The sequence below is a fragment of the Rhipicephalus microplus genome, chromosome 1 (genome assembly GCF_043290135.1).
Source record: "Rhipicephalus microplus isolate Deutch F79 chromosome 1, USDA_Rmic, whole genome shotgun sequence".
NCBI lineage: Eukaryota > Metazoa > Arthropoda > Arachnida > Ixodida > Ixodidae > Rhipicephalus > Rhipicephalus microplus.
Window position 1 is genome coordinate 29,101,261 of NC_134700.1, and position 1,022,224 is coordinate 30,123,484.

Here is a 1,022,224-nt window from a genome sequence, read left to right on the forward strand (position 1 = left end):
CCTTTTGTAACAGACATGAACAACCACGTGACAATAGAAGCGTGACCTAGGTGAAAGGGAGATGCATAGCAAAAAAAAATAATTCAACGTTTATTCTCAATAGCGTTAGTTTGATTTGTTACGAAAAAAATTGTGCAATATTTTAATAAAGCTTTGGTATGTAGTTGAACACCCATTTTTTTTTTCGTTTGGTTTCAGAAACAACGGACACATGGAGGCAGCCTGGTGACAAGGGCCAACGGATTGGGGGGCGTATCCAGGCAGTATGCTATCAGGGGTGCGATACTGGATGGCTTTCGCTTCTCGGGCAGCCGAGTTTGCTCCGAGGTCGCTTGCAGTGGCTGTGGCATGAAGACAGTGCGGAACGCGTGATGGCAGCATTCACAAAAAAATTGCCAGCATATCCACGGTGTGAATGATGGAGAGTGGGGCGAAGCATTCGTCTGTCGATTCGTTCTTGTTTCCGTCCACACATGCGTACGTTTTTGTGACCATCCATGCGTCCATCCGCCCATCCGTGCGTGCGTCTGTTTGTGCGTCCGTCCCTGCGTCCGTTCATGCGTTCATCCATGCATATGTCTGTGTGTCCGTTTGTCCATCTATCCAACACTTCAAGTACCACCACCTCGCATCTATTTATCATATATTCCTCATATAGAAGCACCACCATCCAGCGGACATTCCAAGGACTAAACGAGAGGTAGCACACGCACACTTTCTTACGGCTTGCGCTTCGGGTCTTCTTCCCACCTTTACCCACCTCGAATTCATGTAATATACTAGTTCACTGTATTCATGGCACTGCAGCCCAACGCTCGCTAAACCTTTCTAAAACCAAGGAGGTTACACCCAGCGAGTATAACATAGCAACCTTTTCCAGTCAGATAGTGCTCAATGTACATGCAAATTGCTGCTAATGGGAAAGGAGAGACAGGAGAATTCGGCTTTTACTTTCTTACGGCTTGCGCTTCGTATCTACTTCCCACCTTTAACCACCTCGAGTTTTTTCATGGTATATACTAGTTCACTGTATTCATGACACTGCGGCTTAACGCTCGCTAAAGCTTTCCAAAACTAAGGAGGTTACACCTAGCGAATATAATGTAGCAACCCTTTCTTGTCAGATAGTGCTCAATGTACATGCCAATGGCTGCTAATAGGGATCGCAGCGTGCGCGTTAATGAAAAGCCGAATGCTCCTGTCTCTCATTCCCCATTAGCAGCCATTGGCATGTACATTGAGCACCATTTTTTATTGTTCAACAACGCACAGAAGAAATCTCTCACCGGCACCACCTTGGAGGTCAAAATGGTATACTTGTTACATGCTACAACGACTACGAGGGATGAATGGGTGCGGCTACAAAGAGCTTCGCCTCTAAAATGGGTACACGGACGCGCGCTGCGTTGAAAACGCATGTTGGACATTTGCGGCGGTTATCAAAGAAACAGCGCGTGCGGGCAAGTCAGCGCCGCCACTCACTAAACATTTCAACAGTGCAGCGACGTCAGCGTGATTGCCGTGCTGTATTTTAGATGCGGAGCATCTTATACTCGCGCCTTGTAGTGCGCCGTCCGCACCGCTTCTCGAACATTCGACAGCTGACGCGCGCGCATGCGCCGTCGCGCCGTCGCCCACTCTTCCACCATCTGTGCATCCCTTCTTCCTCTACACACCGCGCGCGCTTCACTCCTCCACCATCTGTGCACCCTTCCTCCTCTACACACCGCGTTCGACATCTACAATTCTCCTGATTCTCCAGTGGACGCGCATGTGGCGTCGCGCTTCGAGAACATTCAACAGCTGACAGTGCATGCGCCGTCGTGCTGTATATATACTCAATGTCGGCGCTCGCTCGCTCAGTTGCCGCTCGTCGGTTGGTTTGTACGGTGCGTCGACGTCCAAGGTCGCGGTGAAATGAATTCCAACGAATCCACAAACACAATGATCGACGTCCCTTCGACCAGCGCCGCCCTTTCGCATACGTGTGTACGTGTTCACTCATTTAACACCCCCTCCTACAACCACGTTAACCAATTTAGCCATCGACCCAAGTAAGTCGCAATTTAACACCCCATTTCACAACCACGTTAACCAATTTAGCCATCGACCCAAGTAAGTCGCACTTTAACACCCCGTTAACCAATTATATGGTCCGCATCCTCCTCAGTGTTCCCCCGAGGGAAGCTGCGGGCAATTTTTTGCCAACTCAACACGCGCCTCCCACAGGCGTGTTTGTGGGCATATGTCCTCTTTCGCACAGGTTCGTTCGTTACACCTGCAGCATAGAAATTTACACTCTCGAAAGCCATAGAAAAGCACACTTAAATAAAGAGCGGACACTCCCGTAGGGCCCTGCGGCCCAGCTCATGCGCTGCATTCAGCGCCACTTGTGATTGGTCAGACCCGATAATGTCTTGAGCATCAAAGAAAAAACTTCCTTCTTTCTGACGCTGAAATTTTAACCCGAACTCTCATGAACTGTAAGCCAGTGTCTTTACCACTACGCTACTCACTCTTTTTTTTTATTACCAGTTTCGCACAAGGTACACACATCAATATAAGTCACTGTAAACAGTAACATACAAACAGAAGTGATGACAAAAAAGCCGCGAAACTATTAGTGATTACATTGCTAAAATTCCTTCAGGTTCACCAGGGGTTCAATCCTGGAGAGCCATTCAGGAAAAAAATCTTGTTGTTTGAATATATCAATGTACTGAGAAATGCTTTCACGGAAAAGCACGTGCGCCGGACGCCTGACAGTGTCACAGAAGTAACCGGCCATTCTTTCCAGCCATGAACAATGGAGGCCAAGCAGCATTATAACATCAAAAGGCAGTCCCTCCTCTTTTTCTACTTTAAAAACCTGATACCCAGTGAATGTAAGGAAAGTTACTTTTTTAGAGTTCTCTGTAAAACACCCCAGAAGTAAACCCCTTCCCAACAATGCAAAAAATTGTGATCTATTGTCTAAAGCTTTCGGCAGATCAAACAGTTCGAACCCCATGGCATATAAACTCCTCTATCTTCTGAAAAGGTCTTAACCGGTAGCGTTCCGGAGTGTAATTTAAAGAAGCTTTTTGCACTAGGCTGAATTTGCATTTTCTTTACACGCTTAAGAACATCATTGCCTTCTCCCCTGCTATTCATTAACCTATACATAGGAACTGGAAAAATCATGTCGCATATGTCTTTATGCAATTTCTTTCACCCGACCGAAAAACAGGTATTCATTGAAAAACCAAACTGACAAGAACCGGACGCTGTCCGCAACTTTCTTAAGGAAACCTCGCGTAGCTCCAGGCATGCTTGCGGTGTTAACCACAGTTAGGCAGCACCCGACAAAGGCGTGACTGGCATACCGTTCTTTAGAAGGGGTGTTGCGCATCTCGAAAGAAAATAAAACAATTAACTAGTGGTCGCACGAACAGATGCGACAGGCTTAGTCCCCCCTGTTTTACTCTTCGGAACAGATTCGTCCTACATTTTTCCCAAGTAGACCCCCCATATAAACACAGCAAATATCCTATGCAGCTTTTGCACATGCACCCGTGAGCAACACAAAACCTGAATCACATACTATAATTTGCTCACTAAATTTATGTTGCATACAGTGGCTCTGGCAAACATTGAGAAACAGTTGCCGTTCCGCTGCGCTGTCCCTTCGCGCGTTTCTTTTATTTGTCAGTCCAGTAGTCATTAGTGTCTTTGTAGTGCTGGAAAAGCACGCCTAGATATTTTACTGTAGTATTAAACCAGTGAACGTTAGCATAGGTATCTGGGGTTGATGTCCAGTCTCCGTACCACAACCCTAGACACTTTCCCCAATCAACCCGACTTCCTGTAATTTCTCCAAAAATTTTAACAACGGCAACTGTCTCTTGTACCCTTTTTTTGATGGTGCAACACACTGCTACATCATCAGCGTATGCCAAAACATTTACCTCGGCGTCAAGCAGTCTGAAACCACGGATGGTCTCGTTTTCTCTCATGGCCAAGCACAAGCTCTCTATATACACTGCAAACAAGAGTGGACTTGCCAGACATCCCTGTCGTACAGAACGTTCCAGCCTAATGGGAGACCCCGGGATCTTGTTAATAATTAGTTCTGTAGTTCTTATATGCTAAAGTTATGCCCGCTGTATTCACCGATCCGACATTGACATTTCAAGTATTGAGAATAGCACATCTTGCGGGACGCAGTCAAAAGCTTTTTCTAAATCATGCTGCAGGATCGCAACACGAGAATTAAAAGCATCGCAACTCTCAAGGACACATCGCATTGTGTGTGTGTTCATCAATATTGAGCGCCCATTGATGCCGCACGTTGGTGCTCCACAGCTATTCTGGTGATTACGGACTGCAATCTACCAGCCAATACCTTCATGAGTATTTTGTAGTCAGTGTTGGTTAGCGAAATGGGCCTATATGAGGAAACTAGTTTTTATTTTGCTTTGTCATCTGTCTTAGGTATTAGAATAGTGTGCGTCTTAGCAAATGAAGGTGGTAATGCTTTGATTTCGTAGGCTTTCCTTGAAGACAGCTTGTAACACTGGTGAAACTTCTGTTTTAAAAGATTTATACCACATCGCACCGAGACCGTCAGGCCCCGGTGACTTCTCAGCGGCGAGATTATCTATTGCATATTGATTTTCAGAAACGGTTATAGGCCTCTCTAACGCTTCTTTCGTTTCGAGGCATAATTGCGGCATCCCGCTGAATAAAGTGTCCGTGAACTTTGTAACATCTACTAATGCGGCTGCGAAGAGACCTTTGTAATACCGAAAGAAAGCTTCAGCGATAGTGCTTTTAGTATTCAGCAAAATTTCATTTTCCTCTATTTCATCGATGTGATTACGACGCGTGCGTGATTTCTCGCTTTGTAGGAGTCCCCCCCATAGCCCGCGCCTCTGCTCTCGCTCGAATAAGGGCTCCTCGGTGGCGTTCCTGCTCTACTAGCTCAATTTGTCGTTTCACCATTCGAATATCTTCCTTATATGCACCGGGCTCCTTGCTTTCTAATTCTATCAATTTCATAAGCGTTGTTCTGAGTTCATTTTCTTTCATTTTTTCTTGATTTTTAAAGCACTAGATCTCGATATGGTTTTCATTTTAACGCTTTGCTTCAAAAGCTCCCATTCCTCGCCAACATTACAGGCTCCGATCACTTTAATGTTCTTGATTCTCTCTATCACAAAATTATTAAAAATGTCATCCCGAAGTAGTTTAGCGTTAAACTTCCATAAATCCCCATTAAATTTGTTTTCTTTTTGTTTAAGTCCCATGTTACATAGTACAAAACAATGGTAAGAGAAAGAGACAGGTAAGACTGTGTAACTATTGCTTTTAGCTAACGTCTCCCCTGCCATGTATATCCTATCAAGACGTGCGTGACTGGTTCCCTGAAAATGCGTAAAACGAACTTCACAACCTGCTTCGAGGCACTCCGCAACATCATCCAGGTCAAATTCAATCAGCAAGTAATAGAGCACTTCAACACTTCTGTCTTGCACATGGCGGTTAATATTTTTATCCTTCGCGCTCAATACACAATTGAAATCCCCCAATAAAACAAGCTGGTTTGGTGTCCATAAATGTTGCTTAATTAACGAAACGAAAGTTTCTCGGTCTGCCTCGATGTTCGGCGCATAGACACAAATGACGCGCCATTCAATTTCGCGAGTACTAAAATCAAAAGTCACTATTCTACCTGAGTCACAAGAAAAGTGACTTTCAACAATCAATCCCGGAATCTTTTTAACAAAAAGCACACAACCGGCCGAAGTTCCATTTGTGTGACAACCTATGGCATAATATTTAGACGTAAACCGCAGCATCATGCTCCGGGTCTCCTCCTCACCTTCCGTTTTGGTCTCCTGCACGGCTAGCACGTCAATATCTTGGTCAATTAGCAAGCGATACACTTGAGCTTGCTTTTTCTTGGAGGCCAAACCTCGGACATTTAAGGTTGCAAAGCTCAGTGCCCAGTGATTACCAATCGTTACTCACTAAAAAGAGTGGGTAGGCCTGGAGCATGGTGCTTACCGTGTAAGTCTAGTTCCCTGCTAGACGTCTCCGGGGCCATCCGGTGGTCCGGCATCAGTTCGCTGCTGGTGCCTTGAAGTGCCAACTGGTCGATCCACAGGTAGATTTGACCTCGCTCTTAGGCCCGAGCACCGCCCCAGTGTCGCCTTCGCTGGTGGACCCTCAACTTCGCTCTCGTGAGCAGTGCCTTCAGATTGCTCCAGCGAACGCTTAACCGCCGAGATCGTGTTGATCCCGCGGGTCATTCCGTGCGCTGGCATGTCGCGTCTTGTTGCCGCTTTCGTCGACATGTCCACCATTTGGCTTTGTGCGTCTTCAGTGGAATTCTCTTGGCTGGTGTCCGCCTTAGCCGTTTCTTTCTTTTCGGGTTCCGACGCTGTATCGTAATCTTCAGGCAAAACCGGCCCGCGTTCAACCAGAGAACTAGCCGCGTCTCCTGCCCCCTTAGCCACGTCTTCAGCCTCAGCGGCGTCCATTGTCTGCTCTTCGATCACATCGCACGTTGCAGTCCTCGTAACTGCTGCGTATGACCAGGCGCACTGAGCGTCTCGATGTCCAAATCGCCGACAAATTGAACACCGTGGCACCCTGCAGTCTCGCTGTACATGACCAATTTCTTTGCACCACAAGCATTGCATGGGCCTGCCAGGCGCCACAACTAGGGCCGATTCCCCTGCAACGCGCACTTGGTGCGGAAGGTCGACGCTTTGTCGCCGACGCCACCGACTCTCGAGCGCACTCGATTCACTTCGACAAGATTCACTTCGACAACATTGCCGAAGGCCGTGAACGCCGTCCGCACATCCTCATGGGTGACTCCGTAAAGCAGCCAATGAAGCCGGAGTTTTATCTGCCGGTCCTGGGGATCGACGATGAGACACCGGTGTCCCTTCAACTGAAGTTCCTTGAAGGCCAGCAGTTTCTTCGTTGGGTCTTCTCCGTTCATTGTAACCGTGCAGACGTGAATAATCTGGTACGCTCCGAGTGCTATGAGGTCCGTTAGCACTCCAGTGGGGCCAACGCGTCTCTTAAATCTTCAACCCTGTAGGGTTTCGCTCGAACGTCTCCATGCAAAAACACAGTATGTAAGGTAACGCGTCTTGTTGGCAGATGAGGCAGAATCACTTGGTACTCTTCAGTTGACCTGTTACCGGGGCCCTCAAGGGCCGCTGAAGCCGCTCCGACGGAGCCCTGCATCTTGCGTCCGTTCACTACCGTGGCCGAAAGCAGGCTATGCTACTCACTTATGCGTCCGCATAGGGAATACATGTACAGTACTTCTAAACCACATGAATGTGCCTCTTTGTGCAAAACAAATGCAGAAAGACAACACTTTCTAGTCATCCCTTATTGTTTTCTGTTGTGGGGCATTAAATGTCCTCAGCGGAACATGATGTAGAGCAGATATCAAAAATTCCCCCAAATAATAAAATTTCTTCTTTGCAAAAAATTGATGCCAAACTTGGGTATTCGTTGTCCTCCTTAGGGGGCTATTACACGTCTTAACAAAAGAGTATAAGCGAGGACGGGTGCGCCATCTAGCGGTTGGTCAGACCTTTTCTTGCTGGGTCGTGAGAAGGCTCCAGTGGCCACTCTTTATATAGTATGTTTCCCTATGCTAAAGCGGCAAGGCTGCACACGCAGCACTCTAGTGCTGCTCGTTTCGCTTTTATCAAGTATTGCGGATAAATGTAAAGACAGGTGCTCACCAGGGGCGCTCGCATCTTGTCGGCAGTGCAGTGTGATTGAATATTGTCACGAGGTTGTGATACACGCAGCACTTGAGAGGAAGCACGCAGGAGTCAGGGCGGTGTCAGGCGAACTGTTTATTGGGCGAACTTGTGCCCAGCAAAACAGGGCCAAACACAACTCACAGCAACAGCGGCGTGAACAGTCGTCGCTGCGTTGCGCTTAACAGAAAGTGATAGCGGCTTTCTTCGTAAACCAAAAGAACCGCACGTGTCACAGGGCCAAACACAACTCACAGCAACAGCGGCGTGAACAGTCGTCGGCCGAAGGAAAAAAAAGAAGACCCCCAGTGGCGCACTGCGCCGGCTTTTTATACACGCGTCGTAACGCGTTCAAGAGTGGCATACAAGATAAACGCGGCCTGCGTTGCGCACACGTTAGTCTTTTATACACGCGTCATAACGCGTTCCAGAGTGGCATACAAGATAAACGCGGCCTGCGTTGCGCTTAACAGAAAGTGATAGCGGCTTTTTTCGTAAACCAAAAGAACCGCACGTGTCACTACCCCCTTTGAAAAAGCATCGTCCCGATGCTAAAGACAGAACATAAGAGAGAGTACATGCAATAAATTACATTAACAATGCGTCACAGCTAATCAGCGCGCGTAATAAGGTTTAAGTCGCACCACGTAGTACGACTTCGGGTCGTGCACGGCGTCGTTGGGATGACGTTAAGCCATCGGGCACGACCTCATAGTCCAGTTCACCACGACGTCGGACTACCTTGTAGGGTCCAAAGTAGCGTCGCAGGAGCTTCTCAGACAATCCCCGTCGTCGTATCGGCGTCCAGACCCAGACAAGGTCGCCGGGTTGGTATTCGGTGTGGTGTCGTCGAAGGTTGTAGTGGCGCCTGTCGACCGTCTGTTGGCTCTTGATATGCAGGCGGGCTAGCTGTCGAGCTTCTTCAGCGTGATCCAGGTAGCTGGCGACGTCGAGGTCTTCTTCGTCGGTGCCGACCAGTAACATGGCGTCAAGCGTCGTTGTTGGGCTCCGTCCGTAGACGAGCTTGTATGGAGCAAACTGCGTCGTTTCCTGCACGGCCGTGTTGTACGCGAAGGTTACATACGGGAGTATGGCGTCCCACGTCTTGTGCTCGACGTCCACGTACATGGCCAGCATGTCGGCGATGGTCTTATTTAGACGCTCGGTGAGGCCATTCGTCTGTGGGTGGTACGCGGTGGTTCGGCGGTGGCTTGTCTGACTGTACCTCAAGATCGCTTGCGTTAGGTCAGCCGTAAAGGCCGTACCTCTGTCGGTGATGAGGACCTCGGGGGCTCCGTGGCGGAGGACGATGTTCTCAATGAAGAACTTGGCGACCTCGGCGGCAGTGCCCTTGGGCAAGGCCCTTGTTTCGGCATAGCGGGTGAGGTAGTCAGTCGCTACGACAATCCATTTGTTGCCAGAAGTTGACGTCGGGAACGGCCCCAGTAAGTCCATGCCGATTTGTTGGAATTGCCGTTGAGGTGGTTCGACGGGTTGCAGAAGTCCGGCTGGCCTAGTGGTCAGCGTCTTGCGTCGCTGACAGTCTCTGCATGTTTTTACGTAGTGGGCGACGTCGGCAGTGAGGCGAGGCCAATAGTACTTCTCTTGTATTCGTGACAGTGTGCGGGAAACACCAAGATGTCCGGCTGTCGGGTCGTCGTGTAATGCTTCCAGAAACTCTGGACGTAACGCTGAAGGTACCACGAGGAGGTGGTCGGCGCGGAGCGGCGAGAAGTTCTTCTTCAGGAGGACGTTGTTTCGCAGAAAAAACGAAGCCAGTCCTCGGCGGAATACTTTCGGCACGTCGGCGGTCTTGCCTTGCAGGTAGTCCATGAGGATCTTGAGCTCTGGGTCAGCTCGTTGGCGTTCCGCGAAGTCGTCGGTACTTATGGGTCCCAGGAAAGAGTCGTCGTCCTGGTCATCCTGGGGCGGCGGATCGACAGGGGCGCGAGACAAGCAGTCGGCGTCGGAGTGCTTTCGTCCGCTTTTGTAGACGACGGTGATGTCAAATTCTTGTAGTCTGAGACTCCACCGTGCGAGGCGCCCTGATGGATCCTTCAAGTTAGCTAGCCAACACAAGGCGTGGTGGTCACTCACGACTTTGAAAGGCCTGCCGTACAGGTAGGGGCGGAACTTTGATGTAGCCCAGATGATGGCAAGGCATTCCTTTTCTGTCGTGGAATAATTGGCTTCTGCCTTCGAAAGTGACCGGCTAGCGTAACTGATGACCCTTTCAAGTCCGTCGGTCCTCTGCACGATCACGGCGCCGAGCCCTGTGCTGCTTGCGTCCGTGTGAATTTCAGTGTCAGCTTCTTCGTCGAAGTGCGCCAGTATTGGCGGCGTTTGCAGGCGTCGCTTTAATTCTTGAAATGCCTCGACTTGCGGCGTTTCCCATTTGAAGTCGACGTCGGCCTTCGTGAGGTACGTCAGTGGCTCGGCGATGCGCGAAAAGTTCTTCACGAAGCGCCTGTAATAAGCGCAGAGGCCAAGAAATCGGCGTACTGCTTTCTTGTCGGTGGGTGCAGGAGAGTCGGCGATCGCAGCTGTTTTCTGTGGATCAGGGAGCACTCCCGACTTGCTGATAACGTGGCCAAGGAACAATAGTTCCTCGTAGGCGAAGCGGCACTTTTCTAGCTTCAGGGTAAGTCCCGAGGCTTTGATTACCCGAAGAACAGCTTCAAGGCGCCGGAGGTGCTCGTCGAAGTTGGAAGAAAATACGACTACGTCGTCCAAGTAGACGAGGCAAGTCTGCCACTTCAAGCCTGCGAGTACTGTGTCCATAACCCGTTGGAACGTCCCAGGCGCCGAGCAAAGACCAAAGGGCACGACCTTAAACTCGAATAGGCCGTCTGGTGTTATGAAGGCAGTCTTCTCTCGGTCTCTCTCGTCTACTTCGATTTGCCAGTAGCCGGTTTTGAGATCCATCGACGAAAAATACTTGGCGTTGTAGAGTCTGTCCAGAGCATCGTCTATCCGTGGGAGGGGATACACGTCTTTCTTCGTGATCTTGTTCAGGCGACGATAATCGACGCAAAAACGTAGGGTTCCGTCCTTCTTCACCAACACCACGGGTGATGCCCACGGACTCGTAGACGGCTGAATGATGTCGTCACGCAGCATTTCGTCGACTTGTTGCTTGATGGCCTCGCGTTCCCGTGCAGAAACTCGGTAGGGGCTCTGACGGAGCGGACGGGCATATTCGTCGGTTATGACGCGATGTTTCGCGAGAGGGGTCTGACGAAGCCTCGACGACGACGAGAAGCAGTCCTTGTATTGGTGGAGTAAGGCTTTGAGCTCCTTTTGTTGCTGCCTGGAAAGGCTTTGATTGACGTCGAAGGCGGGCGCGGACACTGCTGTCGACGTTGCGGCTCCCTGAAAATCGGTGAGGGCGAAGGCATTGCTCGCTTCCACAAATTCGCTTAGATGTGCTACCGTCGTGCCCCTATTCAAGTGCCTATATTCGTTGCTGAAGTTCGTCACCATTACCTTGGCTTCGCCGTTATGAAGCTTGGCTATGCCTCTTGCGACGCACATCTGACGGTTTAGGAGCAGGTGCTGGTCGCCTTCGATGATACCTTGTAAGTTGGTAGACGCTTTGGTGCCGACGGAAATGATGACGCTCGACAGTGGCGGGATGGTTACCTGCTCTTCTGTCACATTCAAGGCATTGTGAGCGACGTTGTAGTCTGACGCCGTTGCATTATCCGTGGACAGCGTGATTGACCTGGATCTTAGGTCGATGACTGCGCCTTGCTGGTCCAGGAAATCCATGCCTAAAATGATGTCTCGCGAGCATTGCTGCAGGACCACAAAATTCACAGAATACGTCTGGCTGTGAATTGTGACTCTTGCCGTGCAGGTTCCAGTCGGTGTTATAAGGTGGCCCCCTGCTGTTCGGATATCCGGTCCTTCCCATGCAGTCTTTACCTTCTTGAGCTTAGCGGCGAAGAGACCACTGATGATAGAGTAGTCGGCGCCGGTATCGACTAGGGCGGTGATGCTGTGGCCGTCGATGATCACGTCGAGGTCGGTGGTTCGTCGTCTGGCGTTCCGGTTAGGTCGGGGCGTCGGATCACGGCTGCGTCGGCTTGGTCCGGTGCTGCTATGTCGCGTCGGCGGCGAGGCTTTGTCGTAAAGACTCTTCTCAGGCGGCGTACTGCGACTACGTCGGGAAAGTTCGTGCGTCGTGGTCGTCGTCATCGGCAGCGGCGGCGGAGGAGGATCTTCGGCATTGCGTCGTGCAGCAACCGCACCTCCATCGGTTGCTGCCTTTAGTTTCCCGAGTAGGGGCTTGGGGATCGGCCCCGGTTAGGGCCGGTGTACTGGCGGCGATCCGGGGAGACGTAGCGGCCAGGCGAAGGTGAACGGGATGGTCGTCGTTGTTGCCACTGCGATCCGGCGATGTAGTCGGCGATGTCGCGAGGTCGCTCACCTGGGCGCGGACGCGGCGCGTTCACGTCGAAGCCACGCAGTCCCATCTCACGGTACTGGCAGTAGCGGTAGGTGTGCCCGGCTTCGCCGCAGTGGTAGCATAGTGGGTGGTGGTTCGGGGTGCACCAAACGTCAGTTTTCCTCGGCGAGCGCTGGATTACTGGCGAGCGGGAAGGCGTCGGAGGTGGTGGCGGTGGCTGGCGACGAAACTGCGGAGACGTTGGGTCCTGGTGGTGGCGAGGAGCGGCGACAGGTCGTCGTGCAGTAGCGGCGTAGGTCATCGCCTCCGGTTGGGGCTGTGGCCGTTCAGGAACGCTCAGTGAGCGCTGTAGTTCCTCGCGGACTACGTCTTCGAGAGAGGCGACTTGGGGCTGAGACGATGGCAACATGCGGCGCAGTTGCCATCGACCGGGTCGGCGTCGTCCTCTTGGCGGCTTGGGCTTGGCTCACGGCTGAACGGGGGCGTACGGTACATGGACCGAGAAGCACCTCCACCAGATGTCACGAGGTTGTGATACACGCAGCACTTGAGAGGAAGCACGCAGGAGTCAGGGCGGTGTCAGGCGAACTGTTTATTGGGCGAACTTGTGCCCAGCAAAACAGGGCCAAACACAACTCACAGCAACAGCGGCGTGAACAGTCGTCGCTGCGTTGCGCTTAACAGAAAGTGATAGCGGCTTTCTTCGTAAACCAAAAGAACCGCACGTGTCAATATGTAGTGAGCACGTTGATATAAAATGCAAGACATAGGGATTGATTGATTGATTTATGGGGTTTATTGTCCCAAAACCACCATATGATTATAAGATATGCCGTAGTGGAGGGCTCCAGAAAATTCAACCACCTCGGGTTTTTTTAACATGCACCCAAAGGAAGAAGCCGACCAGTGCGGGCGTTAGAACATCGGCTTCCGCTATCTTCAATGATTGTGTGCGGTTTGCCGCCTACAATCACCGTGATTTGCACACCAACGTACGCACCAAGTTACGAGAATTCCGTGGACACCGTATTTATTTCGGTGGGTGGACTCTTTCTCTACTTTTGGCCTTCTGAAGTGCTTACGCCGCCGCTGCCTCGCTACCCCTAGCGGGCTAAGCCTTGCTCCGGTGAGCCAAGGTGGGTAGGCTTGGGCCTATCCCGCAAGTTTACCCCGTTCATCATGGAAATCGTCGAAGGCGAAGCAATATCGCCTGAAGAAGCGAATGGCCCAGGCTGGATTACGGCGTACAACCGTAAGCCAAGCAAGAGCAAAGCTAACCAATCCCAAGACACAAGACCAACAAGTACGCGAGGGAGACGTAGGGACGGCGGCCGCACCGCCGAACCGAGAAGCGCGTACCAACGCCTCGTCGCTACCTCAAGACTCCCTCAACTTCCGAGGGACACATATCGCATAATCGTAAGGCCCCGAGATGGCCTCAACGTGGCTAAAATCACGCCGGTGCAGTTTGAGCAAGCCCTGGCGATGGCCGCCGCCCTGGCTCCTCAAGACCTCATGGAAGACTCTATATGCCCAAATGTCACCCAGAACATTTTTGTAGTGTGTACCCCAATCGAACGAAACGCACGAGCTTATACCATGGTACAGCAACTACGTCTGCGAGACACTCTGTACCGAGTTGCTGTATATTCGGCTCCACCCGACAACACGTGCAAAGGCGTCATCCGAGGCATTGACATTGACCTCACCGATACCCAGCTCCGAGAACTGATCGTCACAAAGCGCAACCCGAGTGCCCTGGAGGTGAAACGCATCAAGAACACCACAGCCGTCACCATCCTGTTCCAAGGAATGCAAGTTCCCAATTATGTATACTGCGGGGCGAGCATAGTTCGATGCACGCTTTTCCGCAGACACACGGAAGTTTGTTACAACTGCGGCAGCCTCGGCCATCGTGCAGACGTTTGCCCTAATCCTAACACAACGTGGTGCCGAAAGTGCGGACTCAAAACCCCACCCGAAAACCACCAATGTAAGCCCCACTGCACCCTCTGCGGTGGACCACACCCCACTGCCGATAAGGACTGTAAACGTAAATTTCAAGTTCCGTACATCGTACGCCAACGACGACGCCGACGCCGTCGACGCGGTCGTAGCCGCTCCCGAGGATCGAGTGGAGCCAGCTCCCGCGATTCCAGCGCCACCTCGAGCACCTATGCGACATCCAGGCGAAGCCGCTCCCTCACACCGACAGCGAGACGTCGCAGTGCCCAGCGCAGCCACTCCCGCTCCAGGAGACACTCCCCATCTCGCCAGGCTGAGCTGACATGGGCGGACCGAGTCCAAGGGAAGAAACCACCGCTACGGAGCACGCCGCCAGTCACAAAGGTAACGCGGCCCTCATTGCCAGAGCATGAAAGCGAGGTAGTTACAACTCTACGAGAAGAACTAGCAGGTCTTCGGGCAACCATACAACAGCTCACCACACAACTAAATGAGGCGAGGCACCAAATACAAACTCTCACAGCTCCTAAAGATCCCCCCTCATCCACTGTAGATGTTAGCAAACCTAAACGCAGAGCCCCACCACTCCGCGAAGCGGACACGAATGACAGCGACTCACCAGAAGACACTCTAAACGAAATCTTACGTCTCACGCGAGAAAACCACGATAACATCGACACGCTGTCACGCCGGGTGGAAGCACTAGAGCAAAAAGCCACCATAAAAGCTAAAACCAAAGCCAGAACAGTAGTTTCTGTGGATCCTACGGCAAATCTGCCTGGGCCACCAAATTCAATGTAATCATCATGGCTTCCACAACCCAAAACACGTTAGAAATTTGGCAGTGGAATTGCGCTAGCTTCGCGACCCGTAAAACCCCACTGCTGCAGTACATTAAAGCGCAACCCAAGAAGCCTCATGTAATATTACTGCAGGAGACCCTTTGTGATACTCTCACATTATCGGGTTACCACCCCATCTCACAACGAGGGGATACCAAGAGAGGTATAGCCACGCTGATTAGCAAGAAATTTGCTCACATAGTACATGAGGTATTACCCACCCGCAGCCGCCTGGAAGCGATACTCGTCGAACTCGTACCAAACCGTTTTTTAAAACAAAGCGTTTTTATCCTTAACGTTTACAGCTCCCCGTCAGACTACAGACAGTCCTTCCACGCGCTCTTAACTAAAGCCACAACGCTCGCGCGAAACTCTCCGCTTGTTATAGCAGGCGACTTCAATGCCCCCCACCCGTCATGGGGTTACCCCCAGGCAACGGCTAAAGGCACTAACCTCACGCGAGCAATTGACGACTTGTCCCTCACACTCATCACAGATCACCGATTCCCTACGAGACTTGGAACATCGGTACAACGCGACACTACGCCGGACTTGGTATTTACCCGTAACGTCACAGGCCACACCTGGACCAATACGCAGGAAAATCTGGGCAGCGATCACTTCATCATACGAACCGAACTACCCAACGCATCAGCCCCACCCCGTACATTCACGCTGACGGACTGGGATGCCTTCCGCACCCTCCGCAAAAACAACACAAAGGAATACAACACATTCATCGAACTACTCACCTCACTTCAGGAAGACATAGCCAAAACAACGAAAACAATACAAACAGAACTCGAGGTCCCGAGAATGGACCCACACCTCGCACATTTGCTCGAGGCAAAAGCGTCAATACTCGCGCGCTGGAAAACACAACGACTAAACAGACGCTTACGAAAACGTCTATCAATACTGAACCAAGACATTGCCAAATATTGCACGGAGCTCACACGACTCCAATGGCATGAACTCTGCTCGGCGGTCGACGGCCGCATGCGAACTGGGGGTAAATGGAACCTCCTAAAATACATGCTGGACGACTGCGAAACAAAAAACAACCAGAGTCATGCCATAGACCGGCTCCTACACTCGCACAAAAAGATGGGAGGAACAAACTCATCCTTTCTTGAAGAAATCTCCAAACGTCACCTCCCCTTAAACACAGCACAACCCACCGACTACCCAGAAATAGAATGCGAAACGATACCCGAACTCGACGAACCCTTCACGGAGTCAGAAATTCGGGAGGCATTACACAACCTCAACAGCAGATCAGCCCCCGGTCCTGACAAGATAACCAACCGCCTGTTGCGAAATTTAGACGACCAAGCCATCACACTACTCACAAAAGACATTAATTACATGTGGGAAACTGGCCAGGTACCTGAACAATGGCGCACGGCCACGGTAATCCTTCTCTCAAAGCCAGGTAAACCACTCAACTTCGACAATCTACGCCCGATTTCCCTAACCTCATGCATAGGAAAAGCAGCTGAACATGTCATCCTAAATCGTGTATCGCGCTACATAGAGGATCACGAACTCTTTCCGTTCAACATGGTCGGGTTCCGTCCGCACCTTTCAACACAAGACGTCATGCTATTACTAAAGAAACAGATCTTCGACTCAAAAACGAGAGATGTTCGTGGCATTCTCGCCCTAGACCTCACTAAAGCATTCGACAGCGTCTCACACCGCTTTATACTGGAATCCATTGCCAGCCTTGGTCTCGGTAAAAGATTCCAGGCGTACATTCGTTCTTTTCTGCAAAATCGAACAGCTCAGCTGCATTTATCGCAACTTACATCCGATACTTACACATTAGGTTCCAACGGGACACCACAAGGGGCAGTCATTTCTCCACTCCTTTTTAACATAGTAATGAAGGGACTATCTGACAAACTCCGCGACATCCCAAACATAAACCATGCTATATACGCAGATGACATCACCATCTGGTGCCCAGGAGGCTCATTGGCGGAGTTGGAGCAAGCCCTTCAAACTGCTCTCGATACCACAGAAGCCTACTTAAAAAACACTGGACTTCGTTTGTCGCCCACAAAATCAGAGTTGCTACTGTACCGGCAATCTCGCCAAGGCGTTCGTAACTTAACACCCTTAGGTGATCTACCCATAGCGCTACACGCCAAAGATGGGCAGCGAATACCCCGAGTGGACTCCATACGCATTCTCGGCCTCCTCGTCGAGGCCACTGGCTGTCATGCAAGAACAATTAAACATATCACAGCAAAAACAGAGAACATGCTCCGACTCATTCAGCGAGTCTCGGGTCGTAGACGAGGCCTTGGAGAGGCCAACCTTCTGCGCATATACCACGCGTTCCTAATGAGTCACATCAATTACGTCGCCTCTGCCCACAACTGGACGAAGGTAGAAAAGACGAAACTAAACACACTCATGCGCAAAAGCATTAAACAAGTCCTTGGTTTGCCTCAAAACACGAGCACTTCCCGTCTCGACCAACTAGGCATGCACAACGGCATCGATGAAGTGATCGAGGCCCAGACCACGGCCCAAGTGATCCGCCTCTCCTCCTCCAAGGCAGGCCGCCGACTTCTAAGCGAGGCCGGCATGTCCCCACACCCCTGCCTTGAACGCGCAGTAACCCTCCCCAGAGTTGTCCGAGCTACTTACATGGTAACCCCATTTCCGCGAAATGTCCACCCACAACACAACGAAGGCAGACGGCTGGCCCGCGCTCGCGCGATCCTAAACCGTACCGCCGCGAATCGCAACTCTACCGCATTCGTCGACGCAGCGCAATACGGTAACTCCTCCTCTTTCGCACTCGCGGTAGTAGATGGCGACGGAGCCCTACGCTCAGCCGCCTCGGTTAGGCTATCAACAAGCGCCATAGCCGAACAAGTTGCTATAGCTTTAGCGATGACCGACCCCTCACTCACTAATGTCTTCACAGACTCTCGCGCCGCCATTCGGGCTTACGAAACCGGCAACATCGCTCCAGAAGCAGCCCGCATTTTACAAACACGGAAATATACGGGCTCGCACTACCTCTCTTGGTTCCCTGCCCACATGGGCAAAGACGTTCACCCACAACAACCCAACCTCAACGAAATGGCTCATGATCGAGCACGAGAACTGACCCGCCGTGACGATCAATCAGCCACCGAAGAGCTGGGCCCAGACGTGCAGTTTAATGACCCACTACTCACCTTCCATGAAATTACCTCCCACTACCGACACAACAGAAGCCGATACCCTTTACCCCATTCAAAACTAGAACGCGCGCAAGAAGTAGCCTTTAGAATGTTACAAACGAGATCGTACCCATCACGGGGCCGACTCAGCCATTATAACTCAGACATAAATTCACAGTGCCCAGATTGCACAGAAGTGTACTGTTCACTCGCGCACATGCTCTGGCAATGTCCCGCGTTACCTCAGGGACCTCTCACCAGTGAGTCCGACTGGGAGGAGGCACTCAGGAGCCCCAATCTCCGAAACCAACTTAAGGCAGTCCAGAGGGCCCAAGAACTGGCGGAACGCCACCACGTTCCCGCCCCGACTCGGGCGTCGCCTACGGTAGCGGCTGCTAGGATGTCCCACGTGGGCACCCTGGTGGCTTAAACTCCTCAGGACCATATATTAAAGTTCTTGACTGACTGACTGCACCCAAATCTGAGCGCATGGGCCTACAAAATTTCCGCCACCATCGGAAATGCAGCTGCCAAAGTCGGGATTTGGAGCCGCGACTGGCGGGTCAGCAGCCGAGTACTTTAGCCACTAGACCACCGACAAGACATAGAGAGGTTTAGAATAACGTTCGCAAGTGTTGCGGGCGTCGCTTTAGTTGCAGGTGCAATATGAGATTTAGAATAGCATTTGCTCCTCCGAAGGAAGGAGGAGGAGAAGGTAAGTTTCTTTACAGAAAGGCAGAGAGGTCGGCCTGAGCAATAGCTTGCTCTAGCCTGCTACTCTACTTTGGGGGAATAGAAAGGGGAAAAGAAACATTAATGAATGACGATGGTGAGATAGAGAGGTGAGTATGTAGTGTTCTTTTTAGCTGAGGCACATTTTATAGCCGCGCGCATAGTCCAGTTGTTTCCAAAAAGGTTAAAACTGCTCTTGTGACCGCAGTTGCACTGTTGGTGTCTGGCGAAGGGCCCAACATGGTCTTATCAGTTAATAACCTACTGCGATATAGTTCAGTAGAAGAAATCAGCGTATGTCGTTCACGTATGTATGCTGGGCAGACACAAAATATGTGCTTAAGTGTTTCTGGCACATCACAGTGTTCACAATTAGGACTGGTGTCCCTGCGTCCGATGATATGTGCGTAACATCTGGTGTACGCTACACCAAGACGAATGCGGTGGATCATACTTGTGAGTTGCCGTTTCAATTTAGGGGGCATGCGGAACCTCATTTCCGGGTCCCATTTGTGAAGTCGCTGGTGTCGCCGTTCAGGTTTGTTCCAGTGCTGAAGTGTGTAGCTGCGCATCACTCAGCGAAGCAGGGCGTTCGTGTCAGCTCGTGAAAACGCAATGCGTACTTCAGGGGCACTGCTTAAGGCATTTTTAGCTTCAGCGTCTGCCTCTTCGCTTCCCATCACACCGCAATGAGCAGAAATCCGCTGGAAAGTTATAAGATGACCATTTGTTGAAGCAACCTGAATAAGTTCTGTGATTTCTATTGCCAGGCTGTAATATGGACCTTGCTTCATGATGAAAAAAATGGTTTGCAAAGCGGGTTTGGCATCACAGAAAATCGTGCAGGCTCGAGGTCGCTCTCCGGATATAAATCTTATAGCCTCCCGGATAGCGACAAGCTCTGCAGCAGTTGATGTGGTTTTATGGTCCACTCCGAATCGTCGAGCGATATCCATGTCTGGGATGACAAAGGCTGTGGCGGAGGTGTTTAGCGTGGTGGATCTGTCGGTGTACACGTGCAGAGAATCACTGTACGTTGTATAAATGTGATATAGGGTCAGTTGTCTGAGGCCAACAGAAGAAATGAGCGACTTTTTCGTAATTCCAGGTATTGTAAAAGAAACAGGTGGTTTAGACAGGACCCATGGAGACACTGCAGGGGAATTTGACGGAGAAAACCTTGGTGGTATAATATTTTCATGCCGCGATGTTACTCTTGAGAAACTGCAATCTGGGTGAGTGGCGGGTAGTACTGACAGCGGGTGCTGTCTGTGTCTGCTCAGCAATCGGAGGTAAACTCTAAGTGGCTCGCAGAGCATGTATACACTGATGGGACACGCCCGAGCCTCTGCGATTGTCCCATTTGTTGAAGTACAGCGCGGTAGACCAAAGCATCTTCGTAAGCATTGAGCTTGAACACACTCTAGCGTCTTCACACAACTAGGTCTCATATTGGAAAGCACCTGCATGCTGTATCGAATGTATCTCACAAATAGAGCATTGTACAATTGAAGTAGTGATGATTCTGATGGGCCCCATCTTGCTCCTGCTACGTGGCGAACAACGAGAGCAAAGCTCTTCAGTTTAGATTTAAGCACTGCGACATGCCTCGTCCATGACAGATCTCTGTGTAGGACAACCCCAAGGAACTTGTGGTGCTTTACAGAAGGTATCGCTGTACCATTAATAAATATCGGGTATTGCGACATATGCTTGCGCGTGAACTCAAGCACTGCGCATTTGTCGATTGAGAGAGTGAGCCCCTGACGTCGTAGATATTTGTATATGATCGTCACTGCGCGCTGTAGTCGAGCTCGCAATTGCGGACGAGTAGTTCCGGTTGCCCATATGCATATCTTATCAGCGTATGCAATGATCTTCACCGTGCTGAAACGTTCTGCTGCTAGACCGATCATTGTGACATTCAATAGGATCGGGCTGAGAATTCCCCCTTGGGGAACACCACGATGAACCTTATATCAATCGGTGTCTCCGTTATTTGTCGTCATGTAAATGGTGCGGTCCCAAAGGTAGCTAAAAAGCCAAGCGTACAGTCGTCCACCGATGTCGAAACCTTCCAGTGCGTCAAGGATCGCATAATGCAGCACATTATCGTAGGCACCCTTAATGTCTAAGAAGACCGCCGCCACTAGTCTGCGTCAGCTTCTTTCCTCTTCAACGCCGGTGATCAAGTCGACCCCACCATCAATGGCAGATCGGCCTCTTCTGAAGCCGTTCATAAATGCAGGAAAGGAGTTGTTGCTCTCTAGAAGCCACTCTACTCTTGACAGTACCATTCTTTCCATCACTTTTCTGACGTAGCTGGCTAAGGCAATTGGTCTGTAGGAGGAAAGTGCATAAGGACACTTCCCCGGCTTAAACAATGAAATATTGCGACTGCATTTCCAATTAGCTGGGACTTCTCCTGACTCCCATGAGGTGTCATAATGAGATAACAGGATACGTCGTGCTTCTGTATGAAGATGGCTGATTCCAGCATACGTCATTCTGTCAGGTACTGGTGCCGATGATCGGCGGGAGGCAGAAATCGCAGCTTCCAGCTCATGCATTGTAAAATGTATCTCAAGGCGCTCGTCAGACGATGGAGGCGCAATGGTAGTAAGAGGCTCATTAGTGGCAAGACCATCAGTGGTGTCCACAATGAGGCTACAGTAGTCACTGGTCATCTCTACTTCTGTCCGTCCCTGATGCAGAGCAACAGCTTGAAATGGTTGCCGGTGTTGGGGAGTTGTCTGCAAACTTCGAACCACCCGCCAGATCTTAGAGGTTGCCTGGGGTGCAGAGATCCACAGAAATTTCTCCAACGTTGCCTGTCAATCTTGTCAAGATGCCGAAGAACATATCGTTGAGCTTGACGACAGGCGGAAAGGTCTGAAGGCGACTTCGTTCGTCTGTATCGGCGTTCGGCACGGTGACGGATTGCACGAAGGGCCTCGTATAGGGAGTTGACTGCTGATCTCTGCATCGGTAGGTTAACCTGTTTGGTTGTGTTACGCAGTGAAGAAGCAATGATGTTTTCTACCTCGGATGGATCAGTCGTGTGCTCTCAGCCGGACTTCACAGATGCCTTGAACAGCGTCCAGTCGGTTTGACGGATGTAGCGTGTGTGCGTGCGGCGAAACCACCTGCACTGAACATAGTAAAATAGAGGTGTTGTATGTCGAAAAAGGTGACGCAGCTTGGCAAAAATTTGCTTTATCAGGCAGGTCTGGCTAATGGCGAGCGGCGTGCGCGAGCTAGTACTACTACCACCGATCATCATCGTCTTCTTTCTTACCAGCAGAGCGTCCGTTATTCAGATTTATTACAATTACTCCCCGCAAAATAAGGAGCCATCCTGGCGACCTATGGACAAGTAAACATGAGAGGGTCGTAGCAGGGCTTAAGTCTCGAGACGTGGAAAATTTTCTGACCACGACGACGTTGGTCAGAAGATGGTTCCAGTGGCTCAATGAGGTAATTTACTGGTAACGTTTTTTGTAGCACACGATATGGGCCGTGATACTTGGGGAACAACTTCGTAGAAAGGCCAGGTGTAGCGGAAGGGACATGCAGCCAGACAAGTTAACCTGGATCGTAGGAAATAGTGTTATTTGATGCGTCATGGTGGTGCTTTTGGCGTCCTTGGTTTTGAGTTGTGAATGATCTTGCCAGTTGGCGACATTCTTCAGCGTATGTAGCGGCTTGAGACAAAATCGTGCACTCTGAGGAGTCAGGTTTGTACGAAAGAATGGTTTGCATAGCGCAAAAAGGTTTGCGTCGTAAAAGAGGAAAAAAAGGAGAGAACCCGGTAGTGCTTTGAATGGCGGTATTATAGACGAACGTGATAAACGTGAGCACTCGGTCCCAACTGGAGTGGTCTGATGAGATATACATAGAGAGCATGTCACCAAAGGTGCGGTTGAAGCGCTCTGTCATTCCATTGGTCTGGGAATGATAGGCAGTGATAAACACTTTCGAGGGACTGTGGTGGTCGATATCAAGGCACGGATTCATCAACGTGAGTTCAGCACGAGCGCAGTGGACGAGGGCCTGATGGGTAGAAAGGAAATCCCATCCTAGTATGACGTCGTAAGATGAACGTGGGAGAACAACAAAGTTGACGGCGTACCAAACATCTTGAATAAAAACGCGTGCTGTGCACTTAGCTGTCGGCGCGATGAAATGGGAGGTGGCTGTACGCAGAGCAAGATTCGTAAGTGGCGTTGTAACTTTTCTCAAATCGCGACATAGTTTTTCAGTAATTACAGAAACGACGGCACCTTTGTCGACAAGTGCACGTACAGCAACACCTTCTACTAGCACATCAATTTCGTGGGTCGGACAAAGAGGAGGTCTTAGAAAGTTCGATGACGACGCAGTTCTTGCCTCCGGAACTGCGGCTGTCAGTTTTCCTCTCAAGTGGGGCTCGTGCGCCGAAGCATCGGGGAGACAGATCGGCGACGGGGTGGTAATGACCGGCGAGAATCGACAGGGCGTCGTGGGAACAATGAGTCGGTGATAGGAGAAGATGGTCACTGGGGATTCTGGGCAGCCTGGTCATTTGCAGAATTCCCATGGTCTGGAGGCTGGAAGTTGCGACGGCGACAGTAGCGTGCTATATGTCCCACGAAACCACATGCGAAACAGATGGGTCGATTATCCAAGGCGCCCCATTGGTTAACGACAGAAGGTGCAGGGGGCGAAACGGGATGGGGTGCCGTTTATGTAGGCAGCGTCGTAGGGTAGGAGGACCTCGTGCCCCGGTATGCGCCAGAGACAGGTGAGGCTGGGGGTCTAGCAACGACGGTACCGTAGGTCAGTGGCGTAGGGACAGATGGCGATGGAGGCAGTGCCTGCGTGACCTGTGTCTCAATGACCTGGCATAGACGTGGGTCTAACGAGGTCACTGGCGTGGATGCTTCGGCCACAAGAGAAAGCTGACGCACAACTTCTTCACGATTGAATTGTTTGATGTGGGGCAGTAAGATGGTGTGATCAGCAGCGACGTCGTGCACGAGGGCGGAAACTTCAGCCGTATCTTCAGCGGCCCTGCGCGTCGAGACACGCTGCTTACGCATCTCGTCGTACTCCTGACAGAGCTGGACAACATCGGTGATGGTCTGTGGATCCCTAGCGACGAGCATCTGGAAGGTATCGTCGTCAACTCCTTTGATGATGTGCTTGATTTGGTCGCGTTCTGTTAGAGATTCATCGACGCGCTTGCAAAGAGACCAGATATCTTCAATATAACTTGTAAAGGTCTCATCCCGGCGCTGGACTTGACTACGGAGACGCTGTTCCGCGCGAAGCCGGCGCACGGCGGGACGACCGAAGACCGCGGCGATGGTGGTCTTGAAGGCGTACCAGTTGGTGATTTCGCCTTCGTGGTTCTTGGACCAGAGGCTGGCCGCATCAGCGAGGTAAAAGCGCACGTTTGTGATCTGGTCGCAGGCGTTCCACTTGTTGGAAGCGCTTACGATTTCGTACTCGACGAGCCAGTCCTCGACGTCTTGTTCGTCGTTGCCGCGAAAAATTGGTGGGTCGCGTTGCCGAGGCACGCCAGTACAGTAGACTATCGTTGGTAAGGCAGCTTTAGAAGGGCCAGGAGCAGTCATGATGAACGGTGAGGGTAGCGTCCGATTGCGAAGTTCCAGGTTGATGAGAACCCCGGCTCCTCCACCACTTAAAATACAGGTGTTGTACGTCGAGAAAGGTGACGCAGCTTGGCAAAATGTGCTTTATCAGGCAGGTCTGGCTACTGGCGAGCGGCGCGCGCGAGCTACTACTACTACTACCGATCATCATCGTCTTCTTCATTACCAGCAAAGCGTCCGTTATTCAGATTCATTACAATAGGTTGGAAGGTGGTCACTGCCGCGGGTGTCCAAATCTGTGCACCAACATGCGAAAGACAGAAGGCTTCTGGAAACAAAACAGAGGTCGAGGCAGCTGCTGTAGGACGTGCCACAAACAAATGTAGGTGATCCGTCGTTGAGTACACTTAGTTCATAGTTGCATATAAAATTGGCCAAATCCCTTCCGCGATAATTCGTTGTAGTGCTACCCCAGAGAGGACGATGTGCATTAAAATCGCCGATCACAATGTGTGGCCTTTGTGCTGCTTCAAGAATGGTCCCCAGGTGGAAGCAGTCCATTTGTGTGCTTAGGTGTATGTATCCTCTTATTACTGAGAATGTCCGCTTTTTATGTGTTATAGTCAGGCTCATGTAATCATCGCTGGCATGCGACGCGACTTAATGTCTCAAGAACGTCAAATCACGGCGTATACAAACGAGAACTTTCTCGTACGTTGATCACTGCGGGTCCAAATCTGGATATATGTAGATATACGAAAAGTTGAAACCATACTCGGTTCACATATAACAATAACAGGAAATTGATATTTAAAAACCCATTGTCTGAAGTCTGACGGACGGCCACGTAGGCCACGAGCATTCCTTTCCATAACAAGCGACTGGCGCATGCGTTCTTCGAACATCAATGCCATGTTTACTTACTGAAGAACCAGTAGAAGAGGCTCCAAAACTTCAAGTAGCTGCACAGCCGCCTTAGCAGCGGAAGTGTTTAGGCTGCTGAGAATCTTACGCATTGAACCCATCAAATTTTTAAGCATAGCCTTGACATCTGCATTGTCCATCTTCTTGTTTTCTTCATTGGGGGTAGGGGCACTATGTAACGATGGCGCTATCGTAGCTCTTGACGGTAGTGAAGGCCACTGAATCTCCGACGTGGGGAGAGCCAATGACTGGTTACATTGTACTTGCGTGGACTGTAGTGGCATTTGAGCATCTGTATCCTCCTTTCTGGCTGACAAAAGTAGGCTAGGAGGTGGTGAGGGCACGGTTTCGTGTGTCGAATTCGATAAGCTATGAGCACTGCTGCTTTGTTTGCGTCGGTGTCGCGAAAGATATTTACGGCGCCGTACAACCCTTGCAGCTTCTGTGTGAGTGGAGTGGTCTCGAACCATCTTTTTCAGGATACTAATTTCATTCCTCATTTTGGGACATTCCTTTGATGTTGCATCGTGGGCGCCGGAGTAGTTTGGGCATTTGGCCACAGCATTGCAGTTATCCCCATCATGAAGGCCACCGCAATGCTTGCAGGTTACTGCACCTTTGCAAACTGCACTAACGTGCCCAAGTTTCATGCATTCATGACATTGCAGAGGTTTTGGTACGTAAGGACGTACCGAGTGCCTCACGTACCCAACTTTTACATGTGTGGGTAACGTCTTCAACTGAAACACTACTTTAATACATCGCGTGCGTCCAAAACGGTGGAAACCAAGCATGGGAGCCGACGATGACAGCAGTTTCTCGAGACTCGAGTCTGTTATCTCCTCATCCACATCGTATATAACTCCTGTTGTCGTTCATTCGTCGTACGCGCAGAATGCGCGAACTGGAATGTTTCCTAATCGGGCAATCGCTTTCAGCGTGTCCAAGAAGGCCTTCGTAGTGACCTCCACGGACAGTATGTTTTTTCGAGTATTTATGCGTATTTCTACGACTTTCCCTGTAGCAATGAGCTCAAAGTACTCTGACAGGCTCTGCCTATTTAGAGAGTTCAAGATTTATTTAGAGAGTTCCCCTTAAGAAAAGTCTAGGGTCTTTCGCCCCGACCGCAAACCAAATTTATGGAAGCTACACCCCGCACATCGTGGGACTCTCGGCCCGCGATCGCCGCACGCTATATCAGATTTTCTGCAATTGGGTTGTGAACTTGAACGACGGCTCGAGCTACGATGCATGCGCAGTGGCAGTGACCGCATCACAACTGCTCTCGGTGCGCTATACCTCCTTTATAGCAGTCGCATGGATGAATGGAAAAACTTTATTTCGTCAAAAAGCAATGGCAGACGATTCCGTGTTAGATGGCCACCAACCCAAGGTTTGCGGTGATCTGTTTGCCTAACTCCATGACCCTTACTTGACGACTAAGTCTGAGCTGGTCAACATGGCCTCCTAGTGCTCAAGAGAGGGATCACGCATAATGCCCACCGGGGGCGGCACTATGCTACATTCCCAAAGTATGTGAATATATGTTGCCACAGCCTGGCACCACTTGCATTGTGACTTTATCACCTCCGGGTATATTTTGTTCAACACGTAAGGGTTGAGAGAAGATAGCGTCTGCAGTTTTCTCCAGACACATTCCTGCGCCTTTGTCAACCGCTTGTGTGGAGGCAGATAAAACCTCCGCTCTAGTTTATAATGATTTGTTATGTCGTGAAAGGACACCAGCCCATCTCTAGCGGACCTCCCCGGATCGGGCGGCTCACATACACGGCTGATAAAACCTCGAGCCTTCCGGTGAGCCGCCTTGGTCGCAGGGTTCCCAGAGTGTGCTGGTACCCAGAAAATTTCTATTTCTCGAATTTCTCGTCCCGTGGTCCTGTACGGAAATCGTGCGGTGGTCGCCGATACTCCGCTCCTCGCCAGATTTCAAGTGGCTGTCTTTCAATCACTGAGAATCAAGTCCGACTGTAAACTCGTTATAGCTAGCGCTGATGCCGCTTCCTCTGCAGTTTCTGAGGAGTGGGTTTTGACCAATCCAGAGGCGACTAAGCGTCCCCGCCTGTTCACAACCACAATCACAAAAGCGTTTTTGTCCTTATATTCCGCAACATCTGTATAGACTGCCGCTATGTACGTGCCGTACTCAACGTGTAAAGCTCTGGCTTTTACCTGCCTGCGCTGCTTATGGTGAGCCGGAAGCATATTTTTGGGCAACAATTTTATGTTTAGGGCCTTATGTAACTCTCACCGCACTTGAATTTTATTGCTCCAGTGGGAGCCTCAGCTCCAATGCCAATCTTTTCCAATATGATCCTGCTCGCTTTGGTTGTCGAAAGCCTAGCGTGCTGCATCACCAGACGCGCCTCCGATAATTCGTCCAGGGTGTTGTGCAATAGCAGTCGCATAGTGACATAACTTTGCTTCTGCGTGTGTGTTTGCATAGTCTGCGCGAAAAAGCTGGTAGATCAACCGTGCGCTCGCTGGCCTTATGGTGTAAGCACAGCTCTTCGGAAAGAGCAAAGGCGGTGGGTGGACTCGATATTCACCGATGGCGTCGGTCAATCAAACTGATGGATGTGTGAACTCGGATACAAACTCGTTGATTCGGAGAAGGCCTGAGTTCAACTCTTGACTGTGATGGCGCTGGTGTGACTGTTAAGTGTTTGATGAGGTGAACGCTACACGGCCACAGAGAGAGAGAGAGCATTCCTGCGCACATGCGACGCACTTTTAGGGGTGAAACTTCTTATAGCGGCACCCGTTCGTCCCTTGTAGTCGTTGTAGTAGTTGTAGTGTGTAACCAGTATTAAATTTTGACCTCCAAGGTCGTGCCGGTGAGAGATTTCTTCTGTGCGTTGTTGAACAATAAAAGATAGTGCTCAATGTACATGCTGATGGCTGCTAAGGGGGAATGAGAGACAGGAGAATTCGGCTTTTAGTTAACGCGCACGCTGCGAATTTTTTATTGTTCAACAACGCAGAGAAGAAAATAAAGGGTTGCTACGTTATACTCGCTGGGCGTAACCTTCTTGGTTTTAGAAAGGTTTAGCGAGTGTTGGGCAGCAGCGCCATGAATACAGTGAACTAGTATTCACCATGAACTCTAGGTGGTTGAAGGCGGGAAGTATACACGAAGCGTAAGCCGTAAGAAAGTGTGCGTGTGCCTCCTCTCGTTCAGTCCTTGGAATGTCCGCTGGATGGCGGTGCTTCTGTATGAGGAATATATGATGAAAAGATGCGAGACGGTGGTACTTAAAGTGTTGAATAGGTGGACGAACGGACACACCGACAGATGCATGGAGAGACGCATGGATGGCTGCATGGTCGGATGGAAGCATGGACGAACGCAGGGACGGACGCACAGATGGACGTGCGGACGCACGAACAGACGCACGCACGAACGGGCGGATGGACGCACGGGCGCCTACACAGACGCACGCACGTACGGATGGAAGCAAGAACGAATGGATGGACGGATGCTTTGCCCCACTCTTCATCATTCACTCGGTGGATATGCTGCCATTTTTTTTATTCCTCTTTGTCGGTGCATGCGCTTCTGGAACGCCGACTGCGTGTCGCAGCGTTCATGTGCGACGAGGACCACGTGTCACTGGAACGCCCGTGCGCATTCCTTTCAGTGCACTTGGGAATGTTTCCGCGCTCTTGTAGGACGCAGACCGCGTTTTCACCGACGAGCACCACTTGAGAGAGCTCAGCTGATGGGCGCCTCTTGTACTTCCTCTCGCTCGTGGGCAGACACAAAATATGTGCTTAAGTGTTTCTGGCACATCACAGTGTTCACAATTAGGACTGGTGTCCCTGCGTCCGATGATATGTGCGTAACATCTGGTGTACGCTACACCAAGACGAATGCGGTGGATCATACTTGTGAGTTGCCGTTTCAATTTAGGGGGCATGCGGAACCTCATTTCCGGGTCCCATTTGTGAAGTCGCTTGTGTCGCCGTTCAGGTTTGTTCCAGTGCTGAAGTGTGTAGCTGCGCATCACTCAGCGAAGCAGGGCGTTCGTGTCAGCTCGTGAAAACGCAATGCGTACTTCAGGGGCACTGCTTAAGGCATTTTTAGCTTCAGCGTCTGCCTCTTCGCTTCCCATCACACCGCAATGAGCAGAAATCCGCTGGAAAGTTATAAGATGACCATTTGTTGAAGCAACCTGAATAAGTTCTGTGATTTCTATTGCCAGGCTGTAATATGGACCTTGCTTCATGATGAAAAAAATGGTTTGCAAAGCGGGTTTGGCATCACAGAAAATCGTGCAGGCTCGAGGTCGCTCTCCGGATATAAATCTTATAGCCTCCCGGATAGCGACAAGCTCTGCAGCAGTTGATGTGGTTTTATGGTCCACTCCGAATCGTCGAGCGATATCCATGTCTGGGATGACAAAGGCTGTGGCGGAGGTGTTTAGCGTGGTGGATCTGTCGGTGTACACGTGCAGAGAATCACTGTACGTTGTATAAATGTGATATAGGGTCAGTTGTCTGAGGCCAACAGAAGAAATGAGCGACTTTTTCGTAATTCCAGGTATTGTAAAAGAAACAGGTGGTTTAGACAGGACCCATGGAGGCACTGCAGGGGAATTTGACGGAGAAAACCTTGGTGGTATAATATTTTCATGCCGCGATGTTACTCTTGAGAAACTGCAATCTGGGTTAGTTCAACTCTTGACTGTGATGGCGCTGGTGTGACTGTTAAGTGTTTGATGAGGTGAACGCTACACGGCCACAGAGAGAGAGAGAGCATTCCTGCGCACATGCGACGCACTTTTAGGGGTGAAACTTCTTATAGCGGCACCCGTTCGTCCCTTGTAGTCGTTGTAGTAGTTGTAGTGTGTAACCAGTATTAAATTTTGACCTCCAAGGTCGTGCCGGTGAGAGATTTCTTCTGTGCGTTGTTGAACAATAAAAGATAGTGCTCAATGTACATGCTGATGGCTGCTAAGGGGGAATGAGAGACAGGAGAATTCGGCTTTTAGTTAACGCGCACGCTGCGAATTTTTTATTGTTCAACAACGCAGAGAAGAAAATAAAGGGTTGCTACGTTATACTCGCTGGGCGTAACCTTCTTGGTTTTAGAAAGGTTTAGCGAGTGTTGGGCAGCAGCGCCATGAATACAGTGAACTAGTATTCACCATGAACTCTAGGTGGTTGAAGGCGGGAAGTATACACGAAGCGTAAGCCGTAAGAAAGTGTGCGTGTGCCTCCTCTCGTTCAGTCCTTGGAATGTCCGCTGGATGGCGGTGCTTCTGTATGAGGAATATATGATGAAAAGATGCGAGACGGTGGTACTTAAAGTGTTGAATAGGTGGACGAACGGACACACCGACAGATGCATGGAGAGACGCATGGATGGCTGCATGGTCGGATGGAAGCATGGACGAACGCAGGGACGGACGCACAGATGGACGTGCGGACGCACGAACAGACGCACGCACGAACGGGCGGATGGACGCACGGGCGCCTACACAGACGCACGCACGTACGGATGGAAGCAAGAACGAATGGATGGACGGATGCTTTGCCCCACTCTTCATCATTCACTCGGTGGATATGCTGCCATTTTTTTTATTCCTCTTTGTCGGTGCATGCGCTTCTGGAACGCCGACTGCGTGTCGCAGCGTTCATGTGCGACGAGGACCACGTGTCACTGGAACGCCCGTGCGCATTCCTTTCAGTGCACTTGGGAATGTTTCCGCGCTCTTGTAGGACGCAGACCGCGTTTTCACCGACGAGCACCACTTGAGAGAGCTCAGCTGATGGGCGCCTCTTGTACTTCCTCTCGCTCGTGGGCGCCTTTTGCTCGTTTATAAGGGGGTGTTGCCAGAGCTCGTGAAAGGCTCGTGTTTCACGAAAGTCAGTCAATCTTGCATATTGCCCCTGAGCTTGTGCTCAGCTAGGCGGGTTAATTGGTTAGGCGCACTACCAGGTCAACAAGGCATCGCTCATATTTCCGTGGGGGTTTCGTGCTTACCTTCAAAAGTTTACTTACTGTTTATGTGCATTTCATAGCTCAACGACGTCACAGAATGTGTAGATAGCTGCTCCTATGACTAGCTGCCGACTGCTTTCGCTGTCGAACGGCCGACGTGCCCTCGCCTTTGGTGAGTGTGAGCACGACAGCAAAAGCAAAAAGACGCTTTGCTCGACGGCTGCCAAAGCTATACTTTCAAAACTGCTGTCTTGCTGGAGTTGTTTTCAACGATGGGGAAACGTGAGTTTTCAAAATATTCTGCTATTGGTGAAGTTTCTTGTGCATATTGCAAGTACGTCATTTGGCTATTAAAACAACTTTTTTCGTCAATCTTTGTTATTGTTGTTTCTTTTCTTTCTCGCATGCAATTAGCGAGAAACAAATAGAGCGCAACAAAGTCGCGTAATAATAAAGGCATGTAACAGGTCAGCCATAAGGAAAAATTTTTATTTCGCGCCATGTAGGGCAAATTGGCGACGTCGCTACCGCTTTCAGTTGTGACGTCATATTTTTATTTTTTTTTGCTGTTAGTTGTCCCCTCCTCACGTAGATGGCAACGGTGGCCATGTGTCGCCGACTACTGTATCCAAGAGCTTCTAAGGAAGTTACTCTACCAGCTTACATGTGCCTTAGACTGAGTGTGATTGCTCTACTGCATTCTTGCAAGGGATACGTCACGATTGGCAGTGGGTTCAAAAGTTTATTGCTCGTACTTCGTCTTCATATAGAAATGCATGTTTAGTAGCCGTCTGTTAGAGCGCAGTGCGTATAAAAAAACAGAACGAATAAGAACGTGTTCTGTGCTCTTATAGCTAACTCTTGAATAGCAGGAATGCTAGGTGTTGGAAAGAGATCAACTTAATTCGAAAATCTAAAGCGCTTTCATTGAGACGTCATGGGCAGTTACATAGCGTGCTCAAACAGCCCTCCATAATTCCTTATACACAATCTACATCGAGTAACAGCACATTTTCTGTCGCGTTTTGTAGCATTCGTGGAGTAATAGAGCGGCACACGTCTGCTAATTTAGACTCCAGTCTTGCGGGCGTTGCCGTCTCTTTGGTGTAGACGTGGTCTTTAATGTATCCCCATAGAAAGAAATCTACCGGAGTCAAATCTGGGGATCTTGCAGGCCACTCTGCACGTCCAAGATGACCGATTCATTTCTCGGGAAATTTTCGATCAAGCAACGTCCGAGTCTGTGCGCAGCTGTGCGGAGGAGCTTCGTCTTGCTGGAGCCAAATATTCCAGAGCTGTGCAAGAGGGAGGTTGCAAGTGAAGTCACTCAATTGGCCAATTAGTATTTCACTGATGAAGTGTTCTGCGGTGAGTTTTCCATTTAAAAAGACTGGGCCAATCGTTTTGCCTTCGTAAATGCCCGTAACGTTGTGGTTCTTTGTTTCGCACAACGCGCAGGTTCGATTTGGGAGGTTCGAGGAGCCACCTTAGGACACTTCCCGAAGGACGAGTCCGTTTAACGCAAACACCTAATGGCAACATCTTCAGACCACTTAACCCGAAATATAACGAGTCCCACTTCTCGGATACAGTCTTAAAGAAACACAGAAACTGCACACTACAAAAACCGCACACTAGTTCCTGAACAAAAAGTCCCAATCACGCAGTTTCTGTACACAGAGTGCGTCGCAGAACGTCAAAGGAGCAGCCTCTCACCTACGTTTTTGCGCAGGAGCTTGGGCGTGAAGCACGGGGTCGATGCAGTTGTCTTTGTAGATGGCATTGGCGTTGTGCAGTGACACGGACCACAGAAGAAGCAGCCTTCCTAGGCTGCCGGTGGACGCTGCGCCAGCTGACGCTGCATTTTATGAAGTGGCCTCGAGGTAGAGTCCCGGCCGGACAGCTTCGCCTGAGCTCGAGCCTGAAGATCGACAGCTCAGACCTGTCCACGGGCACGGTAACGTCAGCGCAGCCAAGTAGTCCTGGAGCCCCTCAGGTCACCGGACGTTGGAGGCAGCAGCCTTGGCTCGGGTCTGAAACCCGACCGCCCTAATGCGTTGTTGTTGTTGTTGTTGTTGTTGTTGTTGTTGTTGTTGTTGTTGTTGTTGTTGTTGTTGTTGTTGTTGTTGTTGTTGTTCACCCATTGATAGTGGCGCTTACCCAATGTGGGGGATTGGCCAAGAATCGAGTGGTTTTAAAAATTACTGTTCAGATTTGGAATAATGGAGGTATAACAGAAAGATTACCGATAGCCTACGAAAGTGTGGTGCTTAATGTAATGCATACAATTAATTACATATAAGAATTCATCCTTAAACCAGAGCGATAATCTAATTTTATGCGTAAATAATGAAGAGGACATGTTAGAGTAATGGAACTGGTTAATTAGTCAACCTATTAGTTTCATGAATATAGTCCCGGATGGCCGCGCATAATTTCGCAATAGAGAAACCAGAAATGGAAGTTCCAAAACACAAAATGACAGGCACAGATAAGTCTATACCAATACCACTTAAGGTATTTCTAAACAGGTTTTTCTTAATATGTTCAACCGCCTCCAGGTCAAAAAGTAATGATGTATTGTTTTTAGTTCATCACAGAACGCGCACAGTGGCGAAGGTGCCTGAGCAGACCTGTGTTTATAGAAATTCAGATTTGGTACCTAGCAACGGAGCCTTGTGATAGCTACTTCTTGTTTACGAGTGGGGCGAAAGTCTCTTCACCAGGGATATAATAAATTGTGATATTCTGTAGATTTTGTTAGTGCTGAACCTCTAAAGACTTCAATAAGCGTACGTCTGCGGAATCGAGCAGCAGTCACATAAGCGGATGATGGACAGTGCGGTAAAATCGGTTCGCTGATTGACGAGTTAGATAAGGAATCGGCTATTTCATTCGGCTATTTCAGTCACATAAGCGGATGATGAACAGTGTGGTAAAATCGGTTCGCTGATTGACGAATTAGCTAAGGAATCGGCTATTTCATTTAAAAATAAACCTTTATGTCCAAGCACCCAAACTAATCGCACCTTTCTCAAATGTGCAGGTACTAGTGCACGGAACGCCTTTTTAACTTGATTATCAGCACCAACAGAAAGTGCCGCACAGATAGATAGGGAATCTGTTATTATGACAGATGATGCACTTGCTGTATCTAACTTGCGTAAGGCGAGCACTACTGCCAAAAATTCAGCCACGAAAATGGGTATGAAATCGGGTAGTCGAAGGGAATAACTTGGAATTTAAAATCGGGCTGAAAATACCAACCCCTGACTTTTCGTCATATTGCGATGCGCCTGTAGCAATAATAACGTTCGTTGTAACACTGTGGAGGCGATCTTCTAGTAAACCATCCAAAATATTATGGGGAAATAATTTGGCTACATTAGGAAAAATGTCATCAAATTGAATTTATACCGGGGCTGAATTATCACGACTCGGCATGATGTCGCATATATGTACGTTTAGAGGCTCCAGTAAATTTTGCACATATATAATTTTTGGGGTGTGAAATCGCGGCCATCTATCACCAAAAAATGATTCCGGGGTGGAAATAAAGGCTGTTTCTGAATGTCATAATGGTGACTCATAGTTTCTTAAGAAAGTCTGAACAGAGAGAAGTTGGATTCTACAAGAAAGCGGAGGGACCCTCGATTCAAGATACATGGCTCGTATTCCTTGCTTGCTTGATCCTTTCTTTTGTGGCTCTCACCCTCTAAGGAGGACTGGCCAAGAAGCCGGTGGTTAATGCAAGTCGATACCTTTAGGTTTTCCAGGCTAGGGAAATAGGATTACTTTGTTTTGACTGTGAAATAATTTTGGCACAATATAAAAAAAAAGGGGGGGGGAGAAGAGAAATAATAAAGTTTGTTAAATATCTGAGGTGAAATCGTTCTATGAAATTCTTCAGAAGGTTAAATCACTGCAGTGTAACAGCTAAATAATAAATGGTAGAGTGGCTAGTAAAAATCGAGAGCTGATCAATGGCCCAGCAAGGCAATCTTCTTCTGCTACATAGGAATTCGCATTGGGCCCCGCAGATGTTCCTGTCGCTGTGACCTAATGAAGCGGCCCCAAAGGACAAAATTCCGAGTAGTAAGTGATACTCCTAGTTTTTTAAATAAAATTCTGACGCAATTCTTTCTTTGATTTTCAAAACGGTACAAGGCAACGTGGTACAAGACAACGTAATTTCGGTGTAGAGATTTTCCATCTCTGCGTGGGATGCCATTTATTATTCCATGCGAAGTGCAGGTGCGAGAAATATAGATGCGGTCGCATAATTTTTGATGAGTCTTCAAGAAGGGAAAGTTTTCTGATCCTCGCTGCTGTTACATATCCTGTAAGAAGCATGAATGCGCAATCGGAAGATCAAGGGATGTTCGTGCGAGTGTGTCAGCCATCTATTTATAATATACTTATATTTATAAATATACTATACAGTATTTATAAGTATACTACGATGGCCTGGCACCTATATCATTCGCACTGACGAATGTTTGCCGGGATTAAAATTAAAAGTTTCAAGTACTGCTGATTCCGACGACGATGATAAAAATGAACACACGGAATGCGAGTCAGTCCCTATCACAGTTGTCGAATGAGTCGCAGGAAGTTTACGAAAGCTAGTTTAACGACCATTCATTCCGCTTCAAATATTGGTGTATAATCTGGGAGGTGTAATGAAAATGACCAGAATAATGAGAGAGAAAAAGACCCGCACCTGCTTTCTCACCACTCATAGATGCATCCGTTGCAATTACTATATTAGTACCTAATCGAGACAGGTTTTCTTCCAATAAGCCAATCAAATATTTAGAGGGTAAGTGTTTAACATTCATTGGGAAGATATTGTGAAATTCTATTTGCACTCGGCTGATTGGTTTGTAAGATGGTGTGATCTCGAATATATTTGCTTTTAAAGCATCTGGAAGTGTTTGAACAAGTAGCAATTAGGATTTATATACACGGGACTAATGCTCATTGAAAAAGATACCGGGCTCGTCAAAAAATACACACTGTCGTCTTCTTAAAGTGGATTCAGAAAATTTTAAATAGGTTTCAACTGTTAAAATACGGAATCTTCAAGCAAGAGTGGGTGTCCGAGTTTCTTGATAAAAAACATTGTTAGCAGTGAATTTTGGCACACCTCAACAACTTCGAAGAGCTCTCCACTCTAAAAGAATCAAGTGGTTTATTTTGTATGCTGGTCCACCAGAGAATATTACACATCCGAATTCAAGAATTGGACGAACGTACATGCAATAAATCATGATCAGCGTATCTCTGCGAAGACCGGAACGGAGGTGGCCAGGCCTATCTTTCATCCCAGCAGTGCGTGTAGCCTTAATTTTAATATGTTCAACGTGATAACGCCAGTTCAGTTTTTGATCGTACAGTACACCCACATATTTAATACAGTTACCCTGGGGAATCATTTCTTGATGGTACTGAAGAGAAATAGTAACTGGTACGTCCAATGGAAAAACTATTATATCACTTTTAGTTATGTTCAGATTCATATGAATTTTCTGAAACCAGGTTTTCAATGTTGCCAAATAAAACTGTAAATTCCAATGCAGTAAAGGAATATCATAGCCAGATGCAAAAAACGCAATATTATCTGCATATACATATACTTGTACCACGGCCGCTGGATGAAAAAGCGCACGGTTTGGCCTGCTGCGTGTAGCGGCTTTCTATGGGAGAGCGCGTGTCAGCTGTAGGGTCAGTTGCGGTCGCTGCAGCGCGACGAGGGGGGACAGGAGGGACGGGAAAACGAGTGGCGGCGGCTCCTTTGGGGCTGCAGCCGCAGCAAATTAGCTGGTGTTTGTCACAACAGTGACCACTCAGTTGTTCTAGTCAGTGTTTTAGGGGCGAAGCTCCTTATAGCGGCACCTGTTCGTCCCTCGTAGCCGTAGTAGTAGTGTGTAACTAGTATTACATTTTGACCTCCAAGGTGGTTCCAGTGAGAGGTTTCTTCTGTGCGTTGTTGAACAATAAAAGACAGTGCTCAATGTACATGCCCATGGCTGCTAAGGGGAAAATATAGACAGGAGAATTCGGTTTTCAGTTAATGCGCACGCTGCCAATTTTTTAATGTTGAACAACGCACAGAAGACAAAGTTGCTACTTTATACTCGCTGGGCGTAATCTTCTAGGTTTTAGAAAGCTTTACTGAGCGTTGGGCCACAGTGCCATGAATACAGGGAACTATATATACCATGAACTCGAGGTGTTTAAAGGTGGGAAGTAGACGCGAAGCGCAAGCCATAAGAAAGTGTGCGGGTGCCTCTTCTCGTTCAGTCCTTTGAATGTCCGCTGGTTGGCGGTCCTTCTATATGAAGAATATATGATGAAAAGATGCGAGATGGTGGTACTTGGAGTGTTGAACAGGTGGACAAACGGACACACAGACAGATGCATGGACGGACGCACGGATGGCTGCACGGACGGATGAACGCATGGACGGATGCAGGAGCGGATGCAATGACGAAATCAGGGACAGACGCACAGATGAACGTGCGGACGCATGAACAGACGCACGCACAGACGGGCGGATGGACGCACTGGTGGCCACACAGACGCACGCATGGATGGGCGGTAGCAACAACAAATGGACGGACGGATGCTTCGCCCCACTATCCATCATTCACTCCGTGGATATGCTGCCATTTATTTAATCTCATTTATCACGGCGATGACATATTGAATATTTAGTAGACTACGATGCACTATTTATTTAAAAATCCAATTGACTTTTTCTGTGCGTGCCGAGCACCTGACGTTTTTTTTAAACGAGCTTCTTGCGCTGAGGCTGACAGAAAAATGCAGAGTTCATCTAGGTGAATGATATGGCACTGAATGCGTGACAGCGCCATTGTTCCTTTATGAAGGTGTCCTAAACAAACATACTTTCATTATTGTGGCGTTTATTCAGCACAATCGTGTTTTTTCAGCCGAAATGCCTGACAAATAATTTTTGGACACTTTACAATAGACTTTCACCGTTTTGATATTCTGAAAGCGTGTCAAAGAAACATAATTTAAATATTTTCATGTTATCTGGAACACAGTAGTTAGCAGTGTTATCTGGTACACATTAGTATATATATATATATATATATATATATATATATATATATATATATATATATATATATATATATATATATATATATATATTTAGAGAGAGAGAGAAAAAAAACACAACATAGCGCTTGCCTTAATTTTATTACCAACGGTTTCGACCGGTGGACCGGTCTTCGTCAGGGTTTGCGGTTTGCGAACATGCCACATCGACATGGTGGTGCAAGAAGGAAACGGGAGAGAGCGGCAAATTCGTGGTGTTTTACAGTGGTGACATATGCTGTGCCGAACAGTTTTTTCTTCGTCTCATGCGCTGGAGCAAACCAAAATAACAAAAAAAAACAAAATAAAAGAAAAAGAACGAAAAAGAAAAAAAAGAAACAGGGGGTAGGAGGAGTAAGGAAGAGAAGGATAAAGCGGCTTCCGCGACTCGTCTTTGAAAGTCATGAAGGGACATTGTGGGTGAGCTTAGATGGCGGGCAATTACCTGTAGCAAGACGAGGGACTCCAGCAGGCCGAGTGCCTGATTCGGCCCCTTCTGTGGTCAGTTAGATAAAGGGAAGGAGAACCACGTCTTTCGTTTTCACCGAAACCACGGTGTAAGAATAGTTTAGGTGAGAGAACGCCCCCGCTCTTCGCTTCGCGACAACGCTCTGCTTCTCAGCTCCCTCAACAGATGGCGCTAGCAACTAATGCCCTTTCGGCGCAGATAAGCAGGCACAGCTCGGAGCCACTTTAGCTGAGGATCGGTATGTAAGAAGCAGTTTTGCTTGGCTATGGCACCGAACGTGGCTTTTATAAAGCAGATCATTCAATTAAATATGTTCTTGGACCTTTCTGCCTTATAACATCATATGATTGAATTCATCAAGCATGCAGCATTCAGGTTTATGTAGCCGGTCCAAGCAGCGCGTCTTTGGCAATGTTCCAATCGTCTGACCGATATTAATAATTGCGGAGGTGGCCAGAGGTTTCTGCAACACCAAATATCACGTCAAAGAACGTTCGCAATATTTACGCTTCCCCTGTTCACGGTTGTAGGCAGTCAAGAGTACGTGAAGTTACATTCAGATTTGATTTTCCGCCTCTCACGAGGGTTTTATTATGCGATAACATGAGCGTTGGCGATAAGCGCGAGAGAAATTTAATGAGTTAAAGGAATAGACATAAAACGCTGACTACATCTTGGCCAAAAAGCGGCTTATGAATTGTCACATCCCATTCAACATTTTCTTGTTCTGTGTAACATGCATGTCTTCGACAATCAAAATTCGACGCTTTCCCATGTGTATACATTTTAATATTCTTTATGACTCCTATACTTCACGACACGGATGCACATATTTGTGTGGGTGGCAATTCTGAATTTCATTTATTTGGAATGGAGCAGTAGTGCATTTATAAATGAAACACTTTACATACACACAAAAAAGGTTACATCACAGCACACCCTTATCACAGTATACATAAGCATTATTGCACACATAACATATTACACATACACATCTCTCTTCTCCTGAAGTAAAGAATTATACAAGTTTCGACAACTTACGCATGTCTTGGTTCTTTTTTACATGCTTATTCTTTAGCTGTCTGCAATACTGCCGCATGCGTAGGCACACATAATAGTGCAACAGCTTGGCAAGAACATCTTCTTTATGAGCAGCACATGGAAACGTGAAGGTGAAATTTTCAAGCACTGCATCTGTCGTGCGATCATATACATATCTCTCACCAGCGTGTTTTGCGAAGTGCTCCTCAGCCTCTTTGAAAAGAAGGAACAGATGCACATTCGGATGTGTGAGCCCCCCTCTCGTTTTGCAATTTACCAAGTCGGCTTCTGGTAGCTTTGAAATACCTTTCTGCCCAACCAAAGCATCCTTACAAATTGTACAGGAAGTTTGAGTGGCAAGCTTTCGTGACACAAATCCAGTGACATAATATACAATGCAGTCTACGACGGCAGCATCTGAATAATCATGCTCAAACACCTCATCGCATTCCCACGTTTCCTCACTGATGAGGCCATCTAGTTTTTCCTTCAGTTCATGCATTTTATCAGTGTGCTGGAAAGGTGCAGATTGGAACACTTCTCTGAAATCACTCAGGGTCAGAAAAGCAGACTGGTTTTTTTCAGAAACTACACAGTTACCAAACTGTGGTGGCTTAAGCAAAGAATACAAGGAAAGCATACAGTACAGTTGCAAAAATGTCGGAAATGTTGGATGCTCATTTTGGCCCCCTGCTTGTCTTATGATACCAAAAAAGCATTCCAACGGATCCTGGTTCATTTTGGCTATCAGGACATACTTGAACTCGCACTCTTTCAAAAGAAATGCTGACAATTCCTGAACAGACTTAAGTGTAACACGCAGGCCTTCATCAGTAGACAGCGTTAAAAAAAGATCTTTGTGAATTTCACCCCTCACAACTTCCTGCTCCCAGCTATCAAGCCACTTAGATGCTGACTGTAGAACATGAAAGTCCTTGCTTTCAAGGGTGAGGCCTTCTGCAGCAAAGCGACGATTGAGGGCATCAAAAAGATCATTCATTAGGAGCGTAAACTCTACAGTTGCTTCTACATTCTCAAGCCGTGGTGCGCCTCTCCGTACATAGAAGAAAATGCCCTTAGCAACTGAGTTGCTAAAAATTTGCGTGGCCAGCTTCACTCGCATTTTCAGCATATGTGATGGATTGACATGACAGAAACTCAATTTTGGGCACACCCTAAGCTCTGCTGCATTTTTGGTGTCAGCAACAAAAAGTGCATCATAGCACGACCACTTAATAATTTTCCCCTTTATTTTTAAAATTTTCTTGTCATAAAGACGATTTCTAATACACTTGAACAAGTGTGGGGTATCTGCCACGGCATACACTTTTCTGGATGGATATAGTGGATGCTCGAAAGCATTCACGACATGTCCTAGAGCACCACTTACGCCAAGCTGCTTCCACATAGCCCTATTAGTAGATGCACCGTCACAGACCACACCGTCAACATAAACTCCTGCCTGCTCTAAATGCACAATGCACTGAAGCAACAGCTGGGCAAGGAGTGTACCCTTAGTTGCTCCTTTTGATGCGAATACTGCCACCGGTTGTAAATAGCTGTCAGCAAAAGAAGCAAAAGCAAACACTAGACCATGGTCGGCCAGCTCATTGCTTTGTCCACCTTGGTCTCCATAGTCAACAAGTCCAGCATATGTCATGTTCTTCGAGTTTACAGTCATTTTTTTTCTGACTTGTATCTCATCTAGAATGAGCATGCTTATATATCTTCTAATGGTGGATGTGCATGACATTGGCAATATGTTATTGCTTCGTAAAAATGCGTAAGTATAGGGGCTCCTGTTGTTCAGCAAGAGGCATAGCAGCAGCCAGTCATCTGTATAGCGCCTACTATTTTTTGTAGTGCACTTAGCTGCAGATATACATTCTTGCACAAGAAGAAGCTGCATTGGTGGGATATCGAGAGATTGGAGCTTCTTTGTGATATCCTCCTCTTGCAATTTAATTATTTCAGCTCTACTCTCCTTCAATTCTTTAGTGATTAGATGGTTGCGCTTCAGCAGCCGTGCTTGGGCCTTCTGCAAAACAGACCTTGCATGACGCAAAGAATCAACTTTGTGTTTCTTGGTAGGTGAGACAGACAGCCTGATGCGCTTCAGTGGTTGCCTCTGTTTCACTCGAGCAGCTTGCCGCTCTGCATGGATTCTGAGGGTATCAAACAGACTGCTGCATGCACGACATATACTTCCCTCCGGTAACAACATTTGGCACCTTTTATGCCTCCATTTGCTTTGGCAGTCAACGAAAGCAGACTCAGGCTCCACAGAAGGAGAGTCCTTCAAACTGGGTCCCCCACCACAGACACGTACACTGTCAACAGTTTTCAAGAGATGTTCAACTTGTGATGTCAATTCAGCGACATTATTTACACCCACTGCACTACAATCAACCGGCTTGCCAAATATATACACTTGCACAGCCATGTCACTATTTACATGCACAGTTTTTCTGTTAAAAAGCACACATGCCCCATCACTTGCGCGCAGCAGAGAGGCGTCGTGGAACACGAGGTTACGATACCCTTCCAAGTCAATGCGATGTACACCCCACGATGGCGTCGGAAGGCACAAAGTTGACGCTGCGCAGAACACTTCATCAAAAGCTGAAGTGCCGGGGTCACTTGCCGCGACGACATCGCTGTTTTTGTTGACTTCATCTGAATTTTGGGCTGTTGCTGCTTGTTACTGGGTTTGAAACCCGATGCTGGTACCGCTGCTGGTCCCGCCTGTGCACGTAGAGCAAACTGTACGGCAAGCATGCCGCCTTGACTGTTTTCGAGGAGTCTTCATCTTCTTTGACAAATAACTTGGCGCTCCTTCAAAAATAGTTGGCAGGGCGTCCTTTGAAAGTCCTGCTCTTCTGTTGCCAGACATCAGAACGTGGTCATTCAGTTTTGCAGACCACGTTTTCAAAATAAAATGTGGAGCGAAATGTTTTTCGCACACACGGTCTGTCCGTTGAAGCACGCGGTCTTTGCGAGGGATCGCCCGCCTCCATGCTTCAAGCCGGGCTTGGTCGTGCGGTGGCGTAAAAAGTGAAAAATTTTCTTTACACGACTTATAGCCGGTATTGCAGTAAGGTACAAAGCACTTACCCATCGCGAAGCACACTAAATCACGCGACCACGTTCACAAACACAAGTCACATTTTCGACGTGAAGCAGCGTTGAGTGACGGGACAGCAAGGGGCGCGCGGCGGGGGAGCAAGCAAGAGGTAGGTGGCTAGTTTGGCGCGCCCTCTCTGGAGGAGCTTCCTAACCAGAACAGCATGTGCCTCTCCTCGCGAAGCCGCCGCTATGCGCCGTTATCTCACCTAAACTACTCTTACACCGTGACCGAAACTATACTGACACCTTCCATATGTGGGGGAGGGAGGGGGCAGATTTCGGGGCAAAGATGGTTGAAGCTTTCACCATCTTTTTTTTTCACCATATTTTTTTGTTCTTTTTCATTTGCTATATATATTTATATATATGTACATACGACTGGGTGATGTGACAACCATGTTTTATTATGTTTACACATCGCAAAACCTCTGTCACTGCAGGGCAGTCGAGTGCACGTGACGTGCCTTCGTTTGAGCGAGCACAGGTGCCTATTTGTCGACGATACACAGTATAACAAATAAACAGTAATGGATGACAGAACCGCATGACAAAGACTGCCAGAAGACAAGCGCATTGGACTGCTATCGTGATTCGCCAGTGCCCGTGGAGAGGCTAACATGAAAACACCGAACGAATGGTTTTATTGTTGATAGACACAGGAGCCAACAGTTGGGCGCACAAGCTGGAACAATTGTCAAGTCGTTTGATTATGCAGAAGTGTAAAGAAATAACAAACAAATAAAAATCGTAGGATCAGCTGTAAATTGAGAATAAATAAAATATTTTTGCACATCTTGTTCCGATTATGTGTTCAGTGTTGAATTAGTTGCCTTATCATAAGAACGTCGGGGCGGAAAGAGACAAAAACACTCAAAAGCGCACAAACTCAAGGAGTCGTGTTGACATTTTGCAGCATTTCATCGCTCTTTTTGTCTCACAGTTTTCAAATTATTCACTTCAAAACTGCTCGCTCAATGGCCAGTATTTAAATTACAGTCACTGAAACTTCAAAGAGGCTCGAGTCCAATGTTGTGAGATCGCGCACATGCAAAGTATATTTCGTGGCTGTTGTATCTTTTACTGTATTGTATGAATACTAAGACGTGTTTGGAGGAAGTGAGAACTCTATCTTAGTTTGTGTTAAGTGAATGAATAGTGGCAACTGCAGTTGCTGAGCTTAAATATTCTAAATGAAGTTATCAAATTTGAAGCAACTTTTCTGAAGCGGCATACTCACAGGTACTATAATTAATTTAGATGGATTATAAAAGTGTAGGTCTTTCAGATCTATTAGTTGTGATCTTGTAGAATCCGAGTAAAATGCGCTCACAATTCTTATTTTTGAGAAAACTGATCGGTGTGCAAGGTACGTTCCATCTCGCGTAAGACAATACCAAAAATTTGCAAGGACTGCACTTATCTAAAAGCATGTTCGGTAAGTACCTGGTGCGCACACGCCAGACGGATATTAAAAGAAGATTTCGTGGGTGACACAAAGATACAAGTGCTCAATAGTAACAACTGCAAGCGCGCCGCGCATGAGATTCTATGGGTGCTCGCGAAAACTGCCACCCGCTTCCTCCTACTGGTGGCGCCGCAGCGGTGGTTCGGGAACTAGACCTGTCACGCCGGTTTCGGAGCACGTGGCGGGCCGTACCCACGCGCTCTTTCATTCAGCGGCCGTGCTCGTACCTTATCACTTAGTGGTATTGAACTTAACAAAATGTTAAAGGGCACTGGCGATAGAACAGAGCCTTGAAGAACACCTCTCGTTCGGCTATACTTCTGTGTGAAAACACCCCGTTGGGAGCAATAGAATTATCTTTTGAAAATTCTTGAATCCAACTTATGTCCGGCGGAAACCTTAGCTCTTTTAGGGCATTAATAAGAATAGGATGTTCAACACTATCATATGCCTTGGCTTAATCAAGGTTACTAGGGCCACATATTGTCGTCTGTGGCAAGCAAGCTTTATAGGAGCCTCTAAATCAACGTACGCCCACCATTTGGAGTAACCTAGTCTAAATCCAATCTGGCACGCACTGAGTATTGCATTATCTGTTATGAACTTCATTATCTTAATGTAAAGTATTCTTTCTATTACCTTAACTACATGCGATGTTAAAGCGATTGGCCTAATGTTATCTATCTGCATTCTTAGTCTCTCCAGCTACCACTGCGACTTCTGTTCTTCACTGTCTCGCGCGTGCCTCGAATAAAGCTGCATCTGCGTCGAATTGGCGCTTCAGCCGTTTTTTATTATTGATTAACATCCGTGCCATCTTCTTTCTTGCCGACTTTGAACTTGGTTCATGGCACACACTTCAAGTTCCACTCGCCCCGTTTCAACTTCCACGTGCTCCAACCACTTTCGATTCCGCACACTCCATCACAATGCCACACCAAACACTGAAAGACCACTGCACTTTGTATTGAGACTGCAACAGTCAGTTAGGATTTGTAGCACTCCATTGATGATTGATTTGTGGGGTTTAACGTCCCAAAACCACCATATGATTATGAGAGACGCCGTAGTGGAGGGCTTCGGAAATTTCGACCACCTGGGGTTCTTTTTGTAGCGCTCCAGTAATGACCATTGCGAACATTGACTTGGGCACTGTGTGAGAAGCGAGCTTCATCGGACCAGATTATGTTCTTCAGTAAGCCGAAATTACCTTCTTCCTGTATGAGTATCCAGATGCAGAAGTCAAGATGGCTTTAAAATCTTTCTCTTCCATCTGTTGATGCAGGTAAACATGGTATGGGTGAAGTCCTCCGCTCTTGAGTACGCGCCAAACACTACTGCTCGAAACGCTGGTCTCAGCACTGACGTCGTGCACGCTTGCGTGGAGACGGCCCCGTTGAGGTGGTCTAGTGGCAAAGGTACTCGGTTGCTGACCCACAGGACGCCGGATTGAATCCTGGCTTTGGTGGCTGCATTTCAGATGGAAGCGAAAATGTTGTAGGCCCTTGTGCTCAGATTTGTGGGCACGTTGAAAAACCCCGGGAAATCAAAATTTCCGGAGCCCTCCACTACGGCCTCTCTCATAATTATATGGTGGTGTTGGGACGTAAACCCCACTTATCAAATGAAAGCAATTGCATGGGGGTGAGCTGTCATGCAAGCAAGAATGACTGTTTTTAAGACTCAGTCACACCTTTTGTGCGCTGATGCTGCTTTTCGAACGTGACTGTCTCCTTGAGCGTTTCGTAATTTCGCACCAATGTTGAACCTGAATTCTTGGGTGCCATCTGCGACATAATCTTGCCACCACTCTCCTGTTTCCGTTCGCTCAGCTGAAGGCGAGAACTACTTTCGCACCACTTTCGCACGTTCTTCATTACTGAAACGCATCGTTCCAGACTGACTTTCTCTTGTCGAAGCGTGTACAAAAAAAAACAAAAAAAAAACTGCGCACCACATATTCCCATCGTGCTTGTTCTATTCTTCCTTTATGAAAATTTTACTCCCTCCCCGACCATCATGTCTATCGTTGGCTCGAAAAGAAAAGAAAAGAAAAAAACTGTGCTGCGCTGAATGCTGCCTCCGGTCTTGTATCGCAATGCACGTAACAGCCGCTTTTTCATCAAAGTTTATTTTCTTCATTTCTTTCTTTCGCCCCCCCCCCCTTTTTCCACTGCTACCATATAACCATCACTCTAATGTCCTTCGTAGTCACCGAAAGCCTGTTCAGTTGACCTTCGTGCGTGAGAAGCCTTCGCTAAATCGTTTAACTTACACTTGAGGCCACTCAACGCGCCGCACCGTGCGTTAGGTGGTGATCGCGTGATATTTTTTTAATAATTTCGAGCATTTTAAACAAACCCTGCAAAAAATTAGCCAACGTTGTTCTCTTACCGTAATTTGAAAATTTTGTTATTTCTGAATAAGAGCTACAAGTCTTGTATTGAAATTTTTTTCCAGCGTCAGTACTTAAAAAGTTCATAAAGCAATATTTGCTAATTAGCGTGCTTGGCAGACCAAAAAAAATATTCTTACTCGTAGCACTAATTTTTAATGTTTTATTTCTTCGTGCTTTTTAGCTTACACACCCTGTATATGCGCCAAGCTATTCATGTGGAAGCCTGCAGCGCAGCTCCGAGCACATGTCATCTTTGCGTAAAGTGTGGCACTCGTATGGGTATCTTTTTTTTTCTCGTGGTAGCACACTGACTCATCGTATGATTCTTGCCCGTTGCGATTGGCGATATTGACTGCATCAACAACGCTGCACTTTGAACAGTGAAATCAACAATGTTTCGCGTGATACCCACGCGTAGCTACCATTATCGTATAACATTATCGATGCAGATATCGTTGAACTTATAATTTGCATCAGTTAACTACAGTGAAAGTAAGCACTAGCATGCATCTTTACAGAGTGTTTGGAGAAATGTATAGAATATTTTCTTTAAAAATCACAGAAAGGAGGTGTGCGCGTCCTACTTGCAGCTGATTGATTGAAATGTCGGGGCTAACGTCCCAGGAACACGATATGATTATGAGAGACACCATAGTGGAGGGCTCTGGAAAGTTCGACCACCTGAGGTTCTTTAACGTGCACCCAAATCTGAGCACACGGGCCTACAGCATTTCCGCCTCCATCGGAAATGCAGCCTTACGCAGCCGGGATTCGATCCCGTGACTTGCGGGTCAGCAGCCGAGTACCTTAGCCACTAGACCACCACGGCAAGGCGTGCTACTTGCAGTCTTTTCTTTCCTGCGGCAAAAGGCATACAGATTCGTAGAAATAATAAATACGGCAGTAATTATAGAAAAATAACACAATTAACTTTTTAACCAGCGGTGATGGCAGGTCGAATCAAATGGGTGATTTCAAGCCCTCACTACGAATCGTCCATAGCCATCTTGATTTGTCGAAAAGCGGCCACTGGTAACTGTCCCGGAGAGGCGTAATGAGCCTAATTTAGCTGCAGAAACAGAAACGCCAAACAGCGCACCTATCATTCACTTCGACAACGCCCTCAGTGATGAGACTGTTCCCCTCACCGCTATCAAGCGTCAATTTAGACACTTCGCTTCGTAGCCGCTTATCGACGCTAACCCACCATGCGCTAGCCTAATCTTCTTCCACAATGCGAGAGAAACAGCATCGTCATTGAGGATGTTGTCGAAGCGAATGGTAGAGGCGTTCATAACTAAAAAAAATTGTTGAAGCGCACTGAAGACGGACGGACAGAAGAGGCTGACAAGGACAGCACTGTGTGGCAAGAACTTGTCAGCCTCTTCTGTCCGTCCGTCTTCAGAGCGCTTCAGCGAAATTTTTCAATTATGAACGTAATCCAACTAGCCCAACTGGCTACCTTGCTGCGGTAGATGCGTTTTTCGGTGCATTGGTTTCGGTTTCACCAGCTCAATTAGCCAGATTGCATCGCTCCACTGTGATTACCAGTGGCCGCTTTTCCGAAATTTCCAAGTGGTTATGGACTATGTATTCGTAGGCAGGGCTTGAATTCGCCCCCTTGACTCGACCGGCTATTACCACTGGTTAAAAAGGTATTTGTGGTAATTTTTATAACTACAACCGTAAATATAGTTTGTACTAATCCGAACATGCCTTCTGCCACAGGAAGGCAATGCTGCTAGTAGCACGCAGATGCCCCCTTTACGTAATTTCTAAGGAATAGTGAACACACTTCTTGAAACACCTTATATATGTGCCAATCTATGCTTTCGACGCGGGTGAACGTGGCTGGTTGGGACTCATTTTCTTGTGCCGCATCATCGGCGCTGACATCATCTTCGGTCGTCACTCTTACAGTTGCGACCAGCTCGAAAATGTACAGATGTACACTGCCGTCCTTTATGAAAGGTAAGACGCGAATGCGTGGCCTGCGCTCTGCAGTGGCTGCCTACAGCACCATGAACCGACAGCAAAACAAAACACTTTCACTTTCAGCGTCATCTGTTGCAAAAAAAAAAAATAACGAGTAATAACCGGTAGACAAGCGCTGCTAGATTGCACTCCATCTCAGCTCACGCCTGTAGTGCGTAGTCTACTGCCAAGATATTAAACGTTGTGCCCGACCACAAAACAAGCTGCAGTAATCCTATATCGCCCACCGCGTGAGGGAACGTAATATAGCAGCGCTTGTCAATCGGCCATGATTTATTATCTTACTTGGCCACAGATGAGGCCAAAAGCGAACGTGCTTGTCGGTTGATGGGGCTGTAGGCAGCCGCCGCAGAGCGCAGGCCACGCGTTCGCGTGTTCCCTTTCATGAAGAGTGACAGTCTACCTAGAACTTATTACGATTCCACAATTCGCCATACTAACAGCATCAACCCAATTTCAACAGATAAACCCGGCATCGCCTGCCGCCAATCGCAGTCAGCAGTCCTCACCGTCCCGCCCGCCATGTCATGGAGCTTCGACCAATCACAGCGGCGGGGAGACTCGCGATGCCGGCCATGGCAATTGTTGCTTGTTTTCAGCAAAATGAAGCTGTTTTCGTTGGTTTATGCAGATTTTTGACTTGAGTTTTGTGTTAGCCGCAGTAAATTACGTATTATGACGCCAAAACCTCGTTTTTTAAAGTGCTTCACTGTTCCTTTCAGTCAATATATAGGGCTGATTTTGTGCCCCCCCCCCCCTCTTAGAGCTAGGAGGGCGCCCGCCCCCTAGTCTATGTATAGAGAAGGTTTTTTGCCCCCCCCCCCCCCTTTCAGGCAATAAGGAGAGAGCGCCCCCTTTGCCCCCATCGTGCGAACACCTATACATGTATGCTCTGTGCTTCTGTGCAATAAATAAAAAAATATCTATATAGTGCGCATGGCATTGCAACTCATTTCAGAAACGCATTGTATGAGTACAATGGTAGATCTGCATAAAGACACGTGTGCCTGTGTGGATGCGTACTTAAGCATAGAACTTGACATTGATTTAGAATAGGTCGATGCATAAAGCCAATAGAAAATTATGTCCTGGAAATGCACTCTTGTATTCGCCTGCGCGAGCGAGATAAAAATGATAAAGTAAGGTTTATCTACAGCATGAAAAAATGTAAAAATTCTGCCAAAGTGCATTTTTATTGCGTTTAGTCCACAGTATATTTTTTTCTTTTATTTGTCACTGTGTGAACTCCGATGCTACAGAAGACGGCCATGCACTGCATTCTTACCTACACATAACTAGAAAGCAGTTTTTCATGCAGGGTGCATAATGTTTGTTGCACTTTTTGTGAACTTTTTGAACATTGCCTCTTGTGTATTTATTTTCAGTATCCGGAAATAAATTTATTGCACAGAAAAAACAGCCCGTTCCCACTACTGTAGCAGTAACTAGTCATCTGAGCAGCTGAATATGATGGTGCCTGGAAAAGTGACGAGTTGTGGTTTGGCAACAATCACACTACATTAATCTAACTCCAAATACATTACTTTGTTGAATGTTGTGATTTTCGAATATCCAAAGCTTATAGTGTTACGTATACTGAGTTTTAAATATATTTTCAGAAAATTTGTGACCATGCCTTTTCGCCATGTGTACAGCGCGCACATAGTACAAACAGTACCACACTTTCTTACTCCATCTACACCCATTGGTCTTGCGAAACTTCTGAGCCATTTGGCTAACTACCGCAAATGTTTTAGAAAGAAGCTGTGCGGATTTATTGCATTGAAAACAGTGAATTTCTAGTACACACTTGAGAGAAAAATATTCGTTATGCGGAAGATTTTTGAATTCATAGAGTTCCGCCAGTCTTGTTTTTCATACTCGTAGTTTTTCGTATAAATAAAGGCAGACAGGTTGGCTTCACTTTTTTTTTTTGACGTTATGTTCGGTTGAGCCTTAGGGAACAGCTGACAGTTTGCACAACTGTGGTGTGTGTTGTGCGTGTTTATGTGTGTTATGTGCCTGCCGCGCCCCACTTTGTCATTTTTGGTCCAATATACCTACACGAACAGTGATATCATGTAGCTAATTCTAGACCACGACACCTGATTTGCCCAACTACTGGTATAACAAGTGCAGTTGAGACACCAATATCTTCCTTCTTTCCTGCGAACCTCAATAGGCAATGAAAAATGTTCACATATGCTTCTTTCTTAGAAGTGTGGAGGCTCGGGGGATGCATTTTTGATGAAATGAAGCTCAATGAGAGGTATACCAAAAGAAGAGACCCACATGACGATGCACTTTGTCCTGTGGTACTGTTCATAGCGCTTTAACTCATTGGGTACGCTTCTCCTTTCAACTGCCATATTTTAAGGAGCTAGACAAGGAGAGACAAGACGGAGTTAGACAAGGAGAGCAGAAAGGTGGGTGTTAAAATTAATCTGCAGAAAACGAAAGTAATGTACAATGACCTCGAAAAAGAGCAGAGCTTCGGGATAGGTAAAAGTGCACTTCAACTTGTAAAAGACTATGTCTACTTAGGACAGGTAATAACCGCGGAGCCGAACCATGAGATTGAAGTAACTAGAAGAATAAGAAAGGGGTGGAGCACATTTGGCAAGCACTCTCAAAATATGACAAGTAGATTGCCAGTATCACTCTAGAGGAAGGTATATAACAGCTGTATCTTGCCGGTACTTAGCTACGGAGCAGAAACCTGGAGACACACAAAGAGGGTTCAAGTTAAATTGAGGACGTCCCAGCGAGCATTGGAAAGAAAAATGGTAGGTGTAACCCTAACAGACAAAAAGAGAGCAGAGTGGATTCGAGAACAAACGGGGGTTAAGGATATCATAGCTGCAATCAAGAAGAGGAAATGGACATGGGCCAAGCATGTAGCGCGTAGAGAGGATAACCGCTGGTCATTAAGGGTAACTGTTATGAATATTTGTTTGTTTGTTATGAATACTTTTGTATGTATTTCAGAGAAGTCATTCTATTATTTGCTGTCATGGGCCACATGCGTGTTTCTTTTTGTATTGTCGCTTTCCGCTGCCTGTAACTTTTGTAGCATAGATTTTTTTCTGGGTGAAGGGGCCAGTCAAGCTGTGAAATGCAGCTTTTTTTCCCTTCGCACCAAACCACGTATACAGTGTATTTTCGTGTACTTGTCACGTGGTTGAATAAACTCAAACTGAAACTCAACTATCTGGATTCCCAGAGAAGGCAAGTGGGTTAGGGAGAGACAGAAGGTTAGGTGGGCAGATGAGATTGAGAAGTTTGCGGGTGTAAATTGGCAGCAGCAAGCACAGGACCTGGTTAACTGGCGGAACATGGAAAAGACCTTTGCCCTGCAGTGGACGCAGTCAGGCTGATGATGATGATGATGATAATAACGATGATGATGATGATTTTAAAGAGCGTTTTAATGTCTTCGACCACACTCGCATGTGTGCGCCTTTTCCGACCACTCAAAGCAAGGTTTATTCATAAACGCTCATTAAAGTAAGATGTAACATTTTCTTACACCCTTCATTTTTGAGCTGTTTCTAGCATACTGTGTTTAGGTTGTTTCTAGGCACTCTATAGGAGTTTTTCACATGAGACAAAAATACGCTCTGAGTGTGCAAATTTTTACTGTGTTCAACATTAAAGGGACTGACAATTGCCCAGAACATAAAATGAGATGACTGCACGCATGGAAAGATTATCCCTCAGAGTGAATCCAACCAACCCTATTTTTCTCGTGAGAAGTGGAGTTATATTCATTTCTTCATTAAAAATGGCGAAAATAGACTGTGGCACACCCTGGTGGCAGAAACTCGAATTATCCGAGCAACTCTGTCACGTGATAATAAATTAGTGTAAGAGGTACACAATTTTCCAGATAGCATTGAAGTATTGTCAGTTTCTTTTTAGTAAAAGATATTAGTCCATAAAAATGTACCTAAAGACGTGCGTTAGCAGTGCACATTATTGTGGCACTGCCTTCGCATGACGTAATGTTCCGTGCTCGTCATTGCATCTTGACCAACTTTTTCCTGTGCTCATGAAACCATGCACGCACTTTCTAGTGGCCAAAAATTTTGAGTGACGTGTTTTTTTTTACCCTCACAATGTCTTAAAAATAACGCATAGTGACGTTTTCTGTGACTTGACATGGCTCGAGGGTCGAGAGTGTAATGATGACGGGACAAACCATTTATGAGAGAGGCGCATCGAACTTGGGCGAAGGCGCACAAAACGCGGTCCAAATACAGGGAAGCTATAGTTGTAAAACTCAGAACAAACGTGATTGAATGGAATTGAATTTTATTAATATAAAAATGGTTTACAGTACACAACAGTGTAAAAAATGCATATGAATGCCTAGCCGAAGGTTATTTGGGATTCACTGAAAAAAGTAATCTAGAAAATGGCACGTCATTTGTCCACACACAAAAAAATTAGATCACAAGCGCAAATATCTTACTGAAGTCACAGAACGGGGAAAAGTGATAATGACGCAATGTATTTACAGGGCTTGGCGAATGATTGCCGATACAGGCAGAAAATGATAGGCGGAAAAATAATAAAAAACAAAGTTGTATAAGGCATCGTTTGAAAAGATCATACCAACTGCAAAGCAGAAAATGAACATGTATGAAAGTAATAATGACATTGGGATTCTATAAAAACAAATCATCACATACATGTCTGGAGAGCATAACAATACCGAGCAAAGACAAAAAGAAGATATATATATATATATATATATATATATATATATATATATATATATATATATATATATATATATATATATATATATATATATATATATATATATATATATATGGTGCGGTGAAATTCAATGGATCCGGTGGAAAATGTGGTAGAAAAAGAGGTCGATAAACGTCCGAAAAATACTAGTTTTACTAACGTTTCGGCAGGTGGGCCTGCCTTCGTCGGAGTGAATGGTTACACATGGCACACAGGGCACATATATAAGCCGCTTCTGTGCGTATCACACGGCTAAGTCATTATCAGTAGTTTAAGAAACAAGATTATATATCACCAAAGGTACGTGGCTATAGTGCATATACAGCTGGAAACGCGTATCATTATACAATAGTGAATTGGCACGTATTAGGTACCCTACAACAAGTGTGGAATGCAGCAGGTCTGCAAAAAATATATATATATATATTCACCTGGAATCTGGAATATATATAGCACCTCTGGAATCCGACCATACAGCTATAGAAGATGACAGTGCCTTTCTTGGGACTCTGAGTGGGGCGGACCTCCTCAGTATGCTAAGAGTGGACCCCGCGGTAAGGCCCATCATCGAGCATTTAGAAGGCAGCACCGCGTCTGTTCCTCGTCCACTTTCCCGTACGTTGCCGTCATTTTGCTTACGATATGGCATATTATACAAACAAAACACCGGTGTCGGCAGCAGATCTTATCTTGTCGTTCCTCAAGACCTTCGAGATGACATCGTATTAGCCTGTCACGATGAGCCGACATTCCGCCATCTGGGATACTCTCAGACGATTGACCGGGAACGACAGCTACATTTATGGCCAAAACTCGCAGCTTGTGTCAGACGCTATGTGAAAGGATGCTGAAAAATTCAGCGTCACAAGTCACCACCTTTAAAGCCTGCAGGCCTCCTTCCACCCATTGATCCACCGCGTACGCCATTTGCCCAAGTTGGGATAGACCTCCTTGAACCGTTTCCTTTGTCTCACTCAGGAAACAAGTGAATCATCGTCGCAACTGATTACTTGACGCATTACGCTGAAACAAAGCCACTGCCACGCAGTACAGCACCTGAAGTCGCCCAGTTTTTCATGCACCACTTAGTGCTTCGTCACGGCGCTCCGACACTCATCATCACTGACCGAGGGACAGCGTTTACAGCAATACTGTTGGACGACATATTCAAGCTCAGTTACACGAACCACCGTAAGACAACTGCATACCACCCCAAGAGTAACTGCTTGACAAAAGGCTAAACAAAACGCTGGCGGAGATGATTTCTATGTACGTGGGTATGCAGCATAAAACGTGGAACGAGATCCTGCCGTACGTAACATTTGCGTACAACACCGCAACCCATGAAACGACAAGGATCGCACCCTTCCGCCTCGTTTACGGTTGATACGTGCAAACCTTGCTAGACGCCATGATTCCTCGTGACATCGACCAGCAAGAGCTGCTAACCTGATGTCGAGGATTACATTCAGCGTGCAGAGGAAGCACGTCGACTAGCTCGCTTACACATAAGATCGCAGCAATGTGAAGACGCCCGAAGGTACAATATCCTCCATCGGCACGTCACCTATGAACCTGGCGACCGAGTGTGGGTTTGGACTCCTGTTATACGGTGAGGTCTGAGCGAGAAACTCCTGAGCAAGTACTTTGGACCCTACAAAGTATTACGGCGGCTGAACGAGGTCAACTACGAAGTTATTCCAGACGGAGCCTCGGCAATGACCCACCGCCACTTACCATGAACAGAGATTGTGCATGTCGTCCGCCTGAAACCTTATTTTACGTGGTAATACTAGCCCTATTGTGCCTGGGCAGCAAAACTTTTCTTTTTTTACGTTTTCCGTAGGGTTTCGAACGAACTTTGAACTGTGTTAATGTTTTTTTTTCTTATGACCAACCATAGACATCATTTTGAACCTGCGTATGCCCTGTGCACTATAAGTATCGTTTCTTTCTTTCTTTTTTTCCCTTATGGGTCCTGCTGTCCCCATGTGCATGAGCATCGAGTCGATGCTCTGATGGGAGAGGGAATATTGCCACCTAGAGTTGTAAACCGGCAAGCCCTAGTGAGCCGAAAAGGGCAAGGAGAAAGAAGAAGTGTGTGTTAGCACTTCGTTTAAAGATACACGCTCGTATCTTTCTGCCCCGCTGTTACTGTCTTGTCTGTACGGCTCTTGGTGCGTGACAATATAAAATAAGAAAAATAATGGCCCAAGAACTGAACCTTGCGGTACTGCTATAGTTGTTTCAAGAAACTCTGGTTGGTTATCGGCAAGTTGTACCGTTTGTTTACAGTTTTCCAGAAAACTTTCGAAGAACTCAAGGCGAATTCCTGAAATGGCACAGATAGCATCCTAGTTTTTTAATTATTATGCTGTGGTTTATTTATTTACTTATTTATTAGTAGCTTAAACGCCCCGCGAGGGTTATTACATGAGGGGTGGGTATAAATATTACATGATGGTTTCTATAGATGCCTTGAAAGATGTATGGCTGGAGTGGTGCACCACGTCGGCAGGAAGACGATTGCAGTCCTTTGCAGTCTGAACGAAAAATGAAATCATGTGGGCGGTAATGTGGGCTGCCGGGAGATAAATTGCTTTAGAGTAGTCATGATGGGAGGAAGAACGATGCAAGGGTTTGAAATCAGCCTGTTGACGTAAAAGGTGATAGAACTTATAAAAAAAGACATCACCTGGCACTTTCGCGGCGCTGCTTAAGAGTTTGAAGATGAAGACATGATTTGATTTCAGTGACACTGGTATGATAAAAATAGACCGAAAGAATAAACATAGCCGCACGATGTTTATGGATTCCAGCGCGAATAAGAAGTTGATTGATTCATTGATATGTAGGGTTTAACGTCCAAAAAACACCATAAGATTATGAGAGACGCCAAAGTGGTGGGCTTCAGAAATTTCGACCACCCGGAGTTTTTTAACGTGCTACCAAATTATGAGCACAAAGGCCTACTACTTTTCCGCCTCCATTGGAAATGCAGCAGCCGCAGCCGGGATTTGATCCCGCAACCTACGGGTCAGTAGCCGAGTATCTTAGCCACTAGACCACCACGGCATGGCGAATAAGAAGTTAGTTTTATGTGGGTCTGAAACTGAGCAAGCGTATTCAAGTTTTGGCTGAACAAGTGTTAGGTATGCTAGTGGTTTTACAAGGGGAGGGACAAGGCGCAGGTTGCGACGCAAATAGCCAAGTGTGCGCTTAGCCGAGTTTGTGATGTTAGAGAAATGAACGGACCAAGTAAGGTAACACCATAGGTTAACACAAGGTATATATATGATGAAACTGTGCTTATTATAGAGCCATCTATTGTGTATTTGGTAAAAATGAATGATGGACGACTATGAAAGATTAGAAGGGATGTTTTGCTTGCGTTTAGAGTGATTTGATTGATATGTGGGGTTTAACGTCCCAAAACCACCACTTGATTATGAGAGACGCCGTAGTGGAGGGCTCTGGAAATTTCGACCACCTGGGGTTCTTTAACGTGCACCCAAATCTGAGCACACGGGCCTACAACATTTCCGCCTCCATCGGAAATGCAGCCGCCGCAGCCGGGATTTCAACCCGCGACCTGCGGGTCAGCAGCCGAATTGCTTGCGTTTAGACATATTAGCCATTTGTTACACCAGAATTCTATGAAAGGAAGGTCAGACTGCAGGGTGAGGATGTCAGCGTTGTTTGGTATATGCCGAAAAGATACGCAGTCACCAGCAAACGAACAATTTTGAGAAATACAACTGTTAAGTAAGTCGTTAATGTATATTAGAAAAAGAAATGATCTTAGAACAGTGCCTTGTGGCACGCCAGAGACAGCAGCAGATAAGGGAGAGGAGTTTTGGTTAGCGTATACGGTCTCTTTATGGTTAGACAACAAGTCACAGAGCCAATGGTAAACAGGAAGGCTGAGATTTATTTGGAAAAGTTTTAGAAAGAGCCGTTTATGAGGAACCTTGTCAAATGACTTCTGAAAGTTTAAGAAGAGGGAACCAACAAGCATGTTTTGATCGAGGTGAGATGATATGTCTTGAATGAAAAGAGTGAGTTGAGTATTGCAGGACATGTCCTTTTGAAAACCATGCTGGTTAGGAATTAAGAGATGACAAGATGCTAAAAAAATTTACCTCGTGGAAATAAATACATGCTCCGAAAGTTTAGAACAGACATTAGTGAGGGAAATGGGATAATAGTTAATACATAAAGATGATGAGCTTTTTTTCAGTTTTTTTATCTGAGGGACAACTTCTGATGACATATATTGCTGAAAGATACAATATTCATATCTTACTGGTGACGTGTTTAGTATTCTTTAGCAGTTTGGAGTTGATCCCGTCAATGCCAACTGAAGACTTGAACTTGAGCGTGTCAATTAGTTTAGCAATATCATTTGCTTAGACCGTGATATCTGGCATTAGTGGGTGATTGTCGTGTGTTAGGTTCGTCACGTCGCAAGGCGTGTGACGCGAGGAGGATAGAAACAGTGAGGAAAACAAAAGTGAGTTATATTGGACGATAAAAAAAACTATTGCACATACAGTACTATAAGTCGTACACGCACGCAGTTCACACACAAAAGAAAAGAGTAAACAGTCTCACAGTCTGTGCCGTAGCCCGGTGCCTTGAAGTGGGACCCGTTGCGTGCTCGGATGCTGTCGTCGCTTGGGTTCCAGGTCAGCATACCACTGTAGGTGCATCACCAGGTCTATGCGTAGCCGCACTCTGTCAGTGACGTCGGCTCGGTGGACATGGTCAGCAGCTCCGGTCTTTCGAGGGTGCTCGCCGTACCGGAGATGTCCGCAGGACCACTCACCCAGAACTCGAGCCTGGCCACGCTGACACGCCGTGCCCCGGGGACGTCAACAGCTCGAGGACAGGAACCCGGCCTTTCGAACCTCGCGCGTAGTTGCGGGTTTGCCCTAGGCTCCCTTGCGTCGTCTTGCCGGCGTCCGAACAGCTTCGTTCTCCGCGAGCATCTCTTCTTCTTTTTTCGGTGGGCGCGCTGCAATGCCCCTTCATTCTTCTCATCTTCCAGGTGATGTGGCGCTGTCGTCTGCTATGCTCGCATTTTTTAAAGCTACTACATCACAGTGATCTAGGTAGAGACATTCATTGAACGTGAGTGCAGGGCTCAGAAGGGAGACGCTGAAAAAAAGGCAGTATTGAGTTCATGCGCTATGTTGTTGTTGGCTATATGTTCGTTATGGTAATTCACTAATGCTAATGCTTTATGTGGCTTCGAATTAACCTGTTTCCAAAACTCTTTTGGGTGATTGCGTAGCATGGTAGACTGTGTTTCTGAGTAAAAGAAAGCGTTTAGTGCTTGTGGGCTACGAATTAAACTCCTTCTACGTTGCATGGTATTTTTCCCAAGCAGATGCACAATTGGAGCGTTTGGCTAAGCGAAATAACCTCTTCATTTTGGTGGTTAGGTGCTTAGTGTGCTGTTGAACGATGGGGATGAAGGGAATTCTGTTTTAATAATGGTTGGGATGAATATTTCAGCGAGTTCAATTTGCTTGTTTTTAAAAAGCGTCCAATTTATTTCTCCGGCTCGCTTCAAAAACTCAGTGGCTGTAGAAATCAGTCAACGCGGCATCGATGCTGTCGTAATTGTCTCTGTCATATAACGTTATTTTATTTTTAACATTTTCGCTCATGGGTAGGTGACAAGAAAGTTCAGCAAGTAATACAGAATAATCGATCAGTCCTGGAAATAGTGTCACGGGAGATATTCGAACATGGTGCATTCGAATATCGTCTGTGCACACGTGTTGGATTCGATACAAGTTGTGTTAGTCTGAAAGTAAGGCACGTGTTAAGAAATGCACTATCAGGGATGTTCTTGGCTAGTGTCATGGCAGGTTCGGACCAAGTTATATCGAGGAAGCTGAAGTCACCAAAAAGAAGCAAAGGTGCCTGACAGAGGGATGGTATTGTTCGCAAAGCTTCGTGGAAATAAACCGAGAAAGTGGTATCTGCATCAGGTGGGTGATAGCATACATCGTTAACGTTTTGGGGGTATAGATTAGTAAATAACACAAACTAAATTTCGAGTGGTGAAGTGATGTTATTATCTTGCAGGGCAGGCTTTGATAGAAACCTATGAGAACGCCACCACCTCGTTTACTATCACGGTCACACTTAAAGATGTTGAAATGTGGAACGATTGAACTGAGCTCTGTTTTCGACGGTCGAATTGAGCCACACTCTAAGCCAAAAATGGCCAAAATGGGAGCAACGGCTGTTTTTACTCCTTCAGACCGACTGTTACTCTCCGAAAATACCAAGCGGAACAAGATGGCCGACTTGTTCGAGAATGGGGGAGCAACTGTATTCATCTTAAGTTTGTAAGGGAGCAACGGAAGGAGGAACCGCTGTAAATGCTCTCGTCACGCAACGGTTACTCCCCGGCAGGACACCGCACACAAATATGCATGCCACCCACATTGATATTCATTGGCCAGATTATTGTTTGTTCTGTGTGCCAAACTTCACCAAACCAAAACAGTGACTTATTTTAGCATCCGTAGATAATAAGATAGCAGCGCTGGCTGAACACAGAAGGCCTGAGGATACAGTACGGCAAATACCTAACACACGCAGCAGCAGAATGGAGAGTTGGCACGTCAACACGGACCGAACGGCGAAACACGTGCAAAACAACGATAAAAAAAGCCTAGACACGCCGTTCGTCCGCGAAGTAAGGGCGTCAAAGTCGATCAAGCACCGAAACACGTACATAAGGAGCCCCCCCCCCCCCCTTCCCCGCCCAGATATATCGGAGAAGAAAAAAAAAAAGCGGACCCAGACGCGCTTCTCATCAGCCATACACTTAGTAGCACGCTTCACCGTGTAGTTTGAGGGCAGAATGACGAATCTGCGCCAACTGCGCCCGCACGACAAGTGTGGCGCTAGTGTAGCAAACGATGTTTTTTTTTTTTTTTTGTCGAGCCTGGTGGCATACTTGTCACCACCCCGTTATAAAGGGGACGCTCATAGCATCCATCCATCCATGTAAGTTACAAAGTAATATTTATTCAGTGTTTATGTTGACTAGCACTAAATAAAAATTACACTCAACTTTTTATATTTATTTATGAGTGTTAGTGTACCTCAGTTTTTTTTTTTATAATTGTATTAGGAGAACACACTGAAATTATTGCGCTGACGCCTGTGCTGCCACTGCTCGACGTTTTTTTTTTTTTTCGGCGCAACTAGGTTCGCGTTCGCACTATACTTACTCATTTTCATATGGTCTGTGGTTGGCGAGCACATGGACGTGCGAGCTTCTGAGCTATGTTTTGATCGTGTGTGTGTGTCGCAGATTTGCGTTTCTACTTATTCATGATGAAGGTTAGTGTATATTTATCTTTATGGAGCGCGAAGTAGTTGTGGATTTTGCTGCTGGGTGGAACAAACACATCGTAAACACGTCTTCAGCTATCTGCAAGCCTGTTCGCTCGTCGGACAAAGGACTGAGCATGCATCAGCGTGCAGGTGAGTGGCATTTCCAGCAACATTTAATGCTCTTACAATACATTGTTGAGTGGTTGCGCTATTGAAAGAGAAATGATTTGCTCTTATTCACCGTATCCATTGCTAGCCGTATCGGACTAAATTACCTCTATTACCGCCTGCATACCCTCTTGCTTCCCCTGTCACCACTGCAGTGCCAGTGTACTTTTGCAGTTAAAAGTTCATTTCCGCAACACTACCTCGCTTGAAAAAACATTGGGGCGGGGTTGTAGCTGCATTCATACTGGCACTTTTCTACCATTGGCTTTATGTAATGTTAACGGCTGAGTGTTGGGGCCTTGGGCCGCATTTTTTAGAGATGTAAAGTGTATGTAAATCAGTAAGTGAACAAATCATTGTCGCATCACTTCACTTGCATAGCCAGGCGGTTGCGCACAGAATTTTTTAGGCCGGGCGTAGGGAGCCCAAATTGACGACCATATTCGCTTGCCCGGCCTATTCAGATAAGCAACCCCCCCCCCCCCCTCCCCGCACGCCTAGAAAAAAAAATCTGCCCACATCACTGCGTCACTTGCTTCACCTCTGCGCTGAACGTACTATTTTATAAGCGCACCATCAAGCGAGCAGTTTACATATTGACAGAACAATTAGAGGAGGAATGACCCAAATCTTTCAGATTTCTTTAGTGATGCAAAACCTTAGCAAAACTGAATATTGTAAAAGACAATCATAAATGCTGTATGTTCTCGTTAGCGCTGTCATTATTCTGCATCATGAAATCTTTATGCGCTGTGAAAACTTGGCATGCCGTTGAAGTCACATATCTACGTTAATACCAATCGACGAAAATTTCGACAACCTCAATAACGCCGTTTGGGATTTGCCGCATGCACATAATTAGGCTGATTCCTACTTGGCTGTTCTTAACCTGACTTCACTGCTACCAAATGAAACAATATTTGATGCATGTCTTTTACTTTTTTTTTCAGGGATATGACACAAATTTGGTTATACTGCAGATAAAGATGCTCCCAACGATGCTAAAATACAGAAAGCAAGTGAATTTTGGTAAGTGCATACTTTTTGTACTACGTATATGAAAGCATCGCTTTTTAGGGGCAAACTGTGCATGTGTTGGCCAGAGAATAGTTCATTATGCCACATGGTTACACTGGCACTGACAATTCGACATGGCTCCGCTGGCCCGTGTGTGTGCTCACACTGTTACCGTTAAAATAAAATGTTTATGTTTTCATTGCAGGGATTGCTGTTTGTACTAAAAAGCCAACTGCCAAGATTTGTTTACGCTGGTACTCCTAAAAGTATGCTTTCCCTATTTACATGGATTTTGGCTTGCACAAAGCATAACACTTGGGCCTAGATTCACAAAGCTGTCCATGCGCAGGCCTTCATAACAGCGTTTCTGGACTTGCCTTTACCCTGTTTTCGGTAGATGTTTCGTGGGTTTAAAAGTGCCACAGCATGTTGACCTCCCCCACTCTGAAATTCGCGTTCAAAGTTCCGCAAGAGTGGGCTTAACTTTCTTGTGCACCTCTTTGCTAGTCCAAGATACTGAAGTGTTATGCTCTTACTAGAGGTGGCAGTGTTTCTAATGTTTGTATTTCCATCACATTGACCAAGTATGCGATCTTGGCTTCACTGGTAGCACATCCTCAACAAATGTCTTTGTGGCACATGTAGAAGGCAGTACAAAATAAATAGGCAGACATTCACACCGGGAGCTAACTTCTAATAATGCTTTTTTTTGGAAACCATGGTGTGCTTATTACAATTTGTCGAACAAGCAGTAACCTGTTTGGCTGTGAACCAACAAGACGTTGAACTAATAAAAGCTTCACATCTTGTTGCTCTCAAATATATATGTATTGGCAAGCTATCTGTGACGCTGTCAAACAAAGAATCAGAATATCTGTGCATGCCTTAAGATATATTGCTTCGTTTACATATCTCGTGGCTGTGACTCGTCAACCGAGTGAACAAATGCACCCTAGTTTTCTAAATTTAAAGCATTTTTTGAAGGTAGCACGGTCTACATTTATTTGTCTATAGTTTTGTACAGCCGTTTGCGTCAGGTACAAAAAAATATACTGAAGATTATCATGTAGCCTCTGCAAATGGTTGCTTTCAAGCAGGCTTTGCATGCTTGGCTTGTGCCTACAGGTATTGCACAATTCAAGACGCAGCAGCGTATGATAGAACAGTAGAATCGAGAGCAACTATGTGCACGAGCTAAATAAGTATTTTAACATGAGCGGACAGTACGTGTTATTTGCCACACACATGACCTCATTTAGAATGCCCATTGGTGAATGGGCTCATAGAAATGTCACTCAGCTGTGTATAGGAAACAAGTTAACTGAACCTAAGGGTATCTTTAACTGCTACAAATATGCCTTGTTGAGGTGCTGCACATTTTCTTCCAGAATATTGCTGTCTGAGACATCATGTGAAGAGCGTCTACCACATCAGCATTTATATGGCTTGCCAAGTAACGTTTGGCCGAACCTTCCTTTTTTTTCACATTTCGTTTTGCAGTAGACATCCTAGAATGTAAGGGCTGCTGCAGTGTGTGTCACTCATTGTTATGAATTAATTGATTCTGGCATGTTTAACCTCACACTTCTGTTTTTTTTTTCTTGCAGCAATGAGATGCTTCACATATGCCTGCGGTGACGTTCTGCTGCGCTAGCCTTATGGAAACACCAGCTGCGAAACTTGAGTTCTTCAGAATTGGAGAAGTTGCCCTTCTCTCACCAATGATGACACAGACTGCCCTATGCTAGAAATTCAAGATTGTTTTTCCACGGATGACGCAGAAAACCTTTGATGTATTATGGTGTTTGTTTAGTGCTGGCTGTGGTGTGGCGAAGTCTACTTTTACGTGTGGTCACACGTCGCCTCATAAAAAGAACAATAAAGCATTTATTTTCCTTTCAATATTGTCAACTTTTTGTGTTAGAAGCACCCAAGCAGTGCTCTTCCAACGAGCTCTCGCCATGTGTTAAGCGTGTGACAAGCATACTCGAGATAAATACTCATTTCCCCAAGGAGTAACTGGAAGCATGTGCAGTTGGTTTTCAGAGAGTAACTGCAAACACGTGGGAGGAACGGTAAAGAGTAACTGTTGCTCTTGGAAGAGCAACTGGTGGGAGTAATGGTTGGTCGGCAGGGAGCAACTGGTGGGAGTAACTGTTGGTCTGCAGGGAGGAACTGGAGGGAGTAACTGTTCATCCCCCGAAGGAGGAACTGAAAGGAGAGCAACGGTTCCTCCCTCTGCAGTTACTCCTTTTAGGAGAGTAATGGGAGTGGCAATGCAATTGCTCCCTGAAAGGAGCAACCCCTATACCCCTGTTGCTCCGTTTTGGCTTAGAGTGCACGTTTAATAAGTACAACAAGTTTGTATTCGGTGCTCGCGAGCAGATTATGAAGCTCGTCACGCTTCAACAATACGCTTTTTATGTTAGTGTAAAGAAAGAATAAAAAGAGAAGGTTCGATTTCGGTGATGCGATAACAGGTAGCTATGAAGTAGATATAAAGCTTTGTGTTTTGTTATCATATTTTAAAGTCTTCTTGTCAATGATGAGCTCGTCGTAGCGTAGTTGAAACGGCTTTTGCTGGGACTTTCCGAACCTGAATAACTGTTTGCGTGCTAGACGAGCGTTAGGTGAGTAATCCTCTAAAACACTTAGGTTTGAGCCTTTTAGTTGCATAGTATTTGAAAAAATCTGCTGCTTCATCTTAAAATGAGACAGCTTAATGATAACTGGTCTGTTTTTTTTAAAGCATGGTACCTGCCGATTCTGTGAGCCTGCTCAATATCCATGGAACTTATTTTGATGTTCACCTTGGTAGTGCAGACCTCAATGACTTTATCTTCCGATGGCTGCCATGTTTCACGCTCGCAGTCAGCAATCCCAAAAATACAAGATTCAAGCGGCAAGCCCTATCTTAAGATTTATTTAGTCTAGATGACAGGTTGGCTATGGCTTTTGTAATTATATCTACAACGGAAGACACGCCATCGATGTGGCTTTTTATGGCAGTCACAGAGAAAACATCGTCTTCACTTTTGGTCAGGTGCTTTTTATGTCATCAAATGTTTTACCATTTTGGTAGAGTTTGGTTCAAAGAGATTTCATTTTGTCTAAAAGAGACGCCTGACTTGACTTCATCTCCTCCAACACTGCCATGATATCACTGGAAGCTCGTGGGGAATGGGAGTGGGTATTGGGGTCGGGATGAGTTACCACATCTCCGGAAAGTGCGAGAACTTGCAGAATAACACAGGTACGATCATGAGCAATATCAAGATAGCAGCATGGGCTAGGCAGCACTAACAATGCGGCATAACTAGTATGACGTGCGTGGATAGAGTAATGACTCGTTACTTGTAAAGCGAAACGAGTCGAGGGTCAATGAACCGCATTGTCGAGGTGCCGCCAAGCCCACTGAAAAAAGCAAGGGGGTGATAAGCTTTATGCGCCAGTGATGATGTCACTGTGGATGTGGTGCCTGGTACAGGATATTTAGGTAGCGACGGCCAGGATAAATTTCCGGTAGGGAGTGACACACTGCAGCAGCCATCGGCCCTCGTTTTCGCTTACACCCTGGGGTGTTGTGGCAATGCTGGATATCGACGGGTTCCTGGGCTAGCGTACTAGAAGGGGGGCACGCCTTCACGTCGCGTGAAAACAAGCAGCCGGCCACTGGAGTTGAATAGAAGGAATCTTTGGCTAGCAGCTTCATTTCTAGGTAAGCAATACAGTAATTCAGGGTAGGTAGGAGCTTTCTGTAGGCCAACACGCCTCACGGTGGGTACGCCCATAGCAACTCCCGTGGTACCCAAAGACCCTTTGGACGGAATCGCGAGATCACAGAGCAAAAGCACCAGTAAAGCGAAAATTCATCGTGCGTCAATGAACCGCATTGTCGAGGTGCCGCCAAGGCCACTGTGTCTAGGCTTTTTTTTTTATCTCAAGAAATATACCTAAAACTGTACTACTGCTGTCTAAGTGAAAATTGATATGTTCGTAAAGTGACAGAACAGCTTTGTTGGTTGACTTACCCTTTTTGAGCCCATGTTGACAGGTTGTCAGAATACTTTCATGTTCTAGGAAAGGCATGATTTGTTTAACAATTAGTTTTTCAAACACAATAATTATGGTACTTAAAATGGAAATGATACGTGGATTTTCTGGTATGTTTTTGTCACCGGCCTTGTATATCGGGATAATCTTTCAACGTCAAGGTAAGAGAAGTAAAAATAATAAATTAGAGACTTTTCTAAAGGCACGCAAAGAACATAAATGCCCTTTATTAGCGCTAAAGAAGGTATATTGTCGCATATCACTGAGAATTTTACTGGCATACCACTAGCTACAGCTACAATTTCAGTAGCCGGCATATCAGTAAACTTAAATGTGTTAGGGTTACGAGGAGGGTATTTAATGCATTCTTCAATGGCCACCGTAGCAGCCAGTATAGAACTGAAGGTCCAGAAGTAGGTATTAAACATCATAGCTAGGATACCCAATTATATTTCGATAACTTCAAGTCTGGCATGGTCATATAGCTTGCATAGGGTTTAAAAAACAAATGTATATTGTGTCATGTTGTTCGTGAATACCGAAATTTTTCGTGATCAGGTTTGTGTAATAATATTTTCTTTTTTTTTTTGAATCAGCACTGTTACTTTATTACGGGCCACCCTAGATTGCTGTAAGTAATGTCATTGTTCATGTGAGTTTCTACCTTTAAATGCCGAATTTTTTTTATTGTTTTAAAATGGGCCGATTGATCCACGGACAAATTTGTGTCTTATAATACGTTATGTCCTTGGTAGTTTTTGACTGCATTAAATCCTTCTTAAGGTTATACTTTGCTTGAAGTAGGAAGTATTCACGTCTGGAGAAGATAATTCCACAGACAGCAAAGATTCTGGTGAGTAAATGCATTCAGTGCTTCGTAGGCATACACGAAGGAATGAAAACAAAAATACGACCCTGGGCATTGTCACGTGATTTAGTGTGGTGAACCTGTGTTACTGGGAATCATCTATTCGTAGGGGAGTGATCACTTATAGTTGCGTCATAATTAGGCAGCGCACCAAGATTTTTCAGTGTTGCGCAAAGTGTTATCGGCACAAGACGACAATTTTGCTGTGACACGTGTTAATGCAGATATAACGTTGTGAAATCCGTGTGATCATATGTTGTGATACTCTGAACGGCAGCTCTTTAGCGTATCTATGTTGAAGTCATCGCCTATAACTGCTTTTTGCTTGAGCAACTTTACGTTTTGCCGTAACCTTTCAAAATGTGATATGAATTGTAATAATGTTTCACTGGGGGCGTGATAAACCATTATGATTACTTCATCTTTGCATCAAGGAAGACTGATCTCAAGCTGAAATGAATACGACTTTGAGTAATCAGCAAGGACACTGTGCGGTACACTATTATTTACAAATAAGGTTACGCCACCACCTGTGTGGAGGGGTGTGACGCGCAGTAAAAAAAATGTAATCAGGTATGCTGTATGTTTCACTGCTTTAGCCAAGTTCTGGAAACTGCTAACTAATCAAAATCAAAAGCGTGCAATAAAAGTAAAGTAAAGAAATGATCCTTGTTTTTCTGCATGCTACGTATATAGAAATGAATGAGGCTATGGCAAGAATGTACTTCTGCAAAACGGCTTGCACATTTTACCTCGACATTTCAGACACAACTTTTTGGTTAAGATTGTTAGATTAGATTCAGATCGTTTTCACAGCGGATATAAACGATATTGGAGTTTCCAGTTTTTCCCACCGAGCCATGTTTGGTTAACCTCCTGCCTTTTATTCCTCTCCATTTCTCTTTCATTCTATACTTATCTATTGAAAACCAGACAAAGTTCGAGTTTTTACGCTTCTACGATATTGCGTTTACCAATAAAACCTTTTTCTCCACACACAGATGTTCATTTAAATATACAGTTCCGTTGCCTTCGTAACCGAAGGCGGCTGGGGTAATTTTCTCTTTCACCGCTTGAAGAATTTAGCTGCGGGTTGAGTGCGACCGACAGTTAACAACCACATCTGGTTTTGTTTTGTCTTTTGAGGGCACTCGATGAACCACATCAAATTCTTCTGAAGGTATTGGTACTGCAAACTTTTCAGCAAATGATATGGTGCTACTAGTCAAGTCTTCATCTAGACCCTTATTTCAAGATTCTGCTGTAGTGCTTCAGGTCTCATATTTCACAGCGGGCTGCATTTACGCCCTCACGCAGTGCACCGTTATTCTTCTTTAAGGCTGCCTTGCCTCTTTGCCTACATCGAGGTGAAGCTTCGCTTCTGTATCGCTTTTGACTGGGTTTTGCTTGCACGAGAGATTATACCACGTTAACCGGAATGACTGGTAGTGCGGCATGCAATGTTTGTGGCACCGATGAAAATATCAAACACCTGCTTTGCCACTGTCCTTCATTTGCCTCAGGGAGACAAGTACTTGCCAATGCATTGTGGTGACAGCATGATCGGCCTCTATCTATGCAGGTGCTATTGAAGCACCGTTCCCATCCCTCGACAGCCCACAAGCCAGTGAAAGCCCTCTTGTGTTTCTTGAGGACGACGGGTTTGTGTGAACTCCTGTGACTTGCGGTGGAGTTATACACACAGCTGTGAAGTTCTTCTCAATCTCTCCCTTTTCGTTTCCTTGCTTCCCTCTTTCTCACATTTCTATTCCTCTTCCCTAATCCCCCAGTGTAGGGTAGCCAACCGGATGTGCATCTTTCTGGTTAACCTCCCTTCCTTCCCATTTTTGTTCCTTCCTTCTTTTCTTGCAGCGTCTCAGGTGTTTTCTTTAGATCCTCAAAATGGCTATTCATGAACTAAATTTTTGGAGTCCTTGAATTACAGATTTCAACTATTGTTATGCGTGTCAACGTTAGCTGAAAGTTCGGCAATGAGTTTAGCTATGTATTATATAGTCGTCGGCATCTTGTCACCCATATTTCATCTGTTCACAAGTAAACTTAGGGTTAGTACAACTGTAGTAAAGACAGTTCAGGAGCTAAATAAAATTGAGAAGACTTAGAGACTAAGACATGTGTTCTGCACGCGTACCTACGTAGCATAAAATAGGCGATTATTCCATCCCCGTGTTTCAGCTGCCTGGACTACTCTTCAATGAGTGATGGTGAGCCCAAGCTGCCGTCTTTTATAGCTTGAAGACCATGGCGTCAGTTGCCCCCACACATGCGGAGTATTGGCAATTCCAGGGAAGACAAAGGGGTGGTGATAACTCAGCAGCTATCCCAGCGATGAAAGGGCCACGTGCCTGGTATACTAACGGTCGATTGATGCAAGATTTCCACTGCATAGGATAAAACAGGCGCGGATTCCAGCTCCAAGTTTGAGCTGCCTGGACTGCTCTGCAATGACAAGCATAGTTACAGAAACTCAGGCGAAAGCAGAACAATGACAGCATGCACGAGTCACGGTAAGGGCTAACGGCATTGCTGTGAATTCTCAGCGTTGCTGGACAAAAGGGCACGTCGGTTTTAAGAACCTTTCAAATAAAAAAAAATACTGCTTTTTAAATGCCTACATGCTTTTTGAAGGAACTATAGACTGCAGCTGCGAACACTGTAGAAATTAAACTTTCGGTCGCGCCAGGAAAAACAGGGTCGCAAAAAATCACTTGCCAGTCCTTATAATTGTTGTGGTTGAACGCACAAAAACTACAATATACTGAAAGACGCCGTATAGTCGAGGGCTACAAAAAAAATCGACCACTGGCACTTTTTTACCGTGCACCTCAGGCCTCTAGCGTTTTCGGCTTGATCAAAACTGTATTTGACTCCGCCGTGGGGCGCATTCGTTTCTGACGCGAAATTGTGAAGAGCAGACGGTTTCCTCCAGCGTGTGCTTTTTTTTGAGAGCACGAAATATATAATCTTCCTAAAAGTAAACATACAACCGATTTCGAACCAGAATATAGATAATATTATATGGTTTTATCGTCCCAAAACCACAAGGCGATGTCGTAGTGGATGCTCTGAAAATTTTGACCACCTGCTGTTTGTCCACTGACATCACACAGGGCACGAGCAATCGACACGCGACCGCTGTGGCCAGCATCGCACTGGCTACCTTTGATTTCATTGATATGTGAGGTTCAACGTCCCAAAACCTCCATATGATTACGAGAGACGCCTTAGTGAAGCACTTCGGAAGTTTCGACAACCTGGGGTTCTTTACCATGCACCCAAATCTGAGCACATGGGCCTAGAACATTTCTGCCTCCATCGGAAATGCAGCCACCACAGCCGGGATTCAATCCCACAACCTGCGGGTCAGCAGCCGAGAACCTGAATGGAATAGCCTTGAATGGAATAGCCTTGAAAGTCATGTTGTCGAGCAAACTGATATTAACAAATTTTTCTGTCTTGTTGATCACTTGATACGTGTTCTGGTTCTCGGTGTATATTGCACTCGCCGGACAATAATGTGTACTCTTCTTTTTTCAGTGTGTGTCGTTGCAATGCGTGTATGGGTTTCTTCTTTTCTTTTTGTGCCCTTCGCAAGATTTTATTCACGCGCCACTGTGAATTGGCCATCAGTTCAATCTGGTTGTTTTTTTTTGCTTATGTTATGCGTTAGTTTTGTCTGTTTATTGTGAAATGTAGCACACGTTTCTTTCCACCCTGCTACGACCCCTTAACTGGGGTCAGCAGTATTGTAAATAAAATAAAAAATAAACCTTAGCCACTAGACCACCGCGGCGGGGTGCACTGGCTACCTTTGTGTCAGCTGCTATATTGGAGGAAGCCTCCGGTAATGACGATAACGTTATTTTTCGCTACTGTCCTCAAGTTGCACCATTGGCCTTTGTTAGGTGTCAGACCCGGTCAAATTATTTGGAACTTCGGATACTTTGAATTCGAAAGTCGAATTGAATCATTTCATTAGGTATTATTAGATTCGAATTCCAAACTCAAATAATTGCACATTCCTACATTTTTTTTTAAATCTTATGAACTGCCAATAAACCTAACTTATGCTTAGGCCACCGTGCAATGTACTTAATTAGCATTTTCTATTTACGAAATCAAAATGAAAAATTCATTTTTGAAGTTGCAAGCATGCTTTGACTGCCCTGTCTTGGCATCAACGGCTGTGACACCGCCACTTATTGATGATTTTGTTCAAATAGAAGAGGCAGTAGGAAAAAGCCAAATAGGCAGTAACATTTTCCTGTCGCTACTGGACTAAAAAAAGTTGCCAAATAGGCGCAAAGAAGCCACACCCATGCAAAGTTAATTCTTCACTGCTTAGGGTCTGGTTCTCTTTTGCCATGCGCTAAAGTAATGTTAGCGCTGCTATTTGAGTGAATTTTTTTATTGGATGCATCGTCCTGCTTAACATATCTGTGTTTGAATACTAACTACAGGAAAGGCATAGATAGGTGTTAGGCTTATTACTTTTTTTGTTAGCTTTTGAAGTATAGTGGCGGCAAGGTTTTCTATAGAAGACCAGTTAACTGACTTAGTTGGTTCATGTTGCTTCAAATACCAACACAAAAATGACTCAAGAGAAAGAAGGCGGATGTACAAGGCGCTGGGATGCATTTCAATGTGCCCCAAGGATATTTCAGGGTGATCCAGTAAGGACCGACAAAAAAAAAAAAACTTGCATATTCCTAAATATCTTGACGGGTGAGCCCCGCCGCCAGAGCCCGCTCCAACTGAGGAGCTGAAATAAGACAAGTATAAAACTTGTGAGCGCTGACTTCGCACACATTTCTCGCAGAGCTAAGGAGGAGGGTGGCTGACCCGAAAAGGTCGTGCCACTTACGGCGCAAAGATGCACGTGCTTTTCCCGCCCAAGACGGGAGTGGCCGTTCCGGGCGCTCTCGTCCGAGACGAATGCTTCAGCAGTGGCAGATGTGCCAGGTGCCGAGGCTCGCGAAGGATCCATGGCGCTCAACGCCACTCAACTGGCGGCCAACCTCACGGCGCAACTTTTGGCCCAATCCGGTGAGCTGTCTCTCTTCTGCCGCTACAGTGCATGCATGCTTATTGTAGAACCTTCGATGAAGTACAAGAACTGAGCGAGTGTGTGAATTGTGATTGAAGTTTGCAGACACACACACACACAAAAAAAAGAGAAACGCAAAGGGAGAAACCACGAAACAAGGGCCAACTGGCAAATGAAGGTTGATTCTCCGAATTCTACGCACACATGTAAAGAAAAAGAGAAATCACGTGGTTAAGAGAGCAGATTGGTGGTCGGATTGTCAATCTCACACGTGTGCTGAAATGACATATCGGTGAACTAGCAAAAACTAGAGATTGAGTATCTAACCACCAAACTGTAATCGTAACCACGTATCTTCGCCTTTTCGATTTGTATTCTGACAACAATTCTTCAGTCGTTTGTTGGACCTTGTCAAGTGGTTTTTCCCTACCGTGTTCCTGTCTTTTCTGCAGTTGCAAGTCGCAATAAAAATGCTTATGCTTATAGCCGCGTGTAGAGCGAGGGCATTTAAAAGTGTATCGGTCGTGACCATGAGGCCACTTAAGTAGTATTACTCATTTTGTGTCTGCTCTCACGTGCACGACGTTGTAAAGAGCCCGGCATTTGTCATGTGTGCTGAAATGAAGCACGGCTATCCTTTTAGGCTCACTTGTGTTCGCCCTTTTGAAAAATGAACTCTTCGAGCTTGACACGCTGATCGAGCTTTGTCAGAGCTGGATTTTTCTCCCATATTAGGGGCGAAGCTTCTTAAAGCGGCACCCGTTCGTCCCTCGTAGTCGTAGTCGTAGTGTGCAACCAGTGTTACATTTGGACCTGTAAGGTGGTGCCGGTGGGAGATTTCTCCTGTGCTTAGTGTAACAATAAAAAGTTCGTGGCGTGCGCGTTAACTAAAAGCCGAATGCTCCTGTCTCTCATTCCCCATTAGCGGCCATTGGCATGTACATTGAGCACTATCTGACAAGAAAGGGTTGCTACGTTATACTCGCTGGGTGTAACCTCCTTAGTTTCAGAAAGGTTTAGTGAGCGTTGAGCCACAGTGCCATGAATACAATGAACTAGTATATACCATGAACTCGAGGTGGTTAAAGGTGGGAAGTAGATACGAAGCGCAAGCTGTAAGAAAGTAAAAGCCGAATTCTCCTGTCTCTCATTTTCCATTAGGAGCCATTGGCATGTACATTGAACACTATCTGACAGAAAAAGGTTGCTACGTTATACTCGCTGGGCGTAACCTCCTTGGTTTGAAAAAAGTTTAGCGAGCGTTGGGCCACAGTGCCATGAATACAGTGAACTAGCATATGCCATGAATTCGAGGTGGGTAAAGGTGGGAAGTAGACCCGAAGCGCAAGCCGTAAGAAAGTGGGCGTGAGCCACCTCTCGTTTAGTCCTTGGAATGTCCGCTGGATGGCGGTGCTTCTATATTTATTTATTTATTCAAAATATTTACAGACCCAACAGGGCATTGTGTAAGGGGAGCATAAAAGAATTGCATACACGAATACGTACAATTTCCGAACAAACAATCACATGAACTACTTGTCAGTTTTTATACAAGTCCTAACAGGAATAAAAATGAGAAAAAATAATAATACTTCTAATAGGAATAGAACGGCAATGGACATCAGATGAGTATACGCGTGAGATAATGATATAAAACAAGTTTAAAAAAGCAAGCACAAATTGTGAAAAGACTTTCCATTATTCAAAATAAAACATCACCGAATAAAGCACAACAGAACTGAATTGCGTGTTAGTATTCAAACCATCAAACAAAATAAGAATAAGTAAGAGTAAAGAAAACGAGATACTAGTAGTGAATAAACGCGTAGGTGCAGATTTCAATATGAATTAAACGAGCAGTTAATCTTGCAAATGGGTGAGTAGAAGATGCCGGAATTTTTCCCGATTGGTTTCAGCTACGATTTCATCTGGAAGGCTGTTCCACATGCGGATGACACGGGGTAGTGCAGATGATTTAAAAATGTATGTTTCACCGTATATGCGCCCGAATGAACGATGATTATTTAGTCTCTTTGATGTGAATGCAGATGCTTGCAATGTCATGTATAATGGCCTTGTCTCATGTAAAAATTTATCAAATAATGAAAGGAGGTTTTTATCACGCCGGCTGCTCAAAAGGGAAAGTGATAATTCTTTTTTGAATTTGTGTTATGCTTGCACTATGACCGTAGTTTTGTGAGATGAATTTAGCGGCTCTATTCTGGATCGATTCCAGCATGTTAGTTAAATAGCTGTAATGTGGGGACGAAACTGCAGAAGCGAATTCTAGCTGAGGGCGAACAAATGTTATGTAAGCTAGAGCACGTATATTTGTGGGCGTCTTACGAGGATTGCGGCGTATATAGCCTAATGATCGTGAGCCGTTACTGCAGATGTTGGTGATGTGGGTAGTCCAAGAAAGGTTAGATGTGAAGGTTACACCTAAATATTTGAAAGAGTCAACACTAGATACGGGATTGCCATTAATAAAGTAAGAAATCTCAGAGTTAGAATGCTTGCGAGAGAAGGACATTACTTTACATTTACTTGAATTAAGGGGCATTAGCCAACTATTACACCAATTGCTGATGAGGTCTAGGTCATTTTGGATTGTTATGTGATCACAAGTACTAGTTATTACTCGGTAAATTATACAGTCGTCAGCGAAAAGGCGCACTTGTGAGGATAAATTACTTAGTAAGAGATTAATATAAATAGGAAAAAGCAGTGGACCGAGAGCACTCCCTTGCGGCACACCAGAACCAACGTATGAAAGTGAGGATGAAAAGTCATTAACAATAGTGAATTGCTGCCGGTTAGTAAGGAAGTTCCGTATCCATGACAGAGTTGATGAATGTATACACAAATAAGATAATTTAGAGATTAAGCGGCAGTGAGCAACACGATCGAAAGCTTAGGAAAAAATCAGAAAAAGACTGTCTATTTGCTAGTTTAGCTCTGAGTGATGATGTAGGCCAGTCGTGAATTCGAAAAGCTGTGTTTCGCATAATAGGGCCTTTCTAAATCCATGATGGTTTGGGAAAAAAAGTCATTCTGCTCAAATTGATTGTAAATATGAGAGGCGATTATATGCTCTAGCATCTTACAGCAGATGAATGTCAGAGAAATGGGTCTGTAGTTTTGAGGTGAGTTTTTATTGCCGCTTTTAAGCACGGGGATGACCTTTGCAATTTTCCACTCATGTGGAAGCTGTCCTGTTGATAGTGATTGCTGAAAGATGTGACATAATATTTACTCGAGGGTAACGCTGTACTTTTTAGTATCTTAGTGTTAATCTCGTCAACGCCCACTGACGTGGACAGTTTAAGATTAGTTATTATAGATGCGATTCCGTCAACAGTGACTTCAATGGGCTGCAAAAAGGGATAGTCAAGATCGGCTACATCGGGGACGTTTGTATGATCTTCAGTGGTGTAAACTGATGCAAAAAAGTATTGAAAGCGTTAGGACAGTCTTGATCTGGAATGGGAATGTGGTCGTCATTTTGCAACGCTATTTTGTTATCGTGACGTTCTGGGCACATGTGCACTTGTTTCCAAAACTTTTTAGCGTTAGTGGTGAGCAGTGGTGAGCAGAATATATGATGAAAATATGCGAGATGGTGGTACTTTGAGTGCTGAATAGATGGACGAACGGACACACAGACAGATGCATGGATGGACGCATGAACGGACGCAGGGGCGAATGCATGGACGAACGCAGGGACGGATGTATGAACAGACGCAAGCACGGATGGGCGGATGGGCGCATGGACGGCCACACAGACGGACGCACGGACGGACGGAAGCAAGAACGAATGGACGGACAAATGCTTCGCCCTATTCTTCATTATTCACTCCGTGGATATGCTGCCATTTTTTTTATCCATGTTAACACTGATAAATATATTAATTTTATGGCTTAACGACCTAAAGCTATGACAAGAAGGTGAAAGATGCCAGAGTGGAGCGCTTCAGAAGCATTGACCATATGAGGCTATAAACGTGCGCCCAAAAATAACTCAAGGACCTCAAACGTTGTTGACTCTGACAATTGCGGCATCTCCGAACAGGATTCAATCCCGTGACCTTCGGACCAGCAGTCGAGAACTATAACCGCAACACCACCGTGCCGGGTCACGGCTTATTGATATTGACACAATATGACTTCAAATTACGCGCGCTAGCCGATACTTGTGCCCTTTAGATGGTTTTGTGATGCACGAGCCTGCGGGACCCAGCTGCACGCGAACCGTGTTGGAAAAAACGAAAAACGTAGAAGAGGAGGCAGAAGTGAATCCTCGAGACAATCTAGCTGTGTTAATATTCTCGGGTACAAGTTCGCCCTGCCTACGTTTGCTTATTAAAAGAGTTCATTGAAGAGTGCGTTACAAATCTGGTGGAGGTGCTGGGTATGATGCCAAGCCCTTCTCGAGTGACGGAGCACAGTCCAGAACCACACCGATTTCGACCCAACGGGCTGACGCCTGTTCATCAGCGCTGCAGTCGACGCCTACGTGGCGAGGGTCCTGAATTTTCACCTTTATCGACTTCCCTTGGAACATCAACGACTGTGAACGGGTACGCAACCGACATGACAGCTCAGGTCACTCCAGCCAACATAGTAGTAAACCAGCCAATGCTACCAAAGCCTTTCCACGGCGAAAGCTACGAGGACGCAGAGGACTGGCTTGAACACTTTGAACGCGTCGCAAAGGCTAATGGATATGGGGAAGAGCGCAAACTTGGAAGTATTTACTTCGCACTGGAAGATAGCGCAAGAACGTGGTATAAAAACCACAAAGCTACCTTCCAGTCGTGGAATGATTTTCGACGGGAGCAGCTTGCTGCTTTCTCGAACACAGACCGCAAAGAGTGAGCTGAAGCTGCGCTCCGGACAAGAACTCCGCGAAGTAACGAAACTGTCGCCATGTATCTGGAAGACATGTCTTGCCTATTCCGCCGAGCAGATTCAAATATGAGCGAAGACAGGAAGCTGCGCCATCTGATGCGAGGCGTGAAGCAAGAACTCTTTGCCGGACTAATTCGAAGCCCGCCGATCACCATCGCCGAGTTTCGTTCCGAGGCGACTACAATGGAAAGGACGCTACAACAGCGAGCAAGGTTATACAACCGGGATGCGATCGTTACTTCCTTGGACATGTTGCCACCAGTCTTCGGTAACGACATGGAAGCACTACGCGAGCTGGTGCGGTCTGTTGTGCGAGAAGAGCTGCAGAAGCAGCGTCTTGACCAGAACACTCCAATGCTTTCGTCTCTGGCCGATGTGATCCATGAGGAGGTCAGGCAGGTGGTACGCGAACCTTCGAGCAACGCACAGCGAGGGCCGCCACTACAACAGAAGACGAGAATGACGTATGGTGATGTGCTACTACGAGGACCTCCAGGACGTGCAGACGTCGCGGCGGCTACACCTATGCAGTACCCGATGCCACCGAGCACCCTGCAGCCGACGCCAGAGAGGGGACTAAGGAAGATCAATGTCTGGCGCACTCCCGACAGGATACCGCTGCGTTACCACTGTGGGGAGCCTGGTCATCTCTACCGAACGTGCCACAACCGCCAAGCAGGACTACGTGGTTTTCCTGTTAATGCACCTCGACCACAAAATTGTGAATGTCCCTTCAAAATTGAAGAATACCTGTCAGGTCGACAAGCCTCAAGTGGCTTCCAACGACGCCAACCTCGTGCAACGACAACGGGGAGGTATAGATCGCCTAGCCCTCGACCTTCAGCAAGCTCCCCAAGGTCTCGTTCCCCAAGCCCGCGTCGGGAAAAGTAGAGTCAGCGACCTGTGGAGACAAGGCCGCTGTCGATGCTATTGCAGAAAAACCTCCATTGCTGACTCTAAACGACGACCTATTCAGAAACCGGTGCTTCGACAGTGACGTTGCTTCCGATTTACGTGTGTTCGTTGACGGCTACAAAGTCATCGGACTGGTAGATACCGGCGCAGATTATTCAGTGATGAGTAGCGGACTTTCTAAAATACTGAAGAAAGTGCTGACTCCTTGGAAGGGACCACAGGTTCGCACAGCAGGAGGGCACCTCATCGACCCTACTGGAATATGCAAGGCAAGAATCGGAATACGGGGTTTCACGTACGTCGCCAGTTTTATTGTGCTGCCGGAATTCTCAAGAGACTTGATTATCGGCATGGATTTTTTAGGAGCTAATGGCACTGTAATTAACTTGCGAGAATCTTCCGTCTCATTCTCGACTAGGCACGCGATTGCTACCTTTGAAACGGAAGAAAACGTATATGACCTTTGTATTGCAGATGATGGTGTCATGGTGCCGCCAAAATCGAGCATATCTGTCGCAGTAACCAACAAAGCATTCAGTGAATTCGAAGGATTTGCGGACAACAACACTAACTACTTGACTACTCCAAAAAGGGATCTGCATGGCACGAGGCCTAGTTAAGTTACGTGACGGATGTACAAATGTTCTACTCACAAACTTTGGAAATGAGGTGCAGCAGGTTGCAAAAGGAACCGTCATCGCCAGTCTCAATGATTTCGTCCAGGTTACGAAGCTGCGCACTTTCGAAACCAATGAGTCTGATTTCGAAGACGTGGAGTCTGCCCTTGCAGCCACAGACATCGAACCATGCCTACTACCAAGCGAAAAAGAGCAAATAGAGGGTCTTTTAAGGGAATTCGCGGAATGTTTCTCGTTCGACGCACTCCTATCGCCAAACATCGCATTATTGTCGACGAGTCCGTCAGGCCAATACACCAGCATCCCTACCGAGCGTTACCAAGAGAAAGAGAAGCTATTGGTAATCAGGTTAAACAAATGCTCAATGACGATGTAATCCAGCCTTCATCAAGTCCATGGGCGTCACCTGTTGTTCTTGTGAAGAAAAAAGACCAAACCTTACGTTTCTGCGTTGATTGTCGGAAGCTGAATGCCGTCACCAAACGGGATGTTTATCCTCGGCCAAAAATTGATGGCACTCTCGATAGGCTGCAAAATGCCAGGTATTTTTCCTCATTGGATCTTAAAAGTGGGTATTTCCAGATAGAAGGTGATGAAAGAGATCGGGAAAAGACAGCGTTTGTGACACCGGACGGTTTATACGAGTTCAAGGTACTCCCTTTTAGCCTTTGTTCAGCACCCACCACATTCCAACGAATGATGGACACAGTGCTTTGTGGTCTCAAATGGCAGTCATGCCTGGTTTATCTCGACGATGTTGTAGTCTTCTCTGCTACCTTCGAGCAACATTTGGAAAGGCTCCGGGCCGTGCTCACTGCGATCAAATCAGCGGACTTGACAATAAAACCGCAGAATTGTCATTTCGGCTTCCATTACTCCTTTTTCTCGGCCACGTCATCAGTGCAGAAGGCGTCCACCCAGACCCTGCAAAAACTGAGGCCTCAGAAAGATTTCCGAAGCCAACAGACAAAAAGGCTGTTAAACGATTTTTAGGTCTCTGTGCCTATTATCGACGGTTCGTTAAAAATGTTTCACGAATTGCTGAACCACTGACTCGGCTGAGAAAAGAGGAAATGCCTTTCGTACGGCTTGCCGAACAAGAGGATGCCTTCAATGAACTACGAAAGTGCCTTCAAAGCCATCCTGTTATGGCGCATTTTGACGAGGAAGCGGAAACCGATATCCACACGGATGCAAGCAATTTAGGTCTTGGGGCCGTGCTCATCCAATGGCAAAACGGACAAGAACGAGTCATTGCGTATGCCAGTCGCATCGTTTCGAAAGCGGAGGTGAACTACTCAGCGACCGCGAAAGAATGCCTTGCCGTGGTATGGGCTATCAGCAAGTTTCGACCATATTTATATGGTAGGCCTTGTCGAGCTATAAGCGACCATCATTCGCTATGCTGGCTGGCTAATCTCAAGGACCCATGTGGATGGCTTGCACGATGGAGCTTGCGATTACAGGAGTATGATATCACGCTTGTGTACAAGTCAGGTCGCAAGCACAGTGATGCGGACTGCTTGTCACGTGCTCCAATCGAACCTGCTGCTTCTGCTTCCACCGAGAATGGTGAAGATTTTATATTCTTGGAAGCTCTGACAACATCAGGGATGGCACATCAGCAGCGACCCGACCCTGAGATACTCCTCTTGATCAAGTACATACAAGGACAGTCTGTCGATGTTCCACGACCTTTTGTCCGCGGCTTGTCAGCGTTCGTTCTACGAAACAACATCCTGTATAAAAGTAACTTTGACAACAATACAGGGACATTCCTTCTTGTCGTCCCTTCACATCTGCGACCAGAGATTTCGGAGGCTTGCCACGACGATCCATCAGCTGGACACTTAGGAGCAAGCCGAATATTAGCACGCATCCGCAGTAAATACTACTGGCCGAAGTTGCTTAGCTCTGTACGACACTATGTCAAAACCTGCCAGGACTGCCAAAGACGTAAAACGCCACCGCTAAAACCAGCAGGTCTCCTTCAACCGATAGAACCACCAGAAGCCCCATTCACACAAGTGGGAATGGACTTACTGGGCCCATTTTCTACGTCGTCACCGGGAAAACGGTGGATAATAGTTGCGACCGACTATTTAACCAGATATGCCGAGACAGCGACTCTTGTTAGAGGATCAGCCGTTGAAGTAGCCGAATTCTTCGTCTTCAACATCGTACTGCGGCACGGAACTCCAAAAGCGTTGATAACGGACCGAGGGACTGCATTTACGGCCGACCTATCCCTCTCACGAAAATCACGGCATATCATCCTTAAGCAAATGATATTACGGAACGACTGAACAGAACGCTGGCTGATATGCTGTCATTGTACGTTGATATAAAACACCGTACTTGGGATAAAATATTACCCTATGCAACATTCGCCTATAACACTGCAATGCAAGAGACAACACGGATGACGCCATTCCAACTTGTTTTTGGCCGGACGGTAACGACACCTTTAGATGCAATGTTACCTATTGGCGAGGCGTCCGAGAATTACTATGACGTTCGCGACTACATACAAAGTGCAGAAGAAGCCAGACAGCTGGCACAATATCGCATTCTCCAACCGCAAAAAACCGACACGCATCGATACAATGTGCGAAGAAGAGACGTCCAGTACGCACCAGGAGAGAGAGTATGGGTGTGGATTCCAGTACGAATACGTGGCCTGTCAGAAAAACTGCTTCGCCGCTATGTCGGTCCGTACAGAGTGCTCCGCCGCGTCGGCTCCCTCAACTACGAAGTTATGCCAGAGGGACAGGATATTTCATCCTGACGGCGGCATCGCACGGAAACTGTGCATGTCGTCAGGATGAAACCGTATCACCACAGGCAATGAAACGCCAAAGATACAACGTTCTTTGACGTTAACGACATCCCCGACGAGGGTTTGTGAATGACTGCCATGCAACCAGTTCGACACAAGCATCGGGACGATGCACTCTGGAAAGGGGGGCAATGACACAATGTGACTTCAAATTACGCGCGCTAGCCGATACTCGTGCCCTTTAGATCTTTTTGCGACGCATGAGCCTGCGGTATCCAGCTGTGCGTGAACCGTGTTGGAAAAAAAGAAGAACGTAGAAGAGGAGGCAGAAGTAAATCTTCGAGACAATCTCGCTGTGTTATTATTCTCGGGCACAAGTTTGCCCTGCCTACGTAAGCCTATTAAAAGAGTTCATTGAAGAGTGCGTTACAATATTGCATATAGTCTAGGTGTTCAGTGAAAATGGGAAAAGCTTCATACGTAGAGAGAAGGAGAGAGAGATCGAGATATACCTAAATACCGAAAATTTCAACATCGGGCCATAGCAGCGATCCACTGAGTGTTTAATTTTCATGATTGAATGCTTGCTCTCTGGAATTCTATCAAATTATATATTCCTATACTTTATGTATCACATCCCCAATCTGTTGTTAGGCACATAATACGAATAAATTTGACTGATTCGAGTTGTTCGCATACTTCTTTATTCCGCTTCCAGCAGTGCGCCCTCTGAAGGCGTCGCGCCAGACGAGAAAGCTAATACCAGGCATGATTACGTGACAAGGATATGCGCTGGCTTACCCACAAAGAGAAGAACATTTACACACATGAGATAATATTTATAGCTTTGAAGATGTTCTAAAACGAATTTTATTTGACAAAACAAAGCGGCAGATTCCAGGGGCCGGGTTGAGTCGAGTGGCAATAAAAGGCTCAACAGGCACGCCGTGTGCAGTAAAGTGCACTGGCTCATGGTTCGGCAATCGAGTTAGCGCAGATGTCGTGCGTATAGCCCAATGAAACTAGTGACTTTTCTTTGCGGAGTCACATATGTGCACACTTATGTAATCTTTACTGCATCGCTATAAAGTCGAATAGCCAACGATGCAACCGCCATTCACTTTGTTCTCATATGACGCTTGTACATGGCGTTTTCCTGAACAGCCTGAAGCTCTCTCGTGGGTCTGCGGTAAAATACCATGGCGAATAGCTAGGTTTGGCTGGAGTCGTGCTTTCGTTTCCATTTCACATACCACCTCTACCACCAACGACAACGGGCTGCTTTACGCTTCCGCTTTTCAGTCTGGAGTCTATTCGGATGTGGTTATTTGGGTATGTCGCACATGTTACTGGGGAGTTAATGAACATTTATTTGGTCCAGCAAAGCAGGATAAAAGGCGCAGCTGGGTAGTCTCCCGACGAGACCGATAGGTCTAGCTAAAAGGATTTCATGACGTACGCGACACAGAAGTCAGCCTACTCTCTTGAAGATATTTTAATCACGCTTTTCGTACACTGGGGTCCTTCTGTGCCAATTTTAATGCATACAAAATAAATGATCACGACAGCGACAGATAGATAGATAGATAGAGAGATAGATAGATAGATAGATAGATAGAAACGGCTGTTTCTTTTGTTTACTATGAAATGATTCACCTTTAAAATCTATTCAGTACTACATTAAAAGAGCCCTGAAACTGTCTTGGCGATTTTATACAAACACATTTGGCTGGTATACCTAATCTCGAGGGTTATTTAGAGACTGATTTGAACTTTCTGCATAAACCACGTAGTTAATTGCGACGCTTTCAAGCTGCAAATCGCTGCAGGTCGGTGCAGATCGTCGCGACTAGGCCAAACGCATTTTCAACCGTCCATTCAAGGAGCAACATGCTGTGGCCACCTGGCGAAGCCAGAGTTTGTCAGCAGCCCTGTCACCGTGCCTGGTGATTTGATTGGCTGTCATGGGCTGTAGAATGCGCGGAAGTAAGACTGACTGGTATAGGTGGCAGCCCCTGCCGGAACAGATATGAGCCACTCTGTTATCTTAGTCCTTGTTGCCATACGGCGTGCGTGCTGCCGGGCGCACTATGTGATGGCCTCCGTGGCTTTGCGCAACCTTTCAATGTGCCATCTCGGAGGTCTAGACTGAAAAAAGTTCAAATCGTTCAGCGCGCTCATGACAGCTCTGTGATCGCCAGCGATGCCAGCATGTCTCAAGAAAGAAGGAGGCCAGGCAGAGGTGAGAAGGAGGATATATTATATTTGTCCATAGCTTCCTTGATACATCGTGTGTCACTAAATTTGTGGTTCGACTGGTTTCTTGATGCCCTAGCCTAAAACCCGGCAAAAAAAAACTGTTTCGGGGTCCCTTTCATATGTCGTTAAAACTTGAAGCGCATTATGTACAGAAATAATACAGAAATAACCCTCGAGGTTAGGTATTCAGAAAAGATTAAAATATTGTTGCGAGTGACTGTGTTTATATACAGATGAGGTGAAAAGGCGTTGTGAAATAGCAGCGTACTTCTGAGACAGGCCAAGAACGCTTCCACCCAACCACACAGTCCAGGCGCCGCTCCACTACTCTTCTTCTTCTTCCGCGCCCCGTAGGCTCGCGCATCTTCGTTTCAACATGTTTTACTGGACGTGGAGTCTTAGCTCTGCTACAAAAAATTAAGGTGAATGCGGCACCTGGTCCTGATGCTATTCCTAATTATGTTTTAAAAAACTGTGCCGCCTCACTTGTACCATTTCTAGTCTTGCTCTTAGAAAAATCAATGGCGCTTGGCTGTTTACCTGACGACTGGAAAAGTGCCAACGTTGCCCCTATCTTCAAAGCTGGAGACAAAACGTGAACAAAAAATTACAGACCGATCTCGCTAACTTGTGTAATATGTAAATTGATGGAACACATTACCTCTACCAATTTAATCTCCCATCTTCAAGATAATAACTTTTTCTGCACTACGCAACACGGTTTCAGAAAAGGGTTGTCCTCCGATACTCAACTAATTGAATTTAGTCATGATATAGCTGCCTCGATTGACAATGGATGCCAAGTGGACTGTGTATTTTTAGATTTTCAAAAAGCCTTTGATTCTGTATCACACAATTTATTATTACTTAAACTGTCTGCTCTAAATATCCCTCCCTCTTTGTTGAAGTGGCTTGAAGCGTATCTTGTTGGTAGAAAACAGCGGGTTGTTCTCGAGGAAGTGAATTCATCTGAAGTCGATGTCTTATCAGGGGTCCCCCAGGGATCTGTTCTGGGACCCCTTCTTTTTTGATATTTATAAATGATATAACCCAACAAGTATCCAGCCGCATGCGCATGTATGCAGATGACTGCTGCATATATCGTGACGTCACGTCTGCTCAAGATTCTGCTCAACTACAAAGTGATCTAAATGCTGTGTTATCATGGTGCACCACATGGAACATGACACTTAACTTTTCAAAATGTAATACCGTTCGCTTCACAAACAAAAAGAACATTCTAAATACGAATTACTTTCTTGGTGACAATCGTTTGGAAGTTGTGTCTAAATATAAGTACCTAGGCGTTTTCTTTACGAGCAACCTATCCTGGAACGACCACATTGAATACGTCGGTGCTAAAGCGAGCCGTGTATTGAACTTCCTGAAGCGCAACTTTAAACAGGCCCCACCTAAACTAAAGGAAACGCTCTATCTTTCTAACGTACGCTCAATTTTAGAGTACGGTTGTGTGGCTTGGGATCTAGACACTAAAATATGTACTAATGCGCTAGAAAGGGTTCAGAAACGAGCAGCGCGTTTTGTGTCTGGTAACTATGATTTCACCAACCGCTCTTCGTGCATTCGTAAACATTTGGGTTGGCCTCTCATGCAGGACAGGCGCAAATTCTTAAGATTAAATCTATTTCATAATATTTATATTGGTAGCACTGGTTTAAATAAAGACGTGTACATTAAAGATCCTAGTTATGTATCCTCTCGCCTAGATCACTCCCGCAAAGTTCGCGAATACCGATGTCGCATAAATACTTACAAAAACTCCTTCTTCCCGAAAACCACACACGAATGGAACAACCTACCAGAATATATTGTATCCACCCCGCCACCCTCATTTCAAAATGCTCTGTCACAATTTTTGTTGAAATGAAAGATGCCAATTTCCGTCTGCATTTCTGTTTGTGTTTTACTTTTCCTTGATTGCCTCGTGTTCCCGAGAATGTGTACACACTGTATAAGCTGAGCATGCTTACCTGTTTTGTTATCGGTATTCATACCCTGTATCAATTTCAAGTTTTATGTCTCCTCCCCCCTACTGTAATGCCCAAATGGGCGCTGTAGGTACTCAAATAAATAAAATAAATAAATAAATAAATAAATAGAAAAAGCTCCAAAGTTGGCTATACGATGAACACAAAGAAGCACCACGTTTTGTGGTAGTCTCAAATCCCAGCCTCGTTAATCTAAAGCAAGTACACACGCAAGTTCAAGCAAACAGGGAAAGCATAGCTAATTTCAATAAACTTTTAGACGAGTGGATCATGACAAAAATAAAAGAATTGGTCGGAAAGGAACTGAAAACTTATTACCAGTATGTTAACAAAGCTGTGGGAGGCTTGTAGGGAGCACTAAAGAAAAGTCTCTCTCCCACCACCGTTAGTGAAAAATCATCTAAAGTGGGCAGCGCCAACGCGGACACGACCGTGCTGCATGGGAAAAATATGGAGGCTACAGAACCATTAGACAGAGAGAGAGAGAACACAACTTTATGGTCATCAGACTTAAGGAGGTAGGTGATCCACCAGGCTGAACCTTGTGGTCACCTCCTCTGCCCTTTGTACAGCCTGGAGCTGAACATCCAAGCTGGTGGAGGTCAGAACTGCCTCCCACCCTTCTGGCGAGAGATTGGCTAGAAGATCGAGTGAGAGGATATCTTCCCTGCAGGCCCAGAGAATGTGAATAAGTGTGGCTATTGAGCCACAATGCGAGTAACGTGGATCGATCGTGTGGAGGTATAAACATGCATAAATCTATGGGTACACAAGTGAATGTGTTTTCAAGCGTCGCCAGATAACCTCCTGGCGCTTAGTTAGCTTTTTTGTGTGGTAGTGGTTTTGAGTGTCTCGAAAGGCGATAATACTCTGTGATGTCATGGTAGGATGTCAAGGCTTCACCAGGGTTTCCCGAATCAGAGGCGGGTACCACCGCTCGACTGATGAATCTTCGAGTATATAGGTGAGCCACCTCGTTTCCTGGGTTCCGCGTGTGAGTCAGTACTCATACCAGCTCAATGGAGTATAGTGCGTCTTCCTCATCATCTGTAAGTAGTCTGTACAAGAACAAACGCAGAGTTGAGGGGGCCACAATGCCACGTGCAAAGCTGGATATAGCAGCCTTTGATTCGCTGAGTATAGTGGTGAATCTGGCTGCTGCTGCTAGCGCTATGGCCACTTGTTCGTCTTCTGTCGTGTTAAGCACACCGACAAAAGCAGCTGTTTTAACTTGAGGTGAATTGACGTTGTTGGCGGGGAGATTAATTACGCTTATTGGATATGCTTTGGCAAACTCGCGCTATTGGGCATCGTCATCGTCAACATACGCAACAGTTGGGTTGGGCGCGTAAGTTTTCTGCAAGAATTTGGCTCTCGTTTTTCTTTCTACCGTCATGATGGTCGGCCAACATGTTCTTTGGCAGTCGTTTTATGAGGAATTTCTTTCTTATGTTGGAGGAGATGACAGCCGGATGGTTACCCGTAGGAGATACTACGTGTCCAATTTTAGCAAAGATCCAACGCCCCGCCCTGCTTCCCTGTAATCGGTGGATTGGCACCGGGAGATGCGCTTCAAGAAGTTCTTCTAAGGTGTTACGCAGCAGAAGACAGAAGACGTGCTCTGTCGAGATGTTTCGGGGGAGCACCAATGCCATCTTGGACGCTTTGCGTATGAGCCAATTTAGTTGGGCTCGCTCGGATTGAAGGAGGTGCCAATAAGGAAGGGCTTAAGTGAAGCGTGACAATACGAAGGCTTGAATTATCTGTAGAAGTTCCTTCTCCTTCATGCCTTGATTGCGCGCGCTCACACGAGATATAAGATGGGCCGTCTAGTTCCCCATTAGGGTGAGATGATCTAGTGCAACGTTGTTGTGGTGGTTTGTACAATGATTCAGAGTGCTCTCATGTGGGCCACCTGCGGTATTGACGTGACATACACGTTAATACTAGGAAGTGGAGTCTTATTTTGCGGCGGTCTGGAGGTCATAGTAATAGTAGCTCCGATTCGCTTTGGGAACACTCCAAACCCGCATCTGACACGTGCTGAACGACTACGTTGGTTGCCCTTTGAAGAATCTCCTCAATTTGAATATCGGATACCATTGTCGTTTAGAGCGTGATGTCTTCTGCATGTTATGTGCATGGAGGCTGGTTATCGTGTCAAGTTTATGTCATCGGCATAGAGGGTATGTCGCAGGCCGGGTATCGTGTCAAGTTTTGGAGGTAGTGACTTCATAGCGATGTTGAAAAGGAAAGGGGACAAAAGAGCTCCTTGCGAAGTTCCGCGATCACCGAGAGTGATGAGCTTAAAGCGAACGTCACTCGCTTAGAGTTCAGCCATTCAATTAGATTAGAAAGAGTGGATGCAGTTAAATATGCGTTCTCCGGGTCTTAGTTCAGACAGACTACCTAAAATTGTACAATGCTTCACGTTGTCAAAAGCATTGTGAAGGTCCAGACCCAGCAATTCCTTGGTACTGGTGCCACTCCCAGGTCGTAGGAGATCGTGGTAGAACTGGATGAGTGCATCCTGAATGGATAGATTGGCCCGGAAGCCCAGCATCGTCAGGAGAAGTAGACAGCGCCCTTCCACAAAATTTTGGAAGTGACAGAGGACAACACGCTCCATTAGTTTGCCCAGGCAGGAGGCCAACGATAGTGAACGAAGATTCTCCTGGTCGAGTTTCTTGCCCGGTTTTGGTATAAACGCGACCTTTCCGTGTTTCCATTCTGGTGGCAAATGGCCGAACCTCCAGAACTTATTCATATATTCAGTTATGGCCCCTTCCGACTTTGGATCGAGGTTGCGCAGCGCCTTATTTGTAATTGATTGATTGATATGTGGGGTTTAACGTCCCAAAACCACTATACGATTATGAGTGACGCCGTAGTGGAGGGCTCCGGAAATTTCGACCACCTGGGGTTCTTTAACGTGCACCCAAATCTGAGCACACGGGCCTACACCATTTCCGCCTCCACCGGAAATGCAGCCGCCGCAGCCGGGATTCGAACCCGCCTTATTTGTAATCCCGTCAAGACCATGTGTGCTAGAGAAACCTTAATTTTCGAAATATTGGCGTCCAACTGTTCATTGGCGGTTCCAGTGTATTCGGGTAACTGCTGTGTGCTGCTTTTGTTTTTGAGATGTGTTGATGTAGCGGGGAATGAGCTCCTCCAGTAGCTCTTCGTTGGTGTCCGGGTATTGATAGACAATTCCCGCAAGCTGTTTGTGTGCCACCAACTTAGAGCTACCAGGGTCCAGCAGGTGTCGCAGAAAATGCCAGGTTTTCTCACAGCCTATCTGACCATTGAGGCTGCCACAAAGTTGGCCCCACTGTTGGTGTGTTAGCACAGTGGTCTGGACTTCTAATTCACGTTCGTGCTTCGAGATGCGGCGGCGGAGCCTAGTGTTGTGACGTTGGCGCCGCCACCTACCCATGAGGCTTTCATGCGCCTCACACATATGCAGAAGGCGTGAATCTGTTGATGGCTGTTCTGGAGTTATGTCTGTTTGGTACGTTGTAGCGCCCACATCTCGACTCAAAGATTGTATCCACTTGTTCAAGTCTAATACAGATTACAGTTGGCAGAATTTATTTCGATCTGTAATACGAGCTTTGGTTAGTTTTTTTTTTCATTGCTGGTGGTCATCACGATGGTTACCACTAGAATGAAATGGTCATTTCTTACTGTGTGACCTGTGTTTTGCCATTGAGCACCCTCTGTGTTTTCGCGTAGGGAGAGGTTTCGTGTAGTATCTTTACATACGCTGTTTCTGACTCACGTCGATTGCTCCGGGTCATTGAGAATACTAAAACCTAGGTCGTGTATGACGCCCCATAATCGGCGACCCTTGGCGTTGAATTTCGGGTATCCCCATTTGTGGACGTTTTGCGTTAAAATTGCCTAGTACTAGAAGCTTTGCATCCTTTGCCAGATTCTTTGCTTTCCGAAAAATGTAAGAGAGATCCACAGCTTTATCTCTTGGAAGGCTGTATATATTTAAATTGAGGAGTGGCTTGCCTCCTCTTTTTGTGGTACTAATTCCACCAGTGTGATAAATACTCGTACCCTAAAATTCATGTCGAATGAATGTGGGATTCTTGTGTGCTAAGATGGCAGTGTGGCACTGCGCGCTTGCGGACATTTCTAGTTTATGATTATATGATGCGTATCCGGGCAGTTGAGCGGCAGTGTTCGTTCTTTGCAAAACTATGTCTGCTGAACATTCCCCTTTTGGTAGATGGTTTTGAGTATGCTGGATAGGTTGCTGCAGATTGCCCTTTTTGTTGCGGAAGCCCCTGCAGTGCCACAGACAAACGGTGAACGTGTGGAGATCCGCCATGACTACGTAGTTATTGGCGTGGTGGCCGGGGTTCGCCGGCTATTGGATGGTGTGCGATAGATGGCCAACTGCACACTGAAGTAGGCCAGTACAGCTTCGGTCAAGCTCTTTAGCATGACGAACGAGCTAATTGTTCCCAGGATGGTTTGGTGGGTCGCAATAGAGCGTGTTTCATGTTCAGCTTTTAAATCGGATTTCATCGTAGACATGACTGCCGTGACTGCCATCGTTACTGTTGTAGTGATGTCCACGTTCGCGTGGAGTGAAGGTGTGGCTGCGTTGCGTTTATTGGCGTTTTGGGGTTGGGCAACTGGCGCTAACGCTGTGTTTTTCGGCGGCAAGGGGTTTGTATGTGCTTCGTGTGTTTTGGATGATGTGGGTGTAATTGGTTCATACTAAGTGATCTGCCAATTTAGGCTTTTAGAGACTTGATGTAGCTAGCCAATTTAGGTATCTGGGACTGCTGGGCCAAAACTTGAGCCTTGAAGGCAGAATTATTCTTTGCCAACTCCCTTACCTGTGGATCGGGAATCAGTAGTGATGCCGGGGAGCCCCACTGCCAGGCCACCGACTTGAACGCTTCTCTGAGGGCTCGACTGGATGAACGAGACACCGATGGGCTGTGCCTGGCTGATTTGGACCTTCAGTGAGATGAGGGCTTGCTGTCTCGTCGTTGGGCTGAGCGTGACTTTGGGCACCGGGTTTGTAATCGGGACCTGCTGTCACGTCATTTAGCTGAACTACTGGGCGCCGGGTGACGAATGGGGACCTGCTCTCTCGGCGCTGCTGCTGGCTGTTCCCAAGTGATGGGAAAGATGCAGAATGGTCTCGAAGGGATGGTGAGTGGCTGCTGGAGGGTCCACTGTGGCATGGGTTGCGATGGGTGTTCCACGTAGGTTCTTGCGCTTCTTGCTTCAACTGCGGAGTGGGTGGTGCCTTATTGATAAAGCAATACTTACAGTTTGAGCTGGCGGTGTTCTGCGCACCTATGAAGACGATGCAGCATTGAGCGCATGTGGGTAATTCGCCCTGTCTTGGTGGAGGGTGTCCCTCTAAGGAATGGTGGCACCGCTGCTTAAGTGGCATCGCGCAAACATCCGTACGGTGATCGACCTTGCGGCTGTTAAAACACAATTCCACCTGTTGTAGAACGAGTAGAGCCAGATGTTGGTTCTGTGGTAGAAATCACAATACCCACAGCCTATAAGTGGCGTGCCGGGCAATCCAAAATAGCTGCGGAGGGATGATCAAACCGTGAACTCGCATAGTAAGAGATAGGACGCACAGACGTAGTTTCCACGCTGTTTTCACCGCATGATCTTTTGATCGTCAAATGATTGTATATTGGACCGAAATACTTTCGCGAATTATAGGAGCTGCTGAATGTTCGCTACCTCATTTCTTACCGCAGTGTGAAGGGTGGTGGTGTCAGCTGATCGTCCGTCTATCAACGATGCTTTGCGCAATCCTGGGTGCGCTACAGAAAACTGCGCGAAATAAAATTCACGTATGAACTGAGCGGCACTTCGAGATAAGTTGCTCCGAGCCTGTCTGGCGAATTCGCTACAGTAGCAGGTATCTAGCGAGTAGCGTGCCGTCGTGGCTGCACTAAACCGAATGTTTACCGTAGCGGTGGTTTGCAAACATATAACACCCTCCTAATTACTTGTGGTGGGAGCATCATGCAGCTGCTTCTTCAACAGAACACAAAAATTGAACTTCCCATTAAGTAGCGCTTGTGTCACAGCCATGATCAGACTCCAACAGTGCGCAATTCACTGCACTCGGATGTTGCAGGTTTCATCAGCGCGATCGAAACAAAGATATCGAAACGAATACACGCGTGCGATTTTCGCAACGTCAAATTTGTGAAATTTCGTCAAACAACAACGTCGTTCGGACGGCACCGGTGAAGTGCAGGAGAAGTCAGCGGGTAAAAAGAAGACGAAGACGTTTCAACGCAGACGTGGTTTCTTTCGCTCCGTTAGAAATTGCTCGACACCAACAAAAATCTCGACCGTATCCAGATAGGAAGCCTCTCGGATGCGTATGGGGACCTGAGGACTTTGGTGAGGACATTCTTTTACCCTGTTCTGCTGATCCTGCGTGACTAGTCGACTTTGAATCTGCAAGGCTGTCGTTTAGGCCTACTGTGGCCCAGTGGCCACACTCGCCTGAAGAAGAAGACGTGCTGGCGGCAGATGTGGGTGTTTTATCTAAGCCATCAACTGGACTATTGCGCATGACCACTTCCATGCCAACTGTGCAGCAGCAACATGCAGCTGACAGTTCAACGATTCAAGGTGCAATGACCAAGGACTGTGCCCATCGTGAGGAGAGTACGAACCAACAGGAGGCCGTGTTAGTGGACAGTGGGGACCCCATGAACGTGCAGTCTTCTGGCGGTCCCGTGATTCCAGGAAAGCGAGATCCTCCTGTCATAGTGCATCAACAAGATACCATCGCGTCGGAGCAACCACCTAGAAAAGTAAGGGCCATGCCTGATAATGCCTCCACGCTCTCCGCTTCTCAGTCTTACCCAACGCCAGCCCCTTCCCAATCTTATCGAGTTCACATAGACCCCTCTTAATGCTTCGACATAACTTTAGTGCCCACCAAACATGTTCAAAGGGTCATTGACCATGCCCTTGAAACAAAGGGATACAAAGGGTTCGCAGCGTACAGATCGACGAACACAATTACTGTGCACTTGGCATCTCTCAACGATGTGCAGAAACTATGCTCTTTAACATCTATACCGCTGTCAGAAGATCGAGAGCTGCCTGTGCAGTGCTACTTTTCATCGGGCCCTAACATACAAAAGTGTGTTGTCTATTGAATTGAACGTGAAGACTCTCCTGGGATAATATGTCGCAAATTGTACTCCCCGAGGCACAAGGTTCTTGCGGCCAGATTCATGGGCAAAAGTCGTACTTGCTTAGTAACCATGCAAGGCCCCCAATGTATTCCTGACCAATTTTACTACTATGGGTGTTTGTTGCGCCCCAAACCCTACCTTCCTCGGACAATTTTCTGTTACCGTTGCTTTCAACGGTGACACAGTCGGGCATTTCGCCCGCAGCGTACTATTGACCCAGAAAGGCTCTCACCTGAGGGCCGACCACGATATCGATGTGGCCTATGACAAGCACATCGAGTATGACATGACAAGGATAAACTGTCCGAATAAACAAAGGGCCACAGCGAGAATACGAAAGGCTACGCCAAAACACAATATAGTAAGAACGAACAATTGCTCCGCAGTCCTTACTAAAGAGCCGGAGGCACTCACAGCAGAAGACACCCTGCGCTTCGAGATACAACTCTACTCTTCAGTGGTTAAACAAGGCAGACAGACCCGGACAATGAAACCAAAGTTAGCTGAACCACTGCTTGAATCGAATGATGGCCATGATGATATTGACGCTCGGATAGAAGCATTAGCCAAAGAAATTGAGAGGCTACGCAAACATAAGGAATTGGTCATTCTGAAGCGCCAGAAAACAGGACCTACACGCAATGAATCGCTGAGAGCGCACTTCCCAGTTACGCCTGCAGCCCACAGGACACTACCACCAACCAGTTTGGACAGCAGTTTTGGATCAGCTTGTTCAACTGACGACACTCATACAGGATTGCTTGCATCATGGCTAACTCTCTGCAGCAGCTGCTACGTGACGGAATTCTTCAATGGAAATGTCGACGCTTATGCTCCAAGTTGGGGGAAATTAAAACCAAGCTTGAATACAACAAGCTACATGTATGGGCACTACTTAATTAAGATCATAATAGGCTGTGCTCTTTTCATAATTTTAATGGGTATTATATCCCGTCCTTTAAAGATAGGCGTGCTAAGATTAAGGAGTCAACTCCGGGAAAAGCCGCAGTGTATGTGTCATCGCGTATTTCTCATACAATGATTACTATGGCACCATGGTTCAGTGAGAATCAAGTAGTTGTCACTGTTCTGACACAACCATTGAGGACTCCTGCCATACTAGTGTCTTTTTATGCCAGACCACAGCGTACACGTCTTAACTTTTGATGAATAGTGCATCTGCGTTCTATGAATCCGGGGATTCCCATCCTCCTAAGTGGAGATTTCAATGCACCACATACAGATTGGGGATACAAGCCCAACTCCCAACGAGGATGCCAGGTTAAAAACGTCATGACTGATGCCGCATTTACTCTGGTGAACCATTACGCCATGTCTACCGGCTCTGTACGTACAATATCAAAAACGTACGCTCCAGATTTCACTTGGTGGTTGGGTTCTGGGACGCCGCAATGTCGAGTGGAGCCGGACAGCTGGAGTAGTGATCATATGCCAATAATTATTGGTTTACAAAGATGCATAGTAAAATTCGACGACGTGTAGAGATCACGCATTGGAATAAATTTCGGGAATCGTCGATTGATAAAGTTCCCACAGAGCCAACAGAAATTCTTCCCGCTTTGCAAGAGCTGTTCAGCAGTAACAAAGTCGTGACCACCGTTGACTAAGAACAACCGTAACCGGACCTCACTCTTTTGAGACTATGGGCAAAGTGACGTCAGGCGGAGCTGTATGCGTCGAGAAATTCAGGTGCACCAGGTAGCCGTGCACATGCCAATCATAGAGCAGCAAAGGCGCGTCGGCACGAAAAGCAGCTTTTCGACAGCGGTGGCATGAGTGGTGTGAAAAACTTGGATCTGCCTTGAGAAACAGAGCCCTTTGGCGTACGTTCAGGTCGATGGAACGCGGTTACAAGCAACCTGACCTTGCAGCGAGCGTTAGGTTATTGATGAAAAGTACGCCACCAATATTTTCAGAACAGGCTGCAAGAGCGTTTTCCTCAAAGTATGACAGCGCATATTTTATAACCTGCCCCGAAATCGACGAGCTTGAGCCAAGTGCCAGATCCGATATATCCCGTCCGTTTGGCATGGCTGAAGTAATAGCGGTGATTGAAACTTCTCACCAAGGAACAACACCTGGTTCAGACGGTATTACATACGAGGTTTTCAAGAGCATGGAAGATGAAGCTCTGGATGCAATTCTGTAGGCTATTATTAAAGTATTGGAAACTGGGGATATCCCATCTTATTGGAAACGCTCAGTTCTCCCAATTCCAAAACCCGGAAAGTCTCCAAATAGACTGCGATCTTTGAGCCTCATTTCATTGACTGTTACTGTCTGCAAGCTTGCTGTAAAGATGCTGGCCACACGTGCTTCCTGGCGGTTTGAACGACAGAAGAAGTAACATCCGGCTCAAATCGGGTTCCGTTCTCATTTGGGAACTGAAGATGGTCTTTCTATCTTGTCGGATGACATTTTACAAGTTTCTCCTCACAGCCACGCAGTATGCAAGGTAATAGCAACGGACGTAACAAAAGCTTACGACAACATAAATCATGACGTAATTTTATCCAACATTATCGAGCTCAGATTTCCACTGCGGGTAGTAAAATTTATTTACTCTTTTCTTCACAACCGCACAATTGCGATAAGAGTAGATGGATTGCCAGAAGGTTGCTTCATGTGCAACAGAGGTGTCCCGCAAGGATCCATTTTTTTCCTCTTCTGTTCAACATTGCTCTAATACCTCTAGCATGGCAACTACACCGAATTCCAGACGTGAGATTTCTGATACACGCTGATAATGTGACTTTATGGTCTGTACATAAAGATGCCTCATGACAAGCGCAACAGCTTCAGAAAGCCCTTGATGTTCTTCAGAGCTACACTCGGAACGCAAGGTTAGACATGTCCACCCAAAAATCATGCTATGTTCAGGTAACTAACAAAGCAGGACGCTGAAAATCGAGCAGTGCCCCTTTACATAAGACTAGGTGCATTGACCGTTCCTGAGGCTTAGGAGGTCCGCATATTAGGTCTTGATATTCACCAGTCCGACAGTGGAGTGCACTGGCTTTGAAAAGTCAGACAGAGTTCCACAAAAACACTTCATCTGATTCGCCGCATCGCATCGAAAGCAGCTGGAGCTCGTACACATGTAGCGCGACAGCTCGTCCGCACAGTTCTGCAGCCAAGAATTTTATACCAGGCGCAATTTTAATGGTTAACTTTGGGCCAGTTGGCACAGTTGGAGAGTATTGAACGTGATGCTATGTGCACAATAACAGAGTTACCTCGCATCACTCCCATACTAACTTACAGGAGCATGCCCAGCTTAACACAATTGCAGTGCTGGTTACGCAAAAAGGAAAAGGTCGTGAAATCAAAAAGCAACTTGTACCGGTTGTTGCAGCGTTGCATGCTCACTTTCAACGTGGCTCTCGCATTGACAATCAGCCCGAGTCTATGCCTTCCTGATAATTCACAAATATCACGTCTAATAAAACAACAATGTTACGGCACTCCGATACATCATCTACAATTGGCGAACGCTCCATCATCAAGGCCCCATGCGCCAATGCCTGCAAACTATATACAGATGCTGCTATCCTACAAGACGGCGGAAAAACATAATTCCCGAGTACTACGCATACTTTTGTCAGAGGCCACCAGCGTAATCTACGGAAGCTACTCCTCTTGTGATGAAGCTTCAAGCTGTCCACAACGCAATGCAGGATGCTACCTTTAAGCTGCCCACAATGAGGCAGATTGACGTATACACTGATTCTTTAGGAGCTATTAAAGGAGCTCAAGAAAGTACACAAGGCGATGGAGATCTTCGAGGCGATTCATAGGCTGAACGATAATACGGCTACTTGCGTAAAAGTACATGGGATTCAAGGTCATGCTGCGAACCCACACAACATTGCTGCTAACCAGCAGGTGCACTGCCCTGCAGACATAGACCTTCCAGCCATTCCCCTTCCACCTCAGCCCCTAAACTTACTCCATAACGTAAAAATGTTCTCCGGCAGGCTACACATGCTCTCATTCCACCGTGTGTCTGCTCTCTCCCCTCACCTCACTAGGGCGGAGGAAGTTGTGCTTAGGACGCTTCGGGCAGGGATGGCCCTCACACCGGCGGTTGTATCGTCATGGAACTGGGCACATTTACGAGTTGGTGATAAGTGTCCGTATTGTCCCACTCCTGCGATGCAAGCAGATACATACCACCTTTTATGGATATGTAAAGGGCTGCAGTCAGAACGCTCCCGGCACCTCGCTCAAGCCGGCCTTTGCTACAGCGATACAGCCAGTTACAACCGCTGGATACATGGGAACATATTCCACGAGGCACTACATCACTTCATACACAACAATGCCCTAACAGCACACATTTAACACAAAAATATTATGTTTTAAAGGAAAGTCTTTGTCAGACAAAAAAAGAAGTTAGCGTGGAACGTAATCGTGACTGCGTATTTCATCGACATGACCATTTAACTCGCTACCACAGCGGCCACTGTGGGAGCTCAGTGTTTAGAGCATCGAACGCGTAATTTGAAGGTCGTAGGTTCAATTCCTGCTCACAGCTGGTTATTTTTTCATCCACTTTTTTTCTCATTTACAGTCCATTGGTTTTAATAACTTCCCCTACTAATTCCTTGGCATTACTGTCTGTTAGATCTCAATAATATTGTGTCAAAACACGGAAAAACGAGCCCTTAGGTATACACTTCTTTTCCTTATATATATATATATATATATATATATATATATATATATATATATATATATATAGCTTAGTAAGCGCTAGTATCATGGTTTCATGCACAATCTGCATACATTTCTCAATTGAATTCAGGAAGGCATCATTTTTTTGGGGGGGGGGGAGTGGTGATGGCAGAGAGCTGCATGCGACACCTGTATCACGATTTTGTTTGCTCAAAGAATTGGCCACAATGGCACTGCACTCATTTATTTGCATGAGTAAATTTGAAGGGAATCATCATCATCATCATCAGCCTGACTACGTCCACTGCAGGACAAAGGCCTCTCCCATGTTCCGCCAGTTAACCCGGTCCTGTTCTTGCTGCTGCCAATTTATACCCGCAAACTTCTTAATGTCATCTGCCCCCCTAACCCGCTTCCCTTTTCTTGGAATCCAGTTAGTTACCCTTAAGGACCAGCGGTTATCCTGTCTACGCGCTACATGCCCGGCCCATGTTCATTTCCTCTTCTTTATTTCAACTATGATATCCTTAACCCCCGCTTGTCCCCTAATCCACTCTGCTCTCTTCTTGTCTCTTAAGGTTACTTCTACCATTTTTCTTTCCAATTGCTCACTGCGTCGCCCTCAATTTAAGCTGAACCCTCTTTGTAAGCCTCCAGGTTTCTGCTCCGTAGCTAAGTACCGGCAAGATACAGCTCTTATATACCTTCCTCTTGAGGGATAGCGGCAATCTACCTGTCATAATTTGAGTGTGCTTGCCGAATGTGCTCCACCCCATTCTTATTCTTCTAGTTCCTTCAATCTCGTGGTTCGGCTCTGCGGTTATTACCTGCCCTAAGTAGACATAGTCTTTTACAACTTCAAGTGCACTATTACCTATCTCGAAGCGCTGCTCCTTTCCGAGGTTGTTGTACATTACTTTCGTTTTCTGCAGATTAATTTTAAGACCCACCTTTCTGCTCTCCTTGTCTAACTACGTAATCATGAGTTGCGATTCGTCCCCTGAGCTACTCAGCAATGCAATGTCATCGGCGAAGCGCAGGTTACTAAGATATTCTCCATTAACTCTTATCCCTAACTGTTCGCATCTAGGCTTCTGAAAACTTCCTGTAAGCACGCGGTAAATAGCATTGGGGAGACTGTGTCCCCCTGCCTTACACCCTTATTTATTGGTATTCTGTTGCTTTCTTTATGAAGCACTATGGTAGCAGTTGATCCCCTGTAGATTTCTTCTAGAATGTTTATATATACTTCATCTACGCCCTGATTCCGCAGTGTCTTCATGATGGCGGATATTTCTACTGATTCAAACGCCTTCCCGTAATCTATGAAGCCTAAGTATAGTAGTTGGTTATACTCTGATAATTCCTCTATTACCTGAATAATAGTATGGATGTGGTCAATTGTTGAGTAGCCTGTTTGAAATCCTGCTTGTTCCTTTGGTTGATTGAATTCTAATGTTTTCTTTACTCTGTTAGCAATTACCTTTGTAAATAGCTTGTATACTACAGAGAGCAAGCTGATCGGCCTGTAATTCTTCAAGTCCTTGTCATCTCCTTTCATATGTATTAAGATGATGTTCGCGTTCTTCCAAGACTCTGGTACTCTTCCCGTCAGGAGACACCTCGTAAACAGGGCGGCTAGTTTTTCTAACACAATCTGTCCTCCATATTTCAGCAGATCTGATGTTACCTGGTCCTCACCAGCAGCTTTGGCTCTTTGCATACTCTCCAAAGCTTTTCTGACTTTTTCTATCATTACTGGTGCGGTGTCATCTGGGTAACTGCTAGTTCTTATAGTATTAAGGTCGTGGTTGTCTCGGCTACTGTACAGATCTCTGTAAAACTCCTCCGCTATTTTAACTATCCTATCCAAATTGGTAGTTATTTTGCGTTCTTTGTCCCTTAGTGCATACATCCGACTTTTGCCTATCCCGAATTTCCTCTTCACTTCTTTGACGCTTCCTTCGTTTTTCAGAGCGTGTTGAATTCTCTCCATGTTATACCTTCTTACATCGCATACCTTGCGTCCATTATTCAACTGCGAAAGCTCTGCCAGTTCTATTTTGTCTGCTGTACTTGACACTTTCATGATTTGACGCTTCTTAATTAGGTTCTTCGTTTACTGGGAAAACTTGCCAGTTTCCTGTCTAACTACCCTGCCTCCAACTTCCACTGCACACTCCGTAATGATACTCGTCAGATTATCATTCATTGTATCTACGCTGAGGTTGGTTTCGTCACTAAGAGCCGAGTACCTGTTCTGCGGCGACACTCTGAATTCCTGTACTTTCCCTCTTAGTGCTAGCTCATTGATTGGCTTCTTGCGTATCAGTTTCGGTCGTTCCTTCTTCAAGTCTAGGTGAATTCGAGACCGTACCATTCAATGGCCACTGCATCGTACCTTGCCAAGCGCTTCCACATCCTGCACGATATTTTGGTGTGCAGTCATTATAAAGTCTATTTTGTTCTTATTTTCGCCATTAGGGCTCCTTCATGTGCACTTGTGGTTTTCTCGTTTTCGGTAGAAGGTATTCAAAATCCGTAAATTATTGCGTTCTGCGAATTCTACTAGTAGCTCTCCTCTGGCGTTTCTAGTACCGATGCCATAATCTCCTACTGCCTGGTCTCCAGTTTGCTTCTTCCCTACCTTTGCATTAAAGTCGCCCATCACTATAGTATACTGTGTTTTTACCTTACTCATTGCCGATTCCACGTCTTCATAGAAGCTTTCAACTGAAGCGTCATCATAGCTGGATGTAGGCGCGTAAGCCTGTACGACCTTCATCTTGTATATTTTATTCAGTTTAGTTAGGATACCTACCACCTTTTCATTAATGCTATAGTATTCCTCTATGTTGCCAGCTATGTTTCTGTGAATTAGGAACCCCTATCTCAGTTCTCTTCTGTCAGCCAAGCCCCTATAGCAAAGGACGTGCCCGTTCTGTAGCACCGTATAAGTCTCATCTGTCCTCCTAACTTTACTGAGCCCTATTATATCCCATTTAACACCTTCTAGCTCCTCGAATAGTACAGCTAGACTTCCCTCACTAGATAATGTTCTAGCGTTAAGCGTTGCCAAGTTCAGGTTCCAATGGCGGCCTGTTCAGATCCAGAGATTCTTAGCACCCTCCGCTGCGTTGCAGATCTGACCACCGCCGTGGTCGGTTGCTTCGCAGCTGCTGGGGACTGAGGACCATGAGTTATTTGACGTATGCATGTGGGAGGTAGTGGCCAGATACTGCACCAGGGTGGCCAATCCTTCTCTGGTGAGGAAGTGCATTCCCGGCGGTGGTTGCCGCTGAGGCCGAACCTAGGCCTCTTAATGCAGTTGCATTAACACGCGGATTTTTTTTAATCCGGTTTGGAACTGCGCGGCACCGGGATTTGAACCACGGACCTCTTGCATGCGAGGCGGATGCTATAACCACTACGCCATTGCCGCACATAACATCGTGGCACGTAACCGTTTATAATTGGCGGTGACGACTACATGGCACGGGGACATGACAAGACGGCAAGCCAAGACCCTACGGTGCTTCGCCCCCAAAAGCTCAAGCCATAAACTAAGACCTGCTTAGTCCGTTGCGAGCAGCGGAATGTCGTCATCCCGCCTGATTGAAGAGACGCGTTGAGGAGGAGGAGGTAAGTTTATTTACAGAAAGGCAGAGAGGTCGGAAGAGACGCGTTGTACGCGCTTTACGCACTTCCAGTGTGCGCCAAAGGAAAGCCTATAAAGTGCTGCTACGAAACGATGCAGTTCAAATCAAGACTGCATACCAACCACAACACGTGCAAACGTAGAAGACAGCGAGAGAGAGAGTAAATGTGGGCGGAATACAATAAGCGGCGAAATCCCACTCTGAAAGTTTACGCATGCAGGTCGATTCGCCATTTGCGCTTCTCATCTCATCACCGTAAAAAAAAAACTTGCTGAACAATGCTAGCTGCTTTGTTCGTCAAGCGGGGAAAAACGCTGGAAGTAGGGAAAATGGGGAGAGGGGTGGGAAAGGAAACAAAAACAATTGAGACAACACGCGCACTCTTCTCCACAAAACGACATCGAACGCTGCCTTCTCCTGTTCTTCGCTTCGCGAATTTCTCGCAAGACGCGGCGCCAGTATTTTCTTCTTCCAGCTCTTCACTCGTATACCCCCTACAGTCCAGTTTTAAGCAATGCTGCGTAGGGATCAGCGTACAAACCAACAGATATGTTTATCTGACAATTGAAGTTATGAAAGACTCATACAAAAGCAGTAGAGAAAACAATGTCGTGTAAATGATACTATGATATTCGAAAGATATCGCTTACTACGATATATAAATATCAAACTGTTCACACTTCCACACCGCCAGTGGTTCGAGAACAGCCGATGCAATTACCGCGATCCGAAAGCATTTAACCACTAATAAACCCTTTCTTTACCGCAATTATGTGAGCAAAATGGGAACCATGTGAAACAAACACTGCATTAGACCAAGTGAAACATGTGTCTAACATGATAAAGAAGCACGAATGTGTAACCAATAATTGCGAATGGCTGCAGTGCAGGGTCGGGTTCAACCTACTGCTGAACACTGGGACCACACGGTTCAGCTTTCGTTGGTGCTTGGGCAGCAATTTTTTCTCGCTCCTGCTGCTTTCTGAAGCTCATACAGATTTGCACTGTAACGTTGAAGAAAATGGGGCGGTGCAATTGTTCAAATATATTGTGGGAATGATGGGAAGTACACAGTTGGAATTGAATTGCGTAAGTTAGTGAACCGCCTACAGGTGTTCTCAATTTCAATGTGGTTCTGCGCGCAGCAGCTTCACTTGGCCTACAGTATTCACAGGCGTGCGTATATTTAGGTGTTGGGGAGTGGTGCAAAGAATGTTATCTTCTTGAAAGTGACGAGAGCATGTTAGCGTTCCTGGTTTAGGCAACGTTGCATATTTGCGGTTGGTATTTGATACTTTTGGCAGAGTGTCGTTCGTGTACCGATCCCCAATATTATATAATCAGAAATTTACGAAGGGGACTGCATAGATTTCACTTTGTTGTCTGCATAACTACGTCTTCCCTAGGCGCCCTAAACATCGCTGCAAAACAACGACCAAGCTACGTGAACTCCCTTCAATTATCAGCTGAACCTCCCTGCGCTTAAAAGATCTGTTCTGCTGTGTACTGAACGGTATTTACAGCTGTTGTATACGAACTACTGCTTTCTTGATCTTTCTGCGCATGAGCACACGTGCTTGCCGTTGGTATAAAAAGATGTTATTTATTTACTGTTTTATATAATCCTTTATATTCCACAAATTGACGATGCATATTTCGAGCTCAAAACGCATGTTTGTTTTCACCATTTAAAATAATTTCTGCATTATTTGCTTGCGCCTAATCCCGATAAGAATTCTTTGCAGCGTATAATGAGCCAGTTCGGTTGAATTTGTCCCGGTTTTGGGTCAATATCTAGGTCACGCAGAGTTTCTGCAATCAGATGTATAATTGGAAGAATGAAGCGAGTCTTTATTGAGAATAAGTTCGTGGCACTTTGTTTAATATTGGTGAACGAGTGCCGCAAACGCCGAGAGCGAAATCCACCCGACGCACTACAAAGCTTCAACATTACATCAACCCCAGTGTATTGCGTCTAGGCTGTTGGTACATAGGTTGGAATCTGTGAACCCAGCGTTCATAAAACACATACACAAGAAGACAATTAAGAGAACCACACACGCTAAGTCTTGTGGTCGGCATGTGTTTTTCGGAGGCTGGGTTCTTCGATTCCAAGCCACGGTGGTCGAAGCGCTGATAAATTAGGCTCGCGTGTCCTACGTATACATTTCAAAAAAATTAATTTGAGCGCAAACACACGACACATTCACGCACGCACACAACCAGCCTTCAAACACGCGCAACGCTGTGTGTGTGTGTGTGTGTGTGTGTGTGTGTGTGTGTGTGTGTGTGTGTGTGTGTGTGTGCGTGCGTGAATGTGTCATGTGTTTGCGCTGAAATTAATTTTTCGCAATGATCTACCAACTAGCTCAACAAGTTCTACTTGCGCGACACTCGAGCCAGATTCCACTCTAGGCTTTGTGGTATGGTTTTTTACGCTGAACTTGTGGCCTTCTCAATCGGCATCAGCAGTGCGCTCACCAATCACCGACGACACTGTGATGTGGAAACACTCGCTGGCTTTGGTCGTTTTGAAAAGCGGGGATGACCGGTGTGGGCAGAGCCTTCAGAATTTTATGGCGTTGTGCGACTTTATCATGCGGGGTTGGCGCATTCACCACTACGTCTTGGCAAAAAAAAAGAAAAAAAGACGATGAATAGTGACGCGGCGGCGACAACAGCGTGCCCGCTCTGAAAACTTTGGCGGCGGCGGCGGCGGCGCACAGCTCCACTAGGAACGCGTCACTGCGTATTTCCCACACGGCGTCACTCACCGCGTTTGTCTGAGAATGCGGAGAATATTTCGCTCCGATACCAGGCAAGAAAGAAATCGCTTGCAGTGGGATGCCATCTATCAACGAACGTGAAAAATACGCGGCGCAGCGAAGGCAAAGGTCAGGAAGAGCAAATTTTGAGCCTGCGCTACTTTCCGCTTGCAATGAATGTTATGGTATTCATGCACAAAATCACTGGCGAGTGTCATACGCACGTAAAACAAGCTGAGTTTCAACTGCAAAGGTTAGACAATAACAACTAACTATCCAACGTGGCTGCAGAAAATCTCACGAAGCTGATATGTGTACTCTGCTAGCTATAAATGAAAGCGCGAGTGGCCACGTATTTTCGTGACAACTTCGCCTATCGGATTTGTCGTGTCATGGACGGTCCGGTATATTTCCTGATGCACGCAGCATACAAACTGGTTTGTGTTCGTTTCTTGCTAACGCGTTAACACTGAGGCCAGCACCGCCAAACAAGGGAGCGTTGGGAGCGTCTGCCCACTGATAATTCATGAGAGTACGCTCCTGAATTCCGCTACGCGGCGCGACAGTCTGTGAACATTGCGGATATCCACTTGGAAAGTTCTGCGCCATTAGTGCAACCACGACGTGCCTAGTTTGGCCCATGCATCTTCTTCCACTCACGATAGGAATGTTGGGGTTGCTGGCTTGTAGGTCTACCAGTATCTCTTCATCTGAGAAGTCATACTATGCATAGAACATAATGCCTCGTACGGCGTCGCCTGGAGAGAGGGGGGGGGGCGTAGACACGGTGCTCGATAGTAGCAGCGCTAATGGTAATCGACATCACTCGAAGGCAGGCCTGGGCGTGATGGGAGTCGGTGATACTCAAGGTAAAGGTATTATTGGTGGGGTGCATGCGAAGACGATCCCGATTTGCCGGTAGCTCAACTGGCAGTGAAGCTGCCTTGAGCAGGGTGTCGTGCAATTGCCACAGTGACACTTTCGTCAAGTCGATGTGTGTTCTTGGTCGTCCTACTAAATGAATGAGTTTTGCGGCAACTGGGGGAGCGGTGCTCGCCGACGTAACCGAGGCGGACGTGGTTTGACCTGGGTTTGGTGTTCCCGCACAGCAGCGCGGGCATTCTCCGACGCACTCTGTGGAAGAACTGGTTTCCCTTGGTTTTAAGTTCCTGTCCACATAGTTCCTGGGCACGATAGTCGGGCGATGGCCATGAATCGTCCGACCACTCCGCTTCAGAGATGGTATGCCCTTCTACGACGCACTCCATACCGGTTGATGGCCGGGGCACGACGATGCGAGTAGCGTAAGATGCGGCCCCAGACTTAGGCGAGGAGCCGGACGCGCGCTAAGTCAGCTAGGCTCAGGGCGGCTAGCGGCATTGGCCAGGTCAATAGATGCTTCTAGGAGAACCTTCATAAATCCAGTGTAGAGAGTGGTATCCACGCGTTCTCAATAACTTCATGCACCCACTCATACATAAATTATTGGTCAGTAAGCACCCATCGCAGCGAAGATGCCGAAAGACTCGGGAGACAATGTACAGTGCGTCCTACCTCTTCGAGCGTCTAACGCGAACCTCCAGATTCATTAGAGATTTGAATGTGGCACTGTCGCACTTTTCCCAAGCTCGTCGCAGCACTCCAAAATTACATGAACCCAGTACTATTTTAGCCAGACGTAATATGCCTGCAGGAGGTTGGGCTCAAGATGGTCAAACTGCAGGGATCGTATTGCTTACGAGATCAGAACTATAACATCTCCGCGTCGCTTCTCGGGTTGGTGAATGTACTGAAGCAAAAGTGTAACATAAATTTTCACTGTCTCCCAGTAAAGGAAAAAAATGAGTAGCTTGCGGAGCAGCGCATGGATCTACTTAAAATTCCGATCATCACAGACACAATGCTAACGTGCCCTCGCAAGTGGAGCCCACCTTGAATTCACCGTAGTATCATCGCGCGTCTGCAGAATCTCGTTCCCCTACGCCACCAAGTGATTGCTACGAGAGTGGGCAAGAGTCAACAGCGTCGTACCGAACACTTCACACAGGCTGGAATGCGCAAAATGCGCAAGCGCGTGGGTGCCCATTGCCAGGGAAAGAGATCAACTTCTGATTTTGAGCGACTTTACCGCAACCTTGGGTTATTCAAGAGATTCCCACAAGATAACGTTTCACGAACACGGTGTCTCCGAACTGGCGTTGAGCTTCATTACTCTACCCACCACACTTACGAGGCTGGTTAACAGCGTAAGTCGAGAAACGTTCTCAGATCTCCCATTCCCACGTAATAATAACGACGCTAATTGAACTAACCTGAAACAGAAGCTCGCAAGTGACCACCATATAATCAACACGTCCCTCTCAACTCCAAAAATATTACATGTTGGAGATTTTGTGATTACTGACTGGGAAAGGTACCGAAGAGAAAAGCTTCCCTTGGCTCTGTGCCCGAGCCGATGAGGAATTGCCAGAATACATAAATTCAGTACACAACCAAACATTTAAACGCATTTAAGAACAACAGAGACTCCAGCAGTGGACAGGCTCCTGCTGCATCTTTGGGAAAGCAGGCGCCGTTAAAAGGCGGAAACCTGCGACTCAACAAGAACCTTCTCCGTATAATCGCTACTTTAGGAGAGGAGGCAATTCAATACGCAAATAAAATTGCATTTTAGAGATAGATCTGGTTCTGAAGCTCACTAAAGGACACTCTGAGCACTACGAAAACTTGGGCTATCCCAAGAACATCCTCAATCGGAAAAAATTTAAATCGGCGACGAGCAGAACACTACAAAGAATCATGAATGAGTTCCCGTGTACAAAGGAGGAATTACTACATGCACTAAAGGACAGATATACGCTAGAAAATACTGAAAGTTGCAGTATCAGATGAACTATGTGAGTGGAAAAAAACGAGCAACTCGACGCCCCGATCTCCAAGGAAGATGTCTCTGCGGCCGCACAGGCAGCCAGGAGAAATACTGCCCCAGGTGCAGACCAAATCACAAATCCAATGTTAAGGAACCTCAGCGATACCGTCATAGAGGCACTGACAAACCATTTGAATGACAACTAATGTCTGAAAGAGAAGACACCCTTTGAATGGAAAGAAGGCGAAATTTTCATGATACCGAGACCACGCAAGAAGCCATCCCTGCAGGCACTCAGACCCATATATTTTACGTCATGTATGGGGAAGCGATGGAAATGAAAATGTTAGGCATAACCTTAAGTGACAAGAAGAGAGCAAAGCAGATCAGGGAACAAACCGGGGTTAAGGATAGTATAGTTTATATCAAGGAGAATAAATGGACATGGGTCAGGCCTGTAGCGCGTTGGCAGGATAACCGCTGGTCCTTAAGGGTAACTGATTGGGTTCCTGAAGAAGGCAAGCAGGCTAGGGGGAGACAAGAAGTTAGGTAGGGAGATGAAATTAGGAAGTTTGTGGGTGTAAACTGGCAGCAGTAAGCACATGAGCGAGTTGACTGGCGGAACCTAAGAGAGGCCTTTGTCCTGCAGTGAACGTAGTCAAGTTATGGTGATGATAATGATGGAAAAGCTTTTTGAATGAGTTATTCAAAATCGGCTCCAGAACTCCGTAGAGGACAACCGCCTTTTCCAATCATTATGCTTGGTTTCCGCACTGGCCTCTCCAATAAAGACGCTTTCCTTCTATTGCGAGAGGAAATTCTGAGCTTTATACTCACGCGAGGAAAACTTCTAATACCTTGATCTAAAAGAATCACTCGACAATATCTCGCATAAGATCATCCTATCAGAATTATAGAACAACTGATATGGGGTAACCACCTAGAAGTACATAAAAGTTTTCCTCAGATCGAGGCGGGCTTCAATAAGCGTGATGCTTGTCGAGTTGAATGCTTTTGAGGTGTCAAACAAAGGTACCGCTTGAAGAGCCATGATCTCTTCCCTGCTCTTTTTTATCGTCATGATATGATCACGCGAGCCCTGTATGGTGCATTTGCGTCAAGATGTATACATCGTATATAGGCGGATGGTATAACCTTATGGGCAACGCGTGACTATTTGGTGAGCACTGAAAAGACGCTTCAAGAAGCTGCAACATCGGTGGAAAATTTGGCTGAGCCAGTGGGCTCAGCTGTGGGCAAGACTATAAGGGTACACGGAAAAATATTTAAAAGTAATGGAAACATCGACATATGCATTGAAGGCGTCAAAGTGTATGAGGTAACCGTCGCTCGAATTTGGGTTTACTGAATTCGAAGCAATGGGAGCGTGGGCCCCACAATAAACATGTTAAAATCATCTATAAAACAAAATGCGCGAATGAGCCAGAAAATAACACCCTACTAGAAAGAAAAGAAGGAAGGAGACAAAATTAAGGTTGCACGTCACACGGAAGGACAACGTGGACTGACATCAAAATTACACTTTATCTGTAATTTTTATTGAAAAAATAATCATATTATAGCATTATACTGTAAACGATATGAGATGGCAAACAAAAAATAACGCGCCACACTTTTATTTATTTAGGGTATGCCCTTATGAACAATGCCATCACAAAAAGGAAAGAGAAAAACACAGAAAATCGAAAATAACCAAAAAAGCGCCAACGAAAATAAATCCAGCGAGAAGTTAAAGAGGACATTCAGAATTATTCCTGAAAAAATCTGTACAAGTTACTACTCACTCAAATGCTAGTATAGAAAAAAATAGTTCACAAAGCATTAGTCAACAACCGGAGTGCGAAATTCGGTGTTATGAAAAATATCGACACTTGGTGCAAGTAGTAAAGATGGTGGCCAGTTAAAAACAAAAAAAAGGAAAAAAAAGAAAGGGAGAAAATATTTCATAGACATATTGTGTGCTTTAAATTTCTTAGTATTCATGATGGTGCAACACTTGCAGGAAGGTGATTCTACTCATCAGTCATGGGTGGTTGAAATGCGTAAAGAAAAAAAGGAGAATCTTCGAGATGGAAAGACAACTTTGTGTTGGTGATCAGTGAGAGGTGACATGTAATGTCGTGCTGAAAGGAATTCGTGCCGCAAAAGAAGATGATGATATATCTTATGAAATAGAGGGGCATGTGTTAACGTAGTGAGGCGAAAGATGGTAATTCTAGATGGCTCTTTCTTAAGCTTATGCTTGTAGTCTCTTTATAGTTACATACAATAAATTGTGCAGAGTTTTTTAAATCTTTTTCCATTAATTAAACTGTTCTGACTGGGGTCCCAAACTGAGGCTGCATATTAGAGTTTAGGTCGAATAAGAGCTTTGTAGACAATATTTTTGAAGGATTGTGGTGAACGTAAAAAATGTCCTCGTAGATAACCCAGTCATATGTTAGTTTCGCTAATTAGGTATGCAATGTGCGTGTTCCAGTAAAGGTGGCATGAAATGTGCACATCAAGGTCTTTATAAAATAAAACTCTATCGAGAGGGGTTGTAGCGATATTATCGGCTTGTGAAGCATTACTGCGCCTGGTAATTTGCATTGCTTTGCATTTTGTTATGTTTAGTTCCATCGGCCATGTGTTATGCTACACTCTTATAGCGTTAAAGAGACCCTGAAACGGTTTTTCAGGTTTTTTACATATTTTTACATACGTCTTTGGCCAATAGATCAAGCTCCAAGGGTTATTTTGAGAGCGATATGAGCTCTCTGCGCATACCGTAATTTATTACGACGCTTTAAAACTGCGGATCGCTGCACATTGCCGCATGTCGCTCTAACGCATTTACAGAGCCATATGCGCTGGCTACTTGACATCAACGAGGCCGCTGATCTGATTGGCTTTCATCGACTGCAGAATGGGAGATCAGCTGTTAAGGTGGTGGCACCTGTCGGAGCAGATATGATCAAATCCGCGATCTTTGTCTATCTTGCCAGATGCCATGCGTGCTGCTGGGTGCACTGTATGAATTCAGAGACTGTGCACAACTTGTCGGCGTGCGATATTGGAGGTCTAGACGGGTGAAAGCTATATTAGTCGAGCGCACTCATAATAGCTTTGCAATCGCTAGCGTTGCCGGCGTGCCTCATGAGTTGTGGAGGCCAGACAGATGTGAGAAGGAGGGTATGATGTTGCTACACGTAGGCTGCCACAGTTGGTATTGTCAATGCGCGTGTACGCCTGACGAAGAAGATGAAGGTCGCTTGCTGCTCGAGCTCGGAGCTTAACGGCATGATGGAGCCCTCATCGATCCCCTTGGGCGTCACCGTCGTCCTGGGTAAAAAGAGGGACAACACATGGCGTTTCTGCATCGATTACCAGCATTTAAATCGAATTATAAAAAGGATGTGTATCATTTGCCCCGTATTAATGACGCTCTCGACTGTCTTTATTACGCACGCTACTTTTCAACTATTGACCTTCGTTCTGGTTATTCGCAGATTGCTTCGTATGAGAAAGACCAAGAAAATGGCGCTTTCGTCACTCCTAATGGCCTGTCCCAATCCAAGGTTATGATGCCTTTCGGTCTATGCGACGCCCCAGCCACGTTCGAACGTACGATAGACTCTCTGCTACATGGGTGCAAATGGTCACCATGCCTTTGTTACCTAGACAACGTCCTCGTATTTTCACCTACATTCGAGACTCGCCTTGAGCGTCTGTCGGCCATTCTTGACGTTCGCCGCAATGCTGGCCTCTAGTTGAACTCCTCGAAGTGTCACTACAGCCGCCGACAGATAACAGTGTTGAGCCACCTTGTCGATGCTTTTGGTGTGCAGCCAGACCCTGAAAAAGTTCATGCCATGATGAGTTTTCCAGTACCCCGATCCGCCGAAGATGTCCGGAGTTTTGTAGGACTCCATTGCTACTTCACACGGCTCGTGAAAGACTTATCAGCAACCGCCCAACCACTCGGCGATTGTCTGAAGAAAGCGTCCCATTTTCGGTGGGGGGTCCATTCAAGCTGCCGCCTTCTCTTGCCTCATTACACTGTTGACAGTGCTCCCAATCATGGCCTACTTTGACCAATCTGCCCAAACTGAGGTCCGAACGGATGCCAGTGGTCACTGTATCGGAGCCACTTTTGCCCAACGCCGACAGCTACACGGCCGCGCTATCGCCGATGCTAGCCACCTCCTGCAGAGCGCTTGCAGAGCGCATTACACCTGCAGAGCGCAAATATTCGATCACGAAGCGAGAATGCCTTGCTCTTGTCTGGGCGGTCTCGATTGATTGATTTCTGGGGTTTAACGTCCAAAAATCACCATTTGATTATGAGAGACGCCGTAGTGGAGGGCTTCGGAAATTTTGACCACCTGGGGTTCTTTAACGTGCACCCAAATCTGAGCACACGGGCCTCCAACATTTCCGCCTCCATCGGAAATGCAGCCGCCGCAGCCGGGAATCGAGCCCGCGACCTGCGGGTCAGCAGCCGAGTACCTTAGCCAGTAGACCAACGCGGCGGGGTTCTGGACGGTCTCAATGTTCCCTCTATACTTATATGGCACTGACTTCTGCGTCATCACCGACCACCACGCGCTCTGCTCGCTTTCATCCTAGAGAGATTCCACAGGTCGACTTGGTCGCTGGGCTCTGTGCCTGCAAGAATACATCTTCGCTGTGACATACAAGTCTGGACGCCTGCATCAGGACGCAGATCACCTTTCTCGCTTTCCAGTTGGTGGATCGGTCGCCGTATCTTACAACGACCCTTGTGAGTGCTCCATTTCCCAACTGACCCACTTAAACGACAAGCAACGCCGTGATGCAGCTTTACGGGCTATCATCGAGCGCCTCAACTCCTCCCTATCGAACCGATTCCATCGCTCATTTGTACTCCAAAATGATACATTATACCGGCATATCTTCCATCCAGACGGCCCATCTCTTCTACTTCCTATAACCGAACACCTCTGCTCGGCTGTATTCCACGAACTTCACGATGTTCCTGCTTTCTGCCACCTCGGCGTGTCCCACACATTTGACCAGATTCGCTATCGCTTCAGTCAGTCCCAGAGTGCGTGAGCTTCTTGGAATAGGTTTTCGAGCTGTAAAAAGTACGTTTCAGAGTTGTAAGGTAACAGCGGACGTGGATCCAAGGAGTGAACGCCACAGGGGTTCGTCGGTAGAGGCGGCTTGTAAGCGGTGACAGTTTCCCTGAAATAATGCTCTCGGAGTTAGTACCGGAGAGGCAAACCACCACAGCCAAATTTGGAACGGCCAAGCGAGCGACATGGTCCAGGCCATGGGGCTAACCCGACCGAGGAGCAGAAGCGCGAGATTAAGTTACGGTCCGTCGGCGATAATGGCCAACGCAGGTGGTGCGCCCGAAAGAGAGCATCCCGAGAATTTCTTTTCTATATTTCAGAGAACAAGGGAGAAAGGGAGCGTGTACATTGTTTTCTTCATGATTGTTTTCTAACTGCGCGCGAATCCGCGGTTGGAAGATGGAACAGAGAGTTCGTTGGGCGCGGCTCGAGCAGACGGTCGCGCAATAAACGCTGCTTACAACCAGACTCTGGCTCTTCCATCACGTTGCCAGCGTGCACTTAGATCACGAAGGGGCTCTCAATACCAACATCCCAACATCGAACTTAGCTGGCGCAGTCCACAGGATTGACAGAGCCCACAGCGAGGAAGACGCCGGAGCCTTGGTGAAGATGAGCTGCTACATCATCACCGCAACTCGGTCGACATTGAAGGCGTTGGTGCGCCATCTAAAGATGCGCGAAAAGTGGCTGGCTTCTGAGACCGTTGGAAGAAGTCTAAGCACTCTCGGAGTGAGTATGCAGAAGCCTGAGGCCATAGCGCGGTCGTACAAAACGATTCATGGAGGATGGAGAGGCAGAGGCAGGTGCCGATTTTCAGGTGCAAGAGGCTGGTTCCGATTGCCACGGGATCAGCGCTTTGGTAAGGGAGGCCTTGCCAGGACGACAACAGCGCCAAGGGAAACGTTGCTTGCCGTGGGCAGTTATCCGACTACGTGAAGCACAGAAGACATCGGAACATTGCTGCGGTGTGATGGCTGTGTCATGCATTTTTAGTATGTTATTTTATTTCAACACCACATTGACCTTCAGCGCCATCGGATGTGTGGATAGTCACAGAAACAATGATCTCAGAGCACGTCGAGACCAGCAGTGCCAGGACCAGCTGGCAGAGAGCATCACTTCGTATGGTGAGAAACGTTTTGTGTTCTCTTGTGATGGTTGTGTTGTGAATGCATTTACGTTCCAGCACTCTCTGGGGGTATAGAAATTTGTACGACACGGACATGCTGCTGTCGCCCCAGATAAATCGAGTAGCACAGTCATTAAAACTCTGAATTGAGGCTCTCAAGCTTGAGCCGGAAATCAAGAAATCTAAATATTCACGTATATCACATCATGCTGCGCCGTCCTGAAGAGAGACGACAAGGATAGGAGAGTACGCAAAAGAATTAGGAGCCGTTCTTGCCCCCATGCCTGTGAACTATACCATGTGTTCAGCATGTTTTAAGAATGTCGACACCTCTTTGAGTGCCCTGAGAATTCCCGAGGAAATGCAGGGCGCTCTAATACTGCCTGTCTGCGGTGGTGCGATAAGGACGTCTGTGATTGGCCAGTCGGTTAGTGGCACACTCTCTTATAAAGAACTTAACGACAAGGTGCATAATGAGCTAAAGATGAGCTCAGCTGAATACTGCAGGTGGTTCTTAGACATAAAGATGCAATGGAGTCGTGGGGTCATTTCGCTGCAAGATTGTAAATGATGTTAGGTTATCATCTAAGCAGCCAAAGAGTAAGTTCATGTGATCAGTTGCAGGCTCTGCTTATTGCGGACAAACTAAAGCAACTCATGCCGCCATAAATTAGTTTGTTGGACACTCAGGATGAAGGCAAAGGCTGGCTGAAAGCGAAAGATGTGGCCGAGCTGCTTGGAAACTTTGAGGAGAGCACGTTGCAGAGAGTGACAAGCTATACCGATGCTATAGCACAAAACAAGTGCGGCATATCAATTTCACGGGCGGCTTATCCCTTGAACTTATGCTGTGCTACGTTTGCGGGGAGCCGGGACATTTTCACAGGGACTGTAGTTCGCACCATGGCCTGGACCCTGGAAACAAGTTTTTCGCATAGCCGCCAAGAAGGTAGACACAGGTGAGAACACATTCAAGACGAGTTGTTCAGTTGGGCTCAAGGGAAACAGCACACACTTGAAAGACACGCGAGTGCGAGTGTTTGTTAGGAAAAGTCTCTGCACGGCTCGTATCGACTCCGGGGTGGGCATTACCCTAATGAAGACAGGTAAAGTGCCAAGTGCAATTCTGGGACAGAGCAGTAGTAACTTAAAGCTCACGGGCGCATTTGGCCAAGCTGTTGCTGCAGATATGTGCGTTCCTCTCGGCCTGCCGTATCCTCTGGAATATGCTACACAGTGTGTAAAAACGCTCTGTGTGATGACACTGGAATTGGCAACAAACGCAGACCTGCTACTGACTCCTGACGCTTAAGAGTGTCTCTGCCTGGCTGCATATTGTCACGTTACTCTCGACAAACTTGATAAAATGAGCTCGTTTAGTCGACTACCCAAGCAGCGGCTCAGAGAGATCGTCTTTCTTTTCTTTCACTCTTCGATCTCACCCAAGCAAACCATGTGGCAATAGCCCCCCCCCCCCTTTTGAAAGCATCGACTCGATGCTCGTAAATAAAAAAAAATGAAGGCATACACACGCAGATATAGAGAACGAAAAGAGGGAGAGTGCCACTACTCGCAGCACAAATGAGGAAGTTTCGCCAACGCTTGCGCCAAGCGCAAAAAGAAAAGGCATAAAAACACAGAAGAACACAAACAGCAGTAGCAACGCAAAGTCACGGCATGTCGTAGCACGTGAAACTACAAGGGCTACTGTGTAAAGTAGGGCTGCAGCCGAACGACATGCATGGTTTCGGGCCGAAGTTGTCGACGAGAAGACGCTGCGCCATCCGGAAATACCTCGTTGGTAACATCTGTGACTCGTCTAAGAACCTTGTACGGTCAAAAATAACGGCTTAGGAGTTTTTCGGATAAGCCTGGTCGCCGGACAGGGATCCACACCCACACTCGGTCCCCAGAGTGGTAGGTGACATTTCGATGGCGGAGGTTGTAACGTCGTGTGTCTGCATCTTGTTGGTGACTAGTGTTTATGTGAGCTAGCTGACGAGCTTCTTCGGCGTATTGAGTGTATTGCTCAGCATCTTGAGCAAGTTCATTGCTTTGGTCGCACGGAAGCATAGCATTGAGCATGGTTCACACGTTGCATCCGCAAACAAGTCGGAAAGGCGGAAATGGCGTTGTTTCTTGCGTTGCCATATTGTAAGCAAACGTGATGTATGAAAGAGTCTCGTCCCAGGTTTTGTGTTGTACGTCCACGTACATTGACAGAATCTCCGCTATGGTCTTGTTAAGCCTCTCTGTCAGTCCATTGGATTGCGGATGATAAGCCGTTGTTTTTCGATGACTTGTGGAGCTCAGTTTAAAAATGTCCTGCATCATTCGTGCTGTAAACGACGTCCCTCTGTCCGTAATCACGCATGACGGGGTACCATGCCGTAGGACGATTTGGTGAACGAAGAACTTCGCGACTTCAGAGGCCGTGCCACGGGATAACGCTTTTGTTTCAGCATAACGCGTAAGAAAATCTGTCGCAACTATAGTCTATTTGTTCCCAGAGGATGACAAAGGGAAGGGCCCGAGAAGGTCCTTTCCCACGAAGTCAAACGGTGTCCGTGGTGGTGCGATCGGCTGGAGCAGGCCGGCCGGTTTCACAGGCGGAGTCTTGCGGCACTGGCACTCACGGCAGCCTTTCACATATCAATGTACACTAGTTGCTAGTCGCGGCCAGTAATACTCTTGGCGTGCTCGGGCGAGAGTTTGCGAATAGCCCAAATGTCCTGACGTGGGCTCGTCGTGGCACGCAAGGAGGATCTCATCACGCATGTCGGTAGGAACAACAAGTAGAAAGGCTTTGTCGCTACCACGAGCATTTTTCTTGTAAAGAATGCCTCTTCTTAGACAAAAAAAGGACAGTGCGCGAGCAATGTGTTGAGGGACCTGAGAGTGGCGGCCATCCAGGGAATCAATGACTGGGCGTAATTCGTCGTCTGCCCACTGCTTTGACATAAATTCGGAGTCACTAACTGCTCCGAGGAAGGCATCTTCATCTTCGGAGCTCCTGACAGCGTTCCCCACAGGTGCTCGAGAAAGCGCGTCGGTGTCTTCGTGTTTGCGCCCTGACCTGTACACAATCGTAATATCGAACTCTTGCAAACGCAAACTCCACCGTGCGAGACGGCCGGATGAATCTCTGAGATTCGCCAGCAAGCAGAGCGAGTGGTGGTCAGTCACCACTTTGAAGGGACGACCGTAGAGGTAAGGCCGATATTTGGTCGTCGTCCACACGACTGCAAGGCATTCTTTTTCTGACGTAGAATAGTTGGTCTCGGCTCGAGAAAGAGTACGACTGGCGTAAGCTATCACATGCTCAACGCCGCCGTGTCGTTGTACAAGTACAGCGCCAAGTCCGACGTTGCTGGCATCTGTTTGAATTTCTGTAGCAGCGTCCTCATCAAAACTGGCAAGAACAGGGGCTGTTTGCATTCTCTGTCGTAACTCTGTGAACGCTGTATCTTGTTCTGCGCCCCAAGTAAAGGGTACGTCATCTCGGGTGAGTCGCGTAAGAGGTTCAGCCATCTTCGAGAAGTTGGCGATAAATCGGTGATAATACGCGCACAAGCCGCGGAAACGACGTACTGCTCTTTTATCTGATGGAATAGGGAAAACGGCGACAGCAGCAGTTTCGTCTGGATCAGGTCGCACTCCATCCGCACTACTGACATGTCCCAGAAGTTTCAGCTCTTCATAGCCGAAATGGCATTTTTGGGGTTTCAGCATGAGTTCAGCTGTGCGAATGGCTTCCAGAACCTTTCTCAGACGCTTCAGATGTTCTTCAAAGCTCTCGAAAAAGATGACCACATCATCGAGGTAGACAAGGCAGCTTTGCTTCTTCAATCTAGAAAGAACTGTGTCCATCATCCTCTGAAAAGTGGCTGGTGCAGAACAGAGGCCGAAGGGAAGAACTCGGAATTAGTAAAGTCCGTCTGGAGTCACAAACGCGGTTTTTTCTCGGTCTCGTTCATCCACTTCGATTTGCCAATAGCCACTCTTTAGATCGATGGACGAAAAATACTTCGCACGTCGTAACCTGTCAAGGGAGTCGCCGTCCCGTGGAAGCGGCTAGACGTCCTTTTTTTTGTGACGCTATTAAGCTTCCTGTAGTCAATACAGAATCGCAGCGTTCCGTCTTTTTTCTTTACTAGAACGACTGGCGAGGACCAAGCGCTGCTGGATGGCTGAATAATCCCGTCATCGAGCATCTCTTTTACTTGTGTCTGAATAGCCTCACGTTCTTTGGCAGAAACGCGATAAGGCTGATGCCGGATGGGGCGGACGTCATCGTCGATAATAATCCGATGCTTCGTGAGGTGTGTTTGACGGACTTTGGAAGAGGCGAAAGAAGCTCGAAACTCCCTTAAAAGGTCATGAAGTGCAGCCTTTCTCTCGTCTGACAGAGTCAAATTCATGTCGATGCAGTCTAGAAATTCCTCATCCTCATGCGTTTCCTCGGACGCGAAGCACTCCGTGACGTCGGCAACAGGGTCTCCATTAGCTAGGGTGGTTCCGCGGAAAATATGCCGGTGCTCGTAATTGAAGTTCGTTGCTAGTATCGTTGACTGTCCGTCACGGACGCGCAGAATACTTCGGGCGGCGCATACACCTTGGAGCAGCAGAAGTGATAAGTTGCTTTCAGCCACCAGGTCGCCGTCTTGGAAGTCTTCACAAGTGACTTCGATGGGAACAGTTGCTCGAGGTGGCAGCGTCACACTGTCGTCAGCAACACGCAGTGCAGGTCTACGGCAATTATCAGCGTCTCGATCTGTTGCGCCTTGAGTCGAGAAGGTCACGATGCGCTCACGGAGATTTATGATGGCACCGTATTCCCGAAGGGAGTCCATGCCGATAATCAGCTGACGCGAACAGTCGCGAAGAACGAGGCAGCTGAGCACAAACGTTGATGCATGAATTTTCATTCTTATGGTACAGCGACCCAGCGGTGTTACAACGTGTCCTCCAGCTGTTCGAATTCGCGTTCCATTCCACGGCATGATCACTTTCCTGAGATCTTTCGCTAGCTTCACGCCGATGATCGAATAGTCTGCACCAGTGTCTGCCAATGCACTGACCTGAAGACCAGCACAGGTATGTCGAGTGACACGTGGTCACTAGGTTCAGATGTGGATGTCGGCGTTTTTTCGGCACTGCAATTATTCTCTGACGAAATGCCTTAGGCGTTGCGTGCAAGCGTCGATGGGAGGTCTTCCGCACTTTGAGTCCCAGCGACCTTGTTCCCGAAGGCCGCTGCCTTCAGTTTTCCCGATGAGGGCTCGGGGAGCGTTCCCGTGCCGTCACCCCGAAATGTGGCCCAGTGGCTGCGGGTCTCCTCGGAGATGGTGACCGCGATTGCCGTCGCGTAAAGGGTGCACGCTGTTGCGCGAGATACTCTTCGATATCCGTTGGCCTTTGACCAATTCAGGGATGAGGAAAATTGACGGAAAATCCGCGCAGTCCAAGTTGCCGGTATGGGCATTCGCGGTAAATGTGACCAGCCTCACCGCAATGATAGCAGAGGGGTCGTCTGTCTGGCGTACGCCAGAGGTCAGACTTGCGCGTCGATGCACGGCCACTATTGATGTCCAAATCAGGGTGCGCTGACTTAATTGCGACTGACGGCATCATTATCTGGATCGGGAGGTATGGCATTGTCTGGATCGGGACGTGCAGCACTGGCTGGATCGGGACTCCTTGACCCGAAAGAGGAGTGGCAGATCGCAAGGCTTCCGCGTACGTACGACGGCGACGGTCAGTAGACACAGGAGCCGTTTCCGGATAACCCGACGTGGGCGGAAAACGATGGGCGTGCAGCACCTGCTGGACCTCGTCACGGATGACACTGGTGATAGAACCAATATCAATTTGACTTGTCCCGTACATCTTTTTCATTTCTTCCCGGACGACAGATCGAATGATCTCCCGAATCCATTCGAGCTCTTGCTCCCAGGAGTGGCGAAAATTTCGGGAGTTGAGGCAGCATTCACGTGACGATCAAACAGAGCAGACCGTTGATGCAGTACTCGCTGCATTGTTGCCGCTTCAGTAAGGAACTCAGCAACACTTTTGGGGGGACTACGCATCAAACCAGCAAAAAATTTTTCCTTCACACCACGCATGAGGTGGCGCAACTTTTTTTTCTTGTGCTATTGCAGGATCCGCTCGCTTGAAAAGCCGTGTCATGTCCTCGACGTACATCGAGATGGTCTCGTTGGGCATCTGGATGCGGGATTGTAGTGCACGCTCCGTCCGTTAGCGGCGGTCGGGACTCCTGTAGGTCTCCAGGAGGTGACGCTGGAACTCATGCCAAGATGTCAGAGTATCATCCCTGTTCAAAAACCACGTCTTGGCACCGTCTTGTAGGCAAGCGTACACGTTCCGGAGCTTTGCGGCATCATCCCAGTAATTGATCGCTGCGACACGTTCGAACTCACTCAGCCAGTCGTCAACATCTTCATGCTGCTCTCCGTGAAAGGGGCTAGGCATGAGCGGGTTCTGGACGGTGCAGTAGATCGGCGTGGAAGGTGTCGGAGCTTGCATGGGATCTTGTGTCGAAGTCATAATCGCTGCGTCAGTGGTTGGCGTTTCAGGCAGTAGGCCTCGTTGGCGGCGGCTTACTCTATGAACAGGAGTGTCCACGGGTGCAGGGCTTGTGTTCCGGCTGCTGGACGGGGTCTTGGGCATCGGGTGGATCGTGAGACGTTGTACCGAGCACCTCCACCAGTCTTGTCACGTTACTCTCGACAAACTTGATAAAATGGGCCCGTTTAGTCGACTACCCAAGCAGCGGCTCAGAGAGATCGTCTTTGTCTTCTTTCACTCTTCGATCTCACCCAAGCAAACCATGTGGCAATATGAGTCAGGAGTTGATCTCGGAGGCGGTGAGTGTGCATTGGTGGAGGTTCCGTAGGAGAGAGAGGGAGTTATCGTGAGCAGAAATTCGGTAGAGCCTGCAGCCCATTCTAGTGCCGGTAACCCTCCGCATCTTGAGTATAGTGAGGAATCCAACGAGGGTGTTAAAGGTAGCACGCGTGGTGAAGTCAGGGTAGGGCGAGATGAGGAAATAAAAAATTATGACAGAGAGAGCGGGGAGAGTGACGAGGTTGAACCAGCACTAGAGGATCGAGAAGAAATCATTAGCGTAAATAACGCAGGTGCTGCAGCAAACCTCCTGCAGGGGAGTCACATGGAAGAGGACTTGCAGCCTACACCATCTACCAAAGGCTCAATTGCGAAAGAGCAAATGGACGATGAATCGGTGGCGAATGCATGGCTTCAGCTGAAGAACGGGCTGCCTGGTTTGGCCCCAAGACTAAAATGCTTCATAACGGGGAGTCACTGGTTGACAAAACACACTTGCAATATCTGATGCCCAAGTCACTTGTGGTTTTCGTTTTTTCACTGCTCGTATTTTTTGCACTTTTGAGTTCTCTTATGACGCCTTCTCAACCAGCAATGGTCGAATTGGCATGTGACAGCGGGTGTGGTGCGCATTCTTAAAAGTAAAAAGGCAAGGAAGCGCTTCAGCCCGTTCTGTTATTCGTCACTGACTTCCGATCTGAAGTGTCAGTTTGGTACATGTACTGGCTGTTGGGTAAACTCCCGTAAACTGATGGCAGAGCGGGTGCACATACCACGTCCCAAGCGCCTGCGAAAACCGTCAGACATTGTTTATCCTGATTGTATTTGAACTCATTGACGTGAGCTAGCTGGGAGAGGACAAAGTCTCGCTAGTTCAGGTGGTTATTCAGTAGGAAGTATTATTTGTTTTTCTTGAACAAACTGTGCGTGATGTTCCGACTGTTTTGAAATGCAGTGCATATATGTAATGAGCAGTGTAATGAAGTAACTACATTGAGTGCGATGCTCGCAATATGTGGCTCATGTATGCCTGGTGGTGTTGTTGAATTAAATGCATTTGTTTGTATGTGTTTTTGCTTTGATTTCCAAGATGACTCGGCAAAATCTGCTTGGACTGTTTTATTTTCAGTTTTTTTCTTGTGAACCTTGTTATGTGCGTACGTTACCGCAGATGAACCAATAACAGGAACGTGTTGGCGAGAAATAGTAATTTTGAGTAAGAGCATGATAAACTGTGGCTAAACATGTGCTGTGGACGCGTTGATGATGGTTCAAACTGCATATATAAGAGATGTTGAGCTACAAAGTGTCACTCTCAATGAGGGTGCTCAAAGAACCAAAGAGAGCTCAAGACGTCTCTCACATGCTTGGACGATTCCGTGACGTGTGATGCGTTCTGTTTCAGTGAAATTTTTGGTTGTGTGTGCACGGGTCGCGATGCTGGGACCTTGCCGGCAAGTGTTAACGAACAACTGCTTGCAGTTGTGGAATTCACTGTGCGTTTTCTTTATCCTTGTTTGCTTTTGCGTGTTTTGCTGTATGTACTAGTACTCTTTTTTTGTCGAAAAAAAATTCTTTTTGTGTTACATAGACAACGGGTGTCCAGTAACACTATTGAGGTGAGAAGAGTCAGTCTCAGAGTGCGTGAGTCTTTTAGAATACGTTTTCAAGCTATAAAAAATACGTTTTCGAGCTTTGAGGTCGCAGCGTACGCGGATCTAAGGAGCCGAAGCCAAAGGGGGTCGTCGGTAGAGGCGGCTTGAAGGTGCTGACACTTTCTCTGAAATATTGTTTTGAGAGTTTGTACCGGTGAAGTGAACTACCGGAGCCGATTTCGGCACAGCCAAGCGAGCGACATGGTCCGGGCCATGCGACTGTCCCGACTAAGGAGCAGAAGCGTGAGATCAAGTTATGGTCCGTTGGCGACAATGGCCAACGCGGGTGGTGCGCCCAAAAGAGAGCATCCCGAGAATTCCTTTTCTCCTTTCTGAGAGCAAGAAAGAATGGGAGTGTGTACACTGTTTTTGTTTATGATTGTTTTCTAACTTCGGGCGATTACGCGGTTGGAAGATGGAACAGACAGTTCGTTGGGCGCGACCCAAGCGGACGGTCGTGCAATAAGCGCTGCCTTCAACCAGACTCTGGCTCTTCCTTCGCGTTGACAGCGTGCACTTGGATCACCAAGGGCTGTCGAAACCAAACAAAATCACACCATTGAACTTGACTGCATCTATTGGCCCGGTCTGGCACGCTCCGTCAGGAGATACGTCGCGGAATGTGAGGAATGTCAGCACCGCGAAACACCGTCGACGCTTTCAGCTGAGCACCTTCAAATACTCGACATTGCTTGTGAACATTTCGATCGCGTTGACTTGAACTTACTCGGCCCATTTCACCTGTCTTCTGCTGGCATTAGGTAGATAGCTGTGGAAACTGACTACGCAACACGCTACGCCATCATACGGTCCTTCCAACACGTTGCGCCACAGACGTCGCTTATTTACTTCTACGCCACGTGACCTTGCAAAATGATGCTCCACGCCAGCTTTTCATGAACCGAGGCCAGACATTTCTATCGAGAGTCATAGCGGAAATGCTAGGCTGATGTGCAACGCGCAACAAGCTGACTACGTCGTACTATCCGCAAACAAATGGCCTCCTGAACCGTCTGTTCCGAACCCTAACTGACATGATTTCAAAGTATGTTTCTTCAGACCACTCAGACTAGGGCTTCGCTCTACTATACTTGACATTAGCGTACAATTTTTTGCGTCTTGACAGATCTGGTTACTCCCCCTTTTTCCCGTTTTTCGGCCGAGAACACACATTGCCTCTCCGTTGCCATTTTGTTGCCAGCAGCTCCGACCATACATTATGTCCTGGACGCCATCAGCCGGGCTGCCCACGCGCGCAAAGCCACTCGTGCTCGCCTTCTGACCTCCCCTCAAAAAACCAACGGCGTTGGTATGATCAACGACATCACGATGTGCACTTTTCGCCCGGTTTGTTGATTTTGCTGTGGTCTCCCACCAGGCACATTGTCCTGTCTGACAAACTCTCTCGGTACACGGGGCCATATAGAGAGCTTCCCGTCACTTAGGAAATCTCTCCCGCAGCCTCGTCATCTTCATCCACCTCTCTGGCCAGCGACATCGTACTGTAGCGGCCGGAAATGTCGGCTGCCGGAGGCAGCGAGAAAGGAGACGTGAAGCAGGTTTGGAGTTGCAGGGCAATACTGTTTATTTCCACTCCGTGCGAGTGACGAGAGCTCCCCTCGACGAGGGAGAGAATGAGGCACCCCCGCGTTCTTCTACAAGAAAGAGGAAAAGGGGGCCACCGAGCGAGCAGGCGTAGCATGCCGCCGGTCTAATCCCCGGAGCCGGCCCCGACAACACGTTGTTCCCCGAACACGGAGGAGGAGGAGCTGGCGCCGCGAGTAGGCGCGCTGTCGACGGCCGGCTGCAGACGGGATAGAAAAGAATGCGGTGGTGCTTAGCAGCTTCCGCTACAAAGGCTCCCCCCCCTAGATTACGGAGCTTTTAAAGAAGGACAGCAGTTACGGGCTGAATAGTGAAAGGTCACAGTCCAATGGTTAGCACTGAAATCGTACGTGAGAGGCTGCTTGAATGGAAACTTCAATATGAGCAGGCTTGGCGCGGTCAACGGCGACGACTTCTCGTTTCCCCCGCACGTCGATTGCGATGGTTTTGTTAGTACGTCCCAAAACTTTGAATGGGCCATCGTACGGCGGAGTAAGGGGCGGCTTCGTTGCGTCGTGTCGCACGAACACATGGGTAGCAGAGTCCATGTCAGGAAAAGTGAAAACTTTCCTGTTGCGGGCGATGCGAGGTGCTGTTGGCCTGAGTTGCGCGAGCCATGCGCGCAGCTTCTCGATGTGATCGGAGGCTGTTGGGGCGGAAGGTGTCTGGTCGGAGAAGAATTCTCCCGGGAGGCGCACTGTTGAGCCGTAGACCATTTCCGCTGCGCTGAAGCCGAGGTCTTCCTTCACCGTTGAGCGTAGGCCAAGAAGAACGAGCGGGAGCTTCTGCACCCAGTGCTGGCGGTCGAGTTTCGCTGCCAGTGCGGCTTTGAGTTGCCGGTGGAAGCGCTCAACCATTCCGTCGCTGGCGGGGTGGTAGGCGGTTGTATGCTGCAGCTTCGTGCCGAGGAGCGTTGAAAGTGCGGAAAAGAGGTTGCTCTAAAATTGCCGTCCCCGGTCAGTTGTTATGCGGGCGGGGCAGCCAAAGCGGGACACCCATGTTTGAATGAAGGCCTGCGCGACGGTCTCAGCTGATATGTCCGCAATTGGTATAGCTTCGGGCCACCGGCTGTACCTGTCGATGCATGTGAGCAGGTACCTAAATCCTTGGCAGGGCGGTAGTGGTCCCACGAGGTCAAGGTGAACGTGGTCAAACCGCGACTCAGGAGTCCGAAATTCCTGTAGTGCAGCCCGATTGTGGCGAGTCACTTTCACTTGCTGACACGTTTCACATGTCCGAGCCCATCGTCGCACGTCCGCGTTGACTCCGGGCCAAACGAAGCGTTGCGTTATCAGCCGCTGGGTGGCACGGACACCTGGGTGGCTGATGGAGTGGAAAGTGTTGAATACCACTCGGCGAAAGTTCAGTGGGACAAAAGGTCGTGGTGCTGCCTGGGAGGTATCGCAGGTTATCGTGCTCTGGACGTAGGGAAGTGCAACCTCCGAGAGCACGAGTGAAGATCCCCCTCCCTTCAGTCTTGTCAACTCGGGGTCGTCCCGCTGAGCTCCGGCCATAGCTTCGAAGTCCAGGACTTCTGTGCTGGAAGCATTGACGCGAGACAAGGCGTCAGCTGCTTCGTTTTCGACCCCGGGAACGTGGCGGATGTCTGTAGAAAACTCGGAGATGAATGAGAGCTGACGGATCTCTCGTTCTGAGTAGGAGGAACTGTTGTTTTTGAATACGTAGGTGAGGGGCTTGTGGTCTGTCAAGATGTAGAACTCACGGCCTTCGAGGAAGTAGCGGAAATGCTTAATGGAACAATATATTGCGAGCATCTCCCTTCCAAAAGTGCTGTACCGTGCTTCTGCAGGCTTCAGACGTTTCGAAAAGAAGCCCAGTGGCTTCCACTGGGCGCCCTCCTGTTGCTGCAGCACTGCTCCGACCGATGTGGAGGAAGCGTCCACCATGAGGCGTGTAGGAGCTTCAGGCCGTGGATGAATGAGAAGGGTAGCCGCGGCTAGCTCGTCCTTAGCTTTCTGGAAAGCGTTCTGGTGTTCGTCAGACCAACAAAATTCTGGTGCCTTTTGGTCGTCTCGGCGCAGCAGGTCGGTCAATGGCTGGAGCACTCGAGCACAAGACGGAATGAAGCGCCGGTGGAAGTTTAAGAGCCCGAGGAACTCCCTCAGCTTGCGAAAAGACGTTGGAGCTGGAAACTTCTTGACGGATTCCACCCTCGATTCCAATGGCATAATGCCTTCAGCAGTGATGTGGTGGCCGAGGAAGTTGAGCGCCTCTACTCCAAACACGCACTTTTGAGGTTTCAACACCAGACCGTGCTCATCCAAACGCTGAAAGAGCTGGCGGAGGTGCTCTTCGTGCTCCGCAGGCGTTCTGCTGGCCACCAAAATGTCATCCAGGTAGACAAAGATGAAAGGAAGACCCCGGGTGACCTCATCCATGAACCTTTGAAAGGTCTGCGCGGCATTTTTCAAGCCGTAGGGCATGCGGACAAACTCAAACAGGCTGAACGGAGTTGTTATGGCTGTTTTTGGTATGTCCTGCGGTTCGACGGGGATTTGGTGGTATGCCGCTACAAGGTCGATCTTGCTGTATATTTTCGTACCTGCCAGCCGCGCGCTGAAATCGTGAATGTGTGGCAGAGGATACTGGTCCGGCGTTGTCGATGCGTTCAAGGCTCTGTAATCACCACACGGGCGCCAATCGTCGTCCTTGGGCACCATGTGTAGCGGCGATGAATGGTTGCTAGACGAAGGGCGAACAATTCCCAGCTGCAGCATATGCTCGAACTCCCTGCGTGCAGCTTGAAGCCTTTTGCTGGACAGCCGTCGTGGCCGGGCGGTGACTGGCGGCCCGGTGGTGACGATGTGGTGAGTCACGTTATGTTTCACCGGCTGTTCCGTGTTGCGGGGCTTGGTGAGCGAGGGGAATTCGGCCAGGACGTGGTGGTAGGCTGATACTGGCTGGAAGGCGCAGATGCCAGATGAGCAGATGTTTGACTCCAAACCACGTACTTTGAGGGATGTGTTGTTATCCTTGAGGCAACGGTCACGTACGCTCACATCCAGGTTGAAGTGGCTGAGAAAATCTGCTCCGAGTATGGCGAAATTAACATCCGCCACCACGAAGACCCAGCGAAACAGGCGCCTGAGTCCGACGTCTATTGTCAGCGAGCGGAAGCCGTACGTAGCGATGGCAGTGTTGTTCACTGCCTGCAGCGACGATGTGTTCTTGCTACGTCGGCGATCCTCGGGGGTTGCCGGGACAATAGAGATTTCGGCTCCCGTGTCGACTAGCAGGCGCGAGTTGCTTACGCGGTCGACTACGAAAAATAGGCGGCTGGGTGGAGGGCCGATGTCGTAAGCCGCCGTTAACGACTGGCCGGAGCGTTTCCCGGAAACGAGCAAGGTTGAGTGCAGCGGCTAGCACCCGTGCCGAAACGACGGTGGTACCAGCAAACTCCGTCCTGTGTATCTCGTGCATGGCTTCTCTGGGAAGAGCTTGGGTGTCTTGAAGGAGATCGGTTGCGTCGTTGCTCGTCCTGTTGGGGAGCGCCAGATAGCACAAGTTTCTGCATGGTCTCGGTAAGGTGTTGCAGTTTCTCCTCAAGGCGCGACAGTCGATCTGGTTGCTCATGTGTTCTTGCAGCAGCTATGGGCGCAAAGGTTGGAGTTGAGTATTCCGTGATGCGATCGGCAAGTTGCGCTAGTCGATCAAGGGACGTCTCATTTGAACCCGCGAGAACCACGCGCACCGACTGGGGGAGCCGTTGCAGGAAAAGTTCACGAAGAAGTGGGAGCTGGCCGTCCTGACGCGCGTGCACACCGAGTAGTTGCCGCATACGGTGCAGCAGTTGGGAAGGTCGTTGGTCGCCCAGCTCTTCGCGACACAAGAGCTGCTGCAGTCTGCTTTCTTCAGGCGCCTCGAGGCGGTCCAGCACCGTCTTTTTGAGGGTGTCATATTGCCGCATGAATTCGCGTGGTTTTCGTGTGGAAGAGGACGAAGAGGTTGGGATTGAGCCGCTTTTTAATGCCGCATGAATTCGCGTGGTTTTCGTGTGGAAGAGGACGAAGAGGTTGGGTTGGAGCAGTTTTTCTTTTTGTCCTAGCTTGACGAGCAGTTCTGCGGAAGGTTTCCTTGAGTGAGACAAGATTGGTGACAAGATTGGTGGAGGTGCTGGGTACGACAACTGACGACGCACCCCATGCACAAGAGCCCATCCAGGAGCCGGAACACAAGCCCTGTGCCCGTGGACACGCCAGTTCACAGAACAAGCCGCCGCCAACGAGGCCTACCACCAGAGACACCGGCACAGCTTATCCATAGAGCGACTATGACTTCGCCTCAAGGCGTCATGGAAACTCCTACGTCGTCGGCACCAATTTATTGCACTGTCCAGAACCCGCTGATGCCTAGTCCCTTTCACGGAGAGCTGTTTGAGGATGTGGACGACTGGCTGAGCGAGTTCGAACACGTCGCAGCGATCAACTACTGGGACGAAGCCGCCAAACTCCGCAACGTCTACGCGTGTTTGAAAGACGGCGCCCGAACGTGGTTCATGAACAGAAGTGATGTCTTGACATCCTGGCGCGAGTTCCAGCATCGCCTCTTGGAGACCTACCGGAGCCCCGACCGCCGCGATCGTGCTGAACGTGCATTGCATTCACGCATCCAGATGCCTAATGAGACCGTCACCATGTACGTGGAGGACATGACGCAGCTTTTCAGGCGAGCGGATCCGGCAATGCCAGAAGAAAAAAAGCTACGCTATCTGATGCGAGGCGTGAAGGAGCAGCTTTTTGCTGGTCTAGTGCGGAGTCCTCCGAAGAGTGTAGCAGAATTCCTGACCGAAGCCACTACGATGGAGAGGGTACTTCATCAGCGGTCAGCCCTACTCAACCGGCAAGTGAATTCTGCATCACCTACTGAATTTTCCGCCAGCTTCGGGAGCAACAGCATTGAGTGGATTCGCGAAATCGTCCGCTCCGTCGTCCGCGAGGAAATCGCGAAACTACACGGGGCGAGACAGCCGGAGGTAAGCAGCATCACCAATATTATTCGGGACGAGGTCCAGCAGGTGCTTCACAGCCGTCGCCCTCAACCAACGGTTACAAATCTAGAACCACCTCCTGCGTCCACTGATGTTGGGAACCGCACATATGCCGAAGCTCTGCGCACTTCCATGCCGGTCTCAAGCCCTGCAGTCCCAATCCAGACGATGCCGCCAGTTTCAATTCAATCTGCGCATGCTGGTTTGGACATCGACGGTCGCCGTGCCCCTCCGCGGAAGTCCGATATTTGGCGTACGTCGGATAGAAGACCCCTCTGCTTCCATTGCGGTGAAGCCGGTCACATCTACCGGGAATGTCCATACCGACAACTTGGACTGCGCGGTTTCTCTATTCATTCGCCTCGTCCCCTAGTTGGTCAGAGGCCAAGAGAAATTGAGGACTACCTCGCGCAGCAACGTCTGCCTTTCCCACGGCGTCAATCGCGGTCTCCATCTCCACGACGACCCGCAGCTATTGGACCACGTCTCAGTACGATGGCACGGGGACGTTCCCCAAGCCCTCGTCGGGAAAACTGAAGGCAGCGACCTTCGGGGGCGAGGTCGCTGGGACTAAAAGTGCGGAAGACCTCCTATCGACGCTTCCACAAAACGCTGCAGACATTGAATTGACGTCTGAGTGCAGTGCGAGAGAAATGCCGGATTGTGCGTCTGAACCCAGTGGCCGAGTCTCACTCGACATTCCCGTGCTGATAGACGGTCTTCAGGTCAGCGCATTGGTGGACACAGGTGCAGATTATTCTATTATGAGCGGAAAATTGGCAACCAGTCTTAAGAAAGTGATGACACCTTGGAATGGGACGCGTATTCGCACTGCTGGAGGCCACGTTATTACTCCATTGGGTCGCTGTACCGCAAGAGTGGAAATACGCGAGTCAACGTTTGTGGTAACCTGCCTCGTACTACGCGACTGTTCTCGTCAGCTCATCCTTGGAATGGACTTCCTTCGAGAGAATGGCGCGATCATAAATCTCCGCGAGCGAATGGTGACTTTCTCGACGCAACTTGCAACCGATCGAGGCGCTGATAGCTGTCGTAGACCTGCGCTGCGTGTTGCCGACGAAAGCGTGACGTTGCCTCCCCGAGCGACTGCTTTCGTAGAAGTCACCTGTGAAGACCTCCAAGACGGTGACGTGGTCGCCGAGAGCAACGTATCCCTTTTACTGCTTCAAGGTGTGTGTGCAGTGCGAAGCATTCTGCGTGTGCGTGACGGACGGTCGCAGATACTCGTCACAAATTTTAACTTCGAGCACCGACATCTTTTCCGCGGCACCACCGTGGCCTTCGGAGACCGTGTAGCGGATGTCACCGAGTGCTTCGCATCCGAGGAAACGGTTGATGGAGATAAGTTTCTGGACCACATCGACGTCAGTTCGAAGCTTTCGGACGAGAAGAAGGCCGCACTGCATACCCTGCTGAAGGAATTTAAATCTTGCTTCGCCTCTTCATCTAGAGTCGGTCAAACACCCCTCATAAAGCACCGAATTATTACCGACGATGATGTTCGCCCAATCCGCCAGCAACCTTACCGTGTTTCGGCTAAAGAACGCGAGACTATACAGACGCAGGTAAAGGAGATGCTTGACGACGGGGTGATACAACCGTCGAGCAGCCCGTGGTCCTCGCCAGTCGTTCTAGTAAAGAAGAAAGACGGAACGCTGCGATTCTGTGTTGACTACAGGAAACTCAATAGCGTCACCAAAAAAGACGTCTACCCGCTTCCACGGGTTGATGATTCTCTCGACAGGCTACGACACGCGAAGTATTTTTCATCGATAGATTTGAAGAGCGGCTATTGGCAGATAGAGGTCGATGAGCGAGACAGAGAGAAGACAGCGTTTGTAACTCCCGATGGGCTTTATGAATTCAGAGTTCTTCCTTTCGGCCTCTGTTCGGCTCCCGCAACATTCCAGCGAATGATGGATACCGTCCTCGCTGGCTTGAAGTGGCAAAGCTGCCTTGTATACCTTGATGATGTGGTCATCTTTGCCGAGAGTTTCAAAGAACATCTGAAGCGTCTAAGAATGGTTCTGGAAGCTATTCGTTCGGCCGAACTCACGCTAAAACCCCAGAAGTGCCATTTCGGCTACGATGAGCTGAAATTTCTGGGACATGTTGTGAGTGCGGATGGAGTGCGGCCTGACTCAGAAAAAACTGCAGCAGTCGCCACCTTTCCTGTGCCGTCAGACAAAAAAGCGGTACGGCGTTTTCTCGGCTTGTGTGCTTATTATCGCCGATTCATTACCAACTTCTCGACGATAGCCGAACCGCTCACGCGACTCACCCGAGATGATGTACCGTTTGCCTGGACTACAGAGCAAGAAGCAGCTTTCACAGAGTTACGGCAGCGAATGCAAGAGGCACCTGTTCTTGCGCATTTTGATGAGGACGCTGATACCGAAGTTCACACGGATGCAAGCAACGTCGGACTTGGCGCTGTCCTTGTACAACGGCACAACGGCGTAGAACATGTCATAGCTTACGCCAGTCGTACTCTCTCTCGAGCCGAGGCCAACTACTCCACTTCAGAGAAGGAATGCCTCGCAGTCGTGTGGGCAACGGCAAAGTTTCGACCTTACCTCTACGGCCGTCCCTTCAAGGTGGTGACCGATCACCATTCGCTGTGTTGGCTGGCCAATCTCCGTGACCCGTCTGGTCGTCTCGCTCGGTGGAGTTTGCGCTTGCAAGAGTTTGACATCATGATTGTGTATAGGTCTGGGCGCAAGCACGAAGATGCCGACGCACTTTCTCGAGCACCCGTGGGACATCCTGATATGGACTCGGAATATGCTGATGGTTTTCTCGGAGCCCTCAGTGATTCTGACTTTATGTCTAGACAGAGAGCCGATCAGGAATTGCGCCCTATTATTGATTCCTTAGAAGGCCGAAATTCTCACACTCCTCGGCGCATCGCTCGCGAATTGTCATCCTTTTGTCTAAGGAGGGGCATTCTTTACAAGAAAAATGCTCGAGGTAGCAACAAAGCCTTCCTCCTCGTTGTACCAGCCGACATGCGGGATGACATCCTCCTCGCGTGCCATGACGAGCCCACGTCGGGACACTTGGGCTACTCGCGGACTCTCGCCAGAGTGCGCCAGCAGTACTATTGGCCACGACTTTCGACCAGTGTACACCGCTACGTGCAAGGCTGCCGCGAGTGCCAGCGTCGCAAGACGCCACCCGTGAAACCTGCGGGCCTTCTCCACCCTATTACACCACCACGGACACCTTTCGACCTCGTGGGAATGGACCTTCTAGGACCCTTCCCTTTGTCGGCCACTGGTAACAAATGGATTATAGTGGCAACCGATTACTTGACCCGGTATGCTGAGACAAAGGCATTACCCCGCGGCACGGCGTCTGAAGTGGCGAAGTTCTTCGTGCAGCACATCGTCCTCCGGCACGGCGCGCCGTCATGTGTGATTACGGATAGAGGAACATCATTTACGGCACAAATGCTAGAGGACATTTTCAGACTGAGCTGCACGAGTCACCGAAAAACAACGGCTTACCACCCACAAAGTAATGGACTGACGGAAAGGCTCAACAAGACCATAGCGGACATGCTGTCAATGTACGTGGACGTGCAGCACAAAACCTGGGACGATATCCTCCCATACGTCACGTTCGCATACAATACGGCAATGCAGGAAACAACCCGATTTTCACCTTTCCACCTTGTTTATGGACGCAACGTACAAACGATGCTTGACGCTATGCTGCCGTACGATAATAGCGATGCTCTTTCTCCAGAAGCCGAGCAATACACGCAGTACGCCGAAGAGGCTCGTCAACTGGCTCGCGTGAACATCGGTCACCAACAAGACGCAGATGCACGACGTTACAACCTTCGCCGTCGAAACGTCGCATACCACCCGGGTGAACGAGTGTGGGTGTGGACTCCTGTCCGACGACCAGGCTTGTCTGAAAAGCTTCTGAGCCGTTATTTCGGACCATACAAGGTTATCCGACGTGTGAGTGACCTTACATACGAAGTACTTCCGGACGGCACAGTGTCGTCACGTCGACAACATCGGCCCGAAACTGTGCATGTCGTACGACTCAAGCCGTACTACACACAATAGTCTCTGTGCTTGCGAGTTACTTCGCAAACGTGACAGTGATCTCATGTGGTGTTTTTTTTTTCTTGACTCTTCCACTGGTGCTGTTGTGTTCGCGCATGGTCCAAGTGCTTGTGCGCCCTCTTTGTTTTCCCTGGCACTCACTTTGTCATTCTCTGCGTCAACGCGTGTTCTAATTATGGGTTTTTTTTTCTTCTTCTTTTTATTTAGAAGCATCGAGTCGATGCTTTTTAAAAGGGGGGACTAATGCCGCATGAATTCGCGTGGTTTTCGTGTGGAAGAGGACGAAGAGGTTGGGATTGAGCCGCTTTTTAATGCCGCATGAATTCGCGTGGTTTTCGTGTGGAAGAGGACGAAGAGGTTGGGTTGGAGCAGTTTTTCTTTTTGTCCTAGCTTGACGAGCAGTTCTGCGGAAGGTTTCCTTGAGTGAGACAAGATTGGTGACAATATTCTTCTTGCGCGGGGGGTGAAACCAAAATGTCGTCGATAGCGTCGGCGATTTCGGGGGGCAGGGCTGCGACGACGTGAAGGTATTTTGTCGACTGCGAGGTGATGTGCCGGAGTTGAAAACGGGCCTCCACTTGGCTGAACCAAACTCTTGGATTTTTCGGCCAAAAATTTGGTAGCTTCAGTTCTGTGGCGATGACCGCAGGCGTGGAGGCAGCAGCGTTGTCGTCGGAACTCATCGCGGCGTGTTCGTTGAAGCGTTCGGGTCACCAATTTTGTAGCGGCCGGAAATGTCGGCTGCCGGAGGCAGCGAGAAAGGAGACGTGAAGCAGGTTTGGAGTTGCAGGGCAATACTGTTTATTTCCACTCCGTGCGAGTGACGAGAGCTCCCCTCGACGAGGGAGAGAATGAGGCACCCCCGCGTTCTTCTACAAGAAAGAGGAAAAGGGGGCCACCGAGCGAGCAGGCGTAGCATGCCGCCGGTCTAATCCCCGGAGCCGGCCCCGACAACACGTTGTTCCCCGAACACGGAGGAGGAGGAGCTGGCGCCGCGAGTAGGCGCGCTGTCGACGGCCGGCTGCAGACGGGATAGAAAAGAATGCGGTGGTGCTTAGCAGCTTCCGCTACAGTACACGTCACACGCATGAAGCCGTACCACTCGGCCAATGACGTTGACGTCTAGATGCGCTGAGATGGCGTCTTTGCCGACGGGGTTTCTGCTACATGTATGCAGCCGCAATGCAAATCGTCAATGCGCGTTTGCATCTGACGATTAGAATGAATGTCGCTTGCTGGTCAAGCTCGGAGCCAGACTGGCCAACGCTACAACCGCTCTTGCAAATATATTTTGTAAATGTATTTGCAATAAATCGACTCGTCACTCACGTAACAATATAATTGTCGTAATAGACTCTTACTGAAATTCAGCGCCACCTATCGAATGAAATTGAAAACACACTTTGTCCGCTATGTCTCGTTCCCCCAAGGGGCGCTCATTGGCGTACCATCCAAACTCGGTACACGTGCTGCAGGAACCCAAGTGGTGTCCGCGTGCACTGCAGAGAACGCTCATCGGCGTCACTTGGACACAGAAACCGCCAGCTCACACGAATGAACAAGATATGGTGGAAGAACCATGTAGCAAGACAGAATATTCTGGAGTTTATTGTCTGTAGGTACACGGCGTGTCAGTATGTTTGTGGTGTGAATGGCTTAATGATGCCCTAGTCTGAATGATTTTTGCATGCCATTCCTTTCTCCTATCCCATCTCAAGTGGAAAAACATTATTACACTCATAATATTTCTCAGCTAATATGATCGGCAGCTAGCCTACTTGATTTACATTTAGAATGAGATACTCTATGGCTTCGTGAGGTCACAACAAACAGGTACTTTTATGGCTACAGAAAATTTTGGGTGCCCACGAACCAATGGCAAACAACATGCACTATCGGAAATTGTTTATTCTCACAATTTTTTACGTGATCGTGCATAAGTGGTCATCACGTGATGGATAATTTCGCATCATTTGTTGCCTCGCATAACAAGCTGGTGCTGTGTGTATAAGAAAGACTGTGTACACCATTCATATACAGCTAAATACGATTGCGAAAGGAAGCCACGAGGCATAGTTTAACGTTATAATCCCCCACAATTTGTTCTTTTTCAGGAAAACTTTGTTTGCACCTTTTGTATGGGCGTATTTAGGCAGCTGCCTGGGGGTCCCTGCAAATACAATGAGTGTGAACAATGTACTAGGTCTCTAACCGCACAAATTATACATTTTTAAATAAAGGGGCTGAAAAGTTGATAATAACGTAATAATAGCACTATAACACTAGCAATTATATTATTAATTGCACGCTCCAAAAGCAGTTTTCAGATTATTAGCAAACAAGGCGAATTTAATACACGCAAGCTGAATATATGCAAGAAAGTGTGATACTTATGAAATATTATAGCAGCAACAATTTGTTGAAAAATCTTGGTTCATCACGCCTTCATGAGAATCGGCATGCAACACGAAAGTAAAACGCGTCTTTACAGGGGTAATAAATGTTTATTGTGCATTGATAAAAGACGGTTTGCTAAATGTATGTTTTGGTGTTTAGCCCCTATAGCGCTGTTCATCCTAGATGTATCCTCGTTGAAGCTTGGTACATCTCCATCCCGATCACTAATATCCATGATAAACTTATTAAGCAAACTATTGTGGTATTTGCAGATGTTAACCTAAGCATAATCAGATACAGAGGCGTAATAGCAAGATGAGCGTCGATTGACGTGGAAATTGGGTTAAGGACGCCATTGAAATTCATGATACCTAGGAAAGCACGTCGTGTAAACTCTGTGTATGCCAATTTAGTACAAGTAGATGAAGTTCTCTCTCTCTCTCTCTCTCTCTCTCTCTCTCTCTATATATATATATATATATATATATATATATATATATATATATATATATATATATATATATATATCACGGCTGACGAGATGCCTTCGTCCCCCACTCACGAAAAAGTTGGTACGCTGGTGCCCCCAGATAGGCGACAAGGGAGATTTTTCTGGCGCCTCAGGTTTCTTTAACACTGAATACACACAAAGTATTATGCCATTCCGTTCTTTCCTGAACTCTTGCGATTATGAAGTGTTGCTTGGGCTTCTGTAAAAGTCTTCCATCATAACAATATGCGTTTTTTGAATAAGCGTCTTCTTAATCTGAAGCGAGCACGAGCCCTTCTTCTGTTACGTCCGGAACAGCTGCGTCCGTTTTGTTGAACAGGGTACGTCTTTCACCTGTTAAATAAGAGTAATTATTACATGAGCTTCGCTTCTTTCTAAATCCATCTCTTGGACAACCAATTTCACTTATTTTCAAGAAAACACAGCGAAAATATTGTCAGAAGGCTGATTGATTATGCATGAATACGAGTATAACAGCACGTGCAAAGACGAGAAGAAAAGAGTTGTTGGAGAGCAAGATGCGGTTATTTTTCATTTCCAACAATAACTTACTTGAGTACGGTGCATGATTGTGCAAAAACGCCAAGAATGCGAACGAGAAGTTGAACCAGAAAAACAGCTTTCGCGCACAAGCACTGTACTGTGTCCTTGTTTTCCACGTGTATATCTATTAACATTGCTGACAGAGTCGATGCACCTTTATTGACTAAAGTTGTAGTCACTGATTAGCTTCTGTTGTCTCTTGACAGCCCTTCCACTTAGCTGCGCAGCTGCCTGTTTAACTACAAAATTGCTTATGTGCTGTGGTTCTCAGCTTCAGGAAATATGAAAGCTGATATAACAGCAAATAACAATATACCGCATTGAAGTGGTGAACCTATGGTAGCAGTGAAAATGTTTCAGTCCTCATTCTTGCTCCAGATGGTACAAGTTGTTTTTATTCAGAAAGTCAGAATACATAAACTAAAATGTGTATCTGTAGGAGAAGTTTCAAAGCATCACAGATGCAGTATGTGCCATATTGTGGTCAAGGTGACACATTTTTAAAGAACCGCAATTTAACAAAATATGACAACATGGATGAGTATACATAACAATAAAGCTCCCAATGAAGATGTCGCTAATTAGACAGAGGAAGACACGAATCTCTTTTTTATTGATACTTACCAGCAGAAACAGCAGTACATTTACCAGGCTTATAAATGAAGAGTTGTTCTTAGCGGCCAAGCAGTACGTTTTTTTATCCGCCTTAGATACGTTGTGCTGGAGCTCCCTGTGCATGGCATATTCGGCTCTGCTGACATCTACTAAGAACGAGTAGTTGATCTGTAACAAAAAATGATGCACAGAATTTATTAGGTGATGAGAAATGTTACGCGCGTTTAAAAACTTTGAAAAAAGTCTATAGTATATATGGTGACTGTGGTGCCAACAGTAACATAATCTTGCCAAAGTAAACAGAATCATATCAAAATATTCAGTGCACATTTTATGAAGTGCTTGAATAGACTGACAAAACCTATGCAACCTAATAGGCATTTAATTTAAGCGTGCCCCAGTTCTTGTAAGCAGCAATTATTTGTGTATATTTCATAAAGTTTTTCTTGCACAATTACAATAATCAGTGTGTGTTTGTGTACCTTCTATAAGGTTTGACGAGTGGTACTCACTCCATGGCATGCAGAAACTAGATCAGATATACTCACTCATGATTTCATTTCATTTCATTTATTTATACTGTTAGCCCAGAAGTGGGCCGTTACAGGGTGGAAGTACAAACAATTATTTGCAAAAAAGAAGTACCGTACAGGTCTCGAGATAATTTCTCGGTACTATTGTGACCAGCAACTCGAAGTTATACATAACATACATAAATGGAACACACATGCGATGCAATACATACGCGCAGAACAGCACATGACGCATTTGAGGCGGCACTTTTGCACCGCGCTGAAGATTTGAAAGACAACTACTGCAGGATCATGCAACCAACAAAAAGTACACACACACGCAAAAAAAACATATGTCACTGTTATTCGGAAAATAAACGTTTTAGATTCTGTTCAAATGATGTAAGCGAGGAACAACCAATTATAGACTCTGGCAGCATATTCCAATCTTCAATAGCACGTGGAAAGTAACTGAACTTAAAGCAATCGTTACGTGGGACTAGGGGTGGTATATACATATTATGGCGATGTCTGGAGTGTTCTTGTGTGTTGACCTGGAAGTAATCTGAATAGTTTAGTTTAAATTGATTATGAATTAACTGGAAGAGGAATTTCAGACGCTCAATCCTCGTCCTAAGTTCAGGACTATCCAGTCCAGCTTTTTTACAGAGTTCAGTAGGAGAATGATGTCGGCTATATTTATTAAAAATAAATCTCGCACCAAGTCGCTGTATTTTTGTTATTTTATTGCAGTTTGTCTTTGTGTAAGGGTCCCAGACAATTTTAGAATATTCGATAATGGGTCTGACAAGAGTTTTGTAAGCAAGACACTTTATATCAGATGGGGCGGTATAAAGGTTACGTCTAAGGCTATACAATGCCTTGGTAGCCCTGGAGCATACATTATCAATATGAGTGTTCCACCGGAGGTCGGGCGTGAACCATAACCCAAGATATTTATAGTTTTGTACACGCTTGAGGAAAGCATTGCCAATCTGGTAGTTGTAATCTAGAGGTGCTTTCTTTCTAGTTATAGTCATAAAGACTGTTTTTTCTGTGTTCAAACTCATTTGCCATTCTTCGCACCAATCCTTTATTCTTTGAAGATTGTTGTTTAGATTAACTTGGTCATGTTCAGTCTCGATTCTACTATAAACAACACAGTCATCGGCAAACAACCTTATCGGGACCGTAACGCGGTTTGGTAGGTCATTTATATATAACAAAAATAAAAGGGGACCCAGCACGCTCCCCTGGGGAACTCCAGAATTCACTGCAACTGCTCTAGACTGTTTATTTTCTATTTGAACAAACTGCTGACGGCAGCTGAGATAGGATGAAAACCATTTTGTCAAGTGACTATTTTGAAACGTTTTGTCAATTTTAAACAGGAGCTTTGAGTGCGACACTTTATCAAATGCCTTTGCGAAATCCAAATATACCACATCAGTTTGACCACGCAAATTGATTGTTTTTGAAAGATCATGAACAAATCCGATTAACTGAGTTGTTGTAGATAAGCCTCGGCGGAAGCCATGCTGCTTCGAAGATAATAGATTGTGCGTATCAAGATAGGACATCAAGTGTTTGTTAATAATGTGCTCGAGTATCTTTGAACATGTACTGATAAGGGAAATAGGACGGTAGTTGCGCTCGTCTCGAGAGGAGCCACTTTTGTGAACAGGGGTAATTTTAGCCTGCTTCCACACTAGTGGGAAAGAGCCACTGCGCAGGGACGACTGAAATATTTTTGTAAGGAAGCGAGCCGCCCATTCAGCGTATCTGTACAGAAATTCGTTTGGTATACCATCAGGGCCGGGGGTTTTTCTTGTATTTATATTAAGTAAAAGATTTAGGACACCCTCTTCGCTAATTACCACATCATCGATCGGCCGCTGCAATGGTGACGTAGAAAACTCGGGCAAAATGCCATTATCATGAGTAAACACAGAAGCAAAAAAAGAATTGAAATCATCAACACGTTGTTGAGTAATTTCAGGTGGCCTCGGAGAGCTTGCTGGGGGAGTTACAAAGCGCCAAAACCTTGAGGGGGCTTCCTTCAAGTATTTCGTCAATGTCACATTGAAAAACCGATCCTTGGACTGCTTGATCAGACGTTTCAGTTCTTGTCTCATTGAAGAAATGCAAGCTGTTCCTTCAGGGGTACAATTTTTTGCACAAGATTTCTGTTTCCGTTTTAGTTTTCTTTTTGTGTGAATGATTTCTCTGGTGATCCAGGGATTGGTTTTACAAATGCGTTTTCTAATCCTAGGTACATAGCTGTCTATGCACTTCCCTACAACAGTTGAAAAGAAATGCCATAGCCTATCAGTGCTGCAGTCAGTGTTTATCCGCCTTAGATACGTTGTGCTGGATGATTGCTGACAATTGAGAAATTAGAGTACAATGATACGTTTTGCTGATGATAGCTTATTCACAATAGACTGTAGAATGCGTATTCAGAATAAATGCATAACAGCCAAAATAGCATGGCTTACCAACGTTGTGTACTTAATGACCAACGACAACTCTCAAAATTGCCAACATATGCAATGACAACTTTCTCTATATCCAAAAAAATCCTGAAATCGCTGAAGCTGAAATTACATCTGAACATTTTTTTTTCAAAAATTCAGTTCACTAAACTAGACCCCACAATGCCGAGGAATCTTCTTGCGTCCAAGACGTGTGCAAATAAGGAAATTACGCTCGTGGTTGAATTTATAAGGTATATGATCCCATTACTTTCTCTCACTTGGCATTAGCCGTCATATCTATTTTAGCTTTTAAATATAACCACACGCAAAAGTTTGCAATATCGAAATAATTGATAAAGCACTGGCGTCACCCTAAATCGTATGGCGCGTTAGGGAGATGCGCCGTCAGCGACAGGCACTCGCGCCAGAAGCGAAGAAGAAATTGCTGTGCACCACGCGCCGGCATACACAGCCGGCGGCTGGACAACTGTCATTTGGATTGAGCCATGACGTTTAAGTAAACTTCATGTTTTCCCCGAAATCAGTGCATCGCTCAATAAAATATGAGGAATTTCCAATCGGGGCTGAAACATAGCACCGAAGAGCATTTCGAATATATCTTCTTTTCATTTGTTGCTTGAGAAAACTACAACATGTGTGATCTCGTACTGGGAGAAGCTAGGGCTACACAGGCGCTATTTACAGAGCGCCCACTTTTTGAAACATCCGCTATTTTCGCCGTCGTAAACAACACCGTCAAATATCATATGGCACTGACGGAAGAAGGGCAAATACAGGTACTGCTGATGTTTATTCACCTTCTATTTCAACTTGAATAAGAAGCTCATCGCTGCACGGCTACAACATGCCAACAACTTGCGAGCAAGACGCGAAGACGGCGACAGTCACACATGCGGTGGAAGGTGGAAGCGAGTATACTTGCATAAAGTTACAGGAATCACAGCAATAGTGATGACTTCTGTAAGCACTTAACATTTAGCATTAAGTAAGCACTTAACAGCCACTGTTGTCTGCGGGCTTTCTGAATTACAAAAAAAAAGACGCGTACCATCGAGGAAGAAAACTGTGGACAGGACAGGAAGGGTGTCCTCATTTTCTTCATCGATTATACACGTCTTTTTTTTTCGTATTCTAGTAAGCACATACCAATAGCCGAACAGAAAGTTTTATTGAGATAGCAATTATATGGACACTCTCGGCTGAATTTCGCCGCCTGCATATATATATATATATATATATATATATATATATATATATATATATATATATATATATATATATATATATATATATATATATATATATATATATATATATATATATATATATATATATGAAGATGCAAGCAAGAAAAGAAACACAGAAACAGAGTACGGTGTGGAGACTCAAACTTGGGCCCTCTGCATCGTGAGGGCGAGGCGTTAACCACTCAGCCCTCAAGGAGAGCGTCCTTCAAAGTACAAACATCAAGCTATATCTATCACTTGCTGCTGCTGATGGATATCTCGGTGGAAATATTGTGTTTTCAGCATTACCAGCAAGAAGCGCAATGAGCGCTCATCACCAAATCACGTCGCGACATCCTCTACGCTACTTTGCCCCCTTAGAGGAGGGAAACGACGCTCCCTCACGTGCCCTTAACTCACGGTTGGGAAAATCGCACGTTTTGGCGGGCTTCGGGTTTTACCTGGAACGATTTTGTTGTAGTTACCAGGCGCGTAAAGAGAGAGAGAGAGAGAGAATTTATTAGAAGGCAGAGAGGTCGGCCTGAGCTAGTTCGCTCTAGCCTGCTACTCTACACACGGGATAAGGGAAAGGGGGAGGAAAGAGGGATGAAAGGTGATGATGGGGACAAAAAGAGGTGGTGCGTATGTACAGTAGCCACTTAGCATAGTACGCTACAGTCTAGTTTCTAGTCCTGCGCTTTTAATAAAGTCTAGAACAGCCTTTGTAGCAGTTTTTGACACTATTTGGTCGTTCACTGCTGACAATATGTGGCTTTCACTTAATGGTGTTCGTCCAATGCTTGCCAACGTTGCAGTTAGCATTTTTCTTTGTGCCACGTATAATGCACAGTCACAAAATATGTGAGCTATCGTTTCGCGCACTTGGCAGCGTTCACAATTCGGGCTGTCCGCACGGCCGATTAGGTGAGTGTAGTGGCGAGCGAAGGCGACAACCAGGCGAGTTCGGTGCAGTATATTAGCATGTATTCGGCTAATTTTATCTGGAAGACGAAAAGTCATACCGGGGTCTGTTTCCCGCAGACGCTTGTTCCGGTGATCTGGTAGGGACAAGTAAGTGGCAGCGCATTCGTGCATGAGTGATCTCAACAATGTGTTGACGTCACTTCGCGAGTACGGTACTTTGACGTACATAGGAGCGTTGTATATTGCCGCTCTTGCTTCGCTATCGGCTGTTTCGTGTCCAACCAGGCCGCAGTGTCCAGGAATTCATTGGAGTGTAATCAAGTGACTGATCCTGTGTGCTAAGTCAAATGCTTGGACTATTCCTAACGCTAACTCGTAAAATTGGCCTATTCTTGAGCAAGAATGAATAGCTTGAAGCGCTGATTTTGAATCAGACAGAACCGTCCACTTACGCGGTGCTTGGTCGTTCACAAATTTTATGGCTTCTTGTATAGCAACAGGTTCTGCAGCTGTCGAGGATGACCTATGATCTAATTTGTACTGTCGGGAAATACTGAGTTGAGGGATCACGAAGGCTGCAGCTGAGGCGGATGAAGTTACGGATCCATCGGTGTAAATGTGCACAGAGTCGCTGTGTCGGTCATCTAAATGTGCCAAGGTGAGTTGCTTGAGGGCAATATAAGAAATACGCGACTTATACGAAATTCCACGTGTGTGAGGGCACACCAGTGGTTTAGTCAATGTCCATTGAGGCACTGCAGGGATTACGGCAGGTGCAAAGCCTGAAGGGATCATGTGCCTATGCGTATCGAGGCATCGCGAATAGGTACAGCCTGGTCGGTCCACTTGTCGCGAAGACAACGGGTGCTGTGCATGTCGGGTCAGCAGACGAAGGTGCTCTCGAAGAGGCTGACAGGACGTGTAAACCTGTACAGGGTAGGTGCGGGACTCCTCTATAGTGCCAGAGGCGGACGTGCACCGTGGCAGGCTAAGGCATATTCTCAGTGCTCGTTCCTGAAGGCTCTCTAAAGCACGAAGGCACGTTGCCCGCATGCTGGAAAGCACAGGTGAGCTGTACCTTATATAGCCCACAAACAATGTCTTGTATAACTGCAGAAGACTTTTCTCCGAAGGGCCCCATCTCAGTCCTACTATAACACGAATAATATACACAAAACTGATTAGTTTGTTTCGCAGCACAGTCACGTGCTTTCACCAGAACAGGTTGCGATCAATGACAACCCCTAAATAGCGGGGGTGCTTTACCACGGGAATCACTAATCCGTGAGCGAAGATTGGGTCCCGCGACATTGATTTCTTCGTAAATGCCAATGCAGCACATTTTGCTAATGAAAGTTCCAGGCCCTGACGACGTAAGTACTTAGATGTTATTGATGTGCCTTGTTGTAGCCTTGCTCGCAGTTGTGGTCGTGCTGCTCCAGATGCCCATATGCATGTGTCGTCTGCATACGCACTGATTCTGACAACGTCGGGAAGCTCAGCTTCAAGGCCATTGAGTGCTATGTTAAAAAGCATGGGGCTCAGGACGGCGCCTTGCGGAACTCCACGGCTTACGAGGTGCCTGGCCCTGTCACCGTCGGATGTCGAGATAAAAATAGTACGTCCTCTGAGATAGCTCCCTATCCATGCGTGTAGTCGGCCACCTATGCCGATGTCTTCAAAAGCGTCAAGAATGGCCTCATGGCAGACGCTATCGTACGCGTTCTTTATATCTAAGAAAATGGCCCCTACCAATCTCCGACGTTGTCTTTCCTTTTTAACAGAAGAAACTAGATCTACAACACCGTCTATGGATAATCGACCTCTACGGAAGCCATTTATAAAATCTGGTGAGCCGACATTATTCTCCAGCAGCTATTCCAATCTTGCCAGTACCATGCGTTTCATCATCTTACCGATGCAACTGGCTAGGGCAATGGGTCTATAAGAAGACAGCTCGTGTGAACACTTGCCTGGTTTCAGTAAGGCCACTATGCGGCTGCACTTCCAACTCTATGGGACTGTCGCTGTTTCCCACGTAGAGTTGTAGAACGGCAACAGAGCCTGCCTTGCTTTCTGGCTGACGTGATATAGAGCCGAATAAGTAATTCCGTCAGACCCTGGTGCGGACGACCGTCGGGACGCGGAAATCGCAGCGTCTATTCGTGCATTGTGAATGGTAAGTCGAGGCGATCGTCGCTGGACGGCGGTAAGGGTAAACACGAAAGTGATATTGATGAGGAGGACATACCTACGAGTAAGTGGCAGTAATCTTCTGCAACCTCTACTTCAGGTCAACCTTGCTTTACAGCCAAAGATCGGAATGGGAACAACTGTTGAGTGGGCGTCTGAAGGCTTCGGACAGTTTGCCATATTCGAGACAGGGGTTTTCTGGGATCAAGAGAGCTACGAAATACCCTCCACCGTTGCCTATCGAGCTTATCGAGGTGTCACAATACATGTCGTTGTGCTTAGCGTGCTGTAGATAGGTAAGATGGTGATTTCGTCCTCCTCTATTTTCTTTCTGCCCGGCGACGGATTGCACGAAAGTATTCATATAGTGCGTCAAGTTGTGATCTTGGTAGCGACACATTCACAAGTTTTGTATGTGTTGTTAAGGCTGATGCAATTAGGCTTTCTATTTCAGATATAGATTGAATGTTCCCACACTGAGCATTTACAGAAGCTTAGAATCCTGGCCAGTCTACGCTTTTCACAGACAGGGAGTCAAACGACGGAATACATTTAGCTGTATATAGGTATGGAGATGGTCACTTTTATGTGTTTCAACGTCTACGAACCCACAGGTGATAGGCAAGAGACTTCTGCTCACAAAACATACGTCTAGATAGCTGCTGTACGATGCGCCACGGAGGCAAGTAGGTGAGCCATCGTTAATAGACATCAGGCCCTGATTGAGCACAAAATCGGCAATGTCCCTACCGCGGGTGTTCATTGAGGCAGAACCCCACATGGGATGATGTGCATTAAAATCCCCAACTAATACATGTGGTCCAGGGCAAGCTTAGAGCACAGACAAGAGATGAGAACAGTTCATGTGGCTTCTAGGAGGAATGTATCCACCAATGATTGATATTGATCGTCGCTTGTGCTTTATAGATAGGCAAATATAGTCATTAGAAGCATGAGGAGCCACGGCATGTCTCACGTACGTTAAATCTTGACGTACGCATATAATTACTTTCCTCGCATTTCGATCATCACGTGACCACAAAGTGACGTATCTGAAAATACGAAACGATGACATCATATTCGGCTCACATATTACAACCAACGAAAATTTGGGTTGAAACATCCGTTGTCGAAAGTCAGACAATCGGCTTCGCAAACCTCGTGCGTTCCACTGCATTATAACAGAGGTGCGCACACGTTCATCGAAGAAATTCGCCATATTGTTTATGGAAGTGTCAGCAGTAGCGGTTCCAGCACATTGAGGACCTGCACTGCTGTTTTCGCTCTTGGTGTGCGCCCTCTTTGAAGATGCAGCCCATGATGTGGTCGTTTTTATTGCTCGGGTCGGTAGCGAAGGCCACTCAGTATCTGAAGCATCGGCGTGCAACGCGGGCGTTGGTCCACTTTCTGCATCCCTGGGACGTGGTGCGTACAACATGGGTGTAGCGGCCTGGTAATGCGCACAAGTATGTTCATCTGTTGCTGATGGCGATGCATCACTCCTGTGTCCACTATGCTTTCGCTGCTGCCTACGTTTTGGACGGCGTCTGTGTCGGCGGATGGACGTGACAGCCTCTCTGTGTGTCGAGTTGTCTCTGACCATCTTCCGCAGGACGCGAATTTCTTCTTTGATCTTCGGGCACTCCTTCGACGTTGCTTCATGTGCACCAGAGCAGTTTGGGCATTTCAATGGAACAGCAGTATCGCAGTTTTCCACCTTATGAGACCCGCCGCACCGCTGGCAAGTTGTCTCACTTTTGCCCACTGCGCTTTTGTGTCCCAACTTGCAGCACTTGTGACACTGCAAGGGCCGTGGCACGTAAGGGCGCACGGGATGTCTCACGTATCCAACTTTCACGCTAGGGGGCAGAGTCTAAGAATCAAATACTAGTTTGATGCAGCGAGACTGCCTGAAGCGGCGTATGGTCACGATTCTGACTCTCGACGTCACAAGATTCTGCAGGTCAGCGTCTGTGATGTCAGCGTCGACGTCATTTATCACGCCAGTCGTTGTTCCTTTCCCGTGAGCTAGAAATGCACGAACTGAAATACTTCCGAGCTGCGTGATGGCCTTCAGTCTGTCAAGAATGGTTTTGTTTGTCACATCAACTTACAATATGCTTTTCCTGCTATTTATGCGAATTTCATTCACTTGAGCAGGCGCTACTCGCTAGAAATAATTAGTCAATGACTGCCTGTTTAGTGAGTTCAGGTTTTCTGATGTAGACATAAATATTTACGAGATAGTGAAACGTCGCTTGCCTTTGTCTAGCGCCGGTTGTGGCTCCGCCATTGATGACGTCCTGCGAAGCTTCCTTTTCTACCGGCGGGTATGGAATGTCCTGAAGTCAGCTTCCGATTCCTTCTCTTCCACTGATGAGCTCTCGGTAGAATCATGATAAGGAGCAGATGCGCCAACGTGGTCACCCACATTCGTTCCATCCTTATGCAAACGGCTAGGGCCCGCTGTCTTGTTGGATGGATGGTCCCCCATCCCGGGGGGTGACGTCTTCCGTTCCGCTTGCTCAGAGAAAGTCGGTAATTCTGACAGTTTAAGAGAAAACGATAGTTGTTCAACGCAGAATTATGCCCGAATGCACTTCTTCTTCCTCGCCTTCTCCCCCGGGCGCGTAAAGGTCACTGCAATCATTGTAGTCTCCATTTGTGAAAAGCGCGCGCGTTTCAAGCACAGCAAATTAGCAACTGAGACCATTATTCGCTTGCATCCGTACCTGGGAGCACGATTGATGTGTCATTTGCACGTGAGAAACGCGGGGCACATTTCGACCTTCATCCATACTGCGCGTGACTTTCCGATTGGTTGCTATTGCGTTCATTGCTCGCCTTTGCGGCAAAGCCGCCACTTTCGTTATTATTAAGTTTGTGGGTTCTTGAGAATTGCCTGTCTAGATGCTTTGGTGAACTACTTTTCTTTAACGCAATAGCGACTGTGCACAAGACAAACCGTGCGGCGTGCGGTAAAAAGGGCGAAATTTAAACGCCACACTGTGTATGTGCTGGCAAAGTCCTGGTCGTTTGGGTTGGTTGGTTGGTTGCGAAACATTATTGTGGTCCTGCAAAGCACGCACGAGCATGCGGTGGGCGACCCCAACGTAGGAACCGTTAGGCCAAGCCTATGAAAAGAAAAAAAAAAGATATTCCTTAGGAACAACCAGCGTGAAGTTAATTAGCGACCGCGAAAAATAGTCGTTCGTAGCTATTCAGTAACTGTTTGTCCAGCTTCGCGACAAAGTTCTTTAGCAAAGAATCGGACACATATCTGATCTACCGCTTCGCCTTTTTACTGCCTATACTACGTTTTCGCGCGCCATAAATTTCCGTCAAATGGTGTATAATGTACAAAAGTAAGTATGTTTCTTGACTAGGCAAACTTCGATTTGGCCAGCAACCATGATATTAGTCAAAAAAGCACTTCCTGTTCATGCTAAATATGACGTGAATTTTCCCAATCGTTCATCCAATTATGATTATTGAGAAGGGCCAACAGTTATGAGAAATGCACAGTTAAAAACAGATTCGTCGCTTTCGCTGCCATGTTGCCCACATTTTGCTTGTAGGCCATGCCCTTTTCTATAGCGCTGTACGGGCATTGGCCATTGATAACTGACGCCGTTGGAAATCCACGCTGTTTCCAATCGTCGGCCATCGGCCACTGCTGGTAGGATTGGGAATCGACTTATGCGGGTATGAGGAAGGAAGCTGAGCGTGTTTTAATTTTTGTTATTGAGTGACACGTTAAGACTGACGCTAAATAAATGTGAAAATTCTTGTGCACGCAGACATATGCTGAACAGTTGCACATGCTTTATACAATTAATTGTTCGTACTTGTGCAACGATGCCAACAGAAACACGACTTAGAAATACGAGAACCGGTAAGTTGATATGTAACGCTTGTGCTCGCGAAGATGGTAGCCCTGGACACTGCTACTTTATTTACCTTAAGTGGACAGCACTTCACCACACTCTTGGCTAGAATATATGCCTGTAAGCAGGAAACAAAGTCAAATTGTGGCCGTTTCTATGCGGCTCCGTAGCCGTGTGCTAGAGAAACAGGCCCGATTCAAATAAGCCTTCAGAATAGCCGGGACAAGAATTAGCCGGGAGTTTAGGTCAAATTTTTCCTGGCAAGATACGGCCCGCGGTTTGCCGTGATACTTCTGTGGCGGCCCCACCCGGACGTGGTGGCGAAAAAAAAGGATTATTTTATGCGTTCGAGAGTGGTTTTTCGCCAATAATGCGGTAAATATTCTGACTACAGGGGATTAGAAGAGCATTATTATCACAATCATTTTCATCTGCGAGATTAACATTCAAACCACTCTAAGCCCTGGAATCAAACTCGTGACCGCATGCACGTGAAGCAGATATCTTACCCATGCACCGTAACGCCACCGCATGAACGGGAGTTTTTTTTTTTGTGGATGTATATATCTATCAAGTGGCTTTTTGCAAACCGTCAACAAAACTTTGAACTGTTTTTGAGCCATATGCACTTGTTTGCGCATGCATTTGATCAGCGAATAGTTTGTAGGGCTCCATAAACTCGAGACAACCACAGGAAGTGCGTTCGGCTCCGACTTCGGTTCACGGTGCGCCGTTCCGCCAGAACGACTAACGCGTGTTTGTGCGTCGTTTTAGTGCTTACCCGTGAGCCGCGGGTGTTTCGCTCACCGATATTCACGGACGGGGCTGTGTTTGGCTGTCAAAATCTACGTATGTTTCTCGCACATGCGTGTGCTTGAGCGATTTCGCTGATTTGTGTCGGGACTAGGCATGTGTCAGTGACAGCAGCCTATTCTCAGCTGTTTGAAGACAATTCGCTTTCGCGCGTAAACGTGTCATGGGTATATTAGTGTGCCTACTTCAGCATTTGCATTTCGTACGCGTGAACTGCCACGAGCTGCACGCTGGGGTAGCAGCGCCTATTTAGCATGTCGACGATTAATTATTTCCACATTAAGAATTTATACGCGTTATTTCGTGATATAGAGCGGTATTTGCTCATTTTCAGTCTTTAACTGATCCTATTTATGAAAAGTGGCTACTCGTACTTTTATTCAGCATCACCCCGCTGTTCAAGTGAATGCCAAAACGTGCGCCAAGGTCAAGTATAACGTACACAAATCAGCGACAGACAAGTAGGCCTCCCTCAAAATAAAAAAAAAATGCTTCTGCACATCTCTTTCGTGAACGTCCGCGTGCAGTTGGTGTCAAGAAATGGTCCTGAACGAACCTCAAAATCTAATTTGTTACTGCCTGCAGTTGCTCTTTAGAAAATGGGGATTTTTATAGCTGGTCTATTATCTCCGCAGCAGTACATTGGTGGTCTTGGTCGTGGTTCACTGATAGAAATCTGTGCTGGAATATGAGAACTGTACTCAATATTCAGAAGAGTGAGCAAATGTCGGTGGCATACGCTCTCTTCCTGACTTTTGCACCTGACTTCTGGCTTCTGTACTTGATGTTCAACTTCATCATCAAATTACGCAACCACTAATAAAACATCAACCAATAGATTTTGAATTTTGGTCTTTCTCTGTCACACTGCCATCTGTTTGTTTCTTTTTCGCTATGCTTTCCTAAAATCATGAACTTGTTTTGTAGAACACGAGTGGCAACATACATATGACAGTGTTTCTGTAAGCTGTCGCGCACGCACTAGTACTCTTTTATTTTGTGCATGACACAATGTCATACCTCAACAACTCATGAACGGAAAGTTGTTCATACTCTTTTGTTGAAATCAAAAGAGTACCTTTGGGACTGCACGTCCCGATGTTTGCCCAAATGCAGAAGATGTATGATATTGTCACGGGGATTACAAGCACGCGTAAAAAAGAAATGAGTGTATTACCAATACTTACAAGTAGGTGAGAACACCAGGGCTGCCAGCCTTTCGCGCGCTCAGTCCGCTTCTTCCTCTTCGAATAGTCTACGACGGTGGGGCCATGCCCACTGCCTCGTAACGTCAACCCCGGCGGACGAAGCGCCGTCACGGCACCAATAAGTCAATCAGGACTGGCAGTTTAGTACCGTTTTATTCGTGACATATGAACAACATCAGTAGGCGACGTGGCATAAGACGAGTGTGGTTGAACAGGAGTGATGAGGTAGTCAACGTCGGTGACCTTGCGGAGAACATTGTAGGGCCTTGTGTATCGTGGGAGGAGCTTCTCGCACAAGCCTTCACGTCGATGCGGTGTCCAAAGTAGGACGAGAGAGTCCGCAGGGTAGTTAACATTACGGTGCCAGTCATCGTAGCGGACTTTTTTTGAGGCCTGAGAAGCAGTGAGCCTAGTGTGTGCGATTTAGCGAGAGACGCGGGCTCGAGAAGCAACGTCCTGAGCATACACCGTTGGTTTGGTGGTACCACAAGGAAGGAGTGTGTCGAATGGCAACGCAGGGTGGCGGCCGTACCGAAGAAAGAACGGAGAATAGCTGGCGGTGTCATGCCTTCACGAATTGTATGCAAACGTAACGTAGGGAGCGTTGTGTCCCGGTCACGGTGGTCAGAAGAGATGTACATGAACAGCATGTCTGTAAGAGTTCGGTTGAGGCGCTCCGTGAGACCGTTGGTCTGCGAATGGTAGGCAGTAGTAAGATGATGTTCGGTAGAGCAGCTACGTAGCATTTCGCCGATAACTTTTGCGAAAAAGCAGCGCCCACGATCTGTCACAAGCTGGCGCGGAGCCCCATGCTGCAGAATGACGTCATTTTGTAGAAAGTCTGTGACGTCTGTAGCGCAGCTACTTGGCAAGGCACGAGTTATAGCGTATCTGGCCACATAGTTGCGACAGCGATCTATTTGTTGCCTGACACGGACATCGGGAAATGACTGAGCAAGTAGAGAACGACGCGGAAGAATGGTTCCGGGGGAATGTCGATAGGTTGGAGCAGGCCAGCCGTACGGAGAGCAGGACGTTTGCGACGCTCGCAGCGCTCGCAAGCAGCGACATAGCGGCGCAAAAATTTATACAGGCCTGGCTAAAAGGAAATTCCAGGTGCGTGAAAACCCCAGGTGTCCTGCCCTCGAAACGTCATGCCGATGTTGAAGACTGGTCGCCCGTAGGTGTCGGGGAATAACTAGCGACAATTCCGGGCCATCAGGCTTCATGTTGCGGCGGTACAGAAGTTTATTGCGGAGGACATATTGACGGAGTGAAAAGTTGGATTGCCCTGAAAATACTCGCTCAATGACCGTCTTGAGGGTTGCGTCCCACGCTGCTCCGCACCGATGTCGCGCAAATCAGATATGGGGAGCACACAAGAATCGTTCTCATGGACAGCGAGGCTAGCAGGGTCCACCGAATAGCGCGAGAGAGAATCGGCGTCTTGGTGCAACCGGCCAGACATAAATTACGTCGAAGCTATACTCATGAAGACGTAGAGCCCAGCTACCTAGACGACCAGTTGGGTCCTTGAGCGACGACAACCAACACAGAGTGTGGTGGTCCGTGTGGGGGTGCTGACACCCCCCCTATAAAGTTGTCTGCGCTGCGTGGCGCACGTGTCTCGCCCCAAGGCTTTATTTCGGTGGTTACCACCGCCGGGCGATAGATGGCGTTGTGTTCGCTTTGAGTACCACTGTTGGTAGAGTAGTAGCGCCGGTGGTGGCCCCTGGCGGAAGGCAGGCCTTGGTTGTGCGCGAGCGTTGAGCGAGCCTTTTCTGCGCGTGGCGGCTGCCGCGAACGGTTGCCTGTGGCGTGGGTCCCCGGTGCTCGGCACCGCGTGCTTCGCGCTGGGGTCCCACGTGGAAGGTCAGGCGTTGGCGACGCCGCCTTGGGTATGTGTTAGTGTGTCGGGTGTGTTAGTGTGTGTTTATCATGTTATTGTGTGTTTAGTGTGTCACTGCGTTATGTTGTTTGTATGGTAGCGTGTTAATTGAAATCGATGTAACATTCGGCGGATGATATCGTCGTCTAAATTAGATAATAAATTCATGTATGTTGTGTGCATTCTACCGACCACGTCAACTGCGCGCGTTCGCCTCGCAGAGACCCCACACTGGCTGCCCAACGTGGAGCTCTTGGAGTATCGGACGACAGTTTTTGCCGTTCAATACAGGGATTTTGTTAGAGTGGGCGTAGAGTAGGCTTAGGGAGACTTTGCTAGCGTCGGCGGTGTGCTCTCTTGAGAAGCGAGGATATTGGTTTTGGGATGTGTTTTGAACTTGTCGGCACTCGAGTTTTTATTTTTTTTGCTCGCAAGTGGGTGTTTTTGTTAGTTTTCAAAAACGTGTTTGGATTAGGACGAGAGCCATGCGGTCTGCATCCTGGGGTGAGCAAGGCCTAAAGCACGTGGTTTGTAGGCCAGGCCCGAAGCGAGTGAGTACGGAAGCCTCGTGGGTGGTCCGATTTTCTGCGAATAGCTTCTTCTGTTTTTTTGGGCTCAGGGAGCCGGGCGTCGTTGCTGACTTGTATTGCGGCTCGACGCCGAGGCGTCGTGACACCGCCCGGGGCGGTGGACGCCGATCGCTCGGTAAGCTGCTGTGTGCGGCGAGCGAAAGGGCCACCTCACAGAGTGGACGTCTCCTCGTGGCTGCCTCTGCTGCGCCTAGGCTGGGTGCTGGGTGGATGCCAGTTGTGGCCGAGCGACTCATTAGGCCTAAGGCTCTGCGCAGCCGCCTGTCGCACGTGACACAACTAGGTGGATCGTGGCGTTGAGGTGTTGCGCTCTGCTTCCCTCACTTTTTTTTTCTTGTGAGCACGAGATAGGAAAAGTGATTTTTGTTTTATTTTGATGGGCGTCCCGGCCGCCACAGATGTATTAGCTAGCTGTACTGACCAACGTACCACGTGGATGAAAAGCTCGAAGCTCCCTTCCCGAGGACCTGCTCAATTGTTTTCTTTCAAGTTTTTTCTTGTTGTTGTTATTTATGTATTCGGTGGGAGGGATGTCGTCCACGGCCGGCAGTCCTGCTCATCGTCAGCGTCGCTGGCCCGCAATGCGGTCGTGAGGTCGGGCGATGGAGATGCCTGGGACCTGCGCAACTGCCTGCAGTCCGGCGCCCTCGCGAGTGCTGGTCGCAACTAGAAGACGTGTCGGCGCTAGCGACGGATCATCGCGCCGACGGCCACGTTGCTGTTGCGGGGCCGGTACTGAGGTGAAGTCTAGCCGGACAGTGCAGCAGTGTCGACCAGCGGTGGTGTCGTGGTGCAACGACATTATGGTCGTGCGATATCATTTTTTTTGTTAAAGCTTGTGTAGCTAATTTTTTATTTCGGTATATGGTTTGATTTAAGGTTGGGGGAATGTGGGGGTGCTGCCATCTCCCCTGTAAAGTTTTCTGTGCCGCGTGGTGCACGTGTCTTGCCCCAAGGCTTTATTTCGGTGGTGACCACCGCTGGGCGATAGATGGCGTTGTGTTTGCTTTGAGTACCACTGTTGCTAGAGTAGTAACGTCGGTGGTGGCCCCTGGCGGAAGGAAGGCCTTGGTTGTGGCCGAGCGTGGAGCGAGCCTGTTCTGCGCGTGGCGGCTGCCGCGTACGGTTGTCTGCGGCATGGGTCCCCGGTGCTCGGCACCGTGGGCTTCGCGCCGGGGTCCCAGGTGGAAGGTCAGGCGTTGGCGTCGCCGTCTTGGGTATGTGTTAGTGTGTCGGGTGTGTTAGTGTGTGTTTATCATGTTATTGTGTGTTTATTGTGTCACTGCGTTATGTTGTTTGTATGGTAGTGTGTTAATCGAAATTGATGTAACATTCGGCGGACAATATCGTCGTCTAAATTAGTTAATAAATGCATGTATGTTGTGTGCATTCTACCGACCGCGTCAACTTCACGCGTTCGCCTCGCGGAGACCCCACATCCGTAATAACTGAAAACTCCCGGCCATGCAAGTAGGGGCAAAATTTCGCTACAGCCCAGACCAGCGCAAGAAACTCGCGCCCAGTTATCGGATAGTTCTACTCAGATGTGGAGAGAAGGCGGCTGGCATACGCTACAACACACGCTTGGCCTCCCTGGTGCTGAGCGAGCATGGCGCTGACGCCGTGAGCACTGGCGTCTGTGCGAACTTCAGTCGTCGCAGACGGGTCAAAGTGAGCAAGTATTGGTGGTGAAACGACCACGTCGATCAACGTTGCAAACGCAGCTGCTTGGTCTTAGCCCCAGGAGAACGGCGCGTTATTTTTGAAAAGATCAGTTAGAGGTCATGCAATTGTAGCGAAATTGCGTATAAAACGTCGAAAGTACGAGCATAAGCCCACAAAAAAAAAGAACATCTTTGGTCGCAGAAGGCAGAGGAAAGTTCTTCACAGCACTAATCTTGTCAGGGTCCGGTTGGACTCCAGCAGCACTTACGCGATGATGAAGAACCGTGATTTCTTGTCGGCCGAAATTGCACTTTTTCGAGTTCAGCTGGAGCTCCGCTCGAAGGAAAACGGCTAGAATGGCCGACAAACGAGATAGGTGGCTTTCAAATGTTGGGTAAAAAACTATCACGTCGTCTAGGTAGCAAAGGCGGATGAACCATTTATAACCCCGGAGGAGAGAGTGCATTATGCGTTCGAACGTTGCCGGGGCGTTGCACAGCCCAAAAAGCATAACCTTGAACTGACAAAGGCTATCCGGTGGGACGAAGGCAGTTTTTTCTCGGTCTGAGTCGTCAACAGAAATTTGACAATAGCCCGAACGCAGATCTATACATGAAAAGTACCGCGCGCCATCAAGGCAGTCAAGGGCGTCGTCGATTCGCGGCAGCGGATATACGTCTTAACGGGTTATCTTGTTCAAGGCACGGTAGTCAACACAAAATCTCCAACTGCCATCCTTCTTTTCGACTAAAAGAACAGGTGACGCCTATGGACTTGAAGAGGCCTCTATGACTCTTTTGGAGAGCATCTCCTCGACCTCTCGTTGTATGACCTGGCATTCGGACTGGGAAACACGATATCGTCGCTGTCTAACAAGATTAGCATCGCCGGTATGTATTTGATGACGCACGACGGACGTTTGACCTAAAGAGCGGTCATCGATGTCGAAAATATCTCGGCAGGTGGTCAGAACGTGGTGGAGTGGCGCAGCCTGACAGGGCTGAAGTTGAGGGGCAATCATCATTGTGATTTTCTCGGTAGGTGCGTTTGCTCGGCTGGCTGCAATAAGGGACGAGGAGTCTTCAGGGTCTAATGCCACGATCCTACATGCATCAAGTGGAGCGACATGAGTTAACGAAATACCTTGCGGGAGAGCTTGGCTCGAACTACTAAAGTTGAGAAGCGGAAGCTGGACGTAGTTGTCCACGATAGTCACAATGGTATGCGGCACAGCAACACTTCGGGGCAAGAGTACATCCACTATTGGGGACACTATGTAGTCACCGTCAAGAAGAGCTGTTGATATCGTTAAGGCCACAAGCGAGGTGGCTTGCGGTAACTGCCGCACATAATCAACAGCACACAAGCAGTGTGACGGTGAGGACGGCACAGCCCCAAGTCGAGGCACTTCAAGTTAAAGAATGCCGGTTGCACAGTCGATGAGAGCGGCATGAGTGGACAAGAAATCCAATACAAGAATCAGGTCATTGGGGCACTGCTCAATAACTGCAAAGAGAACAGATGTGGGGTGATCGGCGATTGTGATGCGTGCGGCACACATTCCTGTGATGGCAAGACTTCTTCCGTCGGTGACACGTATGATGCCAGGAGCAGCCGGTGTAAGCACTTTCTTCAGGCGGCGACGAAGTCGGGTACTCATCACAGAAATATGCGCCCCGGTGTCAATAGGTGCAGAAACAGTCAGGCCGTCAACGTCGAAGTCGATCAAATTTCGTCGTCTCGGCAGTACGAGGAGAGGATTTGAGGTCGGTATCGAGGATGCATCTTCACCTCTAAGAGCTGCACCGCTTAGTTACCCTGGTGGGAATGGAATGGGGAAGTCGGCCGTCGTCGTAGAGGAGAAGGGGACGACGGACGACGTCCAGGCGGCGAATGAGGCTGATGACATTGAGGCGACGGTGAGCGGCTGTGCTGCGTATCAGTGGTATCGAAGGCGTAGGTTGGAAGGCGGCTGTAGTTGTCGGTGATCGGTACTGGGGGCTGGAAAAGGCGGTAGCTGTTGCCGCGGCAGGCAGTGTTATACTGGGTTTGAGACGACGACCAGTGGCTGTGGCAATACCGTGTGGCATGACCTATGCGGCGGTACTTAAAACAGATCGAACGATCATCAGCAGTTCTCCATTTGGCCGGATTGCGCGAGCGTGGATAAGACCAATCCTAGGGCGGTGACCTAGGACGAGGCGGCAAGCTTGAACGGAAACTATTTGGTCGAGGCTGAGCAACCGCGCACACATGGAAGCCCAAATTGCTGAGTTCTTCTCGAACAATCGACTGTACCAAGCAAACCTGAGGTACCTGCGAATCGATGTGGCCGTCGGCGGAAAGAGCAGGTGTAATTGCTTCGATTTCCCGCCGGACGAATCACGTAGTTTCAGACGCCGGTGAAGACTGCCGACGAGAGGTCAATCCATCTTCGCAGGAGGACGTCGCAGCGGTGTTCGGCAGTCGAGTGAACGATCTTGAAATGCGCCTGCTTTTAGCCAGTTCAAAATGCCGCCATTTCTGAAAAATTTTCTCGACGGTCACACAGTTCCGGCCCATTAGCTGGTTGAACGCATCGTCCGCTATAACCTTGAGCACGTGGCCAAACTTATCAGACTCCAACATGTCGTTGTCAACTTTACGACATAGAGCCAGCACGTCCTGTATGTATGAGATATACGGCTCTGTGGACGTCTGAGCACGTATAGACAATTCCTTCTTCGCAGCCACCTTTCGACCAATGGGCTTCCCAGATAAATCGCCAAGCTTCTCCTTGAACGTGTCCCAACTGCCAATCTCCTCCTCATGGTTCTCGTACCAGGCTTTGGCCGTGCCTTTCAGATAAAACAGCACGTTGGCCAGCGTGAGAGTCGGGTCATACCGGTAGAGCGCGCTGGTAAGTTCGTAGTCGGCTATTGTCGACATAAACTTCGTCCGTACCGCAGAACGTTCCTGGATGTTTCGGATGCGTCAGCACGTACGTAGGTGGGGGTGGTGGAGGCGTTGCCGTGGATGGTGCAGGCGCTGCCGAGGCCGGTGGAGAGGTGGCCGTTGGATCAGTCCCGTGTTCCATCACGGAAACTCCAATTTGACGACCACTGCGGAGCTCCGTTGTATGACGCCTTGTAACCTAGCACGGGCACCAATTTGTAACGGGGATTAAAGGCACACGGAAGGAAGAAATAAGTGTATTACCAATTACAAGTAGGTCAGAACCACCAGCGCTGCCAGACTTTCGCGCGCTCAGTCGGCTTCTTCCTCTTTTATTAGTCTAAGATGGTGGGGCCATGCCCACTGCCTCGTAACAATATCTTGAATAGAGCGTGCCGTAAGGCCTTGAAAACTGTTTCCGACCCACACCATCTTGCAGAAAAACGAGTATCACAAGGCAGCGGTCTCTTTAGAGCGTCCAGTGGGACCGGACGTGTTTTTCTAACCTCTTGCGTCGGCGAGAGACGTTGCGGTGTCTCTGTCGTCTTCGAATGATTACTGACAGAGTATTTATTCAATCCTCCGAAATCGAACACCCTTCGACAGATATCATCGAAAGGATCATACCGAGCCCATTTCTGACGTAGTAGGCCCATTTGTCACCTTTATTAAAGAGTTTTCTTCGACCGGGCATCCCTCTGTGCTGACGAAACGGCATCGTGCCGGAGGTGATGGTGGTGGACGGGTAAGTTATTTCCCAAGAAGATGCTAACGCGCCTGGGTGGCAGACTGCTTTAGGCAAGAAACAGCGTTCTACCCGACAGCAACCGACTGCTTCTTCTCAAAATGGAGAAACGGCTGGCCATCGCACGGCCACCGCGCATGGCGTCGCTAGGCGTGTGGTAGCCGCATCGAGGCTTCTCCGATTACCGAGGAGTCATATTCAAATCATTGTTCGACCAAAACGAGGTCTGGATCTCAAGAAGGTTGGCCTGATTTGTCTAGCCCAAGCCCTTGAGATGGCAGCAAAACTGTCCCTGGAAGAAACACATTAGGATATCGTCTACCCGAAAATAACTTAGAATATCGGTGTGGTCTCTACGCTGTCTCCCGCGTCTCTACGCGGCGCTGCGACTCATCCGCCTTGGCTCGACTGTGTATCATGTTTCGGCCTACACGGCCGCTTCTGACGATACCTGCAAAGGTGTCATCCGAGGCGTCGAGGTGGGCATCGATGAGCGACAGTTGGCGGCGATGATCGTCAACCAGCGCAACCCTAAAGCCATGGAGATGCATCGCATCAAGGAAACGACTACCATCGTCGTTCTCTTCAGTGGTTTCAAGGTACCCAACTATGTTATGTGTGGTTCGAGCATGCTACAGTGTACTTTGTACAGGAGACAGACTGACGTTTGTTATGGATGTAGAGCTCTCGGCCATCGTGCCGATGTCTGCCCGACACCAACGAAAAAAGTGTGCCGCAGGTGTGCTGTCAACGATCCCACGAACGATCACCAACGCCAGCCGACATGTGCCTTGTGCGAAGGGGGGCACATCTAACGGCTGACAAGTCCTGCCAGCATCGATTCTAAGTTTTCTACTTGGTAAGACGACGAAGATGGCGTAGAAAGGCCGCCAAGCAACGCAGGCAGCACCAAGAGGGTTTGACGTCACGGGATTCGAGCATGGCACCGACCTCGAGGATGCGCTCTCCCTCGCCAGCTGTTAGGAAGAGTCACAGCCGCTAAAGAGGATGCTCTCACTCCAAAAGGCCCACCCACTCCAAGGGGCGCTCCACTCTAAGGGACGCTCCCACTCTAGGCTACGCTTCCAAAAAGCTCCCAAGAACTGGGCGGATCGTGCCAAGCCAAGCCCGGCGCAGCCGCGAGAAAAGGTAACGCACGTGGCACTGCCGGAGCAAAAAAAAAAGACACTAGGATTGCATTCTTACTTCAATAAAATGCTAGCTTAAAAGCACAGCTTCAGCAGATGAGTTTGAAGCTCTTAAAAACACAGCACAGGCTCCGGTGTGGTCTTCGTCAGTAAAGCCGCGGCCGGCTAAGAGAAAGATGAGTGCAGAAGGAGAAGTAGTGGCGGCTTGCGACTTGGACGTCTTGGGAGCATCAATGCTTGGGAGCAATCATGATCCCGATGCTTTCTGTCGTGCACGGAAAGCATAGGGATCAAGCTGCCTCTGCCGAAATTTCACGCCTACCAGCCCCTTCTACGACAAGGTTCCTTTCACCATCTGCCTTCGTTGACGCGCACGACCCTCTGCGCATCGCCCTCGTCTACCACGTTATCTGGGCCTACGGACAGTTGAAATTGCTGCACGCCTGGCCATGTTTTCAGTGGGTGCGAGAGCAGCGCAGGCAGCATGCCTAACGCACGTCGTTTCTGCCCATCGCAGGTGTGTAAACCTTTGCCTTTATACGCTAAAAAGAGCGACAACCCTTTTCTTTTTTTGCTCCCGCACCCACAACTGATGGCTGAAATTGTTTGCGACTGTTTTTTGATGCTGCTCTTGTTACTGCAATCCAGCGATGTTGAAACTAACCCGGGTCCCCTTACGCGTTCTGAGGCGTTGCCGCAACTTGAAAACTTGCCTGATGAACCCTTTGAGCAGTTGAATGCCATTTTTCATCATCTGAAAGATGTTCACGCCCGGTCTGTGGAATCGGCGAAGAGTCAAGAGGAGTTAGTGGCTGATATAAAAATCATCAAGAGCAGTCAAAAGAGCATAGAAGACAAAATTGGAAATCTTCAGAGATTAGAAGCCATTGAAGGTAAAATGCAAAATCTTGACGATCACAACGCTGACGTGGCAACTATTAATTCTACAGTCGGCATGCTAACAGCAGAACTTGAATTCTTGCAATCACGCCTTGACGAACAAGATGACCGGTCGCGCCGCAATAACCTCCTGTTTCATGGCGTACCCGACTGCAAAGAAACTTGGGACGAATGTGAGGCCCGCATCAGAGAAGTTTTGACAGGCGTAATTGATCCGCTATCCACAAACGACATTGAGCGGGCTCACCATTTTGGAGCATTTCGCCCAGGTAGACATCGCCCCATTATCGTAAAATTTGCCAATTTTAAAACAAAAGACAAAATACTCTGCGCACGCAAAAAGAAAGAAAAGGACACTTCTGTGAACGAAGATTTTTTGCCGGCGGCACGCTATGCTCGAGATCAACTTGCGGCTTTCGCGAAAAGTCAGTCAAACGAAGCACCCTTCCAACTCCGGCACAACAAGCTGATTATGAACAAAAAACAATACTTCTTCGACCCCTCAAATAATCGCGTAACAGAGCACCTACAACGCCTGCCTCGTAACTCCCAAAACCACGCCGTGCCGAGCAATGAAAGCTAGGAAAAACTGAGGGGGAGTGGAAGGAAACTAAATTGCGTATCATTTCTTTACACCAACATTCATAGCATTCTTAAAAAACGCGATAATCTTCATTTTGCCGTTACTACAACTAATGCTGATATCGTAGCACTAACAGAGACCTGGCTGCATCCAGATATTGCAAGACTGGCTTTCACGGAGGCTGGCAGACAGTTACTAGCGCATATTGGTATACGGTCTCCCATTGACAGATAGAGGGAGTGCGCGCTCCCTATCAAAGTCAGGGAAACGTATACAGTATCTCAGATAGCTAGAAACATGCACCCCCAATACAACTGCGGCAGACGCAAAGCAAGGGCCAGAGCCCTTCTTCTAACAGCGGGTATGATTGAGGACAATGTCGCCTTCGTTGACGCAGCGCAATACGCAGCTTCCAATCACTTTGTTTCAGCAGCTACGTCGTTACGCGGAGAGCTGCTAACATCACTTACGCTCAAAAGTTCGGATGCCGACAAAGCCGAACAGGTGGCAGTGGCCATCGCCATGACCACAACGAACCGTTCTGCTATTTACACGGACTCGCGAGCCGCCACTAGAGCATTTATGAAAGGCTCGGTGTGCACAGAAGCCGCGCGCGTTCTCTCTGCTGCATTTTGGACAGGCAAAAAGCATATAACTTGGTTCCCTGGTCAGGTGGGCAGTGATGCTCACGAAAACATCCCAAACATCAGCGAACTTGCACACTCCCAGGCGCGAGGTCTCACACACCACGCCGGAAGTGGGCACTCGGAGGCTGAGGGAGGGCAGTGGCAAAGGGACCCTCTTCTTACTTTCAACGAGGTCTGTAAGCACTATCAGCTGGGGCGTAGGAAGTTTCCGCTTCCACACCCACATATAAACAGACCACAAGCAGTCACCATGTGAATGTTACAAACAAACACGTATCCATGTCCGTTTATTTGGTCAAAATTCGTAGATGGAATAGACCCACGCTGTCAGCGCTGTGGTCATCCGAGGTGCACCCTCCAGCACATGCTGTGGCAGTGTCACGACTTGCACGGGGGCTCACGGTCTCCCTCCACTGAGGAAGACTGGCTCCAGCTTATCACCAGCTCCGCAAAAGACCAGCAGCTAAGGGCTGTCCAGAGAGCCCGCGAAGTCGCCGAGAGCTTTAACCTCCCGGTGCCATCGTGGGCGAGGCCCCCAGACGGTACCCCCTGACGGGGGCATTCTCGTCTTCTCAGGACCAAATAAAGTTATTTGACTGACTGACCACGAATTACTCTACTGTGCTCATTCTTTTTATTTTTACCGATGTGATCGAACAGCCCGCCAAGGGGGCGGCGTATTGCTGGCTATTACGAAAACTCTACCATCACAGTGTGTTCATGTTCCTTCAGATCTGGAGATAGTATGGGCCATTATCCAATTCTTTCATCGAAAAGTTGTTGTCAGTGTATGCTATCATCCTCCTGCATCATCCCCGTCCTTTATCAACGAACTGCGCGACGCTATCAACATTGTTAAGTCTCGCCACCCGTCGGTTCCTTTGCTTCTAATAGGCGATTTTAATAATCGAAACATTTCCTGGGCAACTGAACCACCTACCATCAGCCCCTTTTCCACATTGGCAAATGATTTCTTAAATTTGTGCTCTGTTTTTTCCTTGTCTTAATTAGTAAAGCAACCTACCAGAGCTACTGCGTCGGTAGCTAACACACTAGACCTTGTGCTTTCGTCCTACTCCGATTTTGTTTCGAACATTACCCATCTGCAAGGTTTAAGCGATCATACTCTGCCATCGTTCAACATCAACGCATCCTGTCCCAAGTGTGTAAAAACGGTTAAAACAATTCATGACTACTGTAAAGCTGATTTTGTCTCTATTAATAATGAACTTTGCACATTTCTTGATAGTTTCCTCTCCACGTTTGATAGTCGTAGTGTTCAAACTCACTGAGACGTTTTTGTAGATAAGGTGAAACAACTAACAAATAAACACATTCCTGTTCGCACTATCACATCCAACCAAAATGCATCATGGTTCAATATACAGATTAAGCGTCTCCTAAACAAAAAGCATCGTATTTACAAGGCCGCGAAAAAATCCTCCTGCATCTCTCGATGGGACGATTACAAAAAAGTCTCCCAAGAGTTTACCACCGCACTAAAAATGCGAAATATTGCTATTTCAACACCACGCTTCCGAATATGTTACTAACTGATCCTAAGAAATTTTGGCGCATTAATAATCCCAAACATAGCGAAATGTTAACCTTGATTGACAGTGCTGGAAACACCATTCCCCCCCCCCCCCATTTGTGTGCAGAAGCCCTTAGTGATGCCTTTTCCGGAAATTTCTCAGCAACTACAGACGCCCCTATTCCGACCAACCCCCCTTGTGACCACCCACCCATGCCTCCTATTATTATTGACTACGTTGGTGTTGAAAGTGTAATCAAGTCCTTAAAGCCTTCCTCGTCTCCTGGGTGTGATACGATCAGTCCTAATTTTTTGAAAAACACCAGATAATATTGTTTACTTATACTAACGAAGATATTCGAACAATCGTTTCATGAAGGCTGTCTCCCCGTCGACTTTAAGATTGGAAAGATAACTGCACTGTTTAAAACTGGTAACAAACATTCACCGTCTAACTACCGGCCTATCTCGCTAACCAGCATACCTTGTAAATTAATAGAACACATATTATATTCCAAACTGGCAGGTTTTCTCGAATATAACTCGTGTTTTTCAAGGTGTCAACACGGTTTCAGAAAAAACTATTCATGCGAGACTCATATTGCATCTTTCACCCATGGATTAAACATCACTCTTGATCATTCATCCATCGCTGATTGCATTTTTTAGACTTTTCCAAAGCTTTCGATAAAGTATGTCACAAGTTGTTACTTCACAAACTACAAAATCTTAATCTTGATCCGAAACTATTATTTTGGCTTGAATGTTTCCTTTCTAACCACGCTCAGTATGTTTTAGCTAACGATAACGTCTCACCCCGAACGAACGTCCCTTCTGGAGTCCCTCAAGCATCTGTCCTGGCTCCCCTGCTCTTTCTTATTTACATTAACGACTTACCTTTATCTGTTACTTCTCACATTCGCTTGTTTGCCGATGACTGCGTCATCTTTCGTGAAATATTTAATGACAATGACCTATTAACCCTTCAATCCGATCTTAACGCTATTTCTGTGTGGTGTAAAACACGGGTAATGGAACTCAACACTAACAAATGCAAGTTCCTTCGCGTATCTAGAATTAACCGTATATTGCCCACTTACTATCTGAACGATGCTCCACTGGAATCTGTCAGCACTTACAAATATCTCGAAATACATATTACTACCAATCTCACTTGGTCCGTGCATACCACGTACGTAATTAACGCTAATCGCATGCTTGGCTACGTACGTCGAAATTTCTCACAGGCTCCTTCAACACTAAAACTAACTCTCTACAAGACGCTTATCCGCTCCAAACTGGAGTATGCTGCATCAGTTTGGGATCCTAAGCAAGAAAATCTAACACACTCACTTGAAATGGTTCAAAATAACTCTGTTCGTTTTATACTCTCAAACTACAACCGAACTGCCAGCATGAGCACTATGAAATCCAGCCTCGGATTACCTTCCTTATCATCTCGTAGGAAAATTCTTCGCCTCTGCTTTTTCCATAAGCTTTTCTATCACAGCCAGCTACGAAACGAACTCATTCTGCCTCCTCGGTACATTTCAGCTCGCATAAATCATGTCCATAAAGTCGGCTTGCCATCCTGCAGAACTAACTCCTTTTCCCAGTCATTCATACCGCGTACATCACAGGAATGGAACCACCTACCCGCACTGAACACAACAATCTCGGACCACCAACTTGTTAAAACTGCTTTAGCTAACATTGTATAACGTGTAACACTGAAGTACATTGCATTTTCCTGGTTTTGTCGTGTTTATACCTTTTTTTTGCTCGGTTTTGTATTATGCTTGTAACTATTGTAACTCACTCCCCTCTCTAATGCCTCTGGCCCTAAGGATACCTAAATAAATAAATAAATAAAAGATTTACAAAAGGCGGTAGCACAGTAGGCGGAATGCTTTGACCTCGTAGCATGTAAAGTTGTCATGATCGAAAGCATACTCGCTCCAGGCGGGAAATCTTTTTTCCCGGTGACGCCTGCTTCACTTGTTTCCTCTGCGCGCCCCGGTACGCCAATGGATCAGGCTCCTGTCGATATGAACGTGCCGTTAATACGGCAGACCAGTAGCAGCATCCATCGCTCGCAACGCAACTGAGTTCGTCATTTGGCAGTGGAACTGCGCGGGGTTCAGCTAGCGTAAGGCCTCCCTCCAGCAGTACATTGCTTTATTGGCAGTTCAGCCGCATGTGAACGCTTTACAAAAAACCATTGACGCGTCGGTTGCCTTGCCCGGCTATTGATCTATATGGTTCAGGGGGGAGGGTCTACGTGGTCTGGCTGTCGTGGTTTCGAACAAATGTGCGTTTTTAGAGCACACGCTTGCGCTCAGCAACTCTACTTTGGAGGCTCAGCTGGTTGAATTTATTCCAAATAATTGGCTTAAGTGCAGCCTATTCGTACTGAATATTTACAGCAGCCCTCGAAATCACAAGCAGGCGTTCTCCTACGTGGTCGCAAAGGCAGCTACCCTTGCAGGCAAGCCACCGCTCGTAGCTATCGGTGACTTTAACGCACCTCACCCAGCCGGGGTTGTCCAAAAGCCACTGTTAAAGGGAAAAACCTTCTTAAAGCTATGATGGACTGTTCCTTGAAGCTGGTCACGGACCCTCAGTTCCCGACCCGGTTGGGCGATTCCGTTTTAAGAGACACCACGCCGGATATGGCATTCATCAGAAATGCTGGGAAAGTTCAGTGGGTTAACTTGCAGGAAAGCCTGAAAAGTGATCACTTCATCCACGCAGTCACGCAGGAAACCCGGGTGGCTCTACCTAAAGAGTACAAGGTCATGGACTGGGAGGAGTTCAGGAAGCGCCGGAAAGCTTATGAGATCGAATATGCCGCGTTAGAGGAACTGTTTTCTCGACTCGTGTAGCATGAGCTCCTCGCCACCAAGAGTTTCCAAACCTACTTACAGATGGATACGATGAATTCGCGTCTTGCGCATTTATTGGAGGCTATAAAATCGCTGGTCTAGAGATGGCACACACAAAAGCTAAATAGACGGCTTCGCAAACGCATAGCTCTCCTCAATAAAGATATTGAAGAATAATGTCAGGAGTGGAACGAGGTTTGCTCAAACGTAGTTGAGCAGATGCGCACCGAAGGTAAATGGAAACTGTTGAAGGTACTACTCGATCAGACAAACTCCAAAAGTAATGAGAGGTTGGCAATCGAACGCTCAGTTCAAGCACAGCGGAGCAGTGGAGTCACTGACACCACTTTACTCAAGGATTTGGCAGAGCGATATCTTCCGCTTGGCCCCTCCGGGGACTGTGATTATTCGGTCTACAAGGGAAGGCCACATGAAAAAATAGACTCACCGTTTACGAAACTTGAGATCGAAGAGGTGCTTCATGCGCTTAATTGCCGCTCAGCCCCTGGTCCAGACGGCATTACAAACAAGTTGCTGCGCAATCTCGACGGAAATTCAATCGCTAAGTTAACCGAGGAGGTCAATATCCTCTGGGCAGAAGGTCACGTACCTGAGGCCTGGCGTACCACCTCGGTAATACTCATTCACATGCCGGGCAAGGTACTTGGCATGGAGAACCTCCGTCCCATTTCCCTCACAAATCGCGTGGGGAAGGTGATGGAGCATGCGGTACACAACAGAGTATCTCGGTATATTGAGGATAAAGAGCTCTTTCCGTACAACATGGTAAGTTTCCGGCTGGGTCTCTTTATCCAGGATGTGATGCTGCTGATTAAGAGACAAATTATTGATTGACATACTCGCGATGTTGGAGGAATATTGGCCCTTGATCTCGCCAAGGCCTTCGATACAATTTCACATCAGTTTATACCGGAGCAGGTAGAGCGCATGGGATTAGGTCCCAAGTTCCACGTCTATGTTCGCGCCTTCCTCAGGGACCGCAAAGTCACCATAAAGATTGGCGAACTAAAATGGTAACTCTTCACCCTGGGTGCGAGGGGCACACCGCAGGGAGCGGTAATTTCGCCCTTTTTGTTCAACATAGCCATGAAAGGCCTCTCGGAGCACCTCTCCACTGTAGCCAATACCAACCATGCCTTATATGCCGACGACTTTACAGTCTGGTGCATGGACGGTTTGGATGCTGAAGTGGAGCAGGCGCTCCAATCTGCTTTGTCAATGACAGAACGTTTTCTGTAGGGTACAGGGCTCTAGCTATCCGCCTCTAACTCGGAGTTGCTCATATATCAACCAGTTCAACCCGGCAGAAGGAACGAGTCACCGCTTGATCAGGTGCAGATTACTATAACCACACGGGATGAGCAGTCAATTCCTAGAGTCAACTGTATTCGGGTGCTAGGCTTCCTTATTGAATCTAACGGGATAAATTCGCAAGTTCTGGCTCGTATCACCTCCAAAACGGAGAAAATGCTAAGACTAATATTAAGGGTTTCAAGCCCCAGGGGAGGGCCGAGGGACAGCAATCTCCTTCGGCTCTTCCATTCCTTCCTGATGAGCCACTATAATTACGTGGCATCCTCGCTAAATTGGTCAGAACGCAAAGAGGATAAACTCGACACTTTATTGCGTAAAAGCATCAAAAGGGTACTAGGCCTACCTATGAGCACCAGCATAGACCAGCTCATGAGTCTGGGCAGGCAAAACACCCTCACGGAAGTGACCGAGGCGCAAACACTAGCTCAGGTCACGCGACTCTCCTACACGAAAGCTGGGCAGCGTCTTCTACAGTCGCTGGGATATCGTCATACAGCAGGGGAGAAACAGAAGATTTTCTTAACGAAAACAATGAAGGGCACGTACGAGGTTGCACCCTTCCCGCGTAGCGTTCATCCACAGTAGATTGTTGGCTGCCGAAAGGCTCGGGCCAAGTCTCTCCTTGATTTCGTGGCGAAGTCCACGGGCAATATAGCTTTCGTCGATGCGGCGTAGTACGGCCGCTCCGATCTTTTTGCAGCTGTGGTCGTTGACCATCGCAGTCACGTACTCAACTCAGCTTCCGTGAGGAAAGCGTCTGCCTCCGTAGCAGAGCAGGTAGCGATAGTCTTTGCGATGACGGATCTTTCGCCTCCAGAGATATTTACTGACTCCAGGGCTGCCGCCCGGCGAAAAGAAGGCTGCTGCTATTCTCAATTCCATGGGTGTAGTAGGCCACCACACAATCACCTGGTTTCCGGCCCACATGGGCTCAGAGGTGCATCCGACTCTTCCCAACGCCAACGAACTTGCCCATAACCGTGCGCGAGAAATGACGTGCCGCGGCGGTCCGGGTGGTACAGAGGTGGGTTCGCAGATAACTTTAAAGATCCACTTGGCACCTTTAACGAAGTGACGTCCCATTATCAGTTGTCTAGGCGGAGGTACCTGCTTCCGCATTCTAAGCTCACTCGGCCACAGTCGTCGGTTCTTCGGATGCTACAGGCAGGTTCATTCCCATCTCGTAACACATTCAGCCACTTTGTTGATGGCATAACTCCAGGATGCCCTAGTTGTGCGGCACATAACTGCACACTCGCTCACATGCTCGGGAAGTGCCCGGCTTTACATGACGCAAAGTTCAGCGCAGAAGAAGACTGAGAGAGGTCTCCTAAATGCCCCGAACTCTCAGTCCAATACTCGGCAGTCCAGGAGGCCTGCGTATGGGCGGAGAGCCACGATCTTCCAGTGCCGGCGTGGACACGGCCAGCAAGTGTGGCAGACACCTCTTAAGGGGGTGTCTGACCCGTTCCCCAGGACCAAACAAAGTTTATTTCCCTTCACTTCGCTTCACAAAGCAGCGGCACAAAAAGGTGCCACACAAATGCCATGGCATGCATGCAACGGTGAACATGATGCCGGCTGGGTGCCGAACTGGCAAGGTGGCGGCAGATGGGGGGGGGGGGGGGCGGCGTTTTTTTTACTTTTTTTTTCGTGCTCGCGCTTGTCCCTGCACGGTTCTGGGTAAGTTGTTGCTAGCTCCTGGCGCCAGGCTGGCACGGCAGAGACAGCGGCTCCTCCCCCCTTTTCTTTTTTTCCTTCTTGCGCCTGCTCTTGCTGGCTATAGGCTTTAATTCCTCACCGCGCGGCGAATACGGGTATTTTTATTGCTGGGATCCCTATACAGAGGATTCGAGTCAGTACGCAGGAGCGCGCCGCCTATGCGCCGTTCGTTATCCGGGACATGACTGAGAGTGTGCAATTGACGTTAACCTGACAAAATGGCTGTATCGTAGGAGTACGTATGTAATGATCGTAAGACTGGATAGCCGGCATCGCAACCATAATTGATAACTCACCGATATCGCGCGTGAATAGTTGATTTTTACAAAGCCGAGCCGAGGCGCGACATGACTCTGTGATAGATTACTTGATTGCCACGCAGAATGCAATTGGTTTCGATCCTTGCTGGGACCCTGATGTTCGTCGGGTCAACGCTGCCGATGTCATTTTTCTATACGTTCTAGCATTTAAATTGTCAATATCTGTCGTCGCCATTGTTGGGTACATATAAACTCTAAATAACTTTTGGCGCATGCCCGCATACCAGTGGCTCATACCCACCCACGGGTATGTGCCATACGTCTGGCGAGAAGGGCTTGCCCCCGTATTCACAAACGCTCCTCGACTCGACACTTCACTCGAAACGCTCCTTGAGTGGCGTTTTCCCATTCGCCCTTCACTTGAAACGCTTCCTTCACTTGAAAAAATCTGGAGCGTTTCCTCGAGATTGTCAAGGAAGCGATCGAGCTACCTTGAATCATCCCTCGAGTGAAGTTTCTGCGCCAACATCGCATCCATGGTGGAGCCCGTATAGCTTTGACACTGTTTATCGATCAATTCGGCTGCCACCACCGCGTTATTTCAACAGTGACGGTGCACGTTCACTACGAAGCTGTCTGTAACGGTTCGACAACGGTTATGGCGCCGGGACAGGCGGGCGTGGTGTCAAGTGGAGCGCTCACCAGTGCCGTGATGTGTTGTGTTTCGTGCATGAGCCAGTGGATTACCTGCCTTCGAGCGTGCGTATACTCGTCGTGCGAGTGCTCCAAGACTTGCTGCGGATGCCAGTGCTTTCAAGTGTTTCGATGAAGCTTGCACACCGCACCTTTTCAACCGTGGCGCGAAAGCTTGACGAACAAGCGGAGAGGAAACGTAATAGCAAACTTTCGATGCGCTGCATTCACAATACTCTTGAGCGGCTTCCTCTCCGGTGAATCTTTGCTACCATAGCCGAAGTATACGGCAAAGCACACCTTCGTTAGATGATCGTCTGTATCAATGAGAAGGTAAGTTCTTATTTTTCTTGTTTTTTGTTCATTTTCTCCCCTGCTCAGGTCATATCACTATTAGAGACAGTTTAGAAAGAAAAAAACACAATGCAATTGGGCCCAAAAAGTGTGCTTTTGTCGCTACTACTCGTGAAACATAGCTTCGATATACAGTTTCTATGCAGCTCACAATACCAATGAACAACCACACCCAGCTTTAGGGAATCAACCAGAGGCTCGTGCTCTGTGAAACGTGCACGTGCGCAAGAATGCATGGAGTGTCGTATAAAAACGGAAACATACGAAATAGAAATACAGCAGATACTATATAACATTGTTTTTTATGGTTAACCCCCCCCCCACGAAGAGGTATTGCAGGCTATGCCATTGATTCGTGCAATTAGGTTAACAAATTACTTAACCATATGCCTGGTGAGCTGCCCAAGTGCCTGAGCCAAACATGTGTCAAAATAGGCAAAGCTCAATAACTTAACCATGTCAGTTCTTTAACGGAAGAAGTATAATGAATGAGTGCATCCCGAGAAATAAAAAAAATGCGGCTTTGGTGTTCTAGCTATAACGTTTTTCTAATATTATGTCTTGCCGCTTTTGTGCAGGGGCCTGGCTGCCGACGGAAGAACACAGGAGAAAGGTTTCCTAAAACGTGCCGTATTCGCAATGCATTGCAGAGTTTGCACGACTGTATGCAAAATAACAAAATTTGCAGTGAATGCGTGCAGCTTCAATGCATAAGACACGCTATGGTGTCTACTACCTCAATCTTATTTATGATGTCTTACAATCTAGAAATTTATTTCGACAGTGTGTCAGCTGCTTATGCTTGAATAATGCACACATTGTAGTTGCACGCTTGCGCTTGCCACATGGCTCTTCATCAGTGAAATGTAATAAAGGCTTATTTTGCCATTCGTGATTTCTACTTTGTTTATTTTTGAATACATAGTTATCGTCATGTTCGTCTTTTCAGGATGAGACAGAATCACAAAACCCTCTTCTCCAATTGTACAGGAGAGCAGTTCTACAAAAATCAAGCTTGTTTTATATACATTAGCACCACTTTCCTTCCATGAAACTGAGATGGCGTGGTTCCAGCGTGTAGGCATGCTAATGTTGCAACAGTAGCGGATATTTTATTTACAAGGGTTTCACCAGATATATCGCGATGTCTCTAATACTCTTGAGCACTTTTTACCATTTTGTTGCACTGGTCTTCGTTAAATCAGCAAAGTAAAATACTCTGCTTCCTGACGACACTTTTTCCAAGGTTCAGTGAACCACCATGGTCATTTTTAAGACAGAACAGCACCAAAAGTCAAAAGCGCTTTCAATTTTATCATTTCCAAAAGAATAAAACATCTCCTATAAATTATGTACTGCGGAGGCTTTAGAATGAAGCACAGAAAACACGATCATTTTCAAGAGCTATTTCCGGCAATAATATTCTACAAATAAAAGCCAAAACATAAATGCAAAGGTCCATCCTGCATTAACGAAAGTGCTTCTGAGCTTTCAGGTAAAGAAGACAGGACAAAAATTTTAAGACGGGGCCGCTGTGTGAACTTCGATACGGAAGCTACAGAGATTTAAAGGTTACGTTTATTCGAATTTGTCATATTAGAGCATCCACAAATGCAGGGCGAAAAGTAGAAGGAAAAAATAACTGCTTACTCAGGGATCCTTGGAAGATTGAAATGTTAAAATTGAAACACAAAAACACAAACACGCATTGTTAACCGACTACATATGCTACTAATTGAAGAAAACAACAACGTTAAAATGATGTTTTCGCCATTAGTTGAAGAAAGGCACACGATCGCTTTTCTTAATTTGCATAGCAGTCTCATTCGAACACTCAGCCTTGAGTGTACCATGCCTACTGTTTAATGCCACCCTGCGTCTCTCATAATCAAATGGTGGTTATGGGACTTTAAATCCCACATATTAATCAAATCAACGCTACACTGGTGTAACCCTGAATAGAAGTTGAGAACATTGTCTTCGAAAATTTCTATTACATGCTGAAGATTTTCGAAAGTGCCACGTTGAAATTCGGAGTAAATGAGAAAAATGAACATAGCACAGTCCTCCGAAATCAGGAACTCTTCGCGTACTCCCGCAGTGAAAACGAATTCACGAACAAGTAATCTTTGTCGGAGGTGAATTATAAAAGCAAATAAATGTAATGTGATATAAAGTAGAAATTACTAACTCCACCGCGTTACATGTTCGGTGGCTACACTAGTGATCAAAAGACTCTCAGCAAAGCGAAAGTAAACAAAGCAACAAATCATATGTTCTGCTTCCTGCCATTACGCACGTAGTTCGTTAGTCACCTCGGCGAAAGCAGGGTCTCAAACACCCACTCAGACACTACCGTAAATATAAACTGCATATAATAGACGCTCACGAGACGAAATAAACTAAGTACGTAGAAGCGTTCAGCAGCAGACGAAACGCCATCAGCTGCTGCCTGGGCGCAACTGTTGCCAGACGTGAAGTGGCGGTTTCGCTAAGTCTACCGGCTCAAGGCTTACGGAAACCATGCTATCACTCTAAATGCATGTATTTTGCTGTAATGTCAATTTATAAAAAAGAATGCGTAAGAAAAGCGTTCATTTATTATACAAAGATAGGCATTTATTAACCGTAATTGCGAATACTCTCGTTATCAGGCGCTTTTCTCGGCCCATGCAGTTCACTCAAGTGGAGGGAGCATTTCAAAGGCCTCCCTTCGCGAAGAAAGTGGGGAGGAGCATTCATGAAATGCAGCGGCTCCTTGAGTGGAGGAGCACGCTCCGCCTTGACTTCGTCATGTCGAAGGGAGCCCTTGAGTGAAGGAGCGTTTGTGAATACGGGCCTTGATTACGTAAGCGACAAGATTTCGGCATTATCCATGTCATGACGAGTGAGTCGTATTCGTCAAATCATCTGGCCTTCCCACACTTTAGACGTGGACAGACAGACAGACAGACAGACAGACAGACAGACAGACAGACAGACAGACAGACAGACAGACAGACAGACAGATAGATAGATAGATAGACAGATAGATAGATAGATAGAACGATAGATAGATAGATAGATAGATATATTACAAATAAAAACAGCCATGTAACAGAGCCTTGCCAAACGACAGAGCAATCCCGACGGCAGGGTGAGTTAAAGTTGTTAGCTGTAAGATAATGAGAGCGGGTGGATAAGAAGGGTTGAAGCCATGTTAGAAGTAGGGAGCTATTTTAAGCTGGCGTAATTTGTACACAAAAGCTTACGTGGTTTCTAGTTCGAACATTCTGTAGGTAAAGGCAGCGCTGCAAAGTTAAGGACAGGAAAACGCGGCTCTACACAGACAAAGGGCATCTAGCAACTAAAATTATTGAAACAAAAAACGAATAGGCGGGGGGGGGGCGGTATACAGAGGTGTGCAAGTTGTTTTCTGGGCGCTCGAAATACTGTAAGCTTGTGTTAGAAAGTGAACTCTCAGAGTTGGGGAGGCAACACCCGAGATAGAGTGTGTAGTGTCAGACACGCCAAAAAATGTGTTGAGTGCAAGATAGTAGTAGTGCACAGGATTCGCTTGACCTGCACGGCGTCTTACCCTGAGTGGAAAGGGGCAAAAGCCAGAGAAAAAAGCAGGCAGGGCATGGAAAATGACATTAGACGAAGTAGGAGAAGAGTGCGATGTAATAATATTAGGAGATATGAATGTACACATAGAAAATATAAATGAATAGACTGAGCCAACAGGTAGAACACTAATGAGTATGTGTGAAAGGCATGAATAAATAATTGATAACAGCACCGAAAATTGCGAAGGGCAGATAGCATGGGAGGAGGGAGGAAGGCTGCAGTCGACGATACATTACGCAATATTGTCACATAGGATGTATGATAAGCTAACGATGATGAACATGAATATGAGTCGAGATGCTTACGAAGTGATCACAAAATTATCGAGCTGAGTTTTGGAAGAGAAATGAAATTGGAAATGCGGCATCACGAGCAACCACGCGATAATATTTTTTCAGAAAGGCGAATAGAAATAGGAACTAAAAAGATTCAGAAAATAATCACTGACGGTACTAAAACAGAGTGAACGTACACAAATCTAACTCAATTGTTCGAGCTTGCTAAGGTACGAGTCAAATCAACCGGGAAAAGGAGACACAAACCCAAAAAGCTGGTGGAATGAGGAAGTCAAGAAAGCTACAGTAAGAAGCTACGAAGCCTCTAAGGAACACGGGTATGCTAAACAGAGGGGTGAACCAGAAGGTGTTATCAAAAGGAAATGAGATCCTTTTTTAAACTGCAGAAGAGTTCAATTTTATCAGTGAAAAGGTTAGAAGTAAAGGGGCCCAATGAATAGTGGAAGTAAACAAAAAAGATAGAAAGGCAGCTGCCAAGTTTTCAAACCATCTAAATTATCTGAGTAATAAGACAAACATAAAACAGAGGTTTATAACTACAGTTCAAGAGGTCCGACTAGAAGGGGATGAGGCAATGGAATATATAAAAACAATGATGACAGAAAACTTTAAACACCATGAAAGCGCTGCATTCACCTTACCAGATGAGGATCGACCAATCAGCTCAGTGGCTCCACTGGCACAACAAGAGTGGGAAAGGGCCGAGAACAGATTTCCTAACAGCACAACAGACCTCGATGGTATCCCAATCATCCTAAAATACGACCAAACTCTAAGCAAACAATAAAAGAGGCAGCGAGCTAAGCAATAATGGATGTTGAAGCTCCCAATGGGCGGGAACTAAGCAAGATGAGTATGATCTCTAAAGGAAAGGGGGACAAAGCCCATATAAACAGCTACCGTCCCATAAAACTGACATCAGTAGTTTACTGGCTGGTGATAGAGATAGTAAAGGAAAGACTACAGACATGGGTGGAGAATGAGGGGGTGCTGGGAGAACTACAAAATGGGTTCCGTAAACGAAGGAGGTTGGAGGACAATCTGTTTTCATTGATGCAGTGTTTTGAAATAGCGAAAGAAGAACACAGGCCACTGTGGCTTGCATTTCTAGATACCTAAGGAGCTTACGATAGTGTATTTCAAGAAAACTTGTGGGAAATACTGGAGACACTAGTTAATGAAGATGGAATAACTTATCTTCTAAAGAAGATCTATAAAAGTAACAAGGAGTTATCAAACGAGAAGAACAGGTATCTGAACCTATAGACATATGATGCGGGCTTCAACAGGAATGTCCCTTGTCGCCTTTGTTATTTATGCTGTATGTACAGGAACTAGAAGCAAAATAGAGCGGGGACGACTCGGCCTCAGCCTCACGGAAAACACATTGAACAGTCATTACGAACATTAATGTGTGCAGATGAGATAGTATTGATAGTCGACAAGAAGAAAGATATTCAGGTATTGGTAGACATCTGTGGTAAGGAGGGACAAAGGTTAAATTTGAAGTTCAGTAGAGTGAATCTGGCTATCAAGACAAATAATGATAACAAAGGCAGTGAGCATAAGATACAAAAATTCACGCTAGGAATAGTAGATAAATAAAAATATTTGGGCATATGGATAAATAACGAGGCCAAGTATTTAAGAGAGCACGAAAGATACGTAATGACTTAGGGTAACAGGAATGGAGCTGTAATGAGAAATAGCGCACCGTGGAATTACAAGAGGAATGGCGTTGTGAAAAGAATTTGAAAAGATGTCACGGTGCCGGGTTCGACGCTCGGCATTGTGGTCTTGTGCATAAAATTGGAGGTTCGAGCAAGATTGGAAGTGAAACGACGTGGCATAGGTTGACTTGCTTTGGGAGCACACAGGATTACCTCAAATCAGGGGGTACAATGTGACATGGGATTGACATCATTTGAGTGCAGGGAAGCTAGCAGCAAGATAAAATTTGAGGAGCGATTGAGAAAAACGGGAAAGGAGCGTTGGGCTAGGAAAGTTTTCAGCTACTTGTACGTGAAGAATGATGATTCTAAATGGAGGAAGGGAACTTGAAAATTGCCATGCAAGTATTTACACAACAGCAGAATACCAAGCCAATAAGAAACATCGGTTGAGAAGAAGGTGAAGAAAACAGAGAGGGACATGTGGAACATGGGAATGCTTACAAAGTCATCACTGGAGACCTACCCAAACCTTAAGCAGAAAATTGCAAGGGAAAACATCTATGATAATTATCGGGGTAGTTCTCTGTTCTTCGTAGCTAAAACGGGAGCATTACGGAACAAGACGTACTATTGTGAAAAAATACGTGCGCACATGCCCCGATTGCCAAAGACGAAAATCGCCCCCATTAAAACCTTTGGACTATTGTATACAACCGATTAAAGTTCCCACGGTACCTTTTGCCCAAATTCGAATTGATCTCCTCGGACGATTTCTGGCTTCCCATGCTGGCAACAAGAGGGTAATAGTCGCCACTGATTATCTTACGCGCTACGCGGAAACAAAGGCTGTCAAGTGGCACCGCCGTTGAAACCGCAGGATGCTTCATAGAAGATATCGTCCTCAGGCACGGTGCTTCGACAATCGTAATAACGGATCGAGGTACCACTTTCATGGCCGCGCTTATGAAGACAGTGCTTGAGCTCAGCGGAAGAGCCTATGGAAAAACCACTTCTTATCCCCCACAAACGAAAAGCTTAAGAGAACGCCTCAACAAGTCTATTGTCGAAATGTTGAGTATGTACATTGACGTGGATCACAAAAACTGGGACGGCACTCTACCGTACACCACGTTCACCTATAATACAGCGCAGCAAGAAACTACACGAAGAACGCCGCTTACTCTCCTTCATCACCGTGAAGTGACGACGATCTTTGGCTTCATGTTACTGCATGACTGCAATGACACTGATTCGAATGCTGCACGTTTTGCCCAACAAGCAAAAGAAGTTAGGCAGCTTGCACGCGTCCTAATCACCCAGCAGAAAAATTACGACGCCCAACGTTATAATTTGCGACACTGACATGTCGTCTATCAGCCCGATGAGAAAGTGTGGATGTGGAGTCCTATTTGCCACCGGGGACTGTCAGAAAAATTGCTGAAGATGTATTTTGGCCCCTAGACAGTTGCACAATGCCTGAATGACGTTAATTATGTAGTCGTTTCTGACGGCGCAGCGAGAACTCGTCAGCCGAAACCGAAAAAAGTGCATGTTATGCGAATGAAGCCCTAATGTTCGGACTGATTTGCACCGTCCTTTGCAGAAGAGGATCAGGACGCTGCTTTTGAAAGGGGGCAAACTCCACATTGTATATGCAGCTCCAAGAAAGCAACGAAGAGCACTCGCCGCGAAAGAGAAAGACGAGGTTCTCATGCGATTAGTTTGCCAATGTTCTGGTATAATTAAAGTGAGTTGTCCTGTATTCAACTGCTGGTGTTTCTGCGTTGTGAAAATATTACTGTGTGGTTTCTCATAATGTTTGATTTTCGTTTTCGTTTTTTTCAAAACTCAGCTTGATACGGTTCTGATCACAAGCTAAGCTTCTGGACCAACATTCAGCTGTGCTCATCGCCCTCAATCGACCATACCATCTAAGGCTAAAGGGTGTTAAAAGGGTGTGTTGTTCATCTTGTTGGGGACTAATGGGGCTGCCACAACCATTAATTCCTTTAAGGAATAATGGCACCAGGTCTAACTGTTAGTGCCGACAGACAAGCTCAAGGGACAAACATTACGTCCTCACATTTACACCTTTGCGAATAACCGTTAGTCCCACAGTTCACCTATAAGAACTAACATTTAGTCCTTTATAAAGCAACCTATAGGGCAACTGTTATTCCCCAAATTTACACCTTACCGGGCAACCGTTAGTCTTCACAGCTGCAGCTTCTGGACGAATGGTTAATCCACTCAGATAATCTAATCGGATGAACTTTTTGTCCCTAGTTCAAACATTTTTTGTTTATTTTCCGCCAGGCTTAATACTTTTTTCGCCTGTTTTTCTACGCAGTGAGCAACAAATTTCGCAGAAAAGAACACGCAAAAAAAGTAGTTAGCTACCTATATCACTCTTAAAAAAATGGAGTGACGTACTCTCCATTTAGGGAGGAACGGCGATGTCCCCAATGTTCGTCTTTAAATAGAGAAACGTTGCTCCCTCATCCACGGAGAAACACGTTCCTCCTTATGAAAATCAACATGGCTGCCCCCCCGGCGAAGCGAGTAGGCTTAGCAAATGCAACGATTCTCGACTGGTAAGGAGTACACGGCACTGAAAGTTACAAAAAACGGTCCCGCTGAGCTTGATATTGAACGAAATGATCATAAAAACAAGCAGACGAACCTGTGGCGGTGAACAAATCGCGAAAGAGAACGACGGAGCAAGTACGTTTCGTTCGGTCAGCGAAGCCACGTTCACTCCGAAAGACACGGATTCTGCAGAGCCCTCACCTGAAGAGCGCGTGCTAGGCTTGCTGTATTTATTTCTCGCAGATTCACATAGTGTAGCGACGTTATCCATGCGTTTACGGGTCCGCAAGTCACGAGTTGTGCCTCCAAACCGTACACTCGATCGCAGCGAAACCATCCCGAATGTGTAGTGCAGCATTGATAGATGTTCAACGTTATATAAATTACTGGAGGTGTGAGAGCGTCATAGCAATGAAGTAGGTGGTAGGTGGCGCCCTCTGGAGGGACTGAACAAAACTAAAAAAAAGTTAACTGCCGCGAAGTACGTTGTCATTACCCACTATCACGGCTCCCTTGCGGATTGTTTACGCATCAACCCATTCAGGACTACTTACGCACACTGAAATCTAATATGTGCTGATGCAATCCATAAAGCTACACATGCACACATGGTCACATAGCACACATATAGTACGCAACAACTACACTAGCGTATACGCTAACAAGTACGCAACAAGAGCACAATCAACCATTCACACCAACGGCCCACACCTCGACGTGTTTACTCACACCCTACTATGAAAGCGCAGCAGCTTATATAGCGATGAATTGACTGACCTGAGTGGCACAGGTTACAAGTAGGTTTTCTTACACTTTTTTTTTACGTTTTGTATCGATACCACAACATGCGCACACGTAAATATATTGTATCTGATGGTTAGGCAAACCTTAGTTAATCAATGATTGCACAATAATGAACGGAATAATTACTAGAGCTTATCAGGTTTTCACGAAAACGAATACCCCCAAGCCCACGGCATTTCGAACGCTGCGCCATCTGTCGACCACTACCACAGTTACTTTTTTTTCTTGAAGCCTCTGAGAGTGCAAACACTTGCCGCGCGTTAGCCACTTCGGAGGTCACGTTTTTTTTTCTTCTTGTTACTTGGAGAGGGCGCAGCATGCAGACCAAACTTTGTCTCCGTCGTGGTAGGTGTTCTGTGGTCACGTCGACCTCGTTTAGTTGTTTCGTCTTAACGTTTGCTTATATTCTTTTTACGTGCGTACCACAAGTGTGACCGTTAGCCATGGATATAGTACACCACTAGCCCTTCAACGACAATGTTTTTGATGCGGTAACGACCGTCCTAGCAGTGTATACGTACGTTACAACGCGGGTCTTGCGAGAGAAATAAGCGATGACCTCGCATCCGACGGTATTTTTTCGTGAGCTATGACAGTGGCTGTTGGCGTCGCGGGAGCTCTCATACTTGAGTGGAGGAACTATCGCTGCAGTGCGCAAGTTTACTATATCTTTATAGAATGTTGTGCCTGCATACTTTTCTGCTTCAGGTGCCTCTCGCGATTCGCCTCGCGTGTAAACTTGCAATCATAGTGCGTGCCACAATTTTGTAGTTAGCGCTGTGGCTGTGGTGGTTATTACTCTGGATTAGGAATACTCTTTTCACAAAGGTGAGTGGGCGTTAGTACTTACTTGCTGTGCACAGCTGTTACTAGAAGTGCATTTTGTGTTGAGTTTCTCGCGACAAAGGAGAATCATGGACGAGAAAGGCATACTGCTCGCGTGCATAATTCCTTCCTACTTCTCAGTGCTGGCATGGGCAATTCAAAACCAATGCGATTGAGAATTTGGTTTAACCTACAGAAGTCATTGGTTCACTTTTCACAAAAGTTTAGTTATGATGATGTTTAAAAAAGTTTCTGATGGTTGTAATCTAGTCTGGGGAATAAACGCTCGGTGAAACTTCGCAGCCTGTTTCCCTTTGTGCTTTCACCTGCTGTGGTAGCATAGCCTTATTGGGTGTCGCGTGACAATGCTGGAGGACGCAGGTTCGAATTCCGGCCACGGCGGCCGTATTCGAATGGGGGTAAATTGCAAAGAACATCCATATGACGGTAGTGGCACGTATAACTCTATCAATTGTATATGATCGTAATTTCACGCATGGACTGTAGAGTGGTATCAGGTTTCCTACAATGTTGAAAAAATAAGTGTGATGCTTTTTTACGCGCCTCGTTGAATTCATGAGTGCTGTTGGTGCCGTACGAAACTAAAAATGCGTGGGCTTATCAAATAGGTCTACACCGAAAAAATTCATTATTTTTTTTTTACACTCTAAGGTAATCAATAAAGCAAGACTGCTTGGGAAGCAGAGCTCCTTGTATTCGTGACAAATTGGTAGTATGAAACAACACGAGACACAAATGGAAGTGTGCGGAGCATCGTGCGAGTGCCCGACGATAAAAAAAGAGAGGCTTTTACTCCACACTAATAAAACAAAATAAAACGTCACTCCTGCATTGCTTACAACAATTTTAGGTAAAAGCAATCGCTCGCGACTGGCCGCGGCCGGCTATAGGCTTGGCGTGCGCATGCGCACGAGCAAGACCCCCGTGATTGAGGAGAAACTTGAACGCTGAAGGAGGAACGTTGCTCCTTTGGTCCTTGCCGCGAGAGGGCGCGACGGGTAAAGTGCCCGAAAGGGAGGAAGTCGCTGCGCCGAAGGAGAAACGGAGCCCGTTTCTCCATTCTCGCTCCCTTTTTTTTTAGAGTGTATGTGTAACTGCTTTCCAAGCCACGGCAACAACGAAAGACAAAAATGAGACATCGAAATTGTTTATTTTTCTGCATACGCATGCAGTTTCTCCATTCTTTTAAGTGAATTCAAAGTGAAGTGTACACGTCCACTCTCGTCAAATCTTGTTAACTTCTAGCGGAGCTCCTCCGACGGAAGCGATAGGTGACAGGCATTGCAGACGCCAGCACACGAAGCCTTCTGCCTGTTGTGTTCCCACGGCTGCACGTACAATAATATAGTAAAAATTGTTAGTCACATGTGACAGATGATGAAGCTGCACGCATATGACAAGTACGTGAACGTTAATATAAAACAAGCGTTAAAATATGACACACAAATAACTTTACCTTCACATCTTGCACAGTCCTTCTGAAGCTGCTCTGACGAAAGAGATGGATGAAAGACATCACAGACGCCAGCGCACACAGTTTTCAGCACGGAGTATGCCCACGGCTGCACAATAAGTACGTAAACTAGTGAGTCACACGTGACAGAGGATGAATACAAATGCATATGAGAAATACGTGCAAGGTGAAATGAAAACATACGTGAGATATGACATGCTAATAATTTCACTGTGATGTCACACATCGTCAAAGACTCATTCCGGTTCCCGTAAAGCAACAGCTTAAAAGCGGGGGCCGCGGCCACAACTCCACGAACCACCGTGCCGCTAACAAGTGGGCGAGTTTTAAGCGAGCGACGTCGTTCAGCTCGACCAAGTGAAAGCGAGACCAAACACGGCGCTGCACGCAGAGTGTCTGCCGCCAGCAAACTTCGAACAGGAGAGCGAGCGTACGCTTGACCACCGCCACGAACAGCGCCCAGTTGGTTTGGAGCTAGCGCTGAAGAAATCGACGGTAATGCGGCCTTTTTCCACAAACTCGAGCGAGTGCAGCGCGCAAACGCGAGTCCGTCGCAGCTGCCAACAGACGGCGCTGAGCTGCTTGCGACCGACTGACGAAAAAGCCAACTGTAATGGCGACCAATTTTCAGTGAGTTCCGACGCTAGCGAAATCCCCGCCAGCCCGTGCTGGTGCACTTACAGCGCGCGACATACTACAACCAAGCTCTCTACGAGAACCCGCAACGTGTTTTCGACGACTCCCAACACACTGACGAGGTCTCAGCCCAATATCGTCAGCCAGGAGCTTATCACGGCAGCGAAGACAGGTGAGCACTCGATGAGCGAGCGTACGGGAGGCCGACGGCATTGGCGGCCAATTTCCAGGCGGTCGCAAAGCACAGGCGAACTGCAGACGCCGAAGATAATATTCGCGATGCATTTCGTGCGTGCAATATACAACACGACCGAGCCCGTTGCCGGCAAGCACGATCCGTATCGCGCACACGGCAAGTATAGAAGAATAAAGAATTATAACCTACTTGCCTTAGAATTCAGCGCTGTTTTCTGCCCTGAGTCGGAGTGAAGTACATATCCGATAGGCCTGTTGTCTTCTCGGCCACCATATTGGCCTTCCTTACTGTTGCTGCCGTGTGTTGGTCATGCCTATCTTGAGGCCAGAGATATACACTGCGGCGTGGTGACGTGTCGAGACTTGCTCCAGACTTCATGGGTGCATCGAAACGCAAAAGCAGCAGCCCACGCTCATCTAAGCGTACACACAAGCTCCACGTCGTAATTCTTAGGTCGTCGAATCCAGGCAGCCAGGGGCGAGCACTCCGAGCGTGACGTAACGCGAACCGTCGCCGGCCAAATACAAAGAAAGACTGAGCCAGCAGAAGAGGGGAAGGAGGGCTGGTCACCTTGGCAACGCTTTTCGCGCTGCGTGCAATCCCCAGCCGGTTCATCCCTTTGGAGCGTGTTTGGAGACTAAGTGGTTTTGCGCGGCACGGTTCCCTCATTGGTTGATCCTCAATGGTCTATTCGTTCATCGCGTGCGCCTATTGGGCTCCGTTACTTCTTTTCAGGGTAATTTTGTCTTATAGTGTACATCGTCTGCGACATCAATGCGTAATGTATCGACGACTGCAGCCTTCCCACCTCCCATGTTATGTGCTCTTCGCATTCCTAATACTGTTGCAAATGATTGAAGCATGCCTTTTACACATATACACTAGCATACTGCTGTTTGGTCAGTATATCTATTCATGCATTCTAAGCGCACATTCATATCTCGTAATATATTACCCCACACTCTTCTCCTAGTTTATGAATGTCATTTTCCATGCACTTCACCATTTCTTGATTTTGCTCTCTGACTTTTGCCCCTGTCAACAAGTATACGATACCCAGAAGCGTCATCTGCCCTGCCACTTTCCCTTTTAACCATAAATGTTTCTTGCACTCGTGCTTGACCCTTTGCCAGTCTGTACATTTATGATGGAATGCCGCAATACTCCCCCACCTTTTGCTGCCTTCTGTTCTGTTACAATATTCTCATGAGCAGTCCGGATTGCTAGGTGCTTGTTCCATGTCCCTAAGGTGTATTTCCGCAAACCCATATGCTATCACTTTCTCCTCTTTTAGCCATTCTTCTATCTCTCCCCACTTCATCTTATTCCTGCCACCCTGTATGATAATATAATACGTCTGAATTGGCTCGGCCCTGGTGCCTATGCCAATTTCTGCCCCATACTCTACGTGTCTTAGATATTCGTGCCTTTTTATCGTATCTCCCTATACTTTATTTGCTGCCACGATAGGCTCGGCAATGTTTGCGCAGCGGTGCGAAAACGCGTTGAACACGCCTCGCTGTCGAGAAATGCATGCTCCATTAAGTGCAATGATATGTTTGTAGAGTGTACCGTTAGAGTTGTGTACAGCGTACTCTTCCCGTACGAATGCGTTTATATTAGCCATAGTTTCCTCTAGACTGAGAGAGCCCTTATATTCTCGTCGGAGTATTGCACCTTCGACACACTTGGCCATGCACTGTCAAGACAGTGGATGCACTCCAGATTTTTGGACAACGAGGGTTATTTTGCACCACACCGACCCGCTTACAAGATAAATATTTGAAGCGTAAATAATTCAAAAGGCAGGCAAAAAGTGCGTCGGGAAACCGTCAATCGCTCTCCTTGATGAAATATTTTATTTTAGGTTATTGCCACTAACGTTGTTGGGACAAGCTGCCGCGTGTCTACACAGTGGTTTTTTCAGTTTCTTAAGTTTTTTTTTATTCTCGCCATGCAATAGCGTGCATGAATAATTGTATAATAAAATGAGGCGTTTAGCAGCGGCGCTCCCTTATATTACGAAAGAGCGGTCATGACAAGTGTACTGTTAATGCCGGAATCAGACTACGCGCCAAGCCAACCAAACGTCTTCTTCTTCACTGCCTGAGTGATACGCACTGTCTTTTAGAGTAGCTTTAATCTCATTCACTACAATTTCCTCCCCTCCAGAAAAGAGCCATCCTGGCCACTCGCGGGCAGAAAAGATTACAGGGATTGTAGTACGGTTTTAGGTGGTCTATGTGAACGGTCTCATGTTCTCGGCGTCGTTGATCATGGGGCTGCTCAAGCGTTTCCACGATGTAATGGACGAGTGATGTTCGTTTAACCACATGATAAAGGCCGTAATACTTGGACAGAAGTATCGTTGGGAAACCAAGGCTAGTTGAAAAAATGCGAAGCCAGACAAGGTCATCCGATGCATAAAAAGCCGGAGGTGTCAAGCTATCGCGGTGGTGTTTCTGGCATTGCTGTTCAGCACTTGTGAGGGAGCGGGCAAGCTGACGACACTCTTCTGCGTATTTAGCTGCTTGTGACATCGTCGTCGACTGAGCAACATGCAGCCAGTAAGGAAGGATGGTGTCAAGCGTGCAAGAGGGATCGCATCCGTAAAGAAGGAAGTATGGAGTTGTCTGGGCGGCAGTACGATGCGCGTACGTTACAAAACTGAGAATACCATCCCAGCTTGAGTGGCAGGTTGCGACGTACATTGACAGCATATATCCTAATGTATGGTTGAACAGCTCTGTAATGGCGTTAGTTTGAGAATGTGGTGCTGGGGCGATTAAAGACTAAGCATTTTTTGAGAAGCGATTCGATAGTGGTCCGACAAACACATGCCCTCGGCCACTCAGCAACTCACGTGGTGCACCATCACGTAAAATGATGCAGTGCAGTATGAAACGACCAATGTCACTTGCCGACGCAAAAGGCAGAAATGAAGTTTCTGTAGAGCGCATAAGGTGATCTATAAAGACAAATATCCAGCCATTTCCAGCAGGTGTAATCAAAAGAGGTCCATACAGATCAATAACAACGAGGTAAAACAGTGTGGCAGGACAAGTTAAGGGTTGTAGTGGAACTGCAGAACGTGCAGTAGGATTCTTCAGGCGCTGGCAAGCGAGACAAAAACGTAGCGACGAACGAAGCGATATGTTCCACGCCAGTAGGGGTGGTGGGACAGGCACGTGTGGGTTTTGAACACTTCCGCATGGGTGCATAGTGAGTCGGCGTCAAAGGAGGCGCATATGTCCAAGCGGAGATATCTGGGAATAACTAAAAGCCATTGGCATCCTTCGGAGAGATAATTCTGTCTCTATACGAAATCATCTCTGATAACGAAGCGCTGTATTTGACGGCGCGTACCTCTAAGGATGTGTTGCGAGGGAGTTCGACTAAAGAACTTGATAAGGGAGTGCTTTAACGAATATTTTCAGAGCGTATTTATTAACGATAGCGACACTACAGCGACATCTGTGTCCAATTCTTCTATCGGAGATGTTCCCGTGGTGTCGGTGGAGGGTGTTCTGAAAATGCTACGTAATCTAAAAATTAGAAAAAGTGCTGGACCAGATGGTCTTTCTAATGTATTTCTGAACCTATATGCTGATCAAATAGCAGAATACATGACGAGAATATTCCAAGTGTCATTACAGTCTGGGGATGTACCAGAGGATTGGCACAATGCCAGAGTAGTGCCTATCCACAAAAAAGGTGACAATTGCATTGTAGGAAACTATCGACCAGTGCCTGTCACATGTACATCATGCAAGTTTCTTGAGCACATTGTAGCCGGTGACATTCTTGATTTTTTAACAATGAATAACATTCTGTCTCAGCATCAGCACGGTTTTAGGCGAGGAATGTCGACTGTTACTCAGCTCGTAACTACCGTCCACGAATTCGCAGCAATACTAGACAGATCTGGACAGGTAGATGTGCTCCTACTAGATTTCTGTAAGGCATTCGATAAAGTTTCACATGCGAAGTTGCTTCACAAACTAAGTGTTCTTGGGCTTCCTCAATACCTTGTTAATTGGATTACTGCATATCTGCGAAAAAGATCACAATTTGTAGACATAAATGGCTGTTTATCACCTACTTTGGCAGTTCTGTCTGGAGTACCACAGGGCAGTGTGCTCGGTCCGTTGCTATTTATTATTTTTATAAACGATATAACAGAAATATTACCGTAATCAGTTAGCATAAGGTTATTTGCAGATGACTGCATTATATTCAAAGAAATAAATTCAATTAACGATCACGAAGTTCTCCAGGAATCACTGTTGAAAATAGATCAGTGGTGTGGGGACTCTAAAATGCAATTAAATGCTTCAAAGTCAGTGCTACTCCGCATCTCAAGAAAACAGCAACCAAGCGTATTCGAATACTGCCTAAATCAGTCAGTGATTCCGCAGGTTACGCAATACCGGTATTTAGGCGTCACACTGACCAACGATTTAACGTGGACGGCTCATATAACAGATATTAGCTCCTCGGCGTTTCGTAAACTATGCGTTCTTAGACGCAAAATTAAGGACACGCCTTCTAATATCAAGCTTTTGGCGTATATAGCGTTAGTAAGGCCAAAACTGGAATACGCATGTGCGCTTTGGGACCCATATACAAAAAAAGACATTCACCAGCTCGAGAGAATTCAAAGGAAAGCAGTTCGATTTATTTTTGGAAAGTATAGGAGACACGAGGCTATCTCAGAGCTAATGCAGAATAATCAGATTACGCCCCTGGAAACACGTAGGAAGATAGCCCGTTTATTTTTCCTGCAGAGCATTCTGTGCAAAAGGATGAATATAACGCCACCGTCATTTCTAGGGCAGTTGACATCAAGAAGAACGCGTCACACGTCGACCCATGCATTGAAGCCTATATTTGCTCGTACTGTTGCTTTTTATAATAGTTTTTTTCCGAGAACTATATCGGAATGGAATAGTCTACCAGAGTTCGTCGTTCAAGCACACGATTTTCATCACTGTCTAGAGGAATATTTGTTAGTGAATATATGATTCCAGTGTATTTTTTTTGTCTGATGTGTTAGTTGTTTTATGCGTCTTTTCATTTGCGTCCACATTGTAACCTTACCTATGAACGCGTTATTGTAGTGCCGCTTGCACATGCAATTGTTTGTCTGTCTATTCAACCTTTTTTTGAGTGTGTAAATTCTGGATACGCTTGTTCACGTTGATGTCGGTGATATGTATGCCCCTCCTGCTTTGGGCCGGCACTCGGCCCGCAGTATGATGAAATAAATAAATAAATAAATAAATAAATAAATAAATAAATAAATAAATAAATAAGAACTTGATAAGGGAATCAATGCAAGGAACTTTTCGTTGCTCCTGTAGCATATCGCTGATAAGAAGAGCAGATTTGTCGGGTGCAGGCGAAGACGGCGACCTATTACTACATCGTAGAGGGGATCCGGGCAAAGCGCCTGCATCGGAATGTTTTCGTCCAGATTGTTAAACGACGTGAAAGTAGTACTTCTATAGCCGAAGCGCGCAACGGGCGAGCCAGCTGGTGGGATCTTTCAACGAGGAAAGCCAACATAATGCATGATGATCTGTGCCCACGCAGAATAGGCACCCGTAAAGATAGGGTCGAAACTTCCTATGGCCCACATGATGGCTAGGCACTCTGTTTCGGTGACTTAATTGTTGGCTTCTGCTTTTGTGAACGCGAGGCTGGCATAAGAGATTATGGACTCATGAAATCTAGGTTTACGCTGGGCACCGAGAACAACAGCACCGAAACGAACTCTGCTAGCATCCGTGTGTATATCCGTTGGGGTAAGAGGATCAAAATTTTGCTATTTTAGATGTCACCTAAGAAGGTGGTGGAGTTTGGCGAACGCGTCATCATACGCTGACGACGAACTAGAAAGGTCGTCGTTGCTGGCAAGAAGGTCAGTCAAGCACGATATGATGGACGCAATGTTGCGAATAAAATGACGAAAATACGAACATAAGCAGAGGAAGCTGCGAAGTTCTTTCAAGGTCTTTGGTTTAGAAAATTTGGCAACAGCATGGGAATTCGTTGGATCCGGAAGAATGCCATCTCTAGATACAACATGACCCAAACTTAAGAGTTTTCGAATGCTAAAGCAGCACTTCTTGAAGTTGAGCTGTAGACCGGTGGAGGTGAGGCAAATGAGCACTATCTCAAGGCGCTGAAGATACATTGAAAAGTCACTTGAAAATATCATGACATCGTCTAAATAAGAGAGACATTTCTACTATTTCAGGCCATGGAGGATGTTATCGATCTTGCGCTCCAAGCTGGCAGGCGCATCGCAGAGCTCAAATGGCATGACGTTAAATTCGTAGAAGCCATCGGGGGTAACGAAAGCCTCAGCTATGCAAACCTGCAAATAATCTGAGCGCAGATCTAGTGACTAGAAATATTCCGTGCCTTGTAAGCAGCCATAGGGCATCGTCTGTGCGAGCTATCGGATAAGTATCTTTGCGCATGATCTTATTCAGCCGGAGGTAGTTGACGCAAAACCTTATTGCATTAGTCTTTTTTCTGACTACAAAAAACTGGGGAGGCCCACGAGCTCTTAAAGGGCTCAATACTGCAGCGCTTCAATGTGTCGTCAACTTACTTGTCATTTTAAGACGCTCAGATGCCGATACTCGTTATGGACGCTGACGTAAAGAAGCACGAAGGCCAGTTTCGATTTGGTGAGATACTGTTAAAGCACGGCCCAAAGTTAGTTGCTGGACGTCAAAGCTGGTGCGGAAACGCTGGAAGAGGGCGATGATGTCGGCGCACTGCTGGGCCATATGGTTGGTGTTGATGCAGCGTGAAATTGCGTCGGTGAATGATGGCGAAGAGTGTCACGCGAAGCAAACAACAGCGTCACTAGGTAGCATGGTCTAGGGGTCAGGAACTACACGTGCACTCGAGGGATCAACGTCATCGGCAAAGTGCAGGTACTCTCCGCACAGCAACTTAGAAGGTGAGGTAAACCGATTTTAAACATAAATTGCACTTGTCCTATCGTGAATGTTCAGAATGGCGAAAGGGACCAGGAAGCACTTGCAGCCGACAGCGGTTTCAGAAGGCGTAAAAAGAACGGTAGAGCCATTATCGAAGTGTCAGCGGCAATGAAAACTATTTAAGGTGAAAGGGGCGAGTCGAGTGAAGCCGAGTCGCATAACGACGAGAAGTATCCTTCGGCGCGAGCACAACCAATGATGGCCTGATAAGTGCAGAGAAAGTTCCAGCCTAATATAATGTCATGGGAACACTGCCGGAACGCTACAAACTCCATGGCGTAAAAGCGTCAGCAATTGTGATACGTTCTTTGCATGCAGCAAAAGCGCGAATTCGTTGCTCACTCGCAGTGCTCAAAATAAAGGCTTGAAGAGGCATTGTGACTTTTTCTAGTCGATGACAAAGTTTTTAAGTCATCACAGACACTGCGGTGCCAGTATTGACTAATAAAAAAACAGGTATACCTTCAACAGACACAGCAACGACGTTGGACAGCGAAAGAAGGTCTTGTGGAATTCGAAAGATCCGCAGTTCTTGCCCACGGAACTCCGGCTCCTAGTTTTTCTCAGAGACAGGAAGATGTCGACGTAGCATAGAGGGAGCAGCGTTGAGGTGAAGACGACCGGTGTCTATTGAAGTTTCGGTGAGATGGAAACCGCTACCGTTTTCGCGATCTTGGTGACAAGCATCTGAAACGCGTCGTCAGTCATGACTTTCAATATGTGTTTGATCTGCTCGGCTTTCGTCATGGCCGAGTTGACACGCCGGAAAAGGTCGACCCATCTTCGATATAACTGGCGTAATTTTCACCATTCTGCTGAGCCCTAGTGTGCAAGCGCTGTTGAGCCTGTAGTTTGTGAAGCGCTGGACGACCGAACAAGTTCGCGAACGCCGTTGGGAAGGCCAGCCAAGTGAGAAGATCCCTCTCGGGATCACGGTACCACAGACTGGCGATGTCAGTCAAATAAAATTGGACGACGGTAAGCTCGTGGGCATCGTCCCACTTGTGCTTGCTCACCTGGTCATATTCGTGGGGCCAGTCTTTCACGTCCTTGCCATCGATACTTTGAATGTATGTGGATCACGTTGCCAAAAGGAGCCGAGACAGACAGGAGCTGCAGTAGTTGGAGCCGAGGCGGCTGCCTGCTGATCATCGTCCGGGGACATGGTAGGAACTGGAGGCAACGCAATATCACAGTTCCAGGATTATGCGTTACCCGGCGCAAAGGAGGCGTTTAAGAGCGGCACTCTTTCATATAACACAAGAGCGGTCACGACAAGTGAAGTGGTAATAGCGGAGCCAGCCTGTGCACCGAGCCAACCAAACGTCGTCTTTTTCCTAGACTGAGAGATACCCTCTGTGGTAATAGCGGAGCCAGCCTGTGCACCAAGCCAACCAAACGTCGTCTTTTTCCTAGACTGAGAGATACCCTCTGCCTTTGTGAGTAGCGCTCATCTTCCTCACTACAATATATATGTTTCTCCATTAAGTTTTTGATACCGCCCTCGTCTTGTCTCTTTCTATTTCTCTGTCTTCGTGCCTCGCGCTGTTTGCCTCTTACAATGCTTATACCACCTGTCGAGGAGTCCCCCGGGTCATTTGCCTCGTTAATCGCTATCCTGAACCCTGAAGGGCCCACGTGTCCCCCAAAAAAGCTACTGTGCGTCCTGCAAGCTGCCAACCCACCTCAAGACCGAGCGTCTTATCGAAGTGAATTCTGTTTTGTTGAAAAACACCCCACCTTTACACCTCTCTGCTTATTTCCACTGCCTCAAAGCCTTTGTGTCGATGCATCTGTCATGTCCCTTTGTTTGTATCGACAACCGCTCTTCGCAGGTTGCCGTCAAGCACCGGTACCTCTTGTATCGTGCATATTACTACCTGTACCTGAGTAGAAGTGGCGCGCATGTCATCGACCCCTTTCGCTGTATGGTCACTAGTTCTGCGAAGTCTTCATTTAGGGCATTGTTTCAACCACCCGCAATTATCACGTGGTCTTGTACATCAGCTTTACTTGTGCATTTTGCGCTCACTTGCCTCATTGCTGCTTCCAGCTTACGTTCTGGGAACGTCCCCACTGAAACCCTCTTGTCACTTTTTACACTCTCTCTCATTGCTTCTGCGCGCCGATTAATATTTGGATCACCAGCAATTATCACGTGCTGTGACTTTTAGGCTAGAGTGTCCCGCAGCTGGAGGTTATTTACACCTGTGACACCAGCTGCATTGTCCCGTCCCACCTACACTACTACTTCACAGAAGCTGGTTATTGCGCCATATGAACCGGCTGAACCTGTTTTTTCGAACCTGTTTTCGGCGCTGTTCTGGGTGCAGATGCCCCACCCTTTTCTCCATCAGCTGCTTCTTTGTTCACTTTCATTAAAGCCTCCTCGGCTGACCTAATGATTTCTTTCATATCCCTCGTTTTTTTGCTCAGTCGCTAACGCAGTTTCTAGCTCGGCGATTCTCATCAGCAGTGAGCTCTGGGCAACCGTAATTTTCCGCATTTTTACCTCGATCGCACATTGTCTACACTGGCGTCAGCCTCTTCTGCATTCGCGTGCACACTAACATCTAATTTCAAACCCACCCCACATCATGAACATTTTACAGTCTTTTTAACGACGTCTTTTTGACAGCAGTTTACCTTCGGAATTGTCCTACTCGATAATTACAAAACACGGCGTACGATGAACCTTGCCAGAAGCTAAAAATCTAAGCTCTATTACAAAAATTTGCGTCTTCGGTGTACGCGTACCTCCACCAAGGGGTGGCAGGAGAAAAAAACACACAAACGAGTAAATACTTAGTGACTGATTCTCTCCCCCCCCTCCCCCCATAATCCGTACAATGTAATCAGTGCTATAAAAGTTTGCACTGCTGCCCTAATAATAATAAAAGCAAGCTTGAAACATGCAAAAACACTTATGTGTGCGGTCGATTGGGAGCCCTTGAAAAACTAGTCCATGCACCGTGCCAGTCCAAGTGAACTGACTTGCGTGGAACGGTGCTGTCACCAATAGTTCAATCTCGCTGCCTCCACCAAGTGCTGGATGAGCCGACGATTGTATCGGACGAACGCAATAGAGACTCCCACAACTCTGGGGTGTCTGTGTTGTTGTGCGTGTGCGTCCACACCCCATGTGACAGACGTCGGCAGCATTGTAGCCACCACTGGATAAAAGCTCCAGCTTATGCCTCGTGCGGAGTTGGTGATGTGGCTGTTGCGCTAGGCATTCTTCTTCTTCAGAATTGTCCCCAGTCGTTCTTCTCTTTGGCAACCTTGCGCTGCGTATTTCAGCCTACTTATAATTTATGGATTCAAACATGTTTGATTCTTTCTTTATGCGTTAGTCGCACCAAACATATTCCGTAAGTTCGACCCGTGGACGTACGTACCTGGCATACGAGCTATACGCTGCAAGATAGAGCTAGCGAATGATTGAACAAGCGTGCCACTGTAAGCGCTGCCTTCGTGATAGTTGCAGTCGTAGATATAAAACTTCACGTATGAAATAGTGCGTAACCCATCGCACGAAATGGCATGTAAACGTGAGATTCCTGGACGATGATCGCAAGCTCAACGACTCGATAGGTCATGCACGCTTTGCATAGCTGCATTCGCATCGCACTTCCCCCAGCTGATCGGTTAACGTAAAAGAACCAGAGCAAGCAATTTGCACTGAAATATACAAACACGCAACAAAAAAAATTGATGGAGAATACCAATGTTGATGCGAGTTCTCACACTCCAGTATTGTTTATTCAAAACAGCAGCACAATATTACAGAAGTTTCGCAATCACAATTTCGATCGTTTTTTTGTGTGCATGCTAAGCACACAAGCCAGTACCGCGAACTCAATACAGTTGGGTCGCAACGTCAAGCCGCAAATGCAACGATGTAATGCAGACAAAAAAAAAACAGACTGCAGAACTGTTAATGAAACTTGAATGAGAGGAGGTGACGTATTGTAGAAAATCAACTGCGACGTGTCTACGACGTTAGAGCGGGCAACAAAGAAAGCAAACCTAGACGCATACTCACAGTGGGAGTCTGGCAACTTACTTTACAAAGTCGAATCTTAAATGTCGGCCTGAAGTTCACGCTTTTGATTTTAAGCAACTATGTGTGTCGTTGCAAATCTGTGAGTTAACTGGTGGTATCATGAAGAAGTTGCGGCCGTCATTAGATATGTTAAGACATCGAAAAGTGAAACAGTCACCCACGGCAACGACGGCGACGACATTCGGCGAGAAGTACTCCGACAGCGCAAGGTGCACGGAAGGAAAAGTTGGTATCGGTGAAAACAGATGGCGGGTACCCCAACGAGTTCACACCACATCAAAGATGGTAGTCCTCAGCAACTGTAAACAATTGAAGGCTGCGAGTGGTCTCACGTCATGGCATCTAGCCAGTTGGCAATGTTCACAGATAGTCGCGCCACCTAGCGGAATTTAGGAGACTCTTCTAGAGGAATGATCAGTACGGAGACGCTTTCTTGTTCAGATGTGCTAGCCTCAGTGTTATTGCGTTAGCAAGAAACGAACAGAAACCACTTCGTATGTTTCGTGCTTTAGAACATATATTGGACCGTCCGTGAGGCGATAAGTTTAATTCGCTCTGCGAGACGCGAAGTGTTTCTGAGAACACCTGACAACTAGCGCGTTCAATTACAGCCCGCAAAGTACATATGTCAGCTTCGCGAGATTTTCTGTAGCCACGTTGGATAGGTAAATGTTATCATCCGACCGTCGCACTTGAAACTCATCTTGTGTGCGTATAGCATTCCTCAATGCTTTTGTATTTCATGCATCCCAACACATTTATTGTACCTCCTTTGATATGTGTGTGTGCGTGGAATGAATGAAAGGATGCACTAGCCTCTCATTCTGCGCTCTGTGGTGCGAACATCGCCTTTCCTGCCATGGTTGTCTGCACACGCGCTTATCTTGTAAACTATCGAAAGGAGAGGGACGCTTATGTTTACAACTCTATCGTGGCGACGATCAAGGCGCGGCTCTTGCCACCACAGCAAGCTGGAGCTTTTACAGCCTGCGCTCTCAACATGAAAAGACGGTGACAAAAGTGTACCTTGAGTGGCCGTCCGCATATAGATGCGACACATAACAAACTGCCACCAGCGGCGGCACACGACGTATAGCCCTTAGTACCACATGCGCCGCCCACGGGAGGCACTTCTTATCAACGCCGTCACTACACGCGAGCCTTCTTGTGCTCATCTACTGTTTCGGTGCTGCAAGAAACTTGGTTACTTTGTAAGCACATGTTTATCAAAATTGGTCCTAAAATGCTAGCCTTGCTTCGGAAAACATTGAATAAGTTGCTATCAGAAGCCCCGCCGCGGTGGTCTAGTGGCTAAGCTACTCGGCTGCTGACCCGCAGGTCGCGGGTTCAAATCCCGGCTGCGGCGGCCGAATTTCCGATGGAGGCGGAAATGTTGTAGGCCCGTGTACTCAGATTTGGGTGCACGTTAAAGAACCCCAGGTGGTCAAAGTTTCCGGAGCCCTCCACTACGGCGTCTCTCATAATCATATGGTGGTTTTGGGACGTTAAACCCCACAAACCTAAGTTGCTATCAGAATCAATTTTCCGCCTTTTTGTCGAAACTCTGACTTCTTTCCACGCGTGGAAGTCACCTGGATTGTATTTAGTGTAGAAAATCCTTCAGGGAGTTCAAAATAAAAGCATAGTTTTTTGCGCATTGTGTGTAGCCCATCTACAATAGATATTAGGGAGCGCCACATGCCGCCAACACACTAGAGGTCGATTAGTGATGCCGAATGGTTAGAGTGACGAAACATGCAGTTACGACTACAGTGCACGCCCCTCCGCTAATTCTCTTGCACTTCACTGGTGCCATCTGAACGACGTTGTTGTTCCAGGTGGCTAAAAAGGCAGTGCCCCTTACTCGTCTCTCACATACCCCTCAATAGTGACTCTCTGATGAATGATGCTAAGACCTACAAGGTACCCATCTTGAACTACATGCCATCCCAATAAAGCATGCAAGCTTCTGCTACAATCTCCGGTAACCAGAATCCTGGAAGCTATTCGCCCCGATTCAGCAATACACAAAAACATTTGATAAGACTGATTTACGAAGTTGTATAATTGCTTCAATGCCAACTGCTTAGAAACTTGCAGTATATATCCATGATTCTCAGATAAATACATTGTGCAATTTCGCATCTTCATAGTAACACGTGCATGCCCTATACATGCATACCATGGTGTATAACGTTATTGCAAGTTTAGCGTTGAATAATATATTCGTTTTTGCAAACACCACAGATCCCTTCAAATCCGTAGCGTATGCTTTGTGAATTGAGTTAAGCTTGTCATCTGATATGAAGACCTTTAAAACAACACGCTGACCACAAATAAAAGAAAATAAAAACATGACGTTTAGGACCCCGCACAAGAGCCCCATTTCCAAGTGACAGACATTGTGCTTTTAGCACAATGGCCAGTGTTGAATGTTTTCAATGTTTTCATGTGTGCTTCTGACCAGATGGTTTCAAACTTGTCATCTAGGGTGCACGTTAAAGAACCCCAGGTGGTCTAAATTTCCGGAGCCCTCCACTACGGCGTCTCTCATAATCATATAGTGGTTTTGGGACGTTAAACCCCAGATATCAATCAAACTTGTCATCTATTTGAAAATACCGTTGGAGGTGGTGTTTTAAACCGTTTTTATTTTTAAGTGCTCTAGTGAACTAATGATCGAAGTAGGGCTTTCACAGTTAAGATATAGCAATTTGGCCACATTTAGTCATAAATTATTTGTTCTAAAATACAGTTCAAGTCAAACGAACGGCTTAAAATTCGTGAGTTCCAGCCGCATCAGGCTGCCTATGTTGCGGGTGTATACCGTTAGCTCAGATTTGACTAAACGGGCTGCATAAACAACTCTACGTAAATGCAAGCACGATGCTCGCACTTACGTAGACGCAAGATGCTGCACACGACGCAAGATGCTGCACACGAACTCGAGTAACACGGTAGTTCAAAGATGCGGGCCGGCGCGTTTGCATACACCTGCACTCGTTCGGCCACCCACGAGAATTTGTGATAGCAGCTTAAAAAAGGACGTACAGCATATGAAACTGTCTTACGCGTTAACTTCTATAGCGCACTATATAAACAGGCATGCAAAAAAAATCACCAAATTGATATATCCAAGCACACGTGTCCTAGGCGTGATCAACGCTTACAGCTAACGAACGCCGGCTTCACCCAGCAATTATTTAACCAAAATATTAGTCCGTCGCGAGCAGGGCTCCCTTCTGACACCGCTGCCGACAGAGGCGGGCGCCGCCACAACTCTGCTCAAATCTGCCGCTGACTTCGCACTGCACACGCACGCGCTGTCTGCTTCACACACCGAAGCATGCTTCAGTCAAAGAGTAAGCTCATCCGCACTTGACTTCCCACAAGAATGCCTTTAGCCTGATGAAATGACAAACACAAACAGATTCGTTACGTTAACCAACCTCACTTATCATCCACACGTTGATTGATTTGTGGGGTTTAACGACCCAAAACCACCATATGATCATGAGAGACGCCGTATTGGAGGGCTCCGGAAATTTTGACCACCCATCATCCACACGTTACGAAAACGTAGCACGGTGACGTTATCATGCTCTTGGTGCTAAGAAAGCGCTGACAGCAGAAATGTGGCACATACCTCGCGAGTGTTCCACAATACGACGCCACACGTACTAATTTGAGTATAGCTCATCTTCGTAAAAAGCAGCACCGGCAGAACAAAAACACGAAAACAAAGCACAATCAAACCTAAAAAAAAAAAAACGAGAAAAATCGATCCGAAACCGACCTCCTGCGAGACGCTCGACCAGCGAGCAAGCACGCCCAAACAAGTATCATGGTTACAGCCCCACAGACGTATATTGGGGCACTAAAAATTTTGGTATTACATTTAAATATAAAAAGAACACGTAAGTATATATTTCCATAGCGTCGTGACGTGAAGGAAGGGAGCAGGCTCCAAATCAAAGAAGAAACTGTTTGGGCCAAACTTGTGGCCACGCAAAAGGAAAGCAAGGTACCAGCACTGATAGCGGCGAACAGAGCGTCGATCAAATGACAAGCGGCGAAGTGTGTCGGCATTTATACACTTGCCATCGAACATTCTAGCATTATCGCTAGCGATGACGTAGGTTCTAGAATAATCTGTTTGGTTCACGAATCAGGCTTAATTTTAACAAAACGATCTAATACATCCTCGAAGCTTCGCTAACGCTGTAGGCGTGGTTTACGCTGAACATCTATAGTATAACGAGAGATAACGAAACTAGAGGAAAGGAGCATGGCATAGCCCCCGTCTCAAAAAGGCATCGTCCTATTGCTTTAACAGAATATGAAAGCACAAAATAACAATGGAAGAAAGGAGCAGTAAATTACAAAAGAGCAATAATACAAAAAATACACTGTTTCAGTTCGTTAACGCTAATGAAACGGCTTGAGGCGCACGACATGGTCGAATTGAGGTAGCGATCGGCGTCGTTGAGAGTTCGTGATGCCATCCGAGAAAACCTCGTAATCTAGTGGGCCGAGACGTCAAATTACCCTCTATGGACCGAAATAGCATTGCATAAGCATAAGTTTCTCACTGAGTCGATGTCGGCGTATCGGTGTCCATACCCAAACACGTTCACCGGGCTGGTATTCCACGATGCGTCGTCGAAGATGATAACGGCGGCAACCCGTCATCTGTTGGTTCTTGATACGGAGACGAAAGATTTCTCGGGCCTCTTCGGTGCACCAAAAGTACTCGCTCACATCGAAGTTTTCATCGTTGATGACGTTAAATGAGTTGGGGTCGAGCGTCATTGCCGGGGTCCTTCCATAGACCAACTTGTACGGCGCCATCTGCGTCGTTTCTTGTACGGCGGTGTTGTAATCGAACAAACAGTACGGAAGGATGGTATCCCACATTTTGTGTTCGACGTCGACGTACAGTACGATTCACTGTTAGGGGGAACACGCGAGTGCGTGGCCGGTGGTCCGCGGGGCGCCAACTGATGGCGAGATTTAGAAACGCGGAGCATGCGCACTGAATTGCAAGGGCGGTACTTGCCCGCATCGTCTGCTACTTCCCCGCCCTACGTTCGGCGCGCGCCAGCGACAAGATTGCTGTGATTCATTCTTCGACGATCGATTCTCATGTTTTTTTATTAAAAGCGGCTGGCTGGTTCGAACAGCGTTTGGAAAGCTTCCAATTTGCTTGAGCTTACGTTTGGAAAGTAAAAACACCAGGTTACGCGAGTGATGGGCTGCGTTATCACTTTCACAAAATTCCACAGCTGGGGGCGTATTTACTCGTTGATTGCATTTTCGGCAGAGCTAGTTCTTAGAAGCGGCATAGCTAGAGTACCTGAGGACGAAAGGCTTCGAATAGTCGAGCTGCACACCAAAGAATAGAGCCAGCGTGCTGTCACTTCTATCGCAAAAAGGCCACTTTCTCGTTGCCAGCGCAATCATCAGCATTACGAAAAAATGTTCGGTGCCTAGTTCTGTAATGCATAGTCCTATTTTGCTTACACATATGTGCATTTTATTGTGTGTTTCGAGGCTACAGATCTTGTTTCGAGGCTACAGATCTTGTTTCGAGGCTGCAGATCTGACGTAACTCGACCTGTCTTTCACAAAGGTTTTGGAAATAAAATTTGTTTACTTCGTAGTGTTCTTCGTACACCGTTTTTCAGCGCGCGTATTGGTGAAACGTAATGATTCTCGGAAAAGTGAATGCTATCGCATATTTCAAATAAGGAGCTTCTAGCGTTTTCGCTTCAACGAAGAAAACGAAATGTAACGCGAGGTATAACTAATATTTGCTGGATACTGAAATCAGCAAAAATTATATAATTTTGTGTCTCGCTGTAGTGGAATACATAGAAGTATTTTCAAACACGTGTTTTTTAACGTTTCTTGAAATACAATATGCACATGGCTTTTTTTTCATTTCGCATGAATTCTGAAACTGGATGCTGTGGCCATGAATGGAATTGCAACAAAGCTGCCGAGAAAGCACAACAACAAACAAACGGCCCCCTTTTTTTGCACGCTGATTACCCGGGGAGGAGCAGCGAGAGTGGCGCGGACATGAATCGCATCGCGAAAAAGCGAACGCGGTATCCAGCGCACTACAAGCGCCGAAGCCTAAAGTAGCAGACGAAACGCGGCAAGCCCCACCCTTTCGCGTCTATGCGCATGCGCTGTGTTTGCAAATCTCGCCGCTAGTTTGCGCCACGCGGGCCGCCAGCCATTCGTTGCCGTGTTCCCTCCAAGAGTGAACCATATTGTACATGGCCAGTACGTTCGCGATGGTCTTGTTTAGGCGCTCCGTGAGGCCATTGGTCTGTGGGTGGTATGCTGTCGTATGGCGGTGGCTTGTCTGGCTGTATGCCAAAATCGCTTGGGTTAGATGAGCAGTAAATTCCGTACCTCTGTCGGTGATGAGGATTTCCGGAGCACCGTAATGCAGGACATCCTTTCGATGAACAACTTGGCTACATCAGATACACTACCCTTGGGCAGGGCTTTTGTCTCGGCGTAGTGGGTAAGGTAGTCGGTAGCTACGAAGATACATTTGTTTTCAGATTTCGACATCGGAAACGCCACAATTGGTCCATGCCGATTTGTTGGAACGATCGGCTGACGAAAACCTGTCGGTTTTTTCTGTGGTGTCTTGGGCCGCTGACAGTCTCGGCATGTCCTCACAAAACGAGCGCCATTGGCGGTAAGGCGTGGCCATTAGTACCTTTCATGTATACTCGCGAGCGTGAGGGAAATACCAAGGTGTCCTGCCATCAGATCGTCACGTAGGACTTCACCCTCACGTACTTCTGGTCTATCTGCTGAAGGAACATTGAGGAAGTGGTCGGCTCGAAGGGATGAGAAGTTCTTCATTAAGAGAACTCCGTTTCACAAGAAAAACGACTTTATTTCTCTCCTAAAAACATTAGGAACAGTCGTGCTGTTACCCTCTAGATATTCCACAAGGCTTCTGAGTTCCGAGTCAGCTAACTGTTGTGCGGCAAATTCGTTGGCAACTATTTGTTCCTAAGAAGCTGTCCTCAACCAGGCCGCCGGGCGGTGGTGGTTCGACGGGGTACGAGACAAGCAGTTGGCGTCAGAGTGTTTTCTTCCAGACTTATGAAGGACAGTCACGTCGAATACTCGAAGTTTTAGGCTTACCGTGCGGGGTAGCCTGAAAGTTTTTTCAAGTGAGCAAGCGAACACAAAGCGTGGTGGTCACTCACAACTTTGAAAGGCCTGTCATGGAGGTAGGGGCGAAACCTTGACGCTGCCCATATGATGGCAGGGTACTCCTTTTTTGTTGTGCAATAGTTGGCTTCGACGTTGAATTGCGACCGGCTAGCATAACTGATAACTTTTCTACGCCGTCAGTCCTCACCACAAGGACGGCGCTCAGGTCTAGGCAGCTTGCGTCAGTGTTTACTTCTGTTTATTTATTTTTTATTTTTTTATTTATTTAGAAATACTTTCGGTCCTCATCAGGACCAAAACTGGAGTGGTAACAATACATCAACATCCTGCAAGCAGTGAACGAAACAATAGAATACAGTGATACAGTGATATGCGCCCTTTTGTTGAAAATATTCGGACACAAGGGCAGAAAACTGATCACGAGTCTCTGTGTTTACAATGTTTACAGGGAGACAATTCCAGTCCCATGCTGCCGAAAGGAAAAATGAGTATTTTTAGCAAATCTTGTGAAATATATTTCCATTAACTACGTTTGTTTCGCACTATGCGGTTTTAGCTTCATTTACGTAGCGAGACTTGTCAACAAGTAGCAGCTCATTGATGATTGAATAGAACAAGCTAAGTCGTTTCTCCTTCCTCCTGGCATTAGGTAGGGGGAGGTTGGTCCTCGCTTAAAGGGGTGTTGCAGCATCTTGTGGACTGCATCAGGATTAAATGAACCGCAATGCACGTCTTTGAACTTGCTGTAGTTTTGACTAAGAATCTTTCAAATACAGATACCACACTTCACATGCATATTCTTATATTGGGCACACGAGCACTTTATAAGCAATCAGTTTCGTTGCTGGGGAAGCCAGTTGAAGGACACGTCAAATATAGTATAATCTCTTGTTGGCTTTCCGTAGTACTTTTTAAATGTGTGGTGTCCAACTAATGTCAGAGGTTATTAAAATTGAAAGATATATGTACTCTGTACGCGATGAAGTGGTTCTCCTTGTAGAGTGTGTGTGAATGACAGAGGTTCATGTTTGTGTGTCATGGTCATACATACTGTCTTTGCTGGGTTAAGAGACATGTGCTACGTGTCACACCATTATAGAACTTTTCCAAAGAAGTTATTTTAGAGTATCTAGTCACTAGTAGATTTCACATCTGTATATATGACACAGTAAGCTGCAAATATTATTGCTGTAACTGTGGGTGATTCTTCGATCTGGTCGTTATTGTATACCAGGAACAACACTGGCCCAAGAACTGAACCTTGAGGAAACCCTGATCTCACATCAGAGGCCCCGGACTTATTTTCATCAATACTGACGAACTCTCGGTGATCAGTAAGAAAGTCTTCCACCCTTTTGACTACATCTGTATCTCCTGAAATAGCCTTTTTTAATTAACAATTTTTTATGTATAACGTTATCAAAAGCGTTCTTGAAGTCGAGAAAGATCAGATCTATTTGTCCCCTGCCATCAATAACTTTAGTAAAGTGAACACTTTCTGCTAATTGTGTAACGGTTGATAAACCCTCGCGAAATGCATGTTGATAGTTACTAAAAATTTTGTTCTGTGACAAAAACAGCCGAATGTACTTAGAAACAATATGTTCTAACACCTTACAGCAGCCTGACGTTAGCGCAGTGGGCCTATAATGGGCAGTAGACGTAGTGTCACCGTCTTTAAATATGGGTATAAGTTTACTCATTTTCCATTCTTCAGTAAGTGTATTTGACTGTAGTGACTTAGTGAAGATAACGAAGGGGTACTTCGCAGTCCATTCAGCATATTTATTTAAAAAAAGAAATTTGATATCTCATCAGGACCTGCCGATTTCTTCGTATTTAAGTTCAGCAGCAAATTTATTACTCCTTCATATGTTAACCACGAATTCCGTACAAGTGGAAGCTGTTGGTGTACCTCAAAGTTTGACTGCTTTCCATCATCATTGGTGGTTAAGACACTAGCAAAAAAAGCCATTGAAGGCGTCTACTATTTTACGTTTATTCTCAATAGGTGCTTGTTCTGTGCATATTTTAGTGACTGCTTTCTTAGTTGGAGCCAGGTGCCTCCCAAACTCTTGAGGTGAATCGCGTAGAAATGTGTCCATAGTGACACCATAATCTTGTCCTTAGATTCCTTCATTTTTATTAACTGGTTACTTAAGCTTGACCAGTGCCTCCTCTATTTTTTTCCATGCCTGGGCGAACGCTCTATTCATGCCGTCGAGCGCGTGCTATGCCTCCATTCGCCACTGCTGCATGATGGCGCTGCACGAGTAAACTATGGGATGCTGGCGCTAAGCCACCACACGCATTAGAAAGCTCGAAAATTCTTGTTTTCATGCGAGTTAATTTGCAGTCATGCTTCTTCACTGCCTTCGCGGATGCAGGGAGAATGAAAAGAAACATGAACATAGCGGCACTCGGTTTTCACCTGGCTCTTTCAGGTCGTGCTACCGGTTCGATATATGTGATTGAGTTACATAGCATTCACGTTTTATTTTCTCTTTTAAGCTATCGCAACCTCATTATTTCCATGCCTCAGTATATATCATCACAATGCAGAAAAAGAAGCAGTTGAATACCAGAAAACTCGCTTTAATTGTACCAGAACACTGGCAAACTGATGCTGATGCTGATGACCTCTGATGAATGGCGCTTACCCAAAAAGGGGGATGGGCCAAGAACCGGGCGGCAGGATACTTAAATGAAACTTAAATGAAAATGAAGCCAATCTGAAAAATAGCTTAAAATATTACTACCAAAAAACAAAAATGTTTGCTGAGCAAGCGGTCAAACCAGCTTTTGTTTTTAAATGACATAACTACGAATTATAAACTTAAGATCTGAAAAGGTAGGGGTTCACTAGCACGGTAATCTTTTAGTTGCGTTGATGTAATCAAACACAGCGGAGCATACATCCCTGTGGCAGTAACCAAATGAAGTTCCGCCAAGTGATAAAATTATTGGTAGATTTACTTGTATTCCTAGCTTTTGTAATGGGGCTACTAAAAATCTTTTTCTCTGATAAGAATAACGATGACAGAATAAAAAAATGTTGAATTGTTTCAATTTCATTGCACCAAATGCATAGCGGTGACGCCTCGAGCCAAGCTTTGTTAAGGTAATAATTTAGTTGTGGAACTGCACAGCGCAATATGGTATAAGTGACCTCTAACTGGCGAGATGCACACCACTGTTTATTCCAGCAATAGCTCAAATGCTCGAAATCTTTGAATTTATCAAAATTACCTTTTCCCCATTGCAGGCAAGTATTTCGGAACCTTAGCGCTGTTACGTAAGCCGTATCTGGCAAAACTGGGATGGTGGGCCCACCCAGGGATACTGCTGCTAAAGAGTCCGCCATTTCGTTCAAATATAATCCGCGGTGGCCTGGTACCCATAGCAAATGCAGTTTTTTTACGTTTTTCGCTACTAAATGCCGAAACGTATTCATCAGCTCTGAATTTACTGCCGCAGAAAGTGCATTACAAACTGATAACGAATCTGTAATGATAACTGTTAATGATTCGCTTGAGGGCACTTTGTGCAGGGCAAGAACAATGGCCAATAGTTCTGCAATGAATACCGGGGTATAAAATGGGAGTCGAATCGAAAAGGACCAGTCCAAAGAAGGAGAGAAGATGCCAACCCCAGACTTTTCTTTTGACACAGATGCATCAGTCGCTATGATATTGCTTATCTCTAGTTGAGCTAGATAATCTGCTAACTGGTCATTTAAATACCTATATGCCAATTGTTTCGCGTTATGAGGAAATATATCATCGAATTGTATGCTGAGCATTGACTTTAGGTTGTGTATTGGACCAATATGTTTAATTTTTACTGATCGGATGAGAACCTCGTCTTCATCTTTCGCTGCGCGTGCTGTTTTTCGTTCTCTTGGTGCTGCATATTCAATGCGGCATTTGCCCCTCTCAAGAGAGCAGCGTCCCGATGCTCTTCCACAGAAGACGGTGCAGTAGATGTATGGTGCAAATCAGTCGGAAAATAGGGTTTCATTCACACAACGTGCCCGATTTCCGGTTTTTTCTGGTGAGTTGTCGAGGAGCTGTCAGGAACAACCACATAATTACGTAACTCAGGCGTTGTAAAACTGTGTAGGGGCCAAAACACCTTTTCAGCGATTTTTCTGACAGTCCCGGGCGGCGGATAGGACTCCATCTCCAGACATTTTCACCGGGCCGATAGACGACATGTCGGTGTCACAGAATACAACGTTGGGCGTCATAATGTTACTGCTGGTTGATTCGAACGCGGGCAAGCTGCCTCGCTTCTTCTGCTCGTTCGGTAAAACATGCAAAGTCTAAATCGAAGTCGTTGGAGTCGTGCAGTAACACGGCGTCAAGCATCGTCGTAACTTCACGGCCATGAAGGAGACTGAACGGCGTTCTTCGTGTAGTTTTTTGCTGTGCTGTATTATAGGCGAACGTGATGTACGGTAGAATGTCATCTCAGTTCTTGTGATCCACGTCAACGTACATACTCAACTTGTTGGCAATAGTTTTGTTGAGCCGTTCTATTAAGCCGATGGTTTGTGGATGATGGGAAGTGGTCTTTTGATGGGCTGTTCCACTGAGCTAGAGTACTGTCTTCAGGAGAGCGGCCGTGAAAGCAGTACCTCGATCCGTTATTATAAATGTCGGAGGACCATGCCTCAGGACAATATTTTTTATGAAGAATCGTGTGGTTTCAACGGCGGTGCCACTTGACAAAGCCTTTGTTTCCGCGTAGCGCATAAGGTAATCAGTAGCGACTATTACCCACTTGTTGCCAGCATGGGAAGTCGGGTATGGTCCGAGGAGATCCATTACAATTTGGGCAAAAGGTGCCGTGGGCACAAATTGGTTGTAATAATCCAGCTAGTTTTCACGGGGGTGATTTTCGTCGTTGGCAATCGAGGCACCTGCGCATGTAGCGTTTAACAATATCTGGAAGTCTTGGCCAGTAGAATTTCTGTTGAATTTTGGCCAATGCGCGTATGTATCCGTGATGACAGGACATTGGCTGATCGTGGCAAGCACTATGTATCTCCTCACGTATTGACGTCGGAATGACAAGTAGGTGGGTGCTTCCTTTGGGAGAAAAGTTATTCTTATAGAGAACTCCACTACGTAAGCAGAATAACGGCAGGCTCCTTGCACATCTTCTAAGAACGGTTGCTGTCCGGCCAATCAAAAATTCAGTTAGAGGAAGCAACTCGCTGTCTTCCTTCTGCTTGCAAAAAATCTTAGTGGTGTCGACGACTCCTACAAATGCCATGTTGTCATCTTCTGTGTTATCGTAGTGGTTTATCGGTGACCTTGATAAGCAATCGGCGTCGGCGTGCCGCCGTCCGGACTTATACACGACCGTCATATCAAACTGTTGGAGCCGTAAGCTCCACCGTGCGAGCCGACCAGACGGGTCTTTCAAGTTGGTCAGCCAGCTGAAGGAATATTGGTCGCGACTACGTGAGAAGAACGAAAGTAGAGGTGCGGACGAAATTTCATAACCACCCATACGACAGCAAGACACTTTTTCCGTTGTGGAGTAGTTGGACTCGCCGCGGGAAAGCGTCCTACTAGCATATGCTATCACACGCTCGGCTGAGTCTTGCCACTGGATGAGTACAGCGCCTAAACCCACGTTGCTGGCATCGGTGTGGACCATGGTAGGAGCATCCTCATGAAAGTGAGCAAGCACAGGTGGAGTCTGCAGGCGTTGTCGGAGATCGTCAAATGCCGCTTGTTGATCGTCACCCCATCTGAACGAAACGTCTTATCTTGTGAGTCGTGTTAACGGCGAGGCTATGTGGGAGAAATTGGCAATAAACCTTCGGATGTATGTGCCTAGGCCAAGGAAACGCCTGACAGCTTTTTTATCCATTAGCACCTGAAATTTTCTTACAGCCGCAATCTTATTGGGATCAGGTTAAACAACTTCATGGTACGTTATATGGGGCTAGTTGGTACATATTAGGCTGAAATACGTGGCGCAAGGTTGCCAAAGAGACGAACAAGAAGAGACAGAAATAGCGCCAACTCACAACTAAGAATATTTTCATGAAGCACTCACAATATATTGCCACGTTTCATTTCCCAAGCTTTTGTTATCGTCCCAAAACACCACACGATTCTCAGCGCAAACCGCGCCTGCAGTTTTCGAGAGGGTTCCGGACTGTAGTAGATCATTTCGATAAGATCACGCCCACTGTGCGAATGGTACAGATTGTTCTGGAACGTACGCCGCCGCCAGCGGTAGCACTAGAACATTCGACGGCGGGAGTATAAATGCCGACGCGCTTCGCCGCTTGTCAGTTGTTGATCGAAGGCCGACGCTCCGTTCGCCGCTATCAGTCCTAGACTGCTATCTGTGCGAGACTGCTGCTGTAATTGGACTTTCCGTGTACCGGGCACAGGTTCGCCTAAATAAACAGTTAAATCCCAACACGAAGTCTCCTGTCTTCGGCCACGTCACGACCCCGTGACATCTGGTGGAGGTGCTGCTTCGTTCATGTACCGCACGCCCCCGTCAAGCCGTGAACCCAGCCCACGTCGCGGAGAAGACACCGACGCCAACCAGGAGCAGCGAACAAGCCGCCGACAGCAAGGGCTACCACCGGAGTACGGGATTCTAGAAGACAAGGCGCAGAAGACCAAGGCCATGACCGCGACTGCAGCGACAATGACAACCGCCGCATCCCTGCCCACGATGGTCATGCATCAACCCAGGGAACCACCAATTTTCCATGGGTCATCGTTCGAAGACCCGGAGTCCTGGTTAGAAACATACGACCGTGTGGCCGCCCTCAATCACTGGGACAACGAAGAAAAGCTCCGGCGTGTGTACTTCTACCTGGAAGACACCGCAAGGACCTGGCTAGAGAATCGTGAGTCCACGCTCCGAACGTGAGATGTCTTCTGCAGCGCATTTCTGCAAACGTTCGCGAGCGTCGCTCGCAAAGAAAGGGCCGCTGCTCAACTAGAGACCCGGGTTCAGCTACCGAATGAGAAGGTTGGAATTTTCACATAGGAGATGACCCGCCTATTTCGTCACGCTGACCCAGACATGCCTGAGGAGAAGAAAGTTCGTTTCCTCATGCGAGGGGTCAAACAGGAGCTCTTCGCGGGACTAATGAGGAATCCACCGAACACCGTCCAAGAATTTGTATCCGAGGCGACCACCATCGAAAAAACCCTTGACATGCGCACCAGACAGTATAATCGTCGCCTGACTCCAGAATGCGCTGCTGCTCAAACCAGTGACTCCGAAAACCTGCGTGAAACGATCCGAGCGATCGTGCGGGAAGAGCTGCGCAAACTGTTGCCTTCGGCGCAACCTCAAGTGGATTCGATCGCCGACATTGTGCGAGAAGAAGTTCAGCAATCACTTCGAATTCCCCATACACCGCTGCCCGAGCCAGAAACTATGAGCTACGCCGCTGCAGTGCGCCACAACGCTCCTCCCCGTCCACGCCAAAACGCCGCCCCGTCGCACTTCCGTCGCCAGACACCACCGCCGCCACCACCCCCACCGACGACCTACCGTTCACCAGCGGGCCAGCGCAGTGCGCCGAGGAAAACCGACGTTTGGCGCACCCCTGACCACCACCCACTGTGCTACCACTGCGGCGAGGCCGGGCACACTTACCGCCGTTGCCAGTACCGACAGATGGGACTGCGTGGCTTCGCCGTCGATGCACCACGTCCGCAGCCAGGAGAACGACCACGTGACATCGCCGACTACCTGACAGGAACTCGGTGGACACCACGAAGCCCTTCGCGTTCGCCGTCGCCCAGCCGCCGCACGTCACCGCACCACCGACAGTACTCTGGCCCAACGCGGGACCGGTCTCCTAGCCCGTATCCGGGAAACTAAGGGCAGCAACCGGTGGAAGTGCGGTTGCTGTGCGACGAACTACCGAAGATCCTCCGACGACGACGACGACGCCGCGACGGAGCTTTCCGAACACAACGCCAACCAGGCAAAGCCCTGACGGCGAAAGCTCACTTACTAAAGGTGGCCTGACGACGCAACATGGAAGCGGCGGAACAAGCCGACGCAGCCGTGACCCGACGCCACGCCCTAACTGTAATGCGAGACGGCGAACTAGCGACCTCGACGTTCTTATCGACGGCCACAGTGTGACCGCTCTCGTCGATACTGGAGCCGACTATTCTGTCATCAGTGGGTCGTTCGCCGCAAAGTTAAAGAAAGTTAGGACAGCTAGGAAAGGCCCTGAAATCCGCACAGCCGGAGGTCATCTCGTAACGCCTGCAGGAATCTGCACAGCGAGAGTCACCATTAACGGCCGTATTTATCCTACAGACTTCATAGTCCTACAGCGTTCCTCGAGAGATGTCATCCTTGGCATGGACTTCTTATGCCTCCATGGTGCTGTCATCAACCTAAAAACAAAGTCGATAACGTTATCCAAAGAAGCACTACCGCCGCGCACGCCGTCTGGACACCATGCCTTGAATGTGCTGGAAGAACAAGTCACCATTCCGCCTCGCTCAAGCGTCATTATTTCAGTCGGCGCTCCTGAATCACCTGACTTCAAAGGCGTCGTTGAAGGCAGTCAGCATCTGTTGGTCACACAAAATATTTGCGTCGCAAGAGGAATTGCAGAGCTGCGGGGAGGCAAAGCAATGGTTATGCTCACGAATTTCAGCAATGAGTACAAACATGTGAACAAAGGAACAACGGTCGCATACATCGAAGAAATTGTCGAAGCCACCAGTGCTTTCGCCCTCGCCGATTCTGCGGAACCTGCTCAGAGGAACCAAGCCCCTCCCATAGCTTTCGACGTCAATCCCAGACTTCCGAACGATAAGCAAGAACAGCTCAAGGCCCTGCTCCTGCAATACGAAGATTGCTTTTCGTCGTCATCGAAAATTCGCCAGACCCCAATCACGAAACATCGCATCATAACCGAAGAAAATGCCAGACCACTCCGTCAGAGTCCGTACAGGGTTTCGACGCGAGAACGTGAAGCCATGAAGAGACAAGTTGATGAAATGCTGCGGGATGACATTATCCAGCCGTCCAAGAGCCCATGGGCATCCCCCGTGGTGTTAGTGAAGAAAAAAGATGGGACCCTACGTTTCTGCGTCGATTATCGCCGCCTGAACAAAATCACAAGAAAGGACGTGTATCCTCTCCCACGAATAGACGACGCACTTGATCGGCTCCATAACGCCAAGTACTTTTCGTCAATGGACCTCAAGATTGGCTATTGGCAAATCGAAGTCGACGAAAGAGACCGAGAGAAGACGGCGCTTATAACACCGGACGGCCTTTTCGAGTTTAAGGTGATGGCCTTCGGCTTTTGCTCAGCGCCTGCAACTTTTCAACGCGTTATGGATACAGTACTGGCAGGATTGAAGTGGCAGACTTGCCTTGTGTACTTGGACGACGTCGTCGTGTTTTCCTCGAGTTTCGACGAGCATCTTCGGCGCCTTGAAGCTGTACTTCAAGCCATCAAGACTTCCGGACTCACAATGAAGCCAGAAAAGCGCAGATTTGCGTATGAAGAGCTCTTGTTTCTGGGGCACGTTATCAGCAAGTCTGGAGTTCGTCCTGATCCACGGAAAACAGCCGCCATCGCCGACTTCCCGCCGCCCACTGACAAGAAAGCCGTGCGCCGATTTCTGGGCCTGTGCGCCTATTATAGGCGGTTCGTGAAAAACTTCGCCCGCATCGCCGATCCTCTCACTAACCTTACCAAGGCCGAAGTGGAGTTCAAGTGGGAAACGCCACAGGAACACGCTTTCCAGGAGCTTAAACATCGCCTCCAGACGCCTCCGTTACTTGCCAATTTCGACGAATTCGCCGAGACAGAAATACATACTGACGCAAGCAGCGTAGGTCTTGGCGCCGTTCTTGTGCAGAGGGCTGACGGACCTGAAAGGGTTATTAGTTACGCCAGCCGATCGTTATCCAAAGCAGAAGCAAATTATTCCACAACAGAAAAGGAGTGCCTCGCCATCATCTGGGCTACGTCGAAATTTCGCCCATACCTCTACGACAGGCCCTTCAAAGTTGTGAGCGACCACCACGCCTTGTGTTGGCTAGCCACTTTGAAGGACCCTTCAGGTCGCCTCGCACGATGGAGCCTGAGACTTCAAGAATATGACATTACTGTCATTTACAAGTCCGGCAAAAAACACTCCGACGCCGACTGTCTCTCTCGTGCGCCTGTCGACCAACCGCTACCCGACGACCCGGATGACGACTACTTCTTGGGAACGATCACTACCGACGACTTCGCTGAACGACAGCGGGCCGACCCGGAACTTAAGGCCCTAATAGAATACCTCGAAGGCAGGACCGCCGAAGTCCCGAAGGTATTCAAGCGCGCACTTGCGTCGTTTTTTCTACGAAACGGTCTTCTACAAAAGAAAAACTTTTCACCGCTTCGGGCTAAGTACCTCCTTGTGGTGCCTTCAGCGCTGCGACCAGAACTCCTGCAGGCCCTGCACGACGATCCGACGGCAGGGCACCTCGGTGTTTTTCGCACGCTCGCGAGGATACAAGAAAGGTACTACTGGCCGCGTCTTACCACCGACGTCACTCGTTATGTGAGGACATGCCGGGACTGTCAGCGACGCAAGACACCGCCGACAAGGCCAGCGGGACTTCTGCAGCCAATAGATCCACCTTGCCGACCTTTCCAGCAGATTGGTATGGACCTACTGGGGCCGTTCCCGACGTCGGCTTTCGGAAACAAGTGGATCGTGGTAGCTACCGACTACCTCACCCGCTACGCCGAGACAAAAGCCCTGCCAAAAGGCAGTGCATCCGAGGTAGCTAAGTTCTTCGTCGAAAATATCGTCCTACGTCACGGCGCCCCGGAGGTCCTTATCACCGACAGAGGAACGGCATTCACTGCCGACTTAACTCAAGCGATCTTGGCATACAGCCAAACAAACCACCGCCGGACGACAGCGTACCACCCACAGACCAACGGCCTCACCGAGCGGCTTAACAAGACGATCGCCGACATGCTGTCAATGTACGTCGATGTCGAACACAAGACGTGGGACGCCATTCTTCCGTATGTGACCTTCGCATACAACACGGCGGTGCAGGAGACGACGCAGATATCTCCATACAAATTGGTCTACGGAAGGAGCCCGACAACGATGCTCGATGCCATGTTACCCAACGTCACCGACGAAGAAAACCTCGATGTGAGCGAGTACCTTCATCGCGCCGAAGAAGCCCGACAACTTGCGCGGCTCCGTATCAAGAATCAACAGACGACCGACAGCCACCGTTACAACCTTCGACGACGCTTCGTGGAATACCAGCCCGGTGAACGTGTTTGGGTGTGGACGCCGATACGCCGACGTGGACTAAGTGAAAAGCTTCTGCGACGGTACTTCGGACCGTACAGGGTGGTTTGACGTCTCGGCCCACTTGATTACGAGGTTGTCCCCGACGGCATCACGAACTCTCAACGACGCCGATCGCGACCTGAAGTCGTCCATGTCGCACGCCTAAAGCCGTTTCATGCGCGTTAACAAACTGAAACAATATAGGCACTTGGAGGACATGCGCAGACCATCTCATTCACCGCACGTGCAGGCATGGGCATATTGATGATGTAATAAACGATTATTGAAATCATGATATCTGAAAACCAGCAGCAAAAAGATATTTATGATGTTAAGACGTCAAAAAAAAAAACCAAACACACCCGAGCCTGCGCAAAAAAATGCGAGGAAAAAACAGCAAAAAGGACTGACAGACACTTCGTAGCTACCACCTACAGTGTATCTAGATCCAACAGTTGGAATTCACTATTACGCGACAAAAATAAAGGTACGATGACGCACGGGTCACCTTTCTTTTTTATGTGAAAGGCTTCGAGTAACTCCTGCGCCAGCGCATCCCGGCTCCTTCCAAGTAGTCGCGTGCTATTAAACTGCGGCGTGCAGTCACAAGCAGCACAGTAGAAGGGCAAATGAGACCTTGTTCCATTTTTAATTGATAAAGAATGCTCCCTTAAGCGGAAATTTGTACAGCACCTTGACCTGCCTATATAGACCTTGCCCTAGCTCAGGGGAATTTTATAAACAGTGCCCACGGGACAACGCAGGAAGAGCTTTCCATGCTTCTTATCGCACACCGCCTTGGCACCTCATGACACAATGCAGGCACAGAGCCTTGAAAGCTTATTCGGAGCAGAGAAAACCACCGGCACAAGGTGCCGATTTGCAACCTTTTTCAGTTTGTGGGAGATTTTGTGCATGTATGGTAGAACATGCGGTCTTTTCCTCTGTCTTTGCAATTGCTCTGACCTCCTGCGTTCCCCTTTCAGCCTCTGAACCAATGTTTCAGACACACTGACTAAGACCGAATAAGGAAACCCGGCTGCAGTGAGCCACGATTACTGACAGGTAAAACTATCAAACACTGGGGCTAGCATGATTTGAACAGCGGAGAACGAAAGCACATAGCAGCTATAGACCTCTTCACCACTTTAGAATGTGCAGAATCATATGAAACAAGTCCTTTTCTCGTTCTAGGGCTGAAATTCCAACAGGCATGACCATCGCCCAAAGTTAGGTTAATATCTAATAACTTCAAGATTTTGCAATGGGCAGTTCATAGGTAAAAAGCAAGCTTTTTCCATGTTGCCGGAACAGCTCTAAATCTAAATCTATCTCGCTAGAGTGCGTTACAGGGTAAGTAGATGTTAACACCACGAGGAAATCGTCCACATATCTAAAAAACTTAGGGAATTTTCCTGGATCAACGGCGTTTTCTGCAGCACGATCGATAGACGCCAAAAAATGCTACAAAGAACAGGTGCAACGCCGGAGCTAATACAAATGCCCTTTCTTTGAATAAACAACCCATTATTAAAAGCGACAAAGGTGCTACGAAGGTAAAATTCTAAAAATGACATGATGTTGGAAACGGATACGCCAGATGTATTGATAAAAGTTGTGCCCCCATGTTCATCGATACAGTCCCTTACACAAGATAAAAGTTCATTATGAGGCACTGAATGAAAAAAAGATCCTCAACGCCAATCGAAAAAAGATAACTGATGTCAATTCTGATTTTCCAGAAATCTATGACGTCACAGAAGCTTTTTATTGCGAAAGAATACAAACGCTATCGTATTTAAATTTTTCAAGAGATAGCGACTTACTTGCAGCTGCCAGGCACCATTTTCTGTCGTAATTGACCTAAACGGCATGTCAACTTTATGCGTTTTTAAATTGAAAAACACTTCCAATGAAGTTTTCTTGCATTCAAAAACTGATTTAGCCAGATTGGCTAAATAAAAGTCTTGAACAATTAGACAGCACGACTTTTTACCTTTGACGCTTTTAGAGTTGTAGACGAGAAATTCTTCATATTAGTGGAGCTGGCTTTGTCCTGCAAACTGGAAGTAGACATCACCCCAAATACGCCTTCTTTGTCTGCCTGAAGAAGGGAAAGTTCATGTTCCTTGAAGTACGAGACAACTCCGCCTGTGGTGAACTTGGATGGCCCTTTCTATGGTTCCGCAATAGTGAGTCCGAACCCTCAAGTAGGCAGCGCTCGCGATTTTCCTCGTCAGCACTGCGCGAAATGCCTCGGTTCATGGCAAGCAATTCGTGGGTTGATACCTTAGGAACAACGCTGAACTCTGGTTCGTTCTTGAGCACCAAAGCAACCTTCTCAGGTTGAGACATGTCCCAAAGAACTCCTAAATTGTCCGGCATTGGTCGTTTGGTCTGCAGCTTGAAGTCGAACTAAGATGCACTGCCACCAGACCTCCGTTGTGTCATTTGCTGAGCGACGAAGGAACCGCAGTTTATTTTCAGCTATTATTCCCGGGAAGCTCGAGAAACAACAGCCGCAGCAGGTCATGGTATAGGCGTACTTGCCTCCAAAGTTCTGACTTGAGAATTTTGCAGGTGCGTTTAGCGTGGCCAAACGAGGGTCGAATAGGACCAAGAAGCATATTGGCGTCGTTCGGTATTAGACCTTTTCTTGAGCAATAACCAATAAACCTAGCACGGCAAGAAGCAGAAGCGATCACGTGCACGTAATCCTGAGCCTGAATATAAGGTAAAAAAGACTAGAAAGGGCCCTGTGTAGAAGAAATGAAGCTTTCCAGTACGTTATCTGGGGCTGGTTGGTACATTTCAGGCTGAAATACGTGGTGAAAGGTTGCCAAAGAAGGGTTTTTTGCAATCTTTGGCAAAGAGGTGTCTTTGGCACGGGAAGGTGTCAAACGCTTTTCACAAAACGTGGGTGCCTTGATTTTTCTGTTACTAACAGCTTCAATTTCTCATCTCCTGCAATGTTTGCACCCATGAGCACAGTGATGCGATCTTTACTGCATTTTCCTCTTGTACAGGTTTCACCTTTGAAGGTGAGAGTGTTTGATGGAAGTGCCTTAGAAGAAAGACCCATCTTGTCGACGGTTAAGCCGTCTCGTGGCTCAACGCTCATCAAAATTTTCCTAAACCCCCCTGTTACCAGTCGGCGCAAATGTCCCTGTTGACTGCATTACTCTCACCTGAGATTGCTTTGAAGACTAGGCCATGGCGTGTTTTTAAGCGGCTGAGCCATCCGTCGCATAATACAAAGTTCTTAACACCCATTTGCATGGCAATCTCTCGAGCTTTCTGCATGAGAGTAAGTCCGCTTATGAGCACATTGGAACTCCGTGCACGCTTGAGCCGCAGGACGAGGAATAATATTTATTATAGGAAACCAGCAGATTTAGGTGGCCGAGCCTAAGCCTCCCATGAGGGGACGTCAAGGGCTTGCCTCGACACCGGCTCACAGGTGTCGAACCACAGAAAAAAAACTTTTCTAGGTCTTCATAAGGCATCGTCCGCATCCGTTTAGATGTAAAGGTCCCGTTCTTAAGGGCGCCTTCAATCTTTTTTCCGTCTTTCCAGATCCGCGACAGCGTCAATTTCGAGATGTATTTTTTCGCCACCTTCATCGTTGGCAGGCCACTTCGATCTAGCTCCTGAAGAATTTTCAGCTTTTTTAAACGAAAGTGTGTGGTGCGGCCGCTTTCATTCCATCAGGCTGAAATAACACCTTGATCCACCGCACTCAGCCACACAAATAGGCCTAACGCACAATTGACACGCTGATTTCACTCCCACAGCCAAAAGCGAAAATGGCTACTGGAGTGGCTTGCCTCGATCTCTCAAGGGGTTGCCATGATTGTGAGACTACCTTTGGCATGAGCGAGTCTATGCTGTGTTTAGAGTTTGTGCCGTATAACCGTGAGTGACAAATAAGCACTGTTTCGATTAACCGATGAATTTTACTGTGCAACACATAGAAATTTAGCTATAGGAGCCCGTTTAGTTTCGTTAAAGAGGCATTTTTGTTTAGGCGAGTTTTCTTTATCGGGATTCCACTGTATTAAAGTAAACATATTTCTGAAAGGGTGCAGTCGTCTTGACCTCGTGAACTAGATTAGAAATAAGCGGGAACATGAAAGACTGCATTAGACTGACCTGCTTAGCTGCTTAATATCCACCCTGACAATCTCGTACATTATTAGAACTGCGCATTCAATGACACCAGATTCTCCAGAATTGAGGTACACGGCATATAGCTATGCGCAATAACAAAACCTATTCTGACTATGTGAGGGAAAGAAAAAAGACAAAGCATGTGACCGATAACGTGAAAATAACACAACAGAAAGAGTTGCCGAGTCTGCAAATATAGCAGTATCCGCATTTCTAAAAGGATGTAGTCATCTTGACCTTGTGGAATCGATTAGAAGTAAACAGGAACATGAAAGACTGCATTAAACTGACCTGTTTAGCTGCTCAATAGCCTCCCCGATGGTCTCTTACATTATCAGAAGTGCACATTCAACAGCACCTCAGTCTCTAGAAGTGAGGTACACGGCATAGCTTTGCACAATAACAACACCTATCCTGACTACGCGTGGAAAAGAAAAAAATGTACAATCATAGCACAATCAAAAATTTTTTTCCACAGTTATCATAGAAAATTTCAGCGATGGTAGCAGAAATGAAATAAACACAGGGAGCAGTATCACAATGAAATATTGCAATGGTATTTCCAAGCAGGACAACAGCACAAATACGTTAGCTGCTTCAGTACACCGGCGGCGTATTTGCTTGATCATCAACCTCGTCCTGCAAATAAACATAGTTGAACAGTAACCGTAATACCTTCGTGTTGGATGTGCACAGTAAATAAACCAACACAACGCAGCTGCTTCCATTGCGTGTTTGATTCTGGTCTAGGCGGTCACATTTCACGAGATGCAAAACGCTATAGGTCAGAGTACTGTAAGATATTGGTGTGTGTTAAAAACACGTGGTCGAAATTCCCGCAGTTCTCTACTACGACGTCCCTCATAATCATATTGTGGTTTTGGGATGCAAAACCCCAGATATTGTTAGCTAAAAGGACACGAAGCGAGAGTGCTCACAAGCGTATTTACACTGATTTGTGCAGCACCGGTCAAGGGTGACACAACCGACAGCACGCACAGCTGACAGACTGGTTCTCTTTTTTGTTGTTTTTTGTAGACTCTGTAGCATTACCCGCCGGTGGCAAAAGCCGCGTCTCGTTGCACATCAAAGAAGGTCACCGAAAGCGTATTTACACTGATGTGTGCAGCAATAATCAAGATGGACACAATGAACAGCGCGCACAGCTGACCGACCACTCCTCTTCCTTGTCGTTTTTTGTACGCTCCGTAGCAATGTTAGTACTGTTTCTCTGGTGCCACTACAGAACCTTGCACTATGCAAGATGATGCGACCACTCGCCTGCTAGGGTTCATAAGAATGTTCAAACAGAAACGGGAGTGCCTTGACAGGCCCAGGATAATGCAAGAGTCTGTTACTATGTCGCAAGTTGCAAACAGTGTCAACATTATGAGCCCGGTAGGAGATGAGAACGAAGAGGTCAGCTGAATTTCAGTTGCCTATGAAGCGTGACAGGTGGCGGTCTGACAATGACCTTCTTGTCGTCAGGTACAAAGGCAGCTGACAAGTGTGATGGCTGTGGCGTGGCATCCTCAACAGCAGACAAAAGATGATTCACACGGGCTGCTTGTAGATGACAAATAATGGTTACATAAGCGTGAGCACAAGTTGTTTCACGGGTAGCTGTCTTGACACTCACTTAATGCCCCGCAACGGTGGTCTAGTGGTAATGGCGCTCGACTGCTAACATGAAGGTCTCGGGATCGAACCCCGACCACTTCAATTTCGATGGAGGCAAAAGTGTTGAGGCCCGTGTTCTTTAATGTCGGTGCACGTTAAAGAACCCCAGATGGTCGAAATTTCCGAAGTCCTTCACTACGGCGTCTGTCATAATCAAATCGTGGTTTTGGGACGTTAAACCCCACACACCACTTGAACTAACGTAAGAGTTTTTATTGTAACAGCCTGGATAGATAGCTACATAAGGGATGAACGCAGAAGTTAACTTTTTACATTCTTGCCACCAGCTGGAAACGTTGACATTGTTTTGAAATTGATGGTGGCAAACTAAGCTTCAACTAGCCCATTTAAGTAAGATTTTATAGAGCAATCATTAGGTTTGATGTACACACCATAAGTGGGCGGTTCTCTGATGGGACGAGCAACAGGCTCGACTCCCCTTGCCTTTGGATGCTTTATCTGCCATCGCAGATCCCCTTTCTTCGTCTTTACCAGCCCTCTTCCTGAATTTTCATTGTTGTGGAGCGCAGAAAACAGACACCTGCACATCATATTTCATTCATTAGTGGTTCTTTTGTAGGCATAAGAACTCAAGGAAAGAAAACATTCAGGTTAGTTTGTTGGCTGTTTTCACGTATGTACAATGCAAAGTCAAACATGTGCAAAAGTTAGAAGCAGCATGGACACACTCTAATTCCACACATTAGTTGTCTAGGTTTGCTTCGCATGTATGTACACTTAGAATAAGCAACATCACATAATCACAGGTGAAAGACACATAACAGAGCTACTTGCTCAAAGTAATTAAAAACTAATATACAGGCACAATTTGATATTAATAAATACACATAATTTCATAGCAGACCAAAGGCCATCTGACCGTTTATTTTCATTCATCTATCCATCTATCAAACAAGTACGTCTTGGAGCTGTCATGGTCGTCTCCTGAGCTCTGTGTATACCAACACAGGCATGGGATCATATGAATGTATGAAATGACAGGTCATGACATGATTAAAGTGGCTTCCCTATAGCCTACAGCATGAGTTCCTATCTAGTAGTTGCATGCGGCCCATACAGTAAAACGTCGTTAATTCGAAGTCACGGGGGTACAAGAAAGCTTCGAGCTAAGCGGGTTTTAGAAATAACAATAGATACAAAAAGTGGGATGCAAGAAACTTCAATATAATCGACTCTCGTCGTTTGCTGTGCTGGCTAGCTTGCGGCTCCAAAGCTTATGTTTTCCAGCAGTACCTGGTATTTATTTTGCCGCGAACATGAAGGAAATGTGGGCCTCGCTGCTGCCACCGAAGAAAAAAAACGCGGTCGTGATTGTCTAAAATGTGCACCTGCAGAAAACAACATATCTTCACTTCAATACAGTAGTGTCACGCGGGTAGCCTGTCGCATGCTGCTCGCTGCGTCAGCACGTCTTGTTTTGTTGTGACCATTCGCACATTTCTTTTTTATCATGAATTTAATGATGGCCAGTATGACGAAGCTCACGATGTGTTTTGGCTGGAAAAAATGATCTTTGAAACTCTCGAACTTAGTTTAACAATACGTTATGTTGGGCTATTTGGTACAAATTAAGACGAAAAAACGTGGCGAAAGTATGCCAATGAGAAGAATGAGAAGAGACAGAATGAGCGCCAACACACAACCAAGTTTATTTTTATGAAGCATTCACATAATATAGGCTTTTGGACGACATGCGCAGATTATATCATTCACCGCACGTACAGCCACGAACATTTTGATGATGTAATAAACGATTATTGCAATCATGATATCTGGGAACCAGCAACAAACAGGAATGCCTGATGTAAGGATGTCGAAAAAAGCCAAACACAACCAAGCCTGCGCAAAAAAAAATCCGAGGAAAAAACAGCGAAAAAGGACTGACAGACACTTCGTATCAACCATCTAAAGTACATCAAGATACTACAGTTGGAATTCACTATTATGCAGCAAAACTGAAGGCACGCTGACGCACGAGTCACCTTTCTTCCTTATGTGAAAGGCTTCGAATAACTCTCGCACCAGCGCATCCCAGCTCCTTCCAAGTAGTCGCGTGGAATCAAAACTGTGGCGTGAAGCCACACGAAACACAGTGGAAGGGCAAATGAGATTTTGTTTCATTCCTAATTGATAAAGAATCCTCCCTTAAACGGTCATTTTTACAGCGCCCTGTCTAGCATATATAGACCTTGCCACAGCTAAAGGGAATTTCCTAAACAGTGCCCACGGCAAAACGCAGGAAGGGCTTTTCATGCTTCTTATCGCACACCGCCTTGGCACCTCTTTCAGCCCTAGAACGAGAAAAGGACTTCTTTCATATGATTTTGCACATAAAAAAGTGGTGAAGAGGTCTATAGCTGCTATGTGTTTTCGTTGCGCTGTCCAAGTCATGCCAGCACAGTGTGTGGTAGTTTTTGCTGTAAGGTATTGTGGCTCACTGCAGCCGAGTTTCCTTATTCGGTCTTAGTCAGTGTGTCTGAAACATTGCTTCAGTGGCTAAAAAGGGAACGCAGGAGGCCAGAGCTATTGCAAGGACACAGAAAAAGACCGCGAGTTGTACCGTACATGCACAAAATCTCCCACAACCTGAAAAGGGTTGCAAATTGGCACCATATACCAGTGGCTTTTTCTACTCCGAATAAGCTTTCAAGGCTCTGGGCCTGCATTTCTTCATGAGGTTCCAAGGCGGTGTGCGATAAGAAGCATGCAAAGCTCTTCCTGCGTTGTGCCAAGGCCACTGTTTATAAAATTTCCCTGAGCTGTGGCAAGGTCTATATAGGCCAGACAGGGCGCTGTACACGTGATCATTTAGGGGAGCATTCTTTATCAATTAAAAATGGAACAGAGTCTTGTTAGCCCTTTCACTGCGCTGCTTGTGGCTGCACGCTGCAGTTTGATTGCATGCGACTACTTTGAAGGAGCCGGAATGCGCTGGCGCGGGAGTCACTCGAAGCCTTTCACATAAGGCAGAAAGGTGACTCGTGCTTCAGCGTACCAACAGTTTTGTTGCATAATATGCCGCAAATGCCTAGTCGTGATATTTTACCCATGTATCCTGTTACCGTTGATGCCGTTGGAGAGCAAAATTTAATTCACAAGCTTAAGTTATCCTCTTCTTGTGGCGTAGATGAAATCAACTCAAAGTTTCTAAAAAACACTGCATTGTATTCATCAATTTACTTGTCCTTAATCTTTTCGCAATCTATTCAGACCTCCACTTTGCCGCTTGACTGGAAGGTGGGGAAGGTGGTCCCTCTGCACAAATCTGGTAACACACAGTCTCCTCTCAATTACAGACCAATTTCCCTAACCAGTGTTCCTTGTAAAATGTTAGAACATATAATTTACTCCAACCTTGTCTCATTCCTAGAATCAAATTCTTTTTTTACTCCCTACCAGCATGGATTCCGAAAAAGTTACTCATGTGAAACCCAACTTCTTTATTTTACTAATGACATAGGATCGGCTTTAGAACGCGGCTCACTTGTGCATTGCATTTTTCTTGACTTTCAAAAAGCTTTCGATAAAGTACCTCACCAATTACTCCTCCTGAAAATTAGTGCTTTCTGACTAATCGCACTCAGTTTGTAACAACTAATGGCTATAACTCACCTCTTTCTAAAGTAACATCCGGCGTACCCCAAGGTTCCGTATTAGGCCCTTTACTCTTTCTTATATATATTAATGATCTCCCAGACAGCATTAACTCCGCTATAAGGTTATTTGCAGATGATTGTGTAATTTACCGCGAAATAAACAATGAATATGATAACCAATTTCTACAGTCAGACCTTGACACTGTCTCAACCTGGTGCAATAAATGGCTTATGACCCTCAACTCTAACAAATCTAAATGCATGTCAATAACCCGGTGATCTATTTCTCCCCCCTGTACCTACAGAATTAACGCCGTTCCCCTCCAGCATGTCTCTTCATATAAGTACCTCGGCGTTTACATTACCAACAATCTATCTTGGCACACGCATGTTACCTACATCTGTAATAACGCTAACCGAACGCTAGGATACTTACGCCGCAACTTTTCTCGCGCTCCGCTGTCCCTCAAAATTCTATTATACCGATCACTAATTCGCCCAAAGCTTGAGTACGCGTCCGCTATATGGGATCCCGTGCAGCAAAATTTAATTAACGCGTTAGAATCTGTTCAGAACCGCTCAGTTTGGTTCATTTGTTCTAATTATTACCGTACTGCTAGCATATCAGAAATGAAATCTAACCTTGACCTACCCAATTTAACTGTCCGGAGGAAACTGGCGCGACTGCATTTTTTTCATAAGATATTTTTTCACAATCCATCAATGAAGCGAGACCTCATTTCACAACCGTCATACCACTCATCGCGCATTGATCATCAGCATAAGGTTGCCATTCCGTTTTGCCGCACCAAATTCTTTTCAGCAGCCTTCTTACCGAAAACAGCCGCCGATTTGAACCACCTTCCCTCTTCCGTTGTATCAATAACAGACCCTTTGTTATTCAAGACTGCAATTTCTCAGCAATGCTTGTAACTATACGCAGTTTCCATTATCTATCTTTGTCTTGTATGTGCTTGAATTCTTATACATTTTTAGTTGACTTATGTTGCCTTCCTGATTTGCGCATCTGATACTTGTTTCTTTATTTTGTCTTTTTTTCTTGTGTGTTATATATGTTGTACCCACCCCCTCTGTAATGCCCTACGGGCCCTGAGGGTATTCTAATAAATAAATAAATAAATAAATAAATACATAAATAAATAAATAAATAAATAAATACATAATACTGAATTCCAACTGTTGGATCTAGATACACTGTAGAAGATTGCTACGAAGTGTTTGTCAGTCCATTTTGCTGTTTTTTTCTCGCATCTTTTTCGGTGCAGGCTTGAGTGTGTTTGGTTTTTTTTCGATGTCTTAAGATCAGGAATATCTGTTTGCTGCTGGTTTCCAGATATCATGATTGCAATTATCGTTTATTACATCCTCAAACTATTCATGCTTGCACGTGTGGTGAAGGAAATATTCTGCGCATGTCGTCCAAGAGCCTATATATTGTGAGTACGTCATGAAAATAAACTTTGTTGTGAGTTGGCGCTCTTTTTGTCTCTTCTCGTACTTCTTTTTGGCAACCTTGCGCCTCGTATATCAGCCTAATATGTACCCATCTAGCCCCACATAACGTACTGTAAAGCTACATTTCTTCTACAAGGGGCTTTTTCCAGTATGGTTCACTATCTACTCAGGCTCAGGATTACGTGCACTTGATCGCTTCTGCTTCTTGCTGTGGTAGGTTTATTGGTTATTTCTTGAGAAAAGGTCTAATACCGAACGACGTCACAACGTTATTTGGTCCTGTTCAACCCTCCTTTGGCCCCGCTAAACGCATCTGCAAAATTCTCGAGTCAGAACTTTGGAGGCAAGTACGCCTATAGCATGACGTGCTGCGGCTGTGGTGTTTCTCGAGTTTCCCGGGACTAATAGCTGAAGATTAACTGAGGTTCTTTCATCGCTCAGCAATGACAACACGGAGTGCATCTTGGTTCGACTTCCAAGCTCCAAAATAAACGACCAATGCCGGGACAATTGAAGAGTTTTTTGGAACGTGTCTCTTCCTGAGAAGGTTGCTTTGGTGCTCAAGAATAGACCAAAGTTCAGCGTTGTTCCTAGGGCATCAACACACAAATTCCTTGCCATGAACCGAGGCATTTCCCGCAGTGCTGACGAGGAAAATCGCGAGCGCTGCCTACTTGAGGGTGCGGACTCACTTTTGCGGAACCATAGAATTGACCGTCCCAAGTTCACCACAGGCAGAGTTTTCTCGTACTTCAAGGAATATGAACTTTCCCTTCTTCAGACAGACAAAGAAAGTGGATTTGCGGTGACGTCTACTTCCAGTTTCCAGAACAATGCCAGTTCTGCTATTATGACGAATTTTGAGTGTACAACTGTGAAAGCGTCAAAGGTAAAAGTCGTGCTGTTGAATTGTGCAAAAGTTTTATTTTAGCCACTCTGGCTAAATCAGTTTTTAATGCAAGAAAACTTCTTCGGAAGTGTTTTTTATTCTAAAATTGCACACAGTTGACATGCCGTTTAGGTCAATTGTGACAGTAAGTGGTACCTGGCAGCTGCAAGTGAGTGACTATTTGTTGAAATATTGAAATACGTTAGCGTTTGTAGATCTTTTCGCAACAAAAAGCTCCTGTGACGTCAAAGATTTTTTGAAAAAGCAGAAGTGACATCAGTTATCCTTTTTCGATTGACGTTAAGAATCTTTTTTTATTCAGTGCCTCATAATGAACTGTTATCGAGGAACACGGGGGGGCACTTTTTATCAATACATCTGTCGTATCTTGTGTTTTTTTCGACGTCCTAACATCAGGAATATCTGTTTGCTACTGGTTTCGAGATATCATGATTGTAATAATCGTTTATTACAACATCAAAATGTTCATGCCTGCACGTGCGGTGAATGAAATTGTCTGCGCATGTCCTCCAAGAGCCTATATAATGTGAGTGCTTCATGAAAAGAAGCTTAGTTGTGAGTTGGCACTCTTTCTGTCTCCTCTCGTTCTTCTCTTTGGCAACCTTGCGCCACGTATTTCAGCCTGACACCTTCACGGGTCACCACATTGCCTAAACATTGGAGCTCCTGGAAACAGAAATGACACTTCTCCGGTTTTAGTGTCAGGCCGGCAGACCTTATTGTCCTGAATACCGATAGCAGCCTGCTCAGGTGTTTCTCAAATGTTTTTGAAAAAACTATGACGTCGTGCAGATAGACCAGGCATGTCTGCCACTTAGGCCTGACAGAATGGTATTCATTAGTCTATGAAATGTTGCGGGAGCTTAGCACGATCCGAGAGGCAAGACTATAAATTCATAAAGCCTGTCAGGCGTTACAAAAGCCTTTTTTTTCAATCTCGCTCGTCGACTTCAATTTGCCAATACCCACTTTTGAGGTCCATTAACGAGGAGTAGCGTGCATACCTCAGCCTGCCGAGTGAATTATTGAGGCGCGGTAATGGGTACACATCTTTCTTTCTCACATGGTTCAGCTTGCGGTAGTAGACATAAATTCGCAAGCTTCCGTCTTTTTAACCAGCACTCCCGGTCATGCCCAAGGGCTTCTCGACGGCTGGATGACGTAATCATCGACCATTTTCTTCACATGTTCTGGATTGCTTCACGCTCTTTCGGTGCTACGCAGTATGGGTTCTGTCATATTGGCCTTGCCATCTGCTCCGTTATCATCCGGTGCTTCGTCAGTGGCGTTTGACTGACCCTCGAGGTCGAGGAAAAACAGTCTTTGAACTGGTGAAGAAGATCTACTTGACGTTGTCTCTGCGCTGGTTATGAATTCGTGCTTACGTCAATAGGTGGTAGAGCTAACGTGGCTTGCGGTTCGTCCTGTTGCACTACACAGCACTCACGGATTTTGGTGATCTCGTCCAAGTAGGCAACTGTAGTGCCTTGTGTAATGTGTCGTCGCTCGTTGGTAAAACTCGTCAACAGAAACTCTGCTTCACCGCACACAACATTGACGATACTTCTGGCAATTGCAACACCGCGAGAGAGTAGGAGCGTCAATACTTGTTCAGCAATTCCTTCTCCAGTATTCTGCTCGCTGCACGTGACTGAAACAAGGCGGCGCGATAACGGAGGTACGGTCACATCGTCAATGACTCGTAGGGATTTTCGGTGTAGCGCTGCGCTTTGATCCGCTGAAAAGGTCAGTACACCGTCCGGAATATTGATGATGACACCATACTCACGCAAGAAACCCATCCCCAAGATTGCCTGTTTGCAACACTCAGAAAGGATAACAAAAGTTGCGACGAAGGATGCATCCCCTATCTTTATTCTTGTGGTGCACTTTCCGGTAGGTGTGAGAAGCTGCCCTCCAGCTCCTCTAATCTGCGGTCCTGTCCATTCCATTCTAACCTTCTTGAGCGTGTCTGCCAGACTCTCACTCATTATTGAGAAGTCCGCGCCAGTGTCGACCAATGCCATGACGTGATGTCCGTCAATCGTAATTGCAAATTTGGCAGTAACAACCCCATCTTTCGTCGATTCATTGAAATTGTGTCTCTCTTCGCTCGGCAGTAATGGGCGATTTTCAGCATTTCGACAATTCACAACCTTCCCCCCTAAGATCACTGCTTTTAGTTTCACCGGCGTGGACTAGGAGATCTTCCTCTTTGCATGTCAGTAGTGCTCCGTCTACAGGATGGAGAATAACGCCCAGGAGAGGGTGAGCGCCATTGGAACCCAGGAGGAACATCCCGCGGGGTCTTGACACTAGTGTCGACATCAGGTGTTCGGTGAAATGGCGCCGAGGAATAGTAGAAGGAAACCCTTGGTACCCTGCGACGCGATACGGGCAATACCAAATGATGTGGCCTGCTTCTCCACAGTGAAAGCACAGGAGCATATGTTTTATGGGCAGGGGTATGCCAGATGCCAGTTTTACGAAGTGGTGGCCGCATCGGCGTCGAAGTTTCTCTGTTGTACCAAGGCGCTGTCGTCGTATGTTGCTGGTGGTACTGATGCGGGGTCAGCACGTTCGCTGGCTGTCGGCGAACTATGTCTGCATAGCTTGCCCTGGGAGTGCTCGTGCTCGGCTCAAGAAGCGAGAGCGCATGCCTGATCTCCCTGCGCACAACTTCTGTTACTGAGGCAGTTGCGCAGTCATTTGGTTTGGCGGCGAGCTTCTTGACCTCTTCTAAAAATGTACGATTTCTCTTATCAGTTGGCGCAAAGAATCTTCGTCGGGTGTCGTTGCTATGGTCGTGGCTGCCACGCTGATTGGTGCACTGTGTATTGGGTGGTCATACGGCCGGTAACGTTGTTGTGCGCGTTCGATTGAAGCCGCCTCCTTGGCGAATTCATCAACACTTGTAGGCGGGTTTCGTACAAGACCAGCGAACAGCTGCTCCTTAACGCCCCGCATGACATTGCTTACCTTTTTGGCTTCGGGAATATTAGGATCTGCTCGACGAAACAGCCTCGCCATGACCTCAAAAAAACATAGTACCGGATTTATTTGGTCTCTGAATCCATGACTGGACGAAACGCTGTGCGATTTCTCGTCCTTCGGTGCTCGCGAACGTATCGAGGAACTTCTGCCGGAACTCATCCCAAGACGACCACACGCGATTCGTTAACCATGTTCGGGCTTCGTCTTGAAGCGGGAAATACACGTAGCCTGACTTCTGTGTGGTGTTCCACCCGTTAACATTCACTGCGGGCTCAAATTCCTCGAGCCAGTCATGTACGTCCTCATATATGTTTCCGTGGAAGTCAACCAGAAGTCGAGGCTTCAAAACAGTCACCTGTGTCGTGCTTGGGCCGGAAATGTTGGGGCCAGTGCTTCCTAGCGCCGTCATGCTTTCTGGCATGGTCACGCTTTCCGTTAATGGACCGAACTCCGGGCTGAGGCCTAACAGGCGGTGGCTGCTGCGGCGAACGGGGGTGTCAATGCTTGGAAGTCTTTCTGGACTAGATGCGGGGCTGTTGTCAGGCGTCCCGAACATGTACCCAGTGCCTCCATCAATGTCACAATGCAGAAACAGCAGCAGTTGAATACTGGACAATTCGTTTTCATTGTAAAGGAACACTGGCAAACTGATCGGATGAGAACCTGGTCTTTTTCTCTCGCTGCGCGCGCGCTTTGTCGTTCACTTGGTGCTGCATATTCAATGTGGCATTATTACTGCTGTGTACCACTGATCATATCTGACAGGTAAAAATCGGATTGTCTTTTTTTAATTTACCTTTAGTTACAAAAAAAAACTCCCCGGTGCCTTTATGGATTCACCTGAGGTGTCTGAAAGGTAGTAACTATCCTCGTTTTCTTTCAATTCAAGGCACTGAATGTTTCCTACTTCCCTCCAGGATGTTTTTGCGCCCAACATGGTTTCCTAATGCCTCAAGGATAGGAGACAAAGCTAGCTTTTTGCCCCTCAGCTGGCTAGGCACTGGCCTCATGATAAGCCCCTTTCAACCAAGCGAATATGTTATAGGATGCCGTCAAGTTATGTGACCATCCGATATGTCACAAAAGTTGATGATGTATAACGTCATATGAGGATGTTTTCACGTAACGATGATTTCTTGCATCTCTCGTGTTCACGCCGCTGACGCGAGGAGAAACCATACGCCGCCGGCGATCACTTTTTGCTTTTGATGAGGCATTTAAAGCAATCGACTTAATGCAGTGCACAGCTGACTGTAGGTCGGTGAAATCATAGCCTCCACTGGTGTTCCGGGAGAACGTGCTTGTAGTAATCAGGCAGAACAACTGGTCTCCTAATAAATCTTCGTACTATACTCTAATACGTAGCCGTCATTTAAAAGAAAGTATTTTATAGATTATAAGTAGTGGTGGCTGAAGACTACCCGCCACGTTTCGCAACATGGGAATTGGTATCACTCAACGGGAGCGCGCTGCATCCGAACAGTCAACAAAAAGTGTAGCAGTAGCAACGCTGCCTCAATATCAGTGCAGTGTGCAACGCGAACATCACGCCCCGAAGCTCAATGGGAGCCATTGGGCACCACGAAAGCATTCGGCTCTACTTCGCTCGCTACCGAATGAAGAGGCCAGAGGAAAGCAGAAAAAACAGATCTGAACAGCTGGATATTAGACTGCAACAATCCACCCACAAATAGACAGAAAAGCTTAAGCAACTGACCACAGGCCGCATTTTTCATGCCTGTCACCTTGGCTCAAGTTGAGAGTCGGCATTAGACTTCAAACTTTAACAGAGCCTGTTCAAAGCATAGGCAATGATCGCAGAAATCTCGCCGCATATGGAGCTGTTCTTGTTTATTTACCTATGACTTCATTCTTTGAGCTCTCAAACGGTGAAATCACCTGTCATTGTTGCTCACTTTCTGACACTTGGTTTTTCTGGTGGCAACATATGTAATGCTTTGCCAAGAGAACAGATAATGCCCTACATCCCTGGAAGCAGTGCAGTGGGAGTTTGAGCTATTTAGGGCATGAACTCTAGGCTTGCTCATAATGTGCTGCGCCACTATAGAGATTAGCAAGCATTGGGCAACATTACGCACCCAAGCTTTTGATATTCGCTCCTGGCAAAGGCTTCTCTAGAAAATCAACCTTTAGTTGGTCAAAAAAGCAGCTCACAGTCAAGCGAACGCCACGGTGATAGAACAATCTTCTGCAGATTACTGCCATGAGCCATTGGTATCGGTCTAACTCACGACGCGCGAGCGCCTTGATCAAGTAGTCGTGAACTACACATGCCTTTGAAATCAGTCAGAAGTCCAGAACAACAAGTGCTTTACGATTCTTGTTTCCAAGTTTCCATCTCTTCTTAAACAATGCGAATACAGCTGAAAACCACGAGCCGTATAGCAACTTCAAATGCAGCGGCGGAATTCGTTTGCGCGAGAGACGACGCAGCGGCATCTCTACTCCAGTTGCGGTGCCTGGCTCAAGTTGAGAGTCGGCATTAGACTTCAAACTTTAACAGAGCCTGTTCAAAGCATAGGCAATGATCGCAGAAATCTCGCCGCATATGGAGCTGTTCTTGTTTATTTACCTATGACTTCATTCTTTGAGCTCTCAAACGGTGAAATCACCTGTCATTGTTGCTCACTTTCTGACACTTGGTTTTTCTGGTGGCAACATATGTAATGCTTTGCCAAGAGAACAGATAATGCCCTACATCCCTGGAAGCAGTCCAGTGGGAGTTTGAGCTATTTAGGGCATGAACTCTAGGCTTGCTCATAATGTGCTGCGCCATTATAGAGATTAGCAAGCATTGGGCAACATTAGGCACCCAAGCTTTTGATATTCGCTCCTGGCAAAGGCTTCTCTAGAAAATCAGCCTTTAGTTGGTCAAAAAAGCAGCTCACAGTCAAGCGAACGCCACGGTGATAGAACAATCTTCTGCAGATTACTGCCATGAGCCATTGGTATCGGTCTAACTCACGACGCGCGAGCGCCTTGATCAAGTAGTCGTGAACTACACATGCCTTTGAAATCAGTCAGAAGTCCAGAACAACAAGTGCTTTACGATTCTTGTTTCTAAGTTTCCATCTCTTCTTAAACAATGCGAATACAGCTGAAAACCACGAGCCGTATAGCAACTTCAAATGCAGCGGCGGAATTCGTTTGCGCGAGAGACGACGCAGCGGCATCTCTACTCCAGTTGCGGTGCCTGGCGGCGAAACACCGCACTAGCCCCGATGGCCTCTTCCCATTGAAATCCAGTCCTTCGCCCTGGCACTGAAAAAATAGAGGAGGCGCTGGTTTGACATGTCAACATGAACAGCGGAATGGCGTGTACGCTTATAAAATGCCTTACGTCTTGCCACTTTTCATTTCAGTTGTATGGCCCCGCCACGGTGGTCTAGTGGCTAAGGTACTCGGCTGCCGACCCGCAGGTCGCGGGTTCGAATCCCGGCTGTGGCGGCTGCATTTCCGATGGAGGCGGAAATGTTGTAGGCCCGTGTACTCAGATTTCGGTGCACGTTAAAGAACCCCAGGTGGTCAAAATTTCCGGAGCCCTCCACTACGGCGTCTCTCATAATAAAATGGTGATTTTGAGACGTTAAACCCCACATATCGTTTCAGTTGTATGATCTCTCTCGTAATCCAGGGGCTGTGCACTCGTTTTGATTTATTTTTGAGAGGAACATAGCAGCCTATACATTTATGAACTGTTCTCTTAAAATTTACCCACAACTCATCGATATGCGCAGATTCATGTTGACTAAAATTTTCAAACTTGTCAAAACAAGGCATTCCCATCGAAATGCGCAAGTACCGATGGTGTCTAGAGGCGTCGTTTAATTTCTTGAAATGCTTCTTATTGTGCCGCTTCCCATCTAAATTCGACGTTGCTTTTCGTGAGGTGAGTTAGCGGCTCGACGATCTGTGAAAAACGTTTAACGAAATGTCTGTAACAAACGCACAACCAGAGGAATCGGCGTACAGCCTTCTTGTCAGTTGGCTGCGGGAAATTAACAATAGCGGCTGTTTTCCGCTGGTCCGAACGGCCTCCACAGTCGTTACTCACGTGTCCTAGAAACCACAGTCCCTCGTACGCAAAGTGGCACTTTTCTAGCTTCAGAGTGGTGCAGAGGTGTCGATAGCTTGAAGTACCGCTTTAAGGCGTCGGATATCTCGGCGAAGCTGGAGGAAAACATGACGCGTCTGCCAAGTATACGAAGCAAGTCCGCCGTGTTAATCCAGCCAGCATGGTGTCCATAAGGCGCTGGAACGTCACAGGCGTTGAGCAAAGAGCAAATGGCATGACCTTTATTTAAACTCAAAGAGGCCGTCTGGCGTGATAAAGCTCGTCTTCTCTTGATCTCTCTCGTCAATCTCAACTTGCTAATAGCTCGCTTTGAGGTCCATGAAACAAAAACTCTTTTTTCGCTTTGGAGTCGGTCCTGAGCGTCGTATATATGTGGAAGAGGGTACACATCCTTTTTTGTCATTTTGTTCTGGCGGCGGTAGTGCACGTAAAATCGTAGGGTCCCATCCTTCTTCTTCACTATTATCACGGTTGACGCCCTTGGATTTACGGATGGCTGAATGATGTCGTCACGTAGCATTTAGTTGACTTGTTTCTTCACGGCGTCTCATTCGCACGCCGAGACTCAGTACGGGCTTTGTCGAATTGGTCGGGCACTTTCTTATGTTATTATGCGATGTTTCGCGACTGGTGTTCGTCGAATTCTCGATGATGACGAGAAGCAATCCTTAAATCGCAAGAACAGGGACTTGAGCTGGTCTTGCTTGCATTTAGAAAAAGTCGTTTCGGGGCTCGATTCGTCGAAGCAGCATCGGCAGCATCGGAAAAGGTGGATGAATCGCTGGCCTGCGCGGATTCGTCGATGTAGGCGACCGTCGTAACATGGTTGAGATGCCTGAATTCGTGACTGAAGTTTGTGAGAACCACCTCTGCTTTGCCGTCACGCAGCTCTGCGACGCTTCTTGTGACAAAAATCTGACGGTTTGAAACAAGGGGCTTACAACCCTCGATGACGCCTTCAAGGTTTGCGGCGTTTTCGGTGCCAACAAAAATGACGACGCTGGATGGTGGCATGCATGATCTGCTCTTTTGGGACATTCAATGCGTGATTACTTGGCGTTGTAAGAGTCCGTAGCATGTTCTTGGAGTTAGCGTGACTGACTCACACCTCAGGTCAATGATGGCGCCGTGTTTACTTAGAAAGTATATTCCAAGTATCACATTCCTGAGCAATTTTGTAGGATTACAACGCTCGCAGTATGTCTCGTTAATGCTGGTGACTTGCTGTGCAGGCTCCAGTCGGCGTATTTAAGTTACCTCCAGTGGTACGATATATATATATATATATATATAATATATTTATATATATATATATATCATCATCATCATCATCAGCCTGACTACGTCCACTGCAGGACAAAGGCCTCTCCCATGTTCCGCCAGTTAACCCGGTCCTGTGCTTGCTGCTGCCAATTTATACCCGCAAACTTCTTAATCTCATCTGCCCACCTAACCTTCTGTCTCCCCCTAACCCGCTTCCCTTCTCTGGGAATCCAGTCAGTTACTCTTAATGACCAGCGGTTATCCTGTCTACGCGCTACATGCCCTGACCATGTCCATTTCTATATATATATATATATATATATATATATATATATATATATATATATATATATATATATATATATATATATATATATATATATATATATATATATATATATATATATATATATATATATATATATATGTGTGTGTGTGTGTGTGTGTGTGTGTGTGTGTGTGTGTTGTGTGTGTTTGCGTGTGGGGGGGGGCGTGTGTCTCTCCCTTCTTTCGTGCCCTTCTCTCCTTGGCCTCGCAAAGGCACTGCGCGCACTGACTGCGCCATTTTCAGAACGTTGTTTCTTGTCCTAAAGAATCGCTTTCCCGTGCTCCCGCATAATTACATAAGGTAGTGAAATGTTTTGCTTTTCAACCAAGCGCGTCTCGTCTTCAAGAAGCTTGTGAAAACGAATGGCGCTTGAATGGCTTTTGACCGAGCAAGGATTTTTGTAATAAATTCCAGCTTTTTTTCTCATTTTTTTCTGCACATGAATATGCGGTGTCCGTAGATCATGACAGTAGCCGATCGATTTATTGCCATTTCATGTGAACAATATAAAACGGTCGAATCATACAGTGCGAAAAAGTTATTCTCTTTTACATTTTCTTGGTTTTTCTTAGAGTTTCCGATGAAATGTCCCAATGCATCGACCATTTTTTCATTTTGTTATCCCTATGACATTGTAATATAATAAAAAGCAGTACAGTACGCACGTTGTGCTATGCGCGGGATCTTAATATGCGATCATAGATGCAGATCGATTCTTGCACGCGCACCAGCCACTTCGGTAGCCTGGTACTTATGGGGCTCAACTAGTGACCCGCAAGTCACAGGATCGAATCCCAGCAGTTCATGGTGGCCACAATTTCGGTAGAGGCGAAATTGTTCGAAACCTGTGTAGTTCGACTTAGGTGAAGCTTGAATAACTGCAGGGGGTTTAAATTTCCGGAGCCCTTTAGTACGGCGTCTCTGATAATTATATGACAACTTTGGAACGTTAAACCGAACCACAGTGTTTGAAAATATTAATGTACACCCCTCATTTCTTCAACTGACACCCTCAAGAACGGCGTAATAGCATTCTTTTGCCTCTTACACCCTTTTCCTAAAGTGTAACAACAGAGAAAAGGGTGTTAAAACAATTAAAAAGAGTGTAAATTCTAAAAACATCCTCAATATACCCACAATGGTGTAAAAAATTCACACTCTAAAAGAGCGAGTAAAAAGGGTGTCTTTTGTCCCACAACAATAATCGTCATCTATATTGCGTTCCATCCTTGCGTTATCGCCCCGCGCCCGGTACATTCCTGTCATGATCGACATGCCCATTATCAAGGTTAGATTGCATTCTCGATAGGAAAGTGGCCAACGCCAAATTTTTAAGAAAGGAAGCACACGCAAGCCTGATGACGATTATTGTTGTGGGACAAAAAGAAACCCTTTTTACTCGATATTATTTGAGAGTGCAGTGTGAAGTCCAGGAATCGATGAAACATGTCCTGACTGAGTGCCGAAATATCCACCCAGGTACACGTGTGGGCACAAGCTTCCATAAAGCTTTGGGTTTCAGGGACAAAAGTAGAACGCTAAACATGCCCGCGATAAAAAAGAGCCCCCCTTTAAGCCCCCTTTCGAGGTTGTGGAGGTTCTATTAACGACGCCTAGTTGCAGGCAGACAGCCGGTGCGGACAGAAACAGCAGAACTGGCTCGGCATTCACAGCTCGTGCATAGCGTTCGCGCTTCGCCCCAAGAGATAGTCCCACTGGTGATCGCCTTGCTGCTTAAGTACTACAATACTAACAGATTGCAGAAACAAAACTTCCGCAGTGAGGCGTTGAGCCAGTGACCTCGCGCTCCTCAGCAAACGAGGCTAAACCCTAAACCACAGAGTGAACCTTCTTCCCATTGTTAAAGGCGAGCACTTTATATATGCCATGTACCGCTGGCGGTCCTCAGAGCTCAGAAACGTCCGGGCGTTTTTGTGATTAGTAGCGACTTGACATGACGAGTGCGCGTTAAGCAAGCGCGCTTTGCGCTGCGCCACCCTCATGTCCCTATGGGCGTGCGCCTCCTCATGGCGTTGTGAAAAAGCGTATAAACATTCCTTAGCGTAGTGGCTCACTTGCAACGGGCTTATCTCGGGATTCATGCGCTTTGGCTTCTTGCGCTTCCACTTGAAGTTTGCTTTGAAGTTAGAGTAGCTTAAAAAAGCACAAACGTCAATTTGCTCGCTGCTGCAGCCACATTTGCGAAAAAAGTGTGCTGCTCACACTTAAGTATTATGACAGTTGTTCGCCCTCGTCCTGTGTATACGTGGGGGTTCATTTCGTGTGCCTTTCTTATTGTTGGCGCAGCCAGCTTCAAGTGTCGAGCAGTGACAGTTATTTGTCCACTCTCGTTCTGCGTATGTTCATTTCGTGCATGCTTCCTGCTTAAAGTGGCGGTGCGTGCGTCCAGCTACTTTGCTTTCTTTGCGTGACAGTGCGATTTGTTGATGTAGCATTTATTTTTCACCCCTAGAGCGAATAAATGCACAAAGAACGCCCAACCACCTCTGAAAAGATACACTCTAAGCCAAAAGAGAGTAATGGGCGTATAGGGGTTGCTTCCTTCTGGTAGCAATTGCAGTACCACTCACAACACTTCCCTAAAAAAAGTAACTGCAGGGGGATGAACCGTTGCTCCACTTTCAGCTCCTTCTTTGGGGGATGAACAGTTAATCCCTACAGTTGCTCCCCGAGAACCAACAATTACTCCCACTCATTGCTCCCTGCAGACGAACGGTTAATCTTGTTCATTATTTGCATGTTTTCGTAGTTACTGTCTGAGCAGCAACTTCTCCCGTCTCCAGTTAATCCTAATGGAAATGAATATTTACTCTTGTCAGACGCTGGACGCACGGCCACAGCTCCTGGGCAGTGCACTGCTTGTGTGTTTGTAACAAAAAAGTGAACAAAATATTTAGGAAAAGAAATGCTTTATTGTTTTTGTTTCGTTTGTAGGCGATGTGCGAGCACACGTAGGAAAGTGTAACACACTACTGCAACACTAACTGAGCGGCATAATACATCACAGATTTACGGCGTCTTTCGTAGAAAAACAATGTTGAATTCCCAGCACAGGGCCAACCGTGTCATCATAACAAAAACAAGGTCAACTTTCCCACTTGTGAAGGACTGGAGTTGCGCAGAACTGCTGTTTCCATCAAGCTAGCGCAATAAAATGCCACCGCAAGCGTATGTGAGGCATCTCATTGCACTAATTGTGCGTGCGTGTGCCGCTGAATGTGCGGTGTTTATCTCTCTTCCCTCACTGCTCACTATCTTTCATTTGCCCCTTACCCCTCCCATGCGCAGGGTAGCAAACCGGCTGCCTATAGGCTGTTTGACCTGCCTGCCGTTATTTTTCTCCTATTTTCCTTCCTTCTTTTCTTCCTTCATTGCACCAAGAAGACACAAAAGTGTGAGATTTCACATGCCAGAATCAATACATGATCATCAATCACACACACACCGAAGCAGCGATCACATTCTACGAAACGCGAAATCATATAATTGGTTTTGTCAAAAGTTACTTGGCAAGCTATATCAATGTGATGTAATGGACGCTCTTCACATGATGTCTTCCCATCCAGGCATTAATGTTACATAAAGCAAATGAGAGACAAGGCGCAGTATGAAGGCAAGAACAAACCCGCCCATTGTTATTTTTGCAAAATTGATGTTATCGTGGTCAGGATCGTTTAAAGCAAAAGAACAGTGGCACTGCAGTACAGACAGAAGCAGCAAGAGATGATGCAGGCAGCAACAATAGTGGTAATTTAGTCCGATACAATTGCAAAAGACAGGCTGAAAGAGCAAGAACAGGCCATTTTTCTTTTGATAGCACAATAGCAGTCAACAATGTTCTTGGAGAAAAAAACAACCAGCCAGCTGCTCAAGCTGCGCATTGCACATGGCGTGCACAAGCAGAAAACTGGGTATTGAAAATGCCCCCAGCAATGTTAGACTGCAATTACCTACCGAACGTCAGAACAGCTAATTTAGTTGGAAATGCGACGCAGTTCGTTACCACTCACCTGCAGGCTGATGCATGCGCAATCTTTTGTCCAACGAGCCTACTAGCTTGCAGACAGCTGAAGACACATATACGTCGTGTTTGTTCCATCCATCAGCAAAATCCACAACAACGTTGCACTCTCAAAAGATTAGCACAAAACTAAACTCCATGACGGATAGTAGAAACGTAAATCGGGTAAACACATGCACGAGCAGAACGTGGCACACCGTCTTAACCATACACGCGCTCACCGACTTCAAACCATATGAATTTGAGTAGTGTGAACGGGAACCTATAAATGCGCAGAAGAAACGTCGAGGAGGGGGGGGGGGGGGCGGACGTGGTGGCAGCACTGGCGTCAGCGCACGGCTTTTGGCGTGTTCTTTTACTACACACATAAGAAGAATTGCTTATATTAGAAGTAATAATTATTCAAGGTCAAATAGTTGTTAAAAGTTTTATAGTGTACTAGTATGCAGCAAATAAAAAGTAAGGAACACTTTGTAAGGACTACATCACTTGCTGTGCTGGTGCCACTTTTTCATGCGCAAGCAGGTTTGTCATTCTGCACTCACAATTTATGTTGACGTGTAGTACAAAGTTATGCGGCTGGAAAAAGGCGTGTCTGTGCATTTCTATTAGTTTCTCCAGTTTTTTTAGAGCCATTTGCATGTTTCGGTGGGCGGCGAGGAGGGTTCGATCGGCTTTGATGCCTTTCTCTATGGAGACAAAGAGCGCGTGTCGGCCTTTTTTTAGAAGTCGCCGTTTGGCACGTGTTGCAGCGTGTCATCGGCTTTGACATTCCTTTACCGACTTTTTGCCGCTCCTGGGAGTGTTACACGTGTTTCAGCAGCTGTATTTTCAGGTTTTCTGTCGTCAGCGAGAGCGACCTTTAATATCTGCGGAGCTAAAATGAATGTCTGCGTTAATTTGGTGCAGTTCGGCACACAAAAAAATCTGGCCCCTGAATATCAATAGGGGCGCATATAATTGGTCCACGGTGTCCTTCAGGGGAGTAACCATTGCGTAATGAGGCCAATTACATCCGTTCCTCCTTCCGTTGCTCCCTTACAAACTTAAGACTAATACGATTGCTGCCCCGTTTTTGGACATGCCGGCCATCTTGTTCCACTTGTTTTTTTTTGTGTGGAGTAACAGTTGGTCTCAAAGACTACAAGCACCCGTCGTTCCTATTTTGGCCATTTCGGCTTAGAGTGTGCACTTTGGTGTTATGCAGATTTCTAAAAAAAGAGAAATAATAATGATAATACATCTGGGTTTTCACAATCCGAAACCACGATTTTATTAGGAGATACGCCGTAGTAATGGGGCTCTCTAAATTTAGACCACCGGATGTTCTTTGACGTGCACCTAAATATCAGTACAGGGCTTTCAAACAATTTCTCGTTGATCAAAAACGCAGCTGCCGCAAAAAAAGAGAGATCAGCCACGTTTTTTTAGAAGATGACATGTGCACGACAGGACCCATGCTGATGGTCCCTTTTTTCACGCAGAAATAAACGAGTGAACACGTAGAGGAGTTAAGCGCCAGATATCACCCTTATGATCTGTCTGGCTGTTGTACAGCGTTATGTAAGAGTAGACAAATGAGTAATATTCTATGTGTTAGGGTGTGCGCTTTGTATGGGCTGGACACTTAATCTTAGGTGTTCTTGACGCGAAGCGATATGGCACTTGAGTGGTACTGCCGTGTGGCAGAAAATCATGAAAATAATATCATCATTATTTTCACTGACTCCAAAGCCCCCAAGTAATGACACGGAAGTCAGCACAATATATATATATATATATATATATATATATATATATATAGAAATCGGCTTGAGCGGACAAACGTACGAACACTTTTATTACTCCTACGTTTCGGCCGGGGTCCGGCTTTCATTAGGATTCCCTCACGAAGACCAGACCCCGGCCGAAACGTAGGAGTAATAAAAGTTTTCGTATGTTTGTCCGCTCAAGCCGATTTCTATTTATCACTGAATTCACAGAAGACACTCGCTTGATATATATATATATATATATATATATATATATATATATATATATATATATATATATATATATATATATATATATATATATATATATATATATATATATATATATATATATATATATATATATATATGTATATATATATATATATATATATATATATATATATATATATATATATATATATATATATATATATATTTGTTGTACTGTACCTCTTATTGCTTAGAACAGTTGAGCCACTCCTATTTTAGAAAAAATGAATATCTCTTCCAAAAATGTTTGACATTACTTTGCGTCCATAGCTAAGCTACAACTGCACAACACGGAACACACATGAAGACGCTGAAGTATGGAAGGTATTTCGGTCCCAGAACAACGGCAGATTGCAATCACTAACTCAGATTATACCAACCATACTCAACTAGTATAAAGACATAACCGCATTAAATAAAGAAAACATCTTCGTGACTGCTTTTCATCTTTATGATAACTCACGACCCTGGATTCTTGTACAAAGTTCATTGTTGCAATTTATGTGTATATGTGATGTATGCTAACTTGTAGGTATGATGCTTTCAACGAGAATGCTATGAAAAACACTTGAGGACAGGTGTCGTGTATGTGCTAAAGCTATGTAAGGGACCCTGAGTCTTTGTGAAGCTGCTGCGACAGATTTTTGGCCAGGGGTCACTGCTGATTGTTTTCCTGGTAAATAAAATTGAATTGAATTTCTCACGTCAGCGCCTATTAGGGTGCTTTTGAAATACGGACTTTTTTAGGTGAGGTAATATAGTCTCTTCTATTGTCTGCGCTTATTGACCTTGAGTGGAAGCAAAAATACTTAGCCGCAGCTATGAGCGCGTCAAGAGCGTGGATTTTGCCAAAACTATGTTCTTTTCAGCAGAAGTGAGGTTCGAAAGGGTGAACATGCGCGCACAGGCACCCTTGTATTCACATCGTTTCAAAAATGGAAGCACGCCCTCCAAGTATTCGATACAAGCGAAACAACTAAGCGCCACAGTCACTACCGGCTGGTAGCCGATGATTTTCTTCAAACCTTCTCAAGCTATGTGACAAGTGTTTATGATCAACTGGACCATGACAGAAAAAGTCAAATAAGAGGACACCGGAAAAAGTTGAGGCCTATTGTTGAAACAGTTCTCCTTTGCGGGCGGCAAAGTATGGCCCTTTGTGGGCATAGAGACAGTGGTCCCATGGATTCAAGAACAGCTTCCTCTAAAAACACAGGCAACTTTAGGAGGAGGAGTAGGAAGGAAAGAAATGAAATTCAGGGAGGTCAAGCAATCGCACGTCCGGCTTGCTATCCTGCACTTGTAGATGGGGTGAGGAGATTAAAAGAGAAGAAAGAGAGAAGTGAAGGGAAACGTGTGAATACATGTGACCTTGGTTGTTAATGCTCGCGTCGCTTCGCTTGCCTGCGACGCGTAGAGCCATGAACTGAGAATCTTCTCTTCGGACAAAGGTATATTATCTTGTGTCTCCAACCTTTCCCGTAGCAAGTCGCGTTCGCTTGCAAAACGATCAAACGAACTCACTATATGATCTATTGTCTCGTCATTGTCGCACGATTCACATCGGGAGCTACCCGCCATTCCTATGCGAAAGACGTACGCCTATTTGAAAGCTGCTCATAATCACAGCTGGCGCAGTAAAGCTGCATCCCGGCGGGAGAGGTTTGATGAAAACTGAAGCTTTCTCGATGGGTCCACTTTATGTAGGTGGGGGTTCCCGACGCTAGGGTCACTCAGCCAAGTTTATGACAGTGTTAGCAAACGAGTGAAGGCCCCTTGCTGCGTTGGTTCTCGACAAGGGTATAGGGGTTGTTTGGGCGCCCGCGTGGGTGGATCGGGTAGTATCATCTGCAAGGTCATTACCGACAATGCCGGTTATGTCGACAATGCCGACAATGCCGGTTACTTCGTGAACACCACGTCATGTCTTTTTGATAAAACTTTGTTAAGCACTTCTCTTATTTCATTCACTAGTTTTTGATACAGTTTGTCGTAAAGCTAATTGCAAGCTCTGAAGGCATGCCCTAAAGTCACAGAACACAGCCCATTTTTGAGGCCAGGCTTTAGAGCGCTGCTTTGTATGCGTGCTGATTATGGTGACACAAAAGTAAATAAAAATTTAAAGTAGCCTTAGTAATGTCTCGCATTCCAGTTCAGGTGTAAAAAACCAGGTTATAGAAATCTCTGCGACAATTACTAATGAAAACATAGTCGCGAAAGTGAATCTGGCAGACTGCTTTTCCACCGTCGCTGATGAAACGACAGATGTTGCTGGTTCGAGCGGCTTACGATCTGTGCAAGGTGCCCCGCCGCGGTGGTCCAGTTGCTCAGGCACTCAGCTGCTAACCCGCAGGTCACAGGATGGAATCCTGGCTGCGGCGGCTGCATTTCCAATGTAGGCGGAAATGCTGTAGGTCGATGGGCTCAGATTCGGGTGCACGTTAAAGAACCCCAGGTAGTCGAAATTTTCAGAGCCCTCCACAACGATGTCTCTCATAATCATATGGTTGTTTTGGGACATTAAACCCCACATATCAAGCAATCAAACGATCTGTGCAAGGTATCTTAATAAAGGTGCCAACAAAATTGAAAAAGTGCTCTTACTTTAAGGGCTAATTCATAACCGAAATGACCAGATCCAAGCTGATATCATAATACAGTTTCTATTAACTTGGGAATGAACATGCGTAATCCCCTGGGTGAAGGTTACTGTACTGAAAGCTCGATGGCTGGCAAAACGCACGATGTTTAAGCAACTGTCCATCAGAAATATACCCAGCTGCACTCTACACTCACTGCATCAGTCACTCACTTAATCTAGGTCTGTGTGGGGAATGCTTCATGACAGATATCAGAAGCTGCTTTGTGACTCTAAAAGCAACGTCCATTTTTTTCCGTAAATCGTATAGCTGCTCACACGTTTTGCAAAACGGATAAGTTTCAGCTGTTTAGAGTTTACAAGGCAGCGCCTTTGGGCATTATGCAAAACACGCTGAATGAAGAAGCATGCATGGTGCAGTGCTTTGTTCGTGCTCATGTTTCTGCGGCCTATCATTGCAATATGGGACATTAAATTCAACGCAATTGGTGAGACTCTAGCGCAGTCGAACAGTCTCTTCTCACCAGCGTTCCTTGTAAGCGTGCATGTGGCAGGGTTAGTGTTAGCACTTAATTGCCACTCTCAAAGAAGCTGCTGACTAGAAGAATAGGCATTAGCGCTGCCATTGACGACATAGAAGCAATACAGCAGACAAATGACTGTGAGAAAGCGAATGCTTTTTGCTCAAAAATATTTGAACAAGACAATCCCTGTGAAACTGAATGTGTAAATCTTCAACCGGCGAGACGGTGTCCGTAAGCAAGATCTTGGGAGAAATGCATGAGGGAGTGAAAGAATATGCTTGCAAAACTTTGTTCATTCTATTTATGAACCACGCGCAGTTAAAACAATGGTTCGAAAAGAACAGGACCGTCCTGAAGGACTTTTCATCAAGAAAAGAGCGAAAGTCTTCTGAATTTTCGGGCATGACGCAAATCAATGATAAAAACTATAAACAAAAAAGATCCAAGTATTGAGCCTTGTGGTTCACCTGTATTATAATTTATACTTTGGTAACCCTGGTATTGTGGTTATGTTTTGTTAAGTAATTACTTGGAAATTTGGGTGTATTATATCATACAACATATTTTTCTAATTTTCGAATATATAAAATGTGACGGACTCAATCAAATACTTTTCTGAGATCTATAAGTAGACAACGCACGCAACCGATTTTCTATATTTTTCATAATTTCATGCCTAGTATTGCTACACGCACATATATTGATATTATAGGAGGCAACGTGCGTGTGAACCTGAAGAGGAAGACGAAGGGTTGTCTCCGCTCGATCGCTGGTGAAGCGGTCACGCCATTACTGCTGGTTTTCAATACATCTAATCCCCAGCCTCGTCGATACAGCGTGTCTTCTTTTCTGTAACATATTGGGTAGAGCCCCGCCCCGGAGGTCTAGTGGCTGAGGTACTCGCCTGCTGACCTGCAGGTTGTGGGTTCAAATTCCGGCTGTGGCGGCTGCATTTCCGATGGAGGCGGAAAGGTTGTAGGCCCGTGTACTCAGCTTTGGGTGCACGTTTAAGAACCCCAGGTGGTCGAAATTTCCGGAGCCCTCCACTACGGCGTCTCTCACAATAATATGGTGGTTTTGGGACGTTAAACCCCACAAACCAATCAAATCAATCATATTTTGTGGAGGTAGAACGTTCCCCGTCTTTACCACGAAGCTTCGCCGCGGCCGCACCTTTCAGTCCCCGGCCATGGCTACCAATGACGGCAACCCGTCAGCGTCTTCATCTGTAGCTCCAGCCACAGCATACCTGACGATGCCCACCCCGTGATCCCGGTACATTCTCCACACAACCTAGGCTTGACGTTGACTACGGGCTCCGTATGTACGAGCGTGTTAGCCAGACACACCGATGGGACCCTACCACGATGCTCGCTAACGTAATAATTTACTTGGACGGCACCCCACCTGCCTGGTTCGATGCGCGGCTACCAAACACGGCTGTTACATCCACCTGCATTGATTTTGGTGCCGCACCACCCATGCAGAACAGCATGACACGATTAGTTCGACGGGAGCTTGAGGCATCAAGTCCTGCACCGCTTCCTCCACATCCGCTTGACCATGACGCCACACAAACGCCTCTGGCGGTCTCCGTTATTCATGCCGTCGTGAGGCAGGAAATTGCAAAGATCGATTTTCCTGTGGCCTGCTCTGTCTCCCAACCAATCTTCAGAACAATGACAACAAATGCACCACACCATAACTCACATTTTCTTCTGCGATCGAGCACTCCAGCTCACCGCCCCTCGAGATCTAAGGTTTTCAAAAATGTTAGGGATTATTCGCGTGCCAACACAGCACTAACTACAGCAGAAATGGAACGTTTTACCGAGGAATTCATAACTAACTATGAAGAACGATCTGTCTATGATAACTGGTTGCTTTTTAAAAACAAATTATTATCTTTGCTCAACGAACGTGTACCCACCAGAAGGATTTGCACTAAACCTCGCTCTCCTTGGTTTAGTTCCACTTTACGCCGACTACGCAACAAAAAGAAGCGTCTGTTCCGAAGCGCTAAACGTTCTAACCTCCCAAGCCGTTGGTCTGAGTACTATAGCATAAACAAGGAATATAAAGATGCTGTAAGCAACGCAAAAACAACATTTTTTAATTCCACATTGCCTGCTCTTCTTCAGACTAATCCCCGCAAATTTTGGAGCATAATGAGAGGTGAATCTCGATCTAATATTCAATTAACATGTTCTAACCTGGTTGTACCACTTGACCCATGCTGCACGGTTTTAAATAATGCTTTTTCTTCTGTGTTTTAAACAACAGCCCCTTCATTATATCCCCTTCTACCCCATGCCGATTTCCCGCCGATGGAACCTATTTTTGTTGGCTGGGTGGGCTTAACTAGGCTAATTCAGGGTTTAAAAATGTCTTCTTCTGCAGGCCCCGATGAAATTTGCTCTAAAATGTTGAAATTAACAGAAGTGTATTCACCCATTGTCCTTGCAAAGCTGTTTCATCAGTCATTACAGTGTTCATCGCTACCCGCTGATTGGAATTCCGGAAAGGTGGTTCCCGTCTATAAGTCAGGTAACCCGCATCTTCCAGAAAACTATCGACCAATATCTCTCACAAGCATTTCCTGTAAGCTACTCGAACATATTATTTTCTCTCATTTGTTAGACTTCCCTGAAACAGATTCCTTTTTTCATCCTTCCGAACACGGCTTCAGGAGAACATTTTGATGCGAAACCCAACTAGTATCTTTCACTAACGATCTCTTTGCCGATTCTGACGAAGGTTACGACACTCAATGCATTTTTCTTGATTTTCATAAGGCGTTCGATACCGTTTATCATGAACTTCTCCTCGTTAAAATAAATCAATATAACCTTGACCCTAATGTGCTTGGCTGGATTAAGTCCTTTCTCTCTAACAGGTCACAATATGTCACTGCTAACAACTATTCTTCTGATACCTCGGCCGTAACATCAGGGGTGCCGCAGGGCTCTGTGTTAGGTCCATTGTTATTTTTTATTTATATAAACAACCTTCCTAACTGTGTTAAGTTTTCAACCATTAAATTATTTGCTGATGATTGTGTGCTGTATTCCAAAATCACTAACCCAATTGATTCTATCAAACTTCAGAATGACCTGGATAACGTGTCTCTTTGGTGTCGTGACTGGCGGATGAAACTTAATTCAACCAAATGTAAAAGCATGCGTGTATCTCGAAAAACTTCAGCTTCTAACACTTGCATGTATCTTCTTAATGATGCTACCTTATCCTAAGTGCACTCGTATAAATATCTTGGGCTTAACATTACTAACAATCTCTCCTGGAAGAAACACGTCGAATACGTCACTAATACTGCTAACCACATGCTCGGATATTTGCGACTAAACTTTTCTTCCGTACCCATGTCAGGGAAACTAAACCTTTACAAAACGTTAGTACGCTCTAAACTGGAATACGCATGCGCCATCTGGGATCCCGGTCAAGTAACCCTAACTCTCACTCTAGAAGCCGTTCAAAACCGCGCAGCCCGTTTCATTTTGTGCAATTCATCCCGTCATGCCAGCGTCAGAGCCATGAAAAAAACTCTGAACCGAACCGACTTATCGTTCCGTCGAAAATGCTCTCGCCTTTCTCTTCTTCATAAAATTTATCATTACAATCCATCTTTGAAAGAGAGCCTTCTCTCTTCCCCCTCTTGCATTTCACCTCGTTTCGATCATTGCTTTAAAGTAGGTGTGCCATTTTGCCGAACAAACCACTACAGTGATTCCTTCATTCCCAGAACAAGCAAAGACTGGAACTGCATTTCCGCTGCCACCGCATCCCTCATCGACCCTGCAAACTTCAATCTCTCCATTTCGCAGCAATTGTAACATTTCGCTTACTTTTTGTTGTATAACCCCCACTCCTTTCTGCAAAGCCTTCGGGCATGGAAAGTATTCAAATAAATGGAGAACTGCAAACGACAAACCGATCTGCTTCCGCGGCCACCGAGTTGGCTATCTCTCCCGCTACTGCCACAGCATTGAATGCCCTAAAACTGTAGCCCATTTTCCTCTTCTCGCCCATAGGAGTACTCCCGTCGGTATTCGACCAGTTGTGTGTACCCTTCTTCCGACGTCCCTAACATCCACTCCACCGCTAGTTCACCGTCACCTCAACGCCACCGTTCCTCATCGCCCCAACCACGCTGCTATCCATCGCCGCTCAACTATGGATCCTCTCAGACAAAAAAAGTAGATCATGCAGCTCCTGGAGGTAGTGTTGCATCACTTGCGACTGACCCGAATCCCCCGTTGGCGCTCCTCACTAATACAGACTTGATTGACGTGTATGTGGACGGTATTTCTTTGACGGCGTTAGTTGATACCGGAGCTCAAGTGTCCGTAATGAGTGATAATCTGTGTCACCTGCTCAAAAAAGTCCTCACGCCTGCAGCAACTAAAGCCCTCCGTGTCGCTGATGGTGGAACTATGGCGATCACTGGAATGTGTACCACCCGTGTTAGTATTGCTGGCCGTCATGTCCTCGTTTTATTTACAGCGCTTGAAAATTACCCTGACGACCTGATCTTCCTATTGACACATTCTGCCCTGATAGATTGTGCCAACCAACGGTACTCCTTCCCAAAAGCATCCTATTCTCTCGGATTCTCACCCTGAACTCCCGAACAGCTTGTGCACCACTGACTTCTTCCGGATACCGCCTAAAGCTCTCACATTCGTTGAATTGGCAACACCCTCTCCCATGCTCTTCGTTGATTATATCTTGACGCTGATTACTGATGATCTCCAGGCGTGTGACATTACTGACGCACACTCCGTCGTAACCATGGCTTCTAACCAAAAAGACTGACCTGTTATCAATTTCAGTTTCATAAAACAAGTGCTACCCCAAGGATTTCGGTCGCCACGCTAAGACCCTTAATTGACGACCACGTCACCTGTTTTACGGCAGACGTATGTCCCGAGCACCCACATCACCCCCCGGATTCCACGTTTCTCGACGCGACCTTATGCTCCATGATCGCCCCGTACCTCAAACCTGAGAAGTCAGCGGCGTTATGCTGCCTTCTGGCTTCTTACCGCGACATATTCGACAACGACAGTCGTCCACTCGGCCAGACTTCACTCTTCAGGCACCGCATTAACACAGATGATTCTCGTCCCATTCATCAGCGACCATACCATGTGTCTGCCACCGAGTGTAAAGTAATTCAACAAAAAGTCACCAAGAAGTTAGCCAAATCAATTATAGAGCCCTCTTCGAGCCCTTGGGTGTCCCCCGTGTGCTCCTTAAATAGAAAGATGGAACATGCCGCTTCTGCGTGGATTACCGTCATCTGAATAGAATTGATCACGAAAAAAAAAAACGTTTACCCTTTACCCCACATCAATGACGCTCTCGATTGTCTCCACGGCACTCGATACGCTTCTACAATAGCCCTACGTTCCGGCTACTGGCAGATTGCTGTGGACGAAAAAGATGAAGAGAAGACTGCATTTGTAACACCAGACAGCCTATATGAGTTCAAGGTTATGCCGTTTAGGCTATGCAATGCCCCAGCCAAGTTCAAGCGCATGATGAACTCTCTGCTACAACGGTTCAAATGGTGAACATGTCTTTGTTATCTTGACCATATCGTTGTATTTTCCCCAACATTTCAGACCCATCTTCAGCGTCTGTCAGCTATTATTGACATATTCTGCATTGCAGGTTTTCAATTGAGCTCGTCGAAGTGCCACTTTGGACGCCGGCAAATCACAGTGTTGGGCCACCTTGTCGATGCCTTTGGTGTGCAGCCGGATCCCGAGAAAATTCGTGCAGTCATCACTTTTCCTGTACCCCAGTCAGCCAAAGACGTCCGGAGTTTTGTAGGACTTTGTTTCTAATTTAGAAGGTTTGTGAAAGATTTCGCAACCGTCGCTCGACCCCTCACCGAGCTTCTGAAGAAAAACGTCACATTTACGTGGGGTATCGACCAAGTTGTTGATTTCTCTCACCTAATCATGCTACTGACGACTCCACCTACATTGGCTCACTTTGACCCATCCGCTCCGACAGAAGTCCGAACCGATGCTACGGGTCACGAGATCAAAGCAGTCTTAGCCCAACGCCAACGGGGACACGATCGAGTTGTCGCCTAATTGCCACCTCCTCACAGCTGCTGAGCACAACTATTCCATTACAGAGCGTGAATGTCTTGCTCTTGTTTGGGCAGTCTCAAAGTTCCACCCATATTTATATGGCACTAATTTCTTTGTGATAACTGACCATCATTCGCTATGTTGGCTTACGTCCGTGAAGGATCCTATTGGGCGGCTTGGGCGCGGGGCTCTATGACTGCAAGAGTATACCTACACGGTGACGTACAAGTCCGGACGCCTACATCAGGACGCAGACTGCCTGTCTCGCTACCCGGTTGCTGAGTCGAGCACTATGCCTGACGCCGACACCGAGCCTTGCGTCTTTTCCCTTTCGCAAATGACATGAATCGGTGACGAGTAGCGCCATGATGCGTCCTTGCGTGCCATCAATAAGCGCTTCGAATCACCATCTTACAATCAGTCCCATCTCTCATTCGTGCTCCGTGAAGGTATATTATACCGCCAAACTTTTGAGCCGGCTGGACCGGCTCTGCTGCTTGTCTTTCCGAAACACCTTCGCTTGGAAGTTCTACATGAACTTCATGACCTTACGACTGCTGGTCACCTTGGGGTGTCACGCACTTAGGACCGAATACGACGACGCTTCTTTTGGCCAGGGCTTGCATGCTCAGTAAGAAGATACGTTGCGGCTTCTGAAAAAGGAGCAGCCACAGATTGTCAGCTGTTGCTACCGATAGTTTTTTCCTTTGATAGTCTGTTCTCGCACTTGCTACTGGTCCACTTGTACAGATGATTTGAATGTCTTATCATTAGATTATCGCGCACACGAGTGAATATTGAGAATTATTTTTCGTGCAAGCGACGATGTAGCAGTACATAATTTGCGTGCCAAATTACATATTTGCAGTTGTATCGATATCTGCAACTAAGAAACCGCCGAAGAAATGACTAATGCAATTCACCGAAAAAGTATTCCAGTGTGTTAGTTCACTAACGTGTACCAAATTACGAACTCAAAATTGCGTGTTCTTACATATGAGTCAGAGAAGTACCGGCTCCTGCGCTCAGAAGGAAGCCTTAGGTGACGGCCTACGTTGCTGAAAGCACGACTCATCGATTGTCGCCGCACCTTGTGTGGGCACCGCACACGCAAATAAGGGGTTGATTTAGGCTCAGGGATGTCCAAACTGTACTTTACAGTACTCTTTATAATTGTGCCTACTTAAAGTAAATAGCGCCGGCAGAATGTACATCATTCTGCCGGCGCTATTTGGCAGCAGTGGCGAACTACGTTCACAGCGTCTAAGGCATTTTTCTGCTTTCTTGCCGCAGATCACTTCTGCGCAGCCTGCACAGCGCACCCGATCTTCCTGGACAGTTGGACACGTGTCGGCCGATTTTCACCGACTCCGTGCAGCACAAGGGGGCGTTGACAGCGGCCGCGTCAGTGTTTCTGCGCGAGTGCGACTGCCATAAAAGCACCGTCTCAAGCATCGAGGCCTTCATTTGGCAGCAGTGGCGAACTACGTTCACAGCGTCTAAGGCATTTTTCTGCTTTCTTGCCGCAGATCACTTCTGCGCAGCCTGCACAGCGCACCCGATCTTCCTGGACAGTTGGACACGTGTCGGCCGATTTTCACCGACTCCGTGCAGCACAAGGGGGCGTTGACAGCGGCCGCGTCAGTGTTTCTGCGCGAGTGCGACTGCCATAAAAGCACCGTCTCAAGCATCGAGGCCTTCATTTGGCAGCAGTGGCGAACTACGTTCACAGCGTCTAAGGCATTTTTCTGCTTTCTTGCCGCAGGTTGGTGCAAAGACTTTTACTGTTCCGTTTATATTTTCAAAGATACATTGTCACTGCTGCCAAGCTGCGTCATTTCTGTTATATTTTGCCGTGTGTTGTGTGTTATTTTTGTTACCCGTAGTTTCTTTTTGTCATGTCGAAAGAAATTGCAAAGATTAAGGAAGATGTCAAGAACGATCTCTTGAAACTAAGAGATGAGTTTAAACAGGAAATGAAGATGTCGCGGGAATCGTTCGAGAGGGAACTCAGAAATGAAATGCGTGAATTTCGAACTGAACAACGCAACGTTGCTCAGAGCCTTGAGTTTGCTTATAAAACTATAGAGGATTTGAAAATCCAGCTGGCTGCTGCAGCAGCAAAAAATGCTGAATTAACCACGAGAAACAAGGAACTGCAGGTGAAATGCCAGACTCTTGAGACCCATACAGGGGACCTAGAGAGACGGCTGGTTCACCTAGAGCAGTATTCCAGAAACTCAAACATCGAAATTCAGGGTGTTCGAAAAGAAGAAAATGAGGATGTTCTGAGTGTCCTCTCAAAAATCGGGGAGGCTATTGGTGAGCCTGTTCAGGGGTCTGACATAGAAACATGTCATCGGGTGCCTACCCGAAATCCGGACCGCAGTAACATTATAGTTCAGTTTAAGTCTCGGGCGAAACGAGACCTTGTACTAAAAAAAGGAAAGAAGACGCGCATCCGCAACAATGACATCGGAGTGTCAGACTCTGCGCAGATCTACATAAATGAGCATCTCTGTCCTGCTCTGAAGCGTCTTCTAGGCATGGCAGTAAAGCGCAGGCATGAAAAGCACTGGAAGTCTGTTTGGTGTTTCAGTGGTAAAATTTTTGCGCGGAAGTCTGATGATTCAGATGCCATACAGATATCTCGCGAAGCTGATCTTGAAAAAATAAACTAGTAGAAGTATCACGTCCTGTACAGAAAAAAAAAAAAAGATCGAAATGAACTACCATAACCTTGCTCTACCACAAAATATCTCGCTACATTGTCGATTGCAGAAAACCACTTTACATCTGAATGCACGTTCCGCAGTTGGGAAAAAAGATGACATTACTTGCTTTATCAACCAGTTCTCGTTTAAGTTTGACATAATCATGATGACAGAGACTTGGTACTACGATGGCTGTGATATGCTTCGTCTGGACGGTTACTCGCGATTTTTTATTAATCGTCCGAATCGCCGAGGAGGGGGCGTTTGCATCTTTGTTGACGCTTATCGGACCCATGAACTTGTTTCCGATTTTTCTGTGATTACGGATGACTTTGAATTTTTAACCCTTAAAACTGACTCAGAAATTGTTGCTGCTATTTACCGTCCCCCAAATGGGAACATCGTGAATTTTCTTAATTTTTTTGAGTCTTTCTTAGAATATATCAACTCAAACAAATATCGGTTTGTGTGCGGTGGTGATTTTAATATAAACCTTTTGGAAGACACTCAAAGCACGTGCGAGTTCATATCGTGCCTTCACTCATCTGGATTTACAAATCTAATATCAACGCCAACTCGTATCACAATAACCAGTTCATCACTGTTAGACATGATGATTACGAATGCTGACACACTTGTTTCTAACGCCGGTACTATTTCATCAGACATAAGTGACCACTGTCCAGTGTTCATGCAATACAGTTCCTCAAAAACAGAAAAGAGGCGTCAACATCAGACTGTACAAGTACAAAATATCACTGATGGGTCACTGCAGGCTTTCAAGCGTGCCGTTAGCATGCATGACTGGTCTTTCGTTTATATGATTAGAGATGTTCATGAAGCGTACTTAAAATTTATAGAATCTTTTACAAATATCTACCTCACTCATTTTCCTTTTAAAACGTTTAAACCGTCAAAGAAAATAAGAAAACCTTGGGTCACATTTGCTATTAGGCGTTTGATAAACCGAAAAAATAAGCTTTTCCATGCATTCTTGAAATCGCGAGAGGAAGAATTACTACAGCAGTATAAAGCTTTCAGAAATAAACTAAACAGCGCTCTTCGAAAGGCGAAGATAGCGTATTATGAAAAATTGTTTTCTGGTATCTGTACAAGGTACCCCGATGCAGCTTGGAAAGCAATAAACAGTGTTTTAGGACGCCACAAGGCAGACTTCATGCCACGTGAAATTATGTTAAATAATCGTGTACTAACTGGTGCACTACTTGCCGATTCTTTCAATAAATATTTCACTTCTGGTATACCGCCAGTTAAGAATACCCTGCAAATGACTAGCTCAATTATTAGAAATGCTGAAAGCATATTTCTCAACCCGGCAGACGAACCAGAAGTATTCAGAACATTTATGAGTCTTAAGAATAGCAGTGCATTAGATATTGACAATCTTCAGATCGGTCCCATAAAATTTGTTTTAGAGCATTTAGCCCCTGTACTTGTGTACATATTTAATTTAGCAGTAGAGTCCGGGGAATTTCCCCGTGAAATGAAGCGCTCTCGTGTGTCTGTTCTGTTTAAAGGTGGCGACAAAAACATGCTGGGAAATTATCGCCCAATATCGATTATTCCGGTGTTTGCTAAGGGTTTCGAAAAAATGCTACATTCCAGATTATCCAACTTTTTCACTAGAAGTGACATTATAAGCGACGCTCAGTTTGGTTTCCGTAAAGGAAGGTCTACGGAGTTAGCTTTGTTAAGGCTAAAAGAAATTATTTTAGAGAACATCGAAAACAGGCTATTTACATTAGGTTTGTTCATTGATTTCACCAAGGCTTTCGATTCCATTGACCATAGCACGTTACTTCTTAAGTTAGAAATCTATGGTGTTCGAGGCACTCCCCTGGCTTTAATAAAATCATATTTAGCAGAACGATCACAATGTGTGTGTTTAGGTAACCATCACTCATCTTCATTGCCTGTCAGTAGAGGTGTCCCGCAGGGAAGTGTATTAGGGCCCCTTCTTTTCAATGTTTTTATAAATGATATTGTTAATATCAACAAGTCGGTAAAATTTATAATATATGCTGATGATGCCACGGTCTTGTTCTCCGGCGCAGATACAGATAGGTTGATAGAAAGTTGTAATCGTTTCTTTTGCAATATTACATCATGGTCACTATCAAATAAACTTAAAATTAACCCTAAGAAAACGAAGGTTATAATATTTAGAGCTAGAAATAAATTTCTGAACGTTAAACAAGATATTATTTGTGCAGATCAAAAAATAGATATTGTAGAAGAACATAAAATTCTCGGTGTAACATTTTCATCTCATCTAAGTTGGGACTCTCACGTAAGTCATTTATGCAAGAAACTTTCTTTTACAGCGGGAGCTCTGTCGCGTTGTCGAGAAATTCTCCCTACACAAATAAAAGTCAGCATATATCAAGCACTGTTTCAATCACATATAAGTTACTGCAGTCTGGTTTGGCTTACTACAACTCAACGCAACATCAACAGAATATTGGTTTTGCAGAAGAAAGCTGTCCGTCACATTGCCAACACTGGTTATTTATCACCGACATCGGCATATTTTCGCAAGTACAGTATAATTAAAATCCAATATATGTACGAGTTCCGTATCCTACGATCATTTTACATATGTTCTTCTTCATTTAAACAATTTATCGAGTTAACTGCTGCACTGCAACGCAACAGTCATGCTATCAATACTCGTAATGTAGGAGGATGGCTCATACCGCGCTTTCGCACTGACTATAAACTGCAGTCATTGAAATATAACCTCCCATGCATTCTTAAAAAGCATAATCATTTACATAAACCTGCGCTAAATACATTACGTGAAATATTTCTGAATTACTAATGTATTTCAATTATTTGTTAATGTTGTACTACATTTCACTGTATATTGTTGTATATGATTAGCTATCATGCTTTCTATTATTATATTGTGTTGATATTAGTGTTTCGTGTAGTTTACTGCTAGAATTACAGGTGTACTATTGCTTGTACTATTACAGGTGTACTATTGACTGTGTTCCTTGTACTTGTAGTATTAAAAATTTCTTTTCTGTAAATAAATTTTGGTATTTCTGTTGGTCTTGTTCGTTGTTAGAGATGTGTTTTAGTCAAAAATTCATTCCCTGTTACGCTTACACAGATATTGTTATATGCTTTGTTTTTGTAAATATTTTTGTACAATGTGTGATATATCTTGCAATTTGGTGCAAATATTTTTACCGGTCACTTGTTGCCATGTCATTGGTCTTCTGGGCCCTAGTCAAGCTGTTTCATTACAGCTTTTAGCCCAGGAGACCATCCAGAATGTAATGTTTTCGTTTATTCTGGAAATAAAAGAAATAATAAATAAATAAATAAAATCAACGCGGCCAGCACGATAGGCCTCACTGGGACGGAGCTCTGGGTGAGGCGGCTCTCGAAGCAGCTGAGTTCTGATGCTTGAAGTTTCTGCATTTGAGCTTTGAAATATTTCTAACAATTGCTTAAACCATACCTGAAGTGAGTGAAAGGTCAATCAATGCCATAAATGCATTTAAGGAGTGGCGATGCGGAGCGACAGCTGTTGTTCTAGGCTCCGCTGGCAGTATTCAGCGGGCGTGCCAGTGTACAGATATATGCAGTTATATCAATACCAACAATTAAAAAACACCCATAGAAATGCCAATAAAATCCACTGAAAACGTATGCCAGGGTATCGGTTCACGAATGCGTACCAAATTACCAACTGAAAATTGCGTGTTGTTACATATCAGTCAGAGAAGTACCGGCTAAGTGCGGCCGGCAGTTTTAGGTGACAGCCTGCGTAGCTGAAAGCGCGACATTCGATCGTCAGCGCTCCTTGTGCGAACATCAATACAAGACGGAATAGTTGATTTAGATTCATGGATGTCTAAGCTATACATTACAGTTATTCTCACTTCTTGCTTCGTGTGTACATGAAGCAAGAAGCGCCGGTAACATATATACCAACGCGGCCGACGACACGACAGGTTTAATGCTTGCTGGGTGGGGCACTGCGAGACCACTCTCGACGTGGTGAGTTGGGAGGGTTGAAGATTCTGCATTTGAGCTTCGAAACACTTCTAACTTTTACCAGAAGTAAGTAGAGGGATAAACATGCCCAGACAAACATTTATGCGGTGTGGCGGAATCGAACGACAGCTTTTTTCTCGCCTCTGCTGGGAAACCTCGCGAAGCGATGGAGAATGCTCATTCGCGTTTCGTCAACTTTGCAGCAAAAACGATTTTCTGTTTCTGTTACGAGCGGCGTGCAGCTCCAGGCTTACAAAGACTGCAACTTGGAATCGTTACAGCATTAGACGGATGATGCGAACATCGTCTGTTTACGCGGGGGCATATGCGAAAAAGGTGTATTATAGTTGTTGCGATACGTACGTGTGCCGCAAAAATTACGTATGTTCAGTATCTGTTAGGGTAGATTTCTCCATGCCGTCGAATTAAGCGTTTTATATTCAATGACACCGAAACATATCATGGCACACGCTACAATAACATGCACGCTGCGCTGGTAGAACCAGTGCGTGCTCCAGTATTCACCAGCGCTTGCCAGTGAAAATTTCAGTGCTTCCAGCGCTTCGCAGTGCGCACCAGCATCACAGCCGTTGAGCCAGCACCCCTACCAGTGCGACACAGCTTTTTCCACGGCGCCCAGCAAAGTGCCAGTGATTACAAACGTGTACCAGTGTCCCCAACGTGTGCAAGTGCCAAAAAAAAACATACTGGCACACCACTGTTTTTGCGTTAGGGAAGGACGTGATTTTGCAACACGGAGCCCCAAGGCAGCTGCTTACAGACCGTGGCTGCACATTTTTGTCGATGGTCATAGCCGACATCTTGCAGTCCTGTAAAACGAGACACAAGCTAACTACGTCATACCACCCACAAACCAATGGACTCACGGAGCGTCTAAATCGAACTCTTACAGACATGATCGCTAAGTATATTTCTACCAAGCACACCGACTGGGATCTCGCGTTGCCGGATGTCACATTGGCATGCAATTCTACGCGCCATGTCACTGCCGGTTACTCTCCATTTTTTCTGCTGTTTGGCCGAAAACGAATATTGCCTCTAGACACCGTCATAACGTCGCCTGAAGTACTGACCAGTGAATATGCTATGGACGCTATCACTCGGGCCGCTCACACACGGGAAATCACCCGCACTCGCCTTCTGACCTCTCAAGCGCAGCAACGGCACTGGTATGGCTAACGACACCACGACGTACACTTTCCGCCTGGTTCTTTGGTCCAGCTCTGGTCTCCGACCCGTCAAGTTGGCTTGTCAGAAAAACTTCTTACTCACTACACAGGTCCATACCGAGTCCATCGTGTGGTTACTCCTGTAACATATGAAATTGGTCCTGCCACCCAGTCGTCTTCATGTGCCCAACAGACTACCGATATTGTATATGTTGCGCGCTTGACGCCCTACAACTCTCCTAGTGACGTTGACATTTAGATGCGCCGAGAAGGCGCTTGTGCCGCCGGGGGTTATACTACTTGCATATATATTGATATTCTAGGGGGCGACGAGCGTGTGTGCCTGACGAGAAAGACGAAGGATTGTCTCCGCTCGATCGCTGGTGAACCAGTCACGCCATTACTGCTGGTTTTGAATACACCTAATCTCCAGCCTCGTCAATACGGCGTCTCTTCTTTTCCATAACATTAGTAACAAGACCACCTTCATGAGAGCAGTGAAATGAGCGTTAACGCCTTAACTGCTGCCCAATTTCCTGAGCCCGTGAGAATTGTGATCAATGTACGAAATGTAACCGATGACTCGCTTTTTCCCTTGTTCCTTCTGCAAGCATGCTCGGATTTTACATTACTGATTTCTTTACACGTTCAGCGAAATGGACCACTGCAACGCGAAAACAAACTACATCCAAAAGACGTGTAAATTATCCTCCAGAGTAGATGCTTGTAATAATTTAGATGAAATTCTTGAGTAGTTAAAGTGGCCAGAAAGATAAGTTGCCGCAAGCTGGGTTCTCATCTGTGACTTGCGAATAACGTGACCGATTTTCTACCATTGGCGCGTTATGATAAAGTGGCAGACGCGGTCGCTGCCCATGAAAAGTTTTCTTTTCGTCCACTTAGGAAGTATTACACAAGCTCTGGTTCTGTAGAAAGGTATTTGAAATACAGCGAGCGTTGTGGTAGAGTCCCACAAAGGCTATGGAATCGGCGTCCGTGGCAAAAGGGTAGCCGAAACGTCAGATTAAACACGTTTGTTGTGCTCCAAGTGCCTTTATATATATATATATATATATATATATATATATATATATATATATTATTTATTTATTGTAAGGCAACGTTTTTGCTGGGGACACTTCTTTCACTTGCCGAGCGTCTGCCCCACAACACAGGTCAGACTGATGATGATCAGTATGTACATATGACAAGACGACGCGCATGAATAATGCTCACACTTATTCCCGCCCCCCGAACGCTTGAGCGGCCTGCCCGAACGCGTCTTAGACGGGAACGGAACGACGTCCAACGAATGGCTTCAGGCGCGATACGTGGACAATCTCCGAAGCACGACAGCGATGATCTGAAGAAAGGTCGCTGGGAGTGACAGGGTAGTTCGCTGGTGACGTTTGTTCATTGATTGTGTAGGGTCCAATGAAGCGTGACTAAAATTTGTCGCACAATCCTGGAGTACGAATGGGCGTCCAAAGCAAGATTTCATCCCACGGACTGAGGAGACGTCGAGATGAGAGCTGTCATGGCGTTGCTTGCGATCTTGCTGATCGGCTTCTGTATTAAGGCGAGCCCATTGCCGACATTCCTCGAGCCTTCTGGTGAACTGCTCTGATACGGTTGCTGAGGAGTCAGTTGGAACATTTAGAAAAGAGACGTCGATGGTGAATGTGGGTGTACGGCCGTATACGAAAAAGAAAGGCGAGTAGCCAGTAGTTCTTTGAACAGCGGTGTTATGGGCAAACGTCACAAATGGCTAATTCGTATCCCAGTTGTCGTGGTTGGGTGCGATGTACATCGATAGCATGTCTGTTAGTGTCCGATGAAATCTCTCTGTCAGCCCATTAGTTTGGGAAGGTAGGCTGACGTCGTCTTATGTACTGTACCACAGGTTGTGAGCAGTGTTTCAATTATGGTGGACAGGAGCGTCTTGCCGCGATAACTCAGGAGGACGTGAGGTGAACCGTGACGCAATACAATGGCGTTGAGAAAGAAGTCTGCGACATCTGAAGCAGAACTTGAGCGTAGCGCAGCAGTCTCTGCGTACCGTGTCAGGTGATCGACAGCAGTCACAATCCAACGATTACCTGCTGGCGTGTTGGAGAGAGGTCCTAGTAGGTCTATGCCAACGATGGCGAAATGTGTCTCGGGACACGGGATGGGTTGCAGAAGGCCAGCAGGAGACGAAGTTGGTCGCTTCCGCCGTGGACACAGGTGGCAAGATGCTACGCACTTGTTCACAAAAGTAGAGATGCCAGGCCAGAAGAAACGTTTCCTGATGTGGCTTCGTGTTTTGTGAAATCCCAAGTGGCCTGCACATGGGTCGTCTTGAAAGGCTTCGAGGATTTAGGGACGTAGAAAACGTGGAAGTACTGGAACCCAGCGGTGTCCATCAGTAGTGTAAACGTAACGATGGAGAACATTGTTATCGAGCTTAAATTGTCGTAGTAGTCGGCGCAATCTAGCATTAGGAGTAGGTGATATACCATTTAGGGATCGAATAATGCTATTGCAATATGAATCATTACGCTGGCGTGTAGTGAACTCGGTGTAGCGATTTGAAGCTGGAGTGTCGATAACCGCAAGTTGTGATAATGTGAGGGGTGACGGAGTGTTTTGCCCACCAGACGAGCAATCACCTGACGTACTCGATGGTGACAGTGGAAGGGGGCAGCGAGAGAGCACGTCTGCATCTTGGTGTCCTTTGCCAGACCCACAGATGACGTCGAAATCATACTCTTGTCGGCGGAGCACCCAAGGACCGAGGCGACCAGACAAGTTTTTCAGTGACGATAGCCAGCACATGGCGTGATGGTCTGTAGTAACTGTGAAGTGGCGTCCATAAAGATATAATCGAAATTTTTGTATGGCCAAGACGACAGCAAGGCACTCCTGCTCAGTTATGGAGTAGTTTCGTTCAGCTGCCGTAAAAGCACGACTAGCATACGTAATAACTCTTTCCCGTGAAGTGGCATCCCACTGTAGAAGAACTGCACCAATGCCTGGGCCACTCGCGTTGGTGTGGAGACATGTAGGTGCGTTCTTGTCGAAATGACACAGAACAGGGTCAGATGTTAAACCATGCTTGAGGGCTTGAAAGGCAAGCTCTCAGTCGTCGTTCCAAGCGAAAGTTGATCCAGATGTCAGCTGCTTATGCAGTGGTGACGCGATGGCAGCAAAATGGCTAATAAAGCAGCAGAAGTAGGACGCCAGGCCCAGGAAACTTCGTAGATGTTACTGATTTTCTGGCCGAGGGAAGCGTATCACGGCAGCAAGCTTGTCAGGATCCGGGCGAACGCCATCTTTGCTGACAAGGTGGCCCAACAGCTTTGTGTTCTTGTTGGCGAAGTGGCATTTCTTTGTGTTTAGCTGAAGTCCAGCATTAGAAATACACGTCAAAACTTCGTCTAAACGATCAAGATGCTGACGAAAAGAAGAGGAGAAAATGACGCTGTCATCTAGATAACACAGACATGTTTTTCATTTTAGGCCACGTAGAACTGTGTCGATCATGCGTTCCAACGTGGCAGGAACATTACGTAAACCAAATGGCATCACGTTGAATTCATACAGCCCGTCTGGTGTTGCAAAGGCAGTTTTTCTTTGTCCGCTTCGTGCATAGTAATTTGCCAATAACCAGATCGTAAATCGAGGCTGGAGAAAAATTCAGCACATTGCAGAGAGTCAAGTGCGTCGTCGACTCGTGGGATCGCGTACACGTCTTTGCGCGTGATCTTAATAAGTGCTCGATAATCAACACGGAATCGCACCGAACCATCCTTCTTTCGAACTAGCACTACAGGTGATGACCACGGGCTGGACGAAAGCCGGATAACATCTCGCTTGAGCTTATCAGCAATGTTGTTCTCGATTATTTTCCGCTTTGCGGATGACACTCGATATGGGCGGCGGCGTACAATTGTATTGCCTTCCGTTTCAATTCGATGTACGGCGACGGAAGTGTGACCCAAAAGCTTGGAATTGACATCAAATCAAGCACTGTGTTTTTGAAGGATACCCAAAAGTTCTTGCCTTTGCGCTGACTTGAGATCGGGATTTATCGTGGCTGTTAAAGCAGCCGTTGTAGCATCGTCATCATTACTCGTAGAGAAATATTGGCGCGTCTGCGTGAAGGGGCACCAAAAAGTGGTTCGGTATCTGTGAAGCAAACCACACTGGTGCCTTGGGGCAGTGCAACAGGCAAAAAAGTAGGGTTAACTGCCGTAACTTATGCTCTGCCATCATGAAAGCGCACCAGGCTAGGAGCGATGGTAAGCCCACCAGAGATGTAGCGTCCACACGGTGCCAGGAACACATCACCAGTACTGATCTTATCTGATGTCAAGGTCAGAATATGCTCATTACCTGGAGAAATAAAACAATCATCAGCGGTGACGAAGCGCTGGCTATGAGCATCCTTATCAGACGAAAGCGCAGTATCTGACAGGCGAATGACCCTCTGACGGCAAGATATCACGGCTGAAGCTGAGGAGAGAAAGTCCCACCCTAAAATAAGCGCATGAGTACATGATGACAGAACGAGGAACTGTATATGATGAAGGATGTCCTCAATAAAAACTCGTGCTGTGTAAACACCAGAAGGCTGAACGAAAACCGCATTAACACAGCGAAGGGGAGGGCTATCATACGGTGTCTTCACTTTGCGCAAACGGGAACACAAGTCCACACTAATAACTGAGAGCGATGCACCTGTGTCCACCAAGGCTTCAGTTCATATACCCTCAACACACACCGAAAGTACATTTGAAGGGCGTTTTGGAGGAATTCGATGCAGTCCGCCAAATGCAGCTTTCTCTCCTGAAGCTGCAGTGTTCAGTTTTCTGGGCGATGATCAGATGCCGTCGTAGCCGGACGAAGTGGTGACGAGAAACGGCGCATAGGTGACGGGGAACGACGGCGCGAGGAGCGGAAGGTACTGGCTGCATCAAAGTGCTGTGGAGATGGTGAGCGGCGTTGGTACAGTTGGTATGGATGGCGATGTTGTGGAGCAGGGGCAAGCTCATCCCTTTCGTAGTCACCATAGCCCCGCCTTTCGTCTTGTTGACGTCGACGACAAAACCGTGAGATGTGGCCACGCATTCCGCAATAATAGTAAATCGGTCGAGATGGACGCCAGGCATAGAAAGAAGGAGGTGGTGCCCTTGGGGCGAGGACAATTAGGGAGGGCTGCGTAGTTGACACATACTGCGACGATTGGTGAAAAGTTGACGCTGCAACCACCTGAGCGTATGTTGGCTTTGGAGTGGTATGCGAACTCGGGACTTGCTCACACGTCATGGATGCCAGTTCCTCCCTGACGATGTTGCAGAGGCTGCCTGCAGAAGGTGTTATGCGGAGCTCACAAGACGACGAGGTGGCCTGGAGTTGCAGCTCCTCGCGAATCATGGCCCGTATCAACGCACGGAGCTCATTGCCACGCGTTGGCCTGTGATCTCCTGTGTCAGGTTATAAACGTATAAGTTGAAGGTTGAGTCGCTGACACGTACTGACGATATCCCTGGCCGTGGTGGGGTTCTTTGCCGCCAAAGCGTTAAATGCGATGGCGCCTATGCCCTTGAGCAGATGATGATCACGGTCAGGTTCCACCATCGAGCTGTCGACGCGACGGCATAGGGCGAGGACATCTTTAATGTACGAAGTGTAGGACTTGCCAAAGTGCTGGACACGTTCAGCAAGCTTCCGTTTGGCGATGTCTGCACGTACAAAAGGGTTGGAAAATATCTGACAGAGCTGCTGCTTAAAGATAGGCCAGTCTGGGAAATCAAGCTGATGGTTGAGAAACCATGTCTTAGCGACCCCCGTCAGATAGAACGGTACGCGGAACAGCTTCACAGAATCATGCCAATAGCATAGCACTCTCACACGGTCGTACTCATGCAACCAGTCTTCAACGTCTTCACCGCGAAGGCCAGCGAACATCGGGGGATCTTTTTGAGGGGCGGTGACAGTCCATGAAGGCATGTCCAGGGGTGTAGGCGGGGTGGATGGAGCCATGTTGTCGTCGTGCTCGTCTTGCGACATGACCGTGGGCTGACTGCGCAAACGGCAACCCGACCAGAGCTCCAGGGATGGTTGGTAGTCGAAGATAACGAAAAAGCGCTGCATGGAGAGGACCAGGGAACCGGAAAGCACTCTCCACCACTTGTAAGGCAACGTTTTTGCTGTGGACACTTCTTTTACTTGCCGAGTGTCTGCCCCACAACACAGGTGAGACTGATGATGATGAGTATGTACATACGAGAAGATGACGCGCATGAATAATGCTCACAATATATATATATATATATATATATATATATATATATATATATATATATATATATATATATGACGCTATGCTGAGGGGTGACGTGGCCCGGCTCATGCTCCATGTTTATTCTAATCTCACTTCTTCCTTCTCGGCTTCTACCAATCATCGCTTCATACGTCACACGATTCCCCCTCGCCCCGAAAGAAGGCATGGATTACGAACAAGGAAAAGTACACAAGGAGAGGTTAAGAAGTCACAATTGTCAAAATGCACAATTGGTTTCATGGCCCCATTGTGTTCCGTAAACTCGCAAAACTTCAGGAAAGAGTGCAGCAGTGCGGTTGACGTAGGAGTTCTGGTGGGCGAGGCTGATGGTTGCGTCCTGGATAACACAAGAATGCTTTGGACGTGGAGATAGCGGAAATCGCAGCCGGCATTCTTGTGAAGAACAAACGAGGTTCGAACACCTTGCAGAATGGACAGTTCACATATCGTAGGCATCGAATTCTTCGTCGGGGCACAGGTCGTGCAGGCAGCTTGCGTGCGCGTTGATCGAGGTTGATTGGGTGCTGCCTGTGTTTCTGCCGAGTACAAGGAGTGCTTTTGTGGCTTTGCAAATTTTTCTATGCCGATGTCGCAGATGGTTTGATGGAAGGCACATTCTTAATCTTTGGTGGAGGATGTATCCACCACGATGGACCTTTTTGCAATGTTCTTCAAGCCTTAAGAGTGCACTCGATGAAGTTTTTTTTCGCCGTTGACAATGTTGAAGTATGCGTTGACGTTGTAATTTTTTCGTTTCGTCAACTTGCTTGCGGTGTGACATTGATCGTGTTGCGTTGCGCCAGGATTCTTAGCGAGTCCTCCGCAGGCTTCTACGACGCCAACCAATGCAACTGTTTCCGGCGCAAGATAATGTGGCGGGTTTGATGCACTTGAATCTTCTGTATTTATAAACCGTTCATTGTTGGTCGTTGTCTGAAGCGTACTTATGTCATCAGAAGTCGCACCTGCGGTTTTGTTTTCATTATATGCAGTGAGGTTGTATACTGGATTCATGTCGCTTCGATCTTGTGATTGATGAACACTCGACGCTTCTGTAGAACACTTTTCCTCACAAGATGCTGATTGTGAATGCTTCTGTCTTTGTGGAACTGCTGAACTGAATACTTTGAACAAATGAGATTCCTGTGAACATTCGTTGTCTGGGTTGATTTCGTGCGGATTTACCAACTCGTCATGCGTAAGTGCTACGATCTTGTGAGGTGCTTCTACAGGTTTATCAGTAAAGTTGATGACAGGAGATGGAACTGCTGAGCTGAATACTTTGAACAAATGATGTTTCTGTGAACATTCTTTGTCTGGATTGGTTTCATGTGGATTTACTAACTCGTCATGCGTAAATGCCGTCACGCGTCCGAAGCCGTGTGGGCCATGTGTGCGACACGAAGCATCAAGTGATTCGGGTTGTTCAGTAACACCTGAAGTATTATGGTGCCGTAAATACATTGTAAATGCCGATTAATTTGCCCGTGAAAAATCCAACCGTAAGTCCGGTCTTTTGGCAAAACGGTCTACATTCCTATCTGCATATGGTGGCATTACTTTCTCTGCTGCGACGTGCAAGTCCCTAGTTGGTGTTGTAATGCGTGAAGTGTACTTGGACGAGTCATAAGATGGTACAATGGCGGAATATTTACTCTGAAGTCTTGTTTGGGAAATACGCTTACTGCGGGAAGACTTCGCGTTACTGAGATGGTTGAGTTGAAGAGACTTCAGCTGATGAGGTATGTACAGGTCTTCATCGTATTCTTTGAAACGAATGATCATTTCTTCTTTGATCTTTTTCCAAGACTCATCGTTCTCGAAGATATGGGTGAGGTAAAACTTGAATGCCTCACCTGAGATGTAGTCAGTGAAGTTTATGATCATCTCCCGTTCCGACCATGATGCAGCGGTAGCGTGGAGCTCGAACAGATATAACCAGTCCTGTAGGGGTCCATCGTCTGCTGCTCCGGTGTACTTGGGGATGTCAAGGTCTGTCGATGAATCTGTCATGGTGCTGGTCATTGCGTCCTGGTTGAAGATGATTCGAAAGTCGATGTATGATCAGGGCGTCTTGTGGGGAACTGCGTCGATGATGAGTGACTGATGAAGAGGCAGGCAGGTCTCCATCCTGTCGACTTGTGTGACGCTATGCTGAGGGGGTGACGTGGCCCGGCTCATACTCCATGTTTATTCCTCGGCTTCTACCAATCAACGCTTCATACGTCATATATATTGTAGCGATGCTGACGTCGACAGGTTAAAAAAACAAGCGTCTTTATTAGGGCGAACTTGTGCCCACGATTCTAAAAACTATGGTCGTCAAGTTCGAGTAGCCGAGTGGCACAGATCCGACTATCTTCCTCTTCCTCGTTGTTGGAGCGTAGGAACGCGTGGCGCATGCCAGCCGAGCCGGGTCTTGCTGGTGCTGGTGCCACGATGATTGTGGCGGGCTACTTGAATGTGGCGAACCTGTCACAGCATTGCCCCCTCCTCAGACGCATCGTCCCGATGCTTAAGACAGTGAAAAGATACACGCGCACTCTCACTCGTTTTTCGACGATCTGTCATGATAAGGCTTCATGCGGACTACGTGTACCACTTCCGTGGGATTGCGGCGTCTTGAACTCACGTGTCCAGCGGATCTGACTTCATAAGTGACGTTGCTGATACGGTTGAGTACTTCATAAGGGCCGAAGTATTGGCAAAGAAGCTTTTCAGACAGTCCGCGGCGGCGCACTGGTATCCATATCCAGACTTTGTCACCGGGATGATAAAGTGCGTCACTGCGTCGCTTGTTGTAGCGACTAGAATCGACGCGCTGTTGGTGGCGTATTCGGTATCTTGCCATTTGCCGTGCTTCTTCGGCTCTTTGCAAGAAGTCATCTAAGTCAGGTGGATAGCTGCTTTCGTCCTGTAGTGGTAACATGGCATCCAGCGGGGTGGTCACTCTTCGGCCGAATACTAGTTCGAAAGGGGCAACGTGGGTTGTTTCTTGAAGGGCTGTATTATATGCGAATGTTACGTAGGGTAATATTTCATCCCACTGTTTATGTTCAACATCGACATACATTGATAGCATGTCGGTCAGAGTTCTGTTGAGACGTTGGGTTAAGCCATTTGACTGAGGGTGATACGCCGTTGTTCTTCTGTGATCGGTATTTGTCATGCGCATCAGGCATTGCATTAGGTCTGCAGTAAATGCGGTGCTCCGATCCGTAATGACGACGATGGGCGCACCATGCCTGAGCACTATGTTTTTCAGAAAGAACTTGGCGACTTCGGCAGCTGTCGCACTGTATAGGGAGTCAGTTTCAGCATAACGGGTGAGATAGTCTGTGGCTACGACTATCCATTTCTTGCCTGCACACGATGTCGGCAAAGGTCCTTGGAAGTCCATGCCGACTTGTTGGAATGGGGCATCTGGAGGGTCTATTGGCTGGGGAAGGTCGGCTGGTTTTACGGGTGGAGTTTTGCGCCGTTGACATTGTCGACAAGTTTTCACGTAGCGCTGCACTGATGCGAGCAACTTAGGCCAATAGTATTTCAGGCGAATCCTGGCGAATGTTCGGCTCACACCCATGTGTCCAGATGTTGGCTCGTCGTGGCATGCGTGCAGAATTTCCTCTCGCATGGCTGTGGGCACGACTAGTAAAAACGTTTCACCATTAGGTTCGAAGTTCCTCCTGTAAAGGACACTTTCTCGAAGGCAGAACGCGGAGAGCCCTCTGGAGAATATGCGAGGGACTTGAACGTCGAGACCCTGCAGGTGTTGTGTAAGTGCCAGCAAATCCGGGTCATCTCGTTGTAGTTGAGCGATTTCGAATGTGTCGACAACGCCTAGAAACGGGAAGTCTTCCTCTTCAGGTACACTTGGATCGATGGAAGAGCGTGACAGGCAGTCGGCATCGCTGTGTTTCCTTCCGGATTTGTACACGACCGTAATATCATACTCTTGCAGCCTAAGGCTCCATCTTGCTAGTCGACCTGACGGGTCCTTGAGATTTGCCAGCCAGCATAGAGCATGGTGGTCACTGACAGCTCTGAACGGTCTACCATAAAGGTAGGGTCTAAACTTCTTTATGGCCCAGATGACTGCGAGGCACTCTTTTTCAGTTGCAGAGTAGTTTGCCTCAGCTTTTGATAGTTTGCGGCTGGCATAGGCTAACACTTTCTCTTGACCATTTTGCCACTGGACAAGGATGGCGCCGAGGCCGACATTGCTGGCATCGGTATGGACTTCAGTGTCGGCTGTCTCATCAAAATGGGCAAGTATTGGTGAACCCTGTAGTCGTTTCCTTAATTAGTCAAAAGCTTTCTGTTGTTCACTTTCCCATGTGAAGGACACGTCGTCTTTCGTCAGTTTTTTAAGAGGTTCCGCAATCTTTGAGAAGTTTTCCACAACACGTCTATAGTAGGCACATAAACCCAAAAATCAACGCACTGACTTTTTGTCTCTGGGTGTAGGGAACCTCTGAACAGCGGCTGTTTTTTCGGGATCAGGACGAACACCATCGGAACTAATGACATGTCCAAGGAATCGCAGCTCTTCGAAGCCGTAGTGGCATTTTTCGGGTTTGATTGTCAATTTCGCTGACCGGATGGCTTCCAATACTGTGCGTAGTCGCTCTAGATGTTTGTCAAACGTTGCAGAGAATACCACCACGTCATCGAAATACACTAGGCATGACTGCCATTTCAATCCGGTGAGGACAGTGTCCATCATTCGCTGGAACGTCGCTGGTGCGGAACAGAGGCTGAATGGAAGCGCTTTGAATTCGTACAGGCCATCTGGTGTTACGAATGCCGTTTTTTCACGGTCCCGCTCGTCCACCTCTATTTGCGAATATCCGCTTTTCAGATCTAAGGTGGAGAAAAACTTTGCGGATCGCAACCGATCTAGTGTATCGTCGATACGTGGCAAGGGGTAGACATCTCGTTTAGTTACACTGTTCAGTTTTCTGTAGTCGACGCAGAATCTAAGTGCGTTGTATTTTTTCTTAACGAGCACTATGGGGGACGCCCATGGACTATTCGAAGGCTGGATGACATCATCAGAAAGCATCTCCTCCAATTGCTTCTTGATAATTTCTCGTTCTTTCTGTGACACCCGATATGGATGCTGGTATATAGGCCTCGTGTCGTCTTGCGTTATAATTCTGTGTTTCGTGATTGACGTGCGCTGGACCTTCGAGGCACTTGAAAAGCAATCAGAAAATTCTTTTACCAAGGCGTAAATCTGTTTCTTCTGACTGTCCGGAAGGCTCTGATTTATGGTTACGGATGTGTCGATGTTGCAGGCCACTAGTCGAGTGATTGATGTCGTTAAGCTGCATAGTTCAGTCGCCATACAGAAGTCGTGTAAATAGGCAATAGCCGTGCCTTGAGCGATGTGTCGAAGCTCGTTGGAGAAATTTGTGAGTAGGACATCTGCACGGCCATTCGTCAAGTGAACAAGACCCCTAGCTACGCAGACACCTTTGTTCAAAAACAGCCCTACATTTGTATCCGCTATGCCTTCGCGGTTGTACAATGCATCATATTCTACGAGCACCATTATACTGCAGCGTGGCGGCACAGTTACGTCATCATGAACAACGCGTAGAGCAGTTAGGCGTCGTTCCTCAGATTCCTCCACAGGTATAGCTCGTTCAGTCGGAAACGACACGCTGGACCTACGCAGGTTAATTACGGCGCCATTAGGTCGCAAAAAATCCATTCCTATAATGAGTTCCCTTGAACATTCTGGCAGCACAATGAAATCGGCCACGTAAATAAAGCCCCGTATTTCAAGTCTTGCAGTGCATCTGCCAAGGGGCGTAATAATGTGACTGCCTGCCGTGCGTATCTGCGATCCACTCCACTGTGTCACAACTTTGTTTAGCTTTTTCACCATCTTGTGACTTATCACTGAATAATCAGCACCGGTGTCGACTAAGGCATTCAGCTCCCATCCTTCCATTCTCAACCGCAAATCTGAAGTAACATTTTCGTTGCTGCACCCATCTACTGGAAATACACCGTCATCACCCTCAAACAAAATTGGAGAATCTTCGTAACTGACGTTATCAGCGGCCTCACCTCCACAGGTCGCTTGCTTCAGTTTTCCGGGAGTGGACTTGGAGAGCGATGACCAGGCTGCCTTGAAGGTGCACGTGGGCTGGATGACCGGTAGCGCATAGGCGATGGTGACCGTGACTGGTGTTGGCGTAGAGGTAGCGAGCTCTGGCGCGTCGACAAGTACTCCTCAATCTCCGCTGGTCGTTCGCCGTTTCGGGGGCACGGTGCGTACGACGGGAAGCCTCTTAATCCGGCCTGTCGGTAAGGACAGAATCTGTACAGATGACCCGCTTCCCCACAATGAAAACACAGAGGCCTGCGCTCGTGATCACGCCAGACGTCACTTTTCCTGGGCCTACGCTCCACATAGTGATGTGTGCTACGTGCTCCTGGGGGCAGATAGGTAGCTGTTGGTTCCCGTGGACGAGGTGCGCTGCGTGCCGCAGGTGGAAGAGGAGTCGTCGCCATCGCAAATGCTGCATTGCTGTGTACCGTGGGTTGTCTAACAACCTCAGAGTATGTTCGGATAGGTCGAACCGGCTGCTGCTCACGCTCTGGCTCTCGTATCACCTGCCTCAGTTCGTCACGAATAACGTCCGTAACAGATAGTGCAGTTGAAGTCTGGGGCATATGCAGTCTGCTCAGTTCTTCTCTGAGAACTGATATAATTAGCTCTCGCAGGGCTTCAACGTCGTTTCGCACGCCTCCGGAGAATACCTGTGCAGATGCGCAGTTAAGATTCCGGTTGTACTGCCGAGCCCGCTGTTCTAGTGTTTTTTTGATGGCCGTCGCTTCCGAGTAAAACTCGGCAACTGTGCTCGGAGGGTTGCGGACGAGAACGGCGAACAGCTCTTGCTTCACTCCGCGCATTAGATGGCGCACCTTCTTATCCTCAGCCATGTTGTAATCCGCACGCTTGAACAGGCGGACCATGTCCTCAATGTACATAGCAGCACTCTCGTTTGTGAGCTGGTTCCTCGATTGAAGAGCAGCCTCCGCCTTTTCTTTCCGGTCTATGTTCGCGAACGTAGCCACCACTTGTCGTCGAAATACCTCCCAGGTAGACAACGAGGTTTCATGGTTCTCAAACCATGTCTTTGCGAAGTCTTCCAGGGCGAAGTATACGTGACGAAGCTTCTCTCTTTCGTCCCATCCATTCACGCTCGCTACTCTCTCGAACAGGTCCAACCAATCTCCAACATCCTCGTACGAGTCGCCGTGGAAAACTGGCGGCTGGTGTGGTTGACTAATGAATACTTGTGCCGGTGTTACCTGGCTAGTCATAGTGGTGGCGTCCATCGTTTGAATTCCCCTTGCTGTGAAGTGAAGAGGACCAAACTCACGTGAGTCACCTCGAAGACGGCGACTAGCCCTTTGGTGTACAGGAGTCACTTCCACGGGGTTGATACGCTGGTCGTCGGGGCTACGCTGTCTTGAGCTCGCGGGGCTTCGATTCATAACCCAGCACTTCCACCAGAAATGTAGCGATGCTGACGCCGACAGGTTAAAAAAACAAGCGTCTTTATTAGGGCGAACTTGTGCCCACGATTCTAAAAACTATGGTCGTCAAGTTCGAGTAGCCGAGTGGCACAGATCCGACTATCTTCCTCTTCCTCGTTGTTGGAGCGTAGGAACGCGTGGCGCATGCCAGCCGAGCCGGGTCTTGCTGGTGCCACGATGATTGTGGCGGGCTACTTGAATGTGGCGAACCTTTCGCAGCAATATATATATATATATATATATATATATATATATATATATATATATATATATATATATATATATATATATATATATATATATATATATATATATGACATTGCCAGTACGCTCATTTATCATGTATTGCCAAACCTATATCAGCTTCACCTAGTCCCATGGTTGTTGGTAATGACATAAGTGATCATTTCGCGATTTTTCTTACGTTTCCTACTTATTTGCCTGTAAACAACAGTCACTACTGTAATTCATTGGTGAATGCAGATGCCTTTTTTGAATCTATAAGTAGGACTAATTAGTCGTCTATAAATTTTACACATGATCCTGAATTGGCTGTAATTGAATTTTGTTCCTTATTTTTGAGGGCCCCCTCGGCTAACACATGAAGTGTGAAATGAAGGAAAAAATATAACTACCCGCACAACCTACTATTGACGGATGGTGTTCTAAAACGCCGAAGTAGAAATGAAAACTTGTACAAAGGAACTAAATCTCAGACTTTATGTACCGCACTTGCTAAACGATATAAGAGTTATTGTAAGTTATTGAAGATGTTGCTTAAAGACCAACACCGGAAAATTTGACCATGTGAGGGTACTGGTGGTTTTGTGTTCCTGAGATACTCTAGTCATGCATCCGATTGCTTAAAAGCTCATCAAGATTGAAAATAGTTTTTATTAAGCAAAAAAGATGGAGTACCGGAAGCGAAATCCAACGAAGCACATAGTCTACGTAGGACGTAACGTTTGATAAGAACCTAGAACAGGCTGTTGTACAAGGTGTGCTGGTTGTGCCGCGCGGTGCATAAAAATTGTGAACGCCGGGACGAGCAGACCCTCGAACTTTAAGCTCGGATTAGAAGTAAACGCGCCGAGCGTCAACTAACATGTCCGAGATTGACAGTGAATTGAGCTGTTTAACAGCGGTGACTCTGACGCAAATGATGCTGTTACCTCGCTGTTTTAGGTGCAAAGATCCTTATGCCATTGGTCGTGCGTCCGCGGTTTATGTAGTAGTAGTAGTAGTAGTAGTAGTAGTAGTAGTAGTAGGAGTGGTAGGTAGCCACCTCTTGTCTAGTTTTAGGGGCGATGCTTGTTAAGCCATGGGTTGTCCGTCCCTGATGTATGTAGTAGTACTAGTAGTAGCAGTAGCCGTTGTAGCAGTAAGTCACCACCTCTCGTTTAGTCCTTGGCAGTCAACTGCGTGGTGGTACTTGAATGTGATGAATATGCGATGAAAAAGCGCGAGATGGTGCTACTTGGAGTGTTCAGTAGATGAATGGACGGATGGACGAAAGCACGGACGCACGCACAGACGGACGGATGGAATGCTGGCCAAACACTGTCATGATAGGATTACGGCGAGGAATGATCGGAACACATGCGTGCCGTTTTGCTCGGTAACCAGTTGTCCCGCCTGGTCACACTGACCCACTTCTCAAAGAGGGCATTGTCACGTGTAGAGCAGAGATAGCAAGCGCTCTGCGTCTTGTGTGAATGGTCTGTGCAGCCCACAAAGCAAACCCAACTACCACCCATTGCACACTCATACAGACGGAATAGAAGATCGCGCACCAAACCAGGGAAGCGCCGGCCAAACACCACGGAGTAAGGAAGAGTACCACTAAACACCTTTGCCATCGCCTTGTGGCCAGCACAGTTCACGCTGCAGTGGCCAAAGTTAGCGCTTCCACTGGCTGCGTCACTTCCGTTGACATGCTAAACGTGACGACACACATACAGTATTGTCAGTAATTCTGGCAAGCTGAGCGAGCCCTTTGAAAACAATGTTTATTCACTTGCGAAAAATACAAGCATTTCTCAAGCCTGTAATTTGCATAAATCATGGCAATGCGCAAAGGAAGGTACCCAGCGAGTTTCGCTGTGATCCATTGACCTCCGAAAATCGCCGGGGTTAACCTGTAAACAGGCGAAAAAAAGGAACTACGAAAGCCCATTTCAACAGAATAAGAACAACCACAAAAACCAATGGCACACACTACACTTTTTTCTAATAGGTCACCTGCTGATACGCCCATTAGCAAGATAAATTTTAAGGGTCTTACTCCTTCAGGCCACAGTGATATCACGAAAGCTTTCTCGAACTACTTCTTTTCTGTTAATTTCAGTAACTGTGGACATGCCCTGTTCTGTAGCCCTTTACGCCGCAGGCCACAGACATTCTTTCTATTACCTGTTACGCCGTAGGAAGTGTTGGCAACGATTAACAATTCTTAAAATACTAGGCCTGGTTTCGATAGCATCTTCGTGAGACATTTAAAACTAGTGGCAGGTTTCCTATCAGAAAGGCTGTATAATACTAGTAACGTTATGTTTAAACAAGAATTATTTCTTTCTTTATTGAGGATTGCTAAAATTCTTTGTTTTTAAGTGACAAACATATAGTTAAGAACTATTGCCCAATCGATATTCTTCTCTGCTTCAGTAATTTGAGAGATAATTTATTTGTTAAAGTGTGAATAACTACTCAAGTTCTAGTTGCTGAACAATAACTAATTTTGTTTCTGCCCTGGGAGTTCTACTAATTTTGCTGTGTTGTCTTTAACTGACTACATTAAAATGCATATATTCTTGATGAAATTTAGTAGCATCTGTTTTCTTGTAATTCACTAAAGCTTTTGACAGAATTAACCCTCAAGGGCAGTTTGATAAACTTGAGTAATATGGCGTAACCGGCCCTGCGCTAACATTCCTAAAAACTATTTACTTGATAGGCAATATACAATACACGTAGCGTACACATAATGAGCAACTAAGTGCATTAACCAGGGTGTACCTTAGGGCTCAGTTTTAGTTCATCTGCTTTTCATTTTATATATTAACGATCTTCGGACTCTTTTAACTCTTGCAATACCTATCATTGCATCTTATACGCTGATTACTGTAGCATACCTTCGTCCAATAATTCTATTACTGTTCTTACTTCAAGGCTGAATAATGCATTGAGTAACATTATGAATTGGTGTGGCAATGACTACTTAGTTTTAAATTTTTTAAAAACAAAATTTGTGGTGCTTACGTCTGTTCAAAAAGGCTTAACGGTAATTCCCGAACTAATACCCGGTCTCATTCTATACCTGCTTGCGGGGATGTCGCTTTTCTCGGCATCAATATTGGCCTTAACTTAACATTTCGCTGTCACGTCTCAAGTATAAGATTTCATTTAACATCCCTGCGTTAATCAAAGCTCACCCATTTTTTCTCTCGCGACGCTCTGCTAACGTGGTACTTTGCTTTTATTCATTATCACAATAATCACGGTATCCTTTATGGGGAAACATGTACGCTTGTCACTTCTCATCAATTCAACACATCCACAAACAGTCAATACGCATCACTACTTTCACTTCCTACAATCTTCCCATGCCTCTGTAGTACTCCGCTCTTACAATATCTTTGCCGTTATTTATTTGTTATAGTTGAACATAGTCGCCTTATTACACAAACTGCTTCATAACAACCTGACGCATCTTTTCATGTCACGCGATTTTGTTGCACAATAAAAACGTGATGAGAATCACAGCCAATAATTTTTTTTATTTTTTTTATTTATTTGAGACTTACTGCAGGCCCTGGTAAAGGCCCAAGCAGGAGGGCCATGAGAAGTGCAAATTATATGATGACGAGAAAAACAACATTGTAAGCATGGCAAGAAAAAAAGGAAACAATACAAAAGTTTCAATATAAAGTAAGATTGTAAAAAGAGTAAAAGAAAACTAAAACAAACATCTTACCTGTGCATTATTCGTCAATATTGCACAGATGTTCACAAGGCAAGTTGTCCCGGTCTGTTATTGTACGCGGAAACAATGAATACCTAAATAGGTTAGCTTTAGTGCCATAAGGCGTTAGGTATTTAGCTTGGCGATGGCTTGTCCGGCATACTTTGAGCGGTGGTATGAAAGGCTGCGGGTAAAGGCATAAAGGGTTCTGTTTTAGCAATAACATGAATTTCAGGCTGATATTTTTGCGGCATGTTGTTGCAATGTTGGAATGGTATTATTTACCATTAGGATTGATGGGGAATCAGTAGAACGTTATCTGTAGAAAATGAATCTTACTGCTTTGTGTTGCATCATTTCTAATGCGTCAGTGTTACGTTTAATGTAAGAGTCCCACACAGTGCTCAGAGACCCACGGTTCAAAGTAATTATGGCAAAAAAACATCTGCGTTCACTGCAATCACACTTCGGAATAGTTGGCCTACAGCTATCAAATCTAGTGTTTATGTCGCACTCTTAAAACTGATCTCAAACATCCCTATTTGAAGTATGTGTACTCATGTCATAGCTCTTGTCAAATTGACTTTTTTTTTACTTGTACCCTTGCTTTTCTCTTGCTGCGCATTTTCATGCTCCACTGAAGAAATTATCAAGATTTTATCTCATCTGCTTTCATTTTGCTACATATTCCGTTAACTTGCTGTGTTAGTTAATATCCTCTATATTCGTACAATTAACCGAGAGGACCGCTACAGTGTTTTTACTTTGGGACCCTCTACTATGTGTAGTATGAAGCAGATGTGCTATCACAAGACAACGGTTTATTTAGTTGACGTTTTGACGGGAGCCCCGTGTTTTTCAAGGCATAATATTATATATACATTTTTCGAGTCCTCCTATAGCTTGTTGAGACAGGAGAAAAGGAAACAGTAGTAAAGAATTACAAGAAAAAGAAGAGGGGGAGGGGCGTTCAAAAAACTAAAAAAAGAAACTAGGAGAAGATGCAAGAAAAAAAACGTGACGGGATTAGGAAGGGATGGCATCTCAAGAGAAAAAAGTGAACGTAAAAGATCAATGCCATCATTGTCAGCAATACTACCACGCACCAAAACCTCCCCACAAGTGGATAGTGCGATGACCGTTTTGGTATTGCACGCGAGTAGTGATTCGCGTTGAGCAACCATGAAGATTTCGTCATTAAACCAGCAGACAAAGGATGCGCGATTGTTATTCTGAATAGATCGCAATACATTGAGGAAGCAAGGAACAACTAAAAGACAAACAACTCTACAAACACCTCGGCTCGTGCCCTACCTCCATTTGCAACAACCATAGAGGACCTCACACGCGAAAGGGCTATTAATGCAAAGCTTCAAAAGGTAATTACTACGTTGCATTCAGCACAAGGTCGTTTTTACACGCTGCCGAAGCTTCAGAAAGAACAAAACCCAGGCAGACTCATTTATATCAGGCACGGGAACGTTAAATCAACCTGTTTCCAGTTATATTGACCTTCTAATCAAAGACGTACCCCCAACACATGAGTCCTGTTTACGGAACACAAACCATTTCCTTCGGGAAATATCGGAAGGAAAAACTCCAGACGGTGCATTCCTGGTAACATTAGATGTTAGCTTATTCTACCTAAATATACCACATGAGTCTGAGTCTGAGTCTTTATTTCAGACACGCATACAAAAATACATGGCTGAGGAGGAGGGAAAAAAGGCCACACAGTGGCGGCTTGACGTTGTCCCTTCCCCCGGATACATCGGAACTGCGGTAGGCACGTAAACAAATAGCACAGGCTAATGTGTACCATAATAAATAGGAACTGAAAAGCCGAAAAACTCGGTGCACAATAAATGGGGCCGTACTACAAAAACATATCTCGAGATATATTCCAATAAGGTTGCGTGCACAAAATAACATTCAAGTGGTAAGAAAAGGCACAATAACGAAAAATCCTTCTACGAGAGTTAAAAGAAAGTTCGCGTATCGTGGTGTCAGAAAAGCCAAACTTGTTAAACAAAGAAGGCAATGTGTAGCTTAGGGTTTGAAAGCCGTAGTTAGTCCGCGGCTGAGGGACAAACCAATACTCGTGGTACCTTGTAAGGTAGTAAGGAATGTTGGTGTGGAGGTTGGCGACTTCACATAAAAACAATATGTCCTGTTATATCTGTGATTTGTAGATCTGTAAGAGACGAGGATGGTACATGTTGTTCATGTGCATGATACGATAGGTGGTGAACACTGGTTCAGAATGCTTTCTGTAAGGCACGTCAGCATTCGCTGTAAGCGCAATTTTCTGCATTGAGATTAGTTTACTAATATTTTTTGTTGATATTTTCATACCACTACGCAGTATTTTAATGGCGATTCAAATAGGCGTGGTACAACGTATGATTTGACTTTTCGGGTAATACATGCTGGAATTTTCTTAAAACACCAACTACACGTGTAAATCATACTTTTAAGATGTTCTATGTGACTATTCCAGAGCATGAATTCATTAGACTCTGAGCGTTCTAATGGTGTTAGTATTTATATGGCATTCCCTCCTAAGGTAAGTGTGGGTATCACAAAAAGAGCTCGATTTTTCGCTCTGAAAAACATTGACTTAGTTTTCTTGGAGTAACTAGGAAAAAATTTTTTGAGACCAAATATGTAACTTATTTAGTATGTTATTGGTCCAATTTCTTAATTCATCTGCATTTGAACGCAATAACAACAAGCTTGTGTCGTCTGCGTACAAAATATATTGGACACTACTGTCTACTTGTATTAAATCAATATTATAAATATTGGACAGCTGTCACACAGTCCCGTTAATTAGGGAGACGATCGCCGGGCTAATTCCAAGGGCCGAAGTATCGGCCCCCCGAACCGCACCACGAAAGCGTGGACAATTTTGAAGTGGTCTTTTTTGGCGCGCCAGCGGACGCCGGTTGTGGCCCAAAGAACAAGTCAGAGCCGAGAGTTGATAAACAAAACAAATATTATATTCTCAAAAATGGCAGATCGAAAAACAATACACAAAAATGCACACTCCGCAATAGTTACATACAATACGTCTCCAATCAAACAACGTACTACACAGTACAATCAGCCACACTCAAAACAACGGACACAGACAACGATACGCACTACAATGCAGTCGCTAGCATTGAACAACCAAGACACTTAAAGACTAAAGAGATAGAAAACCCATTCAGTCCAAAGTTCTTGGAACCAAAGTCTAGATGATACTCTTCCGAGAATCACTCACTCAAAGTCCAGCGTTGTTGTCGTTCCGCAGCCCCCGAAGTTTCTCTTCCAGGAAACCTCGCCGAAGTTTCACTTCCAGGAAACCTCACGTCTTCGATAGGCCACTCTCCAAGCTTCAGACTTCTTCGCCCGAACACGTCGGCTTCACACACGCAGCTGTTGCCACGCGTCTTCGCTCGATAGCGGTAAACACACACTCTTGCCTGTAGCTCGAGTCGCCACCCCTCAGGTGGAAATCATCTCCTTCTCCCGCTTTGTCGCTACGGACAAACCTTCGCCGACTACACGGCGGAATCCCTACGCACTCTGGCGCTAACTTCCGTCTTCTCCTGATCTCTCATCTCCGCTGCTCGGTTAAATACCTTCCGCGCGACCTTCCAGAAGCCTCTCGTCATTTCGTCGGCGCGATACGCAGCGAAGGCTGGGGAGAGGCGCGAGACTGTACGGGGGCCGTCCCCGACCGATGACTCAACCCGGCCGAACACGCCCCTTTCCTTCTAGAACGTTCTAGTGCTTGCCCGGCCACCGCTGTGGGGTGAGGAGGTTCATCGGCGAAGCCACGCTTCCGAGGGGAGAGCGTCGCGCGCCCGGGGAGCCTTTAGATGTTTGTTTTCTTTTTTTTCCCATTGACCTCGCGGCGTCATTCGGGCGCGTTATCACAAGAATTTATCGGCGCGCCCATTTTGAGCGCTCGTTCTGTGACACTGCCCCTCACTTTAGGAATATTATCTCATAATATTCAAAACCACACAAACGAGCGCGAACAGCCCCCCCCCCACTCTCAAAGACTGTAACATAGTCCTTCGCTCATGACACGTCACATTCACAATATATCACTCAATACGATTGGACATTACAATTCAATCTCACACACATGAAATATTACCGCAGGTACATGAGTACAACGCTTCATCACACATTTCAAACAATACAAACGTGCAAAGTTCTGTCTTTACAACAATTATACAACACTATACATCACATTATCGCACAGAACACTCAGACTTGCTCGACATACACTTGTGACACAGGATAACAAGAACACTAACACAACATATGTCACTCAGCACTGCCAAACACATTCTGATTCGACTTCAGCGCTTATCCTGTGTACTTTGAGCGGCGCTTGCGCCCTTTCTTGCGGTGCTCGCTCGATCTCTTCTTGGGTTCCCACGTTCTTTTTCGGCGAGCCCTTTCCAACGACGATATCTGAGGCGGCGTCTCAGCCATCGTTGTCACTTTCGAAACCGTTAACAGGTCATAACGTTGAACGGGTCCTGTCGGTTTATTTACCAGCTTGTTCATGTCACGGCATTGGGCCTGGCTGGCCGACTCCATCATTTTTGCACTCTCGGTCGTTTGGAGACGTGACGACGTACGTCCAGCTGCCCACCCCGTGAACTCCTTCAACGCGATCATCTTCTCATTCGCTGTCTCTTGCGCCGCGGCTTCACCTTGGGGCTCTAGTGAGATCCGTCATGGGATGCTCCTCCACTGTATCTCGCGGTCGCTGGGTTGGCGAGGGCTCTATCTTAGGGTCCTCTCCCAAACAATCCGGATCATTCGGTCCTCGCGCCCCGTCGATGTTTCCGATGACAAGGTCGTAAAGGGGGGTCGTCATACATAGAGCGGTAACCTTCCCGCTGAAGTACGGGGTTTCCACCTCAATCTCTGCTTCGGGAAGCATTCGAGCCGCATGGTCAATTAGGCAAACTGGTTTCGTTTCGCCTGTTAACTCACTTTCCCGTACGAAATTTCTCCACACGATAACAGCGGAACTGCCGGTATCTCTTAACACCGTAAACTTTTTGCCCGCAACTTTTCCAGGCAGCGTTGGCATTCCCTTCGTGACACCGGTTGGCTGTTTTGACATTACAGCACCCACAATACGAATTTTCTACCCATTTTCAACTCTACGAATCCATCAGTGACGGCATTATTATCGGACTTTGGTGCCGCTTGCACACAGAATACCTGGTGAGTTTGACTCGCTCCGTTTCGACATGCGTCTGCTTTGTGGCCAGGCTGACCACACTTAAAACATTTTACTGCCGTAGGGCTCGTAAAGATCGTTCGACAGTTTTGCGCACGATGACCCACTCGGTTGCACAGAAAACATCGCGGAATGCCCTCTGGTGCATGCTTCTCTTCTTCGGGAGCCAATTTCTTCGAATCATCGGGACAATCCTTCTTGACCTTGGCCAAATTAGTTCCACCTTGCGCTTCCGAGAATTGATCAGCCAATTCAAGCATATCTTCAAGTGACTCAGCCTTCCTCTCTTTAAAGTACAGCGACAGGTTTGGGTGGCAACTAGTAAGAAATTGTTCTCTAATTAGGAGCTCTCTAAGTTCATCGTACTCCTGCGCTGTCCCTGAAAGTTCAATCCATCTGTCGAAATAATGGCTAAGTCGGGCGACGTACTGTGTAGCCTTCTCACCATCAGCTGGCTTTCCTGTCCGAAATCGGTCCCGGAATCCTTCTACAGTAAATCGAAATCGCTTCAGCAAAGCAGCTTTCACCTTTGCATAGTTGGCTGCATCGGTCAGCGTCAGCCTACCGTACACACTGAGCGCTTCACCACTCAAGCAAGTACTCAAAGCAGTTGCCAATTGATGTTCCGGCCATTTCTGTCTCTTCGCAATCGTCTCAAATCGGTTAAGGTACGCGTCAAGGTCGTCCTTCTTTTCATCAAACGCCACGAGCAGCTTGCTTGGGTTCAAGCGGAAGCGATGATCTTCCCGTTCGCTGCTTTCAACTCTAGGTTGGACGGGAGTTTCACTTCGCTGTTGCAAACGGAGTCGCTCGAGTTCTATCTCTTGCTGAAGCTGCCGTTCCCTTTCCTCTCATTCTTCTTTCGCCCTCTCAGCTGCCAGTTTTCCTCTCTCCAGCTCCAACTTCAATTGCTGCTCTCTTTCTTCTCTCGCCCTTTCAGCTGCCAACTTTTCTCTCTCCAACTCCAACTTCAATTGTTGCTCTCTTTCTTCCTTCGCCCTCTCAGCTGCCAACCTCTCTCGTTCCAACTCAGCTGTTTTTTCTTCCTTGGCTCTCTCAGCTGCCAACCTCTCTCGTTCCAACTCAGCTTCTTTTTCCGCTTTGGCTCCTTCGACCGCCAGCCTTTCTTTTTCGAGCTCAGCTGCCTTTTCTTCTTTGGCCCTCTCTTTTTCTTCTTTTTCCTTCTGAGTGACCCACTTCCGTAGTTCGGCGCCAGAAAGACCCATCTTCTCACCAAGAGCTACTAACTTTTCGAGATCCATGGTGTCTCGCAAATAAAGTCTTGCCGCGTGTAAAAAGTATCTGCCTTAATCAGTCTATCGGAACACTCCACTGCACTCGTTAACGAGAACACTGCACAACACACAAAATCGTTCCGATAGCACTATAAACACTCGAGGCTCTTTCTCACTACTTTGGACGCACTGTGCACCAAAAGGTCCTGTGTCGCGGATGCCAGATTAATTGTCACACAGGTCCCGTTAATTAGGGAGGCGATCGCCGGGCTAATTCCAAGGGCCGAAGTATCGGCCCCCAGAATCGCACCACGAAAGCGTGGACAATTTCGAAGTGGTCCTTTTTGGCGCGCCAGCGGACGCCGGCTGTGGCCCAAAGAACAAGTCAGAGCCGAGAGTTGATAAACAAAACAAATAATATATTCTCAAAAATGGCAGATCGAAAAACAATACACAAGAATGCACACTCCACAATAGTTACATACAATACGTCTCCAATCAAACAACGTACTACACAGTACAATCAGCCACACTCAAAACAACGGACACAGACAACGATACGCACTACAATGCAGTCGCATGCATTGAACAAACAAGACACTTAAAGACTAAAGAGATAGAAAAACTATTCAGTCTAAAGTTCTTGGAACCAATGTTTAGATGATACTCTTCCGAGAATCACTCACTCAAAGTCCAGCGTTTTTGTCGTTCCGCAGCCCCCGAATTTTCTCTTCCAGGAAACGTTGCCGAAGTTTCTCTTCCAGGAAACCTCACGTCTTCAATAGGCCACTCTCCAAGCTTCAGACTTCTTCGCCCGAACACGTCGGCTTCACACACGCAGCTGTTGCCACGCGTCTTTGCTCGATAGCGGTAAACACGCACTCTTGCCTGTAGCTCGAGTCTTCACCCCTCAGATGGAAATCATCTTCTTCTCCCGCTTTGTCGCTACGGACAAACCTTCGCCGACTACACGGCGGAATCCCTACGCACTCTGGCGCTAACTTCCGTCTTCTCCTGATCTCTCATCTCCGCTGCTCGGTTAAATACCTTCCGCGCGACCTTCCAGAAGGTTCTCGTCATTTTGTCGGCGCGATACGCAGCGAAGGCTGGGGAGAGGCGCGAGACTGTACGAGGGCCGTCCCCGACCGATGACTCAACCCGGCCGGACACGCCCCTTTCCTTCTAGAACGTTCCAGTGCTTGCCCGGCCACCGCTGTGGGGTGAGGAGGTTCATCGGCGAAGCCACGCTTCCGAGGGGAGAGCGTCGCGCGCCCGGGGAGCCTTGAGATGTTTGTTTTCTTTTTTTTCCCATTGACCTCGCGACGTCATTCCGGCGCGTTAACGCAAGAATTTAGCGGCGCGCCCATTTTGAGCGCTCGTTGTGTGAGAACAGCAAAGCACCAAGCAGGCTACCCTGAAGAACACCATGTTCTACTTCAATACAGGACGAGCAATTGTTATTGATAGTCGCATGCTGATTACAATTACGCAAATAGCTCGATATTAAATCCAATAAATTACCTCGGATACCGTCAGCTGGAAGTTTTAAAAGAAGGGTTTTATTGTTAATTCTATCCAACGCTTTAGAAAAATCTATAAATTTTCCTAAAGTAATTACTTTCATTTTTATATTATGAAGAATAAGCTCTTTTTCTTTGAGCAATGCAACTTCTGTAGATGACTTTTTATTGAAACTATACTGTGTACTAGTTATTAGCCCATGTTTTTTGAAAAAAATTAAAATGAGCACATAAATAATTCACTCTAATTCCTTGTAAAAATTGGTAGAATGAATATGGGCATATAGTTACCGTTGATTTCTTTAACACCTCTTTTATGAAAAATATTGACTTTCGCCTTTCTCATTTCTGATGCAAATGTACCAGTGCTGTTGGTGTAAGGGCAATTGTTGAATCGTATTGCATCCAGAACCCTGACGCATATTCAAGCAAAAAGTTTATTGAAATCTTAACGAGACTTGTACTCTAGCTGACCAGCTTCGCATTTAAAATTAGTATTACCTTCAAATCAGCAGCACGGCAATGGGTACAAGAATGTCCCCAAGCTACGCTAACATATCCATGCACCATCTAGACTCCAACTTTATTTCATCTTGTGATATCATACCTGTAATCCATAGACAGCACCTAGATGGCAAATTCTTGATTTGAACAAATTCGTAAAACTAGCTCCTCAAATTCATACAGCAATATAAACAAGCACATGCCAGCATTTATTTTCTACACTCATACTCTAATACTGAAATAAGCTTCCTCAATGTACTTACTAGAATGAACGATAGTATATACATATACATACATATATATATATATATATATATATATATATATATATATATATATATATATATTTGCAGCAAGGAAGTAACGCTGGCCCTGGTAGAAAAAGGAAAAATTTAGTACGATGCACGTTGTTTTATTTATTTTATTTATTTTATTTATTTAAGACATACTGCAAGCCCATTGAAGGGCCCAAGCAAGAGGGGCATCACGAGAAAAACAAACTTTAGGCACAATACACATGATACACTGATTAAAATAGTTTGAACAAATACAGGAATGCATCAAAGTTACAAAAATCCGCAATACACGTGGTACACTGTTGGAAATATATTGAACACATACACAAGAGTACATCGAAGATGCAAAAACAAAGCAATCAGAATTCCAATTGTTCAAAGGAGTGAATATTGGTCACAGCCAATTCAGTTAGTTTATTCCAATCTGTAATAGTACGCGGAAAAAAGGAAAACTTGAAAATATTAGTTAGAGCGCTGTACGGAGTCATAGATTCGAGGTGTCTATGCCGTGTTTGTCGGGAAGTGAGTGGCTGAAGGAATTCCTCGGGTTTAAGTGAAAGTTTGTTATTTTTAAGCAAGAATAGAAATTTTAACCTTTGAATTTGACGGCGTGATTGAAGTGTTGGAATGCCATGCTCTTCCATTAATATTGTAGGCAAGTCACTGGGACGATAGCTTGAAAAAATGAATCGAACGGATTCACGCTGTATGATTTCAAGAGCATTAATATTACTTTTTGTGTGAGGATCCCAGACAGTGCAGGCGTATTCCAGTCGCGGTCTAAATATGGATGTATAGGCGAGTAGCTTAACGTTTGTTGCGGCCTTTCTAAGTTTATGTCTAAGGAAGCAAAGTTTTCGGAATGAAGTTACACATGTGTTTGTTACGTGTTTGTTGCAGCTCAAATTATTTGTTATAGTGACGCCAAGATATTTATATTCTGATACTTGTTCTAACAGTTGTGACGGAAGATTGTAAGGGAAGGATAGCTTATTCTTTTCGTTAGTTATGTTCATAAAAACGGATTTTTTGGCATTGAGCTTCATTCGCCATTTTTCGCACCACGCCTGAACATAATTAAGGTTTGTGTTTAGCATTTGTTGGTCTTCAGGGCATGTTATTTTGTTTTATAGAATACAGTCATCGGCAAATAATTTAATTTTCACGGCATCACTAATACGGTATATCACTTGCACGGTATATTATGACTGACGTTTCGGCTGGTGGACCAGCCTTTGTCAAAGTATGTATTGTCACGCAGCAAAGGACGACGCAGTTGTCTATAAGGAAAACAAGTTTAGTGGAGCGAACTTGTGCTCCCCTAACAACTGAAAAAATACACAGGCGGCGAAGCAGTGGTCGGCAAAACGACGTGAACGCTAGTGAGCGTTCCGCGACGTCGCATCGCGGAACGCTCGAAACGCTGTTCGATAGCGTTTGTTCGAAACGCTGTGAAAACGGCGATAGCACAGGCCGGCGCAGCCAGACCGAAAAAACAAAACACAAATAAACAAGCCCAATGCATGGTTCGCGGCATTACCCCTTCTCTAAAAGTGCATCGACCCGATGCTAACATAAGGGACAGTCCAAAGAAATTAAAATAAAAGTTCGTCATCGTCCGTAGAAAGGATTTAAGCGAACCACATGGACGACTTCGGGCCGCGTGCGTCGTCGTGATGTACGGGTGTCACTATCGGGGATCACTTCATACGTTAGTTCGCCAACACGTCGTAGAATCCGGTAGGGTCCGAAATAGCGCCGTAGAAGTTTCTCACTGAGTCCACGTCGTCGAATGGGAGTCCAAACCCACACACGATCACCAGGATGGTACTCGGCGTCTCGGCGTCGGAGATTGCAGCGCCCGGCATCCACCAGTTGCTGGTCCGCTATACGAATTCGAGCGAGCTGGCGGGCCCCCTCCGCACGTTGGAGGTATCTTTGGACGTCGGCGTTGAGGTCGTCGTCTTCTACGCGCGGAAGCATGGCGTCGAGCGTCGTAGTCGGCCGTCTTCCGTAGACGAGCTTGAACGGTGTCATCTGCGTGGTTTCTTGGATAGCCGTATTGTACGCAAACGTGACGTACGGGATGGACTGCGTCCCACGTCTTATGTTCAACGTCGACGTACATAGACAGCATATCCGCGATTGTCCTATTCAGCCGTTCCGTTAGTCCGTTCGTTTGGGGGTGGTACGCCGTCGTTCTTCGGTGATCCGTGTTGCTGTTGCGTAAGATTCCTTGCATGAGCTCCGCAGTGAAGGTCGTTCCGCGGTCCGTGATTAGGACGTCAGGGGCTCCATGTCACAGCACAACTTGGTTAATAAAGAACTCTGCAACTTCTTGTGCAGTTCCCCTCGGAAGAGCGGTGGTCTCTGCGTAGCGCGTCATGTAGTCTGTCGCTACGACAATCCATTTGTTCGTGGATGGGGATGTAGAGAATGGGCCCAGAAGGTCCATTCCGATCTGTTGGAAGGGCTTTGTTGGAACGGCGATCGGCTGCAGAAGACCGGCGGGTCTCGTCGGTGGTGTTTTTCGTCGCTGGCGGTCACGGCAGCTCCGAACGTAGTGGGTGACTCAGGATGTAAGGCGGGGCCAGAAGTATTTTGCCTTGATTTTTGTAATCGTGCGAGCTGTTCCGAGATGTCCGGAAGACGGGTCGTCGTGGCACGCTTCCAAAATTTCGTCACGAAGGTCTGCGGGGAGGACAAGTAGATAATTCGTTCTCGTTCCGGGGTTGAAATTCTTCTTCACTAGGATGGAGTTTTTGAGGCTGAACGCTGGTAAGTTGCGCTTGAACGCCCTAGGCTCGGCGACGTTGCGTCCTTCGAGGTAGTCGATCATGGCGCGGAGTTCAGGGTCGGCACGCTGCTGGGCGGCTAGGTCGCTCTCTGTCACGACTCCGAAGAACGCGCTGTCTTAATCGGAGTACTGTGGTGGTGGGTCGAAGGGGGCGCGGGACAGGCAGTCAGCGTCGGAGTGTTTCCTGCCGGATTTGTAGAATATTGTAACGTCGAACTCTTGCAGGCGCAAGCTCCACCGCCCAAGACGACCAGAGGGGTCCTTCAAATTGGCGAGCCAACACAGCGCATGATGGTCTGTCACAACCGTAAACGGTCTACCATAGACGTATCGGCGAAATTTTGAAATGGCCCATATGTTAGCGAGGCACTCTTTCTCGGAGGCAGAGTAGTTTCTCTCCTCCTTCGACAGACCACGGCTTGCATGGCGATCACCTTTTCGTAACCGCTTTGCTTTTGGACGAGGACGGTGCCCAAACCGATATCACTGGCGTCCGTGTGCATTTCCGTTTCGGCGTTTTCGTCTAAATGAGTGAGCACGGGCGGGTTTTGCAGGCATTGTTGCAGCTCGCAGAATGCCTTTTCTTGGTCGTTTTCCCAGCTGAAAGGGCTGCTTTCTTTCGTAAGGCGCGTGAGTGGCTCTGCAATGCGTGCGAAGTTTGCGACGAAGCGCCGGTAGTATGCGCACAGTCCGAGAAACCTTCGCACATCCTTCTTATCTTTCGGCCTTGGGAAGTTCGCAATGGCTGATGTTTTTGCCGGGTTCGGTAGGACTCCTGCGGCGTTCACGACGTGACCCAAGAACTTGAGTTTCTCGTACGCGAAACGGCACTTCTCAGGCTTCAGCCTTAAACCCGACGTACGAATGGCCTCGAGTAGAGATTCCAACCTTGTGAGGTGTTCGTCGAAAGTCCGGGCGAATACGACAACGTCATCGAGGTATACGAGGCAAGTGTGCCACTTCAGGCCTGCTAGCACAGTGTCCATGACTCTCTGAAACGTTGCGGGCGCCGTGCACAGCCCAAACGGCATCACCTTGAACTCGTATAGACCGTCCGGGATTATAAATGCAGTCTTCTCTCGGTCTTTCTCGTTCACTTCAATTAGCCAGTAGCCGGTCTTCAGATCCATGGATGAGAAGTACTTGGCGTGGCAGAGGTGGTCGAGGGCGTCGTCGATTCGTGGCAGGGGGTACACGTCCTTTTTGGGGATTTTGTTTAGTCTCCGGTAGTCAACGCAGAATCCTAAAGTGCCCTCTTTTTTTCTTCACGAGTACAACCGGCGCAGCCCACGGACTTTTCGATGGCTGTATTATGTCGTCGCTGAGCAAGTCATCTACTTGAGTCCGCATGGCTTCGCGCTCGTTTGAAGAAATGCGGTACGGTGACTGTTTGGTAGGTCGGGCTCCATCTTCGGTTATTATCCGGTGCTTCGCCAAAGGTGTCTGACGTAACTTCGAGCTTGAGGAAAAACACTCGCTGTAGCCACGGAGCAACTCCAGTAATCTGTCCCGGTTTTTTCGCGACAGCACCGGGTTCACTTCGAAAGGATGTGGCAGCCTGGAAGCATCTGCGCGTGCGCGTTCAAAGGTGGCGACCACGATCACTTGACTCGCTTCTTGCGGTTCTTCGAGGAACGCAATTGCAGCGCCCTTGTTTAGATGCTGGTACTTCTCGGTGAAATTTGTGACCAAAACGTGGGATCAGCGTTGCTTAAACCGCGCAATGCTTCTTGCGACCGACACTCCGCGGTCTAGAAGCAACCTTTGGTCAGTCTCCACGATAGCGTCGACGTCAGGGGCAGCACCTTCACAATAGACGGCGATCATCAAGCTTGCGCGGGGTGGCAGGGTGACGTGACTGTCGGCGATCCTTACAGCAGCACAATGTCCGAGGTCCGGCTGCGGCGTCGTGAAGTGATCGGAAGAAAACGTTGTCGACCTGGTCTGCAGATCAATTATTGCGCCATTGTCCGTCAAAAAGTCCATTCCGAGAATTACGTCGCGGGAGCAGTTAGGCAAAATGACGAACTCCGCAGGGTACGTAATGCCGTCTATGGTGACGCGCGATGTGCACGTTCCACTTGGGGTCACGAGGTGGCCTGCTGCTGTGCGTATGTGCGGACCGTCCCACCTGGTCGTAACTTTCTTTAGCTTGGACGCGAATGACCCACTCATGACCGAGTAGTCGGCTCCCGTGTCGATAAGGGCGACTACGTCAAGGCCGTCGATGGACAACTGGACGTCGGATGCCGCTTTCCTCGAATTTCGGGTGCGTTGGGGCGTCGCATCGCGGCTTGCGCGTGTTGATGGTCGGGCATTATGCGTCGTCATCGTCGTCTTCTCAGCGGCAGGCTTCGTCGTTTCGGGTACGCGTCGCGCAGCGTAGCTGTCGTCGTTTTCGTGGGTCTGGTCAGAGTGTCGTCGGGTCGTCGGGATGAGGGCATGTCGTGAATCACGGTCTTGCGTCGTTGGAGGGTTTTCATTTTTTCGTCGTTGTGCAACTTCACCTCCAGAAGTTGCTGCTTTTAGTTTCCTCCTCGTTGGCTGGGGAACCTTCTACGGGTGAAGTCAGCATTGCTGCGACGGTTGGGAGATCGGTACGGGTAGGGCGACGGCGAATGGTTGAAACGGGATGGTCCACGGCTGGTGTTCGACAGGTATTCTTCGATCTCAAATGCACGCTGGCCGGCTCGCGGGCGGGGTGCGTCGACGGAGAACCCACGCAAACCCAGCCTCTTGTACGGGCAGCGGCGGTAGACGTGGTTGGCCTCTCCGCAGTGGTAGCACTGCGGACGATTATCTGGCGTTCGCCACACCTCGGTCTTCCTGGGCGCCTTGTTTCGGGTTTCAGGGGGTCGGGCGGGCGACATTGGGCGGCGGTACGGCGGGGCCTCTTGATAACGGGTTGGGACGGGTCGGGGTCGACGAGCAGCAGTAGAGTAGGTCATCGCTTGTGGTTCGTAAGATGCTTCCGATGGCGTAGAATTCCCCAGTGCTTGCTGAACCTCCTCGCGGACGACGTCAGTAGGGAGGCGACTTGGGGCTGCGGCGTTGCTGGGAACAATTTCCTCAGTTCCTCGCGAATGACGGCGCGGATGGTCTTCCGCAAGTCTTCCGTCGCCAATCCAGAGGCGTTTACCAGGTTCACCGAAAGAGTGTTGAGTTGTCTATCGTATTGCCGTGAACGCAAATGCAAGGTCTTCTCGATCATCGAAGCCTCGGTGACGAACACAGTGACGGCCTTAGGGAGGTTGCGGATGAGTCCAGCGAAGAGCTCTTGTTTAACTCCCTGCATCAGAAAGCGCACCTTCTTCTCTTCTGCCATTTCGGGGTCAGCTCTCCGGAACAGCATCTTCATCTTCTCAGCGAACAGTACAACACCTTCGTTAGGGTGTTGCATTCCCGTCTCCAACAAAAGGGGGGCTCGTTCTTTCCGCACAACCGTAGCGAATATTTTGAGGAATTCGCTCTTAAAGACAATCCAGTCGGTTAGGGAGGCTTCATGGTTCTCAAACCACGTTCGAGCTGCATCCTCTAAATAGAAGAAGACATGATGAAACGTTTCTTTGTCATCCCACCTGTTAAAGATGCGGATGCGCTCCAGCTTCTCCAGCCACTCTTCCGGGTCTTCACCAGGAGATCCTCGGAATGATGGGGGCTACGAGGTTGTTGCAGAACGACGGGAGGGTTGGTAGCGCTGGTCATGGTGCCTGCGTCAATCATCGTGGTTTTTACGTCTTTATTCCTCCTTTTATCCGGGAGCAGTTCAAACTCTGGCTGAAGGCCTTGCTGTCGGCGGCTGACACGAGTTGGGCGTGCTTGTCGTGTTGGGCTTGCTTGTCGGCTTGGCAATAGCTTAGGTTTCATGTACCCCGGCACCTCCACCAGATGTCACGCAGCAAAGCACGACGCAGTTGTCTATAAGGAAAACAAGTTTATTGGAGCGAACTTGTGCTCCCCTAACAACTGAAAGAATACACAGGCGGCGAAGCAGTGGTCGGCAAAACGACGTGCACGCTAGTGAGCGTCGGCGATCGAATGTCGCGACATTGGCTGTGCGGGAATTCATATCCCTCGGCGCGAAGGTTTCTTGAATAGTCGAATTGTATCGAGAACGTTGTTTGTTCGGAACGCTCGAAACGCTGTTCGATAGCGTTTGTTCGAAACGCTGTGAAAACAGTGATAGCACAGGCCGGCACAGCCAGGCCGAAAAAACAAAACACAAATAAACAAACCCAATGCATGGTTCGCGGCAATATATATATACACACACACACACACATATATATATATATATATATATATATATGTTTATATATATATATATATATATAACTCTTATTGCTTAAAACAGGTGAGTCACTTCTATCTTAGAAAAAAAGAATATCTCATCCAAAAATGTTTGAAATTATTTTGCGCCCATCGCTAAGCTAGAACCGTACAACATGGAAGACACATGAACACCTTGAACTATGGAAGGTACCTTAGTCCCAGAACAACTGCAGCTTGCAATCACTAACTCATATTATTCAACCATACTCAACTGGTATAAACACATAACCGCATTAAATAAAAAGCATCTTGGCAACTGCTTTTTATCTTGATAATAACTCACGACCCTGAATTTTTGTACAAAGTTCATTGTTGCATTTTATGTGTACGTGTAATGTTAACCTTTTTTCCTTTTTTTCTCTCTCCCTCCCCCTCTGACTTAAGATTGTATAATGCTGAGCACCAACAAAGTGTACCCTCAATCTTGATGAAGGCCACCCGACTCGAGGCCGAAACGTCGAAATAAACCACGTTGTGACCGCTCACTGAAAATTCATATATATATATATATATATATATATATATATATATATATATATATATATATATATATTTATATGTGTGTGTGTGTGTGTTTGAATACATGTAACACGATAGTGAAACATACTGAGAAATAGATATGATTTCGGGGTGTATGAAGTCTTTAGACTTGGCAGTGGCTTCAGTGACACGGTTACATGATGTGCTTTTATACACAGGCAATGCGCTGAGCGACATTCGGAACGTTGAGTATGCAATGGGTACAATGGCGATGCTCTTCTTGGCTGCCTACTACCGCGCCTACTCGCAGCTCTATAAGCACTACAAGGAGAACTTGGCCACCTACAGGCACCCCGACGGTAAGCACCGAGTAACTTGACTTGCAGGCATCTGAAGTGCCTTTAACGAGTACTACACGAAATGTTTTGTCCTTACCTTCTCCTCCATTATTCTACGTCATTAGGCACGCCGTTGCAGTAATTACTGGTACGTATATCTGCATCCCTACTGAGGAGCAATGTCTACATCTATATCTGTTTACCATTGGTTTACTTACTTCGCCAAAATGCCAACGAAATACGATACAGACCTAAAACCAGCGTAAGTCACTTTTTTAGTAGTGGGAAACTGTTCGCGTTTACATTTCGTGCACTCAAACCACCGTTGATATGTACACTCAACGTAACAATCACATAGAACTAGCAGATTGGTTCGCAAATCAGGAGCACGCAACTCGTCAACCGTAAACGTCAAAGTAAGAATGCTACCCGTCAAAATCAGCAAATCTCCGACAGTGCGGTTACCTTGAAGCTAACTATGTTAAACGTGAGAGAGACAAGAAGAAGTTAGGAGATTCGAATCAAACGTCTTCCTGTCTCGCTCAATTTCGAGAAGTTGTACTAGGCTTGACAAAGCTCGCAGCCTTGCGACTAAGCCATGCTAGGTTTTCTTAAACATTATGCAGTTTCAAACAATCAAGAGAAGGTCAGGCGAGCGACGAGTATAGAGAAGTTGAGAACTGATATGCGGTCAAGTGGTATTCTACATTTCTAAGAAAGTGCACCAGGATGCCCTACTTAGAGATAGCACATCAGCTTAGCATGCAACGACAAAATCCGGTTGGAATACCGATGCTACTCCATTTGCAATCGTATATTTACCTAAAACGCCTGACGAAGGAACCGCTGAATAAACAAAAACGTCAGTCATGCGCACATGACGCAGCACAGTTGCATCGAAAGCATGAAGAGCGGCCCTCCAGAGCCTTTTATAACTCTTTTTGGGTACATGCTAGGAGCACACTTGCTAGGTACCCAAAACGCCATAATTATTCATAAGTTCTGTATAGTAGGCCGCCATTCTTTATGCTGTCCAACGTCAATCGTCAGAGAAGCGTGGTATCCGCTAAACACTTGTAACAAACTTTGTGTTGTATTCAGTGGCTGGCGACGATGAAAAATAATGCAGGAAGTGTGTATGTGCCATAGTTAATAGTTAATACGTTAATAGTAATAGGTTAATAGTTAAAGACCTAGCTTTTCTAATGTGTTGGAGCATTGGATGACCCACTCGGTACGCGATTCGCATTGTGTGTTGCCTGTTTGTTTCCTTGCTGCTCTAAAACGCTTTATTACTCATATTAAACTGATTCCCTTCCTGACATCAAGCCTGCCTAAGGCAACTTTGCGAACGAGCCCCATGCACCGGCGTGGCTCAGCGGTAGCATAATAAACCGGCACGCAGTGGGCCCGGCTTTGAATCTCAAAACGTCTTTGATGCTTTTCATTTCAGTTTTTTTTTTCATTTCATGCGATAGTTGTTACGGAACTGACGGTGGCGTACACCTACGGCGCTGCGCGTGATGCGTGTTGTAATCTGATAACAACTTTCATGGCAAAGAAAAAATGGGGGGACTCTCAAGCTTCTCCTTTAAGACTTGAAGGCGATAGCGATATTCTGTTTCTAGTGCGTACTTCAAACACTTAGTGTATGAAATGCTTTCGAATTGCTATGCACCAACTCCTTGCCCCTAATGGTGCAGTAACATGAATGACACTTGTGATGGGCGACTAGCACTAAAATACGTAATAAATAAAATAATTCCATGTTCTGACGCTCCACGGCGAAGTACACTTACGCCACGCAATATTACGACAATATAAAGGAATATGGCATCGGCTCTAAAAATGCCTGAGGTGAGTTTAACTAGATAGTGTTAAAGAGCTCGCCTCACTAAAATTCCGATGTTGGCGTTGGAATCGGTGTCGGCGTCATTGCTTGTGAGCAAAAAATTATCATCTTTGCGTAACCGCAAAAGCGAGCATCCTTGTTACCAGAAAATTCAGAAAAATGCTCATAAAATAAAACAATAAAATTCTGGGCCCCACTGGGGATCGAACTGGGGTTGTTTGCGTGGCAAGCGTGTGGTATACCATACAGTCGCACCTCCGATATTGAATAGAGTGAAAATAACTTCCTCTGCTTAAAAACGCAGGGAAAATAACTATCAAGCTCTAGAAACACACGCATTTTGAATATATGCTTGACAATTCAAAATGAAATATTACTTTAATTATGCGTGGTTCAAGCGTACATAGCCATCAAGCATCATAATTGGAGGCCTAGTTTGGGTCAGTGATTTTTTTTTAGATCTTTAATAAAGATTGTTCTTCTTTTTCTCTGCACATGGCTCGTGCCCAAAGGAGGGGATTGGTCGATTATAAGGTGAATTTGCCCAATACTTTCTGCACTAATGCATTCCTGAAAAAACTTTACTCATTTAATTATGGTTTGAAGTGCCAATTGCAAATTTGAAGAAAGAAAATAAAGGAGAAGAAAAATATTGAGACCACAATTTAGCAAAAAAATTGTTCCGTCGAAGTGATGTATTACTGAACGCCGAATAAAACATTCCTGAGGGTGAAACCCAGTGTAGAGGCTCCAAATGAGAGAATAGCAAGTTCTAATAATTGCAAGCCCAGTTTTTGAAGAGGTGGTGCTAGTAAGCTTTGCCAAAATAAATGAAAATGGCGACAATATAATAAAAATGACTAATTGTTTCCTCTTGATTAGAGCAAATGCACATAAGAGAATTCAATAAACCTGATCTATTCAAGTAAAAATTGAGGGATGTAACGTGGCAACAAAATTTTGTGATGACCACTTCCACCACCTTTGAATTAGGGAGTTCACTGCACCAGGGAAATAATAGGTGGTTGTACTCCGGAGAATCCGTCAGTGCAGGGTTTGATAAATTTTGCCTGATTTTAGGTGTGTGAAATGGCGCCACCATAATGTGTATTGTAGGAGGTAAAATAGGAATGATGGGTATTGAAAGCAATGCCTTAGCAAGAGAATGAGCTATTTCTTTTAACAACAAACTGTAATGTTATAAAGCCTTTATTCTCTGTACATACTGTAATTTTTTTACACACAAACATTTGTGTCCAGTGCTCAGAATAAATGAATACTTTGGAGATGATAGGGAGCCAATGATTCAAAAAGTTTCAGTATGGGTGAGCAACCGGATGTGGACATATTAAAGCACACCGATAATGAATCAGGCATTATAGCTACAACTGGAATAGAAGTATTTACATTTCGCAAAGCTAACAATACTGCCATAAATTTAGGCAGAAAGACAGGAAGAAAGTCTGGTAAGTGAAGTGAAAATGTTCCGGCAGTAAAAAATTTAAAATATCTGTAGGTAGCGTGAGTTGGGTAGACATCATGGTAAACAGTTTCTGAAGAAAGTTGTTGCTCAGTTGAAGGAAGCAGGTCTTGAGCTTGCACATTTAGAGGCTCAAGTAACAATTGAACAAATAAGTTTATTACCTACTTACATTCATCCTTGAAAGACACTTACCCACTACAAAAAGCAAGCACGCTACTGCACAGTTGAGGCTACAATGTCGATGCATAGCGCCCCGCCGCGGTGGTCTAGTGGCTAAGGTACTCGGTTACTGACCCGCAGGTCGCGGGTTCTAATCCCGGCTGCGGCGGCTGCATTTCTGATGGAGGAGGAAATGTTGTAGGCCCGTGTGATACGAGACACAATCATCTGCGAACAGACGAATTTGCACAGATGAACATACCACACTTACAATGTCATTTATATACAGCAGGGACAGTAGGGGTTCCAAGACACTCCCCTGCGGTACTCTAGAGGTGACAGGAAGACAACCCGATCGCTGATCCCCACTTTCTACGTACTGAATTCGCTTTTTTAAATAATCAATAACCCAGAAAACTAAGATGCGAGGAAGATCAATATTGTTCAATTTTAGTATTAGTCTGTCATGAGGAACCCTGTCAAACGCTGTACTAAAATCCAAGAATATCGCATCAGTTTGACCGTTCTTATCTAGAGTAGATGCAAGGGAATGAGATATAGTGAGCAGTTGAGTCACAGTTGAAAACCCGTTTCTGAAACCATGTTGAGAATCATTTAAGACAGCATTTTTTTCAAGATACTCGGTGATATGTTGCGCGATTATATGCTCAATTAATTTACAGCATGCTGATGTTAAGGATATTGGACGGTAATTTTCAAAAAGCAAGCGTTACCTTTTTTAAATACCGGTGCAACTCGGGCTGCCTTCCAGTCACTAGGGAGCTTTGAAGATATCAAAGATACACGGGATATAATCACAAGATATTTCGCTATCACTTCAGCATATCGGCAAAGAAAGGTGTTTGGAATATTATCAGGACCGCTTGATTTCTTAGTTTTCAGTTTTAAGAGCATGGAAAATACCCCCGGGTACGAAAAAAAGTCAGCCTCTGTCGTGTGAAACGATGGAACATCAGATGGATATACACTTGGGACAGTAAACACGCTATGGAAGTATATATTGAAATGCTCAGCTATAGTCTCTTTGTCCGTAACAATATATTCATTTACTAGAATTTCGGATACAGACTTTTTTATCCGTCAAGTGGTACCAAAATTTTTCAGGGTCATTTTTTATGAAGTTTGGGAGATTTGTTTGGAAATAATAATCCTTAGAAGAACGCACAGCTTGTGCGAGGCCAGCCTGCAATGGTCCGATTTTAGTCATATCCACACGCTTCTTTTTTAGACGTTTAATTTTACGTTTCAAGTGAATAATACTACGCGTTATCCAGGGGGTCTGTTTGTGAGTTTTCTTTTTCCGGCTTGGGACAAATTTATCTAAACAGCGTTCACACATTTTTTTAAACTGGGTCCAGAGAGCGCATACGTCATCATTGTCAAAGTCAACAAGACCGGTCTCCAGATAATCAACTATGGACGTGTCATCTGCACGGGAGTAGTCTTTGAAAGACCGCACTTGACAGCGCTTCTTATCACCACGTTTCAACAGTGGGAAGGAAAGGCCTACAAGATAGTGATCAGATAAGCCGGATTCGACAAACATGGTATATTTGCTGAACGCACGATTGAAAAATATCAGATCTAAAACTGAACTGCAAGACTCTTGGACACGCGTTGGGTCGCGAACCAGCTGGGCCAAATCATGAGTGAACATAATACTGAACATAACATTAGCATGCTCAACATTCTGGTGACCAGCGTGCATAAATTCCCAATTAATAGTTGGTAGATTGAAGTCACCTATAAGAATAATTTTATGTTTGTGATATTGAGACATATGTTGCTCAAGTTTATTTAGGTATTTAGGGGGCGTGTCCGGAGGGCGGTAAAGCGCGTATAAAATAAAATGCTGACCCCAACAAGATAATTTAATACACAAGCACTCCAAGTCGGCAATATCGTTCAGCAATATGGCTTCAATCTGTTGTTTGATTAGAACCGCCACACCGCCACCCCTAGAGGCGCGGTATTTGCGAAAGACTTTGTAGTTCGGTGGGAATATTGTATCATCACTTATTTCGTTGCGTAGCCATGTTTCAGTGATCACTGTAACGTGCGCATCATGCTGGAGTAAAGTGATTTCAAGGAGGTCAGTTTTATTTACAATACTTTGCGCATTTACATTAACAAGGCATAGGTTTTTGTTTCTACTGCTGAATAGGGGTTGATCGTTCCTATCATCATACTCGTTAGGTACATGAAAAGGGGCATCGTTCAAGAGTCTGGCGTCGACAGCGACTGGGCGCGCTGCCTTCTCATGGGGCGGCTTAGACCTGGGTCGTTTTTTTTGATCAGTACTCTTTCATTCTTGACATCGTCCTACATATAGCATTGCTTATTAATGTAGAGTTTATCAAAAACCAATGACACTTTTTTCTTATTCAATCGGTTCTGTTTTGCACTGTCCCAGAGCTTCTTTCTGACATCCCTTATTTTCCATAGGAAGTCTTCGCCAATAGAAATTCCTGTGTTCTTAAGCTTAGCTCCCCTTTTCAGTATCTGTGCTTTGTTCCTGAAGTCAAGAACCTTGAAAATGATAGGCCTAATCTTATTTGGTGTAGGTTTACCCAAGCGATGAATACATTCGAATGCTACTGGATCGAGCTCGAGGATATTTGCAATGACTTTGCAATGAACGGCTTCTTCAAGGCTTTCGCTATTTTCGCCCTTTTCTTCTGATAGTCCGTAAACTATCAGATTGGATCGCCTGCTGTCATTCTCCAGGTCATCAATTCGCCTTTCGAGCGTTTTGATTATAGAATTCAACATTCCTACTTCATTCTGGCAGCTAGAAACGCTTTTTTCCAGTCTAGTCAGAGCCTCTAATTTCTTGTCAATATCACCCAGACGTTTTTTCTTGATTTCTTTAGTGTCAGCGGCAACTTTGTGTAGTTGCTTTGCTATTTTTGCAAGGTCAGGACCAGAATTGACTTCAATGTCACCCGCAAATAACAGCAACTCCCTCAAGAACGAAGCAAGCTCTTGAAGCACCTCACATGGCCGAGGGCACGGCAGCACCAACAAAAATGGGCTATCAGAGCGGAAGCACTTTTTGTAGCGTCTCACCTGCATAAAGAACACAAGCGGATTGTCAAGCAGCCGCATGCTGGTGGTGCCACCGTGCCCAGTAAACGCCGTCGACGAGGTAGACCCTTTTATATCCCATTCCAGGGGTGGCGCCGCCCGAATGTTCCCTGCGCACTCACTTGTGCATGTCGTCGATGCGTGGCTTGTATTCAGCAACCACCGAGGAGCAGGTCCAACGTTGCTGTCAGTTGTATTCCAAAGTTGATCATCCGTGATTAATTCGGGCCGGCCGGTGCACACGCCATCCGCAGGAAGTACGATGCTCAGGAGAAACTGCGTGAAGAACACAAGCGGATTGTCAAGCAGCCGCATGCTGGTAGTGCCACCATGCCCAGTGAACGCCGTCGACGAGGTAGACCCTTTTATATCCCATTCCAAGGGTGGCGCCGCCCGAATGTTCCCTGCGCACTCATTTGCGCATGTCGTCGATGCGTGGCTTCTATTCAGCAACCACCGAGGAGCAGGTCCAACGTTGCTGTCAGTTGTATTCCAAAGTTTATCATCCGTGATTAATTCGGGCCGGCCGGTGGACTCGCCATCCGCAGGAAGTGCGATGCTCAGGAGAAACTGCGTGAAGAACACAAGTGGATTGTCAAGCAGCCGCATGCTGGTGGTGCCACCGTACTCAGTTCATGGTCATCCGAGTGTGACGACGCGTTCACAAAGCACCGCCACTTGTTGAAGTTTCCTACCATTCTACTCCACTACGACCCTACGGACCCAAAGGAGGTGGACACGGACGCCAGCGGTGTTAACCTAGGCGCTGTCCTAACGCAGCGCCAACTCGGATTCCTTGAATATGTCGTAGCATATGCAAGCCGTACGCTCATGAGAGCCGGGACAAACTACACCGCCACTGAGAAAAAGTGCCTGTCGATTGTCTGGGCCCTTAGAAAGTTTCGATTTTATTTATATGTTGCCCATTCTATGTTGTCTCCGACCACCATGCACTATGCTGGCTGTCATCATTGAAGGATCCCTCAGGCCGTCTTGCCCGTTGGGCTCTTCGCTTACAAGACTATGACATCCGCACGCTGTGCCGCAACGGACGCCAGCATACTGACGCCGATGCCCTCTCGCGCTCCCCTCTACCCGAAGACGACGTGCCCTGCTCAGTAATCTCAATTGCTGTTTCTGCCTTTGATGTTGACATCCTCGCTACCGAACAGCGAAAGGATAATTGGATCGTTCCGCTGATCAACTTGCTCTCTGATACATACGCAACACCATCCACGCGTGCCTTTTGTAGTAGAACTCACCATTTCGCCATCCATGACGGCCTCCTACACCGACGTGATTACGACGCCGATAGCCGGCAGTGGTTTCTCGTGATACCCCGCAGTCTGCGGTCGGAGTTATGTGAGTTTTTCTATTTTTATCCAAAATGCGTGTCCTCTGGCATGTCCGAAACTTACCACTGCATTTGACAACGCTACTTCTGGCGCCGGATGTACCGCTACGTGCAGCAGTTCACTCATGTCACGCTTGCCAAAGCCGCAAACCGTCAGCACACACGTCGCACGCCGGTCTGCAACCATTACCTTGCCCTGACCGTCCATTTGGGCGCGTAGGTATTGATTTGTATAGATTACTTCCTCTGATATCGGCTGGTAACCACTGAACGATCGTTGCCGTAGACAATTTAACGCAATACGCTAAAACCACCGCTCTCTCTGCGGCTACTGCACGTGATGTTGAGTCCTTCCTTCTGTATGAATTCATACTACGCCACGGACCACCCCAAGAGCTTCTCAGTGATCAAGGCCGTGCCTCTATGTCGGAAGCAAAAAATAATTGCAACATGTAGAAGATTAGCATTGACCATCTACATAACCTTACACATAGTTTGATGTTTCGTCTGTACTTGTTTATTTGATTATTCATGAACAAAGTGCAACAATGTGGTGTTCTATATACATTTCTGTACGTTCTATCAAGCATTTACGTCACCTTAAATCCCTATGAAATCTCCCGTGTATTCTTTGTTCGTTTTCTGAATAAAAAGTTTTTTGGATGTCCTGATTTTTTTATACAAACTGCATTCGGCTTGTATATTTTCTCCCGTTATAATCCCTACTAGCCATTAGCTATGGGTCTAATCAGTGTTGCGCATTTCATTAAATGTGCTAAAAACTTCAATTAAATTCTTGAAATCTTTGAAATCCTTGAAGCCATTCTGACAGAGTGTCATTCTGTCCACCGCAAAACTACTTCTTACCACCGGAAGATGAATGGCCTCACCGAACGCTTTAGGTAGGTAGGTAAGCAACTTTATTTATTTACGAAGGAATCATTTGAAGGGGGGGGTGGCAGGGGACGTGGAAGCTGGATGACGATGGGTCCTCAGGCCACTCTAGGTGGCTGGACACTGCTGTGCTTCGGCCACCCTTCTGGCTCAGCTCCTTGTCCGGAGCTGTAAACCCAGTTGCGAGCTGCGCCGAGCAGCCTCCTATCGCTCCTGGTGTTCTTACCCTCGTCACGGGGGCTTGGGTTTGTTTAGATGATTCAGAAATATGTGCTGGAAGTCAGCTCTGGTGCTAGGATATAAGTTGCAATGAGGCGAAGTTTCGCCGTGAGTAAACAGGGAGGGAAGAAAAGGAGTCGTCACTGTGGCCGTTTGAAATCTGCGCCACAAGGCCTGGTCACTTTTGGAAAAATGTTCATGTGGCAGGGGATACGTTAGGCGGGGATTACGGTAAAAAAGCAAGATATTGTGACAGCTGAGGAGTCGAATCCTGGCACCTCTAAGCAAAGGCAGGTCGCTGTGAGCACGGTTGGCGAATGCTCGGGCTTGGGTGTGAGCAGCCGTGTTGTCTGGGTGTCCACAGTGCGCAGAGACCCAGAGGAGGGTGATGAGGCAATCAGGTGGAGGAGATGATCAGGTGGAGGAGGGGGAGGAGCAGCTGGAGAACGAATCCAGAAAGTGTCGAAATTACGAGTTGCAGTTTTAAATAGTAAAAAATATACTCAGCGGAGGAGTGAACAATGGCTAAAGCAATTGCCACCTCCTCTGCTTCCAGGGATTCTGTCGAATTTTGAAGGGACGCACTAGTGACAAGTTTTTGAAATCCGTCTACAACGGCTACCGCGAAAGCTCGATGATTTACACACTTGGCCGCGTCTACGTATACTGCGGGAGCATTAGGAGAGAACGCTTCTGAAGGGACTTGGCTTGAGCTTCCCGTCGCACCTTATTATGTTCTGGGTAAGTATTTTCGGGGAGTGGCGGGATTAGGTTGAGGCCAACAGTGACGGGAACTGCGTGCGTGGCCGTGGTGTGACCAGAAACGTTGATTCCAAGTTTGCGCAGGAGTACCTGTCCTGTTTCGGTGAGTAATAGTCTTGGATATTGGCGGAAAAGATGAGCCTCTACAAGCTCTCCCAGAGTCTTGCGCACCCCAAGTTGAAGTAACTTATCTGTGGCCGTTGATTTAGGGAGATGTAGTGCAGTTTTGTAGACGGTGCAAGTGGGTATGTCATGTTGCTCGGTCTCTGTGGATGCGATTTAGAGGTAGGAAACGGAACAGGTAATTCTGCATAGGCGAAAGGTTTGAATCAGGTGGCGTGCGTCTGCTTCCCTCATGCCGCGATGACAATTGAATATGCGCTTAATGAGGGAAGCTCTATTATGACTTGAAGTGCGGATTAACTTTATGATGTCAGCGTTCGAATCATTGTCAGAAATATTAAGGCCTAAAGTTTGGATTTTATTGACCCTGCGAATAGGGGTGTCACCAAGCATGACTTCAATGGGACGTGTATTTTGCTTTTTAAAATCAATTACTAGGAGTTCCGCTTTAGCCGCCGAGCAGGTGAGCCCAATACTGTTGGCGTGTTTAACAATGATGTCAGCCGCCAACTGAAGCTTCGATTCGATTTCGCTATGGTTGCCAGCATTGACCCAGATGGTGATGTCATCAGCGTACAAGGTGTTATTGATGGAAGAAAGTTTGGCAAGTTCCTATGCTAGCGGTATGAGAGTAACGATATGAAGGAACGGAGACAAAACCAATCCTTGGGGCGTTCCTTTGCTACCTAGCATGAAGGTATTGGTTTTGAAAGTCCCTAACTGTAAGCGCACGGACCTGTTGCTGAGAAAGGCAGCGACACACCTGTGCGTTCGAGAGCCTACGTTTAGTTCGCTAAAAGATTGTAAAGTCGAGGAATGAGAAACATTATCAAAAGCCTCAGTCAGGTCCAATGCAAGGATGGCTCTGGTGATGTGTAGAAAAGTAGGATTTAGCATGTCTTCCTTAAGCTGCAGCATGATATCCTGAGTGGAGAGTCCCACTCGGAAGCCGTTCCCTGGGCAGCGTACCCTGCTCCCATTGTTGATTCATGTAATCGGTAAGAGCGGCCACTGACTTGGAGTCTGAATTTCGGAGTGTTTTGTTAGTAATTACATCTAGTCCTGGAGCGGATGTGGTGCAAAGTTCGCTTAGTGCAGCCCAAACTTTCACCTCTACAATGGTGCAACCAACTCTGGATTGGGAGCTCCATTGTAGGTAGGTAACAAATCTCGCCTTCGGTCAGAGGAATACGTAGTTTTAAGCGCAGTTTCAACGTCTTGCCCTTGTTTTCTACTTCAAACAAGAGTTTTGTAATTAGCTCATTAATTTCAGACCGCAAAGAGCCTTGGTCTAACATATGGCGAAGCAGTGACCAAGAGTTCTTCATATGTAGAGCGCCGTCAAGCCGGTTACATATCTGGTTCTATCACTGCGACGAAAGTTCTGCCGCATGCTCAGTTACAAGCTGGAATGTTTGTGCCATTTTGCGTTTTAGTTTGCGATTATATTTGTGCTTGAGCCATCGTTTTTCCAAGTTCTGATAGGCTTCCCTTAGGTGGAGTAGCCTGCTGTCTACTGGATTGTGGATATGTGCTGCTGGGCTACTTTTTCGCTAAGAGCTACATTTTGTTTAGGCAGAGACGCCCAGTCCTTGCAGCCTTGAATTTTTGTTTCGGGTTTCGGTCTCAGATTTCACGAAATTTGTCCAGTCAACAAATGATTTTAAATAAAACCGTGGACGAAAATTGGCATGGGACAGTGTAATTGTTAGGATGTATTGATCACTGCCGAGGTTGACCCCACTGTGTGTCCAGTTAGCTTGTCACACGTTTTTAGTGAAAGTAAGGTTTGGGGTGCTATCTCTGCTCACACTGTTGCCAATTCGTGTTCGTAGCATACAGTCAGTGACTAGGGTGTACCTGTTTCGCTGAATGTATTGAAAAAGGCTGGTGCCCTTCCGAGTGTTTCTCCTGTAACTCCAATTTACGTGCGGGGCACTAAAGTCACCCGTTACAACTATAGGAGCAGAGTTTGCTATTTGGATGGCCCTGTCAGTTGCTTCAAAAACAGCAGTGAGGCGATGTCTAGGATGAGAATAAATATTCAAAATACAACATGTGCCTTGTCCTGTACGACGCGGCAGACGTCCAATAAAAAGGTAGTCACTGTAAAAATTGGAGAGATCGTGCGCTATAAACGAGATATTTCTGTGTATATATGTGGTAGCCCATGAGGAGCTAAGATGCGATTGTACAGCCTGATATCCGAGGAGTTTGCAAGCTTTAAAGGCTCCTGTAGGGAGGTGACATCAGGGGCCCGCGTTGACCACTGCATATAAAGTGAAAGGTTGTCTCTCTTGTTTCTTAATCCACGGCAATTCCATTGCCATATGCAGAGTGAAGAGGGTGAGGATGCGGAGAGGGTGCAGAAGGGGGTAATGGCTGCGAAGGCGCTGGAGAGGGTTGAAATTGTGGGAAAGATTCGAACCGAGCAACTAACACGTCTAGAATATTCTCTAAGTGAATCGCTGAGCAATACGCGTGAAGCCTAAATCAACCTTCTGTTTTAGTTCCCGGTGTTCTTTCCGAATTTTTTGACTGATGCATTTAAAATTACCTTCCGATGACTCGGGCTGCTCTGTCTTTTCTTTTTTGCTTGCTGTGGGGAGGAATCTATATTATCGGTTCCTGAATCGGCTGGCATATCAGGTTCTATGATAGAGGGGGAAGTGAATTGGGATGAAGAAGACGCAGGTGGGGCAGCTGTTAGTGTACCTAAACGTTCGAGCACCATATCCAATTGTTGCTTTAACTCTTGATTCTATCGCAATAGACGTTCGAGAGTCTCCTGAGTTTTTGAGTTTTCCTTTGCGCCAGAGAGCATACAACATGAGCAGGAAGCTTGCTTTGCCCAGCTCACCTTTTCAGGTTTGGTGCCGAAGTCGCGACTGTGTGATGCACTTCATCCAGGGCTTTTTTTGCTGTCACGGTTTTGTCCAGGACTATTGTTTCTGCTGCTACTATTTCGTCCAGGACTCTTGCTTCTGCTGCTACGATTTCTATCGTCGGTGCTTGAAAAAACTCTTTCTCGAGCTGGAACTCGTGCTCCCCTGCTGGTGATCTTGTTGTGGCCTTTGTCATGGCTGAGAGAGCCTGCTGAAGCCGCACTGAAAGCGTTGCTTGCATGCCCGGTCGCCCGTCTTCTGAGCATCCCCACAGATGACGCATTGCGGAGTGCAGGGATAGTCCTCCGGGTGTTTTTGTCCGCAGCTTGAGCAAGTCAGGAGATTTGGCAAAGGACATACATCTCGTCCGTGGCTGACTTGTCTGTAGTTTAGGCACGCTTCCACCTTCGGTTGAAAGTTGAAAACGGCGTAGAAGATGCCAAACATTTTGACTGACGGAGGAAGCTCCACAGCCATGAGGTGAATGAGCACTGAGCGTTAGGTATATCCCTTGTCCCTTGCTTGGACTATATGTAGAAGGGGATTCACCCACGTAATTCTTGAAGCAAGTTCTGAGGTGATTCACTATTCCAAGCGCAGTAGATGATTCCTGCCCGTGCCCCGTCCGGGGGAGCCATGTACGCATGAAATCTTTTTTACCACGTAGCGTGAGTTCTCGTGTTTTTGCATATTTAAAAAACTCGATCAGCGCAAGAAGTGAACACGGTGAAAATATTCTTGGCCAGATTGGTGCACATCAGATCTTCGTCGGCAACCACCGAGTGCAGTCCACTGTTGGCGAATAAGGCCGCTCGTAACTCTGTATCGTTGTATTGGGCCAGATCTACACCCGCACTCGGACGAAAGACGATGCTGAAGTTATCGACTGGCAACCGTGGCAGTCGTTTTAAGTGAGGACGCGTCACAGCTGTGTCTTCAAGCTTTGAGGAAACGCTGGGTGCTGATTTCGTTTTGCACGCTGGCGTTCCGTCAGCTGACGCCGCTTTACTTGACTGTGTCCCTTCAGTTTCTTTTCACTGCTGTCGAGGTGAGCGTTGTCGGGCATTCAGGACTACACTTCATTCTTCTGGGTTGAATTCTGTGGCAGTTAGATTCGTGCCACTCACCTTGTATTCCATTGCGTTGCCGAATGAACTTGTACACGCGCGTCGAAGAGCGAGCCCGACGCCGGGGCCGGTGGCGTTAGGGCTAACGAGGCGGCGTTCCCCCGCTCAGCAAGAGTGGAACTTTGCAAAGATCTTCAAGAACGAAGAGCTTTAAGGCACTCACTAGCAGCGTCGTCAACTTGCTGAAGTTAAATAGAGACCACTGTTGGCACCAAAAGCAGTCATGCTTCAAGAAAAACTTCGTAGAAAACGAAGCCCATGCGAGGCACACCAGCCTTGCCTGGCCCCGTAGCGGAGGTCCCCACCAAACGCTTTAACCTCACCTTCGGCGAGATGCTTTCGGTGTACGCCGCCGCCAACCACACAATTCGGGATACTATACTGCCCTTCGTCACATACGCCTGCAACACCGCCACTCAGCACACAACCGGGTTTTCACCTTATTCTTGCTGTACGGAAGGCACTGGTCACACACTATCGACACGATACTCCCGTACACGCCGGATCCATCTGAGTGTGCACCTATTTCTGAGACAGCCAGGCTTGCTGAAGAGTGTCGAGAGATTTCCAAGACTTTTACGACGCATGAGCAAGAGCGCCAGAAGAGTATTCGTGATGGCTCCACCACTTCTGAGCCCGCGTTCTTCCCTGGTGCGCTTGTATGGCACTTCATCCCGAACTCTGTGGGTGGCCTTTGAGCTAAACTACTCTCCACATACGAAGGTCCCTACCGTGTTATTGAGCGCACATTTCCGGTCAACTATCTGATCGAACCCGTCGAACAATCTTCGGACATGCGCCGCCGCGGGCATGACATCGTCAATGTGGAGCGCCTGAAGGCTTATTATGACACGTTCATAGCAACAAGTTGTTAAGTAACCAGGTGACTCCCTCTTCCACCCCGGGGTAATTGTAGTGAAGCCTCCAAAGTCTGGAATGGGTCACACTCTTGAGCACCTTCTAGTGGGGCTACCCAACAAGGACGCCGCTTGCGCTGGGAGTCCGTGCTTGGCCGTGACTGTCGCCATAGCGTGTGATTGCTGGTTGCCAGGTAATAAACGACTTAACAATATGTATACGAAGGGCAAATTGAATGGAAACGTTACGTGCCCAGCCGCTCTTTCTAAGTGGTCCAGGGGTGCTATTGATGTATCAAAATTAATATTTGAGTTTTTTTGTGCAACCTATCGTGTGAATGGGTAAGGTAGCACGCTTGGTTTCTCAGCACAAGTGAGGCCTGAGAGTTTTGAGTGTGAGCTTTTTGTTTAAAGCTATTTATGAAAATTTGCTTGCAGTCCCTTTTTTGGCTTGGTTTATTCGGAGGGGGCCGAGTGCTTGCTTGTGCATGTGGTTGAGTTTCAGAGACGCTGTCGAAGTTTTCGGCATTAACCCAGACAGTGCAACAAGCGAAGGCGAGTTCCTGGCATTCTACTGTGGACACTTCCGTCGTCCCTTCGTGCAGCAGTAAAGACTGTTGCACTCCATAACTAATCTGGTGAGAGGAAAGCTGTTGTAACTCTCGTCCGTGGGTGCCAAGCTGGCCATAAGAAGCATAGCTAGGCGGCGATCCCACATTCTGGAACTCCAGTGCCATTCTCTCAAAATGAGCGTCAAGTGGCAGGAAGCTACAAATAGATTATAATGTGGCAAGTTCGGCTGTTTGTGAGCCAATATTCCTACGGGCATTTTCTCCTGATGACTTGCTTGGTGATACGGCAAAGTAGACCAACCACGTAAGCCGTGTCTAAGCGATTGAAGTCTCTACTCCACTGATGCCCTTCCAGGGAAAGACAGCAGCAACAACCAAACCGCCACCTTGTTCCATGAAGGACCCCATTTCCTCTCCTTTTGATGAAACTGGCTTGAGAAGCATTGCGCCAGGAGACGCCACGACTGTTCGGTTGTCATGTGTTTTTGGCTGATGCTAAAGTGGGTGTCGCCTTCTTTGTAATTGGTGTTTTATTTAAATAGGAGGAGCCCGACATGGCTTAAAACGGCGTTGCAAAGTGCTGGACCTTGCTCTGAACCATGGTTTAGCGGTTCATCCAATACGCTCGTGGTTTGTGAAACTCCTAACTTCTATGCTGTAAATATTTGCAAAGAGTGCCAGCAAACCTGTTTGTTTTTCGTATTCCCAGCTTGTAGGCATCGTTTCCTTCGCTCGAAGTTGCGCCACGCTACCACAGGAGTCCGGGTCTGACGTAATCTTGACCTCTGAGAAACCCAGGTCAGCGGGAAAGCATCGGCTAAACCCCGGTCCGCAACAGTTCTGGCACCTATGTTCGCCATGCAGTTATGTCAAGGTATACCAGTTTTTCAGTATGTCATGAGAAATAAATTACCGCAAGAGCAGCTAGATCACGAATTGTAAACTATGACATTCTTGATGTACAGGTCATGATTTTTATGTTAGGAATTGTAACCTATGCTCGTCACATAGTCACGTTATGCCATACCAATTTTGGTTCGATACCATTATCAAAGCGCCTAGGTGAGCTAAAAGTCGTGAACGGATAGATAGATAGATAGATAGATAGATAGATAGATACGCTCAAGATCGCCGAAGTTCGCTAAGAAATGCTTCGCATTAATTATCAATTCTAGGCCTGATTGTTGAAAGAACCCACATTGTTTGCGTTCCAAGCGCCTTGGCGCTATCGTCTAGTGCTAATATACTAGGCTACTGACCCGTAGGCCGCGCAATCGTATCCCGACTGCAGTGGCTGCATTTTCGATTGAGGAGAAACTACTGTAGGCTCGTGTGCTCAGAGTTGGGTACACGTTAAAGAACCCCAGGTGATCTGAATCTCCGGAGCACTCAACTGCAGCGCCTCTCGTAATCTTAAGGTGGTATTGCAGTGGTAACTCTCACATATCAATCAACCAATCAATCAGTCAATTGCGTGAGAAGTGAGTGTTCTATCACACAGCTTCGCCTCTGCTTGCAAATATAGTGAAATAACTTCATATGCTTGGAAATGCCCTGGAAATAACTTCAATGCTCTACTAATACACGCATTCTGAATACATGCTTCCACGTTGCACGTTAAATATTGCCGTAATAGTGATGGTTTAAGCATACATTGTCATCGGGCATCAGAACACGGAAGTCTCACAAAGACTTCATAGTTTAAAACCAGCCACCCCCTACAAAATGCACACTATGATAAGTGGAGTACGCGTCTGAAGTGCGTGCCTTGGAAAAGTGCGCAGCAGGATCAGATCGACAAACGGGCGCTGAAGATGGCGCGTTGAGGCTCAGCCCTTGAGGTGAATATATGGGCTGAAGATGGGCCGTCGTAAGAGACTTCGAACTTTCTTGTTGGGTAGCTATGGTCCGTATTCACAAATCAACCTTCCCTCACGTTTTTCTCAAGCTCCTGTACTCTCGAAGTGTGCATTACTAGGGCACAAAAATGATTACAGGGCGATATATAACAACGCGATTAGTTCATGTATACGAGCCTACTTTGTTCAGCAAGCGCATTGACGGCATGAAACCGATGAGAAATACTCGAGGTAAGGCTGAGGTTGATTTTTGAATACGGGTCTTTGAATGTGTTTGGTCATGTACCATGAACTATTTATTGAGAGTTTTGTTTGGGGGGACTCACGTTTTTAATAAATGTTTGTGTCACTTGTTAAATGCGTACGTGGCTTTGTATACTGCAAGAATATTCGTTTGCAAGTCTATCGCGGCTCTGCTATAGGTATCCCTGCTTCACATTTGGCGTCACCATTATAATCAGCAGTGGCGGCATTCACTACGAGTAGCCTCAGGTATGCCAGAGTGGGTGCGAGCTGATCCGATCGAGTGACGTGAGCGACATATGCACTCAAGTGCTCCGATACCGGCTGTTTGAGCTGCAATGAAGGTTTACCCAGTTACGATTATTGTTATACAGTCCGCACATAAATTCTTTACATGGTCACCTTCCATTTCACTGCATACCTGCACCGATTTCGATGCTTTCTGCGATCGTTGCAAACGGAGCGATGAGTCTTTCCGCAGCGTCGACACAGGCACGCGCGTAGCATTCCTGTAGCACCTTGGTAGCGCCAACTACTTCATAGCGCCGTCTTCCCATTCATCGTAGGCAGTTTTACAGTGCGTGTGCGGGCGTCAACTTTTTTTTGTTCTCGTCTTCGCCACAGCGTCTGCATCAACTGGACCCAAGTCCGACACACGAAGTGAGGAATTGATGTTGGCCGACAAAATCACGCATGGACCAACGAGCGCGCAGCTTCCGAAAGCCTCGTAAGGGCGCCTGTGTGTATGTGTGTGTGAAGGTGGGGGGGGGGGAGTCTATCCACTCAACTTTGTAAATTCACCTACTGGTTTGCTCATTGTCACCAAACCTAAGCGTGTTGGTGAGACTGTCCCGATGTCTTGCCCTACTCACTGCTCACCCACCGTCGGACTTTATATTTTTTGAAGGTTTGAACCCTCTTTTTTGTTAGTATAGAAGTGTCTGACCACATCCATTGAACTTTTATTATCTCATTTGTTGTCTTGGAATTTTCATGTCTTTAAAATGTAATTAAATATGTTGTGCAGGTTTTGCTAAAAACCAAGCCGCTTTATCTTTCTTGAAGACTCTCACAAGCTCAAAATCTAGAGAGATCTTATTACCATGAAATTAACCTGCATCACACACACGCTGCTGCACCATTAAGGCCACGTAGTCGGTGCAAAGCAAGTTCTAAAAGATTTCGTTCACTAACTGAAGTATGCACTAGGAACACAATATGGTTATCGCTATCGCGTTCAGCTAATAAACGTGAAGCTTAAGCATCCCTCAACTTTTCAAACAATTTTATGAGCCCAAAATTTATCGAGCAGCATGTCACCTGAATTTTTTCAATATGAAAAATAGAAAACAAAAACTCTGAATTATTAAACATGAAATAAATTCATACTTTTGTGGGTTAATTGAAGCAATAGCGTTAAAAAGGCCGTTTCGCGAAAATCCCAGTGCCGGCGTCGGTGTCATTGGTTGTGAATGAAAAATCATCATCTTATGCGAGACTGAAATATCGAGAAAGATGCAAATAAAATAAGTGATAAAAAATTATGGTCAGACTGAACCATAGTCGTTCTGGTCCAAGTAGGGATTGAACCTTGGTCGTTTACGTGCCTAGGGGATGTTCTACCACAAGGCCACGTGTCATGTCAGGACATGACATGTTACACTCATGGTGTGCTCACGGCTGTTTTGCTAGCTTCACATATACTAAAATATAGATTACGTGACGCAAACGGACGACGGAGATAAATTACACGCCCAAACATAATAATATTCACATGCGTGTCATGTAAAACATTAATACCTGCTACGCTCATAATGCAATAGCTGTCGTTTCGATAGCTTCACCTATATCATTTTTGTTGTTACGTGACGTCAATGCAAGATGAAGGTACGTGACTGGTGCAAACGAAATAACCAAGACATGCGTGTCTTGTAAGAACATGAAAACATGCACGCTCAAGATGCGCCTGCGGCCGTCTCGCTAGCGGCACAAATTTGTTATCACATGACGTGAATGAACAATGAAGGTAAATGACAGGTCCAAACCTGATTATCATGATATGCGTGTGATGTGTACATGGCTACATGCTGCGCTCATAGCGCGATCGCAGCTGTTTCGCTAGCTCAACATATACCAAATTTGGTATCACGAGACGTGAGTATAGACAGTGAAGGTAATCGACACGTCCAAACATGATTACCATGACGTGCCTGTCATCTAACACATGAATACATGGTACGCTCATAACACGCTCGCGGCCATTTCGCTAGCTCCCCTTATACGAAATTTGGCGTCACGTGACATGAATAGACGACGAAGGTAAATGACATCACCAAACATGATAATCAAAAAGTAAAACTCAACCTTCTACCCACTCCTGCTCAATTGAGCAGATCTCTCTCAGCTGCATAGCGGCTGTTACTGTAAGAGGGAATGGAAGATTAGTTGCATGGTGTCCGTCGTATCTTGTCTTGGCTGCTGCTGCTTGTAAAGGATGAAACCCAGCGCCTTTCGATACGTTGCAACAACTCGACTTTATGTAGAGGAACTTATGTACCTAGTTACATGACTCTTCACCGTTGAAACCGTCGCATGTTGCCTCGGCAGAGCCGATAGTGCACAGCACTTTTTTCTGCGACCAGAACGACCGGGAGGAAACGGCAGCCCCTCGGTTGCCCCTCCCAATTCTCCTCACGGCCAACCGAAACAATTCAGTCTGTTTATTGGACAGACCAAACACATTTGTTGCCGTCCTCTCCTCTCGCTATCTTATTCGAGCACTCGGCCTCTCGGTCGGAAAGAGAGAGACGAAAGAAGCGGCCTGCACACTACATTCCGCGAACTGTGCGAACACGCACAGTGGTGGCGCCGTTCAGCTGTGGGGCCCCTGCCATTACTGCGAGATGGCTAAGCTGTCCAGCATGACAGCTGTTCCGCGGACTCTAATCTTGATGAATGGGTGCCGATACACCGGCTCTCCTCACGTCGCGCGCCGGCACTTCACTGGCTGGGGACCACCTAGCTGGTTGTCAAAAGTGGCGACCGACCACGGTCTTCTTTAATTTTAATTTAATTTATTATACCCTCAAGGTGATGGCCATTGAAGAGGGGAGTGGGAGTAACAAGATGTACAAAACAGAAAAAAACAGAGCATGTGTTTAAATAGAAAAAAACATAGATTATCCTGATTATACAATATTAGCTAATGCTTGAAGAAACAGGTGATTAACGCGTATGGAAACAACATCGGCGGGAAGGTGGTTCCACTCTCGGGATGTTTTTGGAATGAAAGACTCAGCAAAATATTTAGTGTTAGATTAAACAACTCCAACTTTATGATTATGGTCAATTCGACATGATATGTTCTGAGGTTGTGAAAGCAGTTCAGCATGGAGAGAATAATGGTAATAAACCTTATGAAATAAAGTTAGGCGAAAATTGCGACGTCGTGATGCTAAAGATGGGAGGTCAATACTACTTTTCATTGCCGTTACACTTGCCGTTCTATTGTAATTTGATAGAATGAAACGGGCTGAATTATTCTGAACAAGTTCAAGTGCGGTGAGTGAGTTGTCGTGGCAAGGATCCCATACTGGTGTTGCGTACTCTAGTTTTGATCTGATTAGTGTTTTGTATAGAAGAAGTTTTAAAGAAGACGGGGCTGAAAAAAAGTTTCGACGTAAATAACCTAGCATGCGGTTTGCCTTGTTAATAATGTATTCGATGTGTTTCGTCCAAGTTAAATTGTTGGTAATATGAACACCTAAGTACTTGTAAGAGGAAATGATTTCAAGTGGTGTATTGTTCAGGTAATATATAGGCATACAACTAGTAGTTCTCGATACACGCATTACTTTACATTTAGTGACATTAGGTTCCATTAACCATTCTTTGCACCAGTTGCTTACACTAGTTAGATCTGTTTGGAGAGAGTAGGAGTCGTTGTCAGTAGTTATTTCCCGAAAAATTACGCAGTCGTCGGCAAACAAATGAACATTAGAGGATATAAGAGAAGGCAGATCGTTAATGTAAATAAAAAACAAAAGAGGTCCAAGAACAGATCCCTGGGGGACACCAGAGGAAACCTGGCTGAGTGAAGAGTTATGATTATTAGCTGAAACAAATTGCGAGCGATTTTGAAGGAAACATACAATCCACTTTATTATGGTGTCATCAAGTTGAAGTTTGCTTAGTTTGAGTAGTAGCAGCTTGTGGCATACCTTGTCAAAGGCTTTGGAAAAGTCTAAATAAACACAGTCAGCTTTTGATGATTGGTCTAAAATGCGATGTAGCTTGTGAGTAAAAGATATTACTGTGTTTCGCATGAGAGCGATTTGCGAAAACCGTGCTGTGCAGATGTAAAAAACGAATTTGATTCAAGGAAATTGACTAGATGTGAGAATATGATAAGTTCCAGTAATTTACAGCAGGTACTAGTTAAAGATATAGGGCGGTAATTTGCGGGGGATGTTTTTTGGCCAGATTTGAAGAGTGGAACCACCTTACCTATTTTCCATTGTATGGGTAGCGTAGATGTGTCAAGTGATTGCTGGAATATTTTTGTTAAAATAATAGAACTAAATGAACTTGTATTCTTCAAAAACTTCGAGTCTATTAAATCGTAACCTGGTGAAGAATGGTATTTAAGTCCAGCAATCAACTTAGCCACACCTGGCGCTTCGATACAGATGGAGGACATTACAGGAAAATTATATGTCTGCACGCTAGGAGCATTAATTGTAGAAGGAACAGAAAAGTTTTTCGTGAATGTTTCATTGAGCACAGCCGCGCAATCACTCAAGGAAATGGAATTGCCCGATGTGTCTTCTAAGTAAATACTGTTATCATGTGGCGGATTTATGACTTTCCAAAACTTTCTAACGTTATTATTAAGCATGGATGGCAAGGTTTGGGATAAAAAAGAAGATTTAGCAGCTTTTTAGTGCAGATATGTAAGCGTTCGATGCTAATCTGTAAGCTTCCCATCGGGAATCAGTTGGCGATTTCCTGGCAGAACGATAAAGGCGCTTCTTACAGTTAGACAGCCTTTTCAAGTGGGCGTTGTACCACGGGGCGCGCTGATTACACGTGATAGTGCGTTTCGGTATGAATTTTTCTGTTAGATCGTAAACTTTACACGCAAATATGTCCCAGTTAGTTTGAACAGAATGATCATCGAAGTTTGCCAAAAAAGTATCAAGAAAGATGGATAACTCGTGATTAATAGCCTGAAAGTTCGCCTTTTTGTAGTCACGAATTACTTTTTTGTTGTTTGGAACTTTTGGGAATGATGCATTAAAAGAAAAACTGAGAAGAGAATGATCGCTGATTCCGGGCAAGTACGTTATGTCGGAAATAAATACGGGCCGCGTGGTTAGGATTAAGTCAAGAGTGTTAGCTGCGTGAGATGATATTCTAGTTGAATGATCTACTAATTGCGTTAAAGAAAAGATAGAGCAAAAGTTAAAAAAATCAGAAGCTTGTGTCGAAAAAGGAGAAATGGAAGCTGGTTGTGTAGTCCAATTTATGTTCGGAAAGTTAAAGTCGCCGAGTAAAAATAAGGGATAACTGGGGAAACGTGTTACGATGTGGTTCATAACGTCGTGGAGTTCGTTATGCCGAGCGCATACGCCCGTATGCGCTCGGCATACGGGCGCCCGTTCTTGCCAGAACGGGCGCCCGTATGCCGAGATTATTGTCTTCCGAGAATCGGCTCTTGGGAAGCATGGCCTTTTGCGACAAAGAAAACTCACCCCGCTGGCCCACGACGCCAGACCTTACACAAGACATAGAAGTCAAGTACACTATAATTTCTGCCTACTTCGTAACGTTGTGCGTGTTTTAAAGAGACGTATCAACCTTCCTTTTTCGTGCTTCGCATATCATCGATTCGCACTGTATGGGGGATCGGCCAATTTTTCACTCCCACGGTCCTGCTTTACGGGTACCACAAGTCGTAAGCAGACATATTACTTTAGAATTACCAGTGCTTCTCCACCTATCATAAAGTGCCACTTTTTTCGGAGACTGTTACACATTAGTTTAGTTTTATGCATAATAGTGATTACACCTACGTTTCTACTTTCCATGTCTAGTTCGAAGATAATGAGCTGGAATTAGTCCTTGAGCTCCTCACTAAGGAAATATCATCAGTGAATAGCGCGCTGCTCTGTACTCTTATCACTAGCTCTTCCCAATCGAAGGCCCTGAAAACCTGCTGCAGAAAAAAAAAACGCTGTGAATAACATTCAAGAAATTGTACTGGCTTCCTTACAACCTTCTTTATTGGGATTAAGCTACTCTCTTTACGGAGAACTATGGTGCCTGTGGATCCACTGTAAATTTCTTTCAGTATATATGTTCATGTAGGGTTCATTGATGGCTTCATTCCGCAGAACCGGCATCACTGCAGATGTATCGACTTAGTAAAACACCGTCACGTTATCTCTGAAGGCTATTTATAGGCGTTGGTTGTATTCTGCGCATGTCTCTCTCCCCTGATTGACAGTAAGGATATGGCCTATTGTGGAGTTGCCAGTATAAAATCCTACTCTGCTCTTTGATTGATGGAATCCTAATGTCACCATAATTCTATTAGCTAATAATTCTGTCAAGTTATATAGAACGGACAGAAAGCTGATCGACCTGTAGTTGCTGAAGTCCTTCTTGTCTTCTTTTTTATGGATCAAGGTGATGACATTAGTTCAAGATGCTGGTCCCTTGCCGTCAAAAGACACTTCGTATATGAGGTTGCCAGTTTTTCTTGAAAAATTTTCCGCGAATTTTAGCACGTTTGTTGTTACCTTATTCTCACAAGCGGCTTTGCCCCTTAGCATTCCTCCAGGGGCTTTCATTGCTTCCTGTGTCATTATTTCTAGGATGTCGAGTTCCTATGGGCTAATATTGCCACAATGCAGAAACAGCATAAGTCGAATCCAGGAAACTCACTTTAAAGTGTACCAGAACACCGGCAAAACTGATCGGAAGAGAACCTCGTCTTTTTCTCTCGCTGCGCGTGTTCTTCTTTGTTCTCTTGGTGCTGTATATTCAATGTCACATTTGCCCCCCTCCAGAGAGCAGCGTCCCGATGCTTTTCTACAAAAGACGGTGTAGTAGATGTATAGTGTAAATCGGTCTGAAAAGTAGGCCTTCATTCGCACACCGTGCACGATTTCTGGTTTTTGCTGGCGAGTTTTCGAGGGGCTGTCAGGAACGACCACGAAATTAACGTCGCTCAGGCGTTGTAAAACTGTTTAGGGCCAAAAATACTTCTTCAGCAATTTTTCAGACAGTCCCCGGGGGCGGATAGGACTCCATACCTAGACTTGTCACCGGCCTGATAGATGACATATCGGTGTCGCAGATGATAACGTTGGGCGTCATAATTTTGCTGCTGGGTGATTCGGACGCGCGCAAGCTGCTTCGCTTCTTCTGCTCGTTGGGTAAAAGATACAGCGCCCAAATCGATGTCATTGCAGTCGTGCAGTAACATGGCGTCAAGCATCGTCGTAACTTTATGGCCGTGAAGGAGACTGAACAGCGTTTTTCGTGTAGTTTCTCGCTGCGCTGTAATATAGGTGAACGTGATGTACGGTAGAATGTCGTCCCAGTGCTTGTGATCCATGTCAACGTAAGTACTCAACATGAGACGTCTCCCGCTACGCCACCGATCGCCAAAGAGAGGGAAGAACACTCAACCCTTTTTCTATCTGGTTCACTCTTGGCTACGTGTCTCAATCACTTTCCACATACAGAATTCGTGCTGGGGCCGGGAAGTAAGAGACGCTATGACCTGTTTCCGTTTACTGATTCATTAAATATAATACTAACTGCAAACATCGTATACCCACGTACATCAACCACTACACAAAATTATGACACATGATTTACACACTCGCGACGTGCAACGCAGGATACATAAAGGAAATAACTTTGACAATAAAATGGTGCGACGATACAAAGTAGACGCATCACGACACAAATGGTAAAGTCATTAATGAATAAAACCCCGCAATGTCTCAACACGCCACCTCCCTTTCCGCGAAGCTAATCTAAATAAGATGCATAAAGTCCGTCTCACGAAAGGTTCATGTTGACGGGGGCCTCGAAGCTGGCTGTTCGAGTCGGGACTCAGGGCTTCTTCCTCGGGTCATTGTCCAATTCGACAGCGTCTTCATCGTCTTTGTCATCGTCGCCTTCGTCTTGCCTCTCAGTGATTTCCATCTTAGCCCTCTTACGTAACGTTCCATTCACTCGCCTCCTATCCCCAACTTTCATTCCCCATCGTGCCGTCCTTGTCCCAGTCATCATCTCATCGCCTCTCGTCGCTATCTCTTCGCACCGTTATCTTCTTTTTTCATTCCGTCTCTCTACCATCTCAATCTCAACGCCCCGTCTCACTGACTCTCTTCGCATCGTATCTCTCACTGACTTCGTATCGTATCTCTGACTGACTTCGCATCGTATCTCTGACTCTTCACATCGTATCTCGGACTCCCTGGTATCGTCTCGTAGTCCCTTTTTGTAGGACCCGACTCCGCCCTACCGGGGCACCAAACCAGTCGCCCCTCCACGCGGCATATCTTTTCTTCTCAGTCCAAGTGTATCATCTTCGGCGGCCGCCCCCGTGGCCTACACCAGTAGAAAACCCTCTCCCAAACAAAGCCGAGCAAGTAACAATGTACAAACTCAAGCCTCAGGGAGAGTGATGGGTGAGCCGTCCGAAGACACTTTAATTACGGGCGAACAATGGTATCGATGCTTCCGGTACTTGGTGAGCCGATGTCCAGGCCAAGTCTCAAAGTTTCCACGCAGCTCGGTGTCTCTCGCGAAATTCTCCGTAGCCGCCGCTTCTTTGTCATTCACCACCGCGGGCGGCCATCTGCGCATAACGCAGTAATGAGCCATGGAGCCATGGAGGCTGACCGAAAGTCATACTCCACCTGGCACAAGCGCTGCAGCCGCGTCGCATTCCCCGAACCAACAAAAGGTGCTCTGCTGTTCCCCCATGCCACATATCTGAAGGGTGCGCGCCGATTATCTTCACCGTACGCTGTCACACGGTCTGTAGAAAACAGGGCGCCGCCCGGTCCTCGTGTGTGCGCGGGGGAGCCCGCGAGAGTAGTAGAAATAATTTCTTCTGGTACTTCACTCCGGAATGTCCATTCGTTACACCGAAAGTTTTCTTTTCCTTTTTTGCGTGGGTTTGAGAAACGAACGAAAACATCCTGAAAGCAGCGGGGTTCACTCCGTGTTAACGGGGACGTCCCAACATGTCGGCAATATTCTTGTTGAGGCGTTCTGTTAAGCCGTTGGTCTGTGGATGACAGGAAGTGGTTTTCCAATGGGCTGTTCTACTGAGCTCAAGCACTGTCGTCAGGAGCGCGGCCGTGAAAGCGGCACCTCGATCCGTTATTATGATTGTTCGAGCACCGTGCCTCAGGACAATATTTTCTACGAAGAATCGTGCGCTTTGAATGGCGGTGCCACTTGACAAAGCCTTTGTTTTCGCGTACCGTGTAAGATAATCAGTGGCGACTATTACCCACTTGTTGCCAGCATGGGAAGTCGGATATGGTCCAAGGAGATCCATTCCAATTTGGGCAAAAGGTATCGTGGGCACTTGAGTTGGTTGTAATAGTCTAGCTGGTTTTAACGGTGGCGATTTTCGTCGTTGGCAATCGAGGCACGTGCGCACGTAATGCTTCACAATAGCTGGAAGTCTTGGCCAGTAGTATTTTTGTTGGATTCTGGCCAATGTGCGTGTGTATTCGAGATGACCAGACGTGGGCTCATCGTGACAAGCACAAAGTATCTCCTCACGAAGTGACTCCAGAACGACAAGTAGGTGGGTGCTTCCTCTGGGAGAAAAATTCTTCTTATAGAGAACACCACTACGTAAGCAGAATGATGGCAGGCTCCTTGCAAATCTTTTAGGGACGGTTGTTGTCCGGCTATTCAAAAATTCAATAACAGGAAGCAACTCACTGTCTCCTTTCTGCTTGTACGAAATCGTAGTGGTGTCGACGACTCCTACAAACGCCATGCTGTCATCTTCTGTGTCATCGTCGCGCTTTATCGATGACCTTGATAAGCAATCGGGGTCCGCGTGCTGCCGTCCGGACTTATACATGACCGTCATATCAAACTCTTGAAGGCATAAGCTCCACCTTGTGAGCCGACCAGACGGGTATTTCAAGTTGGTCAGCCAGCAGAGGGAATGATGGTCGCTGACTACGTGGAAGGAACGACCATAGAGGTACGGACGAAACTTCATAACCGCCCATACGAAAGCAAGACACTCTTTTTTCGTAGTGGAGTAGGACTCGGCGCGGGAAAGCGTCCTACTAGCATATGCGATCATACGCTCAGCTGAGTCTTGCCATTGGACGAGTACAGCGCCTAAACCCACGTTGCTGGCATCTGTATGGACCATGGTAGGAGCATCCTCATCAAAGTGAGCAAGCACAGGCGGAGTCTGCAGGCGTTGTCGGAGATCGTCAAATGCCACCTGTTGATCGTCGCCCCATGTGCACGAAACGTCTTCTGTTGTGAGTCGTGTTAACGGCGAGCCTATGTGGGAGAAATTGGCAATGAACCTTCGGTAGTATGCGCATAGGCCAAGAAAACGCCTGACTGCTTTCTTGTTTTTTGGTACCGGAAATTTTCTGACGGCCGCAATCTTATCGGGATCAAGTCGTACACCTTCATGGCCCATCACTTGGCCTAAAAATTGAAGCTCCTTGAAACCGAAATGACACTTCTCGGGTTTCAGTGTCAGGCCGGCGGACCTTATTGCCCTGAATACCGATAGCAGCCTGCTCAGGTGTTCCTCAAATGTTTTTGAAGAAACAATGACATCGTTCAGATAGACCAGACATGTCTGCCACTTAAGGCTTGACAGGACGGTATCCATCAGTCTCTGAAATGTTGCGGGGGCTGAGCGCAATCCGAATGGCAAGACTTTAAAATCATAAAGCCCGTCAGGTGTTATAAAAGCCGTTTTTTCTCTATCTCGCTCATCGACCTCAATTTGCCAATACGCACTTTTAAGGTCCATTGACGAAAAGTAGCGTGCATACCTCAGCCTGTCGAGTGAATCATCAATGCGCGGTAATGGGTATAAGTCTTTCTTTGTCACACGGTTCAGCTTGCGGTAGTCGGCACAAAATTGCAAGCTTGCGTCTGTCTTTTTAACCAGCCCTACCGGCTGTGCCCAAGGACTTCTTGACGGCTGGATGACGTCATAATCAAGCATTTTCTTCACTTGTTCTTGGATTGCTTCACGCTCTTTCGGTGCTACGTGGTATGGGTTCTGTCGTATTGGGCTTGCCGTCTCCTCCGTTATTATCCGATGCTTCGTCAGTGGCGTTTGACTGACCCTCAAGGTCGATTGAAAACAGTCTTTGAACTGGTGAAGAAGATTTACTAGAAGCTGTCTCTGCGCTGGTGACAAATTTGTGCTTACATCAATAGGTGGTGGGGCTGACTTGGTTTGCGGCTCGTCCTGTTCTACACAGCACTCGCGGATTTCGGTGATCTTGTCGAAGTAGGCAACTGTAGTGCCTTGTGTAATGTGTCGTCGCTCGTTGGTAAAATTCGTCAACAGAAACTCTGCTTCACCGCACACAACATTGACGATACTTCTGGCAATTGCAACACCGCGAGAGAGTAGGAGCGTCAATACTTGTTCAGCAATTCCTTCTCCAGTATTCTGCTCGCTGCACGTGACTGAAACAAGGCGGCGCGATAACGGAGGTACGGTCACATCGTCAATGACTCGTAGGGATTTTCGGTGTAGCGCTGCGCTTTAATCCGCTGAAAAGGTCAGTGCACCGTCCGGAATATTGATGATGACACCATACTCACGCAAGAAACCCATCCCCAAGATTGCCTGTTTGCAACACTCAGAAAGGATAACAAAAGTTGCGACGAAGGATGCATCCCCCTTCTTCATTCTTGTGGTGCACTTTCCGGTAGGTGTGAGAAGCTGCCCTCCAGCTCCTCTAATCTGCGGTCCTGTCTATTCCATTGTAACCTTCTTGAGCGTGTCTGCCAGACTCTCACTCATTATTGAGAAGTCCGCGCCAGTGTCGAACAATGCCATGACGTGATGTCCGTCAATCGTAATTGCAAATTTGGCAGTAACAACCCCATCTTTCGTCGATTCATTGAAATTGTGTCTCTCTTCGCTCGGCAGTAATGGGCGATTTTCAGCACTTCGACGATTCGCAACCTTCCCTCCTGAGGTCGCTGCTTTTAGTTTCCCCGGCGTGGACCAGGAAATCTCCCTCTTGGCATGTCAGTGGTGCTCCGTCTAGACGAAGAAGAATAACGCCCAGGAGAGAGTGAGCGTGACTGAAACCCAGGAAGAACATCCCGCGGGGTCAAGACACTCGTGTCGACGTCAGGTGTTCCGTTGAAATGGCGCCGAGGAACCGTAGAAGGAAACCCTTGGTACCCTGCGGCACGATACGGGCAATACCGAACGATGTGGCCTGCTTCCCCACATTGAAAGCACAGGGGCCTATGATCAGGGGTACGCCAGATGTCAGTTTTGCGAAGTGGTGGCCGCCTCGGCATCGAAGTTTCTCTGTAGTACCAAGGCACTGTCGGCGGATGTGTCTGGTGGTACCGATGTGGTGTCGGCACGTTCGCTGGCTGTCGGTGGATATTACGTTGTAACGCACCATGTACAACGCAAAAATGGGTAAAAACACCTCAAAAGAACCTCAAGATAATTGCATTGGTTTTCTGCTAAAACCGTGCACTAGATGGCTCTCAATTGTTATAGTGCGGGACGACGAGTATACTGTGTCACACCAAGCTCAATAACTTTATAAAGTTATTTAGTTTATGCTGATATCTTCCTTTCAATGCTCACTCGCTCTAAATCGAGGTGACAGTGGAGGAAGAATGAACTGTTTTATAAGAAACCAGCAGGTTTAGGTGGCCGGGATGAGGCGTCCAACAGGGTAACGTCAAGGGCTTGCCTAGACGCCGCCTCACGGGCGTGCTGGGTCGCCAAGGCTTGATCGTCAACAGCGGGGCTCCACAGAGCATCATGAAGCTTCGACGAAAGGGTCGTGTCATTAGTGTGTATGCGCTGTGCCTGGCACCCCACCGCATGTGCGGAAGTGTAGCCGGGTGAGTGCCGCAGCACCGGCAGTGGGAGTTTGTGTACACGTCTGGGAATATGATGTGAAAGTGGGCAGGTGAAGGATACGTGTTTGTTTGAAGTAGTCGCAAAGTGGCAGACTGTGCCCGGTTGAGCTTGGGGTGAGATGGGGGAAAGGCTCGGCGTCTGAATTAAAAGCTAACCACATCATTGTAGGTAGTCAGGTTGTCCCTGGTGCCCTGGTCTCCAGTAGCTCCAGCGCGGTTGACATGGCCTCGCGCACGGGAGTGGGTGACCTCGTTGACGTTGGGGAAGCGTGGGTGGACTGGGCCCACTTAAGTGGTGGTCCATGTCAGGGTAATCATGTTTTCTTTAGAGTGTGGTGCCTGGCAGAGAATGCGAGGCGCTTGAGGAGAAATTCGGCCTTTGCTGTAGTTAGTGACGGCTGAACGAGGGTAACCTACGATGATGTCACAGATGGGATCTAGAGTGGCCAGGGCGATGGCCACCTCTTCAGCCGTCCCGGCAGGGGAAGAAGTGACGCTGGTTACACGGTGTAAAACTCTATTGCACGTGGCTACCGCTACAACACGTGTGCCTTGAAGATACTGAGCTGTGTCAACAAATTTGGCACCAGATGTGAGGGCAAGGGCTTTTGTGATGGCTCCAGCGCGAGCTTGGCACCGGGTTCGCGCTGCAGACGGACAGACATACATACACAGACAAACAGACATACTGACAGACAAACAGACGACCCCACAGACAGAGGGCCAGCCAGCCAGCCATCCATACAGACAGATGAACGGGCGGGTGGAGGATTCATGGTTTACCAAGGAAACCCTTTCAGGCTTCGTCCCATTCATCAATCACTCCGTGGTAACTCTTTGGTACATTTTCTGTGATGAAAAGTTTTTACCACCACCACTACCGTTATCTTACCAGAGAGTCGGCGTCCCTTGTAGAGACACTGAGTGCGTCCGTTGGAGACACCGGGCGCGTCCGTCGGAGACACCGGGCGCGTCACACAGAGACGCTGGACGCGTCTCAATGGCGGTAGTTCTCCCTCTTCCTCGGTTGTCTTGGTGCCTTGCCACTGCCTGGATGCTCCCTGAGCGGCGCTGGCCCTCGTGGCACGCTAACCAATATATCATTGGGGCGTCTTTTAAGTCCTAAGTCTTCCTACGATTTCAGCAAAGACTACATACGATTCTTAAAGAATTCTTTAACTAACCCAGCGATGTAAAAAACCAGCTCGGCGAAATCGGTTTGTCGGGACTAGAATTTTAGAGGCGAACCACCTTATAGCGGCACCCGTTCGTTCTTCGCAGCCGTTCTAGTGTGTAACAAGTATAACATTTTGACCTACAAGGTGGTGCCGGTGCGATATTTCTTCTGTGCGTTGTTGAACAATAAAAATAATGCTCTAAGATAAGGTGTTTCAGAGCGGCACTCTTTTATAAAATAGGAGAGCGGTCGCGACAAGTCAAGTGGTAATGGCGGAACCAGCCTGTGTACCCAGCGAACGAAACGTCATCTTCATCACAGAGTGAGTGATATCCCCTGCCTATCTGAGTAACACTCATCTTCTTCACTACATTTTCCGCCCCTCCAGAAAAGAGCCATCCCGACAACTCATGGGTAGGAGACAATAGAGGGATCGTAATACGGTTTTAGGCAGTCAATGGGGACGGTCTCACGTCCACGTCGTCGTTGATCATAGGGCTCCTCAAGCGCCTCCACGATGTAATTGATGACTGAAGTTTGTTTAACCACACGGTAAGGGCCGTTATACTTGTACATCAGTTTCGTTGAGAGACACGGGCTCGTTGAAGGGATGCGAAGCCAGACAATGTCACTCGATGCATAAGAAGCCGGAGGCGTCGGACTATCGTGGTGGTGTTTCTGCCGTTGCTGTTCAGCAGTTGTGAGGGAGCGGGCAAGCTGACGACACTCTTGCACGTATTTAGCAGCTTGTGACCTCGTCGTCGACTCAGCAACATCTGGGCAGTAAAGAAGGATAGTGTCTAGCATGCAAGAAGGCTCGCGACAATAATGGAGGAAGTATCGAGAGAAACCAGTGGTTTTGTGGAGAGCAGTATTATGCGCGTGTGTTACAAAATGGAAAATAATGTCATAGTTGGAGGGATCGTTCGCGACGTACAATGTACGGTTGAATCGTTCTGTAATGCTATTAGTTTGAGGATGATACGCGGTGGTGGTACTATGAATGACTTCGCATTCCTTGAGAAGCAATTCGACGGTGTTCGACAAAAACAGACGCCCTCGGTCACTCAGGAGTCCACGTTGTTCACCATGACGTAAAATGATCTGATGCAATTTGAAACGACCGACATCACTCGCTGACGCAGAAGAGAGTGGTGACGTTTCTGCATAGTGCGTAGGGTGATCTATAGTGACGATTACCCAGCAATTTTTAACTGGTGTAATCGGAAGAGGTCAATACAGATCGATACTAACACGATCAAACGGTCGGGCAGGACAAGGTATGGGTTGTAGTGGAGCTGGAGAACTTGGATTCCTCTGGCGCTGGCAAGTGAGACAGGAACGTACCTAGCGACGAAAGAAGCGATACATTCTACGCCAGTAGTAGCGGTGGAACAGGCGGGTGTAGGCTTTTAACACTCCAGCATTGACGCACTGTGGGTCGGCGTGAAAGGAGGCGCATATGTTTGAGCGGAGACGTCTGGGAATAAATAGGAGCCATTGGCGTCCTTTGGAGAGATAATTCCGTCTGTATTGCAAACCATCTCTGCTAACGAATTGCTGTATTTGACGGCGCGTATCTCTAGGGATATTTTGCGAGAGAGTTCGACTCAACAAGTTGATAAATGAAGCGATCCAAGGATCTTTTCGTTCCTCCTGCAGCATGTTGCTGACACTAAGTGCAGATATGTCGGGGGCAGGCCAAAACGGCAACTTGTCACTACATCGTAGAGGTGATCGGGACAAAGCGTCTGCGTCGGAATGTTTTCGCCCAGATCGGCAACCGAAGTGAATGTTGTACTCTTGTAGCCGAAGCGCCGAAAGGGCGAGCCGGCTGGTGGGATCTTTTAACGAGGAGAGCCAAAATAATGCATGATGATCTGTAACCACGCTGAATGGGCGCCCGTAAAGATAGGGTTCAAACTTGCCTATGGCCTATATGATGGCAAGACACTCTTTTTCGGTGACTGAATAGTTGGCTTCTGCTTTTGTGAGTGTACGGCTGGCGTAAGAGACGACGTACTCCTCAAATACGGTTTTGCGCTGGGCGAGCCAAGCCCCGAGATCAACTCCGCTAGCATCCGTGTGGATTTTCTTCGCGACAAGAAGATCAAAATGTCGCATTATAGGAGGTGACGCAAGAAGGTGGCGGAGTGTGTCGAATGCATCATCACAAGCGGACATCCAACCAGAAAGGTCACTGTTGCCGGCGAGAAGGTACGTCAAGGGCGATATAGTGGAGGTGTAGTTGCGAATAAAACGACAAAAATATGAACATAAACCGAGAAAGCTGCCAAGTTCTTTTAAGGTGTTCGGCTTAGGAAATTCGGCAACGGCACGGAGTTTCATTGGATCCGGAAGAATGCCATCTCTAGATACAACATGGCTCAAAATTAGGAGTTTTCGAGCACCGAAGCAGCACTTCTTTAAATTGAGCCGTAGACCGGTGGAGGTGAGGCAAATAAGCACTGGCTCGAGGCGCTGAAGATGCATTGAAAAGTCGCTTGAAAATATCACGACATCGTCTAAATAACAGCGACATGTCTGCCATTTCAGGCCACAGAGGATGTTGTCAATCATGCGCTCGTAAGTGGCAGGCGCATGGCGGAGCCCGAACAGCATGACGTTAAATTCATATAAGCCATTGGGGGTGACGAAAGCCGTCTTGGGGCGATTAGCCTTAGCTATGGGAACCTGCCAATAACCTGATCGCAGATCTAGGGACGAGAAGAACTCCGCGCCTTGTAAGTAGTCAAGGGCATCGTCTATGCGAGGTAGCGGGTAAACATCTTTGCGCGTGATCTTATTTAACTGGTGGTAGTCGACGCCGAATCTTATTGAGCCACACTTTTTCTTGACTAAAACAACTGGCGAGGCCGCCGGGCTGTTAGAGGGCTCAATAACGCCACGCTTCAACATGTTGTCAACTTCTTCCACGATTATAAAACGCTCAGATGCCGATACCCGATACGGACGCTGACGTGAAGGAGCGTGAACGCCAGTGTCGATTTGGTGAGATACTGTGGAAACACGGCCCAAAGTCAGTTGCTGGTGATCGGAGCTTGCGCGGAAGCGCTCGAGGAGAGCGATGATGTCGGCGCGCTGCTGGGCCGTAAGGTTGGTGTCGATGGAGCGCGAAATTGCGTCGGTGAATGATGGAAAAGAGGGTGACGTGCAGCAATCAACAGCGTCAATAGATAGTGTAGTCGGGTGGTCAGGAACTACACGTGCACTGGAGGGATCAATGTCATCGGCAAAGGCCAGGCAATCTCCGTACAGTAACTTGAAAGGCGGTGGAAATGAATTTGAAACATAAATTGCACTTGATCCATCGTGAATGTTCACAACTACGAAAGGGATCAAGAAGCACTTGCGGCGAACAGTGGCTTCAGAATTCATAAAGTAACAGTTGAGCCACTAGGGACGTCAAAGGAAAGCGGAACTAGGGCGGATGAGAACGGGGGTATCGAACTGTTGGTGGCAACGAAAACTTTTGCAGGTAAGAAACGCGAGTAGAGTGAAGCAGCGTCACATAACGGTGCGAACTCCACTTCGGCGCGAGCACAGTCGATGCCGGCATGAAGAGCGCAGAGAAAGTCCCGGCCTAATATAATGTCAAGGGAGCACTGCGGGAGCACCACAAACTCGGGACATAAATATGGTCAGCAATAGTGACACGTGCTGTGCATGCAGCAAAAGGGCGAATTCGTTGCTCGCTCGCAGTGCTCAAAACGAATTCATGAAGAGGCATTGCGACTTTTTTTAGTCGACGGCAAAGTTTTTCAGTCATCACAGACACTGCTGTGCCAGTATCGACCAATGCAAAAACAGGTATACCTTCAACGGAGACAGCAACGACGTCGGACGGCGAAAAACAAGGTCTTGTGGAGTTGAAAAAATCGGAAGTTCTTGCCCCCGGAACTGCGGCTCCTAATTTTCCTCAGGGGCAGGGCGAGGTCGACGTAGCATAGGTGAAAGAGGACGGCGTAGAGATGAGGGCGACCGGTGTCTGTTGAAGTTCCACTGAGGTGAAAATGTGTCCATGGTGGAGGGCTGAACCTGCCAGATACAGCAAGTTGAGGTCGTGGTGGGAAATCATAATTGTTGGGCCGGACGTCGTGACGCAGGAAAAGCTCACGCCATCGACAAAATCGCGACACGTGACCCGTAATTCGACAGGCGAAGCATATGGGGCCGTTGTCTTGAGTGCGCCAAGGGTTCTGAAAGCGTGCTGGTGGTGGCCGGGAGAAAGAACGAGCAGCTTGGTACATAGGCGCAGTCGGTACGACAAAGGGGCGCGTGGACGTAGGCGTTCGCGACAAAGAAACGTGGGCGTTCATGACAGGCGGACATCGGGTTCTGTTCAGTGCTTCGGCATAGGTCAGTGGAGCAGCCACAAGTGGGGCATGTGCTGTTGATAGCGCCTAGGACACTTGCTCCTGAACTACTCGCTGTAATGATGGCGCTAAAGTAGATGGGGCACCTTCGGAGGTATAAGGCACGAGGGACGACCGGCGTGCGACCTTCTCTCGTACAAATTGCTTGATCCCGAGAAGCAAAGTGGTGTGGTCTATAGCAGTGCTAGCCGATGTTAACGCGGAGATTGTTGCACATGTCGCGCTGGCACGACGAGTGGTGTCACCCTGTTTCCAGAGCTCGTCATAGCTCTGACAAACTTGGATCACTTCCGCTGCGGACTCTTGGTGACAAACATCGGAAATGCGTCGTCAATCATGCCTTTCAAGATGTGTTTGATTTTCTCGGCTTCAGTCATGGCCGAGTTGAGACGCCGGCAAAGGTCGACCACATCTTCGATATACCTGGTGTAATTCTCACCATTCTGCTCTGCCCTAGTACGCAAGCGCTGTTCGGCCCGTAGTTTGCGAAGCGCTGGACAGCCAAACAAGTCGGCAAACGCCGTTCGAAAGGCTGACCCGGTGGGGAGGTCTCTCTAGTGATTACGATACCACAGACTGGCGACGTCGGTAAAAAAATTGGGCGACAGTAAGCTTGTGCGCATCGTCCCAATTTTTGTGCTTGCTCACCAGGTCATATTCATAAAGCCAGTCTTCCACGTCCTTGTCATCTGTTCCACTGAACGTAGGCGGATCGCGTTGCCGAAAGGAGTCGAGACAGACAGGAGCTGCAGTAGCTGAAGCCGAGACGGCCGCCTGCTCATGATCGTTCATGGACATCGTAGCAACTGGAGGCAACGTACGGTTTCGCAATTCCAGGATTATGCGTTACCCAGCACCTCCACCAATTAAAATGAGGCGTTTGAGAGCGACACTCTTTTATGAAACAGAAGAGCGGTCACGACAAGTCTAGTGGTGAAGGCGGAACCAGCCTGTGTACCCAGCCAACCAAACGTCGTCTTCTTCACAGACTGAGTGATGCCCCCTGCCTATCTGAGTAGCACTCATCTTCTTCACTACAGCTCCATGTACATGCGAATGGCTGCTAATGGGGAATGAGATACAGGAGCATTCAGCTTTTATTTAACGCGCACGCTGCGATACCCATTAGCAGCCAATGGCGTGTACATTGAGCACTATCTGACAAGAAAGGGTTGCTACATTATACTCACTGCGTGTGACCTCCTTAGTTATAGAAAGGTTTAGCGAGCGTAGAGCCGCAGGGCCACGAATACAGTGAACTAGTATATACATTGAACTCGGGTTGGTTAAAGGTGGGAAGTAGACCCGAAGCGCAAGCCGCAAGAAAGTGTGCGTGTGCCACTTTTCGTTTAGTCCTTGAAATGTTCGCTAAATGGCGATGCTTCTATATAGGAAATATATGATGAAAAGATGCGAGATGGGGGTACTTGGAGTGTTGAATGGATGGACGAACGGACATACAGACAGAAGCATGGATGGACGCATGAACGGACGCAGGGGCGGATGCAAGGATGAATGCAGGGACGGACGCACGAACAGACGCACACACGGACGGGAGGATGGACGCATGGACGGTCACACAGACGGACGCATGGGCGGACAGAAGCAGCAACGATTGGACGGACGAATGCTTCGCTCAACTCTCCATCCTTCACTCCGTGGATATGCTGCGAATCTTTTTCACCTAAATGCGCAATCTGTTCGAAATAAGTATGTCCACTTTGCCGTGTTTTTTGATCCACTTGGCTTTGAGTTTGACGTGATTATGCTACCGGAAAACTGGTATGTACATTACAGTGACGTATACCAGCCACCTGACTACAATGCTTATAAGCTTAATCGCTCAGGTCGTCGCGGAGGTAGTGTGTATGTTGTGGCCCAGGAAAGCTTGTCATGCAAATCTATCAGCGATTTTACGTGTTAAAATGAAGACTACAAAATACTATCCGTAAAATTTAATCAGTGTATGTTTTTGAACATTTATCGTTCTCCAAGTGAAAATTATGGTCCATTTTTTGAATACCTGGAACCTACTTCACCACTAGTATCACTACCACTTTCATATCTACTTTCACTACTGTGTTAGAAATAAGCTGGCTATTGTGTGTGGTGGTGACTCTCACATAAATATGTTCATTATACAAAAAAAGTAGCCGATTGACCTATCTGTATAAAAGTTTTGATTTAGTCAATGGTATTATCTTCCAACTAGAATAAGTAAAAACTCTACAACTTTAACTGATTTCTCTGTTGTGAAGTCTCATATCCAAAATGTACAATCCGGTGTTGTTGCAAGGGACCTTAGTGATGATCTACCAATATACAAGGTATTGCTGAAAGTTCCCAGAGTCCCGAAACCTCGATCTTTGGTGCAAAGTAAGTCTTTTCAGAACCTCGAGCATTTTTGCCAAAAATGTTGACTTCATGCTGGTTTGATGTTCTTACTTCTAACGATGCTTCTGTGGCATTTCATAATAACTTTATTTGTAAACAACTCACGTCCTCGAGGAATACGAAAGCCTTGGATTACTCGCGAGTTACACGCTCAAATCAAAGTAAAAATTCCACGTATAACACATTCATTCAGCTTCGTGACCCTATTTTACTCAAAGGGTTCAAAATAATACCATCACTTATAAATAAAGAAATTCAGCGTGCTAAAGATGACAACTTTTACAACATGTTTTCAGAGATGTCAAAAGCGCTAGTGAAATATGGAGAAAGCTTAACTCAGTATTTGGGAGGAGCAATAGTATTACCACGTATGAAAATAATGGGAATAACGAAGTAGTTCGAGGTATCAAACTAGCCAAAGAGTTCAATGAATATCTTACGAATTAGTCTTTCTTTACGGCTTCAGGTAATTGTTGAAGATACTTGAAAGGTGACCACGCTGATCCAGTGTATTTAAACCCAATATCAAAAGCTGAGGTTTGCTTTTTGATAAAGCAGTTAAGAAGTAGTAGTTGTGATATCTCTGGAATTTAAGTGCGTACCGTTAAATTAAGTACAGATTCATTTGCTAAAACCCTAGCGCATGCTTGTAACCTTAGCATTTCGAATTGTGTATTTCCTGCTAAACTTCAGATGGCGAAATCTTGCACCTTGTACAAAAAAGGAGACAGGAATCACTTAGCAAAATATAGACCGATTTCAATACTGCCCATGTTCTCCGAAATTCTCGAAAAAGCTCAGTATTCTTGGTTGGTGTCTCTTACCAATAAACACAAAATAATCACAAAATCTCCAGTTGAATTTCGTAAAAACTATTCCACGCAACTAGCACTCTTTATTCAAAGATAACTTACACTGCAGAACATTAAAGACAAGAATTATGTACTTGGTATATTTGGAGAATTTACGAGAGCATTCGATTCTTTTAATAGAGGTATTTTTATCCAGAAATTAGAGTTCTATGGCATTTGTGGTCAAGCTCGAGAAAGCATCGTATCTTATCGTAGTCAACCGAAGCAGTGTGTCTCTATCGACAAAACAGTATTTTATTTAAAAGCACTTCCTCTGGTGCGCCGCATGGTAGCATTTTAGGACCATATAATTTCAATATATACATAAAAACAAAAGTAATGTGGTCCGTAATGGTAAATATAGTATCTATGCCAACGACACGATGCTTTTTTTGGCCGACGATGAGAGTGACCGCTTAATCTAACGCGCTAATCAGATTTTGCTTAAGCTGGCGGAATGGGCGTCGTGTAATGGTCTAGTTATATGCGTTTCCGAAACGCGAGCTGTTATATTTCGGGCGAAATTCAAAAATTTTGTACCATGCAATTCACTCTGCTAAACGAAAGCCCCATTGAAGCTGTTAACGATTTTAAAACTGTTCGTGTAGTACCTAATCAACATATGTCATGGGACTCGCACACTGAGCAGGTAGCTAACAAAGCGGCTCTTGTGTTAGGACTTCTCTACCGTCATTGCGACTCATTGCCAATAAATACCAGCCTTTAATTCTACAACTCTTTCTTTAATTTTTACATGAAATACTGTTTCCTTGTTTGGGGAACAATCATTTCTATAAACATTTTAAAACTTAAAAATTGAAAGCAAAATAATAAGGGTTATTGTTAACACATCTCCTGATCATTCACCTGAACGGTTACTTAAGAAGTACGACTTGATTAGTTTGGACAAACTCTACAACTTTGAACTAAGTTTGGCACTGCGGATTGCAATTAAGAAAGACAAATATTCTACGCACCCTGTCTAAGTAAAAGTAAACATGCGTAGCTATAACACTAGGCATCCTGAATATTAGGTAGCGCCTCTCAGCCGAGCAAACTATGGGGAATACAGGCTGTGTTGTTTTATTCCTAGAATGCTAAATATTTTTATGCACAGTACATACATATCGATTACTTCAAATTATAACAGCTTAAGCAATATTACATATGACATTAAATGTATGCTTTATTTTTTTCTAATTTTAGTTGCTGTTTTTTCTTTCTTTTCTTCAAAAACAAACAGAAAGTTTCACAATTCGTTATTGGAACAAGAAGTGCGCAGCATCATGTACTATTAATTGACTGTATTGTTTTCTTTTTGTACTACTTTTTCTGGATGGTAATAGTGTGCAAACGTGTTATTTTTACTTGTATTTATTATATTGATGCAGTAGTAGCGTCTGTGGCCAAATGCTGACCGAAGTCCAAGTAGTAGTAGTAAACAACTTTATTAAAGCAGCTGAAGGTTTTGAAGTGACGACGGCTGTCAGGCCATGCCTGGTCACCACCTCGTCAGTGCGTTTGATGGCCTGAAGCTGGGTGTCAAGGCTTGTAGTCGTGAGGATTCTCTCCCAGGCCTCACTTAAAGGCGACTGTCCTAGGAGGTTTGGTGGGGGAGGGTCCTTGCTGCATCCCCAGATGATTTGGTCTAAGGTGGCGGTGGGCGTCTTGCAAAGGCTGCACGCTGATGTGAATAAAGCTGGGTATATATGTCTGTATATGTACGGGGAAAGGAATGAGTTTGTTTGAAGCCACCGCCAAGTGATTTCTCGAGCTTTGTTTAGTTGCGGGTGCGGGGGTTGTCTGGCTTGCCTTGATAGCTTGTAGTACTGCGAGATGTCGTGAAAGGCGATGAGTGGTTTGGTTGCTTTGGTATCGTGATCCGAAGCTTGCCCACCGCTCGGCTACGAATCTGCGAGCTTGCCTGTGGACGGCTTCGTTACCAGGGCGCGCTGGAACCCAGATAAGTTGAATTAAACGGGGATCGTCATTGTCGGTGCTGCTGGAATCAGTGTCGCCTGAGGCTTTGCGTGCTGCTTAGGGCAAAGGACGGAGTATTGGCGCCGTGGTTGGGGAAACAGTGCCACGGGCAAGATTAAGGAAGCTTCGTGAAGCTTCCTTAAAGCAGCCTTTTTTCTCACTTCCCATGATCTGTATTGCTTATGAAATAAACATATATCTATTCATAAAACAGGGAACTTGCTGTGGACTAATTTTGGGGGGGTGGGGCAGGCTCTTCATGCTTATCGCCTCCATTTCCCACATTGTCTGTTTGCGTCCTCTCGTCCTTGAGATCGGTGCGGACCACCCACTTCTTCACATAACGAACGGAACGCATCAGTGTGGAGTGGAAACGCGTATAAAATTTAACCAGAAGCTAACCACCCCCTTTCCTCAAGTAGATTCTTTTGAATCGCACACGGAGGCGTCGCAGTCCTGGCGGTTTCCGAGCACGCAAGAGGCTACAAAATGCACAAACTCTAAGCTGTGTACTGCCGTCATAGGTCAATCTGCACTTCGACCGGCTACCCTTAAGAATGTGAAAAGGACGCCAGAGGCAGGGGGGAAGCCTGGGCCATTGTATCTTTGTGTTCACCGTCACGCGGTATCTAATAATTGTGCTCTTTCGACTTTGACCCATCAAACAAGGTCGTTTTCCCGAATTTAATGAACAGAATCGCGTCTTTAGTTAGGGTGACGCACCACATTTTCCCCAGCCACACCTGTCTTGCCGCTTTCGCATTAATGAACGCCATAACTGACCTATCCTCAAGCGGACTGAAGGCCTATCCTTTCGTCTTTCTCGGGAGGGGCTGGGACCTGTCCTAAGCCTATGCAGTGCCGAACGCTTCCGCTTTTTTCTTTTTCGGTGATGTTTGCGTACCACCTCGATGATGTCGCCGTAGTGCCGAAGTGACGTCATTGCTCTCATGAGGCACTGCGCTGACCATGCCTACATTTGCCGATGTCCAAACCTCCTCTTGAGGCACGAGAAAGGTTTCCAGCTCCTTACTGGACCGCTCAGGCCTGTTGGTACCTTTCTCATCCACGCCGGAGCGTCTTTCCACATAGTTCCCACGTCCAGATTGGCCAAGGCCTCGTTCTCAGCATAGCCTACCTTATTAATCTCTAGAATACGCGGGCCCATTTCTGGTGTGTTCTGTTTCTCGAGCGCTTGTTGTCGCGCCTCAAAGCTAAGCGCTTTGCGACGTGCTTGTTTTCAGACTCTTCTCTATCCGCTGCGTGCTTTCTTTCAGACTCTGCTCCAATTATTTTCTTTCTTTTCGCCCACAAAGGTTACGAATCTCCTGATCAGCTCTGCTCTAACAACTTTGTAGTTGTTCGCGTCCTGCTCACTGAGTCGCAGAACAACATCCGCTGCCTTACAGGGCAGAACCGTGAGTAGCTCTTAAAACCAGGTGTCTAGCTCACACGACAGTTGCATACACTTTTGTTCAGAGAGTATACGCCCGTATTCCATAATACCATATAAGGCTGCATGTACTTAGACATCTCGAACACTGCCTCCTTGTCAAGAAGTACTCCTTGCTGGGGTCCCAACCTCCATATCTTGTACGAAAAACTCGATTTCGAGCTTCAGTTTTTAGTTTGCTCCTTTTCCTTCCACCTGAGCTGCTCTTAACTTTATTCCAATGACGAGGTCTCATCCTTCACTTACTTCCTCATCATTAGCCCCAAAATATTATTCGCCTGTATGACTATGGGCAAACCCTTAGTATCAATCCCCAATTCCTCACACCACAGCAACACGTCTGACTTTTGCACTTCTCGTAAATTTCTGATCCTACTGAGTGCTCGCTACTTCCCAAAATAACCTCCCGAAACAACGAAACTGTGTTTTTAGGCAAAGTTACGGAAGTTCTAAAATTTACCTTCTTTTACAACCTGGTTCACTGAAAAGAAAAGCCAACCATTTACCAATATGTGATTCATGTCTCAAGACAGCTGCTTTCCGTGGGCCGACGAGTTGTTGTCACTCGTAGCTTTGAATCCCGGTGCTGTTCGCCAGTTGTTGCGGATCTAGGTCTACCCAACGCTTTCCCGATGACTGCGTTTCCGAGACGTCAGGGTCACGTCGGGCCCGGACTCCTGTGGTAGCGTGGCGCAACTCTAGGTGAAGGAAACGGTGCTTACAAGTTTGGGATACGAAAAACAAACAGGTTTACTGGCACTATTTACAACTATATACACAACAGAGGCTAGGAGTTCTGCGAACCGCGAGCGTGGCGGATGAACCGTTAAACCAAGGATCAGAGTAACGTCCAGCACTTTGATGCGTGGTTTTAAGCCGTGTCGGGTTCCTCCCACAAGAGCAATCACACACAAGATGACACCCACTTCGGCATCAGCCAATAACACACGACCGCTGAGTAATTATTGCATCTCTCAACGCAATGCTTCTCCGGCCAGTTTAACTGAAACGAGAAGAAATGGGTTCCTTCACATAACAAGATGACGGTTGGGGTGCTGCTGCTGTCTTTCCCCGGAAGGGCAACAGAGAAGAAGATACTTCAATCGTCTCGACACAACTTACGCGGTTGGTCTACTTCGCTGTCTCGCCAAACAAGCCATCAGGAGGAAATTCCCGTAGAAATATTGGCTCACGAACAGTTGAAGTTGCCAGCTTGTAATCCCTTAGTTGCTTCCCGTCGCTTGACGCTCGTTTCTAGAGAAGGGCACTGGGGACCCAGTGCCCTTCTCCCGACTATGCTTCTCATGTGTAGCACGGCGCCCATGGACAAGGGTCACAACCGACTTTAACGTGGAAATCTTGACATGAATGTCATGAAAATCATGGCTCTACACCACGCTCACGGTGCGCTCGCGGTCGTTTCGCTAGCTTACATATACCAAATTGGGTATTACATGACGTGAATAAATTAATAAGATGTATGACTTGTGCAAAGACTACAATCCTAATATGGGTGTCATCTAAGAACACGACAACATACCACGCTCATGTAGCCCTCGTTGCCATTTCGCTAGCTTCACATATACAAAATTTTTTATTGCGTTGCATTAACGAACGACAATGTAATCATGGCGTGCCTGTCCTATAACACATGACTACAAGCGTTCGCTCATAGCGTGGTCGCGGCCATTTCGCATAATGCACATATACCAAATATAGTATTGCGTGACGTGAACGGACAACGAACGTAAGTGACATGTCTAAACATGATAATCATGGCATGCCTGTCATGTGAAACGTGACTATAAGCATACGCTTGTAGCTTAATCGGGCCGTTTCGCTAATTCTACCCTTACTGAAACGTCCAATATTGTTGCAGTACAACGTCAACAAAGCCCAGGTACGCCTTGAGGCAGCAAAATTAGCGTGTTCGCAACAGCTGAGCCGATGATTCTCTTCTATGTTATCGAGTCAAGCCAGAGGCCCACTACCTGGTGTCCACTAAATCCTCACAATATCGTTTTCATCCACATGTAGACATGGGTCATTTGCCTCCCTCTCAAGGAGCATCAACCTCATGCTAAGTCAACAATGCAGTTTTTTTAAAGAAAAGTCTCACGCAATCACTCGCTCACGTAAGGCTTCATGCGCACTACGTGAAGGAGTTCAGGGTTGGGCTGGCGAGGCTTGGTACTACACGAACTGTCGAGAACAACTTTGTAAGTGACGTCACTCAGTTGTCGCAGCACTTGGTATGACCCAAAGTATCTTCTTAAGAGCTTTTTGGAAAGTCCTCGTTTCCGTACGTGTGTCCAAACCCATACTTTGTCGCCAGTTTGATAGACAACTGTTCTGCGGTGAGCATTGTAGCAGCCTGCATTCTACTCTTGCTGCTGGCGGATCCGTAAACGTGCAAGTTGCCTAGCTTATTCCGCGTGTTCAGTAATTGTGTTGGCGTCGGGGTCGATGTCGTCACTTTCGTGTGGTAGCATCGCATCTAACATAGCTCGTACTTCTCGTCCATGAACGAGGCTGAATGGGGTCATGCGGGTCGTTTCTTTACTGGCGGTGTTGTAGGCAAACGTTACGCATGGCAACATTTGATCCCAATTTTCGTGTTCGACGTCTATGTACATCGAAAGCATGTCTTCAATTCCTTTGTTTAGACGCTCTGTCAGCCCGTTTGTTTGTGGGTGGTAGGCGGTGTTCTTACGATGCGTTGTTCGATGCAGCATAAGGACGTGACCCAAAAGAGCTAACGTACGTGCGGTTCCTCTGTCTGTTATCACGGTGGTTGGTGCACCATGCCTCAGTACAATATTTGGCGATGAAAAATCTTGCCACCTCTCTGGATAGCCTTTGGCTCGGAATAACGGGCTAGATTATCTGTCGCGACAAAAACTCACCGGTTCCCTGCAGTAGAAGTAGGTAGTGGGCCCAAAATGTCCATGCTGATCTGGTAGAATGGAGCTGTTGGAAACTGCACGGGTTGCAGGAGGCCAGCTGGTTTAGTCGAGTGGTGACTTGCGTCGCTGGCAGTCGAGACAGGTACGGACGAGGCGCTTCACGGCTGTGGTTAGTCTCGGCCAGTAATACCTTTGCTGTATTCTGGCAAACGTTCTCGTGTAACCCAAATGGCCAGAGGTCACGTCATTGCGGCATGCTTTGAGTACTTCGTTACGAAGGGCTGCTGGGATGACGAGAAGATAGGCGGATCCCGTCGACGAAAATTTTCTTTTGTAGAGTACTCCGTCCGATAAACACAATGATGACAACACTCTTGCAAAAAGTCTTGGCACCTTCTGAGATCTGCCATTCATTAGTAAATTAAGCCAATCAACTCAGCGGCGTCACATTGTTGCTGCGCAATGGAGGTCGTGCCGAGGACAGCGAGAAATGCCGTTTCGTCCTCTTCAGGTAGGGTTGACTACTCAATGGGTGAACGGGACAGACAGTCAGCGTACATACGTCGCTTGCCTGACTTATGTTAGACTACCATATCGATTTCTTGAAGCCTGAGACTCCAACGCGCTAATTGCCCGGAAGGGTCTTTAAGAGTTGTTAACCAGCACACTGAGTGGTGGTCGCTAATTACTTTGAAGGGATGGCCGTGTAAATACGGGTGAAATTTTGTAACCGCCCATACCACGGTGAGTCATTCCTTCTCAGTCGTGGAGTAATTAACCTCAGCGCGTGTTAACGTCCTGCCTGCGCAAGCGGTTTCCCTTCATGTGCCCTCTTGCTGCTGCACAAGCACAGCTCCCAGATCAACATTACTAGCGTCTGCGTGAAGCATCGTCGGGGCGAAGTGGGCAAGCAAGCACTGCCGGCGTTTGAAGATATTTACACCGGTCATTAAAGGTAGCCTCCTGTTCTTTTTTCCACGCAAAGGCAACGTCGTCTCTTGTGAGACGAGTTAGTGGCAACGCGATGCGGGCGAAGTCTGCGATAAACCGGTGATAAAAGGCACAGATGCCCAGAAAGCGTCTGAGAACCTTCTTATTGGAGGGTTTTGAGAACTGTGCGACCGCGGCAATTTTTCCAAGATAGGGGCGGACGCCTGCGTTGCTGATGATGTGACCGAGAAACTGTAGTTCGTCGAAACAGAAATGACATTTTTCTGGTTTCAATGTTAGGCCCGCGGACCGTGTGGCAAGTAAAACAACGTCCAGTCTTTTGAGATGCTCGTCAAAAGTGGTTGAAAACACTACAAGGTCGTCCAGATAAATTAGGCAAGTCTTCCACTTAAATCCCTAAAGTACCGTGTCCATAAGCCTTTGAAATATCGTGGGCGCGGAGCACAAACCGAAAGGCAAGACTTTGAATTCGTATAAACCATCTGGCGTCACAAAAGCGGTTATCTCTCGGTCTCTTGCGTCTACCTCCATCTGCCAGTATCCACTCCTCAAGTCCATGGAAGGAAAGTAGCTAGCGTGCCGAAGTCTGTCAAAAAGCAAGCGTGCCGAAGTCATCAATACGTGGGAGCGGGTACACATCTTTCTTGGTCACCCGATTCAACTTCCTGTAGTCTACTCAAAAACGCAGGGTGCCGTGCTTTTTCTTTACTAGCACTACAGGCGATGCCCAGGGGCTCTGTGACGGTTGAATGACATCATCTTCAAGCATTTTCGCGACTTGTATAATGTGGTAAAAAAAACGCTGCCCTGGAGAGTTTGCGTCATTTTTTGACGTAGAAAATTGGTGTGCGCAGCCGAATTAGTATTTCAGGGTGCGCGGGAATCATCATGATGGTGATAGTGGTGAAACTATGAGCTCGCCTATGCGCGTGCTCGTGGGCGTGCCTCATGAAAAGCTCCCGAGCCACGGGGACAGCTCGGCTAACCCTAGAAAGCAGAGCGCAAGGACAAGTTCGGGCCACGCCCCGGCTGCTCGTTCTGACCCTCCGTGTCCGGGCCTCGTCTCGGCGTTGAAGTCCTCGGGTGCGTCCTGGACTGGGCATCGCCCCACGTCATTCCCGTGTTGGTCTGACGCAACGTTCGTCACGGCCAGGTGCTGTTCTGATCTCGGAGTGAGACGCTGTCCAAGGTCTGTTCGCGGCAGTCGGTGGTACGCGTTTCTCGGTGGTGTACAGGCAAGCCCAGGCGTTGACCACCGTACTGGGATGCCCCTGGCGGTTATCTTCTAGGCCGGGCTCCGTCTCGGTGCGAACTCCGCAAGCACAAGGCCCACCACCTCCTGACTACCAGAGAGCTCAAGGTCAAGCGCAACGTTCACGCTCCGAGAGTAGAACGTGAGTGGACGAACAAGAACATGAACTCCATTCGGCGTAGGACCGTGAACGCGTGTATATATGTGTGAATTTATGTTGTGTGTATCTCCTTGTCCGTCTTCGTGTATATAAAAGTCTCTCGTTGTCCTTGAACGTCCTCTGTCTTCACCTGGCTAACCTGCCCACAAATTTTGGCGAACCTTGCCCGGATAGATCGGCCTGACCTTCTTGCCGAGAGCCAGACGGGCGGGACGAACCGATGGATTTAGAGAAATTGCACGCGATCGGAACGGACATGGGTCTAACGGGATCGGCACTACAGGAATGGGTTGATGCGGAGCACGTTATCGAAAGGGACCTTCGCGCGCAAGTTCACGACGAGCAGCGAGAAAAGACAGCGCTGGAGGAAAGACGGCTGCAAGCCGAGAAGCGTGTTTTGCTGTTGAAGCTAAAGTTGCAAGAGCAGAAGACTGTTTCGAACGCGGGAGAGATAGGGCAACTGGTAAGCGATGACGCAGCGTCCCCAGCTGTAATGGATAGCTGTGGCCCGCACAAGCTATTGCTGCCGTTCAACGAGATGCGAGATGACCTCGACGCATATCTGCAGCGTTTTGAGCGCGTCGTGGTGTATCAAGAGTGGCCTCGGAGCAAATGGGCCTTTTTGCTCAGCTTTTGCCTGACGGGAGAGGCGTTATCCGTGATTAGTTGACTTGACTCTGCTTCCGCCACCGACTATGATCAGGCGAAGGCAACACTGCTGTTACGATTCCGGTATACGGCTGAAGGATACCGCGAGAAATTTCGCAAGGTGAGAGCAGAGGACAAGGAGACGGGGCTCCAATATGCTTCTCGCATAGCAGGTCATTTCGACCGTTGGATGGAGCTCGCAAATGTCGAGAAAACATATGACGCTCTTCGCGACGTAATTATTTCAGAACAGTTCATGAAGAGATGCTCACCCACCCTGAGGGTATTTCTGAAGGAGAGGAACTGTAAGAAATTGCACTCTTTAGCGCAGAACGCAAATAGCTTTCTAGAAGCCCAAGATTTGTTCAATTTGAGCAAAGACAAGCTGTATAAGGAGAGCTCAGCAGATGTTCGTAAAGCAGAAACTGCTAAGCGCCAGTTTAAGGGCTGCAGTCTGTTTCTTGTGCAATAAGACAAGGCACCATGCGTCTGAATGTTGGTCTCGGACAAGAAATAACCGGTCAGCAACAGGCTGGTCGAGTGGCAGGAGCGGTTTGTCTGCGGAGACAACTCGAGCCCAGGAAAAGCGGTTAATGTCGTGCATGCTGTAACCCAAAAAAGGAGACAACGCTGACACACCGGAGAAACTGGATGAAGGGTACGTCGTACTCCAGACTGGGGAGACTATCCCAGTCATGAATACCACATCGACGCCTACCCCAACTGTGGCTGATGTCGGAACTCTGCCGGTAGGGAGAGGATTGCTTGAGGGCAAAGCTGTATTTGTACTTCGAGATACGGTATGCAACACAGTAGTAGTACGAGAAAGGCTTGTCCCGGAAGAGAAGTTTACGGGCACTAGAAGTCCAGTTTTTCTGCTCGATAGAACAGTGCACTACTTGCCGGAGGCAATAGTTTCTATCGACACACCGTTCTTTACCGATGTCGTGCGAGTTAAGTGCATAAAGAACCCTCTATACAATGTCGTGCTAGGCAACATCGAAGGTGCCCGATCTACAGAGCTAGAATATTAGCACAAGCCCCAGTAGCATTGTGAGAGGCATCATGATTACAGCGGAGGGAAGGTAGTCAGAAAACTCTCTAACTCGCCCATGCCCATCATCACAGACGACACGCAAAGTGATGTCGGAAACAATTCAGGCTACTTACAGATGACAGTAGAGACAACTTGCACACCTCATAGACCCGCAGATCAAGTACCATTAGGTGATATTGCTGCAACCGTGAAAGAAACACACGCCACAACCAGGCTACCTGTTCTGAAAGCCACTGCCACAATCATAGATATAGTGACGCTTGAGGAATACCAAAGAGATGACCCATCGTTACGGCATTGTTATGAGAGTCTCGGTAAAAAGTTGATAGTAAAGAATCGTGAAACCTGCTTCTTTCTTGTAGATGGTATCTTGTATCGGAAGCACAAGCTACTTTCGAAGAAGGAACTAAAGCAACTGGTCGTACCGAGACAACTGCAAGAGACTTTGCTCAAACTTACCCATGAAGGTATCCTCGCCGGACACCAAGGGATATCCCGAACAACTGACCGTATTGTTGCCGAATTCATCTGGCCAGGGGTTCAATCAGAAACCAAGAGGTTTGTGAAGTCCTGCGATATCTGTCAGCGGACTGTCCCGTCATTTAGTTGGTCGAGCTTCGCTAGGTACCATTCCAATCATTGAGACCCCGTTTTCACGTGTGGGCATCGACATCATCGGCCCTTTGTCACCGACCTCTTCCAAGGGCTACAGGTACATTCTAACCATGGTGAATTTTGCAACAAGATATCCAGACCCCATCGCACTTCCCTCAAGTGAAAGCAAGATTGTGGCAGAGGGACTAATGAAAATGCTGTCGCGAGTTGGTCTACCACGCGAAATCGTAAGTGACTGCGGGACAAGCTTCATGTCGTCGGTTATGAAGGAGTTCAGCCGGCTACTATCTATCAGGCAATTACCGACAACCCCTTACCATCCAATGGCGAATGGGTTAGTGGAGCGATTCAACGGCACGTTGAAGCAAGTGCTCTACCGAATGAGCCAGGAAAGCCCGAAAAATTGGGACTGCTACCTCGGCCCCCTCTTTTTTGCGTATATGGAGGGTATATGGAGATGCCACAAAAGAGTACCGGATACTCGCCATCCGAGTTACTCTACGACCGATACGTTCGCGGCCCAACGACGGTTTTGAGAGACTTGTGGACTAACCCAAAGTTGGATGACGCGATCAAGTCAACCTACGAATACATCGTAGATTCGCGGGAACGTCTGCAACGAACCTGTGAAATAGCATCTCAGGACTTTGCGAAGGCACATGTTCGTCAGAAGACTTATTATCATCGCAAGGCGAAGAAGCGGGACTTAAGCGTGGGTGACATAGTTCTCGTGCTGCTACCCGCCGATCACAACGAACTGATACTAACATGGAAGGACCCCTTTACTGTGACAGACAAGAAAAGCCCATTGAATTATGCTGTGGACCTCGGTCACAGAACAACGGTCTTCCACATCAACATGCTCAAAAAGTATGAGCTGCGGAAGGCCCCGGACACGTCAAAGACGACAGCTGCTGCTGTAACGTCAATCCATCAAATAGAAATCAAAGGCGCAGAAAATTTATTACATGCCCCACTTGCACGAACGCAGAATTGGAAGGATGTGGCTGTAGCACCTAGCCTTACTAGAGAACAAATAAACCAAGTCAACGAGCTTCTTTCCGCCTACCACGACATATTTTCTGATTTACCGGGAAAGATTGATGTTGTGGAGTGCCAGCTGAAATTGACCACCGCTCAGCTAACATATCCAACAATACCTCATACTTTTCGCTGTTAAGGAAGCTATTGAGAAAGAGATCCAGAAAATGTTACGGCTGGGCATAATAGAGAAGTCTACATCTGCTTATCGAGCGCCGATTGTGGTTTTCAAGAAGAAGGATGGCACGATGCGCCTCTGAATTGATTTTCGTCAACTAAACAATGTGGTCGTTCCGGATGCGGAACCAATTCCTCGCGCTGACATATTGTTTGCACGACTTACTCGGCGTCAATACGTTTCGAAGTTTGACTTCACAAAAGGATATTGGCAGGTACCCATGGCCAGTATGTCAAAAGAAGCTACAGCATTTACCTGTGACTCGGGCCTATACCAATTCCGTGTTATGTTTTTTGGCATAAAAACTGCACCTGCCGTGTTCAGCAAATTGATGCAACAAGTCGTCGGCGCCATTCAGAATGTCTATTACTACTTTGATGATGTTCTTGTTGCGACCGCAACATGGGAGGAACACATGTCACATTACGCCATGTATTTCAACGTGTGTGCGAGGCGCGTTTAACTATCAAGCCGAAGAAAAGCAAGATAGGTTCCCCGATGACTAGCTTTCTTGGTCACGTTGTGGGGCAAGGGTTCCTAAAACCCCAGAAGGACACATCAGACAAAATCATGTCAGCGAAACGGCCGGAAAATAAGAAATAGCTTCGAGCTTTTCTCGGACTTACCGGCTACTACCAAGAGTTTGTGCCCAACTATGCCAAGATTTCACATCCACTTACCGAGCTCACGAAGAAATGAAGTCGTTAGAAGCTGGACTGGCGTGACAAGCATCAGGATGCACTTCAAAAGCTCAAGGCAATGGTATCAAGGCGACCCATACTGAAAGCACCTAACCTCGAAAGGCCTTTCGTATTGCCCACTGACGCGTCATCACGGAGTTTGGCAGCCGTCCTCCTACAAGAACACAATGGTCTCTTGCATCCAGTGTTTTACGTCAGTAGAAAGCTGGTACCTCATGAAGTGGCATAATCTACAATTGAGAGAGAATGTCTCGCCATCGTGTGGGGTGTCCAGAAATTTCATGTGTACCTCTACGGCAGGCCATTGGTTTTGCAATCGGACCACCAGCCACTGAAATACATCAAATCTGCCCGACAAATCAACACACGAGCGCTACGCTGGAGTCTACTCTTGATGGACTACGACTTCCACGGAGAATATATTCAGGGCTCAGATAATGTCGGTGCCGACTATTTTAGCCACACAACTCTTACTATTGACTAGGCTCTCCGATTACTCGTATAGACACACAAAGAACTCATGTCGCGAGTAATACGTTGTCTACTTTATGAACATGCCTACCCTTCTTTTCCCATCGTTTCGCTGTTCTTGAACTGGGGGAAGATGTGGTAAAAAACGCTGCCCTGGAAAGTGTGCGTCATGCTTTGACGTAGAAAATCGCTGTGCGGGGCCGTTTTAGTATTTAAGGGTGCGCGGGATTCATTATGATGGTGATAGTGGTGAATCTATGAGCTCGCCTATGCGCCTGCTCGTGTACGTACTTCGTGAAAAGCTCCCGAGCCACGGGGACCGCTAGGCTAACCCCGGAGAGCAGAGCGCAAGGACAAGTTTGGGCCATGCCCCGGCTGCTCGTTCTGACCCTCCGTGTCCGGGCCTCATCTCGGCGTTGAAGTCCTCGGGTGCGTCCTGGACTGCGTATCGCCCCACCTCACCCCCGCGTTGGTCTGAAGCAACGTTCGTCACGGCCAGCTACTGTTCTGGTCTCGGAGTGAGACGCTGTCGTAGGTCTGTTCGCGGCAGTCGGCGGCACGCTGTTCTCGGTGGTGTACAGGCAAGCCCAGGCGTTGACCACCGTACTGGGAGGCCTCTGGTGGTTATCTTCTATGTCGTGCTTCGCCTCGGTACGAACTCCGCAAGCACAAGGCACACCGCCTCCTGACTACCAAAGAGCTCAAGGTCAATCACAATGTTCACGCTCCAAGAGTAGAACGTGAGTGGACGAAAAAGCACATTAACTCCCTTCCGCGTAGGACCGTGAACGCGTGTATATATGTGTGAGTTTATGCTGTGTGTATCCCCTTGTCCGTCTTCGTGTATATAAAAGTATCTCGTTGTCCTCGAACGTCCTCTGTCCTCATCTGGTTCACCTGCCCACATATGACTTCGCTTTCATTTAAAGCTACACGATAAGGGTTCTAGTGAATGAGTCCCGCCGCGTTCTCGGTGAATATTCGACGCTTTGTCAAAGGTGTGCGACCAACTCCAGAGGTCGATGAAAAGCAGTTGCGGAGTTCAGCTAGCAGCTGAAGAAGTCTGTCGGTCACCCATTGTCAGATTAGTGCCAACGTCAAAAACGGGATCTGGTTCTTGATAAGGCGCTTCGTCTAATACCGACAAACATAAACTGCCTCGCATTTCTACGATATTTTTGTACGAAGCGACATCTGTGCCCTTCGGAAGGTGCCGGTGCTCAGCATTAAAGTTGGTGAAAAGTAAATTCGTGCGCCCACCAGTGAGGCGGACGATACCTCGTGCGACCGAATTGCTAGCGCTAAATAGCAACGAGCGAATTTGGTCGGCAATGCCTTCGCCATCAAATGCTTCGTGCATTTCTACCAAAACAAGAGTGCATGACCGTGGTGAGATGACCACATCAATATCAATTATACGTAAAGTGTTACATATTGCGTCTGAACAGTCAACTAAACCATGGCTGTTGCGGAACGTAATTGAACAATCTGGGATGTTGATGACGGCACCATATTCTCTTAAAAAGTCCATCCCTATGATCAGGTCCTTGCAACAAGAGGTGAAGATGACAAACGTCACCACGAAAGAAGAGCCACCGATGTCGACTCTTGCTGTACACCTTCCGACAGACATCAACAGGTGGCCGCCTGCTGTCCTCAGGTGAGGTCCCGTTCACGTGTTGTTCTCTTTTTTGAGGCCCATGGCAAGGTTTTCAGTTATGATAGAAAAGATGGCAGCGATGTCAATTAAGGCTGTTACTTGCTGTCCGTCCACAAAGACGGTAAGATCTGTGGTCACAGTTTCTTTGGTTTTACAACTAGTCGGCTTTACGGCATACTGTGGTACGAGTAACGGGAGTGTTTTTTCATCGCCTTGACGGCCTGCAACCTCACCCGCGGAAGTCGCCACCTTCAGTTCCCCGGCGTGGACTTGGTGACCTTCTTCTACTGACGTCGGCTGTAGTGCAGTGGCGAATATGCCGGAGACGGAAGCGTGGTCGACGTTCCAAACCTGGCTCGTAGTCAGGCACACTGTCGTAATTGTTGGCACGGCGGTTTTCAAAAGGGGACCGAGACAAGGGGGGCCCTTGATAATGAGCGTCCCGGCTTGGTGCGTAGTCGTTGTTGGCGTGTCGATCGTCCGATCATTGCCGAAGATGTTGAAACGTATCGACACGTTGCCAGCGATGTCGAGATATTTGGCCCACACCTCCACAGGTGTGGACCACATTTTAACAAAGCGGACTTCTATCTACGGTGCGCCAGACGTCTGTTTTTACGAAGCTGTGGACGCCGCAACGACTCGTACTGTTGTAAATGCAGTGTCTCGTTGGGAGACGGCTCTTACGACAGCATTTCGTTCGGTGGCATGACAGCAGGGCACCACGGTGTCTGTTCTTGGGGTGGCGACCAAGGAATGGCTGTCGATGGCTGGCAGTATGACTGCGCAACGGGCGGCGGGCAGCGAAGTGCAGCTGCGTAGCTCATAGGTCGCTGATCGTGAGTAGAATCAGCTGCTGAAAATGCTTGGCGTATTTCTTCACGGATGACTTGAGTGACGGAAGCCGTGGGTGGTTCCGTGACCAGAGTCCACAGCTTCAGCCGCTCTTCACGAACAATTTAGAGCAATGACCTTTGATTGTCTGATGTCGTAGCGGCGACTTGAATGTGGGCACTGCTGGGCAAGCGATCGTATTGTCGGCATCGTAGGTGAAGCGCCCGCTCGATAGCCGTAGCTTCTTTCATGAAGTCTGTCATGGCGCTTGGCGGGTTCCCTTAAAGTCCGGCGAACAATTGCTCTTTAACGCCGTGCATGAGGTAGCGTAACTTCTTGTGTTCGGTCTGGTGCGGGTCAGCTTTACGAAAGAGACGGCCATGTCCTTCGCAAACATTGCGACCGTTTCATTGGGTTTCTGAACCCATAGCTCAAGTAAATGCTGCAGACGTTCGCGCCGGTCGACATTGGCAAATGTGTTAATCATCTGTCTTTTAAATTCATTCCATGTTGACAAACTGCCTTCTCTGTTCTCGTACCATGTACGAGCACTGTTGTCGAGATAGAAATAGGCGCGGAAAAGCCTTTGTTCAAGAGAGCACAGGTTGGTGTTGGCGGCACGCTCATAGTGATCAAGCCAGTCTTGGACGTCTTCATGTGCTCCACCACCAAAGCGATCAAACACCAGCGGTGAAAAAAGGGTTACCTGAGATGGGGTTGGCAGACCCCGGTCTCGTAGTAACTTTTGCGGAGTGGAGGTGTGGTAGATGCCAGCGGTGCCTTGTAGAGTGTTCGTAGAGTGTTCCTGTGAGGGGATGAACTCTGGAGGGAGGCTTCGCAAGTGACGACAGAAGCAATGCACGAGAGTGTCCACAAGTGCGTCCGGGCAGGATGAACGGCTCCCCATGGGAGTGTGGAGCATCAGGTGGGGTCGCGGGCTAGCACCTCCACCAGTGTCGCAGTACAACGCGAACAAAACACAGGTACGCATTGAGACAGCGAAAACAGCGTGTTCTCAACAGCTGAGACGATGATTGTCTTCCTCTTTCTCGAGTCGAGCCAGAGGCCGACTAACTGGTGTCCGCCAAATCCTCACATCATCTTTTTTGTCCACAAGTAGACACGGGTCAATATGTACGGCATCCGTACATATTGACCAGTACATATTGAATTTACATATTGAATTATTGGAATACGGAAGCCGTATACGCGGAAAGATTATGCGGCACTCCGCATATAAGGAAAGTCAAGTGATGCGGAAAGGTCCGCACGCAAGAGAAGCCTTATTAGTTATGCGGGAATGATATTTGCATCTGAATGTGGTGTAAACCAATAGTACACGTAAGTTGAACGAACGTCCACGTCTAGTGTACATGCAATACTGTGTACAAGTCGTCCCAATATCTCCTCAAGATGCATGATGAGGAACTGAAATATTTGTATCTCTCCAAAAGGTGTGATGCGTGAGACCAATAAGCTTCTAGAGAAAATATGTGAAGAAGCTACTGAATTAACAAGTTAGGCAACATAAATCATTCATGACTTCTTTGCGCAAACACGTACACGGACACAAGGAAAAGAGGCAAACAACACGGGCGCAAACTCACAACTAGTTTATTTTGAACAACGAACTGTACTTATATCTTCACGTAGCCCACACGCCCCCCCATCGGTGGATCCAGGAACAAACGACATAACCTAAAGAAAGCTTATTCAGCGCTACGTCATGATAAGAACCACAAAACAACAAAAATTGAAAAGTTCCCGCATCTGCAGACGGATTGTTGCACGTGTCTTTCGAAAAGTCAAATTCTTTATCGGACATGGTGACGGAAGCTTGGCCAACACATTTTTCTCCCATGTTTCTAATATGGAATGCTTCAATCAACTCCCTGTTATTTTTTCTCTTGTGAGTTGACAGAATCTTTGTGTCTGTAAAAATTGGTACGCACCCACAAGACTTGCAGTGATCCACCAGATGTGTTCGTCCTGAACTACGTAATGCCGAGTCGTGCTCCCTCGACCGTGTGTTTACACACCTTCCAGTTTGCCCGACATAAGATCTGCCACAGCTGAACGGAACCTGGTATACCACTGCTATTCTGCAAGACCGGTATTGTTGGCTGTGGCATCATAAGTCACGTTTACATTCAACCAAATAACGCAATGTTTTATGCAATACACAAAGAAAAACTTACAAAGCTATTAATTGCATTAGAGAAGCATTGATATGCACACCAAGAGGAGCCCTGCTACAAAAAATTATTTTTTTAAATTTGTCTGTATGCTCCAACTGTGAATAGACACATCTCAGTATAGATATTATGCAAACGAGGTGTCCCTCCACTGAAACTTTAAGTGTTTTACCTTAGCCACAGAATGGGGGCGCAAAACATAATGCAACAACAGCAATTTTACAACAAAAACTTTATACTTAAACAATAATCATAGCATTGTGAAAGTGTGGTGTTGTGCTTTTCTCTTGAACGCCCTGTGAAGATCAGCCAAATGAAGCTTGAAGCTCTGGCACCACTGTGGATATAGCAGGTCACTGCCATGCACCTTGACGTGTCCTTCAGAGGCACCTGAGAATGTAAATGTTTTGCACAAATGATGTCAGACACACATGCAAGCACCTTAGTTCACAAGCTTAAGAAATATAACACACAAAATGAAGCTGGAAAAGACATTCACTCAATCCTTCATAATATGCATACGTGAATCATAGAACAAGTGCACAAATGAGCTCTGCTACATTGCAAGAAAACAGCATGCTTCTCAGATAAAAAATAACTAGATTGTTCTTACGAATTTCAACACTACAGTAAATCAAGTGAAATGTTAATATAAATTATGAATTAAATGCTTACCACACTAAAAAGATGCAGTAAAATTGAATTACTCTATAAAAAGTGACACGTCATGATATCAGATTTTTTCACAGCAAAGGTGACTAATAGTCTGGAATAACATTATGCAGGACAAAATGTTCAAGAGAACAATTAGGTTAAAAACAGTATTTCTTCAAAGGCTACCTTGATCATAAGCAAGCAATCAGGCTCAGCAAGGATAATGTTAGTTTTTAAGGCTTATGTTTACTAGACAAGTGAATTATAAAACAAAAAGCACAGCATTCAGACAAAGCATCACAAAAACTAAAAGAAGAAAAAGAATCAGCCCTCTGGTATTATCCACACTGCCTTCGTAAAGGTACTATTGCCCCTACTTGCCACCTTTTTTCAAGGTAACTGGAGTAATTTAGCTGAAAATGCACTGTGCCTTCAAAACCTGTTGGTCGTATCTTAACGAAGAATTAGTGAAGCTCAAAATAAACTAGGCCGCACCAGTCTTGAAACAGCGAATCTGGACAAACTTCAAGACTACACTGATCGCTTCTGGTTTTTTCTATGCCTAAGTATGGAGACAAGCGTTTCATTCAATTGCTTCGAACAATCAAATGCTATCGAGTTTGCCCGGAAATTAAAGGACGTTCAGGCATTTGTCATTTTTTTTTCACTGGGCCATACAAAATCAAACATTGAAACCTATTTGTATGGCCACCATCACAACTATATTTCGTTAAAAATTGTGCTAATTTACTGTATTGAAAACAGTGAATTGCTAGAATTTTTTAGAGATAAAAATTATTCGTCACATTAGTGCCTTCTGTACTTTGCAGAATGATGTTTGGGTGTTGTTTGAAAGAAAGTTAAACAGTATCGCTTTTTCTTGCCGTATCATATTTCGTTTACATACCAAGTAAAGGTGCTTCTGTAAGGCATTTCCAACCGAGTAATATTAGTGAAATTTTTCTGCTACATAGGTTTCTAAAAATTAGCCAAAATGTTTATTGCTTGCATTTTCTCCTAAGGCAACACTGCACTTTGTAGGAATATCTGAGCAATAAAAACTTATTCCACAAAGATATATTTTGAGAAAAACATATTATGGGGTCCTAAAGTAGGTAAAGATTACCAGAAAATATCATGAACTTCACTACATTGACATTTTAGTTCACCGTCAGAAGCAGTTTGCACCTGTGGTGGTCCAGTTAAAAATTACTTCTATACGTAAGTCAAGAGAAAATAAACAGTGATTGTTATACGAAATGCTCTATCACTACAATTTTGATTTTAAAAAAAGCAAATAATTTTTGAAGTTACCCATGGACGGCCATGGGGAACTTTGAGACAGAAGCCGTCATACAATAAATGGGAAAACAGCCATTAACGAAAAATGTCGAAAATTATTTGCTTTCTTAAAACAAAGAATGTAATAACATGAGTTGTCATATAAAAAGAACTGTTTCTTGCTTTCGCAGTGGCAAAAATTGCGCTAGTATTACTGAGCTTCAAGCACTATACACAAGGACCTTTACTTACTATCAAGATCGAATTTGGCAAAGAACGAACTGAAACGTGGTATTTTCAAAATTATTTTTTTTCCATAAACAACACCCAAAAGACATCTTGGGAAGTCAAGAAGGCACCCAGGTGACCTAAAACTTTTGTTCTGTCTTGTTTATTTTAGTAATTCACTGTTTTCAATGCAGTAAGTGAGCACAATATTTTTTTCAAATGAATTTAAATGGTTGGCAAAATGCCTGAGACGTTTCGTGTGGAATCGCTCACTACCATTATTTATTCTTCCAAAGCTCAAACTATCACCTTTCTGTTACTGCCTTCCTTACATACAATGTCTGCATAGGAAAACAAATCAGGTCTGACGAAGTTCACGAGGTGAGATAATTTTATATTCAATAAATTCATTAACAGAAACAGAAACAACAGCAAACCAACATTCATTTTGAGTTGTCCAAGACACAAGCTATGTACGAGTTTACTAAGAGCCAAGCGCAAAGTTATCATTTGATCATGGGCGGTGATAGACACGAAGCACTTATTGCAAGACTGATCAGCCTGTAATCAAGCTGAGTTAAGTTCAATGGACTGTTTAATCCAACACCACATAGGACTCTTTGCTATAGCGAAGCCATGTGTCATTGATTAATGCACTGGATGAGGCAATGAAAATGTCGAAAAGGTGAAAAAAAGGAAGGAAAAGGGAGATGCAAATTAGGAGCGGTGTGCTAAAAAGCGGCAGCCACTACAGACATGAGCGAAGAAAAGGAGTGGTGTAGCACACTGCTCTTACTTAGCATCCCTCGCTTTCCTTTTTCTTTTTTCTTTTCTTCCACGTTTTTTCTTCCCTCACCCCCATCCTCCGACAGGAGAACACATTATGTCATCGCAGTCTAGCATAAAGGGAAGCGAGGGTTGCACTCTTCTGCTTTCTGGATTTTTTTCTTTTCAGATGAACATTACCAACAGGCACACACGCCCACACCAAAACATGACGTCACTACTAACCCCCTTAAAACTAACAGGCCAAATATGACAAGGTGATTTTGACAAAAATAGGTCGTCCTATCGTAACCGCGGCTAGCCTGTCTGAGGCACTTCCACTGCTCACCCTAATTATCCTACTAGGTGTTTTCATTTGTCGGCTCTCATCTACATTATGGATAACACTAAGATGGGCTTACATTGATGAACACGCATGAATTTTTAGTGACGTATCACGCATCAAAATAAGCAAATGTGCTCATAAAAATTATTTATATGTTGCTTCCTGGCTTTTTATACTACAATAAGGTGCTTGCAAACCCCTGAAACTTCGTAACTGTCTTCTATGCACACGAGCTACATTGACAACGTAATGCACAACATGCCTACAAATATTGCGAGAAATATGATGACCACAAAACGGCCGGCCACTTCAACTTTTCGCTGTACATGTTCAAAATGATTGTATTCACCCAATCGATGGGCTTATGATGACAAGCCGAAAAACCTACATGTAGGGCCTTGGGGCATTCCGTAAGAAAACTTGTAGCATCTTTTTTCTGTCGAGGGTTTCCCCACAAGTGAGGAACAAAACTCCTGTACAATGGAGAATCTTGGCAGCTATTAGTTATAGAAAAAATAATGCAGCTAATCTTTCCTGACACATATGTATATTTACAAAGTAGACGAAGCTTCTGTCATTTGCGGCAGTAACCTCAACAAGAACAGTACAGAAGTTGGCACTACTTGGCTAGACAAATGTCCACTTATGCCTGCCCATCTCCCTCTAGCCATCCCGGCTGAATCTGCCATATAATTTCTTGACTGGCGGCTGTACAAAAACAAAGCTACTGAAGCACTCATAATACACAGCATGAAGTTCCTCAGGAGTGGTCACCTTAGTCTTCCTTGATGACAGAGCAGCACAATGTACTGGTAAGGCACTCCTTGCAACGGTTTCCAATGCCACACACTGACTTTCCTGTTCGTGTCAAAGAGGTCTAGGGGGGGGGGGGGGGGAGGTCTTTGGTCTTTTTTGAGGGCTGCTGCCACTCCTAGTTTTCTGCTTGAAATCAACCTGTACAAAGTTGTAGATGAGTCCTTTAGAGTTGTATATAATTATATACAAATTTTCGCAGAACACACTTTCTCGTGGCACACTGAAGAATTCCTTTTAAAACTTACGGCCTCGCATATTCGAACGTTTACAATCGATCCGAAGATGCACTTGGCTCTAAAGGAGCAAGTTTGTCATGCACTGTACATAAAAGAAGGTCATTCAGCACAACCACAACTGCAGTTGCACACAGAAACAACATTAGTTTGCTGCTGTGAGCAGCTCTCATGGCATCGCATTAGCTCACACTGATCGTGCAACTATATTTAAAAGAATATGCAAAGGTTGCCCGATAGATTTCAAGCAGTACTCAAGGGTAAGATACGAATAGAAAAAGCGCACAAGGTGTTGTCTGTTGCAGCACACAAGTCTGTTCTACTCATGAGCAATGCACAAAATTCAGCGTCCGTACCAAGCCGCTAAGCTAAAAAGTTTGATGAGGTTTTCTACATTAAAGAGACGGACAAGTGACCAGAATGTGTTTGGGGGTAGAAATAAACATCTGTTAATAGTACTGCATTCTTTCTGCAACTTAAGCAGCATTTCTTTTTTCAATTGCATTTAAAGGGCCCAAAAATCAGTATGTCATGCAGCCTGTCTGTTTGCTGCTAATATACTGATGCTTCAACGTGCAAAAAGATTACTGGTCAAAGTTATAATATATATCCATATTACCCGTGCCAACATTATTCTGCGCTGCTTACGCGGAGGTGTCAACCCTAAAAAAGTAGCGCTGCCATCGTGGCAAACTGTGAGAAATACCTGCACTTCACAAGCACGTGAAATGCATGCTTTCGCAACAAACTGCAGTGCATGAACATATAAAGCTGTCATACTGACCTCCCACTGTTTGTAGCCCGCATTGTGTAACACTTCATAGAAGTCAGAGATCCAAAAGTTCGTCAAATGTTTCTAGCACTTTGTGCATTACCATTCAATGTACTCTTGAAAGTGATGTAAAAAAAGAAGCAAGCCCTGAAAATTCTCTTCATTCTCTACATGATTAGACACTCTGACCAGTAAGCTTTCTATCGCACAAAAAAAAAACAACCACAATAAAGATGGATATTTGGTCCATTTAACTGCTTTATGCTTTAAGTCATGTTAATAGACACATGACTAATGCTTTAAGTCATGTGTCACTTGGCAGCAGCGGGGGCAGCAAAAGCTTGTTCCTCACACGCCTGTGTTCGATTATTTCAGTTGACAACTCAACGGCTGATCATCATCGGTACAACGTCACATGCTGTGCTGCCACACATGTGACGTTCAAGAAACAAATTTCTCAACAAGAGCAGAGGATAACTGCATCTGAGCAATACTCCCGCAAATGCAACCTTAAGATAAAGGAAATACCCATACTTGCTGAGGAAGATCTTGGAAATACCTTTCACAGGATCGGGGGACTGCTGAATGTGCCTGTAACCAAAGATGATGTTGAGAAATGTCACCGTGTACCAGCAAAGAATGCCAGTTCAATACCGAACATAATAGTTCGATTCCGCAGCCGTTCAAAACGTAATTTGGTGCTACAGAAAGCAAAGAAGACGCGCATCTTGACACAGGACCTCGGTCACGCTTCTAACACACCTGTGTTCATCAATGAACACATATGCCCAGCCCTAAAACAGCTTCTTGGAGCGGCAATAGCTAAATAGAAAGCAGCAAACTGGAGGTTCGTGTGGACGAATGATGGGCGTATTCTCGCGCGAAAAGATGAAGGCTCACATGTATTGCGCATTCGCAACGCAAGCGACATTGAAAAGATTGCCTAAAAACGCTATCCGGAATTGCGGTGCAGCTTCTGTTTCGCCATGGCGGTATCACCTTGTGACGTCAATAATCTTGTCGGAAATCGGTGTAGCGATAGTCTGTGCTGCCTTCATCTAAACATTTGATCAGCACGGAACAAGGAAGATGATATATATATTTTTCTAGATACGTTTTCTTTTTTTTTCTGCGTAATAATGATTATGGAAACTTGGTATACTTCAGACGACGAGATTTACAAGCGAGATCGTTATAATACTTTCTTTCTTAACCAAACAAAGAAAAAAGGTAGTGGCCTCATGGTTCTAGTGAAAAACTGTATAGACGCTCAAACAATACCACAATTTTCTTATGTCAGTGCTGACATTGAGTACTTAACTTTGATTACACGTAATTACGTATATGCTGTCATGTACAGACCACCCGATTCATCTGTGAATACAAATATTAGTAGCCTTGAAGAACTATTAAATTATGTAAATGACAACAATTTAAAACTTATTCTTGGCGGTGACCTTAATATCAACATACTTGAGTCGTCTGCTGTCGCAATTACATTTGTGTCTATGGTCGACACACACCTACCTCAGAAACGTTAATCGATCTATTTATTACTAACGTAAACAAAGATAACGTAGAGAATGGTGTAATATGTTGTGACATCAGCGACCACTTTGCACTCTACTTTGTTATGGAGAGTGCAATCAAGAAGTCCCAAACGATGCCCGCTAGAACAGTTCAAAATATCACACCTCACACTTTAACAACATTCAGCACAAGCCTTTTCTAAACAGACTGGAGTGCGGTATACCACTCAGAAACTGCAGATTTAGCCTATGAAACATTCTTGATTACATTTTAAAAAGTCTATTTTAGACACTTTAAAGAAAAGGTTCTACAGAAATGCCGTAGAAGTCGCAAACCATGGATCAATCGCGAGTGTTTAAGAATGATCGAAAAGAAATCAAAGTTATTCAGAAGGTTTTTAAAAACTAAGGATGCGCAGACTTAACCACATTTAAAGAATAGTGCAATAAGGTGAACGCCTTTATCAAGAAAGAAAAAAGAAATTACTTAAATCAAAAATTCTATGCAGACAACTGCAAAGGGAGTGCAGAACTGTGGAGGAAACTTAACGCTTTGCTTCACAGGGAACCAATCTCTCCTGGGGTTACTGAAATGAATATAGATGGCCGAGCGGTTACAGATTTAGAACTCGCAGAAAGATTTAATCATTTTCTCACAAACGTTGCACAGCCGACGCAAACAGCGCAGACAGCTATAACGGACGCAATGACAAGACAGACAAAGAACATCTTTCTTCGACCAACCGATGAACAAGAAATAGTTTCAATTTTTTCCACGCTAAAACAGAGCAGCGCTCGTGACATAGATGGTATTCAGATTTCCCCGATGAAACATGCAATCGATATCATAGCTCCCGTGCTCTCTCACAATTATAACTTGTCCCTATCAACAGGCTGTTTCCCAAAACGAATGCAAACGTCCATTGTCAGCGTGTTATATAAGAAAGGAGACAAGAATGATCTTACGAACTATCGGCCAATTTCTATATTACCCATATTTTCGAAAGGCTTGGAGAAAATTATTTTTAAAAGACCCATGTATTTTTGTATGAAGTTTACCATTATATTCCAATCTCAACATGGTTTTATGAAGGGCAAGTTGACGGAGACTGCTTTACTAGCTCAGAAAGAAATAATCCTTAAATCGTTTGAGAGTAAAGAACTTTGCATTAGTGTTTTCATAGATTTTTCTAAGGCTTTTGACCGTCTCTGTCTTTACTTTATTTGAAAAATTAGAAATATATGGTGTTCGCGGCATTCCATTTTCCCTCTTGAAATCTTACTTCAAGTACCGCTCACAATGTGTAAAAATTAAGGATTCATTTTCTTCTCTCCAGGCAATAACCACAGCGGTTCCGCAAGGTAGCATTCTAGGACCGCTGCTTTTTAACCTATACATAAATTACATTGTTAAGGTCAGTGACAAAGCTAAATACATAATATAGGCGGATGACACCAGCATTTTCTTTACAGATAAAGACATGACTGCCATGACCACACTTATAAACACTACGTTAGAAAGCTTAAACACATGGAGTGAAGGAAATTCATTACTTATTAGTGCAACAAAAACAAAAGCTGTAGTTTTTCATTCGCGGTGACTGATTTCCTTAGACAATAGATTACGTATAGGTAGCGTGGCTGTTGAAATTGTAGATACCGTTAAAACATTAGGAGTACTTTTTAATTGCACAATGTCGCGGGATCCTTAGTTTAATAATCTAATTACCAACCTATCAAAATGTGTGGGCATACTTGCACGAATGCGTTATTTTCTTCCAGTTTCTGTTAAACTAACACTTTATAACAGCTTGTTTTTGTCACATGTAAATTATTGTCTTTTGCTTTGGGCAAGTACGACAGCAACCAACATAAGTAAAATATACAGACTACAAAAAAAGCGATCAGGTTTATAGCAAATGTCGACTACTATGCACACACTGATGAACTGTTTCAGCGCTATAATATTGTACCAATTAACAAACTTTACGAGTATTTCCTAGCAATAAGATAAAAGCAATCTTTTTTTCATAACAATCGTGCCTTTTTAGATATTTTTGAACAGGAAACGCATGCTAATCCGAACCCTACTCGTCACCAACAACATTGGAACCTTCCATTCTGTAGAACAAATTTTGGGCGACAAATGTTATGCTTTAGTGTTCCTTTGTTATTAAAAAATTACTGGAGGCAAAAATAATCCTTGAGAAATGCAGTGCACGGGACATTAGGGAAGTGCTTTTATCGTAAAAATCGAGAAAATGGTGGTCCAGGCATTCTTGGAACTGTCTATATATGTATATGTGTGTGTATATACGTGTATGTACATGCGTATATATATGTATATATATATATGTATATGTATATGTAGGTGTTTGTATGTATGTGTATATATATGTGTCTGTATATGCATCTGCATATATGTGTGTATATTTATGTGTATGTGTGTACACGCAATTTCTATGCATAGCATTGTTGTCATATATATAGTATTTTGTATTCCGTCATATTTTGCATTGTACTTCGGAATTTGTGCCGAAAGAACCTACTTACGCATATTAGTCTCTGTACATAGCATTACTGTACGTGCATCTTCCGACTTGTACTGCGCCAAACATCTCATGGCCTGTGTTCGTTGCTTATATGTTCATGGCTTATGTTTCTTTACCCATGCCCACGTTGCTTGCCATGTATTAGGGAGGCTCGGGTTCTCCTCAAGTGACAAAACGTCACTTTTCTCCCGAGCCTGCAGATGGGACTGCGTGGCTTTGCCGTCGATGCACCACATCCGCAGCCAGGGGAACGGCCACGCGACATCGCCGACTACCTGACAAGAACTCAATGGACACCACGAAGTCCTTCCCGTTCGCCGTCGCCCAGCCGCCGCATGTCACCGCACCCCCGGCAGTACTCCGGCCCAATGCGGGTCCAGTCTCCTTGCCCGTATCCGGGAAACTAAGGGCAGCAACCGGTGGAGGTGCGGTTGCTGTGCGACGAACTACCGAAGATCCTCCGACGACGACGACGCCGCGACGGAGCTTTCCGAACACAACGCCAACCAGGCAAAGCCCGGACTGCGAAAGCTCACTTACCGAAGGTGGCCTGACGACGCAACATGGAAGCAGCGGAACAAGCCGACGCAGCCGTGACCCGACGCCATGCCCTAACTGTAATGCGAGACGGCGAACTAGCGACCTCGACGTTCTTATCGACGGCCACAGTGTGACCACTCTCGTCGATACTGGAGCTGACTATTCTGTCATCAGTGGGTCGTTCGCCGCGAAGTTAAAGAAAGTTAGGACAGCTTGGAAAGGCCCTGAAATCCGCACAGCTGGAGGTCATCTCGTAACGCCTGCAGGAATCTGCACAGCGAGAGTCACAATTAACGGCCGTATTTATTCTACAGACTTCGGAGTCCTACAGCGTTGCTCAAGAGATGTCATCATTGGCATGGACTTCTTATGCCTCCATGGTGCTGTCATCAACCTAAAAACAAAGTTGATAACGTTATCCACAGAAGAAGCACTACCGCCTGCGCACGCCGTCAGGACACCATGCCTTGAATGTGCTGGAAGAACAAGTCACCATTCCGCATCGCTCAAGTGTCATTATTTCAGTCGGCGCTCCTAAATCATCTGACTTGGAAGGCGTCGTTGAAGGCAGTCAGCATCTGTTGGTCACCCGAAATTTTTGCGTCGCAAGAGGAATTGCAGAGCTGCAGGGAAGCAAAGCAACGATTATGCTCACGAATTTCAGCAATGAGTGCAAACATGTGAACAAAGGAAGAACGGTCGCATACATCGTAGAAATTGTCGAAGCCACCAGTGCTTTCACCCTCGCTGATTCTGCGGAACCTGCTCAGAGGAACCAAGCCCCTCCCATAGCTTTCGACGTCAATCCCAGACTTCCGAACAATAAGCAAGAACAGCTCAAGGCCCTGCTCCTGCAATACGAAGATTGCCTTTCGTCGTCATCGAAAACTCGGCAGACCCCAATCAAGAAACATCGCATCATAACCGAAGAAAATGCCAGACCAGTCCGTCAGAGTCCGTACAGGGTTTCGACGCGAGAACGTGAGACCATGAAGAAACAGGTTGATGAAATGCTGCGGGATGACATTATCCAGCCGTCCAAGAGCCCATGGGCATCCCCCGTGGTGTCAGTGAAGAAAAAGGACGGGACCCTACGGTTCTGCGTCGATTATCGCCGCCTGAACAAAATCACAAGAAAGGACATGTATCCTCTCCCACGAATAGACGACGCACTTGATCGGCTCCATAACGCCAAGTACTTTTCGTCAATGGACCTCAAGACTGGCTATTGGCAAATCGAAGTCGATGAAAGAGACCGAGAGAAGACCGTGTTTATAACACCGGACGGCCTCTTCTAGTTTAAGGTGATGCCCTTCGGCCTTTGCTCAGCGCCTGCAACTTTTCAACGCGTTATGCATACAGTACTGGCAGGATTGAAGTGGCAGACTTGCCTTGTGTACTTGGACGACGTCGTCGTGTTTTCCTCGAGTTTCGACGAGCAACTTCGGCGCCTTGAAGCTGTACTTCAAGCCATCAAGACGTCCGGACTCACACTAAAGCCAGAAAAGTGCAGATTTGCGTATGAGGAGCTCTTGTTTCTGCGGCACGTTATCAGCAAGTCTGGAGTTCGTCTCGATCCACGGAAAACAGCCGCCATCGTTGACTTCCCGCCACCCACTGACAAGAAGGCCGTGCGCCGATGTATGGGCCTGTGCACCTATTAGAGGTGGTTCGTGAAAAACTTCGCCCGCATCGCCGATCCTCTCACTAACCTTACCAAGGCCGACGTGGAATTCAAGTGGGAAACGCCACAGGAACACGCTTTCCAGGAGCTTACACATCACCTCCAGACGCCTCCGTTACTTGCCCATTTCGACGAATTCGCCGAGACAGAAATACATACTGACGCAAGCAGCGTAGTTCTTGGCGCCGTTCTTGTGCAGATGGCTGACGGACTTGAAAGGGTTATTTGTTACGCCAGCCGATCGCTATCCAAAGCAGAAGCAAATTATTCCACAACAGAAAAGGAGTGCCTCGCCATCATCTGAGCTACGTCAAAATTTCGCCCCTACCTCTACGGCAGGCCCTTCAAAGTTGTGAGTGACCACCACGCCTTGTGTTGGCTAGCCACCTTGAAGGACCCTTCAGGTCGCCTCGCACGATGGAGCCTGAGACTTCAAGATTATGACATTACTGTCATTTACAAGCCCGGCAAAAAACACTCCGACGCCCACTGTCTCTCTCGTGCGCCTGTCGACCAACCGCTACCAGACGACCCGGATGACGACTACTTCTTGGGAACGATAACTACAGACGACTTCGCTGAACGACAGCGGGCCGACCTGGAACTTAAGGCCCTAATAGAATACCTCAAAGGCAGGACCGCCAAAGTCCCGAAGGTATTCAAGCGCGCACTTGCGTCGTTCTTCCTACGAAACGGTCTTCCGCAAAAGAAAAACTTTTCACCGCTTTGAGCCAAGTACCTCCTTGTGGTGCCTTCAGCTCTGCGACTAGAACTCCCGCAGGCCCTGCACGACGATCCGACGGCAGGGCACCTCGGTGTTTCTCGCACGCTCGCGATGGTACAAGAGAGGTACTACTGGCCACGTCTTACCACCGACGTCACTCGTTATGTGAGGACATGCCGGGACTGTCAGCGACGCAAGAAACCGCCGACAAGGCCAGCAGGACTTCTGCAGCTAATTGATCCACCTTGCCGACCTTTCCAGCAGATTGGTATGGACCTACTAGGGCCGTTCCCGACGTCGGCTTTCGGAAACAAGTGGATCGTGGTAGCTACCGACTACCTCACCCGCTAGCCGAGACAAAAGCCCTGCCAAAAGGCAGTGCATCCGAGGTAGCTAAGTTCTTCGTCGAAAATATCGTCCTACGTCACGGCGCCCCGGAGGTCCTTATCACCGACAGAGGAACGGCATTCACTGCCGACTTAACTCAAGCGATGTTGGCATACAGCCAAACAATCCACCGCCGGACGACAGCGTACCACCCACAGACCAACGGCCTCACCGAGCGGCTTAACAAGACGATCGCCGACATGCTGTCAATGTACGTCGATGTCGAACACAAGACGTGGGACGCCATTCTTCCGTATGTGACCTTCGCATACAACACGGCGGTGCAGGAGACGACGCAGGTATCTCCATACAAATTGGTCTATGGAAGGAGCCCGGCAACGACGCTCGATGCCATGTTACCCAACGTCACCGACGAAGAAAGCCTCGATGTGAGCGAGTACCTTCAACGTCCCGAAGAAGCCCGACAACTTGCGCGTCTCCGTATCAAGAATTAACAGACGACAGACAAACACCGTTACAACCTTCGACGACGCTTCGTGGAATACCAGCCCGGTGAACGTGTTTGGGTGTGAACGCCGATACGCCGACGTGGACTAAGTGAAAAGCTTCTGCGACGCTACTTAGGACCGTACAGTGTGGTTCGACGTCTCGGCCACTTGATTACGAGGTTGTCCCCGACGGCCTCACGAACTCTCAACGACGCCGATCGCGACCTGAAGTCGTGCCTGTCGCGCGCCTCAAGCCGTTTCATGCGCGTTAACAAACTGAAACAGTGTTTTTTGTATTATTGTTTTATCGTAATTTATTCGTTGTACTTTGTTGCAATATTATTGTACCTTCAGCTTTAGTTAAAGCATCGGGACGATGCCTTTTTTCAGAGGGAGGCAATGCCACGTTACATTTCCCAAGTTTTCATTATCGTCCCAAAACACCACACGATTCTCAGCGCAAACCGCGCCTGCAGTTTTTGAGAAGGTTTCGGACTGTAGTAGATCATTTCGATAAGATCACGCCCACTGTGCGAACGGTACAGATTGTTCTGGAACCTACGTCCCCGCCAGCGATAACGCTAGAACATTCGACGGCAAGAGTATAAATACCGACGCGCTTCGCCACTTGTCAGTTGTTGAACGAAGGCCGGCGCTCCGTTCGCCGCTATCAGTCCGAGAATGCTATCTGTGCAAGACTGCTGCTGTAATCGGACTTTCCGTTTACTGGGCACAGGTTCGCCCAAATAAACAGTTAAATCCCAACACGAAGTCTCCTGTCTTCGGCCACGTCACGACCCCGTGACAATATAAAACTTATCACGGCAATGCATTCATCGTAGACTCATACACAGCTGTAACGCAACTAAATTTTAACCTTGTGTTGGCTTAGGATCCCTTTCTAGTGGCAAGCTAGAGATATGTGCAATTGTTGGACACATAATAAGATGCAGTGATATGTGATATGGTAATCTCATTCAGAATACACGTCTCATGGCTTTATCGTAGATGCCACAGTAACTGTGGTTGCAAAGCAATATGCACAGCCTAAAGAGATGTAACCGACCACTACAATCTGAACTTGAACTTGCTACTTGCTCATTACCATTGCAGCCACAAATAAACACTTGAATCAGCTATAGATATGTGCCAGCTTATGGTGAGGTCAAAGTATAAACGGCGGTTTGTCATTATCGAGATCAGTTATTTGTTCAAGAACACTTGCTGTCAAACACAAATACATTTCTGTTAAAGCATCAAGACCCAAGTATAAAGCAAAAAGATGACTCACTTGAAAAGCTTACAGGCTACACAGTGGAAGATAAATAATTGATATACTTAAGATGCAAGGCACGCATAAGATGTGCTGCCATAATATTGTTTTCCCTGTGTTGCAACCTTCTTGCTTTACTCAACCGACGCATCTGCAAAGATGCCTTGAAAACACCTAGCAGCTGATGCGGCATTGATTAGCACATGTACAGGGAGTCCATCATTCATATTGGCGATGCAGCCCTGCTGCCTCCACAGTACTGCAACCAATTTTAAGAAAAATATAGTTCTACCCAACGTTTTTGGCCTCCAGACATACAGGCAAGACGCATAACCACTCTATAGAAAGCTTTCATGATATTTTACTGGAGAGCGAATCAGACGTCAATATCAATTAAGCCTCGCGGTCGGCCACATCTTTCTCTTCAAATAATCAATCCACGGTTAATGTTGCCCCGAATGTAAAGTGTTACTGCCACTGTGGTAAGGAATCGGAATGTATTTTGAACACATTCCATTTCGTGGCATGTAAGCATGGTATAGCCTTTTGTCAGCTGTTTAAGAAAACAGCTTGAAGTTTTGCAAATCATCTTTTTTGTAAACACCATTCAGTTTGATATTTAAAGAGTGGAGCATAATGGGAAATAACATGAATTGATGTTTAATCAATGATTACTTTTATTGTACTGATATGAATGCAAATAACTAAATAATAAAAGTGAATTTTTTTGGTTCAACATTTAGGGTTATGAACACTATTGCACTTTCCAGCTACATCTTGTTCAAAACAGCGGCAAGCTAGGCTAGTTTATCGGGATGATAGCTACTTTGATGGTGATAGCTACTTTGTACTGTAATGAACAGTGCAAAGTAGCAACTAAAGACACCAGTAAGAACAATATGGAACAAGTGCAGACTGCCAATTGTATGATTCATTGCTCAAAAGTTCACCTGAATAATAACAGTAAGACAACTCGTGCAAATGAAGGTTCAGTTAGAAATGAACAAGTTACGAAATCAACGATGCCTGCTTTTTTTAACTGGACCCTCATTCACATAAGGTATGCAGCAATAGCCTTCTACTGGAGTACGTCACACCATGATGTCACTGGCACACGTGAAAGGTGTGGCTGGCAAAGCACTCTCACTGGTGGCTCAGTGCAGTACAGTCGTGCGGAGTTTGGGGCAAGTTTTTCTTTTTGCTTTTTCAAAGCTTAAACTTCCCGTGACAATGGCGACATTAGTTGTAGTATGTACAGCAAACGTCTAACCGTGTGGTAAACTGCGTGATAAAATATTCGCTTCGCTGGCTGTTTATCTTGAAGAAGTGAACACACGTGGTGGCCTGTACGAGGAGCTGTGGCATCGCCTTCAAAAATTTGCAGTGTTGAATGTTCATCCTTTTCCCTCCGAATTTCAGATTTCGCACTTATCTTTATTGCAGAATTTTCAGCCGTAGTATTGGCCCTTCGAAACCGCCGACATCAATGAATTCCGCCGTAATAAGAATAGACTCCTTGTCGGCCTGCAGTGCACTCACGGCATCCGGTAATTCGAAAGCGTTAGGCGAATTCAACTCCGTAGTACCGAATCAAATAACCCAGGTGCGATCAGTATGGGTGCCGGGGCGCAAAGGCATAACTTTAAATGAAACAGCTGATGCACTAGCAAAAGCGGCGTTAGACGGACAAGCTATCAATATTACCCCTAAAACAGCCTTAATACTAGCTTCTAGATTTTGGCGACAAATGATTACGGCAGAATTTTTTAGACCATCTTTAAAAGCTTCTCTTGATTTCAACCATGTAATGACACCCTGGAAAGGTTTCTCATGTCATAAGCGATGCCTAGAAGTTTTAATCGCTCGACTACGCTGTCGTATTCCTGTATTATTTTTATTTGTTTAGAGCAGGCTTGTTCTTTTTACGGAGAAGAGGAAACTGTGGAGCACTTTTTGATTTCTTGTAGAAAGTTTTCAACATTAAAAAAGGTATCACTATAAATACCATTAAGAATCTTTGGCTTAGCTTTGACAACGTCAAATTTACTATCCCAAGGAGCTCATACCCTAGGGAACAGCAACGGAAAAGTGCGCGCGGCCGTGCCAGGTTTTCTTGTACAGTCTAAGAGATTCGCCTAATAACCTCGATAGCACAAGGTTTTCAATTAGCCTATGTAAGCTATAGAAAGGTTTCTTTGATATCAGTCATTTATTGCTAACTCAGTAAAAACTAGTAAATCACAAATTTTTCTCAATAATAACTTACAAAAAATCAATGCTTTTGTTAATTTTCGTTTCGGCAGCATTTAACTATATACATCCGCATTTTTTGTTAAGGTACCCAATTCCTGGCCGAATATTCAGTGGGCTTGTCAGCCACAAGTTTACGTGGTGGTGGTGGTGGCGGTGGTGTTGCAGCAGGCGGGGTTAGTCTGTCCTGCATGGCTGGTGATTTTTCCGCAAGAGCATCTTCTGAATTCGGAAATTGTCACCACGTGTCAGACAGCCCAGTTTCTCACAGGAAGACCAACAAGAAAATTTATTGTACGTTCTTTCTAGTTGCCGCGGGTCATTCAGAAAAAATGACGTCAATAGCTGTCCGGTGCTTATGACAGCCTTTTTGCAAGGTGCGAATCATCACTGCTCTTTGCACATCAAACTGTGGGCAAAGCGAAATGAAGTGTTCAATATCCACCATGTCACTGCAGAAGGCACAGAACGGGGAAGCGTATCTCCCATTCTTGAATTACCAGGCCAAGGTGTATGCGGAGCTGGCTCTTATGAGGTAAAACAGCGTCGCTTGTTCATGAGAAAGTCCATGAATTACACATGCTTGGTGTGGAAACTTGTAGATCGCCTTGAAATTATTGCGCATCACATCTTTGTTGTTCTGGGAAGTCTATATATCTACACATTGTGGCATGCAGTGTGCATTGAAAAACATCGGGAATATTGGTTCATCAACTGAGAATATTGTGCGTACTGTGTGCAGTGTGAATACCAATGCGTCTTGTGTGCGAAGACGTTAGCACTCGTGGCAGCGACCGGTTGTCGAAAAAACTTTATTAGGCATTTTAGTAAAAGTAAATAAATATTCACTTCACGCGATCATCTGCGAGTGGGTACGTGTCAGTGTTTGCGCTGTGTGCAGAAAAAATTGCATGGTCACTGGTCTGCAAGATACCACTGCTGATGCTGCATGTAACAGACGTCACCGACCACTGCAATCCAAACTTGCATGCGCTACTTGTTCATTACCATTACAGCCACAAGTAAACAGTCGAATCAGATACAGCTATGTGCCAGCTTATGCTGAGGAAAAGTATGAAAGGTGTTTTGTCATTGAGATCAGTTATTTGTTCAGAAACACTTGCTGTTAAAGCATCAAGACCCAAATATGAAGCAAAAAGTAGTGTCACTTTCAAAATCAAAGGCGACACAGTGAAAGATATATATTTGATATACTTGGGATGTAAAGCACGCACAAGAGGTGCTGCCATATTATTGTTTTTCCTGTGTTGCAACCTGCTAGCCTTACTCACCCAACGTATCTGCAAAGATGCGATGAAAACACCAAGCAGATGATGAAGGATGGATGAACACATGTTCACGGATTTCCACCATCCATTTTGGCTCAGCAGGCCTGCAGCCTCCATAGTACTGCAATCAGTTTGTAAGACAAGTATAGCTTTATTCAACATTTTGATTTACAGGTAAAGATGCAAGACGCATAAGCACTATATAGGAAGCTTGCATGATACTGTTCTATGTAGCAAAACTGATGCCGATATCAATTAAGCCTCCAGGCCACCACCTTTTTTTCTTTCTGTTCTTAAAATGTAATCAATTCATGGTTAATATTGTTTCCAATATGAACTGGCATTATGGTGAGGAATTGGAATTTTTTTCAAACACATTTCAATGAGTGCAAAATAAGCATGCATTAGCCTTTTATCAGCAGTTTAAGAAAACAGCATGAAGGATTTTTGCTAAAACCTATGTTTTTATATGCACCATACATTTCGATATATACAGTCGCGAGCATTATGAGAAAGAACAGGGATTCATGTTTAGTCATGATAACTTGTAATATACACTGACATGAATGCAAATTACTCAATATCAAAAGATAATGTTCTCTATGAGCATTTATTTCTGCGAACACTATAGCACTTGCCAACTGCAATTTGCACAAAACAGTGACAAGCTAGGCTAGTTTCTATGGATGAGCAGTAGTGAACAGTGCAGAGGAAAAACTCGAGACATCAGTAAAAACAATGTGGGAGATGCACAGACTTCCACTGTATAGCTCATTGAACAAAACTTTGCCTGAATATTATCGGCCGTGCAACTCATGCAAATGAAAGTTCAGTTAAAAATTAATGAAGTTAGAGAATCAACAAGACCTCCTTTTTTCTAACCGGGCCCTCTTTCTCATGAGGTGTGCAGCAATAGGCCTCTATCGGGGTACGTAACAGCGTGACCTCACTGGCGCACGTTCAAAGTGTGGCTGGCAAAACACTCCTGCTGGTGGCTCAGCGCCGGACTGATTTTCTTTTCTTTTTCGGAGCTTGAACTTTATGTTACAACTAGCTGTAGTATGTGTCAGCAAACATCTGGTTGTGTGGTCAACTGCATAATGAAATACTTGTCACGCTGGCTATTTATCTTGAAGTGAACGCACCTGGTGGCCTGAGCGAGGAACAGTGGCATTCTCTTTAAAATTGTGCACAGTCGATTGTGGCGTGTAGTGCGCGTGGTGTATGCAGTGTGAATAACAATGCGTCTTCATTGCGAAAACACTAGCTGTCGTTGTGGCAGCGATGGGCTCTCGACAAAACTTGATTTGACATTTTAGTCAAAAGAAATATGCATGTGATGCGATCATTTGCGAGCGGGTATATCTCAGCATTTGCGCTGCGTGCAGAAAAAATGCATAATCACCGCGCTAAAAGACACCATTGCTGAAGCTGCACATACGCCTCGGACGAGTAAAAAAGCCCAATAAATGTATAACTTGTTTTATCGGAGGCGTCATATGTCTTCATGTAATGAGCAGAGATTATTCTTTCCCATATACTTAGTACCTTTACCGCTCGATATTTATGAAGTGGCATTGGACACCATAAGTTTGTGTGTTAGGTCTGAAGGGAGCAATATAAGTATGCAAGTATGTTTTAAAGTCAGATGCAGAAATGTATCTGCGCAAACGTTTATGTATATAATTATGCTACAGAGTTTAAATCGCATATAATTTAGCGGGCTATGAAGAACGTCACCGAAAAGTTTATTTTAACTTTTATGGATATGTGTTAACATAAGCCTAACACATGACAAAAACTGTTTTTTTGTTTTCTGTTCTTTTTTAATCACTTTTGATCAGAATTTTGTGATGTCATTGAGAATCTTGTCCGTAACCTATCGCATAGCAGCTTAAAACCTTGCTTCAGCCCATGCTGTGCTACCTTTAAAACTGCAGTGCACATGTCGCAACGAAAATTGCGTGCGTTTAAATCCATGGCAAACTTTCTCAAAACATCTGTCCCCGTCAACATACAGAACGTTCGCTTTCGAGGAGGAACTTTTTTTAATAGGCTGCCACCTACGACGAACAAATCACTGCATCTTAAACTAAACGAATCGATCCTTTTCGTCGAAGTTTCTCGTCGAAGTTTCTCGTCGAAGTTTTTGTCTTCGAAATCCTTCGAAATCTTCGAAATTCGTCGAATTTTCTGTCTGAGAAATGCAGATACACGCAGCACTGCTATGCAGAAAGATCCCACCGGCGAAACTTTCTTATCAATCAGCCCCTGCAACGAGGGAGGGAATGGTGGGCGCGCTGCTCGAAGTAAAGGCACACAGTTTGCAAACAGTGAGAGGTTTCTTACTTAGGGAACATTTTGCACAATACATTTTTCAGATGGCAGACTGTACTCGTCCCAGATTGATCATACTGATGTGTCTTGTTCGTACTTTGTGCGGTGCGTTACAGGCATTTAGTCACTTTGATCTTTAAAAGCTAACTTTAGTGTTCTCTCCTCGTATTGCTGACAACTATGTCGCAGCCTAAATTGGCCAGCAAAGCACAACAGAAAGGCTGTCACAATAAATATACCAACATAGGTATTCTACTGCAAACAAAAGTCGGCACTGGTCCTGTGATTAGCCGTCTTCCTTCTATCTTTGCCTTGTTTGTGCTGAAACAGCCAAACACCTGATAAGTTAGATGAATAATAGTAATGCATCGAAACTATAAATGCTTGCATTACAGCCTACACAACAACATGATATTTGCACCACTACCGAACGGCAGCGAAACATATCTTGAACATGCTGGCAGTACATTTTATAAGAAGCAGCTCTGCTGATTACGAATTCTCACATTTTGCATGCAAGTTTCTTCAAAATCAGACGTATGTAGTAGGTTATGGCTGGTACATTAATAATTAAAAGCAAAGGCGTCCTGCAGGCACACATTCAGATTGCGCGAACACCTTTTTATCTACACTAGGCACACACATTAAAATGTTTAACAAGGACAAGCCCTTGTTTACGGGCGTAATAACAATCCACCGTGAACGTACGCTTATCATACATGCTTATAAGGAGGTTGGCTAGGTGAATCGAGCCAAGTTTCAAATTGTATCACCCCTGAACAAGAATAAAATGCTGATTCACATCAAATGGCACTGCAGGCTTCGTTTAGTCAAGAACGTAGCAAACGCCATGTGCGTCCTCCTCGCTACAATGCACATATGACAATGCACAATGCATATATGTGGCTAAAACAGACAGCATGACTAAAACCAAAACATAGCAACTAAAAAAGGCCCTCGTAACTTCTAGGCAACCATCCAGCCCGGATGACATCGTGTGTATTGTGGTAAATTGTCGTAGCGTAAAAAAAATTATACAACTCGCCGCCCTCATTGAAACGACAAAGCCACATGTAGTACTTGGTTCTAAATCTTGGTTAGACGAAACAATAAATGACAATGAAATCTTTCGAACCGGCTACACAGTCTACAGGAAGGACAGAAACGCGCATGGGGGAGGTGTTTTCATTTTGATTCACAATACTATATCTAGCTTCCTCGTTGACGTTGAAGCTGGCTCAACCGAAATTGTTTGCTGCAATGTACTCTTGAACAACGGCTCGTCTGTGACATTCGTTTCCTTCTACAGGTCACCCAGCACGAGAGACCCTCAGCCCCTTTTTAATTTAAGCAATGTGCTGCTGACACTACAAACTACATATATTGTTTTGGCAGGTGATTTTAATGTACCAGATGTGATATGGCAGCAGCTTACACCAGTGTTAGTCAATTCATCCCTCCTGTACACGACCTTCCACGAAATGATAAATGCCCATTCGTTACTACAGTTTGTGCAAAAACCAACGCGACTTACGGCTAGTAGTGCAAATGTACTTGATTTATTTTTTTGCAATGTGCTTGATCTCGTGTCTTCGATTACCTTGATTCGTGGTATTAGTGATCATGATGTTGTCGTCGCTAAGATGTCCTGTGCCACCAAGAATTGTCGTTCTGTGCAGCCTCGCAAGGTCTTTTTTTATGAAAGAGGTGAATACGCAACAATATCATGTGAACTAGACAATTTTTTCCCAGAGTTTAGTGCTCATTGTACGTGTCTAGACATAAACGCATTGTGGGATCTTTTTAAGACTCAAATACAGTCCTTGACACAAACCTTCATTCCCTCGCATGTCATTACTTCCCAGCATCGAAACGATAAACCATGGATTACTAAAGAGATTCGTACGATGTTAAACAGGAAAAATAGAGCCTTTCGTAAGCACTGTCACTCGCCGAATCCTACATTGTTCGCAAAGATGAAGGTAATGAGCAAAACGATAGCGAGATTGATGCGCAATGCACATAAAAAGTTTCTTTTCAATCTAGGACACAAAGTGAAAACTAATCCAAAAGAAATGTGGAAATATGTCAAGAGCAAAAAGAACTCTGGTAACGCTATCCCCGACGTCATAGATGAAAAAGCCCACGGCACAGATATTTTGGCAAAAGCAGAGGCCTTCAATGCTCATTTTCACTCCGTGTTTTCATGCTCAAAAGCCGCACTTTTGAAATCACAAGACGTCAGAGAGCTTACTCAGATGAGGGAAATTGAGCTGTCTGAAGATGGTATCGCATTATTACTACGGAAGATAAACATCCACTCGGCTACCGGTCTTGACTTTATTTCAAATTTGGTCCTAAAGAACTGTGCATTGTCTGTCACCCCTTTCTTAATACTGTTATTTAACATATCTCTTCAAGTTGGTGCTCTACCTTCGGACTGGAAAACTGCAAATGTTATTCCAATTGACAAAAGTGGTTCAAAAACAAGAATGTGCAACTACAGGCCAATTTCACTCACAAGCGTTGCTTGTAAAACATTACAACATGTAGTATATACAAATTTAATGGCACACCTTCAAGAAAATAGCTTCATTATTCCAACGCAACATGGCTTCAGGGCTGGCTTTTCTTGCGACACTCAGCTTGTAGAATTTGGCCATGACATCGCAGCATTTATTAGCTAAGTTTTGCAAGTTGACTGCATTTTTTAGACTTTTGGAAAGTTTTCGATACCGTATCTCACACCCTGTTACTACTAAAGTTATCCTACCTCAACTTGCCGAACACCCTCCTGAAGTGGTTGGAAGCGTACCTGTTAGATAGAAAACAACGCGTGATACTTCATGGTGTCCGCTCTTCTGATGTCTCTGTATCATCTGGAGTGCCACAGGGGTCCGTCTTTGGTCCCCTGCTTTTTCTTATATTTATCAATGACCTTACTGAACACTTGTCTTGCCGTGTGAAATTATAAGCAGATGATTGCTGTATTTCAAAATCATGTCTTGGTGTTCGACTTGGAATATGACACTCAACCTGTCCAAATGCAACCTCTTAAGATTCACAAACAAAAGACACCCGCTGATTGCAAGCTATGTCATGAATACAAGACAGCTGTCCCTTGTAACAGAATATAAGTATTTAGCAGTCATTCTTTCCAGCAATTTGACTTGGAATGCCCACATAAAATACATTGTAACAAAGGCCAGCAATACATTAAACTTCTTAAGACGTAACTTTAAACAAGCACCGGCCAGCCTGAAAGAAATCCTGTATATGTCGAATGTACGCCCACTTTTGGAATACGCGTGACGCACGTGGGACCCTTTTACCAAGGTGAACATCGACGCTCTAGAACCCGAGCAGCTGAGAGCAGCCCGTTTCGTCACGGGTGATTACAACTTTTCTAAAAGATCTTTCGAAATCAGGAGTATTTCAGGATGGCCTCTTCTTGAAGACAGGCGCAAATTCTTACGTTTATCTCTGTTTCACAAAATATTGTCACGGGGTCGTGACGTGGCCGAAGACAGGAGACTTCGTGTTGGGATTTAACTGTTTATTTGGGCGAACCTGTGCCCGGTAAAAGGAAAGTTCAATTATAGCAGCAGTCTCGCACACATAGCAGTCTCGGACTGATAGCGGCCAACGGAGCGTCGGCCTTCGAACAACAATTGACAAGCGGCGAAGCGCGTCGGCATTTATACTCTTGCAGTCGAATGTTCTAGCGTTATCGCTGGCGGTGGCGTAGGTTCCAGAACAATCTGTACCGTTCGCAAAGTGGGCGTGATCTTATCGAAATGATCTACTAAAGTTCGGAACCTTCTCGAAAACTGCAGGCGCGGTTTGCGCTGAGAATCGTGTGGTGTTTTGGGATGATAACAAAAACCTAAGAAATGGAACGTGGCATTGCCTCCGTCTGAAAAAAAGGCATCGTCCCGATGCTTTCACTAAAGATGAATGTACAATAATAATGCAAGAAAATACAATGAATAAATTACGATACAACAATAATACAAAAAACACTGTTTCAGTTTGTTAACGTGCATGAAACGGCTTGAGGCGCGCGACATGAACGACTTCAGGTCGCGATTGGCGTCGTTGAGAGTTCGTCACGCCGTCGGGGAGCCCCTCGTAAACAAGTGGGCCGAGACGTCGAACAACCCTGTACGGTCCGAAGTACCGTCGCAGAAGCTTTTCACTTAGTCCACGTCGGCGTATCGGCGTCCACACCCAAACACGTTCACCGGGCTGGTATTCCACGAAGCGTCGTCGAAGGTTGTAACGGTGGATGTCGGTTGTCTGTTGATTCTTGATACGGAGACGCGCAAGTTGTCGGGCTTCTTCGGCGCGTTGAAGGTACTCGCTCACATCGAGGTTTTCTTCGTCGGTGACGTTGGGCAACATGGCATCGAGCATTGTTGCCGGGCTCCTTCCGTAGACCAATTTGTATGCAGATATCTGCGTCGTCTCCTGCACCACCGTGTTGTATGCAAAGGTCACATACGAAAGAATGACGTCCCACGTCTTGTGTTCGACATCGCCGTACATTGACAGCATGTCGGCGATCGTCTTGTTAAGCCGCTCGGTGAGGCCGTTGGTCTGTGGGTGGTACGCTGTCGTCCGGCGGTGGTTTATTTGGCTGTATGCCAACATCGCTTGAGTTAAGTCGGCAGTGAATGCCGTTCCTCTGTCGGTGATAAGGACCTCCGGGGCGCCATGACGTAGGACGATACTTTCGACGAAGAACTTAGCTACCTCGGATGCACTGCCTTTTGGCAGGGCTTTTGTCTCGGCGTAGCGGGTGAGGTAGTCGGTAGCTACCACGATCCACTTATTTCCGAAAGCCGACGTCGGGAACGGCCCCAGTAGGTCCATACCAATCTGCTGGAAAGGTCGGCAAGGTGAATCAATTGGCTGCTGATTTCCCGCTGGCCTTGTCGGCAGTGCCTTACGTCGCTGACAGTCCCGGCATGTCCTCACATAACGAGTGACGTCGGTGGTAAGACGTGGCCAGTAGTACCTTTCTTGTATCCTCGCGAGCGTGCGAAAACACCAAGGTGCCCTGCCGTCGGATTGTCGTGCAGGGCTTGCAGGAGTTCTAGTCGCAGAGCTGAAGGCATCACAAGGAGGTACTTGGCTCGAAGCGGTGAAAAGTATTTCGTTTGTAGAAGACCATTTCGTAGAAAGAACGACGCAAGTGCGCGCTTGAATACCTTCGGGACTTCGACGGTCCTGCCTTCGAGATATTCTATTAGGGCCTTAAGTTCCGGGTCGGCCCACTGTCGTTCAGCGAAGTCGTCGGTAGTTATCGTTCCCAAGAAGTAATCGTCCTCTGGGTCGTCGGGTAGCGGTTGGTCGACAGGCGCACGAGAGAGACAGTCGGCGTCGGAGTGTTTTTTGCCGGACTTGTAAATGACATCATTGTCATAGTCTTGAAGTCTCAGGCTCCATCGTGCGAGGCGACCTGAAGGGTCTTTCAAGGTGGCTAGCCAACACAAGGCGTGGTGGTCGCTCACAACTTTGAAGGGCCTGCCGTAGAGGTAGGGGCGAAATTTCGACGTAGCCCAGATGATGACGAGGCACTCCTTTTCTGTTGTGGAATAATTTGCTTCTGCTTTGAATAGCGATCGGCTGGCGTGAGTAATAACCCCTTCAAGTCCGTCAGCCCTCTGCACAAAAACGGTGCCAAGACCTACGCTGCTTGCGTCAGTATGTATTTAGGTCTCGGCGAATTCGTCGAAATGGGCAAGTAACGGAGGCGTCTGGAGGCAATGTTTAAGCTCCTGGAAAGCGTGTTCCTGTGGCGTTTCCCACTTGAACTCCACGTCGGCCTTGGTAAGGTTAGTGAGAGGATCGGCGATGCGGGCGAAGTTTTTCACGAACCACCTATATTAGGCGCACAGGCCCAGAAATCGGCGCACGGCTTTCTTGTCAGTGGGCGGCGGGAAGTTGGCGACGGCGGCTGTTTTCCGTGGATCGGGACGAACTACAGACTTGCTGATAAGGTGCCCCAGAAAGAAGAGCTCCTCATACGCAAATCTGCACTTTTCTGGCTTCAGCGTGAGTCAGGAAGTCTTGATGGCTTGAAGTACAGCTTCAAGGCGCCAAAGATGCTCGTCGAAACTCGAGGAAAACACGACGACGTCGTCCAAGTACACAAGGCAAGTCTGCCCCTTCAATCCTGCCAGTACTGTATCCATAACGCGTTGAAAAGTTGCAGGCGCTGAACAAAGGCCGAAAGGCATCACCTTAAACTCAAAGAGGCCGTCTGGTAACACCATGGGGGATGCCCATGGACTCTTGGACAGCTGGATAATGTCATCCCGCAGCATTTGCTCAACTTGTCTCTTCATGGCCTAACGTTTTCGCGTCGAAACTCTGTACGGACTCTGACGGAGTGGTCTGGCATTTTCTTCGGTTATGATGCGATGTTTCTTGATTGGGGTCTGCCGAATTTTCGATGACGACGAAAAGCAATATTCGTACTGTAGGAGCAGGGCCTTGAGCTGTTCTTGCTTATCGTTCGGAAGTCTGAGATTGACGTCGAAAGCTATGGGAGGGGCTTGGTTCCTCTGAGAAGGTTCCGCAGAATCGGCTAGGGTGAAAGCACTGGTGGCTTCGATAATTTCTCCGATGTATGCGACCGTTGTTCCTTTGTTCACATGTTTGTACTCATTGCTGAAATTCGTGAGCATAGCCGTTGCTTTGCCTCCCCGCAGCTCTGCAATTCCTCTTGCGACGCAAATATTTCGGGTGACCAACAGATGCTGACTGCCTTCAACGACGCCTTCCAAGTCAGGAGATTTAGGAGTGCCGACTGAAATAATGACGCTTGAGCGAGGCAAAATGGTGACTTGTACTTCTAGCACATTCAAGGCATGGTGTCCTGACGGCGTGCGCGGCGGTAGTGCTTCTTCGGTGGATAACGTTATCGACTTTGTTTTAGGTTGATGACAGCACCATGGAGGCATAAGAAGTCCATGCCAATGATGACATCTCTCGAGCAACGCTGTAGGACTACGAAGTCTGCAGGATAAATACGGCCGTTAATTGTGACTCTCGCTGTGCAGATTCCTGCAGGCGTTACGAGATGACCTCCGGCTGTGCGGATTTCAGGGCCTTTCCAAGCTGTCCTAACTTTCTTTAACTTCGCGGCGAACGACCCACTGATGACAGAATAGTCAGCTCCAGTATCGACGAGAGCGGTCACACTGTGGCCGTCGATAAGAACGTCGAGGTCGCTAGTTCGCCGTCTCGCATTACAGTTAGGGCGTGGCGTCGGGTCACGGCTGCGTCGGCTTTTTCAGCTGCTTCCATGTTGCGTCGTCAGGCCACCTTCGGTAAGTGAGCTTTCACCGTCAGGGCTTTGCCTGGTTGGCGTTGTGTTCGGAAAGCTCCGTCGCGGCGTCGTCGTCTTCGGAGGATCTTCGGTAGTTCGTCGCACAGCAACCGCACCTCCACCGGTTGCTGCCTTTAGTTTCCCGGATACGGGCTAGGAGACCGGCCCCGCGTTGGGCCAGAGTACTGCCGGTGGTGCGGTGACGTGCGGCGGCTGGGCGATGGCGAACACGAAGGGCTTCGTGGTGTCCACCGAGTTCCTGTCAGATAGTCGGCGATGTCACGTGGTCGTTCTCCTGGCTGTGGACGCGGTGCATTGACGGCGAAGCCACGCAGTCCCATCTGTCGGTACTGGCAACGGCGGTATGTGTGTGCGGCCTCGCCACAGTGGTAACAGAGCGGGCGATGGTCAGGGGTGCGCCTGACGTAAGTCTTCTTCGGTGCACTGCACTGGGCCGCTGGCGAACGGTATGACGTCGGTGGGGGTGGTGGCGGCGGTGGCGTCTGTCGACGGAAGTGCGATGGGGCGGCGTTTTGGCGTGGATTGGGAGGAGCGTTGTGGCGCATGGCAGCGGCGTAGCTCATAGCTTCCGGCTCGGGCAGCGGTGCGTGGGGAATTAGAAGCGAGATCCGAACTTCTTCTCGCACAATGTCGGTGATTGAATCCACTTGTGGCTGCGCCGAAGGCAACAGCTTGCGCAGCTCTTCCCGCACGATCGCTCGGATCGTTTCACGCAGGTCTCCGGAGTTACTGGCTTGATCAGCAGCGCAGTGTGCAGTCAGTCGACGACTATACTGTCTGGTGCGCAAGTCCAGGGTCTTTTCAATAGTGGTCGCTTCGGCTACAAATTCTTGGATGGTTTTCGGTGGGTTTCTCATCAGTCCCGTGAAGAGCTCCTGTTTGACCCCTCGCATGAGGAAACGAATTTTTTTCTCCTCAGGTATGTCTGGATCAGCGTGACGAAATAGTCGGGTCATTTCTTCTGTGAAAATGGCGACATTTTCATTTGGTAGCTGAATCCGGGTCTCTAATAAAGCAGCGGCCCTCTCTTCGCGAGCGACGCTCGCGAACGTTTGCAGGAATGTGCCGCAGAAAACATCCCTACTGAAACGTTCCGTATGTGAGTCCAATAATTCCATATGTTTCCATAAAGATTACATATGTTTCCCATATATTTTCCATATATTTCCGTAAGATTCTTACGGAAACATACGGAATTATTGGACATCGCATACGGAGCGTTTCAGTAGGGATCCCAAGTTCGGAGCATGGACTCCCGATTTTCGAGCTAGGTCCTTGCGGTGTCTTCCAAATAGAAGAACACACGACGCAGCTTTTCGTCATGGTCCCAGTGGTTGAGGGCGGCCACACGGTCGTATGTTTCTAGCCAGGACTCCGGGTCTTCGAACGATGACCCATGGAAAATTGGTGGTTCCCTGGGTTGATGCATGACCATCGTGGGCTGGGACGCAGCGGTTGTCATTGTCGCTGCAGTCGTGGTCATGACCTTGGTCTTCCGCGCCCTGTCTTGTAGAAGCCCGTACTCTGGTGGTAGCCCTTGCTGTCGGCGGCTTGTTCGCTGCTCCTGGTTGGCGTCGGTGTCTTCTCCGCGACGTGGGCTGGGTGCACGGCTTGACGGGGGCGTCCGGTACATGAACGAAGCAGCACCTCCACCAGATGTCAAGGGGTGTTGACGTGGCCAACGACACGAGACTTCGTGTTGGGATTTAACTGTTTATTTGGGCGAACCTGTGCCCAGTAAACGGAAAATCCAATTATAGCAGTAGTCTCGCACAGATAGCAGTCTCGGACTGATAGCGGCGAACGGAGCGTCGGCTTTCGATCAACAACTGACAAGCGGCGAAGCGCGTCGGTATTTATACTCTTGCCGTCGAATGTTCTAGCGTTACCGCTGGCGGTGGCGTAGGTTCCAGAACAATCTGTACCGTTCGCACAGTTGGCGTGATCTTATCGAAATGATCTACTACAGTCCGGAACCTTCTCGAAAACTGCAGACGCGGTTTGCGCTGAAAATCGTGTGGTGTTTTGGGATGATAACAAAAACTTAAGAAATGGAACGTGGCAATATTTCATGGTTTAACGGATATTCACAAAGAAAACTACATATCGGGGCCTACGTATATATCTGCTCGTACTGATCACCCCCTTAAAGTGCGCGAATTCGCTACCGAAATTAACCTTTTTAAATATTCATTTTTTTCGCGATCAATTAAGCAATGCAACAAACTACCTTATGAAATTGTATCCGCGTCCAGGGAAACATTCGCCACTGCGCTGGAACATCATATTTTATCGTAGCCTGAGCACACGTTAAAGTTGCCTACACTTTCGTTTTATCTCTCTAGCGATCTACGCTTCAGCTTTTTTTTCCCGCCTGCTTTTATCTGAGTGTATATATATATGTATATAGATATATGTGTGTGCGTATGCATTATATATATATATATATATATATATATATATATATATATATATATATATATATATATATATATATTTCTTGCTGCTGTACCTTCACACACGTCAATGTTTATTGAGTGTCACAATTGGATGCTTTATTATGTATCTGTATTTCTTTTATGTTCAACTCAGTGTTAATGAACTGTCGCCTTTCTGCATTTCGAAATCGTTATCTCCCCTCTACACTAATGCCCCTCGCGGGCGCTGTAGGTACTGTAAATAAATAAATAAAAAATAAATAAATATGAAAACATCCATCGCCACTCACATGCATGTTGCCGCAGTTGTCACGAATTAGCTCCAATAAGCCCGCACCGATGCGCCATGGCACTGGTGTCCGCGTTGTCAAAGCGAATCGGTAAGCGCACTGGCAAAGGCGGGTAAGGCTGCCGTTTCAAGACGCCTTGTTCGAGTGCGGCAACACACACTTGCAACGAGTGACATAATTATTCTACATGATAACGTGTTCTCCTTACCTTTAGTTTCTTTCGCACTGTCCCGAGGAAAGCGACCAAAGGAATAAGCCCTCACATCAGAGTCCTTCAAGCACCCACACATTCCCCCGATTCCTTGGATGACTCGCACTTGATCCGCACTCGAAAATCCGCGGGAATAGGACGCAATCTTTGAACATCGCACAAACAAGGAACGGTGCTTCCTTACGTAAATTTAATGCTTTTACCTTCCATCTTCTTGTGAATGTAGCAGAGCGAACGCACGAGAGACGCATGGAAACGGCATGCCCACGGAAACAAAGACGGCAAGCAAAATGTGGCTTTAGCTGTGGATGGATTTGACTCGAATATCTGTTTGCAAAAAAAGATCTAACGCTACAATAAACTGAAAAATGTGTAAGTTATCCGGTAAGATAATTTAAAAAATTGATAAACAATTACTCGAATTAACAATTTACAAAGTTTAGAGTTTTTTCGAATTTTATTTCTTTCGTATTTTGCCTTTTACTTCTTCTACAACAGACGTTGTGCGGTTTTACGTTCGGTGCGTGTCGCAAACGCAAAGCTCTACAGTATTTGTATCAGAGTTCTCAATGTATCAAAGGATGACTACAAAGCAGTATCATTTTGACATAGTGCCGTACGCGATCTTTCATAGCATGCTATGTCTTTGCTCTGAAGCAAATCGAAGTAAGCCGGCCGGTGCAATCAGCTGATGTCGCCGCTACGAGATGCACGGTCGTGCGCATTAGCGTCGCGCCCCGCATTCCATTTGGGATCGAGTGACAGACCTACTAAGTGGAACACAGCTAGATGCAGGGATTAATGGCGTATCACTCTGAATTCGTGTGGTGGCCGACTCAATTGCAAGAGACCCCCGGGAAACAAGCTTCAGCTGCTCAAGCCTGTGTAAGCGTAAAAATACTTTTCGTCCACGAGTGAGCGGCAATCTATAGTGAAAAGATATGCGAAAAGCTTGTGGCGTAGTTACAATCACAAAACATATGCACACAATAATAAATACGATCGCATATCGTACATGCTATAGGCGAGCTAATAGCCTATAAGCACATTCATTTTTTATATACAACACTACTTCAAGCCGTGTTGGCATGGCTTAGCAAGCTAACACAGCAGCTCGCATGCATGACTTGGTGGCACAGGTTTGAATCCCGCCTAAACGCATTTTTTTCTGTTTTTTTAACTTCGGTTGATGTACTGCTATTTATTCTAATGTGTTAGGTGCTAAAACAAGATAAAAGCCACATGACGTTCATGTACGTATGTGGGACCGAAGCATGCACGGACGCTTCATCGGATATGCTGTGACACTGTTTTTACCGACATCCAAAGCAATGCAACGGGTACTACGATGACTACGACGACACTGGACATACGACCGACGGCGTAAGAAGCACCGCCCCTAAAAAACCCGTACATTGAGGAGCAGGCTAAAAGGATATTTCAAATGCAGCCTTCTGTGATGCTTTTATACGAAGAATAATAAAGGTGCGTTACCTCGCGAAGTACACTGTTCTTGGTCGGGACGAAGTTTTTCGGCTGATGTTGTTCAGCCACTGCTGCTTGCACAAGCCAGCGTGTTTATCTTGGGGTATCATAAAAAGTGCGTTACAATTTTTACTGTGGTTGTTGCAGTCATGGTGCATAGCAAGGCTCAGCGTCCGCACAATGCACAAAAAACAAAGCGCGCGCTACGTTTGTTACGCAAAGCATCGGCGAAAAATGGCGCGATCGACAAGCAAAGAGCAAGATCCACGCGACTCATAGGGCAGCTGGCGAAGAAGACCAATTATGGTGCAGAAAAAGTGCAGGAGACCGGGAGGACGGAAAGGGCGCCGAGGAGGGAGAAAGGAGGTCTAGCATGCCGCAGCGAGTACAGTGAATGGCGTTACTACAGTGTACTAGAAGGGGGCAGTGGAATGAGCGAGGCGGCCGCGCCGTATCTCAGCTGATTCTCCAGCGGGTGACAGTAGCGCCGGCGCTAAAGTTGCATGGTACTGAAGATCTCAGGAGGGTCGGACTTGGGAGCCCGCGCGAATATCCCGCGAAAGCGTGTATTTGCTCCTTTTTGGCGCGTTCAAGGCGTTTCAGAGCCTTCATCAGTGTATGCACACTTGCTAAGCGCAATGGTGCGCGAGTAAATATGCAGACACGCAGGAATTTCGTCAAGACATTCTGTGTTTCAACAGCCTGACGACAAAAAAAAAACAAAAAAAACGTGTAGTACAATTAGACTTTGCATGGATCCGCCTAGCTTTTCACTCAAGCAGTGCATTAAACTGCGCTACATTATAAGCGGCTACTGGCGAACTACAGAGAGAGAAGTATGAAAACCACGAATAATTCATGCGCTCGTTTGTTCAGCAGTTTCTATATTCAGAGTACTGTTCTTCATATAAGTCCACAAGCGCTTGATTGTTGCATAAGGAACCCGATTATAAGTAGTGTTGCCGAAACATTTCTATTGGTTACAACTTATTTTTATCACGCCAGTTTTGCCGAAAATAATAAATAATGCTTTCGCAAAGGCTTTCTTGTTTTAACCGCATGCTTTTGCGCTCACTTGGCTTCATTTATGCAAGTTCCAGGAGGATGAGCCAGGCAGCCCAGCTGAAAGAACGCCTGTACCTCTTAGTCAAGAACTCTACGCGAAAAAGGTTATCCTAAACATTCACTATATCCAGTTCTCATTTTGTATTGAAAGTTTATATTGTGCTGCTTTCCTAATATTCTAGTGGCGTAACGCCGTTGCAAGCGAGCAAATTTATGACGATGTTTAATTATATAGGTGTAGTTCTTTCATTAATTGAGAAAACTGTAGGCAGGCGTTAGGGCATTTTGCTTCGAGAAATATAACTTGCATATGTACACAGTAAAGACACACATACACAAACACACACCCACACACACACACACGAACACATACAATAGCGGCCTTAGAACAGCCGCTATTTTTGTGCGCCATGCATTCTTTGTCCGACTACGTTAGACTTGATTGATCTCGTTTTCAGACCTCATACTGTCGAAAAGGGGAAATTTACAGTGCGCATTAATACAGAGGCACGCTATATTCAGCTTCGGCAACTATAAACGTTTGGCGCAGGGCTACCCAGTATTCTTTGGGGGGGGGGGGTGCAGCAGAACGCCTAACTTTGGCAATTGGTGGTCACTGTGAATATGTGTAAATATTTTAATATGCCTTGAAAAGTTTATTTACGAAAACATTTTGTGATGCAGGGGGTTCAGATTCCTGTCCTCTCCCGTCTCTATTTACGGCCTCCTGGTTCTGCGTGCGTTTGACACGGTATTTTTTTCTTCTCACAGCTTTCTGAACGCTGCTAACTTCCCATAAACCGACTCAGTTATTCGTGATATTGCAGACGCCTGCTCAATGAAGAAAGAGTTGAGAAATCAAAATAAGACACGCCCTCTAATTTTTGATCTTGAAGAAGGACGTTTATGGAGCTCAAATTCAGAAGATTGGCATGTCATACTTAAGAGATTATGACATCATGTACTAGACATGAGTGATGGGAAGGTACGAAGAAATCTGCCTCAAAAAAGCGTACCGGAGACGCCGAAGCGCACACCAGTTCCTGCGCCAGGCGCGCGGCTCTTTCAGTACTATTCGACTGAAGCGCCGCCACTACGGGCAACGCGGAGGGCATCAAGTGGCGATACGTGGTCACGCCACTCAATACTTCTAGTACACTCTGCGGTAATTTCCAGAGATCAAAAGGTTTTAGGTCAGGCCTGCATGCTGCGCCCTCTCCGAGTAACAAGTGCAAGAACAACAACAAAAAAAGACGTGACCTTCGAAATGGCATGCGCGCGGCAAGCGTTCGCCTCTTCGGAGACTTCAAGAGAAAAAAATATATGTGGCAGTGATCAAGAGATGGCGCAGCCATCGGAACGTCGTTGGCAGTGCATGCATGGCTTTAGGGTCATTTTTTTTTCGGAAACCTTATAAGCTTTAGGAAGTATTTTGTTCATCATTGTGGAACCGTTCATAAACATCCGATTGCCTAGGAATCATATACAATATATTTATGTGTGCGCATGTGGTGGTACGGCAACGAAACGTAAAAAAGTTGACCAAAGTGTACTTGTGACTTGTGCCACTATAGTCAATAAAAATTCATTGCTGTATAAGCTTGCGCGTTTTTTGAGAAGGGTGCGAGTAAACACGTCCAAGTGCGTGTGGTTGTGCCGAATCGTTGATTGTACTGTACTTCGTTGGGTTCACTTTCTATGCAAGTATGTGTACTATTTATCTTTATGTGCATGTGTGGTTAAATGCATTGCTTCAACGTATATACATATATATTAGGCGTCCGGTGCCAGTGGTGAGTAATCATGGAATGGGCTCCATGGGCTCATTCACCAACTATCCGCTTTGTAACCGTGTGGTAGCGTCAACGTACGTCGCCACAGGTAATACTTCTTTTGGTATAATTCAGTCCCTTCAGGTGGTGCTAGCTACCGCCTACTTCACGTATGTGACGCTATCACACCTCCAGCTAAATACATAACGTTGAACATCTATCTATCGAAACTGCACTGCCGAGCCGGAATGATTTCGCTAAGACCGAGTCTACGGTTTGAAGGCACATCTCGTGGCCTGCGACCCCGTAAATGCGTCGATAACACCGCTACACTATGTGAATTTGCGACAAATAAATACAGCAAGCCTTGGATGCACTCAGCCTGAGAGAACTCCGTAGTATCTGTATCTTTCAAAGTGAACGTCGTCTCGCTTGCCGAATGAAACCTACTAGCTCTGTTGTTCTGTTTCGCGATGTTTTCAACACCACAGGTTTGTCTGCTTGTTTTTATAATAATTTCATTCAAAATCAAGCTCAGCAGGACCATTTCCTGCAAATGTTAGTGCCGTGTACTCCTTATCAGTCGAGGGTGAACGCATTAGCAAGGCCTACTCCCTTTGGTAACCCGGGGCCAGCCATCTTGTTTCTGAAGGGGAGATACAGTTTCTCCAAGGCAAAAGGGAGCATCGTTTCTGCATTTAAGGATGATCATTGGGGACATCACCATTTTTCTCTAAATGAAAAGAACGTCACTTCATTTTTAATAGTGTACAGTGACTTGCATGAGTGAATAAAAAATGATTGAAAGAAAACGCAATGCCGAGTACCTCGCCAACCATTGAAGGAAAACAGCCTGCGCATGTACGCCACAGATTCCGAGCAGCAGCGTCGCAGGCTTTCCGCTTCATCACCGATAAGAGAATCCAGAGTAGAAGTTACACGGCAGGTCGATAATGTCGAATGTGCACGCTGGATATTTTTTGTGCCACGATAGCTAAACACTAAATTTAGTGCTATTAAGTGCTACGCACAACAGTCCTATCTTTCAGTCTTATCTTTCAATTGTGTAGAGAAGAGCAGTTTTTTTTTGCGAAAACGTTGGTTCTCCTTGCTTTAAGTATTGCGCTTACTACGATGCCTCTAGCGCATTTATTTTTCGCGTTCATAAGGGCAGGATTGAAGGATTATGTTTTTTCTTAAGCTGCGACGGGGTAAATTGTTTTCATCCCCCTTCGGAAGGCTGAACCTGGAGGTTCTTAGAAGTCTAGGGGCTGTTTCTTTCATGTTCCAGACGCGCCCGTGACGCCACAAACCCCTCCCGAGTGGCAAAGAAGACATTGACGCCAATCACAAGTAGTGAATAGGCTGCAAGCAGAGAGGACTGCAGCCAGAGTACGGCCCCTTCCTGAAAAACACCTCAGATCCCCACATCGACAGCAGCAAAGATTATCGCCCCTGTGCAGCCTGCCCGAATGCTTCTCCGGCAGACCAAGAAGCCATCAACCTTCCTCGGGTGGTCAATTGAAGACCCCGAAAGCTGGCTCAAGTCATACGGTCGAGCTGACGTTTTCAATGCCTGGACCAACGAAGATAAGCTTCAACATGTGAACTTTGCATTAGGAGATGCCACTCGCACATGGTTTAAGAACTAAGAGCGAACACAGGCAACATAGGCCATATTTCACACCTGGTTACTCGCCACATTCACGAACGTCGTCTGCAAGAAGAGTGCTGAAGCTGTGCTCAAAACACCGCATACAGCTTCTAATGAAAGTGCCGCTCTAAACACTGAAACGAGCATTCAGGGCTGTAAAAACTGTATATCACCTGGGGCACACACCCACATGCTTGTCCACATATTCGCCCTTGGTATGTAGATAAGTGCCACACGTGTCTGGTGGAAAGGCTTTGCTGGCGTGTGCCAAAGGTTTGTCACAATATTTATGTCAAGATAAGACAGTCGTATTCATAAACTCATATTGTCCTTTCATAGTAGTTTTGCTTTACCCTTAATTAAGGGGGTGTTATTTGCTCAAATAGATAGATAGATAGATAGATAGATAGATAGATAGATAGATAGATAGATAGATAGATAGATAGAAGTACCTGTAGTACGCGAAAATATGCTTAACATTTCAAACCAAGCTGGCGTTATGGCTTTCTGCCGCCTAAAGTGGTGGAGCACTGTGGAAATGTATGGGACCACTGAAAGCGTTTGTCTTCTTCACTTTTTCTGCTCTGGTGCCAACTTGCCACTTGCTATAACATCTTTAGACTACGTTCGTTGGTAGCTACTATTACAACATCAAGGTAACCTCTATGACGAAGTTTTGCAGCTTGTTCGCAAATGCTTTGGATCAACAGGTGCGGCTGAGACTGCATTCACTAATTCGCTATGCTGTTTTTCAGAAGTATTGAGGAATCAGACTGGAAGATGACTCAACATTTTTGCGAACTTTATTGGTTCGCAAAAACAGAATATCTCCTCAGGGAAAGAATATCTAAATGACGGTTCAGCCTTTCGTTGGAATTAGCACAAATACATCTTAGAACATTTGCGCGTGGGCACACAGGGACACAGAAGCGACAAACGAAGGGACGTAATCTAATATCTGGTTTATATTTGAAAACGTTCTTTTAAAAAACCCTCACATCAACGCAATCCGGTCAAAGCATTTGAACTGCGCACATAGCACAACTTATAATGATAAGTGAGCACAACTCACTGAACAGCTGACAAGAGCGAAGTTTCCTTCTCAAGGAAGGCAACCGAAGGGTGCCTTACACATTTTCTTTTCAGCCTGTCAATGTGATAGGCTTCCATTATTTCTCTTAAACTTCAGTTCTGCTGTCTATATTCGAAGCGTGTTTCTAAAATAAGGCGAACTTAGGCCCTTGTCGCAATGCAGCGCTGAATGTGTATTAGGGCAACTATTTCAAGATGAACATGTTTCAACTAGGCTGAATCGCAGTTCTGCGTTAGCGCAAATACCAAGACGATAGAAGGACAAGCGCAATACTTCTCTCGTCTTGAATCTTGTGCTAAGTATATCGTAAGAATGAACCAACTCGCCCAACAAGTCACTCAAGTGAAGTTTGAAGTACTGCAGCGTATACCATAGGAGGGTATCTCGTGAATGCAGCTACCTGAACTTGCTCTCTCTTTCTTGAACACCGTCAAAATGTTTACTATTTTTTTCAATCCTACCAGTCAACAAAAGCCAAGTAGTCATTAACGCAGTGAATGACCTTGCCCGCCAGACCAAGACCAAGAGGCCATACGTGCAGCTTCTGTATAGCTATAATTGCCCTATCGCTCCGTCCCCCTTCGCTAAAAAGATCGTACAATGGGTGGGTGCCATGGTGAACAATTCATACGTGAGATCTCTGCACGAAAAAGATTTCCTTCGGAAGTGATGAACGTCGAAGCCAGGTAGCACCTCAGCACCTCGTGAAAGCAACCAACCTACAGGCCCGAACGAGTCGTGAACGCATTTTCGTCATCTTGATTGCTTTTACACTGCTTTTCACGTCGCAGCCACAGGGGTAAAGGACTTGAGAAACAAACAGGATAGCAGACGACAAATTCAGTTAGCTCCGCTTGACTGTCACTAATCAAACAGCGAAGCTAGTGGCACGCAGCGGGGTTGAGAGAAGCGGAATGAAGTGCGATAAAGGGAGAATCAAGTGCTAGCATTGTCGCACAGAGTGGGAAAAGTGGCGAGAGCAGTCATCGGTGTAGTCGTGAGCAGTGACAGTAATGCGAGAGGTGAGCGTAGTGGTAAGTTGCTTGGGTAGGGAATACTGGGTGGAGTGGCACATATTCGTTGTGTGATTTACCCACTTTCTATCGCTGAATCCCACTACCATGGTACCCCGGCATGAAAACCGCGACCAAGAATGGCTTCGCTGTTAAAAGAGAAATAGCGAGGTTGCCTTGTAAATATATGCGAGGTAGTTAGTCAAGTCAGCCCAGCATCTTCTGGGTGTTCAATGGCACGTGGTTATCATAGTCACCTCAAAAACCTCATATGGTATAGTGACAGAAGGCGGTTCGTTTGTGTTCGTAGCACATACGCCCAGTTGCTTGGTAGGCAGTGGTGACATTTCCGCGTACCTACGGTAATGCTGCGCATTCACAGCGAAGGTGTTCAAGGGCCTCGGAGTCGCCGCAAAATTTGCAGGGGGAGCGTCTTTAGCGCACTAGCAAGCCGCCTATCACAAGAAATTAGTGCGCAGGAGAAGAAGCGTTCTGCTCTCCAGCATGGGGATACCACCCTCCAAGAGTGGCTTTGAAATTTGCAGTTGGTCACTCTGGCGTACAGGTTGGATGGTTATCAGTTTAGCATTGCCCGGTCAAATCAGACAGACTTACTGCTCATGTCAGCGGCACACTAAAGGGATGGCCATGTTTGCGGTGAGGGTGACCGCGTGTTCGTTACCGATGGCTTGTGGCGTCATTCAGTGAAATAAGATAAAAACCCTCGCGGCCGCTAATGCAGAGAGCTAGAACCTCAGCAAGATTCCTGTTAGCAGAGCTCGCCGGTCGTACATGAGGCCCGTGAACGCTAGTTTCGAGTGGCAGAGCAACAGTATAGAAAAACATCCTTGAAGTAGCACCAAAAGAGCACAACCGTTGGTTGCTAAGGAAAGTCCGCAGCCAGGACACCAACGTCCAGTTGGCGACCAACTTAATCTGTCGTAATGGAGCACACAGCGTAGGGCAGGCGGAATTGCCGGCTCAACACACTAGCTGGGATGGTGCAGGCTATAGTGCGAATGCGTTACCCTGAATTGAATCACCCGTCAAATCAGCAGCATTCGCTCTAGCTGCTAGGGTACTTGCTGGGAGCAGCCTGCCTCAGTGCAGCAGCTCGGGTCTACCTTTAGATCAATAGACCGACCAAAGAATCTATATCGGCTGGGTGGTTCTGGGGTGGAGACAGGGCGACAACTCCCGGGGGCCATCTGCTCACACAGCAGGCAACGACCTGTGTGAGGCCAGCTGGCAGCAAAATTCACCCAGCAGGGCTCCGCCATCTGGAGCACGCTAAAGGCACGGTGAACGGTAAAAATCAAAATTCGAAACCTGAAAGAAGCTTTCGAAAGAAGGAGAGATAAGTAATATATAGTAGACCGCACAAAGGCATATGTATTCTCTACGGTAACAAAATGATATCTTTCTCGCATGATATAAAGGGAGTGGTGTCTTCATTTCATGCGAAATACAAACAGCGAATCCCCTAGGTCGCTCCTCGAGTGCACTTCATATTGATGATCTTGAGCGGCATATCAACATGAGGAATGGATACCCATGCTGCGTTTGTTACTTCTTTCCGGCCCCTGTGACGCAGACCGCAGGCACCGCTACTACGAGATGAAACGGGTCTGCTACTATCTGCTTCCGCGGAGAGGTGGCGCCACAGATTGGTCATCAGAGCTGAATCCTGATGTGCTCGACGACACACTGTGCACACACGTATTGGTCGGTGCGCTGGCAGTGTCGGCTCAGGGACGCCTGGTGACGAAGCTTCCAAAGCACGAGGACCTCATCAGCAAGATTTCGCGAAGCAAGCTCAAGGTAAGTTGCTTACTACCTCCATAGTGCTGAAGAGCAGAAATTCATAAATTATTAGCGCAGATTGCACCAAGTCACGCTTCGAAGCTGCAACACAGAAGAGCTTGCGGGCACCAATTTGGTCCTGGTTTTATTGATGTTTCACCCTTTCCCACTCCTTGCTATGCTATCATATACATGTAATCGCTTGCTGCTTTTCAGTATATTCTTGAGTGTCATCTTATCTCTGTCAGTGGGGCAGATATAAGACGACACTCAATACACTGGCAGCAAACACCAATTAGGATGCGTGTACAGACGTTCTCCATAAGGTAAAGACACATGAAACAACTGTTAGTATTAGCAGAACACTTGAGCACCTGCAGACAAGAACCGATATACAGAGGTAATAACACAAGCGCGTTCTTCCAACTACTGCTTAATAACAACACTTTCTTTCATAACGTCCCAAAACTGGAATTTCATCATCAAGTGAACACACTTACACATCGCGTTTCTTTGGGTTATAAAAAAAATTGGCAGATTCTACATTCCTTGGGAATCAATGTTATGCGAAGCATGCGGACGGAAGGGGACTGTGTTTGACTTTTTTCATTAAGTGAGATGTTATGAAATGACGCCTAAGACATGTACACATATTATGCTCACAGACTAATGTTAAACAGTCGCATGTTTACTGTTGCGTAACGATGCCAACAGCAACATGGATAGTAACGATACTAGAAGTGGTGAGCTGAGATGTGGAATGGTGGCCCTTGATGAGAATGGTGACCTTGAACACTGCGATATAAATAAGCTTCAATGCACGGCGCTTGCCTATGATTGTCGTTAACCCTATGTTACAGCGTTACAGCTAGAATACTCGATTGTCACGCGGAATGCTGGAGTTCGATATCTGCGGAACCTTCACGTTTTTTTCTACAATTGTCGGGAGAATGCAGGCAAATGAGAGCGTTTTCTTAACGCTCACGCGTTAAAATTAACCATGAGAGTCCTCGCTATTCCTGGGTAGATAAGAAGTGTCAATCACCAGGGGCACACAGCCACAAACCAGTGGTACATACCCGCCCGTAGTTAAGTGCAACTGTCAAGCAGAAAGTGTTTGACAACGTACGCTATGGAATTGTGACATTATTCATGTTATACCCAGCGAGTCGTATTCGTCAATTAATCTTACCCTCCCATAGTAGTTTAGGTTACACAAGTTCAGAGGGTGAACACGAGAGCATCCAGACATAGGCGGCTAGATAGATAGGTATAAACATAGGGGCTCAAAGCCCCTGCAGTACTGAAAGAAATGCTTCGCAGTTAATAATAGACGCTTACTTGACACATGAATGACTGTCACGCATATTCTCGTGCCCGGTTTGCTCATAGGGTAAGGTGAAATAAATCTGAGAGGCCGATCATATCCACTAAATCTCACTACTCCTTTTAATAGAATTCATGCGCATGAAGACAAACACAGCCAGAGATAAAAGAAAGTTGGTGGCAAAACTAGGTGCTTTGCTGGCAAAGCTCGTCTAACGATGATAATCTTTCGTCTTGAGAATAAATTGTTCGTTTGGCGTTCTATACGAGAAAATATTGAATAGGCGCTGCGTGAGATATAGATGCAATAAAGCAGTAACTTGAAAAAGAAAACGAAGTTTTGCTAGAACTCAAGGTCACGGTAGGTGGCTGTACCATGTAGTTTGGTGAAGCGTAAGAAACACCAGTTTTTTTTATGATAACCTTGCGTAGCCAGCGCCACGTATAAGCCCTCCTGTCTTTACGATTATACATCTATGCATTTTAGAAATAATGTAACAGACTATCTAATCACTGTATACTGACGTTGCCAAAATATGCGTTTTATTATTTTTTTGATTGACAATGTCTTAACGTATGAACGCGAAAACCAGATCAAGATGAATGGCCCATTAGGAATGGGTCAAAATTTTGCCATTTTACTGAATCGGGTGACAGAAGCAGACAGACACACACACACATATACACGCAGACAGACAAACAGACAGACACACAGACAGACAGACAAACAGACAGACAAACAGACAGACAGACAGACACGCACACCGACATATAGACAGAAAGAGCAAAATATATGCGTAGGAATATTCCACGAAAGACTATCGTCTTTAAAAACCTGAGTCTCGTGTGCAACGTCTGTTACCATGCTCGTTTAGCTCTTTCGCACTTGCGGCTCCAGCGTGCCCTCTGGTCAGTCGGGACACCAATTTTAGCGTGATGACGACATGCCGAGTCTGTGCTGAGCGGAGACGTGCAGGCTGAGCAGCCACAGCAGATGTAGTTTTGAGAGCAGCTCACCGAGGCAAACGCTTGCGTAAAACATTTGGGCAAGAACAAGGCAGAACATCAGCTGCTGCCGGCTCCTGGAATGCTGCCTTCACCCTCACGTGATCTGCACTTGCCGAGCTCTTCCTATATGGCGTCGCCGCGCGCTTTGTTCATGACCTTTTTTTTTCTCTTTTCTTGCCTCTTCGATATTATGCACTTGTTTTCAAACGCCTTATTTTTTCCTCTCCTTTAGATCACTTTACTCATCGTGACAATAGCTCAGCCTATTTCAGAGTTTTCGCACCACTAACTTTCGGCACCACTTCCGCCAGGTGCTTTACTGCATCGCACCACACTTAGCTGCATCACTCTCCACTTCACGGCACAACACTTGACGTCTCGGCACTTTTCAACTCATTGTTTCACACCGCAACGGCTTACACCAACGCACATATTCCTTTATGTGTCGCTAAGAAACGGTCACACGTCAGTGTCTCACTGAAAAAAAATTGACTATTGATAAAGTGTCACTACCGGGTCGCCTGCATCATCACTCTGTTGAAAATTTTCCCTGCGCCTGTAACGCCTTCCCCAAACCCTCACAAAGAACTTGATGTCACTTGGCATACACGGCCACCAGAGCCTATCTGCTGACACTGTCCCGATCCCCTTTTTCACGCGTCGATGGCGTTCTGAACCAGCATGTGCACGATTGAGGAATTTTCCTCGCAAGCCCCACGATACAGCTAGCTGTTGCGTCTTTTCTCTGGTGTGTATCTTGATTCGGTAGTACAGTTCTCCGACCTTCTCAAAGTTGTGCATTGTCCGAATTTCTTACACCGCACCCATGAGCCCTGCCGCTTAAAACACCACCGCAGGGTACAGTACGCTTCCTGCCTCTTTCTTATTTCTTATTTCGATAAATTCTATAGGATCTGTAACTCATTCTGCTTCATGACATTCTTTCTTATTCCCCATTGATGCTCGTAGCTTTTTTTCACTGCATGTGTTTACCCTTTTCTGGTGAGCGCCCTTCGTAATGCTTTTCCGCAAGGTTAGGGTGGGCGAAATGTAACTACGTTGATGTTACCGTAGCAAAATCGATGGCAGTAATGTTTTACCCACGTATCAAACAATTTAAAGCGGCTCCTAATAAATCGAAACAAGACACAAATAGAAAAAGTACCATCTTTCATTTGCCTAACATATATTTCTCTGACACTATATCATGAGATTGGCAAGTCAGTCAGTAGTTATTTAGAGCAATAGGCACTGTGCGGCACCATTTCATTTATCTCACTATGTCGAATGATATTGTTACAAGGCATGGCGCATGAGCCTGCCATGGCGGACGAAGAAGGAGAAAGAGCTGATGTGCCGTGCGAAATTCTGGCGGCTACTCACAGGCACAATTGCATGTATATATTGTGATATATTTGCTTGTCTTCCTTGTGTCTACATTTCTCCTTGACAAAATGGCGGAAGTGTGGGGTGGAAGAAACGCTGCAAAATGGAACTCCACAGTGGTCGCCGATTTGGAGTTTTTATAATAAAAAACAAGTCCGGTGCCGCAACCTCTTCTCCATCGACCACGCCAACGTCTGTACCGACCACTTCAAGGCCTATCTCGGCCACAACGCTGCCACCATACGTGCTGACAAATCCGAAAAACGTTGGGACGTTCTGCGGTACAGATGACGTCGACGTCGAGCTGTTGACTGCGAATATACCAGTGCGGTCAATCAGCATTACCCGTTTATCATGCTGGTCAATGTACTCTTCTACCTGAAAGGTACGGCGAAGGTATGGTACGAGAATGATGAGGAGGAGTTCGGAAGCTGGGGCACTTTTCAGCAAAAACTACCTGACTGATTTGAAAGCCCATAGGTGGAAAAGCAGCATCAAAGAAACAGCAATCCGTACGTATTCAGACATTGACTGAATTGTACATCTCGTATGTTTAGCACGTGCTGGCTCTTTGTTGCAATGTTGCCAGCAAAATGTTGGAGCCACAGAAGATGATCACGTGCTGAAGACAATAGCGTATGACGCTTTCATTTGTAATGTGCTGGAATTGTGCAACCGTCAATGAACTATCGAGAAATCCCGGCGTTTTGAAGAGGTTAAAATCTGGTGTATCTCAGAGTCATTCACTCCGCTGCTAAGCACCGCTGTGGTGCACTCATACCAATATGTACTGACCCTCCATGTTCTGTCATCACCGGAGTCTCATATTAGAGGTTTTTAGCAAGCTACGGAAACACGTTACCGAAATACGACACGGTCGCTTTGCTTATGCGCGTACAAAGGTCGCGCATGCACACTCGTGAGCCGGTTCCATATTGCCGCCTTTTCGTAACGTGTTTCCGTAGCTTGCTAAAGATCGCTATTTATTTAGTCATATTGTTAACTGCGGATCAACACAGAGAGGGTGAGGTATTGAATTACTCAAGATTGCATAAATAGTTGAAGATCATTTGTAAAAAAAATTCCGTAACATATTGCCACGCTGTGTTGGTGGCAGAAGACTAGAGCGAAGAAGTGAGTGGCAGCTGTGGCGGAGTAAACAGTCCTCCACTTCCAGTTCCTGTCTATCGTTTCCTCTCACGACAGACTGGTGGAGGTGCTGGGTACTGTACTGCAACGTGTTATGCCTGCTAGTCCTGAACCATAAGCAACCACCACCAGTGCACCAGGGTCTGCTGATATTCATCGACGCAGCCGCCGCCTTCAAGGACTACCACCACAGTACGGCCCCTCGGCAAGTTCCGTGAGGAGAATGTTTGCCACATCCACTACCCGAACCGGGAATGACCCATTCGCTAGCGTACGCTGTGTCATCAACACGCCTCGCACACCCAACCGATTCCATGGCGATGTCGGTGAGGATGTCGAAGACTGGCTTGACCATTTCGACCGGTTCGCTGCCATCAACGACTGGGACAATCACCGTAAGTTGAAGAATGTCTATATCTTTCTCTTAGACGCGGCAAGAGTGTGGTATGAGAGCCAGGAACTTCATTCACAAGTTGGCAGGAATTCCATCGGCAGCTTCGCAAGGTGTTCAGTAACCACGAAAGGAGAGAGCGAGAGAGCGAAGCAGGCACATTCTTCGTGGTTTCAAATGCCGAACGAGAGCGTCGCCATGTTTGTCGAAAAGATGTCACGATTGTTTCGACGGGCTGACCCCCACATGCCAGAAGACAAGAAAGTGTGCCTCCTAATGCAAAGCATAAAGGAACAAATTTTCGTGGGCCTTGTGCGCAACCCTCCTACGACTGTGTCGGAGTTCATACGTGAGGCCGTAATTATAAAGTGCATGCGGTTGCCGCAGTATGAGCGTCAGATGGCCATGTCCGCTGCGTGCTCGCTTGTACCAGGAGGTGATAAAAGGGAGGTCCTCAGAGAACTCATACGGCAATTTGTGCGCGAAGAACTTCGGAAATTCCTTGAAGCATCCCCTCCCAGTAGAGCTCTCTTACAGACGTCGTTCGTAACGAAATCACGCAGTTCATTCACTCCTCACCACCATCGAAAGTCGTACCTCTCATGATTTCCTACGCGGATGCCCTACGCGTCTCTACGCCGTCGACGGCACATTTTGCTCATCCAGAAGCTGGGATTCCAGACGCTTTCCAAGTCCAGCCCACGGCCTGCTTTCTCAGGCCGATTTTCATCCAGGCCCGTGGAAGTCCACCGTCTGGCGTGCACCGGACAATTGTCGGGTGCACGCCATTGTGCTACCATTGTCGCGATGTTGGACACATGTACCGCGACTGTTACTACCGACAAATAGGCCTACGTGAATTTCACCCAGATGCACGTTGTCCACGCTATGGTGAGTGCCCACAAGGAATTGCGGATTACTTAGAAGGTAATCATCACGCTCCTGTCCCGGCGCAACGACAGTCATGGTCACCATCCCCCCGTACGCCCGTATCAACGCACTGCGCCCGACCCGCCTTTGGGTCCCCTGGTGTCAGTGGCGCGAGCCCACGCCGGAGAAACGGAAAACAGTGACCTCCGAAAATGAAGCCGCTGTTACGCCAACCGAAAAATACCTCCACCGCTGCTTTACGGCGTGCCGTTAAAGCCTGTTTCTGAAACCGCCAACAGAACGTGCGCTCTCATTACCGTTTCCGTCGACTGTTATCTAGTGACTGCACCTGTCGACACGGGAGCTGATTACTCGGTGATGAGTGATTCATTGGCCACCCATATACACAAAGTGCTGACAACGTGGGACCGCCCTCAACTAATCACCGCTAGAAGACACCTCGTATCCCCTATAGGAAGACCACCACCAGGCTTGAGATTTGTGCGTCGACTTTTGTAGCGTCAATCCTTGTACTGCCCAATTGTTCTCGGCCGGTCATTTCGGGCATGAGTTTTCTGCAAGAGTATGGAGCGATAATTATTCTGCGTGATTTGTTCTTCAGTTTTGTGAACTGTGTTTCTCCAGATTCCGACATCGAGAACAAACATCGTGGCGCGGCTTTACGCGTAGTCGATGATTGCGTCTCGTTCCCACCTCGCAGTAGTATCTTCGTGCTTGTTGAGTAGACACGAGTAGAATAAGCAGTCGATTACGGGCATCGCCGAAAGTAACCTAACGTTATTGCTTGATCGGGAAGTCGCCATTGCTCGAAGTCTCTTTCAACTCCGAAATGACCAGACTATGTGTTTAGTTACAAACTTCAGTGGCGAACACAGTCATTTTGCGAAACGCACAACCATAGCTTACTTGAAGGCATTGGATCGCTTGGACGCCTTTCCTTTGATTACGACGATCTCCACTGAGAACAGCTGCGATACTGACGTGACTAGTCACCTCAACGTCCATCGCCAGTTAGAACAACCTAAGAGGGCAAGGCTTCTCAGTCTCTTCTCAACTTTTAGTGACTGTTTTGCCACTAATTCGAAAGTCCGGCAGACTCCTCTAATGAGGCACAGAATTATCACTGAGCCCAAAGTTGAACCCGTGTACGAACATGCTTACCGCGTGTCGCAGAAGGAGCGGAATGCTATCCGTCATCAAGTGGAACAAATGCTCGACGACGACGTAATTCAACCATCGACTAGTCATTCGGCGTCACCAGTTGTTCTATTTAAAAAGAAAGAAGGTTAATTACGATTCTGCGTCGATTACCGGAAACTGAACAAGATTACGAAAAAGACGTATATCCTCTTTCTCGTATTGATTACTCCTTGGATCACCTGCGACACCCCCGTTACTTTGCTTCCATGGATCTCCGTAGCGGATATTGGCAGATTGAAGTAGATGAACGGGACCGAAAAAAAACAGCGTTTATTACACCTGACGGTCTCTATCAATTTAAAGTTCTCCATTTTGGACTGTGCTCCGCTTCAGCCACATTCCAACGAATGATAGACGCAGTTTTATGTGACTTGAAATTGCACTCTTTTGTAGTGTACTTAAATGACGTCATCGTTTTTTCTACGACTTCTGAATAGCACATTCAGCGGCTTAAGGTGGTTCTTCTGGCTATTCGCAACGCCGGGCTCTCTCTGAAACCGGAAAAGTATTATTTTGGATATGAGAATTTTTTGACCACATTGTCAGCAGCAGTGATGTTCGCCTTGATACTGAGAAGGTTATGGCATTTGCTTTGTTTCCGATACCGGTAACAAAGCATGATGCACGCCACTTTCTGGGACTTTGTGCATATTACCGCCGCTTCACGCCAAACTTTTCGAAAATCGCCGACCCTCTACAACAACTCGTCAAGGTCGAGGTCGCGTTCGTCTGAGGCCCCAAACAATTCGACGCTTTCCGCGACCTTCAACAACGCCTACAAACGCCAACGATCCTTGGTCACTTCGACACCGAAGCAGAAGTCCGCACTGACGCGAGCAACCTTGGCCTCAGAGCTATTCTTGTGCAACATCGAAATGGCGTGGTACACGTCATCACCTACGCTAGCCGCACGTTGTCACCTGCAGAGAAGAACTACTCGACGACTCAAAAAGAATGTCGGGCGGTTGCATGGGCCATAACAAAAGTCAGGCCCTACTTGTACGGACGCCCCTTCCAAATTGTCAGTGACCACCACTCTCTCTGCTGCCTAGCGAATCTGAAAAATTCTTCGGGACATCTCGTAAGATGGAGCCTTCGGCTACAGGAATTTGATACAACGATTGTTTACAAGTCTGGCCAGAAGCACCCTGATGCTGACTGTCTTTCCCGCGCACCCGTCAAGGTCGCTGCAGAAGACACGAATGTAGAATTCAGCTGCCTTGCTATTCTCGCATTTTTAAGCATGGCTGAGCAGCAACGCGAGGACATAGAACTACAACCACTGAATGAATACCTTGAGAAACGTCGCCCACAACCCCCACGTCAGTTAGTGCGCGATTCGTCATCTTTCTGTCTACGCCAAGACATCTTCTACAAGCGCAGCTTTCATCCAACGAAAACTGTTTACCTCCTCGTCGTTCCTGCTGCTCTCCGCGATGATATTTTGCGTGCTTGTCACGACGAGCCATCGTCAGGACATCTTGGCTTCGCGCGTACTCTGGCGCGGATCAAGGACAAATACTTGTAGTGTGTCTACTTAAACGAACGGAACAGCATTATAGCTTCAGTATGGAACTGGCGTCCACCTTAATCTTGTTTATTTTTAAATTCATCCTTCTCTTCTTCCCTGCCCCGGCTCTCGTGTGCTTCTTCTGTCTCAAAGCTCATACCGCTTCACCATTCACGGTTTCTTTTAATTACTCTCCTGGGGTAATATGTTAAGACATTTCTAATTCAGACGCATTCAACTTATCTACGTTCACCAGTGTACCAGACAGACATCAAAGTTCCGTTCTGGATGGCTGTCTTGGTCACAGAGTAAGGACCGTAAAATTTCGCACCGTCATCTCTTATTCCTGTCTTCAGTAGTACGGGGTCGGTGACTTGAATGTCTGGCATGTCTGCTCGATGCCTCTTGTCGAAATTCTTCTTTATTCGTTTTCGGTATTTCTCCTCCTGTGATTTTTATTGCCTCTCCTCGACAAACTTTATGTTTTCCAAGAGTCTTAACTCACGGTATGACTACAGAATAGCAGTTTCTCTTGAAGAAGCGTACTGTGAACTGCACCCCAAGCCACTTGTATAGACTGATTATGATGTTCCACGGGGGCTTCCAAAGAACATTTCTATTCACCAGGAAAACTATCGTACATCTTGATGAACTGTTTCACGTCTCGTATGGCACGTTCTATCAGCCCATTCGCTGCGGGATGGTATGGAGCACAGATCTTGATCGATATACTGTGATCCCGAGCCCATATTGCTAGCTTTTCGTTCTCGGACGCAGGGCCGTTATCGCATACGATTGACCGCGTAGTCTTAAACATGTCTCTTTCGAGGAGGTTATGACGCTATTCGCATCTTTCTTTCCTGCTCATGTCTCTTTTGAGGAGGGTTATGACGCTATTTGCGTCTTTTTTTCCGGCTCGTGGCGTGACCATCCTTGTGCATTCATGTATGGCCAGAAGAAAAGCTTGCGTTCTCTTGACTCCTTCCCGTTTCTTATTTAGTTCGGTGAAATCTAGGTGAACTGCTTCAAAAGGCACCTTCGAGTGACGAGGTTAGTATCATAGCATCTGTAGGCTGTTTATACTTGACTTTGTGTACTTGGCACACAAGGCAGGAATGAACGTACTGACTGACGTCTTTCTTCATGTGAGGCCATGAAAATCTTTTGACCAATTTGTTGTAGGTGCGCCGAAATTCGTCGTGTCCTCCAGATTCTGGGCTATCGTGGTACAAATAAAGGACTCTTGAAACAAGTGTTGGGGCGACTTGATACCGACCTTCAGGCAAAACGAGTTGTTAGGAGCCTTCCAACAGCTTCACTTCATTGATTTCTTTAAATTGTTCTGTGTTGCTTCATACTGTCAACCTTCATAGCGCATCTGCATTGGTTAAAAGTGGTCCTGGTCAGTTTGAGATGGTAAAGTCGAATTTCTGCAAGTATTTCACCCATCTAGCAATACGTCCTTTAGTTTGGGTCATATTCAAGAGATGAGTGATGGCCTGGTTATCGTTGAACAAAGTGAACTTCGTACCTTCCAGGTCCGTGCAGAAGTACTTAATGGCCTTCAAAACAGCCAGGGCTTCCTTTTCCGTAGCAGTGTAGTTAAATTCAGATTGCATGAACGTGTACCTGTGGTAACCTACTACGTGTCGCTTTTCTCGGCTGGATGCTTGAATTCAATTTTAATACAACACTGCAACAGTTTCATAATGTGAGGCGTCAGTGTTCAATTCAAAAGGTAATGTGAAGTCTGGTAGGCGTTGGACAGGGTCAGAAGAAATTATGTGCACCAAGTCGTGGTAGACTCTCGCATTCGTCACGTCGCGCATAATCTGAAGGTTCCGTCTTCTTTCGGTGCGATTTTTATGGGAGAAGCGAAGGGTGATACCGATGGTCGTATAATGTCGGCACCTAGCCTCTCCTGCAACTCTTTCTTGAGCCAAATCTCTCGCTCTCTTGACATATTGTAAGGTGATTTTCGGATGACGGTCTTGTCAGTGAGCTAAAAAGGAACCTTGTATGACTTCATCGTCTGAGGATAGCTTTATCTGCATACAAGTTCAGGGTAGGTCGTTGCGATATCCGCCGTGCACTTTACAACTCGTAGGTTATTTTGTAAACCTTGATATGTCTCGTTCCTTGCTACGGCATCGACTGGAACCACATCGTCCCAGTATACGTTGGTCTTTAATTTCTTTATATCTGGTCTTGATAGCGAAAAGTCGTACGTCACTCCCACTACCACAAACACTTCGGTCTCAAATTTCTGACCCTGAAACTCAATTTAAAAAAGGTTCACTTACATGCAACGCTACTTTTCCATCATAGCCTTGTATCCGTAGGACCCTTTCCCTATGCACGCGACGTGCATCCACCATCTTGGCATTTATAATAAACACAGATGCGCTGCTATATACGAGAGCCATCATCGGCTTGTTTCCTACTTTGACGGGAGTGTAAAGTAGGCTGGAGGAACTTAAATAACCAGTCCCATTTGGAGTCTTGGAGTGGGACTGATCACCCTCATTTATTACTTTTTTTTCTGTTGAGTCCTCCTGAGTTTCAGCGCCGATATTATTCAGTTGACCTCTTGGAGCGCGCCAGGTCAAGTTATCTGTGCTACTTGCGAGCTGGCTCGGTTCTCGCTGATCGCTGCTTGACCGGTCTGCTTTACTCTGACTGAAACAGCAGCTTGAATTAGTGGTTATGCTTGTTTCCAAAGTCGATGGTATGTTCTGAAGACACTCCAGCAGGTCATCTAGAGCTTTTGGTGACCATATTTGCACCTGCTTCAGGACTTCAGTGTGCAATCCATGCATTATTAGCTACTACGGCTACATGGAAGCAAAGCTCAGCTAGCGTTAAAAGACAGCGTTTGTCGAAGAAGTACTTGACAAGGGAGCTTCGCTTGGACTTGAATTTAAGTACTGTACTCCATCTATGTACTAGATTGCTTCCGAATGTGGTTAAAATTTTCTTCTCAATTTGACTCCAAGAGTCGCCACTGTCTTCATGCATGAATATTTCATACCACTTGAGCGCAACAACTCTCAAATAAACACGCATGTTAGGGATTTTTTTCAGCGACATATTTTCAGCGACCTGTTTTTTTCAGCGACATATTCGTAGAAATGAAGCCAACTTCCTAGACTTGAAGAAATACCGTTGAAGGCATCAGACTCAACAAATTTAAGCACCGGTTTCTCAGCATTGAAAGAGCTTATAAGAGATGTCACTATTTGGTTCTGTTGCACAATCTGTTCATGTTGCAGCTGAAGAGCTTTCAAAACAGGGCTCACCTCTTCCATCGAAGCCCGTGATCTTGAGTCTCTTCGACGCGCTGGTTTCAGAACTAGGTTGTAAAAGGTCGCCATACGCAAGTTCACTTTTACAGCACTTTTTCGTCGTAGTTCATTAGTTTCCGTAGCTGCCTTTCCCACAACCAGGTTCACGAGTTCTTCCAAGCAGAGCTCACAAGGTAGGTCCACCGCTGCTTCATCTTGAACTTGGTACTTCGAAAAGAGGATCTTGTCCGTGGAGCTCTCGTCAACGAAGAACGTCACCCACATGTTGGCTTCGATGACCGATGGCGCCAAAATAATGTAGTGTTCCTACTTAAAAGAACGAAACAGCATTATAGCTTCAGTATGAAACTGGCGTCCATCTTAATCTGCTTTGTTTTTAAATTCATCCTTTTCTTCTCCCTTGCCCCGGTTCTCGTATTTCTTTTTCTTTCCTAAGGTTTAGACCGCTTCAATACTACTGGCAGAAACCTACGAAAACCATGCGGCAGTGCGTCAAGACATGCAAAGCCTCTCAGCGCCGCAAAAATCCAATGACGAAACCAGCCGGTCTGTTTCAGCCTTTGCGACCCCTCACGCACCTTTTGAAAAGGTCGGGATGGATTTACCTTGCCCATTTCCGAAGTCTACAGCTGGTAACCGCTGGATTGTGGTTGGCACCGACTACTTGACCAGATACTGCGAAACACAAGCCACACAGTGAGCAACTGCTTGCGAGGTGGTTGACTTTTTTTTATCAAAAACATCGTTCTCCGCTACGATGCTCCCGCTCTCAAAGGTACTGCTTTTACGACACAGTTGCTCTGAGAGATCCTGTTGCTGAGCGGCATGACGCACCGAACAGCAACTGCGTACCACCAGCAGACTAACGGGTTAACCGAACGTCTTAACAAAACGATTGCAGATATGCTTTCGTTGTATGTCGCCAAGGATCAGAAGAATTGCGATGAAATTCTCCTGTATATAACACTTGCCTACAATATGGCCCTGCAGGAAACCACCAGCTTTGCTCCAAATTGTCTGTTTTACGGCCGCGACGTCACCGCAATGCTTGACACTATGCTGCAACCAACTCTGCTGGACACGACTATCCCGGACGTTGATGTGTTTGTTAAGTGTGCCGAAGACACCCGGCTGCTGGCGCGCTTTCGCATTTTATCGCGGCAAAATCAAGATGCTCGCCGGTACAACACCCACCACAGAGCAGCAATATACAAACCCGGTGACCTAGTCTGGGTTTGGACTCTTATACGTCAACATGGACGTTCAGAAAAACTGTTATGTCAGTACCTCGGATTTTACCGAGTTCTTCATCGACTTGGCGAAGTGAACTATGATGGTGTCCGAGCAGACACGTCACACCATTCTCGTAGACCACACTCCTGAGATGTGGTTCACGTCTCCAGGATGAAGCCTTACTATCTGCGTTGACTGCAAGTCAAGAACTTTGTGATTGGTTAATAGCCTTCAAGACAATTGTGCATTTATTTCTAGCTTCTTTATTTTTCATCTCGTCCTTTTTCTTTTCAATGGACACAGACATTTTTGAGTACAACGTTGTTTTTCGGAGCCACGGCAGTCATGCAATGCTTCTTTTTTTTCCTTTGAGGAGAGGGTAATGCCATGCTGTTTTGGTGGCAGAAGACGAGAGCGAACAGGTGAATGGCAGCTGGGGCTGAGTAAACAGCCCTGCACTTCGAATTCCTGTCTACCGTTTTCTTTCGCGACAATATAGAACAATTTATAGAGAAACACAGCTGCATGCTTTTCACCAATCAGATTTGCAACATAGTATTTATGATTGATTGATATGTGGGGTTTAACGTCCCAAAACCGCCATATGGTTATGAGAGACTATAGTATTTATGACGTATAGAACTTTTGTTAGGAAACACATACAGAAACACTAATATTATACAAATTTTCAACAAAACACGCGTCAAGAGCAACCTCAAATTCACTCAAAGTACTTTTTTTCATCACATCATTCGGTAATTTATTTCATATTTTTGTAGCATCAGGAAAAAATAAACATTGAAATAAATGGGTTCAAACGTGTATAGGTTGTAGGAATGTACTGCGTGTTGTTCTTGAAAACATTTTGTAAGAGAGTGCGAAATAGTATGTTTGTTTATTTTCACACTGCATGTGAAATCCGGAAACGCAATTCCAATATCTGTTTGCGCCTTCTTAATTCTAGCATTTCTAATTTATAATTTCAACATTTCAGTTGCAGGGTTCCTTCTTCAATAATTTGAGCAGATAAAACGAGCTCACATTCTCTGAATGCGTTCTAGTTTGTTTTATTAAACCTTTTTATGTGAACTTCACACAGCTCTAGCGTATTCCAACTTTGGACGCACATACGCTTTGTGGAAAAGCAGCTTGATATATTTCGTGGTTTGGCCTGAGTTCCTTCGTATGAAGCACAACTTTTGATATTGTAACGATGTTGAAGGACTCGGGGTATAACAAAACGTATTTATTAAAGGGCGAACCTGTGCCCACAACTCAAAGGGACTATGGTCGTAGCAAGTTACAGCAGAACGGCAAGATGTCTTCTTCTACCTCTTCAAGAAGAGTCCCAAGCGCGTGGCACACATCAGCAGGGGCCAGCTGGGTTCTCGTGCTATCATCATCGTCTCTGCGCAACACTAGACGGCGCCCATGTATGTCTCTGTGCGCGTGGTGATGGGCGCGTTGTTTGAATGCAGGCACTATGTCGTGGCATAATCCCCCTCCTCACACGCATCGTCCCGATGCGTCAGGCAATGAATAGATTCGTGGTAGGCGTCGGCGTCACTGGTCTTCCGGTGATCTCTCATAGTACGGCTTCATCCGGACTACATGTACAACCTCTGTAGGGTTGCGGCGTTTTGAGCTCCCGTGTATAGCGGATCTGACTTGGTAAGTTACATCGCTTACACGATGGAGTACTTCGTAAGGCCCGAAGTAGTGGCTAAAAAGTTTTTCAGAAAGCCCGCGGCGACGCACTGGGGTCCATATCCATACTTTGCCACCTGGTTGAAAATGCGCTTCGGTACGACGCTGATTGTACCGATAGGAGTCGATACGTTGTTGGCGGCGTATTCTGTATCTCGCCATCTGTCGCGCTTCCTCGGCTCTTTGCAGGAAGTCGTCTAGGCCAGGTGGATTGCTGCTTTCATCATTCAGTGGTAACATGGTATCCAGTGGAGTGGTGACTCTTCGGCCGAATACAAGTTCAAATGGTGTCACTCGCGTTGTTTCTTGAACGGCTGTATTATATGCGAACGTGATGTAGGGCAATATTTCATCCCACAGTTTATGTTCGACGTCGATATACATTGAAAGCATATCAGTCAGAGTTCTGTTCAAGCGCTCCGTTAGGCCATTTGTTTGAGGATGGTATGCTGTAGTTCTTCTCTGGCCTGTGTGGGTCATTCGCATCAGACATTTCATTAGGTCTGCAGTAAAAGCTGGGCCACGATCTGTAATTACCACGCTGGGTGCACCATGTCTGAGGACTATGTTGTTGATGAAGAACTTGGCAACTATATTGCCACGTTCTATTTCCCAAGTTTAGTTATCGTCCCAAAACACTACACAATTCTCAGCGCAAACCGCGCCTGCAGTTTTCGAGAAGCTCCTGGACTGTAGTAGATCATTCCGATAAAATCACGCCTACTCTGCGAACTGTTCAGATTATTCTGGAACCTACGCCACCGCCAGCGCTAACGCTAGAACATTCGATGGCAAGAATATAAATGCCGACGCGCTTCGCCGCTTGTCAGTAGTTGACCGACAGCCAACGGTTCGTTCGCCGCTATCAGTCCAAGAGTGCTACTGTAATCGGACTTTCCGTTTACCGGGCACAGGTTCGCCCAAATAAACAGTTAAATTCCAACGCAAAGTCTCCTGCTTCGGACACGGGACGACCCCGTGACATCTGGTGGAGGTGCTGCTTCTTTGATGTTCCGGACGCACCCTTTAAGCCGCGACCCCAGCACAAGTGGCAAAGAAGACACGGACGCTAACCCTGAACAGCGAACAAGCCGCAGGCAGAGGGGACTACAACCAGAGTACGGGCCCCTTCCTCAAGCAGCCAGGTAGACCCGGATCCCGACATCAGCTCCTGCAACCTTGACCGCCCCCGTGCAGCCTGCACCACTCCTGTTCCGGCAACCCAAAGAGCCCCCAAACTTCCGCGGTTCGCCACTGCAAGACCCGGAAAGTTGGATCGAAAGGTTCGACCGCGTCGCCGCCTTCAATGACTGGACAGACGATGACAAGCTCCGGCGTGTGTATTTGCCTTAGAAGATGCTGCTCGGACCTGGTTCGAGAATCAAGAACGAAGCCTTACAACTTGGGACGTCTTCCGTGCCAGGTTTCTCACCACTTTCGCTAGTGTGCTGCGCAAGGAGAAGGCCCTTCTCTAAACCCGCACGCAGATGCCAAACGAAAACGTGGCGCTATTCACGGAAGATATGATTAAACTTTTCCGCCACGCTGACTCCGACATGTCTGAGGAGAAGGTCCGTCTACTCATGCGAGGAATAAAGCAGAAACTCCTCACCGAGCTGATCAAAACCAGTCTAAGACGGTCGCCGAATTCATTTCAGAAGCATCTACGATAGAGAAGACGCTCGAGATGCGCACGCGTCAATATGACCGTAACTTTCCGTCGACAAGCTACGCCGGCATTCAAGCGCTTGGAACCACTGACTTGCGTGAGACAATCCGAGCGATTCTACAAGAAGAGCTGCGAAAATTACTTCCTTCAGCGCAGCCTCACGTGGAATCCATCGCGGACGTCATACGCCAGGAGATCCAGCAATCGCTGGGCGTTCCTCCGCCTCAAGAGCCTCAGCTGCAAGCCATGAACTATGCTGCTGCAGCCCGCCACCACGCCCCTCCTCCCCGTCCACGCCAAAACGCCGCCCCGTCACACTTCCGTCGCCAGACGCCACCGCCGCCACCACCCCAACCGACGTCCTACCGTTCCCCAGCGGGCCAGCGCAGTGCACCGAGGAAAACGGAAGTTTGGCGTGCACCTGACAACCGCCCGCTCTGCTACCACTGCGGCGAGGCCGGGCACACATACCGCCGTTGCCGGTACCGACAGATGGGACTGCGTGGCTTCGCCGTCAATGCACCGCGTCCGCAGCCAGGAGATCGGCCACGTGACATCGCCGACTACCTGGCAGGAACTCAATGGACACCACGAAGTCCTTCCCGTTCGCCGTCGCCCAGCCGCCGCAAGTCATCGCACCACCGGCAGTACTCTGGCCCTATGTGGGGCCGGTCTCTTAGCCCGGATCCGGCAAACTAAGGGCAGCAACCGATGGAGGTGCGGTTGCTGTGCGACGAAGTACCGAAGATCCTCCGACGACGACGATGCCGCGACGGAGCTTTCCGAATACAACGCCAACTAGGCAAAGCCCTGACGACGCAACATGGAAGCAGTGGTACAAGCCGACGCAGCCGTGACCCGACGCCACGCCCTAACTGTAATGCGAGACGGCGAACTAGCGACCTCGACGTTCTGATCGACGGCCACAGTGTGAACGCTCTTGTCGATACTGGAGCTGACTGCTCCCTCATCAGTGGGTCGTTCGCCGCGAAGTTGAAAAAAGGAAGGACAGCTTGGGAAGGTCCTGAAATCCGCACAGCCGGAGGTCATCTCGTAACGCCTGCAGGAATCTGCACAGCGAGAGTCATCATTAAAGGCCGTATTTATCCTACAGATTTCGTAGCCCTACAGCGTTGCTCGAGAGATTTCATCCTTGGCAGCGACGTCTTATGCCTCCATGTTGCTGTCTTCAACTTAAAAACAAAGTCGATAGCGTTATCCACAGAAGAAGCACTACCGCTATGCATGCCGTCAGGAAAACATGCCTTAAATGTACTGGAAGAACAAGTCACCATTCCGCCTCGCTCAAGCGTCATTATTTCAGTCGGCGCTATTAAACCACCTGACTTAGAAGGCGTCGTTGAAGGCAGTCAGCGTCTGTTGGTCACCCGAAATATTTGCGCTGCAAGAGGAATTGCGGAGCTGCGGGGCGACAAAGCAACGGTTATGCTCATGAATTTCAGCAATGAGTACAAACATGTGAACAAAGGAACAACGGTCGCACACATAAAAAAATTGTCAAAGCCACCAGTGCTTTCGCCCTCGCTGATTCTGCGGAACCTGCTCAGAGGAACCAAGCCCCTCCAATACCTTTCAATGGCAATTCCAGATTTCCGAACCATAAAAAAGAACAGCTCAAGGCCCTGCTCCTGCAATACGAAGATTGCTTTTCATCGTCATTAAAGTTCGGCAGACCCCAATTACGAAACATCACATCATAATCGAAGAAAACGCCAGACCACTCCATCAGAGTCCGTACAAGGTTTCGACGTGAGAACGTTAGGCCATGAAGAGACAAGTTGATGAAATGCTGCGGGATGACATTATCGAGCCGTCCAAGAGTCCTTGGGCATCCCCCGTGGTGTAAGTGAAGAAAAAGGATGGGATCCCACGTTTCCGCGTCGATTATCGCCGCCTGAACAAAATCACAAGAAAGGACATGTATCCTCTCCCACTAATAGACGACGCACTTGATCGGCTCCATAACGCCAAGTACTTTTCGTCAATGGACCTCAAGACTGGTTATCGGAAAATCCAAGTCGACGAAAGAGATCGTGAGAAGACGGCGTTTATACTACCGGACGGCCTCTTCGAATTAAACGTGATGCCCTTCGGCCTTTGCTCAGTGCCTGCAACTTTTCAACGCGTTATGGATACAGTACTGGCAGGATTGAAGTGGCAGACTTGTCTTGTGTACTTGGACGACGTGGTCGTGTTTTTTTCGAAATTCGACGAGCATCTTGGGCGCCTTGAAGCTGTACTTCAAGCCATCAAGACGTCCAGACTCACACTGAAGCCAGAAAAGTGCAGATTTGCGTACGAGGAGCTCTTATTTCTGGGGCGCGTTATTAGCAAGTCTGGAGTTCGTCCCGATCCACGGAAAGCAGCCGCCATCGCTGACTTCCTGCCGCCCATTGACAAGAAGGCGGTGCGCCGATTTCTTGGCCTGTGCGCCTGTTATAGGCGGTTCATGAGAAAATTCGCCCGCAATGCCAGTCCTCTCGCTAACCTTACAAAGGCCGACGTGGAGTTCAAGTGGGAAACGCCGCAGGAACACGCTTTCCAGCAGCCTAAACGTCGCCTCCAGACGCCTCCGTTACTTGCCCATTTCGACGAATTCGCCTAGACAGAAATACACACTGACGCAAGCAGCGTAGGTCTTGGCGCCGTTCTTGTGCAGAGGGCTGACGGACTTGAACGGGTTATTAGTTACGCCAGCTGATCGCTATCCAAAGCAGAAGCCAATTATTCCACAACAAAAAAAGGGTGTCTCACGATCATCTGGGCTACGTCGTACTTTCGCCCCTACCTCTACGGCAGGCCCTTCAAAGTTGTGAGCGACCACCATGCCTTGTGTTGGCTAGCCACCTTGAAGGACCCTTCAGGTCGCCTCGCACTATGGAGCCTCAGATTTCAAGAACATGACATTACTGTCGTGTACAAATCCAGCAAGAAACACTTTGACGCCGACTGTCTCTCTCGTGCACCTGTCACCAACCACCACCCGAAGACCCGGATGACGAGTACTTCTTGGGAACGATAACTACCGACGACTTCGCTGAACGACAGCGGGCCGACCCGGAACTTAAGGCTCTAATAGAATACCTCGAAGGCAGGACCGCCGAAGTCCCGAAGGTATTCAGGCACGCACTTTCGTCGTTCTTCCGGCGAAACAGTCTTCTACAAAAGAAAACTTTTCATCGTTTCGAGCTAAGTACCTCCTTGTGGTGCCTTCAGCTCTGTGACCAGAACTCCTTCAGGCCCTGCACGACGATCCGGCGGCAGGGCACCTCGGTAATTCTCGCATGCTCGCGAGGATACAAGAAAGGTACTACTGGCCACGTCTTACCACACGACGTCAATCGTTATGTGAGGACATGCCGGGACTGTCAGCGATGCACGTCACCGCCGACAAGGCCAGCGGGAATTTTGCAGCCAATTGAACCACCTTGCCGACCTTTCCAGCAGATTGGTATACACCTACTGAGGCCGTTCCCGACCTCGGCTTTCGGAAACAAGTGGATCGTGGTAGCTACCGACTACCTCACCCGCTACTCCGAGACAAAAGCCCTTCCTAAAGGCAGTGCATCCGAGGTAGCTAAGTTCTTCGTCGCAAATATCGTCCTACATCACGGCGTACCGGAGGTCCTTATCAACGGCAGAGGAACGGCATTTACTGCCGACTTAACTCAAGCGGTCTTGGCATACAGCCAGACAAACCACCGTCGGACGACAGCGTACTCCTCACAGACCAATGGCCTCACCGAACGGCTCAACAAGATGATCGCCGACATGCTGGCAATGTACGTCGATGTCAAACACAAGACGTGGGACGCCATTCTTCTGTACGTGACCTTCGCATACAACACGGCGGTTCAGGAGACGACGCAGATATCTCCATACAAATTGGTCTACGGAAGGAGCCCGGAAACGACTCTCGATGCCATGTTACCCAACGTCACCGACGAAGAAAACCTTGATGTGAGTGAGTACCTTCAACGCCCCGAAGAAGCCCGGCAACTCGCGCGTCTCCGTATCAAGAATCAACAGACGACAGACAGCCGCCGTTACAATTTTCGACGACGCTTCGTGGAATACCAGTCCCGCAGGACCGCCTGCGCAAGCAGGCGTTTGCTATGTAGCGACACCACGGACCCGAGCTAACGAGGGAGTTTTGGATCCCTCCCACGCCTAGCCGTACGTGGCTGAGTTTTGTCCGGGGAAAAGAGGATCCTGGGGGTTGAGCCGAAGCTGGGTGTTTGGACCTTTAAGGCCCCCCGGCAGAGGCAACGCACGCCTTCAGCCCCGGCTTCTCGTAGACGGCACCCCTGGGCTGACCCACCCAGAGTAAATCGGCATTCACCTTTTCCCATCTCTCTCCCCTACAACTTTGCCTTTATCTCTCACTTTTAGTCTGTCCTGTGTACTTCTCTCTTCTGTTTACTTCCAATTTTCCTGGTGGCAAGGTTTAACCTTGTGTAGTTACTCAACCTTGAGTAGGTATATTTGGTTATGGTGGCAATGTACGGTTGACGTCTGCAGCCTTATGCTATTAAGTGCTTCAGCGTCCCCTGGTTGGACTCCATGGTGGGTGGTCGCCATCGCTGCCGAAAAAAAGTACACTACTATGGGAACACATGCATTTCCCCGTCTCCTAGATTGTCTCCGCTTAAGAGGGAACGCACGGATAAAATATCAGTTTTCAGCCAACCCAGACAATGCTTTCCAAGATTTCATGTTGTGCACAGCGAAAATCCAACAAAACAAGCCAGAGCCTTATCTACATTTATTGTTGCCAAATCTCTGACTGAGGTCTTTGGCCCAGGAGACAAGGTTACAAAGATGGCTAGCGGAGACCTTCTCCTTGAGCCGCCTGAAAAACATCACTATGAAAAACTTGGCAGTCTCGTAGCATTTGCTAATATCCCAGTATCTGTTTCACCTCATATATCAGTGAACACCTCACGCGGAGATGTTTCAGAAGCAGACCTTCTTGAAATGTCTGAACAGGAACTGCTTGAAGGGTGGAAAGAGCAAAATATCACGGATGTGAAACGAATCGTCATCAGACGCGACAACAAAGAAATACCTCCAAACATTTATTACTCACCTTCGCACCTAGCACATTGCCTTCATCTATAGACACAGACTACATCAAACTCTCTGTCCGTCCCTACATTCCGAATCCAAGACGGTGTTATAAATGTCAACAATTTTGTCATGGCTCGCCGAACTGCCGCGGTCAGAAAACTTGTGCAAGATGTGATAGCCACGGCCACCCATCTGATAACTGAGTTACTACGCCTCACTGCGTGAATTGTGACGGGGAACACGCCGCGTATTCGAGTTCGTGTCCTAACTGTAAGAAAAAAAAAGAAATAATCACTCTTAAAGTCAAAGAAAATATATCATTCAAGGAAGCCCGGGAGAGGGTCTCTCCTTTCTACAACACATCTTATGCTGATGCGGCGCGTCGGGGGGCAGCGTCGCACCAGCCCTCGCCAGTCCTTCGGCCCGCGCATACCGAGCCGGCGGCTGTGCCACCTGCCCCCAAGGTGGCTATAGTCCAGGCTACACCACCTACTCCCAAACAGAGGCCGGAGACTCCAGAGTCCTCAGGTCTTAAGGGCTCACCTCACCAGGCGAGGCCCGAAATTCGAACAGCCCGCACGTGCGGGCATCCAGTGCCTCTGAGGAGGCAATGGATACAACGGTACCATTGGTGCCGAAAAAGCGGCGTGGCTCCTTGGAGCGTGCCAAGAAAACAAAAAAGCAGATAACAAGGACTGGTGACGGCCCTGTTACGTGAACTCAAACTCCCCGTCTAAACAGCCACTCGCTTTTCGTGCACACAGCACTATTTTACATTCACCATGAACCCTCGAATTATGCAATGGATCGTCAGGGAGCTTTTAAAAAATCTTGACGACATCCAAGAACTTTTACACGAACGCTCTTCAAAAGTGCTGTGTGTACAAGAAACACACCTTAATTCAAAACACACAAATGTTCTTCGTAAATACGTTATTTTCCGAAGGAACCGTGATGATGCCATGACATCATCTGGAGGTGTTGCCATTATAGTAAATCAAGGGATTGCATGCACACACAACTCTAAACATCCCTTGAGGCAGCGGCCGTTCGAGCAGTTCTTTTTGATAAACTGATCACACCCTGCACTATTTACATTCCTCCTAGCTATCAACTGCAAAAACGTGATTTACACTCTTTAATTGATGAACTTCCGGAGTGTTATGTTCTCCTTGGAGACTTTAATGTGCATAGCAGGCTATGGGGTGGCTCTCGTTGCGACGCGCGAGGTCGACTGATTGAACAGTTCCTTCTCTCGTCAAGCGCGTGTCTTCTAAATCGAAAAGAACTAAACTATTATAATCTCGCTCATATCACCTATTCCTCCATAGACCTAAGCATATTATCTCCATCTCTTGCGCCTCTACTCCAGTGGAAAGTCGTCAGTAATCTGTACGGAAGCGACCACTTCCCCGTAGTTTTGAGCACAACTACATCAACTGAGTGTCCACCACGTGTTCCCAAATGGCTCATAAACAGACCCGACTGGGAACAGTTTTATACCATCGCTCGTCTAGATTGGAGTGAGATATGTACTTTAAGCATTGATGTTGCTGTCAACTACTTCACAGCGTTTTCGATTGATGCTGCAACAAAATGCATCCCACAAACAAATGGACACCCTGGAAGACGGCGAAACTATGACCATGGTGAAACTATGAATGCCGAAACGCGCGCAAACAGCAAACCAGAGCATGGAGGTTGCTTCGGAAATCACCGACAGCCGAAAATCCTGACACCTTCAAGACATAAAGTCTCAATGCAGAAGAACGCGTCGGCAGGCCAGAAGAAAAAGCTGACAGAAGTTTTTGTCAGGGATCAATTCATACACACAGGAGGCTAAAATATGGAACATGGTTGGTAGGATAGCAGGGAAACAAGTACACACACTTGCACTCGTAAACACTCAGGGTGATACCTTAGAAGATCAGGCAAACTTCCTCGGTGCACACTTCGAATGGGTGTCCAGCTCTTCCCACTATACTCACACTTTGCAAAAATACAGAACAAGAATAGAAAAGCAGAAACTCGAACACAACTGCACTAGAAAGGAGGCATATAACCGCTTTCAGTCTAGCTGAGCTCCGAACATCTCTAAACTCCTGCAGTACTTCTGCCCCAGGTTCTGACCATGTGATGTATGAAATGTTAAAAACCTACCAATCGAAACGCGAAAACGCTTACTTTGTTTGTATTGCTATCTGGTTTTCTGGCACTATCCCTACCTCCTGCATGGAAAGAGGCTATCATTATTCCCATTTTGAAAGAGGGCAAGGACCCTTCTTTAGCTTCGAGTTATAGGCCAATTGCACTTAAAGCTACTTCTGCAAGGTCTTCGAAAAAATGATAAACGGCCGACTTGTACATTTTCTTGAAGCAAACAATTTGCTATACCCATTTCAGTGCGCGTTTCGAGAAAGTAGTTCCACCACAGACCACCTTGTTTGTATCGAGGCACAGATCAGAGACGCTTTCGTCCATAAACCATATTTTCTCTTTTTGTTTTTCGATATCGAAAGGCTTATGATACAACATGACGCTTTGGAATTCTAAGAGACATGTCCCACCTTGGCGTGCGCGGTAGAATGTTTTCCGTACTCGAGAGTTACTTGTCCAATCGGACATTCCGGGTCCGTGTGGGCAGTGTTCTCTCCCAAACATTTGTCCAGGAAACAGGCGTGCCAGATGGTGGTGTACTTAGTTGTACACTTATTATTATCAAAATTAATTCCTTGCACCTGTGCATCCCTCGCAATATGTTCTATTGTAGATATGTCAACGACGTTAGGCTTGACTTCAAGTCATGCAACTTGGCAATGTGTGAGCGGCAGGTTCAGTTAGGTTTAAACAAGGTCTCCAAATGGGCAAAAAAAAAACGGATTCCGACTGAACCCACAAAAAAGCACGTGTGTCTTGTTCTCCCGAAAGAGAGGCATGCACTCAGAACCCGACATTGAACTGAACGGTCAACGTCTGTTTGTTAATGCGGAGCGTAAATTCTTAGGCGCAATCTTGGACAACAAGTTTACTTTCATATCGCACATCAAGTATTTAAAAACAAAATGTTTAAAAGCTATGAAGGTTTTAAAGGTGTTGTTACTCACTACGTGGGGTAGTAACAGGCAATGTCTCATGAATCTGTATAGAAGCCTCATTCGCACCCGCTTAGATTATGGGGCCGTTGTCTATCAGTCCGCGACTCAAAGTGCTTTGAAGATGCTGGACCCCATGCACCATTTGGGCATCCATCTTTCTACAGGTGCTTTTTGCACCAGCCCCTCAGAAAGCCTTTACGTTGAGTAAAGTGAGTGGTCGCTTCATCTGCCGAGAATTTACATGTCCTTTGTTTATTTCCTTAAGGTTAAAACAGACAAGAAGCACCCCTCACACTGCACTATTAATGATTTGTCGAGCTCCATTCTGTTTCAAAACAGGCCTTCGATGAGGCAGCCTTTCTAAGTTCGCCTGAAGGTTCTATCTGAGAAAACTGGAGTGTGATTTGAACACAGTTTAATGGCTCCTGTAGCATATCCGCCACCGTGGCAGTGGCAGACTATAGACTGCAATGTGTCTTTTCTAGAAGTTACAAAACATGCACCTATTGCCCATATCCGAACATACTTCCTGGAACTTCAACACAAGTACACACGTCCTGAGTTCTTTACAGATGCCTCCAAGTGTAACTCCTCTGTGTCCTACACTGCTGTCGGCCCATCCTTTTCGGATGCTGGCCCTCTACATCCAGGCACAAGTGTCTTCACAGCGGAAGCTTATACAATATATGTGGCGGCTAAACACATCAAGCAATTACAAATACAAAAGCAGTAATTTATACGGACTCCCTCAGTGTGGTAACGGCTTTGCACACGCTTAAAAACGAAAACAAACCCAGTCCTTGTCTCACATTACTCCATTTTATGCACACTCTACACACTCAAATAACATGTTGTAGTGTGCTGGGTGCCAGGGCACCGTTGGATCCAAGGCAACGTGAGGGCGAATCAACTCGCTGCATCCGTCCACAAAAGCACTGCCCCTACACCCATATCGATCCCGGCCCGTCATCTTAAGCCGTCTCTTAAACAAAACCTCAGGGACTACTGGCAGAGCAAGTAGGATAGACACACGCAAAAAAACTACACATTATTAAGCCACACCTTGGTCATTGGCTGCCAGTATCAAAATGACGTCATACAGAGGTAATACTAACGAGGCTCAGGATAGGACACACATACACGACACACACATATCTTTTGTACGGTGGCGATCCACCATTGTGTGACAGATGTGGTGAAGCATTAACGGTCCTACAAATGTTAATCCAGTGCAAAGAGTTAGGAACTCTAAAAAAACAACACTTTCCATTACCCAACCGACAACATATACCTTTACACCCTGAAATGTTCGTCTGTAGGGAACCGCTTTTTAGTCATAAATAATTGTTAGCGTTTTTAAAAGAAATTCATAGTTTTCATATCATATACCCGGGCATTCTGTAGCACGACCTCTGCTGAGAGGTTTTTGCTGCGGTGGCTACACAAGAAAGCACTTGCCTCACGGCCCTTGGACGCAAGGGTATGAACGAGTGAGGCACTTGTGCTAATGCCATACATGTCCACCATCGTTTTTTATTATCACCAACTTTTGTCATATATTCACACCACACACACCTTTCACGGCATGGTCATGATTTTATTACTTGTATGTTTTTACCCACTTTACCACGAGGAGTTTTATGGCCCTTATACAGCCGCTTATCACAATCATAGTCCATGTTTTTATTAAGATGAAATGGCGCTCTTTGGCCGTGAAATGACCCGTGCGCCACAAAACTTCAAACATCATCATCATCATCGTGGAATACCAGCCCGGTGGACGTGTTAGGGTGTGGACGCCGATACGCCGACGTGGACTAAGTGAAAAGCTTCTGCGGCGGTATTTCGGACCGTACAGGGTGGTTCGACGTCTCGGCCCACTTGATAACGAGGTTGTCCCAGACGGCATCAGGAACTTTCAACGTCGCCGATTGCGACCTGAAGTCGTCCATGTCGCGCGCCTCAAGCCGTTTTATGTGCGTTAACAAACTGAAACAGTGTTTTTTGTATTATTATTGTATCGTAATTTATTCGTTGTAATTTCTTGCATTATTGTTGTACCTTCATCTTTTGTTAAAACATCAGGACGATGTGTTTTTTAGAGGGGGGCATTGCCACGTTCCATTCCCCAAGTTTTCTTATCGTCCCAAAACACTACACAATTCTCAGCGCAAACCGCACCTGTAGTTTTTGAGAAGCTTCCGGACTGTAGTAGATCCTTTCGGTAAGATAACGCCTACTCTGTGAACTGTACAGATTATTCTGGAACCTACGCCACTGCCAGCGATAACGCTAGAACATTCGACGGCAAGAGTACAAATGCCGACGCGCTTCGCCGCTTATCAGTAGTTGATCGACGGCCGACTCTCTGTTCGCCGCTATTAGTCCAAGACTGCTACTGCAATCGGACTTTCCGTTTACCGGGCATAGGTTCGCCAAATTAACGCAAATTTTCCTGTCTTCGGCCACGTCACGACCCCGTGACAATATGCTGGCTGAAAAATGTTTTCCATATGAGTACGCCAGTTCAATTTATCTGTTATTGCTATACCCAAGTATTTGAAGCTACATACTTTCACCAGCATATTATCACTTATGCTATACGCAAACGAAAGCACTTCCCTTTTTTGTGATGTGTGTATAAGTGAATTTCTTGATGCTAATTTTCATACCCCATTTAGAACACCATAAGTTTAAAGTTTGTAAGCGCAGATTGATTTGAAGTTGGTCTTCTCAGCATGGTACACGAATCATCTGTCGGGAAGAAGCAGCAACGACATCTTCTGTTTTCAACAATGGCCACAACGATTTTCACATGCTCTCGGTTTCTCTGGTGTCGGCAATTGTGCGGGGCGAACTCAGCAATATTTGTTTTAATGTCTGCACCACTGCTTGGTCTCGGGCAAATGATTACCCCTCATATCGCCGCTTCAGCCCCGGTCTCCGCTCCAGGAATGACTGTATCGACACTCTCGTAACCCGGCCTAATGACGAATTGCACATTATCAGCCAATGTGTTTCGATTGTCGCCGCTAGAACACGCCACACGGTATCGTAACGACCGTCAGTCTTCGCCTGAAACACAGTATGCCTCTGCTGACCGCGCCAACAACTACCGCCGTGTCCGGCCTCCTGAGTCGTGCGCCGATAACTGCCACGATTGTACACCTTTCGAAATGTACACCCGCGATGCCTCTGCTACGCTGCTCAGCTGCTCACTCTTACCCCGAAGTCACGAGTCCCGTTCGCCGCCGATACATCGCCGTCTTCTCAGCGACGACGATCTACCTCGCCACTATATTTCCAACAGGGAAACTGAGGAATGCAGCTCTTGGAGGCCAGGCTGCATAGAGTACTGCCATCTGAAGCCCTTTCTGCCGACAAGGCTAAATTTGACTGACGTCACACTCTTTCTGGGCTTGTTGATACTGGAAAACATATTTCACTGGTGAGAGCCTGACTTGGCCGCCACCTGAAGAAAGTGCTAGCCCGGCTGTTAATTTTATTGTTCACGTCACCAACGAAAGAAATCCTGGCGTCTTACGAATGTGAACAGCACTGTCCCCATTACTGATCACCAGATACCAGTTTTGTTTCCTGTTCTTGAGCAATGCCCGAAAGATGTCGTTCTTGGATTGAATTTTTTATGCAACGATGGTGTTCTAGTTCAGTCCAGTTCAGTTCGATAGCCCAAAGACCGCCAAGGGGCTGTTACATAAGGGTTGGTTAAAAAGACACAAAAGTGCCCTTTACAAAAGTGTAGCCAATGCAATAAGTTTGTTGTTCTTAAGTGTTGTTAGTACACGACTGCAATCTTTCTTACGCACTGCTAGTTTCAATATATTGCGTGAGGTGCTTTAAATATAGAGATCGGCAGGAGGTAGTAACAATTTCCTCGGGAAGGTCGTTCCATTCTGAGCAAGTTCTGAAAAAGAATGAGGATGAAAAAGGCGTGGTTCGTGCACGGGAACGCGAGACCTGGTGCGAGTGACCTAGGCGGCTAGATGTACGCGCTGCGGGTGAGATGTAAGGTGGTTGATTAGGAGGGCTGAAGGAGAAATTGTGGTAGAGTGATGGGCTGGCGAGACGGCACCGTTGAGCGAGAGGTGAAAGACCGCTTTCTATGATTGGTCACGTGACACTGTTTTCATAACAATACGCGGAATGAGTAAATCTGGCCGCCCGATTACTGACCACCTCTACTCCTTCGGTGAGATATGCCAGGTGTAAGAGCCAGACAGATGACGCGTATTCGAGTTTTGGCCGGGCGAGCATTTGATGAGCAATCAGTTTTACGGGCTGTAAAGTGTAGTGGAAGTCACGTTATAAGCAACCTAATGTTTTGTTACAGGTCGATATGATCTTGGTGACATGAATGCGCCAGAATAGGTCGATGCACACAGTGACACCCAGGTGATGATGGCGCTGGGTCCAGTTGTATGGCAACTATTTTTTAAAGAAAGATGAGAGGCTTCAGGCTGCAAGAAATTGACACATTTACGATTTTTGCATTAATTAACAAGAAACAATAACCAGGTATCGCACCATTTTGATTCCTGAATGCAGGATCAGCGCAACCTACAAGTAGTTACTTCGTAACTACGGAAGCGAAAAAACAAGGCCAGAAAAGAGCGCCGACTTTCAACAAAGATTTAATATCGGAGTGGTGTACATATATAGGCGAAAAATGAGAAAAATGGGCATGCGTAGAAGGGTGCAGGAACAACTACTGCGATACAATGTCAGCAAAAATTTGTATCTTGTTGAATGGGCTGAGAAAACAAATGCATATGTAACTTAAAAAAGATCGAGATACGCAATCTCTTTTTGCAACAACGCAACCGATGGGCAACTGACACATTTACTGTCAAACTTGTTTATTTGATAAGCTTCAATTATCTCACGCGTGGCCTGCGAGTTGTGCTTGCTTAATACCTCGCAAAGCTCAAAAACTGGCACGCAGCCGCAGTTTCTGCAGTGGATTCCGAGGTGTCCTTGAACTACGTTGTGTACATTGTTATTGAGTTCTCTTAAACGGTCATTAAGGCACCTTCCGGTTTGCCCTATGTATACCATTCCGCACGAAAGCGGAATGAGATATACGACACCAATAACACAAAGTACGAAGCACGTTCTGTGTTTCACAGTGCATCTTCCTTTAATAGCAGCTGGATTATTCACCAGCTTACAAAGCTTTGTAAGCTTTTCTGGGGCAGAAAAAATAACAGTGACACCAGCGCATTTACCGTTTTTTTTTCAGCCGATGCGACACGTTATGCAGATACCTTATGCAGAACATTTTAATGATTGACGATCCTTTCCTGGTAAAAGACTCTGAGGCGGTTATTGAGTTTTTAAGTTCTAATGACAAAGGAATGAAGGCTTTCTCAATAGACGTGAAAGATCTATATTATTCCCTTCCACATAACAAACTGCTCCAGTGCTTAGAAGAATGCATTGATTCGTTTGGGTCAATAAAATTCCAGAATGCGTCAGGTATGCCAGTTCAAGGTTTCCTGGAATTGCTTTCATTTTATTTAAAGTCAACGGTTGCATCTTGGAATGAGCAACATATTATTCAAAAAAGCGGCGTTTGCATAGGTTCCTGTTTGGCACCAGTCCTGAGTGACATCTTTCTCTCGCATAAGGATCGCCACATTCAAAATGATCTTGACTTGTCTCTCGTTGTGAAGGTCTCTAGGTTTGTTGATGATTTCATTGTATTTATTGATTGTTTGGGTACTGTTTTTGAAGTTGTTGTCCTTAGTCTTGTAGATTTGTTTAAGAAGCACTTGTTTCCTCTTGAACTTACGCATGAGTTACCGTCTGGAAATTTGTTAGGTTCTTAGACCTAACACTCTGTCTTAGAAGTACTCATTTTTGCTGGCTGTTTTCACCGTGAAGTGGTGACTCCTTTTACCTTTCCACTCAGCTCATTCAAAATTGGTGAAAAGGGGTATCATTAAAGGTTGCCTCGTAAACGCTCTCACGAGGTGAAGCCCACACTCGATGCAATGCAGTTTCAAAGCACAGATAGAGCGCCTCTTAAGCGCCGGTTACTCGAGCACCCTGATTTCTGCTGTTGCGAAAAAACGTTTGAAGCAAATTAAAAATTAAGGAGGGCGATCTCAGCCTCAAAGCACGTCTGTTCCCATGAAATATGTTGCAGTTCCGTATCTGCATAACGTGTCGCATCGGCTGAAAAAAATCGGTAAACGCGCTATTGTTACTGTTATTTTTTCTGCCCCAGAAAGCTTACAAAGCTTTGTAAGCTGGTGGATAACCCAACTGCTATTAAAGGAAGATGCACTGTGAAACACAAAACGCGCTTTGTACCTTGTGTTATTGGTGTCGTATATCTCATTCCGCTTTCGTGCGGAATGGTATACATAGGGCAAACCGGAAGGTGCTATAATGACCGTTTAAGAGAGCACCGTAACAATGTACACAACGTAGTTCAAGGACACCTGGGAATCCACTGCAGAGACTGCGGCTGCGTGCCAGTTTTTGAGCGTTGCGAGGTATTAAGCAAGCACAGCTCGCAGGCCACGCGTGAGATAATTGAAGCTTATCAAATAAACAAGTTTGACGGTAAATGTGTAAGTTGCCCATCGGTTGCGTTGTTGCAAAAGAAGATTACGTATCTCGATCTTTCTTAAGTTACATATGCATTTGTTTTCTCAGCCCGTTCAACAAGAGACAAGAGTTTTGCTGACATTGTATCGCAGTAGTTGTTCCTGCACCCTTCTACGCATGCCCGTTTTTCACATTTTTCGCCTATATATGTACACCACTCCGATATTAAATCTTTGTTGAAAATCAGCGCTCTTTTCTGTCCTTGTTTTTTCGCTTCCGTTGTTACGAAGTAACTACTTGTAGGTTGCGCTGTTCCTGCATTCAGTTATATCCTATCAACTTGCCCAAGCTTCCACGCTTCATTTTAATACGCTATAGAGGTCTTCCTGTAGAGCTTTTTGATCTGCTGTTGTTCGTACACTGCGATATATACCACAATCGCCTGCAAACATTCTAATATTGCTAGTAACATGCAGTGGTAGGTCATTGATATACACGGGGAATAAAAGTGGTGCAAGGACGGAACCTTGAAGGACGTCTGAAGTTACATGGACAGGGACTGACAAGTTGTTATTTACAGTGAGAGACTGTAAAGGATTGCTGAGAAATTTTGTTATCCATTTGACCATAGTAGGTTGTAGGGCAAAACTGAAAACTTTAGGTCGCTTGTGAGGTACATTGTCGAAGGCTTTGGCACAGTCCTGAAATACTGTGCCAGTTTTAATGTTCATGTCGACGTTAAAATGTATATTCTGCAGGAATATTGCCAGTTTGAACGTTATCAAGCTCCTTTCTGAAAATGGCATCGTCTGATGCTTTAACAGAACTTTTATATGCAACCAATGTTCTTCGCTCCACCGTGGTGGTTTAGTGGCTAAGGCTACTAAACCGCAGGTTCCGCGATTGAATCCCGGCTGCGGTGGCTGCATTTTCGATGGAGGCGAAAATGCTGTGGGCCAGCGTGCACGTTGAAGAACCCCAGGTATAGTCGAAATTTCCGAATTCCTCGACAATGGCGTCTATCATATTCATATAGTGGTTTTGGGACGCTGAACCCCACAAATAAATCAATCAATCAACCGAAATTCTTCCACTTGAACTATCTTGGCTTCCTGATACACCAGCTTTGAAGGCACACTGCTTATGCTCCGTCGATTTTGCTCGACTGTCACCGCAAGTCATGATGTGTGTGGCCGTGACAACTTCACCTTTACTTCCTGACGGCGACTAAATCAAGTCCTTATTCGTTGACTACCTCTTGGCTCCAAATATAGCTGTGGCTCATACACTTGTGCCTGTCGTCGAAGGCTGCGTCCGGCTAACGCTCCTCAACTTTAGCAAATGTACCCAAGTTCTCCCACAAGGCATATCGTAGGTAAATTTCTCAGCACTCGATGCATCCTGACAATAGATGCATAAGATGGTTTATCATCTGTTGCAAGCGCACCCAGCAAGCGCACCCAGCAACGTAGATGTGCAAACGATTGCCCCTGACCTTCTGTTGCTTCAGGCTCCGCAACTTCACCATGTTCTGGCTACATATAAAGATATATTCAACTTCTAAGACCGCCCTTTAGGTCAGGCGTCATTCATCATCACGAAGCTGACTGTGCCCACTGAAGGACAAAGGTCACTTCCATGTTCCGTCAGTCAACTCAGTCCTGTGCGCGCTGCTGCCAGTTTATACCCACAAAATTCCTATTCTCATCTGTCCATCTCACTTTCTATCTCCTCGTTAGCAGCTTGCCTTCGCTTGGTATCAAGTCAGTTACAATTATTGACCACTGGTTATCCTGCCCACGCGCTAAGTGCTCGGCTAATGTTCATTTTTCTTCTTGATTTAAACTGTAACTTGTCTCAGCGTCGTGACGTGGATATAGGGAGCAGAATTGAAGGTAAGATGAAACTGTTTATTTCGCTGAATTTGTGGCCAGGAAACTGAAGGTCAGATTGCAGCAATACACGGGCACTGATAGCAACGAACAGAGCGTCGGCCACGGATCAATTGAGAAGCGGTGAAACGCAGTACATTTACACGCGTGTCATCAAATTTTCTAGCGTTATCGCTAGCGGCCACGTAGGTTCCAGAATAATGGGTAATGTTCGTGAAGTGGGCGTGATCTTAAAGAAATAATTTACTACAGTCCCAAAAATTTTGTTATCGCCTCATTATAACGGAGCGTTAACAAAACTTGAGAAAGGAACGTGGCGCTTCCCCTCTCTAAAAGGCATCATCCCAATGCTTCAACGGAAGATGAGAGTACAATAATATAGCAAGAAAATGCAAGCATTAAATTATGATAAATCGATAACAGCAACCACAAAATACACTCTTTTAGCTCGATAAAGCGCATGAAACAGCTTGAGGTGTGTGATATGAACGACTTCAGATCACGATCGGTGCCTGTAAGAGTTCGTAATGCGATCGGGGACGACGTCGTAGAGGAGAAGCCGAGACGTTGACTTACCCTCAATGGTCCGATGTACCGCCGCAGAAGTTTTTCACTGAACCAACATCGGTGTTTCGACGTGCATGCCGAAACAAGTTCATCGGGCTGGTATACCACGAAGCTTCCTCGAAAATAGTAACATCGTCTGTCGGTAATCTGCTGGTTTTCGATGTGGAGGAGGGCGAGCTGTCGAGCTTCTTCAGTGCACTGGGTGTAGACAGTCACGTCAATGTCTTATTCGTAGCTGACATTGGATAACATGGCAGAGAGCTTCATGACATCGGGCCCCTTCGATACACCAACTTGAGCGGTGTCATTTCCGTCGTTTCTTGCACGCCATGCAGTGTTGTGCGCGAAGGTCACCTACGGCAGTATTCCATATCTCGTGTTCGACGTAGACGTACATGGCCAGCATATCGGCAATGGTCTTATTACGACGCTTGGCGAGGTCATTGGTCTGTGTTTAGTAGGTGGTGGTTCGGTGGTGGCTTCCGGGGCTGTTCCTCAGGATCTCCTGAATTAGGCTCACCGTAAAGGCCGTAGCTCAATCAGTAATGAGGACCTATGAAGCTCCGTGACGCGTGACGATGTTCTCGACGAAGAACTTTGCTACTTCGAAGGTACTGCCTTTAGGCAGGGCCTTTCTTTCGGTGCAGCGCATGAGGTAGTCATTAGCTACGGCCATCCACTTGTTCACGAAATTGGACGTCGGCAACTTCCCCAGTAAGTTTATGCCAATTTTCTGGAACGGCCAGCGAAGTGGCTCAATAGGCAGGAGAAGTCCAGCTGGCCTATACGGCGGTGTATTTCGTCGCTGACAGTCTCGGTGGATCCTGACGTAACCGATGGTGGCGGCGGAAGGTCGTGGCCAGCACTACCTTTCCTGTACTCTTGTGAGCGTACAGGAAACATTGAGGTGTTCAGTCCTCGGGCCATCAAGTAGGGCCTCAAGTTCTTCTGGTCACACTGGTGAAGGAGCCACGAGACGGTGGTAGGCTTGAAGGGGCGAAAAGTTCTTCTTTAAGAGAACTACGTTTTGCAAGAATGACTCCAGTGCTCCGTTGAAAACAATCGGAACAGTTGCGCTGTTACCCTCAAGGTGTTCCACAAGGCTCCTGAGTTCCTGGTCAGCTCGCCGTCGCGTGATGATGTCATCAGCAGTCATCATTCCAAACGTGCCACTGATTGATTTGTGGAGTTTAACGTCCCAAAACCACCATTTGATTATGAGAGACGCCGTAGTGGAGGACTCCGGAAATTTTGACCACCTGGGGTTCTTCAACGTGCACCCAAATCTGAGTACACGGGCCTACAACATTTCTGCCTCCATCGGAAATGCAGCCGCCGCAGCCGGGAATCAAACCCGCGACCTGCGGGTCAGCAGCCGAGTGCCTTATCCACTAGATCACCGCGGAGGGGCTTCCAAAAGCGCCATTCCAAAATGGCTCATATGCCGGCGGTAGTTCGACGCGGCACGAGACAAGCAGTCGGCGTCTGAGTGTTTTCTTCCAGACTTGTGAACGACCATCACGTCGAATGCTTGAAGTCTGAGGCTCCACTGTGCGAGGAAATCCGATGGGTCTTTCAAGTAAACTTGCCAACACAAGGCGTAGTGGTCACTCTCAACTTGGAAAGGCCTGCCGTAGAGGTAGGGGCAAAACGTTGACGCTGCTCAGATGAAAGCAACACTCTTCTTTTCTTGTGTGGAATAGTTGGCTTCGGCCTTGGGTAGCGACCGGCTAGCATAACTGATCACCCTTTCAAGGCTGTCAGTCTCGCGCACCAAGATGTAGCCGATTCCTATGCTGCTTGGGTTAGTGTGTACTTCTGTTTTGGCGTATTCGTTCAAGTTTCAAAGAGATGTGTACAGTAGCCGTGACAACCACGGCCTTAATGTAAGAACTAGCAGCGACCCAAATGGCATCCCGAAAGTAAAGAGAGAATAAGTGAGGAAAGCCGTAGAGGTGATGCAAAGAGAAAAAGCTGCTATTCAGAATCAGGTAACATCCGATCGGCTGAAAGACGGAGGACAGAGTGTGTTAAAGAAACTAGCCACCCTGTTTACGAAGTGTCTCCTAATAGGGAGCATAATAAAATCCGGGAAGAAGACTGAGATCATCTTAATTCATAATAATTGGGGACGACAAGGACTTGAAGAGCTACAGCCCGATCAGCTTGCTCATCGTTGTATGCAAGGTATTTGCAATTCACTCATGTGCGTGACCTGTCCACGTATGGTGAACCCGCCCGTCTGCGCCAGCTCAATTGGAAGCAGATGCCACTTGCCATTCAGCGGATGTTCAACAATCACTGCCACTATTTTGTGTTTCCCCGAAGGACAGCTGGCTTGTGCACAAAGAAACCCTCCGGCGTTCCACGTGTGCACTTATTCCTCCGCGTGGATGAGACCTTCCCGGTGGCTTAACTCACCGAGAGGAGGTCGCGCTCAGGAGAATTCATATGGGCACCGCCTTGACTCCTGTATTCCGGGCTGCATGGAGATTCGGTGCAAAGCCTCGCCCAACGACATGCCCATTATGCGTTGCCCCAGCCACAGCGGCAACGCTCGATCACCTGTTGGGAACCTGTCTGTGCCTTCACCAGGCTCGAACTCGCCACGTACGCAGCCATCACAACCATCCCGGTCAATCACCTTGCTTGACGCGCTAGACGCACGGTCTACTGCATCGACCACTCTTGGCCTTTATACAAAAACAGAACTTTTTCTTTTTATTTAACTGATGCCAAGGGCATACTAGCGCCAATAGGAAGATATTTACAAAAGTAATTGCTAACAAAATTAAGGTAACATTAGAATTCAGTCAGACAAAGGAACAAGGAGGATTTCGAACAGGCTACTCAACAATCTACGACATCACAGCTATCAAACCGGTGCTAGATAAATTCTCAGAGTGCACCCAACCACTATACATAACCTTCACAGATTACGAGAAGGAGTTTCATTTAGTATAGATATCAGCCGTCATGAAAACCTTGTCTTCAGAATGGTCAGGAAATATATACAGTCATCCTGGAAAATGTGAAGCCAGAAAACTTCGGCAAGTAGGTAACACATTACACCGAAGCCATTCTTTCGCGTCACCCTCGACTTCCTCGAACTTTTTTCTATGTCTGTATCAGGCAACAAATGAGTTACTGTTGCAACTGACTATGCAACCAGGCGTGGCAGAACGCGTGCCTTGCCGACTAGCTGCGCTAAAAATGTCGCAGACCTTCTGCTTATTGACGTCATTCTTGAGCAGGGGATTTCGCGCCAGCTGCTCAAGATCGTGGCCGCTGCTTTCTCGCAACAATCATTGACGAGCTCTTTTACACCTGCTTTACCAAAAATCAACTTACTACAGCCTACCATCTGCAGACCACCTGTCTTACCAAGCGCCTACACCGAAATTCAATGCATATGTTAGCATTGTACGTCTGTGCTGACTGCCGTAATTGAGAGGCCACTCTACCGCACGTTACTTCTTACAATTCGTCTAGACAGGACAGTGCCCGCTACTCACCATTTTTTTTCTGTACGGCTGCCACCTGTGCTTTAATTCGAAACGCTTCTTTTATCTGATATCGCCGTACGAAGCATGTGGCTATGCTAGGACGTTACTTCCTGAGCTCTTGTTGCTCGTATAAGTGCGCACACGGAGCTCTGTGTTGCTCGGGCCTCACAAAATTAGCTCTAGGATAAACGGCATCACTATGTCGACGACCCTCCAGAATTCAGAATCTCGTGTCCTCTGTGGATGTCATATTCACGCGAAGTCTTGTTTTCATATCAAAATGTTTTATTGTGATGGCAATAAAAGCATTTGTTATGTCATGTCTCGTATATCTATACGTATTTATATATATATGAAAATAAAAGAAAGGGGATAAAACCCAGAACACTGGCACGAGGAATCGAACGTAGGACCGCAGCGTAGTGAATCCGAGCAATGCCTCCCAGAAAAATTATGCCTGGAACGTGAGCCGCGAACGCACCACCCTACTTTCGCATTTTACCCTCCCCCTCCGATACGGAGGCGAACGCCTTTGGCGGCCACCCTTCGCGAACGCAGCAATGCTCTCGCAGTTGCCTCTGAGCAGCTGTGATGTCACGTGGCAGAGCGGTGAGGTAATGTCACGTGACTGAGTGGTACGGAGGCAAGCTGTTCTACGCGGTGGACGGTCACAACACGCGAGAGAAGGCATGAGCTCCGAGATTTTGTGCTGGCAGGAAACTCCCAATTGGAAAGAGAGCGACGTTGCAGGCATAGTTTTTCTAGGAGGCGTTGATCCGAGGCGTTAGCAATTGAGATACCGATGAGTACCTCCTTTCAACCAGCAAACTATTATTATCTATTGCTTACCGTTGTTGGCAGACATCCCGTAGGAAAACTATCGTGTTATCAGCACTAACAGCAAAATGCCACAGTCAGCGCGCGGCGGCTCTTATCTTTCACGCATACTTTCGCCCGCGTACAGAATAAGAAGATGCACACTCGTTGGCACGCCCTTATCTTGCAGTGGGGAGAATCGTACGTCTTGAATAGTTTTCGGGTTTTGTGAGAACGGTTATGCTTTAGTTATGGAGCGCACAAAGGTCACTGCAATCGTCGCACAGCCTCCCTTGGCGAAAAGGGTGTGCTTTTCAGATACAGCGAAGTAACAACTGAGGCCCTTATTCGCGTTAATCTGCACCTGTACGTACTTTCGTGCGTCATTTGAGCGTGAGAAATGCGGGACACCTTTTGATCTGCTTGCCACTCTGCGCGCGACATTCCAATTTCTAGCTATCGCCTTCATTGCTTCACTTTTGTGGCAAAGCTAAGACTTCTTTAGTTAAATACAGAATTCTTGAGTGGGGGACGATTACAGCCAAAAATGTTCATAAACTGGTGGTTTCGCAAAAAAGAGCAACACGCCTTGTCTCCAGGGTACCATACCTTTCTCATACTGCTATTTGTTTAGAAAACCTAATAACAATGGAAATGAAATTTTCGTACACATATAAACTTTGTCGCATGCATGGACTGGGAATAATTAAGAATGATAACGCTTTAACCTAACTGGCACTATTAGAGAAACAAATATTTTCATATATAGAGAAGAAGAAGAAGTGGCTCTGTACGGTCACTGTTCTTGTGCAGTGTTCAATTTTCGCTCTTTTCTTGGACTATTACGCTGACAATCATTTCTAGTTGGTGTGCAAGCAAAACATTGGGTGAAGACTTCGAGGGCTGGTTGCCCTACAGGTAAGAGGTTACTGTAACAAAGACTTGGCTAGTACGCGACCACTACAGTGGTTGATAGCCATCGCCACGAGTAGTATGCTTGTCCAAGTGCGTCAACCAACATGAGTGTTACCGCAGGACACAATGAAAAGCCTGGGGGCTCACAGGTGGCGAAAACATTATAAAGCCGGCACGTTTGCTCATTCACAACCACGAAATGTCTCCAGTGAGCCAAGCGGCAATGAAAGACGATGAAGCTGAGAGCAAGAAGCTTCACTTGTAAAAGAATTTTGCGGCGATATAACGTCAACTTATTACCTAAGTGATGAAGAAGACATGAGCGAAGATGAAGCATTTACGTTGGTTGCGTATAAGAAGAAACGAGCAGAGGGCATCCCAGTCGTCTTTAGTCCAACAGCTGAAGGTGCTAGTTTCTGGAATGTGAACCACAATCGAGTGCCAGCCGAAGAAGTTTTCCTTGCCAAAGAAAAAGTGCAGACATTTAGAACGACCAAAGGTGGAAGCTTCAGTGTCAGCGTTGCTTGCTTAGCTTCAGCCAAGCGTCTTCTGATGTTTTCGAATGTAGGCGGCCTGGAAGTTAAGCCTTTCATCCCAGCGTCATACAGTTGGAACGTTGGGAAAGTAAAACATGTGCCTGTGCAGTATTCACGCGAACAACTCCTGGAGTGCTTGAGTAATGCAAGGGTTATATCGGCGTGTCGGCAAGTGAAATATTACCGCCAGAAAAACGGGGGCAATAATGTCACGTCCACTTAACTCAGTGATTCTCTTTTTTCAAGGCGACCGCCCGATTCCAGGAAGAATATATCTAGGACTCCCCAGTCCCCGAGTAAAAGAATATCTTTGTCTAGCAGTTCGGTGCTATAACTTCCAGCGATTCGGACACATGATGAAAAGTTTTCATAACACACGCCGGTATAGGATTTTCTCAGAACACCACCATAAGGAGTGCAAATCAGTTCTTCAGCCTAAGTGTGCAAACTGTGCAGGTAATTACGCTGCCTCATATTTAGGCTGCCCGCAAAGTAAAGCTGCTGCAAACTGCGTGGGCATGAAATTCTCCATGGAAGAAAACCATGCCTTCATGAACCCCTTCTAAACCTTGAGATTGTTCAACCTGTAAGCAGTCTACCTCAGCGAACACCGCAACAACAATAGCCGACAAACACGCCAAGAAAATCGCCAAGGCCACACGCGAGAGATCCCTCACGAGAAGTACAAAAAGTATCCCAACCTACGGGTCGAATCTGCGAACGCCCAAGCGATCTCAGCCGGAAAGTAGGAGAGCCGACAGCACCAGTGTTCGCCCCAGCTACTTCATCGGAACGTCACGTCATTCTCAACAAGCCTCACAAACTGAACAATTCGATGGGGACCGTGCCTTTGCATCAGTCATGCAATCGTTTCCACCAATGCTTTTCGCAGCACTTAAGGCGATCCTGTCTGCTCTACCGGAAGCAAACATACCGCAAGAAGTAAAAACCCTGCTGCCTCTACAAGCACTATTGTGTCAAGAATACGGGTCAAACCTGTGACAAGTAACATATGAATAAGCGCTGTAAAAGTGTCTCCATATAGCAGTAAAACGCCAACAGTCTTTAAACGATGTGGGCTGACTTCTGTAGAGTCCTTCTGCAATATAACTTTCCAATACTCTGCATCCAAGAGGCAAGAATGAATGATAATTTCCGCCTCTCTAACTGCGTGATCTATGTCATCTCGTCAAAGGGGTCCTAGAAAGGTGCATCTGCACGTCAGAAAGAACCTACCTTTTCACCAAGTTCACTCAAATAATTCGGACTTCCCGAAACTTGTCGCTTGCTCAATTGCTTGCTTGTCGCTTGCTCGTCGCTCGCTCATTTGGTGAGCAGTGCATAACAGTGATCAATTTTTGCCTACAACCTTCCAGCCGCATTTCGGTGGAAGAGCTAACAAATATTGTCAATATTTCTAATTCATATACATTTATATGTGTACTTCATGCGCACAACATAATCTGGGGGAGTGATCGATGTCATGCACGTGATAACGTTGTTCAGTGTGCCGCAGACAATTGCAATTCAACAATTTTAAATGACGGCTCCCGAACTTTTCTCCGAGGGCATAATTACTCGAGTTGCATCGATGTCATCATGTGTTCCCAAGATCTAGTGAATGGTGCGGGCAGGAAAATAGATGTAAAAACACGTGGGAGTGACCATTTTCCCATTCTAATAAATCACACTTACTTGCGGAATGACGACATCAGGCACTACAGCAAACTGGCAAACTGGAAACTTTTCGTACCGCATACAAACCAAAATCGCGAACTTACGACAGTCGACAGGTCTACTGAATTTCTGCAAGATAATGCGAATAAATGTGAAAAAAAGTCTCACATCCAAAAGACTATGCTGCATTAGACGGAGAGTATGAACATCTAAGAGCCATCAGACGACGTTCGAAAAGGGCATATCGACGGAGCGGAAGTTTAGAAGAATACAAAAATGCACAGAAAATGCACAGTGTAATGCGCAGATGGCTAGAAAATTTAGGTAAACGATTTTGGAGTAATTTTGTGGCATGCTCGCTCCCCAAACACCTGTTCCAAGAATACGGCTTGTAACTTGAGCATTTAGTGGCCCCGTATCACAGAGCTTTCCATTTTGTGCTCTTGCTGTAGCCTTGACAAACCGGAAGTTGTGGGAGCAGGTGAATTAAGCCAACTTCCCAGCAAGCCCACCGCATGACAGTGTGCCTTATTTGATAATTCTGTCGCGTTAGCCAGCCAGAAATTTAACGATTGCTTTTGGACCCAGCATCCTCAACTAGACCCTGTATTTACGTTAGGTGAGCTGGAATGTGCTATAGCAACATGTCATCAAAATTCAGCCTTTAGATCGGGTGGCATTACGTACAATATTCTCACAACGCAGACACAGCAGAAGTCAGATATATAAGAGCTGACTTTAATTAGATGCAAGGTGCTAGTAAGGAGGACCGGGCAAGAACTTCGCCTTTCTTTCTTGCTGTTCGAGCTCTTCTGTGCAGGTTGAATGCAGCATTTGCCTCCCTCCAGGAAGAGCATCGTCCCGATGCTCTGATACAAAACACGCGGTGTATGTAGTTGACGTATTATGCAACTGGCTCAGTGCAATATGGCTTCATCCGCACAAAGTGTACGACTTCTGATTTCCGTGGGAGAGCTTGCGAGGAACTGTTAGGGATGGCCTCATAGTTCACGTCTTTTAGGTGCCGTACAACATTGTAGGGGGCAAAGTACTTCTTCAGCAAACTTTTCAGAAAGGCCGCGTCTGCGGATAGGTCTCCGAACCCACACTTTCTGGCCTGATTGATAAGTGACGTATCGATGTCGCAGGTTATAACGTTGTGCGCCTGTCACGAGGCCGTTTAGTGGGCAATCTTTCGTGTAGGTTTGTGTAAACAGAAAGCCGATGACATAACCATCATCGGGAAATAAGCCGACGAAACCATTTGCGTCTACCTAGATCCCCAACACTCAATATAATTCGAAACCCCTAAAAAACAAATAGCACACAAAGAACACAGCATGCATAACTAGAAAGAGGTTAGCAAGAAGAACAAACAGTTAAAGACGTGAACAGTGCATGGAGTAAGCGTGCAGTGGAAAATAAGCCTTGTCACAGCATAGCGGGACGCAGTGCTTGCAGCAAAGGCAGTGCTACCAAGGCATGGACGCACTCACGCAAACGATGACAGCGGTAAGGCGGGGCTTGTAACTGATGCGACCGATTAACGGTGAAGACGCACTCGTGCAGCAGGGCAAAGGCTAGTGATTATCTTGAGACGCTCACGTGGTTGACTGGCATGGCAGGAAGCGTCGGGCTGGTCGAAGACAGTGACCTTTCAGCGTTTGGCAGCCGCAGCTCGGACACCAAGCCGGAGACGTTTCTTGGCCAACGCCAGAAGACCAGAACCAGCCTGGCACACGTCAGGCGACGAGAAGAAGCTCTGTGTCCTGGTTGGAGCCCACTGGTTCCTTGATGCAGGAGCTCTGCTGGCCGCCCCTCCCGTGCCCTTGCCACTTTCTTCATTCGGTCCCGACTCAGCCACGTCTGCCAATAGCTTCGCTGTTCCTCTCCAGTGGCTCTCCTAAATCTCCGTGGAGGGACCTCATTACCGCACGCCCACACGTACCGCAACCGAGCGGTATCTTCATCTTCTTCTGGCTGAGGAAGTGGCGCACTTTTTAAACGTGCACAATCACATCACAGCGTCGTAACTCTGCTGCCGGGCAATTCGTACGCGTGCTAGCTGCTGCACTTCTTTAGCTACTTGGGTAAAAGCTTCAGCATCCGTGTCTGTGTTGTCGCAGTCGTGCAGCAACATGGCATCAAGCACTGTCGTCACTTCAGTCTATAAAGAACAATAAATGTCGTGCTTCGGGTAGTTTGCTGATGTACCCTACCCTATACAAACGTCACGTATGGTAGAACGTCGTCTCAATTTTCATGATTCACGTCGATGTACCTACTCAGCATATCGGCAATTGTCTTGTTGAGGTGTTCTAGTAAGCCATTGGTTTGTGGGTCGTGGGAGGTAGTTTTTCGATGGGCTGTTCCACTGAGCTCAAGCACTGACTTAAGGAGCATGGACGTGAAAGCGGTTCTCTGTTCATTATTATAATCCAAAGAGCACCATGCCTTAGAACGATATTTTCACTGAAAAATTGGGCCACTTTTACTGTGGTTCCGCTTGATAAAGCCTTTGTTTCTTTGTAGCGAGTAAGATGGTCGGTAGCGACAATTACCCACTTTTTTCTAGTATGCGAAGTCGAAAATCGTCCAAGAAGGTCCATTCCAATTTGTGCAAAAGGCACGCTGGTCACTTGAACTAGTTGCAACGATCCGACTGGTTTTAAAGGTTGCGATTTTCCTCATTTACGATCACGGCACGTGCGAACGTAAAGCTTTACAGTACCTGAAACCTTCGTTCAGTAGTACTTCTGTTGGATTCTGGCCAATGTGCACGCGTATCCGAGGATACCGGAGGTTGGCTCATTGTGACAAGCACTCGGGATCTCATCGCGAATGGATGTCGGGACAAGTAGGTGGGCACTTCCGCTGGTGGCAATGTTCTCATACAGGACACCACTGCGCAAGCAGAATGATGACAGGCTCCTTGCAAATGCCTTGGGAACGCTTGTAGACTGGCCGTTAAGAAAATTAATAGAAGGAAGCAACTCGCTGTCGTCTTTCGGCTTAGCCGAAATGGTGACCATGTCGACCACGCCTAAAAACGCCAAGTTATTCTCTTCTGAGACATCGTCTTCCTTAATAGGTGACCTGGATAAGCAGTCGGCATCGGAGTGCTGCCGTTTTGACTTATAGATGACCGTCATATCGAATTATTGTAGGCGTATGCTCTAGCGCGCTAGGCGACAGGTGGATCCTTCAAGTTGGTCAGCCAGCAAAGGGAGTGGTGGTCGTTGACTACATCGAAGGGGCGGCCGTAGAACTATGAGCGAAACTTCATAACTGCCCATACTACAGCAAGACATTCCTTTTCCCTTGTGGAAAAATCGGACTCGGCACGGGAAAGCGTCCTTCTGGTATATGCGATCACTCGCTCGACTGAGTCTTACCACTGGACGTGTACAGCGCCTAAACCTACGTCGCTGGCATCAGTGTGGATTGTAGCAGGAGCGTCCTCGTCAAGGGGAGCAAGCGCAAGTGGTGTCTGCAGGTGCTGTCGTAGATCGCGAAATGCTGCTTGGTCATCTTAGCCCCAGAAAAATGGAACATTGTCTCTTGTTATGCGTGTTAAGAACGATGCTATGTGCGAGAAATTCGCTACTAATTTGCGGTAATAGGCACATAGGCCAAGAAAATTTTCACGGCCTACTTATTCGTTCGTACCGGAAATTTTCCGACGGCATCAATATTGTTGGAGTCTGGACAAACACCTTCATGGCTCGCCACATGTCCTAAGAATCGGAGTTCCTTGAAACCGAAATGATATTTCTCAGGTTGCAGCTTTAGGCCGGCGGACTGTATTGCTGAAAGTATCAATAGCAGCCGTCTGAGACGTTCCTCAAATGTTGCTGAGAACACAATGAGGTCGTCTAAGGATACCAGACACGTCTGCCACTTAAGGCCTGATAGGACGATGTTCAACAGTCTCTGAAACGTTGCTGGAGGTAAGCACAATCCGAAGGGCAAGACTTTAAACTTGTAAAGCCCGTCAGGCGTAACAAAAGCAGTTTTCTCTATGTCTCCCTCATTGACCTCGATTCGCGAATATCCGCTTTTCAGGTCCATCGACGAGAAGAAGCCTGTATGCCTCAGCCTGTCAAGCGAATCGTCAATACGTGGAAATGGGTATACGTCTTTTTTTGTCACGATGTTCAACTTGCGGTAGTTCACACAGAAGCGTAAGCTGCCGTTTTTCTTTTTAACTAGCACTACCAGTAATGCCCAAGTGTTTTTTGACGGCTGAATGATGTCATCATCGAGCATTGTCTGGACTTGTTCTTGAATTGCTTCGTATTCTTTTGGTGCTTGGCGGTAGGAGTTTTGTCGAATTGGTCTTGCCGTCTCTTCCGTTATGATTCGGTGCTTTGTCAATGGCGGTTGACTTACCCTCGAGGATGATAAAAACAATCTTCAAACTGGCCGAGAACATCTAGAAGACTCTGCCTCTGCGCAAGCGTTAAATCTGTGCGCCCGTCGATAGGTGGTGGTGTTGAAGCGGCTGGCGTCTCTGCCTGTTGCACTGCGAAGCACTCGCGGAGTTTGACAATTTCTTCAAAGTATGCAACTGTGGTACCCTCAGTAACGTGTCGATGCTCGTTGTTGAAGTTCCTCAATAGGACCTCTGCTTGCCCAGACACTACACTGACGAGACTTCTGGCAGTAGCAATTCCTCGAGACAGTAAGAGCGTCAATACTTGTTCAGGGACACCTTTTCCAGCAATGTGTGTGTTACACGTAACAGAGACGAGGCAGCATGATAACGGTGGCATGGTCACGTCATCAATGACGCGCATGGGCTCGCGCTGCAGTGCTACGCTATATTCCGCTGAAAAGATCAGTACACCGTCCGGTGTATTTATAATGGCACCGTACTCCCGCAAGACAGAAGATGGCCTGCTTACAACACTCAAAAAGAATAATGAAGGTTGCAACGAATGATGGATCTCCAATCTTGATTCGTGTGGTGCATTTTCCGGTAGACATCAGCAGCTGGCCTCCAGCTCCCCTAATATGAGCTCTAGTCCATTCCATTTTCAGCTTTTTGAGTTTGTCTGCCACATTCGCACTCAGTATTCAAAAGTCCGCAACATTGTCAACCAGTGCCGTCACGTCGTGACCGTTAATTGAAAGTGCAATGTCGGCGGTGACAATCTCTTCTGCGGTCGATTCATTCGAAATGTGCGACGCTTCGTGCGGTGGTAATAAGGGATTTTAAACTCTTTTGCAATTCGCAACCTTCCCCCCCTCCCCCTCAAGGTCTCTGCTTTTAGTTTCTCTGGCGTGGACTGGGAGATCTTCCTCTCGCCATGTTCGTGGTGCTACCTTTATTAGATTGGGGGAAAGGACCAGGAGAGGGCCAGTGGGTTCAGAACCTAGGAGAAACGTTTCGAGCGATTTCGAAACACCGTCGGATGTGAGGTTATCGCTTATTTCTCCCGCAAGTCACGCGTTGTAACGTACGTATACACTGCTAGGACGCTCGCTACCACTTCATAAACATTGTCCTTGAAGGGCTAGTGATGTACTGTATCCATGGCTAACGTCCCCGTTGGGTAAGCACGTAAAAATAATAGAAGCAAACGTTAACACGAAACAAGTAAACGATGTCGACGCGACCACAGAACACCTGCCACAACGGAGACAAAGTCTGGCCTGCATGCTGCGCCCTCTCCGAGTAAAAAGTGGAAGAATAAAAAAGAAGACTTGACCTCCGAAATGGCTAGCGTGCGGCAAGCGTTTCCATTCTCGGAGGCTTCCAGAAAAAAAAACTGTGGCAGTAATCGAGAGATGGCGCAGTGTTCGAAATGCCGTTGGCATTCTATGAATGGCTTGGGATAATCGTTTTCGCAAAAACCTGATAAGCTCTAGTAATAATTTCATTCATCATTTTGCAAACGTCAATAAACTTCCGTTTGTCTAAGCATCAGATACAACATATTTACGTGTGGGCATGTTCTGGTATGGCGACAAAACGTAGAAAAAGTTGGCGAAATCTTACTTATAACTTGTGCCACTATGGTCAGTCGAAACTCCTTGCTATATAAGCTTGGCGCTTTCGTACTAGGGTGTGAGTAAACTTGTCTGACGGTACCTTAATAAATTATGTGGGTGTATTTTGTGTCGCACTTGTATTTTGACCAATATGTACATGTGTAAAATGCGAGCAGTCTTGATATGCAAGACAAAAAAGAAAAAAAAATTGGCAGCATATCCACGTAGTGAATTATGGAGAGTGGGGCAAAGCATTTGTCCCTCTGTTCATTCTTGCTTCCGTCCGTCCATGCGTCCATCCGTCCGTCCGTGCGTGCATCTGATCGTGCGTCTGTTCGTGTTCCGCCCCTGCGTCCATTCATGTGTCCATCCACACATCTGTGTGTGTGTACGTTCGTCCATCTATTCAACACTCCAAGTACCACCATCTCGCATCTTTTCGTCATATATTCCCCATATAGCACCGCCATCCAGCGGACATTCGAAGGACTAAATGAGAGGTGGCACATGCACACTTTCTTACGGCTTGCGCTTCGGGTCGACTTCCCACCTTTGACCACCTCGAGTTCACTGTATTCATGGCGTTGCGACCCAACGCTCGCTAAACCTTTCTAAACAAGGAGGTATTGCCCAGCGAGTATAACGTAGCAACCCTTTCTTGTCAGATAGTGCTCAATGTACATGCCAGTGGCTGCAAAGGGGGAATGAGAGACAGGAGAATTCGGGATTTAGTTAACGCGCATGCTGCAAATTTATTATTGTTCAACAATTCTTAGAAGAAATCTCCCACCGGCCCCACCTTGGAGGTCAAAATGTTATGCTTGTTACATACTACAACGGCTATGAGAGATGAACGCGTGCCGCTATAAGGAGCTTTTCCCCTAAAAAAGTAAGCACGTCTAAATGTGTGCCACTGTGAATAATGGTTGATTGTAATTTTGTTGAGTGAGTTCACTCTATACGCGTACTATGTGTAGTAGGTGTCCTTGTGTGCAAGCGTAGATATATTAGGCGTCCGGTGTCAGTGAGTAATCCACGAAGGAGCTGAGTCGCCAACTATCCGCAAGTGAGACGGAATGGTGGGTATGACAACGTACGTCGCCGCAGGCAACCTTTTTTAGGGGCGAAACTCCTTGAAGCGGCACCCGTTCGTTCCTTGTAGTAAGAGTAGTAGTCCTACTGTGCAACCTGTCAGTACTGTGTACTGTGTAACATGTCTAACAGAGACGCACGCATGGACGAACGGAAGCAAAAAATAATGGACGGACGGATGCTTCGCCTCAATCTCCATCATTCACTCCGTGAATGTGATGCCATTTTCGGTATCATTCAGTCTCTCCAGATGGCGCAAGCTACCACCTACTTCACGGCTGTGACGCTCTCCCACCTCCAGCTTTTCAATAACGTTCAACATCTATCTATCAAAACTGCTCTAGTGATTGGGAATGGTTTCGCTGCGATCTATTCTACTGTTGGGAGCCACATCTCGTGACCTGCGGCCCCGTAACGCGTGGATAATGCCGCTACACTTGGTAAACCTGCGAGAAACACATACAGCAAGCCTAACATGCACTCTTCTGGTGAGGACTCTGCAATAATCGTGTCTTTCAAAGTGAACGTCGTCTCGCTGGCCTAACGAAGCCTACTTGCTCCATCGTTCTCTTCAGCAATGTTTTCGTCTCTGCAAGTTCGTCTGCTTGTTTTTATCATCATTTCGTTCGATATCAAGCACAACGTGACCATTTTTTGTAACTGTCTTTGCCGTGTACTCCTTATCAGTGGAGAATCGATGCATTTGCTAAGCCTACTCGCTTAGCTAACCTGGGGTCAGCCATCTTGATTTTCTAAGGGAGGAGCATGTTTCTCCGTGAAAAAAGGAGCAATGTTTCTCTATTTAAAGACGAACTTTGGGGACATCGCCATTCCTCCCTAAGTGCAGAGAACGTCACTCCATTTTTTAAGAGCGTACTGCTTCCGGGCGTGGTCATGTTTTCCGTCTATGGACCGAACTTTCGGCTTAGGCCTAGCAGGCGGTGGCTGGCGTGGTGAACGGGTGTTTCGACGAGCGGAGGTCTTTGTGGACTAGATCCCGGGCTGTTGGAAGGTGTCCTGGCCATGTACCCAGCACCTCCACCAGTGTCACGACGCCGACACAGGAGAAGTCCTATATAGAACAGCTCACTTTATTTAAATGCAAGGCGCTCGTAACGAGGACCGGGCAAGAACTTCGTCTTTCTTTCTTGCTGCGCGAGTTTTTGTCTGCAGGTTGAATGCGGCACTATGCTAAAGAACCTTGGGCAAAGAGGCACAACTATTCTCTTAGATATTTGCAATGTTCTGTGGATGCAAGAAATTGTACCCACGTCTTGGAAGTTTGCTCGCATCATTCCGGTCCTAAAACCGGCTAAGACGTCCATGAGGCTTGAATTCCCCCACCCAATTAGTCTGACAAGCTGTCTATGTAAGGAAATGCAAAAATGACCTATGCGCGACTTTAGTGGTGGTGCAACAGAACCGATGTATTCTGCTACTACCTAACGGGTTTTAGGAAACAGAGATGCACAATAGATGCAATACTGGACCTATTAACGTATGTGCAGCTTGAACGCGCCTGTGGTAGTTTGACGGTCGCAGTGTTTTTAAACATGAAAAGGGCATTTGACACTGTCAGTCACAATCATGTTCTGCTGAGTATGTTGGAACTCAGACTGTCCGGCAGGTCTTTGCGGTGGGTATCTAAATTTTTATCAGGACGCAAAATATCTAGTCAGACGAGCGAACGAAAGAGTGTTGAACAACACGTCAGACAGGGAGTGCCACAAGAAAGCGTACTCAGCCCTTTTCTTTTCCATTGTGTTATGGCTGATTTAGCTGAAAGACTGCTTTCTAGGTTGAAATACTCCTTATATGCATATGATGTGTGCATTTGGACATCTGGCACGGACATGCGGTTAATTCAGATTTCATTGCAAGTCGCCATAAATATTATTACCAGCTTTTTAAAACAAGGATGAATGCTTCTGTCGCACGCAAAGACAGCTGTATTGCCCTTTACCCGTAAGAAGTTAAACATTTCAATCTCAATTTAGAAGGAGAACAACTAATGATTGTGACATAGCATCGGTTTCTCGAAGCAATACTTGATAGGCAGCTATCATGGGCACCTCACATAAAGAAACTCGAAAACAAAATGAACAGGCTAGTGAGTATACTCCGCAGAATTGCTGAGACATCATGGGGTGAATCTGTGAATCTGTATCATCCATGCTCGCTGTTCAGAATGCTTTAATACGACGAAAAATTGCATATTCGGCAACAGTCTTACATGGCCTTTTCCGCACTTCAGAGGAGCAACTTCAAAGAATATTACCTAGGGGACTGCGCGTCTGCCTAGGTGTGCCACAAGCGACTTCCAGCAGTCTTTTCATAGTAGAGGCTCTGGCAACCACCATTTCCAGTCTTGAGAACAATGGAAACTTGCCGCCATTTTTTTCGCTTACAGACGCGACACAAGGACCATTATGGGCACTGGATGTTTTGCAAGGGGATAAAGGCAATGCTCATAAAAATACAGAACAATGTAAATATAATACCAAGAAAAGAATTTGGGAGCTCTTAAGTCAACTATCTTCCATGGCTGCTTGCAATTACCAAGCATTGAATTCTCAGTGGATGGAATTATCAGAGAGAGAGGCATGTTCATACAAGCTGCTGAACAATTAGTGCTTTATCAGATACATATGCGGTATCCAGGCCACATACACATTTACACAGATGGTTCAAGTACTACAACGTCTTAAACATTGACATTTATTATACCACATCTCAATATTCCGGAATAATTATTATGACATGGCATGACGTCATCTACTGCAGCTGAGCTTTTCGCTATTTTGTATGCTATAGAGTATGTAAACTCGGCAGCAGACGCGAGAAAATGGGTACTCTTCAGTGACTCACATGCCACATTAAGATCACTCTTCAGTACTAACACGACAGTAATTAGTGATAGTATGATACGAAACGGTGAAAGAGCTCACCAAAACAAACGACGTGAAACATGACATCGAATTCCAGTGGACACCTGGCCATTGCAACATTCCTAAAAACACTATTGCCGATGAAGCAGCGCGACAAGCACATCGTAAAGACGTTACAGTTTCTTTACCTATTTCGAAAAATAATTTGCGTAGTAATATAAAGACTAAAACTTTCAGATTGAGCAAAGCCACTAGGTTTGACCAAAGCACAAAAAGCCGTGATTGATGTCACATCGATGCATTTATTAAATTCAAGATTACGCTGACAATAAATAGAAGTATGTAAACTATGATTCACCGATTGAGGCTAGGCACCTCATGCACACAACATTATTTGCACAAAATTGGCAGAGCTGAAACTCTCGAATGTGAATGTGTATTCATAGATGAAGACGCATTAAACCGCAGACCGTTAAGCATGAAGAAATTTCTGGGCTCGTGGCTCACGGGAGTTTTACCGTTGCATGCTTTGAAAGCATTAACACGTTTCTACAAGACAGCGCAATTGCTGACAAGTACTAAGAAATAACGAACATTCATTTGTATAAAACATGTACCTATTATGTGCAGTATCATGTGACACCCAGCATTTGTGTGTACTGAAGTGAAGGACGTGTCGACTATTATGTACACACGAGCGAATACATCTACATAAGGACCAGACGTGTGCTCTGCTATTTTGTGCTGGTTGGACCGAATAATAACGAGGAACATTACCAGAGACTTCATTCATTGACTTTCGAACATTTCCTTATCTTTTCGTTGTGATATGTCCGTATAAGTGTGTCTTTGCATATCTATGCCCCAGTGTTCTATTTTCCATGCACTGCTTTGCACGTTTTACTTTGGGATACGTGTTCAGGTTTAACTGAATGGCTAAGGAGCAGCCAGCACCATAATTGTGTGCCAACATCTTCATATATATCACATCATTAAAAAAATTCTTTTTGTAAGTTTTGCCAATTAGACACATAAATTTTCAACTGGTATAGAACTAAATACGGTGACCAAATTCTACAGCTTTGTTTACCGATTAATGTAATTCTTGACCGCACAAAAAGACGAAGACATAGGGAGGTACGGTGACACGGGTGGTTGTGTGGTCAAGGTGTCGTACTGTCATGATAAACTCGGTGAAACCAAAAATGTGATGCTCTAAATCAGTTATACTAAAAAAACGGTCTTCATGTATGTACTCTGTCAGTAAAAAAAAGCTATGTGTCATACTGATGTGATTGCTTGTGCTGTCATCAGTTCATGTGTTTTCGTTTTTCTTTGTGTTCAATACGCTCGTTTTTTACTGTTTTCAAACACTTCAAAAATAACCATGTTTGTAAACTCGGACCATGGTCGTTTACTGCTTTGTACTGTTTTAGTTTGTTGACACAAAAGTTACGCCATGTGATTCCGTTTGACTGCTGTAAAACTTTCTATTGTATGAGATGGCCAGGTTCCCTTCAAGCTACTCAATAGATGTCAGACTCAGCCCTCAGGCGGCGCTGCGAAAAATGCCGCCACCAGCGCCCCCATTGACACGGCGGCCATAAATGGGTAGTGCAAGGAGAGCCGTCGGCAAGCGAACGTGCATGAGACCTCTTGTTTTGTTGGTCTTAGGGCGCAGTTTTTTTTTTAAAATCAAGCAGCTGGCACGCTTCTTCTGTCGATCGAAGCTCGCTTCAGAAAAGTAACAAGAGCATCAAAGCGAATTGTAGTTCCAATGTAAAAGATGTTTCAGTTATTTCGGTGTGCTGCAATTTAAGTGCAAGCGAGCATCGCATGTCATCCAGTTTGAGGCAAGCACTCCGAGATGCGTTCTTTAACGCCCAAATGCATTGAAGTTGGGATCACACAACTACGCTAAGTGATGAAATACATACACTAGAAATCTCTTTGGCGATCATTCGTACGAAGCTCGTTTTAGCCGGCCCCAATTGTCCTGACTATTATCGTCTTTGCAGTTGCATTATCTATCAATATCTCGCTTCTTGTGCGTTGAACTGTTACTAGGTTGTTCTGTTGACAATGGTCTTCCATTTCTATACACTGCAAATTGGGATACATGCGTATCCATTTTCTCAGCGAACAACGAATGCGCCACCGAGGCCTCCGATATAACTCCGGCAATCACGGAGATTAACGTTCATAAAAACCTGATTGTGGTAGCGATCAGTTTGCGATTCACCTGTGTGATGTACTCTTCAAAGCGCTACGTGCGTAATGCTGTGTGGGGCGACCGCTTGAGGTTATCGGTGGTCGCGACGTGTGCGATGTTTATCGCACTCATCACATCTCTACTGTTGCTGGGCGCACACCGTAGTCGGAGGCTCTGTAAGCTTCATATTCAAAGTTAACACGCTTTTTTATGGTAACGATCGGACGCCTTATCATATCATCTAGATTATCGCACTTTCTCTTGCAACCGGCTGGGGAGAACGCAAACCATTCGCTTACCCAGTGTGTTCACGACGGCCCGTATCCAGCGCTCTCGCCATTATGCTTCACGAAAGCTACGGGAATCAGCAAAACAGAAGTCCTTAACATTCGTGCCAATTCACACTGCAACGGTAGCGTCGACTAGGGTCTTTTTTTATAGAGTGCGGAGCTGTTGCGTCTGCTCTTGTTTTCGCCGTCGTTCTAACGAGTGAACCAGAAAGCACTTCATGGCGATTCGGTTACGCATCCGACTAGCGCAGACAAATTCGCCGCTCTTTTTTCAAGAGTTCACTGGACAATTACACCTAATAATTAGCTTAATCGTTGTTTTGTACGCTGTAGCTGCACCTGGTCGCGGAGGAAACTGTGCAAGGTAGTCGGGCTATGCACTACTCAAAACTGGGTCGACAGGTGGCGCTGCATGTCCACAAAACTCCAGAGTCTGACGTCTATACATCTTTTCCCCGCTTGGTCATCTCCACAACCCTGTTAGAAAAACAACCTCTGTTCAAAAACTCACTCAGTGGCACTTGTGGTGCCTGTGGTTGCAGGTTCTGCTCTCCGTGGATGCGAAAGATACCACTGCTCTGTCGTACGTGGTCGCCTACAGATGGACGAGACTTAGGTATGGCTTATATTATGTCTCATATTGTGGCATGCACGAAAAAACAGAGCTATCTAACCGAATAAGCCGCGCACACGAGTTTTCCCCTGTGGCACTGAGGCATTCTGCTGACCTTCCTGTGTGCATCACTTATGTTGGTGTTTTGCGTATATACTCACCATACAAGACGACTGAACGCAGTGGCAAGCTGTGTCTGCACCTGAAACATATGTTCTATTATATGAGGTTAAAACGGTATCGTAACGCTATGAAAAATTACCGATGGTGTTCAGCACAGCTCTTTGGGTTTTTTCGTTTTGAAATATGTTCAAACAGTTTGAGAGGGTGATGCTTGTATGTAAAGTCGCATACCACTCTTTATTGGGAGCAAAGAGCCTATGCCGTGGGTTCGGCGTGCGTTATCTATGTAGTAGAAGTAGTATGTAGCCATCTCCGCGGCCGGACTAAAGGAGCGGCACGCACGCAGCTTTTTCAATTGACAAGGAAACCAGTGCACGATAATCACAAATAAAAAGATAGATATGTGCGATAAAATAACTTAGAGAGACGAGTATTGTTGACTTATTCTTAAATATATTTCTCTTTGATTTTGATGCTTACTAAAAAGTAGTATCAGAAGGACGCACTTTGAGCACTACCTTAGCAGAAACGGTTGCCACGTTACACTTGCTTGGCATAACCTCCTTGGTTTTAGCAAGTTTTAGCGAAGGATTGGCTGCAGTGCTATGAATAAAGTGAACTAGTATATAGCCATGAACTAGAAGCGGTTGATTGATTGATTGATTGATTTGTGGGGTTTAACGTCCCAAAACCACGATATGATTATGAGAGACGCCGTAGTGGAGGGCTCCGGAAATTTTGACCACCTGGGGTTCTTTAACGTGCACCTAAATCTGAGCACACGGGCCTACAACATTTCTGCCTCCATCGGAAATGCAGCCGCCGCAGCCGGGATTTGAACCCGCGCCCTGCGGGTCAGCAGCCGAGTACCTTAGCCACTAGACCACCGCGGCGGGGTAAGCGCACAATGCGGGCGCTGCCAGTTTTTTTTTAAAGACCACCGCGGCGGGGCAAACTAGAAGCGGTGAAAGGTGAGAAGTAAACACGAAGCGGAGGCCGTAAGAAAGTGCACGTGTGCCACCTATCCTTTAGTCCGTAAAATGTCCGTTGGATGGTGGTACTACTATATGCTGGATATTGTGCCACTAAAAGGACTTCTGCAAGTATTGTTTCCATAGATGCTGGCAGGCTTGTATGTGCAGCTGTTCAAAGGAGGACGAAGATGGGCTTTCGATAAAAATGATGGAGTCGTATTGCCATTGATCGATCTACCCTGACGTCCTTGCGTGCTTTTATCTACAGTTGCAGTCACGATGAAACCTGACGTTGGGGGATGTGCTGAGTAGCAGTGTATGCACTGTTACGACGAGGAAGGAAGGTCTCGGCCCCAACATTGACGCCTTGATAAAAGCAGCCGACCTTTGGCGCAGTCGGTGGCAACTAGACCTACCAACCCAATTCAGGCCTCTTCCGGAACACTCCAGAACCATGGCAAGTGCGGCAACTGCAAGCCAGGCTGAACAGACCACGACTCCGCCAACTTCATGGCCACCAGCTCCTCAAACCCCAAAGTTCTTCCGTGGGGAGCTCTACAAAGATGTTGCAGACTGGCTGGACCAAAACAATTGAGTCGCCGTCATGAACGAGTGGGATGAGCCTCGGAAATTCCGGTATGTCTATTTCTACCTGGAGGATTCAGCACGTATTGGGTTTGAGAACCACGAGGCTGCGCTGACAGCCTGGCTGGTGTTTCGCACTCAGCTGTAGAACACGTAGGGTAGCGCTAACTGGAAAGAACAAGAGCAGAACGCCTCGTCAATTTTCGCAATCGAACACCGAACGAAGTCGTGGCCATGTTCGTTGAGGAAATGTCTCGTCTGTTTCGTCGAGCTGACTCCGCAATGACGGAAGACAAAAAGTTACGCTTTCTGATACGGGGCATCAAGGAGCCACTGTTTGCTGGACTTGCGCGAAATTTACGAGCTGCCGTGGCGGAATTTCTCCGTGAAGCGACAACGATGGAGCGAATTTTAAAACAACGGTCTTCAAAGTATCAGCAGTCGGACAACCTTGCATGTCGATCACCACCCTTGGAAACACCCAACGTCACGAGCGTGAGAGACCTTGCTGAGCTAGTCCGTGGCATTGTACGCGACGAGCTGTAAAAGCTTTGGGCAGTGCCTTCACAGCCTCAAGTGGCTGCTCTGACAGGCGTTGTGCGTGAAGAGGTATGGCAGCTGGTACGACCATTAGTGGCGCCACCAGCCAAAGGTCTTCTGCTAACGTATGCAGACGCTATACGCACTCTTACACCGGCAGCCATCTGTTTTCCCCGACCGAGCAGCCTGCGGACGCCGCAATACTTCTCAGGCCCACCACACTACGAAAACCCACGAATTAGCCTTCAGATGCAGCAGTACTTCTCGGGCCCACCACACTATGAGAATCCGGGACCTAATGTGCGGAAATCTAGCGTGTGGCGCGCTTCTGACAATCGGCCACTTTGCTACCACTGTGGTGAGCCAGGTCACTTGTATCCGCGAGTGTTCGAACAGACAGATGGGCCTGCCTAGATTTCGGCCAGACACTCGATGGCCCTAGGATAGTGAACCCCGCGTGCTATTGCAGAGTACTTGGCAAGCCTACCGTCTTCGAATCTTGAGCGACGCCACTCACGCTCCCCGTCTCCTTGACGCTCCACATCCTCGAATCAATTCTCCACTTTCGTCGATGTTTATATAGGACAATAGGCTAGGTCCCCAAGTCCACGCCGGAAAACTAGGATCAGTGGCCTCCGGAGGTGGGATCACTGTTAAGCAGTCGTCAAAACAGCCTCCTACGACCCATTCGCCAACCTTCGACGATTTCTTTTAGCCGACCCCTCACAGCGTTGACCAACCCGTTTCTGCTGACATTGCCGTTCTTGTCGACAACCATTCGGTAACTTCTCAGGACGATACTGGCACGGAATTCTAAGTTATTAGCGCTCAACTCGTGGCTGAACTCACGAAGGTTACCACTTCTTGGGGGCATAGACCAAATATTCGGACAGCTGGAGGTCATCGTCTGACATCAGTCGGGAAATGCACCGCAAAGCTGCAAATCTGTTAGTCGACGTTCATTGCTTCTTTCGTTGTGCTTCCCGAATGTTCCCGGAAAGTTATCCTTGGCATGGATTTGCTTCTGGATCAGGGTGCTGTAATAGATCTTTGAGGCTACCTCGTAACGTTTGCTGACGACTATGTTTCGAATCCGTAAGGTACCGATTCACAGAGGACTGCGCTTCGCATTGTCGACGACACCGTCACACTTCCGCCACAAACAAGCAGGTTCGTTACTGTACAGATGACATAGATCATGACAGTACTGGAATAGCTGTATCCAACGTTTCGGTGCTCTTGTCTCAGCAAATCTGCGTTGCCCATAGCATAATCCAATTTAAACAAGAAATGACTGAACGATTGGTCACCAATTTTTGTGGACCGTACCAACATTTTGCCAAACAAACAACTATAACTCATTTCAAACCCATTGACGATGAAGTGCGTACGATGATTGCCCCGATTTCCGCAGCCATTGAAAGTGACTACGCAGCAGCCGATACAGTCGATGTCTATCCGAAGCTGTCATGTGCGCAAAAAGAGCAAATCCGCGGTGTTCTCTGCATGTTTAACAACTGTTTCGTGGTCACATCCAAAATAAAACAAACACCGACCGTAAAACGCCTTATTGTCACACACCACGATGAACGACTCATACGTCAGCACGCCGGCGAATATCACAAAAGGAACAAGAGAGAATATGTTCTCAACTGAAGCATATGCTCAAAAATGGCGTCACCTAACCCACGAACAGTTCAAGGTCACACCCCGTCATACTAGTAAAGAAGGACGGCACTCTTTGGTTTTGCGTAGACTACCGCGAACTTATCAAAGTGACTAAGAAAGATGTTAATCCTCTTTCGCGCATTGACGATTCACTAGACCACCTTCGACGCACCCGATACTTCTCCTACATGAACTTACGCAGCGGCTACTGGCAGATCAAAGTTTATGAACGCTACAAAAAAAAGCATTCGCAACGCCTCATGGTCTGTACGAATTTGAGGTGCTGCCCTTTGGTCTGTGCTCTGCTTATCGAAATATCACAGGATGATGGACACAGTGCTGCCTTGTCTCAAGTGGGAAGCACACCTTGTTTACTTAGACGACGTCGTTGTTTGATCACAAACGTTTGAGCCACACTTGCTGCGACTTAGATACGTCTTTGTTGCAATTCACACGACAGGCCTATCACTGAAACAAGAAAATTGTCATCTTGGTTATAACAACCAAACATTCATCGGCCACCTTGTTAGCCACTGTGGTATTCACTTGGACGAAGACAAAACATTTGCTGTCGCGGACTTTCTGCCACCTGCCAACAAACGTGATGTGCGTCGTTTTCTAGACTTCTGAGTGTACTACAGACGTTTTGTGCAAAATTACGCAAACATTGCCGAACCCCTCATTCGTCTGACAAAAGACGTTTCCTACATGTGGGGCCTTGAGCAAAAAAGCACTTTCTCCAAGCCCCAGCAGCGTCGCGTCTGCAGACTGAGCCCTTACTTGGACAGTACGATGAAGTTGCCGACACTGAACTACAAACAGACGCCAGGAACATCGCCTATGGTGCAGTCTTCGTCTAGTGGCAAGGCGGCGTCGAACGTCCTATTGCTTATGCCAGCCAGTTTTTTTTATCTGCGGAGGCGAAATACACAACCACTGAAAAGGAGTGCCTAGCTGCTCTCTGGGCAATAGCTGAATTGAGACCGTATCTGTATGTTCGCCTGTTTAAAGTTGTTACCGATCATCATGCTCTCTGCTGGTTGGTGAACCTCAAAGACCCTTCCTTCTGTCTGGCCACGTCTGGCCAGGTTCCGATGCCTTCGCGAGTTCCATTTGACAGTAGTGGACAAGTCTGACCGGAGGCATACTCACGCGGACTGCCTTTCCCGAGCTGCTCTTAAGACAGCGTCAGGTCACTATGATCTCGACGACTGTTTTCTCTGTGCCGTTAGTGTATCTGACTTGGCTGAACAGCAGAAGAACAATTAAGAGCTTTGACAACATATCGAATATCTTGAAGGCCGCAGTCCACATCCAACACCAACATTCGCACGCTCGCAATCATCGTTCTGCGTTCAGGAAAATATCGTCTATACAAGAAAATTTGACCCTTACGCAAACGAGTACCAGCTCGTCGTCCCGCCAGCGTTACGAGTAGATGTCTTGTCCGCCTGTCACGATGAGCCTTCTTCCGGTCACTTGGGATTTACACGTACCTTGGCCCAGATTCGCCAACACTACTACTGGCCTAAAGCTCCGCCGGGATGTGAAGCATTAGGTGAGAACTTGTCACGAGGGCCAGCGCCGTAAAGCACCACATCAGTGCCCAGCCGGCGTTTTGAAGCTCATCGCTTCTCCGACACAATTGTTCCAACGAAGTGGCACGGATCCACTCGGATCTTTTCCAGTCTCGTGGCGGCAACCACTAGATTGTAGTCACTACTGATTACGTGACGCGCTGCTGCGAAACGAATTCATTAGGGTTGCAGTTATGGTGTAACGTGACAAAATGATGAAAAAACGCGAGATGGTGGTTCTTGGAGTGTTCACTAGATGAACGGACGGACAAAGAGACAGATACACGGACGAACGCACGGATGGACGGACGGATGGACGGACCGATAAACGAACGCAGGGTGAAAGCACGCAAAAACGCTGGGGAGGGTGCATAGATGAACACACAGACGGATGCACGGACCAATGAACGAATGGACTGATAGACGCACGGACAGTCGCCCAGACGGACGCAAGAAAAAATGAGCGAACAGACGGACGCTTCGCCCCGCTCATCATCATGCACTGCGTGGATATGCTGTGATTCATTTTCTACTATTTTCTCTGCGAGGAAAGCACGTCTGCCACTCATTTATTCTACTGAAGGAAGACCGTGGCGGTAAAAGTAGTGTACATGTCCTCAATTTCTGGAATAAATGCTCGGTTCTCAAGGACGAGGTCTCTGCAAGGGTGTCGTGATGTCATTAATTCAATGGAATGAATTATGATGCAGAAGAAAAAGATTATCTCGCGCGTAAGCGCTTCCCATGAGAACGCCTTTATTGAGATCTCCGGCAAGCAAAATTTTTGTCAATGTGCGGTCGATGCGAGGCGCGGGAAGTGTACGACGTCTTTGGTGCGCGCTGGCGTAGAAGTTCGTGGCCAATACCGGCAAGCAACTATGGTTGCCCAATTCATGTAGCACACAAATCATTTTTGACATTCACACTTCATTCACTCAGCAGTGGGGCTTGCGCAGCTTTCTTTGCTTGCCCTATTCCTCTAGCATTATCGTTTAGCACCAGCAGCTGCTGTACTGGGCAGTACACTCTAAAAACTAAAGCTGGAGCAGTAATATTGAAAGAGCTTTTTACTGCCACAGGTTTTGTTAGAGTCCTTATACAAAGAGGCACTTCACTTTGTTTTGACAGGAGGATAGCATGGTCCTTTCACTCCTCCTGGAAAAGGACAGTGAAGTGCCTGTCTTTTTCCTGCTAACCACGACACAGTTCAGAGCCCAGTTTATTCTTCTCGCTCGTGAGAGCTTGTTTTAGACCTTTTTTGTTGCGATAGCAATCATATCGACACACTCAGCTGGGTTTCGCCGCAGGCGTCAGTACCATGCACCGTATATGTATACGGATTTATATATATGAAAACGCAAGAAATAAAACAATCTAAAAATAATGCTCTGGCGCACGGAATTGAACGTGGGACCTCCGCGTCGTGACTCCAAGGCGTAAACTACTGAGCCAGCGAGTGTTTTTTTTTATTTCTTGCCTGTTTGTAGGCGCATACATCAAACCACAAGCAGAACAAAAACAAGAAACAACAGTCCGACAGAAATTTAAAATTCCCTAAGTGCTGCCATGAGCTCCACTCTCGACAACCACTCAGGTAAAATCTCCTGAGCTTTCTGTAGTTAAACATACTTGGCCATACATTCACGGAAATACATCCGTGCAGACCGTGCATCCTGATCGCGATAGAAACCCGCCATACGGGCCCGCCATAAACAGTGAAGTCCACATAGCATAATCAAATCAAAAGGCATTCCCTCTTCGTCCACTATTGGAAGAAATCTTATACCATATGAATTTACAGGTAATTCTTTCTGTAACGTCCTTTGAAGTACATCCCAAAAATATACTCCCTCCCAACAATGTAAGAAAACATGGTCAACAGTTTCCGGTTTTTTACAGATAAGACAATTTGTCCCCCAAGGTAAGTAAAAATCACGGTCTTCTTGAAATGTCCTGACTGATAATGTACCTGTGTGCAGCTTGAAAAAGAAAGACTTCGCGCTAGGAGCCACTTGCATTCTCTTCACTCGTTTAAGCACATCTTTCCCTTCACCTCCAGCGTACATGGCACGGTACATCGGTTCAGGTAAAACAACATCGCATACATCTTTGTACAACTTCTTTCAAGTCACTGAAAACAAATATTCATTGGAAAATCTAACAGATAAAAACCGTACACTTAGAATAACCTCTTTAAGATACCCGCGCATAGCACTGGTCATGTCATTCGTGCTAACCACATATCCAGGTAAAGTCCGCATCAGTCTCATTTGGCACACTGTACGTAAGAAAGGGTCCCTTGTGTAGCGATAAAAAAAGAAGCTATTTACGACTTGGCGTATGAAACGATGTGTTAAACCAAGCCCTCCGTGTTTCACTTTTCGAAACAGATTAGTTCGACTGCATCTCTCCCAGTTCGAAGCCCACACGAACACTGCGAAGATGCGATGGAACTTCTGTATGTTTGCCCTTGAACAATGCAATACTTGCATCACATACCAAAGTTTGGGGCAAAGAAAAGATTACAGGCTGTCGCCCTAGCAAGCACTGACAGATGATTACCGTTGCATCTATTAGCTTTCGTCTGGATTTCTTTCGCTTGTTCTTGCCAGTAGTTCTCATTATCTTTATAAAATTCCAGTGACACCCCTAAGTACTTGACAGCTGTGGTCATCCAATTAACATTTGCAAAATAGTATGGTTTTGACGATCACTCTCCATGCCAGAAACCCAGACACTTTCCCCAGTTTACTAGACTACCAGTTGCCTTGCCGAACCTTTTAACCACCCTGATGGTAGTGGTAACACAATCTTGATCGATACAACAAACAGCCACATCATCGGCATATGCCAAAATTTTAACTTCGAATTCTTGTAGTGTAAAGCCACGAATGCAACTGTTTTGAGTTATTGCTAAGCACAACAATTATATATATAAACAGAAAAGTAGGGGACTCAGCGGACAGCCCTGACGGACAGAGCGCTTTATGTTAATTGTATCTCCAAGCGTCTTATTGATTACCAGTCGGGTTGTGCAGTTCCGGTAAGCCATAGATACTCCATCTCTGATTACAAAACCAACGTTCACATGGTCAAGAATGGCAAACAGAAGGTTGTGGGAAACACAATCAAAAGCTTTCTCGAGATCAATCTGTAGAATAGCTACCCCTACTTGATTGGCATCGCTACACTCGAGCACGCAGCGCATCTTGTGTATATTAGTCACTATAGAGCGTCCCATAATCCCGCATGTTTGGTGAGGCCCTACCAATTCTTTGATTACCCCTTGAAGTCGCCGTGCTAGTACTTTCATTAAAATTTTGTAATCACAATTAGTGATATCGGTCTATACAAAGAAACTAATTTTAACTTCTGCGAGTGTTCTGTCTTAGGTATCAAAACTGTATGTGCTTCACTAAAGGACCTAGGGAGGCCATTAAGTTTATAAGCTTGATTGAAGACATCTGCAAGTACTTGGGATAATTCATTTTTGAACTCCTTATAAAACAAAGCACAAAGCCCGTCAGGTCCCGGAGAATTACCAGGATTCATTTTATGAGCCAGCAAGTGGTACCTCCTTCAACGCTCAAACGGCAAGCTATTTATATGTACCACTTACCGCTGTTCGTGGGCATCTCGGGAGGTAACTACCATGTTTCCAGCATAATTAGCAAGATGGTGCAATGAGAGCGCGGCAGCTCTAATCTTTTTTACGTACTTTGAGCCGTGGACAGGAGGGGAGTAGACGATTTCTCGTGCGCCCTTATTTCCCGGTGTGGAGCATCATACGTATTGGCTGGCTTTGGCGCTTGCGATGAGACGATTCTGTTGAAATTACGGGGTGCACAAAGGTCACTGCAATCGTTGCACAGCATCCCTTTGCGAAAAGGGTACGTTTTCAGACACAGCGAAGATACCACTGAGATGCTTATTCGTGTTCATCTGTACCTGTGAGCACGTTTCCTACGCCATTTGTGTGCGCTACACGTGGCGCACGTTTCCATCTGCTATAATTCTGTGCAACACCTTCGAACTTGTTGCTCTCGCGTTTATGGCTTCGCCTTTGCGGCAAATCTGTGACTCATTCACTATTCCCGAATGGAAGAGCTAATAATATGGTTCTGCACAGTTTCGCATTACTGACTATTGCCAATGAAGAGGAAAAATATTTCATAAAAAACTAGGAGATACGCTATGAGCCAGCGGGAGGAAACCCTGTTTTAGGTGTTGGTGCCACAAGCCCGTTGAACCAAGGTATAAAGAATCACTATGGAGACGCATGCTGATTGCGTTACCCCATAGCATTTGCATGTGGAAGGGATGCAAGATGACAGGAAGGAGAAAAAAAATTTTACAGCACACTCCACCGAAACGTAGATCAGCCATAGCTAGGGCTGCAGTTTGCGTAGCTCACTGTGTTCTTGATGAAGTTATGACGAAGCATGTGTCCTAAACTTGTCGCAATTATAACCGCTGAGATGCTCAAACAATCCATGATCCTAAATGTACGAGATTATGTTCACTGGCACATACATACCCTGCATTCCCAAAGCTCCAACGTGCGGTTCCACGACCAATGCGCGCAAAGCATTGCAATCACTTGTATTGAGAGCGATAACTGACCGCCAGCGGTGTTCCATTGGCTTCAATTTCCGGCTTGCTAAACATTCAGTCCCGCAATCGTCCACCCTGCTCTGCATGCCATTTAGGCAAGTTGTCACAAGCATCTCTGCCGGCCGACCGTGGCGTACCTACTCTTTCGCAAGTGGAAAGGGGGGGGGCAAGACTTCCGAATTTCACAGCCGATATACACACGCACACACACACACACACACACACACACATATATATTTATTTATTTATTTATTAGAATACCCTCAGGGCCCGTAGGGCATTACAGAGGGGGTGGGTACAACATATATAACACACAAGAAAAAAAGAGAAAATAAAGAAACAAGTATCAGATGCGCAAATCAGGAAGGCAACATAAGTCAACTAAAAATGTATAAGAATTCAAGCACATACAAGACAAAGATAGATAATGGAAACTGCGTATAGTTACAAGCATTGCTGAGAAATTGCAGTCTTGAATAACAAAGGGTCTGTTATTGATACAACGGAAGAGGGAAGGTGGTTCCAATCGGCGGCTGTTTTCGGTAAGAAGGCTGCGGAAAAGAATTTGGTGCGGCAAAACGGAATGGCAACCTTATGCTGATGATCAATGCGCGATGAGTGGTATGACGGTTGTGAAATGAGGTCTCGCTTCATTGATGGATTGTGAAAAAATATCTTATGAAAAAAATGCAGTCGCGCCAGTTTCCTCCGGACAGTTAAATTGGGTAGGTCAAGGTTAGATTTCATTTCTGATATGCTAGCAGTACGGGAATAATTAGAACAAATGAACCGAACTGAGCGGTTCTGAACAGATTCTAAGGCGTTAATTAAATTTTGCTGCACGGGATCTCATATAGCGGACGCGTACTCAAGCTTTGGGCGAATTAGTGATCGATATAATAGAATTTTGAGGGACAGCGGAGCGCGAGAAAAGTTGCGGCGTAAGTATCCTAGCGTTCGGTTAGCGTTATTACAGATGTAGGTAACATGCGTGTGCCAAGATAGATTGTTGGTAATGTAAACGCCGAGGTACTTATATGAAGAGACATGCTGGAGGGGAACGGCGTTAATTCTGTAGGTACAGGGGGGAGAAATAGATCGCCGGGTTATTGACATGCATTTAGATTTGTTAGAGTTGAGAGTCATAAGCCATTTATTGCACCAGGTTGAGACAGTGTCAAGGTCTGACTGTAGAAATTGGTTATCATATTCATTGTTTATTTCGCGGTAAATTACACAATCATCTGCAAATAACCTTATAGCGGAGTTAATGCTGTCTGGGAGATCATTAATATATATAAGAAAGAGTAAAGGGCCTAATACGGAACCTTGGGGTACGCCGGATGTTACTTTAGAAAGGGGGGGCACGACACCGGTTCCGGAATGGAGCGCTTACCCTGTCTGCTCTTACAGGCTTTCCTGCTGATTTCTACTCCAGACGTGCTGCCTGATGCCGCCTTTCTGTGCGGCGTCACTTCATGCTCCGTGGAAATACCAGTGCATTCGACGATACCGCCAGGAGTGGATAATCATCAGTTCCTACACCAGCAACCATGGTCATCGACTACGATAATCAACGCCACTATCTTCGGGGGAGGCACCGCATATAAGCATTTTCCCGAAGAGGCTTGCTTGGGGCACGACACCGGTTCCGGAATGGAGCGCTTACCCTGTCTGCTCTTACAGGCTTTCCTGCTGATTTCTACTCCAGACGTGCTGCCTGATGCCGCCTTTCTGTGCGGCGTCACTTCATGCTCCGTGGAAATACCAGTGCATTCGACGATACCGCCAGGAGTGGATAATCATCAGTTCCTACACCAGCAACCATGGTCATCGACTACGATAATCAACGCCACTATCTTCGGGGGAGGCACCGCATATAAGCATTTTCCCGAAGAGGCTTGCTTGGGGCACGACACCGGTTCCGGAATGGAGCGCTTACCCTGTCTGCTCTTACAGGCTTTCCTGCTGATTTCTACTCCAGACGTGCTGCCTGATGCCGCCTTTCTGTGCGGCGTCACTTCATGCTCCGTGGAAATACCAGTGCATTCGACGATACCGCCAGGAGTGGATAATCATCAGTTCCTACACCAGCAACCATGGTCATCGACTACGATAATCAACGCCACTATCTTCGGGGGAGGCACCGCATATAAGCATTTTCCCGAAGAGGCTTGCTTGGGGCACGACACCGGTTCCGGAATGGAGCGCTTACCCTGTCTGCTCTTACAGGTTAGTTATTTAGACCGCTCTTGCTGTCCCCGCAGCAGCAATCGTTGCTTTCTTATGGTGTCGTGCCCAAGTGAACTGTTCCTTATGTTTGAACGCTGTAAGAATTGGTTTCGCATGTATACCAATAGCCTGCTTTTATTGCTATCCGGTGACGTTGAATCTAATCCCGGTCCTAACACAAACGAAGTTCTAACTACCGTCCTGGCCACTGTCCAGAGGATAGATTCCAGACAAGAAGAAATACTGAATGATCTGCGCGCCCTGAAACTTTGGCAGACATCTGTTGATGACGAACTAAAGCAGATATCCTCCCGGATGCATGCCGTGGAGGTGGACGTTATGGCTTTAAAGCAAAATGATGGTTCATCGACTTCCTTGTCACAAATTTCCGGCGTCAACATATGCGAAAAAATAAAGGCTATTGAATCGCGATGTGAAGATGCCGAGAACAGGTTACGACGTTCTAACCTGCTTTTCTTTGGCCTACCTGACGAACCGTCTGAGTCCTGGTTCTCATCCGAACAGAAAGTTATTCAATTATGTTCGGAGCACCTTGGCATAACACTTCAATCCTCGCAAGTTGAAAGAGCCCACAGGCTTGGAAGATACAACTCTGATAAGTGCAGACCGATCATCACAAAGTTCGCTTTCTTTAAAGACAAGCACAGCATCATGGAAATGGGCCACAAACTGAAGGGCACGCTCTTTGCCATCCGTGAGGATTTTGCTCCGCAAACACGGTTTGCTAGGAAAAAGTTGTTAGAATTTGGAAAAGCTAAAAACGTGCCTTTCAAGCTTTCAGTCGATAAACTGCGAATCGATAACGTTACTTACGTGTACGACGCAATCAATGACAAAATAACACCTGCATCGCAATAGCTCGCGCGTAGGTCGGCTACGCACACACTTGCAAACAATTTCCTGCCACATGCTGATCCCATTCCGTACAAGAACTTCACTTTATCATACACCAACATACGCAGTATTATTTCAAAGCGTACTGAGTTGTGCTCTTATCTTGAAAACAGCAACTGCGATATCTTGCTGCTTACGGAAACTTGGCTAAACCCTAATATCTCAGATAGTGAAGTTTTGCTTGACTCATCTGATTTCCATATTTTCAGAAAAGATAGGATAGGTAGAGCTGGTGGGGGGGTACTTATTGCCATAAAAAGTCATATCACATCTTTTGTGATTGACATTCCGTCACGGTTGGAAATTGTTTGGGTGTGCTCCTCATCACATGCATCCAAAACAATTTTCGGAGTATGTTACAGGCCGCCAGATTGCTCGGAAAGTTTTGTTACAGATTTGCACGACAACTTGACAAATTTGCGCTCTAAGTTTCCTAAAGCTGACGTTTTCCTCTTGGGCGATTTCAACTACCCTGAAATTGACTGGTCCAATCTAACTTCCCTCTCACGCAATTCCAGAGAGTTCCTCGATCTAACCCTTGACTTCTCTTTTGTTCAATTAATTGACCAACCCACGCGCCAACACAACATTCTTGACCTGCTTCTATCGTCAGCTCCTGAAAAAGCTACATCAACCTTATATCTAGATGGTCTCAGTGACCACCGTCTCATTCAGGTATCTATTAGCTTACCTGCATCCAAGCCTTATGTCTCTCCAAGGCCAATACTTGATTATAAAAGAGGTGATTATCAATCCATAAATCAGAGTTTAGTTGACTTCTCTCACTCATTTATGGCCTCTTTCTTCAACCGCTCAGTCAACGAAAATTGGTGCCTTTATAAAGAAAAATTGTTGAGCCTGGTGCATGAACATATCCCTCGCTTGACAATTCGCGTAAATACATCTAAACCATGGTTTACCCGTACACTTCGCACCCTTCGAAATAAAAAGAAGCGTCTTTTCAGTAAGGCAAAGTTATTGCAATCTTCGGTAGCATGGGCGAAGCATCGTGATTCTGATAAGGTTTATTGTCATGCTGTGCGTCAGGCGAAACACAAGTTCTTTTCACATGACCTACAGTCACTTTTAAAAAACGACCCTAAGAAATTCTGGAAATCAATCGCCCCCACACGCTCTAACACTCGTATCACGATTTTGAACAGTGCCGGTGTTACGGTCTCTCCTGAATCTTGCCCAGTGGTGTTTAATAATTACTTCACTTCAGTTTTTACGAAAGAAAATTACACTAACATGCCTCTGCCACCTACATTTCAGTATCGTTTTATGGATCCTATAGAGATTAATCCTGCAGGTATCTCTTCCCTAATTACAAATCTCAAGACGTCCACATGTTCAGGTGTCGACGGCATAAACTCTAAAATCTTAAAGCATACCGTTGTTCCGTCTAGTACCATTCTCGGTCACATCTTTCAGCAATCGTTACAAACTGGCGAGATTCCATATGACTGGAAAATCGCTAAGGTCATTCCGGTCTTCAAATCCGGGGACAAATGCCTGCCCAGTAATTATCGTCCCATATCCTTAACGAGCATCCCATGTAAGCTACTTGAGCACATTATTTCTTCACATGTTGCATCACACTTAGAACAAAACCAATACTTTTTTAAAAATCAGCACGGCTTCCGCAAAGGACTTTCCTGTGATACACAGCTTATCGAATTCACGCATGAGATCTTTAACAATATGGATGAAAATTTACCAACAGACAGCATATTCATCGACTTTTCTAAGGCATTTGACCGCGTTGCACATTGTCGTTTAATAGCTAAAGTATCATCTCTGAACTTAGATTCACTTACAGTCTCTTGGATTAGGAACTTCCTGTGTTTTCGCAAACAGTGTACTGTAATTGATAACATGTCTTCCCCTCTCTCGGAGGTGACATCTGGTGTCCCTCAGGGGAGCGTTATTGGCCCTTTGTTATTTTTAATTTTTATCAATGATCTTCCCTCAGAAATCACGTCATCAATTCGCCTCTTCGCGGACGACTGCATAATCTATCGCAAAATCACTTCACCATCAGATCATACAGCTCTGCAGCAAGACCTTGATCGTGTAACCACATGGTGCTCAGATTGGCAAATGTCATTAAACGTTGATAAGTGCAATCAAATGACCTTCACTCGAAAGCGCTCACTCTCAACATTTCAGTATTTCCTTGATGGTAGCCCTCTAAGACCTACTTCATCTTATAAGTATCTAGGCATCCATCTGGCATCGAACCTTTCTTGGGCTAGTCATATCAACAAGATTACTGCTGACGCGTCACGAACGCTTGGTTACCTAAAACGCAACCTTCGTGATGCACCTCCTACCACACGCAAGCTCGCTTACCAAACACTCGTGCGCCCTAAACTCGAATACGCTTCTTCTATATGGTCACCTGACCAAGATTATCTATCCCGAAGCCTGGAATCGGTTCAAAACCGTGCTGCTCGCTTTATCACCGGTAACTACAGCAGGCATTCTAGTGTAACTAAAATCAAGCAGTCGCTCTCTCTTTCCTCTCTCGCCTCCCGCAGAAACATTTCTCTTTTATGTCTGTTGCACAGAATCATCAACAGCAAGCACAGTTTTTTCTTGCCACTTCTCAAACCTCATCGATATTCCCGTCGTTTGCAGCATAACCTCAGTTTTCAGCGTCTATACGGGCACACTAACGCCTATAATTCATCTTCATTACCACGTGCCATTGTACTCTGGAACAATCTTCCTGAAAATATAGCAAACGTGAAAGAAACCGAGATCTTTAGAGGCTTGCTTGAAAAACTGCCTCTTGAACTCTAGTTGTGGGCGCCTTACCTATTGTACTCCTGCTAGTTTCTGATTCTTAACGCGGTCGCCTCTAACACTGTAACGCTTCTTGTATTATATAGTTATGTTGTATCGTTAGGAATTGTATAACGTTATTGTTTGCTATTTCTCTCATCTGTATCTTTTTTGCGCAGCCAAGTGCTTTTTGGCTTTTATAGAAAAATATTTCACAATTTTGTATTGTATACTTGCGTATTATCGTTCCGAATTATATAATGTTATTGTTTGCTGCTTCTTTCGTTCTTTTCTATTTTTACGCAGCCAGACTTTTGCATATGTATATATTTTCATCGCTCTTTGAAAATCAAAATGTACCCCCCCCTCACGCAATGTTCCCTCGTGGAACCCGTGAGGTACTTGTATAAATAAATAAATAAGAGGTGAGTTATAGCCATTATTTGTTACAAACTGAGTGCGATTAGTCAGAAAGCATTCAATCCATTTAAGAATGTTCGGGTCAATGTTTAAGGCACTAATTTTCAGGAGGAGTAATTGGTGAGGTACTTTATCGAAAGCTTTTTGAAAGTCAAGAAAAATGCAATGCACAAGTGAGCCGCGATCTAAAGCCGATCCTATGTCATTAGTAAAATAAAGAAGTTGGGTTTCACATGAGTAACTTTTTCGGAATCCGTGCTGGTAGGGAGTAAAAAAAGAATTTGATTCTAGGAATGAGACAAGGTTGGAGTAAATTATATGTTCTAACATTTTACAAGGAACACTGGTTAGGGAAATCGGTCTGTAATTGAGAGGAGACTGTGTGTTACCAGATTTGTGCAGAGGGACCACCTTCCCCACCTTCCAGTCAAGCGGCAAAGTGGAGGTCTGAATAGATTGCGAAAAGATTAAGGACAAGTAAATTGATGAATACAATGCAGTGTTTTTTAGAAACTTTGAGTTGATTTCATCTACGCCACAAGAAGAGGATAACTTAAGCTTGTGAATTAAATTTTGCACTCCAACGGCATCAACAGTAACAGGATACATGGGTAAAAAATCACGACTAGGCATTTGCGGCAACGCAGAAGCAGAACAACTTGAAAAAGAAGTAACAAAAAAATCATTTAATGCAATGCAACACTCTTCACAGCGAACTGGCTGCCCGTCTGAGTTCGTAAGCGAAATGTTTTTCTTTTCCCTAGGTTTAACAGTTTTCCAAAACTTAGAAGGGTTGGTTACAAGAATTGAAGGAAGGGTATCATTAAGAAAAACGCGCTTGGCTTCCTTGATAGCTGCTCTGTATTCGGAAAGGACAGATTTGTACACGTGCCAACGGGCTAACGAATTAGTCTTCTTTGCCTGACGGAACAACCGTTTCTTTTTATTCCGCAATTTTTTTAAGTCAGTTGAGAACCAAGGGGGGCGTTGGCGACCCTTGATAACGTATGTGGGAATGTATCGCGTGATTAAAGATTCGACTTTCATTTTGAACAAGTTCCAGTTTTGTTGAACGCTGCGATCAAAGAAGCCATTAGCAAAGCTCTCAAAATTCGATTCGAGTTCACTGTTGATTGAGTCATAATCGCCGCGTGAGTAGTCTCTTATTGTTTTCCAATTGTTTGACCGACGCCCTAAAGAACCTGTTAGATTGAAGTGCACGAAACAATGGTCACTTATGCCTGGGATATATGAAATAGAATGGACAAGGTCAGGCACAGTGGTGAGAATCAGATCAACAACATTTGATGAATTGGGGCCCATTCTTGTTGGTTGCGTTACGAGTTGGGTAAGGTTAAAGTCTTCGCACAGTTCCACGAAATGTAAACTGTCGGCTGAAAGTGAGCTTAATGAACAGGAAGGAATATATATATATATATATATATATATATATATATATATATGATGTATCAAGTGATGGCTAGTAGAGGTAGAGAAGGAAGAAGAGCAGAGAAGAATAAACAGGGCGTATGAGCCAGGCCAAGTCGCCCATTCCTCATGAGCATCACACGAGTCGACAGGATGGAGACCTGCCTGCCCCTTCATCAGTCGCTCAGCATTGACGCAGTTCTACGCAAGACATCCTGACCACATATGTACAACCGTGCAAGCGCCTAGCATTACGCATCGACCAGCATCATGTCAGAAGCATCTACTGACCTTCCCATCCCCAAGTACACCGGAGCAGCGGACGATGGACCCGTACAAGACTGGTTAGACCTGTTTGAGCTCCACGCTACCCCTGCATCATGGTCGGAACGGGAGATGGTCATCAACTTTACTGACTACATCTCAGGTGAGGCATTCAAATTTTACCTCACCCACATCATCGAGAACGATGAGTCTTGGAAAAAGATCAAAGAAGAAATGATCACTCGTTTCAAAGAATACGATGAAGACCTGTTCATACCTCATCAGCGGAAGGCTTTTCAACTGACCCATCACAGTTACGCGAAGTCTTCCCGCAGTAAGCCTATTTTCCAAACGAGACCTCAGAGAAAATATACCACCATTGTACCATCATATGACTCTTCCGAAAAAAACGTCACGCATTCGAACACCGACTGGTAACTTGCACGTCGCAACTGACAAGGTAAAGCCTCCGTATACCGAAAGGAATTTAGACCATTTCGGGAAAAGACTAAACCTAAGGCCGGCTTTCCTAAGAACAATGAAATCGGCATTTTCAACGTGTTCACTGCGCCACAACACTTCACATTTTACTGAACCACCCGAATTCCTTGATGCTTCGTGTCACACACAAGGCCCAGATGGTTTCGAGCGTGCGACGAAATTCACGCGTGACGAGCTAGTGAATCCTCATAATACCAGCCCCTACCCTGACGTTCCGGACCAGGGTCGTTCGACAGACATTGTCAGCCTAACTACGCTGCAAAAAGAAAAACATACGCCATCAGAACCACTTGAAGCCATGTCTGCTGTGCTCTCATCGTCAAGTGACAACACACATGTGAGTCAAAACACTGCAGGAATTTCGAATCAACCAACGCCGGCGCATTGTCAACTGACAGAAGCATTTACAATCAAGGATGACTCACAAACATCTTGGGAGCGTTCTCATCAGCCTGTCACGCTGCTTTCATCACAGGACAAGCCTAGCAGTACAGTGTCGACTACCGACAATCTACTGATCACATCACCATCTAAAGAAAAGCATCATGTTCCTGAAAGAGGCACATCTGACGAACTTTCACAAGAAGACGAGCAATTTCAACAAAGGCAACTCCACGAACTCCAAGCACTGCAACGGCTACTCGAACAAGAACAACGATCAAGTGAAACCTCCTCACGAGTACACTTGTGGCTGAAAGATCATCAGAGACAACATCAATTAAAGAAGCAAAGACGAAGTCGATGCCTAAGCCATCTTCGCAGAAAGGAACGTCGACAAAGTTTCCTGCACCAGTTCTCAACGCCGTGTTTACGATTCAACAAACTGAGAGAAGACTACAGAAAGCTACGAAAGAGACGTGCAGCTACCACGTGTGCAATGAAGGAACAAAGGCATCATACCATCAGCTTCGGTTCTCGCACATGCAGGCTGCAAGCACTCGTTCTGTCTCAGCCACGACACAAAATACAGCACCCAGGACAGAAAATTCGGCGCATACAACGTCTGACCTTCAAAGGCTACAAGGGCGTGCAACCTCGTTCGTTCTTCGCAGCTGCCGAAGCCGTGTCATGGTCAGTGAAGTTGTGCAAGACGTGGTTATTTTTTCCAGAACGCCACAGTCAGCCTCGCCCACCCGAACGCCTGTGTTAACCGGACTGCTGTACTCCCTCCTGAAGTCTTTGAAAGTGCAAGGAACTCCTCTGGAGCATAGAACAAATTGTGGATTTTGACATTTGTGACTTTCCAACCTCTCCTTGTTTACTTTTTCTTGTTCGTAATTCATGCACTCTTTCGGGGGGAGGGGGAATCGTGTGACGTATCAAGTGATGGCTAGTAGAGGTAGAGAAGGAAGCAGAGCAGAGAAGAATAAACATGACGTATGAGCCAGGCCACGTCGCCCATTCCTCATGAGCGTCATATATATATATATATATATATATATAGACACGTGTTTATATGAAAAAGAACGATGATAGGAATGTAGGCATCTTGCTGTACAGCTGATCCTGAATACGCTCTTTTTGCTGCCGTAGGGTGCTGTCATTTTTTATTCGCGTTGCACTGCGACACTGGTGGAGGAGCTGGGCCGCGACGCTGCCAGATGCTTCACACTCTTAGTGGGAGCCGTTCATCCAGCCCGGACGTGCCTACTGCAACCACTGTCCATCGATTCAGTCGTCGGCTACGAGGTATTCCTCCAGACTGCAGCCCCTCACAGAAAACCTCTACCAGACATCTAGAAATGGCTAACACCAGCCCCCAGCCTGTACTTCTCGGCACCAGTCTTCCCGCTCCATCCCAGGTAACGTTTTTTCAATCGCTGGAGCCTAAAGGCTTTGGTGGTGGCGCACACGAACATGTAGAAGACTGATTAGACCACTATGACCGTGCTGCGAAGATCAACCACTGCTCCGCTCAGGAAAAGCTTGGCCGGGCCTACTTCTATCTCGATTACAGCGCTCGTACTTGGTACGAGAACAGAGAAGGTAACCTGTCCCCATGAACCGACTTTCACCAGATGATGATTGAAACTTTTGCCAATGTCGACAGACGTGACCGCGCCCACCAACTACTAGAGCTAAGGGTCCAAAAACCCAATAAAACGGTCGCCATGTTCGCCGAAGACATGACACGTTTATTTCGGAGGGCTGACCCGCAGATGAATGAAGATAGGAAGTTGCGCTACCTCATGCGTGGCGTGAAAGAGCAGCTGTTCACCGGACTTCTGCGCAACCCGCCAAGCACTGCATAGAACTTCATCAAAGAAGCGTCGGCTATCGAGTGGGCCCTTCACCAACGCTGCCGACAATATGACCGCTTGTGCAGCAGCCCCCCAATTCAGGCCGCCGCTGGGGCGTTCGACAGTCATAGCTCCTTACGTAACATGATTAGAGAGATTGTTCGTGAAGAATTGCAAAGGCTGCGGACTCCGGTAGTGGATACACCCATGGCATCTGTCGCTCAAGTCGTTCGTGATGAAATCCGCCAAGCATTCTCGACAGCTGATCCTGCCCCCGAACAACGTCCCATGACGTACGCCGCCGCCCTTCGAAGCTCCCCACCCGCTCCGCCTTCATACTACCTGCCACGTGCAACTGTTCCTTGGTCACCACCACAGGGGGAGACATCGCGGCGCCCACCCATCCAGCCCCCATACGACCAGTCGTCTTCTGGCTTGCCATGGCCTTCGTCGCGTGAGGAGTCATCTCGGCAACCACAGCTTCGCCGAACAGACACCTGGCCCACTGCCGACAGGCGTCCACTCTGTTTCAACTGCGGAGGTGTAGGCCACATAGCCCGCTATTGCTGGCACCGCGCCGATCCGTCTCGCCCTCTCAGGCCATGGTTTGACATTCGACATGCCAACGAGTACGTATTCCGCCATGGCGATGTCGGTTCTCAAGGACCTCCGGTACCTCGACACCCATTCGATGGCCGCCGTAACAATGATGACGAGACTATAACTGATTACGAGCTGGTCTTCCGACATCGACCATGCTCTCCTTCTCCTGCCCAGTCACTTTCGTTACAGCGCCGCACTTTTGCCGACACCAGAGGAGCGAGGTCACCTAGCCCACACCGGGGAAACTGAAGGCGGCGACCTCAGGGGGTAAGGTTGCAAGCTGTCAAGACGAAGAAAAAAAGCCCCCATTACTCCCACCTCAGGACGCTGTAAAGCCGACAAGACGTAATACCGACGAAACTGTGACCCCAGGCCTTACCGTTCTTGTGGATGGACAGCAAGTCAAGGCTTTAGTCGACACCGGGGCTGACTTCTATATTATCAGTGATGACCTTGCCGTACGCCTCAAGAAAGTAAAGACAGCGTAGACGGGACTTCACTTATGGACGGCAGGCGGCCAATTACTGATGCCTGTCGGAATGTGCACAGCAAGGCTCGACATCGGTGGCTCTACTTTCGTGGCGACGTTCGTCGTTTTCGCTTCATGCTGTAAAGACCTGATTATCGGAATGGATTTCTTGAGAGAACATGGTGCCGTCATCAACATCCCTGACAGTGTCATTATATTTCGCAACAACAGCCCTACTTTTGTCGATTGTTCAGAACCGAGACATACGCCTTGTTCAGGGCCTTTGCGTGTGACGGATGACAATGTGGTCGTCCTGCACGATCGTGTACGCTTGTTTCGGTTGCTGGGGATGAGTCGTTTGACGGCGATGGCATTGCTGACCAAATAAGCTCACTGATATTTAGCCACGGTATTTCAGTTGCTCGAGGTCTTGTCACTGTCACTGCTGGACGCGCAAACTTGCTGCTCACTAACTTCAACACTTAGCGCCGACATCTCCCGAAGGATACAGCCGTCGCTTACTTTGACACTACTGCAGAAATCTAAGGCAGTTTATCGGCCCTAGACGAAGCACCTCAAGAAGAATCAGTACCTAATCTTGACGTTGGTACTACGTTGTCAAGAGACGAACGAACGAGACTTCTTGAGCTGCTAGCTGAATTCCAGGACTGCTTTCATCGACATCACGGGTCGGTCAAACGCCGCTAACAAAGCATCGAATAATTACCCACGACGCAGCAAGGCCTATACACCAGAATCCTTATCGTGTGGCTCCAAAGGAACGGGAAGTGATACAGCAACAAGTCGCTAAAATGCTTGAAGATGATGGGATTCAGCCATCACAGAGCCCGTGGGCATCGCCTGTAGTATTAGTTAAGAAAAAGGACGGTACCCTGCGTTTTTGCGTGGATTACAGGAAGCTGAATCAAGTGACTAAGAAAAATGTGTATCCGCTTCCACGTATTGATGACTCCCTCGATAGGCTTCGAAACGCTCGCTACTTTCCTTCAATAGACCTCAGAAGTGGATATTGGCAGATCGAGGTGGACCCAAAAGATCGGAAAAAAACCGCTTTTGTAACGCCGGATGGTTTATATTAATTCAAAGTTCTACCCTTCGGTCTGTGCTCCGCGCCCGCTACTTTTCAAAGGATCATGGACACTGTACTTTCAGGGTTAAAATGGAAGACCTGTTTAGTTTATCAAGACGACGTCATAGTGTTTTCCCCAACTTTTGACGAGCATCTCAAGATGCTAGAAGTTGTTTTACGAGCCGTACGCTCCGCAGGCCTCACATTGAAACCAGAGAAGTGCCACTTTTGTTTTGAAGAACTGCTGTTTCTTGGTCATGTCGTCAGCTGTACCGGCGTTCGGCCTGATCCCGAAAAACTTGCGGCCGTGGCACAGTTCCCAGTACCGTCCGATAAGAAATCTGTCAGGCGCTTTCTGGGCCTATGCGCCTAGTATCGCCCGTTCATCGCCGACTTCACACGGATTGCGTCACCGTTAACTCGCCTCACTAGAGACGACGCCACCTTTGAGTGGAATCACGAACAGCAAGCAGCGTTTAATGTCCTCCGCCAACGTCTTCAAACACCTCCAGTGCTTGCTCACTTCGACGAACAAGCGCCAACAATGCTTCACACTGACGCAAGCAATGTATGCCTCGGAACTGTGCTTGTGCAGTGGCAAGAAAACACGGAACGAGTGATCGCCTACGCAAGCAGGACGCTAACACGCGCTGAGGCCAATTATTCAACAACTGAGAAAGAATGCCTCGCCGTTGTCTGGGCAGTTATGAAATTTCGCCCGTATTTGTATGGCCGCCCTTTCAAAGTTATAAGTGACCATCATTCCCTCTGTTGGTTGACTAATTTAAAAGATCCAACTGGCCGAATAGCACGGTGGAGTCTGAAGTTACAAGAGTTTGATATGACGGTCATACACAAGTTTGGGAAGCGCCATACGGACTCCGACTGCCTGTCTCGATCACCAGTACAGTCAGCTTCTCTTTCTGACGACGACGATATGGCCTTCTTTGGTGTTCTCGACGCGTCCACGATTGCCCAACAACAACGAAGTGACCCTGAATTGCTTGATTTGAATAATTAAGTGGACGGACGTTCTTCGAGGGCACCTAGAGTCTTTGCAAGGACATTATCGTCGTTTTTCTTACGCAATGGCGTCCCCTACAAAAGAAACTTTTCATCCACCGGAGCTCCCTATTTGCTCGTTATTCAATCAATCAATCAATCAATCAATCAATCAATGAAGCTTTATTTTCATAAATAGATATATGCAATTACAGGGATTATTTGGACCGATAGCCTAAAGTGGCTAGTGGACGGTCCAATACAATGTGCAACATAAAAAAGTGTACAGGTCAGCTCTGAGGTAACAACATAAAAAAAAACAATCATGTGATACAGATAACACAGTAATACATTTTTTCTTGCAGATATGCATACTTATTAGCTTGCAGCTAGTTTCTATACATAGGCACTTATTAAAAAAATACAATGAAAATCGAATCACACACACATGCTTACATGTCTTGACTCCACAGAAAAAATGATTTACATGCCATGCTGAAATTACGTGCCGTTTTAATCTCTAGGGGGACCGTGTTCCATATTTTTGTTCCACTAAACTGTATCAGTCTTTCTCCGTAAACATTAAAACATTTGGGCAGATTGAAATTACCATTCGAAGCATGTCGCGTATTGCGTTTAGGAATTGAAAAAAGATCAGCAGGCAAAGGTGAATTTCTATTAATTATGTTATTTACTGAAACAGCAATTTTGTAGTCACGCAACATCGGAACTGAGAGAATGCGTTGTGATTGGAAAATATTACTTACTGATTCACCTTGGCTTATGATTTTCAGTGTACGCTTTTGAAGTCGCTCAAGAGTTTTTAGATAACTGTTATACGTCACACCCCACGATTCCAGACAGTAACCTATGTGACAATGACACAATGAAAAGTAGAGTGTGCGGAGAATAGCTTGTGGAAAATATTGGCGAGCTTTTATTAGAGAATAGCAGCCATAGGCTAGCTTCCTGCACCCCTTCGAACAGAAGTGCTCCAAGCATGTCACAATGAGCGGACGTCTGGCCACTTAGGCTACACTCGCACATTGCCAAGAGTACAGCAGGGATACTACTGGCCACGACTCACAACAGCCGTCAAGCACCACGTTCACACTTGCATCGATTGCCAGCGGCGCAAGTCACCTCCAAAGAGACCCGCCGGTCAGCTGCGACCATTTCAGGTTCCACGTACACCGTTTGAACAGATAGGAATGGATATTTTGGGACCCCTTCCTACTTCTAATGCAGGGAATCGCTGGGTTATAGTCGCAACGGACTACCTAACCAGGTATGCCGAAACAAAAGCTATCCAAAAGAGCACCGCAGTGGAAGTGGCGAGATTTTTCATAGAAAATATTGTGCTACGCCATGGTGCCCCAACTATTGTGATCACAGACCGCGGAACAGAATTTACGGCAGCTCTTTTAGACCACGTCCTGATGCTTAGTGGAACGACTCACCGTAAGACCACTGCGTACCACCCACAAACGAATGGACTAAGGAAGCGCCTCAACAAGTCGATTGAAGACATGCTGTCGATGTACGTGGATGTCCAACATAAGAATTGGGATGAAATTTTACCCTATATCACGTTCGCATACAATACGGCTAAACAAGAGACGACTCGCATGACTCCATTCAGCTTGGTTCACGGACGGGAGGTACGGACTATGCTGAATGCGATGTTGCCACATGAAATGGACGCTACCGACACAGGCGCTGACGTGTTCACTGAACACGCGGAAGAAGCTAGACAGCTCGCCCGCTTACGGATCCACCAGCGACAAGACTACGACGCAGGTTACTACAATGCTCGCCCTAGAACTGTAACGTACAAAATCGGTGACAGAGTGTGGGTTTGGACACCCGTACGAACACGTGGACTGTCCGAGAAGCTGCTATGGCGATATTTTGGGCCATACCGAGTATCGCGCCAGCTAAGTGACGTCACCTACGAGGTTGTCTCCGACAATCCCCAATGCCCGAGGCGTCGCCAGCACCAGCCTGCACTTGTTCATGTAGTGCGTATGAAGCCGTAAGTGAGTGACTGACTGCACGTTAAAAGAATACTGTGCATCTGAATCAGCATCGGGGCGATGTTCTTATAAGGAGGGGCAAGTGACACGTGTTTATATGAAAAAGAACGATGATAGGAATGTTTTGTAGATACCAGCTAGTGGGTCAGGTGGTTTTTCGGGACGACAACGAAGCAGGCATCTTGGTGTACAGCTGATCCCGAATACGCTCTTTTCGCTGCCGTAAGCTGCTGTCACGTTTGTTCGCGTTTCACTGCGACTATATATATATATATAGATATATATATATATATATTTATATATATATATATATGATTCAAAAAGAAATTTTGTGGGTCCGGTGCAAATATGATAAGGAATAAAGGAGCACACTTACGAAAATTTGATAATTGTTTACTCTACGTTTCGGCCGTGGCACGGCCTTCGTCAAGATTCATGATCAAGGCCGTGCCACGGCCGAAACGTAGAGTTAACAATTATAATAATAATATATAGTTAATAATATATATATATATATATATATATATATATATATATATATATATATATATATATATATATATATATATATATATATATATGAGATTTGGCACAACGGGAGCGTTGTCAACAAGGATAAATATATTTATTTCCCAACAGTTTCGGGAGGGGTCCTCCCTTCATCAGGGGATGAGTTATTCTGACATGAATTTCCAAACTTCGTTGCTGCCGCGTCCCTCTCGCCTTGAAACATGTTTGCGAGAGTGAGAGGAAACTGGAAAAAAAGGAGGGAAGAAAAAAAAGAAAAAGAAAGAAAAGAAAGAAAGTAAAAAAGAGGAAGAACCACTGTCAACACTGAGAACGAAACCAACTGTCCGTGTACGTCGACATACGTTTCTTATCACGTGCTGTTCAGTTCTCGACGTATGTCGGGCCACCCAAGATTGTCGCCGCGGTGCCGGGAGGGTCGCCGCGGTGCCGCCAACCAAGTGAACAAACCAACTCCGCGTTACCATCTGGTAAACACTGGACACCACCCACTCAACGGGATAAATGCCTCGATTTATATATACGAGCTGTACAGGATGATGTACTTCAAGCGTACAAAACACGTTTTCCCTTCCGCCATAACGTCACCTTTAAAGAGGCTCAGGCTATCAAAGCATTGGCTAGCCGCAATGATATAGTAATTAAGCCAGCAGATAAAGGTGGTGCAGTAGTGGTATTGAATGCTGACAGCTATATAGGTGAAGCCCAGAGACAACTTGATGACACCACATACTACAGGCGTCTAAATGACGACCCGACAGCGGAATTTAAACGCATTGTCAGTGATGTTGTTACAGATCTTGTAAAAGAAAACAAAATCGCTCAGTCTGCATTACGTACGCTGATTCCACTAAGCCCGGTGGCTGGTAGGTTCTACACCCTACCCAAAATTCACAAAGAAAACATTCCCGGTAGACCGATTGTGTCTGGTATAGGTACGGTGACAGAAAATTTGTCACGCTACGTTGATACCCTCATTTCTTCTATTCCGGTTTCACTTCCCTCGTACATTAAAGACACCAATCACTTTTTAAATGATATCATTGATTTAGACATTCCTGATGGGTCATTTTTGGTGATCCTCGATGTTTGTTCTTTGTACACCAACATTCCCCATTCTGATGGTATCCGCGCTGTTGTAAAAGCGTATAACGAGTCTGACCTCGACAAATCGATAGACTCCTCTACACTAGCTACGCTTCTCAAATTAATTCTCGAACTAAACAATTTCGAGTTCAACGGACAACACTTCATTCAAGTTAGCGGCACTTCCATGGGCACACGAATAGGCCCGAATTACGCAAATATTTTTATGGGCTCTCTAGAACGCGATTTTCTTGCCAGCCGCGATTTGAAGCCTTTTTATTACAAGCGTTTTATCGATGACATTTTTTTAGTATGGCATCATGGTGAATCCCAGCTTCTTTCTTTCATCAGCGATTATAATAATGCCCATCCAAATATATCATTCTCGCACTCATACTCGGACACCAGTGTCAACTTTCTTGACGTCACAGTGACACTGTGCAATCGAAAATTGACGACCAAACTATATAGGAAACCAACCGATAGACATCAGTATCTTCACTTCCATAGTAGTCACACAAAACACTGCAAAACCAGTATTCCATATAGTCAGGCCATTCGCTTTAAACGCATCTGCTCTGATAACAATGATTTCGCTCGCAACTGCGAAGACCTACGAGGTGCTCTTACGAGGCAAGGATACCCATCGGGAATCATAGACGACGCCCTCAAGAAGGCTAACAACATTGACCGTAAAGAGTTGCTCACAAGCAACAAACGATCTGCAAACACTTCACGTAACAGTGTTAACCTCATCCTTACGCACTCAGCTTCGGTTCCTAATGTGGCCAATATTCTAAGAAAACACCACAATATCTTGCAACAAAGTGATCACTTAAAAGACATTTTTACGGAACCATCGAGGGTAGTTTACCGCAGATCACGCAACCTGCATGATACATTAACATCATCGAAAATAATTAATCGGTCCAACTACAGTGGTTGCCATCCTTGCAATAAGCCCCGCTGCAAGGTTTGCCCGCACATGTCAAGTACTCATACCGCAACTAGCACCGCATCAAACTTTTCCTTAAAAATCAACGGAGACTTCACTTGCGACAGCGCTAATGTTATCTACATGCTTGAGTGCTCCACTTGCCGTATGCAATACATTGGGCATACCGAAACATCATTCAGGTTACGTTTTAACAACCACAGAGCCCATGCTTCTAACCTTCCTCATCTTCCACTGTCAAAACATGTCCAGATGCCAGGGCACTCTTTCGAAAACATCAAAGCCACAATATTACAATCCGGGTTTAAAACTCATCATGACCGAGAAGTTCGCGAGTCCTATCTCATTAACAAGTTCAACACTTTGCACTCAGGCATCAACGAAAGCGTTGGACGCGTTACTTTCCTTTCTATGTAGCATTGTCCATCACAGGAATGCGTTAAATGCCCCCCAACCCATGCCATCGTTTCTTCTCTCATTTGTTTGATTATATATATTTTTTGTGTGTGCTTCCATTTATTATATGTGCGCATGCAGTAGTTTGGCATCAAACTTGACGCTTCAGTTACCAGTTGAATTTTGTTTACTGTCCCTCGGGTATCTTACAGTGTGCGTGACATGTGCTCATGATATTCGCTTGGCTTATGAAGTGCTTTATTGCTTTAAAAATTTGCCCTACGCATAAAAATTTGCCCTACGCTGAAGCTATGCGCTCATATCTTGAGTTATCCACAGCGATATTGTTGCTCAATACTCGTATCAAATTATACTGACAATGTTGTTTTGGTATTGCTTTCGCACTTTCTAATCACTATTCTGATCAATTGTGTGATTTCAACGGCCCTTAAAAGGGGCATCTGCTTGTCTACTCTTTATTCCCTGACGAAGGCCGTGCCACGGCTGAAACGTTGGCATAAAAGTATTGCTCTTTCGTACGTGTACTCGCTTGTGTTCTTTATACGTACCAGACCCCTTGAACTTCCTGCTGAATATTCACGACTATGGGTTCTGGAAAAGTCACGACGAAGAGCATCGTGGGGAAATTCCCCAAGGGATCCGTATCCACTGTTTTATTGGGCGATTCCCAAGCCAAATATCTTCACCAGTATTTTGATCCGCTCATCGATGGAACGCCCGCTTTCGTCACTCAAAGTGGTGCCTTGATCAACGACATTCTTTCGCTGTTGGACTTCGTCCCACAATCAACAGAAACCCTTATCCTTCATGTGGGCACAAATGACTTGACTTCGTGCTCAGGACGTGTTGCGTTTGAAAGATACAGGGACGTGCTTGGCTTCATCGCCAGCACCCGTCCATGTATAAAGCGGATATACGCAAGCTTGATTTTACCAAGGTCCACGAATCGTCGTCGAGGGAGCTTTAACCTACCTTTGGTTCGTCACTGCAACAAGGAGGCGGGTCACTTCAACCACCTTCTTCGAGTTTTTTGCCGAAGATCTAGACTTGTGTCCTATTTGGACCACCAGTTTGAATGGCTACCTCCGAGCCATGTTCTAGCAGCCGATGGACTTCATCTAAGTTTCGAGGGTGTCGCACTGCTAGCATGCCATATTAGACAATTATGTTTCAACAACCCCAAAGATATGGGGTCGTCTATGTGGACTGACTGTGCGCCGAATGTGTCCTCACATCGCACTTCCACTACAAGCGGCCCTAAAAGACCGTCTACCGTACAGCCCCGGAGGATGCCTGGTGCTGCAACGATCCAAAATGGCCGAACAAGATTGCGGAATTTACCTGACCGCGACACATCATCCGACCCGCCGCAACATTCTGGGCCGCGCGGACCAGCTCCCACATCAATCAACAGAAATGCCACGATGCCTCAGTCGAGGTACAACTTACGAGGACACCGTGATGTTCCATCCCATGAAATGAACTGACTAGGAACCACCAGGTTCGGTAAGAGTGCTTATCTAAATGCATCCGTTCATTTCATGAAAATTCGTAAAGTTATTGAGAAGCGTACGCGCTGTGAATTGCATGCATCTACTATGAAAATGTATGTTGCTACTTCCACTGCGCCTAAAGGCTTATGCCTGTCCTTGAAACCTGCGGTTTCTGAAATGTCGAGTGTACATTTGACTAAATGGAACAACACGCTAGCACGAGCTTCTATTGAATTGACCGAGATCATTTCAAAGCATTATGAATCGTCCGCGAAGGTTCTAGCTAATAAGGAGAAACAGCTGCGTGCCACACATGTCCTAAGCAGTGAAGAAAACAAGGAGCTCCACTTGTACAGGCAGAAAAAGCTGAATGAAATTAACCATGTCAAGCGGAGGAAAATGGTTCGGGATAACATACCCGTTGCTTTGTATTCCGAAGCGCATGGAATTGTTTCCGACCCTGCTAAGCATACCGGGCAACTTACTAATATAGTGAATTTATCTAGTCATCAATTAAGTCTTGAAGAATCTAAGGTTTTGTCGCTAGGTTTAAACTTTTGTCCCGCAACTGGCGGCTACAATGAATTCACGCTCATTGCCGATCTTCATAACTTTGAAAGAAACATGCGATTGCGCGAGTACTTTTTCAACCGCCAACCAAGTGAACAAACCAACTCCGCGTTACCATCTGGTAAACACTGGACACCACCCACTCAACGGGATAAATGCCTCGATTTATATATACGAGCTGTACAGGATGATGTACTTCAAGCGTACAAAACACGTTTTCCCTTCCGCCATAACGTCACCTTTAAAGAGGCTCAGGCTATCAAAGCATTGGCTAGCCGCAATGATATAGTAATTAAGCCAGCAGATAAAGGTGGTGCAGTAGTGGTATTGAATGCTGACAGCTATATAGGTGAAGCCCAGAGACAACTTGATGACACCACATACTACAGGCGTCTAAATGACGACCCGACAGCGGAATTTAAACGCATTGTCAGTGATGTTGTTACAGATCTTGTAAAAGAAAACAAAATCGCTCAGTCTGCATTACGTACGCTGATTCCACTAAGCCCGGTGGCTGGTAGGTTCTACACCCTACCCAAAATTCACAAAGAAAACATTCCCGGTAGACCGATTGTGTCTGGTATAGGTACGGTGACAGAAAATTTGTCACGCTACGTTGATACCCTCATTTCTTCTATTCCGGTTTCACTTCCCTCGTACATTAAAGACACCAATCACTTTTTAAATGATATCATTGATTTAGACATTCCTGATGGGTCATTTTTGGTGATCCTCGATGTTTGTTCTTTGTACACCAACATTCCCCATTCTGATGGTATCCGCGCTGTTGTAAAAGCGTATAACGAGTCTGACCTCGACAAATCGATAGACTCCTCTACACTAGCTACGCTTCTCAAATTAATTCTCGAACTAAACAATTTCGAGTTCAACGGACAACACTTCATTCAAGTTAGCGGCACTTCCATGGGCACACGAATAGGCCCGAATTACGCAAATATTTTTATGGGCTCTCTAGAACGCGATTTTCTTGCCAGCCGCGATTTGAAGCCTTTTTATTACAAGCGTTTTATCGATGACATTTTTTTAGTATGGCATCATGGTGAATCCCAGCTTCTTTCTTTCATCAGCGATTATAATAATGCCCATCCAAATATATCATTCTCGCACTCATACTCGGACACCAGTGTCAACTTTCTTGACGTCACAGTGACACTGTGCAATCGAAAATTGACGACCAAACTATATAGGAAACCAACCGATAGACATCAGTATCTTCACTTCCATAGTAGTCACACAAAACACTGCAAAACCAGTATTCCATATAGTCAGGCCATTCGCTTTAAACGCATCTGCTCTGATAACAATGATTTCGCTCGCAACTGCGAAGACCTACGAGGTGCTCTTACGAGGCAAGGATACCCATCGGGAATCATAGACGACGCCCTCAAGAAGGCTAACAACATTGACCGTAAAGAGTTGCTCACAAGCAACAAACGATCTGCAAACACTTCACGTAACAGTGTTAACCTCATCCTTACGCACTCAGCTTCGGTTCCTAATGTGGCCAATATTCTAAGAAAACACCACAATATCTTGCAACAAAGTGATCACTTAAAAGACATTTTTACGGAACCATCGAGGGTAGTTTACCGCAGATCACGCAACCTGCATGATACATTAACATCATCGAAAATAATTAATCGGTCCAACTACAGTGGTTGCCATCCTTGCAATAAGCCCCGCTGCAAGGTTTGCCCGCACATGTCAAGTACTCATACCGCAACTAGCACCGCATCAAACTTTTCCTTAAAAATCAACGGAGACTTCACTTGCGACAGCGCTAATGTTATCTACATGCTTGAGTGCTCCACTTGCCGTATGCAATACATTGGGCATACCGAAACATCATTCAGGTTACGTTTTAACAACCACAGAGCCCATGCTTCTAACCTTCCTCATCTTCCACTGTCAAAACATGTCCAGATGCCAGGGCACTCTTTCGAAAACATCAAAGCCACAATATTACAATCCGGGTTTAAAACTCATCATGACCGAGAAGTTCGCGAGTCCTATCTCATTAACAAGTTCAACACTTTGCACTCAGGCATCAACGAAAGCGTTGGACGCGTTACTTTCCTTTCTATGTAGCATTGTCCATCACAGGAATGCGTTAAATGCCCCCCAACCCATGCCATCGTTTCTTCTCTCATTTGTTTGATTATATATATTTTTTGTGTGTGCTTCCATTTATTATATGTGCGCATGCAGTAGTTTGGCATCAAACTTGACGCTTCAGTTACCAGTTGAATTTTGTTTACTGTCCCTCGGGTATCTTACAGTGTGCGTGACATGTGCTCATGATATTCGCTTGGCTTATGAAGTGCTTTATTGCTTTAAAAATTTGCCCTACGCATAAAAATTTGCCCTACGCTGAAGCTATGCGCTCATATCTTGAGTTATCCACAGCGATATTGTTGCTCAATACTCGTATCAAATTATACTGACAATGTTGTTTTGGTATTGCTTTCGCACTTTCTAATCACTATTCTGATCAATTGTGTGATTTCAACGGCCCTTAAAAGGGGCATCTGCTTGTCTACTCTTTATTCCCTGACGAAGGCCGTGCCACGGCTGAAACGTTGGCATAAAAGTATTGCTCTTTCGTACGTGTACTCGCTTGTGTTCTTTATACGTACCAGACCCCTTGAACTTCCTGCTGAATATTCACGACTATGGGTTCTGGAAAAGTCACGACGAAGAGCATCGTGGGGAAATTCCCCAAGGGATCCGTATCCACTGTTTTATTGGGCGATTCCCAAGCCAAATATCTTCACCAGTATTTTGATCCGCTCATCGATGGAACGCCCGCTTTCGTCACTCAAAGTGGTGCCTTGATCAACGACATTCTTTCGCTGTTGGACTTCGTCCCACAATCAACAGAAACCCTTATCCTTCATGTGGGCACAAATGACTTGACTTCGTGCTCAGGACGTGTTGCGTTTGAAAGATACAGGGACGTGCTTGGCTTCATCGCCAGCACCCGTCCATGTATAAAGCGGATATACGCAAGCTTGATTTTACCAAGGTCCACGAATCGTCGTCGAGGGAGCTTTAACCTACCTTTGGTTCGTCACTGCAACAAGGAGGCGGGTCACTTCAACCACCTTCTTCGAGTTTTTTGCCGAAGATCTAGACTTGTGTCCTATTTGGACCACCAGTTTGAATGGCTACCTCCGAGCCATGTTCTAGCAGCCGATGGACTTCATCTAAGTTTCGAGGGTGTCGCACTGCTAGCATGCCATATTAGACAATTATGTTTCAACAACCCCAAAGATATGGGGTCGTCTATGTGGACTGACTGTGCGCCGAATGTGTCCTCACATCGCACTTCCACTACAAGCGGCCCTAAAAGACCGTCTACCGTACAGCCCCGGAGGATGCCTGGTGCTGCAACGATCCAAAATGGCCGAACAAGATTGCGGAATTTACCTGACCGCGACACATCATCCGACCCGCCGCAACATTCTGGGCCGCGCGGACCAGCTCCCACATCAATCAACAGAAATGCCACGATGCCTCAGTCGAGGTACAACTTACGAGGACACCGTGATGTTCCATCCCATGAAATGAACTGACTAGGAACCACCAGGTTCGGTAAGAGTGCTTATCTAAATGCATCCGTTCATTTCATGAAAATTCGTAAAGTTATTGAGAAGCGTACGCGCTGTGAATTGCATGCATCTACTATGAAAATGTATGTTGCTACTTCCACTGCGCCTAAAGGCTTATGCCTGTCCTTGAAACCTGCGGTTTCTGAAATGTCGAGTGTACATTTGACTAAATGGAACAACACGCTAGCACGAGCTTCTATTGAATTGACCGAGATCATTTCAAAGCATTATGAATCGTCCGCGAAGGTTCTAGCTAATAAGGAGAAACAGCTGCGTGCCACACATGTCCTAAGCAGTGAAGAAAACAAGGAGCTCCACTTGTACAGGCAGAAAAAGCTGAATGAAATTAACCATGTCAAGCGGAGGAAAATGGTTCGGGATAACATACCCGTTGCTTTGTATTCCGAAGCGCATGGAATTGTTTCCGACCCTGCTAAGCATACCGGGCAACTTACTAATATAGTGAATTTATCTAGTCATCAATTAAGTCTTGAAGAATCTAAGGTTTTGTCGCTAGGTTTAAACTTTTGTCCCGCAACTGGCGGCTACAATGAATTCACGCTCATTGCCGATCTTCATAACTTTGAAAGAAACATGCGATTGCGCGAGTACTTTTTCAACCGCCAACCAAGTGAACAAACCAACTCCGCGTTACCATCTGGTAAACACTGGACACCACCCACTCAACGGGATAAATGCCTCGATTTATATATACGAGCTGTACAGGATGATGTACTTCAAGCGTACAAAACACGTTTTCCCTTCCGCCATAACGTCACCTTTAAAGAGGCTCAGGCTATCAAAGCATTGGCTAGCCGCAATGATATAGTAATTAAGCCAGCAGATAAAGGTGGTGCAGTAGTGGTATTGAATGCTGACAGCTATATAGGTGAAGCCCAGAGACAACTTGATGACACCACATACTACAGGCGTCTAAATGACGACCCGACAGCGGAATTTAAACGCATTGTCAGTGATGTTGTTACAGATCTTGTAAAAGAAAACAAAATCGCTCAGTCTGCATTACGTACGCTGATTCCACTAAGCCCGGTGGCTGGTAGGTTCTACACCCTACCCAAAATTCACAAAGAAAACATTCCCGGTAGACCGATTGTGTCTGGTATAGGTACGGTGACAGAAAATTTGTCACGCTACGTTGATACCCTCATTTCTTCTATTCCGGTTTCACTTCCCTCGTACATTAAAGACACCAATCACTTTTTAAATGATATCATTGATTTAGACATTCCTGATGGGTCATTTTTGGTGATCCTCGATGTTTGTTCTTTGTACACCAACATTCCCCATTCTGATGGTATCCGCGCTGTTGTAAAAGCGTATAACGAGTCTGACCTCGACAAATCGATAGACTCCTCTACACTAGCTACGCTTCTCAAATTAATTCTCGAACTAAACAATTTCGAGTTCAACGGACAACACTTCATTCAAGTTAGCGGCACTTCCATGGGCACACGAATAGGCCCGAATTACGCAAATATTTTTATGGGCTCTCTAGAACGCGATTTTCTTGCCAGCCGCGATTTGAAGCCTTTTTATTACAAGCGTTTTATCGATGACATTTTTTTAGTATGGCATCATGGTGAATCCCAGCTTCTTTCTTTCATCAGCGATTATAATAATGCCCATCCAAATATATCATTCTCGCACTCATACTCGGACACCAGTGTCAACTTTCTTGACGTCACAGTGACACTGTGCAATCGAAAATTGACGACCAAACTATATAGGAAACCAACCGATAGACATCAGTATCTTCACTTCCATAGTAGTCACACAAAACACTGCAAAACCAGTATTCCATATAGTCAGGCCATTCGCTTTAAACGCATCTGCTCTGATAACAATGATTTCGCTCGCAACTGCGAAGACCTACGAGGTGCTCTTACGAGGCAAGGATACCCATCGGGAATCATAGACGACGCCCTCAAGAAGGCTAACAACATTGACCGTAAAGAGTTGCTCACAAGCAACAAACGATCTGCAAACACTTCACGTAACAGTGTTAACCTCATCCTTACGCACTCAGCTTCGGTTCCTAATGTGGCCAATATTCTAAGAAAACACCACAATATCTTGCAACAAAGTGATCACTTAAAAGACATTTTTACGGAACCATCGAGGGTAGTTTACCGCAGATCACGCAACCTGCATGATACATTAACATCATCGAAAATAATTAATCGGTCCAACTACAGTGGTTGCCATCCTTGCAATAAGCCCCGCTGCAAGGTTTGCCCGCACATGTCAAGTACTCATACCGCAACTAGCACCGCATCAAACTTTTCCTTAAAAATCAACGGAGACTTCACTTGCGACAGCGCTAATGTTATCTACATGCTTGAGTGCTCCACTTGCCGTATGCAATACATTGGGCATACCGAAACATCATTCAGGTTACGTTTTAACAACCACAGAGCCCATGCTTCTAACCTTCCTCATCTTCCACTGTCAAAACATGTCCAGATGCCAGGGCACTCTTTCGAAAACATCAAAGCCACAATATTACAATCCGGGTTTAAAACTCATCATGACCGAGAAGTTCGCGAGTCCTATCTCATTAACAAGTTCAACACTTTGCACTCAGGCATCAACGAAAGCGTTGGACGCGTTACTTTCCTTTCTATGTAGCATTGTCCATCACAGGAATGCGTTAAATGCCCCCCAACCCATGCCATCGTTTCTTCTCTCATTTGTTTGATTATATATATTTTTTGTGTGTGCTTCCATTTATTATATGTGCGCATGCAGTAGTTTGGCATCAAACTTGACGCTTCAGTTACCAGTTGAATTTTGTTTACTGTCCCTCGGGTATCTTACAGTGTGCGTGACATGTGCTCATGATATTCGCTTGGCTTATGAAGTGCTTTATTGCTTTAAAAATTTGCCCTACGCATAAAAATTTGCCCTACGCTGAAGCTATGCGCTCATATCTTGAGTTATCCACAGCGATATTGTTGCTCAATACTCGTATCAAATTATACTGACAATGTTGTTTTGGTATTGCTTTCGCACTTTCTAATCACTATTCTGATCAATTGTGTGATTTCAACGGCCCTTAAAAGGGGCATCTGCTTGTCTACTCTTTATTCCCTGACGAAGGCCGTGCCACGGCTGAAACGTTGGCATAAAAGTATTGCTCTTTCGTACGTGTACTCGCTTGTGTTCTTTATACGTACCAGACCCCTTGAACTTCCTGCTGAATATTCACGACTATGGGTTCTGGAAAAGTCACGACGAAGAGCATCGTGGGGAAATTCCCCAAGGGATCCGTATCCACTGTTTTATTGGGCGATTCCCAAGCCAAATATCTTCACCAGTATTTTGATCCGCTCATCGATGGAACGCCCGCTTTCGTCACTCAAAGTGGTGCCTTGATCAACGACATTCTTTCGCTGTTGGACTTCGTCCCACAATCAACAGAAACCCTTATCCTTCATGTGGGCACAAATGACTTGACTTCGTGCTCAGGACGTGTTGCGTTTGAAAGATACAGGGACGTGCTTGGCTTCATCGCCAGCACCCGTCCATGTATAAAGCGGATATACGCAAGCTTGATTTTACCAAGGTCCACGAATCGTCGTCGAGGGAGCTTTAACCTACCTTTGGTTCGTCACTGCAACAAGGAGGCGGGTCACTTCAACCACCTTCTTCGAGTTTTTTGCCGAAGATCTAGACTTGTGTCCTATTTGGACCACCAGTTTGAATGGCTACCTCCGAGCCATGTTCTAGCAGCCGATGGACTTCATCTAAGTTTCGAGGGTGTCGCACTGCTAGCATGCCATATTAGACAATTATGTTTCAACAACCCCAAAGATATGGGGTCGTCTATGTGGACTGACTGTGCGCCGAATGTGTCCTCACATCGCACTTCCACTACAAGCGGCCCTAAAAGACCGTCTACCGTACAGCCCCGGAGGATGCCTGGTGCTGCAACGATCCAAAATGGCCGAACAAGATTGCGGAATTTACCTGACCGCGACACATCATCCGACCCGCCGCAACATTCTGGGCCGCGCGGACCAGCTCCCACATCAATCAACAGAAATGCCACGATGCCTCAGTCGAGGTACAACTTACGAGGACACCGTGATGTTCCATCCCATGAAATGAACTGACTAGGAACCACCAGGTTCGGTAAGAGTGCTTATCTAAATGCATCCGTTCATTTCATGAAAATTCGTAAAGTTATTGAGAAGCGTACGCGCTGTGAATTGCATGCATCTACTATGAAAATGTATGTTGCTACTTCCACTGCGCCTAAAGGCTTATGCCTGTCCTTGAAACCTGCGGTTTCTGAAATGTCGAGTGTACATTTGACTAAATGGAACAACACGCTAGCACGAGCTTCTATTGAATTGACCGAGATCATTTCAAAGCATTATGAATCGTCCGCGAAGGTTCTAGCTAATAAGGAGAAACAGCTGCGTGCCACACATGTCCTAAGCAGTGAAGAAAACAAGGAGCTCCACTTGTACAGGCAGAAAAAGCTGAATGAAATTAACCATGTCAAGCGGAGGAAAATGGTTCGGGATAACATACCCGTTGCTTTGTATTCCGAAGCGCATGGAATTGTTTCCGACCCTGCTAAGCATACCGGGCAACTTACTAATATAGTGAATTTATCTAGTCATCAATTAAGTCTTGAAGAATCTAAGGTTTTGTCGCTAGGTTTAAACTTTTGTCCCGCAACTGGCGGCTACAATGAATTCACGCTCATTGCCGATCTTCATAACTTTGAAAGAAACATGCGATTGCGCGAGTACTTTTTCAACCGCCAACCAAGTGAACAAACCAACTCCGCGTTACCATCTGGTAAACACTGGACACCACCCACTCAACGGGATAAATGCCTCGATTTATATATACGAGCTGTACAGGATGATGTACTTCAAGCGTACAAAACACGTTTTCCCTTCCGCCATAACGTCACCTTTAAAGAGGCTCAGGCTATCAAAGCATTGGCTAGCCGCAATGATATAGTAATTAAGCCAGCAGATAAAGGTGGTGCAGTAGTGGTATTGAATGCTGACAGCTATATAGGTGAAGCCCAGAGACAACTTGATGACACCACATACTACAGGCGTCTAAATGACGACCCGACAGCGGAATTTAAACGCATTGTCAGTGATGTTGTTACAGATCTTGTAAAAGAAAACAAAATCGCTCAGTCTGCATTACGTACGCTGATTCCACTAAGCCCGGTGGCTGGTAGGTTCTACACCCTACCCAAAATTCACAAAGAAAACATTCCCGGTAGACCGATTGTGTCTGGTATAGGTACGGTGACAGAAAATTTGTCACGCTACGTTGATACCCTCATTTCTTCTATTCCGGTTTCACTTCCCTCGTACATTAAAGACACCAATCACTTTTTAAATGATATCATTGATTTAGACATTCCTGATGGGTCATTTTTGGTGATCCTCGATGTTTGTTCTTTGTACACCAACATTCCCCATTCTGATGGTATCCGCGCTGTTGTAAAAGCGTATAACGAGTCTGACCTCGACAAATCGATAGACTCCTCTACACTAGCTACGCTTCTCAAATTAATTCTCGAACTAAACAATTTCGAGTTCAACGGACAACACTTCATTCAAGTTAGCGGCACTTCCATGGGCACACGAATAGGCCCGAATTACGCAAATATTTTTATGGGCTCTCTAGAACGCGATTTTCTTGCCAGCCGCGATTTGAAGCCTTTTTATTACAAGCGTTTTATCGATGACATTTTTTTAGTATGGCATCATGGTGAATCCCAGCTTCTTTCTTTCATCAGCGATTATAATAATGCCCATCCAAATATATCATTCTCGCACTCATACTCGGACACCAGTGTCAACTTTCTTGACGTCACAGTGACACTGTGCAATCGAAAATTGACGACCAAACTATATAGGAAACCAACCGATAGACATCAGTATCTTCACTTCCATAGTAGTCACACAAAACACTGCAAAACCAGTATTCCATATAGTCAGGCCATTCGCTTTAAACGCATCTGCTCTGATAACAATGATTTCGCTCGCAACTGCGAAGACCTACGAGGTGCTCTTACGAGGCAAGGATACCCATCGGGAATCATAGACGACGCCCTCAAGAAGGCTAACAACATTGACCGTAAAGAGTTGCTCACAAGCAACAAACGATCTGCAAACACTTCACGTAACAGTGTTAACCTCATCCTTACGCACTCAGCTTCGGTTCCTAATGTGGCCAATATTCTAAGAAAACACCACAATATCTTGCAACAAAGTGATCACTTAAAAGACATTTTTACGGAACCATCGAGGGTAGTTTACCGCAGATCACGCAACCTGCATGATACATTAACATCATCGAAAATAATTAATCGGTCCAACTACAGTGGTTGCCATCCTTGCAATAAGCCCCGCTGCAAGGTTTGCCCGCACATGTCAAGTACTCATACCGCAACTAGCACCGCATCAAACTTTTCCTTAAAAATCAACGGAGACTTCACTTGCGACAGCGCTAATGTTATCTACATGCTTGAGTGCTCCACTTGCCGTATGCAATACATTGGGCATACCGAAACATCATTCAGGTTACGTTTTAACAACCACAGAGCCCATGCTTCTAACCTTCCTCATCTTCCACTGTCAAAACATGTCCAGATGCCAGGGCACTCTTTCGAAAACATCAAAGCCACAATATTACAATCCGGGTTTAAAACTCATCATGACCGAGAAGTTCGCGAGTCCTATCTCATTAACAAGTTCAACACTTTGCACTCAGGCATCAACGAAAGCGTTGGACGCGTTACTTTCCTTTCTATGTAGCATTGTCCATCACAGGAATGCGTTAAATGCCCCCCAACCCATGCCATCGTTTCTTCTCTCATTTGTTTGATTATATATATTTTTTGTGTGTGCTTCCATTTATTATATGTGCGCATGCAGTAGTTTGGCATCAAACTTGACGCTTCAGTTACCAGTTGAATTTTGTTTACTGTCCCTCGGGTATCTTACAGTGTGCGTGACATGTGCTCATGATATTCGCTTGGCTTATGAAGTGCTTTATTGCTTTAAAAATTTGCCCTACGCATAAAAATTTGCCCTACGCTGAAGCTATGCGCTCATATCTTGAGTTATCCACAGCGATATTGTTGCTCAATACTCGTATCAAATTATACTGACAATGTTGTTTTGGTATTGCTTTCGCACTTTCTAATCACTATTCTGATCAATTGTGTGATTTCAACGGCCCTTAAAAGGGGCATCTGCTTGTCTACTCTTTATTCCCTGACGAAGGCCGTGCCACGGCTGAAACGTTGGCATAAAAGTATTGCTCTTTCGTACGTGTACTCGCTTGTGTTCTTTATATATATATATATATATATATATATATATATATATATATATATATATATATATATATATATATATATATGTATATATATATATATATGTATATATATATCTATATAAAAATAAAGGATACTTGTGTATAGTTAAGGGCTCGTTTTTAGGTGTTTTGACACAATATTAGCGAGATATAAGAGACAATAATGCTAAGGCATGTATAGGGGAAGTTATTAGAACCAACGTAATAGAAATAAAGAGGAAGAAAAGTGGGTGAAAACAATAACTTGCTGTGAGCAGGAATCAAGCTTACAGCCTTCAAATAACGCGTTCGATGCTCTAACGACGGAGATATCACGGCGGCTATCACCCCAGCCACTTTATTGAGTATATATGTTAATATAAACGTGGGAGTGTCAGTAGTATATTGAGTGATATGTGGTGTTTAACGTCCCGAACCCATCATATGATTATGAAGGACGCCGTAGAGCAGGGCTCCGGAAATTTCGACCACCTGGGGTTTTTACCTTGCAACCAAATCTGTCAGCAGAGTGTATATATATATATATATATATATATATATATAGTCTAGTAGATCCTCCGTGAGCGGTCACAACGTGGTTTATTTCGACGTTTCGGCCTAGAGTCTGGCCTTCATCAGGAATAGATACAGTTTGTCGGTGCTCAGCTTTATACAATCTCAAATAAGAGGGCAAGGTAAGAGGGGAAAAAAGAAAGAAAAGAAAAGGAAAGAAAAAAAAGAAAAAAGATAAAAATAATATACGGTGAACGCCCCTCGGGTGCCCCCCTTCCACTTTTCCCTCCACTCCCCCCATCTCTCTCCCCCCTCTCCCCTTCACCTTTCTGATGTCAGCGGTCTGTGTATGTTTCCGTTCACTAGCGCATTACTCCCGATCAGACGGTCCCTCCTGGCACTGGCGGTTCGGTGTGGGGCAAAAAAGAGCTTTTCAGGAAGTCCTAAGCCTTTAACTGCTCGGGGTCCCGTAAACAATTCGTCCTAGAAGGACGGGGGCCACGTATTGTGGCAGAGGCTGGTCAGCGGGCATTTTAGGAAGTTCTAAGCCTTTAACTACTCCGCGCCCTGTCAACATTTCGTCGTAAAAATAGGGGTGCCCCGTATTGCGGTAGGCTGTGCAAGCGCGTGCAATGCGAATTCCTGGCCCGCTTCTACATTACGCGTGTCGTGGGGGCCTCCCGGCTGTGCACATGGTTGCTGTTGGGCATGTCGTGCATGGCACAATTGATTGGGTAGTAAAATAAAACAGAAATAAAACAGAAAACAGACGACAGCTGCACTTAGGAAGAGTAGTTACACTTGGAATTGTTTTAGGTTGTCCAGTGCCATTCGCAGCTGCAGTGCCGTGAACTCAGTTACTATTTTCATCGTTGCCGTTATTGTTTTCTAATGCTTTAATTGCTGCAAGTGTACCAGGATTCTCATTTATTCCTCTATATATATATATATACATTACTCCTGCCATGCGCAGGAAGTTTATTGATAATAAACTTGCCGTGAGCAGGAAGTTCCTTCACGCTCAGTGTGAAGAGACTGATGAGAAAAACTGTACAGGGGTTTATTTCACATTATTTACAAGCGAGTATTTCTCGCCATATGACGAAAATCTAGACGAAAATATCGTCCTACATGTTGGTGATCTCGTCAAAGGCTCTCGCAGGAGCGCACTGCTGTTAGTTATCAGGAGTTCTATTTCCCCTCACCCCTATATGATGATGATTGATATGTGTGGTTTAACGTCCCAAAACCACTATATGATTATGAGAGACGCCGTAGTGGAGGGCTCCGGAAATTCAGACCACCTGGGGTTCTTTAACGTGCACCCAAATCTGAACATATGGGCCTACAACATTTCCGCCTCCATCGGAAATGCAGCCGCTGAAGCCGGGATTCGAACCCGCGCCCTGCGGGTCAGCAGCCGAGTACCTTAGCCACACTAGACCACCACGGCGAGGCTACCCCTATATGAGGGAACGCCTGTAAACTTTTCTGTCCAACCACTGCACTCACATATCTTTCGACTATACCACTCACACGCCTTTTGCGGTGCCAAGATGTCTCTTTCTTAGGGTGAGAATGCTGCTAAGTGCTGAGGCCCATGCTTGTAATTGCAGAAACATCAAAGGGCCACACTCACCACGCTAATTTTGTAGAGTCCGCCATTTATTCGAGGCGGCTGTCGTGACCTAAGCGATTTCGGTCGTCTCGTTGTGCACTTTGTGGCATTGCGACTGCATGTGCCTCTCATCGCGGCTGAGGAAAATACCCATATTTGGACGGCTGTGAACAGGCCAGCTTCCTTTAAGGAACTTGTTCGCAGAACCGCGAAGAAACCATTCTGCTTGGCTGCAGTGCCGATCCTAACAGATCGTCCGCCAGCGGGAGACCCGACCTGAGGGTGATCAGCGGCACAGCTCACCAGAAGCGTCAATATTTTGTGGAGTTCTCCAAGTCACTGCCGATGACTATCTTCCCCAGTCGCTTCTCGTTGCTTTCTTCCTCTGTGCAAGCGCCAAGAATCTGCTGCGACTCCACCAGGCCTCACACATATTACGATGGTGTTTAGAAGTCTACAATGGTGGCAGCCGTGCCACTCGATGAAGCTCACACAAAGGAATACAACAGAAACATCGTCCCGGCGATACTACACCGCACCACGCTCAAGCTTCCGGAATCTGCCTTTATCTCGCCAGACTTTTGAAAAACGTGATGTTCATAATACAGACCAAAATTTAGAGCCCCTGTAAATTTTTACGCCTGAGAGGCACTCAAAATAAAATATGTAACCATCCTGCCTCAAAAGTACTACGCTGGAGAAAAAACTATATTTGCACATGATATGTTAACCGCTTTTGGGAACCATTCAGTCCACCTATCAAAGAGAAAGCCATGAAAGGAAAGCTCCGATTTTACAACAAAAACAAAACTTCAACGGTCGTTGGCAGTTCCATTAGAACTTTTCTATTTTGTGTGAGACAAAAAAGCTGTGCCTTTGGAGCACAAGGGTTCCACTGACAAAGCGTTCCTTCTCAGAAACCAATTACATTCAGACTATCTATGGGTGCGTCGATAATCACAGACCCATAAAGAAAACGATGTCATCTCGCAGTAACGTTCCCTGTACGTAACTCCTCTTCTTTGAACTGATACATGTTTCTGTTTCCGACTTATACGGTCACATCATCATCAAACATAAAAAACACCTGCCTGCGCACACGGAGGTCTCGTTAGTTTTATGGCGTACCACTTCTAATGAGAAAGGCCCCAAAGCTTTTCTGAGCTCTTTCACTCGTATACTACTCACGTTCTCTTAGAACACGTGTGAATAAAACAAAATTAGCCAAATAATTTTTGCATGTTCTTTAGGAAAGCGCCAAAGTGATATCTTTGCTCGTTTAAACTCTCTAAATTATTCCACTCCTATATGGTGGTCTTCATAACCTACATGTAGGACAACCCTGATGCACGCTCCGGTGCTTGTCTTTATGCAATCGCACAACACCTATATTTTACCGAAAAACATACGTTTTAGAAACACACAAACCTAACACTGGTCGCCTAAACTCTAGCTTGTAGCCGTAATACCACTAAAAGCTATTTCAAAACAAATAAACAAGCAAACAATTGTTAAAAAAACACTACCGTTGCAACTAGTGTTTTCAACGAGCTTCGATGAACACCTCCAGCCACTCGAATCCGTACTTCAAGCAAACAGGAGGTCTAGACTTACCCAAAAGCCAGAAAAATGCTGCTTCGCGTACAAGGAGCTCCTCTTTTTAATTCACGTGATCAGCAAGACTGGAGTGCGTCTAGACCCGCGGAAAACAGCTGCAATCGCCGCCTTCCCGCAACCCACCGGAAAGAAGGCCGTGCAGTGATTTTTCGGCTTGTGCGCCTATTACAGACGCTTTGTCAAACACTATTCACAGATGGCCGAGCCACTAATGCAACTCATGAAGACCGACGCCAATTTAAAAGAGGAAAAAGGCACATGGAAGCATTTCAGAAACTCAAACAACGCCTGCAGACAGCGTCGCTACTTGGGCATCTCGACGAATACGCCGAAACAAAAGTACACTCCGACACAAATAGCATAGGACTCGGCGTCATCCTTGTCCAAAAGAGGGATGGCATGGAGCCGGTCACTATCAAAGGCTGAGGCCAAATATTCCACAAAAAAGGAGTGCCTTGGGATTATCTGGACAGCGTCAAAATTTCGCCCATGTCCCTAGGGCAGGCCTTTGAAAATTGTGAGTGACCATCAAGCCCTGTGTTTGCTCGCTAACTTGAAGGACCCTTCAGGTCGCCTCGCATGGTGTAGCCTTAGACTCCAATAATTCGGTATTACCGTCGTGTGCAAGTCTGGAAGGAAACACTCCGACGTCGACTGCCTGTCTCGTGTCCCAGTCGATCCACCACCGTGGAACGACCACGTTGATGAGTCCTTCTTGGTAATCATAGGTGCCGACAACTTTCCTGAGCGACAGCAAGGCGACTCGGAACTGAGAGGGCTAGTGGAATACATAAAAGGCCGAGCCAGTGCCATCCCAATTGTCTTCAGGTGAGGACTGGCGTTATTTTTTAATGACAACATTCTCGTGAAGACTAACTTACCTCCTGCCCTAGTCCGCTACCTTATCGTCGGGCCTTCGGCAATGCGACAGGAAGTTATGCAGGACTGCACGACGGCCCAGCGGCTGGTGACCTTGGTTTTTTCCGCACATGCGCGAGATTACAAGATGAATACTACTGGCCAAACCTTGCGGCTGGCGTCGCTCACTACGTGAAGACATGCCGGGACTGCCAGCGACGTGAGACACCACCGGCAAGGCCAGCAGGTCATCTGCAGCCCATTGAACAACCTCGCCATCCGTTCCAGCAAATCGGTATGGAATCGCCTAGGCCATTTCCGACGTCCACTGTCGAAAACAACTGGATCATCGTAGCTGCCGACTACCTCACCCACTACGCCGAGACGAAAGCTCTTCATAAAGCTAGTGCATCGGAGGTAGCCAAATTATTCGTCGAAAACATCGTCCTGCATCGTGGCGCCCCGGAGGTCTCACTACCGACAGAGGTACGGCATTTACTGCTGATATAACCCAAGCAAATTCGGCATGCATCCAGACAAGTAACCGTGGTACAACAGCGTACCACCCAAAGACTAATGGTCTCGCTGAGCGCCTAAACAGACTATCGCCGATATGCTGACCATGTACATCAACGTCAAACAAAATCGTGGAATGCCATCCTTCCGTACGCGACCTTCGCATACAACACCGCCGTAAAAGAAACGATGCAGATAACGCCATACAGGTTGTTCTATGGAAGGACCCCGGCAACGACACACGACGCCATGTTACCCAACGTCACCGATGAAAAAAACCTCGATCTTAGCAAGTACCTTCAGCACGCTGAAGAGGCCCGACAACTTGCGCACCTGCGCATTAAGAACCAACAGAGGACGGATTGCCGCCGTTACGATCTTCGACGACGCTTTGTTGGATACCGAACCGGTGAACGTGTTTGAGTATGGATGCAAATACGCCGACGTGGACTCAGTGAAAAGTTTCTTCAATGGTATTTTGGACTATACTAGGTAATTCGAAGCCTCGGCCCACTCGATTACGAGGTCACCCCCGACGGCATTACAAACTCAACAACACCGATCCCGGCTGGAAGTCGTCTATGGCATGCGCATGAAGCCTTTTCATGCGCATTAACGAACTGAAACAGTTGATTTTGTTGTTGTGGTTGTTGTTGTAGTTGCTGCTGCTGTAACGTAATTTATTGCTTTTTGTTGATGCTATATTTTTTTGTACTTTCATCTTCTGCTAAAGCATCGGGATGATGTCTTTTCCAGAACGTGGCAACGCCACATTCCTTTCCTCAATTTTTATTATCGCCCTGTTAGACTATGTTCAGCGAAATACGCACCAATGGTGTTAGAAAAGCTTCAAGGCAGTAGTAGATCGTTTTGTTAGGATTACGCTCATCTCGTGAACTTTTCAGATTATTCTGGAACGTACGTAGCCGCTACCAATAGTACTAGATTGTTTGATGGCAAGTGTATAAATGCTTACATTCTTCCCCGCTTGTCAGTTGATCGACGGCCAATGCTCTGTTCGCCGCTATCGTGCCAGTGTGTATTGCTTTAATTTGGCTTTGCGTTTGTTGCCACAAGTTCGGCCCGAATAAAAAGTTTCATCTGATTATCGAGTCTCCTGCCTTGGCCATGTCATGGCCTCGTCACGTCCCAAAACAACCATATGATTACGAGAGACAGCGTAGGAGAGGGCTCCGGAAATTTTGACCACCTGGTGTTCTTTAACGTGCACCTAAACCTGAGCACATGGGTCTACAGCATTTCCGCCTCCACCAACAATGCAGCCACCACAGCTAGGATTCGATCCCATGATCTGCGGTTCAGCAGCCGAGTACCTTTGCCACTAGATTACCACGGCGGGGCTTTGTCAAATGCATCCAGAACAACAATATTAGGCGGCACAGCGCATGTTTCGGTACTCAGCCGCTGAAACGAAAAATGCAAGTTCTCTACTTATAGAGGTGAGGCGCGAAACGATATACAATGATCTAAGAGAACAACAAGGAGAAGCCCTCAGTCTTTTTTATACCTTCTTGCGCTTCAGCTGTAAAAAGTGGTAGATCGCACGTACAGTCGGAATCGATGATATGCGAAGCACGATACAGGAAAGTTGATATGTCACTCTAAAATTGGCACAACACTATGGGACGGAGCTTGATTATGCCGTAAATGACTTGCATGTTCTAATTACTGTGTTTGGTCGGGTCATTTTCCTTCGTCTTCTATTCACGCCACCTGATACCGAATTTGGTATATGTGGAGCTAACGAAACGGCCACGAGCGTGCTATGAGCGTAGAAAGTTAAGTGTTACTTGCCACGTATGCCATTATTGTTATGTTTTGATGTGTAATTTACCTTCGTCGTCTCTACACGTCACGTAATACCAACTTTGGTAAATAGTCGAATCCAATGTGCACGGGAGCTCAAAATGCCGCAACCCTTCAGGGGTTGTACAATAAGTTGGGATGAATTGATTGATTTGTGGGGTTTAACGTCCCAAAACCACCATATGATTATGAGAGACGCCGTAGTGGAAGGCTCCGGAAATTTAGACCACCTGTGGTTCTTTAAATGCTGGGATGAAGCGTGACTATGAAAGATCACCGGAAAACCAGTGACCCCTACCAGGAATCTATTCATTGCCTGACGCACTGGGATGATGCGTATGAGGAGGGGGTTTATGCCGTGCATCTTGCCTGAATTCAAACAATGTGTTCATCACCGCGTGCACGGGTGCCGCCCATGCGCGCCGTGTTGTGCCGCACAGAGATGATGATGGCAAGAACACCCATCTAAACACGGCCGATATGCGCCACGTGCCCGGGACATCTCGCGGAAAGGAAGAAGAAGGCGGCTGAATGATATCGTTGTTGTTCGACTGACGCGCAGTTTTACGAACACTGTCACTGAGTTCTGAGCAGAGGTTCACCTTTTTAATAAATACGTTTTATTAAACCCCTGATTCCTTGAAGATCGCTACAGTATGTTGAACTAGCAAAACGGCCGTGAGCGCATCAAGAGCGTGGTACTTTGTCATGTTCCTACATGACACGCGTGTCATAATTATCTTATTAGCACCAGTCATATACCTTCGTAATCCGTGGACGTCACGAAACACCAAATTTGGTATATGTGGAGCTAGAGAAACGATCGCGAGTGCATCATGAAGGGCTCATTATACTCCGATGTACCGTTGACGCGCACGCACGATGGGCGCAGTGACGCTACCCTAGTAAAACGCGAGCACTCTACGTCTGACGTCAGGCGCGACCAGAGTGATCAGCGTCCGTCAACGCGACCCAGCGGCCAACGGCGCGAAATGCGGCATGCAACATGCTGCGTTTCGTGCCAATGAAGTTACCCACACAGCACTATGTCTGCCTCTCTTCGTGACGAAGAGACGCCGGGCGCACTCAAACGCGCATGCGTCAAAGCAACGCAGCGTGGCGTGCGCCAGCAAGTATACGGCAGGCAGGTCGGCGCCTGGCATCGCATAGCTGGTGTGAAGCGACGAAACGAATGCCAGCGCGCACGCGCGCCGGGTCAAGCCCGAGTGCATTGGCGCCTTGAGTGTTGCATGCAGTCATGTTCCTACATGGCACACATATCATAGTTATCATGTTTGCACCAGTCACACACCTCCTTCATCCATTCACGTGACGTAATACCAAACTTTACATATGTGAAGCTAGTGAAATGACCAGGAGTGCATTCTCAGTATGACATGTAGTCATGTTGTTACATAACACACATGTCATGATTATCGTGTTTGGATGCGTCCTTTACTTATGTCATCCGTTCGCGTCACGTAATACTGAATTCGGTACATGTGACCCTACCGAAACGACCGCGAACGCATTATGAGCGTGGCATGTAGTCTTGTGTTTACATGACACGCATCTCATGATTATCATGTTTGCATCAGTCACAAACCTTCGTTATCTATTCCCGCCCCGTAATACCAATTTTGGTATATGCTAAGCTAGGAAAACGGCCGCGAGCGCGTCATGAGTGTGGCATGTAATCATTTTGTTACATAAAACACGTCATTATTTTCTTGTTAGGGTCTGTTAGTTGTGTTCGCCATGCAGTCATGTCATGCCATAACAGTTTGCAACATGTCATGTGAACGAAATGACCGCAAAACAACAAGACCATGAGATGAAAATCATGACATTAATGTCATACATGTCATGATTTTCATGTTATGACTAGTCACTTATGCTCGCCATACAGTCATGTTATGTCATAACAAGTTTGGTACCGATACAACTATCGAAGCGGCCAGGAAAGGTAAAAGTCATTGGCGGCTAGATAGATAGATAGATAGATAGATAGATAGATAGATAGATAGATAGATAGATAGATAGATAGATAGATAGATAGATAGATAGATAGATAGATAGATAGATAGATAGATAGATAGATAGATAGATAGACAGACTATATGTCACTGAAGTTCGTCAGAAATGCTTCAATTTAAAAAAACCTGGAACACCAAGTGACGTTAAAATTGATAATAATTAGTGACTCTAGGATTATAGATACGGTACGTTAGAGCATATACCATTGAATGTTGGCAATTACTAGATGGAAGGCTGCAAGTTGGAGTGAAAAAATGTTACAAACAAAACTTTTTTTGTCAGAGGTCTCTTCAGACAAAAGCAGGTTTTCGCCAATACATGAGCCTTTCACTATGGCGTTCCTCGTAATCATATCACCAAACCACAGTTATGACGAAAAACGCTTTCTTGTTCGTCAGGTTCATTCGGTCTGCTATGCGCATGGTGTGGCGGTACAAATTGAGCGGCATCAACCTGGATTGGCAAATCCCAGGATGGCTGAGCAGCCATGTCGGCGATCGCTACCTCTTCAGGCTGCTGTTGCAGGTGGGTACCTCATGTATTGGCAGATGCTGTGCTCTATATTCTCTCTTCTTTTCCTCTATGCTCAGCTGATATTTACAATTTTTGTTTCATTTTGCCGTACAAGGAATATGTAGCTTCACTAATGCTCAACATGAGCACAATTTCTTGTCAGAGGCACGTAGCGCTACCTGTTGCCGCAGTTTTGGGTAGTGTTAAACCCGACTCCCTTGCACAGTTTGTAGTGCAACCCGGTGTGCAAGAAGCGTTGGCGTAACAACAATTCAGTGAAAAAAATATGTATATTGGCACAATGAACACTTGTCAAAAGAGCTACGAGTATTCTCCGGTATTCAAACGCATCACCGATTCGCCATGACGTGCTTCGTGGTTCACTAGCCCGAACGATGGCCAACACAAGAGCTGACGCAACATCTCAACGCTATACAAAGAAAGACCTCAGCTGACGTTACTGGCGCATAGTGAATAACACGGGCGTAAGGAGCTTCATTTTTACCAATTTTCGTTGCGGTCGCGAAGCCTAACAGCGAGAGTGCTGGTTACAGGCCGTTGCGAACGCGTTGAGCAGTAGATAAATTACTCGCCTTGTCCACAGCCAGTCGAATGAGTAAGTGTGATATTGAAGGTCTCCTGTTATTGTTTTAGTAACTTTGACACAGGACTGTGGTACCTTGAATATGATGCTCAACAGAGCCTTTGGCTGTGGTGCAATATTTCGCAAGCGATAAACATCGCACTTTCCACGACCGCTGCTAATCTGAAGTAGTTACTACCACACAGCACGTAGGCTTTGAAGGTCGGAATGGAATGGACAAAACTTTATTTTTGAAACTGGCAGATTAGCGGCCGGGCCTAGGTACCCGGATGATTGCGGTAAGGTGTAGCCTCTCCACCACTTCCCGGGCCTGCAGGATTGCCCAAATTTCTTAATTTGGTCTTCAAATTCAGAGGTAGCCAGAGTGTCGGGCCAATGTGTCTCAAAGAGGTCCGGGTTTCGGTGATAGAAAAGCCATGTAGTGTCTGGACATTTGCAATGAATGCACTCCCCGTCTGCGCATTCGTGTTTACATAGGATACAGCCAGCGTAGAGGAATCGCCTTGGGTAAATGTGGTTGATGTGCACTGGGTTTTAAAAAGTTCATGTTTGTAAGTGCCTCCAGTCTACTTCTTGTGACCTACCTAGTTTAAGGTGGGGTTGTTGATGTAGCCTCCTTTGTTTTTATTGCGATAGCAATTATTTCGACAATGTCAGCTGTATTTCGCTGTTGGCGTTGGCGTCGTCGTCAATGTCAGGCACGGTATATTTATACCTATCTATATATATAAAATACCGAAAAAATAGACTCCAGCGCGTGGAATCGAACGTGGGCCCTCCGCGTCGTGAATGCGAGGCGTCACCACTGAGCCACCGTGGGGTACCTCCTTGGCTGTTGAAACAGCAAACTATTTATATATACCACTTACCGCTTTTGGCAGGCGTCTCGGTGGGGGGGGGGAGGCTACAAGAGGGCATAGTGAGCGCGCAGCAGCTCTCATCTCTCACGTGTACTTTAGCCCACGTGGGAAATAAGGGAGTGAACTCTCGATCACGCGCCCTTATCTGCAGTGGTGAGGTTCGTACGTCTCGTACGTATTCTGTTGTAGTTACCGGGCGCACAAATGTCACTGGAATTGTTGCACATCCTCCATTTGCGAAAAGTGCGTGTTTTTCAGACAGGGCGAGGTAACCACTTAGACACTTATTCGCGTTCATCTGTGCCTGTGGGTACATTTCATGCATCATTTGTGCTTGAAAAACGTGGGGAACGTTTTGATTTGCTTGCCGTTCTACGCGTGACCTTCAAATTTGTTGCTATCGCGTTCATTGCTTCGCCTTTGCAGCAAAGCTGTGACTTTTTGTAGTGAGCCTATATTTCGTAGAATGTGAGAAGCTGATAGTTATCATCACACTGAAGATCGGTCGCTCAGAGGTCATGAGATGAATGTTCCCAACCACGGATGGTGAGGTCGCGTGCGACAAAGTGGGCTTTCTCATTCAGGTTCGGGAGGGTCTGCGGATCCTCTTCATTTTCCCCCATGTGCACCGAAATTCATTTCAAGTACCTATGTGTATAGCTTGTTTTGTTGAAGTCCTTTGCCTTGTTATTTAGGATTCAGGCCACTTCACTAGAAATCCATCCTCCTTTATATTTACTAATCGCCGGTATGGATTCACTAATAATTCTGCAGTGACTTCTGTTGAGTATGGCTAGCGCTATGGCCACTTCTGCCGCGACTTCTGAGTGACTTGTTTTTACTGAGCTAGACGACGCTATCATTCCTTTCGTGTCCACCGGCATGGTCGTGGAAGCTTTCTTTCAGGAGTACCCGGCCGTATGCACGAATGGGGACCTCCTTTTCTTTCTATGGTTTTTCGGAATTGCTTTTGTGCGGCGTTTTCTCCGCTCCACGTTGTATATCGGGTGCATGTTTTTCGGTGACGAATCAGTGATAGTTTTGGCTCGTATATGTGGGTTAGTATTAGTTTGAGACTCCTCATTTCATTGTAATTGATGTTCAATTTTGTCCATGATTGCTCTGCCTGCTCCTGTGCTGGTGAGCCTTTCAAGTTAGGCCATTTGTTGAGCTTCAATTATTTCATACAACTTTATGGGGACCCCCCGTAGCAGCAATATTTCTTTTCTGGTGTACAATTAGAGAAGTAGGCTGATTTGTACGCCTTCCTCATAAGAGCATTTATCTTGTCCTTTTCCGCTTTGTTCCACCGGACGAAGGCTGCAACGTACGTGAGGTGGTTTATTGCAAAGGCAAGGATCATGCGTACGACGTTTCGTTCCCTGACGCCCTTCCTTCTGTTACTGACTCTTTGAATTATTCGAATTGCTGCTATGGCTTTGTAATTGAGGCGTGCTATCGTCTCTTCGTTTGTACTTTTGGCCTCCAGCCAAAGCACGAAGATCCGTATACGTGACACGATCGGGATGAGCATGCCACTCTTGGTGGTCAGAATGATGCCTTTGAACAGAAAGTCGGAAGTTCTCTTGGGGGGGGGGGGGGTCTTTCCAGCTTCTTGGTGCGGTAAAGCAAGAGCTCTGATTTCTCAGGGGAGAACTGTAGCCCCGTGTCAGCTAGGTAGCTATCAACAGCCTCGACCGTCTCTTGGAGTCTTGCCCCCATTTGTCCAGCGTTTGTGTTCTGAGTTGTCCAGATCGTTATATCATCCGAATATATCGTGTGATTGTTTCCTTCTATGTTGTTAAGCTTTTAGAGTAGTCCAATCATTATTAGGTTGAAGATCGTTCGGGAGATAACAGAACCTTGAGGCGTACCCGCGCTTCCCATGTCGACTTGTATGCTTCCTTCCTCATCTAGTTTAATCCGAGCTTTTCTGTCAGGGAGAAAGTTTTTGATATAATTGTACGCCCGCTTGCCTATATTGAGTTGTGTCATTCTCTCTAAGATGGTTTAGTGATATGCACTGTCGAGAGCTTTCTTTAGGTTCATTCAAGAATGGCGCGGACCCCCATCCTGGTACGTCAATCACTTGTTGTTTTATCTGAATCATGGCATCGTGGGTCGACAGCCCTGGTCTGAAACCAATTATCGAAATGGGACACGCTTTCAAATGCCCGTTGATTCAAGTAACGAAAGCATGCTCCATAACTTTACTCGCATAAGAAATAAGAGATATTGGCCTCATATGCCTAATGGCTGGCCGCTTTCCCGGCTTGGCACAGAGGACCACGCTCGAAATCTCCCAGTCGTCCGGTATTTCGTCATTCGTCTAACGCCTAACGCTAGTAAATGTAATCTCTGAGGTGTTTAATTGCCTGATTGTCCTGGTTCGCGAAAACTTTATTATATACTCTGTGAAACCCCTGGGCTAATTTTGTCTAGACGTTCTGCAGGACAGCTCTGATTTCTCGTTCTTAGGAGTCTCTAATCCGATCTTTTTTAGATGAGCCCTCGTACTCCTGGTTATTGAGTCCTGGAGGTCTTTCCTTGTGTTGGTGCTTGAACACGGTCATCTCGGCCCTTGTTGCTGCCTTGGTCTTAGATGAATGGAGCAGGTGTCTGAGAATCCTCGATGTTTTGTTAGTGGTAATGTTCTTGTCCTTAGTATCACACACGTCGTCCTATACATGGTTGCAAAGCTGTGTGCAGTGATATTCTGTCTGCTTGTTTAGTTGCGTTATTCTTCTCATATTTCTACTGTGTTTTTGTGCTTGAAGTCGCAACTGTATCAACTTTTTGGCTTTCTTCAGGTGCGCCAATTTGCTGTTCATTCTTGGCTGCTCGTCCTCTTTCCAGTCTTCCCATTCATTGTTAATAGTGTCCTTACCGACGTCTTCTAGTAGTTCTTTATTGCGTTGCTCAATGGTAGATGATATGTGTCGAGACATGAGGATGTTGCAATGGTGTTCGGAAGGCACTAGAACTGATGGGAGGTGCGCCTGTTTTTAGCTTGTTCAAACCAGCGGCATTTTTGAATAATCGCATCAACAGACCACACATTGTTGAATACAAAACAGTTGAACGCATCGTCAGTGATACCTTTTAGAATATGCGCAATTTGTCAGACTTGAACATGTTTTCGTCAGCTTGGCAGCATAGTTGGAGGACAGCCTGAATGTAACTGATGTAGAACTCCGTGGAAGATTGTGCCCGAGTCTACAACTCCTTCGCAGCTTCACAACAACCAAAGGGGTTGCCAAAAGCTCACGGATCTTTTCCTTGAAGCTGTCCCAGCTTATAATGTCACGTTCACGGTTTTCAAACCAAACAGGAAGGGTTCCGTCGAGATAAAAATGACGTTTGCGAGCATAAGTGTGGGATCCCACCTGTAAACGGCGCTGACGTAGAGGCGTAGCCACTGGTCGGCGTCGAAACCCTTGCGACCCAAGAACACGCAGGTCATTGAGGGCAGGAAGCGTAACGAAAGTTGTTGCGGGCGCTGGGTTGACACGCCGGGCAGAAGGGCGGGTGACCGGAAAGGATTTAGCCGAGTCTCGAGTGGTCATGTTGAAAGTCGCGAGGAAGCGTCCGCTTCGGACTTCCGTGGCTACGACGGGGATCACAAAACTCCGCCAAATATGTTACCAGAAGGAGACCGACTCGGAGCGGTAGTCACAGATGTATATTAAGCCGTTTAGGCGACCTGTGCCAGCCACAAAGATTAGCTTGAGCCAGTCTACATGCTGTATTTTCTTCATCTCCATGCACTGGCACGTTGCAATAGCAATGTTTATCAGATCAAAACAGAGTAAAAAATCAGACGACTTCCTGGAGGAGGCATTAGGACTAAAAAGTTGGCATTTATAACTGCATCGACAGTCAAGGATACATAACCAAGTTCCTTTTGCCTGCATGGCCCGCGGAACTGTTAATGTAGATTGAGCCCAGTACTTCGTGTTTCACAGTAACTGTAGCGCAGTTTATAATTACGTTAATCTCGAGCTTGTAACATCTTTCAGACGTAGTCCAAAGTTGATCCAGTTGACTGCGAGAAGTTCGTGCGACATTCCATTCCATAAATCACTTTTTGTAAGAGGCATAACAACAACAACAACAACAACAACAACAACAATAACAACGTCAACAACAACAACAACAACACCGGCTCTGCTTTTGAATTAAATTTAGACAAATAATATATAGCCCTGTCCACAATGTCGTGCATAGGATTAGCACCTGATGCATCCCGGTTAGTTTATATTTCGATCCTGAATCAGTATGTCGGCGCTCACATCCTCAACTTGACAAAGGCGCTTTACTTGCTCTTAAACTCGGTCTCGGGGCAACCAAAGATCTCTCATTGCAAGGTTTTCAAAGCATCCACCGTATGCGGCCCCATAACAGACTACGGGATGTGCAGTCTGCAGGTACAGTCACTGGAAAAACCAAACTGGTGGGGCCCTTCAAATCAAAATGTTTTTGTTGCATATGTGTTAACAGATCACCAAACAGCTTACGCCCGTATTAGCAAACGCTCCTTCACTCTAATTTCACCCTTTATTTCACAGAGTTGAGCACTGCGCCATCACTCGGCTGAAAATGGTGCTGCACTACTCATGAATTGCAGCAGACTATTGCTGATATGCAGTGACTTGCCGTGGCTGGAGATGGCGCCCATCGGATTTTTCAATTGAAGGCGAAGCCTTGAGTAAAGGGAAGCTCTAGAATACGGGGATTAGACGCATTCACCTAAAAAACGCATGCAGTACAGTGTGCCCGCAAAAAGGAGTGAAAAGACAGGCCTGTCAATTTGAAACAAGTCAAATGAAAGAGCCCATATAACAAACGGTATGGCTGAGAAGTGCCACAGTTAAAGTAATAAAGCAGAATAAAAAAGTGACTAGAAGAACTACGACAGGCGTCTTGTTTTGTCAAGGATTCTACGAGACTCGCCGATCCACTTTTCGCCAACGTTCGCCTAGGCTGGCCCTGCCTATATAGTTGAGAAGATTAGCGCATGAGCCATACAGTGTCTAGAAAGACCCTCACCAGCTACGATACAGTGCTACCTTAACTATGAAACTTCCATTATTATTGTGAACACCATGGCGGCTTTTCAAGTGGACGAAAGAGTGCGAGTCATCGTTTTCTCAGCTGAAGCTTCTACTTACTTCTGGGCCAATTCTTTGTCATTTCGACGCATTAGCCCAATTAAGGTGCACAGTGACGCCAGCAAAATCTGTATCAGCGCAGTATTTATTCAGTGTCACGGTGCCGCCGAAAATGTCACTGCCTACGCGATCTGTTCTTTGAGTAAAGCTGAGCGCAATTATACTGTTACAGAGCAAGAATGTCTGGCAGCTGTCTTGGAAGCGCACAAAATTCTCCCATACATTTATGACCGCCGATTCTCCATCATCACAGTGCCCCACTCCCTGTGTTGGCTCACTGGTCTACAAATCTAAACGATCGTCTTGCATGATGGGCACTCCCTTTGCAAGAATATAACTTTTAATTTTGCTTCAAGAGTGGCGGCCTTCATGCGGACGCTGACTGCCTATTGCGACTTCCCCTTCGCACGACTGAATGCTACGCCGACAGTATAGACGACTGTCTGGCCACTCTTGACTCACAGTTTCGACATTTCGAGACGTTCCGTACAGGAGAACGTCAAGACCGTAGTCTTGCTTCTTTTTTATGATCTGCCGTCGCTAAGCCACATCAAAGCCCATTCGTCATGCAGGGCGGAATTATTTACAAGTGAAGTTTCGCTGCAAAGGGGGCTCGCCTACTTTTGGTAGCTTCTAAATCTTTGCTACCCGACGTGCTGTAAGCTACGTACAACGATCCAACATCTGGGCAATATGGGGCGAAAGGTCTGGTTCATTCATATTTCGAAAAATAACCTCGGCAGAACCGGGTAACCGTGAGACTTCGGCTTGGTCCGAAACAGTTACAGCGGCAACGTTTGTCATCATCTCTTATGGCAGCGAGATGAGCAATCGACATCTGGTAGGGCAACACTTGAGAAATGAGGTCGAAATTTAGGAGCGGAAGAAACACACAGTCGTCCACTGCGGTGGCGATGGTATGCGGCAATGAACACTGCGCGTCATTCGTGCGTCTGTTATCGGGGTAACGATAACAACCCCTCCGTCGGGAGCAGAAGGGGTCGATGACAGACAGACGCATGTCACAGCTCGAGGTGGCAAGCAAAAATAAGTGGTTGGACCCAAGCGGCTGACGGGCTTTTCACATGCAACAGAGAGCAGGGGAAGGTCGAGGCTGAGCGTGCCAGAAGAACAGTCAATGAAAGCCGAGTGTGCCGAGAGGAAATCAAGGCCTAGTATGAGGTCATGGGGGCATCGATCTAGAACGGCAAAAAGGACTACGGCGTGACAACCAGCAATGTTAACACGAGCAGTGCACATTCCGACGACTTCTACAGCACCACCATCGGCAACACGTATGACTTGAGTCGTAGAGGGCGTCATGATCTTCTCCAATTGGCGGCGTAGATGTGTGCTCATAACAGATAGGTGGGCGCCTGTGTCAACAAGGGCAGTAACAGGAACATTGTCGACTTTTACTTCAATGAGACTGTGGTAGAGAGACTGTGGCGTCAGTAGAGGGTTTCCGGGCAGCTTCACCTCCATAAGCTACAATATCTAGTTTTCCTGCTGCGATCGTCCAGAGAAGCTCGGTGCGGAAAAGCGCCAAGGCGGTGGAGAGCGGGATTGGTGGTGTAGCGGCGACGGGGAGCGGGAGTAGCGGTGACCGAAAGAAGGGCGTCAGTGGGGAGAGGCTCGTGAGGAGATGGCGAGTAAAAGTTGGAGGGTGTAGCCACTGGACGTCCAGAAGTGGTAGGGCGCATATAAGTAGTGTACCTCTGACACGGTCGGTTGGACTAGCCGCGACGGCAGTAACAAAAAATATGTGCAGGTTGATGACAGGAAAAGCAGATTGGCTGGTCGTCAGGGGTTCAGCATTGCGTAGGGTTGTGGAAAGGCGATGATGGAGGAGATCGGCGAGCGTGACCTGAGAGGTGTGGAGGTACTTCAGGGTGAGTCACGGGACACGCTGACGGAAGGCCGAAATTAGCGAACTCCTGCCTTGTCACAGCTTGAAATAAGGCTACCGATGAGTGTGACGGGTCAGTGGCTTGAGTTATACAAACAGGCTGTTGAATGGGAGCTGGACAGGCAGCTTCAGGCTCCCGACGAACAATTCAGGTGACGTGGTCATAGGTGGGTGGTTGGCGAGCGGCTTCACACGATTAAGTTGCGGCTGTGTTGGGCAGTCGTGTGAATCTCTGCGTAATACGGCGGCTCTTGCCGTGTTCAAACCGCCGGCACTCTTTGATGATTTCGTTGATGGTGGTGATGTTATTGTATACAAGCAGGTTGAAGGCATCGTCGGCGATGCCTTTATGCACATCGATACCTTCTCAGGCTCGGGCATGTGCTCGTCAACCTGGCAGCAAAGGGCGATGACGTTGTTTAATATACGTGACGTAGGATTCGGTAGACGTCTGTGCCCGAGTAGCCAACTGATTTCGAGCAGTTATCTGTCATGCAGCGGTGTTCTCAAAAAGGTCACGCATTTTCTCCTTAAAAGTGCCCCAGCTTGCAATATTGGTTTCGTGCGTCTCGAACCACTCCTGCGGGGAACAATCAACGTAAAAAAGCACGTTGGCAAGCATGAGTGTTGGGTCCCACCTATAGCTGGCGCTGATTCGTTCATACATGTTGAGCCACTTGTCCTGTCCAGAAAATACGCTAGGATCACGAGCAGGAGGTAGGACAACGTAGGTAGGGGTCACAGAGGAGGAGGGTGGTAAAGACGTTGTACCTTGAATCTGTGACATGGTAGGACCCGTGAATGCAGCTGCTGCGGAGCTTCGTGATGGGTACATGGAAGGACATGACCTCCACCACAAATATGTTACGTGAAATGAGACGGGACGTGACGATTTGGCAGTGTAGTTACACTGATGAAATCGGAGCGAAGAACAAGCAAAGCAGTCCTCTTCGTCATCTTCTGATCACAGAATGGTTAACCTTTCATGCGATAGCTACGTAGCAATATAATCTCTCCGAATACAACCACGACTGGATGCGAAGCACCAGTGGTGCGCAAGGCCTTGATCTGGCTGAAATGGGCGTCGACGCGGATGCTCGAAGGACGGCTTAAAGTAAAACTCCGTGTAGCTTTTACTTGAGTAAATGTTCCTGTGAAACGCCAGGACACGGGAGGCGAGTTGCTTTTTGCGTTAGCTTAATCGCAGAGAAACGAGCCGAAAAAGTGTCTCTACTTGACATGAGGCTGGGCGTTGTGGGTGGTAGATAGTATGTAGCAAGAGAAGTTTGTTGCGAGTGGGCGAAGAGCAACACCACCTTGGTGTATTGGAGAGAGCCGACAGTTGCTGCGGATGAGGGAAATAGTGACGTCGACACGCAGGTGCGACTTCATCTACATGGCACCGTGCCAACAACAGCGTTGGGGCAAAAGCTGTGTGGCGTGTTGGCATGCACACACGGGCGGGCCACGTTACACAGGCTAGTCAAAAAGCTGGTTGATGATTGATTGATATGTGGGGTTTCACGTCCCAAAACTACCATGTGATTATGAGAGACGCCATAGTGGAGGTTATTGGAAATATCGACCACCTGGGGTTTTTTAACGTGCACCCAAATCTGAGCACACGGGCCTACAACATTTCCGCCTTCATCAAAAATGCGCCACCACAGCCGGAATTTGATTCCGCGACCTGCGGGTCAGCAGCCGAGTGCCTTAGCCACCAGATAACCACAGCAGGGCTGTAGAGAGGTGGCAGACGCCTGGAACATTGCTTGGGTCGGTCAAGATAACGCAGTCATTTAGTAACCCAAACCCTAGGCGAGAGGATTAAGAGGCGGATCTGTTCGGCTCTTCAGACCTTCAGGCCAAGGAAGCCTTGGTCCAGAGAGCCAGGACAGCGGCTTTATACAATGGGGTTCCCGGAATAGACACTTCATCTAGACTGTAGGGACTTATAAAAAGGTCTTACACGTCCCTAATGTAAAAAATGCTTTTCACCACCTTCACCGCAACGACCTTTCTACTGTGAAAAGCCACAAAGCCGCTGTGAAGCGCTGCTGGCATTGGTTGGGATCAAGGAGGATTAAAAAAATTGCTGGAGTGGAAATGATTTTGCAGAAGTGAAGCCGTTCCTTTGGCGAGATGGCGGCTGTGGCGGCCATCTTACTAGGGGCATGATAAAGTGTCACCGTTCAGCGATTAAAAATAAACGCTTTTCTGGCACGCCCAACGAGTTTAGTGTGGGCACTTTTTTGGGTGATGTAGTTCTCCAAGTGCGTCTTACAGTTACAAGTTTTCCTTAGTGAGCATCTAATCGGAGGCAAAGTTCTTTGAAGATTCAGTCATCCATACTCGTTTCTGTGTGTTATTTTGTCGGAAACAACTATCTTTTAACACATAACTAACGAAGTATTTACTTAACATATGAAAGCCACTTGATCTTCAAGTGGGCATCATCAGAAAAGAACATGTTTCCGCCATCTTGGCAGTGGCAAAGGGTGGCTTCACGTCTGCTGGCAAGGAATTGCGGGAGCTTCCAGTCCAGCAGTTTTTTTTAATCCTTCTTGGTTGTGATAAAGCAACGCATGCCTCTCGCTTGTGGTCGCGAGAAAATGAACTCACCTGCATGCGAGGCGTTGGTCGAATGTGCTCTAACGTAAAGCGGTCTAAGGTCTCTTTTTACAAATGTGCGCTTGGAATTTCCCGGACACATTTGTTGGTGTACTGTTTTTGAAATTACTGAAATTGAAAATGCACTAAAAAACACATCTGATTGTAGTTGACCTTGACTCCAATTTCATTTCACAAACAGGTATTATGATTGGTAATCGCCAATCTCGTGCTCGTGCCTCGTGCCTTGACTTATTAATTAATAACAAATATCGAAGCCAGTGTATTTCAGTGTGGAACAGTTTCATCAGATATAAGTGATCATTGCCCGGTATTTATGTGTTATTCCCACAAGCCGAATATTAGGAGATGTATCGTGAACCATACACAATACAAACTGTAACAAACCACAGTTTGGAATCTTTTAAGAAGTATATTAGTGAACATGATTGGTCTTTTCTTTTCAACTTAACTTCTGCAGACGAAGCCTATCGAAAATTTCTTGCTGTCTTTGTACATATATACGTAAAACACTTCCCATTCAAGCAAGTTAAACTATCGAAAAAAATACGTAAACCATGGGTGACCCCCTCTCTTGCTAGTATGATACGACTTAAGAATAAACTTTACAACTCATTCTTGATATCAAGAGTACTGACAGATTTGGAAGAGTTTAAAAAAACCAGTAACAAGCTGAATCGGGAGCTTAAGGGAGCTAAGGTAACTTACTACGAGAAAATGTTGGCTGAAAGCGCCCAGGAATCACCTGACGTAGTTTGGCGCTTAATTAATGATGTGCTTAGTCGCGGCAAGCGGGACTCCGCATCAGCTAAGATTACCGTTGACATTGTCGAGCTCGCTGGTAAAGAACTTGCGGATCACTTGAATAATCATTTTGTTAATGTGGGTGTATTAGCAAACGGGCCTTTGCAGGCTGACTCTTTCAGGGCTACACCAGGAAATAAACGCCCCGACAGTATTTTTCTAGCACCAACGGATGAACGAGAAGTTTACACGACATTCATGAACCTAAAAAACAGTGAGGCACTAGACATTGACAACATTCAAATAAAACCTATTAGATATGTCTTAGATTGCATTACTCCTGCGCTCAGCTACATTTTTAATTTGATACTTGAGTCGGGTGTTTTTCCAGATGATATGAAAAGAAGCAGAGTGACTGTGTTGTTCAAGGGTGGTGACAGTAACCTGGTGACTAATTATAGACCTATATCTATTATTCCTGTGTTTTCTAAAGGATTAGAAAAGTTATTCTATACGCGTATATCTGCCTTCTTCTGCTCCAGAAATATAATCACTGACTTTCAGTTTGGTTTTAGGAAAGGAAGGTCAACGGAGACGGCCCTATTAACACTTAAGGAAATGATACTGCAAAATTTTGAACGAAATCTTTTCACGTTAGCTGTTTTTCTTGATTTCAGCAAGGCTTTCGATTGCATTAATCATACCAATTTACTGCTAAAGCTTGAATCATACGGAATCCGTGGCACGTCACTTCAGTTGATAAAGTCATACTTGCAAAATAGACAGCAATGCGTTCAGTTAAGCACTCATACGTCATCATATTTACCTGTTCTAAATGGTGTGCCCCAGGGAAGCGTACTGGGGCCGCTATTATTTAATGCTTACATAAATGACATCGTGGATATTGATCCCAGTGTGAGCTTTGTTATATATGCTGATGACACGAACTTACTTTTGTCAGGCCCTGACGCAAATGAGCTAATTATCCGGTGTAATAAGCTATTGAAGAAGCTTTCCTTCTGGTCTAGCAAAAATTTACTGAAAATTATTCCACTTAAAACAAAAGCCATCGTATTCCGAGCTAAAAACAAAATATTTTCATCAACACAAGCGTTAGCTTACGCAGGTGAAGACATTCGTTTTGTGGATGAGCATAAAATTCTTGGCGTCATGTTTTCATCAAACCTCAGCTGGAACCAACACGTCGTTGACATCTGCAAAAAAGCCTCTAGTGTAGTTGGTGTGCTAGCTCGTTGTAGATATATCTTACCCGCAAAGGTGAAACTGCAAATATACCATGCTCTTTTTCTTTCGCACATAAATTACTGCAGTTTGGTGTGGGCAACCACGACAAAAACGAACCTAATGAAACTTCAGATCATGCAGAAAAAAATTATTAGACATGTCGCTAATTTAGATTATTTGTCACCAACACAACTTGCGTGTCGGGACTACGGTATTATTAAAGTGGAATATATGTATATCTTTCGCATTCTGTGATCCAACTATTTCTCTTCCATTTAGTTTAAACAATTCATTGAAAATACCGCATGTCTAACTGCAAAAAAAGTTTTGTTAGGAACAAGAAGCAGTGATGTTTGGTTTGTTTCGAGGTTTCGCAATAATTACAAATCTCAAACATTGCAATACAATTTACCAAAGATTCTCAATAAATATAGTCATGTAAACAGTTTCTCATTAAAAGAACTACGATCCTTTTTTGCAAATATAGGCTAACTTTTTCACGTTGTGAAATGTTCTGTCTGTACGATAGTACAATTTCATTTTTCTTTCAGTGTGTGCATCCATGCTGTACCGAATAGGTTATATTGTCACGAGGTCGTGACGTGGCCAAAGACAGGAAACTTCGTATTGGGATTTAACTGTTTATTTGGGCGAACCTGTGCCCAGTAAAGGGAAAATCTAATTACAGCAGCAGTCTTGCACAGATAGCAGTCTCGGACTGATTGCGGCGAACGCAGCGTCGGCCTTCGATCAACAACTGACAAGCGGCGAAGCGCGTCGGCATTTATACCCTTGCCGTCGAATGTTCTAGCGTTATCGCTGGCGGTGGCGTAGGTTCCAGAACAATCTGTACCGTTCGCACAGTGGGCGTGATCTTATCAAAATGATCTACTACAGTCCGGAACCTTCTCGAAACCTGCAGGCGCGGTTGGCGCCGAAAATCGTGTGTGTTTCGGAACGATAACAAAAACTTGTGAAATGGAACGTGGCATTGCCACCCTCTGAAAAAAGGCATCGTCCCGATGCTTTAACTAAAGATGAAGATACAATAATAATGCAAGAAAGTACAATGAATAAATTACAATACAACAATAATACAAAAAACACTTTTTCAGTTTGTTAACGTGCATGAAACGGCTTGAGGCGCGCGACATGGACGACTTCAGGTCTCGATCGGCGTCGTTGAGAGTTCGTGATGCCGTCGGGGACAACCTCGTAATCAAGTGGGCCGAGACGTCGAACCACCTTGTACGGTCCGAAGTACCGTCGCAGAAGCTTCTCACTTAGTCCACGTCAGCGTATCGGCGTCCACACCCAAACACGTTCACCGGGCTGGTATTCCACGAAGCGTCGTCGAAGGTTGTAACGGTGGCTGTCGGTCGTCTGTTGATTCTTGATACGGAGACGCGCAAGTTGTCGGGCTTCTTCGGCGCGTTGAAGGTACTCGCTCACATCGAGGTTTTCTTCGTCGGTGACGTTCGGTAACATGGCATCGAGCGTCGTTGCCGGGCTCCTTCCGTAGACCAATTTGTATGGAGATATCTGCGTCGTCTCCTGCACCGCCGTGATGTATGCGAAGGTCACATACGGAAGAATGGCGTCCCACGTCTTGTGTTCGACATCGATGTACATTGACAGCATGTCGGCGATCGTCTTGTTAAGCCGCTCGGTGAGGCCGTTGGTCTGTGGGTGGTACGCTGTCGTCCGGCGGTGGTTTGTTTGGCTGTATGCCAAGATCGCTTGAGTTAAGTCGGCAGTGAATGCCGTTCCTCTGTCGGTGATAAGGACCTCCGGGGCGCCGTGGCGTAGGACGATATTTTCGACGAAGAACTTAGCTACCTCGGATGCGCTGCCTTTTGGCAGGGCTTTTGTCTCGGCGTAGCGGGTGAAGTAGTCGGTAGCTACCACGATCCACTTGTTTCCGAAAGCCGACGTCGGGAACGGCCCCAGTAGGTCCATACCAATCTGCTGGAAAGGTCGGCAAGGTGGATCAATTGGCTGCAGAAGTCCCGCTGGCCTTGTCGGCGGTGTCTTGCGTCGCTGACAGTCCCGGCATGTCCTCACATAACGAGTGACGTCGGTGGTAAGACGTGGCCAGTAGTACCTTTCTTGTATTCTCGCGAGCGTGCGGGAAACACCGAGGTGCCCTGCCGTCGGATCGTCGTGCAGGGCCTGCAGGAGTTCTGGTCGCAGAGCTGAAGGCACCACAAGGAGGTACTTAGCTCGAAGCGGTGAAAAGTTTTTCTTTTGTAGAAGACCGTTTCGCAGAAAGAACGACGCAAGTGCGCGCTTGAATACCTTCGGGACTTCGGCGGTCCTGCCTTCGAGGTATTCTATTAGGGCTTTAGGTTCCGGGTCGGCCCGCTGTCGTTCAGCGAAGTCGTCGGTAGTTATCGTTCCCAAGAAGTAGTCATCATCCGAGTCGTCGGGTAGCGGTTGGTCGACAGGTGCACAAGAGAGACAGTCGGCGTTGGAGTGTTTTTTGCCGGACTTGTAAATGACAGTAATGTCATATTCTTGAAGTCTCAGGCTCCATCGTGCGAGGCGACCTGAAGGGTCCTTCAGGGTGGCTAGCCAACAAAAGGCGTGGTGGTCGACTTTGAAGGGCCTGCCATAGAGGTAGGGGCGAAATTTCGACGTAGCCCAGATGATGGCGAGGCACTCCTTTTCTGTTGTGGAATAGTTTGCTTCTGCTTTGGATAGTGATCGGCTGGCGTAACTAATAACCCTTTCATGTCCGTCAGCCCTCTGCACAAGAACTGCGCCAAGACCTATGCTGCTTGCGTCAGTATGTATTTCTGTCTCGGCGGATTCGTCGAAATGTGCAAGTAACGGAGGCGTCTGGAGGCGATGTTTAAGCTCCTGGAAAGCGTGTTCCTGTGGCGTTTCTTCCTTGAACTCCGAGTCGGCCTTGGTAAGGTTAGTGAGAGGATCGGCGATGCGGGCGAAGTTTTTCACGAACCGCCTATAATAGGCGCACAGGCCCAGAAATCGGCGCACGGCCTTCTTGTCAGTGGGCGGCGGGAAGTCGGCGATGGCGGCTGTTTTCCGTGGATCGGGACGAACTCCAGACTTGCTGATAACGTGCCCCAGAAACAAGAGCTCCTCATACGCAAATCTGCACTTTTCTGGCGTCAGTGTGAGTCCGGACGTCTTGATGGCTTGAAGTACAGATTCAAGGCGCCGAATATGCTCGTCGAAACTCGAGGAAAACACGACGACGTCATCCAAGTACACAAGGCAAGTTTGCAACTTCAATCCTGCCAGTACTGTATCCATAACGCGTTGAAAAGTTGCAGGCGCTGAGCAAAGGCCGAAGGGCATCACCTTAAACTCGAAGAGGCCGTCCGGTGTTATAAACGCCGTCTTCTCTCGGTCTCTTTTGTCGACTTCGATTTGCCAATAGCCAGTCTTGAGGTCCATTGACGAGAAGTACTTGAGAAGTACTTGGCGTTATGGAGCCGATCAAGTGCGTCGTCTATTCGTGGAAGAGGATACACGTCCTTTCTTGTGATTTTGTTCAGGCGGCGATAGTCGACGCAGAAACGTAGGGTCCCATCCTTTTTCTTCACTAACACCACGGGGGATGCCCACGGACTCTTGGACGGCTGGATAATGTCATCTCGCAGCATTTTATCAACTTGTCTCTTCATTGCCTCACGTTCTCGCGTCGAAACCCTGTACGGACTCTGACGGAGTGGTCTGGCATTTTCTTCGGTTATGATTCGATGTTTCGTGATTGGGGTCTGGCGAATTTTCGTTGACGACGAAAAGCAATCTTCGTATTGCAGGAGCAGGGCCTTGAGCTGTTCTTGCTTATTGTTCGGAAGTCTGGGATTGACGTCAAAAGCTATGGGCGGGGCTTGGTTCCTCTGAGCAGGTTCCGCAGAATGGGTGAGGGCGAAAGCACTGGTGGCTTCGACAATTTCTTCAATGTATGCGACCGTTGTTCCTTTGTTCACATGTTTGTACTCATTGCTGAAATTCGTGAGCATAACTGTTGCTTTGCCTCCCCGCAGCTCTGCAATTCCTCTGCGACGCAAATATTTCGGGTGACCAACAGATGCTGACTGCCTTCAACGACGCCTTCCAAGTCAGGTGATTTAGGAGCGCCGACTGAAATAATGACGCTTGAGCGAGGCGGAATGGTGACTTGTTCTTCCAGCACATTCAAGGCATGGTGTCCTGACGGCGTGCGCGGCGGTAGTGCTTCTTCTGTGTATAACGTTATCGACCTTGTTTTTAGGTTGATGACAGCACCATGGAGGCATAAGAAGTCCATGCCAAGGATGACATCTCTCGAGCAACGCTGTAGGACTACGAAGTCTGTAGGATAAATACGGCCGTTAATGGTGACTCTCGCTGCGCAGATTCCTGCAGGCGTTACGAGATGACCTCCAGCTCTGCGGATTTCAGGGCCTTTCCAAGCTGTCCTAACTTTCTTTAACTTCGCGGCGAACGACCCACTGATGACAGAATAGTCGGCTCCAGTATCGACGAGTGCAGTCACACTGTGGCCGTCGATAAGAACGTCGAGGTCGCTAGTTCGCCGTCTCGCATTACAGTTAGGGCGTGGCGTCGGGTCACGGCTGCGTCGGCTTGTTCCGCTGCTTCCATGTTGCGTCGTCCGGCCACCTTCGGTAAGTGACCTTTTGCCTTCAGGGCTTTGCCTGGTTGGTGTTGTGTTCAAAAAGCTCCGTCGCGTCGGCGTCGTCGTCGGAGGATCTTCGGTAGTTCGTCGCACAGCAACCGCTTCTCTATCGGTTGCTGCCCTTAGTTTCCCGGATACGGGCTAAGAGACCGGCCCCGCGTTGGGTCAGAGTACTGCCGGGGGTGCGGTGACATGTGGCGGCTGGGCGACGGCGAACGGGAAGGACTTCGTGGTGTCCATTGAGTTCCTTCCAGGTAGTCGGCGATGTCACGTGGCCGATCTCCTGGCTGCGGACGCGGTGCATTGACGGCGAAGCCACGCAGTCCCATCTGTCGGTACCGGCAACGGCGGTATGTGTGCCCGGCCTCGCCGCAGTGGTAGCAGAGCGGGCGGTTGTCAGGTGCACGCCAAACGTCCGTTTTCCTCGGTGCACTGCGCTGGCCCGCTGGGGAACGGTAGGACGTCGGTTGGGGTGGTGGCGGCGGTGGCGTCTGGCGACGGAAGTGTGACGGGGCGGCGTTTTGGCGTGGACGGGGAGGAGCGTTGCGGCGCACTGCAGTGGCGTAGCTCATAGTTTCTGGCTCGGGCGGCAGTGTTTCGTGAATTCGAAGCGATTGCCGAACTTCTTCTCGCACAATGTCGGCGATCGAATCCAATTGAGGTTGCGCCGAAGGCAACAGTTTGCGCAGCTCTTCCCGCATGATCGCTCGGATCGTTTTACGCAGGTTGTCGGAGTCACTGGCTTGAGCAGCAGCGCATTCTGGAGTCAGGCGACGATTGTACTGTCTGGTGCGCATGTCCAGGGTTTTTTCGATGGTGGTCGCCTCGGATACTAATTCTTGGACGGTGTTCGGTAGATTCCTCATTAGTCCCGCGAAGAGCTCCTGTTTGACCCCTCGCATGAGGAAACGAACTTTCTTCTCCTCAGGCATGTCTGGGTCAGCGTGACGGAATAGGCGGGTCATCTCCTCTGTGAAAATTCCAACCTTTTCATTTGGTAGCTGAACCCGGGTCTCGAGTAGAGCAGCGGCCCTCTCTTTGCGAGCGACGCTTGCGAACGTTTGCAGAAATGCGCCGCAGAAGACATCCCACGTTCGGAGCGTGGACTCCCGATTCTCTAGCCAGGTCTTTGCGGTGTCTTCTAGGTAGAAGTACACACGACGGAGCTTTTCTTCGTTGTCCCAGTGGTTGAGGGCGGCCACACGGTCGTATGTTTCTATCCAGGTTTCCGGGTCTTCAAACGATGAGCCATGGAACGTTGGTGGTTCCCTGGGTTGATGAATGACGATCGCGGGCTGGGACGCTCCGGTTGTCATTGTCGCTGCAGTCGAGGTCATGGTCTTGGTCTTCCGCGCCTTGTCTTCTAGAAGGCCGTACTCCGGTGGGAGACCTTGCTGTCGGTGGCTCGTTCGCTGCTCTTGGTTGGCGTCGGTGTCTTCTCCGCGACGGGGGCTGGGTTCACGGCTTGACGGGGGCGTCCGGTACATGAACGAAGCAGCACCTCCACCAGATGTCACGAGGTCGTGACGTGGCCAAAGACAGGAAACTTCGTATTGGGATTTAACTGTTTATTTGGGCGAACCTGTGCCCAGTAAAGGGAAAGTCTAATTACAGCAGCAGTCTTGCACAGATAGCAGTCTCGGACTGATTGCGGCGAACGCAGCGTCGGCCTTCGATCAACAACTGACAAGCGGCGAAGCGCGTCGGCATTTATACCCTTGCCGTCGAATGTTCTAGCGTTATCGCTGGCGGTGGCGTAGGTTTCAGAACAATCTGTACCGTTCGCACAGTGGGCGTGATCTTACCGAAATGATCTACTACAGTCCGGAACCTTCTCGAAACCTGCAGGCGCGGTTGGCGCCGAGAATCGTGTGGTGTTTCGGAACGATAACAAAAACTTGTGAAATGAAACGTGGCAATATGATATAAGTCTGTCTGTATAATTTTGTTAGTCTGACATGTGATGTACATTGTATGATGCAGCACATACACAAGGAGCAAATTTGTATACATCTTCCCTGATATTTTCATCATTTATTTATTTTTATTATTTTATTTTTTGGCAATAATGGTGTTATGGTTGCTGGATTTTTCTTTTGTTTTCTTTCTTTGTTTTTTTTTTGCTCGCGTTCATGTAATCGTCTGTGCTATGCTGGTATCAGGATGTATCGTAAGATTGTATATATATGTTTTTATTACACCGTATTTTGTATTGTTATGTTAGCTTATGGTCTTTATTGATACACACATCTTCGTCATTGTCCCACCTGCCTTGTATAGGGTTCACTGGCCTCGTCAAGCTGTCCATAAACAGCTTTTAGCCAGTGAACCTCTCCAGAACCTGTTTCTTTCTGGGAAAATAAAATGAATTGATTTTGAATTGCTGGGGTGTAACGTCCCAAAACCACAATTTCGCTGAGATACCCCGTACTTTAGGTCTGTAGAGATTTTTACCAGCTCGAATATTTTAACAAGCACCTATATATGAGCTCATCAGACTCAAACAAAATGCGGGCACCGTGGCCGAGATTTGGTATCTTGAATGCATAAGGTATTTCCTGTATGATTGAAGGGTCAATAAGTATCTTCCAACTGGATATGACTTTTTACATACCGAATTCGATTATGGTTGGCCTGCGCAGGACTTCCGGTCGTACATGAAGGAGACAAAGAAGGCATTTTTGCTGAGCGCCAGCATTTGCGCTATTCCTGCCGTCATGCCATCCACCTATGATGTGCGAGGGCTGTCTAGGTAGGTACCTAATGCAGCATTTTTGTATTTTTCTACTAAAATCTTCTTGAGCATCTGCATGATTTCTGATGTATATAAGAGTAGTATTCATGTCAGTGACAAAATTTATTTCTAAAATGGCAGATAATGAACCTATAATGAAGTCTTTTGAGGAGAGTAATGAAGGGGTGAACTATATATATTTACTATTTTCCATCAATGATGCACGCTTATGTTGACAGTTCAGGCCCCTAGGATTGTCAGCTGCCACCCAGCAGAACATAAGTTTTCATTCCTTCAATTCTGTGTGGCTATTCATACCTTTCGCAATGATATGTGTATGCGCGGGTTCAGTTATGCAAGAAGAACACACTGCGCCGTTCGGTGGCGATTCGTTGATGACCTGTGCGACTGTTTGAATTTGTTTGCCGTGCGGGGGCGAATTGTGTATGTGGCATGCGGCGGTGATGAAGACAGCGATCTGGTGCGTGTGTGGCTCGAGAAAGGGTGGCAGTGCGAGAGCTCTGCGCGAGCATAGGAAGGTTCTGAGGCTGCTTTCTTTGCTGGGCGTCCGGTACACGAGAGAACCAGCAGGCCTACTTCCTGGTGCATCGGCGTTATCGAAGCACTCCCGCCTGTTCCACCAGGAGAGGAATACCGGGCCAGGGACCGGGCACGAGGCCGAGATAAGCCTTGCCGCTTTGTACTCACGGTCGCACTGAGGGTTCGTCCACGAGCACGTGGGGCCGAATACATCTTCGTGGAGCAGTTCCCATGGACTGAACCGCCGGGATCAACGGTCGTGAATCTACGTGACCATGTCACCCACCGAGCTACGTCATCGGATACTCGACGACTGCGACTCAGTGACATCCTCGGCTACTTAGTCGTCGACTCTAAACCGTATGAGCACCTTCTGACTCGCGCGCGAAGAGAACAAGACGCGGGCTTTTTGACTCGGTTCGTCAACTTTTTCATGTCATTCGCGTGCGTAAATACGTTATACGAGTGCTTGTTCACCTGCGTGTTGCGTCATTCTTTCTGGGGTGAATTCTGAACCCAAACATAACATCACACCTTTATAGAAGACAGCATAATACTCTTAAAAGCTCAATGCAAAAAACAAAGAAGAGGAAAAGCGCATTAACAATTCTAGGAAGAGGAGAACCACGTTGGTTCGATTTCAGGAAGAGAAGAATTAGGTTGGCTTGCTTGTTCTCCTCTTCTCAGAATACCTTTGTTTCTCGTACCGCGTAGCCTATCAGAAGTTTGGTTTCTTTGCGTCCCTGGGCATGCTGGAATTGCACTTAATGATAAAAAGTGCTTACCAGCGCAAACGACAGGGCAGGAGAGGACAGGAGAAGAGACGAGACAGGGTGCTGAACTGCCCACAATTTATTTCTTGCGAAAGTCTTCGCTTTTATACAGTTACCAGTCACAATAGTCATGCGCGAAACACCATGACAATGCATAAGTAAATCACACCGACAAGCAAAGGAACAACTTTTCTTTATCGGTGAGCGTGACAGAAGGGGTGCTAACACAACCATCTTTCAATGAGCAAATCTTTTCTGCCTCTATGATCTAGCGTGTGGTACAATTCGTGCATCTAGCAACAATGGTACACTATGAAAATATTTGCCGGCAGCCACACGTACTGCAGTGAACGGACAGCCATCCTTGTTTATAGTGAAGGGCAGGTCTGGACGGAGGAACGGACAGCTTGCACAGGTGACTCCATTTTTGAGGGGCCCTAAAAAGCACCTTCACATTAACCCGCTGTGCCACTTATAATTGTGCGCTATATTGTGCATATACGGAACCATGGTGAAAGCCTGTCTAGCTGTGACAGGTTGGACTGCATTATCAATCCTTTTGGCCTTACGTTCACGCCGCAGGCTTTCGGCAACAGAAACTTGCACGTAGTCGGGGTAACCAGCCGACGTGAGCCTTGAAGATTGCTTAACAAAGCTCTGTAATCTTGTGCACACAAGATTTTCGCAAGGCATCCACGAAGCAAGAATTTGCGATACCTCTCCTAAGTAATCTAGAATGCGCGGAACGAAATGGCAAAACAGGCTTACTTCCACGCAGTTGATGCATCCAGAAAGTGCATCCATTATTCAGGAATAGCTTAATGTCAAGGAATTTAATTTCACAATTCTCAGAAAGTTCATGAGTAAGCTCAAAATGTTTAAAATCATTTCGCATCAGGCCTAAAACTGTAAGAGCGTCATTTTTATACAAGCGTCATTTTATATCAGTGTCTCTAAATATTAAAAAATCATCTACGTATCTGAAAGCGTGCGTCACATTAGTGTTAGTGAAAACTTCCGAAATGAATCTGTCTAATTTGCCTAAAAACAGGTCACTGAAGATGGGAGCGATGCAAGAACCAATACAGATACCGGATTTTTGAAGGTGAGGTTTTCCATCCCGTAGGATGTACGTCGACTGAAGGTAAATCATAAAAGCTCTAAAAATCCACTGATGCTAGCTGGAGACTGGGCCTGAAATTTTGAGGCGCCATACTCCTCTCTATAATCTCCAATGCATTGTAAAAATAAGTAATGAAGAATAACATAGTACAGGTCCTTGACGTGTATAGAGAAGGCGAATAGAGTTTTATTTCAACGCGACGAAATGAACTCCCGAACTTCACATGAACTTTTTACTAGAAATGGATCGTTCACTTCTAGGTATTTCAAGGTTTTCTGCTGGTAGAGTACAATACATTTTGCCTGCTGTTATTTTCAGATACAATTAGCCTAGAAGGCATTTCGACCTTATGGTGCATTTCCGATGGAGGCGGAAATGTAGGCCCGTGTGCTCAGATTTAGGTGCACGTTAAGGATCCCCAGGTGTTCAAAATTTCCGGAGTCCTCCACTACGGCGTCTCTCATAATCATATGGTGGTTTTGGGACTTTAAACCCTACAAATTAATCAATATCGACCTTATGCATTTTAGCGCTAAAGAAGGCTTCAAGGAAATATTCCTTGACATCTGACATATTCCTATGGACACTTACAAGAATTAACTTGCGAAGCAGGCTCTTAGCTTTAGTTTTGACCTTTTTCATCGACACTTAGGCTTGACAGTCAAAAAGGGCCGAAACCGTGTGACAAGCTTTTTCCCGGTACTTTTTAAGGGACATTACGTCAAAGCCGCCCTCCTTGTCTGCAAGTAACACACATAATGAATGCTTCTTCATAAAATCTACAACGCGTTTTACCGGAAGAGCCAATCTCGCTTTACACCGACTTAGGACACCTACGCCGTCTGCTTTGCGGTGGTCTTACTCTTCCGGTGGAGCACGCCGAGAGACTTGTCTTACGGTAGCCAAAAGGTCATGAAGAGAACGCTAAGGCTCTACGACGAACTTCGGTACCAATTAAAGCACTTTAGAGACATGCTGGGGCAAGTCCAAGTCTTTCTGATTGTAGATCGGCTATTTCGGCGGTTGTTGTCCTGTGAGTCGACGTACATCGTCGACGTACTATTTTATTCTTCATTACTTATTTTTACAATGCATTGGAGATTATAGAGAGGAGTATGGCGCCTCAAAATTTCAGGCCCAGTCTCCAGCTAGCATCAGTGAATATTTAGAGCTTTTATGATTTACCTTCAGTCGACGTACATCCTACGGGATGGAAAACGTCACCTTCCAAAATCCAGTATCTGTATTGGTTCTTGCATCGCTCCCATCGTCAGTGACCTGTTTTTAGGCAAATTAGATCCATTTCGGAAGTCTTCACTAACACTAATGTGACGCACGTTTTCAGATACGTAGATGGTTTTTTATTGTTTATGGACACTGATGTTGCATCGTATAAGAATGACGCTCTTACAGTTTTAGACCTGATGCGAAATGGCTTAAGGATTTTGAGCTTACTCACGAACTTTCTGAGAATTGTAAACTCAGGTTCCTTGCCTTTCAGTTATTCCTGAATAATGAACGCACTTGGTGGATGTATCAACCGCGTAGAAATAAGCATGTTTTGCCATTTTATTTCGCACATTCTAAATGTTTTAGGCGAGGTATCGCAAAATCTTGCTTCATGAATGCCTTGCGAAAATGCTGTGTGCACAAGATTACAGAAAGCTTTGATAAGCAATCTTCAAGGCTTACGTCGGCTGGTTGTCCTGACCACGTGCAAGTTTCCGTTGCCGAAGTCCTGCTGCGTAAACCTAAGGCCAAAGGGATTGATAATGCAGACCCACCCGTCACACCTAGACAGGCTTTCATCATGGTTCCGTATATGCACATGATAGCGCACAATTAAAAGAAAGTGGCAAAGCGAGTTAATGTGAAGGTTGTTTTTATGGCCCCTCAAAAATTAGGTCTCCTGTGCAAGCTGTCTTTTCCTCCGTCCAGACCCGCCCTCGGTTGCACTACAAAACATGCAAATAAATTCAGAGATTGCATCTGTAATGTGGTGTATCAGCTGCATTTATTGTGTGGAAGGTATTACGTCGATTAAACAGGTTGTTGTATAAATGAGAGGCTGAGGGAATATATTTATACGTGTATGTAACTGTCGCCACGACACAGCTGAATTGGCACCTAAAAGGAAGAAGACGACAGCGTGGTTGTTCTGGGTTAGACGCTCTAGCTTCCCTCGTTGGCCAGCATAAACTGTGCGCTCTTTAAGCCGTTAGCAAGACCAGCTCTCCGTGAATAAATCTTCCCCGTAACATCTTTTGGTGGAGGTGCCGGGTTAAGCAGTCAGCATCACTGTGCAGTTTTCCAGATTTGTAACAACCGAGATTGTGTACTCCTGTAATCGAAGTGCCCATCGGCCAAGTCTTCCTGTAGGATCATTAAGCGTTGACAGCCAGCAAAGCGCATGATGGTGCGTGATGACTGCGAATGGACGTCCGTATAAGTACGGACGGAATTTCACAATGGCCGAAACGAGGGCTAAGCATTCCCGCTCAGTGATGGAATAAGTTTTTTTTCGCTTGGAATGGAAGGCGACTAGCGTAGGCTATCACACGGTTGGTGCCATTCTGTATCTGAGCGAGTATAACACCCATGCCAAGGCCGCTTGCATCGGTGCAAAGCTCTGTTCGAGCCGCTGGATTAAAATGAGCCAACACAGACGATGATGTGAGGGCGGTAGTTAGCGATGCGAAGAAATGTTCTTGGTCCTTTCCCTATGAAAAGGCCACATACTTTTTGAGGAGATCCGTGAGAGGCGTTGCAATATCCGTGAAGTTGAAGACAAAGCGTTGGCGTTGAGGGGAGCGTGACCGCCGACCTTGAGGTGACGGCGGGCGGCCAGACCAGTTTCTTCGGGCAACGACGTCAGCGTAGGACGGTTCGGACCGTGGAGATGAACGGCGAGCTGAAGGGTTCTGAATATGGTCATCCCGAAAAGCGGGTTACGTATAGTGTCCATGGTCCTTAGGGCGATCGACATTAGGAAAGCTTGGCCGGAAATATCACCTGTTGCGGCAATGGTGGGAGATGTGCCCAACTCGAGAGCAAGAACAGCAGATGGGTTGATCCCGAGGAGTCGAAGCTGCCGCAGCGGCAAGTGGAGCAGAGTGGTGGTCAGCGTTGTGGACGGGAGTGTTCATGGGCTGCGGCATAAGTCTGGCGGGCTGTGGAACCTGGACGCCCAGGTTAGCAAACTCCTGACGTATGACGGCTTGAATAAGCGAGACTGTTGCGCAGTTGTCTTGCGCAGGGGGCTGACAGGAAGCGTATGCCATGGCCTCCAGCTCCTGGCGAACAATCCTTGTGAAATTGGCAGGAGGTACAAGTGAACGGGGCGCTGCAGAATCCTCGCAAGACGAAGTCGCAGCAGTGTTTGGTAGTCTCGTGAAGTGGTGGATTATTCGCCTGCTTTTAGCTTGTTCAATTCATCGGCATTCAGATATTATGGAGTCGACAAAGGTACAGTTTCTACACATTAGTATGTTGAAAGCATCATCAGCAATGCCTTTCAACACGTTGCTCATTTTCTCAGCCTCGGACATGTTTTTGTCAGTCTTCCGGCACAGTGCCAGTACGTCATGGGTGTACGTGACGTGCGACTCCGTCAATGATTGAACACGCGACGTGAGTTGCTGCCTGGCTGCCATTTGACGAGCAACTGACCGACCGAACAAATCGCGAAGCTTTTGATTGCACGTGTCCCAGCTGGGTAATTCTTCTTCATGCGACTCATACTAGGCGCGTGCCGTACCCCGTAGATAGAATAGAATATTTGCCAGCATAAGCGTTTCGTCCCATCTGTAGTGCTTGCTGACGCGCTCGAATAATGCGAGCCATTCTTTGACAACCGTGCTGTCCGTCCCGGAAACCGTGCCAGGTGTGAGAAGATGAGGGGGGGGGGAATTACAGCTGATGGAGCCAGCGTGGTTGGCGAGGCCTGAGTGCCGGTTTCAGGCATCGCCGCTGGACAAAGCTGGCGTCCACTGCGGAGTTTCAGAGCCGGGTTGTGTGAAGACCCTGCTCTTTCCACCAAAAGGTTGAAGGTGGTGGTTCCTGGTAGGTGGATCCCGGCACCCCGTTGATCCACCTACACCCACTGTTTTGGAATCTGATGCCTGCGTTCCAGCCATCACTGACTTTCTGAACGTGGCCGACAAACAGCGCCGAGATCCATCGCTGCTCGCCATCAATGACCGCCTTCAATCGCGTCATACAGACCATTCTCTTAGCAGATACCTGCTTAAAGACAACGTTTTGTACCACCGCAACTTACACCACGACAGCGTGAAACTTTTACTCGTCATACCGCATCTTCTGCGAAAGAATGTTTTGTGACGATTCCACGACGCTCCAGCTTCTGGACATCTAGGAGTCTCCAGAACTTATGACCGCATTCGACGACGAGTATTCTGGAAGGATCTCTACCGCTCCGTTCGCCGTTACGTCGCATCTTACGACCTCTGCCAGCGCCGAAAAAAGCCTACGACTCCCCCTGCCGGTCTTCTTCAACTAATTGAAGTTCTAGCCGAGGCGTTTTATTGAGTGGGGTTGGACTTTATAGGTCCTTTCTCTACTTCTACAACTGGAAATAAATGAATTGCAGTGGCCACAGACTATGCCACTCGGTATGCAATCACTCTAGCTCTACCAACTAGCTGCGCAACCGATGTTGCTGACATCCTGCTGTACGATATTATTCTCTAGCAGTGCGCTTCGTCTCGCCTGCTCACAGACCGTGGTCGCTAGGATCTATCTCGTGTGATTGACGATCTACTCCGATCTTGTGCTACACGTCACAATTTCACCACATCTTACCATCCTCAGATAAACGGCCTTACGGAGCACATAAACCACTCATTGACAGACTTGCTTTTCATGTACGTATCTACCGAACACCTTGATTGGGACATAGCACTGCCGTTCGTCACCTTCGCCTATAAATCGTCGCGTAATGAAACAGTGGGCTACTCCCCTTTTTATCTACTCTTCGGACGTCATTCCTTAATGCTCTTCGACACACTGCTTTCATCAGATCAACCATCCTCCTCTTGGTACGCTCAGGATGCAATCACTTGTGCCCTCATGGCACGCGCGGTAGCCCACGCTCGGTTATCGTCATCGCAGACAGCACAGAAGTCCCCTTACGACCGTCGACATAGGGATGCCGTTTTTTCTGCGGGATCTCTTGTTCTCCTGTGGTTTACATCTCGACGTGTTAGCCTCTGCGAGAAACTACTATCGCGATACGCTGGGCCCTACCGAGTCATTCATCAGGTCACACCTGTGACCTACGAGATTGCCGCTACCATAAGCTCATCAGCTGCTGCACCCAGAACCGAAATAGTCCACGTTTCTCGCCTCAAGCCCTACAACGCCGACTCGCTCATTTAAAAGGCACCGAGACGGTGCCTTATTGGCCGAGGTGATTATACGTGTATGGAACTGTCGCTCCGACACAGCTGAATTGGCACCCAAAAGGAAGAAGACGAGAACGTGGTTGTGTGTGAGTTGGACTCTCGAGCTCCCCCCATTTGCCTGAATGACTCTGCGCTCTTTAAGCCGTTAGCAAGACCAGCTCTCGGTGAATAAATCTTCCCCGTAAAAATATTGTCGCAGTACAACGCAAACAAAGCACAAGTACGCCTTGAGGCAGCGAAAGCAGCGTGTTCTCAACAGCTGAGCCGCAAGATCTTCTTCTTCGTTCTCGCGTCAAGACGGAGGCCCACTACCTGGTGTCCGCTGAATCCCCCCATCATCGTTTTTGTCCACATGTAGACACGGGTCATTTGCCTCCCTCTCAAAGAGCACCGACTCGATGCGAGGTCAATATTGCAGTTTTTGTTAAATGATAGGTCTCACGCAATCACACGCTGACGTAAGGCTTCATGCGCACTACGTGAACGAGTTCAAGATGGTGCTGGTGACGCTTGGTACTACACGAATTGTCGGGAACAACTTCGTAAGTGACGTCACTCAGTTGTCGCAGCACTCGGTATGGCCCAAAGTATCTTCTTAAGAGCTTTTCTGATAGTCCTCGTTTTTTGTACGGGTGTCCGAATCCATACTTTGTCGCCAGTTTGATAGACAACTGCTCTGCGGTGAGCATTGTAGCGGCCTGCATCGTACTCTTGCTGCTGGCGGATCCGTAAACGTGCCAGTTGTCTAGCTTCTTCCGCGCGCTCCGTAAACGTGTTGGCGTCTGGGTCGATGTCATCACTTTCGTGCGGTAGCATCGCATCAAACATAGTTCGTACTTCTCGTCCATGAACGAGGCTGAACGGGGTCATGCGGATGGTTTCTTGCTTGGCCGTGTTGTACGCAAACGTTATGTATGGCAAGATTTCATTCCAATTTTCGTGTTCAATATCTACGTACATCGAAAGCATGTCTTCAATGGTTTTGTTCCGACGCTCCGTCAGCCCGTTTTTTGTGGGTGGTAGGCAGTGGTCTTACGATGCGTTGTGCCACTCAGCGTCAGGACGTGATCCAAAAGAGCTGCCGTAAATGCGGTTCCTCTGTCTGTGATCACGACGGTTGGTGCACCATGCCTCAGTACAATATTTTCGGTGAAAAATCTTGCCACTCCAGCTGCTGTACCTCTCTAGATAGCCTTTATCTCGGCATAACGGGTCAGATAATCCATCGCGACGATAACGCAGCGGTTCCCTGCAGTAGAAATAGGAAGTGGGCCCGAAATATCCATGCCAATCTAGTAGAATGGAGCTGTTGGGACCTGCACTGGGGACAGGAGGCCAGTTGGTTTAGTCGTTGGTGACTTGCGTGGCTGGCAGTCGAGACAGGTACGAACGTGGTGCTTCACGGCTGTGGTTAGTCTCGGCCAGTAATACCGTTGCTGTACTCTGGCCAACGTTCTCATGTAACCTAAATGGCCAGAGGTCACCTCGTTGTGGCATGCTTTGAGTACTTCGGTACGAAGGGCTGCTGGTATGACGAGCAGATAGGCGGATCCTGTCGACGAAAAGTTTCTTTTGTAGCGTATTCCGCCCCGCAAACAAAACGATGACAACATTCTTGCGAAAACTCTTGGCGCCTTCCGAGATCTGTCTTCCAAGTAGTTAATTAAGCCAAGCAACTCAGTGGCGTCACGCTGTTGCTGCGCAATGGTGGTCGTGTCGAGAACACCAAGAAATGCCGTTTCCTCCTCCTCAGGTATGGTTGCCAACTGAATGGGTGAACGGGACAGATAGTCAGCGTCCATATATCGCTTGCCTGACTTGTGCATGACCGTCATGTCAAACTCTTGCAGTTTTAGGCTCCAACGCGCTAATCGGCTGGTGGGATCTTTTAGATTAGTTAACCAGCAAAGGGGGTGATGGTCACTAATAACTTTGAAGTGCTGGCCATACAAGTACGGCCGAAATTTCATTACTGCCCATACTACGGCGAGGTATTCTTTCTCTGTTGTTGAATAGTTAGCCTCTGCGCGTGTTAGCGTTCAGCTTGCGTAGGCGATCACTCTTTCTGTGTCCTATTGCCATTGCACAAGCACAGCCCCAAAACCTACATTGCTAGCGTCTGTATGAAACATCGCCGGGGCTTCTTCGTCAAAGTGGTCAAGTAAAGGGGGCGTTTGAAGACGTTGACGCAGGTTATTAAAGACAGCCTCCTGTTCTTTCCGTTCAAAGGCAACATCGTCTCTTGTGAGACGAGTTAGTGGTGACGCGATACGGGCGAAGTCTACGATAAACCGGTGATAATAGGCACGAAGGCCTAGGAAGCGCCTGACAGCCTTCTTAATGGAGGGTACTGGGAACTGTGCAACGGCAGCAATTTTTCCAGGATTGGGCCGGATGCCTGCGTTGCTGACAACGTGACCAAGAAACTGAAGTTCGTGAAAACAGAAATGGCACTTTTATGATTTCAATGTTAGGCCCGCGAACCGTATGGCACGTAAAACAACTTCCAGCCTTTTGAGGTGCTCGTCAAACGTGGTCGAAAACACTATAACGTCATCCAGATAGACTAGGCACGTCTTCCACTTCAATCCCGAAAGTACCGTGTCCATAAGTCTTTGAAAAGTCGCGGGCGCGGAGCACAAACCGAAAGAAAACTTTAAATTCGTATAAACCACCTGGCGTCACAAAAGTGGTTTTCTCTCGGTCTCTTGGGTCTACCTAGATCTGCCAGAATCCGCTCCTCAAGTCCATGGAATAAAAGTAGCGAGCGTGCCGAAGTCTGTCGAGGCAGTCATCAATACGTGGGAGCGGGTACACATCTTTGCTGGTCACCCGATTCAGCTTCCTGTAGTCCACGCAAAAACGCAGGGTGCCGTCCTTTTTCTTTACTAGCACTACAAGCGATGCCCAGGGGCTCTGTGACGGTTGAATGACGTCATCTGCAAGCATTTTCGCGACTTGTTCTTGTATGGCTTCGCGTTCCTTTGAAGCTACGCGATAAGGGTTTTGGTGGATAGGTCTCATTGTGTCCTCGGTGATTATTCGGTGCTTTGTCAAAGGTGTTCGACCAACTCGTGATGTCGTTGAAATGCAGTCGCGGAATTCGGCTAGCAGCTGAAGATGTCTCTGTCGCTCGTCCTTTGACAGAGTGGTGCCAACATCGAGAACGGGTTCTGGTTCTTGATTAGGCGCTTCGTCCAATACCGACAATCATAAGCTGCCTCGCATTTCTACAATATTGTCGTACGAAGCGATAGCTGTGTCCTTCAGAAGGTGCCGGCGCTCAGCACTAAAGTTCGTCAGAAGTAAATTCGTGCGTCCACCCGTGAGACGGACGATACCTCGTGCGACCGAAATGCCATGACTATATAGCAGCGAGTCAATTTCGTTAGCAATGCCTTCGCCATCAAACGCTTCGTGGCCTTCCACCGAAACAAGAGTGCATGACTGGGGCGGGACGACCACATCATCATCAATTATACGTAAAGTGTTGCGTATTGCGTCTGAACAGTCAACTAAACCATGGCTGTTGCGGAATGTAATTGAACGATCCGGGATGTTGATGACGGCACCATATTCTCTTAAGAAGTCCATCCCTATGATCAAGCCCTTGCAACACGAGGTGAGGATGACGAACGTCGCCACGAAAGAAGAGCCACCGATGTCGAGTCTTGCTGTACACCTTTCGACAGGCATCAACAGCTGGCCGCCTGCTGTTCTCAGGTGAGGTACCGTCCACGTAGTCTTCACTTTTTTGAGGCGTACGGCAAGGTTTTCACTTATGATAGAAAAGTCGGCGCCGGTGTCAACTAAGGCTGTTACTTGCTGTCCGTCTACCGAAACGGTAAGATCTGTGGTCACAGTTTCGTCGGTGTTACAACTTCTCGGCTTCACAGCGTCCTGTGGTACAAGTAACGGGGGCTTTTTTTCGTCGCCTTGACGGCCTGCAACCTCATCCCCGGAGGTCGCCGCCTTCAGTTTCCCCGGCGTGGACTTGGTGACCTCCTTTCACTGACGTCGACTGTAGTTCGGTGGCGCGATGAAAACGAATATGCCGGAGACGGAGAGCATGGTCAACGTCCCAAACCTGGCTGGTAATAAGGCACACTGTCGTCATTATTGGCACGGTGGTTGTCAAAATGGGACTGAGACAAGGGGGGTCCTTGAGAATGAGCGTCCCGGCGTGGTGCGCAGCCGTCGTTGGCACGTCGATCGTCAGGGCATTGCCGAAGAGGTCGAGACATATCTACGCGGTGCCGACATTGGTGGGAAATGTGGCCCACACCTCCGCAGGTAAAAAAAAGCGGACGCCTATCTACATTGCGCCAGGCGTCTGTTTTACGAAGCTGTGGACGCTGCAACGGCTCGTAATGTGGCAAATGCCGTGTCTCGTTGGGAGACGGCTCTTGGTACGGCGGCATTTCGTACGGCGGTACGACGGCAGGGCACCGCGGTGTCTGTTCTTGTGGTGGTGACCAAGGAACGGCTGCCGATGGCTGGCGGTACGACGGCGCAACGGGCGGCGGGCGGCGAAACGCGGCTGCGTAGCTCACAGGTTGCTGATCGTCAGTAGGATCAGCTGTTGAAAACGCTTGGCGTATTTCTTCGCGGACGGCTTCAGCGACAGACGCCGTAGGTGGTTCTGTGACCAGATTCTGCTGCTTCAGCAGCTCTTCGCGAACAATTTCTCTTATTAAATCGCGCAACGAGCTTTGATTGTCAGATGTCGTAGCGGCGACTTGCATGTGGGCGCTGCTGGACAAGTGATTGTATTGTCGGCATCGTAGGTGAAGCGCCCGTTCGATAGCCGTAGCTTCTTTGATTAAGTCTGTCACGGTGCTTGGCGGGTTCCGCAAAAGTCCGGCGAACAATTGATATTTAACGCCGCGCATGAGGTAGTGCAACTTTTTGTCGTCGGTCATGTGCGGGCCAGCTTTACGGAAGAGACGGGCCATGTCCTCAGCGAACATTGCCACCGTTTCATTAGGTTTCTGAACCCGTAGCTCGAGTAAATGCTGCGCACATTCGCGCAGGTCGACATCGGCAAATGTGTCAATCATCCCTCTTTTAAAGTCACTCCATGTTGACAAACTGCCTTCTCTGTTCTCGTACCAGGTTCTAGCGCTGTCGTCGAGATAAAAATAGGCGCGGGAAAGCCTTTGTTCAAGGGACCACTGGTTGGTGTTAGCGACACGTTCATAGTGATCAAGCCATTCTTCGACGTCTTCATGTGCTCCACCACCAAAGAGATCAGGCACCAGTGTTGAAAATAGGGTTACCTGAGATGGGGTTGACAAACTACTGTCTCGTAATAACTGTTGTGGACTGGCGGTGGCCATTGGTAGATGTGAGCGGTGCCTTGTAGAGTGTTCCTGTGAGAGTGTGAACTCTGGAAGGAGGCCTCGCAAGCGACGACTGAAGCGATGCACGGGAGTGTCGACAAGTGCTTCTGGGCTGGATGAACGGCTCCCCGTGGGAGTGTGGAGCATCAGGCGGGGTCGCGGGCCAGCACCTCCACCAATGTCGCAGTACAACGCGAACAAAGCACAAGTACGCCTTGAGGCAGCGAAAGCAGCGTGTTCTCAACAGCTGAGCCGCAAGATCTTCTTCTTCTTTCTCGCGTCAAGCCAGAGGCCCACTACCTGGTGTCTGCTAAATCCCCCCCTCATCGTTTTTGTCCACATGTAGACACGGGTCAATATCTACAATGTGGTTCACTATAAACAAGGATGGCTGTCCGTTCACTACAGCACGTGTGGCTGCAGGCCAATATTTTCAGAGTGTACTATTGTTGCTAGATGCAGGGATCACACCACACGCGCGATCATAGAGGCAGAAAAGATTTGCTCATTCAAAAATGCTTGTGTTAGCACCCCTTCTGTCACACTCACCGATTAAGAAAAGTTGTTTCTTTGCTTCTTGGTGTGATGTACTTATGCGTTGTCATTGTGTTTCGTGCATGACTATTGTAACTGGTAACTGTATAAAAGCGAAGACCTTCGCAAGAAATAAATTGTTGGAAGTTCAGCGCTCTGTCTCATCTCTTCTCTTTTCACCTCCTGCCTGGTCGTTTGCGCTGGTAAGCACTCTTTATCATGGTATAGCAACACGCGCAATCCTAGTGTCTCTGGAACTAATTGAAACTGCTGACTCGCTGGCTTCGACATCTTTAATTTTCCCGGTGGTACTAGTAGCTTTACCGTTTTATTTTATTACAGCCGAACTATTCAAATGCCTCTTATTATGAAATTCAACGAAACATCACTTCTATTACCTAAACAATTTCGGCACTTGCAATTCACACGGAACAGCGCAAAATGCCTGTGCCGTCAATGTGCGGTGATCCCTTCAAACGTTCCCTGTAGAGTTCCTAGATTAAATTTTCATCTCCACAAATAGGGATTTTGTTTATTTAACCCATGTGCAGTTTGGAATGAACCGGAAACAATAGATCATTTTCTTCTCGCATGCTGCCGCTTCGCCTCACTGCGCCGAATAATTCTTGAGAGACCGATTGGTATGCTCGGATGGGCAGTTTATACATCCCCCCTTTTATCGTTTGGAGCCAGTCAGTTGGGTGCGGGCCGCAGTGCTAGTCTATCAGCGCTACAAAAATTCATTCAGGCAAGCCGAAGGAAACGCTTCTAGTCGTACTGCCAGATATATCCGATTATTTGTCTCTCTTTTTCATTTTTTGCTAATTTGTTTTATATATTCTGGTTTACTGATTTCTTCCCCACTTTTCCACTTTTCACCTTTTCAAAGGAACTTTTATATTGTTCTTATCTAACTTCTCTCTTTTTTATCAAGCGTTGTGTAAGTAAACACTTCCATTATAAAGTTATTGTGGCCAATCGCCCTTGTAGGTATGAGCCAAGATCTTCTAGGCGACAAGACAAGACAAGGCAAGAAGCCAGTGGATGAACTTTAGTTTCTATACTTTAATATGCGTACCTGGATTTCTCTATGACAAAGAGGTGGCCGCTTGAACAAAACTCGTACCCTGAAGACAGAGAAAAGGAGCATAGCATAAACACGAAGTGAATGACGATGAGTGTGCCAAGCAGCCAGTATGTTCGGGGTTACCAATATCACCCCTGGTATCGACCACTCACGAATGTAAATGAGTTACAAAGCAGCTCAGAAATATGTATACAAGGTTTGTTGCTCATGAGTGGTATGTTCTGTTGAGTCGTGTTCTTCATTTTACCTTCACTATTACTGCTTTTTTGTATCAGATCCAGCCTGAAAGTGGCTAAGATGGGGGCTATGCACGTTCTCCTAGTGGCTCTTTGTTACTTGGAGTCATAAAAATTGCATTTTAGAACATATCAAGACGCCATACACTACACAAGCCACTAGTTGTTCGTGACTATCACCGTCATAAAACATAATCACGGTTACGGTGCATGCTAACGCACAAGCTTTGACCTTCAGAAGCTTTGTGTGACATTCGGTAATGTGATACCGCCAGCTACTAGCGCCACCTACTCTCTCAGGTTAAAGGACAACAAGTCAGGGGGGTTACAGTTATGAGAGGAAAAATAAAAGAAAAGTGAGCCCCGTGACTGTCTGCATCAACGTGCGACACCTCAACAGTAGCTCACAAGAGATGGGGGTAAGGAGGGATTACAAATATAGGATTTAAGATATATATATATATATAGAGAGAGAGAAAAAGATGCGCAAGGACAGAGAGCGACGACATAAGAGAGATAGGAACAATGAAACACGGTCCTACGAGTCCAAGCACGAGGCAGCACTTGCGAGAGCTCTTGTCGGCGGCAGGAGATGCCGTAGGGCTAATTCATTCAGCCAGAGATGCGCTGATGTCGTCGTAGGGGGCAGGTGGCAGGAAGTGGTATAGCACCAACCCAGTCAGCCAGAGCTGCGCTATCGTCGGAGAACGCTAGGGCACAACCGGTCGGCATGGAATCCGGAATTGTGGAGGGATATGCACAGTTGTGTTGTGTTCGCCGTGAACTACAGTTACAACGGCCACGGCTCACTTATTTCGGTAACATGTAAAAAACTGCCGACGATGGTGCCCGTTAACCATGCCTACTTTTGGTAGGTTCGAAACGTTCGAGGGAAAAGGCGAGGCCTGGCCTGCTTACGTGGAGCGCGTCTATGAGTTCTGCGAAGCCAACGATGTCGCGCAAGCAAAGAAAAGGTCAATATTTTTGAGCTGCTGTGGACCTCATACATATGCTCTACTGCTCAACCTAGTGAAGGTGACAACGCCCCAAGATAAAACGCTCGACGAGATACTGGCCGCACTTGGCAGACAGTACGACCTCACACCATCCATCGTTGTGCAGCGGTTTCACTGCAATTCGAGGGGGCACTGCAATTACGGAGTCGAACTCAACAACATGTTGAAAATTGAATAGTATGTGGCATAAACAATGCAGTGGTTCAGATGCGACTGCTAAAGAGTACCGACCTCACATTTGAGATTGCGGTGAACACTGTTTTGGCAATGGAAGCCGCTAAAAAGGATGCCGGCGAACTGTGTCAGGCAACCACAGGTAGTTTACCGGGCCTGCCTACTCACCGGGTATCGTCCGCCGTCAATAGCATGGCGTGTTACCGCTACGACGACCGGAGTCCTTTAGCGTCGCAATGCAGACACATCAAATCTCAGTGCCGCTACTGCAAGAAAGAAAGGCTTTCGGCAGTCCTCTGTGACTCGCGCAAGGCCGAGACATTCGCGAACTAAAAAGCGTCTGCTCTGCGAACTGCACTGCTACGACCAACACGTACCGCTTAAGTAAACGCTTTTGACGACGCCGACCTGCTTAATTTTTCTCGCGGTGCTCATGTTTCTGACGTTTGGCATTTAAGCAGTCAGCCGACTGTGCCACCCTTCCTTTTCACCGTGTAAATGTTCGGAAAACCGTTGCCGAGGGATTTGGGCACCGCGGCAAGCGTCTCCGTAATCCATGTAGACAAGTTTTAAAGTGCCTTTCCAGAAGTGAGTCTCCGTAATGCTTGTAGACAAGTTCTAACGTGCCTTTCCAGAAGTGAGTCGAGAACCTTCAAATCTATGCTTGCGTGGATTTAGTGGGGATTTCGAGAAAGTCAAGCCCAAGACGAACGTTCGCGTCGGTTATAAGCGGCAGGAACGGGTCCTTACGTTGTACCTCGTGAGTAGCACTGCTCCAACGTTGCTTTGGCGCAACTGCTTCCAAGCTTTGGACATTGATGTCAACGAACTCAAGCAAGTTAATCAAATTAGGGATGTCCGCGAGTTGATTGCTCGTTTTTCTGAGGTGTTTGCAGGAGCCATTGGCACGTTCAGGGCATTTGCTGCCAAAATACTTGTGCCCCCAGATGCAGTGCCAAAATTATGCAAACCACACCGAATTCTTTTTGCCTTAGTTTACCTCGTAACACCAAAGTTCCTAGAGTTGAAGCGTGAGGACTTTCTTGTTCCCGTGAAGACCGCGAAAGGGTCAGCACTTATTGTTCCTGTTCAGAACAACAACGGCACCCTAAGAATTTACGGAGATTTTGAGCAAACAGTTAACGCGGTCTCGCTTATGAAAACCTAACCAGTTCTACATGCTGAAAAGCTGTGGGCAGCCATGTCGGGAGGTCAGAAGTTCACAAAACTTGGCCTGCCGGACGCCTATCAGCAGATAACTCTGGATGCAGAAAGCCGGGAATAAGGGCCACCAATACACACATAGGTCTTTTCCAGTATACACGCTTACCTTTTGGAGTTTCTGCCACACCTGCTATCTATCAGCAAGAAATGGAAATTTTGCTTCATGGTGTGCTGCAAAACAGCTGTGTACTTTGACGGCATTGTTGTTACAGTCATCAATAATAAAGACCACTTGCCAAATCTCATGATTGCCTTGCAGAAATGTCGGGAAGTTGGCCTTAGATTGAAACTGGAGAAGTTCGTTTTCTTTGCTCTCGAAGTAGGACACTTGGGCCACATCGTATGAACGCAATGTCTAAAGCCTTACCACAAGAAGTTTGAGGCCATTACTAGTGCACCAGAGCCACAGAATATGAAGGAGCTTGAAAGCTATCTTCGCCTGCTTAGTTATTACAGACGGTATTTTCCAAACATCTCAACTTGACTGGGTCCATTGCATCAGGTGCTTCGTGAAGGGGAAAACTGGAGCTGGAGAAAAGAGCAACAAAAAGAATGCAACACAGTTAAAAGGCTCTTGTCAAACGCACCTGTCCTGGCCCACTACTGTTTTGAGGAACCACTTACACTCAGTTGTGATGCGCCACCGTATGATGTGGGTGCAGTCTTAGCCCAGACCAAAGCAGATGAAACCCAAAGACATGTAGCTTTCGGTTCACGCACTATCTGGCTGATGAGTGAAACTATAGTCAGACTTATAAGGAAGGCCTTGCTTTGGTTCTCGGTGTCCGCAAATTTCATCAGTAAATGTGGGGAAGGCCGGTCACTGCTTTAAAAGACCACCAGTCATTGCTAGGACTTTTTGGATGAAGTCGAGGGTTGCCAAGTCATACATCGCCAAGAGTCCTCTGGTGGGCATTCACACTCTCAAGCTATCACTTCAAGCTAGTCAACAAGTCAGGCAGTATGCTAAGTCATGCTGATGGACTCCGTCGGCTACCTCTTCCCGCAACTGAGGTCCATGACACTACGCCTACCAATGCCTTCATTTTCGAACAAGCATACCCTGAAGCCCTGTTACCTGCAGTCATTAAACGCGCTACGGTAAGAGACCTCATAATGTCAGAAGTGGCCGAGGCTGTCCTGACCAGGAGTCCTCTTCCGGTGGGTGGAGATGGGGGTCTTATATTACGAGGACTAATGAACTTAGTTCGCACGAAGGATGCTTCTTGTCATTGTTCCCAAGTCTCTGCGATCCCATGTCCTTAAGCTGATGCAGTGGTCCCCTTGATATTGAGAAATCAAAGATGATTGTTAGGCCTCATGTGTGGTGCCCGGGAATCGACAATGGCGTGACGAACCAGGTGCGGAGCTACCCTGTTTGCCAAGCGCTTCAGAAGTCTGTCTGAAGGATACCAATTATTCCATGACCCTTTCTTGACAAGCCTTGGTCCAGGATCCATGTTGATCTTGGAGGGCCGTCATGGGACGGTACTACCTCGTGGTGGTTGATGCTTTTTTGAAGTGAGTAGAAATTCACCCTGTTCCGTCTCCATGAACGAAGGCCACAATGTTTGTCTTCAGGACCATCTTTTCGAAACATGGGTCTCCAAACATCATTATGTCAGACAATGGGCCAGCATTCACCAGCAGCCACTACACTGACTTGCTGAAGAAGAATGGCATTTATCGCATGCTCGTTCCCCCATATAACCCTGCTTCCAACGGGGCTACAGAGCGGGTAGTACAAACAAACAATATTAAACTAAAGAAAAATAAACCAGGTGAGCTCAGAACACAAGCGGCCAGGGTACTATTCCACTACATATGCACGTTTTATCAAATAACAGGCTGTGCTTTATGCCGGTTGCTAATGGGAAGAGGAATCAAGGCACAGTTGGATGTCATGCCTTCAAGTCTGCGATCGTCTGTTCAGTTGAAGCAGATAAAGCAAAAACTGTATGCGGCCCCAGTGTTCACCAGGAACTTCCGATCAGGCGTACCATAGGTACCTGCTTCTGTCGCTGATCCTACGAGCTACACGTCATCTGAGGTTGAATTACAAAATGAAACTGTCTGGCACAGACATGGGAACCACATTTGCCCCAACCTCGCACAGACGCCCCCACCTGCAGGTGCTGCGCCTTGGGATCAGCCAACAAAACAGCAAGCAACAGAACCTGTGGGGCTTGCAAGCTTGCAGCAGCTGCTGCTGAGCCACAACTACCACAACTACTCCTTCTTAGGGAGAAAGCCCTGTTCAACTACGAAGAAGTGTCCGTAGAAGACGCCATTTGAATCACTTTTCGCCATGACAAGAACTAGAGGGGGGGGGAGTGCGACAATTGGTAATGTATACCGCCGGCTACTAGCACCACCTACCGCCACAGGCCAAAGGACAAGAGCAAGTTTGGGGAGTCTGTGGAGGGAAATAATCACGTGTGTTGAGTTCATCGTGAACTACGGTTACATTTGTCTTGGCTCCACTTTTTTCAGTGACATGTTGCACTTTGCCCCTTAAAAACATGGTTTATCCCTCCGCATAAAAATCTGTTTAACACGAAAGTGAAACTGCGCCTTACAGAAGTAGTTCATTGACACCGAGAGTCCCATAAGAGAGCTTGAACAATTTCTGGTTATGTTTCAGAGTTAAAGCTCTAATTAACGAAAATGCATCCGCTTTGACGCTGAGCGGTACTTCTTTAACACGACAACTAACGTTAATAAATAATGAATAAACGATGAATATACATACCCTCGTGAACATAGATGTCTGTAGTGGCTGTTCTGCTTATTGATTACAGTGGCACAAAAGAAAGTGTCACAAACAGAAGGGAGTGACTGATTGTGACCACATTTCAGCAAAGATCGCCTACTCGCGGCATTGTCGATTTCTTGAACGCTACAACCCGGTTAGAGGGAAACTCAATTTGCGTTTGTGGTTTCCTGTCAGCCGGCCACGATTTTTTACTGGGTGAGCGTAAGGGGGGAGATGGAGTTACACCCAGTAAAGCGGGCTGTTATTGGTATGGATTGATGCTATGAGCTACGCCGATGCTTTGGGTAAGGTCGCAACCTGGCGGTGTCTTGAGGGTTTACAAAGTTTCTCCTATGTTATGATAGAAGCGCCGAATAGGAGAGACGCGTGCAAAGCACGCGCTTAAGGAAAGAGAGAGATTGACTTTATTTAAAAAATATCCCGAGGAGGCTGAGAAAGGGCCATTCCGACCCTTAATTAGGCCTGGAGGCTTCGCCCAAGATAGCACTGGCAGCCGAAGACTTGTGGCGATGTCCCGGGCCCTATGGACTCGCTGAAAGACATATTCGTGGGTGTCATGATCGTGATGTGTCACTCTACTTTACCAATATCACTTTGAGAGGACAGAGGTAGGCATAAAAGCCATATTTTCAAAGCTTCCTAAGGAAGTGACTAAATAGCAGTGGCTAGCATTCCCATCTTGTGTTGTCGCCGACCGATAGGTCGTAGGTTTTACTGCAGTTTGCAAGCGCCGCCGTGTTGGTCTAGTGGCTAAAGTACTCGGCTGTTGAACCGAAGGTTGCGGGGTCAAATCCCGGCTGCTGCGGCTGCATTTTCGATAAGGCGGATGTGCTGTAGGCCCGTGTTCTCAGATTTGAATGCACGTTAAAGAACCCCAGGTCGTCAAAATTTCCGAAGACCTTCACTGCGGCGTATCTCCCATTCCTGTGGTTGTTTTGGGACGTTAAACTCCACATATCTGCCTATATACTGCCGCTTAGAGAAGTTTCTCTCCTGATCATGTATTTTTTCGACGTCATTTTATTGACGGAAGTTGGTGACTGAAATCTTGGTGGACCCTAGCAGAAATCCTTGAAACCTTTCGGTTGAGCAGAACAAAGTGCAAACGCTTTAGCGTTGCGCTGTTCTAACACGATACTGTTAAAGTGGTAGTTTTGCGTAAAATCCGGCGTTGGGGTCGTTGTTTGGAGTGGACCAGCATGATCTTGTCTCTGACCAAAAAATCCATAAAAAATACAAAGAAATTGAAACATAAGTTTTCGTTTTTTTTGTGATAATCAACCACATGCGTGGCTGGCAGGTGTTCCACTATATAGAAAGCGACGCTTCAAACTACCTAAACAAAAAAAATGCAGTGGTAGGATTGTCCTTAAAGTGGCAGAAGTATAGAAGTGCGCTAGGCGTATAACTGCAGAAAAAGTGGACGTTTTAAAGACCCTCCCATTGAAAACCGCCAAGACAGATTTAATAATCATCAGCTACAAAAGCTTAAACAAAAAGAGCAGCCACGTAGGTTCACGTGTAGCCTTAGAAACGTGTAGTGGTCCCTTCGTGGATTCGCGAAAAGCGGTAAGTGTGCACAGAACAGTGACTTTCTTTTCAAATGGGAGCTGCATGGGTACATTTATTTTGGAACGTCCGCTCTAAATTCCAAAACGCTTTTGTTGTTTCCCAACGACACTTTTTTCTCGCGTAAGCTCCCAAAGTGAAGCGTTACACCGTACCTACGGTTGTCGGCTCGTCTCCTCTCCCTCATTTGTTAAAGCGGGCCATCAATTATTCCCCAAGAGACCGGCTGCCTCCTCCAAGTAGGAAAAAACAAGGTTTCAACCGTACAAGACTGTCTAAACTTTTTTTAAAATACCGCTTCCCGTGCGTACACATTGGGTCTGACGACAACACTGGACATAACAGTGCACGAGGAAGTGAACTTGGGCCTGCACTATGCGACGCTTTTGACATACTAAATGTGATTGCTATTCAGGTGCTCCAAGATTGGTTACACTAAGCACCACCCGAACGTAGCACTGCCGTTTCTGGGTATCTTGTCAGATGGTTGGGAGTGACAACAAGACATTGGTGCAATCAGCGCGAGAGGGGGCCGTACAGGCCATTTCTAACGCTGTCATTTGGGCGTGCAGAACATAGTAAAGGCTGCTGTTCACCAGGTTTATAAAATTTTGAATCAGCTTAATTTTTAATGAGTTCATCACTATTGGTTTGATGGTTCAATTGATTATTCATTTAGTTGACATTTTAAAGGCCGCTTCATGAAGGGTATATGCTGCTTAAGAAGCATTGTTGAGTTTATAAGAATGAAAGGTTGAACGAATTGGTATGCGTTCTTCTTGGTTGATACAGCACACATTAGAGTTCGCTTATGAATGAGAAACAGGCCTCGAAGACAGCCTGTTCTAGCGCTGTTGACATCGCCTGTTTCTTGTTTATTATTCTTTGTCGTCTTCTCGCATGCGCTGTTTCAATGAAGATGAACGCATTCTTTGTTTTATCTCGACTGAAGTTTTTCTATCAGAAGCACTGAAGATCACATGTGCCCATTTGCGCCTTCGTGAAAATTGATACATCCACCGAGTGGCCACATGTGAACTGTCATCCATGAGTGATATCACAGAATGAAGGATCTGCGGCCATCGTCCATGGACGATTCAGTTGCAGACTGTATTTCCTTGAAGCCCACCTACTCTAGTGCACCAACATAGGAGGCATTTTCAGCGATCACACTGGTTTCAATGAATAATAGTAATATTATTACTGATAACACTACTACTACTACTACTACTACTACTACTACTACTACTACTACTACTACTAATAATAATAATAATAATAATAATAATATTATTATTATTATAATAAGCATTCACAAAACACAGGGCAAGAAGGAAAAGAGGAGTTGAGTGGGTTAAACCCTCACCTGGCATTTTTTATTTTGCTTGCGTATCAGTACACGCACATACACATACGCACGTGTGGGCACACATTATGTATGGCTGGATACCCCCTCTTTCCCCCAACCAGCAGCTGAGCGCTCAAACCGCGGATCCCCTAGCGAACCTGAGAGGTAAATCAAATGCTTAAAAAGATGCCATAGACACACTAGACAAAGAAACTTGCTTCTTTATCAAAGGGAAGGAGAGCTGAATTTGTGCTAATAAATCAGATGAAGCAGTGTGGTGCCGAAGACCAACCTGACTAGACGGGTTCTAGACGATATGCTCACACGTCCAAAATGTACAGAAAGCAACAAACGTCTGTGTTGAACATTGATGCATTACTTTGCTGCTTTCATTTAATGAAGTGAATGGCCGTGCATTCACCTGCCCGCACTAGAAGCCTTGGGGACGGCTTGGAGGTAGACGCCATAGCAGACAGAGACGAGGGTGACTTTATTTTTGCCTCTGTGAAGTAGGGCCGCAGACCGCGTTGGGCTCGTTCTACTAGCATACTTATGTGCACTGTAGTGCAAAAGATTAGGTGTGCTCAACTTCTGCATCTCCACGTCACTCCGCTCGCTCCCGTGCGTATGGACAAAGGGTGATGTTTGGGGTGAGGCTGGTGGTTGCCGTTATTTAATAATTTAACAGTATTGATCGAGAAAATTGAATTACCGGAGGCAGTAATAGATCATGATCGTGTGCTTTTATTCGATTAATCGTTCATCAATCTAGCTATTCTGGGAAATACCTGCTATCTATTTATCTATGTATGTATGTATGTATGTATGTATGTATGTATGTATGTATGTACGTATGTATGTATGTATGTATGTATGTATGTATGTATGTATGTATGTATGTATGTATGTATGTATGTATGTATGTATGTATGTATGTATGTATGTATGTATGTATGTATGTATGTATGTATGTATCTATGTATGTGTCTATGTATGTATGTATGTATGTATGTATGTATGTATGTATGTATGTATGTATGTATGTATGTATGTATGTATGTATGTATGTATGTATGTATGTATGTATGTATGTATGTATGTATCTATCTATCTATCTATCTATCTATCTATCTATCTATACGCCTACGTCTTGATTCTCTCGGGATCACCCCCGTAACATGGGTTAACCAAAATTAGTATGAGAGAGTATGGTGCTTTGACGCACATGACTTGCTGGTCGTAGCATGAATAATAGAGGTTTTTAGCAAGCTACGGTAACACGTTACGGAAATACGACACGGTTCCTTTCCGTATGCGCGTCCAATGGTTGCACATGCCCACTCGTCAGCCGGTTCCATGTTGCCATCTTTCCGTAATGTGTTCGTAGCTTGCTGAAAACTTGTGATGTCTCAATCCCATCGTGTACATCATCAAACCCTTTCCGCCAAATGTGTGGCACATACCCGCGATGAGATATGTACCACGAATATGCCGAAAGCAATTGACAGTTTATATCTACCAAGGAACGGCGAAAACAGACATGAATAACTTCAAAACTTGAGCCTCAGAAGAAATATGACATTGACATTGTGGACCCAATAAATGCGAAAGAATAAATGCCAGAGTCATGGGAATCAAGCTCCAGCATTCTGCGGGCCCAAAAAGTACTCTACTATACAGAAGTATTCAGCACACAGCCACGCTAGGTCTCACAACTACTTTTCAAATAGACACCAATATTTTCGAAACCTAAATAATGATTGCAGTGCTGGCTGTACAGTTTGATAAACATTACATATGTACAGCAATAATACAGCATCACGTCTGGTTAGCGTCGATCGTAGTTTGGCGCCATCTGCTCAAGGTGATTTATGTAGCACTGTCCAGGGATACAATCGTCGGAAGCACCAGCGCTATATATCAACTTACTGTTTCTGGTGTTGCTAATGTTCACGTTGCTGTTTATAACGTTACGCAATGTCAATTGATTGATCGATATGTGAAATTTTCAGTCTTAAAACCACCTAATGGTTATGAGAAACGCTGCAGTGGAGGGCTCCGGCAACTTCGACCACGATTTCTTTATCATGCACCCAAATCTGAGCACACGGGCCTACAGCATTTCCGCCTCCACTGAAAATGCATCTGCCACAGCCGGGATTTCATCCCGCGACCTGCGGGTCAGCAACCAAGTACCTTAGCTACTAGACCACCGCGCCCTGTTATCGTTACGCAATGTATCGTTACGCATTATAAAACATATGTGGCTGTTAACGTATGCTTGTGAATGTGTTTGTACGTATTATGAAGTCTTGGTAGTCTTGGCTGCGTCAGCGTTTATTTGAGGAAAGACCTCACAAAACGAATGGGCAGAGCCAATACACAGACGATGACGATGATGATGACCCAGAGTGGCAATGAGGACAAAGAGACAAGCAGATGATGGTGATTGTGATCATGCGGGAATGAGGACGACGTAAGCAACAAGTGCCCACACTCATTCCCCCACTCGAAAGCGGACAACCTGCCCGCCGTATGTCAAATTGACGGCGAATGTCACGTGAAAGGTTTCATGCGACAAACGTGGACAATCTCTGTGCTGTCGTAGCGGTGGTCTGTTGGGGCGACGAGTGGTGTCACACAATAATTAACCGGCGAGGTATGTTCTAAAACAACGTATGGCCCAATGAAGCGTGGTTGGAATTGCTCACAGAGACCAGGAGTGCGAATAGGTGTCAAACGCAGCACCTCGTGACAAGGTTGAAAAGACACAACGCGGCGGGATTCGTCATAGACGATCTTCCGCTCGTGCTGTCTCACTTCAGTATTGATGCGAGAGAGATGGCGAGACTGGACCAGGCGGGAAATGTATTCTTTGCTAGACGACTGACATGAATTCCCATGGCTGCTAAAGAAGAAGACGTCGAGAAAGGTAGTCGGAGTGCGTCCGTACACGAGGTAAAACGGTGAGTAGCAAGTTGTTTGCTGAACGGCGGTGTTGTAAGCGAATGTCAAGAATGGTAAAAGAGTATCCCAGTTTTTGTGGTCGGGTTGGACGTAAACGCCTATCATATCAGCAAGGGTTCGGTGAAATCTTTCTGTGAGACCATTTGTATCAAGTCGTCGTGGTAGCTTGAAGCTGTCTTGTGAGTAGTTCCGGTAGCGTGCAGTACTTCCTTCACAATTTGTGACAGGAACACGTTGCCACGGTCACTAAGCAGTACACGAGGAGCCCCATGACGCAGGATTAAGCGTGAAGAATAAAGTCTGCAACTTCCAAGGCTGAGCCTGTAATAACAGAGGAAGTCTCAGCGTAGCGTGTCGGTAGTCCACGGTGGTCACTATCCATCGTTTGCCAGCAGATGTGATGGGGAGAGGACCGTAAAGGTCAACACCTACAACATAGAATGGCATTGAAGGGCACGGAAGTGGCTGTAGAGGTCCTGCAGGTGCAGACGTGGGGAGTTTACGACGCTGGCATGGGTAGCAGCAACCAACGTACCGCGCTACACTAGAAGAAAGGCCAGGCCAGTGATAACGACATCCAATGCGGTCAAGAGTTTTTTAAAACCAAGATGACGAGCAATCAAGTCGTCGTGGAAGGCTTCGAGCACCTTAAGTCAAACAGAGCGTGGCAGTACAGGAATGCAGCGCTGACCGTTAGGGTGATATACGTGGCGCTGGAGAACCTCATTGTCCAGCTTTAATGAGTTGACACGGAGTCGCGCATTCGGTGGATGAGAAACTCTCGAAAGGTGGTCCATCATGCGTCTGCGGTATGAATCAGACCGCTGGTGGGTGATAAATGTTACCTCGTCGTCCGAAAAGGGTTGCCTTATTGATGCGAGTGTATGAACTTTGGTAGATGTGGCGGTTGAGTTCTCACTATCGCTGATATGGGTAGTTGGAAGCGGGCAACGAGATAAAGCGTCGGCGTCTTGATGTTTCCTGCCTGACTTGTAAGTTATGTCAAAGTCGTACTCCTGCAAGCGTAGTATCTATTGACCCAAGCGTCCGGACAAGTTCTTCAGTGTAGAAAACCAGCATAAGGCATGGTGGTCCGTAAGGATCTTGAAGTGACGGCCGTGGAGATAGAGACGGAACTTCTAGACCGACCAAACCACAGACAAACACTCTTGCTCAGTTGTTATGTAGTTTTTTTCGGCAAGGGTGAGTACGCAACTGGCATATGCAACAACTTTTTTAGGGAAGACTTGTCGCGTTGTATAAGAACGGCTCCTATACTAAGGGTGCTAGCGTCGGTATGGAGGATAGTCGGTGCGGCTTTGTCAAAGTGGCAGAGGAGAGGTTCAGACGTGAGTGCCTGCTTCAATAGGTCGAATGCCGTTTGACATTCGTGAGACCACAGAAAGGGGACGTTGGAAGCAAGTAGTTGGTGTAACGGAGCAGCGATAGAAGCGAAGTTCTGGATAAACCGGCGAAAATAGGAGGCGAGGCCAAGGAAACTGCGCAGCTCCTTTGGTTTTTGGGGACGCGGAAAGTAAAGGACTGCAGAAGTCTTGTCAGGGTCGGGTCGGATGCCATCTTTGCTAACGACGTGCCCTAAAACCTTGATAGATTTCCAGTGAAAGAGCATTTCTTAGTGTTTATTTAAAGCCCGGCGCCGGAAAAGCACGTCAGAACTTGATCCAATCGTTCTAGGTGCTCAGGAAAAAAAGATCATAATGTCGTCCAGGTAGCAAAGGCAACTTTTCCATTTCAGGCCGCGCAGCATGGTATCTATCATGCGCTCAAAAGTCGCGGGTGCGTTGCAGAGCCCGAAAGGCATCACGTTGAATTCATATAGACCGTCGGGGGATGCGAGCGCCGTTTTCTCCTTATCGTCTTCATGCATGGGGATCGGCGAGTACCCAGAATGCAAGTCAATGCTTGAAAAGAATTCCGCGCCTTGTAGGGACTCAAGGGCATCGTCAATGCGTGGCATAGGGTTCACGTCTTTCCGTGTGATCTTATTGAGCGCCTGGTAGTCCACGCAAAAACGCACAGAGCCATACTTTTTATGGACCGAAACAATAAGAGACGACCAAGGGCTAGATGAGGGACGGATGACTTCCCGTTTAAGCCTGTCCGCAACGTTTTCTTCTATAATTTTTTTTCAGCTAGAGACACGCGGTAGGGTCAGCGGTTTACGATAGATGTCCCAACAGTTTGAATTCTATGTGCTGTAGTATTAGTGTGGCGCTGCTTAGGCGAGCAAATAGCGAAAGAATTTGCATGTTTCTGCAACAATGCGCGCAGCTGCTGCCTCTGTGAATATGTCAATTTGCTGCTGATAGCGGTGGTAAAGGCGGAGGAAAAAACATGCTCACCGAGGAAAGGTTCTGTCGATGCAATGGCCTGAAGTAGCGTGACAAATACAGGCTCGAAGTTGGCAACGCGGGCCACAGCAGTGCCCTGTGGCAGTAAGATCTTCTCCGGGGTAGAGTCTACAGTGCTTACAAGTGCAGAGCCATTGCAAAAACGAACGACACCGGACGGAAGAACTATACCTTTGCGAACGCAAAGTGGTGACGGTGAGACCAATACATCACCGTGATAGATGCCGTTAGAGGTAATGCTGATAATTGCTCTTGTAGTGGTGGCAGTTCGATGTCTTTCGCAGCGATCAGACGAAGTGGCTTCTCATTGTCGTCGTCAAGCATGTAGTCGGTGTTAGCGATGTGAACAACGCGTTGTCCACAACAAATCGCCGTGGAAGCAGATGATAGAAAATCCCACCCTAAAATTAGTTGGTGACAGCAGCGGGACAGGACAGCAAACTATACAAGATGGCAGATGCTGTCGATGAAAACACGCACAGTACAAAACGCGGAAGGGCGAATGACGTTCCCCTGGGCACCAACTAACGTGGGGCCATCATAAGGCGTCAGTACTTTCCTTCAATGTTCACACAAATCAGCACGTATCACAGACAATGTCGCACCTGTGTCCACCAAAGCATCGACTCACACTCCTTCCACTTCCACAGAAACCATGTTACACGGGCCTGATAGAGTCATTTCAGTTCTAAATCCGAATGCAGTTTTTTTTCCACAAACTGCATCACTTAGTTTTCCGAATGAATATCAGAGGAGAATGAGGTGGGCCGAAGCGGAGAAGTGGAACGGCGGAAGAGCGAAGGTGAGCGGCGTCTCGTGTTTTGGCTGTTTCGTAGTGCAGTCGATGCCGGAGGAGATGGAGACCGGTGCGGGAGAGATGAATAACGCCAACCTTGATAAGACGCCCCAGTGTACGAATCCCGTTCGCGCATGTCGTCCCGGCGCTCATCTTGCTAGCACTTTCAGCAGAAACGAGATATGTGTCCGCGATAGCCACAGTAGTAGCATACAGGGCGAGACGAGCGCCACGGCGGGGAATAGAAGAAATTCCGGGCACCTGGAGATAGCGTGGTCAGGTGGGCTGAAGGGTCAGGGGGCACAAGACGGTAGTTCAACGGGGGAGCGGCAGCAACTGACGCGTAGGATGGACACAGCAATGTCGCGTGGGCATCGCTGGGAGGCACGGGAGCAGCTTGAGGGCACGTGGATATAGGGCGAGAAACAGGTGGCTGTACGGGCGCAGAGCCAGTCAGGGATGTAAGTTCCTTCCTGATGATGTCACGTAAGGGCACTCCCGAAGGCTGTGTAGGACGTGGTGCAGGAGGTGTGAAGCCCATGTACCGTAATTCTTCGCGTATAATGTTCCGGATGAGGTCACGCAGATGGTCATGTGACGTGGAGTGGTGGTCGCCAATGTCCAGTTGGAGGCGAACGAAGTCCAGCGCCTCAAGGCGCTGGCATGTCGTCACGACATCAGCAATGGTAGCTGGGATTTGTACAGCGAGGACATTAAAAGCAACCGGCCCAATGCCTTTCAATATATGGCGCACTTTGTCCGATTCCGGCATGAATTGATTGACACGCCGGCACAGTGCGAGGACATACTCGATGTATAAAGTATACGATTCACCGGAATGTGGTCGGCGAGTAACGAGTGCCCTCATCGCGACGGCGGATCGAATGTCCGGTGTCCCAAAGACGTGTCGCAGCTGCTGCTGGAAGGTAGCCCAGTCGGTTAAGTCAACGACGGGGTTAAAATACCATGTCTTAGCGACTCCGGTCAGATAGAAAGGCACGTAACGCAGTTTGGCGGCCTCGTCCCACCTACTAGGGGCGCTTACGTGGTCGTAGTCATCGAGCCAGTCTTCTGCGTCTTCTCGCTGAAGACCAGCAAGGAGCGGGGGTTCCCGCTGATGCCCGTGTATGTAGGTAGGAGGTGCACCTTGCAGCAGTGCAGGGTTGATGACATCACCGCCGACAGGCTCGGTCTAGGACATGCTGCCTGACTGTGGGCTCAAGCGGCGGCCTGAACGAAGCTCCAGGGGGTATAGCGGGCTGCGGGAGGTCAGAGGACCGAAAATCCGCCTCCACCACCACATATTAAGTCTTGGTAGTCTTAACTGCGTCAGCGTTTATTTGAGGAAAGACCTCGCAAAACGAACGGGCAGAGCCAGTGCACAGACGACGAAGATGATGATGACCCAGAGTGGTAATAAGGACAAAGAGACAAGCGAATGATGGTGATTTCGATCATGCAGGGATGAGGACGGCGTAAGTAACATATGCCCACAATATGTTTATTGCCATTTCGTAATAAAAAAATTAATTACATTGCCACCTTAATGGTCTCCTTAACATCGGTTGCGAAGACACTTTGGATCTGCCCGTTTCTTTTTCTTACAAATGTGTACATGTCAGCAAAAACGTTGGTAGATCCGCTCACCCTGCAATAGCGCACTATCGTGAGCATATTTAGGTTCATAGTGGAACTATGCACGATAATCAGACAGCGTAGGGCTGGGTATGACATGCAGTCATTGCCGACCCACCACTTGATAGTTGCGATGGTAGAGAAGGGCATCCTGAGTTTGGAAATGCGTTGCTCGGCGGCGAAGAGCATGCATGCTGGCATCCAGAAGTTCATGAGTCGGAAAGCATATTCAAGAGAGTGACAATAGAAAGATCATTGTGCTGTTCTGATGGCATGTGTGTTTTGCTAACATCATTGAGGAGAACGTCAGGGGTCCACATTTGTGTTTCAACAAATTTCACGGTCAGAGGTGATCGTGAGAGCGCAGTTGCGTCTGAGTGATTTCGCCCTTTTTGGTAGACGGCGCGAAAGTCGAACTCTTGTAGGCGAAGTGCCCAACGTCAAAGGTGACCGGAAGGATATTTCAGTGACGCCAACTGACTGAGAGCGTGACGATCAGTAGCCGCGTCGAAAGTTTGGCCGTACAAATACGGGCGAAACTTGACAAACGCCCACACAGTCACGAGACAATTGTTTTTCAGGGAAGAGTAGTTGGCTTCTGCCTTATTGAGGATAAGGGACTGGCATAGACAACCTTATAGTCCGTAAAACGTGTTTTGCGTTGTCCGTGATCTACACCAATGCTGACACCACTGGCATTCGTGTAGCAGTTAGAGAGCAAAACTAACTGGAGGAGAAGGTTACTACTCGAGTCGTGGCATATACAGCGTACGAACCAAAACATCAACCGCTCTCCTGAAAGCCTTCCCCAGTGTATACACATCGACTGTGCTCTATGGCAAAACATGAGAGAGAGAGAGGGTAAAAAACTGCCCCGCAAAGGCTTTGAAAACACCGCTGCAACGTAGCACCAGTTTGCCCTGAGGAAGGAGCCAAGTTGGTTCCGAAACGTTGGGTTTCTTCAAAAACTTTCGGTTGCAGTTTCAATCGTTTTCCGATTTTCTTATCTGCATTAGGCCTTCTTCTGCTGGTATAATTGACGCTCACAACACCGGTTGGTAGACGCGATGACCATCGTAGCGCCGGTAAAAATAATAAAACATAAAGTGCATGTGATTACTATAGGACTACTTTTTTTCTTAACAATATTGTAATTATTGTAACAGTCCTTTTCAGCACTCTATCGGTTAAATGAAGCTTCCTTATGCGTGACGATAGTTCTAGCGTGAGAACAAAATGACGACACAGAGACAAGAAGGACACGAAGGACACGAACTTCTAATTAAAAACTGGCATCAGTGCGCAACATTTTCTTGACCTGGTTTTGCTGCACCTTGCCTCTACTTTCGTTCAATCTAGCACTCGTGTCCTTTGTGTCCTTGTTGTCTCTGTGTCGTTGTTTTGCTCGCGCGCTATAACTATCGTCATGCCATACTAACTATCCCAAGCTGCCACACTTCCTCGTGCAATTACAGAACACTTGTCTTGCTGCAATCCTATAGCCTATGCGCATATTTTAGTACTGTTTTGCAATACAAGCCAAGTTGATGAATAAAGCAAAATGCCTCAACAGCGTAGCAGAAGTTACATCCTGGTAACAACACAGTGTCATGGTACGACACGCGCGGAGGGCCGCATGACACAAGGCGTGGGTTGAAGAAGACGAAACTGAAGGCGGTGCTATACCGGCAGCGCTGCCATGCGCATTTTCGGACACGTAAGAAAAATAAGAAGCAAAAGTTACGCTCAAACGAAATCAACAACTGCCCCAAGTGTGCAAAGTACACTTTCAAGTCATAAACTTTTCTTTTTTCAACAATGGAAGTGTACTTGCAAGTATATCTTGTTCTGTCAGTGGATTGACAACATCGTTTTTTTCTGACGCTAGCGTTCGTTCCTTCGAAGGTTTCAGCATCAAGTTAACAAATATTTACTTTTTATGGGACACAAGCATGCTAGTTTTTACCAACATACTGATCCATGTTCTCATTTGCATTGAAATCAGAAAAAAAATTCCAAGTTGTAGGCAGTCTCTTTAAGTGCAAGGCTGGTGTTGGTGAGACACTGGAGACGAGTGCGATACGAAGTGAAGTTGAATGAAAAAAACGACAAAGTTGACAGGTAGCACAAGCTTATCCTGCATTGGAGACGCCCGTAAAATGCTGTCCATCATTCGCTTGAGCGTCGCGGGTGCAGTGCTAAGTCAAGATTGATTGATATGTGGGGTTGAACTTCCCAACACCATGCTTATGAAAGACGACGTAGTAAGCGGCTTCGGAAATTTTGACCACCCAAGGACGTTTAGACTGCACGCACATCTGAGCACACAGGCCTACAGCATTCTCACCTCCATCGAAAATTCAGCCACCGCAGCAGGGATTTCGTCCTGCCACCTACTGGCCAGCAGCCGAATACCTTATCCACTAGACCACCGTGGCGGGGCTCCATTTCAAAGTGCGGATGGCATTACTGTAATTTTGAAGCCATTCGATAGGATGAGCGCTGTTTTTGTATGATCAGGCTTTTGTATGAGCAGCCAATTACCGGAACTCCGGTCTAGTGAGGAGAAAAATTAGGCATCTTGGAGACAATTGAGGGTGTCCTCTATGCGGGGAAGAACGTAAACATCTTTTCTGGTATTGTTTCAATAAAAAAGTGGTAATAGCTATATAGATTGGTGAGGAAAAGGACGAAGCAACAGAGATAAAGAGCGCTCACTTCCAACAACTTTTTTACTCAATAAGAAACGCAATTTTAAAATGCAAGATAGACATTGATAAACCAATGAAAATTAAAGAAACATAAAAAGACGTACATGTCCAGCGAGCGTTGCTTCGTCATTTCACCAACTTTGAGCACATCACCACATGCATCCTAAAACCAAGCCAGATATAATCGACTTTTTTATATTAAAGCGCAGTAGATGGCGCACTAACGCACTTATCACCCAGCTTATGCATCATACATTTTCCTAATCATTCTATTTGTTGTTGGAATTCCCACCAACTTGCCCAAGCATTCAGCCTTTCAAACTACATTTCTGGTAATGTTGTTCCGGCATCTGCAGTTTCCGCAGAATCAGATGGAACCATCTTTTTTCTTGACGAGTACAACCGGAGAAGACCAAGGGCTACAGTATGGCTTGATGATTCCGCGCTGTAGCACGTCACCTACTTGTTCTGTAAATACTCGACGCTTTAATGGTTACTCACGACAAGGGGTGGTGGTGCAAAAGTGTATTGTTTTCAGCACCAGTTGTGTGAACAACGGTGTTTGTTCGATTTAGCGACGTTTGGGTTAAGTCGAGTGTCCGGACACGCGCAGTGAAGTAACAAGCTGCTCTTGATGATTCGAAGCGAGATGGTAGTCGATATAACGGTGAAATGAATGAAAACACACGCTGTCCGAAAAATAGTGAGGAACCATCGCATTCAAATACGGATTCGCCTCGGTGTCGAAAACTCAATGCGCAGGATAATCGATACGCTGAGTGTGGCCAAGCGTCTCGTCGCAGCGCAAATTGAGATGGCACGAGGTCATATTGGAAGTGAATTTTCCGCATGTATCATGCCAAACTCCCAAACCACCAATGGGAGCGACGTGTGGTGGCGGCTGCCGAATATGTGAGAAGGCGCGAAGAGAATGGTAGCATCAGAGAGCGAAGCGCAGTAAGGAGCAAAAAATTTTGACGCTAAAAAGAAGAAGGTCAATGTCTGCCACGACAAGACTGGTCACGGTAGATACGGTCACAGCAAACGTAGACGCATCACTAAACGGTCATAGTTCCGCGTCAGGCCCAAGTGCAGTTGACAACGGCGTGATGGCGTAGTAAGAAATATCATTCTAAAATGCCATTGTGGGAATTCAAAGCAAACATCATAAATTCAATGATGTACAGCACGTCTGGAACTACCCCTTTGACTGTACAAGCCACAATGGGCTTATTTTCTTGTGCCCTCGCAGTTCTGAGGAAAACTACGGCAGAAAAAAAGGTGGGTCGTCCACGTGACACTGAACGATGACTTGTTGAAGTCGAAGCAGAGCAGGAAGAAGGGTATCGGGAACAGGTTTCGCGTCGCGTTCGTAAAAGGCGCGTGATATAGAAGCCGAAACATGATATCTTGGTGCCTCCAGAGGCGCGATAGTCTTGGTGTCCACTTTCGTCTCCGCTGATTGGCTGAAGCTCGGCAAGCAGTGCGTGGCCTCTTTCCAGTCTTTTTCTACAACGTCCATTTGACGTCATCAAACTTTCACAACTCTGAAGACAAATGTGAAAGACGCAATAAACTTCGCTGCAATGACTCCTGCCCCCAGAGATCCGCGCTCATATTCACATAATGGAGGCCGTGCATAAACTCTAATGAAGTTAATACATCAATCAGGTTTACCGCGGCCGCCCTGCTATCGCATATCTAAGGTTGATATTGCCACGTTCCTTTCATAAAGTTTTCTAATCACCCCGTTACACTACGTTCAGCGTAAAACTGGCCTACGATGGTCAAGAGGCTTCGAGGCTGTAGTGGATTGTTTTGTTAAGATTACGCCTACTTCGTGAACAATACAGATTACTCGAGAACGTACGTCAGCGAGAGCAATAACGCTAGAATATTCGATGAAAGGGTATAAATTCTAACACGCTTCGCCACTTGTCAGTTGATCGACGGCCTTCGCTCTGCTCTGCGTTACCAGTGCCAGTGTTTACCTGTAATCGAACTTTCCTTTTGCGGGGCAACCCGTTCGGCCCCAATAAACAGTTTATTCGACCTGCCTTTTCCTCCCTTCATCCACGTCGCGACCCCGTGGCAATATGCATTCCCTGCACCTTTGTGCGAACATATCATGTTGTGAACACGCTCATATGAAAGTTCAGACTTTTCAGGTTTGTTTAATTTATAATTTATTTAGTTACAAATACTGCAGTCTCACTACTTGAGATATTGCAGGAGTGGATACAAATCCCCAACACAGAAAAAATACAGTTTAACGAAACACGTGATTACGCAACTCTTTTTCAGATTGGTCAGCATCCAGTCTGTGCAGAGACCCGTCAAATTCATTCCATTGATAAACAATCCACGGAAAAAATGAAACTGTAAAAAAATTCAGGATTAGCTCTAAAGGGCATAATATTTAAGAGATCAGATCATCGGGTATGACTTGCAGAAGCTGCAATGAAAAAAATTGCTGCAATGAAAAAAATTGGTGATACGACATTCAAGGTAGTGTGAACCATTTTATGCAGGATGGTGCGCCTATGTTCTAAATACTCAGAAATAAAACGCGCGCGTCCGAACTAAGTGAGAACCATCGAAGAAAGTGACAAAAAATAAAGCAGCATTTGGTGACATGTGCACATAGCGCCATTTCTAGCGGGTCAAAGTGCCATAACTGAATGAGAAGTAAGCGAAGAAAATCATATCTGACGGGAAAAAAGCTAGTTATGAAACACGACTGCCGGTTAATTACAGTACCCAAGTAATGCAGAACATTATCCCAACGTTGAATGAAAGCGCCCAGATGTCAGTCAGCAACGTTGCCTAAACGTGCTTAACGTCCTCTTTTTTGATCACATGATAACGTTGGTTGTAACATTCAGGACGATAAATGTCCAGCGTCACATTTCCAAAATCATGGCTAAGATTTCACAACATAGCAGCAACGTAATGTCTACATGCCAGCAACGTGATGTCAACACACCAACAACGCGATGGCCGCATTCCAGCAACATGATGTCAGCATTGCTGTGTAACGTGTTGACTTTCATGCGACGTGCGCAGAAAATATTTACTACTGTGTAGGCGTTATTAATCAAAGGCATGCTCACTTGTTACGGCAACCACCCTGAAGCTTCTGGCTAGAAAAATAGCTCTGGAATGGTGTGAAAAATTGCATTAATATTGTGAATGCAGAAAAGTTGTTTCTTAACAGCACTTTATCAACAAATTTATACATGCATAAACAAGTGGTGTTGGAACAGCCAAGCTATAAAAATGTCAAAAAAAACTTGTGCTTGTCTGTCAGACCAAAAACACACTTTTCAAATTTCAAAGCTTCCAACAATGTGATGTACATACTGCATTTTTCAGAGCATTGAAAAATGTGGTTTTGCTGTGTGTAATCAATGTCTACAATAAGAAAGCATGTGTTGAGGATGCAGTATTTTTGTGTTCAGAATTTCAGCAACCATGAGAACATGCAGTCACACCGCTCAGACATGATAGAACATGCTGAAGTGCCTGAGTGCCATATGAAAAGAAGAAGACATTTATTTACAAATATTACTGACTTCTTAATTATTTGTTGTCACAAAGCAAGACATGAACGGGAGTGTTACAAAATTCATTTTAAGCATTCAGTAATAAATATGAACAAGGCACGTTGAAAGTTTCAATCTTACTATGTCAACTGCTGGGTAGTAAAAAAACAAATACAGGTGCAAAACGAAAACACAACTTGTTTATACAAATTCGGAAAAAGTTTGAGGAAAATGATTTTATTTATAGTATTTACAATATCAGTGGGGAAGTGAATAGGCAAGGAAGAACACTGGTAAAACTACTATGTGTTAAATACATAGGAGGACTAGAATACCACAGACTGCCTTGTCAGTAATTTTCCAACAGTGATGCATGCATTGTATAAAATGATGATTGCCACTGCTGTTGACTGTCTATGTCATGATTTCATGAACAGAGACATTATAGAAGCATTGAAAAATTGGCACATCCCACTCAGGTACAGCTTGTTTTGACGGAGCTTAAAAGGTTCAAAACGAGAACTTGTTTTTGCCAAAACGGAAAAACCTGACGATATCTGTGCAGCAAAAGATGTTGCACATAAAGAAGCTTATCAATTTGAAAGCAAGTGAACTTCGTGATTACTGCCTGACACGCATTCAGTGAAAAGTGGCTCATTGAATGTGGCTGATTGATTACATAAAACATACGCCTTTGAACGTTACGGTAGCTGACACCCGGTCAGAAAAAGCAAAACGCGATCAGTGGAGCAACTGCTCAGTGTAATCCACGCAAAACAGTGACCTCCCAGCCACAATCAAGTGAGAAATATTGATCACGAAACAAACACTCAAGGCATGCAACTATTTTCTGTTCAGTTCATTACCAAGTTGCTGTCCTTTTGTCCATTCTATGAGTAAACTGCCTTGAAACAATTATTCTTATTCATTCAGTCAAGATTTTATTAATTTGTATCTAGAGGTGAGCTCAAGTTATCTTTAGCTTGTTATGCACTGCTCTGCTAAACTGTCTAGTATTTTTCATTTATACATTTCTTGCGTTGTTTGTGCCACTAATTTTAGCATTTCACCTTTTTGGATTTGCAGTAAATGCAGCTTCCAAGTTGATACTTTCTAGCGCGTGGTTATCCTCATCTTTGGCAAAGTACTCTCACTTGTTTGCGGAAGTCGTTAGGAAGAAAGTTTATGTTTCGAAGGTATTCAGAACGAGTATTACGACCAAAAACCCTGTTTCTCACAAAAATATAAACGCCTTAAATGTCAACTACGGATACACATACAACCATACTTGTGGGCACAAAAACAGCACCAGGCACAGGAAATGCAATCTTTTAGAGTAAAATGACAAATTGACATCAACCTGCATCACCATCACAAAAGCAAATAACAGCCATACCGCCACAACAGTACACATGCCCAGTGAAGTTCACATATGCAAACTGAGCAGCACGTTGAAGTTGCCAGTCTTTGTTCGAGACTTCGCCAATGTGGTTCGACTTGAGTGAACAAGCTCGCCAGGTCAGGATACGTCCAGGAGGGGTACACTGTAGACGGTGTCAGCAAACAGCAATTGCAGGGTGGTGGCTGTGACGACCGTTGCACAAGCCATGATGCGAGGCAGTTGGTTGGCAATGAGGGCCTGCATTATAAAGAGGAAGGGATTAGACCCATACTAGTAGCTTATCAAGCAAACAAAATAATTAAATGGGAACACTTCTCGGCCACGACCTTGCCGATCAACTGTGGGCCGTCCGGCAAGCCCACGATGCCACCCGGGTCCAAGGACTCGAGGCCGTCACCTAGGCCGGGGTGCTTGTAACCCCACCCCGCTCAATGACGCCGGACATGTTCAATAAAGTTTTTACTCACTCACTCACTTCTCTAAAAATACAGAGAATCGGTTGACGAAATCTGTCTGCAACATCCTATGACAGCTGTGCCAGGACTGACAGAAAGCTAAGTAACAATCCAGCTGTGAAAAAACACAGCCGTGAGGAAACTTAAATAGTGCAGAGAAGAAATTCGTGAAGCTTTATTGAGCTCAATGATTGGCTCCTTAATCAGTATTGATGGCAAAGAATCACCATTTCGAGTCCTATTTCAGTTATTCAGCTCAAACATAATCATTCAAGCTAGTTATTTTTAGGGTGGCAATGTTCAGGTATTTATAACAAATGATGCACAAAAAATTGTTAGTAGTTTAAAATTGCCATATAACATGGTGCTTACCAAACAAATGGCACTGACAGCATATTATTCCTTTCTGTCCCTCCTCATCAGATGCATTGGTGGCAAATAGAGATGAAATTCTGCTGCTCATTTTTGTCATCCGGCACGTGCATAGATAGTTAAAACAAAATAAAAAAAATTCATCCAAAACATTGAAATAAAATTATCAGCATGTTTTTAGTAACCACAGTATGCTGAAGAGTTATAACTAAGGAGCAGATGTAAAAATGTTTCAAAAGACAGGTGAGTTCATGATTAAAATTAGAGACTGATATTTAACACAGCAAATATAGAATAACTACATAGTTGTTTCGCCAAATGTGCAGCTGGCATCCTCAGTATGCCCTGGCACCAAATTAGCGGAGGTTACACAGTTTGATGCTTATCTCGTATGTCGCTTAGTTTGTGGCCGTGGTTGTCATCGCACGCCAACTTGTCACACTAATGAATCACGGCTCGAGAAGATATCTCTTACCCCACTTTTGTTCCCGAGCTAGCGTTGTCTCATTACTGAAGTCGAAGGCATGTCCCGTCGTCAAGCAGTGTTCGATGAGTTTTGTCTTATATTGCGTGGCATGGATGGCTTTTGCAATGTCTCATTTGTGCTCTTTGAGCCCTGTTGGTCGCTTCCAGTCTATTTCATCCATGCATGTGGTGTCGCATACATCACTGATCAGCACTTGAAGTCATATAGATGGAAAACGTGGTTGATGAATTGTAATAAAGCCATTATCTGAACAGGTTTATGAATGACACCTAGAAACACATGCAAAAGGGAACAAGAAGTGTGCCGCGATAAAACACAAAACCCGTTGTTTCTGTACCTTACGTTGAATTTTTTTCAGACTCTGTTCGAATAGCACTTCGTCCACTGAGAACTAAGGCAATTTTCAAGTCTCATTGTACCTTGGTAAACGTGCTCTCTAAGCCCAAAGACAGTACCCCTGCGAATGATCAAAACAGGGTTGTTTACAAGTTGCTGTGCGGTGGCTGCGACACCACTTATATCGGCAAAACTGGCAGGAAGTGGTCAACGAGTTTTAATGACCACAAAGAAGACATCACAAAAATCACGCATTCTCAGACAAAACTCTTGAAACACTGCTTGAAAATGAGGCCTGCCTTCGACTTTCATAATTCAATGACGCTGGCTCAGGTACAAAAGATAGGGAACAGAAAGCGTTCCGAGTCGTGGTTAGACCGTCGTGACCAGCCAGCATGCAACAACAATCACGGCCTCCATCTGTATGAGTAGACACATACGAGAAAATCAGTGGATTCGGTCACCTCCACACATTTGGTGCCAGTGCACACTTAGGGTGCCACTCACCTATGAGGCGAAATGTCTGAGTACATTTGTTATAGTTTGTTGTGTAAAGTCGGAGTACATATTATAATCACTGAGGAGCAGAGTTTTAGTTCCTTGTAATTTTGAGATATGTTGAAAGCTCTCCAGAAAAAATTGTTTATTCATAGAAAAAACAACTATTTATAGACTTGTTTCCTATCTTTGCGTACGTAATTCCCCCATGAGGCAAAATAAACATTGCTACTCAGCGTTCATGCCATGCGTTGACTATTCATAATCTACCATCCCATAATATGCTATTGCCAGTGAACTGTTTTCTTGGAAATTGCTATCTATACTTCTCTTCTATTTGGCTACACCACCTGTGTTAATTCAAAAAGTGGAACAAATGACTACCAAATTTTTGGTTAATAATTAGCTCAACGAGTGCTGCTCACTCTATCAGATTGCTCCTTCTAAATTTAAAGCATCAAAACAAACTTGATCCAATAATATGCATTTGCCTTAAGTGAAATTTCCCAAACGTTTTAGAATATGGCTAGCTTAGTTTTTCGCTCTACACTTTGTCATACAAGATTAAAAATTTATTTACTTTCTTTTCATGAAGAAACTGTATCTATGGCTTCGCAGAAGCATTCCCTTTAATATCATGTTAAGCTGCAAATTCACAACAAACATGGCTAACTCATGTAAAATGTTTAGCCTTCATTATATTGGTATAACGTATGTTAGTATCATTTTGCCTCGTGCAAAGGAACCGAATACCTGCAATTTACAACATTTAGCTTACGACGTGCTGTCTTTCCGACACTCAAATTACATTATTATGCATCCCTGTATAATGCCTCTGTCGGAGCTTAAAGCACACTGAATAAAAACAGGAAAAAAAGACGTAAGCATCAAAATTTCGATTAACCATTTACTTTCACTGTTTCTCAAGATCTGCCTTTATTTTTGAAACATTGCTAGCAGGCCACAGCTGCACACCACTCTTTGTGAGGCAGCACCTTGATGGTCATGCTGTCAGACGTCCCTGTGGCATGATGTCAGATGTCCTCTCCTGCTACTTCCATTTCTCCACTTCTGCTTTGCATCGTGCACTCTCCCTTCAACAGAAGTGCGAAGATCGCCCGCTTTTTGGAGCTCTACTCTCCAGCCAGTAGCATTATTCACTGGTGGTGCTGATCATATTCATTCAAAAAACCCTACAGGGGGAATGTAATGTGTTAAGAAACACGAGCAATAGCTGGCGAGGTTTGCAAACCCGTTTCAGGGGATGGTAAATATCACCTCCTCTACTCCTTGATAATGTGGCCACTAGATCTGACAGTTTGTAAAAAACACCAGAGGAGATTACACGTGCTCCGGCGTTCCCTTAAACAGTGGACCCCTCTGCACATATACTGTGGGCACTGCGCATGGTCCGCTTCATACTTACGTCGCAACATACAGAGGCTGCCCGGAAAACTATCTTTTACTAACTATTACTACGGAAAACTAACTTTCTGGCTATCATTACACAAAGCCCCTTTTTTATGCCTTGCAGTGAGCGAAAATATGGTGATTTCTTGGGCATGAACGGTGGAAGGAATTTTCCAGCCAAAACATTACTAGCTTCATGCATCGCTTAACAAATGTATCGGTTGCCACTTTCTTTTTCTTTCTCACATACCTACTTGGAATTTTCAAAAATACGAATGGAGATCAGGGTGACATCGGTAATGATGTGGTGCAAGCGTGGTGAGCCGACAGAGAAAAAGATTAGGTCAAGCGGCGAAACATTCATACTTAGAGGGCGGTATGACACTTACCTACACGAATTCAGTGCTCAGATTTGGTGAAACATATGCGTCAATTCTTTCAGCTATAAAATGAGTTCCGCTCGCACCGCAATTAATTTGCGAAAGAGATGAAAATTACAACCATTGAACTTTGTACAACAAATCTAATGATAATATGTTCAAGCAGACCTCTAATCTAAATGTGGGTAGTTATTTGATATGCCTTAGGCAGTAATCAATTTAAAGAGAAAAGATAATAATATTCGCGCGCTCCCACAAAATAAACAGCACAGTACACATGGTCGCGAAAGTTTAGAAGCCTTATTAAACGTGAAAAGTGCCTGTCGCTGTCTACATAAGTGACAGATAAAATCATTGGTTGACATTATAGATCACCAAAATTTTCGAAATCATCACGTCATCAAGTGACATTGTCGCTTGGTCTCAATTGGGCAGATCTCCGAGAAACTGACAAACCGCATAAGGTGCAGAAAGGTTTTTGCAAGGAAATACAGTCGACCTAGAAGCAGAAAAAGATGGCTGCTCTGGGTATCCTCAGAGACAATTGCATATGGGACTTTGGGAGTCTTTTTGGGACGAAACGTTTACACCGCACATGCGCACTTACTGGGCTTTCACGAATGTGGCGGTAGACCTCTCAGAATCTGATCAATTTGTGCACACAGTTCCGCAGATATTTTCATTCCAGTTTTAAACAGCAGCACAATGGTGGGGTATAGGAAGTGATCACACGAAACGATTGCTTCATTAGTGTTCACCTAAGTGAGTACTCATAGCACTAGCATGTCATATGGTTATCGCGAAAACTCACGCACAGTCTTTTTTTTCAAGGTTCCGATTCTATTGTTTCAAACACGAAATCGCCTCCCCCTCTCCCACCCCCTTTCTGCTTTTACCATCTTCAGTGTCTGGACAGCACGCTAGCTGATCGGGACCCTTGGCTTAGCGAGTGGAAGCTGCAAAGCCAGTCCGAGTATTGCATTTGTCATTTGGGAGGTGCTGCTGAATAGGTGGCTAACTCATTTGTGGCTGCACCCAGTGAGCACTCGATGAAGTTCATTGGAAAAATACACTTGAGTGCGTCTCTGTTTCTTGCGAACGTCTCACTTTCTAGGTGTCTATGGTGGCCGATGCTGAGTGTAAATGCGTTATGTCCCGCTATGGTCAGTGAAGGCCGGGTGCCTAGAAAGTAAGATATAACAAGACCTACATGAGCGAACAGAATACTTGCCAAAGCTAAGCTTTGCTAGTGGTAAATGGTGACCATCTTGTCTATTTCGTCCAAATCAAGCGTTATTTCTGCTACCTCTCGGCAAGACCAGTCACTGCCCACTACAACAATCAAATGGCATGACATCAATGATCTTCGAGGACAGAATGATCATTCGAAATACATGTGTTATTGTAATTTGAGAGTAAGTATTACGCTAGCAAACACATTTTTATCAAGAAGTTGGCCTACTGAAAATATGGTTTCCAAACTTTAAAACGCGTCAAGACACTTGACGTTTGTTTTGCTGCACGTGGCTGGGAACGCTATCGCTGCAGTCACGGAAATATGGCTCAATAACTCACAGTTCATAATATAGATACTGCGCACATGAAAGCTTGTTTTCCAACAACTTGCTCGCAAACTATCCACAAACTTGTTAGTGGGCCCTTTTCAAGTCTGAAAAGCGCCTCTATAAAGGTCACCGAATTTGAAACTGGAGGTCCGTAGCCTGCGAAGTTATCCGCCACGCACTGGTAAAAAAATCGCGGGGGCTTGGTATTTTTCAGAAATTATTTGAAGATTATTCAAGCTACCTCTCAGTTAGAAACTGTCGGCACTATGTGCAACGTTTATAGAGGCTGCTTGGCTTTTTGACCTACCCTCCTCTCCGAATAAAAAAAGGCGACGCGCATCATGTCGCTACCCCTTCACATGTGCAGACTAGTCTCTCGAAAAAGGTCTAATGTTATACTACCCTTCAACCAGTGTCACGTGACACACACTGCCAAACCTTCCTCACCTCCCTATAAAGTAAAGACCACCAGGTAATGTCCTACGAGTCTCAAAAGTAGAAGGCAAGGTCAAGTTCTCTGTGTACTTCAGAAACGCTTCTGCAGGTCCTGGCTACAAAGGCGAGCAGCCAAGCAGGTCCTGGAGTTCTCGGCACAATTGCCAAACAACTTGGTCAGGAGTGTGGCACGCTTTGTTTTCTTTTTTCTTTCCATCACTCCGTCTCTTTCTTTTTTCTGCAGCCTTTTGGGGTACATTGTGTATTGTAGACGTAGCGACTAAATTTACCTACTGGTCTAGACACGGAAGTCTGTAATCTGGAGAAATAACCCATACGTGTTTCGACGGCATAGTCATGTTCAGTGGCATCACTTTTGGCAAACGTCAGAACTGACATGAGACAACTTTATGGTTCTTTTCACAGATGATGCCACCACCAAAAATGTTTGCAATATTTATTATTTGTTGAATATCTTTTGAGTCAAGCGCTGCTACGCAATGTTAGTGACCACTGGTAATTACAAAACATGACATAGTCCTACTAATGTGCGATAATATTGAATTAGCAATCAAAGAAGAAAAGTAAAATTGCACAAACCTGACAAGCAGAAAAACGAGCTAAATTCACTCTGTCTTACATTTTTAATTAACTTATGACAATTTCTCTGCATAGAAAGGCTTGCTGCTTCAATATTGAAAATTTCAGATTTTCATCTTGGACAGTTTTTTCACCTCATCGATAGTGCCTCAGCAAGTGGATTCATAAATTTGTGAATTAAAGCAGTTATTATTCATGCGCTATTCGTCAGAACTCGAAACAACTTCGCATAGACACTAGGTACATTGTAGCCTGAAAACCCATCCAATATTGTTCTTTTACACAAAAAAGAAGAAAACGTTAATCATTTATGAATCGACATTGTTCTGCTCATTTTGATTGAAGCCTGCATGACTTTTTGATTGCTTTGCTGACAATATTTCTTCATAGAAACCTTGCATAGTGCTTCATGAAGAGACTCAGGACATTTCATTTGGTTATGTTGAACAGTTTTGCCACACTTCAAGTGCAACGAAGACTTGTACAACTAAAGCACTGGTCTTTGCTCGCACTGTTTTGAGTGCTATGCAAAACTGCTTCATACTAGGCGACAATATCAGTTGTCCTCTTCTTGATTTAAGCTACGATATCCTTAACCCCCGTTTGTTCCCTAATCCACTCTGCTCTCTTCTTGTCTCTTAAGGTTACACCTACCATTTTTCTTTCCATTGCTCGCTGCGTCGTCCTCAATTTAAGCTGAACCCTCTTTGTAAGTCTCCAAGTTTTTGCTCCGTAGCTAAGTACCGGCAAGATACAGCTGTTATATACCTTTCTCTTGAGGCATAGTGGCAATCTACCTGTCATAATTTCAGAGTGCTTCGCAAATGTGCTCCACGCCATTCTTATTCTTCTAGTTACTTCAATTTCATGGTTCGGCTCCGCGGTTATTATCTGCCCTAAGTAGACATAGTCTTTTACAACTTGAAGTGCACTATTACCTATCTCAAAGCGCTGCTCTTTTCCGAGGTTGTTGTACATTACTTTCGTTTTCTGCAAATTCATTTTAAGACCTACCTTTCTGTTCTCTTTGTCTAACTCTGTAATCATGAGTTGCGATTCGTCCCCTGAGTTACTCAGCAATGCAACGTCATCGGCGAAGCGCAGGTTACTAAGGTACTCTCCAATAACTCTTATCCCTACCTGTTCACATTCTACGCTCCTGAAAACCTCCTGTAAGCACGCTGTAAATAGCATTCGGGACATTGTGTCCCCCTGCCTTACACTCTTCTTGATTGGTATTCTGTTGCTTTCTTTATGAAGCACTATGATAGCAGTTTATCCCCTGTAGATTTCTTCCAGGATGTTTATATGTAATTCATGGACGCCCTGATTCCGCAGTGTCTGCATGACGGCTGATATTTCTACTGAATCAAACGCTTTCTCGTAATCTATGAAGGCTATGTACAGTGGTTGGTTATATTCTGAGCATTTCTTTATTACCAGATTGATAGTATGAATGTGGTCGATTGTTGAGTAGCCTGTTCGAAATCCTGCTTGTTCCTTTGGTTCATTGAATTCTAATGTTTTCTTTACTCTTAGCAATTACTTTTGTAAATAGCTTGTATACTACAAAGAGCACGCTAATCAGCCTGTAATTCTTCAAGTCCTTGTCATCTCCTTTTTTGTGTATTAAGATGATGTTAGCGTTCTTCCAAGACTCTGGTAGTCTTCGCGTCAGGAGACACCTCGTAAACAGGGTGGCTAGTTTTTCTAACACAATCTGTCCTCCATATTTCAGCAGATCTGATGTTACCTAATCCTCACCAGCAGCTTTGCCTCTTTGCATGCTCTCCAAAGCTTTTCTGACTTCTTCTATCATTACTGGTGGGGTGTCATCTGGGCTACTGTTAGTTCTTATAGTATTAAAGTCGTGGTTGTCCCGGCTACTGTACAGACCTCTGTAAAACTCCTCCGCTATTTTAACTATCCTATCCATATTGGTAGTTATTTTGCCTTCTTTGTTTCTTAGTGCATACGTCCGATTTTTGCCTATCCCAAGTTTCCTCTTCACTGCTTAGACGCTTCCTCCATTTTTCAGAGCGTGTTCAATTCTCTCCATGTTATACCTTCTTACGTCGGATACCTTACGCCTAATTATCAACTTCGAAAGCTCTGCCAATTCTATTTTGTCTGTTGTACTTGAGACTTTCATGATTTGACGCTTCTTAATGAAATTCTTCGTTTCCAGGGAAAGCTTGCCAGTGTTCTGTCTAACTACCCTGCCTCCAACTTCCACAGCACACTCCATAATGATACTCGTCAGATTATCAGTCATTGTATCTATGCTAAGGTTGGTTTCCTCGCTAAGAGCCGAGTACCTGTTCTGAAGTGAGACTGAATTCCTGTACTTTCCCTCCCAGTGCTAGCTCATTTATTGGCTTCTTGCGTATCTGTTTCTGTCGTTCCTTTCTCAAGTCTAGGTGAATTCAAGACCGTACCATACTGTGGTCACTGCATCGTACCTTGCCAACCACTTCCACATCCTGCAGGATGCCTGGGTGTGCACTCATTATGAAGTCTATTTCGTTCTTAGTTTTGCCATTAGGGCTCCTCCATGTCCACTTGCGGTTTCCTCGCTTTCGGTAGAAGGTATTCAAAATCCGTAAATTATTGCGTTCTGCGAATTCTACTAGTAGCTCTCCTCTGGCGTTTTTAGTATCGATGCCATAATCTCCTACTGCCTGGTCTCCAGCCTGCTTCTTTCCTACCTTTGCATTAAAGTCTCCCATCAGTATTGTATACTGTGTTTGTATCTTACTCATTGCCGATAATGCGTCTTCATAGAAGCTTTCAACTGAAGCGTCATCATGGCTGGTTGTAGGCGCGTAAGCCTGTACAACCTTCATCTTGTATCTCTTATTCAGTTTAATTACGATACCAATCACCCTTTTATTAATGCTATAGTATTCCTCTATGTTGGCAGCTATGTTTCTGTGAATTAGGAACCCAACTCCCAGTTCTCTTCTGTCAGCCAAACCCCGATAGCACAGGATGTGCCCATTATGTAGCACCGTATAGGCCTCATCCGTCCTCCTAACCTTACTGATTCCTATTATATTCCCTTTAACACCCTTTAGCTCGTCGAATAGTACAGCTAGAGATCCCTCACTAGATAAAGTTCTAGCGTTAAACGTTGCCAAGTTCAGGTTCCAATGGCGGCTTTGCCGGATCCAGAGATTCTTAGCACCCTCTGCTGCGTTGCAGATCTGACCACTGCCGTGGTCAGTTGCTTCGCAGCTGCTGGAGACTGAGGGCCGTCAGTTATTTGGCGTATGCATGTGGGAGGTAGTGGCCAGATACTGCACCAGAGTGGCCAATTATTCTCTGTTGAGGGAGTGCATTCCCGGCGGTGGCTACCGGTGAGGCCGCACCCCAGGCCTCGTAATGCAGTTCCATGCCCAAGCGGATTTTTTTATCCGGTTGAGAACTGCTTGGCACCGGGAATCGAACCACGAAACTTTTGCATGCGATGCGGATGCTGCAACCACTACGCCATCGCTGCACCTAATACATATTGTTACGTAATGAGTCGCTTACACGGCAGGCTATTCACAAAATATATTCGCAAGAGCGGTTGCAACGCTGGCCAGTAGGGCTCCAAGCTCGAGCAGCAAGCGACCTTCGTTCTTATCGTCGGGCGCACACGCGCATCGACAGTATGCATTCTGGCAGCCTACATGTAGCATATCCCCCGTCGGCAAAGGCATCGTCTCGGCCCATCTAGATGTCAACGTCATTGGGCGAGTGGCACTGCTTTAGGTGTGCGACATGTACGATGGTATTGGCTTGGGGGGTGAATGAAAACGACGAGGTAGCAGAAGAGATGTTATAATTGACGGTAGCCACCACACAAAGCACTCGGTATGGTCTTGTGTACTGAGAGAGCAGTTTGTCAGACAGGCCAACATGCCAGGTCGGACACCACAGCAGAACCAACGAACCGGATGAAAAGTGCATATCGCGATGTCGTTGATCACACCAACGCCGTTATTTTTCTTGGGATGTCAGAAGGCAAGTACGAGCGGCTTCGCGTGCATGGGCGGCCTGGCTGATGGCGTCCAGGGCATATTTAGTGGTTGGAGCTGCTAGCAACGGAATGACTGTATCGTGGGGAAATGTGAGTTCGGGGCCGAACAACAGAAAAAATGAAAAAAAAACAGTCATGTCATGGCAGAAAGAGTTGTACGCAAATGTCACGTACAGTAGTGCAAGGTCCCAGTCAGAGTTGTTTGAAAAAACATACTTAAAAAGCATGTCGGTTAGGATTCAGTTCAGACACTCCGCGAGACCATTGTTTTGTGGATGGTATGATGTAGTAAGCTTGTGCCACATTTCACATTATCGCAGGATGTCTGCTATGACTCTCAATAAAAATGTGCGAATGTCACAAACGAGCGCTCAAGAAAGCGCGCGACTCAAAATTTTGGTGACGGCAACGATACCGGGCGCCACACTCTCGCTCCTGAAACCTGCGTTAAAGAAGAAAACAAACATCAATGGAATCATCGGGAATGCTGTCTCTCCTCCTCGAAAGCGCAGTTTCGCCAACCAACTTCCTCGCATTGATCGGCAAGAGATCGCTAGAAATATCTTGAAAGAAAGGGGCGTGGCCATACAGAGTTGCGTTACCTTACGAGAGAGAGGTCCCGCCCTCTTCACAGCTCTGACAATGTGGTGCACCGACGAAACGACTAGAAACGTCTCGCCGAGTGACCCCCAGAATCGTCGAGAAGTAAAGCCCCTTAGTTGCGTCACCTGTCGCGGATTATTTTCGTGAAGGCTCGCCCTTTCCCCGGCCTTGGCGGTGCAACGCACCGCAGAATTTTCTGGAACCCAGAGTGAAATGAACCCAGTGTGAAACGTTGATCCAAGCTGACGCGAAAGACGGGTACAGAAAAAATGTCGAGTGGTTAAAGACACCCATTCGGAAGCGATGATGTTTTGTGACGCTGAGATTCATCACACGCCGTGACGTATATTCTGACGGAGCGTGCGAGACCTGACGGAGCGTGCGAGACGGAGCGTGCGAGAGAAGTGACAGCGAATCCGGGCGTATCTGTAGGACATGCCAAGGTGACCAGCAGTTGGAACGTCATGAAGTTCTTGGAGCACACCCGAGTGGAGGTGCTTGGGTATAGCAAGCAGCAGAGACTGAACAGAAGTTGTGACAATATGGTGTACCATTCTGGAGTAAGAATGAGTGATGACATCGGTGTGAAGGTGAGGATTCGAGGCACTCGTTAATGGCCCGTGAGGATGCATCACAGCATTGCTTGTCGGTTATGTGGGTAAGTGTAAAAACGGAGCACACGCAAGCATCATGCTCTAAGACGGTGCGCGATTTGCCAACAGAATAGCGAGAGAGGTAGTCGGTGTCCTGATGCAGGCATACAGGCTTGTATAACACTGCAAAGGTGTACTCTTGCAGTCCCAGAGCCCAGCGACCAAGTCGACCTGTGGGATCCTTAATGATGAAAACCAGCAGAGCACCTGGTATGGTCTGTGACAACAGAAAAGTGAGTGCCATATAAATACGGACAGAAATTAGAGACAGCCCTGACAAGAGCCCAGTTCACCGCTATTCAGTTCTCTCGCCGCTGTCTCGATATTCGATTGGCGAACAGGAAGAGAGGCAGTCTGATGCAGGCATACAGGCTTGTATGTCACTGCAAAGGCGTACTTTTGCAGTCGCAGAGCCCAGCGACCAAGCCGACTTGAGGGATCCCTTAATAATGAAAGCCAGCAGAGGCAGTGGTAGCCAGTCGGCAACCCGACCCGACCCGAGCCACCTACTGACCCGACCCCACTTGACCGACCGACTGACTCTTTTCCGCTTGCTAGCTCACAAACATAACCGCGGCATGCGAGAGCACGCAAGGTTGAAGACAATGATTCCTTGATTGCTTGATTAGTTGAGCCACTCGTTGACGACAGTGGCACATGAAGGTGTAAAAAACCGCCGAGGAGAAGCTTTGGTGAAATACTGCCGCGCTTCCAACCTTGCACACCATCCTACTATTGACAGAGATGGCTGATAAAACAAGTTTCGCAGGGCTCACCCCAGTAAAAATACAGAATTAACTTAGTTTAGCACATGTTTGCCTTAAATAGTGTTGTTTTGGAGTAGGCGGGAACAAGTGTGTGCGTTGTAACAGATTGGTGCAATGTGGGGGGGGGGGGGGGGGTGCTGACAGCCCCTATAATGTTGTTTGCGCTGCGTGGCGCACATGTCTCGCCCACCAGCCGCATCTTGGGTTACAACTACCGGACGATAGATGGCGTTGTGTTCGCGTTGAGCACCACTCTTATTATCATGGTAATGGCGCCGGCGGTGACCCCCAGCGGAAAGCAAGCCTTGGTGGCGGGCGAGAGTTGAGAGACTCTTCTGCGCGTGGCGGTTGTCACGAACGGTTGTCTCTAGCATGGGTCCTCGGCGTGTGGTACCGCGGCCTGCGCGCCGGGGGGGCCCTCGTGGTAAGGGCCCTTGCACGCGCTAGCCGCACAGCCGCTCCGCACACCCGCACCGCAAAAATGGGCAAGAGTGGCCGTCTTTGTGACGTCAGGCAGAGCGGCTCTCAACTTTTGCAAGCCGCAAGCCGGCTCGCATAGCTCGCCTCTTATTGGCTACTGCGAAAAACGGCCTAGATGGCCGCCCCGTGAGCTTGCTTGGCAAACATGGCGCTTGCTGAAGCGGGCGCTGAAGAGACCTGCAAAAAGGAAAAGAACAGTTGATTTTATCGTTGTGACCATCGTAAGCGCTGCGAGACTCCAGAAAAGATATCGGTAGCCAGCCAGTGTTCACTGCCCCGTCTGCGCGCGCAATCTACAGCGGAAATGAAGAAACGAGCAACGTCTGGAAAGTGTGTTTGTGGATGTGAGTGTCGTTTTGTGTGTTTCCTGGGTTTTAGCGTCCATCTTTCAAGTGTAATTGCAAAGAACCTCGAAGATTTCTGTGATGTGATCATCCACCTTTCTAAAGCAGGGTTTGCATTTAGTGCGAACCGAAGTGAAAAGTTTGTAATCATCGCATTAAGTGTTAGCGTCGGGTGTGTTCCGTGTGTGCCGTTCGTCGCAGGAAATAGCATGCACAAATTTTGAACGCTTGCCAGCGCTAGCTTCTGCTACGATAAGAAAGGGCAAGTTTAATTGCCCGTCATTGTTGTTATTCGTAATGCGCAACGCCGTACGAGTGCTGTTGTGTGTAGCGCTGTGGTAAAGTTCTGTGGGCCGTGTCACATTTGAGCGATTCTGTCCAGTGTTGTGAAGTGTGTTCATGAAATGTAAACCATGAAATATTTAGGAGTGTACAGCTCAGTTTCCGATTCGTGTAGTTGCGTGCATTTACCCTGAAGAGGAGCTTGCATACAAGACATTTTTGTGCATGTAGCCCCCCATTATTTAAGGTACGCATTATGATCGATTGTCTATGAATGCGTGAAATAGGCTATTGTAGACCAAGTTTAACGCAAGTGTAAGTATCGCAATAAAGTGTCAGATGCTCGACAATAGCTGCTAATACAGTATCAAAAATTTTGTCAATATTGCAGGCAGTCATGCTATATTACTTGAACACCATGACAACTGATATAATATGCTATATTCATCTGCTTGCATCAAGCATTTGAAAAATAGTTACTTGCTATAGAAAGAATAGCAATTTGAAGAATTGCATGCTACAACAATCACTTTAAGGCGAAAGTTACACATTTAATTTCTCTCAGTTTTGAGCCCTTTCTTCATCGCAATCCAAATGTATTCTTTTTTTATTGAAATAGAAAATAAACAGAGGAGTTTTTGTCACTGTTACTTAGTGACGACTACCCTTTTCCACTTGATTGGTACAAATAAAAATATAAATAAACAATAGCATATATACATATATAGAGTCCTACATAGGTGAAAGCAAAAGTTCTCCTAAAACGTGGACGCCACGCTCACTTTTAACTTTTGTCCGCTCAGTAGTCGTCACAAATCTTCGTTTCTTTGAAGAACTATTGCAGCACCTTCATTGCTTTGCCATTTGTTCTAGATGGCCATGGACCTAGTATTTTATTCAGCGCAAATGGCCGCTCGGGATGTAACTTATGCAGTTCCTGTTCTAGTCGCCTTCGGTGTATGTCGTGTTTCGGACAGTCGAGCAAGAGGTGAGAGATATCCTTGTCGTCGTGGCCGCATGAACATGCTGACAATGTTGCACGCTGAATACGAAGTAGGAAGTGCTTTGTGTAAGCAGTTCCGAGTCGTAGGCGATGAATGAGTGTGTCGATACGTCTTGCGAAGTTCAGTCTAATTGGTATTCAAGATTAGGATCAAAAGAATACAGGATCGATTCCTTTGTTTTGTCTGTGAACCAGGTAGACAACCATTCATAATTCACGTTTTCTTGTTCTTAAAATTCTATTTACATCATATTGAGATACCGGAATGAGGCACATTTGCGTAGAATTACGCAAATGTGCCTCATCCGTCAAATGAACACATCCGTCATTTCATTTCCCTTAATTCCGCCGTGACTCGGAACCTACTGAAATGCCACTCGATGATTCGACTTCGTAGCTTCTGAGAGCTGTTTTAGAATAGCGGATACTACGCACACATCAATGTTTCTTGAAGTGGCATTTTCCACACATGCCAGTGCTGCCAGAAAGTCTGTAATTACCACCCATTTTCTTGTTGTCGTTGACATTTTATTAAAGCTTACGGCTAGTAAAATCACTACGAGCTCTAACGTTGTTGAAGAGGAGAGGTGGCCCAATGGACGTGCATATTCTTCGCGTGATTCCGAAATTATGAATGCTGATGTCGATGTCTCTTTGTTGACGGAGCTGTCAGTGTACACGTGAGGGTATCCTTGGTACCTGTCAAACAGATGATGTGATGCCGACTGCTGTGCTGCAACGATTGGTACTTCAAGTTTGCTGCGTAGTCCTTCTATTGACGTTTCAATACTTAGTAGCTCAAGCAGCCATGGTGGGTAGTTTTGGTTCAGTGGCCAATGTGTCGACACAGGAAGCCGGGAAATGTACTGTTGGTACACATGGTGTATTTGCGATCCAGCACGGTTCAAGATGTTCGATATGAGCGGATCAGAAGGGTGTTGCGTGATTCTTCGTGGGCTTCTATCTCCGCAGCCTATTAAATAATCCCGACCCATACATAATTATGTTACAGCTGGTGCTAGGCACTGCTTCATTTAAACAGCTTCTCCAGGTGGGAGTGATCGCTGCTTAAGGAACAGCTAAAAGAGTGTGTTAAGCTTGCGTGATACCACCTTTTTCTCAAAAGTGTATTCTGGGCCATAGAAATACTGTAGTTCTTGGTTGTGGCTCCCGTAATAACCTTCCAATAGGGATAGACTGTACACTTTAAACATTCCTGGCTAACAGCCTTCACTGATCAGAGTGCACAGTGCTGTCTGTAGCCTCTTATTACACTAAGGAAGGCTGTAGTTGGCCTGCTCCTTAACAACTACAAATGGACATGGGCCGGGCATGTAGCGCGTAGACAGGATAACCACTGGTCTTTAAGGGTAACTAACTGGATTTCCAGAGAAGGAAAGCGGGTTAGGGGGAGACGGAAGGTTAGGTGGGCAGATGAGATTAAGAAGTTTGCTAGTATAAATTGGCAGCAGCAAGCACAGGACCGGGTTAACTGGCGGAACATGGGAGAGGCCTTTGTCTTGCAGTGGACGTAGCCAGGCTGATGATGATGATGACCAGTTGTCATTAGGAGGTGAAGATTGTAAGCTTTCTAATTCGATACAATTCACAACAATAGGCTGAGCATAGAACGTCAGCAAACAGTGAATAAAATGCAAAGCAGGTGCTGCCAGAATGGCACCACCAATTTAATAAATCATTTTGTTGGGCTAGTTTGTACATGCTTACTTAACTTTAAAAAGATGCATGCCATCGGGGAAGAAAATTGAGGACAGAACAGAAAGGGCGTCACTCGCAACTAACTTTATTCTTAGAAAATCAGCGAAATTTATAAGCATAGCAACCTTGCGCACGTACATTGCCTCACATGTTAGTCAAAAACATGCAATAGGCCTCTGAGATGTAAATATGCATGACCCATAAGGATGCGCAGCCAAAGCAAGGACATCAACCTTTGTGCTCTCATGCAAGTATGCCCCCTCTTCATTTGAAGAAGTCTACTAGAAGAGCACTTGCAAGGGATGTGGAAGCCAACACAAACTTATGACGTAGAAGACAGTGGGTTGTTTAGACAGAAACCCAAGGGGAGTTCTGCAAGTAGTGGTATGACAAGGATTGTAAAGTTGATTTTAAGTGTGTTCCAGCATATATCACTCGTTGATATTTTGTAGTGAGATAACCGTGCCCCCGCATATCTATCCCACAAGTTAACTCGCCTGCAATGGCTGCTCCAAGCAAATGCAATGAGAGGGACAAAAGATACAAAGATGCAGCACCATCTTCCAACTGAAATTTATTACATAGCAGTGCAGATGTATATACAGTCCTTCAATGAGAACAGACAATCAGCCCATTAAAAATATCAGAGACGTTATTAGTAACGTTTTTACTATAGTACAGCTATTACAATAAAAATGTTCAGAAATTAAGGTGGACAAACACAAAAATTTCCACCGGCAATGACTGAACCTACGACCTTCAGATAATGCATTCGATGCTTTTATCAGTTAGCTATAGTGGCAGCTGTCCTTTTGTCGACATTATCGGGTGTTTTCGAGCATGTAAACCTGGGAGTGTTAGTGAGCACGATTCGTAGCACATGATCTTTCTACGTTAATCATATGGTGGTTTTGGGACGTTAAACTCCACATATCAATCAATCAATCAATCAATCAATCAATGATCTTTCTAAGTGTTACTAGCCGAAAATAAGCCCTTCTACACAATAAGTCTACAGGAACAAGACCTTCGCATCGAGTGAACCAAAGAAAATTTTAGGGGCTAAATTTTTTGTTAAATTGATTGTGTTCACCATGTGTTTAAAACTTGTTAAATACTTCTGCCAGTGATAAGAGCTGCAGCCTTTTTAGTTCATTCAAGAGGTGGATCTGCACAGGCAATAAAGTACACTGCATGTGCTTCAGCACTTTCTCCCTGCCTCCTTGAGTCTGCGAGAGACACTGTACATGCAATGTACACAGTTACCTTATTCTTTTCTTGGGCCTTCGATGTGGCCAGCCACTCCTCTTCATGCCTAGGACACATTACATACGTAAGCAAACTTACAGCTACCAACAAAAACACATCTTGAGTGAAACCCACAATCTTTAAATTGGATGTTTACTCGGAGAATGCATCATCCACCTTGTTTCAGATGAGTCGATTGCCACAGAGCATTCTGCAAAGGCAAGTGCATGTTCTGCCTTTTAGCCAATTTAGAATAACGCGACACAAGAACAGCAATGGCTTCCAAGCACAAGGTTTATGCCACCAATATGAGTGTTATTCTCTGAGAAACCACCTTAAGTTCAAGAATTCATTCGTGCCTCATTCAAGAAGCAGCTACGCTAATTCAAGAAGTTGGAGCACCCTAAGAATTCATTCGTGCCTCATTCAAGAAGCAGCTCCGCTAATTCAAGAAGTTGGAGCACATCCTAAAGAAGCTTCAAAGTGGACACGACATTCTCATTCCAGCCTATTGATTCTGCCTATTAAAACACCAAAAAATCGTCCACAAAGCAGGAGGATCTCACAGAACTAGAAGTCATCAACATTTTATTAATATTTTTTCTTTCAGTACAGGCCAAGTACAGGTCAGTAAAAATCAATGCAATAATTAACCAAATATAAACAGCCTGCCAGCGCAAAGGATCTCCTGCTCTGCTTCAAGGATGCTATCAAATTTTTTTAGCATTCTCCTTCTCTGGAAAGTGTTGATTGTCACTGGCAGGTGTTTGGAAGTGTTTCTCACGCTGTTACTTGAGTCTACCTTTCCTGGCATGGTCATACAGGTGTATTTGTAACGGCAGGGTATTAGTATTGAATCGAGCACTGCATCAATTCCTAGAGACCTGTACTTGACCAGTATTTGAAGGAACAATAATACCAAATTGCTAGGTTTCAGTGCTGTACAATCTCTTGCTATATGGGTTATTTTTATTGTTTAATTTGGTAGAATTCGTGGACGGCAAGTAGGTTGTTAAGCCCAGTATGAAGGTATTGCAGCACAAGCTCCAGCATCTTGTTGCAACACATGAGATTCCCGAATGTTTCGCCATCGAATCCCTGTGCTTAACACAGCTTTTTACAAAATGGTGCACAAGTTGGCCGTATAAGTCTCGTCCATGGAAACCACTGCTGCCTTTCTCATTGGGGCCCACAAAAAGGGCCACGAGGGTGGCCTTGCACAGGGCTTTACAGAGTGCTCTGGGTGGATCACTTTAACACAAGGTGGTAGAGGCAACTTCCAAGTAAGTGTCTAGACTTCATATTGCAGGTTCAACTCAAGACGAGTTGCCTCTAGCCGAGAATTCGCTTAGGAATGCGAGGTATCCTAAGCGTAAAAAGGAGCTACAGGCCATCTGAAGGGCTGCAAGAAAAGAAGACGGCTTTCGCACTTAGCATGTACAGTGTTTCTCACAAACACTACTAGAAAATAGGGAAAAGTGCTGGAGTTGAAGTAGTGCTTATGGCCCCCCGAAACTTTCTGACCTACGCAGATTCATCGATAAGATGAAGCGAAGAAAACACTGCCACACTCATCACAGGCAGAATTATGTACCGTGTGCTAAAGGCATGGTGTACACAATCACTGACATGCGGCAGGAGCTACATCGGTCAAATGGAACAATGTCTTAAGGATAGACTCCATGAAACCTTCATAGCATACAAACAACAGTGACAAAGCATTTCCGAATCTATAAGTGGGATTGTAGGTGTCTTTGAAGCCAGCGTAGTACTTTCAAGTAGTCTTTATCAGAGGGTTATTCCACTCTGTTAATTTTTAAACATTGAGTGATTCAGGTTATGGTCAACATTTGAGTGGTTAGCATTCGAGTGTCGAGATTGGTTACACAATTCTTAACGAAGTTGCATTCATTTATTCACATTTCAATTATTTGCAAGTGGTTGAAGCAAGTGAATTGTTGTGCCGCACGTCACCACGCCGATAGGGATACGCTTTACAGGCTGCGGTTGTTTCAACTGCCATAACAATATCATACTTGTTCTCCTGACAGACTACTTGAAGTAAAATTATATTGATGCTATAAAACAAAGAAAAGTGTACAAGTATAATAGCGCCGACATTAGCGAAACGCAGAAGGTCATGAAAACATACGCGACGGAAGAGGTTACGGCAAAACTGGTGGCCCGGAAAAACATGGTAAAACCGTTGTTAAAACAAAGAAATGGCTGCCACTTATCAATGGGTCAATTTCTTGTAGACATAATTACGCACAGCAACCTAACAATGATTCTGATAATAGAATAGTTGATGTTATTTTTACTTTCTTTAGTGCATACATCGTATACACTACATAAATCGAGATATTGAACGTGAATGCACGCAAAAATGACAGATTTATGATTTTTGGGTTCATACAGTAGATTGCATCGGTGTCACACGAGCACTTTCGCGCGTCAAAAGGGTTGATTTGGAAGTGTGGCAGTTTGGGCTAGTTGGTATGACATGACAATAGTTATAGCGTGAGAACAGAACGACGACGGGTCTGATGTTTTGATCGCAATCAACAATGATCGTTGCTAAGCGGTGCAAATTATTCTGGATCAAGTTTGCCCGAAAGAAGAGTCAAACCGCGATTCGGGAGCAAAATCACGATCAAAAGTGCCCGTGTGACACCGGCAGTGAACGTGACTTACGTCACAATCTGTGCGACGAAACATGCGATGGCAAACAAGGCTACAAAAAACAAGACTGCAAACCCCGCTACTTACCCGATCACGCAGCGGGAGGAGTTGTCAGGTGGAGCCGTTGCCGCCGCTGAACGCCCTGCTTAGTTGTACACGGACAGGAGGGGGCAATAAATGCAGCCACGCAGAACACAAAGCCAATAAATGCAGCCACGCAGACTCTAAATAAACTAAACGTTTACATTGTTAACTTCTGATGAAGGAACCGCGGCGCAAACCTCCATTATTTCAAGCGCAAAACTATCACGAGACTATAACAGCCCTTAATGCAAAACGCGGCCCAATTTAGACAATGTATAGCCTCCGAGACAATTAAAGCCAGTGCCAATATCAATGTTTATTGCTTGTTTTATAACTAGGTTTTTTAGATATTCTTCGCGCAAATCGTAATATTATGAGGATGTAAAAAAGGAAGTGATGAGTGCATAATGGAAACTTCAGTTGCGCTGTACAAGTGATAGCGCTGTACTACAGATATTTTAGTATGTACAGTAATTTGGTCCTTTGCAAACAACTTTTGTATCACCTTTTTTATGCTGCTTTACCTGTCTTTTTTACGGTTACCAATTCACTTTCAAGTGAAGTTGAAGTCGAAACTTGTGCAATTTCGATTTCGAGTTGTCAGGTGGAGCCGTTGCCGCCGCTGAACGCCCTGCTTAGTTGTACACGGACAGGAGGGGGCACCGCAGAACACAAAGCCAATAAATGCAGCCACGCAGACTCTAAATAAACTAAACGTTTACATTGTTAACTTCTGATGAAGGAACCGCGGCGCAAACCTCCATTATTTCAAGCGCAAAACTATCACGAGACTATAACAGCCCTTAATGCAAAACGCGGCCCAATTTAGACAATGTATAGCCTCCGAGACAATTAAAGCCAGTGCCAATATCAATGTTTATTGCTTGTTTTATAACTAGGTTTTTTAGATATTCTTCGCGCAAATCGTAATATTATGAGGATGTAAAAAAGGAAGTGATGAGTGCATAATGGAAACTTCAGTTGCGCTGTACAAGTGATAGCGCTGTACTACAGATATTTTAGTATGTACAGTAATTTGGTCCTTTGCAAACAACTTTTGTATCACCTTTTTTATGCTGCTTTACCTGTCTTTTTTACGGTTACCAATTCACTTTAAAGTGAAGTTGAAGTCGAAACTTGTGCAATTTCGATTTCGAGTTGTCAGGTGAAGCCGTTGCCGCCGCTGAACGCCCTGCTTAGTTGTACACGGACAGGAGGAGGCACCGCAGAACACAAAGCCAATAAATGCAGCCACGCAGACTCTAAATAAACTAAACGTTTACATTGTTAACTTCTGATGAAGGAACCGCGGCGCAAACCTCCATTATTTCAAGCGCAAAACTATCACGAGACTATAACAGCCCTTAATGCAAAACGTGGCCCAATTTAGACAATGTATAGCCTCCGAGACAATTAATGGTCGTCATCATCGTAACACAGTAGCATGGAGCATCTTATTTTTGTGCATTTTCGTGTGTTTTCGCTCTGCATACTCGGTCAGAGGCGTCCGGTTAGGGTGGCTTATTCAAGCGTGAGGAATCGTTCAAGTGTGACCGATAGCAACAACCTCTAGTGAAAAATGCAGAGTACCTCCACGCAACAGCTAAGCATCATCAGTAAGGCCACTTGATGCGTATCTTCCTACACAAATTAACGTCCACAGCAGAGACATCTGAGCGCATATGCATGATTGGCGATTTGTTGGCGAGCTGGATGCTGTTCACACAGCGATTTCAGCTTTATTTCACCGTTACAAGTCAAGAAATTGCATCTATCGAACGGACGGTGATACTCCTACTTTCCTTATCCGGCGGACCTGTTGCTCTTATCTACAACAATTTAGATTTCGGTCCTCCTTCTGAGGTGACTCCACAACCAGGAATGAAAACTTCATACACGCTCCACGCTGACACGCAACAAAAGGTATACCTGTTGCACCCTTCGCTGCTTAAAGTGGCAAGCTGAATAACGTCTTGGCTCTTCCCCCACTGCCTCAATCTTAGAAGTGTATGAATGTAACAATGACCAGCAGCGCGACAAAATTATCAGACGACAGACCTCCCCAGGTATGAATCACCATTTGTGCAAACTAGCGACAATAGTCTGCACTTCTCATGTACAGAGCTTGCCAAGTTCACCAAGCAGTGGTAGCTCATACACGACTTCCAGCTCAATTTAATTTGATAGTTGACAGTTTGATAAATGCAGCTAAGCCTTCGCTGTGCTTTGACCAACTAGAAAAACACTTAAGTTGACCAAATGTATTAGTCGTCCAGACAGCTGCATAAACGTGGTGCTACTTATGTATGTACAACACGCTGGAACAGAAAGGGAAGCTCACCTAACTGCTTACAGGCTACCATACTTATTCTGTCGACAACAAACATGTTGCTTTAAGATCCTACCCTGCACTAGCAGACTTAGTAAAAAAATGAACTTAGTGAAAACTCCTACAGAGAAGAAGCATCAAAGCTTCCTTTACTGAAAAGAGAAGACTCCATTAGGACTGCAACCGTTCATGCCTCGAATTTCGTGGGAAAAAGGTAGTGTTGCGTGACCAGTAATGGCCAGAACTTACGTGCACGTTAGCATGTTAAGAAGAAAGGAGCACACCTATGACATATGCCAGAGCCTTTTGTGTTGTGACCAACTAGAAAAGCACTGCAGTTGACCAAATGTATCAGTCGCCAAGACAGCTGCATAAACCTCGTGCTACTTCTACATCTACTACATAGAAAGCTGCCTGAAGTCATGTGAAGAAAGAAGGCATTATCAGCTTTGCCTCAGTTGTGTGTCTTGTCGCTCTACCTACTCGAGCAAGGGAATCGCAAGTGGTAGGTGCATTTGTTCAAGTCGACATAAGCCTTACAGTCGAAGCTGAAGCCAGGCCTTGGACAAATGGCAAGAAGACTGCAGTGGTCTGGTGTTAATTGTGTGCTGCATAGTGTGTTGTGCAGGCTTGGCATCTCCTTGTTGGTATCGCCCAGATTTGCTGTTGGTAATATTATTTCCAGATTACTGTGCCCTTTCACAATACTTTAACTTGTGGTTTAGGTTTTCCTGCCAACTACCAATCCTCAAACCTGGAAAGTCGCCGCTTGATCTGGCATCATATCGACCCATTGCGCTATCCAGCTGCGTGGAGAAAATAATGGAAAGAATGGTTCTGACACGCCTCGATTGGTACCTTGAACGCTATAATATATACCCAGAGGCCATGACTGGTTTTCGAAGAGGCCGCTCTTTTATTGATAATGCCATCGACCTCGTAACCTCTGTGCAACAACAGAAATACCACAAGCGCATCTCGGTTGCAATGTTCCTCGATGTAAAAGGTGCATACGACAACGTAACGCACGATGCCATGCTAGATGCCTTGGCGAACATTGGAATCGGTGGAGAAATGTTTCGATGGCTTCGGAACTACCTACAGAGGAGATCCTTCGTCGTGCTCACTGCGGAAGGCCGCACCGTTGGTCATTTCACCACACGTGTCCTTCCACAAAGCAGGGTTTTCAGCCCTACGCTGTTTAGCCTCACGATCATTGGCCTTGTACAAAGTCTACCTCGATCAGTCGATATCTCTACATACGCTGATGATACATGCATCTGGGCTTCAGCAGTGACACGACTCCAGGTACGCGCATGGCTCCAAAAAGCAGCGAGAATAACGTCGACGTACCTCCGTACTCGAGGCCTCACAATTTCCACCGAGAAGTGCGCCTTAGTCCCTTTTACCCGCAAGCCCATGATCTGTTATCCTGTTTCCATCGACAACGTGAACATTTCGTATACGAGACGTCGCCGATTCCTGGGCGTCATTATCGACAGAGATCTCTCGTGGAGTGCTCACATCTCGCATTTGAAGAAGAGGCTCAGTTCTATCACACACGTGATGCGATTTCTCGCTGGTAAAACGTGGGGCACATCAGTGTTATCTATGCTTCAGCTGTACAGAGCGCTCTTCTTGGAATATTTGCGGTATAGCACGCCCGTGCTTTCCAATGGCGGAAAATCTAACATCAGGGTCCTGCGAAGCATTCAAGTTCAAGTCCTCCGCACATGCTTGTGGCTACCTCGGTGCGCTAATACGTTAGCAGCAATTGGTATTGCTAAAGACCATCCGATCACGACATATATAACTGTCGACACACTCCGTACACATATTCGTCACATATCCAGAGTGCCTAACCACCACCTTGCTAGCTTGACACTAGAAAGAACAAAAGCCGGCGTTTACCAAAGTTGTTGCGGCTAACCAGAATTCCATCTCGTGGAGATTCTCGCCCCCAACCATACCACTATCTGCAGAGTGGTGCACGAAAAGACCGACTGTACACCTTGAAGTGCCGGGGATATCTAAAAAGGCAAGCCTGTCATCTGCAGCCCTCAAGCAGATCTCACTGGACCTTTTGCATTTGTCGTATGCTAACCGAATTCATGTTTACACGGACGGTTTGGTCTCGGGAAGTTCGACAGTTGCCTTTGTCATACCATCTCGATCAATCACCGTCAAATTCAAGCCATCACACGTCACGACATCTACGGGATCCGAGCTCACCGCTCTTCGAGCCGCTGTGGAGTTTGTTACGCAAGAATCCCCTAGTATATGGGCCATTTTCTGCGACTCCAAGGCAGCCCTTCAATGCGTGCGAAGTCTACAACTTGGAAACTACCACCAGATGGTGTATCATATTTATCAAATTTGTCATCGCGCTGCTGACCAAGGACACAAGGACACAATAATGTTTTACAATGGTTGCCGGGCCACTGTGGCATCAGTGGTAACCACCTCGCCGACGACGCTGCCCGATGTGCCCACGATGGAGCGCCCACACTGGTGATACCCTTGTCAAGAGTAGACGCAGCTAGAGAACATCGTCACATCGCGCATAATGCCATGCTTGGGCACTGGAATACCCCACGAAACTCTAATCTTCACCCTAAGAATCTTAGGTCATTACTCCAGAAACAACTGCCATTCAATATTTCTCGATGTGATGCTACAATGCTGTGCCGGCTGTGGACTGGGGTAGCGTTTACTAAGTCATTCAGCCATCGCATTGGCATGGCGAATTCATCCATGTGTGAAACCTGTAACTGTATAGAGACTATCGAACATCTCTTGTGCCACTGTGCCCAATTTGATGAAGATCGCCGGACTCTCCAGTGTGCCTTTAATAGACTCGATGACCGGCCATTTAATGAAGCAAAGATCTTAGGAGCCTGGTCGCGCAGCACATCAACACAGAAAGCCACACGAGCCCTCCTGAGATACTTGACAGCAACTTCATTGAGGGACCGCCTGTGAAACTCGGCATTGTGTGTGTGATGTGACATGTGTCCATCCTTCTCTCTCTTTTTTACTCCCCTCTCCCCCTCCCCATGTGTAGGGTAGCAAACTGGACGCATAGTCTAGTTAACCTCCCTACCTTTCCTACAATCCTTCTCTCTCTCTCTACACACAGTGTTTTCAGCATGCGTGCTTTCTCTATGTTGCTGTTTATTTTCTTTGTTGTGAGTGATCGTCCTTCGTATTTGTGTGGCATTTCATCGCGATGCAATTCGATGTTTATATTGCCACGTTCCATTTCCCAAGTTTTTGTTATCGTCCCAAAACACCACACGATTCTCAGCGCAAACCGCGCCTGCAGTTTTCTAGAGGGTTCCGGACTGTAGTAGATCATTTCGATAAGATCACGCCCACTGTGCGAATGGTACAGATTGTTCTGGAACGCACGCCGCCGCCAGCGATAGCGCTAGAACATTCGACGGCGGGAGTATAAATGCCGACGCGCTTCGCCGCTTGTCAGTTGTTGATCGAAGGCCGACGCTCCGTTCGCCGCTATCAGTATGAGACTGCTATCTGTACGAGACTGCTGCTGTAATTGGACTTTCTGTTTACCGGGCACAGGTTCGCCCAAATAAACAATTAAATTCCAACAAGAAGTCTCCTGTCTTCGGCCACGTCACGACCCCGTGACATCTGGTGGAGGTGCTGCTTCGTTCATGTACCGCACGCCCCCGTCAAGCCGTGAACCCAGCCCACGTCGCGGAGAAGACACCGACGGCAACCAGGAGCACCGAACAAGCCGCCGACAGCAAGGGCTACCACCGGAGTACGGGCTTCTACACGACAAGGCGCGGAAGACCAAGGCCATGACCGCGACTGCAGCGACAATGACAACCGCAGCGTCCCAGCCCACGATGGTCATGCATCAACCCAGGGAACCACCAATTTTCCATGGGTCATCGTTCGAAGACCCGGAGTCCTGGCTAGAGACATACGACCGTGTGGCCGCCCTCAACCACTGGGACCATGACGAAAAGCTGCGTCGTGTGTTCTTCTATTTAGAAGACACCGCAAGGACCTGGCTCGAAAATCGGGAGTCCACGCTCCGAACGTGGGATGTTTTCTGCGGCGCATTCCTGCAAACGTTCGCGAGCGTCGCTCGAAAAGAGAGGGCCGCTGCTTTATTAGAGACCCGGGTTCAGCTACCAAATGAAAATGTCGCCATTTTCACAGAAGAAATGACCCGACTATTCCGTCACGCTGACCCAGACATGCTTGAGGAGAAAAAAGTTCGTTTCCTCATGCGAGGGGTCAAACAGGAGCTCTTGTTTCTGGGGCACGTTATCAGCAAGTCTGGAGTTCGTCCTGATCCACGGAAAACAGCCGCCATTGCCGAATTCCCGCCGCCCACTGACAAGAAAGCCGTGCGCCGATTTCTGGGCCTGTGCGCCTATTATAGGCGGTTCGTGAAAAACTACGCCCGCATCGCCGATCCTCTCACTAACCTTACTAGGGCCGACGTGGAGTTCAAGTGGGAAACGCCACAGGAACACGCTTTCCAGGAGCTTAAACATCGCCTCCAGACGCCTCCGTTACTTGCCCATTTCGACGAATTCGCTGAGACAGAAATACATACTGACGCAAGCAGCGTAGGTCTTGGCGCCGTTCTTGTGCAGAGGGCTGACGGACTTGAAAGGGTTATTAGTTACGCCAGCCGATCGCTATCCAAAGCAGAAGCAAATTATTCCACAACAGAAAAGGAGTGCCTCGCCATCATCTGGGCTACGTCGAAATTTCGCCCATACCTCTACGGCAGGCCCTTCAAAGTTGTGAGCGACCACCACGCCTTGTGTTGGCTAGCCACTTTGAAGGACCCTTCAGGTCGCCTCGCGCGATGGAGCCTGAGACTTCAAGAATATGACATTACTGTCATTTACAAGTCCGGCAAAAAACACTCCGACGCCGACTGTCTCTCTCGTGCGCCTGTCGACCAACCGCTACCCGACGACCCGGATGACGACTACTTCTTGGGAACGATAACTACCGACGACTTCGCTGAACGACAGCGGGCCGACCCGGAACTTAAGGCCCTAATAGAATACCTCGAAGGCAGGACCGCCGAAGTCCCGAAGGTATTCAAGCGCGCACTTGCGTCGTTTTTTCTACGAAATGGTCTTCTACAAAAGAAAAACTTTTCACCGCTTCGGGCTAAGTATCTCCTTGTGGTGCCTTCAGCTCAGCGACCAGAACTCCTGCAGGCCCTGCACGACGATCCGACGGCAGGGCACCTCGGTGTTTCTCGCACGCTCGCGAGGATACAAGAAAGGTACTACTGGCCGCGTCTTACAACCGACGTCACTCATTATGTGAGGACATGCCGGGACTGTCAGCGACGCAAGACACCGCCGACAAGGCCAGCGGGACTTCTGCAGCCAATTGATCCACCTTGCCGACCTTTTCAGCAGATTGGTATGGACCTATTGGGGCCGTTCCCGACGTCGGCTTTCGGAAACAAGTGGATCGTGGTAGCCACCGACTACCTCACCCGCTACGCCGAGACAAAAGCCCTGCCAAAAGGCAGTGCATCCGAGGTAGCTAAGTTCTTCGTCGAAAATATCGTCCTACGTCACGGCGCCCCGGAGGTCCTTATCACCGACAGAGGAACGGCATTCACTGCCGACTTAACTCAAGCAATCTTGGCATACAGCCAAACAAACCACCGCCGGACGACAGCGTACCACCCACAGACCAACGGCCTCACCGAGCGGCTTAACAAGACGATCGCCGACATGCTGTCAATGTACGTCGATGTCGAACACAAGACGTGGGATGCCATTCTTCCGTATGTGACCTTCGCATACAACACGGCGGTGCAGGAGACGACGCAGATATCTCCATACAAATTGGTCTACGGAAGGAGCCCGGCAACGACGCTCGATGCCATGTTACCCAACGTCACCGACGAAGAAAACCTCGATGTGAGCGAGTACCTTCATCGCGCCGAAGCAGCCCGACAACTTGCGCGGCTCCGTATCAAGAATCAACAGACGACCGACAGCCACCGTTACAACCTTCGACGACGCTTCGTGGAATACCAGCCCGGTGAACGTGTTTGGGTGTGGACGCCGATACGCCGACGTGGACTAAGTGAAAAACTTCTGCGACGGTACTTCGGACCGTACAGGGTGGTTCGACGTCTCGGCCCACTTAATTACGAGGTTGTCCCCGACGGCATCACGAACTCTCAACGACGCCGATCACGACCTGACGTCGCACGCCTCAAGCCGTTTCATGCGCGTTAACAAACTGAAAGAGTGTTTTTTGTATTATTGTTGTATCGTAATTTATTCATTGTACTTTCTTGCATTATTATTGTACCTTCATCTTTAGTTAAAGCATCGAGACGATGCCTTTTTCAGAGGGGGGCAATGCCACGTTCCATTTCCCAAGTTTTTGTTATCGTCCCAAAACACCACACGATTCTCAGCGCAAACCGCGCCTGCAGTTTTCTAGAGGGTTCCGGACTGTAGTAGATCATTTCGATAAGATCACGCCCACTGTGCGAATGGTACAGATTGTTCTGGAACGCACGCCGCCGCCAGCGATAGCGCTAGAACATTCGACGGCGGGAGTATAAATGCCGACGCGCTTCGCCGCTTGTCAGTTGTTGATCGAAGGCCGACGCTCCGTTCGCCGCTATCAGTCTGAGACTGCTATCTGTGCGAGACTGCTGCTGTAATTGGACTTTCTGTTTACCGGGCACAGGTTCGCCCAAATAAACAGTTAAATTCCAACAAGAAGTCTCCTGTCTTCGGCCACGTCACGACCCCGTGACAATATTTGCTTGCAGACAGTGTGTTCTGCAGGCCTGGCATTTTCTGTGTGTGCCATGAATTGATAGCTTTGGCAGATACATTATAACACATTTTTTTACAATTGCTTAATTCTTGGCCATTGTTTACTTACACGCAGTTATTAGGAAGACATAAAATGCTTTCATGACGATTCGAGTTCGCAACAAAGCTGTAAAAGCAGAGCACGTGAAATAGCTGCTCTATTGCATTTTCATCTGTCACAGACACTACCAGATACCTGAGTACTGCAAACAGTTGTCAAAGCAGTTTCGAACCAGAATGAGCACGCTTTTTTGTCCGAAAGCTCAGCATGTTTATACACTCATTGCGATTGTGACCATCCTCCTAAAATTTCTGAGATCGACCAACCTCGTCGAACGTTTGTGACATTCTAGTCTGCGTGTGTGTTTTCGCTTCCCCCGCTCTCTTTTTCTCTCTCATTCCGTTTTTCTTACCTTTCTGTCTCCGTACACAAGTGCAGGGTAGCAAACCATATACTTGCTTTCCGGTGAACCTCCCTACCATTTTTCATACCATATCTCTCTCTCTCTTTCAACCGTGATGTTGTAGGCCCGTGTGCTCAGATTTGGGTGCACGTTAAAGAACCCCAGGTGGTCCAAATTTCCGGAGCACTCCACTACGGCGTCTCTCATAATCATATAGTGGTTTTGGGACGTTAAACCCCACATATCAATCAATCAATCAACCGTGAATTTAATAAAGAACGTAATAACTAAATCCAGTTACTGATTTTGCTGTTTGCATTTTTTTTTCAAATTATTGCATTGCTTTTTGTGTTCCGCAAGAGTAAGGGCTCTTCGAAAGAGCTGTTATTTTAGCTCCATGGTTCCTATTTGTTCCACTTCCATAATTCTTGCCAATGGTAGGGTTTGTTGTGGCTGTTGCCTTGCATCATGCAAGCATGTAGGTCCCGTTTTACTAGATATGTTTTCTTGTGTGTTTATTCTGAAAGCTCTCTTTAAAACATGATTGTAGCGAAGCATCATAATAGAGGCACAGTTTGAATTAACTACTGCTTGCTCACTTCAAAGTGTAATGGTTCCCATGCTATACCATGCTACAACCACGCAGTAATACTTAAAATAGACAGGTAACTTATTCTTCAAGTCTGCATGCATACATGTTAACATGAAGCCTGCCTACAGCGGCTTTTCGTAGCCTGGAAGTTTGGGGTCCTAAAAGGCTTGCTCTTGCACATATCTTTCTCACATATGAATTCACTGTGTTTAGTGTATCTAGCTACAGACGTAAGAAGGCGACGCAACGGTTTCCACCATGTGATTGTGTTCTTTTGTTTCTTTTTTTTGCCAATGCAGTCACTCTGTGCGAAGAACGTATAGTGCGGAACTATAAAGGTCTAGTAAGGTGACTCATGGCGGTGTTTTTTGTCTCTAGCACTACGGTAATCGTTTATTGTCAAACAAATAAATAAATAAAAAACATAGAGTGCAGCTGTATAAAGAATTCAGATTCATAGAAAAATTAGTGTGTGAAAAACATAGGCTGAACTGTTGTCTGTATCGTTCGTGCTTCTATTTCTTACTCAATCACACTAACTAGCCACATTCAGCTATTGATTAAATGAGTGCACGAAGTTGGAAAAGCTACCATGTGTGTTATTGGATGTTTCTGCAATTATGTTCTCCATGTTGTCTCTATGTTCGCTGTTAAACATGGGTTTGATGTCCATATACAACGTTCATGCAATGTGAATATTTGATTGTTGTTACCGCATTATTACCATCGTGTTAGGGCAACATGATAACTAGAATGTTGTTGCCTCGTTAAAAGCAACACTTTAGGACGACGTCATTATACGAATCTAACTACAACATTAAAACACCATGATATGGCAACGTAATACTATAAACGTCGGTGCAATGTTATATTTTACCGTGTGACGTTGCCTCACAATCGTTACATTTAAACCACGTTGACTCAACGTTCTGCGTTACTCGGGTACAAGAAGAGTCCGGGTATACGTTACAGGGCCGCACTACAAACCGCCTAGCTTCCCAGACCGGTTAATATTATAGCGATAGTAAATATATAGACGCTCTCCGCTGGATTTTGCTGCCGGCACCGGCGACGATGTCATGCACCGTATATGTATACGTATCTATATATATGAAAATGCGAGAAGTAAGAAAAATCAGAACAAAGCACTCCAGCATGTCGAACCGAACGTGGGGCCTCTGTGTCGTGAAAGCAAGGCGGTAACCGTTGAGCCACCCGAAGAACGTTCTTTACCGTTCAAATGGCAAGATATTTATATCTATCACTTACCAACGCTGTGTTGTCGGTTTTACCAGAAAGATGACGCAATGAGCGAACATCGCCACATCGCGCAGTGGTGCCCGCTCTAATCTCCTACGCGTACTTTGCCCGGCTTGAGAAGGGGAGCGACGCTCCCTCGCATGCCTTTATCTCGCGGTAGTGAGGAGGGGAGGATCGTGTGCCTTGGCTGGCCTCGGGCTTCAGGTAAAACGGTTCTTCTGCAGTTACCGGGCGCACAAAGGTCACTGTAATGATTGCAGTCTCCATTGGCGAAAAGCGGGTGCTTTTGAGACTCAGAGAAGTAACAAAGGAGACGCTTATTCGCGTACAACCGTACCTGTGAGTGCGTAACGTGCGTAATTTGGGCACGATTAACACGGGGCACGTTTCGATATGCTTTCTATTCTGCGCGTGGCCTTTCAAATTGTTGCTATCGCATTCATTGCTTCGCTTTCGTGGCAAAGCTGTGACTTCTTTATCTCTGTTATTATTACGTATCATGCATGTTTATATTGTACGGAGGCCGTTGTACGCAGTTAAACATACAACAAGAAGTTTTTGTTTGTTGAATAATTTTATGCTGTATTTTATTTGTTGTCTACTTGTACCCCATTTCCTCTGTGTGGCCTTATGGCCTTGAGGGTAAACAAAATAAAAACAAAAATAATGAAACTATGAGAACCTATGTGTTTCTAAGAGCGGTGTTCAATTGAGCTGGGAAGCAACACGCTTTCTAGTTTTTTACTGCAATTTTACGAAAATGTACCAGTGGGTCTTGGCTACATATAACCCAGAGTCGTTTTGGACAAGAGATGTAAGTTTTTCACCCTCTTTGTATTCAGTTATGAAGGGCCACCATCCCTGCTGCCGATATATTGCGCCCGGTTGAATTGTTCTCGTGTCCAGGGAATGTTATACCTTTTTTAACATACTCTTGCATAGTTATGGCCTATTTGTGGTGCGATGACCAAAGAACCGACGCAAATTCGAGTATGAATGTGACCAAGGTTCAAATGCCGTTAGTTTCCCTTCATTTAGGGAGTTGGTTTTAACGTGCGTTGGAAATACCAAAGTTTTCGAAGAGCCTTGTTGCAGATAGTTTCAACATAGTTGTGCGATTTTAAACTTGTTCTAGGAGTTACACCGATGTATTTAAACTCAGTGACAAGAGCTAAACTGGCCATATTAAAAATAGCCCCGCCAGAGTGTTCTAGTGGCAAAGATACTCGGCTGCTACCCGCGAAGAAGCCCGCAGGTTGTAGACTCGGATACTGGTTGCAGCGGCTGCATTCATGACCGAGGGGAAAATGATGTGGATTCATGCATTCAGATTTGGGTGCCCGTAAAGGAATTTCAGGTGGTCTACATTTTCGAAGCCCTCCACTACCCCGTTTCTCAGAATCATATGGTGGTTTTGAGGCGTCAACCTCAACAACAACCTCGACGTTCGTTAACATCAAAACCAAACCTGGATCACTTGTTCTGGACTGCTCGGTTCGTGCCATGTAGCTGCAAAACAATTCTTTCTAAGACGGCTGCAATGGTTCCACAAAATGCCAAGTTTGGAGCCAGTTGGGAAGCTCATCTGGCAACATGAACGCAGCACGACTGCTCTGAACGCTGCTGACGCCCTTTGGAATCGTCAGTCAGCAGCCGCTTCTTCCGGGCACGACACCATTCCCAGGATGGAATGCTCACGTCCATTGCCGTTCCAGGTCGCCTCTACCTGAATAATTTGTTCTGGACTGCTTAGTTCGTGCCACGTAGCTACAAAAGATTTCCTTCTAGGACGGCTGCAATGGTTGCACACGATGCCAAGTTTGGAGCCAGCCGGGCAGCTCATCTGGCAACATGGACACAGCAAAGCTGCATTAGATGCTGCTGAGGCCCTTCAAAATTGTCAGTGAGCAGCCGCTTCTTCCGGGCACAACACCATTGCCTTTATTGGTTAATTTCCTGAAAGGCGCTAGTTGTGTTAAATCCAATAATTATTGTTTGTTGGTGGTGTCGCGCCCACGAGACCTAGAAGATGTGTCTAAACGATTTTTAGCTTGTGCATCCGAAATGTAGCTAACGTGGTTACTTAGCGAGTTTGTACGATATGATTGACATAAAAAACAGCGCCAATAACGAGGGACAAGAGAAAGAAGGAGACAGACTGCGACACAGTGCCGCTGTCTGTCTCCTTCTTTCTCTTGTCCCTCGTTATTGGCGCTATTTTTTATGTGAATCGGAAATGTGTTATGCCTTAGCTGCTTTAACACCTAAGTTGTCTGGCGATGTTGAGCCAAAAAAAAAAAGCTCAAGAAGAGGCATTTTTCGCTGCTCTAGACACAATTAAAGTATTAGAAAAGGCACAGGCAGGCTTACTTTCCGAGATAACTAGCGCAAAATCTGGTCATGCTGCTGCTCAGAAAAGGATTGTTAAGCTAGAAGAAAGGCAGAAAACTCTTCTCGCAGAGCCTAATACTTCGAAAATGAAACAGGAAGGCAAAATTAAGTTGCTGAACGCAAAGATTGCATCACTGTCACTTGCTCCCACGTCTGAAATTAGCCAAGGTGATGCCAAAGCTAGTGCTAACGCCCTTCGTAGTGTATCTGATCGTTTGGCCAATACCTCTTCTCGGTGTGAAGACACTGAGAACAGAATGCGACTCTCTAACTGGCTTTTCTTTAACGCTGCGTATGATACAAAAAGAAGACTGGGCTTTGTTCGAACAGAAAGTTGTGGAATTCTGTTCCCAAAAGCTTGATATTTGCTTATTTAGCACAAATTTCGAAAAAGTGCACAGGTTAGCAAACATGCTTACAGCAAAAAAAAAAAAGTCTAGCAATGCGAAAATGACCTTCTATAAGGACGAAGAGCACATCTTGTTTGCTGCAAGAAAGCTTAAAGGGTCCAAGTCTTCTGTTCGGGGAGACTCTTTCCTGCCACACGAGAGGCGACAAGAAAGCTTATCGAATTCGCCAAGGCCAGGAAAAAAATTCTTTAAGCTATCTGTTGACAGATTGCCCATAGTTGATGCAAAATACGTGTACGACCACGTAACAAGCATGGTAGTGCGACTAGGCAGATAGCTAGGGCATGGTACTCGCACCTGTGAATTCAAACAGGCACCTGAGCCTCAGAATTTACTGTCGCTCACCATATCATTCACTCATTATTCACAGCCTTCTACGAGAGTTCGACCAGGTCTGTTCCTTCCTTGATGACACAGGTTCTGACATATGCATCTTCACTGAGACATGGCTTCATGCACATAATTCACATAATAAAATTAGTCCTCTACAAAATATTTATAACATTTGCCGTTCTGACCGCTTTAACAGGAGAGGTGGAGGCGTAATTATAGGCAATGAAAAGGCAATAACCTCTTATTTATGGAGTCTGCTACAAATTTAGAAATTGTATGGGTTGTGTGCAGGACTTGATTTTAGAAATGATTGATTGGTTGCTGCTATCGCTCTCCAGACACTATTTCATCATTTCTAAGCGACTTGCGAAGCACCATAACTCACGGTGTTGAGACGTGTCTAACTGAGCTTGTTTATTTATTTGGCGAATATTTTCCTTCAATAAACTGGAATCTGCTTTCATCGAATTGCCATGTGTTCACTGCGTTAATTGCCTTAACATTGTATTTCAACCTAGCCAAGATCATAAGCCAAGCCACTCGTGACTCAAATATACTTGATTTGGTATTAACAACGGGAACAAATTCTATATCAAATAAAACATACATAGATGGCTTCAGCGACCACCGGTCAATGCAAATGATACTTAACGTCCCCTTTCATCTCGCCGCAGTTAATTTAAAACTATTCACGATTTTAATAGAGCTAATTACATTGTTATGTACATTCTTTGAGAGCGTACTTTTACTGTCCTTTCATAATCGATCCGTTAAATACAACTGGACACTCCTTAAAAACAAGTTGACTTCAAAAAATAGTGAACATATTGCTACAATCAAAATAAGAAATATTAAACAACAACCATGGTTAAATGGTTAACAACAGCCATGGTTAACAGGTTGTGAAAAAGAAGAGATTGCACGCGGCGGCTAAACGCACGCAAACTTCTGCGTCGTGGCAAAAGTATAGAGACTGCATGAATAACTGCTCCGCGATACGCGCCGCCTGTGATAAGTATTTTTCTCACCATCTACCGTCACTGCTTACCACGAAAAGAAAGAAGTTTTGAAAACAAGTGTGCCCAGAACATCACTATAGCAAAATAACGTTGCAAAATGACGACGATATTCCCATACCAGATCAAGATGTCCTAACACGTTCAATACTTTCTTTACATAAGTTTACATCACTGAAGATCTTACAAACGGCCCCGATGTAGCCGATCTTGACTATTCCTTTTTGCAGCCCATCGAAATCACTGTTGACGGAATCGCAACTATATTAATTAATTCTAAACTGTCATCGTGAGCTGGCGTTGACGAGATTAACATTAAGATATTAAAATTATGACCTCACCTTCGAGTAAAATAATATGCCATATCTTTCAGCAATCAATATCAGCAGGACAGCTTCCACATGACTGGAAAATTTAGAAGGTCATCCCCGTGCTTAAAAGCGGCAACAAAAAGTCACCTTAAAGTTACAGACCCATTTCTCTAACATCCATCTGCTGTAAGATGCTCGAGTATATAATCACCTCCCATATTTACAATCACTTTGAACAGAATGGCTTTTTTTCAGACCAGCATGGATTTAGAAAGGCCCTATTATGCGAAAAATAGCTTGTCGAACTCACGGGTGACCTACATCATAGCTCAGATTTTTGACTGTCTTTTCTGGAGTTTTCCAAAGCTATCGATCCTGTTGCTAATTGCCGCCTAATCTGTAAACTTTCTTCTTTGCGTATAGAGTCTTTAACTCTGTCATGGATACGGAACTTTCTTACTAACCAGCAGCGATTCACTATTATTAATGATTTTTCATTCCCAGTTTTATACGTTTGTTCTGGTGTATTGCAAGAGAGTGCTCTCAGTCCACGGCTTTTTTTATTTGTATTATCGAGTTACCAAGTAATTTATCTTCACAAGTGCGCATTTTTGCGGAAGACTGTATGATTTACCGAGCAATAACCAGTACTTGTGATCACGTAATAATTCAAAATGACCTCGACCTCATCAGCAATTGGTGTAATTGTTGGCTAATGTCCCTTAATTCAAGTAAATGTAAAGTAATGTCCTTCTCTCGTAAGCATTCTAACTCGGAGTTTTCTTACTTTAATAATGGCAAGCCGGTATCCAGAGTTAACTCCTTTAAATATTTAGCGTTAACCTTCACATCTAACCTTTCCGGGACTACCCACATCACGAACATCTGAAGTGAAGTGAAGTGGACTATATTGCCACATATATCAAAAACATGTTTAAACAACAAGGATGGTGGGATAAAAGCTGCATGTAGGCAGCTTGACTAGTCCCACCTCCAAGAATAATAACAGCAGCAGCAAACTTTAAACAGCATTCTTACTTGTCACAATAGTAAAATAGAAATACATAAAGCAAAGTGATAAGAGAAGCAAAAAGTATGCAACCAACATTCTCAACAGACACCATCATAAACAACAAACATTGGTGTTCAAAAAATTAGTTGAAGCATTCTCTTTTTAGAAATATGACGTTTGTTGTCATCACTTAATTTATATTTGTTTAGTATTGAAGGAAGGTGGCAGGAAAGTGTTTGAAAACCGTAGTTTGTGCGTGGTCGCGGAACTGCCCGATGTTCGGTGTGTCGGTTTATGCGATATGATTGATTTATTGACGTATTAGCGATGTTCCTCATATGAGTACTGCCCTTAATCGTTCATGTTTAAAAGAACTTATAAGCTGATACTCATAAAAGTTGTCAACTCGGATAATTTTGAACTTCAAAAATAGGTCACGCGTGTGCTCATTATAAGTTACATCAGCAATAGCCCGTAGGGCTTGCTTCTGTAGTGTGGATAAATTTTCTAATGATTGTTTAGTGCTGTTTGACCAAACGCGGTGACAATAGCGCAGATGTGAAGCAAATAGTGCATTATATATCATGAGCTTCTGTTGTATTGGTAAAAGTTTCTGGCATCTGCACAGCATACCTAAGGCCTTGCGAAGCTTAGATTTTAAGTGATCAGTATAGTGGTCCCAAATTGCCACTTTGTGAAAGATGACACCCAATGTTTTAGCCGACACAGAGAGTACTACTTTTAGAGTCATTTAGCGTAAAACACTTTGTGTGATCGCAAGACGTTGATTTTGCTCTAAAGAGCACTGCTTTTGTCTTCGAGCAATAGAGCTGATATGAGTTTTTCACTGAACAATTATTTGTTTTCCTTAATATTTTATTAGCCAGATGTATAGGTTCATCATCCTTAGTTCCTGGAACAAAAAACTGGTGTCATCCGCGTAGATAATGTAGCTAGCTGAATCATCAACATTCACAATATCAATTATATTGTGGGCATTTAGTATACTGATCATCTTCATGTGTACATTATCATCATTATCATGTGTTGCTCATGCATTCTCATCGTTGTCACGTAGCATCCTCATCTTGGTTCGTTCGTCTCAGCTGTCAGCTGCCGCTTTCTCGGGCCTAATAAAGGTCTTCCAAACCAAGACTTCATATGTGGTGGAGTGTGCTGTTAGATCCCTCGTCATCCTCTCAACCACTCTACCCCCTGGAGCAACGTTCAGGTCGCCGCTTGGGCCAGGTTTCCGGAAATATGTCGCACCAAGAAGAGGTCGGTGCTGCAGCCGTTCCCACTCCGCCACCGCGTGCCGCGCCTTTTCACGTCATTAACAGCCTCCAGCGTTAGCCCCATCCCTTCGCTGGTATGCGCGGGGAAGATGTGGAGGAATGGCTGGACGATTTCTAACGTGTCAGCACTGCTAACCGTAGGGATAACACCTACAAACTCGCTTACGTGTCATTCTACCTCACGGATGTCACGAAGACGTGGTTCCTCAACCACTTCATTGACATCCCCGACTTGTCAGCCTTCAAAGATTAGCTTCGCAATGTCTTTGGCACACCGGCTGTTCATTCAGCTCTCGCAAAGACAGCTATCGCGGCTCGGAAACAGCACATCTGGGAGTCGTATACTTCCTACATCGAGGTTGTCTTTTCACTTTGCGGCCGGGTTGAAACCACAATGACAGAGTCAGACAAGGTACGCCAGCTTCTTAAGGGAAGTGCACCCGTTGCATTCAATGCCCTTGCAATCCAGAATCCGGCTATCGTTGCTGACGTTGCGACAACCTGTCAGCGCCGCGAAGAATTTGAGTCTATGCGCCTACAATCGGACAGGGACGCGGCCCCTCCTACGGCGGATCCAAGCCTACCAGACACAATAAGGGTAATTATACGCGAAGAATTAGAATCAATGGGATTCACACTACCTTCAGTGTGTCCCATTCAGTCTTCTTCAACGTCAACACGGGATGTCATCACGTCCATCACCCACATGGCCCACCTGCAGCCCACTGTCGCTCGTACTCTCCCATCATTCTCTCACGCCGTCGCCGCACCATCAGGCACCGTCAGCTCGACGTCGCCGCCACCAACGTACGCGTCGGTTGCTGCCGCACCTCCCAGAAACTTTCCCAGGAGCTTTCCATCACCACCGCCTGAGCCATCATCTGTCCCTCTCACTGCTCTCTCTCCCGGTGCATCTAACACAAGCTACTACCCTGGTTATCGATCGACTCGCCCTACGTGCTATTATTGCGGCTATCGTGGTCACACTTCACGCTTTTGCCGCAAGCGCCAGCAAGATGAGCGCCGAGAGTACGACATACGCGAACGAGACTATACCGCAGGAGCCTTGTACCAGGACCGTCGTTATTCGTCACCGCCGCATTGGTCTCCATCTCCGCCAGCATCCGGTGAACTGCGCAGTAGTCATCGATCAACCAGACGCCATTCACCATCGCCCTACCGTCGCTCCTCTTCTCCTCTTCAGCTTGCTTCCCTCGCTTCTGATCGGCGTCCGGAAAACTAAGCGATGCAGTTTTTGGAGGACAAACTGCATTTCAACACAGTACTCCAATTCTTCCAACGCGCCCTAACAATATGATTGCAGTCTCAGTTGAGGGAGTGGACGTTGATGCTTTGGTGGACACTGGGGCTGGGTTTTCTATTATTTGTGCTGATTTGTGTACCCATCTTCGAAAAGTCATGACGCCTTATGATGGACCAACACTGGTTACAGGCCCGGGAACAATGATTCGCCTTTCCGCTCTCTGTACTTCCCATGTGCTAATCGACGACATTCTTCATCATGTAAAATTCGCTGTGCTATCCCCGTGCTCCCACAAACTCATTTTAGGCTGGAACTTTCTTTCATCTGCTTCGGCGACTATTTGTTATGCACAACGTGTCGCCCATCTTACTGACACAGACCACTTGCTTAGTGACGAAACCTACGGGCCACTTTGACTCATCGCTGCTGTAGATATCGAGTTACCCCCCAATGAACATCAATCAGTCACAGTTTTGTCCAACGACGTCGACTCTGGTGACATTTTGGTCAATCCATCGTCCCGTTGTCTTAATAAAGGCATAGCTCTCGCATCAGGTGTGGCTCGCTTCAACAATACATCAGCTGTCCTCGCTGCTACGAACACCACACCAGATAAAATTTTACTGCCGCGTGGCAATACTGTCGCCTGCGTTGCCGATCTGGAGCCTGTGTGCGTCGTGCCTCTTACCCCTGCCTCCTCTAAAGGCCATCCTGGAGATCGTGCTGCTTCCTCGGTCTTCACAGCAACCATCAACAAGGACTTGACAGACTCGCAGAAGCCGCAGCTGCTTGATTCGTTGCAAAAGCATGCAAACTCTTTTGACGTTCATTCATCCAGCCTGGGTCAGAAAACTGCTACAGCACATCGTATCATCTACAGCACATCGGAATATCTATTATGCATCGTCGTCCGTACCGCGTCTCCCTAGCCGAACGAAAGATCATTGAGGAAAACGTAGACGATATGCTGCAACGGGAGATAATCCGACCATCAACCAGTCCTGTGTCGTCTCCAGTGGTTCTGGTGCGTAAAAAAGATGGTTCCGTACAATTTTGCGTCGATTACCGAGCACTAAATAAGATCACTAGGAAGGACGTATATCCCATGCCACGTATCGACGACGCCCTCGATTCCTTACAAGGTGCTCAATTCTTTTCAAGCCTCGACTTGCGTTCCGGCTAATGGCAAATCTCCGTGCACGAAGATTACAAAGAAAAAACTGCGTTTGCAACCACGGACAGCCTATACGAATTCAATGTTCTCCCGTTTGGTCTATGCAATGCGCCCGAAACTTTAGAGCGCTTGATTGACGCCGTGCTGCGTGGCCTGAAATGGAAGACTCGCCTATGTTACCTCGATGACATTGTTGTCTTTTCATCGACGTTTCCTCAACATCTGCAACGCTTGGACGAGGTCCTGACTTGCCTTGTGGGCGCTGATCTTCAAATTAACACCAATAAGTGCCATTTCGCCAGCAGATCTATCAAGGTCCTCGGTCATGTTGTGAGCAAGGACGGAATTCGTCCAGACCCTGAGAAAACTGCTGTGGTGCTTCACTTCCCTCGCCCTGACAAGCCGAAGAGTTGCGAAGTTTCCTTGGTCTCGCCTCTTCCTTTCGGCGATCCATACAAAACTTTGCCTCCATAGCCGCACCACTCCATAAGCTACTTGCTTCTGGCACGCCCATTCCAGATCAAGTGGTCTCAGGAATGTGAATCGGCTTTCGACAAGTTCAAGAGTGCCCTCACGACCAATTCTGTACTTTCTCATTTTCACGATGGTGCACCGACCTTCCTTCATACAGACGCTAGCGGCCACGGTTTAGGAGTCGTGCTCCTCCAGCGCGACAACTCTTCGTGAGAGCAAGTCGTTGCGTACGCCAGCCGCGTCCTCTCCGCAGCCGAAAGGAACTACACGATCATTGAGAAGGAGTGCCTCGCCATCGTTTGTTCAGGGCAGAAAATTCGTCCCTATCTTCATGGCCGCCATTTCACATTTGTGACCGACCACCACGCTTTATGTTGGCTTTCGACACTCAAGAACTTGTCGGGACGCCTCGGCCGCTGGATTCTACGCCTACAAGAGTATAATTTTGACATGGTATACAAGTGTGGCAGAAAGCATAGCGACGCCGATGCTCTTTCTCGCTGCCCACTACCAGCGCCTCCCCTCAGCGTTTCCGCAATCACTTTGCACAACACACCCTCGGAGCCCACGTCTACGGCGGTTTCCTCTCTCGCCTCTATGGACCAGCTGCCTTGGGACGACCCGCACAATTTTTCTTCTCGGCAGCTGGCTGACCCATACTGTCGACGTATTATAGGCTACCTCACTGGCAGTTCCCGTCCACCTAATGCGAGGCTCCTTCACCAACTCTCGCAGTTTAAGCTGGAAAACTCGGTGCTGTACCGCAAAATTTACCATCCTGACGGTCAGCGCTGGGTTCCCGTTCTACCCCGATCGCTTCAGTCCGAAGTCCTCAGAGCACTTCATGACCATTCGACGGCTGGTCACCTTGGTTACCACAAAACCTACGATCGCCTTCGAAGACGGTTTTATTGGCCAGGTATTACCACTAGTGTTGCTTGGTACGTTGGGTCCTGCACTACCTGCCAGTGTAGAAAACTACCCACATCTACTCCAGCCGGTACACTACAGCCTCTTCCGGGCCCAGCCACACCATTCGAAGTTGTAGGCATCGATCTTTATGGCCCCCTTCCAGTCAGTGCTGCTGGAAACCGATGGATAGTAACAGCCGTTGACCATTTGACGCGCTACGCCGAGACGGCATCCATCACTACCGGTTCAGCTTCTAAAATTGCCGATTTAACCCTCAGAGCCATTATACTGCGTCATGGTGCTCCACGTGTATAGCTCAGTGACTGTGGAAGGGCCTTCCTTTCACAACTAGTGAACCAACTTCTTCGCGCCTCTGGCACAACTCACAAGACTGCTTCTAGTAATCATCCCCAAAATAACGGCCTCACTGAGCGATTCCACCGCACTCTTGCTCACATGATCGCCGCCTACATTCAACCAGACCACAAGAACTGGGATGTAGTTCTACCATTCGTCACTTTCACCTACAATACGTCTATTCAGCGGACAACCGGCTACTCACCATTTTACCTAATTTATGGATGCTCCCCTACTTTTTCCCTGGACGCCTCTTTCTTTACCTGCCATCTGGATTCATCTCCATCCTCTTCAGAGGAATACGTTCTACGGCTCGCAGAGAGCCCCCAACATGCTCGTATAAAAACTGGTGCCCGACAGCAAGCTGGTTTATGATGAATCGCATTGTGCTGAATCCTTTCAACCTGGAGACGAAGTGCTCCTTTTGACGCCTATTCGCAAACCTGGTTTGTGCGAGAAATTCCAGCCACGATTTATCTGGCCGTACACAGTTCTTGAAGAAACTTAACCAGTGAGTTATCGCGTGACGCCACTTGTAGCCCCAGCAGATCGCCGTTATTGAACTACTGAGGTCGCCCATGTCTCCCGTATGAAGCTCTTCATGCGACGTTCTTTGTCCCCTTGACTTGCCGCGGCCAGGCTGGCCGCCTTCACGTGGGGGGAATTAGCGTGGGCATTTAGTATACCAATTCTCTTCATCTGTACATTATCATCATTATTATGTGTTGCTCATGCATCCTTATCGTTGTCACGTAGCATCATCATCTTGGTTCGTTCATCTCAGCTGTCACCTGCCGGTTCCTTGGGCCTTTTATATAACAAATAAAAGGGGCCTAGTATGCTGCCCTGAGGCACACCCTGCTCAATTGGTTTTAACGAAGAGTAATGTCTGTTTATTGATACACATTGCTTTCTATCGGTTATGTAACTCCTAATTAAATCTAGGGTAATTCCGCGTATGCTGTAACAATTTAATTTATCTAATGGGGTTACATAATTTATTCTATCAAAAGCTTTTGAGAAATCTACAAACTCTCCCAGAGTAAGTTTCATAGCCTCAATTTGCTCAAAATTATTTCTTTTTGATTAAGAAGAGCAGTTTCGGTTGAACAGCTTAGTCTGAACCCGTGTTGTGATTACGTTATTACGGATTGTTTGTCAAAAAAAGAGGTCATTCTGAGTAGAATATTTTTTTCTAAGCATTTAGAAAACAAAGGACGAATTGATATTGGTCGGTAATTGCCTAAATTATCTCTTTCACCACCTTTATATACTACCACAGTTACCCTTGCAACTTTCACCCGTTGTGGAAAAACGCCAGATGTTAAATGCCAGGTTGTAAATATGAGTGAGGCGAGGTATGATCAGGCCTATAACATTAAAGACTGGTGCGAACTTTAGCCCATTCACAACCTCACTTTTGCTTCGCCTGAAATTTTGGAACATGTTTAGAACTTCGTTATCATCAGTTTCAAATAGATACAATGAATGTGTGATGGGGTTGGGTAAATATGTTAATGCATCTTGATCATGAGTGCGTTCAGCCAATGATTAGGCCCGTGTGCTCAGATTTGGGTGCACGTTAAAGAACCCCAGGTGGTCAAAATTTCCGGAGCCCTCCACTACGACGTCTCTCATAATCATATGGTGGTTTTGGGACGTTAAACCCCACAAATCATCGTTCAGCCAATGATAGAAAATATTTGTTAAATTATTTTTAGGGCCTCATATTTAAAGCTCTCGTTTCCTACTTTAAGTTCATTAGCAGTAGAGGCGGGCCGCGATCGTGACAGGACCGAATGCAGCCTATTTTACATCTGCTTTGCATCCACAATGCTATCAAACAAGGTATAATAATAGTCATGTTTTGCCTGTTTAAGCGACATAGTCAACTGATTACGGAATGTTTTAAATTCTTTCAACACGTGAAGGTCACGAATGGGCACGAATGAATGATACAAAGCATTCTTTTTCTTTATCAACTGGAGTAGCTTAAAAAAAATCCATGGTTTGCGAGCTTGTTTTAGTTTTTTGCTAGTTAATAAAGGAAATGTTTATGATATACTGAGCCCAAGGTATAAATGAAGTGATCATAAGCCCTTTCAGGTGAAGAACAAGAGAGTATGTCATACCAACTTAACAAGCCTATTTCTTCACGAAAGCAAGAAAGATAACGTGCATTGATGTCTTGAAAGTATATGTGCCTTCCTTCTGAGTGATTTTGCTTAGTTTGTACATTAGTAATTAAGTATATTGGCAAATGATCACTAATCACCACACTAGTCGTACCATAATGTTGTATATCAACAGTGTTTGTTATAAATAAATCAATCAATGTCGCTGTAGTGGCTGTATCGCGAGTTGGTGTAGCTATGACATTTGAGAGACTGTATGAAAGAAGCAGGTTGGAAAATTCGGTTTGTTTGTTAGATGATATAAGCATGTCAATGTTCAGATCTCCTCCAAGTACTAAGGTATAGATTGATAGATTTGTGCGGTTTAACGTCCCAAAACCACCATATGATTATGAGATACGCCGTAGTGGAGGGCTCCGGAAATTTTAACCACCTGGGGTTCTTTAACGTGCACCCAAATCTGAGTACACGGGCCTACGACATTTCCGCCTCCATCGGAAATGCAGCCGCCGCAGCCGGGATTTGAACCCACGACCTGCGGGTCAGCAGCCGAGTACCTTAGCCACTAGACCACCACGGTGGGGCAAGTACTAAGGTATATTTGTTTTCATTTACAAACCTAAAATATTCATCTAGGAAGTGGAAAAAATTATCGATGCGGCCATGAGGAGGTCTATAGACAAAAATACTGAGAGTTTTTTTTTCAGATTTCAAGCACAACACTTTAAAATCTTCGCAATTTCAGAGCAATCATCAACATATTCATAGGTAATACTAGCTTCAGCATATATGCATACAACACTGCCGCGTCTTTCTCTTTTCATGTGAACCACATTACACCCATCAATATTAATAACATCAGCATCATTGGAGTACCAAGTTTCACTTAGCATAATGGCCGAAAACTTGAATCCAAATTGATAGATAAAACTGCAGAATTCACCATCTTTAGAAAGCGCTGACTGAATATACAAATGTAGAAAACTTACAGTCAATACACTCCTATCCGCCATAATTGCAGGTAATTCACAAGGGCTAGTACACTTGACAGCCATTTTGGAGCCAAACTTGTAATGAAAAACGGCAGGAACCTAAGGTCAATAACATATGTACAAAAAACAATTTTTGACATTGTTGTTTCGAAGCAGAGCACTTTAAGGCTAGTGCTCACAACAACAACCCTATCACAGGGATAAATACATGAACTTAAGAATGGTGCAGTGCAAGCTGTAAGGCGTAAGTAAACGGTACTGTTGAAAAGGCCTAGTGCAGTTAATAGTACTCGAGCCTTGTTTAGTCGGGCAAACTGCAGCGCACGTAAATCAAGAATCAGAGATAAGCAGAAATCTGCAAAGTATCGGCAAATATAATTTGCATGTCGAATAAACATGCTTGTAATTGTGCAGTGGCACGTTACAGGAACCAAGAGTAAGCAGTTACGCCTCACGATTATTAGGCTACATATGCCGCAATCTACGTAGAATGCCATCAAATATGCGTGCCTAAGCTTACGTACCGTTTGTTTGCTCTAAGCTCGAATTCGCTTCTGCAGTTCGGTCCCTCATTACACTCATTTAACTAACATGCTGGAATCGATCCGGAATAGAGCCACTAGATTCATCTCACAAAACTACGTTCAAAGCGCAAGCATAACAAAAATAATAAACTTATCACTTTCGCTTTCGAGCAGCCGTCGAGATGTAAACCTCCTTTCATTATTTCATAAATACTTTATTCTTCATTCTTTATTCAAAGGTTACCCCGCATTGCCCAAAGGCGTTACAGCAGGGGGCTACAGAAACGACATAAACAATCCTTCATTCTTACAGCACACTTGCATGGCAGACGATCCCTTGCACTCTTTACGAGTTCTAACAAAAATGAATTCGCGAACAGGGGGTTACAGAAACGACATAAGCAATTCTTCGTTCTTACAGCACACTTGCACGGCAGACAATCCATTCCACTCTTTAACAGTTCTAAAAAATTGAATTCGCGAACAGGCTCGTCCTGGTGCGTAATTCTCTTATTTTAAAAACATGGTCAGTTATAGATGAACGGCAATGAGGTTCCTTAAAGTATTTTTTTATTAATTCCTGTTTTATCATTATATAAATGAAAAAAGAACTTCAGTCGCAGCTTCTGCAGACGCTAGGAAAGCAGTTCCCACCCGGCTCTCCCCTCTCTTGTACCGTCCCAAGACGAACCTGGTCGCCCTGTTTTGAATTTTTTCAATTTTATCAATCAATGTGGCTTGCGAAGGATCCCACCCGGCACAAGCGTATTCCAGTATAGCTCGTATACATGTTAAATAGGCTGTCTTTTTTTAGTTCAGTTCCGAAGTTTTTAAATTACTTTGGATGACGTTTAGCGCCTTTCCACCTTTACAAACCACATCATCTGCATGCGCATTCCACAAGCAGTCGGATGACAAGACTACCCCTAGGTATTAATAACTATCTGCTGTTTGAAGTATACTCTGTTTCCATCAAAGAGAGGGAAAGCGCGCTGCGAAGTCAACACAAAAAAAATCAGTCACATGGGAGCATTCAAGCGAAAGCACTGGAGCGGCCACAAAACCATGCCGGCGCCCATCGAAAATGTTCACACTTTTTTTGCATACCGCCACTTAAAAACTCATTCCACTTTGCCCGATCCCTGAGCATTAAAATTCATACAGAGTTCTAGTTATGCAAGCAAAACACTGAAAGGAAACAGTTTATACCGATACAAACGTTGTTTCGCGAGATACGCCAGCAGACACGGCACGACTATATACATATATATATATATATATATGTATATATATATATATATATATATATATATATATATATATATATATATATATATATATATATATATATATATATATATATATATATATATATATATATATATATATATACACACGTCCTTTCAATTGGGCCAACTATACTACAGGCGCACTTGCATGGTAGCCACTGCGATATAAATCATTATTCTGTGTGGTGGGGAAGCGTCCACTACGCCATTATTCGTCATTCTTATGACAGACGTGGTACCCGCTGCACACTTGTAAGCTATGATGCGCACTCTGTTGATGCTGTGGCTGAAGACGATGAAGAATTATACCCGAGGCTTTTCTGGTGGTGTTGGAGCATTCAAGGACCCCCTTTTTTACACAATTCACGCTACGTGATGCCCGGTTGTGCCCAGTCGTTACTTTACTGTTCTGAAACGCTTTATTTGCATGTGTTAACGCGATTCCTGACTAGACATGAAGCCTGCATATATAGGATCAGTTTGCAACGGGGCTTCAAGCACCGGTGTAGCTCAGTGGTAGAGTATACTGCTGCGCTGCCGTGCGGAAGGTCAGAGTTCAACCAACTCCAATTCTGTACTCGGTATTTTTCGTTTACTTTGTTTTTTTTTCTTCTTCTTTGACGCGATAGTAGTAGCGGACACCGGCGGTGACGTCAGACAACTATGACGCCAAAATCAGCCCCTGCGATCTTACAACAGCTTTCACTGTAAAAAAAAACGACATTAGGACTTCGCCACGCACGCCTTTAAACAGCAAAACTGGACGATTATGAAGACTAATCTGGCTGCTTGTTTCTAGGCCTTAGCTGCGTGATGCAGGTTATTTTAAGGGTCGTTGTTAGGCTTTAGCCGGGTGATTCTATGTTGTTCCCGCGTTGATTCTGTAAAAGAGACAAGGACACACTTTTTATTATTTAGGTTCATTTTCCACGTAGAGCACCAATCTTGAACACATTCGAAATCAGTTTGCAGTTGGGTAAGATCTCTGTCATTCTTTACTTGTCTATACACTACACAATCTTCTGCAAACAATCTAATATGTGATGAAATACCTGCTAAAATATCATTTATGTAAGCTAAAAATATAAGTGGCCCTAAAACTGAACCCTGTGGAACTCTTGATGTCACATCAACATAATCAGAGCTTTTGCCGTTTAAGATGACGCATTGCAGGTGCTGGAACGAATAATTTTTAATCCAATTTAGGGCAGCAGAATCTATATTTAGTAATTTAAGTTTGTTGCAAAGGAGTGAATGTGTTACCGTGTCGAATGCCTTGCGGAAATCTAAGAAGATGCAGTCAGTTTGCCCCCCCCCCCCCCTGAATCAATGGTGGATACCAGATCATGCTGAAATTCAACTAGTTGTGTGGTGCACGACAACCGCTTTCGGCACCCATTTTGGACATTAGTTAATATATTGTTTTCAATGAGGTGTTTCATTATTCCAGAGTAGAGAATGTGTTCCATTACCTTGCACACTATTGATGTTAGAGAGATTGGTCTGTAATTCCCACCATTCTTTTTCGACCCCCCCCCCCCTTGTGGATTGGAACAAGCGCAGTTTTCCAATGAACTGGTAGGAAGCCTGATTTCAAAGATTGTTTATAAATTATGTGCAAGTAAAGAGAGATTGGTTCAGCGCACCATTTCAGAATACGCGGATAAATCGCATTTGGGCCAGTTGCTTTCGTTTCGTGTGTTTGCTTTGATAGCTTTTCAATGCACTTACGCTGAACCCAATTGGGTTCATTGGAGGTATGCTACTGGCGTCGAACAAATAGGCAAAGTCCTGTATTGGCAAAAAGATAGCTTTAAAATAGTTGTTTAAACAATTCGCCTTCTTTCTATCAACTGTGATAGTATTGGTATTATAAACAATTTCATTTATACCGACACTCTCAGAACCGCAACTCTTGATATATTGCCAGAAATGCTTGGGATTTGCTCTCAGCGTGTCATCCAATTTTAAAATAGACGTCTCTGGCACTTTTTATATCTTTTTCGTATTCTTGCGTAATCTGAAATAACTTTTGATAGTCGCTGGTCCGTTTAGTTCGTTTTAAATTATTGAATAACCGCTTTCTCTTATTGATTAGCCGCAACAGACATGACGTCATCCACGGCCTTCTTCGTTTTTTTTTAATTTGAAGGAATCCGCGCTTGGCACAAGTGCCTCAACGAGTTCAAGTAACTTATTTGTTAACAGACGCCACAATTCATGGACATCCTTATCATCCGCCAAGCATTCGAAGACCGGTAGATAGCTATACAGTTTTTCTCTAATGCTAGAATAATCGTCTCAGTTAAAGAAGAATACTGTTCTATTCCCGCTGTGCTTCACGCGATGAATTTTCCTTTTTATAGATGCGACTACAGTGTAGTGGTCACTTAATCCCGGAATAACAGTTGTTGAGTTTACGACGTTTGGCGAGTTGCAAAACAAGTCGAAGATACTATTTTCACGGGTTGGCTCGGTTACATATTTTAACAGATCTTGGGTATCAATAATGCTCTCCGTGTTCTTGTTAACCTGGCTACATTTTTGGAATACATAGGTATTATCACTCCAGTGAAGGTCTGGTAAATTAAAGTCGCCACCTACCAACATAACCTGACCTGAAACCTCAGAGATAACTTCACCGAAAGCATGTAGTGGCGCTACGTCAGAGCTCGGTGGCCGATACACCACCCCGGCAGTAAGTGAAAAATAATGAGATAAATGTACTTTACACCACACAGCTTCCACCGCATCATGGCTGATAGCAAGGGCATATGAGCGCAAATCAGATTGAACAAGCGAAAAAACGCCGCCACCTTGGCTGAGCCTATCTTTTCGATAGACAATAAAGTTCTCTGGAAAAACTTCACTGTCGCTGATGGAAGAATTTAGCCAAGATTCTGTGCCGAATACTATATCCGCCTTTACAGACTCTATGAAGGCCGCAAGTTCATACGCTTTGTTACTTACGCTACGGCAATTCGCAACTAGAGCAACCAGATCGACATGAGGGGTCACCTTAATGATGATGATGATGATGATCCTTGACACTCTAGCGCACACCCACAAAGGGGGATCAGCCAAGAACCGGGCGGCAGGATCTTAACTAAAAGGCTAATGGTTTTTCAAAGAAAACGTAATTTTGGGCTAAAAAAATATAGAAAGGAAAGCCGAAAATCGAAAAAGGAGTATATCTGAGCAGGGAGCGATGCAGGCCATCAGATGCGATTTGAGACAGAGGTAATGGTGGGTCTATATATATATATATATATATACATACACACACACACACACATATACATACATATATAGGCAGATTAACATGGCAATCGCTTTGTTTCAATTTGGGCACCACGTCGAGGTTTTGTAACAGGAACAACTTCTTCCTTTTCTTTATCCCACCTATAAACCCTGCCGTTTATAAAAGGCTTTTGACTTAACTTCACTTTGTTATTTGTATCTTCCTTTTAGCTTTCGCATATTCCCACAGGCGCTTGCGCATTCCACGTTTCTCAGGTGAATAATCCTGAGCAACGCTGAAATTAGCCCCTTTAAATGCTTTAACATTTAGTAGAACGTCCTGTTTTTCTTTGTAACAGAAGAAATTTACAATATTTGGTCGCTTAGCCTTTCCAGTGAAACGTCCAATTCAGTGCGCTTTTTTAACCGACTTCAACTGTATTCCCTAGTTATCTTCACAAATCATCTGGATTAATGTTTCTGACAGGTCCGAATTTCCAAACCGGTCAGTGTTGTCCACCCCATAGAAGACAAGATTTTCTCTCCGGCTTCTGTCCTCTATTTCGACTTCCCCTGTAACTTTTTTACTTCCCCTGTAACTCATTAACTTATTTCAGAAGCCCCTTGATTATATCTGCCTGCCTCGATACCAATTTATTGACGTCCTCTACACGTTCCTGCGTGATAGCCAGGTTTTTACCTATTTCTGTTATCATTGTTTCGTGCTTCGCGAATCCAGTTTAAATTGCGTCTAACTTATTCATTATCGCCACCTGACCATTTTGCAGACTTCTCAGGCACTATATTTGAGCAGCATCATCATGACTTGACAAGTTTGCCTGGACAATACCATCAGGACCGGGGTTTAGTTCCACGTCTCAAGCAAACACCAACAGCAAGAGCAAATACAGCACACTATTAGAAAAAACAGGCGAAAGCGCCTGTTGTTAACCTTCACCCGGACATGTTTATTATTCACGGGAGTAGCAAATGCCATCGTGGGAGGAGCCGGCAATTCAATATTGTTTGTTTGACTGTGAATGGAATAGTAGAGTCTAACTTAATAATTAATAATGAATAAATAAACTTGCACAAACAAGAGCGATGTCAGCTGCATGTCGGCAAGCGTGCCGGCTCCAAATCCCACGAATGCGTAGTGCTGCTCGCTTATGTAGTCTTGTCCTTTGTCACGTGGTTCATTCCGCGCGTGGTTGGTCGGTCGCCCGTCGCTGTCATCGTCACCATCCTCGGAAAATCCGCCCTGTGCGATCACCGGCAGTGCAAATGCACCACCGCATGCTGATGTGGCCCACGCGAATGCCGATGTGGGCTAAGACACAGGCATGCGCAGAAGCGACGTCTCTTCGCCTACAGCACCATTCAGGATTGTTGGCCAAAGGGCTGCAAAAATCGGCACAAACAAGAGCGATGTCCGCTGCATGTCGGCTAGCGTGCCGGCTCCAAATCCACTACGTACATAAAACAAGGCCATTATACGTATATGAAAAAAGGTCGTTATCAATGACAATGCAAACATCTGCATTCACATCAAAGAGACTGACTAATCATTCTTCATTCACACGCATGTACGGCAAAACATACATTTTTAACACATCCTCACTCACCCGTGTGATTCGTAAGTGGGACAGCCTTCAGAATGAAGTCATAGCTTAACGCTATCGCAAAAAATTCTGGCATCTTCTACTCGCCCATTTCCAGGATTAACTGCTCGTTTTATTCATATCAAGATCAGCACCTACGTGTTTATTCACTACTAGTATCTCGCTTTTTTTCTCTTACTTTACACGTTTTTGAAGGTTTGAATACTAACATGTCATTCAGTTCTCTTGTGTATTCTTAAGCGATGTTTTCTTTTGAATAATGGGAATTCCTTCCACAAATTGTTCGTGCTTTTTTAGCCTGTTTTACGTCATTATCTCACATATATACTCATTTGCCTCTCATTTCCGTTCAATTCCTATTGTTATTATTTTTATTATTTTATTATTATTAATATTATTATTTCATTGTTACTCCTGTTAAGACTTGTATGTAATCTACAATTACTTTATGTTATTGTTGTTATGCAAATTGTGCAAATTTGTGTATCTATTCCTTTTATGCTCCCCTTACAGAATGTTCTGTTGGTCTGTAAGGTATTTTGAATGAATACATATTTACCAATCAATCAATCAATCGATCACTCATTCAGTCAGCCAGTGAATGAATCAATCAATCAAGCATATGCAAAATAAAGAGGTTGTTTCTTATTTGAAAAGGCCGTGATTAAATTTATTGAAGAGTTTGAGCCGTCTTCCCAAGGGAATGAAAGCCATAGATTAAAACCTGGAAGATCTATCTGCCAAAAAATATAATAACACACTTTATTTGCATGAAACGCTCGGGCCACAACACTGCCCACTAACCTATGCCTGGGCAGGACATACACCGCAGGCAATCTGCAACATGAGAAGAACGTGCTTGAAGCGGCTCTTCTCTATGCTGCCACCAGACCCACTTAAGTCATGGTTCCTCGTTGCCGCTCTGATTTGTTTGGGAACTCTCATTGTCAGCGCCGCCGCTGTACCATGCCGAGAGCAGTACAAATGGTTGTTTGAAGGCGCGTCAATAGACAGATTTTCCTTCGCAAGGTCAGCAGCAACGTATTCCTGTCCCGCCAAAAATAGGGCATCACCACCACCTCGAGCACCGCTGAATAGTAGTAGGAGTCAGTGCGATGTGTTGCATTAAAAATCATGGATCTGAACATCGAGGGAACCCGGTGATAGCGTTGAAATCTGCAAAATAAACAAGACGTGCTTGAGACAGGTATTCGCCTTGCCGCCACTGGATACACTGAAGTCATAGTTCCATGTTTCTACGCTTATATCTTGGGCATTTTGCGCTTAGCGCCACCGCTGTACCATTTTCTGAACAGTAGAGATTGTTTATCAGAGGACGTCTATAAAGATAAAATGCTTCGCGTGGTCAGCAGCAACGCATTCCTGTCCTGCCAAAGATAGGGCATCACCACCAGCTCGAGCACCCCTGAATGGTAGTAGGAGCCAGTGAGAAGGGTCGCTTTTAGAATTATTGATTGGAACATCGGTGAAGCTGCCTATAGCGGTGATCTTCTAGTTGAAACAGGCGCGCTGAAAACAGGTGTTCGCCATGCTGGCGGCGAACTAATAAACATGGAAAAAAAGTAGGATGATGATAATTTCACATTTGGCAGTCCCATGCCGTGAATTTCTTACAGGATGTGTGCCCTTTGAAGCGACTATAAAGTTCGTTTTGCCGAGCACCAGGCTTGAAGTGCGCTGATACCTTTTTAAACAAATCAAACATATTTGTATTGTCGTCCTTAATTTATACGACAAAGCAAAAAAGTAGCAAAAGAAAAAGCTGCTTCGTCGCAGCTTGACAGCACCTGCCACCTGTACTTAGGCAACATAGAGCAACATACATAAACGTAAAATAAATACAGAATAGAGAAACTATATTCCATTCACACTTCAGTGGCCCCACAGAATGCCTGTGTCAATAAAAATGAAATAAAGCAATAAATACAAACAGTACGAACCATAAATAAGGAAAGCGATAAAACTACAAAGCGACATGTATTCACTTATTACAATACGTTATAAGACACCATTATGTCTTAAAACAATTTGTGGGCATGAGACACAGCTGAAGCGAATAAGAAAAACTCATTTCAAGTGCAGAATTCTTTATGCCACACAAGGATCCAGCATTTCTTGTTGTAATATTGTTCATATATCTATGTTTTGTCCTTGTTATCCGTCAGTAGGTGCCTGGCGCCAGGAATTATCTACCCCTCACAGCAGCGGTGAATTCTCAACTATTTCACCAAAGCTGTGGTGGAATTCTGTTCTTCACAACATGCGTTTAGCCTCATTACGAAAGTGCATAGAAGCTAATGGCGACGTGTCTTTCGTGAACAACGCGGGCGTGTCCATTGAGAACTTTTTAGCGCTGTTGTAATTTTATGTTAACGTCACTTTTATTACTTTGGCGACAATCCCTATCTGCAGTGACAACGAATCTGTACAGGACCCTGTGTCATTCCAGTTCAGTGTGATATTATTCAGCTGACGTAGATGGGATGCTGGATAACTTTGTAAGTGCGGGAACTGTTTCAAAGATATTTAGATATGTTGCCGATTTTTAATTATTTTCGACAAATGGGTGCTCTATAAATCTCTATTTACAATTTTTATTTTGAAGAGGATAGTTGTTCTTCGATAAGCTTGTGCGTCAAGAATGCCTTCTATCAAAATGAGAGTTCTTATTGTGAGGTTGTGCGTAGTGTTTTTAAAGAATACGGACGTGCACTTAGTGTCACTACCGAGGTTCTCACAGAGACCTGTCACCGGTTTTCAGACCTCAAGCTACTGTGGGTCCGTGAACACTTTTGTTGGTATTACCTTCTTCGTGTGAAAAAGGGGCTCTTGCTGTATATTTCTGTGCAGTCTAAAACAGTTAAAGAGGGACTGATTCACTTTAACTAGAATCTTTGTTGACGAAGTCATGGCCACACCACACGTGTACTGGTTTTTATCTTCATGTCAGCCGATTGACGGCGGCGGGCTTCCCTCCGTCGGTCATGAACACCGTCATGGAGTCACTCCTACAGAATATTAAACCTGTAACACAGAGGCATGGTGCTGCTTGGAATCCTTCTGGTTCCAAGCCTCGAGTAATGCCGTACTTGTACAAGCGCTACCACAAACTCAAGAAAGTCAGTGATAGGCATGGTGTGGTTGTGGTCTTTTCGGCGCCAAAAAAGGCAGCCAAATTGTGTCGGCGCATTTGCAATAGCAAGAGACAGGGTAGCCTGAAAAAAAAGAAAAAAAAACCTTCATTAAATTTTGCATGGGAGTTGTATTCCTTTATCCTGCGGAAGTGTGTACGTCGGCACACCCGAGACATGCCCAAATGACTGGCTTAGGGAGCATGCGCTAAAGATTGAAAAAAAAACAAGAATAAATACGCACATATTGCGCCACATACTGCCGCATGTGACTGTGAACCATATTGACAGAAAATTCAAGCTTTTTGAAAGAATCTTGAATTGATCTGCAAGTGCACTGTTAACAGCATATTTTATTAACAAAATAAGGATATCTGTGTCTGTTAGCGTTCTTTGGTGTTACTTCAGCAGGAAATATTTTTTCTCAAAGCAATAACTTGGTACATCTAGATGATTTATCTGCTTTTTATATTTTTCTCTAGCCTCATCTAAAGAAAAAAGCAGCATGGCATTATATCTCAAATTTTGTTTCGCGTTACATAGATGATAACAAACTCTTTTCACTCAACAAGGTCGGGTTCCGTCCACGCCCATCAAAACAGGAGGTCATGCTATTAATGAAGAAACAAGTCTTCGCCTCAGAAGCGAGAGATGTCCGTGCATACTCTCCCTAGACCTCACCAAAGCATTCGACAGCGTCTCCCACCGCTTTATACTGGAATCCATTACCAGCGTCAGTCTCGGTAGAGGATTCCAGGCCTACATTTGTTAGTTACTACAATATCGAAAAGCACAGCAACGAATATGGCAACTTACATTCGACACCTACACATTTGGTTCCAACGGGACACCACAAAGGGCAGTCATTTCTCCACTCCTGTTTAACAAAGCAATGAAAGGATTACCCGACGAAGTCTGCGTCATTCCTAACATCAACATCAGCCGCAGCCGGACTACATTCACTGCAGGACAAAGGCCTCTCCCATGTTCCGTCAGTCAACTAAGTCCTGTTTAATCTTATCTGCCCACGTAACCTTCTGTATCCCCCTAACCCGCTTGCCTTTTCTGGGAATCCAGTTAGTTACCTTTAATGACCAGCGGTTATCCTGTCTAGGCGTTACACGCCCGTCTCATTTACATTTTCTCTTCTTGGTTTCAAATATGATATCCCTGATCCGCTCTGCCCTCTCATTGTCTTTTAAAGTTACACCTACCATTTTTCTTTCTATTGCTCGCTGCGTCGTTCTCAACTTAAGCTGAACCCTCTTTGTAAGTCTCCAGGTCTCTGCTTTGTAGCTACGTTTTGGCAAGATGGAGCTGTTATATACCTTCATCTTGAGGGATAGTGGCAATCTTGATCTTGTAATTTGAGAGTGCTTGCCAAATGTGCTCCTCCCCCCCCATTCTTATTATTCTACTGACTGCAATCTCGTGGTTTGGCTCCACGGTTATTACCTGTCTTACGTATACATAGTCTTTTACAACTTTATGTGCACTATTACCTATTTTGAAGCGCTGCTCTATGTTGCAGCTATGTTTCTGTGAATAAGGAACCCCTCTCCCTCTTCTCTTCTGTATCCTTGTGGGAGGTAGTGGCCAGATACTGCACCAGAGTGGCCAATCTTTCTCTGGTAACGAAGTGCGTTACCGGCGGTGGTCACTGGTGAGGCAGCACCTCAGGCCTCTTGGTGCAGTCCTCCCTAACATCAAGCAAGATATATACGCAAGTGACATCACCATCTGGTGCCCGGGATGCTCCTTAGCGAAGTTAGAGCCGGCCCTTCAAACCGCTCTTGATACCACACAAGCCCACCTAAAGAAAAAACACTGGACTGTGACTGTCGCCCACAAAATCAGAGTTGCTACTGTACCGGTAATCCCGCTAAGGTATTGGTAAGCCAACATCTTTATATGAGCTACCCATAACGCTAGATGCCAGAGACGGGTAATGAATGCCCCACCTGGATTCCATGCGCATTCTCGGCCTCCTAGTCAAGGTCACTGGCTGTCATGCACGAACAATAACAAACGCCACAGCTACAACAGAAAACATGCTCCGACACGTTCAGCGAGTCTTGGGTAGCCGACGAGGCCTTGGAGAGGCCTACCTACTGCACATATACCACGCGTTCCTGATAAGCCACATCAACTACGTCGCCTCAGCCCACAACTGAACAATGGTCGAAAAGACGAAAATAAACACACACAAGAGCAAAATCATGAAACAAGTCCTTTGTTTACCTCAAAACATGAGTGCTTTTTATATCGACCAGCTAGGCATGCACAACGCAATCGACGAAGTGATTGAGGCCCAGACCATGGCCCAAGTGATCCGCCTCTACTCCAAGGCAGGCCGCCGACTTCTAAGCGAAGCTGGCATGACCCCGCATCTCTACCTTGAACGTGCAGTAACCCTTCTCAGAGCTTTCGCGCTATCTACATGGTAACCCCATTTCCGCGAAATGTTCACCCGCAACACAATAAAGGCAGACGCCTGACCCACGCTAACGCGATCCACAACCGTACTACTGCAAATCGCAACTATACTGTGTTCGTCATGGTGACGTAATAAGGTAACTCCTACACCTTCGCACTTGTGGTTGTAGATGGTGGCGGAGCCCTACGTTCTGCCGCCTCGTTTAGGCTAGCAACAAGCGCCATAGCCGAACAGGTTGTCATAGCTTTAGCGATGACCGACTCATCACACACCAATGTTTTCACAAACTCTCGCGCTGTCATTCACGCTTATGAGACCACAACATCGCTCGAGAAGCAGCCCGCATTTTACAAACACGCACGCAAATGCACGGGCTCGCACTACCTCTCATAGTTTCTGCTCACACGAACAAAGATATCCAAGCGTAGCAACACACCTCAAGAAAAGGACTCATGATCTAGCGCGAGAATTGACCCGCCGCGACGATCCATAAGCCACCTAAGAGCCTGGCCTAGACGTACTGTATAAATACTCGCCTTCTACGAAATTACTTCCAACTACCGAAACAACAGAAGCCGATACCCTTTACCGCATGCAAAGCTTGAACGCGCGCAAGAGGTAGCCTTTCGCGTGCTACAAACGACATCGTACTCATAATGAGGCCGACTCAGCCACTACAGCTTGGACGTAAAATCAGAGTGCCCATAGTGCACAGAAGTGCAGTACGGGCGCTCAAAGTTCACTCGAATACATGCTCTGGCAATGTCCCGCGTTACTTCAGGGACCTTTCACCAGTGAGTCCGACTGGGAAGAGGCACTCAGAAGCCCCAATATCCGAAACCAATCAAAGGCAGTCCAGAGGGCCCAAGAACTGGCAGAACGCCAATACGTTCCCGCCCCGACTCAGACGTCACCTACTATAGAGGTTGTCCTTGATTTTCCTAGGTTGTTGTTGAAACCCTGGTGGCTTAAATCCTCGGGACCGTATAATAAAGATCTTGACTCTCTCTTTCTCCCTATACCTTTATTTCTGTCCTTTTAATCCCTCCTCACCCCCTCCCTCGTGAGCTACTGTTGATGTGTTGCACGCTGACGCAGACAGTACGGGGCTCACTTTCCTCTTGTTTTCCTTCTTATAACCACAATGTGTGTGGTGCGACATGGGGGGACTCACTCGCTGGATTCCGTGTCGACTTGTTGTGCCCTCACGCTCTCTGACGACAGTGCAGCTCTGGCCTACTGGGTTGGTCCTACGCCACCTCCTGCCACCGGTCCCCTATGATGACGTCAGCGCAGCTCTGGCCGACTGAATTAGCCCTACGCCATCTCCTGCCGCGGACAAGAGCTCTCGCAAGTGGTGCCCCGTCCTCGGTCTCCTGTGATCATGTTTCCATCTTTCCTATCTCTTCTAATTCTCTTATGTCGTCGCTCGCTGTCCTAGTGCATCTCCTTCTCTCTATATACCTTTCATCCTATCAATTTAATCCCTCTTCACCCCCATCCCTTGTGAGCTACTGTTGAGGTGTCGCACGCTGATGCAGATAGTTACCGGGCTCACTTTTCTCATCTTTTCCCTCTATAACCACATGAGACTGACTGACTGTTCCTTGTGTTTGGCGCTGTACACATCGCTTGGGGGATGCTTCCACATGCGCAGCTCTGTTCATTATTGCATTCATAAATTTTTATGTACGCCTTTGTACAGGAAGATCATTTAGAAGAAATAAACAGTTGGTAGTAAGCACTGTGTGTCATGTGTGTTATTCGGGTTGATGTGTGAGTGTTTGTGCGAGTGCTTGCGAGAGTCAAGATTGCGCCTTGACTTACATATCTTACAAGATGACTAATAACCAAAGAGTCCAACAAAATGTTTTATTGAGTTGTATACCTTCCTCTTTAAGGATAATGGCAGTCCACCAGTCATGCTTTGAGACTGTACGCCACCCCATTATTATTCTTCTAGTTACATCTATCTCGTGATTTGGTTCTTTGGTTATAACTTGCCCTAAGTAGACATGTTCTCTTACAGCTTTAAGTGCACTGCTGTCTATCTCGAAGCGCTTTTCTCTTCCGAGGTTGTTGTACATTTCTTTCGTTTTTCGCAGGCTAATTTCAAGGCCTATCTTTCTGCTCTTGTATATTCTAATAATCATGATTTACAATTCATTCCTTCAGTTACTCAGCAACACAATACTATCGACAAAGTGCAGGTTACTAAGGTGCTCTTCATTAACTGTTATTCATGACTGTTTCAATTCTACGCCTTCGAAAACTTCCTGTAAGCACGTGGTAAAAAGCATTAAGGAGATCGTATCTCCTTGTCTTACACCCTTCTTCATCGCTATTCTATCGCTTTTTCATGGAGCATTATTGTGGCAGTTGATGTCCTGTAAACTTTTACCGGGATGTTTTTTTATGTTTTGTTGATGCACTGATTTGTCAGCGTCTGCATGATTGCTGATACTTTTACTGAGTCAAATGTCTTCTATAATCCTATGACTACTGTGTGTAATCATTCTGAGTATTCTGAGAATTTTTCTGTCACCGGGTTTATAGTATGAATGTGGTCGATTGTTGAGTAGCGTGTTCTAAATGCCGCTTGTTCCTGTTGTAAAATCTGGCTGCGAAGTCCTGCTGTTTAAGAGGAGGACTTCTCAACAAACAAGACAAATCTGAACTTTTTGATACGCTTGAAGAACATTACAGAGAAGGCGTACTGACCTTCCGGGTGCATCAGGTTGGCGGCCGCAATTAAACCTAATTCAAGGAATAACAAGATTAGAGCTGATGCTCGGACTCCCAGATGTGCGTCTAAAAGTGGATCTCAGCGGTCAGCCTTCGTTAAGAAAGCGGCATGGCGTCAAACTTACGTTGCAGAAGAACGACATTCAGCTGGAAGCACGCTGCTTGCCAAGGTCTAGCCATTCAGTGGTGGCCCAAGTGTACATGTCCACTAAGTGCATGGGCGCCTGGACTAAAGCTTGACATACTAGAGGGTCGTTCATTGCATTTGCACGAATTGGAACCGTTTCACGGCACTGCACAGGAAGTTCACGAATTTCACAGCGCGAGTTCAACGGTGCAAGCAGAGTGCGACACCAGAAACGAATGACGATGTACCGACAAGGTGCACACCTTATTTTTTTTCGCTTAATTTACATCGTCCAACGAACACAGACCGATGGCAAACCACATATGCGGACAGTTTATGAGGCGCAAACATCTTGGCTAAACACACTGCGTTAGTCGAGGCGGGTGTTGCGTCGCCTGCTTAGGTGCACGCACGGCTGCACCAAACCGGCACCGTCAGCGTAGGAGGCGCTGGAAAATCGCGAACAAGCGGTGCACCTGTTCTGCACCTTTTGAAATGATTGCAGGATCCCGAGGTTGTTAATGCTGCACCGCTGAAACGACTGGCAAGGTGCAGCAGCTCCTGAGCTGAATCATGTGGCGCAGTTAAATCGAATGGACCTTAAGAGACGACGTTGTTGCCTTGCCGCGTCAGCCGCATAAGTCAGTGGCGTGGTGACGACTGTTTATTAGGAAGCAGACGGCAACACCCAAGATAAATGCTTCTGATTGGCCTGTCTGGAGGTAGGCGTTAAGTTTCGTGTGTACTTTGGTGAGAACCAAATACGACAGGCACAAATGCAGTCGAGCCACTTTTTCGCGTACTTTTATCTGCGCCAACATGTTGTCGTCATCACGGATTGGCAGGGAGGCCAAAGAGTCGTCTGCTGTTGTCGAACTAAGACGCATTGCTTACGAAGTTTTTTGGAGCTCGTGCACAAAGCGACAAGTTCGGACACCGTACTTCACCAGCAATGTTTGAAAGGCATCATTGTTTGTGGTTTCAAGATATGCCATGTCCTGTCTTGTTCGTTCAAATGGAGGTTCAGGCGCCTGCTTAGGTTCATATTACATTCGGTAGTCAAATTTTCGGCTTGGCATTGCGCGTGTTGTCGTAGGCGCTGCTCGGCATGGAGATTGCGTACTGCAGGGCGACCAAACACAGCTTCAAGGATTTTCTTAAGAGTGGCCCACGTGAATAATTGGGAGTCGTAATGTAGAACCCACAGGTACGACGTCTTTGAGGGAAAACAGGACATACTTCAATTTCAAGGAGTCACCCCACTTGTTGGCAGCGCTCACCTTTTCAAACAACAGCAGTCAGTCTTCTACATCCAGATTATCGGTGCCACTGAAGAATGGAGAAATTGGGTTCACGCAGGATGATATAGGCACAATGATTAGCGGAGTTTAGACCGTGCTTTGCTGGGTAGTACTGTGCTTGGTGGCCTGATCAGGCTTATCGGCACAGGGGGCAGCTTGCGGCTTCGAAGTTCAAAAGTAAACTACGCAGCATCTGCGACACTTTGAAACGGGGTTTATTAATGACGTCCGGTAGCAGGCAGACAGCTACACAGTGAGAAAAAGGCAAACGCGTGCTCGGCATCAACAGCTCGCGCTTCGCATCAAGAGGTTGCCTTCGCACTGGGGATTGCCTTGCTACTTCACCACTAAACCGCGAATGACAAAATGATGCATGACGATGTCGGCGTACGATTACGAACTTCTACACTTCATTGGATAGAACCACCTTCCTTCAAACACTTTTGTCACATCTATTTATTCGCCGATGATTGTGCTGTCTGCCGCGCAATTACTATCCCATCTGATCATTCCATAATACAATGTGATCTCACCCATATATGTAACTGGCGTAAATCTTGGCTCATGTCCTTGAATATTTGTAAAACTGTGTTAATGTCTATCCACAGTCATCATTATCAGGTTGGTTATAACTACAATAGTTTTATTGGGTAAGAGACTTGTTTACCAAATGCACTTACAAAGGAAAAACCACAGGCAAGAATTAGAATGACTGATTGGCACACTCGCGCGCCTGTCAGCTGCTTGTGTCCTTCCCCTTTCTTTACTTCATCTCTCTAACAGGACCACTGAGCGTTGGAGCACCGTCTCAGTGCAAGTCCGGAGAAGTGCGACCAAAGTAGGCTTTCATGCGCGAAACATGAACAATGTCAACAAGTGACGAGCTTGATGTGTTGGAGTGCGATGGAACTATCTCGTAGTTGACATCGCTAATTTGATGTAAGACTAGTTAAGGTACTGCGTATCGGGACGCAAGTTTTTCCGAGAGACCTACACGGCGACAGAGTGACCAGAGCACGCGGTCACCTGGGGCAAATTATATATGACGATGCTGGTGGTCGTAGCAGGCTTTTTGCATATCCTGTGACCTGGTGACACGAGACTGGGCAACTTGACGAGCCATGTGAGCCTGATCAATAACTTTGCGAGCGTACTCGGAAGCAGATGGCTTGAGAGGCAAGGCGATTTCGAATGGCAATATGGGGTGGCGATCACACAAAAGGTAAAACGATGAAAATTTCGTGGTGTCACGTCGAGTGGAATCATATGCGAAATTCACATAGGCTAAAGTGGTGTACCAGTCACAATGATCTTCGGAGACGTACATCTAAAGCATCTCTGTGAGCACGCGATTGAGACATTCAGTTAGGCCATTAGTTTGTAGGTGGTGGTCGGTAGATTGCTTATGAGCTGTGGCACACGATAGAAGAAGGTCGTCGACAACTTTGGACAAGAAAGAACGGCCGCGGTCCTTAAGCAGCTGTCGGGGTGCACCGTGGTGTAGGATGACGTCATGAAGAAGAAAATCCGCGACGTCAGTGGCGCAACTGGTTCGCAGGTCCTTTGTTATCGTGTAACGGGTCGCATAATCCGTGGGGACGGCGATTCATTTATTTCTCAGTGTCGTCGTCGGAAAAGGGCCAAAAATGTCGACTTCCACGTGATGAAATGGTTCAGAGGGAACTTTTTTTGGGTGAAGATATCTAGATGGCAGCAAAGAAGGTCGTTTCGGCGCCTGCATAAGTCGCAAGTGGCGACATATTGACGCACGCTGCGGTACAGTCCTGGCTAGAAGAACCGACGTCCCACGTGGTAGTATGTGAGGGAAACACCGAGGTGACCCGGTGTGTGTGCAACGGGAAGTTGTTCAAGTATGGCAGGCCATAGATGACAATAGGTGACAAGCAGAATCTCACGGCCTTCTACGCTGACGTTGTGGCAGTAGAGAATGCTGTCATGCAGTACGAACATATGGGATTCAGCGTCATGGTTGTCAGACTGGACGGCGTCGATGATAGTGCGCACTGACTCATCCCGTCGTTGTTCAAAGCGGATATCGCTGATGTCAGTAAACACCGTTACGCAGCTCTCCAGGTCAGGCGCAACGAAACCAAGAGGATCCACCGGATGACGAGAAAGACAGTCTGCGTCCTTGTGCAAACGGCCAGATCTGTAGCTGACGCTAAACGAAAATTCTTGGAGCCTCAGAACCCAGCGACCCAGACGTTCAGTCGGGTTCTTCAGAGAATGCAACCAGCATAGGGCGTGGTGGTTCGTAACGACAGAGAGCATGCAACCTTATAAATATGGCCGGAACTTAGCGACGGCGCAGACTAACGCGAAACACTCTCTCTCTCTCGGTCATGGAATAATTCCTCTAAGGGGAAGAATGCAGGCGACTGGCGTAAGCTATGACGCACTGTCTGCCGTGGTGCCGCTGAGTGAGAACTCCGCCGATACCGTGGCCACTGGCGTCGGTGAAACTTCTGTAGCAGCAGGAGGATTAAAGTGGGCAAGTATGGGAGGCATAGTCAAGTTGCCGAAAAAAGCGGTGAATGCTTGAGCCTACTCAGGGCCCCATGAAAATGTGGTATCTTTCTTCAGCGAATCTGTGAGTGGCCTGGTAACGTCGGCGAAGTTTCTTACAAACCCACGAAAGTACGAACATAAGCCGATGAAGCTCCGGACGTCGGATGTACAAAGGGGCACCGGAAGGCTACGGATGGCGCGGATCTATTCGAGCTCTGGTTGGATGCCGTCGGCGTTTACAAGATGGCCCAGAACGGCCATCTGATGGCGGCCCAATTGATATTTCTTTGAATTGAGTTGTAGCCCAGCTGTTCGGAAGGCGGCGAGAATCGCAGCGAGGCGGGTCAGGTGGCTATCGAAAGTAGATGAAAAGACTATCACATCATCTTGGTAACAGAGACCAGTAGACCACTTATAATCGCGCAGGGGGGAGTCAATCATTCGTTCGAATGTGGCAGCGGCATTAGGTAGTCCAAAAGGCATGCCCTTAAACTGGTATAAACCATCTGGTGTAATGAAGGCCGTCTTCTCGCGGTTCATGTCATCTACAGAAATCTGCCAGCAGCCGGACCAAATTTCAATAGAAGAGAAGTATGTAGGGCCGTGCTAGCAGTCCAACGCGTCGTCGATGCGTGGTAGCGGGTATACGTCTTTTCTCGTGATCTTGTTGAGGTTGCTATACTCAATGCAGAAGCGCCAGGTACCATTCTTTTTCTTCAATAGGGCGACGGGGGAGGCCCAAAGACTACTTGATGGTTCTATGACACCTTTGTTTAGCATTTTCCGAACTTCCGCTTGCATAACTCTACACTCAGTGTGGGAGTCACGATAGGGCCGTCGGCGAATAGGACTGGCGTCACCAGTGTTTATACCTTGCTGAACGGTGGATGTTTGCCCTAAAGGTCTCTCGTTGAAATAAAAAATGAGGCCGCTCTAGCTTAAGGACGCCGGTATTACAATCGATAAGAGCAGAATAGATTGACTAAATGTCCAACCCTAAGATAACGTCATAAGTGCACTGTTCAATCACGGTGAAAATGACGGAAGTAGTGTGATCCTTCATACTTAAGCGAGCAGTGCACAGATCGAGAACCATCGGCGTGCCGCCATCAGCCACACGGAATATTAGTGCAGCCGCTGGTGTCAGAACTTTCTTCAAACGTGTGCATAGGCTTGAACTCATGACCAAAATGCTTGGGCTGGTGTTTACATTTACCTGTACAAATACACCGTCTACTTCAAAATCCATTACATTTCGTTTCATGGGAACGGAGAGAGGAATTGCTACGGAAGCCGTCAGTGCAGCACCATTTCCGGGGGCTGCATTTCTCCTTTTTGCAACACGATGCGGCTGGAAGCCACAGGGTACCAGAAGAGCCGTGGCTGCAGCGAACGGGGCGATGCGTGACGTATTTGCGGCGAGCGAGTTGTGGTGAAGGTGAGTGGCTCTACTAGGTGTTCTGATAGTGGTTGAAGACATTGGACTCTTGAGCAGGTGAAAAGGTGCGGGCGGTACCATCGAAGTGGGTCATATTGGTCGTTAAACGAAGTGCCGAGGATTATGTGTTGCGGCAGTAACGAGCAATACGTCTAACGCGGTGGCAGTTAAAACATGTAGGGTGGTCATCTGCAGTTCGCTACTCAGCCGAGCGGCGGGTACGTGGAGAAAACCTTCGGTCAGAGGAGGGCATCGCGAAAGGGCGTTCGCTGACTCTGGGCGCGGTGACATGGCACACGGAATGCACTCCAATGTTTTCAAGCTCCTGGTGCACGATGGCTTGAACAAAAAGAACAGTAAAAGGAGTGGTATTGGTAGTGCACAAATAGAACGCCGAGGGCGCCATTGCTTCCAGTTCGCGACGAACAATGCGTGTCAGATCTCCCGGCAGTGACAGCTGTTGTGATGCGGACTGGTCTTCACAAGTCGATGTTGCAGCAGCGTTTGGAAATCGACCGAATGTTTGCAGAATGTGGCGACTTTTCACTTGCTTGAACTGACGACACTCTTTGATGATTGTGCCCACGGTGGAACAGCCCTTGCCCATCAGGAGAATAAACGGGTCGTCTGCAATCACTTTCAGGACATGCCCGACCTTGTCACCTTCTGTCATGTCGCTTTCGACTTTTCAGCAGAGGGCCAGCACGTCTCGAATGTATGCAAGGTATGATTTCTTTTTGGCGAGCCAATTCCTTTTTGGCGGCAATCTTACGACTGGTGGTTTCACCAAACACCTCTTGCATCTTTTCTTCACATTGGTCCCAGCTTGTGAGTTCTTCATTTTCATAACACACCTTGGCCGTGCCTCTCAAGTAAAATAGCACATTATCCAACTGAAGTGTGAAATCCCATCTTTTCGGCACACTCATTCTTTCGAACATGGCCAACCAATCGCGAAAGTCGGCGCCTTCGGTCCCGTAGCATGTACCGGGATTCTTAAGTGGCGTGAAAACGTATGGTTGCGACGCCGTGTTCGTCGGCGACGCTAATGTTGACGAGGAGGGCTCAGCATTGGCCAAGGCTGGAAACCGATGATACGTCTGCTGCGGAGCTCCGTTGCCTGGTGGTTACCCAGCACCTCTCACCAATATGTTACAGGGTCTGAGACTTGATGCAAAATGAATTTACAGTGTAAAAACCACAGAGAGAGTCACAATGGTTGATTGGCACACTCGCGTGCCTGTCAGCCGCTTGTGTCGTTCCTGTTCCTTTACTTCATCTTTGTAACAATATCAAAGACAACCAGAATTTTACAGTTGAATTGTTTGACATCTCGAATGAACTAAGCTGGACGTGCCATATTAACCACATCATAAATTCTGCTAATAGTACTGTAGTGTCACAGGGTCTTGACGCGGACAAAGAAAACCGCCTGAAATTACAAGATTAAACTTTTTATTAAGCCAAACTTGTGGCTCGTAACTGAAGGCCACATTGCAGCAATGCTCACTGACACTGATACCGGTGAGCGAACGGAGCGTCGGCCGTAGATCAACTGACAAGCGGCAAAGGGCGTCGGCATTTATACAATTCTCATCAGATGTTCTAGCGTTATTGCTAGTGGCGACGTAGGTTCTAGGGTAAACGGTAATGTTCACGAAGTGGGTGTAATTCTAAGAAAACGATCTACTGCAGCCTCGAAGCCTTTCGAACATCGTAGGTGCTGTTTGCGCTTAACGTAGTGTAATTAGGTGATAACAAATCTTGAGAAAAGGAGCGTGGCATTGCGCCCCACTGAAAAAAGGCATCGTCCTGATGCTTTAAGAAAAAACGAAGGTATAATAAAAGACAACAAACAATAGATACAAGCAATAAAGCACAGCTTCAAGGACAAAATACAGTTCTCAGGTTAGAGCATGAAATGGCTTGAGGTGCACGGTATGGACGATTTCAGGACGAGCACGACACCGTTGAGAGTTCGTAATGCCTTCGGCAAAAACCTTGTAGTCGAGTAGGCCGAGACGCTTAAGTACTCTGTACGGTCCGAAGTGCCGTCGTAGAAGTTTTTGACTGAGTCCACATCGGCGTAACAGCGTTCATATCCATAGACAGTCACTGGACTGGCACTCGACAAATATTGTAACGGCGGCTGTCGGCTGATTCTTGATGCGCAGGCGGGCAAGTTGACGAGATTCTTCCGCGCGCTGAAGGTAGACGATGACGTCGAGGTTTGTTCATCAGCGAGGTTTGGCAGCATGTCATCGAGCGTCGTTGTCGGGTTCCTTCTGTAGACCGACTTGTACGGCGTCTTCTACGTCATTTCTTGTACAGCGGTGTTGTAGTCAAAGGCTACGTACGGAAAGATGGCATCCCACGTCTTGTGTTCGACGTCAACGTACATGACCAACACGTCAGCGATGGTCTTGTTTTGGTGCTAGGTGAGATTATTAGTGTGTGAGTAGTCGCTGTTCTACGGTGGTGACATGCTTGGCTGTATGTCAGAATTGCTTGGGTTATCTCAGTTGTAAATTCCGTACCTCTGTCGATGATGAGGACCTTCAAGTGCCAAGACACAGGACGATGTTTTCGACGAAGAATTTGGCTAACTCCTATGCACTACCTTTCGGAAGGGCTTTCGTCTCGGCCTAGCAGATAAGGTAGTTAGCAGCTACGACAGTTCATTGGTGTCCGACAGCCGAGGTCTGGAAGGGCCTAAGTAAATCCATAACAATTTGCTGGAATGAATGGCGAGGTGATTCAAGAGGATAAAGAAGTCCTGCTGGCCTTGTTGGTGGTGTTTTAAGTCGCTGGCAGACCCGGCATGTCCTCACATAATGAGCGATGTCGGCGGCAACGCGTGGCCAGTAGTATTTCACTTGTATTCTCGCGAGTGTGCGGGAAAAACGAATGTGGCTAGCTGCTGGGTCGTCGTGCAGTGCCTGCATATTTTCCGGTCGCATTGCGAAAGGCACGACAATAAAATAGCTAGCTCGCGCAGGAGAGAAGGTCTTCACGAGGACGTTCTTCTTCAAGAAAAATGGCGCCAGTCCTCGCCTGAAGACTTTTGGAACTACATTGTTACGGCCTTCGAGGTATTCCACTAGTCTTCTCAGTTCTTGGTCACCTCGCTGTCATTTAGTGAAGTCATTGGCACCCATGATTCCCAAGAAGCCCTCATCATCCTGGTCGTCCCGCGGTGGTGGATCGACTGAGGCATGAGACAGGGAGTCGGCGCCAGAGTGTTTCCTTCCAGACTTGTACACTACGGTAATGTCGAATTCTTGGAGTCTTAGGCTCCACCGTGCGAGGCAACCTGAAGGGTCCTTCCAGTTAGCTAGCCAACACAGGGCGTGGTGGTCGCTCACAACTTTGAAAGGACTGCTGTAGAGATAAGGGCGAAATTTCGACGCTGCCTAGATGATGGTGAGGCACCTTTTCTCTGTTGTGGAATAGTTGGCCTCAACCTTTCATAGCGACCAGCTAGCATAACTGCTAGCCCTTCTTAGGCCACCGGTTTTCTGCACAAGGACAGCATCGAGTCCTACGCTGGTTGCGTTGGTGTATACTTCTGTTTCGGCGTATTCGTCAAAGTGCAGAAGCAGTGGCGGTGTCTGAAGGCGTCGTTTGAGTTTTTGACGAACTTCACTTTGCGCTGTTTCCCATTTGAAACCCACGTTGGTCTTCATGAGTTGCGTAAGTTGCTCGGCGATCTGTGAAAATCCTTTGACGAAGCGTCTATAAGAGGCCTACAAGCGAAAAAAATTGGCGCACGGCCTTCTTGTTGGTATGTGGCGGGAAGGTGAAAACGGAAGCTGTTTTCTATGGGTCTGGGTGCACTCAAGGTTTGCTGATAAAGTGACTCAAAACGGGAGCTTCTTGTACGCGAAATGGCATTTTTCTGGCTTCTGGGTAAGTTCAAAGCTCCCGATTGCTGGAACTACAAATTCGAGGCCCTAGAGGTGTTCGTCGAAGCTTGATGAGAACACAACGACATCATCCAAGTAAACGAGGCAAGTCTGCCACTTAAAGCCAGCCAGGACCGTATCCATGACTCGAAAAGTCGCAGGTGCCGAGCAGAGACCAAAGGGCATGACCTTGAACTCGAAGATGCCGTGCGGTATTATGGAGGCAGTCTTTTCTCGGTCACTCTCGTCGACTTTGATTTACTAACAGCCGGTCTTGAGGTCCATCGAAAAGGTGTACCTTGCATTTTGAAGGTGATCTAGAGCGTCGTCTATCCTTGGGAGCGGGTACACACCCTTCTTGGTGATTTTGTTCAGGTGGCGATAGTCGACGCAGAAGCGTAAAGTTCCGTCCTTCTTCTTCACTAACACCACTAATGACGCCCATGGACTCCTTGAAGGCTGAATGATATCATCGCGTAGCATTTTGTTGACTTGTTTCTTTATGGCCTCACGTTCTTGCGTGGACAATTTGTACGAACTTTCAAGAAGTGGCTTAGTACTGTCTTCTGTTAGGATTCTATGTTTTCTGACGGTAGTCTGTCGAATTGTTGACGATGACAAAAAACATTTCTTGTATTTCAGGAGCAAGTTTTTGAGCTGTTCTTGTTCATGCGGCGTAAGGCTCGGAATAACGTCGAAAGTCGGTTGAAATGCTTGAGTCGTCATAGTGAATTCGACAGAATCAATTAAAACGAAGGGTTTGCGGCTTCCAGTATTTTTTCAGTGTAAGCAATCATCGTACCTTTGCTCACGTGCTTGTACTCGTTGCTGAAGTTCGTGAGTATCACTGTTGAGTTACTTCCCTGAGGCTCGCATATTCCTCTGGCGACGCAAATTTTGTGGTTACTCAAGAGATGCTAGTCGTCTTCAACAATGCCTCGCATGTCCATTTATTCTTGTGTGCCGACAAATATCCCGACAATACAGCAAGAAGGAATGGTGACTTGGTTTTCCAGCCCATTCGAAGCGTGCCTCCCTGACGGCGTGTGCGGCGGCAGTGCCTTTTCTGTGAATATCGTTATTCTCTATTAGGCCATGAAGGTGCCGTGTTAACTTAAGAAGTGCATTCAAAGTATCGCATCCCTGGAGCAGTGTTATAGACTTAGAAAGCTAGAGGTATAAGTCTAGTTATTGATGGTGATTCTTGCTATGCAAACACCAGCCAGTGTTATTACAAGACCCCCAGCGGTCCTGAATTTAGGACCTTGCCAAGCAGTCTTCACTTTCTTTAACTTCGTCGCGAAAGGCCCACTGACGACGGAATAGTCGGCCCGAGTGTCGACGAGAGCGGCGACGTTGTGGCCGTCGGACATGACGTCGATGTCACTGGTTCGTTGTCGTGCATTGCTGTTGGGTTGTGGCATCTGATCATGGCTACGTCTATTTGCTCCGCTTATTCCCCGTTGCGGCGTGACGCCTTTCGTCGGCTGCGAAGGTTTGACTTCAAGACATTTTCGTCTTGCGGCAGGTGGTTTCGATTGCATTGCGGCGGCGTCGGAGGCGGCCGCAGAGAATTTTTTGGTAGTTTCTTCTACAGCGACCGCACCTCCATCGATTGCTGATCTTAGTTTTCCCAGTAAGGGCTTGGAGATCGGACCCGAGCACGGCGAGTGTACTGCCCGTGGTGCGGTGAAGTGTAGAGGCCTGGCGATGGCCAGCGATAAGGTTGTCGAAGTGTCGACTGCGCTCCCGCGAGGTAGTCGGCGATGCCATGCGGTCGTTTACCCCATTGTAGACACGGCGCGTTGATGTCGAAAACCCCTAGATCAATCTGTCAGTGTTGGCAGCGGCGGTAGGTGTGCCCGGCCTTTCCGCAGTGATAGTAGAGCGGGTGGTTGTCAGGTGCACGCCAAACATCTTGTAGTGCCACGCTAGGTTTGGCTAGCTGACCGAGCCGTAGAAAAAGTGAGCCACGTGGCTCATGATACGTGAGCCACGAGGAATTTCAGAACGACCCAGCTTCTGTCCTGGCTGGACGCTGCAGCGACGACTATGCCTACGCCTGCGTCTCAAATAAAAGCTGCGACCTCAGCACGGGCTCTTCGCCACCATCTCGTCTTTCGTTCCTGAACAAGTGGTGACCAGAGATCAACAGACAAGCGACCAGCACTAGACCATGGCCATTGAGCTTCGCGACCCTGTTCCAGCCAGATTAAGCCGTGCAGCTGCAATTTGTTTCACCTCTACCACCGTTCCGCACCTCCGACATCGAGTCATGATTTTCAGAGCTGAGGCTGTCTTGGAGCTCTAAAGTATCTGGCTCCAACAATTCGCGTTCGAGGTCCTGGAGTAAGTTCGTTCAACTGACATAAAGCAACGCCTCACCTATTTCTCTTGGAGCACCCGCACATATGACGGACTACGGGACACCGTCCAACGGTTTGGCGACGCTGAACACTGCCTCCGCAAAGTACGAACCAAACACAAGGAGTTTTTTCACCAACCGCAATCCAGCCTTTTTTGCTGTTCAAAGTTCTCCAATGCGACAGCATGGCGTCGACTATGCCTCCCGCATCGCGGCCTGTCCAGAATATTGCCCTGCCAAGAACCACCGGCTACACAAGTGACGGAGATCAGCATGCCACTTTAAGTGGCCCACCGACCGAAAGGCCCGCTACCCCTGTGTCTCCGCATCCTGTTTTTCAGATGTTGGTTCTGCCACCAGGGCCACTTTTTCGTTGGCAGATTTGACGCCAGTCACACCTTTGGACACCCTCGGAATTTCTGCACAATCATGTCCTGCTGCATAGGCTCCCGAATCGCCAATGACATATGAGCCAGCTAAGCCGCCTGGTGGCTTTTCGGGCACAACTGGCGAGCCCCCCACAAGGATGGTGACGACAGCGTACGATGCACCGGGCCGGCCAGTCTTGGAACTGCTCGCGCATGCTACCACAGACACACAAGCTGCCAATGAGCATGCTCCCCTGCCCACCTGCTGCTCGTCACCAGACTCTCAATAGAATACCTCAATCACTGGTTCGAAGTACAGTCTTCCCGCGTGGTCTGCACTTCCTCTGCGTGACAGCCTCCTGGACGAGGCCCGGCCATGCCAGTGGCTAGGCCCCGGAAATGCAAGCATCCCAGCTTCTAATGCGCCAACACCCAAGCACGATCTCGCACGTCGCCGAGTTGTGACTCAAATACGGTGACGTCATTGTGCCCAGAGGCAAACGTACGGGACCTTTTCACCACCCTTCTAAGTTAACCGAGGGTGCAGGCATCCACCGCAAGAAGGCAGAAGTACAGTTAGGGCACCCTATGACACATAGTGAAATGCGGAAGACAGTCTGGTATCAGTGCTCCACACATCAGCAGTCGGCAGTGCACTGATGACGTCGTGCACAGCACCAGCAACATGAACACCACATTTCCAGTGCTGCCTCGCCGTTTGTGTTGCAGCACACCACCTACGGTAAGCATCGTGGGAACATTACAACGCCACGATGCAGCAATTGTCGGCCTGTGTTCGCACGCCTGCAGTATGGATGCCACGCAACGCGCTATTTGGCGTCAGTTCATCACCGAAAGACACGCCTGCGTCACAGGCATGCGAATTGACCTACCCGCTCATACAGACGACCACCCTTAATTTGAGCAGTCTCCGTCCCTCGCACCCCTCGCCCGCTGCGATTCTCACAGAGTCGCCCGCCGGAGACCCAATGCTTACCGAAGCTTACGTTGACAAAGTGGACTTCCCAGCGGACACCTTACGGTATGCCGTTGATGCATATAGCATTTGTTAATCTCTTCTTTTTTGTAAATATGTTTTAGATCGCGCAAAGCGCTAGGGGGACAGCCACGCTAGATTTGGCCAGCTGGCCCCGCCGAAAAAGCAGTGATCCGCGTGGCTCATGATGCATGAGCCACGAGGAATTTCCGAATGGCCTAGCTCTTGGCCTGGTTAGCCGCTGCAGCAGCGGCTCCGTCGACGCCTGCGTCTCATATGAAAGCTCTTACCTCGGCATGGGCTCGTCACCACCGTCTCGTCTCTCATTCCTCAACAATCTGTTTTCCTCGGCACTGTGCGCTGTCCCGCAGGCGAAAGGTAGAACGTCGGTGTTGGTGGTGGCGGTGGTGGCATATGGCGACAGAAGTGCGACGGGGTGGCCTCTTGGCCTGCGCCTGGAGGAAGGGCGTGACGGCGGACTGCAGCAGTATAGCTCATGCAACGCATCTTAGAAAAATTATGCCTGGTACGAGAGCCTCAGACGTCCCGCTCTACTGTCGCATTTCACATTCCCCCTCTGGTTCGAAGGCGAACGAATGTGGTAGTCGCCCCCTCCAAACATAGCAATGCTCTCACAGTTGCCTACGAGCATCTGTGGTGTCAGGTGACAGAGCGGTACGGAGGCGAGCGGCTCCATGCGGAGGACGGTCGCAACACGCGGTAGGAGGCATGGCCTCCAAGATTTTGTACTGGCAGCAAGCTCTCAATTGAAGAGAGAGCCACGTTCCAGGCATAGGCTCATGACTTGTTGCTACGGCTATCAGTCTGAGAAACGCCCAGCGATTGCTGGATCTCCTGGCGTACGACATCCGCGATGAAGTCAACGTAAGGCTGCGCTGAAGGAAGCAATTTACGCAGCTCTTCTTGTACGATCACTTGGATTGTTTAACGCAAGTCGGTGGTTTCTAGCGCTTAGATGTCGGCATAGCTTATAGAGGAGAAATTGTGGTTGTACTGCCGTGTCCACTTTTCGAGCGTCTTCTCTCTGGCAGATGCCTCTAAACGAATTTGGCAACCATGTTTGGCAGGGTCCCGATCAACGCGGCGAAAAGTTTTTGCTTGACTTTTCGATTGAAGAGGTAAACGTTTTTGTCTTCAGGCTTCTCGTGATCAGCTTGACGGAAGAGTTGCATCATTTCTTCCTCAAAGATAGTCATATTTTCATTTGGGAGTTGCACGCTCGTCTCTAGTAATGTCGCGGCTCTTTACTTACGGGCGATGCTCCTGAACGTGTCCAGTAATATGCCGCGGAAGACATCCCAGGTCTGAAGTGTAGACTCCCGATTTTTCATACATGTTCTAGCCGACACTTCCAGTTGAAAGTAGACGCGACAGAGCTTCTCTTCCGTATTCTATTGGTTGAGGGAGACCACTCGGCGACTGAAGTCACGTGTCCAGGTCTTCACATGATGATCCGGGGAAAATTAGGGGCTCTTTTGGTACTGCATCACTAACACTGCAGCAGATGTCACAGCTGTCATTGTGCCTCTTGTCTTTGCCATGGCTTTTGTGTTGTGCGGGAGGGGTCTGTATTGGAGGGTTAGTTCTTTCAGTGTGCTGCTGGCTCGATTGCCGCTGGTGGTGTCTGTGTCTTCTTCGTGACGTGGGCTGGATTCACGGCTTGACGGGGCAACCCGGTAGATGAATGCAGCAGCACCTCCACCAGATGTCACGGGGTCACGTCGTGGACAAAGGAAACAGACTGAAATTACGATATTAAAGTATTTATCAAGTGAAACTTGTGGCTCGTAAATAAAGTCAGATTACAGCGATGCCGACTGGCACTGATAGCGGCGGGCGAATGAAGCGCCGGCCGTCAATAAACTGACAAGCGCTGAAGCGCGTCGGCGTTTATACACTTGCCATCGAATGTTCTAGCATTATCTCTAGCGGCGACGTAGATTCTAGAGTAATCTGTAATATTCACGAAGAGGCGTAATCTCAACAAAACGGTGTACTACAGCCTCGAAGCTTTTCGAACATCTCAGGTACGGTTTGCGCTGAACGTAGCGTAACTGGGTGATAAAAAACTTGACAAAAGGAACGTGGACTATGGCACTCAGGCCGTAATCTTCCGCTCGTCTCTTCTTCTATTAAAAATGTTGCCTCCGAAACCTTCCTCCAACCGTAGGTAGACTATGTGCATGCAGTGTTTGATCCTCACCACAATAAACTTATTAACACCCTCGAATCTGTCCAGAAGCGTGCGGTGCGATTCATACTATCTAACTATTCATACACCTCAAACAACTCGGCAATAAAAGCAAAGAATAGCTTATCCAATCTGGCTAAACGTCGTGAAATCGCACATATTACCTTGATTGTAAATTTTTACTTTCTCAGTCTTTAGATAATCCATACATCAGAACAGCCAATCACATTTCCCGCCACAGTTATTGTAACGCCACTTATTCAGTGCAAGCCCATACCGTCACCTTTCCCCAATAGTTTTTCTTGCGCGCAGCCTGAAACTGCAATGACCTGCCCACCGAAGTCGCCACTGTCATCCATACACAAGTAATCAAGCGACTCATCGAAACCAACCCCGTCATAACTACAATTATATTATAACGTTTTTATCACTCACTACCGTATGTATTATCCCAACTGAGACATTAGAAGTAATGAATGAATGCTGGTGGTGGTGGTGGTGGGGGTGGTAGTGGTGAAAATCATTTACTGAAATTATTTACTTTTGAGAGAGAGGGACGACCTCAAGGGCAGACCTTTTACAAGCTTTAGGAGGAATCCCTAGTCGTGTACCCCTGTGGCTTCTGTGGTGGTACGCGCCCTGGCCACGAGAACTCTTTGGCCCGCCAAGGCCGAGCAGCTGAGCAAGACAGCCTCCCAGCTCTCTCGGGTAGGTGGTGTAGGGGAAGTGATTGAGAGGACCACCTGGTTAGAAGGGCATGCCCACACCATGTGAAAAGTATCTGCATGTGGATGGGCACAGTGCGAGCATTCCCCGGAAAAGGCCGGACTGAAGTGTTTAAGTATATAACCGGGCATAATGCTGTGTTGGTGTGAAAGCGCACGAGCCAGCGCTCGTCAGACTTAGTCAGGCCCGGCTATGGTGGCGGAAATCGGAACCTGTTCGATTTACACATCGCTATAACTTCGCGAAAAAAGATTACCGGATTAGGTTCTGGATCATCAGGCAATGAAGGGTGAGGCAGGTCCCGGAAATCAAGCGTGCGGGTCGAGGCATCGGCAGCCTCGTTACCACCTAGTCCTACGTGAGCGGGAGTCCAGATGACGAAACGTGTATTCGGGCGGTACATGTAAATCACAGCGCTTAAAGATTCGAGCAGCGAGAACGGTGACACGACCTTTAGGAAGATTCTGACACGCGCTCTGCGATTAGGTATTAATAACCCGAGATGCGGGGTGCGCTGCGGCGAGAGCTATGGCGATTTCCTCCGCATAATTGATGTCCGTGGCTCGAAATGGGAGCCCTTGGACAGGCACGTTTTGATGGACTACGGCCACCGTGTACCACCCCCATAGTGAGGGCAGGACGCGTCCGTATAGAAGACTCCAAGGCTGGACTCATAGCGTACCTGTAAAGCTGTAACCCGCGTAGTTCGCCTGCTTTCGAGAGTCCTTCTAGCCATGTTATGGGGCAGAGGCTGGATAACCAACGCTCCACGCCAGTCCTCTGGCATCGTGGTCCGCTCCTGTGCATTGTAGGTGTAAAAGATAAGGAGGCGGCTAAAGAGACATCTCCCAGCGTGCGGCTTGGTGAGCCGCAGGTACTGGTTGTTGAGTGAGCCTCTTTGAGTTCGCAGTACGTGTTGGTCAAGCCAAGCTCTGCAAGACGTTGGTTAGACGTCGTGATCGGGAGATCTAGAGCATGCCGGTATATTTATCGAAGTATGCTGTCCAGTGTGTTCTCATGGTATTTGCGCAAACGTAGGTAGGGTGTCGAATGAAGAATTCGACTGGTCACAAAAGCGTTGGCGAGGCGTAGAGCATCGCGGTATCTGAGACCCACCCCCTCACTTGTTCGAGACTCGGCGGACCATGGGGTCCACCTGATCCCCGACCGTACGTAATTTGGGCAGGGTGGTATCGACTTTCCGGCTCTTGTGTATAAAGATCCCTAAGACGCGAATTTTTTCGTGTTCCGGGATAGGCGCAGTGCGCAGGGAAAGTACGATTTGAATCGTCTTATTTGGTTTAGAGTGAATATGCACGTACTCTGATTTTGTGGGGAAGCATTCGAGGCCGCAGCAATGGGCGTAGTCATTCACGACTGATGCTGCTTGCTGCAGGCTGATCTAAATGCTGCCAAGAAAACCGTGTGTTGCCCACAGCATGATATCGTCGGCATACAGAGCGTGCCGTACACCGGGGATATCTTTCAGCAGTGGAGGGATATGAGCCATGGCGAGATTCAACAGAAGGGGAGAGAGTACTGCTCCCTGTGGTGTTCCTCGGGTACCTAGAAGATATGAACAATGCTCCTTATCTTGAATGCAGAGGTACGTCTGCCGTTCCATCAAGAACTGATGGACGTGCCTGAAAGCATTACGCCCACAGTCTGTTTGAGACAGATGAGTAAGAATTATTTCGTGGGTAACGTTATCAAAAACTCCCTTGAGGCCCAATTCGAGGACTACCTTGTCGTCACTAGGATGTTCTACCTGCTCAATAACGTCGCGGTGGAGTTTCAGGAGAATGTAATGACCAGAGCGACGTGGACGGAAGCCGTACACAGTGTCGGCAAAGAATTAACGGGCCTAGAGGTAATTGGAAAGCCTATCTATGACCATTGTTTCCATAAGCTTCTTCACACACGAGGTTAAGGAAGTGGGTTGGAGATTTTCAATATATATTGACTTGCCCGATTTGGGAATAAAAGGTACCAGGGCCGTTTTCCAATCAATCGCGAGCGGTTCGCACTCCTCCCAAATTCGATTGAAGTAGTCGAGGAGGTGATGGTATACCAGGTCTGAAAGGTTGGCTAAAAGCTTAACCGCTACTCGAACCAGATCTGGCGCTGTTCCTCGCTTCATTTTGAACAGGGCCGCCTTCAGATCGTGGAGTTGGAAGCAACGAACCAAGTCTGCGTTCTCTGAGCCTGCATATGAGTACGCCCGTCCGATGGGGTTCTGTCGGTCACAGAGATATTTATCCCTAAGAGCCTGTGCCAATTTATCCGCGTCACCCGCGTAGGCGTGGAGCACGCGTTGAAGATGCTTTTGCGTTTCTGTGTAAGTTTGGGTGGGGTCAATGAAGGCCCTGAAAAACGCCACGTGTTGCGGTTTGACATATGCTTAACAGCAATGTTACAGCGCTCTACGCAATTGGAGTCAGCGAGCTAAGCCACGTACTCGGCTGTTCTTTGGTGAGGGCTGCGATGCGGATTTTGAGCTGAAAATTATGCTTCTGTCGGTGCCATCGGTTGACAAGGCTATGCCGAGCCTCTCAGAGAGGGAGGAGATGGTGATCTACCACCGGCATGGCCTCTGAGAGCTTGACCGTCTGCTCAGTTTGGCGAAGCGACGTCACAAGTTGCTGACCCAAGTGGCGTAGCCTTGTTGAGCTATGGAAGCCGGAGTCATTTACTCTGAACAGAACTTCGTCCAGTCCGGAAGTTTCAAGTGTTGGCGGGGACGGGTAAGGGGATACGTCCGAATGGTAGTGAGGAGAATACAGTGGTCACTGCCGAGAGTTTCCTCAGTGTTGAGCCAGTCTGCATGCCTGATATGCTTGGTAAGTGTGAGGTAAGGACATGTGTCTGTACTTACAGAGTTACCAATGCGGGTTGAATGCGCAGGGTCGGTTTGGATGGTGAGGCCCAGGGTAGAAATAAGCTCTGTCAACTTTCTACCACGCCGTTCTTCCTTATGCTAACCCCAGTAGGGACTAGGAGCGTTAGAGTCCCCTACAATGACTAGCGGTTCCCTGCCTGCCACTGCAAATGTTTGCTAAAAACAGCATTATAAGTTACGTTACGGAGTTTAGCTGAACTGTAGGTGTTGAGGGTATGTAGGGGCGCGTTCTTCTTCCTAAGCGGGAGGATAGTCACCGTAAAATACGAGTAAAGCGGATCACAGTCAAGATATACCTGGTTGGTTGTGTAATTTCGATGCACGCAGGGGGAAGTATGCGCATTTCTTAGATACACGGTATAATTTGTCAGGGCAGCTTGCTCGCCCGGCTCCTGAAGGGCCACTACTGCAGGCAAATGTGGATGGGATTCTAAATGGAGCCGGAGAGCAGCCCGCTTAGTGCGTGCCTTAAATCCTCGGCTATTCAACTGTAGGATTGTAAAAGATCCTAATTAGCGCGGCCGCAGCGTGATCTAGGGCCGTTACTCGCCATCGGTTGAGCGTAATGTAAGGGGAAGGGGGCTCCGCGAGAGCAAAGGGGCTCACTGGGGCTCCACTGCTCGATCCGGTGCTCACTTTAGAGGTCGCATTCGAACGGTTAGACTGCTCGTCTACCGCAGCCACCTGTGAAAGGGGCCAGGATGCTTGAGAGTTACACAGCCGCTTAAGCTTAGACAAGCGGGTGTCAAGAGCAAGCTGGGGCAACTGGGCAACTATCATGCCCGGGATGCGGTCGAAAATGGTTTGAAGGGTGGCAGCCAGTCTATCCTCAATGGTAGTCACTATGGGCGCCATCTGGGCCTCTAAGCTGCTAAAACGTGCCTCCATCGGTGCGACGAGCACCGCGTTGTCCCCAGGTTGAGAGGGGGTACTATCCATCGCCCCCAGTGCCTGCCCGGAGGGTGTCGGAGTAAATAAGGACAAGCGGTTCGCAAGCGCGTCTACTGTCTGCGTTAACGAGGCAACTTGGGCCTGCAACTCGCGGATTTTAATTTGTTCCCAGGTGGGAGCAGAAGAGGTACGCGGTTTGGGTAGGGGGATCATGGAGGGTGGGGAGAGAGAGGCTGCGCCACTCGAGTCACTCACCTGGTGTCCCTGCCGAACGCGGGTGGCCCACGATGAATCCCCCTGGCCAACAGATTTGTGTCCTGGTGACGGCGGGTTCGGATTGGGCGGGTCGGGCGAGCCCTACCCCACAGTAGGCCCATTGGGTTGAGATCCATCCGGAGTGAGATCCGTCCGGACTCACCGATAAGTTTGTCCGCTAAATGGGGTTCAAGGTGTACACCAAGATGACATTTTGGTCCCGCACCATCACAACGGTGACCAGCCGCTTCGCCGTCACTTCGAAGTGGGCGATGAGCGCACTACCGACCACGTTTTCGAGTTAAACGGCTGCGAGGGACATCTGAATCCTGGGCTTGGTCACAACGATGAAGTCGGTTGCTTTCGGCTTCGGCATGGGTCGAGGCTGCCACACAGGCCTCTTGTGTCCCCGCTGCAGGCCCGCGGAGCACGTCGCAGGCGGTGATAGAGTTGAGGAGCAGGCGCCAGCATCAGCGTCGGCAGCTGCGGCCAGGGACGCCGCGTTGGCGGAGGCCACCATGTGTGCGTTGCTCACCTGCTCTCGGCGAGCGACAGCGGCAGCAAGCGCGGTGCTCTTGAAGGGTTGGGACAACTCCGGTCGGCTGTCCGAAGACGGGTTGGTGGTCCACATCATGCTGTCAGGATCATATCCAGTTTGGGTGTCCGCCACGGTTGCGGCTGTGGTGCGGGGCCGGCCACCCGTTCTACCGGGAGGCGCAATGGCCATTAGCCCGAGCGACGCCGCCGGCGTCGTCGAGACGTAAGTCGCCTGTAAAAGACGCAGAAGGGCTAACCTCCCGAAACAAAGCATGCAGAACAGCCAGATCACATTCCGGTGACGGTGGTGAGATTTTCTCGGAGGTTCGAAGAGGTAGCCCGATGTTGCGATCGAAAATCTTCGGAGCCAGTGTGCTGCACGACCTATATGGTTGCGCGCTTGCAGCGCCCGGGACCCCAGTGAATGAATGAAAGCTTATGTACTAAGCCACCCTCAACCAGACGCCACATTCAACGAAGCACTGTCGCAAGGTGATATACTCATGTTCGAGGCACTGACGAACCCGCCGCCAACATCTGAGACAGTAGCGGTGTCAACACAGGAGTTTTGTGTCGAAAGAAGGACTTCGTGCGCAGCGCCAGCAAAATGAACGCCACATTTCCAGTGCTGCCTTACCGTTTACGGTGCAGCCCACCATAAAGCCCGTATTCCTGAATTAAAACACACTACACACGCCTTGAATCATCCTGCACATTGACATTGCTAGACATATTGGAGAGTATTCATTCCTCCTACTTTTAGACGCACACCACAAGTAATATATTGTAAGGCAAAGGACTAATGCAAGTTTGGTAACAGTTATCGGCACTCTCCGACCATTGTTTGCAACGCTATTCCTACCGCGTCTGTCAACATCTGTTGTTTCCATGGATATTCTCAACTTTACAGTGACAATGGCGTATGTGACATAAGCTCCTTACCAACCACTAACAAATGGACAAGCGGATTGCTACATAACAGAGTTAGAACCCGCCCTTCTAAAGAGTGAAGTAGGACAATTGAAAACCACATCGCACGCTTTCTCTTCATGCAGCACAACAATATTCAAAGCAGCGCAGGGCAAACGTCAGTATTATTATTGATGTGACGAGAAACGACCATTCAGCTAAGAGCACTTGGAATATAACTGACAGCTGTTTGGTTGTTGTGTATTCATATTTTCACGTTTTAGCTTGCACAAAATACGAGGACAAAAAGAGAGACAAGAGTGCGAACTCTAAACAGTTTATTTTTGAAAGAAACTACACGCATCAGAATGGATCATGCGCGGTGCAAAACTGCGTGTACTTGCGCCGCACATGCTCAGTTCTGGTTCTTTGGTACTGATGTATACTATAGTTCCTTTCGAAAATTCCTTTCTAAATTTGACAGTTAGTGCTCGTGTGTCCCGATCTCTCTTGTCTTTATCATCTGTTGCACTAAAAAATTTAAAATATTGACAGCGATTGCTCCGGAGCCCTAAACAGAAACATCGTTGGAGGAATAAAAGCTCACGCGTAGCAGAAGAGTTGAAGTTGGACAGCGCATACAAGCCCGCTTGTTCAACAAAAGAGCCGGCTGAGTTGAAGCGATGGCACTCGAACGCAATGTTTGTGGTCATGGCTCGTCGACGTAAGTGTAAGGGCTACACGTCGTCAGCTACGTCATTCAGATAATCTGTAAGGGGCTTTTCAAACAAGCAGGCCGTAGAAAACTTCGTGGCACTTATCCTGGCCTGTAGCACCAGATTAATCGGCGTCATCGTCGGCCAGCTCCAAGTGCTAGAAAACCTGCACTGAAAAAGTGGAGGCTTGGGTGTCGCTTGGAAAGGACCCCCAGATCTCTCCTAAGCGTCGGAGTCTCAAAGATGATGGATGCCACGTTGACGGAGTGTGCATGGCAGCAGCGCACTAGGCGCTTCCAGCAAAATGCTAAGCCCCTTCTGCTTTATTGTTCAGGTGTCGGCTGCGTGTATCTACCTATAACCGACGCTGAACATCTGCGTGGATTACAGTGGCAGCGTCAACGTTTCACCGAACACACGTATCTTCACTTTATGTGAAGTCACTTTGCCGAACGCACTGGAATCTGCGCATGCTCCTTGCTGGATACCATCTCCTCACGTGGACAAGCCTGCTGCTATAAGAAGACCAACACCACAAGCAGCGACCAGTGTGCATGGCAGCAGCGCACTAGGCGCTTCCAGCAAAATGCTAAGCCCCTTCTGCTTTATTGTTCAGGTGTCGGCTGCGTGGATCTACCTATAACCGACGCTGAACATCTGCGTGGATTACAGTGGCAGCGTCAACGTTTCACCGAACACACGTATCTTCACTTTATGTGAAGTCACTTTGCCGAACGCACTGGAATCTGCGCATGCTTCTTGCTGGATAACATCTCATCACGTGGACAAGCCTACTGCTATAAGAAGACCAACACACAAGCAGCGACCAGTGTGCACGGCAGCAGCGCACTAGGCGCTTCCAGCAAAATGCTAAGCCCCTTCTGCTTTATCGTCCAGGGCAGTAGATACTTGCCTACCCATTGCTTCAGAAGCGATAACCGCTTTTTGCTGATGCTGCCTTGCCCACCGATTATTTAAAAATTTGTTATAGATATTTACACATTTAAAGTTAGCCTTTTGTCATGTGGTGACGTTGAACCTAACCCTGGCCCGACAGAAAAAGAATTGTTGATGCAGTTACTTTCAGGTCAATCTAACATTTTAGCTAAACAGGGTCAAATTGAAACCGACATTATCAAATTAAACGAACGTATTGGAAATTTGAAACATCAAGTCGCCCCATTACTTTCACCTAAAAATGAAGTAGACGAAATGAAAAAAACAGTTGCTAAACTTAAAGAAGCTGTAGGTCTTGCAGCGCAAAGAAATGAAGAACTTGAACTTGGCTGGAAGGGATTTCTGATCACAAGGTTGTAGTTACCAATGTCTTTCTAGAACCTAAAAAACGTTTGGCGGGAGTTAAGCATACATATGTCAAAGACTACTCCAGGGCGAGGGACGAGTCTATTTTGGATTACCTTGACATAGCTTACGAAAACTTTCAAGGCAATGATGTGCGGCATTTGTGGGAAATGTTTAAAGAGCATTGCAAATTTTGTTTAAAGTCTTTTATACCTGATAAAAAAAAACGAACCAAAAGGGTCAATCCATGGATTAACCGAGATATTATTCACCTAAAACGGCGAATTAAACGTATCAAGAAGACTCGCAGTCCCGATTGTGATGTCTTAAATAGGTTAGTCTTTAAACTTTCGAGCAGCGTAAAATCCGCAAGGAAACGGTATTTTTGCGAAAGTTTGCCTCAGTTCATTTTAAACGATCCAGGAAAGTTCTAGAATCACATCCGCAGTGCACGTAAATCGGTCGATCAATTATTGGTTGATGGCAAGATGGAAACATCTCGTCTCTCCATTGCTAATGCTTTCAATTCCTTTTTTCATTCTGTGTTTTCAAACGATCAAGGTGATGAATTTTATATGGAGGCTCATTCGGAACAGATCGAGCTTGTTTCTTTTGAAGGAGTTTTTGAAATGCTTCTGCGATTGGATCCTAAGTGCACTACTGGCCCGGATGAAATCCTGAACGCCTTTCTGCGTCGCTATGCAGAATCTTTAGCTCGGTTTTTGACAGTGATTTTTCGTGAATCTTTTCGGACGTCCGTGCTGCCCCATGATTGGCTTATGGCTAGGGTAATTCCAGTTTTTAAAAAATGAGACCGTTTTCATGTTGACAATTATCGACCAATTTCCTTAACGTGCTGTTGTTGCAAGATGATAGAACATATTGTAGCTAACCATATTCTTAATGTACTGGAAAAAAATAAAACATTGAGTCCCTTCCAACATGGTTTTAGAAGGGGATTTTCTACCGTTACGCAGTTGGTCACCGCCGTTCATAGTTTTAGGTCAATCTTAGATCACTCCGGGCAAATTGATGTTTTGTTTTTAGACTTAAGCAAGGCATTCGACAGGGTTCCTCACGGTAGCCTTCTTTTAAAACTTAAACAAGCAGGAATTCCTTCTACACTTGTAAATTGGGTTAATTCATATTTGAAAGATCGAACGCAATGTGTAGACATCGATGGTACTTGTTCCTCTTCTCTAACAGTGACATCAGGTGTGCCCCAGGGAAGTGTGCTGGGGCCCCTGCTTTTTTTGTTGTATGTTAATGATTTAGTGTCTGTGGTTGGTGATACTGTGAATATTGGAATGTTCGCGGATGATATCATGATTTATACTGAAGTGCAGTCTGCTTCTGATCAACATCGGCTAGATAGGGCTTTATGTGACATATCATCTTGGTGCGACAAATGGGGCATGAAAATTAGCACTACAAAAACAGTTCTTTTACGTATAACCAGGAAACGAAACCCCATAACTTTCCGGTACAAAATTAAAAACACCTTAATCGAGGAGGTTAGTAAGTTTAAATACCTAGGTATCGCATTGAACTCCAGATTAGATTGGAACGACCACGTTCAGCAGGTAACTTCTTCAGCGCTAAAAAAACTTGGTCTTTTACGGCATAAACTTCGAGGTACACCTAGTAACGTTAAGCTTTTAGCGTATAATTCCATAATTAGGCCTAAACTGGAGTATGCAGCGGTTGTTTGGGACCCGTACACGAACAAAAACATTAACGAATTGGAGAAGGTTCAGAGGAGGGCTGTTCGTTTTATTTATAGTAAATATAAAAGAAGTGATTCTCCGTCAGGTATCATGACACTCAATAAAATCCAACCACTACACATTAGACGCCAAATTGCCCGCTTAGCTTTTATGAAATCCCTAATTAAGTGTAAAACTGGATTATCACCCACTCCATTCATAAGTCCGGCCACCACGAGAAAAACACGACACACACATAGCCACAGTTTATCCCCATTCTTTGCCCGAACAAATACCTTTAGGTTTTCATATTTTCCACGCACGGTAGATGACTGGAATAAATTGCCAGAAAGAATTTTTAGTGGAAATTTTATGACAGCCCTACACGATCATTTTAGAAACTTTTAATTACTGACGATCGGGTTTTTAGCAAAGTTTCTTGAAGTTGTGCGTGATTTTCTAGTTTTATTTGGATTGGAAACCCAGCTATGTTTGTGCGAAAAGTCGGTTTCACCGTGGCTTGTTTATTTTGTAGTTCTAAGCGAATTCTGCGTTTTGTTGCTTCATTGTTTTTTTTTGCATTGCATTGTATGTGCGTGAGCATTCTTTTTTTCTGCCCGTCCTGCTTGGACCATTAAATTGGTCTGCAGTATTGTATAAATAAATAAATAAATAAATAAAATAGGAGCAGGAGAATTAATCTAGTTATATATGGCATTGAAGAAGCCGTCTATGAAACTACTGAAAGTCTAACAACTACTATCAAAGAAAACTTGTTCTTACAGTAAATGACATAGAGCGAGGCCACTGGCTGGATAAAAAAAACCGCTACAAATCGTTTGGTGATAATAAGGTTGTTGGACTATCGCGAGAAAACGTCAATACTTAAAGCATGTTTCAAGCTAAAGGGATCTCCTGTTTCGGTCACTGAGGACTTTTCTGCCGGTATCAGAGAAACCAGGAAGAAATTGTGGCAAACGGCAACGCATGAAAAGGCAAATCGTTCAAAAGTAAAGCTGGTATATGATAAGCTGTATGTAGACGACATTTTGTATGGTTGGGATGAAACCAACAATAAAAGGTATAAAATTTCAAAGCGTAACAAATGACACCAGAAAGCAAGTACCCGTAATCTATCTATCCTTAGTGTAAATTGCCGTAGCATTGTTATTAAACCTGTCCTGCTTGAAGCCCTGTTTCTTACTCGTGAACCAGACATTGCTGTGCTTACAGAGACTTGATTAAACGATGAGGTATCCGACAGCGAATGTGTTCCGAAAAACTACGTCTGCTTTCGTTAAGACCGGGACAGGGGAGGTGGCGGGGTTGCTATATTATTTAGAGCATATTTACAACTCGTCAGAATGCCTGATATTCCAGGTGTTGAAAGCATTTTTGCACTACATATATATATAAATTGCGATACATTCTCGGAGCTATTTATAGGCCTCCTGACTCCTCTGTCTCGGTTCTAGAAAATCTTGATGATTACATGTGCTCTTATATAAAACCAAATGACAGGTTGATTCTACCGGGTGATTTCAATATTCCGAGTACAAATTGGAATACTTTTTCCACACAGTATTCAGATCTAAGTGACATTAAAATACTAGACATGATTTTTAATTATGTTTTGCTACAGATTGTATCTCAACCTACTAGAATTCAAAGTGCAATTTCAATCCTAGATCTGTTCTTTGTTAGCAGTACTGTAAAAAATCATGTATTGTGTGATGTTGTACCACAAATATCTGATCATGAAGCTGTCATATTAACCTTAACTGATCCTTCGTATGTTGATTCCACTGTCAAGCGCCAGTACCGGACTTTTCTCGCGCTGATGATGAGTCAATCCTCGATTTTCGGGACCTCTCCTTCAATGCTTTCTCAGAAAACACCAGCAATATAAATGATCTATGGCTAACTTTCAAAGACATTGTTCAGGAATGTATAGCACGCTATGTACCACTAATAACTAAAAAATCCGCTGGTAAAATGCTTGGATCACTCGACAAACTCTCCAGCTACAACAAAAACTTAGGAGACTAAAAAAGCAAAAGGCCAGAAATTCGGTTTGTCCTCTACTTGACGAAGCCATTGCTACAATAGCAACAAAACTAAAACTACAAACTCAGGAGGACAAGGCAAGGTACTATAGTATATCACTTCCTTCCTTTATTAAGACGTCTCCAGAAAAGTTTTGGAGGTCTATTAAACCGAGTTCATGTGGCACTACTTCATTTTCTCTTAACGGAAAAGTCATAAGTGATGACACAGCGGCGTCCAATGCCTCCAATAATCATTTTAAATCTGTATTGTCAACAAATAATAATTTCCTTCCAGTGCTTAGTATGTCTTTTCCACCTATGCCGGATGTGAAAATTTCCGAGGAGGGCATTTTTAACCTTGTGCTTAATATAGATGCTAAAAAATTTCCTGGCCCGGACGATATCCCAAACGCCTTCTTAAAAAGATATGCAGAGAGGTGTGCAAAGTGTTTGTTCATGTTATTTAAAAAATCTCTGAGTGACGGCGCATTGCCGGAAGACTGGAAAACTTCCATAATTAAACCACTGTTTAAATCTGGTGATAAATCGAACATTGCAAATTATCGGCCTATTTCGTTGACTTCTACTTCATGCAAAATCTTCGAGCACATACTTTATAAGCACATAGTAGATTTTCTTGAAAAGCATGAAGCCCTAACAGATGCACAACACGGCTTCAGACATGGGTATTCTACTAACACACAATTACTTGGAATTACACATGACTTTGCGAAGGCTATAAATAGAGGAACCCTATAAACGAACAGACCCTATTTATATGGATTTGAGTAAGGCGTTTGATAAAGTGTCTCATAATAATGTACTTCACAAGTTGGGCCTTATTGTAACAAATCATACGATAATAACATGGATTAAAGCTTACTTGACAAACCGGAATCAATACGTTTCCCTAAATAGCACCTGCTCCAACCGAGTTGAAGTTGCTTTTGGCGTACCTCAGGGGTCCGTGCTTGCGCCTCTGTTATTTTTCATTTTTTTAAATCACATCACCACCAACATTAATGGTAAGACTAAACTCTATGCAGATGACAGCGTGATTTATGAAAGTCAATTCGATTCAGGACCAAATTAGGTTAAATGAAAGCTTCCAAAAAATCATTACTTGGTGCGAACAGTCGCAGATGACTATAATTTGCGACAAAACGGTCTTTATGCGAAGAACCCACAAAAAGAAGCCACTTTTATTTCATTACGGAGCTAATGGAGTAGGCCTCTCGGAGGTTGCTGAATATAAATACCTGATTGATTGATATGTGGGGTTTAACGTCCCAAAAGAATATAAATACCTGGGTTTATGGTTCACAAATAATCTATCATGGTCAAAACCTATAGATGTCATCACAAATAAAGCGTTACGTAAATTATTCTTCTTGCGACGATCCTTCAAACTAGCAACTTCTTCTGTACGCTTCCTTGCATACCAGTCAATTATATGTCCCATGCTTCAATATGCCGTGCCAATTTGGGACCCTTACACCAAAACAAACATAAGCAAATTAGAAAGAGTACAGAAAAAAGTAGTGTGTTATATTTATAATTCTTATGGTCTTTCGTCAGTTACTGAGGTCATCAAACGAAGTGGGCTCCCCACAGTTACGAAGAGAAATAAAATTTGTCAACTGAAACTTTTGTACCAAATAGTTAAAGGACATTACAACATAGATACCTCCCACATTATCACTTTTTCTGAGGGTTATGCTACCAGGCAAAGAAACTCTTTAATGATAGCTCCTTTATTTCAACGAAATAATGGCTTTAAATACTGTTTCTTCTATAGAACTAATGCTGATTGGAACAACCTAACTAATAACATTGTAACACAAAAATCACTTTCCTTGTTTGAAAAATGCTTAGAGTAGTTCTTTAGTACCATTGATTATATATTTTGTTGCATTTGTTTCTTTTTGTGCGTCACTCGTAAAATTCGATTATCAGTTAAACGGAATCTTTTTTCCAGCGATGTATCCTCTGTATATTCTATATACCATGCTTGGCATTTCACTAATTACTTCGAATTTTGGTTCGCATCCCTATTTGTGTTGCTTTAACTGTATGCATTATATTGTCCGCGTTATGCATATTCTGCGTGTATATTATTTTGCCCTTTCAGAATACTCTGTACCTCTGTCTCACACCTGCTATAGTCTCTGTTCGAGACTGCAGTATCAATAAATAAATAAATAAATAAATAAATAAATAAATAAATAAATAAATAAATTGATAAGTTCCGAGCACACTTTAGCTCCCAAGCGAACTCTCGAACGTGTTCCGAGTGAAGTGATACAGCTTACCTGCGTACAACTGGTTCTTAGCTTACAAACGGTCCATCAGTCGTTTCCCCCGCCATTAGGCTGCCTCCTCCATGCAGGAATAAAGAAGCCTTCAACTGTTACGCGCTGTCCAAGTTATTTAGACTACTGCGCCCAGCGCGTACGTTTTAGGCCAAAGACAACACCACACATAACATTTTCATCGGAATCATTCAGCTTTGTACGAGAATAAAAGGGTATCGCTTGTTTTTATGTGGCTTTTGTTGCACTGTAAGTGAGCAAAATTTTGTAAGTGCAGTTGAGTCGCGCGTCTACGTTTACGGACGCCATGCATACCGAGAACGCCGAATGGTAGTAGGAGTCACTTCTTTACCGTACGGCTTTTCACAAGTTTTAGAAGTTGCATCTAGGATTTATTTGCTTTCATGGGAACGTAGATTACCTCACGAAGGCGTACATTGCACACGAAGGCGTACAAGTTTCGACTAGGGGAAGCGATTGTTTCCATTTAGAGAGCACTGATAATTAGTGCGTTAAAGCAGAGCCATTTATAAGAGAATGCCTCTTAATTATAATATGACTCATTTTCAACGTAACCATGAACGAATTGATAATTATGAATAGGGCGATAGAGATAATGATAAACGCGTTGAGGTAGATATTTGGGCAAGCAGCTAGGCCATGAATGCGAATTATCATGGTTGTACTGAAAGTGATGAACCTGACAATGATGGCGCTGATGATTTCTATGAGGAACAATGACCATGAAAACGTTGAATCAGAGCCACTTGCATGTGGCTACATGAACGTTTATGGTGAATACTTGTAATCATGAACGCGTTCAGAAGATTATCAAGTGATTGAATGTAATAATTAGTAAGGCTTATAATGAACTAATGTGTAGAAATGGCTGTCGGCAAGCAAAGGTCTCATGTACAATGAACAGATATGATGATAAAGGCAACATCTGTAGCCACTGTTGTTTCCAGCGTTCGCATTCGTGGAAACTTGTTTTCTTTCAGAAATAGAGCTAAAATGTCTTAGTTCACGTTTTTTTGTAATAATATAATCGCCTATTATAACCGGCATGGCCGTGGGATACAAAGGCTTAATTTAGGAAATTTCATAAGACACTTCCTGTAAAACCAGTGGCTCGTGCGATATTTTCTGTTGAACGCATTGACAAATGAAAACATGTTAATATCAAACGTAATTTGAGTAAAAAAACGCCAGGCCTGCACGGAAGGCACGACACAGTCACAGCGAAAGCTATAAGAGCCTTTTTTTTTATTGCGACAAAGACTTTCTTTTAAGGCACAATATTGTTGTGCTAAATGCTTGCTGTTAGTCTGGTGTTGTGAATAAAGTGAAGTAGTGTCTTGTGGAATCTGTTTTTATATATCCAGCGGTTGTAACTGGCTGTGGCGCTGTAGCGAAGGCCGGCTTGAGTAGGGTGACGGGAGCGTTCTGGCTGCAACCCTTTATAGGTACATAAAGGATGGTATCTATCTGCTTGCATCGCAGGAGTGGGACAATGCGGACACGTATAACCACCTCGTAAATATGACCAGTTCCATGAAGATATAACGGCTGGTGTAAGGGCCACCCCTGCCCGAAGCCTCTTAGCACAACTTCCTCCGCCCTAGTAAGGTGAGGGGATAGAGAGCAGACACACGGTGAAATGAGAGCACGTGTATCCTGCCGGGGAACAATTTTATGGGTATGGAGTAAGTTTAATGGCTGAGGTGCAAGGGGAATGGCAGGAAGGTCTATGTCTGGAGGGCAGTGCGCCTGCTGGTCAGCAGCAATGTTGTGTGGGTTTGCAGCATGGACTTGTATCCAATGTACTTTTACGCAAGTAGCCGTATTATTGTTCAGCTTATGTATCGCCTCGCAGATCTCCATCACCTTGTGCAATTTCTTGAGCTCCCTAATAGCTCTTAAAGAATCAGTGTATACGCCATTCTGCTTAATTGTGGGCAGCTTAGAGGTAGCATTCTGGATTGCATCGTGGATGGCTTGAAGCTCCGTCACAAGAGGACTGGCTTCCGTAGATAGATAACGCTGGTGGCCTCTGACAAAAGTATGCGTAGTACTCAGGAATGATGTCCTTCCACCGTCTTGTAGGATAGCAGCATCTGTATATAGTTTGCAGGTATTAGCGCATGGGGCCTCTATGATGGAGCGTTTGCCAATAGTAGATGATGTATCGAAGCTCCGTTACTTTGTTGTTTTATTAGATGTGATGGTGGTGAATTCCCAGGGAGGCATAGGCTCGGGCTGGTTGTCAATGCGAGAGCCACGTTGAAAGTGTGCGTGCAACGCAGCAATAACCGGTACAAGCTGCCTGCTGATTTCACGAGCTTTTTCTCTTTGCGTGACCAGCTATGCAATTGTGTGACACTGGGCACCCTCCTGTAAAGTTGGTATGGGAGGGATGCGAAGTAAGGCTGTTAATGTGCGCATAGCATCACGGGTAATAGTCTACAATTGTGCCAACTGGGCCAAAGATAACCGTGGAAATTGCCCGGGTATAAAATTTTCGGCTGCAGAACTGTGCAGACGAACTGTCAAGCTAAATGTGTACGAGTTCCAGCTGCTTTCGATGCGATGCGGTGAATAAGTTGAAGTGTTTTTGTGGAACCCCATCTGACTTTTCGAAGCCAGTGCACTCCACTGTGCGACTGGCGAATGTCAAGACATAGTATGCGGACCTCTGAAGCCTGAAAAATGGGCACTGCATCTATTTTAAATGTAAAGGGGCACTGTTTGATTTTTCTGCGCCCTGCTTTGTTAGCTACCTGAACAGAGCATGATTTTTGTGCGGACATGTCTAACCCTGCGTTCCGAGTGTAGCTCTGAAGAACATCAAGTGCTTTCTGAAGCTGTTGTGCTTGTCTTCAGGCGTCTTTATGTACAGACCATAAAGTCACATCATCAGCGTATAGTAAAAATCTCATGTCTGCAATTCCGTGTAGTTGCCATGCTAGAGGTATTAAAGCAATGTTGAAAAGGAGAGGAGCCAAAACGGATCCTTGTGGGACACCTCTGTTGGACATGAAGCAACCTTCAGGTTTTCCATCTACTCTTATCACAAATGTGCAGTTAATTATTTTACTACCAGCAGTGGAAATCCGAGCTCAATGAGGTTGGATAATATGACGTCATTGTTTATGTTGTCGTAAGATTTTGTTACGTCCGTTGCTTTTACAGCGCATACTGCGTGGCTGTGTGTAAAATGTCATCCGACAAGTTAGAAAGACCGTCTTCAGTCCCCAAATGAGACCGCAACCTGATTTGAGCCGGATGGTACTTCTTGTGTCGTTCAAGCCACCAGGAAACACGTGTGGCCAGCATCTTTTCAGCAAGCTTGCAGACAGTAGCAGTCAAACAAATTGGATGTAAGGATTGCAGGCTATTTGGAGACTTTTGGGGTTTCAGTATCGGGACGACAACTGAGTATTTCCAACCAGATGGGAGGTCCCCACTTTCTCATACTTTATTATTAGCCTGCAGAAGAGCATCCAGAGCTTCGCCTTCCATCTTCTTGAAAACCTCGAACGGAATACCATCTGGACCAGGTGTTGTTCCTTGGTGAGAAGGCTCAATCACCGCTATTAGTTCAGCCATGCCGAAAAGACTGGATATATCGGATTTGGTGCTTGGCTCAAGCTCGTTGATTTCGGGGCAGGTTATAGAATATGCGCTATCATACTTTGGTAAAAACGCTCTTGCAGTCTGCTCTGCAAATTCTTGTGGCATACTTTGAATGGATAACCTAAAGCTCGCTGCAGAGCTCTTAGCGTCTTTTCGAAACACTCATTGCTTAATACGGCAAGCACACTAGCTTGACGCCCACTACGGCAATAATATACAAATTTTAGAGTAGTAGGCCGGCATTCGCTATGCTATTTTTTGTCACTCTTCTGAGAAGCATGGTATCCGCTAAACTTTTGCGAGAAATTTAGTGACAATTATTCATACAGGGTCTGAAGACGATGGGGAATTATGCTTGAGAAGGTATACGCCACAGTTAATACGTGAACAAAAACAAGCTTCTGTAATGGGTTCGAGCATTAGTTAGACAACCAACTCGTTACGCTATTGGCATTGTGTGACGACAACTTGTTCTTTCACTGTTTCAAAACGCTTTACAAGTTGTAATAAAGCGATTGCTTTCCCGAGATCAAGCCTGACTCAGGCAAGTTTGCCAACACGAGCAAAGCACCGGCGGCGGCGGCGGCGGCAGCGGCAGCGGCGGCGATCAACAACGCGTGAACCGAGTTGTGATCTTATAACAGCTTTTGCTGCCGTATTTCACTGGCCCTTAACGCCGCTTGTCTTTCGTTTAGGGTGTCCCTAACAGTTTCAAAATATGTCTGAGCTTGCACACCACCATCTTACAAGGTAACCTCACACTTACAGGTATGTGGACTTCATCAACCTGGTGGCGCACGACTTGGACATTTATCGACCTTGGCGGCCAAATACCAGCCATCACAGCCCCTTATTTCCAAAACTGCTCAACAAGCACGGTGGACTAACTGCGGAGAGTTGCGTAAGTTGACGGTGAACGTTTTGTATTTGACTACCGTGAAACCCACGCCAAGTGGCGTACCGTGAAAAAACTTCTCAAATTTTTCAGTTCCCAAAAATTAAGAAATAAGGCCTGCAAGTTAGGCCTGTGTTCTGTAGTTGAGCATTTTTTTTAATCAACTGTGACTCATTTTTCGCAAATTGCATTTAAGGCAGTTGATCCCGACAACGTTGTCACATTGCACGACACGATTGGTCTTTATCCGCTAGCGGGATTTTTTTCGCTAAACTATTACGCACCCGATTCAAGTGCATGGGTGATATTTTATGAAGTGTAGCTCATGAATTATTTATTCTTTAATGGCCCTCTACAACTTCTACATTTGGACTAACTTTCTGGGTGTTTCTAAATATAGGTTGTGGGAACTCAGGCTGGCCTGCCGCCATTGGGTGAGCTTTGTCGCCTATTTCTGTCGTTCTCATGTTCTAACATGCTTCTCCCTTCCTCCGCGGCCTGTCACCCTAGGAAAGTGAAAGTGACCTTAACCCCTTTCACCCGGTAAGAGATGTCGACTGTAGCGCAGTGCGTGCACTCTCTCAGGAGATTTAGACCACGTGCGTCGGGAGAGTCCGAATCCTCTTCGGAACGACGTAGGGTGAGCACGCATTTCTGTCCCGTCCGTCAGCTCCTTTTGTTTGGGGCTTACTTACATCGCCAATGGCGCCCTGCGCCCGCGGCGAACGCTCACTTTTTGTTGCCCCTTTCAAATTCTAGGCTGAAGAGCTGTGCGGTGTCTTTGTGCATGACCTTACTTCAACAACCCGTACCTCTCGATGCCAACGCAAGCGAGTTTTGCTCTCGCTCGATCCATTGGGTCTGTTGTTTCGGTGTCAACGTGAACCTCTTTTTTTCATGGAGACTTGCTCGTGGCACCCTGTGTACTACTTCACTGAAGTGATTTTGAAAGGGGAAAAGAAAGAAAAAAGCGCTGTTTCGTTACTGCCTGTCTCGATGAGAGCACCTCCACAGTTAAGCGCAGGGATTAAGGTAATGGGAATTGAAGAGATAGAAGAAAGGGGTAAAAGAAGGGTGGTGAAAACCATTCGATCACTCGTATCACGCATGCACGCAGGAAACCAACGCCGCAGACGCGATAATCGGAAAGATTCGCCGAGAAGTCGGGGGGGGGGGGGAGGTGAGGGAGATGCACCTGTCAAGGGAAAGAAAGCAAAAAAAAGAGAAGAGAAAAAAGGGGGAAAGAAACCACAGGACAAGTGGAAAGTAGTTAGGACACTCCCGAACTGATAGAGAAGGGGACAGAGTCCCCGCTGCAAGGGTTGGACGCGCCCACGAAGAATAGGAAAAAAAAAGAAGAAAAAAAAGAAAAAGCCGTCAGGCAGCTCGGAGCAGTGTACGTTAACAAGATCACGTGGGACTCCGAGCAGGGATAAGGCGTGGTGCGCAGCGCGATGTAGCAGTAAGGGGAACGAAAAAGGCAAATTCAGCGTCCGCGCAAAGGAAAAGACCGGTATGCCACTCGCAGTCGACCGAGACTACAACCAAGAAGGCCACCGGTACAGTGATGTGCACGATTTATAACGGGCGGAGTAGAATTCACGATAAGCAGGCAATTCCTTCAGGTTGATGCCAAACCGTTCGGCAAGAGCCTCGAAGGTGAGAAGGGGCACAGCAGCGAGATTGCGCTCGTGGCAGCCAGCTGGTAGGCCCACAGAACACCTATACACTACCATGGTAGGACCCCGAGCGCCACTCGAAGTCCCGTAGCAAGAGCAATGAGGATCTCGTTCCTTTTTTGAATTTCAGGTTTCTCTGAGGTCGAAGTAGCGGGCTGCGTTAACTGTTCTGTGGCTCCGTCGTCGTGTATCTGGTGACAGTAACAGGAACCGGTGCTTCCGCAAAAGCGCGTGGTGTCTGCGTTACCGTTGAGCGCTTTGAATAACAGTAGGGACTGGCTGAGCTGTGGATGAGGGCGGGGCAGTCGTCGTTGTGGTGGGGACGACGGGCACACTCATTGCAGGACAAGGGGCGGCCTCCGAGGCCGTGTCGCCGGTACCGGCGAGCGCATCTCGGAAGGAGCGACCCTTGATGATGGGGGAGTTGCTGCCAGGGGTCCTAGCGTGCTGCAGGGCTTCGCGGCGAGTCATGGTGCCGTCAGTTGAGGCCATGATGACCGCGGCCCTGCGATGGAGTTCCCAGGCTGGACTGCGGGGCTCGGTTGCAGGGTGTTTCCTGCTGCAGTTTATGCAACGAGGGTGTGCTGCACACGATCCTGGGGCGTGCTTGATGCCGCAGCGCAGGCACCGTTTGTCCCGATAGCAGGTGGCGTTTCCGTGTCCGAAGCGGCCGCAACGGGAGCGCTGCAGGGGCTGGGGGTGACGGGGTCGTACTGGGCGCCTTTGCTTGTAAAGCAGTATATCCGGTGGGACGGGAGTCCCAGCGAACGTAGAGGTGAGGCAGTTGCCTCTGTGTACACCAGACACGAGGGGCACAGGTGAAGCAATGTTGTCGAGGAGGTCATCAAAGGGGATCATGGGTCCACTCCAAAAAAATTGGCAGCATATCCACGGAATGAATGATGGAGAGTGGGGCGAAGCATTTATCCGTCCATTCGTTCTTGCTTCCTTTCATTCATGCGTCTGCCTGTGTGACCGTCCATGCGTCCCTCCGCCTGTCCGTGCGTGCGTCTGTTCATGCGTCCATCCCTGCGTTCGTCCATGCATCCGCCCCTGCCTGCATTCATGCGTCCATTCGTGCATCTGTCTGTGTGTCCGTTCCTCCCTCTCTAAGTACCACCATCTCGCTCCTTTTCGTCAAATATTGGATGGATGGATGGATGCTATGAGCGTCCCCTTTATAACGGGGTGGTGACAAGTATGCCACCAGGCTCGACAAAAAAAAAACATTTTTTCTTTTTTTTATGTTGGCCTAATGCTTCTACTTCGATAAATTCTATCTTAATGGAAAAAAAGGTAAATTTTCAGCTTAAGTTCTCTGCCATTTACGGCACACTGTCCATATTTTATTTTTCCAATATTTATTTTTGTCGTTTCTCTCTAATTTTCTGCCACCAATACTCTAACCGTCTCTTACTTATTTCAATCGCGGGTGTGTTCAGCTTTCCATTGTTGTCTCTAAAACCCAAGGCTTCCTGTAGGCTCGTGCCCAAACGTACACCTGGGTGGATATCTCCACATTCAATCAGAACATGCTCCGCCGTTTCCTTATCTTTCCCGCAGCATGTGCATTGTTCTTCTTCTTTACTGAATCTTGCTTTATAACTACGCGTTCTAAGGCAACCCGATCTCGCTTCAAACAGTAAAGCGCTTCCCCTTGAATTATCGTAAAATGCCTCCCTCCTTATTTCATTTTTGCCCTTTCGGTAGTTACTCAAAGCCGGTTTTTTCTCCATAGCTGCCATCCAGTAAATCCTCTCCGCCTCCCTGACTTTTCCCTTAACGCTCTTTGTTGACATATGGCTTACAATACCAGCCGTATACTTACTAGTGAGTCTTCTAGTTCTTTTTCTCCACTGTGTGTCCACGCTCTTCCTATACAAATAACGGAACACCTTCTCTGCCCATCTACTCTCCTTCATATTTCTTAGCCTTTCTTCGAACCTTATTTTGCTCTGCGCTTCCCTCGCCTCAAAACCTGCCCACCCCATATCGCCCTTTACAGCCTCGTTTGTCGTCTTCCCGTGAGCACCCAACGCGAGGCGTCCCACAGTCCTTTGATTTACATCCATTCCCGCTTGCACCTCTGCCCTCATGCACACCACTGAGTTCCCAAAAGTAAGCCCTGGAACCATTACACCCTTCCACAGCCCTCGAAGCACCTCATACCTATTGTATCCCCACAACGCTCTGTGCTTCATTATTGCCGCATTCCTCTTTCCTTTTGCTGCCGAGGCTTTTTCCTGTACCTCCATGTATCTATCACTCTCATTTACCCATACTCCAAGGTACTTGTATTCACTTACCCTCGGTATTTCTTGGCCTTGTATGGACACCGTCTGATCACAGGGATCATTGAATACCATCAATCCACACTTCGTTACACTGAATCCTAGTCCAAGAGCTTCACCTTCCCTTCCGCATATATTCGCCAGCTGCTGTATATCATCTCGACTGTCCGCAAATAAGACGATATCGTCCGCATAAAATAAACCTGGAAGCTTCTGCTCAATCATCATGCCGCCCTGTTTGTGTGACAGATTAAAACCAATGTTGCTACCTTCTAGCGCTTTTTCCATACTCACCATGTACAGCATGAATAACAGCGGGGACAAAGGACATCCCTGTCTCAGACCCCTGCTAACCTCAACGTTCTCTTTGCTACGCATTCCTTCCCACTCTATGCAAACTGTATTTTCTCGGTATATCTCCCTCAAAAGCTGTATACAGTCGTCACCCATGCCCATTCCTTTCAATATATTCCACAAAATTTCCTGATTAACGTTGTCGTATGCCCCAGTGATGTCTAGAAAAGCCACGTACAAGGGCCTATTCTCTATTTTAGATATTTCTATACACTGAGTGAGAACAAACAGGTTATCGTCTAACCGCCTGTCGACTCGAAATCCGTTCTGAAGTTCTCCCAAAATATCGTTATGTTCGGCCCATGTTTCTATTTTCATTTTTACTGCTTGCATCGCCATCCTGTATAGTACCGATGTAATGGTTAGTGGTCTATACGAGCGAATCTTGTCCTTTTCTCCCTTGCCTTTATAGATTAAGTTCATTCTACTTTGTCGCCAACTGTCCGGTATTTGTCCGTCCTTTAAGCTTTTTTCTACTGCTTTTAACAATGCTTCTTTAGTGTTATGTCCTAGTTCGTTAATGAGGCTAACGGGAATCCCATCTAAACCCGCGGCAGTGCGCTTTGGAATTTTTCCTTCGGCCTTTTTCCAGTTGAAATTATCAAGTACTAGCTCTTCCTCTGTTGCTTTCTCCGCCACACTTTTACTCACCGGGGAGATCCCCTGGACGCTCTTTTGAAACGAATCGGCTGTTACCTTTTGGATGTAACCTAGCGCTTCGTACCCTTCCAATTGATTTCCTCTTTCATCTAGAATATGTTGTTGCGTTGTGACAGACTTCCTACCTAGCGCCTTTATGTGGCTCCAAAAAATCCTAGGCGCGGCCTCCTTTTTTTCGTGTATCTCTGTCATCCAGCGTTCACTTTCACCTTTAATTTTTGCCTCTACCAATATCTGTACGAGGGATTTTTTCTCTAAATATATTTCCCATATTTTTTTGACTTCGTCCTGCGGCCGCTTCTCCTTTTTTGCCTTTCTATGCTCCCGTGATGCTTCGCGTCGCTTCTCGATCGCCTCCCGGATTTCCTTGTTCCACCAACTTTTTGGCTTCCTTTTTCCTTTCCAGCAAACAGTTTTCTTCTCTTTCCCTATCTCCTTCGTCATTAGATGTAACAGCTCACTATACTCCCAGTCCTTGCCTGGTATTTCGCCTACTTCTTCCTCGACTCTTGCGGCTATATTTATTATTTGTTTGTCATTTAAATACGAGCTGCCAGACTTTGATTCCATGCTCATATTTTCAGTTTCGTATCCCATTTGTAATGTTATTCGTTTATGATCACTACCCAAGCTGTTAATGCCTTCCTCGTCTATCCTCATTTCTGTCAGTTTGTGGTAAATTCCTTCAGTCATGAAACAATAATCAATACTTGATTGCTTGTTTCCGACTTCCCATGTGATCTGGCCGTCACATTTAGGCCCCGTGTTAACTATCTCCAGACTATGTTGCTCGCAAAGATCGCATATTCCCCATATAGCTCGCATATTCCCCATATAGAAGCACCGCCATCCAGCGGACATTCCAAGGACTAAACGAGAGGTGGCACACGCACACTTTCTTACGGCTTGCACTTCGGTTCTACTTACCACCTATAACCACCTCAAGTTCATGGTATATACTAGTTCACTGTAAAAGGCACTGTGAGCCAACGTTCGCTAAACCTTTCTAAAACCAAGGAGGTTACGCCCAGCGAGTATAACGTAGCAATCTTTTCCTGTCAGATAGTGCTCTATGTACATGCCAATGGCTGCTAATGGGAAACGAGAGACGGGAGAATCCGGCTTTTACTTTCTTACGGCTTGCATTTCGTCTCTACTTCCCACCTTTAACCACCTCGAGTTCATTCGTGGTAAATACTAGTTCATTGTATTCATGGCACCGCGGCTCAACGCTCGCTAAACCTTTCTGAAACTAAAGAGGTTGCACCCAGCGAGTATAACGTAACAACCCTTTCTTGTCAGATAGTGCTCAACGTGGATGCCAATGGCTGCTAAAATGGATCGAAGCGTGCGCGTTAACTAAAAGCCGAATGCTCCTGTCTCTCATTTCCCATTAGCAGCCATTGGCATGTACATTGAGCATTATTTTTTATTGTTCAACAACGCACAGAAGAAATTCTCACCGGTACCACCTTGGGGGTCAAAATGTTATACTTGTTACATACTACAGTGCCTACGAGGGACGAACAGGTGCCGTTATAACGAGCTTCGCCCCTAAAACCATGCCAACACAGGTGTTCAGGTCGAGTTGTTTGGCTCGAACCTTGGTCGCACAGATCGTTACAACCTGAAGTAGGGCAGTCAGATCGGCGGTAGGCCAGGTGCCGACAGCAACAAGGTTGAACCGGAAATCGACCTGCACTGGCTGAGTGGCTGAAAACCCGAAAGGAAGGCGGCGATTGCATCCCTCGACGCAGCCAGGAATTTAGCCTTCTTTCCGACAGGGCGAAAGACAATGGTGGCCGCACATCCAATCGGAGGAAGGTCGCCAACAACGTGGGAACCCTCAGAATGCGGAGGCAAGCTTGGGGGCACGCCGCGCTCACCGGAAGCGGACGCCATTTGCTCGGAGGCCACAGTAGTTGAAGGAGATGAGGAGGTGTTGCTGCCAGGGGGGTATCCCTCGCAGATAGCCATGGCCGTGGCAGGAAATGAGCAAGCTCCGGTGTGCGCCTTCGCTTTGCTCGATGCCTTGGAGACGGCAGCAGTGTGGCAGCTGCTGGCTTTCTGCGGCTGGGTTTTCTTGGAGCGTGCTGGCTTGGATTAGGCCAGCTGCTGCCGTGTTGGCACTGAAGATGATACCGAGGCTGCCACGACGGCATTCTGTTGTGTTGTTTTTTTTTCGGGTGCCTCGCTGAGGCGTCATATGTAGCCTTTAAACGGGCTGCGTGCTGAGAGCGTGGAGCGAAGATCGGGGTAAGGGCGGGAGCACAAAAAGCACGCGTCCTTCTTGGTTGAAATCTCATCCGCCTATGGTGTGGATAAGTCTATTTGTTTTCTGGTCGCCTCTTTTGTAACGGGCTCTGTACTGCGTTTTTGTGCTGCCGCGCGCAATAAAGTGTTACGACCTGTTGAGAGCATTACCGTGTTCTTGTCACGCTGCGCTCGGCGACATGGCTGTCCAAACGCGCTGTGCAGAGACGACGGCTAACGCGGCCCTGTGGCTCGCTAAGACCAGACTCATGCTAGTGGCCGTACGTGTTCGTGATACGTGTACACTACAAGGTGTGATTAGGCTGACTGATTTTTTTTTCAGAACAGCTTACGTAAACTGATGATAAGGCGACACCGTTCTACAGGAGTAAAAAAAGACTTTGAGAGCTGGGTATTAATCAGAAAGCGCATGTCGGCTCGCTAAAACTCAAGGAACTTTTCAGATTGGATGCCCACCAGATGCAATCCGAAAGAAGTATTTGACGGGTGGAAACCGCTCATTGAAGGCGCAAGCTGAATCAGAGCTACACGATCGTCAATTCGGCATGACGTTAGATATAGCACGAGAACAAAACGACGACACAAAGATAACAAGGACACGAAGGACACTAGTCGTGTCCTTCGTGCCCTTCTTGTCTCTGTGTCGTCGTTTTGTTCTCGCACTATAACCATCGTCATACCATACCAACTAGCCCAAGCTGCCCCACTTCGATTCGGCACTTGCTGATCTCGTCCAGCACTGCTTCATTTCCTTTCGATCAGTTACTATTAAACTCGATGCGTTACTAGAGTCGTTAAATTTCAGTGCTCTCACGACGTCACACTACCAAGCTGCACATTAGTGCTGCCCTTGTTGCTTTCGAGAGTGGACATTTTCATGCTGCAGGTGGAATGAAAAGCTCTGTGAAAACTGGACAAACTTCACAAGCACGCTTAAGGTGAAAGAGATAATCAGTTGGCCAAAGACAGCGATTCTGTCGTCACTGCACTGTTAAGACATTGATTTATTAGCTGCGGTACTGCTTTCGCGTGCGGTGTTCCTTGGAAAACCGCTTCAAAAGCCCAACACGCGTTCAAGTCTTGATTTGTGTTCATGTTGGTGTTTTTCTCGACGCTGACTTCCCCGCTCCGTGCTCTCTTCCTGCCACGGCTTTCGTCTCGATGTTCGAGAAGCTGGAGTCATCATGCATATGAACTAGGCATGAGCCAGCTACGAAATAGGCCTCAGCAATTATTGAATTCTAGAAGTATGAGTAGTGAAAACAAAAAGGGAGCCACAGCAACTTTGCGAATGGCAAAGGAGTGATAATATAGGCAAAAAATTGGCACATCCCACGTACAGTCTGAATTGGTGATATGAGAAGCATCAATGATAAATGTTGATATGTCACTTTAAAATCAGTACAGCGTTACGAGGTGGCGGTAAATAATGCCGTACGTGACCACCATGTCAATGATTATCGTATTTGAATGTGTCTTTTACCTTCGTCATCCATTCACCTCACGTGATACCAAATTTATTATATGTGGAGCTAGCGAAATGGTCGCGAGCACGCTATGAGCGTGGTATGTTGTCATGTTATTACATGACACGCGCGTCGGGGATATCATGTTTGCACCAATCATACATTTTGTCATTCATTGACGTCACGTAACACCGAATTCGGTATATGTAAAGCTAGAAAAACGGCCGCGAGCGCATCATGAAGAACCCAATATACTCCCATGTAGCGTTGACGCGTCTGTACGCTGAGTACAGTGACGCTACGTTAGCAAAACGCGAGCACTCTATAGTGTGACGACAGGTGCGACCAACGTCCGTCGGCGCGGCCCGATGGCAACCACCGCGCAATGCGACATGATGCGTTTCGTGCCGATGCCATAGAGTAACCTACTCTACACCATTGCGTTACCCGGTAACACTGCGTCTTTCTGTTTTCGTGACGGAGGGAAGCCGGACGCGCTAAAACGCGGATGCGTCAAAGCAACGCAGCGCGGTGCGCGCCTGCGAGTATATGGCAGGACCGGTGCCTGGCGTGACGTGACAAAATGAACGCCGGCGAGTACATGCATCACGTCACGTCAAAATGTATTGGCGCCTCGACAGTGGCATGTAGTCATGTTTTCGCATGATACGCATCTCACGATTATCATGTTTGCATCCGTCCTATAGCTTCGTCACCCATTCACATCCTGTAATACAAAAATTTGGTATACGTGAAGCTACCGAAACGACCGCGAGTGCCCCGTGAGCTCGTGGATAGTCATGACTAGTCATAAAAAGAAAATTATGGCATGCATGTCATCATTTCCACGTTAACGTCTGTCACTTATGTTCGCTATGCAGTAAAGTTACACCATACCAGTTCGCAAAATGTCACGTGAACGCAACCACCACAAGAGCAGCAAGAACATGTAATGTATATCATGACATTCATGACGTACATGTAGTGATTTTCATGTTATGACCAGTCAATTATGTTCTTCATACAGTCTTGTTATGCTATATGAAGTTTGCTATTGATACCATTATCGAAACGGCCAGGAGAGCTAAATGTCCTAGGTGGCTAGATAGATAGATAGATAGATAGATAGATAGATAGATAGATAGATAGATAGATAGATAGATAGATAGATAGATAGATAGATAGATAGATAGATAGATAGATAGATAGATAGATAGATAGATAGATAAGCTCAAATCGTTCAATATTGCTTAGAGAGAGAGAAAAACGTCTATATTCACAAAAGCATATAAGATATGCTTCGCATTTAAAAACACGACCATTTCGGAACACCGGATTTCCTTCCCCTTTGTCAGGGCTCACAGTTCTTTTTCATTAAAAAGACTTCGGGTTGCAGGGCGTATGTGCTGTGAACCGAGGTTTTTTCACTCGAGAACTTCTTGTGACGCTTGTGGTGTATTGCGTCAGTACCGCGGTTGAGGTTCGGAATTAGCTGCTCAAGCTGATTTGCTTTCGCCAATTATTTTTGTTCCGACGCAAGTAACAGTGTACAGGAGCGTCTGGAACAGCCGATGTGCGTGTGTGCTTCTCCTCGAACTTGTTCAGAAGAACTTCTTTCTGCGCTGTCTAATTCTAACACAACCAGAAGCATTTCAACCATCCTTCATTCCTGCTGGACCAACTGCTTCTTCCCGTACAGCACATATACCCGCTCATTTACCGTCGTCACAAACTAGATATCTCTGCGAGCAACTCAACATCTTTGTGCAATTCATTTTCACTTTCTTACGTAAAATGAGCGGAATAAACTTCAGGTGACTTCCAGTGACTAGTGAAATGAGCGTAATAAACTTCCAGTGTAAAGATAATCTCTTTTTTTTGTGATGATTTACCTACTATTGTATAATTAGGTGTATGTTGCATTAACTAACGTTGTATAAATACGTTCTTTGATGTATTCATTAAGATTCATCACCATATGAGTGTGTTGCTACCAATGTATTATGTGAGACTTGTTTTTACAAGTTTACTTCAATCACTGTTTTTGTTTGTCACTGTTTTTGCAGCAGCCCGCTTCCCTCTATATTGCCATTTGGCCCAGAAGGTATAGTATAGAAAATAATGCAAACTTTCTATGTATTCTGGTCTACTCCTTATATCCTATAGCGTTGTATACATGTCCTTTTACACATAAAAGATGAAAAAATATTGCCATAAACAGGTGGCTTACTTAGCCCACGCTGTTCAAGTCAGGGAAATGTTTTCTTCGGGTTTTACGTGCTACACCAAAGAAGCTCATTTCAGCTCGGCAAATTGGTGAAGCCATTTTGTCGCCTAAAAATCATTTCGAAATGAATACCGGTGGTGGCACTAATTTAGTGCTATGCTCAGTCCGTGACTAATGCATAAAAGAAATAAAAAAAGCATTATGTGAGTGACTTAGCATGAACTTGTATGCAGATGCATGTATTATATCAAGAAAAAGAATTCAAGTAGGGACCTCGATACTTTCCTCTATTACATACAATCATTGATAAGGCTCTGTCATTTTATAGTCTATATATCTTGATACTCGGAGGGTGTTGTCGGAGTTCATTTTCCGGCAAAAGTTTGGCGTTCATTTAGTCTTGCAAGTTGTTGCAAAGTGATCGTATTAATACTCATTTCCGTCAAAATTGCTTCCCATTGTTGCTGATAATCTGCTTCTTCATTATTTCCTTTTTTTTCTCACTCGCTGTTTTTTTACCCTGTAAATAAGCCGGTTCATGTACACTGCTTTATAGTGGCCATTATTTACTTCTGGGGGATATGAGATAGTCAAGCTGCTCCTGAGCATTTTCTCAAAGCCTCTCTCACCCTTTTGGTGAAAAATAAAATACGCATTATTGTTCTTTCTACTATTAATAACATTTATTATATTATTCCTATTATTAAGCAATTGTGTAAATAGAAAACAAATGGTGTCAATGATTAGTCTGTTTAATTATGGCAAAATAAACAAAAATAGTTTTTCAACCTTGTAACCACATCACTATAAATGGCTATGCAGGGCCTAGTCGCACAAGTCCTCGGAGGCATATACAGGCCCGTTTCTTTGTATTTCTTATGCATGTGTACAATAAATAATATTAATAACATTACTATTATTATTGTTGTAATGTACCATCACAATTTTGTGATGATTATCATTATAGTGTCAACAGTGTCAAATCTTAGAGGAATTGATATCCGGATAAGAAAATATGTGAATCCTCTACGAGTATCTTAGATGTCTGGAAGGTTTGATGATTGATTCATATGGGTGATTTGATTGATATATATGTGAGGTTTAACTTACCAAAACCATTATATGATTATGAGAGGCGCTGTAGTGAAGGACTCCAGAATTTTCGACCACCTGGTGTTCTTTAACGTGCACGGAAATCTGAGCACATGGGCCTACAGCATTTCCACCTCCATCGTAAATGCAACTGCCACAGTCAAGATTCGAACCCGCCACCTGCGGGTTAGCAGCCGAGACCTTAGCCACTATACTACTGCGGTGGTCCAGTGTAGGCCAAGTAAATGAACATGCCCAAAAGTTAACAAAACGAGAGGACAATTATGCGCACCGGGTTGCGCAGGCCATTTTGTGATTGTGACGCACGATGTTTTGAGGGAAAGATTCTAGGCAGGAGCGCAAATATAGTTGCCCTTGAATTGTTAGAGGCCTCTTTCATAGATAAAAAGTTAGGATAACGGCGTAAGCGCCCCAACACTATCATTGTTTCCAAGCGAATTATAGTTTATAATTTCCAGGCTCGGAGACGATAAATTGTATGTCTTGATACCCTTCGGTTTGGCTGATGTTCACCTTTCTTCAGGATAAGGGTATATATTTCATGACACCCGTGTAACATTGCTTCTTCTCGTAGCCACGCGTTTTGCTATCGCGAGCACGTTGTCATGGTTTTGTGACTTTCTTGGTTGCCGAAAATACCATCGGTACGCCGTGCCTGTCTGCAACTTTTTTAAAGGGCCACTCAACACCCCGCCTTTAAAGTCGACGGGTCATTTTCTGCTCTCTTTCATACACGCGATGCTTCCTTCTCGTCCCTTAGTTCTTGAATGCACGTGAGCAATATCAGCACTAAACGCTAGAGCCTATCCAAACTTCGCGCTTCTCGGCTGCACGCTCTTATTGCCGCTTGCGCAGTTGTAAACACAGAAAAAAATAAGTTTGATCAGTTGACGGTGCACGATATTCAGGCGAGACAAGGAAGAACGGATGGACGGGCAACATGGCAAAGCAGTGCAGGAGACAAACTACATTTTGTATTTTGCAGGTATCAAGGAATGTAGAGCATGCACGCTGTAGACGTCACGGGAACTAAGCTGCCTACATCACATTAGTGAAACAAGAAAGATGAGAAATATCAGAAAAATAATGCGTTTTTTTTGTATTTTGGGAGACAGGTAAGTGGTCCTTTAAGGTTGTGCGTGAGCTTATGGATATATGGCATGACTTGTGGTCTAATACTGAAGGGCTTGGTAGCAGTCATCGCTTAGTGTGTTCCATGTTTAAACTGATTAATTCGTATGTGAGCTTTAACGTCCCAGAACCACCATATGATTATGAGAGACGCCGTAGTAGATGGCTATGAAAATTTCAACCACCTGGGTTTTTTTAACGTGCACCCAAATCTGACCACATGGGCCTGCAGCGTTTTCGACTACATAGGAAAGGCAGCCGCCGACGCCAGGATTTGATCCAGCGATCTACGGGTCAGCAGCCGAGTACCTCAGCAACTATACCACCGCGGCGGAGCGTGTTTAAACTTCTGAAACAAAAAATTCGCAGCATATCCATGGAATGAATGTTGGAGAGTGGGGCGAAGCATTTATCCGTCCACTAATTCTTGCTTGCTTTCATTCATGCGTCCGCCTGTGTGACCGTCCATGCGCCCCTCCACCCGTTCCTGCGTGCGTCTGTTCGTGCGTCTATCCCTGCTTTCGTCCATGCATTCGCCCCTGCGTCCATTCATGCGTCCATTCGTGCATGTGTCTGTATGTCCGTTCGTCCCTCTATTCAACACTCCAAGTACCACCATCTCGCATCTTTTCGTCAGCCATTTTCCATATAGAACCACCGCCATCCCGCGGACATTCCAAGGGCTAAACGAGAGGTGGCGCACGCACACTTTATTACGGTTTGCGCTTCGGGTCTACTTCCCACCTTTAACCACCTCGAGTTCATGGTATTTACTAGTTTGCTGTATTCATGGCACTGCAGCCCAACGCTCGCTAAACCTTTCTAAAACGAAGGAGGTTACGCCCAGCGAGTACAACGTAGCAACCTTTTCCTGTCAGATAGTGCTCAATGTACACGCCAATGGCTGCTTATGGGAAATGAGAGACAGGAGAATCCGCCTTTTACTACCTTACGGCTTGCGCTTCGTATCTACTTCCCACCTTTAACCACCTCGAGTTCATTCATGGTATATACTAATTCATTGTATTCATGGCACTGTGGCTCAACGCTCGCTAAACCTTTGTAAAACTGAGGAGGTCACAACCAGCGAGTATAACGTAGCAACCATTTCTTGTCAGATAGTGCTCAATGTACATGCCAATGGCTGCTAATGGGGAATGACTGACAGGAGCATTCGGCTTTTAGTTAACACACATGCCGCGAACTTTTTACTGTTCAACAAAGCACAGGAGAAATTTCCCACCGGCACCACCTTGCAGGTCGAAATGTAACATTTGTTACACACTCCGAGTACGACTACGAGGGACGAACGGGTGCCGCTTTAAGAAGCTTCGCGCCTAATTGTGATTCAGCAACAGCCCTAATGACCAATCGAGGGAAGCCAGCAGCCTCCAACCCCTGTATTCACAAACGCTCCTCGACTCGACCTTTCACTCGAAACCTTCCTTCAGAGGCGTTTTCCCATTCACAAACCACCCTTCACTCGAAACGCTTGATTCACTTGAGAAAATCTCGAGCATTTCCTCGAGATTGCCAAAGAAGCGATCGAGATACCTTGAATCGTCCCTCGAGTGAAGTTTCTGCGCCAACATTGCGTCCATGCCGGAGCCCATCTCGCTTTGTCGGCGTTTCTCGATCAATTAGGCTGCCACCGCCGCGTTGTTTCAACAGTGACAGTGCGCGTTTACTACAGAGCTGTCTTGCAACGGTTTGGCATTGGCAGTTGTGGCGCCGGGACAGGCGGGCGTGGTGTCAAGAGCGCCCTCACCAGTGCACTGATGTGTTGTGTTTTGGGCATGAGCCAGTGGATTACCTGCCTTCGCTTGTGTGCGTATACGCTTCGTGCGAGTGCTCCAAGACTTACTGCGAATGCCAGTGCTTTGAAGTATTTCGATGAAGCTCGCGCATTATATCAGTTCAAGCGTGGCGCGAAAGTTTGACAAACGAGCGTAAAGGAAACGTAATAGCAAACTTTCGATGCGCTGCATTCACCGTACTCCTGAGCGGCTTTCTCTCCTGTGAATCTTTTTTTGCCCCGCCGCGGTGGTCTAGTGGCTAAGGTACTCGGCATCTGACCCGCAGGGCGCGGGTTCGAATCCCGGCTGCGGCGCCTGCATTTCCGATGGAGGCGGAAATGTTGTAGGCCCGTGTGCTCAGATTTGGGTGCACGTTAAAGAACCCCAGGTGGTCAAAATTCCCGGAGCCCACCACTACGGCGTCTCTCATAATCATATCGTGGTTTTGGGACGTTAAACCCCACAAATCAATCAATCCTGTGAGTTTTTGCTACCCTAGTCGTAATATACGGCGAAGCATACTTTTGTTAGATGGTCATCTGTACCAACGAGAAGATAAGTTCTCCTGTTTTCTTTTGTTTTTGTTCATTTTGCCACTGCTTATGTCAAATAACTATGAGAGACAGTTTAGGAAAAGCAAAACACAATGGAATTGGACTCAATGAGTGTGCTGTTGTTGCTACTACGCGTTAAATATAGCTTCGATATACAGAGTCTCTATAGCTCACAATACCTATGAACCACCACACCCAGTTTCAAGGAATCAAGCAGAGGTTCGTGCTCTGTGAACATGAACCTTTCTTTAGAGGGATAGCGGCAATCTACCTGTCATTTTTTGAGATTGCTTGTTAAATGTGCTCCACCCCATATATGTATATATATATATATATATATATATATATATATATATATGTATATATATAAATATATATATATATATATATATATGTATATATATATATATATATATATATATAGCTAGTGGAGCTCGGGCATGGGGGCGTGTGGGACTTGGTAGAAGACAGCAAAGAACGAAGTCAGATTAATAAGAACAGCCCACCCGTAGAGAGGGTGCTTCCTTTGCCTCCCTTATTTACTACAATGGCGAAGTCTAAGACCAGCTAACCGTAGGTGCATCCTCGAAACCTTTCGGTGCTGCAGACTTCCCGTAACAGAAATCCCGCAATTATGCAGTCAGTGTCACTCAGAAAGCATCTTTACCAACACGCAAGGAAAGCCGCCAGGCCTCCTCGATGGCCCAAGAACAGGCCACTGGTGGCACCTGTGCACGGCCTCTTCCGGGAAGGGTGTTCCTCCTTCCTGTGGCCTTGGTAGAAGACAGCAAAGAACGAAGTCAGATTAATAAGAACAGCCCACCCGTAGAGAGGGTGCTTCCTTTGCCTCCCTTATTTACTACAATGGCGAAGTCTAAGATCAGCTAACCGTAGGTGCATCCTCGAAACCTTTCGGTGCTGCAGACTTCCCGTAACAGAAATCCCGCAATTATGCAGTCAGTGTCACTCAGAAAGCATCTTTACCAACACGCAAGGAAAGCCGCCAGGCCTCCTCGATGGCCCAAGAACAGGCCACTGGTGGCACCTGTGCACGGCCTCTTCCGGGAAGGGTGTTCCTCCTTCCTGTGGCCTTGGTAGAAGACAGCAAAGAACGAAGTCAGATTAATAAGAACAGCCCACCCGTAGAGAGGGTGCTTCCTTTGCCTCCCTTATTTACTACAATGGCGAAGTCTAAGACCAGCTAACCGTAGGTGCATCCTCGAAACCTTTCGGTGCTGCAGACTTCCCGTAACAGAAATCCCGCAATTATGCAGTCAGTGTCACTCAGAAAGCATCTTTACCAACACGCAAGGAAAGCCGCCAGGCCTCCTCGATGGCCCAAGAACAGGCCACTGGTGGCACCTGTGCACGGCCTCTTCCGGGAAGGGTGTTCCTCCTTCCTGTGGCTACATACGCTCACTCAAGGCTCAAACGGCACCTCAGCTGCCGAGAGGGGATGCCATGGCTTGCTCTAACAAGGATCTCACCACAGTGAGCACAGTTGCCACATCGTACTCCTCGGGCGTCACCGCTGGCTCCGTTTGCGGGTCACCTGAAAACACTGGCGACCATTCCATCACCAACGCGTGACTTCATGTCGTCGTCAATGCCCTGGCAGCTCCGACCTCTGCGCTGTGTTCACCAGCCTTGCCAGCACTGTACTCCATCGATGCTGCGTTGGCAGTCGCCGCATCGCTACACCACGAAGAGCGCTACACTGAGAGCTGCAGAGAGCTCCGGTATACCCTCGCGGCACTCACATACCAACTCGGCTGTGTAGCGTCGTCATTCTCACGGAGTTTTGCCCGCCATATCATCATCACCGGCCGCCTTGGAGTTACCGGGGTACAACAGATTTCAGGATGACGCCGACAACTAGGTGGTGACCATCAATGCTCTCAGAGCTCACGAGACGTGCACAAACCTACAGAAATGGTACTGTCCATGACCCCCTCCGTGGTGGTGCCGCGGCGTGACACGGGTACAAGTGCACAAGTCAGCAATCCTGGACGGAAATTAGCCTGAGACGCATAACTGTTTTCAGATGGAAGCACTTCCACCCCGCTGCCATCAGCCCCTCTAACCCGAGTTTGGCCGAGAATAGAGCTTTGAAGTGGCACATCCTCGAAGCTACAGAAGGTTTAACGGCGTGAAAAATACACGGCCGACAGCAAAAGGACGGCGCAAGGGCTGTTTCGTCCTTTTTCTGTCCGCGGTGTATTTTTTATGCTGTTAGACTTTATGTATGCGAAACGACCCAGCCCTGTCACCCACCCTAGAAGCTACAGCTACGCACTGCACCTTATAATTAGAAGGTTTGGAAACCATCATTCACACGAACTTAAGACTCGGCTTGTTTTCACATTCAGTCAGAAGAAAGGACTTACCGCCAAGTTTACATGACGGGGCCGACGATATGACAACGCATGTGCGACATCGAGCCCCTCAATACCAAACGCGGTCGCTTCCTTCGGTTGAATTCTGCATCGACTGAATCGGTGAGCTTACGGCTGTTCTACAAACTGGAGTCTCACGTACTGCGCTACATCGACGCCATACCCCAGTCGCCCTACACCTTTGGTCCGAGGCGCCCTTGTGCTGCCTCGGCGGGGGCGCATTGCTGGTCGGTGCTGTGGATATGCGGGTACACACCGAACTCGGGAGCAAGCTCCTTGCCACAATTCCCGTGCTCGAAGATTTGCACACTTACATAGTTTGGGGAGCAGATTACTTTTTTGTCTGGTGAATTTGAGCTCACCATGGATGGCGGCCGAGTGAAGCTTCGCTGCAGGACACTGAGAACTTGGTCTGGTCCGAATTGTACAGCTGGAGGACTGCAATCACAGAAGTCGAGTGACGAGAGCATCCTGAGTGGCAAGCAGGAGAAAGATCTGTCCATTTTTTGGCAGTGATTGGCCGAGTGTTTGGGGCTTCGCTTAATAATTCCATGGCTTCCGACAACACATTCTAAGAAGGCATTCCAGGTTTGACGGAATCTGCCCACTGCGGCTTGGCCGAAGGTACAGATAAGCAAGTGAAGTCAGCATCAACCCTTCTGACCTCCCGGCGTACGGCTCTACTGGGGATCACGGGCAGTTTCATACGACTTCGAGATCATCTGAATGCCATGCGGATCACCAGGAGGCAGTGTGGGTCAACGAGAAATCCGACGTGGATTAGCCAGACGGCACCAGCTCGCTCGGAGCAGCGAGGTGACGCCTTCTCACACTTCTTGTGTCTGCACCGTGATTTGTAGCCATGGTGGCGGTAACTCGCATGAACAAAGAATAAGCATCTTGCTGCCTAGCGGCCGCAGAACATGGGCAGGCAGGGACGGCAGCGCATAGATGCCTGCGTCAGAGCTTCAAAGCAGAGCATTGCAGCCTGTCCTAACTCACAGGCATACTTCGTTGGGCAATTACGTCTCTGCCCAGCTCGTTAACAAGAAGAAGCATGGCTTACACCTAAGCCCTAAAAAGCGACAGCGTTATGTGCTGCTAGGCGCGTTACAACCACTTAGACAGAGCCAGTGGCATCCACCAGAAGATCAAAGCAAGACGCACTGTCGACGTCACCAACCCCTGCGAGGCAGCCAATGCCGTCCACCAGAGGGTCAGGCAGCACACTGAGGCAGGCCGTGGTGCACACCACAAAGACCCCCAAGGCACAACCAACGTCGCCCACCAGGGACTGTATTGCTTACGATGAGAGTTCAGGGTTCAGGTCCTGTGGATCCTCTACGACCACTGTGGCACTTCGCTTCCTTCTTGGTAGAAGGAATGGAAGAACAGCCGGCCCGCAGCAAGGGTGCTATCCCTGTCTCAGGTTTTTACAATATATATATATATATATATATATATATATATATATATATATATATGTATATATATATATATATATATATTGTAACAAGGGCAGTGGGCATGGAGCTCGAGTATAGAAAAGGAAGGAGACTTGCTGTAATCGCAGGCTTGCGTTCAGTTAGCCCTTGCGCTAAAGCTCTCTTTCGCCAAGTCAACTCCTGCTTGTTCAACAACCCGTTTCAAGTGGTGGAGGTGCTGGGTACATCTGGTCCTCACCCTGGAACTTCGCAGCCGCACACTCCAACGACCTCCTACAATGACTGATCCGGGGCCATCTCATGCTACTACTCCAGATCTCGCACCTGTGCCTGTCTTCTGCGCTGGCACTCTCCGGCAGCGCGACCCCCCATATTTGGTGGTACAGAGGACCAAGATGTGGACAACTGGCTTGCCGAGTATGATCTGGCGAGTGCCGTCAATAATTGGAACGCAGCCGATAAGCTCACAATTGTGAGTTTTTACCTGACCGACGTGGCGAAACTATGGTACAGAAATCATCAAAGTGATTTCAGTACCTGGTCGGAATTGGAGAAAACCCTCGCGCAAGTCTTTGGCCGTCCTGCTGTCCACCGCTTTCGTGCTGAACAGCGCTTGCGGGGCAGAGTACAGAGAGCAGATGAAACTTTCATGAGCTACATCGAAGATGTGCTATTTCTCTGCAAGCTCGTCGATTCGACTCTGGACGAGGCAGGCAAGATGAAGAACATCATGAAAGGAATCGACGACGGTGCATTCCAAATGCTAGCTGCGAAGAGTCCCCAGATGGTCGCTGAGGTGATTCAGCTCTGCCAAAGCTATGATGATCTACACGTTGCGCTGCTCAAGACACCGCGGACATCTCATCCCTCGACTATCGCCATGACACCGCTGACCACTCTGCGTTGATGCCAGTCATATAGCAATTCATACGCGAAGAGGTCGCCCGGCAGCTATCTATAATCACAAGAACTACCGAGCCGATGGCACCCTTGCGCCTTCACTTCGCCAGGTCATTCAATCGCAAGTTTCCGAAGCATTGCCACCATCTCAGGCTCCATCAACTGTTACCGCACCCCTAACGTATGCAGCCGCAGTTGCTCGGCCACGTGCGCCAGCGTCTCCGGCCATCTACGAAGCTACCCGCCACGTTTATTCGTCGACGCCACCTTCCCGCTCGCTGACCGTCCCGTCTCCGCCTGTATATGAAACAGGTCAGAACGTTTATATGACGCCGCCGCCTGCACGACCATTTACGGTACCTTATTCTGCGAACAGTGCCCCTATCGTCAGCCAATGGCGCACTCCGGATAATCGGACGATATGTTTTTCATGTGGCATCCCAGGCCACGTAGCTCGTCACTGCCGTTGTCGCAGCTTCCCTTCTCACGACATTGCCGGGGCCTCACATTACATGCCCACCATGCCCACTCATCCGCGATATCCCGTTCCTGCCGATCCACCTCTAGACGTACGTCCCGGTCGCCGAAGAACCGGCGCAAGCCGTTCACCTTCTCCCCGTCGTCCATCTATTTCTCCTATGTTACGTCGCAACAGCCCTCCACGAGGGGAAAACTGACGGGCGCAGTTCCGGAGGCAGGAACTGCGTGGGCAGCGAAAATTTCAAGACCAAACTGCTTTCCCCCGAACGAAATCGAACTCTATATTGATGGCGTTAAGGTGCATGGACTTGTTGACACTGGAGCTGCCGTATCTGTAATTAGCGAGAAACTGTGCCGAAACATGAAGAAAGTGACCACACAACTTACCGACCTATCTTTGCAGACAGCTACGTCCCATCATATTCAGCCTTCAGCTTTGTGCACTGCACGAGTCGTCATTCAAGGTGCGATGTACGTCGTCACATTTGTAGTTTTATTCCGTTCTTCGCATGACGTTATCCTTGGGTGGGACTTTCTTTCGTCAAATTCTGCTTTGGTCGACTGTGCTCGTTCTGAACTCGCGTTATCTGTGCCGTGCTATGACCCCGACGACGGCGCTTCGTGTAGAGTGTTTGCTGCTTCTGACGTTGACATTGCGCCTTTCTCGGCTGTTGTTGTCTCGGTGTCGTGTGCCTCCCCTCCAAAATCGCCTGTGTTGTTTATGCCATCAGTCCCATCTGCGTGCCGTCGAAATATCATGCTTCCGTTTGCCGTCGTCATTTTTCGCAATGGTCACGCTGCCATTTATGTGTGCAATCCCTCGGACAGCCCGTCATCCCTACTACGTGGAGAATGCCTGGGAAGCTACGAACCTTACGAGTGCATTCTTCCGGCTACTATACCCGATTCTACGGTTTCGCTCCCAATTTGTGCTGTCACTCCTACCAACGCGCCTAATGATGCTCCGGACGTATTCCTCTTCGGTGCTCACAAGCTTGTAATTCTCGGCCATGTGGTTTCTAAGGACGGCATTCTCCCGGACCCTACGAAACTTAATGCAGTCGCGGCGTTCCCAAAGCCAACCACCATCAAAGAGCTTCGAAGATTCATCAGCCTATGTTCTTACTTCCAGCGCTACGTCCACAATTTCGCCTCCAATATCGACCCCTTGACCAATATTCTTGCCGGAAGTTCTGATTTGTCAGCGTGGTCGCAGGCGTGTGATGATGCATTTCAGGAACTCCGACGGCTCCTCACCACGCATCCCATACTCCGAGATTTCGATCCGTCTGCTCCAACGGAGCTTCATACGGACGCTAGTGAAGTCGGGCTAGGGGCCATACTGGCCCAACGCAAGGAGGGCTTTGACGAGTACGTCGTTGCCTATGCCAGCCGCACCCTCAGTGAAGCCGCGAAGAATTACAGTGTAACTGAAAAGGAGTGCCTCCCATTATTTGGGCAATCGGAAAAGTTCGGCCTCATTTATATGGACGTCCGTTTGATATTGTAACAGACCACCATGCGCTTTGCTGGTTATCTTTACTAAAAGATCCTAATGGTCGGCTCGCTCGTTAGGCATTGCGGTTACAGGAGTTCGATATCTGTGTTATCTACCGTTCTGGCCAGAAGCATTCCGACGCCGATGCCCTGTCACGTTCGCCATTGGCTTCAGAGCCTGTCGGCTCGCTTATCTCCACTAGTGCTGCTTTGGCCATAAGCATTTCGGACATGCTTTCCGAGCAACGCAAAGATGCTTGGATTTCTTCTTTTTTGGACTTTCTCTCAAATCGGACGCCCGCTCCAGTTTCCAGGACGCTTCGCCGTCAAGTAGGACACTTCGCTATTCGGGATAACCTGCTTTACCGCCGAAACTACAGCTCGATCGGCCGTAAGTGGTTGCTCGTCATCTCCCGACATCTGCGCTCTGACATCTGACACGATGATCCGCAATGTGGCCACACTGGTGTGTTAAAAACATACACCCGCTTGCAGCTGCGGTACTACCGGCGCGGTATGTACCGTTTCGTTCGCCGTTACGTAAGGTCTTGCCTTACGTGCCAGCGACGCAGAATGCCCACTCAACATACCACAGGTTCCTTGCAGCCGTTGCCATGTCCAGCACGAGCTTTGGATCGTGTCGGAATCGACCTTTACGGTCCGCTTCCCTATACTTCGAGTAGCAACCGCTGCGTCATCGTCGCTATCGACCACCTAACGCGGTACGCTGAAACAGCCGCGTTAACTTCTGCTACCGCAAAAGACGTTCCGTGTTTTATACTGCGAAATCTGGTTTTAAGGCATGGAGCACCTCGGGACTTACTAAGCGACCGCGGCCGCGTTTTTTTCTCCGACGCCATCAAAGCGTTCTTGAGCGAGTGTCGCATCATACACCGCACTACCACAGCCTATCACCCGCAAACTAATAGGATGACAGAGCGTTTTAATCGTACACTTGGGGATATGCTGGCCAAGCACGCTTCATCCAACCAGTCAAATTGGGATAGCATACTCCCTTTTGTGACAAATGGTTACAACACTGCAGCGCAAAGCACCACTGGATTTTCGCCTTTCTTCCTTCTTTATGGACGCGAGCCATCATAAACAATGGATACCATTCTCCCTTATCGACCGGACCCTTCAGAGATGACTACCGTTTCTCGAGCAGCAGCACACGCTGAAGAATGTCGGAAGCTTGCTCGTGCGTTCACGTCACATGACCAGACGCGCCAAAAACATCGCCACGACGCGTCAACCACGCATATGAGCTTTGCTCCGAACTCACTGGTGTGGTTATGGATTCCTTCTACTCTTCCCAGACTCTCCCACAAGCTTTTGTCCAGGTACCATGGCCCTTATCGAGTTGTACGCCCAACATCCCCTGTCAACTACCTTGTCGAGCCGCTGGATGCGTCTCCGGAGGGGCGCCGTCGGGGAAAAGAAATCGTACACATCTCTCGGCTCAAGCCATACCATGATCCTTCTGTGTACACCTGTCCTTAGGTCACCAGGATGGCTCCCTCATCGGCCGGGGGGTGATTGTAACGAGGGCAGTGGGCATGGAGCTCGAGTATAGAAAAGGAAGAAGACTTGCTGTGATCGCAGGCGTGCGTTCAGTTAGCCCTTGCGCTAAATAAAGCTCTCCTTCGCCGAGTCAACTCCTGCTTGTTCAACAACCCGTATATATATATATATATATATATATATATATATATATATATATATATATATATATATATATTGTGGGCATTTAGTATACGCATTCTCTTCACCGGTACACTATAATCATTATCATGTGTGGCTCATGCATCCTCAGCGTTGTGGCGTAGCATCATCATCTTGGCTCATTCATCGTAGCTGTCGGCTGCCGGTTCCTCGGGCCTAATAAAAGGTAATCGAAACCAAGACTTCATACGTGGTGGAGGTGCGGGATGATTTATTATATATATATATATATATATATATATATATATATATATATATATAGTCCAGTAGATCCTCCGTGAGCGGTCACAACCTGGTTTATTTCGACGTTTCGGCCTAGAGTCTGGCCTTCATCAGGATATATATATATATATTGTAAAGAAGAGGAAGTACTCCGGCGCAGAGGCAGCACCATCGAGCGTGCAGCAGCGGCTCGATCTCGGAAATTGCGGCTGGTGCATCGCCTTCCAAGCATCAACCTTTATGGTCAATAAATCTCCTTTATAATTGATGGAGCCGTGCCGGGTACCATCCCTTACACCTTCCCTCTACCATCCTGGAACTCCGTTCTCGATGGCTACCTTCTGCTATGCCGGACGCCGATCAGCAGACACTTCCATCTTTTCCGGCCACCTGTCCAGGCAGTGTTTCAGCGGGAGCCTCCAATCTTCAGTGGAACAGATGACAACGACGTTGAACATTGGATCTCGACTTTCGAACGGGTGAGCGCTTTAAACAGATGGACGGACACGGACAAGTTGACACGCGTGTCGTTCTACCTCGAGGGTGTAGCCAGCCTTTGGCTTAGAAACCACGAGGCAGACGTTCGAACATGACCGCAATTTAAAAAGTCGATTGTAGCAGTCTTCAATCGACCTGCCGTCCGAAAACTTCGTGCCGAGCAACGTTTACGCAAACGCGCACAAGAAACGGGTGAAATCTTCACAAGTTACATAGAAGACGTCGTCGATTTGTGCAGACGCGTGAACGCCGCAAATGACGGAAGCTGAACAACGTAAGCACATCCTCAAAGGAATTGACGACGACGCTTTTCAGATGCTCTTAGCGAAAAGCCCGACCACTGTTAACGACGTATTTAGCCTCTGCAAAAGCAACGATGAATTGCGGAAGCAGCGATCTCTGACAAGACATCTTCCAGCGCATAATTTGGCATCACTGTCTAGTGTAATCAGTGGTCATGACCAAGCGTCACTAATAGCCGAAATAAAAGCATTTGTCCGCGAAGACGTCGCACAACAGCTTTCCTTGGTGCCTTTCACACCAGAACCTACCACAACTTTACCATCGTCTCTACGTGGCGTCACTCAAGGAGAGGTCGCCGAGGCTTTACCAGCTGCTCGCGAGCCTAATCTTGTGGCTGCTCCTCTCACCTACGCCGTGGCTGCAGCCATGCCAACTCGCAAGGCGCCTGCGCCTCCGTTCCAGCCTCGCGCGAGCTATCCCCCAGCTCCAGTTCACTGGACCAGCACTAACACCGCCAACCCGTGGCGCACCCTCGACAATCGCCCGATATGTTTCGCTTGTCGATACCCCGGACACGTCGCAAGGTATTGCCGCTGCCGGACGCATATCACCAATGAAAACCGCCATGAGCCTTTCTTCCAGCTTGACTCCAACGCACGATACGGTTCCTCCACTCCAATGCCAGCCCGCTACCAGACGACCACCGCCCTTGGTCGGGACGTCTTCGCTCGCCCTCTCCACGCTGCCGCTCGTCTTCTCCTATGCGTCGAGGGCCCGCGCCTATACGAGGAGGAAAACTAGACGACGAAGTTCCTGAGGCAAGAACTGCGCAAGTTTCGGTTTGCCCAAGTCCTCATTTGTCACCTGCCAATGTTACTGATGTGTTCGTCAAAAATATCCCTACTGTCGCTCTTGTAGATAGCGGTGCAGCTGTTTCTGTTATAGATGGTGGATTTTGCCGCTCAATTCCTAAGGTTATGACGCCTTTCTCCGGATTATCGCTTCGCACAGGCAGTGCTCAACCTGTTCAACCAACCGCAGTATGTACAGCCCCCGTGACAATTCAGGACGTTCTGTATACGATAGAGTTCATGGTTCTTTCATCGTGCTCCCATAATATTATCTTGGGATGGGACTTTTTGTCGCGTCATAACGCCGTAATCGACTGTGCTAGGGCTGAGGTTGAATTTTGCTCACTGGATGACCAAGAGTCTGTCGACACCCAGTCTGCCGCTAAACTTGTCGTTAGCGATGACACCTACATCCCTCCATTCTCTTTTGCGTTCGTGCCAGTTTTATGCAGCGCCATATCCGACGGCATGGTCTTCTTCACACCATCTCCAATATTCGTCGCCCGAAGAGCCTCCCCCTCCCTTTTACTGCTCTCGACCTTGTAGAAGGCTCAGCCACAATGCCAATTTATAATCATGAGTCGTAGCCTTTATCCCTACTTTGTTACGAGTGTCTTGGCCACGTCGAGACAATCAGTTCTTCCAGAATTATATTCGTCCCCGATGAGGTGCCTTCTACCTCCGTCCGTGATCTGGCTGTCGTCTCAGCGGCTGACTCAACGTCGGAGAACATATTTCAATTATTAATCGCTGCAGATTTGACATCCTCGCAGCGTTCCCAACTCCTCACCATTCTTGAGAGCTACCACCATTCTTTCGACGTTGAACAAACATCTCTCGGCTGTGCCTTTGAATTGGAACACCACATCAAAACTGGGTCCCACTCACCGCTGCGACAACGACCATATCGCATGTCCGCTACAGAACGCAGCGTCATTGCTGACCAAGTAGACGACATGCTTCTCAGAGGCGTCATTCGACATTCACAGAGTTCATGGGCGTCTCCGGTGGTCCTCGTCAAAAAGAAAGACGGTTCTACTCGTTTCTGTGTCAATTTTCGGCGATTGAACAAGATCACGCTGAAGGATGTCTATTCACTACCGCGCATTGACGATGCTTTGGACCGTTTACAAGGTGCCGAGTTCTTTTCCTCGTTGGACTTGCGGTCAGGCTACTGGCAGGTGCCTATGGCGGAGGCCGATCGCCCCGAAACCGCTTTTGTCACGGCAGACGGCTTACATGAATTCATCGTCATGCCCTTCGGACTTTGCAATGCACCTGCAACGTTCGAACGAATGATGGACAACATCCTGGGTGGACTAAAATGAAAGATATGCTTGTGTTACCTCGATGATATCGTGGTCTTCGCCCCTAACTTTGACACACACTTACGTCGCCTTCAGCACGTCCTTACTTGCTTAACTAACGCCTGTTTGCAATTAAACCTCAAAAAATGTCGATTTGCCATGCGTCAACTGAACATTTTGGGCCACGTTGTTTCCAAGGAAGGCATCCTCCCGGATCCCGAGAAATTGCGAGCTGTTACGGCGTTTCCTAAACCTGCCACCATCAAAGAACTTCGAAGTTTCATCGGCTTGTGTTCGTGTTTCCGGCAATTCGTCCGAAACTTTGCGTCTATTATATCACCTCTCACGCAACTTCTCAGCAACTGTAAAGACCTCTTATTGTGGTCTCCTGCCTGCAACGAGGCTTTCACGACCTTGCATCGGCTTCTCACGATGCCACCCATTCTACGCCATTTCGATCCTGAAGCTCCAACTGAAATCCACACCGACGCCAGTGGTGTAGGCCTGGGTGCTGTGTTCGCACAGTGTAATCCGGAGCATCAGGAATACGTCGTGGCATACCCTAGTCGCACACTTACCAAGGCTGAGAGCAACTACAGCATCACAGAAAAGGAGTGCTTGGCCATTGTGTGGGCCCTTAGAAAGTTTCGGCCATATCTATATGGTCGTTCTTTTGACGTCGTGACCGACCACCACGCGCTGTGCTGGCTTACGACGTTAAAAGACCCATCTGGCCGCTTCGCTCGCTGGGCGTTAAAAATTCAAGATTATGACATACGCGTGGTTTATCGGTCAGGACGGAATCATGCTGACGACGACGCCCTTTCCCGTTCCCCCCTGTCTCAGAATTCCACAGCTGACTCCGCTTACGATTCCACATTGTCATCGCTTGACTTTGACACCATTGTTACCGAACGACGCAATGACCCGTGGACTGCGTCTCTCCTCAATCATCTCTTCGAAATTGCTGAACTCCCAAAGACGCGAACGCTCCGGCACCAAGTTCCACACTTCTCGATGCGTGACACTCTTCTCTATCGACGCATTTATGCACCAGAAGGACGCAAGTGGCTGCTCGTCTTTCCACGAACCTTGAGGTCGCAGATCTGTTCCTCTTTCCACGCTGACCCACAATGTGGCCATGCAGGAGTCTTCAAAACCTACGAAAGGCTTCGACATCGCTACTACTGGCGTGGTATGTATACCTTCGTCTGTAACTTCATCCGCTCTTGTGCCAAATGTCAGCGCCGAAAATCTCCACCACACGCCTCCACCGGTAAACTGCAGCCTTTACCATGCCCTTGCCGACCCTTCGAACGGGTTGGAATAGATATTTACGGCCCACGTCTATTGGCTCCGACTGGCAACAGGTGAATAATAGTTGCTATCGACCACCTAACGCGCTATGCTGAGACCTCTGCTCTTCAAACGGCTACAGCGCAGGAGGTTGCCACTTTCCTACTGCGTCATTTTGTGTTGCGTCATGGAGGCCCTCAAGAACTTCTCAGTGACCGCGGCCGCGCCTTCTTGTCCGAGGTCAATGAAAAATTGCTCGCTGAGTGCGCCATTGTACATAGCACATGTACCGCTTACCACCCTCGAACCAATGGGGCTACCGAGCGCTTTAATCGCACTCTGGGTGACATGCTATCTATGTATGGGACGCCTGATCACTCTAACTGGGACTTAGTCCCCGACTTCATTACATACGCCTATAATACGGCAACGCAAGCGACAACAGGCTTCTCCCCTTTTTACCTCCTCCACGGCCGTCATCCCTCCCACACCAATGACAACATTCTGCCCTATCGACCGGACGCGTCCGCGTGCCTACAAATCATGGACGCTGCCAGACACGCAGAAGAATGCCGCCAGTTAGCTCGTCGTTTCACCTGCGATGACCGAAACAGGCAAAAAGCAATTCATGATGCCCAGACCTCAACTCCCGTTTTTCTTCTGAGCGTCCTTGTGTGGCTGTTAATGCCCCATCGCACACTTGGGCTCTCTTCCAAACTTCAGCCAAAGTACGATGGGCCATATCGTATTCTCCAACAAACTTCGCCAGTAAACTACCTCAGTGAGTCCCTTAGGCCACCATCAGACTTGCGACGTCGCAACCGCGAGGTTGTACAATCCAGAGGCTCAAGCAGTACCATGGTTCAACGCCGCCTGCATAGGACTAATTCGCCAGGATGGCTCCTTTTTTTCTCCGTGGGGCCATTGTAAAGAAGAGGAAGTACTCCGGCGCAGAGGCAGCAGCATCGAGCGTGCAGCAGCGACTTGAGCTCGCAAATTGCGGCTGGTGCATCATCTTCCAAGCCTTCCAAGCATCAACCTTTCTGGTCAATAAATCTCCTTTATAATATTGCAACGAAGACGCGCAAGGCTACGTTGCGCGGAAGAAGAAGAAGAGTAGTGGAGCGGCACCTGGACTGTGTGGTTGGGTGGAAGCGTTCTAGGCCTCTCTCGGAAGTACGCTGCTATTTCACAACGCCATTTCACCTCATCTGTAAATAAACACAGTCACTCGTAACAGTTTGGTGGAGGTGCCGGGTACATCGATCTGGACGACCCAGCTCTACCGATTTTGCGACGGAGCAGACGCTTGGCAGGCTTGCCACCGCAGCTACCAGACAAGGGTCACGTGGGAGCAGGCCATAACAACCTCGTTGCTGACGAGCAACACGCTCACCCGCCAGGCCAAGATCGCTGCGGCATGCCGGAACGTCAGCAGAGGACCTTTTCGGGGCTGCCGGATGACGATGTTGACGACTGGCTCAAGCACTACCAAAGAGTGGGTCGCAGCAACCGCTGAAGCACTGCTAAGCAGCTCGAGAACGTGGTGTTTTTTCTCGTCGGCACCGCGTCTCTTTGGTTCGACAACCCTAAGAGCGCATTGACCACATGGCACGCTTTCGTAGACGAGCCGAAGAGGTGTTTTGGTGACTCAAAAGCTAAAGTCAAGCAGGCGGAGCAAACGCTTTCACGCAGAGCTCAGTTACCTGGCGAAACATGCACCACCTCCATCGAGGCCGTCTTGAAGCTTTGCGGAATCGTGAGTGCGACCATGTGTGACGAAGATAAGGTAGGTCATCTGCTCAAGGGAATCGCGGAAGACGTGTACAATTTCCTTATCACTAAGGAAGACTTACACACACCTTCTGACCTAAGGAGACGCTGCCGAGCGTTTGAAGCGCTAAAGAGGAGGAGAGTCCTACCGAGATTTGGACGTCTTGAGAATGTGCCCACGATTGCAAGTGTCAACCTTCCATCGCAGGACGACATCTCTTCTCTTGTAAGACAAGTGGTTAAGGAAGAACTTGCTCAACTGCAAGCTGTGGACACCGCTGGTGTCTGCCATCAGTGGGCATTCGACCAACGGCCCCGTGAACCACCGGTACCTCGGATGCGACAGAGCTGCTTTGAGCCTCGCCCGAATTACACCGATCGGTTCGAATGAAGAAGTGAACAACCACTCGAAAACCAGGCACACAGGCAAGCTGCGTCACAGCGATTTACTCCTCGACCACCATCGCCCGGCTTTTATCAACCAACCAGGTTTACTTCGCCGGAAACGACCAGACGTTACCCCCGTACTTGCTACAACTGCGGGCTACCTGGACACATCGCTAGGTACTGCTACAGTCGCCAGCAGCGAGCTCCACGATTCAACGTGTACACGCCCTATGTACCTGCTGGCGAGTCTCGACCATTTCAGGGCTCTTTCCAACAGCAACACGCAGCACGTGCTGACTCGCCTTGCTCCGACCACAGTGTTACCCCATCACCTGCACGCCAACAATGATCCCCGTCTCCGCGTCGCCGCTCGGGGACGCCACCACCACTGGGAAACTAACTGGTGCGACCAAATGGGGCGATGCCGCAAAATCATCTTCCGCAAGACGCCCTTGTGTTGTAATGGTTGAGAACAAAGTGAGTGTTTTTGTAGACAATGTGAGTACTGTTGCACTAGTTGATACCGGTGCTGCCGTTTCCATAATGAGCATGTCTTTTAAAAATCGCCTTGGGACGAAAGTAATGTTTGCTTGGAATCGGAGTGCTGCGTTCCGCGGCATAGGGGGAGAAACGTTGAGCCCGGTTGGAGTTTGTTCTGTTTTATTTTCTGTAGGAAATCAAACGTTTCGAGCTTAACTAACGGTGCTTGCACGAGCAACCCACGACGTCATTCTAGGTATAAACTTTTTGCGGGAATGTGGTGCAACTCTAGATTGTGGTAGTGGTGGGATTATTTTTTGTGCCGTGTTGCCGTCTCCATTGACAATATATACCGTTGATGACTGCTTAGAAGTGTTTTCCGTGTCTGAAGACGCCTGCTTGGCCCCACATACCGCAACGTTTGTGCGTGTAAGCTCTCCGCGTTCTTGTGCGGGTTCTTACTACGGTTTAGCCGAGCCGAACTTCAGTAACGCACTTAAGAAAAACGTTATTGTGCCTCGTTGCCTCGTGCTTACAGTCGATGGTTGTGCCGATTTGTGGACTGTGAACGTTTCCGCGCAGCCCATATATCTGCCTGCAGGACTTAAATTGGCAAGCTTTCAAGAGCAAAGTACTCTTACCATACGGTCTCTCCAACTGTCGGTGGATGTAAAGAAACCCCATGCCAACTTGTACCCCGACTATTCTGCCAGCATTGACCATATGATTAACAAGTGACTTCCATCAACTGAACGGTCGCTGTTGCAGGAGGTGATCGCACGCTACGCCTCAGTCTTTGACTTTGCCCAAGACGAGACGTCTACCGTTACGCCACCGTCTTCACGTACGCAACACCGCATCTATACAGGCCAAGCACCACCAATACGCTAGAAGCTCTATCGCGTATCGCCTTCCGAAAGGAAAGTCATCACTGAGCAAATTGAAGACATGCTAAAGAAGGGCGTCATACAAGAATCGTGTAGTCCATGGGCAGCTCCTGTCATTCTAGTGAGGAAAAAGGATAATTCATGAAGATTCTGCGTAGACTGTCGTCGCCTAATTGCCATCACAAAAAAAGACGTCTACCCTTTGCCACGTATAGATGACGCCGTGGACTTCCTGCATTCTGCCTCCTATTTTTCTTCTGTTGACTTGCGTTCTGGGTATTGGCAGATTCCTATGCATCCCTCAGATAAAGAGAAGACGGCCTTCGTAACGCCAGACGGTCTCTTTGAGTTCAACGTTATGCCCTTTGGTTGGTGAAATGCTCCAGCGACAATCGAGAGATCTATGGATACAGTACTCCGTGGACTAAAATGGGAAATTTGCATGTGCTATTTAGAAGACGTGATTATCTACGGCAAGACTTTTCAAGAGCATAACCACCGCTTGTCGCTTGTGTTTGAATGCTTACGCGAAGCTGGCCTTGTTTTAAACTCTATGAAGTGTCATTTTGGAGAACGTCAAGCCCTCGTATTAGGCTTTCTCGTGGATAAAGAAGGCGTGCGACCAGACCCACAGAAGACCGCAGTGGTTCGCAACTTTGAACCACCACGAACAGTGAAAGACCTGCGAAGTTTTCAGGGTCTGTGCTCATATTTCCGCCGATTTATTAAGAACTTCGCACAACTTGCCTCTCCACTGACGTCCCTTCTTCATAAAGACACACCGTGCATGTGGGATGATAAATGTGAGGCTGCATTTCAACAGCTAAAGTTTTTATTGACTTCAGGACCCATCCTAAAGCATTTTGATCCTGATGCTTTGACTGAAATTCATACTGATGCTAGTGGGCTAGAAGTTGGTGCTCTGCTGGTCCAAGTCTGCAACAGCCGCCAGCACGTCGTAGCATATGCCAGTCGGACACTGACCCGAGCAGAGACGAACTACACCGTCACCGAGCTCTAGTGCTTAGCAGTCGTCTTCGCCATTCAGAAGTTCCAACCATATCTACATGGCCGCGAGTTCACAATAGTGACCGATCACCACTCACTATGCTGGCTTGTGGGACTTCGTGACCCGTCTGGCCGGCTGGCTCGTTGGGCGTTGCGCCTTCAAGAGTACAGCTTTTCTGTTACCTATAAGAGCGGACGATGTCACACAGATGCCGACTGCTTATCCCGCCTTCCTTCAGTACACACCAATGCTGATGACAATGACATTGATGACTATTTAGTTTCTGTCTCGTCCGACTTCCCAGATACCAGCAGCTTCAAACGTGAGCAGCAGCGCGACCCTACCCTGAAACCCTTGCTCGAAGCTGCACATAACTCCATCGACAAGCACTTTAAAATTTCAAATGGCTTGCTGTATAAAAGAAACTATTCAGCCGATGGCCTCCCCTTGCTTCTGGTGATGCCGGAAAGCCTGCGCCAGGTCGTCCTTCGTTCTGCGCACGATGACATAACGTCCGGTCATCTCGGCTTCACACGTATGCTACATCGACTACGTGAGAGGTTCTACTGGCCGAAAATGTGGAAGACCACAAAACAGTACGTCACCAGCTGCACTATATGTCAGCGCCACAAGCGATCCACCACTGCCCCGGCAGGTTATTTGCAGCCCATCTTTCCACCGACATCCCCTTTTGAAAAGTCGGTATCGACTTGCCCGGACCCCTTCCTAAGACCCCATCGGGCCACCGATATGCTATAGTGTGTGTGGATTATTTAACACGTTATGCGGAAACGGAAGCACTGACATCGGCCACAGCAGCAGCTGTTTCTTCTTCTCTCTTACAACGGGTCATACTGCGTCACGGTGCTCCACAAGGTTGTCATCAGTGACCGTGGACGACAATTTTTGGCCGATGTGGTTGAAGAAATTTTGCGCCTCTGTGGCTCCTCTTATTGCCACTCTACCCCTTACCATCCGCAAACTAATGGTCTCACTGAGAAAACAAATCGAACTCTCACGAATATGCTATCGATGTACGTTGATGCTGACCACAGGAACTGGGACGCCGTCTTACCGTTTGCTACTTACGCGTATAACACCGCCAAGCATGAAGTTACTGGACATTCGCCCTTCTTTCTGCTTTACGCACGAAATTCACAGAGTTTTCTGGACACTCTATTACCTTTCTCGAATCAGGAAGATCTGTCCATCGCTCAAACATTGTGTCGCGCAGAAGAAGCACGTCAACTAGCGCGCCTTCGAACATTGTCTTCGCAAGAACACAGCAAGAGTCGCTACGATGCCAAGCATATCCCCGTAGAGTTTTCTCCTGGTGACTACGTGTGGCTGTGGACTCCTGTTCGTAAAAAAAGATTGTACCAGAAGTTTCTAGCACACTATTCCGGCCCATTCGTGATAGTAACTCGTCTCAGTGACGTGAACTACGCTGTCGCCCGAGTCACAGCCACTAACCGGCGTTCACGCACTACGCAAATTGTTCACGTAGCCCGCCTCAAACAGTACCATCATAGGCCTATTTAACTCGCTCGGCGAGCTTCGTCTGCCGCCGGGGGAAATGCAACGAAGATGCGCAAGCCTACGGGGCGCGGAAGAAGAAGAAGAGTGGTGGTGCGGCACCTGGACTGTGTGGTTGGGTGGAAGCGTTCTAGGCCTGTCTCGGAAGTACGTTGCTATTTCACAACGCCATTTCACCTCATCTGTAAATAAACACAGTCGCTCGTATATATATATATATATATATATATATATATATATATATATATATAGATAGATAGATAGATAGATAGATAGATAGATAGATAGATAGATAGATAGATAGATAGATATATTTATATATATATCACGAAATTCTGCTGCAGACCCAGTGCTTTCTATGGGTTCAAAAACGATGACAAACCTGCAAAAATATTTATTTCATAAACAATTTCGCATGTTCGTCGTTTTTCAACATATATATATATATATATATATATATATATATATATATATATATATATATATATATATATATATATATATATTGATAAAGAGAGAGAGGGAGAACGCTGAAAATTGTAAAGAAATATGTATACTTAGGACAGGCAGTAAATGTGGAGCTGAATCATGAGAGAGAAATAACCAGAGAGAAATAAGAATGGGGTGGAGCACATTCGGCAAGAGTTCTCAAGACATGAATCATAATATGTGATTAACCATCAAGAGTAAGGTATATGACAGCTGCATCTTGCCAGTGCTTACCTATAGGAGCAAAAACTTGGAGGCTTACAAAAATGTTTCAGTTGTAAATTGAGGACGACGCTGCGAGCGATGGAAAGAAAAATGACAGGTGTAATCATAAGAAACAAGAACACAGCAGAGTGGGTCAGGCAACGAATTGGGGTTAAGGATGTCATAAGATTTGAAATGAAGAAGAAATGGACATAGGCAGGGAACGTAGCACGTGGGCAGGATAATCACCGGTCATTCAGGGTAACTAAATTCCCAGAGAAGGCAAACACACGAAGAGGAGAAAGAAAGTTAGGTGGGCTGATGAGAGTAAAAATTTCGCGAATGTAACATACGAAACGAAATTACAAGACAGAATCTATATATATATATATATATATATATATATATATATATATATATATATATATATATATATATATATATATATATATATATATGTATATATATAGTTATATATATATATATATATATATATATATATATATATATATATATATATATATATATATATATATATATATATATATATATATATATATAGTCGCAACGAAAAATGGGCGAACCGCAAGTCTGGCAAAGGCGGCACAGGTTCTCGCGCAATCAGAGCACGGGGTTCTTTGTTCTCTTTTGAAGGCGCATACGCGTTAGTGCGTATGCTCCTCTACAATACCCCCGGGGTGAAGAGTAGCCATCCTGGCGACTCAGGGAGTAGGCACAATGAGGGGGTCGTAGTAGGGCTTGAGACGGTCGACGTGTACGGTCTCACGTCCTTGACGACGCAAGTCAGGCGATTGTGTTAGGGGCTCGATGATGTAATTCACCGGCGAGGTTGCGTCAATGACACGGTAAGAACCGTGGTACCGGGCCAGAAGCTTAGAAGAAAGGCCAGGAACGTGCGGGGGCACCCAAAGCCACACAAGAGAGCCAGTACGAAACGTAGGCGCTATGTGATGAACGTCGTCATGTCGGGTCTTTTTTAGACCTTTAGCCTCACTTGTCGTAGACCGAGCCAACTGACGGCAGTCTTCTGCGTATTTGGCGACTTCCGAAAACGGGGAGCACTCCGATGCATCAGGGCAGTACGGGAGTACGGTGTAGAGTGGGTGGAATGGTTCGCGGCCGTACAACAGAAAGGAAGGGGAAAACCGGTAGTCGCTTGCGTCACGGTGTTATAGGCGAATGTAACAAATGGTAATACAGCGTCCCAGTTAGCGTGGTAGGAGGAGGTGTACATCCTGAGCACGTCGCCAAGTGTGTGGTTAAACCGTTCAGTGAGACCATTCGTCTGTGAATGATATGCGGTAGCTTTCCGGTGTATGATGTTGCATTGAGCGAGAATAGCTTGTATGACCTTCGACAGGAAGATTCGACCCCTATCACTGAGTAATTCGCGTGGAGCCCCATGGCGGAGAATGAAGCTGCGCAGAATGAAGAGTGCAACTTCGTGGGCGGTCGCTGTCGGTAGAGCTGCAGTCTCAGCGTAGCGTGTCAGATGATCGACGCCGTCAATAATTCACCGGCTTCCAGAGCGACTATATGGGAGGGGGCCATAGAGGTCGATACCCACGCGGTCGAATGGGCGAGCCGGGCATGGGAGTGGCTGTACCATCCAGTAAGGTGCCGCGGAGGTGTCTTGTTTTGTTGGGAAGTGGTGCAAAACTGAACGTATTTCTGCACAAAGTGATACATTCCTCGCCAGTAATATTGTTGGCGCAGCCTTTCATAGGTTTTCAGGACACCTGCGTGAACACTTTGGGGATCTGCATGGAAATTCATGCAGATGTCAGAGCGCATATGAGTTGGGACAGCAAGGAGCCACTTCCGACCACCAGGCTTATAGTTGTGGCGGTACAGAATGTTGTCTCGCACGGGAAAATGGGCTGCTTGCCGGCGTAGCGCTCTCGTGGAAGGGACAGCAGACGAATCGGTAAGGTAGTCGAGTAACCATGCAAGGTATGGGTCTTTACGCTACTCCGAAAGCATGTCAGTGGTGTCGAATGGTGACAAGGTGGCAAAAAAGGGTGACAGAGAAGCCACATCTGGTGTTAATGGCGATCGCCAAAGTGCATCGGCATCCGCATGCTTGCGACCGGAACGATATACGACACGGATGTCGTATTCTTGCAATCGAAGTGCCCAACGCCCAAGGCGTCCGGACGCGTCTTTCAAGGTGCACAGCCAACATAGAGCGTGGTGGTCTCTGACCACATCGAAAGGACGGCCGTAAAGGTACGAGCGAAACTTCGTCAACGCCCAGATTATGGCCAAACACTCCTTTTCTGTCGCAGAGTAATTCAATTCAGCCTTCTTCAGAGCGCGACTTGCATAGGCGACTATGTATTTACCTTGGGTGCCTTTCCGTTGTGCCAAAACTGCACGAAGACCGATGCCACTTGCATCGGTGTGAATTTCTGTGGCAGCAGCGGGGTCGAAGTGATGAAAAATAGGTGGTGAGGTCAGCAGGCGGCGCAGCTGGCGAAATGCGTCGTCACATGCAGGTGACCATGCAGATATGCCTTTGCTGTTGGAAAGCAGACTCGTGAGAGGTGCGATGATGGACGCGAAGCTGCGCACGAAGCGACGAAAGTAGGAGCAGAGACCGACGAAACGTCTTAGGGCCTTCAGTGATGTGGGCAACGGGAAGTCAGCGACAGCTCGAAGCTTATCGGGATCCGGAAGAACACCGACTCTTGTGATGACATGTCCCAAGATGGTTAGTTTTCGTGCTGCGAAGTGGCACTTCTTGTAGTTAAGTTGCAGGCCTGCAGAAGTTAGACACGTCAGAATCTCGTGGAGACGAGCAAGATGTGTCGAGAAATAAGATAAAAAGACTATATGTCGTCCAGGTAACACAAGCAGGTTTTTCCCTTGTGGGCACGCAAGATGGTGTCGATCATGCGCTCAAATGTGGCAGGCGCGTTGCAGAGCCCAAATGGCATGACTTTGAACTCATATAGGCCATCCGGCGTTACAAAGGCTGTTTTAGGGCGATCACATTCAGCCATTGGCACCTGCCGATACCCAGAACGCAGATCCAAGGATGTAAAGTACTCGGCGCCTTGTAAACAGTCGAGAGCATCGTCTATTCGTGGTAGCGGGTAGACATCTTTTTTCGTAATATTGTTTAAGCGGCGATAGTCCACGCAAAATTGTACGGTGCCATCTTTTTTCTTTACCAGAACCACAGGTGATGACAAGCGCTTTGAGAAGGCTGTATGACTTCACGTTTAAGCATGTCATCTACTTGCTCCGTAATGACGCGGCGCTCTTCGGCGGAAACGCGGTAAGGACGCTGTCCCGAAGGTGAATGTGAGCCGGTGTCAATGGTATGAGTGATAGTCGTGGTGCGGCTCAAAGCAGGTTCTTGAAAGTCAAAAGAAGAATGAAACTTGTTAAGAAGAGCAACAAGTTGGTGGCGATGCGAGAGGGGAAGGTCTGCGTCAATAGCATTCTCGAAGGCTGACAAACTCGATGGCTCAGACGCATGATTGATTGCGGCAATGTGACATGGCGTTTCGTCGGAAAGAATAATATCATCGATATGGTCGACAGGTTGCACATATCCTAACGTTTCACCACAAAGTTAGCCAATGGGGTAGTTGCATTGGTTGGTAACCAGCATTACGGTTAAACCAGACGCAATTGTAAGAACAGCAAACGGGAGAACAATGCCCTTGCATTCAGTAAAAACTGAAGATGGCGTAAACACCACCGTGCCGTCAGGTTGCGCCACACATGAAAGACTAACAGGGACCGAAGCTTCAGGATGCAAGGTTATGTCGTTGTCAGCGATGAATTTGCAGAGCAGAGGAGAGCGGTCGGGTGGTGGAAATTCACATGTTGGCACAAGGGACACTTCGGCACGGGAACAATCGATGATAGCTTCATGACGTGATAAGAAATCCCAACCCACGATAAGGTCATGAGAGCAAGACGGTAGAACAAAAAACGGTATGACGTAGAAAACGTCTCGGATGACGACGCGCGCCGTACACACAGCCGAGAGATGAATGCGTTGCGCGCTAGCCGTGGACAATACCATGCCACTGAGAGATGTGGTCACTTTCTTCAGTTTTCTACAAACTTTTGCATTCATCACACAAACGGCGGCCCCGGTATCAATTACCGCTAAAGTGGCGACTCCCTCAACATGGACATCAACAGCGTTTTGCGGCGAAAATGGAGGCCTTGGGAATTGCGCACGAGTTGCAGTTCTTGCCTCCGGAACTGCACTGATTAGTTTCCCTCCTCAGGAGGTGGTCGACGACGCATAGGCGATGGCGATCGGCGACGAGCTGATGGGAAACGAGCAGTCGATGGGTGGCGATCCGAGTCGGAGTGCCTGTGTTCATATGCAGACGTGGTGGTCTGCTGGGGTGCGTAGGTAGGAGCTCCGAAGTGTGCGTGCGCAGGTGTGGGACGGCGGCAGCAGAAGCGTGCAATGTGGCCAGCGATGCCACACGTGAAGCAGATGGGACGATTGTCTTGGGTGCGCCACTCATTAGATGGACGGAAAAAGCGAGGTGGGGGCCTGTAAACTGGAGGCGAGGCCCGAGGAGGTGGAGCCGATAAGGCGACTGGATGCGGTGGGGGCCGCGCGACCACAGCTGCGTAGCTGAGAGGTGAAGGCGGCGCAGTTGGTGCGTAGGCAGCAGTTGAGAGATCAGATGGCACCGAAGTTCATGGGTAAGAGGCCAGAACTGTAGGGAGGGCATTGCAAATTTTAGTGCGTATGGCCTGCTGCATATTCGAAGGGAGGCTTGTCGTGGGCGCGTCGCAATGTGGCAGCAGGGTGAGCTGTCGGGCGACTTCCTCCCTGATGAAGTCTTTATTCTGGTTCGACAGAGTTCTTTGGTGAACGTTGCCGTTTGCGAGTGCGACGGCCGAGATCGAATCTGGTGATGCGACACTCTGTCGGGCGATGGAATGCTGACGACGCAATTCATTGAAGCTCTGGCACAGGCTTACGAGGACTGCCACCGTGGTCCGGCTTTTCGCCAGCAACATCTGGAACGCGCCATCCTCTATACCCTTGAGAATATGTCGAATTTTCTCTTCTTCAGGCATGGATGAGTAAAGACGCCTGCAGAGGTCGAGCACATCCTCAATATAGCTAGTAAAGGTCTCGCCAGGCTGCTGGGCTCGGTGGCGCAGACGCTGGTCAGCGCGGAGCTTGCGGACCTCTGGTCGGCCGAACGCTTCGGTCACGAGGGTCTTAAAGGTGGGCCAGTTGGCGATGGTGGTTTCGCGGTTGGTGAACCATAGCTTGGCGACGTCAGCCAAGGGAAAGATATCATAGGCAAGCTTAGAGTCGTTGTTCATTTGTTGCTGGCACTTACGCGTTCGTACAAGGAGAGCCAGTCTTCGACGTCTTCCTCACCACTGCCGCTGAAGATTGGTGGGTCCCGCTGACGGGTAGCACCGGGGCAGGTCGACGGGGCAGCCGATGGTGCTGGCTGTGCTGGGATGGGCTGGTTGGCGACCGCGACAGTCATTTTGTACGGTGGTCTTTCGGCCAACTTGCGAGAGCGGAGCTCCAAGTCTGCTTATGGATCTCAGCAGCCTCCACCAAATGCGATGATGTGTATTCGAACAGAAGTCGCAACGAGGTCGCGACGGAAAATGGGCGAACGGCAAGTCTGGCAAAGGCGGCACAGGTGTTCACGCAATCAGAGCGCGGGGTTCTTTGTTCTCTTTTGAAGGCGCATACGCGTTAGTGCGTATGCTCCACTACAATATATATATATATATATATATATATATATATATATATATATATATATATATATATATATATATATATATATATATATATATATAAGGGAAAGAAGTGTATACCAAAGGGCTCGTTTTAACGTGTTTTGACACAATAATAATGATATGCAACAGGCAGTAATGCCAAGGAATGTACAGGGGAAGTTATTAAAACCAATAATAGAATGTAAATAAGAAGAAAGAAAAGTGGATTAAAAATAACCAGCCGTGAGCAGGAATAAGTGCCCGCTCGTAATACGTTCACGTGCTACGGGACGCCAAACATGCGCATAAAAGAGTGGTTCACACTCGTCGCTTGGCTTATAGATGGCGCTGACTGTCACTCCTATTTCTAAATTAACGTAAAAACCCCAAAAAGTGGATGAAGGAAAGGCCGCTGTGGTAGCTCAATGGTTAGAGCATCGAACGCGTTATTTGAAGGTCGTAGGTTCGATTCCTGCTTATGGCTGGTTATTTTTTCATCCACTTTTCTTTCTTATTTACATTCCAATTCTAATAACTTCCCCTGTACATTCCTTGGCATTACTGTCTGTTAGATTTCCTATATATATATATATATATATATATATATATATATATATATATATATATATATATATACTGTTACTGAGATTAAAGCACACGGAAGAAAGAAATGAGTGTATTAGCAATATTTACAAGTAGGAGAGAACCACCAGGGCTGCCAGCCTTTCGCGTGCTCCGTCTGCTTCTTCCTCTTCGATTAGTCTACGATGATGGGCCATGTCCACTGCTTGTAACATAACCCCCGGCGGATGAAGCGCCGTCACGGCGCCGCTAAGTCAGTCAGGACAGCCAGTATAGTACCATTTTAGTCGTGACACATGAACAACATCAGTAGGTGGTGTGGCAGAAGATGAGTGTGGTTCAACGGGAGAAATGAGGTAGTGGGCGTCGGTGACCATGCGCAGAACTTTGTAGGGCCTGGTGTATCGTGGAAGGAGCTTCTTACACAAGCCTTCACGTCGATGCGGCGTTCAAACTAGGGCAAGAGAGTCAGCAGGGTAGATAACGCCACGGTGCCAGCCATCGTAGCAGACCTTTTGTGAGAACTGAGAAGCAGCGAGCCCAGTGTGCGCAATTTCGCGAGCGACGCGGGCTCGAGAAGCAACGTCCTGAGCATACGCCGTTAGTTTGGTGGTATCAGAAAGAAGGAATGTGTTGAATGGCAACGCGTGGTTGCGGCCGTACAGAAGAAAGAATGGAGAATAGCCGGCGGTGTCATGCCCTGACGAATTGTACGTGAACGTAACGTAGGGGAGCGTTGCGTCCTAGTCACGGTGGTCAGAAGAGACGTACATGGACAACATGTGTGTAAGAGTTCGGTTGAGGCGCTCTGTGAGACCGTTGGTCTGCGGATGCAGTAGTAAGATGATGTTGGGTAGAGCAGCTACGGAGGATTTCGGCGATAACGTTTGCGAGGAAGCAGTGGCCACGATTCGTCAGAAGCTGGCGCGGAGCCTCATGCCGCTGAATAACGTCATTCAGTGGAAAGTCTGCGACGTCTGTAGCACAGCTACTTTACAAGGTACGAGTTATAGCGTATCTGGTCGCATAGTCAGTGGCGACAGCAATCCATTTGTTGCCTGACACGGACGTCGGGAAAGGGGCGAGAAAGTCGAGACCAACGCGGAAGAGTGGTTCCAAGGAATTTCGATAGGTTAGAGCAGGCCAGCCGTACGGAGAGCAGGACGTTTGCGACGCTGGCAGCGCTCGCAAGCAGCATCATAGCGGCGCACAAATTTAAACAGGCCAGGCCAAAAGAACCGTTGCCGCACGCGGTGATAGGTGCGTGAATACCCCAGGTGTCCTGCCATCGGAGCATTATGCAGATGTTGAAGAATGGTCGCACGTAGGTGTCAGGGAATAACTAGGAAAAATTTTAGGCCATCAGGCTTCATATTGCGGCAATACAGAATTTCGTTACGGAAGACATATTGACAGAGCGAAGGGTTGGACTATCCAGAAGATATTCGCTCAATAACCGTCTTGAGGGTTGCGTCGGGCGCTGCTCCGTCCCGATGTCGCGCAAATGAAATATGGCGAGCACACAAGAATCACTCTCATGGACAGCGAAGCTAGCAGGGTCTACCGGATAGCGCGAGAGACAATCGGCATCTTGGGGCAACCTGCCAGACTTATAAATTACGTCGAACTCATACTCCTGAAGACGTAGAGCCCAGTGACCTAGGCGACCAATTGGGTCCTTGAGCGACGACAACCAACACAAAGCGTGGTGGTCCGTAATAACTGAAAACTCCCGGGGGGTAAACTCAACTAGGGGAAAAATTTCGCTACAGCCCAGACCAGCGCAAGATACTCGCCCTCCGTAATCGAATAGTTTCGCTCAGATGTGGAGAGAAGGTCGCTGGCTTACGCATTAACACCCGTTTGGCCTCCCTGATGTTGAGTGAGCACGGCGCCGATGCCGTGAGCACTGGCGTCTATGCGAACTTCAGTCGTCGCGGACGGGTCGAAGTGAGCCAGTATTGGTGGTGAAGTGAGCAGGTCCAACAGCGTTGCAAACGCAGCTGCTTGGTCTTGGCCCCACGAGAATGGCACGTTCTTTTTGAGAAGATCAGTTAGTGGTCATGCAATTGTAGCGAAATTGCGTATAAAGCGTTTGAAGTACGAGCATAAGCCCTCAAAACAACAAACTCTTTGGTCGAAGAAAGCAGAGGAAACTTCTTCACAGCGCTAATCTTGTCAGGATCCAGTTGGACTGCAGCAGCACTTACGCGATGACCAAGGACCGTGATTTCTTGCAGGCCAAAATTGCACTTTTTCGAGTTCACCTGGAGCCCCGCTCGACGGAAAACGGCTAGAATAGTCGACAAACGAGTTAGGTGGCTTTCAATTGTTGGGGAAAAAACTATCACATCGTCGAGGTAGCAAAGGCAGATGGACCATTTAAAACCATGAAGGAGAGAGTCCATCCTGCGTTTGAACGTTCCCGGGCCTTGCACAGTCCAAAAGGCATAACCTTTAACTGATAAAAGCAATCTAGTATGATGAAGGCAATTTTTTCTCGGTCTAAGTCGTCGACAGAATTTCGCCAATACCCCGAACGCAGATCTATAGATGAAAAGTATTGCGCGACGTGAAGGCAGTCAAGGACGTCGTCAATTCGTGGCAGTGGATACACGTCTTTGCGGGTTATTTTTTTCAAGGCACGGTAGTCCACGCAGAATCTCCAACTGCCATTCTTCTTTATGACTAAAACAACAGGTGACGCCCATTGACTTCAAGAGGTCTCTATGACTCCTTTGTAGAGCATCTTCTCGACTTCTCGTTGCATGACCTGGCGTTCGGACTGGGAAACACGATAAGGTCACCGTCTAACAGGACTAGCATCGCTGGTATGTATTTGATGACGCACGACGGACGTTTGACCTAAAGGGCTGTCATCGATGTCGAAAATATCACGGTGGGTGGTCAGAACTTGGTCGAGTTGCGCAGCCTGACAGGGCAGAAGATCAGGGGCAGTCATCATCGTGACTTCGTTGGTAGGTGCGTTTGCTCGGCTGGCTGCAATAGGGTACGAGGAGTCTTCAGGGCCTAATGCCACGATGCTACATGCATCAAGTGGGGAAACATTGGCTAACAAAATACCTTGCTGGAGAACTTGGCTCGAATTACTAAAGTTGAGGAGCGGAAGCTGAACGTAGTTGTCCACGATAGTCACAATGGTATGTGGCACTTCGGGCCAAGAGAACATCGGGCCAAGAGTACATCCACTATTGGAGACACTATGTAGTCACCGTCAGGAAGAGCTGGTGATGTCTTCAGGACCACAAACGTGGTGGCTTGAAGTGACAGATGAACATAAACAACAGCGCACAAGCGGCGCGACGGTGAGAACGGCACAGCCCCAAGTCGAGGCAGTTCAAGTTGGAGAACGCCGGTTGCACATTCGATGAGAGTGGCTTGAGTGGACAAGAAATTCAATCCAAGAATCAGGTCATTTGGGCACTGCTCAATAACTACCAAGAGAACAGATGTGGGGTGATTGGAGATTGTGATGCGTGCGGTGCACATTCCTCTGATGGCAAGACTTCTTCGGTGACACGTATGATGCCAGAAGCAGGCGGTGTAAGCACTTTCTTCAGGCGGCGACGACGTCGGGCACTCATCACTTAAATATGCGCCCCGGTGTCAATGAGTGCAGAAACAGTCAGGCCGTCAACATCGACGTCGATCAAATTTAGTCGTGTCGGCAGTACGAGGAGAAGCTTTGAGGTTGGTATCGAGGATGCAACTTCACCTATAAGACCTGCACCGCTTAGTTCTCCTGGTGAGAATTGAGCGGAGAGGTCGGGCGTTGTCGTAGAGGAGGAGGGGACAGCGGGCGACGTCCAGGCGGCGAACGAGACTGATGACATCGAGGCGACGGTGAGCGGCTGTGTGGCGTATCAGGGGCAATGAAGGCGTAGGGTGGAAGGCGGCGTAGTTGTCAGTGATCGGCGCAGGGGGCTGAAAAAGGCAGTAGCTGTTGGCGCGGCGAGCAGCGTTATACTCGGTTCGGGACGAAGACCAATGGTTGTTGCAATAGCGTGAGACATGACCTATGCGGCGGCAGTTGAAGCAGATCGGACGATCATCCGCAGGTCTCCATTCGGCCGGATTGCAAGAGCGTGGATAAGACCGTTCCTGAGGCGGTGACCTGGGAAGAGGCAGCGAGCTTGAACGGAAGCTATCTGGTCGAGACTGAGCAACCGCGCACACATCGAAGCCCAAATACACACAATCGACTGTACCAAGCAAACCTGAGGTACTTGCGAATCGATGTGGCCATTGGTGGAAAGAGCAGGTGTAATTGCTTCGATTTCGCGCAGTACGATTCGCGTAATTTCAGACGCCGGTGAAGACTGCCGACGAGAGGTTAATCTAAATTCGCAGGAGGACGTCGCAGTGGTGTTTGGCAGTCGAGTGAATCATCTTGAAATGCGCCTGCTTTTAGCCAGTTCAAAACGCCGGCATTCCTGAATAATTTCCTCGACGGTCACACAGTTCCGGCACATTAGCAAGTTGAACGCATGGTCCGCTATCTTCTTGAGGACGTGACCAACCTTATCAGACTCCGACATGTCGTTATTGACTTTACGACATAGAGCCAGCACGTCCTGTATGTACGAAATATAGGGCTCCGTGGACGTCTGAGCACGTATAGACAACTCCTTCTTCGCAGCCACCTTCAACCGTTGGGCTTCCGAAATAAGTCGCGAAGCTTCTCCTTGAAGGTGTCCCAACTGCCGATCTCCTCATGGTTCTTGTACCAGACTTTGGCCATGCATTTCAGGTAAAACAGCACGTTGGCCGGCATGAGAGTCGGGTCATACTGGTTGAGCGCACTGGTACGCTCGTAGTCGGCTATCCAGTCGTCGACATCAACTTCGACTGTACCACCGAACGTTCCTGGATGCTTCGGATGCCTCAGCACGTACGTGGCTGGCGTTGGGGTCGGTGGAGGTGCTGCCGTGGATAGTGCAGGTGCTGCCGAGGCCGATGGAGAGGTGACCGTGGGATCAGTCCCGTGTTCCATCACGGAAACTCCAATTTGACGACCACTGCGGAGCTCCGTTGTATGGCGCTTTGTAACCCATCACGTTTGCCAATTTTTTTACGGGGAGTAGAAGCACACGAAAGAAAGAAATAAGTGTATTGCCAATATTTACAAGTAGGTGAGAACCACCAGGGCTGCCAGCCTTTCACGCGCTAATTCCGCTTCTTCCTCTTTAATTAGTCTGCGAGGGTGGGGCCATGCCCACTGCCTCGTAACAATATGTATGTATATATATATATATATATATATATATATATATATATATATATATATATATATATATATATATATATATATATATATATATATATATATATATATATATCAAGAAGTAAAGCATGGGCAAGATGAAAACCTATGTTTCCTACGTTTCAGCCGGGGACTGGCCCTCATGAAGGCCAGTCCCCGGCTGAAATGTAGAAAAAATTAAAAATTTTCGTTTTTCTCCTCCTCTACTTCTTGATATTTTTCCACTGGATCAAAGTACACCTTCTTATATATATATCTATATATATATATATATATATATATATATATATATATATATATATCAGGCATTTACAATACAACACTCTTTTTCATCACCTCTCCGCAGGGGCGTCTGCTTAGCAGGTGTTTGGTATGTAGCCACACCACGGAATTGAGCTAACGGTGAGGAGGGTTCGACTACCTCCCACCTCTAGCCGTGCGTGGCTGAGCCGTTTACGGAGAAAAGGGTATCCTGGGGTTGAGCCGACTCCGGGTGAGTGGACGTTTAAGGCCCCGTGGCAGAAACAACACATCCTTTTTGCCCCGGCTTCATGAAGACGGCACCCCTTGTTGGCAGTCGCCTTTTCCTATCTCTCGCTTCACATGCACCTTCGTTGTTCTCTCTTATTTTACATCTTTTCTTTTTTCTCTCTTCTGGTTACTTCAAGTTTTCCTGGCGGCAAGGGTTAACTGTGTGTGGTTATCCAAGCACAGCATACCATATTAGGCATAGCGGCGGCGTACAGCTGGCGTCGTGCAGATTATTTTATTATATACCGCGTCCTCCTGTAGCGCTCTGTGATGGACGGTCAGAGCTGTTACCGAAATTTCAAAATCTCTAACGGCAGAAGCGTTCCCTCGACTGTCTGATCGACCTCTAAAAAGGGGTCGCACTGAGGTGCCACTTCAATTCAACCTCCAAACTGACCTCCACAACTTCCTCCACTTTCATGTTTGGCATGCGAAAGAAGTACCGCTCTGCAAAAACCGCCCCTCTTGGCGTTGGAATCCTTAGCCGAATCAATAGGAAATGAATACCAAGCATCACAAATGAACACCGGAGACCTCATATTAGAATTAAAAAGGAAAGAATAAGTAAAAACTCTAAGACAAAGTCAATTTCAGAAACAACAATAGTGCAATTACTGCTCTCCTGTCTCTAAACGCTTGTTAGGGGTGTTGTATCGGAAGAAGACTTCCTGAACCTAAGCGACGAGGAGCTTATCCAGTGTTTCAAAGATCAAAGCGTTGTAAAGGTCCAACGAATAACAATCGGAAGAAACAACGAGCAGCTATCGACAAAACACATAATTCAAACTTTTGGCACAAGCACACTTCCTAGTTTCCTCCAAGCAGGATACCTGAAAATAATTGTTAGGCCGTACATACTCAACCAGACGTGCTGCTTCATGTGCCAAAGGTTCGGCAATACTTCGCAATCTTTCAGAGGTAAAGAAATTTGTGCCAAGTGCAGCGCCAACGACCACAAGTCAGAGAAATGTCAGAAATCTCCCCGCTGCGTGATTTGCAAAGATGATCTCCCGGTGTATTGCAGATCGTGCCCATGTTAAAAAAAAGAAGTAATTGCTCTTACAAAGACAAGTGAACCTTCTCTGAAGCGAGGAAGAGAATCGGACTCTTACCTGAGGAAAGCTATGCCAGTGTGGTGCAGCAGGGGACAACAACACAACGGCTTCAAGAGCTTATGGGGATCGTGGTCGGTGGTCTCGTAGCAGCTCCATCTACCCCCTTGGTGGGAGCAGCCAGAGCTCCTCCACCATCAACATCTAAGGTGGCCCTACCTGCTTCGATTTTGCAGGGCCCGCGACTTAATCGTACACCAAAATACGAGACGCGTGTCTCAGGGCCTGGTTATCGATCCTTCAGCGCCTCTGACTAGACGATGGTGGTCAACCCCAAAACCTCGGTGTCATCGACACTGAAGAACTGCGCTCCTTCGTATACACCAAGCGGGACAAGATCCCAATAAAGCCACAACCCAAGTGATAAACTGAGTGGCAATTGCTTTTCATGATCCCAACTTTTACCATATGTCAGGTACCATAATTTTAACGATCAATCTATATTACTAGAGTACACTCCTTCCTTTTAATTCCGCCACGGCTTGCATTATTCACTGGAGCGTCAAAGACTTTCTTCAAAAAATTAGGTTGGATTAAAAACACTTTTAACAAGTTTTCCCTTGTAGCATTTTGCCTCCAGAAAACAAACCTGGGTGCAAAGCACACTCGTGGATTGTAAGCTTATACAGTTGTTCGTAAAGACCGGGAGAGCTGTAGCCGTCTATCGGGAGTAGTTGCAATTACAATCGAAGGCGGCATCCACACCCAAGCAATCACATTAGGCGCATTCCTTGTAACTGTACCAGTCAATATTATAGCACGCAAAAGAGTAACAGTTTGCACCATTTACATTCCTCCCCAACGAACAATCAGCACTAGAAAAACTTGAGGACCTAATTTAATTGACCGCCCAGCTTCCATAACCGTTTGTTCTCACAGAAGAACTCAACGCCCATGCTACGTTTTGGGGCAGTACCACAAAGGACAAAAGAGGGCAACTCATCGAAGATTTCATTTCATCGAATTACATTTGTCTTTTAAACTGTGGCACACCAACATAGTTTTCATTAGGTTAAGGCAAGTTTACTTGCCTCGATCTAGCATTTTGTTCACCATCTGTCTTTTATGTGTTTAAGTGTAAGTCCTTGACTTTTCATTTGGCAGTGATCACCTGACTGCAATCAATGAACTGCCATTCTCACTACCATTCACCATCACCTATAAACCACGCTGCTGGCGAATCTATCTTTTGGACTGCCCTTTATTTTTTGAGAATGCGAAACTCGAGGACGCCATCTCGCCAGATATGACCATCAATGATATCGAAGAGAAAATCACAAATATCCTAATTGCAGCCGAAGAAAAAACGATACCATGATCATCAAATATCCAAAATAAACCAAACGCTTGGTGGACAAAGGAATGCTTCGAAGAAAAGAAACTTCTAAATAAAGCCTGGTGTGTCCTGAGGAGGTACCCTACATGAAGTAACCTCGTGAATTTTAAGCAGGCCAAAGCGAAGTCGTGGTATATCGGAACAGGCAGACAAAATATTTTGGCGCAATAACATATCTTCTATAAAGAGCGCTGTCTCATCTAAGCGATTGTGGGACCAGTTGAGGAAATTCAGAGGAGACCATTCATCCTACACCACTCCAATACTGGCAAGTGCAAACATTCAGACTACAAAACAAACACATGCCGGTATTTTAGGGGAACCCTTGTTTAACATTGCTTGTTCATCCCACTACTAGGATGCTTTCACCAAACACAAACAGACCCAGAGAAACGAAAACAACCGCTCACAGGGGCTTCACCCAAAACTTATAACCAACCACTAACATTACAGGAACTTAACATCGCGCTATCAAATGGTAAGAAAACGGCAGTAGGCTCCGACAACATACACTTCTAGATGTGGGCACATCTTTTTGAAGCGTCTGCAAATGTCCTGCTTGCATTTTCAATACAGTATTACAAATTGGTAAATGCCAAAACAATGAAAAACTGCCATAGTAGTCCTATTTTTTAAACCTGCTAAACATCCAACATCACCGAGTCGCTACAGACCAATCGCTCTCACCAGCTGTCTGGCGAAAACATACGTTATCAATGGTAGACTCTCCTTTATGCTTTTTGTAGAAACTTGATAGATAGTCATCGATGCGGATACGAAAGGCTGTTCAATCACTGACCATCTTGTTCGTTTTGAGTAGAAAATACGAGAGGCATTTCCCTACAAGGAATACTGTCTCACAGTTTTTTTTAATCTAGAGAAAGCCAACGATACTTTAGTGCGATACGGGATTCTTCGAGATACCACCAATCTATGAATTCGGGGTACAATGTTCAAGTGTGTATCTAATTACATGACCATCAGAACATTTCAGGTTCGTCTGGGCACTGTACTTTCACGCACATGTGTGAAGGAAGATGGCGTACCTCAAGGCAGCGTTTTTGGCACTACTGTTTTCATATTAAGAATATATTTAATCAATAAGGTGATACCATTCACAATAATGCACTCTCTATATGTCGATGACCATAAGATCTCTTTTCGTGCCTCTAACTTATCACCCTATGACAGGCAGTTTCAAATACTTTAAATAAATTGACTCATAGGGCTGACAAAAAACTGTTTCCAATTTTCCTCACTAACAACTGTTGTTGTGGTGTTTACTTAAAAAAATATTCTCTGACTCATTGCTCACAAGAAGTAATATGGCTATGATGAGAAAATAAGAACAAGTTTAGGTGCCACATTCCACAGAGAACTGAATTTTCTGTCTCATATAAATGCGGCAAAACTGAAGGCGGGTAAAGCACTTAATTTACTAAAAGTTCTGTCCCATAAGCTTACGCATTCTGATAGGTTACGCCTGCTGAAGGTTTATCGTTGCGTCATACGTAATATTTTAGAATATAAATGTGTCATTTACGGCTCGGCCAGAGAATCCTACATTCGGCGCCTGGACCCCGTACACAATTTCGGTCTCCGTTCGTCCAGCGGAGCTTATAAAACATCACCGGTGCAAAGTTTATACATTTATTACAGTGAATCTCCGCAATGCCACCATCACGGACTTATAAACCTCTTACATGTTTAAGAACCAGGTCACTATTCAACCACCTATGCAACAACATCACCACGCAACGCCACTCACACTTGCACTATTCTAACTGGCCAAACCCCATCAAATCATTGATTTTACGTTTCGAAGAGTACTGCCACAAGTACGATATTTTTAATGACGCACTTAATGTAACCATCAAGCCGCCAAGAATGCCACCGTGATCCAATCTGACGCAGCTATATTACTTTCACGACCAATTTTAAGAAACAGAACACTGCACCAGATGACATAATTCAAGAATTCCACAAACTTCAGGAAAAATACAAAGAATACGAAGTTTACACAGATGGCTATAAAACAGAATACCATGTAGACGTCGGGATAGCGACAGGCGAAAGCACTGTCAGCGTGAGAATACCTGAGTACATATTTATTTTCAACGCTGAATAGATTACTGAGGTGTACACCTCAAGGGAAGCAGTGCGGAAAATAATAAGAGAAACACAGAAAATCAATCATATATACCATAATATCAGGTAATAAAAGGCGCTACATCTAAGATCTGAGTGTGAGCCACTACTCGGTGATACACTGAACATGATCGTTTTAAACAGCGACATTGCGACCATTCGTTTCTGCTGGTTACCAAGCCACATAGGGATACCAGGCTACGAAAAGGTGGATGAATGTGCGTCTTTAGCAGCTCAGACAACGGTTAAAAAAATAAACCTCCTCTTTAAAGACAGCCTCTACACTATTCACATAGCATTATTATTAAAACGGCGGGAACAGTGGGACTCCTGCGCAAATAATGCACTCCATCTGGTGAAACCCATAGTGGGCAAATGCCTGCATAAAGAGTCATGCCTGCATAAAGAACGCTTCATACAGGTTACCCTTTACGGACTTCGCATTAGGCACACTCACCTTACCCATAAATTTTCGCTCAAAGCAGAAGACATGCCACAATGTAAAAAATGCAAACAACCATTACCAGTTATGCATCCTAATCACTTGCACATACATAGAAACAGAAAGACGAAAATACCTTGGAGAATGCACAAATGTCGAAAGCTATACAACTGAAACTCATTGTGAGAGAAGATCCAGTTGTTTCCCTGTGTAATGTTTTAATGTTCTGAAATAAACGACTTTTCGATAAACTTTAGAGCTACTGGTTATTATGGAACACCTTATGTTTGGCGCTGCTTGGCCTTACTTACCCTTGCGCCAGTAAACCCAATTTAACTAACATCTTCATCACCTGTTCATAACCATCACATAGCGTTCTTCATCTTCATCGTTAGTGGAGATAACCCATGAGTCTGTTCTGTGCCTTGGAGGTGACTGTTTTCACCATGTCTTCCAGCCGAAATGGAGGCGTGTAAAAAAATACATCACATGTGCTGGACGTTGCTCCTTGATTCCCCGATCTGCCCGCCCACTTTAACTCCTGAAGCATTGCTCAGGTCCCCATTTGGGCCATATGTGCACTAGAATGCCGCAGGAGGAACCATCGGGCGCTTATCTCTTTACCTTTCCGGCTACGGCTGCCGCAACTACTCACTCTTAGATTGTCAGCGGATGCCATCGCATGCCCAAGCTGTTCGCTGGACTGCGAAAACCCGGACGTGGACGACTGGCTACATCAATATGAATGTTACAGGTTTGGTAAATAAAGCTATTCGGGATAGCTGTGAAACGTTATTCTCTGGGGAGAAAAGGAGGTGAGCATTTGCTTTGCCTAAAAATATATTTTCACAAAAACAAACAAACACAAAAACAGGAACGCTAAGATCAGCAAAAGGTAAACTAAGAAGCACCGGCAGTTCTCGTTAACAAGCAACCTCTACGAGTTCAACAGTCTCCCGAGTTCTTGTGTTAGAGTGCAGACGCGTAGCCCCGCCGCGGTGGTCTAGTGGCTAAGGTACTCGGCTGCTGACCTGCACGTCACGGGTTCGAATCCCGGCTGCGGCAGCTGCATTTCCGATGGAGGCGGAAATGTTGTAGGCCCGTGTGCTCAGATTTGGGTGCACGTTAAAGAATCCCAGGTGGTCGAAATTTCCGGAGCCCTCCACTACGGCGTCTCTCATAATCATATAGTGGTTTTGGGACGTTAAACCCCACATATCAATCGAGTGCAGACGCGTAAGGGTACGAGCACACTAGCGGGAAGCGTGCCGCCGCGGCATGACGCGCGTCATCGCCACCGAGCGGTGAAAAGCGGCACGCTGGCCACACCTGTGGGAGTCACGTGACAACAGTCTCGAGCGGTCTCGCAGCGGCTCGCGAGATTTCGCGCGTTTTTTCATCGTCTGTTCTGAGCTCTCCGACTTTACGGTGCAATCGTGCGAACAATGGCAGGCGACGACGATCTCCTCGCAACGCTCAACGTTACCGTGATGGCGTGTCTGCTGTTGCTTCAGCGTCGCCGCTCTCGAATTGCGATGCAACATGAAACGGCACGTCAATGATCACTTATTTTTCCGCATAGTGAGGTGTCTGCCTCAGCATGCTGTCAATAATTGTGAACAGGGGCCACTTAATTTTGACATTATTGCCTGGCGCACCGCTCCGAGTGTTCGCCTCGACTCCCGACACGAGCTTCATCCACCTGTCTCTAATATTCTTAAACTTCAGCATGGCCGGTGTTCCTGCACAAGGGAATAAATAAAACATACAATTCATTTGCGCTCAACATGCAATGAGCCACGCAATCGCCACTTACCTGTCAATCCAAACATAGATCCTATAAGATCCCATCTGTTCATTTTTGCTTCCTTATCTTTATAATCAGGCATCGTTTTGTCATATATGAAAGGGTAGAGTCTAATCTCCTCTAAAAAGCGTTCGGTGTCCATGTTGCCGTTGTCGGCGTGCTTCAGAAAACGACGGCACGAGAAAAATGACAGTCGGAAAAAAAAAGAAAACAAGCTCCGTGCGTTGCTAGGGCGATTAACACGCACGTCGCTGATTGGCGCTTTGCTTGGGCGACAGCGGCAGAAATAGCGCAAGGAGCGATTGTGTCGGCGGCAGAAATTCCGCGACGCTTGGCGGGATAAAGAGAGAAAAGCGGCGTCTCACGAGCGGCACGCGGCACGCGGCAGAGCGCGGCGCCGCTAGTGTGTTCGTGGCTTAAGAAGATAGGTACGGCTCACCAGCGGTTCACGTTCTTCAACAGTACAGCGGTGAAGCTGCCCTGGTGTGAGAGCATAAGCTCGGGTTCATAGCCAGACTGCTCGCTCCAGCTCCCGATACGCGACGTCAACTGCGGCGCTGCCTTCAGCTTGAACAGCCGAACCAGACCGAGCCAGGAACTAGCCAATAGCCTCGGGGGTGGTACAATGGTCACCAGGACCCCGTGATTGTCATCGCCGGCTAGGTGGACACCTCGAGGCCTCAGTGCTTGCACCCAATGAGCTCGCACACCGCACCCTAGCCGTGTTCTTCTATTTTATTGTCGCCTAGAAGGCCACGTTCTTCCAAGCACCAGCACAATTATTTATCTTCCTTTTTCTTCGATGCCATGGCTCTGGATTCTTTTCTGCGATTTTCTTGAGGCTTTTCTTCTTTTTCAACTGCCAGTGTTCACCGCACTGGCGCAGGTAACACACTTTCAGCAGCCTATCTTACTGCGCCAAATTGGAAAATCACTTGACTCACGCGCTTCACTCACAACAATGGCATAGTAAGTGCAGTGAGTCGTTGGGACGATCCACATAAGCTCCAGCACGTCTTTTTCTATAATACCGGCATAAGGAAGACTTGGTTTTTTATTCACTAGATAGATTTTCCCAACTGGAAATTCTTCAAAGAGCATATCTAACAAGTCTTCTTTACTCCAGCAGTTTGAGCCCGCCTGGTAAAGGGAACAATTATTGGTCGCGAAAAACTAGGCGAGTCTCACACCTCGTATATCCAGGATGTTCTCTCTCTCTGACGACGCGTCAACGCCTTCATGACCAATGCAGGCAAACTACGCCATCTGCTCAAATGCATCGGGCCTCTTGCCTTGAATTCTTTGGCCGTAAAAGACTCAACTACTGTCGCTGACATTGTAGCTGTAGCGTAATCATCATCGCCATTCATCATCATCGTCATTTTTCTAGCCACCGCGCTGCGCCTCTCGTGCAGCTGATGCGACAGCTCGAGGCGCGCGCTGTGGAGAACGAGCTTCTGGCCTGGCGGTTCGGATGTGGCAGCCGCTGCCACTCCGCTTCGGCAATCGCCTTTGATAATAAAGTGGCGAGAGAACGACACGACCACGTTGGCCGCTGTCCCGTCTTCCTCTCTCGCTACATAGCCATGTGTCAGCGCCTGAACGATGTCAAATCCGCAAAGCTCAAGCTGGACAACTCTCCTGAAGCCATCCCTGAATACCCTATTACTGACCCATTGTTACGAGCCATGATACGCGGAATGATACGAAAACTACAGTCGCTTACTTTTTCAGCACGTCAGTTTCCTGCTGATACCCCCAGAACAAATTTACGTGACGTCGTTAAGGCGGAGTTGGCGGCTATGATGGGTAATGCGTACACAGACCCTCACGTCTATAAACCCCCCCTAACTTACGTGCAAGTCGCCGCAGTTTCCCCAGCCATCGCTACATAGATGAAACCGACGACAACGCCAGCCCACCTGGCGTGCCTAGCGCCCAGAATGCAACACCAGCGTTACTATACACTACCGGCGCCAGCACACCTGGCTTTAATAGCCCCCTGCGCAAATACCCAAACCTATCATCAACCATGGCGCCCGAAAATACTTACATCCTACTATTGCGGATATTGTAGGCACACCACACGTGTCCGTAGCAAGCGTCAGCGAGACAACCGTCGTAGATTTGGTACTTACGAACGGGATAACTTTGCTACTGCGACCACTTTCCAGCCCCTTCCTTACGCTGCACTTCACTGTCGCTCATCCTCGCCATCAGCAACTCCTGCAATGGCTCCTCAATACCATGGTGCCAGACATCGCCTACCATCCCTTTTTCGTCGCTCTACGTCGCCACTTCTACCAGCCTCTCAGTTTACCGACCATTGACCGGAAAATTAAATTACGCAGCTTCTTGAGAAAAAGCTGTACTTAGCGAATTCAGAAATCTTCCTTCAGGAAATCCTCAAACTATTGCCACCTAGAGTTGTGAGCTGGCAAGCCGTAGCCAGTCGAAAATAATGAAGACAACAAATACGAAAAGTGTGTTAGCGCTTCGTTAAAAAAAATACACCCTCGTACCTTCCTGCATCGCTGTTCCTCTCTTGTCTCTACGGCCCTTGGTGCGTGAGAAGCTGGTGGACGTGTGGGGTAATCTACGCATCGCACCCCTCCGCATAGCGAACATTCAAGCGTCGTACCGGTGGACTCCTGTACACTGCGCCAGCAGAAGAATCTGAGGCCAATCCCCTGAGTTTGTAGTGCTCGCGGACAACATGGCAGCTCCGACCAGCCCTACTGACGCCCCCTAACCGGTACGAACGGCAAAATGCCTCTTCATGGCACCATACTGACACCGCGAATGTCAAACCTCTTTCATGTCACTTCACTTGAGGATGTAGAAAATTGACTCCTTCACTACGAGTTTGTTGCCCTGCACAACCAGTGTGACGACATAGAAAAGTTGTGGCACGTCTATTTCAGTCTTTTGTACGGCGCACATGTATTATATGAGAGACGCGCAGGTATCCCTACATCATGGGAAAGCTTCACACGCCGGCTTCTCGGAACATACGCCAGCCTGTACCGTCGGGAGAGAGCAGAGTGCGATCTGAAGTCCCGCTTACCAATGCTGAACAAAGGGGTTGTGATATATGCCGAGGACACGACACGTCTTTTCAACCGAGCTCCCCCCGGCATGCCAGAAGAAAAAAGGGTGTGGTACCTTATGCACGGAGTAAAACAACAGCTTTTTTGCTGAGCGTGTGTGCAGTCCACCCAAGATGGTGTCAGAATTTCTCACAGAAGCAGTGAGCATCAAAAGCACTCTTCGGTACGTCACGTCAACGCTTCACGTCACGGCACGTCACGGCTTCACGTCACGGCACGTCAACGCTTCAGCTACAGATCACTTGGGAGCTTTTGGTGGCCAAATGGATTTCTACCGAAAGCTCACACGCTCAGTCATACGCGGATAACTTCAGAAGCTGTCAGTTCCCTCGCAGCCTACGATCTCCACGTTGTCCAGCGTTATCCGAGATGAAGTCCAGCATGCCCTAAGAGAACTGCCTTTTCTGCGAGAATATCAACCACCCAGTGATTTCGCCCGCATTTCGTATGCTCAACATTTGCAGAAACCTGTTACACCTGCAATTCCACATCCAATCATTGCCCCAGCCACGCTGTAGACGGTTCAAGCGGTGCTATATTACAGCGTACCTCGCCTGATCTCGCGGAAATCAGACGTCTGGCGGGTGCCAGATCGACGTCCTCTCTGATTCTATTGTGGCGAAGCTGGGCATCTGTACCGACAGTGCTCTTACCGACAACTTGTACTACGCGGATTTTCCACGAACTCACCACCACCCAGGTTTGGTCAGCGGCCGCCAGACATCGAAAGTTGTGTCGATCAGCAGCGTGGTCCTTCGTCATCCTTGCATCAGTCACACTCCCCATCACCATGGCAATTTTCTCCCAATCGCTGTACCTATTTGAGCGTGGCACAGGGTCAGTCGCCAAGCCCACGCCGGAAAAACTAACCAAAGTGACCTTCGGGGTGAGGGCGCTCATACTGGGCCAGCTCAAGGCCTCCCATCGACGTTTCCGCAAACCTACGATTTTCCGACGACGACGGCACCAGCTGGTTGTGCAGAGATTTCAATAGACATTCCAGTGCTGCTCGACGGTCCCAAACTCAGTGCTTTAGTGGACACGGGTGTGGATTTTTCTATTATAGATAAAAAACAGGTTGCTCTTCTGAAGAAAATGGCGTTACCTTGGAACCTCCGGACAATTCGAACTGCTGGCAGGCAGATCATCACGCCTCTCAGCATTTGCACGGCACGAATACGGATTCGTGGTTCTCCCTTTATTGTCAGCTTGAGCATTCTCCGTCAGTGCTCTCGAACCATGAGCGTTGCCATGGACTTTCTGAGGGAGCACAGTGCTATCATCGACAATCAACAACGCCTTGTCACGTTCCCAACAAAAAGCGCCACACCGGAGCAGGATCCCAGCCACGATCGAGTATGTCTGCGCGTAATTGACGATGCTGCGACAATACCTCCGCTCTCAAGTGTTATATTTCAAGGGGTTTGTAAGTAATCAACACGTGGTTAAATCGTCGCGGAGAGCAATGGATCCCTACTCTTTTCCGAAGGTGTCTGGATAGCCCGAAGCCTAGTGAACCTTCATGCTGGCCACCGCGAGGTTCTCATTGCAAGTTTCAGCTACGAGTGCTGACGCCTTTTCCCTGGTGCTGTCATCGCCTATGCCTACCTAGTAACCCATGTGACCGAGTGTTTTGCTCCCGAGGCAACCACTAATGCCGAAGCACTTCTCTGTGGCGTCGACATAAATTAACGCTACCTGACAAAAAACAAACGAAGGCTGAATGACATGTTGATAGAATTTCATGCCTGTTTTGCACGCTCCTCTAGAACCCGTCAGGCAACGATTACTAAACACCGTATTATCATTTACGGCGACACGCACCCTATACGGCAACAGGCTTACCATGTTTCACCAATCTAAAGAGGCGCGATTCCAACGAGAGTAAAAGAAATGCTTCAAGGCGGTGTGATACAGCCATCAAGCAGCCCATGGTCATCGCCAGTCGCCCTTGTAAATAAGAGGGCTAATACAGTTCTCTTTTGTGTCGATTATATGAGGCTGAATAACGTCAGAAAGAAAGACGTTTACCCGTTACCTTGAGTGGACGATTCTCTTGACAGGCTGAGGCGAGCAAAGTACTTTTCCTCAATTGACCTCGAAAGTGGTTATTGGCAAATTGAAGTCGTTGAACGGGACCACGAAAATTGCTTTGAAACTCCTGATGGTCTGTATTACTTCAGAATGCTCCCACTCGGCATCTGTTCCACTCCGGCCACATTCTAACGAATCATGACTACCGTTCTCGCTGAACTCAAGTAGAAAAGTTCCCTCGTATATCAAGGTGATGTCGTTGTCTTTTCAAGAACGTTTGACGAGCACCTTCATCGCTTTTCGAGTGTTCTTGAATCTATACGATCCGCTGACCTTACTCTCAAGCCTGAGAAGTGCCATTTCTGCTACAAAGAACTGAAATTTCTGGCTAAGGTTGTGGGCGCTGCGGGCGTTCGGCCCGATCCCGAGTAGACCGCCACTGTGGCCACTTTTCCAGCTTCGACATACAATGTCTTCGACAATTTCTGCGGCCATGCACATTTTATCGCCGCTTTATTAGAAACTTCTCTAGGATTGTGAAGCCACTCATCAGACTTATCCGTGACGACACCCCGTTTCTGTGGACTGATAAACAAGCGATTGCCTTTACGGAACTGCAAGATCACTTGTCTTCTCCTCCTGTACTTGATCATTTTGATGAGGACACTCACACAGAGGTGTGCACTGACGCAAGCATCATTCATCTCAAAGCAATATCGATGCGAACACAAGATGTGACCTAACGTGTGATTGCATACGCAAGCCGAACTCTGTCACGCGCAGAGACTAACTATTCAACGTCAGAGAAAGAGTGCCTCACGGTAATATGGGCGATTATGAAGTTCCGGCCTTATCTCAAAGGGCACCCATTTAAAGTTGTTACTGATTGCTACGCTTTATGTTGGTTGGCTAACCTCCGAGAACCCTCTGGGCGCCTAGCACGATGGAGTCTGCGACTTCAGGAGTTCAATGTCACCATCGTATCTAAGTCGGGCACCAAGCATGAAGACGCCGACACGCTATCACGAGCACCTGTGGAATTCGACTATACAGCTGTAGAAGACAACAGTGCCTTCCTTGAGATTCTCAACGGGGCGGACCTCCTCAGTAGGCAACGAGCAGACCCCGAGCAAAGGCCCCTCATTGATCATTCAGAAGGCAGCACCGCGTCTATTCCTCGTTTACTTTTTCGCACGTTGCCGTCAATTTGCTTACGAGACGGCATATTATACAAGAAAAACACCAGTGTCGGCAGCAGATCTCATCCTAAAGTCATTCTTAAGACCTTCGTGATGACATTCTATAGCCTGTCATGACGAGCCGACGTGTGGCCATCTGGGATACTCAAGGGCACTCGACCGCGTAAAACAGCTATATTTCTGGCCTAGACTCCCGGCTTATGTCAAACGCTACGTGAAAGGATGCCGCGAGTGTCAGTGTCGCAAGTCACCATCTTTAAAGCATGCAGGCCTGCTACAACCCATCGACCTACCGCGTACGCTGTTTGACCAGGTTTGGATGGCCCTCCTTGGACCGTTTCCTTTCACTCACTCCAAAAACAAGTGGATCACCGTCGGAACTGATCACTTGACGCGTTACGCTGAGACGAAGCCACTGTCACGCAGTAAAGCATCTGAAGTTGCCCAGTTTTTCATACACCACATTGTGCTTTATCACAGTGTCCCGTCATTCATCATCACTGACCGATGGACAACGCTTACGGCAAAACTGTTGAACGATAGTAAAGACATCTCAAGTTCAGTTATACGAACCATCGCACGACAGCCACATACCACCCCACAGTAACGGCCTTAGAAAAAGACTAAACAAAACGCTAGCGGACATGATTTCTATGTACGTAGATACGCAGCATAAAACTTCGGATGAGGTGTTGTCGTATCTAACATTCGCGTACAACACCGCAACCCAGGGAACGACTAGTTTCGAACCATTCCACCTGGTTTACGGTCAAGACGTGCAAACCATTCTAGACGCCATGATTCCTTGTGACATCGGCCAGCACGAGCTGTTAACGCTTGACGCCAAGGATTACAGTCAGCGTGAAGAAGATGCACGTCAACTAGCTTGCGTGCACATAACATCTCAGCAACGTGCAGACGCCCGAAAGTACAATAACCACCATTGACAAGTGACTTATCAACCTGGTGACCAAGTGTCGATTCGGACTCCAGTTAGACGGCGAGGTCTCAGCGTGAAGATCCTGAGCAAGCACTTCGGACCTTACAAAGTGTTACGTCGGGTGAACGAGGTCGACTATGAAGTTATTCCAGACCGCGGCTCGGCAACGACTCAGTGCCGCTCACCAGGAACAGATTATGCATGTCGTCTACCTAAAACCTTCTTTTACGCGGGGATACTCGCCTTATCGTGCCCGGGCAGTGAACAGTGTCTTTTTTACGCTATCCTCTGGGTCTTCAACTGACTGTGAACGTGTTAATTTTTTTTCTTATGACCAATCACAGACTTTTTTTGGGCCCTGCCTCTATATGCCCTTTGCAATATAAGAACCGTTTCTTCAATCTCTATTTTTCCTTATGGGACCTTTTGTCCTCGTGTGTATGAGCATCGAGTTGATGCTTTAAAGGAGGGGGGAGAGGGGACGCCTTCTACAGTTCTGAGCCAGCAGGCCTTAGCCAGCCGAAAAGGGTGAAGACAACAAAGACGAAGTGTGTGTTAGCGCTTCGTCAAAAAGATACACACTTGTGTCTTACTGCCCTGATGTTCTTCTCTTGTCTCTACGGCTCTTGGTGCTTGAGAATATCATCTGTTTTGGTGAAAGGCGCAAAGGTAGACGCAATAATAAACACTGGTGCTAGTTTGTCAGTCATTCACTGAGATTTGTGTGCGTGACTTCAAGTTATTGCGCCCTACATGAACCCACGTTGCTCGCGCGCTCAAGGGACGCCATCCGACGTTCCGCCATGTGCACTGTTCGGGTTAACATTGTCGGACTTCTGCATTACGTAGAATTCGGAGTATTTAGTTCATGCACTAACACCTCATATTGGGATGGGATTTTATTTCAACGGTGTCCACCACCAGCTGCTCCCGGCAACGCGTTGTCCGCATGACCGATATCGCCTATTCGCTTTACGAAGATGATGCTCCACTTCGTCGTTTTTATGCTGCAGAAGACACTGCGCTGCCTCCGCACACTCAAAAAATTGCTACAATTCTGTCTGATGTCATTTACCGAGCTGATGTGCTCGTACAGCCCTTCGTACGCTGTGTTATCAGATGGATAGCTTTCGCATCGGGCCTGGTCGGTTTTAACGATGGCTTTGAATTAGCACAACAAACCCTACGCCCAAAAAAATTCTACATCCGAAGGGTTTAACGTTGGCTTGCGTCACTACACCGGAGTCTCTCTCTGTAATAACTCTTCAAGAAACTCCTCCTGAAGATTCTCCTGTAGAACATTCCCCATCCATATCTGCTTTGAAAACTACCATCAGCTCCGACCTGACTCCTTCGCAGACCCAACAGCTGCTTGCCTTGCTCATTAAGCACGAAACTTTGTTCAGCGTCCATTCTTCCGTATTGGGACAGACGCGCGTCACTATGCACCGAATCGAGACTGACGGCACGTCCATCGTTCGTCGCCGGCAGTATAGCGTATCTGTAGCTGAGCGGAATGTCAATAAAGAAAACGTTGACGACCTGTTGAGATGTAACATAATAAGCCCCAATGAGCCCTGGGTCATCACCTGTCATCTTACTTTGGAAAATAGATGGTTCTGTGTGGTTCTGTGTAGATTACTGGCCGGTAAACAAAATCACGTGAAAAGATGTATACCTTATGCCACGTATAAATGACGCCTTGGATTCACTACAGGGAGGTGAATACTTCGTAGTCTCGATCTACGTTCGGTATACTGGCAGATACCGATGCAATGGGATGCTAAACAAAAAATGGCGTTTTTGACACCAGATGGACTGTACTAGTTCAACGTAATGCTTTTCGGCATCTGCAACGCGCCTGCAACATTCGAGCGCACGATTGGCACTGTTCTGCGGGGCCTGAAGCGGAAAACTTACCTGTGCTGCTTGAACGATATCATTCTTTTTTCGCCAACCTTCTCTCGACACATACATCATTTAGGTGACACCCCCATATGATTTGGTACCATGACCTTCAGCTGAGCATAAAGAAGTGCCGTATTGCCGGCAAGACAATCAGGTCTTAGGCCACACTGTGAGTAAGGACGGGACTCGTACTGCTCTCGATAAAATATCAGCCGTTCCTCATTTTTCTTGCCCCGACGCGGTGGTCTAGTGGCTAAGGTACTCGGCTGCTTACACGCAGGTCGCGGGATGAAGTCGCGGCTGCGGCAGCTGCACTTCCGATGGAGCAGGAAAAGTTCTTGGCCCGTGTGATCAGATTCGGATGCACGTTAAAGAACCCCAGGTGGTCGAAATATCCGAAGTCCTTCACTACGGCATCTCTCTTAATCAAATGGTGGTTTGGGTCTTTAAACCCCACATATCTATAAATCAATCAATCATTTTTCTTGTACCGAAATGACGAAGGGCTAACGCAGTTTTTTGGCCTGGCTTCATACTTCTGCCGATACCTACGTGACTTTGCCTCGATAGGAGCCCCTTTGCACAGATCACTCGGTTCGGCGTTCGCTTTCACTGGTCTCTTGCCTGCGAATCAGCGTTTAGCCATCGGAAAAGCGCCCTCACATCTAAACCAGTACTTCGCCATTTCGATGAAACGGCACCCACACTCCTTCATACTGACGTAGTGGTCACGCATTCAGATGTATTCTACTGCATCCCGATGAGTCATCACATGAGAGGGTCTTTGCGTATTCAAGCCCCATCCTGACTAACACCGAGAATTACACCATCACTGAACAGAAGTGTCTAGCTGTCGTGGGGTCGGTGCAAAAGTTTTGACCTTACTTACATGACCGTAGTTTTACCATAGTTACAGACCATCATGCCCTGTGTTGGCTTTTTACTCTGAGGAATTTATAAGGATGCCTTGGTTAAGGGATTACACACTTTCCAGAAAACGAATTCAATATTTACTACAAGTGCGGTAAAGAGCACTATGACGCAGATACGCTTTCTCGCTTCCTACTTCCTACGGTGCCATCCACTTGTTTCACTATTAACTTTAGCGATGAAAGCTCGGACAGTCCTTCCACATATGTTTCGTCCTTAGCCGCCATTGACAAGATCCCTCCTATCGACTATGGCTCCATCATAACGCATGAGATCACTGACACTTTATGTAGACGCATCACAGATTGCCTTGAGGGGAAATTGGCACCACGTAATTCCCACTTTCGGTGACAACTCAGGCATTTTAAGCGCAATAAGCACGTTCTTTACCATCACATCTACCACCAGGTTTTCAACGCTGGGTGCACTTTCTGCCTCGCTCTCTTCGAGCCAATATTATTAAGGCCCACCTCAACAACCTGACATATGGTCACTTTGATTTTCAGAAAACGTAAGATCGCAACAAAGGTCATTTCTACTGGCCTTGGAGTTCCACCAGCGTAGCAAAATACGTCGCCTCCTGCAACATTTGTCACGCCGATAGCTTCCATCATCTCAATGCGGAGGCATGCATTCACTTCTATGCCCGTCGGCACCACTCGAAGTCGTTCTCATTGATCTATATGGTCCCATTCTCAACGACTCTCAGTGGTCATCGATTGATAATCACAGCTGTTGACAACTTGAAACGTAACGCTGAAACGTCCTGCGTGAACTCCGCCTCCGCTTCGAACGTGGCTGCACTCATGCTTGAAGCCTTAATCTTGCGTCATGGTGCTCCTAGTGCCATCCTGAGTGACCGTGTCCAAGCTTTTCTTTCGCAAAATATGGAGGAATTGCACAGAGGTTTTGGCACCAGCCATAAAGCAACCTCTAGCTACCACCCCCAAACAAACAGGCTGACTGAGCAATTTCATCGCACTCTCTCCGACAGGATAGCCATGTACATTGAGCCATACCACAGCAACTAGGATGCAATTTTCCCGTTCTTAACGTTTGTATATTGTACAGCCGTACAACCTGCAACTGGCTACTCGCCGTTCTACATTGTCTACGGCCAATCACCATGTGCCTTTTTTGACGTCTCATTCTTGAACACCCCTGTAACACCATCTGCATCCTCCTATGAACAATATGTGTCCTGCTTTCATCACCGTCGTCAGCTCGCTAGACTCAACACTGAGGCAAGAGAACAAGCCCGTAAGAATCTGCATGACGCAATCCGCATTACTGTGATGTTCCGACCCGGCAACTAAGTGGTACTCCTGACACCAGTTCACACTCCTGGCTTGTGCGACGATTTCGGTTTCGGTTCCTCGGCCCATACACAGTGTTAAAGCAGACCTGGCCCGTTAATTAATGCGTTGAACCTGCGATTGCTCAAAGTTACCGGCGCTGTCGTAGCACCAAGGTAGTGCATGCCTCGCTCGCGTATGAAGCCTTTCGCAAGGTGCTCTCCGCAACTATAACTTGCGGCCAGGATGGCCACTCTCATGCGCGAGATAGTAGTGTGAAAATTTACAACACGCTTCTTCATCACCTCACCATCACCATTTTTAAATAGTGTTCTTCATCTTCACCGTTAGCGGAGATAGCCCTTCAGACTGTTCTGGGCCTTGGAAGTGCCTATTTTGGCCAGGTCTTCCAGGCCTGATAAAGGCGTGTAAAAAACTACGCCGGTAATATGCAGACATGTGTATATGTGATTATATGCACATGGTACACACTGTACTACGTTTCCATTTGGCGGCGCAGGTGTCAGCTGTTTACCAATGGGCTCAACTGGGTATGCCACATGAGAAGATTGTGCTTGGTATTCCGCTTTATGCTCGAATCTACCGGCTTGCGGATTCTTCTGAGAACAAATGGGGCAGCAAGGCACTTGGACAAGCCATTCTTCCTTTTAACAAGGTGCGTGATAAGACACCATGGCAGGTAAGTGCCTCTCGATGTGGCAAGTGCACGTTTAATAGTATTTACGTGACATATTTAGTAATTTTGTCACCCGTGCTAGCTAGTTCCACATAAAAGTTGCGGCGGTAGCAATTCGACGGCCACTAGAGGGACCTTCGCATCAATGACGCATCTGGGAGTCGATGTATTCACTTCAGGTAGCGAGATGCGTCCACGTGCCTGGTATATCTTTTTTATCGGTGGCTAAGTCCCATCGGTTGCGTAAGCTCCTGCCATACAACGCAAAGCTGACTTACCGGCCCTAGAAAAAAATGAATAGTAGTTTCTTGAACAGTGGCTTTGGACGGAAGGATGGGAAAATGCCCTCCCGGCATTTGTGGCCTATGTGCGTGCATAACACTGCAGTCATTGCTTTGCATATTTTTTAGCTAAGTTCGCTCATTGACCTGTGGTTCGACTTTGTGACATGAGCCAGTTGGGGTTTTTAAGCGTATATTACGGTATCGCAGAACTTCAATGAAATCGTGAGAAATGGGGTAAGTATTGATAGGTGTTGATTCACAGCTGTGTGTTTATTTTAATTGTTTCATGTATAAAGTGCGTGTACTTGAAAGGACATAAAAGTCAGGCAGATGGCACAACAGTAGTTAACTCGCGTCGTCGCCCCTGCTTACACAAGAACTTTACTTCCACGTCTTAGATGGTGACAGAAGATTGCTTCACGCATGCACAAGCAATGGTTGGCACGTAAGAGGCTTTTAACAGTTCCCGCGCGGCATTGTTCTGTCTAGCGTTTTCACATAAGACAATCGCTATTCCTGAAGGCACGACCTACAGTGTACATACAGGTTGTCACTCATACTTTTCGTATAAGCCTTTCCATATGCCTTAATTTCATCGTTAATGCATAGTTATTTTGAATCAGTAGAATAAAGGACGACCGATGTGGACAGTCTAGTTTATTCTACGTCTCACCTAAGTGCCAGAGTTAATGCAGGCATTTTTATGACCAATGTAGTACCACGGCCAACGGATGAAAGAGCGCACGGGTACGGCCAACCGCATGCTCCAAAAACGGCGTGACAGGCCTAGCCCAAACCACAGCTGTGGCTCCATCGGGGGGGGGGGGGGAGTTTTAGCGAGCACTCACGGCATCGCATGCGCGGCGCACTTGCGGTAGTCGAGATTGAGCACGTACATCTTTGAATACCCATGAAATCTTCTTTCAATATTCATCTAGCATGTGCCACCAGGACATTCTCAACCTTGCTTTTAAATACCTGCAGCCCTTGCGAATTTTTTGTATGTCTTCCTGAGATGTAACCTTGCTCACCGATCAGTTTTCGCAGAAATAAGAATTCTGAGAACATATAACTCGAACCCTACAAGATCATAACTAACAGATCTGGAAGAGCTATATCTTTCTAATGCATCTAAATTGATTATAGTAACTGTGAGTATGTCGCTTCAGAAAACGTTCCTTCACATTTAGGCATTTTATTTAAAATGAGTAACCTCAGCAATTACAGTTGCCACTGTTCCTTTACCACAAAATAACATAGACATTTCACTTCCTCCAAACACGCCAATAGTATTCATACAATACAGTGTCAGATGCAACAGCCATGAAATTTACTTAGCATGCGTGTGATCTCATAAAAGTGGACTCAAGCCTTTTCGAAATTTCAGTGACTGTAACTTCAATGCTGGCACTCGAGCGAGTAGTTATGAAGTGAATAAAATTTAAACTGTGAGACGAAAAGAGCGATGAAATGCTGAAAACTGCGAACACGACTGCTTGCGTTCCTGCGCTTTTGAATGTTTTCCCAAGTCAAAAAGTCCGACAGGCTGTCGGTCTGTAGGACTGTCGTTATATGTTATTTTGGCCTGTCGTCTTGTCAGGCTATTGTCACGTTTGTCGGTCGGCCGGCATTACTGTCGGTGTGTCGAAATTGCTGTTGGTCTGTCGTCACCGCTGACGGTCTGGGGGCACCTGAAGAGAGGAGGGGCTCCTCCTCCTCTTGGAACGCGTCCACATAAGGAGGGGTTTTTAAAAACTTGAAATATCATGGAGGGTTTCAGAGGTCCATCGTCGAAGCTTGACTGCAGTGCCAGAGAAACCAAAACTAACGCACTTGTTGTGTTAGTTTCGGTTTTTCTGGCACCGCGGTGTCGGAATTCGACGATAAATTTTTGAAACCGCGCGTGATATTTAAAATGTGTAAAAAACTAGGCTTGTCATAATTTGTGAAACAGAACAACTTCGTCATACAAACAGCCACCCTAAAATTGATAATAAAGTTAGTTCAAATATTTCTGCTTATCGTTCCTGAGTGATCCATATAGTAGCAAAATCCACGTCGGCTTTGTGATAGGCTGCGAAGACAAGTGGCTACTTATTTTAGAGAGTTAAGAGATTGCAAGCGTTGTACCCCGGTAAAACTTCATTGTTACTGACTTAAGAAAAAGAAAGCCAAAAAATAAGTCGCGGGAAAACCTGTCCCTGCTAACACACTCCAGGTATTAAGGCAATTAAAAAAATAAATAGGTGTTGCCGATTGATATTGAAAGCGCAAAAATTAGAGAAAATTCAATTGATAAAAATACAATTGTCGGATAGAGGCAGCGCATCGGAGTCCCGAGGGCTCCCGGAGCCCAGAGACCCGCGGAATTTTATTATTAAAATAATAGGGCAGAGACGGCTGGGTCACGCCCAGCAAACTTCTGGGTACCTTTACCAGCTCCTAACGTCGAAACAAACGGCACGTTTCGAAGTTTTTTCAAGAGTAAAGAAAATCTCTTTCTAGTTTCTCAAATCAAAAGAACGTGCATAAAGTTCACGGGAACCTCTTATATTTTTAAAGTAGCTCAAAAAGATTTATTCGTGTATGTTTTGACAAATAGAGGAACGAAATGTAGAAATTCAGCAGGCTGTATTCTAGAGCTCTTTGTGTCCACCGGTGTTATTAATTCACATTGGTAAACAAAACCAGATGTCAACAACGACGTGTGTTTGTAAAGAGGGTCTGTAGTTTTTTTAAGGAAAAATCTGTATTGCTTGAAAACACCCTGTACATTTTATGCATGTGCAAGCAGTTAACCATATGCATTGTTCCAGTAGACGAATGCACCATGAATTTTTACATATCATCATCATCATCATCACCAGCCTGACTACGTCCACTGCAGGACAAAGACCTCTCTCATGTTGTGTCAGTTAACTCGGTCCTATGCTTGCTGCTGCCAATTTATACCTGCAAATGGCTACACATATATGGCTACAAAAACTGATAGTCTGTCTTATTTGGCACAATTACATATAGCTTTTAGGCGCGCTTAATATGCTATAATATCAAGTTCACAGCCTGTGCTGCCTCGTTGCGACCACCAAGAGCTGAACTGGGCAAGCACGCATACTGTGTTGTACAGCAGTATGTACCATCAGAATATTGATGGTAGAAGCTGAAATCACTTCCTAAATGCAGCGGCTGGAGAAGCAGGTTTGATGAGTTTCTAATCAAGAACTGACAAGACCTGGCATTGATTTTTCTGCTCCAAGAGCCACATTGATTTTACCATAGCCATTGACGGGATGTGTTGAAGTTGAACCTCCTCTGAGCAGAGCTTTACCACTTAGCAAGGATGAAAAACACTTCGTTACACACCATAAACTCTCTCATGCGTTCAAGAAACCTCTGCCATTCGCAAGAAAACTCAGGTTCCCAAGAAGATACCTTGTACATGTCAGCCTAAGAAATGTAGTCGCAGGCTCTACAGCAACACTTGGCCAATCTTGAGTAATTCTAGTGCGTAGCAAGATCTGAGCAGTCTGTACCCACAGCCACGGGTTTGCTGTTGCCCGAGAATATTCGTGCGGCCAATCACAGGTTTCACCGAGCTGCAAGTAGAAAATAGCCGGCTATAAGCAAAATCTGATATCCGAGGAGCGCACGGTGAAAACAACGCCTCGGACACCTACAACAAACGAGCACCGTGGCAGTATTGAAGGTGTTTATTTGTTCAGAGAAGTTACTTTCGCTGGCAATTTGCCAGTTTTTGGACAAGGTTCCACTCAACATCCTTGATTCCTTCTTTTGCCTCGTTCACTGCAGACTGCATGTAGATAAGAAAACGACCTGCACAAAAATACAATCACAAGTAGAAAGCAACCAAAGGCACTAATATCACTGCAAGTTCTCATATTGTGTACAAGGTTAAACACAATTTATCTAGCCAAGACATTTAGATACAACTAAATAGTAACAAATTATGAAGGGTAACTGGTGAGTGGTACGTTACTAGTACCATTCGCCAATTACTAGTACAAGCAGCGCACTTGACACTGAACTGTAACATCACTGGCACGATGAACATAACATTCTATCAAATCAACACCAGGATTTGGCACAGCTACAGCTGCAACCGTATCACCACCCCATCTCACACTATTTTACTTATCAATCTACACCTTGGTAATTTCAGTACTAGAGATTTAGGTATTGTCTGGTATCATTGTCATTGCTCGCAGAGGTTTTCACCTTGCACTTCTATGGGTCTATGCAGTCCAGTTTGCTTTGGAATTGCGCCGTCAGCATGGCATACGTTCGAGCAGATTTCAGAGGCCACACACAGGGAAGGACTGCTAAACCCATCAAGTGTGCCGCAATCCCCGGCTGTGCTCTAGCTGTGCATTCGATGAGATAAGGAGCCAAAGTAGTGCTGAAATGGACGGTAATGAAGTTATCCTTAGGTGCCTCAACAGTGTGTACTATCAGCGTCAAATGAAACCTGAAAAGCAGCAAGGCTTAGCGATGGTATAGTGCGCGCCGTCCACATATCACCATAGATAGGCCCGCATGTATGCGAAGAGCTTCCGAACACAACGCTCCTGTCAATGGTGATAACTGGACGGCGCACACTATATAATCACGAATTCTTGTTGCTGTTCAAGTTTGACACAGATAGTACCTATTATTATGCATACAATTTGAACATGACAAAGTTCTAAAAGCTGTTGAGCAAACTTTGAAAATAAAAAAGCTATAAGTTCATAGAAGTATGTGTATTAGCCCAAAGTGGGATGAAACTGTCAATACAGCACTCCCACCCATGCCCACGTGTTTCAGCAGGTTGGGTATGGGCAACAGACTCCGCCCCTATTTTTTCATAATGAGCGGCGGGGGCTATAAAATGAAGAACAATATTGCAATATTTGAATAATGCATTTTCATTGGAACAATACATTTTATTAGGCTTTGCACACTTTTTAGAGACGACAGTTTCCGGGTCTATTTTTGTCCCACTCTGCCCTTGGGGCTTGAGCTTGTTTGACGAAGTTCTAGTGAAACACCAATTATTCGGTTCATCTGGCGTCAAAAACATTGTGGATGCCAGAGGGCAAAGCTTCGAATCAGACGTAGCCCGGAACAAAGTATCCCATGCATCTTGGCTTAACCAATAGCCAGAAAAACGTACACCTGCAAAGTTCTAATATACGAATACAATTTATGTAATGGCCATTATATTTACACATTCTTGTATTGACAGAAGCTTAAGCTGAGTGTTTACCAATTCGCTTTTTCATAATCCTCTGACTTTTCCAGGTTTTCTATTATGAATCAAAGCAAATTCAATTACCGTTACGTCTGCTTCCTCGAGACCCTGGGCCTCGAGTGGTAAGAAAAGTGAGGCGCGCCGTTAAAATATGTAAATAATTGTTCCACAAGTGCTCTGAATGTTCTGAACATGTGCACTAAACAAAAAAAATTGCACATGTGGCCAAAATGCAAACTCCGAGTCAGAGACTAAGCTAGTTGGTTGTTAATTCTTTGGAAGAACGAGAAGGCTTGAACACATGAGTTGAAATTAACCGCAGCTAAAAGTTCGTGGGGTCAACGACTGTCTTACAACGCAGCCAAAGCTGCTTGAAAACGCAGAAGTCGCACCATGTTGCAGCATCTGTGTAAAAGTGGGATGCTGGAGCCTGACCGGTTGTGCCACTGGAATATATTCTAGTTTCACTATAACGGTTACAGCTACGGCTTCTTTGGATGTGGATTAGATTACATCGGCCTGTGCTTACTGACCTTACTGTTTAAACCAAGGATTCCATTGAATCTGATTCAACCTGGATTGGTGAATTCACTAGTGATTTTGATCCCCACATAAATTGCACACCTCCGGTATATACTTTTCCACAAAAAAAAACGCTACTACTCACGTATTCTGTGTACCTTGCTTTGACAAAGAGTAACGACAAAGCTGCAAAGCGGAGCCGTACTGCAAAATTTTCTTTGTTTTTTTTTCTTTTTCTGATAAGCACATGTATGTCTGTATTTTATGTCTCTGGGGTCCGATATTTGAAGAGCAAAGGAAGTCCTCGGACCGCTGCAATGAAAGCTGGAAACAGCGTTTAAAGTGACGACGTTTGAATATGTGGTGGCAAAAAAAGAATCTGTCAAGGTGCAACAGCTTTCTTGATTCCACAGATTATTAATGAATGTCGACACCTTACCGTGATTTACGTACTTTGCTGTGGACGTGTCGGTGAAAAGTAATTTAAGATTTATTCACACAATCGCACGAAACTGAAATAAAATTTTTGAGCTGAGGTTACCCAAGTGCTACCCTCGAAACAAGAGGTACCAGCAATAAGTGTGAAACAGAGAACGTTTGCTGTTGTATCACTCTTATTATTATTATTATTATTATTATTATTATTATTATTATTATTATTATTATTATTATTATTATTATTATTATTATTATTATTAAAAGACATGAGTTGCCCAGCATGCTTTTGCTGATGGCAGTTCTAGCCAAGACAAACCAGACGGCCTTCAAGCCAATCCCACATCATAGCGTAGACAAACATGCATAAATTTACAAACGTGGGTAAAGTTGTTCACATGTCAGATATGCCATGTGATATGTAGAAGCAACATACATTAAAATAGTGGATGTACCAACACGGAAGCTAAAGGACGCTTAAGCACCAATTTCCTTGGTCTTGTTTATGCTTCTACAATTTGACAACCAGTACAATGGTAAAGCATGCGACTTCAAGAAAAGAGTTAAACAGAAATATGACGCTACGAAAGGGAGAGTAGCCTCTACTGCCCTCTCTGGACATGTCGAATCTACAGACCACCAAAGAGACTTGTAAAACTCGTGCGGTTTGTGCCATGCGAAGCCTCTGTGACATCACGCTGATAGCGCCGGTGCTTCATGGCTATATAAGCACTGTAAACCGGGCGCTCGGTGTTATTTTGTACTCCGTATTTATGTAGTAATAAACCGTCTTGCTGTTCTTCGTTCACGGCCACTGTGGTTCTGCTCGTCCTTCGAGGCTACAACAGACTGGCGACGAGGATGGGATCCAAATTCCACTGGGATACAAGACACCATTAGCGGCGGTTCCGAAGCGCTGCAAAGATACAGGCAAGATGGCGACGTTGGGAAGGTTCGATCAGTTCATCGAGGACCATGACGAAGATTTTCAGTCCTATGTGGAGCAGTTCGACGCCTTCCTGAAAGCCTCCCAGGTGAGCGACGACCTGAAGGTGTCAGTGTTCATAACGGCCATAGGAAAGAAGGCCTACAAAACTCTGAAAACGTTGCTGGAGCCAGAAAAGCCAGAAAACAAGACGTACGCACAGTTAGTACAGACACTGAAAGAGCAATACGTTCCAAAAACCTCGGTGATTGCCGAGCGTTTCAAATTGAATCGTTGTTTTCAACAAGATCAGCAAGCGGTGACAGCCTTCGCTGTAGAGCTGAAGCATTTGGCGACATCCTGTGATTTCGGAACGTTTCTGGAAGACGCGCGGCGCGACCAGTTTGTGGCAGGACTTTGTGACAAAGAAACACAAGCAGAGTTGCTAAAGACATGCAAATTTGCTTTTAAAGAGTTCTGCTATATCACTAGGAGTATCGAGTTGGCCCGAAAGAAAGCCAGGATTTTCAGCTGAAGTCGGCGCAAGGAATGATCAGCACCTTTAACCGCAAATTAGATAGCGGCAACCGCCCACCACACTGGAGACAAGAAATTTCGGGGATGCCTGCTGGCACCAGGGGGGCGGAACCACTGCACTGTTTTCGATGCGGCACAGAGCATGAAGCATCTATCAGCAAATTTCAAAAGTACCGTTGTGGGGTGTGTAAACGGGTTGGACACTTAGCGAAGATGTGTAGGGACAAAGGTAGAGACGCTGACAACGTGATAGACGAGAAAAGTGACGCAGGTGAACATGTGCTGTTAAATATCTATTCCTGTGAGGGGCGCACCAGACTCTACCAAATTTGCCTGAAGCTAGATCAGAAAAATGTGCGCATGCAGATTGAAACAGGGGCGTCTCTGTCAATTGTACCAGAGTCACTGTGCGAGAAATACTGGCCCAGCTTACTCTTAGAGCTATGCAGTCTTAAGCTAAAAACCTACGGTGGAACTCAGCTGACGGTAAAAAGGAAGCTAAACGTTTCCGTAGAGCACAATGCTCAGCACAAGCAACTTCCGCTAATTGTCGTAAAAACAAACGAGAGTACTAACACTATGCTGTTGGGGTGAGACTGCCTGTCAGCACTGAAGCTAGACTGGGATAGTGTGCATGGGGTTTGCTTGGACAAAGTGGCGTTGCTGCTTGAAAAATATGCTAAGATTTTTTAGTCTGCCTTGGGTATAATTAAGAACAGGGTCGTTAGGTAGTGCTTAAAGATAATAATAGCACACCCGTTTTTTGTAAAGCGCGGTCGGTACTATTTTCAGTTAAAGAAGCAGTGTCTTCGAAACTGCAGAACCTCGTGAAAACCGAAATGCTATTACCTGTTCAGCAGAGTGCATGGGTGACGCCACTAGTAGCGGTGCAGAAACCAAAGAACCAGGTCAGGGTATGTGTAGATTTCAAGGTGACACTAAACCCATGCCTAAGAACTGATCATCACCCCCTTCCCGTGATTAAGGATCTGTTTGTAAAGCTGACCGGCTGCAAATATTTCACGGTGTTGGATTGGTCCAATGCATACCAGCAGCTGGAATTGCATCCCCAAGCGCAGTCACTAGTCGTGATCAACACGCATTTGGGGTTATTCAAGTATACGCGGTTACCCTATGGCAAAATGAGTGCACCATCGATTTTCCAGGCAGTTTTGGATGAACAGTTGAAAGGACTTGTTCGGGTAGCGTGCTATCTAGACGACGTGCTGATAGCAGGAGCTACCTTTGAACTATGTTTCCATAAAGTGGAAATTATTCTGTCCTAGTTTCTAGAAAGAGGCATTCGACTGAAAAAAGAAAAATGTAAGTTCTTTCAAACTTCCGACCTGTATTTGGGGTACGTTCTGGACAAAAAGGGCATACGCCCGTCACAGGAAAAAGTAAAAACAATAATGGAGGCCCCTGCACCTGTGAATGAGGCACAGTCAAGAGCTTACTTAGGGTTGATAAACTATTAGGCTAAGTTCGTTCACCACGAGGCCACGAGACTCAGACCACTGTATGACGTGTTGAACTAAGAAAAAGTCTTCAAGTGGTCCCATGAGGCAGAGCAAGTGTTCCAGCAAAGTAAAACACGGTTGACAGAAGAAACGTTTTGACATACTACGACCCAACGAAAGAGATAGGGCTGGTGTGTGACGCACCCATGTATGGCGTGGGCGCCATTCTGTTTCATAAGATCGATAAGGTGAAAAAACTTATTGCTAATGCGTAAAGGGCACTGAGCAAAGCAGAGAAAGGTTATGCTCACATTAAAAAACAGGCTCTCGCCGTGGTCTTTGGGCTGAAGAAGTTAACAAATACCTATTTGGGCGTAGTTTTTTTTTTCATTTATTCGGACCACCAGAAAGAGGCATTCGACTGAAAAAAGAAAAATGTAAGTTCTTTCAAACTTCCGACCTGTATTTGGGGTACGTTCTGGACAAAAAGGGCATACGCCCGTCACAGGAAAAAGTAAAAACAATAATGGAGGCCCCTGCACCTGTGAATGAGGCACAGTCAAGAGCTTACTTAGGGTTGATAAACTATTAGGCTAAGTTCGTTCACCACGAGGCCACGAGACTCAGACCACTGTATGACGTGTTGAACTAAGAAAAAGTCTTCAAGTGGTCCCATGAGGCAGAGCAAGTGTTCCAGCAAAGTAAAACACGGTTGACAGAAGAAACGTTTTGACATACTACGACCCAACGAAAGAGATAGGGCTGGTGTGTGACGCACCCATGTATGGCGTGGGCGCCATTCTGTTTCATAAGATCGATAAGGTGAAAAAACTTATTGCTAATGCGTAAAGGGCACTGAGCAAAGCAGAGAAAGGTTATGCTCACATTAAAAAACAGGCTCTCGCCGTGGTCTTTGGGCTGAAGAAGTTAACAAATACCTATTTGGGCGTAGTTTTTTTTTCATTTATTCGGACCACCAGAAAGAGGCATTCGACTGAAAAAAGAAAAATGTAAGTTCTTTCAAACTTCCGACCTGTATTTGGGGTACGTTCTGGACAAAAAGGGCATACGCCCGTCACAGGAAAAAGTAAAAACAATAATGGAGGCCCCTGCACCTGTGAATGAGGCACAGTCAAGAGCTTACTTAGGGTTGATAAACTATTAGGCTAAGTTCGTTCACTACGAGGCCACGAGACTCAGACCACTGTATGACGTGTTGAACTAAGAAAAAGTCTTCAAGTGGTCCCATGAGGCAGTTCACGGTCAGCCTTATTGGGCACGGCAGACCAGTTACAGTAATGTCTGCAGCACGCACGCAACGATGGGCTTTGCTACTGGCGGCGTACAATTACAGATGGGTGTACCGGAAAGGCAGCAACATGGGAAACGCTGACACGCTTTCGCGATCGCCGTTGGCAAATGAGCGAGGTGTCTCAGATTACGTAAAACTTTCTCTGTTGTCAATGAACTTTCACTGTCTGCTGAATTAATCAGCAAGAAAACTAGTACTGATAGAGTGCTTTCGAAAGTGTTGTGGTAAACGACAGATGGCTGACCTGCGCATGTCTCTTATAGTGACTTCGAACCGTTCTTTGTTCGCCGGTATGAATTATCGGTAGATCAGTAGTGCGTTACGTGGGGAAATCGGGTAATTGTTCCACAATGTTTGCGTTAACAAGTATTGGCACTTTTTCATGAAGGTCACCCCGGAGTTACGCGTATGAAATGCTCGCACGCAGCTATGTCATGTGGCCTCAGTTAACCCATAATATTGAAAATGTTGTTAAAGGTTGCTGTACTTGTCAATTGACGCAGAACGCTTCACCTAAGGCCCCAATACAAACTTGGGGTTCGCCGAGCCGCAGATGGCAGCGAATCCACCTGGATTTGGCATTCGCAGGCAACAAGTGGCTCCTCGTGCTGGTGGATGCACACTCCCAGAGGGTGGAGGTGTTTGTGATGAATTCAACAAAAACCGAAAGACCGTCGAGAGGCTGCGTGGGCTGTTTGCATCGTATGGCCTTCCAGAGAAGGTTGTTACGCACAACGGGCCTCAGTTCACGGCGAAGAGTTTCACAGAGTTCGTGCTTAGGAACGGAGTGCGGCACACCAGAAAACCTCCATACCACCCTGCGTTCAATGGAAGTGCCGAGAGATGCGTCTAGACGGTTAAACAGGATCTTACGCGACGGCTTCTCGACGAAAGGTCATCGGGCCAGAGTAAGACCCTTGAGCACCGCATAGATCTTTTTCTGTTCAGGTACCGAAACACACCGACCACCACCACAGGGCAGACACCAGCAGAACTGTTCTTGTTGTGGTCGCCCCGCACTCGCCTGACTATGCTACAGCTTGACCTGGAGAGACGGATGGAAGAACGGTTCTCCAAAGTAAAGGCCCAAGTTGACGAAAGAGGAGAGTCGGAAAGAGCTTACAAAAAGGGTGAGAGCGTTCTGGTTCAAGGCCTTCGTCCAGCTGATCCCAAGTAGCTGATAGGTGTCAAGCGAAAGAAGGTGCAGTGCCGTTATATACCTTGTGCGCGTAGGATCCAAAAACAGGTTCATGCATGTAGACAATTTACGTCCGCGCTACTTTGAGTGTGGCGAAGAAAGCCCCAGGGAGCATCCCTGTTTCGTGCCCAGCTCAATTCCAGACCCTGGGTCCGAATCTCCTCCTACGAGCCCCCGTCCCTTTCCGGTTCGTGCGTCTCCAAGGTCTGCTACTGCACCGCCGGAGCAACCCGGAGACTCAGCTCCCTCGGAACAACCAAATGCAAGTAAACATCGAGGCTCTGCCCCGGCAACGTCCTCTCTGCGAATACCTGCGTCTCCTCTAGGTGCTCAGACTCTTCGACGCAGTGCTCGTACAAGAAAACCTCCCGATTGGTATAGGCCATAAACATTGTGGGAAGGAGTGTAGTGTCATGCGAAGCCTGCGTGACGTCACGCTGATAGCGCCGGTGCTTCACGGCTATATAGGCGGTGGGAACCGGGCGTTCGGTGTTTTTTTGTACTCCGTATTCATGTAGCAATAAACCGTCTTACTGTTCTTCGTTCGCGGCCACTCTGGCTCTGCTTGTCCCTCGAGGCTACAACCTTCTTGACAAAAAAACCTGCACCTCTCCTGGGAGGAGTGGGGGTGGGGGGCAGGGGGACTTGAGTGAAGGCGTCAGAGTGGTGGGGGTATCATGTGAATGCTGCCTAATTGGGCAAGGTTTGGGATTTCTTCATTGTTACTTTGTCTTTGTGATTTATACCTATTGAACGAAAGAGAAGCGTTGTTTTCAATTAGTGATGGGACACTTTTGTGCCCCAATACTGATCGAATCCAAAATTAAGAACAAAGCCTTTCAAAAAACAATAAAAATTATCAGTTTCAGAAGACTAAATTGAATAGAGGAATAACTATGTTCTGTATCAATGTTATGTATTCCAATTTTCTTTCTTTTCTCTCTTCCCTCATGTGGAGTGCAAGCCCTAAAATTTGTTCCTAGTTTTTTTGTGGATTAGTGTAATGTGACTTTTTTGTGCTCGAGAGTTGTCATCATCATCATCATTTATTATCCTTTAAGGGCCCCCGATGGGGCATTACATAAGAGGGGGAAGGGCAAGTAGCGAAATATACATACAAGGTCACATTTACAAAGAAAAAGAGGCAGGTTAGCTCTGTACACTGCTACAAAACCGGAAGTTGAAAGAAACAAAAAGACACATGTTAAGTGTTCCTGCGTGTGTTCAACCAGTGTCTGCGTTGTGGTTTCACAAGCACAAAAAAAATTATAAACAACAAAGTTTTTACAATATGATCGGTGAACTGAATTTGAAAGAAAAGTCGTTATATATTCTTACGGAGCCTCAGATTACGAAATCGGTATTACTTTGCATGCACATTACCAAAGAAAAGAATGAAAATGAGATGCACAGGGCGAACTAGTAGTACACTAGGAAAAATTTGCAGCTTGTAGAGAGGTTCCAGTTTCATGCTTGAGTTGGTGAAGAAGTCATCTGCTTTATTTTGACAAGTGAGCTAATACCAATTGGCTAAATTTTGAACTGTTACACTGATTGACGATTGATTCGGGAAGTGAGTTTCACTCTTCTATGGCCAAGGGTAAGAAAGACTTAATAAATGCTTTTGTAGAGAGGTTATACGCTGCACACTCATGGAATTAAAAACTCGACGTGATGTTCGCAAAGGTCGTATCAAAATTGATGTTCGAGTGTCTGGATAATTATGATACAGGTTATGAAGCGGTGCTAGTCACAGCGTTTTTCTTCGTTGGGCCAAGGAGTCGAGACTGAGGGATGATTTGATGGTACTTACGCTGACGCAACTACTATATTCAGAACTCATGAAACAGGCATGCCTATTCTGAATGCTTTCTAATAATTCAATCAAGTGATTTTGATGTCGGCTCCATATGACTCTAATAATAATAATATTAATAATAATAATAATAATAATAGTAATATTATTTTATTCTGGCATATGTACACAACAGTTAAATGCCACCGAGATGAGGCAAAAGGGAACAGACGAAACTGTTTCCTGACTAGGCCTACATCCCGGCTCGTGAACAAAAAAAACAAAAAAACAAGGAGTGAGACATATACTCGTGTAAACAGTTTCGTGAACAACAAACCAAAAAACAAAAAAACAAGGACAGCGGTGAGTAAAGCGAAAAACATTCAGTACAGCACAATTCATTGCATCACTGTAGAGAAGTCATGGAATTTCAAGCAATTTCGCTATAGAAAAACGAAAACCTACGAAAACCATTTCATGTTGATATGTCCATCAAAATAAAGTTGTGAATAGATTTATTGAATGAAGAGGTGCAATAGTATCCATCATAATTCAGAATTCAAACGGAGCTAACCATGTGCGTAGCTTAACAAATGAAACGCAGTGAAGTACAACCTGATGATCAAAAGTATACATCGCAAGTGGCAAAACACAGTGCATCAAGCACTTCATCCTGGATCGAAGAGTAATCTTAATTTCTTTTTAAATTGATGTACAGATCTGTTTATCTGTGATAATTCTACTACAGAAGGAAAACTGTTACATATATCTACAATTTGATGGTCAAGTATTTGGGTACTATATTTTGTTCTAGATCGTGCTGAAACAAGTGACGTCATTCGTAAGTTATATTCAATGTGACGAGCAAGGTACATATTGCTGAATGAGGCAAAATCTTGTTTTATGCAATTATAAATAAGAACCATGACTTTAAGTTTGTAGCATTCAGTGAAACACAATACACGAAAAACATAAAATAAATTGTTATGTCTATGTCTGTCTGACATTTTATTTAGAATGCAATGCTTTTTGTTGCATAGTCATTATTTTTGTGCATTGGTCCTATTACATGTGTCCCAAACTAAGTAGCAGTATGTGAGGTGCGAATGAACGAGAGAAAAGTATAGCTCCTTTGCCACCGAATGAGGAAGAAGATGGTTATTACGGCTTATAGCACCAATGGATCGAGCCATTTTCAGTTTTACGTGACTCACGTGATCAGACCAGCTCAAGTCATTGCAGAAGTGTACGCCCAAAAACTTGAAGCTACTGTTACATGTTATTTCTGAATTACCAAAATACAGTTTTGGGTTGTGGTGTATTGCTTTCTTTTTAGCACGGATTAAAATGAAATTAGTTTTTTTCACGTTTAATCTCAGCTGATTTATTCTCAACCATCCCTCTAATTCTTCAAGCCAACTTTTCGCTCTCTTCTCAAGTTCTTTTAGGTTGGGACCAGAAAAGAAGATGTTAGTGTCGTCGGCATATAAGATAATGTTCGAAGTTGAAGGAATGTTTACAATATCATTTATGTACACAGTGAATAGAAGAGGTCCTAGTATTGATCCCTGAGGTACTCTATATTTTATTGTTCCGTAGTTAGAGCGAGTCTCGTTATGTAGCTTTCTGTATTGTTGACGTGCAGTCAGGTAGCTTTTCATAAGGATTCTTGCAATGCCTCGAATTCCATAAATTTCTAATTTTGCTAAGAGAATGTCATGTTTAACCGAATCAAACGCTTTACTGAAGTCGAGAAATAGTCCGATGGTGAAGAGTTTCATTTCGAAGTTTCGAATTAAGACCTTTTTTTTATAAAGCATTGCGGTTTCAGTCGATTTCCCAGGTTTAAAACCGTATTGATGATCACTTATCACATTGTTTGTGGAAAAGAAGCCAAAGAAACCTGTATAAATTATTTTTTCAGCAACCTAAGAAATAATTGGCAGAACTGAAACTGGCCGGTAATTACTGAATTCTGTTTTATTTCCACCTATATAGACAACAGTAACACGTGCTATGTTTATACTATCTGGGAACACGCCAGTAGCCAACATCTGATTGAATATATATAGGTCAGTGGTTCTATAAGGCAACTAATAGAATTCTTAATTGGCAATTCGTGAAATGTCATCATCACCAGGAGCACAAGTATTTTTTAGAGAAATAATAATGGTTGTGATTTCGGCTTGTGCTGTTAGCGTCAGAAATATCGAGTCATAGTTGGAAATCTGAATGCATGACGTAAGAGAGGGATTATTAGGCAAGGGAATTGAGCCGGTATATTTACCAGCTTCCAGGAAGTGTTCATTGAATTTTTCGGCTCATTCAACACCGTCATAGATAATACCCGTAACCGGCATTTCAACGGGTGTTGTGTTAGCTTGGCTGCCGATTAGAGTTTCAATTCCTTCCCAGATCTGCTTAGGATTGTTACCTATGTTTGAAAACTTTTTTCTGTAAAAGGACGACTTTGGTTTTTTTAGATCTGTATTTAGCACATTACGAAACTGTTGTGTTCTAAGCACCCCTGTGTCACGAGCGAGCCTCCGAACCCGCGAAGGACCGGATCCTTCCAGATGTTGACTCCTCCCCTTTCCCGCTCGGCGCAAACGAGCCACCGTTCGTTTCCCCCGGCAGTTCGGCCGCCGCCTCCATCCAAATAGAAATAAACTTGTTTTTATCCGTTCGAGGCTGTCTGAGCTTTTTGGACTACCGCGACCTACGCGTACGTCTATGGGCCGACGACAACACCGGACATAACAGTGGCGACGATGAAGTCAATTTGGACCAACGCTACGCAACGATATTGACAAGCTACAAGCTATGGCTACGCACGGGCTCCCAAATTGGCTACCCGAATTCAACGGCTCGTCATGGCCATCGTGGTTTGGACGCCTGCAATTTTACTTCGAGGCTAACAACATCACTGATGCAGCAATGAAGAGGGCCAACCTGCTAACGCTGTGTGGGGAGCAGACATACGACACAGTCTGTGCCCTGATTCAGCCACGCACTCCAGCAGCCGTTGACTACGACGACATCGTAGCAGCGCTACAAGAGCACTATGACCCAAGGTTATCGGAGGTCTACTGTCGAGCCCGCTTCCACGGCGAGACCAACTGGAAGGCGAGAAAGTGGCCGAATACGTAGCGGCTCTCAAAAAGCTCGCTGCTGACTGCAATTCCGGGACGTTGACCACGACAACTGCAGCTACTGCGCAGGAGGGAGGATCGACTGCCACACCTGCTAACACCACTATGCTCCCCTTGGGCGTTATGCTGCGTGACCGTTTTGTGTGCGGACTGCGTGACGCAGGCCTACAACAACGCCTGTTCGCGGAGACGGGTCTCACCTTCTCCAAAGCCTACGACATTGCCCAACGAGCGGAGAGCGCCGGTCACCAGCAGAGGGATATTCGACGGAACGTCGAGCCGGTGCATCACACCAGTCAGCAGTAAGGTCATTCCACGTCTAAGGCGAAATCAAGCAGAAAGACACAGCGCTGTTGGTGACGCGACGACATGCACGATGCCCAGGTATGTCTATACAAGACAGCGACCTGCAATTTTTGCCAAAAACTGGGACACATTGAAAGGGCATGCATCTCGAAGCGCAAACAGCTCGGCCCGAAGACTTCAGTGCAACGGAACAACAATGTCGACGCACAGGAGGGCCAGACGCAAGATACAAGCAGAACAACACTAACGTCATCAGCACTATATGACTTAAACGCCGTTGTGAACCTCGGAACGAGACCGAAGATTACAACTGAAATTTTGGTACACCAGCGCCCTATCAGGTTTGAGGTGGATTCCGGAGCAGCATTTATGCTCATTAGCGAAGACACTTTTCGCGCTACTTGGCGTAAGAACGCGCCAGCTCTTCAGCAAGACGACACGCAGCTGAGAACGTGGTCCGGACATTCCCTTCCACTGCTGGGCTGTGCCAACGTAGACGTGTACTACAATGAGCAGGCCCCTCAGCTCCCCCTTGCTAGTCGTCCACGGTTCTGGATCAAGCCTTTTGGGACGAAATTGGTTCGCCCCCCTTGGAGTGGTCATTGGCGGAGTTCACCACACACGCAGTTATCCGTCAGTGGAGCAGCTTCAAGATAAGTACAAAGCGGTTTTCTCCGAAGAAATACCAGGGAACAAGGGACCTCCAGTCACACTGGAGCTGCGGGAGGATGCGACGCCGAAAGTTTTGAAAGCTAGGTCGGTGCCTTTGGCCCTACGAACGTCAGTCGGGAATGAGCTTGACCGACTGCAGGAACAAGGGATCATCGAACCGACGCAACATTCGGAATGGGCGACACCACTCGTTGCCGTCCGAAAGAAGAACGGTACCCTACGCCTCTGCGGAGACTACCGGAGCACTGTCAACCTGGCGACAAAAGCATCTTCCTACCCACTGCCGACACCGGAAGAGGATTTTAGCACGCTTCATGGTAGAACAATCTTCAGCACCTTGGACTTGACACAAGCCTACCAGCAGCTGAAGGTGAGCGAATCAACGTCTGAACTGCTTACAATAAACACTATTAAGGGTCTTTACAAAGTTAAAAGGCTACCATTCGGAATATCTGCAGCGCCAGCAATCTTCCAGTAATATATGGAGTCTACACTTAGCGGGATCCCAGGTGTTTACGTCTACTTGGACGATGTTATTGTCGGTGGCGCCTCCTATGAAGAGCACACAGAACGCTTGGAGCTCATTTTGGAAAGGCTAGCAAATGCTAATTTGCGCATCAGTAAAGAAAAATGTGTTTTTGCGGTGCCTGAAGTGAAGTTTCTTGGACATCAAATTGACGCGCAGGGTATCCATCCCACTGAAGACAAAGTGCGTGCAATCACCGAAGCCCGAGCGCCTACTAACAAGCAAGAACTGCAGTCGTTTTGGGGGCTATTGACGTTCTACGACCGGTTCTTAGAACATCGAGCTACAGTGGCTAACGATCTATATCATTTCCTGCAGAAAGAAGTCCCATAGACTTGGTCGCCACGCCGCCAAGAGTCATTTGTTGCCCTTAAGCAACTACTTCGCAAGTCTACTGTTCTGCGACACTACGACGAAAGGAGACGCCTACTGCTAGCCTGTCACGCATCACCATACGGAGTGGGAGCAGTCCTCTCCCAAGTTGACGACCAGGGACGGGAAGCCCCGATCGCTTTTGCTTCGCGCACCCTATCACAGGCAGAGAGGAATTATTCCCAGCTAGATAAAGAGGGACTTGCCATCGTCTACGCAGCCGATCAATTTCGGCGGTACATTACCGGCAGGAAAGTGACTTTCCTAACAGATCACCGGCCCTTATTGGGTATTATGGGTCCCCAGAAGCCAATGCCACAGACATTGTCGCCGCGAATGACACGATGGTGCATCAAGATGTCGGCGTACGATTACGAACTCGTACATCGCACGGGGAAGAAACCCCAGAACGCCGACGCACTAAGCCGCCTGCCGCTAGACACCACAATAGATGAACCACCCCCGCCGGGTGATATACTCATGTTCGAGGCGCTGCCGAACCCTCCGCTAACAGCTGACACGGTAGCAGCATCAACGCAGGAGTGCACTGTCTTAAAGGAAGTCTACGAAGCTATACAAGAAGGCAACGTGCAGAAGCTAAAGGGTGAACACTTCAACGCTTACCGCAAGCGAGCTGTGGAGTTGAGCACTCATCGCGGTTGCGTCACCTTGGGATCAAGAGTTGTAATTCCAGCGGCACTTCGCGAACAGGCCATGTCGCTTGTCCACGCAGGTCATCGAGGCATTGTTGCCATGAAAAAGTGCGCCAGAAGTTATATGTGGTGGCCTGGTATCGACAATGATAGAGAATTAACAGTTCACAATTGCCAGCCTTGCCGATTCAACCACAGAAGCCCGCCAAGAGCCGCTATTCCTGAATGGGAAAGACCAGACACGCCTTGGCACACCCTGCACAACGATTTTGCTGAACCTATCGAAGGGTGTTCGTTCCTGGTGGTTGTAGACGCATACACCAAGTGGCTGGAGGTAAAACGAATGGCTACAACGACATCGGCAGCAGTTATCGACACTCTGCGGTCGTTGTTTGCAACGTTTGGCCTACCGCGCAAGGTGGTCTCGGACAACGGCACTTCGTTTGTGTCCACGGAGATTCTCAAGTTTTACAGCGACAACGGCGTCTCGTCTGTTACATCAGCTCCTTGCCACCCGGCTACGAACGGACAAGCCGAGCGCTACGTGGCTGAGCTAAAGCGCGCCCTTACTAAAGACCAGACTGGGACAATGCAACGCCGCATCGCGCGCTTTCTCTTCAGACAGCACAACACTGTTCAAATCAGTACTGATCAAACGCCAGCGAAATTGATGTTCGGACGAGAAATGAGAACCCAGCTGAAAGCAATTGTCCCGGAGCCCTCAGCGAAAGCACCGTCGGAGGAAGAAAAGCTCCCGCATAGCAGGAGAATTGAAAGTGGACAGCGCATATACGCCCGCTAGTTCCACAGAAAGCCCGGCTGGGTTGAAGCGAGGGCACTCAAACGCATAGGTTTGCGGTCATGGCTCGTCGACATTAGTGGAAAGGCCACATGCCGCCACCTTAATCAGCTACGCCGTTCAGGTAATTTGCCAAGGGAACCTCCCATTCAAGCAGCCACCTTGACGGAAGCTTCATTCCACTTAGCCTGGCATCTCGCACCAGATGAATCGGCGCCGCCGCCCGCCAGCCCTGAACACAAGAGAAACGACACCCAGCGAGCGGAGGCTTCTCTTCCTAGTGCGTCCAGAGCGTCCACGCGCCCACGGTGGCCCCCAGATTGCTTCCAAACGACAATCTAAGGAGGGAGGAGATGTTGTGTTCCAAGCACCCCTGTGTCACGAGCGAGCCTCCGAACCCGCCAAGGACCGGATGCTGAAACTGCTTCCAGATGTTGACTCCTCCCCTTCCCCCGCTCGGCGCAAACGAGCCACCGTTTGTTTCCCCAGGCAGTTCGGCCGCCGTCTCCATCCAAATGGGAATAAACTTGTTTTTAACCGTTCGAAGCTGTCTGAGCTTTTTGGACTACCGCGACCTACGCGCACGTCTATGGGCCGACGACAACACCGGACATAACAGAAACTTTTTGTATTCAGCTAATATCTCAGAACTTCACGTTTTAAGAAATTTAGTGAAAATCAAGTTTTTTCTTTTATTCTCATATTAGGAGCCTTGTTTATTCAATCTTTACGGGCCTTTCTGTGTTTTCTATTTGCCATAACAGGAAAAGCGACATTGTAATGGTTAATAACCTTTAAAATGAAATTTTCGTTCGCTTCGTTTGGATTGCTTGCATTGTAGACATCTGTCCAATCAGTTGTTTTCAGCAACTCACAGAAAACAGTGATATTATTGGAATCATTCGTTCTACAAGAATGGATAGGGGTAGTTCGTTTTTTTACCTAAAGGGACAAATACAAAGAACGGCAAGTGGCCACTTAGACCAGACAAAAACACTCCGCAAAAAACCGCGTCACGTGAAAAGTTCGTGTAGCAAAGATCTATTATTGTTGCTGTTGATTTGTTTACACGTATTGGGGACTAAATCGCATTTGTACAGCCATACAGTAGCATTATTTCAGTTAAGGTCGCTTGAATCGGAGACCTACCCATAAAACCAATATTAAAATCACCAAGTGCAATAACACGTCATTTATTTGAATTAGCATTATCTAAACATGTCTCAATAAACTGAAGAAAGGCTTCTGTGTTACCTTGAGGTGGGCGGTACAGCGCAATGATAAAAATGTTCTGGTGTAACAGACTAACACATTTGAAATCTTCAAAAACGCCCGTATAATCAGTCAGGATGTCAAAAGATGAGTTTTGGCGCGTGTATATGGTCACACCCCCACCTCGTTTTTCTTTCCTGAATTGAGTTACATGTTTGTAGCCAGTGAATTGAATGACGTCTTATTCCGAGCGGAACCACGTCTCAGTAAAAGCAAGAAAATCTAAAGTTTAGTTGATCTGCTTCATTTTCATTTCAGCATCGACTTCCTCTTCCTTGTTTCTTAAACTTTGCGCGTTTAAGTGATAAAAGGACAGGCTATTGTTTGTAATATATCCAGAAGTTTTTAACACTTCTAGGAATGAATCAATAGAAAAATGGGTCATTTCTCCCAAACTTCTTTTCTGACAAAACGCACAGTCTGTTCTAGATAATTTTGTCTAAGTCGCTTTTATTGCTGATGTTGATGGCGCAAGTACTTGGTTCTTTTCAAGCAAGTATCTTCTCTTCCTTCGTCCAGACAAAACGGTAGTGTGCTTCCGCAGCTTTTGTCTTTGTAAGCCACAATAACCTCTTGTTTTGCGCTGTTAAGTTGCCGAAAAACTTAACATCCTTTATGCATTCGTCAAAGTGCTACGCTTCGCAATCCACAGTGCTTTTGTGGACTGTTTGCGAAATCTGATGAGCACGACCGGGGTTTTGTCGGACCTTAAGGGAATGCGATGCAGCCCATTAACATTATTCCTTGTAAGCACCGGCAAATCAAGCCTTCTTGCCAGTTCAATCAATTTTCCATCAAATCTTCGCGTTCAGTGTCAGGCAAGCCATGTATTTCCATGTTTTGTTTTCTGCTACTTCGATTTAGGGCGTTCAGCTCCATGCGCAGCACAGCAATTGTTTGCTTGTAATTAGCTACTTCGAGCGTATGAACTGTCTTTTGTAGGGCTTCGATTTGCTTGTCATGTTTATTTCAAGCTTCTATGAGCTTATCATAAGTGTCAGACATGTTTTGCCCAGGTGTCTCAATGTGCTCACTGCATTTTTAAGACTCGTTATCTCAACGACCTTAACTGTAGGCGCAGCAAGCGCTCTGCTTATGTCCGCCAGCCGCCTGCTCATAGCAATGAACACATTGCCATCCTGCTGTCGAGCAGTGGCAGCGCTTCGAGACGCTGTTAAGCGACATATGTCTGACACTTCATACTCGCCCTCGCTTCAACGTCGTTGGATTTGTACGTACGCTCGCCGACGCCTGAGAATTTCCTGAGGTGATAACGCAGACCACATTCTGCACATTTCATGCATTCTTCATCTGTCAGTATCTCCTCCAAACATGCTAGACGCGTTTCGCCAGGTTCGTTGCTCATGGCGTAAGCACGGGCTGCACACTTACAATAGTTCCAAGGCGATAGTGCACAGGAAGTTTCTTTAGAGTGCTAGTAAACGCGATACATAAGGAACACCTGCTTGCTCAGCAAACGCGTTACACTAGCTCAGCACACTCTCTCAGTAAACGCGTTACACAAGAAACAATCGCTCGGGCAGTAGAGCAGCAGCAAAATATAGGAATGGGTACAAGGGCGGAAAAATATTTTGTAGAGCAGCAAAACTAACCTGCAAAAGTGAGCAAAATTTCTCAGATGCTGCTCTTGTGTATCCGCCGCCGCCACCACTGCCCGAGTGTGATCACCGGTGTGCAGCAGGCGTTTATAGCTGATTAGATGGGTTAGCAGCAGGCCACGTGGTGGGTTGACGCTTGAAAACGTTGTTCTGCAGCGTCGTCGTATTTCCTTGTCCGGGACCCTTGCGTCAGTGGATTCCACGGTAGAAACCTCGGAAGGGTGGGTAGCCGGCACTTCGACGGCGCGTCGCCGTTTCGAGCTTCGATTACCAGTTGGCACTGCAAAAGTGAGCAAAATTTCTCAGATGCTGCTCTTGTGTATCCGCCGCCGCCGCCACTGCCCGAGCACTGGCATATTCAATTTAGGTCTGACATATACCTCATAAGCAAGTTTTCTAAGGAAACTTGGAGATAAAGAAAGAGAGCATTTATTGAAACCTAGTGTTTTCGATGTATCTGCCAATAATTTTCGGATGTGCTCGGACCAGTCGGGCTTGTCATTGATAAGGACACCTAGATAATGTTACGAATTGGTGCATGAAAGGGCAGTAGATTATAAAGTGTATGAATAATGTAGGGGGGAATGATTTTGCGACACTTGCATGGTTTTGCATTTTGATACATCGAGGTTCATAAGCCATTAGGCTCACTAAGATTCTATTCTATCTAGGTCTCTCTGCAAAGTTCTGGTCAGTGGTCGAGGTTATGCAATGGTAAAGAACGCAGTCATCTGCAAACAGGCGAATTGTGGATGAAATACCACTAAGAAGGACGTTGATGAAAACTAAAAATAAAAGTGGTCCGAGGACAGAGCTTTGAGGACAAGCTCGAGATAAATTGGAGCTGTGGTTGCCAATAACAGTAAACTGAGTGCGGTCTGAAGGGAAAGAAGAAATCTACGACAGTATTAAAGAATCTGAGGCCACCATAAGTTGATGGGGGACCCGGTCAAAGGCTTTAGGAAAATCGAAGTAGATAATATCAGTCTGGAATAGCAAATCTAAGTTGAAGGTAAGGTCAGTGGTGAATTCCTGAAGCTGGATGTCGCAAGAAAATCTAGAGCTGAAACCATGTTGCTTAGAAAAGAAGAAAGAATTTTTGTCCAGGTGAAAAGTGACTTGAGAATAAATGATATGTTCTAGCATTTTACAGGCGATACACGTTAATGAGATTGGTTGGTAGATGGATGAATCTGTATGATTGCCGGCTTTAAAGACTGGCACGACCTTGCTCAATTTCCAATCATCTGGAATTGAAGAAGTACATACTGAATGACAAAAATAATTTGTAATATCTGGCATGAGATGTCCCTAGTACCTTTCAGAATCTTTGTAATTATGTCGTCAGGCCCGGGAGCACTGAATGGCTTGAAGTCATTGATAAGTTTAACTATGCCTCCAGTTGATATGACAATAGAAAGCACCTGATTTAAATTAAGGTTGGGAAAGTGGGGTATGTTATGTGCCGTCTCGCGAGTAAAGACAGAGGCAAAGAAGTCATTCATGACATCATCACAACACTAAGAAGGAATGTTTGTGCCATGCTAGTCGTGCAAAATGATGTTATGTGAAGAGTTATTGCTCGGTAACGTGATCTTCTAGAATTTTTTTGGTTATTTATAAGGATATTTTTCAAGCCGATATGGAATAATTTCATCTTAGAACACCTTGAAAGATTCGTATAAGCGTGAAGACATTCAGAGTACTTCACCCATTTGGATTGGCAGTCTGAGTTTCTGGCGGCACGGGAAAGACGCTTTTTCTTATTTAGTAGCCGGCGTAGGGCATTTGAAAGTCAGTGCTTACCAGCATCACCACAAATACAGGTAAGTGTTACATATGAATCTATAGGCGACAGTATTTTTCCCTTGTAAAGAGACCAGTTGTTGTTTACAGTTCGAGCAAGAGCACTTACTCTGAATTGATGAAGAATTTCTTCCAAGTCGAGTTTAATTTTTTTCATAATGTGCTTTGTATTAGTCGCGAATATATTTTAATAATGGCCTACGGGTAGGAATACGAATAGCCAGCTTAAGAAAAAGCAAGTTGTGATCACTAAGGCCACTAGTGCACAATAGAGACAGACACAACTCTGGTTCCGAGACAAATACAAGATCGAGAGTATTGTTACCACGCGTTGGGGTTTTAACACACTGAATCAAATTAAATGTAAGAATTATTTCAATAAATCGTTTTGACTGAGAAGAAGATGCTGTCAGCTCCTCCCAATTTCTGTCCGGATAATTAAAATCTCCACAAAGCACAAACTTGGCACTGCTATAGCGGGACTGTAGGTGTGAAAGAACGTAATGCAACTCATCAACAAAAGAACAATCGAAATATGTTGAACGGTAGCAGGCGGCAAGTACAGTTTTGCCAAAGGGAAAACACGGAATAATTCACACTATTTTGAGGTTACAATTCACTCGTATTATCATGGGGGATGCAGTCGAAGGCTTTGCAGAAATCTAGGAATATGACGTCTACTTGGCCGCCCTTATCAATCACAGAGGCAAGAGAATGAATGACTGTACATAACTGAGTTGTTGTCGACAAGCCCTTTCGAAAACCATGCTGATATGGAGATAAAAAGTTATGCTCATCTAGGTGTTTTGATATGAATGTTGTGACAATGTGTTCTAACATTTTGCTACAAGACGATATAATCGAAATTGGCCGATAATTGAAGACAAGAAGAGGGTCTCCCTTTTTGAGAATTGGCTTGACACGAGCCATTTTCAATTCTTTAGGTAACGTTGCAGTACGGATTGAAGCTTCAAAAATTGTAACAAGGTATTTGGACAAGGGCTCGGCATACCGTCGAAAAAGTTCGTTCGGTATTCCTTCTGGCCCACCGGAGGATTTTACTTTTATTCGAAGAACCATGTTTAAAACTCCTTCATATGAAATTAAATTTCCTGGTGGAGTATCTGCGGAATAATGTACAAAAGCCACAGGCTGAGAAGACTGACAGAAAACACTATGAAAAAAAGAGTTAAAATGATCAGCAATGGCTTTTGCATCCGATACCAGAGAACCATTCACAGAAATTTGTTCTACTTTCTTTTTGCGATCGCTAATGTAGGCCCAAAACTTCTGCGGGTCATCTTTAATAAAATTACCCAGTGTGGTATTGATATAAAAGCTTTTCTCGCGTTGAATCATTTCGTGTAAAGCAGACCGGACTTCACCTAGGCACTGGGAAGCTGCCCTCTTTTTCCTGGGACGTTCAGCCTTTCCTTTTAGATGCAGTATAGGTCTCGTGACCCACAGAGTAAACTTAGTGCGTTTTTTCAGCTTATTGGGAATGAATTTATCTAAACAAAACGTACAGATGTTCTTGAATTTCTCCCAAAGGTGTTCCATGTCACATTTAAACACAAGTGTCCCATTTAAACACAAGCACTCGAGATCCGGCACATCAGATAGCAACGTAGCTTTTATGCAGTCTTTCAGAATAACTACCACACCACCACCCCTAGTTGCCCTGTCCTTCCGAAAAATTTTGAAAACCGGCGGTACCACATCATCATCACTGACGAAAGTATGAAGCCACGTCTCGGTAAGGACAACTAGGTAAGGGTCATATGCCAGAAGTATACCTTCAAGATGCTCAATTTTGTTTGTAATACTACGAGCGTTTATATTTAGTAGTCCTACACGTTGGTTGTTTCTGCGTCATGCGCTTCCATTATCAAAACCTTCATGAGCATTGCTCAGAACACCTGCGTTCACTGCATGCGTATGCCGTTTCTTTTGAGTGATTTTTCTACGTTCGTTCGCCGCTTCGTTCCAAACAAAAACTTCTTTGTCAACATGCAGTTTATCGTGAACTAGATAAACGTTTTTCCCTTCGGATTTTTCATCTTTTGCACTGTCCAAAAGCAGTTTTCTTTTTTTTAAGCTTTGCTTGGAATAGTCGTTTTGAATGAATATTTTAGATCCCTTGAGTTTTTTTGCATTCTTTAGTACATCAAATTTTTCGTTGAAATCTTGGAAGAACAAGATGACGGGTCTTTTCGTACCGGGTTTTCCAATTCTATGAATACGCCCTACCGATTTGCACGTGACACCAAGCTTATCTTTAAATGTCGCGTCAATTACTTTCTGCTTTAATTCCGATTCAGTCTCTTTGGTGCTTTCAGAGATACAAAAAACCACTAAATTAGAGCGCCTACTTCTATCCTCAAGGTCCGTAAGTTTATGCGTCTGAAAGCTAACCGATTTTTGGTATGTTGAAAGAAAATTGTCAAGAACGTGTAGTTTGAATGATTTGGTCTTAAGTTCAGAGATATGTTTTTCAATACCATCGAACCGCTGCTTGATATCCACAAACATGCCCTTAAGGCCACAGATTTCATTGCGCAATTCGTTTTGACCTTCTAAAACATTAAGAAGTAATTCTTCGACAGCAGGTCCGGGATTACATTCAATGTCACCACACAATAACAACCGCATGGCACAAAAGCATTCGTAAGCAATCACAGAGAACTGGTTGGGGCACGGCAGGACTATAAGAAAGTGCGAATCGTTCTTAAAGAAACCAAAACAAGGACCAACCTGCACAAGGCAGACGAACGGCTTGGTTAGCGACATGCCGCTGCCATGCCCGCCGTGCCGAATGAAGTTGAAGTTCAGGAGGAGTTTATAAATAGGCGTTGTATCTGCTGACGTCACGGTTTGGACAGTGATAGCTGAGGAAGGACGAAGGGTGATGTCGCTTGTTGTTGCATCATTTTGCAGCAAATGCGTTGCCGCATAAGCTGGTTGTTGAAACGTCGGCGAGGTCGAGTTTGGAAAGTAGCAGAACTGCATAGCCAATCCTGCGCAGAAGAGCCCCTGCACAAGCCAGAAGAATGGCTTGGTTAGCGACATGCCGCTGCCATGCCCGCCGTGCCCAATGTATTAATTGGGAGACTATCGCTGACTAAAATGAGGACACCGCCACCTCTTCGGCTAACTCTGTTAAATCCATAGACGCTAAACACTTCACTATTCTTAGTGAGTTCGTTGCCTTCCTGGATATTTGCGGTAAGCCATGATTAGGTGAAAATCGAAATATTGGAGCAGTTATCCTCAAGGATGGCTTCTTTAGCACGTTTTTGTTTTGGTAAATAGCTGTGAATGTTTGTTAGCATGACAGCCGTATTACGAAAAGATGGTGTGATAAGTGAAATTCGTGGAGGCTGAGCAGGTATAAGGGGAGGCCTGGAAGCGATCGGTGATCGCTATAAAGGCAGTTCGATTACGGAATCTGTAGCAGCACTATATGTGTACTGATTTTGCCGATCAGTGACTTGTCATAACGTATTTTGAATGCGGTGTTCATTTCTTTAGCAAAAGAGTAGATTTTTCGGGCCAAGCGCACGTACGTTGAATAATATTCTCGAATAAAAAGTTTTGTTACCTTTAGCTTCAGGAGTAATTCAAGGATCTTCGACTTTACCTTGAAGTGCGCCAGTTCTTGGATTATGGGATGGTCTTTAGGTTTCTGAAAACAGCCCATGCGTTGGGCACGTTTTATATTGTCGGTATGTATAGACAGTCCAAGATGCTCTGAACAGAAGGAGATAATGTGCGCTTCAGATTGCTGCCAGGTTTCACCGTTTGCATCCATGATACCGAAGAAGATTAAGTTTGACCTGCGCAAGCGATTTTCTGCTTTGTCGCACTTCTCTGTTAGTGTTTTTATTTGAGAAGAAACCTTGGAAATTTCGTCCTGTGAGGCAGGCGATACAGCCTGCTCGTTGGTTGGATGTGCTTGTACCACTTTTTCTAAGACCTCAACGCGCATAGAAAGAGTGGTAACGTGGTTTGAAATGATGCTCTGTGCAGTACGAATGTATGAAAGCTCAGCTAGTACAGTGCTTTGAGAATGCTCAAGTCGTTCTATACTGCTGCAGCAATTGATTGCAGGATTGCTGTTGTATCTTTGGTACCAGGACCGGTGTTCAGTTCAATGTCACCAGAAAGGACAAGCAGATGGTGAGCAACAAAGGCATTGATACAATATAATCAAGTCTGACAAACCAATTTACGGCAAGAATCAATGAATTCAAGAGGGCACGACACCGCAAGTAGAAATAGGTCGCTTCTACGAATAACGCAAGCGCACAGTAGAAAACTAGCCTGCACAAAGAGCGGTGTTGGCATCATTATGTTTGATGCGCTGACGCGCCCCAAGTGGTGTCAGTGCAGTCGCGGATTAAGTATGAGTGACGAAGATCCGGCGTTTACGGTAGCACCAGGTTGCCAGATGAGTGGCTCGTTCCACACGGCAAGCAGCGGAAATTTGGCGTTTTTTTTGGCGACCAGAATCTGAGGCAGGCAGCGAAGTGGCTTGAAGGGGCGGTATTCCTCGGGCAGCTTGCTGTCGGCGAAGCAGATAGGCAGCGCGGAGACGGTCCAGATCAGAACAGCCTGCAAAAAGAGCGGTGTTGGCATGACCATGTTTGATGTGGTGACGTGCCCCAAGTGGCGTCGGCGCAGTCGCGGCTTAAGTATGAGTTGCGCGTGATTATTTTTTGGTAAAATTGTACATACGTTTTCTTTTTTTGTGCTGTACGACTGTCTAATATTGATCTGAGGTGTAGTATTTGATTATGTCCCTTTTATACTTGTAAATGTCTTTTTCTGCTGCTGCTGCTGCTGCTGCTGCTGCTGCTGCTGCTGCTGCTGCTGCTGCTGCTGCTGCTGCTGCTCTATAGGTGGCAAAGCCCAGTCAGGCAATGTTTGTGTTTAGCCGTGTCTCCTTAGACATCTTTGTAATTGTTCTTATTAAAGTAATGAAGAAAGAAAGAAAGAAAGAAAGAAAGAAAGAAAGAAAGAAAGAAAGAAAGAAAGAAAGAAAGAAGCCCCACTACTGATTGTGTCCCACTACTCGTGACTCACTACTGGTTGCTTCTATCGCATCTACTCGAGTCTAGCGAGAACCAAGTAAAGACCCCCTTGACTAAATTATGAATGCCCGATCCAGTGCGTACGTATACGGGGTGTTCAGTGAACGGTTTTGAAGCGCGAGCTGTCGGTTTTTACTAGTAGACGCTGCCTGTGTCGGCCTTGCTAGGCGAGAGAGGGGGGGGAGTAACAGTTGGTACGAGACGCAAGCATGCGCAGTCGGTGTGTAGACACCACTGCCGATGCCAGATTTGCAAATGGGTGTGACTATAAAATGCTTCGCATATAAAAAAAGCTTGCATCATGCGTGCACCTGAAATCCAGATACAGACGACTGTACATACTACCCTGAACAGGAGGGATAAGACGCTTCTGACAATGTACTCTCCCTGCTTACGTCACGTATTTAGGCGTACTTAGTAAGCTGAGCCTTTCTTATGGCTTTTATTGTGAAAAAGGCTCCCTCCCTTATTAGGTACCGAAACTTCAGTAAATTCTGTGTTCTGTTGGTCAGTGTATCCTTTCATGTTCACACTAAAAAGCAAGAGTTATGAACGGTCTTTTTTTCACATGCCTTCTAGCAGCTCACTGTAGTTGGAGCTCAGAGAGAGACTTTTTAAGCTCAGAACTGCTGTCAGTTTGCATGACCTCACCAGGTCTTTCAGAAATTTCCTGACTTTTCGATGGCTTTTCCAGAAGGGTCCTAATTCCATGACTTTTCCAGGCTTTCCAGCTTTGTAGACACCCTGAGGCTTACACACTCTGAAAGACATGACTTTTCCAGACTCGCTTAGACTAATACTCACGGCTTGATATGAGTGAGTGCATCTCAGTTAGTTGAATCATAAGCGAGTTCGCATACACTTATGAATACTAGTGTTTCAGAGGTATTTCGAAGACATCCTATTGATTGTCCATTTACTCTGAGGTCAAGTTCGAGCTGCTACACAGGCAATTTTAAATGCTATTGAGTCAATTGGATACAATAAAATTTTATCAAAACCCAATTAGCATTTGAGCGGTGGAAGAAGAAACAGTGGAAACACGCCTTCTTGCTTACAGTGCTCGTATTTACAATAAGTAAAAAAAACGTCTAAGTTGTCAAGAAATATAGCATGTCTCCATATTTATTTAAATGTATTTTTGGCCCTCCAAATCTGTTATGTACACATGCGTGGAGCCACGGGAGCGGCCGCGTCAGCAGCGCGTGTAAGTGAGCTCTGCACATATCTGCCTATAACTTTAGCAATTTTGGTTCTATGAGGGTCAGAGTGGTGTCTATTTGTTCGTGAAGATACAAGAAGTTAAACCGCTACATATACTGCTATGACAAACGAAAATTTTAAATTTCAGGAGCGGAAAACAGTGTCAATCTGTGAAAACAACAACAGTCAGACCACGTGTTTTTTACGATCGCTTGTAGCTTCGTTAATATTTTACCGGGAAACATCTTTCTTATAAAGTTGAAAGTCCTTAGGGTAGACCTGACGCTACTGAAGTTTGATCAGGCTAGATTCAAAAGTTCCAGAGTTATTCTGCAATCAAAATTAAGCCTAATCACTAAAAAGATTAAATTGGTAATATCACCTCGCAAACGCATTTAAATTTTGTCCGCTTAATATAATAATAAACCGCACCCCATAGGCTACCAGGAGGCCCGATTCCGTACACTCTAGGCCCTTAATTAAGGTGGTAATCAGCAAAAAGCGCATTTCATTAAAACAAATTTTCAAAAAGAGCTACAAACGCCACCAAAAAATAGCTAATATCTTCTTTTAGAACACAACAGTCCGGTTCTTTCCGTGTAAAAATAATTTTGATAGCTTAAGGTAACCGGAAGATACAGAGTTAGAAAGAATATAACGAAAACCGCTAATAAACGTGTGGCGCCCGCGTCTTCCCTCGCTCAGAGGAGGAGGGTGGCTCACTGCTCGGGAGAAAGGTACGCCCGTCAGATCAAAGTCTTGAACCACGTGTTTTTTTTCTTACGATCGCTTTTAACTTTGCTAATAACCTACCGGGAAACTTCTAACTCATACAGTGCAAAGCCCTAATGGTAGACCTGCCGCCGCTCAGGTTTCATCAGGACAGGAGTAATAGTACCGGAACTATTTCGTGACCAAATTAATCCTAATCACTAAAAAAAAGATTAATTTGGTAACATCACCTCACAAACGAATTTAAATTTTGTCCAATTAATATATCAATAAACAGCACCCCATAGGCTAATCTGAGGCCCAACTCCGTACTCTCTAGACCCTTAATTAAGGGAGTAATCAGAAGAAATCTCATTTCATTAAAACATTTTTATAAAAACAACCACAAACTTGACTGATACACCGCTGAAACCTACATTTAGAACATAACAATCCGAGCGCGGCGATGGCATAGGGGTTAGAGCATCCGCCTCGCATGCAAGAGGTCCGTGGTTCAAATCCCGCTGCCGCGCAGTTCCCAACCGGAAAAAAAATCCACGTGTTGATGGAACTGCGTTAAGAGGCCTGAGGTGCGGCCTCACCGGTAACTACCGCCGGGAACGCACTCCCTCACCAGAGAAGGATTGGCCACCCTGGTGCAGTATCTGGCCACTACCTCCCACATGCATACGTCAAATAACTCAAGGCCCTCAGTTCCCAGCAGCTGCGAAGCAACTGACCATGGCGGCGGTCAGATGCTGCAACGCAGCAGAGGGTGCTAAGAATCTCTGGACTACAGGCCGCCTTTGGAACCTGAACTTGGCAACGTTTAACGCTAGAACCTTGTCTAGTGAGGGAGGTCTAGCTGTACTATTCGAGGAGCTAGAGGGTGTTAAATGGGATATAATAGGGCTCAGTGAGGTTAGGAGGACAGATGAGGCCTATACGGTGCTAAATAATGGGCACGTTTTTTGCTATCGGGGCTTGACTGACAGACGAGAACTGGAAGGGGGGTTCCTATTTCACAGAAACATAGCTGGCAACATAGAGGAATACTATAGAAATAATGAAAGAGTGGTAGGTATTGTAATTAAACTAAATAAAAGATACAAGATGAAGGTAGTACAAGCTTACGCGCCTACATCCAGTTGACGCCTCAGTTGAAAGCTTCTATGAAGACGTGGAATCGGCAATGAGTAAGGTAAAAACAGTATACTATAGTGATGGGCGACTTTAATGCAAAGGTAGGGAAGAAGCAGGCTGGAGACCAGGCAGTAGGAGATTATGGCATCAGCACTAGAAACGCCAGAGGAGAGCTACTGGTAGAATTCGGAGAACGCAATAATTTGCAGATTTTGAATACATTCTAGCGAAAACGATAAAACCGCAAGTGGACATGGAGGAGCCCTAATGGCGAAAATAACAACGAAATAGACTTTATAATGACTGCACACCCAGGGTTCGTGCAGGATGTGGAAGTGGTTGGCAAGGTACGATGCAGTGACCATAGAATTGTGCGGTCTCGAATTCGCCTAGACTTGAAGAAGGAACGACAGAAACTGATACGCAAGAAGCCAATCAATGAGCTATCACTGAGATGGAAAGTACAGGATCTCAGAGTGTCGCTGCAGAACAGGTACTCGGCTCTTAGTGAAGAAACCAACCTTAGCGTAGATACAATGAATGATAATCTAACGAGTATCATTACGGAGTGTGCAGTGGAAGTTGGAGGTAGTGTAGATAGAAAGGACACTGGCAAGCTTTCCCAGGAAACGAAGAACCTAATTAAGAAGCGTCAAAGCATGAAAGTGTCAAGTACAACAGACAAAATAGAACTGGCAGAGCTTTCAGAGTTGAATAACAGGCGTATATGCGATGTAAGAAGGTATACCATGGAGAGAATTGAACACGCTCTGAAAAATGGAGGAAGCGTCAAAGCAGTGAAGAGGAAACTTGGGATAGGCAAAAGTCGGATGTATGCACTAAGGGACAAAGAAGGCAAAATAACTACCATTATGGATAGGATAGTTAAAATAGCGGAGGAGTTTTACAGAGATCTGTACAGTAGCCGAGACAACCACGACCTTAATACTATAAGAACTAGCAGTAACCCAGATGACACCCCACCAGTAATGATAGAAGTCAGAAAAGCTTTGGAGAGCATGCAAAGAGGCAAAGCTGCTGGTGAGGATCAGGTAACATCAGATCTGCTGAAAGATGGAGGACAGATTGTGTTAGAAAAACTAGCCACCCTGTTTACAAGGTGTCTCCTGACGGGGAGGGTACCAGAGTCTTGGAAGAACGCTAACATCATCTTAATACATAAGAAAGGAGATGACAAGGACTTGAAGAATTACAGGCCGATCAGCTTGCTCTCTGTTGTATACAAGCTATTTACAAAGGTAATTGCTAACAGAGTAAAGAAAACATTAGAATTCAATCAACCAAAGGAGCAGGCAGGATTTCGAACAGGCTACTAACCAATTGACCACATTCATACTATCAATCAGGTAATAGAGAAATACTCAGAGTATAACCAACCACTCTACATAGCCTTCATAGATTATGAGAAGGCGTTTGATTCAGTAGAAATATCAGCCGTCATGCAGACACTGCGGAATCAGGGCGTAGATGAAGTATATATAAACATTCTGGAAGAAATCTACAGGGGATCAACTGCTACCATGGTGCTTCATAAAGAAAGTAACAGAATACCAATCAAGAAGGGTGTAAGGCAGGGGGACACAATCTCCCCAATGCTATTTACCGCGTGCTTACAGGAGGTTTTCAGAAGCCTAGAATGGGAACAGTTAGGGATAAGAGTTAATGGAGAATACCTTAGTAACCTGCGCTTCGCCGATGACATTGCATTGCTGAGTAACTCAGGGGACGAATTGCAACTCATGATTACGGAGTTAGACAAGGAGAGCAGAAAGGTGGGTCTTAAAATTAATCTGCAGAAAACGAAAGTAATGTGCAACAACCTCGGAAAGGAGCAGCGCTTCGAGATAGATAATAGTGCACTCGAATTTGTAAAAGACTATGTCTACTTAGGGCAGGTAATAACCGCAGAGCCTAACCACGAGATTGAAGTAACTAGAAGAATAAGAATGGGGTGGAGTACATTCGGCAAGCACTCTCAAATTATGACAAGTAGATTGCCACTATCCCTCAAGAGGAAGGTATATAACAGCTGTATCTTGCCGGTACTTAGCTACGGAGCAGAAACCTGGAGACTTACAAAGAGGGTTCAGCTTAAATTGAGGACGACGCAGCGAGCAATGGAAAGAAAAATGATAGGTGTAACTTTAAAAGACAAGAAGAGAGCAGAGTGGATTAGGGGACAAACGGGGGTTAAGGATATCATAGTTGAAATAAAGAAGAGGAAATAGACATGGGCCGGGCATGTGGCGCGTAGACAGGATAACCGCTGTTCATTAAGGGTAACTAACTGGATTCCCAGAGAAGAGAAGCGGGTTAGGGGGAGACAGAAGGTTAGGTGGGCAGACGAGATTAAGAAGTTTGCGGCTATAATTTGGCAGCAGCAAGCACAGGACCGGGTTAACTGGCGGAACATGGGAGAGGCCTTTGTCCTGCAGTGGACGAGGTCAGGCTGATGATGATGACACATGCTTCTCACCATGACATACTGATACTTCTGATCAATGAAGGGGACACCCAAAATTCTTAGATACTGTCAGTTGGAAAAGCCTGCTCCGGACATGGCACCAACTCGTATCCGCTCGGAGACGCAGCGTTGAGATTAAGCTGCCGTTGCCGCTGGCTTCCCACTGCAGCGTTGAATATATGTGTGCGTGTGTGTGTTTTGAGTTCGCTTGCTCAGACCAAAAAGGCAGGAGCTTGAAGGTTAAAATTTCGGTCATCGCAAATAGTATTTAACATGTTACATGACAATCAAGCATGCTTCAGAGAATTAGCAGTTTAACATTGTGAACATGCCGAACTGCGGCGTGCCGGGCTGTCGAAGTGGCTATGCCTCTGAGGAAGACGCTTGTGATCGGCGACACTTCTTCGAACCTCTCAATTACCCTGCTGTTTTGAATAGCTGCTATTCCACGGAAATACTTCCAGGTGGCAGTCAAGACATACGTTTGCTACTTACTTTTTGAATCCAAGGACCTCATCGCTTCCTACGAGCAAATCGTAAGGGTAAACTCGAAAATTACCATGTGGGTGGTAGACACCAAGGCCTAGGGCTGTTTCTCAAATTTTCCCCAATATTACTGCACGCTTGTCTACACCGCAACAGTAAAGTGCAAGAGAAGATTACTGAAACTTAGACAAATCGCGAATTTCGAAGGTCGGTTGTCGGCAAGTGGTGGCGATGTTTCGGACGTTCACGTGAAGAACAACGATGTTGGTGAAGCTACTGGCGTCCCCTCCTATCCTGAGTTGCGCCCAGAGGTAGCAACTTGGTACCCTGCATTACAAGACTGAACAATGTTCCAATCTTGGAATGCCAAGCTAATCCAGGAAGAAGTTCTTTTGTTCAAATTCGCTCTTTTTGCTGTGCTGAAAGCTTCGAAGTGTATTCAGCCAGAAGGTAGCGCTACAAAACTGAGTGGCTGATTATTTGCCTTCTCCCTAATATCTTAAGCCCTGTTGCTGCTTATAGGTTCATGTCAAAGGTGAACATACTGCCTCGGCCGACATCATCATGCCTTTAACAAATAAATTATCAAAGAAATGCCTTGCGAACTTGTGGTAAAACGTTTTGCTCAGCGCCATCGGTTGTTGCGCTGGAGGAAGGCCGGTCATTAGTTAGTCCACTTCACTGGTAGATTCGTTTGAAAGCTGTGTGTTCATTTTCCTAATATTGTTCCTCACTTTTTTTTCCACGAAATGTGCGCTTAATAACTGCTTTAATAGTTTTTTTAGCAGTCGAGCCTAATTTTCAGTGAAGCTTCGTTGGTTTTGTAGATTTCTGCTTTTTTTCTTCTACTAATCTCGCCGATTCTTTCTTGTGTTGTTGCATGATGGGCATAAGTCTTTCCGGGACAGCCTAAATGTTCTCCTCCACACGTCTCGGATTTTCAGGGCTGATTTTGCGGTCAAAATCGAAGGAAATGCGCTGCAATAACAGCCCGTACTTATATTCAGGTGTTCAACATCACTGAGAAACGTTGATACCATCTGCAGGCTCGTGAGTTTCCACGGGCTTCCTAAGCCATGTTCGCTGTACGCGCGCGACGGAACGAGCTTCGCCCTACAACTGAGAACAAAGGTGAAGTCTTTTGTTATCACCACTGCTTTGTCAATTTTGTCAAGTGCTTTGTTTTGAACTTAAAAAGAAAGAACTTCCTGGATGAGCTTGACATTTTTAGAAATGAACTTTCTTCGGTATTGTACTGTAGGCAACCAACTTGTTACCTCTGCACATAAGTCTGGATCACCAGTAGCTTCGTCAACACCGCTGTACTCCATGTTAACGTCAAACACACCACCAGCAAATGCCTACACATGGCCCCTGAAATTCTCGGTTTATTCTTGTCTGGAGGGTTCCTTTTTGCGCTTAAATGCCGCTGATTCAGACAAGTGTGCAGGAATTAGAGGAACATCACCCGGCTCAAGTGCCAACGTAACAAGTGGAATTCGGATTACATTTCTGCCTACTATGTGCTCGCAGAAAGGAATTAGGTCCTCGGATTTGGAATGTAGGTCGTGACTGTCACCTGCAAGGCTTGCGCCGTGAACTACACCGGGACCACGCGCCCGAGAAGTTCTGCTTCAGAAAGGCCCATCGCCTGCTGATAATGAAGCAAACGGTCGAGAAACTCGTTGGTGCTCTGGCAGTTGTCGTAATCCGTGTATGTAGGCATGCCTACCTTGACACGTGGTCGCACAGTCTGCACGGGGACCTGCGCTGTGTTATGCAGGGCGCTCACGAGGCTTTGCATAACTGACAGCGCATTCTGTAAGAGTACCTTGCTCGAGGGCAAACTGCTGCCCGCGGACTCGCCTACACTTGCGGCGAAATCGGAGTAACTTGTGGCGGCGCCTCTGTGTTCGCTGCGCGAGATGCCGGATTGCCATGCGTGACGTCTTCCGTCGTCCCAATGGGCATATAAACACCAATGAACGTCCACTGAACAACCGCTTCTGGATGTCTCGGTCGTCCACTGGTCGTCCGCAAATCGCCGATCGGCGTTCAGCGAGAGTCCTGCGGGTGTCCACGGCGGATATGCAGATGTTCAAGGGACATATAAACCACTTTATTGTAATAATGTTTTCGTAACGTAATCTCCACTAAATAAACATTGGGTAAATCTCAGACCATTAGTGTGCACCTAATCGACCATTTAAATGTATTATAATGCTTAATTGGTGCAGCTGTTCATATATGATAGAGGAGGTTCTGTGCAAACAAAATAACAAACAAAACACAAATGGTGTTTGGCTTGTCTCGTTCACTTTTATGCGGCTACGAGACATCACAAACGCCATTTGTGTTTTATTTGTTCCCGTGTTGGTCTTTGCACCACACCTCTTCTATCTATATGACCAGCTGCCCCAATCAAGCATTGTAAATAAAAATGAACGTCCCACTATGTGTCCAATAATGGTCGGTGATGCACCCAATGAATATCTAGTGGTGTTCGCACACCAATTCCCATGAGAACTTAGTCACTATACTGTGACTTGCATCGTTCCGCAGTTTTTCACATTTATATATTCATACCAAAGAACAGGTTTCTATGTATTGCAAACTACTATTTCGCATTTACCAATATCTGAAAAGAGTCATGACTTATGCCATCACATTTCCCCGAGGCAGCATGAGGACGCAAACTGTATGTCCTCAAAATGTAACGATTTGGCCGCCGACTTCCTGTTTCCTCATAGCATCTGCCATGTATGTGTACCATCTGTTACGATCCTGTATGTATTTGATATGTAACTGTCTGGTATGTCTTCCAACTGTCATAATTTTGCTACCATGTTTATGTCTACTGAAGTGTGTGTATTGTATGTGTCCTATAAGTAGCCAACCTTTATGCAGACCAGAAATTAGGCCAGTTGATAGCCTGTATGGTGCTGCATAATGGAGGCTGTTATAAGTGGAATGTATATCAAAAAGCATGTGAAATTGCAAAATTCTTTATTTATTTTCATTTACACTATAAAGTCTAGAGCATTTTACAGACGGTATTTGAACAGGTAACATACATGAGCTGATGGTTTAAGGTAAATAAGATTGACAGATCAGCCTTAGCCCAATGAAGCTTAGCTCAATGAAGCGAAGTGAAGTATGAATAAGTATGACTCTAGGAAATCACTTGATTACACTTATGGCACTAAATTCCAGAAAACAATGAAGTAATGTTACAAAAACTTACTAAAATAAAATAGTTACCCAATTTTAGAATGAAAACAAAATCTTGATCTACTACAGCCTTATCACAATGAAAAAAGTTCAATTTTGAAAGAGACTAATTGCACATGACACGGAAATTAAAACATGACACACAAGTCTTGAGGGCACCTTACCAAGTAGATTTTAAAAAATATTTGCTGTAAAAAACTTAGGAAGCAGCGCTGACACATTCAGAGATGTTGTTTGTACTTGCATTAAAATTCAGCCATAAAAATAGAAAACCGCCTTTTTAGATTAGTCATGTGTCCAGGGGGAAACTAAGTAAGACAGCATTGATGCTGTCAGCTGCCTGAAAAACTAATAATAACGAAATTTGGGTGGCTTCAATAAGTGGGTATGTCCACACAAAAAAGTTTGTGGCAGTTGTGTTTCTACACAATCCCACTTGAAAAAATTCTTCGAGCATGTCTATGCTCTGAGATACCCTGCTCCAATGTTCAATTGTGCTTTTCATGATTACACATGCAAGGCAGTGAGGATGAGCAAACCATTACTCCATGGTGGGACGAGCAGTCACAGCTAGCTATCACCAGCCGGTAGTAAAAGGGTAACCATTATATTGTTTTTTTATGGCTTCGACCCATGGTCAGATTATATGTGGCCAATCAAGGAGTAGTAGCTGCGTGCTACTGCTCACTGTCCTGCATGCATAATGATGCAAGTCGCAACTAAACTTACTTGCAGGATATCTAAGCACAGGTATGCAAATATTTTTAGATCTATGCAGAAATGTAACTGGCTCAAATTTTATTACATGTATAGGGGCCTGTTGCGGTCTTTAAAAAGTTGAATATTGCATCTTATTCAGCGGCACTGCTCATAGTAATAAGTATTGTTGCACATTGCGTTCTCTCAACATATAGCTATCTGCAAAGCTTGCTTTTACCCACATAACTTACAGCAGTGACTTTTTCAAAGAAAAACAAAGGGCTTGATTATGAACATCCTGAGTATACGAGCTACTTGAATAAAGCAACCAGGTGGCTCAGTGAAGTTCCCTTTTCATAGGAAACAGAAGCCATGCACAGCTGTTGTACATCTGCAGCCAACGTTTCCACGAGCTACCACTGATGACAGGCGTGTCCGGAATTCTTTCACACTCAGTTTGCACAAAGAGCATGCATTGGCTGCGATGGAATAGCAGAAAAAATAACAATTTAGTGATGGGAAAACTGAATTTTTCTGTCTTTTCAAAATGATTTCGAACAATGTGTCGTAAACTAGCAGGATGTAAACAAACTAGAGATGTTACAAGATAACCTTTCTTGATGTTCTTGGCGAGCACAGTTGCAAACCTATGAAATAATATGCGATTTCGACATCACAGATTTGTCAAAACCATGCTTATTGCGCCCGTGCATAGTGCGTTGACATGGAAATTCAATGACACCACAACACACACATGATGGTATGCAATTTCATCAAGTATCCATTTCAGGTAACATATAAAATGAAAATATAATTTGATTTCAAATGCAACTAATTTAGCTTTCTTCAGGCTGCTCGCACTGGAACGATTACATCGAATTGTCAGATATTAATTTCACTAAATTACTATTGTTTGCTGCTAAACTAAGGTCATTATTTTCAATGATTCTTGTTGGCTAAAAGTGCAGTACGCCTCACTTGAGGATCACAGACTGTCCAATTAAAAAAAACATGGAAATACGTTCAGCAAGGTTTCAACCCTAAGGTTGGGTGAGGCGCACACAATATTTATTAATCCAAAATAAATTAATGAAATCCAAACATAGTGGAAACAAGCAGAGTAAAATCTGTGGTGCTCGAACGCTTAGAGTAATGACCGAATTTGTGCTCGCACAGTAAGGTATATTGATTCAGCCGAATTTAGCCATGAAATACCCGTTCGAAAATGCAGTTCACGTTCAACGAATAGTTTAAAATGCAAGGATTGTGGCTGCATCAGGTAATCTATGCTGCAGGTGTATACCGCAAGTTCGAATTTTACTAAACGAGCTGCATGAACACATGAGCGTAAGGCAACCTTTGTGAGCCCCACTTAAGACGATGCAACACGCTGCACACGAACGCAACATGCTGCACACGAACATGCATCAACTGATGTATCACGGTAGTTTATAAAGACGCGTGCCGAAGGATGCGCGCACCGGCATACATTCGACCACTCGCAAGGAAATAACTTACGTGATAGTAGTCATAACGGATAACAACACTGTAGCTGTTTAAAATAAAACGCACAGCGTATCCAATTGCCGTAGACACGGTCACGTCAATAGCGCACAATAAATATGGCTGGCTTACGCACCCTAGTCATGATCCACGCCTACAGCTATGAAATGCCCCAGAAATAAACAAAAAATAGTGGTCACTCGCGATCAGGGCTCCCCTCCAACACCACTGCCGACAGAGGCGGACGCCATCCTAAATCGGCTCAAATCTGCCGCCGAATTCCCACTGCGTATGCATGCGCTTCCTGCTTCACACTCCATACAGAAGAAAAACTCATCCATGCTTAAGTTCGCACTTTGCCTTTACTCTGATGAAATGATACAGATAAACGGGCTCGCCACGTACACAAAAGGTACCTGGCAAATGCTCCACGATACGAAGCCACACGTGCTCGCTTGAGTGTAGCACATCTTCGTAACCTGCAGCACTTGCAGAACACAAAACACGAACACAGAACGCAAGCACACTTCACACACTAGAGAAATCGACTCAAACACAACCCTTCATGAGGTGGTCGTAGGTCGAGCAGCGGGTAACACGTCGAAACAAGTAAACTGGTTACAGCCATGCAGACGCTTACCACATTTGCCCATCTTAATTTCTTCATGCTGACTAAAAAGCTTTGTTATGATATTGAAGTATGTAAAATATATGTACATAAAACTATATAAATTTGTAAACTGTATAATAATGTGATGTTAAAACAAGAAAGGAACGTGGATCATTAAACGTGCGAAATTTGAAACTGCGATTGAAGGCACACAATAAACACAAAAATCGGAACAAACAAATGAACAGCGGAGATAACCACCCCAAAAAATCAATGTATTATAAGATATAAATATACAATTGTTGATATACACGCGAGACGCAGTGTATATATATATATATATATATATATATATATATATATATATATATATATATATATATATATATATATATATAAATTGTACTGAAGAGCGGCGCGGCAGCTGTGGGCAATGGGCTGGACAGTGAGGAAGAAGAGGCAGAACAGAACAGCTTGCCCGCAGAACGTGTGTTGTGTCTGTCTCGCTCATTACAATGGCGCAGCCGTTCAACAAACCTGTGTGCGACGACCAACGTGATGAAACCATCCTACGGAGCAGACGCACTCTCCAGCGGCCAGCAGCTACTGCTCCCGTGGCCATGGCATCTGACCTGGCCACCGCGGGTTCCGAAGGCTGCGCGCTGCCTGCAGGCGTCCTTGCCAAACCACAAGGTGACTCCTCTGACTTGGCTCCGCAAACCGTCTCCTTGCCCAGGGGTGCCGTACACGCTCCAATGGAGTTCGCCTCAGGTACCATCCCTGGAGCAACGTCCGTACCGTCGCCAGAAGACAGGCGTATTTCTTCGCCTGTAGCCGCCAATGAACTCTGCATGGTTCTGCAGTCCATCGCTACTTCGAGACAGCGTCTACCGTCACCTTCTCAGCAGTCTGTGCACGCACCACGTTGCCTCCTCAATCTATGGCTGAAATTCTTGACTTTACTGGCATTGATCAAGACCCAACCGTCTGGCGGGATAAAATCCATTCGTTGGCCAGTCGACATGTCTGAACTGCCGACGTAACGCTATTACTAGCCGTAAGCCGACTGCGCGAGTCCGACAAAGCGTGGCATCAATACAATGGCTGCAACTACAAGGCCTGGAGTGACTAGACTACAGCCTTTGTCGCGGCCTTCCCACCACTTACATCCACATACGACGACCATTTCATGCACAAGCGATCGCGTCGGCAGGCTCCATCGGAAGACGCCCGTAAATACGTCTACGATGAGCTCAGGCTTCTCGAAAAATGTGGCTATACATATATCTCTCCAGCTGCCCGCCAGTATGTCGTTGATGGCTTGGCTGACACTACCTATGCTGCTATCTTATCTTGCCAGTCACCTGAAGCGTCACCCTTGGTTCTCACTCAAAACGCAGCCGAACTTCAGCAGAACTCTCGTCGTTGGCTTAACTTGGACACATTACCGACTGTTAGTTCGACCTACGCCTCCACACGACACGGATTCTTCAAGTGCGGTCGCATTGGCCACAACGCCAAGAAGTGTAGTCAACCGTTCCAGACCCGAATTCACTACCAAGCTTGTCATATTTCTCGAATGTCCATTCATGTGGAGGGAATAGGTGACCTATCTGCTCTGGTGGATGCCGGTGCTGAACGAACGGGGCTACATCAACGTCATGCTCCGGACACTATCCGACCGTGCAAGTAACCTCCCCTCTGCGGACTTAGGGGAAGTGCTATGCCAGTCGGAATGCTCGACATTTCAGTCCGGACGGCAGCGGGGACTAAAGTTCTTCCAACCATTTCCGTCTTTGAAGACCTACCTGCCGGCATGATCTTTGGTGCTGACTTCTGGGACTACCACTACAACCCTGCCACCACCGACAAGTGAGCCGTCCACTCCGCCTACCTTATCTTCTATATTGGCTCGCCATTAGCCAGTATTCGCAAGCAATACAGCAGAACTGCCAGGCACTAATTTGCTGCTCCATCGCATACCAACGGGCGATCATCCACCAATATGCATACCACTGTGACGATACGTTGAACGAGAACGGGCAGTCATCGCAGAACAAGTAGATGAAATGCTTGCCGCGGGCATTATTAGGCCGTCATCGAGTCTGTTGGCAGCGCCAGTCTTGTTCGCAAGAAAAACGAATCACTACGCTTCTGCATGGACTACAGGAAGCTCAGTAAGTGCACAATGCCCGACTCCTACCCTGTACCCCGCATTGATGACGCTGTTGATACAATACGTCACTACAAGTTCGTTTCGTCGCTTGACTTACGTGCAGGGTACTGGCACATTAACCTCGCGGAAGAAGATAGATGTGGAACGGCCTTTCGCACACCTTTAAGTTTGTATTAATTTAACCGCATGCCGTTCGGACTAAGAACGGCTCCTAGCACTTTCCTAGCAATGAATTCAGTGCTCGGACCATTAAAAAACCATGCCTGTGCGGTGTACTTAGACAACATTCTGGTCGTTGGCAGGCCGGAGGATGAACACCTTCGCAATTTGGACGAATTACTACACAGACTCCATGCAGCAGATTTTTGTTTGAACCAAGAGAAATGCTGGTTTGGGGTGTACAAAATTTTGTGCCTGGGACATAATACATCTCATGTCGGCATTCAGCCACTCCCGGAGCGAATAGCTGCCGTGTCGCAGTATCCCACACCAACCTGCTTGAAGCAGAATCAGTCATTTCTGGGTATGACCTCGTATGTGCGAAGGTTTATTTCCCACTTCGCTTCGATCGCAGCTTCCTTGAGCGGTCTTCTTAAAAAGGACGCACGGTTTGAATGGGGCGTCTCACAAGAAAATGCTTTTCGAGCTATAAAACTAAAGATCACTTTTTGCCCCATACTAAGTCACTTCAATCAGAACTGGTACACCGAAGTGCACACTGATGCCAGCCAAGTCGGCCTAGGAGCTGTGTTAGTGCAGCGTTATGCAGATGGCGTGGAGCGCGTGGTCGCTTATGCCAGCCGAAAACTTTCAAACACCAAGCGCCACTATCACTCCAACGAGCTTGAATGTTTTGCAGTGGTATGGAGCATCGATGATAAGTTTCTACATTATCTTTTCGGGCGTAAATTCACTGTTGTGTCTGATAATGCTGCTAGAGCATGTATGTTCTCCAAGCAGCAACTTAAGCACAAATTTGTCCGGTGGATAATCACACTGCAAGAATACAATTTTGACGCGCGCCACTGCGCCGGGGGGCTAAACATTGACGCCGATGCACACTCACGGAACCTCCTTGACTGCGCTCAACAAACCAGGCAAACCCACATTTTTTTTTTGCCCAGATAGATATATCCCGAGCCCAATGGTAGGATAAAGATTTGGCATCCATTATTGCATCTATCACTGACAAGGAAAATCACAGTACTTTTGTGATGCGCAATGTCGCATTGTGCCGGTGTCACTGGTGAGCGGACCGATCCGAAGAACGTTACCTCCTGGTGATCCCGAAATCCCATAGGTCAGAAATATTACGAGCCAATCACGGCTCGCCAGAAGTCGGACACACCGGCCAACGAGCCACGCTCCGGAAACTCAAAGAACGTTTTTGGTGGCCGAAGATGCAAAGTAGCGACGTTCTTATGTCACCAGTTGCAAAATCTGTCAGCAGTTTAAGTAACTGCCTGGGTGTCAACCTGGATTACTAACACCAAAAACAATTTTCCACACGATTGGCATTGATTAAAAGGGACCTCTACCCACCACCAATGCGCGAAATCCTTACGTAAATGCAGCAGTATACTACCTGTCAAAATACGTGGAAGTGGAGGCCGTGCCATCTCTTGCATCCACTTACCCAATCGACTTCCTCAAGCACCGATTTTAAAGGAGACAGGGCTTACCAAAAAAGTTCATATCTGATCGGGCTACAACGTTTCGTAGCGAGAAACTGAAAAAGTACCTTTGCACGGCAGGCGTGGAGAACCACTCCGCATCCGCGTTTCATCCTCATGCAAACGGCCTTACTGAGAGAACTAACCAGAGCATCCAGGCACGACTCGCTCCATATACGAAGGCAGGGAAAAGAGGAGAGGCCGACTGGGACGTCCACCTTCCGTCAGCCGCTTTTGCGATTAACACGGCACTGCCGACGTCTACCGGGGAAACGCCCTACGAAATTGTTTATGAAAAACTACCACAGCTGAAAGCGGTCCTCAGTCTGGATGCTCCCATTATAGTTCCACGTGCCAATCGTCGCAAAGCGGCCTGTCAGAATATCCGAACTAAGGCGATCAAGAAAGCCACCCACGCACAAGAAAATCAAAAGCGCCACTATGACAGACGCCGTAGGCCCGCTCCTGCTTACAACATCGGTGACGAGGCCTGGGTGCAAAGGGGCACTAGCGGGCCCGGCGAGAAGCTACTCCCTAAGTTCGACGGGCCATTCATAATTACTCAGCGTGTAGGAGAAAATACCTGGCGTGTGAACACCTCAGATGCGAACTTCACTCTCGATAAACGCAAAAGAAACAACTTTGCCGTGCATGTTTCACGCTTGAAAAAAGCAGTCGGACCGCCGCAGGTTCAATGAAGTGTAATTTTTTTTCTTTGTCGGGTCCGCAGTGTGGCCGAATGTAACGAAGAGCGGCGCGGAAGCTGCTAGCCATGGGCTGGACAGCGAGGAAGAAGAGGCAGAATAGAACAGCTTGCCCGAAGAACGGGTGTTGTGTCTGTCTCGCTCACTGCAATATATATATAAATAAATATATATATGTATATATATATATATATATATATATATATATATATATATATATATATATATATATTTATATATATATATATATATATATATATATATATATATATATATATATATATATATATATATATATATATATATATATATAAACAGGCATGGTGGTAGATCCTCCGGGAGGGGTCACAACGTGGTTTCTTTCGACGTTTTGGCCTAAAGTCTGGCCTTCTTCAGGATTTAAGGTACAGTATATTGGTGCTTAGCTTTATACAATTTCAAAATAGATGGGGGAGAAAGAAAGAGGGAAAAAACAGGAAAAAAAAGAAAAAAGAAAGAAAAGAGAAACAGAGAAAACGATTATAAGGTGGACTCCCCCCCCCCCCCCGCTTTCCTTCCAATCTTCCTTCCACTTCCCCCTCCATCTCTCTCCCTTTTCTCATTTTCACTTTTCTGATGCCTGAGGTCTGCGTATGCTTCCTTTAACTAACGCACTTTTTTCGACCAGACGGCGCCTCCTGGCTCTGGCGGCTCGGTGTGGCGCAAAAAGATCTTTTAAAGAAGTTTAAGCATTTATCCACTCTGCGCCCCGCCGACATTTCGTCGTAGAAAGAGGGGTGCCGCGTATTGTGGCAGAGGCTGGTAAGCGGGCGCAATGCGACTTCCTTGCCCGCTTCTGGATTACGCGTGCAGTAGGGGCCTCCCGACGGTGCACAGGCTTGCTGTTGGGCATGTCATGCTTGGAACAATTGATTGAGTATTAAAATAAATGCAGAAAACAGACGACAGCTATACTTAGGAAGAGAAGTTACACTTGGAATTGTTTTGAGTTGTCCAGTGCCCTTCGCAGCAGCAGTGCCGTGAACTCATTTACTATTTTTATTACTGCCGTTATTGTTTTCTAATGCTTTAATTGCTCCAAGTGTACCAGAATTCTCATTTATCCTCTATCGAGGGTGTTAAACCGGTGGTTAAGGTATGACTGTCGTTCTTCACGTTCTCGGTTTGATTTAGGTCCCGTCTCTAGGAGCGTTACTGATAGTTTGTCGAATGCATGGTCGGGAAGATTAAGATGTTTTGATAGGGGTACAATTCGGGCTGATTTTGCATGGCCTGTGTGATTATTTAAGCGAATCTTTACTGGTGTTTCTGTTTGTCTGATGTACTGCATACTACACACGTTGCACTCGAGCAGGTATACCTACTTCACACACAGCATACACTTCACACAACATACTCGCAAGTAACCGTAAATTTTCTTGATCTCACCATAACGATAAAAGAGAACAAGCTCTCTACAACCCTATATCGCAAACCAACAGGCTGACAAAAATACCTTCATTACCAAAGCGATCACCCCCGCCGCTCTAAAAACAACATTCTATACAGCCAGGCTCAGTGGTTTAAGCGAATCTGCTCAAAAGACAATGATTTTGACACGAGCTCACAGAGGCTAAAACTTATGCTCGAGAAACAAAAATACCCCCCACATGTAAATGATGACGCTGTTCGAAAATTGAGAAAACTGAAGCGTGATGACTTACTTAAGAAGTGACCACTGCAAGAAGACCCACAACTAACCAACCTCTGCTTGACTTACAGCACAAACATCCCCAATGTAAACATAATTCCTTAAACGACATTACAACATTCTGGAACAAAGTGAACGTCTGAAACGCTCATTCCCATCCGCTCCAGGCATCGTTTACCGGCGACCACGCAACCTCAAAGACACACTTGTCCACTCTCAAATCAACACCTCACCCCCCAATAATTCATGCCGACCTTGTTTAAAATCACAATGTCTTGTATGTAAGGCAATGCGAGAAACACACAAAGCAACCAGCACACGATCCACGTTTTCGATTAACATACGAGAAAACCTAACATGCGGTTCCTCTAATGTGGTATACCAACTCGAATGCAACGTGTGTAGAATCGGACAAACAGAAACACCATTTAGGATTCGCTTCAATGGTCACAGAGTCCATGCGAAATCAGCCCCAAATCTACCCCTATCAAAACTTCTTATTCTTCCCGACCATGCATTGGACAAACTATCAGTAATGCTCTTAGAGACGGGATTTAAATCAAACCGAGAACGTGAACAACGAAAGTCAGACCTTATCCACCTATTTAACATTCTCGATAAAAAAATAAATGAGAATCTTGTACACATGCAGAAATTAAAGCATTAGAAAACAATAAGGGGCAATAATGCAAATAGTGAGTTCACGGCACTGCAGCTGCGAAGGGCTCTGAACCACTCAAAACGATTCCAAGTGTAACTACTCTTCCCGAGTATAGCTGTCGTCTGTTTTCTGTTTTTACTTTAATCCCCAATCAATTGTGCCAAATATGACATGCCCAACAGCAACCCTGTGCACAGTCGGGCGGCCCCTTCTGCACGCGTAATCCAGAAGCGGGCAAGGAATCGACTACTTGACTATATATATTGTAAGAATACTGCTAGACGCACGCCGGGGTAGAGCAACCGTTTATTAGGCCTAACAGCACCGAGACAGTAACCAGCAGTTTCAGCATCAGCTGCAGCAGCACGAGCCTCCGCCACAACAAACGTCCTTTTCGTCGTTCTTAGAGCCCGTATTTGTCACTACATTGACTCCCCGGTGCGAAACGAGCCATCCTGGTGACCTATGGCACAGACAGGACTGGTGGGTCGTAGTGAGGTTTTAGGCGCTCGACGTGCACAGTCTCGCGCCCGCGGCGCCGTTGATCTGTAGGTGGCTGAATAGGTTAAACTATGTAGTTGACTGGTGAAGTCTGGCGAAGGATCCGGTACGGACCGTCATACTTGGATATGAACTTTGAGCAAAGGCCTGGGGCAGACGATGGCACGCGGAGCCACACGATTGCCCCAGGCGCGTATGACGAAGGGTATGAGCATCGGTAATGCGAGTGCTTCTGGCGAGCCTGATCGTGCGTTGTTAGCGAACGTGCTAGCTGCCGACATTCTTCGGCATATGTGGCGGCTTCGGCCAAAGTTGTCGATTCTGAAGGGTCTGGGCGGTACAGAAGAATAGTGTCTAAAAACGATGAAGGTTCCCGACCATAAAGAAGGAAGAATGGGGAGAATACAGTTGTCGATTGAATTGCGCTATTGTAAGCGTAAGTAATGAATGGCAGTATGCGGTCCTAGTTCATGTGGTCTCAGAAACATACATGGAAAGCATGTCACCCAGCGTGCGAATAAATAGCTCGGTCATCCCGTTGGTTTGGGGGTGGTATGCGGTCGTTGTTCGGTGCACGATGTTGCATTCGCGTAGGAGGGCCTCGACAGCTTCGGACAACAAAGAACGCCCACGGTCACTAAGAAGCTCGCGGGGTGCACCATGCCGAAGGACGAGGTTGTGCAAAATGAACAGGCCGACTTCACGCGCAGTGGCCTCGGGAAGCGCCGAAGTTTCGGCGTAGCGCGTAAGGTTGTCCATGGCTACGATGACTCGGGAAGATAGTGGCTTCAAAGAAGATCCTTCAGACGTCGGCGCTTCACACAGGGGCAGTTCACACATCGTCAACAACTCTAGTTCGGCATGCGCACAGTGAACGACGGCATGATGAGCGCAGAGGAAGTCCCAGCCTAAGATGATATCGTGCGAACATGGGGAAAACAGAACAAATTCGACTACATACAAAATATTTTGGGTGACTAGTCGAGCTGTGGACGCCGCAGAAGGTTGGATGCGATGCGCAGTGGCCGTGCGGAGAGAGACATCAGTAAGCGACAGCGTAAGCTTCTTCAACTTGCGGCACAGTTCACCACTTAACACAGACACGGCAGCACCAGTATCAACGAGCGCTTTCGCAGGTACACCATCACAATCCACAGTTACTTTATTAGCAGGTAAAAACGGAGACCTTGAAGGTTTCGATATATGCGAAGCTCTTGCCTCGGGAACTGCGATGGCCAGTTTTCCGTTTGGGTGGGTGGTGATCGAGGAAGCATCGGAGAAATAGAGCGGCGCCGTGGTGAGGGCGACCGATTCCTGTCGAAGCCGCGGCGACGTGGCGGCGACTGATACGACATGAGATGGAACGAAGGCGGCTGTAGTGGCTCTGGACGATAGGAGTCGTAAGTCGCCTCACCAGCAGTTGGGTTGTAATCCCGACGAAGGCAGCAGCGTGCTACATGACAAGGAAGCTGGCAGAAATAGCAAATTGGCCTATTGTCTGGAGTGCGCCAAGAGTTTGTTGATGGTGGTGTGGGGTGGCGAACAGGAGGTGGGTGGCGACGGGTAGGAAGACTTGCTTCGTAGAGGAAACAAGGCTGTCTAGCAAGATCCGTAACGGTTGGTAGCGACAGCGGCGATCGTCTGGCGGCCTCAGCGTAAGTGAGAAGGGCGGAAATAGGCGGAGGATTGTATGTGGGAGACAGAGCGTTAGAAGCTTGCTCTTCGATCGCCTTGCGGAGCGTTGGGGTCAGCATGTGCTCACTCGTCAGAACGTACGACACAAGAGACATTTGGCGTGAAACTTCTTCTCGGACAAACTGCTGGATTTGCTGCATTAACGTAGTTTGTTCGGAGGAAACGGCGCCAATGGTTAACCCAGATGTAGAGGTCGTGTCGAAGTTTGGACGTCGAGTAGATATCCGCTCTCTCCGCAGCTCGTCGAAACTCTGACAGTGCTGAATAAGCTGGGCGACGGTTTCCGGGTTTTTCGCAACGAGCATGTGAATGGCATCGTCCTCGATACCTTTCATGATGTGCCGTATTTTGTCAGTGTCAGACATTTCTGAATCGATACGACGGCAGAGGTCCAAAACATCCTCAATATACGAGGTAAAGGTCTCGCCTGAGCGCTGTGCGTGGCAGCGCAGGCACTGTTTGGCGTGGAGCTTGCGAGCAGCGGGTTGGCCATAGACTTCTGCTAAGCGCGTCTTGAAAGTAGGCCATGAGGGTATTTCCGCTTTGTGGTTGTTAAACCACAGTTCTGCCACACCCGCGAGATAGAAATTGAGGTAAGCGAGCTTCTCTGTGTCTTCCCACTTATTGTGCGCGCTTACCGATTCATACTGCGACAGCCAGTTTTCTTGGTCGTCGGTCGCGTTGAAAATCACTGGATCTCGCTGTCGTGGCATTCCGGAACAGGTGACATGGGATTATCACTGCATGGGGCTGGGTCATGTTGTCAGGCATTGACGAGGCGAGGGGCTGAAGTAGAGCCCGGGAATGGAGTTCCAATTTAAGACAACCAGCAATCTCCACAAAATGTAAGAATACTGCTAGACGCACGCTGGGGTAGAGCAACCGTTTATTGGGCCTAACAGCACCGAGACAGTAACCAGCGGTTTTAGCAGCAGCTGCAGCAGCACGAGCCTCCGCCACAACAAACGTATTCTTTGTCGTTTTTAGAGCCCGTATTTCTCACTACAATCTATATATATATATATATATATATATATATATATATATATATATATATATATATATATATATTTATATATATATATATATATATATACATGCTTACGACGTGGACGTTTGGACTTTATTCGGATGTTCGGATGTCCGAGGGAGTTCCAATGCCCATTGAGGTATGCCTAATCTCTGCTAACGCAGTCTCTGCGCCATCCTGATCATCCCGCGTCAAACGACCAAAATCTACGCTGTTGGAAAGTTCTAACAGTGCCCCACGATAGCCAAAGGATTGCCATTCTGCGACGTCACATCAGACAACATTGACAAATCCTGTTTTTCCGACATGCCTGTTATCCTACGTGTGGGGCAGCATCGGTAGTTGCTCGCGTCCACAAACTAGCTATGTCGCCAAATTCACTACGATGGGCGCCCGATGTAGGGGGTCCATCCTATGTACGGCTGACGCTGCTGCCTAGTTAATGTCTCAGCCGCACACAGTCGTACCGTGTACGATTAACGTCCCCAATCCGTAGCTCTTCTCATTGCAGCTACACGGGTTTGGGCGAATGAGGCAGCAGGCTAGGTCAACAACAACACTTTATTGCTAGGCGTTAGCAATAGCGTGCAAATGTCGCGAGGAAATAGTACAAAAAACAAAGGTAGACGCTTAATCCTTGGTCGTTATCATCTTCGGCACCCAGGGGGGTTGCGGGTTCGACCTCCTTCTTCCAAGGCCAGTGTCAGAGAGGCCGTGCGGCCTTCCGCACGTTATTTTTGTCCATTGACGCGGTTTCCTTCTCCCTAATGAGGATAATACATTTTGTCGTTGAGAGAGAGGAAACCCGCTCCGCGTGCCGAGAACAGGTGAATTGCGGGCGCCGGCTGTGGGGGTTTTCCCGGAATCAGGCTGTCATTGTGCCGTAAGAAGGGAAAGGGAGGCTTGGCGCGCGTGTTCCCCCCCACTCTTTACAGCCCTCGAAGCTGCGCCTTGCTCCCTAAAGGGCTGCAGAAATTAGGCGTCTTTCTTTTCTCTAATCACTAGCATCATCGCAGTCCTTTGTGAGGGGTAGCGACAACGTGGGAAGCGGGAACTGTTGGATTGTCCGTCGAGTGCGACGCAGGAAGAAAGCGTGGGCCGGAAAGGAGGAGAAAGTGGCACACACCAGGCGGAAAACTCGTTTATGTACACTCTCAGTCAGGTGCCAGATAACGAAAGGCATATAGGCAACGCGCTCCTGTGTACTGATTAAAATGCTCTTTATGGGGAGCCTAGCAATAAAAAATACCCATGACAGCCGCGGGTCGCGGATGTAATGCATACAGCCGGTAAGAGCAGGCACAAGAAGGAAAAAAAGAAAGAAAATGGGAGAGCCGCCGCCTCTGTCGCGCCAGCCTGGCATCAGGAGCTGGAATAAACTTACACAGAACCGTTCAGCAACAAGAGCGAGAGCGAAAAAAAGCGAGAAAAAAAACGCCCCCTTTCCTCTGCCGCCGCTGCGCCAGCTGGGCGCCCGGTGGTGGCATCACGTTCGTTGTCGCCTGCATGCTGTGGCATTCATGCGTCGCCGTATCGTCTCGCTGTCTTATGATGGTCATTTTTCTACACAATGGTCTGGGACGGAAATATTTTTGAGAGCCATACGGCACACGTTATTCAAGATCTCATATATCTTTCTTCGTTTGGACAAACACTGGGATGTGCAGTCCCATTGTTACTATTTTGATTCCAATAAAAAGTACAAACAACTTTCCGTTTAGCAGTTGTCGAGGTATCACATTGTGTCATGCACTAAATAAAAGAGAACTAGTGCATGTGCGACAAGTTACTGAACACTGGCCTATGTATGTTGACGCTCGTGTTCTACGAAACAAGATCAACTGATGATTTTGGGAAAGCATGGCAAAAAAGAAACAGACTGAAGGCAGTGAGACAGAGAAAGGTCAAAATACAAAATTCATTGGTCTATGTTTGATTAGTGGTTGTGTTATTTAATGATGAGCATCTAGTACAGAATTCAGAAGTCAGATGCAGAAGTCAGCAGAACAGCGTATGTCACCGACATTTGCTCACTCTCTTGAATATTAGGTCTAGTTTTCAAATTCCGGCATCGATTTGCACCAGTGAACCACGACCAACACAACCAGTTTACTGCTGTAGAGATAATGTAGCAGCTATAAAATCCCCATTTTCTAAAGAGCAACTGCATGCAGTAACAATAAAGATTTTGAGGTTCGTTCTGCATTGTTTCTTGACCCCAACTGCACGCGGACGTTCGCGAAAGAGATGTCCAGAAGCATTATTTATTTGAAAGGAAACCGACCTGTCCATCGTTAATTTGTGTACGTCATACTTGACCTTGGCGCGCGTTCCGGCATTCACTTAAAGAGCGGTGTGGTGCTGAATAAAGGTAAGAGTAGCCACTCCCCAAAAGGAAGATCAGTTAAAAACTGAAAATGAGTAAAAACCACTCTGTATAGTGAAATATTGCGCAAAAATTCTAATTGAAGAAATAAGTAATCGTCGAAATGCTAAAAAGGCACTGCTCCCCCGGCGTGCAGCTCGCGGAAGTTCGCGCGTACGAAATGCAAATGTTAGAGTAGGCACGCTTACATACCCATCTAACGTTTATGTGCGAAAGCGAATTGTCTTAATTGTCTTCAAACAGCTGAGAATAGGCTGCTGTCACTGACACGCGTGTACCTCCTGACACAAATCATTGAAACTTTTCACAGCGTGCAGACGCACGTGCGAGAAACATACGCAGGCTTCGACAGCCGCACACAGCCTCGTCCGCGAATTTCAGCAAGTGTAACACCCGCGGTTCACGGGGAACCACTAAAACGACGCACAAACACACGTTAACTTTTCTTGCGAAAAGGCGCGCCACGAACTGAAGTCGGAGCCGAAAGCACTCACCGTGGTTGTATCGAGTTCATGAAGTCTTACAAACTATTACAAGCTGATCAAATGCATGCATATGGCACAAAAACAGTTCAAGGTTCCGCCGATGGTTTCCAAAAAAGCCACTTGGTAGATATATATCCCTGCAAGAAGACTCGCCTTCATGCGGTGGCGCTGTGGTGCAATGGGTGAGACTTCTGCTTCACGTGTATGCTGTCTCGAGTTCGATTCCGGAGCTGTGCGCGCTTTGCATGTTAATCTCGCAGATGTAGGTAATTGTGAGACGGATAGTTTTCAATTACCTGTCACCGTGAAATATCCGCTGCATTATCAGCGAGAAAGCGCTCTCAAAAGCGTAAAATAATGCTTCGCCACCGCATCAGCACCTGGCCGTCTGCTGAAATGTCATGCCTAACCGCAGGTGATATCTTGCGAGGAACATTTGACCGAAAATCCCGGTTAATGTTGGTCCCAGCTATTCCGCAGGCCAATCTAAATCGGGCCGGTTTCTGTGCGACACGGTTATGGAGCCGCGTAGAAGCGGCGATAGTTTGACTCGATTTCCTGCCTGCGGGCATGTAGTCTAGCCAGCATTTGACTGAGCATGGCTTAGTCAAATGCTGATAGAAAAGCATGATAGAAAAGCATGGCTAATGCTTCTGTACATACACTTTACGGAATGCATGGCTATCTAGCAGTTTGCTAAACTCTGTGCGGAAAAAAGATAACGTTTACAGAAAAACAAGATAACAGCCTTTTATTATCACCCTTTTTGATAGATATAAAAAGTATTCTAACCTATATGAAAAACTGCTCAAACATACTAAAAACAGTACTATAAAGAGGAAATCAAGTGTGTTGGAAATTACGTAAAAACAATTGAAAGTATTAAACTCTGTATTCAATAGATTTATTCATAACGCTGCCCAGGAGTGGTGGTCTAGACTAGTGGCTAAGGTACACGGCTGCTGACCCGCAGGTCGCGCTATCGAATCGGGGCTGCATTTCCGACGGAGGCGGAAATGTTGTAGGCCTGTATGCTAAGACATGGGTGCACGTTACAGAAGCCCAGGTGGTAAAATTTTCTGGAGCCCTCCACTACTTCGTCTCTCATATACATATGGTGATTTTGGGACGTTGAACCACACTTATCAAGCCGCGGTGGCGTTGAACCACACATGTCAAGCCGCGTTGAACCACACATATCATGCCGCACATCAATCACAATACTGAAATATCAATGATAAAGCCAGGAGATCTTCCTCTCGATCCTGCCATAAATATTTCATGCTGTTTTATTAATTTCTTTTGTACTTACAACCAAGGGTATGATGATCCCCTGACGAAGTTTTACCGCCTTATGCCTCGTAGCTTTTTTTTTATTCTGCTACACCTGAAGGAATAGCCACTGCCATACCTAGTTTAAAAATACAGGGCTGGTTTTGATAAATTCTTCTCATCTGTCATAGAAATGTTAGCAGGTTCAGTGTAAAAACATTTTCTTATATTGTTACGAGGCAGTGGGCATGGCTCCGCCGTCGTAGACGCATCGATAAAGAAAAAGCGGATTTGGCGCGCGAAATCTTAGCAGCCCTGGGGTGTCACACCTACCTGTAAATATTGCAAATACACTCATTTCTCTCTTCCTTGTATTTGTAATCCCCGTAACAAATTGGTGGACGTGCTGGGTAACGAAGCGCCATACAACGAAGCTGCGCAGAGGTCGTCAAGTTGGAGTTTCCGTGATAGAACACGGGACTGATCCCACGGCCATCTCTCCATCGGCCTCGGCGACGCCTGCACCATCCACGGCAACGCCTCAACCAGTCCCACCCCCACCCACGTACGTGCTGACGCATCCGAAACATCCAGGAACGTTCTGCGGTACGGACGAAGTTGATGTTGACGACTGGATAGCTGACTACGAACGTACCAGTGTGCTCAACCAGTAAGACCTGACTCTCATGCTGGCCAACGTGCTGTTTTACCTGAAAAACACGGCCAAAGTCTGGTACGAGAACCATGAGGAGGAGATCGGCAGTTGGGTCACATTCAAAGAGAAGCTTCGCGACTTATTTGGTAAGCCCATCGGTCGAAAGGCGGCTGCGAAGAAGGAGTTGTCTACACGTGCTCAGACGTCCACAGAGCCGTATATTTAGTATATACAGCACGTGCTTGTACTATGTCGTAAAGTCGACAATTACATGCAGGAGTCTGATAAGGTTGGCCACGTCCTCCCGCGGATAGCGGACGATGCGTTCAACCTGCTAATGTGGCAGAACTGCGCGACCATCGAGGAAATTATTCAGGAATGCTGGCGTTTTGAACAGGCCAAAAGCAGGCGTATTTCAAGATCATTCACTCGACTGCCGAACACCGCTGCGACATCCTTCTGCGAAGATGCATTGACCTCTTATCGGCAATCTTTACCGGCGTCTGAAATTACGCGAATCATCCAGCGAGAAATCAAAGCAATTAAACCTGCTCTTCCAACCAACGGCCACGTCGATTCGCAAACCCTTCAGGTTTGCTTGGTACAGTCGATTGTGCGGGAAGAACTCAGCAATTTGGGCTTCGATGTCTGCACCTTTGCTCAGTCTCGACCAATCGGCTTCCGTTAAAGGTCACCGCCCCAGGAACGGTCTTTTTTACGCTCTCGTAATCCGGCCGAATGGTGAACGTCGGATGATTGGCCGATCTGCTTTAACTGCTGCCGCATAGGGCACGTCACACGGTATTGCTACAACCATTGGTCTTCGTCCCGAATACAGTATAACACTGCTCGACGCGCCGACAGCTACCGCCTTTTCCAGCTTCTTGCGCCGATTCCCGACAGCTACCGCCGCCTTCCACCCTTCGATGTCCCTAATACGCAGCCCAGCTGCTCACCGTCGCCTCGACGTCGTCGGTCTCGTTCGCCGCCTGGACGTCGCCCTTCATTCCCTTCTCCTTTATGATGACGTCTGACCTCCCCGCTCAATTCTCATCAGAGAAACTAAGCGGTGCAGTTCTTAGAGGTGAAGCTGCATCCTCGATACCGATCTCAGATCCTCTCCTTGTACTGCCGACACGATGAAACTTGATCGACATAGACGTTGACGGCCTGACTGTTTCTGCACCTATTGACACCGGGGCGCATACTTCTGTGATGAGTGCCCGACTTCGTCGCCGCCTGAAGCAAGTTCTCACACCGGCTGCTTCTGGCATTATTCGTGTCGCTGACGGAAGAAGTCTTGCCATCACAGGAATGGGCACAGCTCGCATCACAATCGCCGATCACCTCACACCTGTTCTCTTGGCAGTTATTGAGCAGTGCCCCACTGACCTGATTCTTGGATTGCATTTCTTGTCTACTCATGCCGCTCTAATCGACTGTGACACCGGGGTTCTCTAACTTAAACTGCCTCGACTTAGGACTGTGCCGTCCTCACCATCACACCACTTGTGCGCTGTTGATTATGTTCGGCTGTCACCACAAGCCACACGTTTGTGGCCTTAACGATATTAGCAGCTCTTCCTGATGGTGACTACATAGTGTCTCTATTAGCGGATGTGCTCTTGGCGCGAAGCGTTGCTGTGCCGCATACCATCGTGACTATTGTGGACAACTACGTTCAGCTTCCGCTTCTCAACTTTATTAGTTCGACCCAAGTTCCTCCGCAAGGCATATCGTTAGGCCATATTTCCCCACTTGATGCATGTAACATTGTCGCATTAGACGCTGAAGACTGCTCGTCCCCTATTGCAGCCAGCCGAGCAAACGAACCTACCAATGAAATCAGGATGATGATTGCCCCTGATCTTCTGCCCTGTATGGCTTCGCAACTTCACCACCTTCTGACCACCTACCGAGATATTTTTGACATCGACGACTGCCCTTCAGCTCAAACGTCCGTCGTGCTTCATGAAATACATACCGGCGATGCTAGTCCTGTTAGACGGTGACCATTATGTGTTCAAAGTCATATTGTGTTCATAGGTCATACAACGAGAAGTCGAGAAGATGATCTCCAAAGGAGTCATAGAGGCCTCGTCGAGTTCATGGGCGTCACCTGTTGTTTTAGTCAAAAAGAAGGACAGCAGTTGGAGATTTTGCGTTGACTACCGTGCCTTGAACAGTATAACCCGCGAATACGTATATCCGCTGCCACGAATCTACGACGCCCTTAACTGCCTTCATGGCGCGTGGTACTTCTCATCTACAGATCTGCGTTTGTGCTATCGGCAAAATTCTGTGGACGACATAGACCGCGAAAAAGCTGCCTTTGTCACCCCGGACGGCGTTTATTAGTTCAAGGTTACGCCTTTTGGACTGTGCGACGCCCCGGCAACGTTCGAACGCATGATGGACTCTCTCCTCCGTGGTAATAAATGGTCAATCTGTTTTTGCTACCTCGACGATGTGATTGTTTTTCCGCAACGTTTGAAAGCCACCTAACTCGTGTGTCGACAATTCTAGCCGTTTTCCGTCGAGCGGGACTCCAGCTGAACACGAAAAAGTGCAATTTCGGCCGATGAGGAATCACGGTTCTTGGTCGTCGTGTAAGTGCTGCTGGTGTCCAACCGGACCCTGAGAAGATTAGCGCTGTCAAGAACTTTTTTCTGCCTTCTACTACCAAAGATGTTCGTTGTTTTGTGGGCTTATGCTCCTACTTCCGACGTTTTATACGCAATTTCGCTACAATCGCACGACCACTCACCGATCTTCTCAAAAAGAATGCGCCCTTCTCATGGGGCCAAAACCAAGCAGATGTGTTTTCCACGCTCATTCAGCTGCTCACTTCACCACCAATAATAGCTCACTTCTACCAATCCATGACTTCTGAAGTTCGCACAGACGCCAGTGCTCACGGCATCGGCGCCGTCCTCGCTCAACACCAGGAGGGCCAAATGCGTGTTATTACCTATGCCAGCCGCCTTCTCTCCACATCTGAGCGAAACCATTCGATAACGGAGCGCGAGTGTCTTGCGTTGGTCTGGGATGTAGCGAAATTTCTCCCCTTCTTGTATGGCTGGGTGTTTTCAGTTATTACGGACCACCACGCTCTGTGTTGGTTGTCGGCGCTCAAGGACCCGACTGGTCGCCTAGATCGCTGGACTCTACGTCTCCAGGAGCACAACTTCGACGTAATTTATAAGTCTGGCAGGTTACACCAAGATGCCGATTGTCTCTCGCGTTATACGGTGGACCCTGCTAACCACGCTGTCCATAAGAGCGATTCTTGTGTGCTCGCCATATGCGATCTGCGTGACATCGGCACAGAGCAGCGCTGGGACACAGCCTTCAAAACAGTCATTGAGCGAGTATCTTCAGGACATTTCAACCCTTCGCTCCGTCAATATGTCCTCCGAAACAAAATTCTGTACCACTGCAACATGAAGCCTGATGACCTAGAATTGTTTAGTTATTCCCCAACACCTGCGTGCCACCATTCTTACACATCTGCATGACGCTCCGACGGCAGGAGACCTGTGTTTTTCACGCACCTATCACAACGTGCGGCAACGGTCTTTTGGCCTGGCCTGTGTAAATTTGTGCGCCGCTATGTCACTGCTTGTGAGCGCTGCCAGCGTCACAAACGTCCTGCTCTCCGTACGGCTGGCCTGCTCCAATCTATCGGCATTCCCCCGGAATCATTCTTCCGAGTCGGCCTCGACTTGCTCAGACCTTTGCCAACGTTCGTGTCAGGCAACAAACTAATTGCTGTCGCATCTGACTATGCGATCAGATACGCTATAACTCGTGCCTCGCCAAGTAGTCGCTACAGACATCGCCGACTTTCTACTTTATCACGTCATTCTGCAGCATGCGGCTTCGTGCCAGCTTCTGACGGATCGTGGTCGCTGCTTTCTCGCAAAAGTTATCGACGGAATCTTCCGTAGCTGCTCTACCGAACATCACCTTACTGCTGCCTACCATCCCCAGACCAATGGTCTCACAGAGCGCCTCAACCGAATTCTTACAAACATGTTGTCTATGTACGTCTCTGCAGATCACCTTGACTAGGACGCAATGCTCACCTACGTTACGTTTGCGTACATTTCATCAAGGGATGACACCGCCGGCTATTCTCCGTTCTTTCTTCTGTACGGCTGCAACTCTGCGTTGCCATTCAACGCACTCCTTCTTTCTGATACTACAAAACTGACGGTGTATGCTTAGGACGTTGTCCCTCGAGCCAGCGTCGCTCGCCAAATCGTGCACACGAGGCTCACTGCTTCTCAGGCCTCACAAAAAGTCTGCTACGCTGACTGGCACCGCGATGTTGACTACTCTGCTGACTCCTTCGTTATACTTTGGACGGCACATCAGCGTGAAGGCTTGTGCTAAAAGCTCCTTCCACGATACACCGGGCCCTACAAAGTTCTCCGCAAAGTCACCGACGTCGACTACCTCATCACTCTTGCTGAACCACACTCATCTTCTGCCACACCACCTACTGATGTTGTTCATGTGGCGCGAATAAAACGCTACTACACTGCCAGTCCTGATTGACTCAGCAGCGCCGTGACGGCGCTTTATCTGCCAGCGGTGATTTGACGAGGCAGTGGGCATAGCTCCGCCGTCGTAGACGCATCGATGAAGAAGAAGTGGATTCGGCACGCGAGATCTTAGCAGCCCTGGGGTGTCACATCTACCTGTAAATATTGCAAATAAACTCGTTTCTCACTTCCGTGTATTTCTAATCCCCATAACATTATACTCAACCTTATTTTTACCACGGGAATTTTCCCAACTTCACTAAAGAAGGTCAAATTATTCCCTGTTTCCAAGAAATGCGAGAAGCGTCACATATCTTACTATTGTCCTGTACCTATACTTTCATTCGTTAGTAAAGGTGTCGAAAAACTAATCGGAATACGCTCGACTTCCTATTAATTCAAATTTTGCATCATATCAACAAATTATTTCGGATTTGGGGGGAGGGGGCTCCCATCCACTTGTTGACAACCAAGGAGGTTCTACAGAACCTCTGGAGTGGCAGTCCCGGCCGCCGCCAACGGGAGCAAGTGAAGCCGCCGGCAGCCATATTGTTAATGGAAAAACAGGACGGAACCACCATACATCGCAATAGAATACGCGCGTTGCGCGCGTCGGTTTGTAGTTCCACGATAAAAAAAATGAGATGGGAACCACTTTTACGTTACACCAACGAATATACGCCTCTTCTCAAATAAACACGTCTTCATGAATGAAATTATTTAATGCACTCATTGTCAGCAGCATGCTTTCAGATCAATCTGTTGTCGAGAGATGCTTCACATATCGAGCCTACTGGCGCACTATTGCGGTGAAAAAGGCTTGTAGTATAAATTGGGTGTATCTGCAGACGCATTTCTTAGAAAGCGACATTTGCTCGCCTCTTTCATATATATGCTTGTGTGTGTGGCAGCAGATTAGCAGAGAATATATGAGGAAGCTAAAATAATTATAGGTAAAATTAAAAAAAGAGCGGTAATTTAGTAAACTGGGATTCACTAGTGATTTTCGTAGAGTAATCAAATTCTACCAATCTACAGGCGGATTCTAAACTGAAGCATTGATGTCGCGGGCAATCGACTAACTCCAGGAGACGTACGCCAGAAGACGGATCCCTAATGAACCATTTTTAAGAACGATTGCAGTAGCGTTAGTTCTGCATAATATTTATCGATTTTGTTGACAACGTGTGTTGTCACGGCAAGAGCAGCCTTCAAAGCCTTGAAACGAGGTAGCTCGATGTTTCATATAACGCCACTCACTCATTTTGGCAACAATCGGCGTTTTGTTCTCGGTTTCGTCGGCAAGATAGAACAGATTTCAAAGGCGTCTCATCTTGTTTTAGACGCAATTGCTGATTTTCGTGACTAATCTTTATTGAAGCTACGTCAAAGAGGTAGAAACTAACAGGTTTTTGCACATGCACTGGAAAATCAGGAAAAATCGACTGTACACTGCCAGGCCGCAGTCTGGTTGTCTGTCCCGTTCTGTCAAAGCAGCATTCTTTGAAGTCAGTGGAACAGATGTGGTCACCGTCTGTAGCCCTTCAACCATGTCTTGAAACAGCACGTTCCCATGCAAAATGCAGCGCACTGGCTTTCGGAAACCTGTAACACGGATAATCACGGCATGACATATTCTCTACGTTTGCAAATTCCTCGATAAACATGCACCAAATTTGATATTCACTCGCAAAAAAATATGCATGCACGCCATCAGTCTTGCCTTGTAAGACAACACCAGAATACTAGCAATTTAAAGGGCATTGAGACGTCCTACTCGTTTAAATGTTTGATACGTGCAGCCCTAGAGCACAAGAGCTTCGTTTATAAACATAAAAATCATGGAAAACGTCGTGACAGCGAGCTTTTGAAGCTCAAGTTACCTTCCTCGTCACGCCAGCGTTGCCACGCCAGGCGCCGGTCCTGCCATATGCTCGCAGGCGCGCGCCGCGCTGCGTTGCTTTGACGCATGCGCGTTTCAGTGCGCCCGGCGTCGCCCCGTTAAGAAAAGAGCGTTGTCTGGGTAACGCATCGGCGCGAAATACACACGCCTGTTTTCGCGCCGACTGCCATCGGGCCGCGCCGATGGACGCTGGTCGTGCCTGGCGTCCGACTATAGAGCGCCCGCCTTTTGCTAACGTAGCGTCGATGTGCCTAGCGTGCGCAAGCGTCAACGCAACATTAGAGTTTATAGGGCCCTTCGTGATGCGCTGCCGGCCGTTTTTCTAGCTCCACATATACCAAATTTGGTGTCGTGTGTTGTCAATGAATGACGAAATCTGTCTGGTGCAAACATGATAATCCTGACACGCGTGTCATGTAAGAACATGACAACATACCACGCTCATAGCGTACTTGCGGCCGTTTTGCTAGCTCTACATATACTATAAATTTGGTATCGCCTGACGTGAATAGATGACGAAGGTAAACGACACATCCATACTTGATAATCATGACACGGAGGTCATGTACGGCATCATTTACCTCCACCTCGTAACGTTGTGCTGATTTTAAAGTGACATATAAACAATTCTCATTCGTGCTTCGCATATCATCGATTCCTACTGTACGTGGGATCTACGAATTTTTTCTGCCAAAACACATAAAATCGACGTGCCCTTCCGAGTCATTGTGACAGAAAGTTCAACGTGGCGAAAGCAACTCGGCTTATGTATTCATACATAAAGGGTCTAATGATCAATGACTCATTTCTGATCAAAAACTTGCAGGCACTGATAGCATTTTTTAGTCAAATCAAACTAACGTATTCGGTTTTTGCAATTGACATAAATTACCTATATACTCACTGCCTCACAATGAGGTATTAGAATGTATAAGAGATAACATAGTTGCCTTCGGGAATCGAACTTCCAATTAAATACTGGTATCAGCGCGCAAGATTTCCTTGAACTTGTTTAGCTCTACTTCACCTCCACGTTCAATTGATGGAATGGTTGAATTTATCTGCAGAAAAAAAGGTGTTTCAATTGGCTCATGCATAGAACCTCTACTCGGTGATTTCCTATTGGCGAAAATCGGCAATAAACTTCAGAACAAGTTAGAGGGCACGCATGAAGTCAAGATATTGAGATACGTGAATGATTTCTTGGTTGTTCTAAATTGTAATCCTTCTTTATTCCAATCAATTGCGGCTCAAACGACAGGCGTGTTTGGAGATTGTTTAAGGAGCCACTCACCAGGTCCCATACCAAATTTTAGTTAGACCGTGGAAGTTGTTGGGTGTCCGATGAGGAGAATTTTGCCACAATTTTTTTTTAATTGGCTCATTACAAGCTGCAAAAGGTCTTCTTTTTTAAGCAGCGTGAAACGATGTTGATAGGAGGTGAGCTCGAAACTCTTGCTGCTCCTCCGCGTAGCCTTCTCAAGCCAAATCTCTTCCCTACCCTCTCTGGCATCCGACCAAGAGATCAAGTGCACATGACGTGCCCGAACACGCCCATTCCCCGAGCACGCGAGCAGCGTTTTAAATGCGAAGCATTTTTTAGCGAACTTCGGCTACTTTGAGCGTGTGTATCTATCTATTAATCTATCTATCTATCTATCTATCTATCCATCTATCTATCTATCTATCTATCTATCTAATCTGGCCGCGTACGTTCAGCTGCTGTCATGGTCACCCCCTTAACTTGGCGGGAAGCAAAATTAGCATGGCAGAGTATGATGGTTTGACGAATAAGACGCGCTGGTCAAGACATGAATAATGTCACAGTCTCGTCCCGTACGCCATCAAACACGTCTCGCCACACAGTGGCACATAATCATGGGCGGGTATGTGCCGCTGTCATGTGGGTTTGTGCCACAGGTGATGGACACAGTATCTACCCAGGAACGACGAAATGTACATGGGGCAATTTTAACGCGTGAGCGCTAAGCAATACCCGACATTGGTAGCGTCGACCCAACGAAGGCATAGAATAATGTCAGTGTTAAGAAAAGCTTCAATACTTCACATAAGCAGTGCTGACCCCCCAACAAATGCAAATAATAAATGTCAGGGCCGCAGCAGGAATCGAACCCATTTTATGGGGCAGTGAATCAGTACCACAGAGCTACGCCAGATCTCGGAACTACTTTTCAAATCAGCGCTAATTTTTGAGAAACACCAATAGTGGTTGCAGTGCTACATATCCAATTTTATAAACATTGCATACGTACTCCTTTGATAAAGCCATCACATCGGGTTAATATCAATTGTGGTTACTTGCCATGCACTGAAGTTCAGTTATGTAGCAGTGTCCAGGGCCAGCCCCTTCGCGAGCATCAGCACTTCATATCAGCTTCTGGTGTTGCTAATAGGCATGTTCCAGTTGACATCGTTGCACAAGTGCAAACAACTGGTTATATGGACGCCTGAAACTCTTCAACATATCTCTGTTCGTGCAACATATGTACACATACTTCGCGTCATTTCATGCCGTGTCACTCAATAAAAAATTGCAACAAGGTCACCTTCTTTCCACATGCTTCGCATAACCTCAATTCACAGGTACATGAGATCTGCCAAATTTGTTTTATGGGCGAAGCTGCTTAAGGCATGGGCTGTGCGTCCCCGGTGTGTAGCCACCTCTAGTTTAGTTCTTACAGTGTTCAGTGGATGGCAGTACCATCCCCTGTATGTAGCCACCTCTTGTTTAGTTCTTGCAGTGTTCACTAGACGGTGGTACCTGTAGCTGATGATTCAATTGATTGATATGTGGGGTTTAACGTCCCAAAACAACTATATGATTATGAGAGACGCCGTAGTGGAGGGCTCTGGAAATTTAGACCACCTGGGGTTCTTTAACGTGCACCCAAATCTGAGCACATGGGCCTACAACATTTCCGCCTCCATAGGAAATGCAGCCGCCGCAGCCGGGATTCGAACCCGCGCCCTGCGAGTCAGCAGCCGAGTACCTTAGCCACTAGACCACCGCGGCGGGGCAGCTGATGATTCAAGAGGGTTGCAGTAGGGGCGTTCCCAGGACGCAAGCTTGAAGCAGTCATGAGGCAAGTGAGCGCAAAGCTCAAAACTACAGCTGATAGACGAAACCTCGTGATAATTTCAGGTGGTTTAAACGATGTCTTAAATGAAGATGCAGCCGCACTAGCAGCCACACTGGCGAAAGGCGTCGATGACATGCGCGCCACTTCTCCTAAGGTACAGGTAGTGATATGCACAATACCGGAGGTACCGCTGCGTGATAGCAACCTGCAAAGAGCGGTTGTCAACGCAAACCAAGAGATATGGCGGATGAGTCGAGAGAAAGGCTTTTATGTGGTGGAAATAAACAGAGAGGCGCATAAGTGGGGTGGTTTTCAACGAGACAGAATTCACTTCGATGGGCGACTAGGTCATGAGGTGGGTTGGCGACTTGCAGGACGCGCAGTAGCTTTTTGCGGGGCAAGCGAGCCCTTCGGGGTGCAGGATAGCTAGTAACGAGGAAAACAACCAGGCAAACTTTTCGAGAGGTGTTATGGACAGATACGATTCCAAAGTGGCACCAATGTCTAAGATAGGTAGAGTCCGGGGCATAAATAGACGTAGCCACGAGCGCCGAGCCAATTCAGACATAGGGTATATTAACATGTAGGGTGAAAGGAACAGGCTGAAGTGGGAAGAGATAGATGAACAGCTGAAGGAGGAGAGGCCGATGGTGTACGGTTGCGTAGAAACACATCTCAGAGACATGGAACAACCTCCGAACAATCCCGACTGCGAGTGGGAATATTGTAATAGAACAGAAGACAGCAGGAAGGAAGGTTGCATTGGGACATTCATTCATAAATGTACAAACTGGCAAAGGGTCAAGCAGGAGTGCAAGGAACATTTATGGCTAAAAGGAAAAGTGGCAGGTCAAATGACAACACTTGGTTTCGTGTACTTGTGGACGGGAGCAAAGGCCAGAGAGGAAAACCAGGCAATGGTAGAGTGTATATCAAATTACATTCAGGAGTTAGGAAGAGAGTGCGAGATAATTATACTAGGAGACACGAATGCGCACATAGAAGATATAGATGGGTATACCGACTCGACAGGCAAACTGATCATGGATATGTGTGAAAGGCTTGATTTGATCATTTGCAACAGTACCGAGAAGTGTGAAGGGCGAATAACATGGGAGGTAGGAAGGCTGCAATCGACGATAGATTATGCACTGATCTCACATAGGATGTATGATAAGCTCAGGGGAACGCACATAGATGAAGGTGGCTCCAGAAGTGTGGGTAGTGATCACAAACGTATCAAGCTAAGTTTTGGAAGAGCAGTGAAAGTGGGAAGGAGACAATATGAGCAACTACAGGAAAATTTTTATTCAGAAAGGCAAATGGAAATAGCCACTAAACAAATTGAGAAAGTAATCACGGAGGATAATAAGACAGTGTGGACATACATGAATCTAATTAAACTCTTTGAGCTAGAGCTTGCTAAGACGCGTAACAAGTCACCCCAAAAAAGAAGACACAAACCCAAAAGTTGGTGGGATGAGGAAGTTAAGAGAGCCATAGCAAAACGTCAGGAAGCCTCTAGGGAACACAGACATTCTAAGCAGCGGGTTGTACCGACAGATAATGTTGAAAGAAAATGGGAAACCTTTATAGGCTGTAGAAGGGCTGCATCCCTTCTGATCAATGAAAAGATGAGAAGAAAGGGAGCTTAGTGGCTGGCAGAAGTACATAAAAAAGATAGAAATGCAGCTGCAAAGTTTTAGAACCATCTAAACTCACTAAGAAATGAGACGAGCCTAGAGCAGAGTTTTATAACTACAGCCCAAGGTGCCAGGCTAGAAGGGGACGAAGCTATTGAATATATAAGAGCAAGGGTGACAGAAAATTTTCAACAAAGAAGTACTTTATGCACCACAATAGACAAGGACAACTCAAGTGGTGCAATGGCTCCCTTTTCACAACGAGAGTGGGAAAGGGCTGAGAAAAGGGTTCCTAGTAGTACATCAACAGGCCCAGATGGCATTCCAATTAGGCTGATAAAGACATTAGGTCCGAAGTCTAAGTAGGCTTTGAGAAAAGCATTGAGCAAAATAATTATCGATAGTGAAGTTCCCGATGGATGGAAACTTAGCAGGATGAGCATGATCTATAAAGAAAAGGGAGACAAAGCTGACTTACACAACTACCGTCCTATAACAGTGACATCAGTGGTCTACAGGCTGGCGATTAAGATTATGAAGGAAAGACTGCAGGCATGGATAGAAGATGAGGGGGTGCTGGGGGAACTGCAGAATGGGTTTTGGAAACACAGGAGGTTGGAAAACAATCTGTTCACACTGACGCAGTGCATCGAAATAGCAGAAAAGAAACACAGGTCCTGTGGCTAGCATTCTTGGATATCAAGGGAGCGTACGATAGCGTGGTTCAAGAAGAATTGTGGGGATTACTGGACACACTAGACGTGGAACATGTAGTCACAAATCTTTTAAAGGGTATCTTTAAAGGTAACAAGGTAGTTATAAAGTGGGAAAAACAGGTATCCAAGCCTGCAGAGGTAAAACGGGGGCTTAGGCAGGGGTGCCCCCTGTCACCCTTATTATTCATGAAGTACCTACAAGGATTAGAGGCAAAATTAGAGGGAAGTGGGCTGGGCTTCAACCTCTCTTTAGTCAAACAAGGAAAACTTATTGATCAGACACTACCAGCATTAATGTACGCAGATGATATAGTGCTAATAGCCAACAACAAGGAAGATTTGCAGAGATTGATGGAGATAGGTTGCAGAGATTGATGGAGATGTGTGAAAGGCTTGATTTGACGATTTGGAACAGTACCGAGAAGTGTGAACGGCAAGTAACATGGGAGGTAGGAAGGCTGCAGTCGACGATAGATTACATACTGATGTCACATAAGATGTATGATAAGCTCAGGGTAATGAACATACATGAAGGTGGCTCCAGAAGTCTGGGTAGCGATCACAAACGTATCAAGCTAAGTTTTGGAAGAGCAGTGAAAGTGGGAAGGAGACAAGATGAGCAACTACAGGAAAATTTTTATCCAGAAAGGCAAATTAAAATAGGCACTAAACAAATTGAGAAAGTAATCACGGAGGATAATAAGACAGTGTGGACATACACGAATCTAATTACACTCTTTGAGCTTGAGCTTGCTAAGACGCGTGACAAGTCACCCCGGAAAAGAAGACACAAACCCAACAGTTGGTGGGATGAGGAAGTTAAGAAAGCCATAGCAAAACGCCAGGGAACCTCTAGAGAACACAGACATACTAAGAAGTGGGGTGAACCGACAGATAATGTTGAAAGAAAATGGGAAACCTTCCTAACCTGTACAAGAAAAGCATTTCTTCTGATCAATAAAAAGATTGGAAGAAAGAGGGCCCAGTGGCTGGCAGAACTACATAAAAGAAATAAAAAGGCAGCTGCAAAATTTGGCACCATCTAAACTCCCTAACAAATGAGGCGAGCCAAGAGCAGAGGTTTATAACTACAGCTCAAAGTGCTAGGCTAGAAGAGGACAAAGCTATTTAATATATAGGAACAAGGGTGACACAAAATTTTCAACAAAGTGCCTTATGCACCACAATAGACATTGATGAATTAAGTGGCGCAACGGCCGCATTTTCACAACGCAAGCTGGAAAGGGCTTAGAAGGGGGTTTCTAGTAGTACAGCAACAGGCCCAGATGGCATTCCAATTATGGTGTTAAAGACATTGAATCAGAAGTCGTGAGCAAAGTAATAATTGATGGTGAAGTCCCCGAAGGATGGAAAGCTAGCAGGCGGAGCAAGATCTATAAAGAAAAGGGGGACAAAGCTGACATAAACAAGTACCATCCGATAACAGTGACATCGTTGGTGTGCAGGCTGGCGATGCAAGATATAAGGGAAGGCTGCAGGCATGAATAGAGGTTGAGGGGGTGCTAGGGGAACTACAGATTGGGTTTCGGAAACACAGGAGATTGGAAGACAACTTGTTCTCCCTGACGCAGTGCATCGAAATAGGAAAAAAGGAACACAGGCTCCTGCGGCTAGCATTTTGAGATATTAGGTGAGCGTACGTTAGCGTGGTTCAAGAGGGCTTGTTGAGAAAACTGGACACACTAGGTGTGGAAGATGCAGTCACTAATCTTCAAAGGAATTCTATAAAAGTAACAAGGTAGATATAAAGTGGAAAAAACAGGTATCCAAGCCCGCAGAGTTAAAACGGGGGCATAGGCAGACAGTTCTCTGTCATCCTTGTTATTCATGATGTACCTACAAGGATTAGAGGCCAAATTAGAGGGAAGTTGACTTGAAATCGATCTCCCTTTCGTCAAACAAGGAAAACTCTTTGAACAGGCACTATCACCATTGATGTACGCAGATAATATAGTGCTAATGGCCGACAACAAGGAACATTTGCAGAGATTGATGGACATCTGCCGTAAGGACGGAGATCCGTTAGATTTCAGAATCAGTAATGAAAATGAGCAGTCATGATTTTTATAGATAATGAAGGTAGTGAGCTTAGAATACAGATGGTCAAACTGTAGATGACAGATAAATAGAATGATCTCGGCGTTTGGATAAGCAATGGGACCGAGTACCTAAGAGAACACGAAATATACGTGACGACTAAAGGTGACAGGAATGCAGCAGTGATGAAAAATAGGGCACTGTAGAATTAGGTATGATGTTGTGAGAGGAATATGAAAAGGGGTCATGGTTCCTGGTCTGACGTTCGGCAATGTGGTCTTGTGCAAGATATCAGAAGTTCAAGCAAGATTAGAAATTAGGCAACGTGGAATAGGTACGCTTGCCTTAGGAGCTTGCGGGAATACACCAAATCGGGGAGTACAAGGTGATATGAGATGGACATTATTTGAGGGCAGGGAAGCTAGCAGCAAGATAAAATTTGAAGAGCGATTGAGAGGAATAGAAGAGGTGCATTGGGCTTCGAAGTTTTTTAGGTTATTATACATGAAGAATGTCGATACAAAATGGAGGAAGCGAACCGAAAAATTGACGGGTGAGAAAATTGGCGTGATGATCAGTCCCTCGCGCCGACACGTCTTCCGGTTGCGACCAGCACTCACGAAGGCGCCGGACTGCAGGCAGCTGCGCAGGTCTTAGGCATCTACATCGCTCGAATTCACGACCGCATTCCTGACCAGCGGCGCCGACGTGCGGAAGACAGCGAGCCGTGGATTACAACGCCCCACTGCGTACATTCCAAAACACTCCACAGAAACAATGAAGCAGGGCCTAGGGAAGGGAGCTTCGGGCTTTGCGTCGACGTGGTACTATTGTCTGTACTGCTAGCTAATACATTGGCGCCGGCCGAGGCGCCCAGCTGAAAAATAAAACAAAGGTCACTTCAACTTATTCGTGCATCCCAAGATAAAAAGTGAGAGAAGCAGAGTGCAACACCTCGACGCCACGATTTTCATGGTTTTTTCAAGTGCGACAGGTGGCTGCGCAGAGCCTTAGACCTAATGAGTCGCTTGGCAACAACCGGCACCCACTTAGCACCCAGCCTAGGTGCAGAAAAGGCAGCTGCAAGGAGACATTCACTCTGTAAGATGATCCCATCGCTCGCCGCACACTGCAGCTTACCGGGTGATCAGCGTCCACCGCCTCGGACGGTATTACGCCACCCCGCCGTCGAGCCGCAATACTAGACAACAACGACGCCGGGCTCCCTGAGCCCAAAAGAGATAGAAGCAGCTATTTGCCGAAAATTGAACCACCCACGAGCCTTCCGTACTCACTCGCTTAAGGCCTGGCCTAAAATCCCTATTGCAAAAACCAGTGTCCCCAGCGGAATGCCAGTACGTTTTCGGGCACTGGTACATGCTGGAGACACTGGTAAACTGAGGTATTTACTGTCACTTCGCTGGGCGCAGTGGGAAATAGCTGTGTCGCACTGGTAGGGACGCTGGCTTAACTGCTTTGATGATGAAGCACACTACGAAGCGCTGGAAGTTTCATTAGAAAGCGCTTGTGAATATTGGAGCACGCACCGCTTCTACCAGCGCAGCGTGCGCATTACTGTATACTGTGTACGTACTGTATTCTTCGTAGTTCTAACTAATTCAGCACGTTGAAGCGAGTTATCTTCATTGCCCGTGTTCCGGGATACTGGCACTTGGTTTTGGTCAACCAGTACCGGCATAGTGGAAACGCGAGAACGCTTGCTTTGTGCACTGACTGCGCGTTGTATTTGCCTCTCATAAAATCATCTATTGGTTTCATAGTGCTTCACTTTCGCAGTGGCGTATAGCATTTATAACTTGTTTTCGTGATCGGCGACCACGCCGAGCATTGCAGTGCAGCATCGACAGAAGGCGATCGCGGTGCAGTTGCCCTCTGCATTGGTTCCTTCATTGCCGGGCATTTGCGCACGATACGCACTGTCACGCAATTATTCCCTGTTAGATGAACCGTTCGTTCATTGGTTTAACGACTGCAGTTAGTCCATCTTTGCTCAATTTCTGCTTAGAGTGTATGTTGTCAAGAGCATAACAAAATGTAGTCACGCTGGAACCTAGTGACGAAGCCAAAAACAAAGCTTTTTCCACCGGTATCCAACGATGACTCTTTTGTTTCAGTCCACACTATTTCGCAGTCTGGCAGGTCTGGGTTTAACTCTAATCTGCGTATTTACTCGACATCGCGAGAAACAGACAGCATCGACGCCATGGCTGCATGATACGCGATGACAGTATTCCGGAGCGTATGATGGAAAAGAAAACAAGTTTGTATATTTTTCATTTAGCAATGTTTTCGTAACACACACCAGTGAAAATGGGATGGGAAACGGTGATAAGAACAGGTTAAATTCATCGTAGTGTTTTTTAAAACTTCTCGCATGAAAATGGATAACTGAACAGGAAAAATTGGACAATAAAGGTGCTAGTTCTTTTGAATCAATGTAACTCTTGGGGAAAAGCGCAAAACAAAATGTGTTTAGGCTTGGTTAGTGAAGATTTTCAGACCATCCTCGTCTCTGATGCAAAAAAACTCTGCTGTCTGCGTTCTGCCCCGCCGCGGTGGTCTAGTGGATAAGGTACTCGGCTGCTGACCCGCAGGTCGTGGGTTCGATTCCCGGCTGCGGCGGCTGCATTTCCGATGGAGGCGGAAATGTTGTAGGCCCGTGTACTCAGATTTGGGTGCACGTTAAAGAACCCCAGGTGGTCAAAATTTCCGGAGCCCTCCACTACGGCGTCTCTCATAATCAAATGGTGGTTTTGGGACGTTAAACCCCACAAATCAATCATCAATCTGCGTTCTTCCTTACCTTGATTAGGCATTTGTCCATAAGGACTACCAACGTTTATTTTTTCCTTGTTTCAGTCACAGAGCCTTAAAAAACAGTCTTGTTTTCCCGCATCAAGTGGTCTTTGACATATATGGGCCTGGATCCTGCTTCACGGAAACGAATGTTGCGAGTCAGATGGTACGCCTTTCGTGCGTTTTTATTACAGTCTGCTTTCTTAGCCCTAAAATTGAATCTCGCGATCAAGTTCTTTGCATGAGAAGGAGAAAGAGGTCTATGAGCAATGTCTATGTCGTCCTGGAAACACATGACAATCAATTTTTATTTCCAACGGCTTCAAGAATTGCGACATAATCTTTACCTTCAGTACAGGGCACGCCCTTCAGTTCAACGTCGTTCTCGCGAGAGAGAGAGAATAAACTTTTATTGTTAACAAATGCAAACTGAGCCTTCCTTGTGTCATGCCCTCAGTGCAGGGCTCCATTGCCTTGCGCGACGCTGCGAGCCCGCTGGCAGGAACAGCAGCAGCAGTTCTTGCGAGAGCTTTGCTCAAGCTCGTGAACTCTTTTCTAGAGCAGCATTTTGATTTGCTAAAGTTCATTTCGTAATTTTCAGTTTCTAGTTTTCGGATTTCAGGTCCTGCAAAGTTTCATTTACGTACGCCAGACTCAACTGGAATTTATTCGTGTCATTTTAAAGGCTTCAGGGAACAGTTTAGGTTCTGTGGACACCTTCAGTTTAACGCTCTCAAGAATTGTTTCTACAAGGCGAGACAGTTTCTCCTGCAAAACGTTTTCAAGCGCGTCAAGACATATCGTGAGCTCAACTTTCGAGGGCATTATAGATAAAGGATCCACACTTTTGCAGGGGTGGCAGTTGTAATATACAATAACTAAACAAAAACAAAAATTACTCCCATCTTTGCAGGGAACAGAGAAGCTTAGAAACGTGCTTGTTCGCAATTGCAACCGCCGCCACTCCTGTCGATGCTCCAGGAGAGATGCTCTCTTTATAGGGGCGGAAGAAGGCCTCACTGTCGTTTCGTCATACAACAGACTGGGATGAGGCTTGAGTCCACTCGGACACGCGCTGTAGACAACTTCGAGGTAAAGTGGTACTGAATCAGCGCTTGCGATATCTGTGCATGTAACAGAGAAGCTTAGAAACGTGCTTGCTCGCAGTTGCAACCGCCGTAACTACTCTCGATGCTCCAGAAGAGATGCCCTCACTACAGGGGCAGAAAGAGAGTGCACTGCGGTTTGGTCGTACAGCAGACTGTCATCAGGCTTGAATCCACGGGGATGTGTGTTGTAGACTGCCTCGAGGTTAAGTGGCACTGAATAAGCGCTTGCGATATCGGTACACGGAACAGAGAAGCTTAGAATCGTGCTCGTTTGGAGTTGCAACCACCACCACTTCATTTGCCATTGAACATTCTAGCGTTATCGCAAGAGGCGACGTAGGTTCCAGAATAAACTGTACTATTGACAAAGTGGGCTTAATTTAATAGATCTACTGCCGTTCCGAAGCTTCTCGAACAGTGAAAGCGAGGATTCCGCGGAGAATTGCGTACAATGTAACGGGGTGATAAGAAAATTTCAAGGAACGTGGCATTGCCCCCCCCCCCTCAAAAAAGGGCATCGTCCCAATGCTTTAACAGAAGACTAAGGTGCAATAATAGTGTGAAAAAGTGCAAATAATAAAGTAAAGGACGATGCAGAAATAACAACAGTAACAACAAAATGCACTCAGTTCGTTAATGTGCATGAAGCAGCTTGAGGCGCGAGACATGGATGACTTCAGGTCACGATCGGCGCCGTTGAGAGTTCGTAATGTCATTGTGCAACCTTGTAGTCGAGTAGGCCGAGACGTCGTACTACCCAGTATAGTCCGAAGTACCGTCACAGAATGTTTTCACCGAGTCCACGCCGGCGTATCGGCGTCCATGCACAAACATGTTTACCGGGCTGGTATTCCGCGAAGTGCCCCTGAAGTATATAACGGCGGTGGTCGATCGTCTGCTGAATCATGATGCGCAGACGGGCGAGTTGACAAGCTTCTTCAGCGCGCTGAATATAGAGGGTGACGTCGACACTTTCTTTATCACAGACGTTGGGCAGGATTGCGTCGAGCTTCGTTGACAGGTTCCTTCCATAGATCACCTTGTACGGCGGCATCTGCGTCGTTTCCTGCACGGCCGTGTTGTATGCGAAGGTCATGTACGGAAAGATGGCGACCCACGTGCTGTGTTCGACATTGGCGTACATGGCCACCATGTCGGCGACTGTCTTATTCGCCCGATCGGTGAAACCATTTGTCCGTAGGTGGTATAGGCGATGGTGTGGTGGTGGTTTGTCTGGCTGTGTGTTAAAATTACCCGAGTTCAATTAGCAGTAAAAGCCGTACCTCTATCGCCACTATTGGTGATGACAACCTTTGGGGCGCCATCACGAAGGACGATGTTCTTGATGAAGAACTTGGCTACCTGTTTAGCACTACCTTTGCACTACCTTTGGGTAATGCCTTTGCTTCGGTGTAGCGACTGAGGTAATCAGTAGCTACGACGATTTATTTGCTTGCTTCCCGAATGCGACGCCGGAAACAGCCTCGGCAGATTCATCCCCATTTGTTGGAATGTTGGGCGAGGTAGTTCAATCGGCTGAAGAAAGCCTGCTAACCTTGTCGGTGGTGTCTTTCGTCGCTGACAGTCTCGGCATGTCCTCGGGTAACGAACGTATGGCGTGGCCAGTAGTAAATTTCTTGTATCCTCGCGAGCGTGCGGGAAACACGCAGGTGTCCTGCCGTTGCATTATCCTGCAGGGCCTGGAGGAGTTCCGTTTGCAGAGCTGAAGGCTCCACAAGAAGTTACTATTCTAGAAGGGGCGAGAAGTTCTTCTTTTGAAGAAGGGTGTTTCGCAGGGAAAACGACGTATGTGGCCGTTTGAAAACCTTTGGAACAATGGAGGTCCTGGCCTCGAGGTATTTGATTAGGCCTGTAAGTTCCTGATCAGCCCGCTGTTGTTCAGAGAAGTTGTCGGCAGTTATCGTTCGCAAGAAGCAGTCGTCATCCAGGTCTTCAAGCGGTGGTCGGTCGACGGGGGCTCGCGACAGGCAGTCGGTGTCAGAGTGGTTTCTGCCGGACTTGTAAATGACGGCAATGTCATATTGCTGAAGTCCCAGGCTCCATCACGCAAGGCGACCTGAAGGGTCCTTCAAGTTAGCTAGCCAACACAAGGCATGGTGGTTGCTCACCACTTTGAAAGGCCTGCCATAGAGGTAAGGAAGTAACTCTGACGTCAGCCAGATGATGGCACGGCACTCCTTTTCTTTTGTGAAACAATTTCTTTCTGCCTTGGATAGCGACCGGCTAGCGAAAATAACAGCCCTTTCCAGTTCGTCAGCCCTCTGCACAAGGACAGCGCCGAGTCCTACGCTGCTTGCGTCAGTGTTCTCTTTTGTTTAGGCGTTTTCGTCAAAATGTGCGAGTACCAAAGGTCTCTGCCAGCATTGTTTTAGTTCCCCAAATGCTTCCTCTTGTTGCTTTTCCTACTTGACTTTGACCTCGGTCTTCGTAGGGTTAGTGAGTGGCTCAGCGATGCGGGCAAAGTTTCTCGGTAGGCCGAAAAATTGACGCACGGCCTTCTTATTGGCGGGTGGCGAAAATTTAGCGATAGAGGCTGTCTTCAGCGGATCAGGTCTTAGTCCGGACCACGGTGTAAGATACAAACACTTTAGGTAGGGACACTCGCGAGACAATATCGACCAGATAAAGTAACAGTGACGCCCAGCCTTCGCACCACTGCTGGAAGCGCTGCCAGCTGCGAGTATACACGCAACTTGAAAACACCAGCTGCGAGTATACACGCAACTTGAAAACAGAAAAGGCGTTGTCATAGCAACCGGTCCTTCACAGAAAATCTGAATGCATTTACACAGGAAAGTTGTTTTTGCCAGAGAGTGAAAATAAATTACTCTTCTAACCAAGCATGACAGGTGTTTCAGACGTGCGGCAAGCACGGTCTTCATGCATCTTTATGAAACGCATGGCGGTATTTGAAGACCGTTCTCCCACATCCTGTGAACTTTATACTGCTTGAGGCGTAACAGACACGAGCATAATTGACATTTTTTCCGAAAAAGATGCGCTGGTGTACGTGCCTTTGCTGCTGTCGGGGGTGCACTTGAATTGGCAAGATGGATCTGGGAAGCGCATAAACCGCATGGTGGGATGCACATAATTTTGATGACTAGCAAAGCAGAGCTTGAACAAGACCACATGATTGCTCGTAAAAAAGTAACTACTTAAATACCTAGACCAATTTGTAGGCGTGCGTTACAAAGCTATTGTTTTGTGTTCCAGCTAGCTGTCCGAAGTATATTTTTTTCAGAATCATGTCATGTGAGAAGCAGTTGCTGCATAAAGCATCTTCCGTGCTTAGCTGATGGCCTTTTCTGGGAACCATTTGATTATATGCATTAAGGCATTCAGCATCCGCAGGACCATTGAAAGTTATTGCGTTTTTTTTTTGCACGTATGGTAACCTGACTCGCAAACACTAACAAAGCACTTTCTTACCTAATTCACTCACTGTCTAAACGTCTTCTTTCACCCTATTTCTTTCATGGCTGCTTATCATATCATAAGTTCATTTTGCAAACGAAAATGATGAAATGCCACTTCACGAAACGCGCAAAGGGCACGCTAGCAGCTGTAGTTGCCGAATGGCTTGTTTTTCGTGAGTGACAGACATTACGCTCTATGAACGCTGGCATTTCTACTGGCCTCGCTGGTTGCTGTAACAACAGTATGGGAAATTTCTTTTTATTTTTATGTTGCGCTGGCTTGCCGCCAAATGCACTCCTGGCAGCGGTCCGACGGACGCGCGTATGTTACTTTATCTCATCGATCACGTTCCATAAGAAAGCCGAGAAGTGTCCCCACCTAATTTTTTGTATATTGCTACGTGCCAGAGCATGGAGATGAAGAAGACAAAGCATATAGACTGGAACGAGCTAATCTCTGTGGCAGGCGCTGCTCGCTTAACTGGCTGTAAATACACCTGTGACTACCCCTCCCAGTCGGTCTCCTTCTCGTAACATATTTGGTGGAGTTGTGCAATCCCCGTCCTCGCCACGAAACTCAAAAGCGGACGCTCCCTCGCGGCTTTCAACATGACCACTTAAGTCTCGGCTATTTCCTCCCCGGTTGCCCGCCCTTCGGCCCGGCCTGTCAGCCCAGTGCCCGCAACAACTTTCGTGCCGCTTCCCGCCCTCAAAGACCCTAGCGTGTTCTCGGGCCACGAGGTTGCCGACGTCGACCAGTGGCTACGCCTCTACGAACGCGTCAGCGCCATTTATAGGTGGGATTCCACACTTATGCTAGTGAACGTCATCTTTTATCTCGATGGAACCCTTCGTCTTTGTTTGGCAACCACGAGCATGATATTGCAAGCTGGGACAGCTGTAAGGAAAAGATCCGTGAGCTTTTCGGCAACCCCTTTGGTCGTCGTGAAGATGCGAAGAATGAGTTGCCGACTCGCGCACAATCTACCACGGAGTCCTACTTCAGTTACATTCAAACTGTCCTCTCACTATGCTGCCAAGCTAACGAGAACATGTTCGAGCCTGACAAAGTTGCGCATATTTTGAAGGGTATCGCCAACGATGCGTTCAAATTGTTGGTATTCAACAATGTGTCATCTGTTGATGCGATTAATAAATAATGCCACTGTTTCCAACAAGCTAAAAGCAGGTGCATCTCCCATCAGTTAAAGCGCCTTCCGAACACCGCTGCGATGTCCTCGTGTCTCGACCCATACTATCCACCAAACACCTGTGACAACTTGACACGACTCGTCAGTCGGGAACTTGAAGTGTCTGCTCCAGCTAAGGTGGGACCAACGTCCCCTTACCCCTCTCCTACAAATACTTTGCCCCTCATTCAAGCAGTTGTCCGGCAGGAAATCACCAGCTTAGGTATTTACTCTAATTCACCGCCTCCCCACACTAACTTTCAACCCCAATACACGCCTGCACGTCTCTTCCTGACCGGCTCTCTCTCAACGTTCCTTAATCCGTCCGCATGGCGAACACATGATGACAAGCCCATCCGCTTCTCGTGTCACCGAATCGGGCACATTTATCGCCATATCAGAAGTCGCTTGGGTCTTCCTGCACAAGCCTCGTCTCGTCCTTTCTATGCACGTCCTGCCTATCGCTTGAATCCAGCCGCGACCATTTTGCCCAAGAACCTGCTCCTGAACAACACTACTCCCGCTCTCCATCCCCCCAACGTTGCCAGTCTCGTTCTCCATAGACCCGCCGACCATCTTTCCCCGCCTTTCTACGAAGTTCCCCGTCAAAAAAACTAAGAGTTGCAGCCCCCAGAGGCGCCGTTACGTCGCCCGGACTGACAGAAAATCTTCTCTTGAATATACAGACAAAACGAAGCCTTATAGTTGTGCAAGTAGACGGCTTACATGTCTCTGCTCTTGTCGACATCGGCGCTCAACTTTCCGCGACGACGAGTGATTATCGCCGCTAGCTCAAGAAGGTTCTCACACCTGCGACCACTCAGTTCATCCGTGTTGCGTATGGCGGAATAGAATCTATCGTTGCAATGTGCTTCGCTTGTGCAAGCATTGCGGATCTACACACAGTTGTTCTCTTCAACGGCCTAGATAAATGCCCCCACGACGTAATTTTAGGCCTCGACTTCCTGTCCGCACATTCTTCCCTCATAGACTGTTCGACCAAAATGCTCCGTCTACACTTGCCCGCAACAGAACCTCTTGCACAACGGGCGAGTCGCCTCTGCACAACGGGACAGGTTCACCTCCCTCCACAGACACTGACCTACGTAGAGCTCGTCTCAATACCACCAGATCTCAACGGTGACTATGTTCCGATCTATATTATCGATGTCTTCATAAATCGTGGCCTTACCATACCGCACTTCAATCTGTCCGTCGCAGGAAATTCTACGTACCTACCAGTTGTCAACTTTAGCTTGACACCCTAAGTACTGTCACAATGAATCTCTTAAGCGTTGCTCTGCACCTTAGAAGACAATGCGGTAGATGTTTTTGCGATGGCCACTCCTTCTGACCCCCACGCTCAACATCAATCTGACACTTGCTCTGACAGCGCTATTACGTCGATGATTACTTCAAACTTAAGGCCGCGGCAGACTTACGAGCTCCACCGGGTTCTGCTGTCCTACATCGACGTTTCTCACCTCAGCGGCCATCCGTTGTGGAAAGCTACAGATATGACCCATCGCATAAACACTGGTAATGAGCATCCTATCCATAGGCGTCCATATCGGGTGTCGCGGCCAAGCGTCACATTATCCAAAGTGAGGTCGAGAAAATGCTCGCCAAGGACATCATTGAGCCATCCTGCAGTCCTAGGGCTTCTCCTGTAGTGCTAGTCCGCAATAAATATGGTACAAGGCGTTCCTGCGTTGATTATTGACACCTAAACAAAATTACAAAAAACGCCGTGTACCCTTCGCCACGAATAGATTATGCGCTTGATTGCCTCACGGTTCCCACTATTTTTCCTCTATAGACCTTTGTTCAGGCTACTGACATATAGAAGTAGATGAAATCGACCGTGAAAAGACGCCATTCATCACCCCCGATGACCTATAACAGTTCGAAGTCATGCCCTTCGGCCTTTGTAACGCTCCAGCCACCTTCGAACGAATGATGAACCCGCTTCTCAGAGAATTCAAATGGTCCATCTGTTTGTGGTACTTGGACAACGTCATCGTCTTTTCGCCAACACTCGAAACTAAAATAGAGCGCCTCTCAGCCATTTCAGGCATTTTCCGTCGCGCTGACCTGCAGCTCAACTCGTCCAAATGTCACTTTGGATGCCATCAAATTATAGTACTTGGTCATTTAGTAGACGCCAATGGCCTACAACCAGACCCGGCAAAAATCGGCTCCGTCAAGGACTTTCCTGTACCACGATCTGCGAAGGATATACGCAGATTTATCGAAATATGTCCTTACTTCCAACGCTTCGTGAAAAATTTTGCGCACATAGCAAGGCCGCTTACGCGGCGCCTCAAGAAAGACGTCCCATTTTCATGGGGCTCTGAAGAGGCTTCTGCATTCTGGCTTTCATCGCTCTTCTCACTACTCCTCCTATTCTGGCAAACGTAAGCCCTGCGGCCCCTACGGAAATCCGTACAGATGCAAGTGGACATAGCATTGTTGCAATGCTGACTCAGAAACAACATGACCATGATTGCGTTAGTGCATCCAAGTAGCTCAAGGCGGCGACATGGTCGTATGTCTCCACTGAGGTCTTCGGGTCTTCACTAGGTGATCCATGGAAACTCGGTGGCCCTCGCGGTGGCTCCATCACGATCGCCGCAGGTGGTGGCGCAGTAGCTCTCATCGTTGCTGCAATCGTCATCTTGGTTGACGTGCAACTCTTGCCGGCCAAAGACCCGTACTTCGGTGGTAGACCTAGGTGCGTACGGCTGACTCACTGGTCGTAGTTGGCACCTGTGCATTTTCCGCGACTTGGACTTGGCTGGTAGAAGAAGGGAAGCGTGCAGTACATGAATCGGGCACCAGCGCCACCAGATGTCACGGGGTCGTGATGTCAACGAAGGGGAGCAGACAGTAGGTTTACGAGTAAACTGTTTATTCGGCCAAACATGTGGCCACAAAAAAAGGAGAGTAAGATTACAGCAAGACACTGGCACTGATAGCGCCAAACTGAGCATCGGCCGGCCGTCGATCAACTGGCAAACAGTGAAGCGTGTCTGCATTTGTACACTTGCCATAGAAAATTCTAGTGTTATCGCTTGTGGTGACGTAGGTTCTAGTATAAACTGTACTGTTCAGGAAGTGGGCGTTATATTCACAAAATTATCTACTGCCATTCCGAAGCTTTTGGAACAGTGTAGGCGCGGATTGCACTGAGAATTGCGTACAGCGTAAGGGGTGATAAGAAAACCTGAGGAAGGAACGTGACAGTAAATATATAGTAGAGGAGTGTATACTCAAGTGCTCCATTTGTCGTGTTTTGACACAATAATGCCACGTTACTTTCCTCAAGCTTTGCTATGGCTTCATTACACTACGTGCTGCGCAAACCGCGCCTTCGATGTTCAAGTCGCTGCGAGGCCATAGTAGATTGTTTTGGTAAGATTATGCCCACTTCGATAACATTACAGCTTAATCTGGAACCTACGTCGCCGCTAGCGATAACACTACAATATTCGATGGCAAGGGTATAAATGCCCATACTCTTCACCGCTTCTCAGTCTTTCGGCCGCTGACGCTCCGTTCACCGCTATCAGTGCAAGACTGCTACTGAAATCCGACTTTCTGTTCACCGGGCACAGGTTAGCCCAAATAAGCAGTTTTATCTCAACACACAGTCTCTTGTCTTCGGCCACGTCACGACCCTGTGACATCTGGTGTAGGTGCTGCTTCTTTCATGTACCGGACGCCCCCGTCAAGCCGTGAATCCAGCCCACGCCGCGGAGAAGACCCCAACACCAGTCACGAGCACCGAACAAGCCGCTGGCAGCAGGCTTTCCTAATGCAGTACGGTTCTCTACAAGACAAAGCTCGGAAGCCCAAGACCACGACATCGACCGCGGCACCGATGACAACCTCTGCGCCACAGCCCGTTATCGTGAAGCAGCAGCCGAAGAAACCACCAATTTTCCATGGGTCATCCTTTGGAGATCCGGAGACCTGGCTGCAGACCTACAATAGAGTCGCCGCCTTGAACAGCTAAACACGTGGCCGCGTTGAGTTTCACCAAGAAGACGCTGCAAAAACATGGTTTGAAAACCGGGAATGGACCCTACGAACCTGGAATGCCTTTTAGACGACGTTCCTGAGCACCTTCACGACCGTTGTTTGCAATGAACGTGCCGATAGTGCCACTAACCTCAGAAAACACGCTTCCGACCCCTAGAACGCCAAGGAAGCACGCATTGAATGTGTTAGAAGAGCAGGTCACCGTGCTGCCCCGAAAACGCCGAAAACCGTGAAGGCAACGTTGAGGGTTATCAGCACCTTCTTTTAAACCGTCAGATTTGCGTCGCAAAGAGGCATAGCTGAGAGGCGTGACGGCAAAGCAAATGTAGTGCTGACAAACTTCAGTCACGAATGCACGCACATCAACCGTGACACGACGGTCGCGTACATCGATGAAATCGTGGAGGCCAGCAATTCATTCTCCCTCTTCCAAGTTGCCTATGCTGCTTCGAAGAACCGAGGTCCCGAACGAGACTTTGATGTCAGCCCGAGCCTTTGAAGTGCAAGCAAGACCAGCTCAAGTTCCTGATTTTGCAATTCAAGGACTGCTTCTCATCATCATCGCGAATTAGACAAACTTCAGTCGCGTAAAATCACATCATAACAGAAGTGCCCGACCAGTTTGACAAAGCCCGCACAGGGTCTCGACGCGCGAACGCCACACCATGAAGAAACAAGTCGACGAAATGGTGCGTGACAACCTCATTCAGTCGTCCAAGAGTCCATCAACCTCACTCGTGGTATTAGTAAAGAATAAGGACATGACCCTACGTTTTTGCGCCGATTGACGCCGCCTGAATGAATTCGCAAACAAAGACGTGTACCCTCTTCCACGTATAGACGACGCCCTAGACCGACCCCGCAACGCGAAGTACTTTTTCTCGATGAACGTTAAAACGGGCTATTACCAAATTAAGGTTGGCGGAAAAGATCGAGACAAGATGGCCTTTATCACAGGAGATGGCCTCTCCGTGTTTAAGGTCATGCCATTTGGTCTTTGCTCCACGCCCGCGTGTTCTAGCGCGTTTTGGACACTGAGCTCGCTGGATTGGAACGGCGGACTCGCCTCGTTACGTCGTTGTGTTTTCCTCTAGCTTTGACCAGCATATCCAGCGCCTTAAAGCGGTACTTCAAGCTATCAACACCTCTGGACTAACCCTGAAGCCAGAAAGTGCCGCTTCGCCTACGAGGAGCTGTTGTCGCTGAAACACGTCATTAGCAAGTCTGGAGTCTGTCCCGACCAGCGAAAAGGAGCCACCATCACCGATTTCCCGCAGCCCATTGACAATAAGGCTGTACGCCGATTCCTCGGAATGTGCACCTATTACAGGCGTTTCGTCAAACGTTTTTCACAGACCACCGAGCCGCTAGCTCACATCACGAGAAGCAACGTCTAATTCAGGTCGGAAGCGGCACAAGCAGAAGCTTTTCAAGAACTTAAACGACGCCTCCAGACACCATCGATACTTGCGCATTTCAACGAATAGGCCAAAGCAAAAGTACACACCGACGCAAGCAGTGTAGGACTCGGGGCCATCCTTGATGACTGATAGCGTGGATATGGTTATCAGTTACGCTAGCCAGTCACTATCCAAGGCTGAAGCCAACTATTCCATGACAGAAAAGGAGTGCTTTGCCATCATTTGGGCAGTGTCGAGGTTTCGCCCCTACCTCTATGACAGGACTTTCAAAGTTGTGAGCGACCACCGCGCCTTGTGTTGGCTAGCAAACTTGGAAGACCTTTCTTGTCGCCTCACCCGGGGGAGCCTCATACTCGAAAAATTCGACGTGACCATCGTTTAAAAGTTTGGAAGAAAACTCTCTGACACCGACTGCTTGTTTCGTGCCCCCGTCAGACCACCGCTTACTGATGGCCTGGATGAGGACAGCTTCTTAGGAACGATAACTACCGGCGACATCGCCGAGCAAAATCGAGCTGATCTGGAACTCAGAAGCCTTGTGGAATGCCTTAAGGGTAACAGCATGACTGTACCATATGTTTTCAGGAGTGGACTGGAGTCTTTATTCTTGCGAAACGAAGTTCTCTAAAAAAAAGCTTCTCGCCCCTTTGATCCGGACACCTCGTGGTTCTTTGTGCAGTAAGACTAGAAGTACTTTCAGCTCTACACGACGAACCGACGGCTGGAAACCTCGGTGTTTCCCGTATGCTCGCAAGAATACAAAAAAAAATACTACTGGTCGCGACTTGCCGCCGACGTCACTCGTTATGTTAGGACCTGCCGCAACTGCCAGCAACGATAGACACCGCCGACTAAGCCAGGTGGACTTCTAAACTTCATCGAGCCACCTCACCGACCATTCCTGCAAATCGACATGGACTTGCTGGGGCCATTTTCGACATAAAATTCCGGGAAGGAATGGACCGTCGTAGCTATTGACCACCTCACACGCTACGCCGACACAAAGGCCCTGCCCAAGGAAGTACCTCCGAGGAAGCAGGGTTCCTCGTCGAGAACATCATTCTGTGTCACGGAGCTCCACAGGTCCTCTTTAGTGATAGAGGTACGTCCTTTACGGTGGACCTAATTTAAGCGATCCTGAGGCACAGCCAGGCAAGTTAGCGCCAGACCACTACCTACCATCCACACACCAACGGCCTCACCAAACATCTTAATAAGACAATCGCTGATAGGCTGGATCTGTATATATATATATATATATATATATATATATATATATATATATATATATATATATATATATATATATATATATATATATATATATATATATATATATATATATATATATATATATATATATATATATATGGGATATGGCACAACGGGAGCGTTGTCAACAAGGATAAATATATTTATTTCGCAACAGTTTCGGGAGGGGTCCTCCCTTCATCACGGGATGAGGTATACTAACATGAACTTCCAAACTTCGTTGCTGCCGCGTCCCTCTCGCCTTGGAAGATGTTTGCGAGAGTGAGAGAGAAATAAAAAAGAAAGAAAAGAAAAAAGAAAAAAAGAGAAGAAAAAGACGAAAAGAGTAAAAGTAAAAAAGAAAAAAAGAAAGTAAAAAAGAGGAAGAACCACTGTCAACACTGAGAACAAAACCACATGTTCGTGCACGTCCGGTTCTAATCCCGTGCTGGTCAGTTCTCGGCGTGTGTCGGGCCACCCACTATTGTCGCCGTGGTGGCGGGAGCGGTCCGTGACGGCGTGCGTAAGGAAAGGGTTTTCCCTTAATGGGCCGGTCGGCTCTCTTTCATCTTCGTCCGTTTCCCGTCAATAGTCATCAAGCGGTAGGCGAACAGAACCACTTTGTATGTGCATGTGAAAAAGAAAGAAAAAAAAGGAAAAGAAAAAAGAGAGAAAAAAAACAAGAAAGGACAGTGTACACGTACGAGTCAGTCAGAAAAAACAAGCATGGTCTCCAGCTATCAATCTTTGTCACCAATTTCCTCCTGGCTTACTTCTCGGAGGCAGCAAAGTCTTCTGCGGTCCTCGTTGATGTGGGCTACTAATGTTCGAAATTTGAAAATAAAAAATGCCTCGCGCTGTCCGCGCTCGCGTCTGTTTGAGAAACCAGACTGCAAAAGAGTTACGCTGATATTTTCAAAACTGTGGTTTGGCAGGCGCAGATGTCTAGATAAAGGTAGCTTCGGCAGTGGAGTGGCGTGGTACCGGTGATTATTGAACGGCAGCCGAAATGGCGTGTCTATTCGGCCGATATATTTTGGCAGATGTTGCAATGCAGCATGTATATTACGTTACTGGAGTCAAAATTAAGGCTTTCAGTTATGCAGAATTTGAAATCCGAGAAGTTCGCTTTGGATTCACGTGTTGTGACCATCTGTGGGCATACCTTGCATCGAGCTTTTCTGCAGGGATGGCACCCTGATTGAATTTTGGGGGTGTTTGTTTTTGCTCTGACAAGAATGTCCTTCAGATTTTTATCCCTGCGGTACACCACGTGAGGTGGCTTCGCGAAAATAGAAGTTAGTCGTTTGCTTTGCCTGATTATGTTGAAATGGCGGGAAAGTATGTTGTTGATTCGTGGCGCTGATGAGGAGAAAGTTAGTACAAGGTACGTTTGGGAAGTCGTTTTAGATACTTCGTTTGGTTCCTTAATTATATCATTCCTGTTCACGTTGCGAGCACGTAGTATGGCATCGTCAATAATGTCTTCCGGATAATTTTGTTTCAATAAGGAATACTTTAGGTGTTCTGCGTGTCTGTCAAATTCCCGCATATCGGTGCATATTCTTCGGTACCGGTAGGCCTGAGAATATGGAATACCCGTTTTGCAATGCTTTGGGTGGGTGCTGTTGAAATGTAGGTACATTTGACGGTCTGTAGGCTTTTTGTAAAGGTTTGTTGACAAGCGGTCATTTTTGACCGTGACAGTGACGTCCAAGAACTTAATGCTAGTTTTGGAAATGTTGTGCGTGAATTTATTTGATGGTGGCACTTGTTAAAATCCTTTATGAAGCGGAAAATACTTCCCTCATCGTGGTTTCATATCATAAAAATATCGTCTAAGTATCTTCTGTAGTAGAAAAGTTTCAAGGTGCGTCGCTCAATGAATGTTATTTCAAGTGAAGCCATGAAGGTGCTCGCGAAGTTTGGGGCCATTTTCGTGCCCATTGCAGTGCCACTGACCTAAAGGAAATGCTTGCCATTGAACTCAAAATGGTTATAATTTAGTACAAGTTCAAGAAGTGTAAACAATACACGCCACTTACACTCGTTGATGAGTCAGTTTTTTCATATTCAGAAACCATAGCCGCTATTCCGTCATGGTGGGGTATGTTCGTGTATAGTGAGCAGACGTCCATGGTCACCAGGAAACTACCATCCGGAATGTCCAGACTTGAAGTTTCGCAGATGAAGTGATTTGTGTCCTTTAGGTAATAGCGAAAATTTGGGGGGATGTTTTTATTAAGAAATGGATAAATTCTGATATATTTTCTGTTGATGTGCTGTTGCTGGATACTATCGGACGTCCCGGATTGCCTGCCTTGTGTATTTTGGGGAGCAAATAGAATAGACCGGGTACAAAATGGGCCGGTAACTTTGCTTTAACATTTTCCCGGTAATTTTCTCGTCCCAGCGGAGATTATTTAGGGTTACTTTTATCTCCCTTTCAAATTTGGAAGTTGGGTCCGTTGAAAGTTTTTTGTAGAATTTTGTGTATGATAGTTGTCGTTCCCCTGGATGGCATATATATATATATATATAGATATATATATATATATATATATATATATATATATATATATATATATATATATATATATATATATATATATATGTGTGTGTGTGTGTGTGTGTGTGTGTGTGTGTGTGTGTGTGTGTGTGTGTGTGTGTGTGTGTGTGTGTGTGTGTGTGTGTGTAACGTAAGTAGGTATTGGCTGAAGGTAGAGGCTGAGGAAGAAGAAGTCCGAGTAGAATAAACATGAGGTATGAGCCAGGCCACACCGCCAATACATCATAGCGTCACACGAGTCGACAGGATGAAGACCTCGCAACCACTTCATCAACCGGCCATCATCATCGAAGACCTCAGCGAGACGCAGTGACCGAACGTGGACCACAGAAGTGCATCGCCACTGGACACCGTTGCAACCATCATGACGGAACCATCGACAGACCTTCCCTTCCCCAAGTACACCAGAGCAGCGGACGATGGACCCGTGCAGGACTGGTTCTACCTGTTCGAGCTCCACGCTACCACTGCATCATGGTCGGAATGGGAGATGGTCGCCAACTTTACTGACTACGTCTCTAGTGAGGCCTTCAGATTCTACCACACCCATATATTTCAAACCAAAGAGTCATGGGAAAAGATCAAACAAGAAATGATCGTTTGGTTTAAAGAATATAGTGACGACTATGACGAAGACTCGATTTTAACCCAAGCGCAAACAATTGCACTCAGTCGTCAATTTTACAGGCAGTCTTCGACCATTCGAACGCACAACAAGATTTGACCTCTGGCACAAGGCGAAGTGGCACACGAGTTCAGTGGCAGACGACAATGCATATTTTGGGAAAAACACAGCCATCGAGCGCGCCTCCCTTCTGCACGAAAGTCGGCATTTTCGAAGACATCGCTTCAGCATATGACTCGAGACGTTGCTCATCCACCTGATGCCGTTCACTCTTCGTCTCGCATACGTGTTCCACCACCTGTGTTTTCATCATGCGGTTCTTCAAGCGCTCCTAACGCTCACCATTTGCCTTATAAGGACGCCGTATTTATGGTAGACGACCTGGAGCATCAGAAAAATACCCTGTCGAGCCATGCTTCTTCCGCACGGGATCATGCATCGCCATCCGGTGCATACACACTCTACAGTGGAAGCAACACCGAAGGCTCAGACGCATCGAACGTCGCACGCTGCAATGCGCAAGAGCCTCTCGTAGTGAACAGGGTAGAAGAAGCTTCTGAAGAACTTTCTACCAACTCTGAAGCATTATCTTCATTGCCCGAAGTGCCTGACAACAGCCCACAAACTACCAGCTGCCGACTGGGCCCCACATCAAGTTGTGAAGAAAACCAGCGCGATGTTCAAGGAGGGATTTCACCGCAATGCGTTCCACAGCAACATCAGCAACGCCAGCAAAAGCAAGTCCAAGAATCGCAGGCATCCCAACGGATACACTGACAAGGACGACGACGCAAAGTAAGCCTCTTAAAACAAATTCAAAACGTCAGCCATCTTCGCATAAGGGATTGGCGCCAGAAACGCATTTGGCGCAAGAGATCAAGACTGCGCCTACGATTACAGCCCTGAAACAGCAGAAAACGACGAAAGAGATGAGAAGGCACCATCTCTACAACGCAGAGACCAAGACATCATTCTGATTTCATCAGCTGCGACCATCGCACATGCAAACTAGAAGCACCCCGTCTGTTCCCATCACGAGACTCAACTCGACGCCTTCAACATTCGAACTTGAAATGCTACAGGGACTGCCACTCTTACCCGTTCCTCGCAAGAAATCAACCCATGTCACCACCAGTGCAGATCTCCAGGGTGTGTTTATGCCATCCGGAACGCAACAGTCAACCTCGCCCACCAGAACTCCTGCGTTAACCGGACTGCTGCCCTCTCCACTGAAGTCTTCGAAAGTTTACGGAACTTCTCTGGAGCATAGAACCAATTGTGACTTTTGACATTTGTGACTTTTTAACCTCTCCTTGTTTGCTTTTTCTTGTTCATAATTCATGCCTTCTTTCGGGGGGAGGGGGAAGGAATCCTGTAACGTAAGTAGGTATTGACTGAAGGTAGAGGCTGAGGAAGAAGTCAGAGTAGAATAAACATGGGGTATGAGCCCGGCCACGGCGCCAATACTACATCATAGCGTCACCTTATATATATATATATATATATATATATATATATATATATATATATATATATATATATATATATATATATATATATATAGCTCGAGTTGTATCCTCCAGGTCGGGCTTCTCTCAGGCTACCTCCCCAGGGAAGGTCGAGTTGCAATGACAGGTAGCACAGCGAATCGGGCTGAAAGCAGCTATCAGTTTGGAACTCCACTCCGCTCAAGTCTGCTGCTTTCAGCCTTCGTAATGGTACCATGCCGATGCACCTTCCCGAAGATGGTCTGTACGGCCACGGACCTTTCATTATATATATAGATGGTAGCGAAGGCTCCATAGAAGCCCATACGTTCAAAAAATGGCGGGTGATCAACTGCTCACGGGGCTTAGTGCCATCTCTCTGAAGAGATAACCCTACCGGTGGAACAAAAAATAAAGTGAATGTGACGCAATAGGTGGTAAAAGCTGTCAAAAGAAATCGTATTTGTGACGTCATTTTTTTTGTGCACTAGCATAAAATTTAACCTCAAATTACTTTTCACCGGCGCCTAATAGCTAATCACTCGCGCTAAGATGATCGCCCATGAGTCATCCACGAGAGCGCTTCAAGCCAACGCCAGCTATTGTGATGCGGACTCATTACTGATAGTGATACTCGATTTTACGAGAAAGCTTATTCTTTTAACTTTTATTCGCCTGTTCGTGGTATCTTCTACTGATTAATAAAGGCAACCAACAGCGTAGCAGTGTATACAAGTGATATCTCCAGCAGGACTTATTTGTTTCTCACATGCGCAGGTGCACCCGCAAGCCGCGGGATCGAACCCTGGCTGCGGCGGCTGCATTCTAGACGGAGGCGGAAATGTTGTAGGACCATGTGCTCAGATTAGCGTGCACGTTAAAGAACTCCAAATGGTCAAAATTTTCTGAGCCCTCTACTTCAGCGTCTTCCATAATCATACGGTGGTTTTGGCAAGTTAAACCCCACATATCAAAAAATCATACGCAGGTTCTTTGGCATGCACAATGCCTGCGATTTTCTGTTTCAACAGGAAATGACGCCTAGTCACGCCAAATTGATGATACTTTAGTTTTATTCAATGGTCACAATCACTCAACTTTATTACAATGCAGAAAATGTTAAAAACAAAAACATAGATGGACATTCCCTGCGTAATGTTTTTCGGGTTTTTTTGTTTGCATTACGCTCCGAGAAAGTACCGGTACGTATGCGAATAAAGACATGCAAATTGTATTGTAATAGGTAACTTGGCAATCTGCTCACCGATAACGCGAATTATAGACTGCATGCTCAAGAAGGAAAGCGGGCTGCAGAAATATTAGTGGATAGAAGTCCAGCGAACAGTCCATTCCGAACCATTGCCTTTGTTTCTTATCTAGAAGACATTGGTTACCAAGCATACGTTTGCTGCTACTGCATTCTTTCACTCCCTACTAAGGAGTAAATAATTGGAGCAGGGGAGCTTTATGGACTCATGCACTGGAGAAACACCCATCCCGGCTAACTTTCGCTTACATTGTATTGCTTTGGTACCGCTGGGGAGACATTACCGCTGTCCACTGATCATCCAATGGGCAGCTGAAGCGGCGACTGGGTTTTGATAACTGCATCGACAAGGAAATGAGGACGGCGTTCCTGGATGGAGAAGCCCACGCTGCTGACGACCCACGAGGCTACGGACCGGTGGCTTAAGCCACAAAGTTGTCGAACAGCGCCACTCTAACGCAAAGAAATGAGAAAACATCTGTTCTGCGGGTCAGCTGTTCTTATTTTACCCTTCGTAATCCTCAACCTTGTAAGCATGCGTGCCTGTGCCAGCGAGCCAGTGTGTCGCCCCACACTTCATAAATTCTGTTCGAGCCCCTGACAACACCAGACTGCCTTTTCAAGAGAAAGCTTCTCACAAGCAGAACATGAAAAATGAATTTGTGGCCAGCGCGTCCGTGTCGTGGCACGTTATCCTTTCTACTCGTAAAATCTTAATTTTCAGAGTTTATTCAAAGCAACTGCAAAATGCGGCTGCTTTTCATAAAGCAGCTAGCGGTAGCGGTAGGAAACACTGGGTTGCGTGCACTTGAATGTTCAATAAAGAAGTATGTAATGTATAGTTGAAAATTTTAAACACTGCATCAATTGGATCTACAGTGGTGTGAGGACATAGAGTGTTCACGCTGTTAAAATTTGAGTATTGTGTTCTAACTTAGCGCGCATATCACGTTAGAGAGATGCCTCCTGAACTTTGACTGAGAGAGTGCTGTACATTACGTATGCGTAAGGTTTTTTTTAGAGCCCGCATATGCGTTCATACCATTGTGGCCATCACGCCCCGTGTACATATACCCTTCAGTCACTGCACACACCACTGTGTACGTGAACTTCGAAAGCGCATCACACGCTGCTTCACACGCCGGCTGTTTTTTTTTCAAATGGCCCGAAACTTTGAGTGAACATTTCTGCAGGCCTCTTGAGTGCACAACGGGTGATCATCTATTTCGTTGCACTGCAAATTTCTCTAGAGGAGGACTTTTCTGCAGATATTTCAATGTTCGACGATCGTTCGACGTACCTCGGTCTAGTACTCACGTGAAATTTTTTTCTGCGCTCGCAAGAAATGCAGCTAAAAATCGAACTGCGCGTGAATTTCAGGCCTTATATGATTCTTTTTATGCATATACTGAAGTTGACTAGCAGAAAATATCTAGATATTTAGTTACACACTCAATAATCAATAAACACACGAAACACCACGTCGTTTTTTATGCAAGCACTCAAGCTGACTAGTGGCAGATGAACTATATAATTATTTACACAGTCATTGGCTTGTCAATACAGAGTTAAGTGAGGTAGAACAAGCCCTACTTAAACCCAAAACTACATGGCGTTCTTTTTATGCAAGTACTGAAGCTGACTAGGTGGAAGAATATTTACATAATTAGTTACACAGTCGTTTACTTTAATTACTGAAAAACAAAACTACACGTCCTTTTTATGAAAGTATTGAATATGACTGCCGGCTGAATAATTATGTCATTTGTTAAACACTTCGTAACTTTAATAACCTAAACTCTGAGAAGCTCACACCTTCCTTCATTATCATCCTCAGAATGTAATATGAGTGCCTTGCTATTATGCAAAGAGACTTGCACGCGTTTCTGAGTGCCCATGTTAGTTGCGGAAACACTTAGAACGCGCAACCAAACTGTATACGTTTTAGTTGTTTAGCAGCGAAAGGCTTGTTCTACCTCACTTGAAAAAAGTGTTGCGAGTTGAAGTGTATAGAAATGGTAAAAGGCTACCACGCATTGAATTTTTAAGCGTAGTTCTCTGCCAAAATAAAAAGAGCCAGTTAGTGTACTTATAGTTGCTATCACCGTAAAAAAGTAAGGCTGCAGCTAATTGATTGTTGGGTAGAGTCGAACACAAGTTGCGCTGCTATTTTGATGATTTCAAGATCGTAGATTTGCTAATATTCCACTGGGCGATTGAGTCACAATGGCAATCCTAGCCCAATAGTAATGTAGGTCAACACTCTGTCTTTGTAAATCTGCCAGGTCTGCCAGCTGTTGAAGGAAGGGAGCGTCACCGTTATGGACAAAATGGCCTATGCACCTTACGCCTATCTGGGGGACGTCTGGATCTCTTACGAGAACGTCGAGAGTGTCGTTCTAAAGGTTGGTGCACTGTATTTTCACTCGCAGACAATCACTGAGTGCTGGTGTTATGTTTTGTTGTTTGCACCACAATGACACTAAATACATAAGTTATGTTTTAAAAAACAGCTGCCAGTGAGTGATAAACAATTGATTGATATGTGTGGTTGAACGTCCCAAAACCACCATATGATTATGAGAGACGCTGTAGTGGAGGGCTCCGGAAATTTCGACCACCTGGGGTTCTTAAACGTGCACCCAAATCTGAGCACACAGGCTTACAACATTCCCGCCTCTATTGGAAATGAGCGATTAACGACGATTAGTCTGCCGAGAAAGAATTACGATATTGCCGACAACAAGATCTCCATAGGCGTTACGTTGAAGAAGGCGAAAGTCGCGGGGTTAAGACGGAGCTTTTCGCATCGGGGAAAACGTGCCCCGAAAATGAAAGTCAAAATACAAATACAGTATACTGTAAAGTTTTAGCGGCGCACAGAACGTCGACAATCTGATCATCGGCTCAAGCCGCAGACTTTTGTGAATCAGCCACCGAACCTTCTTGTGTTATTGCTGGGGCTCGCGTGAGCTCTTCGTGAAGTTCACCATTTGCGTCCATCCTGTCATCGTAGTAAATTGAGGTGAAACATGCAGTCACGAAGCTTCTAGAACACTGTGGCGCAATCTGGCCCAGGCGTTGCTAAGTGTGTTTGCGGGTAAACCTGAATGCACCTAACAAACCAACAAACACGTGGTGTAATCCTCCCAAGCTCTGAAAAAGCATCGCCGCAATTTTAAAATAGAGTTCGGGAGTGGAAAGAAAGCAGGAAACAGGAACGAAAAGCCCAGAAAAATTAGCAGGCCTTCACGTGCGTAGAGCAACGTAAGGCGCAAAACGAACGACTTCAGGTTGCGTGCTGCGCCGCATAGAGTTGGTAATGCCATCCGGAATGACTTCGTACTTCAGCCTTTTGAGAGAAAACAAAAGGTATGTGTGACTCAATTCGCAGAGTTCTGCCTTGCGACAACTCTCTTGAAAAAGGTAAGGGGACTTTCCTGGAGGGTCAGAGTCAGCCCTCTTTAGTAAATGTGAAATGTCTGTTCTTGGAAGGATGACCTTACATGTCTGAGAGAGTCAGCTGACTCTCGCTGGTGACACTTTTACGTAGGTCAAATTACACTCACCGAAGTGTCGAACAGATTTACAACTAATTTAAGGTATCTAATATACCCATAATTTGCTTTCGCATGACTGCTCTTCGAAATAGTGTAGTATTCATTTTGGAAACTCCAAGAATACATGCCGTTGTGTACAGTGACCACAAGAAATATAGTTATGTTTTAAAAGCACTTTAGTAAGTTTCGTCAATACAACACACCTTACCGAGCACAATAGTATACAAGTGTAACGAAATAGTCTATGACTTCCGTAACACCGAAAGTTGGGCGAGTTGGTGACAGTTCATGATTACAAATAAGCAGCGCACGACGTTTTACAAAAGAGAGACGGGAGCAGCGGTGTCCCTATCGTCTCTCTTTTGTAAAACGTCGTGCGCTGCTTATTTGTAATCATGAACTATGACTTCCAGTTGACCAGCTCAGGTATTTCTCATATGCGTGCTGCCATTGTTATAGCCAACCAAAAGAAAAATGTGACTTCGACGTGCATAGTGTCTTCTCGTGAAAAATAAACTACAGATATCGGCATCACGTTTCGATATTTGTTTGTTATGACCGTCAATAAATCAGAAAGTGGTAACAGCTGCGGGCATCAGAATTATGACATGCTATGTTATCACTCCTGTTCAGTGTGAACAGCCGTAAAGGAATTAGACCTGAGAAGCAGAACGCGATGATGAGAAAACTGCATCGTTTAGCAACTAATTTGTCCACTTATAATGAAAGCTCACAATATAACAGCAAAATCAAACAGGCACAGTGAGAAACCATGATGGTGCAAAACACAGTTTTCAAATTGTAGCTTTTTCACTTGCAACTTGTTGACAACCTTGCATCAAAACATGATGTGATATTCATTTAAACAACGAAAGCAATTGTTGTAGGCTCGTTTGCCAGTGTAACACTCAGCTCGTTTCCTGCGTCCAACTAAAGTAACTATAGTATGGACTGCATCTTTGGCTGAGCACACGCTGCTGTTGATTTTCCTATCACTATTGGTCAGGCGCCCGATCATAGGGACATGTTCCTTTCCTCGAATATGGCTGTCAAGTGTAGTGAAGAGGCTGGAAAGGCAATCCGGGATTCTGGGAATAACCAACACACACACACACACACACACACAGATTTCGAGCCTTGTTCGTTCTTCACAAGACCTCAAGTCGTGTCATCAACAGTGGAGATGTGCAGGGCAGGGTTATGCTATCCAGGGCAAAACAGCCAGCCTCGTCCACCAGAGCTACCCTATATATGACCGGATTGCTGCCCTATACTGTGAAGCTTTTGTGCGAGTTAAGAAACTCTCTCCTGAAATCCAACTACCGCGCATCTTGACATTCTTCACGTTATGCTTTTCATCGTTTCGTTGATTGCAACTCGCGCAATCTTTTGAGGGAGGGAAAATCCTGTGACGTAGAAAGGCAGTGACTTGTAGTAGAAGCTAAGGAGGAAGAAGTCAGAGTAGAATAAACATGGCGTATGAGCCAGGCCACGTCGCCCATTCATCAAAGCATCATATATATATATATATATATATATATATATATATATATATATATATATATATATATATATATATATTGTGATCATCATTACTCGTTCCAAAGTTTCATCTGTACATACTCATCATCACCACTCCAGTTTAGGTTGTGGGGCACATACTCCAGACATTAAAATTAAAGAGTCTTGAGGGTACTGGACGCCATGTTACAAGTGGTGGAGAGTGCTGCTCGATTCCTGCATCCTCTCGTGCTCTCGGACAACCCCAGCGTCTTCTAGAACACATCCCTGGAGCTCCGTTCAGGCCGCCGCTTAAACGACCTAGGTTCGGTAATGTCGCAAGCCGACCAGCCCAGCGCAGTAGCTGCGCCACCGCTCCCACCACCAACAAACCCTTCCTACCTGGTCACCAGCCCTCAAAAGGATCCTCCGCTGTTCGCCGGGTTTCCGGATGAGGACGTGGAAGACTGGCTCGAGAAGTATGACCGCGTGAGTGCCATCAACAACTGGGATAAGCCTGCGAAACTCACCCAAGTTGCATTCTACTTCAGCAGCATCGCAAAAACGTGGTTTTTAAACCACGCTACAGATTTTTTGACATGACCCACATTTACGCGCCAGCTCCGCCAGATCTTCGCCAACCCGTCAGTGCGCTCAGATATCGCCAAGAAAAGGCTTGGTGCACGTCTTCAATGCCCCGGCGAGTCTTACACTTCTTACATTGAAGATGTTTTCGCCATTTGCCGCCGCATCAACAACCATATGGCGGAAAATGACCGTGTGCGCCACCTGCTAAAAGGCATTGCGACTGTCGCTTTTAATGCGCTTGTGGTGCAGAATCTCCAGAGAGTAGCGATGCCGTAGCTACCTTTCAGCGCCTCGAGGAGCTTCTAACCACTGTGGTGCAATTTGATATGCCTGATCTCAGCTCGAGTCATGACACAACAGAGCTGCGTGCATTGACCCGCTCTATCATCCGCGAGGAACTTCATGCACAGGCTTCACCTCGCCACCTTGATATTCAAACGACGCCACCTACTACTAGTTTACGCGACGTCGTTAGGGAGGAACTGGCCTTGATCACAGGCACACCAGTTCCGAGCTTTCATCCCGTGCCCATGCCATGTTATGCTCACGTTGCTGCAACGACGCCTGCGCCCCACCAATGCCTGGTCTCGATGACTGTCACACCTGTTCCGAGTTCATATCCTGTTGCCATGCCAACTTATGCTCAGGTTGCTGCCAGGACACCTGCACCCCAGCGCATCCCAATGCAGCTATCAGTGCCCGATGTGCGTGGTTCGCTCAACTCGTTCGCACCGCGACTATCTTCCCAGCCTTACAACACCTGGCGCACTACACGACCGACTTGCTTTTATTGCGGCATTCGTGGTCATATTTCAAGGTTTTGCCGACGCCGTCAACAAGACAAAAGACGAAGCTACAGTGACTATGAATGGGACAACTTCTACTCAACTGGACCACCCTATCGCCGACTGTATCAGAACAGCCCACGCCAGTCACCGTCTCCGCAGAACTTTGCCTCAGTTGGCAGTTCCCGTTTCTCACGTCGTCGCTCACCTTCACCGATGCGTCGTTCCTCCTCTCCCCTTGTTCAAACTCCGATTCCCGACCACCAACTGGAAAACTAAACAGGGCAGCTTCGGGAGGGAAAGCTGCATCTTTCGAACTGCGTCAAACTCCTCCAGACCACCCATCAAATGTTTTATTAGTGTATGCTGAAGATATACAGACAGAGGCACTAGTAGACACAGGCGCATCACTTTCCGTAATTCGTGCAGACGTTTGTGCCCGCTTGAAAAAAGTTAGGACGCCCTACGATGGCCCTCCCCTTCGATGCGCAGATGGAGTCCCTATTTAGCCTTCAAGTGTTTGTACAGTCCGCGTTTTCATAGATGGCATCCTTCACCACTTTCAGTTTCTTGTACTTCCTTTGTGCACTCACACAGTCATTTTAGGATAGGACTTCCTTTCTTCGGCATCAGCTTTCACATCGTGTCGTCAGCGAGTAATTCATATGTCAGCTACTGAGAGTTCATCTGATGTCGATCCATACAGCTTCCGTTTCGTTGCTGCCGCGGATTGTTTCATTTCGCCAGGAGATGAACGAATTCTCACGATCGCTTCGGATGCTATAGTTAACGGTGACGTGTTCATTGCTCTATCAGTTCGCTCCAAACCAGCGGGGCTTACTATTGCACCCGGCTTTGTGCGGTTTAACGACGGTAAGGCATTGGTCACCGCCTTGAACCCAACGTCTTCGCCAGTGATGCTGCCCCAGGGCACTGCTGTGAGCTGCTTCGCTGAAAGCGAGCCTTTTTTGCGGGTTCCCCTTCACGCAGAATCACCGCCTTTGTCTGCTATAACCGATACCAAGGCAACCACTGCTGCTTTAAATGCTACCATAAGTCCTCACCTCACTGCTGAGCAAAAGAGAGACCTCTTAGACATTCTCCAAAAGCACAGCTTTTCGTTCGACGTACATTCCAAAGTTTTGGGCCGCACCTTCGTTGCAAAGCACAGCATCGAAACCGAAGGCAGCTCCATTGTGCGCCGCCGCCCATACCGTCTGTCTTCGGCGGAACGGCAAATGATGGAGGAAAACGTCGCCGACATGCTCAAAGGGGATATTATTCGACCTTCATTCAGCTCTTGGTCGTCTCCTGTGGTGTTGGTGGAGAAAAAGGATGGCTCTGTCCGCTTTTGTGTTCATTACAGAGCGCTCAATAAAATAACAAAAAAAGATGTATATCCGTTGGCACGCATAGATGATGCCCTGGACTCCCTACAAGGTGCAGAATATTTCTCCAGCCTTGACCTTCGATCCGGGTATTGGCAAATACCTATGCGCGAAGCAGACAAGGAGAAAACGGCGTTTGCAAGGCCTGACGGGCTTTACGAGTTCAACGTCATGCCTTTTGGCTTATGCAACGCTCCAGCAACATTCGAGCGCATGTATAATACTGTCTTACGTGGTCTCAAGTTGAAAACCTGCTTATGCTATTTGGACGATATCATAATTTATTCTGCTTTTCCTCAGCACCTTAAGCGTTTGGACGAAATTATTACGTGCATTTCGAACGCTGGGCTTCAGCTCAATACAAAGAAGTGCCACTTCGCCAGCAGGAGCATCAAAGTATTGGGTCACCTTGTCAGCAAAGATGGCGTTCGACCCGATCCCGACAAGGTTGCTGCCGTAATTAATTTTCCACGTCCGGGCTATCAAAAACAATTGCGGAGTGTCGTGGGCCTGGCGTCTTACTTCCGCCGCTTTATCAGTCACTTTGCTGCCATTGCGGGGCCGTTACACAAGCTTGTGACGTTAAGAACGGCCTTCACTTGGACTGACGAGTGCGAGTGTACTTTCCAAGCCCATAAACGTGCTTTGAAATCAGACCCCGTCCTCCGTCACTTCGGTGAGAGCGCACCCACTTTCCTTCACACAGATGCCAGCGGCCACAGAATCGGTGCCGTCCTCCTCCCGCGCGACGAGACTTCACGTGAGCGAGTGGTTGCGTATGCAAGTCACGCACTAACACCTGCGGAGCAGAACTACTTGATAACAGAGCAGGAATGTCTTGCTGTCATTTGGGCCATCCAGAAGTTTCGACCTTATCTGTATGAACGCCGCTTCAATGTCATTACCGACCACCATGCCCTAAGCTGCTTGTCCTCGATGAAGAATTTGTCTGGCTGACTCGGTCGCTGGATACTCCGTTTGCAAGAGTACACTTTTGTCGTTGTGTACAGGTCTGGCAAACAGCATTAGGATGCTGACGCTCTCTCTCGCTGCGCTCTGCCACTTTCATCTCCAACCACGCATCCTCGATGCCCCTGAGGTGATCAAGTGGCTTCCTCTGCAATCACGTTATCACCTCTGGCAGTTGCTGGGTCACTATCTTTAAACAGGAGTGCTCAGTTTGCCGCGTGCCAACGTGACGACCCATACTGTAACCGCATCATCGGGTACTTGAATGACTCGCCTTCTCCACCTAATGCCAGACTACGTCGTCAGCTACGGCAGTTCAAGCTACACAACAATGTCCTGCAGCGCTATACTTACAATGCGGATGGGCATCAGTGGGTGCCAATACTTCCCCGTTCACTGCGAAATCAAGTTCTCAAAGCACTTCACGACAACCCATCAGCTGGTCACCTGGTATTTAAGAAGACCTACAACCACGTTTTGAGCCGTTTCTTCTGGCCTGGTCTTTCTACCTTTGTGGCTAATTATGTCACTTCTTGTGCACTGTGTCAACGCCGGAAACGACCAACTTCTGCTCCTGCTAGAATAATACAACCCATTCCATGTCCCGATGCACCTTTTGTCGTTGTCAGAATAGACCTCGTTGGACCACTTCCCGTAACGCCAGCGGGCCACCGCTGGATCGTCGCAGCCATCGACCACCTCACACGATACGCGGAGACCGCTCCTCTACGCACAAGCTCTGCCTCAGACGTTGCCACCATCTTTTTAGAAGCCATTGTGTTGCGTCATGGTGCACCTTGCACGTTGTTGAGTGACCGGGACAAGGCCTTCATGTCGACAATTCTTGACGAAATTCTAAAAGTTGTGGCACAGTTCATAAGACCCCATCCGCTTACCACCCGCAGACAAATGACCTGACAGAGCGATTCTACCGGACTCTAATCGACATGATATTCATGTACATCGGACCGAACCACGATAACTGGGACAAAATCTTGCCGTTCGTAACGTTTCCACACAACATCGCTGTTCAACGTACCACCGGGTAATCACCTTTCTTCCTCGTCTATGGTCGTGCGCCGACATTCACTATTGATGCCTCTTTCTTCAATTTAACGACAAAAACGTCCACGACTACGCCAGAAAAATTTCGTCTCCAGGCTCGCTGACGCACGGACACGTGCTCAACTCAACACGGAGGCCAGTCATTTAGACCGCAAGCAACGCTATGAGAGCTTTCGTCGCGACGTCACCCACGGTCCTGGAAATGAAGTACTACTTTGGACGCCTGTTCGTACACCCGGATTGTGTGAAAAGTTTCAGTCACGCTTTCTCGGACCTTACGTTGTTAGTGAACGAACATCTCCTGTCAATTACCTTGTCACTCCCGTCGAGGGTTTCTCGAACCATCGTTAACGTGCATCCGAGATAGTTCACGTTTCACGCCTTAAACCCTTTGTCCGCCGTACCTTTCCCGCCTAAGTCTCGGCCGGCCGGCCGCTCAAGAGTGCGGGGAAAATAAGTGTGAGAATCATTACTCGTTCTATCTTTTCATCTGTACATACTCATCACCACTCTAGTTTAGGTTGTGGGGCACATACTCGAGACAATAAAAAAGAGTCTTGAAGGTACTGGACGCAATCTTACAATATTATATATATATGCCCCCTCCCGCCACCGCGGCGACAATCTTGGGTGGCCCGACACACGTCGAGAACTGACCAGTATGGGATAAGAACCGGATGAGGACGTACACAGATATTTGGTTTCGTTCTCAGTGTACAGTATTTCTTCCTCTTTCTCACTTTCTTTCTTTTTTCTTTTTGTCTTTTTTCTTCTCTTTTTTTCCTTCTTTCTTTCTTTTTTCAGTTCTCTCTCACTGTCGCAAACATCTTTCAAGGCGAGAGGGACGCGGCATCAACGAAATTTGGAAGGTCATGTTAGTATAACTCATCCCTTGATGAAGGGAGGACCTTTCCCAAAATTGTTGGGTAATAAATATATTTATCCTTGTTGACCATCCTCCCGTTGTGCCATATCCCATACCTTCACGACGACTAACTGGCCCATTGAAATATTACTCCCACTATATATATATATATATATATATATATATATATATATATATATATATATATATATATATATAAGTCAAGTAGATCCTCCAAGAGAACGGTAACAACGGAAGTGTTTAATTCGACAGTTTCGGCCAGAGTCTGGCCTTCATCAGGAGTCATGGTACATTCTGTTTGCGCTCACATTTATAGTATTTTGGGTAAAAAATGAGAGGGAAGGAACGAAAAAAAAAAAAAAAAAAAAAAAAAACAGAAAGAAAGAAAGAGTTTGAAAAACGAGAGAGGAAAGGATATCCAGAAAGTTCCAGGTTCCACTGTGCTTCGCGAGTGGCGTCGTCAGTGTGTATTTTCTTAGTATTGCGTTCAGTGCAGTTTGGTGGCGATCCCTTTATTGTAGACGGGGCCTGGCTAAGGTAAGGGCTTGCGTGTCGCGAAAAATGCTTTTTTTATTATTATTTTTTATTTTTTATTTTTTAAAGACCGTCACTAATTCGGCGTCGGGGACAGCGTTCCGAGGCTCCAGGAAGTCGGCGCGGGAGAAAATGTTTCTTAAGGTGCTGTCTGTCGTTTTGAATGCTATTTTGCTCTGCGAATCCGCGTTTGGGGGTTTAAAAGACACCTCACATTTTCTTCGAGATATTGCAGACCTGCGCATTCCGAAACACTCATACTTAGTTACCCTTGATGTGTCTTCACTTTATACAAATATTCCCCACGATGATGGCATAGCGGCATTAAAAAACACATACACAAACCATAGACAACCTGACACCCCAGATTTCTCTGCCATCGCAAGCCTCACAAGACTTGTATTAGAACTGAACTCATTCGAGTTCAACCAAGAGTACTTTCGACAAATCAGCGGCACCGCCATGGGTACCAAACTCGCACCAAACTATGCTAACATTTTTATGGGAGAACTAGAAACCGAATTTTTGTCCCAAACTCCCTTGAAACCACTCCTATACAGGCGGTACATTGACGATATTTTTCTTATTTGGACTCACAGCGAGGATGAACTGCTAAACTTTATCGATACTTACAATACTGTGCATCCAAACATACACTTCACACACACCTACTCACAAGTAACCGTAAATTTCCTTGACGTTACCATAATAATAGAAGATGATAAACTTTCCACAACCCTCTACCGCAAACCAACAGATCGACAACAGTACCTCCATTACCAAAGTGATCATCCACGCCATTGTAAAAACAGCATTCCATACGGCCAGGCCCACCGTTTTAAGCGAATTTGCTCAAAAGACACTGACTTCCACGCGAGCTCACAAAAGCTTAAACTCGTGCTCGAAAAACAGAAATATCCTCCACATGTAATTGATGACGCTATTCAAAAAGCTAGAAAACTTCAGCGTGATGACCTTCTGATGAAGCGGCCACCACAACACAACCTGCAACAGACACACCTATGTTTAACATACAGCACGAATTTCCCCAACGTTAACAAAATCCTTAAACGACATTACAACATACTGGAACAAAGTGAACGTCTAAAACGTGCATTCCCATCGGCTCCTGGCGTCGTTTACCGACGAACACGCAACCTCAAAGACACACTTGTAAACTCCCAAATCAATACTTCAACTTCCGACAGTTCATGCCGACCTTGTCTGAAGCCTCGATGTTTTGTATGCAAAGCGATGCGAGATACAAGCAAGGCAAGCAGCACACAATCCAACTTTTCAATTAACATACGAGGAAATCTAACATGCGATTCCCCTAATGTGGTATATCTACTTGAATGCAACGTGTGCGGCATGCAATACATCGGACAAACGGAAACACCCTTTAGGATTCGTTTCAATAATCACAGAGCCCACGCGAAATCAGCGCCGAATCTACCTCTATCAAAACACCTTAACCTTCCCGGCCACTCCTTCGACAAATTGTCAGTCACACTTCTAGAAACAGGATTTAAATCAAACCGGGAACGTGAACAACGTGAATCATACCTCATACACCGATTTAACACCCTCGAAAAAGGCATAAATGAAAGTCCGGGTACACTTGCAGCAATCAAAGCACTATAATATATACATATGCATTTATATGTGTATATGTACTTATGCATATGCGCATATGTATGGGGGTGTATGTGTGTATATGTAAGTTTATAATTGTAATCATAACAGTTCAAGATTTCGCGGCACTGTGGCGGCGACGAGGACTGGACAACTACAAATATCTTTGCGTGTTTCAGTGAACCACTGTCGTCTATTTCTATTTCTCTGAATAACCGAACAATAGTTGTAAGCCCGACTTGTCGAAGGGTCACCGCATGCACAACTAAAAGCCCCGAACGTGGATTCCCAGAACAAAATGCAATCACTTCAAACGCCCCTTCTCGCCTTTTGGCAACCCTTCCCCGATTTTGGCAACAAAGCCCGACATCCACATACACAACTAAACGCCCCGAACGCGGTTTCCCAGTACAAAATAGCAATCACTTCAAACGTCCTTTCTCGCAGTTTGGAAACCCTTCCCGCATTTCGACAACAAAGCCCGACATATAGAAGGGCCACCCCATACACAATTAAAACCCCCAAACGCGGATTCGCAGAGCAAAATAGCATTCAAAACGACAGACAGCACCTTAAGAAACATTTTCTCCCGCGCCGACTTCCTGGAGCCTCGGAACGCTGTCCCCGACGCCGAATTAGTGACGGTCTTTAAAAAATAAAAAATAAAAAATAATAATAAAAAAAGCATTTTTCGCGACACGCAAGCCCTTACCTTAGCCAGGCCCCGTCTACAATAAAGGGATCGCCACCAAACTGCACTGAACGCAATACTAAGAAAATACACACTGACGACGCCACTCGCGAAGCACAGTGGAACCTGGAACTTTCTGGATATCCTTTCCTCTCTCGTTTTTCAAACTCTTTCTTTCTTTCTGTTTTTTTTTTTTTTTTTTTTTTTCGTTCCTTCCCTCTCATTTTTTACCCAAAATACTATAAATGTGAGCGCAAACAGAATGTACCATGACTCCTGATGAAGGCCAGACTCTGGCCGAAACTGTCGAATTAAACACTTCCGTTGTTACCGTTCTCTTGGAGGATCTACTTGACTTATTGCAACGCTACGGCCATTTTCGCCACCATGCCTATATATATATATATATATATATATATAATTGCAGGGAATAAATTCTTGGACGCCGGTAAATAGTATGAAAAAAAAGGAGAGACACGTCGAAAAACGGAAAGGTTTCTTTACGTTTCGGCCGTGGGACCGGCCTTCGTCAGAATAACAAATGTAACAGTGGTGCAACAGCATATAAGCGCATACGTTTCGCTTGCAATAGTCACGAGTGTGCAAACATCATAAAAACAAGTACAACAATCAGACATAAAATCTACATGGGGGCCCCCGTATCACATCCTACTTATAAGCAATCAAATAACAAGTCACGACACGTGCACAAGGATTACAGCTGGTACAAGCAATAACATCTACAGCGGTCACTGGTGCAAGACGCTCAGTTTCCCCGTACTTTCATTTAACCCGCCTGCGATCGTATTGAACTTAAAGATGAGAATGTGGCGAGGAAGCGTTTAATGAATTTTCGGCAGAAATAACATATATATATATATATATATAGTTGCAGCAAGTAAGTAACGCTGGCCCCGGTAGAATAAGGAAAAATTGAGTATGACGCACGTCAATTGGTCTTGCATGGTTGAACAATCGTCATACAGTCACTGCATCCATCTACCGTTCTCCCTCATCCTCGAATTCTGAGTTTTGCGTGCAGCTTGAAAGAATCCTTGCAACTCTAACCCTGGAAAACAAAAACATTATTATTTGCGGTGACGTAAACATAAATATCCTTGATACTAACACTCCAGTTTGCTTGGAATATGTTCGCTGTTTTTTTAGTTTTGGCCTACATTCTCTGATTCACTCCCCGACTAGATGTGATATGAATGGGTCTAACACATTAATCGACCATGTACTATCGAATATCTTTGCTGATTCGAAGTCCGGGGTTATTGACTATTTATTCACCGACCACTATCCTGTATTTTTATGTCTTGATGCCTGTATTCCCATAAAAAATAAGCATAATACCAAGACAGTATTCAACTCAGCGGAATTCGTTGAGATAGTGCGTAATGCTGACTGGGACTTTGTTGCACAAGAAGAATGTGGCGAGGAAGCGTTTAATGAATTTTCGGCAGAAATAAGCGCATTCATTGCAGAATGCACAACCACCAGTACCGTCATACATTGGTTTCGCACGCCTAGAAACCCATGGGTAACTCCTGGTCTCTTGCATTTCATATCTTAAAAGAAAAACATGCGAAAAAAATTAAAATGTCAGCCTTCAAACAGCTCTCTAAAAACGCGCTTAAAAGATATTCAAATCTACTTTCAATGCTGCTTAAGAGGGCCAAACGCGAGTATTATGAAAAACAAATAGATAAGAACGGTAATGATACCAGGAAAAACTGGCAGTTAATAAAAAAATTCTTGAACAGCAGCGAGACCACATGCTTATCAAAAATAACGGTTGATGGACGTTCCCTTACCGAGCCACTCGATATCGCTAATGCTTTCAGTGATACTTTTGCATCAAATTACCCTGATTCACTAGTTGACCTTCATTTTTTCATTCTATTTCGTTCACCTCAGTCTTTTTACTTACGTCCTACATCTGCAGACGAAGTCTTTCAAATCAAGTCATCTCTTAAAACCAAAACGCCAGGCTTAGATTCCATTCACCCGTCTAAGATAAAGCTCGTGGCACGTGAACTGTCTCCTATTTTAGCTGAAATAATTAACAATTTGTTCAAAGCAGGTGCATTTCCTGATGCTTTAAAGGTAGGAAAAATAACACCTGTTTTCAAAAAGGGCGATCGTTTGTCAACTAATAATTACCGACCGATTTGTGTACTTCCTTTCTTTAGCAAAGTAATCGAAAAGCTTTTTTAGTTGCGTTTGATGTGCTATCTGCTTAAATTTAACCTACTCTCTCCCCACCAATTTGGTTTTCGACCTGGCTACTCGACAGAGCTCGCCTTTCTCAGCTTTACTGACCGAATTAAACAAGCCATAGACGATGGATTACTTACTGGGGCAGTTTTTATTGACCTCACGAAGGCTTTCGACACAATTAACCACCGAATCCTTCTGTGTAAACTTGAATCTTTCGGAATTGTGGGTCCCGCTTTGCAGTTAATTCGCAATTACTTAACAAATCGCTCACAGGTAGTTTGTGTCAATAACATTGCGTCATCTGCTAAGCCAGTTACCATGGGCGTCCCTCAAGGTTCAATCTTAGGCCCTCTTCTATTCCTACTTTTTATTAACGACCTACCTAGTTCCCTTAACCATACTAACTGTCTTCTTTACGCCGATGACACTACTATTTTTACATCCCAGAAAACAACTGCTGAACTTGAAAGTAGCTTAAACTCCGATCTCTGTAATATTTATCAATGGTGTGTTAACAATCATCTTTATATGAATCCCTCTAAAACTACATTTGTGGTGTTTTCATCCGCACAGAACCCATTTCCCTCACCAGTTTCCGTATCTCTTAACAACCATATTATTTCCGTATCGGATCATGTGAAGTTCTTAAGCGTAATACTAGACAAGCATTTGAAATATAACTATCATGTACTCTCAATATTAGAAAAAGCTTCTTTTGTCATTTATGTTCTCATTAAAGCCCGCCCTTATTTTCAGTCACGCATTATTTTATCATTATACTATGAATATATTCATAGCCATCTTTCCTATTGCATTTCATCCTTGGGTAATACATATGCCAGTCACCTGGAGCACCTTCTACATCTTCAGAAACGGGCACTACGTCTGATCGCCTTCGCTCCATTTCAATCGCCTTCTACGCCACTCTTTATTTATTTTTCCGTGCTTCCAATTATTCTTTTATCCACTCTAAAGTTAGCTATATTGATGTACTGCCTCATTTATCATGGTCTATGTGTTTCAGGGCTATCCACACAACATCTTGTCAATACTAATAACATCAGGTTTTCAGCCTGTCACAATTTCCTTCTCCCTAAAGTGCGTAGCAATTATGGAAAACTAACTTTTAAATTTACAGGTGTATCCGTATGGAACAACATATCACTTGAAATAAAGTTATGTCCCACATTCTATTCGTTTCGCAAAATGTTTAAAGAGTACCTAATCACAAAACGTGTTTTCTAAACTTTGCCGTCGTGCCTTACTCCTAATTTTAGTATTTCCTTCACTCACTATGCCACTTGCTGTTACACAGAACTTTTCTTGCCTTGTTGTTATGAAATTTTAACCATTCTTTGTTTAATTCGTGCAAAGTGTTTTTCACTGCTTGCTGCATTGTTATCGCACTTGACTTATTCTCTAACGGAGGTTCCACCGACAGTTTTCTAACTTCAGGACCACCTCTGTACTGTAGAATTTTATTCATGTAAATGTATGCATTCCTGAAATAAAGTTTGATTTGATTTGATATTCTGACTGACGTTTCGGCTGGTGGCCTAGCCGAAACGTAAGTCAGATTGTACCGTGCAAAACCAACGTGCGTCGTACTCTATTTTTCCTTTTATAAATATATATATATATATATATATATATATATATATATATATATATATATATATATCATCATCATCAGCCTGACTACGTCCGCTGCAGGAGGACAAAGGCCTCTCCAATGTTCCGCCAGTTAACCCGGTCCTGTGCTTGCTGCTGCCAATATATACCCGCAAACTTATTAATCTCATATGCCCACCTAACCTTCTGTCTCCCTCTAACCCGCTTCCCTTCTCTGGGAATCCAGTTAGTTACCCTTAATGACCAGCGGTTATCCTGTCTACGCGCTACATGCCCGGCCCATGTCTATTTCCTCTTCTTTATTTCAACTATGATATCCTTCACCCCCGTTTGTCCCCTAATCCAATCTGCTCTCTTCTTGTCTCTTAAGGTTACACCTACCATTTTTCTTTCCATTGCTCGCTGCGTCGTCCTCAATTTAAGCTGAACCCTCTTTGTAAGTCTCCAGGTTTCTGCTCCGTAGCTAAGTACCGGCAAGATACAGCTGTTATATACCTTCCTCTTGAGGGATAGTGGCAATCTACCTGTCATAATTTGAGAGTGCTTGCCAAATGTGCTCCACCCCATTCTTATACTTCTAGTTACTTCAATCTCGTGGTTAGGCTCTGCGGTTATTACCTGCCCTAAGTAGACGTAGTCTTTTACAACTTCAAGTGCACTATTACCTATATCGGAGCGCTGCTCCTTTCCGAGGTTGTTGTACATTACTTTCGTTTTCTGCAGATTAATTTTAAGACCCACCTTTCTTCTCTCCTTGTTTAACTCCGTAATAGTGAGTTGCAATTCGTCCCCTGAGTTACTCAGCAATGAAATGTGATTGGCCAAGTGCAGGTTACTAAGGTATTCTCCATTAACTCTTATCCCCAACTGTTCCCATTCAAGGCTTCTGAAAACTTCCTGTAAGCATGCGGTAAATAGCATTGGGGAGATTGTGTCCCCTGCCTTACACCCTTCTTGATTGGTATTCTGTTGCTTTATTTATGAAGCACTATGGTAGCAGTTGATCCCCTGTAGATTTCTTCCAGAATGTTTATATATACTTCATCTACGCCCTGATTCCGCAGTGTCTGCATGACGGCTGATATTTCTATTGAATCAAACGCCTTCTCGTAATCTATGAAGGCTATGTATGTGTTTTTTGCTTATTGTGTTATTAGTAATGTTGTTTGGGCGATCGGTCTGTTTGATTACTAGTATTACTCCCTGACATGTTGTTTTACTGATGCTATAGTAACCTCTTGTATGTATCCCCCCTTATGTAATGCCCTCCGGGCTCTTAAGGTATTTAAATAAATAAAAAATAGTGGTTGGTTATACTCTGAGCATTTCTCTATTACCTGATTGATAGTATGAATGTGGTCAATTGTTGAGTAGCCTGTTCGAAATCCTGCTTGTTCCTTTGGTTGATTGAATTACAATGTTTTCTTTACCCTGTTAGCAATTACCTTTGTAGATAGCTTGTACACTACAGAGAGCAAGCTGATCGGCCTGTAATTCTTCAAGTCCTTGTCATCTCCTTTCTTATGTATTAAGATGATGTTAGCGTTCTTCCAAGACTCTGGTACCCTTCCCGTCAGGAGACACCTCGTAAACAGGGTGGCTAGTTTTTCTAACACAATCTGTCCTCCATCTTTCAGCAGATCTGATGTTACCTGATCCTCACCAGCAGCTTTGCCTCTTTGCATGCTCTCCAGAGCTTTTCTGACTTCTTCTATCATTACTGGTGTGGTGTCATCTGGGTTACTGCTAGTTCTTATAGTATTAAGGTCGTGGTTCTCGCGGCTACTGTACAGATTTGTGTAAAACTCCTCCGCTATTTTATTTATCCTATCCATATTGGTAGTTATTTTGCCTTCTTTGTCCCTTAGTGCATACATCCGACTTTTGCCGATCCCAAGTTTCCTCTTCACTGCTTTGACGCTTCCTCCGTTTTTCAGAGCATGTTCAATTCTCTCCATGTTATACCTTCTTACATCGCATACTTTACGTCTATTAATCAACTTCGAAAGCTCTGCCAGTTCTATTTTGTCTGTTGTACTTGACACTTTCATGATTTGACACTTCCTAATTAGGTTCTTCTGTCCTGGGAAAGCTTGCCAGTGTCCTGTCTAACTACCCTGCCTCCAACTTCCACTGCACACTCCGTAATGATATTCGTCAGATTATCATTCGTTGTATCTACGCTAAGGTTGGTTTCCTCACTAAGAGCCGAGTACCTGTTATGCAGCGACACTCTGAATTCCTGTACTTTCCCTCTCAGTTCTAGCTCATTGATTGGCTTCTTGCGTATCAGTTTCTGTCGTTCCTTCTTCAAGTCTAGGCAAATTCGAGACCGTATCATTCTATGGTCACTGCATAGTATCTTGCCAACCACTCCCACATCCTGCACGATTCCTGGGTGTGGAGTCATTATAAAGTCTATTTCGTTCTTATTTTCGCCATTAGGGCTCCTCCATGTCCACTTGCGGTTTTCTCGCTTTCGGTAGAAAGTATTCAAAATCCGCCAATTATTGCGTTCTGCGAATTCTACTAGTAGCTCTCTACTGGCATTTCTAGTGCCGATGCCATAATCTCCTACAGCCTGGTCTCCAGCCTGCTTCTTCCCTACCTTTGCATTAAAGTCGCCCATCACTATAGTATACTGTGTTTTTACCTTACTCATTGCTGATTCCACGTCTTCATAGAAGCTTTCAACTGAAGCGTCATCATGGCTGGATGTAGGCACGTAAGCCGGTACTACCTTCATCTTGTATCTTTTATTCAGTTTAATTACAATACCTACCACCCTTTCATTAATGCCATAGTATACCTCTATGTTGCCAGCTATGTTTCTGTGAATCAGGAACCCTACTCCCAGTTCTCTTCTGTCTGCCAGGCCCCGATAGCAAAGGACGTGCCCATTCTGTAGCACCGTATAGGCCTCATCTGTCCTCCTTACCTCACTGAGCCCTATTATATCCCATTTAACACCCTCTAGCTCCTCGAATAGTACAGCTAGACTTCCCTCACTAGATAAGGTTCTAGCGTTAAACGTTGCGAAGTTCAGGTTCCAATGGCGGCCTGTAGTCCAGAGATTCTTAGCACCCTCTGCTGCGTTGCAGATCTGACCACCGCCATGGTCAGTTGCTTCGCAGCTGCTGGGGACTGAGGGCCGTGAGTTATTTGACGTATGCATGCGGGAGGTAGTGGCCAAATACTGCACCAGGGTGGCCAATCCTTCTCTGGTGAGGGAGTGCGTTCCCGGTGGTGGTTACCGGTGAGGCCGCACCCCAGGCCTCTTAATGCAGTTCCATCAACACGGATTTTTTTTTCGGTTGGGAACTGCGCGGCACCGGGATTTGAGCCACGGACCTCTTGCATGCGAGGCGGATGCTCTAACCACTACGCCATCGCCGCACCCAGATTGTTATGTTCTAAGTGTAGGTTTCAGCGGTAGGTAGGTAGGTAATCAACTTTATTGATTCACGAATGAATCATTTGAGGGGGGGGGGGGGGTTGGGGAAGTCGAATCAGGATGACGACGAGCCCTCAGGCCGCTCTAGGTGGCCGGACACTGCTGTGCTTCGGCGACCCTTCTGGCCCAGCTCACTGTCCGGAGCTGTAAACCCGGTTGCGAGCTGCGCATGGCAGCCTCCCATCGCTCCTGGTGTTCTGACCCTCTCCACGGAGGTTTGGGTTTGTTTGGACAATTCAGAAATATGTGCTGGAAGTCGGCTCTGGTGCTAGGACATAAGTTGCAATGAGGCGAGGTTTCGCCATGTGTAAAAAGGGAGAGAAGAAAAGGAGTCGTTACTGTGGCCGTTTGAAGTCTGCGCCACAAAGCCTGGTCACTTCTGGAGAGAGATTTATGTGGCGGGGGATACGTTAGGCGGGAATTACGGTAAAATAGCGTGATATCGTGATAGCTGAGGAGTCGATCCCTGGCACTTCGAAGCGAAGGCAGGTCGCTGTGAGCCCGGTTGGCGAGTGCTCGGGCTTGGGTGTGAGCGGCCGTGTTGCCTGGGTGTCCACAGTGCGCAGGGACCCAGAGGAGGGTGATGAGGCGATCAGGTGGAAGAGATGATTCAAGAATTTCAGCAGCCGAAGAATGAATTCGGAAAGCGGCGAAATTACGAAGTGCTGTTTTTGAATCAGAAAAATATACTCAGCGGAGGAGTGAACAATGGCTAAAGCAATTGCCACCTCCTCTGCTTCCAGGGATTCTGTCGAATTTTGAAGGGACGCACTAGCGACCAGTTTTTGAAATCCATCTACGACGGCTACAGTGAAATCTCGATGATCTACATATTCGGCCGCGTCTACATAGACTGCGGGAGAATTAGGAGGGAAGCGCTTCTGAAGGGACTTGACTCGAGCCTCCCGTCACGCCTGATTATGTTCTGGGTGAGTATTTTTGGGGAGTGGCGGGATTAATAGGTTGCTGCTAACAGTGACGGGAACTAAGTGCGTGGCCGTGGTGTGACCAGGAACGTTGATTTCAAGTCGGCGCAGGAGTACCTGTCCTGTTTCTGTGAGTGATAGTCTTTGATATTGGCTGAAAAGATGCGCCTCTACAAGCTCTCTCAGAGTGTTGTGCACCCCAAGTTGGAGTAGTTTATCCGTAGCTGTTGATTTAGGGAGATGGAGCGCAGTTTTATAGGCATTACGAATGAGTCTGTTAAGTTGCTCGATCTCCGTAAGTGAGAGATAGAGGTAGGGGATAGAATAGGTAATTCTGCATAGGCAAAAGGCCTGTATCAGGCGGCGTGTGTCTGCTTCCCTCATGCCGCGACGACGATTGGATATGCACTTAAGGAGGGAAGCTGTATTTTGAACTGAGGTGCGGATTAACTTTATGGTGTCAGCGTTCGAGCCATTATCGGAAATATTAAGGCCTAAAATATAGATTTTATTGACCCTGCGAATAGGGGTGTCATCAAGCATGACTTGAATGTGACATGTATCTTGCTTTTTAAAGTCAATTACTAGGAGTCCCGATTTAGCCCCCGAGCAGCTGAGCCCAATATTGTTGGCGTGTTTAACAAAAATGTCAGCGGCCAACTGAAGCTTCGATTCGATTTCGCCATGGTTGCCAGTATTGACCCAGATGGTGATGTCATCCGCGTACAAGGAGTGATTGATGGAAGAAAGTTTGGCAAGTTCCCGCGCTAGCGGTATGAGAGTAACGTTAAAAAGGAACGGGGACAAAACTGATCCCTGGGGCGTTCCCTTGCTCCTAGCATGAAGGGATCGGTTTTGAAAGTGCCCAACTGTAGGCAGACGGACCTATTGCTGAGAAAGGTAGAGACATACCTGTGCGTGCGAGAGCCTACGTTTAGTTCACTAAGAGATTGTAAAATCGAGGAGTGAGAAACATTATCAAAAGCCTTAGTCAGGTCCAATGCAAGAATGGCTTTGGTGATGTGTGGAAAAGTAGGATTTAGCACGTCCTCTATAAGCTGCAGCGTGACATCCTGAGTGGAGAGTCCCGCTCGGAAGCCGTACATGGTGGAGGGAAACAGTTTGTCTTGTTCCATGTAGCGATTAAGACGATTGAGCGTTACATGCTCCATCAGTTTTCCTGTGCATGAGGCTAGAGAGATCGGCCTCAAATTATTAAGGTCTAACGGCTTATTATGTTTGGGTATGAAAGTCACCTTAGCTGACTTCCATTCCTGGGGCAGCGTGCCCTGCTCCCATTGTTGATTCATGTAATCGGTTAGAGCTGCCACTGACTTGGAGTCTAAATTTCGGAGTGTTTTGTTAGTAATTCCATCTAGTCCTGGAGCAGATGTGGTGCGAAGTTTGCTTAGGGCAGCCCAAACTTCCGCCTCTGCAATTGGTGCATCCAAGTCTGCATTGGGAGCTCCATTTTAGGTAGGTAACGATTTTCACCTTGGGCCAGGGAAACACGTAGTTTTAAGAGCAGTTTCAACGTCTTGACCTTGTTTTTCTACTTCAAACAAGAGTTTCGTAATTCGTTTATTACTTTCACATCGCGAGGAGAATGTATCTAACATATGACAAAGCAGGGACCAAGAGTTCTTCATATGTATACTACCGTCGAGTCGGTTACATATTTATTTATTTATTTATTTTATTTCACAATACTGCAGGCCAATGTGCTGGCCCAAGCACGAGTGGATACATCAAAACGTAATTGTAGAACACAACAGACAACAATACAAAAGAAACAAAAGGTTAAGAAAGAAGGTGACGCTCAAGGTCACCAAGAAACTTATTAGAATGAAAGATGTCACACGGCAAACAATTCCAGTCATCGACAGTTCTAGGAAAAAAACTATATTTAAAAGCATTTGATCGGGCAAAAATTGGGGTTAGAGCATGTTCATGACCGTGACGAGTACGTCGTACTGAGAGCGGTTTAACACAGTCAGGGAGATCAATTTTTACAATACCACACAAACAATTGTAAAGAAAGGAAAGACGACTGAACTTTCTCCGAGCTTCTAAAGTAGAAATGTCGTTTAATTGCATTAAGGTGGTCGGGGAATCAAACCTACGATATTTGCCGAAAATAAACCTTACAGCCTTTCTGTTAATACGTTCCAGACTCATAATATCTTTTTTGGTATGCGGATCCCAGATAATAGAAGCATACTCAAGCTTAGAACGAACACAGGCATTATAGGCTAGAATTTTAGTACGCGAGGGTGCATATGCTCGTTTTCTTTTTAGAAATCATAGCTTACGTAATGCAGAAGTGGTAATGACAGTTATGTGGGTCGACCAAGTTAATTTGCTTGAGAGTGTGACGCACAAGTACTTATATTTGTCTACATTTTTTATATTAGTGCCTCTTAGAGTATAGTGGAATTGACTAGGGCTTAGCTTCCTGGTGATGCGCAGAAGCACAGTTTTGTTAGTGTTTAACTGCATGCCCCCGTTCTGACACCAGTTGTCGATAGCGATAAGTGCATCTTGTAAAGCCACATGATCACACGGTGAGAAAATTTGCTTAAAAATGACGCAATTATGCGCGAACAAACGCACAGACACATTTTCAGGAATAAGAGAAGCTAATCCATTAACATAAATTAAAAACAAAAGTGGCCCTTGCACACTTTCCTGTGGGACTCCAGAGGACACACGAAGAACAGTCGATGAAGAATTACCAATCACTACATACTGACGTCTATCTTGAAGATAAGCCTGAATCCACAGAACAATTTTTGTAGGTAGTCCAATACGCTGTAATTTGTGTAACAATTTCTCGTGTGGCACTTTATTAAAGGTTTTACAAAGATCTAAAAACAGTACATCTGTTTGCCCAGAAACATCAAGCACACGTGAAAATTCATGGACAGTTGTAACTAACTGGGTAACAGTAGATAACCCCCTTCTGAAGCCCTGCTGATGCTTTGATAGTACATTGTGTTCACTGAGAAATTCATAGACGTAATTAGCAATAACGTGCTCAAGAAGCTTGCAACAACTGCTCGTAATAGAAATAGGGCGGTAATTCTCAAATGATAAGGGGTCACCTTTTTTATGAATTGGTTTCACACTTGCTATACCCCAACCAGCCGGTATTTCCCTCGTAGCAATTGAAAGATTAAAAAGTCCAGTTAGGAACTCCGATAAGTATTCAGCGTAACAGTTAAAAAAATCATTAGGAATGCCGTCAGGCCCTGGAGGTTTTTTGGGATCAAGTTGTAATAGCATGTGCAAAACGCCTTCTTGCGTCACTAATAGGTCATTGTCTAAGTCAACGAATGAATTCTCAAGTTCATAATCATCGGTTTGAGAAAAAACGCTCTGGAAGTATGCATTAAAATGTTCAGCAATAGTAGGAGCGTCCGTTATTATTACACCATTTACCTTCATTTTACTACTCCCTGTCTTAGACTCGCTTAAATACCTCCAAAATTTTTTAGGGCTATTCTGAAGAAATTCAGTCAGCGTATTACTATAAAAAGTGTTTCTTGCTTGCGCCAAGCTTGTTTGTAGTTATTCTTTCAGTACTTTAAACTGGGGTGTCATTGGCACATGCTTCTTGCGAAGTCTTTTAATTTTACGCTTCATGTGGATTATTTCTCGGCTAATCCAAGAGTTTGCACGATGCTTATAAGTTTTTCGACACGGTACAAAATTTTCAACACAATGACGTATGGTTCTAACAAACGATTGCCAAGAGATCTCAACATTGTGTAACAAGGATCCGATATACGTTTCAAGGTAGTCAATTATAGCTACATCGTTCGCCATAGTAAATTCCTTTATTAGTGTGGCAGGCTGGGTATTTTTAGCTTGATGTAAAGCCTTATTCCAAGTAAAAAAACAGTTTATGATCAGAAATGCCCGGTTCGATTGCAACATAGCCATCATAAAATATTTCACTTAGGAGTAAATCCAAAATCGACCCGCCTCGAGTACAGACATCCACCGCTTGCTTGAGGTTGAGCAAAAACATGATGTCAAGAATTGAGTCACCCGAAGGAGAGCCGCCATAGCTTAAATTATCCCAAACAATAGATGGCAAGTTAAAATCACCTGTTAGCAAGACGTGTTTCCCACATAAACCTAGAAGTCGATCATATAATTTTATCAAAAACATATCATCTGCATTGGGTGCATGGTAAAGAGCACAAAGAAAGAAGATAACATGGTCAAGCGATATTTTCAAAAATATGCTTTTATGATCACCAATTTGATCGGCGAGACAGGCGTCAACGGAATCTTTTACAATAATCGCCACGCCCCCACCACGAGAGCCTCTATCCCGCCTAAAAACTTGATATCCAGGTGGCACAATTTCGTTGTCACTTATCAGACCATGTAGCCAGGTTTCAGTAATGACGCAAATATGTGGGTCATATAAAAGAAGAAGATTTTCAAGCTTATCGATTTTGTTAGCTAGGCTCCTAGCATTAAAAGATATTAAGCGAAGCTGGAACGTTGGGAATTGCTATGCCTTAGCGGGGTGCTTTTTAACCTTTGACAGCCATTGACGGGAATTGAAAGAGTCGTTCCAACTGAAAAGGTCGGTACCAACACGGAGCCTATCTTCAACAAGAAATACATCTTCACCGGCATCTTCATCTGCCCTGGCTGACTGCCAAAGCAATTTACGTTTCCGACGCGTTTCCGCACAGTAGTCGTTTTCAATACTAATGTTGGAGCCCTTAAGTTTTGAAACATTTTTCCAGATAGCCTGTTTTTCCCTGTAGTCTTGGAAATGTAGAATTATCGGCCTGTTATCTTTATTGCGTCCAAGCCTGTGAATACGAGCGACAGAAGAGCAATTCACACCTAACTTATTCCCAAACAATTCATCAATAACCTTACGTCGCAGATCGGATTCAGTTTCATCCTGCGATTCAGCAATACCAAAAATTATCAAATTCGATCTGCGGGTGCAGTTTTCTAGGTCAATGAACTTCGCGCTCTGGGTTTAAACGGCCTTTTGAACAGTTTCAACGGTAGTGGTTAGTTTTCCATGGGTTTCGTTAACATTAGCTTCAAGGGCATTTAGGCGCACACCAAAACTTTCGATCGTTTTTTCAGTACCTTCAAGACGAGTTTTTAAATCGGCTATCTCTGCCTTGCTTTCCCTCTGTTCATCCAGGATTGCCTGAAACATTTGTTCAGCAGTAGGACCAGGATTTGATTCCACGTCCCCACAGAGAATAATTTTGCATGAACAGTAGCGCTCATACGCAATAAGAAAGCAGGTGGTTCCATTGGTGGTTCCATATCTGGTTCCATTGCTGCGATGAAAGTTCGGCCGCGAGTTCAGTTACAAGCTGGAGTGTTTGTGCCATTTTGCGTTTTAGTTTACGATTATATTTTTGCTTGAGCCATCGTTTCTCCAAGCTCTGATAGGCCTCCCATAGGTGGAGTAGCCTGCTGTCTACTGGATCACGGATATGTGCTGCTGGGGCTACTTTTTCGCTAAGAGCTACATCCTGTTTAAGCTGAGACGCCCTGTCTTTGTAGTCTTGAATTTCTTTTTTCGGGTTTCGGTCTCGGATTTCGCGAAATTTATCCCAGTCAACAATATGTTTTAAATGAAACTGTGGACGAAAATTGGCATGGGGCCGTGTAATTGTTAGGATGTAATGATCACTGCCGAGGTTGACCCCACTGTGTGTCCAGTTAGCTTGTCGCACATTTTTAGTGAAAGTAAGGTTAGGGGTGGTATCTCTGCTCACACTGTTGCCAATTCGTGTTGGTAGCATGCGGTCAGTAACAAGAGTGCACCTGTTTCGCTGAATGTATTGAAAAAGGCTGGCGCCCTTCCGAGTGTTTCTCCTGTAACCTCAATCTACGTGCGGGGCATTGAAGTCACCCGTTACAACTATGGGAGCAGAGTTTTCTATTTGGATGGCCCTATCGATTGCTTCAAAAACAGCAGTGAGGCCATCTCTAGGATGAGAATAAATATTCAAAATAAAATGTGTGCCTTGTCCTGTACGACGTGGGAGAAGTTCAAGAAGAAGGCAGTCACTGTAAAGATCGGAAAGATCATGCGCTATAAACCAGATATTCCTCTGTATATATGTGGTAGCCCATGGGGAGCTAGGATGCGAATGTACAGCCTTATAGCCGAGGAGTTTGCAAGCTTTTAAAGGCTCCTGTACGGAGATGACATCAGGGGCCCGTGTAGACCACTGTATACAAAGTGAGAGGTTGTCTCTCTTGTTTCTTAATCCACGGCAATTCCATTGCCATATGCAGAGTGAAGAGGGTGAAGATGAGGCAAGGGTGCAGGAGGGGGTTATGGCTGCGAAGGCGCTGTAGAGGGTTGAGATTGTGAAGAGATTCGAGCCGAGCAACTAACACGTCTAGAATACTCTCTATCTTATTGAAGCGTTCAGCAATTTGCGTAAGCCTAAATCAACCTTTTGTTTGAGTTCCCGGTGTTCTTTCCGAATTTTTTGAGTGGTGCTCTTAAAATCGTCTTCCGATGAGTCGGGTTGCTCTGTCCTTTTCTTTTTTGCTGGCTGTGGAGAGGAGTCTATATTATCGGTCCCTGTCTCGGCTGCCATATCAGGCTCTATGACAGAGGGGGAGATGGATAGGGGGGGAAAAGACGTGGGTGGGGCAGCTGTAAGTTTACTTAAACGTTTCAGCACCAGAGCGAACTGTTGCTTTAACTCTTGATTCTCTCGCATTAGACGTTCGATAGTCTCCCGAGTTTTAGAATTTTCTTTAGCGTCAGAGAGCATACCACAGGAGCACGGGGCTTGCTTTGCCCAGCTAACCTTTTCGGGTTTGGTGTTGAAGTCGCGGCTTTGTGATGCACTTCGTCCAGGGCTTTTGCCTTTGCTGCCACGGTTTCGTCCAGGACTCCTGCTTCTGCTGCTACGGTTTCGTCCAGGACTCTTGCTTCTGCTGCTACGATTTCTATCGTCGATGCTTGAAAAAAACTCCTTTTCGAGCTGGAACTCGGGCTGCTCCTGCTGGTGCTCTTGTTGTGGTCTGTCGTGGCCGAGAGAGACGGCTGAAGCCACGCTGAAAGCGCTGCTTTCATGCCCTGTCACCCGTCGTGTGAGCGTCCCCACAGATGACGCACTGCGGGGTGCAGAGATAGTCCTCCGGGTGTTTCTGTCCGCAGCTTGAGCAAGTGAGGCGATTTGGCAAAGGACATACATCTCGTCGGTGGCCGACTTGTCTGCAGTTTAGGCACGCTTCCACCTTCGGTTGATCGTTGAAAATGGCGTAGAAGATGCCAAACATTTTGACTGACGGAGGAAGCTCCTCAGCCATGAAGTGAATGAGCACTGAGCGTGAGGTACGCCCCATGTCCCTTGCTTGGGCTATTGGCAGAAGGGGATTCGCCCGACGTAATTTTTGAAGCAAGTCCTGGGGTGATTCACCATTCCAAGCGCGGTAGATGATCCCTGCCCGTGCCCCGTACGCGTGAAATCCCAGTTGTTTACCACGTAGCGTGAGTTCTCGTATTTTTGTATAGTTGGCAACTCAGTCAGCGCAAGATGTGGACACGGTGAAAATATTCTTGGCCAGATTGGTGCACACAAGATCTTCGTCGGCAACCACAGAGTGCAGTCCGCTTTTGGCGCCTACAGCCGTTCGTAACTCTACGTCGTTGTATTGGGCCAGATCTACGCCCGCACTCGGACGAAAGACAATCTTGAAGTCATCGACTGGCAACCGTGGCAGTCGTTTTAAGCGAGGATGCGTCACAGCTGTGTTGTCGAGCTTTGAGGAAACGCTGGGCGGTGATTCCGTTTCGCGCGATGGCGTTTCAGCAGCTGACGCCGCTTTACTAGACTGCGTTCCTTCAGTTTCTTTTGACTGTTGTCGAGGTGAGCGTTGTCGAGCATTCAGGACTACCCTCCATTCTTCTGGGTTGAATTCTGTGGCAGGTATATCCGTGCCACTCACCATGTATGCCATTGCGTTGCCGAATGAACTTGTGCACGCGCGTCGAAGCGCGAGCCCGACGCCGGTGCCGGTGGCGCTAGGGCTAACGAGGCGGCGTTCCCCCGCTCAGCAAGAGTTGATGTTTGCAAAGCTCCTCAAGAACAAACAGGTTTGAGGCACTCACCAGCAGCGTCGGCAACTTGCTGAAGTTCACTAGAGACCACTGTTGGCACCAAAAAAGCAGTCTTGGTTCAACAAAAACTTCATAAAATACGCAGCCCATGCGAGGCACACCAGCCTTGCCTGACTCCCTAGCGGACTCCCCCAGGTTTCAGCGGTGTATTAGTCAAGTTTGTGGTTATTTTTATAAAAATGTTTTAATGAAATGAGATTTCTGCTGATTACCTCTTAATTAAGGGTCTAGAGAGTACGGAGTTGGGCCTACGATCAGCCTATAGGGTGCTGTTTATTTATATATTAAGCGGGCAAAATTTAAATTCGTTTGTGAGGTGATCTTACCAAATTAATCTTTTTAGTGATTAGGCCTAATTTTGGTCACGAAATAGTTCCGGTACTATTACTCCTGTCCTGATGAAACCTGAGCGGCTACAGGTCTACAACTAGGGTTTGCACTGTATGAGTTAGAAGTTTCCCGGTTGGTTATTAGCAAAGTTAAAAGTGATCGTAAAAAAAACACGTTGGTTCAAGACTTTGATCTGACGGGCGTACCTTTCTCCCGAGCAGTGAGCCACCCTCCTCCTCTGAGCGAGGGAAGACGCGGGCGCCACCCGTTTATTAGCGGTTCTCGTTACATTCTTTCTAACTTTGTATCTTCTGGTTACCTTAAGCTATCATAATTATTTTTACACGAAAAAAAAAACCGGACTGTTGTGTTCTAAAAGAAGATATTAGCTATTTTTCGGTGGCGTTTGTAGCTCTTTTTCAAAATATGTTTTAATGAAATGCGCTTTTTGCTGATTACCACCTTAATTAAGGACCAAGAATGTACGGAATTGGGCCTCCTGGTAGCCTACGGAGTGCGGTTTATTATTATATTAAGCGGACAAAATTTAAATGCGTTTGCGAGGTGACATTACCAATTTAAACTTTTTAGTGATTAGGCTTAATTTTGATTGCGGAATAACTCTAGAACTATTAAACCTAACCTGGTCAAACTTCAGTAGCGTCAGGTCTACCTTAATGACTTTCAACTTAATAAGTAAGAAATTTTCCGGTAGAATATTAACGAAGTTACAAGCGATCGTAAAAACACGTGGTCCGACTGTTGTTGTTTTCACAGATTCACACTGTTTTCCGCTCCTAAAATTTAAAATTTTCGTTTGTAATAGCAGTATTTGTAGCGGTTGAACTCCTTGTATCTTCACGAACAAATAGACACCACTCTGACCCTCCTAGAACCAATATATATATATATATATATATATATATATATATATATATATATATATATATATATATATGTATGTATGTATAAAGCAAGAACAATTATTTCATTAGGCGAATCCCGAGAATCTAAAACTACAGTAGGAAAGAAATATGGAGAAAAGTACATAATCTATTGAAAGTGCATAATATTGTGCTGAACAAGATTAGTACGTTGACTGATATTTTGTCTTATTTTTATTTATCCTGTGATTTGAATGAGTACTTTAATAATGTTGGTAATCTACTCGTTCATTCGCCTGAACTTGACAATCCATTCAACAATACTACTTATTCATCAAAGTCTTTGTTTTTCTCACCCAAATTCCCTCCGGAAATAGTGACTTGCTTTAACAGAATAAAAAATCACGTATCTCTGGGTCACGACGATATAAATTTTGTTCCCATGAGGTATACTGCGCCTTTTGTTTCTGACGTATTTTCTTATCTTGCTATCCTAATGTTTCCTACAGGTGTGTTTCCCAATGACCTAAAAATTGCCGATGTCTGTCTATTATACAAAGGTGGTAACAGGATGGAGATGTCAAACTCATGGTCAACTTCTGTGTTTCAGTATTTTCAAATTATTTAAAGGAGTCGAAAATTGCAGGCATAAATGTTTTAACTGAACACAACATATAGAGTGTTTGCCTGTTCAATTCTTCAAAGAAAATGTCCACAGAGCAAGTGATACTTGTTAACAAAGATATATTACTTGAAAAAAGAACAGACGCTTTACTCGTTTGGTCTGTTTTTATAATTTTGAACGGCATTTGACTGCGTACAACACAAAACATCCCACAAAAGGGTAATTACTATAGTGTACGTGGTACTACACTGAAATTAGTGCAAGTTTAATTATACTATAGAATGCCGTACGTACGAGTGAAGGACATACAACTAATTACCCAACTGTCACTTGCGGAGTACCTGAAGGCTCAATATTAGGACCACTATTTTTTTTAATAAAGATCAATAACATAACCAAACTACCAGGTTCTCGTGACTTGATCATGTATGCTGATGACACAAATACATTTTAGGAGCGAAGCTCCTTAAGGCGTGGGCTGTGCGTCCCCTGTATGTAGCCACCTCTCGTTCAGTTCTAAGTATTACGCTAGCCACCGCCCGATCTAAAGGGTACAGCCATATCCATCCGTCCATCCGTCCATCCGTCCGTCCATTCATCCATCCATCCATCCATCCATCCGCCCATCCGTCCATCCGTCCGTCCGTCCGTCCGTCCGTCCATTCGTCCATCCGTCCGTCCGTCCGTCCATCCATCCGTCCGTCCGTCCGTCCGTCCATCCGTCCGTCCGTCCATCCGTCCATCCGTCCGTCAGTCCGTCCGTCCGTCCGTCCATCCATCCGTCCGTCCGTCCATCCATCCGTCCGTCCGTCCGTCCATCCGTCCATCCATCCGTCCATTCATCCGTCCGTCCATCCGTCCGTCCGTCCATCCGTCCGTCCGTCCGTCCGTCCAAAAGATGCAAGATGTTATAAACTAGACGGCGGTACGTGTAGTTGATTATGAAAGATGCGAGGTGCTATAAAATAGGAATGATGCCACATATGGCGCGTGTCATCGTTCGATATAGTGCGGCGACGTACGCTAGGGGGGCGTTGCAATAAAATCGAGTGGGCAAAATGTACGGAGGATTCATGGTTTACCAGGTTACCTCCGGAGCTTCGCCCACTCATCATCATTCACTTCGTGGATATGGCGGCATTTTTTTACATTGAAATCTTTTGTAGAAGCTGAAGCTATGATAAACGGGTACTTAGATAACCTACAATCATTGCTGAAATTTAACATGTTTTCAATAAATTTATCAACAACCAGCTATCATATTTTTAGACCAATTTACACTACAGAAACCTGGCAGAACAAGCAGCTCCGCCAGATTTTACGTGGTCGCGACTTCGAACGACAAGGCAGACTGTGAGTTGAAGACGTCCCCGTCATGTCGCATGATTGTATATATATATATATATATATATATATATATATATATATATATATATATATATATATGAAAGTAGATGCGCTTTCACATAACAACTGTTTATTGTGCCGACGTTTCGATGGGAACCCCGTCTTTTTCAAGGCATAATACTATTTACACGTGTTCCGTGTCTTCTTATAGCCTGTCGAGACAGGAGGGAAGGCGTCAAAAGAAAAGTAAAAAAGAGAAAAGAACACAGACAAGAGAGAGAGAGAAAAAAAAGGGAGAAGAAGAAACAGCGAAACGGGAGGACCAACATTAAATAAAATATAGAAAATCTAGGAGAAGAAGCAAGACCGACAAGGCGTAATTAGAAAGGGGCCGCATCTCAACAGAGTAAGGCAGAGGTAGATGAGCATTGTCATCATTGTCAACAATACCTCCCCCGCACCCACTCTTCCCCAAGTGGGCAGTGAGCCGCCGTTCCTGTATTTCACCTTTCCGTGTAGTCCGCTGGCGGCTCGTTCCTCTTTGAAGTTTAGAATAAGTTAATGGGGAGGGCTTAAGTGCGTCGAGTGCGTGCTGGTGGCGTCGGGAGGAATGAAAAAGCCGGTGATTGAGGCACCGCCATCGATATTCATTATATGCAATGGCTCCTTGTCAGTGAAGGAACAGAATGTGCGTTAAAAATTAAAGAAGGAAAAAAAAGTTGAAGAACAGGGAGGGGGGGGGAGACTGTACGACATCCTGGACAGTCACCACACAGTTGCCACTCACTGGGAAGACATGCGCGCATGCATGAAAAAGTCAACGAAACCACCTAGCTGTCAGCTCCTTGTCAGTAAAGGAACAGAATGCGCGTTAAAACTTAAAGAAGAAAAAAAAGAAAAGAAAAAAAGGGGAGGGGGGGGACCGTACGACATCCGGGACCACTTATCTGTGCGTTCCGGCTGTGCTTGATGAGGCAAATCATTTCTGTGTTGTCAGATGCATAGGCAAAAAGCTTTGTTAGCGGGTAATATTATTGTCGTAATGAAACCGGACTGATTAGAGAGAAGCGTTTGCGCCTTTTAGCGGTCGTAACGCTGACAGAGTGCCTGGGTGTTCATTTATTCCAGATTTTATCGTGTTAAATTTGTAGATAAAACAAGATTCCCGTTGTTGCTGTTCTCTGATTGTTCGAAAGTTGTTTTCTAGTAGTGTAACCCGGACGTCATCAAAGCTGTGGTCTTTTAATGTGCAGTCGTTAAACCCCACATATCAATCAAATTTTAATGTGCAGTGTTTTGAAAGTGGAAGGCCTGGCAGAGATCGTACATGTGCCCGATGGTTGTTGAATCTAATTCTAAACAGAGTGTCTGTCTGGCCCACGTATTGCTTGTTACATATACCACATTCCAGGAGGTATGTGACGTTGTCTGAGTCACAGTCTAGTGCACCTCTTATCCTGTGCTTAAAATCCGAGTGGGTGCTTTTCGCCACTGTCGTTGTTTGCATGTGTTTGCATACCTTGCGTCTGCTTTTCCCGCAAGGGTGACACCCAATTTGAGGTTTCACACCTATCTTTGAATTTATTAAATGATCCTTTATATTTTTGGCCGTCTGTATACAACACAAGGAGGAGAAGTGAAAGTTTTGGATAGTCGCACGCTCTGTTCCAATATGTTTGCGTCTTTTAGCGTTACGACCGCTAAAAGACGCAAACGCTTCTCTCTAATCAGTCCGGTTTCATTACGACAATAATATTACCCGCTAACAAAGCTTTTCGCCTATGCATCTGACAACACAGAAATGATTTGCCTCATCAAGCACAGCCGGAACGCACAGATAAGTGGTCCCAGATGTCGTACGGTCCCCCCCCCCTTTTCCTTTTCTTTTTTTTTAGGTTTTAACGCGCATTCTGTTCCTTCACTGACAAGGAGCTGATAGCTAGGTGGTTTCGTTGACTTTTTCATGCATGCGCGCATGTCTTCCCAGTGAGCGGCAATTGTCTGGTGACTGTCCAGGATGTCGTACAGTCTCCCCCCCCCCCCTGTTCTACTTTTTTTTCCTTCTTTAATTTTTAACGCACATTCTGTTCCTTAACTGACAAGGAGCCATTGCATATAATGAATATCGATGGCGGTGCCTCAATCACCGGCTTACTCATTCCTCCCAACGCCACCAGCACGCACTCGACGCACTTAAGCACTCCCCATTAACTTATCTTAAACTTCAAAGAGGAACGAGCCGCCAGCGGACTACACGAAAAGGTGAAATAGAGGAACGGCGGCTCACTGCCCACTTGGGGAAGAGTGGGTGCGGGGGAGGTATTGTTGACAATGATGACAATGCTCATCTACCTCTGCCCTACCCTGTTGAGATGCGGCCCCTTTCTAATTACGCCGTGTCGGTCTTGCTTCTTCTCCTAGATTTTCTATATTTTATTTAATGTTTGTCCTCCCGTTTCGCTGTTTCTTCTTCTCCCTTTTTTTCTCTCTCTCTTTTCTGTGTTCTTTTCCCTTTTTTTACTTTTCTTTTGACGCCTTCCCTCCTGTCTCGACAGGCTATAAGAAGACAAAGAACACGTGTAAATAGTATTATGCCTTGAAAAAGACGGGGTTCCCGTCGAAACATCGGCACAATAAACAGTTGTTATGTGAAAGCGCATCTACTTTCATATCTATAACCTTGCGGCAACCGAAGTTATTCTTCTGCATATATATATATATATATATATATATATATATATATATATATATATATATATATATATATATCAATGAATGTTTCTTTATTAGCATAAGAAGTGTACATTGTAAGTAAGTATGCAGGAGGAGGTCCCGGTAGTAAACCGCAGGCGGGACCTCCTATGTTATTACAATGAAAAAGCTAAAATATGATTATCGAAAGAGCGAGTCACGGAACATTTTGAACTTTTTTTTTCTGCAAACAAAGCAAGATATCAAAACTTAACAAAATCTAGCAGTGATACGTTTAATAGAGACTTTTTCAATTTCCTCTTAAAAACATGATTGTGCATTAGGTCTTTCACATCATGTGACCGAAAATTCCATAATGAAATTGATAAAAAAACAATGCTCATTTTTCCATAATTAGTGCGAACTTTAGGTAATAACAGGTTATGGGCGACCGCGAATCTAGTATTATTGGAATTATTCAACAAGGTAATAGGAAAGATGTCGATAGTGAGGGTATGGTGGAAAATTTTGAAAAACAAAACACACACATTGTAAACGTACATTTGGGAGATCGGTAATACGTCAAGCTGGCGAAAAATCTCATGTGATGGCGCTTGACGTGGAGCGAAAGTTATGAGTCGAATAGCTTGTTTTTGCAATACTTTTAACGGCCAAATGTGCACCGAATATGAATTACCCCAAGATGTAATGCAATAACTCAGATGACTGTGTATGAATGCATGATACAATGCCTTAAGAGTTTTGATGTTAAAACACATTCGTGACTTGACCAATGCCCTGATACCGTACGAAATCTTTTTACAAACAGATTTGATATGTTGCTGAAATTTCAGATGTGTGTCCATTATAACTCCTAAAAATGACGTATGATCACTTAAAAGAATAACTACTGAGTTCACATTAAGGTAAGGAATAAATGATAGTTTTTTGTTTGGTGAATAAAAAAGCATAAAACAGGTTTTGCAAGGAATAATCAACAATCTATTACGATTGCACCAGTCAACAAGACAATTAAGGTCAGCTTGAAGTCTTAACACGAGAGTCGCTAAATCCAAGTGATGAGAAAAGAGAGTCGTGTCATCAGCGTAAAGTAAACAAGAAGAATAATTAAGGCAACGTGGTAAATCATTTATGAATAATAAAAAGAATAATGGACCCGAAATTGAACTTTGCGGAACACCTCTTGTAATGGGATTGGGACTGGATGTAAAATTATCGACCGAGACCACCTGCAACCTATTAAGAAGAAAGCGCTGTAATAGCGTTAATGCGGGACCAGTTATGCCATAGTACTCGAGTTTGCGAAATAGGATGAAATTATCTATACTGTCAAATGCTTTAGTAAAGTCGACGAAGACTGATCCTGCGATGTTACCATTATCAATGAATGATCTGATTTTGTCAGTAAAACAAGCAATTGCAGTATCAGTGGAAAGACCAGCCCTAAAACCAAACTGACAAGGAGAAAGTATGTTGAATTTGCTTAAATATATAGATATTCTTATTTCAATTAGTTTTTCCAAAATTTTATTCAGGAAGGGAAGGACAGATATGGGCCTGTAATTGCACATACTGAGGGTATCACCTTTTTTAAATACTGGCACTACCTTCGCAACTTTTAATTTATCCGGGAAAACACCGTTCTTCAAACAGCGCTTAAAAACATGGCTTAATACAGGAGCTACAACATACCTTACAAGTTTAATGTGCTTTGAATGAATGTTGTCTAACCCAGCTCCGGTAGTTTTTAATCCAGAAATAATTGAGGAAATTTCAGAAGCACACGTAGGAAAAAGAAACATCGACTGAGGGCTGTGAGAAAACGGAGGTACATAGTCTGAGGAGAAGGGGACTGCAAGGCTAGTGGAAAAGTGTACATTAAAGGCGTCGGCCACGTCACTGGCCGCATTGAGGGTGCCGTTGTTGACACGAATAGAGGTCACTTTTCTGCGCGACTGAGTGGAATTTAAAAATTCTTTTAAAAGCTGCCATTTTTTCCCTGAGTTATGTCCACAATTCTGTAGTTCTCGCTCGTAATAACTTTGTTTAGACTTTCTCAAAAGTGTGGCTAATGTGCTGGAGTATGTTTTATAGCGTGATTTCAAGCGTGAATTTAAAGGCTGACGTTTCGTCTTTTTATATAGGTTCTGTTTTTTGCGAAGAGATCGTATCAGTGATTGTGATAACCAAGGGCACCGTGGGGCGAAGTAGCGTCTGTTAGATGATTGCAATGTAGTTGAACGCTCAACTGCTGAATAAATAGCGTCGTAGAACCTGGTCAAGCCCTTTTCAGGATCATTCGCGGCATATACACTGAACCAATCTTCATCGGCAATGAGCATGCAGTACTTGTCTGAATCAAAGCGATACTTTTGACGTATTATGTTGCTACGAGTGATGACCTGTTTAAAATATAGGAATACAGGAAAGTGATCTGCGATGTCACTCTCAATGACACCAGCGTGACTGACGTCATCAATGTTTGTGAGAATGTGATCGATTGATGACCGTGAGCCGTTATCAGAACAGCGTGTTGGTACAGATATTAGCGATTTAAACCCAAAACTATGAAAACAAGTCTTATACTCGAGAGCAGAATGGTTAGACGCATCTAGTAAATCAAAGTTCATATCGCCCATAATTATCATACTCTTGCGCTCAGCAGTAAGTTTATCAAGCAAGTGATGAAGCGCATTACAAAAAGCGGAGGGGTCACTGGAAGGGGATCGATAGACAGTAGCAAGAATAGTTTTTCGTTGATTCTGACAAAGACCAAGCAGATCGATTTCCAACCAAAGAGATTCACATTTCGCCACATTTAGGTTTAAATTATCGCGCCTTTTATACAGAATGTTGTTTGATATAAAAATGGCGGAGCCACCATGACCATGATCAGTTCGGTGAGCATATTTGCTTAAATACCCGGGAAAGCCATACAAGTCCCCGTGACCAGGCGATAACCAAGTTTCGGAGCAACAGATAGCCGAGAACTGATGATTAATGGAAGCTAGTAGAGTGGTAATACTGTCATGACTTTTAGGGAGGCTACGAGCATTGAAATGAATCGAAGAAAAACCCCAGTTCTGCGAAGAAATGTTGTTAAAGTCACACGGAAGAAAATGAGCCATTATGTTTTTTTTTCAAGCTTACGTTATTTCACACCTATGAGTTGAACACATGTAGATCGACATCACTGACAATTCTGTGCATAACACTATCGAGAGTTTGTCTTGTCTTAATAACACAATTGTCAGTCCACAAAAAAGCCCACTTCATTTGTTTCTTGAGAGCAAGTGCTTTAGAAAACAGCCGCTTATTATCAGACGTCAGGTGCTCATTAACGTATATAGGCTTTTCCTGCGCTGCCGAAAAACCGAGAGGGTCTGTTGTTGGGCGGAACTTCCGAGCCTTCTTCAGAAACTCTGTGCGCATGTCGCGCGAGCAGAAGCGCACAATGATGTTTTTGTTATTTATGTCGCGCGTTGCTACTCTGTGTACAGTATCGATGTCATCAGGTTTGATAGGACAACCGACCTTTTTGCCGAGAAGCTCGACAATGTTTCTGCAGTTTTCGCCTTGCGTTGTTGAAACACCTCTTATTTCCAAAGTATTGAGGCGAGAGTATTGTTCCAAATGTCTAATCTTTTCAAGCAGCATCTGATTATTTTCATTTAGGTGCTTATTGTCAGATTTGAGGCCGCTGTTTTCCAACTTTGCAGCCTCAAACTTACTGCTCATGAACCATGGCTTTTTTTGTGTCATCGATCTCAGATTGCAGCTTGTTCAGACTTTCAAGATGACATCCAGTCACTGCAGATTTTACAGATTCCAACGTGTTATGAACGCTAGCTAATTTTCTTTCAATTGACACCTTAAAGTCTTCAAACTCTTTGGAAAGCGATGCTACGGTAGGAGCCATATTAAAACAAGCCATCAGAGCACTGCTGTGAGGGGGAAAATAAAATAGAATAAAACGTAGGAATGAGGCACTTGAATCACCTGTGTAGGAAAGGTAGACGGATTAGATGACCGAAATACAGCAGTCTGCAGGCTCTGATCGCTCGCTCAAATGATGCTGCTGGATGGCCACGGGGCAGCTTAAGTATCCTGAATACAGGCACAGCAGCGACACCAGTGGCGGAGACAGCAGATAGCAGTTGTTGATAGAATCCAGTTGCTTGCAACACACGTGTTGAAGTTGACGGATTGCCGGTTCACCAGGAGGGCGATATGTAATCGACCCGTAGATACAGCAGCGTGGCCTGTGTAGGAAAGGTAGACGGATTAGATGACCGAAATACTGCAGTCCGCAGGTTCTGATCGCTCGCTCAAATGATGCTGCTGGATGGCCACGGGGCAGCTTAAGTATCCTGAATACAGGCACAGCAGCGACACCAGTGGCGGAGACAGCAGATAGCAGTTGTTGATAGAATCCAGTTGCTTGCAACACACGTGTTGAAGTTGACGGATTGCCGGTTCACCAGGAGGGCGATATGTAATCGACCCGTAGATACAGCAGCGTGGCCTGTGTAGGAAAGGTAGACGAATTAGATGACCGAAGTACAGCAGTCCGCAGGCTCTGATCGCTCGCTCAAATATATATATATATATATATATATATATATATATATATATATATATATATATATATATATATATATATATATATATATATATTATAAAGGAGATTTATTAAGCAGAAACGTTGATGCTTGGAAGGCTTGGAAGGCGATGCACCAGCCGCAATTTCCGAGCTCGAGCCGCTGCTGCACACTCGATGCTGCTGCCTCTGGGCCGGAGTACTTCCTCTTCTTTACAATGGCCCCACGGAAAAAAAAAAGGAGCCAACCTGGCGACTTAGTCCTGTGCAGGCGGCGTTGAACCGTGGTACTGCTTGAGCCTCTGGACGTGTACAACCTCGCGGTTGCGACGTCGCAAGTCTGATGGTGGCGTAAGAGGCTCAATGAGGTAGTTTACTGGCGAAGTTTTTTCGACAATGCGATATGGCCCATCGTACTTTGGCAGAAGTTTGGAAGAGAGCCCAGGTGTGCGATGCGGCACTGACAGCCATACAAGAACAACCGGAAGAAAAACGGGAGTTGAGGTGTGGGCATCAAGAATTCCTTTTGCCTGTTTTGGTCATCGCAGGTAAAGCGACGAGCTAACTGGCGGCATTCTTCTGCGTGTCTGGCGGCGTCCAAGATCGGTAGACACTCGGACGCGTCCGGTCGATAGGGCAAAATGGTGTCAATGGTGTGGGAGGGGTGACGGCCGTAGAGGAGGTAAAAAGGGGAGAAGCCTGTTGTCGCTTGCATTGCCGTATTATAGGCGTATGTAATGAATGGGAGGACTAAGTCCCAGTTAGTGTGGTCAGGTGTCACATACATAGATAGCATGTCACCGAGAGTACGATTAAAGCGCTCGGTAGCCCGATTGGTTTGTGGGTGGTAAGCGGTACATGTGCGATGTACAATAGCACACTCAGCGAGCAATTTTTCAATGACCTCGGACAAGAAGGCGCGGCCGCGGTCACTGAGGAGTTCTTGAGGGCCTCCATGACGCAACACAAAATGACGCAGTAGGAAAGTGGCAACCTCCTGTGCTGTAGCCGTTTTAAGAGCAGCGGTCTCAGCATAGCGCGTTAGGTGGTCGATAGCAACTATTATCCACCTGTTGCCAGTCGGAGTCAATGAAAGTGGCCCATAAATATCCATTCCCACCCATTCGAAGGGTCGGAAAGGGCATGGTAAAGGCTGCAGTTCACCGGCGGAGGCGTGTGGTGGAGATTTTTGGCGCTGACATTCGGCACAAGAGCGGACAAAGTTGCGGACGAAGGTATACATGCCACGCCAGTAGTAGCGATGTCGAAGCCTTTCGTAGGTCTTGAAGACTCCTGCATGGCCACATTATGGGTCAGCGTGAAAAGAGGAACAAATCTGCGACCTCAGGGTTCGTGGAACGACGAGCAGCCACTTGCGTCCCTCTGGTGCGTAGTTGCGTCGATAGAGAAGCGTGTCACGTATCGAGAAGTGTGGAACTTGGCGCCGAAGCGTTCGCGTCTTTGGGAGTTCAGAAGTGTCGGACAGATGATTGAGGAGAGACGCAGTCCACGGGTCATTGCATTGTTCGATATAAATGGTGTCAAAGTCAAGCGATGACAATGTGGAATCGCAAGCGGAGTCAGCTGTGGCATTCTGGGACAGGGGGGAACGGGAAAGAGCGTCGGCGTCAGCATGCTTCCGTCCTGACCGATAAACCACGCGTATGTCGTAATCTTGAATTTTCAACGCCCAGCGAGCAAGGCGGCCAGATGGGTCTTTTAACGTCGAAAGCTACCACAGCGCGTGGTGGTCGGTCACGACGTCAAAAGAACGACCATATAGATATGGGCGAAACTTTCCAAGGGCCCACACAATGGCCAAGCACTCCTTTTCTGTGACGCTGTAGTTGCTCTCAGCCTTGGTAAGTGTGCGAGTAGCGTATGCCACGACGTATTCCTGATGTTCCGGTTTACGCTGAGCACAGCACCCAGGCCTACACCACTGGCGTCGGTGTGGATTTCAGTTGGAGCTTCAGGATCGAAATGGCGTAGAATGGGTGGCGTCGTGAGAAGCCGTCGCAAGGTGGTGAAAGCCTCGTCGCAGGCAGGGGACCACGATAAGAGGTCTTTACAGCTGCTGAGAAGTTGCGTGAGAGGTGATATAATAGACGCGAAGTTTCGGATGAATCGCCGAAAATACCAAACAAGCCGATGAAACTTCGAAGTTCTTTGATGGTGGCAGGTTTAGGAAACGCCGTAACAGCTCGCAATTTCTCGGGATCCGAGAGGATGCCTTCCTTGGAAACAACGTGGCCCAAAATGTTCAGTTGACGCATGGCAAATTGACATTTTTTAGGTTTAATTGCAAACCGGCGTTAGTTAAGCAAGTAAAGACGTGCTGAAGGTGACGTAAGTGTGTGTCAAAGTTAGGGGCAAAGACCACGATATCATCGAGGTAACACAAGCATATCTTCCATTTTAGTCCACGCAGGATGTTGTCCATCATTCGTTCGAACGTTGCAGGTGCATTGCAAAGTCCGAAGGGCATGACGGTGAATTCATATAAGCCGTCTGGCGTGACAAAAGCGTTTTTGGGGCGATCGGCCTCCGCCATAGGCACCTGCCAGTAGCCTGACCGCAAGTCTAACGAGGAAAAGAACTCGGCACCCTGCAAACTGTCCAAAGCATCGTCAATGCGCGGTAGTGGATAGACATCCTTCAGCGTGATCTTGTTCAATCGCCGGAAATCGACACAGAAACGAATAGACCCGTCTTTCTTTTTGACGAGAACCACCGGAGACGCCCATGGGCTCTGTGAAGGTCGAATGACGCCTCTGCGAAGCATGTCGTCTACTTGGTCAGCAATGACGCGGCGTTCTGTAGCGGACACGCAATATGGTCGTTGTCGCAGCGGTGAGTGGGACCCAGTGTCGATGTGGTGTTTTACTGCTAAGGCACGGCCGAGAGATGTTTGTTCAACGTCAAAGGGATGGCGGTAGCTCTCAAAAATGGTGAGAAGTTGTGAACGCTGCGAAGATGTCAAATCTGCAGCGATGAATGGTTGAAATATGTTTGCCGACGTTGAGTCAGGCGCTAAGACGACAGCCAGTTCACAGACGGAGGTTGCAGGCACCTCATCGGGGACGGGTATAATTCTGGAAGAACTGATTGTCTCGAAGTGGCCAAGGCACTCGTGACAAAGTAGGGATAAAGACGACGACTCATGATTATAAATTGGCATTGTGGCTGAGCCTTCTACAAGATCGAGAGCAGCAAAAGGCAGGGGGAGGGCTCTTCGGGCGACGAATATTGGAGATGGTATGAAGAAGACCGTGCCGTCGGATATGGCGCTGCATGAAACTGGCACGAACGCAAAACAACATGGAGGGATGTAGGTGTCATCGCTAATGACAAGATTAGCGGCAAACTGGGTGTCGACGGACGCTTGGTCATCCAGTGAGCAAAATTCAACCTCAGCCCTAGCACAGTTGATTACGGCGTTATGACGCGACAAAAAGTCTCATTCCAAAATAATATTATGGGAGCATGATGAAAGAACCATGAACTCTATCGTATACAGAACGTCCTGAATTGTCACGCGGGCTGTACGTACTGCAGTCGGTTGAACAGGTTGAGCATTGGCTGTGCGAAGCGATAATCCGGAGAAAGGTGTCGTAACCTTACGAATTGAGCGACAAAATCCAGCATCTATAATCGAAACAGCTGCACCGGTATCTACAAGAGCGACAGTAGGGATATTTGCGACGAACACATCAATAACATTGGTAGGTGACAAATGAGGACTTGGGCAAACCGAAACTTGCGCAGTTCTTGCCTCAGAAACTGCGTCGTCTAGTTTTCCTCCTCGTTAGGCGCGGGCCGTCGACGCATAAGAGAAGGCGAGCGGTGGCGTGGAGAGGGCGAGCGAAGACGTCCCGACCGAGGGCGGTGGTCGTCCTGGTAGCGGGCTGGCATTGGAGTGGAGGAACCGTATCGCGCGTTGGAGTCAAGCGGGAAGAAAGGCTCACGGCGGTTTTCATTGGTGATATGCGTCCGGCGGTGGCAATACCTTGCGACGTGTCCGGGGTATCGACAAGCGTAACATATCGGGCGATTATCGAGGGTGTGCCACGGGTTGGCGGTGTTAGTGCTGGTCCAGCTAACTGGAGCTGGGGGATAGCTCGCGCGAGGCTGGAACGGAGGCGCAGGTGCCTTGCGAGTTGGCATGGCTGCAGCCGCGGCGTAGGTGAGAGGAGCAGCCACAAGATTAGGCTCGCGAGCAGCTGGTAAGGCCTCGGCGACCTCTCCTTGAATGACGTCACGTATAGACGATGGTAAAGTCGTGGTAGCTTCTGGTGTGAAAGGCACCAAGGAAAGCTGTCGTGAAACTTCTTCGCGGACAAATGCTTTTATTTCGGCTATTGGTAACGCGTGGTCCTGACCACTGATCACACTAGACAGTGATGCCAAATCGTGCGCTGGAGGACGTCTTGTCAGAGCTCGCTGTTTTCGCAATTCATCGTAGCTTTGGCAGAGGCTAATTACGTCGTTAACAGTGGTCGGGCTTTTCGCCAAGAGCATTTGAAAAGCGTCGTCGTCAATCCCTTTGAGGATGTGCTTACATTTTTCAGCTTCTGTCATTTCGGCGTGCACTCGTCTGCACAAATCGACGACGTCTTCTATGTAACTTGTGAAGGTTTCACCCGTTTCTTGTGCGCGTGTGCGTAAACGTTGCTCGGCACGAAGTTTTCGGACGGCAGGTCGATCGAAGACTGCTACAATCGACGTTTTAAATTGCGGCCACGTTCGGACGTCTGCCTCGTGGTTTCTAAGCCAAAGGCTGGCTACACCCGCGCGGTAGAACGACACGCGTGTCAACTTGTCCGCGTCCGTCCATCTGTTTAAAGCGCTCACCCGTTCGAAAGTCGAGAGCCAATCTTCAACGTCGTTGTCATCTGTTCCACTGAAGATTGGACGCTCCCGCTGAGGAACACCGCCTGGACAGGTGGCCGGAAGAGATGGAAGCGTCTGCTCATCGGCGTCCGGCATAGCAGAAAGTAGCCGTCGAGAACGGAGTTCCAGGATGGTAGCGGGAAGATGTAAGGGACGGTACCCGGCACCTCCACCAATTATAAAGGAGATTTATTAAGCAGAAACGTTGATGCTTGGAAGGCTTGGAAGGCGATGCACCAGCCGCAATTTCCGAGCTTGAGCCGCTGCTGCACACTCGATGCTGCTGCCTCTGCGCCGGAGTACTTCCTCTTCTTTACAATATATATATATATATATATATATATATATATATATATATATATATATATATGCCTGAAAAGTGTATACTTAACGGCTCGTTTATCCGTGTTTTGAGACATTATTATTCAGATCTAACTGACAATAATGCCAAGGAAAGTATACGGGAAGGTATTAGACCGAATTGTATTGTAAATGTGAAGAAAGAAAAGTGGGTGAAAAGATAACTTGCCGTGGGCGGCAACCGGAACCTGCAACCTCCAAATAACGCGTTCGATGCTCTACCAGTGAGCCACTGAGCTACCACGGCGGCTGTCATTCCTGCCACATTATATATATATATATATATATATATATATATATATATATATATATATATATATATATATATATATATATATATATATATGAGATCTAACAGACAGTAATGCCAAGGAATGTACAGGGGAAGTAATTGGAACCAATGAAGTGTAAATAAGAAGAAAGAAAAGCGGATGAAAAATAACCATCCATGAGCAGGAATCGAACCTGCGACCTTCGAATAACGCGTTCGATGCTCTAACCACTGAGCTACCACAGCTTTTCTTTTTCTTTATTACCTGTTTTTCTTTACAGGTGTTCACACAGAAACATGAATGATAAAATACACTTGGGCCGATATTTGATCCGAAATGCTCACATTAAAATTTTTACAAGTTGCACAATTCCTCTAACATTGTTAGCCAGCTAGGAGATTCTTCTTGTTGTTTATACACCTCAGTGGTATACCGCATGTTTCCAATAAAGTTCTCCCGGACAGGACGTAGGTTCTGGTAAAGATGTCTGTAAGCCATTGTAGTCTCCCAGATGCTGTGAAGGGTAATTAACATAACCATGTCGTATGGTATGCGGTCGTCATCATCCACACAGAGAATACGAATGCCATGGCTTGTAATGGGGAGATCTTTTTTTCAATGTTCTTTGAAGGATGTCCCAATGAAAGACAGCGTCCCAGCAATGAATAAACACATGGTCTATTGTCTCAGGTGTTTTACAAAGTAAACAATTGGTGTTCCATGGTACATCGATTCCCTTGTTCGCTAGCCACTGCTTTACGGGGAGAGTCCCGGAATGCAATTGAAAAAAGGAAGTTTTGCCCCTGCTTTTACTTTCATCCTTTTGACCCTTTTCAAAACGTCCTGCCCGGGTCCTCCATTGAACATAGATCTGTACAAAGGTGTTGGGAACAAGACATCACGGAGATTCCTGCACAGATTTTTTTCGCTTAACAGTGGCAAGATATTCCAGCGAAAAGCGCACTTTCAAAAACTCAAAAAACTGTATAACTTCTCTCAAAAAACCAATCACATATCGGCACATATAAATGTTTGTAGACACAACAAAATCTGGGATGCGTGATGACAGCCTTACTTTTATCACTGTTTGCAGAAATTTGTTTCTTTGATCGCGAAGGAAAATAAAGCGAGAGACAACTTGTCTAAACACTGAGCTACCACAGCGGCCTTTTCTCCATCTACTTTTTTGGGTTTATATGTGAATTTAGAAGTAGGAGTGCCAGACAGTCAGTGCCATCTATAAGCCAAGCGACGAGTGTGAAACCACACTTTTATGCGCATGTTTGGCGTCACGTAGCACGTGAACTTGTTATGAGGGGGCAGCTGATTAATAGTCCCTCGTATACAACCTAATGACCCCAAGTCTGCCAGTACGAGACCCTCGTTTAATGAAATAAGGGAAAGAAGCGTATACCTAAGGGCTCGTTTTTCCGTGTTTTAACACAATAATAATGAGATCTGACAGACAGCAATGTCAAGGAATGTACAGGGGAAGATATTTGAACCAATGAAATGTAAATAAGAAGAAAGAAAAGTGGATGAAAAAATAACCAACCTGCTCACGGCTGGTCCTACGAACGACGTCAGGCGCAGGTGCGACATGCCACTGCTGCTCTCAGTACCCGCACCGGTACGCGACGCCATCATGTCAGTGAAAGAGGCTGATACCCGTCCTCATACAGCTCAGTTAGAGAAGCCATTCCCAATATCACCCTTACTGGGGCAAGAGACACCAGCATCGCCTATGCTTGAACCTCCTACGGTCATGGCGCTGGTAGAGCCCAGGTAACCACTGCTGGTCTCACTGACCAAGATAATGAGGAGAAAGTTGGCACTCAAGATGCAGACAGCAGCCAATACGATGACAGCTTCACAGAATATCCTGCCGCAGTTGCCAAGACCGTCCGTGAATTATGTTTTCTGCCACACATCACAGAAGTTGCGTACCCACTCTCGACACCAGCCAAAAAACATAGCGTGTCTTTTGGGATACGCTTTCGGCAACCCTCGCCCGGGGTTTTAAGTCAGCCGCTGATTTTGCGGCCCATCCGAAGGGCGCTGTCAGGTGCATGTTTAGCTGCTTCCCACAGAGAGTCTCTGCATGGCCGAGACCAACCACAACGATGCAGCCAGTCTCGACCTCCAGATAGACTTGTGGCAGACTCCGGCACCCAGTTCCAGTGTGGTCGAGGCCGACCTCTGAAATGCAGCCAGTATCGACCACCAGATGTACTTCTGGCAGATACGTGGACCAAATCGCAGCATGGCAGAGAGCGTTGGCCGCAACCGGGCAGCCAGTGCCGGCCGCCTTAGTCCACAGCGCTTTTTCAAGAGACATCGTGGCGTGCAAAAGAGCGACCGGCTCGAGGCAGCCAGTGCCGTCTACCAAAGACGCTTTCCCCAGACCGTCGTTTCATGTTGCATTGAGGTCTGGGCTGACTACCACGATGCAGCCAAGCCCGCCCACCAAAAACTTTGCCGCCAGATCCGCGCGCGTGCACCTATAGCTGAGTGTCATGACCAAGAAAGACGCTGGCGCTTCGGCATGCGGGTAGCTAGAGCACAGTAGAGAAGAACGAAGTGAGAATAAGAACAGCTGGCCCAGGACCGGGTGTTGTCACTTGTTCTTTGTCTAGTATATATATATATATATATATATATATATATATATATATATATATATATATATATATATATATATATATATATATATATATATATATATATATATATATATATATATATATATATATATATATATATATATATATATATATATATATATATATATATATATATATATATATATATATATATATATATATATATATATGTATATATATATATATATATATATATATATATATATATATATATATATATATATATATATGTGAGTTCTAGGTTTTGACACAATAATAATTAGATATATACCAGACAGTAATGCCAAGGAATGTATAAGGGAAGTTATTAGAACAATATATATATATATATATATATTTAGAGTATAAAGTGGCTGAGGGAATGGCAGCCATGGTAGCTCAGGGGTAGAGCATCGAAGGCGTTACTCGAAGATTGCAGGTTTGGTTCCTGTCCACGGCAAGTTGTCTTTCCACCTGCTTTTCTTTCTTCACATTTACTTTAGGATTCCGCCTAATAACCTCCCCTATACTTTCCTTGGCATTATTGTCTGTTCCATAATATATATATATATGTGTGAGTTCCAGGTTTTGACACAATAATAATTAGATATATACCAGACAGTAATGCCAAGGAATGTATAAGGGAAGTTATTAGAACAAATGGAATTAAATAAGAAGAAAGAAAAGACTGGGTGAAGAAATATATATATATATATATATATATATATATATATATATATATATATATATATATATATATATATATATATATATATATATATATATATATATATATATGCAGGCATGGTGGTTGAGTGGCCGTAGCGTTGCATATAGTCAAGTAGATCCTCCGCGAGCGGTCACAACGCGGTTTATTTCGACGTTTCGGCTTATAGTCTGGCCTTTATGAGGTTAGACTATAGGCCGAAACGTCAAAATAGACTGCGTTTTGACCGCTCACGGAAGATCTACTTGACTATATATATATATATATATATATATATATATATATATATATATATATATATATATATATATATATATATATATATATATATATATATGTGTGTGTGTGTGTGTGTGTGTGTAATCTAACAGACCTATGACTGAGATCTAGCATCCTGCCCACGGCACATTATCTTTTCACCCACTTTTCTTCATCTTTACATTACATTTTGGTCTATTATCTTCTCCTATACTTTCCTTGGTATTATTGTCTGTTAGATCTCATTAATAATGTGTAAAAACACGGAAAAACGAGCCGTTAGGTATACACTTCTTACCATATATATATATATATATATATATATATATATATATATATATATATATATATATATATATATATATATATATATATATATATATATATATATATATATATGCTTTTCGATGGAGGCGGGAATGTTCTAGGCCCGTGTGCTCAGATTACAGATTTTGGTGCACGTTAAAGAACCCCAGGTGGTCTAAATTTCCGGAGCCCTCCACTACGGTGTCTCTCATATATATGTTAAAATAGAGGTGTTGTACGTCGAAAAAGTATCAGACGCAGCTTGGCAAAATGTGCTTTATCAGGCCGGTCTGGCTAATCGCGAGCGGCGTGCGCGAGCTACTACTACAGCCACCGATCATCATCGTCTTCTTCATTGCCAGCAGAGCGTCCGTTATTCAGACTCATTAATTCATTACAATTACTCCCCGCGAAATAAGGAGCCATCCTGGTGACCGATGGACCAGTAAACACGGGAGGGTCGTAGCAGGGCTTAAGTCTCGAGACGTGGACCAATTCCTGGCCACGACGACGTTGGTCGGAAGATGGATCCAGTGGCTCAATGAGGTAATTCACTGGTGACGTTTTTTGTAACATACGATATAGGTCGTGATAATTGGGGACCAACTTGGTAGAAAGGCCAGGTGTAGCAGAAGGGACATGCAGCCAGACGAGTGAACCTAGATTGTAGGAAGTAGTGTTATTTGGTGCGTCATGGTGGTGCTTTTGGCGTCCTTGGTCTTGGCTTGTGAATGATTTTGCCAGTTGGCGGCATTCTTCAGCGTATGTAGCGGCTTCAGCCCAAAGTCGTGAACTCTGAGTAGTCAGGTTTGTACGGAAGAATGGTGTCCATAGTGCTAGAAGGTTCGCGTCCGTAAAGGAGGAAAAAAAGGAGAGAACCCAGTAGTGCTTTGAATGGCGGTATTATAGGCGAACGTGATAAACGGGAGCACTCGGTCCCAATTGGAGTGGTCTGACGAGATATACATGGACAGCATGTCACCAAGAAGTGGTTGAAGCGCTCTGCCCTTCCAGTGGTCTGGGGATGATAGGCGCTTTTAGTGCGGGGAACGACGCGGCACTCACGCGGCAATGCTGTGATGACGTCAGACAAGAATATGCGACCACGATCACTCAGTAACTCTCAAGGCGCTCCATAACGTAATACGATGTTGTGAAGAACGAAAGTCGCAGCGTCTTTTGCTGTAGACGAGGGAAGGGATGAAGTTTCGGCATACCGCGTGAGGTGGTCGACGTCAACTATGATCCAGCGGTTACCGTCTGCAGTGTTGGGAAGGGGTCCATAGATATCGACGCCGACGCGGTCAAATGATCGGGATGGGCATGGTAAGGGTAATTAGCACCGCTGACGTGATGAGGGGGAGTTTTTCGTTTCTGGCACGTCGAACAGGCCCGAACGTATTGTCGTATAAAACGGTACATGCCGCGCCAGTAATATAGAAGCCGCATGCGAGAATAAGTCTTCAGGAAACATGCGCGGCCACATTGGGGGTCGTCATGAAACGTGGAACAAATTTCGGATCGCAGATGACGTGGAATCGCGAATAGCCACTGACGTCCACCGGGTGCGTAGTTGCGTCGGTACAGCACGTCGTCGCGAGTGGCGAAGTGCTCGATTTACCGACGCAACGTGCGAGAAAGGGGGAAGCCGTCCGCCCAGCCAGGATGTCTAGAATCGAAGCAACCCACGGGTCCTTGAGTTGCTCAGATGGCATGTCGGCGATGGTGACGGCAGTGGCATCACAGGTTAAACTTTCGCAGCAGTCCGGGTCAGGGGGTAGGGCCGAACGGGATAGGGCGTCTGCGTCCGAATGTTTCCGGCCGGAGCGATAGACCACGCGAATATTATATTCTTGGAGGTGTAATGCCCATCGGGCGAGGCGACCGCTTGGATCCTTCAGTGACGACAACCAGCAGAGGGCGTGGTGGTCAGTCACGACGTCAAAAGGGCGCCCGTACAAGTAAGGTCGAAATTTCTCTATCGCCCAAATAATGGCCAGGCATTCCTTTTCAGTGACGGAATAGTTGATTTCGGCTGAAGGAAATTGCATCGCACATGTTAGGGAACAAAAGTTTCTTGGTGTATGGTTTCAGGAGGAATTAAATTGGAATACACATGTGAATCATCTTATCACCGCATTAGCGCGAATAGTTGGTTGTTTTTTTAGAACAATGCACTTAATCCCATTGAGGTTAAAAATAAGTATGTACTACGCACTCTTCCATTCTAAAGTAAGTTATGGGATGTTAGTCTGGGGAACGACATCACAAGGGAATTACCATAAGTTACTAACTATACAAAAGAAAATATTGCGCTGCTTTGAAAATTACAGGGGGAATCTACAAGACTTGCGCACTGCTCCACTATTCATTAAACATTCCATACTCAGAATTGATCAATTATATCATTTTAAATTACTTCAGTTAATACAAAAGACTAAGCTATATGAAGAAAGTTGCACCGAAAGACCACACTACAGTTTGCGAGAACAAAAGAAACGAGCTCCTAGAACCAGAACCAAGTATGGAAAACAAAGTATTGCTTACCAGGTACCTCAGGTTTTAAATACCCTTGCAGATCAATTGAACTTTAGGGCTAGTAGTGCGATTTTCAAGAAACAAATAAAGAACTTATTCATAACCACCGGTCTACACTACCGAAACTACGTAATGGAGTCTCATGCCTCTGCAAATGCTTAAATTGTTCATCAACTTCTATGTCAATTATACGAGTGTATACAGCAGAATTCATTGTATCCGCATGCATTTTGTGTCTGTTTTCGATGTTGTTTCATTGATAATGTTTTGTTGTGAATTATAACGAGAGTGACCTCTAAATCTTAAAATGTGTTATGTAAACTTCTTATGCTATTTATGTTTGAATTTTGTGTTTACAATTTCAGGTTGCTTGAAACCAATGTATTGAATATATATATTGTTTAAGCTTTCCACTGTCACGAACTGCGGAGGGACAAGGGCCTTTGTCAGGCTGTTCGCCTTTAGCCCTTTGCCCCTGCAGTGAGCTCTGTATCCGGCTTACTGTAAATAAAAATCCTACTACTACTACTACTACTAAGAGTGCGGCTTGCGTAGGCAACCACGTACCCTTGGAAACCGTGTTTCTTCTGTGCAAGAATAGCTCCTAGCCCGACACCACTAGCGTCGGTGTAGATCTCTGTGGGTGCCGATAGGTCGTAGTGTCGCAGAATAGGCGGCGACGTGAGGAGGCGGCACAGTTCATTGAAAGAATCGTCACAGGTGGCAGACCAGGCTGAAAGGTCTCTAGAGCTGGGGAGGAGCTTGGTCAAAGGAGCGATGATCGTCGCGAAATTGCGAACGAAGCGCCGGAAGTAAGAGCACAGGCCTATGAAGCTTCGGAGCTCTTTCATGGTGGTCAGTTTGGGAAACGCTGAAACGGCTGTAAGTTTGGCAGGGTCGGGATGAATGCCGTCTTTTGAAACCTCGTGGCCAAGGATCGTAAGCTTTCGAGCGGCGAAATGGCACTTCTTCAGATTCAGTTGCAGCCCCGCGGCAGAAATACACGCGAGGACTCTCTCGAGGTGGGTTAAATGGGTTGCAAAATCAGTTGAAAAGACGACAATGTCATCTAAATAACAAAGGCAAACGTTCCATTTGAGGCCTCGAAGATTACAGTCCATCATTCGCTCGAAAGTAGCTGACGCGCTGCAGAGGCCGAAGGGCATGACTGTGAATTCGTAAAGTACGTCGGGCGGGATGAAAGCTGTTTTCTCGCGATCGGCCTCTGCCATGGGTACCTGCCAGTATCCAGAGCGCATATCTAAAGAAGAGAAAAATTTGGCTCCCTGTAGGCAGTCCAAGGCGTCGTCAATGCGTGTCAGTGGATAGACATCCTTGCGCGTAATTCGGTTGAGACGTAGGTAGTCCATGCAAAACCTCAAGGATTCGTCCTTCTTCTCCACCAACACAACTGGGGAGGCCCAGGGACTGCTTGACGGTTCGATTATGCCATGTGTCAGCATATGGCACGGCGTTCGGTAGTTGACACACGACATGGACGCTGCCGTAATGGCGTCTCTTGACCGGTATCTATACGATGAACAACAGATGACGCACGACCTAGGGAAGGCAGATTTTGGTCAAACGAGGTCCGAAAACGCTGTAGGAGCTTGATCAGCTTTTCCTGCTGCCCAGGCGTGAGGTTGCATTCAATTGACTTGCGGAATACATCCATAGGTTCATTAGCGTCAGTTGCAGGTGTATTGGCACAAGTCGGTAAAAATGGCTTGTCTGGATAGATCGGGTCTTCGAAAATACAATTCAAGGTCTCGAGGCTTCCCAGACATTTGCCGCGTAGCAGGATGTATGGGCAAGCAGAAACGTTGCGCGCATAAAGTACCGCCGAACCATTGAAAAAGTTGATGACGGCAAACGGATGGACAATGGTTGGGTGTTGCACTCTAGCTATAGTTGGCTGGAATAGGAGCGTCGAGTTAGTGGCAGCAGGGGAAAACACAGGCACTAGGACGGCGGACAACGGCACGATGTGGACGTCAGCTGCGGCAAACACTTTCGAGGGACTGTGGTGGTCGATATCAAGGCACGGATTCATCAACGTGAGTTCAGCACGAGCGCAGTGGACGAGGGCCTGATGGGTAGAAAGGAAATCCCATCCTAGTATGACGTCGTAAGATGAACGTGGGAGAACAACAAAGTTGACGGCGTACCAAACATCTTGAATAAAAACGCGTGCTGTGCACTTAGCTGTCGGCGCGATGAAATGGGAGGTGGCTGTACGCAGAGCAAGATTCGTAAGTGGCGTTGTAACTTTTCTCAAATCGCGACATAGTTTTTCAGTAATTACAGAAACGACGGCACCTTTGTCGACAAGTGCACGTACAGCAACACCTTCTACTAGCACATCAATTTCGTGGGTCGGACAAAGAGGAGGTCTTAGAAAGTTCGATGACGACGCAGTTCTTGCCTCCGGAACTGCGGCTGTCAGTTTTCCTCTCAAGTGGGGCTCGTGCGCCGAAGCATCGGGGAGACAGATCGGCGACGGGGTGGTAATGACCGGCGAGAATCGACAGGGCATCGTGGGGACAATGAGTTGCTGATAGGAGAAGATGGTCGCTGGGGATTCTGGGCAGCTTGGTAATGTGCAGAATTCCCATGGTCTGGAGGCTGCAAGTTGCGACGGCGACAGTAGCGTGCTGTATGTCCCACGAAACCGCATGCGAAACAGATGGGTCGATTGTCCAAGGTGCGCCATGGGTTAAAGACAGAGGGTGCAGGTGGCGAAACGGGATGGGATGCCGTGTATGTAGGCAGCGTCGTAGGGTAGGAGGACCCGGTGCCCCGGTATGCGCCAGAGAAAGGTGGGGCTAGGGGTCTAGCAACAACGGCAGCGTAGGTCAGCGGCTTAGGGACGGATGGCGATGGAGGCAGTGCCTGCGTGACCTGTGTCTCAATGACCTGGCGTAAACGTGGGTCTAACGAGGTCACTGGCGCGGATGCTTCGGCCACAAGAGAAAGCTGACGCGCAACTTCTTCACGAATGAATTGTTTGATGTGGGGCAGTAAGACGGTGTGATCAGCAGTGACGTCGTGCACGACAGCGGAAACTTCAACCGTATCTTCAGCGGCCTGCGCGTCGAGACACGCTGCTTACGCATCTCGTCGTACTCCTGACAGAGCTGGACAACATCGGTGACGGTCTGTGGATCCCTAGCGATGAGCATCTGGAAGGTATCGTCGTCAACTCCTTTGATGATGTGCTTGATTTTGTCGCGTTCAGTTAGAGATTCATCGACGCACTTGCAAAGAGACAAGAACTCTTCAATGTAACTTGTAAAGGTCTCCTCTCTGCGCTACACTCGACTACGGAGACGCTGTTCCGCGCGAAGCCGGCGCACGGCGGGACGACCGAGACCACGGCAACGGTGGTCTTGAAGGCGGACCAGTTGGTGATTTCGCCTTCGTAGTTCTTGAACCAGAGGCTGGCCACATCAGCGAGGTAAAAGTGCACGTTTGTGAGCTGGTCACAGGCGTTCCACTTGTTGGAAGCGCTTACGATTTCGTACTCAACGAGCCAGTTTTCGACGTCTTGTTCGTCGTTGCCGCGAAAAATGGGTGGGTCGCGTTGCCGAGGTACGCCAGTACAGTAGACTGCCGTTGGTAAGGCAGCTTGAGAAGGGCCCGGAGCAGTCATAGTGAACGATGAGGGAAGCGTCTGATTGCGAAGTTCCAGGTTGGTGGGAACGCCGGCTCCTCCACCACTTAAAATACAGGTGTTGTACGTCGAAAAAGGTTCAGACGCAGCTTGGCAAAATGTGCTTTATCAGGCAGTTCTGGCTAATCGCGAGTGGCGTGCGCGAGCTACTACTACTGCCACCGATCATCATCGTCTTCTTCAATTCCAGCGGAGCGTCCGTTATTCAGATTCATTTATTCATTGCAATATATATATATATATATATATATAAATATATATATATATATATATATATATATATATATATATATATATATATATATATATGGCGTAGTGGTTAGAGCATCACCCTCGCATGCAGGAAGTCTGTGGTGCGAATCATGGTGCCGCGCAGTTCTCAACCATATTTTGATGATTCCGCGTGGTGATAGAAATGGAATAAGAGGCCTTGGGTGTGGCCTCGCCAGTGACCACCACCTGTAACGTGCTCCCTCATTAGAGAAGGATAGGCCAACCTAGTGCAGTATCTGGCCACCATCTCCCTCATTTATACGTCAATTAACTCACGGCCCTCAGTCCCCAGCAGCTGCGAAGCAACTGACCCCGGCGGCGGTCAGGTCTGCCACGGAGCCGAGGGTGCTAAGAATCTCTGGATCGGGACAGACCGACATTGAAACCTGAACTTCGCAACGTTTCACGCTAGAACCTTACCTACTGAGGCAAGTCTAGCTGTACTATTCGAGGGGCTAGAGGGCAATAAATGGGATGTAATAAATCTCTGCGAGGTTAGGAAGGCAGATGAGGCCTATACTCTAAAAAACGTGCGAGTAAAAAGCGTGTATTTTTGTCCCACAACAATAATTCTCATCTATATTGCGTTCCATCCTTGCGCTATCGCCCCGCGCCCGGTACATTTCGGTCACGATCGACATGCCCATTATCAGGGTTACATTGCATTCTCGATAGGAAAGTGGCCAGCGCCGAGTTTTCAAAAAGGAAGCGCACGCAAGTCTGATGACGATTATTGTTGTGGGAGAAAAAGGCACCCTTTTTACTCGATATTTTATAGAGTGTATATAGTGCTACAAAATGGGCACGTCGTTTGCTATCGGGGCTCTGCTGACAGAAGAGAACTGGAAGTGGGGCTCCTTATACACAGAAACATAGCTGGCAACGTAGAGGAATACATTGGCAATAACGAAAGGCTGGCAGCTATTGTAAATAAACTCAGTAAGAGATACAATATGAAGGTAGTACAGGCCTACGCACCTGCATACAGCAATTATGACGCGTCAGTTGAAAGCTTCTATGGATAAGTGGAATCGGCAGTGAGTAAGATAAACGCACAGTATACTATATTGATGGTAGACTTCAATGCACAAGTAGGGAAGAAGCAGGCTGGAGACCAGGCAGTAAGAGATTATGCCATCCGCACTAGAAATGCCAGAGGGAAGCTACTAGTAGAATTCGCCGAATGCAATAATTTACTGATTTCGAATACCTTCTACCAAATGCGAGGGAACCGTAAGCGGACATGGAGGAGCCCTAAGGAGAAAATAAGAACGAAATATACTCTATACTGAGTGCACACTCAGGCATCGTGCAGGATGTGGAAGTGATTGGCAAGGTACTATGCAGTGACCATAGAATGGCACGGTCTCGAATTCGACGAGACTTGAAGAAGGAACGACAGAAACTGATACGCAAAAAAAAACAATCAACAAGCTAGCACTTAGAGGGAAAGCAGAGGAATTCAGAGCCTCACTTCAGAAAAGGTACTCAACCCTTACTGATGAAATCAGCCTTAGCGTTGGCGCAGTCAATAATAATCTGGCGAGAATTATTGCGGAGTATGCAGTCAAAGTTGAAGATACGGTAGTTAGATAGTACACTGGAAGCTGTCCCAGAAAACAAAGAATCTCATTAAGAAGCGTCAAAGGATGAAAGCCTGAAGTACAATAGATGAAATAGAGTTGGTGGAGCTTTCAAAGTTGATTAATAGAGTAAGGTATTCGATGTAAGAACGCATAGCATGGAGAGAATTAAACACGGTCTGAAGAACAGAGGAAGTGTCCAAGGAGTTAAGAGGAAACTTGGGATAGACGAAAATTGGATGCATGCACTAAAGGACAAGGAAGGCAAAATATCTACCAATATGGATAGGAGAGTTAAAATAGCGGAGGAGTTTAAAGAGATCATTGCAGTAGCCTGGACCACCACGACTTTAATATAAGCACTAGCAGTAACCCAGATGTCACCCCACCAGTAATGATAGAAGAAGTTAGAAAAGCCTTGAAGAGCATGCAAAAAGGTAAAGCTGCTGGTGAGGATTAAGTAATATCAGATCTGCTGAAAGATGGAGAACAGTTTGTGTTAGAAAAACTATCCACCCTGTCCATAAGGCGTCTCCTTACAGGAAGAGTACCAAAATCTTGCAAGAATGCTATCAAGTTAATACGTAAGAAAAAAGATGACAGGGATTTGAAGAATTACAGGCCGATCAGCTTGCTCTCCGTCGTATACAAGCTGTTTACAAAGGTAATTGCTAACAGGATTAAGGCAACCATAGGATTCAACCAACCAAAGAAACAAGCAGAATTTTGAACAGGCTACTCAAAAGTGGATCACATTCATACTATCAATCAGGTAATAGATAAATGCTCGCAATACAGCCAACCACTACACATAGTCTTCATAGAAAACGAGAAGGCATTCGATTCTGTTGAAATATCAGCAGTCGTGCAGATACTGCGAAACTGAGGCGTTGCCGAAGCATATATAAACATCCTGGAAAAAATCTACAGGGGATCAATTGCTACTATAGTACTTCATAAAAAAGGAACAGAATACCAGTCAACAAGGGTGTGTAGAAAGAGGAAGATGAAAGAAAAGAAGACGGAAAAACTCCCCAAACCCAATTCTCGCTGCCAGTTGACTTAATTTCCAATGATAATTTCCCGAAAAATGCCAAGTTACTTCCAAAGCATGTTCTGGAGGGCCTCCTTCAAGACCATCTCAGTCATTCTCCTAAATACGTAGTAATTTCAACGGATGCAACGCAAAATCTTCAGAAGGCTGGAGTAGGTATTTTTTCTCATCAGCCTAAATGGTCTTTTGCGCTTCGATTGCCTGACTTCACACCAATTTATCTCGCAGAATTCCTGGCTGTTACATTGGCTCTTCGAAAAGTAAATTATCAGCAATCAAAAGTCATTATTATTACGGATTCTTTGTCTGTATGTACACATCTAACGTCCGCAAAGCAGTCTCCTCTTCTCAGGATATTTTGGTCTCTCATACCGGACAGCCTATCAGAAGTTCAGTTTATTTGGGTCCCGGGGCATGCTGCAATTGTACTAAATGAAATTGCTGATTCGCTCGCTTCGGCACCTTTAAATTTTCCGGTGGTGCTAGTAGCCGCACAGTTTCCTTTTATTACTGCCGAACGATTCAAACGCCTGTTAATCTTAAAAATCAACGAAACGTCTCTTCTACAATTGAAATAATTGCGGCACTTGCAATTCACATGGAACCCCGCAAACTGCCTTTGCCGTCAATGTGAGGTGACCCTCACAAGCTTTCGCTGTAGAGTTCCTCAGTTTAATTTTTATCTCAACAAATCAAGATTTTCATTAACTAACCTATGTGCACTTTGCAATGAACCGGAAACAATAGATCAATTTCTTCTCAGATGCCGCCGCTTCGCCTCACTGCGACGAATAATTCTTGAAAGACCGATTGGTATGCTCGGATTGCCAGTCAATACATCCACTCTATTATCATTTGGAGCCAGTCAGTTGGGTGTGGGCCACAGTGCTATTCTCTCAGCGCTACATAAATTTATTTAACAGGCAACCGGAAGGATACGCTGCCAGTGGTACTGCCAGATATATCCTATTCTTTGTCCCCCTTCCTCATTCTTGTTACTTTGTTTTATATATTCTGGTTCCTCACATTTTTCTGCACTATTTCACGTTTTCATAAAGGAACATTATTATTGTTCCTATCTGATTTCTCTTTCTTTTTTTGGCAAGCGTTGTAAAAAATTATCTATTATGAGGTACAGTGTGGCCAATCCCCCATGTGGGTATGAGCCAAGATATCCTAGGCGACAAGACAAGACAAGACTAGAAGACAAGAACACATATCATCATCATGTTCACGTTTACATCATCAAAAATAAACAGTTCTAACTGTCGTGCTCCTCGGTCTATTCGCTACAGCATGGTGCTGTGACCAACATTTCTCGTCGACAAAACCGGGACGCCGGAGCCCCAACTGAAAAAATGGAAGCAGCATACGTGCCACCTGGAGCGGCAGCCATGGAGCCGAGAGCTACCGACAAGGTACAGGCCATCGTTACATCGTGAATGTAAGCCTGCATCTTGTTCACCATGAATCGAAACATCGTTTCGCAGAAGAGGAAAACGTTGTGGGCGCAGATTACGAATCTCATAACAGAGGCGTAACGGAATATGAATGATGGAGAAGGCGCAGACTCCCTAAGCATTACCCTCAGCCAAATCAACGGGCAACATCACAGAGAGTTTGACAGAGGCAAATGTGCAGATGGAGTCATTTATAACAAAAGAAAGACAGCAGGTGAATTCGCGAAGGTAGTGGAATACAATATGAAGATTATTACGGCCACTTCAAGAATACAGTTCTACATCAAGAAGTTAAGAGTCACAGTGCATGATGGACAGCCGTCTATGGAAATTACAAGAACTGAACCAACAGTGTCAGGAATTCAGATTACTGATTACTATGTGAAACTGCCCAAAAGATATATGTTCAGGTTTGACGGCAACAAGCTGACGTGGCAAAGATTTTGAACGCAGTTTGAAAGAGCAATACATTATTGAGAACTGACCAGAAAGTCAAAAGTTCCACTACTTAATCTCTTTCTATATGGAAAGGCAGCAGTTTTTATTGAAGGACTACAATACTTCGATAAAGATTACCAGAGAGCTGCTCAGCTGCGGAAAGAGGAGTGTGACAAGGAAGAACATTTGAAAGAAAGTCATATGAATGAATTGATCCAGTTGGAACCAGTTAGGGATCCAAAAGATGTCAAGGGTTTACGCGAACTTTGCCAGAAAGTGCAAGTGCTCACGAACGCATTGGAAGCGCTTGGAGTTACAGCTCGTTCGTACGCTACAGTGCTTATGCAGATCTTAAAGCGTGCACGCCACAAGAATGGTACATTGAATACCAATTTTACGAGAAGAGATGGAAATGTACGCAAAAGAGAGCAGGAATTTCGGAAGAAGAAAGCAACATTGGTTCTAGTGAAGATACACTAAATGTATTGATAGCATTTTTGCAAGAACAATTGAGGTGCAGAGAGTCGCTAGAAAGTTTCGAGGACGGGGAAGACAGACCTTGAAGAAAATGGACTAACAGATCCAACTTAACACGCAAGGCTTCTGCATTTCAGAGCTCCATTCCAAAAAGATGTTGCTTCTGTGATCTAACCATTCACAGTACTGAAGACTGTAGGAGATCACTAAAATACGATGGCAAAAAGGAAAATCTTAGAGAAGAAAACAGGTGCTTTCGGTGCACAAGGCGAAATCACAACGCAAAAGTTTGTAAATCCGCGGTAGTTTGTAAACGTTGCAGAGCAAGACACGCAACCATGTGCAGAACAAAGCCCAGTGAAGGCGGCAAGCATGATGACAAAAGTGAGGAACGAAACGACTATATGGCTGTTAACAAATCGTGCAACCTGCTAGCCTATAGTGTACTGCAAGAAGAACGCCACCGTGTGCTATTAGAGATGGGCGTAGCATCGGCAGAAGGTGAAGGTAAAGGAGATTACGCAAGAATTTTATTCGACAGCGGAAGCCAAAGATCCTTCATACAAAGCAGTCTGTCACGAAGAATTGGTTGCAAGGTACTTTGCAAAAAAAACTAACAGTTGGATCATTTGGAGGAAAAGAAAGCGAAAGTGTTATGAACGTTGTTGAAGTTGCACTGAAGGAAAATCCAGACGAGGAATCGCTAGTAATGGTGGCTATTGAAATAAACATGATATCAAAGATTAGACTCTCTAGCGCTCACGACAACTCAAAGTCCTATATGAAGAAAATGGGAATAAAATCACTTATGACAACCATGAAAAACGTACAACGCAGAAAACAAGCTAACTCCAAGGATCTTATTTCTACTGGGAGGCAATAACAGGACGTGTAAAAAGGTTAGATGAACACACATTGCTAGTAGAAAGCATTTTAGGTTGGATTGCACCTGGACAATCAGTCTTGGTTCTTCACGCTACAAAAAGAGCAGACGAGATAACGGATGCAATTCAAAAATTTTGGGAGCTCGAAAACACTGAAATAACAAAAACGAAGAACAGGCTTTATAGAGTTGACCACTTTTTTGCATCATTTGAAAAGACGGTGGAGAGGGATGGAGATAGATACAAAGCAAGACTACCATGGAAGGAAGCAGTGAACAGGAAGGCAACCAGGAAGTAGCAATTAGAAGATTGGTGCAAGCATCTAGAAGACTTCAGAATGACTCGGCGTTAAGAAAAAGATACAATGCTATGAAAAATGCTTTACATAGGGAGTGGCTTAGCTAGCGACGTCGGATGAATTTGAGCACGTTCCTTACTACATGCTACATCAAGCAGTCAATAGAGAAGATCAACTGACAACAACTCTTAGGATAGTGTTTGACGCTTCGTCGTGAAAGCAGCATACGTGCCACCTGGAGCGGCAGCCATGGAGCCGAGAGCTACCGACAAGGTACAGGCCATCGTTACATCGTGAATGTAAGCCTGCATCTTGTTCACCATGAATCGAAACATCGTTTCGCAACGGGAATGTCGTTGAATGGAAACCTAGAAGCTAGACAAAATTTGAGTCCGGACATACTGGCACTGATAATGAACTTTCGCAAACACTCAGTTGCAATGAGGGCAGACGTGGAGAAGGCATTCCTGCAGATCAGTGTTCACGAAGAAGATTGATACGCCCTTCATTTTTTTTTGTGGTAAAAAAAACGAGCACTTCGACTTGACTAAAGAAAACGTCGTTGCATTGAGAATAACCAGAGTGACGTTTGGTACAACGCCAAGCAGTTTCTTGCTGGCAGCAACTATACAGCATCACTTGAATCAAGAACAGGAAAAGTTTCCAAAATGGTAGATAAAGTTCGAAATTCAAATAACATCGATGACGTCATGGATGGAGCAACGCACGAGAGTCAAGCCAAAGGTTTGTATTGAGACGCAAAGGAAATTTTTCGAAGACCAGGAATGAACCTAAGGAAGTGGACATCGAATAGTGAAGAGATGAGGAAACATTTTTCAGAGAATCGAGACGCTGTTCCTACATCATGAAGTGAAATCAACATTCTAGGAATGATATGGAACACAGATGACAATACTTTGTGTTATCGTGTGAAAAAATAGGTGACAACAGAAGTGAAAGGCTGACTAAGCGAGCAGTACTTCAAGAAAGTGCCTATATATTCGATCCATTGGGATTTCTAACACCTGTAACAGTAAGAGCAAACATAGCGATACAAAAGCTCTGGAAGTCTGGAATTTCTAATGAAGATCGCTTATCAGAGCAAGATATGGATGAAACGGTTGGAGCAAATTAAATCAATCGAAAATATAAAAGTACCACGGCAGGAAGTCTCAAATAAAAAACAGCCTTCTCATTCACATTCCTTTCAACACAGGTCAACAACGTCTTCAATGTAGGTGGTGAATGTTTCGCCATTCTGCTGCGCGTAGCCACGCAATCAGTGCTCGGCTCGAAGCTCGCGAACAGCGGGGCGCCCGCATACTTCCGTCACGTGCTTTTTGAATGCAGCCTACGTCGGAAAGTCACGTAGGTGGTTTCGATGCCAGACGCTGGCGGCGCCGCTCAAATAAAATGACACGTAGTTGAGCTTCACGGCGTCATCCCAGCGGTTGATCACGCTTAACCGTTCGTATTCGGTGAGCCAGTCTTCAACATCCTCCTCTTCTGTACCACTCAAGATTTGTGTGTCGCATTGACGCGATCGGCCAGGGTATACCAATGTGGGCACCATGGCAGCAGGTTGTTGCTGCGATTGATTCGGCACTTCATCCGGCATTGCAGATGCTAGCTTGAGCTTCCGGCTGCAAAGTTCGAGGTTGTCACTACCCAGCAGCTCCACCACTTGTTAGGGGGTTTATTGAGGAACACGGCGACCGCCAGCACGCAAACCGTAGCAAGGGAGCGAACAGCCGAACGAGCCAGGCGATAGCAATGCGCTTCTGCGTGTGTCTATCTTCTTTCTCACATAATAAACTAGGACCAAACTTTAAGCAAACATTAAGAGAAGCAGAGCAAAGCAATTATGCATAGTGAAGGTCCCAAAGGATGGAAACTAAGGAGGATGAACATGATCTATCAAGAAAAGGGGGACAAAGCCGATATAGACAACTACTGTCCTATAACAGTGACATCAGTAGTGTACAGGCTGGTCATGCAGATACAATGGAAGGAAAGACTACAAACATGGGTGGAGAATGAGGGAGTGCTGGGAGAAATACCAAAATGGGTTCCGTAAATGAAGGATGTTGGAGGACAATCTGTTTTCATTGATGCAGTCTATTGAAATGGCGGAAGAAGAACGCAGAGCCTTGTGGCTGGCATATTTATATATAAAGTGAGCTTACGATAGTGTGATTCAAGAAGACTTGTAGAAAATACGAGACATACTAGATGTTCAAGATGAAATAACTAATCGTCTAAAGGATATCACTAAATGTAACAGGGCAGTTATCAAATGGGGAGAACAGGCATCTGAACCCATAGAGATACAACGCGGGCTTCGACAGGGATGTCCTTTGTCACCTTCGTTATTTATGCTATATCTTCAAGAAGTAGAAGCAAATATAGAGGGGAGACGACTCAGATATATCCTCTCCTAATAAGCCAAGCAAGGAAAGCACATTGAACAGTCATTAACAAAATCGATGGATGCAGATGATATATTATTATAGCCGACGACAAGAAAGATCTGCAGGAATTGATAAACATCTGTGGAAATGAGGGAGATAGGTTACATTTGAAGTTCAGCAGAGAAAAAATCAGCAATCATTATTTTTGATAATAGCAAAGGCAGTGAGCGTAAGATACAGGAAGTCACGCTAGAAATAGGGGATAAATACAAATACATGGGCGTATGGATAAATAACGGGGCTGAGTATCTGAGGGAGCACGAAAGATACGTAATGACTAACGGCACCAGGAATGCCGCTGTACTGAAGAATGGAGCCCTGTAGAACTACAATGGGTATGACGCTGTGAGAGAGATTTGGAAAGGTGTCATGTTTTCGGGTTTGACGTTCGGCATTGCGGTCTTGTGCATGAAGTCAGAAGTTCAAGCAAGCTTGGAAATGAAACAACGTGGCATAGGTAGGCTTGCTTTGGAAGCACATGGGAATACCCCATATCCGGGGTTACAGGTTGACATGAGATGGACATCATTTGAGTGCAGGGAAGCAAGCAGCAAAACAGAATTCGAGGAGCGATTAAGTAAAATGGAAGAGGAGCGTTGGGCTAGGAAAGTTTCAAGCTAATTGTACATAAATAATGTTGATACCAAATGGAAGAAGCGAGCTCGAAAATTGTCCAGCAAGTGTTTATGCAATGGCAGAGAATCAAGCTAAAGGGAAACATTGGTTAAGAAGAAGGTAAGGAGGTGAGAAAGAAAAAAAAGGAGGTAAGGTAAGGTGAGAAACATGTGAAAGCTGGGAATACCAACGAAATCATCACTGGATACCTAGCGAACGTTTAAACGGGAAATTAAAAGGAAAAACATCTACGATGATTCTCAGGGTAGTTCTCTGCTTTTCGAAGCTAGAACGAGAGTATTGTGGACCAAGACTTACCGAGCAAAATACAAAGGCACAGACACGGTATGTAGTGCGTGTGGAGAGGAAGAGAAAATGGCCGCACATTTGATAATGTTCTGTAAGGGGCTCCGCTCAGTAGTCGAAGATAATGGCAGCGAGTTTTTGAAAGCATTGGGGTTTAGGGACAATAAAGGCAAAACACACTTTAAGGGGGTAGAAATAACTAGGAGGAGGCTAACTGATTGGTGGCTACAATCGAAGCGCAAGTGAAATTCAACATAAACCCCGAACGACAGTACTTAAATTTATGACTAGGTGTCATGAACCACCACCCGATCTACAGGCCACAGCCGAATACAACCACCCATCCATCCCATTCACGTCACCTCATCCGGCGATCTGCTGCGCAGAGACTGTTATCAAACACGCGCGTGGGTAATGTGAAACGTTTAAAATATATTGTCGTGCTCCTGCGTGGTTTCAAATGGCGACTGAGACATTATGTTAATTAGCTTCTACATTTACAGAATGCCTACGCGGGTGCGCGACTGAACTGTAATATTGATAGGGTGCCTAAAATGGGCGCGTAACAGCACCGAAACATTTATCGATGTGAAGTGGTAGAAAAGCATAACGATGAACTAAGAAGTAAGTCATTGCTTGCAACACTTTCAACGCGAAGCATAATTTCCTCAAGCACTAATCTTTAAATAAAACCCCATCATTCGTAACGTCAAACTCAGAGGCGAGAATCACGAGCGGTATCTGGATGAAAACCTTTCATTTTCTCCACACTGGTCATACAACGTGTTTCCGAGTAGTGACTCACTATCTGTTTACAACAATGCTTTCTTAATAATCTGGATGAAAACCTTTCATTTTCTCCACACTGGTCATACAACGTATTTCCGAGTAGTGACTCACTATCTGTTTACAACAATGCTTTCTTAATAATTGGTTGAGCGTCTTTCTTTATCCCGAAGAAAAGAAGTTTTATTGTTGACAAGCGCCCCACAGAACATTCCTTGGGCTGAGAGCCTAGATGATGTGCCTGAGCTTCAGGTACTTCCTTCTTTGACGGGAAGATGCTCGTTCCTTGTGGAGTGCCTTTGTGTAAAGACGCTAGTGGCTTAGCAGAAAAAAACTTGTTCACTTGATTGGTGAGGCTCTGACCGTGTTGCGTGCAGCTCAGTGTGACATTTTTTTATTAAAAAAAAACAAGGTTTTTCAAGCTGTCACTCTGAAGCTCCTTCTGGCTAAACCACTTTAAAAAAGGATTTCAAGGACGTCTACGACTTCGAAGAGCTTCTCCGAAAAGCCAAGCCAGAGGCGTCTTGACGAGGGGGCCAAAGGAGGTGGGCGCCCCCCCCCCCCCCCTCTCCGAGTCACCTGGGGGGTGTTACTCTGCTATATACATTTTCTGGGCAGTGGGGCACTCTTTTATTCATCTAAAGAAGAGTGCACAAAATCTGCCTCATACAATGAAATAACAGAGCGGGCAAGCCCTGCAATGAACCTTCACCCCCCCCCCCCCCCGCTACGACTGAACGGCAAGCACGCCTATGTAACTACCCATTTACACGCGAATCATTTTGCCGTTTACAGTGAGCTCAAAGTGCCGGGAGATGTACCTCTCGTCGAAGTGCAGCTCGCACACAGCCAAGTTTTTGTGAAGCAGCTTGTCAGCGCTAGGGATTGCTCTTCACCACTCTGCAGAGCTTCGTCCTTCGGAACGCCAAACAACCTGACTTGTAGCCTGTAGTGCACCCCGGGACGAAGCAATGACTTTGTTTTCGCACCATGGGAGTGCATACAGAAGCATTGGTGTGAAAAACAACCGCAATGAAAAAAACGAGGACCAACTTGCCCGACGAAATTGTCGGAAATGTGCAAACGGTGTATGGATGGAAGGATGGATGTGTCCGGCTGTGCCCTTTAGATCGGGCGATGGATCACGCCACCCAGCCACAAAGTTAAGTACTATCGCTATGTGTTTAAGCATTGAAGGTCATGCGCGCGTTGATTGTAGCCACCAATCATATGGCGTGCTCCTGATTATTTCTACCCATTTAAAGTCTATTTTGCCTTCACTGTCCTTAAGCACCAATGTTTTGAAAAATTCGGCATCATTATCTTGGACTATAGGGTGGAGCCCTTTACAAAACATTATGAAATGTTTAGCATTCTCCCCCTTCCTTTCACACGCACTGCATAACTTGTCTGTGACTTTATGTTTGGCTCGGTACGTCTTGATCTGCAATACTCCCATTGTGGCCTAGAACAGCAGAGAACTACCACACGAATCATCGTGGATCTTTTTGTTTGCAATTTCCTGCTTGAACTTAGATCTCCAGTGATGATTTCGCAAGCATTCGAGAATTTCACATGTCCCTCTCTGTTTTATTTACCTTCTCCTCAACCAATGCTTAATTTAGGCTTGGTATTCTATTGCTGTCTAAATTTTTTCTAGACAATTTTTTATTTCACTTCCTCCATTAAGAATCTACATTCTTCACGTACAAGTAGCTGAAAACTTTCCTATCCCAACGCTCCTCTCGCGTTTTTCTCAATCGCTACTCACATTTTATCTTGCTGCTAGCTTCCCTGCACTCAAATGATGTCCATCCCGTATCACCGTGTACCTTCTGATACGGGGTATTCCCTTGCGCTGCCAAAGCAAGTCCACCTATGCCACGTCGTTTAATTTCCAATCTTGCTTTAACCTCTGAATTTATGCCAAGACCGCTTTTCTGAACGTGAAACTCAGGACCATGACACCTTTCAAAATGCCTCTCACAACGTCATACCTATTGTAGTTCTACAGTGCCCTATTTTTTATTACAGCTGCATTCCTGTTTCCCTTAGTCATTACGTATCGTTCATGCTTCTTATGGTACTCAGCCTTGCTATTTATTCATACGAAAAAATATTTGAATTTATTCACTAATATTAGCGTGACTTCCTTATCTTACGCCCACTTCCTTTGTTATCATTAAAAATCATGATTGCCGATTTTTCCCTTGCTGAACTACAAATATAACCTATCGCCCTCATTACCACCGATGTCTATCGATCCCCATAGATCTTCCTTGTTGCCGGCTATTATACTGTATCATCTGCATACATCAATACTGATAATGACTGTTCAATTTGTTTTCTTTGATTGGCATAAGAGAGGCTTAAGCCCAGTTGACTCGCCTCTAATTTGGCTTATAGGCCCTGTTGATACAGCATAAATAACAAAGGTGACACGGCACATCCCTTTCAAAGCCCGCGTTGTATTTCTATAGGTTCAGATACCCGTTCTTTCCATTAAATAACTACCTTGTCATTTTTATAGATATCCATTAGAGGATTAGTTATTGCCTCTCCCACATATAGTGCGTCCAGTATTCCCCACAAGTCCTCCTGAATCACACTATCGTAAGCTCCCTTTATATCTAAAAATGCCAGCCACAGGGGCCTGCGTTATTCTTCCGCTGTTTCAATAGACTGCATCAAAGAAAACAGATTGTCCTCCAACCTCCTTCGCTTACGGAACCCATTTTGTAGTTCTCCCAGCACTCCCTCATTCTCTACTCATGTGTGTAGTATTTTCTTTACTATCTGCATCACCAGCCTGTAAAATACTGATGTCCCTGTTACAGGTTGGTAGCTGTTTATTTCGGTTTTGTCCCTTTTTTCCTTTATACATCATGCTCATTCTGCTTAGTTTCCACCCATTGTGGGCTTTACCATTCATTATTGCTTTGCTCGCTGCCTCTCCTATTGTATGTTTAAGTTTCGTCCTAGTTTCTCTATCGGCATAATTGGGATGTGCTATTAATAACCCTTTTCTATACACTTCAACACTCTCGTTGTCTTAGTGAAGCCACTGCGCTAATTGGTTCATTCTCATCTGGTACAGTACATAGAGCGCTTTCTTGTTGTTTAATTTTTTCTGTCATCATTGTTTTGTTATATTCCATTGCCTCATCCCCTTCTAGTCTGACCCCTTTATCTGTAGTTTTAAATATCTGTTCCATGCTTGTCCTATTACTCATTGAATTGACATGGTTTCTAAACTTTGCAACTACCTTTTTATCCTTGTTGTTTACTTGCGCCATTCATTAGGCATCTTTCTTCCAATCATTTCACTGATCAGATAGGACGCTTCCTTTCTGAAGCTCAAAAAGTTATCCCATTTTCTTTTGACATCATCTTCCAGTTCACCCCTTTGTTTAGCATACATTTGCCCCCTGAAGGCTTCTTGCTGTCTTACTCTGGCTCTCTTTACTTCCTCATATCACCAGTTCTTGGGTTTCTGTCTCGTTTTTCCAGTTCGTATTTTAAGAAGCTCCAACTTTTCTGACTCGTACCTTAGGAAGCTCTAACTAAAACAATCTAGTTAGGTTTGTGTACGTCCACTCTGTTTTAGTATCCTCAGTGATTATTTTCGCAATCTCTTCAGTAACTCTTTCTTTTTGCCTTTCTGAATAAATATTACAGTGAGGTTGCTTATAATGCTTCCTTTCCACTTTCATTTGTCTCCCAAAACTGAGCTTGATAAGTTTGTGATCACTACCTAAGCTTTTGGACCAATATTGATCTATGTTTATCCCGCTTAGCCGACCATACATCTTATGTGAGGTCGTTGTGTTATCTATCACCGATTTTAGCCTTCTCACATTCCCTGTTATTGGCCCTTCGCTGTTCTCGGTGCTGTTGCAAATGAATAAATCATGCTATTCACACATATTTATTGGACATCTGCCTGTTGAGTCAGTGTATTCATCCATATCTTCTATGGGCGCATTCATATCACCTAATATAAATACATCGCACTCTTCACGTAGTTCATCAATGTCATTTTCTATGCACTGCACCATTTCTTGGTTTTCCTCTCTGACTTTTGCCCCTGTCTACAAGTATACAAAACCCAGGACCGTTATCTGCCCTACCACTTTCCTTTTTAACCATAAATGTTCCCTGCACTTCTGTTCGACTCTTGCCGGTCGGTACTTTAATGAATGAATGCCCCAATACGACCTCCTTTTGTGTTCCTTTCTCTTTTATTACAATAATTTCATATGTAGTCCGCATTTCTAGGTGGTTGCTCCATGTCTCTAAGATGTATTTCTACGAACCTCATTACTTGAAGCCGTGTGCCGCCGTCCCGATGCTCCACCAGAGTTTTTGCAAGATTTATGTGACCATGTCTCGGGTTTTAGACAACAAAAAATAATTATTGCTTGTGATCTCAACTTTCCTGGTGTTAATAGGTAGAACGCGTTTACTTCTAATGAATACAATGTCCTTGATCATAGTGGCTGGACTTATTTATGTGCAGTAATTTGGAACAGGTGGTTAGACAACCCACTCGTGTTCAGGGTAGTTGCTCTTCTATATCAGACCTTGTTTTTTAGCCGATGCATGACCGACTTTTCTGTGACAATTGAAACCGGTCTTTCAGACCACTATATGGTGAAGTCGGTACGCTACGTCTTGACAAACAAAAGTGCTGCTTCTAAAACCGTCACAGTTAAAGATTACCTTCATGCAGCGGGTGAAAGCGTCTTGAGCTTTCTTGACATGAACTTAAGCAATTTTGGTGGGTCTGACGTTTATGAGCTATTGGAGACATTTAAAAGGTCATGTCCATACTGTAGAGATTACTTTGTGCCAAATAAGAAAAAAAAGAACGCGAAAAAATACTGTGGGTTACCCGTGAATATTTGCATGAAAAAGAAAACTCAAACAATTACGTCGTCCGCGTGCATCTCAGAAAACTATTCAAACCAACCAGTCACTCTTAAAATAGTCTGTCCGATGTGCTAAGCAATTTTATTTTCAACATACTCTGCCAGACTTCATACAGACGGCTCCTGATATTTTCTGGTCGCAATTATCTCGAGAGAAAGGTGGTAAGTACTCTTCAAATGATTCGCAATGATACAATCGTTACAGATAAATCAGGCATAGCGACACATTTCAAGAAGAATTTTTAAAGCATTTTCCAAAAAGAAATTGCGACATCGTGCGCGCTTATGCTACCGCTCCACATCTCGACTCAGACATTGTGTCCCTATGTGGCGTTGTATCAATGTTTCTGAATTAAAAGACGAAAGTTTCGTCTGCTCCTAATAATATTGCCACTAGTACAAGTTCTAAAAGTATTATTTCCACAGATGCTGGCATGCTTGTATGTGCCGCTGTTCAAAAAAGGATAAAGATGCGCGTCCAGAGAAAAACAATAGTCATACTGCCGTTGTTCGAATCAGTTTGACGTCCTTGTGTGCCATTATTTACAGGTTACAGTTACGGTGTAACGTGACACTGGTGGAGGTGCTGGGTAATAGTCTATGCAATGTTACCACGAGGAAGATCTCAGCCCCAACATTGACGCCTTGGTGGAAACAGCCAACCTTCGACGCAGTCGACGGCAACTAGGCCTACCACCCCGATTCGGCCCTCTTCCGGAACGCTCCGTAACCATGGCAAGTGCGACAACTGCAAGCCAGGCTGAACAGACCACGACTCCGCCAGCTCCATGGCCACCAGCCCCTCGAACCCCAAAGCCCTTCCACGGGGAGCCCTACGATGACGTTGAGGACTGGCTGGACCAATACGATCGAGTCGCCGTCGCCAACGAGTGGGACGAGCACCGGAAACTGCGCTATGTCTATTTCTACCTGAAGGATTCGGCGCGTATTCGGTTCGAGAACCACGAGGCCGCCCTGACAACCTGGCCGCTGTTTTGCACTCAGCTGCGGAACAGGTATGGTAGCGCCGACTGTAAAGAACAAGCTGAACGTCTCCTCAATTCTCGCAATCAAAGACCAAACGAAAGCGTGGCCATGTTCATTGAGGAGATGTCTCATCTGATCCGTCGAGCGGATTCCGCGATGACAGAAAACAAAAAGGTACGCATTCTTATGCAGGGTGTCAAGGAGCAGCTGTTTTTAGTATTCCCCAGTGGCGCAATTGGTTAGCGCACGGTACTTATACGACAGTTCTTGTGAGGAGCAGCTGTTTGCAGGACTTGTACGAAACCCACCAGCTACCGTAGCGGAATTCCTCCGTGAAGCGACGAGAATGGAGCGAATGCTAAGACAGTGGTCTTCGCAGTATGAGCAGTCCGACAACCTTGCACTTCTGTCAGCACCCTTGGTAACACCCGATGTCACGAGCATGAGAGACCTTGCTGAGCTAGTTCGTAGCATTGTACGCGACGAGCTGCAAAAACTTCACGCAGTGCCTTCACAGCCTCAAGTGGCTGCTCTGACAGACGTCGTCTGTGAAGAGATGCAGCAGCTGGTACGACCATTAGCGCCACCTCCAACCGAAGCTCCTCTGCTAACGTATGCGGAAGCTGTACGTACTCCTGCACCGCCAGCCAGCTATTTCCCCCGACCGACTAGCCTGCAGACGCCACAGCACTTCTCGGGCGGGCCACGCTATGAAAACCAACGACCGACCAGCCTGCCGACGCCGCAGCACTTCCCGGGCCTGCCGCACTACGAAAACCAACGACCGACTTGCATGCAGATGCCGCAGTACTTCTCGGGCCCACCACAATATGAGAATCCGCGACCTAATTTGCGGAAATCTAGCGTGTGGCGCGCTTCCGACAATTGGCCACTATGCTACCACTGTGGTGAGCCAGGTCACTTGTACCGGGAGTGCACGTACAGACAGATGGGCCTACCTGGATTTCGGCCAGACGCTCGTCGGCCCAGGGACGGCGAACGACACCGCACCATCGCAGAATACTTGGCAAGTCTACCGTCTCCGAATCTTCAGCGACGCCAATCACGCTCTCCGTCTCCTCGACGCTCTACGTCCGCGAATCAATACTCCGCTTCCGCCGATGTTGCGGGATGATCTGCTAGGTCCCCAAGTCTCCGCCGGGAAAACTAGAATCAGCGGCCTTCGGCGGTGGGACTGCTGTTAAGCTATCGTCAAAACAGCCTCCTCCGACCCATCCGCCGACCTTCAACGATTCTTTTCAGCTGACACCTCACATCGCTGAAGAACCCGTTTCTGCTGACATTGCTGTTCGTGTCGACAACCAACCAGTGACTGCTCTGGTCGACACCGGCGCCGACTACTCAGTTATCAGCGCTGAACTTGTGGCTGTACTCAGGAAAGTCACGGCTCCTTGGGGGCATGGACCAAACCTTCGGACAGCAGGTGGTCATCTCTTGACAACAATCGGGAGATGCACCGCAAGGCTGCAAATCTGTGAGTCGACGTTCATTGCTTCGTTCATTGTGCTTCCCGAATTCTCCCGGAAAGTTATCCTTGGCATGGATTTCTTTCGTGAGCACGACGCTGTTATAAATCTTCGAGACTGCCTCGTAACGTTTGCTGACAACTATGGCCCGAAGCCTGGAGATACCAATCCGCAGAAGACTACGCTTCACATTGTCGACGACACCGTCACATTTCCGCCACGCACCAGTATGTTCGTTACTGTACAGGGCGACATAGACCATGACAGTAGGGTATCGCTGAAGCCAACCTTTCAGTGCTCTTGTCACAGCAAATCTGCGTTGCCCGCGGCATAATTCAATTTAAACGTGGGATGACTGAGTTGTTGGTCCCCATTTTTGGTGGAGCATACCAACATTTCGCCAAGCGAACAACTATCGCTCATTTCGAATTCATTGATGATGAAGCGTGTACGACGATAGCCCCGAATTCTGCAGCCGTTGAAAGTGACACCGTGGTAGCCGATGCAGTCGATGTCAATCCGAAGCTGTCATGTGCACAGAAAGAGCAAATCCGCTGTATCCTCCGCATGTTTTGCGACTGTTTCGCGCCTACATCTAAGATAAAACAAACGCCAACCGTAAAGCACCGCATTGTCACTGACCATGCTGAGCGACTCATACGCCAGCACGCCTACCGAGTATCACAAAAGGAACAAGAGGCTATACGTTCTCAAGTGAAGCAGATGTTCGAAGATGGCGTAATCCAACCCTCGAACAGTCCATCGTCGTCCCCCGTCGTACTAGTAAAAAAGAAGGACGGCACTCTCCGATTTTGCGTCGATTACCGCAAACTCAACAAAGTAACAAAGAAAGCCGTTTATCCGCTTCCGCGCATCGATGACTCACTAGACCGCCTCCGACGCGCCCGATACTTCTCCTCTGTGGATTTACGCAGTGGCTACTGGCAGATCGAAGTTGATGAACGCGACCGAGAGAAAACAGCATTCATAACGCCTGATGGTCAGTACGAATTCAAGGTGCTGCCCTTCGGTCTTTGTTCTGCCCCTGCGACATTCCAGAGGATGATGGATACAGTGCTCTCCGGTCTCAAGTGGGAAGCATGCCTTGTTTACTTATACGACGTCGTTGTCTTCTCCCAAACGTTTGAGCAGCGTTTGCAGCGACTTAGATCTGTGTTTGCTGCAATTCGCACGGCAGGCCTATCACTGAAACCAGAAAAATGTCATTTTGGTTACAACGAATTAAAGTTCCTTGGTCACCTTGTTAGCCCTGATGGTATTCGGCCGGACCCAGACAAAACATTGGCTGTCGCAGATTTTCCACCACCTATCAACAAACGTGATGTGCGTCAATTTTTAGGCCTCTGCGCATACTACAGACGCTTTGTGCGAAATTTCGCAAACATTGCCAAACCCCTCACTCGTCTGACAAAAAACGACTTTCCCTTCGTGTGGGGCCTTGAGCAAACACGCGCTTTCTGCGAGCTCCAGCAGCGTCTCCAGTCTGAGCCCTTACTCAGACACTACGACGAATATGCCGACACTGAACTACACACAGACGCCAGTAACATCGGCCTTGGTGCAATCCTCGTCCAGTGGCAAGGTGGCGTTGAACGCCCTATAGCTTATGCGAGCCGGATTTTATCATCTGCGGAGGCGAATTACACAACAACTGAAAAGGAGTGCCTAGTTGTTGTCTGGGCAATAGCTAAATTCAGACCGTACCTGTACGGTCACCCGTTCAGAGTTGTTACCGATCATCATGCGCTCTGCTGGTTGGCGAACCTTAAAGACCCTTCCGTACGTCTGGCCAGGTTGGCCAGGTGGAGCTTACGCCTTCAGAAGTTCGATTTGACAGTCGTGTACAAGTCTGGCCGGAAGCATACTGGCGCAGACTGCCTTTCCCGAGCTCCTGTTAAAACAGCGTCAGGTGATCAAGATCTCGACGGCCGTTTTCTCTGCGCCATTAGTGTATCTGATTTGGCTCAACAGCAGAAGCACGATTTCGAGCTTCAACAATTCATCGAATATCTCAAATGGCGTACGCCGCATCCACCACCAGCATTCGCCCGCTCGTCATCATCGTTCTGCGTCGCAGAAATATCCTCTATAAAAGAAACTTCGACCCTTACGCGACTGAGTACCTGCTTGTTGTCCCGCCAGCGTTACGAGCCGATGTCTTGTCCGCCTGTCACGATGAGCCTTCCTCAGGCCACTTGGGATTCACACGTACCTTGGCCCGGATTCGCCAACGCTACTACTGGCCTAAGCTCAGTCGAGACGTGAAGCATTACGTGAAGACGTGTCACGAGTGCCAGCGCCGTAAAGCACCACATCAGCGCCCAGCCAGCTTTTTGGAGCCCGTCGCTCCCTCGACACAACCATTCCAACAAATTGGCATGGATCTACTCGGACCTTTCCCAAGTCTTGTGACGGCAACCGCTGGATTGTAGTCGCTACTGATTACATGACGCGCTACTGCAAAACGAAGGCTTTACAACGTGGCACCGCCATTGAGACTGCCCACTTTTTTATGAAAAACATCGTCCTCCGACATGGAGCACCAGCAGTTGTCATAACTGATCGTGGCACAGCTTTTACCGCCCGGATGATACAAGACGTCATGCAGCTTAGCGGCACAGTACATCGAAAAACTACAGCATACCACCCACAATGCAACGGCCTTACAAAGCGACTAAACAAGACGATCGCCGACATGCTATCCATGTGCGTTGACCAAGACCACAAAAACTGGGATGGCATCCTCCCTTACGTCACGTTCGCTTACAACACCGCTGTGCAAGAAACAACTGGATTCACACCACTCCGGTTGTTTCACGGCAGGGAGGTCACTAAAATGATGGATGCCATGCTTCTACCAGACAGACACCAGATTAGTGTCAAGACGAACGAATTTATCAGACTGGCAGACGCGGCTCGTAAGCTTGCAGTCGAACGAATCCATAAGCAACAATGCATCGACTCACTGCGGTACAACGCTTGTCGTCGCGATGTCTCTTACCAACCCGGAGAACGAAAAATTGTTGTGGACTCCAATTCAACAACGGGGCCAGCCGGAAAAGTTGTTACGCTGCTATTATGGTCCCTATAGAGCTTTCCGTCGTCTCAGCGAAGTGAACTACGAGGTTCTTGACGAAGAAATGGCTCGTCAATCCCGCCGTTCACAACAACCACACGTCGTCCATGTTTCGAGGATGAAACTATTTTACCAACGCTGAATATTCGTCACACTCTCTTGAGTAGACTTACAGTGATTGTGAACACCCCCTTGTATTCTGCTTATCGTACATTTTTTTTTCTTTTCATCTGGTAATTATGTTATGACATCGGGACGATGTCCTTTGGTAAGGGGGTAATGCCACTAGTACAAGTTCTAAAAGTATTATTTCCACAGATGCTGGCATGCTTGAATGTGCCGCTGTTCAGAAGAGGACAAAGATGCGCGTGCAGAGAAAAACAATAGTCGTACTGCTGTTGTTGAAATCAGTTTGACGTCCTTGTGTGCCATTATTTACAGGTTACAGTTACGGTGTAACGTGACAATGTTTACAATGCGTTTCTGCGTCGATACGCTGAGATGATTGCTAAATTTCTTGTGATCATTTTCCGTGCCTTTCTGTCTTTTTCTTTTGTTCCAATAGATTGAAAAACAGCGCAAATGGTCCCAACATTGAAATCTGGAGATAAATTATTGGTTACAAATTATCGCACCATATCTATTACTTATTCTTGTTTTAAGCTTCTCGAGCACATCACTGCTAACTGCATTACCAATTTTCTTAATTACAACAACATAATAACACCCTTCCAACACTGCATCAAAAAGGGTCTGTCCACTGTAACTCGAATGGTCACATTCACACATATTTTAGCATCTATTCTTGATAAATCCGGGCATATTGATCTTATTTTTTGAACTTTAGGAAGGCGTTTTGATTTCCCACAGTAAATTGACTTTCAAACTTAAACATATTGGCCTTCCACAGTTTATTGTAAATTAACTCTCCACGTACCTATCAAATTATACACAATCTGTCGATATAAATGGTCACTGTTCATCTAAACTTCAGGTTACATCAGGTGTTCCCCAAGAAAGTATTTTGGGACTACTACTTTTTTATTATATCAGTGATATTGTTGTAGTTTTCCCTGAGCATGTCGGAATGAGGCTATTCACTGACTAATGTGCTCTGTTTAAGAAAATAATTGTCATGTATGATCATCAGCTTTCAAATTCCTGCCTTCATAACGTTTTCCAGTGGTGTAAGCAGTTGGATATGAAACTAAACTAAGAAAAAACAGTGTACACGAACACCACAAGAAGGAAAAACTTTTCCATATGCGCTACAAACTCGCTTACTAAAGAGGTCAGTGAACATAAGTACCTTGGCGTAACAATAACCGAAAACCTAAGTTGGAATATGCATGTATCAAACCTTTGCGCATCCACCTTCCGTAAGCTATGCTTTCTCAAGTAGAAACTTCGCCTTGCCCCGCCATCTGTGAAGCTGTTAGCCTGTAATACCATCATTGGATCTACTCTCAAACACGCGTGCGTCATTTAAGACCCATATAGTAGAAAAAACATTCGTGCCACAAAAATTATTCACCATAAAAGTATTAGGTTTATATTTCCTAACCACCATATGACAGACCCAAACAGCCATCATGAAAGAAAAATTATACAAGAACTCTGGCTTCGTCGCAAAATTCTGATATTAAAATTTCTTTTTCATTTAAAAAACAATTAATTTGCACAAGATCCCTCTGCGTTTATCCAGCCACTGACGTCGCAATAAACTAAAAATTGCCATGCTGCGTCGATAACACCGTTCCAGACACGTACCAAAAAATTTACGTTCTCTTTCCTTCCTCGTACAATTGCAGACTGGAACGCCCCGCCGAATGAATCACTACAACACATTCTTGTGCAGAGTGCTGATGGTCCGTCAGCCCTCTGCACAAGGATTCAAGTCTGTCAGCCCTCTGCCGTTCTTGTGCAGATGGCTGACGGACTTGAAAGGGTTACTAGTTACGGCAGCCGATGGCTATCCAAAGCAGAAGCCAATTATTCCACAACAGAAAAGGAGTGCCTCGCCATCATCTGGGCTACGTCGAAATTTCGCACCTACCTCTACGGCAGGCCCTTCAAAGTTGTGAGCGACAACCACGCCTTGTGTTGGCTAGCCACCCTGACGAACCCTTCAGGTCGCCTCGCACGATGGAGCCTGAGACTTCATGAATGTGACATTACTGTCATTTACAAGCCCGGCAAGAAACACTCCGACGCCGACTGTCTCTCTGGTGCGCCTGTCGACCAACCACCACCCGACGACCTGGATGTCTACTACTTCTTGGGAACGATAACTACTGACGACTTCGCTGAACGACAGCGGGCCTACAACACACCGACAACATCACTACAACACGTCGACTACTTCGACTTAATCTCATCATGGGCCTAAGCACTATCCTTTTTTGGTTAGAATGTACAGGAAGTACGTGCACTAGTAGTCCTAGCCAATTACATAAATGTGTTATCATAATAATACTCCTATTTTATGTCATGTGTTATATTGCGAGTATGTATTTGTGTAGTTTTTGTGTACATATTTTTTTGGTGATGAATTATTACTGATTTATGTGGCGAAAATGCTGTTGACTACAAATGCTATGTGTACTTGTTTGTATGAGAGTATTAATTTCGTGTGTACATTGCACGCGTTGCCTACTGATTGTGGTTTTTTTGTACAAGTGCTTGTTCCCGCTCCTGCATCTGCTCAGACTTGGGCCTGTAGTATTCTGTCAATAAATAAATAAATAAATAAAAATAAATAAATAAATATGCCATCAGCTTCTCCTCCCTTAGCTGTTCTTCTATCTCTCCCGACTTCAGCCTATTCCTCCACCCTGCATGTTAACATACCCTATGTCTGAATTGGCTCGACCCTCCTGCCTACGTCAATTTTTGCCCCAGACTCTACGTGTTTTCGATATTGGTGTCCCTTTGGAATTGTATCTCCCTATACCACCTGTCAAAAAGTCCCCCTGGTTGTTTTCCTCGTTACTTGCTCTCTTGGAGCCTGAAGGGCCCGTGTGCACCCCAAAAAAGCTACCGCACGTCCTGCAAGTCGCCAACACACCCAGTGACCTAGCCTCCCGTCGAAGTGAATTCTGTCTTATGGAAAACCACCCCACCTGTGCACCTCTCTCTTTATTTCCACTGCCTCAAATCCTTTTTCTCGACTCATCTGACAAATCTCTTTGTTTGCGTTGACAACCGCTCTTTGCAGGTGGCCGCCATGCACTGATACCTCTGGTATTGTAGCTATCACTACCTGTACTAGAGGGGAAAGGGCGCGCATGTCATCGACCCCTTTTCGCCAGTGTGGTCACAAGTCCCGTCGAATCTTCATTTAAGACATCGTTTAAATCACTCGCAATTATCACGAGGTTTCGTCCATCCGCTTTTTTAGCGAGTTTTGCGCTCGCTTGCCTCATGACTGCTTCCAGCTTACGTCCTGGGAACGTCCCCACTGAAACCGTCTTGCTATCTCTTACCCTCTCTTTGATTGCTTTTGCGCATCGATTTAAATTCGAGTTTCCGGTGATTATCACCTGCTGTGACTTTCCAGCTAGACTCTCCCGCAGCTGGAGGTTACTTGAACCTGTGACGCCAACTACTTTCTCTCACCACTACTGCGCTGAAGCTGGGTCTTGTGCCAATAGAACCGGCTGAAGCTGTTTTTTCCGAGCCTGTTTTCTCTTTCTTCTCCGCCGTTCTGGCTGCTGGTGCCCTACCGTTCTCTGTCGGCTCCTCCTTTGTTCACCTTTGCTAGTGCTTTCTCGGCTCAACTGAGGCTTTCTCTCATAGCCCTCGTTTTTCTAGCTCTGTCGCCAACGCAGTCTCCAGCTCGGCGATTCTCTTCAGCAGTTCACTCTGCGCAACCATCATTCTCGCCATTTCTCCTCGACCTCACATTTCTTACACTTCGCGTTATCTCCTCTGCAATCGCGTCTGCACTAGCATCCGTTTTAAACCCACCTCGCATCTCGAACATTTTACAGTTCTTTTAATCGTGTCTTTGTGACAACAGTTGTCTTTATCAATTGTTCCACTCAATATTTACAAAACATGGCGTATGACGAACCCTGCTCTAAGCAAAAAAAAAGGTCTAAGCTCTGCTACAAACATTCGCGTGTTCAGTGTACGTGCACTTCTACCACGGGGTGGCAGGAGAAACACACACACACACAAACACACACACACACACACACACACCCAATTAGGTAAATACCTAGTGACTGACATCAAAAAACTTACAGTGTAATAAGTGCTGTAAAGGTTTACACTGCTGCCTTATACTATAAAAGCTAGCTCCAAGTGTGCAAAACAACGTATCCTCACAGTAGATTGGGAGCGCTCCAAAAACACGTCCATCCACCGTGCCAGTCCGAACTGAATTCTCAGACGTATAAGATGCGCTCAGACGTGTAAACAATGAGCGCACCCCCACGCGGCTCCTCCTCAGAGGCTTGAGTGCGCTCCGTAGGCGCCGCTTGCCGCTCATCACACTTCCCTATTCTAGCCACTGCAGCCAGGACAAGTCAGTACATGTGCGCCAAGCTGCTTTGGAATTTGTGTGTTTCGTGGCGTGTGTCATGCTCAACTCGGTGTTCTTCGTGTCCATGTAAGCGTTGTTTTTTTCGGCGTACATGTGTTAATGCCCGATGTGAAGTTTGACGCGAATTGCAAGGATTGCAACGACTGCAAGTTCGTGCAACCTGGGTGGCCCGGTGTGGTGCTTTTAGGTGCCACAGAAACTATGGCAATGAGCCAAAAGTGCGCCTGCGTTCATTCCTAAAGGACGACACGCGGAAACAAGCGTGGCTTTGAGCTATCCCACGGAAAGATTTAACGCCAACAGTGCGATTGAAGGTGAAGAATTCTCACATTGCTTTATCAGGTGGGAATCATCGTTCTTAGCTGCAACATCCGTAATTATCGAGAAGGAACACTCTTTTTGTACATATCATTCTAATGATACCATCCAAAAAAGTAGTAAAAAGTGTAACTTTCTTTCATTGCAGAGCTTGAAACTCGCTTTAAATGTAGTTTTATTTTTTTTTTATTTTCTTGTGTCTCTTATTTTTTGAAGACGAATCGTTGGCGTAGTACTTGCGCGGTCCCTGGATAGCAAAATACAATGTGTCGAGTAAAAAAATTTTATTTGATTGCAGGGCTACGCGTATGACGGTGCTATTTTTTTAAGAATGACTTCGTGCTTATATCACAGTCAAATAATTTTGAAGAGACAACTATTCGCAGGTTATATCTACGCATAGCGTGTTTCATGTGTAGTGAGTTTATAACAGCCGCCTTTTTTTCGCACTGCAGATTCGTGAGCTGCACTTCTCAGGAGAAGGTTTTATAACGAACAAACTTAAAATGAACGAACAGGAAGTATATTAGAAGTAAAACGAGAGAAAAATTTGCTAAAGCACAGTATTGTACCTTGTATTTTTGCAAACTATTCAAAATACTTGTCCTCAACGCCTACACGTCGTGAATCGCCAACGGGAAAGATTGCAAGAAAGGAGAGCACGGCTTTTCCGGGGGCTATAGACACTTCACTTGACTCTAGAGAACTTGAGAAAAAAAGAAACAAGGTGTCTTCATATACGGACTTCAGGACCAAGCTGTCAGGAATCTGCAATAGTAAGTTTTGGACAGTACCTACCAGTAACGAGTGCGCAAGGTTTCTTGTCACATAAAACTATTCTTCTCTTCACGCTAAATGCTGATCGATTGTTCTCCCAGATCTCTCATTTTCTGTTGTTTTCAACGGAGTGCAACTACAATCACTTCCTTGTGGTAGCGCTGTGTCAAATGCTGTGCTTGGGGTAGCACTGTGACATGGTTCTGGTAACGGAGCTAGTTGTGCAGAAACTATTATTGGGAGAATACGCCAGATAGTTTCTCTCGTGCAGTAACCAACGCGATATCGTCGCTTCGCTGAAAATTTATTCGCTAAAATGACAGACCGACAATAATGCATGTAAAATAGCCACACCGCAAAACTATCTGGCGTTTAGTGGTTCGCACCGCAAACAGTGTTGTCTTGAACAACGTCTGCAGGCTGAAACATTACAGCATTCAGGACAATGCGCAGAAGAAGGCCGCAGCACAAAAGAAAAACACCGAAGAGAAAGTGATGTTTTAACGGAATAAACCTTGACTTGTGTCACATGGTTTCTTTTTACAAGAGTCAAACTACCTTCAGAATGCTTCACTTGTGCCCGAGAAAGCTTCTCAAATACATGAAATGGTATTTAGATTCCATCACAGACATTTAGAAACACCAGTAGAAGCGAGCGCGACGCTGCGGATTCTCGGAACGCAGCGCCCGCATGGGCCCACAGGTTTACGTCACGCCACCATCGAAAAAACCTTAGGAATCTAGGAGGTGTTGGCGGAGCACTTAAAATGGGAACATGCTCGATCTCAACGCCGACGTCACCAAGCAAGCCAAACTCTGCCGGGCGCGTGAGCTACGCCATGAAATCTGACTATAATTGCTGCCCTTTTCGCCAGCGCAGCTTAAACATGTCGCGCGGGGTCGCATCGCACGTACGTGCTACGACGGACTACATCTACTTGTGAAACAGCGCATGATGAAGAGGCAAAAAAAAGAACCAAAAGGACAACATTGCCTTTAGTGCCTTTTTTCTGTGCGCTGCTTCACATGCAAACATGAACTATCACCAACTCACCCAACTTTCATCGTTACTGAACTTGTAGTGAGCTCATCAAACACAAAAAAGTGGCAACTGTGACAATTCCTGTTTGTGCTATGTATACCTGCACGGACGTTTCAAGCGACCTTCTTGAGTTTCAGCAGCGCAAGGCAAGTTTCAAGCTGCGACAGTCGATGCGTTCTTTCTGGGCCTCCTTTGCACTTGAAAGGCCCGTTGCTAGCATCATGGTAGAATATCCTAGTTTGTTGCTATCGTGTGTTGCTCTCCCGCTTGAGGGAAAAGATGGACTTGTTTATTAAAGTGAACATGTGGCCGAGAAACGAAAATTCAAACCACAAGCAACACACACTGATGGCGGTGCACAGATCCAATTCTTATCGTCAGCAACCCGTCATAATTTATACAGTACCCCCCCCCCCTCCCGTCGAACCTTCCAGCATTCAATATTTTACAATGCAAAAAAGAGACACAAAGAGTGCAGGGTGTGTCTTTTCCTTGTCATACCTCGTTCCGTGTGCTGTGAAAGATTGAATTAAGCTGCATTAACTAGCCCAACGCTGAACCTTGACGATGAACTACTTCCAGCGTTAATCGCTGGTGCTGGCGTAAACTCTCAAATAAACTTGACCATTTGTGTCCTGTATGCAACCGTAGCAGGATGAACAAGTAACAATCGCAACGCTTCTGAAACAGTTCAGCATAATCTGCACCAAACGTTGTTGGCCTGTTACACCTGGATATATCGAAATAAATATATTACCACTCGTGTCAATTACCTCGGTGCTTGCTCACCATGAAGTTAATCAACAAACCCTAATCAGCTTCTCATTTGGTCTCAGTCTGAGACTCAGTAATGAAGCGCAAATAGAGTGTCAGCTTTATTACACAGGTCACGCACCGTTCGGATGTTTTTCTTGGCGTGAATGAGTCCTCTGTAACTAAACGCTTCGATAAATCAGTTTTGTTTGGTCTAAGCAAGGTTGCAGAAAGAAGAAAGATTTTGTCATCGGTATATCACAAGTTTGCCGCGTACTAATTCTCTAAAAAAATAAGGTGTAGATTTAATACTGTTTTTGTGGCAGCCAGTACTATAAAAACGCATGTGCCGTTGTATAGAGAAAAATATTAGAGGGTGGATGCGAAGTGTACTGACATTTGTTTTTTGAAACACATTAACATAGTGAATTGATGCGCCAAGTGTGTAGTATATCAGGTTCTGTTCAAGTACGGCCGCTTCTAGGTGGTAATTAGGGTTTGCTGTGTTAACGAGATATTAATTGGCCATAAGAGGTTGCTGACCAAAGCCTCACGCGCTCCTCAGTGGATCAGTGGTTACTATGCTTGGTTGTTGACCCGGAGTTCACGTGTTCGATCACGGTCGCATTTAGATGAAGGCGCAACGGTGGATGCCTGTGTGCTAATGCTATTTAACGTGCACGGAAAGTACGGGTGACTCTAGCACTTCATTTCCACCACGGTCGGCATCCAACCCATGACTTAGAGGTCGGCAGCAGAGCACTATAACCACTGTTTCGACGAGGCGGTCAATGATACTCAACAATGAGCACAAAGTTTTTTTATCTCAAATGTCGCCTGACGGAGGACATGGCTTGGGGTATGCGCCTGGCACAATTTCTTCAATTGCTCGAAACCAACTTTCACAGCAATACCAAGACACAAAGAAGGCAATCATCTACCTAGTGTTGCCACCTGTCTGCGTTATCTGTGAAAATTTTCACTGAATTTTTGATAGTTTCAGCAGCTTCATTTCCTCCAACATTTCGCAGAGGGAAATAACGCAACGTTGGTGTACGCTGGCATGAGTATATAGCAATCACGTTTACCAACGTTTACGGCTGCAGTTTATTGCAGGCATATATTCATGTTATAATCATTAGCGTAATTATTCCAAGTTCCTCTCACTCACTTTCAGTGCCTGTGGGCGGATTCGGTTGGCCTTGGCGGTGTCATGACATACGCTATTGGTATGGACGACTGGGAAGGAAAATGTGACAACAATACCAAGTTCCCAATACACAAAGCAATCTGGAAGACCATCGGCTGAGGAGCACTTCAGTGGTATTACTTAATACTTGTAGGTTCTGCCAGATGGCCAGTGTATGAATTACCATATGAATTAAGGTAAGGAGATAACGAAAAAGCCTGTCAGAGCAAGACCCGTTGTAAACGTTTGACGAGAGATACGCTGTTGATACTAAATAAAGACAGCATTCCTTGTTTTCTATTGTGTTATCTCACTGTCATTTTCCCAAGCGCATCTAATCTCGGTGCTGCTAATGAAACCACTGAACCATCTGGCACTTGTCACTTTGCCAAAAAGCATCGTTGTTTAGCATGTGAAGCTTTAGTGGATAGATGAATGGGTGCTATGAGTAGGTCTTTGACATGCTTGACACAATGCTTGGCTAATAAAAAACTATCTTAGTTTACGTCAGCCTAATAGCTTGACCATATTAATTAAATCTATGTTACTACAGGAAAAAGGGTAACAGCACACTTCTGGAGCTTAATTTGGGCGAGTTGGTTCAACGTGGTTGTATTGTATTAACAGCGCGTCAATGGTAGCAAGGGACAAGGTGGGCAAGAAAGAGCGCTGACTGTGTACTGAATTTATTGAAGGTGTAATCACCGCTTTTATACAGAATTTGGCTAGCCGCCATGATAGCGGCTTTTGCTCCTGTCCTATCACAGTTAAAAATTTTACACCCAGAAGGGTGTAAATGAGCTTGTCCCGTGGACGACACCCTAAGGGTGTTAATTCAGAACCTTCCAAAAAGGGTGCTTTTCCATGCACCCTTAAAATAGGGTGTACATGTAAAAAACTGTAGGGTGTTACAAAAACACCCTTAAGGAAGGGTGCCTTCGATGTCCATCACTTTTTTAGCACCCTCTGAGGAAATAAACACGTACAATCGTGTATGAACTTGTGCTGAATCTATATATACTTCACAGGATATGCATAATGCGCGTTACAGAAAACTAAGCCTTGCTGCCCTTGCATATTGCATTTATTTCATAGGCAAATAAAACTTTTAAACTTTTCTTCTGCCACACAATTTTTTACCAGATGTGTAACATGTTCACGTATACGTACACTACACATGCATCACCTAAAATCTTTATTATATTTTTTTAGTTTCACTTTATTGACAATTATTTGCAACATACAGTTACACTGGTTTTAGTTTAGTATACTGCTTCCAGTACATAGAGACTACAAATCAAATACAGGCTAATATATCCCTATAGTTCTTTCAAGTATCTACAATCCCAGTGGTTTCCAGTTTATTACTCCTTCATGTACACAATCGGTTAATAGGAATGAAATACAGGCAAACATATACTTATAATTCTTTCAAATATATACAATCACCATGATTTTACTATATACGCCTTCATGTACACAATCGTTCCCAAGAAGTGATGCACACAAAAATATATACAGATAGTGTTTTCAAATGTATACAATCACAGTGGTTTAAGCTTCGTATTCCTTGATGTATAACAATTGGTTATGAGAAATGATGTACATGCAAACATATACGCGTTTTCGCACATATAACTTTAGCGAATACTTAAAAAAGCAATACAATGATCAGAAACAGAATAAGCTAAAAACGAACACAAAACTGAGTCAGGACACACAAAAAACAAAAGATAAATATGGCTAATGACACAGCTGGGTGACTTTATGCCAAATGTCCCAGCCATTTGGGCAACCATCTCAAATGTATTCGAAAAACTCGTGCTGCATTGAAAATAGTGAACTTCTGGAATATTTAGGAGAGGAAAACTATTTGGTCACGTGGCTGCCTTCTGAACTTCCTGGAATGCCGTGTAGGAGTTTTATGTGAAAAATTTTATTTTAAAAGCACCGCTCCTTCTTTCTATACGAAACTCGGTCTACATGTTACGTAACAAGAGCCTAATTTGGGCGAGTTGGTTCATCGTGGTTGTGTGCTAGTCACAGCGCGACAACTTCAGGAAGAGACAGAAAGGACAGGAAAGAGCACCGACTGTCAAGTGAATTTAATGAATGTGCTACGAGCGCTCTTATACGGAGTACAGTTACCGTGTTCATGCGCGACGACACGTGTGAGCACTGCAAAATAATCTTAACTGTGAAAAGAATACTCCCTCTCGGAAAGGATAAGTGAATGTGTAGTGATGCACTGATCATTGGTTTACCTGATAAAAAATACTTCTACAAATGTTGAATTGGCATTAAGTAAACCTATTCTCGTGATGAATGGTGCAAGATTGACTATTCCTGTTGTTGTTTAGTACACACGCTTTTGAAAGCTTGAAGGGGGTGGAAAACAACACGTTAATATAATATCTGCTGGCTATTTTTTTAATTGTGGGACACGTGATGTGGTATAACATGCAAAGGTTTTGGTCATTGTTTTTTGTTGGTCCTGTCTGTTTTAACTTTACTTTCTGCAGGAGGGTTTTGCAAATGGGTGTGATGATTCTGTTAGAATGTCCAGCATTTTTTAGTCTTTTAATCTGGTTTTTAAGCCTGACCTCATCCTTGTGCTAACATGACTTCTGAAGGGTGGCCTGAATACATGTGGTATCAATTCCTCTTTCAACTAATTTTGAATGCCCACTATCAAAAGGCAGAACATTCTTAGCACTCCTGGGCTGATAGCACCAGCCAATACCCCAACAGCATCATCACACTTGTTTGCGAAACCCTCCAGCAGAAAGTAAAGTTAAAGGAAACAGGACCAAAAGAAAAAGAGAATAACCAATGACCTTTGCATGTTACACGGTACTACGTACATAAAGTGTCTCACAATTTACGAAAAGAGCCAGCAGATATGACATTGTTGTTTTCCACCCTTTGCAAGCTTTCAAAAGTGCATGTACTTACAGCAACAGGAACAGTCAATCTTGCACCATTCGTCACTAAAATAGGTTTACTGAATGCCAATTTAATGTGTATGAGATACCGCTAACATGTGGAAAAGTAAACATAGGACAAATTGGGCAATGCTTCAATGATCAAGCAAGACAGCATCCTTTAAATGTTAAGATGTTAAGAAGGATTATAGTAGTCTCATTGCCGGACACCGTGAAGAATGTGAGTGTAGTCCTAGGTTTCATGAAAATTCAGTTGACAGCGCTCTTTCCTGCCCTTTTTGCGATAAGATTTTTATTATAGAAAGAATTTCATTTTCTTAAAATTTATGTATAATGATGAGTTTTCATTGTATCACAACATGGAGCAAACTGCATCTCAACACGGACAAAAATCACGATTTTGGGAAATTCGTGATATTTTCTCGTATAATTTAGCAGCTTCAAAGGTCTAAAGATATTTTTCCTCAAAATATACCTTCTGTAAAGTAAGTATTCATTGATCAGATATTCATAAAAAGTGCAATATTGCAATCAAAAATGCAAACATAACACATTTTGGCTTTGATCTTGGAAGCGAATGTGGCGAAAAAATTGCACTAATATTGTTGAGCTTCAAATACCTTACAGAAGCACATTTACTTAACAGGGAGACCGAATTTGCTTTAGAAAAAATGAGCAGTAGTTTTAAAACGAAATTTTCCACAAACAGCACACAGACGGCATTATGCCAGGAAGTTATAAGCCAGCCACATGAACAAAGCTTTTTTTCTCGCTGAAATATTCTAGCAGTTCACTGTTTTCAACGCAGTAAGTCAGCACATTTTTTTTTTCAAATACATTTCGGATGGTCGCCAAAGTGGCTGGGACGTTTGGCATGGAATCGTCCAGCTATATTTAAGCAAAATAACTTACACAAATAACAATATTTGTTCATCTACCATGACCACACTAGAAAAAGTTGTTCAGGCATTGTGACACTAATATTCTCAGCGTTGTACTGCCTGAACAACTTCTTTGATAAAATCCAAAGTCACGCCGAGAAAAAGCCGCTCAATCACGATGGTTGTTAAAGGCCTTGCGGCCGTAGACAATGTTGAAAAGAAAAAAAATCAACTCATCAGTGCTGTCACTACTTCTTCGTCATTACTGACACGGAAGATTTTTCGGTCATCCACGTGGAGGTTAAGGTACTAGGCTTGCTCTAGGCTGGGGCCGGGGTAGACTACGCAGGACGTCAGGGGCACCCTCCTGATGTCCTGCGTCAACAGAGCAAATATAACTTTCTCATAAAAGAATGTTCGTGCTGTTCCCGCAGCACCATATATGAAGAATGTGTATATCCTTTGAAATGGCGTGTGATTGAAATTACACTGAACTCGAAGCATACAACCCATACATTCCAATAATTTTGTATGATAAAGCTAAGATAGTTTTCCAGCATACAGCAAATTCCCGAAATGAGGTGAACTGTAAGACTACAGCTCAAAAATGGCACTTACGAAAACCTGAACTCACCTAAGAATCAAATTTCTTATAGGGTAATGAGCCAGTGTGAAAAACAATTCTTAAAGCACAACATTCAGAACATGTAGCAATAATCAAAACGCACAAGAAACTTACCCCATCATGTACAAACAGTGAAGGCATCTCTGCTTTCCCTTTTACATGAGAACAAATGATCTTGGGCGTGGCACTAGCGAAGAGTTCTGGAAAAAAAGGTAAAAGATTTACTTACTTTAATCACGCCTCTAACAATCTGAGGAATTTGGACAATTCAGCAATGAGTGCAATTCTGACTGCCTCTATAAGGGCATCAAAAATGAACAATTTTCTCGTTCTTTCTACCCTCACAAGAAGCTCCGTCAATGGCATCCAATCCAAATTTACGCAGTGCTTGCTATTTGCCTGCTTTCTAGACGTAGGGCTGCGAACGTGTATTTTGTGCACCTAATCTAGCACACAAATTCGTCATCTATAATTCAATCATCTTAATTCATTGTAATTTGATAAAAAATGTGACAGCTTGTCCAGTTTTTAAAGAGTTGCGGGCCTGCAATAGGCACTTCCTAGCACGTATGAAAGTATTTCTTTTTTAAAAAAAATTTTCAAAGCTTGCTTTCAAAAAAAGCGTCTGGCATATTTCGACAACAAAGCCCATCCTCTGATGGCAATCAGGGGCACGCTATTAGTGATTATTGACTACGGGATTTACAAACGTAACCCGTTCCTAAATACTCAGTTGAACACAATCAAGCAAGTAAAAGCGCTCGAACGACGCCAACGCGCGCGGACGCCGACTACGTTGCAGCAGCCATGGCTTATGCTAGAGCTACCGCACATAGCTCCCTCAGTCACGTATACTCTCTGGATTCTGTTATAACGCCGAACGTTATCGCAGATGAAAGCAAAGCACGAAAACATCAAACAGAAACGAGGGAAAACAACGCATGGCGATGGCCACAACAACGCGCCTTTGGAAGTCTACTATATCTTTCCCTGTTGCTGGTGACACGTGTCCCAAATATTTTAAAAGACCGACGCGCACGTGCTGGGAGCATCGCGGCATATCAGCACCTCAAACTATACCGTCTTTAAGCAAAAAACAAAAGCCATTTCGTACAGTGCGCCTCAGTACATAAATTTTTCTTTTTCTTTCTTTTTTTACGCTTACACCTACAGAAGCACGCTGAACATTTGAGTATTAATAGAAATGTTATTACGATGTAGCCTAAAGCGCATCTTGAAACAATATCAATCACTTTGAGCAGTGTAGAGACAGTGTGCAATCAGCAACGAATCGCGCTCTTGTTAAGTGATCACATCACTCACTGTATGAGTGATGCAGGCACTTACACAACATCGCGCATGGCAGTGTTAAGTCACACGTTTAATCGGGCATCTGCAACAGGCCCGCGAACGCATGCTGTTGTAAATGGCTGGCAGCCTACTTCGGCAGAGTTGCTGCAGGCGCCCAGCTAGCGCTGTATGATTACAACCTACGAAAACAGTACACTCACCGTTAACAGGCCCACGTTGTCCGTGTCCGCCACTCTATGAATATTCCTTAATCCGAGCGTCACTTCGAACACGGTGTCATGCGTGACCACCATTGAAGATGCGCCTGTTCGCTAGAACTCACACAGCGACCAAGACCCCAGACCAACGTAACGCATTTGAAAGACGGATCAGACAGAGAGAGCAACGTTGAGAGAGAGAAGGAGGAGGCACTGGCGGCGGCGCCGCAGCTGTCGACGCCGATGTTCGGTGACGCAACTATTCGCTTATCTACACCGCCGTTGTTGGGGCAACGCTGGCCGGGGTGAGTGGGGGGGGGGAGCGGGAGGGAAACCCGCCAAGACAGCGCCGAAAGGCAAACGCTATGGCGCATACGGCGGACGGCGGTTCGACGCGCAAGGCAATCGAATTGCGCTTCAAAAATGACTCCTTGTAAATGGCAACTCTCCTTCCAGCCAGCCACACAGCGACGCAGGTTATTTACCAGCCTCGGGTTCTTTGAGTATTTTGACGAAATGCGATTGCAGTGGGCGAAAAATATTGAAGCAAAACTTGTGGAAAACAAAGTGCACCATCGAATGGCCAGAAACAATATTTATTTCGTCCTCAGTGGCATTAGCGGTAGAGCATCGCTACACCTTTTTCCAGGGGAATTTCTTTACGCATTGTCTGTGTCTGGCAATTCCGCGTATGGTGCCGCAAACTCTGAATGCGTAGTCGAAGCTCGAACAAAATAATCCACAGTCGCGGATGTTTAGAAGGCTTGTCACGCACCACGAAACGTGCCGAGTTTGTTATAACAAACTTTTTGCTGACCACATGATCAACAAATAATTTTATATGGTTGCTCAATGAGCTAGCTAAGCATCTGTAGCAAAGTCAGGGCAAGTGCTTGTTAAACATTGTTATTATAAACGATTGTTGTGCGTAAGTGCAGTGACAGCTTTCCGTGTGAATTGGTCATGACCCACGTTTTCGAGCGTAGAAGCGCCTCAGCGGACCTAATCAGCTACCACAGCAAGTTTGTAAGCAACGATGAGGTACGAAAATGTGCAGCTGTTTTCCATGAACTGAATAGTCCGTGTACAGTGCGTTGACCACCGCCATTCCTTAAGCCAACTCCAATATCGACTCCCAGTCTGAGGAGATGTGGGACCTTAAACACTAAGAAGCAGTGCCCCCCACCGCACACACACACACACGAAATTCGAGGGTGCACGGGCTGATACACGCATACTTATTCACAGGCGCACACACATACACGTATACACACATACGGCCACACACACACGCGACCGTAAACGCACGCATGCATGGGCGTACACATGTGCACAGGCACGCTTAACACAAGCACGGACTCGCACATACACGCGCACGCACACATGCACGGGTGTACACACAATCGCGCTTACACGCGAACACATGCGCAGGCTCACGCACACACACCCACACTGGGGCGAACATTATGTGTTTGTATATAATTCATAGCAAACATGTAGCTTATAACCAACGCTAAGATGAGCTTTCGTAACGTGGATTGCAGTTAATTGCCATTATAGATGAAACGCGAGATGCTTCTGCTGGCATTCTGCTGTATTCGGAGAGCACCTTCACACATTCTAAGTCTAGGCCGTTTTAACACAAGGTCCACATGTTCGTGCAGTAGCTACGCTGCTCAGCCGCCAATCCCAAGGTCGCGGGTTCGATGCCAGCCGTGGCAGTAGAATTAAGACGGAGGCGAAAAGGTAGAAGCCTGTGCACTGTGCGATATCAGCGCCCATTAAAGAACACCAAATGGTCCAAATCTCTAGAGCTTTCCACTACGACGACCCTCATAATCATATCGAGGTTTTTGAGACGTAAAATCCCAAATATTATAACTATGTGTTCTTCTTGTGCTGAATATTCTATCTGATGAATCGTCACCTGCACCCTTCTCAGGCACAAGAGCACCCTTAGAGCCTACTTTAGAATGCTATCAAGGCAAGCACCCAAATAAAGGGGAGCTTTTTTTTTTTCAATCGACAATTTATGGGTGTTAAAGGGTGATGCAAAGGATGCTTTCTTGTAAAAGCACACTTTTTACACCCTTTTGGTTGTAAAAATTTTTACTGTGGTATTTGTTTCAAAATAATGCTGAAATAGAGAACCTGAATCTGAAACCTGAATACATGAACAGTACTAATGCGCGACGACACAAGTGAGACTATGTAAAACATTCTTACTTGAGAGAATCATTCTCTCTCGAAAAGGAGAAGTGAGGATGTACTGAAATATTGATCCGTGGCCTTCCTGATGAAAAATGCTTTTAAATATGTTTCATCATTTCTTGTTGTTGTTTCTTTAAAACCGTGTTTTACGGAACAGAAAACTGGACTTACATTATTTTCAGTGTACAGTCGTGTGGCCACCATACCCAAGTTTTGCCGCGTTCCATTTTCCAAGTTTTGTTATCGTCAAAAAACACTACACAATGCTCAGCGCAAACCGCGCCTGCAGTTGTCGAGAAGCTTCCGGACTGTAGTAGATCATTTCGATAAGATCACGCCTGCTCTGCGAACTCTACAGAATATTCTGGAACCTACGCCACCGCCAGCGATAACGCTAGAACATTCGACGGCAAGAGTATAAATGCCGACGCACTTCGCCTTTTGTCAGTAGTTGATCGACGGCCGACGCTCCGTTCGCCGCTATCAGTCCAAGACTGCTACTGTAATCGGACTTTCCGTTTACCGGGCACAGGTTCGCCCAAATAAACAGTTAAATTTCCACGCAGAGTCTCCTGTCTTCAGCCACGTCACGACCCCGTGACACTATGTAAAACATTCTTACCTGAGAAAATCATTCTCTCTCTCGAAAAGGAGAAGTGAGGATGTACTAAAATATTGTTCCGTGGCCTTCCTGATGAAAAGTGCTTCTATTGTGAGCGCGACAAGCGAATTACTCTTTATTCTCTTGGTAATCATCATCATCATCTGTACATCTTCTTCATCATCACCAGCGTGATTTAGCTCGAGCCTGGCCGAAAAAACCGCCCCGCCGCGGTGGTCTAGTGGCTAAGGTGCTCGGCTGCTGACCCGCAGGTCGCGGGTTCGAATCCCGGCTGCGGCGGCTGCATTTCCGATGGAGGCGGCAATGTTGTAGGCCCGTGTGCTCAGATTTCGGTGCACGTTAAAGAACCCTAGGTGGTCTAAATTTCCGGAGCCCTCCACAACGGCGTCTCTCATAATCATATGGTGGTTTTGGGACGTTAAACCCCACATATCAATCAATGGCCGAAAAAACCGGTTCCTCACAAGTGTTCGACTGTGCTTTTAGTTCCCTCAAGTCCTCTCGCCCGTTCTCGCTGGAGCTCCGCTCTGGTCGTCGCATACAACCCCCTGCCATGGTGGCCCAAGAAAACCCTGGGCCATCAACGTCGCTGTCTTACTGCAGCCACCGCCACCCGCTCCGCCCAACAAAACTAGCCTGCGTGATCCACCTGTGTTTTCCGGTCTCCGAGGCGATGATGTCGAAGACTGGATCAAGAACTACGACCTTGTCAGCGATTTGAACAGGTGGGACAATCCACAGAAGTTGCGACGCGTCCCATTTTACTTGTCCGATGTTGCGAAAACTTGGTTCTGGAACCACCACCCGGATCTTCCCGACTGGGACACTTTCGAGCAGCAAATTCGTCAGATATTTGGTGCCCCTGCAGTTCGCACTGAGGCAGCAAAGAAGAAACTCGCTCAACGCACGCAGCTGCCGGGTGAATCTTACACCTCTTATATTGAGGATGTCCTTGCACTGTGCAAGCGCGTTAACAACGGCATGTCTCAGAACGACCAAATACGCCACATTGTTAAAGGCATTAACACCGTCGCCTTTAACGCCCTCGCCACGCAAAATCCTGCCACCACCAAGGACGTGATAACCATCTGTCAGCGACTTGACGAGCTTCAGTCTCTTCGCCTTTCCTGCGATGCCACCGACATTCGTTTGCCTGCACCCCTCGACTTGCGTGCGCTTATTCGCGACATCGTTCGTGAAGAGCTGCACGGGCGCTGCTCTTCCTGTGCTGCGGAAGTCACTTTACCTCCTGAAAAAGATAGCTTGCGAGACCTGATTAAACAAGAGATCGCCTCCGCATCGCGTGCGACGTGTTCCAACAGTCCCTGCGTGCGCCATACGCGCACGTACGCCGAAGTTGCCGCGCTCTCTGCCGCACCCACCGTTTCTGTGCCTACAACAGCCGACCATACGCCTGTGGCTTCGTAATCACCGCCAGTGCGTGCACCACCTCACTACGCACCTCAGCGCCCACCTCGACCAATCTGTTACTACTGCGGCTATCGAGGACATATCGCTCGGTTTTGTCGAAGGCACCAACAAGATGAGCAACGCGGCTACGCTCCCGAAGAACATCGAAGCTTCCGTCCGACCATGAACTACTTACGGCCACCCTCCCGATCGTCCTATTACCATTCACCGTCACCTACATACCATACGGACATGCCTGGGAATTCCCGTACGTCTCGCCGCAGGTCGCCTTCGCCACGTCGCCGTTCAGTGTCGCCTCTACGGCGCGCCTCCCATTCCACGAACGCCCACGCGGAAAACTCCCCAATGCAGTTTTGGGAGGGGAAACTGCATCCCTTGGACAGCTAACAATTCCTCCAGAGCGGCCATCGAATTTGATAATAGTGTTTGTATAAGGTGTACGTGTTGAGGCTCTTGTGGACACTGGCGCTGCCGTTTCGATTATTCGTGCTGATTTTTGTTCCCAGCTTCGAAAAGTCACCACACCTTATGGCGGCCCACCTCTACGTGCGGTGACCAAGGCTCTCATTCATCCACTTGCACAGTGTACCGTTCGTGTCTGCATAGAAGGCATTCGTCATCACATTGTTTTCGCGGTATTTCGTGAGTGCACCCAAGCTCTCATTCTTGGGTGGGATTTCTTGTCTTCTGCGTCCGCTTTAATATCATGTCATCAGCGCCTCCCGCATCTAAATGCCACTGACTCTTCTCCGCTTGAACAAGATGGACGTATCCGCCTTGTCACCAAGTCAGACTTCGGCCATACATCGAAGAAATTATAAGTGTTAATTGCACCGACATTGTGGATGGCGACGTACTAATTCTTCCTTACGGTCATACCCTACGTAGGGGCATTGTGATCAAACCGGGGCTTGTTCGCTTCTTCGATGGGTGTACGTACCTAACCGCCATAAATCAAACGCCCGAGTGTGTACTGCTCCCCTGTGGCTCAACAGTATCTTGCGCGGTCGACAGTGAGCCTGTTGCGATTGTTACTCTTCCGAACAAAAACCACAACAATGTTCCGAAGTCGCAATCATTGCCATTCAATGCCTCTGCCACACCTGTGTCGGCAACAATAAGCAATGACTTAACACCTGATCAAACTGAATATTTGCTCGCCCTGTTAAATAGACACCGTTCTCTATTTGACGTGAACTCGCCCACCCTCAGCATGAATACCACCGCTACTCACAGCATCCAGACTGACGGCTCTCGTATTGTACATCGGCGTCCATATCGCGTGTCTCAGGCAGAACGCAAGATCATCGAGGAAAACGTCTCAGACATGATACGACGCAACATCATACGTCCTTCCTCGAGTCCCTGGTCATCCCCAGTTGTTCTTGTTCAAAAGAAAGATGGGACAGTGCGTTTCTGCATCGATTACCATGCGCTAAACAAAATAATGCGCAAGGATGTTTATCCCCTCCCTTGTATCGACGATGCACTGAATTCATTACAGGGCGCAGAATACTTTTCCAGCCTCGACCTTAGGTCAGGCTACTGGCAGATACCAATGTCGGAGTCTGATAAAGAGAAGACCGCCTTTTCAATGCCAGATGGGTTGTACGAGTTCAATGTGATGCCTTTTGGACTCTGTAATGCGCCCGCCACTTTCGAACGCATGATAGACGGCGTATTGCATGGTTTGAAATGGAAAACATGTCTGTGCTATCTCGATGACATAGTACTGTTTTCATCCACGTTCTCGCAGCATCTACAACGTCTTGACGAAGTCCTCACATGCCTTGCAAAAGCCGGTTTACAGCTTAACACCAAGAAATGTACCTTTGCTAGCAAGACAATCAAGGTTCTCGGCCACCTTGTCAGCAAAGAAGGAATTCGGCCCGACTCCGAGAAGCTTGCCGCTGTCCTCGATTTTCCTCGTCCACTACGTCAAAAGGACCTGCGCAGCTTTCTTGGGTTATCTTAATACTTCCGGCGCTTCATACGTGGTTTCCCGGAACTTGCGTCTTCGCTCCATCAACTCCTCGCAAAGAACGTTCCCTTCAATTGGTCCGAAGACTGCGAAAGCGCTTTCACGGCATTGAAGCAAGCCCTCACATCGGATCCGGTACTGTGCCACTTTGATTCCACCGCACCCACCATCCTTCACACCGACGCAAGTAATCATGGTCTTGGTGCGGTACTCTTGCAGCGTGACAAAAACTCACGCGAACGCGTCGTTGCTTACGCAAGTCGTGCTCTTACCGCTCCAGAAAAGAACTACACTAACACCGAGCAGGAGTGCCTTGCTGTTATTTGGGCAGCGCAAAGATTCCGAACATATCTTCACGGCCGCCATTTTACCGTCGTGACCGACCATAACGCCCTATGCTGGCTTTCATCGCTGAAAAACTTATCGGGTCACCTTGGTCGCTGGGCGCTTCGCTTGCAGGAGTATGACTTCGACGTCGCCCACATATTTGGGAAGAAGCATCAAGATGCTGATGCTCTATCGCGCTGTCCTTTGCCCAGCGGAAGCAATTCACCATCGATACTCCAAAACGACAGCACCTCTCCAATTGCAGTGCTAAGTTTATCACCTGCCACCCTATCCGTCCTTGTTTCACAACAACGTGTCAACCCATACTGCCAAACCATTGTTGACCACTTGACCGGCTCTACTACTCCTCCAAATGCAAGACTCCGTCGACAACTTAAACAATTTAAGCTTGTCGGTGATGCTTTATGTCGCTACATTTACCACATGGATGGCAACAAGTGGGTACCCGTCATCCCACGTTCTCTGCAACGTGAAGTTCTGGAAGCCTTTCATGATGATCCAACCGCTGCTCATCTAGGCTACCAGAAGACTTACGACAAAATACGAAGTCGTTGATTTTGGCCTGGCCTCTCTTCAGCCGTCGCTAAGTACGTCGCCTCCTGTGTCCATTGCCAACGCGAAAACGACCGACAACTGCTCCGGCTGGCTTAATGCAACTTCTTCCTTGTCCCGCCTCACCTTTTGAAGTCGTTGGAATCAACTTGTATGGCCCTCTTCCTATATCATCCAATGGGAATCGCTGGATTGTCACGGCAGTCGACCACCTTACCCGCTACGCAGAAACAGCTTCTATACCATCTGGGACTGCCACTGAGATCGCCGATTTCTTTCTTCGCCACATCTTTTTGCGTCATGGAGCTCCACGCATCCTCCTCAGTGATCGTGGCAAAGTCTTCCTATCTTCCATTGTCGAGCAAGTTTTGCGTGCCTCGAACACTGTTCACAAGACCACTTCTAGCTACCACCCGCAGACCAACGGGTTGACTGAACGGTTTCATCGGACCCTATCGGACATGATCGCCATGTACATTCACCCCAACCACACGAACTGGGATGAAATTCTACCCTTCGTGACATTCGCCTATAATACGGCTGCTCAACGCACTACCGGCTTTTCTCCATTTTTTCTCGTCCATGGTCGCTCGCCGAGTTTCGCTCGGGATGTCTCTTTCCTTTCGGCCCCTGCACCCTCGACGGCTCCTTTCTCTGAAGAATTCCTATCTCGTCTCGCACACTGCCGTCACCAGACCCGTGTTAACACCGGCCTCTCTCAAGACACTCAAAAATCTCGCTACGACTCGTCTCGCCGTGTTGTGAGTTTTTCCCCTGGTGACGAAGTTCTTCTATGGACTCCACTACGCGTCCCCGGCCTATGTGACCATTTCAACAGCCACTTCATTGGGCCATACACTGTGGTCGAACAGACATCTCCTGTCAACTACCGCGTTTCTCCTCTTAGCGCTAGTCCTGGTCATCGTTGCCGAGGAACAGAGATAGTGCACGCATCTCGTTTAAAGCCTTACGCTCGACGCATTTCATAATACTGTCAAATGACCAGGTGGCCGTTTTCACCGCGCGGAGAAATTAGTGTGAGCGCGACAAGCGAATGACTCTTTATTCTCTGTGTAATCATCATCAGCTGTACATCTTCTTCATCTAAAAAATATCACCAGCGTGATTTAGCTCAAGCCTGGTCGAAAAAACCGGTTCCTCACACTATATACGTTTCATGATTTCTTGTTTTTTTTTCAAAAACCGTCTTTTACTGAACAAAAAACTGGACTTACGTTATTATCAGTGTACAATCGTGTGGCTACCATAGCCATTCCTAATACTGTATTCATGCTGTTGTGTAAGCGTGTAACATCAGATTGGCGTTTAGTAAGCCTGTTCTCGTGACAAATTTGCATGATCGACTATTTTGGTTGATCACCCTTTCGAAATCTTGTATGGGCACAGAACAAATTGATATCATATCTGGTCGCTCTTTTACTTAAATTGTGAGGTACCTTATGAAACTACAGTATAACATGCAAATGCTTCTGGCAATCTTGCTTTTTTTTTGTCCAGTTTTGTTGTTCCTTACTTTCTACAGGATCGTTCCGCAAACGGGTCTGATGACGCTGGTTTAATATCCAACATCTTTTAATCTGATTTGTTAGACTGGCCTCTCAGTGGTACTCACATGACTTCGGAATGGCGACCTGGATATGGCAGCTTTTTTTCATGATTTTAAAAGCCCACGTTTAATGAAGCGCAGCGCCTGCTCGAACCGAGGAAGAAGCGCCTCCTTCCACGAGCTAGTCCGTGCTCACGAGCACTTGCAACCGGGAATCTACCAAGACGGCTGAAGATAAATATTGTTTGTGGTGTTTCCTTGCTTCTTTCCAGTTAACCGTATGCCATTTTAGCAATTTGGTGCCGAAGATTCAGGAAATACTACGAGCGACCTTGCAATATTACGGAAGGCTACGAGTGAACTGACCACTATAATGAGACTTAAATCAAAGTGGATGTCAACACGATCTCTCAACACCAGTACAAACAAGGCAAGACCTCATCTCGGTGATGCGACAGCCACTATTGATCAGCTTAATAGAAGTTGTGGAGGTTCGAAGGTGAACGATGATGAACTGAAACAAATCAACAAGGAGTAGAGAGCCACATATCAGAAGAGTTTGAGGAAGAGTACAACACCTCATTGAATATGAGGACAACGCTAAAAGCGTCATCAGATACCTTCTAGGCAAGTGCGACCATACTCTGGCGGCCACGTCATTAACACCAAGGCTTCAGATTTCATCAGTAGCCAGTACTGCTGGAGCTTCTGGTGCCAAGCTTTCCAAGCTTACCAGCACCCCATTTGCTGGTGGCCTGTGCCGGTGGAACGACTTTTCGGAGTGATTCAACCAGATTTTACCGGAACGGAAACTTCACGGCAACGGACAAGTTCAACTACTTGAGGCTGTTCCTAAGCGGCGACGCAGCTTTAGGTATTGTTTTCCTGCCAAACACAGAAGCTTCCTACAAGGATGCCAGCGATAGCGTCGAGAAAGGCTTCAGTGACAAAACGAAGCTCGAACAGGAGTACTTATCCAGGCTTCGTACGTTGCCTTCAGTCCGTTCAAGTGACCCGTCGGCTATTCGCAATCAGGTCACCATCAACATAAGAGGACTGAAGACCCTTGTGGTGAGCAACACGGCCTTTTCGGCCATGCTGTGCGCTATGTTGCTGCTGGCTTTACCACACGATCTTTTGTACAGTGCCGTCGGTCATGCGCCAATCGGCCGGCGAGCCAGTTGCAGTAATGCAGCCTCCAGCACGGAGCTAGAACGCCTAATATGTTCCTTGCCTATAGAAGTTCCAAGCTTTCAAAAAGTTAGTTCACTAACCGTCATGGAAAAGAAAGTCATGATGAGACTACGCAGAACGATTCGCGCCAGGCTTTTAGCTCGAAATCGGCATTTTCAGTTCTTTATACCAACTCAGTGAAAGTACCTGAATACTGTGGGTTTTGCAAATCGATCCAACATTTCACAGAACATTGCTTGCTGGATTTCCCGCTACCAGAAAAGAAGTACATTTTAACAGGAGACATGAGGTGCTGTCGATGAACGACGAAAAGTCACAAGGCGTGTGATTGCAGGTGCAAGATTATGTGACCTACCTGTCTAGGGCGTCATACGACAGGTGTGTTTTATCCGCAGAAATTGAGCCAGAAGACAACAGATCCCGGCAGGACAAACACCAGAATACTGGCAAGTAAGCCAAGCACCGACATGACTGTATAAGCATCTCTAGGGAAAAACTCACATACCCTCGACAATTTGTGAACTAGTGTCCTTCTTCAGACGTCTCTGGCTTGGTACATTACAGATGTTACAGGTCGGTATGTCAAAGGTGTCATAGGCGGAGGAAGTCTGCGCACCTTCGTCATGGAGAGGCTATCAAAGCAGCTGAATTTGCCATGTGTGGCATCCACCATCTTTGCGCTCACCACCTTGCGCGCTAGCAAGTCAAGTCAAGCAGCGCGAAAGCGATGTATTGTGAAGCCTGTCCGTTTGAGGAGTCAGTTTTCACACACTGTAGTTGCCTTACAAACCATTGAAATGTCGCACATATGCCAAGATATCAAAGGAAGCACAAGTTCGTCGGTCGTCGCGCAAACACAGAGAGCTGGAAAAGAGATCGCTGATCAGCTACTACATAGATCCGTTGTCGGGAAGAAGGCACAAGTTTTCTAATCAGTTCCGACCAAATGTGAAACGTGATGACGGGGGAGGTCACTCGATGCGCATACAATGAGACGCTTAGTGCTAGGAATGTTTAAAGGCAGCACCAGCGTGGCGATGGATGTTACATACTCATGGATGGTGATCTGCGTTTTGAAAACTAGTGTACAAGAAAGTGACCAATTTTTTCGTTAGTTTTGGGAACTCGAGAGCGTAGTAATACCAGACGCCGTCGATTCTGAGAGGAAGCTCAATTCAGTACTCAAGCGATTTCAACAGAGCATCTGTCTTAGAGGCTGGAAATACGACGTGACGATCTCCGGGAAGAAAGATGTGGAGCTCTCGACCAACAAGCAAGTGGTCATGACAAGACTTCAGAAACGCCTCGCCTGGCTGTGGAATAAGCCAGTCCTCTTGAAGACGTGTGACGCCCCTGTCGAGACGCGTGTACGCGCGGGAGAAGTAAACACGACCACGCGGCGTGAGTCCGAAGCATCAACTGGTTTTATTAGGTTTTTATAGAGGTTTAGTAAGCAGCGGAGGGTGGCACTGCGTGGCGGCTTGGCTTGGCTGCCGACACAGTACTCCGCCCCCCCCCCTAGTAAGCTGCCAAACAGAGAATAGGTCTAGACGAGTGAAATTGGTGCTCTTGATAGCCACTTTCTATGTGTCGGCCGGGAGAGCACCTCGTGTACTTGGATTGGCAGTGGAGCTGGAGGTCGTGGCGATGATTCCCTTAGTGAAGCAAGACGGCGTCGTCATGTTCCACGTGTGTGCGCTTGACGCGGTCTAATGACACCACCTCCTCACGGCCACTTCTCTTGTAAACGTTTGTCGCTTGCGGAGGACTTCAAACGATCCATCATAGCGCGGCTGGAGAGGTCGCCTGACCGCGTCGTGTCATACGAACACATATGGACACGATGTCAGCTGTTGGCTGACGTGCACCACACATGAACCTGAAGGCCATGGAGGTACCAACCACGATTCGCTGAAAACGTTGCGTAGGCGAAGTGCATGGTTGCTGCAAGCTACAACGGCTTTTTCTGAGCCACTCGCGAAAAGCTCTCTCGGCAGCCTCAGTATGATGCCATAGACCAGGTCGGCGGTGCTGCAGCCAATGCGCTCATTTAAGGTGGACCTTATACCCAAAAGATTGAGTGGGAGTCCTTCCAATCCATTCAGTTGATCGAGCGAAGCTAGGTCGTGAAGTCCATATTGCGTATACGTTGAAGTCGGCGACTTGCGTAAATTATGGACGGGCGTATAGATACACCACCGATGGGCGTATGCAAGGACGAACTGATCGGTGGACACGTAGACAAAAGGGCAGATGCACGGATGCACGTACGGGTGAAAAGACGGAAGAACGATTGGACGGGTGGGTGGACAGATGCACGGACAGTTGCTCCGAAGGTCGGACGGAATAAGTATACTTTTGACCGTGTACGGTCAATGCACGCTATATATGAACGCTCTATTTACGGTACAGACGGACGGACGATGGGTACCTACAACGAGGGTGACAATGGACATCGTGCGAACCTAAGGACTGAGCACAGCCTTCAGCTGGCGGTGAAAGCACTCCACCACGCCATTGCTCATTTGGTAGTACGCCATCGTGCATATGCGTGTGGTGCCCATGAGCTGAGTGATGATGGTAAAAAAGGCTGAATCATATTGTCGGTGGCAGTCTGTTGTTATAGTGGAGGACACTATCACACGGGCTACCCAATAGTACGGGAAAGCACTCGCAATCATCTCGGCAGTGATATCCGCGATAGGGATGGCCTACCACCCAACAGGAGAACCTGTCGACACAGCTCAGCATGTAATTCCGTGGTAGGGTGGAAGTGGGCCGACGATGTGCAGGTGGACATGATCAAATCTAGAATTTGGAGTGCTGTCGTGGTATGGCGGTCAATCTTAGAGGGCTTCCAAATGTGCCCCACGTCGGACGTCCTGGTTTACGCCGGGCCTGACAAATTTTGCCGTCACCAGGTGTTGGGTGGCTGTGATCTCCAGATGAGACAGTCTGTGCAAGGATCGAAACACCTGGCGGCGGAGGCTCATCTGCACGAACAAACGAGTTCTGCTCACAGTTGCGTTGCAGCAAACCCTGTCCTAGGATACGAGAACTGGAATACACTGAAAATTCAGGGCGATGGTTGTTGTGAACAGATGTTTAAGATCATAATCATCACGTTGAGCGGCTGCCAAAGCGGGAGAATCAGCCTGTAGTGTGGGCCTGACGGCGTTCACAGGATTCCGTGAGAGGGCGCCCGCTACCTTGTTGTCACCGCGGCCTTTGACGTGGCTAATATTAGTCATGAACTCTGATATATAGGGCATTTGCCGCCATTCACGTGCTTTGGCGTGCGTTCCACCACCGAACCTTAGCGAGCGCAATGCATCAGTAAGCAACTTGTGGTCGGTGAGAACGAAAAACTCTACACGTTCCTGGAATTGGCAAACATGTTGTATAGCAGCGTACACAACCAGCAGTTCTCTCCCCAAGGCTTTGTAGCGGCACTCGGTAGGCGTGAGCTTCCTTGAAAAGAACCTATTCCCCCAATGAGTTGATGTAATAGAGCCCAAATGGCTGAAATGGAGGCATCCACCATTGCACTCTGCGGGACATTGGACTAGGGCTATTCAAGCAGTGCGGCTTTTGCCAAGGCGTTCTTGACCTCACAGAAGGCTTATTTTGCTTCTTGAGACCGGGAGACAGTGTCTGAGCCATTCCGTGAAGTAGCCAGCTGGTCATGAAAATGTTGTAGGTTTTGGGCACAGCGGGAAACAAAACGGCGCTAGAAGTTCACTAAATCCAGAAATTCCCAAAGCTTGTGCTTGGCGGTCGGCTGCAGAAATCTTTGCACGGCTTCAACCTAGTTGAGCTGGGGAAGAACTACGGAGGCGAAGATTGCCTGTCCTACGAACTCGAGTGGTCGCACACCAAGCTCGAATATGGCCATGTTAACTGCCACGTCATGATCCACTAAGCGTTGGAAAACAATGCGCGGATGATTCCCGCGTTCTTCTGGAGTGCGGCTGGCGACTAGCAAGTCGTCAAGATTGGCGTGGAAGAAGTTGAGGTCACGTATAGAAACCTCCTTCAAACGCTGGAATGCCTGATGCGTGTTTCAGATTCCCAATGGCATTCGAAGGAATTCGAAAAGTCCGAACAGCATTGCGGTGGCGGTCTTCGGAAAGTCCTCCGGGGCAACGGGAATCTGATGGTACGCCCGCACCAGGTCGATCTTCGAGAAGACAGTGGCACCATGAAGCCTCGTCGTGACATCGTGCATGTGCGGGACCGGGTATCGGTCGGGAGTGGTAACCTGATTCAGTGTCCGGTAGTCCCAGCATGCGCACCAGTGTCCCGGCATTGAATTTAGCACCTTGTGAAGTGGACAAGGCCAGGCGCTCGACGAGGGCTTATGCTCCCTATCTCATTCATGTTTTAAAGGGCGACCTTCAACTTCTCGGGGGCAAACGGCGAGGCCGTGCGTACACAGTTGGGCCACTGGTGGAGATGCAGTGGCGTACCTCGTCCAACGCCACGGCGATGGCTGGCGGTTGCCTCGTCAACTCGGAAAAATGATGAAGAATGTGTGTAGAACGTTCTACGCTGAACGGCCCGAGCAGAGTAGGTCTCAGCGCAGGTTGCTTTCAGGCATATGCGTGCACAGTTGCCTGCGACACGGGGTCATGAAGGCGGCGGTTGCGCTCATCAACGAGAAGGCAAAAAGGCCGACGAAAGTCCACACCTACGATAGTGAATTTCACTGCTGCCACAATAAAAATTCACCGGAACGTCCTGTTAACGCCTGCAGCGAGCGATGTCCATCGGTAGCAATGGTTGCGTTGTTGAGCGCCTCAAGGGAGGGGGGGGGCGCACTGCGGGCATAGAAATTGAAGCAATCATTCGGCAAGATGCTCACCACCACGCAGGTGTCCACAAGGAACCAAAAGCCGCTGTCGCAGTCGGTGAGGAAAAATACTGATGGACGACGTTTGGAGGTGTCTAATATACTGATCGTCGTCAGTGCCGGCCTTTCCTGTTTGCCGCATAGTCGCAAAGAGGAATGCATTTGCACACAGTATTGTCATGCTTCCTGTGACACCAATAGAGTCTCTGTTGCGCTGCTGGGCACTGGCGCTCCTTTGGATTCCTGCGCGCCTGCATCGCTACGGCGGTATCGGTGAGGCGGGATATCTGCTCCCGGATATTGTGCGGTGCAGTCGTAGGCGCACGGCCACCCTAATTGCAAAGTTTGATTGACCCAAGCATGGTAAATCACCAGTGGCTTAGCTGTTCATGCTTAGAAAGTTATTGGAGGCCAAGGCAAGTATGCGCTTGGGAAGTGTGACAAGCCTACCATTGGCCAGGCAAAGGAAGGTCATGCTTGGCAAATCATTGGGAACACCTATTTTCATGGTTGGTACTGCGTTGAAATACCATGCACAAACCACGTTGAAATTGATGATTGATATGTGGGGTTTAACGTCCTAAAACCACCATAATATTATGAGAGACGCCGAAGTGGAGGGCTCCGGAAATATTGACCACCTGTGGTTCTTTAACGTGCACCCAAATCTGAGCACACGGGCCTAAAACATTTCCGCCTCCATCGGAAATGCAGCCGCCGCCGCCGGAATTTGAACCCGCCACCTGCGGGTCAGCAGCCGCGTACGTTAGCCAGTATACCACCGTGCCAGGCGTAAAAAACCACGTTGAAATGACAAGCATGTTCTTGACATGGGAGCCAAGCACTTTGGCCAATGCAATTTCTGGCACGTTTATTTTAGTTTTTTCCTTGGCTACAATTTGATGCCTGGCTACTTTTCTGAAAATTTTTGCATGCCTCCTTCTCCCCCCCCCCCCCGGGAAGTAACAAGGCAAGTATGTCTTGAGCTTCAGCTTCATTTACAGAAGGCAATACACCATTTTTTTCTATTCTTACATGAACTCTTGTGATTCCTAAGTGCCACTTAGGCTTCTCTTGGAGTCATCTATCGTAGTGGCAAGCCTTCTTTTTAGAGGTGCACCCTCTTCATCTGAAGCAAACATGAGCCATCCTTTTGTTACTTCGAAAACAGCTGCGTCACGTTTATTGAACAGAGTATGTCTCATCTTTCAAATCAGAAAAAAAAACACCGTGATGTCCTCTTCTTCAATGAGCTGTCTCTTAGGCAATCGCTTTTACCAATTTTCAACACAACGAACAGCAGAAACATTTGTTGGGAAGCTAATTGGTTATGCATGATTATGATGATGACAGCACCTGCACTGACAAGGAGAGCTGTTGGACCTCATGATGTATTTTATACCTGAAATAGCGTACATAGTCACGCGATGACGCAATCAATACTAAATGTAAAAAAAACTAAAGCACATATATCCTCAAACCTTTTCCAGAACATATATTCTCTCACGCGAAAAAAAAATTAATTCTTTTTGATAGAACTATGGAAGCAGCATGAGCGCAGAAACACAGTTTAGAGTCTTTTTTTCTGTGTGTATGTACCTTTATATTTCTGAACTTTCCTGAGGTAGTCAGTGCACCTTGATTTTTGAAGGTTATTTTTGTCGTGTAGCTTTTGTTGTCAATCCTTTATTTTATTTCAATGCTCATTATTGACAGTCCTGCCACTTAGCCGTGCAGCTGACTGTTAAACGATGGAATCGGCTATGTGCTCAGGTTCTTAGCTCCCACAAATCGGCGAGCTGGTAGAACAGGAAATAAGATTATACATGAAAGTGGTGAACATATGGTGGCAGTGAAACTGTTTCGATGCTCAATCTTGCTCCAGAGGGTAGAAGTTGGTTTTTTTAGCGAGGCAGCATATATATTCTCAAAAATATTTGTAGTAGTACGTCAAGTTTCCCAACAAGCACCAGTAATGCCATATGTGCAATATTCTGGTCCTAGTGAAACATTTTCTAAAGAATGGCTACAAAAATATTACAGCATAGAGAAGTCTACATAACAAAAAGTCACGACAATGTTAAAAATATAAGCCAAAGCTAGAAACTAATTTATTTGTTTTCTGTTGATGCTCACCAAGCAGAAGGAGCAGCAAGTTTGCGGGCTTTTAGATGAAAAAGTCTTCTTAGCGGCCCAGCAGTACTTCTTTGAAACCTCATTAAGTACATTATGATGAAGCTCTCTGTGCACGGCGTATTCAGCACTGCAGACATTTTCTAGAAACAAATATGTGATCTGTAACAAAAAGAAATAAGTTACACCGCTAATAAATGTAACAAATGTTCCAAATCTTTGAAAAAATCTGTACTATATGCAGTGGTTGCGGTGCCATTAGAAAGATAATCTTGATATAAAAAACAGCATCACTTCATCAAAATATTATTTGCACATTCCACGAAGTATTTGTAGCGCTGGCAAAAGCTATGGCTTCGTAGTAGAAAAGTGTGAATAAAATTTACTAAACACTTTGAATATTTAGACCAGAATAATTTCTCGTAAACAGTATTTTTGGGCGCGAATTTCATAAAGAAACTGTTGGACTATTCAAAAAGTCGTGTTTTTGTGTAAGATATATATTTTCTGACGAGTAGTACTCACTCCATGCAAGAAAATAGAACAGACATACGTTGCTAACATTACATTTAGCTGATGATGGATCCTATACGACAGATTGTACAATAAAATTTCGGAAGTGAGTGAGTGAAACAACTTTATTGACGATCCGGCATAAAGGGGGAAGGGATAGGGGTATTAAAGCGAGACACTAGCGTGCTCGGACGTCCCGGAGCAGCAACCTACTCGCGTAAAACCCGTGGGGGCGCCGCTTTCGGCCGCTGGCGTTCCAGGATGCTAAGCACGTGCTGGACCACGTCTCTTTGATTGCCTGGCTCTCGGCTAATAATTTTGCTGCTTATGGCAGTTGGCATTACTTCTTGGTTACCCGGCGGTGGTGCACAGTCCCAAAGGAGGTGTCTCTGGGTGGCTCGCGCCTTCTTGCAGTGTTGGCATACATCAGTGGTGTAAACCTCCGGGCAAACGTGCTTTGCCCAGACGGGGGTCCATATTGCTTGTACTTGCAGCTGCCCTAGCGTGGCTGCTTCTCTGCGTTGTAGGTCTCGGTGAGGCGGTGGGTAGAAGCGTCTGCTCGTTCTGTACCATTGCAGAACGTCGGCGTAGGTTGTGATGAAATACTCTCCGTCTTCGGCATCGGGTCGTTGCGGCTCAGAGGAATGCGTTGACAGAGACCCGCGGCTAGTTAGCGCGTGTGCCTCCGTATCTGCCTCCTCGTTGCGGTTCGGGCCCACGTCCAGCTCCCCGGCGTGCGCAGGGAACCACTTGACGGTAATGTTGGTTTCCGGTCTTGCTATAGTTGAACATACTCTTGCAGTGGTTCCATGGACGTTGTTTGTAGCAAAGTTGGCTATTGCCGTCTTCGAGTCGCTGAGGACCGTGCGGCCATCCGGGATCGCTAGTGCCAGTGCGATTGCAAACTCTTCGGCTTGCGTGGGCGACTTGCACCGTATGCTTCCCGACGTTGTGAGTACTCCAGTGTCTGCTGCGATGACTGCTGCTGCGTACGTGTTTGGCCGGTGGGGATACTTCGCCACGTCCACGTAGTACGCGCGCGGATCGTTGGCATGACCTTTTGTGAGGGCCTTGGCTCTCGCCATTCTTCTTTCTTGGTGCTCTTGTGGATGCATGTGCTTCGGCAAGGGTGGAACCTTCAGTCTTTGGAGAACGTCTCGGGGTAGCTGCTTTGCTACCTCCGGAGTCGTCGCTGGCGTGTTGATTCCGATGCGCTGTAGTATCGTTCTTCCCGTCCTGGTCTGGGACAGGCGGTGATACTGCGCCGTTCGCTGGGCTTCGGCGATTTCTTCCAGCGTGTTGTGAACGCCCAACGCGAGCATGCGTTTTGTGTTGGTGTGGGGGTATAAGCCCAGGGCCGTCTTGTACGCCTTTCTGATCATCGCGTCAATCTTGATCTTCTCCGCCGCTTTCCAATTGTGGAAAGACGCTACGTAAGAGATGTGGCTGACTGCAAACGACTGGGTGAGTCGTAGTAGACTGTCTTCTCGCATGCCCTGGTACCGCGTGGCCACCTTCTTGAGTAGGCGGGTGGCCAGCGAAAGCTTTGCGTGGAGCTTCTGTACCGTCACGTTGTTGCGGTTCAAGTCCTGAAGGTGCAGCCCCAAAACTCTGAGTGTCTGCACGTGCGGTATCGGCGTTCCGTCTTGGGTTACAACGTTGATGTTCTGCGTTGTCGGGCGTCGCACACTTCGCGGTGAGATCACTAGCAGTTCCGACTTGGTTGGTGAACATTTGAGTCCGGTGGATCGTAGGTATTCTTCTACGGCGGCGATGGCTTCTTGGAGGGCTGCCTCGATCTGGCTGTCGCTTCCTCCCATTGACCACAGCGTGATGTCGTCCGCGTAGATCGTGTACTTGATGTTTCTAACGCGTTCCAATCTTCTTGCAACGCCTATCATGACAAGGTTGAACAACAGAGGGGAGATCACCGAGCCCTGTGGTGTCCCCATGCTCCCCAGCTGCTTGAGCGGTAGTTGTAGTTCTCCTGCCACAAGCCGCGTGGTGCGGTTGCTCAGGAAATCTTTGTTGTAAGCGAACGTCCTCTTCCCCATGTTGAAGTGGGACACCTGCCGAAGGACGGCCGAGTGGTGTACGTTGTCAAATGCTCCCTGGAGATCCAGTCTGAGCACCGCTCTATTATCCAACGTGGGAAAGTGTCTGTCCACGATTTTGTTCTTGAGCAACAGCACGGCGTCCTGGGTACACAGTTTGGCCCGGAACCCCAGCATTGTATGTGGATATATGTTGGATTCTTCCAAATAAAGTTGCCATCTGTTGAGTAGGACGTGTTCAAGCACCTTGCCCACGCACGACGTTAGAGAGATGGGTCTCAGGTTGTCTATGCTGGCTGGTTTGCCCGGTTTGGGGATCAGGACCGTTTTCGCGGTCTTCCATTGTTGCGGTAGCTTGCCCGTCCGCCAGCACTGGTTGTAGTACTTGGTGAGGGCTTCGATTGCCGTGTCGTTCAAGTTCCTCAATGCCTTGTTGGTGACGTGGTCCGGTCCGGATGCTGATTTACAGTTGATTGTTTGTAGAACCGCTCGCACTTCCCATTCTTCGATGTCGGCATCTAGTTTCTCGTTGGTTGCCCCTTCGTAGCTGGGGAGTGGGTGCGTTGGCGTTACGGGGAGATACTTGGCGTCCAGGCGTTGTTGCACCTCAGCCTCTCCCATTTCTTTGACGGCTTTGTGAATTGTCTTGTTCAGCATGTAATGCTGAGCTCCCTTGGTTGTCTGATCGTTGAGCAAGCGGCGTAGCAGGCGCCACGTTTTGCCTTTGTGTAGTTGACCGTCCGCTTCTTGACACACCGCGTGCCACTGCTGTCTGCAGAGGACTGCGCTGTGATGCTCGATGTCTCTGTTGAGTTGTGCTATACGTTTGCGTAGCTTTCTGTTGTGGCGTTGACGTTTCCAGCGCCGTATCAGTGAGTTGCGGGCTTCCATGAGGTGCGCTAGTCTGCTGTCCAACATCGTAGCCTCCGGCTCCGCTTCTACCGTCTGAGTGGCGTCTTTGGTCGTGGCGTTCAACATGTTGGTCCATGCTTCTATGTTTTCAATGGTTTCCGTAACGTTGTCTTCTAATTTCTTTCTGTACTCGTGCCAGTCGATAATTTGCTGTTGCTGTGCTCTTTGCGTGTTCTCTGCGATGGGTATTGTAATTTCGAGTATGCAGTGGTCACTTCCCAACGTCTCTCCGGTGTTCCGCCACGTGACTCCACGCAGTGCTGAGGCCGTGCTTATGAAAGCGAGGTCCGGGTTTGTGTCTCGCTGCGACGATGTTCCGTTTCTCGTAGGTGCGTTGGGGTCGTTTAGCAATTGGTAACCTGCGTCCATTGTTTCGTCGTAGAGACTGTGGCTCTTCGCCGTCGTGTATGGATACCCCCATGCCGTATGTTGAGCGTTGAAGTCTCCACACAGTAGGGTTACGTTGGAGCCCGCGAGCTGTTGCGCTTTGTGCACAAGGGTGCGGAATTTTTGCTGGAAGTGCTTCGGATTGCTGTACACGTTGATTATAAAAGTGCTTTCACGGCGCTTGCGCTTCCCGGTGACGATTTCAACCGTGCTGTGCTCGATGGCGCCGTTGGGTAGCAGCTCGTTATCTATTGAAGTTAGATTCTTCTTTACCAAGGTGCAGACCCCCTGCCCTGCGCCTTTCCCAACTGTTCGTGCACTGGGGGGCTTCGCAAAGGATCTGTACCCCGGTAACGTCGGTGGGGTTTCACTGTGCGTCTCTTGTAGTATTATAACGTCGGGTCTCTTGGTGCTTTGTTTTATGTACTGTTGTAACGATGCTTTTCTCCCCTGTATGCCGTTGGGATTCCATTGCCATATGAGGAGATGATGCTGTTGTGTCTGTGCTCTGTTTCTGTGGTTAGCGGTGCCTGTTGCCGTTGTCCCGTCCATTATTGCGGTTGGGTGAAGGCCTGTTGGGGGATTAGTCCTGACGCCGTCAGCGCGTGTATTAGTGCATCCAACTTAGTCTGTATTCCTTGTATGGTAGACTGCATGCCATGTACGGGTGTCACCAATGTGTCGAGGCGTGCGTTGGTAGCATCGAGGCGATCGTTAGTAGCTTTGGTGACTTGGCTCAGGGTTTCGTAGTTGGCTTTCATGGTCTGTTCTAGTCGATCTTGACGTTCTTCTAGGCTGTCCAGCCTAGCGTTGACTCTTCGTTCACGTGCGTATTCGAGCGCTCGCTTCTTGGGTGCCGGTTCGCTTGTCCTAGCAACGTCGATCGTTTCGGGTTCTGCGCTGTTAGCTTCCGTAGTAACTGGGACTTGTACCTCCATGGCTGAGTTTGTGTTGTTTTCCTTTGGCGTTGGGGGTCTTGGTTGACTCTGCGGTGGCGACAGTGGCGGTGGCGGAGTCACCTGTTGTTGCTGCTGCTGCTGCTGTGCGTTGATGAGTTGGTTCAACTTAGCGTTCATTTCTTGCATTTGAGCTCTCTGTTCAGCGATGCATCGCTTGAGCTGCTCATTTTCATTGCGTAGTGACTGGATGGTGTTGTCCTTTGCTTCAGCTACGTGGTTGAGCGGATTGCGGTTCGCCGCTTGCGGGTTGATTGCTTGGGCCCCATTTATCACATTGCCCGGTCGCTGCTGGTTGCGGTTGTAATTCATGTTTTCGCTGCGCTTGCCGTCGGTGCTTCTGCCGCGGCTCGCCGATTGTCTCCTGCTTTTGTCCCGCTTCCTCGAGCGGCTGCGTCCTCTCTTTGATAGATGCGCTTCGTTCTGTTGTTGCGGTGGCAGCTGCGGGAAGTCTTGCGACGAAAACGCTGACGCCGCGTTTCTGCGCTTCCATCTGCGCTGAGCAACTACGAAGGGCACCTTGTACTTGTTCGTACAGCCTTCCGTGCCCGTGGCGTGGGCTCCGTTACACAGTTTGCAACGTGGCTTGCACCGCGCCGCGTGGTCTGCCGTCGGGTTAGGCGCGCCACACGCAAAGCAGATCTTGGTTTCCGGCGTGGGGCATACATCGGCTCGATGGCCGATTTTGCCGCATGTCTTGCATACGTTGTGGTGTTGTATGTATAATCCACACTTTACTATAATGAAGCCATACTTTATGTAGTTGGGAACCTTTGTTCCTGCGAACAAAATGACGATCGAGGTAGTGTTTCCAATCCTGTGTGCTTCGAGGGCCTGCGGGTTTGCTTGGTTAAGGATATTCTTGTGCAGATTTCCGGCAGTGTTCTCTACTGCGATGCCACGGATTACTCCTTTCACTGTGCCGTGAGGCGCGGTGCAGTAGGCATGCGTTTCGTAGCTACGGCCCCCAATATACAGAGAGCGTACGCTTGCGTAGTAACGTGCTCGTTCTTCATCGGGCGTGCTGATCACGATGATGTTCTGCGTGGGATTAATACAGATCGTATCTGCTTTCGCTGTGGTCTTGGGAACGTTGGCTGCCGTTATGACTGCGGACATTACAATGTCAGCTTCCAGTTTTGCTAGGAATAGCTCTCCTCTCGGTCGTATTACAATCTTCTGCTCTTCCCGCGGCAAATTCAGCGGCATGCGGGACGCTTTAGTAATTCTCGCTACCATGCGTTTTGCTTGAGCTTCACTAAATTGCGGAGTTGGCTTGTTGCTTTGGGTAACTTCGTTAAGCTGGGGCTTATTAGGTCGTTGGCTTACTTGTTTTCCGGAGATTTTCCATCCCGCGATGTCGTTTGGGTGTAAGTCGTTGCCGCGCACCGCGACTGCGGTGCGGCCGGTGCTGCGTAGCACCTCTTGGTCGTTGATCGTGTCGGTGATCGTAGTGTCGTTGCCGCCAGCACAAAAGTCCATGTCTTCCGTAGCAAGGGCCGCGAAACGGTTGTGGGAAACGGCGTTGAGCTGCGATGAGGCCGAGGCCATATTCGGCGATGAGGAGTCGAGCGTTGAGCCGGGCCGGGCGGCCGACGCAGTTGCGCGTCCCCGCCGTACTCGCGCTAGGCCTAGGCGTGGTCCGCTAGGCCCAGCGTCGCACAAGTGAAGAAAACGTCAAACATTGACGGAAAGTGCGGTTGGCCGGACCAAAAATAGCATCAATCGAGTCCAGGGATGTTCACGGACACTGTAGTGATGATATACAATCGATTGGAAGCAGTTAAGGCGGCACAATTAGCGAAAACTGTGGAGCTCATTCGGAGCACGTCTGCTCAGCTCGGCGACCGGAGCGCCAGGCTAAAATTTGGAAGAAATTCCTTACACGCAGAATAGCATGGCTCATCAACGTTGCATACTTATTTACCAGCCACAACTTTTAAACTGCGCCAACATCTAAAATGACAACTTTCTCAATCTCAATAAATGAAACCCAGAAGTTGCTGAAACTAAAATTACATTATATTTTTTTTCAAAAGCAAAATTACACTAAAGTAGACTCAACAGTACTGAGGAAACCTATTGCACCAAAGCTTTAGGTAAAAACAAATACACGCGTGGCTAAATTTGGCAGGTAGCTTATCTTATGACTTTCTGCATTTGGCACCATCTCTCATATCTGTTTTACCTTTCAAGTATGACCGCACGCAAAAGTTATTGATTTCAAACAATTGATAACGCTCTGGCGTCTACCGTAAATCGCGTGGTGCGTTAGTGAGATGCACTCGTCGTCAGCGACAGGCATTCTGCTAGAAGCGAACAGGAAATGGCCACGCAGCGCGCGTGAGCATACACAACCGCCGGCTGAGCGACTGTCCTTCGTACCGGGCCAGCACGTTTCAGTTAAGTTGAAGTTTTCCCCAAAAAGAGATAGATAGATATGTGGGGTTTGACGTCCCAAAACTACCATATGATTATGAGAGACGTCGTAGTGGAGGGCTCCGGAAATTTAGACCACCTGGGGTTCTTTACCGTGCACCCAAATCTGAGCACACGGGCCTACAACATTTCCGTCTCCATCGGAAATGCAGCCGCCGCCGCCGGGATTCGAACCCGCGACCTGCGGGTCAGCAGCCAAGTACCTTAGCCACTAGCCCCCCCCCCCCCCAAAAAAAAGAGTGCATCGCTCATTGAAAAAATGCGCTGAATTGAATCGGTTCTCGAACACTGTACCGAAGAACGTTTTAAATGTCTCCATTTTTTGCTTGTAATATGAGAAAACTACTCTATGTGCAATCTCGCCGAGAAAACTTAAGACTACACAGGCACTATGTATGCAGCGCCCGCTTCTTAACACATGCGCTATTTTCGCCGGCGTAAACCTGACCACCAATTCGCAAATGGCACTGAGAGAAAAGGCAAATACATGTACTGCTGATATTTGCTCACATTCTATTTCAACTTCAATAAAAAGCTCGTCACTGCAAGGCTGTGACAGCCGTGACACAACCATCGAACTTGCGAACAAGGCGCGCTCTGGCCCGACGACGGCACCGACGACACGGATTCATACACGTGGTGGCAGCTAGCCTAAACGGTGCATGCGTGTATACTAGCTCAAAGCTAAATATAGTGCACAATTTTTATTACTTTTTTGTTCTTTTACGTAAGCGCTTAACAGCCGTAGCAGTTTGTGGGTTTCTGAGAATTGCGTCTGAAGACATTTTGATGAACTACTTTTCTTAGCGCAGTAGGGCTGTACACGTGCCAAACTGCACGCGCGCGGTAAAAAGTGAGCAATTTAAACGCCACACTGTGCACTTGCTGGCACACTTCTGGTTCTTTGCATGAAAAGAAAAAGAGATATCCCATGGAGGAGGCAGTGCCAACTGAATTATTGAGCGGAAAAAACGATCGTCCGTGGCTATTCGGTATCTGTTTGTCTGACTTCACGACACACTACACAAAAAAGCGAACGTATGCGGTATAACCGCTTCACTTTCTTACCACTTGTACGCATTCACGTGGCACAAATTTCCGTCGAATAGTATATAATACACTTGAAAGCAAGTATGCTTGATGAACAAGCAAAATCTGTGAGCATTGGCCAGCAACCATGGTATGTGTCAGGAAAACCGTCAGCCTCCGTGTTAATTATCAGATGCATTTTGTAAAACAATTGTTTTGTTCGAATTATTGAGAAGGGCCAACTACTAAGAGAAACGCACACTTTTAAGAAAGATTCGAGGCTTTCACTACCATCTCACCCAGATTTTGCTTGGAGGCTATGCCCTTTTCTGCCACGTCCGGACATTGGTCAATGATAACGGAAACCGATGGGAATTCCAGCTGTTTCCAATCATCGGTCGTCGGCCACTGCTGGTAGGGTGGTAATGTCTGGTTGTAGCGCGTCCATGAGCTCGGCGAGTTGAGAAAGGCTTTTGTCGGCAGCCGAGGTGAAAACAATTCAAACGTTGACCGGAAGTCGATCTAGCGACAGCTCGCGAACCACGCTGCTGTCGGCATCGGCGGTGGTTGCGCCGGCCGTGTGCAACAGCTGCCTCATGCGGCGCAGCACTTTGGTGGCCATTTGGTCCCCAAGCTCGGCGTCGTGCAGTAGTTGCTGCAGTCGCTAAGGCTCCGACGGCGTTAGGCGGCTGATGAGCAGCTGTTTGAGCGTCGTGTACGTGATTCTGTAGGGGAAGCGACGAGCAGATTATGTATTTCGCAAGCTAGAGCCAGTGAGACGCTAGCGACCCTGGGGTGGTACCTTATTAGCTCAGCGTCAATGCGATGGAAAAGCGGTGAATTGGTACTTCACCGCAGGAATTATAGCTGCGGTTCCGCAGTCTAAAACGGCGGGGGCCTGATATCAACAGCGAAGATTTCCGGTGCGTCAGGAGAAGTCTCCATGGCGTCGATCTTTTGAAAAAGGCAGTAAGCCTCATCGGGTTCACCACTTTGAGACGCGTGTACGCACGGGAGAAGCAGACATGACCGTGCGGCGTGGATCCTAAACATCAACTGGTTTTATTCAGTTTCTCTGAAGGTTCCAGAAAGCAGCAGAGGGTGGCACTGCCTGGCCGCTTAGCTCTGCTTGGCTGCCGCCACCTCAACATACGGGAGTACTTTCAAGCAAAAAATGCAGTTGTCGAAGGTTCACTCATGGATTCGTCAAACGTCTGTTACATGCCGCATAGAAAATTGATCCGAAAGCACGGAATAACCATGAAGGTTATTCATGGTTAGTCATTGATATGCAGGGTTTAACGTCCCAAATCCACCAAATGATTATAAAAAACGCCGTAGTGGAGGGATCCGGAAATTTCGACCACCTGGGTGGTAACGTGCACCCAAATCTTAGCACACGGGCATACATTTTCGCCTCCAACGGGAATGCAGCCGCCGCAGCCGGGATTCGATCCCGCGACCTGCGGGTCAGCAGCCAAGTACCTTACCCCAAGACCACAGGGGCGGAGCATTCATAAAGGTCGGAATCGTTACGCACTGCTTCTCACGCAAAAAGGTTCTTTTCATTGAATGAATGCTTGCAAAAGGGTGAAAACCTGTACCGTGATCTTGTGTAGCTATGATGTTACGGGGAGAATAGCTTTACTGGGCGAATACTCAGAATAAACTCGGTGGCGGACAAAATGGCGCCCAGCTGCTTCGCAGAGTCTCTCCGCCTCGTCTTCCGCTTTGTGCTTTTCGTCGATCTCGTCCGCCCGTCCAGTTATTTCCCTAGCAGCTGGAGCACTGACCCGGTGCTAATCAGGAGGCACCTGAGTGATATGGCTTGAGTGACGTAAGATGTACTATGTTAGTGTGCGGGTGAATGACGGTGTTGTTCGAGGGGGTAATTTTTTAAGTGACAGATGCGGTAGGGACGTGAATATCGTGGGAGTAACTTCTCTGAAAGTCCAACGTGGCGCGGGGGGGGGGGGCAAAGCAGAACGAGATTGGTGAGTTCGAATGGGACGTCATGATGGCGGGCGTCATACACGCTCTTCTGATTGTCTTGGGAGTTCAGTGATCGTTGTCCAGCAAATTGGCGTACCACTTTGGCATTCGTTATCGCATCCCGAGCGTACTTAGACGTGTCATTTAGTCCGGTCGGCAGAAGCCTGTCGAAAAGTAGCGCAGGCTTACGGCCGAACAACAGAAAAAAAGGAGAGAACTCAGCGATGTCGTGTCTAGCTAATGTAACAAACGCTAACATAGCGTACCAGTCACCGTGGTCGATGGAGATATACATGGAGAGCATGTCGATAAGAATGCAATCGAGGCGCTCCGTTAAACCATTTAGTTGTCGATGGTAAGCAGTTGAAAGCTTGTGTTAAGTGGCACAGAAGCGGAGGAGGTCATCACCCACTTTTGAAAGAAGGTAGGTGCCGTGGTCGGTAAGGAGTTGCCGAGGGGCACTGTGGTGTAAAATAGAGGAATCAATGTAGGCTACACCAATCACACAGCTAGTTGGAAGGGCCCGTGTGATCTCGTATCGGGTAGTATATTCGCTTGCTTTTACAATCCCCCGATTGCCCGTAGGTAAGGTAGCAAAAGGGATAAGCAGGTCTACGCCAACACAGTAGAATGGGTCTCGTGGTATTTGCAGTGGCTGATGGCTTCGGGCACGAGGGGTAATCGGTTTTTGTCGTCGTCGACAAGGATTGACAACGGCAAAAAACCGATTACCTCTCGTGCCATTTTTTCCCTTTGTCGACAAGGGTCGACGACGGGAAAAAACGAATACCCCTCCTGTCGAATACCCGAACACCCCTCCGACAGGCGTCGTCGTCAAGGGGCGCATCAGACGCTGAGGGATCGGCGCAATTCTTTGGAGCCCGCCAAGAAAGAAAGACCCTGAAATACAGGCCCCCAAAAGGCTCTGTAACCTAACGCAACACTTTTGCACACACAGTACCACACAACAATACATGACACAAATACTACAGTGGAACATCTGAGGGCTGCTGAGAAACCTTTACGATATCTAGGAACTCCTACAAAAACATACACCAAAAGTGCCGTGCGTGCACGAAACACCTAAAATCAAAACACACTAACTTTCAGGGCGCTGCTGAGCGCCCACGATGACAGACGTGCATGACCTCGGCTCCTCGTCTTCTTGTCAGTTTGACTAGTTTTCACCGCTGATAGACCACGGTTCGTTGCCGCAAAAGTGAATGCCAGTTACACGGTGAGCCTGTGTCACACAGACAGCGTTTTCGGAGAACCTTTTTCTCTTTTTTTCTGTTTTTTGTGAACTGACCACCCTAAGTCTAGTAAGCAGCTTCGGACTGGCCTAGGGCACTGCTGCCGGCGGCCGCCTTCGCACCGCGTCCGCGCAGCCGTGCCGTGCCTCGTGAACCTGTTACGCCCAGCACGTTTCACTCCGAATCTCAAGACGCCTAATATGAAAACAACCACGGCATGCACAAGCGCTCCAGTGAACTCAAGCGATTTCCCAACGCACTCTGACGAAAACGAGACAATGCAACGCAGTCTACGTTGTCATCAGAATCACCTACCAGGCCTCGAGTCAACGACATGACAGCGGACTTTTCTACCGGCACCACCGAACTTCTCGACAACGGGGCACAAAAAAATAACGCCGTGTTCTACCGACGCCAAGTGTCACCGAGCAGACTGCACGCCGAACGGGTGAGTCAGCCCCGCTATACTGTTTTGATCAGGCCACTAAACAAAGTGCATGTGACAGACATTCCAAAACAAGCCGTTAGGCGCCATAGAGCAAAGCGCTCCATCAACCTTTATTGCCGAAATGTTCATTCTCCGCTTTGACATAAAAAGTAACTGCGTATGGATCCCACTTCGTGACGAAGGTCATTTTTGCAAACTATGCCCACTCTCGCGCTAAGTGCCAACAATTAATGGTAGCATGCGAGTAATTGACGTCGACACATCGCCTCTACAGCCACACGCAGTCGGTAGCTCTCATGAGGTAATAAAGATCAGACCCGGCCTTACAATTTAGTACATCAAAGCGCATCTGCTCTGTGAACAGGAAACCATCACCGATGCACGCATGCTCGGTAAAACACAGCTGCTGCTTTTGACATTTGATACAGACTCCATACCAAAACGCTTGGTGTTTGAATATGAAGTCACCCGTGCTCACAAATATCGGCCTCACCCGGTCGCATGCAAAACTGTCTTCGTTTGGCCCATGTTGCCAAATACTGTTCCTTCCCGCCAGTATGCCGGGACTGTGGCAAAGCTCCGCATGAGGTCGACCCAAACTGTAAGCAGATTTCTCATTGCGTGGCTTGTGGAGCATCTACACACATTTCCCTCAGCCCTCATTGTCCTTAAAGAAATATATCTGAATCAGCCCTTCCTCGCAACACTAATGATTCATCATCTACGACATCTGCCACACAGCCTAGCTCTCCGACGCATCGGAAAGTAACCTGGGCTCAAACAGCCGCTTCTTCCGATCTGACTCAGCTTATCAACAACCTTCCCCAAGAAGTACAAGAATTACGGCAGAAAAATCAGAGACTTTGCGACCTCATGCTGGATCAAAAGAAAGGGAATCGTTTCCAACGCCAAGCCACAGTCGGTCTCGAAATAAAAGAAAGAGCTGTTCTCCAACACGTCGTTCTAAACCGGTCACAGAACAGGACTCCGCCGACTCTCACATTATTGGGCTCCTGCGACAAGAACGGGCCCAAGAATCTAATAAGCTAGAGCAAGCGATTTGGTCGGAGATGGTTAGCACTTTAACACAAGCGCTTGACACAATGCCAACACGGTTCAAAAATATGTTTGATGAACTGCAGCGCAATGTCCTCGCTAATGACAAAAAGCACTGATAACCAGGGCTCGTGAGCTCTTTCGCTCAGGGGGTGCAGTGAAATTGTCGTAGTTTTAACCAAACGCGCTCTACTATCCGCAATTACGTTCAAAGGCATCGCTCCTTGTTCCTTTTTCTCCAGGAGACGCGCGGCACGTGCTCGCTTCCTAGTTACCATGCTTTTCAGACACCAACCATCAAACATAAACGGCAGCTTCCCAAAGGCCAAGCAGCGCTTCTGGTGCGTAATGACTGCCTGGCCACTCAATTGGACATTCCTGATCTCAGTTCTAATGCTCGTGAAATAGTAGCTGTTAAAATTTGTCCTCCTGGCCAAAAGCCCTTCGTGGCCGTGTCTGCATATTTTCACCCAGGAAATATTCAGTTGAACCATACACATGGCTGGAGACGCTTAAGCAAGCATCTATGAACCTCCCTCTGCTCATTGGAGGTGATTTCGAAGCTCATCACCCTGCCTGGGGTGCCCGAAGGCCGAATAACTGCGGAAAATATCTTTACGACGCTATTGAACTCTCTTCTATAGAACTTTTTAACGACCCCGACACCCCTACAAGAGTAGGACTACATAGAGCGCAGAGAGACACGACCCCAGATCTTACCCTCGCTTGTCTGTTATTTGTAGGGCACTGGGCAGTCTCCAGCCAGTCATGGGGCAGTGATCATCTGATATTCATAGCACTTCTTTGAAAACGCCTCCGGATCAAAACAACGACAACGATGAATAATTAAAATACTTTTTGTAGTAATGTTACTGGATCCTTCTCGACAGTTGAGGGCCTTCTGGACGGTGTTCAACAGGCCCGTGAGCTGGCGCGCGATACATGCGAAGACCATACGAAGACCATACTCAACCGATGCGAAGACCGTACTCAACCGATGGGTGATCATTTAGGCAATTTATGGAAAACAGCAGACTATTTAGTCAGAAGATACTACTCGCATGGCAAACGACACTCTCACCTCATGAAAATTAAGCGCCGATTTAAGCTTATCAATGAATATCAGCTCCAACTTCAAAGCGAAGCCTGGCAATCCACCTGCGAACGCCATGGCCGTGTACCGGGCCTCCAAGGCCTATGGCGCATTTTTCGTAGCCTCAGCAGGAAAGGAAAAAGCAACCCTCCTCTGGCCGAGCTGTTCCTCAAAGCAGATCTGTCAGTTGTGGGAGACGAAGTTATTACCACTTTCTTTCCTCACGCTTCACTCACTTCCCCTACATCTCCGAAAGTCTGCACCATAACGCAACCTGATCCGAATCTCGATCGCCCATTTAGCCTGGGAAAAATGCTAGCAGCCATCAAACACGGGTGTCCTCGATCGGCGCCTGGCCACGGCCGAATCCAATGGCAAGAACTCCACAACCTCGGAGATTAAGCCCAGAACACACCTTTGGCGGTAATCAATGATCTCTGGGCCTCAGGAAATGTTCCAGAGAACCTTAATCTCTCTTTCATTTATCCAATTCTGAAACATGGAAAAGAGAAGACCCCCTGCAAGAACCTCCGGCCAATATCTTTAACGTATACTTTATGTAAGCTCAATAAACACATGCTTCAAACACGCATATTCCATTACCTCGAGATAACCCGGCCGGGATACCATTCATCCCAGGTGGGTTTTCGCCCTAACCTCAGCACCGATGACTGCCTTTCGCTGCTACGGCGCGTTATCAATCGTACCTCAAGAAAGATGTTACCTGACTACTTGCTGGCCGTCGACATGCACAATGCATTTGATAATGTTCACCATAACACCATTCTTGAAGAACTAGCTAAGCGTTACCCAAGTCAGCGCGCACAGACATGGTTTAGAAATTTCCTCGCAGCTCGGCCCATTCGCTTAAGCGGTGCAGCATTTGGATGGAGCCCGAAAACTTACTACTTGGACAGGGGTATTCCACAGAACTCTATTTTAGGACCGACGCTGTTTAATCTGGTCATGAGTAGGGTAGCAGAAAAACTTTGAACAGGACACCACGGCTAGATTCGCCATCAACGCAGATGATATTACTCTATGGACAGAGGCAGTGGATTATTTTGACAAAGAACCAATGCAGACTGATCTGCAGGCAGCCCTCCTTAGTTTAGAGTCCACTCTTAAGGAATTGGGCCTGCAGCTGGCTCCACATAAGACATAACTTATACGCATAGGCGGCAAGAATCGCACGAACCCGAAAATGTGCATCTCACTCCATATTGGATCCCATACTTTACAATCAAAAGCGGACAAATCAAAGTTTTAGGTTTAGCAATGGCCAGCTGCAACAGCCCACAAAAGTGGGTACGTGGACTGCGGCAGTCATGGCCAGCCACGTTACATATGATACGTCGTCTGACCAACAAATATGGAGGTGCACGACAATAAGCCTGTCGCACTCTCACGAGAGCTGCGGCCATTGGAAAGATTTTGTACGGTGCTCCCATATACACGTTCTCTCCCACGGACATCCAAAATTTGGAAAGCCTTCATCGGGCTACTCTCCGTACCATCATGGGGCTCCCCAAACACACTAAGATATCCGCCCTTGAAAGCGCAGGGGGCTTGCCTTCTCTGCAAGACGTCATCCGTGAAGGCAACACTCGACACCACATCCGCCTGGAAAACACACCGCAAGGTCGTCGCCTTCTGGCCTGGGATTGTCAGCGGCATGATGATGCACCTATTCTTAATCAGTCCTTACCTCCATGAGAAACTCTAACAGCCTCTCGACTGTTCCGTCGCCCATATCACGTCACAATAATACTGCCCGCCAGTTTCTTGCCAAGCGACAACTCAGGGAAGCGAGCTTCGATACCATCGACATATACACGGACGCTGCCTTTTCCGATAGCGAAGCTTGTATAGCATGGATCTGTGCGAAGACCACCGAGTACACTGGGACCTACAGGTGCCATCTACCGAATACTCCTATATGCATGCTGAACTACTTGCCATATGGGGAGCGACTGCAAGCCTCCCATACACTATACAGAAACCCCTTCATGTCTTTACCGACTCGCACGCTGCCTACTCGGAAATATTTCGCCCAGCATCGGAGGATGCTACAGCTGCTGCTATTCAAAGCATCATTCGTAGGCATGAAAATGCCGACAGGCCAATAGACATTATCTGGACGCCGGGGCATACGGGTGTGCCCGGGGGCAATACGGCGGCGCACACCACTGCTGCTTCCGCAGGTGGGTCGACCAACCCTTCTCTGTCCCCACCCCTCAGGGTGAACCCGTGTGAGCTTTTAAGTCTAATAGCTCCCTCGGTAGCCGCAATGCACGACGTACGCACGTCCCTGCGTCATGCTAGTAAAAAAGCGCATTGCGCAGGTTACCCCACCGGTCCTATTTCCAGCTAATGACCACTTTCCGCTCCCAAGAAATCTTCAATAATAAGGTGTCCGCAAATTCTGCATACACACCATACTCTTTAGCAAAATGGCGACCACCGGAAATTGTAACAGTCACGTGCAATCACTGCGGGCTGCGCTGCCGCGTAGACCTTCACCACTCACTGTGTCGGTGTTCTGCATTTGAAAAAGGGTGAATGGCCATACACACTTTGCATACCACAAATGATCGTGAAGCACTCCTTACGGACCTAGACACGTCGTTATTATTTGCCCAATGTGGAAGTCAGAGCCGCCTGATCAGAGTGGTTTAGGGGGTCCAACAAACCACTGAAGTGACACTATACCGCCTCAGTAACAGGGATGGTGAATACGATAAGTGTAAAACCCGTGACACTGTGAACTAGTAGTGTAGTTAGAAAGTCCTGCTTGTCCCCACAGGGGTGCTGTGCCTACCCTTTTGTTTCTTTTTTTTAATAAAGGACTTTCCATCCATCCATCCACTAACTTTCTACGCAATTACGTTATTTTTCGAAAGCATCAAGATAATGCTGTTGCCTCATCCAGTAGTGCTCCTATGATAGTTGGTCGAGGAACAACCAGCACACACTTGCCACTTCAAAGGTCTCTTGAAGCAGTAGCTGTTCGAGCTGTCATTTTTAATAAACTGGTTACATTTTGCGGTATTTACATATCTTCACATCATCAACTGAACAAACATGAATCGCAGTCACAAATTGATGAACTTCCAGAACCATATCTCATGCTAGGGGACTTTAATGATCATACTAGCCTATGGGGTGACTACCGCTGTGATTCGCGAGGCCGCCTAATTGAACAGTTTTACTTTTCTGGTGCGTGTATCCCAAGTCAGAAGGACTCAACATACTATAGCCTCACGACAACACCTACTCATCGATAGACTTCAGCATTTTCTCTCCATCGTTCCTACCTTTACTCACTAGGAAAGCGATAAATATTCCAAACGGAAGTGACCATTTTCCTTTAAATTTGAGTACAATAGATTAGACAGGTCCTCCACGGGATTCCAGATGGCAAATTGACAAAGTAGACTGGGAAAAGTTTCGGAATGTTAGCAAGTCAAGCTAGTCTGATGTGTGGCTTAAGCGTAGATGCAGCTCTAGACTACCTTACAGCTTTTCTAATTGATGCTGCAACAAAGAGTATCTCACTAAAGGGACTTGGCGCGAAGCGACGCGTCCCTTTGTGGAATAGTGAGCGTCGAAATGCGCGTATGCAGATGAAAATGAAGTTTGGTGCATGGTTGCTAAAGTAGCAGAAAGGCAAGCTCATTCACTCCCACTTGTAAACACGCAGCACAACAGCTTCGAAGACCACGGGCGCTCCATCACCGCACGCTTCGAGGAGGTCTCCAGCTCAGCGCACTATATCAAAAAGTTCCAACGGCAGAAAGTCAGAATAGAAAAACAAAAACTACAACGTGAATTCACCATCCACTAGGTACACAATGTACCGTACTAATTAGCAGAGCTACAGGCCTCACTAAACTGCTGCAACTTCTGCCTTAGGCACCGACCATGTGTCATATGAAATGCTGAAGCACCTGCCTTTCGAAACCCAAAAAGCCCTTCTCTGTCTGGGTAATGCTGTATGGTTTACCGGCAAGGTGACCTCGACCTGGAAAAAAGACATAGTTATTCTCATTTTAAAACCAGGCAAGGTCTCGTCCCCAGATTCAACCTACAGGACAATAGCATTAACCAGTTGTCCTTTCAAGGTCTTTAAAATATAAACAGGCGACCTATACACTTGCTTGAGACTAATGGTCTACTTGACCCATACCAGTGTGGGTTTCGAAAGGCTAAGTCCACCACTGACCACCTTGTCTATATCGAGGCTCAAATTTGTGACGCCTTCGTTCATAATCAAATTTCCTCTCTGTGTTCCTCATATGGAGAATGCCTATGATACTATGCGACGCTTTGGCATACTCAGAGACCTTTCACACTTCGGTGTACGGGGTAGAATTTTGCACATAATCGAAAGTTACTTAACCAATCGCACATTCCGTGTTCCATTAGGCACTGCTTTGTCGCGAATATTTGTCCAGGAAACAGCACTGCCGCAAGGAGGTGCATTTAGTTGCATACTCTTCATAGTCAAAATGAACTCCTTGCACCTCGCCATCGCTCGCAATATGTTTTACTGCATATATGTTGATGTACATATTGGTTTTAAATTGTCCAACCTCTCAATATTGTCACGGGGTCGTAACGGGGACGAATGGAGCACACTGTGAGTCGAATAATAAATTGTTTATTTGGGCGAACCTGTGCCCAGTAAACGGAAAGTCGGACTACAGTAGCAGTTTTAGACTGATAGCGGCGAACGAAGCGTCGGCCGTCCATCAACTGACAAGCGGCGAAGTGCGTCGGCGTTTATACTCCTGCCATCGAATGTTCTAGGGTTATCGCTGGCGGTGGCGTAGATTCCAGAACAATCTGTACAGTTCGCAGAGTGGGCGTGATCTTAACGAATTGATCTATTAAAGTCCGGAAGCTTCTCGAAAACTGCAGGCACGGTTTGCGCTGAGAATTGTGTAGTGTTTTGGGGCCATAACAAAACTTGAGAAATAGAATGTGGCATTGCCCCCCTCTAAAAAAGGCATCGTCCCGATGCTTTAGCTAAAGATGAAGGTACGACAATGACGCAAGAAAGTACAATGAATAAATTACGATACATTAATAATACAAAAAAACACTGTTTCAGTTTGTTAACGCGCATGAAACGGCTTGAGGCACGCGACACGGACGACTTCAGGTCGCGATTGGCGTCGTTGAGAGTTTGTAATGCCGTCGGGGACAACCTTGTAATCAAGTGGGCCGAGACGTCGAACCACCCTGTATGGTCCGAAGTACCGTCGCAGAAGCTTTTCACTTAGTCTACGTCGGCGTATCGGCGTCCACACCCAAACACGTTCACCAGGCTGGTATGCCACGAAGCGTCGTCGGAGATTGTAACGGCGGCTTGTTCGCTGCTCTTTGTTGGCGTCGGTGTCTTTTCCGCGACGTGGGCTGGGTTCACGGCTTGACGGGGGCGTCCGGTAGATAAACAAAGCAGCACCTCCATCAGATGTCACGGGGTCATGACGGGGATGAATGGAGCACACTGCGAGTCGAATAATAAATTGATTTGGGCGAACCTGTGCCCAGTAAACAGAAAGTCGGACTACAGTAGCAGTTGGACTGATAGCGGCGAACGGAGCGTCGGCCGTCGATCAACAACTGACAAGCGGCGAAGTGCGTCGGCATTTATACTCTTGCCATTGAATGTTCTAGCGTTATCGCTGGTGGTGGTGTAGGTTTAGAATCATCTGTACAGTTCGCAGAGTGGGCGTGATCTTATCGAAATGATCTACTAAAGTCCGGAAGCTTCTCGAAAACTGCAGGCGTGGTTTGCGCTGAGAATTGTGTAGTGTTTTGGGGCGATGACAAAACTTGAGAAATGGAACGTGGCAATATGTGAATATGTTAACGACAGGTTCAATTAGGTTTGAACAAGGTTTCTCAATGGGCAGACCAAAATGGCTTTAAACTGAATGCGCACAAGAGCACATGCATCTTGTTCTGCCGGAAGAGCACATGCATCTTGTTCATCCCGATCCCGAGATTGACCTGCATAGTCAACGTCTGTCTGCACTGTGAGCATAAGTTTCTGGGTCCAATATCAGACACAAAACTAAACTTCAAACCCCACATCAAGTATTTAGAGAACAGGTGCTTATAACAATGAATATTTTGAAAGGGTTGTCACGCACTACGTGTGGTAGTAACATGAGATGCCTGATGAAGCAGTATAGACGCCTTGAGTGAATGCGCCTTGATTGCGGTGCTATATTCTACCAGTCTGTGATACCATCTGCTTTAAAGATGCTTCACCTCATCCACCACCTAGGCATTCGCCTTTGTACGGATGTTCTTCGAACTAGCCCCATAGAAAGCCTGTATGCAGAGTCATACGAATAATCTCTATATCTGCAGATAGGATATACGTCTTTTACACACTATCTCAGGGTGAACGCAGACGAGGAACATACCACTCACTCCACAATTATTGATCAGTCAAAGTCTACTTTATTCCACAACTGTCCTTCGCTGAGACAGCCCTGCTCACTCCGTGTCATGAGGCTCGCTGAGAAAACAGCCGTGCCACTTGTAGAAGACTATTTGATGGCTCCAGCAGTATATGTGGCAATAGCAGGTTATAGAATACTATCAATCTTTCGTTGATGTCACTAAACACGCACCTACTGCACATATACGCACGCACCTTCTCGAACCCCAACACAACTATACCTTCTCAGAATTTTCTACGGATGATTCAAAGCCGCACAGCGGCGTTCGCTATGCAGCTGTTGGCCCCTACTTTTCAAATTCCGGTAGGTTGCACCCCGAAACAAGCATTTCTCCCCACTGAAGACCATGCGGTATCTGTGGCTGGACAGCGTATTAAGGGATCACAACTACAACGCGCGGTTGTATACACGGATTCGCTTAGCGTCGTGACAGCTTTGAAAACACTCATAAAAACTCCTGTACTTGTGTCGGTTTACTATCTTTTCTGCAGTATCTACGCCCTCAAATGACTTGTTGCTGTGTGTTAGGTGCCAGGGCACCGTTGTTTGATTGATTGATATGTGTGGTTTAACGTCCCAAAACCACCATGTGATTATGAGAGACACCGTAGTGGAGGGCTCCGCTAATTTCGACCACATGGGGTCCTTTAACGTGCACCCAAATCTGAGCACGCGGGCCTACAACATTTCCACCTCCATCGGCCAGGGCACCGTGAGATCGCCGGAAACGTGGCAGCAGATCATCTAGCTGCGTCTGCGCACGACCACGCACCCGCAAATGGCCGTCCCTTCAATTGGCATGAAACCTTCCTTACAACGGGAGCTCGGGCTGTGCTGACAGCGGCCATAGAATAGACGAGCAGATAGCAAACTGCATGTTATTAGGCCGATACTTGGAAATTGGCAACCAATGTCCAGATCACGTTACACACAAGTTACACTTACAAGGCTGCAGATAGAACACACACAGTTTACACAAGAATACATTTTGTCTGGCGATAACCAAATTATCTGTGCGAGGTGTGGAGGTTCACTTACAGTACTCCCCTTCCTAGTTCAGTGTAGTTATTTAGACGATTTGAAGAAAAAACAATTTTTATTGCCTTACCAGCCGCAGCTACCACTACATCCTGTCGAGCTCATCAGTAAGGATATGTTTTTTAAACTTCAGTCACTTTTTACGTTTTTAGAATATGTACATAGTTATTAGTCCATATACCAAGGCGATCCGAAGCTCGTCCCCTGTACAGAGGTCGCGGCTACGGCGCCCCTCAGCATCAACACTGCCATTTATTCCAGTGCCAGGGGTTTCACGTCACTGCCATGATATTAATAATTTTTAGTTTTAACTCACCCCCGGGCGCGGAATTTTAGGCCCATTCACAGCCGCGCAAAACCATCATTGTTCCTCTCTTCATAAAAATTCAATAGCGTACCATTGCTTTTCGGTCATCATAGTTTATGACGCTCTTTGCCATCACATGGTCCTTGCGCCAATAAACATTATATATCATCATCTGCCAACGTTTCTATTTTCACTCTTATTGTCAGCATCGCAAACCTGTATAGCACAGATGTAATGGTTGGTGATCTATACATTTTGAGCCAAACAAGAACAGAAGTGGGTTATGCAATTGGTCCTCTAGGGGACTGAATGAGCTGCCACAGATTTTGAAAGATTTTTGGACTAACTGCGGGAGCAACTGCAAGGGTTCAACATTTACACCCTAGCACTTACTCCGCTGGTTAAAATGTTCCTCGTAGAATGCTGCAGTGGAAATAACAGTCGAACCGTCGGTACAAATGAAAAAAGTGGCGACCTTGCACTTGAGGAATGTAATTTATCTTTATTCCAATTTATTGAGCATGGAATAGCGTAGTATATTGGTCATGCAACACACATACACAATCACACACTATACACATGCACTACTATTTCAAAGTTAAACACTGCGAACGAATATATATATATATATATATATATATATATATATATATATATATATATATATATATATATATATATATATATAACGTTACGGGTAACGTATTTAATAAGTTAAATACGATGCACTGTGCTCGGCGAACAAGATGGCGACAGTTCATCAACAACCAGCCACCAACGTCGTCTTTCTCTTTCTTCCAGACAGGCTGTGCCGGTGGTTGCGTATCATAACCCCCCGGCGGTAGAAGCACCGTCTCGGTGCTTGAGCAACTCGGATGCGGTAGAAGGAGGGTGATAGGGCTTGAGTCGGGCTATGTGCACGATGTCACTCGAAGGTGACGATGATGACGTTGAATCGGCTGGCACGATCTCGTATGTAACGTCAGTCACCTGGCGAACGACGCGGTATGGTCCAGTGTAGCGTGACAGCAGTTTTTCAGAAAGCCCTACACGCCGAGTGGGGGACCAGAGGAGGACAAGGGAACCCGGTGAAAAGTGCACGTTTCGATGATGGGAATCGTAGAGCTGTCTTTGGTGCTCCTGTGAAGCCTGCAGGCGGCTGCGGGCGAGTTGGCGTGCGTGGTCGGCTCGCGCGATGGCTTCAAATATATATATTGTAGGCATTCATTAAGCACATCTACTATCTTTACACATGTTCATCATCATGAGTGGTCGTCATCTTCATTCATCTGTTGTGGGGATTTGGCTAGCCTGAGTTCTATGCCTCGGGTGTGGTCGCTTCATCGTGTCTTCTGGGCCTAGTAAAGGTTACCTTCACCGTTAGAACACAAGTGATGAAGTGTGCTCTGCGATCTTCCGTCCTCTCCCAGCCCGCTTCACCTCCTGGAGCTCCGCTCAGGTCGTCGTCTGTGCCAGGTGTCCGGTAACATGCCTCAGGACGAGCCAACCGGCGCTTCTGCATCTAGATCCATGGCCCCGGCTTCCGCGGCCTATTCATCGTGGATTATCACCGCGCACCAGCATGAGCCACCTACGTTTTCCAGACTTCAAGGTGAAGATGTGGAAGATTGGTTGGACCAATTCAATCGAGCAAGTTTTACTAATAGCAAGTTTTACTGCGATAATCCTACCAAGCTTCGACGTGCTTCTTTTTATCTGACAGGCGTTGCGAAAACATAGTATTTTAATAATGAAACGGACATCACGGACTGAACACATTTCAAGCAACAGATTCGCCAAATTTCCGGCATCCCGGCAGTTTGTTCAGCTCTCGCGAAGAAGACACTGGATGCTCGCAAACAACAATGCGGTGAGTCTTACACCCCGTACTTAGAGGAAGTGCTTGCTCTCTGTCACCGTTTCAGCAGGTCCATGTCTGACTCAGAGACAGTTCGTCATCTATTGAAAGGGATTGGCACGGTCGCGTTCAATGCCTTGGCCATACAAAACCCGACCACAGTCGCTGACGTTGTTGCCACGTGCCAACGCCTAGATGAACTTGAGTCCCAACGGTTCCGGACAGCGCTGAAAATAACACCACGACTGAGGCCTCATTGCGTGCTATGATCTGGGCAATTATGCAGGAAGAGCTGCAATCTTTCGGCCTCTCAACGACACCAAGTCCCCCACCCCCCTCCAACGCTGCTTTGCGCGGCGTTATCAAAGAGAAGTTGGCGTTCATGACCGGGCCAGCGTATGTAGACTCTCCAGTACCTCGACTCCAGCCGACATACGCACAAGTCCTTGCTGGTCCACCACCCGTCGTACAACCGACGCCCGCACACTCGACGCCTGTCCCACTGGCTTCGTTAACTACGAGTGCACCTATAGCCAGCCCTTTCACCCACCATGGCAGCCATCTCGTCCGATCTGTTATTACTGTGGCTACCGAGGCCACATTGCACGCTTCTGTCGGACGCGTCAGCAGGACGAGCGTCGTGGATTCTACCCCTACGGACGGGATGATGGGACCAGCGGGTCCGCTTTCCAACGTCGTCCTTATAATCTCCCGCTACGTCGCTCAGCGTCTCCAACTGCGACATCTGAGCCAACCACTTCTTAACGCTCTACTAGACGCCGCTCGCCATCACCCCTCCGCCGCTTCACGTCTCCATTGCGACCTGTCTCGCAATTCACCAACCAACGCCCCGAAAACTAACCTCTGCAGCTTTTGGAGGAAAAACTGCATCGAACGAAAAGACAGAAGTTTCTCCAGTGCGTACATATAATACGCTATCTGTTTTATTAGAAGGTGTGTACGTGGACGCTTCAGTAGACACTGATGCTTGTTTGTCTGTGATTGATCGTTCCTTGTGCTTACGTCTGCGAAAAGTCACCACCCATTATGATGGAGCTACACTGCTCGCTGCTCAAGGGGACGTTATTAGACCTGCCGCAATATGCACCGCCCATGTTTTCATAGCTGGTCTTCTTCATTTTGTGCAATTTGCCATGCTGAGTTCGTGTGCGCACGAGCTTATATTAGGCTGGGATTTTCTGTCTACGGCGAATGCTTCCATCTGCTGTGGAGAAAATGTTCTTCATATGATGGAAACTGACCATTCCCTTTACGCGGATGACAAGACCGTTCGCTTGCCCGCTGCGGAAGATACCGAGCCACCACCTGGTCATCAGCGAATAGTTACCATCACTTCTAATGTGATCGACTCAGGTGACGTGTTTGTCCAACCATCTGCACGCTGTCTCGCAAGAGGTGTAGCCCTTGCTTCAGGTCAAGCGCGGTTACACAATGGCTCCAGACTTCTATTCGCTACAAACCAGACGTCTGAGAAAATTCTTATTCCTAAATGCGCCACAATGGCTTGCTTTACCGAATCCCAACCTGTCTCTGTTGACCCGCTTACGCCAGCGTGTTTTGACCTTCCTTCTGTTGGACGTTCATCAAGCGTTTCTGTTCTTGCTGTGACTATTAGTCCAGAGCTTACCTCTTCACAGACAGATGAGTTGCTTGCCTTGCTACAAAAGCATAGGAGATTGTTCGATGCCCATTCCTCATCTCTGAGACAGACATCCATTATTAGGCATCGTGTCCAGACCGATGGCACTTCCATCGTACGTCGTCGACCATATCGCGTCTCTTCGTTTGAGCGTAAGGTAATTGAACAAAATGTAGCGGATATGCTGCAACGGGACATTATTCATCCCTCCGCGAGTCCTTGGTCATCCCCTGTTGTTTTAGTAAGGAAAAAAGATGACTCCGTGCGATTTTGCGTGGACTACAGAGCACTCAATAAGATTACCCACAAAGATGTTTACCCCATACCGCACATAGACAATGCTTTGTATTCACTGCAAGATGCCGAGTACTTCTCAAGCCTAGACCTGCATTCGGGTTACTGGCAAATACCCATGCACGAGGATGACAAAGACACCAGATGGGCTGTACGAATTCAACGTCACGCCATTCGGCCTTTGCAATGCTCCAGCAACGATCGAGTGGATGATCGACACAGTTTTACGAGGCTTGAAGTGGAAGACTTGGTTGTGCTATTTAGACAATATCGTTATTTTCTCGTCAACTTTCTCTCAGCACTTGCAACGACTCGAAGAAGTTCTCACGTGCCTTGCAAACGCAGGCCTTCAGCTGAACACCAAGAAGTGCCATTTCGCGAGCAAGACAATTAAAGTGTTGGGCCACATCGCAAGCGAGAACGGTATTCGTCCCGATCTCGACAAGATTTCTGCTGTCCAACACTTCCCGCGTCCTGAAAAAGCCAAATATTTGCGCAGTTTCCTCGGCCTCGCGTCTTATTTTCGCCGATTCATTCGAGACTTCACCTCAATAGCTTCATTGCACAAGTTGCTCGGATAAGGCGTCACCTTTGTGTGATCTCCTGAATGTGAAGCGGCGTTTGCCCAACTGAAGTGTGCACTCACATCTGAACCAGTCCTCTGCCATTTAGACGAAACCGCGCCTACGCTCCTGCATACAGACGCTTGTGGTCAAGGCATTCGTGAAATTCTCCTACAGCTTGAACTGGTATAGCGCATTACGGGGAAGAAGAAACGGCCGAGCAGACCGACACAAGGGGACAGAGCGCTAACTGGTCAAGTTAGCACTCTGTCCTCTTGTGTCGGTCTGCTCGGTCGTTTCTTCTTCTCCGTAATGCGCTATATCAGTTCAAGTACGACGAACCAACTCGCCCAATCTTCAACACTCGTGTTCTCCTACAGCGAGACGAATCTTCAAGTGAGAAGGTCGTCGCACACGCGAGTCGTGCACAGACCCTTCCCAAAAAGAATTATACCATCACCGAACAGGAGTGCCTAGCGGTCGTATGGTCGATACAAAAGTTTCGACCTTATCTCCACGGCCGCCACTTTACGGTGGTTACGGATCATCACACCTTGTGCTGGCTCTCGACAATCAAGAACTTGTCCAGCCGCCTTGGTCGCTGGATTCTTCACTTACAAGAATACGACTTCACGATTACATGCAAGTCGGGAAACAAACATCAAGACGCCGATGCACTTTCGCGTTGCCCGCTCTCTTTGGAGCCACTTAACAAACCCGCTACTGCCGCACTCGAGGAGCTTTCAACCGTCTCTTTCCTACATGTTGCATCTTTAGCTACTGTGGACCCAACTTCTTCAAGCGAGTGTGCTTTGTTCTTATCTCACCGACGTGCTGACCCTTACTGTCGCCGCATCATGGACCGTCTTGACGGGACTTGCCGGCCCCCTAACGCCCATCTTCGCCGACAGCTGACGCGATTCAAGCTCAACAACCACGTCCTGTACCATCATATCTACCACCCTGATAGTCAACACTGGGTGCCCGTTCTACCTCGCTCTCTTCGGGCCCAAGTCCTCAAGACATATCACAACGACATGTCTGCTGGACACATGGGCTTCCAGAAAACTTAAGATCGCATAAGATGTCACTACTACTGGCCGGGCTTGACCACCTGTGTCGCGAAGTACGTTGCCTCATGCACCCTTTGTCAGCGTCTTAAGCTAGCCACATCAGCTCGAAGTGGACAATTACAACCGCTCCCGTGTCCCCTGCAACTATTTGGGGTAGTTGGTATGGACCTGTATGGTCCGCTTACTATGACTGTCACGGGCAATCGATGGATAGTTACAGCTGTCAACCACCTGACCCACTAAGCCGAAACAGCTCCCATGCCTTCTGCATCAGCTTCGGAAGTGGCTGACATCATCCTTTGAGCAATAATCTTTCGTTACGGAGCTCCTCGTGTAATCCTGAGCGACGGTGGAAGAGCATTTCTTTCAGAACTCGTCGAAGAAGCGCTCAAGGCATCCGGCACTACACACAAAACAAGCTCCAGTTACCATCCTCGGAGGAATGGCCCGACTGAGCACTTTCATCGTACACTGTCAGATATGATAGTGATGTATATCGAATCGGACCACAGAAACTTGGACACCATTTTGTCATTTGTCCCTTTCGCGCGTTATGCGCACTTTTGCGCATAACGGCGGCCAAGAACTGCGGTCGGGATGACCGATTTCACGTGAGGGGGGGGAGGAGCTAGTGTAGGCATTCATTAGGCACATCTACTATCTTTACAGATGTTCGTTATCATGAGTGGTCGTCCTCTTCATCTGCTGTGGGGATTTGGCTTGCCTGAGTCCTGTGCCTTGGGTGTGGTCGCTTCATCGTGTCTTCTGGGCCCAGTAAAAGTTATCTTCACCGTTGCATCACAATATATATATATATATATATATATATATATATATATATATATATATATATATATATATATATATATATATATATATACCTAAAACAAAAGTGATGCTGGGTCCGGGTAAGATTATTTATCCGTATAGGGAAGAAGACGCACGTACGAAGTTACTTTATTTATGTTTCGGCCGCGGGTCTGGCCTTCATCAGAAAGAGATTTGTCTTCTTCCGTATATATATATATATATATATATATATATATATATATATATATAAGGTATCTTCGAAGCTGCGCCGTCTTCCATATTCACTTCGGGAACCAGTGTCAAATGAACTTCAGAGGTTGCTGCGCCTTGACATCATCGAACGCATCGATGCTTTTGAATTGGTTTCGCCCATTGTTGTCGTTGTCAAGAAAGACGGCACCAACAAAATTTGTGTTGACCTCCGGGAGCCTAACAAGGGTATTGTACCGTTGCCTCATACAGAGGAACTCCTTCATGCCTTGGTAGGCGCGACACAGTTCTCAAAACTTGACTTGGCTTTTGCCTACCATCAGGTTCTTTTGCACCCTGACAGCAGGGACCTGACAGCCTTCATCACACATGAAGGACTCTTTCGGTTCAAGAGAGTTTGCTGTGGGTTAGCTTCTGCCCCAGCGGCATTTCAGAAGATGATGGCCACAATTCTGGATGGCTGCCCTGGTGTGTTGTTCTACATTGATGACGTGATAGTCTTTGGGAAAAAGTGCAGAAGAACATCTTTTGCACCTAACAAAGGTCTTGCAGAAAGTCAAGTACGCAGGCCTGAAATTGAACGACAAATGCCTCTTCGACGTTCCAGAACTTTCTTTCTTAGGGCATAAGGTCACTGCACAAGGTATCTCGCCGCTTCCGGAGAAAGTAGACTCGGTAGTTAACACTCCAGTGCCAACAGATGTTGCTGCCCTCCGTTCATTCCTGGGTCTTGTAGAATACTATTCGAAGTTTGTTCCCCGCTTGGCCCAGGTGGTCGAGCCTATACGCGTTCTGCTTCGCAAGAATGAGCCATTCATCTGGTCAGTCGAAGCAGACAGCAGTTTCCGGAGGGTCAAGGAAATGCTTTCTTCAAGTACAGTTCTCCACATGTTCGATCCATAACTTCCAGTCATCGTGTCGACCGACGCTTCTGACTGTGGGCTGGGAGCCGTTCTGCAGCAGCAAAATGACCATGAGCTCCGCACAGTGGCTTTCGCGTCTCATACCTTGTCACCAGCGAAAAGAAAGTACTCGGTCGGCGAACGCGAAGCGTTGGCATGCATTTCACACAGAGTAGAAAGCAAAACCTTTCTACTCTGTGCGCGAAGAACTTTCTGTTGTTTATTACCTTCTACAGCGCGCAGAACGCCTCGTTGTTCCGTCCTCACTCACAGCTCAGTTCATCGCCGTTGCCCACGAGGCACATCCCGGCATCACGCGCACAATGGCGCGACTTCGTGAGCTATTCTGGTGGCCACGGATGGACAAGCAAGCTGAATCTGCCGTGAAAAACTGTCACATCTGCCTGGAGGCAGATAAGTCTGCCAAAACATTGCCAGCGCCATTGCAGCCTATTGAATGGCCCGAAAGGCCATGGCAGAAACTGGGCCTAGACATTGTTGGCCCATTGGAACATGCATCTCACAATAGCCAATTTGCTATAACACTGGTCGATTATCATTCCAAATGGCCAGAGATATCTTTCTGCAGCGAAGTGGCCACAAGCACCGTGAAAGACTTCTTAACCAGTGTTTTTGCCCGTGAAGGATACCCGGAAGAGATTGTTTGCGACAATGGGCCGCAGTTCGCTTCACGTGAATTTGTAACCTTTCTTCAAAACCGAGCCATCAAGCTGTCTCATTCGTCTGTATATTACCCCCAGGCGAATGGGCAAGTCGAGAGGTTCAATCGAACTCTGAAGAACTTCATCCAGGTTTCACTCCTCGAAAGGAGACCTGTCCGACAAGCAGTTACGGACTACCTCTCTATTTACCGCTGTACTCCACAGGCTACCACTGTAGTTGCCCCAGAAGTTCTGCTGCATGGGCGAATGCCCCGAACCAGATTGGATGTTGTGGGGTTTTCGGCACCAGCGTTTGCAAAAGACCCAGCAAAGGAACTGGCGCGACTGCGCCAAAGGGTCCGGCTTCAACAGCAAAGCAGTAAGGAGTACACGGACCGCAGGAGAGCTGCTAAGCAGCCAAAGATAGCTGTGGGTGATTTCGTTCGTATCAAGAAGCCTTCCGTTCGCTTCAAGGGGGATCGCTCCTTTTCCTCGCCAACTGAGGTGTTGGGGAGGAGGGGACCTGCCTCTTTCCGACTTGCAGACGGCCGCACATGGAACGCCTCCAAGCTTTCCCGGGTTCCTGAGAGGGGCACGAGTCCACCATACCAACGTTCGGAGCTACCTGCGCCACAGCTTCCGGTTCAAGTGCCGCAGCCTGCCCTGCCGCCGCCGCCTTCTCCCGAGTCGATGCCACCGCCTCCTGGCGTACTGCAGTCTGCCGTACCGCAGTCACCTGCTCCTGATCCGCAGCTGCCTGTACCGAAGCCTGCCATGCTGCAGCCGCCTTCTCCTGGGCCACAATCGCGGTCTCCTGGCGTACTACAGAGCTCTACAAGCTCATTACCATCTCCGGCCGTGCAGCATCCCCATCGGCCGTCCCGAGAGCACCGGCCACCGGTCTGGCTCAAGGACTATCAGACCCACTAGTTGCCTGTGTGTATAGCACAGTGTGTATGTAGTGTAAATATGTATGTGTATACAACATGTAAAATGTACAGTGCATACATAGGGGTTTCTTACTAACACTTGCTAACAACTAATCACTACATATAAGGGAGGGAGTATGTTATATTCAGTTTCGGTTTTTACTATGTGTTCTTTCACCCCCAGGGGGCCCGTCTGTCCTCTATGTATATTTTTATTTTATTTATTTTTTTACATATACTGGCAATCCCAACAGCGATTATTGCAGGAAGGGCACATAAATTGTGAAAGGGCAAGATTTATACAGAGGGTACTCATATATACGATGTGTTGCGTACAATAAACGTCTTTTTGTACGGTGGTGCTGCCGGTGCTTCTTACGTCTTTCGCAAACACCACACATTTCTTTCTTGTAGCCAATGGTTGGCATTTTCGCACGGCCGTCATGGCACAATGTGGCGACACCTAAGAGCATTCCGAAACTACTGCAGAGTCCGGGATACACAGCGACTGACTTAGCAACGAATTGGACATAATGGGATGTCTGCAATAATGTGTACCGTGATCTGCTACTTAGGGAAAACTGACACTGTTTTTTGAGACGCGATACGGTCGCAGGAAGCCAATCGTCTACTGGCTAGTTTCATGCAACGCTTTGCCTACTTGGCGTGCACACCGTGCAGAGCAGCTTGTGGCCACAGCCCCACACAATTTTAGACCGTGCACAAATGCGGCAAGAAGCCTGTTGCATTACTGCGACAATGCAAGCTTTCTGAAACAGTGAAAAACGAAGGCCAAAATACAGGTTAATTAACGGAACTATGCTATTCAGTTCGTACACGAGTGAGTGGCAGGGTACGCTAGATATCAGTTCGGTCTCACCCACACACTGAATTCCGGCGACGATGAGCGAACCGGAACACGGTGGCTCCGGCCTCAGGACACAGCCTTGTCGGTGATAAGAGAACGCTGCAGCTGGCGATGCGTCCTGAAACCAGACCAGAACGTGGTGGCCCTGGCATTAGGAGTGGACACGTCGGTGATGAGAAAACGCTGGCTGTTGGTGGCGTGTCGAGGAACCAGGGTCAACCTGGCCAGGCCGTTGCGTGCACAGCTCAGGCCTGTAGCCTGATGGCTGTTGCTCGCCTCACAGCACCGAAGTCCGCAGGCCCTGGGCAGGAGTTCAGGACCGGATGGCTAAACAGTCCCCTCGAGCGGGAACGCGATGACAGGAGGCCCCGGCCGGTTGGAGCCTTGGAGGCTCGGGTTCGATGCCCGACGACCCATCTTCAGCGCCCGGTCTGGTGTCGACCTTCCCGTGCCCCCGTCCGGTTAGAACTCTCCAGCTCTGCTCTTCTCAAGCTCCTCCTTCCGCTCTGGCCCACTTGTCGCGTCTTGATTGGTGATTCTACACTTTAGTGGTACCCAGCCATTGGTCCTTGAAATATCAGTGTTTCTTTTCCATCGGAAGTCTTCTCCTTTGTTTTACTGACGCCTCGCCGCGCGTCCTCGTGCCCCCGCTCTTTACATCTTCACCATCGTCTTCTTGTACCTCGGCTACCATCCGCACGTTTTTCATTATTTTCCTGTTGCTCACTTTTTCAAGGCACGCACTTTAAATGTGCACTCCACTTATCACAAAGGCCCCTCTTTCACATAAGTGTTTTTCTTTTTTTTTAGAAAAAAAAAACTGCCTTTGAGTGCCCGTTTTGCACTACACCGCAGCTTCGAAGATACCGGCTGCACGCCTTGCCGAATCTTGACACGATGCGTGAACCGCTTCGCAAGACCCAACTCGGGACTGAAAAGTGAACTGAAGTCGTGTTCCAAGGCTGGCGGAAGGTTTGCTTGCCTGGGTTGCTCTATTGACTGCATCGGAATGTGACAAACTGTCGGGTCATTAACACGCGGCGGCGGGGCAACGGACCTGTGTAGGCACTCAAGAGTGGAGCCCTGTATTCGAAGATTTAGGGCCTTAATGCCGTCAAGGCCAATCAGACAAGTTCCTTGGCGAACGATGTAGAAAAGAAGTGGTGCAGAGCGCCCTTTAAACTGAACGTCTGCCTGGAAACAGCCTAGCACGGAAATTGGGCGCTTCGGATAGTCAAACAAAGTGACATGCAGAGCTGGGAGGAGCAAACCGCTTTGAAAATGCTCGTGAAATTCTTGCTCTGATAGAATTGAAACAGACGACCCTGAGTCAACAAGGAATGACAACTTGACATCCGTTACGCGTAATTGTATGTAAATTGCGCTGAGAGCGGGACGCTGCACAGTCAAAACTTGCTCAGAACTTCCCCCTGACAAAGCATCGTCATCGATGCCAACTTCACGAATCCTGCCTTGCATTTGACGCTTGCGGTTGCATACTTTCTGAAAGTGTCCCTTGATACCGCAAAACAAACACTTCTTTCCCTGCGCAGGGCACTGTGACGCTGATGCGCGGTGATTCCGCGAGCCGCATCGGAAACAGTGTGGTGAAACGGACCGGCTATCTCTGTCTCGCCGAGGGGGGCGGCGCCCCTGCGAGGCACACCAACCGCTAGCGCTTGGAGAGTTTTGCTGAAAATGCCCCTTGGGCTGGAAATTGAATTTTCGCGAAGAATGCGAATACTGGGAACGACGCCGTACAGAAACAGGCTCGACCGAAGCAGAAAATTCTTTTAGCTCTTCAGCTGCTTGCTCAAACTGAAGAGCGATCCGCACTGCGTTCTCGAACGAAAGGGAGGAACCCTCGAGCAGCAACCGTTCACGTACGCGGTTGGAAACAACGCCGGCAACAAATCAGTCCCGCAGAGCATCATCTTGTGAAGCGAACGAACAATGCGAAACGAGCTCCCGTAAAGCAGCAAGAAAGTCATGAACAGACTTGCCTGCGTGTTGGCTGCGGCGGTGGAAACGATGACGCTCGACGACGACGTTACACGACGTGAAAAACTGCTGCCGTAAGGCGATGAGTGCAGCCTCGTACTCGTCAGTAGCGGCCGCGGGAGGCTTCTCTTGTACTTCCGGTGCTGCGGCGCTTGCTGGTGCTGCAGCATTTGACCCTGCAGGTAAAGTCCGGTAAACACGCTGCCCTTCCGCCCCCAAACAATGCAAAAGAATGGCTTTGCGTCACGCTGGTGGGAACTCAGCTGCTCCGGACGCTGGAAGGTAGAGTGTTGAAGTCTGCGCCCACTCCTCCCATGGAAGCGACGGCCGGCCGGGCGTCGGGAGGAACGGCGGCGGCGGAGCAAGGCCGGAGAAACTCATGGCGGGGCGGACCCGGACGACACTCGATGCTGAAGGTAGCTTGACGTGTTTGTCCCATCCTCGTCGCCAATGTGTTGTTTGCGAAAGACGTAAGAAGCACCGGCAGTACCACCGTACAAAAAGACGTTTATTGTACGCAACACATCGAATATATAAATAGAGGACAGACGTGCCCCCTGGGGGTGAAAGAACACAATGTAAAAACCGAAACTGAATATAACAAAATGTGTTCATGGCGGGCACTTTGGAGAATGTTTGCTGTGGCACTGTATTCATTCTTTCTTTAGCTGTGAGCGCACATAAATACAAATTGGTATTTGGTCGAATGTGTGTGCACGGGCGGCGATGGCGTAGTGGTTAGAGCATCCGCCTCGCATGCAAGAGGTCCGTGGTTCAAATCCCGGTACCGCGCAGTTCCCAACCGGATTATAAAAAAAAACCGCGTGTTGATGGAACTGCATTAAGAGGCCTGGGGTGCGGCCTCACCGGCAAACACCGCCGAGAACGCACACCCTCACCAGAGAAGGATTGGCCACCCTGGTGTAGTATCTGGCCACGACCTCCCACATGCTTACGTCAAATAACTCACGGCCCTCAGTCCCCAGCAGCTGTGAAGCAACTGACCACGGCGGCGGTCAGATCTGCAACGCAGCAGAGGGTGCTAAGAATCTCTGGATCCGGACAGGCCGCCATTGGAACCTGAACTTGGCAACGTTTAACGCTAGAACCTTATCTAGTGAAGGAAGTCTAGCTGTACTATTCGAGGAGCTAGAGGGTGTTAAATGGGATATAATAGGGCTCAGTGAGGTTAGAAGGACAGATGAGGCCTATACGGTGCTACAGAATGGGCACGTCCTTTGCTACAGAGGCTTGACAGACAGAAGAGAACTGGGAGTGGGGTTCCTAATTCACAGAAACATAGCTGGTAACATAGAGGAATACTATAGCATTAATGAAAGGGTGGTAGGTATCGTAATTAAACTGAATAAAAGATACAAGATGAAGGTAGTACAGGCTTACGCGCCTACATCCAGCCATGATGACGCTTCAGTTGAAAGCTTCTATGAAGACGTGGAATCGGCAATGAGTAAGGTAAAAACACAGTATACTATAGTGATGGGCGACTTTAATGCAAAGGTAGGGAAGAAGCAGGCTGGAGACCAGGCAGTAGGAGATTATGGCATCGGTACTAGAAACGCCAGAGGAGAGCTACTAGTAGAATTTGAAGAACGCAATAATTTACGGATTTTGAATACCTTCTACCGAAAACGAGAAAACCGCAAGTGGACATGGAGGAGCCCTAATGGCGAAAATAAGAACGAAATAGACTTTATAATGAGTGCACACCCAGGAATCGTGCAGGATGTGGAAGTGATTAGCAAGGTACGATGCAGTGACCATAGAATGGTACGGTCTCGAATTCGCCTAGACTTAAAGAAGGAACGACAGAAACTGATACGCAAGAAGCCAATTAATCAGCTAGCACTGAGAGGGAAAGTACAGGAATTCAGAGTGTCGCTGCAGAACAGGTACTCGGCTCTTAGTGAGGAAACCAACCTTAGCGTAGATACAATGAATAATAATCTGACGAGTATCATTACGGAGTGTGCAGTGGAAGTTGGAGGCACGGTAGTTAGACAGGACACTGGCAAGCTTTCCCAGGAAACGAAGAACCTAATTAAAAAGCGTCAAATCATGAAAGTGTCAAGTAAAACAGGCAAAATAGAACTGCCAGAGCTTTCGAAGTTGATTAATAGACGTAAGGTATGCGATGTAAGAAGGTATAACATGGAGAGAATTGAACACGCTCTGAAAAACGGAGGAAGTGTCAAAGCATTGAAGAGGAAACTTGGGATAGGCAAAAGTCGGATGTATGCACTAAAGGACAAAGAAGGCAAAATAACTACCAATATGGATAGGATAGTTAAAATAGCGGAGGAATTTTACAGAGATCTGTACAGTAGCCGAGACAACCACGACCTTAATACTATAAGAACTAGCAGTAACCCAGATTACACCCCAGCAGTAATGATAGAAGTCAGAAAAGCTTTGGAGAGCATGCAAAGGGGCAAAGCTGCTGGTGAGGATCAGATAACATCAGATCTGCTGAAAGATGGAGGACAGATTGTGTTAGAAAAACTAGCCACCCTGTTTACAAGGTGTCTTCTGACGGGAAGAGTACCAGAGTCTTGGAAGAACGCTAACATCATCTTAATACATAAGAAAGGAGATGACAAGGACTTGAAGAATTACAGGTTGATCAGCTTGCTCTCTGTAGTATACAAGCTATTTACAAAGGTAATTGCTAACAGAGTAAAGAAAACATTAGAATTCAATCAACCAAAGGAACAAGCAGGATTTCGAACAGGCTACTCAACAATTGACCACATTCATACTATCAATCAGGTAATAGAGAAATGCTCAGAGTATAAGCAACCACTATACATAGCCTTCATAGATTACGAGAAGGCGTTTGATTCAATAGAAATTTCAGCCGTCATGCAAACACTGCGGAACCAGGGCGTAGATGAAGTATATATAAACATTCTGGAAGAAATCTACAGGGGATCAACTGCTACCATAGTGCTTCATAAAGAAAGCAACAGAATACCAATCAAGAAGGGTGTAAGGCAGGGGGACACAATTTCCCCAATGTTATTTACCGCGTGCTTACAGGAGGTTTTCAGAAGCCTAGAATGGGAACAGTTAGGGATAAGAGTCAATGGAGAATACCTTAGTAACCTGCGCTTCGCCGATGACATTGCATTGCTGAGTAACTCGGGGGACGAATTGCAACTCATGATTACGGAGTTAGACAAGGAGAGTAGAAAGGTGGGTCTTAAAATTAATCTGCAGAAAACGAAAGTAATGTACAACAACCTCGGCAAGGAGCAGCGCTTCGAGATAGGTAATAGTGCACTTGAAGTTGTAAAACACTATGTCTACTTAGGGCAGGTAATAACCACAGAGCCGAACCACGAGATTGAAGTAACTAGAAGAATAAGAATGGGGTGGAGTACATTCGGCAAGCACTCTCAAATTATGACAGGTAGATTGCCGCTATCCCTCAAGAGGAAGGTATATAACAGCTGTATCTTGCCGGTACTTAGCTACAGAGCAGAAACCTGGAGACTTACAAAGAGGGTTCAGCTTAAATTGAGGACGACGCAGCGAGCAATGGAAAGAAAAATGGTAGGTGTAACCTTAAGAGACAAGAAGAGAGCAGAGTGGATTAGGGAACAAACAGGGGTTAAGGATATCATAGCTGAAATCAAGAAGAAGAAGTGGACGTGGGCAGGGCATGTAGCGCGTAGACAGGATAACCGCTGGTCATTAAGGGTAACTGACTGGATTCCCAGAGAAGGGAAGCGGGTTAGGGGGAGACAGAAGGTTAGGTGGGCAGATGAGATTAAGAAGTTTGCGGGTATAAATTGGCAGCAGCAAGCACAGGACCGGGTTTACTGGCGGAACATGGGAGAGGCTTTTGTCCTGCAGTGGACGTAGTCAGGCTGATGATGATGATGATGATATATATAAGGGGAAGAAGTGTATACTTAAGGGTTCATTTTTCCGTGTTTTTGACACAATATTAATGACATCTAACAGGCAGTAATGCCAAGAAATGTACAGGGGAAGTTATTAGAACCAATGGAATGTAAATAAGAAAGAAAAGTAGATGAAAAAGAATAACCAGCCGTGAGCATGAGCAGGCTGCCCTGCTCACGGCTGGTTATTTTTTCATCCGCTTTTCTTTCCACTTACCCAAGGCAACTGTAGTATCTTGGGTAATGTGTCGTCGCTCGTTGGTAGAATTCGTCAACAGAACCTCTGCTTCACCGCACACAACATTGACGATACTTCTGGCAATTGCAACATCACGAGAGAGTAGAAGCGTCAATACTTGTTCAGCGATTCCTTCTCCAGTATTCTGCTCGCTGCACGTGACTGAAACAAGGCGGTACGATAACGGAGGTACGGTCACATCGTCAATGACTCGCAGGGATTTTCGGTGTAGCACTGCGCTTTGATCTGCTGAAAAGGTCAGTACACCGTCCGGAATATTGATGATGGCACCATATTCACGCAAGAAATACATCCCCAAGATTGCCTGTTTGCAACGCTCAGAAAGAATAACAAAATTGGCGACGAAAGATGCATCCCCTTTCTTCATTCTAACCTTCCTGAGCGTGTCTGCCAGACTCTCACTCATTATTGAGAAGTCCGCGCCAGTGTCGACCAATGCCATGACGTCATGTTCGTCAATCGTAATTGCAACTTCGGCAGTAACAACCCCATCTTTCGTCGATTCATTGAAAATCTGTCTCTCTTCGCTCGGCAGTATTGGGGGATTTTCAGCACTTCGACAATTCGCAACCTTCCCCCCTGAGGTCGCTCCTTTTATTTTCCCCGGCGTGGACTAGGAGATCTCCCTCTTGGCATGTCAGTGGTGCTCCGTCTAGAGGATGGAGAATAACGCCCAGGGGAGGGTGAACGTGACCGAAACCTAGGACGAACATCCCGCGGGGTCATGACACTCGTGTCGACGTCAGGTGTTTCGTTGAAGTGGCGTCGAGGAACAGTGGAAGAAAACCCTTGGTACCCTGCGGCGCGATACGGGCAAACACCGAACGATGTGGCATGCTTCCCCACAGTGAAATCACAGGGGCCTATGATCAGGGGTACGCCAGATGTCAGTTTTGCGAAGTGGTGGCCGCCTCGGCGTCGAAGTTTCTCTGTAGTACCAAGGCGCTGTCGGCGGATGTTGCTGGTGGTACTGATGTGGTGTCGGCACGTTCGCTGGCTGTCGGCGGACCACGTCTGCATAGCTTGCCCTGGGAGTGCTCGTGTCCGGCTCAGGAAGCGAGAGCACTTGCCTGACCTCCTGGCGCACAACTTCCGTTACTGAAGCGATCGCGCAGTCATTCGGTTTAGCGACGAGCTTCTTGACCTCTTCTTGTACGATTTCTCGTATTAGTTGGCGCAAACAACCTTCGTCGGGTGTTGTTGCTGTGGTCGTGGCTGCCATGCTGATCGGTGCACTGTGGGTTGGGCGGTCATACTGGCGATAACGTAGATGCAGTGCGCGTTCGATAGATGTCGCCTCCTTGGAGAATTCCTCCACACTTGTAGGCGGGTTTCGTACGAGACCAGCGAAGAGCTGCTCCTTAACGCCCCGCATGAGGTGGCTGACCTTTTTGGCTTCGGGCATATTAGGACCTGCTCGACGAAATAGCCGCGCCATGTCGTCAACAAACATCGTAACGGATTCATTTGGTTTCTGAATCCTTGACTTTAGGATACGCTGTGCGATTTCTCGTCTTTGAGTGCTCGCGAACGTGTCGAGTAACTTCTGCCGGAACTCCTCCCAAGACGACCACACGCGATTCGTGAACCACGTTCGGGCTCCGTCTTGAAGCGGAAAATAAACGTAGCCCAATTTCAGTGTGGTATTCCACCCGTTAACATTCGCTGTGTGCTCCAATTCCTCGAGCCAGTCATGTGCATCCTCATATGCGTTTCCGTAGAAGTCAACCGGAAGTCGAGAGTTCAAAACAGTCACCTGTGTCGTGCTTGGGCTGGACATATTGGGGCCAGTGCTTCCAGGCGCCGTTATGCTTTCTGGCACGGTCACGCTTTCCGGCAATGGACCAAACTCCGGGATGAGGCCTAACAAATGCCGGCTGCTGAGCTGAACGGGGATGTCGATGCGCGGAAGTCTTTCTAGACTAGATGCGGGGCTGTTGTCAGGCGTCCCTAACATGTACCCAGCACCTCCACCAGTGTCACAATGCACAAGCAGCAGCAGTCGAATACAGGAAACTCTCTTTAATTGTACCAGCACACTGGCAAACTGAACGGAAGAGAACATCGTCTTCTTCTCTCGCTGCGCCTGTTCTTCGTTGTTCTCTTGGGGCTGCATATTCAATGTGGCAATATGACATACGACAGCATGAACTGTGAAACTTGAGAGGCCGTTGCCGCAGAAATCACCGCAGTTTCGGCGTAACGTATGAGGTGGTCAAAGCCCACAATAATCCATCGGTTGCCGTTCGTTGATCGCGGTAAAGGCCGAGCAGGTCAACACCGACGACGTCAAATGGTGAACCGGGGGGTCCTATGGGATGAAGTAGTCCGGCTGGCGGAGTTGTGGGACGCTTGTGGCGTTGACATTGCTCACAGCTCGCAACGTGTGCAGTCACACTTCTACACATCTTCGGCCAAAAGAAGCGTTCTTGCGTGCGATGAAATGTCCTAGAAAAACCCATATGGCCAGATGTTGGGTCGTCGTGCATTGCTCGAAGTACGTGTTCTCGTAGACTTCTAGGCACAACCAGAAGTAGGCGAGGGCCTACGCCGGAATACTTCTTTTTGTAAAGAACGCCATCCATTACGACAAAACTACGTTGACCGTTCATTCCGGAAATAAAGAAAGAAGCGAGACTGTTGTCATTGCGTTGCTCTGCATGAAAAGTTGTTAGGTCAGGAATGGGGAACGGAACCGACGTGTTGTTGGGGGCGTCAAGCTTCGCACGGAGGAAGGCGAGTCGTTGCGGGAATTCCGGAATAAATTGCGTCCTACATCTGTATCACTGTGGGTCGTTTGCTGGAAGCCGTCCCCAACGTACGCGTCCCGCATCGAGCACATACCACCGCGCCAGCGGTTCTGTCGAGAAGAAGCTGATGATCCCTCGTAGTAGCTCTGCTAGAACGACGCCTTTGACCACAAAATCGAGTCACATGTCCACGGAAACCGCAGTTATTGCACACAGGGGCGTCACGGACGTCGCCGAACCTTCCACGAGGCGCCATGTGCCCATGATCGCCCCACGAAGACACCATTGTAGGTGGTTGGCGGGAGGCGTTCTGGAAACCACGGCGATAATGTAGATTGTCGGTTGGGGGCTCTGGTGCTCTTTATTGGGGCACATCAAATAGCGTGGCATTGACGGCAGCACACATTGCGTCGTATGGCGGGGAGGTGTTGATAGCAGGTGCCCTCGGCGGGTTGACAGCATGACGATAGTTATAGCGCGAGCACAAAACGACAACACAGAGTTAGTGCTCGCGCTATAACTACCGTCATGCCATACCAACTAGCCCAAGCTGCCACACTTCTGGGTTGACAGCATCACGTCGTCCAAGTTTTTCACGTACTATTTGCCTGATCATTGAGACAAGATCACAGGAGGTTGTTGGAGGGACGTCGACACTTGCAACGGTGGTTACGTTGGCAAGTCTACCAAATTTGGGAGTGATGCGCCTTGCCTTCAGGGTCTGAAACGTGCGGCAGTGTTGGATTACGTCCGCTACAGACGCCAAAGTGTCCTTGCCGATCAGGAAATCGTAGACATCCTCAACAACCTCTTTGAGGAGATGCCCTACCTTGTCATCTTTCATGCATGGGTCTACAGACTTGCACAATTTCAGAATCTCTTCAATGTACGTTGTGCATATTTCACCGGGAACTTGAGCACGCTGCATCAAAGTTTGCTCAGCGCGCTTCTTCTTCATCAATGGGTCCCCGAAGCAGCTCGCTATTTCTTTCTTGAACGCTTCCCAGGTGGTTATTGTTTTTTCGTGGTTTTCAAACTACACCAACGCCATCCCTTGAAGAAACAATCCAACAATGGACAGCCGGGAAGCCGTATCCCTATAATTGTACTTACTCACACGGTTGAAGTGTTTCAGCCATTCGTCGACGTTTTCTCCGACCCTCCCAGAGAAGCTTCGTGGTGCTATGTGTCGGGGCCACTTAGCGCCGGACGAAGAGTGCGTGGTGTCGCCGTCAGCAAACGGACCCATAGAGAGCGGTAATAGACCAGCCAGTCCGCGGCTTCGGCGTAGTTCTTGAGGTAGCGCTTCCGTGATCGTTCGCCTGGGATCGCTCCGCTGTACCCCGCACCTCCACCAATCTTGTTACGGTGAGATGCCTTCATTTTCAGGAGATGATGAATGCGAGAGTCCAGGGATCTGGCTGATCACCGCTCGTGCCCACCTCGTTCTCTTCTTCTTCCACGCGTCCCCTCAGTATCGTAGCAAAATATATATATATATATATATATATATATATATATATATATATATATATATATATATATATATATATATATATGTGTGTGTGTGTGTGTGTGTGTGTGTGTGTGTGTGTGTGTGTGTGTGTGTGTGTGTGTGTGTGTGTATGTATATTGTAGGGAACTATGTGAACGACGAGCCCCGCCGCGGTGGTCTAGTGGCTAAGGCACTCGGCTACTGACCCGCAGGTCGCGGGTTCGTATCCCGGCTGCGGCGGCTGTATTTCCGATGGAGGCGGAAATGTTGTAGGCCCGTGTACTCAGATTTGGGTGCACGTTAAAGAACCCCAGGTGGTCGAAATTTCCGGAGCCCTCCACTACGGCGTTTCTCATAATCATCAGTGGTTTTGGGACGTTAAACCCCACATATCAATCAATTATGCGAACGACGACGAAGCAGCAAGAAGCGGCAAGCCACAGCGTTGGTGCACACGCGCGACCCAAGCTTGCTCTTGCTTTGTATTTTCGGCCTGTTGACGTTCCTTGCTCTTCTAGCGTTCCTTGGCCTTCCAGTAGGTCCATACGTAAATAAACTACGTGACACCTGGTGGAGGTGTGTGGACTCCCGTACAAACCTGGAACTTCGCTCCCGTAAGCTTCCCCCTCTACGTGACATGAACATGGCCACCGAGACGCCTCTCCAGGTGGGACCTTCGACCGTCCACGTCACTTGCGGCGCCGTGTACCCTCAACGAGACCCTCCTATCTTCACGGGCTCCACTGAGTCGGACGTCGAAAATTGGTTGGCCAGGTACGACAAAGACGGCGCAAGTAACAAATGGGACGACCCAAGTAAGCTGGACTACGTCACCTTCTACCTTGCGGACACTGCGCAACTGTTGTTTAACAACCACGCAGCTGACATTTATACGTAGTCTGCATTCAAGACTGCTATTACGGACGTCTTTGGACGACCTGCGGCACGCAAGCTTCAAGCCGAGCACCGTTTACGTCACCGTGCGCAGCAACCAGGCGAGACCTACACGGGCTACATTGAAGATGTGTTGCATCTATGCAACCGCGTCAACTCTACTATGCCTGAGGAAGAAAAAATCAGGCACATTTTGAAAGGCATTGACGACGGCGCCTTTCAGGTGTTGTTCGCGAGAAATCCCCCCACAATTGCTGTGCTCGTTTCTCTCTGTCAGAGCTCCGATGAGTTGCGAAGGCAGCGCGCAATTGCTCGTCAAGCCCTCACGACGACAGACACGCTCGCAAGCTTGCACCTATCTGCCCGTCCTACCGATCAGCAGCCGCTGCTTTCGACAATCAAGGACATCGTCCGCGAAGAGGTAGCACGCCAGCTGTCACTGCTGCCACTGACACATGAGCCCGCGCAAGCTTTGGCACCAGACCTCCAACACGCCATTCGAACCCAAGTCGCTGAGGCCCTTCCACCGATGCATCAGCAACCACCTGTCACTACGCCTCTCACGTACGCTGCCGTCGCTGCTCGGCCTACGCAACAGCGTATGCCGTATGCTCAACCTGCCACGCCGCCCTATGTCGTGCCTACAACCCCTATTGCTGCGCCATATCCCTACGCGAGATCTCCAGCTCCATTTTACCGTCGCGCAGACACTTGGAGGACGCCGGATAATAGGCCCATCTGTTTCGCCTGTGGCATCGCTGGACACGTCGCCCGCCACTATCGCCGAGATCCCCCTTCAGTTGACACCGTGGGCAGGACAATTGCGTCGTCGTCTAGGACGCCATCAAGGTACACCACTGACGGTCAACGACCCTACGCCAACCATCGGTCACCATTGCCCCGACGACGCTCCCTGTCACCTAAGCGTCACCGACCTGCTACGGAAGAAGGAAACTGATCGCTGCAGCTCCGGAGGCAACAGCTGCATACCATTCGAACTGCTTAAGGCTTGCATTTTTCTCGCCGCAAAACGTTATCGACGTCAATGTTGAGGGGACCACCATACAAGCGCTTCTCGACACAGGAGCCACCGTTTCCATAATCTGTGAGACCTTATGCCGCAAGTTCAAAAACGTGACGACGCCTCTTTCGGGCCTGATGCTCCGCACAGCCAACTCGCAATGCATAGAACCTACAGCTGTGTGCACTGCACGTGTCATTATCCAAGGTGAACTTTATGCCATTTAATTTTTTTGGGCTGGCATCATGCTCCCACGAAGTAATTCTTGGATGGGACTTTCGCGTCATCGGGCCATCATAGATTGCTCACGTGCAGAAGCTGCCCTTACACCACTGCCAACCTCTTGTTTGGTAGATTCTCTTTCTGAAGCTTACAAACTTGTCGTTGTTGCAGACACAGAAATAGCACCGAGAACATCCACCCTTGTAGCCCTGACCTGTACGGCCACTCCTGCTGGAACTGTTTTTTTCACCCCGTCTGACGTATTTACCCGCCGCCGTAGCCTACACCTGCCCTTTGCCATACTCACCGTGGAATCCTGTGCTACTGTCATGCTCGTTGCGAACTCGCTATCGTCGCCAGTTACCTTACTTCGCGGAGAATGTTTGGGTAACATACAAGACGTTGACCTTTTGCGCCCTCTGGAGTTTGCCGAACACCCACCTCACCTCCAGCTCAACGCTATGACGCCACCTGTGGCCACACTGCCCACGCCAGACTCATTTCAGCCCTCTGTTGCCGCTGGGCTATCGCTGACACAAAGACGCGAACTCTTGTCTCTTCTTCGAGAGTTCCATTCTGCGTTCGACTGCACTCAAACATCTTTGGGTCGCACAGCGAACATCACGCACCACATTGACACCGGTACTCATGCTCCCTTACGCCAACGACCATATCGAGTTTCAGCGGAAGAGCGCCGTATTATCAACGAACAAGTCGATGATATGCTCGAGCGTGGTGTCATCCAGCTATCGCAGAGCCCTTGGTCGTCCCCTGTTGTACTTGTGCGCAAAAAGGATGGGTCTATCCGATTCTGTGTCGACTACCACCGGTTCAATAAGATAACTTGGAAGGATGTGTATCCGTTGCCACGCATCGACGACGCTCTCGATTGCTTGCAAGGAGCAGAATATTTCTCCTCTTTAGATTTACGCTCAGGATATTCGCAAGTTCCAATGGCTGATCCTGACCGATAAAAGACTGCATTTGTAACACCTGATGAGCGGTATGAGTTTAAAGTCATGCCGTTTAGACTCTGCAACGCCCCAGCTACCTTCGAACGGATGATGGACACCATGCTTCGTGGCTACAAGTGGAACACGTGCTTCTGCTACCTAGACGACATCGTCGTTTTTTCTCGCGACTTTTCGACTCACCTTGTTTGTCTTCGTGCTATTCTCACGTGTCTCACCTCTGCTGGCCTTCAATTGAACATCAAGAAGTGCCATTTTGCCGCACGTCAGCTCACTATACTGGGTCACGTCGTCTGCAAAGAGGGTGTTGTCCCGAATCCGGCGAAACTCCGCGCCGTGGCCGACTATCCGAAGCCCAATTCCATCAAGACGCTTCGAAGTTTTATCGGCCTGTGCTCATACTTTCGTCGATTTGTGCGGAACTTCTCTTCCATCATCGCGCCTCTTACCAACCTGTTGACAACTTCCAAAGGCATTTCTGCTTGGTCAAAAAAGTGCGACGAATCCTTCACCGCGCTTCGGCAGATATTATTATCACCTCCAATCCTACGTCATTTTTACCCGATGCGCCTACGGAGGTTCACACCGACGCCAGTGGTGTCGGTGTTGGCACTGTATTGGCTCAACGAAAACCAGGATACCAAGAATACGTGGTCGCTTACGCGAGTCGAACCCTCAAGAAAGCCGAGTATAATTATTCCGTCACGGAGAAAGAGTACCTCGCAATTGTCTGGGCTTTGACGAAGTTCCGCCCATACCTTTATGGCCGCCCTTTCGAAGTCGTTACGGACCACCACGCTCTATGCTGGCTATCATCGCTCAAAGACCCGTCGGGGCGCCTTGGTCGCTGGGCGCTTCGCCTACAGGAATACGACATTCGTGTTGTATACCGATCCGGCAGCAAGCACTCCGCCGCTGATGTGCTATCCCGCTCACCGCTACCGGCTGATCCAACATCCTCGTCACCTTCTTCAGCTGTCATGACACCAATCGACTTCACAGACATGACATCGGAACAACGCAAAGTGGTGTGGATTTTCCAACTCCTCGCCTTTCTGACTGATCCATCAGCTAATTTGGTCTCAAGAACTATCTGCCTTCAAGCCACACATTTCGCTTTTCGAGACGACCTCCTCTATCGGCAGAATTACACGTCTGAAAGTCGGAGGTGGCTGTTAGTGACACCAAACCACATGCGCTCGGAAATCTGTACAGCTTTCCACAACGACCCGCAAAGCGCTCACGCCGGCGCTCTCAAAACGTACAACCGTCTACGTCAGCGGTACTACTGGCGCGGCATGTACACATTTGTTCGCAAGTACGTATGTGCTTGTACTGCATGCCAGCGACGTAAAGCACCACCTCAACGCCCTGCCGGTACACTTCAGTCTCTGCCTTGTCCAGCGCGTCCATTTGACCGCGTCAGTATCGACTTATACGGACCACTTACCACGTCGTCTTCTGGAAATAGGTGGATAATTGTCGGCGTGGACCACCTCACGCGTTGTTGTAGGCCCGTGTACTCAGATTTGGGTGCACGTTAAAGAACCCCAGGTGGTCAAAATTTCCGGAGCCCTCCACTACGGCGTCTCTCATAATCAAATAGTGGTTTTGGGACGTTAAACCCCACAAATCAATCAATCAATCACCTCACGCGTTACGCGGAGACGGCAGCACTACCCGCTGCAACCGCGAGGGAAGTGGCGTTTTTCATCTTGCGCAACTTCGTTCTTCGCCATGGTGCTCCCCGCGAACTTTTGAGCGACCAGGGGCGTGTTTTCTTGTCTGACGCCATTCAAGCCTTGCTTGCTCAGTGCAACATGGTTCATCGCATGACGAGAGCATATCACTCGCAGACGAATGGCCTCACAGAACAATTTAATCGCACTCTCGGTGATATGTTGACGATGTACACAGCTTCAGACCAGACCAATTAGGACACTGTCCTTCCATTCGTCACGTATGCGTATAACACCGCTACGCACGCGACAACAGGGTTTTCCTCTTTCTTTCTGTTGTACGGACGCGAACCATCGTGCACGCTGGACACTATCCTCCCATACACGCCCGACTCCTCTGAGTACACTGCCATTTCTGATGTTGCCAGGTACGCAGAAGATTGCAGACGATTAGCCCGTTCCTTGACAACCGAAGACCAAGGCCACCAGAAGCTACGACATGACACCGACCGACATCTCTCTACTTTCACGACTGGTGCTCTCATTTTGCTCTAGATTCCACCGAGTACTCCTGGCCTTTCCTCGAAATTACTGGCACGATACCACGGGGCCTACCGCATTCTCGCCCGTACGTCACCAGTCAATTATGAGATTGAGCCTTTGACACAGTCTCATGACTTACGCCGTCGTGGCCGAGAAATTGTCGCCTGAAGCCGTATTGTGACCCCGCTATAGTGACTACGCCTTAGGTCGCCAGGTTGGCTACGCTATTCACGGGGGGCCAATGTGGGGAACTATGCGAACGACGACGAAGCAGCAAGAAGCGGCAAGCCACAGCGTTGGTGCACACGTGCGACCCGAGCTTGCGCTTGCTTTGTATTTTCGGCCTGTTGACGTTCCTCGCTCTTCTGGCGCTCCTTGGCCTTCCAGTAGGTCTATACGTAAATAAACTACGTGACAATATATATATATATATATATATATATATATATTGTGGCAAAGCCTTTGAACAGTGGGTCGTCCTCTCGAGTGCCTTCTAGTGGGTCGCCCTTTTCATAAGAAGAAGAGCAGCTCGTGCAGAGAGTCGGTCCCCGCATTGACTGTCGCTGTCGTGAATCATCAACGAGTGTCCGCCAATAAACGTCTTAACAATTTGGTGGAGAGTGCTGTCCCCTTCAAATATCTTTGGTTCGCATTCGATGCCCTTCGAGCTTCAATCCCGTACCGTGCCTTCTACCATGCACCAGGACGCCGCTCAGCAAACGCTCCCTCCTACACCGACGCCATGTCCCGGTGTCCCCCGCATCCGCGACCCTCCTGTCTTCACTGGCGCGGATGGCACCGACGTCGAGGACTGGCTTGCCATGTACGAACGTGTGAGCGTCCCCAATCATTGGGATGAACCAGCTGAACTCGGTAACCTGTTCTTCTACTTTGCGGGTGTGGCCGGATTGTGGTACAATAACCCCGCATCTAACTTCCCGACTTGGTCCGCTTTTAAGACCACTGTCGTTGACGTGTTCGGACGCCCTGCCGTTCGTAAACTGCAAGCCGAACAGCGTTTACGTGAACGAGCACAGCAGACTGGCGAGTCCTTCACAAGTTACATCGAGGACATCCTTGACTTGTGCAAGAAAGTCGACCTGAACATGTCAGAGGCTGACAAAATCACGAATGTTCTAAAAAGCATCGCCGACGATGCCTTCACCATGCTCCTGGCCAAGAACCCTCATACTGTGGCAGAAATCATTACATTATGCCAAAGTTACGACGAGCTGCCCATCGATCGCCACCACGTGATGCTGGTCTCTCGGCTTTGTCAGCGGTTCCTGACCACACAACCTTGCTCGCCGAAATCAAGTCATTCGTGCATGAGGAAGTTGCCCGCCAGGTCTCTTTACTGGCTTTTGCTCCACCGCAACATGCTCAGCAGCCATCAAGTACACTTGTACCTCCGCTCCGCCGAGCCATTCAGCAGGAAATCGCGCAGGTCGTTCCAGAATACCACCAGCTGCCTCCTGTATCTGCGCCACTCAGCTACGCCCAAGTAGTAGCCAGGCCGTCCCCACCGATTTCTGTGGATTGCCCTCTAAGTTACACCGAAACCGTCGCGAGGCCCCAGCCCTTTGGAGAAACTGTCTCGCCTACATACGCCGGCGTCACCCACGTGCCCCGAGTGCCGCCCACCATGCACTTATATCAGCAGCCAGCTCGCCTAACGCGTTCTGCGACATGGATGGGACCCGCGAACAGATGGCGCACTGCTGACAATCGCCCCATCTGCTTTGCTTGTGGTCGCGTCTGTCATGTAGCACGCTATTGCAATCGTATGCAGCAACCGCAGGTCGCCTCGAACTTTCCAAGCCAATCAAGCCGCTCTTATGACCAACCGCCACCTATGCCACCGTCGTCCCGCCTTGCTCCGTCTACCCGCCTTTCACCATCTCCGCGACGTCGCTCACTGTCGCCGATGCGGCCACGTCCACTCGAGGGCGACCAGGAAAACTAGTCGTCGCAGTTCACGAGGCAAGGGCTGCGACGCTGTCGAACTGCGGAAGCCCTCAGGAAAGCCCATCGAACGTGATAGACGTACTTGTGGATGTCGTTCGTGCATCTGCCCTTGTAGATACTGGAGCCACCGTATCCGTCATGGACGCAAAACTTAGCCGATTACTGCGCAAAGTGACCACGCCACTCTCCGGCTCTCCCTCCGTACAGCCAGCGCCCAAAGCATTCACCCTACGGCGATGTGCACAGCCCGCCTTATGACTCAGGACGTTATGTATGCGGTCGAATTCATCATAATTCCTTCATGCTCTCACGACGTCATCCTAGGATGGGATTTTCTCTCCCACCATGACGCCGTCATTCATTGCGCACCAGCAGAAATAGAACTCACCCAATTCTCTTCTTTGACGCCGGCCGACAGTCTATCTGCTGCAAGCAAGTTACTCGTCAGAGATGACACCCAAGTGCCTGCAAACTCGTCCGCGACGGTGTCGGTCTACTGCGAGAGCCTTTCTGACACCGCTGCACTCCTCTCGCCATCTCATCGTGTTTTCATCAGAAAAGGTTTGCTGGTTCCTTTCGCGACCGTGCAACTAACTCACTCACGGCAGCACCACAGTTTTTGTAGTGCGCTCATCTCAGTGCAGCGTTACGTTGGTGCGAGGGGAATGTCTCGGCAGCGTGGAACCCATCGAAGACGAACAAGTTATGGAACAAGTTATGGATCAACCCGATGACATGCGCTGCTCAAGTTCCAGTACACTTAGTGCTGTTTCGACATCTGCTTCATCATCCGATGATGTATTTGGTCCCTCCATTCCCGACAACCTTACACCAGGCCAGCGTTCCCAGCTTCTGCGCCTGTTGGAAGAATTCCGGTCTTTTTTTGATGTCGCCCAACCTTCTCTCGGTCGCACATCCACCATTACGCATCGCATCGACACAGGCACACACCCACCACTGAGACAGCGTCCATATCGCGTATCTCCCACAGAACGCCATGTAATCAACGAGCATGTCGACGACATGCTTCGCCGTCATGTTATTTGACCCTCTAGCAGCCCCTGGGCGCCTGCTGTCGTTCTCGTCACGAAGAAGGACGGTTCTGTGCGGTTCTGTGTGGACTACCGACGCCTCAACAAGATCACTCGTAAGGACGTGTACCCACTACCGCGCGTAGATGACGCTATTGACAACCTGCAAGGAGCAGAATTCTTTTCATCCCTAGATTTGCGCTCAGTGTACTGGCAAGTACCTATGGCTGAGGACGCTCGACCGGAGACCGCTTTTGTCACCCCCGACGGCTTGTACGAACTCAACGTCATGCCGTTTGGGCTGTGCAATGCACCCGCCACCTTTGAGCGCATGATGGATACTGTTTTGCGTGACCTGAAATGGCACACGTGCCTGTGCTACCTCGATGACTTCGTCGTTTTTCCTCCGGAGTTCTCGACGCATCTTCAGCGCCTACGGCATGTTTTCACGCGTCTGAGTGATGCCAGTCTGCAACTAAAGCTAAAAAAGTGCAGATTTGCAGCTCGGCAACTGACAATACTCGGCTACGTCGTGTCCAAGGACGGAATACTCTCTGATCCAGCTAAGCTTCGGGCCGTGGCCGAGTTTCCCAAGCCGACATCCGTCAAGGAACTTCGCAGTTTCGTAGGGCTGTGTTCCTACTTTCGGCGCTTCATTCAAAACTTCGCGACTATCATATCGCCGCTGACGAAGCTCCTTGGAAGTAACGGGCCTCTCCATTCGTGGTCATCACAGTGCGACGACGCTTTCACAACGCTCCGTCGTTTGTTGACGTCGCCTCCCATACTCCGCCACTACGACCCTACGGCCCCTACAGAGGTACACACGGATGCCAGTGGTGTCGGCCTTGGCGCTCTCCTTGCGCAGCGCAAACCAGGGTTCCCTGAATATGTCGTGGCGTATGCAAGCCGTACGCTTACTAAGGCCGAGAATAATTACATTGTCACCAAGAAGGAATGTTTGGCAATCGTCTGGGCTCTTACGAAGTTCCGACCTTATTTGTATGGTCGCCCATTTGATGTCGTCACCGACCATCACGCACTATGCTGGTTGTCGTCATTGAAAGATCCCTCAGGCCATCTCACCCGGTGGGCACTTCGCCTGCAAGACTATGATATTCGCGTGCTGTACCGCAATGGAAGGCAACATGCTGACGCCGACGCCCTGTCACGCTCTCCGTTGCCTGATGACAATGCCCACAACTCCGCGTCTCACCTTGGCATTTCTTCCATTCGCATTCATACCATTGCTACTGAACAGCGCAAGGATCAATGGATCGCCTCACTGATTGACTTGCTGGCTGATCCATCCACTCCATCCACTCGCGCGTTGCGTCGTCAAACCCACCGATTCGCCATTCGCGACGACTTCCTCCACAGGCGCAATTACAACGGTGACGGCTGCCAGTGGCTACTAGTCATACCTCGCAGTATGCGCTCTGACATATGCGAGATCTTTCATTCCGATCCGCAATGTGCACACTCCGTGGTATCGAAGACTTACCACCGCATTCGCCAACGGTACTTTTCGTGCGGCATGTACCGTTGCAGAAATTCGTTGCAGAAAATACTACGTGCAGAAATTCGTTCGCTCCTGCATAAATTGTCAGCGCCGAAAAGCTTCAACTCACCTATCACCGGTAGGTCTGCAACCTCTACCTTGCCCTGCCAGGCCCTTTGGGCGCGTTGGCATCGATTTGTATGGGCCACTTCCACTGACGTCGGCTGGTAACCGCTGGGCCATTGTCGCTGTGTACCACCTCACGCGATATGCCGAAACGGCCGCTCTCCCCGCGGCTACAGCGAGCGATGTGGCCTCCTTTCTGCTCCAACGATTCATTTTGCGACACGGTCCACCCCAGGAACTGCTCAGTGACCGAGGCCGCGTCTTCCTGTCTCAAGTCGTTGAAGCCATTCTTAAAGAGTGCAACGTTGTTCACCGCAAAACTGCTGCTTACTACCCGCAGACGAATGGCCTCACCGAACGCTTCAACCGTACGCTCGGCAATATGCTCTCCAAGTACGTCGCCGCCGATCACACAAATTGGGATTCCATTCTACCCTTCGTCACCTACGCATATAATACCGCTTCTCAGAGAAATACTGGCTTTTCACCTTTCTTTTTATTATATGGAAGGCACCCATCGCACACCATCGACACGATACTTCCGTAAAGGGCAGATCCGTCTGGGTGGGCGCCTATTTCTGCTACAGCCAAGCTTGCTGAAGAGAGTCGAGAGCTTGCAAAGGCCTTTACTGCGCCCGATCAAGAGCAGCAAAAAAGCATTCGCGCTGACGCCAGCACTACTGCGCCCATGTTCCTCCCTGGAGCGCTCGTTTGGCTCTCGATCCCTACCACTGCAACTGGCCTATCTTCAAAACTATTGCCCAAATACGAAGGCACCTACCGTGTCGTCAAACGCACTTCCCCTGCCAAGTACTTGATTGAACCAATCGAACCATCTTTGGACATGCGCCATCGAGGACGCGACATTGTTAACGTGGAGCGCCTCAAGGCCTACCATGACCCGCTCATTGTAACCACCTGTTAGGTCGCCAGGCGGCTCCCTTCTCGTAACCGGGGTAGTTGTGGCAAAGCCTTCGAACAGTGGGTCGTCTTCTTGAGTGCCTTCTAGTGGGTCGCCCTTTTCATAGGAAGAAGAGCAGCTCGTGCAGAGAGTCGGTCCCCCCATTGACTGTCGCTGTCGTGAATCATCAACGAGTGTCCGCCAATAAATGTCTTAACAATATATATATATATATATATATATATATATATATATATATATATATATATATATATATATATATATATATATATATATATATATATATATATATATATATATTGCCACCATTGATATCAACGAGCCGCTGTGGCTCATACCCATTTTGGGCTACGAAGAAGAAGAGAACGTTTTGGTTGCTCCGGTTCGGGTGAACACCTGGCTGCAGATCTTGTTTTTGCTCGCGACATTACTGGTGGAAGTGCTGGGTACGTGTACTTCGGCTGTGTCGGCCATCGTGGAGACAGCTACATCTCCCAGAGCAAGAAGCAGCCACCGCCTGCGTGGGTTACCCCCTGAATTTGGTCCCTTGACATCGACACCCAGAAAGATGGCAACTTCGATGACAAGCAAGGCGGTCCAAACCAGCGATGCCCATGGTTCTCTTCTCGCCCATGTTTTTCATGTGCCACAGACACCAAAGCCATTCCATGGAGATGTCTTCGAGGATGTTGATGACTGGCTCGACCACTTTGATCGGGTTGCCTGTATCAACGAATGGGACGATGTTCGTAAGCTGCGCAGAGTTTACTTTTACTTGGAAGATTCTGCGAAGACATGGTACGAGAACCACGAGGGCTCCTTTGCAACCTGGCAAGAGTTTAGCCGTCAGCTCCATGACGCCTTTCGGAACACCGAGAGGAAGGAGAGGGCCGAACAAGCCATATCCTGCAGAAACCAGCGGCCGAACGAACGAGTATCCATGTTTGTCGAGGACATGCTACGGCTCTTCAAGCGCGCGGACCCCGCCATGCCCGAGGAAAAGAAGGTGAGGCATTTGATGCGTGGAGTAAAAGAACAGCTTTTCGCTGGGCTCGTGCGCAATCCACCAACGACAGTCGCCCAGTTCATCAGTGAGGCGAACACAATGGAACGTACGCTGCAGCAGCGGTCATCACAATACGAACGCCAGATCCCGGCCACCACATGCTCTATCGGCTCTGACAGCGAGAGACAGGCCCTCGCAGACTCCATTCGAAGTATTGTTCGGGACGAACTGCGACAGCTTCAGGTGGTGGGATCCCATCAACCTGTGTGCGCCCTCGCGGATGTAATCAGACAAGAAGTCCGGCAGGCCGTCACACCCCTGACCCCAATCACACCACCGATTCCCGAGGCGCCAGCCCTGACATACGCAGCGGCATTGCGATCCCCTGCGCCACCGGCTACAGATCCTGCTATGCGGCCCAGGTACCAGGCTATGCAGTCATTCCACACCACTGCTTCGAGCCCGCCTCACGGCTCAAGGTTCCCGAGCACACCCACCTATCTGCAGTCTACCTCAAGACAAAGTGGTAGCAAGGCAAGCACGTGGCGCACTTCGGATAACCGTCCGCTCTGCTATCACTGCGGCGAAGCCGGTCACGTATACAGGAACTGTCAATACCGGCAACTAGGTCTCCGCGGCTTCCTTCCTGAAGCTCGATGCCCGCGCTACGGTGAGCGCCCCCGCGAAATCGAAGCCTATCTCACGGGCCAGCGAACACCTTCGACTGTTCAGCACCACCAGTCGAGATCACCATCACCTCGCCGGTCTACGTCACCCAGTTTGCCCACATCGTCTTCCGCTCCTTTCAGGAGCCGGTCACCAAGTCCCCGCAGGGGAAACTAGGAACGGCGACATCTGGGGGTGAAGTCACGGCCCGGCAAACTGTAAAAGACCCTCATTCGACGCAACGACCAGACAAGGACCATTCCGGTTCTGCAGTGTTCTCTGACAGCAGAAAGATCGTTTCTGCCGAAATCGCCGTCTTCGTCGACAATCATGCTGTCAACGCCCTCGTCGACACCGGGGCCGACTATTCCGTAATGAGCACCGCACTGGCATCTGAACTGAGGAAGGTTACCACACCATAGCAAGGACCGCAGTTGCGCACGGCAGGGGGCCATCTGGTGATGCCTACCGGTATGTGCACGGCACGCATTCGTATACGTACGTCGACATTTGCAGGCTCTTTCCTCGTATTGCGCGTGTGCTCTCGGCCAGTCATTCTAGGAATGGACTTCCTTCGTGAATACGGCGCCGTCATCGACCTCCGTGAATTACTTGTGTCGTTCGAGAATCCTTTTTGCGCTGCAATTGACAGTACACAATTCCGGAAAAGAGCACTTCGTGTTACCGACGATTCTCTGACTCTCCCACCTCGAAGCAGCCTCTTTGTCGAAGTAGAATTGGGACAGGACATGCCTGACGCAGTAATTGCAGAGGCCAATTTGTCTCTCCTTATTTCACGACAAATCTGTGTTGCCCGAGGAATCATTCAGCCTAGCAATAGGCATGTTCACCTGCTGGTCACGAACTTCAGCGACGAATATCGCCACCTAACGAGACACACTGCCATTGCATATTGTGAAGAACTTGCCGATGCCGATGGTTCGCCCACGTTAGCTTTATTTTCACCGAATGGCCACCCTGACGAGGCGTTCACGAGCACTCTCGACGTAAACGAGAGACTATCTTCGTTTCAACGAGAAAGCCTTTTGCGTTTACTTGGCTCATTTCAAGACTGCTTTGCCACTACGTCAAGGGGTAAACAGACACCGCTTGCTCAGCACCGTATCATCACGGAACCCACCGAGAGACCCATCCGACAACACGCCTATAGGGTGTCGCAAAAAGAGCAAGACGCTATACGTGACCAAGTCCAGCAGATGCTTCAGGACGACGTCATCCAGCCATCAACCAGTCCCTGGGCTTCGCCAGTTGTACTAGTAAAGAAGAAGGACGGTACGTTGCGTTTTTGCGTTGATTACCGTAAACTGAACAAGGTCACCAAAAAGAACGTTTATCCTCTACCCCGGATAGATGACTCGTTGGACCGTATACGCAACGCTAAATATGTTTCTTCCATAGATTTACGTAGCGGCTACTGGCAAATCGCAGTGGATGAGCGCGACCGCGAAAAGACGGCGTTTATTACTCCCGACGGCCTGTACGAGTTTAAAGTGTTGCCTTTCGGTATATGCTCAGCGCCAGCTACTTTCCAAAGAATGATGGATACGGTTCTCCCAGGGCTCAAATGGCAATCATGTCTTGTTTACTTTGATGACGTCGTGGTCTTTGCAGACACGTTTGAACAACACGTCCAAAGCCTTCAGGCAGTACTTCAGGCAATCAGAACAGCGGGGCTTTCTCTCAAACCCGAGAAATGTCATTTTGGATATGAAGAACTGAAGTTCCTTGGTCACGTTGTGAGCCATGCCGGCATCCGCCCAGACCCGGAGAAAACCCGTGCTGTTGCTGCCTTTCCCGTGCCCACAAATAAGCGCGACCTACGCCAATTTCTGGGGCTCTGTGCGTATTACAGGCGCTTTGTCAAAAACTTTTCGAAGATTGCTGAACCCCTCAACAAGCTTACAAAAGACGGTGTCTCGTTTGTATGGGGTTCCGATCAGTGTCATGCGTTCGACACGCTCCGAAACCTCCTCCAGGCTCCGCCTGTACTGGGTCATTTTGACGAAAGCGCTGACACGGAATTACACACTGACGCCAGCAACGTTGGACTAGGAGCGGTATTAGTTCAGTGGCATTATGGCGTAGAGCGCGTGATCGCTTATGCGAGCAGAACGTTATCCCCAGCGGAGAAAAACTATTCTGCAACCGAGAAGGAATGCCTCGCTGTTGTCTGGGCCATAACAAAGTTCCGCCCATACTTGTATGGCCACCCATTCAGGGTAGTTAGCGACCACCATTCCCTTTGTTGGCTCGCAAATCTCAAAGATCCCTCAGGTCGTCTAGCACGATGGAGCCTTCGGCTACAAGATTTCGATGTCACCATCGTCCACAAATTTGGGCGGAAACACACCGACGCCGACTGTCTCTCACGTGCACCGGTCGAAAATGCCAACACTGACCTTGAAGACGACGACACGTTTCTTTCTGTCGTATCAGCAACCCGCTTAGCTGAGCAACAGCGTCACGACTCGGAGCTCATTCCGCTCATTGACTACCTGGAAGGACGCAATTCCCACCCTCCTCGAAGCTTTGCACGCTCGCTATCCTCCTTTTGTTTCCGCGATGGAGTGCTTTACAAAAAGAACTTTCATCCTACACAAGCTATGTATCTGCTTGTTGTGCCAACTACGCTTTGTGGTGACATTTTACGTACGTGTCATGGTGAGCCATCATCCGGACACCTCGGCTATACGCGCACGCTGCAACGGATTCAACTCTCCTACTACTGGCCACGTCTCGCAAAGACTGTGAAGCATTACGTTCGCACATGTCGCGACTGTCAGCGACGTAAGGTTCCACCTTTACGACCAGCGGGACTACTGCAACCAATAGGCCCACTAAAGGCGCCCTTTCATCAGATTGGCATGGACTTGCTGGGGTCATTCCCCACGTCTTCGTCTGGAAACCGGTGGATCGTGGTCGCTACCGACTACTTAACACGCTACTGTGAAACGAAGGCGCTTCCAAAAGCAACCGCAGCAGATGTCGCCCAATTTTTCGTGAACAGCATCGTCTTACGTCACGGTGCTCCAGCTGTCGTCATAACTGATCGTGGGACAGCTTTCACCGCAGAGATGCTGCAGGAAGTCTTGCGATTAAGTGGCACGGAACATCGCAAAACAACGGCTTACCACCCGCAAGCAAACGGGCTGACTGAACGACTCAATAAGACAATTGCAGACATGCTGTCAATGTATGTGGACATCAATCACAAGAACTGGGACGCCATACTTCCCTACGTAACTTTTGCGTATAATACTGCTGTTCAAGAAAGTACCGGTTTCACACCTTTTCGCTTAGTCCACGGTCGCAAGGTCACGACGATGCTCGACGCCATGCTCCTGCCCGACAACTTAGGAACATACCGCACCGATGCCGCCAAATTCGCGCAGTGTGCAGAAGAAGCCCGTCAAATTGCTCGTCACCGTATTCAACATCACCAAAGTGCAGACGCACGCCGCTACAATCTTCGTCACCGTGAAGTTATTTTCAAGCCCGGTGATGAAGTCTGGGTGTGGACCCCTATCCGACAACGTGGCCATTCAGAAAAGCTTCTTCGCCGCTACTTCGGCCCTTACAAGGTCGTACGACGTCTCAGCGACGTCACATATGAGGTTCTCCCAGAAGGCACTTCGAGACGTTCCCGTTTCACCCCGCGAACTGAAGTCGTTCACGTTTCACGGCTGAAACCATACTTTTCGCGCTGTGAATCGCCAGAGAGTGACTGACTTTATTCGTTTCTCCCTTAGATTCTTTCCTATTTTTCTTATTTCTCTTTTAACTCTTGACTCCACAACCAACTATGTTATTCCGCCTTACGCCATTCATTTTGCTTGCATGGTAATTTTCATCTCATTTTCTTTTTTTTGCCTTCATGTACAGCATCGAGACGATGCTTCTTGGGAGAGGGGGTAATGCCACCATTGATGAACAAGCCGCTGTGGCTCATACCCGTTTTGGGCTACGAAGAAGAAGAGAACGTTTTGGTTGCTCCGGTTCGGGTGAACTCCTGGCTGCAGATCTTGTTTTTGCTCGCGACAATATATATATATATATATATATATATATATATATATATATATATATATATATATATATATATATATATATATATATATATATATATATATATATATATCATTTGTACCTTTCATATAGTGCGAGTGGGAAGTTCTGCTCGGCGTCATAAAAACAAGAAACGTTGACAGTGTAGTGTGTAGAACGTTGTGGGGGCTAAATCAACATCCCTCCAGTCAGAGAATAAACTCTGATAGTATCGGCCGAATCATCGTTCGCAGTCTGGTGCATGAGTCCGCCAACACGAACATATCAGTGGCGCTTACGCAGGAAAGCCGGCGAAGCAGTCAGGCGCCTTGATGATGCCACCGTGTCGGTTTGCCGACGGTGTCGCTAGGCTTACAGGAAGTACGGTTAAACGACCACCAGCGATCGCTTGCTTGCTTGCTTGCTTACTTGTTTCAATGTGCTTTGGCTCCTGCCCACTATGGCGGATTGGCTTGTTAACCATCGGTCATCACAAAGGGAAAAACACTTGTTAAATTTTGAAGAAAAAACAATTTTATTCAGTCATCTGCGGATTGTAAAAGTGAACAATGATTGGGTTATTTACGAATAAAGTAGGTAAATAACTAATAATTGAAAGGAATAAATGAATGGCAATTTCAAAGAACTAAAATTTCATTCGCTATAAAAAGGGAAAAAAATGAAATTCACCAAGCACACCTTCTTGTGTCTCTGAGAAGTTCACAAACTGGTACGCAGATGCTCCTGTTATTGTGGCCCAGACAAGAAGCCGCAAGGGAAATGATATTTTCAGAAACAAGGGCAATGTTTAAAGTTCTTAATATTGTTTCGTAATGTTTCTTCCTGTGGCTTGTGAATAGTCGGCAATTAAGAAAAAATCATCTATGTTTTCTGGATTTTCACAGTAAGAGCAAATGGGCGATGGCACCTGACCAGACCTGTATAAATATAAGCTAAAAGATGAAGTTAGGCCTCAAACTTTTGCGATACACACTTCAAATTCGCGATAAGGACACCATTTATTCTTCCAAGCAAAAAAAAAAGATGACCATATTCTTGAACTAGTAATCCAACTTTATGGAATCCTGGAGAGAGAGAAAAACAACATTTATTAAGAGTCCGGCGATGATAAATCGGGGCGGGCTTGAACCCCGGCCTAGGCATGGGTCGCGAGCCTTTGGGCTCGGGCGGCTTTCTCGGCTCGTTGGACGACCCATAGTTGTTCTAATACGGAGGTGAGCAAAGCCGCCTCCCAGCGCGCCCGGCTGTTCGAGACTGCCTCCTCGTTTGTACTTCTGACTGCGTCATTAAGACTCGAGCACTCCCATAACATATGCCTCAGGGTTGCCCGGGAATCGCATTCTTTGCATTTATCTGTTCAATACAGGTAACAGAGGCGAAATATCACTGGATTTGGAAAAGTGTCTGCTTAGAGTTCTCTCTATGCAACTGACTGCTCAGTTAAATTGCTATGTGGTGGTGGGTATTTATGCCTACCGAGCTTTGTAGTGCTGCGTAATCTCACTGTAGCTAGTCATACGTATCTCCCACTCCCACACTTTTTCGCGTGTGGCCTCGGTAGAGGCGGCATCGGCATGCGCAGCGGCTCGGTTCGTGAGCTCTCGAGCCGCCGCGTCTGCAGCCTTTTTGCCGGCCAGAGGGCAGTGCGTGTGGGCAGGTGTCCATATCACAAATGTGTCATTTTTGTTTCTTATTATTTCCGCGTTGTTCGTCAATATTCACAGCGCCTCCCGGCCGGGACACCCAGCCGTTAGCATAGTTTCGTATCGCCATCTGCGAGTCGCTGATCCCTATTTCGGCCTCAGTGAAGGCCACCGCAAGGGCGATAGCCGCCTCATCGGCCGTCTCTGCGTGCTGGGTTTTAACCGTAACGCTCGTCTTTCATTTGCCTTCGTGGTCGACCACCGCCACCACGAAGCCGTGCTTGCGCGCGTAACAAGCCGCGTCAACGAAGACCGCTTCTTTGCACTTGCCGAATTTTCTTTGCAAATCCTGCATCCGACTGTTTCTCCTACCAGCTTGATACTCGGGATGCATATTTCTCGGTAACGGAGGGACCACTATTCGGTTCCTCACCCTCGCAGGCACGTCTGCCTTTCTCCGTGTTGCGTATGATAACCTATGCCTAGTTGTTCGAGGATGTACATGCCCGTTTTCGTTTTTGAAAGTCATTCGAATTGCGCTGTGCTGTGCGCTTCTATACCAATTCATTTAGCGTATTGTGCAATCCTAGATCCAATAATTTTGCCGTGCTCGCGTTTTTTGTTCGGTAATCCTAAGGCTTGCTTAAAAACTTTCCTGGTTAAGCGTTTTAATTTTTCTTTCTCGGCAACCCGCCACCTCAAGTAAAGAGCAACGTACGTAATTTTACTAAAGACGAAGGCGTGCACGAGACGAATCGTATTGCCTTCTTTCATGCCACTGTGCCTGTTCATCATGCGTTTTAGCAGTCTGATAGTCTGGTCTACCCCGTTTTCTAACGTACGAACGGTTTCGCCATTGTGCCCGTTAGCAGAGAGGTGCAAGCCTAATACTCGTATGCTCTCTACGGTGGGAATCACGTGGCCCTCCGCGGTCGACATCAGCCGTATCTCTCCCTCCACCTACTCTCCACTATGCTCGTTGTCTCTCAGTTTGCGACCCCTGTGCGTAGGTTTGTAGACCAGTAGGTCCGATTTCAAGCGGAGCAGGTAAGGCCTGTGCCTTCTAAGTAGCCTTGAACGGCGTCGATGGCTCTCTGTAGTGTCTGTTCTATTTGGCCGACGCATCTCTGCGTTACCCACATGATGATATCGTCAGCGTACAGGCTGTGGCAGAGTCCGCCAATCTCCTCCAATTTAGCCGGAAACCCTATGAATGCGAAGTTAGAGAGCATAGGCAAAATCACCGAGCCCTGAGGGGTGCCGACGCTGCCCATCTCAATTTCCAAGACTCGAGCTCTCCCCGCGTCCTGCCCGTGAGATGATCACGCACGTTGTCGTACGTCCACTTACCGAGTCCCAATTTCTTTATTTGCGTCAGTATTGTAGTGTTTGACATTTCCAAACGCCTTCTTGAGGTCCAGGCCTCAGACTGCTTTGGTGGATCTGGTCGTGCTGTCTATTATTTGGTACTTTAGTTGTAACATGGCGTCCTGCGTGGAAAGGTTTCTTCTGAAGCCTAGCTCGGTGTGAGGGATCACTTCGCGGTCCTCGAGATAGTTGGTAAGGCTCACGAGGACTGCGTGCTCCATGACCTTGCCCCCGCAGGACGTCCGCGAGATCGGTCTTAAATTTTCCTGCTCTGGGTGGTGTCCGGGTTTGGGTTTCATTACCATGCAGGCAGTTTTTCACTTCCAAAGAATCCGTCCCTTTTCCCAGCATTCATTATTGAAATTAGTGAGTTGCCCTATGAATGTGTCATCTAGATTTCTAAGCATTTTGCTAGTAACCCCGTCCGGTCCGTGTGCAGACTTACTGTTCAGCCTTTGCAACACCGCGCCGATTTTGGCAACGCTGAACGATCTATCGAAATCGTCGTTTGCCGTACCTTCGTAGTCGGAGTGAGTTATGGGTATGTATTGGTTTGTGTACCTCGCCCTGAGCTCGTTCAACAGTTCTTCATTGGTGCCTTCGAATTCATGTATTGTCTTATTAACTTTTTGCCTACGTCCCGTTTTGGTTTCCTCTGGGTCCAGTAGGAACCTGAGGAGAGTCCACGTTTTAGCGAAAACTCTGCGCTGACTTTTCATGCTGTTAGAAGTTTCATCCCACTGTGACTGGCAAAGCTGTAACGCGTATTCCTCGATAAATCGGCTATTTTGGCTATCCGCCTGCGCAGGGTCCTATTGTGTCATTGAGTCTTCCATCTTGCTTATAGACTATGTTTAGCCTCCCACATGTGTAATAGCTTACTGTCCAAGACCTCAAGGTCCGCGTCGGGCAGGACTTCGTGCCTAGCTGCCGCGACGTCCCGCCTCAGCATTTCTGTCCATCTTTCGATGTCATTAATGTTTTCCACCGAGTTACTCCCCTCATGCCTGATCCGTCTGAACATGTCCCATTCCACCAGTGTAAGTCGTTTGGCTTTCGGCTTGCGCGGTCCCGCGTCAACTTGAATTTTTATAATGGTATGATCGCTGCCTAAGTCCTCTTGTGTGTTAGTCCACCGAACGTTTCCGATGTTTTTAACGAATGCCAGGTCGGGTGATGTATCCGAACATACGTTGTTCCCTCTTCGCGTAGGTGCAGAAGGATCGGTAAAGAGAGTCGACCCTTCCTGTTGGGAGTCCTCACAAATTCCTGCCTTGTCCAGTTCCATATTTGTATCCCCACTCTGCATGATGGGCGTTGAAGTCACCCGCCAAGAGCACAGCCCGATTACCCGCAATGCGAACCACTTTCCTGAGTAGCGCTAGGAATCGGTGATTACGTCGAGGGCTACTGTACACATTAAGTATGAAAAGACTATCGTCCCATTTCTTTGTTGGCACTATCTCCAGTAGCCAGTGCGGTATGGTGTCGTGCTTAATCTCGTGTGGCGTTACAGTAAGGTAACGTTTGACTAACGTCGCAACGGCCGGTTTGTCCCGAGGAGGAAGTAGTCTCGTTAAATGACCTATAACTCGATAATTTAGCCTTGGTGTTTGTTTCTTGCAGTAGTATCACGTCTTGTTGTTCGTTGTTAATAAAGTACTGTCGCAGATTCCCAAGCTTTCTAGAATATCCTCTGGAAGTCCATTGCCACATTTTATAAGTGTTATAGTCGTGTCTACCCATCGTGCCTATCATTATTAGTGTTTTTCAGTGTTACCCTTTGCCTCCGTCTCTCCTGGCCTGTTGTACAGTTTTGCTGTGGGTTTGAAGGGTCCGCAATTGCTAGCTGGCAACCTCCTCTCTACTGTTTCGACTCGCATCTGGAGGGCCGTGAGCTGCTGCTGAATGAGCTGCATTGTAGAGGTTACCTGCTGCATAGCGTTGGTGAGCTGGCTCAGCATACCCTCCATTTCGTTCTTACGCGTGTTCTTTCCCTCCTCTATTTCCTTTCGCAACGTCCTTATGCCTTCTTCCACTTGAGATTCCAATCTATTGTCTTTTCCAGACCTTGTCCTCACTCTTCTGCGTTTTACTTTTGGCTTGAGCCGGATCCACTTCAATTGCCCTACGTTTCGCGGGTATGGATACCGTTTCCTCCCCAACTTCGACTTCCTTTGTATTCTCTGCGCACTGAACGATGACGTCCTTCTTAGCTGCGCCTTCCTTTAGTTTAGCGTTTTCTTCCCTGAGTTTCTTGATAGCATGCATGTTTCTGGCGTTATCGTTTTCCAATTGCGCGAGCTTTTTTGGATATGCATGAAAATTTTATGGCCCCCCTCTCTGGTAATAGTGGCAGTCCTGACCCGCGCGCGCGACCCAGAGGTGGTTTCCGCCCAGCTCACCTGGGAAGCTTTGGGTCGCACATTCGTGTCTTCGTTTCCGGGACCTCGCATCGTCGCGGGGCCCGTCCTGGCGATAGACCTGCTCCGGGACCTAGGTCTGGTGTTTTCTCTAGCTCCCGGCATGTGCTGTGGCTCAGTGCAGCTCCATCGGGAGCGGGCGCGAGAACGGCAGCAGGACCTGGGTCGACCTGGTGCCTCTCCCTCTAGCAACGAAGTCTTCTCCTTGCCTTAGTGACTTTGAGCCTTCAATGTTTCTTCCTTCTCTTGTCTCCTCCGTTCCCACTGGCTTTTCTTGACAAGGTGAAGAGTCCTGTACTTTGCGTGACATTTTCAGTCTCTGGTCAGGCGGCCTTTGCCGCAAAGTCGACATCTCAGTTCACATTGGTGGTCTTCCAGCAGATCCTGACAGCCACAGCCTCCTCATATTTTGCTCTCTGGGTTGGGACAAACATCGGATCTGTGTCCAAGTCTGCCACATGAGTAAAACGTCTCGTACTGTTTCTTGTATAGCACGCAACGATGCTCAGTGCCATTGTAGTAGACACACTTCCTTCAAATACGATGATGACGTTTGCCGTCTGGCACTTTCGCTTCGCGTGCAACAGCGTTGGGTTGTGCTCATTGACGAGATGTCTGTCTATGTCTCCCGGGGTGTCCTCGCCAAGTATCCCGCAGATGATACCTTTGGTTGTGTTTTCGGGTGCTGCTGCATATGCGCTCTATTCACACTCTTTATCTCCTAAACGTAGCTTGGTGATTTCAAAGTACCTTCTGGCTCGCTCTTCCGATGAAGTGCTGACGTCTATATTGTTCTGTCTTTCGTTCACACGTAATATATCGCCTCTTGTTTCCTCTTGTCTCAGTCCGGCTGCGTTGCGTATGACGTCGCCGATTCGAGCCGCACAATGTGTCGCGGTGCTGAAGCCGCCTTTTGTGCGCACGATGACCTTGATATCGCCTACCAGAAGGTTGAATTTTTTGCTCGTCATGCTAAGTCTTCTTAAATTTCTGTCTGCTCTTGTTTTATAGGTTTCTTTCATGTTGAATGCGGCCGCGTCCTGCACAACTGGATGGGTCTCCTCGACAGGTGTCGCGTTTTTCTTATGCTTGGCGCGTACTTCAAGCCACCACTTGTCAATTCGGATCTCCTTCGGCGATATGTCTTCACCTTGTACGATTACGACGTCCATTATGGTCGTAAGTTACGCCTTAAACGAGTCGCGAATGGTTCCTCGCACGGCTCGCGTTAGGCTTGGACGCCGGCCGCGTTTGCGGCCGAGGCAATGGCGTCGACCAGAACTGCGATAGGCCTAGTGCGTTTGCCGGTGTGGTGCCAAAATAGCGTTGCTGCGGTAACCAGAAAATCGGCTCACCTCCAAAAACTTGTAACCAGCACGAAAGAGACCCAGTTTCCGGACCTACGGCTGAGGTTTGCCAAGGAGCATATTAGCTTCAAATACAATCCGTGATCGAAGAAAGCCTTGTTGACTTTTAATAGCGCGCACTCGAAGTTCATTAAGAGGGGCATTGTGTTGTCAGCTTGTGCGGCAGCCCTCGACAAGTCTTGCCCTCATCTGATGTTTGAAAGCTTCGAGATACAGGTAGCTTGTCTGAGCGCGGCTGTATACCCGGCACAGATTTTAGCTAGTGCTTGCGAAAGCCTTCTTAAAAATACAAGGGCGGGGGTCCAAGCGTCTAAGTAAAGGAGAGGAGGCCTATTTATGTTATGCCGTACTTACATAGTGTTTCCCACTATGTAAAAAAGGTGAGTAATAGGTGCGGTGTTGATGTACTGTTTTCAGCGCCTACAAAGTTAGGTCAGATCTGTTCAATAATGACTAAACAAAAGAAGGCAACATGCACAAAAAACATGCGAACGTGTTCATTAGGTGTGTATTTGCTGTTGTATATCTGATCCCTTTGTCGTGTGGGAGGGTGTACATAGGGCAGACGGGGCGTTGCCTCACCGAACGCTTGCGTGAGCACAGTATGGCCGTAAAAGAAAAAAACAGGTGGTCATTTAGATTTCCACTGTTGGACATGCGGTTGCGCCCCCGGTTTGAGGATGCGTCAGTCATGGCTAAGGCACGTGAAAAGACCGAAAGGGAGATTATCGAAGCCTATTTTATCAGGCAATTTAATGACAAGTGCATAAGCATGCCTTCAATTTCACTTTCGGACAGGGAAATGAAGACCTACATGGTTGTGTGTAATGTTGTGGGTAAAGCCTTGAATTGTGTTATCTTCCATTTCTCTTTTGTTTTGTTTATGAGTGTTCCCGTTTTATTTCTCATGCGACGCTACGTAATGTTTTGTAAGGATTTATGTTTGTTATTATATTTTTTTACTCTCTCGGCGTACTGCTTCTTCGGGTTTGCTCACTTGGGGCTGCTTGGAGTGACATTAAATTGTTATTTTATTGTTTTATTCGGGGCTAAGCGCTATTTTAAGTGATTTTAAACAAATATCTCTAGAGTACGTTTTCATATCTTCGCGCCTTTGTTGATGCTCGGTGCAATAAAATACAAAAAATAATAAAAGATAACTTTTAGAATAAATAAGAGCGCACACCTTGGAAATGTGAAGTTTAGATTGTGGTGGGTATCACTTTTGTAATTTGCCATTTTTGGCGTTTGTCATTGTGGTGGCGGTCACTTTTGAATTGATTTGTTTTGGGACGGCTTTGTCTGCGGCATCTTTGGTTTTGTGCGCATTGTGGAAGCGCAGTGTAGCATGCGCATCTATTGGCTGCAAGAAACGACAATAAACAGTTGGTAGTCTGCGCTCTTTCCTGTCTTCCTTGTTTTCTTTCAAGTTTGTGCAGCAAATAAATTTTTCAAGTAAGAACCAACTAGTCTGCAAAAAAGTATTGGTTTATTGTAACCAGCAGGGGGTAGTGACCGTGGCGAATCTTCTCAGATATGTGTCGTTGAACGTGGATCTGAATTGCTGCCACAGACATCGAAAAACTGCGCAGCCGATGTGAAGCGCGTCCGCACTCTCTGGACCCCTAGTGGCCGACCTGGAATCCTGGAGTAAAGATTATTTACGAAGTCGGTATTCAGTGACAAAACTACTTGTATCGGGTACCACAGACATTACAGGAGAGTCTAAGGACCACCGTGCAAGTGTCAGTCATTTCAATATATATATATATATATATATATATTCAGCAGGAAGTTCAAGGGGTCTGGTACGTATAAAGAACACAAGCGAGTACACGTACGAAAGAGCAATACTTTTATGCCAACGTTTCAGCCGTGGCACGGCCTTCCCTGACGAAGGCCGTGCCACGGCTGAAACGTTGGCATAAAAGTATTGCTCTTTCGTACGTGTACTCGCTTGTGTTCTTATATATATATATATATATATATATATATATATATATATATATATATTGTAACGAACAAATACAGTGCCGGAAGCTGAAACAGCTATTTATTAATGGCGAACTTGTGCCCGTCAACTCAATACACAAAGGTTGTGAGCTCACTGGTCAAAACCTCGTCAACTTCTCTTGCGTCTCCCCTTGAGCTGTCCTCGAAAAACCGCCAGCGTTCCTTGTCCAGCGCGTGATGTGGTGACACCTGCAGCCAGCGTTGCATGGCGCGTTTATAGCTTGGCGCGTACCGCCAGCGTTCCTTGTCCAGCGCGTGATGTGGTGACACGTGCAGCCAGCGTTGCATGGCACGTTTATAGCTTGGCGCGTTTGGCTTGTCCGTTGGTGTGGCAGAATTCAAAGTAACAGGAAGCGGCGCAGGACTTCGGCAGGTGCCTAACAACATGCGGCAATATATATATATATATATATATATATATATATATACATATACCGTATTACGTAAAATCTGGTGCAGCTGCTCATCCTGGCACCCACAGGACCTGGTACCCACAACAACCGCACTGTATTTTAGTGTTTTAGGATTAAAGAAGCGAAAGCATTCCAAAGGGAACACTCGAATGAAGAAGCTGAGGCTATGATCTGCATATGAAAAGTGAATCTTTAACAACTACTGCCTAATTGTTACTTGAAAGTTTTCTAAGGGCCAGAAGAGTTGCTAAAAGGTCTGCTCAAATGAAGGAGTGTAATCTGGGAGACATACTGAGAATTACCAAGACTCTGTCTCAGAGAAGACGCCTACCCCCCTATCTCTTGACGCAGGAATACCTTCGTAGCAATAACACTAACAATTCCCAATCGAAGTAGATAGACTTTTAATAATCATTCCAGATATCTGTTAGGTAAAATTTTGGCACTAGAAGTGAATATATCATCAAAATCAATTTTGAGATTCGCCAATGAATCATTTGAAAAAATTCTGCGTATGTTGACGTTAAAAAGTTTTTGCTGCTCTTTACAAATTTTCAGGTCTATGTTATTCAAACCATGGCTGTATAAAAATGTTATCGGTTCAGAAATGAATACGAACTGTGAACATGCGATTGAAGAAGCGTAAATTTTTAAATATGCTTTAATCATTAACATGCGTAATTTACAAGCTAGCATAGGGATTCAGGCTTCTTGATATAACACACTTTTCGCAGTAAATTTTGGAACCCCAGACGACTTCCAGGGGCTTCTCGCTCAAAGATAGCGAGAGAATCGATCTTGAATGCTGGCCCCCAGAATAAAGAAGCAACCAAATCCAAGAAATGGGCAAACATACGTATAGTAAATCATAATTACACTGTCCTTGCGAAGGCCTGTGCGATGGCGACCAAGATATATATATATATATATATATATATATATATATATATATATATATATATATATATATATATATATATATATATATATATATATATATATATATATATATATATATATATATATATATATATATATATATGTGTGTGTGTGTGTGTGTGTGTTGGGAGTAATAATTCAATGGGCCAGTTAGTCTTCGTGAAGGTATGGGATATGGCACAACGGGAGCGTTGTCAACAAGGATAAATATATTTATTTCCCAACAGTTTCGGGAGGGGTCCTCCCTTTATCAGGGGATTAGTTGTACATGATATATATATATAAATATGTATATATATATATGTGTGTGTGTGTGTGTGTTTGTGTGTGTGTATTATATTTGTAGTTGTTATACGCCAGCGCTTGTCCTGTTTCCTTATATATATATATATATATATATATATATATATATATATATATATATATATATATATATATATATATATATATATATATATGTGTGTGTGTGTGTGTGTGTGTGTGTGTGTGTGTGTGTGTGTGTGTGTGTGTGTGTGTGTGAGGCTTATTTGCAGAAGAATCACTTCGGTCACCGGAAGGTTATAAGTATAAAAGTAGTTGCGTTTCCACATACGCACTGTTTATTTTTAGCCGACGTTTCGGAGGGAGCCCCGTCTTTTTCAAGGCATAATAATATTTATACATTTTCTGTGTCCTCTTAAAGCTTGTTGAGACAGCAGGGAAAGCGACAGCAGGAAAAGATGAACTAAAAAGAGGCAGGCAAAAAAGTTAACAAAGACTCTCTGGGGTTCGGAAGGAATGGCATCTCAAGAGAGTAAGGCCCACGTAAACGAGCCATGCCACCATTGACAATACCCCCCAAACATCCAACCTTCCCTCAAATGGACAGTGTGACGTCCATTCAGTATTGCACCTTGCGGCACAATCCGCAGTCGGTTTGTCAAGCTTTGAGGTACACGATGTATCGGTGGGGAGAAAATTAGGTGCTTTCAGTGCATGTTGGCGGCGCTAGAAGCACAACAGACTGCTTAGACAAATTTGACACCCACAATGTACTTGTGCCACAGGCCACAGAGACAATACAGCGAGGCACGAGCACACCCTTCTTTGCGACTATTGATGGCATCGGCTCAACAACAGTGTCGAATACATCGTTGTCGGCACTAGCAACAGTAACTTGAACGGTGAATAACAAACGGGGCAGTACGACAGAATCTTCACAGGTGGCTAGGGTATGCGAACAAGTAACAGGCTGGTGGACAACAAAAGGAGAGACAAAAAACTCACCGGTACTGCAATTAAGAGTGGCATTGAACTATTGCAGGAAATCTAGACCCAGAATCACAATATGCGTTGATTTAGCGAGCACTGTGAATTCGGCTTGACAGACGTTATTAGAGAAGTAGACGTTCGCGGTACACACACCAAGAGGTCGTAGCAATTCTGCACTCACAGCACGGCATGTGCTCGCATTATCCCACTTGAACATCACCATATGGCCTAATTGGGTCTTGAAATCCAAGCTCATAACGGAGACACTTGCTCCCATGTCAACTAAAGCTGTCGTTGTAACATTGTCAACAGAAACACAAATCTTGTTATGACGCAAAGTCACTGGTGGAGGCGTAGCGGCGTGTAGCTGAAGATGACTGGCAACCTCACCTCCATATCGGTCGCGCCACCTAGTTTCCCGGTGGCGGTGAAGTGGGACATCGTCGAGGAGATCGGAATCTTCAGTAGCGTGAACGTGGTCGCGTCAAACTCCGCACAGACGCCGGTGAGTCAATGTGGTGATTCCCCCGATGGTTTAGCCAGCTGTCAAAGTCTAAGGGCCAATTGAGGTGTCTCATCAACGGGCTGATTTCTGCGCCCGAGAAAGTGCGTAGTCACCTATAGAACGGTGCTGCCGTGCGATGGCGAACGGGGCAGAATCGGGCGACATGACCGCGAATGCCACAGTGAAACATATGGGACGTCCACGGGGTGCGCTGATGTCCGCAGAAAGATTCGGTTTCAGCAGAAAGATTCGGATTCGGTCCGGACTGTCCCGCTGGATGGACGTGTTTTCTGAGCACTCCCGATCGACTGCGCAGATAAGTGTTTTTGCATGTTTTCAGCTTGTCTTTTTAATTATAAGGCAGCAGTTGAAATCTTCGTAGCACTTGTTTTATGTTTATGGTACGACATTTCGGGGGCACGTCACTAGGTATTTATTAGTTATTGCGGGTGTGTGTGTTTGAATATTTTGTTGTTGTTTTTCTTTTCCCACCCCGTGGTGGAGGTGCGCGTACATTGAACACGCAAATTTTTGTAGTAGAGCTTAGACTTTCTTTTTTCTCGTAGTGCAGGGCTCGAGTTTAGTAATTATTGAGTATAGGGACAATTGGTGTCAGAAAGACATGGTTAAAAAGGCTGTAAAGTGTTCAGAATGTGGAGTGGGTTTGAAAGAGGGCCCAAGTGTAGAAGCAGATGAAGAAGAGGCTGACACGAAGAGTAGGCAATCTAAGGTCGAGGAAAAATGAAGAAAATGATGGTTGTCCAGAGTGAACTGCTGATGAGAATCACCGAGCTCGAGACTGCGTTGGCAACAGAGCAAGAGAAAACAAGGGCAATGGGAGAAAGACTGAAGTCCACCGAGGAAGCGCTGGCGAAGCTGAACAAAGGAGCGGCCTACGGAGAGAACAGTAAGGAACCGGCAACGAGAACGGCGGAGAAGGAAGAGGAAGTAAGTTTGGAAAAAACAGGTTCAGCCGGTTCAATTGTCGCAAGGCCCAGCTTCAGCGAGGTAGTGGTGGGGCTGCGAGGGGACAAAGCAGCCGGCGTCACAGGTGCAAGTAGCCCCCAGGTGCAAGGCGCTCCAGCTGAAAAGTCCCAGCATGTGATCATCGCCGGAGATTCGAATTTAAATCGATGCACAGAAGCCATCAAAGAGAGGGTAAGAGGTGACAACAGGGTTGCAGTAGGGACGTTCCCAGGACGCAAGCTGGAAGCAGTCACGAGGCAAGCGAGCGCAAAACTCAAAACTACAGCTGATAGAGGGAACCTCGTGATAATTTCAGGCGGTTTAAACGATGTCTTAATGACGATACAGCAGGACTAGCAACCAGACTGGCGAAAGGGGTCGATGACATGCGCGCCACTTCTCCTCAGGTACAGGTTGTGATATGCACGATACCGGAGGTACCGGTGCGTGATTGCAACCTGCAAAGAGCGGTTGTCAACGCAAACCAAGAGATATGGTGGATGAGTCGAGAGAAAGGCTTTGAGGTGGTGGAAATAAACAGAGAGGTGCATAGGTGGGGTGGTTTTCAACGAGAAAGAATTCACTTCGATGTGCGGCTAGGTAATGAGGTAGGCTGGCGACTTGCAGGACGCGCAGTAGCTTTTTGGGGGGGCAAGCGAGCCCTTCGGGGTGCAGGATAGCTAGTAACGAGGAAAACAACCAGGCAGACTTTTCGACAGGTGTTATGGACAGATACGATTCCAAAGTGGCACCAATGTCTAAGATAGGTAGAGTCCGGGGCATAAATAGACGTAGCCACGAGCGCCGAGCCCATTCATACATATATAGGTATATTAACATGCAGGGTGGTAGGAACAGGCTGAAGTGGGAAGAGATAGAAGAAACGCTAAGGGAAGAGAGGCCGATGGTATACGGTTTACTTATTTATTTATTTGAATACTTTCCATGTCCGAAGGCTTTACAGAAAGGAGTGGGGGTTATACAACAAAAAGAAAGCGAAATGTTACAATTGCTGCAAAATGGAGAGTTTGAAATATGCAGGGTCGATGAGGGATGCGGTGGCAGCGGAAAGGCAGTTCCAGTCTTTGCTTGTTCTGGGAATGAAGGAATTACTGTAGTGGTTTGTTCGGCAAAATGGCACACCTACTTCAAAGCAATGATCGAAACGAGGTGAAATGTAAGAGGGGAAGAGAGAAGGCTCTCTTTTAAAGATGGATTGTAATGATAAATTTTATGATAAAGAGAAAGGCAAGAGCATTTTCGACGGAACGATAAGTCGGTTACATTCAGAGTTTTTTTCATGACTGTGACGCTGGCATGACGGGAATAATTGCACAAAATGAAACGGGCTGCGCGGTTTTGAACGGCTTCTAGAGTGAGAGTTAGGGTTACTTGACCGGGATCCCAGATGGCGCATGCGTATTCCAATTTAGAGCGTGCTAACGTTTTGTAAAGGTTTAGTTTCACTGACATGGGTACGGAAGAAAAGTTTCATCGCAAATATCCGAGCATGCGGTTTGCATTATTAGTGACGTATTCGACGTGTTTCTGCCAGGAGAGATTGTTAGTAATGTTAAGCCCAAGATATTTATACGAGTGCACTGAGGATAAGGGAGCATCATTAAGAACATACATGCAAGTGTTAGAAGCTGAAGTTTTTCGAGATACACGCATGCTTCTACATTTGGTTCAAACAAGTTTCATCCGCCAGTCACGACACCAAAAAGACACGTTATCTAGGTCATTCTGAAGTCTGATAGAAACAGTTGGGTTAGTGATTTTGGAATACAGCACCCAATCATCAGCAAATATTTTAATGGTTGAAAACTTAACACAGTTAGGAAGGTCGTTTATATAAATCAAAAATAACAATGGACCTAACACAGAGCCCTGCGGCACCCCTGATGTTACGGCAGAGGTATCGGAAAAATAGTTGTTAGCAGTGACATATTGCGACCTGTTAGAGAGAAAGAACTTAATCCAGCCAAGCACATTAGGGTCAAGGTTCAATTGAGTTATGTTAACGAGGAGAAGTTCATGGGAAACGGTATCGAACACCTTATGAAAATCAAGAAAAATGCAATGGGTGTCGTAACCTTCGTCAGAATTGGCAAAGAGATCGTTAGTGAAAGATACTGGTTGGGTTTCGCATCAAAATGTTCTCCTGAAGCCGTGTTGGGAAGGATGAAAAAAGGAATTTGTTTCAAGAAAGTCCATTAAATGAGAGAAAATAATATGTTCGAGTAGCTTACAGGAAAAGCTTGTGAGAGATATTGGTCGAGAGTTTTCTGGAAGATGCGGGTCACCTGACTTATAGACAGGAACCACCTTTCCGGAATTCCAATCAGCGGATAGCGATGAACACTGTAATCACTGATGAAAAAGCTTTGGAAGGACAATGGATGAATACACTTCTGTTAATTTCAACATTTTAGAGCAAATTTCTTTGGGGCCTGCAGAAGAAGACATTTTTAAACCCTGAATTAGCCTAGTTAAGCTCACCCAGCCAACAAAAATAGGTTCCATGGGCGGAAAATCGGCATGGGGTACATGGGGATGTAATGAAGGGGCTGTTGTTTGAAACACTGAAGAAAAAGCATTATTTAGAACCGTGCAGCATTGGTCAGGTGGTACAACCAGGTCAGAACATGTTAATTGAATATTAGATTGAGATTCACCTCTCATTATGCTCGAAAATTTGCGGGGATTAGTCTGAAGAAGAGCAGGCAGTGTGGAATTAAAAAATGTTGTTTTTCCGTTGCTAACAGCGTCGTTATATTTCTTGTTTATGCTATAGTACTCAGCCCAACAGCTGGGGAGGTTAGAACGTTTAGCGCTTCGGAACAGACGCTTCTTTTTGTTGCAGAGTCGGCGTAAAGTGAAATTAAACCAAGGAGAGCGAGGTTTAGTGCAAATCCTTCTGGTGGGTACTCGTTCGTTGAGCAAAGATAATAATTTGTTTTTGAAAAGCAACCAGTCATCATTGACAGATCGTTCTTCATAGTTATGAATTCTTCGGTAAAACGTTCCATTTATGCTGTAATTAGTGCTGTGTTGGCACGCGAATAATCCCTAATAATTTTGAGAACCTTAGATCTCGAGGGGCGGTGAGCTTGCGCGGTGAAATGTAGTAACATGTGATCGCTTAGTCCGTCGAGATAAGTTATCGAAGAAATGAGATCAGGTGAAGTTGTAAGTACGAGGTCTAGAGTGTTAGAACAGGTTCATGTTGACCGCGTGGGCTCAAGAACAAGCTGAGTGAGGTTAAAGTCCGTACACAAATTCAAAAATTCTATATTTTCTGGTAAGTTTTGTTTTACGCTAACGGAGTCTGCACGCCATACAATACCGGGAAAATTGAAATCACCCATAAGGATCAAGGGGGAATTGGGATAGCGTACAATCAGCAGATTCAGAACATCATGAAGTTCAGAACAAAAGGAGGGGGAAGGAGCTGGGGATCGATAACATGCACACAAAATATAGTCACGACAGGAAAAAATGATTCGCACACATACTATTTCTAAGGATGACCTGATCGGAGCCACAGAGGAATTAAACGCTTCATTGACAGCAACGAGCACGCCCCCACCGATACCTTCGTTACGGTCATAACGATATGTTCTGTACGCCTTATCGCAGTCAAATATTTCACTACTTTTTATTTTTGCTGAGAGCCACGTTTCTGTTAATACGATAATATCGATTGAGCAAGAATCAATGGCTGAAGAGAGGGTGGCACGCTTATTCATGACGCTTCGAATGTTGGTGAAAAGAAACGATACATTGCTTAGATTGGATTTAGGAAGAGATTGCTAGGATGATTCCGGAGAGGGACTGCTAGCGGAAGCGCCGCCACTATCAGGAGGCTGTGTACCACGAGGAACGCCTGTCTGACGGGAGCTATCAAGCGCGTGAACGCTGTTGGTTATTGCGCAGTATTCATATTGCTGATGAGTGCGACGAGTATGACTGACGAGTGCTGACGAGTATGACTGACGAGTGCTGACGAGTATGACTGACGAGTGCGAGTGTGCCTTCCAAGCCCTTAAGCGTGCTTTGACATCAGACCCCGTCCTCTGTCACTTCGATGAGAGTGCACCCACTTTCCTGCACACAGATGCCAGCGGCCACGGAATCGGTGCTGTCCTCCTCCAGCGCGACGACACTTCACGTGAGAGAGTAGTTGCGTATGCCAGCCGCGCACTAACACCTGCGGAGCAGAACTACCCGATAACAGAGCAGGAACGTCTCGTTGTCGTTTGGGCCATCCAGAAGTTTCGACCTTATCTGTATGGACGCCACTTCACTGTGGTTACCGACCGCCATGCCCTATGCTGGTTGTCCTCACTGAAGAATTTGTCTGGGCGCCTCCTTCGCTGGATACTGCGTTTGCAAGAGTACACTTTTGACGTTGTGTACAGGTCCGGCAAACAGCATCAGGATGCTGACGCTCTCTCTCGCTGCCCTCTGCCACTTTCATCTTCAACCACGCATACTCAATGCCCCTCAGGTGATCAAGTGGCTTCCTCTTCACTCACGTTATCACCCCTGGCAGTTGCTGGGTCACTACCTTTAAACAGCAGCGCCCAGTTTGCCGCGTACCAACGTGACGACCCCTACTGTAATCGCATCATCGGATACTTGAATAGCTCGCCTTCTCCACCTAATGCCAGACTACGTCGTCAGCTACGGCTGTTCAAGCTAGAGAACAATGTCTTGTAGCCCTATATTTACAATGTGGATGGGCATCGGTGGGTGCCAGTACTTCGCCGTTCACTGCGAAAACAAGTTGTCGAAGCATTGCACGACGACCCATCAGCTGGACACTTGGGATTTCAAAAGACCTACAACCGCGTTAGGAGCCGTTTCTTCTGGCCTGGTCTTTCTACCTTTTTGGCTAATTATGTCGCTTCTTGCGCACTTTGTCCACGCCGGAAACGACCAACTTCAGCTCCTGCTGGCTTATTACAACCCATTCCATGTCCCGACACACCTTTTGTCGTTGTCGGAATAGACCTCGTCGGGCCATTTCCCGCAACGCCAGCGGGCCACCGCTGGATCGTCACAGCCGTCGACCACCTCACACGATACGCGGACACCGCTCCTCTACATACTAGCTCTGAGTCAGACCTTGCCGCCTTCTTTTTAGAAGCCATTGTGTTGCGTCATGGTGCACCTCACGCGTTGTTGAGTGACCGAGGCAAGGCCTTCCTGTCAACGATTCTCGACGAAATCCTAAAAACTTGTGGCACAGTTCATAAGACCACATCCGCTTACCACCCGTAGACAAATGGCCTGACAGAGCGATTCCACCGGACTCTAATCGACATGATATCCATGTACATCGGACCGAACCAAAATAATTGGGACAAAATCTTGCCGTTCGTAACATTTGCACACAACACCGCTGTTCAACGAACCACCGGGTATTCACCTTTCTCCCTCGTCTATGGTCGTGCGCCGACATTCACCATTGACGCCTCTTTCTTCAATAAAATGACAAAAACGTCCACGACTACGCCAGAACATTTTGTCTCCAGGCTTGCTGAGGCACGGCAACGTGCTCAACTTAACGCAGAGGCCAGTCAACAAGACCGCAAGCAACGCTATGACAGCTTTCGTCGAGACGTCACCTTCCGTCCTGGAGATGAAGTACTGCTTTGGACGCCGGTTCGCACACCCGGATTGTGTGAAAAGCTTCAGTCACGCTTTCTAGGACCTTACGTTGTTTGTGAACGAACATCTCCTGTCAATTACCTTGTCACTCCCGTCGAGGGTTCCTCGGACCGTCGTTACCGTACCTCCGAGATAGTCCACGTTTCACGTCTTAAACCCTTTGTGCGCCGTACCTTTCCCGCCTAAGTCTCGGCCGGGCCGGCCGCTCAAGTGCGCGGGGAAAATAAGTGTGAGCATTATTTATGCGTCCCATCATTTCATCTGTACATACTCATCATCACCAGTCAAGTTTAGGTTGTGGGGCATATACTCCAGTCAATAAAGGAGAGTCTTCAGTGTACTTGACGCCATCTTACAATATATATATATATATATATATATATATATATATATATATATATATATATATATATATATATATATATATATATATATATATATATATATATATATATATATACAGCAGACATGCAGACACTGCGGAATCAGGGCGTAGATGAAGTATATATAAACATTCTGGAAGAAATCTACAGGGGATCAACTGCTACCATAGTGCTTCAAAAAAAAGCAACAGAATACCAATCAAGAGGAGTGTAAGGCAAGGGGACACAATCTCCCCAATGTTATTTACCGCGTGCTTACAGGAGGTTTTCAGAAGCCTAGAATGGGAACAGTTAGGGATAAGAGTTAATGGAGAATACCTTAGTAACCTGCGCTTCGCCGATGACATTGCATTGCTGAGTAACTCAGGGGCCGAATTGCAACTCATGATTACAGAGTCAGCCAAGGAGAGCAGAAAGGTGGGTCTTAAAATTAATCTGCAGAAAACAAAAGTAATGTACCACAACCTCGGAAATGAACAGCGCTTCGAGATAGGTAATAGTGCACTTGAAGTTGTGAAGGACTATGTCTACTTAGGGCAGCTAATAACCGCAGAGCCTAACCACGAGATTGAAGTAACTAGGTAACTAGAAGAATAAGAATGGGGTGGAGCACATTCGGCAAGCACTCTGAAATTATGACAGGTCTCTTAAGAGGAAGGTATATAACAGCTGTATCTTGCCGGTACCTAGCTACGGAGCAGAAACCTGGAGACTCACAAAGAGGGTTCAGCTTAAATTGAGGACGACGCAGCGAGCAATGGAAAGAAAAATAGTAGGTGTAACCTTGAGAGACAAGAAGAGAGGGGAGTGGATTAGGGGACAAACGGGGGCTAAGGATATTATAGTTGAAATAAAGAAGAGAAAATGGACATAGGCCGGGCATGTAGCGCGTAGACAGGATAACCACTGGTCATTAAGGGTAACTGACTGGATTTCCAGAGAAGGGAAGCGAGTTAGGGGCAGACAGAATGTTAGGTGGGAAGAAGAGATTAGGAATTTTGCGGGTGTCAATTGGCAGCAGCAAGCACAGAACCGGGTTAACTGGCGGAACATGGGAGAGGCCTTTGTCCTGCAGTGGACGTAGTCAAACTGATGATATATATATATATATATATATATATATATATATATATATATATATATATATATATATATATATATATATATATATATATATATATATATATATATATATATATATATATATATATATATATATATATATATATATATTGTAAAGAAGATGAAGTACTCCGGCGCCGAGGCACCAGCATCGAGTGTGCAGCAGTGGCTCGAGCTCGGAAATCGTGGCTGGTGCATCGCCTTCCAAGCCTTCCAAGCATCAACCTTTCTGCTTAATAAATCTCCTTTATAATTGGTGGAGGTGCGGGGTACCGTCCCTTACACCTTCCCGCTACCATCCTGGAACTCCGTTCTCGACGGCTACCTTCTGCTATGCCGGACGCCAATCAGCAGACGCTTCCATCTCTTCCGGCCACCTGTCCAGGCAGTGTTCCTCCTCAGCGGGAGCCTCCAATCTTCAATGGAACAGATGAGAACGACATTGAAGATTGGATATTGACTTTCGAACGGGTGAGCGCTTTAAACAGATGGACGGACGCGGACAAGTTGACACGCGTGTCGTTCTACCTCGCGGGTATAGCCAGCCTTTGGCTTAGAAACCACGAGGCAGACGTCCGAACGTGGCCGCAATTTAAAACGTCGATTGTATCAGTCTTCGATCGACCTGCCGTCCTAAAACTTCGTGCCCAGCAACGTATACGCACACGCGCACAAGAAACGGGTGAAACCTTCACAAGTTACATAGAAGACGTCGTTGATTTGTGCAGACGCGTGAACGCTGAAATGACGGAAGCTGAAAAATGTAAGCACATCCTCAATTGTATTGACGACGACGCTTTTCAAATGCTCTTGGCAAAAAGCCCGATCACTGTTAACGACGTAATTAGCCTCTGCCAGAGCTACGATGAATTGCGGAAGCAGTGAGCTCTGACAAGACGTCCTCTAGCGCAAGATTTGGCATCGCTGTCTAGTGTGATCAGTGGTCATGACCAAGCGTCACTAATAGCTGAAATAAAAGCATTCGTCCGCGAAGAAGTTGCACGGCAGCTTTCTTTGGTGCCTTTCACACCAGAAGCTACCACAACTTTACCATCGTCTCTACGTGACGTCATTCAAGGAGAGGTCGCCAAGGCCTTACCAGCTGCTAGCGAGCCTAATCTTGTGGCTGCTCCTCTAACCTACGCCGCGGCTGCAGCCATGCCAACTCGCAAGGCGCCTGCGCCTCCGTTCCAGCCTCGCGCGAGCTATCCGCCGCTCCAGTTCACTCGACCAGCACTAACACCGCCAACCCGTGGCGCACCCTCGACAATCGCCCGATATGTTATGCTTGTCGATACCCCGGACACGTCGCAAGTCATTGCCGCCGCCGGACGCATATCACCAATAAAAACCGCCTCGAACCTTTCTTCCCGCTTGACTCCAACGCGCGATACGGTTCCTCCACTTCAATGCCAGCCCGCTACCAGGACGACCACCGCCCTCGGTCGGGACGTCTTCGCTCGCACTCTCCACGCCGCCGCTCGCCTTCTCCTATGCGTCGACGGCCCGCGCCTAACGAGGAGGAAAACTAGACGACGCAGCTCCTGAGGCAAGAACTGCGCAAGTTTCAGTTTGCCCAAGTCCTCATTTGTCACCTACTAATGTTATTGATGTGTTCGTCGAAAATATCCCTACTGTCGCTCTTATAGATACCGGTGCAGCTGTTTCTGTTATAGACGCTGGAATTTGCCACTCAATTCGTAAGGTTACGACGCCTTTCTCCGGATTATCGCTTCGCACAGCCAGTGCTCAACCTGCCTGTTCAACCGACCGCAGTGTGTACAGCCCACGTGACAATTCAGGACGTTCTGTATACGATAGAGTTCATGGTTATTTCATCGTGCTCCCATAATATTATTTTGGCATGGGACTTTTTGTCGCGTCATAACGCCGTAATCGACTGTGCTAGGGCTGAGGTTGAATTTTGCTCACTGGATGACCAAGCGTCCGTCGACACCCAGTCTGCCGCTAAACTTGTCGTTAGCGATGACACCTACATCCCTCCATGCTCTTTTGCGTTCGTGCCAGTTTCATGCAGCGCCATATTAAAAGGCACGGTCTTCTTCACACCATCTCCAATATTCGTCACCCGAAGAGCCCTCCCCCTGCATTTTGCTGCTCTAGATCTTGTAGAAGGCTAAACCACAAGGCCAATTTATAATCATGAGTCGTCGTCTTTATCCCTACTTTGTCCCTTGGCCACATCCAGACAATCAGTTCTTCCAGAATTATATCCGTCCCCGATGAGGTGCCTTCTACGTCTGTCTGTGAACTGGCTGTCGTCTCAGTGCCTGACTCAACATCGGCAAACATATTTCAACCATTCATCGCTGCAGATTTGACATCTTCGCAGCGTTCACAACTCCTAACCATTCTTGACAGCTACCGCCATTCTTTCGACGTTGAACAACCATCTCTCGGCCGTTCCTTAGCAGTAGAACACCACATCGACACTGGGTCCCACTCACCACTGCGACAACGACCATATCGCGTGTCCGCTACAGAACGCCGCGTCATTGCTGACCAAGTAGACGACATGCTTCGCAGAGGCGTCATTCGGCCTTCACAGAGCCCATGGGCGTCTCCGGTGGTTCTCGTCAAAAAGAAAGACTGTTCTATTCGTTTCTGTGTCGATTTCCGGTGATTGAACAAGATCAAGCTGAAGGATGTCTATTCACTAGCGCACATTGACGATGCTTTGGACAGTTTGCAGGGCGCCGAGTTCTTTTCCTCGTTAGAGTTTCGGACAGGCTACTGGCAGGTGCCTATGGCGGAGGCCGATCGCCCCAAAACCACTTTTGTCACGCCAGACGGTTTATATGAATTCACCGTCATGCCCTTCGGACTTTGCAATGCCCCTGCAACGTTCGAACGAATGATGGACAACCTCCTGCGTGGACTAAAATGGAAGATATGCTTGTGTTACCTCGACGATATCGTGGTCTTCGCCCCTAACTTTGACACACACTTACGTCGCCTTCAGCACGTCCTTACTTGCTTAACTAACGCCGGTTTGCAATTAAACCTCAAAAAATGACGATTTGGCGTGCGTCAACTGAACATTTTGGGCCACGTTGTTTCCAAGGAAGGCATCGTCCCGGATCCCGAGAAATTGCGAGCTGTTACGGTGTTTCCTAAACCTGCCACCATCAAAGAACTTCGAAGTTTCATCGGCTTGTGTTCGTATTTTCGGCGATTCATCCGAAACTTCGCGTCTGTTATATCACCTCTCACGCAACTTCTCAGCAGCTGTAAAGACCTGTTATCGTGGTCCCCTGCCTGCGACGACGCTTTCACCACCTTGCGACGGCTTCCCACGACGCCACCCATTCTACGCCATTTCGATCCTGAAGCTCCAACTGAAATCCTCACCGACGCCAGTGGTGTAGGCCTGCGTGCTGTGCTCGCACAGCGTAAACCGGAACATCAGGAATACGTCGTGGCATACGCTAGTCGCACACTTACCAAGGCTGAGAGCAACTACAGCGTCACAGAAAAGGAGTGCTTGGCCATTGTGTGGGCCCTTGGAAAGTTTCGCCCATATCTATATGGTCGTTCTTTTGACGTCGTGACCGATCACCACGCGCTGTGCTGGCTTTCGACGTTAAAAGACCCACCTGGCCGCCTCGCTCACTGGGCGTTGAAAATTCAAGATTACGGCATAGGCGTGGTTTATCGGTCAGGACGGAGGCATGCTGACGCCGACGCCCCGTTCCCCCCTGTCCCAGAATGCCACAGCTGACTCCGCTTGCGATTCCACATTGTCATCGCTTGACTTTGACACCATTGCTATCGAACAACGCAATGACCCGTGGACTGCGTCTCTCCTCAATCATCTCTCCAACACTTTTGAACTCCCAAAGACGCGAACTCTTCGGCGCCAAGTTCCACATTTCTCGATACGTGACACGCTTCTCTATCGACGCAACTACGCACCAGAGGGACGCAAGTGGCTGCTCGTCGTTTCACGAACCCTGAGGTCGCAGATTTGTTCCTCTTTCCACGCTGACCCACAATGTGGCCACGCAGGAGTCTTCAAGACCTACGAAAGGCTTCGACATCGCTACTACTGGCGTGGTATGTATACCTTCGTCCGCTCATGTGCCGAATGTCAGCGCCGAAAATCTCCACCACACGCCTCCGCCGGTGAACTGCAGCCTTTACCATGCCCTTCCCGACCCTATGAACGGGTTGGAATAGATATTTATGGGCCACTTCCATTGACTCCGACTAGCCACAGGTGGATAATAGTTGCTATCGACCACCTAACGTGCTATGCTGAGACCGCTGCTCTTCAAACGGCTACAGCACAGCAGGTTGCCACTTTCCTACTACGTCATTTTGTGTTGCGTCATGGAGGCCCTCAAGAGCTCCTCAGTGACCGCGGCCGCACATTCTTGTCCGAGGTCATTGAAAAATTGCTCGCTGAGTGTGCTATTGTACATCGCACAGTACCGCTTACCACCCTCAAACCAATGGGGCTACCGAGCGCTTCAATCGTACTCTCGGCGACATGCTATCTATGTATGCGACACCTGACCAATCTAACTGGGACTTAGTCCTCCCATTCATTACATACGCCTATAATACGGCAACGCAAGCGACAACGGGCTTCTCCCCTTTTTACCTCCTCTACGGCCGTCACCCCTCCCACCCCATTGACACCATTTTGTCCTATTGACCGGACGCGTCCGAGTGCCTACCGATCTTGGACGCCGCCAGACACGCAGAAGAATGCCGCCAGTTAGCTCGTCGCTTTATCTGCGATGACCAAAACAGGCAAAAGGCAATTCATGATGCCCAGACCTCAACTCCCGTTTTTCTTCCGGGTGCTCTTGTATGGCTGTCAGTGCCGCATCGCACACCTGGGCTCTCTTTCAAACTTCTGCCAAAGTACGATGGGCCATATCGTATTCTCGAACAAACTTCGCCAGTAAAATACCTCATTGAGCCTCTTACGCCACCCTCAGACTTGCGACGTCGCAACCGCGAGGTTGTACACGTCCGGAGGCTCAAGCAGTACCACGGTTCAACGCCGCCTGCACTGCAGGACTAAGTCGCCAGGATGGCTCTTTTTTTTTCCGTGGGGCCATTGTAAAGAAGAGGAACTACTCCGGCGCAGAGGCAGCAGCATCGAGTGTGCAGTAGTGGCTCCAGCTCGGAAATTGCGGCTGGTGCATCGCCTTCCAAGCATCAACCTTTCTGCTTAATAAATCTTCTTTGTAATATATATATATATATATATATATATATATATATATATATATATATATATATATATATATATATATATATATATATATATATATATATATATATATATATATATATATATATATATATATATTGACGCGTGTGTACTGGTGGACCAAAACGACGATAAGGGGACTTGGCGGACACCAGGTAGTGAAGCTCTGGCTGATTGAAGATAAAGAAGGCGATCTTGCTGTTCGGCCGCTGAGAGTCGCTGTGTCAACGTTTATCTGCCTTTGGTTCGCGCTGTACCGCGACACTGGTGGAAGTGCTGGGACGCAACCCTACCTAATGCACCATACTCCGACTGAGAGCCGTTCATCTAGCTCGGACGCATTGTCAACCATTGCAACTCCCGTGCACCAGTTCAGTCGGCGGCTGATAGGCCTCGCTCCAGAGTTTACGCCACTGATCTCCACTAGGGTGCTGGATGGCGCTTCGAGCTCTCCGGCGTGAACCGACAGATGATGTGGAAAGAAAATGGGCAACCTTTCTAAGCTGTAGAAGGAATGTATCCCTTCTGATCAATGAAAAGATTAGAAGGAAAGGAGCTCAGTGGCTCGCAGAAGTACATAAAAAAGATAGAAAGGCAGCTGCGAAATTTTGGAACCATCTAAACTCCCTAAGAAATGAGACGAGCCTAGAGCAGAACTTTATAACTACAGCCCAAGGTGCTAGGCTAGAAGGGGACGAAGCTATTGAATATATAAGAACAAGGGTGACAGAAAAATTTCAACAAAGAAGTACTTTATGCACCACAATAGACAAAGACGAATCAAGTGGTGCAATGGCTCCATTTTCACAACAAGAGTGGGAAAGGGCTGAGAAAAGGGTTCCTAGTAGTACATCAACAGGCCCAGATGGCATTCCAATTAGGCTGATAAAAACATTAGGTCCGAAGTCTAAGCAGGCTCTGAGAGAGGCAGTGAGTACAGTAATAATCGATGGTGAAGTTCCCGATGGATGGAAACTTAGCAGGATGAGCATGATCTATAAAGGAAAGGAGGACAAAGCTGACATAAACAACTACCGTCCTATAACAGTGACATCAGTGGTCTACAGGCTGGCGATGCAGATTATAAAGGAAAGACTGCAGGCGTGGATAGAGGATGAGGGGGTGCTGGGAAACTGCAGAATGGGTTTCGGAAACACAGGAGGTTGGAAGACAATCTGTTCTCATTGACGCAGTGCATCGAAATAGCAGAAAAAGAACACAGGCCCTGTGGCTAGCATATTTGGATATCAAGGGAGCGTACGATAGCGTGGTTCAAGAGGAATTGTGGGGAATACTGGACACACTAGGCGTGGAACATGTAGTCACTAATCTTTTAAAGGGTGTCTATAAAGGTAACAAGGTAGTTATAAAGTGGGAAAAACAGGTATCCAAGCCTGCAGAGGTAAAACGGGGGCTTAGGCAGGGGTGCCCCCTGTCACCTTTATTATTCATGATGTACCTACAAGGATTAGAGGCAAAATTAGAGGGAAGTGGACTGGGCTTCAACCTCTCTTTAGTCAAACAAGGAAAACCTATTGGTCAGGCAATACCAGCATTAATGTACGCAGATTATATAGTGCTAATGGCCAACAACAAGGAAGATTTGCAGAGATTGATGGACATCTGCGGTAATGAGGGAGATAGGTTAGATTTTAGATTCAGTAGGGAAAAATCAGCAGTCATGATTTTCAATGACAACGAAGGTAGTGAGCTTAGAATACAGGAGGTCACGCTAGAGATAACAGATAAATACAAATACTTGGGCGTATGGATAAGCAATGGGACCGAGTATCTGAGGGAACACGAAATATACGTGACGACTAAAGGTAACAGGAATGCAGCAGTCATGAAAAATAGGGCACTGTGGAATTACAATAGGTATGATGTTGTGAGAGGAATATGGAAAGGGGTCATGGTTCCTGGGCTGACGTTCGGCAATGCGGTCTTGTGCATGAGATCAGAAGTTCAAGCAAGATTAGAAATTAAGCAACGTGGAATAGGTAGGCTTGCTTTAGGAGCTCACGGGAATACACCAAATCAGGGAGTACAAGGTGATATGGGATGGACATCATTTGATGGCAGGGAAGCTAGCAGCAAGATAAAATTTGAGAAGCGATTGAGAGAAATGGGGGAAGAGCGTTGGGCTAGGAAGGTTTTCAGCTACTTGTACATGAAGAATGTCGATACAAAAAGGAGGAAGCGAACCAGGAAGTTGACTGGTAAATACTTAGAAAACAGCAGGTGGCCAAAGCAAAAGGAACTATCGGTTAAGAAAAAAGTGAAGGAAACGGAGACTGACATGTGGAGAATGGGCATGATTAAGAAGTCCGCACTAGAGATCTATCGAACTTTTAAGCAGGAAATTGCCAAGGAAAGGATCTATGATAATACTCGGGGTAGTTCTCTACTGTTTGAGGCCAGGACGGGAGTTCTGCGAACCAAGACATATCGGGCCAAATACGAAGGGGTCGACACAGTATGCAGTGCGTGTGGAGAGGAAGAAGAAACTGCTGAACACTTGATAATGTTCTGTAAAGGGCTTCACCCTATAATTCAGGATGATGGCGCAGAGTTTTTCAAAGCACTGGGATTTAGGGACAGCGAAGGCAAAATAGACTTTAAGCGGGTAGACTTAACTAGAAGGAGGTTATCTGATTGGTGGCTAAAGTCAAGGCATGAGTGAAATTTAAACCCTTCACTGCGAAGTACGAATCCTCAACTTCATTATTTAAAGGGAAAAAAAAGATAAATGTAATGGTTAGTTCACTAAGTATCACGGCTAGGTGGCGTTAGCCGCCGCCCGATCTAAAGGGTACGGCCACATCCATCCATCCATCCATCCATCGTGCGGCCGCCGGAAGTTCGAGCGCTCGTCCCGGAAGTCGGACAAATGGCCGCCGTTCCAGCATAGCGCGTGCTACGTATGGGCTGGTTTCGCGCGCATTCCGATAAAAATGCCTGCTTGTTGCGCCGTCAACTGCACCAGCAGACCAGAAAAGTCGTCTGGGAAGACGTTCCACTTGTAAGTATTACAATATTCTGTGCGACGTGCGTGATACGCAGCTAAACGCAAACGTCATATCAGTGTCGTTGTTAAGCTGTGGCTCTTGTTACGCAGGTTCCCACGCTCTAAGCCGGATTTATACCGGCGTTGGGTGGTAAACTTAAGAAGGGACAAATGGACTCCATCCCCAGGTAGCAGACTCTGCAGTGACCCTTTTACTGACAACTGTTTTGACAGAACGGGCGCACGAACTCGGCTACAGCCTGACGCCGTGCCCACCTTGTTTTCTTTCCCGAAGCACCTGGAAAAGGTATAGTACGACATCTCGGCATTTTGGTAAAGCGGCCCAGAAAAAAAAAAGCATACTGTTCGGCCATCGCAGTTCGCTCGTTTAGCGTTCGTATAACTACCCCTACAGTTGATGCTACGTTTATTAGACACTGAAATCGCCTGAATGGGCGCTACCTTCTTTCGTAGTTCATCTGCTGAGTCCCTTTAAAAATGACGCCCTACAAATTAGCTCGGAGCACAATAAAATCTACATGTAGCTGTGAGAAGCTGTGGTTGAGGAATTGTTTGGCAGACTTACTCTGAAAACCATGTACTGTAAGCAATGAAACGGAATTAGAAAAATATGTCCATTACGTTACAAAGCGCGAGGTCTTGAATTATAAGTGCCCAATTTTTTCTTTCAATTTCTGAAATGCTCCTATCTGCGTTATATATCTCAGTGGTGCTATGATAGCTGTCTAAGATGCTAGTGGTATAATTCAGAAACTGCTAGACTGCTATAATATGCTTGACGCCAGCATATTTTTTTACTTACAGCATTTTGCACTCGCAGTAATAAATAAGCATAACTGTGAATGAAACACGGCTGTTTCAGAGGACTGCTGAGAGAAAGCCGCCTAAGCAGAGAACTGCCATTGTGGATGTGACCCCAGTGGAACAGCCAAACGACAACACTCCAGCCACGGTGCAAGAGAACTCAGCCCATGCAAGTTGCCTTTTTTTGTACTACGCTGCCCGAGTGCAGCTACTTGGTCCGTCCTCGGTTGAATGTAACTAGTCCGATGTTAGTCAGGCCACTTTCTTGCGATCTCGTGGTAACCAACACGATAACTTTGTATACATTATGCACACCAGGATAGCATCCAATTTGAATCAAGTTAGTAGTCCTGGTATGTTCTGCAGTCATAGCAGAACATTGGTTTTATTCATGGCTGCAGCACTAGTTTTTCTAATCCAGGAAAAATATTGAAATTCCTGTCTGATGTGGCATTTCTCTAGTGCACCGGTAAATGAAGGGGACAAAGTTAATTTCTAAACTCCCCTGTGCACCTGGTTGCTTATTTTCTGCGTTAAACCACGTAAGCTACGAACAGATGCCTGCTTTACAAAGACTGTCATATGATGACTGGTTTTTGTGAAAGGTGTCTTTTTCGACAGCTTTAACTTTCACTGTTTTGTTTTCAGGTCGCCGAGCACAGCTATGCAGTCCTTGACACGCCAAAAACATTGAAAAGGAAACTGGATGCTTGCACAGATTCAGCGGCTACAGTGAAAAGAAAGCTGAAGCTCAGCCTTGAACGAGAACGTCGGTTAAGAAGGAAGGTCAGCTCATTTAATGAAATAATCGATGACCTCAAGCACAAGCAGCTCATTTCAGAAGATGCCTCGGCAATGCTTGAAAGGTGCTTCACGGGGATCCCCTTGGAAGTTACGAAACGGTTGCTCAAGCAAACATCCCGTGAAGGCGACAAGTCGTCTGTTAAGTTAGGCCGAGAATAATATTCTCCTGCACTGCGTGCATTTGCACTCACGCTACAGTTTTACTCGACAAAGGCATATAACTATGTCAGAGAAACATTTCAATGTTTCTTGCCACATCCATCGACTCTAACTAAATGGTATAGCTCCATTAACGGAGAACCTGGATTCACAAGCGAAGCAATCAACGCCATCCGAGCAAAAGCCAATGAGGCTAAGAAGAACAACAAACAGCTTCTCTGCAACCTTGTTGTTGATGAAATGGCCATTAGAAAGCACCTTGAATGGGACGGCAAAAAATTTCGAGGCTACGTGGATATTGGCAATGAAGTGGACGATGACAGTACCGCAGTTGCGTCTGAAGCCCTTGTTTTCATGCTCGTATCTCTGGACTCCCACTGGAAGGTACCGTGTGGCTATTTTTTGATCAATGGTCCTTCAGGAAAAAAGCGTGCGAACATTGTGAAGCTCTGTCTGACAAAGTTGCATGAGACAGGAGTGCACGTGACATCATTGACATGTGATGGTCTCCGTTGTAACTTTACAATGTTCAAAAACCTGGGGGCTTCCGTTGAAGATGCATCAGCGATGTCAACATCCCTCCCTCACTCTGTAACACAAGAAAAGGTGTACTGCCTTTTAGACGCATGTCACAAGGTCAAGTTAGTTAGAAATGCTCTTTCTGCTCTTGGGTGCCTCAGGGACGCATCAGGCGCATCGGTGAGCTGGGACTACATTGTCCAGCTACAAGAACTTCAAGAAAAAGAAGGCCTGCATGGAGCAACAAAACTACGTGCTGCACACATTCAGTGGCAGAAACAGAAGATGAAAGTCAACCTTGCTGTCCAGACTTTAAGCACTAGTGTGGCTGACGCCATAGATTTTTGTCGTGAAGACTTGCAACTCTCACAGTTCAAAAATTCAGAAGGAACTGTGAAATTTATTCGAATGTTCGATAATTTGTTTGATTTCCTCAATTCACGCAACCCAGTGGCCAATGGTTTCAAAGCGCCGCTCCGACCTAGCAACAAGGGAACCTGGATGAACTTCTTCGAAGAAGTCAAGGAGTACATTCGGGGGCTGACTGACGGATCAGGTGTTCCCATTTTCAGGACGCCCAGAAGAACTCCATTTCTAGGATTTCTGGCGACCATTGAAAGTGTCATCGGTCTGGCATCCGCGCTCCTCCTCTCGGACAATGCTCCACTCCGTTACTTTCTTACTTACAAGCTTTCACAAGACCACATTGAACTGTTCTTTGCCGCTGTGCGTTCTAAAGAGGGCTGGAATAACAATCCCACAGTCTCACAATTTGTGGCGGCATACAAGCGACTTGTCACACACAACCAGGTGAAGGGTGGGCGAAGGAACTGTGAGTCTCTTGACAATACGCGCATACTGTACGTGAGCAGTCAGTTTTGTTCCAACGATGAGCTCGACATGGCCACCGCAAAGCGAAGCGGCACACAAGACCTCATGCAAGGCAGAGACCTACCCGACGAGAGAGAGCTGGATGTCATAGTTGAGGATCTCCCTGCACTGTCTCCGTACCTTGGAAACGTCGTTGGTTACATCGCAGGGTTTGTTTGCCGAATGGCCAAACGTAAAATACCTTGCGCAGTATGCTACTCGGCCACCATTGCCGAGACACGTGGTTCGGCACTCCTGAACAGAAAAAACCGTGGAGGTTTTCCAAGCCGTCTTCATCGACAACGTACATCTGTCAGCTGACTGAAAAAGCTGTTCGACTGCAGGAGAAGGTTCACGACGGAGGCCTTCCAAAAAAGAATGCAGCTGACACTGTGACAGCCAAGGTTATGGCAGAACTTTCGGGAGTGCTGAGCACGAACAAGCTCTATCCGGAACTGCATGGCCATATGTTCGAATCGGCAGTTGACTCTAACCACTTTGTGCGTCTTGTTAAATGTGTCATCGGCTGCTACGTGAAGATCAGGATGCAACATGCCGCGAAGCAAGCTACTGCAAAGATAACAGGACCAAACATCCGCAAGCGACTTGCAAAGTTGATTATTTTCAGTCACCAGTGAAGTGACGTGACGTGGCATTTCTTAAGTGCTTCAAGCGACTTGCAGAGTTGATTATTTTCAGTCACCAGTGAAGTGACGTGACGTGTCAGTTCTTAAGTGCTTCAAGCGACTTGCAGAGTTGATTATTTTCAGTCACCAGTGAAGTGACGTGACGTGGCAGTTCTTAAGTGCTTCAAGCGACTTGCAGAGTTGATTAGGCACTGCATTGTCAGTAACAAGGACACGTGCACAAACGTTCTGAGTAAATGAGTTTTTCGTACAATTGCAGGCCTCTCAATTCGAATGAAGCAGTCCCACGCGTCCTCCTTTATCATTCTTTAAGGGTTACACTAAAATGTCCAATTGAAGCCGTAACCACTAGGCAAATCTAAATCTGGATAGACCAGTTTGCATTAGGCACTGCGTGTGCGCAATGGGTGGGTGTCCCTGAAAACTAGCAATAAATGTGTTCATAAGCTAGAAATTTTCTTTCAAGAGAAAGGGCGATACCTTTTGTCAGGCAATGATGAGAAAGCGCGTTTTAAAAGAATTTACTTTGACCTGCTGGTTACACACATATGCTTGAATTCATATTGTAAAGGGTTCCGATGTACTAACCTTCAAAGGTAAAACAGGAGCAAGCTGCGCACAGCCATTTCAGGATTTTTTTTTTTTTTTTGGCTGGCACGTAGCAAACATCAAATCGGTTATTCTGTTTCAGGCAGCTTCCTCCGCGTTGTTATCGAACTCGCTTAGCTAGTTGATTTTCCGATAATCCAAGGCCTTTCACGGCTGTTGATTTATTGTTTTTGACTAACACAAGCCCCTTCATGACTGTTAATTTATTGTAAGACGTGCATCCTAACACGAATCATAAAGTCCACTCGCCAGCATAAATCCCGTTCCAGCTGCGTCGTCTCCTCTCGAACCGATATACCTAAGTGACATTTTCGTTCTCCTTCGCAATTATTAACTGCTTCATATTAACGTCGCATGTTTCGGTATAGCATAAGTTGTGATCTGAACGCGATGTGTATCACCAAAATGCAATTAAGTGAGAACAAAATGCAAAATGCGTCAATGGGAACGCTGATCAGCGGTTGAGAAGCGTAGCAGACGCTCAACTTCCGGGACGAGCCATTGAACTTCCGGTGGCCGTGCGCGCGCCAGGCCGCGACAGCGGCGAAGCGCCATCCAGCAACCCTAGTGGAGATCAGTGGTTCACGCCTTCCACGGAACATCGCAAGTACCGATTACCTCTCCAAATGGCCAACGCCAGTCCGCAACTGGCGCCCCAAGGCCCCCCGCCAACACAGCCTTCACACGTAACCATCTTTCAACCGCTGGTTCCCTATCACTTTACTGGCGGCGCCCATGAAGACGTGGACGACTGGCTTGAGCACTACGAGCGTGTCACCAAGATTAATCTGTGGCCTGAACAAGAAAAGCTCTCACGCGCCTATTTCTACCTTGACGGCGGTGCGAAAATTTGGTATGAGAACAGAGAAGCCAGTCTGTTAACTTGGGGCGACTTCAGACAACAGCTTGTCGATACGTCTACCAATGTCGATCGACGCGACCGTGCGCAGCAGCTGTTGGAGCTACGGGTTCAAAAACCCAATGAAAGCGTTACTATGTTTGCTCCTCTTTTTCGTCAAGCTGACCCGAACATGAGTGAAGATAGGAAGTTGAGCTACCTCATGCGCGGCGTTAAGGAGCAATTTTTCGCCGGGCTACTGCGCCACCCTTCAAGTACCGTAGTTGACTTCATCAAGGAGGCTACGGCTATCGAGCGGGCGCTCCATCAACGATGCAGGCAGTATCATAGAATGTCTAGCAGCGCCCCAATCAATGCTGCCGCCATAGCTGAGGATCAGAGCTCCCTGCGAGACCTCATTAAGGGAGATTGTTCGCGAAGAACTGCAAAAGTTCTGGGATTCAGTTTCTCAAACCCCCGTTGCGTCCGTCGCTGAACTGGTACGCGACGAAATCCGCCACGCATTTTCTACCGCTGGTCCTGGTGACGAGCACCGTCCCATGAGCTATGCCGATGCTCTGCGACGTTCACCATCTGGTACATCGCCGCCATATCACCCAGTGCCGACGGCCCCTTGGTCACCGCGGCAAGAGCAGACCCTGAGCCGACCGCCAAGCCAACCGACGTACCACCAGGCGTCCACAGCAGCACCATGGACATCGTCGCAAGAAGGGAGGCTCAGACGCCCACCGCTCCGAAGAACAGACGCATGGCGCACAATCGATCGGCGTCCACTATGCTTTAACTGCGGAGGTGCAGGTCCTATTGCCCGTCATTGCTGGCACCGCAGTGATTCGTTCCGCCCTCTTCGAACATGGTCTGACGATCTACGTGCGAACGAAGAATACATACCACACCGGGAGGATGCCTCTTTCCATGGAGCCCGTTCTCAATTTTACGAATACCGTACTTCTGACGAGGAGGCAATACCTACCCGCCAGCCAGGTTTGGGATGTCAATCCCGCTCTCCTTCTCCCGCTTATTTACCATCGTCACATTGACGTACCTCCGCGGACCTTAACGCAAGAAGGTCACCCAGCCCGCGACGGAGAAACTGAGGGCGGCGACCTCCGGGGGTAAGGTTGCAGGCCATGAAGATAACGACAAAAAGCCCCCATTACACGACGCTGTAAATCCGACAAGACGTGAGAGCGACGACATTGTGACCGCTGACCTGACTGTTTTTCTTGACGGCCAGAAAGTAACAGCCTTAGTCGACACCAGTGCCGACTTTTCTATTATCAGTCAGGACCTCGCCATCCGCCTCAAGAAAGTGAAGACACCGTGGACAAGCCCTCAAATAAGGACAGCAGGCGGTCAGTTATTGATGCCCTCTGAAAGATGCACAAAGAGAATTGACATAGGAGGTTATTCTTTCGTTGCGTCGTTCTCGCCGCATGCTGCAAGGATCTAATTATTGGTATGGACTTCTTACGAGAGTACGGCGCCGCAATCAATATCTCAGACAGTTTGATTACATACCGCAACAGTTCGGGCGCACCTGGTTGTACACAGGCGCGACCAAACCGATTGCGTCTAACTGATGACGATGTGGTTCTCCCTCCTCGGTCATGCACGCTTGTTTCTGTGGCAGCCGCTGTCCAGTTTGACGGCGAAGGAGTAGCAGACCGAATAACCCCACTCCTCTTCACACACAGCATTTCCGTCGCAAGAGGTATTGTCAGTGTCGCCACTGGACGCACGGACTTGCTTCTGACAAATTTTAGTGATAAGCGCCGGCACCTTCCAAAAAGCATCGCCGTCGCTTACTTCGACGATATCACAGACGCAGAAGGCTGCTTGGCAGTAGTCGACGAGGCGCCAAAACTTAATTCGACACCAGTTCTTGACGTTAGCACTACTTTGCCTAAGAACGAGCGAAAGAGGCTTCTTGAGCTACTGGCCGTATTCAAAGACTGCTTTTCGACAACATCAAGAGTTGGCCGCACGCCTCTAACCAAGCATCGGAAAATTACCGAGGACATGGCGAGACCGATTCACCCCTATCCCCTATCGCGTCGCTGCAAATGAACGCGAAGTGATACAAGAGCAAGTCGACAAAATGCTAGAAGATGACGTCATTCAGCCCTCAAAAAGCCCCTGGGCGTCACCTGTAGTCCTCGTTAAAAAAAAGATGGCAGCCTGCGCTTCTGTGTAGATTACGGAAAACTCTATCAGGTGACAAAGAGAGATGTGTATATACTTCCTCGTATAGATGACTCTCTCGACAGACTTCGACATGCTCGTTACTATTCATCGATGGACTTAAGGAGTGGGTATTGGCAAATCGAGGTACACTCAAGAGACCGCGAGAAGACTGCTTTTGTGACACCAGATGGCTTATATGAATTTAAAGTCTTGCCCTTTGGTTTATGTTCAGTGCCTGCTACCTTTCAAAGACTTATGGATACCGTACTTTTTGGGTTGAAGAGGAAAACCTGCTTGGTCTACCTTGATGATGTCGTAGTTTTCGCCGCAACATTTGACCAGCACCTTAAAAGACTTGAGGCAGTTTTACAAGCCATACGGACTGCGGGCTTGACGTTGAAGCCTGAAAAGTGCCACTCTTGCTATGAAGAGCTACAATTTCTTGGCCACGTTGTCAGTCACGCAGGCGTTCGTCCTGATCCTGAAAAGATCGCAGCTGTTGCACAGTTCCCGGTGCCGAGTGATAAGAAGGCTGTCCGACAATTCCTCGGACTATGTGCATATTATAGGCGATTCATCGCGGACTTCGCACGCATCGCATCACCGTTGACCCACCTCACGAGAGAAGACGTTGCTTTCCAATGGAGCAACGAAGAGGAAGCTGCTTTTAAGAACCTCTGCCAGCGACTACAGATGCCTTCAGTACTTGCCCACTTTGATCAGAAAGCCCTAACGATGCTACACACTGATGCCAGCAATATTGGTTTGGGAGCTGTGCTTGTGCAGCTGCAAGAGGGCACAGAAAGAGTAATCGCCTATGCAAGCCGAACACTAATACGCGCCGAGACCAATTACTCCACGACTGAGAAGGAATGCCTCACCGTGGTATGGGCGGTCACAAAATTTCGTCCGTATTTATACGGCCGCCCTTTCAAAGTCATCAGCGACCACCACTCACTGTGTTGGTTGACAAATCTTAAAGATCCTACCGTGAGATTAGCACGTTGGAGTCTCAGGCTGCAGGAGTACGATATGACTGTCATACACAAGTCAGGAAAGCGCCACATGGACGCCGACAGTCTATCCCGCTCACCCATTGAATCGGCAACTCTATCCGATGAGGAGGAAACAGCATTTCTCGGTGTGCTTGACTCAACCGCTATTGCACAGCAACAACGTGGCGACCCCGAGTTACTTGCCCTAATTAATTACCTGGAGGGAAGATCTCAGAAGGCACGAACTGTTTTCGTAAGAGCGCTGTCATCATTTTGCTTACGAAGCAGAGTACTATACAAAAGAAACTTCTCTTCGACAGGATCTGCGTATTTGCTCGTCATCCCAGCAGGCCTTCGCTCCGAAGTACTCGAAGCATGCCACAACGAGGTGACCTCAGGCCACTTAGGTTACACAAGAACGTTGGCCAGAGTACGGCAGCACTACTTCTGGCCAAGACTGACCATAGCCGTAAAACACCATGTTCGTACTTGCCTCGACTGCCAGCGACGGAAGTCACCGCCGACTAACAGCTGGCCTCCTGCAGCCCGTGCAGGTCTCAAGAACACCATTCGACCAGATTGGTATGGATATTTTGGGCCCACTTCCTACTTCTACTGCTGGGAACCGCTGGTTTATTGTCGCGACTTACCCGTTATGCTGAAACAAAGGCTATCCAGAGAGGTACAGCAGCGGAGGTGGCACAATTTTTCATCGAGAATGTTGTCCTGCGGCATGGTGCACCAAGCGTCGTAATCACAGACAGAGGAACCGCATTTACGGCAGCTCTTTTGGAACAAGTCCTCATGCTGAGTGGAACAACCCATCGTAAGACCACCGCCTACCACCCGCAAACGAACGGGCTTACAGAGCGTCTGAACAAAACAATTGAAGACATGCTTTCAATGTACGTAGACGTCGAACACATAAATTGGGAAGAAATCTTGCCATATATCACGTTTGCATACAACAGTGCCAAGCAAGAAACCACCCAGATGACCCCGTTAATCCTAATTCACGGAAAGGAAGTACGAACCATGTTAGATGCGATGCTAGCGCACGAATGCGACGACATCGAACCGGACGCCGAGATGTTTACAGAACGAGCGGAAGAAGCAAGACAACTAGCACGCCTGCGAATCCAGCAACAACAAGAGTACGACGCAAGCCGCTACAATTCTCGCCGCAGAACAGTCGTTTACCAGACCGGCGACAGAGTATGGGTTTGGACGCCCATACGGAAACGAGGACTCTCTGAAAAGCTCCTAAGGAGATACTTTGGGCCATATCTAGTACTGCGACCACTGAGCGATGTTACTTACGAGGTCGTCCCGACAGTTCATATAGTACGAGGCTTCGCCAGCACCATCCTGAACTAGTTCACATTGTGCGCATGAAGCCTTATGAAAGGTAGTGACTGCGCAAGAAACTTCTTAAAGAACAGACAAAAAAACTGCACTACTGGTTTAGCACCGGGGCGATGCTCATTAAGAGGGGGGGGGGGGGGCAAATGACGCGTGTGTACTGGTGGACCAAAACGACGATAAGGGGATTTGGCTGACACCAGCTAGTGGAGCTCTGGCTGATTGAAGATAAAGAAGGGGATCTTGCTGTTCGGCTGCTGAGAGTCGTTGTGTCAGCATTTATCTGCCTTTGGTTCGCGCTGTACCGCGACAATATATTAATGAGATCTAACAGACAGTAATGCCAAGGAATGTACAGGGGAAGTTGTTCGAAACAATAGAATGTAAATACGAAGAAAGGTGGGTGAAAAAATAACCAGCCGTGACCAGGAATCGAACCTACGACCTTCGAATACCGCGTTCGATGCTCTAACCACTGAGCTACCACAGCGGCCTTCTCTCCATCCACTTTTTGGGGTTTATATGTGAATTTAGAAGTAGGAGTGTCAGTCAGCGTCATCTATAAGCCAAGCGACGAGTGTGAAACACTCTTTTATGCGCGTGTTTGGCGTCACGTAGCACGTGAACTTATTACGAGCGGGCAGCTGATTAATAGTCCCTCGTATACACCTTATGGTTGTACACGAGAGACTATTATGCGCCAAACATGCGCATAAAAGAGTGTTTCACGCTCGTTGCTTGGCTTATAGATGGCGCTGACTGACACTCCGACTTCTAAATTCACATATAAACCCCAAAAAGTGGATGGAGGGAAGGCCGCTGTGGTAGCTCAGTGGTTAGAGCATCGAACCCGTGGAGCATCGTGCTCCCTAGAACATACTGTGCAAGGGCTACACAGAGTAATAATAGCGTTGGAAGGGAGCCCACGAAAAGTTTTTTTGCAATAATAAAAACTGTCATGATTTTTTTATTCTGAACGCTTACATAATGATGTTTGGGAAAAGAAATCTCATTTGTAAAACATATGGATTTGTTTGACATAGAATCAAACTTGATTTTTTCACTATTAGTGCTTTTTCCACACATGCACATAGTCCTGCTTCTATCTCAGCTTCCATTTCCCGATTGACGTTCGGTAATGCGGTCTTGTGCATGAAATCAGAAGTTCAAGCAAGATTGCAAATTAAATGTGGCAGGTAGCACACGGGAATACCCCAAATCAGGGGGTACAGGATACCAAGCCAAAATGAAACATCGGTTAAGAAGAAGGTGAAGGAAATAGAGAGGGACATGTGGAAGATGGAAATGCTTACAAAATCATCACTGCAGGGCTACCGAACTTTTAAGCAGGAAATTGCAAGGGAAAAAACCTACGATAATTCTCGGAGTAGTTCTCTGCTCTTCAAGGCCAGAATGGGAGTACAGTAAAAGCTCGTTACTTCGGATTTCACGGGACCGGAAAAACTGTCCGAATTAACCGAATGCCGAATTAACGAATGAACAGGGAAAACAACATTTAAAATCAAGCTGCAGAAGCATACCTTTATTTGTTGAAGTATTTTGTAATTGTCGTCTGCGTTTTCGCGCAGATTCCGGCTGACATCACAATTTTTCTTAACTGTTCCAAATGGCCAACAGCACGCAAGTTGTCGGGAGTGTTCAGGCAAGCGTCCCCTAATATTAACAGCGCCTCCGAGACTTCCCGTGAGGTGCGATGAGGTCGCGGCTGTATCTCCTCGCATGATTCTTCGTCGGAATCGTGGTCTTCATGGGCGCCCGTGACATCATTATTTATCTCTTGATCGGTCAGGAGACCACTTGTGGCGACACCATGATCAATCGCGATGTAGTCCTGAAAGGTCACATCTGTGGGAAGGACAGCATCGAATGTCGGGCAGTCATCGTCGGTGGACTCGGCTGACACCTCCTCGATGCCATCGTCAGCTACTGCTGCATGCTCGGGCCTCACAAAACCGCTGTGCCGAAAACAGTTGGCGATGAATTGCGGCGGAGTGTTTTTCCACACGTGGGCGATGATGTTCACTGCGCCGAGTAAGTCCACTTGATACAACTTTCCAGCTTCTGAGCATAGGATCATTCGCTCTAGCAGGTGCTTGCGGTACTTCGACTTCACGTAGTGAATGATACCCTGGTCCATCGGCTGAAGAGCAGACGTAGTGTTGGGCGGCAACAAAAAAAAACTACTTTGATGCTCTTCAGTTCGACTGTACAGTTATGGGCACTGCAGTTGTCAACAACCATAATTATCTTGCGGTCCTTCGACGTGAAGTGCCGGTCTAACTGCTGCAGCCAGCTGCGAAAAATGTCCGATGTCATTCATGCCTTCCTGTTCGCTGTGTACTCGACAGGAAGGCTTTTGACGTTCTTAAAACAACGTTGCTTAAGCGCCTTCCCGACGACAAGCAATGGCAAGCGCTCCGTGCCAGTCATATTGGCGGCAAGAAGCACAGTTATCCTTTGCTTGCACTTCTTGCCACCAATGCACGCGTCCCCTTTGAAAGTCACCGTCTTGTCGGGCAGAGCTCTGAACAATAGAGCAGTGTCATCTGCATTGAACACGTCACGTGGTTCATATGCGGCGATGTGCTCCAGCAGCTTCACATTACTCCACTCGGTAGTCACGCTTTCGTCAACACTGGCCTTTTCGCCGCACACACTCCTGAAGAAAAGCTCCCGTCTCTCTCGAAACCTCGCAAACCACCCTTCTGACGCTTTGAAAGATTCAATGTTCATCATTGCAGCGTACTTCTCACCTTGCGCCATGATGAGAGGTCTGCTCAAAGGCAGATGCGCGTTGCGACAGTCAGTAATCCACCGGAACAAAGCTTCTTCGATCTGAGGATGAGCTGCGGTTCGCAACCGCTTTTTAGAGGCATGAAACTTCTCGCTTTCGAAAGCTTGTCGAATCTGTTCATTTTTCACGTACGTTCCCAACGTGCTCCGCTTCACGTTGTACTTGGTCATAACCTGCTGCCGCGATTCGCTGTTCTTCAGTGCTACCAAAATTTCCACTTTAGTCGCAAAGTTCTTCGCGTCGTAGTTCTGCCGCTTTTTCGGCGTTGCCGTCACTGTAGCGTTGATGGTGGTGGCATGCAAATACAGTCACAATGGAAGAAAAAGATAACTCCGCAAGAAGAGATGGTTCCGACACGACAACACAAGGGAAAATGGCGTCGGAGACGCTGAGTGGAGAAGAAAGAAGACGCCGACGTTCGGTGACATTGCGATCGCCCCCACTAGTTGATGATGATGGCGATGCCACTCAAGTTTCGGTTTCACTCCAGTGGTGCCAGCGCTGCTTTATCACACTTTTGTGTAGCAGCAGCCGTCAGCATTTGTCCGAATTAAGCGGTGCGGAGCCGAATTCCGACGAAATAACCTAGGTTTGGTCCCATAGATTAACATGCACTTTGGCCGGGACCAATAGAGCCGTCCGAATTATCCAAATTTACGAATTAACGGGTGTCAAATTAACGAGCTTTTACTGTATTGCGGACCAAGACGTACCGAGTAAAATACGAAGGCACAGACACGGTATGTAGAGCGTGTGGAGAGGAGGAAGAAACAGCTGAACATTTGATAATGTTGTGTAGAGGGCTCGAAAATAATGGCGCCGAATTTTTCAAAGCATCGGGGTTTAGTAACAGTGAATGCAAAATAGACTTTAAGAGGGTAGAAATAACCAGAAGGAGGCCAACTTATTGGTGTCTACAATCGAAGCGCGAGTGAAATTCAATCCTTAAACACACCGTGATAGTACTTAACTTTATAGCTAGGTGGCCTGAGCCACCGCCCGATCTAAAGGCCACAGCCGTATACATCTATCCATCCATCTATCTCTCTCCATGATGTCTCTGGCACAAGCTTCTGAACCCCTTTTCACTCGAGCCTTCGCGACATAAGCGGTGTTTCAAATTTTAAACAGCACGTAAACACCCTACGCAGACAGCTTAGAAGACGGCATCGAGCCCATGCTGTCCGAGAAATAGAACTCGTCTTGACAGATATGGCTGTACCCTTGAGATCGGGCGGCGGCTAAGGCCACCTTGCCGGAATGCTTAGAGAACAAAACTACATTTATCTTTTCTTTCTCTTCAAATAGTGATGTTAAGGACTGGCGTTTGCAGTGATGGATTTAATTTTCACTCATGCCTTGATTGCAGCGACCAATCAGATAACCTCCTTCTAGTTATTATTACCCACCTAAAGACAATTGTGCCCTGTCTGTCCATAAACACCGATGCTTGGAAAAACTCTGCACCATCCTCCTGACCTGCAGGATGAAGCCTTTTACAGAACATTATCAAGTGTTCGGCAGTTTTCTCTTCCTCTCCACACGCACTGCATATCGTGCCTGATCCTTCGTATTTGGCCCGCAATAAGTTTTGTTTGTTCGTAATACTCCCGTCGTGGCCTAAAATAGTAGAAAACTACCCCGAGAAATATCATAGATCCTTTTTTCGCCATTTTCTGCTTAAAAGTTTGATAGATCTCGAGTGCCAACTTCTTAATCATGACAATTCTTCACACGTCGGTCGCCGGTTCCTTCACCTTCTTCTTAACCGACAGTTCTTCTTGGTTTGGTCCCTTGATCTTTTGGAAGTATTTACCCGTCAATTTTCTGGTTTGCTTCCTTCACTTTGTATCGATATTCCTCATGCACAAAGAGCTAAAAACCTTCCTAGCCCAATTCTCCTAGCTCCCCCATTTCTCTCAATCGCTCCTCAAATTTTATCTTGCTGCTAGCTTCCGTGCCCTCAAATGATTTCCATCCCATTTCTACTCTCTGATTTGGTGTATTCCCGTGAGCTCCTAAGGCAAGCCTACCTACTCCATGTTGCTTAATTTCTAACCTTGCTTGAACCTCTGATCTGATGCACAACACTGCATTGCTCAACGTCAGACCAAGAACCATCACCGCTTTCCAAATTGCTCTCACAACATCATCCCTATTGCAAATCCACAGTGCGCTATTTTTCATCACCACTGCAATCCTTTTACCCTTAGCCATTACGTATATTTCGTGTTCCCCTAGGTACTCGGTCATATTGCTTCTCCATACACCCAGATATTTGTATTTATCGGTTATCTCTGATGTGACCTCCTGTATCCTAAGCTCACTACCTTTATTATCATAAAAATCAAGACTGCTAATTTTTCCTTATTGAATCTCAAATCTAACATATCTCCTTCATTACCACAGATGTCTATCAATCCCTGCAAATCTTCCTTTATATTGGCCATTAGCACTATATATGCTGCGTACATCAGTGCTCGTAGTGCCTGTTCAATTAGTTTTCCTTGTTTGACGAAAGAGAGGCTGAAGCCAAGTCCACTCCACTCTCATTTGGCCTCTAATCCTTGTAGGTACATCCCGAATAACAAGGGTGACAGAGGACACCACTGCTTAAGCCCCTAATTCAACTCTGTCGACTCAATTACCCGTTTTTCCCATTTTATAACTACAATGTTACTTTTATAGATATGCTTTAAAAGATTAGTGACTCCATCTTCCACACTTAGTGCGCCCAGTATTCCCCACAAGTCCTCTTGAACCACGCTATCATGCGCTCCCTTGATATTTAAAAATGGCGGCCACCGGGGCATGTGTTCCTTTTGTGCTATTTCGATGCACTGCGTCAGTGAAAACAGATTGTGTTCCAACTTCCTGTGTTTCCAAAACCCATTCTGCAGTTACCCCAGCATCCCCTCTTTCCTTTATAATCAGCATCACCAGCCTGTAAACCACTAATGTCCCTGTTTTAAAACGGTAGTTGTTTATGTCGGCTTTGTCCTCACTGGTAGATCATGCTGGGCCTGCTAAGTTTCCTTCCACAAGATTGGTTTGCTCGTTGCCTTTCGATGTTTGCTTAGACTTGGCACCCAATTCCTTTATAAGCATAATTAGGATGCCATCAGGGCCTGTTGATGTACTACTAGGAACCCTTTTCTTAGCCCTTTCCCACTCTCGTTGTGAAAACGTAGCCACTGTACTACTTGATTCATCCTTGTCCGTTAAAGGGCATAAGGCACTTCCTTGTTAAAATTTTTCTGTCATCCTTGTTCTCACAAATTCAATAGCTTTGTCCCCTTCTATCCTAACACACTGAGCTGTAGTTATAAACTTGTGCTCTAGGCTTGTCTCATTATGTAGAGAGTTTTGATGGTTCTAAAATTTTACAGCTGTCTTTCTATTTTTTTATGTATTTCTACCAACCACTGAGCCCCCTTTCTTCTAATCTTTTCATTGATCAGAAGGGATGGCTCCCTTTTACAACTTAGAAAGATATCCCATTTTCTTTCAACATTATCTGTCGTTTCACCCCGCTGCTTAGTATGTCTGTGTTCCCTAGAGGCTTTCCAACGTTTTGCTCTCTTAACTTTCTCATTCCACAAACTCTTGGGTTTGTGTCTCCTTTATCGCAGTGGCTTGTCACTTGCCTTAGTAAGCTCTAGCCTAAACAGTCTAATTGAATTCTCGCACATCCACACTGTTTTCTAATCTTCAGTGATAACTTTCTCAATTTATTTAGTAGCTATTTCTATTTGCGTTTCTGAATAAATATTCTTCTGTAGTAGCTCATCTTGTCTCCTTTCCACTTTCATTGCTCATCCAAAACTTAGCTTGTCACATTTGTGATCACTGCCTAGACTTCTGGATCCACATTCATCTATGTGCATTCCCCTAAGGCTATCATAGATCCTATGCGACATCTGTGTGTAATCTATTGTCGACTGCAGCCTTCCTACCTCCCATATTATCTGCCCTTCACACTTCTCAGTACTGTTGCAAACGATCAAACCATGCCTTTCACACATAATCATCTTACCTGTTGGGTCAGTATACCCATCTATATCTTCTATGAGCGCATCCATATCTCTTAATATAATTATCTCACACTCTCCTCCTAATTCCTCAATGTTGTACCATTTTTCTTCAAATATGTAACCGTTTACTCTACGATCCATTTCCTTCAATTTTTGTTTCATTTACTTCTACTTGCCATAACAAGTGAACCAAGCATTCTCTTTTTATATGAAAGTTTCAAGCCTTCTAGGGGGCGCTCCAGGTAAGCAAGCGAGGAGGAAATGGGAGGGTGTCGCTACCTTAGAAACTTTTTTATCTAGAGACCTTAGGTAGGCTCTAATGTCCCATGCATTTTTGGTCATTTAGAGATACCATTTTCTCAGTGACTTAAACATTTATTTACACAATATATACATATTCTTTTTTAACTTCTCTATTCCTTTAAATGAAGCAGATATAGGAAATCTATATAACATTAAAATTTTGTGATTTTTTTCCCACTAACTTATGAGTTATTGGCATATCCAAAAATTCGTAACACAAAAACTGTAAGGTTCAGAAGTTCAATTCCGCTTCAGTATGCATTTACAAAGTATACAAGACAAAATAATCAACTGGTTATGTTGGAATACATAGGCAAGAATGGTGTCTAAGTAATAAAATACAAGATTTGGAAGTAATCGAGCTAAAGGTAAGAAAGCGACTGAAGAGTGATCAAACTTTGTCCCAAAACTTTTCAACTTTTTGATTTAGAAGCTGCAACCTTGGCAATCTTTACCAAAGTAAATGTTTCACTTTCGAGCCTCTCATATTACTTGGCTTCCTTATTTTGTGTAAGGTCATGCAGCCCTATCCGCAATGTATCATCGAGTGTGGTCAATGTTTTCTAGCAAATTGATTGTAGTTTGGGCAGATTTCAATCCTAACTATGTCAGAATTTCGGCTAGTGTGACACTACCATCATTAAATGCAAGGTCAATATTCAATGTCTCAATTCTTGAGATTCTAAACCTAAACAAAAGCAGCAAAGACTCTAAGAATCAAGTCCCATTCACTGACCGCTTATATCGGCACGGCGCTATCAGTCAAATTGCATCACAAATATTCGACATGTCCATTAGAGCACACCCATTGTTATCATGCACGTGATTCGCCTTGAAGAATGCTGAAAAGGCTGTGAGGTTCAACAATGAAAAGCATGCATGTCACAGGCATTTATTCACATTAACAAGAGAATTGTGTGGGTTGCCATGAAATTTGAACTTGCTGCTGACCTTGTTTACTCCCAACATCTAAGCTTATCAACAAGCACAAACACAAGGTGTAATAAAGCTAGAAGCAGAAAGTATTTGAACCGATGCACGTTCATGATGAAGTGTGAATATAATAACGCATAGAGTCTTCGAACTGCCTTGGAAGTTACCTAAAAATTTCTATACACTGCTGACTCTAGACAAGCAAGTTGGCTTTTGTACTTAAAGTTCTTTTTAAAGAGAAATAGACTGTACACACAGAGTGCACATGCGGGGCTTGTGCTACGATGAGTGTTCACTGAGTACTTCCTTTTGCAAAACTGGTTTTGAGCCACGAAAAATGCTGCTTAGGAAAACCATGAATGAAGAAAAATTGCATGAAGAGACACCCTTCTCAAATTGCAAAGTTTTTTTTTTTTAATTTTGCCCTACCCTGGGCCCTTATATATACTACGCCTACCACAAGCATCTATGCCCACAAGGGTTTATTTAATGGTTATAGACATTAGTCGTCGGGATAGAGGTGTATGACTGAGTGTCAACGTGGATGCATCCACATTAAGCAGTGTTGTAGCTGTGAAGCACCAATAGACCATCGCACAACCTCTCTTATATCAATTTAACAACACATATTCAATACACTACAAGACACAATACAGTACAATACATATTAACATGTAACAATACATCCTAATCTTGCATCAATGCAAATTGAACAAACTACTTCTGTAAGGCCATGTATTACCTTCGTGCTTTATCGATTGCTATGACAGAAAAATGAATCCCATTTTTTTTTTGTGATTTATCTCTAGCTTTCCACCAATTATGCTCTAGCCAACGCTTACTTATTTCCATTGCGGGTGTGTTCAGCTTTCCATTGTCATTCCTAAACCGGGGGCTTGTGCCCAAGCGCACATCTGGGTGTACATCTCCACATTAAATCAGAATATGCTTCGTCGTTTTCTTATCTTGCCCACAGTATTTCAATTGTTACTTTACTAAATCTTGCTTTATAACTACTTGTTCTAAGGCAACACGATCTTGCTTCAAACACTGAAGGTCCTTCCCTTAAATCATAAAATGCCTTCATCATTTCATTGTCGTCATTTTGGTAGTTACTCAGAACCAGTTTCTTCTCCATCGCTGGCATCCGGTAAATCCTGTCGGCCTCTCGGACTTTTCGTTTATTGCACTTTGATTCCATACCAGTTACAAGTGCTACCAGCCGTATATTTACTAATGAGTCTCCTAGTTCGTTTTCTTCAAAGTGTGACACCACTCTTCTCATACAAATAACAGAACACTTTTTCTGCCCATCTACTTTCTTTCATATTGCTTAGCCTCTCTCCAAACCTCGACTCACTGAGAAAGATCAACACTCCGCGACAACTTACACTTTTCCGCTAGGCGACACACGTAATGTGACGGCCGTAGCAACGGCGTGCAGCCAGCTTATTTAGGGGCCCATGGCTGCATATTCAAGTTTCAAGGCTTTTCCGCTAAGATGCGTGATATACCAGTGTTTTAACACGAGTTAAAAATATTCATTCAACTTAGCTCGCGAAAAGAATTTTTGAATTTGTCAATACACATGTAAATTCACTTTTAATTTCCACCAGAATACAATCACCCGTTCTGGCCGGTTGTATGTCCCTTTAAGAATGCGAATCATTTTTATTGCAGGCTTCACTTCCCTCACCGACAGTGGCTACACGTGCAAGTTCACATATTAATACATTTTTTTTAGTCTTTAAGGCAACGTACTGAGAGCA

At 46.6% G+C, this 1,022,224-nt stretch overlaps 4 protein-coding genes, 2 long non-coding RNA genes and 1 pseudogene across 15 annotated transcripts; 4 read left to right on the top strand and 3 right to left on the bottom strand.

Annotated features, from left to right (window-relative positions):
• The first annotated feature begins 60,928 nt into the window (after window positions 1-60,928).
• LOC142767685 (uncharacterized) lies at window positions 60,929-64,240 on the top strand. Its single transcript, XR_012885106.1, has 3 exons — window positions 60,929-61,303; window positions 62,272-62,350; window positions 63,946-64,240. It is a non-coding gene; the product is annotated as an uncharacterized LOC142767685 (long non-coding RNA).
• Window positions 64,241-72,132: 7,892 nt separating this feature from the next.
• Window positions 72,133-892,802, top strand: LOC119178037 (chitinase-like protein 4). 10 transcript variants are annotated; one of them, XM_075891595.1, is made up of 11 exons: window positions 72,135-72,326; window positions 201,407-201,506; window positions 289,790-289,930; window positions 387,576-387,802; window positions 442,252-442,325; window positions 493,824-493,950; window positions 514,396-514,505; window positions 647,988-648,120; window positions 714,223-714,402; window positions 808,864-808,983; window positions 866,933-867,094. In XM_075891595.1, the coding sequence occupies exons 3-11, from the start codon at window positions 289,828-289,830 to the stop codon at window positions 867,077-867,079; spliced, it is 1,221 nt and encodes a 406-aa protein (XP_075747710.1). In that variant the 5' UTR covers window positions 72,135-72,326; window positions 201,407-201,506; window positions 289,790-289,827; the 3' UTR covers window positions 867,080-867,094. The 10 variants fall into 10 exon arrangements, with proteins under 10 accessions (XP_075747728.1, XP_075747710.1, XP_075747713.1 ...); XM_075891584.1 differs by lacking the exon at window positions 201,407-201,506 and having other exon boundaries at window positions 72,145-72,326; window positions 714,223-714,378; XM_075891581.1 differs by lacking the exons at window positions 201,407-201,506; window positions 866,933-867,094 and adding an exon at window positions 892,491-892,802 and having other exon boundaries at window positions 72,146-72,326.
• LOC142767687 (uncharacterized) lies at window positions 718,376-742,127 on the bottom strand. Its single transcript, XR_012885111.1, has 3 exons — window positions 742,050-742,127; window positions 737,484-737,769; window positions 718,376-718,517 (listed from the first exon to the last, which is right to left on the bottom strand). It is a non-coding gene; the product is annotated as an uncharacterized LOC142767687 (long non-coding RNA).
• Window positions 721,827-725,978, top strand: LOC142770523 (uncharacterized; annotated as a pseudogene).
• Window positions 892,803-912,430: 19,628 nt separating the features above from the next.
• LOC142770539 (uncharacterized) lies at window positions 912,431-918,868 on the bottom strand. Its single transcript, XM_075872685.1, has 2 exons — window positions 916,354-918,868; window positions 912,431-912,688 (listed from the first exon to the last, which is right to left on the bottom strand). The coding sequence occupies exons 1-2, from the start codon at window positions 918,835-918,837 to the stop codon at window positions 912,431-912,433; spliced, it is 2,742 nt and encodes a 913-aa protein (XP_075728800.1). The 5' UTR covers window positions 918,838-918,868.
• Window positions 918,869-919,769: 901 nt separating this feature from the next.
• Window positions 919,770-921,883, bottom strand: LOC142770555 (uncharacterized). The gene has a single exon (XM_075872686.1). It carries the CDS (start codon window positions 921,723-921,725, stop codon window positions 919,770-919,772), a length of 1,956 nt encoding a protein of 651 aa, XP_075728801.1. The 5' UTR covers window positions 921,726-921,883.
• A 77,752-nt stretch (window positions 921,884-999,635) lies between these two features.
• On the top strand, window positions 999,636-1,015,271 carry LOC142812472 (THAP domain-containing protein 6-like). Its single transcript, XM_075891626.1, has 4 exons — window positions 999,636-1,002,549; window positions 1,002,646-1,002,841; window positions 1,003,418-1,003,528; window positions 1,004,008-1,015,271. The coding sequence occupies exons 1-4, from the start codon at window positions 1,002,482-1,002,484 to the stop codon at window positions 1,004,320-1,004,322; spliced, it is 690 nt and encodes a 229-aa protein (XP_075747741.1). The 5' UTR covers window positions 999,636-1,002,481; the 3' UTR covers window positions 1,004,323-1,015,271.
• Window positions 1,015,272-1,022,224: the final 6,953 nt, after the last annotated feature.

Bases quoted from the DNA above. Each gene is read 5' to 3' on its own strand.
- LOC142770555 (XM_075872686.1), bottom strand. From the start codon at position 921,725: ATGGCCTCGGCCTCATCGCAGCTCAACGCCGTTTCCCACAACCGTTTC.
- LOC119178037 (XM_075891621.1), top strand. From the start codon at position 72,266: ATGGCGCTCAACGCCACTCAACTGGCGGCCAACCTCACGGCGCAACTT. The intron at 442,326-493,823 runs GTATGGCTTATA...CTTGTTCGTCAG, and splicing joins TACAGATGGACGAGACTTAG to GTTCATTCGGTCTGCTATGC. The intron at 714,403-808,863 runs GTAAGTGCCTCT...TAAATCTGCCAG, and splicing joins GTGATAAGACACCATGGCAG to GTCTGCCAGCTGTTGAAGGA.
- LOC142812472 (XM_075891626.1), top strand. From the start codon at position 1,002,482: ATGCCTGCTTGTTGCGCCGTCAACTGCACCAGCAGACCAGAAAAGTCG. The intron at 1,002,550-1,002,645 runs GTAAGTATTACA...CTTGTTACGCAG, and splicing joins TCTGGGAAGACGTTCCACTT to GTTCCCACGCTCTAAGCCGG. The intron at 1,003,529-1,004,007 runs GCAAGTTGCCTT...TTTTGTTTTCAG, and splicing joins TGCAAGAGAACTCAGCCCAT to GTCGCCGAGCACAGCTATGC.
- LOC142770539 (XM_075872685.1), bottom strand. From the start codon at position 918,837: ATGTTGGACAGCAGACTAGCGCACCTCATGGAAGCCCGCAACTCACTG. The intron at 912,689-916,353 runs GTACAAGCAATA...CCACTTCACAAG, and splicing joins CCACGCTAGGGCAGCTGCAA to GTGCTAAATTCAATGCCGGG.